This window comes from Amblyomma americanum, chromosome 10 (genome assembly GCF_052857255.1).
Source record: "Amblyomma americanum isolate KBUSLIRL-KWMA chromosome 10, ASM5285725v1, whole genome shotgun sequence".
NCBI classification, from domain to species: domain Eukaryota; kingdom Metazoa; phylum Arthropoda; class Arachnida; order Ixodida; family Ixodidae; genus Amblyomma; species Amblyomma americanum.
Genome location: NC_135506.1, coordinates 133,765,998 through 134,919,430, shown reverse-complemented (window position 1 = coordinate 134,919,430; position 1,153,433 = coordinate 133,765,998). Strand labels below are relative to the sequence as shown.

Here is a 1,153,433-nt window from a genome sequence, read left to right as displayed (position 1 = left end):
CTGCTTCAAAGCTACAGTGAGTGTTTTTCGACATCGCCGAAGGTGCGACAGACGCCAATTGCCAAGCATCGCATTATAACGGACCAACACGTCCGACCCCTCCGTCAAAGCCCCTACCGTGTGTCACTGCGAGAACGACAAGCCATCCGGGACCAAGTCCAAGAAATGCTTCGCGACGACTTCATCCAGCCTTCAAACAGCCCATGGGCGGCACCGGTTGTTCTAGTGAGAAAGAAAGACGGCGCACTTCGATTCTGCGTGGATTACCGCCGCTTGAACAACATAACAAAGAAGGACGTCTACCCCCTCCCCCGCATCGACGACACACTGGACCGCCTCTGCAACGCCAAATATTTCTCATCGATGGACCTCAAGAGCGGCTACTGGCAAATTGAGGTCGACGAAAGAGATCGCGAGAAGACAGCATTCATAACTCCGGATGGGCTGTTTGAGTTCAAGGTGATGCCATTTGGTCTCTGTTCCGCTCCAGCGACGTTTCAGCGAGTAATGGATACAGTGCTGGCAGGCCTGAAGTGGCAAATTTGTCTGGTATATTTAGATGAAGTCGTTGTCTTCGCGTCGAACTTTGAAGAGCACCTCAAAAGACTTAAAACCGTACTAGACGCAATCAAGTCGTCTGGCCTAACCTTGAAAGCAGAGAAATGCCACTTTGTCTACGAAGAGCTGCTGTTTCTTGGCCACATCGTTAGCAAGGAAGGAGTACGCCCAGAGCCGCAGAAAACAGCTGCTATTGAACACTTTACACCGCCGGCCGATAAGAAAGGAGTGCGCAGATTTCTCGGATTGTGAAAAAGTTCTCGCGCATCGCCGAGCCCCTTACCCAACTGACGAAGGCAGACGTGCCGTTTAAATGGGAAGCGCCGCAAGCATAAGCCTTCAAGGAACTTCAGCGTCGTGTACAGTCCCCACCGATCCTTGCGCATTTTGATGAAAACGCCGGTACTAAAGTGCATACCGACGCAAGCAGCGCGAGACTAGGCGCCGTCCTCGTTCAAAAAAGCGACAGGCTGGAAAAAGTCATCGCATACGCTAGCCGTTCTCTTTCCAAGGCCGAGGATAACTATTCGACAACTGAGAAGGAGTGCCTTGCCATCATCTGGGCTACGTCAAAGTTCCGGTCCTACCTATACGTACGACCGTTCAAGGTGGTCAGCGATCACCACGCGCTGTGCTGGCTTGCCAATTTGAAGGACCCCACTGGCCGACTCGCTCGATGGAGTCTGCGTCTCCAGGAGTTTGATGTCACCCTCGTTTACAAGTCCGGACGCAAGCACTCTGACGCCGATTGCCTCTCACGAGCCCCTGTAGATACACCGCCGCCGGACGACGATGAGGACGCCTTCCTGGGACCCATCAGCCCCAGCTCGTTTGCCCAGCAGCAACGCTCGGCCACCGACCTAAAACGCCTCATCGAGTACCTGGAAGGCAAGGTTTCTTCACCCCCCGCTTCATTCAAGCGAGGACTGTCTTCCTTCTGTGTGCAGAATGAGGTCCTCGTGAAGAAGAACTTCGCAGCGAGCAAAACATCCTACCTCCTTGTTGCACCTGCTTGTCTCCGCGAAGAAGTTCTACAGGCTTCACACTACCAGCCGACAGCTGGACATCTCGGGTTTACTCGCACCCTCCGCCGCATTCAAGACAAGTATTACTGGCCCCGACTGTCTGCCGACGTCGCACACTATGTGAAATCCTGCCGAGATTGTCAGCGACGAAAGAGCCCTCCCACACGACCAGCAGGATTTCTGAACCCCATTGAACCTCCCTCAAGGCACTTTCAGCAGATTGGCATGGACTTGCTTGGCCCTTTTTCAACGTCAACATCTGGAAATAAGTGGATCATCATAGCGACAGACTACCTGACCCGCTACGCCGAGGCGAATGCCCTACCGAACGGAACAGCAGCAGAAGTCGCCAAATTTTTCGTGGAGTGCATTCTTCTTCGACACGGCGCCCCCGATGTGCTCATCACGGACAGAGGAACAGCATTTACGGCGGAACTCACGCAAGCCATCCTGCGCTACAGCCAAACCAGCCACCGGAGGACAACTGCATACCATCCGCAGACCAACGGACTGACCGAGCGCCTGAACAAAACCATCGCCGATATGCTCGCTATGTATGTCGATGCCGAACATAAAACCTGGGATGTCATCCTGCCTTACGTCGTCTTCGCCTACAACACCGCAGTGCAGGAGATCACCCAGATGACGCCTTCTAGGCTCGTCCATGGCAGGGAGGCCACGACCACGCTAGACGCCATGCTGCCCAACGTTACAGAAGAAGAGAACGTCGACGTTGCCGCCTACCTTCAACGCGCAGAAGAAGCTCGAAGGCTTGCCCGATTACGGATCAAAGATCAGCAGCGGTCCGACGCCAGACGCTACAACCTACGAAGACGCAACGCGGAATACAAGCCAGGAGACCAAGTCTGGGTGTGGACGCCCATTCGCCGCGTGGATTGAGTGAAAAGCTTTTGCGCCGCTATTTCGGCCCGTACAAGGTTTTTGGTCGGCTGGGTGAACTAGATTATGAAGCCATCCCTGACGCAATGACTGCATCCCAGCGACGCCGCGTACGACCAGAAGTTGTCCATGTAGTCCGTCTGAAGCCGTATTATGCGCGCTAAAGGCCGCTGCATTTCCATGCTCTATTTTCGCAAGATACGTTTTTTTTTCCTTGCTAGTCGCATTATTTGTTTTAATGCATCGGGTGGATGCTTCTTTGAGAGGGGAGTAATGCCGCGAATATTTGCAGTGTTTGTTCGTTTTTTTTTCAAATCTGCCGCCACACCACTTTATCGCTTTGTTTGCGACGCAAGACGTGACTAGATTTATCTCAATTGATCGCAGCCAGGCAGAGCTTATTCTACGTTGTTCCGGAATGTTCTAGTAACTTTGCGCTCTTCATCTCGAAAGTGCGCTATCAGCTTTAAATTGAGCACGGCCGACAGCGGCGGGCATTCTGTTCGACGACCGCCGAGCACGCTTGTCGCTTCGCCGCCGCCGAGTGATTCAGTCCATTTTGGGTGCAAGTCAGCCCGATAAACAATTTTCTTTTAGAAGACCCTTTCGTCAGTCTTCATCGCTGCTTAGACTGCCGTCACCACTACGTGACAATACATGGCTTGCACGTGACGTCACATCCGCCTGCTCGTTGACCCGGCGACCATGCTTGTGACCCAGTCGCTCAGTCTTCGTTCAGTGCTGTGCTGCCGCGTATGCTTTCAAATTCGTGGCACCGGCACCGTTCACAGCTCTTCTTCATCCGATTTGTGCCTGCTATGGCGCCGCATGAACCTTTAAACGCGGGTTATTACTCTGAACTCATCGGCAGTATTCGCCTTCGTTACGAAGACAAGTTGAAACTGTGCGATGATATCGATCCATACACGCTGCGGCCCGGAGTGGACACAAGTGCCGATGTGAGTGGCTTCCCCGAGATTTCGCACGGCGACATCGTCCCGTATCTTGTGTTTTCCGCGAACTTTGCGACTTTGGAAAACATGAAAGCGTACAAAGCTTTGGAGTCCCACAATTATTTTACAAGCGGCTGGGTGAAGCACCTTTCTGCCAAGGAATTCCAGGACGGCAAAGTTGTCCTGCTCGGCGAGGTAAGCATTACGAATCCATTTGATGATTGCAAACCTTGTTAATCTGTATGAGCAAAGCTGTGGCGAATGGTCCGTACGCCGTTTGCGCTAAGCGCTCTGTGCGGCGCATCTGAAGCGCGACATTCGGTTATGTATGTACGCGAGCACGTGAAGTGCCCGCAAAGCGTGAAAGGAGGCGGAAAAACCTTATCGGTTCCAAAAAACAAACAGAAAAACGGAACTTGATGTTAAATCTAGGTGATCAGAATACTTTGCTTCGTGATGACCTCGGTGGCTCGCTCGAGGACCCGGCGTTGAACAGCCAAGTCCGAGCTGGGCAGCGCAGTCTCCCAAAGATTAAAAGAACCGAGTTGCAGCTCCCATTATGTGCCTTTGTTTTTATTTTTCAGTCTGATTGGCATTGCAAATGAGCAGGTTCAGACAGACAAGTTCGTGCACCGCAACTCTGAAAAAAAAAAACGGCTCAAATGTTTTGTTCTAAGACGACATCCCTAGGCAAAGTGCAACTGAACCGCAGCAATTTTGAAACGATAGGTCAGTAAAGCCGACGTTTTTTCTCGTTGTCTTCGCAGGTGAACCACTCACAGAGGCTGGGGCACAAACCTCTCCAAGTGTGGATTTTGTGCAAGAAGGATGGTGCTGTGATCACTGCGCACTGCACATGTATGGCTGGAGCAGGGGAAGCATGCTCCCATGTTGGAGCCTGTTTGTTTGCAGTTGAGACCGGCATCAAAATGATGAAGTCAAGAAGTTGCACCCAGAAGGATAATATGTGGCTGCCCGCTTACGTCGAAAAAGTACAACATAAGCGACTCAAGGATATAAAGTTCACATCATCTAAAGGGAAAAAGCGGCAGCTTGATAGCAATTCCTTTGAGGCACGTCCAGTCAAGGAGCGGGCTCATGTCCCGCCACTTTCAGAGCAGGAGCGTACCAAGCTTTACGGCTCAATTCAGGATGCCGGCATTGTTCCTTCAATTTTTTCAGTCCTCCCCGGATATGATGGATACTTTCAAAATCCTGTACCGATGCATGATGCCCGTTTGAGAAACCTCTACTCCGAAGAGATGTTGGCGCATGATTTGGATGTTTTGGTTAAGAAAGCCAATGATGTCATGCCATCAATAATTATAAGTGAAGAGACCGTAAAGGCCGTTGAAGCTTTGACAAGGCAACAGAGCAGCTCGTCTAATTGGTTTTTGTACCGAGCGGGCAGGGTGACTGCTTCTGTAATGAAAAGGGTGTGCCACACAAGCATTGATAACCCTAGCATATCACTGCTAAAACTGATATGCTATCCTGAAAAGCAGTCGCTGAAGACGCCTGCCATCACATGGGGAGTGAAAAATGAGCCCCGTGCTTTTAGGGCATACCCAACCAGTGAAGCCGAGAAGCACGACATGTTCAAGTGCTCCAAGTCGGGGCTGCACCTGAGTACAAGATATCCGTTTGTTGGAGCAACACCAGACGGTCTTGTTTATTGCGCATGCTGTGGGAAGGGTGTTGTTGAACTTAAGTGCCCATTTTCGCTCAGGGAAGTGGAGGACGTTACAGAGATGGCTACTGCAGGTTCCTGCCTGGAAACTGTCAATGGTGTAGTCCAGCTACGGCGACAACACGGATATCTCTACCAAGTGCAGACACAAATGGCTGTATGTGATGTTCAGTGGTGCGACTTCGTGGTGTGGACACCTAATTTTTTGCACGTGGAGAGAATACAGAAAGACAGGCACTTTTGTGAGGAAATTCTGGCTGCTGGAAGAAAATTCTTCATTCATGCAATCCTGCCCGAGCTTTTCAGCACCTACTTCACCAGGCAGCATGCTGGTCCAGTGGTAAACTCGTCCAGTGATGTCTACTGTTTTTGCCGTGGACCAGAAACTGGAAAGATGGTTGCTTGCGACAACGTATCCTGCCACTACAAATGGTTCCACTTTTCATGCGTGGCACTCAAGCGAGCACCAAAAACTACACTGTGGTTTTGTCCAGAATGCAAAGGACCCAAAGGCTAAGCAACCTGTAACACAACTTGGACAGCTGCCTCATGTTTCAACCTTGGAAGTGCGTCTTGAGGCTGGAACACACGTGGCCCATATGGGACACGCTGAAATCTGGCGTTGAGAAATGACAATGCCGTCAGCAGATTCTGAGTTTGCTTTATTCAGACATGCAGGAGCAGGACTCACAATCACTTATCCACTGAGGCCGAAGCCTGCTGTCCAGTGCTTTATTCAGACATGCTGAAGCGGGATTCACAATCACTCATCCACTGAGGCTGAAGCCTGCTGTCCAGTGGCGTCCTTTGGTGCAGCAACAATTGATGCACATAAGTTAGATAGCACACAACACACAGTTACAATTTTGTCGAGTGGTGCGACTTCATCTCCTGGCCGGCACACAACGTAATCGATTGGCACGACAGACTTCAGAAAAATAAACTTATTCCTAATGAGTCCAATTACTCTTTCCACGTGTATTCGCACGTTTGCGAGCTTTCTTGTGCTCTGCACATTTTCTGCTGAAACTTGTTTCTTTCCTCTGGTAAACGCTGGCACGTGAAGCTTTGCACAGTAGAAACCAACGCTTTCGCTGATGTTAAAACCCCTGTCTGCGAGTACAACGTCTCCAGGCACCAAGTTGTCCAAAAACCCACAGTGTTCGGTGATGTGTTTGTCACTGGCCCTGCCTCCCCAACCTTCGGATATATATGTAACAACACCTTGTGGAGCAATCCCAATTAGGAACTTGGCTGTATTGCTACCTTTATACTGGGACCATGTTTCACATCTTGGAAGATACGATGATGGCCTTTCTATCTTGATTTCGAAGCAATCGATGATGACTGCTACATTCGCACCAAACGAGTCGTAGAATGCCTGTGGCACTGTCTTTTGCGAGGCATCTCGTGTGGGCCAGATTATTTCATCTTTAAGTCTGCAATACGCCACGTGCAGCCACTTGTCGAAAATGCGCGATACTGTAGCCTCTGAAATATTGAACCGAAATGCAAGGTCAGCGTTTTGCAGATTTACTTTTAGCTTCATCATGAACAGAACGAATTCTTGAAATTTTGTGAGCTTATTGTTGACATTGTGTGAAATGAAGCTTGCTAGTGCTTCGAACACAGCAAATAAAACAGCAAAGTTTGGCATCCCAGTGTACAGTCGCACCTTTGCTTCACAACTTTTCAGTGAGTCTTCAGTCACCTCGAGCTGCTCTTTCTCTTTCTGCAATGTGTACAGATGTTCATTCAGCACTACAGAATGCTGCTCCAGTGCCTGTATGTCTTGCATGGTCATGTCGGTTTGAACAGCGATTCCTGTATAAAAAGAAAAGTTTATAAGCTCGTAAACTAGAGTGGCAGCCAGCGAAACTGCATGCTGGCTAGGCATCACAAGCACTAGGTAAGCGGACCGACGCACCAAAGGCCTTGGAATGCACCGTACGCAAAAACAAATGACCATGCATTACTATGAAAAAAAAAATGCCTACTGACCTGTCTCATTTTCATCGGCGCTGACTTCCTCGGCTTGCGGTGGCTGTGGGGAATCGGGACAGGCACGCGGCGACGCCTCCGATGCCACTGCTGTCGCTTCAACATCGGCCCGTCGCTTGTGAGCGAGTCTTTTTGCTCTGCGATCGTGCCGCGCGAAATCAGCATGCCTGGTCCCGTGGCCGAGACAGAGACGGGGCCCAGTCTGAATTTGTCTCGTCGAACAGGTTGGACGGTTCTCCTGCGGACGCAAAGCTGTTTTCAAAGCGTTCCACGTAGTCGTGTTGGCTTTTTTTTTCTATAAAACGGAGATACATACAGTGGGCTCACCTTTTATAAAATGCACACCGCAGACGCGCACATTGGGGCTTTCGTGGTTGAAATTAGCACGTTTTATGCGTGCTAACCACAAGCTGCGGCGCTTCGCACTCAGAGTCTTGGTTCGCTCGCACTGGTTTTCGATCACTTTCGGCAGAGAGAAAAACCTCGCGTTAGTTGGCCTTTTCTTTCTCCCTGTAACGTCGCTGCGATTGGAGCAGCCCACAACGGCGCAGTTGACCATGCTGAGACTGCAACGCTTACGCACACGCGGAAAACAACACGAGCTGGCACTACCGCGACCACTCCAGTACGCACGGAGCGGCGGTGAGTCATGAATATGGCGGCCGCGTATCCCAGCATTCCTGTTGATGACGTCGGTGCAAGCCATGTATAGTTAGCGAAAAAGGCACTTGGCAGCCGCACATCAGTCGGTTTTTGCTGAAGCACCTAAACAAGCTAGTTGTGTCAGATTCTTTGGGTATCAAAAATTCATTGGATGTTGTCAGCTTTTTGGAAGGGGAGCAGCAAATTTGACACGCTTTCTCTATAGATGTTGAGGATCTATTTTATTCAGCACCACATAATCACCTGTTTACTGCTGTTAGTGATTGCATTGAGAGGAACGGCGTAATTGCCTTTCAGAATGCAACTGGCCTGAGTGTCGATAATTTTGTCACTTTTAGAGTTTTACATGAATGCCACTATTATCCAGTTTGACAACCGACGGTTTCTACAACGTGAGGGCGTCTGCATAGGATAATGTGTCGCTCCTGTTTTGTGCAACATTTTTCTTTCATCAATTGACAACATTTTGGCTCCACTTTTTGAAGATGGAACTGTCCTAAAGATTTTTAGACATGTTTGATTTTTTAGTGACTTTAAAGAGACGTAATACAGGTGGCTACCAGGAAGTTGCAAATGAGATTTTAGATACGTTCCGACAACACGGCAAAGGGCTCTCTTTCACGTAAGATTTGCCTGAACAAAGTAGCCTTCAATTTTTAGACCTCAACATCAAGCTCGGAGACAGATGTGTTTGCTTGTGTTACCGCCGTAGAGCCAAAAAGATTTCCTACCTTTTGATTCGGCATAGTCTAAAACGGTCAAGAGGGGGATTGTGACCCTTTCCCTGGAATCCGCTCTCCTCAAGTAGTGCCCTCACATGATGCAGCAGAGCTTTCAGGGCGAGGTAGCTAGACTGCGTAAAACAGGGCCCCCTGAACACGTATTGACAGCGGTCACGGAGACACTATTGCAGAAGGTGAAAGGGAGACCAAAGAAAGCAAGGAGACCACAACGTAGCAGCGCCAAGCCAGTGGTTAACTCCTATATACATAGAGTGTCTCACAACCTGAAAAGGGTTGGTAACAAGTACGGCGTGCCGCTGGTCTTCTCTGCGCCAAATAAATTGGCCAAGATGTGTCCCAAGGTCAGCAGCAATAGCCCTGACAGTTGCAGCTGCTGCGTGAAGCACGCAAAGCCGTACGTGCAGTGTGCCACGGGTCTGGTATACGAAATCCCCCTCAAGTGTGGCAAAGTATATTTCGGGCAGACCGGCCGCTGTGTGAACGAACATGCCGGGGAACATGAACGTTCCCTTGCTAACGTTTCCGAATCGTTTGAAAATCTACCCGCCCACTGCCGCTCGTGCAAAGATGAGAACGACCAAAACTGCGGGCCACGACTTGAACGCATCAAAATTCTAAGCAGTAGTAAGGACAGATTAGCACGCGAATTGGCCGAAGCATTTTTTATCATACAAAGGGGCGACACGTGCGTAAGCACCACATCAGTTTCCCTGCGAGACAGCGAATACAGATCATTAAATAGACGATAGCATGCAGTCTGCGCTCCCTAATTTACCAGAAATATTTCACCCGCATGCGCTCTGGTCTTTCGTTGTGTATACATGCAGGTTGTGGAAGCCTCACTGAAGTTAGTTGGAGTCAGCGCCTGTCCTGTGTACTTCTTCCTGTGTCCTTGTTTTTTGTAGCGCTATAAAGAACTTCTCGATATAAATTTCCGTTGTGGTTTCTGCATGCATTTGGCGTAGGCTTCATGTAGTGATGTGTTGTCCGAATAGACTCCATATGTTTGCCACATGAGCGACGCGGAATGCGTATCGGTCTGCCACGTGGAACCCTTGACGGTTCAAACCTTTGTGTGGCGGCGCAGCAGCTCGTCGAACGAGGACCCTGACCAGTGCGGCGCGCCGTCCTCGTCGCCGTCGGCCACGACGCGCCAGGCGCCCTCGGCGTCACCCAGCAGCTCGCCGCTGCACGTGGCCCCCTCGTCGGCCGCGTGCAGCTCGTGCGCGGGCAGCAGCTCCCTCTACGAGGACGACGACGAAGAGCGCCGCGGGGAGACCATCCCGTTGCGCGCGCTGCGCCGCTCGCGCTCGGCGCGCCAGCCGTCGACCACCACGAGCAGCGGGTCGCCAGCGTTTGCCGCCAGGGCAGGCACCTTCCATCCCGACTTCTACTTCTGCCAGCCCCAGTACGTGGCCGCCACTGTGCCTCATGCAGAGGGAAGGAAATAAAACTGGCAGGAAGCGTAACGTGACAGGCTTCGAGACTCAAGTCTTTACTGAAGCTCCACCCACATTCTTGTCTCTGCGGCGAGGAAATAGTCCAACGCAATAACTGCTTTTGTCGCACAAATAAAATAGTGACCGGAAGACGTTTTAAGCTCGAAAATATAGCCAGTCAGGTTCTTGATAGAGAGAAACACTCAAGTATTGCTTTTTTTACTGATGAGGTTGGTTAGCGGAGCAACATTGGACGCCACTGGTTATGGAACGTTGCTAGGAACTGCCTCTTACCCAATTTAATTGTATCTTACTGCAGTAGCATACAACATGCAACAGCAGCCTATGGCTGCGACGTTGGTTTTCTCCTCCGCCAGCGAGTCATAGCAGACCTTTTAGTGCATGTTAAGACAGCGGCATCAAGATTTTTGCGCGTATCACTTCGTCCCTTAATTTCTAAAGTTTTTGTTTACATTTCATTTACACTGTTTCCTGCCCGAAAAAGCAATGAATGCGTTTCCGCGGGTCGCGGCAGTCCTGCGAGTTAGTGCACTAAGAATGCATGAGAGATTTGCAACACATAACAGCTTAACTTTTTGCGTTCTATAAAATACAAACAGTTAATTACATATGTTTTGTCATGACGGAGGAACTCAGTGCGCCGGCATAGAATGTCGTCGGAGCTCCACTCGACACCTTAGTTATCTTCGGCCATGGATGCCATTCGTGAAGACGCCCAATTAGTACGACCCCGTAAAAGTGCGACGCGAATACATGCGCAGATCCGCGACAGACCAATTAAGGGTACGGCCTCAGCATTCAGTAAAGGCCTGACGTCACGCTTCCTCCAAGTTTGGCCTTCTTGATGTCACCTACGTCGACGGTGTTTAATAGGCGAGGACGTAGACGGGCTCACAGCTATCTTGGCCTTGCTGGGCCGGAGCAGTGCGAGCCAGCTGGCTCTGAAGTCACTGGCGCCAGCGACCAGCAAAGTTGTTCAAGTCCATATTTGAGAATGCCGTCGCCTCGCTCAGCTGGTTAACTTGGACGTCAGGGGAGAAAAAAAAAACATTACCTTCGTGATTTGTAGTGCAACAGCGCAACGGGAGCTGTCTCACTCCTGCTCTTCCTTGTGTCGTCGCGCTGTTGCACCACAAATCATGCCTGACCAACGTGCCCGCCAGTTCATGTTGTTCATTACCCTTGAGCGATTTATAATTAGGAACCACATTGCAATATGTTTAGAAAAAAAGACCCCCTACACTTGCTCTATTATGTCAGCTGGAGATGATCGTAGCATGTATGACTGTGGAAGTTGTGTATTGGTAAACTGCCAGGGTAGATGAGTGCGTTGCCATTGTCGTTGTGTTTACTGAATTAGGTAAATCAATATGCGTTTGGCTCTGTTAACGCGGCCACTGGAAGTTTTTTGTTGAGCGGTTTAAGACGGCGGTGGAGATGGGCGCGGCGTACTTGATAGGTTCCTTGCTGGGGTGCAGAGGGGGTGAGGAATTTGACTAGGCACGCCCAAACGGACGCCGCCAGGTCAGTGGCCTCGCCTTATGCTAACGCCTAACAAAATGCAACCAGTTACGTTCATGTTTCGCATGGAATTAGCATGAGTGTACAGCAGTGAAAACTAACTGCCAGCTTCACAGCATGAAATATGACTAATATGCAGACGCCGTGCGTGTTTGCAGGGCTCTGATTCGATGAAAAGGGTAGCTGAACTGAACTGCTGCTATATTTACATGATTTTAGTGTGGAAAAAACTCATTCAACCATATTCCGCGGTCTGAGAAGTAGCCTGGAGTGTTTTTCATAATGAAAAGAGAAATTACTATTGCTTCAGTGTTTAAAAAAACTAAGACAAAGAGTTTCGCTAAATGCTTGTTTAGGTGCTAAGCACCACGGCACTATCGGTTGGATTTACAACAATTGTTTGTCACGCTCTGAGAAATCCGGTGTGTTTAAAAACTAGGAAATGCTACGAGGGGGTTGGAAATATTGCCACATAACTTCTATCTGCTTCTTTTTTCTCGTTTGCTTAGAGCCCGCTTTTTGCGAAGTTTTAAATAGAGTATGTGATAATCAGCGTGCACCCACAGTTTCAACTTGCACTGTGTTACTTTAGAGTGCCTCGCATCGTGGTTATGAGCCCCATTCTAATCATTACCTTGGCTCTTCTAACCTCTCCCCCTGATCCCGCCCTCTCCTCTCCTTGCCATCGAAAATCGGAAACCCGTTTGCCTCCCGATCTATTTCGCGGGGTCTGTACGGCCGCGGGCTGATTTTTCTCTTCGGCGACGGTTTTGCCCCTCACTCGTAATTCCCCTCTCCATATTTCAATGTGGCGCTGAATATCATGAAATGAATTCATCTCAATTTTTTCGACCGGCGTTCCTCCGCAACCCTCGCCTTTCCAAACCTCTCCGACTCATAACCCGCGCCATCATGCATCAATTCGCTGGGCACCGCTGCCGCTACGTAACATCCTTTAATTGGCGCATTTTTCGTAATGCTCATATTGAAAAAAAATTATGATGAATCATGTCCTTACTATGGGAAACGGAATGCTTATTAATGATAATGCACGCCGATACGCGGCCGATCTATTAACGCGTCATTTTTGGGTGTGGCTTGATGGATGTGGCAAACCATGCGGCCCGATGTGACACAAATATTTCTCTTTCTCGAATAATAACGTACGTTAAAAACGCGCCCGATCTATTTACGCCGGCTTGATGGCAAACGATGCTACCCAATACGACCCTTCCGCAACGGCTAACACCTCACCCCTCCTGGGGTATGACTCGATCGACAAACCCCGCGATTCCCTCCCCCCCCCCCCCCCCCCCTGCCCCCCGCACCCACCGGCTAATACCTCCCGGAAAGAAGCACGAGCGGCGAGGACGAAGAGGGCCGCGCGCCCAGCCCGCCTCCACGGCGGGGCCTGGTGGGTGCCGTGCGCGCGGGCAGTTTCCGGCTGCCATGCCTCAGCAAGCAGGACAGCCACGAGCGGCCCATCCTGAGCTGCAGCTCGAGCTCGCACGGACACACCGCCCCCCGAGGCCGCCGGGGGCGCTGCTGCGCGCGGGCACCGAGCCGTCCTCCTCATCGTCGCTGCACCCCATGCACAGGATCGCCGCCTCACTGCGCCAGGCCCCCGCTGCCGGCGATGGCCGTGGCCGCCCCTGGCGCCTGGAAGCCCGCCCGCCATCGCCAGAGGGGGCGCCAACCCGCCACCCGGCCGATTCCTGCACCGCGCCTCCTACCACGGTAAGATTAGCGCTGTGGCAATGGGCGCAAGCAATAGAGGTAGCGATAATTGGTGAAACTGATGGACAAAATATTATTCAGAAAACGGACTGACAAAATCTTTGCAATGCATTGATACCTATTATTTCTTACACCATACGAGCCTTTTTCTCTGCTATAGATTTTCACAGTGTACGCTGAAATCCGCAGTGCACAAAGCGGTCAGAACTGGAACTATAGTAATATAAAAGCGAAGTTATATTTTCTTAGAGTTTACTTCTGTAAACTTACAGCATCCGAATCGCGTGCCGGAACACAGTGGTTCGAATTCAAGTACCGCCGCAATACAAAAAAAAAATCGAGTTTTGATAGCATTAAAATACGGAGGTCCCGGGTTGAAGCCTGTTCCTGGGACCATTGCTGACACATGCGCCCTCCCATCGGAACAGAATTTGCCCCCCCCCCCCCCCCCCCCCCCTCCTTGGTGTGGAACTTGACCGCCGCCTCTTATATGATTACACCAATTACCCTCAACTGACTAAGGAGGCAGTCAGGATTATGACACAACCGAGGGTGTTATGAATCTCTGGACTCGGGTAAGCTGCGACTGGAGACTGAACCGAATAACCTGCAACGCTAGAAACTTATCGAGTAAGGCTAGCCTAGCCGTGCTGTTGAGCAACAAGCAGGTATTAAATGAGACTTTGTAGGGCTTAGCGAGGTTAGGAGGGACAAGTGAGGCATACAAAGTGTCAAAGGGCGGGAACGTATTCGGCTGTCACGGATTGCCGGAAAGGTTTTGGAAGCCAGGTGTAGCCTAGGATTTCTTTTAAATAGATATTGCAAAGTAAAGTGCTTTGTGTCGACGACGAAGCGGAGAAAATGGGAAGCGCGGAGGAAAAAGAAGCTGGTCGGCCTGGCCGAGGGGTTCATCCTAGGCTAGAAGCGGACGTGCTGACGTGTTCTTGCTGGGCGCTGCTGTTTTCTGCATCTTCTGGTGGGTTACGGCTTGGTAATCCTTGTGAGCCCGTACTATCTTGGGGGGTTTTGGCCAAGGCGTAGTTTAAGACGCAGTTCATGTGAACCTGAGAGCGCGTTTGCTGAGAGATGTCGTTGACCTCCCCAGGTGGAGGGTAGGCAGCCTTGGTTTGCCAGCTTGCCAGCCCAAAGCGTGCGCACTTGAGTCCTTCCTCAAAAATGGCATTGATGCGGTTCCCGTGGGCTTATCGTCCCAATCGTTAAGGGTGCGATACAATTGAAATCCCCCAAACTAATTCAACAGGAGCTATGATCGATTGACTGGCCAATACCTTCAGATCTCTGAAGTGCATCCATTGGCCGTCGAGGAATTGTGTGCAAGCCTCGGACAATCGCTTGTGTTTGCAGGGCTTGCTTAAAGTGCACAATTTTCACCTCCTTGACGGATGTAAGCATTCATTCCCGAACAGCTTGCATGTGTCAAGGGTATCGTAAGAGGTGTCGACCCAGCATCGTCCCCGCAAGGAAATTCTACAGGAATTTCAGGATGCAGACGTTGGGGTCCTTTCAGTCTACCGCTGCTGTAGAGGTAAACGGCTCGCGCGTTGCTACTGAGTCGGTAATAACTTTTGCTGGCTCTTCCTGCCCTGCTGAACTAAAAATCTGGCCGATTGTATACCGTGTGGACCCTCTAGAACCCCGCCCTCTTCAATGCACCAACTGTTGGCGGTTCGGGCATAGTGGCAAAGCATGCAAGTCGGAGACACGCTGCCGTTTATGTGGAAAAAGTCATTCTGCTGATAACTGCACCTCAGAGCAGCCTCATTGTTGCCTCTGCAGCAACAGTCACTCAGCTGATGATGCCAACTGCGCAAAACGTAGTAAAGAGCGTAGCTTGTTGGATATTATTAAAGAGAACCGGTGCTCAAGAGCCGATGCTTACGCTGTTCTTAACAGGAAAAAAGATTCATATGCTAGTCGTGTGCGCGCTTCTGTTGGGGACATTGAGTCCTAATTGACTGCCTCAATTGTGACCACAGTCGAAAAAGCTCTTAATAAATGGTGGTTGAGCGAATGCTAAACACTTTCTCTGAGGCGTTGGCTCAGTTTGTTGCAGTTCAGTCTGCGTCGCCATCAACACCGTCCTTGGCAGCAACGTCTGCATCTGTTTCAGCTTCTGCAGCTAGTGCTAGCCACTCTACATCACCTTCTGATGCTCCCCAGGTCCCACCTCACATCTCTGTTCCTAGCAGTGAATTGTCGCAGTGACATCTGCACAACAGATGTCGAAATGTCGTGCCGTACGCAGAAGCGCCGTGCTTCCTCATCACCATCGTAATTCTAGTTCTCCACAGATGAAAGCTAAAAAGGGACCACCCAAACTTCATCCCAATGTTGATATCCTTAAAGAGGCGGTTTCGGCCTCTTCAATTGGTCAATAATCATGGCAGGTATCAAAGTGTTACAATGGAATTGCCGTTCCGTCTTGTCTTCTCTTCCAGATCTAGACATACTTATTCACAAGCATAAGACTGATATTGTACTTTTACAAGAAACTTGGTTATTACCGTATAAATCATTTTCAATGAGAAAATTTCGAGTTTTCAGGTCAGATTGAAATGTTGGCAGGGGAGATGGACTGGTAACCATGCTATCTAAAAATTTATGTCATCACGCATCTATCTCTAAGAAAATTCTTCTCCCTGACTGTGAGCTTTTAGCGATCAAACTTCTTTTCCGCATTGTGCTGATATTACAATTGCTAACTGTCTATTTTCCTTTAGGTGTACACAGGACAGACTGTTTAGACAGCTTGGTAACTGGCACAAACAGTGCAGTCAGCGCAGGAGATTTTAATTCTCACCATAGTGACTGGGGAAGTCGCAACTGATTCCTGCGGCCAGCTTCTCTGGTCCGTGGCTATCTGCTAATGCTGTACGCTGCTGCAATTCTAGAGAAATACCTTTATGCGAGGGGTTGCTCGCTTAGCCATTGACTTGACATTATCAGCAGGTAGGATAGATGTGACTGATTGGTCGACAGAGGATTCGGGTACGTCTTGTGATCACTTTCCTATAACTTTCACTATCCGGTTATCTCCTCTTAAAACTAGTTGTGTAACCCATAAATTTGTCAACCACAAAATTTATAAAAAATCTGATGTCCGCCTCACTTGGTTCTATAGTTAATACAAGCCGGGATGACAGAGCTCAGCAGGACGGTTTCATTTTTGCAAAATGCAAATAGACCACTCTACATTCGCTGTGCCCGCAGCAGCCTCTAATAAAACACAGCCGTCTCCTTGGTGGACAGAAGAATGTGAGAAGGCCTATCGTCGCAGAAAAGCGGCCTGGAAGAGGCTTTCCTGCAACCAGAGTCCGGCTAATTGGTTAGATTACAAATTCTTCTCTGCATCTTTCAAAAGAACAATTGCAAAAGCCAAGGAGGAGTACAATCAAAATTTAAACACATATCTTTCAAATCCTCGTCATCTGAAAGCCCTGTATAGATTCATGGAACGTAACAAGAGTTCTGCCGTCCCTCTTCTCACTAGTTCAACAGTGTTATCACCACCAAAGGCTCAGGAGAGCCTGGAGCGTATCGCTCAGGGATTGGCGTTACGCTTCCAGACGCAGAGAAACGTCCCTTTGTGCACAATTTCACCCTGTTCGCATTATACCGAGGTTGACGCATCAGAGCTCCTCTCAGTCCTGGCAATGTTGCATCCTGCAGCTCCTGGACCAGATGGTGTCACTGTTCGTATGATTAAAATTTTAGCCGAGGAGTTTACAAGCGCCCTCTTAGATATGGTCAATGCTTCTCTGGAAAATGCATGGATTCCAAGCATTTGGAAGACGGCGAAAATTATTTTATTAATGAAAGATGTAAGAAAAGGATACGTCTTAGATAATATTCGGCCAATTGCGCTGACTTCAAATTTAGTCAAATTATTAGAAAGAATAGTGCACAGTCGCCTCACAAAACATGTTCATGACATCAACGGTCTCAGCTCAGCTCAGATTGGCTTTAGTCGTGGATGCTCTATGTGGTCCGTGCATGTGGATCTAGAGAGCAGAATCCGGCTCTCGCTACGCAGAAGAGAAGTGTGGAGTTCGCTGGCCTTTCTGCGAACTCGTTGGCCTTGTGTTCGCAAGGAAGGCCGCTCCAGCGGGGTCGGGAGTCCCCAACAAAGGGGCCCGTCCTGTCCCTGCCTCCCCTTCGTGCAGCGGAGGTCCTCGTTTACGCCGCGCCGTCACGGGGATGACCCGCCGGGAAAAACGCTAACCAAGTACAGCTGTCGACATGTGGTTGTTAAGGGGCTGACGAGGTTTCGGGGGCGCACGAGATACGGCTGAGTATTAGCCGAGTGACCGGAAACCCACTATTCCCGTAACGACTGTGTTCGTCTCGTGCGGTGTATTCAGTAAACACTTTAGCCGAGTGACCGGAAACCCACTATTCCCGTAACGACGGTGTTCGTCTCGTGCGGTGTATTCAGTAAACACTTTAGGGATCGTTTGGTCGCGTGTGCGATAGAAAAGTGGGAACGGCTGGGCCGTGGGTGCCGTGGGAGAGGGTGGTCGCGTTTGTGCTGTTTGTCTATTTGATTGCAACCTCTCCTTTCCCAAATGTTTAAACAGCACTCTTTCCCCAGTCTGTGATTAGTTGGCGGAAATCCTTATTTTCCTTTCCCTAACCACTGATTGGCGAGATGGGTCGTTTGTTATCTTATTGGTTGCTGTCCCCGCTAAGGGCGGAGACAGAGGGTTTAAAACCAAGCGCTCTGGGTTGAGCGGGGGCTGAACTCGTCTGATCCACGATTTAGTCATGTAAATAGTTTTCTCCTTGCTTTGTTTCTTCTCGTTTTTTTTACCTATGTTGTAAATAAATAGTTAACCTTCTCCTTTCCTTGAGTAATGTGAATGTTTGCGAGTAGAACCACCGGGTCATCAAGAAACCCCGATTTCATCATCAAGTAGTTTCCTCTCATCGCCACCGGAAGGGGAAACTCAACTGGCGCAGTCCACACAGGATCTCAACTGGCGCAGTCGACACAGGATCGCAAATTCTTTCTACTCAAGGCATTGGACGGAAGGTGAGAAGAACAAGTCGGTGGACAAGCTGTTTGTCCTAAAGGAAAAAACGTGAAGCTGCGTCGCAAGACTGACGTCGAAAGCTTCGGGATCACGGGTCGAGTTCGAGAGGACGTCGGAGGCTCAAGTCAGCTAGGAGCTGAAGGAGCCGGGCAACAACAAGCCATCGAGGGTTCGAGTCAGCGAGCTGCTGAAAAGAACCAGGCGTCCACATCGAACGGGTTCGAGTCAGCGAGCTGCTGAAAAGTAACCAGGTGACCAAGTCAAGCCTGTCAAACGAGGCAGAAGTCAGCGAGCTGCTGAGAGATCCAGAGCTCAAGTCGTCCGCATCGAGGAGCCTGTCGTCATCACTGAGGACGACGAGATCACCGGGGCAGAGAGCAACCAGTAAGGTAGGAGACCTTTCTGCTTTCTCCGAATTCACCATGTCGGTGTAGTGTTTATGTGCTAGAAACGATAGCACGGAAAACGGAGATGGCTGCCGTACGGTATGATCAGGAGGGCAGGATGCGACGTGTTGAGCAGGAGGAGGCTGAACAGCTGAGTGAAATTGAAAATTTGAAACTCCAAATTGAACTATAAAAGAAAAAACTTGCACAGATGCAATTGAAGTTAAGGCAGGGGACGAAAGTTGATATCGAAGTCTTATTCGCAGCAGTTCAATGTTATACCTGCATGAAATTTGGACACTTGATGATTGACTGCCCGAATTCAAAGAAAAACAAGATGTTCCCGCGGTGAGGACAGATGTGTGCAAACTAGTAGCTCACGTAGAGATACTGGCGCCTGATAAGCTACATTCTCAGTCGGAGATGACTGTTAATAAGGTCAGTCAACCAGATGGGACAGAGGATCTGGCATGCGGAGACTTGCATACCGAAGGTCAGAGTTCTGAAACCTGTGTGGATTCAGGGACTGAAATAAAATTAGCAGGAGACCAAATTCAGTTACTTTCTAGGGGTGAGTGCTCTGAAGAAACGAAACAGGAAGATGCGGTTCTCCAGGTAGCGGACGCTGATCTGTCGTGTGTGCCGATGACTACAGCTTTGAAAGCTGAAGCGGTTAAACAGCAAGGCCTAATCTTGTGTGTCGCACCAGAAGAGATAGGCATAGGAGCGTTAGTCACTCCTGTGACGAACATGTTGTCAGAGCAACCCAATATAGACCAGACCCAGAAGACACATGAGTGTATTGCTCGCGAACAAGAGCTCAGCATCGTACCCCAGCCAGTGTGCGCTAAATCCGACGCAGCATTAAGGGTCGAGGACGGGGAGAAGGCGGATCTGATAGTGAGAACGCTCTTCGCTGTAGACAGTAATCCAGCTGCCAAAGATGAGTTGTCTTGCCAGTCGGTGCTGACACTGTGCGCGCTGACAGATCTAGCTGAAGGTGTAGGGCAGCTAGTAACATCGGAAACACACTCGGTACTAGAGCAGCCAGAAAGGAACCAGCCAGATGAAGAACATCAGAGCTCAGATTGCGATGAGCATTTCAGAAGCTCGCACGAATCTGTTCGAGACAGACTCGAGGCTTCAGTGGAGCTTCAGGCAGGTCCCGAAGCTGCAAATGTTTCTGCATCAGATTGGGAGCTAACAGGGACAGCTGCAAAGAATTTCGCAGCGGATAGGACACTGGTGGATGTAGGCAATGCCTCCATCCCTGTAGGTTTCCACATGGAGGCACCTGCCCCATCATCAGAAGTGTGCAAGCTCGGCGGCGAAGGTGATCGTAAAACGATAATGTGTGAGGGCACGCTCTTCTCTGAGGAGAACACCGGCCGCCAACGCTGTAAACAGCTAGCACTGCCTGAAACACGATGTCAAACTGCAGGCCAAATTGCCGATGACAGGCCTAACCCGACGGTAAAACTAAAGGTAAGGGTGTATGCAGACGCGATGGCAGCAGCAATCTTCTTATCCCGCGGGGAGCCGGTGAGCTCTACTGATCCTATAGCGGCGGCAGCCTTTGCAACCGGCGTTGTGCCGGACAATTTGAAATATTGGTCCACTCTTGTTGACAAAGCTCAACAGAAACATAATGTTCTGTTTCGGGATGTAGGTGGCTAGAAATCATTCTGCCAATTTGGTGCACCGATCGGACATGGTGGATTATGGAATGTGCAGATTGGTGTCCTAACCTTGTGTGCACGGAACGAATTGAGGCTGTGTATGTGTGTGCGCAGTGCTGCTTGGAACCTTGTGGCCGGACTTTAATGTCACACTGACAGCAAGTGTCCGCGTGACATTCTTGGTTGGGAGGTGTGGAGTTCGCTGACCTTTCTGCGAACTCGTTGGCCTTGTGTTCGCAAGGAAGGCCGCTCCAGCGGGGTCGGAAGTCCCCAACAAAGGGGCCCGTCCTGTCCCTGCCTCCCCTTCGTGCAGCGGAGGTCCTCGTTTACGCCGCGCCGTCACGGGGATGACCCGCCGGGAAAAACGCTAACCAAGTACAGCTGTCGACACGTGGTTGTTAAGGGGCTGACGAGGTTTCGGGGGCGCACGAGATACGGCTGAGTATTAGCCGAGTGACCGGAAACCCACTATTCCCGTAACGACTGTGTTCGTCTCGTGCGCTGTATTCAGTAAACACTTTAGCCGAGTGACCGGAAACCCACTATTCCCGTAACGACTGTGTTCGTCTCGTGCGGTGTATTCAGTAAACACTTTAGGGATCGTTTGGTCGCGTGTGCGATAGAAAAGTGGGAACGGCTGGGCCGTGGGTGCCGTGGGAGAGGGTGGTCGCGTTTGTGCTGTTTGTCTATTTGATTGCAACCTCTCCTTTCCCAAATGTTTAAACAGCACTCTTTCCCCAGTCTGTGATTAGTTGGCGGAAATCCTTATTTTCCTTTCCCTAACCACTTATTGGCGAGATGGGTCGTTTGTTATCTTATTGGTTGCTGTCCCCGCTAAGGGCGGAGACAGAGGGTTTAAAACCAAGCGCTCTGGGTTGAGCGGGGGCTGAACTCGTCTGATCCAAGATTTAGTCATGTAAATAGTTTTCTCCTTGCTTTGTTTCTTCTCGTTTTTTTTACCTATGTTGTAAATAAATAGTTAACCTTCTCCTTTCCTTGAGTAATGTGAATGTTTGCGAGTAGAACCACCGGGTCATCAAGAAACCCCGATTTCATCATCAAGTAGTTTCCTCTCATCGCCACCGGAAGGGGAAACTCAACTAGAAGTTTCAGCTTTGGTCACTCTTGATGTAGCAAAGGCCTATGACAGTGTAGAGCATAGTATGTTACTTAACAGACTTGCTCAGTTACATCCTCCAACCTACATTTATGCGTGGATATCTGAATTTCTGAAGGACAGATTCTTTTACTGCGCCGAGGGAACCCTATGTTCAAATACTTATTATCAATCAAGAGGTGTGCCGCAAGGATCGGTGCTATCCCCTCTGCTTTTTAATATTTTGGTCAGTGGCATCCCTATTCGTCCTTATATAACAGTTTTTATGTATGCAGATGACATAGCTTTTTTCGCCTCGGCCAGGGATATCCGCTCCCTTTACCACATTCTGCAGGGATATTTGGATGCTCTCGGAGTATGGTTGCCGGGTATTAATTTATCCCTTATTGTAGACAAATAAGGAGTTTTGGTATTTCCTCCAGACAGGCCTTTGCACATTTCATTAGTCCATTGCTCTCTCCAGATTCCACAAGTGGAATCCGTAAAATACCTGGGTGTTACTTATCACTCAGCATTAGATTGGAGCCTTCATATAAAGAACAATGCGTTTCAAGGAGAACGCGCTCTAGTCCGGCTGACAATAATCGCCAATAAAAAGTTTGGGATGGGCCGCGACATGTTATTGTTACTATACAAAGCCTACGTAAGACCTATACTTGAATTTGGTTGCATTCTGTTCTCTGCTAGCGCAAGCTACAAGATTAACCCTTAATCTTACTGGAAAGGCGCGCTCTCCGCCTCTACCTTGGTCTCCCAAAATCAGTTTCAAACGCCCTGCTTTATCTGGAAGCCCGTATCCCTGATCTAACTTCCCGTTTTCAAATACTCACGGTGCGAACTTTCCTTAGGTCGATGGACCCAGTGTCTGATGTCAGTACTCCTATTTTTGTGTCTCAGCCGGCTTTATTCTTTTCTCATCATTGGCCACGGTATCAAACGCCACAAATTATGTTAACGCAGAACCTTTTAACACCGATTGGTGTTGATCTCGGTTCTTTGCAGTGGATTGATGACACGCCGGCAGCAGTGGAATTCCATTTCGACCACATCTTCCCATCTGATGTGAAACACATGGCCGCAAACATTTTAAACGGTATTCTCTCGGATCACATAGAGGAATACCCCCATGATGCGGTGCTTGCTACCAATGCCTCCGTCAACTGCCAAAAAGCTGCAGTTGGCATCTTTTCGCAGGATTTGGCATGGAGCTATTATGTCCGCATCCCAGATTATATTCCTATATTCTTTGCGGAATTTTTGGCTCTTGGAACGGCCCTTCTCAAAATTCCATGCCATGTGTCTCAAGTTATTATGCTCGCTGATTGTTTGTCGGTATTAGTCTCCGTTGACACTTCACAAGAAGATATTTTGCGCCGTATCCTGCGATTTTTTGTCCCATGCACTTTGAAGTTGGTCCGTTTTGTCTGGGTCCCTGGCCATGCTGGTATTCATTCAAATGAGGTGGCTGATTACATAGCAAGGTCGGCTCTTGACGGGTCAGTGACACATCCCGTCCCGAATTTCAGCCTGCTGGCGATTTCCAGGTTTCAGCGGTTCCTACATATATCAGCCAGGTTACGAGATCCCTTACTAAATACCACTGACTATCAGCACTTAGCATATAATTGGAACGTCCGTTCGTGTAAATCCATGCTGTGTGAGGTAACAATGACGCGGTTGCGGTGCAGGATTCCAAGTTTGAATTTATATCTATGCAGGTGTGGGTTGACACCGACGAACCTATGTGACGCATGTGGGAAAGTTGAATCTTTAGACCATTTCCTCCTCTACTGCCGAAGGTTCGCACTTCAGAGAAAGATTTACCTGGAGGTCCCTCTCTCCAGGTTAGGGCTCCTTTATCTTTGCCAGTATTATTATCGTTTGGTGCGAACGCCAAGGGATTTGCATTGGGTTCTATTTGTGGGTTTCTCCACGATTACATAATTGCAACTGGTAAATTGATGTGCTAATTCTTTTAAACTTCTACGAGCTCTTCTCTTTTCACCACAATGCTGTCTGTTATTTAACTGTCAATATTGTGTTGTTTTTATTCATTGATTTTTCAAAATTCACGATTGGTGCTACAATTTTGTCATCTTCCATGGAATTTCTTTGTTTATTCTACTACACCTTGGCCAATCCCCCCGCGTAGTTATGTGCCATATACCTGGGGTGAAGAAGAAGAAGGCCGCGTTGAGCTCTCCACCCCGCCACAAAACGTCTTAAATAGACGCCCTAGACGCGGTCAGAGTCTGCTGAGTACGTAACAGTTTATAAATGACATCATCGAAGAGTTATACGATAGGCTGCAAACTGTCAGGATACGGCCTAATATATAGAAGTTGAAGGTTCTTCAGGCCCACGCACTTAGATCTCATCACCTCATATCATCACATCAACATTGTCTCATCTCGTCATCACATCCACTCATGATGACAGGACGGCCGAAACGATCAATGAAGACGTGTAATTAGCGTTCAGTAAAATAAAGAAGTAGGACACGGTACTGGCAGGTGACTTCAGCGCCAAGGTATCAATGATAAGCAACGGAAAGGCGACAATACATGCGGTAGGGTTAAAGCAGTGTCTGGAAATAAATAGAATAGTTTGGTTTAGTTTATGGGGGTTTAACGTCCCTAAGCGTAACCACTGAGCCACCGCGGCGGCAAAACAAAAATGGGGGAGGGAGGCTGTGAGCAGCTCTGGCCGAACAAAATGGCTTACAAATCATGAATGGTTTCTTCCGTAAACGGCAGTACAGAAGGTCGACTCAACAGAGCTTAGAAGGCGACACTAAAATTGAAATAGGCTGTTTTGTGCGAACTAGTGCTTTCGTGCGGGCGAGTTTGTTCATTCGTAATAGTAAGTGCTTGTACAAAAACGCGGAATAAAGAGGAACATACCGGGTGTTTTAGTGAACTTTCCAAAAATTTCTAAAACCGGCTTTCCGGGGTTAATAGATGGCTTTTGCGGCCTAGTATAACCAGTGTTGGCGGACACCAGAAAATCGGTGAATCGTCCTAAGCTGTAATTTTGTTAGCTAATTTTGATAATTAACTTTTTGGCTAGTAGATTTAGGCGCCTAGTGGCAATTCGATATTTGTATGCCGTCGTTAGTAACAGCCATATCAGTTTTTAGAATTTCGAAAACGCGACTACTTTCGCCGTTGTGGCTCGACAAAATTTGGCTAGGTCGTGCCAAAATACACGCGCTTTCGAAAGCATGCAGCCAAAGCAACCCCCCTTCCCCCCCAGTGCGCGTAGCAAGTCGAAAAAAGCAAATTTTGCCGAGCCGCAGCACCAAGAGGGAAATCGCGTTTTCGAAATTATAAAAACTGATATGGCTATTACTAACGACGGCATACAAATCTCTAATGGCAACTAGGCGTCGAACTCTATTAGAAAGTTCATAGTTACTACTTAAGACGATTCATTGGTTTTCTGGTGACCGCGAACACTAGTAATACTACGTCGCAAGAGCCATATTTTTGCCCCAAAATGCCGACTTTTGAAAACTTTCGAAAGTGTTCGCTGAAACACCCGCTATATGTGCTCTGTACATGTCATGTGTTCCGTGTCTTCTTCGCGCACGTCCGCTTTTACGTATTATGACCTCTCCACTGCATCGCGCAAGATGGGGGGTTTGGTAGGCAAGGTAAGATGTAGCGACCATATATGATGGTGAGGTTTGTAAATAACTACGGATTTGAATAGGGAATTGAGGAAACTAATAAGGAAGAAGCCCATAAGCGATTTAGCGGTAAGATGGCTCGAGAATAGATGCTCCGCTTCAACTCATGACGGCGACCTTTGTGTCGTCTATTTGAGCGGTGGAAGATGATAATTCAAATATAATTACGAAGTGCGCAGTAAAAATATGGAGCAGGATCGACGGATGCCAAAGCATGAAATCCTCTAATCGTGTACACCCCCCACAACTACTGAACTCAATTTCAGGAGTGCATGTTGCTGGGCGAATCGGTCGAACATCGTTGAGTAAAGGTACTGCGCAAAATAATACAAACATGGACGAGAAGGGCACAAGGACGGGCGCAGACTCGCGACTGGGTTTATTCAGAACAACACATACTTATAACTTCCACACCACCATGTCAGTCACTGAGCGCAAGCCAGAACTCTGCATTCTGTCTGACAAAGTCTTATCGAGGTATCACTCACGCAGTCATCTCTTTTGTTCCTAATGAAAAAAGCCTCAGCAAGTTCACGCGCCATCTGGTCACGGCTACGCCTCAAAATCCTCGTTTTCGGCAGCGAAGGCAGGCATGGGTTATCACACGTATCCGAAGGGCATGCGCTACAGTGTGAGGGCAGATTAGATCCTTTTCCGGTCTTAATTGAAAGCTGGTGTTCCCTCAGCCGGTCGTTTACACATCGGCCCATTTGACCGATGTAAGTTTTTCCACATGTCAGGGGGATCTCGTAAACAGCCCCCTCCGAGCACTTGACGAACTCAGTGGCGTGACGCTTCTTGCAACTCCACACGCTCCTTTCTCGGGCAGCAATCTGAGGGCAGAGTGAGGCCAATTTGCGCGGGGCAGAAAATACCACCGGCAGGCCGTAGCGATTACCTACGTTCTTCAAGTTGTGTGATACCCTGTGTATGTAGGGAAGAATCGTCGGCCTGATTTTTTCTCGGACGGGATCTTCCTGGGGTGCTCTCGCTTTCAATCTCCGCAGTATTAAGGACAGTTGCCGGGCCAGTTGGTACATGATCTCACCGAAAAACAGCGCGCTTACACGGGACACGAGAAAAAAGACACGCACACACACAGCGCTGACTTACAACTGCTGGTTTTATTGCATTGCTCACAATAAATACTAGAAAGAAAAAAAACAAAAACAGTGGAAGGCGAGGAAGAATTCCATCTGTCGCATCATGTCGTCATAGTTATTCAAGATATTGAATCTCTTTTCTTGTCAATGCTATCGATGGTGTGCTAACGCATGACGCGGCTTTCCTATCAGTGATGAAAGCTTCATACAACTCACGCTTGTGCTGGTGATTATATCGCCTCAAAATCTGGCTTCATCCAAAGTTATGTGTGCAGTGACAGCCAGACACGTGTTTTGCCAGCGTGCTGCTGTATCCCGTGCGGATGTTAGTGGCGTGCTCTCGTAAACGGTCGTTTATGCAATGTCCACTTTGACCCACATACGACGCACCGCATGACAGCGGGATCTCGTAAATTACCTCCGTGACACAGGTGGTGAACATTTGTTCACGCTTTTTACTGCACCGCGCTGGTTTTGGGGCATCTTCGTTCACCAATCTGCAAAGCAAATTGAGCTTTCTGGGTGCAGTTAGAATCAAATCCACTCCAGCGCGCCCTACTATCTTCTTCAACGAGTGGCTGATCCCGTGTAGATACGGCATAACAGCCCTCTTCTCTATTTCTTTCCGTGCCTTCTTCGGGTGGCCAGATTGGCGGAGATCTTTCAGGAGCTTGAATCCGATCCCTGAAATGAGGGCATCCGGGAAGCCCGCTTCGCGTAGACGTTTCAGCTGGGACTCTGTGCTAGCTTGCTGACGGTGATGGCACGATCTTTTGAGGGCATTTTTCAAGGCACCCAAGGCTATTGCTCGTTTGACGAGCTTCGTATGCGAGGAAGAGTATGGCAAAAGGTTTTTCTTTGATCTCGGAGCATAGCACCAGCACAGATGGTCCTCATTTGGAAACAACCGCAGGTCAAGGTACTGAAGTTGGCCTTCATCAGGCAATTCTTTTGTCAATTCAAATTCTCCTAAGTTTTCAGAAAATACCTTGAAAAGAGCCTCCACGTCCTTGCCTGGGTCCTGATCAGACGTTTTGTAGACGACGAGGAAGTCGTCGACAAAACTAAAAACCCGTACTACGTTGGTGTTGAGCAACGCTTCTTTTAGCCGACGATCCGCCTTTGCAAGCAGGAGATCTCTGAGTAGAGGTGCAACACAGGAGCCGATGCATACGCCCTGCCTCTGTACGAACAGTTCATTATTGAAGCTGATAAATGTCGACCTTAGGTAAAAGGCCATAGCTTCAAGGAACTTCTCTGTGCTGGTTCCGCAGGCGTTCTGAAACCGAACGGTACCCAGAGCTTCAATGCCTTCTCTAATCACATCAAACAGAGAAGGGAGCGAAAGTGAGTAGTAAATATCCTTTACATCGATGGAAAAAACGCAACTTTCAGGCTTGAGCCATGAAGGAAAGCAGAGACTTCTTCAGGCTTCTTAACCTGGAACGGATCTTCCACAGCCAACAACGTTCTTCACGATGAAGCCACATAAGGACAACTGGCCCTTCAGGGTGATCGTGTCGGAAAAAGGCACCTGGCAACATTCCATGGACAAGTTTCTACAAGACTCACTGTCTTTGTTGGCCGTGAAAGATCCGTTCCAGGTTAAGAAGCCTGAAGAAGTCTCTGCTTTCCTTCGTGGCTCATGCCCGAAAGGTGCGAGTGTTTTTTCCATCGATGTAAAGGATCTTTACTACTCACTAACGCACCCTTCTCTGTTTGATGTGATTAGAGAAGGCATTGAAGCCCTGGGTACCGTTCGGTTTCAGAACGCCTGCGGAATCAGCACAGAGAAGTTCCTCGAAGCTATGGCCTTTTACCTAAGGTTAGACGTTTATCAGCTTCAATAATGAACTGTTCGTACAGAGGCAGGGCGTGTTCATCGGCTACTGTGTCGCACCTCTACTCAACGATCTCCTACTTGCAAAGGCGGATCGTCGGCTAAAAGAAGCGTTGCTCAACACCAACATAGTAAGGGTTTTTCGTTTTGTCAACGAGTTCCTCGTCGTGTACAAAAAGTCTGATCAGGACCCAGGCAAGGACGTGGAGGCTCTTTTCAAGGTATTTTCTGAAAACTTAGGAGAATTTGAATTGACAAAAGAATTGCCTGATGAAGGCCAACTTCAGTTCCTTGACCTGCGGTTGTTTCCAAGTGAGGACCATCTGTGCTGGTGCTATGCTCCGAGGTCAAAGAAAAACCTTTTGCCATACTCTTCCTCGCATACGAAGCTCGTCAAACGAGCAATAGCCTTGGGTGCTTTAAAGAATGTCCTCAAAAGATCGTGCCATCACCGTCAGCAAACTAGCACAGAGTCCCAGCTGAAACGTCTACGCGAAGCGGGCTTCCCGGAAGCGTTCATTTCAGAGATCGGATTCAAGCTCCTGAAAGATCTCCACCAATCTGGCCACCCGAAGAAGCCACTGAAAGAAATAGAGAAGAGGGCTGTTATGCCGTATCTACACGGGATCAGACACTCGTTGAAGAAGATGGTAGGGCGCGCTGGAGTGGATTTGATTCTAACGGCACCCAGAAAGCTCGATTTGCTTTGCAGATTGGTGAACGAAGATGCCCCAAAACCAGCGCGGTGCAGTAAAAAGCGTGAACAAATGTTAACCACCTGTGACACGGAGGTAATTTACGAGATCCCGCTGTCATGCGGTACGTCGTATGTGGGTCAAAGTGGACATTGCATAAACGACCGCTTACGAGAGCACGCCACTAACATCCGCACGGGATACTGCAGCACGCTGGCAAAACACGTGTCTGGCTGTCACTGCAAACCTAACTTTGGACGAAGCCACATTTTGAGGCGATATAATGACCAGCACAAGCGCGAGTTGTATGAAGCTTTCATCATTGATAGGAAAGCCGCGTCATGCGTTAGCACACCATCGATAGCATTGACAAGAAAAGAGATTCAATATCTTGAATAACTATGACGACATGATGCGACAGAAGGAATTCTTCCTCGCCTTCCGCTGTTTTTGTTTTTTCCTTTCTAGTATTTATTGTGAGCAATGCAATAAAACCTGCAGTTGTAAGTCAGCGCTGTGTGTGTGCGTGTCTCCTTTCTCGTGTCCCGTGTAAGCGCGCTGTTCTCCGTAGTAGCTTTTCCGCCACGGCGACGACAACTGGAAAAGGGAACCCAGCCCTCAGCAACCTACCAACCTGATTGTTGAGGCTGTCACGCAGCAGATGAACACACGACCTCTCCAAGGCTCCCTTCAGGCAGAATGTAGCAATGACCCGTTTTACCGTCTTGGAATGTGCGGATTCGTATGGCAACAGGTCTTTACGGGCTCGTGGCGAGTACATCCAGCAAGTGTGGTCTGGCTTTAAAAACAGGTTGATATCTAAAAACTGCAATCTATTATCGCCAGGTAATTCGTAGGTGTAGGTTAGACCCCTCCCGTGTCGTTTAAAAACCGATAACATCTCTTGCACGGAGTTCGTGTCTGTCAAACCAGGTTGCTCTTTAAGAAAAACGAGATAGTCGTCCATGTATCTAAAAACCTTAAAAACATACTTGTCCAAAAAACAAACCAGATCACAATCAATACTGCCCAAGAAAATGCCAGCCAACACAGGTGCCACACAAGAGCCACTACAAATACCCTCGCGTTGAACCAGGACCTGGTTCTCAAATGTTGCAAATGTTGACTCGAGATAGAATATAAGTAGTGACATGAAGTTGTCCTGGGACAAACCACTGGCGTTTTGAAAACCCATGACCTCATTATCTTTAATGCAAGAACTAACAGCACGAAACAGAGCTTCATGTGGTAGGATTTTGCAGATACGCTTCACATGGCCGACAGACAGCAAAACGTGACCAAAAAGAGCAATGAAGCATATCTGCAATGTGAAGCGTGTCTGAACAATCCTGAGATCAAAGCTATGACGCCAAATTAAGCTACTCAATGACTGGCTGCGTGTGCTCGCTCACCGTACGGATACTGAGTGGATTGGCGAAGCGAGGCTACGGACGTATCGGCTACAAACAACGCAGGCGGTAGACTTTTGGTGGAAGTGCCTTTTGCTGCGCCTCCCCAAGAACAAGCCTAGGGAAAAGAAGTATGATGGTGGAATTTTCGTATTGGGCAATACCGAACTTCCCACCAAGATAACCGAAGTGCTAAATAAGGGTCCCAAGTTTAGCACGGAACCTGAAGTGCCAGCGCATGAGCTGCTCTCTTTGAACCGGTTAATGGCTCGTAAAGCAAACGACGAGGACCGTGAAAGGTGTCTACTCGATGGTGTAGACAGCCTGCTACGCACTGCCACCCGGTCACAGGTTTCTGCAGGCGGACGCACCTCTAGCATGCATAAAAGCGTGGAAGAGGTTGTTTGTTTCTTTAAGGAAAATGATTTGGTCCTTCTACAATCGGACAAGGAGGGAGGTTTCGCCGTGCTACCGTCTGGGATGTTTCATGACAAGGCCGCTCAAGCCGTCGCTAAGAACTTTGTTACCAAGAAAGTGAGACCAACCAAGGTAAAGACCCGAGCGATGGAATTGTGCAGACTTGGCTTTAGAGAGACTGTCAAAAGCTGTTGATAAATGCAAACGCAATAGCCTAGAACTGTTTTTCACGGTTAAACCCCACAAGATTGACGAACCGTTTAGGTGCATTGTAAGCGAAAGGGATACTTGGCAACGAGAGATTAGCTCTTTTCTCCTGAAGTGTTTAAAGTATTTAAAGATTCAAGACCCTTTCATGGTAAAGAACTCGGGTGATATAGTATCTATCTTACAGGGTTCACCATCAATGGGGTACGTTGTTTCGTTTGACGTAGAAAACATGTTTTTTTCTATACCACATGAAGCTCTATTTTGTGCTGTTAGTTGCATTGAAGATAATGGGGTCGTGGGTTTTCAAAACACCAGTGGTTTGTCCCAGGACAACTTCATGTCACTACTTACATTCTATCTCTAGTCAACCTTTGTAACCTTTGAGAACCAGGTCCTGGTTCAACGCGAGAGTATTTGTATTGGCTCTTGTGTGGCACCTTTGTTGGCTGACATTTTCTTGAGCAGTACTGATTGTGATCTGGTTTGTTTTTTGGACATGTGTTTAAGGTTTTAAGATACATGGACGACTATGAGGTTGTTCTTAAAGAGCAACCTGGTTTGACACACATGAACTCCGTGCAAGAGATTTAATCGGTTTTGAAACGACACGGGAGGGGTCTAACCTTCACCTACGAATTAGCTGACGATAATAGATTGTAGTTTTTCGATATCAACCTTTTTCTAAAGCCAGACCACACTTGCTGGATGTACTCGCCACGAGCCCGAAAAGACTTGTTGCCATACGAATCCGCACATTCCAAGACGGCAAAACGGGCCATTGCTACATTCTGCCTGAAGGGAGCCTTGGAGAGGTCGTGTGTTCATCTGATGAATGACAGCCTCAACAATCAGGTTGGTAGGTTGCTGAGGGCTGGGTTACCTTTTCCAGTTGTCGTCGCTGTGGCGGAAAAGCTACTACGGAGATTGAAAGCGAGAGCACCCCAGGAAGATCCCGTCCGAGAAAAAATCAGGCCGACGATTGTTCCCTACATACAGAGGGTATCACACAACTTGAAGAACGTAGCTAATCGCTACGGCCTGCCGCTGGAATTTTCTGCACCGCGCAAATTGGCCTCACTCTGACCTCGGATTGCTGCCCGAGAAAGGAGCGTGCGGGGTTGCAAGAAGCGTCACGCCACTGAGTTCGTCAAGTGCTCGGAGGGGGTTGTTTACGAGATCCCCCTGACATGTGGAAAAGCTTACATCGGTCAAACGGGCCGATGTGTAAACGACCGCCTGAGGGAACACCAGCCTTCAATTAAGACCGAGTTGAGTTTCCCCTTCCGGTGGCGATGAGAGGAAACTACTTGATGATGAAATCAGGTTTCTTGATTACCCGGTGGTTGTACTCGCAAACATTCACATTACTCAAGGAAAGGAGAAGGTTAACTATTTATTTACAACATAGGTAAAAAAAAACGATAAGAAACCAAGCAAGGAGAAAACTACTTACATGACTAAATCGTGGATCAGACGAATTCAGCAGCCGCTCAACCCAGAGCGCTTGGTTTTAAACCCTCTGTCTCCGCCCTTAGCGGCGACAGCAACCAATAAGATAACAAACGACCCATCTCGCCAATCAGTGGTCAGGGAAAGGAAAATAAGGATTTCCGCCAACTAATCACAGATTGGGGAAAGAGTGCTGATTAAACATTTGGGAAAGGAGAGGTTGCAATCAAATAGACAAACAGCACAAACGCGACCACCCTCTCCCACGGCACCCACGGCCCAGCCGTTACCACTTTCCTATCTCTTTCGCACACGCGACAAAACGATCCCTAAAGTGTTTACAGAATACACCGCACGAGACAAACACAGGCGTTACGGGAATAGTGGGCTTCCGGTCACTCGGCTAATACTCAGCCGTATCTCGTGCGCCCCCGGAACCTCGTCTACCCCTTAACAACCACATGTCGACAGCTGTACATGGTTAGCGTTTTTCCCGGCGGGTCATCACCGTGACGGCGCGGCGTAACGAGGACGTCCGCCGCACGAAGGGGAGGCAGGGACGGGACGGGCCCCTTTGTTGGGGACTTCCGACCCCACTGGAGCGGCCTTCCTTGCGAACACAAGACCAACGAGTTCGCGGAATGGTCAGCGAACTCCACAGCCCGGAAAAGGATCTAGTCTGCCCTTACACTATAGCGCATGCCCTTCGGCTACGCGTGATAACCCATGCTTGCCTTTGGTGCCGAAAACGAGGATTTTTAGGCGTAGCCGTGACCAGATGGCGCGTGAACTTGCAGAGGCTTTTTTTATTAGGAACAAAAGAGATTATTGCGTGGGTGATACCTCGATAAGACTTTATCAGACAGAATGCAGATTTCTGGCTTGCGCTCAGTGACTGACGTGGTGGTGTGGAAGTTATAATAAGTGTTGTTCTGAATAAACCTAGTCGCGAGTCTGCGCCCGCCCTTGTGCCCTTCTCGTCCATGTTTGTATTATTTTTCGCAGTACCTTTACTCAACTGAACTCAATCAATACGGAAGTATGATACGGAGATGATGTCAGTAGCCTATTGGCGTAACGGAAAGAGTGTTAGTGCGCTGAAAAGATGAAGACGGAGACAGGAGACAGGAGGTGCGCAGCCCTGCATAGGTAATAAAGCATGGTCAAAATCTATCTATACACTGAGCAACATGGAGGGAAATGTCATTAGCATTAGGGATAAGATGTTTGTGCGGCAGAAAAATTCTGTACAGATGTTTCTAGTAGCTAAAATAATCAAGACGGTAATGATGGAGGTGGTATTGTGGAGGAATTGATTAACCCACCTTCAACGAAAGAAAAAATAATACAAGCGTTGCAAACAACATTGGTTAGGATTAGGTAACAGCAGATCGGTTGAAAGACAGAGGGGAGATTGTGAATGGAACATTTGACACCCTTTATAATCTTTATACAGCGACCATGGTTTTTAACGAGGAAAGTACGTGATACAGTCCCAATCGAGAAGGGCGTAATACCCCTGTCACACGGGCACTTTCTTTCCTCATTGAGCCAATGCTCATCGAACTTAATGCAGTTCGGCGGTTGTCACACGGCCACTTTCAAGCGCAATCGAGCTCGATCCTGCTTGACTCGTTGCCGATTCCTCAAGAGTGCTTGAGGTTCCAGGCACAATCGAAAACACTCTCGCTCTCATGAAGCTATAAAAATAAACACAAGTTAACAAAACAAATCCACAACTTTTGTTGTTGTATTTGATTAAAATGCAATACAGAACATTTTTCAGGTACTGTGCCTGCTTATATGCAAACATTTGAAAATAATCTCTACACCAAGCTCCAAGCTTCGCTGTCAGTGTGAACAAAGATGGCGTCCTCCTGCTCGTCGGCGCGGAAACTGTGGGGCGAGCGCAAGACAGCCGCTCTCATCGACTGCTGGCAGGACCGCCTAAATGATTTGCGGCACCAGAAGAGAAACGACGCAGTCTATGCAGAAATCGCGGAGGCGTTGCGGACTCTCGGGTTCCATCGCACAGCAGCAGAGGTGCGCCACAAGTTTAAAAACCTGTCGCAGATACGCAGATGTACCGATTTGGCTACGGATTTGGCTGCCACTGCCCCCGACTGCACAGTGTTGCCGGACATCGCCATGTTATGACTGTCGGCGGAACATTTGGCGCCACCTAACACACATGAGGGAAACTTTTCAAAGAGCATGCTCGTGTAGCACCGGATGTTTCGAGCGTGCTCGAAAATCTCGATTCAGATCGAGTTCAATGAGGATCGAAAGTGCCCGTGTGACATGGGTATTAGGCATGGAGACACAATCTCGCTACAACTATTCACCGCGTGATTACAGGAAGTGTTTACAGAACTTTATTGGGAAACTCCGGGGATAAAAACTAACGCAGAATACCAGATAGAGAAACCAGCAGAACATGACGCGTACACAAGAAAAGGAATTCACACCGACAACGCTGGAGACTCCAAGTGAAATTTTTACTTGATCAAAGAATCGAGCGGAGCAGGGCGCACATGCGCCTGAGCTGGCAACGCCGACAAAAGAAAGACTATAGAGAGTTTTTGTATAGCGTACGCAGACATACGGAAAGGCATAGCGTACGCTATAAACTAGCGTGTTTGGTACTGCGCATGTGCGAAACGCTGTTCCGAAATCTAGGTTTAGCGCACTTGCGTGCTACGTGCGCTATTTCTCGAATTTAGCGTGCGTGCTCTAGCGTACGCTAGGAAAAATAGCGTTGTCAAGATGGCGGCGCCCATGTCACCCGCTTCGGAAAAAATTCCTCAATGTTATTGGGTTTTTAGGCATAATCATTGCCTTTAAATGGCACACGTGATATTCGCTTTGTCTCCTCTCGCCGGCAGCAGAATGACAGATAAACTTGCCCTATTTTTGATTCTGTGTGACGATTCCGCCATTCTCAACCCTAACAAGACACCGCCGACTGTGGATTTGCTTGGTTGGGACATTTAGGACAATGTAGTCATAGCCTTGCCAAACACAATTGTTTCAGCGGTAGGCAGAAGGGTCCGAAGGACCTCAACGTGACGTTTTTAAAACCTTACTCGGTTCAGTTACCTAAAAGAAACTAGGCCCCGACTCGACTGAACTGGTGATGAACTGGCTATCTACGCGTTACGACTTGGATAACCTTGGCTATGCTCGAAAAATGTCACAAAATATTTTCACATGTTAACATCAGATGGCGCCACTGCGGCCAGCGCTATCGTCGCGTTCGGTTTGGCATACGATAAACTAAATGTGCTCATGCGATTTCCAGTGTAACCTCCCGCTAAATGGTTGCGTATAACATACGTAAGCGCTCATACGCTATACTAAAGGTCTCTTATGTCCCACTTATGGATCGGTATTTTTTAGAAGGAAATTTGACTGACGTATTGCTGACGCAATCAGTGCCTGACTTTTTTTATTTTAAAAGCTTCCAAGATTTCACGTTCTATATGCGTTGTGCCTCGGCCGATAGTTTTCACACTGCTGAACATGGAAGTATAGTTTTTACATTTGTTGCAATGTTTTGGGAGATTGGCCATATTATCCGGTTGCATCCACCAACTATCGCAACAAGCTCAGCTTCTACAATTTTAATGGAGTATACTTTGGTAATCTGCGATTGGTTTGGTGACATTATATGCTAAGCAACTAAAGGAATGAACCACAGTGTATGAATGAAGGCCAAGGCAGACAAAGCAGAACTGTGGGTGTAAGAACTGATATTTATAAAACTAAAGTTGTGTTCGACAGTCTCGCAACGCAACAGCAACTTGCGGTAGGTAGCAATACTTTGCCATTTGAAACGAAGTAGTACACCTAATTAAAGAAGGGCAGTTTGGTTTTGCACAGTTATTCATAAAGCAGCGTTACAGAGACAGGACAGAGAAGAAAGGGGCACACACAGACACAGCGCCGTGCGGGTCCTTTTGTTGTCTGTCCTGTGTCCGTAGCGCTGTTTTATAAATAACGATACACCTAACTAAAGCAAAAAGTAATCACAGATACGGACTATAGGAGCATACTAATGAGGTCGAGGACAGCCCAGCCAGCTACAGAGAAGAATGTGATAGATTTGACGATCAAGGAACATAGGAGAGGAGAGTGGGTAAGGGAACAAACGCGAATTAATGATATTCCAGCAGAAATCAAGAAGTGGGGACGGGCAGGGCGCGCATTATGAGGGGAAGGTAACCAGTGTTGTTCCAAGTAACGCAGTGGATTCCAAGAGAAGGCAAACGGAGGGCGCGGCAGGAAGTCTTGTGTGCAGAGTATACATAAGGAGGTTTGCGGCGATGCCGTGGCAGTGGCTCACACAGGACAAAGGGAACTGAAGGATTGCGGAAAGGCCTTTGTCCTGTCCTGCAGTGAAAGTATATTTGGACCGATGATGATCATTATCGTGAAGATAACTCGTCATAAGTAATGCAGCTTTCATAATTAATATTTTTTGGCGCATAGAAATGAATTTATTTATTTATTTTTTGTTTACCCTTTGCAATACAGAGGGGAGTGGTCACAAAAAATTAAAAAGAAACCATACAAAGCAGCAAAGAAATTAGTAATACAGAAATGATGGCTCCTAGTCGTACAACATTATCTAATGGGTTATTGACGTGCTGATTATTAGAATATAATATAGTACATACAGTGCATCAGTAGAGTGAAAAAAAAACATTTTGTTAGTGCAACAAACAGAATCATATGACCAACATATACAATGTTATACAATATAGGACAGTACGTACAGTGCAGCAATACAGCGAAAAAAATGGCAGTACAACAAGTAAAAAGAATAAAAGAGCCAGATGCTCCTACTTATACACTGCTCTCTAATACGGTCTTGAAGTGTTTGTTGTCAGCAATGGTAGCGGTTGATGCGGGAGGGTGATTCCACTCAACAGCTGCGCGTGGGAAGGATGACTGAAACGTGGCATTGGTTTTGCATGATGGAATTCCGACTTTGTAACTGTGATCTAAACTCGATAAAATGTATTGGGAATGGGAGATCAATTCGTCGCGAAGGAAGGGATGATGAAATATCCTTTGAAAAAGTGAAAGTCTAAGGGCTTTATGGAGCGATGCTAACGATGGCAAGCTAAGATTTTGTTTCATTGCAGAAATGCTGGCAGTCGGTTATAATTGCAAAGAATAAGAATGCATGAATATCAGGTTCCTTCAGTAATATTACCACAGAAGGAACTGAGTTTTGCCCAGACAAACCGTGATGATCGCTTTTTAATAAATTTTTACCTCTATTACACAAAGTTTTGCAATCTTTCATTAAGTAACTAGGCGAGAGAAGCAGTTGAGAACTTCAAATGCTGTACATGGCCATTTTTTAAATAATTAATTTAAATTACTAATTATTGTGCTAGAAATTGTGTTCATATATTTATGTTGTTCTACCTATTACTGATGACGAAATGCAATAACATTATATTTTATATGCTTTCAAAAACTCAGTATGCAGCCATTTTTAAATTTAGTCTTTTTTGTTTTGCCGCATGCGAAGAAGTGTACTGACGAAAGAATGTCCTTTTTTCAGGACTAGTTCCTTTCATAGTTATCACTAGTTTACGTGTTCCGGTTGACAGTAGTCCAGGTTATTATTTCTGTGTTGCGCTCCTTTTGTTGTGCGCAGAGTTCCCTCCTCATCTCTGACCACTGCGTGCACATTCCGCTCCTTTCTGCATTTTTTCGTTAAAGTGAGCGAAGTCTCCCTACCTCGCAATGCTCAAACTGGCCCCGCAAGTAGTAGACATGATAGCTTCAACAAACACGTGAGTTTTCTTGCTTCACATTACCGCAGGATAAACATAGCCTGGAAGTGATTTTCGAACATTTCTAGGCGCTTTGCAGACACAACAGGCAAATATTTGCCGGCGCAGGGAACACTGGTGCTTTTAGCAACATAGCATAGTGGGTGAGTTGGTATTGCATCTTAAGGAACGAAATAGCGCAACTAATACGAAGGACCAGAAAACGAGATACACGGACACGCGAAGTTTCGTTCCTTAATACTGGTGCTTTTTTTGCTAAAAATAATTTGAAAATTAACTGTTTTCTCTGCCACACATAAAAAAAAATAATTCGTAACAGCGTTCTGTTACTAGACCATACAATTATATATTTTCATCAAACACTTCTGGGAAGGATAAAGAATTCGCCGTTAATTAGAATAAGTTAAGTTCATGTCCGTATTTCACTCTATTAATTTAATTACATCCATTCTGAGTTTCATTGTATTAAACAAATATGGTCATATCTGGTGACGGCGGCAGGCATGCGCTCCGCTTACATTGCGACTACGAAGCGGTTCAGTTCTTTCGTTCTACTTTAACTCGCTCTGTACTTGATAATCTGCTGCGTGCCGACACACCATGGCGGGCACAATGAGCTACGCATGGCATTGAAATGTGTGCGGTGGGGCGCAGGCTCCTCGCGGGGCCTGGACCACAACCACCTGACGAGCGGCGCGCCCAGGAGAGCCGAGGACTCGCCCAGCGCCTTCGTAGGGAGTGCTGAGAACCTTGTGGGACGGGTGAGTGCCAGAATCAGATACATGCCAAAATGCGCTCGTCTGGCTAACTCTGCAGTAATGCATGCACTGCACACACTGTATAACTGTGAAGAATCTCTACAGCATTTATTCTAAAACCATTAGCGATCAGGTTTTGCCATTTTATGTGGTTAACTCCCCAAAGCAACTCAGGCTATGAGGGACGTTGTAGTTAAAGGCTGCGGATAATTCGACCACCTAGAGTTGTTCAAAGTGTGCCGACATCGCACGGCAAAGCCGAGTTTGTAAACAGCTCTCCAACAATAGCATTGTGAACACATCACCCAATTATGTACCACTGATCTCCCGGTCGAAAGAGATCATGAGCAAAATCAACGACATAGACTTTTTTTGGCTCATGAAGCGCTTCATGATCACTGCACTTTTCTTTATTACAATGGAAACCAAGCTCCTACTTCAATTTCATATTGCCAAGTATTTGTCTTATACTGACTCAACACTGCTATGCAAAAAAAACAAACAGCAATCGCAAAGTTTTTTTGAATTTTTTCTTGTTTTTCATCAAGACTCGTTATGCACAACTTGCTCCGTGGACAGTTTCGATCGGGAACCAAGTATACGGGTTGCTTGCATTGGGAAGCATAAGCTGCTACCCCACTGTTTTTTTTTTTTGAAGCGAAAGCTTTACTAGCCTAGCAGCCCCGATTTCGCTCCGGGCTGCAGTTTAACCTCGAACATCTTTGCTGCGCCGCTGCCGTAACAACGCATCACGTGACTTCAACGCGCCGCCGAGCCGAGTCTTCGCCTTTGCTGCGCCGGGCCTCCACAGCCGCAGAGCGGCTGCTGCCTGACAACGTGGTCTAGCCGAGCAGATGCGGCTTGGCGTCTGTAACGTTGAGTGCACTCCGCCCACTGGATAGGCAGCTCGCCCACCCTGCGACCCTAGCAGGTGGCAGTTAACGGTTGTTCGCGAGGTTGGTCACCCAGTGATCTGTGCGGCCTATTGCTGCAGTGCCGCGTGTCTCCCACAACGTTGTCACCGCTAAAGCACGCAGCCCACATCTCTCTCGCACCACCGCCACGTACCTTAAAGCGGGATTGAGGCGTCCACTAACCGATTCCAGTTATGTGCTCTTCCTTTCCTCAAAATCATCGGCGCCTAGGACGTTGCCAACGCAAATGAACACAATGAACGCCGAGAGCTTTCGCGTTGTATATTCTGGATAGCTGGGCTAATCCACATTCATTTTTTTTGCGTAACATCCAGGGAAGTCTAATAAAATACACTTGAGTTGGCACATATTAGGGATTTGCACACTGTTAACCAGCAGTGATTTAACTTCGGCAATGATTCTTGTTTGTAATCGCGTAATACCATGTTGTCACAACCTAAATCGAAATGGTTTGAGGAAGCGTTGAGTCACTCATTCATCACGCCAATATTTATTGCAGGGTTATGTCCACACAGCCGGCAGGAAATTAATTAAATGACGCTTCCGAAGATACATTTGTACTTCACACCGATGTTTTTCACATAGGTTACACAGTGCCACCGGCCAGTCATCCCGAGCACCTCTCTTCACAAAATGTACCTAATAGAGCACCAAGGCGCAGAAGGATGGCAACGTTGCTGTTGTCGCCGCAGAAAACAGTCCGACAGCCGTGCAGCCAAGATTGTGTCACGTCACACACACGGCAGGTGCCAACCATAGTGCCCGCACGAATCGCGATCGAAATGATACGTAACGGAAACAACGTCGTGTGGCCGCTTCGGTCACGATCACTGCAATCATCGCAACGAATGCGACTAGCTGCACAACGTGACGTTCATTTAAACATTCGGAAAGCACGACGTGAGTGAGTTTTCGCAGGTGCACATTTCGTTGGCCTAACGTAACAGCACTCGCTTCGATCGCAGTCACTTTCACTACGCGGGCACTTTGTCACTGCGCTAGAATGTAAAAAAATGTGTGTGAAATTGCAGATTTTTAAAATAAAATTTCGGTCGCCACGCAGAAAATCTTTTGTTAACTACTCAAGACAGAAACTTGCTCACGAATAAAACAGGCATTTTCTGTTCTTGCCGCGGCTGCACCCGAAGTACCAGTCACTTGGAAAAATTGTTTTAAAAAGCATGCTACTCATTAAAATTAATAATAATAATTCGTTTTGGGGGAAAGGAAATGGCGCAGTATCTGTCCCGTAAATCGTTGGACGCCTCAACCGCGCCGTAAGGGGAGGGATAATGGTGGGAGTGAAAGAAGAAAGGAAGTAAGAGGTGCCATAGTAGAGGGCTCCGGAATAATTTCGACCACCTGGCGATCTTTGACGTGCGCTGACATCGCACAGCACACGTGCGCCTTGGCGTTTTTCCTCCATGAAAACGCAGGCGCCGCGGTCGGGTTCGTTTGCATATTTGTACACTAAAAGAGCGAGCATATGGAATTTTCCATATGCATTATTGTGCATTGGGGATTGTGCGGTACTTTTTTTGCTGAGGTCCTGGTCTCTTCAAGATGGTTGCCGTCGTATAGACGCACAGCACGTGCGTTTCCTTCATGGTTTTACTCACCGGACTGTTTGGGAAAGAAGGTAAGCGGTGCCACTTGCTCCTATTCGGTATAGATAATGTGCTATGCTACTTTTGGTGAATGACTCGTAGATGGGTTGTGTAGGCAACGTGCGATTCCCCCCCCCCCCCTACAACATCTGTGGTCGCCGTACACTGGACAGTGCACGCTAGTCATTGTTACCTTTATCAGACATTTCTTGTGGTGTGCATGCATACCCTCGATGACGACGCTATTCAGAAAGGCCGATGAAACTGTGTACGCGTTTTTGTAATGAGAGTATGAGATGCGTGGCAGCATGAAAGTTAACATAAGAGTGCCTGGCGCTGGTAGCCGTCCGCGTGCCTTTGTGTCTACTCGACAGCGCAGTACACGCCAAATGCCTTGATCGAAGCCCACGGTTGTTTGTGGAATGGGAACCAGTTTTTTTAATTTGAGCGCACCTCGTCGCGTTTACGACCAGCGCGCGGCCGGCCCGCAGTGCCACGCTTTCGCGAGTAGACATTTTTATTCCCCAGTTGGCGCCTGCTGACGCGTCCACAGAAATAGCAGTAACACTGAATCTTGGGTGCTCTATTTAGAGAGATGGAACATAATTGCTGATGGTTACATGTAAATTTATAAACTTCGCTATTTTAACCTAGTCCTGGTACCTCAGACGCGGTTACAAACTAATACCGTGTTGGATTTATGCCGTATTAAAAGAACCGCCTACGGTTTAACTCGGACTTTTCGCCTTAGGACTACTTTCCGTCGTTGTTCTAGAATTATATCTGTTATGGGTTTATTATCTTACCAAAATGATCAAGATAGTTTTAGTGTGCTAACCTTAAGCCGTTATTTCCTTCCAGCAGAGCTGCCAAAGCAGTGGATTTTGGGCAGCGGCACAAAGGGGAGGCCCGCAAGGACCAGAACGGCCTGCCGCTGGAGCTCCTGGGCTAATAATCCCACTGCAAAGCTTCATGTTCTCAAAGTTCCCTGGCTGCTTTCTTCAAATGAACATGATTTTGCACAAACCACCTGGTATCATAATGCACGTTTAACGGACAATAACAACCATATACGCCAAACGACAGTCCAACAGAAAATATAAGTTAGCAAAAAAAGTATGAAAAACAACAAAAATAGACTTTTCACATTTTCTGTAAGTCAAAATAGAAAACTTACATTAGAAATCGGAAAGTTCGAAACAGAAAACAAACATATGTTAAAGAACAGAAAAGCTCAAAACAGAAAACACAACACAGACATTTTCTTGAAACGCAATTGCTACAAAATTTCTCTATATTTGAAGAAATTTGTTTACAATGTATACAGCTCATACACGCACAATAAATTCACAATGAGCAGCTGTTACTCGCCGCTGTCCGTGATGATCCTCGTAGAAATTAAGGACGCTTTAAAAAACCAAAACAGCTCGAAATAAACACTTCCTGACATCCCCACTGCGTAGGTCTTGCGTCGGTTTGAAGAGGCGCTCTATCAACTCTATCAGCGTAGATGATTACAAAGTTCAACTAGGGAAACTGTCGCTCGTCGCTGCTGAACGCGGCAATGTTTCCAGTCGCTCTGAACACTCTTAATATCAACATGTGGTGAATATAATTCGCGACATAGCTGCTACCGCCTAGGTCTCGCTCCCCAGTCCAGTCGACGGACGGCCACCTTGTATGAGACGTAACGTGAGAAGCGGTCAATAGCTGCAATCCGTTCGCCGACCGGACCCGCACATCCGCACGAAAGTTGAAGTTGACCAACTTTCCCTCCGGTCGCCGGACCGGCCGCATGCCTATTGTCTGGACTGTGTGGCTCGTCGTCCGCATGCCGTGCGGAAGGCGCAAAAAACCGATCGTACAACGGTCCTTACACGGCCCACCTGCCTACCGGGTTGTTGGCGACCTGTGTGTACATCTGGCGTGCTTTCACACCTGGGTAAAGGGTACCTGGGTGAAGGCCTTCATTGTAAATGCCTTCAGTGTAGATGTCTTTGTGGTAAATGCCTTTAGGCAAATGCGTTTAGGTCAAATGTTTTACAATAAAGGCCTTATGGTACACGCCTTTAGGGTGACGGCCTTCATGGTAAATGCCCATCATAAATAGCAAGATATTCCGCGCAAGATATTCCGCGCTTAGCCGCGCTACACCGTCTGCTATTTTGTTTTGACCGCGTCTGTTGTGAGGATGCGATCCATGCTCTGTCGTCTTGTGTGTTTCTTCTCTGTCTTCGTCTAAGTTTTGCGCTAACTTCTTCTATACCATGCTCTGGTAGAGAGTTCGCTGAACCCACAAGGCGTAGAAATTTTTTTGTGCACTTGATCGCTGTAACCGGAACCAGAACACTCTGCCATTCTCTTCTCACTTTTCGACAGATTTAGAGAAAGGGTTCAAATGAAAACACAGGCATTGATCCCAAAAGACCAACACTAAAATAAATTGTGCCGCCGCGGTGGCTGAGTGGTTATGGCGCTCGGCTGCCGGCCCGAAAGACGCGGGTTCGAGCCCGGCCGCGGAGGTCGAATTTCGATGGAGGCGTAATTCTAGAGGCCCGTGTGCTGTGCGATGTCAGTGCACGTAAAAGAACCCCAGGTGGTCCAAATTTCCGGAGCCTTTCACTACGGCGTCCCTCATAGTCTGAGTCGCTTTGGGACGTTAAACCCCCATAAATCAAATCACTAAAATAAATTGTACCAAAATTAAAAGCCGCCGCGGTGGCTCAGTGGTTATTATAGCCATTGCAAGACGGGCGAGTTGGTGATACATATTTGAAAAATTACAGCGCAGAAAACGGGGACTTCAAGTGTAGAAAACACAGGACAAGCGCTGTCCTGTGTTTTCTACCCTTGAAGTTCCCGTTTTCCGCGCTGTAATTTTCCAAAAGTCATTATAGCTGGCTGCTGACCCGAAAGTCGCAGGTTCGATGCTGGCCGCGGCGGTATCATTTCGATGGAGACGAAATCGTAGAGGCACGTGTACTCTGCGAGGGCAGTGCACGCTAAAAGCCCCAGGCGGCCGAAATTATCCGCATACCTCGCATACCTCCACTATGGCGTACCTCATCGCCCGAGTAGCTTTTGGAGCTTAAACCTCATGAACCAAACGGCCAAGCGTTTTGGTATTGGGTGGGATGTATTTTGTGGAGTCTTGAAAGGTTTGAAAAGGTAAATGAATTTGACGCCAGGCGTAGGCTTCCTCTGAGCTCAGGCGCCTGTGGTGCTGTATAAATTCGGCTACCGAGCTGCTGGGTCTCAAGGCGTTCTGTGTACAGAGGGGATAAGCAGCTCCGCTTTGTTGGTAAGAGCGCGAGCTAAAGCGTTAACCCTTTCGTTCCTGTCAACGCCCTCGTGGCGTGGAGTCCACATAGTTCGATGATGTGCGGTGAGTGCGGGAGCCCAACATGGTCGCCGCTTCAGTGGTTGGTCAGCCAGTGGTTGTTTAACTGCGACAGCCTTGTCGAGAGTCGGTGACGGTGTGGAAAGGGGTAGTGATGTTATCAAAATGTTTGATAGCCAGGCTCATACAGAGGCTGTTAGAAACGGACTGAAACTTTGGTGAGAGCTGGGGCCGCTACTACGAAAGCATCACCCTCTGTGTAGGCTGCCACGTCCACATATACTGCTTCGAAGTCTCTTTCGAGTTTGTTTTTTTTTTTTGTGTAGGCGCTGAACCCTGCTTTGGTAGTGCGCACACTTGAATGTGATGTCGGACCCATGCGACAGTGATTGATTGGACACCAGTGCTCGCAGGTTAGCATCTCTCGCCCGCCACGATTGTCTGTTTTCTCAAACGCGAGGACTGCATCGCGTAATTCCACAGAATAATTATGCGATCTGAGGACCCAGAGCTTTTTATTAGAAGTATTGATGGGCAGACCTAGGGTCGTGCAATATCGAAGTCCGACTGAATGGATCAGTATGCTTTTCTTCGCTTTTGTGCAGCGTTTGATAGGGGAGACCGCCTGACGGATTACGTGGAAATTCACGAGCCAAAGTGTGTCCTCTTCTCTCATCTCTACGCATGTTTGGTGATGTATCTGATCACATGGGTGACTCTTGCTTCACCGCTGTTTTAATGGTTTTCATGGTATCGGAAGCCTACCCGTTTACCTGAATCCACAAGCCCAGGATGCGGGAGATATTCACCTCTGATTTTGTGACGCTTTATGTAGATGTCCACAGAGCTTGGGGAACGTATAACCTTCCATGGACTCAAATGATTTCGGATTTGTCTGTAGCGCAGCGCATACCGCTTTATACGTTGTGCGAAATATTGCCGCGAAGCTTAGTTATGTTTATTTTTTCCGGTTCAACAATTCGACACGTGGCATTATCGCTTTCTTTGCGACGCAAGGCGCGACTAGATTTATCTCGATTGATCGCAGACAGGCAGAGCTGATTCTACGTTGTTCCGGAATGTTCTAGTAACTCTGCGCTCTTTGTCTCGAAAGTTTGCTATCAGCTTTAAATTGAGCGCGGCCGACAGCGGCGGGCATTCTGTTCGACGACCGCCGAGCACGCTTGTCGCTTCGCTGCCGCCGAGTGATTCAGTCCATTGTGGGCGCAAGTCAGTGCAATAAACACTTTTCTTTTTGAATTCATTCTCGCTGTCTTCCTGCTGGTCGGACTGCACTCACCTCTACGCGACTATATTCACTATTGCTTCTGCTTGTAGCGTCGTTTACTTGTGGGCGAGGGAGCCCTTGCTTGTACAGATTGTTATATCGTCGGCAGAGAGTGTGTAACTAATGTCAGACAGAGTGTGGATTTCCCGCGACAGAGAGAACATGCGGAAGTTTATTTTGAACTAGAACGTTTAGGCGAGCTAGTAGGTTCAGCATCCTGTATCGGACAGCGCGAACACAGACAAGCACAAGACATGACGAAATAAACACAGCGCTATCAACTGAAAATTTATTTGCATGACACTAAGTGTCACTAAGAGCCACAGGAGATAGTTACCGCACCATTTCGTATCATCAAAAACGGCGAGTTCGTTAGTCGTACAGCGTTCCGGGTGATGTCATACGCACGCGCGTGTGTGTGGGAAGTGTCATACTTCGAAAAAAAAAAACGATTGCCTGAAAAAGGCTGAGTTCACAAACGCAACCAAACGCCTACTTCTTGCGTTCATGACATGCTTTCGCATGATTTTATTTTTTACCAACCCTTCTTCCTGAGGCGGTCTCTCATCTGATATTTTCTGCTCCCTACTCCCTTCTTCATGTGTTTTTTGTTCTGCACTGCTTAAGCTTTGGCGGCTTTCATGTGTTGCAAAATCACTGTGTTCGTCTTTAATGAGTTTTATCTTGATTTTTTTGTGGGGGGAGGAAGGGGGTCGGGGTTATCTGCTTCTCCGCTTTGCTCTTACATTTGCTTTAAGTGGTCTATATTTTTTAATTGGGAGGGTAATTCTTGGGGATTCACAGGATTGCTCACCGGGCATTTGACTGCACTCCGTGGCGTTACGTGTCGTTCGCTGTGGAGGGGGCGAGGTTCTCGAAAGGTGACGTCTGCCGCAGGTTCTGCACGAACAAGGCCTGGGCAAGTACTGCGACGCGGACTTCGTGCGGGCCACACAGCGCGAGCTAGCTGAAGCCTTCAACCTGACCCAGGAGGAGATGGACCGGGCCGCGCACGAGATACTGCAGGCAGAGCGCCGACGCAGCATGCCGCAGCTGCACCGGCCAGGAGGACAAGACTATGGTATAGTTCCAACAGCCGTGCTCCAGCCTATCTTCACGCTATAGTAGCTGAAACGTGTGGGACACAGAACAGACTTCTACGAAGAATAGAGTACATAAATCGGTCGACTGGCCAGCCTTGTTGTCCGGTGGCGCTTCGCTCATGCGAGAAATTTATCTGAGAATAGTGAGAATGAAGTTCTCAACACAGTGCAACTGTAGCTGTAACTTTAGATAATTAACGATATTGCTGTATCGGCATTTATCCCATACCTGTTTTTCCATTAGTGTGTAACTTGGGCAGTGCCTTGTAAAATAACGTTATCTTTACCAATATTCTTCTATAGAAATGATATCTGTATTTTGAGCGGTGTTTATTTCTTCATAGCACAGAAGGGGTGCTTGGGGGGTGGTTGTATAAACGTGGGCGTGGGTATAAACATGGGGGTGGTTGTATAAACGAAGAGAGGTTGGCTGACCGAAAGAAGTCTAGGAGTGACCGATGATGCGATCCCCGCGTACAAGCATCACAGGATGCCCAACTGCCCGCTGCCGGATTCTTATTAGTTTAATTGTTGGTCTGGCCCACATTTGATGATGAATGTCGGCTTCCACTTCCTGCGTTGGAACACTGGGCACCTGGGGCGAGAAACAAGCCTCGGAAGGGAAGCCAGTTCCGAGCGGCGGCTGTAGAGATGCTCCAAAACACCGCAGAGGAGGATTAGCGCACACTGGAGCGCGTGTGCAGCGCCGAATGTGCTTCCTTTCTCGTCAATACGAGGGAGGCTGCATCCTAGATGAGGCAGTAACGAGGAGTGGGTGGTTAGGCGGGTCGCAGAATGTGCGTGGCTTAGTGAACTTAGGAGTGTCATAGGAATGTTCTTTTTACCAGAGCTAACAGTCAATTCTTGTGCGTGTAGCACGAGCGCCATCTGAATTGCATGCGTGTCGGTAACGTTTGTGCTTCGCTGCAGCTGCCACAGCGAGTCCTACCGACGAGAGCACAGCCACGCCCGTTGAGCTGCCGGTCGTGGCCACGTCGCCCACAGAGAATAGGAGCCCCCCCGCTGATCAGCGCGCCGCCCCCGCCGCCGCAACGTCTCCGACCCGACCCCAGTCGCCGGGACAGCCATCGGCGAACGGCAAAACTGGAGGCTTCAGGGACACGCCCTTATAGCGGCGGCAACTTCCAGTGACGGCCGTCCAAGTGGCCACTGCGTGACGATGACCTTGTCCCCCCACGATCTGGGCGACGCCTTTTCGTGTGCTGTGGAGCACAGAATTCGCGGCGGAGACCATCACAGGAGCCGTACGCCACCAGGGTGGCGCGCGACTTTTCTTCGACGCGCTCTCGTTTTCGGACACCTTACGCGGGAGCTTCGCTCCCTCTTTGTCGCTACTCTTCAATGGTGCCTCGCGTTGCACAGCATAGAAGATCCGGCACATCATGAGCCTGTCCCGAATCGGTCTTGTCTCGTGGCAGTCCACGTTGCAGAGACAGCGCCTTTATACCACTTCCGCTGAAAGGACGGACTGATCGCAAGCACATTACGAGACTACCTTTGCTAGCCCTCGGTCTAATTCACGATTTTCCGTGAATGGGCGCAACACGTGTCTCCCTGGCCATGCCGGTGAAACTGACTTTAGCATCGAATGACTGTTTTTGGTTGCTCCCTGTTTACGAGACGTCGCCTCCAAAAAGGGAATGTGTCCTTTGGACAGAGAACATGATGCTCGACAGCCCGAGTGCAAGTATGGTAAAAGTTACCCTCTCCTCTGCGCGCGCTTAGCCTTTTCAAGCCCCCGCTAGTCCCACCTTAGTTTTCTCTTCGGGGCCGTGTACATAGCTGTACAGTCATCAGAAGGGTCTTCGCTGACGCCGACCTGTCGTGTGAACAATCCAGTGCCTTTTTCTCTCTCTTATCTTACTCACTTTTTCCCCGTACAACATTCGGGGGTTATAGAACGTGGTTTCGGCTGCATTTCAAAAGGTTGTGTGCCCCGGCGAGCACTTGAAGCCATCTGCTCTCGTCTTTTAGCGGCGGCCAATGCCGCTTGGCCACGAAAGCCGGCGATATGTGGCTGACTTGAACACTGCGCGGAAGAGCCGACTGCTGTGACGTGATCCAGGAGGAGGCCTTTGCTACGGCATGCGCGTCGAGTCCGTGATGCTTCTCGCCGCAGGTGAGACCATTTCCTGCGTTCCAGATGTGTCAAAATTGACGCTGATAAGTAATATACATTACAAACAGCTCATTAAAACCCTTGCAAACGTTAACAAGTTACGTTTACGAACTGCTGCTCATGAGAATTAATGTATTATAGTACAATTAGTCACCAAAAATAATCTGATTACTTTTAAATTACATCTCTCACCTTTGAAGTATGCATATAACTGCACAATTCACAGCCTAGAGAGTGTACTGGTTCCTTAACTGAATGTACGGGACAAGCAGCTGATCTTCAGTGCTGGCGTCGAAAATGGTTACCAGCCTTTGGCGGCACACAGACCAAGGCTTTACCGGCACAAGGAGTTGTGGTGCATTTCTAATAACACATTTCAAGTAAATCAGAGGTGCTTCAAATTTACTGTTCCCAGATAAATTATAACATTAATAAATTGCTAGAACATTTATGTCATTCATTAATTTATATAGTTCAATGTGTACAAATCGGCCAGTTGGGAATTATTGTAGAGGGGACAAGCAAAAAGTTGCAAAAGCACTGCAAGCAAATGTAAGCACAAGCACTTTCATGTAGTTCGGAAGTGGTGTTCAACGCCGCTGTACTATGCGATAATTACTGTAATCTTGCATGAAAAAATAACAGACACTCAATAACTTATGGTACATGGTATCATTATAGGTCAGTTGGTCTTTTCTTTGTCTTGCAGAGCGGCCGGGGAGCTAATGTTATCTAATATAACTATTCTGCTTGGTTGTTTGTTAATTCAAATCAAATATGCTAGACGTGGTAAAAAAGATGATTTAAATACTGATGTTGGACAGTAAATTTCTTGTGTTTTACTGCTATGGCCTCATCTCAGAGAAATGTACAGTCCTCGTCAAATGTTCACAGCCCATAGGGTTCATTTCTAACATGTTTAGCGGGGCTCCCTAGAATATCTAGCCATCCAAAGTTTGGGAGGATTGAGAAATCGAAGCCATTTATCGTTTGAGAGATTACTGTCGCTGAGTACGCATAACCAGGCACGCTGAAGGCCTCACAAACAGACCCCTTGGGCTGTATACTTTTGACGGGGGGGGGGGGGGGGGCGGGTGGCGTATGGTGGAGGTGCTAGGTAAGCTTTATGAAAAGGGCCAATTTTTACTTCAGGATGTCATTTCAGACGATTAATCTGAACACGGTTCGAGGGGCTGTAGCGTATCAAAGCCTAGCTGCTTTTTTAACGCACGGACACTGCTGTAACGGCTATGTGAGTTTAAAATGAAACGTGGTGTATGATTTTGTATTGCTTAATTGCAGCTTCTTGGTACTGGATTTAGTCGCCCGATACCATGCGGTAGGTGCACATTCTAAAACTTAGCGTATAGTCTGACGCAGAATTGAGAGCAAATTACGAATTATTTATTTCAGTTTTTTGCATTAATTTCAGTAGAGCAATTTCAACACTTTCATGTCTGCTGCAATGTATAACTGACCTGTTTCGCTGCATTTGTCTATTTTGCGTTTTAAATTTGTGCCACTATGCGCTGGTTGACTATCAAGGTTTTTGTTAAGATACTGGTTGTTTTCGAAATGCGGAGTCCTCTGAATAAGCCGGGCAAAAGGGATTGAGCAGAGGTTTTTCTTGGGTCTCACCTACTTGTCACGCTTGGCTTGGCGGCTCTGTGAGACGATGGGAGACGGACTAGTCAAAAGACTGCGCTCAACCGGCTCCACTACAAGTGAGGTGTAAACAGTCTACTCTTGCGCACTCTGAACACTGTGGGATGAGATAGGAGGGTGGGGGGGGGGGGGGGCAAATGCGTTTTCCCCGCTTAGCAGCGGCTGACACCGTTCAACACCGCTGACACCACCCCGTGATCGCTCGCGCTACCGAGCTCACGCCTACCACGGTGCGCCTTGCTCTGAGAGAACAAAGCAAGGACACACTGGCTGATACAAGCAAGGCATTTACTGCTACAAGAACAATAACGCCAGCTAGTAAAAAATACGCTAAGGAATCGAGGTCGTCCGACTTACCTGCAAGGTTACGAGCAAACATTCGCCCACGCTAGCGCAGAGCAGAAGCTCCGAGGCCGGACGTGACGAGATGTGGGAGTACTTTAGCTTTGAAAGGAATTGCTGCAATCTGACATTAGGTCGCTGCTGAAAATTTAAAAAAAAAATGCGGAGGACGAATATAACATGTTTTGAACAAAATCCTACTGGTAAACCACAAAGATTTCAGGCTGAAAACTTTGACCATCGGTGAAAAAATCCGCAAACCTTGGAAAATGCCTGACCTACACAGGAAAATAACTTATAAGAACGAGGTATATCATCATTGTGTGAAAAGAAAGAATAGAAATTTTCTAAGAAATGGCAGATATATCTGAATAAGTTCAACACAGACATTAAGAGAAGCAGGTGTTATGTTTACGCTGAGTTTGAGAGCTGCCTACAGAAAGCTGATATGCCGTGGAAAAACATAAATACAATTTTAACGCCTATAAATATGCAACCAGGAATAAGAAAACTGTCAGTAAATGGCATGAAAATATCCGGCAATGAACTTGCAATTTCCATTAAGAAATATTTTCTTCAGTACTTTGATTGTGGTGCAGGCAATGACTTTATCGACCTTATGCCCATCCTCAACCCCTCTTCCGCACTTCTTAAACCCGTAACCGAGACTCAAATGGCGTCAGTTTTTTCTTCCCTTAAAAACCACTGTAGTTGTGACGCTGAATATATGCAAATTTGCCCCATTAAATATGTCCTCGACATTCTGTGTCATTATGCAATTTTCATTTTATAACTTGTGTTTACCGAGTGGCTCATTTCCGAAACGAACGCAAAATGCCAGAGTAATTGTCCTGTTAGAGTGACGTTAATCGTATGGATAACTATCGACCTATGTCCGCAAACTATATTTTCCTAAGGGTAAGGAATACTCCTCAGTATACAAATCTTCAGTTTCTTCGACAAACGGAACTTAATCTAACCTGCGCAGTTTGGTTAAAAAAAAGAAATCTATGGAATTATCCTTACTTCAGCAAAATACCTTTTTTTATCCGAGTTTCAAGAAAACAACGTGTATTCTTAGAATACATGTAGATCGTTCAAAAGCTTTTAACTGCATTGAACACGGTAGAATACCGAAAAAGCTCGAAATCTATGGAATCCGGCGACATTTGTACTTATTTCCATCCTTCTCTTCCTCCCTCTCGCTATTCAGTCATACCTTAATTATCGACAGCAAGTTGTCAAAATTGAATTTCATAAATCTGATTAAGGCCAATCAAAAGAGGTGTTCCCCAGTGCAGTATTCTGTGCACATGGCAACTAGCGCTAAAGACAAGGACAGAAGAAAGATAGACGGACACCACGAAGGCTAGCGTCTGTGGTGTCCGTCTATCTTTCTTGTGTCCTTGTCTTTAGCGCTAGTTACCATGTGCATTGAATCTAAATATCTCCAACTAGCAAGTTCTCCGCTTTAAGTGCAGTATTCTGGGTCCACTACTATTCAATTTTTTTATTATGAGCTTGCAAATTTTTCTATTAAGCCAAAATATGTTCTATATGCGGATGACGCCAGTACCTCTTTAGTCGCTCCTGATTTTAATACTCTCTTAAACGAAGCAAACGCCTTCCTTGCAAACATTTTAAAGTTGCCAGTAGTAAAACCAGTTACGAATTAACGTTAATAAAACTAATGCTATTGTGGGATAGCCGTCTTGACCTTGTTTTAACAGGGTTGTCACGTTTAGTTGTAATCATATCATGGTTTAGAACATGTTTGCCATTTCAAGCAGAGTTTCTTCATAAACGTATTTTTTATTCCTATCTGAAATACTACTTTCTGGTTTGGAAGACAACTACGCATATAAATTTGCAAAAGATATTTATTTTCCTAAAAAAGTTTCTCAGGATTCTTTATGACTTGCCATATAACAGCCACACGCAAAGCTTTTTCCTAAATGGTGGAATGATGACAGTCCAAAATCTTCACAGTTATAAGCTTGCTGTCGCTTTCAAAAAGGAAATAACAGAAAGCGGAATGTTTTTACCAGAATTATCATTATTAGAAGAGAGCGTTGCAACATACAGAACCCTAGACAAAGAAAAATGAAATGTTTTAGCATATCGCATTAATTACCATATGAAAAAATTGTAGTTCAGCCTGCCAGCACTCCTTAATCAGCACAATAAAACTGGTATTTTCCTTTTCAAAAAAAAAAATAAATATGCCAGTATTATGCACTCATGATATAACTATGCCACTGACGTTTTTATTTTCATTGCTTGAGTACATTTGTAGCAAGGTTTGCATATTTCAGACGAGTAGACGCTTGGGCTGGTTGGTTCATTTCAAGGGTAAAAAGATAGCGCAAAGAAGACGGACTCAGAAAGACACACACACAGCGCTACCTTCCAACCAAGATTTGTTTCGCAGAGGAAGGGTGGTTTATATACCGACTTATCACACATGCACCACCAGCAAAGCCTATCAGCCAGATAAGCGAGCTGCTTTGGCAACACAGCGACGGAAAGGCTGCTCACACAGCCATCTTCCAACTGGGAAATCCGTTCAGCCTGAGTGATTTCCCGTGTTAAGCGCTTTCTGTGCACTTTTAAAACCACAGATATTCTTGAGGAGCACTACGCATTGACAAACACGGCAGTGGGCTGACAAATCATTCCCGCACATGTCCTCCACGTCACGCCCACGCTCCCGGAGCCTGTCATTCACGCATCTACCCGGTAGTCCTGCATACTGCTTGCCAAGGAAAGAGTTATCGATATACAATATTTTCAATGCCATTAACATTTTTTTTTGCATCCAACCGCTTTTTTGTATTTTGTCAAATTTTTTTTGTGCACAGATGATTAAAATTCTTAGGGTCCAAAATAACGCTTTTGCTCCCGAACGCTGCTTTTTTTTTTTAAGAATATGGGACAGCCGATGAAAGTATGAAATGACGGCAACTTTTTTTTTTTTACTACGCGTGGCCTCTCGATTGTCCTGCACGTTTTTCTGGCAGACTTTCTTTAGAACGCCCTCCGCGGCAAAGACAGAACATGGGAATGGTATTCTCCAGCCGCTTGCACTGCTGAGAAAAACTTTAGTACATGAGGTGCGGGCAGGACTTCTAGACAGAATTAAGACATGAAAGGTGAGGAATGGATCATTTCCCGAGTTTAGAGTGCGCTGAATGAAAAAGCAACAGTAGTTTTTCGCACGAGGTTTGAATATCCAGCATGTCCGATCATCATGCAGTATGATGTCAATGTCTGTGAATATGAGTATACCCATGTTTCAGGTAGTTCAGACGTTAGTTCTAGAGGTCTGAAATGGTTTCAGAACAGAGGGGAGACAATAAAAACTTCATCCTTGAAGGAACCGTCATTGATGTTAAGTACAATGAAAAAGTCATCAACATTCCTAAAAATCTTGATGACAGTGGTATCTTTTACTGTTTCAGCAAAAAACTGTTCAAGCGGGCTGGAAAGAAATCGCTAAGGATGAGTGCCATGCATGATCCTTATTGCCATGAATGCCTTATTTATGAAGGTGTGATTTTTCAAACCATACTATGAACGTGCACTCAAGATAAAATTTTAATAGTTCTAGCAATCCATTCACCGAGGTGGCAGATACATTTTGAAAGGCAATCGGCCCGTACTGGTTGATACAACCTCCAGCACAACATAACAAAGCGTCACGCGGAATGGAATAATACAGATCTTTCATGTCAAGCGAGAAAACACTGGCCATGTTCCACTCGTGACTTGACAAAATCCAACACCTGCTCAGGTTTATGGACAAGGAAGGGATCTTGACTGGAAAACTGGTCGAGTTTTTCTTGTAACCACAGGGCAACAAACTTTTGTCATATGTCGTTCTCAGATACAATAACTCGGAAAGGAACATGAATTTTATGGGTCTTCGTATTGAAGAACACCTGAAGGAAGTCCGTTGTACAATAGGTAATTCTGATCACTTCTAAAAGAAAGTGTGCCAAAAAAAGCGCAGGACAACCAAAAGACGACGCGCAAGAAAAAAGAAAGTTGCCGTCATTTCATACTTTTATCGGCTGTCCCACAAGCTTAAAAAAATAGCGCAGCGTTCGGAAGCAAGAGTGTTTTTTTTTTGGACCCCAAGAAGTATAATCATCTGTGCACAAAAAAAATTGACTGAATCCAAAAAGGTTGTTGCTGTAAAAAAAAAGGAAAAATTTTTTAATCGCATTGAAAATGTCGAATATCGATAACTCTTTCCTGTGGCAAGCAATATGCAGGACAAATGGGAAGATGCCTGAATGACAGGCTCCGGGAGCGTGGGCGTGACGTGGAGGACATGTGCGGGAATGATTTGTCAGCCCACTGCCGTGTTTGTTATTGCGTAGTGCTCCTCAAGAATATGTGTGCTTTTAAAGGTGCATAGAAAGCGCTTAACACGGGAAATCACTCAGGCTGAACGGATTTCCCAGTTGGAAAATGGCTGTGTGAGCAGCCCTTCCGTCGCTGCGTTGCCAAAGCAGCTCGCTTATCTGGCTGATAGGCTTTGCTGGTGGTGCATGTGTGATAAGTCGGTATATAAACCACCCTTCCTCTGCGAAACAAATCTTGGTTGGAAGGTAGCACTGTGTGTCCCTGTTTCTGTGTCCTCGTATTTCTTGCGTTACGCTTTTACATTGGCATATTTGTTATTCTGTTACCGCCAGGTTATAATTTTGTTACACATGTAAATATCGAAATTTTGAGTGTGAGGGATTCAGAAGCTGTCAATAGTCCATTTTGTGGGTTTCCTTTGCTTGCTGTCGCCTTGTAAGAGGGGGCTCTGTGCTTTGATCAAGCTGCCGTTCCATCGGGTAGGTTTACTAGCAGCGCCATCCATCTCTTTGATGGAAATAAGCTACTTCATTTGTAAACTCCCCCCCCCCCCACCCCCCACGAGGGCTCGCCCAGCTGGCGTAGAGCGGAGCGCCACGCCGACAGGTCAGCGCGCGTCGAGTTGCACAGCCGAAGACAGAGTCGTCTCCTGCGCGTGCGCGCAAAAATTGTGCCGTTCGTGGCGCTAAAAAAAGACCGCAGGGAAACAAACCCAAACGGAGACGAAGAAGGACGAGGTCCACCCCCTTCCCCTCTCTTATAGACCCGCGCTCCTGAAAGTACATGCTATGGGAGGCTTCTCCTGGTCATCATGTACTTGAGGCGGGTTTTGCAGTGGAGGTCGCGCCGATGGCGTCCACCCGCACTTCCGCGGTGTTCCGATGGCGGCGTGAAGATCTCTGAGGGAAGGCGGCCTGGCTCCTAGACTGCGTGTCCGCACGCTCGCTAATAGAAGGGCAGGTGAAAACTGCTGGCCAGGATTCTGCAGTAGTCGCCAGGTTGACAGCATCCGGAGGTGACTGCTGACTGTCCTCGCCACAGCTGCCTGGATGGATGCGCCGAACAGGGTACAGACAGCTACCTCGCAGAATGCGGCAGCCAGTCGATTTACACAGGATAGCAAGCCTTGGGGGTTGTACTGAATCTGCACGATTGCCGAAACGCTCTCCGCATGCCTTTAGCGTAGGTGACGGGAGGGCAAACAGTATCCGCAAGGGCCTCGTGGCGCACTGCTTAACCCGCAAGAAAAACGCACCGCGCGGCTGTACAAACTCAAGGTTCGAGCAAACAAAGCCCTTTCTTGAGTAGAACAAGACTGCCCAGTTCGCGCGATATTAAAAAATAGGTGGGCAGCAACTGGCGCCCCTTTTCAACATCATGGTCGGGTGGTCGTGTCTCTACTGATGTGGTGCAGGCAGCTCCTAAAAGGCTGAGGCCTGACTACCGCTATCACAATGAGCATCAACAAAGCAAAGACCTGAAAATGGTTACGTGCGCACAGTCTCGAGGAGACATCAGCTCTATGGGGTGGCTCTACCCACTCAGTGCGCGAAGCAGCTTCTGAGCGGTCGGCACCCACGGCATCGGACGGTGTCAGAGCACCCGCTGTCTCTCGGAGCCACGACTCCCAAAGTCTTAACAGAGGCAGCAGAGAAAAATATGTACAGAAAATTCGGATCACGCACGCGGCTTCCGCACTCACCTGCTTCGAGCTCGGCAACTCCGTGGTCGTTAGGCATCGTGCTGCCTCGATGTGGAGCGAATGGCTCTCGTGCTGAAGAATCATCGTCATCACCTTCATCAGCCTGAGTACGCCCGCTGCAGGGCAAAAGCCTCTCCCACGTCTCTCCAGTTAACCCTGTCCATTGCCAGCTCCGCCCTCCGTATTCCCGCAAACTTTGTCTCATCCACCCACCTAACTTTCTGCCGCCCCATGCTACGTTTGCGTTCTCTTGGAATCAACTTGTTTACAATTAAGGACCAACGGTAGCCTTAATTACCTTCCCATCACATGCCCTGCCGAAGTCCATTTCTTGCTTTTAATTTTGACTAGGATGTCATTAACCCGCGTTTGTTCCCTCACCACCCCGCTCGCTTCCGGTCTCTTAACGTTGTCCCTATAACTTTTCTTTCCATAGCTCGCTGCGTTTTCTGTTGTCCTTAACTTGTGTTGAACACTTTTCGTTAGCCTCCACGTTTCTGCGTCCTAGGTGAGTATTGGCAAGATACAGGTTTTATATACTTTTCTCAGGAGGGTTATTAGTAAACTGCCATTCGTGGTCTGAGAGGACCTGCCAAATGCGCTCCACCCCTATCTTATTCTTCTAGTTAGTTCCCGCTCAAGATCTCGATCAGCTGTCGTTACCTGCCCTAAGTAGACGTATTCCTTTACTCCTTCCAGCACCTCGCTGCCAAATGTTAACTGCTATTCTCTTGCTGGACTGACGAACATTACTTTGGTTTTCTGCAGGTTAACTTTTAGACTCATTCTACTGATCTGCCTGTCTAACTCATTGATGATGCTTTGCAATTCATATCCTGAGTGTCTCAGCGAAGCAATGTCATCATCGAACCGAAGATTCAGTATTCTCCATTGACTCTTATCCCCAACTGTTCCCTATTCAGGCGTCGGAATACCTCCTGTAAACAGGTTAAGAATGGCATTAGCGAGATCATGTCTCCGTGCCTGACACTCTTCCTTATTGAAATTTTATAGCTAACATTATGGAGGGCTATGTTACCTGTGCCGTTGCTATAGACATCTTCCAGTATTTTCAAATAAGGCTCTTCTTCACTATGATTCCGCAATTCCTGCATGACTGGCGAATTTTCCACGGATTCAAATGCTTTCTCGTAATCTGCAAAGGCTATATATAAGGGTTGGTTATAACCTGCACTTTTTTCTACCACCTGATTAACAGTGTGAATATGATATCAGTGGAATATCCTTCATGAAAGCCTGCCGGGCTATTTTGTTGATTGAAGTCGTAAGGTTGCGTTGACTCTATTAGCGGTTACCTTAGTAAATACCTTGTAGGCAGAAGTACTTCTACGGACAATAAGCTGATTGGCCTCTAATATTAGGCGTCTCATTTCTTTTGAATTAAGAAAATATTAGCGTTCTTACAAGCTTCTGGTACGGTCGAGGTCATAAGGCATTGCGTATACAGGGTGGCTTGTTTCTCTAGCACATCTCCCCTCAATCCTTCAACAGGTCTGTGTTACCACCTGATTCTCACCAGCTGCTTTTCCTCTGTGCATTGCTCTTAAGACTTTCTTTACATCCGCTTTCGTTACTGACGGGATGACGCATTCCTGTTGCCTACTGTCTCTTTCATTAACGTTCTGATTACATTGGCTACTGTATAGATTTGAGTAGAACTCTTCGGCTACTTTAACTATCTTATCCATATTTCTAATGACACAGCGCCCCTTGTCTCCAAACGCCTTCATCTGGTTTTTTCCTATGCCTAGTTTACTCTTCACCGCTTTAAGGCAACATCCGTTCTTTAGATTATGCTCGATTCTATCCATAATAAACCTCCTTAGGTCGGCTACTTTGCGCTTTTTTATTAACTTCGATAGCTCTGCTAGTTCTATTTTGTCTCTAGAGCTAGACACTGTCATGCTTTGGCGTTTTTTAAACGGACCTTTCGTCTCCTAAGAGCTTGCCGGTACCCCGTCGGACCATCCTACCACCTACTTCTGCGGCGCTATCCATTATGATAGCAGGCAGATAATCATTGATTGTTTGAAGATTATGACGATCTTCGTCAGTTAAAGCCGAATGTCTGTTCTGCAGCGAACTCCTCATTTCTTCTACTTTCCCTCTCATCGCTAACTCGTTAATGGGCTTCCGTTTCACTAGTTTCTTGCGCTTCCTCTTAAAATATAGGCTAATTCGATACCTTACCATCATGTGGTCGCTACACCGCACCTTTGCAACAACCTCCACATCCTGCACAATCAGAGGGTGAGCGTATAGTATGAGGCAGAGGTTGGCATATGCTCTCATTTTTATTTTTACTCTCTCACGATCACTTTTGAATTCATGACCCTTAATCACCCTCGCTATTTTGACAAGTTATCCGGCCCTTCCTCACTCTCACCATCACTTCGAAAAGCTTGCTTGCCCTCCTTCGCCCTCGCCCTCACATCGTCGGCCCTCGATCACCCTCGCTATCAGTCGCTTAATAACCCTAGTTATTTTTCTTAGTCAGGAATTTCTGACGACATTACGTGGTATTAAACTTACAAAGAAAGCCTTCAAGGCACCATTAGACGACAGGCTGGATGCTTATATTGTTGTGTTTGTGTGTACGGAGACAATTACGAGTTGAGTTCCAAAATACCAGTGTGCTTACAACGTCAATTACAATAAGTGCTAAGCACAGAATAGACTGAGAGCAAGGTCGCTTAATTACCGTTACCCGATGACATACCGACAGCACTGGGTGTTCAGAAGTTCGCTGCTTCGAATCTCCCGCTATTTCTAGCTGTTTGCTGCATGCTCATGTGATGATGCTTCCACGTGCCGCTTGATTGCGCTGTGCCGCTCGCGAGGCGTAAAGTGGTATCGCACTGTGTCAACCGGATTTTGTTCTCGTGTAGATGGTTTAACACCTCGTTACGGAACAAAGAAGCGCTTTCTCCTGTATCGAGTAACGCGTTGAATTTCTTTCAAGCTTCGTTAGCTCAATGAACGGCGCTGGCAAGACAGGGGAACTTCCTACGCGACATGGTAAAAGCGCTAGAAAACCACTGTTCTCTGTGTACGCCGCTCGGAATCGAAGGTCGATCGCCGGCGGCTTTGGCTGTTTCCCGATCATGTTTGGTCACGATCGGGAGGGCGGCCACAGTCGCGAGCGAAGTGCCCGGGCTGGTCGCACCGGTAGCGAAGGTTGCATTTCCGACGGGCTAGGCGCTGGTCGACGGGTCGTTCCGGTCGGTCGTCTCGAACTCGCCGTGCGAACGGCGGGGGCCGCTCGTGTTACCGTGTGTCAGCCTCGCGATCTCGCCTAGGCACTGCGGCAGCGCCTGCTGTTCGCAACGCGTAGCTGAATGGGTCCAAAGCGCTGTGAGATAACTCTCAACACCTTGGGACACGCTCGTTAGCAAACTGTGCTGAGGCTTCAGCTCTAGACGGACTGCGCGCTGAGCTGCCATTCCACACGCTAGGCGGCTCAAGTGATAGCGATGCGGGTGGTGGCGGCCGATGCACTCGCGCAGACAGGATGTCTCTCTGAATGCGCTTTGCCTCAGCAGCTAGCTCATACAAATCTCTAAAGCTTCCATTCCTGTCATTGCTGATAATGCAGCAGACGGTCGAGGTACTCATTTGCTCCCGTACTGTCGTGGTACCCCGTGTAGGTAGGGAAGTCTATCCTAACACGTAGTGACTGTGCTGGGGCTTGCAAATTGGTTTGTAAAATACCCGTCAGACTTTGCATAACGTGCATTGCGTTCTGCAAGAGCCCCTTGGCTGACTGCGGACTAACACCCTCGGGGTTGGGCGCAGCCGCTGATGGCGTCGAATGACGAAACCTAAGCGCCTCATTGTAAGCGCCGCGAAGCGGCTACGCACCCGATGTCGTGGCCCCCGTACCAACGCGTAAGGGCATGTCCCTCAGCTGTTCCGATTGGAACGCCCAACATTTCCAACATCAAACCATTCCAAAGGTTCGTCAAGTAGGGAGACCTGGTTCTGTGCCGCTGGAAGTCTGGAAGCCAGGCCTATTGGCTCTCATCCTTTGTTAGGGCGACGGTAGTCGTTCGCTCCGTAGTCGTTCGCTGCGACAATGTTCACAGCTCAACTCCCTAGTACACCGCACGTTCGGGCGACAAGATATGGGGTCACTCTGCGTCCAGCCGCACGGAAAGACGAGCTTCCGTGCCAGCTACACGCAGGCGTTACTCGTGTGCGTCACATTTCCCTAACGCGTGGCGGAGAGTCGCAGCCACGGCAAGCCGGCCGAAATAGGCAACGGCAGAGCACGCTAGGAAATAGTTTATTGTCCTAACGCGAGGTAAAGGGCACTGCAGAAGAACGTTCTATCCGACAAAATAGACGTTCAGAAGCCCACCAAATCATTGCTATCGACCGGTGTTGGGTTAGGGGGTCGGCGAGCAACGGAGGGGTCCCTCGGAGCAGTCAGGTGTGGGTCGGCAGCAAGAGAGCCTTTCACCGGCGCGAGTTCCTCTTATTATACCCCACGGGCATTGTACTCACAGGCTTAGGAATGCCACCACCTCCCTAAGTCTCCCATGCGCTGCTTTGACGCCACGTCAAGTATGACGGGGCAGGGGGGATGAGTAGAGGCGCGGGGATGCCTTCTCTCTACATTCCCGGTGGCGCAACGCGCGTAGGGATCACGTTCGGCGCTGCCCCAGGGGACGAGAAGGGATACCAGTGTATCCCACGCAGTAGGACCTTGTCTATTTTAGGAAATCGCACATCGCAAGCAGAGCGAGCACTGATTCATTCCACGGTGGTGAAGCAGCTGCTTTGTATCCATGGTAAGACTGCAGCGGATGGCTTGGCCCACCACACTGCGGCACCGCTTTCCTATACTGCAACTCCAATGAAAATAAAAATGAAAGGAAGATACCATTGTACTGAATTATTCATTGTATGAAAAAATCCAGACCAACGCCGCCAACAGGCCTTCATTTACCAGTGGAATTTCGTAGGAGCATTTTTTGCTCCGCAGGCAGTCTGTGAAGCCTCACTGAGCGTAAATCGGACTTCGTTCCGGGAAACAAGGCTTAAAACTTGGGAATTAAACAGCCAGTATAATTTCTACATGTTTTACTCTACTTGTGATCATGTGACAGACTCGGGGTTGATAATAAAAATGTTGGCTGCCGTACCACGGTTCCCGTTGGACCACCGGCCACTCACACGGCCCGGCCAGTGCCCCCTTGTTAGCGCTCTATACAGAGTGGTTCACCTTAGAGTTTAGATAATTTTTCAAAATACATTTCTGAGTCAGGAGACCGCTTTTTTTCGGGACAGCATTGTCAGGGGTGTAGTACATCGCGACGACGCAGATGGCATGTCGCTCCCCCGTTCGTGTTCGCCTCGTGTTCCTCCAGACTGCAGAAATTACGTTTTTCCCTGGAATCTTCTCACCGAGAACTAGCGCTGTAAACCGGGAATTGATAACGGGCTTCGCAGGCAAAAAACGTTTGCCCGAAGTACGATGCGGGCCACCCCCCTCGCCCTCGCACTGTGCATCTTGCCCTCTTTCGTCCTCACCTCATCATATCTTCCCTCCCTCGCCCTCACCGCATCACGTCTTCCGTCCCTCGCAGTTGAGTTTCCCCTTCCGGTGGCGATGAGAGGAAACTACTTGATGATGAAATCGGGGTTTCTTGATGACCCGGTGGTTCTACTCGCAAACATTCACATTACTCAAGGAAAGGAGAAGGTTAACTATTTATTTACAACATAGGTAAAAAACGAGAAGAAACAAAGCAAGGAGAAAACTATTTACATGACTAAATCGTGGATGAGACGAATTCAGCCCCCGCTCAACCCAGAGCGCTTGGTTTTAAACCCTCTGTCTCCGCCCTAAGCGGGGACAGCAACCAATAAGATAACAAACGACCCATCTCGCCAATCAGTGGTTAGGGAAAGGAAAATAAGGTCCGCCCACTGATCAGAGATTGGGGAAAAAGTTCTGATTAATACATTTGGGAAGGAGGTTTCAAATAACCACACAAACAACACAAATGCGACTTCCGTTCCCCACGCCACCCACAGCACCACAGATGCTAGAAACATGTGCCGACGAGGCGATGACTCAGGTTGAGACAGCAACAAAGAGAACACAGTCGTTAAGGGAATAATCCGTTTCCTGGTCACCCAGCACTCGGTCCCCACCCAGCTGTATCTCTCCCGCATCGCCGAAGTCTCGTCCCCCCTTGACGACGCACACATGTCGACAGCTGTACATGGTTAGCATTTTTCCCGGCGGGTCATCCCCGTGACGGCGCGGCGTAAACGAGGACGTCCGCCGCACGAAGGGGAGGCAGGGACGGGACGGGCCCCTTTGTTGGGGACTTCCGACCCCACTGGAGCGGCCTTCCTTGCGAACACAAGATCAACGAGTTCGCGGAAAGGTCAGCGAACTCCACACTCGCCCTCAACTCATCATGTCTACCCTCCCTCACACTCGTCCTCACGAATTTTCATGCGGCCATCCTGCCTCACCCTCACCTCACCGAGAAAAATCCTCATGAGATTAGGGTGAGGACGCCCTCATGATGGTGCCCACCTATGGTATGAAGTCTTTTTTAGTTTGTCTCCCCATTGGGGCTCTTGTCCACTTCCAGTTCTCTCCTTTGCGGAAGAAGGTATTTATGATCCGTAAATTTGTAAATTATTTATATCTGCGAAGAATACCAATAACTCTCCCTTGCTATTCCTAGAACCTCTCCCCTAGTCGCCTACCGCCTGGTCAACAGCCTGGTTCTTTCCTACCTTCGCATTGAAGTCGCCATCAGTGAAGTGCACTGTGATTTTACTTCGTTCATTGCCGATTCCACGTCTTCATAGAAGCTTTCAACAATCTGCTCATTATAGCTGGATTTTGGCGCCTAGGCCAAAGTTAACCGTCATAGTTAGCCATAGTTAGCCTTCAACTTGTACGATAGCTGACACCGTCTTGTTAATACTATTGAACTCTTCTATGTTGCCAGCTATACCCTGATTGATCAAGAATCGCGCACCTAGTTATCGTCTATCCCCTACCCCGCGATAGCACAGTATGTTCCCACCCTTTAGTGTATGCGCCTCACCTGTCCTCCGAACTTCACTAACCCCCATGACAACCAATTTAATGCCCGCTAGTTCCTCGGGTAGCACTGCAAGGCTAGCCTCACTGGATAAGGTTCTAGCGTTAAACGTTGCCATGTACAGTACAGAGTCCATGCTGAAGAAACTCCGGAGAAAGCTTGGAGAGAAAATGTGCTAAATATGTAAATGATCCAAACATGCTTCAACAAAATCCACCTTGCCCTCAAGAAAACATGCCGCAGGTCCTAAAGATCGAAATTCACTCTAGGCCTAGCACTTGCCGAGTCAGTTGGCAACAAAGAAGACAGGATGACTGAGAAACACAAGTGTCATGTCCGGACAAAGAGCGTTGTTCGAACTAAAGAGACAGTCGTCCAGTGTTCCAAGCGCTCGCTCCACGTTGGGCGCCAGATGTGAAGTTTAAATAAGAGGTCACCTCGATTTGGCTGCATTTCCGGCCCGTAGTTCACGAAAGTGTTGTGCAGGTGTCAGCAGTGCGAGTTCAGCATAGTGTAGCGCGAAACTAGAGCTCTTCGTGGCGCGTCAAAATCGAGTGCACAAGTGCAATAGTGCAAGACTTGTCTGCTGGGTCCGCTGTGAGCGTCGTGTGTCGTCGCATCGCTTAGCATTGTGCACTGTGCCGTTGTTTGTAATAGCTTTCGGCTCTTCGTCTTGCGTGATTCGTTGTCGACGTTGTTCAGGTTCGCTATGGAAATTTAGGACGACGAGAATGAAGCACGCGACACGTGCGAACCATGAACCAACGTGGCTGACGTTGTTCATGGAGCCATGCAAATTGTGGAGGACGACGAGTGTTCGACGAGTTCGACTCCGAGTTCGAAGGTGCGTTTGCCTTTGTGGCGCGCATGCTTCTACGTGTGGACCGCAACTGCATCAGTGGATACTTTGAGACAGTGACATCGAGGTACTTTGAATTCGAGTACTGAATTCGAGTACTCTACAGGTTATCCCGACAGACTTTCAACATTGTGTGCGACCGCTTCAGGCACTCTTTCTCATATACGAAGGGTGTGCGCGGACGGCGACATATATCTGCCGAAGAGACTATTTTGATTGCCCTGAGCTATATCTCAGGAATCAAACCCGCGTGAATTCCGTGGCGGACCGATTCGACGTGACAGAATCGTTTGTTGTGCCATGCCTGTGGAGAGCGCTGGACTTTCTTATGCACACCACCCCCGAAATGATCACCTTGCCTGACGATGCCGAGGTGGCCCGTAGGAAGGCGCGTTTTTTCGCGAATAGTGGTGAGAAAGGTCCCCGCAACACTGTTGGTTGCGCTGATGGCAGCCTCTTGGAGATTGCTAAGCCTGAAGAATCCACTGCTTTTTATATCAACAGTAGGAAATGGCCTTCCATCATATTGCAGGGAGTTTGCAACGAACGCAACAAATTCCTGCACGTTTTGATTGGGTTTCGTGGTTCTGCGCACTTCGCTCGCCTGCTTCAGGAGAGTAAATTTTTCTCGAAGGCTACCCTCAAATGCGGGACATACTGGGCGCTTCGGCGTACCCACTTCTTCCGTGGATGATTACGCCCTACAATGACAACAAGTCAAGTTTTCCTTCGTAGAAAAGAAAACTTCATGTATCATAGCGAGCAAAGTGTGGCTATCGAGCATCGTTCGGGCTTGTTAAACAGCGCTTCAGGCGCCTTTATTTGGTCAATCAAAGTGCATGCAAGATTGTACGGGGCGCCTGTGTGCTTCACAATTTCTGTAATAGCGAAAGAGATTTTATAGCCGAACTTGCAGACCTCCCTCAACATGACGACGTAGGCAACGACGTTGAAGATGTTGGAATTGCTTCACCAGCGCACTGTGAGGGCCGTAGGCAAATGATTGCTCGAAACCAGTGCTGAAGAATGAAAGATTAGCCCTAATGTTGCTTTGGTGCGTACGCTTTATTTGCACGGACGGCAGCAATGAGCTCACGCAGCAGGACCATTCGGCCTTGATGGCGCCCCTACGTTGGAGCGTGTGCATCTCTAATCGGTTGTACTGGACACTCCACAGGAGTGTCCCTGCTGAGCGGCCTTCTGTGTGCCGTTTGCGGCTTGGTGCTCAATGTTTTCAGCAGGCTCTTGCTGCACGTACTCTTCTCTGTAAACTGCATGAAATGAGCTTCTGTCCTTGTCATCACAAAGAAAAACAACTCACCCCGAGGGGGCATCCCCTTGCTCTGGGGCAGTAATCACCCTGCCTTATGTTAGCAGCAGAGTGGGGGTGATATAGTGCTGTTTTTCCCGCACTTCGGACAGCTCGCTGGAAAGTTTAAGCAGCTATTGCGACAACAGTTTTCAATTAGCGGGAAAAGAAGTAACTGAACTGATGTTACTTTTCGTAATCGCAGAATTCCCGTGAGTGCTCCGATGAATTGTTTTCTTTTTTAGTTTTTACACCTGCGCTCTAACGACTTCTATTTATTCTCAACTTGTAGTGGCGCCAATGTGCCGCCGAACTGCGTATTGAGAATCTCGGCCAGTTCGGCCCACATCAACTTCTTCGTTCCGTACGGATTGCGGTAATGCATGTGTAAATGGCCAAGGCAGGTTACTGCTACACTAGTAAAATAATTTCCTTCCTGGCCTAGTTGGCTTTATTTACATGTGATGGTTAATACCACCACTTCCATTTCCTGCGTGAAAATGCTGTTGCACTTGATGATGAGCGTACAGCTATGAGCAGGCTTGTATAGAGTGTTCGACCTCCCAGGTAGCACCGAAACATTACAATGTCACATTTTTGTCTTGCTCAAACATTGTCTGAGTGTTCTTGATGTCTTCTCTTCTGTTGTATGTTGTTACAAATGTTCAAATTATCTTTTCCTAACAGTAATTTAAACAACACAACTGCAACATTCTTGAAAATGATCAAACAAGCCTGCACGAGCATGCAGGTCTGCCAGTACATAATTTCTATGCTTTGAAGGAGCAGCAGCGAGGGCAACACTTCAGCATTACTATGCGGCACATGCGATTCATACACGGTATACTCGCTTCCGAAAGGATGCAATGGAGTCACGTTTGTATACCTTTTACTGAGGGGCGTGCTACGAGTGATAGTGGCGAACAAGTAATAAGCAAAGATTGCTCAAAGTTTCCTACCAAAATAATGGGGCTATACATGCAGTCTATTGCGGGTACAATCTAAGAGGTTTAGTTGCAAAGTACTGATAGTTAAAAATATGTTCATTGTAAAAACAGTAGGAAACGTTCTGAGATCCAGTGTTTAAAATGCTTATGTTGTTTTATAGTTATGGTTAATTCATTACAAAGGTGTTCAGAAGGCTATGTTAAAACGTTGACTTAGAACGGTAAGCAAACGTTTATCAAAAAATTTACGACATTTGTTAATTTTGTATATTATAATAATGTTTAACAGCCAACATTGAAGGAATATTTTAGATATACAACGTTATATGTAAATTTTTAGCGTTAATGTAACATGTAAGTTACTGCAATTCGCGCATAAATTTATAACATTATTGGTTGGTGCTAGCAGGGCTGTCGCCGGCGGAGAAAATGATGTGAAATAATAATGCAAATAGCGGTTTTGACAGGAAATGTGAGCTCAAGCGCTGCCGCATAACTACAAGAACGATACAAGCAGAAGAGCAGTGCCCGCAACAAAGCGACTGCATAAAGACGTTGTACACCGAAGCTGTATATCTCTACCGTCTAAGGAAATGTGAATGTCATCGTAAGCAAAAAATGCCAGACCAAAGAAAACCACGCTGCAAAATGCACTGATTTTGCAAAAAAATAAACCGTAATTTTTAGTGGTCTAGTGTGCGCTTTAGTATATAGCACTTTAAACGTTTCTGCATCTTAGGGGCTGCGTAAATTTCCTAGTTAATTTTTATATACCGAGGGAACATCGGCCGACGTGTTCCGGTAAATATTAGGTTTTCAGCTGCTTGCTTCGAAAGGGTTAACGTTACTCGAAGCCCTCGTGTGAAGTGCAAACCGCATAATGTATGATAACGGTGTCGGCATAACTGGCTAAAATAATAAAAAGTGAAAAAAAATTGCAGGGCTCTTAGCTTCGTCTTTAAGAGCGGGACGCGACAGCGTCTTGCATCGTTGCCAAGGGGTCCACGGAACGCCATCTTCTGTTCGGCGCGACACCATGCCCGTTGGACAATTTAAGGAAAGGAAACGACGCATGTCGCGCTATGTCGGTGGACACCCAAACGCCGTAAGGGAACGAATATTTCCGAAGCGCGGGGCCGACAATCAAAGCTACGCGCTCCGGTAAACTTTAGGTTTGCGGCTGCTTCGAAAGGGGTTGACGTCAGTCGAAGCCTTTATGTGAAGTTCTTTTATTATTATTAATTGGTTTTGGGGGAAAGGAAATGGCGCAGTATCTGTCTCATATATCGTTGGACACCTGAACCGCGCCGTAAGGGAAGGGTAAAGGAGGGAGTGAAAGAAGAAAGGAAGAGAGGTACCGTAGCGGAGGGCTCCGAAATAATTTCGACCACCTGGGGATCTTTAACGTGCACTGACATCGCACAGCACACGGGCGCCTTAGCGTTTTTTCTCCATAAAAACGCAGCCGCCGCGGTCGGGTTCGAACCCGGGAACTCCGGATCAGTAGTTCCCGGGTTCGAACTACTGATCCGGAGTTCCCGGGTTCGAACCCGTCTGCATAATGTATGATAACTGCGCGTGCAAGCAATGCGAAGCACGTTCCTTCTCCCCAAGTGTGTTCCCCGGTAAAGATTACGGTTGCGTTTTCGTGTCATTGTCGTGAGCAAAAAAATGCCAGGCCAAAAATTGCATGCAAACAGCATATCTCTGGTTTCACGTGTGTGAATTTTCAAGTTAAGTCGCAATGGGTAATTGGGTGTCGATATAGAGCTTCACTGTCCAACCACATTCACAGCGTGGATTGGAACCGCATTCTTTGTTTACAGGATCATTAAACTCCTTTTATTTGGAAATTAAATACAGAGTTCTCGGCTTCGCCCAAACTCCCTGTCGTTTTCTGACAGCAGCTCTGCGTAAGCGCTTGTGCTCGGGCCCGGGTCTGACAGCGGCTGGGGACCATCGGTTGCCGGAGCCGCAGCACTGTCTCCTTGGCTGCTGTCAGCTCATTGCTCGAAAATTACGCCGACGCGAATTCCATCTACAAAAAGAAGTGAAAAGCGTCAACAAGCTGTTGTAGTATGGGCAGCATGCCGTTTTGCTATCTGTCGGGCCAGCTGCAAACACATTCGAAACACGTGTTAATGTGGCATCTCTCACCTTCTGTCTCATATAATAATCCGCCTTCCTCTCCACTTGCGTGGAAGCCGCTGTCGTCGTACACGGGGACCACATGCCGCTCCTGCCCGTTCACAGTAACGCGCATTTCGTCTGCTGCTACTACTCGTGCACGACCTGAACTGACAGCGGCGAGCGTGCGAGAAGTGCCAAAAACTCGCGCACCAGAATGCCTGCACGATGTCAAAGCGAGAGTTGCGGGGCGGTGCTGCACTCGCCAGATCGAGTGCCACTGTTCAGCGCCTGTGAACTTGTGCAGAAAGTGCAGCCACGTCGAGGAGACCAAAAGGGATAAATACGTTGTCCCCGCTGAACCGCGGCTGACACAGGTCAAAACCGCACCCCGTGATCGCGAGCGCGTATGCCGACCACGGCGCGCCTTGCTCTGAGCGGGAACAAAAGTACGACACAAACAGGCGCTTATTGCAGGAGCAACAATAACGCCAGCTAGCAACAAAATACGCCAAAGAATCGAGGTCCTCCGACTCAGCAGCACAGTTACGAGCGAACGTTCGTCCACGCTAGGGCAAGGCCGGACGGGACGAGCTGGCGGGAAAACATCCACACTATACCAGGCCTCAACTCGGTGGCGTCAGCCCGCGTCGAGTTGCCGAGCTGAAGAGAGAGCGCTATCCCCTCCCGCGCGCAGCAATCGCGCCATCCGTGCCGCTAGTGTCGCCGCGATGGTGGCACCCTGTTTTTTTAATTATAGTAACTAGCTAAGGAGGTTGCATCCTCCCTAGCTTGTCCTTTCTTCGGCGTGGTGGCATGCTTTGGCGCTTCTCCTTCTCTTAGGTTCAAAATGCACCAGCTAGCCCAAAAAGAAGTTTTACCGAGAACAAACTAAAGGGGACGAAGCGAGGGCAAGGTCCCCACAACACACAAGCGTGTTAAGTCTCTAAACGCTGTTGTTCACAAGTGGCTGCGCAAAATCTAAAAACATGTGTCAGATGGTCTCACTTCTGCATAGCGAGCATCTGACAGACATTATTTCTCTGAGTTTTTGTGCGTGTTTCGTAACAAAAACAGATCAGTGCAACCAGCTTAGTGAAGAGAAGGCTAGACTCTGAGCCTGAGAGAGATCAGTGGAGGAGCAGGTTAGAGTGGTAGTCTGGCTGAGCACAACAGAATGAATTGTTGTGTCCACTCCTAGTTTCGGGGTTCCGCCCTTCACTTCAGCCGCAGCCGAACGGGAAAATATTTCAGAACAGGGGGGCGCTTCCTCACCACTAGCTTGCCACAAATTCGCGTTGTCTACGTGTCTCGCATTTTCTGAAAACGAATTGTGCATGAAGCTTTTATTGTTCTGAACATGACTACATCACAGAATTCTAGCGATAAAAATTAGACAATTTTAACATTTTTTGCTGGATTTGGGCTCAGGCATAGCGGCTACTCGTCCATTCGCCATTGAGATACGAGGTCAGGAAGCGCGGTTTGTTCGAAGAGGTTGGTGTTACTCGCTTCAAGAAAAGATTGCAAAGTATTTAATTTCATCTATATACGTTGTTTCATTATTTTTTACTCTGTCTCTTATGGTGGCGGGTATATATTGGGAGTAAAATTAAATTGGCAACATTTACACCATAGCGTTTCAGTTTTCATCCGACATCGCGGTGCGAGCGGCTGACGTAATACAGCTGCGGGCGGCCCCCTCTTCTAAAGCTGTCGCGTGTGGACACCATAAGGCAGCCATAGGTAGCGCGAATAGGGTTTCCGCAAGCTTGATTCCGGTAGAGTTTCCCTACAAGTACCTAGACTGGCACGTTCGTTTTTCCTGCGCCACTCGTGCCATTATTGGCTAAACGGGATCGCATGGTTGTAAAACATCCAATCATTGTGGAGAAACGAACCGCTTTGCATCGTTTAGTACTAGGCCGTTGCTGACAGCCCATTCGTACACCAGTTGTTCTCGCGCTTTGCGGCATTTTATTTCGTCCGAGTGCACATGTTCACTGAAAGCTATGTTTTCTTATCAGTAACACGCAATGTTATCACAAGTGTTCGCCGATTGTTAAAAAAAAAACGTTTGTGATTTGTTGCACCACTATACAGCGAGTAACTATTCGCAACTCATTTAGATATGCCTTGTCGCAGCCGACGCATACTATCAAGCTGTGTCATTCAATGTCATAAAACAAGTTTACTTTAGTTTATTGGCGTTTAACGTCCCAAAGCGACTAAGGCTATGAGGGACGCCGTAGTGAAGGGCTCTGGAAATTTTGACCACCCGGGGTTCTTTAACTTGCACTGACATCGCACAGCACACGGGCCTCTAGAATTTCGCCTCCGTCGAAATTCGACCGCCGTGGCCGGGACCAAACCCGCGTCTTTCGGGTCAGCAGCCGAGCGCCATAACCACTGAGCCACTGCGGCGGCTTGTCATAAAGCAAGTTCGGCAGCAACAATCAAGCGTATTGAGCCTGCACTCGCTCTAACCACTACACAAAGTCCGCCTCTTGCACTCAAAACTTGCCCCTCTCACATGCAAGATTTGCAGGTTTCCCTCATAATTTGGATGCTTGGGGCAGCAATGTGGCGGAGCTACGCGCAACTCTAGGTACTTATATAGTAACTCTAGATCTCTAATAAGCACAATCTCTAATAAGCACAAAATCTCTAATAAGCACAAACGCATCAGCCAAATGTAACTCTAATATTAAAGAAGAATTGCTCTGAGAGAAAAATAATACAGAACTCTACCTTGGACACTGGTGAGTAAACGATACAGCGTGGTTAACATTTTTATCTAGTAAAGCATGCGGGGTAATCACGCTCTCTCATTATACGTCCAACTGGTTTGGGCCGTTGCTACCGCGTTCGTTGCAACTACAGCGAGGTGGAGGACTTGCAGGTTCGTTGAGGTCCGTGTGGGCGGGAGCACCTGAAGGCAGCCGTGCATTGACAGCCGGAAGAGGAAGAGCTGCGTACAGTGCCTCGTTTTGTGTGTGTGTGTGTGCAGCTGTGTGAAGTCTATGAAATTTTCTCGCATTTAGGGCTCATTGTTAGAGGTTTGATAGTGCACTCTGTAATAAGCACGTTTAGAATCAGACTACATACATGTGTTTCGGACTACGAGCAAATAGACGGCGAAATTCGTTTCTTTTTCAGCAGTATTGTTTTCACCACCTTTTGACCTTGGGTGGACTAATTGATGGCTCACTACACAGGTGAGCAGCATAATCTAGCCACCGAGTGCTTTGCAAAGCGACGGAGTGGTTGTCTCTCATGCTTGAAATGCTTACCAAGGTTTGCTCGACACGACCTAAAATCACGCGGTCACTTTTACGCCACTGCTCTCTAAGGTTGAAGATAATAATAATAATAATTGGTTTTTGGTGGAAAGGAAATGGCGCAGTATCTGTCTCATATATCGTTGGACACCTGAACCGCGCCGTAAGGGAAGGGATAAAGGAGGGAGTGAAAGAAGAGAGGAACAAATAGGTCCGTAGTGGAGGGCTCCGGAATAATTTCGACCACCTGGGGATCTTTAACGTGCACTGACATCGCACAGCACACGGGCGCCTTAGCGTTTTTCCTCCATAAAAACACAGCCGCCGCGGTCGGGTTCGAACCCGGGAACTCCGGATCAGTAGTCGAGCGCCCTAACCACTGAGCCACCGCGGCGGGGCAAGGTTGAAGAGAAGTTCATTTTTCAAAAGAAGCAATTCGTTTACAAATATTTCAATTCCAATACTCTTACGCACAACTAGCCACGACAGAACTGTGTTAACATTTTTGCTTGTGATATCTTGTCGAGTGCAAAAATATAATTTTAAAGTGATTCCATGTAACTTCAAAATTATTTCAAAAGTAACTTACGGACTTCATGTACTGTTAGTACCGGTCATCAATAAGCTGCTGTCTCCCTGTAATATGCAAGCGCGTTGTAAGCAGCATGGGGTGCTGCTACAGAGGAAATATTAGTATTATTAAGGAATCTATTCTGTTTTGCACCCAATGCGTGGAGTTGCAGCACTTAAAGAGTGGAAAAGTACCTTTGGGTGCGAACAGCTAAATAGTAGAACATTCCTGGTGACGCTCAGGGGCGGACGGGAATCCAGAGTTCCTTTCCTCCAAAATTAACCAGAATATTTGAACCTAATGTAGAGGGTAGGTCTAAAGTTCCCAGGCCACAGGTTCGTCTTTTTAGTGGTATATCCTGGCACTTAAGATACAGTAAAGCTACCAAGGTTCTGAGTGGTGATAATGATACTTCTTCTACGTTCGTGAGCTTTAGGGGTGCTGGAACTGCCCGACTATGCCGCTCAAATGCAGCGCTCTGTGCCCTACGAACATTTGACCAACCCTGCACGTGCCTTGGTGCTTGCGTGTGCGTATGTGCATGTCTAGCGCATTTTAGGAAAGATGTGGGTCCGAAGAGAAACAGTCCCTCTCGCTATAATGGGCGCCATTTTGGCGTTTGTCCTTCGCAGGTGGATTTCACGGTTTGTCAGTGCTGCTGCAGCCTCTTGGCGGGAGACGCTTGCTGAGACGACGGAAGCGCCTCTCGCCTCACCTGCTTCTCCCGCTGTTCGCCCTCCGACTACTGGCACGAGAGGTCGTCGCTTCTACGCTTTTTCTCCGAGACTTCTGCGTGTTGTTTGCGAGAGGCTGTGACGCGCTTCTTCTTACTCCCCCTGTAGCACACGCTTTGTACATGTGTGTGTGTGTGTGTGTCTCTCTTTTTGATTCTGCGCTTTGGATGTGGAAAATATCGAGGGATGCGTTTAACGGTTGGACGTGAGTCGTCGCGGAAATTTGTCGCCATTGAACTTTTGGGAAGTTGCGCACCCGGAATGGGGCGTCAGAGAATGTCGGGCGCCCTGCGGGTTAGCGTATTCGCTTGTTTGCACCCTGCGCAGATGCGCTGCTCTTACATAAAAGAGCGCCCTTTCGTTGCGGACTTTCAGCTGTGTTGCGTTTTATGCATGTTGGCACTGCCGCTGTACCCCTGTTCATGTTGGGGCACTGTTGCCCGCGGTCACTGGGAGGTGCGCTGGGAATTTCGGGAGATTTAGCTGAGGCCTATCTAAGGTTTCATGGCGAAAGTTCATATTCCGCTCTGAAAGAAAAAACAAACAAAACACGTGCATAGTAAAATTACAAGCGGTACTGGCACGCTGGCGCATTGGCGGACGCATTACTTTGATGGCAAAATTTGTGAGAGTACATTCACTCGAGGCACGAGATTTAGTCGCTTTCTAAGCGTGTATAAACATCAGTGATGCGAAATGACAAGCGGATGTTCTCTTTTCTGAATGAGAAGAACAACGAGGGCTCTTTGAGTTGTTGGTCTCCGTATGCGGCCTGGAGAGTATATCATCCCAATCTGTCTTCTCTTCAACATCCACAGCTTATTTGCAACCAATGAAAAATTAGAGCGCTGCTTAAATGGTTTCGCTATTTTGTGTGTACGCCGTTCCTCCGAACCGCAGATATGCGACTGCGAGAGAGAAAGCATACGTTAAAAATAAAACCCCTCTTTTCACTAAAGATATTTTCGTGTCCGCTCTGCATTCCCATACAGCCGTTTTAAAGACTGATTTTAGCAATGAGTACACAAAATAAAAGGCGTGCACGGTTAGCATAAGCTATACTGTGCGGAATGGGGCTACTGCGCTTACACATCGGACAAAAAGAAGGCTGTCATTCACTCTTCTTCTCGTCGGCGTCTTTGAGCGCGGTTCTCCCAAAGATACAGATGCACCAATCAGCCCAGGATGCGGCTCTATCGCATTACACCCTCCTCACTATATCCTCTTGTCTGGACACTTGTGGCCAAAACAATTGCAACTACGGTGTCGGCAAACCCATATAGAACGACAGCTGTTGGCTGTGCACGTATTTTTTTGCATGCTTTTCCATATCTTTGCGAACGAGAATACAAACAACCTGCTGCCCAGTTCTTCTCATCCGCGAGGCGTTCTTGCTTTACCCAAAGAGAAAGGGTTCACTCGGTACCACAATCCAAACCTCACATGTAGCTTGAAATAGCTTTCGAGAAACGTGGTCGTTGCGTTGCTGTGTTACACTCTTTAGCGCTCCATGTCAGGAATATTTCCTTCATGCGCGCTTTGCGGAACATGGCTTTGGAAGTTGCTCAGGCCCACAAATGAGTTGGAGCTGCCAGAAACAGCTCCTTCTGGAGTCGGCAAGAGACGAAGAAAACGAGAGGAGGCTTTCCACGCGGTGCTTCCTCTAAGGTGCTGGGAGCAGAAGGCAATGACGTGGATATAATTCTTACAGCGCTTTAAAGGACGAAAAACGGACAGCGCCCCTCCTGTTTTCTTTCCTCTTTTGCACTGTAAGGCATTGCATATATTCAAGGAGAGCGGAAAACGCTGACATTTCGTATGGTGTCATACTTAGCAGCGCGGAAAAACGAAGACCACGGTGTGGACGAAACGGAACACACCCGTATTTTTCCTCTAGGCCGAAGTCTTCGTTTTTTCGCGCTGCTAAGTATAAAAAACATTACGTTTAACTGGTTTTATTAAATCAATGACATCAAAGAGGCCTCGGTTAGCGCACCTGGAAGGTCCCGCCGCACTCCACCAGATGGCACGCATTTTAGCTGTTCTCGTGCGTTGTGCTAGCACAGAGCGGTGTGCGGTGGCGCGTAGCCCGCCTCCGCGCCGCTTTTATTCGGGAGGAAAAAAAGTGCCTATCCCCTGTAGCGTTGTTAGTGAATGCTGCGTACACAGCTAGAGCTCTCTGCGATATCTTGAAGAAAAAAGCAACCAATGCCGCGTTTTTAATCGTGCGTAGCGCGGTCGGCTGCGGCAGCCTGATTCTCGGTGGTCTGAAGAAAGTGCTCCTACTGCCTATTTAGGTGCCGCGTTCTTGCATGTCATCCTGATCTCGGAAGACGACGAACAAAACGGGACACCCGAAACCCTTCCCCACGCAAACCTGTTCGCGGACGACCAGTCTGCATGGTCGACCGACACGTCAGTCGCCCCAGAGGAACAATGCGCACTGCGCCACAGGGGAGAAGTTAAGGACTTGTATTGAGCACTACAGCTCTAGGTACTGTATCGTAATGGCGTACTGACAGATGTGTGCTGCGAGCGCCGCGACAGCGCCCTCAGGCCTTGAAGATACCGGGCGAGCCGCTCCACGGAGGAGAGGTGCTCCGCAGCCGACCGTGGCTAGAGGGAGCGCGATTGTCCCCATTGCGTCCGCACCAACCTGCCGCCGAGGAACGTATATCCGCGTTTTTTGCACTTTTTAAAACGGCCGACAGTCGGCTGTCCGCTTCGCTGCGCAGCTTTGCTAGGCGTAGGCCCATCTTTGGCCGCGTTGCGCGCTGGCGGCCGCTCCCTTCTTCGCTGTCTTTGGAGCGAGCCTCCTTGCACGCCCAACACCTTTTCCCCAGTTGATGCGAGGTGTGGCGGCGACGCTTCCCCACGACGCAGCAGCAAGCTGTCGTAGAGCGCTGGGGCGCGTTGGAATTGACGCTCACTTGGCATTTCTGAGTGGTCCGCCAACGTTGCCGGTTTGTAGGGTGCTTCGAGTCTTGAAACGCCTGCAGCGCTTAGCGTTTCACGTTTTTCTATGCGACGCCGCGTCGAGAACTTCCCAAATCCGTTGTCACCATTGTCTCTTCACTGTTTTTGCTTCATCCTTTTATTTTGTTTGCTTTTCTTGTTTCTACACTCATCTCCAGAAGGCGGCGTACACAACCTCGGAGGGTTCCTTTTATCACGTGTCCTTGTTGGCTGTCTCGTACCTCCTGTTGCTGTTTTTTTTATTTATCCTGGTAGCCTGTTTCGTAATAAAGGAGCACAACGACTCCAGCCTTCCTTTTACTTCGCCCAAAACGTACGGTGGCAGAATTCGGGAGGCGAAAATGGCCCTCATTATTTTGTGGCAAAATCCCTCGTCTCTTTGGATAACGTAGCCGTGTTTCGGCGAGCGGATTTGGGGGTATTTAAGACAAATCATTAAAGGCAAAAGTGTGCCTCTTTGTGTGTCATATACGGCCGACCCTCAAAAAAGTGTTTCGAGCAAATTTAGCAGTCAGTGTCGAGGCGCGGAGTCCCTCGCTGGACACAGAACATTGGGCCACACCAGACGTAACTCATCGGACATACACAGACATGAATGAGAACGTACACACCATACATTGTCAGGAGCACCAAACACCTATAAATGACCTTAGATGTCTGTCTTTGCCATAATGGTAATACGTCCGCTGTCTTCAAACGTTAAAGCCGTAATGTGGTGCGGCTGTAATTCTGCTAGGGTTTTTTGAACATGGCTGTCTCTTTGGCGTCACAGGCGTAGCTTGCGCGCTGTGCTGAAGGTAGCCAGTTTTGAAAGGACTGCATCTGTACTCTGAATGGAAGTTTTTTTAAAGGCAGGCGTTCTTACACTTTTCATGGACGTGGTGTTTTCTTTCCTCTGTGGTCTTTGCGCCCCACGTGAGCATCAGAGGTTACAAAAAACGCAGACGTTTCTTGGAAATTCCAAGCTCGAGAGCAGCTTTTCAACAATTCCCAGCAAAACTAAGAGTGTTCTCACACCTTTCTTTCGGTTTCTGTCTTTCGTGTTAAATGCCCATTTCAATCATTCGCGCCCTCCCTGTGTTGACAGCTTTACCATGCAGTTCCGGTGTATGACCAATTTTTCTCTAGCTAAGGCTTTGAGCGAATCTGCGTCGTCTTGCAGGCGATGTACAGAGATGCTTATATTCATGTGGGTAATTTTCGCTCAAATATAGAGGGGTAGGCAAGAATTAGCTCAAGGCGTTCAGTTTTAGGTGGAACAGCCCTCGACTTACTGCTTGGACAATGCGAAGAAAACCGTATGAGTGAAGCCCATTCTGAAAGGCTTCTTAGGTGTGTATGACCGGCGGAGACAACCGTCGCGGAGTTTACGAGCGGTCTTGTCGCTGACCTGGTGACGTCAAGCGGAGCTTTGCGCCCTTAGGCACACGAAACATCGGCGTCTGTTGTGGTGGCCTTCGGTAAAGTGAATGTGCCACTAAGCCGAATGCGGTAAAGTAGCTAATTACTTTGTTCTTTAACCATACCTCCATTATGTCGTGTCTGCACGATGACATTTCGAGTCAACCCTTAGTTTGACGCGCGCTTTTTTTCACGGATTTCCGTCTCCTGCGAAAGCATTTCGATTCGAGACTCCCCATGCGTCTCCCAAAAGAAATTTGAGGTCTTCTTAAAGCGGTGGCAGTGAGAACCGGAGAACCTTCAGTTCTAAACATCATGCGGTAATACTTCCTACCTCTAAACGGGCCTTGCAATAACTTTGGCGCTGTTTTTATACGTGGAGCTTAAGGGAAATTCTACGCCTAGCAACAGCGTGTGCTACCACCTTAAATCCTTCTTGCTCGATCGGTTAGCGTAAAGACTGGGTTTAGCTCCAGACGTGTAGAGTTCGGCGGTAAAAGAGACGCGGTTGGAGGCAAGCGCAGGGGAAATACTCGTGGCGTAGCGCAAGTCAGCTGTGGTGCTGTCCTCCCCTTTTAGGGAAATGAGGGCTCGTTGCAATGTGGGCATGAAAGAAGGCACCGGCCATTGAAACGCGGGAAGGTACAGTGAAAATTTTTTGTTTAAATCGCGGTTCGTAAATGTGGAGAATTGATAGCGTAATCACTGTTTACGTGGGAGATAACTTAACTTAAAGTAGAACAAAAGAGAATAGCATGCCGCTGGCGGGATCTGAGCTGACGACCTCCTTAACAGGGCACCCGTTTATGCTATGTTTTGCTTGACAACCTAGGTTTCGTAATGCTGTGTGCAAGTGTGGACTTCAGAAAGGAGATGAGTAACGCCCAGGAAGACGACGTTGTTTTTCGGTAATGAACAGCAGCTTCGCCAAGCTCCTGCCTTAGGCAGTTAGGTTCCCAGACCGCATTTACCACTCTGACGCGTAGCCGCTGCGGCACTCACTATACGAGACGACATTTATGCCGGGTCAAACACGAAGGTAGACTGGTCTGTTAAGCTGATGCATATGCTGTTCTTGTTGGCCACTGCATCAACGAAACGCATTCATCGCTCCGAGGTACATTCATTGCAGTGGAGAATGATCGTGCTGTTTGCTGTGGCAATGGGGTGATATCGATGCTTTGTCAATATAGGTAGCTTTGCCTTTTATCGGAACGCATATTGTTTATGACAATGCATTTTAATATACACATAAGGGCTAGAGCAGTCATTTTTCTACAAGGAAAGAAGCATTGTCATTGCAGCATGGCGTCTCTAGAAGAACGTTCGCGCCACAACGTGAGACGTCCGCAAGAATACGACACCGGGTTGTGAACTATGGGACTCGCTGATGGTCGCATACCGTGCAACGACCAGTGTGGCGCCGACATGTGGTGACTTGCGGCGGTTGCGAAGTGCGGTTGAGTGCCCGTGAGGAAAGGTTCCGATGGGCACACCACGCCGATTGGCGAGACTGAGAATGTGCATAGCAACCATGGTGTCTTTTCCCTGCTCTTCTTTTTCCCCGTCCCAGTTAAAACGCTTCCACTCGCAAAAGTTTTAATTGGACAATTATTTACGAAAGCCCGTGCAGCTGATACATGTGCCGTGGAAATGATCAGTTTACGAAATCATCAGTGAATGGTGATTCGGCGCTTGAAAAATTCGCTTTAGCTAGCGCAAGCAGTGGAATGCCGTTCAGCCTTTCCCCGCCACGCTCTTCGCGGCTGCCGGTTTGTGCGCTGACGCCACTGCTTTCAACTTAGGCATTTATTTGTGTTTGTTGCCTCTCTGGGACAAGTTCGTAAGGCGGCTAAAAAAGACAAACAAAGAGTGCATAATGGACGGCGTACGCCAGTGTGTTCTTCGGTCGTGATTTTTGCCGTTTTACATTCCCAAGAGTGGACTGCGCAGCGCTACCTGAAGTGGTGAGGAGGCTGATTCACGCGCCGTGGTCGGCGCTTTGCTTGGCCCGAGATTTCCACGTGCGAAGTAGCAGCGCAGTCGGGGTGGGTGAACTTCGCGCCCGAAGACGACGCAGGCGGCCGTCGGTCGGGGCTGTTTGTTGCACACCACAAAACAGATTGGTACACTCTGCTTACTACGGTTTGCCCTATCCGTAATTCTGAAATAAATTTGTGACTTTTTGTAAAGAAACAATGTTGCCGAGTAGTTCAACTTTACTTCTGCCAATAATAAACTTCTTACTCATTGCTACAAACCTGTCTCCTCTTCCATCTTAGAAACGGCAGCTCATATGCTGGTTCCTTTCACTGGCCCTCTTCGAGGGTCAACTCAACGGTGTTCAGTACCTCGCTCCCAAGCATTGGATGCGACGTCTTTATACATCGCACCCACGGTACGACACATCAATGCTATAGATGCGGTATATCTGAGGATCGTAGTATCGAAGGCAGCTGCTAAATCGGAAGTCCCTTTTAGCGAGAAAAATAAGCGCAAGCGCATGGTAAACATTCGGGGCTCTAGTCGCCGTTTGTTAAAAAAAAATTCTCGCCCCATCACTCGATGTAAGTCTGAGAATTTTTTTTTTACAAAGAACACAGCAACTCATGTTTCATACGGGGGGCCACCGCGATGGCTCAGTGGTTATGGCGCTAGGCTGCTGACTCAATGACGTGGATTCAGTTCCGGACGCGGCGATCGAATTTCGATGGAGACGAAATTCTTTAGGACCGTGTACTGTGCGATGTCAATGCGCTTTAAAGAACCCCAGGTGGTCGAAATTTCCGGAGCCATTCACTACGACGTCTCTCACAGCCTGAGTCGCTTTGGGACGTTGAACCTCCACAAGCCACAAACCGCCGTTTCATACCGGGATGCGGAAAAATTTGACAAAGCATCTCAATGTTAACCGGCTAAACAGTTCTACTACTTGGTTATCCCACTGTATCAAATGCAATTGCGTATTTATGTATGCAGGGGGTATAGTCTGCATTGCCGTGGACCAGGGCACTCGAGCTGTGCGCTGCTTGTAGTAAAAACTAAGTAGCCAGAGGTCAATTATTGTTGCCCAAAGTGCTTGTGCTAACCTCGCTTGTGGATATATGTGTCTTCATTTGAGCGCAATGACTACTCGTGAAACACAGGAGCTGACACGATCTGCCGCTTTGTTTTCAACGACACCAAAACTCAGAGGGTACTCATGTCAAGAGGGCAGCCGCATTGCTACTTTAATTAGTAACAAGGCGGTGGCCATAGAACACAAACAGATAGAGGACACAAACATAGATCACATAATCACAGAGAATTCCCAAGAAGATAGCGAAAGCCAAAAGCACCCTAATAGTTAACCTATATAGTCCGCCAAGGCAAACAAATGGCGACTTCCACAGGCTCTTTGCGGAGGCGAAGAGAAGGGCAAAACACCCTTCTCATAGCAGGCGATTTCAACGCCAAAAGCCAAAGATGGGGCTACCCCAGAGATGACAAGAAGGGGCGTGGCATCTGCTTAGCGGCAGAGAGCACAGGGTGCGACCTCCTAACAGACGAGAGCCAGCCAACCAGACAAGGCAACAGCGTGAGCCCAGATACGAGCCCGGACCTCACCTTCGTAAGAGGCAACAAGCAGGTAGAATGGGAAAACCTTCTCGAGAACATGGGTAGCGACCACTACATAGTCAGAACCTGCATGGTGGCCGAGGGGGTCAAAAGGAAGATTGGCACGGCACGAATCACGGATTGGGACGCTTTCAGAGTGCAATGCACGCAGCTGGAGGGCGAAATCGAATCCGTAGCGGAGTGGAGTCAAAAGCTTCGGCAAATTCAGGAGGGATACACGAAAGCTGTGGATAGAACAGAGCAAACACCGGAAGTAGATAAAAGGCTCATCGGGCTATGGGAGGCAAGACGAGGGCTTACCAAGCTCTGGAAAAGGCAGAAGCTAAACCGAAAGCTTAAAAGGAAAATCGCTGAGATAACTGAAAAAGCAGAGCAATATGCAATACAAGTGGCAAGGCAGGGCTGGCAGCAGTTCAGTAATTCGCTGAATGGCACACTAGGCACGGCTAGGACGTGGCAGATTCTCCGAGCCCTCATAAACCCAACCCAAAGCAAAACCGAAGGCAGCAAGTCGCTACAGAGACTGGTACATCAATATGATGGAACCGAGGAACAGCTGCTAGAGGAAGTTAGGATAAAATGCTACGGGAAGTATCAGATAGAAAGCTACAAGGAAGAGTATAAAGGCGAAGAGAATCTAAACATGAACAGGCCTATCCCCAAGGAAGAGGTAATCGAGGCGGTAAGAGCGGCCACAAAGAACACGGCAACGGGAGCAGACAAAATCAGCAACTCACTAATCAGGAATCTCAGCGACAACGCCATAGACAAGCTAGTGGTGTACCTCAATAAGCTTTGGCAATCCGGCACGGTTCCGGCAGAGTGGAAGCACGCAATGGTGGTTATGATACTAAAGCCAGGCAAAAAGCTATCGATCGAAAACCTCAGACCCATTTCCTTAACACCATGTCTAGGTAAGCTCTACGAGAGGATAATCACCAAAAGGATTCAAACACATCTGGAAGGAGGAAGGTTATACCCGGATAGCATGTACGGTTTTAGAGTGAACCTGTCCACCCAAGACATCCTAATACAGCTTAAGGAGGAGGTTCTAGCCACGATTCCAAAAGCAGGGGAAAACGTGATCATGGCCCTCGATATAAAGGCGGCCTTCGACAACGTCAGCCACAACGCCATCATGGAGGGAATCAATAACACCAACTGCGGAAGAAGAGTCCATAATTATGGCAGGGCCTTCTTAAGCGATAGAACTGCGACAGTCGGGCTTGGAGACCTTAGAAGCGACCCTTTTGGCACACCATGCAAGGGCACTCCCCAGGTATCGGTCATTTCACCGATATTATTCAACTTTGCGATGATCGGGCTTGCGCGGCAACTCGAGAGGATACCAGGAATAAAACACGCGATGTATGCCGACGATGTCATGGTATTGGTCACCCAGGGCTCTCTGGGGGAGAAGGAGGACAGACTACAGGAAGCAGCCGCGTGCGTGGAGAAGTACACCAGAGAAAGAGGCCTCAGATGCTCAACCGAGAAATCGGAGCTGCTGAGAGTCGGAAGACATTCCACTAAAGCGGAGCTGGAAGTCTACCTGGAAGGGCAGAGGATCCCAGAGAAAGACATGATAAGGGTGCTAGGTATGTGGCTGCAAAGAAGCAGGAAATGCAGCCACACCATCAGCCTAATAAGTAAAGCAGTAGAGCAGGTAGGAAGAATGATCAGCAGAGTCTCGCATAGGCGGTACGGCATGAAAGAGGAAGGCACGCTCAGACTCGTAAGCAGCCTGATAGTCAGCCGAGTCACCTATTCACTGCCCTACCAGATACCAACCAAAGCCGACATGGAACAGATAGATGTAATATTAAGGAAGGCATATAAGACCGCCCTGCATCTAGCTAGGAACACACCGAACGAGAAACTACTCCAGCTAGGGATTAGTAACACCTTCCAAGAGCTGAGGGAGGCCCAAATCAGGGCACAGTATACGAGACTCCGAGGCACGCCAAAAGGCCGGGAACTGCTGAAAAGAGTAGGGGTGGAAACACAAGAGCGCCTTGACAGGTACAGGGACGTCCCGGATGGAATTATAAAAGCCATTCGGGTCGCACCCCTGCCCAGGAACATGGATCCGAACCTGCACGAAGGAAGACGGAAAGCAAGAGCCGAGTATATCGAGCGAGGCTTAGCCAATCTGGAAAACACGGTCTTCACGGACGCGGCGCTGTACCTGATGGATAGGAAGCGCACGGCCGCGGCTGTAGTAGTCGACCACCAGGGAGAACTGATCACCTGTGCAGCGGCAGAGGCTGCGGACGCAACAGAAGCCGAGGAGGTTGCCATAGCTCTAGCGGTCGCTTGCGGCTCCCAGGGAAACAAATCTCTAAACATACTTACAGACTCAAAAGAGGCATGTGGGAACTACACTAGGGGGAGGATAGGTGCCGCAGCCATGAACATACTCAGAAAAGCGCGTGTCTCAGACAAAAAACACGTACACAGCCTGGTTTGGATACCCGGACATGCAGGTATTAAGGGAAATGAAAGAGCGGACGGCCATGCTCGAGCGATGAGTTTCCGAGCGGGATTACCGGACGACTTTTGCACCCGAGCCTGCGACGGGGGGTATGCAGAGCGCCTGGCCCTATACAGGGGCTTAAGGTATAAATATCCTCCGCCACACAAGGCACTAACAAAGGAAGAGGCTACCGGGTGGCGCAGACTGCAGACGGGTATTTTTCCAAATTTACACATACTAAACAAGATGTTTCCGACACAATACAGAGCCACATGCCCGTGGTGCGGGGCGGTACCAACGCTGTACCACATCACATGGGAGTGTGAGCGAAACATAAAATTCCACCCACACAAACACACAAGTGCGGAGCAATGGGAGAGCCGGCTCGTCAGCAGCGAGCTCACGGTCCAAAGGACCCTGGTGCAACACGCTTACGAGGCAGCGCGGCTCAGCGGAGCCCTGGAATGAGGGCCCGACCTTGCGAAGACGGGATCCGGGATCGCCTGATATGAAGACGACGCGGATCCTGCTGCCGCCGAACTACGCAAATGTTCAATAAAAGTTTTTCACTCACTCACTCAACGAAGTGCACAGCTATGCGCGAGACTTTGACGGAGCTCCCATCGGCATTACAGGGTTCTTCGAGGATATGGTCTACACTTTCAAATACATGGCCAATCTCCAGTAATCGTCGTAAGTATTGGGAGTGTACTGGAGCGCTTGCTAGCCCATTTGATGACGTTTGTACATAGCTGCGGACAAAATGTCTTAAGCGCTAAAATTGAGCGCCTCCGCAAGCAGCTGGTATTCGGATCCTGGATGCTGCTGACTAAAGTTGTTGCCATCACCACCGCCAAGTTCAAATCTCTGAGCACCCAAGTCAGTACAATAAACAGTTTCTTGCTCGAGCCATTCGCACTCTTCCCAATTGCCGGACTGCCATCTGCAGTACGCGGCAATAGAGGGCGACCAGAAAAGAGCAGCGGTATTATCGATGTTTGAAGGGTTTCTTGGGATTATGTAGTACTTGTGCCCTTGGAGTAATTCGGTACGCCTTCTTATTCTTCTGAACTACATTTAAGATGTACGATGCCTGTACGTGTGAATCGAAAATGAACGCCAGAAAAGACAGTAATATTAACGTTGGACGACATCTGGAAACGCCAGAATATTTCACTTACATTTATTGAAGCATTAAAAGGTCCGTAAGCATTACATAAGACATTAAAGCTCGGGTAACATCTTGGCCTATGAAGGTTAAAGGGCTTGTCAGGACTGATGCTTGGGTGAGATGGTATGCCATTTTCAAGAAAACAGCGCGGATTAGAGAACTGAAGGAAGATGCCCACGGACGGGCACTGACTTGCAACTAAAGGTTTGTTCTCGATGTTTTCTTATTGTTCTTACTGTTTTCTTATTGCTATATTGTTTGAAGAAAACGATAGTCTCGCTTGAGGTACAGGCCTCTTTGGCACCCTGGAGCCATCCTGGGGCCACGCCCGTCGTTTGGGACAGCGCCCGTCCTGTCGTCAGTGTTTTTTCTGCTCTTGTCTTCGTCTGTTTCCGAGCTGATCATTAAGAATCATGTCCCACCAACTCGCGATATGAGCGACGCCATAGTGAAGGGCTCCGGAGATTTTGACCACCTGGAGATCATTAACGTGCGCTGACATCGCACACAGGCCTCGAGGCTTTCTCCTTCATTGAAATGCGACCGCCGAAGGCCGAGATCGAACCCGCGCCTTTCGGGTCAGCAGGCGAGCACAATAACGACCGTGTCACCGCGATGGCCGGACTTTAAATGAGAATATTGTTACTTGAAGATCAGTTGCGCCGAGAAACAGGAATACAAAGCTGGTCCGCAACACCATAAAACACAGCCAGGCCGGGTCAAGCCCAAATAACCTTCTGAGAGGAGTTTTAGCGTTTTAAAAGAATATTTCTGGGGAGTTTATAAGCACCTGAACCGTTTGCGATACAGATCGTGATCTATCATGTCTGCATGCTCATTGATTAATTGATTGAAGTTCAGCAGTGCGAGGAGAGGTGGAAACAAAGCAACACTACTGATTCTCAATCTCGAAGTAAGCCCTAAGTTAGTTTGCGGATAGTATTAGGTGGTATAGAAAATGCTATTAATCGAGTATGAAAATTTGTCCTTAAACTGCTTTTTACTATAATGTTGCTATTGATGATAGAGCCCAGGCGCTGATAATGTTGTTCAGCATCCGCGTACCCTTGTTTTCACTACTCAAACGGCAGAATGGGTTCCCGGCCGGAGCAGCCGCTTCTTCACTGACGCGAATGGCGGGAGATTTGTTTTGCGAAGAAATGAGAAATGAAAGGCTGAAACCATGTGTGTCGTCAAATCCCCTTCCTGATTTGCAGAGATAAAGGCAGCGATGGCGTAGATGTAGAACATTCGCCCCGGAACTCGAATCCCGGCGCCGCGATTTCTCCACCGGAAAAAAAATGCACATGTCGATGAATTGCATAATCAGTCCTGGGGTGTTGCCCGATATCGGTGACCGGAGCCGACAACGCAATCCGTCACCTGAACCGCAAAAGGATGGCCACAGCCTCTTATATGAATAAATCAATTAACTCTCGGCCCTCAGTCCCCAGAAGCTGCGCAGCAGCTCAGGCGGCGGTGAGACATGAGATCCAGAAGAGGGTGCTAAGAATCTCTGGCGCCGCAGAGGCGGGCACTGGTAACCAAGAGAAGGCAAGCGCAGTATTGGGCGGCAAATTGTTAGGTGGGCGAATGATGTTAAGAAGACTGCGAGGATAAGGTGGTCGGAGCCGGCAAAGAAATGGGATAAAGACATATGGTAGATGCCTTTGTCCTGCAGTAGTCGTAGTCCGGCTGATAATGGTGTGGATGTCAAATCCAGGTTTGGCCAAATGTTTTATTGGGTTTTCTGCCCCGTACCTAGCAGGCTACGAGGGATGCCATAGTGGAGGGCCTTCGATCATTTTGATCACATGGGGTTCGCTAACGCGCATTCACATCGCACAGCGGCCTCGTTCTTAGCGCCTTTCGGGTCAGCAGCCGAGCACCATAACCACTGAGCCACCGTGGCGGCTCAGAAATTCATGCAAGGGAAGCTACGGCCAATTTGAAGACGTTAACCGAGAAATTTAGTCATGCTGTCTAGAATCCTTAGTTTTGGCGAAAATAACTAGAAAGCAGAAGAACTAGAGCCTTGTAGGTATACCATGTAAAATAGGTAGCGAGCTGGAGGCTGGAGGCAAGTCTCTCTTTTTCTCCTTGACAGGTAACGCGAAAAAAAACTTTTGTCGAAAGTGAGAAGTCTCGTGCAGGCTAGTTTGTCACTGGCCATGTTGACTGCGAGATCAGAAAGAGAAAAAAAGACGAGGACACGACACGACAGTGCGCCCATAGTTATTCCTGTCTCGAGTCCCTGAGCGTCCTCGCCACGCAGTGTGACTGTGGACGCCACCGGTTGAAACTTGTCACCGGCCACGCACCAGCTTACACCTCTGCAGGTCGTTAGGGGCGGGAAGGACGACGCCGCACTTAGTGGTACTACTCACAGCATAGGCGGTGTGGAACCTTTCTTCTGGCGTGCTCATGCTCAGGCTACTCAAAGAGCGCGGGGCTTCAAACCAAAACCAGGTTATAAGTTGATTAATGATGAGAATTAGGCCTGTTGGCACATACTATTCAAAAATGTCGTCAGGCTTTTAACTGTCAAAATGTTTCACCGCGTCCGTTTAACGAACTTATTCGTTGTCCTAGTCTAGGTTCTAACCTACGTATGCTCCAATGGAGTAAGTAGTTCAGCACCCGTCCTTGTCTCCTCGTCTACGTCTTTTGTCCTGTTTTTTTTTGCGTTCGGCCTACTTTACTCATTTGTCTGCGTAGTCTGCTGACGTAAGGAATAAGTATTTCACCCTACAGTTACATGCTACGTCGGGATAAGGTCTTTTGTTTAAGGCAAGCCTGGGTCCAGGACATTAAAACATGAAGGACGAGGAACTCATAACTGTCGAAAAAAATCGACAGAAACACTTAAGATTGTTTACGTGTGGGAATGCCAATGTACTAATGTCCCTGGATGTATTGACACCCACCCCACCCACCACCGTGCACGCACCACCCACACACACACACGGCACGCGCGCGTGACCCCACACGGAACGCTGTACGACGAGCGGTTGCATGATAACTTTGGTACTAAAATTGGTTTTTGTGAAACGGAAAAAAAACGCTAAGGCGCCCGTGTGCTGTGCGATGTCAGTGCACGTTAAAGATACCCAGGTGGTCGAAATTATTCCGGAGCCCTCCACTACGGCACCTCTTTCTTCCTTTCTTCTTTCACTCCCTCCTTTATCCCTTCCCTTACGGCGCGGTTCAGGTGTCCAACGATATATGAGACAGATACTGCGCCATTTTCTTTCCCCAAAAGCCTATTATTATTATTATTATTATTATTATTATTATTATTATTATTATTATTATTATTATTATTATTATTATTATTATTATTATTATTATTATTATTATTATTATTATTATTATTATTATTATTATTATTATTATTATTATTATTATTATTATTATTCTGAGACTGTGGACCAAGCGAGCTCTTTATTCCCGCTGGTAAATATGGCGGCCACTCCTCAAAAGACGAAGATGCGAGATGATGATTGGTTTTTTTGGTTTATGAGGGTTTAACGTTCCAAAGCGACTCAGGCTATGAGGGCCGCCGTAGTGAAGGGCTCCGGAAATTTCGACCACCTGGGGTTCTTTAACGTGCACTGACATCGCACAGTACACGGGCGTCTAGAATTTCGCCTCCATCGAAATTCGACCGCCGCGGCCGGGATCGAACCCGCGTCTTTCGGGCCGCCAGCCGAGCGCCGTAACCACTCAGCCACCGCGGCGTCTTTAGAGATGATGATGAATATTCACAGATGAAGACGAGGGTCACGCACTGTGCTCACATTGTTATTAAACGGAAATGACATAGTGACTGTCTCACATCTTGGTGACACCTCAACCACACCTTAAAGAAGTCTGGGAAGGCATAAAATTGTAGACCCATATGTCATCTGTATGAATCCCTGTCGCAAACTAGCATATGCTACCTATATGTTACCACCCGGAACGCTGTACGGTAAACCGTTGCGCCACAGTTATGGTGCGAATGTTACCGGGAAAACTGGCGCTGCATAGAGGTCGGCCAGTGGGGAGTATATACAGAAGAACGACTTGTATATGACTGTCTGAAGGGACGGTACTCGGGTTGTGTGCGTCACACGGCCGCTTGAAGACGTCACCCTATTTTTCTTGCAATCGCAGGCATTTTCTGTACCATCTGCGACTACACACACGCACTAACACGCCTGCGCCGCCAGATTTTCTCGTAGTGTGGCTATAGTAATATGCTTTCGCATTCAAATGCTATGAAGTGCAACCCAACATTCCAGGAGAGGGTGACAGATTTCTATAACCGTCGTCTAGCCGGCTTGTCCTTGCAATCGACTGATTTCGACAGGCAGGAGAACAGGACCCGATGCTTTTATTCTGAAACATTAGAGGGCATGTACAGAAAAATAAGCGTGAATAAGGTGAATCATTTTACATTCAGCTTAAATTGCCTTAAGTTTTAATCTGCTTTGTACGTTTCACTTAGTTGTTTGTTCTGTTGCAGGCGTCACTTAAGGTTGAATAGGTTTAAACTTTCATATTCCGGTACATATTCATATACCGTATATTCATATTCAGTTTTCATAATGACTTGAAGCACGAACTTTTTGTCGCAACAGCCTGTACACACAGCGTACAGGTCTGCGCTTAGTCTAATAATCATTTTATGTACCAATAAATTTTTAGTAGAATTAATACTGCACTGAAATGTGCTTGACGATAACGAAAAACAACGAGTACCTTCTGCCTTATGCGGTCGGTACCTGTAAGGAAGAACTATTTGCTGGGATAGTTGCCAACGTGAACAAAAGCAAAAGAGTGGTTGTCCATGTAATCTCTTGTGTTTGCTTGTGTTGGCGCCAATTGTTCTTGTAGCCCGTAATGAAGCCTTGAGAGATTACATGGGTGTATTGTCTGATTACTGCAGTGTTGGGGTTTGCGAGGCGCCCTACAAAACCGCTGCATGTGGGGAAAGCGAGGCTATCGACGGCGGTGTGATTAGCCGTGCGGCCACTAATCAGCATGGCCACGTGCGGCTTCCTTTTTCTGCAGGTAGCTGTCCCTGAGCTCGCGGCGATGCGGCTTCCCGGTCTCCGTCTGCGGTATGTGGTCCACGAACTCTACGCCGCCGTGGAGCTGCTTGTGGGGAGCCACAAGATCTGTAAAGCCAAACGATAGACCAAATGCGCTCTGGTGAAGCATCGCAATCGAAAAGATCAAATGCACTCACTGATCAACAGTAAGAAAAAGGAATTGATGTTTAGGAGCCCATACGGTTTTCTTACAGTTGTGAACAGTTTTGTCCGCTACGAAGCGTCAATTCAATTTGCTTCAGCTTGGTCACAAGGTGAGGAAACGCAAGAGTTCGACCAAATAACGTATGGTGAGCTGTCGTAATGCAAACAATAAAATGGAACCGCTATTGTTTCCCCGCAGGACACCGTCCACTCCGTAGAGCCTCTGCGCTGCCTAAGCCTCGCGTGTTGTCTTATTTTGGCCCAATAAAGGCGCATCACTGTTCTCTTTGTCGGTGGACACCTGAACTGCACAGTGAGAAAAAAGGACAAGAAGACGTTAGCTATCATCATCACCACCACCACCACCACCATCATCATCATCATAATCATCATCAACCTGACTACGCCCACTGTAGGGCAAACGCTTCTCCCATGTCTCTCCAATTAATCCTATCCTTTGCCAGCTGTGGTCACCGATTCCCCGCAAACTTAATCTCATTCGCCAACCTAACTTTCTGCCGCTCCTGCTACGCTTGCATTCTCTTAGAATGCACTCCGTTACCGTTAAGGATCAGCGGTTATCTTGCTTTCGCGATGCGTGCCCTGCCCAAGCCCATTTCTTCTTCTTCATTTGGAGTAGCATGTCTTTAACCCGCATGTTCTTTTTCTTTTTAATTACTCGTAAATTTCACCCAAGGCACAATCATTAGCTTGGCACCAGCTTACCCTATTCCATGGGGTCTCACCACTGAACCCTGGTCAATCCACCGTCGTGTATGTGTGCCATATTACGAAGGCAAATAATAAATAATAAATACTTTATTCACTCCAAAGAAACAATACAAGACGCGGACGCGCCAAAGCCTCAATTGGGCTTGTAGGGCGCCGTCCGGCAGCAGCAACAACCTCTGTTACCAAATCAATTCTTTGTTTTGTGTACATTAAAACATATGCACTAGAGCTGTTCAAGCTCGGCAATAGCATCTCGTAACTGTCTGCGAGTGTTCAAGTTGAAAACATTATCAGGCATCTCATTGAATATACATGGGAATATACATATGACCTCATAGACATACCAAAATGAGTTCGCACTGCAGGGACAATATATCGAGAAACTTTTCTTAATGGGATTGGTTTAACGTTGTGGAACCGAAAGTCAGAGTTCCAGAAATATCTGAGTACAGTGATTTGTTTGAACACAATGTCAAAGGAAGGCAGACCTGAAGAAAGGAATACACTTTGCTGTTTAGGGGGTATTGAATAGATGACACTCTTAGCCATATTCTTGAGAATACGGTTTATCCTATTTTTCCATGTTGCAGAACAGTTGAAGAAACAGCACATGCCATATCTCAGCAGAGAATACCCCAAAGACTGTGCAATTAAACGTCTTATGGCAAATGGCAGGTAGGTCCTTAGAGCATAGAGCAAGCATGCAACGCCTCTAAGCTTCTTACTGAGGTGTGCCATGTGCGTGTTCCAGGATAAATCACTGTCAAAGTAAATGCCAAGGTATTTCACGGACGGAACACATGTAATGGGGTAGCAAGAACATGCAGTGCAACTGGAGCTGTGCAAAAAAACCGCAGCGTTTTTCGGGACTGGCTTGTGTGCATTTCTAAAGCACACTAGATGAGTTTTTTGGGCGTTTATATCAATCAGGTTACATAGAAACCAATCATATAGATTAGTAGCGTCCTGTTGAAGTTGACGGAGTGCGCAAGAAAAATCTGTATTAGATGAGATGAGGAGGGTGTCATCTGCATATTGGTAAATCTGTGATGAAGTTATAATGCCGGGGAGGTCATTAACATAGAGATTAAATAGAGATTAAAAACAACAGCCACCCGCGTTTGTTCCCGCACCCACACCACGCGCTTCTTGTCTCTTATCAAATCAAATCAAATCCTTTTATTCAGCATTTTTTTCCATAATAAGCCAGGAAAAAACACTGGGACCGGAACAAAAAGCTACTATACTTGTAGCTTGACGGGGTTCCTGCCCCTGTCTTGGCATGGGTAGCAGACAACAGGTATAGTATTGAAGAAGCGTAGCTTGTTGGGCCAGTTGGTGCATGGTATGTGGAAAACCAGCGAAAAGGACGCATTCGCAAGGAGGAGAAGTACACAGGACAACGCTGGAAACACATCTGAAAATTCTTTACTTCGCCAACATCAGAACACGGCGCATATGCGCGTGAGCACCACAAACGCTATCAAAACAGCAAACACAAAACTGATTAAGCGAGCGAAGAAACATGTGGCAACCTATGTCCCATTCATGAAAGTGTATTCTTTTGCCGTGAACCTGACAGAGCTGTCGCTGACGCATTCAGTTCCTAACTGCTTGATTTTAAAAGCTTCTAAGATTTCTCGTTCTATCTGTGTTTTGCCGCGGCCGATGATGTTGACATTATGGAACAGAGGGGTGCAGTCTTTGCAGTGGTTACAATGTCTTGGAAGATTTGCTGTGTTTCCTGGCTGCAGCGAAGTGCGGTGCTGCCTCATACGGTCGTTGACGCATTGACCCGTTTGACCTATGTAGGCCTTGCCACAGGACAGTGGGAGCGAGTAAACAACATCGGTTGTGCATTTGGTGAACATGCTCTGGTGTTTAACATTACATTTCTTTTTTGTGCTGATTTTTGAGATACGTGAACAAAGCGACGACAGTTTGGTGGGCGCAGAAAAGACTACCTTAACACCGTATTTCATGGCTACCTTTTTAACGTTATGTGAGATTTTATGCAGGTATGGCATTACAGCAGGTCTGGATTCCTCACTAGGCGTTTCATCTCTTTTGTACTGTGACTTAAATTTACTGGTCAAGGTCTCAGCAATAGAAACGAGGACGTCCTCAGGGTAGCCCGCTGACCTCGAGCGGTCAAGTTGCGCTAAGAAACTCTTTTGCATATTGTGTGAACAAGACCTGCGCAGAGCATTACCAAGGCAAAGGTTGGCAATGCCTCTCTTCACAAGTTTGGAATGTGAGGAGGAGAAGGGCAGCAGGCTTTTCTTGGTCCGTGGAGAGTAGCTCCAGCAAACATGGCTTTCATCAGAGAAGGTGAGAGTCAAATCTAAAAATCTAATTGAGTCCTCAAGGGGCACTTCATGAGTAAAACTCAAGTCAGGACAGGTATCGGTAAAGAAGGTCAAAATGTCATTTGCAGCCGCTTCGACACTGTCACGGGAAGTTAGTTTCAAGAAAATTAAGAAATCGTCTACATACCTAAAAACTTTCACTACTCGATCGTCAATAAGGGTATCATGCAACAAATTGTCAAAATGGGATAAACATATGTGGCACAAAATAGGAGCTACACACGAGCCAATGGGAACGCCCTGCTTCTGTATGTACCTGCAGTTTTCATGTTCTACCACAGTGGAAGAAAGGTAGCAAGTCAAAAGTTCCAAAAAGGAATTCACCGATATGCCCGAGCTGTTCTGGAAGGCCACTGCACCTCGGTTTTCGATGAGATCCCGCACAGTAACTAACAAGTCCTTTTGGGGATCTGAATAGAAGAGGTCTTCGATGTCCACGGAAAAGGCGGAATTGGCACTCACACTGGTAGCAGATAAGTAGTCCACGACGTCCATCGAGGTCCGAGCGCTAAAAGGGTCGTCAGGTGCCAAGGGGTCCAAGGATCGTTTCAAAAACTGGCCCACTAATTTCTGCCACGAACTGTCCTCTGTGACAATAGCCCTAACAGGGCAGCCAGTTTTATGCGTTTTTGTTGAGAAAAACATTCTCAGCACGTCGGTATTATCTTTCTTATTAACTTCTTTATGCAAACCATTGAGATTGAGGTTCTCCAGGAGCTGTAGGGCGTGCCTTTTTATCTGAGAAGGCTTTGTGTTGGCAGGCTTGAAATTCTTGTTGATAGCCTCGTGGGACTTATTGGACAGAAGGCTGTTAGGCATAACCACGAAACCATCCTCCTTATCCGATAGGGTTAGGCTTAGGTCGTGGCTCTGGAAATAATCGCTGACATAACGTAGCTTAGCTTGGCTGGAACCAAGATTAGGCCGAATTTTTTGAATACAGTGAACGCTTTCTGCGAGGCAAACATCTCTTTCTTCGGAGGGTGCTTTTCTTGCAATGCGGCGGAGTGACGCCAGTAGCTCGTGCTTCCTGATGGAAGGTTTGAGGGCATACTTAGTGCCTTTCCTCAACAGGGCGTCAATCTCCGGAGGAACCGCTGCGCCTTGCAGGTACGTCACCGCAGTGCCAGTGCCTCGGGTGTCCTTCTTTCTTGGCAAACATTTCCGAACAGAAGACCAATCAGATTCGCTAAGTTGAGCTGCAAGGTGACGATGTTGTCGGAGCTTGCTGGTAGCGAACTGTCCACTCCCATGCTGAAGGCAAATGATGGTGAGCATTTCCTGCAGATGACCCACCTGTCTCCACATTTCAGCCTTGAGAACGCGGCAGATTCGTTTCCAGTGTCCTATGGAAGGCTTCTGAAGACCAAACAAACCAATGACGTCCTGCGGCGGAAGATCGTTTTTTATGCAGTGGGAATAAAACCGGGCTTTGCAGGAGAGGTAGGCAATGGTGCTTCTTTACCGATACCTGTCCTGACTTGAGTTTTACTCATGAAGTGCCCCTTGAGGACTCAATTAGATTTTTAGATTTGACACTCACCTTCTCTGATGAAAGCCATGTTTGCTGGAGCTACTCTCCACGGACCAAGAAAAGCCTGCTGCCCTTCTCCTCCTCACATTCCAAACTTGTGAAGAGAGGCATTGCCAACCTTTGCCTTGGTAATGCTCTGCGCAGGTCTTGTTCACACAATATGCAAAAGAGTTTCTTAGCGCAACTTGACCGCTTGAGTTCAGCGGGCTACCCTGAGGACGTCCTAGTTTCTAGTGCTGAGACCTTGACCAGTAAATTTAAGTCACAGTACAAAAGAGATGAAACGCCTAGTGAGGAATCCAGACCTGCTGTAATGCCATACCTGCATAAAATCTCACATAACGTTAAAAAGGTAGCCATGAAATACGGTGTTAAGGTAGTCTTTTCTGCGCCCACCAAACTGTCGTCGCTTTGTTCACGTATCTCAAAAATCAGCACAAAAAAGAAATGTAATGTTAAACACCAGAGCATGTTCACCAAATGCACAACCGATGTTGTTTACTCGCTCCCACTGTCCTGTGACAAGGCCTACATAGGTCAAACGGGTCAATGCGTCAACGACCGTATGAGGCAGCACCGCACTTCGCTGCAGCCAGGCAACACAGCAAATCTTCCAAGACATTGTAACCACTGCAAAGACTGCACCCCTCTGTTCCATAATGTCAACATCATCGGCCGCGGCAAAACACAGATAGAACGAGAAATCTTAGAAGCTTTTAAAATCAAGCAGTTAGGAACTGAATGCGTCAGCGACAGCTCTGTCAGTTTCACGGCAAAAGAATACACTTTCATGAATGGGACATAGGTTGCCACGTGTTTCTTCGCTCGCTTAATCAGTTTTGTGTTTGCTGTTTTGATAGCGTTTGTGGTGCTCACGCGCATGTGCGCCCTGATCTGATGTTGGCGAAGTAAAGAATTTTCAGTTGTGTTTCCAGCGTTGTCCTGTGTACTTCTCCTCCTTGTGAATGCGTCCTTTTCGCTGGTTTTCCACATACAACAGGCACTTATGTACAAAACTTAAATAACGCCATAATCATACACGCGCTCAAACACAACATCGCATAAGTCATTTACAGGTCAGATTAACCACAACAATGAGACAGAAAACATAAAAAGGATAGAACATTCAAATGTACATTTGTGTCAAATACAGTCTTTGCCACTCCGGAATCATAAAAAAAATAGCAGAGTTACATGCTTTGTGATATGAGGTATTATTTCCATTTTTTCTTTGAGATGTTACATATGTCAATATTATATGCTTCCAATAGATTAAGGTACTTCGGTATGTGGTACTGTAGTCTGTGTAGGCCAGAATTTGTGCGTGAAAAGGTAATTGAGCAGAATTCTCTTTTTCTAATAGGATAGGGTGCTTCTGCATTTTTCCTGAGATTACAAAGCTTTATAAAAGTGACGCTGTCATCTTTTATGGCTTCTTTGTATTTCATAATGAGGTTAAATTGGTGGACATGCTGTAAAGGAAGCACATTAAAGGAGGAAAATAGTACTTGTGTATGGGCATCATAGGGAGCATTTGCTATGTGACGAATGGCTTTCTTCTGCAGCAGACGCAATTTGTTTGTGTTGCGTTGGCTTGTGTCAGCCCAGATAAGGCTACAATAATTGATATGGGGGAGAAACAAGGAATTATAAAGCATAAGTTTAATTTTCCCTGGAAGCATGAGCCGGAACCGAGAGAGCAACCCGTAGCTTTCGCTAGCTTTCCTGCCACATGGTCCACGTGCGTATTCCAACTTAAGTTTTGATTAAAGATTACCCCTAAGCTTTTAACTTCACTTGCTAGTTTTATTTCCTCTGATTCAAGCTGCATGTTGAGATGCCTAGTAATATTTTTTGCACAGGCGCAAATAACAGAGCTTTTGTTTTGCTAGTATTGATTTCTAAACCGTTTGCTTTATTTAGTCCACTGAAGCAATTTCATTAGTGTTGTATTTGCGGAAACCTTTAAATCGTTTAAGTCATTCGACTGGAAGAAAAGGCTAGTGTGTCATCTGCATATATAATGAAATATGCATGTCTGCTAATATTTATTATATCATTTACATAGATGTTAAATAGTATCGGTCCCAATACGCTGCCCTGTGGTACCCCTGCAGTAATATTTAGTACACTAGAACGCCATTCATTAATTACAACACACTGCTTGCGATGATTACGATATGATTTAAGAAGTGTACCAGGAATACCGCGGAAACCGTAATGGTCTAATTTGGTAGACAGGATTGTATGGTCGATTCTATCAAACGCTTTTGAGAAATCGATAAAAACACCCAAAGTAAGTATATTTTCCTCAAAACCTTTAAGCAATAATTCTTTCTGCGTTAAGAGGGCCAACTCTGTAGATCGACCTTTACGAAATCCAAATTGCTGCTCCGAGAGAATCATATGCTTGTCACAGAAAGACATTATTCTCTTGCATATAACCTTTTCTAATCCCTTGGAAAAAAATGGGTAGCACAGAGATTGGCCGATAGTTTGATAAATTGTTTTTGTCACCAGATTTATGTAGAAAACTTACTCTGGAACACTGCATGCTTCCTGGGAAAGCACCTGCTTCCAAGCAAGCAATAAAGATAAAACAAAGTTGGATTTTACAGGTTTGATTTCTAAGTCATCAATGTCTCTGGCCTTGCTGTTCTTTAGAGACATGAAAACAGAATATATTTCTCCATTAGTGCATGGCTCAAAGAATGCAGTTTTAGAATTTTGTGAGCTTACGAATGTTTTACCGGCATTCCAGTCAACCGCGTGCGAACATGAGGAGAGAGTTGCAAAGTGTTCATTAAACTTTTCTGCAAGTTCTTCGCCCTCAAGTATTTCATCATTTAGTGTTAAACGAAATTCACCATTGTGGCGAGTGCCAGAGTTCGCCGAGTTCGCGCCATAAGACATCACTTTTTGTACAGGAAAAAAGATTTACAAAGCAAGTGTTTTTAATTTTACGTAAAAGGTTTGTTACATAATTCCTGTATTTTTTTTAAAGCTGCAAGGTCATCCAGGTTCTTTGTTTTTGTGAACTTCTCGTACAATTTTTCCTTCCTTTTTATCATTACAAGACATTCATCTGTCATCCACGGCTTACGCAGTTTTTTACACTTCTTTACCACTTTAAGTTTAAGACAGGAATAGTAACATGTTTTGAAAAGGGCCATAAATGTTTCATAGGCTCTTTCAGCACATGTGCATTCAAACACTGGGTCCCAACATATGAGTGAAATTTCGTTTCGGAATATTTCTAGAGTCTCCGGATTTATTTCTCGCAGAATATATATCTCCGAAAAGAGTTTACTCCTTTTAAGAAAGTCGCCTGTTTTGCAGAACATGTAGATAGGGAAATGATCGCTTAAGCTTGTCACAATTCTCCCCGACATTGCACAGTATGAATGTTATTTGTCACAAGTAAGTCTAAAATGCTTTCGGAGTGATGACTGATTCGTGTAGGTACAGATACAACATTGTGACAAAAATATTAATCAAGAAGTATCTTAAATTCACGTGCCGCCACTGTGTTTTTCTAATAAATTAATGGTGCAGTCACCACCTAGAATCAAATGCATCTTATTAACAGTTGAAAAATTAAGCAACTTTACTAAATAGCCTAAAAAACTGTTTATATTTCCTTGAGGGGGGCGGTAAAGGACTACAAAAAGTTTGCTTTTACACTGTAGGGTTAGAACTTCATAGTCGTCATTAACTTCTGAAAATGCTGGTTGCAAAGAACTTGAAAATTTTTCAGATACTAACTGCAGCACACCACCGCCACGTCGGTTTTTCCTATTTAAATAAAAACTTCTGTATCCAGGCAGACTCAACACATCATCCTCACAGGTGTACCATGTTTCAGTGATCATAATAAAATGAAAACTGAAACGGAATTCACTAAGGAACAGGGTGAGTTCATCTGCTTTGTTTCGCGCGCTTTGGGCATTACAGTGCAGGATGGTGAGATAGCTACTGTCGAGAGGGCAAGCGATATCTTTAGGTGCAGCCATAAAAAACAAAAAGAAAAGATAGAAGAGATATGTTTCTGTGTGCTTAAGGAGTGGAGACAACATTGTGAATCTTGTGCAGATCAGCTTCACAGTCAATTCTTATCACACGAGAGGTTTCCGATTCACGCGCGTACACTCTGCCGTTCTTGACCCATGCAAAACGCCATTTCATGTAACTTTTCCTTCCGATCGTCATGCCTAGCAATTTTTTTCAGCTTCGGGCACAGATGCTCATTTAGAAAGACCGGGTCTTTCTCAGAGAAGCCTAGTTCATCTGATTCAAACTTCATCTTTTTTGCATTTCCAAGAACGGCATCACGCTTCGCACGATTATTGAATACCACCACAATGTTTGAGGCAAGTCCTGTTTTCTCCTGCTGCCTTTCACTGTCACTTTCGTTGGATTTATTTCTGTCGGTGGTGGTATTCCGTGTAGAAACCCGATGGCACACTTGAACATCTTGTTCTGTTATTGGCTCTCTGACTACATCGCCAACCTTGGCGAGGATATCAAATAGGTTTTCATTTTCTTTTTGGGGAATCCCTTTAATTTAAATGTTATTCCGCCTAGAGTACTGCTCCTGTGCAGTGATTCGCAACGAGTTTTCATTTGCAATTTTTTTCAGTTGTTGAAGCTCATATGTCATTTCTGCATTAATTGCCCTGAGAGCAGCGTTTTCTTTCAAGTTAGCACACTCCTTTCGGAAGTCCTCAACATCTTGGTTCATGTGTTCTAGATTGGCTTTTAGCTCACGGATTTCTTTGCGCATCTCGCGTTTGAAGTCAACGAGTTCAGTACTCATGGCAAATTTTACTGCGCTTGCAAGGCTCAGTACACAAAAGTGTTTGACAACAGATGGCAGCAAAGGCAACGGAAAAAACTACCAGCAGGAAACAGCCAAAACTCAAGAGTTCCAACCTGTGAGCAAGTCGAAAAAATGAGCGTCCGCTCTCCCCGTCGCCTCCGCTGCCAAGTGAGAGCTGAGCCGCTGGCGTCGTCCTTTTCAAGGCAGGTGAAGCGGACCACGTGGTTCTACGCTGGGCTTGCTGACGCCTGTCTGCGCAGCTGCCTCCGTTAATCAGCTTGATCGGCACTCGATAAAGGTGAAGGCTGGCCGGGTGCGCCTGTGAACAAGTCGAAAAAATCAGCGTCCACTCTGTCCGTCGCCTCCGCTGCCATGTGAGAGCTGAGCCGCTGGCGTCGTCCTTTTCAAGGCAGGTGAAGCGGACCACGTGGTTCCATGCTGGGCTTGCTGACGCCAGTCTGCGCTGCTGCCTCCGTTAATCAGCTTGATCGGCACTCGATAAAGGTGAAGGCTGGCCGGGTGCGCCTGTGAACAAGTCGAAAAAATGAGCGTCCGCTCTGTCCGTCGCCTCCGCTGCCAAGTCAATGTTACGAATATAATTTTTTTTCCATAGCTGAACCCTTTTCGTTAGCCTCCACTTTCTGCCCCACAGGTGAGTGCCGGTAAGATACAGCTGTTTTATACTTTTCTCTGTAGGGGCAGTGGGTGGGAGAGAGAGAAGAAACCTTTATTTGGCCGGATATTTACATAGCGCCGGTTTACATTGCCCTACTAAATGGGCAGCAGGTTAAGCCTGCTAGCGACTGCATAGGCGCGCTTGAGGATCCGGTCTTGTATGTCAGGGTCCAAGCTGCGAAGTATGGTCTTCCAATCATCTGGAAGCAGGAGTTGTCTTATCTCTGGAGGTGGGGGGGCCTTCTTGCATCCGCAGAGTATATGGTTGAAGGTAGCTCTCTCATCGTGCAGAGCGAATGCGGGATCTACAGAACGATTTCTCCAACTCGGCATTCACAACACAGTTGAGGAACTCTTCACGGCCCACATGACCTCACAGATGGCGCGGCTCACTGATGCTAAAAGATGCAGAAAAGTATCCTCGCCACATTAGACATTAACGCAGAACCAGAAATAGATGACGCAAGAGGATTACCCATACCAATCAGGAAACGGCTCACTAATAGACGTCTTCCCAAAGACATGGACCCTATACACCACGCGGGTAGGAGGATGGCCAGGGCTTTGGCTCTCCATCGAAAACATAAGCAGAAACGCGGTGTTATTTACGTCGATGCGGCTGAGTATCCAGCTCACAAAATATTTGCAGTCACTGGGGTCGCGGGAACAAATGCCACGATACTGTCAGCCTCCATCCGTCTGCGTACATCTGCAATGGCTGAGGAGGCAGCCACCGCTTTAGAAATTACAGATTCGGAGGCACTCCAGCAACTCCAAGACTGCCATACACGATTTCGCCCGGGGTAAAACCCCACAGTCCACTCTCAATATTCTTAACGAGATCCCGTCCCCAGATAGGGACACTCAATACATTTCGGTGCCGGCACACTCCGACAACCCTGGAAACAAGGTGGCTCATCAGACAGCCCGAAGATCGATCGGCCGGGTGGTGGACACTCCTGCTTTGGGGACGGCCGAGGATCGCCCTATCTCATTTCATAATATAACCCACCACTCCCGCCTTGAACAAAGGAAGTTTCTGTACCGCACAAGAGGTTCAATAAAGAGCAGGAAATCACCTGGAGATGACCCCAAACAATTTCCTTCCTAACTCTGTAGTTCCCTCGCGTATGTTTCAAAGTCAATTTTCTCCCGCATGCACACATAGAAGTGGGTTCTTTAGTGATCCAACCACAGGCGGAGAAGGAAATAAAGAGGGCGATAGACAAAGCGGCTGGCGGCTCCCGTATGCACACATCGAAGTGGGTTCTTTAGTGGTTCCAGCCCAGGCAGAGAGGGAAATAAAGAAGGCTATAGAGAAAGCGGCTAGCGGCATTTATTTTCTAGACATGAACAATAAAAGGGAGGTTGGCGCTGCGTAGCGGCTTCGGCTACTATATTTCACTAGATCATAGCAACCACTTGGTCTGGCAATATACAATTCAGCATAACGTAACACAAACAGTACTCAACATATAAAAGAAAGTACAAGCGCCAGGAGAAGTAACATTATTAGGCGAACATAAACGCGGTGAATGTTAACAGAACAGTACACAGTATAGTATACAGAACATATGTGAGTAAACAAGGTCAGAACAAACTTAATAAGGTAGAACGTTGGTGCAGTTGGTGAAGCGACATATGTGTGCGTGTTTCTCCCTCCCGTCGTATGTTAATCCGCGCAAAGTTTTTTAAATATTTAGACAGAACAAAGAGTAAGGTTATTTGCAGTTTACACAGCAAAAATAACAAACAACGCTATTCTTTTATGCAATGATGTTTATATACCTTTTTATGCAAAGGACAGAGAGGATTTTTAAAGGTCGTTGTTTGCTGACTGTATGTCACAGAATACAACAAAGGGTCTCTATGCTTTGCCGGTGTGCTCGTTGTTGCTATGTAGTCTTGAGGCTGAGCGGCCAGCTCTAGACTGACTCGTAGTTCGAGTGGGCGGGTTTTCCGTTTTTTTCTACCATTTGTATAGTGCTGCAAAATCTGTATTTTTCTCCATCACGGGTTTTAGAGAACCTGCTAATGGTTCGTACTAAAATTGACCGAAATTTTCTAAACGATACAGAAAAAAATAATTCGATTGCCACTGCAAGAAGAAATAAAATGTTGGTTGTTTTGGATTCAAGCAATACCTATAATATAGCACGGGGGTCTCAGACCCGTTGACGATATTGGTGGGGCGATATGAGACCACCCGTGACTTTAAAGGGACACTGATGAGAACCCTATCAAAATTTTTTTGTTAGCAATATCTGATAGTTCGGCATTTCATGGCTTTGTTGACGCTTGTCCGGGAGCGAAAGATGCATTTATTTGAAAGAAATTTGGATTCGAAGTTGAAAAATTTTCTCCCGCCGCTCAGATTCAAACTCGAGAACTCTTATGACGACACGGAGAACTCTTAAGACGACACAGAACGGAGTGACCTGAAACGTGACGTAAACGGAGACTCCGTGATTTCTGGTGGCTAGCGGTGCGGTCTAGCGGCTGCCGAAATGAAAGCTCCCGCCGCCGCACGTTGAAGGCATCTATCGGGGGTCGCCACCGTCGCTTCGTTTACGTTTGCACCTGCGTCTTGCCAGCGTTACGATGGATCCCGTTCCCAAACCCGACGACGTAGTTCTCGCAAAAACTCTGGCCTGCATTTCAGCAGCCTCAGCCCCACAGAGCGTGCGATGCTTTTGAGGGAGCACGGTTAGGTTAGGCGCCGGCGGGTGGTTTCCCCCTTCCTCAGAGAGCAGCCGTTGCAAACTAAATATCATAACTCCAATGCGGGGAGTCGCGAGGGGTGCGTTGCGCCCATCGGAGGCTGACCGGGGCTTTGGGGCCAATGGATTGTGATTCCTTGAACGTAGCGGTTGCACGGCGCCGCAAACAGCGTCGAGGTCTCCCACGGTTGCAAGGGCCAAGTTATTTATTTATTTTTTGCCACAAAAAACAAATGGGTGCTCGACGGCGGTCGCGTTTAAAGTCGGCGGCTTGAAACCAAAGCCGGCGCACGACGCTTCAACGGCTTCCGCTAGATCCAACGGGTCCACTGGATCTGGCTCTCTCGCCAACTTGCATGTACCTTCAGATATGTACTGTGAATGGATTAAAATAGCTGAGCTCGAAAAGAACAGCTCCGCCGAACTGCCGCAGCTATTGATTATAACGCGCACCTCGCCGCGGAGCCAAATCAGTCTGGCCGGGCCGGCGGCGGCTGGCGCACTCGGCGCGAAATAGATGCATACTCCAATCTCCCCGCCAAGGAGGTCAGAGTGCGCCGAAGCCGCCGAACGCGTCGGCGGTCAAGCGCAGTTGGAGTATAGAGGGTCTCGCTTTGACCGGCGTACCTTCGCAGTGCAGGGCGCGCGCGCCTCGCCGCAGCATAAACGCGCCTTAGAGCCTGCGCTTAACCGCTAACCAACGTATTCAGCTGCGGCATCCATGGGAGCCACTGAAACGCCCCGCCCACTCACTAAATAAAAGAAAGGAAGTCGGGTGCCGAGGTTCGGAATCGAACCAGGGCCTTCGGCGTTTCAGGCGGAAGCGCTGCCGCTCCGCCACGACGGCTCAATTTACAGCCGTCAATAAAGGCGCATCTAGTGAATGCACTCTTCTGATGCAGAAATCTCCGCGCTTTCGCTTGGTATATCCTGGCCTAACAGAGCTAGGCCATCAGCATTTTTTCTGAACTGCCTTGTACCTTGTCTCCCGTCCCTGATAAACGATTTCCGTTACGTAGTTTGAAGTTGACTGCCACAGACGGGACTGTTTCGCCGGGCAAGTGTGCGAATACACAAGTGCTGCCTTGTACGATCACCGACCATCGTGCCATCATAGCTTTTCATCAACCGTGGCGATCATTTGACAAGCCTTAACAGGCTCCTTGACAGTTTAACTAGCACTTGAAGCGGTACTTGGAGTTCCTCTGCTGTTCGGCGCTTCTAAATCGAAGCGCGTCAAAACCAAAACCACGGGGCACGCAAAGCTCAGACGCGAAGCGCCATAACAAATCGAAACTCTCCTGGGCCTCCTGGCCGCCTGTGGCGCCGCCAAGCATCCGTTTTCTTTGCGTCCAACATTTAGGTTATCTTTTGCCTGCCTTCCTTGTGTGATAAAAGTGCACTATTGGTTTTAAAACAAAACTTACTTCAATATTGATCTGCGCAATCTACCTTTGTCAGCCTCGGAGATTCGCGACCCTAAGTAGAATGGAAAATTCCTCCAAGGTGGTGTCTCTTATCCTATGCCGTCGCTACGCTTGTACTTGCGAGATTGGCCTGTGGCGGCAATACCTGTATTTTGGTTCTTGCTATTTTCTACCTTACAAGAGCTTTGTTTTCAGTAAGAGCGGCGTTTTTGCGATCAGGAGCGGGTATTCTATCGATACAAGCCAACTTCAATTCCTCCTCAGTGTCCCTTTAAGCACTGCTGGCAAGTGACGCTTTTCGTTGGCGTTCGTGTTTGTTTTGCTGACAGTGAAGTGGAATGTACGCCGAAAAAGAAGGTTTAGGCCTGGAATAAGATTAGACTGGCAACAGGAGAGTCTTATTTGCTTCTTGGAAGCCGGTCCTAATTTTTTCCCGTCGCAAACAGGATAAGGACGCACTCTACTCTCGACACCAGGCGCACATGGCCGAGTGGCATGAAGGAAAAAAGAAACCTCAAAAGAGTTTGTGACGTCACTCAGCTAAACTTTGCACGCTATGTTCACAAAACCGTTCCTCCCCCGGTTTTCGCTTTTTAAGTCCGTGACTGATGTTTTCGCGCCCGTATGTTTCAGTGCGCGCGTCTGCGCAGCGCATGGTGCGGGCGTCTGCAGCAAAGACGTTAGTCAGTTTGCCGTTCTGGTCCGCGCGTGCTCACGCGCAGCGATGGTAAAAACTGGTAGTCCCTTTTAGGGAAGTACTCATCGAACGCTAGGATATCTCAGCACGCTGAGAAGTGAGGGACTGCCTCTATTTTGTTGCTTTTTATGACTTCATGGTTATTAAGGGACGCGCCTTCCCGAGTTTCTTTTTTGCTCCATGCAAGGTGGTCTGGGGAGGGGAGTTGTGCACTTGATCACACCCCTACTGGCCTCCGCGCATGCTCCGTGTAGCAGTGGAAACACTATAGCAGCTCTCTGTTTGCCGGTCACGAAAGTTTTAGATGGCCAACGTGTTGGGTATATTGTGTTTTTGTTCAAACATTTACTTCCAAGGTAATCAGAAGGAGATGGGTGGCGGCTCCCCGCAGCAGGGGCGCGCTTTGGCTGTTCGGTGACGTTGTGCACCTCCTCCTCACATCCATCTCAGTCTTTTTTGCTCTTCTCCTGTCTCTTTATATCCTTTTCCTTCCGCTGCCCTGAGACTAGCAGCACCTCGTTCCTTCAGCAGTCCGGTCACTTTGCGCATCCCTCTCGGCGGCTCCCTGCAGCAGGGGGCGCACTTTGGTTGTTTGGTGACGTTGTGCACCTCCTCTTCACATCCATCTCAGTCTTTTTTGTCCTCCTGTCTCTTTATATCCTTTTCCTTCCGCTGCCCTGAGACTAGCAGCACCTCGTTCCTTCAGCAGTCCGGTCGCTTTGCTCATTCCTCTCGGCGGCTCCCCGCAGCAGGGGCGCGCTTTGGCTGTTCGGTGACGTTGTGCACCTCCTCTTCACATCCATTTCAGTCTTTTTTTCTCTTCTCCTGTCTCTTTATATCCTTTTCCTTCCGCTGCCCTGAGACTAGCAGCACCTCGTTCCTTCAGCAGTCCGGTCGCTTTGCTCATCCGCCTCGGTGGCTCCCCGCAGTGGGGGCGCGCTTTGGCTTTTCGGTGACGTTGTGCACCTCCTCTTCACATCCATCTCAGTCTTTTTTCTGATCTCCTGTCTCTTTATAACATTATTCTTCCGCTGCCTTGAGACTAGCAGCACCTCGTTTCTTCAGCAGTCCGGTCACTTTGCGCATCCCTCTCGGCGGCTCCTTACAGCAGGGGGCGCGCTTGGGCTGTTTGGTGACGTTGTGCACCTCCTCTTCACATCCATCTCAGTCTTTGTTTTCGTCCTGTCTATTTATATCCTTTTCCTTCCGCTGCCCTGAGACTGGCAGCACCTCGTTCCTTCAGCAGTCCGGTCGCTTTGCTCATTTCTCTCGGCGGCTCCCCGCAGCAGGGGCGCGCTTTGGCTGTTTGGTGACGTTGTGCACCTCCTCTTCACATCCATCTCAGTCTTTTTTCTCTTCTTCTGTCTCTTTATATCCTTTTCCTTTCGCTGCCCTGACACTAGCAGCACCTCGTTCCTTCAGCAGTCCGCTCGCTTTGCTCATCCGTCTCGGCGGCTCCCCGCAGTGGGGGCGCGCTTTGGCTTTTCGGTGACGTTGTGCACCTCCTCTTCACATCCATCTCAGTCTTTGTTCTGATCTCCAGTCTCTTTATATCATTTTTCTTCCGCTGCCTTGAGACTGGCAGCACCTCGTTCCTTCGGCAGTCCGGTTGCTTTGCTCATTCCTTTCGGGGGCTCCCCGCAGCAGGGGCGCTTTGGCAGTTCGGTGACGTTGTGCACCTCCTCTTCACATCCATGTCGGTCTTTTTTTCTCTTCTCCTGTCTCTTTATATCATTTTTCTTCCGCAGCCTTGAGACTAGCAGCACCTCGTTCCTTCAGCAGTCCGGTTACTTTGCTCATTCCTTTCGGCTGATCCCCGCAGCAGGGGCGCTTTGGCTTTTCGATGACGTTGTGCACCTCTTCTTCACATCCATCTCAGTCTTTTTTCTTATCTCCTGTCTCTTTATATCATTTTTCTTCCGCTGTCCTGAGACTAGCAGCACCTCGTTCCTTCAGCAGTCCGGTTGCTTTGCTCATTCCTTTCGGCTGATCCCCGCAGCAGGGGCGCTTTGGCTGTTCTGTGACGTTGTGCACCTCCTGTTCACATCTATCTGAGTCTTTTTTCTCTTCTCCTGTCTCTTTATATCCTTTTCCTTCCGCTGTCCTGAGACTAGCAGCACCTCGTTCCTTCCACAGTCCGGTCGCTTTGCTCATCCCTCTCGGCGGCTCCTCGCAGCAGGGGCGCTTTGGCTGTTCGGTGACGTTGTGCTGCTCTTCTCCACATCCATCTGTTTTTTTATGCGAAGCATACTAGCCGCACAACCGAGCTCTTCCTTGCTGCGCCGCGCGCGGCCACGTAGCTACCACTTGACCTGCATCGGCGCACCACGTGATATGACGTCACAACAGCTGTGAAAGCTGGGGCTCAACTCGTGCGCTCGCTTGCGGACGCGCAGCCTCCGCCGGTGGCCTAACTCCCGCTCCTACCGCTAGGCGATACTGACGTCACGCAATTGTATAAAAGGCGACGCACTCGTTGAGTCAGTTGAGGGGAGCGCGCGTTCTTCCTTCTTCCTCTGAAACCCTACCTATCCTTCTCTCTATCTGCACGCCGGCAGTGGTGGTGGTGTTTTAACACCAGTCACAGGCCCGTGCATTTTCCTTTCCTCTTCCCCTTACATCCACTTACTACTACTAGAGTCAGTTGAGCAGCGAGATGTCGGCCAGGGAGAGGGCGGCTCGCCAGACCGCAAAGCGCAAGTTACAAAGAGCCACGGAAACGGGAGAAGAACGAGAAGTACGGCTTGCCAAGCGACGTATGCTTCGCATCCTAGGCTTAACCATAAGCTAAGCCAGGCCATTTTTTTTTCTCTTTTCCTCTCTCTTTAATTATTTTTCTTCCGCTGCCCTGAGCCTAGCAGAACACCGTTACTTCAGCAGTCCGGTCGCATTTCTCATCCCTCTCGGCGGCTCCCCGCACTAGGAGCACCCTTTGGCTGTTCGGTGACGTTGTGCATCTTTTTTTTTAGGTGAGTTTATTTCAGCAGAATTGCAGTACATATAGGATTCATTTCGTGATTACATCTGCTGAGGTTCCCGAAGCAAAAGGCGTCATATGGCGCCTGACATGGCTTCGTGACCTTCACGTGCGCAGCGCGGCAGCGTACAGTGCCAGTAGGTTCTAGATAGTGATAAACAGAACTGTCTGACATCAGTTTTACAGAAGATCAAACGCGACAAGTTTTGAAGAAAAACATATATATATATATATATATATATATATATATATATATATATATATATATATATATATATATATATATATATATATATAAGTAATACAGGCAAAGCAGTATATCTGAACGAAAAACGGACAACCAACAATACAATTGCACATTTTCTGTCTCCATTCACATTCACATCTCCTCTCCACATCCGTCGCAGTCCTTTTTCTTTTCTCCTCTCTCTTTATATTCTTTTCCTTCCGCTGCCCTGAGACTAGCAGAACGCCGTTCGTTGAGAAGTCTGGTCGCTTTTCTCATCCCTCTCGGCGGCTCCCCGCACTAGGGGCGCCCTTTGGCTGTTCGGTAACGTTGTGTATCTCCTCTCCGCATCCATCTCAGTCTTTTTTCTCTTCTCCTGTCTCTTTATATCCCTTTCCTTCCGCTGCCCTGAGACTATCAGAACCCCATTCCTTCAGCAGTCCGGTCGCTTTGCACAACCCTCTCGGCGCCTCCCCGCAACAGGGGGCGCTTTGGCCGTTCTGGGACGTCGTGTACCTCCTCTCCACATCCACTCGTGTCGAGATCTCCCGTCCGATTACCGCTCCAGGGCGCGTCTGGAGACGTACCCTGAGGCCCGGAGGTAAAAAATATTGGGACGCTTAAGCCACCTTTAAAGTGTAATGCGATAGCATTATATTTCATATTTTCCGCAAATTGTGCTACAACTTTTGCGTGCGTTTGTGTCAGTTTCTTTGCTACTGTTCATGCATATTTGAACCGCCATATTCGCACTGCTAGCTGCAGCAGCAGGTATTCGCTATACTGAGGAGGTACCACATTTGTATGTGTTTTAGTGTGATGTTCGATTTCAATTCTCTATATACGTTGCTTTTTAAAGAGTGGTGCTCACAACCCGCTGGGCAGGTTGTAATGACGTCGCAATGTAACGCTTCTTCGTCGACTAATCATTATTTTAATTGCCACCTGTCAAGGTGCGCAGGTTACTCAGAATCCTCTTGGGAGAATTCCACCTGGCATGTTGGACAGGCTGCGAAGACGTCAAAGCGTCCCATGACCTCTGTCTACCAATAAGAATGGCCCATCAGAGCAGGTTGTAATGACGTCACAAGGTGACGTTGCCTGTCTCAACCAACAAGCGAATTTCGTGACACAGGACATCGGCGGGTTTTTGCCGTGACGACTACTCTAATACTATCACAATAAAAATATTTTTTGAGGAAAGGAAATAGCGCAGTAACCGCCTCACTCCTCTGCGGGTACCAAACAGCGCCATGTGATAATGGATTAAAGAAGGAGCGAAAGTAGAAGAGAAAGAGGTGGCGTAGTGGGGGCGTCCCGAACAATTTCGACCAATCGGGGTTCTTTAAAAGCACAGAAAATGCAGAGCACGCGGGCGCATTTTGCGTTCTGCCTCAATCGAAGCTCGGCCGCTAAGAAATAATGTGTGCGACAAAGATGTTCGCACTGCTATAACAGCGCCTGTGAGGTTTCCACACAGTACCGATTGTATATTTCACAAAATTTCTGCTGTGCAGCGCGTGGAACTTGAGGGGCCGAAGGAGTGGTGGCCCTTCGTAAAGAAACGCAGGACACTGCGTCGCTGCTGTTCGTCACTGCTGTTGTATTTAGAAACTCATCCATGTGATCCGGCAGGGCTCATCGCTTGCGTGCATATTCATTTACAGGAACCAGACGACTCAGGTCTCTCAGCCTCTTCCCCAGGAGCACGCTGCGACACTTGCTCAACGCGGAACATGCGCCGAGAGTAGCTGGAGTGAGATCAAGTGCAGAAAACCTCTGCGGGCGGACTGCGAATCGCGCGGGCCGGTCCTCCAAATTCTCTGGCATAAAGAGTTTCAGATTAAGCAAGAGAATGGAGTGTGAAAGTACGTCAGGAGACCGACTTTTTAGCTGGAGAAAAAAAGCTGCTGAAGCGAGCGTACAGTGTGTGATCGGCAAATCTGCGTCAGCGGTATTGGTTGTACATTCTGCTTGTGCATTGGTGCCTTCCCATGGCGGCGTTGAATTTTATTTGGCATGGCATTTGTCGTTTCGGCGCTAAGCGGTTTTCTGGAGGGTGCAGGCTCTCAGAAAGATGCATGTTGGCTGCTCGGTTCGCGCGCGCGCGAACCACACACACACACACACACACACACACACACACACACACACACACACACACACACACACACACACACACACACACACACACACACACACGCACACACACACACACACACACACACACACACACACACACACACACACACACACACACACACACACACACACACACGCACACACACACACACACACGCACGCACGCACGCACGCACGCACACACACACACACACACACACACACACACACACACACACACACACACGCACGCACGCACGCACGCACGCACGCACGCACGCACGCACGCACACACACACACACACACACACACACACACACACACACACACACACACACACACACACACACACACACACACACACACACACACACACACACACACACACACACACAGCAATATTTTGCCTAAACAGTATTATACCGTTGACGCAGTAAAATCTGCTATTGAAATGGACAAGCTATGGCTAAACACGAACAATTCAGCGCAAACGAGTCCCGGTAGCTGCGTTCCGTCTGCTGTTGACTTCGCGAGCACATTGTTCATGCACTATCACGTGTTGACGAGGCGAAACCTCCATCGAAGGGGCGTGCAAGACCAAGGGGGTAGTTAGTCCATTTCAATCTAGCAACGGCAGTCGCTTTGACAGCAAAGCTTAGCGGCATCGAGCTCCGCATTACGAACGGCTGCATGCTGCCGCTGCCGGCGCTCATTGGCACACTTACGAGGTTCGGCTGCTGATTGCGGCTGATGCTGTGGCCCCGCGTCTACAGTGACGAAGGAGCTGCGCGGTATGTTCCCATTTCCTTTCGTTGAATTTCAGGTTTTCCTATCTACGTATTAACAGACTAATACCACTTACCCCTTACTCCCAAACGCTACCACAGTCCTCCATAAACTCAGCAATAAAATTGCAATAAGGAAGGGCGTCAGGCAAGGAGACACCATATCGCCAATGATATTCACCGCCTATTTACAGGAGGTATTCCGAGGCCTCAACTGGGAACAGTTGGCGATAAGAGTTAATGGAATGGAGAATAGCTTAATAATCTGCGATTCGCTGTTGACATTGCCTTTCTACGTCACTCAGGAGATGAACTACAAATCATGATCAATGAGTTGGGCAGGCAGAGCAGAACGGCGGGTCTAAAGATTTATATGGAGACAACCAAAGTAATGTTCAACAGCCTAGCAAGGGAACAGCAGTTCACAATTGGCAGCAAGGTGCTCGAAGTGGTAAAGGAATACTTAGGGCAGATAGTGACCGCGGATCCGGATGATGAGAGGGAAATAACTAGAAGTATAAGAATGGGGTGGAGCGCATATGGCATGTTCTCTTAGGTCATGAATGCCAGTTTACCGATATCCTTCAAGATAAAAGTTTACAACTGTATCTTAACGGTGTTCACGTATGGGGCAGAAACGTGGAAGCTAAGTAAAAGGGTTTAGCTTAAGATAAAGACAACGCAGAGAGATAGGAAAAAACAAATGATAAGTTTGACGTGAGGAGACCGGAAGCGGGCAGAGTAGGTCAGAGAACAAACGCTAGTTAATGACACTATAGTCGAAATCGAGAGGAAGAAATGGGCTTCGGCAGGGCATTTAATGCGAAAGCAAGATAATCGCTGGCCTTAGGGCTAATGGAGTGGATTCGAAGAAACGGCAAGCGTAGCAGGGAGTGGCAGAAAGTTATGTGGGCAGATGAGATTAAGAAGTTAGCGGGGATAGAGTGGCCGCAGCTGGTAAAGGACACTGCTAATTGGAGAGACATGGCAAATGCCTCTGCCCTGCAGTGGGCTTAGTCAGGCTGATGATGATGGTGATGACTACTATTTGTGCCTTAGAGCGTGAGGGCCCAACTTTTTCTTTATTGCAGCGGAAAGAGTGGGCACTAATTTAAAACCAACACCAAGGCTGATTCTGCTTCTGAAAGCGTTACATGGAGTTTCGGGATGCTATAGCTGAGTTGGCGGCGCTGACAGTTGCCTAGAGCCAGCCCTTCGTGTGCACCCTTTGTATGATCTGTAGTTTACTAGAACTTGCGCAGTGACACGGATGTCTCTGTGTCCTTAATTTTTTTGCTATCTTCTTGCACTTCTAAGCGGAATTTTTGATCAGATCAGGCGGGAAAGGGCGTTCGCAGGTCTACACTACAGCCCTCGGTGCCGAAGCATTTCATGTGACGAATTCTGCAAGTTTTCTGTGTGGTTCTTAATAAGAAATTCTCATGGAACCTCTTCCTTTTGTGTTACGCTTTTCATGTCTCAAAACGCGCCAGCGCGCCCAAGTAATACGAAAATGATATGGTTGATTGGTTGGTTTATCGAGTGTGACTTTCCAAAGCGACTCAGGCTATGAGGGATGGCGTAGTTCATGGCGCCGGATGATTTCGACCATTTGGGCACCGACATCGCACAGAGCATGGGCCGTGGGCAAAACATAACAAAGGCGTAAGAATTTTCGTACTTTTTTCTTAACGTCTGGACTCCACATTCTCGCTGTTTCATTCGCATGACTATAATAGAACGGGGGCATCCTCGCTTCCCGGAGAACTTACCTTTGATGTAGCCAGTGATGGCCACCTTCTTGACACGTTCGTCGTCTTCAGTTTCGGGGCGCCGGTCGAGCACCACGAAGGCGAGGGGTGCCTCACCATATTCCGGGTGCGGGACCCCGGCCACAGCTGCCTGCGCCACGTCAGGGTGCTCCTGGAGGAGCTCCTCCAACTCTGCGGGCGCCACCTGCTGGTCCATGCACTTGATCAGGTCCTTGATGCGATCCAGCACGTACAGCTCGCCCCGAGCTGAGTAATAACCCGTGTCGCCTACAGGCAGGAACACATCAGCTAATGCTTTGGCCTCATATTATCCCTGCCGAACATCGTCAAAAAATCTTCGCAAGGCACTTTAAACTCTAGTTGAGCACAATTGTAGAACTAAGCAGATGTGAACGAAGCCAACAGTCATCGCAGCAATGGAGAGCAATTTATCACTTATGTTGTAATTTATTGTGTTGAAATATTGGAAAATATTAGAATTTTAAGGCTGGCCTTGAGCTCCGGAACTTTCAATGACTGGCGCTTAGAGAAGAAGACGACGACAAGCGCTGAACGCTCCGGAGCTCGTGTATGCTCTGCACTCATCGCTGTTCGAGTCTTTTTCGAAAAATGATCCAATTACTCCATTCCTTACGAATGTGTGCGTTGGTATCAGCAATGCACCCTGGCCAATCCCCCGCCTTGGTACGTGCCATTAAGCCCGAGGACATCATCATCATCCACTGCTGCTGGCCAATCCCCCGCCGAGGGTATGTGCCATTAAGCCCGAGGATATCATAATCATCACCATAAAAATCATCTTCACCATCTGTACTCTACTGCTAGTTCGCGACGCAGCGCCTTCTAAGACGTCCCTTATTACAAGTGGCAGAGGTGTCAGCAATCCCCTCACACTAGAGCTTCGCAGCCGACCATTGCCTACCACCTCTGCGATGCCTGAGACCAGCGCCCCAGCTGCATGGCCGCTTCCGTCGGCTGCCTTCTGTTCCGGCGTATCGCAGCAGCCTGACGCAGCCATCCTCGCGGGACAGATGACACGGATGTGGAGGACTGATTGGCTTCATAAAAACGCTTAAGCGCGTACAAGTCAGAAGACAGCGTAAAGCTCACCAATGTTATATTTATTTGAGCGACGCTGCCAATCTGTGGTTCCGAAACCACGAGGCTTATATCAAAAGCTGGGCGGCTCTCAAAGCCACCCTGACAGAGGTCTTCGGCCGTTCCATTGTGCGTAAACTTCGCGACGAGCAACGCTTGCAAAGTCGGGCACAACAAACCGGCGAAAACTTCACCATTCGCATAGATGACGTCAATCTCTGCAAGCGTTAAACCCTTCCATGAGTGAGGCCGACAAGATGAGAAATATTATGAACGGCATTGACGATGATGCCTTCCAGATGCTCGTCGCCAAGAAGTCTTAGACTGTGTCCGATGTGATCAGCGAAAACTTTGATGAGCTGCGCAAACAGCACCTTCCCACCCGGCGTTCCGGCTTTCAGGACACCACTGTTTTCAGCTTGGCTCTTCCCGGGGACGGCGCTCTGAACCACCAGTTGGCCCTTCAGATCATTTAGCAGTTTGTCCATAAGGAAGTCGCACGTCAGCTGTGTTTATTGTCTACCTGCCCGCCTACACCTGCGCCGTGGCTCACTCCCAACATCTAGCATGTCAGACAGGACCTGCCACCTAATCCTCAGCCGCCACTGGTCGCGGCTCTTCTTAGTGCGTTAGGCTGTGGTGCGATCGCAACCCTCACCTGCTGCCCCGGTCTACAGGCGGCCTTACCACCTGCTACAACCCCAACGACTTGAAACCTCAACTTATCATTCGGTTGCCCGCTCACGACCTCAGCCGCAGCCTCGCGACCCCTGGCGCACACAAGGCAACGGACTTATTTGCTACGCCTGTAGGGTGGTTCATATGCAAGCGATTCAGCGCACTGAGCGACCAGCAGCTCTGCGCAGCGATGCTTTTCGCAAGGTTCTGTTTCACATGCGTCGCTCCAGAGCGTTTACAGCCGCTGCGAATCCCATTGTTGCTGTCTATGAATACGAGCTCGCGGTTGGATCCGGTGGTTTGCAACCATCAACACGGACAATGTTCATGGATTATTTTTCCAAGACTGCTCAAATTTTGTTCATAAGAGTTCGTTTTTGTTAAATATCAACTACTTCTTATTTTGACACCCACAATATAATTTTTTAAAGTTCGCTCGTGCGCGTCGGAAGCACGTGTAGTAAGCAAACGTCTTCCCGCAAGAAATCCTCTTCTTTTCACGTGGGCTTTCCGCCGTGCAGTCATTGGTCAGAGGGTGGAGCTATCGCGCTGTCGCTGCGAAAATTTCCAACTTGTTAGAACCCCTTCGCTCTGGTTGGCCGAGCCGCCGCGACGGGTCGAAACAGGTTTTTACGTCGCGGCGACAGGATTCGGTGGCATTTCGCTTGCATGTAAAACACGCTTGGGGCGTCACTGGCCACGTGGCTCGTTTGTGCCGCAGTCCTGACCACCGTTCATACGAATATGGGAGTCAGCCGACGTACGACCTTCCAGCGTTCTCCTCGCCTGCGTCACATGAGCCGACTCTGGATTCCTCTTCTCCTAGTTGCCATCTCCACTACCACAGCTCGTCATTTTTCCTAACCGGCGTTCCTGTTCTTCGATGCTCCGCCGCCAACCCACCATCCACGCGGAAAACTAACGGCCGCAGTTCCGGAGGCAAGAACTGCGGCGTCAACGATTCACTCGAGGCGTTTCCTATTTTTACCGTGTTGGTTGACAGAGTATCCGTCGAAGCCTTGTCGACACTAGCGCAGCCGTGTCCGTGCTCACTCACACCCTCTGTCAGCGACTCAAAAAAGTGACGGCGCTTCTTCCTGCCGTTTCTCTTCGCACCGCCAGCGCTCAGGACATTCGACCGTTAGCGCCTGCACCGCCCACCTGCTTATCGAAGACGTTCCATATACTATAGTCCTCGCCCGCTAATCTCATGACGTCGTCCTTGCTTGGGACTTCCTCTCCACACGTCACTCAGATATAGACTGCGCCCGTGTTCAGCTTGAGTTCTCGCCCTTCAGTGACGCTCCCTTGGACGTACTCGGTGCTGCTGCCGCTACTGTCGTCGTATCAGAGCACACAGACGTTCTGCCTTTCTCATCAGTGCTGGTGCTTCTTTCTTGTGCTGCTCTCTCCGGCGCAATTGTAATATATAAGCCTTCCTTACGATGTGCTGACCAGAATTTCGTTTTGCTTCCTCATGCCTTGCTGAAAATTCTTCGTGGGTCAAGCGCTATTGATGAGTCCAACCCGTTCTCCTGCCCTACCACTTTACTCCGTGGTCAATCGCTTCGTAGCGTCGCCTTGCAGCATACCCCCTCGTCGATAGCACGGCCGGCCTTCACATAGGCGCCGTTACGCATGTGCCATCACCAATCCGCAATCTCTCGATATTTTTCCTCGATCCATCGACGCCGCCCAGACGCCTACAGAATAAGCCCTACTTGCCGCCTTCCTACCACGTTTTGAAGCGTCGTTCTTCTACCAGCAACCTTCTTTGGGCCGCGCAACCCCCGCTACCAACTGTATTGACTCTGGCACCCATGCCCCTCTGCGCCAACGTTCGTACCACGTCTCAGCCGCTGAGCGCCGCTTCACTGAAGAACAGGTGACCGACATGCATAAGCGCCACGTGATAAAACCGTCGCACGCCGGTGGGCATCTCCGGTGGGCATCAAGAAAAAGACAGTTACATCCGGTTCTGCGCAGACTATAGACCGCCGTCTGAACCAGATTACACGCAAGGACCTTTAGCCTCTCCCTCGTATTGACGATGCCCACGACTGCCTGCAGGAAGCTGAGTTCTTTTGTTCATGGGACCGGCGCTCCGGTTATTGGCAGGAGCCTTTACTGTCATGTCTTTCGGCCACTGCGATGCACACACTATGATGGACAACCTACTCCGAGGGCTGAGGTGGCACACATGCCTTTGCTACCTGGACGACACTGTGGTTTTTCCTCCACATTTTTCGCTTCACCTCCAGCGCCTTGAGACTGTTCTTCGATTCATGGCCAACGTTGGCCTCCTGCTCAATTTAAAAAAAGCGCCGCTTCAGAGTTCAGCAGCACACCATTGTCCGACATGTGTCAAAGGATGGAGTAAAGGCTTGCTGGTGGTGTTGGTCCGGTGATTTCCAGAAACTGGATGCACCGCTTGAAGGCTTCTCGATGATATGACTTGCAGGCGAAGCGATTTAGAGAGAAACGAACTTTTATACAGGCTGTTTACAGATGGGTACAAACAAAAGTCAGTATACGGCCACAACTATCTGGGGCCGGCCTAGCCGACCGCCTGAACAAAGGCGAGGGACACCGCGCGCCCCAACAGTCAAACTGGCGCGCCTCGCACCAGCTTTCAACGGTCACTCCCTCCGCACTCGGCCTGAGCGCCTCCCAGCTAGGAGTAGCTAGAGACAAAAGCACACGGGCGCGGCTCCCTTCGCGGGTACACCCGGAAGATGCCCGCGCCCCTTTCCACACGTAAAAATAAACTGATAACTGCGGCTCATCAGTTTTGACGAATAGGAAAGTTCAGAACTGATGTCAGCGTTTTCCCTTACCCCCGAGTTCCTCCCTAGGTGGCCTCGCAATCCTTCGCAAAGGGGACATTGGTCCAAGGTCGAGGCCGGCAGATAGCCCCGCCGTCCGGAGCGGCGAAGGAAACCGCAAGGATGAATGGGGAGACTAACCAAAAAGGCATGAGTCCCCTTCTAACGGCGTGCACCAAAGCAAAACAAAATAAAACAAAACCGGACGTGCAGCCTAGGTCACTGCCCTCTCGCGGAATATTCGCAACACATGTACAAAAAGATGCGACAGCGCGCCGAACCCTACACTTTCCCCCCCAGACTCGGCTAATCTATTCAGAGATAAGCCAAGGCAACAAACAACAAAAAGGGATCGGCAAGTGACGGTTGAGTACCTCTGCACGAGCAAGAAACCGGAGCCTTCGAGCCCGCATGCTGCGACCCTTCGTCGCACACTCACACCCATCCCGAGGACAATGCTAATGACAATGCTAACGACAGTGCCAATGACAAATACTCTCAATCTTGTAACTAAGACAGCACATCATTCTCGGGGCACTCAAACATCTGTAATATGCAAACAAAGACAGTTCCGAGCAGTTTATATCACACTGTCCGTAATCACTGATGCACACAAGGTAAAATCAGCATAACTGCCGCACAAGAACATTCGGTCATGTCCATGTCTGTAGTCCCTGAACACTGACTCCTGCCAACGCTGGATCCCCCACACCCACCTACTGCATGCGCGCTTACTCGAGCCTTTTGCTTCATCTCGAGACGTGCTACCAAGGCTAGCCGTGTTGCATTCCTGCGCACGGGTCATTTTTGGGACATGGCGAGGCCTGTTAAAGGTGGAGTGGGCATGGCACACGCAGCCTACGAGTCAGCGGCGTCCTCCCGGGTCGAACACTCGCACCCGCCGTCTACGACCGAATATCGGTACGGCACAGGCGGTCAGCGCAGTGACATTCCGTTTGCACTGCTGTCTATCCAACTTACGACCCTCTTGGCGGTCAGCGTACTCAGGCCACGCGCCTTCACTATGGACAGAGCCATGTTTTCTGAGGCCTTCCTGCTCTGCGTGCTCAACTGCGGTAGCGTCTTTACGCCGGACGCCAGTCCCTCGGGCTGCATAGGCAAAGGCACGCCAAGTTCGTGCCGTGAATTGGCGTGCGTCGCAAACTTTTGACGTGTTTCCGTGCTCTATTCACGGTAAAGGCCGCAGACACTGTACACACCAGCTGACCTGCCGTATGGCAATCTCTCCACTGTAGCATTGCTTGTACCCGTGTCCGCTGTCTCAGAATCAGCTCTAGTCAGCTGCGACACCTGCGCCTCAAGCGACGCCGCTACCGCTGAGCTCGATGTTTCATCCGCGTCATTGGTGAAACACCCCCGACGCACCGCTTCCATGTCGATGCGCAAAGACAGTTCACACTGGACGCCTGCGCCTGGCGAGCCGCCCTTTTCCTCGTGCTCATGAGGTTCAGCGCAAAAGTCCGTCATGCCCTCACGTGCGTCCCCCACTGGATGGGCTTTATCGGCCTTCCCCTCCACGGGGCTCATCTCCAAGCGAGCAGGTAGGGACCGCTGTTCTCTTTCAACCTGGATTGCTGACTGAGCAGCATCCGGCAACTCAGCGCCAGCAATCTCTACATTGTTTGCCGGGACTTGCGCTTCGCTCGAAGCGCTTTCGTTCCCTACCGGCTTCAAGCTGCAGCAACTAACCACATCCCCTGGACACTGCTCAGCGATTCGTTGCCGTCTCCTCTACCCGGAGGGGGTGATCGGCTCTGAGCTCGCTCTAGTGGTACCACCTCCTGCTGCGCACTTCGCTCTTTCTGGAGAGATTCTTTTATCTCCTTGAAATCTTGTTTGGCTATCGCTAGTTCGCGCTCGAGGGATTCCAGGCTGACATCGTCCAGCCTGGACCATAAGGCGCGCCTGGTGTATTGCCCACTCGAACACCTGAATGCGGCGATCACACCCGTTGCTCTCTTACCCTGCGGCTCGAGCGCTACGGAGGCAAGCAAATGAGAAGGGGGACTCACTCTGCCGTCGCGTCGCTGCCCATGGCTCCTGCGACCTCTCCGAACCTCTCAGTCAGATGCCGCCTCGTCCTTTGCCACGGCTGCAGCACTCTCTTCCTCGGAGGCCTCTTGCCGCCTCCTCGTTGCTCCGCACATTTGCACCAGTCTTCCTCCAAGACACTCCTCAGCTGGCGTCCCCTCTTCGACTCCAACAGCTCCAGAGGCTTCGCACCAGGATGTCGCCTCTCTTCGCGCCCAACAGCCTCCGAAGCCCGTCACAAGGAGCTCGCTTAATTCCTCTGCAACGGCGCTCCTTGTCGCGATGATCAGCCGCAGCGGCTGGGCCTCTCACCAAGGTGTCGCCTTCCGCTGGTGTCCGATAGCGCCCGTGTCCGCTCCGCAGAAAGCCGTGTCCACTTGAATCTTCCAACTGCGCCGTTTGTCAGGGATACCACCCTGTGTCGGTTGAAGGCCTTGTATTCGGCGTTTCACGCCCGATGCGGTTCACACCTTCGTACCCCCGTAGCCTGTCGTCCTTTCGGTATCTCGCCTTGGATGCCGAACTTCGTTGCTCTCTCCGTGGATGTCTTCGTCCGTTCCTCGGGGCCGCTGCAGAGCGCCAGTACTGTCGACTGCGCCTGGAAAGGTTTGCCGGTGAGTACCGGTGATTTCCAGAAACTGGATGCACCGCTTGAAGCCTTCTCGATGATATGACTTGCAGGCGAAGCGATTTAGTGAGAAACGAACTTTTATAAAGGCTATTTACAGGTGGGTACAAACAAAAGTCAGTATACGGCCACACCTATCCGCGGCCGGCCTATCCGACCGCCCGCACAGAGGCGAGGGACACCGCGCGCTCCAACAGTCAAACTGGTGCGCCTCGCACAAGCTCTCAACGGTCACTCCCTCCGCACTCGGCCAGACCGAGCGCCTCCCAGCTAGGAGTAGCTAGAGACAAAAGCACACGGGCGCGGCTCCCTTCGCGGGTACACCCCGAAGATGCCGTAAAAATAAACTGCTAACTGCGGCTCATCGGTTTTGACGAATAGGAAAGCTCAGAACTGATGTCAGCGTTTTCCCTTACCCCCGAGTTCCTCCCTAGGTGGTCTCCAATCCTTCGCAAAGGGGACAGGGGTCCAAGGTGGAGGCCGGCAGAGAGCCCCGCCGTCTGGAGTGGCGAAGGAAATCGCAACGGCGAATGGGGAGACTAACCAAAAAGGCATGAGTCACCTTCTAACGGCGTGCACCAAAGGAAAACTAAATAAAACAAAACCGGACACGCAGCCTAGGTCACTGCCCTCTCGCGGAATGTTCGCAACACATGTACAAATCGATGCGACAGCGCGCCGAACCCTACAGATGGCGTTCTCACGGACACGGAAAATTTGTGCGCTATGGCCGAATTTCCGAAGCCCACTTCTGTGAAAGAACTCCGCAGCTTCGTTGGCCCCTGTTCGGGCTTTCGCCGCTTCGTCCGCAATTTTGCTTCTACAATCGACACTCTGACCAAGCTCTTCTCCAGCTACGACCTTTTGACCTGGGAGCCAGGCTGTAATGTAGCCTTTTCGGACACTCTGTCGCCTTTTATGACTCCGCCAATCCTGTGTGATTTCTACCTTCTTCTCGCACGGAGCTGCACACTGATTCCAGCTGCGTCGGCCTCGGTGCAGTACGCACTCAGCGCAGGCCTGGCTTTGACGAATACGTTGTTGCTTACGCCGGCCGGACACTCACGGAGACTGAAGCCAACTATTCCGTCGCCGGGAAGGAGTGTTCAGCCATCCTCTGGGAAATTGTCAAATTTCTCCCCTAGTTCTACAGGTGCCCTTTTGACGTTGTCGCCGAACACCGCGCCTCTCTTGGCTGTCCTCTTTGAAAGATCACTCCGGTCGACTGGCGTGTTAAGCTCTGCGACTCCAAGCGTACATTAACGTTGTCTATCATTCCGGCCGTAACCATGTAGATGCTGATGCCCTCTCACGTTCCCCTCTGCCGTCTGAGGCAGTGCCTTGTATATCCGCCCTGAATTCTGTGTCGGTTGAGCCCTCTGATACGGCTTCCGAGCAACGCAGAGAACTACGGATCGCTTGGCTCTTGGATTCCTTATCTGCCCGATCGTCACGACCCCCTTCCCGTGCTCTCCTTAGCCAGACCCACAATTTCGCAATCAGAAACGAGCTTGCACTTATGTACCCATTAATGAAGGTTTCTTTCGCTTTCTCTCTTCCTCTTCTTCTATTTCTCTCTTTCTTCACTTACTTCCCTTTCGCCTTCGTTCCCTCCTTCCTTCTCTGCTCCCTTGCCTCCCTCCTTTCATCCATCCTTCGTTCCTTCCTTTCTTTTTTCTCTCCTTCTTTCCACCCTTCTCTGTTTCTTTCTTTCTCTCGTTCTTCTTTCTTACTTTTATTGCTTGATATCATAGAGGAGGCCGAGATAAAAGTTGCTACTGTGCAGCTTGAGAGGCCCTCAACCACCTTTACACATGGCAGTGCGGAGAAGCGCAAGATACGAAACACAACATAAAAAGGTCCTCTGTCCCGGAAAAACAATCATCCAGATATACTTAAGAGGTAAAATAGAAAAGAAGTGTTACAACACAATACATAATTGTTCTGAAGTTTTAACATCGGCCCCGCAGAGGGCCGATGTTGGTGCCCTGGTGTTTGCCCTAGCCACACTTGCCTATGTGGGACCCACTGGGACCCCACGTTGCATACCATAGACTGCGGCGGCGATAGCAACAAGCGTGCTTGGTGGTCGTCGAGGAATAGAATCACCGCCGCTGTCGGCCGCGCTCAATTTAAATCAGGCAGAGCTTTCTGAAGGTACCAATACCATCAACGACAATCGCGTACCGGTAGCTGAGCGTGGTTTCTGTTGCGTGTCCGAGAGCCGTGGCAAGAAGCAGACATGTTCCCGACAGAAACGACGTTTATTGTCCCACGCTTCTGGATTCGTGGCTCGTACGGAATGGCCACCACTCACAGGCGATGCTCCGCTTTTAACCGCTTGGCGGCAGTTGCGCACTTCGCCGAGTGACTTATCAGCGGCGCGCACAGACACCACAGCTGCGACATTCGAGATAAAACTCATCACATCCCGGAGCAGAAAGCCGAAAAACCGTTTGCGGTGAATTACAGTTCGAAGTGAGAAAATCGCGCATAAACACAAGAACAAATTCTGCACAATTTTTTCAGTGTGCAGGTTAACCAACCAGCCCAACTTTCTGCTCTCCTAGGGCATTAACAAATAAACACGACAAAGCTTGGTACAGCTATCCCGCTAAAGAAGCATCAGCCCGATGCTTTACAACAAAAAGAAAGGAGGGCGAAAATATTCATCAGAGGTTGCTTACTTGTGAGGATGCTAAAAAATTAAAGTGTAGGGTCAAGATACGTTGCACAATGATTACGAGCCGTTACTATGATTGCGAGTCATGAATACGCATACTTTGCACAACCTTACCCCAAGTGACTTGCAAAGTTCTGAGACATGACACGTTCCAGAATGACTATGAGTCATGACTTTCGTAGGTCATAGTATTCGCATACAAGTGGAGGAAAAGAAAGCCTCGAATCTGGCAGCCGTGGTGCCATAGGTAGCACAAGCGGGTTCTCGCACAGCTTCCACCCTCACCGTTCCACCACGTTCCTACGTGGCACTCGCGGTAATACAGGACATCCGCCGTTATGGGCGAGGGTGGCGCTAGTGAACATTTTCAAGGTTTGCTTACACTATACATAAATACCCCCGAAAGCAGCAGATCGAATAGGCGTAGCCAGCTCCGTTGGTGGAGCACCGGACGCGAAATTCGGAGGTCATGGGTTCGGATCCCACAAACGGCATGTGGTTGGTTTTTCTTCTGCTTTTGTTTAAATATCCCAGTGATAAAAACTACAAAAAGGCATCCCTTTAGCTTTTTTGTTTCGATAGCTGTTGGATTCCATTATTTAGACGTAATAGTGCATTACGTTTCATGATTCATCACTGTACATGTCCGCTTACATGCGTTATGACATCGTACACCGGCGTTCTGATAATCCTCAGAAGTTCGTGCTATAGACGGCGGACGCCGGCTTTTGCGCTAATGGTGCACATAATGGAGAAAAAAGGTTAGTACAGCGTGAATGAGACACGCCAGGAAAACAGGAACAGAAATGACAACACAGGCGCATACTTCGAATGTTTGAGACCGAAAGGCAAACGTTATATAAGGCATGAACCTAGGCGCACAGGCATCGATGGTAGTGCGATGGTTGTGCGATGATCGTGCGATGGTTGTGCGCCTCGGTTCATGCGTTATATAGCGTTTGCCTTTCGGTCTCAAATAAACAGTTGGAAGTCTGCGCCTGTGTTGTCGTTTTTGTTCCTGTTCTCCTGTCGTGTCTCATTCGCGCAGTACCAACTTTTGTTCTACAATGAACCAAATAGCCCGCAATATCGTTCTACATATAATGCTTTGTAGTAAAAACACCGGGAATAAAAACATAGGCGTTGAAAATGCAAACACTAGCGTCCATAATCCCAGGTAGTACATTACTGCGGGCCAGTGTTAGAAATCCTTTGGCAAGGCATGGCCCTAAGTATGCCCGGAGTTCCAAATGAGCATCTTATATTGGCTGAGCCACTCACTAACACATCCAATGATGACCTTTGTTCTCCATCACTTTTTCAGTACTGGCTGTGCCGTCATCAAATAATGACTATCATGGGCCACGTAAGCCAGAATTCTCCCACTCTTTGCCATTGTTGGCTATGCCATCTTAGAATCATGGCTATCCCGGACCATGTTTGCCAGAGTTTCCCCACTGTTTGCCAAATTGGCTATGCCAGTCTAGATAGCTGTGCATACTATACTGTCTATACTGGCCTAGCATTGCCATCACTCATCCAGTGTTAAAAGTATAGTGGCAAACGCTGGTCAACCTTGTGCCATCTGCTAATACGGCATGGCAAAGTTCAATATTGCCAGAACATAGAGACAGTTTGTAATCTTCCGAACTCGTAAAAATTGACTTGAGCTCTCTATAAAAGGTTCGAGACTTGTAGAGGTCGGTCTCATTTCAGTTTAACTATAATTAGCATGCATACATGGCCAAAGTAGATGTTTTGAGTTGAGATAAAAACGCTTGTTGCTGGAGCACGTTATAGCTTTTGAGCAGTATTAGGGTAGTGGCGCTGTGCTATAACTCTATTACTACTAGTGCAATTCTATCATAATACCCATGCTACGCGGACTTTTAAGTGGCATTTGAGTCAAAAGGTATTCGACACTTCGAATGGCATTCGGACCAAACGGAGTTCTAAGGTGGTTCATAGCAATTTCCAAACGCATTCGGAAGCATTTCTTAATGTATTAATTGTATATTTTTAGTGCATTTTTATTGCAATGTAATGTATCTAATGTATATTTTTATTGTGTTAGTTGTATATTTTTAGTGTATATTTCCATATTTTTAATGTATTAGTTCTATATTTTTAGTGTATTTTCAGTATGCTTTAGATGTACTATCAATGCATTTGTAAGAATGTTCGAAATATTACTCCTAGCATTCTTAGAAAACATTCGTATAGCAACTTGAGCATAGGGAAAAAAATGCAAAATTAATATGAAATTAATACAATGTGTTTGAAATTCATTTTTACCACAGTTTTTTTTCGCTAAGGGAACTCGTCCACTGCGCTATGCAACCACAATTTACTTGGCAGTGCCGACATCGTCCCAGCAGCGTGGTTACCTCAGGTACTCCAACGCGGAGTCCTCAAGTGAGGTGGCACAAGTGTCACTCCTCCCCAAACGCAGTCAGACGCGTGTCTACGACCGGTGAGCTCGTCGCCCCTCCATCTGGCAATTAACCGGCAAATAAGCCGCAGTAGCCAATGTCACGTTCGTCCTGGCTCTCTCTCCGTGCCTCAGCATGACCTCATTTTATATATTTTATTTATTTATTTAGGAATACTGTCAACCCTGAGTTGAGGGTCATTACAGGGAGGGATGTTACACATTAACACGTTTATACAAGAATAAGCAGCCAGATACAAAAAGAAATATGTACATACAATACAGTGGCCTACGGATATAACACAGCATAGGATATACAGACTATAAAACACGTAATCAAATGTTCAGCCATCTGCCGCACGCACACACAAAAAGAAAAAAACATTAAGTATTTCAAACAAATTACAGCGATTCAAGAATTCTTGCAAGAAATCTTAATTTAATAACTATTTTGAGTTCTTTTATCGCCTGTGAAAACCTTTTTCCCCCTCCATTTTGACGCGGCAGACCTTCTCCATCGGTGTGCGTCGGGTAAGCCCCGGTTGGGCGAGGAGGGAGGTCTCCCTCATGGGGGAAAGGGAACGGCGATGGGAGCGCCACCTCGTAGGTTACGCGGAATTCTGCGGGACCGGACATAGCTCTTCGGGATCCGGCCAGCGTCGTGAGCAGTGGCAGCCGCACGCTCTCGTCACCTTCCGCGGCAAGCGCACGGGGATCCGTTGTACCTTGCCGCTGGGCTTCTGGTTCCTGGCAGAGAATCGCGCGCAGCAAATGCGCGCTCCGGGCACCTTCCCCGGCAAATGCTAGGGATTGGCCTTGCCCCAAGAATGCGGCGCGCACGGGAAGACCCGGCCGCCATTGTCGGCGCATACAAATGTTCCCCGCCGATACTTCCGAAGTTGCGCCCCTGCTCCAGCCGGTAAGTCGGAAGTGTTTCTTACGTAGCCTTCTATTTCCGAGGAATGCCTCGTTGATGTTTTGTAACTAGCTGGTCCGCTCTTTGTGTTAATTGCAAGTGTAAAAAACAGCATATTAGTGTTCACGCTTTGTCGGCCCTTCCCTTTGTCCCTCGAGCACGAACCCCATCCGCGGTTAGCGAGCGGGAACGCTGCATCCGCAGAGTGGGAGTGCGGGCGGTGCGGAAGGCTTCGTCCCCTCGGATATTTCCACAATGGCACCCAACGTCGGGTCGAACCCACGACCCTGAGATTAACAGTCTCATGCTCTACCGACTGAGCTAGCCGGGCTAAGATGCTTTCTTGACAGGGAGATGAGCGTAATAGCAGCAGGGGAGAATTGCCGTGCATGTAACGCTTTTGATGAGCAATTCATTGGTACACCTTTGGAAGGTGAACTTACGAGGTCCGAACATGGAGAGCGAGACCGAGACATCCACGGAGAACAGCAAGCCAGAAGCGAGTAAATGGGGATGCCTGGAGGGTGGCCCAATTTTTCTTGTACATAGTTGTAAATATTCTCTGTTCTGTCTCTTTGGCTCTGGGAGCCGGGTGCCGTAATCAGCTGATTTGGATTGCAGTCGTGATTACAGGAAAAGCACCGGGGCGCTGCGACACCGCGAGAAGCGGTAGGCGCCGTTCGCGTTAGGATTACCTTGGCAGAAACATATCTCCTTGTGGCGCTGTGTTCTAGCTGTTGTCCTTGGGCATTTGTTGGCACCGGCTAGTGTCAGAGCGAGTAGGCCTAAGGCTCTTAGGGAGCTGCCTTTCGCTTTTGGGAGGACACAGTCGTACCGTGGCACAAGCACGCGCAAACGGGTTTGCATGTTCTATATTAAACCTCGCTAGAGCCGAGATGTCTCGCTCAACTGCAGAAAGCTGACTTTGTTCTAACGAACTTAGTATTTTTGGGCTGCGAAGCGAATTTATAATTTCGCGGAATCAGAGACGCTAACGTGGCTGAACATCACCCTGCCGTAATGCGAACCGCGAATGTGCTTCGACCGAAGAGAGCCAGCTACGTTCAAATGAACCGAGCGTTCGGGCGGTGCCGGATAGGATTGTTTGGCACTCGCATTGCTCCGCATTTTACCAAATGGTCAGTTTGCGCGGTACACATTGTTTTTGATTCAAACTTTTGGAGATCATAGGAGCGATGTGCAGAGTTCAAGAGAAGCTCCCCCGGCCTGCTTTCCATTGTATGGGTCCCTGCCTGCTGTCTAGCGGCCGTGAGTCATCGAGATGCGGAGTCCCCGGCGAGCAGTTTGCAGCGGCTACAAGAGCGGGGGGGGGGGGGGGGGGGCAGCCCCCCTATCTTCCAACAAAGGCGCGTCGGTGCGAACAACACCCTCCCGGCACGCTAATTTTGGATGCCTGCTGCGGGACAAGGACGGGTGCCCGGTGACCTTGCTGCTCGTGGGATGACCCCTGCACCCCGCCTATGGACCTCCTTCACCCCGCGACGTCACGAAGATGCGGTGGCGCTGATGTTAGCAGCGACTTTCGCATGGTAGGCAAAACAGGTTCCGCTTGCCCGTGCCTACCGCAGCTGCCGCCGCTACCGGCGGCTGCTTCAAGCCTGTGCACTGCAGAAGCAGCATATATTGACCAGCTGCGTCACTGCTGGATCCGCGTAGTAACATAAAAAATATTAAATTAGCCTCGATAGGTTTCTCGCGCATAAATGCCGCATTCGGAAACTGGCTAACAGGCATTGGGCCACGGTAGTAAAGCGCGAAGTCTGGGAGTCGATAGGCACTGCCACTCAATGCACTTAATAGCATGCAAGTTACTGCGTTCATTCACCTGAACTTCAGGATAGTAGGCTGATAATTGCTCAAGGAAAGAAAAGACATATGTAGCTGCACACGTACTTATCACCTTGAGCCGGAGTGCACGGGGCGCCGACAGGTTCACTCGCCCCCAAGGAATGCGTTTTTTTGTTAATAGCACACCATGTTTAAATGGCGCGTTTTGTGACATTTATTAGTTACTTGAAACTGTTTCTTGATATGACGACGTAATTATTTCATTCGAGTAGAAAGAAGTCTGGTAAGTTGTGTCAATCTTGCGCGGTCGCGTTGGTGTGCTTAGACTAGCGTACCTTAAGTGTGCTAAACGCCATATTCTTTTTCATTGCATCATGCATGTGTCATGTTTCATGAGGTAATACATGATCGCGAAGCTTGTTTGGAAAGAAGCAGCCGCAGGTGTGCTACTAACAGACACGTGGCGAGATTGAGAGGGGACGCGGCATGAAAAGTGTTTTCGTTATTCATGCATGCGATATGTAACTTAACTTGGTACAAATATGAAATTCCTACGCTAGTTTCAGTCATTCCTTTTATTTATAGCTATACCTGGTGCAGTTCTGGGTAATTATAATTAACACCGTCGTCAAGTCCCCCCAAGCTAGGTCTCAAATAATTGAGTAGATAGTGCACAGTTTTTTTATGCCAGCATGTGCATAAAGCCCCCTGTTCTGTATGATGACGCGATTAGTTCTTTTTCTATATGATCAGTACTTATGCATGCATAGTTACATGAAAACGTTTCTTACAAAAAATAACTAACACAATACTGCACGTGTAGGGAAAAAAATCGAGATTTTTTACGCTCCTCAACGTCTCAGGAATAGTTTGCGACAAATGGAATTATTTGATTTTCATGCGAATTACGAAGGTGAGTGATCCAGTCGCAGAAAATGTGAGAGGTCAGAAAACGAACCTTAAAATTTATTCCCTCGTTTATGGCATCTTCGCTTTCGCTTTGGTCAAAGAAATGCGGCACTGAAATCAAAGAAATTACCTCACAATTTTTGACGACCACACTTCTAAAAAGCGTAATTTATAAATTTGTACTCAATATTTTGCTATAATTTTTCGTCACGAAACTAGACTTCAGGGCTAGGAAAGAAAATAATTCTAGAAATCACAAATTTTCACCAAATCGACCAGCTTAACAAGAGGACAAGTCGGCCTGGCTGGTGCGTGGTCATGCGGCTAAAAACAGCGCTAAGCGAGACAGGAGATCGGGGACACGACGCTGTCCCCACTTTTCGCGCAGCGCGACATGCACGTATGTCAGCAGACGATGAGCGCATGTCAGCTCCGACGAAACAACGCCAGCACTTTCCCTCACTACTGTCCCGAAGAAAAATCATTCCGGCTAGTGCAGAGTGTCAAAACTTGTTTTATCCAATGCCTAGCGCATAAATAAACGGCAGGAACGCTTTCTACATGTTTACTACTAACCATACATACAATACACAGTGGCAAACTATTTCTCTTTATAGGCCGCACGTGGACAAAGCGAGCTCGTGTACTTCGACAAATTACTAAGTTGGAAGCATCGACCATTGCTATGATTCGCAGAAACTGGAAACGCGCCTACAAGCTTGAAAACCCGCGCACAACACCTATCCGCGACGCCACTCCCCGACCTTTTGCCTACCACGAGCTCGCTAGCGACTGCAGCGCCACCTCGTTTGTTTACAAACATGCAGGAGGTCCATACGAGCTGTCTTGCAGTCATCACCGCAACGCTCGTGGCCCCTTCATCGTTGGCCTCCATGGATGAGTTCAACCAGGGGCCGACATTTAAGGAGGGAGGAAGTCATCAATAGGCCTGCCTCATGCTTCGCTCGCCATGCTGACAAGGTCACCTTCCCCAGTAAGTTTCTCCGTCGGACTTCTCATAGATATTCGTCTCACAAACTTGTGAAGTGAAGCTTCGCTATATTGCGGCCATGGTGTACTGTTGTGTGCCGTTTTGTCAATTGCGGTCCGGAAGGACCCCGGTGTGTCGTTTCACCAGTTTCTAGTTAACCAGGAACTGTGCAGCAAATGGCAAAAAACATTTCTAGTGAGAATCTCGTCATAAATGACAAATCACCCTCGACTACAGTATGCAGCAAGCATTTCTTAGTGTGTGACTACGTAAGTGATTCTAAATTAAGAAAACTGGTTCCCGGTGTGGCACCAACCGTATTTGAAGGATATCCTTCATCTTAGTACCCAGTGCGAAGAAATCACTCAGGACCCTAAAGGTAAGAGACACTGCTCCTTCCAGGAAGCCAGCAAAACGAAAGGCACAGCCGGCAAATTGCGAGCATGCATTGTTAGAGCCGCCGGAAGGTGAAACCAAGCAGATGACTACCATATGCACGCAACCAACGATGGGCAGCGAGCTTGCTGATACCTTTTAAATGACAGCGAAGCTTCGTTAACAGATAGCGTACTATCACTCCAAGGTCTCAAAAGCACAGCAGCAACTAGAAGCAGAAAGGAAGGTGGTATCCACATATCGCGAAGACAAGCGCTACTCATCTCTTGAAAATATTGCTTCAGACGCTGAAAAGGGGGAGGAAAAGGCTGTCTTCCTGCTTCACCAAATCGACGGATATCAGAAGAAATTCCAGTCTTATCCCGAAGAACTAATCAGAGAGTGCGCCATACGGCGATTTCTTTCGCCCAAGGGTTATGATCATGCCCGTGCTACTCTGCTAACACTGCCACATAAGTTCACACTGCAGCACTACGTTGGTCCCAGCTCAACTTCTGGAATGAGTTACGCCATGAAAGGAAGGTTAATTCAGGAGGCTTCCTTCTCAGCCCAAACAGCACATGACTTCATTAATAATCGATGAAGCAGCAATAAAGCCGAAGTGCATATATGATCGGAAGCCCGACGTGGTTTTGGGGATCAGAGACAAGCCAGGAAATGGTGCGCCACGTACGAAGAACGAAACACTTGCTAACCGAGTGCTATGTTTCGTGCTCCACGGAGTGGACAGCTGGTACATGATACCATGTTCATATTACTTTACAAAGCAACTCAGCGGGAGAGACTTGTATGCCTGGACGAAGGACGTCATCTCTGCAGCTGGGGAATGCGGCTTTGTAGTCATTCGTATCGTTACAGATAACTACTCAGCCAACACAACGATGTCTAAGCACATGGGGAACGGTTCGTTGTCAGCTATAGTGAAGCATCCTCAGGAGGATGAGAGAGTAATTTTATTAAGCTTCGATCCTTGCCATGTTTTCAATAATGTCCGCACCCAATTTTTGGAACGGGAGCTCACAGACGGCACTGGCGTCATCAGCGGTGCATTTGCGCAGAAACTGTATGAGCACCAGAAGGAAAGTACGGTAAAGTTGGCAAGAAATCTGACACGAAAGCATGTGTATCCGTCAAACCTTGAGAAAATGAACATGCTACGCGCCGTGCAGGTGTTTTCGCCCCAAGTCACCGCGGCTCTGGACCACCTCTAGCATAACTCACGAGTCAGCTCCATTCTCTTTGCTTTCAAGGACGCAACATCTACGATCTAGTTCATGAAAGTGATGAAGGAATGGTTCGACATTCACAGCACAACATACAAAGGAAGTGACTGCAAAATGTCCATCTCCAAGGAAGACGATGGCCGGCTACTGTGGCTGCAAACTGAGTTTTTCGGCTGCGTGAAGACTGTTCCATCGCCCCTGGCGTTGGGAACTTCACAGAGCAAACGTACATTCGCCTACTTTTCACCATGAAATCCGCATTGGAGGTAACTCAACTTCTAGTCAGAAGAGGCATCAACTACGTTCTCACTAGAAAGTTGGACAGTGATCCTGTCGAAGCATTGTTCGGAAAATCGCGTTTTATGGGCGGAGGTAACGATGCGCTGGACGCAAGAGCCGTTACAGCAGCTCTGGATCACATTGTAAACAAAAAAGCACTGCCATCGAATGAAACCACTAATCAAGGTGAAGACGCCGAAGAAGCGGCCGCCTCTGTTCCCCAAGATGTAGTTGAAGAACTGAAAACTCTGCGAGCGCATCTTCCAGCTCCGTCTGCGTCTGTTGCTTATTCAGGCTTGGTGTACGTAGGCGGCTATACTGCCAAACTTATCAGTGATCTTGGATGTGACGCTTGCGTTATGCTTGTGACGACGAACAAGCTCCCTTTACAAACTTCTGCTGCGTGCCCAGGAGAATGGTGAACTTTCCTATCCAAAGCCAGAATTTCTAGCTCTCATGGAAATTAATACGACGTTTTTTGAAAAGGCGTTCAAGATCTTCCACGATCAAATATTCTTGAAACCGAGCAACTAATCGTTGAGCCACATCTTGAAGATTCTCCCCTCCTATGCTGCCCGGAAGGTGTTGACAGAAGCCACGGAAAACGCTAAGCACATCTGATCCCTTAAAAGTGTCTCCGAATTCGTCTCGTTAATTACACAAAGAAATTGACAAGCCAAAATGACAAGCCGTCTGGGTTTATCCACAAACCAACGCGAAAGCATTTCAGGCTCTAAACGACATCACTCGGAACTGTCAGTCACACGACAATGTTGTATAATTCAATACAAGCAGTTCTTGTTATTGCTGTAGGTTCTATTCAGTATGTGAAACGATGTGAGAGTTTCAAAGAGCAAACGGTCTGTCTTATCTATTGTGTTTCGTGCAGTGCCAACAGATTTAACAGATGCGTTTGAACGCATTGGAGTGGCAAATGCTATTATTGTCAGAATACATTTTGAAGTACCGACAGAGACTGTGCCGGCCTTTGAGACGAAAATGAATGTTTCCTAACTCTGGTTGTTACTGATATACCATGCCTCACTTTTACTCGATCCAGTCCCGAATGATCCATCCGAGCTATGCGCCATCATTGCATGCCAACTTCATTGTTTTGAAATTCATCTACTACTTCTCTGCTTTGCATGCCTATAGCGATGGCTGCATAAGACACGGTTGCCAAGTTCTGGTTTAACGCTGGGAGCAGCCGTTCAGTAACATGTGCAAGGTGTCAGAACCAGCGCGCCGAGGCTGCCTCCAGCGAACATTTCAGCGGCTCTCTTCAAGCGGAGAGGGTTAGAGTTCCTGTATATGCTCCCGCAGGGAGCAGAGTTGCGCGAAGGTCCGCCATTTTGTTTCAAGCTCTGCGGAAAAGCTGCTTCTCGTGTGGCAGGAGCCTCACGAGAAGGCCGTTTAGAAGCACCCCTCCTCATCCCTGTGGGGGCTTTACAATACCCCCTCAGTCGTATAACAAAGCAGACTGGGCTCAAGATGGGGAACCTCCGGCCTCATCCTTCTCCCAGTGGGGGCCTCACAATACCCCCCAGTCGGATAACAAAAGAACTGTGCTCAATATGGGAGCGGCTGTCCCCCTCCAGCTGATATGTTGGGCATGAGCAGACACGATTTGGAACAAAATACGTCAGCGGTATCATGTGACCGCCGCTCCGCGAATAGTGTTACGAGCGGCGCAGGGAAAACAGTCGCGCAACTCTGCTCCCTGCGAGAGCATATACAAGAACACTAACCCTTTCTTGTGTTCCTATATATGCTCCCGCAGTGAGCAGAGATGCGCGACTCTTTTCCCCGCGCCGCTCGTAGCACTATTCGCGGAGCGGCGATCACGTGTTCACGCTGACGTATTTTGTTCCAAACCGTGTCTGATCATGCCCAACAGATGAGCGGGAGGGGCCAGCTGCTCCCATCTTAAGCACAGTCTCCTTTGTTATACGGCTGAGGGGGTATTGTGAAGCCCTCACTGGGAGGAGGACGGGGCCCGAGGTTCCCCTTCTTGAGCGCAGTCTGCTTTGTTATCCTACTGAGAGGGTATTGTGAAGCCCCCACAGAGATGAGGAGGGGTGCTTTTAAACGGCTGTCTCGTGAGGCTCCTGCCACACGACAAGCAGCTTTCCCGCAGAGCTTGGAACAAAATGGCGGACTTTCGCGCAACTCTGCTCCCTGCGGGAGCATATATACAGGAACACTAGAGAGGGTTGGCTCGCAGCGCCGCCGGAGAGATGCGGTGGTAGGTCGCAACTGCCCCTCTTGCGCAGGCCGTAAGAGAGAGCGCGCGCTCCCCTCGAGACCGGCCGTGACCGAACAGAGCTCTTCGGGATCCGGCCAGCGTCTTGAGCGGTGGCAGCAGCACGCTCTCGTCACCTTCCGCGGCAAGCGCACGGGGATCCGTTGTGCCTTGCCGCTGGGCTTCTGGTTCCAGGCAGCTAAGCGCGCGCAGCAAATTTGCGCTCTCGGCACCTTCCCCGGCAAACGCTAGGGATTGGCCTTGCCCCAAGAATGCGGCGCGCACGGAAAAACCCGGCCGCCATTGTGGGCGCATACAAATGTTCGCCGCGGATAGTTCCGAAGTTGCGCCGCCCCAGCCGGTAAGTCGGAAGTCCTTCCTACGTAGCCTTCTATTTCCGAGGAATGCCTCGTTGATGTTTTGTAGCTAGCTGGTCCGCTCTGTGTATTAATTGCAAGTGTAATAAATAGCATATGAGTGTTCACGCTGTGTCGGCCCTTCCCTTTGTCCCTTGAGCACGAACGCCATACGCGGTTAGCAAGCGGAAACGCTGCGTCCGCGGAGTGGGAGTGCGGGCAGGGCGGAAGGCTTTGTCCCCCCCCGGATATTTCCACACGCCGCAAAACTGGTTCGAAAAAAGTGCAACTGCTTTTAGTGTCGGCACAGCTTTCAGCCCTGCGCCGGCAAACCAGGGCTAAATTTATGATTTTCAGTTTGAAGCTGACTCTCGCTTGCCTAAAAATAAACCTAGAAACCTGAAATCCTTATCGAAGCTGGCTCCCGTGTACTTTTTTGCATAGGCCTAAGTCAAAGCTAAAGTGGATAAATTGAAAATAATTGAATTGAGTTACTGCAATGTAATGTCGTTACATTTTGTGAGCAGGAATTTTTGCAACGCAATTGATTGATATTAGCGCTATTTCAAGCAGGCTAATTATTTGCCTATAGAAACAAAATTCTTCCAGCTGTAAATTTTCTGCAGATTTCTGACCCTCGACAGCCCGTTACCACTTCTTCATTTTGTTGCCTTTCCACAGATTAGATGCCGTTCTTGCGCATAGGTCGCACTCGCCTGACTTGACGAAGCCCTCTTCGTCGAATACGGCAGCCGTGGCCTCGGGATTGTCCAGGTAACCCTTGAAGCAGGTCGGTCCTTTGATGCAAATTTCGCCGCACTCGCCGGGGCCCAGCTTCTCGCTGGTCTCGACGTCGACAACCTCCGGCACAAGGGAAAAAAGAAACCTGAGCTCTTTTGTCACACTGCTCGCTCCTTTGTTACGAGAGTTGCGCTGCTTAGAATGACAGGGACTCACTTAAGAGACTGAAATGGTTAAACACAAACATTAAGTTTATCCTCGTCTTTCTGACCGGAGCAGCTCTCGTAAAAATGAGATTGCACTATCCTTATCGCAAGCTCTTCTGAATATCTCCAGGTAACCTTGCCGGCCCTTTTTCCTGCATACTTTTTCCTGCATATAGATTTCAGCTCAAGCCTCTGTCCGGCTTCTGCCGCTGTGATGCTACGCTGTTGTGCCACCTGTGGCTGAGGCTGGCGTTTACAAATGCCTACTCTCAGTTCATCGCAATGGTACACTCTCCTGCGTGTGACAACTGCGTGTGCGACGAAACAATACAGCACGTACTTTGTAACTGCCCTCGGTTTCAGCGTGAGCCTGTCCTCCTGGCTGTAACACTCCGCCGCTTAGATCCTCGGCCCCTTACTGAAGCCAGATTCTAAGTCCTTAGAATAAACCTTCATCGGAGAGGAGAGCTGTGAAGACACTTTGCAATTTACTAAAGGACTGAGTGGAAGGTTGTGAACTGTCCGCGTGGGCCCTGTGTATACCCTGTATGTAATGGCCAGCGGACACGTGGAAGAGTGATCTCCCTTTAATCTCTCCTCTTTCTATGCCTCCCTCCGTTTTCCTTCCCAAGTGCAGGGTAGCATACTTGGCGTCGCATAGTTCTTGTTGCCTCAAGAACGATGGCACACTCCCACGGTGGGGGATTGGCCAGGGTTTGGTGCAGATCCACACAGGAAAATTCTCATCCAGGTTAATCTGAAGCGGCTCATAAACTGAGAGGACTCCGAGAGAAAAAGAAAATCACGAATTTTGCGAGAGCTTGAGGAAATCGGAATTAAAATCAAGAAAACAGAGCGGTGCGAGCAGAATGACTAAATTATAAGAATTACTCAGAACGAAAATAATTTTGAGAGGAAAGTAAAGGCATCGAGAAGTTAACGCAAAAACCTCCCGGTTTCAATAATATACTTGTGAAGAAGCTGACACGCCTGCCAAATGGCATGGCCTTTGACGGTTGCACAGAAGGAGAGGAGGACGGGAAGAGTAAACGGCAGCCATAATTGAGCGAGACGATTTTCCAAAAACTGAATTCTCTGTGGTGAAAACCGCCGGCAGTAGAGGATGAAATGATCTATTGTTTCAACGTCCCCGCATAACACACATAGATTTGACGGCGTGAACCCAGAACGGCATAAATATAGATTAAGGCGAGGAATCCTACAGCTCAACAGCGTCATGGAAACCTCACATTGTCTTGATGCGCCGGAACGTTTGTTCCATGGGAATTTCAAATGTTCGAAATCCGCTGTAGCAAAGACGGGCTCATGGCTCAGTTACTGGTGTAATTGGTAACGTTCATAACGGGACGTGGTCAGCAGGGTGAGGTTCATAACGACAAGGGAAACAGGCCCATTGATGACTGATTTCGCTAAGAAATCTGCCATAGAATTTGAAACAATGCCAGAGTGCCTTGGAATCAACTGAAAACGAAACTCTTGGACTTGAAGTGACACAAAGTACATTAGGGATCGGTACAGGAGACTAGTTTGCGAACTTTCTAGTACTGCCAAGACTGGGAGACAGTCCGAGGAATGATAACTTGAGAAACATTGCGGGTAACGTTTTTAAGGGCCAAACCAATAGCGAGAAATTCAGCAGCAAAAATTAGTGCATAATGAGGGAACCGGATAGAATAACTCCACTCTAGTGTGGGGGAATAAACACCTACTGCTGCCTTTTTGTCTTGTTGAGAGGAATCTGGGAAAATAGAAGCACGGCTTGAATACTGGAACAATTATTCCTCCAGGAGACCGCTTAGCTCATTAGCAAAAAAGTGCTTCGCATTTAGCGGCAGCGTATGGTGGAAGCAAACAGCTGGTTCAGCCTGCACATTGCTAACGCATTGCACGGACCCAAGCGAGACTGAAATTCTGCAGAAGAGGTGGTCAGTGTTAAACACAAATTGAGGCAGTTTGTAAAGCGGCCAATGTTTATCTAGAAACAAAGCCGGGTTAATAAAAAAAAATTGGAGGAGCCACACCAGGCATAGGCTAAAGTCCCCGTGAGAAGGTGCGCACTGTGAGAAGCTGGAAGCGAAAGTTCAAGTCCCGTATGGGAGCTTTTAGAAAAAGGACACAATTTTCTACTGGTTTTGGTGAACCCTGGCAACGTCTTAGAGCGCGCCTCTCCAAAAGAACCAGAGTTATAGCCCTGTCACACGGCCAGTTTCAATCACCCTCGAGTCAAGGGTCTTCGAGATTCTCAATCGCCATCGAACTCGCCGCTGCTACACGGCAAATCTCAATGGCCATTGAAATGGTTCTCGTGTCTTACGCCACAGATGAGTGGCGCCACAATCGCTATTTTGGATTTTGCAAAAATATTTGATAAATGTATACTAAATGCTGAAATACAGGCATACGCGAAAGTCGTTAAAAACCCTTTTAATTGCACGTACGCGACGTACATATGCATACACTGCTGTAGCCACTCTAATACAAGACGAGCCAAAACCAAGCCAGTCCAACTGCGTCGGAGCGCTGCTTCGTCAGGCTTAAGACCGGGGAAATCGCCATGATATCTGAAAAACAAGAGCTATTTTTCTCTGGAAACTTTATGCGAAAGCAAAAATGGGCAAATCGAAGGCGAATACAGCAGCTTAGAACACGATATTGCTTTGAGGGATTAGCGACGAAGCTGTTATCGCTGTGAAGCGGGCGGGCAGGGTGCCGCCATGTTGTCAACGTTAAGTACGCAAGCAACGCAAAGACTGCAACGCAAAATGAATGCGCTTAATGCGCTTAAAACCAGTCTAATATTATTTTAAAATAATTTTACAGGCTGCTTACATTAAAATTTATGCGAATAATGTTTGTTCATGTTTTTGCACCCTGAATGTGTCGTGTACGAAAGTGCGCTTGGCGCCTCTCGGGGCAACGCCAGCAACCTTGGGCAGCGCTCGAAGGCCCTCGAAATCTCGATGGAGTTCTGCGCTACTCCGTTGACTCGATAGGCTATTGACTCGATCGCCATTGAAACTGCCCGTGTGGCAGCGCTCGATCGCCTTTCAGTCAATAGACTATCGGTTCGAGGGCCCTCGAAATGCCCGTGTGACCGGGGTATTAACCTCCCTGGCTTTCCGATCGTCTTTTTCGTCCTCTCCCCCCTGATCCCAACGGCCACTGAGGCCTTTTACGCATTGAAATACATGAATGGATTTAAAAAAAAAATGCCCTTCTCTCTAGCCAGTGGAGCATATTTTATGTTGTTTGTATCTTAACCGAATGAGGGCATGTGTTCATGTGTACACTTTGCGGTACAGCGGCGCAGTAGGAAGTTTACGCTGTTTTGCTCTGCGCTTGCTTGTCCCTCGAAAAGCCGATATGGAGGAAAAAAATGACGGTCTATTAAACGTGGTTAGGCCAAATGTGAATTATGTACGCAAGCACTTCGATTTCGGATTCAGTTCGATAGTCGGTTTTCGAGGTAAAGCAGGTGTTAGAAAAAGAATGGTGAAATTTGTGAGTAGGGGCTTTAGCGCTAAAACACTGAAATATGGAGCAGAAGGAAGCGGAGGCTTCTACGCGCAGTGTTGATATCATGCAACATCGCTTATTAAGACACTCTGATGAGGCAGCTCTGCTATTCCCTTTTTATTCAGCGCGACATTTATTTGCGGTGGCTCAGTAGTCCTGGCGCTCGGCTGCTGACTGGAAAGACGTGGGATCCATCACGGCCGCGGCGGTCGAATTTCGATGGAGGCGAAATTGTAGGGGCCCGTGTACTATGCGATGCCAGTGCACGTTAAAGAACCTCAGCTGGCCAAAATTTCCCGAGCCCTTCACTACGGCGTCCTCTATAGCCTGAGTCGCTTTGAGGCGTTAAACGTCCATAAACCAAACCATTTGCTTGGGATATATCAGGCATAGTGCAATTTCGGTTTTCTTCAATTATGCGACGCGAGGAAGAACAACGCTTGTATATATATATATATATATATATATATATATATATATATATATATATATATATATATATATATATATATATATATATATATATATATATATATATATATATATATATATATATATATATATATATATATATGTCTCCGTGTTACGTTCTTGTGTGGCTACGTGCTGCTGAAGAACCCACGAACAAGCTCTGTGTAGGCTCAGTGGACGCTTAGGAGGAAATAATGACAGTCATTTGCACAATACTCTAGATAACAATTCTGTCAAAAAGATTTTCTGTTGTTTGCATAACCAAATGATGTAACTGCGTGATTGCCTGCGTGGCTTTCAGCACGAAGCATTGCGTTATTGACTTAAGAACCTCATCACCTGTCATCATCGTTACCAACCTGACTACACCCACTGCAGGACAAACGCCTCTTCCATATCTCCCGAATTATGTCCTGTGACAGCTGCGGCTGCTTTATCACCGCAAACTTCTGAACCTCTTCCGCCCACCTAACTTTCGGCGGTGCCCCGCTACGCTTGCCTTCTCCTGTTATCCACTCCATTACCCTTAAGGGCCATCGGTTATCGTGCCTTCGTATTGTGACAGTGCGCTGCGCGTTCTCGGAAGGCCGCTATCTCCGGCGACATCTTCCCTTTTTGGGACACTGGGCGCCCTGGGTCTCATAAAGGCGCCAGGAATCTCCGGGTGTCGGGGAAGAAGGTTCATTATAGGTCTCAATATTGAGAGCCTGGCCGTCATCTCTAAGCGTAGAACTCATCAACCTCCACCCCCCCCCCCCCCCCACACACACACACCCCGGCAAGATTGACAATGGCGCCGGCCAGAGAAGAAAAGGCCGGCGGGAAAATGCGGAGTAATGCAGCAGGCACCGGCGCTGAGATTAAGGCGAGACAGACGTTCCTGCTTGGAAAGAAGGATCGCTCTAACAGACGCGAAAGACGAGAAAAAGCCAGCCAGTTTAGTGAAGAGCAAGGCACGAGATGGCAGATTATCGAGATGGTACGTTATCCCTGCAGCCATCCTCGGTCTCATTTTACCAAGTTCGACAGACGGGTCTCCGCTTAGATCACACACACACACACACACACACACACACACACACACACACACACACACACACACACACACACACACACACACACACACACACACACACACACACACACACACACACACACACACACACACACACACACACACACACACACACACACACACACACACACACACACACACACACACACACACACACACACACACACACACACACACACACACACACACACACACACACACACACACACACACACACACACACACACACACACACACACACACACACACACACACACACACACACACACACACACACACACACACACACACACACACACACACACACACACACACACACACACACACACACACACACACACACACACACACACACACACACACACACACACACACACACACACACACACACACACACACACACACACACACACACACACACACACACACACACACACACACACACACACACACACACACACACACACACACACACACACACACACACACACACACACACACACACACACACGCACGCATGCACACGCACACGCACACGCACACGCACGCGCGCGGTTCAGTGCAGTAAGAAAAAACTTGCAACTGTCGTACCTTCACGCTGACGTACGGCATTGGGATTCCGACTGTCTTAAAATCATGGCACATTCCTCGTGTGTGGGAGATGGCGCAGCAAACTTCGGTCAGGCCATATCCTGCGTGAGCCGCGGAGAAAAAAGTGGTAAGGGTTTAAAGTACGATACCACGTGTTCATTCTTCAATTGCAGGGGACACTTAATCTCCGCCTGATGGGTATGACGCGAGAGCTTAAGTGGATTAATGCCTATATATGCAGAATTGGCCATTCTCCACTTAATATTCATTGGTCGCAGCGAGTCCGCATACAGCTGCTAGGTCGCTGTTTGTGCCACCGGTAGTGATTGTGCGACCCATGGATGGATGTATGAATGGATGGATGGATGGAAGGTAGGTGCTTCGCCTTAGAGACGGGGTGGTGACAGTTGCCACGCCGCTCGGCTTTTTTTCTTTAATTTTGGGTAATTATGTTTAACGTGATTAATATTCGCTATTTGCTTTATATACGTCTTCCTACACTTCTAACCTTATGTCACCTCTCTGCATTTCTGCCACCAATCTTCCAATCGCTTTTTGCTAATTTCCACCGCAGATTTATTTACATGACCATTGTTATCTCTAAACCCTAAGGCCTCAGGAAGAGTGACTGTGACTGCACCGACATCAGGATGGATAACATAACATTTGAGTATGAGGTGTTCAGTTCTTACAACAAATTTACCACACTTATGATAATTTTCCCGAGTGACCTCTCGCGGCCGGTTAATTTAGAAGGCTTGAAATGCGGGCCAGTTGGTACATTGTAACTTGAAAAAAAAAACAGTCACAAAAGAGAAGGAACAAAAGAAGGAGTGTTCATGCTGACCTTGGAGTGCTGGCCTTGCTGGGACTATGTTATGTCTAAGAAATCTCAGTTGATAGTCCAGTCGTTGTGGCGTGAACAGTCCTTCTCTTGTCCCTTGTCTTTTGTGACTGTTTTTTGTTTCAGTGAATTTAGCTGCCACCTGCTACGCTAGTCAGGTTGCGCACAATCCGATGGCCAGGTTGCGATGACGCCACTAGGTCACAAGACAAGAACTACAATACAAGACAAGAGTCTTGCTCGTGGTTGGTACGTCTGGAGTAGTGCTTTCACTCTGAAAGAGATGGTGAGAACAGCGGTTATCCTTGTTTCAATATTTCAATGAATGTTTGAAGCTGCGGCTATAAAGTCGCTTTCTTCGGCTTAGACGGCCTTGTCATCTCACCCGTGACCTAACCGGCCTAGGAGGTGCGCCCGGGCGCCGTTGACGCTAGCGCCGCCGATGCAGAGAGTATGTCCTCTTAGGATGCATTCTGTGCCGTTTTACCACATTCTTTTGATAGCTTTCTGATCATGAAGCTTGCGCATAACACTATGGGAGAGCTTTGTGCACTGCCAGTATTGGCCGCGCAGCTGCGCTAGTAGTTGCGTGGCGCTTAAGCGTCTGCTAAACCATAGAAATACTTGTTTTTAAGCTTGATCACTGTGGTTTCCGCGGTAATGCCCTATCGCTTATAGAGTACTATGTGTTGATGCAAAGCAAACAGACAGTAACAATAAATGGCTTCTTATCAGATATGCAAGCCGTAGGCAGCGGCCTTCCATAGGGAAGTGTTCTAGGGCCATTTCTTTTTAATATTTATATCAATGACATTGCTCATGCAACTCTCCTAATCAAATTTATCTATGCTGAAGACACCAGTGCTTTTATTGCCGGAGATAATACAGCTGAAGCGATAGATGCTGCAAACAATGCGCCCAAGCAAATAGAAAACTAGAGTAATAAAAACGCATACGGATGAACGCAGCAAAGACTAAAGTCCTTCTTTTCAGAGGAAAAAACAAGCAAGTTTGTCTGACATATGATATGTTCCTTCAGTCTATGCCCTTCAGAATTGTAACTTCATTTAAAACATTACGCTTAATATTTAATGAAAGAATGTCATGGGCTGACTACGAGGTTCTATAGCGCTCAACAAGGAAGGGACACGCTCGTGTTGTGTCCCTTCCTTGTTGTGCGCTATGGAACCTCATGCTGATTTCCCACTAGCTCGAACCCTATCCCTTTATAAAGATGGCCATGTTAGCTTCGTAGTAAACAAATGCTCGCATAATATTGGCCTTACAGGAACCATGTGATACTACCAGAGTCCCTCAATACTTTGACTGGTCTTTAAGCTTCGCCGTCACGCTATAGAAGAGCTTTGTGCGCTGCCAGCAGCGGCCGCAGTGCGGCGCTGCGTGTAGCCGGGGGGCCTCGGGTAGGCGAGAATGAAGACGGCAGCGGCTGTGAGTGCGAAGAAGCGTGGCAAGTGAGCTCGAAGTTTTCGGCTTCTCCCTGAGCTGTGTCTCATAAAATGTGCCCTGAAAATCAGGTCAGGATGCCGCGTACTTGTTGCGCACCTGGATGCCGCTCCGGGTACAGGGTAAATGAAGACAAAGTGTCGATGCCCAGTGACAGCGACAGGCGTGAAAAATAGAAGCGCGCCATACCCCGCCGAGAAACTTCAGGCTTCAGTTTTGACTCACCACAGGTGCGCGTCTGTGAAAAGCACTTGGATGTGAGTGACATTGTGCGTGCACCGAAGTTGCAGCTCAAGTTGCAAGATATTGTCTGCAAGAAAGCGCCTTCTCGAACTCCTGTAACTTACGCATATTTGTTTCGTGACAAGCTTATATGCAATTATTCATCGCATATAAGCAACAGTACTTCAAGTTTTGTATTTTTGAGGTCGAGATACTGGTTGTGCTCTTCGATGATATTCTTTTTTGAGCCTGCTTACTGCATGGAAGGCAACAGTGGCACAATGCAGCCCATGTCACTCAAGGAGTGCATTTCAGATCATATTGCTGGCTACGTGGTCAAGACGTTTGCAACGATGGCGTGCTCGTGCTGTGTCCAAAGCTTAGAGTTCAACTCAGAAGTCAAATTATTTGGCAACAATTAAATCAAAAAGCTATCTACAGGTGCCTTCAGAACACTTGCTTGGCCTTTTAAAAATAGTAGAAAGCTATGTGGAGGAGTTCACAGTAGCGAAAATTGCATGCCCTAATCTCTGCATGAATATTATTGAAAGCATATTGCATGACTATAGAATTCCTTCTGCTAGCGTGGGCTGTCTATCACATTTTGTGGAAAGCACTGTAGAAGGTGTTTATATCTTTCTGAAATGCCGGCTCCATTTCTTCAGCGCAGAAAAAAAACAAGAAGTCCTAGGACTCATCGCGCCGGTCTTGTCCGGCAACTGGAGGGAAAAAGTTGAGTTAAACATGGTTAAACGGTTCCGCGTTATGTAGCTCTCTCCCGCCTCTGCAAAATAAAGAGTTGTGTGAATTTTTGCTTTAAAATCGTTGTCCTGTTCTATGAGAACAGGACCATGGTTCCGACTTAGTTTACCTCTTTAATGATTCTCTTGAACATGAAGAAGGATTACTTGACTGTATTGATAAACTATCAATAACAGCTGCAGTAAAAAACCAGAATAAAATCAGAATAAAAACTACAAAAAACTGTATGAGCAACCTTAAAGGCAGAAGTGGCAGGAAGGCGCTGACGAAAAAGAAAACGCAAAAAGTTCATATGAAACAGCACTCAGTCTTAAATGCTTATTCCGGAAATTGCATCACCGCTTCATTTATGCTGATCGTAGTTACAAAGAAAATAAAGTGAATAAAAGGGGAAATAAATGTATACAAGTAAGCGTATATATAGGAAATAGCGGACAGGCTTGGTCGCGAATTGTAAGCATTGCACTTTCGCGAGGCATCAAAGGGGCCCCGAAACGCATTTTGAGTGCATTGTTCTGCCTGTTGGTAGCATAGAATCAGTTATAATGATGTTATCAGCATCGGTCGTACCACGTATACTGCGGTTTTAATATTTGAATTAGCTCGCAAAAACATATTCGTGGCGCTGATGGTGTCACCATACAGTGGAGGTTTTTAGCGTAAATATACTGCGTAAATATACAAAGCGTAAATATACTGCAAATTGTGTTTATAACTAGAGATACATTTTGCAAGTGTTTGTGTTTTATATTACAATAATAAAACCAATTTGTTTGTCCTAGATAAAAGCACTGTAAAGCAAGTAAAACAAAATTACACCACGAGAGGCTCTGGCTACTTTTTGCATCGAAGGACTTAGCGCCTTTCTGTAAACATCCTACGACATAGCATTGAACGCTTATGGCTACTCTGTATATATCTGAGAGCGCCTTTGCGGAATCGATCCGATCGAGCCGTTGCACTCTATACGCGTTCGTTTCGGTCCCAAGGAAGGATGCGTTCGATTCACATTTAGCAGGCAGTGCGCATCGTCAGCTTGTGGAGGATCACCAGGCGGCGGCGCCAGATGGCGCCATATTCCCGTCAACAGCGCGCGTTCCTTGCTCGCCGTGACCAACAAGCGCGCTTGGAGCGACGGGCGATGGTTGGCAGTAAGCAGTAGAGGTACACGCTATGCTAAATGTGTCTGATATCTTGCGCAGGCTGTCACACCGTCGCAATATCTCGCGCTCGAGTAAGGAAACCATAAGTAAGGGAACGTTACTGATCAGTGTTCCCTTCTGCGCCGTCGACGTGACGATGAAGCATCGCTGGGCCAGCTTGTCGTTCACATGGTTGTAACCATGCAAACGGCGCTGCCAGCCTTGGCATGAACGAGTTACAGAGAACAGGCAACCATGGAGAGGAAACTTCCACCACGTGATAAGATAGGCTGTTTTGATTGGTTGCACTAAGTGTCGTCATTGGAGAGTGAAATGGGAATGGGAAGCTGCGCGAAAATCAAGTTGAAGGCAGCATTTTGTTTGCTTGTATTTTGAAATTTCTTCATTGAATAACTCCCGTTCCTATGCATCGATTTTCGTAATTCTTTTTGAGTCAGCATCTGTATTATATAAAGAATCCATCTGAAGTGTAACCGGCATCCGCTCAAGCGGTGTTTCGCAGCCCCTTTAAAGGGACACTGAGGAGAAATTGAAGTTGGCTTGTATCGATAGAATAGCAGCTCCTGATCCCAAAAATGCCACTCTTCCTGAAAACAAAGCTCTTGTAATGTAGAAAATAGCAAGAACCAAAATACAGGTATCGCCGCCACAGGCCAATCTCGCAAGTACAAGCGTGATGACTTCCTAAGACAAGAGGCGCCACCTTGGAGGAATTATCTTACTTCATGGACGCTAGGAATCTCTGAGGCTGGCAAAGGAAGGTTGCGCACCGCACCGCTAGCCGTCAGAAATCACGGAGTCTGCGTTTACGTCACGTTTCACGTCACTCTGTTCTGTGACGTCATAAGAGTTGCCGTGATGTCATAAGAGTTCCCTGAGTTTGAATCAGAGCGGCGGGAAAAACTTTTTCAACTTCGAATCCAAATTTCTTTGAAATAAATGCATCTTTCGCACCCGGGCAAGCGGCAACGAAGCCATGAAATGCCGAACTATCAGATTTTGCTAACAAAAAAAATTGACAGAGTTCTCCTCAGTGTCCCTTTAAGGCCGGCCAGAGTTTTTAAAGAGCCGTTGGTCGGCTACAGAAATTTGCACGAAGTGCTTTAGGAAAAAAATGCTTTATCAACATTGCATATTGCATTGCATAAATAACGTGCTATTACTGCCATTGAAAATTCTCGTTCTCAACGTAGATTTATTACTGAGTCCTCTTAATCATCGTTTATCCAAATTTCCTTCAAATAGCGCGAGCACTGCCACCAGACATATCGTGTCTCCACGCGAGCAGTCATAGCCAGGGGCGCCTGCGCCCATTGCCGGTGCATGTATGCGCACTGCACCCCGTACCTTGAACGGCGAACGGACGCGCAAGCCCCACTCCATAAGACCGGCTAGTGATCATCTCTGTCTCTTACATACTAGCCAGCACATACCATGCTGGCGCCTGTTTTATTTGCATTTGTAATAGGTATTTCGCGAGCGAGGCCCACTGGCTTGCTGCGCAATCGGTTGCGTGCGTGTTTGCTGTGTGTTACCGGGCTCGCCCGCCGCCAGTGCGCTGATAAGCAGTTTTATTTTAAAAGCGTTAGCTCTTACTCATCACGTTTCGAGGTTTCGTGGGATCTGCTACCACCGTCGATCACATCACTATCTGTGGCAGCAACTACTCATCACGTTTTGAGATTTCGTGAGGTCTCCTACCACCCTGACATCAGAGCGCCATCTGTGGCTGGAACTAGAAAACAGTGCATCTGGCATTGTGCCTTGTAGCGAGCGCCATCTAAAATAGCATTGTAGAAACAACCACCTGCTGCGTGCCAATGATGACGTCATGGTCGATATGGTGGATATAGGTGGAACTATGTGAGTATGACATCAGGGGACCAAATGATGGCATAGTTTCCGTTTCTCGAATCCGACATGGCGACCATTGAAATTGGTTGTGCCCTGTCATCCCTTCCAGCCTGGGAGCATGTTTTTGGCTACTGCTTTTAAAACCAGTCTAGAAATAGCCCAAATCGGCAGAGCCACGGCGGTGAGGATAATAGTGTTTTTGAAATTCTAAAAACTAATATTGCTAACCCTGACAGCCCGCTACAAATGTCTCATGTAGTCAGGTGTCTGTGGGTAAAGGTTACAAAGATAACTAATCGAATTTAGGTAAATACTTCAATAGTTAACGGGGCTCACCTGTTTTCTGACGTCCGCAAACAGTGGTAATTCTTTTCCCCAAAAAACTATTTACACACACACACACGCAACAAAACTGTTTTTAAAAATTAGGCTTGCGTAAAACACCTTTAACAGCGGTCAAGACACCACCGTAAGGGATATGCTGGCATTCTTTAGCGCATCGAATTTTTTTCGTTAGCATTTCGGGTCGCATTTCGGCGGTGTGACCTCAACAAGCTGCTTCGGGGACTCGGCGAAAGTCGCAACGCTATGGTGATGCGCTCCGTACAGATGGTGCGCTAAGACATCCTAACCATGAGCGTCAAAGAAGTGCAGAACTCACCGAAGACCACGATGCAGCCGCGAAAGGTCTGGCAGAGTCCTCTGAGCACCTTGGGGGCCACGCAGCTGCCGCCAATATACACCGCTTCCACGCTGCTCACGTCGAGCGAGGGTGGCACGCCGCGCTGGGCTATCAGCTGCCCGTGTGTCGGGTACAGTATCAGCGTGGTCACCTGCATTGGCAGCAGAATGTCGCGACAGTGTGGCAGAAAATGGTCCGAGCAAGCTGCATTGTTTAGAATGCCTAAGTACTCGATGTGATAGCAGTCAGTTATCCTCCTTGAAGGTGAGTGAAAACAAAGATCAAAGCGGAAAAGTTCTTAACGATTCGGCTCCCGCACGGGAGCCTTGTTCCCTAAAACGTCAAGCACTTTTCTTTTTTTGGTCGGTGCTCCCCTTCACCTTCATGTCGATCCCCGACCATAAGGGTCTCCTTGAAACCCTCGACTTCCGTTATTTTCGTTGTATCGGGTACAGCATGTGGATGGTAATCTGTGTCACCAGGGCAGGATAAGGACAGTGCCCGAGCGTAAGGTCGCAGGAAGCCGATTTTGTTAACTCAGTAGTACTCTATACATCGTTGCTTCTGTTCGCAGATGACTTTGCTTCACAGACTGCGCTTCGCATCAGCAAACATTGTAAAACAGTCATCGAAGAGTCACAAAACGTCTTTAGTATCAGCGCATCACTCAGGCGCCGATGAATGTCTCCCTACAGGACTAGCTACCTGACCAGATTGTGGTACGGGAGCCAAGCACTCCATGTTGGGCGAAGGAAAAAAGGCTAGTGGGCCGATTATATGGCTAAAGCAAGCGACAGTGTTCGAGGATAGCCGCAGGTGTACGTGGGATAATTATTGCCATAGCCACAGAGCTGGAGGCGCGACAGGATTAAGATTGAATTAACACTTAGAAATTTCTCATCCGTTTCAAGAGGAATGAAATTAATTACTGTCAGTTGTTTATTTTTTGTCTGCTCTTTCGCTCTGCTGTTCTGTATGACGCGAACTTTGCCGGCATATTTGCTTCTTTTCAAATTGTAGCCGTTTGTAACTAAAGTCCGCGAGAGATCTCAACAAGTGAATAAAATAAAGGGATGAGGTTGGACATAAACAAGAGCACTACTGCTGTCCGTGCGGAGTCCATGACTGCTGCTTCAAGAAAGGCTTAGTGGAATAGAAGCAATTGAGAGCTGAGAGTGCGGCAATGTGTTTACGACGGTTTTCGAAACGTGTATTGGTGCGAGCTGGGCACTGCGCCTAATTAATATTTCCAAAGAAACCACGGTCGGCCACATAAAACTTCCGACAGGACTTGCAGTAGCTTTTCGCAGCGTATAGCCAGCGCCTCCGAACAGCATGTAGTTGTTTCGTTTACGTGTTACTAATTTTTACGAGCTGCTGCAGTGTTTTACACATCAAGATGTCCACGATCGCTGCCCAAGTATAGAGACGTTTGGAAGCGAAGAGCTTCCAGACATACTGCATGATGCGACATGGTTCTCGTTCTGACCGGCTCGCGAAGGATTCCGCCTATTATAATGAAATACAAGGTTTGACGACATCTCGTCTGGACAAAGGAAAAGGAACACCGACGAAAGGTACTTCTAAAGGTGTTAGCGCTTCGTCTTCCAACGGAAGCCTCGTCCAGTAAACGAAAGGCGGGAAGCATGAAGCTTCAATGCGTCGCAGTAATCGCCCAGCAGATATTTGGCTCGGTTTAAGGGGGTTTACTATCCCAAAGCGACTGAGTCTATTAGGGACGCCGTAGTAAGAGGCTCCGGAAATTTCAACCACCTGGGGTTCTTTAACATGCACTGACATCGCACAATACACGGACCTCATGAACTTCGCTTCCATCGAAATTCTATCGCCGCGGCCAGGATGGAACCCACGTCTTTTAGGTCAAGAGATGGCTGCCATAACCACTGAGACACCGCGGTTGCCTCCAAGGCATATTGCACACGTAGGCGGAAGATAACCGTCGTTGTGACTTAGGGTGTTTTCAGTTGTCTGGATTATCAGGGACTAGAGATATCTGCGTGGAAGCCATTTCTTCTCTATCCCAATAATAGCTGCATGGTCTCAGGCCATTTTATGGGTCGTGGCTTTCCCGTGTTCCACCAGCCCGTTAGATGTAACCTTTTCATTTGTGACTTTGTTCTTGATATCCCTCAATCGTTTTTCGAAGTTCCCGTTCTGCCTATGTAACAATATTCGCAGTCTGCGCCAGAAATTTTATAGAGGAAGCCAGAAAATTTTTCTTTCTTCATCCTGTCCTTAACATCCATCAACTCATGCCTCGGCTTCCACGCTAGAACATGAGCGAAGTGCACATTGAAAGTGCGACACACGCCGAAGACACGCTCACGCCCTGAGCATAAAAGATGGCAACTCGGGATCGGCAAGGCAGACCAACCGGTTTTGATGGGCGTGGTGACAGTCGTATTACGGTCCGCAGACTGCGACATATTACTAGCGTTAAAATAAAAGGACAAAGAGCAGAAACACACAGGACAGACCCTAGACTTCAACTGTCGTTTATTGCACACGTAGGAGAAGAAATCATTATGCGCATCTGCACATGCTCGATATGCAAGACAAATTTGATTAGCATGATCGTTAGTTATCGCCGACATATTGAGTACAAAAGAAAAAGAAAAGAAAAGTGAATTCACAATAGACTGAAGCGCGTGCTTTTTGCCAGGTATGTAATATTTGCCAGGTATGCTATTGAAGGGGAACTCACGCATTTTTCTCCTGCTTTATCGATACAGAAAGACTCAAATATTTCCCTATCAATCTGCTTGTCGAACGGCCTCAGCACGCGAGTGCTGCGAAAAAGAGGGGTGCAGTCTTCCTCCTATATTTCGCCATCTTTCGTCGTTTTCCCCTTGCGGCAATGGGCCGCCAAATGGCCACCTCCCATCAGCGCTGCGACTGTTGTTCTATGCTTCCGCAATTTTCATTCAGGCATTGGCTCGTCTGGCCTATGTAGCACTTGCCACAAGACAGTGGTATCATGTAGACCACTCCAATGATGCAGTTAACAAATCGCGTGGCGTGCTTGGTTCCGCAGGCTCTGGCTTCTTTGGTGGTGTTCAGCATGCGGCACATCCTGGACATTTTGAACGGCGCCGGGAAAACAACGCGTACGCCGCACTTTCCCGCCACCTTTTTGAGGCGATGGGACCGGCCGTGCATGTATGGCACACACAAAGGACGTCTCTGGGGACCATCACTGCTGAGGTGTGCTGACTTATGTCCATGCCTTACCTCTTTGATAAGGCTCTCGGCGACGGACGCGAGAGTGCTGTCTGGGAAGCCAGCACTGCTCAGACGGACAGCCAGTTGTTGAACACTCAAGTTCACCTTGTGTTCGCATGATTTCTGAAGGGCGGCTCTCAAGCAGTTCAAAGCTATCCCTCTCTTAACAATATTTGAATGAGTCGAATTATAGCTTAGGATTGGCTTTTTTGACCGAGGAAATATGTCCGACAGACCGAATGATCATTAAAGGTAATGTTTAAATCAAGATACTGTAAGCATCCCTCAATCGGAACCTCACGAGTTAATCTCAGTCCCTTCGCAAAATCTTTAAAAACGTTGAAAACGCCCTCCACAATGCAATCTCTTTCCTCAGGAGCCACTCCTTTCAACGGAACAAGATAATCGTCGACATATTTAAAAATGTTTGCAACAAAAGTCTTGTCAGTGCGCGAAAAGATTTCTTTGTCGATGCAGGCAAAAACAGGTCACTTAAAACTGAAGCAATGCGCGAACCAATGCATACACCTTGCTTCTGTATGTAGGAGTCAGCGTTAAAATCAACAAGAGTAGAGGAAAGATAAAAACTCAGCAGTTCCAAGAAGTGGTCAATTGACAAACCAGAAGAATTCTAGAAGGTGACTGGACCATGGGACTCGATGCTCTCCCTAACAGCGATACAGAGCTCTGCCTGAGGTATGGAGTAGAACAGTTCCTCCACGTCAATAGAAAACTCGTAACGCATATGTGCGATGTCCTCGTGTGTCGAAAGAAAATCAGTAACCTCATTCGAGTTCCTTGCAAGGAAAGGATCATTCAATTGCAGCAGGTTAAGGCTCTTTTGCAGGAACTTCGAGAGTTCACCCTGCCAGCAGCCCTGCTCAGTGACAATAGCTCTCAGAGGTATCCCTTCCTTATGGGAATTCCGATCAGTGTTCCTTTACCTTTCCACAGCCGCCTGTTATTATCGTCGGTGTTCTTTTACGTTTCCACATCTGCCTGTTATTATCGCCAAAGGCCTCGTTATCCAGAAAATCAGGAGTCGGCGTTGTGAGCGCAAACCACAAGCATGGGTCTGGCAGGTGGTGCCAGACAGCAACCTAAAAAAGCGGCCGGCCACCTAGGTCACGTGAACTTGCGGCGCCATCACAATCTGCCTACTATGACAGGTGGCAGATAATGATTGGTCGCTCGGGAAGAGCAACATGGGCCGTGCAAGGCTCACCACTGAGAGCACCTGCCATCGTAGGGGAGTGGCACATAGCTTAACCGCTGCACCACTGTGCCAGGAGGGGTATGGGGACTTCCAAAGATCAATGAATGCCAATTAGAAAATCACCTTCTGCATACTCAAAAGTCTCTGAAGACAATAGCAGTTGATAATTCGTAGAAAGGTGCAGAAGTGGTAAGGGAATACGCCTACTTTGGGCAGGTGGTGACCACAGATCCTAATAACGAGAGCAAAGTAAGAAGAAAAAAAATGTGGTGGAGTGCATATGGCAGGTACTCTTTGATCATGAATGGCAGTTTACCAATATCCGCCAAGGGAAATGTGCGTAACGTCTGTATCTTACCGGTACTCACCTACGGGGCAGAAACGTGGAGGCTAACGTAATGAGTTCAACATTAATCGAGGACAATGCAGGGAACTACGTAAAGGGAAATAATAGGTGTAAGTTCAAGATACATAAAGAATAAGACAGAAAAGTGGGCGAACTAGATTCTAGTCGAATCAGGAGGAAGAATGGGCCTGGGCAGAGAAGGCAAAATACGAAAGCAAGATAACCGATGGCCGTTACGGGTAACATAATAGACTTCAAGAGAGTGCAAGCGTAGGAGGGAGCCGCAGAGAGCTAGGTGGTGGACGGATGAGATTAAGAAATTTGTGGGGACGGGGAGGCCGCGGCTGGCACAGGACGTGGTTAATTGAACAGATACGGGACAGGCCTTTGTCTTGCAGTGAGCGTAGTCAGGCTGACGATGGTGATCAGTCTACGGTAAACTACTAAACGTCTTAGTTTGATAGTTTTTATGGTGTTAGGTTGTTAGTCAGAAGAAGTGTTTCACATTTATTATACATGCCTTTAATCTTGAAAAAACTGAAATCACTGGGGGAGGACCAATGGTAAGACAAGCGAGCGAAGCCTTACTCACCCTGTACTTAGGGATGGGCGCAAGCACTGCGCAGAGGTCCGTGGGGGCTACCACCACGGACTCGACGTGGTGAGTGAGCATGGTGAAGAGGAGCCAGAGGGGCGAGGCGTGCATCAGCGGCAAGTAGGCGAGGTACACGGACCCCTTGTGGAATCCCTGGTTCTTGTAGCTGCACGCGCCACCATCAGACCACTATTGATGAGGAGGCAGAACAACCGAGGGAGATTGCGGTCATGGGTTCATTGTGGACAATAAAAGAAAAAATGAAACCTTTTAGTCCTTATATAGGTGGCTGCTTAAGTCTGTGGATTTTAAACCTTTGCAGAGGTTTAGAAGGCCATCTGTGGCAGTAAAAATAGAGGCTACGGTCGTAACACCTTGGCCTTTGAGAGCTTTTTGAGATGAACGGCACCTCCAAGAATTTGCTTCAAGAACGAGAGTAAATAGTACTGCACAAGAGTGATTATTTAATGTTGCTATAAAACGTTTATTTTCTTGTTTAACTGAGTCATGTTCCAACGCTTTGCTTTTTTTCATGGCCGCTAGGCAGCATCATTGTGCAGATGTTTCTCTTGTACCTATTTATCGCGTAATCACTGTCCTCCTGCATTCTAGCAGAAAAAGAGCCACAAGTTTGCTTCTACCGCACAGGCGGACTTAGGGTTGCTTGACGGCGGAATTTATCTCTGATCCGTCAAGGCAACGGTTTGGTCTAAGACGCTTTTCCCAAGCATATAACCCCAGAAGAACCAAGCATCGGGCCTTTTCAAACCTTGTGCTCATTAGGAAACCGGTGGGTCCCCGGCGCTACTAGGGATTCAACCTAACACCTCCCGAATGCGAGGCGGATATGGGGCGCATTCTTGAAGGCGCCTATCCAGTTATGTTCTTGTGCCTCTCTCGTCCTTATTCTTTTCGAGCCGTCCTGACATCATCTACAGCTGACCGACGATGGACGAGTAGAAGAGGGGTACACAACTTCATCTTGCTCTCGTCCGTTGCCTGCTAGCGCTGTTCTTCTCCAAATGATGGTTGACCAACTCGGACAGCAACATACCATGCTTCATGAGCGGGTGGGCTTAATGATCTTTTTTGCTTTTTTGTTGGTAAATTCGCATATTTTCGTATCCAATTGTCCGCTCTTTAGGACAAGGTATTGTGTGCCTCATTTTCTGTGATAATTCTGCATGTTACTCAAATTGCGGAGTTATCGCCTTAGCACGGTGTATTAAAGAATGAAATGTACGTGTGTTGAGCCGTACAGCGAAAAAAAAACCGCTGGCAGCGTAACGGCTTAAAGGTACGGACACACTGGCTGCGCGCCGCCACGTGCCGCGAAACCTGCCGCAGAGGCGGGTTGGTCTGCCGCGCAGAGGATGGGTCGAGGAGCCATTTTCGGAGGCTTGCCGCGTGCCGCGTGCCGCGAACCAGTGAAAGACGTCCGGGCTTTCTCCTCAGCGCCGCCTCTTGGCTACGCCGAAGTTAACTTTCAGTGGTGGCGGCGAAACCACGACCGAGCGCTCCGAGCCAGCCACGGCAAACAGCACTGGAGCTTTCTCCTCGTGTGCATCCACACTGAAAAATGAATCTCAGCCGAGAGAACATGATGGAACAATTTCTAGAGGCTGCTGGCGTGTTTTCTTTTTTGCACGATAAAACTCACCCGGTGTTCAAAGGTAAGGACGCCAAAATGAACCGGAGGGCGATCATTGGCAGAACATTCGATTTGACTGGTGAGTTGTTTTCATTCTTTATTTGATCTTCCGCTGGATGTTGACGTCGGCAGGAATGTGCAGGGGTGAGCACACTTGTTTAGTGTGCTCAAGCGGTGTGCTGCGGATCAAATTATGTGGAATCTCGGTTTCCTAGGAACATGGTGATTTCGCCTGAGCGGCGGTTCGCATGTCGTATCAGGCTAGGCACCTTGTACAGCAGCAGCGCTTGAGCACTCAAACAAGTTGCTCATCTTTTAATGTTGAAAACTTTCTTGGTGATGAACAGTGGCATTTCTGTAGGACTGCAAGGAGCCGCAAAATTTAAAAATGTGAAGGATCGTTGGCTTAAAATTGTGTCGGCGTCGGTGGGGGCCCGGAACAGTGGCGCCGGAGAGACGCCGGAAAGGTCCACACCAAGTGCACACTTTTCGACATAGTGGATGGCATGCTGAGGAACACACCACATTACGCCGAAAGATAAAAAGAAAGAAAACACCACTTATTTGCGCAGCCATCTGCGCGAACTCAAGCATGGCATTCATAACTTCACTGCTGTCACCGTTGCAAAAATGAATATCGAGTTTCTTTTGAAATTGTATAGGGAGCCTAATGATTCTAAAGGATCTTTGTAGGAACTCGCTGCCTACCGAGCCAGCTCATTAAGTATTCTATTTAATCTTTAACAAGACCTTACTATAAAATTCAACTCTGTACGCAGTCAACAGGGATTCTATAGAATTGGCTCAATAAGAGTTCATATTGAGCCAGATTTTATAGAACTTGTTTTGTGCCTTCACTGTACGGACTCGCTCAGTTCACAATCAAAACAAATTCTATAAAACTGCCCCTGCAAGACTTCATAATGAGACGAATTTTTAGAATTTGTTTTGTGCCTTTGGTATATAAGCTCTCTGTTCTGAGTCAAAACAGATTCTATAGAACATGCTCGCTAAGACTTCAAAATGGCTTTAATTTTATAGAGCTTGTTTCGTGCCTTCGCTATATGAACTCTCTCTGTTCTGAGTCAAAATAATTTCAATAGAATTGCCTCCGGAAGACTTTATAATGAGTCAACTTTTATAGAGCTTGTTTTGTGCCTTAGCGATATGAACTCGCTCCGTTCGCACTCAAAATAGACTCAATAGAACTGTCTCCGTAAGACTTCATTGCGAGTCTGTTTTAGAAATATTGTTTCGTGCTTTCGCTGAATTCGCTTCATTCGCAGTCATGTATTGAATTCTCTGGTATAACGTCTTTATGAGCCAAAATTCATAGAGATTGTTCACTGCCTTGACTGCATAAGTTCGTTCCCTTCGAGGTAAAAACGCGGTAAAATGTTAAACAAAACTGCACCTGAGCACGCTAGAAATAATTCAATGCGAACATATAGCATTACAATTTCGAAAGGCACCGCTGAATCCACTACTGACCTCGAGAAAGAATTCGGCAGAACTCATGTACAGTGACATTGTAGGCTCTAGTACCGCTCAACCTCATTGCCATTGCGATCGCTTGAAATCTCCGGAAACGGGATGAACAAATCATACAAATATCTGTAAACGAATATTTTCCTCGACGAACGTCAGATTATGATCAGCTGTCATTACGCACTAATGAGCGCGAATAGGAGTAGCCTTGTTCATCGCCGAAGTTACTACATTCACTATTTTTGAGCTCGTGTTGATGTTTGTCTGCATAAGTTATTTCCTATTTTCGTCCAGGAAATATTTATCTGAAAAACTCTCTGCGCCCCCAATTCTTGGCCAATCCCCTTATGTGGCCATGTTCCATTGTATGAGGATAACAACCACAACAACGACAGGCTACGGGTACAAAGGTGCGAACCGCATCAGGCGTGAAACGCCGAAGACAAGGCCTCCAACAGACTCACAGTGGTATCCCTGAGCAACAGCGGCAGTTGGACGACTCTAGCTGACGCGGTCTTCAGCGACAGAAAATGGCTTTCCCAAGTAAGGGCAGAAGCTAGCGGCTCCAGTCGGCACCTGTTTAGAGGTGGACGCTATTCCTGCCCTAAAAGAGGACCCCCAGTGAGTTCCCTGGTTCGCTTGTTTTCTTAGCTGTCACTGTTTGACTAAGGCTTGAGCAGTTAATGATAACCCGATTTGGGCAACTTAACCCCGACAAGGCACCTGCGATGGACAACGCTAGTGACAGTGGTGACACGGGGGATGTTGAAGACAAGGGCAGCAACGAGGCGTCGAGGTCATGGCCTGGCCAGAACATTGAGAAAGAGTTGGCATTGTATGAAAAAATAAGATAAGAGCCTTGGAGCTCGAGATTCACATCATGCGTGCTTGAATACAGAATGCGGCGCCTTCCGAGGACGAGCGGTTGAGAAAGTACGCTAAGCTACTCGCTCACTCGGGGCTTACAACGTTCCGACAGAATACTGGGCGCAGCTCGTGCTTTCGGTGCTGGCCGAGCGAGTGATTTACTTATCGACAGGGTTCAGTGCGGTATAGCACAGGGACTACGGCAAGTTGATGGTGGTGCTCCTAGACGAGTTGAAACTTTCAGCCGCAGGGTATCAAAGCCGCTTTTCTGAGGCCACCAAGCGCCGCGAAGAAGCCTGGAAGGCTTTTTTTCACATGCGTCCAGAGTTACCTAAATTGCAATTTAAAGTCACGAGGCGTGTCCTTGCTCGACGGATTACTGAAGCTAATTGTTGCCGACCAGCTCAAGGCGGGGCTATCAGAAGACGCACACAAATATGTCAATCTGCACGAGGGTGAAATGGCTGAACGCGGATGAGATAGCTGCAGTGCTACAGACATACGATGAATCCGCTGGGAGGGGAAGCGCGCAGAGAATTGCCGCAGTCAGGCCAGGAGGAGAAAAGAAAAAGGCATCGTGGTCGGGTGGCTGTTTACGATGGCGAAGCTGAAGACACGTTGTCGCGAACTGCCCATTTGATCGTGAGAACTCAGCTGGGGATAGGCTAACGGCACGCTTGTCCACCCACGCCTCAGAATCCATGCATCCAAGGCTCAAGGAGGTTAAAATCAGCTGGTGGGAAGCAGTTATCAGCGCTACTGTGGAAACCGGTGCAGATATCACCCTAGTGCATGGAAGTCTTGTACCTGAGGAGTTTTTATCCCCACATGGGACGATCGATCTTGTCTTCGCTTTCGGAGACAAGCTGTATGCAAAACTGGCAGTCGTTTCTTTGGTGCTGTGTCGTGGTGCTTCCTTAATCGAAAACGTGCATGATGCGACATAGGTGTTGTGTGCGCTCACCAAAAAGGTCACGCACGCCGACTGTCTAATTTCCGCAGACGCATGGGAACAGCTGGACGACTCGCGAAAAACGGACCCCGAGGTTCTCGTGCAGGCGGTTGGAGCTCAGTCGCCACCAGCTGAAGGCAGGCCAGATAAATCAGGGCCAGACGCGGGTGCTGAACCCATCTTGGCGGTCGAAGACGAAACCCTGCCCCAGCAGACGGTTGACAGTAATGAGGTCGAGCCGTCATGGTAGGACGGCGCGGCTAAGCTTAGCGGGGCACAGAAGTTTCTTGCGGAGAAGCGTGAGGATGAGACCCTGCGTCAGGCATGGCAGAACGCCAAGCAAGGAAAGGCGGGCATTTCTATTGTCGACGGAGTTTTGTATCATAGAGACCAGGTGCTAGGCCAGGGGGTACAGCAGCTACTACTGCCAAGATTACGGCGCGAGGCCGCACTAAGCCCAGCACCTGAGTCCTATTGGGAGAGTGGGACACCTGGGTTTTCGCAAGAGTAAAGCTCGCCTAAAGTACAGTTTCTACTGGCCGGCATAGAGTTGGAAATTCGAAAAACTGTGACAGCTACCATAGCGGTCAGATGCGTTCAGACATCCGGCGAACCGCTAGGGTACCGATAACACCTTTCACTTGCGTTTGAGCCATCGGTACGCGATTTGAGTAATAGATCTGTGTACACGCTGGCCAAAATTAGTTTTCCTAAGGTCTTTGTCCGGCAGGGCAACCTGCGACGCGCTACTTTCAGTGTCTAGCCGGACTGGAGTTCCTTAGGTAGTGTGCTCAGACTGCGGCATCAATTTTACACCTGCACTTAGGAAGGATTGCAACAGGGCAGAAAATTGAGCTTGTTGGCATTATGATAAATCCAGGCGCTAACAAACAACGACACAGAGGGGACACAGCGCTTACTCGCAACTACAAGAATTTTCAATCAGAGGCTTCTATATGTACAACAAAAACCAAAACAAACCCAGAGTAATCGCACGCCACATGCAGACCGATGTGCAGGAAAAGACTAACACGCGGTTTTCAATCGTCCTTTCAAAAAATTTATCTCTCCCCCAGACAAGCCAACGGAAGGGTCACTATCCCAATCAACCACTGTACATCCAGCAGACATACGACGTACGTCCCTTTTCGAATATACGGACATCAGTAGGAGATCCGTCGGAGATCGGCGGATCTCCCACGGATGTCCGTCGGAGGTACATGTGTAAGTGGAACGATCTCCTACGGACATTCGATCCTGATATCCGAGGATATCCTCCGCGGATCTAATGAGGCAATTCGCATGTCATGCGTTCTGTGCTTTCATGAAGCAGGCTTGGGTGATTTCAGCCAGTAATATATCTGGCAGTTCTTATGGACTTTGATTTCGGGCATTCTGTATGCTTTTATACAAGCCCATGGGAACTGCCAGATATATTACTGGCTGCAGTCGCAGTTTGTCCATCATATGTCAGATATGCATACGTCTAAAATAACGGCCACAAACCAAAATGTATCAGTTTGATGACAATTTTATTATTGACAATAAAACTACGTTCAATCTTCAAGAACTATTCAAGCTGGTCATACCAGCTGAAGTTTCTTGCTATAGGAAGGGTTACTGTGTGAAGACAGTACTTTCATGGTGGAGTTTGGTATTCCAAAAAGGGATACTCTGAAAAAAGAAACAAAAACAATACAGTCACGATATTGATTTTCCCTCTCTCTTGTGCGATGTTGTTGCATCCAGATGTTAACGTGGAGTGGTAGAGGGCGGGTCTCGTGAGTGACCCGGGGGACGTACTTCGCGACTGGTGAGTTTGAGACAGGCGTGCAGGTCTTCCGACGTTGGCACGTGGAAAGGCTTTCCTCAAAATTACTTATTTATTACAATATTTACAACTTATTTACATATGCCGACAGATTTCGGCCTCTCCACTTTAACTAAAAAAAAGACAAAACTCCAACACACTCGCGACTCCGGACCACCGTCGGCCACCACACGGCCAACCCGCCCGGCCGCCGCTCAAGCAACTCGCTTCTCCAACTCTGCGACCCCGGGACTACCACCGGCCGCACACGATCGACCTGTCCGGCTGCCACCAACCAACCTTCCGCGCTCTCCTTAGCGCGCACCCATCTCCTTGTCCTCCCGCCAAAACTACACCCTCTGCCAATAGGTGACTTTCCCGCCACATTTCGGACGCGACATATCACAACACAAAAGAAAAGCACACAATATAAAACACACGCCTTGAAACACAAAAGAAAAGCAGAAAATATCGAACACACGGCTCGCTCCAAGCTGCCGTGGCTAACTAGAAACATGCCACAACGAGCGGAAGAAAAACCATTTACGACACATGCGTCCTGTTAGCCGCTCTGGCCTAGGGTGCCCGGATGCCCGCTCGCCTCCGGCGCTGGCCCATCGAGCAAGCGGCCGTGGCTAACTAGAAACAAGCCAGAAACCCTTTACGACACATGCGTCTGATCGGACCATTCCCCCTCGCTTTAGGCCGAGGCTCCCGACACTCGCGCGCGACGCCGCCCTGAGAGCCTCTCCCTTTTGTCGGCGCGTTCCCCTGCTCCCCTTCGGCGGCCCTCCTCCCGCCTTACCACGACGTACGCCAGCTGCGTCGTGACACCTCCCCTCTTCTTCTCCATTCTTTCCCCCCATTTTTTTTTGCCAGTTCGAAAAAAAACAAGCTTTCCCCCTAGGCTGGCTCAGGAGGCCACACCTCTCTCCAGTGCGAGAATGCACTAAATCTTCCCCTCGAGATTCACCCCGAAAAAGAATACAGGCATGCAAGTACATGAAAACAAGGTACACTGCTACATACCACACTGTACGCCACAGGATCGCATATTTAAAGTGAAGGCAGAGTATACATGAAGCATGCATGAAAATAAACAGGAAATCAACAACAGTCCACCAAGGCGAGCCTCGAACATCGCTGCTCTCATGCTCTGTGCTCAGGGGTTCCCTCTGCTTGACCAATTCATTATAGTCCTTCACTGTTAACAAGCAGTCAATTTCGCTCGCCAACTCCTCTGTCACTGCGCACAAAATGGCAACATGTGGGCTGCCCCGATCCACTCTTAGTGGTACATACGCCAGCCCCGCTTCAATCTGATGCCCGAAGGCTCCCTTCAATGTTACTTTGCCTCGTGGGTCTACCAATTCCTGCGGCAGCAATGACTTCCTGACCACTGTGACGTCCGCGCCCGAATCCAATCGCGCCAAGATGACTGATTCGCCCGAACACAGAGGAACATCGGCTGCGTGTGTCCCTGCCAACTGAGTGCTCCCTTTTGGCTCCTGATCCTGGCACCGAATTTCAGCGCTTTGAGGGGTTACTTCTATCACCCTGGCGGTAATCTTCCTAGCCTCTGTCTCTAGGCATTCTCGGCCCATATGCCCTAAACGGCCACAGCGGTAACAAAAGGGTGACGCAGCCTTCTTTCCTCTTTCGTGCTTCCATTGCCTGCCGGCAGAATGCCCCTCCGTGGCATCGTTACGTACACTTAAACCTCCGTTTCCTATTTTTTCTTCAGCTTCTAGACACTCCATAACCATGTGACCTGGTCGGCCACAACGGTAACACTGGCGCATCGTCATCTGTGCTTTAAATGGCGCATTTTTCACCTCTATCTGTCCTTGCCCGTGGAGTGGCGATGCCCCACCCATCTCTCTTCTACGTCCTTCACCACTGGCCATACCCATGCGCGTAACGCTAGCTCCCGATGGTTTCCCCCGGCAGCTCTCCACAGCCTCGACTACTTCTGTAAGTTCGTCGATTTTCAGCCAGCTTTTGTTCTCCTGAAGTGCTATCTGACGCAGCGCGTCATTGGGCAGTGCCTCTTTCAGTTTATCCACCACTACCAGCTCCATTAGCTCTTCCGTTTCGGTCACTCTTCTACTGCTAGTGTAATATGAGTAGTAACTGCGAAGCCGGTAGCCGAACTGGCGCCACGATTCCTGCGGTCCTTTCTTAGCCGTGTCAAACATTCTTTTTTACTCTGCCGGGCTTAGTCTCAGTTCTCTCAAAATTACTTGCTTTAGCTGTTTGTATTGAAGAATTTCTTTTGTACCATTTTGCATCGCCATTGATCGCATGCGGTCAGTGAGGTAAGGTATCAGGGTGATGGATTGCACGCTTTCCGGTACACTGAAGGAGTGGAACAGGATCTCCACGGATCAAACCACCCCGGAATAAGTGACTCCTCTTTCGGCATTCGGGGCAGTATACTGCTCATCATTTTGGAGTATTTTACTGCGTCTTTCCATTCTGATAGATCAGCTGTGCCTTGTCTGCGTAATTTCTCTGTCTCAAATTCAATTTTCGCCCTCTCTAGCCTGATCTTCTCTATTTCTATTTCGATTTGCATATTGGGTTCAGGTTCGCACCTTTGCGTGCTTGCCTCGCTCACTCCCCCAGTCGTGCTATCATCCATCTCTGGCGAGAGTAGCTTACTCTTTACCCTCGTGAGCATAAAGCAACAAAAGCTGAGAGCAGCGCTGTTCGCTCACCGTTTTCTTTCGTCGTCTTGTCTTCAAAGATCGTCGATCAGTCCAAGTTACAGGGTTCTCTCACAATCACTTTCGTTTTAACATGCCACCAGTCCTGGTACGAATCGCCGCCACACTGTTAAGTCCCGCTGCAATTGAGTCCGTCCTCCCTTGCTCTGTTCGGGTCCACGATTGTTCTCCACACCTACATCGGTGTCGAAGTTGCGAAGATCGGCGAAGATCCGTCTGCTGTCTCTTGTTGTTCTTGTGCTGGCGTTCTTCTTTCTTGCTGTTCGTTTTTCCACTCTTCTTCGCCACCCAAGGGCAAACGTTGCTGGTGAGCTACTAGCTCGACGTCTTCTCAACTTGCGTTGCCTCTGTCTTCCTCGTTCCCGTCGCAAAGCAGCGGTCCCTTAATCCTGTCGGCTGCGCCAGTCACGACATTGATTTTCCCTCTCTCTCTTGTGCGATGTTATTGCATCCAGATGTTAACGTGGAGTGGTAGAGGGCGGGTCTCGTGAGTGACCCGGGGGACGTACTTCGCGACTGGTGAGTTTGAGACAGGTGTGCAGGTCTTCCGACGTTGGCACGTGGAAAGGCTTTCCTCAAAATTACTTATTTATTACAATATTTACGACTTATTTACATATGCCGACAGATTTCGGCCTCTCCACTTTAACTAAAAAAAAGACAAAACTCCAACACTCTCGCGACTCCGGACCACCATCGGCCACCACACGGCCAACCCGCCCGGCCGCCGCTCAAGCAACTCGCTTCTCCAACTCTGCGACCCCGGGACTACCACCGGCCGCACACGATCGACCTGTCCGGCTGCCACCAACCAACCTTCCGCGCTCTCCTTAGCGCGCACCCATCTCCTTGTCCTCCCGCCAAAACTACACCCTCAGCCAATAGGTGACTTTCCCGCCACATTTCGGACGCGACATATCACAACACAAAAGAAAAAGCACACAATATAAAACACACGCCTTGCAACACAAAAGAAAAGCACAAAATATCGAAAACACGGCTCGCTGCAAGCTGCCGTGGCTAACTAGAAACATGCCACAATGAGCGGAAGAAAAACCATTTACGACACATGCGTCTGATCGGACCATTCCCCCTCGCTTTAGGCCGAGGGTCCCGACACTCGCGCGCGACGCCGCCCTGAGAGCCTCTCCCTTTTGTCGGCGCGTTCCCCTGCTCCCCTTGGCGGCCCTCCTCCCGCCTTACCACGACGCCAGCTGCGTCGCGACAAATACCGTTACTGAAAGGTTGCGCTAGTTTTTTAAGTGCGAGGTACTGTAAGTAAATACATTAATGAAATACAATACCAGGAGAATTTCATAATTTTAACCCAGCCTTTCTGCAACATACCCATGCAACTCAGTGACGTGATAAGAGGTACACAAGCATTTACAATGCCTATAGCACACAAAACATAATCGGGCTTGTAGTCTACAATGCCACAATGCCACAGTGCCCACTGCAGCTTGCAGAGATGTGTTACCTTCGGGTTGCAAAGGTCTGAAAATGGGTGGAAAAGCACGAGCAGGCAATTTTTTCCCAACCGGTTGCGCTAGAAAAGACAATACCACACTTATGTTTCCCTACATATTAGTAAAATAGCATTCATTTCTATTAATGATCCTAGGCTTTTGATTAAACTGCTTTGGCTAACATTACAGTACAGAGATATGTTTTCCCAAGAATTCGCATAATGAAAATTTTTATCCATCACTGTGCAAGTATACTGCACAGAGGAAAGAAAAAGAAAGTGTCGATTACATGGGGGGAGGAAATTTGCAATGGAGTTCAAACTTGCCAGCAGGCTGCGGCTGTGCAGGTACTGTGTAGGTCATAAATTAGTCACATCCACACTGCACGGCCAAAGAAATAAAATATCAGAGAGCCACTTGTACTGCACTTTGTCAATATAACGTTAGACTCCATGACGCAGCAAAACATGATCTTTGTTGACACTATCCTGCTCACAAGGTTCGCTGATAAAGCATGCACCCAGTACTAACAGAATATTTCATGATCCACAGCTCCGCCAGAGTAAGAGAGAAAGGTCTGCTCACAATTCAGGGACATGGAGCTCTAAGGGCGCCATATATGGCACTGCTACCTTGCGCAGCATTGAACCCTGTGGACATGAACGTGTTTGACAAAGCAGTACCAACGCACTGCATGATCTGACTTCACTCCGTGCGCTGTATAGGAAGATAAGTGAAGAATGTGTGACTGATGTTCGCAAATTTAACAGCACACTTCAGCTCTCATAAACAATGCTACTGCACAGTGCGAAGTACTGTGCGGTACCTAAGTACTGTGCAGTAGATGTTTGGAAACATCCACTCGAGAAGCCTAACATTGAAACAAACCGATAAGCTGCACAGGTAGAAAACTTTTACATCATTTTCAACTTAACTGTGCTTTCCATGACATCGCGTTCTTTAGGCACCAATACACTCCCCACGCAGGCCAAATCCACACCGCAAAGGCAGTAAGAAATATTATTCTTTCCGTGATTGTCTTATTGCAGTTGAAGAGCAAGAGACAGGTGCGACGCTCTGGCTTCCGGAGCTTCGTGGTAGGCCTGCGAACGCGGGATAGCACGTTTGCGGCAGCTACTGCATCGTAATTGTAACTTCCACCCAAGTGCAAACAAGTTGTGCACCAGAGTGTAATTGTGTTGCAGCGCTTCACTCATCCCACAGCAGCATCCTGAAAAAGATTTTCAAGCAGAGTTACTTACCGCGCAAGTGATAAAACCAGGCCACTTCTTTCATACGAAGCAACAAAGCGTCGGCGTCTCAGCAAGGGATCAGTTCGGTTTCACGAGAGATTCAGGCGCAGAAGAAGGTCTTGTCGACTGTATTGGTGACACATCACACTTCCAGCACAGCCGGAACCACACGACAAACAATCCACTTCACTATACCAAAAATAAAGATTGAGAGAAGCACATCGCAACGAAAAACGACGCAAAGACAACAAAGACCGCGCCGGAACTGATGGCTTACGTATTGGATTTGATCGATTTTTAGGCATATTGCCGCTATCGCTCTGCCGCGGCCCCTGGAAGGAGTTTCAGCTTTGATGGAAGGCTGCATCGCCACATGCCTCGTGCCTCGTTTACCTCAGTGGAATGCTGAAGAACAAAAGGGCGTTAATTATGAGCATGGGTGCCAGAAAGTCATGAAATTAAATCCAGGTTCTTTCGTACGAAGACAATATTAAACTAATGACTGGAATAAAAATTTTATCTGCTTAATTTTGTCATTTACAAAATAAAATACCTTTTAAATTTATTGTCTGAGAAAAACAAAATATGTATGTGACATAAGCTCAAATTCCTAAAGGAATATTCACGGATACCCGTGGGACGTCCGTCCACGGATATCCGTCAGCCTTCCGATAACGAAAGGCCCTTGGACATACTCCGAATCTCCAATGTGTATATCCGGATATAGTCGTCCGTAGGGATGCTGCACGGACATCCTCACATGGCACTGGAGATTCGGATCTTAATCGGACGTACCACGGATATCCGTGGTTGACTGGGTAACACATGTATGCCTCGTTTCCGCGATAAGATAGGATTCAACTGTCTTCCGCGTTGCACGATCTCGGTGACAAAGATGAACACACGTTTTGGAAAAAAGGGAGAACATTTCTTCTTGGGCTTGCTGCAGGCACGACAATAAAGAACCATATTGTTTGAAGCGTTACCTTTTTAAATCTCCGGCATGCTCCATCAGCCGCACATTCAAACAATGACCACTCTGGCCTATGTACACTTTTCCGCACGACATGGGGATTTTGTACAATGTGTGTCCACTTTGCACGCAACGTACGGTGATATGTGTCTGAAAGCACATCCTCCTCTTCTTTTCTTTGCACCCAGATCCACCTTAGCTTGAATTGCAGGGCATAACGTTGACAGTTTTTTGGGAGCCGAAAACATGACACGAATGCCATACCTGCCAGCAACTTTCTTAATCCCGTGTGAAAGTCGAAGCACATATGGTATTACCACGGGTGGGGTGCGTTCTTTTTGGTCGTTTTTTCCCTGGTCTTTTACTCTACAAATAACCTTCTCGCTGGCTCTGCCGATCACGTGAACCGGATATCCGCTGTTAATCAGTCTTTCCACCTGGTAATCGACACTTTCCTTGATGCGATGGTGGCAAGACTTTGATGCAGCTGACTTTAAACATGAGACCGTGATGCCATCCTTGATGAGCTTCGAGTGTCCTGACGCAAAACTTAACAAGCCTTTCGCGGAACGCGGACGGTAACTCCAACAAATATGCTCTGGGTTCTTAATCACTCGAAGGTCCTGAAACTGCAACGCTCCTTCATTTGGAACCTTGTGCGTGAACTTGAGGGCCATACCGGTATCCTTAAACAATTTTCACTATGTCTATTACCCTACGTACGAAGCTGTCAGTGTTGTCGACGATGAATAAGCAGTCATCAACATAACGAAAGCCCTTCCGAAACAGGTCAGCTGAATTCAGATGTACCTTCTTGTCAACAAAGCCTAAGAACATGCTACTAAGAGCAGGAGCTACCCTAGACCCAATGCACACCCCTCCGCGCTGCACGAAGAAACGGTCACCTTGACATGGTTTACGCAAAAGCGTACAGACGCTAAAAGACGAAGACAGGCACACAAGTACAAGCACAGCATACTGACGTTTTGTATGCAGTGCCTCTTAGCTGCGGTCTGGAATATATTGGCCAGACAGGTCAATGCTACAATGAAAGAGTGAGGCAAAACAAGATTGCGATAAAAAATGGTTATGGGAGCCACATGGCCACTCACTGCAAAAGCTGCAAGTGTCGTCCGGGTTTTGAAAACACTAAATTCATCGCAAGGTCTAAAGACAAATTAGAGCGTGAAATCATAGAAGCTTATTACATCAAGCAGAGGGGTCATATCTGCATAAGCAAGCCATCTGTCTCGCTCTCGGAAGAAGAGATTAGGTTTCTCAGTGGGTCATTATCAGAGTTCTAATCATTGCTTGATCCTTTTGGCACGTGTTCCTATGCTCTGTCACTGCGTGTTTTTTGTTTTGCTTCTATTTTTGCCTGCTGGTGTGGTTATTAAGCGGTTTTTTCCATGAATAAACTTAGTTGGAAGTTGGCGCCTGTCCTGTCTTGAGTGTGCTTGTCCGTCTTTTAGCGCCTGTACGCTTTTGCGTAAACCATGTCAAGCTACAACCAACTAGCTCAAATGAAAGTCTTGCTGAAACGGTCACCATAACAAATTGCTGCAGACTTCGAATAGAACGACAGAATTTCTAGGAGCGATTCAAGGAACCCAGCGCACCTTTCAATAAACTCCTTTTCATTATTGCCACCAGTGATGCATGAATGGACGCACCTCATTAACATGTGTGGCATCGAATAGTACATGTCCCCCACATCTATGCTGAGGAAATGGCACTGCCCAGGGTTTTCATCCATCAGGTACCTGAACACGGCTTCTGAGTTCTTGATACTGCATGGGTCATCTATCTTCAGATATCCTAAATTGCTCTGTAAATACTTTGAGCCGCTATTCTGCAACGGGTTCTTCTCCGAAACGATGCAACGGAAGGGCGTACCTTCCTTATGCGTCTTCACGCTGAAGAAGGCTTCGAGATGATTTGCCGAGGCTTCCTTCCCTGAAGACGCTAGACGTATCGCGGACGCTAGACGTATGGTATCGCGGAAACGGGGCATACATCTGTTAGTTGCCCTTCAGTTGGGTTGTCTGGTGGAGAGATAAGTTTTTTGAAAGAGATTGAAAACCGCGTGTTAGCCTTTTCGTGCACATCGGTCAGCATGTGGCGTGCGATTGCTCTGGGTTTGTTTTGGTTTTTGTAGTGTGTATATAGAAGCCTCTGAATAAAAATTCTTGCAGTTGCGAGTAAGCGCTGTGTCCCCTCTGTGTCGTTGTTTGTTAGCGCCTTGATTTGTATAATTAGGAAGGATTTCCTGGAAACACTCGGCTGTACTCCATTCCTTTCCGCTTTCAATCATCCGGAGGGCAATGGGGTGGTGGAGAGGTGGAACCGAGTCTTTAAGACCATGTTCTCGCACGTAATCGAAAAGGAATAAAAAAACTGGGACAAGTTCATTCCCTTTCTTTTTTGGGCCTACAGGGAAGTGCAACACGACACCACTGGCGTGTCACTCTCCCAATTCTTTACGGCCGATACCCAGAAAGACCACTCGGTATCCTGAAGCAAAGCTGAGAGGAGACATTGAGGTATCCGGGGAGCTAGCGAGTGCACCGGCTGAGTGTCTCAAAAATATGAAAGCACAGCTCGAGATCGCGGCCGACACCGCGGAGGGAACGACTAGAAAATAGCAAAAGACGTACTGGTCACACTACACAAGCATGCAATGGGGAAAATTCTTTCACGAATATGACGCGGCTCTCGTCTCTGATGACAAGAAGCCAGGGAAGATGTACCCGAAGTGGCTAGGGCCGGTGGTGTCAACAAAGGCGCTGCGAGCATTCTTACTATGTACAGATGAGGGACGGTCGCCGCATGCTAGTACATGCAAATAAGCTACGCCCATACATCGGGAGTGTAGGTTCAGTGAACGACATATTTCATGACGACTGCGAGATTAGAGAAATCGAATATACCCAGTGCGCAGGGAACGTCCCGGAGGACAGAGTAATACATACGCCGGGAAAAACAAGCCACTTAGATTGGGATGCAGCGAAGATGGTGCGCTCCACGTCAGAGCAGCACCAGGCATTATTTGCAAGCGAACCGTCAATCGCGCGCGTGGGCAAGCACAGCATAAAGATTGCGGACGGGGCAACTCCAAAGCGAGGCCACCCCTCTAGGATCTCAGAGGCTTTAAAAGACGAAAGACGAGGCAAATTGATGAACACCTTGCGCAAGACCTCATCTACCTATCTAAAAGCCCTTTTGCATACCCGTTCGAGTGAGTTCCCAAAAATGGCGGGGCGGTACGTATTCGCATAGACTACCGAGAGCTAAATGCGGTTACCAAGACGGACGCATTCCTCATGGGTGACCCTTAGAAGCTGATCGTGTGAGTCGGAGCCTCGAAGTTGATAACTCTTCTGAACCCCAGGCGTGGCTATTGGCAGTTGGCACTCTCTGAGGATTCTCAGCTTCCAACAGCTCTCATCTCGCACCTAGGTCAATTTGACGGGCTGGTGATGCCTTTTGGTCTTAAGAATGCAGCGGCAAGCTTCCAAAGGAACATGAACCAGTTACCAGCTTGGAAGCAATAATACGCTTGCGATTATCTAGACGACATCGCCGTATTATACCAATCATAAAAATCGCATATCCGTCATGTTCACCGTGTGTTTTCCACTTTGGAGGAGGTGGGCCTACACGCTAGCTGGGAAAAGTGCCAAATAGCAATGCCCTCAATCCGCTACCTAGTGGTCGGCTCAGGCCGGCATGGCCCAGCCAAAGGGAACATTGAGACTATTGGAGGCATTCAAGTTCTTTAGACAAAGAAAGAATTGAGGAGCACCCTTAGGCTGTGCGGCTACTACCGTAGATGTGTCCCCAATATTTTGAAGCCTTCGAAAGCCCTGCTACGGGGGACACCATGAGAAAGAAAACGAAGGACAACCGCTACTATCAACTGAAGTTTATTGGAAAAAACACATAAGGTTAAATAGCTCACACAAGGCAGCCAGCAGCGCATGCGCCTACCCTCAGAATGACAAAACGAATCCCTGTGTTGAAGTATCATACCGAATTTCACAATCGTGGATGACAACAGATGGTGTGCTGACGCACATGTCGGAGTTTTTGTGAATATGAAATGCCTCAGATAATTCCCTTGTTAGCTGATTGGAACGCCTATACAGAATTTTTATACTATTGAACAGAGGTACACATGCATTTTTTTCCAACGGGTTAGAATGGTTAAGTTCGCAGTCTCTATAATGCAGAGCCATATTAGAGGAAGGAGCCACCTTTAAAGACGAATTATGTTGGCGTAGCCGTGTGTTTATACGTTTACCAAACTCCTTTAAAGACGAATTATGTTGGCGTAGCCGTGTGTTTATACATTTACCTGTTTGGAAACTTGGAGAGTCTTCAAGAAGAAAGCTACCGAAGCTATCAGCAAAAGTTTTCGACCTGTCGACTTTCAGCCGGCTAAACAGAAGCGTGCCGCACTGAAACTCATTGCTCGGATGAACCGAGTGTCTCTGGCGACGGCTGTCAAGGCGGCAGACACAGGATGCCTAGAGATTTTTTTACAGGAAAAACGCACAAACCTGCGTGCCCCCTCCGAGCCATTGTGTCTGAAAGGAATACGTGGCAGAGAGCATTGAGCGACTACCTGCGACGCCATTTGGACAGAATTACAAGCAGAGACACGTTTCGTGTTCGAAGCTCAAGAGAAGTGGTGCAGTTCCTCGAAGAAGGCAAGTTCACAGCCAACAGTGGATTTTCTACAGACATAGAAGATCTTTTTTACTCTGTTTCTCATGAAGGGTTGTTTACGGTTGTTCGTGAGCATTTGGAAAGCTATGGCGAATTAAAATTTCAGAATGAAGTGGGCATTACAATAGGCAATTTTTTAGACCTGTTACTTTTCTTTTTAAATTCTACTGCTGTGTCATTCGATGAATAATTTGTCGTTCAGAAGCAAGGCATAAAACAAATGCGCTTCTTTGATTTGTCTCCAAGTTTTCTGTGTACGTCCTGTTAGCGCACGCTGTTTAACTGGGGATAGTGGACCAGCGAACTGTCCGCATGGACAACAAACTGTACTCGACGGACTCAAAATAGGCACACGTTGATCCAACGAAACTGTGGGTTTTCAGTGCGTGTTTTTGTTTTCATTTGTGGACCCTAGTAGCATATATCTATGTAAGTGTGTGAGGAAAGGTTGCGGCATGCGGGCTCACAGACTCCTGTAGCTTGCACGTGCAGAGGTACTCAACCGCCACTCGCCGAACCCTTTTTGTTGTTTGTTGCCTCGGCTTATCTCAATAGATTAGCCGAGTCTTAGGGGGAAGGTGTAGGGTTCGGCACGCTCTCGCATCTTTTTGTACATGTGTTGCCAACATTACGCGAGAGGGCAGTGGCCTAGGCTGCGCGTCCTATTTTGCGTTGTTTTGGTGTACGCCGTTAGAAGGGGAGAAGCAGTTCGAATACCCATGCCCTCCGGTTGGTCTCCCCGTTCGTTTTTGCGGGTTCCCATGCCTACTCGAACGGCGGGGCTATCTGCCAGCCTCGGACTTGGGCCCCTGTGCCCCGGCTTCCCAGAATCCCGTCTTCGGGGGTTAGTCGCCGCCGTCCATAAACACGAGAGACAGCTCTGGGTCTCGTGGCGTTACTGCAACCGATGCCTGGCGTGCATCCGGCCCACCTGGTCGATTGCGCAATCGCGTAGGTAAGGTTTTGGGGTGAGGTAAAAACCCTGACATGACTTCTCAGCTTTCCTATTCGTTAAAACTGATGAGCTGCAGTTAGCACAGATAATTTTTACGTGTGGAAAAGGGTGCAGGCATCTAGGAGTAGACCCGCGAAGAGGTCCGCTCCCGAGGGCTTTTGTCTCTAGCTACTCATAGCTGCCAGGCGCTCGGTCTGGCCAAGCGCGGAGGTCGTAACATTTGGAAGCTGGTCCAAGGCGTGCCACCTCGACTGTTGGGACGTGGTGTCACTCGCCTGTGTGCAGGCGGCCGGCCGCGGTTTATTGTCCTCGTATACTGACTTCTGTACCGATCTGTAAATAGCCTGAATAAAAGTTCTTCGTTTGTCACTGAATCTCTTCGCCCGCAAATAACTTCATCAAGAAGCCCTTAAAGCTGTGCATCTAGTTTCTGGAAACCACCAGACCAACATCACCGGCAACTTCACTGATGGAAAGAGACTTGCGGCGCAAAACCGCGTCCGCCCAAGCGATGACGCTGGTTTGAGCAACAGATATCGCAGGTGAAGTCGAAATCCTAGCTACGTCATCGCTTGCTGACCTCAATGAAGTGTAAGTACTCCCGAATGCATTCACCAAAATTTTGAGCAACCGTTTGTCGTACAGCATTCTATGTGGTGTCATACCATTTCTGTTTGCATATAGCTTATATGTTTTAGTCAAGTCGCAGGCTGGCTTTCGACAAGGGTTCGGACCAATGACATATGCACCTTAAATTGCATGCTTTCTGGGACTATGTTTTTTTTTCTTAAGGTGCGGTTGAGGCGTCCACCTAGACGTTTAGATGTGAGAGCTACTAGGGCCATATTTTTTTGTTACCTACACTGGCTACACTAGTGTAGCCAGTGTAGCATGGTTTCATTTTTTTGCAGTGTAGAAAAAGTGTATCTCCGCCCTCCTACACGAACGCACTTCTTTTACGCGTAGTTTAGAACGAAAACTACACTTTCTGCACCGCTTTCTTTGGAGGTGTAGGCTAGCAGACGAAAAAAGAAGGCGCGCGTTTCAAACGCACAACGCAATTTTCTAATGGTAAATGCCACCAGCGGTTGCAGCGCAGCCTCGCAAGTCCGTGAAGGTCGTACGCGAGGACGACGGTAGCGTTGGGGCGGTGCACCCAAGCGTCTAAGACAGTGGCAACCTTACCTTCTACGGAGTTGAAATCGCTTGCACGAATGAAAGCGCATATTTTAGCCTGCTGAATGCTACTTCGCATTTAGGTATACGCCGCGTTCATTCAATTGGTATCAGCGCTGGGCGACTCACATGAAAAATATAAGTATATTTGCATACATGGTAATCTACGTATACCTGTATGTTAGTGTGAAGCTCCCTACGCTTAGAGTATCGTCTTTCACGTCTGTGTATTAATAAATACGGTGGCGTCTCAAAGCGGTCGATCAGCCCGCTGACTGAGAGCCGAGAAACAGCCATCGAAAGTCGCACCCTAATGCCGCGGAACCCCGGTTTCTGTTTCAACGTGGTGCATAAATAACGCTGTTCCCCTAGTGACAGCAGAAGCATGGATGCTTTGTATTTCACACGATGAACTCTTCATCGACCCTTCATCCGACTTGCTCTGCAAGAAATTTAAGGACAGCTGCGTGGTACGCTCCATGCATCCGCTGAGCAGACAAGTTTATGTGTTGCGCTCCATTTGAGGGGAAACAAAAATGTCATTTGCATTTCTCTACGCTAATAATCGCCACGCAAAAACATTTTGCAGTATATATTTCTCCTTTCGTCTGATCGTATATTACGACGACCCAAACATTCAGAGCTTGTCGTCTGCACCCGAGGACGGCGACGATCGGTATCACGCTATTGGCTGACGCCCGTGCAGACGAGTGTAGCGCCTCACGTCATAGCTTTAGCCACGCCCTCCAGTCGCCTACACGAGCCTGCACGAAGTTTAGGTTGGAAAAATAGCCCTACTGAGCCCTTTGCTTTCCTCAAACACGTTTTCTTTTCTCAAAACATGCTTTCGCACTCCTCCGAATCCCAAGAGATATATCATCTTCGTGAACGCTAAGCCCCGACGTGTAACTACTCCGGTTTTTCGGCAGACCTCTTTCATAATTTCCGGAATGTATAAATGAAAAACTTTATTCTTAAGGAGGATTCTCGCGGCGTAGGTGGGCCACTCAGGCGAGGGCCCCAGTGGTCTTTGTAGTCTTGCGAGCCCTGTCGATCAGCTTGAGCTGTTCTTCAGGCTTCGGGCAGGACAGCGCAGCTTCCCACTCTCCGGTGTTGGTGTGTTGTTTATTGGCACTACCTCTGTTTTCTGACAGGCCTATGTAATTTGATAAAGCGTGAAGTGTTCCCAGCAGAGCGGATATATTCTGTCATATGTAGAAGGATCATCATCATCATCATCATCATCATCATCAGCCTTACTACACCCACTGCAGGGCAAAGGCCTCTCCCATGTCTCTCCAATTAACCCTATCCTTTGCCAGCTGCATCCACCCTTTGCCTGCAAACTACTTAATCTCATCCGCCCACCTAACCTTCTGCCGCCCCCTGCTACGCTTACTTTCTCTTGGAATCCATTCCGTTACCCTTAAGGACCAGCTGTTATCTTGCTTTCGCATTACATGCCCTGCCCAAGCCCATTTCTTTCTCTTGATTCCGACTAGGATGTCATTAACCCGTGTTTGTTCCCTCACCCACTCTGCCCGCTTCCGATCTCTTAACGTTACACCTATCATTTTTTTTTCCATGGCTCGCTGCGTTGTCCTTAACTTAAGCTGAACTCTTTTCGTTAGCCTCCACGTTTCTGCCCCGTAGGTGAGTACCGGTAAGATTAGGCTGTTGTACACTTTCCTCTTGAGAGAAATTGGTAAACTGCCAGTCATAATCTGCGAGAATTTGCCATATGCGCTCCACCCCATTCTTATCCTTCTAGTTACCTCCCTCTCATGATCCGGATCAGCTGTCACTACCTGCCCTAAGTAGACGTATTCCGTCACAATTTCTAGGCTCTCGCTGCCAATTGTGAACTGTTGTTCCCTTGCTAGGCTGTTGAACATTACCTTGGTTTTCTGCATGTTAATTTTAGACCCATAGATCTGCTCTGCCTGTCTTAACTCATTGATCATGATTTACAGTTCACCTCCTGAGTGACTCATCAAGGCAATGTCATCAGCAAATCGCAGATTATTTAGCTATTCTCCATTTATTCTTATTCCCAACTGTTCCCAGTTCAGGCCTCGAAATACCTCCTGTAAACATGCGGTGAACAGCATTGGTGAGATCGTGTCTCCTTGCCTGACGCCCTTCCTTATTGGAATTTTATTGCTGACTTTATGGAGGACTATAGTAGCTGTGCAGTTGCTATATATATCTTCCAGTATTTTGACATAAGGCTCTTCTACCCCCTGATTACGCAATGCCTGTATGACTGCTGAGGTTTCCACTGAGTCGAATGCTTTCTCGTAATCAATGAAAGCTATATATAGAGGTTGGTTATATTCTGCGCATTTCTCTATCACCTGATTGATAGTGTGAATATGATCTATTGTGGAATATCCTTTACGAAAGCCTGCCTGGTCATTTGGTTGATTAAAGTCTAACGTTGCCCTGACTCTATTAGCGATTACCTTAGTAAATACTTTGTAGGCAAAGGAAAGTAAGCTGATCGGCCTGTAATTTTTCAAGTGCTTGGCGTCTCCCTTTTTATGAATTAAGATAATGTTTGCATTCTTCCAAGCTTCTGGTACAGTCGAGGTCATAAGGCATTGCGTATACAGGAAGGCTAGTTTTTCTAGCACGATGTCCCCTCCATCCTTCAACAGATCTGCTGTTACCTGATCCTCCCTAGCTGCTTTTCCCCTTTTCATTGCTTCTAAGGCTTTCTTTACTTCATCTTTCGTTACTGGCGGGATGACGCATTGCTGTGCACTGCTGTCTTTCTCATTAACGCTCTGATTACAGTGGCTACTGTACAGGTTTGTGTAGAACTCTTCGGCTACGTTAACTATCTTATCCATATTGCTAATGACATTGCCCTGCTTGTCTCTTATGCATACATCCGGTTTTTACCTATGTCTAGTTTCCTCTTCACTGTTTTTAGCCTACCTCCGTTCTTTATAGCATGCTCGATTCTCTCCATATTAAACTTCCTTATGTCGGCTACCTTGCGCTTATTTATTAACTTTGATAGCTCCGTTAGTTCTATTCTATCGGTGGGGTTAGATGACCTCATGTTTTGGCGCTTCTTAATCAGATCTTTCGTCACCTTAGATAGCTTGCCGGTATCCTTTCGAACTGTCCTACCGCCTACTTCTACAGCGCACTGCGTAATTATTGATGTCAGATTATCATGCATTGAATGAACATCAAGATCATCTTCCTCAGTTAAAGCCGAATATCTGTTTTGCAGCGCTATCCTAAACTCCAGTGCTTTCCCTCTTACGGCTAACTCGTTAATGGTCTTCTTCTTCACTAGCTTCTTCCGTTCCCTCTTCAAGTCTAAGCTAATTCTAGACCTTACCATTCTGTGGTCGCTACAACGCACCTTTCCGAGGACGGCCACATCCTGAATGATGCCAGGATTAGAAGGATAGGTTTTGCTTAGTAAACTGAGATTCCGGTATGTTCTTTTTCTTTTAAATAAGTTTCATGCTGCAAAAGTTGATGTATCATGAGCATGCCGAAAAAATATACAGGATGTATGTGCTACTTTTTAGATTTCATCATGCTTTCACTACTTCCTTATCTCTTTCGTTGCATAAAGTGTTGACTTGATTTGAATAATCAATGACATGTTTTTCTGTGCAGTATATTTTTCTGTTGCTCTTTTTGTTATCATTTTTTTGTGTACGCTTCATTTCCTCATTGTCTTTTCTGATGATTTTTGTGTATGTATGTTGCCTGCTGCCCTACAATGTAAGGGCCGAGGGGCATGTCAAGCTACAAATTCTGGCTTTTTTCCCTCGACCTCACCATGTATACATGGGAAATAAATTGAAAAAATTGAATTGAATTGAAAACTTATTCTTCAGTTGACTCCTGGCAACCGACTGCTCTCTACTAAGGGTTTTGCGAGGAGGGTAGTAGATTCTCCTGAGTGATAGCTGGTGTTCCAAGATGACTCCATACCATCTAGTCACTGCGTCCTGTCGCCCTTCGGTGTGCGCCTCACGGCGGGCGTATGCTCCGCCATTGGAGACCGCAAGCTGGTTCCCTTTAATAGCCTCATGGCCTAGTGTCCAAGTGATGAAGCACCTCGTAAAGGTGATTTTTCTTGTCTTCAGTATGCGGATGGCGCGCAGCGGATATGCGTCCACTGCTGTACCTTCAGCACGCCTATTGCGGCTCAGTGTTGTGCATGGGTCTCCTCACCCTGGTGGCTGATGGCGACTGCGATTGCTGCTTCCTCAGCCTCGAGGATGCTGTTGGTTTTGATAGAAGAGCAGCTGATTTTCCTGGAGCTGGTGGTACCATCTCTCTGGTTACCGAGCCGTATCGTTCTCTGTATGTGGTTTGGTCGACGTATAATACGTCTTTTTTTCGGCGAAGCTACTGTCGTAGGCTTTTGAGCTTGCCTTTCTTCACGCCTTGTGTATATATGGATGCATGTTTCTTGGAATCGGGCTGACCTCAACGATCCCCTTAATTTAATTCGGTATGCTCGCTGTGCTGTTGATTTCTCTCAAAGCATCCCTTATGCTCAGTAAACGCAGCGTGTTTATGCCCGTTCGGACAGCATGATTCTGGGTTTCTTTGCGAGAAGATGGGCCTCGGTATGTTCTTGTACTGTGTTGTTTATGCTCAGTTTAAGGCCTTCCTCTGTCGATGTGTTGACCGACAGGCTCAGAGTGCATTTGTATGCTTTCCTAAGAATTGCTTCCAATTGTTCTTTTTCTTAGTCGAGAGGTGTTTGGTAGAGGACGGTGTACAATATCCTACTGGCCACGAGGGTCTGTACTAGCCTACATGGGTTCTTTTCTTTCATACCTCTTATTATGTTGGAAATTCGTGCACGCATCCTTGTGATCTGTTCTGTGGTATTTGGTAGTAGTCTGATTTTGTGATCTATACGACGGTTACTTCGTATCCACATGCCAAATATCTTAACTTCCGATACTTCTGTAATCTTCGTTTCCCTTAAGTTGATGTCAATGGAGTTTTGCAAATATACCCTTTCTGTAGACTCTTAGCACCTCAGATTTTGCAGAGGAGCATGGAAGTCCGCAGTGTTGGGCATGTGCGTTGACCGCGTGTGCTGCTCGCTGAAGAAGGTCTCGTTTTTATCCTAAGGATCCCCTTGTCACACAGATTGTGATATCGTCTGCAGATATCGTCTGTGATATCGTCTGCAGTCATGCAAATGGCATGCCTGATTCCTTCAATGTCTTCGAGCTTCATTGCTGAGCCAATAATAACAATGTTAATAGCAGAGGGAATATCACAGGGCACTGGGGTGTTCCTTTTTTAGGAATGATGAAGGTGCCAGTCCTGATGGCTCCTATTCCAATGGTAGCTGTTCTGTTGCTGAAGATGGCTTTTACATAGTTGTATTTTCTCTGCCCGCAACCCAGGTCGCTGAGCCCCTCTAGCACAGCCCTGTAACTGACGTCAAGTCCGCTTTAAGGTCGAGAGTGAGCAAGATGTTTTATCCACATTTTGGGACAGTAGTGAGCACCTCATCCTTGATCTGCAGGAGGTCGTCTTGTGCTGATGGCTATTTTCGGAATCCAAACGTAGTCTGCGGCTTGATTTGGTTGTCCTCAAGGTGGGTCTGCAACCTCTGATGTACAACTTTCTCATATCCTTTTCCCAAGCATAAATAAAACAAAATCGGTCCAAGAATTTCCAGGTGTGGAGTCTTTCCGGACATCGAAATTATTACTATTTCCACATGCCTCCTGTCGTTCGGGATCGCCCCCTCTTCCCGGTGTTTGTTGAAAAATACCGTGAACCTTTTGATTGAATTGTCATCTAGGTTCCTTGTCATGGCGTTGGTGATGCCATCATTCCCTGGTGTTGTGTTCTTTGTGGCGGACATCACAGCGTGTCTGACTTATGGTAAGGGGTTCGTCGAGAGCGGCATTTGCTTCTCCCGTGTATGCGAAGCTGATGTCGGTGTGTGTCGCATTACCTATATAGAGCTGCTTGTTTTTCTCTCGCATTTCCTGCTCAGTGCCTTGGAATTTGTGCGTGATCCTTTCGATCGTCCTACCAGTTTCGGATTTTGTCTTGGTTGGGCCTATGGGAGCCCTCAGCAAGACACATGTCTTGGCCCAACCTAAGATTCTCGGAAGCTGTTTGCATTTTGGTCCCAGCAGCCGCTCGAGAGAGCTCCGTCGCATATTCCTCGGCTCGTCTGGTGACCTCGGCGATCTTACGCTTGAGCTGCCTCTTATGATTTTGCCTTTTCCGTCTTCTTACCAGCCCTCGTCTGGCGTCCCAAAAGTTTCAGAGATATTCATCCACCTCGGGAGTGTTGGTAGTAAGGGCGACCTCTCGGGTTAGTTTTTTTCAGTCTGTCTGGATCCTTGCGACAGAGCTTATGTCCGTGATCTCAGCGTCTGCGTACTGTTGTCTGGATTTTCTGTAGGATTCCCAGTTTGTCAGTCTAGCCTGGCCATGTTTTTTCTTATCGGGAGGGTTTCTATATGGATGCGCAGAATGCAGTGGTCACTGTCTAGAGTTTCCCCGTGGCTTTCCCATCTTGCCTGCCTTATTCCCTCTGACGAATGCTAAATCTCAGTTGATGCTATTTCCCATTCACGTGGGTTGGGTGTGGTCTGTGATGAGGGTGAGCCTTCTAGGATCAGCTTCTCTGGCTACATCTCTACCTTTCTGGATTTTCCGAACGTAGCTCCAGCTTTTATTCCAGGCATTAAAGTCCCCCAGGACGACGAGGACATTCCTGCCTGCTGCTTCTTCTGCCTTGAATAGCAGGCAGCTGAAATTGGCTTTCCTGTGGCCTGGTGGGCTGTATGCGTTTAGTAGGAAGATGCTTTTTTGGCTTCTCTTCTGGGTAATGATTTCAATAAGGGCGTGCTCAACGTGCGTGCCGTCGATGTCGTGCCTTATTGTCGTGACCGCTTTGGTGACCAGCGTGGTGAACTTGCTTTGCCGCTTCCCCTCGTAGACCGAGTATCAGGCGAGAGTGAGTGAGCAGCCGGTTTCCTGAAGGGCGATTATGTCTGGTGGAGAGGCGCAATTTGTGATGTGTTGTTTAAGACGACCCAGCTTTCGGCGGATCCCACGCTAGTTCCACTGCCATGTTTCAAAGGTTCCCAACTTGACCGACCGTCTACGGTTACTTGCCATTCTCAGATGGCTTGTTTTTCTCTGGATATCAGGCGCGTGAAGTGTACTAGACGGTCTTCATCCTTGCGCGTCTCGTCTTGGGTGTTAGAGATTAGTTTTCTAAGATTTACAAATGCATTATTCACAGCCCCTTTGGCAATTGTAAATTCCTGCCACCCTATAATAGCCGCCTGAGCTTCATGTGTTTGCAGGTTGGAGTTGTTCTGGCCTGTGCTCTGGGCCTTTATTTCTTCTATGAGATCGTCAAGTGTCTCAGCTCGGTGTTTTCTGCCCTGGCGTCTAAACTGTTTATCTTAGCTCTTTAACTTCCTCGTTAGGTGGATCATTAGCGTTGTTACTTATCACTGCTGTCTGTGTTCGTGTTTTTTGGAGCAGTGGCAGAGGTAGAGAAAAGGTGCTCTTTCCAGCTCACCCTAGTTCCTTCTTCCTTTTTCAGTTATGGTCTTTTTTTCTGCTGCATCGCTTCGGTTTACGGAGCTTCCCTTGTCCTGGACGCCGATCTCGACCTTGATCTTGATGCCGATGTAGATTCAGATTTTGAAGCGCAGTCCTTGCTGAACCAGCGTTTTCGGGCCCGGCCACGTCCGCCAGTGCCACTGTCACCCCTGTCTCCGCCGCCTGGTTCCACTTTTTTCTCGTCCGTGGTCTAGGTTTCCTGAGGCGTTCCTTGCATTCCTTTGCTCCTGTAGAGTGAGCTTTCGTCGATAGCGCACATATGGGTTCGCAACTGTGCCGATCCTTAATCACTGCCTCGGTACATTGGGAGCAGACGACGGCGTCATGTGTCGGGCAGACGTCGGCCCTATGCTCGGCCTTGAAATATATATAGCGAACTTGCCGCGTTGATCTATAGAGGTGGCAACGGATCTCGCCGCCATAGTAGTAAACGTAACGAGGGATGATCTTTCCTTTGAAAGTAATCACCGTGCTTTGTTATTTGCCAAGCATTCTAGCGTAAATTATTTTGGCTCCTTGCGTATGTTTTGGACTTGTCCACGGAAATGCAACCCTACACCCAGGTACCACACATAGGAGGCTCGTCTACGCAGCTCTACCTTGGACGACGAGCGCGCACTCATCCGTCTTGCTCTAGAGGATTGCAGATTCCATGAAGTCCTGGCCGACCCCTATAGGTATTGGACCATCGGCCACTTGACTGTTTTATAAAGGTTTTGTCAACCAAAGTCGCATTCCTCCTCATAAGTAGACTTAAGTACGTGAGAATTTTTTACATCATCATCATCATCATCATCATCAGCCTGGCTACACCCACTGCAGGGAAAAGGCTCTCCCGTGTCTCTCCACAAACCCTGTCCTTCGCTAGCTGCATCCACCCTATGCCTGCAAAATTTTAATCTCATCCGACCACCTAACCTTCTGCCGCTCTCTGCTACGCTTACCTTCCCTTGGAATCCACTCAATTACCCTAAAGGTCCATCGGTTATTTTGCCTTCGCATTACATACCGTGCCCAAGTCCGTTTCTTCCTGTTGATTTCAACTAGGATGTCATTAACCCGCGTTTGTTCCCTCACTTACTCTGCCTGCTTCCGGTCTTTTAACGTCACATCTACCGTTTTTCTTTCCACAGCTCGCTGCGTTGTTCTTAACTTAAGCTGAAGCCATTTTGTTAAGAGGAAGAGCAGGAGGGAGAAGTGGAAAGGCAGGGTGGTTAACCGGAAGAATAACCTGTTTACAACCCTACAGGGGGGTAAGGGGGCGAGGGGATAAGAAGTGAAAGAGAAAGGAGTGTCACTATGAAAAGTCAGCGTTAGTAAAAGTCACAGCCTCTCGTGCAGATCAGGAGTTCGTAAGAAGCGGTGCAGTGCCTTGCAGGCCTTTACCGCCCACGATTGCCGTGGCCAGTGGCCGAGAATCTTCATTCTGTCAGTGAACGTGGATCTACACGCTCCAGCGTACGGCAGAGCGACTACCTTTCCGCTCTATAGGCAGGGAATGTAGTCACAAAAAATGTGGGATATAGTCTCGTCATAACCGCAGATGGCACGTGCAGGGCTATCAGTCATATGGATTAAGAACGGGTAACAATTGGTGAAAGCAACACAAAGCCACAGGCGACACGCCAAAGTTTCTTCACGTCGTGGTAGGCGGATGGAAGCTGAAGATTCAGATCTTGGTGCAAGGCTTTTAAACGTGAATTTGAAAATTGGCCAAAATTCCACGCGGCAAGCGTTATGTCCTGCGCAAGAGCGCAAAGCCAGCCCCCTGCGTCTGACCTCAAAAAGGGGATCGACACAAAATCGCCGTCTTTGTGAGCAGTTCGCGCTACATCATCTACGCAGTGATTCCCTGCTATGCCGCTGTGTCCCGTAGCCATTGGTAGATAATGTCGTGCCATTTATTTATGGCACAGTGATGTCGTTGTCGGATTTCCGCGACCAGTTGTTCGTGGACTCCACGGCTAAGAGAATCTTGTAAGCCTTGAAGGGAAGCTTTTAAATCGGTGAAAAAAGACCACTGTTGAAGGCTCTGCTGATAGTTGTGTTCAATAGCGACACGAAGAGCAGTGAGTTCTGCACTCGTCAAAGAAATCTGGTTAGCTATTCTAACTCTAATTTCTGTAGTCCTTGCGGGGATGATCATGGAGCTCGAAGATCAGGTAGGGTTCGCTGAGCCGTTGGTGTAGACGTGCACCCGGTTTGCATCGTGCTCATGGAAATATTCAAGAGTGACTTGTTTTAGTTCTATAGGCGATAAATCGATCTTCTCCTTGATGCCAGGTATTGAAAGAAGCACACGGGGATTCTGCAGGCTCCAAAGTGGCGAGGACGGTCTAGAGGCGGGTGTAAACTGGGACGGCTGACTGGCGCGATGTGCATCAATACCGTTTGTAAACGATGTGCGCGGCCTGGTAATTAGTAGACTGGCAGGATGGCGTGAGGGAACCCGGGATATGTTATGAAAATATGCCCTCAGTGCGTCTACGAGTAGGTAGGAAGGGATTGGATGCTCCTGGGCGATGGGTACAGATGCGGCCGTAGAGGCGCATTTCGGCAATCATAAGCAAGTCCGGAGAGCTTGAGCTTGAACGCTTTGCATACTTTGTATGTGTGTTTTTCGAATGTTTCCAATTTAAGGGAGGCTGTAGCGAAGAAATACCATGAATAAGGCGTTGTAGAGCTACATCATCGACCGCACCGACGCTCACCACGACTTTTCCCCTAAGACAGGCGAGAACGTGAGAAATCGATGAGTCTCTTTTTTATGTATGAAATAGGGGGGGTCCATGATAGATTTCGGTCGATGAATACTCCCAGAAACCGATGGTTCTTTCCGTAGGGTGTTGCTGTGCCGTTTTTGTATACGGTATAATTAGCCATGTTCTTGCGTGTAAAGGCAACAAGCGAGGACTTTTCGTTTGAAATATTGAGGCCTTGTAGGTGGAGGTAGGTCGCAAGAATACTTGACACCTTTTGAAGTCTCGCTCGAACTTGTGGACGCGTAACTCCGGATGCCCGGATGCAGATGCCATCCACATAGATTGAGAGTTGCGCCGAGGATCTTAGCAGGTCAGGCAGGCCCCCGGTCATCGCGAAAGAGAACGTTGCGGAAAAACAATTGGTAGGAATCCCCTACGTGCACGGCATTTCACATCGCCTAAAAAAAGTGGGGGCGAGGTACGGGGCGAAAGTTGTTTTCACCGCGAAGAACAAAATCGGTGGTGTGTGCAGTGCTGTGCGCAAAAAGATTGAGCATGATGGTAACCGCGCAGTGAATGATTGCACGGTAGCCCACAGAAAGAGGCTCACAGATTGGGACACATGTGTTGTGTATTGCATTCCACTTTCATGTGGTAAGAATTACATCGGCCAGACTGGTCGATGTATCAATGAGCGTCTAGCGGAACACCGCAAATCTCTAAAAGGTGCTGTGTCCTCCAACCTCGCTTTGCACTGCAGGGATTGCAAAGATTGCTTTCCTCACCTTGACAGGACAAGTATCTTGTTCAGGCACAAAGATAGGGTATGCCGGGAGCTGATAGAAGCTTACTTGATTAAGAAAGAGAGAGAAGCGTGTGCCGCATCACCGTCGGTCAGCCTGCAGGATAAGGAAGTTCCTTTTCTGCGCAGTTTCTTGGGGGCAAGTAGACAGTACGGGGAGTTGGCCTGATGTGATTGGATTTGGTTTTCCTGTTGCTGTGGTGTTCCTTATCACGCAGGTATGAAATGTCATTGATTTCTTTGTACATTGATTGTGGCGGTTCCTTTTGTTGTTTTTGTGTTTTATCACGCCTATAAAGCTTCCTTTCAGTGAATAAAAGTTCAGTTGATAGTCTGCGCTTGTGTTGTGTCTCCTCGTTCGCTTTTGTCCTCGTTTTTTTTTTGCGCTGTCAAGTATGAAGTGTATGATTGAACAGCGTTGGGCTAAGCACTCCATCCTGCGGTACACCGCGGGAAGTAAAATGAGAAGGTGTTGGGCCATCCTCGACAGCCGGTGCAAAGAGAGATCTCTTGGATAAATAACTACGTATCCAGCAGAATACGAGACCACCAAGCTCGGCAGCCTCCAGAGCGTCCAAACTAGTCTGATGAGTTACATCGTCGTATGCGCCCTTTATATCCGGGAACAATGCCGAGCTCAAGCGCTTCAAATGTTTTTGGCGCTGGACAGATGACATCAGGTTGGCCACGTTGTCAATTGAAGAGGGTCCGCGTCGAAGCTGGGATATTATAGATGGATATATACAGTAGCGCTCCAGGTACCACTCAATACGTGTAAGTACCATCCTTTCAGTACCTTGCCAACGCAACTAGCCAGAGCTATTGGATGGTATGACGTCAGGTCAAGTGGCGATTTCCCTGGTTTGAGGAGCGAAACTAGACGACTGGACTTCCACTCGTCTGGAATTGTGCCCTCACTCCATGATTTGTTTTAATACTCCAAAAGGACACGCCTAGCATCTTGTCCAAAATTTTTAAGTGCAGAGTATGCCACACCATCAGGTCCTGGTGAAGATGACCGTCTGCAACAAGCCAGCGCGGCTTCAAGCTCCACCACGTAGAATGGAAGGTCCATTCGAGAATCCCGAGAAGCGGGAACACCACGGCAATGCAGCGTTGCGGATGAGGTGGATGGTCCTGCTACCCTAGCGCAGAAATCCTAAGCTACCTCGACCTATCCACGTCGTTGGTAGAGTGGGAGAGACTTGAAATGGTGCAGCTGATGTTGGGATGTTCGGAGGCCACGAACGACATTCCAGGTGCGTGACAGTGGTTTCTGTTGATCAGGTGTTTCACAGAAGGACCTCCAACGTTGTGCATTGAGGGCTTGAATTCTGCGCAGAATTTTTTTTTGCATGCGCCTCGTATCCCTGAGGTCAAGGCTCGACATTGTGCGTCGGTATCTACGCTCAGCCCTCCGTCGCAGTGATCGTAGGCGCTGCAATTCCAAATCAAATTCTGTGTATTGAGGTAAATAACCGTGTCGCGTTTTCAAGGCCTCATTAAATTTTCCTTCCAAGTAAACGAAGGAACCTTCTGTGCAAGCGTCTTCCATAAGTACTTGAAACACTGACCAATCGATGCGTCGCATGCGTGTGGCACCGGTGCATGTGGAAAGGCCAGTAAGGATCAGATATGTAGGGATATGGTCACTTCCGCGTTTTTCAAAATGCGAAAACCACTGGACGTTGCTGATAAGGCATCGAGAAACAAAATCGAGTCGAGGCAGCTGCTGTGAGTTGTCCCTCGAATGGAGAGCCGTTGAGGAGCCGTCATTTAGACACTGAAAGTCATGGTCAGAGGCGAAGGACACAAGTTTTCGCCCCCTAATGATCATTCTAACTCCTCCCCACATGGTGTGGTAAGCGATAAAGTGACGATTGAAGGGCTGGGCGTAACCGCCATCAAGTCACTCAATCGTGCGGCGTCAAATTGACTTGATGACGACAGATACGCATCCACAAGTGTAAACGTGAAGTTACGCCTCTTACTGTTAGGCAAACGTACTGGTTGTCGGTATTGGGAGGAACTGGATGGAGCACATACGTGAGTTCATGCCCAATGTAAACGATGAGTTTACTGTCCTCTCGGTGCATGGGAGATGCAAACGCCTCATAACCTGACAGATGAAATATTTTTGGTACATTGCTCAAAATGACAAGGATTTAGAAATTGTTTACCTAAACATATTGCTGAATACCTGAAATTCGAGACTGGAGTCCGCGGCATTTCATTGAAAAATAGAGGCTTGCTCTAGGAGCTGTCCAAATGTTAATACTTATGGAGCCATTGTTACTGCTACTGTAGAGCTGCTAGAACTGGAGTCAGAGCGTCCATTATTTGCAGCGCATTCTGTGCTGCTGGCGTGCGCAGGCCAGCCAGCACAGTGCGGATGGCACTCAGGACGGATTTGAACATTTCCATAACCTGATATTCTTGGCCATGGGCGAGGTCTTGACCTTTCTCCGGATCGACAGTAGGCGCAGAACTTGGAGATGGCGAGGCCTTTTTTGGCCCAGTGGACGTGCTGGTCACTGGGCCAGCACAGGGTGTCGGGATTGATGGCCAGGTAACGTCTGAAGTGGCAAGTGCGGCTTCTTTAACCGTCGGGCTCCCTTAATTTAGTTTGGCAGGCGTAGGAGGAGGACAAGGTGCAGCACTGCTAGAGTCCTCCCAACAAGAAGCAACAGCTTTCTTTGAAGTTATACGATGCGAACGACGTCGTCGCACCTTAGCAGCGGCCTCTATGCGTGTGGAATGGTCACTCATCATTTGCTCCAGCACTGCTCGTTCGTTCTTTAGGCGGGAACAGTCTTTCGAGGAGGAATCTTGAGGGCCACGGCAGTTGGCGCACTTCAGGGTAGTCGGTCGGCAAACATCGCCGTGGTGTGACTCAGAGCATCTAGGGCAAACAATGGTGTTCTTGCAGACGCAACTCACGTGTCCCATTCTCACGCACTTTAATGCACCTTCATGCACCCTCAATGCACTTTCTGCACTGAAGTGGCTTGGGCGCGAAAGGTCGAACCGGGTGGCGCAAATGCCCGACCTTAACATACGCCGGTATGGAGTCGCCCTTGAATGTCAGCTTGATGAACTGAGATCTTCCAAAGCACTGTACTTCCATTATTGAGACAATGTTTGACGCTCGTTTGATTAAAATAGGCAGATCAGGGTCAGCAATGGAAATGTCGACGTTGTAAATGGCACCTGCTTTAGTGCCGCTGTCTTGGAAAGCATGGGAGCATACAGTGATGTCCCCGCGTCTGTTAACAGCGGTGAAACTGTCAGTGCGCTCCGGTCCGTGATGTCAATAGCGATGATGTTTTTGTAGGGGTTGAATCTCACGTTTTAATCCACCCAGGGGCGAGGCCATCAAGGAATAAAGACGTGGCTTGCCTGTTCAAGTGGTTGAGGTGTCCGGTTGGTGTATCAGGCACAAACTAGACGGTACGTGTCGGGGGACCTCGCATCTTCATGACCATAGACGTGCTTGATGAGGACGAGTCCTCACGTCGGCGCCGTCCTCGCTTGGCCTTATTACTCAGGACTGGTGCAAACCCATCTTCCGTCGAAGAGTCATTACTGGCCCCCGAGTACACCTCGGTGGCCTGGCTGCTGGCGTCACTTAGATGGTGCAGCCATTTTCTCTGGGCGGCCACTGCCGACTCACCGGGTTCTAAGGGAGGCCCATGAGCCCCCCTTCCATCGCCGTGCGTGAAAGGGAGCAGCGCCTCCCTGGTTATAGCACAAACTACAAAACACTGCAGAGGCGTGAAGGCAGCATTCTGGTAAGCCTTTTCCTTAGCCTTTACGTTTCTTCCCCGTAGGTGAGTATTAGGATACAGCCAGCGGCGTAGCCACAGATTTTGTTCGGGCGAGGGGGGCTCAAGTTGCAGCATGACCTCCTCATAGAAATTGTGGAAGGATCAAACGAAACAATAATGACTGCACTGCCATTGCCATTGACAATGCCATTGTGTATTAGATAACGCTGCGCACTGTCTAGACTACTGAAATATGTATTTTAAAGAATGCATTCGTATGTCTTAAAATTTGTGGCAGACATGAATACCAAACAGAAAACTGAGCAGGGGACAAGACACAGGAGAGAAGGAAGCAGGACGAGCTCGTCCTCTTTGGTTCTCTTATGTGTCTTGTCCCACGCTCAGTTTTATGTCTTGTAACCATGTCATACCAACTATCCCCTTATCGTTCACTCGTGGCAGACATAACTGATACGAATACTTTCATGTTTTTGCGTATTTAATAAGTAAAGAAAATATCACAGGAAACCTGGAACTAAATCTGTCCGGAACCAGCAAAGCAGTGCATGCCACTTATATGAAAAACGTAAAGGCCATGAAATTAGCAAGTAGAGGGCAAATATTTTAATGAATGTTTGTCGTTCAAGAACCTTTACTTTTTTGTACATATGCAATGGCCAGGTTAAAATCTCATTGACGCTGTCCTTCGCTTTAGTGTACTGTGCAGCAGAAGCTGGCACCGGTCATGTATTGCGAGTATTTGCACCGAAATTTTAGTCGCAACGGCGAGCCATCGAAAGGCCCCCTTATGTAATGTCCCTACGGGACCATTAAGGGTTAATAAATGATGATGAAAGTTTGTGCTAGCATGGGGTCCCTTGCGTTACATGACTCTAGGTCACGGAGGAAGACTATATATATAGTCTTCCTCCGTGCTCTAGCTGCATGGAAGTTGCCACGAAATCTAACCCGAGTCAGCAATGTTCGCGCCAAAATGTCTTTTCTAGTCTGAAAAAGACACTGTAGGTGGCAAAATCCAGAATGACTTCCGGCGCCGATTGTTGTTTATATGCCAAAGGCTTAAATTTCGGCCGACTCCACCTGTGAAGCAGCATGAGTTGAAAACACAATGGGGGCAACAGGGGCAAACCGTGCGGGGACAGAACGGAACAAGCCGGAAAGCTAATACGGGCAAAGCTGGGAAACGGGGTAGTATGAAGAGGACCTAGAGGCGGTGGAAAAACCGCAGGTAAAGGAGGGCGCTGACGGCATTGGTTGCACTTAGTCAGAGGGGGCTAAGAAGAATGGTGCAGGCAGGAGGAAATGGCGTGAAAAAATGGTGGATGATTTAGCTTGGCGCGAACAAGGTGCCTTGGCACTTCGGGTTTCACTTCTATTGCGGTTCGAGGCTCTGTTTTCAGGTTCAAGCACGTCTCAGACAAAAAAAAAAAAAGACCGGCGAAATTGTGATTTAGCTCGATCGTATGCGTATCCGTGACAAGTTTAATGAGTTAATTCCATATATGCTGAATAGGTCATTCTCTGCTTTACATGCATAGGTCGCTGGCAGCCTTCATAACACTAAGGGCGCAGTGGTGCGGCAGTTATGCGGTGCGCCACTGCCCAAGTGATGGCAGCTGCTGCCACCGGTGGGGCTTTAGAGACCCAGGTCGCTCTTCCCGAGCAACCTCAAGGTGACGGAGAGAAGCTTTGGACATACAAAGGTCGTCAATATTTGATATTAGAGGTTTTAGGGCTAGCGCAGTAAAATTGATCCTCGGCGGATTGTTTGAATGCGTTAGCAGCCAAATGCTCGTTATATCCGTGGTCAATACACTAAATTCGTTACATCAGAAGTCCAGATACGAAGGTTGATTATATCCGAGAAGAGACGTTAGCTTCGTTATACCAGGGGTACACACGAAACTTTGTTAAATCCGAGGTGGCATACTAGGAGTTATTATATATGAGGTAGTATACTAAGTGCTCACATGTTCATGCCCGGTTTCCACCTGCAGGCAGCGAACTGCCACTGCCTACTGACATACGGCGGTGGTCATTTTCGCTTCCTCAGACCCTTCAAATACTAACGCATTATTTACTATGAAGAAAGAGGCCTCCCTCCCAGAAGCACTGGAGCCGCGCTCTCTCTCTCTCTCTCTCGAGCTGAGGCGCTGACCGTACAACCATTGTTGGCCGGACGAGCACGCCCGAAAGCGCGGATGCACCGCGAGAAGGTATTTATGTTTTAAAATTTTTGACGCTGTTATTAGGTTAATTGCTTTTGCAAATCCGTACGACCGAAGCATGAATACGCTCATGCAGTGTTTATCTCCAGGTTTGAAACGCAAGCAACCTTCTCGAATCATTTCAAAAGTACGCTTACATTATAGTGTCATTATTTCTGCTTACAGTTTAACAAAAGTATCGGTGCTCTAGAATCGCGCCTTCGTCTTCCAAGCCGTGCTCAAGCACCCAAATGAGTTCTCGCTCTTTTTCTAAGCTTCACTACTCTGCCAAAGTTCTGCTTCAGCTGCGAAACTGGCGAGCGCTATAATCAAGAAAAGGGGACAACACCACATGAGAACACCGCACGACACGTGCGCAACGTGTCTGCGCACGTGTCTTGTGGAGTTCTTATGTGGTGTTGTCCCTTTGTCTTGATTATAGCGCTCCCCAGTTTCAGTATGTACAACAAACTAGCCCCCTACAAAACTTTTCAGCTGCGAAACAGGTGCCACCATACCCGAAGGTGATCAGTTCAGCGATGAAGTTGCGGTGGCTGATGAGACCCGCCTTCGGCAGACCGGTGGACCCGCTCGTCTGGAACACAAGGAGCACGTCCTCTGGGTCGGCAGCTGCTGGGGGCTGAAACTGACTCCGAGGCGTATCCTTCAGCTTGGCAAAGCTCACCATTCCGTCGTATTCTCCCGATACCACAAGCGCCTGTGAGGGAAATGTGCGAGTATATATGTATATGTGCATTTTGTTACAGAATACCCTACCGCTTTGCAACATTATAACATGGAAGTTGGTATCCAGTAATAAAAGATGGTCCCACATAGATACGAGCATTTGGAAAAAAAGCAACCGGCGGGAGGGGATGTACGACAACACAAGCAAGAGCGCAGAACGGATGAAACGAATATGTAATAAACAAATTGCAGCATGATATTTTCACATTGCTGAGGTAAGCCTTGAAGAAAAGTATTTTGGCAATTCATTGATTAGCTAAAAAAAAATCACCGCGCTACTGAGAAGACTGCAGCTCGTAGCAAAAATGAGCATTTCATGTAGATTTCTTGGGTCTTAATTTGACGTACTTATAAATTGCAGTTTCTTTTGTTTCAAATAGAGTGAGCTTCTCTGAGGTATAATGCTCCTTTAAATGAATTTCGAGCCATCGTACATTGAGATGCTGAGTGGAAGCTCGGTTTGATTGGTGCGACATCTCTTCGGAACAGTGGAAGGACACAGACGAGTAATTATCCAGCGTAATCCTCTGTTCTTCTCCTCCTAGTGTCTCGTACTTTCGCTGGTGACGTTATGTCTGAAACACACAGACAAGGCGTTGATTTACATCTAGAGCTGAATAGAGCTCGGAGTCAGGGTCTTGTATCTGTGCTTCTTTGTCCATCTCCCTGTGCTGTTGCGAAGATGAGAGCAGAAGTTCGAGCCTCTTTTAGGGGGCTTATGAGCAGTGCTTCTAGTAGAACTTTTTTTTTTACGGCAAGAGCCGTTTCTAGCATCTCATCTCGAGTGATCCTGTGACTGTAGCCCGTGTAGAAGCGCTAAAGTCAAGGCCAAGCCAAGAAAGGGGAGAAGATAGTTAAGAAAGAAAAGAACGAAAAGGGGAAGAAGTCAGAAGCCAAACAAAGCCAAGAGATTGAAGAACTCAAGCAAGAAGAAGACGAGAAAAAGAGGAGGAGGAAGAAGAAGAAAAAAAATCAGGGGGCACTTTGTTGACTTAAGAAGCGATGTGGCGAAGGCCTTTAGCGCGATGTTGATGCTTGTGTCACTGATGTGTGGTTAAGATGTTAATTAAGTACAGAATTGTTTGTGAATCTTAAATGCTGGAGACAATGGAGGGCATTTGAGAGGCATCCGTTTAATTCGACGCCTTTCTGCAAACACTCTCGAGCGTCCCAGACAAGGAGAACTACATGTGCGTTGGTATTTGTTCCCTGTACCCTTGTTTCGGGAACCTTTTGTTTAGTTCCTTGACACCAGCGTTTTAAAACGTGTTAGGCGAATGTGAATTTTTTCTGCTGGAAAAAACATTCTTTAAACTGCACACGACTACGCTGCTTGGGAAAGTACGACTTCATGCTAAGTAGATGCTTGCCCCATGGTCGGTGAACTGTCGCCTGTGCAGTACATCAGAGACAAGTGACCATTGTTTTATCCTGTGCATTGATGCTGCAGTCTTCTGGGATTTATTGCAACGAACAATTAATAAGGACGTTGGCAGTATCTGTTTTTTTGCCTGTGGACAAAATCTGTGTCATGCCATTTGATTTATTTAAGTTGCTCGGGCTATTTAGTTCCATTAGAGAAAAAATAGCGCCAAACCATGTACACCACCTGACAAGAACGAAGACGAGACACAATTCTTGTGGTGTGCATATTTTGGCGCTAGTTTTTCTCTAATTCAAGAATGCATCAAGTAGCCGAAAAAGAGGTGTTAATGGACTATTTAGTCTCGCGAAGAGCCGCATGATGGACCGCCACGCCGAATCACCACGGTCGTCGAAATATTTGTTTCCTGAACAATGTGCTTGGGTGCGGGCAGCATATGCTGCCCTGCAAGAGCCGCCTAGCTGGCTCCCCTATCTGGATGGATGTATGTGCCTCCCAGACATTTGATGTTTTGGAAGGAGGTGTCATGCAGGGGTATGATGGCGTAATGTTTTCTGGCGTAAGCATGCTTAGACTTTTTTTTTCGACATTATTTTCACGCAATAAACAAAAAGAACGGAAGGAAGTAGCCCAATCGTTAGCACGCTTGGCTGCGGAACGGAAGAATTTTTGTTCGATTCCCATCGTGCACAAAGATTTTCTTTCTTATCGAGTTGAAGAACTTAACGGATGGACGGACGCGAGCACGAGCCAGTACAGGCTTTCGCCTTAATAAAAGACGACGAAAAGGGAGAATAATGGAACACTGGTGCTCCAGTAATTATTTTATGTTTCAGTGCTCATATGAGTATGGTGTCACCTTGACATAGATTAGCGGCCAGAGGCAGATCAGTTTCGGTGAACGCAAGGCTCATTACTGGATAGCCACTTCAAATATTAAGCTACTATTTAATCGACTTCATTCGCAATTGCCTCGGAAGCGTTACTGAAAGCGGTACTTTAGATTGCCTGACAATGTTGTCTGTCTACTGCGAAGACAGCGCATGTGCGTCTCGCAGGATGCGTGCATACCTTTACAGAAGGCACATTCTTGCAGACCTGCTTAGTCTTCTCCGCGTTCGCCATGTCACAGTAGACCACGGAAGGGTTTGTCATCTTCAGAAGCCGCGTCATTTCCCCTGCGAAGCACACAGCAAGAGAGAATCTGACTGCAGTGCAGGACTTTCAGCAGCGCACTCGTAGTTTGTACTGAAGGCTACCACTGAAGATTCTTGGCACTGTGTTCTCTGGAGACGGCAGTTCTTAGCTGCTTTCGTATCAAACTCTTGATGTGTCAGCGAAAGTGGCTTAACCTCTGAACTGTTAAACCGAGAACTCACCGAGTCATTGAAGCATGTTTTCAAATCCACATGCACAATGATACAACAAGAAATTAAGAGGAGTATCTTAACGCAAGAAAAAACGTAATATCTCTGTGATAAAATTTTCTAACAGGCAACTTTGGATGCCCTACCGACTTACTCCTAAAAAAAATCTGTCGCCCAGAATTGCGTAAATTATAAAAGCATGTCGACCGAATTCATAAAAAAGTCAACAGAAATGGCCAAATTATTCTAGAAACATGTCTGGAATTAATAAATGATGTTTTTTTTTATTTATTTAAGACAATTCTTTTATATTTTCCCGATATTGACACTTCCGAATATTTTGTATGCGTATAGTTATTATTCCTTCAGTTAGTGATTCGAAAGTTACTGACTTTCAAAACCTATTCTTCTGCTTCTGTTCACGCGGTCATTGTGGAGATGTGAAAGGGCTTAAAACATATTCCTTGCTAATTCTTACGAAGCGTCCTCAGTAATAACTAGATTTATGCATGTCATCTTTGTGGTGCAAAATTAGCAAGGTTGTTAAAAAACTCCACCTCATAACTGGAGGCCCAAATTACAAGAATGTTTTCCAGAATTTTTGAGCACATACCGTTTTTGAAACCTTGGCGTTCTCCTGTAATAGAACTCATAGGCAACTTGCCGCAGCAGGAATTTCGAAAACAGCACTCGTATTCGAGACGCGATACTTTGTTTATATTCTAACTGTACGAATCAAATGTTTCCTAATAAGAGATACATGGAAAACTCAAAATACAAACGTAGAAAATGTATCGGAAATGAATGACATCGGGGCTAAAGCATAGTATATGGGATGGCGTTTTGTGCGGTATCAACAGGCAGGCCATTCTAGTTCGTCGTGATTTATTAACCCTCAATTGTCCCGTAGGGATATTACATAAGTTAATTGCTATCTTGAGAGAATGAAGGTGCACGGTGGCACGCGAGCGAGGAGTGGGCGGCTTAAGTGCAACTGGTGCGAAGGGGAGAAGAGATGAGATAGCGTTATAATACTGAGAGTGATGGAAGCTGCGAAAGAGAGTGGGCCGATTTTGCGCCGTATCACGAGATCAGCGAAGTTGGCTTTAGATTTTGTGGCAGTGACACTACAGCGAAAAGAGTAATCTTAATCGGTGAATCTAACTGGGCAATTTTGACCTAATTCAAGTGTTTTAGACTAAGAAATGTGTGAGTCTCACACTGGGCATGCATATCAGGCTTCGGACAGACTAACCTTATTTAGGCGAGGGACTTAACACACGACTCTAATGGGTAGTCACGTCGAAAGTCAGACAGGACATGAATAGCTTCGCTATTAATAGATGTAATATGAGTGGACCAAGAAAGATCAATTACAATTTTTATTTGGGTTGCTGGTCAGATTGCAGGGCGCTGGGAGGCCGCGCAAAAAGATGACCAGGGGAAACACTGAATGACACAAGGGACAGGCGCTTCTTCCGGCCAAGCTTAAGCACCTGTCTTGTCGGCTGTTTTGTGTTCGGACTCGTCGTTTCGTGCTCCTTTCAAATAACGGCGTCGCAGTGCATAGTTTGGCGTGTGGTAAGACCGTAAGACTCTCTACAATGAAAATAAGTTAGCAAAGGTTATTGATCAGTAAGAGAAAATAATCACATTTTCACCAAGATTCAATACGAAAAATGCCAGACAGGAGGGCACAAATATCGGCGTTATAAATAACCCATTCGACCGCAAATAAGCGAACGGTAGAGGAAATATTTCGAGAGGCCTTTTAATAATCGTTTTTTAAAAAATCTTGCAAAATTGCTCTGGAAGTTTAAAAACGGCGTAAACGGTAACGATATCATCAAGGTGAAAACTAAGATCATTGCTAAACAAGACTAATTGTGTCCCACAAGAGCTACGCTTAGGAAACCAAAGCTGGTAGGGGATAAATAAATTGTATGGTACTAGATTATTGAGTAGAAACAGCGGGAATTGAGAATGCGACGAGGAAACACACACAAGAACGAGCGCCGGTTTTCAACTGACGTTTATTGCTTGGCCCGCTGAAATATATATGACAGGCTCAACAAAGAAATGAACATATATCGATAATCACAGGTGAAGATGCATGCTGAAACTATTGACGGTGACAACAGCGGCGTAATTTCTTTGCGAATAAAAAAATGCTGTGGTTGAGCTCGGGTTATACATGGAGTGACGCGAGAACTACATCTGCCTGGCTACGCACCTCTCCCCCTATCCTCTCTTCGTGTCCCGTCAACTCTTTTATTTCATTTCTCCATTCTGCCTGCTAGCCTTTATTTTTGCTGCCCCAGCTCAGGTGCTTCAGTATCGGTGGCAGATGCGGGGCTAGCAAAAATCTTTTCCTTCCTTTTATTATTACTTTAATAAAATCCACATACTGCTGGCTACCCTCCTCTCCTCCTCCGCTCTCCATCTTTGCCCTGGCGCCTCCGCCGAGCCGCCTAGTTATACAGCTGCGACACCTCTCCCCCTGTTCAATCCTCCTCCCCACCCGACACGGCGCATGCGCATAGCTGTTGTAGCTTGGTTTCGCCGGCGCGCCGCGCCGCCGGCAGCAGCAGCTGCTCCGTACCGCGTGCCCAACCGGCTCAAGGCCACTGCGCCGCCACGGAGCTCAAGGAGTGCCACGCTGAAGGCTCGAAGAGCAGGCGTAGTGTTGCTCTCGCTACAAAGCCTTAGTGCCCTTGCTGATATTGCTACACACGCACTGCCGACGAGAAGTGGGCATATACACTTACTTTGGCTTTTCCTCCCGCACCCTCACTATTAAATTATTGGCTTATCCTCCCCCTCAAACCCGTTTCTTAAAATGCCCTGGCCCTCCCTTGTCCTCACCCTCATCTCATCTTCCGTTCCGCCTCATCACCCTCACAATAAAATGTTTTAACAATTGAGCTATTTTTATAATTCCAGACACTAAAGTAGCGAGTAAAAAAGATTAGCACAATGACGTCACCCGAGCTGTGAAAGTAGCTCTGCGCGGCTGGAGCGGCGCAAGGCTTTGCGAAAACTCCTGGCACTTTTCTTGGCGGCATGCTGGTAATCTCTACACCATGCATTGTGATCTGCCGCCCCTGTGGCACCTCACTAGTGCTAATCTTAGCGACCGGCGACTTCACCCATGCTATTTAGTCGCACCAGGCCCAAGCTATTCTTCATTGTGCATGAACACGTGGTTCTTTTAATTCGCGCTCCAAAGTTATCAGCAGCCGAGAATGACCTCATGAAATAACAGAGGGATTATGCTTATGCTATAACTGACCAGTTTCAAGAGCCTGGTCAGTCTGGGGCTCCTCTTGTTAGCATTTAAATGAACTCTGTAATAGAATCGGGGCTTGAAAAGCACCGCAGGTTTCTACGACGATCTAATTAGTCTCAAGGCAGTGTTTTGGGCTTCTCTTATCTACCTTTAAAAGAGTTAGATGCTGGGCTAGTTGGATTTGTGACATATATTTAGCCCAACCAAGACAAGGACACAAAGAACAGAGACAAACACGAGCGCTAACTTGCAACTAATATACTGAGGGAACCACGTCAGCATATAAAGCGCAGGCCTGCGCGGGCGCAGCGTAACAAGTCACTTGGAAACTGCCAAAGAAAAAAGTGATCGCACTAGACGTAATAGGAAATTCACATCAGCGTTGTACAAGGCAACTAAGTGTGACTCACACAATTTGAGCCTGATTTCTTTATAAAAAATGCCTCCAAGGTTTCACAAGCGGTTTTTTTTGCTTTTCCACGTTTCCGTTGCTTGTCAGTCCTAGGCAGAAGTAAGCTAAAAACCGCTCGTGAAACCTTGGAGGCATTTTTTTATAAGAAAATCAGGATAATATTTTGTGAGTGACACTTCAGTTGCCTTGTAAAACGCTGAAGTGAAATTCCTATCACGTCTAGTGCGGTAACTTTTTTCTTTAGCAGTTTCCAAGGGACTTGTTAGGTTGCGCCCGCGCAGGCCTGTGTTTCTATATATGCCGTCGTGGTTCTCTCAATAAATAATTTCCAAGTTTGCGCTCGTGTTTGTGTTTGTTCATTGTGTCCTTGTCCTGATTGCGCTCAAAATATGTATAATTTATTTATCCTTATTGAAGATTTGCGTTCTGATATAACCGTTTCACTTAGGCTGTTTTCAGACCACTGCGCCATATATAATAGGGTTGAGTCTTTAAGTGAACAGTCAGGCCTTAACAACTTACGCCAAAGTCTAAATGGGTGTGGTGAGTGGCAAATTTTACTGAACCCTGTAAAATCAGCCTTTATGATTATAATACATAAGAGGGTGTTCTTGAGGTGTAAATACAGCATCGGTCCACACAAACTAAAAAGGGCCACAGAATATAAATATTTAGGACTAATATTCACTCCGGACTTGAGATGGAACACGCACATCAATGAAGTATGTGGCAAGACAAATAAAGTTATTAGGGTACTCAGGCGAACACTGTATAACGCAACTCCTGAAGTGAAAACCATGGCCTAGAAGATCCCAATAAGGTCAAATATTGAATATGCTAAAACAGCATGGGACCCACACACCGCTACTAACCGACATAAATTGAACTGGGTTCAACGAGTGACTCCCAGATTCATAACTAATAAATATCAGCGCGTAAACAGTCCTACTGAAGATTCTATTTCTAATTATTCATTATTAGGTTACAATTAACTCGTCTGACATTTTCGTAGTTTCACCAGATATGCCCTCTAAACACAGGCACAGTTTATACGTACAGCACCAGTTGCATGGAATTATGCTTACAAATATAGCTTTCTTCCGGGAGTGATTAGCGAATGAAATGAACTACCAATTGCTGTTATCATATCTCCCTCTGTCAGTGCATTAACTGCTGGTTAAGAGGCTCTTATCTTCTCTGATATGAATGCGTCATAGCATGTATTTCCTTTCTGACGCGCATAATACGAGTGCATTTAATCTTTGTGTCCAGCATGTCACTTTTTGTAGATACTGCCATTGTATTTTATTCTCATTTTTCATTTGACATGAAGCTAGACTTTGTACTTTTCGTTGTTTTAATTTTTATCCATTACTGACAGGCCCTTTCTTGGGCTGACAGTATGAACAAAGAAGCAATTAGAGGCAACTGCATGAAAATTTTATCCTGCCCTGCCTATGCTTGGAAGAGGCTCCGCAAACCCCGCTGCACCCTACGGGGGGCAAAACCAGTTTCGAACACTGCGCCTGCAAAGGTGGTTCATGATTCATATGAGGCATTCAGTTGATCTTGGCGTTCAATGAAGTTTAAATGAGCTCGCTCTATGGGAGTTCAGCAGATGACAATGTGCTCGAAGAAGTTCAGCATGCGGCGCCATCAAAAAAGGGCCACTAATGGGCTTCTGCCGCACGAGGCGGATTTAACGTTGTAGACGGCGGAACTTATCGCTCATCCGTCAGAGCACCTCTCCCAGAACAGTTGAGCACCAGGCCGGGGGATATCTTGTACCCATTAAAAACCGGTGGGTACCACGCGGCACTGGGGATCGAGCCCAGCAACTCCCGAATGCGAGGCGGATGCTCTACCACAAGGCCACGCTTTCCGACCGAATTCTTGCATCTATCCACTTCTGTTCTTCACACCTGTAGTGACGGAACGACTGTGGCGAACACGAAACCTGCACAGATCTGCTCACTACCGACCGTACCTGGTAGCTACCTGCCGCCACGCGTTCACTGTATCACCGCCAGATCATCGGTTCACCACCCATCATAAACAGTCTCCAGCGCAAGCGCCATTACTGCCCGTGGCTGCGCCCCTCCTGGATCTACTATATAAAGACAGACGATCAGCTGCCGAGTGGGATTTGCGGCCGAATTCTTGCATCTAACCACTTCGGTTCTTCACACCGGTAGGTGAGTGTGACGCAAATACATAGGCTCTGTAGACTACTACCTTTCGTTTGGCTGCAAATCCCAACTGTGTTTTTCTTAGCTGTCAATCCTGTGGTGATGGGCGTCGATCTTTGCACATACCCTGTTCGAACTGGTTGTTTTGTGCCTTTGGGTAGGGAAACATTATCACTTTCAACAGTATGGTTTTACCCGGGGTCAGCTACTGCAAAATTATGCGTACTTGGTCGTCTGACCTTAGCCATTTCTTGTATTTGGCTACTGCTGATCTGTGCTGGTGACATTGAAACAAGTCCCGGCCCTGACAAATGTGATCAAATTCTCGCTGCTATCAAAGAAATGACATTATCAAGTGAAAAGTTTCAAAAAAAAATCCTGGAAAGGTCAAAGACGTGCAGTTGAGCGTCACAGAAATCAAACGGCGCCTATCTAAACTAGAAGAAAACTCGGATGTAGTTAACGACGTCTCTAAGGAAGTCAACAACTTGGGCTCAATGATCAAATAATCCCAAGACAAGCTTCAAAGAACGGAAACAACACAAACGCGTCACTCTACCATAGTTGTTGACAACCTAAATAACAGAATACGCAGAAATACCTTGATCTTCAAAGCTATCACAGAGGAAACAGCGGAAACATTGAAAGATACTGAAGAAGTTGTGACTAAGTTTGTGTCCAAAAACTTGGGAATTTCAGCTGGCGAAATCGAGCGCGCCCACAGAAAAGGAGACCGAAGGCAGGACAGCATCCGCCCAATTATAGTGAAGTTCTTAAATCAAAAAGACAAAACCAACATTCTGAAAAATGCATCCAAACTAAAAGATCTCGACGCCGCTCCTGTTTGGATAGAGGAGAATTTTTCGCCCAGGATGCAGTTTATTAGGAAACAGCTCAGAGACTTCGCCCGAAACACTCGAAATCATGGTGAAAAGTATTAGCTTTTATTTTATAAGCTGCTTCTCAGTCATACACTGTATTAATTTAACTCTGCCACTAAAGAAGTGATTGCTCTCTCCAAGCGCGAATATAAAGTGGCTGCTATTCCCAAAAGCATTAGTGAAATGTGTACTCCTCCTGAACGCGACGCGACCACTCAGGACCACTGACTACAAAATAAACTGCTAAAATCAGCATCGTCAATTTTAGTGTCAAACTTCGGCAGCCTCTTTCCAAAACAAGATAATGTGTGCTCATTTGTCGAATCATGCTCAGCTGACCTTGTGTTGGACACAGACACCTGGTTATCTCCTGATATTGCTGATTCCTAACAATCCTTGTCCAGCCATTTTTCATTATTTAGAAAAGATCGTATTACCTCGCGCGGTGGTGGGGTGTTGATAGCCCTAAGGGAAAGCCTGCAAGCCTATGTTTTGATACAGGATCGTGTTTGGAAATTTTATGGGTTGCATTGCGTCTATCACAATCCGTAACTTGTGCCATTGGGGTCTGCTATCGCCCTCCTGATTCGCACGAGGAATTCTCTGAAACCTGAATGAATCTCTAACTACGTGCAGAACAAATTTCCACGCTCGTCAATATTCCTGGCCGGTGACCTAAATTATCCGCATATTGATTGGCAGACATGCAGCCCCCTTCACGGAATAAGAGAGCGTGAATGCCAGTATTTTCTGTATGTGATATCACTTTTCGATCTGCATCAAAGAGTTTCCACACCTACGCTTGGCGATTCACTCTTAGTTCTTGTGCTGACAAAACTACCGGACAAGACATCTGTAAACGTGCTCGATGGTGTCAGTGACCACAAGATCTTGCAGTGAGATTTCACAGTGGCCAGGAATAAACCACAAAAAGGAAAGAAAGTTATATTTGATTATGCAAGGGCAAATGTTGATATGCTGCCTAATGAACTATCGTTATTTTCTGCCGATGTTTTTCTTTCATTCAGTTCACGGGATGTAAATGAAAACTGGTCTCTTATTCGCGACAAACTAACTTTGCTAAATGATAAGTACGTGCCCAATGTCACCATCACCACATCTACGGAAAGCAAATGGTTCACAAGGAGCGTCATAAGATGTATAAACAAAAATAAAAGGTTGTACGCGAAATATAAAGTGTAAGGATCTGAACACAATTGCAATCAATACCGCACACATGCGCAACTGTGTAAAACTGAAATTGAAGACGCGAAGGACAAGTTTCATAACAATTACTTTTTACATATGTTAAAGAACAATCTTAAAAAAATTTGGCGAGTTGTTAATCCATATTACAGTTCCAACTCCTCAGTGTGAATAGCTAAACAACGCAAGCTTGTTACCTCCCCTAAGTTAGCGGAGGAAATTAACCACTTTTTTTCCCCAGTGTTCACGAATGAGAGCTCTTTGCCTACTGACCTGCGATTTCCAAAGCTGAATTCAACTATGACGGACATAAGTGACACGCCAGAGGGTGCATCCTTTGCCATAGACCGCCTACCCGCTAACTCCGCCCCCAGCCTCGATGGGATATGTCCTAAATTACTCAAAATAGCAAAACCTGCAGTGTGCCCATCTTAGCTGCTATTTTTCAGCAATCCATTGATACGGGCTGTGTTCCAAACGACTGGAAAATCGCCCGTCATTCCCGTTTTTAAATCTGGCGATGCTTCTAAACCATCAAATTGCATCAGCTGCAAATTGCTCGAGCACATCTTCCATCATGGCTTATCTGGTGAAGAATAATTTCTTTTTTGCCAATCAGCACGGGTTCTTACACGGTCGACTTTGCGAAACACAACTCTTTGAACTGATCGCTGACCTTCATCACGCTGTTCATGCTCACTCTAAAATAGACGCCGTATTTGTAGATTTCGCCAAAGCATTCGATAAAGTCCACACATTCGTCTAATAAAAGAACTTGAGAATCTGAACATAAATTCCAAGGTTATTTCTTGGATCAGGAGTTTTTTGGCCGGTCGGTATCAAACAGTCTTTGTTAATGGGCATTCATCGTCCATCTCTCCTGTTAAATCTGGGGTACCGCAAGGGTCTGTACTCGGGCCTATCTTGTTTTTTGTTTATATTAATGATATAAGTAATAACCTAAATTCCCCGGACAGATAATTTGCCGATGATTGCGTGATATACAGACAGATTACTGATCCTACCGACCTCAGTGGTCTAAAATCAGACCTTAACAAGATTAATGATTGGTGCACACAATGCCAAATGGAAATTAACACCTCCGAAACAAAAGTTGTTAGATTTACCACAATATCCAGCGCCGAACCTTGTCAATACACTTTGAAAAATGTGTCCGTAGAATCGACACCCATCATAAAATATCCAGGGTAGCATTTAGCAGCATGCCTCTCATGGAACAGTCACATCGATACGGTTATTAACAAAGTTTCCAAAACACTCAGATTCCTCAGACGTAACCTACGCTTAGCTAATCCAGACACAAAGCTATTAGCATACACTACATTAGTGCACTCGAAGTTGGATTACGCCTCTTTGATCTGGAACCCCCATCAAGCATACCTGGTAACAAAATTAGAGGCTCTGCAAAATAAAGCCTCCCGGTTCATATCTAAGAATTACGCGCGTTCAGAGAGTGTAACTGAAATAAAAAAATGCTCTGAATTTACCTCTTCATGAAAACCGGAGAATGCTTGGCATGCTCTCATTTTTCTACAAATTATATCACAGTCATTCATCCTTTGCTTTGTACAATATCAAGCCAGCTCATCGGATATTCCCACACATTGATCGCCAGCTCAAAGTTGAACCATTATTTGCGAGAACTAATCTGTTCTTTCATTCGCTTCTCCTCCTCGCCATCCGTCAATGAAATCTTCTTCCTGGCACTATTGCAGCTGCCAATCATTACGAGCGTTTGTAACCGCCCTAAAACGCAACTACGAGCCACTGTAACCTTCATCCTTCCAATCCTCTTTTTTTGCATTTCTTTGAAGCACTGCTTTCTAAAAAAACTTGAATGTTTGTTGCCATGTGCCTTTATATTTTGAGTGTTTTAAGCTTTTCAACATGTTCCCGGCCAAAGCATTTTGTACTTTTTGCAAATTTGTGTTGCGTTGTTTTTACTGTTGTTACCCCCTATGTAATGCCCGCTGGGGCCTTTAGCGTATTTGAATAAATACTGACTCAGGAGAACACCTCTTCATCCCGAGCCGCGACCACCTCCCAGCCCTTTAAGTCCTCGGGCAGTATTTCGTGAGCAAGTCCAAGGTCAGCACATAGCCAGGCGATGAACTGAGGGCATTACCCTACCTTCTAAACCCTTTCTCCCGTTTCGGAATACTGAGCAATGCTGCCCAGAGTAACGGAAGAAGAAGATAGTGTCCTTAATAAAGAACAAACTACGGGGACACTTAAAGCAGGGTGGTATGAACCCCCTTTAGATTGGACGATTATTTTAGGACAGGCCACAAAAGGCGGCGGGGAGAGAGGTGGCGCGGGGCATGTCACATGACCTGATGACTTCACATGTGTCTCAATTATTCAGCGAATTTTGCGACAGACCACAACACCAGCTTGAGTAATCGCGTGTTTCATGACAAACAGCTGGATCTTTGCCATGATGAGGATTGTTTGCTGCGATGCAAGTGAAGAGAGTGGGCGGGAAGAGTAGTGACAGGTAGCACGTGATGTAGCTTTATTATCCATGGTAAAACAGCGCGGAAAAAACACAAGGACGGAACAAACACGACCACACGAGCGCTGTTATGCTTTATTATGTTTTATGTTATAACACTCTGGACCAATAAGCGAATTTTATTTCAGACCACAACACCGAGTTTTTCTCTTGATGATTCATTGGTTTTCTTGGATTATCGCGTTTAAGGCCTCAAAGGAACCGAGGCTAAGAAGGACGCAGTAGTGGAGGGTTTCCGGATATTGTGACACCTTGAGATTCATTAACGCGCACTGACATCGCACAGTACATGGATCTCTAGCATTTCGGCTCCATCAAAACGGAACTGCCGCAGTCGAGATTGAACCCGCGTCTTTGGGGTCAGCAGCCGAGCCACATAACTACTGAGCCACCACGGCTGCCCCTGCCTGATAGCCTTCCTTATTGGAACTTTATTACCGAGTTTATGGATGACTACGGTAGCTGTGCAGTCGTTATGATATCTTTCAATATTTTCACATAATACTCTTTTACACTCTGACTCCGCAATGCATGCATGACTGTCACATATATTAAGGAGCCTAAATTAAATTTTAAAGGAAAATGGTGTGAAGAAGGCGACGCAAATTAACCGAAGAATAAAGAAGAGGAAGAAGAAGCATTCGTTGAGGTGGAGAGAGATGATTGGTGGAGAAGCATTCGGTGAGGTGGAGAGAGATGATTAGTGGAGAAGAGAAGACGACGACAAGGCTTACGTGGACTAACACCGAGGCTATAAAAGGGCGAGTGAGAGCGAGGCACTGGGGGGAGCAGCAGAAAAGCGGAGGCTCTGGCAGGTCAGGGACACATCGGCTGGAAGAGAGCGACGCCGGCTACTGCTCCGGTGAGCTCGCGTTCTACGACATCGCATCGTGGACTTCCTGCCGTGCCTCACCCCGTTCCGGGGAGTCAACAGAGGACGCTATCTACTGCTACGGCCAGGGGTGTCTCCAGCGCTGTTGCCACCCATCCGGGTGGTGCCCCAACGCCAACAACACCGGCATCACCTCCACGGGCGCTTGGAGCGGGAGCTTGTACGACACAGCCAGCGACGCCGCCAGCGACGCCAGCCCAAGCACGCCTAACACCGCCTCGACGCCGGCTACGGGATGCATACAACGCCGCAGCTGCACCGAATCAACCGTGAGCATGAACGCCGACCACGAATAGTAGAACGCTAGTAGTAGACGCTGTAGTAGTGTGCCCGGGTCGTGTGTATTTATAGCCTTTGTATGTTGTGTTAGTTTTGTTAGTTTTGTGTTCTAGTGTGTGTGTCACGTAGGGTGTAATAAATGTGCGTTAGCGTGGGTACACCCGTCTCCTAGTCCATTCTTTCAGTCCGAGTGTTCTCCGGAGAGATCCGTGACAAAGATAAGTGGCGAGCCTGCCAGGATACATTTCCTTTTTCTTTGTTGTTTGTCTCGGATTTTTCCGACCTCTCGATGGCAGAAGGTATGTACTAAAGCCCCTCCATGACGTTTTTTTTCCGACCAGTTTAAAAAAGCGGTAGCGTCATGGAGGGGCTTTAGTATGTACTTGGCAAAAACCTTAGAGCTGGCGCTCAAGCCAGGGTTAAGCAAGAAAGAGGCGATGCGTCTCTGTGACGAGGAGAAAGAAGAGGCAAAAAGGCAGAGAGAGGAAAGGGCGCAAGCACGGACAGACGCTCGCGAGGCAGAAGTGCGAGAAGAGAAAAGAGCTCGCGAAGCAGAAGAGCGCGAGGCGAAAACAGCTCGCGAGGCAGGAGAGCGAGAAGCTAGAAGAGCCCGCGAAGCAGAAGAACAGGAGAAAATAAGCATAGAACGGGAGAAGGAGTTTATTTTGTGGGAACAGGCGCATGTCGCGGGAGGATATGAGGAGATCATGGGCAATGATCAGCGTTCCTTAGCGGGTACTGAATCTCCTAGACCGGCTAGAATTTGTCCAAGAAAGCTGGTGGCTCCTTTCGATGACAAGAGAAATGATTTGGATGCATATCTCCAACGATTCGAGCGGATAGCTTTGGGGCAAGGCTGGGAGCGCTGTGAATGGGCCACGGCATTAAGCATATGTTTAGTCGGAGAGGCGCTGAATGTGTTTGGAAGGATGCCTGCTGCTGATTACATGGACTACGAGAAAGTGAAAAAGGCACTCCTCCAAAAAATCAGGCTTACGGCAGAGGGTTTTCGTGAGAGATTTCGCCGCGCGAAACCTGAGGATTCGGAAACCGCTAAGCAGTTTTCCTGCAGGCTACCCAACTATTTTGATAGGTGGCTTCATATGTCAAACACAGAAAACAGTTTTGAAGGTGTGCGTGACAAGCTGGTCACAGAGCAATTTTTAGCGTGCTGCAACTCAAACGTAGCGCTATTCCTGAAAGAAAGAAAGCTGTGTTCATTGGAAGAGTTCGCCGACACTGCAGACCAATTCCTCGATGTTCAAGGGCTAAGAAATTTGAGTAAGGCAAAGGAGGAAACCCAAAAGACACTAGAGACAGATGATAATGTCGAGATGCCCACATGCAGTGGGAAGAAAACTGTAGGTTGGGATAAGGTGCTAATAAACCCCAGTTTGAATGACGCCCGAAGCTCACAGGTAACGGCCCTACTCGAAAGCAAAGAGGATGTGTTTTCAGATGTGCCGGGCAAAACGAATGTCATATGTTTCAGACTAGATCTCTCTACAGATATACCAATCAGCGTGAAGCAATACCGACTACCTTTAGCAGTTCAAGAATGAATAGAAAAGGAGGTGCGGGATATGCTGGAGCTTGGAGTGATTGAGAGGTCGTGGTCAGCATACAATGCGCCTCTCGTGGTTGTCAAAAAACCCGATGATACTAACCGACTGTGTGTAGCTTTTCGTCGGCTAAATGACATCATAGTACCCGATGCAGAACCCATACCAAGAGCGGACCTGGTGTTAGCTAAGGTGGCTCACAAAAGGTTTTTTTTCTAAATTTGACTTGGCTAAAGGATATTGGCAAATACCAATGGAAGATTCGTCTAAAGAGAAGACTGCCTTTTCGTGCTCGGCGGGTTTATTCCAGTTTAAATTCATGCCTTTTGGTTAGAAGACAGCATCTGCAATATTCACGAAGCTGATGAGGAACTGTTTGGATGGGCTCCAAAATGTAGAACACTATAATGATGACATCCTGGTGGCAACAGATACGTGGGAAGAGCATATAATCACGCTGGAAAAGCTATTTGATAGAATTCAGGAATCCAGGTTGACCATAAAACCAGCAAAATGTGAGGTGGGCTTTGAAGCCATCTTTTTTTTTGTCGGACACAAGCTGGGGATGGGCCGTATCGCGACGAAAGACATCTTGTACAAAATACAGCAGGCCAAGACACCGATGACCAAGAAAGAGGTACAGTCGTTCCTGGGTTTAACGGGATACTACAGGGACTTTATTCCCGATTATGCCCACATAGCCGACCCGCTTGTCGAACTCACTAAGAAGGGGGCAAGCAATAAGCTGAATTGGACTGCTGAACATGAAAATGCATTCGTGATGTTAAACCGGCATATGGCAATACCGCCCGTCCTGCTTGCTCCGAATATGGATAAAGAGTTTGTGCTTCGCACTGATGCATCAGACCGAGCTTTAGGAGCCGTACTCTTGCAAGGAGAGAATCGCGTGCTACATCCGGTATTTTATGCAAGCAAGAGATTATCGGCTAGTGAACGCAACAACTCCACCGTTGAAAAGGAATGTTTGGCGGTGGTGTGGGCGGTAAAGAAATTCCACATTTATCTGTACGGGAGACATTTCAGGATTCAGACAGATCATCAGCCGCTTGAATACTTAACCAAGGCCAAAATGAACAATAGTAAAGGTATGAGATGGAGTTTGGCCTTGCAAGAATACTCATTTCAGGTGGTATATATGAAAGGCAGAGATAACGTTAGAGCGGACTTCATGAAAAGAGCCAAATGAACAGCTCTATAGGTATCTCTGGCATGTATCTTGATGTTGTTGTGTTAATGTATCTCTGAGATTTATCTTGTTATTCTTGTTGCTGTTGTTGGTGTGTTGTTGACACGAACATGTTTATTAAGGACTCTGTGCGGACAGCGGCAGTGGTGTGTTAGTGTTCTGGAAACGCAATTTGGTGTGCTGTGTTAGTGGTGTGCGTTTGGTGTGTGCTGGACATCTGCGGAGTGGTGTGAGCTGGGTACAGCATCGCCACAGTAGATAGTCGGTTGGCTGGATGGCTTGAAGAGGAGGATGACGTGAACAGTTTTTCATGGAAAAACTCTTGACAGAGGGGGCCCTTGTCACATATATTAGGGAGCCTAAATTAAATTTTAAAGGAAAATGGTCTGAAGAAGACGACGTGAATTAACCGAAGAATAAAGAAGAGGAAGAAGAAGCATTCGGTGAGTTGGAGAGGGATGATTGGTGGAGAAGCATTCGGCGAAGTGGAGAGAGATGATTGGTGGAGAAAAGAAGACGACGACATGGCTTACGTGGACTAACACCGAGGCTATAAAAGGGCGAGTGAGAGCGAGGCACTGAGGGGAACAGCAAACAAGAGAAGGCTCCGCCAGGTCAGGGACACATCGGCTGGAAGAGAGCGACGCCGGCTACTGCTCCGGTGAGCTCGCGTTCTACGACATCGCATCGTGGAAATCCTGCCGTGCCTGAGCCCGTTCCGGGGAGTCAACAGAGGACGCTACCACCTGCTATGGCCAGGGGTGTCTCCAGCGCTGTTGCCACCCATCCGGGTGGTGCCCCAACGCCAAAAACAGCGGCATCACCTCCACGGGCACTTGGACCGGGAGCTTGTACGACACAGCCAGCGACGCCGCCAGCGACGCCAGCCCAAGCGCGTCGAATGCCGCCAGCAACGCCAGCCCAAGCACGCCTAACGCCGCCTCGACGCCGGCTACGGGATCCATACAACGCCGCAGCCGCACAGAACCAACCGTGAGCACGAACGCCGACCACGAATAGTAGAACGCTAGTAGTAGACGCTGGTAGTAGTGTGCCCGGGTCGTGTGTATTTATAGCCTTTGTGTGTTGTGTTAGTTTTATTAGTTTTGTGTTCTAGTGTGTGTGTCACGTAGGGTGTATTAAATGTACGTTTGCGTGGGTACACCCGTCTCCTAGTCCATTCTTTCAGTCCGAGTGTTCTCTGGAGAGATCCGTGACAATGACTGTTGAGGTTTGGACTCAGTCAAATGCTTGCTCGTAATCAATGAAGCTATATGTGAGTTCAATAAAACGGAGAGTTGAGTGAGTTGGTAAATACTGCCGGGAATAACAGCGCGTAGACGAGGGACAAAGAAAGAAGAAGACGACAGGACCGGCGCTGACTAACAACTGAAAGTTTATTAGAAAAAACAGAATTAGAAGAATCCTGTACAAACACAAAGATAAACTAACAAGAGAAATCAGTGAAGCGTTTCATATTCATAAAAACATTGACTCATGCGTGAGCACCCCCTCTGTAACAGTTCATGACTGTGAACTAATGTATCTGGATTTCAGTGATTGATTTATCACTGTGGCTTTTGGTGTTGCGCACGCGCCCGTGGTTGTCAAATGAGTATATTTTGCGTGTTTTTTCTAATAAACTTTCAGTTGTTAGTCAGCGCCGGTCCTGTCGTCTTCTTTCTTTGTCCCTCGTCTACGCGCTGTTATTCCCGGCTATATGTGAGTTTTCGTTATATTCAGAGCATTTCTCTATCACCTGATTATAGTTTGAATATGGTATAGTGTCGAGTAGCCTTTAGAAAAGCCTGTCTTATAATTTGGTTGATTGAACTGTAAGGTTGTCCCGATTTTATTAGCGATTACCTTAGTAAATCGCTTAAAGACCATGGACAGTAAGCTGATCTGTCTGTAATTGCTGAAGTCCTTGATGTCGCCTTTCTTATGGATTCAGACAATGTTAGCGTTCTTCCAAGCTTCTGGCACGCTCGAAGGGATAAGGCATTGCGTATACAGGGTGGATAGTCTTTCTATCATAATCTCCCCACTGTCTTTCAACTGGTCTGCTGTTACCTGAGTCTCACCAGCTGCTTTGCTCCTGTGCAAAGCCCGCTTAGGCTTTCTTTACATCTCTTTTCATCACTGGCGGCATGTCCATGGTATGCGCTACTGACTCGCTCATTAACGTCCTGATTACATTGAGTACTGTATATATTTGTTTAGAACTCATCGGCTACGTTATTTATCTTATCCATAGTGGCAATGAGATGGGCCTTGTTGTCTCTTAAAGCACACACCTAATTTTCGGCTATGACTAGTTTCATGTTCACAACCTTTAGGCTACCTCCTTTCTCTGGAGCATGCTCGATTCGCTACGTATTAACTTCTTTATCGTCGTTATCTGGGTTCGCATTGATAGTTCTGTCAGTTTCCTTCTTTCTCTGGACATATATGATTTCATGTTTTGGCGTATCTTAATCAGATCTTTCGTCGCCTGGGAGTGCTTGCCGCTATCCCGTCTTACCATACTGCCGTGTACTTCTCCTGTGCACTCCGTACTGATAGCTGTGAGAATATCGTTCATTGCTTCAGCATTACAGACGTCGCCTTCACTTAAAGCCTTGTGTTCGCCAGTGAGATCCTGAATATCTCTACTTTCCCTTGTAGCGCCCCTCGCGCCGCGCTCGACTCGCAGGCCATGGCATGTGGCACCGGACAAGAGGAAATTGCGCTAGGCCACTGGTGCACGAGCCGCGCAAATAAACATATCGCAGTCAGCGATCACCACGTCACAATGCCGGCTTCACGAACAAACCGTCCTTACGCGCAAGAACTAAACGAACTATCCGATTGCACGATAAAGAAAAATGTACAGCAATAAGTAATGAATTTCGCGCATATTTACCAGAATTTCAATCTAACTTAAGTCAATGATCCATTCATGATAACAGGTCATTGCTTAAGAGGAAAATCTAAGATTTGGTCGACAGGTTTATTCTGAACATAAATGTAGGAAGTAAGATTCGAAACCCATGGTTCAAAAGTACACTCAAACGTTTTGAAAATAAAAAGAAGCGTCTTTTCCGATCGGCCAAGTTGCTTTCTAGTAAGAACGCTTGGAACAAATATTATGCAGTCGATAAAACGTACTTATCAAGTATTCGAGAAGCCAGACGAATCTTTTTGAGCTCCGATCTGCCTAAAATATTTTCAACTAACCCCCGTAGGTTCTGGCAAGTCATTAACTACCAGCACACACGCACTATTTCCCTCATCACTGTATGTGAAACTGAATATGCCAACATGATCAACGCAGCCTTTTCTTCCGTGTTTACTAATCAAACAGATCCGACATTTACTCCAAACCCCCCAGTTATACAAGATACTATGCGTCCTATTACAATTTCTTAAGCAGGAATTTTGTCACTAACTGAAAACATTAAACTTTCATCCTTTATTGGAATTGAGAATGTCAACCCTAAAATACCGGTTAATACCGAAGATATACGTTCATCTCCATTGTGCTTGTTATTCGCTCAGCCACTCTTCATAGGTCAACTGCCAATAAAATTGAAAAATAGAAAGATCGTTCCAGTCTACAAATCAGGTAACCAGAACTCGCCGCTTAATTACCGTCCCATCTCTCTAACTAGTATTCCCTGCAAAATCATGGAATATGTCATCTATACTACCATCACGACATTCCTTGATTCGAGCAACTTTTTTCATTCTGCTCAGCACGGGTTTCGCCGGGGTTATTCCTGCGAGACACAACCTGTTACATTCATTCATGATCTGCATGCTAACCTTGATTGTAATCTACAGACTGATATCGAATTTTTAGATTTTGCCAAAGCCTTCGATAAAGGACCCCATAAAAGCCTGCTGAAAAAAATTTCTCGATTAAGTTTACACTCCCATATTTTGAAGTGGATTGAAGAGTTTTTGACTAACTGTTCGCAATTTGTCTCCGTGAACAATAAGAACTCTAACTGACTCTTAGTAACACCGGGCGTCCGAACGGGATCTGTGCTTGGCGCCCTACTCTTTCTCGTATACATTAATGATCTGCCTTCAGACATAACATCTAAGGTACGCATGTTTGGTGACGACTGTGTATTTTATCGTGCTATTTTCAGGAGCGTTGACCAATCTTCTCTTCAAAGTTCTCTGAATGCTGTTCAGGAGTGGTGTAATAAGTGGCTTATGGAACTTAACCCACATAAATGTCATTTGTCCGTCAGCCGTCACCGTAATCCTCTAATCTTCTCTTACGTAATATCTGAAGTTCACGTACAACTAGTTCAGTCATACAGGTATCTAGGCGTAACACTTTGTAGTGATCAGTCTTGGAGCTTGCATGTTACTAACATAATATCGTCAGCAAACAAGAGGCTTGGTTTCCTCAAGCGCCATCTTCACCATGCTCCCCAATATGGAACGTTATTAGCTTACAAATCCTTCGTCAGGTCCAAACTAAAATTTGCATCGCCCATTTGGAATCCTAATCAAGCTTACCTCATCAATGCCCTCGAATCTGTTCAAAATCGCGCTGCTAACTTAATTCATTCATCGTACTTTTATGACATCAACGTTCCATCCTTAAAAAGAGCATGCGGATTCCCTTATCGCCGTCCCGTCGCATTTCCAGCGTGTCTTTATTTCATTTATTTTTCCACAGCCCTATGCACATCGCGCCTTATATTCTTTCCTTGGCGCATCATAGCCTCAGCTGCTTTTGCGCCATTAAAATCAATATAACTAACGAATTATATTCTTTCCCCAGTAGGCATATTTCATCGCAGGAGCCATCACCTACAAGTGGCCCGTCCACACTCACGCGCCGTCACTTTTTTAATTCCTTCTTTCCTCGTACAGCCGCAGACTGAAACGGCCTTTCAAACAACGTTACCATCATCACTTGCCCAACTCTTTTCGCTGAAAATGTAAAAGGTTTCGGATTATTGTGAATTTGTGCTTTTAATTCTTCCCACCGCTTATTAACACCCCTTTGTCGGGGTCTTTAAGCAAATAAAATGAAGTGAAATGAACCTCAACTCTGTCGCAGCTGCTTCTTCTTCGCCTTAGCACCGACAGATTTGGCGACCCAGCCTCGAACACGCAACCCCGTTCTCCTTCATGTATTCCGCTGGCTCTTCCGCCCTTCCCTACCGGCGGCGACACGTCCCCGAACGCTTAGTTCCTCGGTCCTTCGGTGGCCGCGTTCCAGCCAGTCAGCCTGCCGTCATTTTGGCCCAATAGCCCCCGCGCCTGGCTCCTGTCGGTTGAGGTGCATTTCCAGCTGTGACGTATCATATCACCTGCCAAGAGGCCAAGTTCCTCCACCACGTGTGCTCCCTGCCTCTTGACGTCGCTGAGGAATTAGTGGACGTCGTCAGCTCGCTGGACACTGCTCGACCCTTCCACACGTTGAAGGCGGCTCTCACCGACCGCAAGTCTGCGTCCGAGCGCATAAACTCCAGCAGCTCCTCAGCACGACAGAGCTTGGTGACAGCCGCCCTTCTCAGCTCCTCCGCCTCATGCGCCAGCTCCTTGGAGCCTCCGCTGCTGAGCATGACACCCTTCTGCGTGAGCAGTTTCTCCAGCGTCTTCCCCAACACATGGTCCCCATCCTCACAGTGGCGGGTGATGTCTCATTGGACAAGCTCGCCGAATTCGTTGACCGTGTTGCGGACTACTCACGGCAACCCAACGTCAGCTCTGTGACCACTCCGTCTCGAACTACTACGCCGACTCTCAGCTTGCGAGTATAGAAAGCCGATTGAATGCTCTTGCTAGACGGCTCGACATCCTCGCGTGCCTTTGCCACGCCGTTCTCCGCCGAGGTTCAGGCCACGTCGCCGCTCCCCGGCACTTTCGTGCTCCCCGGTGCCCCAACCATCCAACGCGCGGGCCGCCACCTCGCCCTTGGCTGTTTGCTGGTACTACGTACTTTCGGCAGCTCTGCCCGCAAGTGCAGTCAGCCGTGCTCCTGGTCGGGAAACGCTGCGACCGGCCACTGACGACGGCAAGTGGTGCTGGTAGACGGACATGCCGCCTCTTTTACGTCTCGGACAAGATCCCTGGCACTCTTTTCCTGGTCGACACTTGAGCACAAGTCAGCGTCAATGTGGCCTCTTGGGCAGATCACCGTCGCAACGAACAGACCTCTCCCCTCCAAGCGACCAACTGCCCCATTCGCATGTACGGCCAATGGTCTCTGACGCTTAACCTCGGATAACGCCGCACGTTTCGCTAGGTCTTAATTATCGCTGACGTCTCGCAAGTTGTTCTCTCCGTGGACTTCAGTTTCTTCCACCTAGCGGTTGATATGCAAGCTCATCGCCTCATATATCTCAGCACGCACCTCTTCTTCAACGGCGTACTCTCCACCACTGCGGCGACGGGTGTTCGCGCTCCCTTTCCTGTTTCGCCGTATGCGAAAACTCTCGCTGATTTTTTCAACCTCACAAAGCCGCGCACCAGAAAGTCACCGTTGAAACACTCGACCACTCATCATGACTTCGGGACCTCCGGTGCTTGCTCGCCCTCGCCGCTTGTCGGGAGAACGACTCGCTATCGCTCGCAGTGAGTTACAACACATGCTCGAACTCGGCATAGTACGACCTTCCCCCAGCAACTGGGCGTCGCCACTTCACATGGTGCCAAAGAAAGATCCGGGCGACTGGAGACCATGTGGAGATTACCGCGCCCTAAAGGCTCACACTTTACCAGTCCGCTATCCACTAACTCACACATAGGACGTCTGACTGGCTGGGTGCACGATCTTTTCTAAAATTGACTTAGTGAAAGCTTATCAAATTGCTGTGAAACCCGCCGATATCCCGAAGACAGCCATTACCACACCGTTCGGCCTCTTTGAGTATGTGCGGATGCCTTTTGGCTTGCGCAACGCTGCGCAGACTTTTCAGCGAACTATCAACGAGCTTGGTCTCGACTTCATGTTCGCTTAAATCGGTGATCTCCTCGTAGCAAGTTCATCCGGTTCTGAGCATGAAGTCTTCCACTGACTGAATGAATATGGGCTCATCAACACGAACAATTGCCTCTGGCGTAGCTACGATAGAGCTCCTCGGCCACCATGGAACTCCACAAGGCATTCGGCCTCTCGACAGCAAAGTCAAATCCATTCAAGATTTTCCTGGCCCCACGTGACCGAAAAAGCTGAGATTTCTTGGGCCTCCTGAACTGTTATCGCCGCTTTCTCTCCAATTGCACCTCTCCTAAAGCCTGTGACCGAACTCTAGGCAACCAAAAATGATTCTGCTGCGCCACTTGAGTGGACTGAGGACGCTGCAGCTGCATTTGCTGCTGCCAGGAAGGCGCTCGCAGACGCCACTTCGCTCATACATCCAGTTCCTGACTCTCCACTGCGCCTCGTCACAGACGCCTCGAGCATTGCCGTCGGAGCTGTTCTCGAGCAGTACGTCTCTTGTTGGCAGCCGCTCGATTTTTTCTCCCAAAAGCCGAAGCCACCTGAGACTAAATACAGAACCTTCGGTCGAGAACTGCTCGCTGTGTTCCTCGCCATCAAGCACTTTCGCAACTTCCTGGAGTGCCGGGACTTTCTCGCCATTACGGACCATAAGCCCTTTACCACAGCACCTACACTGCACGCGAGATCCGCCAATTGTGTTTTATCTCCGAGTTTACAGTGGATCTCCGTCACGTCCACGGCCCGGAGAATGGTGCTGCTGATGCGCTCTCCCGTGCTAGTGCCATGGCGTCGGAATCACCAGTGGACATGGAGGAGCTAGGGGCTGCACAGCGAAACGATCCAGAGCTGCATCAACTTCGCTCCTCATCCACGTCTCAGGCTTTCGCCGAAGGTCCACTTCCGCTTTCCTCTCAGTTCATTATGTGCGAGACATCCACTGGTGTCTCGTGCCCCTACGTATCTTTGGCTTTCCGTGGCACCATTTTTGAAAAACTGCACCGCCTCAGCCACACTGGTATTCGTGCTACGCGGAAGCTGGTCCCATATCGTTTTCTTTGGCCAAGCATCAATACCGACGTCCGCCTCGGGCACGAACCTGCATTTACTGCCAGGGCGCCAAAATTCACCGGCATACAGTGACGCCTGCCTCTTATTTTCGGCCGACCGACGCGTGGTTTTCCCACGCTCCCATAAACATAGTTGGACCGCTCCCGTTATCGATTGGGGCCTCTTATCTGCTCACATGTGTGGATCGTTTCATCCGCTGGCCCGAGGCGTTGCCCATTGCTGACACTACGGCCGAGACCGTTGCTTCGGCCTTCATGGCCGGCTGGGTGTCTCGATTCGGCTGTCCGTCTGTCGTCACCACCGACCGTGGCCGCCAGTTTCAATCAGCTCTGTTTACTGCCCCTGCCAATATTCTGGGCGTACGCCACATCCATACGGCCGCCTACTATCCTTCGGCCAATGGCATGGTGGCACGTCTGCGTCGACAACTGAAAGCTGCCCTTACCACTTATCAGCCAAGGAAATGCTCATCCGACCACCTTCCCCTCGTCCTCTAGGGCATTCGCTCGGCACTGAAAGTTGACCTCGGCAGCTCTTCTGGTGAGTTAGTTTACGGTGTCCTCCTGCGTCTTCCTGGGGAATTCTCACCTCCCTCCCCTCCGTTTATCAATGACGCTTCCACCTACATCTGAGACCTGCGCAGCACATTTCGAGACTACCCCTGTCATCTCTGCAGCCCGTCACCCTCAGTCCGTGTTCGTCAGCCAGGACCTGGCCGCCTGCACCCATTCCTTCATCCGCCGTGACCACTTCCGTCCACCCCTCACGCCAGCCTACGATAGACCGTTCCGCGTGCTACACCTTGCGCTGAAGACCTTCACGCTTGACGTCAACGACCGTGAAGGCGTCGTGGCTGCTGACCGACTCAAACCAGCCTACATTGCCACTCCTCTGCCCATCAGACCTACACTCGCTCTCACTTGGACTGTTCTATCTTTGTGCGCAGCTTCCTCCAATCACATCAACTGGGCAAATTTTGTGGCTTCGCTCTACGGGGGGAGCCCTGTAGCGCCCCTCGCGCCACGCTCGGCTCGCAGGCCATGGCACGCGGCGCTGGACAAGAAAGAGGTAGTTGAGCTAGGCCGCCGCAGCGCGAGCAGCCCAAATAAACATTTGTTAGGTTGGAGCAACCTAAAAAGCATGAAAAATAAATGCCCCTGCCCGCGCAAATAAACAGAGTCTCAACGCTGCCAGAGCTGGTTCTTCATCACCTTCGCTCTGACACCCTCTTTCCACTGACCCTTTAATGGGCTTCCGCCTGATTCCGCCTCATGAGATTCCGTTCCCTCTTGAAGACTACTTAAGCCTAGGATGATTCGGGTACTCTTAATGAGCATAAACTCAGCAGAGTGCAACCAGATTTGGCAAGAATATGCCGAACATCCTGTCCTTTGAGGCTATCGCCACCATGAAACTACGTGTGTGGCCCCAGTCGTAAGAGTGTGCAGCAGTTTACACGGCCACTCACGCGTACAAGAGCGACGTTAGTGGGGACGGAGGCAGGAGAGCCTCTGGTGAACATCTAGTGTGATAAGTAGAACCATGCATTGGTGCTATCGAACTGAGGGGTCATCCAAAGAAGGCGCTCGCCCTGAGGGAGCTTTCTTTTGTAATTTTCCTTTAGTCGTCACCCGTGCGTGTTCTGGAACCGGCCGCGCTCCGAACAGGAAAGATAACTAAAAGCCGGGGCAGGTACCCACTTTATTACCTACCCTTACTCTAACCAGTGTATCAATTGCCCTCACTCCCTCTCGCGCTAAAAAAAGTTTATTCGCCATTCCTCTCTCACTTCATTGACTGAAGTCCTCGTAAGGAAAGGCTGAGGATGCTCTGATGAGGGCCTGCCTTCGTGAGGATGCGATTTCCTCTGCTGTGACATGCTTCTCTTACTGTCGCGATGTCTACGCCTTAAAGGTTTCCTTGGTTCAAGTCTCTGTTCGCAATGTTTCTACTCAATGAATTATCATCTCGCCCATGCTTCTGTGTTAGCTTACTACAGAAGCTACTGCATCTGAATAAATTAAATGGCATATGTTCATCATTTCGCATGTTTGCTGATGACCGCGTTCTGTGAAGGCAAAGTTCAATGGCGCAAGGGAACGAACACAGGAAGACACAGAGACAGAAAGAGCGCCTCTGTGTCTTCCTGTGTTTGTTCCCTTGCGCCATTCATCTTTAAGATAAACTAACAGCACAACCGCAAGTACTTCTGTGAATACTTACAACCAATGTTATCGATTTTGATGCCATGCAGAGTGACCGGGATGATATATCAGTTTGGTGTACAAAGTTCAAAATAAATAAATAAGTAAATATCACTCAACAAAAACAAGTCTATACTTGTCAGGTTTACCAGAAAAAGAAATCAATTGACATATGAATGCACAGTAAATAATAGTACCCCGTAGGCTGCCAAGGAAATAAAGTATTTAGCGTTTTGCTATGAAATGCAGAATTTAATTACGTTGTGAATAAAGCCACGTTCATTCTGGGATTTTGCGCCGCAATTTCAGTCACCTGCCTAGTAATTTAATGCAGAAGGTATATTTTGTACACGTCCGTTCAGTCGACGAACGTGGTTGCGTATGCTGAGACACTTAATATAAAAAACATACAAACAAACTTGAAAAACTGCAAAGCAGGCCAGTGCGTTTTGTTCTCGGGAACTACAATAAAAAGTTGAGCACGACTAGCAGCAAAAGTACTCTTCCATGGAGTAGATTGAAATGTCTTCGACGATTCACTAAATCTATGTCTAGGCACAGGTCGCATCCAGATAGTCGATACAGTGAAAACACTTGGTGTTCATTTCTCAAAACATTTATATTAGAACAAGCATGTTGAGTACCTTCAAATCAAAATGTGCAGGGCCGTTGGCGTTATTACAGAGAAATTTTGCCTTTCAAAGTTAAAATTCTTCTCTGTAGTTACTTAGTATTACCTCTTTTTCAGTACTGTAATTTTGTCTGGGGCACGACTGGTAAGAGAGGATTAAAAACTACACTTTCTTAAAAAAAGCAGTTCGGTATATTGCTAATGTGTCTTTCTTGCATCACTCGGCTCCCCTCTTCGAGAAATATATTGTTCTCTCAGTGTTTTGCCTTTATAGCTATAAGTTAATGCTAATATATAAATCTTATGAGAAAGAAACGTAGTCTTTTAAATATCTGAAGCCCAGCTACAAGAAAATGCGAACATCGCCTTACCAGGCACAAAGAAAAATGGCTTGCACCTCCAACTTGCGCATCATACGACACGCCATCCTAGAGATGTACTCTTCCCACAGACCTCAATAGTTTAGAGCCATCGAATATCGACCGAGCATAAGAACCTAAACATACCATCACTCTGTTCTTCGGCACAAATTATTATCGGTTTCTTAGATCTTGTAATGTGAGATGTTTCCTATGCTGTAATTGCTGTAGACATATCTCTTGTAGAAATTTACTGTTGCTTCAGTTTTTTACATACTTTGTCCAGAATGTCCAGCACATTGTACCTGCATCTGTTTTTCTTTGTTTTTTTCTTTTCTTTCTCTTTTCGAAGCGTTGCAAACTATGGTTGTATTGGGATGTTGACCCGGCGTTTATTTCTTGCGCTTTAATTATATTGCCTCTGTAATTTGTACCTGTATTTATTCTGCCTTTGTAATGGTGGTATTTGTCACCGACACACTGCAGTGCCATTGTTTAGGGGGCCGGGGCCCTTGTAAAGCTGTTTTTTACAGCTTTTAGTCCCGGCTCCTACCTTTTCGTGCGGAAAGGAAATAAAGATGAAATGAAATGAAAAGAAAGCTTTTCCATAGTATTTATTTTTCACACACAGTTATAGGCCACGAAGAATACATGAGATTTTCTCCCTATGTCTCAGAAAGAGGGGACAACGATTCAAAAAGTCCAAGCCTTCTTTGCATAACAGCCCTTTTTTGTTATTTCTTTGTTTTACCGACGGCTCGCACATTGAACTGTTTCCCGCCGAAGTTATTTGCAGTGTTAAAAGCGATACGTTTTCCAATGCTTTGCAAGTCATAACTTTTGTGCAACTTGGTGCTTTTGTTTATGTGCTATATTTTGAATTCCTCTTTCTTCTTTGTACTCTTCCCTCAATGCTGTAATGCTGGAAAGCGATACAGGTACCGAATAAATAAATTAAATGCTTCACTCATCATAATCAGCAGCAGCAGCAGCAGCAGTAGCAGCTGCAGCCTGACTACGCCCACTGCAGGACCAAGGCTTCTTCCATATCACTCCTGTTCAAGTCCTGTGCAAGCTGCGGCCACCCATCCCGCAAACATCTTAACCTCATTTGCCCGTCTTTCTGCCGCCCCCTGCTACGCTTCTCTTTCCTTGGAATCGAGCCTGTTACCCTTAAGGATTATCGGTTATCTTGCCTTCGCCTTACATGCCCTGCCCAAGCCCATTTCTTCCTCTTGATTTCAACTAGGATGCCATTAACCCGCGTTTGTTCCCTCACCCACTCTGCCCGCTTCCGGTCTCTTAACGTTACGGCTATCATTTTTCTTTCCATAGACCGCTGCGTTGTCCTTAAAGGGACACTGAGGAGAAATTGAAGTTGGCTTGTATCGATAGAATAGCAGCTCCTGATCACAAAAACGCCACTCTTACTGACAACAAAGCTCTTGTAATGTAGAAAATAGCAAGAACCAAAACACAGGTGTCGCCGCCACAGGCCATTCTCGCAAGTACAAGCGTGATGACTTCCTAGGACAAGAGGCGCCACCTTGGAGGAATTTTCCTTACTTCATGGAAACCACGAATCTCTGAGGCTGGCAAAGGAAGGTTGCGCGCCGCACCGCTAGCCGTTAGAAATCACGGAGTCTGCGTTTACGTCACGTATCACATCACTCCGTTCTGTAACGTCATAAGAGTTCTCGAGTTTGAATCAGAGCGGCGCGAAAACCTTTCTCAACATCGAATCCAAATTTCTTTGAAATAAATGCATCTTTCGCGCCCGGACAAGCGGCAACAAAGCCATGAAATGCCGAACTATCAGATATTGCTAACAAAAAAATTTTGATATGGTTCTCCTCAGTGTCCCTTTAACTTGAGCTTAACCCTCTTCGTTAGCCTCCACGTTTCTCTCCCGTAGGTGAGTACAGATAAGACGCAGCTGCTATATAGTTCTCCCTTGGATCTGTCATTCATTGCCAATAGAACTAGCCAAATGCTCTACGCTTCATTCTTATTCTTCTTGTACTTTGTCGAGATCAGAATCATGATCCCGATTTGTGGTAGCTACCTGCCCTAAGTCTTTACTAGTTCTAGCACCTCGGTGCCAGTTGTAAACTCTTTTTTTATGTGACTGCTGAGTATGAATTTGGTTTTCTGCATATTAAATTTCCATCCACCGTTCTGCTCTGCCTGTCTAAATCATTGATGATGCTTTGTAAATCATCTCGTGAATGACCCAGCAAGACAATGTCATCACCGAATCGCAGATTATTAAGGTATTCTCCATTAAAATAACAGCCTTTTTTTTGCGGAGGGTTCCAACAGGGTTTCCGCATCTTGACATTTCTTTTGAGGCTCTTTTGCTGCAGTACCCTGTCGCTTAAGGAAATCATTGTTTTTTTTTTTATTTCAAATAGACCAGTGGGGATGTTGGTGAACCATGATAATCATACTTTTCGGCAGCAGTGAGCATAAGTAGAGGAGCTTGAATAAGTTTTTGCACTTTACATATAAAAAGTGTGCTATTGACTTCAATAGACCACTGCGGAAAATAGATTAAGAACCAGTTACAAAACTTGTTCAGTGCATTGTTATTGTTTTAATAATAAGCGCTGCTGCACATGATTGTTTTTTCATTATTTTCCAGGGTGCAGTAAGTGGCACAGATATGTTGCATAAATTGTTACAAGGTCGCTGAGCGTGGGAAGCTGTGAAACCGGAAAACCGTTATCAGGTGCGATGTGAGTAAGGTGTGAAAAATGTTATTTATGAGAAGTCGATCATTGGTGAGAAACCAAATCCAAGACAAGTTTCTTAAAAGTCATTCTTGCACTTATTTTTTCGTTTTAGCGTAATATCTTGTTTCAAGAATGTTAGATTGTAAACAGGGAAATGACATAAAAGCAGGACATAGCCCTTGGTTTGTGTCTTTTCACCATTTGCAAGCTAACGTTCTTCAAACGAGATGTAATATCAAGTGCGCTTAGTTCTAGCTCTTGTGGCATATTACCTGTCCAGGTTAACGCGTGGAAGTTGAAGTCGGCGAGAATTGCTCAGGAGAATGTGTGCATAATCTAGTTAGGTGGTGTGTGAATTATTCAAATGTCAAGTGAAGGAATTATTGACATCTGCTTGAGGGCAGAAAGCGGCAGTTGTCACGGGTGGCAATGTGGCACAAAAAGATGTAAAAACAGCCCTAACGGGGCAAGGTATTTCAAATCTTCTGTGCTGTAGGCTGCTATGCACTGCGTTAAGGCAACCCCGCCGCGCTTCCAGCACATACGTACTCTACTGGACAGACGATCACATGACTGCAATTTGTTAGACATTTAAATAGTATTTTATAATGTCGGTTATAGCCAACTGCTCTACAAATTCTGTCACCTTAACTTCGATAAACTGAATAGACTCAGCAACTTGTCACTCCTAATGGCCGCAACTCGACTTAAACCGGTTAAAAAAAATGTGCACCAACTTGTTCTGTACGACGATTATTCTTATGTTTAATACATGCTAAGGACTTACCTAACTGCATTTCTTCCTCCATTCATCTCTTTGGTGTCGACTGGGCAGTATTGCATAAAATAAACATCGATAACGATATTGAATGCTTGCAATCTGATATTATCAGCGTTGTTTCTTGGTGAGAGAACAAGCTAATGAAACTTTCTATTAGCAAACAACAAACGGTGCGTATATCGTGTTCTGCTACTTGTATGCCTTGATACACATTAAAAAAGCTTTCTGCTAGAATCAATGTCAGCTTAAAAAGATTTTGTACTGTATATCACTAACCTTACATGAAATCTGCGGTTTGATCACAGCAGTAGAGGAGCTACTCAAATGCTTGCCTAAATAAAAAATTTTGTGAGGCTGAGGTTTTACCGTCCTCCTCTCAAAAAGCACCACACTGAAGACGCCCTAGTTGTCAGACTTACTCAAAGAAACACTTTCCCAAACGTACACAGATACATCAAGATGTACCCTCTAACATATAATGACGTCTGTCCCTTGCGCACAAACACACATCCCACACTCTTCCACATTTCGTGGGGGTGCGAGTGCAAACTCCAACCCTTCAAAACGCCTAGCACGTAATTTGAGCGGTGCAGGGGCAGCTGTCCGGCGATGCCCAGGCGGTACGAGAAGCGCTCGTCCAAAAAGTTCGTCGAGCAGCCGTGGCCAGTGGAGTCCTGGGACGAGAATGCCACCCACACGACCACTCGAACGAGATTAGTATTCACCTTGTTTTTAATAAATGTTTCTCCTCCTCCTCGCTATAGCAGGTGGGCAGCTCGCCTCCATTGCCGCAACGTGTTTTTTTTCCTGTCTTGTTCCTTGCTTGTGTTCGTCATTCATAGCCGCCAAAGCGCGGCCTTGTTTTTAGCTTCCTCACGAGACCGAACAGATATGTCTGCAAATATAGTACCGCTGAGGAAAGGTTTCCACGACTATGGAGATTTTTATCGCTGTGTTCTGGACCTTATCTCAAAAGCTCTGCGGCACCGCTAAATGAGCGCTGGTCGAAAGTGGAGGGGATTATTATCTATAATGCATCGAAATGGAGATTGCTGTTATCCTATAATGCATCGAACTGGAGACTGCGGTTAGCCTCGTAGTCATTTATTTCTTTATAACCCCAAGTTTCTGCGTCACACCAGTCTTAGGGCGCATTCCGTTGCGATTCATTTAATTTCGCGCTGCCGTCATTGTGCCGAAAGCAACAGCAGGTAGGAAACAGAACGGATCATCACACAGCCGGTAGCTTGTGGCACCGCAGCTAGCGAGCCTTGTGCCGCCGCATTCATGAAGTCCGGCTGAGTCACATGTATCAGACTGCGCCCATTCGTCGCACGAACGATGCGAGTTCTTTGCGAAAATTTATTTAGCAGCGACAAAGCTCGTGAGGCATGCCAAACTTGTCGCCGCACACCGCTACTCGTGGGCGTCGGCGCCTGTCGGCCAGTGGGAACTGGGCTCTGGACACTTAGGTAAAAGCAGGTGACGTTAAGGGCATGTTTCCGTCTGGACCAGTGGGATGTCTGCTCAAACACTCCGCGCTAGTGGGAGCAGCGACAAATGGTAGACGAGCACAGAAAATGTACACAGGCCTTTGCCCTCTGTTTCGAGACGAGACCTCGTGTGAATCACAGTGCGTAAAAAGACAGTGTTTGCTTTCTGCACTATGCCTTGAGGTTATAGGCTGCAGACGCGCGCACACACGCACGAAGGCACAGAAACATAAAAAAAGAAAGTTTTCTTTAAAACGTATAAGTGCGACTGAATCTTTATTATTCTCTTTATCTTTGTTATTAACATGGCAAGCTGCATGCATTTTAGATGCTTTCTATGAGGACCACGAGCACTTTAGCCGAGGCACACCTTTAAAGGGGTCCCAAACGGAATGGATCGCGACAGAATATGGATCTTAGCCTTTTTTTTCTCCCCAATATAAACCGGAAGTGCCGTCAAACCATCCGTGACATTATGAACGCAGGACATCCCGAACCGGAGCAAGCTTTGACGAGAAAAGTTCACGAATTTGATTCTTTCAAAAAGGCTTCCGCCATCTCGTACTGTTCATCACCGATGCTCGCTTATGCGGCTAAAACTTCCATAGGCGAGTTTTCATCTGGCCTGAATTTCATCTGCTTTTTACTTGACCAGGCGAGCCTTCCTCCCGCGCCCAACAAGCCATTCTTAGCTATTCTGCCCTATCAAGGAAATCACATCTCACTTATCTCTCTCAACCTGGCCCGCCCTTCTTCGTAAACGTTTCTGAGTGCCTCGTTCTTGGCATGCCTCTGCATTCTGCTAAGAACGCCCAGGCTCTTCATACGGCGGTTTCTGCCTGCCACTCTATCACTCACTCACTTTGCCGTGTCGTGGGGCAGTATTTCAGCCTGCGCGAACCGCACTCATGTCGAATGTCTCATGCGCTGGCCCGAAACAAGTTTATCTGCTTCGTACCGCATGTATTCTTCACCCAGGCCGAACTGAACACTCTCGGCACCTCTCTACAAGGCCTCTATAAGGCTGTCTCCGCCTCCCCATAACCACTTCCACCGATACACTTTATGCCACCGGACACTTCTGTTCTGGAACCTGGAAGATCTCCATTGTTGAGACTAAAAAATGAAATCTACTTCATACTATGCGCTCAACCTGGCATCGTTCAGGACGTGGACGTCCTCGGAAAGGTGCGCTGCAGCCCGCGATAGAATGGTAAGGTCTCGAATTTGCTTCGACTTGGAGAGGGAACCGAAGAAGCTAGAAAAGAGGAAGTCCATTAACTAGTTAGCGGTAATAGGGAAAATAAAGGACTCAAGATGTTGCTGCAGAACAGATATTCATCTTTAACTGAGGAAGGCGATCTTAATGTTCATAAAATGAACTAATATCTGATTGCTACGATTACGGAGTGCGCAGTAGAAGTAGGCGGTAGGACGGTTCGACAGGATACCGGAGACTATCTCAGGAGACGAAAGATCTGATTAAGGATCGGCAAAGCATGATGGCTTCTAACCCTACATACAGCATAAAATTAGCAGAGCTATCGAAGTTAATAAGCGCAAGTAACCGTCATAAGGAAGTTTTATATGGAGAAAATCGAGCATGTTCTAAAGAATGGAGGTTGCCCACAAGCGGTGAAGAGGAAACCAGGCATAGGAAAAAAAAACACATGAATGCGTTAAGAGACAAGGTGGGCAATGTCATTAGTATAATATGGATAAGGTAGTTAAACTAGCCGATTGGTTCTACACAAATCTATATAATAGCCAATGTAATCAGAACGTTAATGAGAGGCGACAGAAGCGAACAACAGTGCGTCATCCGCCAGTAACGAAAGAGGAGGTAAAGAAAGCCTTAGGAACAATGCAAAGGGGAAAAGCAGCTGGTATTGATCAGGTAGCAGCAGATCTGTTGAAGGACGGAGGGGACATTGCGCTGGAAAACCAGTCCCCCTCTATACGCAACGCCTTATGACCTCGACCGTACCAGAAGCTTAGAAGAACGCAAACGTCATCGTAATTGATAAGAAAGGCGAAGCCAAGGACTTCAAAAGCTACAGAACGGTCAGCATAGTGTCAGCTGGCTACAATGTATATATTAAGATAATCGCTAATAGAGTCAGGGAAATCTCACACTTTATTCAACGAAATGATCAGGTAGACTTTCATAAAGGATATAACATAGTAGATGATATTCACACAACCAATCAGATGATAGAGATATGCGCAGAATATAACCAGTCCCTATATATTGCCTTCATTGATTACGAGAAAGCATTCGACTGAGCGGAAACCTCAACAGTCATACAGGCATTGCGGAATCAGGGTGTAGAAGAGCCTTATGTCAAAATACTGGAAGATATATATATATATATATATATATATATATATATATATATATATATATATATATATATATATATATATATATATATATATATATATATATATATATCAAATGCGACTTACAATACTCCCCCAAAAAGTAAGCAATAAAATTTCAATAAGGAAGGGCTTCAGGCAAGGATACACAATCTCGCCAATGCTATTCGCCGCCTGTTTACAGGAGGTATTCCGAGGCCTGAACTAGGAACAGTTGGGAATAAGAGTTAATGGCGAATACCTATATAACCTGCGATTCGCTGATGGCATTGCCTTGCTATGTCACTCAGGAAGGCGAACTGCAAATCATGATCAATGAGTTAAACAGACAGAGCAGGACGGTGGCTCTAAATATAACATGCAGAAAAGCAAAGTTATGTTCACCAGTCTAGGAAGAAAACAGCATTCAAAATTGGCAACGAGGTGCTAGAAGTGGCAAAGGTCTACTTAGGGCATGTAGCGAAAGCTGATCCGGATCATGAGAGGGAAATAACTAGAAGGATAAGGATGAGGTAGAGCGCATATGGCAGGTCCTCTCCGATCATGGATGGCAGTTTACTGAAGAGAATATTGTACAACAGCTGTATCTTACCGCTGCTCACCTACGGGGCAGAAACGTGGAGGATAGCGAAAACGGTTCAGCTAAAGTTAAGGACAACGCAGCGGGCTATGGCAAGAAAAATGATACGTGTAACGTTAAGAGACCGGAAGCGGGCCAGAACAAACGCGGGTCAATTTAACCATAGTCCAATTCTGGAGAAAGAAATGGGATTGGGCAGGGCATGTAATGCGAAGGCAAGATAACCACTTGTCCTTAAGGGTAACGGAGTGGAATCCAAGAGATGGAAACCGCAGCAGGGCGCAGCAGAAGGTTAGGTGGGCGGATGAGATTAACAAGCTTGTACGAATAGGTTGGGCGCTGCTGGGAAAGGACAGTAATAATAGGAGACATGGAAAAGGGTTTTTGCCGTGCAGTGGGTGTAGTGAGGATGATGATGATGATGATGACGTCTGCTCTCTTCGCACTGTCCTTTATCTTTACGGCGACCGACAAGTCGTTCGACTCTAAAGAACAGCTCACTGGCACTGGCTCTTCAACTAGGCTACTCTTCCCCCATACAGGCGGCCTCTGTTCCTGTTCCTTTCCCTCCGGAGGCTCGTAATCTCCGTATGCTTGCTCTTCCCTCCAATACGTCACCAGTCCTGCATGCTGGTCGCCTACATGTTGCTGTCTCTCCTCACAGTCCTCCCTTCAATACTGACGAAGTGGCGGGCACAGATGCCTCTTGCGTGGCTCCTCGAGCCTCCAGTAGCGAAGCCCTCATTCATGCTCTCCTTTGTACCCTTATTACTTACTTTAGCGACCCTCTCATATCCCGGGCCCGGCCCCCGCCCTCCCCCCCCAACATTCTCTCGCTCGAAGTCCTCTGCATCATTCACGCCGCTCAACATTTTCATTCTCTCCCACCTGTTCCTGACTATACAGTATACACTGACTCCCAGGCAGTCATTCGTTTCATTCAATCAGAAAAAAAATCCCGCCACATCTGTTCACGGAACTTGAGAAAAACCTGGATCAGTGCAGCCTTGCCGCATTTTTCACCGATGCGCCCCAGGGTACTCGCGAATTGACGGCAATGAGATGGCTAATGAGCTCTCCCATGAATCTCAACCGAGTGCCGTTTACCCGTGGCCAATACCCTCGGAGGGTGGGTCGCGCCAGCATCAAAGAGTATTACCACGCTGTCCGCCTTGAGCGTAAACTGTACCGTGACCCTCATACTAGTCTTTCTCTGCAGCAGACTCACACCACTTGTCACATCTGCACGGCTTTATGCACAAACTACCGTGTCGATTACGCTTACCTCTCACGCTGTTCATTCTTCTATCGGGCTGCTTTGCAATCGGATTTGTTTCCCACCCTCTCACACACTGTAGGAATCTGGCTGGACTGGTTTAAAGTTGAAGGTGAAGACGAATAGCGCCTGCTCGTACAACAGGTCATCGACTTCAAAAGCCCCTAAGTGTTGTGCCTCAATAAAGTCTCGTACTACTACTATCACCAATGTTAGGTTAAGCGTCAATTGATGGTGAAAGAAAGAATGTAAAGTCTGTATACGACAAGTGAAAAGCAGAAATGGAGCCAGGTTGCTAAAGGCACTCAATATTGCAGTCGCGTAATGACCTTAAGGTAAAAATTCAGTGTGCCCTCAAGTTATCAGCATCTTTTCATTCCCACGCTAAGAGGTTTAGTCGTCTTTTACTCACGTTCATTAAACCCAGTCTTGACACAGACGATCTTTGAGCCGGCGAAAATGGCGGCCGCGAATGCCTGCACTAAGTCGACACTGTTGGCTGACACGAATGCCATCATGTCTCCTGGCTCGAAGCCGAGCTCCTGGAGTCCAGCGGAGATGCACTCGCAGGCGTCCTCAAGGTCTGCCCCGGTGTAGCGCTGACCCGATGCAGCGTCAATCTGGACAGTCAGAAGAAAGGTAGAAACGTTTGGGATGAGGCATTGTTTGCCTGGTTTCAGGTCACGCCGGTAAAGCGGTACCATGGGCTGGCGAGCGAGGCATTGCTTAATCACTAGTCGCAACACAACGGACTCTGTCCCGAGCTTTCCACCGAACTGGTCTGACGAGCAGCGACGGCGCCTGAAGCAACGCCGGCGAAAAGGCGGCCTGTCTTCGTGATAAGAGACCATTTGCCTAGCGAGCTGTCCCAGGGAGCACAGGTTTTTATCAACAAGGCAAGAGCCGGCTACGTCATGACTGATGACATAGTCGCGTTATAGAAGTGGAGTCGGCAACGGAATGACCCCGCCGACCCGTAGTCACCGCTACCAGTGAAGCGCTACGCGTGCAGCTTTGAACTGATCCTAAGTTTGCGGCAAGTTTTCGGACATCACCAGCGACCATTTATGAGAACTGGATACTGCCACAATGTGCGGAGAAAGAGACATTTGACTCACTGAGGAGCCTCGCTCGTGAGGCTTCCATTGTCACACCTAGCGCGCCCTACCGGCACGCCTTTTCGCCGTTAGGCTCCACATATTGATCTCCTTCACCGTTTGGCAGGGGTCTTGCCCGCAACGTTTATTGTAGCGACAGCTACACTACGCCACCTCTTCGGGCCTTCAGCGTGGCCATTGTGACAACCTCTAGTCGCTTGGTTAGTCACGTGGTGCGGAGCAGCTGCTGCTGCCGGCGGCACGGCGAGCCGGCGAAACCAAGGTGCAACAGCTGTGCGCATTCGCCATGTCGAGTGGGACGAAGATGAAGAAGGAACGCCCAGCGAAACTGAGAGGCGAAAGACTAACTTTGCACTTTGACTCAGCGTGTTCCACTTGGCCAGATGTAGCTATCGCGTCACTACAGGTTTATACAGCCTAAACCACTGCCAATTTTTGTTTACTTCTGTGCAGCGAGTAGCAAGATGAAGAACGAACAGGTTAAACGCGTCACAAATACCGGAAGAAGGTCCGTAGTCATGGAAGGGGATCCTGTACAGCAGCAGCATTTCTACAACTGCACCTATGAGCTCTACGGATGTAGTACAGAAAAACAAAAACAAAGAAAAGGGAACCCAAAGCTTTTAAAACTGGGAAGGAGAAAGAATAACGCCTGCACGCAGCACAAGATAGCAGCAACGATGAGTACATAGAGACCAGTACATAGAGACCAAACAGTTGCGCACAATTACCTATACAGCGCTTAAACTAATACATCGGACACTGCTATAAACAAAAAAAATTCCCTTATTCAGCACACGGTTGACAGATACCTGCTACTTTTTTCTTGACAGTATTTTAAGAGAGCAGCCACATCAATCCTAGTGTGGCGCTATATTTTGAAAGAAGTCCAGTACCTACAAATTTTAAGCTTTTCTGAGCAGTAAGAGCAAATTTATAAGATATTTAGAGCTGCATTCTCTGAAGCCAATAATACTGCTTGAGCAGGATGATTTTCGGCCCCTGTGCCGGTAACCGATTCCATCGGCAGACTTGTGCTCAGTGGCCAGTTTCAAGCTTTTATGTTCACCGCGGAAGATCAGTTCTAAATTTCAGCCGCTAAGAAAGAGGCCGCGTGGTCGAATATCGGCCGTAGATGCCGCGTTTCGTCGGAGGCCAATGTAAAAGACACATTTCGTTTGCGATGTTGATTCAGGCTTATAATTACTAGGTGGTCGAGCGCTGCATTAGACCCCCGCTGTGGATGCCACGATTCTAATGAAGCTGTTGCAAAGTTATCCGTGTATTTTGCGGTGCCCGCGCTGGTGTAGGATCTCCCGGCCACCGAGCGCACTATTTGACACCCCTGGGATGGCTCAGTGCTTATAATTCACGGCTGGTGACCCTAAAGACGGGAATTCCATCAAAGCTGTGGCAGCCGCGTTTCAAGTGATGCTGTTGCAAATCAACCCATGCACTTTGCGATGGTCGTTCAGGTTTAGGATTCACAGGTGGTCGAGTGCTCTATTAGACCACCCAGCAATGGTTCAGTGGTTATGATGCTCGGGTACTGACCCCAAAGAAGGGAATTCTATCCACACCGTGGCAGCCACAATTCGAGTGAGTCGGGCGTTCGATTAGAACGCCTGCGATAGCTCAGTGGTTATTGTGCTCGGCTGCTGACGCCGTGGCGCCCGTTTCCGAGTGAAGCTGCTGCATAGCGACAAATGTATTTTCCGACGTTCGTGCACATTTAGGAATCCCAGGCAGTCGAGCGCTCCATTAGACCCCCCGTGATGGCTCATTCGATATGGTGCTAGGCTGCTGGCCCGAAAGCAGAGAATTCCATCCACGCCGCTGCGGCCGCAATTTCAGTGAAACTGTTGCAAAGCGAACCATGTACTTTGCAACTTTTGTACAGGTTTAGGAATTCCAGGCAAACAAACGCTCTATTACACCCCCGCGATGGCTCAATGGATATGTTGCTCGGCTGCGTACCCGAAAGAAGGGAATTCCATCCACTCCGTTGAGGCCGCATTTCCAGTGAAGCTGTTGCAAAGCGAACCATGTGCTTTGCAACTTTTGTACACGTTTCCGTTTCCGAGGCAAACAAACGCTCTGTTACATCCCCGCGATGGCTCAGTGGATATGTTGCTCGGCTGCGTACCCGAAAGAAGGGAATTCCATCCACTCCGTTGCGGCCACATTTCTAGTGAAGCTGCTGGAAAGCGAACCATGTACTTTGCAACTTTTGTACATGTTTAGGATTCCCAGGCAATCAAACGCTCTATTACAACCCGATGGCTCAGTGGATATGTTGCTCGGCTGCGTACCCGAAAGAAGGGAATTCTATCCACTCCGTTGCGGCCGCATTTCCAGTGAAGCTGCTGGAAAGCGAACCATGTACTTTGCAACTTTTGTAAATGTTCAGGATTCCCAGGCAATCAAACGCTCTATTATAGTCCCGCGATGGCTCAGTGGATATGTTGCTCGGCTGCGTACCCGAAAGAAGGGAATTCTATCCACTCCGTTGCGGCCGCATTTCCAGTGAAGCTGCTGGAAAGCGAACCATGTACTGTGCAACTTTTGTAAATGTTTAGGATTCCCAGGCAATCAAACGCTCTATTATAGCCCCGCGATGGCTCAGTGGATACGTTGCTCGGCTGCGTACCCGAAAGAAGGGAATTCTATCCACTCCGTTGCGGCCGCATTTCCAGTGAAGCTGTTGCAAAGCGAACCATGTACTTTGCAACTTTTGTACAGGTTTAGAATTCCCAGGCAATCAAACGCTCTATTCCAAGCCCGCGATGGCTCAGTGGATATGTTGCTCGGCTGTGTACCCGAAAGAAGGGAATTCTATCCACTCCGTTGCGGCCGCATTTCCAGTGAAGCTGCTGGAAAGCGAACCATGTACTTTGCAACTTTTGTAAATGTTTAGGATTCCCAGGCAATCAAACGCTCTATTATAGCCCCGCGATGGCTCAGTGGATATGTTGCTCGGCTGCGTACCCGAAAGAAGGGAATTCTATCCACTCCGTTGCGGCCGCATTTCCAGTGAAGCTGCTGGAAAGCGAACCATGTACTTTGCAACTTTTGTAAATGTTTAGGATTCCCAGGCAATTAAACGCTCTATTATAGCCCCGCGATGGCTCAGTGGATATGTTGCTCGGCTGCGTACCCGAAAGAAGGGAATTCTATCCACTCCGTTGCGGCCACATTTCCAGTGAAGCTGCTGGAAAGCGAACCATGTACTGTGCAACTTTTGTAAATGTTTAGGATTCCCAGGCAATCAAACGCTCTATTATAGCCCCGCGATGGCTCAGTGGATACGTTGCTCGGCTGCGTACCCGAAAGAAGGGAATTCTATCCACTCCGTTGCGGCCGCATTTCCAGTGAAGCTGTTGCAAAGCGAACCATGTACTTTGCAACTTTTGTACAGGTTTAGAATTCCCAGGCAATCAAACGCTCTATTCCAAGCCCGCGATGGCTCAGTGGATATGTTGCTCGGCTGTGTACCCGAAAGAAGGGAATTCTATCCACTCCGTTGCGGCCGCATTTCCAGTGAAGCTGCTGGAAAGCGAACCATGTACTTTGCAACTTTTGTAAATGTTTAGGATTCCCAGGCAATCAAACGCTCTATTATAGCCCCGCGATGGCTCAGTGGATATGTTGCTCGGCTGCGTACCCGAAAGAAGGGAATTCTATCCACTCCGTTGCGGCCGCATTTCCAGTGAAGCTGCTGGAAAGCGAACCATGTACTTTGCAACTTTTGTAAATGTTTAGGATTCCCAGGCAATTAAACGCTCTATTATAGCCCCGCGATGGCTCAGTGGATATGTTGCTCGGCTGCGTACCCGAAAGAAGGGAATTCTATCCACTCCGTTGCGGCCACATTTCCAGTGAAGCTGCTGGAAAGCGAACCATGTACTGTGCAACTTTTGTAAATGTTTAGGATTCCCAGGCAATCAAACGCTCTATTATAGCCCCGCGATGGCTCAGTGGATACGTTGCTCGGCTGCGTACCCGAAAGAAGAGAATTCTAAACACTCCGTTGCGGCCGCATTTCCAGTGAAGCTGCTGGAAAGCGAACCATGTACTTTGCAACTTTTGTAAATGTTTAGGATTCCCAGGCAATTAAACGCTCTATTATAGCCCCGCGATGGCTCAGTGGATATGTTGCTCGGCTGCGTACCCGAAAGAAGGGAATTCTATCCACTCCGTTGCGGCCGCATTTCCAGTGAAGCTGCTGGAAAGCGAACCATGTACTTTGCAACTTTTGTGCAGGTTTAGGATTCCCAGGCAATAAAACGCTCTATTCCAACCCCGCGATGGCTCAGTGGATATGTTGCTCGGCTGCGTACCCGAAAGAAGGGAATTCTATCCACTCCGTTGCGGCCGCATGTCCAGTGAAGCTGTTGCAAAGCGAACCATGTACTTTGCAACTTTTGTACAAGTTTAGGATTCCCAGGCAATCAAACGCTCTATTACAGCCCCGCGATGGCTCAGTGGATATGTTGCTCGGCTGCGTACCCGAAAGAAGGGAATTCTATCCACTCCGTTGCGGCCGCATTTCCAGTGAAGCTGCTGGAAAGCGAACCATGTACTTTGCAACTTTTGTAAATGTTTAGGATTCCCAGGCAATCAAACGCTCTATTATAGCCCCGCGATGGCTCAGTGGATATGATGCTCGGCTGCGTACCCGAAAGAAGGGAATTCTATCCACTCCGTTGCGGCCGCATTTCCAGTCAAGCTGCTGGAAAGCGAACCATGTACTTTGCAACTTTTGTAAATGTTTAGGATTCCCAGGCAATTAAATGCTCTATTATAGCCCCGCGATGGCTCAGTGGATATGTTGCTCGGCTGCGTACCCGAAAGAAGGGAATTCTATCCACTCCGTTGCGGCCGCATTTCCAGTGAAGCTGCTGGAAAGCGAACCATGTACTTTGCAACTTTTGTAAATGTTCAGGATTCCCAGGCAATCAAACGCTCTATTATAGTCCCGCGATGGCTCAGTGGATATGTTGCTCGGCTGCGTACCCGAAAGAAGGGAATTCTATCCACTCCGTTGCGGCCGCATTTCCAGTGAAGCTGCTGGAAAGCGAACCATGTACTGTGCAACTTTTGTAAATGTTTAGGATTCCCAGGCAATCAAACGCTCTATTATAGCCCCGCGATGGCTCAGTGGATACGTTGCTCGGCTGCGTACCCGAAAGAAGGGAATTCTATCCACTCCGTTGCGGCCGCATTTCCAGTGAAGCTGCTGGAAAGCGAACCATGTACTTTGCAACTTTTGTAAATGTTTAGGATTCCCAGGCAATCAAGCGCTCTATTACAGCCCCGCGATGGCTCAGTGGATATGTTGCTCGGCTGCGTACCCGAAAGAAGGAAATTCCATCCACTCCGTGGCGGCCACATTTCCAGTGAAGCTACTGGAAAGCGAACCATGTACTTTGCAACTTTTGTACAGGTTTAGGATTCCCAGGCAATCAAACGCTCTATTACAACCCGTTGGCTCAGTGGATATGTTGCTCGGCTGCGTATCCGAAAGAAGGGAATTCCATCCACTCCTTTGCGGCCGCATTTCCAGTGAAGCTGTTGCAAAGCGAATCATGTACTTTGCAACTTTTGTACAAGTTTAGGATTCCCAGGCAATCAAACGCTCTATTACACCCCCGCGATGTCTCAGTGGATATGTTGCTCTGCTGCGTACGCGAAAGAAGGGAATTCTATCCACAACGTTGCGGCCGCATTTCCAGTGAAGCTGTTGCAAAGCGAACCATGTGCTTTGCAACTTTTGTACACGTTTACGATTCCGAGGCAAACAAACGCTCTATTACATCCCCGCGATGGCTCAGTGGATATGGTGCTAGGCTGCTGGCCCGAAAGCAGGGAATTCCATCCACGCCGCTGCGGCCGCATTTTCAGTGAAGCTGTTGCAAAGCGAACCATGTACTTTGCAACTTTTGTACATGTTTAGGATTCCCAGGCAATCAAACGCTCTATTAAAACCCCGCGATGGCTCAGTGGATATGTTGCTCGGCTGCGTACCCGAAAGAAGGGAATTCTATCCACTCCGTTGCGGCCGCATGTCCAGTGAAGCTGTTGCAAAGCGAATCATGTACTTTGCAACTTTTGTACATGTTTAGGATTCCCAGGCAATCAAACGCTCTATTACAGCCCCGCGATGGCTCAGTGGATATGTTGCTCGGCTGCGTACCCGAAAGAAGGGAATTCTATCCACTCCGTTGCGGCCGCATTTCCAGTGAAGCTGCTGGAAAGCGAACCATGTACTTTGCAACTTTTGTAAATGTTTAGGATTCCCAGGCAATCAAACGCTCTATTATATTCCCGCGATGGCTCAGTGGATATGTTGCTCGGCTGCGTACCCGAAAGAAGGGAATTCTATCCACTCCGTTGCGGCCGCATTTCCAGTGAAGCTGCTGGAAAGCGAACCATGTACTTTGCAACTTTTGTAAATGTTTAGGATTCCCAGGCAATCAAACGCTCTATTACAGCCCCGCGATGGCTCAGTGGATATGTTGCTCGGCTGCGTACCCGAAAGAAGGAAATTCCATCCACTCCGTTGCGGCCACATTTCCAGTGAAGCTACTGGAAAGCGAACCATGTACTTTGCAACTTTTGTACAGGTTTAGGATTCCCAGGCAATCAAACGCTCTATTACAACCCGATGGCTCAGTGGATATGTTGCTCGGCTGCGTATCCGAAAGAAGGGAATTTCATCCACTCCTTTGCGGCCGCATTTCCAGTGAAGCTGTTGCAAAGCGAATCATGTACTTTGCAACTTTTGTACATGTTTAGGATTCCCAGGCAATCAAACGCTCTATTACAACCCGATGGCTCAGTGGATATGTTGCTCGGCTGCGTATCCGAAAGAAGGGAATTCCATCCACTCCTTTGCGGCCCCATTTCCAGTGAAGCTGTTGCAAAGCGAATCATGTACATTGCAACTTTTGTACATGTTTAGGATTCCCAGGCAATCAAACGCTCTATTGCAGCCCCGCGATGGCTCAGTGGATATGTTGCTCGCCTGCGTACCCGAAAGAAGGGAATTGCATCCACTCCGTTGCGGCCGAATTTCCAGTGAAGCTGTTGCAAAGCGAACCATGTACTTTGCAACTTTTGTACAGGTTTAGGATTCCCAGGCAATCAAACGCTCTATTCCAACCCTGCGATGGCTCAGTGGATATGTTGCTCGGCTGCGTACCCGAAAGAAGGGAATTCTATCCACTCCGTTGCGGCCGCATTTTCAGTGAAGCTGCTGGAAAGCGAACCATGTACTTTGCACCTTTTGTAAATGTTTAGGATTCCCAGGCAATCAAACGCTCTATTATAGCCCCGCGATGGCTCAGTGGATATGTTGCTCGGCTGCGTACCCGAAAGAAGGGAATTCTATCCACTCCGTTGCGGCCGCATTTCCAGTGAAGCTGCTGGAAAGCGAACCATGTACTTTGCAACTTTTGTAAATGTTTAGGATTCCCAGGCAATTAAACGCTCTATTATAGCCCCGCGATGGCTCAGTGGATATGTTGCTCGGCTGCGTACCCGAAAGAAGGGAATTCTATCCACTCCGTTGCGGCCGCATTTCCAGTGAAGCTGCTGGAAAGCGAACCATGTACTTTGCAACTTTTGTAAATGTTTAGGATTCCCAGGCAATCAAACGCTCTATTATAGCCCCGCGATGGCTCAGTGGATATGTTGCTCGGCTGCGTACCCGAAAGAAGGGAATTCTATCCACTCCGTTGCGGCCGCATTTCCAGTGAAGCTGCTGGAAAGCGAACCATGTACTGTGCAACTTTTGTAAATGTTTAGGATTCCCAGGCAATCAAACGCTCTATTATAGCCCCGCGATGGCTCAGTGGATACGTTGCTCGGCTGCGTACCCGAAAGAAGGGTATTCTATCCACTCCGTTGCGGCCGCATTTCCAGTGAAGCTGCTGGAAAGCGAACCATGTACTTTGCAACTTTTGTAAATGTTTAGGATTCCCAGGCAATTAAACGCTCTATAATAGCCCCGCGATGGCTCAGTGGATATGTTGCTCTGCTGCGTACGCGAAAGAAGGGAATTCTATCCACAACGTTGCGGCCGCATTTTCAGTGAAGCTGTTGCAAAGCGAACCATGTGCTTTGCAACTTTTGTACACGTTTACGATTCCGAGGCAAACAAACGCTCTATTACATCCCCGCGATGGCTCAGTGGATATGTTGCTCGGCTGCGTACCCGAAAGAAGGAAATTCCATCCACTCCGTTGCGGCCACATTTCCAGTGAAGCTGCTGGAAAGCGAACCATGTACTTTGCAACTTTTGTACAGGTTTAGGATTCGCAGGCAATCAAACGCTCTATTACAACCCGATGGCTCAGTGGATATGTTGCTCGGCTGCGTATCCGAAAGAAGGGAATTTCATCCACTCCTTTGCGGCCGCATTTCCAGTGAAGCTGTTGCAAAGCGAATCATGTACTTTGCAACTTTTGTACATGTTTAGGATTCCCAGGCAATCAAACGCTCTATTACAACCCGATGGCTCACTGGATATGTTGCTCGGCTGCGTATCCGAAAGAAGGGAATTCCATCCACTCCTTGGCGGCCGCATTTCCAGTGAAGCTGTTGCAAAGCGAATCATGTACTTTGCAACTTTTGTACATGTTTATGATTCCCAGGCAATCAAACGCTCTATTACAGCCCCGCGATGGCTCAGTGGATATGTTGCTCGGCTGCGTACCCGAAAGAAGGGAATTCCATCCACTCCGTTGCGGCCGCATTTTCAGTGAAGCTGCTGGAAAGCGAACCATGTACTTTGCACCTTTTGTAAATGTTTAGGATTCCCAGGCAATCAAACGCTCTATTATAGCCCCGCGATGGCTCAGTGGATATGTTGCTCGGCTGCGTACCCGAAAGAAGGGAATTCTATCCACTCCGTTGCGGCCGCATTTCCAGTGAAGCTGCTGGAAAGCGAACCATGTACTTTGCAACTTTTGTAAATGTTTAGGATTCCCAGGCAATTAAACGCTCTATTATAGCCCCGCGATGGCTCAGTGGATATGTTGCTCGGCTGCGTACCCGAAAGAAGGGAATTCTATCCACTCCGTTGCGGCCGCATTTCCAGTGAAGCTGCTGGAAAGCGAACCATGTACTTTGCAACTTTTGTAAATGTTTAGGATTCCCAGGCAATCAAACGCTCTATTATAGCCCCGCGATGGCTCAGTGGATATGTTGCTCGGCTGCGTACCCGAAAGAAGGGAATTCTATCCACTCCGTTGCGGCCGCATTTCCAGTGAAGCTGCTGGAAAGCGAACCATGTACTGTGCAACTTTTGTAAATGTTTAGGATTCCCAGGCAATCAAACGCTCTATTATAGCCCCGCGATGGCTCAGTGGATACGTTGCTCGGCTGCGTACCCGAAAGAAGGGAATTCTATCCACTCCGTTGCGGCCGCATTTCCAGTGAAGCTGCTGGAAAGCGAACCATGTACTTTGCAACTTTTGTAAATGTTTAGGATTCCCAGGCAATTAAACGCTCTATAATAGCCCCGCGATGGCTCAGTGGATATGTTGCTCTGCTGCGTACGCGAAAGAAGGGAATTCTATCCACAACGTTGCGGCCGCATTTTCAGTGAAGCTGTTGCAAAGCGAACCATGTGCTTTGCAACTTTTGTACACGTTTACGATTCCGAGGCAAACAAACGCTCTATTACATCCCCGCGATGGCTCAGTGGATATGTTGCTCGGCTGCGTACCCGAAAGAAGGAAATTCCATCCACTCCGTTGCGGCCACATTTCCAGTGAAGCTGCTGGAAAGCGAACCATGTACTTTGCAACTTTTGTACAGGTTTAGGATTCGCAGGCAATCAAACGCTCTATTACAACCCGATGGCTCAGTGGATATGTTGCTCTGCTGCGTATCCGAAAGAAGGGAATTTCATCCACTCCTTTGCGGCCGCATTTCCAGTGAAGCTGTTGCAAAGCGAATCATGTACTTTGCAACTTTTGTACATGTTTAGGATTCCCAGGCAATCAAACGCTCTATTACAACCCGATGGCTCACTGGATATGTTGCTCGGCTGCGTATCCGAAAGAAGGGAATTCCATCCACTCCTTGGCGGCCGCATTTCCAGTGAAGCTGTTGCAAAGCGAACCATGTACTTTGCAACTTTTGTACAGGTTTAGGATTCCCAGGCAATCAAACGCTCTATTATAGCCCCGCGATGGCTCAGTGGATACGTTGCTCGGCTGCGTACCCGAAAGAAGGGAATTCTATCCACTCCGTTGCGGCCGCATTTCCAGTGAAGCTGCTGGAAAGCGAACCATGTACTTTGCAACTTTTGTAAATGTTTAGGATTCCCAGGCAATCAAACGCTCTATTACAGCCCCGCGATGGCTCAGTGGATATGTTGCTCGGCTGCGTACCCGAAAGAAGGAAATTCCATCCACTCCGTTGCGGCCACATTTCCAGTGAAGCTACTGGAAAGCGAACCATGTACTTTGCAACTTTTGTACAGGTTTAGGATTCCCAGGCAATCAAACGCTCTATTACAACCCGATGGCTCAGTGGATATGTTGCTCGGCTGCGTATCCGAAAGAAGGGAATTCCATCCACTCCTTTGCGGCCGCATTTCCAGTGAAGCTGTTGCAAAGCGAATCATGTACTTTGCAACTTTTGTACAAGTTTAGGATTCCCAGGCAATCAAACGCTCTATTACACCCCCGCGATGTCTCAGTGGATATGTTGCTCTGCTGCGTACGCGAAAGAAGGGAATTCTATCCACAACGTTGCGGCCGCATTTCCAGTGAAGCTGTTGCAAAGCGAACCATGTGCTTTGCAACTTTTGTACACGTTTACGATTCCGAGGCAAACAAACGCTCTATTACATCCCCGCGATGGCTCAGTGGATATGGTGCTAGGCTGCTGGCCCGAAAGCAGGGAATTCCATCCACGCCGCTGCGGCCGCATTTTCAGTGAAGCTGTTGCAAAGCGAACCATGTACTTTGCAACTTTTGTACATGTTTAGGATTCCCAGGCAATCAAACGCTCTATTAAAACCCCGCGATGGCTCAGTGGATATGTTGCTCGGCTGCGTACCCGAAAGAAGGGAATTCTATCCACTCCGTTGCGGCCGCATGTCCAGTGAAGCTGTTGCAAAGCGAATCATGTACTTTGCAACTTTTGTACATGTTTAGGATTCCCAGGCAATCAAACGCTCTATTACAGCCCCGCGATGGCTCAGTGGATATGTTGCTCGGCTGCGTACCCGAAAGAAGGGAATTCTATCCACTCCGTTGCGGCCGCATTTCCAGGGAAGCTGCTGGAAAGCGAACCATATACTTTGCAACTTTTGTAAATGTTTAGGATTCCCAGGCAATCAAACGCTCTATTATAGCCCCGCGATGGCTCAGTGGATATGATGCTCGGCTGCGTACCCGAAAGAAGGGAATTCTATCCACTCCGTTGCGGCCGCATTTCCAGTCAAGCTGCTGGAAAGCGAACCATGTACTTTGCAACTTTTGTAAATGTTTAGGATTCCCAGGCAATTAAATGCTCTATTATAGCCCCGCGATGGCTCAGTGGATATGTTGCTCGGCTGCGTACCCGAAAGAAGGGAATTCTATCCACTCCGTTGCGGCCGCATTTCCAGTGAAGCTGCTGGAAAGCGAACCATGTACTTTGCAACTTTTGTAAATGTTCAGGATTCCCAGGCAATCAAACGCTCTATTATATTCCCGCGATGGCTCAGTGGATATGTTGCTCGGCTGCGTACCCGAAAGAAGGGAATTCTATCCACTCCGTTGCGGCCGCATTTCCAGTGAAGCTGCTGGAAAGCGAACCATGTACTTTGCAACTTTTGTAAATGTTTAGGATTCCCAGGCAATCAAACGCTCTATTACAGCCCCGCGATGGCTCAGTGGATATGTTGCTCGGCTGCGTACCCGAAAGAAGGAAATTCCATCCACTCCGTTGCGGCCACATTTCCAGTGAAGCTACTGGAAAGCGAACCATGTACTTTGCAACTTTTGTACAGGTTTAGGATTCCCAGGCAATCAAACGCTCTATTACAACCCGATGGCTCAGTGGATATGTTGCTCGGCTGCGTATCCGAAAGAAGGGAATTCCATCCACTCCTTTGCGGCCGCATTTCCAGTGAAGCTGTTGCAAAGCGAATCATGTACTTTGCAACTTTTGTACATGTTTAGGATTCCCAGGCAATCAAACGCTCTATTACAACCCGATGGCTCAGTGGATATGTTGCTCGGCTGCGTATCCGAAAGAAGGGAATTCCATCCACTCCTTTGCGGCCCCATTTCCAGTGAAGCTGTTGCAAAGCGAATCATGTACATTGCAACTTTTGTACATGTTTAGGATTCCCAGGCAATCAAACGCTCTATTGCAGCCCCGCGATGGCTCAGTGGATATGTTGCTCGCCTGCGTACCCGAAAGAAGGGAATTGCATCCACTCCGTTGCGGCCGAATTTCCAGTGAAGCTGTTGCAAAGCGAACCATGTACTTTGCAACTTTTGTACAGGTTTAGGATTCCCAGGCAATCAAACGCTCTATTCCAACCCTGCGATGGCTCAGTGGATATGTTGCTCGGCTGCGTACCCGAAAGAAGGGAATTCTATCCACTCCGTTGCGGCCGCATTTTCAGTGAAGCTGCTGGAAAGCGAACCATGTACTTTGCACCTTTTGTAAATGTTTAGGATTCCCAGGCAATCAAACGCTCTATTATAGCCCCGCGATTGCTCAGTGGATATGTTGCTCGGCTGCGTACCCGAAAGAAGGGAATTCTATCCACTCCGTTGCGGCCGCATTTCCAGTGAAGCTGCTGGAAAGCGAACCATGTACTTTGCAACTTTTGTAAATGTTTAGGATTCCCAGGCAATTAAACGCTCTATTATAGCCCCGCGATGGCTCAGTGGATATGTTGCTCGGCTGCGTACCCGAAAGAAGGGAATTCTATCCACTCCGTTGCGGCCGCATTTCCAGTGAAGCTGCTGGAAAGCGAACCATGTACTTTGCAACTTTTGTAAATGTTTAGGATTCCCAGGCAATCAAACGCTCTATTATAGCCCCGCGATGGCTCAGTGGATATGTTGCTCGGCTGCGTACCCGAAAGAAGGGAATTCTATCCACTCCGTTGCGGCCGCATTTCCAGTGAAGCTGCTGGAAAGCGAACCATGTACTGTGCAACTTTTGTAAATGTTTAGGATTCCCAGGCAATCAAACGCTCTATTATAGCCCCGCGATGGCTCAGTGGATACGTTGCTCGGCTGCGTACCCGAAAGAAGGGAATTCTATCCACTCCGTTGCGGCCGCATTTCCAGTGAAGCTGCTGGAAAGCGAACCATGTACTTTGCAACTTTTGTAAATGTTTAGGATTCCCAGGCAATTAAACGCTCTATAATAGCCCCGCGATGGCTCAGTGGATATGTTGCTCTGCTGCGTACGCGAAAGAAGGGAATTCTATCCACAACGTTGCGGCCGCATTTTCAGTGAAGCTGTTGCAAAGCGAACCATGTGCTTTGCAACTTTTGTACACGTTTACGATTCCGAGGCAAACAAACGCTCTATTACATCCCCGCGATGGCTCAGTGGATATGTTGCTCGGCTGCGTACCCGAAAGAAGGAAATTCCATCCACTCCGTTGCGGCCACATTTCCAGTGAAGCTGCTGGAAAGCGAACCATGTACTTTGCAACTTTTGTACAGGTTTAGGATTCGCAGGCAATCAAACGCTCTATTACAACCCGATGGCTCAGTGGATATGTTGCTCGGCTGCGTATCCGAAAGAAGGGAATTTCATCCACTCCTTTGCGGCCGCATTTCCAGTGAAGCTGTTGCAAAGCGAATCATGTACTTTGCAACTTTTGTACATGTTTAGGATTCCCAGGCAATCAAACGCTCTATTACAACCCGATGGCTCACTGGATATGTTGCTCGGCTGCGTATCCGAAAGAAGGGAATTCCATCCACTCCTTGGCGGCCGCATTTCCAGTGAAGCTGTTGCAAAGCGAATCATGTACTTTGCAACTTTTGTACATGTTTATGATTCCCAGGCAATCAAACGCTCTATTACAGCCCCGCGATGGCTCAGTGGATATGTTGCTCGGCTGCGTACCCGAAAGAAGGGAATTCCATCCACTCCGTTGCGGCCGCATTTTCAGTGAAGCTGCTGGAAAGCGAACCATGTACTTTGCACCTTTTGTAAATGTTTAGGATTCCCAGGCAATCAAACGCTCTATTATAGCCCCGCGATGGCTCAGTGGATATGTTGCTCGGCTGCGTACCCGAAAGAAGGGAATTCTATCCACTCCGTTGCGGCCGCATTTCCAGTGAAGCTGCTGGAAAGCGAACCATGTACTTTGCAACTTTTGTAAATGTTTAGGATTCCCAGGCAATTAAACGCTCTATTATAGCCCCGCGATGGCTCAGTGGATATGTTGCTCGGCTGCGTACCCGAAAGAAGGGAATTCTATCCACTCCGTTGCGGCCGCATTTCCAGTGAAGCTGCTGGAAAGCGAACCATGTACTTTGCAACTTTTGTAAATGTTTAGGATTCCCAGGCAATCAAACGCTCTATTATAGCCCCGCGATGGCTCAGTGGATATGTTGCTCGGCTGCGTACCCGAAAGAAGGGAATTCTATCCACTCCGTTGCGGCCGCATTTCCAGTGAAGCTGCTGGAAAGCGAACCATGTACTGTGCAACTTTTGTAAATGTTTAGGATTCCCAGGCAATCAAACGCTCTATTATAGCCCCGCGATGGCTCAGTGGATACGTTGCTCGGCTGCGTACCCGAAAGAAGGGAATTCTATCCACTCCGTTGCGGCCGCATTTCCAGTGAAGCTGCTGGAAAGCGAACCATGTACTTTGCAACTTTTGTAAATGTTTAGGATTCCCAGGCAATTAAACGCTCTATAATAGCCCCGCGATGGCTCAGTGGATATGTTGCTCTGCTGCGTACGCGAAAGAAGGGAATTCTATCCACAACGTTGCGGCCGCATTTTCAGTGAAGCTGTTGCAAAGCGAACCATGTGCTTTGCAACTTTTGTACACGTTTACGATTCCGAGGCAAACAAACGCTCTATTACATCCCCGCGATGGCTCAGTGGATATGTTGCTCGGCTGCGTACCCGAAAGAAGGAAATTCCATCCACTCCGTTGCGGCCACATTTCCAGTGAAGCTGCTGGAAAGCGAACCATGTACTTTGCAACTTTTGTACAGGTTTAGGATTCGCAGGCAATCAAACGCTCTATTACAACCCGATGGCTCAGTGGATATGTTGCTCTGCTGCGTATCCGAAAGAAGGGAATTTCATCCACTCCTTTGCGGCCGCATTTCCAGTGAAGCTGTTGCAAAGCGAATCATGTACTTTGCAACTTTTGTACATGTTTAGGATTCCCAGGCAATCAAACGCTCTATTACAACCCGATGGCTCACTGGATATGTTGCTCGGCTGCGTATCCGAAAGAAGGGAATTCCATCCACTCCTTGGCGGCCGCATTTCCAGTGAAGCTGTTGCAAAGCGAACCATGTACTTTGCAACTTTTGTACAGGTTTAGGATTCCCAGGCAATCAAACGCTCTATTATAGCCCCGCGATGGCTCAGTGGATACGTTGCTCGGCTGCGTACCCGAAAGAAGGGAATTCTATCCACTCCGTTGCGGCCGCATTTCCAGTGAAGCTGCTGGAAAGCGAACCATGTACTTTGCAACTTTTGTAAATGTTTAGGATTCCCAGGCAATCAAACGCTCTATTACAGCCCCGCGATGGCTCAGTGGATATGTTGCTCGGCTGCGTACCCGAAAGAAGGAAATTCCATCCACTCCGTTGCGGCCACATTTCCAGTGAAGCTACTGGAAAGCGAACCATGTACTTTGCAACTTTTGTACAGGTTTAGGATTCCCAGGCAATCAAACGCTCTATTACAACCCGATGGCTCAGTGGATATGGATCTCGGCTGCGTATCCGAAAGAAGGGAATTCCATCCACTCCTTTGCGGCCGCATTTCCAGTGAAGCTGTTGCAAAGCGAATCATGTACTTTGCAACTTTTGTACAAGTTTAGGATTCCCAGGCAATCAAACGCTCTATTACACCCCCGCGATGTCTCAGTGGATATGTTGCTCTGCTGCGTACGCGAAAGAAGGGAATTCTATCCACAACGTTGCGGCCGCATTTCCAGTGAAGCTGTTGCAAAGCGAACCATGTGCTTTGCAACTTTTGTACACGTTTACGATTCCGAGGCAAACAAACGCTCTATTACATCCCCGCGATGGCTCAGTGGATATGGTGCTAGGCTGCTGGCCCGAAAGCAGGGAATTCCATCCACGCCGCTGCGGCCGCATTTTCAGTGAAGCTGTTGCAAAGCGAACCATGTACTTTGCAACTTTTGTACATGTTTAGGATTCCCAGGCAATCAAACGCTCTATTAAAACCCCGCGATGGCTCAGTGGATATGTTGCTCGGCTGCGTACCCGAAAGAAGGGAATTCTATCCACTCCGTTGCGGCCGCATGTCCAGTGAAGCTGTTGCAAAGCGAATCATGTACTTTGCAACTTTTGTACATGTTTAGGATTCCCAGGCAATCAAACGCTCTATTACAGCCCCGCGATGGCTCAGTGGATATGTTGCTCGGCTGCGTACCCGAAAGAAGGGAATTCTATCCACTCCGTTGCGGCCGCATTTCCAGGGAAGCTGCTGGAAAGCGAACCATGTACTTTGCAACTTTTGTAAATGTTTAGGATTCCCAGGCAATCAAACGCTCTATTATAGCCCCGCGATGGCTCAGTGGATATGATGCTCGGCTGCGTACCCGAAAGAAGGGAATTCTATCCACTCCGTTGCGGCCGCATTTCCAGTCAAGCTGCTGGAAAGCGAACCATGTACTTTGCAACTTTTGTAAATGTTTAGGATTCCCAGGCAATTAAATGCTCTATTATAGCCCCGCGATGGCTCAGTGGATATGTTGCTCGGCTGCGTACCCGAAAGAAGGGAATTCTATCCACTCCGTTGCGGCCGCATTTCCAGTGAAGCTGCTGGAAAGCGAACCATGTACTTTGCAACTTTTGTAAATGTTCAGGATTCCCAGGCAATCAAACGCTCTATTATATTCCCGCGATGGCTCAGTGGATATGTTGCTCGGCTGCGTACCCGAAAGAAGGGAATTCTATCCACTCCGTTGCGGCCGCATTTCCAGTGAAGCTGCTGGAAAGCGAACCATGTACTTTGCAACTTTTGTAAATGTTTAGGATTCCCAGGCAATCAAACGCTCTATTACAGCCCCGCGATGGCTCAGTGGATATGTTGCTCGGCTGCGTACCCGAAAGAAGGAAATTCCATCCACTCCGTTGCGGCCACATTTCCAGTGAAGCTACTGGAAAGCGAACCATGTACTTTGCAACTTTTGTACAGGTTTAGGATTCCCAGGCAATCAAACGCTCTATTACAACCCGATGGCTCAGTGGATATGTTGCTCGGCTGCGTATCCGAAAGAAGGGAATTCCATCCACTCCTTTGCGGCCGCATTTCCAGTGAAGCTGTTGCAAAGCGAATCATGTACTTTGCAACTTTTGTACAAGTTTAGGATTCCCAGGCAATCAAACGCTCTATTACACCCCCGCGATGTCTCAGTGGATATGTTGCTCTGCTGCGTACGCGAAAGAAGGGAATTCTATCCACAACGTTGCGGCCGCATTTCCAGTGAAGCTGTTGCAAAGCGAACCATGTGCTTTGCAACTTTTGTACACGTTTACGATTCCGAGGCAAACAAACGCTCTATTACATCCCCGCGATGGCTCAGTGGATATGGTGCTAGGCTGCTGGCCCGAAAGCAGGGAATTCCATCCACGCCGCTGCGGCCGCATTTTCAGTGAAGCTGTTGCAAAGCGAACCATGTACTTTGCAACTTTTGTACATGTTTAGGATTCCCAGGCAATCAAACGCTCTATTAAAACCCCGCGATGGCTCAGTGGATATGTTGCTCGGCTGCGTACCCGAAAGAAGGGAATTCTATCCACTCCGTTGCGGCCGCATGTCCAGTGAAGCTGTTGCAAAGCGAATCATGTACTTTGCAACTTTTGTACATGTTTAGGATTCCCAGGCAATCAAACGCTCTATTACAACCCGATGGCTCAGTGCATATGTTGCTCGGCTGCGTATCCGAAAGAAGGGAATTCCATCCACTCCTTTGCGGCCGCATTTCCAGTGAAGCTGTTGCAAAGCGAATCATGTACTTTGCAACTTTTGTACATGTTTAGGATTCCCAGGCAATCAAACGCTCTATTACAACCCGATGGCTCAGTGGATATGTTGCTCGGCTGCGTATCCGAAAGAAGGGAATTTCATCCACTCCTTTGCGGCCGCATTTCCAGTGAAGCTGTTGCAAAGCGAATCATGTACTTTGCAACTTTTGTACATGTTTAGGATTCCCAGGCAATCAAACGCTCTATTACAACCCGATGGCTCACTGGATATGTTGCTCGGCTGCGTATCCGAAAGAAGGGAATTCCATCCACTCCTTGGCGGCCGCATTTCCAGTGAAGCTGTTGCAAAGCGAATCATGTACTTTGCAACTTTTGTACATGTTTATGATTCCCAGGCAATCAAACGCTCTATTACAGCCCCGCGATGGCTCAGTGGATATGTTGCTCGGCTGCGTACCCGAAAGAAGGGAATTCCATCCACTCCGTTGCGGCCGCATTTTCAGTGAAGCTGCTGGAAAGCGAACCATGTACTTTGCACCTTTTGTAAATGTTTAGGATTCCCAGGCAATCAAACGCTCTATTATAGCCCCGCGATGGCTCAGTGGATATGTTGCTCGGCTGCGTACCCGAAAGAAGGGAATTCTATCCACTCCGTTGCGGCCGCATTTCCAGTGAAGCTGCTGGAAAGCGAACCATGTACTTTGCAACTTTTGTAAATGTTTAGGATTCCCAGGCAATTAAACGCTCTATTATAGCCCCGCGATGGCTCAGTGGATATGTTGCTCGGCTGCGTACCCGAAAGAAGGGAATTCTATCCACTCCGTTGCGGCCGCATTTCCAGTGAAGCTGCTGGAAAGCGAACCATGTACTTTGCAACTTTTGTAAATGTTTAGGATTCCCAGGCAATCAAACGCTCTATTATAGCCCCGCGATGGCTCAGTGGATATGTTGCTCGGCTGCGTACCCGAAAGAAGGGAATTCTATCCACTCCGTTGCGGCCGCATTTCCAGTGAAGCTGCTGGAAAGCGAACCATGTACTGTGCAACTTTTGTAAATGTTTAGGATTCCCAGGCAATCAAACGCTCTATTATAGCCCCGCGATGGCTCAGTGGATACGTTGCTCGGCTGCGTACCCGAAAGAAGGGAATTCTATCCACTCCGTTGCGGCCGCATTTCCAGTGAAGCTGCTGGAAAGCGAACCATGTACTTTGCAACTTTTGTAAATGTTTAGGATTCCCAGGCAATTAAACGCTCTATAATAGCCCCGCGATGGCTCAGTGGATATGTTGCTCTGCTGCGTACGCGAAAGAAGGGAATTCTATCCACAACGTTGCGGCCGCATTTTCAGTGAAGCTGTTGCAAAGCGAACCATGTGCTTTGCAACTTTTGTACACGTTTACGATTCCGAGGCAAACAAACGCTCTATTACATCCCCGCGATGGCTCAGTGGATATGTTGCTCGGCTGCGTACCCGAAAGAAGGAAATTCCATCCACTCCGTTGCGGCCACATTTCCAGTGAAGCTGCTGGAAAGCGAACCATGTACTTTGCAACTTTTGTACAGGTTTAGGATTCGCAGGCAATCAAACGCTCTATTACAACCCGATGGCTCAGTGGATATGTTGCTCTGCTGCGTATCCGAAAGAAGGGAATTTCATCCACTCCTTTGCGGCCGCATTTCCAGTGAAGCTGTTGCAAAGCGAATCATGTACTTTGCAACTTTTGTACATGTTTAGGATTCCCAGGCAATCAAACGCTCTATTACAACCCGATGGCTCACTGGATATGTTGCTCGGCTGCGTATCCGAAAGAAGGGAATTCCATCCACTCCTTGGCGGCCGCATTTCCAGTGAAGCTGTTGCAAAGCGAACCATGTACTTTGCAACTTTTGTACAGGTTTAGGATTCCCAGGCAATCAAACGCTCTATTATAGCCCCGCGATGGCTCAGTGGATACGTTGCTCGGCTGCGTACCCGAAAGAAGGGAATTCTATCCACTCCGTTGCGGCCGCATTTCCAGTGAAGCTGCTGGAAAGCGAACCATGTACTTTGCAACTTTTGTAAATGTTTAGGATTCCCAGGCAATCAAACGCTCTATTACAGCCCCGCGATGGCTCAGTGGATATGTTGCTCGGCTGCGTACCCGAAAGAAGGAAATTCCATCCACTCCGTTGCGGCCACATTTCCAGTGAAGCTACTGGAAAGCGAACCATGTACTTTGCAACTTTTGTACAGGTTTAGGATTCCCAGGCAATCAAACGCTCTATTACAACCCGATGGCTCAGTGGATATGTTGCTCGGCTGCGTATCCGAAAGAAGGGAATTCCATCCACTCCTTTGCGGCCGCATTTCCAGTGAAGCTGTTGCAAAGCGAATCATGTACTTTGCAACTTTTGTACAAGTTTAGGATTCCCAGGCAATCAAACGCTCTATTACACCCCCGCGATGTCTCAGTGGATATGTTGCTCTGCTGCGTACGCGAAAGAAGGGAATTCTATCCACAACGTTGCGGCCGCATTTCCAGTGAAGCTGTTGCAAAGCGAACCATGTGCTTTGCAACTTTTGTACACGTTTACGATTCCGAGGCAAACAAACGCTCTATTACATCCCCGCGATGGCTCAGTGGATATGGTGCTAGGCTGCTGGCCCGAAAGCAGGGAATTCCATCCACGCCGCTGCGGCCGCATTTTCAGTGAAGCTGTTGCAAAGCGAACCATGTACTTTGCAACTTTTGTACATGTTTAGGATTCCCAGGCAATCAAACGCTCTATTAAAACCCCGCGATGGCTCAGTGGATATGTTGCTCGGCTGCGTACCCGAAAGAAGGGAATTCTATCCACTCCGTTGCGGCCGCATGTCCAGTGAAGCTGTTGCAAAGCGAATCATGTACTTTGCAACTTTTGTACATGTTTAGGATTCCCAGGCAATCAAACGCTCTATTACAGCCCCGCGATGGCTCAGTGGATATGTTGCTCGGCTGCGTACCCGAAAGAAGGGAATTCTATCCACTCCGTTGCGGCCGCATTTCCAGGGAAGCTGCTGGAAAGCGAACCATATACTTTGCAACTTTTGTAAATGTTTAGGATTCCCAGGCAATCAAACGCTCTATTATAGCCCCGCGATGGCTCAGTGGATATGATGCTCGGCTGCGTACCCGAAAGAAGGGAATTCTATCCACTCCGTTGCGGCCGCATTTCCAGTCAAGCTGCTGGAAAGCGAACCATGTACTTTGCAACTTTTGTAAATGTTTAGGATTCCCAGGCAATTAAATGCTCTATTATAGCCCCGCGATGGCTCAGTGGATATGTTGCTCGGCTGCGTACCCGAAAGAAGGGAATTCTATCCACTCCGTTGCGGCCGCATTTCCAGTGAAGCTGCTGGAAAGCGAACCATGTACTTTGCAACTTTTGTAAATGTTCAGGATTCCCAGGCAATCAAACGCTCTATTATATTCCCGCGATGGCTCAGTGGATATGTTGCTCGGCTGCGTACCCGAAAGAAGGGAATTCTATCCACTCCGTTGCGGCCGCATTTCCAGTGAAGCTGCTGGAAAGCGAACCATGTACTTTGCAACTTTTGTAAATGTTTAGGATTCCCAGGCAATCAAACGCTCTATTACAGCCCCGCGATGGCTCAGTGGATATGTTGCTCGGCTGCGTACCCGAAAGAAGGAAATTCCATCCACTCCGTTGCGGCCACATTTCCAGTGAAGCTACTGGAAAGCGAACCATGTACTTTGCAACTTTTGTACAGGTTTAGGATTCCCAGGCAATCAAACGCTCTATTACAACCCGATGGCTCAGTGGATATGTTGCTCGGCTGCGTATCCGAAAGAAGGGAATTCCATCCACTCCTTTGCGGCCGCATTTCCAGTGAAGCTGTTGCAAAGCGAATCATGTACTTTGCAACTTTTGTACATGTTTAGGATTCCCAGGCAATCAAACGCTCTATTACAACCCGATGGCTCAGTGGATATGTTGCTCGGCTGCGTATCCGAAAGAAGGGAATTCCATCCACTCCTTTGCGGCCCCATTTCCAGTGAAGCTGTTGCAAAGCGAATCATGTACATTGCAACTTTTGTACATGTTTAGGATTCCCAGGCAATCAAACGCTCTATTGCAGCCCCGCGATGGCTCAGTGGATATGTTGCTCGCCTGCGTACCCGAAAGAAGGGAATTGCATCCACTCCGTTGCGGCCGAATTTCCAGTGAAGCTGTTGCAAAGCGAACCATGTACTTTGCAACTTTTGTACAGGTTTAGGATTCCCAGGCAATCAAACGCTCTATTCCAACCCTGCGATGGCTCAGTGGATATGTTGCTCGGCTGCGTACCCGAAAGAAGGGAATTCTATCCACTCCGTTGCGGCCGCATTTTCAGTGAAGCTGCTGGAAAGCGAACCATGTACTTTGCACCTTTTGTAAATGTTTAGGATTCCCAGGCAATCAAACGCTCTATTATAGCCCCGCGATTGCTCAGTGGATATGTTGCTCGGCTGCGTACCCGAAAGAAGGGAATTCTATCCACTCCGTTGCGGCCGCATTTCCAGTGAAGCTGCTGGAAAGCGAACCATGTACTTTGCAACTTTTGTAAATGTTTAGGATTCCCAGGCAATTAAACGCTCTATTATAGCCCCGCGATGGCTCAGTGGATATGTTGCTCGGCTGCGTACCCGAAAGAAGGGAATTCTATCCACTCCGTTGCGGCCGCATTTCCAGTGAAGCTGCTGGAAAGCGAACCATGTACTTTGCAACTTTTGTAAATGTTTAGGATTCCCAGGCAATCAAACGCTCTATTATAGCCCCGCGATGGCTCAGTGGATATGTTGCTCGGCTGCGTACCCGAAAGAAGGGAATTCTATCCACTCCGTTGCGGCCGCATTTCCAGTGAAGCTGCTGGAAAGCGAACCATGTACTGTGCAACTTTTGTAAATGTTTAGGATTCCCAGGCAATCAAACGCTCTATTATAGCCCCGCGATGGCTCAGTGGATACGTTGCTCGGCTGCGTACCCGAAAGAAGGGAATTCTATCCACTCCGTTGCGGCCGCATTTCCAGTGAAGCTGCTGGAAAGCGAACCATGTACTTTGCAACTTTTGTAAATGTTTAGGATTCCCAGGCAATTAAACGCTCTATAATAGCCCCGCGATGGCTCAGTGGATATGTTGCTCTGCTGCGTACGCGAAAGAAGGGAATTCTATCCACAACGTTGCGGCCGCATTTTCAGTGAAGCTGTTGCAAAGCGAACCATGTGCTTTGCAACTTTTGTACACGTTTACGATTCCGAGGCAAACAAACGCTCTATTACATCCCCGCGATGGCTCAGTGGATATGTTGCTCGGCTGCGTACCCGAAAGAAGGAAATTCCATCCACTCCGTTGCGGCCACATTTCCAGTGAAGCTGCTGGAAAGCGAACCATGTACTTTGCAACTTTTGTACAGGTTTAGGATTCGCAGGCAATCAAACGCTCTATTACAACCCGATGGCTCAGTGGATATGTTGCTCGGCTGCGTATCCGAAAGAAGGGAATTTCATCCACTCCTTTGCGGCCGCATTTCCAGTGAAGCTGTTGCAAAGCGAATCATGTACTTTGCAACTTTTGTACATGTTTAGGATTCCCAGGCAATCAAACGCTCTATTACAACCCGATGGCTCACTGGATATGTTGCTCGGCTGCGTATCCGAAAGAAGGGAATTCCATCCACTCCTTGGCGGCCGCATTTCCAGTGAAGCTGTTGCAAAGCGAATCATGTACTTTGCAACTTTTGTACATGTTTATGATTCCCAGGCAATCAAACGCTCTATTACAGCCCCGCGATGGCTCAGTGGATATGTTGCTCGGCTGCGTACCCGAAAGAAGGGAATTCCATCCACTCCGTTGCGGCCGCATTTTCAGTGAAGCTGCTGGAAAGCGAACCATGTACTTTGCACCTTTTGTAAATGTTTAGGATTCCCAGGCAATCAAACGCTCTATTATAGCCCCGCGATGGCTCAGTGGATATGTTGCTCGGCTGCGTACCCGAAAGAAGGGAATTCTATCCACTCCGTTGCGGCCGCATTTCCAGTGAAGCTGCTGGAAAGCGAACCATGTACTTTGCAACTTTTGTAAATGTTTAGGATTCCCAGGCAATTAAACGCTCTATTATAGCCCCGCGATGGCTCAGTGGATATGTTGCTCGGCTGCGTACCCGAAAGAAGGGAATTCTATCCACTCCGTTGCGGCCGCATTTCCAGTGAAGCTGCTGGAAAGCGAACCATGTACTTTGCAACTTTTGTAAATGTTTAGGATTCCCAGGCAATCAAACGCTCTATTATAGCCCCGCGATGGCTCAGTGGATATGTTGCTCGGCTGCGTACCCGAAAGAAGGGAATTCTATCCACTCCGTTGCGGCCGCATTTCCAGTGAAGCTGCTGGAAAGCGAACCATGTACTGTGCAACTTTTGTAAATGTTTAGGATTCCCAGGCAATCAAACGCTCTATTATAGCCCCGCGATGGCTCAGTGGATACGTTGCTCGGCTGCGTACCCGAAAGAAGGGAATTCTATCCACTCCGTTGCGGCCGCATTTCCAGTGAAGCTGCTGGAAAGCGAACCATGTACTTTGCAACTTTTGTAAATGTTTAGGATTCCCAGGCAATTAAACGCTCTATAATAGCCCCGCGATGGCTCAGTGGATATGTTGCTCTGCTGCGTACGCGAAAGAAGGGAATTCTATCCACAACGTTGCGGCCGCATTTTCAGTGAAGCTGTTGCAAAGCGAACCATGTGCTTTGCAACTTTTGTACACGTTTACGATTCCGAGGCAAACAAACGCTCTATTACATCCCCGCGATGGCTCAGTGGATATGTTGCTCGGCTGCGTACCCGAAAGAAGGAAATTCCATCCACTCCGTTGCGGCCACATTTCCAGTGAAGCTGCTGGAAAGCGAACCATGTACTTTGCAACTTTTGTACAGGTTTAGGATTCGCAGGCAATCAAACGCTCTATTACAACCCGATGGCTCAGTGGATATGTTGCTCTGCTGCGTATCCGAAAGAAGGGAATTTCATCCACTCCTTTGCGGCCGCATTTCCAGTGAAGCTGTTGCAAAGCGAATCATGTACTTTGCAACTTTTGTACATGTTTAGGATTCCCAGGCAATCAAACGCTCTATTACAACCCGATGGCTCACTGGATATGTTGCTCGGCTGCGTATCCGAAAGAAGGGAATTCCATCCACTCCTTGGCGGCCGCATTTCCAGTGAAGCTGTTGCAAAGCGAACCATGTACTTTGCAACTTTTGTACAGGTTTAGGATTCCCAGGCAATCAAACGCTCTATTATAGCCCCGCGATGGCTCAGTGGATACGTTGCTCGGCTGCGTACCCGAAAGAAGGGAATTCTATCCACTCCGTTGCGGCCGCATTTCCAGTGAAGCTGCTGGAAAGCGAACCATGTACTTTGCAACTTTTGTAAATGTTTAGGATTCCCAGGCAATCAAACGCTCTATTACAGCCCCGCGATGGCTCAGTGGATATGTTGCTCGGCTGCGTACCCGAAAGAAGGAAATTCCATCCACTCCGTTGCGGCCACATTTCCAGTGAAGCTACTGGAAAGCGAACCATGTACTTTGCAACTTTTGTACAGGTTTAGGATTCCCAGGCAATCAAACGCTCTATTACAACCCGATGGCTCAGTGGATATGGATCTCGGCTGCGTATCCGAAAGAAGGGAATTCCATCCACTCCTTTGCGGCCGCATTTCCAGTGAAGCTGTTGCAAAGCGAATCATGTACTTTGCAACTTTTGTACAAGTTTAGGATTCCCAGGCAATCAAACGCTCTATTACACCCCCGCGATGTCTCAGTGGATATGTTGCTCTGCTGCGTACGCGAAAGAAGGGAATTCTATCCACAACGTTGCGGCCGCATTTCCAGTGAAGCTGTTGCAAAGCGAACCATGTGCTTTGCAACTTTTGTACACGTTTACGATTCCGAGGCAAACAAACGCTCTATTACATCCCCGCGATGGCTCAGTGGATATGGTGCTAGGCTGCTGGCCCGAAAGCAGGGAATTCCATCCACGCCGCTGCGGCCGCATTTTCAGTGAAGCTGTTGCAAAGCGAACCATGTACTTTGCAACTTTTGTACATGTTTAGGATTCCCAGGCAATCAAACGCTCTATTAAAACCCCGCGATGGCTCAGTGGATATGTTGCTCGGCTGCGTACCCGAAAGAAGGGAATTCTATCCACTCCGTTGCGGCCGCATGTCCAGTGAAGCTGTTGCAAAGCGAATCATGTACTTTGCAACTTTTGTACATGTTTAGGATTCCCAGGCAATCAAACGCTCTATTACAGCCCCGCGATGGCTCAGTGGATATGTTGCTCGGCTGCGTACCCGAAAGAAGGGAATTCTATCCACTCCGTTGCGGCCGCATTTCCAGGGAAGCTGCTGGAAAGCGAACCATGTACTTTGCAACTTTTGTAAATGTTTAGGATTCCCAGGCAATCAAACGCTCTATTATAGCCCCGCGATGGCTCAGTGGATATGATGCTCGGCTGCGTACCCGAAAGAAGGGAATTCTATCCACTCCGTTGCGGCCGCATTTCCAGTCAAGCTGCTGGAAAGCGAACCATGTACTTTGCAACTTTTGTAAATGTTTAGGATTCCCAGGCAATTAAATGCTCTATTATAGCCCCGCGATGGCTCAGTGGATATGTTGCTCGGCTGCGTACCCGAAAGAAGGGAATTCTATCCACTCCGTTGCGGCCGCATTTCCAGTGAAGCTGCTGGAAAGCGAACCATGTACTTTGCAACTTTTGTAAATGTTCAGGATTCCCAGGCAATCAAACGCTCTATTATATTCCCGCGATGGCTCAGTGGATATGTTGCTCGGCTGCGTACCCGAAAGAAGGGAATTCTATCCACTCCGTTGCGGCCGCATTTCCAGTGAAGCTGCTGGAAAGCGAACCATGTACTTTGCAACTTTTGTAAATGTTTAGGATTCCCAGGCAATCAAACGCTCTATTACAGCCCCGCGATGGCTCAGTGGATATGTTGCTCGGCTGCGTACCCGAAAGAAGGAAATTCCATCCACTCCGTTGCGGCCACATTTCCAGTGAAGCTACTGGAAAGCGAACCATGTACTTTGCAACTTTTGTACAGGTTTAGGATTCCCAGGCAATCAAACGCTCTATTACAACCCGATGGCTCAGTGGATATGTTGCTCGGCTGCGTATCCGAAAGAAGGGAATTCCATCCACTCCTTTGCGGCCGCATTTCCAGTGAAGCTGTTGCAAAGCGAATCATGTACTTTGCAACTTTTGTACAAGTTTAGGATTCCCAGGCAATCAAACGCTCTATTACACCCCCGCGATGTCTCAGTGGATATGTTGCTCTGCTGCGTACGCGAAAGAAGGGAATTCTATCCACAACGTTGCGGCCGCATTTCCAGTGAAGCTGTTGCAAAGCGAACCATGTGCTTTGCAACTTTTGTACACGTTTACGATTCCGAGGCAAACAAACGCTCTATTACATCCCCGCGATGGCTCAGTGGATATGGTGCTAGGCTGCTGGCCCGAAAGCAGGGAATTCCATCCACGCCGCTGCGGCCGCATTTTCAGTGAAGCTGTTGCAAAGCGAACCATGTACTTTGCAACTTTTGTACATGTTTAGGATTCCCAGGCAATCAAACGCTCTATTAAAACCCCGCGATGGCTCAGTGGATATGTTGCTCGGCTGCGTACCCGAAAGAAGGGAATTCTATCCACTCCGTTGCGGCCGCATGTCCAGTGAAGCTGTTGCAAAGCGAATCATGTACTTTGCAACTTTTGTACATGTTTAGGATTCCCAGGCAATCAAACGCTCTATTACAACCCGATGGCTCAGTGGATATGTTGCTCGGCTGCGTATCCGAAAGAAGGGAATTCCATCCACTCCTTTGCGGCCGCATTTCCAGTGAAGCTGTTGCAAAGCGAATCATGTACTTTGCAACTTTTGTACATGTTTAGGATTCCCAGGCAATCAAACGCTCTATTACAACCCGATGGCTCAGTGGATATGTTGCTCGGCTGCGTATCCGAAAGAAGGGAATTCCATCCACTCCTTTGCGGCCCCATTTCCAGTGAAGCTGTTGCAAAGCGAATCATGTACATTGCAACTTTTGTACATGTTTAGGATTCCCAGGCAATCAAACGCTCTATTGCAGCCCCGCGATGGCTCAGTGGATATGTTGCTCGCCTGCGTACCCGAAAGAAGGGAATTGCATCCCACTCCGTTGCGGCCGATATTTCCAGTGAAGCTGTTGCAAAGCGAACCATGTACTTTGCAACTTTTGTACAGGTTTAGGATTCCAGGCAATCAAACGCTCTATTCCAACCCTGCGATGGCTCAGTGGATATGTTGCTCGGCTGCGTACCCGAAAGAAGGGAATTCCTATCCACTCCGTTGCGGGCCGCATTTTCAGTGAAGCTGCTGGAAAGCGAACCATGTACTTTGCACCTTTTGTAAATGTTTAGGATTCCCAGGCAATCAAACGCTCTATTATAGCCCCGCGATTGCTCAGTGGATATGTTGCTCGGCTGCGTACCCGAAAGAAGGGAATTCTATCCACTCCGTTGCGGCCGCATTTCCAGTGAAGCTGCTGGAAAGCGAACCACTGTACTTTGCAACTTTTGTAAATGTTTAGGATTCCCAGGCAATTAAACGCTCTATTATAGCCCCGCGATGGCTCAGTGGATATGTTGCTCCGGCTGCGTACCCGAAAGAAGGGAATTCTATCCACTCCGTTGCGGCCGCATTTCCAGTGAAGCTGCTGGAAAGCGAACCATGTACTTTGCAACTTTTGTAAATGTTTAGGATTCCCAGGCAATCAAACGCTCTATTATAGCCCCGCGATGGCTCAGTGGATATGTTGCTCGGCTGCGTACCCGTAAGAAGGGAATTCTATCCACTCCGTTGCGGCCGCATTTCCAGTGAAGCTGCTGGAAAGCAGAACCATGTACTGTGCAACTTTTGTAAATGTTTAGGATTCCCAGGCAATCAAACGCTCTATTATAGCCCCGCGATGGCTCAGTGGATACGTTGCTCGGCTGCGTTACCCGAAAGAAGGGAATTCTATCCACTCCGTTGCGGCCGCATTTCCAGTGAAGCTGCTGGAAAGCGAACCATGTACTTTGCAACTTTTGTAAATGTTTAGGATTCCCAGGCAATTAAACGCTCTATAATAGCCCCGCGATGGCTCAGTGGATATGTTGCTCTGCTGCGTACGCGAAAGAAGGGAATTCTATCACACAACGTTGCGGCCGCATTTTCAGTGAAGCTGTTGCAAAGCGAACCATGTGCTTTGCAACTTTTGTACACGTTTACGATTCCGAGGCAAACAAACGCTCTATTACATCCCCGCGATGGCTCAGTGGATATGTTGCTCGGCTGCGTACCCGAAAGAAGGAAATTCCATCCACTCCGTTGCGGCCACATTTCCAGTGAAGCTGCTGGAAAGCGAACCATGTTACTTTGCAACTTTTGTACAGGTTTAGGATTCGCAGGCAATCAAACGCTCTATTACAACCCGATGGCTCAGTGGATATGTTGCTCGGCTGCGTATCCGAAAGAAGGGAATTTCATCCACTCCTTTGCGGCCGCATTTCCAGTGAAGCTGTTGCAAAGCGAATTCATGCACTTTGCAACTTTTGTACATGTTTAGGATTCCCAGGCAATCAAACGCTCTATTACAACCCGATGGCTCACTGGATATGTTGCTCGGCTGCGTATCCGAAAAGAAGGGAATTCCATCCACTCCTTGGCGGCCGCATTTCCAGTGAAGCTGTTGCAAAGCGAATCATGTACTTTGCAATCTTTTGTACATGTTTATGATTCCCCAGGCAATCAAACGCTCTATTACAGCCCCGCGATGGCTCAGTGGATATGTTGCTCGGCTGCGTACCCGAAAGAAGGGAATTCCATCCACTCCGTTGCGGCCGCATTTTCAGTGAAGCTGCTGGAAAGCGAACCATGTACTTTGCACCTTTTGTAAATGTTTAGGATTCCCAGGCAATCAAACGCTCTATTATAGCCCCGCGATGGCTCAGTGGATATGTTGCTCGACTGCGTACCCGAAAGAAGGGAATTCTATCCACTCCGTTGCGGCCGCATTTCCCAGTGAAGCTGCTGGAAAGCGAACCATGTACTTTGCAACTTTTGTAAATGTTTAGGATTCCCAGGCAATTAAACGCTCTATTATAGCCCCGCGATGGCTCAGTGGATATGTATGCTCGGCTGCGTACCCGAAAGAAGGGAATTCTATCCACTCCGTTGCGGCCGCATTTCCAGTGAAGCTGCTGGAAAGCGAACCATGTACTTTGCAACTTTTGTAAATGTTTAGGATTCCCAGGCAATCAAACGCTCTATTATAGCCCCGCGATGGCTCAGTGGATATGTTGCTCGGCTGCGTACCCGAAAGAAGGGAATTCTATCCACTCCGTTGGGGCCGCATTTCCAGTGAAGCTGCTGGAAAGCGAACCATGTACTGTGCAACTTTTGTAAATGTTTAGGATTCCCAGGCAATCAAACGCTCTATTATAGCCCCGCGATGGCTCAGTGGATACGTTGCTCGGCTGCGTACCCGAAAGAAGGGAATTCTATCCACTCCGTTGCGGCCGCATTTCCAGTGAAGCTGCTGGAAAGCGAACCATGTACTTTGCAACTTTTGTAAATGTTTAGGATTCCCAGGCAATTAAACGCTCTATAATAGCCCCCGCGATGGCTCAGTGGATATGTTGCTCTGCTGCGTACGCGAAAGAAGGGAATTCTATCCACAACGTTGCGGCCGCATTTTCAGTGAAGCTGTTGCAAAGCGAACCATGTGCTTTGCAACTTTTGTACACGTTTACGATTCCGAGGCAAACAAACGCTCTATTACATCCCCGCGATGGCTCAGTGGATATGTTGCTCGGCTGCGTACCCGAAAGAAGGAAATTCCATCCACTCCGTTGCGGCCACATTTCCAGTGAAGCTGCTGGAAAGCGAACCATGTACTTTGCAACTTTTGTACAGGTTTAGGATTCGCAGGCAATCAAACGCTCTATTACAACCCGATGGCTCAGTGGATATGTTGCTCGGCTGCGTATCCGAAAGAAGGGAATTTCATCCACTCCTTTGCGGCCGCATTTCCAGTGAAGCTGTTGCAAAGCGAATCATGTACTTTGCAACCTTTTGTACATGTTTAGGATTCCCAGGCAATCAAACGCTCTATTACAACCCGATGGCTCACTGGATATGTTGCTCGGCTGCGTATCCGAAAGAAGGGAATTCCATCCACTCCTTGGCGGCCGCATTTCCAGTGAAGCTGTTGCAAAGCGAACCATGTACTTTGCAACTTTTGTACAGGTTTAGGATTCCCAGGCAATCAAACGCTCTATTCCACCCCGCGATGGCTCAGTGGATATGTTGCTCGGCTGCGTACCCGTAAGAAGGGAATTCTATCCACTCCGTTGCGGCCGCATTTCCAGTGAAGCTGCTGGAAAGCGAACCATGTACTTTGCAACTTTTGTAAATGTTTAGGATTCCAGGCAATCAAACGCTCTATTATAGCCCCGCGATGGCTCAGTGGATATGTTGCTCGGCTGCGTACCCGAAAGAAGGGAATTCTATCCACTCCGTTGCGGCCGCATTTCCAGTGAAGCTGCTGGAAAGCGAACCATGTACTGTGCAACTTTTGTAAATGTTTAGGATTCCCAGGCAATCAAACGCTCTATTATAGCCCCGCGATGGCTCAGTGGATACGTTGCTCGGCTGCGTACCCGAAAGAAGAGAATTCTATCCACTCCGTTGCAGCCGCATTTCCAGTGAAGCTGCTGGAAAGCGAACCATGTACTTTGCAACTTTTGTAAATGTTTAGGATTCCCAGGCAATTAAACGCTCTATTATAGCCCCGCGATGGCTCAGTGGATATGTTGCTCGGCTGCGTACCCGAAAGAAGGGAATTCTATCCACTCCGTGGCGGCCGCATTTCCAGTGAAGCTGCTGGAAAGCGAACCATGTACTTTGCAACTTTTGTAAATGTTTAGGATTCCCAGGCAATCAAACGCTCTATTATAGCCCCGCGATGGCTCAGTGGATATGTTGCTCGGCTGCGTACCCGAAAGAAGGGAATTCTATCCACTCCGTTGCGGCCGCATTTCCAGTGAAGCTGCTGGAAAGCGAACCATGTACTGTGCAACTTTTGTAAATGTTTAGGATTCCCAGGCAATCAAACGCTCTATTATAGCCCCGCGATGGCTCAGTGGATACGTTGCTCGGCTGCGTACCCGAAAGAAGGGAATTCTATCCACTCCGTTGCGGCCGCATTTCCAGTGAAGCTGCTGGAAAGCGAACCATGTACTTTGCAACTTTTGTAAATGTTTAGGATTCCCAGGCAATTAAACGCTCTATAATAGCCCCGCGATGGCTCAGTGGATATGTTGCTCTGCTGCGTACGCGAAAGAAGGGAATTCTATCCACAACGTTGCGGCCGCATTTTCAGTGAAGCTGTTGCAAAGCGAACCATGTGCTTTGCAACTTTTGTACACGTTTACGATTCCGAGGCAAACAAACGCTCTATTACATCCCCGCGATGGCTCAGTGGATATGTTGCTCGGCTGCGTACCCGAAAGAAGGAAATTCCATCCACTCCGTTGCGGCCACATTTCCAGTGAAGCTGCTGGAAAGCGAACCATGTACTTTGCAACTTTTGTACAGGTTTAGGATTCGCAGGCAATCAAACGCTCTATTACAACCCGATGGCTCAGTGGATATGTTGCTCGGCTGCGTATCCGAAAGAAGGGAATTTCATCCACTCCTTTGCGGCCGCATTTCCAGTGAAGCTGTTGCAAAGCGAATCATGTACTTTGCAACTTTTGTACATGTTTAGGATTCCCAGGCAATCAAACGCTCTATTACAACCCGATGGCTCACTGGATATGTTGCTCGGCTGCGTATCCGAAAGAAGGGAATTCCATCCACTCCTTGGCGGCCGCATTTCCAGTGAAGCTGTTGCAAAGCGAATCATGTACTTTGCAACTTTTGTACATGTTTATGATTCCCAGGCAATCAAACGCTCTATTACAGCCCCGCGATGGCTCAGTGGATATGTTGCTCGGCTGCGTACACGAAAGAAGGGAATTCCATCCACTCCGTTGCGGCCGCATTTTCAGTGAAGCTGCTGGAAAGCGAACCATGTACTTTGCACCTTTTGTAAATGTTTAGGATTCCCAGGCAATCAAACGCTCTATTATAGCCCCGCGATGGCTCAGTGGATATGTTGCTCGACTGCGTACCCGAAAGAAGGGAATTCTATCCACTCCGTTGCGGCCGCATTTCCAGTGAAGCTGCTGGAAAGCGAACCATGTACTTTGCAACTTTTGTAAATGTTTAGGATTCCCAGGCAATTAAACGCTCTATTATAGCCCCGCGATGGCTCAGTGGATATGTTGCTCGGCTGCGTACCCGAAAGAAGGGAATTCTATCCACTCCGTTGCGGCCGCATTTCCAGTGAAGCTGCTGGAAAGCGAACCATGTACTTTGCAACTTTTGTAAATGTTTAGGATTCCCAGGCAATCAAACGCTCTATTATAGCCCCGCGATGGCTCAGTGGATATGTTGCTCGGCTGCGTACCCGAAAGAAGGGAATTCTATCCACTCCGTTGCGGCCGCATTTCCAGTGAAGCTGCTGGAAAGCGAACCATGTACTGTGCAACTTTTGTAAATGTTTAGGATTCCCAGGCAATCAAACGCTCTATTATAGCCCCGCGATGGCTCAGTGGATACGTTGCTCGGCTGCGTACCCGAAAGAAGGGAATTCTATCCACTCCGTTGCGGCCGCATTTCCAGTGAAGCTGCTGGAAAGCGAACCATGTACTTTGCAACTTTTGTAAATGTTTAGGATTCCCAGGCAATTAAACGCTCTATAATAGCCCCGCGATGGCTCAGTGGATATGTTGCTCTGCTGCGTACGCGAAAGAAGGGAATTCTATCCACAACGTTGCGGCCGCATTTTCAGTGAAGCTGTTGCAAAGCGAACCATGTGCTTTGCAACTTTTGTACACGTTTACGATTCCGAGGCAAACAAACGCTCTATTACATCCCCGCGATGGCTCAGTGGATATGTTGCTCGGCTGCGTACCCGAAAGAAGGAAATTCCATCCACTCCGTTGCGGCCACATTTCCAGTGAAGCTGCTGGAAAGCGAACCATGTACTTTGCAACTTTTGTAGAGGTTTAGGATTCGCAGGCAATCAAACGCTCTATTACAACCCGATGGCTCAGTGGATATGTTGCTCGGCTGCGTATCCGAAAGAAGGGAATTTCATCCACTCCTTTGCGGCCGCATTTCCAGTGAAGCTGTTGCAAAGCGAATCATGTACTTTGCAACTTTTGTACATGTTTAGGATTCCCAGGCAATCAAACGCTCTATTACAACCCGATGGCTCACTGGATATGTTGCTCGGCTGCGTATCCGAAAGAAGGGAATTCCATCCACTCCTTGGCGGCCGCATTTCCAGTGAAGCTGTTGCAAAGCGAACCATGTACTTTGCAACTTTTGTACAGGTTTAGGATTCCCAGGCAATCAAACGCTCTATTCCACCCCGCGATGGCTCAGTGGATATGTTGCTCGGCTGCGTACCCGTAAGAAGGGAATTCTATCCACTCCGTTGCGGCCGCATTTCCAGTGAAGCTGCTGGAAAGCGAACCATGTACTTTGCAACTTTTGTAAATGTTTAGGATTCCCAGGCAATCAAACGCTCTATTATAGCCCCGCGATGGCTCAGTGGATATGTTGCTCGGCTGCGTACCCGAAAGAAGGGAATTCTATCCACTCCGTTGCGGCCGCATTTCCAGTGAAGCTGCTGGAAAGCGAACCATGTACTGTGCAACTTTTGTAAATGTTTAGGATTCCCAGGCAATCAAACGCTCTATTATAGCCCCGCGATGGCTCAGTGGATACGTTGCTCGGCTGCGTACCCGAAAGAAGAGAATTCTATCCACTCCGTTGCAGCCGCATTTCCAGTGAAGCTGCTGGAAAGCGAACCATGTACTTTGCAACTTTTGTAAATGTTTAGGATTCCCAGGCAATTAAACGCTCTATTATAGCCCCGCGATGGCTCAGTGGATATGTTGCTCGGCTGCGTACCCGAAAGAAGGGAATTCTATCCACTCCGTGGCGGCCGCATTTCCAGTGAAGCTGCTGGAAAGCGAACAATGTACTTTGCAACTTTTGTGCAGGTTTAGGATTCCCAGGCAATAAAACGCTCTATTCCAACCCCGCGATGGCTCAGTGGATATGTTGCTCGGCTGCGTACCCGAAAGAAGGGAATTCTATCCACTCCGTTGCGGCCGCATTTCCAGTGAAGCTGTTGCAAAGCGAACCATGTACTTTGCAACTTTTGTACAAGTTTAGGATTCCCAGGCAAACAAACGCTCTATTACATCCCCGCGATGGCTCAGTGGATATGTTGCTCGGCTGCGTACCCGAAAGAAGGGAATTCTATCCACTCCGTTGCGGCCGCATTTCCAGTGAAGCTGCTGGAAAGCGAACCATGTACTTTGCAACTTTTGTAAATGTTTAGGATTCCCAGGCAATCAAACGCTCTATTATAGCCCCGCGATGGCTCAGTGGATATGTTGCTCGGCTGCGTACCCGAAAGAAGGAAATTCCATCCACTCCGTTGCGGCCACATTTCCAGGGAAGCTGCTGGAAAGCGAACCATGTACTTTGCATTTTTTGTACAGGTTTAGGATTCGCAGGCAATCAAACGCTCTATTACAACCCGATGGCACAGTGGATATGTTGCTCGGCTGCGTATCCGAAAGAAGGGAATTCCATCCACTCCTTTGCGGCCGCATTTCCAGTGAAGCTGTTGCAAAGCGAATCATGTACTTTGCAACTTTTGTACATGTTTAGGATTCCCAGGCAATCAAACGCTCTATTACAACCCGATGGCTCAGTGGATATGTTGCTCGGCTGCGTATCCGAAAGAAGGGAATTCCATCCACTCCTTTGCGGCCGCATTTCCAGTGAAGCTGTTGCAAAGCGAATCATGTACTTTGCAACTTTTGTACATGTTTATGATTCCCAGGCAATCAAACGCTCTATTACAGCCCCGCGATGGCTCAGTGGATATGTTGCTCGCCTGCGTGCCCGAAAGAAGGGAATTCCATCCACTCCGTTGCGGCCGAATTTCCAGTGAAGCTGTTGCAAAGCGAACCATGTACTTTGCAACTTTTGTACAGGTTTAGGATTCCCAGGCAATCAAACGCTCTATTCCACCCCGCGATGGCTCAGTGGATATGTTGCTCGGCTGCGTACCCGAAAGAAGGGAATTCTATCCACTCCGTTGCGGCCGCATTTCCAGTGAAGCTGCTGGAAAGCGAACCATGTACTTTGCAACTTTTGTAAATGTTTAGGATTCCCAGGCAATTAAACGCTCTATTATAGCCCCGCGATGGCTCAGTGGATATGTTGCTCGGCTGAGTACCCGAAAGAAGGGAATTCTATCCACTCCGTTGCGGCCGCATTTCCAGTGAAGCTGCTGGAAAGCGAACCATGTACTTTGCAACTTTTGTAAATGTTTAGGATTCCCAGGCAATCAAACGCTCTATTATAGCCCCGCGATGGCTCAGTGGATACGTTGCTCGGCTGCGTACCCGAAAGAAGGGAATTCTATCCACTCCGTTGCGGCCGCAATTCCAGTGAAGCTGCTGGAAAGCGAACCATGTACTTTGCAACTTTTGTAAATGTTTAGGATTCCCAGGCAATTAAACGCTCTATAATAGCCCCGCGATGGCTCAGTGGATATGTTGCTCGGCTGCGTACCCGAAAGAAGGGAATTCTATCCACTCCGTTGCGGCCGCATTTCCAGTGAAGCTGCTGGAAAGCGAACCATGTACTTTGCATTTTTTGTACAGGTTTAGGATTCGCAGGCAATCAAACGCTCTATTACAACCCGATGGCACAGTGGATATGTTGCTCGGCTGCGTATCCGAAAGAAGGGAATTCCATCCACTCCTTTGCGGCCGCATTTCCAGTGAAGCTGTTGCAAAGCGAATCATGTACTTTGCAACTTTTGTACATGTTTAGGATTCCCAGGCAATCAAACGCTCTATTACAACCCGATGGCTCAGTGGATATGTTGCTCGGCTGCGTATCCGAAAGAAGGGAATTCCATCCACTCCTTTGCGGCCGCATTTCCAGTGAAGCTGTTGCAAAGCGAATCATGTACTTTGCAACTTTTGTACATGTTTATGATTCCCAGGCAATCAAACGCTCTATTACAGCCCCGCGATGGCTCAGTGGATATGTTGCTCGCCTGCGTACCCGAAAGAAGGGAATTCCATCCACTCCGTTGCGGCCGAATTTCCAGTGAAGCTGTTGCAAAGCGAACCATGTACTTTGCAACTTTTGTACAGGTTTAGGATTCCCAGGCAATCAAACGCTCTATTCCACCCCGCGATGGCTCAGTGGATATGTTGCTCGGCTGCGTACCCGAAAGAAGGGAATTCTATCCACTCCGTTGCGGCCGCATTTCCAGTGAAGCTGCTGGAAAGCGAACCATGTACTTTGCAACTTTTGTAAATGTTTAGGATTCCCAGGCAATTAAACGCTCTATTATAGCCCCGCGATGGCTCAGTGGATATGTTGCTCGGCTGAGTACCCGAAAGAAGGGAATTCTATCCACTCCGTTGCGGCCGCATTTCCAGTGAAGCTGCTGGAAAGCGAACCATGTACTTTGCAACTTTGGTAAATGTTTAGGATTCCCAGGCAATCAAACGCTCTATTATAGCCCCGCGATGGCTCAGTGGATACGTTGCTCGGCTGCGTACCCGAAAGAAGGGAATTCTATCCACTCCGTTGCGGCCGCAATTCCAGTGAAGCTGCTGGAAAGCGAACCATGTACTTTGCAACTTTTGTAAATGTTTAGGATTCCCAGGCAATTAAACGCTCTATAATAGCCCCGCGATGGCTCAGTGGATATGTTGCTCGGCTGCGTACCCGAAAGAAGGGAATTCTATCCACTCCGTTGCGGCCGCATTTCCAGTGAAGCTGCTGGAAAGCGAACCATGTACTTTGCAACTTTTGTACAGGTTTAGGATTCCCAGGCAATAAAACGCTCTATTCCAACCCCGCGATGGCTCAGTGGATATGTTGCTCGGCTGCGTACCCGAAAGAAGGGAATTCTATCCACTCCGTTGCGGCCGCATTTCCAGTGAAGCTGTTGCAAAGCGAACCATGTACTTTGCAACTTTTGTACAAGTTTAGGATTCCCAGGCAATAAAACGCTCTATTACACCCCCGCGATGTCTCAGTGGATATGTTGCTCTGCTGCGTACGCGAAAGAAGGGAATTCTATCCACAACGTTGCGGCCGCATTTCCAGTGAAGCTGTTGCAAAGCGAACCATGTGCTTTGCAAATTTTGTACACGTTTACGATTCCGAGGCAAACAAACGCTCTATTACATCCCCGCGATGGCTCAGTGGATATGTTGCTCGGCTGCCTACCCGAAAGAAGGAAATTCTATCCACTCCGTTGCGGCCGCATTTCCAGTGAAGCTGCTGGAAAGCGAACCATGTTCTTTGCAACTTTTGTAAATGTTTAGGATTCCCAGGCAATCAAACGCTCTATTATAGCCCCGCGATGGCTCAGTGGATATGTTGCTCGGCTGCGTACCCGAAAGAAGGGAATTCTATCCACTCCGTTGCGGCCGCATTTCCAGTGAAGCTGCTGGAAAGCGAACCATGTACTTTGCAACTTTTGTGAATGTTTAGGATTCCCAGGCAATCAAACGCTCTATTATAGCCCCGCGATGGCTCAGTGGATACGTTGCTCGGCTGCGTACCCGAAAGAAGGGAATTCTATCCACTCCGTTGCGGCCGCATTTCCAGTGAAGCTGCTGGAAAGCGAACCATGTACTTTGCAACTTTTGTTAAATTTTAGGATTCCCAGGCAATCAAACGCTCTATTATAGCCCCGCGATGGCTCAGTGGATATGTTTCTCGGCTGCGTACCCGAAAGAAGGGAATTCTATCCACTCCGTTGCGGCCGCATTTCCAGTGAAGCTGCTGGAAAGCGAACCATGTACTTTGCAACTTTTGTAAATGTTTAGGATTCCCAGGCAATTAAACGCTCTATTATAGCCCCGCGATGGCTCAGTGGATATGTTGCTCGGCTGCGTACCCGAAAGAAGGGAATTCTATCCACTCCGTTGCGGCCGCATTTCCAGTGACGCTGTTGCAAAGCGAACCATGTGCTTTGCAACTTTTGTACAGGTTTAGGATTCCCAGGCAATCAAACGCTCTATTACATCCCCGCGATGGCTCAGTGGATATGTTGCTCGGCTGCGTACCCGAAAGAAGGGAATTCTATCCACTCCGTTGCGGCCGCATTTCCAGTGAAGCTGTTGGAAAGCGAACCATGTGCTTTGCAACTTTTGTACATGTTTAGGATTCCCAGGCAATCAAACGCTCTATTACACCCCCGCGATGGCTCAGTGGATATTCTTTGCATGGAAACAGCGCAGTAGACGGGACCAAGAAAAGAAGACACACACGCGGGCGCCGTGTGTGTGTCTTCTTTTCTTGGGCCCGTCTACTGCGCTGTTTCCATGCAAAGAGTGTACCAACTAGCCGGGCTTATTCTTTTGTCAGTGGATATGTTGCTGGGCTGCGTACCCAAAAACGGAAATTCCATCAACGTCGTGGCGGCCGCATTTTGAGTGAAGCAGTTGCAAAGGGAACCATGTACTTTGCGACGTTTGTGCAGGTTTAAGAATCTCAGGCAGTCGAGCGTTTAACTAGATCACCCGCGATGGCTCAGTGGTTATGGTGCCCAGGTGCGGACCCGAAAAACGGGAATTCTATCCACGCCATAGCGGCCACATTTTGAGTGAAGCTGTTTCAAAGTGACCCATGTACTTGGCCACGTTTGTGCCGGTTTAGGAAACCCAGGCAGTCAAGCGCTCCACTACGTCCCCCGCGACGGCTTAGTGAGAACACTAGCTTGGGCAAGTTGGTTCATGATGCACAAAGTAAACGGCGCGAAATACGGGGAAAAAAGAGAAACAAACACGACAGGACCATGACCAACTTACAACTGAATTTCATTTCGAGTAAAACCTGCCTATTTTTAAGCCGACACGCCGTCCAGTCACGACTTCGCAAATTCTCGAACCCAACACACGCCGTGCAACAGATCACTGAAAGAGATCTAATACATGAAGCACGATTAGTAACCACGTAACACATTTTATCGTGGCCATCAGGAAGAAAAACGCAAATGACATGTGTCACAAAATTCGGCGCATGTTCGAAACAAACCGGTGCTGCGCCTAAGCAATCGCGCCCGCGCGCGGTAAAGTAAAACAAAGAAGCAGTGGTGAAGAACCCCCGGGAGCACAGGGTGCTTTTCGTTCAGCTCGCCGTCAGGGCGCCAAAGTAAACGTCGACACGCGCGGCGTCGATTCTTCTCGAATGTTGGAGAAGGTATTGCTTGTTGTCGACGGAAAGGGGGTAACCTTTCGCGCCAAAGGATACCCTCCCCCCCACCTCCTTCGCTCCGGCACCGATGACAGCCTGGCGAGAATGACCTAGATTGTTCTAGAAGGTGATTTCCGCGCTCGACCAATGGGGTCGCGCGCCCGGCGCAAGAAGGAGAAGGAGTTTGTGCAGTCGAAGCTGCGTGTATGTGCGCGCCTGCGTTGGTGCGAAGAAGAAACAGACGCGCTGTGCGCCTACAAACGAAGGGATTCAACCGCTGTCTGTTAGCCCGAGTCGCCGTTCAAGCTTCCGATAAGCGCGCCCGCTCTACTCCCGGGAGAAAACCACTCGCCCTGCCCAGACCAGCGAGACAACGTGCGCCAGTCTGCGTATCAGCCCCGTCGTGCTCCTCTAGTCGTTGGACTGTCGCAGTGCCCGGTGAACAAATTGTGTTTTGTTCATTTGTCTCTCCCTGTGCTAGTGCACTTTAGGTGCAAAGATTTTTTTTAATTGTATCTGTCTCTATTGTGACTTTGCATGAGTTGCATTGCATTTGTGAATCACTTTGTATGTGCTCGTACGAGTGATTGTAACTTCCTCTGTATCGTCTCTCAGCTGTATAAACTTTGTTTTGTTTTGTGAACCTTTGGCTCCAACCCATTCTCTGGCTTGCGACCGGCGAAAGCTGGGCACCAAACGACCAACCCCCATGTCACTTTGTAGCTGGTCTCCGGCTGAGCTTTGCACGTTGAGTCGAGGGCATCTCCTCTGTGACCGAGACCGCTACCCCCTGACGCTCTAAGGATGTCTGGGAGCGCACGCAAAAGTGCACGAAGTGGTGACAACGTGACGAAAAAATTTAACCAACAGCTCTACACAAGTATGAAAATGAAACGATCATGACCACGTAACCCTTAGCTACCGAAAACTATACAACCCCATGAGGAGTGATGCCAGATGACCAACAAAAAACGTTGAAAAAAGTGCTGAATGAAGATCTAAGGCCAAAGCCGCGTAAAAGGTAAAAAAAGGTGAAAGGCGTGATGAGTGAAAAAACCTGTAACAAGAACCGGTCAGCCATCACCCATATGAACGATATCCGATGATAAACCAGAAATATGGAAAAAGTGCAAAAGGGGAAAATTGAAAAAGAAGCTCGGACCAAAGTGTGAGCCAAAGGCATAATATGCGAACAGGAATCCACGCAAACAAAAGCGCATCTTCAGAGGGAATCAAAGGGAGTGCACAACAAAGCGATAAACCTACAAAAATCGTTCTTGAAAATTGACCTCATCTTCGCTATGTGTAATGGATGGATTGCTGACTCATCTGCTTCTTTCTTTCCTGATATAATAGGCTTCATCTACGTCTATCTCGAATCTGTCCTTTCCACTCCTCAAGAAGACAGTTTTCTCCAACTCAGGAAGGCAATTCCTGCAAGCTGTGCAGTGGTTCACTAGGAAGCTTTGTTCATTATTTCGCAGATTTCGGCAGTGCTCGCTGGCGCGCTCATTGAAACAACGACCTGTTTGGCCAATGTAAATGAGGCCGCAGCTTAAGGGGAATCTGGTAAACAATCCGAGTTCTGCAATGTCTGAACTTGTTTTGATGTTTGACAGTACAAGCCGGTTGTTTTTCTCGGTTATTCACGGGGCAAAGCCTGGACAGTTTGCGTGGGGCTGAGAATGCGACCTGAACGTTATGTCTGCCTGCTACTTTCTTTAGCCTGTGCGAAACCTTGTGAATGTACGGCATTACCGCCACATGGTTGCGCGAAATCACATCTCTGCTTTGAGGACCTTGCTTCATCTTCTGCAGAGTTGCTTCACATACGGAAGAAACCATACAAGAGGGGTATCCTGCTTCTTTTAACCGCTGGAATTTGACGCGGCCATATGGGGGCATGATTTGTTCAAAGCTGCTTGCAAGGAGTTAGAAACAATCGCCTGTTTCACGAGCTCCGAATGAGCACTGTCCAAAGGGAGCAAACCTTTCTTTCAAGGCGGATTATACATCCAACACAAGCCATTTTTAAGACAGCGTATCCCAAGATCCACTTCACCATATGTCGAACCTCTTTGATGAAACTGAGATCTGGGCTATGGTCTGAGAACACGGACATAGTCCTTGAGACCTCATCGTCTATCTCATGCTCAGGAATATCCTTCCGAATAACCAAGAAATCTTCAACATACCTGTGTAGTGAAACTACGCGCGGATCAACAAGGTAGCCGCTGATGTCGGCTCCTGCAGAGAGAAAAAATGTGACAAAGAACGGGCGCTACAGAAGAGCTAATGCAAATGCCCTTCTCAACAAAGAACTTTCGTTGATACGCAACAACGGTCGAGTTGAGGTAAAATTCCAACAACTAAATGAAACTGTCGACGCTCACTCTTGCTGCATTTTGAAAACGGACTTCGCCGGTGGACTGGATGGTTTCACTGGCAAATCTTAAAACTACTTTGTTGGGAACGGTAAAAAACAGCTTCCAATGTCGATGGAGAACCCTGTGTAGTTCTTGGAGGGCAAAGTCTCCAGTGTTTTAGCACTTGATACGAACTGCGCACATGAAAAGGGTTCTCGCCCACCAGGGATCCCAGGTGGATTTAAAGGTAGCGACTGATAGGAGGTTGCCACGTCCCCCTTTCGAAAACGATCGCGCGCAGTGGACAACCAGGTTTGTGGGTCTTCACGGTGAAGAAAACTTCGAGAGACCTTCCTTTTTCTTCCTGGGACAACATCTTTACGCCCTCTAGATGTATGTCTTCAAGGATCTGCAGAGCTTGGATTTTTTCCTTCCGCACTTTGAACTCCACCTGTTTGAAGTTTTTATGAATTGCAGTCAAAGCTATCTCACGAAATAATCCGGACAGCATAACTTCAAAGCCACCCTTTTTGTCAGCCTGCAGCACAATGAGGTTGTCTTTCAGATTACTTTAGATCTTCTGAAGATGCGGCTTTTAAGGCTTTTTAGGTTCTCAGACCATAGCCAAGGTCTCAGGTTCACCAAAGAGGTCCCGATAAATGGTGAACTCCAGTTCCTGGATCTTAGGATATGGTCTCTTAAAGATGGCTTGTGTTGGATGTATAATCCGCGTTCAAAGAATGGTTTCCCCCTTTTGACATTGCTCATTCGAAGCTAGTGAAGAGGGCGATTGTTTCTAACTATTTGCAAGCAGCTTTGAACAAATAATGCCCCCCTATGACCTGGTCTAGTTTCAACGCTCAAGTTACGCAATTAAAAGAAGCAGGATACCCCTCTTGTATGGTTTCTTTCTTGTGTGAAGCAATTCTGCAGAAGATGAAGCAAAGTCCTCAAAGCAGAGATCCGGTTTCGCGCCACCATGTGGCGGTAATGCCGTACATTCACAAGGTTTCGCACAAGCTTAAGAAAGTAGCAGGCAGACATAACGTTCAAGTCGCATTCTCAGCCCCATGCAAACCGTCCAGGCTTTGCGCCATGAATAACAGAGAAAAAACAACTAGCTTGTACTGTCAAATATCGAAACAACTTCACTCATTGCAGAACTCGGGTTGTTTGCCAGAGTCCCTTAAGCTGTGGGCTGATCTACATAGGCCAAAAGGGTCGGCGTTTCAATGAACGTGCCAGCGAGCACTGTCGAAATCTGCGAAATAATGAACGAAGCTTCAAAGTGGATCACTGGAAAGCTCGCAGGAATTGCCGTCCACAGTTGGACAAAATTATCTTCATGAGGAGTGGAAAGGACAGATTCGAGAGAGAGGTGGTGGAAGCCTATTATATCAGGAAAGAGGAAGCATATGAGTCAGGAATCAATCCAATATGCTTGGCGACAGTAAGTTCACTTTGCTAGAAGGATTTTTGTAGGTTTATCGTTCCTTCATGCACTCCCTTCTTTTCTTCTTTCGGACGGTGCGCCATTGTTTGCACGAATTCCTGTTCGCATTTTATGCATTTGACGGAGACTTTGGTACGAGCCTCTTATTAACTTTTTCCACGTTTCTTGTTGGTCATCGGATAACATTCATGTGGCTGCTGGTTGGCCGGTTCTGGCAGTTTAAGGTTTTTGCACTCATCACGCCTTTCACCTTTTCTACCTTTGACGCGGCTTTGGCCTTAAATCTTCATTCTGCACTTTTTTTCAAGTTTCTTGTTGGTCGTCCGGCATCACCCCTCCTGCGGTTGTATAGTTTCGGTTTTTAAAGGTTTGCTTCTTCATGATCGTTGGATTTTCATAATTGTGTAGAGCTGTTTGTTATATATTTTCATCACGCCGTTCGGGTTTTTCTTCTGGATGGCCACGATAAAATGTTTTGAAAAACCACGTTGTGCATTCAAAAGAGACAAACACAGGAAAAGGCCAAGGAGACGGAAAGAGCACGAACTATCAACTGAGTTTATTAGTGCGAATGTGCCTTATATATGCAGAATCAAAGCAAAAAGACAAGGGGGATGAGAAAGGAGGAAAAGCCGGTCATCTCCTGATCAACGACATGTGCCCAGAAAATTCTTCTCCTTCTTGTACAAGGTGACAGAAGTGTCGCTTGTACATTTATCGCCGTTTTCTTTTATGTGGTAGGCCTCCAAACGCTCACGCGCTGTTTTGTTTTTACTTTTCCTAGAATTTTTATCTTCTTTAGCAGAGGCTCGCATCCACTGCCTCTAGCTCCTTGGTTACCGATTCTCGGGCACAAGGCTGCAAGTTTCTGTGGGGCAGAAAATACGACAGGGACTTCGGCTTACATCATGCCTGCTGGCACTACGCTTCAGGAGCAAAGAAAGAGCGACTACCGTATGATTCCGCGCATTCAAAGGTAGTGAAGGGAGCGATTGCAAGCTCGTGCCTGGAATCTGCTTTTACCAAGTCATGCCCGCATGCAATGCATATAAGCTTTAATAACCAAATTTAATGTTGCCTGCTTTCCCTGCGATGTCATAACACCTGCGGCCGAGAAACGTCTTAGGAAGGTAAAAAGAAGAAATCAAGGTAGTGCGAATGAGCCGCTGCCAAAAAAAGATATCGTGGTGATGCCATATATCCACAAAGTGGCGCACAATGTAAAAAAAATGTGGCCATGAGGCATGGTGTCCGTGCCGTATTTTCTGCCCCACAGAAACTCGCAGGTTTATGCCCGAGAATCAGTAACCAAGGAGCTAGAGGAAGTGTATGCGGCATAAAACATGCTGAAACGTTTGTGAAATGTGCCATGAGCGTGGTTTTTGAAATCCCGCTCAAGTATGGAGGCCCCTACGTGGGACAAGCAGGCCGTTGCGTGAATGAACGCGCCGGGGAACATGCCCGATAAATTCGAAATAACGACGGAGCGAATCTGCCGGCTCATTCCTTTGCTTGCAGTGGATTCGAGCCACTGCTCAAGAAAGTAAAAATTCTAGAAAAAAGTGAAAACAAAACCGCGTGTGAGCTTTTGGAGGCCTACCATATAAAAGGAAACGGCGATAAGTGTATAAGCGACACATCTGACAAATTGTGGAAGAAAGAGAAGAATTTTCTGCGCACCTGTCGTTGATCAGAAGATGACCGGCTTTACCCCCGCTCTTATTCCCCTTGTGCTTTTGCTGTAAGTCTGCATATATAAGGCACCTTCACACAAATAAACTCAGTTGATAGTTTGCGCTCTTTCCGTCTCGTTGGCCTTTTCCAGAGTTTGTCTCTTTTGAATGCACAACGTGGTTCTTCAAATCAATGCACCAACTAGCCCAACAAGAAGTTCTAAACAACATGATGAAATGTGCTACGTGGTTACTAATCGTGCTTCATGTATTAGATCTCTTTCAGTGATCTGATGTACGTGTATGTATTAATGTACGCCTCATAGAGCACGCCAATTCCTAGAGAAAAAAAGAGACTAACCTAGCAAAGCATTGCTTCACGTGTAAATGCACACCGTATTTTGTCGACACGGAAGTGTTGTTTGTGCACAATGACCGGCGCACAAGAGAGATAGCAGAGGCCTTCCATATCATAAGAAAGACAAGCTGTTGCGTCAGCACACCTTCAGTAACCCTAACCTCCAAGGAAATGAGCCTGTTGCACAGGGGATAGAATATCGGCGATAACTGCACGAGCCTTTGAAGCAGTGTGTTCTTATTTGCATTTTTAATTGAGTACATCTGTGTTTGACCATGCGCATGTGCATAGTTCTTGTGTGTGTATAAATTGGCCTGCTTACTTCAAATAAAATTTAGTTGTAAGATCAGCACCTTTGTGTGTGTTCTCTTCGTTCTTCGTCCTTGTTGCTTTGCGCTGTTTTAATATTATGGAGCATTTCCAACTCGCCCAATCTGCCTTTCTTCTACAGATTATCATTAACTAGTGTTTGAGTCCTGGGCCGCTCAGCGGTCTTTTGGTCTCTTAACGTTGCACTAATAATTTTTCTTTCCACACGTCGCTGCGCTGTCCTTAAATTAAGTTGAACCCTTTTCGTTGGCCTCCACGTTTGTGTCCCATAGATGACCACCGGTAAAAATACAGCTGTTATGTCCGGTTCTCTTGTGAGATGTTGGTAAGCAGCTCATTTATGATGTGGGAGAACCTGCGAAATGCTATGAACCCTATTATTATTCTTCTAGTTATTTCCTTCTCATTATCCGGGTTAGCGGTCACTACCCAGTAGACGAATTCCCTTCGCACTTCCAGCACCTTAGTACCAATTCCATACTGCTGTGACCTTTGGAGACTGTTGAAAGCTGCTTTAATTTTCTACATATTAATTTTTTAACCAGCGGTAGTGCTCTACCTGTACAGCTCTTTGATCACATTTTGCAGTTCATCTCCTTAGTTATTTTTCAAGGCAATATCATAAGCGTATCGCAAGTTACAAGATGTTCTCCATTAAGTATTATCCCGACTGTTTCCAGTTCAGGACCCTAAATACCTATTGTAATCAGGCGGTGAAAAACATGGACGAGATCGTATCTTCCTTCTTGACACCCTTTCTGATTGGAATTATATTGGCGACTTTGTGAAGTACAATTGTAGCTGTGCACCCGCTGTAGATATCTTCCATTATTTCCACATGAGTATCTTCTACACTTTATTCCGCAATGTCTTCATGACTTCAGAAGTTTCTACTGAGAAAAATGCTTTCTCGTAATTTATAAAGGGTATTTTGCATAAGGGTTGGTTGTTCTAGCAAATTTCTTCCTTATTATAGCCTTCCATCACCAGCCAACCACATCTGTCACTCGACACCGAACAATCACGCGTCTTCCAGAGAGCTCACAGTAGCACTCTCCTTTGTGCCTAATGCTGTGTAACTAAACATGGCATGATACAGCTCGCTGTCCTAACTATACGGTGATCAGGGAAAGTAAAGAACATGTCCTATATTCATGTCACGCTTCCATTACCATCGCTACTTTTCCTTAGCCTTCCACTTCCTTCTGGATAGCCTGGCTTCGCTATGCCTCTGCAGATGAATCAAAGGCCTTAAACGAAACAACTGCTTTTCTTTATTCGGCTTTCGAAGTGGCCACGATCAAAGTTTTTCCTGCTCGTGATCGCGAATAGACCAACTAGTCGGGACTGAAGTACTCAAAGTGAAGACTTGTCGCCGCACAGGCACCGGCTGTTCAAGAGCCGTACTCGAGCATTCTGCTCGCGATTACGTAGTTCCAGGGTCTTCCGTGATGGTGTCGCACTATATGATGTTCGGCTGCTGATTGTAACTTGGCGAGGGAAAAAAGCCATTTATGGAGATGTCGTTGGGCGTTTACAGTCCTGGTTGGTAAAATTTAATCTCCAAAGCATATTCATGAGGGTGCTATTAAGGCTAGTTTGTGCAACACGGCAAAAAGGGAAGCAGCGGAAATACCAGACGAAGTCAGCACCATTGTCGTTCTTCTTACTTCGTCCTTTCTTCGCGCTGTTTTTCTTTTTGTTATCTCGAAACTCCAACGGTAGGCGGCCTAACAGCTTTTTTAGAAAAACATCGCTTTTCTCCTGCCCAGTGCCCATAATCACCTCCCCCTCCCCATTACCCATACCCAATAGATATGGGACTGGCGAGCCTTTCAACACTCGATGAACCAATTGGGTGCCTCGTCACGTTAAATCATCGTGGGACTTGGTGTTTTTAGACGGCCGGATGGAAAACTACGTAGTCAACGTCGAAGAGGGAGTGTCCGATCACAAACTGGTTTTTGTACAGATAAATACACAACCCGTATTTGAAAGGTTGAAAGAGATGAGCGTCATTAATGTAAGTGATTTTGACCAAGCGGATGATACCAGTATTATAGACCGATTATCTTTTTCCTGGGACAGTTTTAAAAATGAAGATGACGTCAATATTATGTAGGTAAGGTTCAAGGACATCGTCTTCCACTGTGTTAGCTCATACATTCCAATGAACGGAAACAATACAAACATAACCGTGCATTTCGCGTGATATCATCCATTTAAAACTTAGAATTAATCGACAAAGAAGGAAAGTGCCAAGAAATCGTAGTTTAATCTCTCATTAATAAGGCCTTTTACGACAAATGCTGAGAGAAGCCAAAACAACGTATTATGATGAAACATTAACTAATTACGTGAAATCTTATCCCCCCTCGATTTTGGCGTCATTTTTCACAGAAAGATAACAACTATTATGCCAGTGTTATAGGCGATCAGATGATTACTGATTCTTTTGTGACTGCGACCACTCATAATGAGTTTTTAAGTCTTGGTTTACCGCCCCAGCAAGGAACAATGTGTCATCGGATTTATCGTCATATATACAAGAATCAACAATGCCAGATATTGATTTAACACATGAAGGAATGTTATATCTTGTGCTAAATATAAGCAAAAACAAAGTCTGTCTGACCGGAAAGCATATAAACGCCTTTTTACGCAGGTATGCGCAATGTGTAACCCATTATCTGATCATTATATTTAAAGCCTCACTCGAACCGAAACGGGTCTCAAATGACTGGCTTGCTGTTAAAAGGTCCCTGTGCACAAAACGGGAAGCCGGGAGACAGTTGAAAATTACAGGCCAATCTCTCTAACTTACGTTTGTTGTACACTACTGGAACACATAATATCAAAGGCAATCAGTACATATCTCGAATCAAGAAAAGCTTTTCTTTTTCCAAATCAGCATGGTTTTCGGCAACAGCTGTCAACTGTAACACAACTAGTAGAGGCAATTATGACTTCGCGAAGGCTCTGAACGACAAGATGCAAATCGATGCAATATTCCTTGGCATTTCGAGGGCTTTTGACAAAGTCTAACACAGTCATTTAATTAACAAATTACTATAAATGGGTATTAATCATAAACTTGTGCACTGGATGTCAGCATATCTATGCGAAAGATCCCAATTACCCGAAATCAGTGGTATTAAATCAGAATCATTAAGCGTAATCTCCGCTGTATCTCGGAAGTCTGTTTTTTGTCCCGATTTATTTTTTTATCTATATTAACGACATTGCTTCTGACGTTAATAAAGATTTTACAGCGAGACCTTTCGCTGAGTGCTGCCTTCTCTATTGTTTTGCAAGTAATACAGATAATCAAGAAACACCTAATGATGACCTCTTAGCGGTCGAAATATGGTGCCAAGGGTGGAAAATAAAGATCATTAAAGAGAAAACAGTACTTAAGCGTGTCACCAAGAAGACCAAACATGCCCTTGAGTACTGTTATATGCCAGGATCTACCGCTCTTACCACAGCAGAAACACTTAAATACCTGGGAGTCTTCATTTCTAGAGATCTAAGCTGGAAAAATTATGTTCAGCCGCTGAAAAGAAAAAAAAACTTGAAAGTGTGCAAAGAAGTGCAGCTAGATTTATAATGTCCAGATGTGCGCGCACTGAATCTACAACAGATGCTGCGTCTTCTCAATCTGCTGCCTCTTGCCGAACATCCCCGAGTGACCAGATTAAGTACTTAATTTCAGCTCTCTAGAAAATCTTTCAATGTGAATTTTTCCCATTACTTGGTCCAAAACAACTTGCACATCTGAGAGCAAGCAATGAATACTGTTACCAAACCCCGAAGCCACGCATTAATGTGTACGATAATTCTTAGTTTCCGAGGACGATAACAGAATGGAATGACTCGCCAGCATCTCTCTTACTGTCCAGTACATTACCGTTAACGTGAGGAGTTGGGCTAGTTGGTACGTATTTATGGTTAACGAGCGCAAAAAAAGACGAAGGCGCAAAAAAGAACCCGATAAACGACACAAGCCCTCACTCGCAACTGAACGTTTATTCGGAAAAGACAGCACGCAAGAAGGCGAAAATACAAAGAAGCAAGAGAGAAAGGTTCAATGAGGCCGTACCAGGAATATTAATAAGGAACGGATCACACGCGCATACACAAGAGATCTAAAGCAATGCAGTGAACATCGGCAGGAAAGAAGAAATCCACGACACAAAGTCAAGCAAGAATAGCTATTTAATGGGTTATTAAGGTGACTGAAGGGGTGCTAATCAACGTGTCGATTGATTTAGAGATGTAGTACGCTTTCTTTAGCTCGAAAATAAACATTTTGACACATTTTCTGTCTGGTTGGGTTTGCAGACATATAATAAACTGTACATATCGAACCGAAAATTTTAATTTTAACCCAACGTTTCGAAGCCGACTCGGCTCCTTCATCAGGGGTGACTGAGGGCAGTAGATAACGTCTATTAAGTATGGAGGGGAGGAGGGGGTTAAAACAATGACAGCCGTGATGCGAAAAGCGTGGGGGAGGGAGGGGGGGTAAGGCTGTTAGTCATGTTGTCGCACTGCAGGGAGGTGGTCATTGGCGACTTTTTCGTTGAGTTGAAGAGCGAAGTCGCTGGGCACATAATGGGGGCAGCTTTCCTTTTGTGCGGTTGATGCTGCCCGAGGTAGCTTACATATGCCAGGATTCCAGAGGGACCATTTTGAGGTAATTGCTTTCGGTTCCGAGGGTGCGGGTTTCTTTGAAGCTGATTCTATGGTCGGAGTCCTCGGAATGTTCGGCTACTGGATTGCGCTCTTTTGCGAATTTGCGGACGTCGTTTTATGTTGCCGAATTCTTTCTTTGAAATTTTTGGTTTCGCGGATGTAGCTTGCGTCGCAGTCGGCGCATGGAATTTTGTTGACAATACTTTGGGCTCTTTCTCTCCACGGCTTGTCTTTAGGAACAGGTAGGCAAAGCGAAACTGTTTGTGGGCTTGTGCGCAACCTGGAGACTCGCTTTTTTTTAGGATTCGGGCCATAGTTTTGCTGACACCTCCGAAATAAGGTAACGTAACGCATTCTGGTGGTGGCGTTGGTATTTGTGCGTTGATTTCTTGGCGAATGTTGCTTTTTTGACGTCGAACGGTTTTTCGAGAAAAGTCTTTTGGGTAGCCGTTCATGCTGAGTTCTTTGAATATCGTGGGTTGTTCTTTTTTCTGTCAATTTCTGTGCTGCAGTGTGTCTCAACACTTCTGAACAGCGTCTTCACCATTGATGCTTTATGGACTGTCGGGTGGTTTGAAGAGAACTGGAGATACCGGCCAGAGTGAGTTGGTTTGTGGTATACGGAGAACTGAAGGGTACTGTGGTTTCGGGACGCGAGGACGTTCTAAAACGGCCGGGAGTTTTTTTGTTCCACCTCTACCGTGAAATTAATGTCAGGTTCTACGGAGTTTAAACGAGAAAGGGAATTTTGAATCTCAGATCGCAGGAAAAACAGAGACCCTTATCCATCATTCATGTCACTTCACCGAACTGGTGTCCCAATCCACCATTGAGGCCGAGGAATGCCTTGTCTCCATCGACGTGGTGTCCCTTTTCACAAAAATTTCCGTGAAGCTTTCGGTGACCGCTACCCGAGACGCCCTACAGCGCTACGACACACTCAGCGCACGAACCCAGCTTTGTGTAAATGATGTGTCCCGCATCCTGAAGTTGTGCCTATCAAACACATACTTCTCGTCAAACGAGTAATTTTACCGACAAGTGAAAGGAACACCAATGGGAGCATCCATCTCTGTCCTCATGGCCAATTTAACCATGCAACACATCGAACAATGAGCCGTGAACTTATTCCACCCGAAACCAAAGATTTTCTACAGGTATGTCGACGACTGCTTCAGCGCCATCAAAAGATCTGAGACTCAAAATTTCCCTTGTCATTTAAAATCCGTAAAACCCGATATTCAGTTCACGCTAGAGGTGGAACAAGAAAACTCTCTGCCGTTTTTAAACGTCCTCGTGTCCCGAAACCACACTACACTTCAATTCTCCGTATACCGCAAACGAACTCGCTCAGGCCGGTATCTTCACTGCTCTTCAAACCACCCGACAGTCCATAAAGCATCAGTGGTGAAGACACTGTTCAGAAGAGTTGAGACACACTGCAGCACAAAACTTGGGAAAAAAAAAAGAACGCACGATATTCAAAGAACTCGTCATTAACGGCTACCCAAAATACTTTATTCAAAAAAACCATTCGACGTCAAAAACGCAACATTCGCCAAGAAATCAACGCACAAAGTTCAACGCCACCACGAAGATACGTCACTTTACCTTATGTCGGAGGTGTCAGCGAAACCATCGCCCGAATCCTGAAAAATGCGGGTCTCCAGGTTGCGCACAAGCCCACAAAGACTGTTGCGCTTTGCCTACCTGCTCCCAAAGACCGGCCGCGGAAAGAAAGAGCCCAGGCATTGTCTATAAAATTCCTTGCGCCGACTGCGACGCAAGCTACATCGGCGAAACCAAAAATTTCAAAGAAAGAATTCGGCAACATAAATACGACGTCCGCAAATTCGGAAGAGAGCGCAATCCAGCAGCCGAAAATTCCGAGGACTCCGACCATAGAATCTACTTCGAAGAAACCCGCATCGTCGGAACCAAAAACAATTACCACGAGAGGCTCCTTCTGGAATCGTGGCACATCCAAACCACCCCGAACAACATCAACCGCACAAAAGGAAGCCTGCCCCCAGTATATGCCCCGGGACTTCTCTCTTCAACTCAATGAAAGAAAGTCGCCATTGACACCTTTCTGCAGTGTGACATCGTGACTAACGGCCTTAACGCCCCCTCCGCCACGTCTTTCGCATCACAGCTGTCGTTCCTTTTACCCCCTATTCCCCTTCATATTTAAAAGACGCTAGCTACTGCCCTCAGTCACCCCTGATGAAGCCGAGTCGGCTTCGAAACGTTGGGTTAAAATTAAAATTTTGTGGTTGGAGATGCACAGTTCATTATAAATTCCTTTAGCTCGCGTGGGAATTGATTATGGTGTGTAAAAAGAACAGTGGTATTGTCAAAATTTGGCGCACATCGCTTACGTTTTCCTAACCGGTCACATTCCCGGCAGTGGTTAGCCAGAATAGAACGGCCTTGGTTTTAAAGGAAATCTTACGCTCCATAAGGCGTATGTTTTTAAGCAGCGGCCGGTTTCGCCGATGGCCGCAGGGCGTAGGAATTTTGTAGGCTACATTTTTACAGCATTCAACATATTTGTTAACGTGCTTAATGCCACATATTTTCCTGACGGGACAGGCTGTTGTGTCCGCCCGTTATTGGACAGCCGCGCACAGACGGGAAAGCTTGGCAGGGGCGGAGAAAACGACGGCAAGATCATAGCGTCCGCCTACTTTTTTAAGCCAGTGTGAAGTTCTATGAATGTACGGGTTGACAGCAACCTATCTTTTTTTCGCGCTTTTGCCAATTGCTGGCAGTGTGGGACCTGATAGAACTTGCAAGCCTCTCGCATAGACTTGAGAGGGCCGCTTCAGGAAACCACAATCCTCCCAGCCTTGCTACCTGTTCATGAAAAACATCGCAATGAGTGTGCGCAACAAAAGCAGCAATACATACACCACCACTTTGAACACAGAAGTTTTTGCACCATCCCACAAAGCTGAACCGCATATTAAAAAAAAAAACAGTAATTCAACAAAATGTTCAACCTACGTGCCACAACTTGATCTGAAATTGATATCATCATTGTCCTCAACTATGCAGCACTGGGCGCATTCCAGCAGGACATTGTGCAGAGACAATAAAAATTTGGAGGACACTTTGGAAATTATAAAGTGTGTTCAGTGAAAGCCTGTGGCCACTCCACTTCCTATTTCCATGACTTTGTGCATGACGCCCACTGTCCAATGGGCACAGGCTTTCGCCGAACACACTTTAGAATTTCCAGTGTCCTCCTAATTTTTTATTTGTTCATTGATCTTGCGCCGTTTGGGAGCCATCTGACTCATTCTCTCGACTGCAACGACACGTCTGGCGAAGGAGCGCCGTCGCAGCGCGTACTCGCTCCGCCTGCATGTCCAGGTGACGTCACCGTTGCTACGCGCAGCTGCGCATGCGCTTCGGCACTGTCACCTGCCGCCGAGGGGCGAGGAGGGTGTCCGCCGGTGCGGGGGAGGGTTACAGCCGGCACCATTCCAGGCTTTGGATGTAACGGACGGATGGTCACGGCGAGTAGGAGTCATTAAAGGCTTTCGCCTTAAACTACATCTTCAATGTCTATGCTAAAGGCGAGATATCCACTGCGGTTTTCATCCTTCAGGAACTGCACAACGTATTCCCAAATTCCCCAAAAGAAAGGGGTCAAACAAGTGCAGCTAACAAAGCTGCCGCTGATGGTAGCTGGACAAGGAGTGCTGCCACGTTCCGCGCTCAGTGACGCTGGCGCGAAAAGGCATTTCAGATTTATGAGTCTTCATAGTGACAAAAATTTGCTAATGAGCACATTTTGACTTGCTAACGGCACGCGACACCGAGAGCAAATATAGATCTTTTAAAAGGTCTACGGCTCGTGCTTTTAAGTTGTCAGGCTGAACAGACACAGCCTTGAAGTTTTTCCTAACAGCTGTACAAGCCTTTACCGTAGACAATGAAGTCGTATTTTATTCTCTCCCACACAATATTCTGCTCGAACGCGTCCAGCGCCGCATCGTTGAGGACAATTTCAGATCAAGTCGTGGCGCGTAAGTTGAACATTTCTTAGATGTACCGTCATTTTATCTGCGGTTCACCTTTCTGGGTCGGTGCAATAACTTCTATGTTCAAAGTTCTGGTGTATGTCTTGGCTCTTCCGTTGCGCCCACTCTGCGATATTTTTCTGAGCTATATTGACAGAGATGTAAAAGCGAACCTCAGTTACTTTAACTTTCACGTATTTAATTATGTTGATGGCTTTCTGGTATTCACAAAAATAGACACCTTCAATAGGCACGTTGGTAATATTTTAAATGTACGTCTTCGAAGAAAATAGCTCTCGGCTGTCCTTCACTTCCGAACTTCCAAAATAGCAAAAGCTTCAGTTTTCAGATCTCAACTTGCAGTTTTTTCCTGATCATGTCTGCTGGTCTTACGCGGCCAGAAATTTGAGACCATTGATGAGTTAGTCTTCTGCGCTGTCAAATACGTTTAAACATGGTGTAGCCGTTTCTTCCCTGTGATCGGCCCTCGTCAAAGCATGTCTGCGCAATGCTCAAAAAGCCTTTCGTGAACAGGCAGCTGAGCTGAGTGCATTGGGGTTTCGTGAAGCGGCCCTCTCAAGTCTATGTGAGAGGCTTGCAAGTTCTACCAGGTCCCAAACTGCCAGCAATGGGCACAAGCGCGAAAAGGAAAGGTTCCCGCCAACCCATACATTCATAGAACTTCCCATTGGATAAAAAAAGAAGGTGGACGCTGTGATAATATCATCGTTTTCTCTGCCCCCGCCAAGCTGCCGCCCAAAAACGGGCGGAAGCTACACCCCGTGCCGTCAGTATAGTATGCGGCATCACGCACGTTAACAAATATGTTGAACTGCGTAAAAATGTAGTCTACAAAAGTCCGACGACTTGGGATATGCTTACATCAGCCGATCCGGCGGCTGCTTAAACCATATGATTCATAAGAATTCCTTTAACCAAGGCCGCTCTTACCTGTCTGACCACTGTAGGTAACGTTTCCGGGTAGAAAAACGTAAGTGATATGCACCAAAATTTTTAACACCACTGTTCTTTTTGCACACCATTTCACACCAGCTCACACGCGAGCTAAAAGAAGCGTACTACACCGTAAGAACAACCGACACGTGCATTAGCACCGCTTCAGTAACCATAACAAGCCATGAAATAGCCTTCCCTGATGGCACTTGATTTTTCCTCATGTATTTCTTCTTTCGTGCTGATGTTCACTGCATCGCTTTAGATCTCTTGCTCATGCGCGTGTAATCCGTTCCTGATTTAGATTCCTGGTCCGGCATCATTGAATGTTAGTCGCTTGCTTCTTTGTATTTTCGCCTCTTTTTGTACATGTCTTCCGAATAAACCTTCAGTTGCGAGTGAGCGCTTGTGTCCTTTTGTCCTCTTCTTCTCTGCGTCTTCGTCTTTTTTGTGCACGTTATCCATGAGTCAGTATATTACCACCGTTTGAAAAACATCTGCATTTCACACTAAAAGGTTTTATCCATGCCATACGCCTAACCACTGGGTGATTATATCTCGCCTAAGGTGAAGGACGGAAATGTAGAAATGTTTTTCCTTCCTTCTTTTCTATGTGAAATAAATGTGTTTGAATTGCAAAATTTATTAACACTGCTTCTGTAAACGAAATTCATTAGGCTGCAAGAAATGTGATTGTGTAGAGGAAGATGAATTTTGTATTTTTTCATAATCAAAAAAGAATATGTTACTCCTGAAGTGTCATGTCAAACGACTGTAACGGCCCCAAAGCTAACAGCATTTGCTAATCAATAAAAATAAATATAGATGAAGCCGCCTTGCTCCACCGATTCTGGCCGACACCACAGTGCCATCCTGCACACATTGCAACCGTGCAGAAAGGATTGTGCGATCTTCTGTGTCGTGAAGCCTTCAGCATACGGGAACATCTATCTGCTTTACCAATTTCTTGAACACAGCAACAGCTTGGATGGAACGTGCGCAGCAGCTGAAGCGAACTTTCAGTGCGCAGCAGCTAAAGCGAACTTTCAGTCTGCTTCGCACTTTGCGCGAGCTGGGAGGAAGCCTCAAAAAAGGATTCACCTTCAACTGCCAAAGCTTTTAAGAGCTGCCATTGGCTGCGGCGATCTTAACTGGGGACAAAATGCATATATTCCTTTGGGAACGGTTCGCACCATGAAGAGCAGTTGCGCGTAGGTAGCGACGCAAATAGACGCTTCTTCTCCCTAGCCTCGAAGATGGAAGAAAAAGTTACATTGCCCTTTTTTCAACTTACGACAGCCGTCATGTCCGGTTCCTTCTGCCACGCATTTTTAAGGAAGGTGGCGAAATCCACCCTTGGTATGTCCAGGTCTTGTATGGTGGACTTGACGACGCGGTCCTCGATGACGACATCCTCATCAAAGTCTCCGGTGGTTTCCTGAAGCAAAAGAGTACAGTTATGACTATTGCTTTCTGTTTTCTTAGCAAAAGCTACCACCGTTTCGGAAAGAAACCGCAGTATATACTCGTAACATTCAACCTCTCGGGACAGTAATTGACAATAGTAAATTTGGAGACAAGCGGAAAGCCTTAGTGAAGTGATACTATTGCCGTAAGTGCACTCTGAAAAAGCTACTTTCGTGAGAAAAAGTAGCGTTTACCGCTGAGGCATCTAATATACTTGGATACAATTCAAGATCCAAGCTCCAAACGCCCTTCAAAAGAGGCCATACAGCCATCTCGTTGACCGTTGGCCAAAATGTAGTGGTTAATCCGCCGCCGGCACATGCCTGTCAAAAAATTGCCGACAGGTGATTCCGTGAAATGGAATTAGGCGTTGTGCGTTTCTGCGTGTATGTATTATGCGAATGAGAGTTGTCTTCCAGTTGATGACGATATATCGCAGTGTGAAAATTATGCGCTGCTGTATTTATCAGTCTTTTTTAAACCTCACTGCTTGCAATATGTCTCATGCAACATGCGAATGAGAGATCTGTCTCATTAATCCTCTGTATTGATGTCTTTACTTTTCAGGTTGAAAAGTTTTGCGCTAATTGCACTTCAACCTGGCAAAAGAAAGGAGAGCAACCTCTTTCAAGGTGATAATTTGCAGATTTTATTGCTGCATTTCGCAATTTTTCTTTGTTGCATGAAATACAAAGAAAGTGATTTCGCACATTTTTTTTTTGGCACCTGCCTTTGGTTTTTCATTTTGTTACTCTGTTTTTGTCTCTATCTTCCGCAAACGCAAGGAATGAAAAATGATAGGTGTAACGTTAAGAGACTAGAAGCGGGCAGAGTGGATGAGGGAACAAATGGGGGTCGATCACATCCTAGTCGAAATCAAGAGAAAGAAATGGGCTTGGGCAGGGCATGTAATGCGAAGGCAAGACAACCGCTGGTCCTTAAGGGTAGCGGAGTGGATTCCAAGAGAAGGCAAGCGTAGCAGGGGCTGGCATAGGTTAGGTAGGCGGATGAGATTAAGAAGTTCGCAGGCATAGGTTGGGGCCAGCTGGCAAATGAAAAGGTTAATTGCAGAGACATGGGAGAGGTCTTTGCCCTGCAGTGGGTGTAGTCAGGCTGCTAGTGATGAAGAACCTTCACGAGGGTTCCTGGGCAGGCTACGTTCCCTAGTAATCAGCGTGTTCATGAGCTGGCTCGAGGACTATCCCTCCCTGCCCCGAAAGATGCAACACCAGAAACCACGCAGGAAGACTCGCGTGCTCTACTCACATGCAACCCAATAACTACATTAGAAAAACAGCCGCTTCATCCTCCCACCACCTCACGACACACCTGATAAAAATTGGCGCTGGTTTAGCTCTGGTTAAATTTGGAGTAACGCGATAGCTACAGCTGGCTAAGTGGAACTTGGTCACGTGACCAACCACGCGACGAACCACGTGATCAACCACGGCGCCGCACCGCCGGCAGCTGCTCCGCACCACGTGACCAAACACGTGACAGCGTGGCGGCACAGCCGCAGGATGGCGGCGACGCCACGCTGAAGGCTCGAAATGGTACCGTAATGTAGCTATCGCTACAAAAATACAGTGTGGTCTGGCGGCAACTACAAAACGCTACATCTCACCTTACCTCTTTCATCGCTAAAACTCTGTCTTAACCCTCCCACTTTGCTCAACATGTGGGGCGGCCAAGGCCACCCTCATGCATTACCTGTGGGAATGCCCCGTACCCATTCCGGTTCCCCCCATACCTAACCTATCCCCCTCCTTTTGGAGGCCACACTGCAAGCTGGTTTTGTTTATGGGAGTTTAACGTCCCAAAGCGACTCAAGCTGGGGTTCTTTAACGTGCACTGACACCGCACAGCACACGGGCATCTAAAATTTCGCCTCCATCGAAATTCAACCGCTGCGGCCGGGATCGAACCCGCGTCTTTCGGGCCAGCAGCCGAGCGCCATAACCACTCAGCCACGGTGGCGGGCGCACTGCAAGCTGCTCAACCAGCTGGCGAAACATGGCTTGTGTGAAGAGCTCTCCGTCAAGCCCAGGCCCGCGGACCCTTGGACAAACAGGAGCCCACACTTGAGGACCTTTTGTTCTTTTCTTAAAATAATGTTGTCCCCCCCCCCCCCCCCCCCCCGCCGCGTTACAGCAGGAGCACAAGTCCTTCGTTCCTCTTTCTCATCGTACGTTTCTCTCGTGGTCATCGTCATCACGAGACTTACTTCGCCCACTGCAGGACAAATGCTTTTCCCATATCCCTCCAATTAACCCTGTCCTGTGCCACCTGAAGCCTGCAAACTTCTTAATCTTCTCCGCCCAACTAACTTTTTGCCGCCCCATGCTACGCTTTCCTTCTTTTGTATTCCAGTCCGTTACTCTTAAGGACCCTCGGTTATCTTGCCTTCTCAATACATGCGTTGCCGAAGCCCATTTATTCCTTTTGATTTCGACTTGGCTGTCAATAACCTGTGTTTGATTCCCCCCCCCCCCCACTCTGCCCTCTTACTATTTCTTAACGTTACGCCTCTCAGTGCGCCCATCTAAACGTGCTAAAGAATAACCTCAATGTGTAATGAATGACCTCAATGAATAACCTCAAAACGTGCTAATGAATAACCTCCTCTTGTGGGTACAAATATGTAAAGGTGCCAGTGCAACGGTGTTAGGTGAGAAGCACGCCTGGTGGCTAAATAATGTCGTGAGGCAAGGAATATCAGAAAGCTACTCTTTTTAGCAAGTCCGTGCATTCTGGACAGGTCTAGACACCACGCAACTGAGACAGAACGAAATAGTTAGGCCAAAGTTTACGTGTTTGCGGCATTGCGAGCATCTAAGCTTTGAGGAAGTTTTTGAAGGACTGCCTCCGAATTGCCAGCTTTCAAGACACCTCCCCCAATGACGGTCTCCGAGTTCTCAGCCAGGGGTTTTGACAGCTTCTTTCGCCACTGATTTTCTCTGCTGCTGGAGAAATCGGCATATAATTCCAATGTAAAGGTGATGCACATACGCAACAAACAATTAACCTCGAAGGCCATCCGGACGTTGATAAGCACAGGTGAGTTCAAGATCCTTCACTTGGGCGGAAGTATTGCTCAACGCTGTCAACAAGTAAGCCTAAATTGTTTGCCATGGCGAGGAAGACAGTGTCAAGAGCAAAGAACGAGAATGACGTCGTCCGATGCTTAAAATACTAATCGGAAGCCCCTGCTTCCCCTTCGAGCCAGATTTGGAGCCGGCACGCTTGCCGACATGTAACTTACGCTTCTTCTGTTGCTGCAGGTTGCTGTCACCTTTGTAGCTGCACTCAAGTTCGATGTCGATCGAGGGACACCGACTGTAGCACGAACTTTTGAATTACGTTCATCGACAGCACTGTCATGGATGGCACCGGCAGCCAGCGGAACTTCGAAGCCTCCGTCCATTAACAGCGTCATACCGTTACCGAACTTGACAAGCGACAAGAACCGTCATCCAATCAATAAGATCCATCGAGGGCCGCGTGACCCTTACCGACCTTATATATCGAACAACAATGGGCTACGTGGGATTTGGAGCCGGCACGCTTGCCGACATGAAACTTACACCTCTTCTGCTGCCGCAGGTTAGTCATAAGTATCCAATTCTGGTTTCTAGATTACTGTGTGCCCTACCGGCTCCATATCCCACAAGTGCTGCGCCTGTCTGCCAAAGGCAGATGTCGACTGAGCTATGTAACAAACGTTTCCGTTTTTTTGCGAATAGGGTTTTGTACCTTGCTCTCTTATTACTGCTTTGGGGCGATGTTGAATTGAACCCTGGTTCGTTAAATACCGATGAGCTTGAATTACTTCAAAGCTTACAACAAGGCCAAACTACAATTTTGAGCAAAATAGAAGCCATCGATACCAGACTAGCAATGCATGAATCAATGATGGCAGAAATTAAGTCCAAACTACCCGTGACAGAAGGACAGATTGCAGTGCTCAATGATACAGTAAATGAGCAAGACAGCACCATTAGGAACATAGCCATAACGGTTAAGGCACTGCACGGGAGGAGTGTTGACTCAGAGAACTGCAGCCGCAGAAATAACCTAGTTTTTTATGGCGTCAAGGATAGCGAATCGGAAACGTGGAAGCAGCCTGAATATTTGTTCAAAAACATTTGTAAAGATAATTTAGACATTGACTTGCAGTCAGTGGAAAGAGCGCACCGTATAGGTCGCTATGATGAAATGAAGAAACGGTCGGTCATCGTCAATTTTGCTTCCTACAAAAAAAAAAATCGAACCTTCTCTCTAATGCCAAGAAGATAAAAGTAACTTCGTACAGCATCGACCAAGATTACTCACCTGAAAGAAGAAATATTCGTAAACGGCTTTGGGAGTATGCTAAGGTTATTAAGGTGGATGGAAAAACTCGAGTCGAACTATGCATTGATAAAGTGGTTGTTAACGGCAAGACGTTTAAGTGGGACAAAGAAAAAGAAGTCGTTGAAACTGTGAAAAAATAATGACCCAAATATGAGAAAAAAAGGGTCCGAAAATTTTGATCTGGCTACAGTAACAGTGAATTGCAGAAGCGTCGTTAATAAAGTTGAGGACCTTGCAGCTTTTATCGACTCTGTGAAGGCCGATGTAGTCTTTGGAACTGAATCATGGCTAGACCCTTCCATTAGCGATAGCGAAGTGTTTCCCGATGACTTCATTGCGTATCGGAAAGACATCCCGTGTGGGTCGTGGCGCCTTTCGTCTAGTTCGCCGCTCTTTAAGCTCATGTGAACTAGATATAGGTCATGACGCTGTGGAATCAGAATGGTGGAAAATTACCTTGCCAGACAGTTCTTCCTTTGCACCCGGTGCCTTTAATCGGCCACCAAACTCGACCGTCGACACGCTTCAGATTTTGCATGATATCGCTTCTGAGACCTCGTTTCATACTTTTATACTGCAGGTGGCTTTAACTTTCCTGCCCTATAGTGGCGCGACGGCACTGTGAGCACACAGCTGGTGGAAGCTTAAACTTCTACATGAAAAGCATTACTGAATCTTTTGGACTAACGCAGCATGTCGTTGAACCAACTCGGTAAACTAACATATTAGATTTGTTTTTTTTTGCAACTCGCCAAATTTTGTGAATTTTGTACGTGTCACTCCGGGAATAAGCGACCATTTTGCTGTCGTCGCAAGTATTAAAGCAAGAAGTAGCAGACAAAGGAAAAAAAGAAACCAGAAAAGTGTACCTATATGAGCGAGGTGATTATGCCAGGATATCAACGAAACGTTTTCATCTTCTGCCAGTTTTTGAATGCCTTTCGGATGATTGTGACGTTCAGGAATTGTGAAATAATTTTAAAGAAACACTCAAAGGGCTTACCAATGCCTACATTCCTATCATCGAGCACAGTAAGCCCAAAAAGCGTAACAAACCATTGATGACAGCGCGTATCTTAAGAATAGTTCATAAAGGAAGGCATATATTATTAAAATACCAGAGAACTAAGAGTAATTGTCACTTTGATAATCTGCATGCTATAACCCGCGTATACAAGCAAAATATAAAGAAAGCTAAGGGGCTCTAATTGGAAAAACTCGGTAGTAAAATAAAAACGAATGCTAAGGCGTTCTGGCAACATATGAAAGGCTGCGGAGCAGAGCGAGCAGGCATCACCGAAATTGTCTTTAAAAATGACTCATTATTAGACGACACTGAGAAGGATACTTGAATAAATAGCTATTTTAGTTAAGTATATTTACCAATACAAAGGTATAGTCCATTATCATACGTACGTTCAGTCCCAACTATGAATTCAGTACAGCTGAATGTGAATGGGATCAAAGCATTACTAAACAAAATTACTGATGGTAAGGCAGTTAGACCTGACGGAATTTCCCCTAGAACTCTAAAGAGATGTGCTGAGCCTGTTGGCCTTTATCCGTATGTAATCTACACCAGGTTTCCCTCTTCCCATACCCTTCCAGACGACCAGAAATGTGCACATGTTGTTCCCCTTCATAAAGGTGGGTCAAAAAAGGATGTAGTTAACTATAGACCAATTTCGCTTACGTCCGTACCGTGCAAAATTTTGGAACACATTTTGTACAAAGAGATAATGAAACACTTAGTAACAAACAACTTGCTGGCTTCACATCAACATGGTTTCCGTAACAGTTTATCTTCCACAACACAACTGATTGAATTTTATCATCACCTCGTATCTGAAATGGGCAACGGCAAACAAATAGATTGCCTTTTCCTGGACAGTCACAAAGCGTTTGATACTGTTTCCGACTCTTCGCTTTTAAGTAAACTTGTCGCACTAAATATTGACCGTGCAGTTTTTGCCTGGATCGAAAACTATCTGGATCGAAAACTATCTATCGTCTCGCCGACAGTGCGTGTTATTGAATGGTAAGCAATCCAGTTTTGTAGACGTTACATCGGGTGTCCCACAGGGCTCAGTTCAGGGGCCACTTCTGTTTTTAGTTTACATAAATGATATCTGTTCAGTGATCGGTTCTAATATACGGTTGTTTCCCGATGATTGTGTTTTGCGCAGAAGAATTAGAAATGAATGTGATGTTGCCTTGTTACAAAGTGACTTATCACGTGTTCTTGAATGGTGCTGGAGATGGAGAGTGAACGCCAAAAAGTGTGTTCATGTTACCTTCATACGTAAAAAACGAAGTTAACATCTCAATAGACCATCGACAACAATAAACTGACGCAAAAACCACAGTATAAATATTTGGGTGTGACATTCTCGGCCGATTGTTCTTGGAATACTCATATTGACACGTTGGTTACGAAGGCTGCAAAGACCCTAAACATTTCAGAACGAAATCTGGGTCACGCGCCACCTTACCTAAAATCAACTGCTTTTGTAACATACGTTCGACCAATGCTGGAATACGCATGTGCGGTGTGGGACCCATGGCAAACAACACTGAGAAATAAGCTTGACAAAATCCAAAAAAAGTTCTCCAAGATTCTTCCTACGTCGATACTCCAGAGGTGACAGCTGTATGGACATGAAAAACAAATTAGAGTGGGAAAGTATTTCTGCCCAAAGAAGAAAATTGCGCCTTAAACTGCTGTATCAAATATTTAATAATAAAAAAGGCATTGAAAAGAAAAAAATATATGCACTGGCCCCATTATGTGTATTCTCGTATTCATCACCGCTTTAAGATTTTCGAATACCGTACCAGAACTAACATGTATGCAAATACTTTTTTTGTACGTTCTATCAGTGAATGGAATCGCCTTTTCAGGTCAGCAAGTGTGCTGTATGAATGATTTTGTGTTTTTTTCATCATTATAATCTCTTGTTGTAGCGCCTTCGGCTAAGTGGGGCAAAAATTGAATAAAGAAATAAAGAACGGTAAACAAAAGTTGCTTAGATTTGAACAAGTAGTTTCTTCAAATATATCAGAACTCGACGTGGTTTTTTGGGCTTGTTGGTACACGGTTGTTTCATAGTGCATGACTGTTGGTGCAAAACTACGCTACAGTCCGCTTATCAGTAAGATCTCAAGTTAGTATTGTAGATGGAGAGGGATGGTTTGCCATGCTACTGCACCTGTTTCACAGAAGAAACCGGAAGCCGTAACTGAAATCTACCGCCCACTAGAAAAAATTCCGACCGAACAAGATAAACAAAGAAGCATTGTAGAAGAAAGGTTGGGATGGGATCAGCTTGCGACAGCAGGGATTTAAGGCATCGGCCTGACCCTGCCATGCTCCTTATCAAAAACCCATAAAATCGAGAGTGCGTCCTCGATCACTGTAATTTAAATGGGCAACTGGCACTCCGCTCCTATCTTTCGGAGTGTACCTCAGAGCAGCTTGTCAAGAATCCATTCCTCCTGCGCAGCGCTGTATTGACCGTTGACAAAAATTATTTGTAATACTCTTCTCCTCAGGACGCCTTGAACAGTGCAGTTCGTCAAGCAATTGAGGTGCGCTTTCCCCACCTTTCGTGGACGTAGGGACAAAGAAGCGTTGAGGCTGGCCAATGCATTCGTAACCAGCCGGATATTATATTCGGTACCCTACCTTCCCTTGAGGAGATGCGACGAAAACGCCCTAAAGGTGATCCTTCGCAAAGTCCATAAGCGCGCTCTCGACCTCCTCATAATTACGTCAAATCAACGGCTCATCAATCTCAGTATGACCAGCACCTTTTCGCAGCTACGGGAGGTGCACTTAAAACTTTGGCTCTCGTGAGAAAACTCCACGCTGTTTCAGCCGACTAAGGTGGCAGTCTGGGTGTGTTGGTGATTCATGATGGAAATGTACAGCGCAAATAAAGACATAGACAGAGTCTTCCTTGTGTCCTCGTCTTTATTCGCGCTGTATATTTCCATCAGGTTTCAGCCGAACGACCATTCTATACAAACATATGGACCAACTTCACAATAACGGCCTGAGGGGCGAGTTGGTGCATGATGAAATGAACGGCGGCGCAACAAGGACTCTAACGCGCATGTGGTGCGCATGTGGTGTCCCTTTCTTGTTAGTTACCTTGTTGCGTCGCCGTTCGTTTCATATGGACCAACACACACAGAAAATCACCGAAGCGTTTCTGATTCGTCGGGAGAAAGACACGTGCGTCAGTGGACCCTTTCTTGTACTGTTATGAAAAGAAACAGAATATTTTAGCAGTTGTTACTGCAGGTTGTTTTCTGCATATTTTCTTCGACAAGTTGTTTTTAACCTGCAATGGTTTTCAATATGCTGTCTTTCTCGGTGCAGTACAACATGTTTGACGTGCATTTTTCCGCCTATTGATTGCGTGACAGCATAATTATTCTTAGTTGTGAGACAGCGCTGTGGCCTGCTTGCTCCATTCGTTCTGTTTAAGCTGCGATGTGTCTTTACCTGTCCAGGAACCAATTTTACCCAATTTCGACCTGAGGAGACACCGGCGGCCTACAATTCGAAATTACTACTGAATGTAGGAAGCATATAGATCAAGCTGCCGTTCGATGTGCGTGTCCCCAGATTTCCGTCATCATTCGCCATATCTTTGCAACCCGAATATTTAGTTCCAAGACGAGCGGCACCTTCTCGTCGCTCCATTAGTCATTCGCTACATTTCGAAGAAAAGAACGTAGTGGGCCCGCACTGTTTCTGCGGCAGCGGGTAAAGCAGAGTGGAACCCGCATAATTATTTTCCTCGGAGCTCCCGAAATGATGCCCCCTTTCTTGAGTTCAGATTTGTTATCCATTTCATATAACTGCTCGAGAACAACGCAATAACGTAGGAAAAAAAGCATTAAATACGCAGCTGCATGCGCTGAGAAGCACAGCAGACGCGCAATGCCTGGGACAAGCTGTACAGCTTCCGGTGGCTTCACGCACGCTAGTTTCGGAAGGGGGGTATGCGCCATACAGCCACGTAGCGGGGATCGCTGGTTAGAACTCATTCCTACTGTGCTGGCAACCTCCTCCTCGAGGTCTGGAGTAGCAGCCAGTGGTTACGCCTAAACAGACATAGGTGCTTATTGCTTCCTAGTCATCACCTATCGTAATCTGTTTCTTTTTTTTACTTTTCAAACCGTTGAACATCGCGATATGTCCCTGCTTCTTATTTTATGATTTTATGCCTTCCGTTGCCTTTCTTTAAGCTTGTCAAGCATGCGGTACTCTTGATTTCCTTAATTACCCCTCGGCGCAACATCATCAGCAGCGGAGCGTCATCAAGATAGAGCACGAAGGTTTTCTGATCTTTAAGGGTAGCTCTTGACAATCCTTTATAACATGAGCACGCCACTAATTGGATAAAGTAAATATTTTTCCACCTATTAGTACAGGCTTACGCCATAGCTTGTTCAGGTAGTGTTTTCGTGATTCTAAATATTTGAAATTAATTGAATGTCTTTTTTTTCGAATTTCTCGAGGCAATGTAAACGGCCATGTTGCGTCCTTCTCATTTATAAGTGATAATAATCGCATGAATATGATTATCGTCAAATAGTCTTTCAAAAAGGCATCTTATTCCATTCTTTACCTGAGACTTAACGTTGCCTTCCTTTCAGAGAGGCGTTCAAAAACCAATGTGGCGGCTTCGAGGACAGGTGTGAGCACACATTGCTTTGCATGACTGGCTTAGCGCAGTATAAGAGCGTTATAAATGGTGCAAGTCGCACTCCTTTAATATGTTTCGGACACATGCCTCGGTTACATGTCTTGTGGCCGCTTTCAACCGCTTGTGTTCATCCAACTGGGCAGCAGGCTCGGTCTTCCTTGCCGCTTTAGCCGGTGCTTAAAATGCCGTTGTCTGAACAGCCCCTTCAGCCTCCACCTCAGTTTCAGCCGCTTTTTCTTTCAATTCAATTCAATTCAATTTATTTCCCAGAAGGTTCTGGTCGGCTGACTGGGCTAAAAGCTGTGCGTAAACAGCTTGACGAGGCCCCAGCCAGCCGTTACAAGGCATAACAGCACACATTAAAAGAATATTCATATACATCGAGAAGAAAATAGTTGATACAACAATGAAACAAAAGGGTATCATGGATTCAAGTAAATGCAGTGAACATATAGTTATATTAAGAGGACACCAAAAATATCAGTTCGGCAAGTAACACTAACTGCAAGGAAATATGCATACAATCAGCTCAATAAATGACAGCAAATCTTACACACTTTATTAACACTTTAAACGAGAAGTTTGTTAAAAAAAACTAAGGAAAACTGGAGAGAAATTTTCAGCTAAGAGAAAGAACATCAGGTTACATCATTACAAAATAATGACGTAGTGTAGCTTTGGTAGATTTATTCGTGTCTTTGTATTTGTTGAGAATTGTGGGAAGATTGTATTCTAGTGTCTGCAGCCTGTAGTCTGTTCGAAAAAACGGTACTAGCCATTTGTCTCTGTTGCGTGTGTTTACTGGATGGCTATTTTCTTTTAGCAGTGTGTTACCTTCTACCATTGATCTGAAGCTGGAAGGGAAATAGTATGACAACAGAATTCGCAATTCGTACATATTTTGAATCCTTACAACATTGTGCGCCTGGAGAGCTTGTCGAGTATGACCTAAGTAATCAAGATTCGCAATATGACGAATGGCTTTCTTTTGGAGCAGTGAAATTTTCTCTATGTTTGTTTTAGTAGTTGAGCCAAACTAAAGAACAGTAATTAATGCGTGAGGCAAATAGCGCATTATATATCTGAAGTTTTATTTTACAAGGAAGAAAAGTGCGGCAGCGACAGATTGCGCCTGTCACTGACGAGAGACTATTAGTCAACTTTTGAACGTGTGAATCCCAAGTAAGGTTAGAAGAAAATGTTACCCCAAGTATGGTGTGTTCATGAACTTGGCCTCAGCGGCGTGATTTGGGCGTGTTCTCAATTCGGAGCATAAAAAACTTGTTTCCAACGCAGTCAGCCCTTTTCAGCTCTGGCGCCAACCCCTCGTAACCTGTCGCGCCAGCTTTGCCGTCGCAAAATATGCCAAAGTTACAAATGCTGAACTCGCACGCCGATTCGAAAATAATGCACCTACTGCGACGGTCGCTGCGCCAAATGCGTACGATTTTAAAAGCGCCTGCACTCTGGATACTGGAGCCAGCCCGGAAATAGAAAACCTGCTGTTGCGCAGTAGTCCACGTACCTGTCGGGACCTTTCAGATGGAGTCTTCAGTAGAGTATTTCTGACAATTGGACGCTGCCTGTCGACCCCGACACAATGTTTGGAGTGACAAAAAGTTAAACACGATATATGGGAATACCCGGCCGCGATAATGTGTTATTGAAGGCATTTGTCTGCAATAAAATGGCAATAAGGAACGGTGTCAGACAGCGAGACAAGCTCTCCCCTTGTTTGGGAACACTTGGGAATAAAAGTTAATAAAGAATACGTAACTAATCTGTGACTGACTGATAACATTGCCTTGCTATGTCACTCAAGCGATAAACTGCAAAGCATATGAGTTAGACAGGCAGAACGGTGCGTCTAAAAATTAACATGCAGAAAACCAAATAAATGTTCAACATTCTCGCAAGGCCAAAGTAGTTCAAAATTGGTAGCAAGGTGCTGGAAGTTGTTAAGGAATATGTCTACTTAGGGCAGGTAATGACCGCTGATCCGGATCACGAGAGGAAAATAACTATAATAACAATGCAGTGAAGCGCATATGGCAGGCTCTCGCTCGTCAACGGCACTATACCAACATCCCCCAAGCGAAAAGCGCAAAACATCAGCATGTTACCGGTAATCTCCTATGGGGCAGAAACGAGGAGACTAACATAATGGTTCAGCTTAAGTTCCGGACAAAGCAGCGAGCTATGGAAAGAAAAATGTAGGTGTGACGTTAGAAGACCGGAAGCAGGCAGAGTGGGTCAGGGAACAAACGTGGGTTAATGATATCTTAGTCGACATCAAGAGGTAGAAGTGGGATTGGGCAGAGCATGTAAATCAAAGGCAAGATAACCGCTGATCCATATGTGTAACGGAGTTGATTCCAAACGAATGCAAGCATAGCAGGGCTTGACAGAAAGTAAGATGGGCAGATGAGATTAAAAAGTTTGCGGGGATATGACGGCCGCAGTTGGCAAAGGACAGGGTTAACTAGAGAGACATGGGAGAGGCCTTTGCCCTGCAGTGGGTGTAGTCAACCTCCTGATGATCATGATGCCAGTCATAAAGGATGCAAATGAGATGGCATTACTCCCTGTTTATTGCCTCAATCACTCTGCCCCCATCTAGTCCCTTGCTGTTACACGTATCATTTTCATTTGCACAGCTCGCTGCCTTGTGCTTAACTTAAGCTGTACCATTTTTGTTATCCTAAGTGTTTCTGTACCATTGCCGGGTACAGGATAGATACAGCTTTTATATACTTTTTTTTCTTGAGGGAGAGTAGTGAACTACCATTCATGATATAACAAAAGAGGTCATATGCGGTCCACTCTATTCTTATTATAGTAAGTCTGCTGTCCTGATTCAGATCTGCGGTCACTACCTCCCTAAGTGGACGTAATCCCTTATCACTTGCACATTTGATCGTTAGGCAATCACCATCCCGACATGTAGGAATGCGCAAAAATGCAGTGATAGCGGCAAGATTCTTTTTTGAGGGTTGTGAAAACATGCAACGTGGGTTTTGCTTCTATTGACGGATATCAAATTAGATCAAAACTGTTTTACATTTGGCAGCTTTTATAGTGGCAGCAATGATGACATTACGCGGCATTAGAAGAGTATATAAGACATATTGAAGTTCCAAATGGGAAAGAGAATGACTTAGAGAATGCACATAACCGTTAGATAAAAAGTATAAGGAAAATTGGAACCCTCTCGTACACCCTTCTTTTTCTGAACAGATTGCGTGGTAATGTTCCCAAATAACACTGACTGCGTACGGTCATGTAACTAGTGGGTAATAATAGACAGGAAGGGGCTGCGAATTTCATTGGCATAGAACTTGTGAAATTGAATGACGTGATAAATTAATCTAAAGGCCTTCATTAGATCAAGGTACATACCACAGCACACTCTTCGCACATATCGGCACAGCTATTGCCAGCACTTACGGCTTTATTACATACCATTGTCCATACACAATTGGTGACGCTAATTCGTGACCGTAACGAAGTTAATGCTCGCGTAGTGTATTTCACTTCTGCGGGTGAGGTACTCGTAAAGGCCTCCATTTATCCCACTGAACGGTTGTTCCTCTGTGGTGAAGAGGCAGCGTGCGCAGCTCCCGACTCGAAGGACAGCGGTTAGGTTCCGCTTGAGCTATTTCTTGTCTTCAGCAAAACTAGTTTCATATGTCTCCACCCTTTCGACTAATCACGTTTCTCCAGTCATACCGACGCCGACGCCGGATTTTCTGCCCAATGGGCCTTTTAAAGTGCCGCGCTAAAATGCTTTGTTGAGAGCGCGTTAAAAACACCAAGTGGTCAAAATTATTCCGGAGCCCTCCACTGGACAGCTCTTCCTTTATTTTTTCTTTCTTCATTCACTCTCCTACCGTTGTCCCCTCTGTCACGGCGCTCTTGAGGTGTCCACCGAGAAGTGAGACAATTAATGTGCCATTTCTTCTCCCCGAAAACCTCAAAGGCCCGATGGAAACTGCTTTTCATGATTTTTGTCAACCATCAGCATTCGCAGTAAAGGGCCTTGCTTTAAACACATGACGCTTCAATGCGATCAAGATGTGAACGTTCATCGTGACCAGCAGTGGGAAACCGCGCTCAACTTCTATTACCACGAATTATGTTTGAGGTCGCCACCGTTATCATTTTACGAAGGAAAAGGTTTCAACGTTGGGAGTAAGAACATGCTGCCTACGGAGATTTTCTGCAATATACGCTTCTTTTGTAAATTATTTCACCTCCTTTGAAGCTGTGGATGCTCAAGTGCGGCTGCGAGATGGGAATCAACAGCACGCGCGCAGGAGCAAGACGCGCGAATCAAGCTGCGCTCCTTTTTACACGAAGAAACATTTGTGCCATATGCTCGACGCCTTGGTTCATAAACTCCTTGGGAGCCCTTAGACTCCTTGGTTCGCAGTTTTCTATCTGCGGTGTACGTCTACACCCGCATATGGTGTGCACACATCTGGTAAAGCTGGAGTGCGGCGATTCTTGCGAAAGGAATGAAAGACAAGAAAAGAGTCTCCTCTGCTCTATTATTCCTACAAAATTCGTCAGATTTGGGTACGAAATCTCCCAAGAATATAAGTCGTTTAGCTTTATGAAGGCGCTTTTTCCTCTAGTCCTACTCCTGCCCAGCTGGCCAGGAGTAGAGAGTGGACGCTTAGCAAAGCGTTAGATGGACACTGCTCACAATTTCATACACGATTTCTTCCGAGTGCGAAATTGCGTGATTAGCTTTTTGTCATAACGTTCACATTTGTTGAGAAAGGAAATACACATTTGACGCTGAGAAAATGTGAGTTAAGAATACTGCGAATCTTTGTGCTTTTAGTTTTTTCGTTCATCAAAGCAGCCGGTACGCGGATTGGTCGCTTTGTGTGTGCTGCAAGACGCGACCGAATTTATCTCGTTGATCGCACTTATATATTAGTGTAGGCAGAGAAAAAAGAAAGAAAAATAATGTTGCCCAGTCCATTGATAGCATACAGGCGGAGGCGATTCCACATATTTCCAGAGTGCTGTGGGGACATTGGTATCAGCTTTAAATTGGGCACCGCAGAGAGCGCCGGGAATTCTGTTCGACGACCTCCAAGCACGCTTGTTGCTACGCCAGTGCCGATCATTGACTTGCTTGCGGGCGCAAGTTAGGCCAGATCAAGGGCTTTGCTTAGAAGCCACTTTCGATATTTTCCTGCTCTCCGGACTTCCGTCACCACTGCGTGATAATACAATTTCTTTTCTTCCAACCGCTGTACTGGCCGAGTGGCTGTGGTGCTCGGCTGCTGACCCGAGAGAAGCGGGTTAGATCCAAGCTGCCGCGGTCGCATTTAGATGGAGGCTAAATGCGATGTCAGTGCACATTAAAGAACCCCTGGTGGTCGAAATTATACCGTAACCCTCCACCAAGGCGTCTCTGACAGCATGAGTCGCTACGGGACGTTAGACCTCTTACACCAGCAAGCCACTCCCTTTGTCAGTTAAAGCAGTCGTTTTTTATTAAAGTATTCGATCAGCTGATACACGCCAGTTTGAATTTGTATATTTTAGCTATTATCCTCCCTGCCCTTCCGTTCAACTTTCTCTCATCTGTTGTCCTCGTAGTCCGGAAGAGTGCGATGGCGGTTGGTAGGATACTCTTTAAACATAAAAACTATGTCAAGGACGGCACACAGAAAAAAAGCGGATGGAACAAGCGCGGACAACTAACTGGTTTATTACGCCAGCGCCTCTCTCCTTATTCAGCCGCAACGCGCCTGTGCGCCGAGCATAGAATGTTATCAACATCCCAATCACTTTTTCAAGCCAAGAAATTCCAGTTGTCTACTGTACAAGTGGATGGACTCTTCATTAACACATTCATCCGGCCGAAGTCTAGCTATCTGCAAGGCTTCAAGACTTTAGTGTTTCTTTAGTATTCTCGCGTCACAGATAATCGTTGTAGGACCGAAAAGCAGCGTGCATGCTGTGTCGTCACCTCATCAGGCCTTGCACTGTTTTGGTAGATGATGACCACATGCTGCCTCGAAACGGTTGGCACGCTCTAGTAATGACTTCTTAATACAGAGGCCCGTCTGGCCTACATATACCATTCCACGGATGAGAGAAATCTCATAAATGACGTACATTCTTCAGGGCAGAAACTTGTTCTTGTGGTTGTTGCCACATCCACCCTTATTTTCTTTATCTTCCTTGGTTAATGAGCGCAAGCGGGACAGCTTGTACGCCATAGAAAAAAGCACCTCAGCACACAATTTTTCGGAAAACCTCTGGAACATCCGCCTTATAGGTTTGTCCACCCGCATAGAATATCAGTTTGGGCTTAAGGGCGTCAACAAAGACTTAGCGACAGCCTGAAGAAGAGCAGACGGATAACTGGAGACCGAAGGCGATCGACGTCGGCAGAAAACATAACTGAAACCTATGGGAACAGGATTTGGCGATATCTAAACACGAAGGCGCGATCCCCCTCTTAACTAGCTTCGAGTGACAGGAATCAGAGCAGGAGCGCCTTTTTGCACCTGGTATTGCGGGGACGTGCCCAGCTGTCCCCGGTGGTTTGCTTCCCCGCGATGCGTCCCTAGTGGGTTACCTTAGCTAACAAGGGAGCGCGCCGGCGCCGCAGCTTGACGAGCCCCACGGAAGGTGTGATTGCTGTGTGCGCGCAGTGGAGAGGACTCTCTCTTCGGCTGGGGAACGCGGCGCGTATGGACGTTCAGTCGCAGCGCTCCTCTCTTCGCCAGCGGGGCGAGGTGGTGGTGGTGGTTGTTGCTATGAAAGGGGGGGGGGGGGATATTGGTCCCGATGTATGATGGCCCTTTGGGCATCACTTCGTGGGGAGAAACGTTTTCCCGCATCTCGTCCAGTCCAGTTTCAGAGGGGGGGAATTCGTGGCTCCTCCCCCCTCCCCCCGCCCCGCTACCGGATACGGGCCGGTGTATTTTAGACTGTTAGGCTTTGTTCCGGTGCAACGCCAGCGGTGGGGACGGGTTGGCCGGGGCCCATCCTCTGGGGATGCGAAACGCCGCGACTCCGAAGCGACTCTGAGGGCCAGTCGCGCTCGTGCGCTCCGATGTGTGAGCGCAGGCAGGCCTGGAGACGCACCAGGCTGGAAAACCCACGAAATCCGGCACGAAGGCATGTGAAAAGTCAAAAGGTTTTCAAAAAAATGCAGCTCGCCCCCCCACCCCCCCGCGGGGGGGGGGGGTGCACATCTGGCGACCCATGCGCCGATTTCTGGTTACGGAGGAACCAGGTCCGCGCAGGGGTTCACAGGAGCCAGGCTCCTCGGAAGCGATGCCTCGGGGAAGCGGACTCACGGCTGACCGCGGGGCCATCGGGGTCATTGTGGGACGCCAGGTAGGGGGGCGTAGTACGACTACCGGCGGAGTAGGCCCGGGTCATCTCACCCTAAGCCACGTTCTTGGTTTGTGGCCCGGTCAGCCCAGCCTTGAGCACTCCCTCCTCAGTAGGAGTGGAGCAAGCATGATTGGTTGGTTGAAGCTCAGGTGGGTCCCCTTGGTGGTGTTAGGGCATAGTGAAGACGGCTGGAGGGCCGACAGGCTGACTACCTAAGCCTCTACTGGCCGGATCACGCCACACATACTTCCAGTGTCATAAAATCAGCGAAAAGCACACCACGGTCAGTAGCTGGCAGGTTCGAAACAAACCCTGAAAATCGTGGAGGGGCCCGAGGTAGCTGACCCGGACTAGGTTCTCCTCTCTTCGAAGTTCGGAGCCCGTTGTGTTTGGTAGGTGCTCGGGCATCCCGTGAGGGAGGCCGCACCATTGGGCGATCTTAACGCCCTCCCTGCCCTGGCCAGGCAGGCCAGCAATGGTGTCGAGACATTAGAACGATCGCAAAAAAAAAATCGCGGTCCCCATTCCCATCCTTATGCCCATAACCCATCTCCCTACGAACATACAACCTCTCCATTTCATCCATCCTCTCCGCTACGTCCCAGGAGAGATCAGAGGAGTCTCCCCGGCCTCGCTCCCCCGGCTGTGGGTCGCTATGTAAATTCCCCCACCCCCCATATTTTTTCTATTTTCCCCACCTAGGGGTGGTAAAATTACCATTGCATTCGGGCCTTTTTATTTATCTTCAAATTGCATTAAGCCTATTATACATCAGTGGTGCAGGCAAGGGCTTATTATTTTTCAATCTTGATACGCCGACCCAACCTAATATATGTCCGGCTTCGGAGTTTCCTCTTGCCCTAGTGTGGGCGAACATTCGCTCGTAACCTTGCTGGTGAGTCGGACAACCTCGATTGCTTAGCGTATTTTTTGTTAGCTGGCGTTATTGTTGTTGTAGCAATCAATGCCTTCTTTGCGTCAGCCAGCGTGTCGCTGCTTGGTTTCCTGACAGCAAGGCCCGTCGTAGTAGGCATGCGCTCGGTAGCGTACGCGATCATGGGGTAGGATGCGGCGGCTTTGAACTGTGTCAGCCGCGGTTAAGCTAAAAAAACGTACTTATCCCCACAATTAAAACCCCACAGAATATACGCCCGACAGAGGTGGTCCGGGTGATTACAAAACAACGTCCAATCTAAGAATTGCAAACAGGAGTTTTCCGGAAGTTCAGGAGGAAAATTTGAAATGGCAAAGGTGGACTTAAAAGACGCTAAAGCATCGCTCGTCACCGCTCTCAGGTTATCATTAGCGTTAATATTTCAAAATGATAAAAAGTCAGCGACGTATCGGAATACCTGAACGATTGGTTGGTCAGTAAGCACGGGCGAGAGCGAGCAATCGAATTCAGCTAAAAGGGCCCGTGAGAGACCAGTACTGGCTAGACAAGACCTGATAGAGATGCCGCATTTCTGCACGTAAATTGTACCCTAAAAACTCACATTTGTAGAGGTAAGGCACACATTTAGGCATTCTAAAAACACATTACAGTGACACAGCATGTACTCTGAAAATCACTTCACCCGGACCAGCGCTGGAATAAGGGGGGGGGGGGGGGGCTAAGGGGCTACAGCCCAGAGCCTCACTGCGGACATAGGAAAAGGGGGCCAATTTATTCTAACGTGTTTGGTATATGGAACCATGGGCAACGGATCTTCGAGCCGCATGTATGTAGCGAGAAAACCTGAACGAGAAGACGCCCCCCCCCCCTGCCTAATTTAACAGCATGCGTTTAGCCTGATCATTTGGCGAGAGCTTGTCGAGTCGCACAGACAGCAATCCCCCGCCACCCCGGCGGGGCCCTCGTTCTTACGAAGCGAGGTGCGTTTGCTTGGAAGAGTTTTCGTGGTTTCCTGTCAATTCGTCTGTCCAGTGCTGCCTGGAGAGGAGGGGCAAGGGGGAAACACCTAAAACATGTAAGGTGGGATGAGGATCTAAATCTCTCTTGCCCCTCGTCACCACCACGACCCCCTCCACCTCTCAAATAGTTCCGCCACTGTCCTTCTCATAGAAAATATGTGCGGCAGTACCCAACAGTGCCTCCCATTCGACTTTTCTTTACCGTGATGGTGATTTGGGTGGGGGAGGATGAGTCCGATAGCAGATGATGATGAGTCTGATGGCAAAGTCTAGGCAGGAAAGGAAAAAAGATCTCGCACGTGCTTTTGTCCGCGTGCTGTGGGAGATGGAATGTTCAGTGTTCGGGCTGGGGTTGTGGACGAGTGATGGGGGAAGTTTGAGAGCTGGACACAAAGGGCTGTCTCCAGGGCCCATTCCTGCTTAGTGGCTGCGCACCCTCGCGCGCGCTCGGCGGAAAAAGCTGGTCAGACTGGCCTCCGAACTTTCCAGAAAGAAGTAGAAAAAGATGACTCAGAGGGGACGGAGGGCGCGTAACTTCCCCCGCTCTAGGAGTCACCCTCTCCCCTTCGTTCTCGCGCTGGGCGTCGACGACGGGGCGAAAGAAAAATCGAGAACCTCCCAGAACAGGCGATTGCTCCTAGCTTCTAATCGAGACCGGAACGGAAGATGAAGTGAGTTTGCACGGAGAATGCGGGAATTTGTACAATGAACTCTATGCGTATGTGAACGCCTGCTTTGGCGCTAGTAACAGAGAGACTCGGTGCGCGTCTTTGAGAGGAAGTTGATCGCGGGCCGCGATTCAACCCCGAGCCGCCGGTTAAGCACGCCCGCTGAGGAGATCCTGGGGGACGCACCACTCTCGGCCAGCCACGGACCATCCAGGTAGCGTGCGTAAGTCACAGGGCACTGCCACCGTTGGACATCTGCGATCGCGTCGGACTGACAAAGTGCACGACGCGGTGAACAATTAGCATCCATTCATGCGAAAATACTGGGTCGGAAGCATCAAAGTGGTGCGTATAAACAAAAGGCGAAGTTACGAAGAGAAGAGCGTGAAAAGAAGCTACCAAAGATGCCAAAGTACCCACTGAATGCAGCTTCCGCGGAGTAGTATGATCGCTCTGCCTAGAGTCCGTGTCAAACTCCTAATAGTACCGACTCTGCTTCTGTGGAGGACTTGCCGACTCCATCGCCATGGTGTCCTGGCAAGGAGCAAGGTTTGACTCATCTTGGCTGTCTGGATCCCGTCAAAATGACGCCAACCTCGGTCGTCCAATATTTCTGAGCAACCCTTGCTAACCGATCTCTGTCCTGTTCCTGAGTCAGCAATGTCTATGCTACTCGGCCGGGCCCCAGCCACAGAGCTTCAGGTGTCCGGTCCGCCACGCCCGATTTCTACTACTGCCGATCAACAGGTACCAAACCTCCCAGATGAGCGTCCTTCTACTGACGAGCGCCAAGAAAACAACACTCCAAGAACCGACTAACTTGTTTCCTGTTTGGCTTCAGATAATCATCTTCCCACCTAAAAAGTGTGCCTCGAGAGAACGAATGAGACGGCTTCACGTTGCGGCAAGAGAGAAGTACAGACACCCCCGCAGCAACAGGTACGTTGCGAGATTCTCCGAAGTGACCTGACAGCTTTCGGAGTGTATGCCTTGAGAAATTGCCATTGTAGTTTTAAAATCGGGCAGAAAATTTTCCGTCTTCCGAAAGGCAATACAAAACTCGGAAACGCTATATGTCACCTCATCCTTTCGTGCGAAAGGCTGTAAATGGGGAGGCGTACGATCGACACTGGTTTATGTACTCGGTGTCCAAACGTTCCGTTTGCTTTTTCATGCTCAAACTATTTTCGATTTCAAGCAACCCCAGTGGTTTCACCGCGCACGGCTTTTATGATTTGAAAAGAGCAGGAGAAAAGGTTTGCGCTCATGAAAATAGCATCGAGCACCGCAACTGCGTGGCAGCACGGCTCGCCCGCTGTAACTCGAGCAGTACAATTGACAAGGAGCTGGTTAAGCATCATGTCACTGAGACCGCTTACTGGACAGAGGTTTTGAAACGCGTAGTCGTTGTAGTTGAGGTTCTAGCTGACCTCAACCTAGCGTTTAGGGGCAGTGAGGAGATTAGTGGTTCACGGAGAAAGGGCAATTATATGGGAGTGCTTGAGGCCATTGCAAAGTTTGATCGCTTTCTAGAGGAGCACATCAAACGCTACGGGAAGAAAGGAAAAGGTGACCCATCGAATCTGTCAAAAACCATTTGTGATGAATTTATAGAGCATATGGCAAAGGCTGTCAAGGAACGTCTGGTTGACGAAGTGAAACGCGCAAAATACTTCTCGTGAATTATTTATTAGACTCCAGACCCTACTCACGTTGATCAGCAATCAGTTGTTTTACGATACTATTTAAATGGGAAAGTGTACGAGCTCTTTCTTGGATTCGTTCCAACCGAATCGCATACCGGCTTGCATCTTTTCCATACCATGGCGTCCCTCTTGACGACCAGGGGCACCTGAATTGATTGTAGGGGCCAAGCTTATGATAATGCGAGTAATTGTTCAGAAAAATACAAAGGACTGCTACCTCAAATCAAACACCTGAACGAATTGCCAGTTTACGTCACGTGTGCTGGCCATTCACTGAACTTAGTTGGCACCTGTAGCGTTAACAGTTGCCTTGAGGCAGTCAAATTTTTCACTGTAATTCAGAGACTGTGTGTGTTCTTTGCTGCCGCACCTAAGCGATAGAGGTATCTTTTGGAGAGCATGGGCGGAACTGGCCAGCAGCTTGTTTTGAAGTCTATCTGAGATCACGTGTTGAAGACGCGCTGAATCATTTAAGGCCATTCTGAAAAAAAAATCAATGCAGTCTTGTGTTGCCTAGAAGAGATATCAAAGAACGAGGAAGAAAACGGTGACATTATGAACGAAGCGCACCCTCTTCTTCAAGGAAATGACAAAACTAGAGACTGCATTCATGGCGATTTTCTGGAGTAAGATCTTGGAGCTCTTTGACAAAACGAGCATAGCACTTCACAAACCAGGCCTAGACGTTACTACTGCTGTAGACCTGTTGAGCTCTCTAGAAGGCTTCGTTATTTCTTTGCGATCTCTCTTTGATACCTCCGAAGAGAGAGCACGCACGCTAAGTACCAATCAATGTTATCAGGATGAGGGCAAACGCATCGTTTTGAGTAAGCACCCGGACGGAAAAAGTGATAGTGCGCTGCAAGGTAGAAAAAAGTTTATCGTTGAGACGTACAATGCTGTACCTGACAGTCTAGGCTTTGCTTTGCAAGTGCGAAAGGCTGCTACACTGAACTCTGCGAAAAGTTTGGATTCTTAAATTTTTTCAGAAGTTGGGTGCGGGGCCTCTCTGGCACAGCAGGCTAAGAAGTTGGTGAAAACCTACAAAAATGATTTACAGGCAGCATTTTCCGCTCGAATGGTTCAGTTTGCGGACGTTCTGCGCGGCTCTGTGTGCCAGGACACGAGTACCTTGGGAATAATGAAGTTGCTGCACGAAATAAAGCTTATTGATGTGTTTCAGAACCTTTCTATTGCTTTGCGAAAGTACTATAACATACCCGTGGCAAACTGTGAGACAGAACGAATGTTTTCCATGTTGTCACTGATAAAAAATCGCCTTCGTTCGATCCTCTTTTACGACAAGGTGAACTGGCGTGCTATCATGTCCATTGAAATTGACCTCCTCCGCGATCTATCCTTCGAACAGACTATATCTGATTTTGCCAAAGGGAAGGCGCGAAGATGCCATTTGCAAAGACGACTATTTACGCTATATATGAATAGTCGGAATAAGTTCGCCGTATCGCCTTCCAGCTTCCACATTGTCAACGAAATGCGGAGCAGTGTAATTCAAGATATGCAAATCTTCGTTGTTCGTCTCTTGTTTGTTGTTCTTGTGATATTTAGCGTGCTTATAAAAATATGTACTTTTGTCGTTTTTGATAGTGCCACGTTTATTTGGTACCGTCTTTGCTTGTCTTACCTTTAACGAAAATATTTTCAGATAATGTTTTGTAATTGGCAATTTTGTACACATGGAAATTTTCATCTGTATTGTAGTGCATTTTTATGGTGCTTGTACTGCCTTAAGTATTGTATATATCCATTGCATATATATAGAGTAACGTGTACAACGATTACTGCTGTCTGATGCTTGAATTCTCATTAAGAATGTTTTGGTTACAACCATGCGTCTTCTCACCGGATTAAATTTAGTGATGCGAACAAAGCCTAGCTTCAGAAGGATCGACATCTGAGCTCTGTTGTCTTTTCTACGCTCTTGTTCGTCTTGAGTGCACTAAACTTTTTCTTAAGGCGTAGGTTTTGCTGAAAAGAGAATGCAGATTTATCACAAAGTGAACATAGGTGTTGGTGTTTACAACAGCACGCGTTTCAAGCAATTTTTTTTGTTTTCCTTATAATAATAGCAGTAATAATAATAATCCCGCTGATCGCACTTCGCTCTTTTTAAATTGGTAGAATTAAAATGAAACATGGGGAAATTTCCAGCAGCTTAGCAGATGACAGGGGAGGCGGGGGGGTTCTGTATAGGGAAAGGGGGTCTGAATGCGCATTAGCCCAGGGCCCCCATTTTGCTTAATCTGGCCCTGACCCACAATTCTGATGCAGTTCCGGACCGCCAAGGACAGGTCATTGCGGCACGGTTTCTCGGCTGGAATACGCTGTGCCCGTCATCCAGACACTGCACTGGCAGGATTTTATTTCGCGGCTTTTATTTGCGTACTTCAACAACTATGGCTGGTAGAGCCATGCAAATGAGAAAAATCAAACACTCGCTTGGGAAGCTGCCAGTATATGTGTTGGCTCATACATAATTTGGCTAAATGTAGAGCAGCCACTGTTAGGCAATGGAACATTCAGCACAAATAAGACGCCTGTGATGAATGTCGGGAAATATCCAACAGGGTGGGCATTCGAAAAGCATCCCTTTAGGGCAGCATGCTGAGGATTACTAAAACGTGGGCACATCGTTTGAGTACAGTGAGGTCGCGGAGCATAAGTTATGCTGAGGCTCTACGACCTCTCTAAATCTCAAGAAGTATATTGCATTTAAGTAAAACTTCAGTTGCAATGCATAACTAAGGGAGTTTATATAATATATCATAGATATAAACAGAAGCAAGAGCGTCCAGATAATAATTACTGCTACTCCTTTTTCAGGACTTTGCATCTGAAATTTTTTGTATTGAAATAACATTTAAGAAGTAAAATTAATTGATTTACATACCAAAACGAATATTTTTCTTTCTGAAGTAGTAGTGAAGAGTGTTACCTGCGACATGGCCTCAGCGAAAACTGGAGAACGCTTGAATTCTACGCAGTGCTCGAACAGTACGCAGCGAAATGTACGTTTGATAAAGAGGATGTAATGCAGACTTGTAATAGGCGCAGGTGCACAGCGTCTCTGTTTTGTTCAGTTTTTATTTTGTGAAAGCCGCGGAAACGAGCTCTCGAGTCAGTTGCGACAGCCGCCCTGTTTTGACAGCGAAGTACAGCCTATAAGGCAACCCACAGCTGGGAGCAAAATGGCGGCTCAGATCTCATATCAACTGCGAACTCTGGCGAATTTCCTGTAAAATGTGCGAATTTATATGGTTCTTGTCATTCTACAGATGTTCCTTTAAAATTTACGGAAAATAAACTTTATTTGCGAAAATAGTTTAAGATTCTAATAAAAGCACATCGCTGCTGTTAGTACCTTGCGCAGTCGCCTTAGCTTGTCCTTTGTTGGCAGGTTAGGAATTTCGTTCTGGCCTTGCTTCCTTTTCTGTGCGACCAGATGCTGTGTCCGATGCAGTGCAATGCACGTGTTTCATAGCCGCAGCGGCATAACAGTGCGATGGCATGCTCAAAGCCCCGAGAATACTCTGAAATGTTTTTGAAATCGTATATTTCAGAATTTGCGTACTTCCTGCCGCTGAAGAAACGGGACAAGTTAGATTTTTGCATCGCATGTGCATAATACCACTGATTCGAAGATTTCAATGGTGGTAAGGTTGACACCGAGGAAGGCGTCACTTCGCCAAAGCACTTAGGATATGTGCGATCCGGGGACAATCAGCGAAGCCTGAAAAGCTTTGTGCCAACCGACAGATAGTAGTTGAATCTCATTGAGGGGGACTCCCGCGCCACATGCGGTGACTTTGATGTGGGTCACGTATAATGCCTCTTCAAGGCATTTTTAGTCGAACACAATACCTATCAGCCTTTTTTTGGAAGCCCAGCACTGTTTTAAAAACAGTGCTTAGGTTTGGTGTTTAGTGTTTGCGGTGTTTGATGGTAGTTACGTTGGAAGATGAGGTCACGAACTCTGATTTGATATGGTGTCCGCAGCTGGCACAGCAGAAGTTTAATTGGAGAGATTGAGGAGAGGACTTTAACTTGCAGTGGGTTTAGTCAGGCTAATTATTATGGTGATGATGATGAATGCCAGCTTTGGCAGACGTCAAAAAACAGGCGAATGAGGGTAACTACTGGAGTGACTAATTAAATTCTTAGAGTCAACTTTTAGGCTCCTGATAGCAATTTGAGGTTAGTAGGCAGCAATTAGTAATCTCCGCATTTCTTTTTAGAATTTCAAAAAACGCGGTTGCGCTGCCTGCTGTGGATCGACTAATTTGGGCCATTCAAAAATCGTGCGCCTGCGTTAAGCCTGCTTGATGTGACGTCTATCAAATCGCGTGTTTGCGTGGCACTCGAGCCGCGCGACGATCTGAGCCCCGCCAGTGCTGCGGTGCGCACCGCTCTTCCCTACTTTCCTGCACCGGCTCTAGGGGGCGGAAGTTGTCGTGTGATACGTGCGTTGCGGAGGCGCCATTTGATTTGCGTCGGTTTGCGATCCCTGCTGGCGCATTACATAACCTGTACAAGTTTGGTTTATGGTATTTGGGTGTTAAACATCCCAAAGCGATTCAGGCTGTGAAGTACAGCGTATAGAGGGCTCTAAAAATTTCGACCACCTGTGGTTCTTTAACGTGCCTTGACATCGCACAATACATGGACATCTAGAAGTAACTTGTATAAGTATCTGCACCAGGTTCGGGTGATGATGACGGTAGGTTTTTATGACGCAAGGGCACCAAAGGCCAAACAGCGCCAAACACGACGTTTTTGGTCGACTCAGGCTAAAATACGTGCCGGTGATAAAGTAAAACCCAGGTGTATAGAGCCTAAGAGAATTGAGTATGTGCATGATTATACAGTGTGAAGAGCGTTCCTAAATATCTGGTGGAATGGCTTAAAGTGATGTATAGCGCCTAAAACTTGTTTTAAGCGGAGTTATATATGAAAGCCGAAGCCAGGTAGCCTCATCCAGTCTTTGCTTGAGCAACGGGGCCGAGGCGTCTGGCAGCTATGGGTAAGCTCAGCACTCTCCTCAGCAAAGAGGAGGCACTCAGGTTACTTTGAATGTGAAATCTCTCGTCAGAAACCTACATCAGTTAAAAATTTAAAAACCCTATCCAATGAAAACATGCGATGATCGCCTAAAATATTCGAGGGTGCATTGGTATTTTAAATGGGTAAAGTTCAGGGAAGGGCTGTCGTCTTTGTGTATCCAGCCTGGGGCGTATGATTAATGTGCGGACACCGTGGTGTTGGTGTCGACAGGTCCTCCACAGAAGCACAGTCGGCACTATTGGGAGTTTGACACGGACTCTGGGTAGTGCGATCACACTACTCCGCGGAAGCCGCATTCAGTAGGTATTTTGTCATCTTCGGCAGCTTCTTTTCGCGTTCTTCTCATTCTAGCTTCGCCTTTCGTTAGACGCACCACTTTGATGCTTCTAACCGAGAATTTTCGCATGAATGGATGAAAATTGTTCACTGCGCCGGGCTCTTCGTCAGTCCGACGCGAAAGCAGCTGTCCAACGGTGGCCGTCCCGATGACTGGCGCACGCTACCTGGATGATCCGTGGCTGGCCGAAAGCGGTGCGTCCCCCGCGAGCTCCTCAGCGGGCTGGCTTATACGAGCTTAACCGGCGGCTCGAGGCTGAATCGAAGCCCGCGATCAACTTCCTTTCATAGACGCGCGCCGCGTCTGTCACTAGCGCCAAAGCAGGCGTTCACATACGCATAGGGTTAATTTTACAGATTCCCTCCTTTTCCCGTTCCGGTCTCGTTTAGGAGCTAGGAGCAATCGTCTCCTCTGGGAGGTTCGCGATTTTGCTTTCGCCCCGTCGACGCCGAGCGCGAGACCGAAGGGGAGAGGGTGACTCCTAGCGCGGGCGATGTTACGCGTTCTCCATCGCCTCAGAGTCATCTTTTTCTACTTCTTTCTGGAAAGTTCGGCGGCCAGTCTGACCTACTTGTTCCGTCGAGCGCGCGCGAGGGTACACAGCCACTAGGCAGGAATAGGCCCTGGAATCAGGCCTTTCTGTATAGCTCTCCGACTTCCCCCTTCACTCTTCCACAACCCTATCCGGAAGAGTGAACTTTGAATGCCCCATGGCACGCGCACAATAGCACGTGTGACGCCTTCTTTCCTTTCCTGCTTAGACTCTGCCATCAGACTCATCATTATCTGCTAGGGGGCTCATTCTCCCCCGCCCAAATTACCATCACGGTAAAGAAAAGTCGAATGGGAGGCACTGTTGGGTACTGCCGCACATATTTTCTGAGACGGACAGCGGCGGAACTATTCGAGAAGTGGAGGGTGGCGTGGTGGTGACGAGGGGCAAGGAAGATTTAGATCTTCATCCCACACTACATGCTTGAGGTGTTTTTTCTTGCCCCTCTTCTCCAGAGAGCACTGGACAGACGGACTGACAAGAAACCGCGGAAACTCTTCCAAGCAAACGTACCTCGCTTCGTAAGAGGGCCCAGGCCGGGGTGGCGGGGGATTCCTGTTTTTGCAGCTCGACAAGCTCCCCCCAAATCATCAGGCTAAATGCATGCTGTTACGTTAGGCGGGGGGCCCCGTCTGCTCGTTCTGGTTTTCTCGCTTCATACATGTCGCTATAAGTTCCGTTGCCCATTGTTTCATATACTAAGCAGGTTAGAATAAATGGGACCCCTTCTCCTACTGTCGGAGGTGAGGCCCTGGGCTGCAGCCCCCTTACCCCCCCCCCCCCCCCTTAATCCAGCGCTTCTTGTACAGCGAGCGGATGGCGCTATTTACCGCCTCTTCATCTTTCCGATGCATGTGGTAATAGGGGTATGAGTATATAGGCAATACTAATAGGAAGGAAAGCTTATGTGAGGCAGCAGAGGTAAGTCTCCCGCATGCCTCTCCGACGAGGGGCGTTGCGGCGAGAGGCGATGCGGCGGATGCTGCTGTTGATTTTGGTGGACTGTGGTTCGGAGGCATTTAATGGCTGCCGAGTTTTGCGTGTTGTTCTGCACCAGCATAACTAACACACAGATGGTCTGCACGGGAGGTCTGAGGTAGGTGTCGACGTGGAGCGTGATCGGCTCTTTGTGGTCGAGGACTGGTCGGCGAACCAGCCTATCCTGAATGACTAACAGTTCGGATTTAGTTGGCGAGGAAACGAGACCGTTTGCCTGCACGAAAGCTTGGACGTTGTAAATTTCCTGTTGGAGTTAATCCTCGTACCTCCGCGTCCGAGCGAAAGTTTTCCCAGAGGGTAATATTGTCAGCATGTAGTAAGTGCTTGATATAGGATATGCTGTCCAGAAGTCAGGGGAGGCCTCGCATAGTGATGTTACAGAGGAACAAGGAAAAGACTTCTCTCTTTGGTGTCCTTGGGTGCCCAGGGTGATTTCGCCGCTGCAGAGGTCTCCAATATGGAGTTCTCCACTGTGATTGTGGAGAAAGTGTGCAATATAGTTTTAAGTACGGGTGCCTACTTTCATCTGAGGGAGGTTGGTAAGTATAGATGTGTGCGACGCGTTGTCGAACGCCTTACTGACGTCGAGGCCGAGATTGGTGCGTGTGGCCAGGATGGGACCCGAGTCGAGTATGTAGTATTGTATCTGCCACATGATGTCCTGGTTCGACAGTCCAGCCCGGAAACCATGTCATGGTGGGAGGAGTAGGTCCTCCTTGTCTACGTGGGTGTGAAGTCTGTGTCGAATTACGTTCTCCATAACCATCCCCAAGCAAGAGCTTTGCGAGATGGGCTGGAGGTTGCCCAGCTCGAGTCGTTCGCCTGGTCTGGGTTTGAAAATTACCTTGGTATGCTTTCAGGAGTCTGGAAGGCGGCCCTCATGCCAGTGGTGGTTGAAAACGTCCGCAAGTGCTTCGACTGAATGGCCGTCTATTTGCGGAGCATCTTGTCGGTAATGTGGTCGTCGCCGGCGGCCGCGGAAGTCTTGATGTGGTTGAGGGCGGCGCGGACTTTCGACGTCGTGATGTCCCTGTCTATGTTTGGCGTCTTAGGTCCCGTGTATTCCGAGGGATTGAGAATGTGTGTGGTGGTGTTGATGTATTTGTCTTTCAAGGTAATGAGGAGTTCCTCGTTGGTGCCTTGAAACGCGTGTATGACGCGGTTGACATTCTTGTGGGATGCAGACTTGGTGTGTGTCGAATCAAGCAAGTGATTGAGCAGAAATCAGGTGTTTTTACATCCCAACTGCCCGTTCAGGCGGTTACAAGTGTGGTGACATTGCTCTTTACTGAGTTTGGCAGAGTATGCATTGATCTCTAAATCGAGGTGAGCGAGGCGAAGCATGAGAGGGCGGTTGTGTTTGCGTCAGAGCCAGGGAACGTGGAGGCGGCTCTGGGCCTTCCACATGTGCGTGAGTCTGGCGTAGGGGGTGGACCATCCTCCTCGTGGGTGCCCATGGAGGTGGCGATGGCGGTGTCGTGGAGCACTGTATCTCTCCATATGTCGGCCTTCCCCATGAGCCGGAATGACAACAAATATGTAAGCAGCGATTAAATTGGAGTTTTTCATGTCTTACCTGACCTCTAAACACACGTTGACGTTACAGTCCTCAATCTACTCTTGAAACCGAAACAGCGCGAGAAAGAAATGTATTATAAATTTTCCGGTCGTGGGAGAACAGCAGGTGGTAATCCATGTATAATAATGCCTTACGCACCATTAAAAACAAGAAAACACGCACCCAAAATTAGGTCTCTCCACTTCTTTAACTTTCAAGCTTTCGCTTTGGTTACAACTTTTCTCCGTAAAGTTTCGAGACTGATTTATTTTCTTTTCTATAAATTATTCTCCGCAACAAATGTTGGTGCATATGAGTAGTGCCGTTTTTTAGGGCTAACTTGAGCTAGTTATGTTAATTGTTGTGGCAGGCTGTAGATGGCACTACAGGTAGAAAAATACGTTCTCACTAGTCGCCTGCGCGTTCCACTGCGAGTAATGGTGGAGAGATGGATGTCACACAGATGTGACGACAGCCACACAGATGTATGAGCTTCTTCTAACGCTTACGGCAACGAGACATTAGAGCGGGCGCGAGTTTTCGAGTGGCACAAGAGGTTCGTTTCGGGCAGGACTTCGGTGGAAGAGGACACAAGGCAGGGGCGCCCTTGAACCTCACGGAATGAAAACAACGTGGCTCGGATCAGGAAAATCGTACAGCTAAACCGCCCCTTTACAGTCCGCATGATATCAGATGCTTTCGACATTAGTAAGGCAACATGCCACCAAAGTTTGCGTGAGAACTGGGCGAAACGAAAGCTGAATGCCAGACTTGTGCCGCACTCCCTCACACAGCACCAGAAGGACACGCGGGCATCAGTGAGCGCTGATTTGCTCTCAGCGGGAGAGAAGGATTCTACATTCGTCGACAGCATCATTACTGAAGACGAAACATGGTGTTTTCAATACGATCCTCAAACAATGAGGCAGAGCGCCGAATGGCGGTCCACAAGCTCTCCGGCGTCGAGAAAGGTGCTGCGGCGACAGAAGACCAAAACAAAGACGACGCTGGTAGGTTTTTCTGATGCCAGAGGTGTCATAAACAGTGAGTTCGTCCCACAATGGTGGATGGGGAATCAGGAGTTTTATATCCGCGTGCTCCAACACATGCGTGATGCACTGTGATGCTATCGCCCTGACTTATGAGCATCTGGACAATGGAGGTTTCTCCACGATAACGCAAGGCAGCACACTGCTCTCAGCGTGACAAAATTTTTCGTCCAGCACAGCATTATTGTACTTCCCCATTTGCCATACTCGCCTGATCTCTCCCCATGCGATTTTGTTCCTGTTTCTCCTTGTGAAGAGAGCCATAAAAGGTCACGGGATGGGGAGCGTGGCGTCCATTCAAGACGCCACGACAAAGAGCTGACAACCATGCTAAAAGAAGTGTTTTCTAACGATTTCCAAGACTTCAAGAAGCGTTGGAAGCTGTGTATAGACTGAAAGAGAGATTATTTCGAAGGGGAGCTGCACAAATGATTTCAATGTTACACGCATTTATATTATTGGACTCAGTCTCGGAACTTTACGGACAGACGTTGTACGTAGGTTTAGGCGGGTTAAACCTTTGTTTATTTTTTCTACGGTTTAACGTCCCGAAGCGACAGGTGGGATATTAAGAATGCCGTAGTGGAGCACAACGGTTTATTTTGGACCACCTAAGGCTCTTGCATTGCATCGCACCGCCCACGGGCCCGAGCGTATTGCTTTTATCGAGAGAGCTTTAGAGCTCCCATCCTGCAGTAAATCAGGCGGCGTCGTCGGTGTTGTGAGAAAATAGTTTACTGAAAGGAAGCTCGATTAAGCATGGTCAGACACGGTTTGCCGACAACAGTGGCTCAGCGGTAAGGCGCTCGTCTACTTAGGCGGAGTGCCCGGCTTCATTACCAACCGCGGTGGCCGCGTTTCGATGTAGGGGAAACGCAAATGGCGCCCGTGTGCTCCCAGGTGGTCGAAATTATTCCGGAGCCCTCCAGTACGATACCTCTTTCTTTCTTCTTTCAAAATTGAAAATTGTTTTTTTTGTGGAAAGGAAATGGTGCAGTATCTGTCTCACATCTCGCCTGATACCTGAACCGCTCAGTAAGAGGGATAAAGGAATAATAATAATAATAAAAATTGGTTTTGGAGGGAAAGGAAATACTGCGCCATTTCCTTTCCCTCCAAAACCAATTATTATTATTATTATTCCTTTATCCCTCTTACTGAGCGGTTCAGGTGTCAGGCGAGATGTGAGACAGATACTGCACCATTTCCTTTCCACAAAAACCAATTTTCAATTTTCAGTTTTCGTGCGCTCTGCGATGTCACTGCACGCTAAAGATCCCCAGGTAGTCGAAATTATTCCGGAAACCTCCACTACGGCACGTCTTTCTTCCTTTCCCTTTCACTCTCTCCTTTATCCCTATGTTTACGACGTGGCTCGGGTGTCCAGCGACATAAGTGAGGCAATTACCGCGTCACCTCTTTTCCTCAAGATCAAATTTTCATTTTCAGACACACTTTAATCTTATCCAAAAGGCTGAGAAGCTGTTGTCCCCTCTCGTCTTTCATTTCATTTGTCCATTCTGCCTGCTATCGATTTCCGCTGCTCCAGATTAGGTGCTTCAGCATTGATGGCAGATGCCGAGGCTAGTAAAAATCTTGTCCTTCCTTTTTATTATTATTTTAATAAATCACTACTACTACTACTATTTTCAGACACGGTTTGCTGTGGTTTAACATTAGCGCATATCAGTCACATGTCTTGGTTGTTGCTTGAGTAAAGAGAAGACTGTCTTGTGGCCTGTGAAATGCTTTAGTGCAGTTAGAATGTGGTTTAATTCTTTGTCCTGTGATGTCCACATAGTAGACACCCGTTTTAGATCCAGATTGCCTCTCAAGCGCGCCAGCCCATGCTTGTCTTCTGCCTTCGTGTCATGTCGTGCCCATGTTACGCGGGAGCGGACCGACCCAGATCAGATGGCGCCACAGCACCGGAATATTATCTGTCCTGTCTGGTATGCATATGCGTTGGATGTGTAAGTGGTCTAGCAGGCGGCGTCCAGGAGCCGTCTGTGAGAGCCACGCATATTGGTTCACGAGGTGGGCTTCCCGCAGTTGCTGATAGGAGTTTAGCACCTCCAACACCTTCAGTTTGGCGTTGGAGGTAGCCACCGGGAGGACCAGTGCTCGCCTTGTCGCCTTGCAGATGATGGAGTCAATGCACTCGTCTTCCTGTTTGCTGGTGCGAAGGTATGGCGCGGCGTAGAGGATCCGGCTGGTCACGAAGGCATGGGCGAGCCGTAGCGCGTCCCTGCCCCGCAAACCACCGCGCTTGTTGGAAACGCGATGGATCATGCGCCGTACCTGTTCGCCAGAACGCTTAAGTTTCGATATAGTAGAGCCCGGCCTAAGCCTGTTATTGATTAACAGACCCAGGATCCGGAGCTCTGCCACTTCTCTGATGTGACCACCAGAGAGAGAGAGTGATGTGTAGGCACGTGGAGACCACACGTGTAGACACGTGGAGACCGCATTCAGCCACTTAAACATTGACTATGGCGGCGGCCTGCTGAAGGCAGTCCTCCACCTCGCTTAGGCGCCCCTCGGTGGTCCAGACTGCAATATCCTCTGCGTAGAGCGCGCGCTTTATACCCTGCAGCTGAGCCAGTTGGCCAGGAAGGTACATCATGGAGATGTTGAAGAGGAGCAGCGACAACACCGCCGCCTGTGGTGTGCCACACATCCTCACAGTGTAGGAGCCGTATTCCTTGTCCTAGATCCGGAGGAGTGCCTGGCGCGCAGAGAGAAAGTCTCTAGGCGAAGCTTTTCGCCCCGCAGTCGGTGGTGTTCAGACTAGACAGCATACTACTGTGCTCAACATTGTCAAAGTCCCCCTTAAAGGGACACTGAGGAGAAATTGAAGTTGACTTGTATCGATAGAATAGCAACTCCTGCTCCCAAAAACGCCACTCTTCCTGAAAACAAAGCTCTTGTAATGTAGAAAATAGCAAGAACCAAAATACAGGTATCGCCGCCAGAGGACAATCTCGCAAGTACAAGCGTGATGACTTCCTAGGACAAGAGGCGCCACCTTGGAGGAATTTCCTTACTTCATGGAAGCCACGAATCTCTGAGGCTGGCAAAGGAAGGTTGCGCACCGCACCGCTAGCTGTCAGAAATCACGGAGTCTGCGTTTACGTCACGTTTCACGTCACTTCGTTCTGTGACGTCATAAGAGTTGCCGTGACGTCATAAGAGTTCCCTGAGTCTGAATAAGAGCGGCGGGAAAAACTTTTTCAACTTCGAATCCAAATTTCTTTGAAATAAATGCATCTTTCGCGCCCGGACAAACGGCAACAAAGCCATGAAATGCAGAACTACCAGATTTTGCTAACAAAAAAAAATTGATAGAGTTCTCCTCAGTGTCCCTTTAAGATAGAGGGCGAGGATGGCCTTGTCATTGTGTTGCATGGCTGTGGGTCGTATTATATCCCTTTGTTGCTGGAGGAGGATATCCTGTGCAAACATGTGCGGGAGGAACCCTAACATAGTGTCTGCATAGAGGCTCTTACCCACCGTATAAGGTGAGAGGGGATCCCGTACCTTCGTCTCGGTGAGCTTTTCCACACACGAGGCCATGATGATGCCAGTCCTAAAGGACGCAAATGAGATGGCATTACTCCCTGTTTATTGCCTGAATCACTCTGCCCCCACCTAGTCCCTTGCTGTTACACGTATCATTTTCATTTGCACAGCTCGCTGCCTTGTCCTTAACTTAAGCTGTACCCTTTTTGTTATCCTAAGTGTTTCTGTACCATTGCCGGGTACAGGATAGATACAGCTTTTATATACTTTTTTTCTTGAGGGACAGTAGTGAACTACCATTCATGATATAACAAAAGAGGTCATATGCGGTCCACTCTATTCTTATTATAGTAAGTCTGCTGTCCTGATTCAGATCTGCGGTCACTACCTCCCTAAGTAGACGTAATCCCTTATCACTTGCACATTTGATCGTTAGGCAATCACCATCCCGACATGTAGGAATGCGAAAAAATGCAGTGATAGCGGCAAGATTCTTTTTTGAGGGTTGTGAAAACATGCAACGTGGGTTTGCTTCTATTGACGGATATCAAATTAGATCAAAACTGTTTTACATTTGGCAGCTTTTATAGTGGCAGCAATGAAGACATTACGCGGCATTAGAAGAGTATATAAGACATATTGAAGTTCCGAATGGGAAAGAGAATGACTTAGAGAATGCACATAACCGTTAGATAAAAAGTATAAGGAAAATTGGAACCCTCTCGTACACCCTTCTTTTTCTGAACAGATTGCGTGGTAATGTTCCCAAATAACACTGACTGCGTACGGTCATGTAACTAGTGGGTAATAATAGACAGGAAGGGGCTGCGAAATTCATTGGCATAGAACTTGTGAAATTCAATGACGTGATAAATTAATCTAAAGGCCCTCATTAGATCAAGGTACATACCACAGCACACTCTTCGCACATATCGGCACAGCTATTGCCAGCACTTACGGCTTTATTACATACCATTGTCCATACACAATTGGTGACGCTAATTCGTGACCGTAACGAAGTTAATGCTCGCGTAGTGTATTTCACTTCTGCGGGTGAGGTACTCGTAAAGGCCTCCATTTATCCCACTGAACGATTGTTCCTCTGTGGTGAAGAGGCAGCGTGCGCAGCTCCCGACTCGAAGGACAGCGGTTAGGTTCCGCTTGAGCTATTTCTTGTCTTCAGCAAAACTAGTTTCATATGTCTCCAACCTTTCGACTAATCACGTTTCTCCAGTCATACCGACGCCGACGCCGGATTTTCTGCCCAATGGGCCTTTTAAAGTGCCGCGCTAAAATGCTTTGTTGAAAGCGCGTTAAAAACACCAAGTGGTCAAAATTATTCCGGAGCCCTCCACTGGACAGCTCTTCCTTTATTTTTTCTTTCTTCATTCACTCTCCTACCATTGTCCCCTCTGTTACGGCGCTCTTGAGGTGTCCACCGAGAAGTGAGACAATTACTGTGCCATTTCTTCTCCCCGAAAACCTCAAAGGCCCGATGGAAACTACTTTTCATGATTTTTGTCAACCATGAGGATTCGCAATAAAGGGCCTTGCTTTAAACACATGACGCTTCAATGCGATCAAGATGTGAACGTTCATCGTGACCAGCAGTGGGAAACTGCGCTCAACTTCTATTACCACGAATTATGTTTGAGGTCGCCACCGTTATCATTTTACGAAGGAAAAGGTTTCAACGTTGGGAGTAAGAACATGCTGCCTACGGAGATTTTCTGCAATATACGCTTCTTTTGTAAATTATTTCACCTCCTTTGAACCTGTGGATGCTCAAGTGCGGCTGCGAGATGGGAATCAACAGCACGCGCGCAGGGGCAAGACGCGCGAATCAAGCTGCGCTACTTTTTACACGAAGAAACATTTGTGCCATATGCTCGACGCCTTGGTTCATAAACTCCTTGGGAGCCCTTAGACTCCTTGGCTCGCAGTTTTCTATCTGCGGCGTACGTCTACACCCGCATATGGTGTGCACACATCTGGTAAAGCTGGAGTGCGGCGATTCTTGCGAAAGGAATGAAAGACAAGAAAAGAGTCTCCTCTGCTCTATTATTCCTACAAAATTCGTCAGATTTGGGTACGAAATCTTCCAAGGATATAAGTCGTTTAGCTTTATGAAGGCGCTTTTTCCTCTAGTCCTACTCCTGCCCAGCTGGCCAGGAGTAGAGAGTGGACGCTTAGCAAAGCGTTAGATGGACACTGCTCACAATTTCATACACGATTTCTTCCGAGTGCGAAATTGCGTGATTAGCTTTTTGTCATAACGTTCACATTTGTTGAGAAAGGAAATACACATTTGACGCTGAGAAAATGTGAGTTAAGAATACTGCGAATCTTTGTGCTTTTAGTTTTTTCGTTCATCAAAGCAGCCGGTACGCGGATTGGTCGCTTTGTGTGTGCTGCATGACGCGACCGAATTTACCTCGTTGATCGCACTTATATATTAGTGTAGGCAGAGAAAAAAGAAAGAAAAATAATGTTGCCCAGTCCATTGATAGCATACAGGCGGAGGCGATTCCACATATTTCCAGAGTGCTGTGGGGACTTTGGTATCAGCTTTAAATTGGGCACCGCAGAGAGCGCCGGGAATTCTGTTCGACGACCTCCAAGCACGCTTGTTGCTACGCCAGTGCCGATCATTGACTTGCTTGCGGGCGCAAGTTAGGCCAGATCAAGGGCTTTGCTTAGAAGCCACTTTCGATATTTTCCTGCTCTCCGGACTTCCGTCACCACTGCGTGATAATACAATTTCTTTTCTTCCAACCGCTGTACTGGCCGAGTGGCTGTGGTGCTCGGCAGCTGACCCGAGAGAAGCGGGTTAGATCCAAGCTGCCGCGGTCGCATTTAGATGGAGGCTAAATGCGATGTCAGTGCACAATAAAGAACCCCTGGTGGTCGAAATTATACCGTAACCCTCCACCAAGGCGTCTCTGACAGCATGAGTCGCTACGGGACGTTAGACCTCTTACACCAGCAAGCCACTCCCTTTGTCAGTTAAAGAAGTCGTTTTTTATTAAAGTATTCGATCAGCTGATACACGCCAGTTTGAATTTGTATATTTTAGCTATTATCCTCCCTGCCCTTCCGTTCAACTTTCTCTCATCTGTTGTCCTCGGAGTCCGGAAGAGTGCGATGGCGGTTGGTAGGATACTCTTTAAACATAAAAACTATGTCAAGGACGGGACACAGAAAAAAAGCGGATGGAACTAGCGCGGACAAATAACTGGTTTATTACGCCAGCGCCTCTCTCCTTATTCAGCCGCAACGCGCCTGTGCGCCGAGCATAGAATGTTATCAACATCCCAATCACTTTTTCAAGCCAAGAAATTCCAGTTGTCTACTGTACAAGTGGATGGACTCTTCATTAACACATTCAACCGGCCGAAGTCTAGCTATCTGCAAGGCTTCAAGACTTTAGTGTTTCTTTAGTATTCTCGCGTCACAGATAATCGTTGTAGGACCGAAAAGCAGCGTGCATGCTCTGTCGTCACCTCATCAGGCCTTGCCCTGTTTTGGTAGATGATGACCACATGCTGCCTCGAAACGGTTGGCACGCTCTAGTAATGACTTCTTAATACAGAGGCCCGTCTGGCCTACATATACCATTCCACGGATGAGAGAAATCTCATAAATGACGTACATTCTTCAGGGCAGAAAGTTGTTCTTGTGGTTGTTGCCACATCCACCCTTATTTTCTTTATCTTCCTTGGTTAATGAGCGCAAGCGGGACATCTTGTACGCCATAGAAAAAAGTACCTCAGCACACAATTTTTCGGAAAACCTCAGGAACATCCGCCTTATAGGTTTGTCCACCCGCATAGAATATCAGTTTGGGCTTAAGGGCGTCAACAAAGACTTAGCGACAGCCTGAAGAAGAGCAGACGGATAACTGGAGACCGAAGGTGATCGACGTCGGCAGAAAACTAAACTGAAACCTATGGGAACAGGATTTGGCGATATCTAAACACGAAGGCGCGATCCCCCTCTTAACTAGCTTCGAGTGACAGCAATCAAAGAGCAGGAGCGCCTTTTTACACCTGGTATTGCGGGGACGTGCCCAGCTGTCCCCGGTGGTTTGCTTCCCCGCGATGCGTCCCTAGTTGGTTACCTTAGCTAACAAGGGAGCGCGCCGGCGCCGCAGCTTGACGAGCCCCACGGAAGGTGTGATTGCTGTGTGCGCGCAGTGGAGAGGACTCTCTCTTCGGCTGGGGAACGCGGCGCGTATGGACGTTCAGTCGCAGCGCTCCTCTCTTCGCCAGCGGGGCGAGGTGGTTGTTGCTATGAAAAGGGGTGGGGATATTGGTCCCGATGTATGTTGGCGCTTTGGGCATCACTTCGTGGGGAGAAACGTTTTCCCGCATCTCGTCCAGTCCAGTTTCAGAGGGGGGAAATCCGTGGCTCCTCCCCCCTCCCCCCGCCCCGCTACCGGATACGGGCCGGTGTATTTTAGACTGTTAGGCTTTGTTCCGGTGCAACGCCAGCGGTGGGGAGGGGTTGGCCGGGGCCCATCCTCTGGGGATACGAAACGCCGCGACTCCGAAGCGACTCTGAGGGCCAGTCGCGCTCGTGCGCTCCGATGCGTGAGCGCAGGCAGGCCTGGAGACGCACCAGGCTGGAAAACCCACGAAATCCGGCACGACGGCATGTGAAAAGTCAAAAGGTTTTCAAAGAAATGCAGCTCGCCCCCCCCCCCCCCCCCCCGCGGGGGGGGGGGGGGGGTGCACATCTGGCGACCCATGCGCCGATTTCTGGTTACGGAGGAACCAGGTCCGCGCAGGGGTTCACAGGAGCCAGGCTCCTCGGATGCGATGCCTCGGGGAAGCGGACTCACGGCTGACCGCGGGGCCATCGGGGTCATTGTGGGACGCCAGGTAGGGGGGGCGTAGTACGACTACCGGCGGAGCAGGCCCGGGTCATCTCACCCTAAGCCACGTTCTTGGTTTGTGGCCCGGTCAGCCCAGCCTTGAGCACTCCCTCCTCAGTAGGAGTGGAGCAAGCTAGAGGAGGAAATAGGTGCATGATTGGTTGGTTGAAGCACAGGTGGGTCCCCTTGGTGGTGTTAGGTCATAGTGAAGACGGCTGGAGGGCCGACAGGCTGACTACCTAAGCCTCTACTGGCCGGATCACGCCACACATACTTCCGGTGTCATAAAATCCGCGAAAAGCACACCACGGTCAGTAGCTGGCAGGTTCGAAACAAACCCTGAAAATCGTGGAGGGGCCCGAGGTAGCTGACCCGGACTAGGTTCTCCTCTCTTCGAAGTTCGGAGCCCGTTGCGTTTGGTAGGTGCTCGGGCATCCCGTGAGCGAGGCCGCACCATTGGGCGATCTTAACGCCCTCCCTGCCCTGGCCAGGCAGGCCAGCAATGGTGTTGAGACATTAGAACGATCGCAAAAAAAATCGCTGTCCCCATTCCCATCCTTATGCCCATAACCCATCTGCCTACGAACATACAACCTCTCCATTTCATCCATCCTCTCCGCTACGTCCCAGGAGAGATCAGAGGAGTCTCCCCGGCCTCGCTCCCCCGGCTGTGGGTCGCTATATAAATTCCCCCACCCCCCATATTTTTTCTATTTTCCCCACCTAGGGGTGGTAAAATTACCATTGCATTCGGGCCTTTTTATTTATCTTCAAATTGCATTAAGCCTATTATACATCAGTGGTGCAGGCAAGGGCTTATTATTTTTTAATCTTGATACGCCGACCCAACCTAATATATGTCCGGCTTCGGAGTTTCCTCTTGCCCTAGTGTGGGCGAACATTCGCTCGTAACCTTGCTGGTGAGTCGGACGACCTCGATTGCTTAGCGTATTTTTTGCTAGCTGGCGTTATTGTTGTTGTAGCAATCAATGCCTTCTTTGTGTCAGCCATCGTGTCGCTGCTTGGTTTCCTGACAGCAAGGCCCGTCGTAGTAGGCATGCGCTCGGTAGCGTACGCTATCATGGGGTAGGATGCGGCGGCTTTGAACTGTGTCAGCCGCGGTTAAGCTGAAAAAACGTACTTATCCCCACAATTAAAACCCCACAGTATATACGCCCGACAGAGGTGGTCCGGGTGATTACAAAACAACGTCCAATCTAAGAATTGCAAAGAGGAGTTTTCCGGAAGTTCAGGAGGAAAATTTGAAATGGCAAAGGTGGACTTAAAAGACGCTAAAGCATCGCTCGTCACCTCTCTCAGGTTATCATTAGCGTTAATATTTCAAAATGATAAAAAGTCAGCGACGTATCGGAATACCTGAACGATTGGTTGGTCAGTAAGCACGGGCGAGAGCGAGCAATCGAATTCAGCTAAAAGGGCCCGTGAGAGAACAGTACTGGCTAGACAAGACCTGATAGAGATGCCGCATTTCTGCACGTAAATTGTACCCTAAAAACTCACATTTGTAGAGGTAAGGCACACATTTAGGCATTCTAAAAACAAATTACAGTGACACAGCATGTACTCTGAAAATCACTTCACCCGGACCAGCGCTGGAATAAGGGGGGGGGGGAGCTAAGGGGCTACAGCCCAGAGCCTCAGTGCGGACATAGGAAAAGGGGGCCAATTTATTCTAACCTGTTTGGTATATGGAACCATGGGCAACGGATCTTCGAGCCGCATGTATGTAGCGAGAAAACCTGAACGAGAAGACGCCCCCCCCCCCCTGCCTAATTTAACAGCATGCGTTTAGCCTGATCATTTGGCGAGAGCTTGTCGAGTCGCAAAGACAGCAATCCCCCGCCACCCCGACGGGGCCCTCGTTCTTACGAAGCGAGGTGCGTTTGCTTGGAAGAGTTTTCGTGGTTTTCTGTCAATCCGTCTGTCCAGTGCTGCCTGGAGAGGAGGGGCAAGGGGAAAACACCTAAAACATGTAAGGTGGGATGGGGATCTAAATCTCTCTTGCCCCTCGTCACCACCACGACCCCCTCCACCTCTCAAATAGTTTCGCCACTGTCCTTCTCATAGAAAATATGTGCGGCAGTACCCAACAGTGCCTCCCATTCGACTTTTCTTTACCGTGATGGTGATTTGGGTGGGGGAGGATGAGTGCGATAGCAGATGATGATGAGTCTGATGGCAAAGTCTAGGCAGGAAAGGAAAAAAGATCTCGCACGTGCTTTTGTCCGCGTGCTGTGGGAGATGGAATGTTCAGTGTTCGGGCTGGGGTTGTGGACGAGTGATGGGGGAAGTTTGAGAGCTGGACACAAAGGGCTGTCTCCAGGGCCCATTCCTGCTTAGTGGCTGCGCACCCTCGCGCGCGCTCGGCGGAAAAAGCTGGTCAGACTGGCCTCCGAACTTTCTAGAAAGAAGTAGAAAAAGATGACTCAGAGGGGACGGAGGGCGCGTAACTTCCCCCGCTCTAGGAGTCGCCCTCTCCCCTTCGTTCTCGCGCTGGGCGTCGACGACGGGGCGAAAGAAAAATCGAGAACCTCCCAGAACAGACGATTGCTCCTAGCTTCTAATCGAGACCGGAACGGAAGATGAAGTGAGTTTGCACGGAGAATGTGGGAATTTGTACAAGGAACTCTATGCGTATGTGAACGCCTGCTTTGGCGCTAGTAACAGAGAGACTCGGTGCGCGTCTTTGAGAGGAAGTTGATCGCGGGCCGCGACTCAGCCCCGAGCCGCCGGTTAAGCACGCCGGCTGAGGAGATCCTGGGGGACGCACCACTCTCGGCCAGCCACGGACCATCTAGGTAGGGTGCGTAAGTCACAGGGCACTGCCACCGTTGGACATCTGCGATCGCGTCGGACTGACAAAGTGCACGGCGCGGTGAACAATTAGCATCCATTCATGCGAAAATACTGGGTCGGAAGCATCAAAGTGGTGCGTCTAAACAAAAGGCGAAGTTAGGAAGAGATGAGCGTGAAAAGAAGCTACCAAAGATGCCAAAGTACCCACTGAATGCAGCTTCCGCGGAGTAGTATGATCGCTCTGCCTAGAGTCCGTGTCAAACTCCTAATAGTACCGACTCTGCTTTTGTGGAGGACTTGCCGACTCCATCGCCATGGTGTCCTGGCAAGGAGCAAGGTTTGACTCATCTTGGTTGTCTGGATCCCGTCAAAATGACGCCAACCTCGGTCGTCCAATATTTCTGAGCAACCCTTGCTAACCGATCTCTGTCCTGTTCCTGAGTCAGCAATGTCTATGCTACTCGGCCGGGCCCCAGCCACAGAGCTTCAGGTGTCCGGTCCGCCACGCCCGATTTCTACTACTGCCGATCAACAGGTACCAAACCTCCCAGATGAGCGTCCTTCTACTGACGAGCGCCAAGAAAACAACACTCCAAGAACCGACTAACTTGTTTCCTGTTTGGCTTCAGATAATAATCTTCCCACCTAAAAAGTGTGCCTCGAGAGAACGAATGAGACGGCTTCACGTTGCGGCAACAGAGAAGTACAGACACCCCCGCAGCAACAGGTACGTTGCGAGATTCTCCGAAGTGACCTGACAGCTTTCGGAGTGTATGCCTTGAGAAATAGCCATTGTAGTTTTAAAATCGGGCAGAAAATTTTCCGTCTTCCGAAAGGCAATACAAAACTCGGAAACGCTATATGTCACCTCATCTTTTCGTGCGAAAGGCTGTAAATGGACAGGCGTACGATCGACACTGGTTTATGTACTCGGTGTCCAAAGGTTCCGTTTGCTTTTTCATGCTCAAGCTATTCTCGATTTCAAGCAACCTCAGTGCATTCACCGCGCACGGATTTTATGATTTGAAAAGAGGAGGAGAAAAGGTTTGCGTTCATGAAAATAGCATCGAGCACCGCAACTGCGTGGCAGCACGGCTCGCACGCTGTAACTCGAGCAGTACAATTGACAAGGAGCTGGTTAAGCATCATGTCACTGAGACCGCTTACTGGACAGAGGTTTTGAAACGCGTAGTCGTTGTAGTTGAGGTTCTAGCTGAGCGCAACCTAGCGTTTAGGGGCAGTGAGGAGATTAATGGTTCACGGAGAAAGGGCAATTATATGGGAGTGCTTGAGGCCATTGCAAAGTTTGATAGCTTTCTAGAGGAGCACATCAAACGCTACGGGAAGAAAGGAAAAGGTGACCCATCGAATCTGTCAAAAACCATTTGTGATGAATTTATAGAGCATATGGCAAAGGCTGTCAAGGAACGTCTGGTTGACGAAGTGAAACGCGCAAAATACTTCTCGTTAATTATTTATTACACTCCAGACCCTACTCACGTTGATCAGCAATCAGTTGTTTTACGATACTATTTAAATGGGAAAGTGTACGAGCGCTTTATTGGATTCGTTCCAACCGAATCGCATACCGGCTTGCATCTTTTCCATACCAAGGCGTCCCTCTTGACGACCAGTGGCACCTGAATTGATTGTAGGGGCCAAGCTTATGATAATGCGAGTAATTGTTCAGGAAAATACAAAGGACTGCTACCTCAAATCAAACACCTGAACGAATTGCCAGTCTACGTCACGTGTGCTGGCCATTCACTGAACTTAGTTGGCACCTGTAGCGTTGACAGTTGCCTTGAGGCAGTCAAATTTTTCACTGTAATTCAGAGACTGTGTGTGTTCTTTGCTGCCGCACCTAAGCGATAGAGGTATCTTTTGGAGAGCATGGGCGGAACTGGCCAGCAGCTTGTTTTGAAGTCTATCTGAGATCACGTGTTGAAGACGCGCTGAATCATTTAAGGCCATTCTGAAAAAAAAAATCAATGCAGTCTTGTGTTGCCTAGAAGAGATATCAAAGAACGAGGAAGAAAACGGTGACATTATGAACGAGGCGCACTCTCTTCTTCAAGGAAATGACAAAACTAGAGACTGCATTCATGGCGATTTTCTGGAGTAAGATCTTGGAGCTCTTTGACAAAACGAGCATAGCACTTCACAAACCAGGCCTAGAGGTTACTACTGCTGTAGACCTGTTGAGCTCTCTAGAAGGCTTCGTTATTTCCTTGCGATCTCTCTTTGATACCTCCGAAGAGAGAGCACGCACGCTAAGTACCAATCAATGTTATCAGGATGAGGGCAAACGCATCGTTTTGAGTAAGCACCCGGACGGAAAAAGTGATAGTGCGCTGCAAGGTAGAAAAAAGTTTATCGTTGAGACGTACAATGCTGTACCTGACAGTCTAGGCTTTGCTTTGCAAGTGCGAAAGGCTGCTACACTGAACTCTGCGAAAAGTTTGGATTCTTAAATTTTTTCAGAAGTTGGGTGCGGGGCCTCTCTGGCACAGCAGGCTAAGAAGTTGGTGAAAACCTACAAAAATGATTTACAGCCAGCATTTTCCGCTCGAATGGTTCAGTTTTCGGACGTTCTGCTCGGCTCTGTGTGCCAGGACACGAGTACCTTGGGAATAATGAAGTTGCTGCACGAAATAAAGCTTATTGATGTGTTTCAGAACCTTTCTATTGCTTTGCGAAAGTACTATAACATACCCGTGGCAAACTGTGAGACCGAACGAATGTTTTCCATGTTGTCACTGATAAAAAATCGCCTTCGTTCGATCCTCCTTTACGACAAGGTGAACTGGCGTGCTATCATGTCCATTGAAATTGACCTCCTCCGCGATCTATCCTTCGAACAGACTATATCTGATTTTACCAAAGGGAAGGCGCGAAGATGCCATTTGCAAAGACGACTATTTACGCTATATATGAATAGTCCGAATAAGTTCGTCGTATCGCCTTCCAGCTTCCACATTGTCATCGAAATACGGAGCAGTGTAATTCAAGATATGCAAATCTTCGTTGTTCGTTCTCTTGTTTGTTGTTCTTGTGATATTTAGCGTGCTTATAAAAATATGTACTTTTGTCGTTTTTGATAGTGCCACGTTTATTTGGTACCGTCTTTGCTTGTCTTACCTTTAACGAAAAATATTTTCAGATAATGTTTTGTAATTGGCAATTTTCTACACCTGGAAATTTTCATCTGTATTGTAGTGCATTTTTATGGTGCTTGTACTGCCTTAAGTATTGTATATATCTATTGCATATATATAGAGTAACGTGTACAACGATTACTGCTGTCTGATGCTCGAATTCTCATTAAGAATGTTTTGGATACAACCATGCGTCTTCTCACCGGATTAAATTTAGTGATGCGAACAAAGCCTAGCTTCAGAAGGATCGACATCTGAGCTCTGTTGTCTTTTCTACGCTCTTGTTCGTCTTGAGTGCACTAAACTTTTTCTTAAGGCGTAGGTTTTGCTGAAAAGAGAATGCAGATTTATCACAAAGTGAACATAGGTGTTGGTGTTTACAACAGCACGCGTTTCAAGCAATTTTTTTTGTTTTCCTTATAATAATAGCAATAATAATAATCCCGCTGATCGCACTTCGCTCTTTTTAAATTGGTAGAATTAAAATGAAACATGGGGAAATTGCCAGCAGCTTAGCAGATGACAGGGGAGGCGGGGGGATTCTGTATAGGGAAAGGGGGTCTGAATGCGCATTAGCCCAGGGCCCCCATTTTGCTTAATCTGGCCCTGACCCACACTTCTGATGCAGTTCCGGACCGCCAAGGACAGGTCATTGCGGCACGGTTTCTCGGCTGGAATACGCTGTGCCCGTCATCCAGACACTGCACTGGCAGGATTTTATTTCGCGGCTTTTATTTGTGTACTTCAACAACTATGGCTGGTAGAGCCATGCAAATTAGAAAAATCAAACACTCGCTTGGGAAGCTGCCAGTATATGCGTTGGCTCATACATAATTTGGCTAAATGTAGAGCAGCCACTGTTAGGCAATGGAAAATTCAGCACAAATAAGACGCCTGTGATGAATGTCGGGAAATATCCAACAGGGTGGGCATTCGAAAGGCATCCCTTTAGGGCAGCATGCTGAGGATTACTAAAACGTGGGCACATCGTTTGAGTACAGTGAGGTCGCGGAGCATAAGTTATGCTGAGGCTCTACGACCTCTCTAAATCTCAAGAAGTATATTGCATTTAAGTAAAACTTCAGTTGCAATGCTTAACTAAGGGAGTTTATATAAGATATCATAGATATAAACAGAAGCAAGAGCGTCCAGATAATAATTACTGCTGCTCCTTTTTCAGGACTCTGCATCTGAAATTTTTTGTATTGAAATAACATTTAAGAAGTAAAATTAATTGATTTCCATACCAAAACGAATATTTTTCTTTCTGAAGTAGTAGTGAAGAGTGTTACCTGCGACATGGCCTCAGCGAAAACTGGAGAACGCTTGAATTCCACGCAGTGCTCGAACAGTACGCAGCGAAATGGACGTTTGATACAGAGGATGTAATGCAGACTTGTAATAGGAGCAGGTGCACAGCGTCTCTGTTTTGTTCAGTTTTTATTTTGTGAAAGCCGCGGAAACGAGCTCTCGAGTCAGTTGCGACAGCCGCCCTGTTTTGACAGCGAAGTACAGCCTATAAGGCAACCCACAGCTGGGAGCAAAATGGCGGCTCAGATCTCATATCAACTGCAAACTCTGGCGAATTTCCTGTAAAATGTGCGAATTTATATGGTTCTTGTCATTCTACAGATGTTCCTTTAAAATTTACGGAAAATAAACTTTATTTGCGAAAATAGTTTAAGATTCTAATAAAAGCACATCGTTGCTGTTAGTACCTTGCGCAGTCGCCTTAGCTTGTCCTTTGTTGGCAGGTTAGGAATTTCGTTCTGGCCTTGCTTCCTTTTCTGTGCGACCAGATGCTGTGTCCGATGCAGTGCAATGCACGTGTTTCATAGCCGCAGCGGCATAACAGTGCGATGGCATGCTCAAAGCCCCGAGAATACTCTGAAATGTTTTTGAAATCGTATATTTCAGAATTTGCGTACTTCCTGCCGCTGAAGAAACGGGACAAGTTAGATTTTTGCATCGCATGTGCATAATACCACTGATTCGAAGATTTCAATGGTGGTAAGGTTGACACCGAGGAAGGCGTCACTTCGCCAAAGCACTTAGGATATGTGCGAGCCGGGGACAATCAGCGAAGCCTGAAAAGCTTTGTGCCAACCGACAGATAGTAGTTGAATCTCATTCAGGGGGACTCCCGCGCCACATGCGGTGACTTTGATGTGGGTCACGTATAATGCCTCTTCAAGGCATTTTTAGTCGAACACAATACCTATCAGCCTCTTTTTGGAAGCCCAGCACTGTTTTAAAAACAGTGCTTAGGTTTGGTGTTTAGTGTTTGCGGTGTTTGATGGTAGTTACGTTGGAAGATGAGGTCACGAACTCTGATTTGATATGGTGTCCGCAGCTGGCACAGCAGAAGTTTAATTGGAGAGATTGGGGAGAGGACTTTAACCTGCAGTGGGTTTAGTCAGGCTAATTATTATGGTGATGATGATGAATGCCAGCTTTGGCAGACGTCAAAAAACAGGCGAATGAGGGTAACTACTAGAGTGACTAATTAAATTCTTAGAGTCAACTTTTAGGCTCCTGATAGCAATTTGAGGTTAGTAGGCAGCAATTAGTAATCTCCGCATTTCTTTTTAGAATTTCAAAAAACGCGGTTGCGCTGCCTGCTGTGGATCGACTAATTTGGGCCATTCAAAAATCGTGCGCCTGCGTTAAGCCTGCTTGATGTGACGTCTATCAAATCGCGTGTTTGCGTGGCACTCGAGCCGCGCGACGATCTGAGCCCCGCCAGTGCTGCGGTGCGCACCGCTCTTCCCTACTTTCCTGCACCGGCTCTAGGGGGCGGAAGTTGTCGTGTGATACGTGCGTTGCGGAGGCGCCATTTGATTTGCGTCGGTTTGCGATCCCTGCTGGCGCATTACATAACCTGTACAAGTTTGGTTTATTGTATTTGGGTGTTAAACATCCCAAAGCGATTCAGGCTGTGAAGTACAGCGTATAGAGGGCTCTAAAAATTTCGACCACCTGTGGTTCTTTAACGTGCCTTGACATCGCACAATACATGGACCTCTAGAAGTAACCTGTATAAGTATCTGCACCAGGTTCGGGTGACGATGACGGTAGGTTTTTATGACGCAAGGGCACCAAAGGCCAAACAGCGCCAAACACGACGTTTTTGGTCGACTCAGGCTAAAATACCTGCCGGTGATAAAGTAAAACCCAGGTGTATAGAGCCTAAGAGAATTGAGTATGTGCATGATTATACAGTGTGAAGAGCGTGCCTAAATATCTGGTGGAATGGCTTAAAGTGATGTATAGCGCCTAAAACTTGTTTTAAGCGGAGTTATATATGAAAGCCGAAGCCAGGTAGCCTCATCCCGTCTTTGCTTGAGCAACGGGGCCGAGGCGTCTGGCAGCTATGGGTAAGCTCAGCACTCTCCTCAGCAAAGAGGAGGCACTCAGGTTACTTTGAATGTGAAATCTCTCGTCAGAAACCTGCATCAGTTAAAAATTTAAAAACCCTATCCAATGAAAACATGCGATGATCGCCTAAAATATTCGAGGGTGCATTGGTATTTTAAATGGGTAAAGTTCAGGCAAGTGCTGTCGTCTTTGTGTATCCAGCCTGGGGCGTATGATTAATGTGCGGACACCGTGGTGTTGGTGTCGACAGGTCCTCCACAGAAGCACAGTCGGCACTATTGGGAGTTTGACACGGACTCTGGGTAGTGCGATCACACTACTCCGCGGAAGCCGCATTCAGTAGGTATTTTGTCATCTTCGGCAGCTTCTTTTCACGCTCTTCTCATTCTAGCTTCGCCTTTCGTTAGACGCACCACTTTGATGCTTCTAACCGAGAATTTTCGCATGAATGGATGAAAATTGTTCACTGCGCCGGGCTCTTCGTCAGTCCGACGCGAAAGCAGCTGTCCAACGGTGGCCGTCCCGATGACTGGCGCACGCTACCTGGATGATCCGTGGCTGGCCGAAAGCGGTGCGTCCCCCGCGAGCTCCTCAGCGGGCTGGCTTATACGAGCTTAACCGGCGGCTCGAGGCTGAATCGAAGCCCGCGATCAACTTCCTTTCATAGACGCGCGCCGCGTCTGTCACTAGCGCCAAAGCAGGCGTTCACATATGCATAGGGTTAATTTTACAGATTCCCTCCTTTTCCCGTTCCGGTCTCGTTTAGGAGCTAGGAGCAATCGTCTCCTCTGGGAGGTTCGCGATTTTGCTTTCGCCCCGTCGACGCCGAGCGCGAGACCGAAGGGGAGAGGGTGACTCCTAGCGCGGGCGATGTTACGCGTTCTCCATCGCCTCAGAGTCATCTTTTTCTACTTCTTTCTGGAAAGTTCGGCGGCCAGTCTGACATACTTGTTCCGTCGAGCGCGCGCGAGGGTACACAGCCACTAGGCAGGAATGGGCCCTGGAATCAGGCCTTTCTGTATAGCTCTCCGACTTCCCCCTTCATTCTTCCACAACCCTATCCGGAAGAGTGAACTTTGAATGCCCCATGGCACGCGGACAATAGCACGTGTGACGCCTTCTTTCCTTTCCTGCCTAGACTCTGCCATCAGACTCATCATTATCTGCTAGGGGGCTCATTCTCCCCCGCCCAAATTACCATCACGGTAAAGAAAAGTCGAATGGGAGGCACTGTTGGGTACTGCCGCACATATTTTCTGAGACGGACAGCGGCGGAACTATTCGAGAAGTGGAGGGTGGCGTGGTGGTGACGAGGGGCAAGGAAGATTTAGATCTTCATCCCACACTACATGCTTGAGGTGTTTTTTCTTGCCCCTCTTCTCCAGAGAGCACTGGACAGACGGACTGACAAGAAACCGCGGAAACTCTTCCAAGCAAACGTACCTCGCTTCGTAAGAGGGCCCCGGCCGGGGTGGCGGGGGATTCCTGTTTTTGCAGCTCGACAAGCTCCCCCCAAATCATCAGGCTAAATGCATGCTGTTACGTTAGGCGGGGGGCCCCGTCTGCTCGTTCTGGTTTTCTCGCTTCATACATGTCGCTATAAGTTCCGTTGCCCATTGTTTCATATACTAAGCAGGTTAGAGTAAATGGGACCCCTTCTCCTACTGTCGGAGGTGAGGCCCTGGGCTGCAGCCCCCTTACCCCCCCCCCCCCCCCCCCTTAATCCAGCGCTTCTTGTACAGCGAGCGGATGGCGCTATTTACCGCCTCTTCATCTTTCCGATGCAGGTGGTAATAGGGGTATGAGTATATAGGCAATACTAATAGGAAGGAAAGCTTATGTGAGGCAGCAGAGGTAAGTCTCCCGCATGCCTCTCCGACGAGGGGCGTTGCGGCGAGAGGCGATGCGGCGGATGCTGCTGTTGATTTTGGTGGACTGTGGTTCGGAGGCATTTAATGGCTGCCGAGTTTTGCGTGTTGTTCTGCACCAGCATAACTAACACGCAGATGGTCTGCACGGGAGGTCTGAGGTAGGTGTCGACGTGGAGCGTGATTGGCTCTTTGTGGTCGAGGACTGGTCGGCGAACCAGCCTATCCTGAATGACTAACAATTCGGATTTAGTTGGCGAGGAAACGAGACCGTTTGCCTCCACGAAAGCGTGGACGTTGTAAATTTCCTGTTGGAGTTAATCTCGTACCTCCGCGTCCGAGCGAAAGTTTTCCCAGAGGGTAATATTGTCAGCATGTAGTAAGTGCTTGATATAGGATATGCTGTCCAGAAGTCAGGGGAGGCCTCGCATAGTGATGTTACAGAGGAACAAGGAAAAGACTTCTCTCTTTGGTGTCCTTGGGTGCCCAGGGTGATTTTGCCGCTGCAGAGGTCTCCAATATGGAGTTCTCCACTGTGATTGTGGAGAAAGTGTGCAATATAGTTTTAAGTACGGGTGCCTACTTTCATCTGAGGGAGGTTGGTAAGTATAGATGTGTGCGACGCGTTGTCGAACGCCTTACTGACGTCGAGGCCGAGATTGGTGCGTGTGGCCAGGATGGGACCCGAGTCGAGTATGTAGTATTGTATCTGCCACATGATGTCCTGGTTCGACAGTCCAGCCCGGAAACCATGTCATGGTGGGAGGAGTAGGTCCTCCTTGTCTACGTGGGTGTGAAGTCTGTGTCGAATTACGTTCTCCATAACCATCCCCAAGCAAGAGCTTTGCGAGATGGGCTGGAGGTTGCCCAGCTCGAGTCGTTCGCCTGGTCTGGGTTTGAAAATTACCTTGGTATGCTTTCAGGAGTCTGGAAGGCGGCCCTCATGCCAGTGGTGGTTGAAAACGTCCGCAAGTGCTTCGATTGAATGGCCGTCGAGGTTGCGGAGCATCTTGTCGGTAATGTGGTCGTCGCCGGCGGCCGCGGAAGTCTTGATGTGGTTGAGGGCGGCGCGGACTTCTGACGTCGTGATGTCCCTGTCTATGTGTGGCGTCTTAGGTCCCGTGTATTCCGAGGGATTGAGAATGTATGTGGTGGTGTTGATGTATTTGTCTTTCAAGGTAATGAGGAGTTCCTCGTTGGTGCCTTGAAACGCGTGTATGACGCGGTTGACATTCTTGTGGGATGCAGACTTGGTGTGTGTCAAATCAAGCAAGTGATTGAGCAGAAATCAGGTGTTTTTACATCCCAACTGCCCGTTCAGGCGGTTACAAGTGTGGTGACATTGCTCTTTACTGAGTTTGGCAGAGTATGCATTGATCTCTAAATCGAGGTGAGCGAGGCGAAGCATGAGAGGGCGGTTGTGTTTGCGTCAGAGCCAGGGAACGTGGAGGCGGCTCTGGGCCTTCCACATGTGCGTGAGTCTGGCGTAGGGGGTGGACCATCCTCCTCGTGGGTGCCCATGGAGGTGGCGATGGCGGCGTCGTGGAGCACTGTATCTCTCCATATGTCGGCCTTCCCCATGAGCCGGAATGACAACAAATATGTAAGCAGCGATTAAATTGGAGTTTTTCATGTCTTACCTGACCTCTAAACACACGTTGACGTTACAGTCCTCAATCTACTCTTGAAACCGAAACAGCGCGAGAAAGAAATGTATTATAAATTTTCCGGTCGTGGGAGTACAGCAGGTGGTAATCCATGTATAATAATGCCTTACGCACCATTAAAAACAAGAAAACACGCACCCAAAATTAGGTCTCTCCACTTCTTTAACTTTCAAGCTTTCGCTTTGGTTACAGCTTTTCTCCGTAAAGTTTCGAGACTGATTTATTTTCTTTTCTATAAATTATTCTCCGAAACAAATGTTAGTGCATATGAGTAGTGCCGTTTTTTAGGGCTAACTTGAGCTAGTTATGTTAATTGTTGTGGCAGGCTGTAGATGGCACTACAGGTAGAAAAATACGTTCTCACTAGTCGCCTGCGCGTTCCACTGCGAGTAATGGTGGAGAGGTGGACGTTCACCTCGAACAGCGTGTAAACATAAAATTCTTTGTTAAGCTTGGCAAGACAGCCACACAGATGTATGAGCTTCTTCTAACGCTTACGGCAACGAGACATTAAAGCGGGCGCGAGTTTTCGAGTGGCACAAGAGGTTCGTTTCGGGCAGGACTTCGGTGGAAGACGACACAAGGCAGGGGCGCCCTTGAACCTCGCGGAATGAAAACAACGTGGCTCGGATCAGGAAAATCGTACAGCTAAACCGCACCTTTACACTCCGCATGATATCAGATGCTTTCGACATTAGTAAGGCAACATGCCACCAAAGTTTGCGTGAGAACTGGGGGAAACAAAAGCTGAATGCCAGACTTGTGCCGCACTCCCTCACACAGCACCAGAAGAACACGCGGGCATCAGTGAGCGCTGATTTGCTCTCAGCGGGAGAGAAGGATTCTACATTCGTCGACAGCATCATTACTGAAGACGAAACATGGCGTTTTCAATACGATCCTCAAACAAAGAGGCAGAGCGCCGAATGGCGGTCCACAAGCTCTCCGGCGTCGAGAAAGGTGCTGCGGCGACAGAAGACCAAAACAAAGACGACGCTGGTAGGTTTTTTCGATGCCAGAGGTGTCATAAACCATGAGTTCGTCCCACAATGGTGGATGGGGAATCAGGAGTTTTATATCCGCGTGCTCCAACACATGCGTGATGCACTGTGATGCTATCGCCCTGACTTATGAGCATCTGGACAATAGAGGTTTCTCCACGATAACGCAAGGCAGCACACTGCTCTCAGCGTGACAAAATTTTTCGTCCAGCACAGCATTATTGTACTTCCCCATTTGCCATACTCGCCTCATCTCTCCCCATGCGATTTTGTTCCTGAAGAGAGCCATAAAAGGTCACGGGATGGGGAGCGTGGCGTCCATTCAAGACGCCACGACAAAGAGCTGACAACCATGCTAAAAGAAGTGTTTTTAACGATTTCCAAGACTTCAAGAAGCGTTGGAAGCTGTGTATAGACTGAAAGAGAGATTATTTCGAAGGGGTGCTGCACAAATGATTTCAATGTTACACGCATTTATATTATTGGACTCAGTCTCGGAATTTTACGGACAGACGTTGTACGTAGGTTTAGGCGGGTTAAACCTTTGTTTATTTTTTCTACGGTTTAACGTCCCGAAGCGACAGGTGGGATATTAAGAATGCCGTAGTGGAGCACAACGGATTATTTTGGACCACCTAAGGCTCTTGCATTGCATCGCACCGCCCACGGGCCCGAGCGTATTGCTTTTATCAAGAGAGCTTTAGAGCTCCCATCCTGCAGTAAATCAGGCGGCGTCGTCGGTGTTGTGAGAAAATAGTTTACTGTGCGGAAGCTCGATTAAGCATGGTCAGACACGGTTTGCCGACAACAGTGGCTCAGCGGTAAGGCGCTCGTCTACTTAGCCGGAGTGCCCAGCTTCATTACCAACCGCGGTGGCCGCGTTTCGATGTAGGGGAAACGCAAATGGCGCCCGTGTGCTCCCAGGTGGTCGAAATTATTCCGGAGCCCTCCACTACAATACCTCTTTCTTTCTTCTTTCACTCCTTCCTTTATCCCTCTTACTGAGCGGTTCAGGTGTCAGGCGAGATGTGAGACAGATACTGCATCATTTCCTTTCCACAAAAACCAATTTTCAATTTTCAGTTTTCGTGCGCTCTGCGATGTCACTGCACGCTAAGATCCCCAGGTAGTCGAAATTATTCCGGAAACCTCCACTACGGCACGTCTTTCTTCCTTTCCTTTTCACTCTCTCCTTTATCCCTATGTTTACGACGTGGTTCGGGTGTCCAGCGACATAAGTGAGACAATTACCGCGTCACCTCTTTTCCTCAAGATCAAATTTTCATTTTCAGACACACTTTAATCTTATCCAAAAGGCTGAGAAGCTGTTGTCCCCTCTCGTCTTTCATTTCATTTGTCCATTCTGCCTGCTATCGATTTCCGCTGCTCCAGCTTAGGTGCTTCAGCATCGATGGCAGATGCCGAGGCTAGTAAAAATCTTATCCTTCCTTTTTATTATTATTTTTATAAATCACTACTACTACTACTATTTTCAGACACGGTTTGCTGTGGTTTAACATTAGCGCATATCAGTCACATGTCTTGGTTGTTGCTTGAGTAAAGAGAAGACTGTCTTGTGGCCTGTGAAATGCTTTAGTGCAGTTAGAATGTGGTTTAATTATTTGTCCTGTGATGTCCACATAGTACACACCCGTTTTAGATCCAGATTGCCTCTCAAGCGCGCCAGCCCATGCTTGTCTTCTGCCTTTGTGTCAAGTCGTGCCCATGTTACGCGGGAGCGGAGCGACCCAGATCAGATGGCGCCACAGCACCGGAATATTATCTGTCCTGTCTGGTATGCATATGCGTTGGATGTGCAAGTGGTCTAGCAGGCGGCGTCCAGGAGCCGTCTGTGAGAGCCACGCATATTGGTTCACGAGGTGGGCTTCCCGCAGTTGCTGATAGGAGTTTAGCACCTCCAACACCTTCAGTTTGGCGTTGGAGGTAGCCACCGGGAGGACCAGTGCTCGCCTTGTCGCCTTGCAGATGATGGAGTCAATGCACTCGTCTTCCTGTTTGCTGGTGCGAAGGTATGGCGCGGCGTAGAGGATCCGACTGGTCACGAAGGCATGGGCGAGCCGTAGCGCGTCCCTGCCCCGCCAACCACCGCGCTTGTTGGAAACGCGATGGATCATGCGCCGTACCTGTTCGCCAGAACGCTTAAGTTTTGATATAGTAGAGCCCGGCCTAAGCCTGTTATTGATTAACAGACCCAGGATCCGGAGCTCTGCCACTTCTCTGATGGGACCACCAGAGAGATAGAGAGATGTGTAGGCACGTGGAGACCACACGTGTAGACACGTGGAGACCGCATTCAGCCACTTAAACATTGACTATGGCGGCGGCCTGCTGAAGGCAGTCCTCCACCTCGCTTAGGCGCCCCTCGGTGGTCCAGACTGCAATATCCTCTGCGTAGAGCGCGCGCTTTATACCCTGCAGCTGAGCCAGTTGGCCAGGAAGGTACATCATGGAGATGTTGAAAAGGAGCAGCGACAACACCGCCGCCTGTGGTGTGCCACACATCCTCACAGTGTAGGAGCCGTATTCCTTGTCCTAGATCCGGAGGAGTGCCTGGCGCGCAGAGAGAAAGTCTCTAGGCGAAGCTTTTCGCCCCGCAGTCGGTGGTGTTCAGACTAGACAGCATACTACTGTGCTCAACATTGTCAAAGTCCCCCTTAAAGGGACACTGAGGAGAAATTGAAGTTGACTTGTATCGATAGAATAGCAACTCCTGCTCCCAAAAACGCCACTCTTCCTGAAAACAAAGCTCTTGTAATGTAGAAAATAGCAAGAACCAAAATACAGGTATCGCCGCCACAGGACAATCTCGCAAGTACAAGCGTGATGACTTCCTAGGACAAGAGGCGCCACCTTGGAGGAATTTCCTTACTTCATGGAAGCCACGAATCTCTGAGGCTGGCAAAGGAAGGTTGCGCACCGCACCGCTAGCCGTCAGAAATCACGGAGTCTGCGTTTACGTCACGTTTCACGTCACTTCGTTCTGTGACGTCATAAGAGTTGCCGTGACGTCATAAGAGTTCCCTGAGTCTGAATAAGTGCGGCGGGAAAAACTTTTTCAACTTCGAATCCAAATTTCTTTGAAATAAATGCATCTTTCGCGCCCGAGCAAACGGCAACAAAGCCATGAAATGCAGAACTACCAGATTTTGCTAACAAAAAAAAAGATTGATAGAGTTCTCCTCAGTGTCCCTTTAAGATAGAGGGCGAGGATGGCCTTGTCATTGTGTTGCATGGCTGTGGGTCGTATTATATCCCTTTGTTGCTGGAGGAGGATATCCTGTGCAGACATGTGCGGGCGGAACCCTAACATAGTGTCTGCATAGAGGCTCTTACCCACCGTATAAGGTGAGAGGGGATCCCGTACCTTCGTCTCGGTGAGCTTTTCCACACACGAGGCCTGTGAGTTGGGTTTCAGGTTATCCGTATTCACAGCGAGGTTCAGCGCAACTGCGTGGTGAGCGGTGAATTATGTTGTTTAACGCAGTTGCGAAAGCAAGCGAACGTTGCCGGCTCCGCGCGCTGCCGCCGAGCCGAGAGCGTCACTTGGTATAACGTCACAGATACAGATACAGATAAGTTTATTTCCAGTTTCAACTGGAGGGTTTCCTGGCTAAAAGCTGCATGGGCAGCTTTACTGGGTCCAGGAAACCCCTACAAGCAGTAGCACACGAACGGTACAAGAAATTTTCAAAACTAGTCACACATACAGTAGTATAATATTTCAAGAAAAACACTCGACACATATATACACTGACTCGAATAATGTTTTGAAAAAAGTTAGAACACTAAAATGGCCATACATATGTTGAAAAAAAAACATTGAAAACATTAACACTCAAGCAAAACTTTCAACAATCAACAAGTGGAGGCATAGAATGGTATTTGAACAAAATATTTCCGCAGCTCAGCTTTTGTATATCCCGTTGTATGCTGATAAGTGTTTAAAACATGGGGCAGATTATAAGACAACATTTGTAATTTATATTCCGTGCGAAAGCGAAATTTTCAACAATCAACAAGTGGAGGCATAAAATGGTACTTGAACAAAATATTTCCGCAGCTCAGCTTTTGTATATCCCGTTGTATGCTGATAAGTGTTTAAAACATGGGGCAGATTATAAGCTAACATTTGTAATTTATATTCCGTGCGAAAGCGAAATTTTCAACAATCAACAAGTGGAGGCATAAAATGGTACTTGAACAAAATATTTCCGCAGCTCAGCTTTTGTATATCCCGTTGTATGTTCATAAGTGTTTTAAACATGGGGCAGGTTATAAGACAACATTTGTAATTTATAGTCGGTGCGAAAGCGGGGTATGTTCCATGAGCTCGTACTTCTTGTATGTATGTTAGCACCACGCGTGTCTAAATATGCTAAGGTGGAATAAAAACCGACGACAGATGCTGTGGAAAAATACATTTTTTGCAATAACTTAAAATTATACAAAAGATCAAAGCGAACAATGTTATGAGCTGGCAAGGCGTATTTCGTAGTACTCATGATATCTATATCGGCGATTATTAGAACAATTTTCTTTTGCAACACCAGAAGATTATTGATGTTATTTTTAGTCATTGTGGCCCATACTAAGCTACAGTAGTTAAGGTGAGAGAAAAATAAAGCATAATAAATTTTTAATTTACATTTTAACGGTAAAGTTTCAAGGCATCGCCAAAGGGCTCCGCAGACTGATGAGAGTTTTTTGCAGAGGTGTTCGACGTGGGCATCCCAGTTTAAATGACACGAAAAATAGACTCCAAGGATTTTGTGCTCTTCAACAATTTCTATTTGTTGATTTTAAAAGTATAGCATGCAATTCGGTGTTGTCGGTTTGTTTCTTGCGCGAAATATTATAGCCTTGGATTTTTAGGGTTTATCTTTAATTTATTCATCATTGATTACCTAGATAATGTATCGAGTATATAATTACATTTTACAACTAAATCGTTTAGGTTAGGGCCTGAAATAAGTATTGCACTATCATCTGCGTATATTACGAAATCAATGGAAGGATCTATGCCAACAATATCATTTATGTATGCATTAAACAAAAGCGGTCCCAGTATGCTCCCTTGTGGGACACCACAACTGATAGGCAAAAGGGAAGAAAGTTCATTATCTACTGAGACCGACGTGCTTCTGTTTTGGAGGTAGCTTTTAAGCAAACTGAGTGGTTTACCACGGATGCCGTACATTTGAAGTTTGTTAGCAAGATTCCTATAATTTAAGCAATCAAACGCCTCACTGATATCAAGAAATAGACATCGTATACAAGTTCTCATTAATATTAGTCAAAATAATTTCTTTCATTGTTATTAAGGCTGTTTCTGTGGATTTACCAGTTCTGAAACCAAATTGTGACTCAGTTATTACCCTATGTTTGTCAGAAAACTTAGTCATTCTTGAGGAAATAACTTTTTCCAGTCCCTTGGAAAACACATGGAGTACTGAAATGGGCCTATAATTTGCTGGTACATTTCGGTCGCCCCTTTTATAAATTACAGACACTTTGGCCGTTTTCATTCCGTTGGGGAAAACCCCGCACTCGAGTGCAAGATTATAGATGTGAGAAAGCAAGGGACAAATTGTAGGTAAGACATGCTTCAATGGTTTCATCTGCATGGTATTGATATCTAAGGCTTTGCTGTTACTCATTGTCATGTACACGTTATAAATCTCATTTTTATCAGTGGGCTCAAAAAATATAGTCTCGCTAACCTGACTAGGGTAACCGGCGATATTAGTGTCTGTTGTATCTTGAGATAAAAAAATGTTAGTGAGAAAATGCCCGTTAAAATATTCGCGAGTGCTGTTCCTTTTATTTTCTTGCCTTTTAATAGCATATATTTTGCAACATAGTTATTGGCACGGTGACCTAGGACATCTTTTAAAGCTTTCCAAGCAATATCAGGTCTTTTTGAACTGACGGTCGAAAAAAGGTGCAGATAATATGAATTTTTTGCTTTCCGTAGCTCCGAGTTTAATCGCTTTCTTAACTTTTTAAAGGAAAGAAGTGCATCTTCTACACGTGTTCGAAGGAACAGCTGATACAAACAATTTTTGTCCTTAATCATTTTGAACAGTTCTCGTGTAATCCATGGTTTTCTTATCTTTTTGGAAGGGGTGTACTTTTCGAGCGGAAAGTGCTTCAAATAAAGACGAATAAAATGGTGAAGAAATAAGTCGCACGCATCACTAGCATCCGTTTTTTGCAGCACTCATGACCAGTCGAAGTTCGTGATATCATGCTTAAATGCTCCCAATGGGGCATATGTGATACGCTGTACAATAATGCTCTCGTTCACATTGTTCCGCTGATCACGCTTATTTTGAAAGACGACAAACACCGGGCAGTGATCACTCACATCAGAAGCAATTGTACCGCAAGAGAGTACATTGGTTTCAATATTCGTAACTATTAAATCAAGTGCCGACACAGTCGTGCATGTGACACGTGTTGCTGTTTCTATTAAGTTGACAAACCCACAGGAAAGAAGTCTCGTTTTGAAATCACGTACAGTAGCGTTGTGGTCAAGAATATTAATATTAAAATCCCCACTGCACAAAAGCGAACATTTATTCAATGATGCATATTCTAGAATCTGGTCAAAAAAATCTGTAAAGTTTTTCATGTTGCCATTTGGGGGGCTGTATACTACAGAAATCAGCTGGTTTCGATTTTCCGATGTTAACACTTCATAATCATTTGTAACTTCACTAAGATTAGGCCGGATTTGTCACCTTTTGAACGCAAGTGTATAGATAGCAACACCGCCGCCGCGTTTGTTAGGTCTGTTAAGGAAGAAGAGATCGTAACCGGGAAGCTGCAGCATCCTGCAGCCTGCTTGATACCACGTTTCAGTGAGCATAAAAACCGTAAATTAATTCGAAAGAGAACTGTTGCAATAACAGAACAATTCCATCTTGTTTGTTGCCCACTGAACGCGCATTGAGGTGCAAAACAGTTGCACAGTTACGATGCTCTAGCTTCACCTGTTTTGGTAGGACAAGTTCCTGATAGGTCATTTTTGTTTAGGTCTTTTCGAATCACCCCGCCCTCTCCACCGCTTGAAGGTCATATTTCGTAGCGACATGACCTTGAGGTTTTGCATTGGGAGGATAAGAGCTTCCGCTCTAAAAATACCCGGAGAGGCAACCTAGAAGGGCCACTCAGCCCACGTGACTATGAGGCGTCATCGTAACCTGCCCATCAGAATATGAGCAAACTGACCACAGTTGCCATCACCATCATCATCAGCCTGACCACACCCACTGCAGGGCAAAAGCCTCTCCCATTTCGCGAGAGGTGGCTCGGGAAGTGCAACCTGGGTTGAACAAGTCCCACCGGTGGAAGCACCTGCCAAAGCATGGCAGTGGCCCAGCGGAAAGAAAGCGACAACAACAAGTAGGGGTAGACAATACGGACGCTGGAAAGAGTTGAATTTCACTGAGGAAAGTTGTCACCAGGTTGTCAATAACCCACGTTACTTCGTTGACCCACTGCCCTCTTCCTGTCTCTCAACGTCACACCCAAAGTTTTCCTTTCGACAGCTCACTGCGTTGTCCCTATGTTAGGTTGAACGCTGAACCCTTTTCGTTATAATCCACGTTTCTTCCCCATAGGTGAGTACCAGTAAGATACAGCCATTATATTTTTGTTTACTGGTAAACTGCCATTCATGAACAGAGGAAACATGGCAAATATGTTCCACCGAATTCTTATTCTAGTTATTTCACTCTCGTGATCGGGATAGTTTAAGTGGACCACTTACCACTTCCAGCATCTAGCTACCAACTGTAAACTCCTGTTCCCTTCCGAGACTGTAGAGCTTTACTTTGGTTTTATACATATTAACTTTTGGAAGCCGCCGCGCTGCCTTAGTGGCAGTGGCATTCGGCTACTTACAAGAAAACCTCGGGTTCAATCCTGACTGGGCGGTCGCAAGTCGGTGGAGACGAAATTCTACAGGCCCGTGTACTGTGCATTGTCAGCGCACGTTAAAGAATCCCAGGTGATCGAAATTTCCGGAGCCCTTCACTGCGGCGTACCTCATAACCTGAGTCTCTTTAGGATTTAAAACGGCATAAAACCAAACCAATAATTTTTGGACCCATCGTTCTGCTCTGACTTTTTTGTTCACGCTGTGCAGCTCATATCCTGAGTGGCTTATCAGTGCAATGTCGTCAGCGAATCGCAAATAAGTAAGTTATGCTCCATTAACTCTTATCCCAAACTTCCCCAATCCGCGCCTCTGCTCCTGAAAACATGCGGTGAAAAGCATTGGCAAGAACGTGCCTCCATGCCTAACACCTTTCCTCATTGCACTTTCATTACTCGCATTATGGAGAACTATTCGGGCTGTGCAGCTCCTATTGCAGTAAAGCCTTTCAGGCACCCAGACAGCTAAGCGGCAAATAAGTCGTTTTTTTTATATCCGCCAAACTTCCCACACCATTGGCTAAAAGACATTAACGAATCCAAAAACGGTAGCAGTCAGCTTTATGGGCGTCTGTGAGCACGAATACAAATAACGAAGGTGAAATAACGAAGGCGAACATTCCTGGTCTGGTACCAATTCCTTCTAGCTTACGACACATCACATACGGTATACAATATTTTCTAACCACTCATTTGTCCATCCGCACTTTCATCTCTAAACAATTGCTAGGTGCGGCTTTCAAGGTAAATCTTGACAGCTAGCGAACGAAGTCATTCTTTGGTTTTGTTGTCAAAGCCATAACTGTCCACTCAAGGGCACGCAATGAATGCTTAAAAATACAGCATTAGCTGTTTCTTGTTTAGCTGACTGCCAACTGAGCGTGACAGTAGTGGTTGGAAGGCCGCAGCAGAAGTGTCATAGGAGGCGCCATTATAAAAATGACGACTTAGCTCTACGCCAGTGGTTCGTGATTTGTCTCCTCAAGTGAGCCGGCATCGGCCTCAGGAAAGTGACCACGGGAAACTGAGCAGTGCTTCGCCAATATTTGCTTCCAACATTGAACTTACAGCGCTTACACTTGGCTTGTAAATCTCAAAAGTGAGCGAGAGCTAGCTTGACAATTTTAACTGTTTAGATCTCCCCATTCACCCACAGTAAGGCTGCTAGTGCACCTTCCCTTATAGTTTAGATGAACCTTTTGTTGGGCTAGATGGTGCATGTTGTAACAAAAGAACTGTAGCGCAACCAAGACGAACGCAAGAAAGGGGCACACAGGACAAGCGCTAGTCCTGTGTGCCCCTTTCTTGCATTCGTCTTGGTTGCGTTACAGTTCTTTTGCTTTTCTTATATAAGTACAGCTCAGACACCCGTTCCCTTTGGTTCCGGCAGGGCTGTGATGCTCGTGCCCCAAAATGTGCTATGAATCAAGCGTGAAGCGTCATCTGCATGGACATGTGACACTGATATCTTTGTGTCCATATTCACACTGCACGATGTAGAAATAGTCCACTTATACTAATGAAATATGTGGGCACAGACTTTGAGACTTTTTCGGGCGTCTCCCCATCGCGTCCAAGCCGCAGAATGCTTGGGGGCGCTGACGCCTGGCTGCAACCGGTGCCTGGGTGGCGTTTCGGAGCGCATATGTCGACGGATGTTGCTTGAAACACGGGTATCAAAGTAAAGCAGTTGGCGGTCGCGTGACCCCGAATGAAAGCGCGCCCCACGCGAAAATGAGAAAAGTATGGCGAGGCACGTTCAGGGGATGCAGACGTGGTAGCAGAGCGAATGCGCGCGTAGGTTGTCGGGAGACGTGCGTGTAATAGGTCTTGCTGTAAGACTTCAGTGAATGGCACATTGCAATGGCCGGTACAGCAGCTGGGAAATTGTATGGCGAAAGGATGACGACGGTTTAGACCGTAAACAATACAGTTTATAATGGAACACCTGCGCGCATCGAATTTGCTACATGAATATCATCGTCCACTTTTTGGACAGATAGGGGCACTCTGGCACATACTGATTGATCGCACAAACGTGCCTTCTTTTGACTCGCTGCCGTCCACTTGCTGCGTTCAGTGCAACGAATGGTGGCTGCGGAGTGTTTAAGCGCTAGATGTTGTGGGAGAAACCCTGGAACGGCAGATTACGTTGCTGGACTAGTTGTAAAATTTTGACCGGAACGAAAACGTTTGCGCAAATTTGGCATTAACAAGACCGTAAGGCCCTCTCCTCATAATTTTTTTCATTTGCTGAACCCTTCTCTTTTAAGTCGACTTTACCAGCGTGAATTAGGAAACAAGATATTTTTATTAACTGCATGCATTGCTGCTTGAATGCTGGCAAAATACTTCCTGCACCACTTGACGCGTTCATTTATTACGTAATATTGCCACGCTGCTGACTTTCTGCCGGCGCCACCTGGAGGTCGAACTGTGTTCCCGAGCGCGTGGCCGAACGTCTTCTTTGTCCAGAACGAGCGCGGCGGTGTTGGCAAACCTCGCCCGAGTGAACAGCTTTGTTCTCTGTATTTTCGCCGGCGACATTTTTGGTGGAGCCGTGCTGGGTATCATCCCATGTACGCTGACCGGGACGATAGCCCTGACGCTTCTCCCCGACGAGCAGACGCCACACCTGTCCACGAAGCGAGCCGTCGCCTGCGAGGCCTGCAACCCGAATTTGAGCCACTCACGATTCCTGCTCGGGCCATGACTTCCGCCACTGGCAGCCAGACAGGTCAGTCCTTCGGCAGTGCCCCGCCGTTCGTCTTTCTTGCACCTCGGTCGCCACCATCCTTCCACGGCGACCGGTTCGAGGATGTAGTAGATTGGTTGGCCGGTTTTGACCGTGTGGCCGCGTTCAACCAATGGGACGACGAGCGAAAGCTGCTGAACGTATACTTCGCACTGCAAGACTCGGCGAAAACGTGGTTCGAGAACCACGAGGCGTCCTTCTCTAACTGGGCAGCTTTTCGCCGCGAGGTGCTCGCCACGTTCAGTTCGAGCGAGCGAAAGGAGAATGCCGAACTTGCCCTTCGCTCCAGGTCACAGCAGTCCAACGAGAGCGTGGCCATGTTTATTGAGGACATGACCCGCCTCTTCAATCGGGCCGACCCAGCCATGCCCGAAGCTACAAAGGTGAGGCACCTTATGCGTGGGGTAAAGGAGCAGCTGTTCGCTGGCCTCATGCGCGACCCTCCGAGAACTGTCGCCGCCATTGCCAAGGAGGCGACGACCATAGAACGTTCCTTGCAGGAACGGAGTGCCCAATACGGCCGTCAGGCAAATGTAGCGGCCGCTCAGTACTGCACGTCCTTGCCAGGCCCCGGGGATGAGGCGCTGCGAGCGCTTGTGCGGAGCATTGTCCGCGAAGAACTGCGACACCTCCACTTGAGTGCTCCGTCAGAAAGCGTACCTTCGACAGGCGATGTTCTCCGTGACGAAATCCGGCGAGCGGTGCAGCCACCCCCAGCACCCCTTTCGGAGCCGCACGTAATGTCCTACAGCGATGCCCTGCGCCGACCTGCCTCGGCGCCGCAAGCGTTTCGCCCCGTTGCCGAACAACCACCACCCCATCGTTACGTGCGTCCCATCGAGCAGCAGCAGGACCCGTGCCCTCCATTCCGCAAAGCGTACGTGTGGCGAACGTCCAACGATCGTCCGCTCTGCTACCACTGCGGGGAGCCCGGCCATGTTCTGCGGAATCGCCCGTACCGGCTGATGGGTCTGAGAGGATTCCCACCGGACGCGCCTCGACCGCGCTATGGTGAAAGACCGCGGGACATAGAGGAGTACCTGAACTCTCAAGTGCCGCCCCCGACCTCACAGCGGCGACAGTCGCGATCGCCATCCCCGAGGCGCTTTGCTACGCCCAGTCGGCCCTCAACCTCCGGTCAGTTCGGAGGCACGTCCCCTCGGCGGGAAAACTGAAGACGGCGTCCTCCGGGGGTAGGGCCGCCGCCGCTGCACGAAGTCAACAGCCTCCACCCGACGATTGGACGCGACGGCCCGAGCGTCAACGACCCGATCCGACGACCTCACCGACGTGCGGCGAACGATTAGTTTCCGCTGAAATTTTAGTAACCGTCGACAGTTATGAACTGACCGCACTCGTCGATACCGGCGCTGGTTTTTCTGTGATGAGCAGGGAGCTAGCCATGACACTCCGTAAGGTTCTGACGCCTTGGTGTGGACCCGTGATCCGCACTGCCGGTGGCCATGTCGTGACACCAATCGGCGTCTGCACTTGCCGCATCCAAATCCGTGGTCTTACTTTCACCGGCTCCTTTGCCGTGTTAGCTGACTGTTCAAAGGACCTCATACTGAGCATGGATTTCCTTCACGAGTATGGTGCGATCATAAACCTTCAGGAACTCATGGTATCTTTTTCCGCCCAGCGAGCCGTTAACACAACCACCGAGCCCTGTAAAGTAATGTTGCGCATATGTGACGACCACATAACAATCCCTCCGCGAGCCAGCAAGTTCGTCACAGTCGAGTGTACTGACAGCAGCGGCGCTCTTGGCATTGCTGAAGCGAACATGTCCCTGCTACTCGCTCGGCAAGTTTGTGTCGCCCGAGGCCTAGTAGACCTTGCCAATGGTCGTACCGAAATCTTAGTCACGAACTTTACTCGTGAACCGCAACATTTGACGAAGTCAGAAGTCGTCGCTTATTTTGACGAGCTTGGAGAGTGTACGAGGCAGTGCTCTTTATCCACCACGTCAGACCTCGCCGACGCGACGGCTACAGCCATTCCGACTGACGTGAACCCGCACCTCTCGGCCAGTCAGAAAAACTGCGTGCAAAGCCTAATCTATTCCTTCCGCGACTGTTTTGCGGAAACTTCCAAGGTCCGACAGACGCCGCTTACCAAGCATTGAATTGTCGTTGCTGACGACCAAAGACCAATTTGCCAGCGCCCTTATCGCGTGTCTTCCAAAGAACGCGATGCCATCCGCCGCCAAGTTACACAGATGCTCCAGGACGACGTCATCCAACCTTCCACGAGCCTCTGGGCATCGCCTGTTGTTCTCGTCACGAAAAAAGATGGCACCCTCAGGTTCTGCGTCGATTACAGGCGCCTGAATACCGTCACGAAAAAAGATGTGTACCCTCTGCCCCGCATTGATGATTCCCTAGACCGCCTGCGCCATGCCACCTTCTTTTCATCCCTTGACCTCCGCAGTGGGTATTGGAAAATAGAGGTCGACGAACGCGACCGAGAGAAGACCGCCTTTATTACGCCTGACGGTTTATACGAGTTTAAGGTACTCCCTTTTGGCTTGTGCTCGGCCCCTGCCACGTTCCAACGAATGATGGACACCGTGCTGTCCGGTCTGAAGTGGCAGACATGCCTCGTATATCTTGACGATGTCGTGATCTTCTCTGACACGTTTGATGAGCACCTGAAACGCTTGCGTGCTGTTTTCGAGGCCATACGTTCCGCTGGTCTCTCTCTCAAGCCAGAGAAATGTCACTTTGCATTTCAAGAGCTGAAGTTTCTTGGTCACATTGTCAGCGCACGAGGTGTTAGTCCAGATCCCGAAAAGACGGCCGCCGTAGCTGCCTTCCCTAAGCCAACAGACAAACGGAGCCTGCGTCGTCTCTTGGGCCTCTGCGCGTACTATCGCCGGTTTGTTCCCAATTTCTCCCGGCTAGCAGAGCCTTTGACCCGCCTGACGAAGGATTCTGAACCCTTCATCTGGGGCCAAGACCAGGACAGCGCCTTCACAGAACTCAAGTCCCGTCTGCAGTGTACGCCTGTGCTTGGCCACTTCGACGAAGAGGCCGACACTGAACTGCACACTGATGCTAGTAACGTTGGCCTCGGCGCGGTCATTGTTCAGCGGCAGGATGGTCTAGAACGCGTGATTGCTTACGCCAGTCGCACTTTGTCCCGTTCAGAAGTCAATTATTCCACAACGGAAAAGGAATGTCTAGCTGTGCTGTGGGCCGTTACGAAATTTCGTCCGTACTTGTATGGCCGCCCGTTTCGGGTCGTGGGCGACCACCATTCACTCTGTTGGTTGGCGAACCTGAAGGATCCCTCGGGGCGGCTTGCTCGATGGAGTCTTCGGTTACAAGAATTTGATGTCACCATCGTGCACAAGTCTGGCCAGAAACACAGCGATGCTGACTGTCTATCCCGCGCCCCAATCCTGTGCCCCACTGACGAGTCCGACGACGATTCCGCTTTTCTTGGTGCTCTCACCACGTCCACCCTTGCCCAACAACAAAGGGCCAATTCTGACCTGCTGCCCCTCATAAAATACCTTGAAGGAATCGCCCCATCTCCACCTCGGCTCTTCAAGCGCGGACTGTCATCGTTTTGCCTGCGCGATGGGGTACTCTACAAAAAGAACTACGGCCCAAAGGACACTGTCTATCTGCTTGCAGTGCCAGCTGCGCTTCGTGACGAAGTTCTGCGCGCGTGCCACGACGACCTTTCTTCGGGCCATTTCGGGTTTTCCCGCACGTTGGCGCGCATACGCACCAAGTACTACTGGCCCAAGCTTGCTGCGGTTGTCCGCCGTTACGTCCGAACCTGCCGAGAATGTCAGCGCCGGAAGACGCCACCGACTAAACCAGCCGGGCTCCTGCAGCCTATCGATCCCCCGCGCCTCCCATTTCAACAGGTCGGCATGGACTTACTCGGTCCGTTTCCGGCGTCTTCCATGGGTAACCGGTACATTGCTGTTGCCACTGACTATCTCAGCCGCTACTGTGAGACCAAGGCTCTTCCCCGTGGTACCGCCGCCGAAGTCGCAAGTTTTTTCATTCATAACATTGTGCTTCGTCACGGAGCTCCAACGGTCGTATTAACTGACAGGGGAACCCCGTTTACGTCGGCACTTACGAACGAGGTACTTCGACTCAGTGGCACCAGTCATCGAAAGACAACAGCTTACCATCCGCAAACCAACGGACTGACTGAGCGGCTTAACAAGACAATTGCCGATATGCTTTCTATGTATGTCGACGATGACCACGCGAACTGGGACCGGATACTTCCTTACATAACGTTCGCGTACAACACTGCGCTTCACGAAACGACGCGCTTCACTCCTTTCCATTTGGTGCACGGTCGCGAAGCCTTGACCATGCTGGACGCCATGCTTCTTCCGGATCCTACTCCCTCTTCTGTCGTGGATGCCGACCAATTTGTCCGTGACGCCGAAGTTGCTCGCCAAGTTGCTCGACAGCGAATCCGGTGCCAACAACAACGCGACGCCGAGCGTTACAACCTCCGCCGCAGGGAGGTGATTTACACACCCGGTGACCAAGTCTGGGTGTGGAGCCCAATCCGTTTGCGAGGGCGCTCCGAGAAGCTTCTTCGCCGTTACTTTGGTCCGTACCAGGTGTTACGCCGCCTCAGCGCGGTGACCTACGAGGTGCTCCCTCAAGGAACTGTCCGGTCCTCTCGACACCCGACGTCCGAGGTCGTCCACGTGGCGCGAATGAAGCCGTTTTATTCCCGTTAGCCCCGGACCCAACCCCGCCGTTACCTTTCGCCTTATTTTTTTTTTCTTCCCCTCGCGTGCGGCATCGAGTCGATGCCTCTTAGATGGGAGGGGCAATGCCACGCTGCTGACCTTCTGCCGGCGCCACCTGGAGGTCGAACTGTGTTCCCGAGCGCGTGGCCGAACGTCTTCTTTGTCCAGAACGAGCGCGGCGGTGTTGGCAAACCTCGCCCGAGTGAACAGCTTTGTTCTCTGTATTTTCGCCGGTGACAATATTGACAGCTTTCTCCCCAGAGAATGCCAAGAACTTAAAGACGACAATCTTTATTTTTGTGCAAATTGTTAGCTCCCTACAACTGGTCACAGCTTCGGAATTAGAATGTGCCACTCAGTCCCAAGAAAAACAACCGATTTTCAAAGTCTGGTGACATCTACTGCCGCAGTGTTTTCCTCAGCAAAGTCTTCTTGGAATTCTGACAGTGAAGCACTCTTTGCCATCATAAAGAACGCTGAGCTGGTGTCGTGGAGGAGATCTTGCACACGTCCTTCCTCCAAAATCTTCCCGGCGCTCATGACGAGTATTCTGCAACAAAAAAATAAAGAGGAGTTAAGAAGCTCCAAATGTGGACAGGAAAACAATAGTGTATAGACCCTTTCAGAACAAAACCAAATTGTCGACGCATTGAAGACAGCCAGACGGCTGCGTCACAGCAGCTGTGAAGCAAGGATTCAAGTGGCCGACGTTAATTGTTTTTTCAGCTGCGATGCAAACTCGCAAGAGAAACAGTGAGTTGTGAAGCAAGGCTTCAACGGACCGACACAAATTGTTTTTTAAGCTAGGATTCAAAATCGCAAGAGAAACAGCGAGGGAAAAGATTGCATCAGCATCATATGTCTGTCAGAAGCCGTCTGCGACGCGACCTCAGCGGGTAGCGTATTTCCATTATGAGCTCCGCCTAAACACTGGGCTGTATTTTACACTAATCAGCTGCGAGGCGCATATTTAGCGACAAACACCCGCTAAACTAAGCATAGCGTACTAAATGGCAAAGAGTAGTTTTCAGTGATGAAGATCCTCAGCAGCATCTCTTTTTAGGCCCAAGGTGGCACCTTCAACATTACCATTTGTTGTTCATGTTGTACCTGCAAAGGTTGGAGACCAAGCTAGAGAGGAGTGGACTAGGCTTCAATCTTTCTTTTTTCAAGCAAGGAGAATTTATTAAACAGTCATTACCGGGACTAATATACGCTGATGATATAGTGCTAATGGCTGACAGCAAGGAAGATTTGCAGAAGTTGATAGACATATGTGGTACAGAGGGAGATGGATTAAGTTTCAAGTTTAGTAAGGAAAAATCTGCAGTCATGATATTTAATGATGAGGTCGGCGAGCATAACATACAGGAGTTCACGCTAGAAATAGTGGATGAGTCCAAATATCTCGGGGTGTGGATAAATAACGGCGCTGAGTATCTGACAGAGCATGAAAAATATGTAATGAATAAAGGTAGTAGGAATGCAGCTGTCATTAAAAATAGGGCACTGTGGAATTACAATAGGTATGAAGTGGTAAGAGGGATCTGGAAAGGGTGATGGTTCCTAGCCTGACTTTCGGTAATGCGACCAGATGTTCAAGCAAGGTTAGAAATTAAACAACGTGGTGTAGGGAGGCTAGCTTTGGGAGCACATGGCAATACACCAAATCAGGGGATACAAGGTGATATGGGATGGGCGTCATTCGAGAGTAGAGAAGCTAGCAGAAAAATAGCATTTGGGGAGCGATTGAGAAAAATGGGGGAAAAGCAATGGGCTAGGAAAGTTTTCCGATAGCTGTATATAAGGAATGTTGATACGAATTGGAGAAAGCGGACTAGAAAAATGACAAGCAAATATCTGGACAGCAGTAGGGGGGCAAATAAGCAGTAATCAGTTAAGAAAAAGGTTAAAGAAACAGAGAGAGCTTTCTGGAAAACACGGATGCTGACCAAATCAGCACTGGGAACATACAGGATTTTTAAGCAGGAAATTGCCAAAGAAAATATCTATGATAATTGTAGGGGAAGCTCTTTGTTGTTTGAGCCCATGACGGGAGTTATGCGGACTAAGACATATAGAGCCAGGTACCTTGAGATAGACACGTTGTGCGTTGCGTGCGGAGAGGAGGAGGAAACGGCTGAACACTTGATACTTTTCTGTAAAGGGCTTCACCCTACAGTGGAAAGCAGCGGGGCTTATTTATCCAAGGCATTGGGGATTAAGGACAGTGAAGGGAAAGTAGATTTTAAGCAGGTAGAAGTAACCAAGCGAAGGTTATCTGATTGGTGGCTAAAATCAAAAGAAGAGTAAAATTTCATAAGTCATGGCTAGGTGGCTTGAGCCACCGCCCGATTTAAAGTGTTCAGCCGTATCCATCCATCCATGCAGGACAAGGTTCAGTCGGGACAGCTGCGAAATCATACTTTTCACGCTTTGTTTCCCTCTTATTTCCCCTGCTGTGTTGTACTTTCACACAACTTTGAATTCTCCTTTACGTTCTAAGAACTTTAAACGCTGCACGTGCCACTGGCATTTTTATCGTAAATCTTGCATCACCGAGTACCTCCGTTAGTCGCCGCGTGCAGCGACTGCAGCGCGGTGCTCTTTGCCATAGGATAACCGGCTTCACGTTTAAATGTGCGCATAATTTTACTCCTGAAAAAAATTGTTTTCCTTCGTTCTAGTTAATTTACGTTGCGTGTGACTGCAGACTATATAGTTACTATCTCCATACTCTCCTGTATATTATTTCACAGGGATAACTAGTCTCAAATCAAATGATCGTTTATTTTCCTTTTTACAGGGTGCAAAGATGGAGCAGCCTCAAAAAGCTGCTGCTGCCAGCAGCTTGACTAGGCAATTGACCCATTCTTAACTGCACCATTGGTACATTAAACAGTGTCGGGCACACAGAATCAACCTGTAAGGCGCATGGATGTTCGACAATCATCAGCGCTTGTGCAGGATTTAACAAAGCAAGAGGAAAAATCACAACCGGATCAGTTGTGCCTCAGACACACTCATAGGGTAATAAAGTAAATAACATCATAAAAATGGGCCACCACCGTCTGGAAGACGTTGAAGTAACGAGCGTTAGCTTTTTGGTAGCGTCATCTATTGTCCATGTGATGTATTACCTCGGGATTGAGCTTCCGAGTGCTGACGTCATGGCCGCCATGTTAGCTTTAACCATAACCAAATATTAACCTAATTAGGCGATATTGATATCTGATATGTCTACTCATCGAGCCCGTTACGAATATGCGATTAATTATATAGTGACTTTATTGCTTAATTAAATATAGGCAATTAAACATAAGCCTAAACATTAATAAATAATCATTTCTTTAGTTAGTTTTGGTATCTAACGTATTCTACTCATCTAGAGGATTCCAAATATCTAAGCCGTTTTATCATGACCTCATTAATTACTGAGTTATAAGCGATTAACCGCAATCACGGGAGTACTGAACACGGGCGCTGTAGTGCTCCCGAACTGTCTTTCCATCTTTACTGACTTTGGCCAGTGGCCAGTACCCCTCGTTATCTATTACGTCACAAAATCAGTGACGTCACTAGTCAATCACTAATTCGATATGCTGATGACGTCACCAATCAATACCCAATTGGGCTGCTATACAGTCAAGTGACTAGTTAATTATGACGTCACAAAATCAGTATCATCGCCAATCAATCACCATTTTGATATACTAATGATGTGAGCAGTCAATCACCAATTCGGTTGCTATATCGATTTACTATGAGAGAGGCCATCTTGAATTCCTCGGACAGAAAATTTCACGCCAAAGGGAGGTGGTAGCAGACGCTCTTAAATCATTTGTGCCAAAGATTTCCTGGGCAATTTGGTGATATCACTAGACTGAACTCAATAGACTCTATAACGCTAACATCACGGAAACCAACAGTCACTGAAACCGAGGAGCACAGAGGATTTTTGTTTGTAATTAATGATGTTCCTCAATAAAAGATTCAGAAGGTAATTATTTTTAAATATGACTAATTAGAAAGCGGAACAAAAGCTACCACATGCCGTCAATCGAATCCGAACCCACGACCTGCGAATTTCGCTGCGGTGCGCCGCCAAATGAGCTACGATGACGGTTGTCCAATATTATACATTTGGGGGCATTTATTTGCACTGACAAACAATGGTCTCGTTTCAGAGCGGCAGGTTTTTCCGGAAAAATGTACTACGTGCACCAGGCTACTCCTGAGAACGAAAACAAAGAAGTAAAAAATATTAGCTGAAGATGGCTGCAGTTCATCGGCTATCCCACAAATGGAAGAATATTGCGGAGACGTTTGGTGGCAAGGTACTGCTTTCTGCGCCAAATAAATTGAGCAAGGTTCCGGCGTCAGAGAACCGCAAGAAAGAAAATGGTAACGCCACAGAAGGGTGTGGAGTTCGTCACGGCACTCAATTTCTGCAGTGCAGAGTTGGAGTGGTGTACAGGATTGCGTTCTCGTGTTGTCATTTCTACGTGGGCCAAACAGGCAGGTGCATAAATGAGCGCCTATCGGAACACGCTAATTCTTTGGGAGGCTCTTGTTCGTCAAAGTTGGTTGCACATTGCAAATCCTGCCTGTGGACTCCGTACTTTGTGTTATACACTGGTATCCCGCCTCCCTCGTCCCCGCGCCATCTGCGATCGGCACTTCCACGGGCGCGCTGGCCACCAGGAACATGGAGAGAGGGCACCCCTGCGACTCTGGTCATTTCCGCCCCAGCACTGACGTGACGTCACGGCAGCGCGCTGCCTTCTGCGGAGAGGGTTGCATGCCTAAGCATGACGCAACGAGCAATAACCGAGGGGATAAAATGGGGAACTCGTGGCGAAAAACGGACTCTCGCTGCCGGACCTGACCTGACTGCCCCGAGGAACCCTTCCGCTGCCCGCCGGCCCCCGAACCCAACGCCGGTGAACATCTACGACTTGGTGAGCTACTGAACATCTATTTTACCGATCGAACATTCTTCCGCAGTGTGCTTTGCCTCGCGTTAGGATAATAAACTATCTCCAAACGTGTCCTGCCGTTGCCTATTTCGTCCGGACCTGCCGTGGCTGCGACTCTGCGCCACGGGTAGGGGAAACGTGTTGCATACTTGACTAACGCCTGCGTGTAGCTGGCACGGAAGTTGGCCTTCCCGGCCGGCTGGACGCAGAGTGACCCCATAACTTTGACAACACTGTTGTGCTGTGCCGTCATAAAGAGCAACTAGTACGGAATGTAGTATAGGCTTATCATATTGTTACGTGCTTTGCACGCACGGGGGTTTATTCAAAGAGGGGACCGGTCGAAGCAGGATGGAAGCAGGAAGCCTAGCAGCGTCCTTCAGCTCTCTCTTTTTCTTTCTCTTTCTCCGCGGGTCAGTCCTTCATCTTCTGCTTCTTCCGTCGAGGTTCTGTGGAAGCACGTTACATTTCCCTCCTCGCAGACGATGCCCGTCGGGCGAGTTAAACAGACCGTCTGGGATGGAATCGCTTGAGGCGGGCTACATGCACCACCTGAGATTGGCGTGACCGTCGACCACTAGCAGTTAGTCGTGCTATAACGTAATTAACGTCACTTATGCACTCCAACACAACAAATGGTCCAGTGTAGTGGGATAGCAGTTTCTGACACAGACCACGCTTGCGTAGAGGGGTCCACAACCACACAATGTCACCAGGAACATAAGAAACTTCTTGGTGTTGGACGTCGTAGCGGTTCTTGGAACGCTCTTGCGAAGATAAAATTCGAACGCGGGCAAGCTGGCGAGCTTCTTCAGCTCTGCAGAGTGTGGTCGCAAGAGAAGGTTCATCGTGGATGAAAAATGGTAGCATGGTGTCAAGGCCGCAGCGAGGCGAGCGAGCATAGAGCAGGTAAAAGGGGCTGTAGCCAGTTGTCTCATGTTGCGCGGTGTTGTACGCATGAGTGATGAACGGGAGTACGCCATCCCAGTCCTTATGATCTGCAGCGACGTACATGGCAAGCATGGTGGTGAGCGTACGATTAGCGCGTTCTACCACACCGTTCGTTTGGGGATGATATGGCGTGGAGTGGCGAAAACTGCAGCTGCTGAGGCGGAGAAGTTCTTCAACAACGTCCGCTGTAAATTGACGTCCACGGTCGCTAATGAGAACTGCAGGAGGGCCGTGCCGAAGAATGACGAATCGAAGTAAGAAGTTAGATACTTCAGACGCAGTAGCAACTGGTATCGCGGCTGTCTCACAATAACGGGTTAAGTGGTCTACGCACGCAAGAATCCATCGATTTCCTTTAGAGGATCGTGGGAAAGGTCCAAGGAGGTCAATGCCAACTTGCTCAAACGGGGCTGTTGGAGGTGTGATTGGCCGCAATTTGCCCGGTGGAATTGAAGTCGGCAGCTTAAAGCGCTGGCATTGCACACAGCTGGCTACATAGTGCTGGATGGTTGAACGCATGTTAGGCCAGTAAAATCGTTGTTGTGTGCGGTGGAGTGTGCGTGTCACTCCCAAGTGCCCAGACGTGGCGTCGTCGTGCATCATTTCAAGAACTGTGATGCGTAGGCTTTCGGGTACGACAAGAAGCATGCGTGCTCCTCCAGAAGCGAAATTCTTCTTATAAAGCAAACCGTCGCGAATGCAAAAAGTATTCTTTACAGAATCTTGAGCGGCATCAAACAAAGAGGTTAATGTTTGGTCCTTGCGTTGCTCAGTTCGAAAAACTTGAAGATCGGGGAAGGCTTGTGAAAGTGACGACAAGTATTCATCAAAGTTGTCTGCGTCGTCCTCAGTCGTTAGAAGCGGCAAACGGGAAAGACAATCGGCGTCTGAGTGTTTACGGCCGCTTTTATGCACAACAGTGAAATTAAATTCTTGTAGGCGCAAAGCCCATCGAGCAAGCCGGCCACAGGGGTCACGAAGACTCACTAACCAGCAAAGCGAGTGGTGGTCGGTCACGACGGTGAAAGCATTCCCGTACAGATAGGAGCGGAAGCGCTGTACAGCGAAAACAACGGCGAGACATTCTTGCTCAGTAACCGTGTAATTTCTTTCGCTCTTACTCAACGAACGGCTGGCATATGCTACCACGTGCTGATCGTGACCATGGCGTTGTATAAGTACAGCGCCGATACCGATACCACTTGCATCAGTGTGCACTTCAATTGGTGCAGATGGGCAGAAGTGGCGTAGGATGGGGCCCGAGGTCAAAAGAAATTTCAGATGCCGGAAAGCTGCGTCACATTCGCTGGTCCAATTGAACGGTGCATCTTTATGCAGCAAACACGTGAGTGGGTAAGCGATGTCCGCAAACCTAGCTATAAAGCGTCGAAAGTACGAGCAGAGCCCTAAAAAACTCTGCAGCTCTTTCACTGATTGAGGCACCGTAAAACTTTTGACAGCTTCAATTTTCTTTGGATCTGGTCGAACACCTTCTTTATCAACTAAATGACCAAGAACAATTGTTTCACGGTTCCCAAAATGACATTTCTTGGAATTGAGGATAAGGCCAGCTCGTTCCATGCAATCAAGCACAATATCCAGACGGCGGTTGTGCTCACTAAACGTTTTGCCAAAAATTACAACGTCGTCCAGATAACATAAACAAATTTGCCACTTGAGGCCACGCAGGATTGTATCCATGAACCGCTCGAATGTTGCAGGTGCATTACATAATCCGAAAGGCATAACGTTGAACTCGTAAAGTCCGTCTGGTGTAATGAATGCCGTTTTTTCCCTATCTGCAGCGTGCACGGGGATTTGCCAGTAGCCGGATCTCAAATCAATAGAAGAAAAGTATGAAGCGGAGTGCAGACAATCAATTGCGTCATCTATACGCGGAAGCGGGTAGACGTCCTTCTTCGTGGCCGTATTTAAGCGACGTTAAACACAGAACCTCCATGTGCCATCTTTTTTCTTAACAAGGATAACTGGAGCCGCCCAAGGACTGGAGGATTCTCGAATTATGCCTCGCTTTAGCATCTCTTGAACTTGGTCATCTATTAACTTACGTTCAGTGGCTGAGACTCGATAGGGCTTCTGGCGTATAGGAGGTGCGGAGCCGGTGTTGATCGTGTGATGAATACGACTGGTAGGCGGTGGTGTTGAATCGTCTTTGGCAAAGTCGAACACGAACACGTGTTTCAGAAGGAGTTCCACTAGAGTGCGACGCTCGGTTGGGGAAAGAGCCTGATTAATCATAGCCTTAACTTGGGTCTCCATATCTCTTTTCACGTGCTGCTCACTGACAGAGTTGGTTAACGCCGCGACGAAACCTGACACACCTTCCTCGAAACGGGCGAGTTTGAGGCCCCGGGGCAACACAGCTGGCTCTTCAGAGTGGTTCACTGTCCACAGCTCGGTACGGCCTCTCACCACGGGAACGACGCAACGAGGCACGACGATACTCTTCTTAGAGCAGGCGAGTGTCGTAGGCTCTACCACAGCTTCAAAAGATTCGCACTGATTGCGAATAGAGGAAACCCGCACGAATGCTGCAGAGAAAGCTGATACAATAGTATCTTCTTCCACCGCAAATGCTCCAAAATCCGGTGTCGAGTTATCCACAAGAGCTGAAAGTAACGAAGAATTCAAAGCAACTTCTCCCGTACGACAGTCTAAAGTTGCACCACACTCTTGCAGAAAATCAATCCCAAGAATCACATCATGCGTTGACCGTGGTAGCACTGCGAATTCTGTTCTAAACGTTAGACCACCAATAACAACATCCGAAGCACACACACCAAGTGGAACCAAAGGTTCACCACCGACACCACGGAATAACGCTGCACGGTCACCACTAAACATCACTTTCCTACCTAAACGATTCTTAAACCTCAAACTCATAACGGATACGGTAGCACCAGTGTCCACAAGAGCCATTGTTTTCACACCATCAATAAACACTTCCAGTTTGTTCTTCAACATAAACACGGGCAGAGGTAGATTGGACGTCATCGACTCGCCGGCGGCCTCACCTCCATCGGCCGCGCCTCCTAGTTTCCCGGAGGCGGAGGGGATGCACGACGTCGAGGAGAAGGTGACCGCCGTTGGCGCTGAGGTGGCAGCGTCACACTGCGGTCAGATGCGGGTGATGAACTCCGCAAATTGCTCGGACGGTACGGGTCTCAAGCGGACGTTGGGGGTCTCTGCTGCGCGGTGTGCAGTTGCCCGTAAGTATTCGCCGGGGGTTGGCAGTCTTGAGAAGTTGGGAAACGACGGCGGCAATATCTAGCGATATGCCCTGCAATGCCACACCGGTAGCACAAAGGTTGAGAGCGCCAGCGACCGCCATAAGAGTCCTGGCGAACAAAGTCGCGACGTTGGCTGAAGCCAGGATCTCGCTGCTGACGAACCACGTCTTCTGGGTAGGTGGGCCTCCTTTCTGTCGGCTGGTGGCGATAACGTTGGGCAATGTTCCGATCGTCCATGGGCAAAGTGCCGTTGGGTGGAGCCCACGGAGTCGACAGGGCGGCAACATCTTCCTCCGGTGCAGAACTGTGCCGCAGATATTGTGTGTGGCAGAAGGTATCCCGGGATCTGGACAATTCCTCGCGCACAATCTCTCGAATCATATCAGCCATAGAATTTGAAGGACTGGCTTCAACACTGGCTATAGAGGTGACATTGGCCAATCTTCCGAATTTAGGGGTGATTCGACGCAGCTTAAGAGCTTCAAATGTTCTGCAATGTTCTATAACGTCAGCGGTGGTGCTCAGGCTCTCTTTGCTAATCAGGAAATTGTAAACATCTTCCGCAATTCCTTTTAGAAGGTGGCCGACTTTGTCTTCTTCAAGCATTCTGGAGTTAACTAGCTTGCATAACTTTAAGATGGCTTCGATGTATGCCGTGCAAGTTTCTCCGGGTACTTGCGCGCGGTGAAGCAATGTCTGTTCCGCACGCTTCTTCTTTGCCGATTCATCCCCAAAATTTTTCTTTATCTCGGTCGTAAAGGTAGCCCATGAACTCAGTGTATCCTCATGATTGTCGAACCAGTCAAGGGCAGTGGCGGCAAGGAAAAACACAACGTTAGCCAGTTTAGTAGCAGCGTTCCATCGATTGTATTTGCTCACCCGCTCGTAGTGTTTCAGCCACTCGTCAACGTCCTCTTCAGGTTTTCCAAAAAATGTGCGGGGCTCTCGATAATGTGGCCAGTTGTTCGCTGTGGATAGCCCGGGTTGCTCAGCATTGTCGTCTCCAGGCATGTCCGATGGCAGTGGTGGGAAGCCTGCGAGTCTACGGCTCCTTCGGTAGATGGAATGCTCCGTGGTCGATACCCGGCACCTCTCACCAACCTGTTACGTGCTTTGCACGCACGGGGGTTTATTCAAAGAGGGGACCGGTCGAAGCAGGATGGAAGCAGGAAGCCTAGCAGCGTCCTTCAGCTCTCTCTTTTTCTTCCTCTTTCTCCGCGGGTCAGTCCTTCATCTTCTGCTTCTTCCGTCGAGGTTCTGTGGAAGCACGTTACAATATCTTCTCACTCGTGTACGAGCAGCACTTTGATGGCCCTGTATAAGCGCGAGATATGGCTGTTGGAACAACGTCAGAGCCTGTATGTCCTTACGGTTCAGAAATTGTTATTTTCCTTTCTTTTTAGGTTAGTAAGTTTGCGATGAAGACGTCAAGCTGTGACACAGCGATTAGAGATTATTTATATGCGGTTTTTTGATTAAAACAGTCTGTTGTAAGTCAGAGCGTGTTCCTGTATCTCTTTTTCTGGTCCTTCGTTTTATTTGCGCTGTATCGTTCCTTAAGAGGCAATACCAACTCGGCCAGTATGCTATGTTGCTACAAGTTATGTGTAGTGTAGCCGAACTTCTGAGTGTTCACCGGCGCCACCAACGCCCATAGCGGTGGACGCAGTACGTCCAGTGCCACGTAGGAGCCTGATCGAGCGGTGAGGGCTGAAGCTGTGCGAGAAGCCTCTTAAGCTACCCATGGCATCAAGGCTGCCAGAATCGAGGTTCTCGTTAACTATTAGCAGAGAAGGTAACAGAAAAGAGGAGCTCGTTATGAAATATATGACGGAAGCCGACAGTCACTGAAACCAAGGAGCATAGGGGATGTTCTTTTTTTTATAATGATAAGGCTTTTGAAAGACTTCCTAAAGCATCTAATTTTCATTTTTAAGCAAACACGTTAAACAGCAAAAAAATGAAGCAGCATGACAGGTGAGGGCACACATGCCTCTCATCATCACCATCATCATCATCAGCCTGACTAAACAAATCATGAAAACAATGAATATCTGCGCAAAAAGGACGGGACAAGAGAGAAGAATAACACGAGACAAGCGCAGACTAACAACTGGTTTGTTGCACCAACGCCTGCTTCCTTGGACAACAAAGCGCATGCGCACCAACCGCAATGACAAAAGCCATAATCATAACGTCAAACCAAGAAACTCCAACTCCTTGCGCTAGAGGTGTATGGAAGCTTCGCTAACACATTTGTCAGGCCCTGATCTCACGATTTGATCTCTTGGTTTGACGTGGTGATTATGGCTTTAGTCATTGCGGTTGGTGCGCATGCGCTTCGTTGTCGATGGAAGGAGGCATTGGTGCAATAAACCAGTTGTTAGTCTGCGCTTGTCTCTTGTGATTCTTCTCTCTTGTCCCGTCCTTTTTGCGCAGTTATTCATTGCTTCCATAAAGTCGTACCAACTAGCCCCTCACCGCACTCTTTTAGTTCTCCTATATCTCTCTAATTAACTCTGTCCTTTGCCAGCTGCACCCACCGTATGCCCGCCAAATTCTTAATCTCATCCGCCCGCGTAACTTTCCGCCGCCCCCTGCTACGTTTGCCTTCTGTTACAATCCACTCCGTTGCCCTTAAGGACCGCCTGTTATTTTGCCTTCGCATTACATGCCTTCCCCAAGGCAATTTATTGCTCTTGGTTTCGACTTGGATGTCATTAACCCACGTTTGTTCTCTCAACCCCTCAGCCTGCTTCCGGTTTCCTAACGTTACATCTATCATTTTTCTTTGCATAGATCCCTGCGTGGTCCTCAACTTAAGCGGAACGCTCTTAGCTAGCCTCCACGTTTCTGTCCTATAGGTGATTAGCTGTAAGATGCAGCTGTTAGTTACATTTCTCTTGAGGGATATTGGTAAACTGCCATTCATGATCTGAGGGAACCTGCCACACGCGTTCCTCTTCATTATTTTAGTTATTTCTCTCTCATGATCCGGATCAGCGGTAACAACCTGCCCAAAGAAGACATATTTCTTTACCCCTTCCAGCATCTCGCTACCAATTGTGAACTGCTGTTCCCTTGTTGACTGTTGAACGTTACTTTGTTTTCTACATGTTAATTTTTAAACCCACCGTTCTGCTCTGCCTAACTCATTGATCATGCTTTGCAACTCACCTCCTGAGTGACTCAGCAAGGTAATGTCATCAGAAAATCGCACATCATAGAGGTATTCTCAATTAAATATTATCCCTAACTGTTCCCAGTTAAGGCCTCAGAATAACTGCTGTAAACCGGCGGTGAATAACATTGGCGAGATCATGTCTCCTTGCCTGACGTCCTTCCTTATTGGAATTTTGGTTGCTGGCTTTATGGAGGACTTGCCTAGCTATGTAGTTGCTATAGACATTTGCCAGTATTTTCATTCAAGGCTTTTCTGCACCCGAATTTCGGAATGCCTGCACACTGCTGATGCTTCCACTGAGTAAAATGCTTTCTCGTAATCAATGAAGGCTATATATAGGGGTTGGTTGTATTCTACGCATTTCTCTATCACTTGATTGTTAATGTGAACATGATCAATTGTGGAATACCCTTTACGAAAGCGTCCCTGATCATTTGGTTGATTCGAGTCTAAGGTTGCCCTGACTCTATAAGCGATTACCTTAATAAATTCCTTCTTAACAACGGACAGTAAGCTGAGCGGTCTGTAATTTTTCAAGTTCAGGGCGTCTCTTTTATTATGAATTAAGATAATGTTTGCTTTCTTCGAAGTTTCTGGTAGGGTCGAGTCCATAAGGCATTGCGTATACAGGATGGCTAGTTTTTCTAGCACAATCTCTCCCTCGTCCTTCAACAGATCTGCTGTTACCTTGTCCTCTCCTGCTGCGTTTTCTCTTTCTATTGCTTCTAAGGCTTTCTTCACTTTCTCTTCTGTTGCTGACGGGATGACGCATTGCTGTTCGCTACTGTTCCTCTCATTAACGTTCTGATGACCATGTCTTGTATACAGATTTTTGTAGAACTCTTCGGCTACATTAATTATCTTATCCATATTGCTAATGACATTGCCCTCCTTGTTTGCGTTAGATGACAGTTGTTTTAGCATAGTTCAATTGTTATTATGTATACAGCCACCCAATGATTCTTGAAGCATTGACAAACAATTTTGAATTAGGAAGAAACATTGATAACAATATATCACCTCAACCACGTGCCGGCTACTAGAGGAAAGGCATTTCCTTTGCCGATACCTACAAACGCGCATAACCACCCGCACAAGCAGTAACAAGAATCAAGAAGCTTTCATTCAATGAGAACAAAGAAAATTGTTGATTTCGATCGATACCCAATAACGACAGCCTTCAGTATAATACGCACAGCGACAAGTGCAACAATACTGTCTAAGAGGCGACTTTGTGAACATTTTTCAATGGAAAACAGTACGAAAGACATAGACTTTAAGTACAGGAACTATACGACAACCGCTAGCTGGTTCACAACTGACGTTTCACAACTCAAGGAACCAAGGTTGTATAAGCAAAGCGCGGCCATACAATCAACAATGCCAACTACAATGAAATGCACGTTGTTACGTTTGGAGACGCCAACATGCCAAGAATATTAAAGCCACTGGGACTCATCAATCTACCGAGGCTTCAAAGGGCCGTCGATGTGGTTGCAGCGCTACGAGTGCAGGTGGTGGCGTCTACAAGGGTCATTCCCCCCCCCCCCCCCCCCTGCTGTTTAAGGGGTGAAACGGCTCCCCGCTGTCTGAGAAAGGCTTTAGTGAACCTGTCTTTTGTTCTCAACGCCGGACCAACCCGGGACATTTTTCTCCCGGAGGGGACGGCGGGGGAGCCGGCGAGCGGCGGAACTGCAAATCAGCCGTGACAAATGCGGCCGGGTTTGGCTAAGCCAACGTCTCTGGAATCTTCGTGCTTCGAAAACAACTTCGACTTGGACTGTGCTTTCCCACGCTCTACGTGACAGCTTCTGCGAACTGCGGTGGGATCCATTCGCCCCCACACTACCGCTGTGAAGTGCAGGTGACTGACCTTCAACGCTCTCAATGGGACCCCCTTCGGGCTATTCATCACTGAAGCCTGGACAGCGCGGACACTAATCTGCCAGAAGTGGCAAGAGTGTGTGGATGGGGGCGGACCCGGAAGACTGGACACGTGATCTACATCACAGTGATTCGACGCATTTTTAATGAACTAGATTCCCCAACTAGGGACCTGGGGACAGCGGACCCTATTTAAGCAGCGATCTGGCGTGTGTTCGCCAGCTCCCGATTCACTCTTTCAATCTTTGTATAAATGTAAATAAACCCTTCAGTCTCTCCTTCACCTCGAAGACCCTCTCATCTCTTCGTCAACCCCACTACAGCAGTCTCCCGATCCGGAACCCGGGGACACCGACCTTGGCGAGAGACGGCACAGGCGAACCAGGGGCCCGCATCTAACAACTGGTGGCAGCGGTGGGATCGAAGCGCAATCCCCCAACACCGGTTTCCTGCTATGGGGTCGGAGCCCCACTTCTAACAACGTGTTGCTACGTGATGTAATGACCGCCGCAGTGGTTCAGCTGTTATGGCGCTCGGCTGCTGGCCCGAAAGGTGCGGGTTTGATCCCGGCCGCGGCGGTCGAATTTCGATAGAGGCGAAATTCTAGAGGCCCGTGTACTGTGCGATGTCAGTGCACGTTATACAGCCCCAGGTAGTCGAAATTTCCGGAGCCGTTCACTACCACTATTCTCCACATGGTATGAATTGTGCGAAAGGCGATGTATGTGCGGGAGAACTGCAAGCTTGTTTCTTTGCTTCCCTTGGTCTGAACCGGGCATCAGAGCCGAAGCCTTTTGGCTATCGAAATTCCGACCCCAGGTGGTTGAAATTTCCGGCGCCCTTTACTACGGCGTCCCTCATCACATTTTTACATTACATTTTTACCTAAACTCAACCTACGCAGAATGGAATCAAGGTGTGTATTTACAGAAACGTGGTGTCTGCATAGGGTCCTGCATAGCGCCGGTTCTTAGCGATTTGTTTTTAGCTCACCTAGACAGGACGGCAGCCTCCCATCTACAGGATTTTAAGGTTTTAAAGGTTTTTAGATTTGTTGATGATTTTTTAATTTTGTTGGACAACAGCATAGCTTGCATTGAACAGGACCTTACATCCTTTTTAAAACATTTTGAGCACACTTTTAACCCACTTGATTTGACACATGAACTACCCGCTGATAACAAATTGCAATTTTTAGATTTAATGTTAATTTTCGGAGAAACCCATGTAAGCTGGTATTACCACCCTAGGGCCAACAAACCACTCCTGTCTTATTCGTCCTCCCTCTCGAAGCTTGTAAAACGGGCTATTGTGAGCATGTGCTTCATCAATGCCATGAAGAAATCATGTACACTCATGTTACCCCTCAGCCTGAGCGAGCAAGCCGGTAGGCTTTCTGCCGCCGGGTATCCCAATCAAGTACTCGTTTCCGTGGCGGAAGCCTTGTTGAGGAAGCGTAAAAAGAGACGTTGCGAACCATCTGCCGAAAATAAAAAGACGGTGGTGATTCCTTATATGCACGGCATATCCGATAGGCTGAAGGGGGTTGCCAAAAAGGTTGATGTGAAGTTGACATTCTCTGCCCCAGACAAGCTGTCGAAATTGTGTAAGTTGACGGATCCTTTTCCAAGACAGTCAGGGGGATGTAAAGTGAAGCATAGGAATAAGTTTGTAGAGTGCTCGATAGCGGTGGTATACAGTATTCCTTTAACCTGTGGTCGGGTATACATAGGGCAAACCGGCAGATGCCTCAATGAAAGGCTTGCTGAACACAAGCGGAACGTGGCAAACCCAAGGGACTGTAACCTGTCTGATCATTGTCATCACTGTCGTAGCAAAACATGCGCGCCCATGTTCGGCGCATGCACAGTAGAGGCGAGAAGTATAGACCGCTGCACACGTTAAATAATCGAAGCCCGGTTGATTAGGAAAAGGGGAGCGGACTGTGTTAGCACGCCTTCTGTTAATCTTTCTGACAAGGAAATCGGTTTCCTAGACCTAGACTGCAGTGGTGGGCGCATGCGTAGAGTGTGATCTTTTGTATCCTTTGTGTATTTCCATGCTTGCTTCGCTATATATATATATATATATGCCTCTGTATTTCAATAAACGCCAGTTGAAAGTTAGCGCTGTCCCGTCTTCCTCTCACGTCCTCGTTTTTTTTTGGCGCTAAAGGCTTTGCCATTATGAGTCATAACCTGAGTCGCTTTAGGACGTTAAACTCCGGTAAACAAAGAATAAACTTGATATAATGGTACAGAAGATATCTGTAACGCAGGAATACAGAGGCTTGATGAGACACAATCTTGTCTTTTTCATGTGATACGCTTCCATAATCTCTAAAGTTAACCGGGTGTGTGCCTGACCAAAGCATCATATAGTGCAACGATGGGAAGCAAGAATTGCCGCTGCAATGATAAACTAGACTGGCAGATTTATTTGTATCCAAGACATTTTCATATTCTTTACGATGCGTGTTAATGCAACGCCACGTCTGTCCAATGTAGACTTGCCCACAGGAAAAGAAAAATTTGTATGCAACCCCTTCAGAGCATGGTAAAAACTTTGTTACATGCTTAATCCCGCAGATGATTTGGATTAATTCTGTTTTTCAGCCATTTTTCATTGTTGCACAATCACTTTTAAGCTTCTTAGGTGCTGAAAAGACCACTATTCGCCACATAGTATGAAATGTGCGAAAGGCGATGTATGTGCGGGAGAACTGCAAGCTTGTTTCTTTGCTTCCATTGGTCTGAACCGGGCATCAAAGCCGAGGTCTTAAGCCTTTTGGCTATTTTGTTGCAGCCCACTCCATTGACAGCATCAGGGTATCTTGCCTCCCTGAGACTCTTAGGTTGTCCACTGAAGTTCTTGTTAATCGAATGGTCACATGATCTTGACAACGCCTACATCAAGGATGACTCAACCAATTAGGGTTTTTGCTATATTAGAATTATATTTCCTCAACGGCTTTTACGCCCTTGGTAGGTACTTCCAGCAGATATGTCCCGGCTCAATTTTCAAGTTGAAATCTACAAACTGTAGCCTGTTATCGATCGTGACCTCAGTAGGGAACTGCCGACTTGGAGCAGACCTCAGTGGCATGCAGCGGTGAACTGCATGGAATAGAGGCCATATACTTTGACACCACCTAGCAATACATACGTTTGGTTCCTGTTTGTTTCGTTTATTGATGAGCTTTGCTTTCCTTATATTGTCTCGGTTCCACTAATTAAACCGTCACTTGTGACTCAATGCTTGTCCTTTGCTTCCTCTACTTACCGTCTGTAGCGTGATATGTGTTGAACAAAGAACGGATGCAACTACATGGTGGCAGGAACAAGAAGAACGCTTAGGGTTTACTGGTACGCCTTTATATAGGTGATGGGGGCGGGGAACTAGCAATGCCAAGCGGACGCTTACGGGCGCGACATGATAGGGGAGTCAATGCGCTGTAACGATAAGGCAGATAGTGCACGCCCGATGCACCTTACACTTCTTCGCGCCATTTATCATTTGCATGTACATTGAAAGCAACGTCACAGCCTTGCTTGGATTTTAAGAAAAATCGCTTGACCTTATGGTTAAAATTCCTAGCTTAATTTATTTCAGTTGGAAATTAGTTACATATTGTCATGGTGTTGGTGACAAGACAGCGACCCGGCAAGGGAGGGCTCGGCAGCACGTCCTTCGGTTTGAGAAAATGGCGAATTTCAACGTCCTTCAATCCGCACGCCAGCAGCGTCAACGTCTTTTTTTGCTTCAGCGCCACCTGGCATTCCTCTCCCCTTAAAAAAACGCGCGCAGATGAGCGCGCGAACACAAGCACACACAACCACACACAAGCACACTAAAGCACACACGAAAGGCTCGAAGTATCTGGGGGGTCACCGTGCAAAATACGGCTTCATGCGTAGAACATGGACGATCTCCGGACGGGGTAGTCGACAGCTTCTCTGCTGTGAAAGTGCCGCGTCAGGTAGTACTTCGTAATCGATTTCGCTGACGCGCCGCAAGACTTTACAAGGACCAAAATAGCGGCAAATGAGTTTTTCTAACAAGCCTCGCCGTCGAACAGGTATCCATACCCAAACCTGTTCGCCGGGATTGTAGAAGACTTGTCTGTGCCGGAGCTTGTATCGGCGTGAGTCTTGTTGCTATGTGATGTGAACACGTGCTAGCTGACGAGCCAGCTCGGCTTCGTGGGCAAACCCCTCAGCGTCAGCAGAAAGTTGGTCGTCAGTTGCGCAAGGGAGCATTGAGTCGAGCATCATCTCAACCTCTCTGCCGTAGAGGAGGAGGAATGGTGTGAAACGGAACGTCTCTTGAACTGCTGTGTTATAGGCGAATGTCACGTACGGTATGATCATGTCCCACGTCCTGTGTTGCACATCGACGTACATCGCCAGCATGTCCGCCATGGTCTTATTAAGCCGCTCTGTCAGCCCATTTGGCTGCGGGTGGTAAGCAGTAGTTTTTTGGTGGGTGGCACCGCTTAGCTGAAAAATTTCGGCCATCAGCGGGGAATTAAAGGAGGTCCCTCGGTCGGTAATGACGTAAGTCGGGACGCCGTGCCGAAGGACGATCTGATTCATGAAGAAATGCGCAGACTCGGACGCTGTGAAACGAGGTAAGGCTTTAGCCTTGGCGCATCGAGTGAGGTAGTCTGTGGCAATGATGATGTACCGGTTGCCACCGGAGGACAAAGGGAAAAGGCCGAGAACGTCCATGGCGACCTGATCGAAAGGGGCACGGGGTGCTGCAATAGGTTGCAGGAACCCCGCAGGCTTGGCGGCCGGGGCCGTAAGGCACTGACATTGCCGACAGCTCTGACTATAGCGTTTAACAACAGGGGCAAGTTTGGGCCAGTAGAACAGCTGGCGTATTCTGGAAAGCGTGCGAGAGTATCCCAAATGGCCAGAGGTTGGTTCGTCGTGGCACGCAGAAAGTATTTCCTCTTGAAGTGTTGTCAGCACGACGAGGAGGTACGCTCGCGAACTGGAACCATGGTTATTATTGAGCCCGCCTCGTTTCAGGGAAAACGACGACAGGTGTCGAGAAAAAACATTTAGGAACGGTGGTCTACTGATCTTCCAGATAATCAATTAGGGGTAGTAACACTGGATCGGCGTGCTGCTGAGTTGGCAAATCAGAAGAATGGATCGCCCCAAGGAAACTGATGTCATCGTCCGTGTCGGGTGTAGCGAGTGCGACAGGCGCACGAGAAAGGGTGTCGGCGTCTTCATGCTTACGTCCAGGCTTATGGACAATGGTAAGGCCAAACTCCTGCAGGCGAAGGCTCCATCGCGCCAGGCGTCCAGATGGGTCACGCAGGTTGGCCAACCAACAAAAGGAGCGGTGATCAGTAGCCACTTTGTAAGGGCGACCGTAAAGATAGGGGCGAAATTTCGCAGCGGCCCAAATAATGGCGAGGCATTCTTTTTCTATCGTGGAATAGTTAAGGCCTGCATGCGACAGAGCGCGGTTTGCATAAGCGATGACTCGTTCAACGCCATCCTGGCGCTGCACGAGAACCGCGCCGAGGCCGATGTTGCTGGCGTTGGTGTGTATTTCAGTGTCACCCCGCTCATCAAAATGGCAAAGAACAGGCGGCGTTTGAAGACGCAGGCGTAGCTCGGCGAAAGCCACGTCTTGCTCGTAGGACCAAACAAAAGGTGTGGCGTCGTGAGTGAGGCGAGTCCGCGGTTCTGCGAGGTCAGCGAAATTTTCGATAAAACGCCGGTAGTAACTGCAGAGCCCTAGAAAATGCCGAACAGCTTTCTTGTCACGTGAGGGTGGAAATTCTGCAACTGCTGCAAGCTTCTCTGGGTCGGGCTTCACGCCGGCGGCACTGACGACATGGCCGAGAAATTTCAGCTCCTGGTAACCGAAATGGCATTTCGGAGGTTTCAATGGGAGGTTAGCTGAACGAAGGGCTTCGAGGACCGTCCGCAGGCGTTCAAGATGTTGAATAAAAGACTCTGCGCAAACCACCACGTCGTCGAGATAGACTAGGTAACACTGCCATTTAAGACCGGCAAGGACAGTGTCCATCATCCGCTAAAAGGTGGAAGGCGCAGAACAAGGACCGAAAGGCAGAACCCTAAATTCATAAAGGCCGTCTGTTGTGACAAAGGCCGTCTTCTCACGATCCCGTTCATCGGCCTCGATTTTCCAGTAGCCAGTTTTAAGGTCGATGGACAAAAAATACTTAGCGCGCTGAAGGCGGTCGAGAGAGTCGTCAATACGTTCCAGTAGGTAAACGTCCTTCTTCGTGACTGCGTTCAGCTTCCGGTAATCGACGCAAAAACGCAGGTGAACGAGGACGACCGGCTAGGACCATGGGCTGTTGGAAGGCTAGATAACGTCATCTTCGAGCATCTCCTTAACTTGGGACTTATTGACTTCGCGCCCTGTAGATGATACGCGATAGGGGTGTTGACGGATTGGGTGTACGTCATCGTACGGCACGACGTGTGCTTGGCTATGGTAGTTTGACGCACTTTCGACGAGGAGGCGAAACGCTCTCTGAATTCGAGCAATAGTGCACACAGCTGTTCCCGTTGGCTGGTTGACTGCGCCGAGTTGACATCGAGGCTCTCGAGGGAGAGAGAAGGCTGCACTGGTTCTAAGGACAAGCACCCGGAAACATCGAAGATGCGTCCGACAAAGGCTACGGAAGTGCCGCGAAAAAGATGTCGATGCTCGTGCGAAAAACTGTTAGCAAGTACCTGTGACTGGCCACTATTAAGGTGGATCAGACTGCGGGCCACGCACGCTCCTTGCGTCAGCAGTAAGGAAAGGTTTTGTTTCGGCAATGGCGTCACCGTCCTGAAACGATTCAAACTAAGCCGTAATGAAGGCGCTGGTTCGAGGCAGCAGGTTGAAAGTGTCTGTAGAAACTCTAAGCTTCTGTCTTGGTCTCCGGTGCATTGCTGAGGGTGACAGCATTCTCAGTTGAAAATGTGACCTTGTTACCGCGTAGGTCAATAATCGCCCCATATTCACGCAGAAAATCGACATCTAAGATGAGGTCGGCCGAACAGTTATTCAGAACAAGACAGCAGACAACATATGTGGACCCCCGGATTTGAACTCAGGCGGTGCACATGTCGAGAGGTGCAATCAGATGACCGCCCGCAGTGCGAACGTGTGTGCCAGCCCATGGGGTGAGAACCTTTTTGAGAATGGTGGCGAGATGGCTGCTTAGCATCGAATAATCAGCACCAGTATCTAATAACGCTCGAACGCGGTGACCATCCAGTATCACAGGTATGTCTAATGAAAGGCGCTCGCGAGTTGGAGGTTCCGGCGAGGATGATCGGGCACAGGCATCGTTGTCTGCAGGCTTTGGCACCCAGAATTCGTCAGCGTGGTGCGTGCTTTCTAATGGCATCAGTGCGTCGGAAGGACCGGAGAGCGTAGGCGTCGTAATCGTCGAGGCGCCGTCATGTGTCAGCGTCGATGTGTCGAAGCGAGCGGGTACTGCGGACCTCGAAAGAGTCGAAGCGTTGTTGTGTTGAGGAAGCATCGCTGTGTCGGAGTGAACGGTGACCGCGGACTTCGGAACCGTCAAGGCATCGGCATGTCGTGTCCGCGTCGAGGGGGTCGCGTACACATCGATGTCCAGCGAGCCCACCCCCTAAGGTCGCTGGCTGCAGTTTTCCCGCCGTGGGCTGGTGTCACAAAATTCGGCGCATATTAGAAAAAAAAACGGCGCTGGGCGTAAGCAATCGCGCCCACGCGCGGTAAAATCAAACAAAAAAAACAGCGGGGTTTCCGCGCTCGACCAATGGGGTTGCGTGCCCGGCGCGAGAAGGAGAAGGAGTTTGTGCAGTTGATGCTGCGTGTATGTGCGGGCCTGCCTTGGCGCGAAGAAGAAACAGACGCGGGCTGCGCCTATAAATGAGGGGCTGCAACCGCTGTCTGTTAGCCTGAGCAGCCGTTTAAGCTTCCGAGAAGCGCGCCCGCTCGACTCCCGGGAGAACACCACTGCCCAGCCACGGACCAGCGAGGCAACGTGCGCCGACCTGCGGACCGGCCCCGTCGTGCTCCTCAGGTCGTCGGACTGTTGCAGTGCCCAGTGAACAAATTGTGTTTTGTTTGTTTGTCTCTCTGTGTTCAAGCACATTAGGTGCAAAGGTTCTGTTAAATTGTAATCTCTCTCGATTGTTACTTTGCATGAGATCCTTTGTATTTGTAAATCACTTTGTATCTGCTCGTACGAGTGATAGTGAAATCATTTGTATCGTCTCTTCGCTGTGCAAACTTTGTTTTGTTTTGTGAACCTTTGGCTCTGATCCATTATCTGTCCTGCGACCGGTGCAAGCTGGGCACCAAACGACCAACCCCATTGTCACTTGGTAGCTGGTCTCCGGCTGAGCTTGCCACGCTGAGTCGAGGGCATCTCCTTTGTGACCGAGACCACTACCCCCACACGCACTAAGAATGACTGGAAGCGCACGCAAAAGTGCGCGAAGTGGTGACAGCTGGGCGGCCGGCCTTGCGCCGCCAGGGAAAAACTCTCGGTAGACGATGAAGGACGACCCCTGGGGATGGAGATGGGGCCAGCTGGCGACGAGACTGAAACCAACGTTGGTCACAAGGAAATCCGCGATGGCCCGGGGTCGTTCGCCATAGCGGTGTAGAGGAAAATCGGCGGGAAAGCCTTCGAGGCCCAGACACTAGTAGGGGCAGTGCGATACAAGTGACCTGGTTCGCCGCACTGAAAGCATAGGCGGCGTTGGTCGGATGTGCGCCACACGTCGGCTTTGCGCGCGGATGGTCGGGGAGCTTCCACGTACTGCAGCACGGGTGCAGGAAGCCGCGGCACTTCAGCAGGAGCCGGAACGAAGGACGCCGAAGCCGGAGCCGGAGCAGGGCACCGCAAGCCTTCGGCGTAGGTGAGACGACGGTCAGGCGAGACAGGAGGAGGAGATGGACGAGCCTCATCGGCAGGAAAGGGCGGCCGGAGCACTTGCTGCACCTCCTCACGGTTAAAGGTCGCTATGGAGCTTGGAGCTGCGGGAGGGGCCCCGTTCAGCTGCCTGAGTTCGTCGCGCAAAATCGAACGTATGAAATCGCGTAGCAGGGAGGCGTCGGTGCCGTTGAAATGGTAACTCGCCGGAATCGGAGGCGGCGGACACGGGTCGATCGCACGCGGACGCTCTTTGCTGAAGAACCCTTTCAATCGTCGAAGACTCAGTGAGAAACTCGGCGACAGTTTTCGGTGGGCTGCGGGCAAGGCCAGCTGAAAGTTGCTCTTGACGCCACGCATGAGATGGCGTACCTTTTTGTCCTCGGACATTGGAGGGTCCGCGCGTCTGAACAGACGCGTCCTGTCCTCTACATACGCTGCAGCGTTTTGATGTGGAAGATGAACGCGAGATTGCAGAGCGCGTTCAGCCCGTCCGCGACGATCCGAGCTGCCGTATGTTTCTAGGAGACGACGCTGGAGATCACTCCAAGAGGATAACTGATCTTCACGGTTTTCAAACCAGGTCCGAGCGCCGTCGTCTAGACTGAATTGGACGTTTCTGAAGTGGGTGGCGTCATCCCACTGGTTGAATGCTGCAACTCACTCGTAGTGCAGCAGCCAGTCTTCCACGTCCTCAAAGATGCCGCCGTGAAAGGACTTCGGGATGCGGGGGTTCTGGAGCGTGAAGTAGGGTGTGGGCGCCCCAGGCATTGGGGTGGTCGCGTCAGGAATTGAGGCGGCACCATGTTGCTCCGAAAACATACCCGATGGATCCGGCTCAGGTGGTAAGCCTCGAATCCGGCAGCGAGCAGGGTGGACAGGCGTCTTGACGGGTATAGGACTAGAGTGCCGGCTAACCGTCAGGGTACAGGGCATGAGATCGATCCCACCTTCACCAGATTTGTCCCGGTGTTGGTGACAAGGCAGCGACCCGGCAAAGGAGGGCTCGGCAGCGCGTCCTTCGGTGGGAGAAAACGGCGAACTTCAACGTCCTTCAATCCGAGGGCCAGCAGCGGCAACGTCTTTGCTTGCTTCAGCACCACCTGGCAATACTTTCTCTGCAGGAAATTCTATTCAACTTTCTCTGTACACATTATGTCCGATAGGAAGGATAAAATTATACTTACTGGCTTTCGTGGTGTGTGCGGACGGGCACACTGACCGTACATGGAAGCGGAGGGTAGCTGGTACTTATGACCATGTTAACTACGAGAGATAATTTGAAGTCACGTAAAGTTGTAAACGACTAACTACGAGAGATAATTTGAAGTCACGTAAAGTTGTAAACGACTAACGTAGCAGTCAGGGCATGTTGGTATTTCGTAGCAGAATTGCAAAGCGCACACAGGACGATGACACAAGAAGAGAAACGACGCTCTTGTCTCGTCGTTTCTCTGCTTGTAATTCTCTCCTAATGTTTCTCCTTGTGTTTGTCTCCAGAAATCCACGAAGGCCGACGGGAGGGCAGGGTCACTCATCTACGCCGGCGTCTAGAGTCAGATCACAAAGCAGTCTATGTAGATGTGGCGGCGTACACTGAACCGAGCATCTTTGTTGCAGTCGCCCTTGACCACAATTTTCAACTACTGACGAGTGTTTCACTCCGGGCTGAGGATCCTGCCGCGGCGGAAGCCTCCGCCATCGCCCTTGCCATAAGGCATTGTGATCTGGCGGACAAATCAGCTCACATAATAACTGACTCGAAGCGAGCCTATTACATTATATATTACATTACAGGGAGAGTCCCCAAAAAGACAGCAGCTCTACTCATACCGTCGGGCCTCTCACCTACACTTCAACGCCCCCATAACATTACTTGCACCCCGGGCCATTCAGGTCTTGAAGGCAACGAGGCGGCAAACGATCTAGCTCGTGGGCTAACAAACCGAGCGGATCCTTGCCCGTACCTCACCCCTCTACCATCAAACTATGGGGAACTGCTGGAGATGCTTAGATTAGAGCGTAGAATATATCCCCCTTCCCATATTAAACTCACCACAGAAGAGGCGAATACAAACGAGGCGAATACAAACGAATACCTCCCCTACCCTGTACTTGTTCAGCTTCATTCACCCTTCCAAATACCGCCCCTTCTGTCCATGGTGCGGCGATAAGCCTACGCTGTTTCACATTTCCTGGAATTGTCCCCAAAAACCACCTCATCTAAAAACTTTAAAGACATCATACGAGCAGTGGGAAGCAGCCCTGACCAGCAATGATCTGGAGGACCAGTGTCGCATCATCAGACTGGTCCAGGCATCCGCCCAAGCCACCGGAGTCCTGAACTGAGGAGTCCGCCTACCTGACTCGTAGAACACTTCAATGAAATAATAAATGTTTTATCTCTCTCTATCTCTCTCCTTGTGTCCTCGTCCTGTGTGCGCTGTCCAATCCTCCTTTGTAAATCACGTTACATCAAGAACGTGAAAAACGTGACGGCTAGAACTATCCGAACAGAAAATCCTGTTGCTTGCAAAGTGTGTTTTCGTTGTGTCAAAAATGGTGATGGATTCTCTCAAGTGACGGATTCGCTTGCAGGCGTGTGTGCTATGAACAGATGTCAACGCAGGTGGCTGGAATCGCTTAATGCAGCTGAATTATCGCTGCTGAGGCAGTGATTAGAAAATAATACTAGTGACGTCCCATCGTCTGATGAAATACTCGGTCGACGCCGTGCAAATTGCCAGCGCGTACAACTGCGACAGCGAAGTAGGCAGACGCCATTCCACACACGAACTAGCCCAGTGTCGTACACACGCAGTACCACTGCGGCTGTGCTGACTACAGACCGCCGACTGTAGACTCCAGCCGGTCGCGCTGCCCGGGGTCGTTAAGTGCCCCATCGATGACTATCAGAACTGTAGCGTGTTAGTGGTTTGTGAGTTTAACGTACCGAGGCTGTACGTAGAACGTGGGCACGCTGTATTTCTCGATATTAACAGAGGTTTTTTAGATGTCTGTATTGTAAATACAGCACCTACCGTAATTACAACTGCACCGTGAATGATGCTATGGAAAATGATGCTAAAGTGAAAGATGATATGAAAAACGCTAGGAAAGGCAGTTCGTTACCACAACGGTCGTAAGAGCCGTACACCCATTAACTTCAACCGAATGGAAATCAATTACGCGCACCGACATCGCGAAATGAGTTTTCGCATTTCGCCGAAATCGGAACGTGGCGAGGTCCGACCTGCGAGCTAGGGTTGACTAGCCTAGCTCCGAAGCCACTGAAGCTGCAGGAAAAGGGAAAAGAAAGAAGTAACAGAAAGGCGTGACTAGCACACACGGCGGAAGCAAGACAGCGAGCTGAGCAACCAGAATATAAAGACATAAAAACGCGAAGCATTTGTGCCGCACTTCCTTTCAAAGGAACCTTTCAATTTCTGTGTTCGCTTCATATTGCACGTGGTTATTCACTCTGGACACAAAATTATGCTTGACGAGAGCGACGTTCTTTTTGGGCTATTTTCTTAACGCCGCGCACACAAGCTGCCTTCTCTCTATTGCACGAGAGCGCGAGCAAAAAAAAAGTGTCACAATGGCGTTCAAGAGCAACCGAAGAGAGCAGAGCGCGCGCTCAAAGCAGGCTCCTCCCATAATGGTGGTCAAGCCTGACTAAGAAATCACAAGCGTGCGCGATCAAAAGAATTTAGTTTCATGTGCAGGTGGTACAGACAGACAAGTCAGCAATGGTGCTTGTCGTCCTTACAGCGCAATTAGGAGAAGTCACTCGGAGAGGGCGCTGTTACTAGCGCCTGCAGCGCCCTCTGGCCCAGGTGTCATTATGGCATTTCATTACGGCCTTATTGTACATATGAAATATTGCATTCGTGTAACATCGATCGTAGACTGAAGTGCGACACGGTCACGACATTTACATTATGCTGCCTTTGATACCCATGCCTGAACACTTGCTCTGTTCCTAACTCGAGACGCGTGCGAGTAGTTTAAAGCCCTTTTTTAATCATGATGCTTACTGAAGACATGCGGTGTCTATTTCTCCTTGTATATAATAATGCACTTCTCTGTCACAAAATTCTCTGTTTGGTCGAGAGAGGTCATGTCACCCTGTTACGTTACTGAACAAACTTCCCACCATGGCAGGTGAAAAGATGCCGAGCACACTCTGAACAAAGTGCCTACCATGGAAGGCGGCATTTAAATTATTGGTTGGTCCATAGACGTGACCTTGCGATGTAATCAAAATCTGGCCACCATGCCACACCGAGATATGAGCTACCTGCGCCCCTGGCACGAAGCACTAAATTTAATTTTAAAATTTATAGGCCGCTTAATTACTATTACATGACCACATTGCAATAGCATTGGGTCTTTAACCTGAATTTCAAACCTTCCGATCTCCTACTTTTTCGTGTAGCTTGCTCTTTGGGAAGAAGATTAAGTTGTTCCAGACCAGAACGCTATCTCTTTGCCTCTGAAGTGTTATCGATTTTCTCACAATCAGGGAGGCGCGGCTCCCTCTTCGTGACGGCGATGGAGGTGGAGGACGTCAGGCCTCCTCTGGAACCCGGTGGGTCGGCGGCAGCCGCTCAGAGGAAGCGCTTCTACCAATCGAGTGAGACAAGCAGCCAGGCCACCGTGCTGCACTTAGCCACAAGCGAGGACTCCTCGGCGGACGACGGGTTCGTCCCAGTGATGAGCAAGAAGGCCAAGAGAAGACTGCGTAAGAGTGAGGGCTTGGCCTCATCAAGTACATCTACCGTCATCACGACGCGTGGTGCATCGGCGCATAGAGTCTTGTTTGCGCGTGAAACGCCCACCAACAACTTCAACCTGCTGAACACAGAAGCTACGTCGGTGTTCCTCGAGGCTCGCGTCCCAGGGTTATCAAGGACCTCAGGATCAACAGCCGAAGGAACCTCCTTGCCATCGATGTTATGGAGCGGTGCGCCTTGGAAAGTCTAGCCACCATCAAGAAGATCGGAGGCACCTCCGTCCGCCCTCTTGTTCATGAAACCAATGGCACAACCGCTGGCGTCACTTACGACATCGATGCGAACATCTCTGACTCCGACCTGCCGGTGCTCTATAAACCAGCGACGAACAGCATCGAAATAACCAAGGTTCAGTTCCTTGGCAAGTCAAGGTGTGTCAATCTCACTTTTAATTGCGATTGTATTCCATCGCACGTGAAGGTTGCCCACTTTCGACATGCAGTTCGCCCATTCATCCCAAAGCCGCTTCAGTGTCGGTATAGTGCATGAAAATTGGGCATGTAAGTGGTGTTTGTAATAACACCATAGCGTGCTCGCGCTGCTGTGAACCACATAGCGGTGACAGTTGCCGCGCTACTGTCTTGAAGTGCGCCAACTGCCGTGGCCCTCATGACGCTTCTTGGAAAGTCTGTCCCAGCCTGAAGAAAGAAGGGACGGTGTTGAAGCAAATGGTACGAGACCATTCAACGCACAGAGAGGCCGCAGCTACGGTGCGTCGGTGTCGTTCTCGTCGTCGACGATCTAGTAGACAAAAGGCTGACAGTGGCAGGGAAGCCCCCATCGCTCCTGCTACTTGTCCTCCCGCTCCACCGAGTAATGTAAGCCCGGTGACTGGTAAAGCTGGAACGCTTGCTTCAGAGGTGACATGACCATCATTGCCGAAGACACGCTCGACCCTGGTGTCTGAGCAGGCGCCACTCCGACACTGTCCCACGCCTACAGCTGACCGAGCCCAAGGCAGAGATCCAGCCCTGGGAGAGGAAGTGCAGGTGTGCGCCATATTTAGGCCTGTTATGAACGCCATGCGTGTGATGCGGTCTACCTTTCACTCGCCAGCAGCCCGGATTGCATTACACGTGCTGGACTCTTTAAATCCAGTCCTTACAGCTTTGCAATAGCCGACACAATGGCTCTCCCAGGGTTACCATTTGAAAGCCAAGTAAGAGAAGCATCCATTTTCCAGTAGAATGCCCGTGGACTCAGTTCCCGCATTTCGGACATTCGCGAGTACGTCTATAAACACAGATTTCCATTCATTGTGATTTGTGAGCCCAATTTACAAAAACCAATCTGAATTTCTGGCTATGAAGCGTTTGGAACCTCCACGAACCGGGGAAATAGCAAGGTCATTCTCTACATGCGAAGGGAGCTTACTTATGTGCACCATACGGTTCTCCCTCACAAGCATAACCAGTACGTCTTTATAACGATGAAAAGGCGCACCTTGACGTTTACGCTTGTGGGCGCGTACTTCTCTCCAAAAACTTAGTTTGACGCCGACAGACTGAAGATCTTGTTGCCTGTAACACCTGGGCCTTGGATCGTCACTGGTAACTTTAATGCGCATCACGTCATGTGGGGAGGCATCCGGATGAATTCGAAGGGAAGAATTCTTGTCTCTTTCGCCTCTGACCACGGCCTACAATGCCTTAACGACGGTTCTCCAACGTACATTCGCGGGCTGTCTTACAGCAGCTGTCTGGACTTGGCGTTTGTGTCTCGGTGCCTTGCGAGACGCGTCCGGTGGTTTGCCGACGTAGGAACGCATGGAACTGACCACATCACTAGATATATTATTGTTCCTGGTCTCGCTGGATGGAGATCTGCCAAACGTTTGCAACGAATAGACTGGTCTATGTTTAAAACCTTTATTGATTAAGCCTGCAGAGAAGACATTACAACATGCATTGAAGAGCACATCAAGAAGGCTATGAAACACGCGAAATGCTTCTTCACTCCAATGCCAAAGTTCACAGACTTTGATGTGGAGCTGCAGCGCCTGAGATCACTTCGACGAGAGCAGAGAGAAGATACAGGCGCACAAACTCGCTGCACGACTTAAGGCATGCAAGGTGCACACAGAAGAAAATCCAGCGCAGAATTAAAATCTTGCAGGCTGACCATTGGAAAGCATTCTGTGATTCAATGGATCCTCGAAAGCCTCTCTCACGCATCTGGAGTGTATTGCGTGGTTTGCGAACTTCTCAGCAGCTGCAACCATTCAAGTTTATCGCACTTCACCAACGACGTAGCGAAGCGGAGATTGACGAAGATTTTTGCGCAAGAATAGCAGGTGCCAGGAACTAATCCACAACTCTGAATTGCTGCGAAGTGCCTAGATCTAGGAATTCGGGAATGAACCTCATTTTCTCCATGGAAGAACTAGACGCCACCATGGCCGGTTGCAGACGGTCTTCATCGCCGTGGCCCGATGGAGTAACATACTCTGCACCTGCAAACCTTCGTCAGGAGGCTCGACGTGTTCTTTTAGACCACCTCAGCTCATCCTGGTGTGCGGGTACAGTTCCGGACGCGTGGAAATCAAGCCGTCTGGTTCCAGCCCTTAAACCTGGAAAATCTCCGCTTGACCTAGGATCGTAGCATCCAATCGCATTGGCTATTTGCGTGCGCAAACCCATGGAAAGGTTGGTACTTAGGCGAATTGAGTGGTATCTGGGGCGCTATCAAATAAACCCAGATGTAATGTCCGGATTTCGGCGTGGACGCACGTCCATTGATAGCGTGATTGACCTGGTGTCATCAGTTCAACATCAGAACCATCTGAAGCGCTGGACCGCGGAGTTGTCTCTGGATGTTAAACGGGCGTAAGACAATGTCACTCATCAAGCTATTTTTGACTCTCTAGAAGCTGCAGAAGTTGGCGGTCACATATTCTGCTGGATATGCAGTTATCTATCCAGCCGATTACTATTTATGCAGACTGAGGTCGGACCAACATCTTCACATTAAACTTGCCGTGGGGTCTCACAGGGAGGAGTGCTCAGCCCAACGCTTTTCAATCTTGCGCTTGTCGGCCTTGTCGATGCACTACCACAGTCGGCGAGAGTCTCAGTCTATGCACATGATATTTGCAACTGGGCGTCAGGAGTTACGCGACCACAAGCTCGAGCAAGGCTTCAAAAGGCCGCAAGCAATCTTGCGGCCTACCTCCGCCTGCAAGGCCTGGAGAGTTCTACTGAAAAATGTTCCGTTGTTACCTTTACACGCAAGAACATGTCCCATTACCCCATACGCATAACTGGGTTAACAATACCCTACGAAAGAAGCCATCAATTCTTTGGAGTAATAATATATCGTAATCTACCATGGAGCCCACATGTCTCGTAGATGAAAAGGCGACTGACATCGATCATTCACGTTCTCTCCTTTCTCGGAGGGAAGTTGTGGGGAGCATCAGTGCAGTCGATGCTCCAGCTGTACAGCGCATTATTCATGGGATTCCTTCGGTACAGCATCCCTGCACAAGGAAACTTGAGGAAAACGAACATACGCTGTCTGCAAAGTGTTCTGGCTAATGCTCTGCGGACATGCCTAGGACTGCCAAAATGCGCGTCTACAGCCGCAACAGTACTCATCGCTCAAGAGAATCCAGTGACTGCCTATGTCACAATCTAAGCCTTGAGAGTGCATATTCGCCACCTCTATCGGATTCCCGCACACCATCTTGCCAGTCTTCCTGATTACCGACCGAGTACATTGTTTGCAAAAACTATTCATGCCCATCGTGACTTCCTACCAACACAATTTACACCAGCCTCTAGACAGTCTTCTCCATTATGCAGTCTGCACCAACCTGGTGTGCTTCTTTCCTTACTGGGCAAAAATAAGGCTGATTTATCGACGACAGCACTAAAACAGACCACTCTAGAATATTTGCATGAGAAGCACGGACACCGCCTGCACGTATACACCGATGGCTCAGTGACTCGTTCCAATTCCTCGGGCTGCGTAGTCATCCCCGTAAAGACCATAGTTAAGTAAGCGAAAACATCACACCGGACTTCATCGACTGGTGCAGAACTTACTGCTATTCGTGTCGCCATTAAGCATATCAGTGAAGAAACACCCCAGCAATGGTCGGTTTTCACTGATTCAAAGGCAGCCCTCAAAGCGTTACAATCTGCTCCTCGTCATGGGTCCCATGAACGACTTGTCGCGGAAATCCGAAAGCTCCACCACACAGCCATCATCAAAGGGCACGATATTGTTTACCAGTGGCTGCCAGGGCACAGCGGCATCGCAGGCAACCACCGCGCGGACGAGGCCGCGCGAACTGCTCACATTGACGCTGATTGTGTGCCCATCCTCTTCTCGAGAGCGACTCAGCCAGCGTACAATTCAGGCCACTTCTCGCATTCGCGTTTAAAAAACCTTGGACCCAGATCTGAAGCTTCGGCGTCCATCCAGCCTACCGCGACGTGAAAGCATTTTATTGTGTCACCTGCAGCTTTGTGTAGCTTTCACCAAGCACTACTCCTTCTTAATACGCATGGCTAACAGCCCTGCATGTGCCATCTGCGGGTGTGATGAGACTATAGCCCACATTCTTTGTGAATGCCCTGCCTACTGCGCCGAAAGACAGTCTCTCTGCCATGCACTGGAGCACCTAGACCTGCGCCCATTGACGGAAACGAAGATTCTCGGCCACTGGCCGCTGTGGTCGTCGGCGGTGAAGGCCTCCAGGGCACTGCTCCGCTTTTTGAGGACTCCTGGCCTGCACGACAGCCTATGACTATAATGAATGGTGTGACTTTAATTTCCTGCAACTGTCTTTTCTCCTTCATCTTTTTCTCCCCTCACCCCTTTCCCGTCGTGCAGGGTAGGAAACCGGCTATTCTTCTGGTTGACCTCCATGCCTTAACTCCACCTCCTCCTCCTCCTCCTGCTCCATGTTCGTCTGATGGTGTTTCCCCGCTACGGATCAAAGATGATTAAGAGGGCGGCTTCCAAACCAAAGCACGAAAGACTGGCAGTTTAACACACACAATGTTAGGTTGCGGTGATGGATTTGCTTTCTAAAGCATCAGAGAGCGGATCTGATCTGTTCGCCCCGCCGCGGGATCCATGCCCTATACCCATGCTACGAAGTTTTTTATTTCTTTACTTTCTTCCACATGTGTGATATCGATCACCAGGCGATGCCCGCTTTCGGCCGCAAGGAGGCTCTTATCATCACCATCATCATCAGCATGACTACGTCCGCTGAAGGGCGAAGGCCTCTCCCATGGCTCTCCAATTAACCCTGTCCTTTGCCAGCTGCGGCCCCCGAATCAGCGCAAATTTCCTAATCTCATCCGCTAACCTTTCTGCCGCTCTCTGCCACGCTGATATCCTCTTGGGATCCAATCCGTTGCGCTTAAGGAACAGCGTTTATTTTGCCTTCGCATTACATGCCCTGCCCAAGTGCCTTTCTTCCTCTTCATTTCGACCAGGGTGTCATTAACCCGCGTTTGTTCCCTCACCCGGTCTCCTAACTTTGCACCTACCATCTTCCTGTGCATCGCTCGTTGCGTTGTCCGCTGAACGCTTTTAGTAAGCCTCCACGTTTCTGCCCCATAGGTGAGTACAGGTAGGATACCACTGTTGTATACTTTTCTTTTCAGGAATATTTGTAAATGCCATTCATTGTCTGACAGAGCCTGCCTAATGTGCTCAACCCCATCCTTATTCTTCTAGTTATTTCTCTCTCATGAACCGGATCAGCAGTCCCCACCTGCCCTAAAGCAGACGTGTTCCATTACTACTTCCAGCACATCGCTACCAATTGTGAACTGCTGTTCCTTGCAAAACTGTTTAACATTAAGTGGGCTTTCTGCACGTTAATTTTAAGACCTACCGTTCTGATCTGCCTGTCTAACTCATTCATTATACTTTGCAGTTCACCTTCTGAGTGACTTCACAAGACAATGGCATCAGCGAATCGCAAATTCGGTATTCTGTATTAACGCTTATCCACAACTGTTCCCAATCCAGGCCTCCTGGCACATCGTGTAAACAGGTGAGGAATATCATTGGCGAGATCGTGTCTCCCTGCCTAAGACTCTTGACTTGATTGCTGACTATATGAAGGACTATGGTAGCTGTGCACCCGGTATAGATAGCTTCAGTATTTTCACATTTATTTATTTATTTGAAATACCCTCATTCCCCTGCGGGAATTATTCCAGAGTGGAAGAAGAGGTACAATAACACAGGTGACAAGAAATGGGAATACGTTCACGGGTTACAGCACTACGTATGGCTCACTACACTGAGTAATACAGGTTTCAGCAATTGTACACCTCCATGGAACGCCAGAAGAAGGAAACGAAAAAAAGAGAAGAAAATAAACCAATAACACAAACTATAATTCTGGGGAGTCAACTGCTGACGCAACCACCTGCTGCGGCCAGGTGTGTCTCCAGCGCTGTTGCAACCCATCCGGATGGTGCCCACAACGCCAAAATCACCAGCATGACCTCTACGAGCATTTGGACCTGTAGTCCGTACGACGCCGCCAACGACACCGCCAGCGACGTTGGCCTGAGCATCTCGATCTCCCCCTCGACGCCGGCTACCTGGATACCACTGACTGGACCCATGCAACGCTTCATCAGCACCGAACTGTGAGCACGAACGCCGAACGCTTGTAGACTGGGTGTTCCCGGATCATGTGTATTGGTAGTCTTTGTGTTTTGTCTTAGTTTTGTTAGTTAGTTTTGTGTGATAGCGTTTGTGTCGCGTACGGTGTATTAAGTATGCGTCTGTGTGGGTACACCTGTCGCCTAGTCCATTCTCTCGGCACGAGTGTTCTGCGGGTTCCGTGACAACACCGAGGTATTTATACAAGATAACCGGGGCTACCGAAGCATTGTTGATGCTGTAAGAGGCTGGTGGAGAGACGTCTTGACTTGAAAGGCGCATTTATTTGCATTTTGATGCGTTTAAAATCATTTTCAATTTAGCGCACCAGTCAGTAACACAATGAAAATCTGCTTGCAAGAAGTGGACATTATTAGTATTATCGATTTCACGGTATAGCATGCAATCGTCTGCAAAGAGTTTGAGGATTTTATATTGCGAGGCAGATCATTAATGCACATTACGAATAACAAGGATCTGAGTACCGATCCTTGTGGTACCCCACAAATAACCGGCATTGAAGAGGATTGAGCACCGTTAACGTAGACGAACTTCGAGCGATTACTTAAGAAACAACGATTTCGTGATAGAATATTCGGGTTCATATGAAGACGGGCCAGCTTATACAACAGCAGACTACGGGACACTTTATCGAAAGCCCTGAAAAAATGTAAGATCACGTCGACCTCTGAACCTTCATCAAGAATTGAATAAACCTCGTTGCTGAAAGGTAACTGTGTTTCACAAGAAAACTGCTTCATGAAACCGTGTTGTGCAGGCGTGAAAAACGTAAATAACTAATGAGAACCAGGTATTTAAGAAAATATTTTATGCTTCATGATTTTACTGGAAATGGAAGTTACTTATGGGAGACGATAATTAAAGGCTGAATGCATGTCGCCAGATTTATGGAGTGGAATCACTTTAGCCAGATTCCATTCGTGTGGTATATCACCTATTTCAAGCAATGGTGCACAAATCTGCCGAATAAAATATCGGAGTACACTTTAGTATTCTTTAGAAGTTTGGTGTTAATGTTATCTGGCCTGCAAGAAGAGGAGATTTTCAAAATGTTAATAATGTTAATAACTCCGTCACAGCTAAACTTGACAGGGTCCATTCGAAAGCTTATGATGCATGCACAGTCTCTAACATAAGTAATGGCAGTTACAGTAGTTGAAAAAGCTGCACTAAATGTCTCTTAAGACTCCTCCACACCGCGATTCCGGAATATTCTGCGCATTTCTCTATTAACTGATAGATAGTGCGTAAATGGTTTATTTAAGAGCGTTGTTTGCGAAAGCCTGCCAGATCATTTGGTTGATTGAAGTCTAAAGTGGTCCTGATGATATTTTCGATTGGCGTAGGAAATACCCTGCAGGCAACGGACAGTAAGGAGATCGATCTGTGATTTTGCAAGTCATTGACATCTCCTTTGTTATGGATTAACGTAATGTACGTTTTTCCAAGCTTCTGGTACACCTGCGGTCATAAGGCATTGCGTATACAGAGTGCCTAGTTTTTCATGCACAATCTCCCCTCTGTTCTTCAAGAGTTCTGCTGTTACCCAATCCTCACTAGCTGCTTTCTTGCTTTTCATTGCCCATAAGACATTCTTTACTTCCTCTTAGTCTACTGCGGGATGTCAAATTGTTCTGCCTCTCTCATTAACATTCGTATTACATTGACTGGTCTACAGATTTTCGTACATGGCTTGGGCTGCTTTAAGTAGCTTATTCACATTGATAATTGCATTGTTCTCTTCGCCTCTTAGCGCATAGATCTGGCTTTTACCTATGCCTAGTTTTTCTCTTCACTGCTTTGAGGCTACCTTTGTTCGTTCAAGTAAGCTCCATTTTCTCTGTATTCGACATTTTTATGTTGGCTGCCATGTGGTTATTCATTAACTCTGATAGCTCTGCCAGTTCTATTCGGTCCGCAGGGATAGACGCTTTCATGCTTTGAAGCTTCTTAATCAGATTTTTCTTCTCCTGACATAGCTTGCCGCTATGCTCTCGAACCATCCTACCGGCCACTTCCACTGCGCACTCCATAATAATAGCTGTGATAATGTTATTCATTGTTTGAACATTAAGATCGAGTTCCTCAGTTAGAACCGAGCATCGTTTCTGTAGCGTTATCCTAAACTTCCCTACTATCCCTCTTACCGCTAACTTTTTAATGGGCTTCCAGTGTATTAATTTGTTCGCTCCGTCTTCAGGTTTGGACTAATTCGAGAGCTTGCCACTCTGTGGTCGCTACAACGCACCTTTCCGAGGAACCACACATCTTGCACGATACCAGGGTGAGCGCATAGAATGAATTCTATTTAATTTTTTGTCACCCCTGGGGCTCTTCCACCTCTACTTCCTGTTGTTTGGTTTCCTGTAGCAGGCATTCTATGATCCGTAAATTATTTCTCTCTGCGAATTATACTAATAATTCCCCTGCTATTTCTGGAGCATATGCCATAGTCGCATACCGCCTGGCGTCCGGCCTGCTTATTGGCTCCGTTCGCATTCAAGTTACCCATTATTATGGTGTACTGCGATACTTGTTCATTGCCGATTCCGCATCCTAGAAGGCTGGATGTAGGCGCGTATGGCAGCACCACCTTCTTCTTGTACTTCTTCTGAAGCCTATTGTTACAACAGATGGCACCCTCTCGGCAATACTACAGAACTCCTGTATGTTGCCAGCTATATCCTGATTGATGAGGAATCTCACATCTATTTCTCGTCTATGCGCTAATCTGCGATAGCACAGTACGTGCCCACCGCTTAACACTGTATACGCCTCATGTGTTGTTCTAGCCTTACTAGGCCATATGACAGCGCGTTTAATATCCACTAGTTCCTCGAATGGCACTGCCAGGCTACCTTCATTGGATAATTTTGCAGCTTTGAACGTTGCTAGGTTAAGTTTTAAATCGCGGCCTGTCCGGAGCCACAGATTCTTGGCACCCTCCGCTGCGTCACAGCTCTGACCGCCGCCTCTGTGAGTTGCCCAGCAACCTCTGTGGACTGAGGGCCGATGGTTGATTCGTTTGTTCATAAAAGGTTGTGGCCAAGTACTGCACAAGGGTGGCCAAATTCTGCTCTGGTGAAGGAATGCATTGCTGGTTCTGGTCACCGAGATCAGGCGGCACCCCAGGCCGGGTTAGGCAATTATATGAACGCGCGGAGTTTTTTTAAATATCCGATGAAGAATTGCGCGGCACCGGAATTCGTACCCCAGTCTTCTTACACGCCAGGCCGATGCTCTGCCTCTACGCCATCGCTGCATCCTAACGCTGCGGCATAAAAATTCAATGCAATTCCACCTGCCCAACGTGGCGCTCCTTATGAGCCTTATGAGAGCTCGGGAAGAGAAACAGAGCTCTCACGCAACCCACACGTAACTGTGTTCAAAAAAGCCAGTTGCAAGGGTAGACGCGCATCGCTTACTGGGGCACCACTGCTATGAGGACCCAGCGCGACCTATGAATGCCGTTGATTAAAAATCTGAGGATCCAGAAAAATTTCGAAGTCGGGCCAGCGAATAAAATAGATTAAGGCGGATTAGTTTGGAAAAGGGGGAGAACCAAGGTGGATTATGGGCTATCGTTCATAGGGGTTCAAGTTCCCAAAGTGACCCAGGTTATGAGAGGCGCCGTAGTAAAGCGCTCGAGAAATTTTTACCACCTGGGGTTTCTTAACGTGCATTGAAATCGCACAGCACAACGGCCGCTAGAATTTTACCTCAGTCTGAATCCGCCCGCCGCGGCCTATTTCGAACCCCGTATTTCGGGTAACCAGCCACGCGCCATAAGCACTGGCTAAAAAGGTGGATTAGTGGGTAGGATTAGTATAATCTTCTGTCAAAACCCAATACTAGGTACTTGAAAATTCAAATGTGATGACTCATGTATTCCAAATAAGGGCAATGGAACCAGTTTCGACTGGAGGTTTGGCGGAAGAGTCGCAAGAGCTTTAAACACTCTTTGTAGACAATATAGCAGCTAACTGAAATGCCGTCGCATTTGATTCTTTAGGGACGTCGTTAAGAATTTCCACATGTTTTTCAATTGAAACCACAAATCTTAAGTCGCAAAATTCCAACAAAATCTCGTTCTGAACCTTTGACACACCGAAAAATTTTGCGCCTGCCATTGTCTGCCTACCTTTCTGTCTTTCATCTTGGTTTCATATCTCTCTTTCATAGTGGTTTTTGTGCACTTTTATTAGGGTCTTTATTTTTGTATTTCTTCTATAGATTATTTATAGAAAAATTAAATGGTTGTTTGTTACTATTGACACAGGTTTTCCTTCTTTCGTAACGAGCAAAGCTTTGCAACAGCCGCGGCTTCTGTGGTGACGTATAATTGTACCGGCATGAAACGATAGATGTCGATTAGCATACGCATCTTTAGATAATGTTGAAGAATTCATTGTATGCATATCCTTAATAGGAAGAGAATTGCCGATGACCACTCGGAACGTGTATTTAAGCTATGGAAGCGGTTTTTGTTGAAAGAAGTTCTTGTAAAGAGAGCGACACTGGTAAAATTGCTTTCAAGATGACAAAATATCATTGCTTAATGATGGATGCTTTAGTAGTAGTTAAAATAAATGCTTCTTATGGAAATAGGAAATTGCTTGAAACATGCTCGTCTAGGTTTGAAGCGTTTTCAGCGCAGCAAGAGTTGAAAGCTTCGAGGCAATCTTTAAGCCATTGCTCGGACGTTAAAAGAGGGCCTCTTAAAGAGGGCCTCGAATCAGGCAGTCTTGAAGCCAAATGTATATAAGAGAGTGCTCTCAAGGCTTCCGTCCTCACCGCATGATCAGGTTCCTGTGTGGCTTTAGCGATAACAGAGGACGCACTATGTCCGCCGCTGTGGACGAGGTGAACACTTTCAAGGCTCGGGTACAATAGACATAAATACCCCGGAAAGCATAGCATTGGACAGCCGCCGCCGTAGCTGGGTTGGTGGAGCAACGGACGCGAAATTCGGAGATGGTGGGTTCGGATACCATTGGCGACATGTGGTTGTTTTTCTTCTGCTTTCATATCAATTATATACATGCCACAAAATAATTACCACCTTCCAAGTAATTCCAGAAATATAAAAAAACATCCCCTAAGCTCCCTGTTTTTGCTGGCTGGCTTCGTCATGTATGTCATAACGAGCATCTCTCTTCCTTAAGCTTGTCGGGTAAAATACATAAGGCGTAACTTGTACCGCCTAAGCACACGCACAGAAGGAAGTAGACAACGCGGGCGAAAAGTTTCAAGTCATTTTCTTCATTCCTGTTGCAGGTTTTTGTAACGAAATTGCAGCAGAGAGAGAAAGAGAAAGAGAAGAATTGAAAGGTGGGGAGGTCAGCGCAGGCAATGCCCCGTAGGCTATACCCTACACGCAGGGAGAGGAACACAGAAAAAAAGAGCGGCAACGAAATGAGTGTTTCACTGCCCGTCGACCGGTATGACAAGGGGACAGAGAGCACATACTTAAAGCTTAAAATTTATAGTCGGGAACTCAACCCCGAGTCTTTTAAGAACTTCAGGAGCGCCTTCATCGCCGTCCTTCGTGATGAAGATTTCGTCCAAAGCCTCAGAGTCCTGCTTTCTGCAAAAGGACGAGAGCAGAAGCGGCAGAGTGTAGCAGCCAGGAAGGCTCGTGTAAATGAACAGAGACTTTTTCCCCTATAAATTAAGCGGAGTTCAAAGCGCACGAAGCGAATAAAACAGGCCGGAAAGGAGGTATCAACTGTGTTTATTCTGCTCCGCACGTGGCCCCAAGTAGCAGCGCGGGCGCATGTCACAAGCCGAGGCGGCACACCACCGCTCATGGTGATATTGCTGCAACAGGGCTTCTCCCCGCGGCGGAGAGGAAGGAAAATGGCAGTCAACAGCGCGGACCGAGTCAGTGGAAGAAGTGCCGCTTGAGATTTCGTGGTGGCGGGTTGAAAGAGAAACGTGCGCGATGTAAGCGGGTTTCACGCGGTCGATGGCAACGATTTCTTCTCGTCCATCGACGGACAGCTTCGGAGTTTGGTCACCCCGTTGCAGGACGGGATAAGGGCCATCGTAGAAAGGGGTGAGCGAAGGCTTGATGACGTCTCGACGCACAAAGACATGGGTGGACGTGGCAAGGTCTTTGCTCACGAAGACTTTGTGAGTCGATGGACGTGCGAGTACGGTTTGCAGGCTCCTGAAGAGCAGGCGTATTTGTTCAACGTAGGCAGGTGGAGAGATGTCCTCGTTGCGGGCCGAAGCGAAGAACTCGCCTGGCAAACGGATAGTCCCGTAGACCATTTCGGCCGCCGTGCACTGAAGATCTTATTTGAAGGTTGATCGAAAGCCGAGGAGCACTAAAGGAAGGGAATCGGGCCAAGAGGTGCGAGCTTCGCGTGCAAAAAGGGCAGCCTTCAGCTGTCGGTGTAAGCGTTCAACCTTGCCGCTCGCGGAGGGATGATACGCGGTGCTGTGAACATGGCGCACGCAGAGCAGAGATGACAGGGCGCGAAACAATCAAACTGGCGGCCAAAATCTTTCGTAAGTACAGTGGGGCAGCCGAAACGGGAAATGCATTCAATCAAATCAATCAAAGGAAGCTTTATTTCATAATTCACAAAAAAATTGTACAAAATATTTGGACCGATAGCCTACATGGCTAGTGTCCGGTCCAATACAAATCAAGTCATTTAGAAATTTAGGCAACCACTTAAATATGTAAAGTGAAAAAAAAAATGAAAACAGCGAATTAACACAGCAAAAGCATCCAGTGTCCGATCGCATGCAAAAACAAGGCATTTTGGCAAACGTACAAGGAAGGTATACATACACCGGCATTTTAAGAAACACAGAAACACAAAAAGGAAATCACATGATTACTTGATTATGCAAGAAATATAATTTAGAAGATAGTTTAAAATTTCTGGCAAGCTTTATTTCCAATGGCAATGTATTCCAGACTTTCGTCCCAATGAACTCGATTAATCTCTCACCGTATGTGTTGTGATGGATCGGAAGATTAAAATTACCATTAGCAGCATGTCTTGTGTTGCGAACAGGCAAAGTGAATAAGCTCATCGGGAGTGGAGAGTTAGTTGTTAACATGCAGTTTACTAGAAGGGAGATTTTATAGTCGCGTAGGGCGGAAAATTTTAGTACTCGAACTTCTTCAAACAGATTGTTACTTAGATGATGCAATGGAGAATATGTTATAATCCTTAGTGCTCCCTTCTGTAACCGTTGCAGAGGTGTGAGATAAGTTGAGTATGTGTGGCCCCATGATTCGCAGCAATAACTCATATGACAATGAACGAATGAGAAGTACAAGGTTCGTAATATGTGGCGAGGAAAGTATTGTCTAGCCTTAATAAGGACGTAGCAACCAAACGCAGCTTTATTACAAACGCTGTTCACTTGATTCTTCCAGTTAAGGTTATTGTCAAAGATAACACCAAGATATTTAAATGAAGGAACTGATTCGATTATACAATTGTTCAAGGAAATCCTAATATGGTTAAAGTCAACGTTTCTTCTTCTTGTATGGAAGACGACATATTTAGTTTTCGCAACGTTCAATGTTAATCTATTGTTACTGAACCAGTTGGAAACAGTCATTAAATCCTGCCTCATGTCGTCTTGCATCGCAGAAACCGATTTACCTGTGAATATGAGGGCCGTGTCGTCTGCATACATGAGAACCTGCGAAAGCGAGACTGAACCTGGAAGATCATTTATATAGATGGAAAACAGTAGAGGCCCCAGGACAGATCCTTGGGGTACTCCGCATTTTATATAGCTATATGTAGATTCAAGGTTGTTAATTACCACTTTCTGTTGTCGACCTGATAAGTAACTGGTGAAAAATTGCAGTGTGTCATCAACAATCCCATAGGCGGCTAGTTTCCTCAGTAATATTGGATGTGATACAGTGTCGAACGCCTTCTTCAGGTCTAAAAATATACCAATTGCGATTTCGTTTTTATTAAGAGCTGAATTTATCAACTGGGAAAGCGTTAGAACGGCTGTAGAGGTCGACCTGTTTGGGACGAAACCGTGCTGCTGGTGACAGATGATGTTATACTGACTAAGGAATATTTTTAGTTGAATGGCAATTAGTTTCTCAAAAAGAGTATTTAGAATGCTTAGTACAGATATTGGACGATAACTACTTGGGTTGTTTTCGTCTCCAGATTTATAAATAGGCACAACTTTCGCGATTTTTAGAATGTTTGGGTAGCAACTAGTCTCTATAGCATGGTTAAATATATGGCATAGTGGGTTGGACAGAATGTCGATATTATGCTTTAAAACTGCAGTCTGAATACTGTCGTGCCCAGCCGCTTTATTAACTGGCAGTGCGCTTATTACAGATGTAATTTCCTCGACAGTGACTGCATTTAAATTAAAATCGGTGTGGACAACTCTGGGTAGTGTAGTAGAGGCGGACTGAAAAGAGAACTGGTTTGCAAGAGATTCACCAACATTGGAGAAGTAGCTATTAAAGTCATTGACTACCTGTACGGAGGGGTCGTTAGGGGTAACGCGTTTCTTCGGTCCAATTCCTGTGACGTCCTTAACAATTTTCCAAACTTGTTTCGAGTCAAGGCCAGGTTTCGTGACTAACTTACTGTAATACATTTTTTTCGCTCTCCTCATCATCGTAACAGACTTATTCCTATAAATCTTGAATTGACCGTGATAATAATTGTTTGTTTTGTTTTGCTTTCATTTGTGATAAAAGGAGTCTTTTTTTCTTTAGAACCGCAAGTATATCATCAGTTATCCACGGGCACACAGCTTCTTCGTAGTTACGACGTGTGCATTCGCGCTTGGACTTCATTACGGCATTTGATACGCAGCGGATAAAATTTTCACACTCTATATTCACATCACTGTCGTACAATTTCACAAAATTAATGCTCTGCAAGAAGTTTCGAACGCAGGCGTAATTTACTCGAGTTCTTTTGTCTCTAGAATACGTTTTGCAATGCGGATATAAGTAAGTGCGTGGTAAACACATGAAAGTCGGACAGTGATCAGCAATAGCTATATCACAAACGCCAGCGCGTACAGTCATTTCATTGTTGCAGAACATATGATCAATAAGGGATGCAGATGTCTGTGTTATACGAGTAGGTGAGGAAATAACGTTTTTAAGGTTAAATGACTGCATGAGAAGCAGGTAGTCGCACTCGGAACATCCATCTTTTAAAAGATCGATGTTGAAATCACCGCATATAACAAGTGGAGTATTGGTTGTCATTAGTGGGTTGAAGATAGTTTCCATATCCGAGAGAAAGTCCTTTACGCTTGCGTTGGGAGGCCGGTATACCACACCAATGTTAAGACCACAGCCGAGGTGTACAAAAAGAGATTCGACAGACTGCTTACTACATGAGCTATCTTTTATAACCTGGTAATCAACACTATTCTTTATGAAAAGCGATACACCCCCACCGCGTGATTGGCGGCACCTTGGTAAAGATATCATGGCATATCCGGGTATTTCAGCGGTTTCATTTTCCTTTAACCATGTTTCTGTAATTGCAATAATGTCATAATGAAAGGAGAATTGTGATAAATAGGAAAGAAGAAGGTCTAAGTTTTTATGTATGCTGCGGATATTACAATGCAAAATAGATATGTTTTCCCTTTCTATCCAGGTTTGCTCGATTTGCTTTACACAAACAGCCATTGTGTTAGAGAACTTGTCGCAAGTCTTCTGCACTTGTCACGTGAAGAACATGTGAGTTTTCAACTTTGCGCATCAAAATTTTTCCGTCTGACACCCACGTGAACTTCCATTTTTTCTCTTTCTTTGCTTTCACCGCCATTCCCAGCAATACTTTATTAGCAGGACATAAGTGCTCATTCACAAAAACGGGCGTATTGCCTTCAAAACCCAACTGAGAAACATTAAGCCTTTGCTTCTTTGCAACTTTCAGAATTTTATCCCGCACTGAACGGGAAAAAAATTTGACAATTATGTTCTGTTCATCTTTTTTCTTTGTAGGTACACGATGAATAACTTCAATGTCAGACTCGACCACTTCAGTGTTCAGGCATCCAGAAATCGTTTTCATGGTGGAGCCGACAAAAGTGCATGCCACTTCACATGCCGTGATAACAGGAAGCAGAGAGGCTTCGGACCACCGTGTGTAGCGGTCAACACACGTAATGATGTATTGAAAACCTCTTGATGGAGGAAGAGGGCCAATAAAGTCGACGTGGACATGGTCGAAACGGCAGTCGACGGGGCGGGGAGGGTAGTGAGGCGTCCGCGTGTAGCGCGTTGTTTTGACACGCTCACATCGGAAGCACTCACGAGCCCAGTGACGCACACCTCGGTTGACGTTTGGCCAGACGAACCCAGACGTCACGAGCCGCTGCGTAGCACGAATGCCAGGATGGCTTCGTTGTTCAGCTGTTCGAAGGCTTGGAGGTGGAACTCTGTGGGTACAAAAGGCCGTAGAGAACCACTGGAAACGTCGCACACGACGGCGTCTGAGCAGAACCGCAGGGGAAGTGGCCATAAGGTCAGAGACCCAGGGCCAGCCTGGAGGGCTTGAAGCTCACTGTTTAACTCCTGTGCGGCAGCCAGCGCCGCGAAGTCAAGCGCGCCTGGTGCAAGGGCAGCGACGCAAGAGAGAACATCGGCGGCACAGTTCACAGGTCCTTTGATGTGTCAACTATTTACCGCAAATTCAGAATTAAAACTCGGGTTTCGTATCTGTTGTGCAGCGTATGAGCTTTGACTCATGCGAAAATCAAAAGTTAAGAGCACAGAAGAACCGGCTCCTTCCATTCGACGGAAGTGTCGAATGGCGAGATACACAGCTAGCAACTCACGGCTGAAAGTACTGTTGCGAGTTTCTGAGGGCTTGAGCTTCTGGGAGGAGAAATCCAGCGAGCACCAGCAGTCGCCCTAGAGCTGTTGCAGGACGGCGCCTGCATCTGAACGAGATGCGTCGGTGACTAGACGCAACGGGGCATCGGCCAGAGGGTGCATGAGCAGAGTAGCGTCTGCAAGGTTGCTCGCGGCCGCTTGGAAGGAGGTTTTGGCAGCTGACGTTCACTTGAGAAGAGCGTATCATTCGGTGACTAAGAGATCGGTGAGAAGCAGGGTAATGCGGGCAATGCCGGGAAAGAAACGTCGGTGCAAGTTTAGGAGGCCGAGGAACTCGCAAAGCTTGCGAGGCGACTTGGGGCCCTAAAAGTCGCCGATGACGCGCAGTTTGCTCACCAAAGAGCGAATTCCTCGCGCTTTTGCGTGATGGCCAAGGAACTCGATAGCATTAACGCCAAAAACTCACTTCGCCGGATTGATGACAGGGCCATGCTCTTCGAGGCGTGAAAAGAGCAGGCGCAGGTGTTCAGCGTGTTCTTCTGACGAAGACCTGGCAACCAGCAGATCATCGAGATACGCGAACACAAAACGCAGGCCACGAGTGACCTTGTTTATGAAGCGTTGAAATGTCTCAACAGCGTTTCGAAGACAAGGGGGCTTACGGGTGTACTCGAAGAGGCCAGACGGTGTTACAATGGCAGCCTAAGGGACGTTTGCAGACTGCACCGGGTTCTGAAGGTAGGCCTTCGCCAAGTCAGTTTTGAAAAATATGGTTATGCCATGCAAGTCGGCCGCAAAGTCGTGAATATGATGCAGAGGATATCAATCCGGGACAGTGCGAGCGTTGAGGGCACGATAGTCGCCGCAGGGTCGCCCATCGCCGGGGTTACGTTTCGGCACAATATGCAGCGCCGCAGACCAACTGCTGGACGACGGCCGAATGATGTCCTATTGCAGCAAATGGTTGAAGTCGCGGCGCGCAATGATGAGGCGGTCACCAGCACGGCGGCGCGGTAGGGAGAACACTGGTGGGCCCGTAGTGGCTATGTGGCGAGTGACGGTGTGACGGACGGGAAGCTCAAGGTTGCTGGGCCACGTGATAGCGGGAAAATCAGCTAGAATCGCAGCAAAGGCGGACGACGGCAGATGCGTAGCGGCTTGGAGGATGGTGGTGGCCATCGGGGTGAGGATGCCGTTTACAGACAAATGAGTCGTGTGGTGCACCAGTCGACGAGATCGAAGGTCGACAGCCAGGCCAAAAGTGGCGAGAAAGTCCGCCCCTAGGATGGCAAACTCTATATACGCGATAATGAAAATCCATCGGAATGTGCGGCGTAAGCCCAAATCGAGGGTGACAGCGCTGTCCGTAGGTAGCGATCTGGGAGGTGCTGACCGCCTGCAAAGGTGCTCCTTGCACAGCGCATTGCCGATCGAAGCGAAGCGGGAGGCAGGCACGACGGTGACCTGTGCACCGGTGTTCACGAGAAAACGGCATACCGAGGTCCTGTCGGTGATGTATAGTAGGCTGCTGGATGTAGAGCCAGAGTCGCCGGCTCCCATCAGTGACTCGCCGGCGCGTTCTCCAACCATAGTCAAGGCTGCCAACACTGGCGGGCAGCGGCGCCGCACTTGCGGTGGGACCAGCAGAACCCGTACCGGCTGGGTCCGATCGATGACTGTAACTGAAACGATGGCGCAACCGTTGGTGAGAGGAAAGCTGACAGCGATTAGGAATTGAAGCTCGCAGTGCGCCAACGGTGCTCAGGAGGTGGCCGATTTTAGCCTCGAGGCTTTACTGCTGGTCGACGAGAGTGGACGACGCGGAGGAAAGAATTGGAGCCACAGAAAGCGGGTCATATTTGTCCGAGACACGGTCAGCCAACTACGCGAGCTTCTCCAAGCTAACATCAACTGCTGCAGCCAGGACGACCGCGAGGTTCTAATGCAGGCGCTGAAGGAACACCTCGCGGAGTAGCGGGCTGTTTACATCCTGTGGGCGATCGCCGAGCAACTGTGGCATGCGATGAAAGAGCTGAGATGGTCGATGGTCGCCAAGGTCCCAACTGCTGAGCACCTGCTGCAGGCGGCTGCGCACTCAGATCGTCTTCCGGGCCAGGACCGTAGTCTTTAAGTGAACGTATGGGGAGGAAGGGTCGGGTGTCTTCGAAATGTCGTAAAACTCGTCTATTACCTCAGGGGAGAAAACCGACACAATGTGGAGACACTTCACGCGTTGTAAAGTGATGCGCCGAAGGTGGAACACAGCCTCCAGTTGCGCGAACCATACGGCCAGGATTCCGAGGCCAAAATGACGGCAGCTGAATGTGGACGCTGGCTATCTCCTCCGCAGCCGGTGTTTGAGCCGTGACCTTCGGTTTGGGCGCCGCAACCTCTGGCGGCGTTTTCCGCCCCCATCACGTCCAGGCTCACGAAACTGTAGAGAGACAGAGACTTAGTCCCCTACGAGTTAAACGAAGCCACAGGCGGTACAACAGGTTAATATTGTTGCCCGTCACTTCCCGTCACTGGTACGAGAACCACAAGCACACCCTTACATCGTAGAATACCTGCAAGACTCAGCTGCGAAACACTTTCGCGAACCAGCATCGCCGCCAACGCGAAGAGGACCTCCTGAAAACCAGGTTCCAGGGCCCCGACGAAACCGTCACTAGTTTCGTGGAAGACGTGTTGTGGCTTAGTGCCCGAGCCGACCCCCGAGCCACCGAGGAAAAGAAAGTGCGCTTTCTTATGCGAGGCGTCAAGTCCAACATTTTCGGCGGCCTCGTTCGGGATCCTCCCACAACCGTGGCCGAGTTGAAGTTGTCAGGGAGGAACTTCGGAAGTATCTGCCACCCACCGATTGCACATCTTTGTCTCCCCTCACAGAGGTCGTCCGAGAAGAAGTGCAACGTTCACATTATCTTCGCTTCCCCACCAGCCAGACGTCTACGCTGACGCCGATGCTCCACTCGTCGCTCAACTTGCGGAAGAAGCCCGACAGTTGGCCCGCCTTCGCTTCCAAGCCCACCAGCAATTCGATGCACGCCGATACAAACAAGGCCACCGTGATGTTCCGTTCAATCCTGGTGATCGAGTGTGGGTGTGGACTCCAATTCGACGCCGAGGTCTTAGCGAGAAGGTGCTGAAACGATACATTGGCCCGTACGAAGTGATTAGACGTATCGGTGAGTTAAATTATGAAGTGCTGCTGATCGTAACGCGGGCGTCCCGCCGCCCGCCTGCCTCAGAAGTTGTTCATGTAGCTCGCATGAAAGCGTACTGTGACCGCTCGGAGCACGTGACCTAACTCTTCGCGCTCTACACATGTTTTTGAGCCTTAATTTTGCCTTTCTGCGCATCGGGACGATGCGCCTTTCGGGAGGGGAGCAGTGTCGTCTGTGTTATTATTATTCCCTCATTTTGCACTTAACGTCATATTCAACCAGCGGGGTGCCGATCGACGGTGAAGAAGTAGAAGCTCGGCTGAACTCGCTCGTGAGCCCGGCCGCGACCGCTTGGCCTGTCTCTGGCGCCTGCTACTGTGGTCCTGGTCCCCCATCGTGCCTTCGACCCGTGACAATATCGCAGCGGGAGAGGCTGAATGGCATTTGAAGTTGAACTAAGGGGTCGAAGTGGTGCGAGCGTGGTGTCAAGCCACCAGGGGTAGACCACGGCTGTGCAGTCAAGTTAGGGGCGAGCAGTTGAAGGTGCCTTGCTGCGTCAACTCTTGTTAGCGGTATGTGCCAATGTTGGTTGCATCGTGAGCCGATCGAGCAGCATCGTCAGCTAAGGCGTCGCCACTATGGCCTGGTACCCACTGGAAGATGATTTCGTGACCCTCTACTGCCAGGTGGTGTATTTATTTATTTATTTATTTTTATTTATTCATTTATTTCAGTACCCTCAGGGCCCGAGGGCATTACAGAGGGGAGTGGGGTACAACAGACAAAATAACAAAGGAACAGCAGTAACAAGTAACACAAAAATGTGAACAAGAATATGGCTCGCGCAAATCAGTAGGTTACAGCAAATACAATCAAACAAATTAACAGTCATTTAACACGAAATTAAGAGCAAAGAATAAAAGTAAGTATAAAAGTAAGCATACCACGCAAACAAGCATACCACGCAGACCAGGTCGTTTGAACTACCACATAAGCTGAAAAGAATAAACGGCATGGCGCAAGAATTACATGTACTATGTTACCATCAAGTTAGTTAAAGCCGATTTAAACACAGAATGGTCACTTATTTCGACGACCGATCGGGGAAGGTGATTCCATTGTGCCGATGTGCTGGGGATGAATGAGTTGAAAAAGTGGTTTGTTTGGCATGAAAGAATACCAACTTTATGACGATGATCGATCCGAGCTCAAACTTAGCAAGGTGGCGTTATAAATTTTTTCTTAAGGATGGGGTTATCGTAGTAAATTTTATGGAAGAGACAAAGGCGGGATATATTTCTACGTTGCGACAGTAGCGGGAGTGATAAGCTTTTTCTCCGCTACAAGTTGTTCATGGTTGCTATGGCACAAGGGAAATTGAATACATTATAGGCCAGCTTGAGAATCACAGAAAACGACCCATTTTAGAGGTGATTGTTGACCGATGTACTTTACAGCCGCAAGAAGTGCGGCCAATTGTGCTGTAGCAGAGGTAGTCCTATGCGAAATTAGTTTATCAATTTTGGTCGGCCCCACAGGAACTACCACGGAGCAAGCAAAACAAGTAGAGGCTACCGAGCCATCCGTAGAGACGTGAGTGTCGTCCCATTATTCAAAGTGCAGCACGGACAGTGTTAGTTGCTTAAGGGCCGGTGTTGATAAATTTGGTTTCTTCGCTATTCCAGGAATAGCAAGGCACACATGGGTGCCGCCGATACTACATTAGAGAGGGAGGTCGTGGTGCTGAGGAGAACTGTTTTGGGACGGAAGATTGTTGCATTGATATTACCTTTGCAAATGCAGAATGTGGTCTCTGCAGAGGCACGGGCGCAAGGTGAAATGAAATTCCTGAAATATGAAGCACGTGTATTAACAAGGAGTCTAGGGCAATATACGTCGAAATCGGGTGGTATTTGGCGAGTACAGTGCTTCCCAGTGTTGATGAGCGCCGAGGTAGACCCAGGCATGTGCGAACGGTCTGACCTTGTACTGTCTGGAGGACATGGAAATTAGCCTTTCACGTGCTTGAAAGTACTATGTAATGTACCGCGACAATCCCAGAAGTAGTGCTTCATCATAAAGCCCGATCATTTTCCGCCTAGAAATCGGTGTAAGTGATCGATAGATTTACCTTTTTTATGTAGGGTGCAATGCGGGCTCCAGGATATATTGCGATAGATCAGAATCTCTAAGCAATGTTGAGATTAGTGATAAATGATGTGACCATCGATGCATACCGGATATGAAGTGCGTGTAAATGGAGTGGATATGCGCGTAAATGGGACTAGCGCACAGTATTCCGGGAAACACTGAGACCTTGCTTTTGGAGATAAAAAGTTGTTATCGTAGCCGCCCACTGATGTCTTACACGCACCTGGAGACGCATCACAGAGGAAGCCGAAATGCAGATGTCATCGGCGTAAATAGATATCTGGAACTTTTTTGGGAGGCTCTCTGGAAGTGCCAGATTAAAAAAGTAGTTCTACGACACCGCCCTGGGGACGCCACGGTATGTATAATGCGCAGGTGTCGAGCCATCTTCACACTGGATAAAAAATGATATTTTCGTCAAATAGCTCTGCATGCAAGCAAATATCCGGCCACCGATGCCCACAGTTTTCAGTGCATCAAAGATGGCTTCACGGGCCACGTTGTCGTAGGCATTCATCTTTAAGAAGCGCGAAACACAGGACGTAGAGGAAGAAACACAAGACGACAAGAGCGATATCCAACAGCTGAACTTTTATTTCTAGAAGGGTAAGTTATATAGGCACCAAAAGCAATAACCGAAAAAACACTCAGAAACCCAAATCAAAAAATCGCGCAAGTCCGTACAATCTTACGTGCACGCAGCGGGAGGTTAATCGCCTTATTTTAACAAAGCACACCAGAATTCTTAACACATGACATGCACCTGCTATCAACCTGTCGCCACACATTCCCTGAGAGCGTGAATCTCTTTTTCCACGAGATTGAAAGAAGGCGAAGTGACACATGTTTCAGACTCCTGCGTTATCAGAAACGCCTCAACTAACTCCCAGCAGGTCCGATCTGGGGGACTAAACAAGATATTTGTCCGCTCCAAATATGGGAAACAATCTTTACAATTCCGGCAGGGCACAGCAAGGTTCGACGAAACTGCCCCTTTTACTGATCTTCGATGTTCAAACAGCCGCTCGTTTATACAGCGGCCTGTCTGGCCGATGTACGTCTTGCCGCAGGAAAGCGGGATAGAATAAACCACTCCAGTGTCGCAGTCAACGAGCGGTTTTTTATGTGAAACTGTGCATCTGTTTCTCCCTCGGTCATCCCGGCCATCGAGCTTCTTCCTTACTGCACTACAGACTCTGCTCAGCTTATTCTTAGCTGTAAAAGTTACTTATACCCCGTATCTTGCCCCGACATTCTTCAACCGGTTAACATTCCATGGACCTACGGAATCCGGACTATTCTTGTTAGCGCGCCGTGTTGCGGTATGTCAGGTCCAGGAAACTGCTCCAGCAACAGCCGTGCAGGTAAGATGAATCATTGTCGGAAGCAAATAACGACAGATTCCTTCCTTTGGCGTTAATTCTGGCACTTTTCCCAGTAAACAGTGGGCGTTAAATTCGCCACTAATGATCTAAGGAGCACGGGTCGCCAATATGAAGTCCTTCAGCCTTTTGCAGTCCAATTCAGAGGAGGGTGCCACATATGCTGCAATCTGTGAGAATTCTAGCGTTCTTGTCTTGATTATGGAGCCCGCGTATTGATTGGCATTGTGAGGTGGAACTAGGCAGCAAGCGCAAGTCTTGTCTTTGCGGATGTATACTAAGACTTTGCTGCGCTCCGCCACATTTAAGGACGAAGAGAGATTCGTACCCGGAGATCCTTATAGCTTGAGATAAATTAGGCTCGCAGATGACCAATATCAGGATTAGTTTTTGAATACGTATTGACGCAAACTTGAGATTCGCGGTCTCAGGCCTCTTGCGTTCCACTGGAATATCGCGGTGCCTCTGATTTCTTCACAAAAAGCGGGAAGTTGTCCAGCCTTTGTGGTTTAAATTCACTGAAGCGCTGGACACAGGGAGTTCAGCACTAGTAAGACGCTTCGAGCAGTTGAGCATCGCACAGCCCGCGGGAGAGGTGGAATGGCGTCGACCACCGTCCTTAAGACCACGAGCGTTAGGCAGTCTTGCTCCGGGAGCCCGTCCTCAGTGGCTGATGTACTCAATGTTGGGAACTTACGCTGAGGTGCCTCAGAAAGACGTAATGGCGGAAGCGCTGGCCAAGAATTGAAACCTGATGACACCTGACCGACCTTGTCCGCAAAGAGCGGACGGATCACACTGGGACGACGTGGGACAGGAGGTGGATGATGGTGAGAAGGTGGCGCCACAGCAGCGCGTCGGCGCGGCTTTCATTGGCCGCTGCCTTTCTGGACTTCCTCTTCCGTCGGGTAAGTCTCCTGCGAAGGATCGCAGCGGCTTCGCGGTGCGTCGACTTGTCTCGGGCCATTTGCCTTAGGATAGCAAGCTCTTCTTTTAACCGCGGGCAATCTCTAGATGAGGAGTCATGGTGACCGCTCCAGCTTGACCCCCTTAGAACTTGTGCGTTGCATGTCTCAGCGGCATGAGGTGCGACAAAACTGGAGCACACACTTGTTTTAGCAGACTCCGCTAACATGGCTCAGTTTCATGCATTTCTTGCAATGTAGGGGCTTAGGTACAAATGGCCGTACATCGTGACGAATGGCCTACCTGCACATGTGACGGAAGGCTGTCGTCTTTGAAGACGATCTTCACCCAGCGAGATTTGCAAAGTTGTCAAACTCGGAGAATCACGGTGCCTTCATTTCCCGGCTTCACGAGTATGGGCAGGTCTTCTTTCGTTATAGCCTCGTCGAAGTCGTAGATGGCGCCAGAAAATCTGTCTCGCCGAGCGGGATTACTGTATGACACACACGCTTCCGAGTTCGGTGATGGCCCGCAGTTACTCGAGGGCAGACGCAGGATGATGTCAACAGCAACGACTTTTTTTTTGCGCGAGTTCACGCGAACAAGTTTAATTTCGTTTGGCACAAGGGCCTCAAGTTGCACAGAGAAAGCTTGCCTGTTAAGCCGCCTCATGTTGTCCTATTGATGCGCAGGCAGGATAAAATTGCACGTTTTGGTGCTTGGCCATTTGTCTTCACCGTGCACAGGCTCTAGGACGAGCTGGCTCGTCATAGTCTTCTTTTGGTCCTGCTATTGAGGAAGGTGTCGAATTCGCCTTCACCGCAGTCCTCGCAGAAGTACGGTATGGTGTCCTGGCTGTCGGCGCCACTCAGATGGCTGCAACGCTTACTCGTAGAACTCTAGAAGGTAGCCGCTTGTCTGATCGTATAGCCACAAGAATCAAGATCCATCACCGCATTACGGGGGACGGCGTCCCGCAGTACAGACGCAAAAAAACACTAAAAAACGCGGCAGATAGACAGAGAGCGTTTCAAGAGAATGAACATCGTCGTCTTCTCTCTACTGCAGCAGAATACAACAGAACTCCAGGAGGTTAATCACAGCCCGTGAGTGCATATGACAGAGCTTAATTTTTCTTGCCATTTTCAAGATACGCAACATCTTTTCTGATAGCGATATAGACGACACACTCACACAGTTTTGTTACAGTTTTTTATGCTTCTGGCTTTTACCATCTCATGCGTTAGTTGTTAATTATTCCTCCTTGTGGTTTTTCATTTCTTGCCAGTGTCTTGAAGCTCTACAAGACTTCCAGGGATGAACCAATGTCCCTGAACAGCTAACCTGAAAAGTGCGCATATTAGCATAATGTGGTATGTTTTGCTGCACGGCGGTACGAACTCTCACGGTGCTAAGAGTTGACTGCCATAGCACTAAATTTCACATTTGTCGCAACTGCTGCTTCAACTTCATTGTGAATTTGCCCCAATTTTTTTAGAATGGTCGGTCCATCAACCACCATATTTAGACTGCCTGCTAGCTCAGGTTGCAGGTATCCGCTGGGTTGTGAGAGCGTCGACATTTGCTTATGACGTTATTTTCTGAATTTTTATTACAATTTTTAGATGTTCTTTACTAAATTGATGCACTTAATTAATTTATATACATATATTTCGAGCAGAATTGTTCTGCTGCATCTTCGCTCATGTCCGAGGTTAAAAATCTGTTCACTAGAATCGCTCCGGGCACAATTTCTTCTTCTTGAAGGGCTAGATATGGCTTTATTGTCAGTGAAATGGTGCCGTATATTTTACTTCCGCAATGTTGTTCTTGTTATAAAGACTAGTTGGTCACAACCTGGTGTACAGTCTGTGGTGACGTCACATTGCCACGTAGCCTCTCTCGACCGATGATTAACGTATTTGCCACGTGCCGCTGTGGCAAGGTTGCGTGATATCACAAAGTCACGGACCTCTGTCGATCAATGAGCGATATGTTTGACATCAGACGGCAGATTTTGCTCTTGACAAGAGATATACTGCTATCAGAATAATTCTGGGAATTTAGATAATAACTAAAACGGTGAATTGATGGACAAACTGACGCGGAGACCCGGCAATTACAAATTTATGCGTTCAGTATATGTGCCATATATGCAATATATGTTGCTGCTGGTAGGATCAGTATAATTACGTCACCTGGAAGGAAAATGCTGCAATAGACATGGTTATTTTTGTTTGAAGAGATTACACATCTGGTGCCATGGTTCCCTCTGTTTCGCCACGTTGCTGTCGTCGGCCTTTGGTGTGTCACATCCTCATCATCAGCCTGACTACGCCCACTGCATGGCAAAGGCGTCTCCCATGTCTCTCCAATTAACCCGGTCCTTTGCCAGCTGCGGCCACCGTATCCCCGCAAACTTCTTTATCTCATCCGCGGACCTAACTTCTGCCGCCCCCTTCTACGCTTGCCTTCTCATGAAATCCACTCTGTTAACCTTTACGATTAGCGGTTATATTGCCTTCGAATTGCATGCCCTGCCCAAGCGATTAAAGGTAAAGCATCAAGGTAAAAACCTACACACTTGCATAAAACTGCCGATTGAGGCACGGCCACCTTTATGGCTGCTCTATTCTGTGTTCCGCCATCCGGCGATAGGGAACTTCGGAACCTGAATTCTAACCGGTGGGGCATGACCAGAATAAGATGCACAGTACAACTTCCCCTCAGCCAGGAACCGGCACAGTCGTTCACAGGCAGCGGTTGCTCTTTGTATTTGTTCTGTGGTAGTTCAGTGCCAGTGACAATCATACTTGGCCACAGCTCACCGCTTCTTGCGCGGTTCAACTTTTCTGTAATGCCAAAAGCTCTTGAAGGCTACTGTCCTGATACGTGGCGTTGGCGCCGGCGTACGCAGTCAGGAGGAGGATGTCAAGGATTCTGACATGTTTCTCAGCCGACAGCTGGATGTACATTTCGGCTTCCGATCTCGGCAAACAAAATACGGTCCAAAATGTTCAGTACTATTCCCCACTAGAGATACAAAGGTGCTAAATCATGATTGCGCGTTCGTTCTTCGGTACGATGCTCGACATGGATAGCCACGCGCAGTTGACCAAGTCTATATAAATAATTCACCATTTAATTTCTCAGTCGAGTGCTAAGTCACCACGAACATAAGTCACCACCTTCGCCCATCCGCTGCCATTGCGAACTAGGGACCCGTACGGGCCCCGAAACGTCTTTGTTTTTCCCTTTTTTTCTTTTTTGGCGAGTCTTCCTCTTCTTCTGTTATTACATTTAATTTCTTATATCCTTTAGTGTTTCATTTCTACAATTGGAATGGTCATGAGAAACAAGTGAACATGAGTCCATGCAATGAATATTAGAGAAAACCAGACCGCTCTTGGTGGAGATGACCTGGTTACACGACAAAAGAAAGGAAGACGCGGTCGCAAGGGCACCACTTTGAAAGGAAACAACCAAACGCAGCTGGATGTTGGCGGACAGAATCGCGAGAGGGGTGTCGTGAGGCTGGCCTGCCCTTTGTAATTGGCGGCATTTCCCAGCTTACCTGTCATAGTCGAGCACGGTGTGTATCCTGTGTGCGACCGTGAGCACGGTGCTATGGGCGAAGCTCTCCCTCAGCGTGGCCTGGATCAGGTTGTCCGTGTCTCCGTCCATCTGCGACGTGGCTTCGTCCAGCACAAGGATGCGCGGCCTCCGCAGCAGGGCGCGGGCCAGGCACACCAGCTGCCGCTGGCCCACGCTGCGAAGATGCGCCACAGGGTTCTCTGCCTCGCTCTGCCAAAAGCTCCTGCAGCTCATGCGGTAGCTGCTGGCACGGAGTGAGTTTTCGAGCATTGCGTTGACCCCTGTCCGCAGTGTGGTATTCGAGTAGCGACCGCTAAGCACGCTGCTGCTGTCGAACAGAAGTACCCTTCCTCGAGAAAGGTATTGCGCGATAGTTACGTCAAAGCGCGCGGCTACCGCGGGGGTGGCGGAAATTTATGTTCTTGCATTATATTGTAATCTTCACTCCTGATGAAGCCCCGCTGGTGCTGCAGTATGCGAAAATAACTAAGGGACATTTCTCCCGGCACTGCAGGAGGCGGCGCTACACCCCCAAAGCGTCACACTGCTAGCACCACCTAATGTGCAGAGTTAACTTATTTAATCCAGGAAGGAGTGGTTAAGAATCAGGTTCTGATGTCCGCGGTCGGAGGGGTAAATGTTGAATGATTGGGAAATTTTGATGATGAGTAATGACAAAGCTTCAATTACTCGTTACCGCCATAAAAGACTTCCGTGTCCTTTGCTGCAAAATTCCAATTGGCGTCCTCTTACAAGCTTGTCAAATGCGGGCAGGTAAGCTATATAAGTCATTTTATAGGGCGGTATGTCGTAAGGCGAAGAACTTCGGGAGTGTTCTCCACCAGTAGTTGCAATGGGCAGAGTACCCGCCACTATCACGATCACACCGACACACCAAGAAAATACAAAAAGGCTTCTGGAGCGTTCCCACTCTGTCTCTCCTTCTTTAACGACACCTAGACTTTCTAGTAACCACCTCGATGTCCTATATATCCGCCCGTAGAGCCTTCGATTATACTGCACAAACTCAATAAAGAAGTCAAAAATGGGAATCCCGCATGTAGTCAAGTCTTGTGGCGGCACGAGTCTGTACTGCCTTAAGCTATATAAGCACGAACGCTCCACAGCATGCCTTGGACTGGCGCCAGCGCCTAGAAGCTTTGATTTTCGGAGCCGAGACAATGCTTTTGGTATGTTTGCGGCGGCGAACGAAAGCTGGGCACAGTTCCATTTGAATTGTCATTCGTCTGTGTCTCACACGACGGGAAGCTGCGGCTGCGGTCTGACTCGCGCACAAGAAGCCCACCGCAGTTTGATTACATCAGCTGCGGAGAACACGCGAAGCTACATTGTCTCGACAAACCAGAATGTACGATCTCCCGATAAAGCGGGAAAATCTCGCGATAAAGCCTGGATAAAGCGGGAAGCCAGACAGAAACCTGGGAGAACACTTCGATGCCTGCTGTCACACAATAGAGAAATAAAAAGAACGTGAGCAGCTCTAGCTGTCAGATTTATTTATTCTCCAATCTTAGAAACACGACGCAACCACGTTTGCTAGAGCTGCTTTCCATATTCTTCATCTGTTTCCGGCGGTAGCTCTGAGACCGAACTCGAAAGGCGCGCGAGCTGTCGAGCGCCATGTCTGGTTGCCGACATAAGCTAGCTGCAACGTGAGTTCTGCTTGCGCGTGACACCGTAGCCACGAGTCAAACGAAATAAAATGAGCCCGTTCAACAGAGAAAAAAAAATTCATACAGAGCAGAGACTGAGTGAAAACTGGTCCCAGGAAATGGGCCACGGCTAAGCTTGCGCGCCCTCCGTTCATTGGCGCCACCTGAATGGGAGTGAGCAGCACGGGTGACGGGGCGCACGAAGGGAGAACGAAGCGTATAGACGTACGTCAGCGCGTGTGAGCGTGCTGCCTCTTTGTCACGGTGTAAGAATACGCAATTCTTACACTGCAGTCTTTGTTAATTCGCGCTGACTCTGGGTGTTCTTGCGTCTCTCTTGTTCTCCTGCGGGTTCAGACGACGACGAGGAGGGAAAGGTTTTTATTGCCAAACTACGCTGCATTTCAGGCAGTTGAGGCTGACCGTGCAGGCCGAGTCAGCCGGTCTCACGAGCTCCGCAGTTGGCTCTAGGGCCCTCCGGCAGCTGTGACGGAGCGGCTTCGCATTTGCTTCTAAACTGGGACACGACGTTGTTATGGTTTCTCACAGTGGCATGGCAGAGAAACGTTTTTTTAGCAAACTATACGCTGCACTGACCGAGCACGCCGGCCCTGCTGGACGGTGTCATAAACTATAGAGTCAGTGAATGCGTGCCTGCTCTTTCGACGCGGGTAGTTTTGTTTGACTCTTACGGGGACGTGCTCTTCTTAGATGTCGCCAATAATGCATAATTTTTTTTATTTCTTGTCGGTGGAGCGAAAATGGGCAAACGTGTTAAAGGCAAGTGTTCTGTCACAGTACCGGATTGCGCTTTTCAGGACCGCCGAAGAAAAGATAACACATAGGGACTAAAAGATCTAAAACCAGGAACACATGCGTCGAACATTCTGTCGTCTGCGCTATTTAACACACGCATTGCACCCCCGCATTTCTTCTGAGTCTGCCCAGGAAGCATTCTTTGAAAGTCCGGCTGGGAATCAGTGTTGTGGCTGCCCATTTATCAAACATTTGCTTCGAAAAAAAAAACCGCGTAGTGTGCAGTCGATCTCGCTCTTAGGGGCGGAGAATAACGTGGCAGAATGAAAGAATGCTTGAAATCATAAGGAAATATAATCTTGTAGTATTGTAGGTGGTGCATCGTGTTCCGTTCGCAAGGTTTGTAAAAGAAAGGTGTCCGTGTTCGCAATTTCGTTGCTTCACCGCTTTCGCGCGTTTCGCCTGTTCTCGCAGTTTTGGTACAAGGTTTATCAGAACGACACCTGCTCGTAATTCAGATTTAGTTCAGCGGACAATGCCCGGTGGGTGCAAAAACCACTGCTTTGTGCAGTGACGGACGGAAAAGAAGCTCGGAACGATCTCATGACGTGCTGGGCCAAATGGCGACGGCAACAGCTTCGTTCTTTTTTGTTTATATGGACCAAAAAAATGTTCATATCTCAAACCATCTGGTGCCTTTTCTGGATTGCCACAGTTTGAGAAAGGCTGTGGAGCAACTTCGTTGATAGCCCATCAAGAGTACACGAAATCTAATTTATTTTCCTTTTCCTGGACCGATAATAAATAAAAAAGAAATTGAAGACAGTATAGAACAGAAAAAAATTCGCGACCAGGGCGCGGCAGGACGCAGCCCATGCTAGCTTTGAAAATGCGAGCGCCTTAAACGGAAAACGGAAGTTGACCCCAGCTTACTCACAAGCCGCTTGATGCGCTGCAGCCAACTGAGTCTTATGAGAGCGTCCGGTCTTTATGAAACTTGTTCTCTATGACGTCGGCAGGGCGCCCTCTCACCGTCAGTCAGACACAGGCGACAGGCAAGTAAAATTTAACTCCACTCCAGATATCGTCAGCTGCGGCAAGCACAACGACAACATTTACTCCAGCCGACAACGCTTCGGGGCGCTGACATCAGTCCGTCCAAGCCAGGCTGTCGAGCGTTCGTGTTAAGCGTACTGACGGCGGCATTGTGGGAAATCTCGACATGCACAGGGCTCCTTAATTTGCGATGAAATGCTCCTGGCTTACCCTGTGCCCTGAAAAAAATTCGAAGCCTGAAGAATATTTTGACCTGGTCTAGAGTCCTAGGAATGCAACAAATCAACGGGCTCAAAAGAGACGAAACAGAGATGAAGGAATCTGCTCCGCAATTGAGGTGAGTATCCAGGCAGAAAACGGTAACGGAGATAAACACCAATTGTTCGAGTGGTTCCCCTGTGGTTCAAGAAACAATTTTTTTGAGTGCTTGCAGACAGATTTCAGCATTTAGTCTTCTGGACAGATTAAAGGGACACTGAGGAGAACTGTATCAAATTTTTTTTCTGAGCAAAATCTGATAGTTCGGCATTTCATGGCCTTGTTGCAGCTTGTCCGGGAGCGAAAGATGCATTTATTTAAAACAAATTTCGATTCCAAGTTGAAAAAGTTTTTCCCGCCGCTCCGATTCATCCTTGCGAACTCTTATGACGTCACAGGACGGAGTGACGTGAACGTGACATAAACGGAGACTCCGTGATTTCTGGCGGCTAGCGGTGCAGCCTAGCAGCTGCCGAAATGAAAGCTACCGCCGCCGCACGTTGAAGGCATCTATCGGGGCTCGCTACCGTCGCTTCATTTACGTTTGCACCGGCGTCTCGCCAGCGTTACGATGGATCCCGTTCCCGAACCCGACGACGTAGCTATCGGAAAATCTCCGGCATGTATTTCAGCGATCTCAGCCCCACAGAGCGTGCGATGGTTTTGAGGGAGCACGGTTAGGTTAGGCGCCGGCGGGTCGTTTCCACTTTTTTTAGTGAGCAGCCGTTGCAAACTAAATATCATAACCCCAGTGCGGGAAGTCGCTAGGCGCCAGGACAAGGTCGGCGCATTGCGCCCATCGGAGGCTGGCCGGGGCTTTGGGGCCAGCGGATTGTGATTCCTTGAACGGCGCGGTTGCACGTTGCAGCAGGCGGCGTCGAGGTCTCCCACAGTTGTAATGTCCAAGTTATTTATTTATTTCTTTTGCCACAAAAAAACGTATGGGTGCTCAAGGGCGGTCGCGTTTAAAGTTGGAGGCTTGAAACTAAAGCCGGCGCACGACGCTTCAACGGCTTCCGCTAGGTCCAATGGGTCCACTGGATCGGGCTCTTTCGCCCACTTGCATGTACCTTCAGATATGCACTGTGAATGGATTAAATTAGCCGAGAGCTCGAAAAGAACAGCTCCGCCCAACTGCCGAAGCTATTGAATTACGTCACAACGCGCACTTTGCTGCGGAGCCGAATCAGTCTGGCCGGGCAGGCGGCGGCTGCCGCACTCGGCGCGAAATAGAGACATGCTCTATGTCTCCTCCAGTGCGGTCAGAGTGCGCCGAAACCGCCGAACGCGTCGGCGGTCAAGCGCAGTTAGAGTATAGAGGGTCCCGCTTTGGCCGACGTGACGTCGCCGTGCAGCGCGCGCGCGCGCGTTACGCCGGAGCATAAACGCGCCTTAACAGAGCCTGCACTTAGCCGCTAGCCAATGTATTCGGTGGCGGCATCAATGGGAGACACTGAAACCCCTCACCCACTCACGGAATAAAAAAAAATCCTGTGCCGAGGTTCAGAATCGAACCAGGGCCTTTGGCGCTTGAGGCGGAGGCGCTACCACTCCGCCACGACGGCTCAAAGTAGAACTGTCAATAAAGGCGCATCTAGTGAATGCACTGCTCCGATGCCGAAATCTCCGCGCTTTCGCTACGTATATCCTGGCCTAACAGACCTAAGCCATCAGCAACTTTTCTGAACTGCCTTGTACCTTGTCTCCCGTCCCTAATAAACGATTTCCGTTAAGTAGCTTGAAATTGACTGGCACAGCCGGGAATGTTTCGCCGGGCGAGCGTGCGAAGACACAAGTGCTGCCTTGTACGATTACCGCCCATCGTGCCATCATAGTTTTTCATCGACCATGGCGATCATCTGACATGCCTAATAGGCACCTTCAAAGGTTAACTAGCACTTGAAGCGGTACCTGGAGTTCCTCTGCTGTTCGGCGCTTGTAACTCGAGGCGCGTCAAAAACAAAACCACGAGGCACGCAAAGCTCATAGACGCGAAGCGCCATAACAAATCGAAATTCTCCTGGCAACCTGTGGCGCCGCCAAGCATCGGTTTTCTTTGCTTCCAACCTTCAGGTTGTCTTTTGTCTGCCTTCCTTGCGTGATAAAAGTGCACTGTCAGTTTTAAAACAAAACTTACTTCAATATTGAACCTCGCAACCTTCCTTTGTCAGCCTCAGAGATTCGCGAAGCCATGTAGGAAGGAAAATTCCACCAAGGTGGCGTCTCTTGTCCTATGACGTCATCAACCTTGTACTTGCGAGATTGGCCTGTGGCGGCGATACCTATATTTTGGTTCTTGTTATTTGCTACCTCACAAGAGCTTTGTTCTCAGTAAGAGCGGCGTTTTTGTTATCAGGAGCTGGCATTCTATCAATACAAGCCAACTTAAATTTCTCCTCAGTGCCCCTTTAAAAAGGAGGCAAACATGCAAAAGAACAACTAAAAATCATTTTTTCCGCACTTTTGCGAATCCAAAAGACGCGTCGCCGCTTAACACAACAAGCCAGTCTTGAAGACTAAACGATGCACGTGCAGTTCTCCAACGGCAAACGTATCGGAAAGCAGAGACAGCGCAGCACCTTAGTCGCTCGCCTCCTGGTCCCGTGCGCAGCAACAGCCCGTCAGGGTGTAGGCGCACGAAGTGCGCCATGTGCGCCTGCTGCAGCACCCGCCACAGCTCCTGGTCCGAGTGACGCTCGCGAGGGTCCAGGTTACCGCGCAGGGTGCCGTCCACGAGACACGGGTCCTGGGAGGGAGAAAAACCAATAACGCCTCACTGTACTTCGTATCCTTATCATCAGCAGCCTGACTACGCCTACTGCCGGGAAAGTCCTCTCTAATTAACGCTGTCCCTTGCCAAGCTGCAGCCACCCACCTAACTTTCTGCCACCCCCTGCTACCCTTGACCTCCTCTTGGAATTCACTCTTTAATCCTCAAGGACCAGCAGTTATCCTTCCTTCGCATTACATGCCCTGCCAAAGCCCATTTCTTCCTCTTGATTTCGACTAGAATGTCATTAACCCGCGTTTGTTCCCTCACATTCCCTGCCGAATATATGCGCTGCACCGAAATCCTCAATTTCTCTACGGTCCTTCTAACTGTTAACACGATAAAGTGCTTCTTCTTGAACAGAAAGAGTATAAACTGCGCGAACAAGACGGGACGAGAGGCACACAAAGCGACAGACAAAGCGTAGACTTCAAACTGATTTTATTTGTGAAAAACACATTGTTAATAAGGCCAGAGAATATAAGAAAAATAAGAAAAACACTATCACCATAGGGTTCAACGATAGAAACATCAACAGAAATTTACAGGTTAATCAGATCCGATGTGAACACGAACGTGTCCTAAAAACTCTAGCTCTGGTGTCGATAGCGACAGCCAGGGTGAGCTAACGCAGTCGTCACCCCTTTTGGCTATCAGAGAAGCTTCGATAACCTCCCTTTCAGTTTTGCTGCGTGCATAGGAGAGGAAAGCAGTTTTGTCTAGGAAGGGAACGCAGTTGCGGCTGTCACAGTTTTTGCAGTGTAATGGCAGATTGCTGCCTGTGCCGGTGAGCATGGATCGTCTATGTTCCAGGGCTCGCTCAATGAAGCACCGGCCAGTTTGGCCGATGTAAACCCGCCCGCAAGATAGAGGTATCTGGTAGATAACCTCGGAGGCACACTTGGTGAACTTGGTCTCATGATTCTTCTTGCAAGGCCTGCGTTCCGATCTTGTTTCTTTTTTTCTCTTCCGAGAGCATGAGGCAAACTTTTTTCAACTTACAAGGCGCAGAAAACACTACTTTTATTCCATATTTGAATGCCACCTTCTTGATTCTGTCGGAAAGGCAGTGAAAATATGGCATGACGAAGGGAGGTGTCCTGTCTGCACTTGGATCTTTCCTTATTGCTTTTTTCATCCTCTGAAGAAGGCACTCACATGAGCTGCGAATTACTTCCTGAGGGTAGCCCGCGGATTCAAGTCGCTTGACTTGATTATGGAAACTAGATGAAAGAGAGTGAACACATGACTTATGAAGGGCAGACAAACACATGATAATGCTACGCTTCACTAACTTCGAATGAGCACTTTTATAAGGTAGGAGGCTTTTGTTGGACCTGGGACTGTAAGCCCAGCAGACATGAACATCAGAAAAATGCAATTTTAAATCTAGATACTGAATGCGGTTGTCCCTTGTTACTTCATGAGTAAAACGGAGTCCTTGCCCTTCAGAGGAGAAGGTGGCGAGAATGCTAGCAACCGTGTTGTCAAGGTCAAGATTAGTACTGTAATCTAATATCACAAGATAGCCGTCAACATAACGAAACGTGGAACACCGGATGCTTTGAAAGCTCTAGTTTCAGGCGCCTGTCAACGGAAGCCAAAAATATGTCGCACAAAACAGAAGCTACAGAAGAACCGATACAAATGCCAGACTTTAGAACATAAAATTGCCCGTCATGAAAGCTAGCGGTAGAGTTAAGAGGAAACTGCAAAAGTTCTAGGAACTGCTCTGTGCTAATGCCAGCAGTATTCTGGAAGTCAACTTCACCATGTTCGTCAATACTGTCTCTGATTGCTTTGAATAAACCATCATGAGGCACGGAGTAAAACAAATATTCTACGTCGATGAAAAAGGCCGTAGAAGATAACGGAATTCCGTCTTCCAGGTCTTTTACCAGGTGCTTCGAGCTGCGAATGAGGTAAGGATCACCGCCTGCAAGTTTGTCCAGGTGTGATTTTAGAAAGGATCCCACAATGTGTTGTCAGCTGCCTCTCTCCGAAATAATAGCGCGAAGTGGGCAATCCATGTTGTGTGTTTTACCGGTGAAAAACATCTCCAAAGAGTCCCTCTCGGCTTTTGAGACCGAAAGCGCGACAGAACTAAGGTTCATTTTCTTAAGGAACCTGGTAGCTTGCTTTCGCTGTATTTTCCCTTGGAATTCAATCGGATGAAAGGTCTTCAAAAGAGCTTCCCGTGCTTTTTCAGCAAACATTCCCTGTGGCCGGACAACGAAGCCGCCCTCCTTGTCCGCTTCCATTATTGAAAGGTCGTTGGCGCTCAGGAAGTTCACAAGTCTCTTCACTGGGGCCTTCCGTGAAGTGAAACGACTTACGTTTCGCAGTAAGCAGCCCACAGAGTCGTTGACAGCCGGTTCCTTGTCCTGTAGAGAGGCAAACGCACTCACACGGCGTACCATGGCTAGTAGTTCAGAACGTCCTGCTGATGGTTCGAAGCAAAACTTCGGTCCCTTTTGCAGCGTCTCCTTGATGTTACTAGGAAGGTCTATATTGCCCAGTATCGAGACGGAACCCTCTGTAAGTGTTGTTCGGAGTTTTGCCGGAAGCGTCAGACGCATTCTCTGCCAGAGAAACTCGGTCGTCTGCGCTGAAAGTTGCTTGTATTCTTGAAACCGTCTTGCGGCTACCCAATCGTTAGATTCTTGGAAGACGATGAACTTCATCCAGTCTGAATAGAGCCTCACTCGCCTCCAAGCTTCTGATTTCATCATCTTGCACATCCTGCGAGCGTGCCCGCTGGAAGGACCCGGGACGCCAGAGCCCCAGAAGTTGAGGTGGGACCATCTTCCTCCTGAGGTAGTAGGCCAGCACTCGCGACTGGCACGTAGACAGAGCGATCAGGTTCACAAAGAAGAGTGTTTGATCGTTGGTCTTGAGAGGTCTTCTTCTTCACGAGTTTTTTTTTGTTGATACTTAAAGGCTAAGCTATTTCAAGACCTTACCGTTCTGTGGCCGCTACAACGCACCTTTCCGAGGACCTCCACATCCTGCACGATACCAGGATGAGCGCATCATATGAAGTATATCTCGTTTTCAGTCTCGTCATTAGAGGTCTTGCACCGCTCCTTAATGTTTTCTCGTTTCCGGATGAATGTATTCATGATCGAAAATTATTGCTCTCTGCGAACACTACTAATAACTCCACCCTGCTATTCCTGGAGCCTATGCCATAGTCGCCTACCGCCTGGGCTCGTGCCTGCTTCTTGCCTACCTTCGCATTGAAGTCGCCGACCAGTACAGAGTACTGTGATTCTATTTTGTTCATTGTCGAGTCCACATCTTCACAGAAGCTTTCAACGATCTCGCCATCTTGGCTGGACGGAGGCGCGTAGGACTGCACCACCTTCAGCATGTGCCTCCTATTAAGCCTATTCACGATAGCTGCCACCCTCTGGAAAATAGAAAAGAACTCTTCTACGTTGCCAACTATATCCGGATTGATGACGAATACCACACCTCGCTCTAGTCTGTCTTCTAATCCACGATAGCACAGCACGTGGCCGGCCCTTCGTACTGTATGAGCCTCATCTGTCCTCGTAGCCTCATTAAGCTCTATGACATCGAATTCAATAGCCGCTGCTTACTCAAACAGCTATGCTGGCTATAGCCTCACTAGATAAGGCTGTAGCATTAAACGTTGCGAGGTGCAATTTTCAATTGCAGCCTGTGTCGTGCAAGAGATTCTTAGCACCCACCGCTACGCCACAGGTCTCAACTCCGCCTTGGTCAGCTTCTCCGCACCGCTGGGGACTGAGGGCCAAGTAGTTCACATATGTCTGCAGGATTACCCTTGAAGTGCAGGCACCCTCGTAGGAGGAGCTATTAGTGTTTAATACGCTACAGGCGCAGCTGGTGCATCACGTGTAGCGTCGGTGGTAGCCTCGTGTTTCCCCAGGACTCACATACTGCATTATTAATTGGTAAAAAAGGAGACTTAAAGGACTTGGAAAAATTACAAACTGGTCAGCTTACTTTACGTTGCCTACAATGTATTTACTAAGGTAATCGCAAATAGAATCAACAAAACCTTAGACTTCATTCAACCAAATGATCAGGCAGGCTTTCGTATCAATCAGGTAAGAGAGAAATACGGAGAATATAACACACCCCTGCATGCGGAATTGCCGAATCTCAGTGTAGAAGAGTCTTATGTGAAAATACTGGAAGCTATCTATAACGACTGCACAGCTACCATAGTCCTTTTAAATTCAGAAATAAAATTCTAATAAGGAAGGGAGTAAGGCAGAGTGACAATCTCACCAATGCTATTTACCGCCTATTTACAGGAGATGTTCCGAGGCCTGGACTGAAAACAGTTGGGGATAAGGGTTAATGGGGATACCTAAGTACTTTGCGATTCGGTTATGAGATAACCTTGCTAAGTCACTCAGGATGGGAGCTACAAAGCATGATCATTGAGCTACAGGCAGAGGAGAACGGTTGGTCTTAAAGTGAACATGCAGAAAATCAAAGTAATTTCAAACAGTCTCGCAAGAAAACAGCAGGTTACAATTGGTAGCGAGGTGTTGGAAGTGATAAGAGAATGCGTGCACTTAGGGCAAGTAGTGGTTCATGATCCAAATGATGATGGGTAAATAAATAGAAGAATGGGGAGAACTGCATATGGCAGGTTCTCTCAGATCACGACTGGCAGTTTACCAATATCTCTCAAGAGAAAAGTAATTAACAGCTGCATCTTACAGGCAATCACCTATAGGGCAGAAATGTGGAGGCTAGCTAAGAGTGTTCAGCTTAAGTTAAAGACCACGCAGCGATCTATGAAAAGAAAAATGATCGATGTAACGTTAACAAACCGGAAGCAGGCAGAATGGTTCAGGGAACAAACGTGGGTTAATGACATCAAAGTCGAAACCAAGGGGAATAAATCGGCTTGGGGAGGGCTTGTAATGCGAAGGAAAGATATCCCCTGGTCCTTGAGGGTAACTGAGTGGATTCCATGAGGATACATGCGCAGCAGGGGGCGGCAGAAACATAGACGGGCGGATTAGATTAAGCAGCTTGCGGGAATACGGTGGCCACAGCTGGCAAATGACAGGGTTGTAAGGAGAGCCATGCGTGAGGTGTTTGCCCTCCAGTGGGCGTAGTCAGGCCGATGATGATGATGATGATGACTTACGGGACAGAATTTGGGCGGCTAACAAAGACGCTTGGAAATAATTTGTGGTAAACTCAGCGATATATTGAACGTAAATCAGTAGGCGTGACGCCAAGACTATATTAGCGATGCATAGTCCACAGGGGAACAAAGACAAGTTAAAGTTCTGCGTCATTATGCTCCGTCCCCTAGTGCAAAATCCTCTCCCATTGCTATTTCTGTCCGGCACCAGTTCCAGCTAACGCATCATCGTAAACATCTAAATTGCATCCACCCAGCAGGCTCTCTCCCGCCGGGCGCAACGCTTACCTTCTCTTGGAAACCACCCTTTTACACTGACGGACAATTAATGAAAGTTCATTCGTAACACTTTACAATGCCCGTGCAAATTCCTTACGCCGCCTCGATAAATTACGGACCGATCAGCTCCCGCTGTCTTCTATACAAAATATTTTACTAAGGTAATCGCTAATAGAGTCAGGACCACCTGGGACTTCAATGATCCATATGATCTGGTAGGCTTTCGTAAAGGCTGGTCGACAAATAATCATATTCACACTATCTGTCAAGGGATAGAAAAATGGGCAGAATACAACCAACCCCTATATATAGCATTCATATATTACGAGAAAGCATTTGACTCATTAGAAATCTGAGAGGTCATGCAGGTATTACAAAATCAAGGTGTAGATAAGTCCTACGCAAAAATACTCGAAGATGTATATAACGGCTGCTCAGCTTCCTTGTACTCCATAAAACCGCAATAAAATAAATAAAAGACAGGCAGAGCAGAATGATGGGTCTAAGAATTAACATGCATAAAACCAAGGTAACGCTCAACACTCCCGGAAGCGAGCAGCAGCCTACAATTAGTAGCGATGCACTGGAGTTGGTAAGCAAGTACGTCTACTTAGAGCTGGTAGTGACCGCCGATCCGGATGGCGAGAGGGAAATCACTAGGAAGATAAGAATGAGGTCCAGCGCGTTTCGCCGATCTCTCAGATATGAAATTTTGTTTACCAGCTTCCTTCAATAGAAAGGTATAGAATAGCCGTATCTTAGCGGTACTCACCTATGGCGATGAAATGTGGAGGCTAACGAAAATGGTGCAGTTTAAGTTAAGGACAACGCAGCGAGATATGGAAAGAAAAATGGTAGGTGTAACATCAAATGACAGGAAGAGGGAAGATTGGGTCAGAGAAGGAATGGGGGTAATGACATTCTAGTCGAAATCAAGAAAAAAATTGGAAGGAGAATTAGGATAATACTTGACGCGAAATTTGCGTGCACCGCTGTCTGCTATGGCGGTGTGAGCGACCGGGTCCTCTTGAAGTACCGTGAACTCTAGGGTCTTCTCGGTTGTAGACGGTTTTTGCGACGTAAATAACGGCTTACGCGGACAATGTATTGCGAGGAGCACATTTAGCACTGCCCACCAACAGAGTGCAACTTGGAGTGACTGCGAGGAGGCAGCGTTTTGGCGCGTACTGCCGCAGACAAACCTCCCCCTCTCGTAGGCACTCTGCGTTCATGGAGCGCTGAGGAATGACGGCTTTACTTAGCGAGCGGCGGCACTTAAGTTCGATCGACGCGGCCAGTCTGGAGTGGAGCGCGCTCCGCTCCCATCCCTACCCTCCACTCGTGCTCGGTTGCACCTTCAACGGCGACGCTGCTCAGCCCACGAACGGGAGCCTAAGATCTGCGCTCTAAGAGAAATGGTATTGGGCAGGGCATGTAGTGCGGAGGCTAGGTAATGTTTAAGTAAAAGTAGTAAATTAGTAGGTAGTAACAGAAGGCTAGATAACCTTTAGGTAAAAGCAAAAAATAAGAGGAAGACACAAACAACAGGACTGGCGCTGTTTTTTTTTTTACTTACAGGTTCTGATGGCGACGAAATTGACACATATGATCACCGTATCTTGCACAGCCGCTTGAGAAAGGAAAGATCCCAACGTGGAAGAAATGTAATCTATCAAAATCTTGGTGTGGGCTAGTCGGTGGTTCATCTATAAGAAAAAGTAGCGGAGCGTGAAAAACAGGGAGAGAAGAGGAACACACCGACAACAGGACTGGCGCTGAACGGCACTATTTTTACCTGAAGTTGAACCTCCGACTACCCTACACCAAGATTTTGATAGATTGCATTTCTCCTACATTAGGCACTTTCCATCCTCAAGAGGCCGTACAAGATGCGGGTCAGCGCCAGCCTTGTTGTTTGTGTCTTTCTCTTTTTTCTCTGTTTTTTGAGCTGCACTACTTTTACTTAAATATGAACCACCGACTAGCTCACACTAAGGTTTTGCTAGGTAACCGATGGTCTTTAAGGGTAATGCATTGGGTACCAAGAGAAGGCAAGCGTAGCAGGGCGCGGCAGATAGTTAGGCTAGCCGATCAGATTAAGAAGTTTGAGGGGAGAAGGTGGCCGCAGCTGGCATAGGAGAGGGTTAATTATAGAGGTATGACAAAGGCGGTTGTGCTGTAGTGGACGTAGTCAAGCTACTGCTACTGCTGCTGATGGTGATTACCACTTGTTCCCCAACCTACTGTGCTCTCTGGACACTTTAACTTAATCGAACCACGTTCGTAAGTCCAGAAATGGCTGCACCATGACCGAGTAGCAGAAGATACAACTTTTGTATGCTTTTTCTTGATGGATGCTAAAATGATACCATTCATGACCTGAGAGTACCTACAAAATGCACTCTACCCAATTCTAATCCTATTTATTTCACTCTGCCGAGCCGGATCCGTTGTCACTGCTTGCCCGAAGTAGATACTGTCCCTTACCACTTCCAGGACTTCTCTACCTGTCGTAACCTGCTGTTCGCTTTCGAGAATGTGGACCACCGCTGCAGTTTCTTTTGACTTAATTTCTAGGTCCCAAGCAACCACTTGCCTGTCTGGGTTCTCAGTGATACTAAGCAAGTCATTGCCTGAATTAGCGCAAGGTTGTGTCGTCAATTCCTAAGTCTTCATCCTCGGAGCCCCTTCTTCGGTGTGCCACCTTGTTCCTTACAGAACGGTTGCATTCTATATACGGATGCAGCGCTGTCTACTATAGCAAGCTCTGGAGAGCTTGTCGGCCCTACCCAGCCTCATCTAAGGAGCCGCAAAGCTTGATCCACCGGGACACTCTCTTCCCTTGGCTTACAATTACGAGCCTATTTAGACGCCATCATATTTCTACCTGCTGTATGTTTAACTCATCAAGTCATTTTTTCAGAGGCTCCCATGAGGCACCTTAGTAAAGTCCGCAGTACACCATGTTCTCCAATCCATTCATGCTGCTTATTGTTTATACTCTGTGTTCATACGTATCCGTCGGCTTCGGGCTCACATCATTTTCAACGTCAGACCACGTTGATCCTCTTTCAAGTGCAACTAGCATCCCTGAGCGCGCCCCTACCGCCCACCATGCAAACCCTTCCTTATACATTTTGAATCCCTCCACACCACTCAAGCAGCGAAAACGCCCCTTCCTCCTTTGTGTAAGTGCCCGTGCAAGCTACCATTCGTTGCGCCCTTTCCTTCGCTACACTTTCACATGTGGAAAGGAGAAAGCTCGGAGCGGCGGCAGCGGAGCATCCCAGTGTTGTATTATACGGTCTAGACTCTATTGGTTTCAAGAAAAGGAAAGGCGCATAGCTGCCTGACGGTTCCTTTCCTCAAAATCAACGGAAGGTTAAGACTGCGAATAAGACAACACCGGGATCTAGACTGTTCAATTCGTCGCGTATATGCGGGCCCGGAGTTCGTAAAGTGTGCCGGGAACGCCATCGAACCGAATAGCGCAAGCGGAAGAAGCCCGAGTATGCACAAGAGTGTAGATACGTCATAACGTTTCTGTGAGGCTCCTAACCCGGCAGTCAGCTGTGAAACGTTAAAAACGGGTCCGCCACTCCAGAGACTGATGCCAATCAGCTGTCGCTGATTAATGCGCTGAGCCGGTCAGGTTAGGTGCACTAATATATTCTGTCTTTCTCAGTACAGAATATTTCACAATTTCACAGAGAGTTTCACAATTCGAAAGTGCCTCCCTCCTGAAGTACCACCGACCAACCAGCTCTCAGCGGCCCCTCTAGCTTTTCTTCGCTTGCCAATTTATTCATCCTACAGATTTTCCGTGTGTTTCTTGGCGCTTTCATATCCGTCTTTTCTGCGCTATTATTTTTTCCAAAAGCTATGCACCAGCTTGTCAGGCAACGTTTTGTTATAGAGCTTTTAGTTTTCGGCATCTCTAAGGAACCGAGAATTCAACTCTGTCCAGCTATTGCTGTCAGCAGAACTTTATTCTTTGACATTTCCTTGTGAGTTTAGCGCTTGTGAAGGCGCGAAGGATGCATTTATGGCTGAGGAAAGTTTGACTTTCTGTGAGAGCGCTCTTTATATCAGAACGCGTTACCCTACGGATACGGGCAAGGTTCAAGTTGTCCTCAAGGTCCCTTTAACAAACGAGATATCCGCATCCCGTTTCCATTAAATGGCGCACAAATAAAGCAAAAAGAGAATGTTCCTGATGCTACAGTCTCAATTCCAGCTTTAATTTTCCATTTTTGTCTTTCACTCTGCGCTTCTAAGCAGGATGAAAAAAGCCAAAGAGATCAGCAATTTTTAAGGGCAGCGATAAACACCGTCTTCCAAACTTTTGTCCTAGAAGGCAGTAATCAGTAGAGCTGAAAGTTTGTTTCGGCAAGCATGATCAACTAAGTGAGTCTCACTTTTGTTTTCGCAAACGTCGTTCAAAAAATGGGCTCTACTTTTAGAGAAAGATAACCTTGGAAAATGTTGACAACAAAAATCCAACGCTTGCAGTATTTGTCGATTTCAGTTAGGCATTCGAATTTTTGAACCACGATGTATTACTTTGGAAATTAGAAAAAAAAATATGACATCTGGGGAATGTGTCTGCCGATTCCTACTTAGACCAGCAAAAGCATGCACTTTTCTGGGACGAGAGGGCGTCGGCTAAAGGCGATAATACACTGCGGTGGTCCTCAAGGCAGCCTTTCAGATCCCTATCTTTATAACACTCAGTTTAATTCTAAACTTAATATGCAGTTATATATTTTGTATGCTGATGCCACAAATATCTCCCTACCCGGGGCTGCATCACTCGAGATGTCCAGACAACAATAGCTGTTTATTGCTGAACGTACAGTGCTTTTATAGCTGAAGCGGGTGTGAAAAACTATGCGCGTATCTTAATCTAGACAAGCACGACTAACGGCCATGCCAGGCATGGTGCGTTGCGTCATTCCTTATACAGGCTCTTCCTCCGATTACCTAGTAGATAGCGGCTGTTCCGTGCGAAATGCTCACCACATGTGATGCCAGCATATTATCCCAGTTGCAAACTCTAACAAATCTGAAGCCCCATTTGCCCTACCAGCAAACTTAAATTCAATGTAATCGACATTCTTCCAGCTTAAGCGGAAACCTTTAAGACACTGGGATAATGTGCCTGATGCATGCGTGCGCTGAGAATTTAACTTATCTAACAGAAAAAACTAGTGGCAGCCGTTGCGCCCTCTCTCATTGTGCCAGATTTATTTATTTGCTTATTTATCTATTTATTATTATTTCTGTTACCCTCTTCTCCTAGTGAGCATTATAGAAGAGAGTGGGACTAAGGAGGGGGAAGGGAAGAACAGGGCTGCATGACATTGTAAGTCATGAAGCCAAATGTGTTTTGACAATACAAATATCACGCAATAAAATAACACCAATAGCAAGCAAAACAAAGATTATACGCGAAAGAAGGAAATTATTTCATGTCAGAAGCGCCGGCAAAGGTAGAATCAGCACCTAAAAAGCAATAACGTTCAATATGTACTATGCAGGCAGTAGCACACGGTATTTTGTGTACCAGTAAAGCAAGAAACGAAGCCAATATGAAGTCGCGTACAAACCATAATGCGGTCGCCGGTAGGCAGAAGTATAGAGCTGGACCTGCCAGAAAATGATGCGCAATTTTTTTTAAGAATCAAGCGGTATTGCAATTTAAGAATCAAGCGGTATAGCTTTCCTTTAAAATCTTTGATACTGTCGGCTAGCACCAGTGTTCTAGGCAGGCAGTTCCACTCCGATGCTCTTTGAGGCATAAAGGAATATTGATAAAATACTGTTCGAAAGCGAGGTATTCCTATTTTACAAGAGTTACCGACACTTGATGAAGCATACGCCGGTGGCGTGATAAGTAAAATTTTCAGGGTTGGATTAGTGTGATAAATTTGACAGAAAAGGCATAATCAGGATATTTCTCAGTGCAGCGACAAAGGTTCTAGTGGTAATGTGTCTTTCATGACGGTTACGCCATAGTCGCAGAGAATGAAACTTGCGGCATGAATTTCAACTTATTCTGTAGAGCAGTGGTTAATAACTCCTTCCACGTTTAAAATTGTTTACCTAATACTCACAATTTCAGTCAAATTACTCCCAATTCGTTTGTGACATTACAACAGAAACGACAACGATTATCACCGGAGACAGGTACACTGCCCAAAGATCATACTTCTGTGTACATTTCAAAAATATCAGGGTCAATGATTTCTTTGAGTATCGTTTACTATACTGCATTGAGGTTTCCTCATCTGTTTTTCTTTTGTGTCGTGTCAAGGAAAACCAGCAGAAAGACTTGTTTTAAACAGCTGGCTGATGCAAGGACGCTTGCACGCACTAGTACATTTAGGTTAGATTCTGCGAAAATATCTGTTGAGTTTGATTACATTTGTATCTATTATTTGCTCTTAACCATTTACGTTTCATTTTCACCAATGATGCTCAGAATTCTTTCCTTTTTTTAGCTGTGGCATCCAGTGCTTTCCCGCGAGCTGCCTCTGTTTTCATGTTGTCTTTCATTTGCATATTTAGTTCGCGTGTACAGACTCATTGAAACTAAAAATTTGGATTTTCGCCTGTTGCAATAATAGATCAAAAATTATTGCGAACACGTTGTGGTAGTTCGAAAGGTTTTCAGCGTGAGCGCACCCATAATCCACTGGTGTCTTCGTCCATGTCTTTTCGTGTAGCTTTTTATGCTGTGATTATGATAATTCTACAAATCTGTGGCAGTGTTTCGCGTAGCAAGTGGAGAGATGAGGTCGCGTTCCCTCAACAACAAACTAAAAGAGCAGCCAAAGATGAAGGGAAAATGCGTCTCGCGGAAATATTTGGCAAGAGGTGTTGGGAAAGGACCAAATATTAAAACGCCTCAGTTAACTCATAACTTGCGAGTACACGTTAGGCTTAGCAACTGGATGCGTAATGTGATGGAAATATTTTCGAAAAGTCTTTAAATCATAGCCAAATGAAGTTGTTTTTTTCTGCATCGGGATACGGCGCGATCTTTCTTCGTCGATGTACTTCCGCCAAGCAGTAGAGCTGAAACTAAGAACCACGTGCGCCTTTACACATAGACAGTTCCGCAGCGATTCGCTGCGTCAGTCCTCAAACGAGGCTCACCTGTGGGATGACTGTGATGGCGGTACGCAGTGTCTGCAGCGGCACCGAGGCGACGTCGATGCCGTCGACCAGGATGCGGCCGCGGGTGGCCTTCAGCACTCGCAGCAGGGCCAGCACCATCGAGGATTTGCCGGCGCCAGTGCGGCCGACAACGCCCACCTGCGCCAGGACACACTAAGGTCTAGTTCGTTCTTTTTCTGATGATCTCATTTCTACCGCCGCATATTACTGAAAAAGCATTATTCGTCCCATCAAGAAAAGCCGGTGGCTTGTGTGTGTACTCGCCAGATCGTACAGAAAATCCCAGCGATGGCAAGAAAAATTGAAGCGGACACTTAAACTCCGCCTTAAGGATATGACACGATAGCGTTAATGAGTGAATTCCCGTACATCCGGATTGGTCATTATCACCTTTACATCGATATGTCCCTGGGAGTTCTCATACGATTCCTTGGGCATTGGTGCAGCGGTTAAGTAATGAGCCATTGGGACTGGTGGGTCTGGTGCCTGGTGGGTCTGGCGCGACCGATGTTGCTCTTCCCGAGCAACCTTTCCCGTGAACCATCAATTTAACCGCCACCTACCAGGGTGGTTGGTTTGTTTACGGTCCACTAGGTGGGTTTTAATGACCTCACAAGATCACGTGAGCGAGGTTGCTTCTTCGGTGGTGGCTGCCTGTGCTACCGTACGCCACCCTAATTGTAGTTAAAAACCACGACAACGCCGACACTAGATTTTCTGCGTGACGGGGCCTTTAACGCGATCGCGTCAAAACTAGAGTGACGTGAACAAGCGGCCGTGCGACGGACGCGGTAAGCCGAGCACCGTCCTTTTAGAAAATCCTGCACATGTCGTTCGTCTATACATGCTCGCCAATAGCCCACATCCCTATGGCGCGAGTTTTCTCAACACCATTCGTAGCAAAATTGTGACGAAATCGTTTGACGAACAGCCTTCCGGGTGGTGTCATGCGATTTCTCATTGGATATAGCTTAAATGTGGTACACAGTCACATAGCGAACAACGAATGGGAAAATTCAGAATCCCTGCCCACGTTTCAATAAGAGTACTGTCTTCGTCTGAGCCAATTAGGCGTTCATTGCTTGTGTTTTTTTCTGTTTTTGTGTTATTAATGTTCTAAACCAGCACGCACACAGTTGGTTGGACCCATACACTTTAGAACTAGTAATGGGTCCAAATGATAAACAAGCACCGCAATACTTTCAGACTTTATCATTGCAGGATACAATCAAAGCACACTTCAATAATGCATAGAAAAGCTCGAGAGCTGAACTACAAAACTATAAGGTATGGCTTCTTAGACCCAAACACAGTCAACTGTAAGCAAAACTTCTAAATCAAATCAAACAAACACCTTCATTCTTACATTTCAATGAAAATTAGCAAAAAATGTTTTAAAGATGCCAAAAACTTATTTTAATAATTTTCGTTCATTTGGGACTAACGAATAGCACCAAGAGCACCTTCACTTTGAGGATAAAGGCCCAGAGATGGGAAAGAGGATATGAAGTGGGAAGGGCGTTAAAGTGTCCTGGGTGAATATTGTCCAAGCAGGAAGGCTGTTAAAGAGGATTAATCGGTTTACCTGAATGGCAGCTCACCAATATACCACACGAGAAAAGTACATAAGGGAACAATTACTCATTGACATCCACCCGAGCACAGCCATACGGCTGGAAAAGAAAGCTATGCAGCTCTCTCAGAAACTTCGTAGTTAATGAAAAATTCGTCCTGGTGCGGGGTTCGAACCCGGGACCACCGCTTAACCGGAGCAGTCGCTCTACAAACTGAGCTAACCGGGACGCCAAGCTTATGGTAGGGCGGAACGAATTGATCAATAACTCGAAGTGGGAACAGTGTTGGTCAAATCTTTTTAGGCGAATCTTTAAAGTTGGTAGAGCGACTGCTCTGGTGAAGCAGTGGTCCCGGGTTCGAACCCCCGATCAGGCCGAATTTTTGTTTAACTACTAAGTTTTTGCGAGAGCTGTATAGCTTCCCTTTGCAGCGTATGGCTGCGCTCGGGTGGGTGGTATTGAGTAATTATTCACTAATTGCAAATCTACTTAACTTTGGGGGATTGCCCTAAAAATATTTTACCAGAAAAGTAAATAACAGCTGTTCCTTATCTCTAGGTATACCTATGGGGCAGAGACGTGGAGGCTGAAAGAAAGTGTTGGAGTTATGTTAATGAGGGCGCAGCGCTTTATGGAAAGAGAAATGATAGGTGTAACATTAAGAGACCGGATGAGGGCAGAGCGAGTCAGGGATCAAACACGGGTTAATGACACCCTAGTCGAAATCTAGGGGAAGAAATGTTTTGAGCACGACATGTAATGGAGGGCACGATAACTGATGGCCCATAATAGTAACAGAATGTATTCCAGGGGAAGGGAAGCGTAGCAGGGGGCGGCAGGAAGTTAGGTGGGCGGGAGAGATTAAGAAGTGTTTTCGGGATAAGATGGGCACAGCTGGTTCAGGACAGGGTTAATTTGAGAGATACATAAGAGGGCTTTGTCTTGCATTGGGCATCATCAGACTGGTGATGAAGTAGGATGTGTGGCCAAGTACTTCACCAGAATGGCCAAATCCTGTTCTGATGATGGAGTGCATGGTCGGTTCTGATCACTGAGATCAGGGCAGACCCCGGGCTTAGTTATGTAATTCCATCAACACACGATTTTTTCAATCCGCTGGAGAATTGCGCGGCACCGGGATTTGAACTCTCGTCCTCTGACACACGAGGCGGGGGCTGTACAGTACCTCTACGCCGACGCTACACTCTTGTTTTCCGAGATATGCTACGTATGTGTATCTTCTGCTCATTGAATATCTATGCCTCATTCGTTTCATTTGGCTCTGATAATAACATGCCGGCCTGGATTTTTGTGGGTGCTTTATCACTGATATTGCAGTATTTTAGTGTTGTTGCTTTTTCCGCCAAGCTCTTGCCGCTGCTGCGTGATACCACTATAGAATTCGGAGACTTTTGTCGAGGTCTCCTCGAGACAGCTTTTTCTTGCGCTTCCGATGTCTCATACACACTGTATGTGAGGTGTCGCAAAAAAATTTCAACTAAATTAAATTAAAGTTCTTAGAGCTATAAGCCTGGTGGCAATGTGACATTTGCTGCTGCCATATGAGGTTTTATAATCTTGAAAGGTGCAATTAATATCGCTGCTTCGCGTACACTCTCTCGCCACTCAAAAACCGCGTGGCTGTGAGAACGCTCCGCAAGAGTTCACGTTGTCCCGTGGCGCATTTCGAATGTGGCCTTCTTCGTAGTGTCCGCGCAGCGGCGCTCGCAGCTGCTCTAGCCGTACTCTATAGCGTGCAGAGCCTTCAGTGGCGCCGTGTTCCCAGCACAGACGGTAGGCAGAAGGGGCCACAAAGTCTCCGCAGCCAGGCAGAAACTTCTGCGCGGTACTCAGCAACGGTGATCCGCTACGATCCGCCTACTATAGGTTTCAACTTTCTACGGGAAAACTGGATAGTACATCATGTTCGCGCTACAGAGAAAAGGCGCTCTTGAAGGCGCTGGAGACGGCTCTACGCTTGACGGCCAGTAAGAAGTTCGATCGCCCTGCGTTTGCCCTGTTCCTTGCATGTTTAGAAATTGCCTTTGTTGTGCACAGTAACGGTTTATTTGAGTCATGGTACAGATAGCTCATCTGTCCTGAAATCTGGATTTCCTTTTCAAGCCGTAGTGTACGAACTGGATTCAGAGGATGGTGAACGACCCATCTAATTGATGACGCAGGTTCTTGCAGACACCGGCGAGGAGGAGAAGTGAGGCGGCTTGTCTGAGCGGCTGGCTGGCTCGCTCGTTTACGGTGTTTAACGTCCCGAATCGACTCAGGCTACGAGGGGCGCTGTTGTGGTTGAGAGAGAGCTCCGGATAAGTTCAACCATCTGGCGTTGTTTAACGTACACTGCCATAGCACAGTACATGGGCCTCTGTAGTTCAGCCGCTATTGAAATGCGACTGCCGCGTCCGCGATCAAACCCGTGTTATTCGGGACAGCAACCGAGCATCATAACCACTGAGCCATTGCGGCATCTCTAGGAATCTATTTTTCCGTGAAGCACTTCCGGCTTTTTTTCGAAGGACCACACTTTTGGATCTCGACTGACCACAGACCCCTGACTTCCGTGCTCGCGTCATGTATCATTTCCTATGCTCCCCGAAAAATGAGGAAGCTGGTATATATTTTTGCATTTATCAGCGGCAAGTCGATCGCAGTCGCCGATGCTCTTTCATGTGCAGAAATTCACACGACTGACGACGTACGGCTAGTCGTGGACTTCAAGGTCATGCCTATTGTCCACTGTAACGATGTGGAGCCACGCTAGCTTGGAACAGCCAGTGAAGGCTGCGACATTTCCATGGACGGCGAGCGGTCGCCCTCGACCCTACGTGCCTCACACTTACCGCCGGACCCTGCTCTCCTCCGCTCACACCGGCATTCGTGAAATCCAATGAAATCCGCCTTATCTCTGGCCTCGAATTGACATGGGTGGTCGTCGCTGTTCGCGTGCGTGCCTCAGATGTCAGCCGTCGACCACCTGTCTGCAAATCCTTTTTGCACATTGCCGTCCCCGGACAACCGCTTCAGCCCCCCGTACGTCGATACTGTTGGTCCATTACCTGCATCCCAGCAACATAATTGCCTCATGACATTTATCAACATTGTAGTGTCACCAGATGGCCTGAGGCGTTGCCCCTTTTGAACATCGCACTGGAGTCGATGACACGCAAGCTGATCACTCTCTGGACGGGCTGTAATGGTGTCGCTTCAGTGATTTCGACTGACAGTGGTCGTCAGTTCGAATTAGCAATATTAGGAAGCTTACCTTGCCTGCCCGGCTCCAACCACATCGAGACAACAGCTTAGAACCCGATATAAAAACATGTCAGCGAGCGCCTCCATCGACAATTGAAGGCGTAATTCACTCATGGCGCCGGCGTTCTTAGACCATGACGGATCGCCTATTCTTTCTGTTCTTCTAGGAATCCGCACCGCACTTATTAGTGACTAATCATCCTGCGACATGGATCTTACTTTCGGCACCAACTTGCGTCTACTAACCAAATTTTTCGAACCCTCTCCAACTGCATCTGATGACATAACCGACTAGGCCAGCCGTCAACACACCGCAACGAACGCTGTCGTGCCCATGTATAGTCTCTAAATATTACATATTGGATAAGGCGGTGCGGCCGTCTGTGCGAGTTTCTTAAAAGAGCCCTTCATCCAGCGTGGCAATGTAGGGAAGATAAGGTTTCTTATCATTTTGGCTAGTGTTATCCTTTTAACACAAGTGCGAATACAGGAATGTAAATTTTACCAAAAAATATAGTAAAAAAACTTTGTTTCAAAAATGAAAATACCGTATATTCAATTATGTGCATTGTAATTATCATCAACCTGACTACGCCCATTCAGGACAAAGGCCTCTCCCATATCTCTCCAATAAACCCTGTTTTTTGCCAGCTGCGTCCACTGTACCCCGCCAACTTAATCTCATGTGCCAGCCTATCGTTCTGCCGCGTTCTGCTACAATTCGAGTCCCATGGGATTCATCCTGTTACACTTAAGGACCATCGGTTCTCATCCATAAATGAGCAGGAAAGGAGATCGCAGTAAACGAGCAGTTAGACGGCGAGTTGAGCTAGTCGGTACATATTGACCATGAGCAACAGCGCAGCGACAATTGACAGATGAAGCAGACATGTCTACTTCCTCTCTACCTTCTCTCTGCGCTGTTATTCAGAGTCAGTAAACGAGCACCGAATTTGGCAGTGGTGAGAGGGGTTTCTATTCATCACGGAGCAGTGCTGAACAGGACAAGGACGCAGGAAAAAACACGGCTACACAGACGCTAGTGTCATCGTCGTCTTTTCAGCGCCCGTTTCCTGGTCTGCGCTGTTTAGTGATGAATTCTGCGCTGTTTAGTGATGAATCTTCCGTCTTTGCGAGCTTGATTTTTCATAAGCGTGGCTTTTTGGGCTTGTTAGCGCATGATCAAGCAAGAGACTATAGCACAGAGTAGACAGGACACAGAAGAAACGAACCCGAGCGCTCGTGTTGTTCGTTTCTTCTGTGTCATGTCTATTCTGCGCTATAGTCTCTTGCTTGATCATTTTTCATGTCGCCGAATATATCTCGTCGTTGAGAACATTTCTTTTTGCATTTAATAGACACACTTTTGAGGGGAAATATTCCTTGAAATAAAGTTTTGCGCTAGTGCACATTAGAAAGGTCTGTTTTGAAAGTGTAAAGAATAGAAGCGTTTCATTAGTGTCGTCCACGATGGCGGGTTTGCGCCTGATCGTGCCATGAGAAACATACCCGAATCCTCACCCTTCTATGAGAAAGTTGTTTGCGCATGCAACATGCCTGCGTTCAGCATGTCCTCGCGCTGGGCTTATGGATTTTGCGAATAAAAAGATGAATCAGAGAGCGGAAATTACCGGTCTTACCACTTAAGTGATCACCATGTTTATGATAAGTACAATATGGGAGTATTTTCATGAATTAATTATGAAGTGGAAGTCGCTTTTGAATGCAATATGCGGCCACCATTCCGCTTTGAAATGAAAACCGATGCAATCCTCGTCGAGTACGATGAAAACAAGCGGTGCTTGTCGAAGTAATTTCACCTTCTAAAAGACACCCGTCTGCGAGACTCCTACAAAAAATGTCAAGGAAGGTCACAGCAGCAGGTTGTTGAGATATAAGCTCACAATAAACTTTTTCTCTTCTTTCACCTTTCAGTGCTCGGGTTCTCAATAGACAAAGAAAGCGTCCTGCATAACTGGCTCTAAGCGATGGGACAAACGGACTTCAGGCCGAGCTGCACCACCACTGCGCTCCATTGCACCAGTCACTGCGCTCAGCTCATTTGAGTGAAGCTCCTTCGGGTGCTTCGTATCTCAAATAAAGTGCCTTCATAGTTGGATAACTACACCACCAAAAAGCACACAGAACAACGTTGAAAACGAACCACGAAAAGCAAGAATTCAATGCGAAGAACAGTCAACAAGCCCCCAAACGTCATTCCGAATCACGCCTTCCCGGCATGCATCAGTGGACGGAGTGCAGAGGCGCCACCCTTTCCTCTAGTTAATATTCGAAAACTAAATCGTCATGCCATCACGCAAACAGCAGTATTCTCGTCGTATCTGCGTCAGCCATTACGTTCATCGCTGCCTATATGTCTCCGTACGCCACGACGGTGTGCGCTCGCCCATGCAGCCACTGTACAATGGTCCCTTGAAAGTGCCTAAGCGTGCTTCCATAAGCCCTTCCTCCTGTTTTTCAACAGCCAGAAAGGTACCGTCTCCATTCATCATCTCCACACCTCGCACTTTGACTCCTACCACCTTCTCGAGAAGAGCGTCTACACCGAGGACCCCGCTCACAGGAATAACGTTTGGGGTCCTGCTCACATGGGCCTTTCGGGAAATACAGCAGCTGACGCCACCGCCCACGCGTTCTCGCGCTGGGTGTTCGCCTCCGATCCCGACGATCAGGAATTAGAATTCACTCCGGCTTACTCCTTCAAAGACGTTGTTTACTCTATTAATCTGGCCACGGCCTTTATCCCCACCCGCGTAAAGGTCCCTCAAAGGAGGAGGAGTGGCTTGTGCTCCGCCTGTATACTAATACTCTGCTGTGCCCGGCAGACCTCAAACACTTCGACGATTCTTTCGCGGACCGCTGTGCGCACTGTGCGGATAAGTCTTCTCACACCTACCACATGGTGCCAATCCAAGTCTGCTATGCTTAAAATCAATTGATGGGCGAGTTGGTACTTCATGCTTACATTCACAACGCAAAGAGAAACACGGACTTGAGGGGAGACACCACAAAGCGCCGACTTCAACAACGTTTATTGCTGCGCGCAGCGACTACATATAGCATACAGCGGGCATGCGCAGCAACGAAAAGGAAAATCATGTGAGACTGGTAGCAGCGCCAACCCGCAAAGGAAACACATCATCACAGGTACAAGGAAGACAACATAAAGCTAAAACCTAAAAGTCAGGACGCAAACAAGAACAAAAACTATGATACCCTAGTTGGAAATTCCTAAGACCCGACGTTCTTTATCACCTAACAACACCGAAGGGGTGCTGACGCAATAATCTCCTTTTTTGCAATCTCACCAGCCTCTGCTATCTCCCTGGCAGTTTTGCTGACATACTTATGAAGAACTGTTGTTTTTCCCAAAAAAGGACCACGTTCCTTACACTGTTGGCAATCACGGCAGTGTATGCCTAGATGACGGGATGCCCCGATGACACTATTGCTGTGTTCCATGAGCCTCTCGTTTAGACATCTGCCAGTTTGGCCTACGTAGGCTCGGCCGCAGGGCAAAGGTATAGAGTACACTACGTTTTTTGCGCACTCTACAAAAGGTTGCTGTGCCTAACAGTGCAGGAATCGCTGCCAGTAATGGTGGAATTTACCCTCTTGCACAGTTTCGACAGCTTCTCTGGTGCGGAAAACACCACATGCACACCTGCTCTTTTCCCTTTTTTTTTGAGCTGGTGGGCGACAGTGTGCATGTATGGTAGTACCGCCACATTTTTCTTCCAATTTGTGCCAGTCCCAACGGTGCCCGGCACTACTTCCCTGCTTTCTTTGAGCATGTTCTCGGCAACCGATAACAGGAGTGAACACGGGTAGCCATAGCCGCTCAACCGGGTCACCTGGCTAGAAAACGCATAATCCAGTCGATGCTCGCATTATTTCGTAAGAGCACTGCAAAAGCAAGATTTTACAATTTCCCGTTTGACTAGTTTCGAGTGGGCTGAACCAAAAGGAAGGACAGGTTTGTTTCCACGCCGTTCATAAGCTCAACACACATGGTCAGCAGAAAAATAAATGCCCAGATCAAGAAATCTGATGAATTCGTTCACAGTCTCTTCATGCGTCAGGATTAGTGGATGAAGGCATTCGGAAAACATATCAAAAATACTGAACATGCTAGCCTGATTGGACATATCCTGTGAGTTGGTAAAAACGAGAAAATGATCAACATATCTGAAAATGCCCGCAACACTGGAACCTTCACTTCTGCGTTTCAACTCTCGGTCCTGCTCCGCTAGAAAAACGTCGCTCAAAACAGGAGCAACGCAGGAGCCAATGCATATTCCGTTTTTTTTTTTTTTAGTGACGATGTTACCTTCCCAAACAGCGAATGTAGACTTGAGGTACGTTGAAAGCAATTCTAGACAGTTATTTACGGACAGACCACAACTGTTCTGAAACGGAATCACTCCGTGTCTGTCAATGCAGTTCCTCACACTGATCAACAGGTTGTCCTGAGGAATAGAATAATAAAGGTCTTTAATGTCGACTGAGAAAGCCGACAGGTTCGCCTTGGGCCTGTCCTTAAGAAATCGGATCACCTCGTCAGAGTTCTTCACCTTAAAAGGGTCGTCAATCGTAAGAACATTTAAGTTTTGCTGCAGAAACCTTGCAAGCGAGTTCTGCCATGTCCCATTCTCAGAAATAATTACCCGCAATGGGCAGTCCACTTTATGAGTTTTTGCAGCGAAGAAAAGTTCCAAGCCGAGCTTTTCCGCCTTGTCTATGGACTTAACAAGCTTATCCAAATTCATGGAGCGGCATAATCTTTTTGCCGCACTCTTTACACGCTCCAGACGTACCTCATTTCTTCTATCGAACACCGAGAACACCGCTTCCTCTGCTTTTGCTTTATACGTCTCCTCCGACAGCACCACAAAGCCTCCTTACTTGTCGCCGGTTAGAAGCGCTAAAGAATTATCTTGCAAGTAAGACAGTTCTCTGGATGGGCAATCTACGACACATGGGGCTTCACAACGAGAGACAACGTCCACACCCTCCGAAAGGCATCTCACACTCTCCGAGCCAGGAACAAGACTTGACACTTGCCTCACCATGGCGGACCTAAGTTCGCCGTGGAGCCAAAGAAGGCAGCCGCCGAACTGTGTCTTATTAGCGGGATAATTCTTTAGCGCTTCTAACCGGTGACAAGGAAGGAGGCTTTGTGGTGCTGTCGGAGGACACGTATAAACCAAAAGCAGAGGAAGCGGTGTTCTCGGTGTCTGATAGGAGAAATGAGGTACGTCTGGGGCGTGTAAAGAGGGCGGCAAAAAGATTATGCAGCTCCATGAATTTGGATAAGCTTGTTAAGTCCATAGACAAGGCGGAAAAGCTCGGATGGAACTTTTCTTCGCTGCAAAAACTCATAAAGTGGACTGCCCATTGCGGGTAATTATTTCTGAGAATGGGACATGGCAGAAGTCGCTTGCAAGGTTTCTGCAGCAAAACTTAAATGTTCTTACGATTAACGACCCTTTTAAGGTGAAGAACTCTGACGAGGTGATTCGATTTCTTAAGGACAGGCCAAAGGCGAACCTGTCGGCTTTTTCAGTCGACATTAAAGACCTTTATTATTCTATTCCTCAGGACCACCTGTTGATCAGTGTGAGGAACTGCATTGACAGACACGGAGTGATTCCGTTTCAGAACAGTTGTGGTCTGTCCGTAAATAACTTTCTAGAATTGCTTTCAACGTACCTCAAGTCTACATTCGCTGTTTGGGAAGGTAACATCGTCAGTAAAAAAAAAAAACGGAATATGCATTGGCTCCTGCGTTGCTCCTGTTTTGAGCGACGTTTTTCTAGCGGAGCAGGACCGAGAGTTGAAACGCAGAAGTGAAGGTTCCAGTGTTGCGGGCATTTTCAGATATGTTGATCATTTTCTCGTTTTTACCAACTCACAGGATATGTCCAATCAGGCTAGCATGTTCAGTATTTTTGATATGTTTTCCGAATGCCTTCATCCACTAATCCTGACGCATGAAGAGACTGTGAACGAATTCATCAGATTTCTTGATCTGGGCATTAATTTTTCTGCTGACCATGTGTGTTGGGCTTATGGACCGCGAGGAAACAAACCTGTCCTTCCTTTTGGTTCAGCCCACTCAAAACTAGTCAAACGGGAAATTGTAAAATCTTGCTTTTGTAGTGCTCTTACGAAATCATGCGAGCATCGACTGGATTATGCGTTTTCTAGCCAGGTGACCCGGTTGAGCGGCTATGGCTACCCGTGTTCACTCTTGTTGTCGGTTGCCGAGAACATGCTCAAAGAAAGCAGGGAAGTAGTGCCGGACACCGTTGGGACTGACACAAATTGGAAGAAAAATGTGGCGGTACTACCGTACATGCACACTGTCGCCCACCAGCTAAAAAAAATAGGGAAAAGAGCAGGTGTGCATGTGGTGTTTTCCGCACCAGAGAAGCTGTCGAAACTGTGCAAGAGGGTAAATTCCACTATTACTGGCAGCGATTCCTGCACTGTTAGGCACAGGCAACCTTTTGTAGAGTGCGCAAAAAACGTAGTGTAATCTATACCTTTGCCCTGCGGCCGAGCCTACGTTGGCCAAACTGGCAGATGTCTAAACGAGAGGCTCATGGAACGCAGCAATAGTGTCATCGGGACATCCCGTCATCTAGGCATACATTGCCGTGATTGCCAACAGTGTAAGGAACGTGGTCTTTTTTTGGGAAAAACAACAGTTCTTCATAAGTATGTCAGCAAAACTGCCAGGGAGATAGCAGAGGCTGGTGAGATTGCAGAAAAAGGAGATTATTGTGTCAGCACCCCTTCGGTGTTGTTAGGCGATAAAGAACGTCGGGTCTTAGGAATTTCCAACTAGGGTATCATGGTTTTTGCTCTTGTTTGCGTCCTGACTTTTAGGTTTTAGCTTTATGTTGTCTTCCTTGTACCTGTGATGATGTGTTTCCTTTGCGGGTTGGCGCTGCTACCAGTCTCACATGACTTTCCTTTTCGTTGCTGCGCATGCCCGCTGTATGCTATATGTAGTCGCTGCGCGCAGCAATAAACGTTGTTGAAGTCGGCGCTTTGTGGTGTCTCCCCTCAAGTCCGTGTTTGTCCTTGCGCTGTGAATGTAAGCAAGAAGTCTGTTATCTATCCCCGCCCCAACCGCATCCGGGAGGACTGGGAAGCCATCCTGCTCCGTTGCTGTGACCTACAGGCCCAAAAGGCCCTGGTTGAGCGCGCCCGGGCAGCGGCCTACGCCACTGGGGCCTCGTACTTAGGGACCTCACGTAGTGTTTATGAGGGCCGGCTCCATAAGCGTTGGTCGAGTCATACCTCCCTGCAACTACTTTTTTCGCGTCAATAAAAATCTTTCAGCACCACCACCGCCACTTGGCTACTGACGCCATCACCGCCAGCGCATTCACATCACAGATCGTCCGTGGCACCAGCATGAGCCGCGTGCGTTTCGCACCACCCCAACAATTTCTCGCTGTTCTGCGATTAAACGCGCTCATCTCTCTCTTGGCTTCTTCGCTACAACAGGAGCGGAGGGCGGTCTGTGGCGTGCTGCGCCTGTCTTATACGACGGAACGCCTGTCTGGCGTGAGCAGGTCGGAGTACTACGGCTAATCCATCAGATGCCTGCGGCGAGCTGTCTCAGCTTGTCGTAAGCTGCATTCTCTCCTGGCTAAGGAAGCTCTTCTCAAAACATACTTTGTGGACGCCAGATACCGAATTCTCTGTTGGAGTTTCACTCCACAGCTACCATAAAAAATCGGTATCCTTTTTTTTTTGGTCACGCTTCTGGGACGGCACTATTCGCAATTGTCCAGCATCTTTTGCTTTTTTATTTTCATTCTCTTTTTGTCACGAAGTTGCAAACGCTCTCAAAATAAATGCATTCAGCTGCTAAAAAGCGCTCCTGTGTTTGCCTTCTTCTCCGCTTGCCTTGTGCGCCAGGATCTTTTGCGCTCAGAAGGATTTGGAAGCACAGTACGATGTGACATGCTAGGCGATAATTTAGTGTGCACAGAAAATTGCTCTCTGTCTTGGAGGCAGCTCTGTCCTCGGTATGCTTTATTAGTTCCTGGTGAGATCCAAAGGACGCCAAGAAAAATGAATCCAACCAGTGTCGCAGTGGGAATCCATACAAGCAAGAAATCCAAAAGAACCTACTGAAGCCAGCAGGGCAACAGGAGACACCAAAAGAAAAAAACTGCACCATGGCTGCGCTCTGACGTGCAATGTAGTGAACTCTGCTAAGGCTTCTCTTCCAAAGCCGAAGGCTCCAGGGAAGCTTCTCGCTGCCGCTTGGAACGTGCACGCGCAGCGGCAGCTTTTCCCGCACGAGTTTGGTGTCCTGCAACCACTCGCGGCGCAACCGCGCGCGGCGCCGTGTGAGTGCTGCTGCTGCTGTTTCTTCCTCATTATCCAACTGCTGCTGCTGCTGCGCCTTCGCGTCGACTAAAAGGTTGATACAGAGTGTCAGCGCAGATTCTATAACCAGTTGGTTGGATGGACAAGATAGGAGCGCCCCTTTTAAACGGGGTTGTGGCCGTTGCCACCATGGTCGTCTTTTTGTTTTTCATTTTTATTCAATTTGCTCTTTATAATTCTCTAAGGATGTTATAAATCGTCAATAGGTTCATCATCTTCTGTAAAGAAATTTTCAATTCTACAGTTCAAACATTATGCGCCCTGTCTTCTTTCCAATCGGTTTTGGTTAACTTCAAATGCAGATTTATCCACAGTACAATTGTAATCACTAAACCCTAGGGCCGAAACAGCAGCGGTGGCCAAGTGGTTGAGCATCCGCCTCGCATGTGGGAGGTGCGGAGTTCGATCCCCAGTGCCGCCGGTCACCCTCCGGTGATACAATGGGTACAAGGTTTCCCCTCGTCTGGTGATCGGCTTCTTTAGAGTGAAATGCGTGGGAAATTGGTATTTGACCCCACCTTGAGAAATGAAAAATACCTTGTGCCATGGCGCTCTTTGGCCGTAGATGCCCTTGCGCCATAAAAATCCATAATCATCATCATAAACCCTACGGTCTTAGGGAGACTGTTCCCGCACCGTCATGCGGATGAATGCATAACATTCGAGATAAAAGTGTTGAGTTGTTCCTACAGATTTACCACATTGCATATGTGTAATCTTCTTCGTTATATTTCGTTTGGTAGCTGCGATTTATAAGACACCCTGATCTAGGTTGAAAGAATAGGGCCCTGCCTTCTGAATTATCGTAAGACGATTCCTTCCTGATATGCCTTTTCAAATTTCGGTATAGTACTACGCTCCGCTTTTTTCCAGTTTATGCCACCTGCATTCTTGACCTGTTGTCTAAGCTCTTTACTTCTCGGTCCTTATGTGCTGCATAGGCATAGCCATAGCCATAGCCAGCGCCACCTTCGATGTGAGTGGATAACTAAAAATATGCCTTCATAAGAAAACAACAAGAGACAGTCACACCTTACGTATAGTTTGGCGGGGAAAATGGTCTTTTGTCTCCTTTCTCCAGAGGCACAAGTTTAAAAGACTGACTCCCTGCTTTGGAGCGCTTTTCGACCATCCAGTAACAATGGACTGTCACTGTATTGAACGATTGAGTTTTGCTCATAAAACAGAATCAATAGTGGGAAGTTTCATTAAGAGTCATGGTACGTTATTAGAAAAACACAACACACGACTCAGACTCCGAATAGTGACGCAGCAAGAGGTTGCTCAAATAGGCAGTGAGACAATTTTAAAAACCTACTGGTGCAGACTATTACAAGCTAGTTGCTTACTGTGGACAAATTGCGTACGATTGCTGTTAAAAACGCTGCACATTGCCCGTGCAAATAGGCTTCTCTTTCGGAACTTATGGAGGAAAACATTTTCATTAATAAAACCAAAGGCTACGCAGAACAAATGAAGCTACAAACAAATACCCACAGAATGACAAAGTAGGTTATAGTGCGCGAAAACGAGAACAAAAATAATGGCCTTGTGGTCGCAGAAAACATTTAAGCATGCACTTGATCAAAGCTTACTCAAGAAAGTTTGAATTGAAGAACTGACCTTATTAAAGACAGTTGTGAGCCTAATGCGAAGAAAGAAATCAGATATGAGCCTCGAGATTCTTTCTGCCAAGGAAGCAGACCATGGCACTTGACTTACAACACACATTTCTCCGATCTACTCTAATAACGGAGCATAAAAAGAGCAGTATCACAATGAATTACCTACAAAACCTACTGTGTACGAAAGCATTTTTAGTCACAGTTTCCGGTGTTCAAAAATTAGCAGATCTCAATTGTTTAAGATCGCATTCACTTCGCGTTTTTTAGTGACAGAGCAACAGATTTTTCAGCAGAGTTCTGCACCATTGAGAGAGATATGAAACGCATGCGCGCCACTGACGGAAATTCACCGAAATTTCACGGCATGCAAAACCTGTGCTTCATGTTTCCGACATTAAAGCCCTGCCAATTTCATTTTGTCGTTTCTTCAAGACTAACAAAAATAATTGTCATGCGTTATCTTGCTAAGGATAGGCAACCGAATGCATAATCATTTAGTCATTTTGCAGCTGGAAGAAAATGAAGAGAATTCACAATGGAATACGTTCTTTCTTAGATGCTGCCAAGCAATCATCCGAATGTCGCAGCTGACATCTACCACAAATTCTCATTTAATTAATTAGTGAAAACAGCCCCAAAGGCACTCCTTGCGAGCGTATTACAAGGGGAGCGGGGTACGGGGTACTGGTAAAGGTTATATTAATGCACTAAACAGAAAAAATGAAATAACAAATAATAATGCAAATAGGCATCAACAAAGAGACTCTAAAATACACAATGCAGGAAACCTTTAGGTATAAGTAACACATCACCGCTAGAAAAAGACAACGCAGGAAAAAGTACGCTCAAGTACAACTTGAAAAAAATATTTAGTTCTTGAAACCTGAGTAAGATGTTAAAACTTAATTTGATCTGATTCTGTGGCCATATCTGATGTTAACGCGTTCCAATCAGTTATTCTGCGCGGTAAAAAAAGAATATGCGTACAGGGATGACTGCCAGTTACCGCGTTTAACTTTGCAAGGATGAACACAAAGTTGAAGGATAACGGGTGGTTGGTGAAAGAATTCACCATGCGAGAAAGGATAGTGGTAAAGTCCATGAAGAAGTGATAGGCGGGACATTTTACACCGCAGTGCTAAGTTCCACCGGATGGAACTTGCTCAGTTCAATTCCAAAGTCAGTCTTTCGCCGTTCAGTTTCGCTGGGCGTTCCTTCTTCATCTTCGTCCCACTTGACACGGCACATGCGCACAACTTTTAAGCTCGGTTTCGCCGGCGCGCCGCGCCGCCAGCAGCTGCAGCTGCTCCGCACCACGTGGCTAATCACGTGACCAACCACGTGACCAACCACGTGACTACGTGGCGGCGCAGCCACAGGATGGCGGCGCTGCCACGCTGAATAGTCGAAATGCTACCGTAATGTAGCTATCGCTACAAAACGGAAAATTGGCGGTGGTGTAGCTCTGGTTAAACCTGGAGTGAAGCGATAGCTGCAGCTGGCCGTGTGGAACTTTCTCAGTTGAACTGCAGTCAGTCTTTCGCTGCTCCGTTTCGCTGGGTTTTCCTTCTTCATCTTCGTCCCACTTGACACGGCGCATGCGCACAGCTGTTGCAGCTTGGTTTCGCCGGCGCGACGCGCCGCACCGCCAGCAGCAGCAGCTGCTATGCACCACGTGGCCGGTCACGTGACCAGACACGCAACGAACCACGTGATCAGCCACGGCGCCTCGCTGCTGGCAGCTGCTCCGCGCCATGTGACCAACCACGTGACAGCGTGGCGGCCACGGGGTGGCGGCGCAGCAACATTGGTGCCGGTGCAGCCACGCTGAAGTCTCGAAATGCTACCGTAATGTAGCTATTGCTACAAAAGTTAATCCAAGCAAATTTTACAAGTGCCTTGTAGTCCCTCTCACACGCTCTGTTTTGATCATGTGTACTCGTGAGACCATTCAGTTTTGCCTGTCTGTATTGTTTTGTTTTGTTTTTTTGCTCAGCCGTCGCAGACGGTTGGTAAACCAAAGGTAACCGCTATCACAGGTAATGGTCAACATGGGAATGAACTGGTCGATAAGATTACGGAGGGCAGCTTTAAAGATGATCTAGTTCTGCTCAATGAAGCGAGAAATCACGAGAAATTGATGTGAAAATTCTGCTAATGCAGTGTTAATTTTGTCAAAATTGGCGTTGCTTAACACCTAATTTTCTATTTCATCATCATCATCATCATCAGCCTGACTACACCCATTGTAGTGCAAAGCCCTCTCGCATGTCTCTCCAATTAACCCTGTCCTTTGCCAGCTGCATCCACCCTAAGCCTGCATATTTCATAATCTCATCCGTCCACCTAACCTTCCGCCGCTACCTGCTACGCTTGCCTTATCTTAGAATCTACTCCGTTATCCTTAAGGACCAGCGGTTATCATGCCTTCGCAGTAGATGCCCTGCCCAAGCCCATTTCTTCCTCTTGATTTCGACTAAGATGTCTTTAACACGCGTTTGTTTCCTCACCCATTCTGCCCGCTTCCGGCCACTTAACGTTACACCTAACAGTTTTCCTTCCATGACTAGCTGCGTTATCCTTACCTTAAGCTGAAGCCTTAAACCTGCCATATGCGCTCCTCCCCACTCTTATCCTTCCGGTTATTTTGCTCTCAGGATCCGGATCAGCTGTCACTACCTGCCCTAAGTAGTCGTAATACTTCACCACTTCCAGCCCGTCGCACCCATATGTGACCTGCTGTTCCCTTGATCGATTGTTGAACACTACTTTGGCTTTCTGCATGTTAACTTTTAGACCCACTGTTCTGCTCCGCCTGTCTAACACATTGATCATCATTTGCAGTTCACCTCCTGAGTGACTCAGCATGGCAAAGTGTTCACCGAATCGCAGATTATTTAGGTGTTCTCTATTAACTTTTATTCCCAACTGTTCCCAATTCACGCCTCGGAATACCTCCTGTACACAGGCGGTAAATAACGCTGGCAAGACCGTGTCTTCATGTGTGACGCCCTTCCTAATTGTAATTTTATTGCTGACTTTATGGAGGACTATGGTAGCTGTGCAGTTGCTATATATATCTTCAGTATTTTGACATAAGGCTATTCTACGCCCTGATTACGCAATGTCTGCATGGCTGCTGGTGTTTCCACTGAGTCGAATGCTTTCTCGTAATCAGTGAAGGCTGTAGATATATATATATATATATATATATATATATATATATATATATATATATATATATATATATATATATATATATATATATATATATATATATATATATATATATATATATATATATATAGGTTGTTTATATTCTGCGCATTTGTCTATTACCTGGTTGATAGTGTGAATATGATATATATGATATATATAGGGGTTGTTTATATTCTGCGCATTTGTCTATTACCTTGTTGATAGCGTGAATATGATCTATTGTGGAATATTATCTCCGAAAGCCTGCCTGATCATTTGGTTGATTAGAGTCTAAGGTTGCACTGGCTTTATCAGCGATTACCTTAGTAAATGCCTTGTAAGGAACGGATAGTAAGCTGATTGACCTGTAATTGTTCAAGCCCTTAGCGTCTCATTTCATACGGATTAAGATAATATTTGCGTTCTTCCAAGCTTCTGGTACGGTCGAGGTCATAAGTCATTGCGTATGCAGGGTGGCTAGTTTTTCTATCACGATCTACCCTCCGTCCTTCAAAAGATCTGCTGTTACCTGATCCTCAGCCAGCTGCCTTTCCCCTTTCCTTTGCTCCTAAAGCTTTCTTTACATCCTATTTCGTTACTGGCGGTATGACGCATTGCTGTGCGATGCTCTATCTCTCATTAACGTTCTGATTACATTGGTTACTGTACAGATTTGAATAGAACTCTTCGGCTACTTTAACTATCTTATCCACATTGCTAATGACATTGCCCTCCTTGTCTATTAACGCATACATCTGGTATTTGCTTATCCCTTGTCTCCTCTTCACCGCTTTAGGCTACCTCCGCTCTTTAGAGCATGCTCGATTCTCTACATATTTAACTTCCTCATGTCCCCTACCCCCCCCCCCCCCCTTGCGCTTTTTTATTAACTTCGATAGCTGTGCCAGATTTATTCTGTCGGTAGGGTTAGACGCCCTCATGCTTTGGTGGTTCGTAATGAGATCTTTTGTCTCTTGCGATAGCTTGTCGGTATCCTGTCGAAACGTCCTACCGCCTACTTCTACTGCGCACGCTGTAATGATAGCTGTAAGATTATCGTTCATTGTATGAACATCAAGATGGTCTTCCTCAGTTGAAGCCTAATATCTGTTCTGCAGCGATATCCTGATTCCCTGTATTTTCCCTCTTACCGCGAACTCGTTAATGAACCTCCTCTTCATTAGCTTCTTCCGTTCCCTCTTCAAGCCTGAGCTAATTCGTAGCCTTACCATTCTGTGGTCGCTACAGCACACCTTACCGAGGACGGCCACATCCTGAACGATGCCAGGTTGAGCGCGTAGTATGAAGTAGATTTTATTTTTAGTCTCACCATTGGGGCTCTTTCATGTCCGCTTTCTGTTCTCTGGTTTGCGGAAGAAAGTATTCATGATCCGTAAATTATTTCTATCTGCGATGTAACTAGTAACTCTCCCCTGCTGTTCCTAGAACCTATCCCATAGTCGCCTACCGCCTTGTCGCCAGCCTGCTTTTTGCCCACCTTCGCACTGACATCGCCCATAAGTACAGATTACTGTGATATTACTTTGTTCATTGCCGATTCTACGTCTTCTTAGAAGGTTTCAATAGTCTGGTCATTATGGCTGGATGTCGGCGCGTAGGCCTGCACCACCTTCAGCATGTACCTCCTATTGAGCCTAATTACGACAGTTGCGACCCTCTCGTTAATACTATAGAATTCCTCTACGTTGCCAGCTATCACCTGATTAATGTGGAATCCCACCTAGTTCTCGTCTATCCGCTAATCCGCGTTAGCACAGTACGTATCCGTCCTTTAGTACTGTATATGCCTCACCTGTCCTCCTAACTTCACACAGTCCTATGACATCACACTTAATGCCCACTAGTTCCTCAAACAGCACTGCCAGGCTAGCCCCAGTAGATAATGCTCTAGCATTAAGTGTAGCCAGGTTCACATTCCAATGGCGGCCTGTCCGGAGCCAGAAATTCATAGCGCCCTGCGCTGCGGCAGAGGTCTGACCACCGCCGTGGTCAGTTGCTCCGCAGCCGCTGGGAACTGAGGACCGAGGGTTAACTGATTTGTTCATAGAATGTTGCAGCCAAGTACTACATCAGGGGGCCTAATCCTGTACTGGTGAGGGAGCGCGTTCTCGTTTCTGGTCACCGAGATCAGGCTGCACCCAAGGCCAGGTTATGCAATTTCATCGACGCGCGATATTTTTTTAACCCGGTGGAGAATTTCGCGGCACCAGGATTCGAGCTCCGGTCCTCCTGCCCGTGAGGCAGGCGCTCTACCTCTACGTCATAGCTGCTCCTATTATCTTTTTCCTTTTAGCAGTTATCTTTTTACCAGAGCAAAATTTAATGGTCTCAGTGATGTCAACATGGTGAGCGATGCCTTCTTCGTTAGTTATGTTTCAAAATATGTCATATTTGTTTATCAGAACTAACTCTAGAACATTTCCAGAAGCTTCAGTTGATCGTTTTGGTAGATTATTGAGTTGCTTTAATGAAAATTCAAGACAATTCTGAGAAAAGAATGCGCTGCTGCACCTGATTGCCCTACGGCAATTGAAATGAAAATCTCCAAATATAATAGTTGCCGAATTGGGAAAACGTGCGTGCTCTTCGCTCAGCACCCAATGATATTCATCCGAAAACGCACCAGACACGTCGGGCGGATGGCAAAAACGCGGATAACAACAACGCAATGCAGCACCATTCATAGAAGATCAATTACAATGAAAGAAATCCAAGGACACATCAGCGTGGCTATAAAAAGCTACCATCAAAAAGGAGCAATCATCAAGTTTTTCGCAAGCTGTGCGCTCTTCGTCTCGACCCACGCCGTCTTCTTAAGGTCAGCAGCGCCAAAACCTACAACTGTGGTTGACATGGCAAAACGCCGCGCACAAACGCAACCAGCCAGAATGCAGCACTGCAGCAAAGTAACCAAGCACTTGAAATTGTCGCTGCTAAATGGCAAGCAGCCTGCGTGTATGTGCTCTCCTGCTGTCCTTGTTACTTGATGCGGCGCCATTCTTCCCTTTAGCATGTATGACCATCCAATCTTATACGCTACTTATACGCTTTTAGAGATAAATTCTGCAAACTATGTATCAAGACAGAGCCGCCGCCGACCTTCCCATTGTACTTCGAGTGACCGTACGCCGTTCATCCAATATAGCAACAAACAGGTGGAACAAACCCCGCTTTTTGTTCTGCACTGCACTTCAATGCAACTACAACACATTACGACATGCAGCGGTCACTAAGAGTGACCGCTGCATCTGTAGGCTGTCCTGTAATTGATTGTCAATAGCCAAGAAATGTGCACAAAACTGTCGCGTTGCTTTGTTACTCCCCAAAAGACATCTCTGTACAGTACGTAGTGTGCACATGACCCGAGGGCGCAGCACGGACAGATTTACTGCAGCTAATTAATCACCTTCTCGCGGGGCTGGACAGTGAATGTGATGTGACTGAGGCAGTCGTCGAGTTTGGCGGGCTTGTACGATGCGCAGAAGTCCTGGAACTCGATGCGACCTTGTGTCGGCCAGCTGACTTGTACACTCGACTTCTCAACGCGGGGCACTGCTCGTCGCTCATTGTGCTCGGTAACCTCCGTGTCCTCCTGCGTTATTATAATGCAACATTCTCAATCTCCATTCAACCGACATTCCCTCCAACTGAAATCACAATCAGTACAGGGCATCGGCTAAAGGAAGATCAACCACATCAGTGGCAGCGGAGGTCGATTCAGCCTCTTGAATGCCAAAGGTGCATATTCACTCTTTGTTCAGTTTTTTGCAGGAGTTTGGTTTGGTTAATGGGGGTTTAACGCCCCAAAGCTACTCAGTTTTATGCAGGAGTACTTACTGTCTTGTGTTCGGTTTTATGGCATATAGGCTACCAAGGCCATCATGCGCTAACGCAAGGTTTAATATGTCCGCTTGCGGGACGCAGCTGAAAGGTTTTTAAAATACCATGCCTTCAGTTTTGCCTTCATTTCAGGGCTTCCCTCAAACATTTTAATGCAATAACCAAGTGCTACTTAATGCAAAATGACATGTTAAATCCTTAAATTTTTTTGCACCGATGTTCTGACACAATGTTAGCCTTACCTAATAAATAAAACCCATATTTTCTCTGAACAGTATTATTACCATTGAGAAGACGTGTATTTCACCTATTTATTTCCTTCGTGTTAACGTGTTAAGCGTGTTAACCGTTCTTCGTGTTAACGCTTGTTCTCTCGTTAAATAAACTGATCCATTCACGCTGTTTGAGAAATTTGCTTTAATATTTACCGTTATAATGAGAACCGAAACATGGTTTTCTACAGAGGATAGTACCTCTAATCTAAGTGCCTGTAAGCTTTTGTGCTCTGCTAACTGGCAAACGTGGTAGTGGCGTAGCGGATTATGTTACGGACACAATGTTTGGCTATGAATCGTCCAATTTTACCCTTGTAAACCCAAATTATGAGGCCCTGTGTTTGCAAAACACCAATACTTGTTTGTGTATATATCGCCCCCCTCTGCTATTGCTAGTCCTTTTTTAGATTTTGTTAACCGTGTGCTTGACCTAAATTTTCATACACTATTTGTTTAAGGCTGATTTAGGCGGAGATTTAAGCATTAATTTTTCTACTGAAAGCGTTGCGACCGAAGCACTAATGAACAGAATAACATCATCTGATTTTCGGAATGTAATCGTTACCCCTACTCGCGCAACTCCAGCGACATTTAAAGCTTTTAATCTGTTCATCAGTAATCTTAGTACTCCCCTGGTAGCGGCTGGCACTATAAGCTCTGGCATTAGTGATGATTGCCCCATATTCGTAGCATATTCGCGCTTCACTCCTCAAATAAAGCGACGACTGCCCTTAATAAAGTATCGAAGCAATAATTATTCTAGCTTGGACTTATTTCGTATCAAGACCCCGAATGACATCTGTTCTCCGGTTCTCAAGGAAAGCACGACCAACGGCGCCTACAATGCCTTTATGTCTGTGTTTTTGAAAATCTACAGCTCTTGTTTATCTCTAGAAATTTTAAGCTTCTTCATAGGCATGCGCGAAAGCCTTGGATCCACCCCGAACAAATGTAGTTATTTCTTGAAAAGAATGAACTCTACGGTGTGCATAATTGAGAAACAAGGAATCGTTAGCGTTGGCAGTATTCAAAAAGCTTCCTAACAAGATTGCGGCCGAACTGGGAAAAGCAAAACCACAATTTTACCAACAATTCTTCAGTGACATGTCTATCGCTCGCCTAGACCAAACTTGGTGAATCATTTATGACGTGCTTCATAAGTGCCCTAACCGTCTTAATATCATGTTCGATATCGTCGTTGATGGTGAGTGATATTCTGGATCTGCATTCATACCCTGGAACCGCGATACTAATAGGTGGAGATTTTCACTCTCCGTGTACTGTTTGAGGAGATGATTATGATTCCAAAAGGGTTGATCAAGTTCACACCGCTTTCTCAGAAATGGATTTTACACAGCTAAATCCCAAAGGGCTCGCAACACTGCCTGCAGCACAAACGCAGTCACCAGATCTGATGTGGAGGAAAGGCAACGGTGCACTACACTGGCAGGGAGGTTCAGATGTCTGCCGTAGTGACCGTGTACCCGCTAGCAGAGGTTTTATGTTGGAAAAATAAAGGAAATTCGACGGAAAGTCTTGGTAACCCATTGGGATGGCGTACGACAGGATACTGGAACTCACGCAGTTAGCCCGAATACTATTGTGCCTACCCTTCAACCGGGTCTCAGGGAGCACACTATTCCAACGACAGTGAACGAAGATCAGCCAACTTCCGGCCTTCAGCTTCTACAACTGGCTACATTCAGGCGAAAATACAGGCTGGTAGGCCTCGTGAAAACGTGCACAGAAAAATTGAGGTGAACCAAGTGACGGCAGAGGCACGCCGTTATGAAGTGCAACTGGCTCATAAGGGGTGGGACGAATGGTGCTGTCGTTTGCGCTCAGGAATGACCAACACGGCCCTCTGGAGGACTTTCCGCGGTATGGAAAAAGGGCCGCAGATCAGAGATCATGCAGAATGCATAAGGCGGGCCTTACAACTAACGCCAGAGGAGCCTGCAGGTCAGTCTTCAGTCATTTTCTTCCCTAATCATGTACAGTCTCCGGCACCCACCTCCATCGACAAAAGATGCGGTTGTTGAAACAGGGATAACCCGACCACTTACGAAATGAGAGCTATTCGCCGCTATCGATGAAGCGAGTGGCAAAACTGCGCTTGGACATGACGATGTTCCTTTTAAGGTTTTCAAGAACATGAACGAGACGAAACTTCGCAGCCTGTTGGACGTAATGAATGAGGTTTGGGAAATAGTAATAATGCCACTCAACTGGAAACATTCGGTGCTGGTCCGACCACAAAGGCTGGGAAGCAGCTTCACACAAGCATACAATCTTTGCGCCAGAAAATAAACAAAGCTAGCATGCTGGACAAATTGGGCCCTGTACACGGAAACTGTATCGGCCATATTGTGTGAAGAGGTTATTATACCTGTGTCGCCACCCTATATGCACTGTAGTGGCTACCACCGTCGCGAAGGCATACCACAACCTGCAACATGTCATGCTTCGTGATAACATGGACCGTGTGGGAATTCCCTTAAAGGTCCGAAAAGCGGCACATACTGTGAAGGATAGGATGTTTTCGGACCAGAAAAACGGACAATGATGACTACGCCTGAAACAGAGGCGTGCCTCAAGGTTCAGTTTTAACATCTTTGCTTCTAATTACCACTGTCATACCATCGATGTGAAAATTAGCCGAAATGGAGGTGCAGTGCGTTATTCACGCAGACTATATCACGATTTGATCTGATCATATACAGCTTGGGACACTTAATTTTTATTTCCAACAGGCCTTAAGTATTCTAGAAGTGTACGTCAATGATGCAGGCCTGGAACTGGCACCCCTGAAGTCCAGCTACATTCATGTTTCAAGCAAGAATTGAAGCAATTGGCAGCTAAAAGAGATGCGCTAAAGATAGGAAATAAGGCATTAGAAGAGTTGATGAGTTGAGAGTCCTTTTCCTGGGCATTCATAAATCTGCTGGATGAACATAGTAACTACAAAGGATGAAAAAATCAGCAGCGACTTCCTTAAACCTGATGAAGCGCATTGCGTCTAGGGAAGGAGGTGCGCGAACGCAGATGGCAAGACGTTTTGTACAGGCCCTATTCCAACATATGGCTAGGGGACAACCGGCGGAGTTGGAAAGAATAAATAGGAAGGCAATGCGCGCCATCGCAGCTTTACCGAAACTTACCCCCTTTCCGATTCTCAAGGAATTTGCACCGCTGAACATACTGACAACTAATCACACAGCGAGAGGCAATAAAAAAAACTCTGAAGCGAAAGTACGTTATGCCCATGGTGTCTTTGTACAATGCAGTGACAGATCAAACACCTACAACGGCTGACCCCCTCCCCATCTTTGGGAATTCGCAGCTATTACAACAAACAAGAAGGCTAAGCTTTGTCATAAAGAGAAGCCGAGAACCAGACCTCTGATTTATGCATGCACAGGAACATGTATAACTTATACGAAAGTGTCGATTGTGCAATCCGCTTTATGCACTTAATAGAATCCGCGATGATATGGAGGCCAGCATTGATGAGCAGCAGTGCTTGGCTTGTGACTTGCGGTTACCTGCTTTCATTTCTCTGTGCGCCTCACACGGTGCCATTGCAGGCAAAGTATACATGCTTTAGCCGTACCTGGCTTGGGTACGTTGTACCGAAGAGCTTTGCTAACGTGAAATTTGCATGATGTAGTTTCCGCGCGCCCCATGCATTACAGATGTGATCAAGGAAACGCCTCCAGTGGCTTCATATAACCCACTGTTGAGAGCCCGCAAACCCGGACCGAAGTTCTCACGAAACCATCGTTTCAAGCCGGGATATGATCTATCTTTGCTTTCAGCTCCATGATCGTCTGCTAATGTCGAATCGTTCAAGGTGCCTCAAACGCCGTCACGTTTGCAGAAAGACGTTTGCAAAGAGAAACTAAAATAATCTTGCAGACTAGGCAGCAGGGGACCTGGCATCAGACTTGGCAGCAGGGGACAGCGAAGAACGCACCTCTTGGCGCATCTTTTCTTGTTGCCACAGATAAAGTCCCCGGAATCTAGCTGATCTGCATCTGTGCACGGATCACGTGGCTGCACCCGGAATCGTGATATCAGCCTTGGCTGACGTCACGGCACTATAACACCACCAGGGGCTCGGCCTACAAATACGGGACGTTCTCACGGACAAGGCCACTTGGCAGCAGGGGACAGCGAAGAGCGCACGCCTTGACGCACCTTTTCTTGTTGCCACAGGTTGGAATCTGTTTTTATTTGTTAATTCTTTTTCTTTTTGTCCAACTGCTGTCTTGCTGCTGCCAATATTGAGTGTTCTGTGTGTTTGAGCGTGAGAGCTTGATAACATCTACAGCGAGCTACGCGATTTCGAGGAGCAGCTAAGGAAAAAATGAGAGAATTCAAAATACAGATTGAGCAGCAGCTGAAAACGGAGCTGAAAGAAGTGAAAGAGAGCCTTGAATTTTTAAACGCACAGTATGAGCAGACGAAAAACCAAAATGAGCTGCTAGAGAAGGAAAATAAAGCACTGAAGGAAGAAAACGATGCTTTGAAAAATGAGTACCGAAATGCAAAGAAACAACTTGACGACCATGAGACCAGAATCCTCACAAGTGAACAGCACTCTCGAAATTGCAACTTAGAAATTAAAGGGATTAAGTAAGAAAAAGATGAGAATATTGTCATAATACAAAGTCACATTGGCACTGCTTTGAATGAGCCCGTGATTGCAAATGACATTGAAGTCTGACACAAGGTTAAAACTCGTAATGAAAATGCAGTTCCTAACATAATTGTGCAATCTAAGTACCGATCAAAACTTGACTCAGTGCTCCAGAGGGCAAGAAAGGTTAGGCTTTCCACTACTGACATTGGGTGGTCAGATGCAAACCATATATATATAAATAAACACGTTTGCACGACGCTGAAGAAGCTGATGTTTAAAGCTGCCGAAAAAAGAAAGCCTGTGGCTGGAAATTTGTGTTGGCAAGGGACGGAAAGATTTTCGCCCGCCAAGAAGAAGCGTCAACAGTAATCCACATCAGAAATGAGCAAGATGTTGAAAAGATAGTGTGACCGCATCAATATGCAGCCTAGATATTTGCCGTAATCAGGAATGGCGATGGAACCTCATGAAGTAAATCACATTGCTGTCTCTGAGAACATAAATAAAATTAAGTGCTTTCACATGAATATAACATCAGTGCGCTATTAACTAGATTTACTTAATATTCCACTAGAAAAATTTAACTTTGATTGTGAGGTAATAATGCTTACAGAAACTTAGATTCATTCAGAGTATGATAATATCACTGATGGCAGGTACAATACATGTTGTCTGAATCGAACTCGGATAGGTGGTGGCGGTCTGTTGTTACACGTAAAAAAAAAATGTATTGAGTGTGATGTACTTGATCAGTTTTCTATTGTTTCCTATGATGTAGATTGCCTTACTGCCATAAGTCAAAGGTATCTTATAGCTGTCATGTATCGTCCTCCTAATGGAGTATTATGATCCATAGCGCAGCAACAAAACAGGGGACAAACACAAGCGCTAAACTTCCACTACGGGTTTATTTGGTGCACACAGAATTTATACATGAAGAAAAGAACGATATATGTCAGATTATAATAGAATATTTGTGAGCAAAAGCTTAAAAAGCACATGCAGCACATTTCACCGGTTGGCATACTGCTCTGAGTCCAAAAAAGTCATATCTTTCTTTGTCGGCGACAATGACGGACTGCTGACGCAGCTTTCACGTCCAGCTCTTTCGATTGCGGCAGCCTCGATAATTTCCGTTGTTAATCTATCCGCATTTCTGCCAATCACCTCGCATTTTTTAAAACTAGGCTTGCATTTATGAGCACGACAGTGACATGCCAAATTGCTCGAACCGCCATCCCTAACTTCCCTTTGGTGCCCACTTAACCGCTCATTAAGGCATCTGCCTGACTGCCCAATGCACGCCTTGCCGCATGAAAGCGGGATACTGTAGAGTATTCCTTAAGTGCACTGCACGAAAGGGTTTCTATGCCGAATCGTGCAACTATTCTGAACCCTGCTGTCGGGACAGGTGACCTTGCACAGAGATGCTCTCCGCGCTCAAGTTTTCCAACAGTACACGAAGCCTTGGGACAGACGTCGGCATTGGAGAGAGTACTGCAACCTCATAGAGTGAACAGCCGAGAAACTTTGGACAAACAGCTTTCGGAACCTGCGTGCTGTTAAAAAGAGTAGGCAACCAGTCTAGGGTGCAAAGGTCCACATGTTCGGGAACGTCGAGGTCCCGGAATTTGTGCGACGAACCCTCAAGCTCGGACCCAAGTACGCAGTGCAACCGAAGAAGAGTGCGCCAGAGCTCTTGTCATTCGTTAAACATGTGTCCTGCCGTGCACTCTCGTTTGAGAAAGAATGGTGTAATGTCGAGGGTTTAGAAGTCCTCACCAAGTGGAGGCCCAAGAGCACCCCCGTTCTGGTGAGAAGGGTCATCTCGTTTCTAAAGGACAATAGCCTTTGCGCCCTTCCTACTGACAAAGAAGGTGGCTTTGCGGTTTTTCCATGGGATTCGTACCGTAAAAAGGCACGTGAGGGAGTTCATTCAGTTTTTAATCAGCAGCAAAGCGTGTCTTTGGGAAAGGTGAAAGCACGAGCAAAAAGGTTATGTTTACAGCCTGAATTGTCTAGGCTTGCGCTTGCAGTCCAAAAGGCGGAAAAACTTCATCTCGAGATGTACTTTTTCAGTGAAGATGCACAAGCCTGAAGCACTGTTCCGTGTCATCATATCTGAACGAGGCACGTGGCAGAAGGAGGTAGGGCTATTTCTGCAACATCTCGAACTTTTGAGCATTGATGATCCTTTTCTGATTAGAAGCTCAGAACAAGTGGTTTTGTTTCTAGAAGAACTTGAAGAGCAAGATGTGGAATTTTTTTCAATATATGTGAAGGACCTATATTACTCCCTGCCACATCAGCAGCTTTTAGAATGTATCGAAGACTGCATTCATCGCTTTGGTGCTGATGCTTTTCAGAATGAATCAGGTGTGTCTGTTGACGGGTTCTTGAGTTTATTGTCTCTGTACCTGAAGTCGGCCTTTGTTAGCTGGAATCAAGAGGTATTTCTGCAAAAAGATGGAGTATGCATCGGCTCGTGCATTGCTCCAGCGCTCAGTGATCTCTACCTTGCTAGTCTAGACAGGCGACTGCAGAATAAACTGGATGTTGCTATTGTCATTCGGACGTTTAGGTTTGTTTAAGACTACATATTGGTCCTTCGTAAGAGCCACAGAGATGTTTCTGTAACCGCCGCAACAGCTATTTCTACCTTCTCTGAGTGTCTGCACCCTCTGAAAATCACCATGAGCTTCCGGTTGAGGGCCTTATTCGGTTTCTTGGCCTAAAGCTGGTTACTGGACAGCAGGTTTGTTGGATGTATGAGCCCAGAGCTGAGAAGCCCCTATTACCCTTTTTGTCTTCACATACGAGGCTGGTCAAGCGAGGGGTCGTGAAGACGTGCTTTTCAAATGCAGTTAGCAAGTCCTGCGCATGCTTGATGATAAGTAGTTTTTATAAGCAGGTGGACCGCCTCCGAGCAGCAGGATTCCCGAGACATTTATTAGTTTCGTTTCGGTCGCTGAGAGCTTGCATCAGCAGGAACAGGCCAAGAAGTCTGGAACTGATGGCGAAGGGGGCAGTAAGTTAGTGGTGGTGCCATATATCCACAAGCTGTCACACTCCCTCAAGAAGGTGGCACAAAAAGTGGGAGTGAAGGTGTATATGTCTGCACCAGAAAAATTGTCCCGCATTTGCAAGGCCACCTGTCCCGACAGCAGGGTTCAGAATAGTTGCACGATTCGGCATAGAAAGCCTTTCGTGCAGTGCACTGAAGGAATAGTCTACAGCATCCCGCTTTCATGCGGCAAGGCGTACATTGGGCAGTCAGGCAGATGTCTTAATGAGCGGTTAAGTGAGCACCATAGGGAAGTTAGGGATGGCGGTTCCAGCAATTTGGCACGTCACTGTCGTGCTCATAAATGTAAGCCTGGTTTTAAAGAATGCGAGGTGATTGGCAGAAATGCGGATAGATTAACAACGGAATTTATCGAGGCTGCCGCAATCGAAAGAGCTGGACGTGAAAGCTGCGTCAGCAGTCCGTCATTGTCGCTGACAAAGAAAGATACGACTTTTTTGGACTCGGAGCAGTATGCCAACCGGTGAAATGTGCTGCATGTGCTTTTTAAGCTTTTGTTCACAAATATTCTATTATAATCTGACAGATATCGTTCTTTTCTTCATGTATAAGTTCTGTGTGCACCAAATAAAGCCGTAGTGGAAGTTAAGCGCTTGTGTTTGTCCCCTGTTTTGTTGCTGCGCTATGGATCATAACGCATACCCACTAGCCCGAACCATCACCTTGTTAAGTTAATGGAGTAGTTGACTCTTTTCTTAGTCACCTTGAAGACATCCTTAACAATGCAAGCAATAACAACCTCTTCAAAAATTATATAAAGCGCACTTAGGACAACAGACAAGGGAGACCAAACCCTTGTCTGTTGTCCTAAGTGCGCTTTATATAATTTTTGAAAATGAAAAACCAACCAGCTCAGTTGTCAATTCTGCTTCAATAACAACCTCAACTTGTTTTTGGGTGGTGATTTCAATTTGACCTGATGACAAAATCCAACACTAAGCAATGCTTAGAAACCATACTCCCATCACACTCCTGGCATAATGTGATCAAAGACGCTACACGCATAACAACAACGTCGTGTACCTTATTGTATGTCTCTTTCACAAACATACTTGAACACAAAGTTTTCGGTGGCGTTATCACGTCCGGCATAAGTGACCACTTGCCTATTTTCTTAGTCACTAAAAAAACCATAAGGAAACACACGGACGGAGCCGATATAATTAAAGCATTTGAAGAGATTAATGAAAAAAACTTTGAACACATTTCTCACAAACCTTTGGGCGGTAAACTGGGAACCAGTGTAAAGCTCCCCGACCGCCGATAATGCATGTGAAGTATTTTTGAGATTGTTCATTGATGTCTACTCAAGTTCATTTCCAATGAAACCTTGCAAAAAAAGAGAAAATTTCGAAAATCTTGAATCGATAACGATTGTTTGCGACTAATATGAAAAAAAGGCTATTTACTAGGTTCTTGAACACTCGCAATCTGAAAGACGGAAATTTTTAAAAAAGCATAGAAAAAAAACAAATGCTAGGCTGCGAATGACAAAACAAGATTATTTATGTAACTGCTTTGGAGTTGGTAGTGGCCCAAAATCTGAACATATAAGGAAAAAATTAATGTACTGCTAAATAGAGTTCCTGTGAAGGAAAATATGAATTAAACCATATTGAACAATAAAGTCATTAAGGAAGCTCCTCTAGCAGAGGAATTTAATACCTTTTTTGTAAACATGGTCACCAGCACACATTCCTCGGAGGCAATGAATGGAATGATTAGAAATCCACAAAGTCTTTAAATTGACCCTACAAGCGAGACTGAGGTCTGTGCCGTGTACCATTCACTGAAAAACAGCTTTGCTTGTGATATTGATAATATCCAAATGAGACCAGTAAAAAATGCACTAGACCTCATTTTGTCGCCACTCGCATACTTATACAATATCTCCCTCTCAACAGGCACTTTCCCCAGGAGGATGTAAATCGCTAAGGTAGTCGCTATATTTAAAACAGGGACAAAAATAATTTGTCAAACTATCGGCCAATTTGCAACTATCGGCCAATTTGCATCTTGCCAGTTTTCTCGAAAGGGCTAGAAAAACTCATACACACACGAATTACCAAGTTTGCAACTAAACATAATTTAATTCATCCCACTCAGTTTGGCTTCACAAAATGAATTGTCCACAAAATATGCTCTTTTGGCAAAAAAGAAATAATTTTGAAAGCAATCGAATAAAAATATGTAATTCCAGGTGTCAATATAGACTTCTCGAAGGTATTCGATAGCCTAAACCATGTTACTTTGTTAAAGAAACTGGAAGTGTATGGAATACGTAGAACACCTCTCGAACTCTTAAAGTCTTACCTCGAAAACAGAATGCAGTGCGTCTCCATGGAGGTAATTTTATTCACTTGCCAACCAATAAAAGCAGGTGTCCCCCAGGGAGAATACTTGCCCCCTATTATTTAACTTGTACATTAATGATATTACGAGCATTAGTTGCAACGAAGAATACGTAACATATGCAGACGACACGAAGATATTCTTTCGCAGTTGTTCCTATCTTTCCGTTCAATCCGAAATAAACAACACTCTTGAAAAACTGGCCACCTGGAGCGCAATAAATTCTTTACAGATTAATGTTAATAAAACAAAGCCAATTATTTTCACTACCAGACAAGCAGCCAGCGCTCCAGAGATGACGTTCACCTTAGGCGACGCAGATATAAAAATCGTAGATTCTTTCAAATGTCTTGGTGTCCACTTTTACAAAAATATTTCCTAAGAAGCGCTCGTTCATCACGTGACCACACAGACAGCAAACGCTGCTGGGGTCATAACTAAATATAATTCGTACTTACCGATGGCCGTTCAATTACACATTTACAATTCACTTTTCCTTTCACATGTTAACTACTGTCATTTAGTGTGGGGTAAAACAACAATTGGTAATTTAAATCGCATACATGTCCTACAGAAAAGAGCGATCCGCGGCATAGCAAATGTTCATTATAGTGAATACACGCCCAAACTTTTCATTAAATCTGACATTCTTTCCATCCATCATATGTACCTATTCTACCTTGCAACGCGATATATGCATGACTCGCATGAAATTCTCCGTGCTCTTGCTAACTTGACCCCTCAAACACGACACTACAATACACGCACCAATCTAATTTGGAAAATTCCTCACTCACGTTTAAAACTATCTGAACAAAATGCTCCGTCATGCTCTACCGGCCCTACTAAACCACCTTCATTGTCAAGGAATTAACATGAGCACCGTTAACAACAATATGCTTAAGTCCTTCTTTGTAACGCGAGAGTGACGGTGTATGAAATTGTTTCATGTATTCTGGAAATTCTCTTTCCATTGTAAAATTGGTGTGCTACCATGGCTGCCTTGTATATATTGACCTTTATTTGGGCTCGGGAATGAGTGTATATTATTTTGTATTGCATATTATACGTACTGATTGTTACACTTTCTAATGTATAAAGATGTATATTTCTATATCTTCGACTGTATATGCCTTGTAAATAGGGGGCTCGAAGCTCGTCAAGTGGAAACTTCCACTTTTTCTTCGAGCACTACTCGTCCTCCGTTAATCTTTTACTGGGGAAGAAATAAAATAGTGATTGAATGATTGATTGACAAAAGAATCCCAAATCTTTACAGACTCCTTAGCAGCCACAAAACAACTGAAAAGAGTGACAAAGACACTTTGAGAAACTAAGGAGATCCATGCACTCAATAAGAAAACATGGATACGCATCCAGAAAAGCGATAAACAAGATCGATGCTGAGAACGCTGCGCAAAAAAAAAACTAGACAGTCTTGCACATGAAGTTTCAAACACTATGGCATCGCCCACCAGGCTCCCCATTGATGCTCGCTCCGCTTTCCACATCTTAGCATCCTCTTTAAAGGGACTATGCAATAAATAAAATCGAAATTACGTAAAGCAGACCAGAGATAGGCATTCGATCACTCGTCACCCCAGTGCAAGAATTTTTGAGCTAGCATAAATAACAGCGAAGGTATAGACGATTAAAAATTGCGCTCATCCTCTTCCCCCTCAACTCGTACACGAGGAGCACCAGAAAAAAATAAAGAGAACAGCTCTGGGACTGGGCCCCGCCCATGAATACGTCAACCGCTGACGTTTATTTTGCAACTTCCGGTTGTGGCTCCTAGCCCCCAGCAGCAGCGTCGGCGGCGTGGCGGCATCTCTCCGGTCTCTTCTCCTTCCTGGATTGCGGCGCGCGTCGGGTTTCTTTGCTTGTCATCTGTGGTAATTAGCAGTAATAAACCCGGACCTCGAGGTGCGACTGCTCGCTCTTACAGCCGCGATGGGCATCGATCCCTATGCGTGCCCACGAAGAGCCGTGCGAGTGGCTCCGGAACTTACGACAGAAGGAGGCGGCAGAGGAAAATTGAAACCATATGCGCGAAGGCAATGCCCTGGCTCGCGCTTGCCCGAGAAGCTGGCGCGGCGGCACGAGCAGACGATTTTCACGGCTACCGGAAGTGTGCCCGTGACATCGTGGCTGCCGTGGCTCCAGCGAATGAGAGCGTGTGGTGGCCTGGCGACGTCATGGTACAGTGACGTCTTTGTTCCACGATTTTAGTTCCAAAATAGGTCACTACGAGTACACCAAACGGCCCGCGAATTTTGAAAAACACGGTTTTTAAAAGTTCATAATAAATTGCCGGCTCAGTTCTGAAGACTCATACTCGGTGTGAATGCTTCTTAGCATTATTTCTAAGCATTGAAAACATTTACAAGTGACTTTTTATTCGTTGCATAGTCCCTTTAAGGAAAAATATACGTGCCCTCATTCCCCCGCCCACTTTTCCTCTCTCTCATAATTTAAGGAGATTGGAGGAGGTATACCTTAGAACGAAGAAGGCTGGGTCGCGTGTCGGTGCGGCTCTCAACACGTGGTACCCACCACTTGCCCGAGGTGTTCAACACCGGCGGCATAGGTGGATGTTCACCGTTTGCTGTAGGCTGGTGCTGGGAAGAGGGCTTCAAGGACACGGATTTTGCAGGAAAGACACGGCGACAAGAGAGAAATATTTATGCAAGTTGCGGACCGAAAACAATTAGAACACGAACCTGCTCCGGTACCTGCACGGAAATACCTTGCATCATTTTCAATAAAAATTGTCTGTGGTTTAGCTCTGGTTAACCCAAGTCAAACTGCGAAAGCTTCGTTTCCTCGGCACGTCGTTCACGCATCGTCTCATTCCGACGCTCTCGAGAATTCAAAGCGGTCTCTTCCGCAGTTGAAGAGTCACTAAGGGAGGTGTCACTTCTTCTAGCCGCATCTGCGTTACGACGCTCCTCGAGTCTTGCGGCGCGTTCTTCTGGCGTCTCTTGAGCGCGTTGTCTCTTGCTCGCTTCGTTCTGTCGTTGTTGCGCCTCTTTTGCGCTCTCCATAACGACTACAATGTGCACGCCGTTTAGCTAAACGTTGTCCCCGCTCTTTATCCCTTTATTCCGCACGCCGCCGCTTCTTAGCTGCAGCACATCGTTGCAGCTTCACCTTATACACATCATCCGGCATACCGTGGAGGATTCGCAGGGACGACTGCGACGAGCCGAGTTGGGGGGCCACTTTTCCACAGCCGGCATGACGTCACGTAGAGCGAGCGCCTCCCCCACGGCAGCGGCGCGTGGATGATTCGTTGGGACGATCGCGACGAGCCGAGTTGGGGCCCCGCTTTTCCACAGCTGGTATGACGTCACACATAGGCCACGCTAAAGGTCAGTGGTGGATTCTCCGGGACGACGGCCAAGAGCGGAAACCTCGAGCAGTATTGCTTTCGCAATAATATACAGACAACTCAAATCAGGCTTTTATGGCAAGTGTGCGAAATAAAATTATCGACGGTTTATGACGGCTGGTGGTCGACACCGGCCTTAAAAATCGAACTTTATTTTCCTCAGTCATCTCCCGCTGTCGGCGCGACAAAAGAGGCGCTTCATTTCTTCGACACAACTAAAGACGGACTCATTCGGGAGCTGAGTCCTGGACTCGAGGGGTCGCTCGGCTCTTCCTTTCCTTACGACACTTGTGAATGCCGTCAATAGTTCGTTCCTGAGTATGTCCGATGTCGTTAAGGAACACTCGTGGTGTTCATACCACGTTCTTGCTGAGCCCTCTAGCGTGAAAAAGACATGCCCAATTATTGTAGCATCATCCCAACTCTTCCACGATGCCATGAACTCAAATTTGTCCTACCATTCCAGGGGATCTTCGCCTGGGGAGCCATTGAAAGTTGGCGGCACCCGCGGCTGCTGCAGGATGGTCGTTGTCGACATGTGTGGCGAGCTCACGATGACCGTTGCAGCTTCTTTTCAATGTCGCGTGCGGTCCGGCAGGATCCCGAACTCATGGTTCTCTTCCTGAAGACATCTGATGGCTTGGTTAACTGCTGGCTCGTCCTCGTGTGCGATGCGCAGAGGGCTGGTGTCAGGACTTGAAAGGGGCGTCCTGAACATAGAAGGCTACCCAGAACCTCTACCAGATGTCACGAAGTGGTGACTGCAATCCGTGGAGCAGAATGGCAGCGAAAATTGTGTCTAAATAAATCTTTATTTGGGACTGACTGAATTCATTAGCTGAGGCACTTGCATGCAATCTGGGAAAACATGGAATCTACGTGGCTCACTAACCTGTTACGACAATAAGCCGCTTCTTACCACGACCGTAAGACCGCGTCTCCAGAGAAAAACAACCGGGTGTCGTGTACAAAAAATCCCATGCTAGAAGCGCCCGGCTTCATATATCGGCGAAACAAAAACCCCCACCCAAGAATAATGGAACGCGAAAATGACATCCGGCTAATGAACTCAGAATCCAACCCCCTCGTCGAACACTGCGAGCGCACCGACCACCAAATAGCCCTCGAGGAGGTGAGCATCTTGGCCGTGGAGTCAAACCTGTTCAAGAGGCGACATGTGGAGTCATGGCACACCCGGCTCACAAAGGCGGCGAAGATAAGGAGTCCAGGAATGCTCCCCTCGGAGTAGGTTAGTGGACTGCGCCACGTGCTAACAAAGGGAGAGAGAAGGCTGCACCCCGCTGCTGCTGGCACACTTTAGTCACCCCTGAAGAAAGGACCGAGTTAGTCCCGAAACGTTGGGCAAAGAAATATTGGTTGGCGTCAGTTTTCTCTCAGCTGTAAGGAATTGTGCTTGCTGACACTCCGTCCTTAAGCGTAAGCGAGATTTCACGGTTCGCTGTCTCGATGTGCTCCGTTCCGGGGCACCGCCGCTTCTCACGATCGATAGTTTGCACAGTTCCAAAAGGCCCCAAATCTTCCACAACATCCCAGTGCTCCATACAGCGCGGGAGCCAAAGAAGCCTAAGCTTCACGTTGTTGGTGTCAGGGTCAAACACCATGCATTTTAGGCCTTTGACGTGGAACTCTTCTTTGTGAACAAGCTTCTGTTTTGAGGAAGTGCTCTCGCAAGTCACCATTCAGACGTGGCTCATTTGGTACTGGCGAATGCACAGAATCTCACGCAGGTCCAGAATCTGCGCGAGCGCGTCTCGGAAGTCGGAAGAACGGTATGGGCGACCCTTGAGGTCAGCATGTAGAAAGACGGGGCTGAAGACAACATTACCGGTAGGAAGTCGGAGAAGGACAACTTTGTACGAGTGCGTGAAAACTTCAAGTGTCAGGATACGTCGGCCAACGACCGATGCACTGTTTCCAGCTAGGAGCACTTCCAGAGACAGCCGTTCAGAACGGCTTCCTCTTCCGCCACGAAACTTCGGCGTTTAAAATTGAATAGACGCGCGTCTAGTGATTGCGCAGTTCTTGATAACGTATCTACGAGACATGTACTGAGGCCCACATAAGTACTTATGAGCATGTTAATTACAAATGTAATCCTTGTTTCCGGTGAATTTCCTCCGTTCTTGGCGTGCAGCCGTATCGCCATCATGCGTCACCCACTGAAAACCCCCACCTTATGTACGGCGCTGGCCCAGCAGATGGCGCAGGTAGCGGGCAGCACAGGGCTTTCGCATTCCGCACGTAAGGAGACTTGAACGTACCTCAAAGTTTTTTGCCTTGACAACCACCTCAAAACTGAAATATGCCTTCGCAAAATATAGAAGTGAAGGCATGGGGGTAGCAAGCCGAGCAAGCACTGAATTTTTTTACTGAATCGTAAATTTTGCAATCTGTCACGACTTTTGGCGGAGGCCTTTTGGATAAGGCGGCAGTATAGCGCCCACTTGTTACAGGTTCAATGTGCCATATCGAGTGGTAAAATAAAGCTTCTTTATGTAAAATAAATTACCCTCACACAATTAGCATTGAGAACTTAATTCAAACGTTGCTGCCAAGTTGTAATATTACACCTCAATTCAAAACAAAGAACGAAGATAACGCGCATAAGGGGGCATTGCGTCTGCTAATTATGCCATTTTTAGATCGTTTCAATGCAACGGCCCTTAAAGACTGATGTCTGTGCGATGAGACACACACTGCCACGTGAAGGCATGCCTCGCATAGCGTTTGTTCGAAACAGCGCAAACATCACCTCATCGGGAAGCTCAGCGTATTCCAGCTGCCGCTCGAGGGCAACCATGATCTGCGACAAACCAAGCAGCGCCGTGCACAAGGAGGTCATGATGATCGGGATCTGGAACAGAAGAGAGAGGAGGCGCCGTATGTAAGCTGCGCTTCAGTTAGAGGCAAAACTCAGTTTAGATCGTCAGTCATCACGGCGCATTTCTGTTCTTACTGCGGACCGCTCTGAGTAGAGTTTACAGCCTTTCTTAGATGCCGGGATTATGATTCCTTTAGGCTCTTGTGGCTCGATTAACTATTTGTAACTCATCGGCTGCTTGTGGAGATCAGCTACTTCAAGAACTGAAGTTAGAACACTTGCGGAAATCCACGAGCAAAGGCTCGGAGAATTCCTTGAAGGCTTGTTTTTCTCAGCGAAGACGCACGAGCAGTCGGCGCCCAAGAGGGCCGCAGTTACATAATGGTCGTGGCAAAAGGTGGTCGGAATCTATCCCCAACGCCATTGAAAATCTTTACCCCAGAAGACCGGTTCCGGATAAACAACTCTGCAGCTCTCATAGAAGAACTATAACAAGACGTTTCAAGAGTAAAAACAGCCATTTCAGTAGAGGTCGAGGACCTTTCCCACTCAATATCTCACGGCGAACAGTTCCACGCTGTGAGAGAAGTAATTGAAGAGTCTGGTGATCTGGCCTCTTATATTAGTTGCGGAATCAAAAGTGAAACGTTTTCAGCTCCTTGCTATATATCTTTCTACAACTTTTGATGAGTTTAGTAACAGTTTTGATATCCAAAAGAATGGGATGTGCGTAGGAGCATGTGCTTTGAAGTACTATTCATAATGCAGACAAGATTCGCAGCATAACTAAAACTCACCCAGAAGACAAGCAACCAACAAGACAGGACTCTACTGCACTTCCAACTGATTTTATATTAAAAACCTTGACCTTTAAACACATTCAGTTGTCACGAGGTGAAACCTAATCACAGTCATCCAGAAAAGCCATTTAATTCTCCAGCAATTAGAGTGAAGGCGTGCTATGCTTATGCAATTGTCACCAGCTTTCCTAATAAATAGGCTTTGCTAATGTCACGCTGAAACTTATCCTTAGCGTATCATCATGATATACTACTGAAGAATGGAAGTCTGCTGCCGTCATACTAGTACATAAAACCTTAGATAAACAGAATCCATCTAACCATTGACTCATATGTTTCAGATGAATAGAGTGCAAAATAATAGTACATATATTTACGCATCCTGTTAATTTTATGAAGGATAACGATTTCTTCTCTCTAGCAGAGCATGACTTCCTAAGTTTTTCTCTTGTGATATTCAACTACTTTCCTTCACTTACAACTTGTACTTCTATTTGGACTCAGATTTTTCATCTGACTGCATATTTCTTAACACTGCTAAACATTCAATAAAGTTAATAACTCACGGCTATTATATAAACTGAGTGTGCTAAACGTTGACCCTGCAGTTCTTAACTGGATGCGTTGAATTCCTTCTTATCGTGTTGAAATTGTCAGCATTAATGACGCTGATTCCTCTACTGCATACGGTTGGATGTTTATACTGTACTTTAAACCTATATTGTATTCATTAATGCACTAAAACAATGCCGGAAAAAGGTTCCTGGAATATTATGCTTGGTATTCGAAATAGATTCTTAAAATTTGCCAAAGATACGTCACTTAAAGCATGCTTCGAGCACATTTCAAATACGGCAAGAAATATGTAAGAGCTTTTACTATGTTGTCAATGTATTGAAAGTGTATTTAGTAAATATGAAGTTAATTCATATGAAGTATGCGTCACTTAAAGCATGTTTCGAGCTCATTTCAAAAACGTGAACAAATATGCACGCGGTTTTAGCATGTTGTCAAAGTATCAAAAGTGTACTTTCATAAATATGAAATTAATTCGTCCGAAGTAAACGTCACTGAAAGCATGTTTAGAGCATGTTTCAAAAACGTGAAAAATTATGCATGCGGTTTAAACATCTTGTCAATATATTAAAAGTGCACTTTCCTAAATATGAAATTAATACATCTGAAGTATGCGTCACTTAAATTATGTTTCGATCACGTTTCAAACACGTGAAAAAATATGTATGCGGGTTTAGCATACTGCCAATGTATTAAACATGTACTTTCGTAAATATGAAGCTATCTGAAGTACACTTCAATCTTAACAAACGGGCAGTCCTTTTAAACATATTTGAAGGACACTTTTAGCTGCTCTAGAACAATCTAGTGCTCGAAATTGGCTTTGGGGAAATGGCCTTTGCATGCTGGTAATGTATTGAAAGTGCACTTTCGCAAATACGGCATGAATTAGCCCAAAGTATACTTTTATTCTAACGAATGAGCTGTCCCTGTAATCGTATTTGCAGCACACTTCAAGCTGCCGTTTAGCAGTTAGTGCACGAAATCACGTTTCGGGAAATGACATGTTGTGATTGAATTTCAAGTATACTTTCATAAATACGAAATTAATTCGTGCAAAATATACTTCAATTCTAACAAATGGGTAGCCCACGCCAGCATATTTGCAGCACACTTCAAGCTGCCGTGGAACAACATAGTGCTCGAAATCACGTTTCCGTGAACAGTGAAAACTCTCCCTTTTCTGTCGTCCATTCGTTTATGGTAACTTCTAGCAGAAAATCAATCATAATTTATTTAAATTAAGTGTGGACAGCGTGATAGCATTGTACTGGAAGCAACGCCATGCGCGCCTCCGGGAAAAGGATCCTGACTGGCAAGGCAGACCGACTCCCATAGACGCCTAAGTATTTGTTGGTTGACGGTTCGACTCCTGACTAATGCCTGACGCAAGTTAGGACTAGTAATTTGGTTCTAGATAGACCGCAGATCAGAACGTCACCACTCCGACGCTTGTGTGAAAATTTGGGGGCCTACAGTCTTTGCACAAAAAGCGCCACACCGGGAAAGATAATGTGTCTCCTCTCGGGGGGTGTATATAAGTCAAGCCAAGTACCACGCTTGTCGGAGCAGTTCCTGTTTAATAATAATATTGATTGGTTTTTTGGGGAAAGGAAATGGCGCAGTATCTGTCTCAGATATATCGTTGGACACCTGAACCGCGCCGTAAGGGAAGGGATAAGGGAGGGAGTGAAAGAAGAAAGGAAGAAAGGGGCGCCGTAGCGGAGGGCTCCGGAATAATTTCGACCACCTGAGGATCTTTAACGTGCACTGACATCGCACAGCACACGGGCGCCTTAGCGTTTTTCCTCCATAAAAACGCAGCCACCGCGGTCGGGTTCGAGCCCGGGAACTCCGGATCAGTAGTCGAGCGCCCTAACCACTGAGCCACCGCGGCGGGGCAACAGTTCCTGTTTGTTAAAGGGAATTATGTCGGCACACAAGCAACTGCCGACGGAAAGTGACGTCAACAAGCAGTTCCTGTTTGTGGACGTCACTCTCCGTCGGCAGTTGCTTGTGTGGCGACATAATTCCCTTTCAGGCCCCGTCACGTGACCTTCCATTGTCATAGAGTTCTTGATGACAACGCGTTTTTTCTGGGATTGTCTGTATCCTAATGCTTATAGCCATTTCACTCATTACTTCTGATGTTGACTACTTTGATCAGTATCAGCCGGTGAATCCAATTAGTACAGCATTTTTAAGCCGAGCCGAAGTTTATATAATTTTAATGTTTTAATTCCATATTTTTAGGGCACTTTTAATGTAAAGTAATGCATTTAATGTATATTTCTAGTTTGTTTTAATGTATGTAATATATATTTTTAGTATATGTTGAATGCATAGTAAAAACACTAAATGGACAGAAAATGCATTTTTGATGCTATTCTAAGAATGTTCGAAATATTATTCCCAGCATACTTAGAAAGCATTCGTATTGCAGTTTTAGCACAGGGACAAAAAAATGCAAAATTAATCTGAAATCAATAAATGTGTTCGAAATGCATTTTTAGCACAGCCTTTTTTCGCTAAGGGTTGGTCCTGGGGTTCCTCAAGGTTCAGTACCTTGCCTCCTTTCCTTTTTTGATCGCCGATATTGCTGTGATTCGTCATTCCCCTCACTAATGTATTCTGTAGCCAGAGAATAAAGTAAATAAATAAATAAATGGATATCCTTTGCCAAGGAGCATGACCAGCGGAGGGCACCGAGAGACAGTGCTAACTGGACCCCAGCCAGCCCCCACCCCCCCTTCCGGAAGTTCGAAAACTCGGCGCCTAGGCATACAGAACAGTGAACGAAAATAGGACATACAATACCGGAGTCGCTACTTAACAAATCAAGGGCGCTGATTTACGTGGGTACGAATGCCCTACCTCTCTCCTCGTTAAGGAAATGAACCAACGAGCCCAATAGATTCTATTGAAATGATTCTCCACGTGGCCATGGCGCACAGCGGCTGCGATGGCGCGAGAAGAATTTGCGCGCGCTGAAGCGACCTCAATGGGTTTCTCCGCGCAGCATAACACGAGCGCACAGCTCCGATCTCGCTGCATTGTCGGCCATACGCTGCCGCGTAATCCGACTGTACTTCCCTTACGGTCACTTTTGGAATAGCCTTCAAGGTACGTGGGCACGGTACGTGGAAGGTACGTCGTTTTGACGACTTTTGACTTCAGTTATGTAGAAGGTAAGTTATTGGGCGAGTGAAATTGTCTACGTTAACCTGTACTGCAAGGGCTCTTCTAACTGAAAACGGCGTTCTAGTGACAATAGTAGACTTTGCATACTTCAAGTACTGCGTTCGGAGTCAGTGGCGCACCACTGTATTGGATCAATTCATATTATTGATTATATATTGTAGTAAGCACGCGGTAACCTTTGCATTCTGTTTTACATGCCGGCAAGGAGAAATTTCTGTCAGTGTACAGTAAGTTTCTTTGGTTAATGTGCTGCTCAGGGTGTGTGCACTTTCAAGAAAATTGATTGCCGTTCCGGCGTCAACTTTGGCTGTTCTTTCACATTTCCTGACTTTCGCATGTGCCACATCTTGATTATAAATGAACGGCTTTGGTGGCAGTTGACACGTGGCCTCTGGAATCTACACAGTCGGCCAAGCATCCCAAAGATGGAGGCACCTAGGAAAACGAAAGCATCCCTTCTACCGTTGAGAGGGCACTCACGGCGAGCGACGAGTTGAGCATGAGGCCCATGGCGCTGCTGGACTCTTCTTCGACGGCAAAGGCGAGCGTGATGACCACGACGGCCAAGCCGCAGGCGGCGGAGTAGGCGCGCGTCAGTCGCACGCAGCTGACGCTAGCCAGGCACAGCCGCAGGTAGTCGTCCGCCAGGCGGCAGAAGCGCGCCAGGAAGCGCCGCGTGGCTCCATGGGCGCGCACCACGGACAGCGACTCAGCCGCCTCGTTCACGTGCTGCAGGACGCGCGATAGGTGGGCGTTCTTGGCGAACCGGGCCGCGTTTACTGCCTGGGGCAGGAACCTCTGCGCACCAAGCAGGCAGGGGGGGGGGGGGGGGGCGAAGGAAGGAAACGAAACTAGCAGGCAAAGTATGAAGTCGGTTTAGCATGAAAAATTTAGCGCGAAGACCGGGACGACCGGCCTTGGTGACCAACTCTGGGCCGTCCAGCAGGCCCGCGAGGCGACGGCGAGGCAACACCTCGACGTCCCCACGTGGGAGACCTAAGGCCCCGTCGGCGCAAGCTCTGCAAGACTTTTAAATAAAGTTGTTACCAACTAAATCGGGACGACGAGAAGAGGGACGACAGGAGCTTGCTCATCCTCTCCTTCGCTCTTCTTCTCATCTCGTTAGCTAATTGTTAGGCAGTTAAAACCAGCAGGAGGGTTACCGCTCGTAACGTGGTATTTAGCAACACCTGTTAGCGGCGGCATATATATTGCTCATAATTATTTTTCTGCTCTGTTAGAGTCATATCTGTCTGCGGGTCCATCCGTTTGTTTCTCCCTGAGAGTAGCGCGTTGGCGTGGTGTTAGGTTGTTAGGTGTGATATAAGTAGAAGTGCGAAGGAAATCGGGCACGATAATTAGATTGAACAAGGTGATCATGCGGGCTACTGGTCGCACAGCGCTTGCGTACCAACTTGTCACTGTTCTAGTTTTTTTGCTGTGTTTCTCTGCGATTCTCCACGGTTCGTTAATGAGAGTATCGCAACTTTAGTATTAAGAAGATTTCGACCACACTAGATTCACTACTATAAGTCACTTTCGTGTACCTGAGCTTCAATTTGTTTACCATTCCTTTCCTTTATGAATCGAGCATTATTGCGCCGGTGGCCACGGCACCGCCACTGCGATCCCACGCTCACCACTGATGTATCTACAGGTGCTGCTGCTGATTTTCCTGGGCCGGCCATGGTCGATGCACAAGACGGAATGCCTCAACGATACAAGCTCCCAGCTCGGCGCGTGTACGTCAACCGACTGCGGCCTATCAACATGTTTTTTGCCTGCGTCACCTATTCTGGATGCTCCGCCACTTCTGGACGCAGTGGTCGATTCCGTCTGGCAACGTGGGACTCTGACTGCTGATCGGGCGGTACAAAAGTGCGCGCCTTTCGACGCCCCTCTGGGCCACGGCACCGCCACTGCGATCCCACGCTCACCACTGATGTATCTACAGGTGCTGCTGCTGATTTTCCTGGGCCGGCCATGGACGATGCACAAGACGGAATGCCTCAACGATACAAGCTCCCAGCTTGGCGCGTGTACGTCAACCGACTGCGGCCTATCAACATGTTTTTTGCCTGCGTCACCTATTCTGGATGCTCCGCCACTTCTGGACGCAGTGGTCGATTCCGTCTGGCAACGTGGAACTGCTGATCGGGCGGTACAAAAGTGCGCGCCTTTCGACGCCCCTCTGGGCCACGGCACCGCCACTGCGATCCCACGCTCACCACTGATGTATCTACAGGTTGGTTACTATGACGCTTATTCTTACCGTGACGATGACTTCTGTCTTTTAGCGGTGTCGTGGCCACCTCATGTTTTAAAAAGTTTCCGCGCTGGTGTATCCTATTTATGGTGTCTGCTAGTTTTGGGAGGCGATGTCGAGCTAAACCCGGGACCCATGACTAAGGCTCAAGAGGAAAAGCTGGACCTTGTGGCTGGTTCCATCTTACGCCTTGAAACCAGCAATGCAGTCCTTCAAGACTCTGTCAACAAAGTGCTTCAGATTGACGCAGACTTAAAAATTGACTTAGAAAAACTAACAAAGCGAGTTCACGATCTAGAGCAGAAATTTGCAACCGCACCATCTGCTGAGCTCGTGGGGAACAGTGACAAGGGTCTCGCAAATGTACAGGCAAAAATTGACGACCTTGAAAATCGCTCTAGGCGATCCAATGTTCTATTTTACGGTATAGATGATCCAGAGAAGTCGGAAACTTGGGAGGAGTCTGAACGTCTCGTAAATGTCTTTTGTAAAGAAAAACTTGGGCTTACTGTTGAATCTGTTTCCAGAGCACACCGCGTGGGCCGCTTTTCTTCCGAGAAAAAGCGGCCTATCATAGCCAAATTTTTTAATGAAAGGGAAGTTGACACTGTCATGAGCCGCGGCTATAAGTTAAAAAACACTAATTTAAGCATCTCGCGCGATTACTCCGAAGCCGTTCGCGAAAAGCGACGGAAGCTTCTCCAGTTTTCTAAATCTATTAAGAAAGATGGGGATAAAGTGCGACTCGTTTTCAACAAGCTCTTCGTTAACGATGATCTTTACATGTGGAGCACCAACGAAAGTCGAGCCATTCTTGTATCAGGGCGCGAGGATGGCGAATGACGTCCTCCCTCCGTTTCCGTTAACCTGCGTTCATCGACCACCTCACCTGCCAAATTACATTGTGGTAATGATAACGAATGGCTGTTTTTGTACACCAACATTAGAAGTGTTGTAGCTAACGGTATTGCACTATCATCTTTCATCGATTCATGTCAAGCTTCTTTAGTGGTACTAACTGAGACGTGGGTGAACGACACTATTCATGATGTCAACATCTTTACCAGTGCACGCAATTTCAAATTTTTTCGCTGCGATAGACAATTGCGAAGGGGGGGCGGTGTTCTCATCGCGATAAAGGAGGATTTCATTGCCACACCTATCGTTATCGATTGTTTCCTTGAATGTGTTTGGGATTCATTGAATGATGGTGCATTTCGTGTCATCATCGGCGTTTTCTACCGTCCTCCCGACATGTCTGGTGCGTTTTCAGATGAATATCATCGGGTGCTCAGTGAAATGTATGCGCGTTTTCCCAATTCCGCTGTTATTATATTTGGAGATTTCAATTTTCCAAGAATTAATTGGTCAACGCTTTCCGTAGTGGACACAGATGCAGAAGCACATTCTTTTCTCAGCACTTGCCTTGATTTTTCACTAACACAACTCATTAACCAACCAACACGATCAACTAAAGCCTCTTCCAATGTACTTGACTTAGTTCTCACAAACAAACCTGATATATTTTCAGGCATAACTCATGAGGAACGCATCTCTGACCACGATGTTATCACTGGGTACATTAAATTTCGCACTAGTAAAAAGATAACTACTAAAAAGAACATAAGATGTTACGGCAAAGCAAATTTTGATGCAATTAATGCAGAATTATTAATGTTTTCTGATAAATTTTTGCATGATTTCTGCTCTCGCTCTATAGAGCAGAACTGGATCCTTTTTAAAACTGCCCTCAATGATCTCATCGACCAGTTCATTCCCATGTTAACCATTACCTGTGATAGCAGTTCTCCTTGGTTTACCAACCGTCTTCGGCGGCTGAACAACAAAAAGAAAAAACTATACAGACAGGCAAAACTGAATGGTCTTGTGAGTTCACATGACAAATACAGAGCATGTGAAAAGGATTATAAGGCACTATTAAAATCTACTCGGCGCAACTTATTTTCTCATGACTTGTCTTCCATGCTGAAAATAATATTCGCCGTTTTTGGCGTGTGGTAAACCCAGTAATTCGACCTGACATCACTCTTACAGATTCTGTTGGTGTTCCCATCCCCGATTCAGAGTGCGCTCAACTTCTTAACGATGCGTTTGTAACTGTGTTCACAGATGAAGACATTACATCCTTGCCTACATTAAGCGCACTAGTGGAACTAACTATGGACGAGATAGTCATCAGTGAGCCTGGTGTTTTATCTCTACTAAACAATCTCAAAAAATCTTCTAGCGCTGATCATATGGGCTTCAATAATAAAATTTTAAGGAATACATCACATAGCATTTGTTCCATGTTAACCGCATTATTTTCCCAGTCGCTATCAACTGGCACCATTCCTAACGACTGGCGCATAGCTAAGATAATACCCATTTTCAAATCAGGTGATCGTGCTTCTCCGCTTAACTATCGTCCCATCTCCTTAACAAGTACAGTTTGTAAATTACTCGAGCATATTATACATACTCAGGTCTTCAACTACCTTGTAGATCATAACATTATCTTCAATCATCAGCACGGTTTTCGAAAGGGCTACTCATGCGACACCCAACTTGCCGGTTTTATTAACGATATTCATGCACTGATTGACGCTGGTTTCCAAGTTGACGCAATATTTTTAGATTTTTCTAAAGCATTTGATCGCGTTCCACACCAAAGGTTGTTGCTTAAACTTTCCCAACTGAACATTCACCCTGATATTATTGCATGGATAGCAGATTTTCTCTCATCTAGAATTCAGTTCACATCAGTTAACAACTCTAACTCATGTTACGCTAATGTTACGTCTGGAGTTCCACAAGGCAGTGTACTGGGACCTTTACTTTTCCTTATCTATATTAATGGCTTACCCAATTGCGTGACGTCCAGAATCAGACTATTTGCTGACGATTGTGTGCTTTATCGACGTATAACCTGTAACACTGACAGCCAGCCACTGCAGTCTGATCTTGAAGCGATAAGCACATGGTGTTCTAATTAATTAATGCCTTTAAATCTTTCCAAAACTAAGCTCATGTCTTTCACTAACAAGCCACGTATTCCTACAGCCTACTTTCTTGATAACAATAGTGTAGAATTCACCACAAGTTACAAGTATCTTGGCATTAACCTGCAATACGACTTATCATGGAATCATCATATTAATCTCACTCTTGCCTCCGCTAACCGTACTTTCGGACTTCTCAAACATAATTTAAAAGAGGCCGCGACACATGTAAAAAAACTAGCGTACACCACATTAATCCGTCCGAAACTCGAATACGCGTCTGCCATTTGGGATCCTCATCAGAATTATATCATCAGTAACATCGAAGCCCTGCAAAACCGTGCTGCGCGATTCATCTTTTCTGATTATTCATATTACACCAGCGTCACCTCATTGAAGACTAAAGCCGAGTTAGATAACTTAGCACTGCGCCGAAAAATTTCCCGTCTGTCACTTTTCCACAAGCTTTATCACCATCCTTCCCTTCATGATGAATTCTTTCAGCCACCGCCAGTTATCTTTCCACGTCGCGATCATCCTTACAAAGTTAAACGCATGAACTGCCAGTCATTCCATTATGCCTATTCTTTTTTACCACGCACAATAACCGAATGGAATGCTTTGCCATCAGAAATTGCCACTGAATCTGATCTAAATAAATTCCAACATCTTATGCACTCATGTTTCAACAACTAAAAAGGTATTTTTTGAGCGTTCTTTTCTTCCGCCTTGTCTTCTTTTTATTTTATATTTTTTTTGTACTTCAGCGCACCTTTTCCAGTGTTGTCTTTTTTTTTTCTAGCGGTGCTGTTATTTATGCTCAAATTTTGCTGTTATGTGCATTGTTGCGACCCTTTTATTTTGCGACTATTTTATTTTAGTGCAATATCTTTAACCTTTAGCAAAATGGTGGTTTGAGCTAGTTGGTACATATTCACAATTTCACCAGCGCTGCGACTAGGAACAAGAACAAGAACAATGCTTTGTACTTACTCCCCCCCCCCCCCCCCCCCTCATGTAATACCCTCAAATGAGGGCCTTTGGGGGTATTTTGAATAAATAAATAAATAAAAATGCAATAAGGTATCGCAGAGAGCCCGTAATTTCTGCATCCTGACTACTGATCCTGACTACTGATATCAGTGCGCTGGTTCCAATACCGGCTTCGCGTTTTATAGGCCTGATATTTTTTAATAACAGAACCAATTTTCATTCACCAATAAGCTGTTCCCGTAGAACACGTATTTCAGAGCTCTAGCCCTTCTTAGCTTGTTCCCTACTCTTGGAAGGGCACCTCTTGTGGCCGATGTACAAATAGAACAAGTGGACAGAATTGCGCTTAACTAGAAATTTCGTTTTCTAAGAGAATCGTACCGCATTTTTGATACTATGGCTGAAGAAAGATAGATCAAGAAAACGAGGGAAAGGCAGGGTTGTTAACCAGAAAGGGGTTCCGGTTGGCTACCCTGCACTGGGGAAGAGGAATTAGGGGACTAAAAGGAGGAGGCTGAAAATTCACAATAAAATGAAGGCAGAGATACGCTTGCGCAGGGTTATACAAGTATGACACGAAGCAGAACCATATGAGTCGCCACATTCCCAATCGTTACCCGTACAAAAAGAGACGGGTCCAATACAGCGAAAAAGAAAGGGGATGAGGAGTCGGTAAGCGAAAAACTAAAAACACATGATTCGAGATAAAACGTTTAGCTTGAACCACGCGGATGAAAGGTAACAACCAACACCGCTTAACCGGTGAGAGTTAAAAGTTAACAATAAATGAAATAAAAGCCAACAAACAACACGGCCGTGGATCTTACACTACAGAGCAGTGGAAAGATTCCACATGTTCCAACTGCTCGCAGCTGGCACCCCGCCCAGACCTCGACTCTCCGTGTCTGACGTCATACCTCGGTGTCAATGGTTATCTGCTCTGTGACGTTACGACCTCTGCCGACGAATCTGAATTAGTGTAACAACACCCACGACGATTCCTCCAAACGTCAGCTCTAACGGTGTCGTGTTAAAATTCGAGCCTTTGCGGAAACACCAAGGCGGACATTTGCATGACACTGCTCCCGTAGGGTTCTTATTGCAGTAAAGCCAGAGTTGCGCCCACAAAAACTGGTCCACTATTCCGGCGCCTTGCTGACGATTCACTGAACAAAGGAAGCGGCGCCAAGCTGAACGACAAGAACGATGCGCCGACCGCTGCGTCCAGGCTTCACCCGAAGCCGGTATGCCTGCAGCTAGGCTTTGCCGCCGAGCTGTGGCGCGCCCATACAACGGGCTATGCAGAGAACAAGGTGGCGCCATCGCTCCTTCTCTTTCCGTGCTGCGCAAGCATGACACTCCAAATGACGCAGGACCTCCTAACGTCCATTCTCATGTAGCTGAACCGAATGTAAACGATATCTAAAGACGAACGTTGCAAGAAACCTGGCCTCGTCCCTGTGTGCAACTGTCCGGAGAGAAGGCCGAGTGGTTCTGACCGGGAGAAAGCGGGTTTGAGGAGAACAGCCTGCAGCCACAGACCATTCCGACGGCGAAGACCGCGGCCACGACCGCGCTGACGGCAAGCAGAGACAGGCGCTCGGTGCCGATGGCGGCGGCGCGGGCGAGCGCCAGCAGAGCGCTCTGCGCTGTCTGGCGCGAGTACGAGGCCAGCCGTGTGTCCAGCGTGCTCGCGTCCGCCGTGAACCGGTTCAGGATGCGGCCGCGCGGCGTCGCGTCGAAGAACGACACCGGACTGCGCAGTACGCGCTCCAGCATGTCCCGGTGGAGCAGCCGCGACAGCCGGTTGGCGCCCACCGCCACCAACACGTTGCCCACGACCCTAGACGACACTGTAAAAAGAGGAGGGAGATATACACCCGTCATTACGAGTCTGCATAAAGTTGTTAGTCTATAAGCTCGCAAAAATTGAAACCTACAGGAACTTAAGCAACCAGCGCAATCATCACCAACTTCAGGGGAAAGTTTCGAGGTTCTTTACAATGACTCACTGAAAACTGCTTTCTAGCAGCGATCATCTATGGAACACAACGCCTACAATGCAAACTACCATTACTTTAAAATATTATTATTCGCTCCACAGCGACCTTTTCAAGACAACTTATACAGAAATTCTCTTTATATACAGGGCTACAAAGGAATAATAACCCTACCACAAGTTATTATTTACTTTTTACTCTCAAATATCCACATGGGGCATTTATTAGGGGAGAGCTGACCACGTTCTGTATGATCAATCAGTGCATGCATGCAGAATAACAGAGCAGCGCGTAACAAAACCGGACAAAAGGAAGGAACACAGAACGACACGAGCGCTCGTGTCATTCTGTGTTCATTTCTTTTGTCCTGTTTTGTTACGCGCTGCTCTATTATTATGGATCACCAACTCGCCCAACAACCAACACTTCTGGTATGCATGCACGTTTAATGAATTTGAAGAAAATATACTTCAAACAAAAAAGGCCACTTGCATGATAACAGATGGTCTGCGATGACTGATTTGAAGTGAACGGAATAGATGAAGTTCGCCAAAGAAGGCCATTGCACTCGCTTGCTGTTCTGAACAAAGAAGAGTGATTATATGTTTCTGTGCAGTTTTTTCAGGGCAGACGGCAACCAGGATGACCATTACGAGTAATGCGATGAGCGCGTGATAGGGGAAGGTTCGTGTTTAAATGTGCGATAAAATTTACGTACAAAGATAGAGGGCCATTGTGAGATGACAGGCCAGTACCGGGAGATTGAGCTCAGATAATAGGGCCATAACGCTATTATGATAAGAATGTCGGAGCAAGTGAATCTGACAGCGGGGTTCTGGACTGATTCGAGCGTGGTCGTAAGGTTAGCATAATGGAGATCATATGTGGCACATTAGAATTAAAGTTCTTAACGAAGAAATTTTAGGTAAGCAAGAAGTTTTATGGAACGGAGGCTAAGGAAAGGACACTGCACAAATACTCCAAAACTTGGATGGCGGAATCAGTGACGTGGTGAATGTAACACGGCCACGGTAACTGTTCACTTAAGTGAATACCGAAGTGCCTCTAGGAGTCAAGTTATATAATAGGCGCGTTGCTGCTTTTATACACAGTATCCTGGTGATTGTGCTGGCAACAGAAAAACAAGAACGGACGTTTTAGTACCAGTTAGTGACATGATCTACGTGCTACTGAACTCTTCGACAAGTACAAGATAACAGTACAGGAGACAAAGACAGGGCAGAAGGAAGATGACTGTGAATTAGCATGAAAGAATCGATAGCGATCAGATAGGAGAGATTGAACCCAGTCCAGAACTAAGGGATGCACGTTAAGGTGTGACAATTTAAGAAATAGGCGCGCGTCATGCACTTTCTGGACTGCTCCTTCAAAATCTAGGAATATGCATCTTAGGAACGTTATGACAGAGTCATGCATGCATATTTTCATTTCGTCCAATGATGCTCTCAGAAGTATCTACTGATGCGAATTGGTGTCCCGGCCCGTGTATGCGATTCTGCCCCTATGACGAAACATGGTGCTGCAGATCCTTGCAAAAGTTATTGGCAGACTTTTTCTGCAGTTGTTCCGTCTCTAACTATGACAAGTGTGTAAAAACAAACTTTTAAATCTTATAATGTAATGATAATTCCTTATATCACGTCCACTGCAGGACGGAAGCCACTCCTGTCTCCAGTAATCCAGGTCACGTGCGAGCCATGCGCATCATATCTCGGCAAACTTCCTTATCTTACGTCCCCCCTCCTCCTCATGTGCCGTCTGTTGCTGAAGTTCACAATAGACCACCTCGGATGCCGGCGCAGACCCACGAACAACGAGAGGTGCTGCGCTCGCCGGCAGTGTCTGACGGCGTGTATACAGATACTCAAGATGTTTTTCTCTGATCCCCATGGTGCGGCTGAGAGCAAAGTCACGCGATACCAAGTTGGTCGGTCACCTCCTGGATGGCCCAGCAAATTTCGGCTCAGTGGCGGCGCTTCGCACAAAAGAGAAGTAATGCGGTCGAGGTACGCAATGGATTACGGCAGGGTTGTTCTCTGTTACCACTGCTGTCGAAATAAATGTCGAAATAAGGTTTGATTTATGGTGGTTTAACGTCCCAAAGTGACTCAGGCTATGAAGGACGCCGTAGGGAAGGGCTCAGGAAATTTCGACTACCTGAGGTTCTTTAACGCGCTGACATCGCAGAGTACACGGGCCTCTAGAATTTCGCCTTCATCGAAATTCGTCCGCCGCGACCGGGACCGAGCCCGCGTCTTTTGGGTCAGCAGCCGAGCGCCATAACCTCTGGACCACCACGGCGGCGTGGAAAGAAGATTATAAGAAAGTCAGTGTGGTTATAACCTGCCGCACACATCTGGCGGAAAGGTTGAAAAGCAGAGGCTCCCCGGTTTATTTTATGCGGAAGATATTGCAGCATTAGATGTTTTTAGCATACCGGACACGTACAACCGGAGACGTATACGGGGTTACTGGACCCCGCTCGCGCATGCGCAGTGACATTGTTGGGGTGCCCCACTGCGTGTGCGCCGCCGGCGTCCGGTAAACCGGTACACGTCTCCGGTATGCTAAAAACGTCTTTTAGCTGATATGCAGGAAAGTTTGAAAACTCTAGTTGATTCTTTGTGGAGACGAACTCGCCGCTCTGGGCTTCACTTTAAGCCCAGTTATGGCGGCTCTATGATTTTCAAGGATTGCACGATTCACGCGCTTGCAATACAACGCCGTAAAATACCCAGACTGGCAAAATACAAATATCTCATGCTATGGGTAAATCCATGATCTGGGCCAGCATGAACTTTGGGGCACAACCGAAGAGAGACACGTGGAACACGGAACACACTGCTGAACACAGAACACGGAACACACCGTGTGCCACGTGTCTCTCTTCGTTTGTGTCCCAAAGTTCATGCTGACCCAAATCATGGATTCATACCAACTGGCCCAGAAAAATGCCATTTTGCACTATGGGTAAACTAAGGACAGATACAGATGAAAACCAACGAACATACAGTTGGGGCGAAATGGGGAAGAGATGCCGCGATTGTGAAACGTAGGGCATTATAGGGCTGCAGAAAAGTGTGAAGTAGTGTGAGCTAGGTGCTCGGAAAGAAATAATGGGGCCAGCTAGGCTTACTTTCGAGAATGGAGTTTGGTGTCTAAGGGCAGATGTTCAGTCGAGGTTAGAAATAAATTTGAGAGCAGTTGGAAGTTTAGCATTAAGTGCCAACGGCAAAACCACAAACAAGGCAATGCATGAAGGTGTGGGCTGGGCATCATGCGATGTACAAAAACCTCAGAGTAAAATATTATTAGAGATCCTAAGAAAACTGCGCGATAAAACGCGGGCAGATAACGTATTTAAAAACTCTTACAGAATGAACGTTGACTCAGAGTGGCGACGAAGGACTAGGAAACTAGCTAGTAAGTATATACGAAATGAGACTGGTTAAGCAAACAGCTTTAAGCGATGGGTAAAAAACTCATAAAGTAAAAACTGGGTTAATTCCATAGAAGAGAAACAGAAAATATCTAGAGGGCAGATCAGGGAGGAATAAATCAACGATAATTCAAAATCTAATGCCTTGTTAATCGAAGCTAGATGAGGGTGACTTAGAACGCGAAACTTCTAAAAGAAATTTAACCAAGAAGATGACAGATGTAAAGTGTATGAAAAATCTGTAGAAACAATTGAGCGCCTTATTCAAGAGTGTGAGAAATCCTTCCCGAATTTGACGAAGGCATAGCCACTCTCAGTAAGGCCTTAGAGTTTAGAGATAACAATGGCGATTCCAATGAATCTGCGGTACAAGTCAGCAAAAGGCAAATGGATCATTGGTGGCTAAAGAGAAAGCAGGTGCAGCAAGGGGACAAGTACGCCTTTAAATCTTAGACTTAAAGAAAATTGTGAATTGATAAACCATTCTATTATAATTGACGGATTACTTGAATAAATATACAAAAAACAGCACAAATCCTGTTTCAAAGGGGGCGCTGCTATCCATCCATATCCACCCGCCCACCCATCCATCCAAAAACCTACCGACCCACACACACACACACATACACACACACTCGCGCGCACGTACGCACTCACGCACGCATCCATCCATCCATCCATCCATCCATCCATCCATCCATCCATCCATCCATCCATCCATCCATCCATCCATCCATCCATCCATCCATCCATCCATCCATCCATCCATCCATCCATCCGTCCGTCCGTCCGTCCGTCTGTCCCTTCGTCAATCTGTCCGTCCGTTCGTTCGTCCGTCCGTCCGTCCGTCCGTCCGTCCGTCCGTCCATCCATCCATCCATCCATCCATCCATCCATCCATCCATCCATCCATCCATCCATCCATCCATCCATCCATCCATCCATCCATCCATCCATCCATCCATCCATATATGTACCATTGCATTGCACCAATAAAAAAATTGTTATTGTTGTGAATAAAAGGGGGTTAGCTCAGTCGCATTACCATCGCTCCAAGAGAGACCCTGCTCCGCCCGACTGACGAACTGACGAACTAAACCACTCTCACAATTGGTGGATGTAGCGGCATTATCATCATCAGCAGTGCTGCGCCGCGTCGGCTCGTGACATGCGCTCGCGCTGGCTGCGTGGGTACGCGTGCGGAGTAGAACAAAGACAGTTGATTCCTGGTTCCCGGCCTGTTCGCTTCGTCTGCGTCGCGCTCCAATAATTTGTAGAGGACTAAGTCTCTGACCCTCAACAGTTCGGTGAACCTGGGCGGCATGGACGCGGATAACGCCGCCATGGTTGCGGCGCCCAGGCCCCAGGTCCCTGCTCATACACCGGCTAAAGGGGACATCGCCAGCGTTCAAGTTCAGCTGTCGTCATTTTGGCCTCGGAATCCTGCTGTATGGTTCGCGCAAGTGGAGGCTCTGTTCAACATTCGGCGCATCACTTCACAACGCGTGAAGTATCTCCACGTCGTTTCGACTCTCTCCCCTGAGGTAATGGACGAGTTTGATGACGTTTTCGAAACGTGCGACCCTTCCTTCCCGTATGATCACTTCAAGGCTACGGTCCTGGCCCGGAATACCAACTCGGAGCGCAGCCGCCTGCAGCAGTTGCTCAGTACTGAGGACCTTTGCGACAGTCGACCATCTCGGCTCTTCCATCGCATGCGACAGCTGCTCTACGACCGACCACATGACATCAAGAGCCCACTATCCGTTAGCCGTTCCTTCAGCGCCTGCCTTAGAACTTCGTGGTCGTCCTGGCTGCCGCTGGTGATGTTAGCTTGAAGAAGCTCGCGGGTAGTTGACGAACCGTGTCTCGGACTACACTGGCCCGCATGCCGGGCCTGCAATTCCTTCCGCCTCGTCGTCCACTCTCGTCGACCGGCAGTCAAGTCTCGACGACAAAATCGACCACATCGCGAGCACCATTGCCGCACTGCAAGCGTCGACTCCTCATCGCTGTCAGCGTTCCTCTCACCAACGGTTGCACCATCGTTCCAGTTACAGTCATCGCTCGTACCAAGCCGGTTACGGGTTCTGCTAGTACCACCGCAAGTTCGGCGCCGCTGCCCGCCAGTCCCGGGAGTCTTGCTTATGGTCGGGAAACGCGCCGGCCACTGATGGCGGCCGGTGACTCTGGCTTTACATCCAGCCGCCTACTATACGTCTTTGTCAGGATCTCTGGATGCCGCTTCCTCGGGGACACCTGTGCACAGGTTAGCGTCATGCCTGCCTCCCGCCTCGATCGGCAATGCGCTGTGCTAAGAGCGCTTTTGCAGGCGGTCACCACCTCCCAGATCGCTACCTACGGACAGCGCTCAGTCACACTAGATTTGGGCTTACGCCGCACCTTACGATGGACCTTCATTATCGCGGACGTACGGTTTGCCATCCCGGAGCGGACTGTCTCGCCACTTTTGGCCTGGCTGTCGATCTTCAATCTCGTCGACTGGTGGACTACATGACTCACTTGTCTCTGAACGGCGTCCTGGCTCCGGTGGCCATCCCCATCATCCAAGTCGCTCCGCAGTTGCTGTCGTCCGCCTCTGCTGCAATTTTGGCCGATTTTCCTGGTATAACGCGGCCCCACAACCATGAACTTCCCGTCCGTCACACCGACCAGCACCACATAGTCACAACGGGCCCACCAGTGTCCTGCCGACCGCGCCGCCTTTCTGGCGACTGCCTCGTCACTCCCCGCCGCTAATTTGACCGTATGCTGAAATTGGGCATCATTCGGCCGTTGTCCAGCAGTTGGTCTTCGGCGCTGCATATGGTGTCGAAACGTGACCCCGGCGATTGGCGCCCTTGCGGCGACTATCGTGAACTCAACGGCCACAATTTTTCGGGATCAATATTCTCTCCCTCGTATTCACGACTTTGCGGCCGACTTGCGTGGCATGACCATATTTTTCAAAATTTACCTGGTCAAGGCCTACCGCCAGATCCCAGTGAAGCCTGCAGACTTCCCTAAGACTGCCATTGTAGCACCGTTTGGCCTCTTCGAGTACGTCCGTAAGCCTCCTGCTTTGTGAAACGCTGCTCAGACATTCCAAAGCTTCATTAACGAGGTCACTGATGGCATGTGTTTTATGTTCGCGTATCTCGATGTTCTGCTGGTTGCCAGTTCCTCGTCACAAGAACACGCTGAACACCTGCGTCTGCTTTTTTCACGCTTCGAAGAGCACGGTCTTGTTATCAATCCGGCCAAGTACGTTTTTGGCGCCAACGCCATCGAGTTCTTTGGCCATCACTTGACAGCGCAGAAAATTCGCCCTTTGGGGAGCAAGGTGCATGCCATCCGCGAATTTCCTCGCTCCTTGCCCGCATTGCCAGCATTACCCTGGCCCTCACCGATCTCTTAAAGTCACCACATGGTCCTCACACTCCTCTCCAGTGGACGTCAGCTGCCGAAACCGTCTTCCAAGCCGCCAAGAACACCCTTGCCGACACTACTCTGGTCACGCACCCGCGGGCCGACGCCCCGTGGCATCTCATTACCGACGCCTCTGGTGCAGCTGTAAGCGCCGTCGTGCACAGCTTCAGAACGACTGCTGGTCACCGCTGGATTTCTTCTCCCAGAGGCTCGAGCCCGCAGACACTCGCTACAGTACTTTCGGCCGTAAGTTGCTAGCTGTCTGTCTCGCCATTGGATACTTCCGTCATAAGGAACCCTTTTTTGTGTGCTGACGAACCAGAAGCCCTTAACTTTTGCTTTTCTTGTGAATCAAAGCCCATGCACTGCACGCAAGATACTACACCTGACTTTTATTTCAGAATTTACGGTGAATATAAGAAACATGGAAGGATCCGTAAACAGTGCCGTCAATGCGCTCTCCTGATTCGCTGCTCTTGCATCAAGCGCGCGGGACATAGCAGCGCTGACTGCCGCACAGGTAATCTTCAAGCCCTTCAGTCCAACCCTGGCTCTCTGACCTTGTCGCCAATGCCCCTGCCGTTCTGCTCGGACACCATCGTCTGCGACGTATCCAGTGGTTCTCCACGGCCTTTCGTACCCACCGCGTTCCGCCGCGAAGTCTTGGAACAGCTGCACAATGCAAGCCACCCCGGAAATCGTGCTACACAGCGGCTCGTGACGTCTAGGTTCGTCTGGCCGAACGTCAACCGAGATGTCAAGTGAAGTGAAGTTTACTTTTCTTTTCGCAGAAAAGAAAGGGTCCAAGACTAAAAGCTGTGAAATACAGCTTGACAAGGCCCTGGCCCCCTACAATTATTGGCAGAGCAACAGCTAGGATGAAGATCAATTTGTAACGGCGTGCACAATTTTATACATGGAAGGGTTTCATATTATTACTCTTGTCAGTATGAAAATAAGACAAACAGAAAAGCACAAAAACAGAAAATAGACACGTCCTAAAGAACTCAGTCTTAAAATGAGAAATACATCAAGATAACATTCTAAATACAAAGCAACATTAGTAAGAACAGAAAGTTGGGCTAGTTGGTGTGGATTCATACTTGACAGCGCAAAAAAACGAGGACAAAAGCGAACGAGGAGACACAACACAAGCGCAGTGTTGTGTTGTGCGCTTGTGTTGTGTCTCCTCGTTCGCTTTTGTCCTCGTTTTTTTGCGCTGTCAAGTATGAAGCAACATTAGGCTCACAACAGTTATTCACGGCAAAAAAAAAAGACCAATTTGGTGATTTGACTCATTAACTGGATCGAATCCAGCTGCATGCAACTTATTCAGTAGTTTCGGCACAGTGTAGCATATTGAATGAGTGTATGAATACGTGCGAGGCACTGAAAGAAGATATTTTTCTTTGTGTCGTGTTTGTAGGTCTCGGATATTTTTTTTTAATTCTGCAAGGTTTAGGATAATACTTCCATTAGATATTATGAAATATTTATAAGCTACGATTATCTTGTAATCAAAAAAGTAGAACACAGAGGACATTATACTTGTAGAAAAGCTCTTTGGTTCGATGACAGTATGACACACCCGCAACATAGTGTAATGCTCTTTTCTGCAAGAAGTCTAACTTAGATAAGTTGGTTACCCCTGTGGTGCACCAGACTAAGCTTCAGTGCTGTAAGAGCGGTAGCACAAGCGCGTTTTATAACAAGAACTTTATTTTAGAAGACAGCAAGTATCTTGTTCGGGCGATAGCGCCAACTGCTGATGCAACTTTTTAATGTAAGTAATCTACGTGGTCGTTCCATGTAACGTGCCTTGAAAAGACCACTCCGAATACTTTAACACAGTTAACAATTTCATCTTTTTCTGCTCCCAAGCGTACGCTCAAGGCATCCAGTAATTCCTTCACTTTTGGAGTGTATGGAACTGCTTTTATATTGCTTGTATTTATTTTCGAGTGGTTTGCTTTGACCCAAGCATTCGAGTCCAAATGCTCCATATTTGCTCGCTCGTCTACATCTCCTTGCGTACTTCCGGTTACGAAAATCAATCAATCAATCAGGTTTATTTCACATCAAGGATGTGGGGAGCGGGGACAAAAAGCCTATAGAGGCTTGACGGAGGTCCCCGCCCCCTACAGCAACTACATTGTGCACAAAAACCCACAATCACACAACGGTACATTATATGTTATGCCTGTGACATATTTAAAACAAAAGCACATTGCATCGAAAATAAAACACGTTCAGGGCATCAAAAAACACATAACCATCAAACATATCACGTAAAGAGGGAAGGCATAAAAGCAGGCTGAGTTAGTACACTAAAGAAAGAAACTATATGCTGTTACTCTTCACTAATTACAGTTTTTCACAAATTGTTTAAAATGGACGGGATATTATAGGACAGCATTTGTCTGCCGTAGTTAGTTCGCGTTCGCGGTAAATACCAGTTGTCTCCGATGCGCGTATTGTAGGGTGGTGCCGTCCGCATAGGAATCAAACTTCGTCCTGAGTGCAGAGTGCCATATCATTAATATAAATAAGGAAGAGTAGTGGTCCGAGTATGCTTCCCTGTGGCACGCCTGTATGAACGGATTGCCAAGAAGATTTAATGTTATTTATTTCGACATACTGTGTCCTGTTGCTAAGGTATTATATAAGAAGCACATGTGGTGTTCCACGAATGCCGTATCTGTGCAATTTTTAAAGAAGGATAGTGTCGCTGGGCACGTGAGTGCTGCAACGTCAGCGTGCAAAAACAACGCGCTAAACGCTATCGCCTCACCACCCTTCCGGCCCCCTGATTGTCGTTTCGACCATGTCCACGTTGACATTGTTGGCCCTCTTCCTCCATCAAGAGGTTTCCAATACATACTTGCACGCACTTACATACTTACGTGTGTTGACCGCTACACACGGCGGCCTGAAGCCTTTCCGCTGCCCGATATCACGGCGCGTACAGTGGCGTCCACTTTTGTCAGTGGATACAATTCCCGCTTCGGCAGCCCCACTGCAGTGATGACGGATCGTGGCCACCAGTTTGAGTGCACCTTGTTTCGCGGCCTGGCATCTCTGCTTGGCGTGCGCCATGTTCACAGCACCGCGTATCATCCCTCCGCGAGCGGCAAGGTTGAACGCTTCCACCGACAGCTGAAGGCTGCCCTTGTTGCACGCGAAGCTCGCACCTCTGGGCCCGATTCCCTTCTTTTAGTGCTCGTCGGCCTTCGATCAGCCTTTAAAGAGAATCTTCAGTCCACGGCGGCCGACATGGTTTACGGGTCTACCATCCGTTTGCCCGGCGAGTTCTTCGTTTCGGCCCGCACCGAGGACAGCTCTCCGCCTGCCTACGTTGAACAACTACGCCTGCTCTTTAGGCGCCTGCAACCCGTTCCCACACGTCCATCGACTCACAAAATCTTCGTGAGCAAATACCTCGCGACGTCCACCTATGTCTATGTGTCGAGACATCATCAAGCCCTCGCTCATCCCTCCCTACGATGGCCCTTATCCCGTCCTGCAGCGAGGTGAGAAAACTCTGAAGCTGTCCGTCGATAGACGAGAAGAAATCGTTGCCATCGACCGCGTGAAACCCGCCTACATAGCATGTGTGTCGTTCATCCTGCCAGCACGAAACCTCAAGCGCCACTTCTTCCACTGACACGATCCGCGCCGTCAGCAAGCATGTCTCAAGGGTGCCGGGCTGTTGACTGCCATTCTCCTCCCTCTTCGTGGGGGAGGGGTGGGGTATTGTGGGGGGGGGGGGGGGGGGAGGGAGCCTGTAGCGGCACTATCATCATCAGCAGTGCAGTGCCGCCTCGGCTCGTGACATGCGCTCGTGCTGGCTACGTGGGGCGACGTGCGGAGTAGTATAAAGACATGCTGTATACGTAAAAGCGCAAAAAGCAAGGACACAGAATAAGACAGACAACACGAGCGCTCGTGTTGTCTGTCTTATTCTGTGTCCTTGCTTTTTGCGCTTTTACGTTCAGCATAGAAAACAAACTCGCCCAAATGCGGCAATTATTAAATAAAGACAGTTGATTCCTGGTCCCCGGCTTGTTCTCTTCGTCCGGGTCGCGCTCCGATAATTCGTAGGGGACTAAGCCTCTTTCCCTCTACAGTGGATTTTCGTTTGCCGTGCCCGTACGCCCTGAACTCCGCAGCCGCACGCTATCGACCCCCAATTTGCCAGCAGACGCCATTCATCAGGCCGTGCAGGTGGGCCCAGCAGTGCTGTGTTCCGGTTCCCTCCGCCAGCGGGACTCCGTCTTCTTGAGCGGGACTGACGACCATGATAGAGAAGACTTGTTTACATCCTACTAGCGGGAGAGCACGTAAAACAAGTAGGACGACGCTATTAAATCGAATAATGCTATCTTCTTTTTCACAGGGGTTGCGACCCTATGGTACCGCAAGCAAGAAGAGGAGCCACGTGAGCGCCCGTGTGTGTGTCTTCTGTCCGTGTCCACGTTCGCGCTGTTCTTCAGGAAAAAGTCGTACCAACTCACCCAAGCATCTGTTTTGACGTCTTCAAGAAGAACGTCTGCAAAGTGCTCGGTCGTCCTGCTGCCGAAAAGCTGCGTGCTGAGCAACGCTCCAGACGACGTTCGCAGCATTTGGGCCAGACCTTTACGATCTACATCGAAAATGTGGTCAACCTGGGCTAGCGCGTCAACGCCCAGATGTCCGAGGTTGGCAAAATAAAGCATAGTATGAAGGCTATTGAGGAGGACGCATTTCAAATGCTGCCCTCCCGGGATATGGGCACAGTTTCAGAAATTGTCACTCTCTGCAAGAGCTGCGACCAGCTGCGCATGCGCAGACTCCTCACTCGCCATTCTACCCCGCCTGTCAAGTCGCTTGTGGGCCTGTCCGTTGCACCTGACCACGCAGCGCTATCGCCACAGCTCAAAGACTTTATACGTGGTAAAGTTGCTCGTCAACTTTCCCTTCTTGCACCCCGCTCCGGGCCATACATGGCGTCCGACCATTGCTATGTCATCACTGAACTTGTGGCTGAAGCCCTTCCACCGGTCCAGCCGACTGGACCAGCACCTCAGCCCGCCCCTATCGCTGCCCCATTGACCTACGCTGAAGCCGTTGCTCGGCCGAGGCTACCTAACTACTGCTCGTGCTACGATACGCCTCAAGCTCCGGCGCCTCAGGTACCTCAAGCGACGATGATTTTTTCGACCTCTACCACCAATCGGAAATCCCTGGCGTATAGGTGACAATCGCCCCATCTGTTATTCTTGCGGACTGCCTGCTCATGTGGCCCGGCAATGTCGTCGTCATGTGCCAGTATCCCCGCTACCTTCCCGAGTCGATGGCTACTGGCCTCCTCAGATTCAATACTCAGCGACAGCCTAGCCGCCCCAGAGTCGTCCACTTTCACCTGACCGCTGCGCTTTCTCCAACCTGCGCTCACCTTCGCCGCGTCGCCGTTCCCTCTCTTCCAAGCGCCGGCGCCCTACTCTTACGCCAGATTTAAATTAGATGCCGCAGCTCCTGAGGCCAGCACTGCTCTGACAGCTAAACGTCAATAGCCTCATTTGTCTCGTGACAATCTTATCGAGTTTTTGTAGAGGTGTTTCTCTTCTAGCGCTCGTCGATGCCGGTTCTGCAGTTTCTGCGATGGCCGCGACCTTTTGGCGTTCGTTGCGGAAAGTGGCAACAGCACTTTCTGGATCCTCGTTGCGCACGGCATGCGCGCAGCCTTTTGGGCCGTTAGCTATGTGCACTGCTCGATTCAGTATAGTGGACGGTCTGTACGCAAATGAATTCGTCATTTTGCCAATGTGTTCTCATAACATAATCCTGGGTTGGTACTTCCTGTCACGCCATAACGCCGTAATCGATTGTGTTCGTGCTGAACTCCATGAAGTTTTTTGCGCTAAGGGATTCCTCTTCGGCCGCTGTCCCTTCTGCTGCTTCTCAGAAAGCGTCGCTGCCGTAGACGCTGACTTGCCTGCGTGCTCTGCGGTTCTCGTGCCCATCACTTGTGATATTCTTCGCGACGGAACCGTACTTTTTACGTCATCGCCCATATTTCTCCGCCGCAAGTCACTGCCCCCACTTTACGCTGTACTCACTCTGTCAACTGGCCTTTCCACGTTGTTTGTGACAATACGTTTGCGTATCGTGCCGCTGTGCGTCGCGGTGAATGTCTCGGAAGCGTGCAGCTCATTGATTTCATTCTCCATCGGGATGAGAATGACAATCCACCGTGCCTCGCCGTAGACGCATTAGCCCGCCGATTCCCGCTCCCAACACTTCGCCTACAGAGGTTTTCTTTCCCTCCATCGACGCAACCCTTCCTGCATCTGAATGCACTCTGCTGAACTTCTTGCGCAGCTTCAGCAGTACCGTTCCTCCTTCGATTCCCAAACACCCGCTTTCAGCCGCACGTCGGCTGTGGTCCATCACACCGACACCGGTGGCTATGCTCCTCTGCATTAGCATCCATACCGTGTCTCCACCACTGAGCGCCATGTTATTCAGGAACACGTTGACTTCAGGCCTCAGAGCAGCGTTATTCAGGCCTCTCACAGCCCATGGGCATCCCCTGTGCTACTCGCGAATAAAGACGGCTCTATTCGTTTTAGCGTTGATTACCGCCGCCTGAATAAGATAATACGTAAAGACGTTTACCATCTCCCACGTATTCATGACGCTCTGGACTGCCTCCAAGGAGCAGAACTCTTCTCTCGATTTGCGCTCTGTGTACTGGCAGGAACCCATGGCAGTCGCCCAAAAACCGCATTTGTGACCCCTGACACAGTCGAAATTATTCCGGAGCCCTCCACTACGGCACCTAATTCTTCCTTTCTTCTTTCACTCCCTCTCTTATCCCTTCCCTTACGGCGCGGTTCAGGTGTCCAACGATATATGAGACAGATACTGCGCCATCTCCTTTCCCCAAAAAACCAATTATTATTAATGACCCCTGACGGCCTGCATGAATTTAATTACATGACTTTCGGCCTCTGTAATACTCCGGCTACTTTCGAACGCATGATGGACGCTATTTTTCGCAGCCTGCAGTGGAAGTCGTGCCCGTGCTATCTGGATGACGTCGTGGTCTTTTCGCCTCACTTAGAGACTCATCTGTGTCGGCACAAGCACGTCTTGACCTGCCTTACGGACGCAGGCCGGCAGCTCAACTTCAAAAAGTGCCACTTTGCCGCTCACGAATTAACCAATTTAGGCCACGTTGTGCCAAAGCACGGTGTGTGTCCCGACTCCGCCAAACTGCGTGCTGTGACTGCTTTTTCCTAAACCTTCTTCCACTAAGGAACTGCGCAGCTTCTTTGGCCTCTGTTCATTTTTTCTGCGTTTCATTCGGAACTTTGCTACGATTGTTGCCCCTTTAACTCAGCTCCTTGGCAGCAACATGGATTTCTCGAGAGTGTCGCCTGCATACGACGATGCCTACAACACCTTGCGTACTCTCTTCACGGCACCACCCATCCGTGCCAGTTTGACCCACAAGCCCCAGCCGAAGTACACACAGACGCCCGTGGTATTGGGCTCGGTGCTGTGCTTGCTCAGCGCAAATCTGGATTCGAAAAATATGTAGTTGCTTACGGCAGCCGCACCCTTACTAAAGCAGAGTCCAACTACTCCGTCACAGAAAGAGAGTGCCTGGCCATCGTTTGTCATCGTTTGGGCCCTCGCCAAGTTTCGCCCTTACCTTTATGAGCGTCCTTTTGACGTCGTCACAGAACACCATGCCCTTTGTTGGCTTTCCTGGTTAAAAGATCCCTCCGGCCGCCTGGCTCGCTGGGCTCTGCGCCTCCAGGAATATACCATACGCGTCTTCTACTGGTCCGGCCGCAAGCATCAGGACGCCGACGTCTTGTTCCGCTCCTTGCTACCAGCCGAGATTGCCCTCCTCTCCGCCCTCGAAGCCACTGTGCCTTCGCTCACCACCAGCAACGTGCCTTCAGAGGAGCGTAAAGATGAACGGATTGCCTCTCTTCTCGACTTTCTGTCCTCTCCATCTACGGTTCCGGCACCCCGCGCCCTTCGCCGCCAGGCTTCACATTTTTCCATTCGCGATAGCCTCCTTTATCGGCGTAACAATAACACAGATCGACGCAAATGGCTTCTCGTCATTCTATGCCATCTACACTCCCCAATATGCACCTTTTTCCACGCTGAGCCGCAATGCGGTCACGCCGGAGTGATCAAGACTTACACTCGCATCTTTCTCAGGTGCTACTTGCGCGGCATGTACAACTTCATCCTCAAGTACGTCCGCTCGAGCCCGGCTTGCCAACGCCGTAAGCAACAGCCTCATCCCGCCGCTGGCGAGTTACAGCTACTACCTTTTCCGCCCGCCTGTTGGACCGAGTTTAACCGCTTTATACACTCCTTTGCCGTACACTGCTGCTAGCAACCGCTGGGTCATTGTTTCCATTGATCATCTGACCAGGATTGCTGAGACCGCTGCGCTCCTGGATGCTGCAAGTTTTGATGTGGCGTCGTTCATTTTGCAGCGTTTCATTCTTCTCCACGGTGCTGCTGAACACCTCAGGGACAGAGTACGCGTCTTCTTGTCTGACGTCGCTGAAGCTCTGCTGCCGAGTGTAATATAATTCATCGGAGTTTTACCGCCCACCATCCACACACAAAAAAATGGTCTAACCGAATGCTTTGATCGCACCCTTGTTGACATGCTGGCCATGTACGTCGCTGCCAACCACTTGAACTGGGACCTCGCTCTCCCCTATCTAACTTACACCTATAACATTTCTACACAAGCCACAACCGGCTTCGCTCCGCTTTTTCTGCTTTACGGCCGGCATCCATACGTTCCAACCGACACAGTTTTCCCCTATCGCTTTGCCACATCTGAATGTAAAACTGTCTCTGAAGCTGCCCAGCACGCCGAGTTTTGCCGCGAGATCGCAAGGTCGCTCACGGCAGTCACTCAGGTGGGGGTGCTCAAACACCGCTATGACGAAGATAAGCTGGCACCGGCCTTCCCACTCGGTTCCCTCCTGTGGCTGTGAATATACATCAGTGCTCTCGGCCTCTCCAAGAAACTAAATTTGAAATATCAAGGCCCCTACCTCATCCTGGTGCCCACCTCACCAGTTAACTACAACTAAGCCACTCACGCCTTCTGCCGATCGTGCCGCCGTGGAAGTGAGACTGTACATGTTCAACGCCTCAAGCCGTATTACGACCCGGTTGTATGGTAAGCACCATGAGTCACCTCGATAACTTATTTTCAACCCAGGGTTATCGCAAAGAAGGTGGGCATTAGTCCAGCGGACCACCACAGCGGGCCACCACTGCTTCACCGCTGCTTCCATCGTTTTCAGCGTCAGCAAATAAACCAATCTTACATTATTTATTTATTATTATCCGTCCAAAAATTATGGCAAACAGTCCACTTTATTTTCAGCAATCACTGTCTGGAACTCGCTACCCGCAACCATCAAATCATTCCGCACCGAAGCACAATTCCATAAAAACTTGAAAAACTATGTACTGCATAATTGCCTTCAATTGCCACGCCAGTGAAACCTGTTAGTATTGTGTACGACTTCTATTGCCTGAGTGCTTGTTCTATGTTCTCTTTTTGTGTTTGAAAAATGTGTTTTTAAAATTTAGCATGACTTAACTGTTATTTCAGATCTTATTTTTTATTGCACCTGTGTTCCGCTATGTAATTGCTATCTGCCATATATTTATCCTACTTCAAATATGCAATTAATTACAGGAGGTCCCCCTGACAGTTTCCACTTTGGGACCTCCTTCTGTAATAATCAATTTATGTACATCTTACCTATGCATCTTTTTCAATAAACTTTCAAAAAACTTAAAAGAACTTAAACCCACTTATCCATCCATCCACCCGTCCGTCCGTCCGTCCGTCCATCCATCCATCCATCCATCCATCCATCCATCCATCCATCCATCCATCCATCCGTCCGTCCGTCCGTCCGTCCGTCCGTCCGTCCGTCCGTCCGTCCGTCCGTCCGTCCGTCCGTCCGTCCGTCCGTCCGTCCATCCATCCATCCATCCATCCATCCATCCATCCATCCATCCATCCATCCATCCATCCATCCATCCATCCATCCATCCATCCATCCATCCATCCATCCATCCATCCATCCATCCATCCATCCATCCATCCATCCATCCATCCATCCATCCATCACCCTACGTTCACGAGGCGCGGCAGGGACGCTTAGTCGGCTCTCGCGTGGGAACGCCGTCAAAGCTCCAGCTTGCTTTCAGTATGACCTGGGAAACTCTCTCGCGCGGTATTCATAAGAAAAAAGGCCGGCACCGTCTGGAAGACGTTGAAGTAGCAAGCGTTAGCTGTTAGGTTTACTGGAATTGATATGAATGAGATTAAAGGGAGGTAGATCCCTGTCCTCCTTCAATCACACTGTGGTAGTGAACGTATCGGCGAAAGAAGCGAGTCTGAGAGGAGCTCCAGAGGTAGACGACTCATTACGGATGGATGAATGAAACATATGAGCTTGAGGCGGGGAGCAGCGCAACACGAGACAGAGACCTTATTAACATAAGAGCGTCCCTTTTGGAGCTCCTTAAACGTGTAGTGACAACGTCGACGCTCTGTATTGCCATCATGGCCTTAGTGCACCTCCTCTTCCTGAATGTTAAGGGATTTAGGTCGCCGGACAAGCAGAGAGAGGTGGTGCAGTTCGCCCGAGGACAAGTCGTCAACATCCTGTTTTTACAGGAAACAAGCTTACGTTGCCCACGCGAGGTCACCGATTTTAAGTCCAGGTTTTGTGCTGACACCAGCTCTTTTCGCTCTGGCGCGCACTGCATTCACGGCATAGACGGTTGCACACTCGCGGTCGATTTTTATTTCGGTAGCAGGCGCGTCAGAGCGGTGGTAGTGTAGGCACCAGCCCGCCGTTCTGATTCGTCTAGTTTCTTAGATTATTTTCTGTTCGATGGTCATCCTTGTTTTCTTGTTGGTGATTTAAATTGCGTTTTGGATCCCGTGCGAGATGTTCGCGGTCCAGGCCAGAGCGATCCCACTTCGGGGCCCGGTATCTACGAGATATTTGTACTCGGTTTTCTTTGAGCGACGCGTGGGAAAACTACACGGTGAAAGTTTTGGTGGTACGTGGGAGCGGCACAGGCCGGCTAGTCGTCTCGACAAGTTCCTGTTTTCGCGAGAGCTGAAGTGTTTTGTGGTGACATGTAGTGTGCTCGCGTTTCCCTCGTGCACCCCACGCATTAGCGATCATCGACCTCGGTCAGTAGTACTGGACATGGGCGGGGCGCTGCACGTTTAGACGAGTGGTGTATGGATCCATGTCTGCTGAGAGATTGGTCGAGCGTGACAACAATTGACCGCGCGCTGGGAAACCCGGGTGGAGACATGGAAAGTGCCAACCCTTGGGACGAGTGTAAATCGGCATGGAGGGCACTTCTAGTCCGCGAAGGTCGCCAGCGCAGGAAGCGTATCTCCGACCTCATGAACACCACACTCACCCGTATTCGCGCCGTGCAGCGCGGCGCGTCACTCACTTTTACCATGCGCGATTATCTCTGCTTGTTAAAGGCACGCTACCACACACTACTCCGACAGTCCTCGCGGGCAGCAAGTCAGGCGCTTGTGCAGGGTAGACCGGTGTCAGACCTGTTGTGACTCTGAGGTGGTCCCGTAAGACTTTGAGGTGGTCCCGTAACGCTCGCCACCCGTTTTGTGACAGAGCGTCGCCAGCTCTTAGTCGGTAGCGAAGTCTCCGAGTCAGGCGTCGATGAGAACAACGAAAGGGATTTTATACATTACGTACAGAGCATTATACAGGACAAGATCGGCACATGGGCCGAGAGCTAGCATCAAACGCGACTGTTCTCACACGGTGACGTCCGGCGAGGCTCCAACGCGTCACACATCACGCTCCACTCGGGAGCGGCACACTCAGCACGAGCTCGGAAGATCGGAGTCCGGAGTCCTCTCTACGCGGCAGCGTTGGGGATTATATACCCCCAAGAAACGAAAATAGAGCAGCGCGTAACAAAACAGGACGTCAAGTATTACGTCAAGGCAGCCTCGACGAGACGCGACAGGTCCGCGTGGAGGGGGTGGTTTTGCCGGGCGGTGCCAGGAGCAGCAGCGCGGCTGTCACCTCTGACGCTTTTACGCGCCACTTCTCGAAGCTATTCGTTCCTGGGGCCGGACGACGGGACTCCGCCTATTTCACGAACGCTTTATGTAGTTTTTTTTGGCCAGTTGTCGCAAGTGCCGAGCGATCTAGGCACACAGCTTAGTGCCCTAGTTAGCCCCCACGAGCTCTTCGCCACCGTTAAGAGCATGAACGCCGCTTTAGCTCCTGGAACTGACGGCATTCCCTCCAGCTTTTATGATAGGTTCTACACCGTCCAGGGGAAACACCTTCTTCGGATGGTGAACGCTTTTGTCAGGGATGGCGAGCTGCCGCATGTCCTTTAGAGAGAGCCGTGTTGTGTTCATCCTAAAGCCTGGCGGGGGTCCGTCTGACCACCAGGACTGGCGCCCGATCACTGTGCTTAATGCAGATTACAAGATTGTGGCGTCATTGCTGTCTAAAAGGTTGAGCAAGGCTTTAGCGGTGCTCATATGCCTTACGAAGACCTGCAGCGTGCCCGTACGCTCGGTGTTCTCGTCTCTCGCACTAACCCGTGACTTGTTCCCGGTCACTTCGAGAACAGGAATACCGGGTTGTTTCGTCTCACTCGATCAGGCGAAAGCCTTCGATCGAGTTGAGGACTGCTGGCTATTTGGCGTTGTCGGGGCTTTAGGCTTCATTATTAGAATGGCTGCATTCCGACCTAAGAGCTCGTTTAATTTTTAACGGGGTCTTCAGCGACCCTTTTAATACAGAGCGTGGCATTAGACAGGCCTGTAGCCAATATTTGTATTATGCCTAGACCCGCCCCTACGCCGCATAGCAGAGTGTCACTCGGTGCGCGGATTCCCTGTAGCGGGTCAAGGCCAGGAGAAGGCGTCCGCGTAAGCTGACGTGTCCTTGTTATTGCGGGACGAGCACAGCTAAGTAGCGTTTTTACGGCTTTCTGCGACTTACAGCGAGCTGTCCGGCACCCTACTGAACAGGGAGGGGCAAGAGCAATGCTGTGAGTTTCGGCGGTTTTGCGTCAGACCTACTAGACGATGTGGAGTGGATCTCGGCAGTGAAAGTGCTAGGCGTTTTGTTCCTCTCCTCAGGGGAGGTAGCCCGCGAGTGATGGACGCAGTTGAGAGCAACCGTAGAGCAACGCCTGACAGTGGCACAGTGCACAGTGCGCCGATTATTTCCACCGGTGGGCAGTTTTCACGCGATAATCGAAGTGGCACGCGGCACCATGGTTGGCTAAAGGCGGGGAAGCGTCTTGCTTGACTCGTGGGCTTCCCTCAAATGACGCATTTGCTTGCTGCTGCGTGTGCTGTCAACAGAAATTACCCAGGTGGCAGGAATCGTTCAATACGAAGTACCGGTGCAGTATCGGGCGCTGCAGTATTGATTAAAAATAGTACTAATTATCCATCACCGGCGGCAAAAAGGAGAGAGCGCTGGCGGGCCCTAAATATATCTGCACTTACTCGGCCGACGCCATGTAAACTGGCAGCGCATACAACTGCGAAGGTGAAGATGGCAGACTCGATTTCACATGTGAACTAGCCTTGTGTCTCTGACGTACACATGCGGTAGCAGTGTGGCTCTGCAGATTACAGACCATGGACTGTAGACCTCGCACTGGTGCTGCGTGCCCCGTCGATGCGCATCAGAACTGAGTCGTGGCAGTGGTTTGTGAGTTTCACGTACCATGTCTGTACGCATATTCTGCGCAAAGGTGTTTTTGAAGGGCTGCGGATTTACAGATATTATTTTTAGATATCTGTATGGGAAATACGCCATCTGCGGTAGCTACGAGCATAAGGCAGAAGTGGTAATGGAAGCGCGACGCCAGTAGGAACGGCAATGCGTTACCATATTCAGAACAAATCAGTTTATTCGGGCATGAAACAGAACATGCCCACGGGATGAGGCAAAAGGAAGATAATAGCATACTTCATTATTAAACAGCGTGCGCTAACGGGACGTACACAGGAAACTTGGAGACAGAGGAAAGAAGCGCTTCTTTCCTCTGTCTCCAAGTTTCCTGTGTACGTCCTGTTAGCGCACGCTGTTTAATAGAGATGTACCAACTAGCCCGTCAGAAACTTCTACTATAGCATACTTCATGACGAGGCTTCACCTCGGGTTACACATCAATGGCAGAAGGATGGAGAAATTCATTAAAAAAACCAAAGAAATGATATAAAGAATTAATTGAGCAAATATATAAAAACAAAACCAAATACCATGAATTTATGTCTTGGCAAAGTTTTATATGAAGGCACGTGGCATTATAAACAGAAAAATACAGCGGTAACGCTACAATTCGCGACACAATAAAAAAATGATGGGACTAGGGAAAAAACTACATGTCATAAGCATTTGGTAAATCAAGAGCAGGTGAAAATACTAACTTCATTTTCTTTTTAACTTCAGAAATAGTCTAACTGGCTTAAAGCGTCATGGATTCTTGAAGGGTAAGCATTACATAATGTAGTAATTTTGATATCTATGTGTTGGTGCCGTATTTAGAACGAGCGCGAGGGGATATAAGAGGTGTAACACGAAGATTGTAGGCTACATTTCTGTTCACATAGGTTTGTCTCAAAGATGTGATGTCCTGCCTAATTATCTGAAAAATATGTACAGCAACAGAATGCTTGTTACACAATTGGAATGGTGCAATATGAATGGCCTGAACTTAGCGGTCGCACACAGAAGGTTCTGGGGAACATACGCGCAAAGCTCTTTTCAGTAAAGCAAATATGTCTGAGTCAGATTTGTTGCATGTACCCGAGATTAATTTCCAGTATACCAGTCTAGAATGAGTTAGAGGAAAATACAACTGCATTTTAGTCTGCATAGGCAACACGTGCCTGATTCGATTGAACACACTAATATATCGAGCTACATGCAAACGAACATGATTTACATGGCCGTATCAGCCGTACGCCCAAGCTAAAAGTTGCAAATTTTAACAAAATGAGGTTTATTAATGCGCACCGACATCGCGAAATACGGTTTCGTATTTCGCACAAATCTAAACGCAGCATGATTCGACCTTGGACACTAGGGTGAGCCACCGAACGTCAAAGCCATTGAAACACCTCGGAAAGGGAAAATAAAAAAGGTAGCAGAAACGTATGACTAGCATGCACGGCGGTAGGAAGCAGATCGAGCTTGGAAGTACAATTTGAAGATCACGCGCAAAATTCTCGCAACAGCGTCAAAGCGGGAGGACCACCCTCGAGGGGGCGCGCTCGCCTCTCACAACGGCGTCCGTGGACGAGCGAAGAGAGCATAGCTTGCGCGAAGCGACATCCTCTCACAACAGCTCCGAATCGCGAGCCAGAAAGTGCGAGCGCGCGCGAGCAAAACTAGTTTCGTTCACGTGCGGAGGTGCAAACGACGCAGACGAACCAAGTCAGTGGCGAACCTCGCCTCCCTTCCCGATCAATTACGAGGAGTCGCCCGGAGAGGGCGCTGTTCACTGGCGTCCGCAACACCCTATGGCCTAGGTTGTGTCCCCTATCGACACAAGCAAGAATCGAGAGACTGCCACGCGCTCACGACTTCACGGTCATATATGTCATGACTCTACGTGAACGCCGAAGCCAAGACCTGGGATGCCATCCTCCCCTACGTCATCTTCTCGTACAACACATCGATGCAGGAGACCACCCAGATGACACCGTTCTCACTGGTCTGTGGCAGGGAGGAAGCCACTGCGCTCGAAGCCATGCTTGCAAACGCCATCGATGAAGACAACATCGACGTCGCCGCCTGCCTTCAGCGCGCAGAAGAAGCCCAACGGCTTGCCCGGCTACAGATCCAGAACCAACAGCGCACAGACGCCCGACGCTACAGTTTACGTCGACGCCACGCGGAATACGAGCTCGGCGCGCGCGCGTGTGTGTGTGTGTGTGTGTGTACGCAGATTCGCCGCCACGAACTCAATGAAACTCTTTTGCGCCGCTACTTCGTCCCGACACACGAGCGCTTACTTAAAAAAGTTTATTTCGAACTTCGCTACCGCAGTGGTGGCCAAGTGATTGAACATCCAGATCGCATGCGGGAAGAGCGTGGTTTGATCCCCAATGCCACCGGGTACCCACCGGTGATACAACTGGTACAAGCTTTCCCCTGGTCTTGTGCTCGGGTTATTCCTGGTGAAATGCTTGGGAAATGGATCTTCGGCCCTACCTTGAAAAGTCGAAAATTCCTTCTGCCATGGCGCTCTTGGACCACAGATGCCCTTGCTCCATGAAAGTCCATAGCGAACTTCGGCCGGGAACATAGTGGTATGTCATGGCGAACATCTCCCATGCGCGGCAAGCGGAACATTCAGGCACTGACGAAGGCACGAAAGTTCCTAATTGGCAAGAGCGATCAAAGGCTTCGATACGCAAGAACCACCTAAACGACGTATCATTTCGTCCTCAATAATTTCACGAGTCAGTTTACATCTGTTTAAGCCAAATAGAGTGGTGTTGGAAGACAGGCTGTAACGTTTCGTGTATTTTCTGCCGCAAGCTCGGTGTCAATATCGCGCATATCCTAATGAGCAGGATATGGTCTAAGCTTGTAAATGTGAAAGACCACCTCCATCTAAGAAAGTTTAATGGCGTCATTTAGGAAATTGATTGCAACAGTGGTTTATCAGTGTACATAGGGGACTGTGTGTGTGTGAAACACTGTGTGTGTGACTGTGTGTCAAACACACACACACACACACACAGCCCCGACAGTGTGTGTGTTTCCTGTATTTGAGCGTCTTTTTTCTCCCTAGTTCGTTTTCCTACAAGACATGAACCAACTAGCCCAGCAATTCACTCTTCTGAAAGGTAACAATAAACGCAATCTCGGAGCTTGCGAAGAAAAGTTGCCATGAGATTTACTGGGACGAAGCGAAGATACTGACAACGGAAAAGGAGATCAGTAGCGTGGCTTTTTGGGCTTGTTGGTACATAGTTCCAATACACTGTAGCGCAGCAAAAGACGAGGACACAAGAGACGAGAGACGAACACCACGAGCGCTAACTTCCAACAAATTTTATTCTCCTGAAGCATCACATTTATACACCAGAAAACAGTAATCACACGTGCGAACAGTATCGATTTCTAAAGAAAAACGAGCTCTTTATCTGAGAGGAGAGTGGAAGGTGTGCTTACACACGAGCATCCTGACCTATTTATCTTTTCGGCTTCAATGATTTCGCGCGTTAACCTTTCTCTACTTTTTCCTATTACAAGACTTTTATCAAAGAAAGGCTTACAGGGTTTTGACTTGCATGCGAGAATGTGGTCAACCAGCGATCCGCCTTGCCCGTTTCTGACGTTGCGAGCGTGTTCCATCAGGCGCTCGTTCAGACATCTCCCCGTCTGTCCGATATAGTGTTTCCCGCATGACAAGGGAATTTGATATACAACACCTTCATCGCACGTGACGTAGGGCTTCTGGTGCCTAGTTGCGCATCCGCGCGCTTTCAGTGCAAAAACCCATAAACCGGAAAAACCATTCAGGGTGATCATCTCTGAAACTGGCACATGGCAAAAAAACGGTTTCAATGTACTTACAAAGCAAACTTAACCTTTTACCTCTTGACGACCCCTTTATGGTTAAGAAATCTGACGAAATTTTAGACTTTGTTCGGTCGCGCTCTGATAACAGCATGGTTGCATTTTCAGTGGATGTTAAGGATCTATATTACTCGCTGCCGAACGAAAAGGTGTTGTGCTGTGTAGAGGAGTGCATAGATGAGTTCGGGTGTGTTGCTTTCCAGAATGCGGCGGGTGTATCGGCGAGCAGTTTTTTAGAAATTTTAGCTATTTACTTGCAGTCAACGTTCATTAACTGGGAAGGAAAACCCTACCTTCAGAAAGAAGGGATATGCATCGGGTCGTGCATAGCGCCAATTCTGAGTAATCTGTTTTTAACAAAACAAACTTTTCCAGCCACCTTGACAGCTTGGACGTAATCAAGGCCTTTAGATTTGTTGATGACTTTTTTATTCTTGTTAAGTGTGACCAAGGCTCACTTGAGTCAAAGGCTCATAGCATTTTAACTACCATGACAGAACATTTTAAACCGCTTGTTTTAACATGCGAATTGCCCATCGATAACTCCATTAGATTTTTAGATATTAACTTCACCTTTCACGCTCATCACATATGCTGGGCCTACCAGCCGCGAAGCAACAAGCCGATGCTGCCATATCACTCGGCTCATTCAAAACTGATAAAAAGAGGTATTGTCAATTTATGTTTTCGAAATGCTCTCCAGAAATCCTGTCCGCACATGATGACCGATAGTTTTCAAGAGCAGTCCAAGAGGCTTACTAATGCCGGATACCCCTCCCATGTTCAAGTTTCTGTTGCTGAAAAACTAGTTAAGAAAATGAAACCAGAAAATCAATGTAATCCAAACCCAGTTCCTCGTGAACGGAAAAACCTTGTTGTATTACCTTATCTACACAAGATTTCCCACAATTTAAAAAGAATTGGTCAACGAGCGAATGCGACCGTCGTTTTCTCGGCGCCGAAAAAACTTGCAACGTTGTGCAAACTGGGAAAAACCAACACCAACAAAGCGCGCGGATGCGCAACTAGGCACCAGAAGCCCTACGTCACGTGAGATGAAGGTGTTGTATATCAAATTTCCTTGTCATGCGGGAAACACTATATCGGCCAGACGGGGAGATGTCTGAACGAGCGCCTGATGGAACACGCTCGCAACGTCAGAAACGGGCAAGGCGGATCGCTGGTTGACCACATTCTCGCATGCAAGTCAAAACCCTGTAAGCCTTTATTTGATAAAAGTCTTGTAATAGGAAAAAGTAGAGAAAGGTTAACGCGCGAAATCATTGAAGCCGAAAAGATAAATAGGTCAGGATGCTCGTGTGTAAGCACACCATCCATTCTCCTCTCAGATAAAGAGCTCGTTTTTCTAAGAAATCGATACTGTTTGCACGTGTGATTACTGTTTTCTGGTGTATAAATGTGATGCTCCAGGAGAATAAAATTTGTTGGAAGTTAGCGCTCGTGGTGTTCGTCTCTCGTCTCTTGTGTCCTCGTCTTTTGCTGCGCTACAGTGTATTGGAAAAGGAGAAATCAGGACGCCAATATCTCGAGTCACTCATCATCCAGACAACGCACAGCACACTTGACAGCAATGGTTGCACTTTGCATCCTATCTTTGCCGAATTACCAAAAACACTTCGAAATCTTACAAGAACCTGGATGAGTCTGCTGGTTGCGTCACTATGATCAAGGAATCTGTAGCTCTCCAAAACATCATTCGTTTTTATCATAGCCAATGACCAGTGAACTTGATCGGCCATGATTCCTGACAAGACGGTATGCCGTCAAACCATCGGCTGGTATAAAATTTAACAGTTTATAATTCTAGTGAAGACTATGTGCATCCATAGGCATTGCTGAATAAGATACCTTCTAGATATCACGGAAGCAGAAATCAGATTAGTGTTGGCACATCTAATCAGCTCTAGTTCTGAAGTCGGTCAGACAAAGAACCAACAGTTAGGTGAAAGTTACAATAAAAGCATGCAGACTTTTCTCTTTTCATCGGGCGTACAGGACCAGGCCAGCGCCCATTAGCGTGCCTTAAGTACCGAGATATGCTCTGACTAGCATCCTCGTGGCACTTCGCCGGTTTCATTATTCGCGCATATCACCACTCAGTCTTTGAATACGCTTTAAACAAGAATTTGCCTATAAGGCAGCAAAAAAAAAGAGTGAACTCTACTATAGTGCACTCCGTTTTAGGGGCATGGTATGTTGCCCAAGCCCTGGGGCAGATTTTCATCATTAAATATGCGGAATATTTACGGTTAACAACGGAAACTAGTTCCCTCTTCGAAACCTCCTCAAATCTCCTCCTAGACTTCGGTATTATATTCTGACCATCAAAGGGAGTGCGCTAGAGCAAAATATACTGTTTTATTTGCTCTCATGTACAGTAATGCGAGTTTACAGTGTTTGACATGTGTCGACAGCGAGTGCAAGTGTGCCACAAACTATAGCAAACCTCTCCCATACAGCTAACGATCCGATATATCTAATGTCATTCATGATACAGCTAACAATCCGACAAAAAGGGCTATGAACAGCACAGCGACCAGGCTCTAGCGAGACTAATCCATGCATTATTAGAGCAAGAAAGCATCAGTTAGTTCATACGAGCATCAATGAGCACAAAATAAAATTGAAGCTCCGAATGTGCACCAGCTATCATAAGTTCAGTCTTATGCGAAGATATTTCACCTCGGCTCATTGCTCGAGATTTATTTGTGCAATACACAGTTCGCCTTCTCACATATATCTATTACGAATTGCGTGCAACGGCGATGGTGATTTTTTTCGCTCTATTTCTAAATTTCTCGTGCTTGTAAATAACTGCTGAGTTGCAATGTGTGCCTTTTTTCTGCGTGTTCTTTTTTTCTTTCTCCTGCACTGATTCACCCTTTTATTCTGCCGCGTTCTCGCAAAGCGTGCAGTGCCTTGTGGTTTGTACTTTGCATCGTGTTCTCGGTCTAAGTATAATGTTTATGTGTTTTGTGCGATAATTCTCTCCTCAGTAACGCACTATATCGTAGACGCTACAGGCGTTGGTGGAGACCTTAGGTTTCGCGCGTACCGCATCGCTGTCGCCTACCACGTACCGTGCGCAGCCAGTGCGCTGGTTCGTCCCGACGTGGCAGGCGTACGCGCAGCTGGCGGGCTCGTGGAGCCGTCTGGTGCCCTCAGGGCAACCTGCGCATTCGTAGTGGCCGCGCGCTCTACGAGGTAGGCAGTAGAGGTATGTTATCTCTCTGTACTGTGAACGCGCAGTTGTATTACATAAATAATTAAAGGGATAAATGTATCATATCCTAAAGCTTTCAGTGCGGGTGTAGATGCAGTACCGAAACCTTCGGAAGTATGCACCGTGTTAAATAAAGTATGCACGCGTTACAATACCTGCGCCGATGGATAGCAGCGCCAGTCCCCAGACCCAGGCGGGGTCGCTCTTTCCGGCCTCCGTCCAACGCTTGATCCAGACGAGTTGCCACGAGGCAGCCACCGCACTCGTCGCCAGCAGCAGCACAGCGGGCACCACGCCCACCCCGCAGGACTTGACCGAGGGCCAGGCCACCTCCCAGATTTTCTGAGAGGCAGCACGTGAACAGTTTGTCAAGCAGTTGACTAGAGTGAGCAAGAAGCCAAGGGTGTGGGAAGTTTGGTGCGTTGGTGATATTTCAGATATAAAATAGTGTTAGCCAAACACCGGACACAGGAAGAGACCGCGCTCTCGTGCACGTCTCCATTCATCCCGTTCTGTTGTTCCGCAGGTTTAAGCATAGGCCCAGATAGTTCCGCCGCACGCCGTGGCATCAAGGATGACGCAATTATGACTTAACCACGAGCTCAATAGCGCGCTAATTGCATTAGCCTGGTTTTCCTCAGCCCAGTACTTCTAGGATGCTTCGCGGAACACGGTGAGCCACTTGTCCGGTATCACCGCTTTCGTTTGCATCAACCCGTGCGCCTAGCTCTCGAGACGAGATGAGCACAGCCTCACTCGGACTTAAGCAAACGTTTAAATAAAATCCTATCGAGTATCAGCAATGAGGACGAATATAGGGACCAGTCAAATACCGTACAGTCGAAACGACATATCTTTAAAATATATGTATACTGATTCCTACTTCGATGTTTGTAACACACGAAAATAACATTCATCTAAAAAACACAAGAGAAGCACGCGACTCCTGGCTGAAGCACTGTCTTAACACTGGGCAGAAAATCCGGCGTCATTCTAACGGCGCTTTTGCAGAAACCCCACGTTTCGTGTATGTCTCGAAATTGAAAAGAGGACTTAAAATGTGAGCTTTAGGTCGGCGCATATTTCAAACGACTTAAATGTACGAAGTGATTGACTATAGTTAAATAAAAATGACCGCAAATCTGAGTACGGGTTCAAACGCACGACTCTTGTGTCGCCAGCCAGACACGCTACGGACTATACACCATGTTGGCACGTTGACTTGGCTAAGGTACAATGAGGGGAAGGGGGGGGGATTTGTGTGCGGTGTTGGTTGAATTGAACTTTAGTAATGTGGTAATTATTGGAGTGTTCTAACGTGGAAATTAGTGACATTATAATTAGAGGAACAATATATGCATGCGTAAACTGCAGTGTGGAGCTGTTCCAAGTCAATAATGAGTTATGATAATTGTGATAAGTGTGTGAAACACAGAACAGTGACTGTTTGAAGAGAAACAGCTGAAGGGAGCCATTAAGGCTGCGGCGTCATGCCCTTAATGAGGAGCTTTAATGACCCCCATAATTTTTCATACCGAAGTGCAAGGTGAGAATATTATATTATGCTTGAAATAAGGAATCGGTTAGAACCAGGGGTAGATGGGATTCCGCAGGAATCCTGTTCTTCCGAGATGTTCTTTCATCATGTTCTTTTTGATTTAGTATCGTAATGGCTCATGCTGAGAATTTAGCACATTCCTCCCTTGTTTTTCCAGGCGAACTGGAGACTGAGCGCGTGACGCCTTTTCACAAATCTTGGTGGTGAGGAGCAGCTTTCTAGCTACGGTATTATACCAGTTTTGAGCGTTTCATCAGCTATCTTTGTGCATGTGGTTTCGTAAAGGCTTTCATCATTCTCTGTTTTGAACAGCCCAATTTCGTCTTGCAAGTACGCTTGTCACACAAAAATTAACTCATGAAAAAGTCAATTCATTAACGAATAAATAAAATAATATTCCAGAGAAGATACTTATAATCTGCTGATTCTTTCTTCTTAAAAACGTCGACTCTATAGATCGCAAAGGTTTGTTGCTCAGATTAGGCAAGTATAATATGCGGTTTATAACGGCTTAACGTCCCAAAGCGACTCAGTATATGAAGGATGCCGCGGTTAAGGGCTCCGTAAATTTCGACCGCTTCGGGTTCTTTAACGTGCACAGTAAACGGGCCTCCAGCGCTTCGCCTCCAACGAAATGCGACCGCCACGGCCGGGATTGAACCCACGCCTTTTGGGTCAGTAGAGCGCCGTAATAGATGAGCCACCACGGCAGCGAAATCGTAGTATACGTGGTGTGGATAGCACTAACAAGAAGATGCCTAAATGTTAAATGCTACTCGTGAAAATGTAAGACGTGTCCACTGTGAGGCTGCCGCTGCATGTTTTCCGGCAAAGCTTGAAGTTAGGCCGTTTGCTTTGCTGTTCATGTTGTACTTCAAAGACAACGTTAAAATACGAGGTGGTCAAGGATTGGTAGTGTGTGCGCATGGCAATAATGTATTTTTGCAATCTCTACGGAAAACAGTGCAGAGAAAAACGAGTGAACAAGTTCACAGGAACGGCGCTGACAGTGCCATATTGTCTCTAGTTGCTCCGTACTGCGTCCTAAAAAATCATGCGCAACTAGCTAAACCTTCCACTCTAGTATCTATACTATTATTGTCATTATTATTATTATTATTATTATTATTATTATTGTTGTTGTTGTTGTTGTTGTTGTTGTTGTTGTTGTTGCTGCTGCTGCTGCTGCTGCTGCTGCTGCTGCTGTTGTTGTTGTTGTTGTTGTTGTTGTTTAACTACAAACAAAAATTACTTTAACAAACTGCCGGATGTGAATCTTTACGACTTGTTCTATAGAGGCAAGCTGAGAGATCCGCTGATCCAGGTCATGAGAGGGAAATAACTAGCAGGATAAGAATGGGGTGGAGCGCATATGGCAGGCTCTCTCTGATCATGAATGGCAGTTTACCAATTTCCCTCATGAGAAAAGCGTACAACATCTGTATCTTACCAGTACTCACCTATGGGCAGGAACGTGGAGGCTAAGGAAAAGAGTTCAACTTAAGTTAAGGAAAACGCTGCGAGCCATGGAAAGAAAAATGATATGGTTGTAACGTTAAGAGACCGGAAGCGGGAAGAGTGGGTGAGGGAACAAACGCGGGTTAATGACATCCTAGTCGAAATCAAGAAGAAGAAATGGGCTTGGGCAGGGCATGTAATGCGAAGGCAAGGTAACCACTGGTCCTTAAGGGTAACGGAGTGGATTCCAAGAGAAAGTAATTGTAACAGGGGGCGGCAGATGGTTAGGTGGGCGGATGAGATTAAGAAGTTTGCAGGCAAAGGTTGGATGCAGCTGGCAAAGGACGAGGTTAATTGGAGAGACATGGGAGAGGCCTTTGCCCTGCAGTGGGCGTAGTAAGGCTGATGATGATGATGATGATGAAATGGTAAAGGTAGGTTTATGATTAGGGCAATCTGTTTCGCCCACTCAAAACTTGTAAAAAGCAACATCGTGAAGTCAACTTTTAAGAACGCACCCACACAATTTTGTGAACAAAAGTTTGAAGAAAGTTTTTGGAACCAAGTGTTCAGGCTGACGCAATCAAGGCACCCGCAATCTCTCCTTTCGTCTGTAGCAAAAAAAAAAAGTCCTGATAGGTATGAAACGTGGAAGTGAAGCCCCGGATGATACGCGACAGCGGAACAATAGGGTTGCCGTTCTGCCGTACCTGCACCAAACATCGCATGATCTGAAGAAAATATGTAGAAAGCAGGCGTAGACGTAGTGTTTGCAGCCCCACTGCACCTGTCAGGCCTGTTCAACAAAGTTAACAATAAGAAAAAAAACAGTAGCTGTACAACCAGGCACCGAGACTCTATATGGTGCCTTGTGTGGAGGGTTTTGTATGCTCCACTCCTTTAACTTGCGGTAAGGCTTGCATAGGCCTATCAGGAAAGTGTTTAAATGAAAGGTTAATGGAAGATAAGAACGATTTAACAGGGGCGCCATTGAGGAACCTGCCCGCCCATTGCCGGGTATGTGACAGCAAAAAGAAATGCATTCCTCATTTTAGGAAAGCAACCGTCTTGAAAAAACATAAAAACCAACTAACGCGCGAAATCATTGAAGCAGGCTATATCTCAGTGTTTAAGGAAATTTGCGTAAGCGCCCCATCTATCTCACTGTCCGAAAAAAAGTCACCTTTCTCTGTGGTTATATCTGATTTTACTTCGTTTTCAGAGGCACACTTCCCAAGTTGCATTTTCGTTCTAGCCGTGTTAATTGTTGGCGCTGATCTTTCGTTTCGCTAATATATTTACCGTCTTCTCGGCTTCTCAAGTTCTTAAGCAAAAATCGTGCCCTAAACTCAAATTTTAAACCTTTTTTTTTGTCATTCGCGCACACTCAACCCAGTTTTTCCATTCTCTTTTTTTTTCCACGTGTATTTCGTGCTTCAATGCATGGAACTCATCCTATAGCGTGATTTTGTTATCTTGTGACGCCCTGGACATCGTGTGGGTCCCAGTTCGTTCGCGTGCCTTGACCACTCCCCCTGGTGGGCTTTTACCTCCTGTGTGTATATAATGCGGGTTCAGTTTTGTTCGAATAAAAGTTGGAAATTCAGCGCTCTGTACTATCTTCTTGTTCTTCCTGTTTTGTGTTCGCGCTGCTGATACGTATAAATATTTTCGAGGCTGAAATATCAAAGTTGATTGCATATCGCAACTGATTTCGCTATTTTATTTACCACGAGAACATGTCGCAGGTTCTCACATGGCGATTGTTTTGTTTTTATCTCATAGCCAATGGTGGGCTTCTCTGGCTATGACATGTGGGGACCTGCCCTGCAGCCCCCTGAGTTTGCTTTCCCGCGAGGCACCGTGCAGCAGCGGTCTCACCCCGAGGATGAGCGCGTTCCCTTGCCAGTTACATTAACTGGCAAGAGAGGGCGCCAGCGTCGCTGCGCGGGAGACTGCTGAAGCCCGCCCGCGGGAGATGGGCCCTCTTGGGCCGGGATAATGAGCCTGAGCGGACGCGTCGCTCGGGGCTCCGCTCTTCGCCGACGGGGCGAAGAAGCGACGGGGAGACAGGCTCCCGTACTCGTCCCGTCCGGCCTGCGGAGTTTCTATATCCCTTGCCCTAGCGCGGGCGAACATTCGCTCGGAACCTTGCTGGTGAGTCGGACGTCCTTGATTCATTAGCGTACCTTGTTGCTAGCTGGCGTTATTGTTTCTGTAGCAATAAATGCCGGTTTGTGTCAGCCATTGTGTCGTTCCTTTGTTCCCCCAGAGCAAGGCCCGCCGTGGTCGGCGAGCGCTCGGTAGCGTACGCGATCACGGGGTGGGGGTCCGGGCGGCTTTGAACCGTGTCAGCCGCGATTGAGTGGAGAGAAAGTACTTATCTCCCGATATCAACCCCACATCTGGCAGCCCAACGTGGGGCCTGCTCTTGGAACATTGGACGACTGTCGGTTCGGTTCGAGGAACGCTCTTTGTCCGGACGTGACAAGTGCTAGGCCTAGAGTGAATTTTGATCGCTAGGTCCTGCGGCATGCTTTCTTGAGTGCGAGGTGTATTGCGCTGCAGCATGTTTGAACTTTTCGACATGCTCAGCACATTTTTTTTCCCTGGAGTTTCTTCGTGAGAATGACTTGGTCCGCATCGAGGGAGTTCGAGGCCTAGCGCCCGCGGAGTCGCCGAGCCCGAAGCGAGTGAGTACGGAAGCCGCGTGGGTGGTCCGAGTTTCTGTATATATTTTCTCTACTATCTCTTTTTCGACTCTGGGAGTCGCGGCTCCGGGAGCCGGGTGGCCTGGGGCCACGGGTGCCGCTACGAGCTCGCTGGTATTGCAGCTCGGCACCGGGCGCTCCGACACCGTCCGATACGGTGGGCGCCGACCGCTCAGAAGCTGCTTTGTGCAGTGAGCGGGGTAGGACCACCCCACAAAGCTGATGTCTCCTCGCGGCGGCGCGCACAAAACCCGTTTCGGGTCTTGGTTGTGGTGACGGTCGTTGTCGGAGTGGTCGTTAGGCCTGAGGCTTTTCGGAGCTGCCTGCACCACATTAAAAGAGACATGACCACCGGACCGTGACGTTGAGGGGGGGCGCACTTTGCTGCCCGTCCGTTTTTTTTTGTAACCTCGCACGAACTGAGCAGTCTCGTTCAACTCAAGAAAGGGCTTTGTTCACTCGAACTTTGCGTTTGCACAGCCGCCGACACGTTTTGCTAGCGAGTTAGGCATTGTGCCACGAGGCCCTTGCGGATGCCGTTTCCCCTCCCGTGACCTACGTTAAAGGCACGCCGAGAGCGTTTCGACAATTTTGCAGATCCGGTGGAGCCACCCAGGCTTGCTGACCGGTGCACATCGTCTCGCTGCCACCTGCTGCGACGGAGCGGCCTGTATCCTGTTCGCCGCACCCCTCCGGGGCAGCTGTGGCGAGACCAGTCAGCAGTCACCTCCGGCTGCTGCTGCCCTGGCGACTACTGCAGGATCCTGGCCTGCAGTTTTCCCACCGGCCTTCGATTCGCGGGCCTGCGGACACGGTAGTCCGCGGGCCATACGAGTCATCCCAGCGGAGACCTTCACGCCGCCTTCGGAATACCGCGGAAGTCTGCGTGGACGCTGTCGGCGCGACCTCAGCTGCAAGACGTGCCTCAAGGACATGAAGACCAGGAGACTCCTCCATAGCATGTACTTTCAGGCGCGTGGGTCTATTTAAGGTTGGGGGGATGTGGGGACCTGCCCTGCAGCCCCCTGAGTTTGCTTTCCCGCGAGGCACCGTGCAGCAGCGGTCTCACCCCGAGGATGAGCGCGTTCCCTTGTCAGTTACATTAACTGGCAAGAGAGGGCGCCAGCGTCGCTGCGCGGGAGACTGCTGAAGCCTGCCCGCGGGAGATGGGGTCTCTTCGGCTGGGATAATCGCCGCGATCGGACGCGTCGCTCGCGGCTCCGCTCTTCGCCGACGGGGCGAAGAAGCGACGGGGAGACAGGCTCCCGTACTCGTCCCGTCCGGCCTGCGGAGTTTATATCCCTTGCCCTAGCGCGGGCGAACATTCGCTCGGAACCTTGCTGGTGAGTCGGACGCCCTCGATTCATTAGCGTACCTTGTTGCTAGCTGGCGTTATTGTTTCTGTAGCAATAAATGCCTGTTTGTGTCAGCCAATGTGTCGTTCCTTTGTTCCCCCAGAGCAAGGCCCGCCGTGGTCGGCGAGCGCTCGGTAGCGTACGCGATCACGGGGTGGGGTCCGGGCGGCTTTGAACCGTGTCAGCCGCGATTGAGTGGAGAGAAAGTACTTATCTCCCCATATCAACCCCACAGACACTATGCGCCAAAAAAAAGGTTTAACCCGTATACATAAGATAGTCCCCATGACACAAAATTTCAGCTTTTAAATGTGAATAGTCCGCGCACTATAGTCCGAAAATTACAGTACATGTGCGCCGGATGGAACAGCGCAGGCTTTTCTACTTCTACGGATTCGCCAAATAAAAGGGGTCGAATTAACGAGCATTTACCGTAAAGACCCACAAGAGGTGCAAAGCCGCCATCTTATGCTGCTGTTTAAAATTATTTGTTGAAGGCATAGTTTCACTTAGGCCCTCGAATCTAACGAGCATGTCATATATCAGGCACGTAGCCAGAGATTTTTTCGGGAGGGGCCCAAGCCAGTTGTACAGGGCGGAACTCGTGGGAGGGGGGAGGGGGATTGCAGGGCCTATGCATAACAAGAACAGTGCCAGGGAGGGTTGAGCGCATTTTCGTGTGGAGGGCCTTCGCCCCCACCCCCCCTACCCCCTTCTTGGCGTGGTTTACGCAAAAAGCGTACAGGCGCTAAAAGACGAAGACAAGCACACTCAAGACAGGACAGGCGCCAACTTCCAACTAAGTTTACGTGCCTATCGTTTTTAGACGTTTTTTTTCCTTAAAAGGGAGTTCGTTAGAATCGAGTGAAAACAATATTCAAAAGAATTCTTTGCTTACCCGTAAGTAACGTGATAAATTTGCAAACGTTATTAACTATGTTCTGAAAGACACTCAAAAATCAGACTAAAGAAATATTATTGAGGCAAAATATAACTTTGCATAGCGAACCTGATTACTTATGGTGTTTGTATTGAAATAAATGTGCTTAATGTTATTGTTCCTGCTAGATAAAAACATTTCTACTTCCTTTAAGTTTTCATGCGTTGCATTAGTGCGTGTTGTCTTTTTTAGTTTATTATGATGAATGAATGGTCCTACAAACTCTTAGTTTATGGCGCTCAGCTGCTGATCTGAAAGACGCGGGTTCGGTCCCGGTTACAGCCGTCGAATTTCGATGAAGCAGAAATTATTTGGGCCCGTGTAATGTGCGATGTCAGTAATCGTTAAAGGAACGCAGGTGGTCGAAATTTCCCCAAGCCTTCACTGCGGCTCCCCTCATAGCCTGCGTTCTTTTGCACGCTGAACCCCTTAAACCAGAAAGCATCTTTACGTTATAATAGACATTAGTTTAGCATCAGTAAGCATGTTGTCTTACATATGCTAAGTGATTTCATTTCAAATTTTAGCGGCATGTATTTTTGTTGCGTACTGATTCCGCCTTGTGTATGTACATAGATGACGGTTGACGGTTGTTTCCGCCGTACAGTCAGGTCAAAAGGCTCCGAACCACATGTTACTCAAACGAAGCTGATAGCTCTGCTAATAGTCAGCGGCTGAAGATCACACCAGTGGAAGTGAAAAGAAAAATTTTGTTATTTCATCTCCACAAGTGTGATCTCCAGCCGCCGGCTAACAGTAGAGGTATCGGCTTCGTTTTAGGAACGCGTAGTCCAGAGACTTTAGACCCCGACTGTACATTTTTTTGTGTGCAATAGGTCGCGTTTCTTTTATATATGTCAGATGTAGAGTTTGTGCTGGTTTATGTTGTACACGAGGGGCTGGTACTTCTGTCAGGCTATCATGTGCCTTTTGTTACTGCCCCTCCTCGTACCTCAGTGATGGAGGAAAGAAGTCAGCGGACAAAAAAATCAAAAAGGCTTAGTGAGAACACGACTTGATGGCCCCTCACCTTAGATGACTCTGTGTTCTCGTCTTCAACCAGTCTTCCTTTCAAGACGTCCTCTCTGGAACGTTCGTCGTGACTCCTTTAACGTAAAGAAGAAATTATTTACAGAATACACACGAACAACGTACGAAAACTTCAAATGCAAATTTTATATTAGCAAGAAATAACCTTTGTTGGACCAACAGCAGTGAATCGAATCCGCATTTGACTTGATTCCATTCGTTCACCTAATTTCCTAGATTTGGTCACTGCCCCTACACACTTACCGTAACTAACATGCAGATAAATTAGTGCAGATATATGCTTGTGCTTCGCAGGTGAACATGTTGCCAGCAATGGAACACCGTTGGTACCGCCTTTTTTATAAAACCATAAACAGAGGCCGTAAGTTCAGTGTAAAAAATGACTGTGCCTTAACTGTGGCTAAGCCTGTATATACAAGCGACCACTTTAATTATGCTCTGGTTAAGCCTGGTTAATCACAGTTGCAAGAGTGCTGTCGACGGAGAATTAGACACAGTCGTTGAGCTGTGCTATCACTCTTTATTTTCGCCCCTTTATTGCGGTGAAGTATTTCTCTCGACTGGATGATCAGGCACTGCCTGGCTACTGCGCGCGTGCACTGCACGCAGGCTCCTCGGCGTTCTGCCCCGTGGCGTCTGTGCTCGCACGCCCCGGCGCGGCAGCTCGCTCTTGCTCAGTCTCTGACGCCAGATACGCGCGCTTCGCATTCCGGACCCTCTCCAGCCAAGGAGCTCGCCGGGCGATATCCGTGGCGTGTCCAGACGCCGCTCCCACGCAATGCTCAGGGAGGACGGCCCGGCCTTGCTGTCGTGTGTGGAGAAGCTCGCACTAGGCCAGCGCGAGCTTATCCACACACGACAGGAAGGCCGAGCCGTGTTCCCTCATCGTTGCGCGGGAGCGGCAGGCTTTGAGCCATCCAGCGCGGCTCTCATTTTTGCCGGGCGCGCGGCGAGTCCCGTAGTCAGGCGAGGGAGAGCGCATGCGCCATGCTGGCGGCGACGGCGGCTGCGCAGCTCCTGTCAAATGAAGGTCAAAGTACAGCCCACGGCGGCATCGGCTCCGCTAGGCCAGTAAAATTTTCGCTTTAAAAATTCTACCACCGCTAAGTAGGCACGAGTTGAGAGCAGCTCCTGAATCATGACAACAGTCTGCATATTACACGTCGATTTTTCGTTTAAAGCGGCCAAATCAATGCACTGGTACAGATGTGGGCACTGCTCAACCGTAAATTTGCTAGCCGCCTATGAAATACGCTGCGAATGTCAGCAATAACTTATAGCCTAAACCCTTACTCACTATAATTTTCGAAATTTTGGAGCTGCTCATGATCACAGCTGTCGCAGACATTCGCAAAATATTTGACAGCCTCTCACAGACCGAGCACATAAAGACGAACGGGCTGGCTTTCTATTGATGCTCAAACTCTCAAGTGGTTTCATTAGTAGGCCCGCCTCTCTCCTAGTCCGAAGGACCCGCGCACAAAAACAACGGACGGAGTAGAAGGACTACGTAGACAGAAGCGCTGAGCTATCAGCTTCCCTGCTATCAGCGCTTCTGTCTACTCTGTCCGTTGTTGTTGTGCGCTGGTCCTTCGGACTTCATGGATAACCAACTATCCCAACAACAAGTGTTGCTCTCTCCTAGGTTCGGTGGTTTCGGTTGCCCGCAAGCCATGATCCCGACGCTATTTTCTCGCCCCCTCGGCATCGTGTGTTCGCACGTGAGTGTCGCCACTGCATTGAAGCATTCGCTCAGCTTCGGTAGGGCGCAGCTTCCTGCCTTCACGTATTCGTCGCCTGCGCTCTCGTCCGAGGCAACGACTCTTCTGGCCACTGCATCAGGCGTCCTATATTTTGTACTATGAGAGCTAGTGATCCAGAGGCCGCGCGCTCAGGCGCCACGCAGCGCTTGACTTATGAGCCACGCGGCAGCCAATGCAGACTAATGCAGACGACGCATACGTCCCTATGTCGACGCGTTCACTTTTCTCATGCGACGAAAAAGTGCTCCCTGACGTGCCAGAACTGATCGACACATTTAATGCGAACACAAACCGGGGCAAGAAGACATACACATGCGCTAAGTAGAACTTATACCCGAGCATACCGAAATGCGATGGCATCTTACCGATCCACATGTATACCCATAACAACTGCGTTTCTTGAGGAAGAGACTGATATATTCCTTTAATGCCTGCGATGAACGCCTGAAACTGACTTCCGTGCTTTGCGTGACTGTGACGGCCGCTTTTCGAGGAAGGCGAAACGCCAAAGGCACGCATTTGCTTTGCGATGCCAATGCGCGTTAAAGATCCCTAGGTGGTCAAAATTTTTGCGGAGCCATCAAGTAGAGCACCCATTTATCTCTCTCTTCTTTCACTCCCCTTTCTCTCAATGCGCGGTTGAGATCTTCAACGAGAAGTAAGAAAGTTACGGCGCCATTTTCTTTCGTCAAAAGCCATTTATTTTTCCTTTCGGCGCATCAGGTATCGACCAGCATTTCTCGGCAATGGCACTCTAATGCTTCACGCATTAATTTTTTTTCACGAACTTTTACAAAATTATTTACTGCTTCGGTTTATGCGGAAATTTATTGGAGAGGGGCGTGTTTCTTTTCCATATTATTTAGTTATTTCCGCTGGAACGATGATTCATAGTTTTCTTTGAAACGGGAGACGTGGCAGAGCGCTTTTGAAAAATTATGACCGCGCGCCGCTGTCTACGATGCTTCAGATCGGTGTCGCCTCTTCTCGGAAGGCTGATTGGCCACCAAGATTAGTGTCGGTATCTCTTTGGCAGCTGCAGCGACAACCGACACAACTGTGACGCTGTTCACTTCTAAACCCAGTTTTCTACCGGAAATGGGAATCATCAAGCCCTCATCCTGCCTGTTCGTCGCAAGGCCGCTACTACATTACCGCGCTACTGAATCGCCGTGTCGCGGCACGTGTGCCGCCGCCCACTTGGTTGCTGACGTGGCAGCCTGCTCGGACCGTCGCCAATAAAAAGCTGACCCAGCCTGCAACTGGTCTCATTTTGGCGGCGGCAACCGATACTACTGTGACGCTCTTCACATCTAAACCCAGGTTGGTGAATATGCCCTTTGCTGGTTACTACGCCAAGTTGTAGTCTGTTGCTGCTGCTACTGCCAAGTGTTTGTACCCATTGCTGTTATGTCGCCGGACATCGGAAAAGCGCTAAAAGAGTTTGAAAAGTACAATCGTGAAGTAACTAAGAAAGGAGTTCAAAGAACTGAAGTCGTCAATCGACTTTTTCAGTGAGCAATTTGGTGCAATGGGCAAGCGCTGTTCAAAGATTGTCAAAGAAAATGTGTCACTAAAAAAGGATAACGCCGCTTTGTCTGAGAAGTGCAGTCAGCTTAGAAAATTAGCTATGGATTCAGACAGAGCAAAGACTTACAAATCTAGAGCAGTACTTGAGAAACCTTAACCTCGAGCTCAAAGGCATTCCACTGGGGGAGAGCGAAAGCCTCCGAGCCGTGTTAAAGCAGCTGGGAGACGTCATCCAGGAGCCAATCACTGAGGATGACATGGACGTTTGCCATCGTGTGCCCAAGGAGGAATGTTGCTGTGCAATTTCGCACACGTGGAAATCGCAACGCTGTCCTAATCAGGAATGCCATTCAGACCTTGGGTTCAGTGGTGATTCTCTGGTGTTTGTAAATGAACCTTTGTGTATGGCTGTGAAAGCACCACTATCGCTCGAAAAAAGAATAAGGGGTGGAAATACGCGCGCACAAAAGACGGAAAAATTCTTGCCAGGAAGACGGAAACATCGCGTGTGCTTCGTGTATCCTGTGCCGAAGATTTAGAAAAGATTCAATAAGAGTTAATGACGCCCCTCAGCCACTTTTACTGTTTGACGGTCATGCCTAGTTGCTTGTTAACGCCATATGACGTAACGACACTGCATCAGACAAATAATACTAAAAATTTCTTATCATTTTTTTTACCTTAACGCTCGATCTGCTCGCAATAAGGAGGACGATCTATGTGCTTTGCTTTCTTGCTTTGGTTTTTTGTTTAATGTCATCATGCTTTCTGAAGCATGGTATCATAATGAACATGAAGTTTCTAAGTTGTCAGAGTATGACAGCCATTATCTTATCCGTCCTTCTAGCAGAAGAGACGGTGTGCTGCTCATGACAAAAAAGGCCTTATGAATAGAAATAATTGAAAAATACACACAAACTGCTCCAGATTCCGAAATCTTGACGGTCATTTCTTCCACAAACATCTTTACCGTACTGTACCGCCCCCCATCTGGCAGTATACCAAACTTTCGTTAATTTTTGGATAATTTTTTGGGATGGGTTAACTACAACAAATACAACCTTGTATTAGGAGGGGATATTAATATTAATATGCTTAATACCTCAAAATATCGATCATACCTCATTGCAATACTCGAAGCCAACACCTGTATTAACACCATTAACAGGCCTACCCGAATTCATGATGATTCTGAAACATTATTAGATATATTTTTAACAAATATACACATTGAGAAACACCATTCTGGGGTCATTTGCGCCGACATCAGCGATCACTAGCCAATATTTCTCATTACCGACCACAAATTAACACAATTATAATTCCAAGCAACGCGACACATGACAGAGGATATTAAGCCATTCACTCTGGAACAGTTTCGCAATGAAATTTCTCCAATTAGGTGGGAACAAGTCTACAACGAATCGCACCCGGACACGGCTTCGGACAGTTTTCTTTCATTATTTAAGTTAGCTTATAAGAATTTTTTGCCGGAAGGCAACAAACATTAAAAAGACTCGTAAACCATAGATAGCAAACCATTCTTTAAAACCAATTAAACAAAAGGACGCTCTTTTATACGTTTTATTTAAACGAAAGATCCTGAAGACCTGCGCGCTTTTAAGGCTCTCAGAAACAAAGTGACAAATTATTCAAGACAAAGCAAAAGAAATTACCTTCACAACCTTTTTAACACTCAAGTTACTAAACGCAGTGATGTTGCATGGCGAAGACTTAATATGGTTCGTGATCGCGACGGCCGAAATTCACAGAACCTAGAGGCTTGGGGTAAAATGGCACACCATAATCAGGCTCATCACTGGCTAACGCTTTCAAGGAATTCTCCATCACCCTAGTGAGTCATTCCCATGATTCATGGAGCCTGCAAAACATTAAATACTCCTCCCGTGACAGCGCATTTTTCAAACCAACTTACTCTGCAGAAATTTGCGACACGTTTCTCACCTTTCAACAACAGCAAATCATGAGACTCGGATGACTTACAGATGCGCTCCGTAAAAACACCTCATAGGCATTATCAGTCCCATCTTTGAGCAGTTGTATAACCTCTCCTTTGCACTTGGCATATTCCCCAAAGGTATGCAGATAGCAAAAGTGCGCGTTCTTTTCAAATGTTGGGGCAAACATAAGCTAACGAATTACAGACCGATTTCTATTCCTCCAGTTTTTTCAAAGGGATTAGAAAAGTTATTTAATAACAGGATGACTGAATTTTGTGAAAAGCATAATAGACTAGCTAGATCTCAGTTCGAATTTAGAAAGGGACTTTCAACTGAATTGGCACTTCTAACACAAAAAGAACTCATTTTGCACGCAATAGAAAGCAAATTACTAACTTCAGGCGCATTTATTGATTTCTCGAATGCCTTCGACCTCAAGAGTTATACTACTTTACTAGAGAAACTTGGAATCTACGGATTTCGTGGGGTATTCAAAATTTTAGTGAAAAGTTATCTCCAGTATCACCAACAAAGAGTGCACATCAATACTCACATATCCGAAATAAGGCAAATTAACAGCGGGGTGCCTCAAAGCAGTATCCTCGGCCAATTGCTGTTTAATATTTATATTAACGACATAGCGTCTATTGATGATTCAACTACACTGGTTATTTACGCCGATGATTGTCACGTATAATAGGGAGTCTGAACTAAAAGTCTGAACGAAAGAGGTTCGAAGAATACGACCAGGATGACGATAAGGATGACATGGACTAACCGAAGAATAAAGAAGATGAAGTATTCGGTGAGGTGGGAAGAGATGATTGGTGGAGAAGAGAAGAAGAGGACGACGACAAGGATTACATACACTAACGACAAGGCTATAAAAGCGCGAGGGAGAGCGAGGCACGGGGAAGCGGAGGCTCCGGCGGGCCAGGAACGCTTCGGCTGGAAGAGAGCAATGCCGGCTACTGCTCCGGTGAGCTCGAGTTCTGCGGCGGCGCACCGTGAATTTCCTGCCATTCCTGAACCCGTGCCGGAGAGTCAACGGAGGACGCTACCACCTGCTACGGCCAGTGGTGTCTCCAGCGCTGTTGCCACCCATCCGGGTGGCGCCCCAACGCCAACATTACCGGCATCACCTCCATGGGCACTTGGACCGGGAGCTTGTACGACGCCGCCAACTACCCCGTGTTACGTCTCGCCTACGACGCGCGGTATAGCCGGCGCGGATGCAACGGACGCCGCGGCTTCGTTCAAAGTGGCGGTCATTTTGGGCCCGTTCATCGCTGCCGCAACGCCTCCCGCCAAGCGCGTCCAGGCAGGTTTCAGTGCCACGTGTCGTCGTGCGTGCGTGTGTGTGTGTGTGCATGTTGGTGCCCACGCTTGTCAAAGCGCGGCAGCCGGGGAGAGGAGCTCCCCAACTGGGAGGCGAGGAGGTCTGACCGGCGCCGGCCCGGCGGACGCGCCCGTCACGTCTGGACATGTTCAAGCGTCGCCGTATCGGACGCCTCTTCCCAAGCCGTTCCTTCTTGCCCTCGACTCCGTGGGTATAAAGGGAGCTGCCCCGGACGCCAACGAGAGACTCCCCCCTTTTTTCCCTTTTTCCTTCTTCCTCTGAAACCCTACCTATCCTTCTCTCTATCTGCACGCCGGCAGTGGTGGTGGTGCTTTAGCACCAGTCACAGGCCCGTGCATTTTCCTTTCCTCTTCCCCTTTCATCCACTTACTACTACAACGAGAGAGGAGCTCGAACCTCCTTGGAGAGCAGACGTGTTTTTGGACGCTCTCCCCTCGCGCTGGCGCCTGCCGTGTTCGCGTTGATCGCCCCTCCGTGCGTGCCGCTCGCCCTACTGGGTAACGCCGCGCGCCCCTGCGCGCGCGCTCTGCTGAGTTGGTTCTGATGTTGGAAGCGACGACGTAGCTCTCCCTCGACATCGGACGCACCGTGTCAGCGACGTGTCAACGCGCCGCTGCCCCTGCTCGCTCCGCGCGGCGCGGCCGCCGCCGCCGCGAACAATCTCCGAACGGGCCCGCTCGCCGCCCGACTCCGCCTTCCGCGGTGCGTGACGTGCCAGTGACGTGCTCGCGGGCGGGCACTCCCTGGCTTTGCGCCGGCTGTCCGTGCTCCCCGGCGCTGCCCTGGCGCCGCGCGCTGCGCCGCTTTCGAGTTCGTTCACGAGTGTACCAGAGTTTTAAAAAACGCCGCGCGCCCCCGCGCGCGCGTTGGTTCCGGTTGTGTTCGGGGTTGGTGGTTCTGTGTGCCACACGGTGCCACGCATCCCCTGAATCATGGAGGCTGCTACGAGCCAGGACAAAGCTGCTCCTGCGACCATCAGTACCTCCCGCCGCAGCTCCAGTGTGGGTTGTGACCCGCACATGTTCCTGCGACACCTGGAGTTCAGTGTCCAGTCCCTCCTACAGGAACATCAGCAAGGACGTCGGCTGCTGGAAGCAGCCTCTAAGGCGCCCAGACCCCCAGCCCATCACCTCCTGCATCCACCCAATGGTCCCCAGCGCTGACCAGACTGCGCTCGAAGGCGGCAGCTGCCTTCTTGAAGACCGCGGAGTCGGCCCCGGTTCCGCAGCGCAAGAAGACCAAGAAAGGCAAGAGGGACAAGAGCCCCCCCTCTTCCCCAACAGAGCCACAGGCCGACAGCCAGCTCCCTACTCCTGGGCCTCTTCAGGAGACTGCCACTTCCCTGGAGGAGTCTTCCACCCCCTCGGAGTTACTACCTACTCCTGTGCCCATCGAGTCCTAGGACTCCGGTCCGCCCGACGCCGCGGAGGAAAGCTGTGCGGCCCTGGCACCCCAAAGAGAGGACCACCCAGCTGACAACACCCTGGACCCATCCCCGAGCCGTCCCACATCTGCAGCACCCCCTCCCCCAGCAGAGAGGGACACTGAGGAGGGCTGGATTTTAAAGGTGCCGCGAGGGCGCCGACGTGGGGCACGCCGCCCCCCCTCCCCCCCGAGGCCGTGGACAACCTGGTGGGGACCGTCCTGTTCCGGCCACGGGGAAAGGGTGACACCTTTCAGCACCGCTGCAGGTTCCAGGTTGCAGCAGAGCTGTCCAGCATACCAGGCGTCGCCTCCGTGCGGGTCAACCCCTCACGGAATGTGGTGGCTGCGGACGCAGTCTCAGTGGAGGCCCTGGAAGCACTCCTTGCCATCCAATCCCTTGTCGGGATGGAGGTGCGAGCCCGACCGGCTGCTGACAAGGGCGTCTCCACGGGCTTCATTCATGGAGTACCTGCCGACCTTGGGGACGCAGAGCTGCCTTCAGCACTGGAAGCATCAGTGCCCATCCTTGGAGTTCGGCGCGGCCAGGGCACCACCCTGCACGTCCGCTTTGGGGCGCCCAAACCACCGTCTCATGTAGCCATCTACAAGCTACGGCTACCAGTTCGGCCAGCCCTGCCCCGCCCCATCCAGTGCGGTCGTTGTGGCCGCCTCGACCACGTGACGGCGAGCTGCACCTACCCCAGGCGCTGTCGCCGCTGCGGCCGACAACATGGGACTGGTACCTGTGATGCCACAGCACCAAGGTGCACGAACTGCGGCGGAGGCCACCCTTCGGACAATCCGGCCTGCCCCCGTTGGCAGGAGGAACGACCTGTGGCTGCTGCGGTTGCTGCCGCTGCGGAACCGGTGTCACGGAGGGCCATCCGGTCGGACCTCCGGACTGGGCCCAAATCGTACGCCCAGGCCGTCAAGACTTCTGCGGTTGACGCACCCAGGCCACATGAGCAGCCCATGGGCCCCCAACACTGCCCAGGAGCTACCCGTACCCAGGCTGGTCCCGTTCCTCTCCTGAGTGGCCAGTTGGACCAGCTGACGCGGACCTTGGCGACCACCCTCCAGGCCCTCACGCAGCTCCTGACAGCAGCCCATCAACCACCCCTGGGCATAGCGCAGGCCCCGCAGAGCCAAAATACGCAACATGGCTGACAAACCGCAGCTGGTCCCCAGACCACGGGTCCTCCAGTGGAACTGCCGGGCTCTTCGACCTCGCCTGTCTGAGCTCCATGACCGCCTTCAGCTGGAGGCGTACGATGTCCTGGCCCTCCAGGAGGTGTACCTGCAGCGGGAAAAACTGCACCTGCCAGGGTACATCGGCTATGGCAGCCGGTCCTCCTGCCAGCAGTCCTCCTGTCGGGCTGACCCTTGCTTGGAGGACAGCCATCCACCCGGACCTTCTCGGGCAGCCATCTTCGTCCGCAGGACTCTTGCCCAGGCGGAGATTTTGGTGAGTGATGCGGTTGTGGCCCCCATGGAGTTCGTCTGCGTAAGGGTCAGGCTGGGTCGAGTTGACACAGCTGTGGCAAGTGTATATGTGCGCCCCCAGACCCCCTGGGACGCCGAATCCTTGCCGCAGCTAGTCAGTCTCATTGGCGGCGACTGTTTGCTCTGCGGGGACTTCAACGCGGCTCACCCGCGGTGGGGATCCCGCAGGGCGGATCGTCGCGGCCGGCACCTAGTTGAGGCCCTTCGCGGCACCGGGCTGCATGTTTTGAACACCGGGGTCCCCACGTTTGTCCGTCGAGGGGGCGTCCGCACATGCATTGATCTATCTATTGGGACCCCCCGATGTGTTTATGGATGGCACCCCTCGGCGGACACCTGGGGTTCGGACCACTACCCTATCACTCTGACTCCTAAACCGGGCAAGAGAGCGGACTGTCGAATGTACAAGGTGGTCCACTGGGACAAGTTCCGGGACCTCCTTCGCAGCTTCTCCCTGCAGGACGACATCCTGACGCATGTTGCCAGGTGTGCGGAGGCTGCCACGATCTGCTGCGAGGTCCCCTCAGGTCAGCCCATCCCGGACCTACTCCTCCTCCAGCTGCGGGAACAACGGCGCCAGGCAGAGCGGAGGGCTCTCCGCACAGATCGACCCGAGCACTGGACCCTCCACAACCGGCTCGATGCGAAGTGCCGCCGGTCTCACAACCGACGTCGCAGAGAGTCTTGGGAGGGCATCTGTGCTTCCCTGGTGGCCGCCAGGGGGAGTGCCAGGGCGTGGCGTCTGTTCCGTTCGCTGCTGGAGCCTTCCATCCAGAGGGCCCCCTACCTGGCCATCGCAGTGGCACGGGGACTCACCTACCAGCAGCTGGCGGACAAACTGGCAGAGGCCCTCCTTCCCCGTTAGCCTCCTCCAGCAGGACTCCACCCAAGGCGCCACTGCGTCCAGCCAGCCTGCAGCCATGCGGTGGACATCACGGCCGTCTGCTCCAGGGCCCTCACGAAAGGGGAACTCTCTTCTGCCCTGCTGCACTCCAAGCGCCGCAGTGCCCCTGGACCAGATGGCGTCACGTACCAGATGCTGCGGAACCTGGACGACGCCATGCAGACGAGCCTGCTCCAGACGTACAACGAGGTCTGGTCCACAGGCCGCCTGCCTGAGGCCTGGCGCACAGCCCTGGTGGTCCCGGTCCTGAAGGCGGGCAAGCCACCTGCTGACCTGCTGTCCTACAGGCCGGTGTCCTTGACCTCGGCCCCAGGGAAGCTCATGGAGTCCATGGCCTTGGGGAGGCTGGAGTGGATCGCTGCGGCCACACGCTTCCTGCCCGAGCAGCAGTCTGGGTTCCGGAGACACCGCTGTACTGCTGACGCCATAGCCGACATCTTGTCCAGCCTCGAGGATGCACGGCACTCCCACCACGTCGTCTGCCTCACACTCCTAGATGTGAAGGGGGCATTTGACAATGTCTACCATGAGGCGATCCTCGGGGCCGTGGACTGCCTTGGCGTCACCGGCAACCTTCGGGGCTACATCCAGGGCTTCCTGCGGGACCGCACAAGCTGTGTTCGAGCTGGAGGCGCTACCAGCACTCCCCAGGCCCTCACCAGAGGGGTTCCCCAGGGCAGCGTGCTGAGCCCCATGCTGTTCAACTTGGTGATGGCCCAGCTGCCCACCTGCCTCCCAGATGGCCTGAAACTACCCGTCCGCATTGCTATCTACGCGGACGACATTGCCCTTTGGTGTCGCAGACCACGGCGCCAGAGGGTTCAGGTCATCAAGAACGTACAGCGGGCCATCACCAGGGTCGGCTCCTACCTGGAACGGGTTGGTCTGCAGCTCTCCCCCACCAAGTCTGAGGCCATGCTGCTCAACATCCGGCCAGGAGCACGCCCAGGGAAGACCTACCTCAGCGTCGCAGGACGGGAGCTCCCATGGCGGCATTCCTGCCGCTACCTGGGCCTCCTGATCGACCGCCACCTCACCTGGCGCCCAGCCGTCAAGGCATTCTGCCGACAGGCAACCAGGGTCCGTGGCGCCATCCGGAGTCTCCTGGCTGGGGGAAACGGTATCACCCCACAAATGGGGCTCCGGTTCTTCCAGGCCATGGCAGGGGCCCAGTTCCTGTACGCCCTCCCTCTGGTCCAGATGACCATACACCAGCAGCTGGCCATCGAGCGATCTCAGAGGGCTGCAGTCCGTCTCTGTCTGGGACTCCCCCGTGGCTCCCAAATCTCGGCCACACTTGCAGAGGCTGGCGTGTGGCCCATGATGCTGCAGGCCCAGCGGACTGCGCTCCGCCATGCTGAGCGTCTCCACCTCGCCCCGGACGGGCGTCCCCTCCTGGAGCGCCTCCTCGGCCACCCTCATTCTCGAATGGGGAAGGTTGCCCAGGAGTTCGAACAGCTGGTGGGTGGGCAGCCGGAGCACCTTCCTTCCCCTCCAAGACCGGACCTGGGCCATCAGTTCCGGGTGCTCATGCCACCACGGGGCACCAGGCCGAAGCGCCTCACCCCTGCAGTTGGCCTCCGGCAGGAAGCAGCAGCGACCCTGGAGGAGGACCTGGCCGGTTGCACACAGCTCTACACGGACGGGTCGGTCCTCATGGGTGCTTGCCCGTCTGCCGCAGCTGCTTGCACCGCTCCTTCGTTGGGAGAAAGCCGGCAGGCCAGGCTTCCGTTCGTGGCCAGCTCGACCACAGCAGAGCTGGCGGCCCTCCACCTGGCTGCCGACATCCTGGAGTCCCACCCCGCGCTGCAGACTGTGCCCATTCTGAGCGACTCCAGGGTGGCCCTTCAGCTTCTGCAAGAGCCACGGAGCCGGCTGCCCATCGTGCGCAAGCTGGCAGCCAGACTGGACAGAATCTGTTCCCATGGCTGCTCTATCTCCCTGGCCTGGATCCCCAGCCACGTTGGAGTCCCAGGGAATGAGGAGGCAGATGCCCTGGCCAAGGCTGCGCATGGACACCGTACCCCCTGCTCTACTGCTGTGGTGCCCCTGGATGTGGCCAGAAGCATCGCGGAGCGGCAGCTCCTAATGGAGCACCCCGACCCCAGGGTTGCCCAAGGGAAACCCCCACAACGCCTGCCAGACAAGGGGATCACAAGACGGCAGAGGTCCCTCCTGCTCCGGCTCCGCATCGGATGCTCCTGGACCGGGGCTAGGCTCCACCGCAAGGGTTTGGCCCTCACGGCGGACTGCTCCCGCTGTGGCCATTCGGAGGAGACCATCGACCACCTCCTCCTCGATTGCCCTGCCTTGGCCACCCACCAGGCAAAGCTGGCTGCCTGCTACAGGGACCTGAGCCTTCCATCAAACTCGGCCAGTGCCCTCCTCTTCCCCACCGGCCCCAACGCTTCCAAGGCGTTCCGGTCTCTCCTCGCCTTCCTGGAGGAGACGGGTCTGGACGGCTATTGCTAGCCCAAGGCAGCTGACTGACTGATGACGGCGTCTCCCGCATCTGTATACTCCCCCCTTTTTCCCCTTTTTCCTTCTTCCTCTGAAACCCTACCTATCCTTCTCTCTATCTGCACGCCGGCAGTGGTGGTGGTGCTTTAACACCAGTCACAGGCCCGTGCATTTTCCTTTCCTCTTCCCCTTTCATCCACTTACTACTACGCCAACGAGAGACTCCGATTCCTTCCTTCGAGTAACGTGGTCGCCCTGACCGGCTGCTCTTTTGCGATGCCAGAATAAACAAGTTGTTCTGTTGCCAGTCGACTCATCCTTTGCCGGGACCTTCGGATGTTACCAGCTTTGCCCCAGGCCGCCAGGCCAACGCTACCCTTGGGGCTTGCAACCCATTTGCAACAACTGGTTGCCAGCGGTGAGATCCCGACAACGGAGGCCAGCAGCGAAGATATGCGGTCAACTGTATGCTGAGCAGCACAACGACCATCCGGGAGCAGTGCAACGAGCCCTGTGTGATGACTGGTTGCCTGCAGCGGAACGACTGCGCTGAATTCTTGGCTGCGAGGTTTGGTGAGTGCGGGACTTTCTTCTTCTGAGTTTTGCCAGGCTTTTGTTAGTGTCAGAAACAGAGCTGGTAATTGTGGTTGTCGTTGCTGCCGGGTTAGTTTGCGGCAAGACAATAGTAGGCAGTAGAGAAAGCAGCATTCGGAGCAGCCATGGATTTGAAGTCGTTGCGCAAACCGAAATTGCTGGAGCTTGCAAGAGAGTTGGGTCTGAATGTCTCAGACAAACTCAGAAAACCAGAACTGCTAAGGGCTATTCTTGAGTTGGAGGCTGAGGATGACGAGCTGTCGGAATGCCTTGAGACCATTGAGGAGAGGGAGCAAAAAGAGAAAGACGAGCGCGAACGTAAAGAACAAAAAGAGAAAGACGAGCGCGACAGTCAACACGCTTTGGAAATGAAGCGTCTCGAGGTAGAGATGGAACGCGCTCGTAATGGAAGTCAGGCACACGGTGCAGGAGAACGGGTATCGTTCAAAATGACTGACCTGATGCGGCCGTTTAAGCTTGGAGAGGACATTGGTTTGTTCCTGGTTAACTTTGAGCGAACGTGCGAGAAGCAGGGGTTCTCTCGGGAAACGTGGCCACAGCGCTTGCTCACTTTGTTACCCGGCGAGGCGGCCGACGTAGTCGCTCGCTTGAAGAGAGAGGAGGCAGAGGATTTCGACCAAGTGAAATCGAGTCTGCTAAAAAAGTACAGGCTGTCAGCGGAGGCGTTCCGTCGGAAGTATCGGGAAAATGAAAAAGGCAGAAGCGAGTCATATACAGAGTTTGCCTACAGGCTTATGTCAAACATGCAGGAGTGGCTCGAAGAAGAGAAAGCGTTTGGTGACCACGAGAAAATTCTGCAGTGTTTCGGGCTAGAACGGTTTTATAGTCGGTTACCTGAGAACGTGCGGTACTGGGTCTTGGATAGGCCAGACGTTAGTACAGTGGCTAAAGCCGCCGAGCTAGCCGAGGAGTTTGTGACGCGTCGGGCTCGCGGAGCTAAGGACGGTCAAAAGGGTGAATTTGGCTCCAAGTCTGAGAGGCCGAAGTTCACACCCATGAGAGCAAGGGGGGACACGCGTAGTGCGGATGCGAGTGAAAGCAGTCCGACCGAACGTAAGGAGACGGCGGCAGCCGAAGCCGAACGCAGAAAGCGGTTCGAGAGGAGGCAAGCGCGCGTGTGTTATACGTGCCAGAAGCCGGGTAACTTTTCGGCGCAGTGTCCAGAAACAAAAAGAAAAGTCGTGTGTTTGTCATTATGTAGCACTGACGAGAACATGAAGCTTCTCGAGCCTTACATGCGAGACTTCCTCGTGAACGGGAAAGAGTGCCGAGTGCTTCGTGATTCTGCAGCTACAATAGATGTAGTTCACCCCTCTTACGTAGAACCCGATATGTTCACGGGCGAGTGCGCATGGATCAAGCAAGCCGTGGAAGCTCATAGCGTGTGTCTGCCCGTAGCAAAAGTGCTTATTGAAGGACCTTTCGGAGCACTTGAGACGGAGGCCGTAGTGTCTTCTATGCTGCCCCCCCCCCCCCAGTACCCGTACCTATTTTCGAACAGGTCCGATCACCTCCTGCGCGAGAAGGGGCTTTTGTTTGGTGAGGCTAGCGTTCAGGCCTTAACCAGATCGAGAGTTCGGGAGCTCGCTGCAAAGGCGGTAGTTGCGGGGCCGAACAATGAAAAAGGGTCGGAGGCGCACAAAGCTGATATTCCTAGCACGTCAGAACTGGATAAAATTGAGCCTGTAGCGTTGAAGGCATCAGGTACAGGAGAGGAAATGCCTGACACGGGAAAGTTAGAAGAGCTTCCGGTCGAGCTTCCGGGACTAGGCTCAGTGACGAACAGGGAAGACACTGATCAGGTCATTAGTGACTTAATCATTAATGCACCGCTGTCGGCTGAGCAGAAAACCGAACTACACCAACTCTTACAAGAGTTTGAAGGTCAGTTCTCTGAGAGGCCTGGTAGGACTTCTGTCCTTACTCATGATGTAGAACTTACCTCCCCAGAGCCAGTACGATCCAAGGCGTACCGGGTGTCACCCCGCCAGCGCGATATTATGGAGGCTGAGGTAAAGAAAATGCTACAGCTCGGTGTTATTGAGGCGGGTGAGAGTGATTATACCTCCCCTTTGATTTTAGTTGAGGTACCGGGCAAGGAACCTCGTCCTTGCGTCGACTACCGCAGGCTTAATTCCATCACTAAGGATCAAATTTATCCGATCCCTAACATCGAGGAGCGCCTTGAGAAAGTTAGTAGCGCTCAGTTTATTTCCACCCTAGATCTTGTCAGGGGTTATTGGCAGGTTCCACTTACAGAAGAGGCTAGTAGGTATGCGGCGTTTATTTCACCAATGGGAACATTCCGTCCTAAAGTTTTGAGTTTTGGTTTGAAGAACGCGCCATACTGCTTTTCAAGCCTCATGGACAAAGTGTTGCGGGGACAGGAAGAATTCGCTTTACCGTATTTAGACGACGTAGCGATATTCTCCGCATCCTGGTCTGAGCATATGGCACACTTGCGGGCAGTGCTAACCCGCCTGCGCGAAGCGGGCTTGACAGTCAAGGCTCCCAAGTGCCAATTAGCACAGGCCGAGGTTGTCTACCTCGGTCACGTGATTGGACAGGGTCGTCGCCGCCCCTCTGAAATAAAGGTGGCCGCTGTGCGAGACTTCCCGCAACCGCGCACGAAGACCGATATTCGGTCGTTCTTAGGTGTCGCCGGCTACTATCAGAGGTACATCCCCAGGTACTCCCATATCGTGGCTCCCCTGACGGATGCTCTAAGAAAAACAGAGCCCCAAACAGTCGTCTGGGGCGAGACAAAGGAAAGAGCTTTTAGCGCCCTAAAGAGCGCCCTAACAAGCCAGCCTGTGCTACGATCGCCAGACTACACAAAAGGGTTCGTTGTTCAGTGCGATGCTAGTGAGCGAGGCATGGGCGTTGTACTGTGCCAAAGGGACAATGGAGAAGTGGAACACCCCGTCCTGTATGCTAGTCGTAAGCTGACCTGTCGTGAGCAGGCGTACAGCGCCACTGAGAAAGAGTGTGCGTGTCTCGTGTGGGCCGTTCAGAAATTGTCATGCTACCTAGCCGGCTCGAGGTTTATCATTGAGACGGATCACTGCCCTCTCCAATGGCTGCAGACCATATCTCCCAAAAATGGCCGCCTCCTGCGCTGGAGCCTCGCTTTGCAACAATATTCCTTTGAGGTGCGTTACAAAAAGGGGAGTCTCAACGGTAACGCCGACGGCTTAAGTCGAAGCCCCTAACGTAGGAATCCGCCTCAAAGTTGTTTGTTAGTGATGTTTTCTTCCTGAGGCAGGATTTTTAACATATTTCTTTTGTTTAGTGTTTCAAAGTGATTATGTGCTTTCTAGTGCAATTTTCCAATTTGTGGACGCGTTCTGAGTGCTGCTTGACTACTGTAAGGAACTAGGCAGTAGTATAAAAGGGGAAAGAGCCTGGCAGAGCTTAGTGAGGGTTGCCTCGTGCTTGCTGACTGAGCGGTTGCGTTTCGGCGTAGTTCTAACGCTTGCTGGGAACGAGCACAAAAATGGCAACTCTCCCGAAGTGACTTTGCAGTGTCCTATGTGATCCTGAACCCGAGAACGAGGCCTTCTCTGTGCGCTGCGCTCAAGCAACGTCGAGGGACGACCGGTTTCGATTACGAGCATCATCGAGCGACATCCCTCTGGACAGCGGATGCAGTCCCCTGACCATCGGGATCTCCTTCTCCCGGCGGGGCGGTCTGTTACGTCTCGCCTACGACGCGCGGTATAGCCGGCGCGGATGCAACGGACGCCGCGGCTTCGTTCAAAGTGGCGGTCATTTTGGGCCCGTTCATCGCTGCCGCAACGCCTCCCGCCAAGCGCGTCCAGGCAGGTTTCAGTGCCACGTGTCGTCGTGCGTGCGTGTGTGTGTGTGTGTGCATGTTGGTGCCCACGCTTGTCAAAGCGCGGCAGCCGGGGAGAGGAGCTCCCCAACTGGGAGGCGAGGAGGTCTGACCGGCGCCGGCCCGGCGGACGCGCCCGTCACGTCTGGACATGTTCAAGCGTCGCCGTATCGGACGCCTCTTCCCAAGCCGTTCCTTCTTGCCCTCGACTCCGTGGGTATAAAGGGAGCTGCCCCGGACGCCAACGAGAGACTCCGATTCCTTCCTTCGAGTAACGTGGTCGCCCTGACCGGCTGCTCTTTTGCGATGCCAGAATAAACAAGTTGTTCTGTTGCCAGTCGACTCATCCTTTGCCGGGACCTTCGGATGTTACCAGCTTTGCCCCAGGCCGCCAGGCCAACGCTACCCTTGGGGCTTGCAACCTTTTTGCAACACCCGCCAGTCACGCCAGCCCAAGCACGTCGAACGCTACCTCGACGCCGGCTACTGGACCCATGCAAAGCTGCATCCGCAGCGAACCAACCGTGAGCAAGAACGCCGACTGCACACAGTAAACCCTAGTAGTAGACGCTTGTAGCATTGTTCCCGGGTCGTGCGTATTGATAGTCTGTGTTTTGTGTTAGTTTTGTTAGTTTTGTTAGTGTTTTTGTCACGTAGGGTGTATTAAATATGCGTCTGTGTGGGTACACCTGTCGCCTAGTCCAACCTTTCGGTCCGAGAGTTGTCCTGCGAGATCCGTGACAAAGTTAAGTGGCAAGCTTGAGCCAGGATTCATATCCTTTTTTCTTTGTCGATGATTTTTTCGATCTCTGAACGGCAGAAATATGGATTTGGGTAAAACGTTAGAACTGCCGCTTAAGTTAGGTTAAGGAAGGAAGAGGCGATGCGTCTCTGGGATGAGGAGAAATAAGAGACAAAAAGGCAGAGAGAGGAAAGGGCACAAGCACGCCCAGACGCTCGCGAAGCAGAAGAGTGGGAGGGTAAATCAGCTGGCGAAGCAAATAAAGGAGCTCACGAGGCAGAAGAGCGGGAGGCTAGAAGGGCTCGCGAGGAAGAACAGGAGAAAACAGGGATAGAATGGGAGAATGCGTTTCTTTTCTGCAAAGAGGCGCATGTCGCGGGAGGATATGAGGAGCTCACTGACAATGATCAGCGTTCCTTAGCGGGTAAAGATTTTCCTAGACCGGCCATAGTTTGCCCAAGAAAGCTGATGGCTCCTTTTGATGACAAAGGAGGTGATCTGGATGCATATCTGCAACGATTCGAGAGGATAGCTTTGGGGCAAGGCTGGGAGAATATTGAGTGGGCCACGGCATTGAGCATGTGTTTAGTCGGAGAGGTACTTAATGTGTTTGGGAGGGTGCCTGCTGCTGATTCCATTTACTGCGAGAAAGTCAAAAAGGCACTCCTCCAAAGATTCAGGTTGACGGCAGAGGGTTTTGCGAGAGATTTCGCACCGCGAAAAGTGAGGATTTTGAAACCGCTAACAAGTTATCCTGTAGGCTGACCAACTATTTCGATAGGTGGGTTGATATGTCAAACACAGAAAATAGTTTTGAAGGGATGCGTGAGAAGCTGATGAAAGAGCAGTTTTTAGCATGCTGAAGTCCAAAGCTGGCGCTATTTATGAAAGAAAGTTGTGTTCATTGGAAGAGTTTACCGACACTGACGACCAATTCCTCGAGGCTCAACGGCTGAGAAATATGTGTAAGGCAAAGGAGGAAACACAAACGCTCCTAGAGACAGATGCGACAAAACCAAAGCATATGGCGGTGAATCAGAGGCGCCAGTACGGTGTTTCCTCTGTGGCAAGGTGGGTCACCGTGCAGTAGACTGTCAGACTAAAGAAGGAAACCAGTGCAAAAGACGAAGACACAAGAACAAGGAACACAGGACACCGCTGGCGTTGAGCAAAATACACAGGTTGTGTGTCAAGTTTGTAAGAGGAGGGGTCATACTCTGGATGAGTGACGATATAGAACGCAGGACCGAGCTGCATGCGTTGTCGACTCTCGGGCAGAAATTGTCACACCACCTGAAGTTCCACAGCTAAAAGGAGAGCAAACGCCGCTGGAAAATGAGGCGGTGAGTGGAACACCCAAGTCGAAAGCAGCAATGCCGGTAGCGTTTGGGAAAATAGGAGATCGTTCTTTATTGGTGCTTAGAAAGAGCGGAGGCAACACAGTTTTGGTTCGGAGAAGCCTAGTGAAGAACGAGGATCATACAGTGGAAGCGTCGGCCATCACTCTTGTAGATAGCACCGTAAGGTACCTCCCTGAATCCAGGATTCTAGTGTCCACGCCATATTATACTGGACAGGTAGTAACAAAATGCGTAGAACAACCCATCTACGATCTCATCTTGGGAAACATTACGGGAGCAAGTGTCGAGGACCCCGATCCCGAGTGGAGGATACTGGACGTTGAAGAGCATCCAAAGGAGGAAAGGCCCACGACAGCTCAGGCGGGTGATGGGGCAGTCAGTTTCTCGTCAGCAGTGAATATAAGAGCTCAAGTGACAGCCCCCGCAATGCAGCGTCCACTCTCTACTCCCGTTACGATGTGCCTGAGCGTAACGTCAGGCGAAATTGCAATTATGCAAAGAGAAGACCCGAGCGTGAAAGCCTGCTTCGAAAGAGTCGGGAAAAAAGTGAAAAGAAAGTGGGGTCGTACGTCATTCGAATATTAATTGGTAAACGGTCTTCTGCTCTGGGAATGCGTATTTAGCTCAGGAAGGCGGGTCCAACAGCTCGTGTTACCGAAAGATATGAGAGAGACAGTGTTACGCTTAGGACATGACGCCTTTATGGCCGGACACCAGGATGTTCAAAAAACGGTGTCTAGGATCACCGAGGAGTTTGTTTGGCCGGGTGTTCAGAGTGGCATTAAACGCTTTGTTCGCTCGTGTGACGTGTGCCAGCGCACAGTCCCGAAGGGAAGAGTTGGTCCCGTACCTCTGGCCAAGATGCCAGCCATCTACCTACCATTTTAAAGAGGGGCTATTGACATTGTGTGGCCAATCTCTCCAGTTTCCACCAGAGGCAATAGATATATGCTTACTCTGGCTGACGTGGCTTCTCGTTGTCCTCACGAGACTACATTGAAGAATATTGGCAGTATCCAAGTGGCGGAGGGTCTTGTAGAGATGCTCTCGCGTTATGAGTTCCCGAGGGAAATTTTGAGTGACCGGGGCTCGAACTTCACCTCGGAACTAATGAAGGAGGTTAACCGCCTTTTTCAGTAAGGCAATTACAAACAACGCCATATTCATCCCATGTGTAGCGGGCTTGCAGAGCGGTTCAACGGCACCCTCAAAAATATGATCAAGAAAATGTGCCAGGAGAGAGACCTACAGATTGGGATAGATATCTCCCAGCTCTTTTGTTCGCTTACCGCGAAGTGCCGCATATGAGACCTGGTTTTTCGTCCTTCGAGATGTTGTAGTAGAGAACCGTTAGAAGTCCACTTACAATACTCAAGGAGCTGTGGGCCAATAAAGAGATTGCATCAGATCTCAAGACAACATACAGATACGTCTTGAGCGGCAGGACAAGTTGGAAGAAACATGCAGGCTTGCACACGAAGGCCTGGAAAAGGCGCGCGAACGCTATAAGGGCTACTATAAAAAGAAAGCCACTCACAGGAATCTGAATCCGGGTGACACGGTTCTCATCCTGCTACCCAACCAAGAAGGTTTCCATGCAAACATGTTCAAAAAGTACGAAGAAAGATTCCCGGTACTGTGCGCCCCCAAGGTAGCATGCTCATTAGTGGCAGAGGAGAGAGATGGTGTTGGCGAGGTGCCCACGTGCAGTGGGAAGAAAACTGCAGGATGGAATGAGGTGTTACTAAACACCAATTTGAATGAAGACAGAAGATTACGGATATACGCCATTCTCCAAAGCAAGGGGGATGTCTGTTGGGATTTGCCGCGCAGAACGGATGTCATATGTTGCAAACTAGGTCCCTATATAGATAGACACATCAGCGTGAAACAATACCCACTACCTCTTGTAGTTAAAGAATCAATAGAAAATAAGGTGCGGGATAAGTTGGGGCTTGGTTGGGAGAGGACGTGTTCAACATACAATGCGCCTCTCGTGGTTGTCAAAAAACCCAATTGTACTAACCTACTGTGAGTAGATTTTCGTCGGCTAAATGATCTTATAGTACCCGGTGCCGAACATATACCAAGAACGGATGTGGTGTTCGGTATGGCGGCTCACGAAAGGTTTTTTCTAAATTTGACTTAGCTAAAGGGTATTGACAAATACCAGCGGAAGATTCGTCTAAAGAGAACACTGCCTTTTCTTGCTCGTCAGGTTTATTTAAGTTTAAATTTATGCCGTTTGGTTTGAAGACAGCATCCGAAATATTCACGAAGCTAATGAGGAAGGCTTTGGATGGGCTGCGAAATGTATAACGCTATTTTGATGACATCCTTGTGGCAACAGTTACGTGGGAAGAGCATGTGAGTACGCTGGAAAAACTATTTGATAGGATTCAGCAAGCCAGGTTTACCATTAAACCCACAAAATGTGAGGTGGGCTTTGAAACCACTTTTTTTTTTCTCGGACTCAAGCTAGGGATGGGCCACATCGCGACGAAAGACGACATCTTGGTCAAAATACCGGAAGTCCAGACACCGACGACCAAGAAAGAGGTACAGTCGTTCCTGGGTTTAACGGGGTACTACAGGGACTTTATTCTCAATTGTGCCCACATAGCCGACCGCTTGTCGAACTCACCAAGAAAAGCGCAAGCAATAAGTTGAATTGGACTGCGGAACATGAGAACGCATTCGTGATTTTAAAATGGCGTATGGAAAAACCGCCCGTTCTGCTTGCTCCGAATACGGATAAAGATTTGTTCTTCGCACTGATGCACTCGAGCATCAGGATCCCTACTTTTGCGAGAAGAGAATCGCGTGCTACATCCGGTATCTTTTGCAAGTAAGAGATTATCGTCTAGTGAACGCAACTCCTTCACTGTTGAAACGGAATGCTTGGCGGTGGTGTGGGCGGTAAAGAAATTTCACCTTTATCTTTATGGGAGACATTTCAGAATTCAAACGGATCATCAGCCGCTTGAATAGTTAAGAAAGGCCAAAATGAACCACAGTAAAGTCATAAGCTAGTGTTTGGCTTTGCAAGAATAGTCATTTCAGGTGGAATATATTAGAGGAAGAGATAACGTTGGAGCGGACTTCATGAGTAGAGCCAACTGAACAGCTCTAGGTATCTCTGGGATGTATCTCGTTTTTCTTGTTGCTGTTCCTGCTGTTAATGTTAAGTGATTATCCAAGGGAGTGTGTTGTGGACATTAACATGTTTATTAAGAACACCGTACGGACAACGGCAGTGGTGTGTTAATGTTCCGAAAATGCAGTTTTGTGTGCTGTGTTAGTGGTGAGCTGTTGGTGTGTGCTTGTTATCTGCAGTGCGTTGTGTGCTGGGTCCAGAATCCCCACAGAAGATAGTCGGTTTGCTGGAATTAAGGCTTGAAGATGAGGATGCTGTGAGTAGTTTTTAATAGAAAAACTCTAGAGAGAGGGGGCCCTTGTCACATATAATAAGGAGTCTAAAATAAAATTATGAACGAAAGAGGTTTGAAGAAGACGAGTTGGCGATAAGGATGACGTGGACTAACCGAAGAATAAAGAAGATGAAAAAGTATTCTGTGAGGTGAGAAGAGATGATTGGTGGAGAAGAGAAGAAAAGGAGGGCGACAAGGATTACGTGGACTAACGCCAAGGCTATAAAAGCGCGAGGGAGAGCGAGGCACGGGGGGAGGAACAGAGAAGCGGAGGCTCCGGCGGGTCAGGAACGCTTCGGCTGGAAGAGAGCAACGCCGGCTACTGCTTCAGTGAGCTCGAGTTCCACGGCGTCGCACCCTGGACTTCCTGCCGTTCCTGAGCCACATTCCGTGGAGTCAACGGAGGACGTTACCACCTGCTATGGCCAGGGGTGTCTCCAGCGCTGTTGCCACCAATCCTGGTGATGCCGCCAACGCCAACAACACCGCCATCACCTCCACGGGAGCTTGCACGACGTAGCCGGCGACGTCAGCCTAAGCACGTCGAACGCCACCTCGACGCCGGCTACTGAACCCATTCAACGCCGCATCCGCAGCGAACCAACCGTGAGCAGGAACGCCGACCGCTAACTGTAGAAAGCTAGTAGTAGACGCTAGTAACAGTGTTGCCGGGTCGTGTGTATTGATAGCCTTTCTGTTGTGTGTTAGTTTTGTTAGTTAGCTTTGTGCGCTAGTGTTTGTGTCACGTAAGGTGTATTAAATGTGCGTCTGTGTGGGTACACCTGTCGCCTAGTCTATTCTTTCGGTCCGAGTGGTCCCCTGGGAGATCCGTGACAATGATACTACCATATTTTTTACTTCAACGTAACCGGTGGGGTTATTCAACCGCATAAACCATACATTGTCAAATTTGCACAAATGAAGCCCTCTATCCTCACTAACAATCAACATTAGTAAAACTAAAGCCATTCTCTTCAGGGCGAAAAATCGAGACGTGTTCGTTCCTGGTAATCTAATGATGGGAACATCAGTCATTGACATCGTCCATTCCTACAATAGTCTTGGGGTCATAATCGAGGAACATCTATCTTGGAATTCACATGTCGACATGGTGGATAACAAAATTGCCAAAGTAGTTGGAGTAATAGCGAAATTACGTTCATTGTTTCCGACCAGAGTAAAATTAGTTATTTATAACTCACTCATTCTTTCGCACATTAGCTATTGTCAACTAATTTGGGGACTACGACTGCAGCTCACATGAACAAGCCGTTTCTAGTGCAGAAAAAGTCAGTGCGCGCCATTTCCGACTGCTGATATGATGCTCATACAGAACCCCACTTTGATAATCTGAAAATCCGTCCAGTTCACGTTCTATATAATGACACATTACTCAAGCTATACTTTAAAAGAAGAAACCCAATAATAATTTTATTGCAGCATTATCGAACTTGATGAGAAATAACAATGTTTATGAAACACGTCGCCATGAAACATGGCACATTCCATCAGTGCACACCAACTACAGCACTCAGTCATTACGCGTGGGATTACCGTCCCTACTAAATATTCGTAATCTATGAAAAAAAATCCAGTCAGCTAAAAGAAAACATACAAGAAAGACTGTCTCTTCCTACTGGTTTTACAACTTTCACCAACGTGTCACTTTCTCTTGTTTTTCCTAACGTTCCTATTTTTGGCATTCTTGTCCTGTATTCACCCGTGCTTCCCGGCTGTCGACCTTTGTGTTACTCAGCTATTATCCGTGTATCTACCTTCTACCATTACCGAGAAGGTTTTTTACTTGTATATTGAGAATTGTTTGTCCACAGTTATTATTAAAAGAATTGTTCATTTAGTTTTTAGTCATGACTCTTTATGTTCTGAATTATAAATTTGCAACTGACAATGCCAACTATCATTTATACAAGTCCGTACGCACATGAATTGTTAAGGGGCACAGACCCCGTCAAGCTTTCTATTTCAGCTTTTTTGTCGGTGCTCTGGACCTCTGTAAATATGTCGAATAAATATGAATGAATAAATGAATGAGAATTGATGTGCAGTATCCACTTTAATGAGGGTATAAGAATTTCCAGATAAGTCACGTCCACAGCTGAGAACATTTCCGAACACTGTAGCTACTTACTTGTGTTCAGTATTATAGCGCAGGTGTAGTGTGATGCGGAAAAGCAATTAATAAAACCGTGTGCCTAGATTTATGACCGAAAATGGAGAGACATTCTTACTAATATATAACAAAAAACTTGCCTGCTGCCATCAAGGTCGCTGGAGCTGAAAAAGTCCCCACGCGGGCTTTGGTTGTTGTTTTTTCCATTGTGGTACAGTGCTACGGGCTTTCTCAACGCCACACCCGTTTTTCCACACATGAAGAATACGAAATCCATGTGCTCCAGCAGTCTTACTTGGCTCGTCACAATCAGCCGCGTCTGCGTAAAAAGTGATTGCTATGAATATCTTTAGTATTGCATTGTGCATGCATATATATACACACGTCCGATCATCTGCCTCGAGTGCGCAAATGGCACTCTGGGGTGTATACTAACTACAGTTACCGAGTAGACTAGGGCTCTAAACTTCTTTTTGTGCATGCATATTTAATGAATCGCGTTTTGGTGATCTTTCCTCTTACGACAGGCAGTGAAGACTTTCTCACAGCAAGAATAGAGCTCACAGTTTGAACGTCCTAGACAATTGTGTGGACATCTGCATGGTAATATTACGTATGCGCCATATACAGTGAGTGCCTGTCTGATAATGCTGATTACCATACCGTACATTTATTTTTTAAATGTCTACATAGAAAAGCCAATCATGGTAGCCAAAGGATCACTTAAGCGATACATAGATAACTGCTAAACCCGGTCGTAGTAGTCATATAAAAGACACCTCTCACTCTGCCTTTTTACACATTTCACGTTAGAATCGACATCAACGATTGCACTAATAAACGAGAGTGACAGTACGCGAATGAAAGAAACGAGGTTAAGTGTTCACATAACCAGTGGCAAAGTTCGCAATTTAGGACAATGAGTATAGTATGGCACTTAACCGTTTAATCCCTTAAACAGCAGTGAAATACCAATCTTTGAAGAAGATTGCTTCAGAGCTGAACCTGTATTTAGGAGGTAGAAAGGAGGTAGAAAGAGGATGCGAATACCTAGAAAAATCTGGCGGCAGGAAACAACAAGTGAACTCAGCCATTTGTGCCCTCATTGTAATTTGCTATATATTGTTTTCAATTTTAAGGCGACCATTTGCACTACTACAGAACATAGCAACATTGTGCGTGCAGAAAGGAAGAAAGGAAAAAAAAAACCCAGTATTGGGTGTTCGTTCCTTCGTTCGTTTCATTACCTTAAAGACCCCTTTCGGGGTATTACATTCGTCATATTCACATTTATTCTACAGGTGACTGAAGTGAAATGAAAACTACAAGTTTCATTCACCCAGGTGCGTGATACTAGCAGAGCTTAAAAATGCCAAGGGACTTGCCCCATAGCTGCGCGCATAGGCTACCTTGTTGGAGAGAAGTCCATTCCTGCCCAAGAGTCGGTTGAACACCGCTGTAGAGACGTTCACATCGAGCGCACTGAGTGGGTCGTCCAGTACATACACGCTGCTGTCCTGGTACACTGCTCGAGCCAAGGAGACCCTCTGCTTCTGTCCGCCGCTCAGGTTGTAGCCCTGCAGTGGAACCGAAATACGCTCACACGCCGCCAGCCAATCCCGACTCCCCGGTGTGCACAAAAAATGTCTGTTCTTGACTGCGCTTTCTATACACGGTGGGTGACAACTGCCTGCATTATCAAGGTGCTAAGCACGAAAATTCCTGTTGTGCAAGGCGCCATATTTAAAAGAATACTTGAGATCTGAAGAAAAGAGATGATGTTCCCAAGGAAACGCACGGTGAAGTGGCGCCTTGTTCCCGGCACCACGCGGTTTTAGTTAAAAACTGAATGTTTGTGAAATGAAGTGAAAATTATTCACGATGTAACCCTGTTTGTAAATGCGCTATATGTGCAACAACAGTTTTCCGCCCTTTGAAGCCCTCTCAGGCTACGAGAACAATGTTGAGATCGGCGGCATAAGCCTGTCTTTTGAAACCAAGTCCGGACGATAGGAAGTTTTGCTAACCATTTTTCACTTAATGTTTACCAGACTGAAGTGATCGCCCTCGATTTTACGCGGAAAGATTTTAGCAGTCGGCCTCTTGAACCTGTACTGGACAGAGTCGTACAATAGTCGGCGAACCTGCATGAAAAGGATTCGGGGAGAGATCAGCTGTTCTGTAACCACATTTAACATAAATAAATTTGTAGGCTTGGTAGGATATGCATACCCATTACTCACAGAGCAGGAAAGAACCTTTTATTGTCTCAAGGACATCTTACAAGTCGTGAACTCAGCAAAACCACTCCTATAACTCAGCCCAGGAAAACGCCGCCACGGCGGCTGAGTGGTTGTGGTGCTCGGCTGCGGGCCTGAAAGATCTGGTTCGATCCCAGCCGCAGTAATCTAATTTCGCTGGAGGCAACATTCTACGGGGACCCTCAGAGCCTGAGTCGCTTTGGGTCGTTAAACCCCCCTAAACCGTAAACCATCACCTCGGGAAAAATTGTCTGTAGCACGCCAATATGTTCTCAGGCACTGAGGTTAGGTCCCTCTTGTGCCAGTGTCGGTAACACACAGAACATGCGTGGGAAAATATACTGTCCAGAAAATCCCGCTTGAAGATGCTTGTCGCGGCGACGTGCTGCTGTTCTCGTTCCTCCGTTCTCCGCTTCCGTAGAGCTGCCTTCGCCAAGCAATCCGCTTCCAGTCGAAGGGCTCTTTGCTCTGCAGTTTTTGAAGCTTGTAGATAACGTATTTTGGGGGCGCGTTGAGCGGGAGTTTTCGACAATATTTTCCGCTTGGGGTTAATGGCATCCGTATACAGTCGTTGCGCTGGAAGGCTTGAACTTTAGAACTTGTCTGGCAGGTTTAAGCTGTTGATGCCGCACCGCACTTGGTTGACGCTTCGCTACAACTGCAGAATCGGATGGCTTATGTTGTGGTTGCCGTCTTTTACGTTGATGTTCAGCCTGTCTTGCTCGGCGCGAAGAATCTAGACTGACATCAGCATTCGCGGCGTGAAGAGCGACACAAGTGGCGTTCCTGAGGCTTGGCAGGAAAGTAAAGATGGACGTTTGTATCTCGATCGCTTGGGTACTGAAGCGCAAGTGTAATGCTGTGGCATAATATAGTCCTGAAGATGACGGGAACCAAGCCAACAAGTTGCCGTTACAGAATGAACTCCTATCTGTTGTTTATCGATTGAACGCCACTCGCTCCTCGCATTTACAGGATTAGGCAGCTGGATACAAAAATGCGGTCATCTAGCGGGCTCAGTAAAGAAGAAACCGCGGAGCCTTCTTCTCTTCGGTTTGCGGTGGCGGGGGAACAAACCCTCAATATCTGACCGGACTATTTGGCGTTGTAGCACTTAGAGGTGTCAAAGAAACGCCTCCTTTTTTCTTTCCTGCCCAATTTGGCTGCAATGATTGCTTTACAGATGCGGGCCTCTGATCGTTCATAATGTGGTTCTGAAGCCTGGATTGGGAACAGTAGGGTATAAGAGTTAATTGATAATTCCTGAAGAATTTGCAATTTGCTGATGGAATTGCCTTGCGAAATCACTCAGGAGGTGAACTTCAAAGCATGATCATTGAGTTATAAAGGCAGAAAGAACGGTGTGCCTAAAAATTAACATGCATAAAACTAAAGTAATCGTCAGCAGTCTCGCGAGGCCACAGCAGTTCGCAATTGGAAGCGAGGTGCTGGAAGTAGTAAGGGAATACATTTACGGCAGGTAGTGACTGCCGATCCGGATCATGGGCAGGAAATAACTAGAATAACAAAAACAGAGTGGAGTGTATATGGCTTGTTCTCTTAGGTAATGAATGGCAGTTTACCAATATACAGGAACAACAACAACACGTTCTGCTTAGTATCTTACCGGTACTCACCAATAGGGCAGAAGAGTGAAGGCTAACGAAAAGCGTTCAGCTTAAGTTAAGGACAATGCAGCGAGGTACGGAAAGAAAATGATAAATGTAACTTTAAAAGAACGAAAGCGGGCAGAGTGGGTAGGGGAACAAGCTCGGGCTAATGACATCACTGTCAGAATCGAGAGGAAATAATGGACTTGGGAAGGGCATATAATACGAAGGCTGGTCCTTAAGGGTAACGGAGTTTATTCCAAGAGAAGACAGGCGTAGCAGGGGGCGGCAGAAAGTTAGGTGGGCGGATGAGATTAAGGATCTGGCGCAGATACGGTGGCCGCAGCTGGCAAAGGAAAGGGTTGATTGGAGAGAGCTGAGAGTGGGGCTTGCCCTGCAGTCAGCGTAGTAAGGCGGATGATGATGATCATGATAAATGCTGTCTCGCGTTCCCAGTGTCCTAAGTGGCTCATTGCCGCAGTTTATTTAGCGCGCCTTCATCCCGACACAGGACACCTTTTTCGCCAGCGACCCATTTAGTTCACACGCATTGAAACGTGGGTAATGTGGTGATTCGCGTTTTGGAATTCTGCAGCATCGTAAGGCACAGAGATATATGACAGAGAATACAGTGCAATCGCTGCATGTCCAAAAGTTCTTTTCTTCAGGAAGGGGCACATAAAAGCAATGAGGGCGGTAGACAGCACGACTGGGTGGCTCGTGGACGCATACACCGGGCAGGTAAGGTGCTAAGTGTAGTAATAGAGCGAGGAAAGAGTGCTCATACTGTTATTATATTCTTTTTCAATGCTGATGTCCTTCCAAAGCTATCCTATTTTTCGCTCTTTGCCTCTCACGGACACCTCTGTGTTGAACTGCGGCGTACAGGTAGAGCCCCTTGTAGCCGCTGAACCACCGCCGTTCAAACTATACCTCCGCCGCACGTACCTCTCGCAACTTCTCATTAGAGCACGTGCCACTGTGCTCCGCGCAGAACTTTTTGCATGAGAGCAGTATCCCACATACGAAATTCATATTGCGTTTTTCGAAGCGAGTGGCTACATTCTTTCATCATTCATGTTGTCATTTTCTGTCTTTGACAACGCAGCACATACCTGCTAACTTGCTAGGAGATGAAAACATGACAGGAATTCCACACATAAGTTCCAGACGGGAAGTAGATAAGCAATCCAGAAACGGAAGTAAAAAATTTATTTATAACAATAAGTTGTTTCTAAAAAGATTTTGTGGGCAAGTTACAAGCTCTAAAGGGCTCACTATAACAGAATAAATTCAATGTGCCTCTATCGACCAACAGCTGAGTTTGTGGGTTATTGTGTAGAAAGAAAAGCGCGAAGGAACATACCTCTACAAGAAATATAAAAGAAAGGGTAGCCTACGCTTACAGCTGTAAGCGGCTCTTGGGTGAATGATAGTAAGTAACTAGTCATGATATTTTTCTTCTTCTTGCTCTCTTGCTTTGTTCCTGTCTCAGAAGCTCTTCTTCCGGTTACCAGTTACTAAATAAGAACACATCAGTGCGTATAAAGGAATGAGAACTTCGCCGTAGGTTGAACGGATCTCCTTCTTTCACAGTTTTCTACTTTTCAGCCGCCTTAGGGATACTATTTAATGATTTTTATGACGGATGAGTGTTAACTCGGTCGCGTAGATTGTGTGAATTGTATCCGAGGTTCGTAGTAAGCGGACGTTTTCTTTACTGCCAGAAATAAGCTGTCCGACAAAACTGACGTTCATTTTTTGGAAAACCTCGTTATGCGCGTCGGCTTCCTCGATGGAAACCATATCACGGCAATTTGCAAGCTCTTCCGGGCGGTCATGCGTATGTTGGAAGAACACGGACGGCATAAAGAGACAACACATCACGTGCTGACTGCTGCAAATTGAAAGCGACTTGCGTGTGCAATATAAAGCAGTGAAAAATAAAAATGGTCAAAGATCACGTGGTTTCTTTAAACTTTTTGTTTCTTGTACGTTTATATTCCACGTGCAAGTAAACCACTTTGAGACACAATAAACCCTACATAAACCACTTAAAGAAAGCGCATTTGTTGTACCTCTATAGTCCGTGTTGTTTGCATTGCTTTTCTTATCCCTAATGGACCAACTAGCCAGCTAACAAAGGGCAGCCGCCGGTCGCAGCCCTCTATCGCCCAAAGATGGACGTTGACGAAATAGCTTGCCGTGCCTTCCACCAAAGCAGGTGTCACCTTTCAGGGCATGTGTTTCTTACAGCAGCGTTTGGTAAAACGGGGCTCTTTTGTCGGCAATGTCTCGCCTTTTTTATGAAGTTTTTTTGTGCGCACGTGCTTTAGAAGGCGGTGTCACATAGGCACGGTGACGCTCTTCAATCCCTGCGCTTACCGGAATTGCGTGTTTTCCGACGGCGGGCCGAATTATGGCGCATTCGCGTTAATTTTAACAAAGCTACGTCGCCACGGTTGTCCGTTGTGTCATAAATGCAGCTCCTTTGCACTTATGCACATTTTGACGGTTGCAACGCCCTCGATCTTAATAAATGAGCACTCGTTATAACTGCGGCCATTATATGTGAGCTCGACTGTACTTAGTACGAGGTTATGCGGAGTAGAAAAGCACTTATTGAAGCACCTTCTCTCCTATTTCCGTAAGGTCCCCGGCTGGGAACATCGACAAGTCCCGAGCCAGGTCACAGGCTTCCAGAACTCGCTGGTAGCGGTTGGGGTCGTACTCTTTCCCGAACAACACGTTGTCTCTCAGCGTCATATTGAAAACGCAAGCCACTTGCGGAACGTAAGCCACCTTGCCCTGAAAAAAAAAACGTTATTTGCATGTCAGTTTTTTTAATTCAAATTGGTACTGTCCCCAAGTGTTGTCCTGCGTATATCGTGCTTTCGATAGGCAGCTTAGAGCAAATACAACATTTTAGCCTCATTGGAGTATTTTCGTTTTGTTGTTCCTCGCGGAAAATGCTAGCATACGCTAAGTTCATAAGCAAAAACAATATTTCCAAATGAGGTAAGTGTTCTCAAGTGTTAACCAACACATATGGCTTCCAAACCTCAGATGAAGGACAAAAACAATCTGAACTTCAAACTTCTGGTTTTTCGCGTTAGATTTTTGCAAGGAATGTACCATGTGCTGGTTTTTTCGCGTTCAATTTTTGCAAGGAAAGCACCATGTGCTGATGTCGATTTTGGAATAACGTACTGTTATAAGTAGGGATTGCCTACACTGTCCGGAATCAGCGAAATTTGTACACTGCGATTCATGTTTGCGCACAACCGAGCCGATCGAGGAGCAGATTTAAAAGGCGGCACCGCGTGTCAGAAATAAAAATAACTACGAAACTTGCCCATCCAATGGATTCTTGTACTGTTTGCTTCGGCTGCCTTGGCGCGTGGCAGAACAGGATCGGGCTGCCAAACTTGCTCCTCTGCTCGCTTCCCCGCAAATAGAATTTGCAGTTGCTATTAGCTTTTTGTTGATTCCAGATCATACAGAGAATTGCTACTCAACTGCTTCTCAAGCAACGTAGTCCCCAAAACGCTACTTTGCGAGCGATATTTATCCGCGAATATTTCTGCACAGGGAAGTACTTTTTTATTCGTCCGACCGCTAATGGAAGTTTCATATAGGATAGGGTTCATTTCAAAAATTATTTTGATACAATCGAGAAATGAATTGAAAGGAAGCAACAAACCTGCCAGGTATCCTCACCTAATGAAAAATATGCCTTAAGGAATTCTCTGGCAGTCGTATCTTTGATCAATGTTTTGCTTGCTTGATATTTTGCTTAAATTTTCAAGAGACAGCGTGAGATTGTAGATACCCATGCTAATTATACTTCATCCTCAACTCGTGCCTTTTGGCGCTTACATTCATGTATCGTCCGGCTTTTCCTTCGTAATATCTGTCGCATGACGACGGGATTAAGCGAAGAGCGCCTACTGCGCAGTTCATGTTTCGTTATTTGTCTTGACATAGTTTAATGGGAAATCTCTCTTGATCTGTGGAACTCCAAAAAGCTTTTCTAAACTCCCAACACACTCGTCTCTTCACCACCTAAGCGGGTAGGCCCGTCCTTTCAACTATAGGCGACTCGGAAGCCACCAGGTCCATGGCCCTTACAGGAATTATTCCCAACGCTATTCGCTCGCCCTTTTGCATGAACCCTATCATTCGCCATATGAAGCACCAGTCACAGGCCCCCACCGCCAGGCCTGTCTTCGCAGCCACCGTAGTCAAGACGACCAATACGGCTATGTTTGTTATGTGGCTACCTAGGCACAGCTCCACAGATACGGCTGCGTTGCGGTCAACCACGCCAACACCCTTAATCTTGGAGCGTCCTTCATTGCGCCGGATCCGATGGCGGCAGAAGCCATTGCAATAGCCATCAGTACCAAAATTAGCGACACCCAACACTATGGCCCCCACATTTTTACAGCCGCCCAAGCCGCCTTTAGAGCCTATACGAGTGGACGCGTCCCGCGCACGGCTTCCCGCGTTCTGGGTGGCTATCACTATAATTATGTCATTACCTGGGTCCCAGGACGTGCAGGTCTCGATCGCAGTATTAGGGCACATGCCCTAGCTCGAGATTATACCAACCGAGCGGGGCACAGTGACTCCACACTCTACCCCCTCGCAACCCATTTTTCAACCAGCCTAGAGACCCTCCGCCTAAATAGTCGTCTCTACCCACCGCCACATAATTTTTTAATGCGGACTCCTACCACCTAAGACGGATCCCAACACTAACTTTCCCCAATCTCCACCGCATACACCACATTCAGCCAATATTATACGCAGATACACGTCCTTGCTGTTGCGACATTCCCACATTCACGCACATTACATGGACATGCTCAGATAAACAGAACCACTTAAAGACGCACAACGCGGCGCTGGAGCAGTGGCAGGTGACGCTGGCCAGCGGCACACTGGAAGACCAGGGGGCGCTAGTCCCCATCGCCAAAGCGTCGGCGGAAGTCACTGGAGTCTTTAACTGAGGGGCCCGCCCACAATACACTCCGGCTTCCTTTTTTACAAATAAATGTTTATTATCTCTCTCTTCATTTCCTTCCTTTTAACAGGACTCAGCGTGAATATTTACTAGGCGCCGAGAACGTGACCGGAAGTGCCTACCTCCCCGCCACTTTTCTATGCGGATATGTGAACCCCTGCGTACGCAGTGGACTTCTGCTGGCCTTTAACTTTTGCTGCGTGATGCAAATACGCTGCATGGAAAACCAGCAAGATAAACCTTGAAACTTTGAATCGAAGCTTTAGGTTATGAGCTTAAACAAAGACTACTTCAGCTCTGGTTGGAGGCACAAGATTAGCATTGAAGTTTGACATTATTTGACTGCACCAGTGTTAAGAGGGCCAGTTCATTATTTTCTCTCTTGATGAATACTCCCAGCAAATATATTATTCGGTTCAAGAAGAATTGCAACCTAATATATCTGCCTTCTTCTCGCATTTCATGGTTGAAGCTTAGAGCTTTGCGAAAGCTGCCACATGTGGCACGGCCAAACTGTATTACGATAATTCGATCGTGACTAATGTCTCGCATCTGAAATTTGTTTAAATGACCCGTACATGCAAAAAAGTTCCATATTCATTTTTTTTTTCCTTTTGCCCATCACTAATGAAGATGTCGTATGCACTAAGCTATGAGCCCTGCCGAGGACAATATCAGTCTTGCACACGTAAACATGACGGGTGATATTATTTCGGGAATTTTTTCTCGTTAATTCAAAACATTATTGAACGCGTGGAAGCACGAAAATATTCCACTTTCGAGGAACGATTATGACACATTACTAAGGAATTATGAGCTATTTCTGTACTGTCATTACTTTGGCAGAATATTTTTGTTCCCCTAATTACCTAAATAATTTCATTATTCTTACTGCAGCAAAGTACAAAAGAAATTGGAATACATGAAGCGAAATGGTGTTGGTGAAGTGTTTAGGGGAATCCCCCAAAGTGGAATAGATATGCAGTAAGGAAGCAATTACTCATTGGCATCCACCAAAGCGCAGCCATACGGCTACAGCGGAAACCCGGATTCGAACCCCGGACAAGGACGAATTTTTTTTTAACTGCGCAGTTTCTCAGAAAGCTGTATAGCTTTCCTTTGCAGCTTTATGGCTGCGCATGGGTGGATGCCAGTGAGTAATTGCTTCCTTACATGAAGAGAAATGTCCAAGCTTTACTCCCATTAACACATCAGGAGCATGCGATAAAACGAGTCGCCAAATACGTTATGACACCCTCAACGAAATCAGTTTATCCTGATAGAGTTGTGGTCTGATAAAATACTACACTGATCGCTATTCTTTCCGCTGAAATATTCGCGCCGTGCGTATTTCAGGAATAACTAAGTTTAAGGTCAGCGTTACCCAGAAGCCAGTGTCCATTTTAATGCAAGTGTGTATTTAACATCTACTTTTCAAACTCCCATTGTCCGTCACGGTTCCTCCCACCAAGGCTACAGGACATACAGGTGCCCTAGTCATTTACAGACGAGTTTAAAAATTCTGGTTTGTTGTCGTAACTATTACTTCAAATATCGTCAATTAAAGCCGCACTTACTGCGAAAGTTTTTTTATTACTATCTACAATAACGACATTGCGCAATGCAGAAGATTGTTAGTCTGGGCAAGTTTCTAGAGCGTGCGCCCCGGCGCCAAGGAATGCCGCCGCCGCGCAGTAATCCGCCGCAGTTCAGGCAAAAGTCGCGGTCATGACGCCAGACGGCGCCACTTGTCCGCGAGGTGCCCGAAAAAACTGTCGAGTGGAGACATGTGTCCGTCATGTGCGACGTCAGCGGACGGGAGGTGACTGCGTGAATATACATTTCGCTAAACAACGCCCACAATTACATAAAAGATTTCATGAACACTGCTTTTATCAACTACGCGAATGTGAGCAGAATAATTACGCGGGAAGCGGACGCAACCCTCATCTGCGACGACTTTAACGTCGAGGCTATGAAATCACAGTGGTTGCCAATGTTCATGCGCGAACTGCTCGGGGTCACAGTAGGAAACAATCCACTTCAAGCCACTGCCAGAAGTGCATCCTACATTGATTACATTTTTGCACGACACGTCGTTGTAACCTGCATGAACTATGTGCATTTCGTTAGCACATGCCGTTACTCGCTGTCCTGCGCGAGAGCACAGAGCAACCAACGCGGGATTAAAAGTAAGTTTCCTCAAAAACTGTACTTTGTTTTGCATGCATTTCTGCAGCCGAAAAATCTAGGCATATCATCAATTAGACCGCTAATTTATTTCGTTTGCATGTATCTTGTCCTGTCCTTTTCACGCAATCGTACCTATTACTGATACGAACCAACTAGCCCGCAAGAACCTTCTACTAAGCATATGCCTCTTCTGCACCGACTCACCTTAACGACCAGACTACCTTGCACGGTGTGAAGTTCCCCGAGGATGGCCCGAAGCAGCGTGGACTTTCCGCTGCCCACGGGTCCTGCGATGCCCACCAGGGAGCCCGGCTCGACGGCAAGCGTGATGTCCCGCAATGCCAGAGACCCCGAGCGCATCGTGGCCCTCGCGAACGAGCACTTATCCAGGACGACTTCACCTGCGAATGTCCGCCACACGAGACACTGCGATCGTTTGCAGAGCATGCTTCTAGGAGAAAAGTGGTGGTGACACTCCAGTGTCGCGAAATTTCGCCTGGCTACATGCTAAACATTTAAGCCAGAAGTGTGGGCACTGGGAGTATCTTTGGCGCAAGAGCGTTCGTACTTTAGTCGTAAAGAATTGACTGGCGTCGGCGATCGTTTAAAGCCTTGCACCGGAGTACGAGGATGTAATGCGGTGCCGAGAGGGCAAAAAGAATCATGAGAATGAACCACATAGCCCCACTACGCATATTACTGGAATGCCAAGAGGAAAAGAGGGAAAGAGGAGCCTTCCCTGTCAGGAATCCCAATAGAAGCAACCTTGGCGCGACAGCTAAGTCGCGTGACTTCGTGGCGTCAACACAACCTGTCCACTGGAGTATGAGCAAACTGACCACTGTGGCAGGCGGCACTTAGATTAATGACGCCTCATCTATCCCTGTTACATTGTGGTGTACACTACCTCTTGCGCAGCACTATGCGTAACAGAGCTGCCTGCCTTGTACACTGAAAAAAAAACAATCATTAAACATGACAGCGGCCATTTTAAGCTCGCGATAGTCGTGGAACAGCGCAACGTTAGCCTATATAGCGCTTGAAACAGTAGTACCGATTAAATCTTTGTTTTGACAACCTCTGCAGGACTTTTAAATAAAGTTGTTACCAACCAAACCGGTATTTTGGCCTCATGCTTCTGAAGGTACTGTTTGAACTGTTCTCAACTTTAAGCCGCGTCATGAAAAACAAACACTAAAACAAGTTCAAAATTCCCAGGTGAACCTAAATCGTCCTGTGGAATAATCACAGGATGTCAGCTAATTTTCTCGCTGTTTCTTGAGCTATGTGCACGAAACTTGCGTTCTCTACATTTTTTCATGTATATACCGAATGTTTCCTTTTTCAGAAGGTTCAAAATTTAAAAATTATGGTTGTTGAGGCAATGACAATCTTTTCGCAGCATAGTAAAGTTATTGTTGGCGGACTATAACTGCGTTAACTAATAAAGTGATGGAAAAAATTCCAATAGTTAACATTTTAGGTATTAACAGTAGCCACCAGAGTGAAATAAGGGATTTGTAGCCCGTCGTTAGTAATAGCCACACCACTTTTTAGAATTTCGAAAACGTGATTACTCTCGGCGCTGTGGCTAGACAAAATTTGGCTGTATCGACTAGTAAGCTTGCACTGGAGGGTTCACTTTACCTGTATGCATTTTGAAAGGGCTTATTTTCTGGAATGATGAAACCACAATTTGTCTCAACACAGAGCACGGACCTAGATAATAAGTCTGTGAATGGATTAGGTGGTGTAACTGACTACAATGTTCTGCGCTGCGAGCACACAATAGCCGGGATTAAACGAGAAAACATGAAGACATATCTCATTACTCAGAAAAAAAACTGGCATACTGACCAGTCAAATGCCATCTTTTTCGGTCGAGTTCATGCTGTCATTGAGTATTCATGACGCAAAAAACTAGGCCCTTATCGCAACAAACTTATTTCGCTGAAACGTTTATACCGAACATCACTGTCACAGAACTGACAGAAATGCTGGCTCATACCATAAGTAAAGCGTTACATAAGCAATAATTAGCTGTGGTTGAACTACTGCTAATCCTGGTTAGAGAGCTTGGGTATCGGGCAACTAGACACGGCTTGGCATCTGTAACGTTGAGTGCGTTCCGCGCACTGGATAGGCATTCCACCCATTTCCTTACCCCAAAAACCAATTTTCATTTTTTTTCATCTCGGGTTCGAACACCACCGCAGTGGCTGCGTTTTATCGAGGAAAAATGCTAAGGCGCCCATGTTCTGTGCGATGTCAGTGCACGTCAACGATCCCCAGGTGGTCGATACTATTCTGGAGCTCTCCACTACGGCACCCCTTTCTTGCTTTCTTCTTTCACTCCCTTTATCCGTTCCCATACGGCACGGGTCAGGTGTCCAACGATATATGAGACAGATACTGAGCCATTTCCTTTGCCCCAAAACCAATTATTTTTTTTCATCGTGCCACTCTGGCAGGCGGAAGTTAATGATTGATCGCGAGAGGTTTGCCACCGAATGAACACTGCGGCCTATTGCTGCAGTGCTGCGCGTAGGCCTCAACATTGTAAGCGCTAATTCATGCCGCCCACGTCTCTCTCTCACCCACGCCAAGTACGTCCAAGCACTATTGTGGCGACCACTATCCCAGGGAGCCAGTTATGCGCCCGTCCTTTCCTCAAAGTCATCCGTGTCTTGAACAATGTCAACGCCAGCAGCAGTGAACGCAATGAACGCCGAAGGTCTATAGCTTCAGTGCCGCGTTTCTGCTCTGACGTTGTGAATGCGAACGCATGCAGCGCATAGCTCTCGCTACCGCCACGTAAGTTTAAGCCCGACTGAGGTGTCCACTGTCGCAGGGCGCCAGTTATTTAAGTGAATGCTTTACTGGCAGCGAACTTGCGATTTCGCAGTGGCGGTGCTCCGAGGAGGCACATGACGTCACAACGCGCGCCTTGCCGCCGAGACGAACCGGTCTGGCCGGGCCGGCGGCGACTGGCGCGCTCGGCGCGAAATAGGGACATGCTCTAAGTCTCCGCCATTGCGGTCAGAATGCGCTGAAGCCGCCGAACGCGTCGGTGGTCAAGCGCAGTTGGAGTATAGAAGGTCTCGCTTTGGCCGACGTGACGTCGCCGTGAAGCGCGCGCTTAACCGCTAACCAACGTATTCGGGTGTGGTATCTATGGGAGCCACTGAAAGCACCCCCCCTCCCGCACACTCACTGAATAAAAGAAAAAAAACCTATGCCGAGGCTTGCAATCGAGCAAGGGCGTTTGGCGTTTGAGGCGGAGACACTACCACTCCGCCACGACGGCTCAAGGTTTAACCATCAATAAAGGCGCATCTGGTAAATGCACTCTTCCGATGCAGAAGTAGCCGCGCTTTCGCTACGTATATCCTGGCCTAACAGAGCTAGGCCATCAGCAATTTTTCGCTTTTCCTTTGCCTTCGAAGAAAATTGTATTGGTTTTAATAATATTAATAATTGGTTTTTTGGGGAAAGGAAATCGCGCAGTATCTGTCTCATATATCGTTGGACACCTGACCCGCGCCGTATGAGAAGGGACAAAGGAGGGAGTGAAATAAGAAAGGAAGAAAGGGGTGCCGTAGTGGAGGGCTCCGGAATAATTTCGACCACCTGGGGATCTTTAACGTGCACTGACATCAAACAGCACACGGGCGCTTTAGCGTTTTTGCCTCCATAAAGACGCAGCCACCGCGGTCGGGTTCGAACCCGGGAACTCCGGATCAGTAGCACAGCGCCCTAACCACTGAGCCACCGGTGCGGGTATTGGTTTTGAAGAAATGAAATGGCGCAGTAACTCTCTCAGATATATCGGTGGAGACCCGAACCGGGCCGTAAAAAAGGGATAAACGTGGTTGGGCTGATGGTCATTCAAGGTCATTCTCCGGCCTACCCGACCTAGCGTAGAGATGCTTTTCACTTCAAAAGGAAAGGATATGGTTTTATTAAGTTTAGGGTCCTAAAGCGGCTCAGGCTATGAAGGACGCCGTAGGAGAGGGCTCCGGATGGTTTTAACACGTGGAGTTAACAGTCACTGAGATCGCACTATACACAAGCCTCTAGCAATTCGCCCCATCCAATCGCGAGCGCTGTGGCCGGGATCGAGCCCGCATCTGTCGGGTCAGCAGCCGAGCAGCATAACCACTAAGCCATCACGGCGGATAGAAACGGATATCTTCACAAGCCGTATGGTCAGCCGCGGGACAGGGTTGACAGCTTTACCTACAGAATGCGCTTGTGTGTAAACCCGAAATTGAACTAGCAAAAAAAATGTCTGCTCAAAAAAGCCACTATGGAGGATAGATGGTATTTCTTCGTTAGTATTTTAGAAAGCGCTAACTGGCACCGAACGGACACAGGTCGTGTGTGTCCGTGTCCGTTATATGCCAGTTAGCGCTTTTTAAAGCCCTTGGGAAAATTTGACAACGACGCTTCAGACATGCTTGCAAGCAATGCCAAAAATTTTGAAATTTTATGAACCTTAACGTGACCACACAGTCAGTCATCAATATGTTAAAAATCAACAGGAACCTTCTTTTTTCTGCTGAAGTCCCTGTAATATTTCGTAATTTCTTATCCCTTTGAAGGAGAAATGAGACTAATACTAACTAATAATCATTTTCCGTCGCACGATACATACTTGCACTCAGTCCCGAAAGCATAACATTTTCCATTGATGGGCTTCCCGAAAACGCGGCAACTGACCAGGTGCTATATCATATGCTCTTATTTCGTTAAAATATCCAAACCTGAAATCAATCGTTTTTCTTTCGGTGGCGGCGATACTCGCCGCACCTAACCACCTCTGCTGCACGTTGCAGAGCGACGACAGAAGCTGGTTCATCGGTGGATGACCGCGCACGTGCATCCCGTGAGTCTACCTCAATTGCCACTCGTCTTCGGCCAGGACAACTATCATCGGGCCGAAACAGGACACCTTTGTGCATTCTGACTGAACTCGGCATCCGGTCATCCAGACAGATCAGGTGCTGGCCCCACTACGTGGTCATTTCTGCGCATATAAATTGGACACATCTTCTGTAAGCGGCATTAGCCGTAGTGAGGGCGAATTTCTGCACCCTTTGTGCACACTGCAGGCAAGAACTTTATGTTCACATGCACAGTTTCATTTTGGTGCTGTTCCGCTTTCACTGCTGGCAATAGGACTGCAATGCTCACACGCTGCTCTAAATCTGTATAGCGAAACACAAGTACAACTTCTTAGGGACCTCAAAGATGAGCTTTAATCTCAATTTAAAACATTTAAAGAAGCAATCGACAGGAAAAAACGTGCGGAGGAAAGAAGCTTCCGTGCCCTATTGAAAGAAATGAAGGAAACGATGGCGTTTATTAGTAACGTCTGAAGGTACGAGCCATCAAGCCGCAGCGGCAGTTGCTGAAAACGGCACGCTGAAGGAAGAAAATTAAAACCCCGAGAGAGTTAACATGCTTCTACAAGACCTGCTTGAATCTCCGACTAATCTTGCCAAAGCGGAAGAATACTTGCGAAAGAAACTTCAACAAACTTGAAAATTACAGATTTTCTGCACGTACAAAATGACGTTTAAAACCGACTGAACAGCGCTAACCGATCGGACGTAAGAGAAGAGCACGGACACAAGCGGTGTTACGTTACCGCTGTTCAATCAGGTTCCATCAGCATGCATCAACCAGCTCGACAAAGGCCAGTGCGTGAAGATTAAAACATTCCCGAAGAGGAGGAAAGGCAGGAAAGTTAACCGGGAGAATAATCGGTTTGCTACCCTACACAGGAGGAAAGGGGTGAAGGGATCAAAAATTAAAGAGAAAAAAGAGTCGCAGTAAATTGAAGTCACTATAAAAAGACAGCGCTCGTTAAAGTCATAGCCTATCGTGCAAGCCAGAAGTACGCAAGAAGCGTAGCAGTGCCCTGGAGGCCTTCACCGGCGACGATCGCCGCGGCCAGTGGCCGAGAATATTCATTTCCGTCAGTGGGCGTGGATCTATACGCTCCAACGCACGGCAGAGAGACTGCCTTTCGGCGCTGCAGACAGGGCAGTCACAAAGAATATGAGATATAGTCTCGTCTTACCCGCAGGTGGCACATACAAGGCTATGAGCCATGCCGATTCAGAAAGAGTAATGGTTGGTGTAAGCTGCCCCAAGCCACAGGGGACACAGCAAAGTTTCTTCACGTCGTGGTAGGCCGGATGGAAGCCGGAGCTTCAGATCGGGGTTCACTGATTTTAAACGTGAATTGGAAAATTGGCCTGAATCCCACGCGGCAAGCGAGACGTCCCATGGAAGTGCGCGAAGCCTGCCCGTTTCGTGTGATCTCGAAATAGGGATCGACACAAAATCACCGTCGTGGTGAGCAGTTCGCGTGAGTTCGTCCGCGCGGTGATTGCCTTTTATGCCGTTATGCCCCGGTAGCCATTGATTGGTAATGTCGTGCCCTTTACTTCCGCGAACAGTTGTATATGGACTCCATGGCGAAGATAAGCATGTAAGCCTTGGAGGGCAGCTTTGGAATGGGTGAAAACAGACCACTGCTGAGGGCGCTGTTAATTGATGTGTTCAATGACGACACGAAAAGCGGTGAGGGCTGTACCCGTCGAAGAAGCCTGGTGAGCTTTCCTAACTCTGATTTCGGTGGTCCTTCCTGGGATATCCACGGATCCCGAAGAACTGACAGGGCTCACTGAGCCGCAAGTGTAGACGTACCGGCTTGCATGGTGCTCATAGAAATATTCAAGAGTGACTTGTTTTAGTTCTATCGGCGATAAATAGATCTTCTTCCTGATGCCAGGTATTGATGAAGCACACGGCGATTGTGCAGGCTTGAAAGTGGCGAGAATGGTCTGGAGGCGGGTGTAAACGCGGACGGCAGAATTGCGCGATATGCATCAATGGTGTTGTAGACGATATGCGTGGCCTGGTAATAAGAAGATTGGCAAGATGGTGAGAGGGCACCCGGGAGATGTGTCGAAAATGCGCCCTCAGTTCGTCAACTCTTAGGTACGGAATGGATGAGCACAGATGCGGCCGTAGAGGAACGTTTCGGCAATCCTGGGCAAGTGCGGAGGGCTCGAGCTTGAACGCTTTGAAGACTTCGTATGTTTGTTTTTTGAATGTTTCCAAGTGCAGGGAGGCTGTAGCGAAGTAACTCTATGAATAAGAGGTTGTAGAGCTGCATCATAGATCGCATTGACGCTCTCCGCGACTTTCCCCCAAGAAAGACTAGCACGTGAGAAAACGCTGTCAGTCTCTTTTTCCTGTATGAAATATGGGGAGTCCATGATAGATTTCGGTCGATGAGTACTCCCAGAAACCGATGGTTCTTTGCGTAGAGTATTGCTGTGCCGTTTATGTATACGGTATAAGGACACATGTTCTTGCGTGTAAAGGCAACAAGCGAGGACTTTTCGTTTGAAATATGTAGACCCTGCAGGTGGAGGTAGGCCGCAAGAATATTTGACGCCTTTTGAAGTCTCGCTCGAACTTGTGGACGCGTAAGTCCAGATGCCCGGATGCAGATGTCGTCCACATAGATTGAGAGATGCGCCGACTGTGTAGTATGGCGACAAGACCGACAAGTGTACGGTTGAACAGCGTTGGGCGAAGCACTCCACGCTGCGGGACTCTGCGGGAAGTGAAATGAGAATTTTTTGGGCCATCCTCAGTCTGCACAAATGGAGATCTGTTACGTATTAAAAAGATTTTTGCGCGAAAACAACACACACACAAGAGAGACGACGACACCACGGGCGCTCATTTCAATTGTTTGATGAGGGTGAAAGCGCTCGACATATATAGCTCTCCAAAACACCGCGCATGCGCACCCGTACAAGGCAACATGGAAGTAAAAAGTATTATCTGAGTAGGCGCGATAGAAACTTAAGCTCAGCCTCTTAAAGAAAAACGACGTGTCGCTAACACAGTTCTGACCAGCTTTTTTGATGTCATCATCATCATCATCATCATCAGCCCTACTACACCCACTGCAGGGCAAAGGCCTCTCCCATGTCTCTCCAATTAACCCTATCCTTTGCCAGCTGCATCCACCCTTTGCCTGCAAACTTCTTAATCTCATCCGCCCATCTAACCTTCTGCCGCCCCCTGCTACGCTTACTTTCTCTTGGAACCCACTCCGTTACCCTTAAAGACCAGCGGTTATCTTGCCTTCGCATTACATGCCCTGCCCAAGCCCATTTCTTTCTCTTGATTTCGACTAGGATGTCATTAACCCGTGTTTGTTCCCTCACCCACTCTGCCCGCTTCCGATCTCTTAACGTTACACCTATCATTTTTCTTTCCATGGCTCGCTGCGTTGTCCTTAACTTAAGCTGAACTCTTTTCGTTAGCCTCCACGTTTCTGCCCCGTAGGTGAGTACCGGTAAGATTATGCTGTTGTACACTTTCCTCTTGAGGGAAATTGGTAAACTGCCACTCATGATCTGCGAGAATTTGCCATATGCACTCCACCCCATTCTTATCCTTCTAGTTATCTCCCTCTCATGATCCGGATCAGCTGTCACTACCTGCCCTAAGTAGACGTATTCCGGCACATTTTCTATGCTCTCGTTGCCAATTGTGAACTGTTGTTCCCTTGCTAGGCTGTTGAACATTACCTTGGTTTTCTGCATGTTAATTTTTAGACCCATCGATCTGCTCTGCCTGTCTAACTCGTTGATCATGATTTGCAGTTCACCTCCTGAGTGACTCAGCAAGGCAATGTCATCAGCAAATCTCAGATTATTTAGGTATTCTCCATTTATTCTTATTCCCAACTGTTCCCAATTCAGGCCTCGAAATACCTCCTGCAAACATGCGGTGAACAGCATTGGCGAGATCGTGTCTCCTTGCCTGACGCCCTTCCTTATTGGAATTTTATTGCTGATTTTATGGAGGATTATAGTAGCTGTGCAGTTGCTATATATATCTTCCAGTATTTTGACATAAGGCTCTTCTACCCCCTGATTACGCAATGCCTGTATGACTGCTGAGGTTTCCACTGAGTCGAATGCTTTCTCGTAATCAATGAAAGCTATATATAGAGGTTGGTTATATTCTGCGCATTTCTCTATCACCTGATTGATGGTGTGAATATGATCTATTGTAGAATATCCTTTACGAAAGCCTGCCTGATCATTTGGTTGATTAAAGTCTAACGTTGCCCTGACTCTATTAGCGATTACCTTAGTAAATACTTTGTAGGCAACGGATAGTAAGCTGATCGGCCTGTAATTTTTCAAGTCCTTGGCGTCTCCCTTCTTATGAATTAAGATAATGTTTGCATTCTTCCAAGCTTCTGGTACAGTCGAGGTCATAAGGCATTGCGTATACAGGGTGGCTAGTTTTTCTAGCACGATGTCCCCTCCATCCTTCAGCAGCAGCGATGGCGCAGCGATGGCGTAGAGGTAGAACATCCGCCTCGCGTGCAAGAGGACCGGGGTTCAAATCCTGGTGCCGCGCAATTCTCCACCGGGTTAAAAAAAAAAATCCGCGTGTCGATGGAATTGCATAATCAGGCCTGGAGTGCGGCCTTATCTCGGTGACCAGAACCGACAACGCACTCTCTCACCAGAGCAGGATTTGGCCACCCTGGTGTAGTACTTGGCCACAACCTTCTATGATCAAACCAATTTTTGATGTAGACGCTTCCAATGTTTTAAGCGATGTCTGCTGTCTGACGAACAGTTAACTCTTCTAAAGGAGATCTGTTGGATAAATAACTACGTATCCAGGAGAATTCTCAAGCATGAAATTAGGCAGCTTCCAGCGCGTTAAAAATAGTCTGGTGAGTTACAGTGCCGTATATATCCAGGAAAAATGCTGCGGTCAAGCGCTTGAAATATTTTTGGCGCCGAGTGGGTGACACCAGGTCGATCACGTTGTCAATTGAAGAGCGTCCACGTCGAAACCCGGACATTATAGCCGGATATATACGCTAGCGCTCCAGGTACCACTTAATACGTGTAAGCACCATCCTTCCAGTACTTTGCCAACACAGAGTCAGCGCATTTGGACGGTATGATGTCAGGACAAGAGGCGATTTCCCATGTTTCAGGAGCGAAACTAGACGACCGGAATTCCACTCTTCTGGAACTGTGCCCTCATTCGATGATTTGTTGTAATACTCCAAAAGGACACGCCTTGCTTCTTCTCCAAGTTTGCAAGTGCGGAGTACGGCACACTGTCGGGTCCCGGCGATGATGACCGTCTCTAAGAAGCCAGCGCGGCGTCAAGTTCCTCCATGAAGAAGGGTACGTTCATCTGAGAATTCCTAGAAGCAGGAACATCGCTGCAATACAGCGTTGCGGATGGAGTGGATAGTCCTGCTGCCCTAGAGCAGACATCATCAGCTACCTCGACCTCACCACGTCGTTGGTAGAGAGCGAGAGACTTGAAAAGGTTCAGATGGTGTGGGGATGCTCGGAGACCACGAACTACATTTCAGATGCGTCACAAAGGTTTCTGTGGATCAAGCGTGTCCCAGTATGACCTCAAACGTTGTGCCTGGAGAGCTGGAATTCTGCGCTTATTTTTATTTTGCATGTGCATCGCAGTTCTGAGGTCAACGCTCAACTTTGTGCGTCGGTATTTACGCTATGCCCTCCGTCGAAGTGATTAGAAGAGCAATTGTAATTGGGGGAATAACCGTGTCGCGTTTTCTGTGGCCTCCTATATTCTCCCCTCCAAACGTGCGGAGGAACATTGTAACAAGAAAATTCAAACAGCGCTAGACAACGGGACCAGAAAGAGGAAGAGAAAAACACGGCGCTGACATTCACTGCAAGCATCTTCCATAAGTGCTTGAAACACTGACCATTCGATGCGTCCCATACGTGTGGCAGAAGTGCAAGTAGAAAAGCCAGTCATTATCATATACGTAGGGATATGATCAATTCCGCGGATTTTGATCCCCGAAAACCACCGGACGTTGCTGGTAAGGCATCCAGAAACGAAAGCCAAGCCAAGGAAGCTGCTGTAAGTTGTCTCTAGAATATACGTTGCGGAGCCGTCATTTAGACAATGAAAGTCATGCTCGGAGGTGAAGGACACAAGCTCTCATCTGCTAATGTTCATTCTAACGCCTCCGCACATAGTGTGGTGAGCGTTAAAGCCGCCCATGACGATCCAAGGGCCAGCCATAACCGCCGTCAAGAAACTCAATTGCGCGGCGTCATATCGACTCGATGGCGACATATACGCACCCACAAGCGTAAACGTGAGATTACGCTTCTTCAGTATTATTCAAACGTGCTGGTTGTCGTTATTTGGAGGAACTGGATGGAGCACATACGTAACTTCACGCCAAATGTACATGATGAGTTTACTGTTCCTCGGTGCGCGGGAGATGCAAACGCCTCGTAGCCTGGCAGTCGCAATATCTTTGGAATATTCAGCTCACAAATGAAAAGGATGGGAAATTATTTACGTAATATTATTGCCCAATATCTGAAATTCGGGACTGTAGTCCGCGGGCATTCAATTGAAAAATATAGGCTTGCTTTAGCTGCTGTCCAAATGTTAATGCCGGGGGGGCCATTGTTCCAGCTACTGTAATGCCACTAGCACTGGATTTAACACATCAAGTTCTTGCAGCGCATTCTGTGCTTCGGGCGTGCGCAGGCCTGCCAGCACAGAGCGGATAGCACTCAGGATGGACTTGAGCATTGCTATAACCTGCAATTCTTGGCCATGGCCGAGATCCTGGCCTTTCTCCGGATCAACAGCAGGCGCACAACTTGGAGATGACATTGACTTTCCTGGACCAGTGGACGGGCAAGGTTTCGGGAGTGATGACCAGGTAACGTCCGAAGTAGAAAGTCCGGCTTCACCAACTGTCGGGCTCCCTTTATTTAGTACGGCAGGATGAGGACGAGATGGAGGAATGCTAGAGGCCTCCCTACCTAATGCAACAGTTTTCTCAGAAGTCCTTCAATGACGCAAAGACGTCGTCGCACCAGAGCAGCGACCTCTCTGTGCGTAGAATAATCTCGCACAAATTGCTTCAGCCGTGCTCGTTCGTTCTTTAGGCGGGGGCAGTCTTTGGAGGAGAGATTGTGAGGGCCAAGGCAGTTGGCACACTTCAGGGTACTCGTGCTGCAAACGTCGCCGCTATGTACTCGGAGCATCTGGGGCACACGATGGTGTTCTTGCAGATGCCACTCACGTGTCCCATTCTCATGCACTTTCTTCATTTAAGTGTCTTGTGCACTCAAGGTCAAACCGGGTGGCGAAAATGCCCAACTTTCACACACGCAGTCGCCTTTGAAGGTCAGCTTGATGCACTGAGATCTTCAAAGGCGCTGTAGTTTCCTTATTGAGATGCTGTTGGACGCTAACTTGATTAAAATATGGAAATCAGCGTCAACAATAGCAATGTCGACGTTGTAAATAACGCCTGTTCCAAATCCATGAGAAAGTGGCAAACAGGCATGGTGTCCGTGTGGTTTTTTCAGCGCCACGAAAGCTCGCCGCGTTTTGCCCGAGGATCAGCGGCAGAAAAGATGAACACAACGGATGCAATGCAAAACATGCCGAAACCTTTGTGGAATGCGCCACGGGCGTAGTGTACGAGGTCCCACTCAAATGTGGACGCGTGTATGTTGGCCAGACAGGCCGCTGAGTGAATGAACGCGAAGGGGAGCATGCTCGGTCAATTAAAAATTTAGAAAGAGCGAACTTGCGTGCTCATTGCATTGCATGTGCAGGTTGTGAGCCATGGTTAAAGAGCTTGAAGATTCTGGGCAGGAGCAAATATAAAATAGCGCGTGAGCTTTTAGAACCGTACCACATCAAGATAAAAGGCGATAACTGTATCTGTAATGCTGTACAATACGGAAAGGAGCTTCCTGGGCCGCTATCATTGATCTTTGCACATGATGTGACCTTCTTCTTTCATGTTTTCCCCTCTCCTTGGTCATTTGTGCACACTGCCTATATAAGCCGCAGTGCTGTAAAAGAAGTCAATTGATAGTTTGCGCCCATTCCGTCTTCCTGTTTTCTTCCTGTGTTTATCTTTTCGTGTGCGCAACTCGTCTTAGAAACAACCATGCACCAACTAGCCTAACAAGTTCTTCCAAACTTCAAATGTAGCTCTGGATTACTCTTCATGTTGAAAAAAATTATATTTTCGCATTCAAATGATAATGGGCGTACACTAACACTAGGCGACGGCTTTAATATTGATGTCTAAAAGAACTGTGGACCTGCTTTAGATTTTCGGCTGGTTTCAAAATGCGGTGGCTTTAGGAATAAAATCGAACCCCGGGTCTCCTACATATGTTTGTCTGAACCAATCGCGTCGAAAAGTTTATTTTCATAGTCTTAAGCCCTGATGTCAGGGATAAAATTCCTTTTGTCTTAGAGGTGGAAAAATGGTCATGAATAGAGAAAAGAACAGAAACAGAAATGAGGTATGGCGGGATACCAGCGCTCACGTTGAAAGGTTTAAGAAAGAATGTTATGGGTGTTCACTGGAGAAGGGTTTTCTGGAGGGCTAGTTGGTGCTCTTCTCGTTCATGATTAAACTCCGCGAAAAAAACAGGGACAAAAGGCAAGAAAACACGTACACACAGAGAGCGCAGAAACCACGTACACACAGTGCGCTCTGTGTGTGTACGTGTTTTCTTGCCTTTTGTCCCTGTTTTTTTCGCGGAGTTTATTCATGAACGAGTTCACTGGAGCGAAGTACTAGTTATTAATCATTCCAATGCGACCTATGATAAATTCTTGCAACTTATCAAACAGTGCTACCACGCTTATTTTGCAATGAAAACATTCCATAAGAGTAAAAAAATCTCGAAATAAGCTACAAAATGCGATTAGGAGATTGAAAGAAGAAGAGCAATCACGTAAATTCGATGATGATCGCCTTAATAAAATTATATGTTATTGGAAGGGAACAAATACAATCAAACCGAAAACGTATGTGAAACTGTACTGATCACTTTGCTGTCGATAATGCCATTCTAAAGCGAGAACTTAAAAATCGCTTCAGTAATTTTTTTTTCCTATAGGTACGAGTAACATCATTTGACGAGCTAGTTGGTTCATGATCTTTGAATAACGACTGAGAAGAATTGCCCCTAAAACTAGTGGCGCAGGCTCGTTTGTTGCACGGCAATTGGTGAGAGCAGTTCTGCAGCCACGTATTGTTTATCAAGCCCAGTTTCAACATCTTACAAGAGCCCAATGGGATCGCCTTGAAGCCGTGAACCGAGAGGCTATGAGGACCATTACGTGCCTTCCACGCATCAGACCGGTCATAGCTTTACAAGAGAATGCGCAGCTCAATACCATTGATGAGCTGATGCAGCAGCGCCGTGAAGCGCGCAGCTTTAAGGCCAGTCTATCGCACTCCACGCATGCACTGAGGACTTATACAACGTCACACTCCATTCTTCAGCCACCAACGCCAGCTCTTCCCCCTTGGAAGTTTGTACAGCTCAGCGACTACAAGCCAACAGATAATCGCCGGCCAACATCTGCTCATTCGGCATCATTGGTTCGCCAGATATTTGAGGAACAAGATGCTTGCCTGCCTGAAGGATCCATTGTTGTCTACGTAGACGCAAGCATACAAGACTGCAAAGCAACAACAGCTATCTTCTGCCCGTGCAGACCTGCCCTGAATCAAACCTCATGGTTTCAGATCACGAAACCCCCTTCGTCCTTTTGTGCTGAGCTCGTTGCCGTACAAGGAGCACTCTGCTCTGTGGCCGACATAAATATGTTCCCTGTGGCCCGCGTTGTCATCCGCACTGACGCCCTTCAAGTTGTCCGGTTGCTACGACGTGTTAGCCGCTGTCCCACGATATGTCAGGACATCCACCGGCTCGCGGCACGCATCCCGCAGCCAGTACGTATTCAGTGGGTCCCACGGGATCTGCTGACCTATCAAAGCCAGGCAGATTTAGAGACCCGCCTTGCGGATCCAAACTCATCACCGCCTCGGCTCCTTCATTTTGACAATTTTACCCTCCTTCCATCAAGAAATGAACTCCTAAGGTGCCGCACACGCGCTGTCATCCCTCCGTGTGCGGTAACGCTCCCCCGCGGTCTTACCCGTGCAGAGGAGGTTGTGCTTAAGAGGATCCAGGCCGGGGTTGCCCTCACAGCAGCTATCACTCGGAAGTGGCCTCAGTACCGAAAATTGTTTTCTCGGCCAGGGTGTCCGGTAGTAAACACGAAGACATTGAGGCCGACATTCATCCCTTACTGTGGGACTGCCCAGCTCTCAAGCCTACAAGGATCCGGCACCTGATGGTAGCAGGTCTTTCACCAAGCAACCCATTTTCATACATTCCCTGGACGCAGGGACCGTACCATCGCTCTCTACTGGACTTCATCAAATCAGCTAACCTTTTTCCATTAATTTAGATCATTCATCACACCTTCACCCATCATTGATGCCCTGGGGCAATAAATTTCGCTCTAAAAAATAAAAAGTATAAACGACTGTGCTCAAGAGGTATCACTATCAGGTGATAGTTGTGTAAGTGAAAACTCAGTCACCTTTATGATAAAGAGAAAAATTTTCTCCGCTGCTTTTGTTGACACATGCAGACTTGACTTGTCACAAACTTCATCTTTGTTCCCTCTCCTCTTTTCTTTTGCATGTGTTTTTTCTGCTGTGGGGACCTGCCCTGCAGCCCCCTGAGTTGCTTTCCCGCGAGGCACCGTGCAGCGGCAGTCTCACCTCGAGGCTGAGCGCATTCCCTTGCCAGTTACATTAACTGGCAAGAGAGAGCGCCAGCATCGCTGCGCGGGAGACTGCCGAAACCAGCGCGCGGGAGAGGGGGGCTTAGGCTGGGATTGTCGGCGCGGGCGGACGTGTCGCTCGCGGCTCCGCTCTTCGCCGGCGGGGCGAGGAAGCGACGGGTAGACAGGCTCCCGTACTCGTCCCGTCCGACCTTCGGAGTATGTATCCCTTGCCCTAGCGCGGGCGAACATTCGCTCGGAACCTTGCTGGTGAGTCGGACGACCATGATTCATTAGCGTACCTTGTTGCTAGCTGGCGTTATTGTTTCTGTAGCAATAAATGCCTGTTTGTGTCAGCCAGTGTCGTTCCTTTGTTCCCCCAGAGCAAGGCCCGCCGTGGTCGGCGAGCGCTCGGTAGCGCACGCGATCACGGGGTGGGGTCCGGGTGGCTTTGAACCCTGTCAGCCGCGAATAAGCGGGGAGAACGTACTTAGCTCCCCAAGTCACCCCCACATCTGGCAGCCCAACGTGGGGCCTGCTCTTGGAACATTGGACGACTGTCGGTTCGGTTCGGGGAACGCTCCTTGTCCGGACTTGACAAGTGCTAGGGCTAGAGTGAATTTTGATCGCTAGGACCTGCGGCATGCTTTCTTGAGTGCCAGTATTGCACTGCAGCATGTTTGAACTTTTCGACATGCTCAGCACATTTTTTTCCCTGGAGATTCTTCGCGAGAATCACTTGGTCCGCATCGAGGGAGCGCGAGGCCTAGCGCCCGCGGAGTCACCGAGCCCGAAGCGAGTGAGTACGGAAGCCGCGTGGGTGGTCCGAGTTTCTGTATATATTTTCTCTACTGTCTCTTTTTCGACTCTGGGAGTCGCGGCTCCGGGAGCCGGGTGGCCTGGGGCCACGGGTGCCGCTACGAGCTGGCTGGTATTGAAGCTCGGCACCGGGCGCTCCGACACCATTCGATACGGTGGGCGCCGTCCGCTCAGAAGCTGCTTTGTGCAGTGAGCGGGGTAGGACCACCCCACAAAGCTGACGTCTCCTCACGGCTGCGCGCACATAACCCGTTTCGGGTCTTTGTTGTGGTCACGGTCTTTGTCGGAGTGGTAGTTAGGCCTGAGGCTTTTCGGAGCTGCCTGCACCACGTTAAAAGAGACACGACCACCGGACCGTGTCGTTGAGAGGGGGCGCACTTTGCTGCCCACCCGTTTTTTTTTCTTGTAACCTCGCACGAACTGAGCAGTCTCGTTCATCTCAAGAAAGGGCTTTGTTCATTCGAGCTTTGCGTTTGCACAGCCGCCGACACGTTTTGCTAGCGAGTTAGGCATTGTGCCACGATGCCCTTGCGGATGCCGTTTCCCCTCCCGTGACCTACGTTAAAGGCACGCCGAGAGCGTTTCGGCAATTTTGCAGATCCGGTGGAGCCACCCAGGCTTGCTGTCCGGTGCACATCGTCTCGCTGCCACCTGCTGCGACGGTGCGGCCTGTATCCTGTTCGCCGCATCCATCCGGGGCAGCTGTGGCGAGACCAGTCAGCAGTCACCTCCGGCTGCTGCTGCCCTGGCGACTACTGCAGAATCCTGGCCTGCAGTTTTCCCACCGGCCTTTTATTCGCGGGCCTGCGAACACGGTAGTCCCCGGGCCATGCGAGTCGTCCCAGCGGAGACTTTCTCGCCGCCTTCGGAACACCGCGGAAGACTGCGTGGACGCTGTCGGCGTGACCTCCGCTGTAAGACGTGTCTCAAGGACATGAAGACCAGGAGACGCCTCCATAGCATGTACTTTCAGGCGCGTGGGTCTATTTAAGGTTGAGGGATGTGGGGACCTGCCCTGCAGCCCCCTGAGTTTGCTTTCCCGCGAGGCACCGTGCAGCGGCAGTCTCACCTCGAGGCTGAGCGCATTCCCTTGTCAGTTACATTAACTGGCAAGAGAGGGCGCCAGCATCGCTGCGCGGGAGACTGCCGAAACAAGCGCGCGGGAGATGGGGGCTTCGGCTGGGATCGTCGGCGCGGGCGGACGTGTCGCTCGCGGCTCCGCTCTTCGCCGGCGGGGCGAGGAAGCGACGGGGAGACAGGCTCCCGTACTCGTCCAGTCCGGCCTTCGGAGTATATATCCCTTGCCCTAGCGCGGGCGAACATTCGTTCGGAGCCTTGCTGGTGAGTCGGACGACCTTGATTCATTAGTGTACCTTGTTGCTAGCTGGCGTTATTGTTTCTGTAGCAATAAATGCCTGTTTGTGTCAGCCAATGTGTCGTTCCTTTGTTCCCCCAGAGCAAGGCCCGCCGTGGTCGGCGAGCGCTCGGTAGCGTACGCGGTCACGGGGTGGGGTCCGGGCGGCTTTGAACCGTGTCAGCCGCGATTGAGTGGGGAGAACGTAAATTATCTCCCCAATTCAACCCCACACTGCATATATATGTTGCTGTGATAGCTATAAAGTCAGTTGATAGATTGCGCTCTTTCTGTCGTCCTACTCCTTCCTGTGTTCGTTTCACCGTGTGCGCAACACCATACCAAGAAATTTCATATATATGCAGGTAGGTATAGAGACGGGAATCGATAAAGGCGTGGATAAAAACACATTCTGAATTGTCTAGTCTCAATTCCACCTGTCTTCTCTCAAATGTGTGAAAATATGAATAATGCTCTATTTAAGAGTTCCTGCAGGGAACGTAATGTCACATGTCATGAATTCGGGTTTAGGTAATATTGGTCCACGCAAAAGTTTTTTTGGTGCCGCAATAAAGATTGTAAAACATGGAAAATATATTATTGGCACTTAGACTCTATATGAACTTCAGCAAAACTTTTGACCGTGTAAATCAAACCATTGGGCTGGATATGATGGAACGCTAAGGAAGTAGAGGAGTAGGCAAGCATCGAATTCGTTCGCTCCTAACGGGCCGATCGGAATATGCTAAAGGAGGCAAATACAAATTGCGGCTGAGGAGAAATGATATAAATGCTGCCGGAAGGCAGTATTTTGGGACCTTTTTTTTGCTCTTTCTCATAACCGCCATAGTGCGGATAACCAAAATTTGTAGATTTTTTATTTACGTAGGTGATTTCTCTGCAGTTAGGAGTGCATTATTACCAAGGCACTTCAGCTTTGATGCAGTTTTAGAATGGTAGAAAACAAATCGCCTTGCGCTGACTGAAACAAACACAACGGGTGAGTTTTTCCGCACGTATACGACATTCTGATTTGATTTTCCTTCGTTGTTACAGTGTTTTGATTGCAATCTTTGTGAAAGCACTCAGCATTATAATCACAAGATATCCTATAAGCGGCATATCAGTTATTATATATTAAGCAATACATGTCGACAAAATGAACCCGGCACCGAACTCTCCCGCCGACGATGAGGCGATTGCTCTTTTATGCCCTCTTTGGCTGTTACTGTGTACAATGTGCTTCGGCACAAGTGCAGCTGGAAAACTGCCGAAACTTACTGCAGTACAAAAAAAAGTTGGTCCGTGCGATATCAAAAGTTTGCAGTTTAGAACACACCTAGCGTCTTTTTGAAAAACACAGAGTCATTAGAGTACACGTGCCACGGCTTGTACACTTACGCACTATTATGTTCTTATTGCAAACATATTAAAGGCTGATTGGATGTATTTCTCAACATTGATACAACATCACTGCAACGTACCCCTAACGCAATCGACCACCTTGGAATGTTCGTTTTTCGCGCACACGCGGCAACCGAGATAGAATTCAGCATACATTGCGAACTACATTAAACCATTGTAACTCAGTGGATATTGACATCAAAACATTAACAGCAAAAAGCCAAACAAGTTTAGTCACGTTTACCAACCTCAAAATTTTGTAATCTGGTTGTATAGGGTAGTTTTATCATTACTTCCATTTCTTCAAGAATTGTATTTATGCGTATTTTTTACTGTGTAATTTTTAATAATATACTGCGCTTTACTCGTTCACTATGCTTAATGCTTTTTTGTGCTCTGCGTATAATGACTTTTGCCTTTTGATCCTTCCTTATATGTTGCTATTCTTTTACAAATTTTTCTTGTATAACATTTGTATGTCGTAGGTATGCAAACGGGTTTCATTTGTGATATATTCCATCTTAACTGCTATATGGTGGGTATATTGCTTCATACTGTAGAATGAACTTATATCGGTTTCTATTGCCGGTTGACGGCTGAAGCTCTGTTAAGCTGCAGTGAAGTAGCTTTTTGATCTAGCCACCCTTTTCACCTGGCCAAATAGAGAAATAAAGCTTTTTTTTCATTTATTGCCTTTCAGCAGTGTATTGAATTAGGATGTGGGGCAAACAATTGAAAACTAACCTGAGTCTTCCCAATTTTCAAGTACAGTTGCCTATCAAATCCAAGCATAGTTCTACTCCACATTGAACCTTATGAATACCTTTAAAATGAAGAGTGAAATATTCATTTAATTTTCCTGAGGTTAAAGCGAAGCATAAAGTTAACTTACACCTTCCGGATTCTGCCTAACCTCTCAGAATGGGAAGAATTAGTCATACTCACGAACATTTTCTTGCTATAATTTGGCCAAAACAAATTTTCCCCCAAACTATACCATGTCAGATGTGTTTTTCATTCTGTTTTGTTATAGAATTTCAAACATACTTTACTTTTAAGCGTTATTTTACTCTTATACCTTTTATTTTAGGTCAAAATTTTGTTGTTTCTGCAAATCAATTTTACTGTAGAAGAGGAAGGGCAATTTCCCTCTTCAGCCTCATCAGCTATTCTTTATCTCCTTTTGCTCATCTCTTTCTAGCTCTTCCATCAGGAAACGACCGCTGCTTTAGCCAAATCATTGGCCTGCTCTATTTTATATAAAAAATGGAAAGCAAATTATTCGTCACTTTTGTTCTGACGAGAGTACCACTATTTGGAGCAACAGCGAAAGTCTGTGCTCATTAAAGCGAAAGGGCTTCAAGACGACTACTAAAATGTAGTTCTTCACAGCTTCAAGGGTATGAACTTTTATGGTAACCACATTACTGCACCTGGTTGGCGAAAATAGTCAGGAGAGAAAATTTTCCAGGATGAGAAATTCCAAACACTTCATGAGGTCTCTGACCATACACTGATAGTCTAGTTAATCGCTTCCTTGCCACTTGTAGACGTCACGACGATGCTGTATGTGCAGTAAATGTCAGTGTTGCAAGCATTGCTTCCGAGAACAGCACTTCGGTGAACTAGTGGTGGGAGAAAACAGTATTAGCACGCCCAGCGGTGACTGATATACAGCAGCCTTTTCGGTGACTACAGTCGTAGCAGCGGTCTAGAGCCACGCATCCTCCATTTCTTTTAGCCCTTCTCCATTGCTGTGCTCCCTTCACATCTACTTTGTCTGCATCTCCTGCTTCTGAATAGTGTGCTAATTCGCTGACTGTAAACAAGAATTGCCGGGAGGTGATTCCTAGCAATACGCTTTCTAATGCAACCAGAAGCGAGGCGCGTGTGTCGTACCTGCTTCCCGATTCTTTTCTGGCGCCGTGTCCGGCTCGTCCCATTCCATTTCTTCTGCGCAGCAGAGCTTCATGACACGACTCATGGCGAATGTCATCTGCAGGGAGGTGAAACAAAACGCTCTTTGCTGCACTTTTTGTTTCACGAAACAAGACGGCGCGACAGACGTAGAAAGAGGCACACAAAATGACAGGACCAGGCAAAAGCTAGCGTGGGAGCAAAATGTAGCGCTTTTGTTTTTTGGTGCATTAGCCGAAAAAGCCATTATTACGGTCCAATGGTTTGCTATTTTAGGCAACGTTTTTCAGCAGAGGTTTAAGAAATCCTCGTGCATTTCGCTGTGTTATATTGTGACTTTTTTTCGTGATGCCTCACTGCAGTTTGGTTACAATAGAGGACGAAGTGCAGGAATTTGCCAATGAATATCAGTGCCTCATGCTTCTATTTTATTCTTTTTATTTAATTATTCACGAAATACAGGAGCCGAAGAGCCAGTCATATTTGCTAAGATAACAACAACTGCCTAGGAGAAAGGAAGTATTTCAAAGGAGTATAACACCGTTTAAATAGAATGTAACCTTTGAAGCGGGAAGACGACGACGAGACTGAGAGAGTGAACGGGTGAACGAAGACGACAACGAAGTTCTGACTGTGTTCTGAGTGCCGCTCGTAGCTGTTCCTTCGCTGGTGTACATAGGTGTTAATATATTCTTTCCCGCAACATATTTGGTGGAGGTGCGGGGTAAAAGTAGGCGAGAAAACCAAAACATCGTCAAGGTAGCAGAGGCAGGTTGAGCACTTAAAGCCGCGAAGAAGGAAGTCCATCATTCGGTCAAAGGTAGCCGGCGCGTTACAGAGTCCGAATGGCATGACTTTAAATTGATAAAAGCAATCAGGCGTCACGAAACGGTATTTTCGCGGTCCTTTTCATCAACGGCAATTTGCCAGTACCCCGATCGAAGATCAATTGAAGAGAAATATTTGGCCCCCGTGGAGGCAATCTAATGCATCATCGATCCTCGGGAGAGGTAATACGTCCTTTTTTGTGATGCGGTTTAGGTGTCGGTAATCAACGCAGAAGCGCCAGCTGCCGTCCTTCTTTTTTTACCAGGACAACTGGTGAACCTCAAGGGCTTGACGAGGGCTTGATGATGTCTTTTGCGAGCATCTTGTCCACCTCTTGATTGATGACGGTGCGTTCAGCGCTGGACACGCGGTACGGGCGTCTGTGGATAGGAGCGGCATCACCAGTGCTTAGGCGATGCGTCACTACAGGGGTAGGAGCCAAAACACGGGTATCAAAGTCGAAGATGTCGCGAAAAGAGTATAAAAGGCATCTAATATCCTGAGCTTGCATCGGCGGTAGGTCAGAAGAGATTATGTCGGCGTAGTCGTTCGTTAGTGTCCTTGGTTGATGTGGCCGCAGGCAACAGGCTTTGATGAGTAGAAGGTCAGCAGGTGTCCACGACTGATATGACAAATTCGGCAGCCGGGCAGAGCGTGGCGAGTGAGATGCCTTGCGGGAGCGGTTGGATAGACGAGCCAAAGTTCAGAACCGGAAGGTACGCTCGGTTTGCCGACATTGTACAGACAGTGTGCGCAAGCGCAATACTTCGCGAGAGGTCGACGTCAAGGTCCGGATTGACTGCGTAGGGACCATCAGGGACAGGAGGAACAGATGAGAAAGAAAATGTAAGTGGCGGCTTTAGGCGTTAGACGGACAAAGTCGACAGCACAAAGGCGAGGTACAACTGGGGACGGTGACTCAGCAGAAAGGGGAAGGTCAAGCTAGACAACACTGGTGGCGCAGTTGATGAGGGCTGAATGCTCAGACAGGAAGTCGAGGCCAAGAATGACGTCATGAGGGCACTAGTCCCGAAAAGAGAATAGAACGGATGTATGGCAGCCAGAAATGGTCACACGGGCTGTGCACAGTCCAACCAAAGGAGGCGTTCCGCCGTCGGCAACGCGGAGAACGGCTGTGGGTGCAAGGGTCAGTACTTTTCCGAGGCGGCGTCGGAGGGTTGAACTCATGACGGACACGTGCGCGCCCGTATCGATCAGGGCTCTCACAGGGACTCCATCGACATGAAAAGCGAGCAAATTTTTGTGTGCGCGGAGGGCTAAGCGAGGATTTTGGGACTGGGGCTGTACTGCAGCATTTACCTCCAGACACTGCAGTGTCTATTTTTCCGATTGCCAGCGTACGTAGGGGCCAGGAGAGGAGCGACGGCGTAGGGGCGAACGAGACTGCTGACGCAGGGGGATGGGGAGAGGCTGGGGGCGGGGAAAACTGGCCGTTGACTGTTAGCACTCTGCCGGGCTGGAGGGGGCGTGAAGTGGCTGGGCTGTTCGTCGTTGCGGTGAGAGCTCGGAAGATTGTATGCACTACGACGGGACCAATAATTGCGACAGTGACGGGAGATGTGGCCAATACGGTGGCAGAGGAAACTAATGGGCCTGTCGTCGGGTGTCCGCCAGTCGTTAGGGTTACGTCGACGTGGAGCGAAGTAGGAAGGTCGGTCAGGAGCAATCGCAGTGATGTCGGGTGGGTATGAAGGAAGTACAGGGCTAACGGGCTGGAGGCCAAGATTTGCAAGCTCTTGACGAACGATGGCTTGTACCATAGAGATGGTGGGGAAGTGGTTGTCGCCATCACGTAGGTGCAGGGAGGCAGGAGACATGGCATCGAGTTCGCATGGAATGCTGCGGGTCACATTTTCTGGAGGCGCAGGAGTTTTCCGGTGCAGCAGGTCTTCACATGAGGAAGTGGCAGCCGTGTTGGGGAGGCGTGTGTACGGCTGGCTAATACGCCTGCTCTTAGCTTCCTCGAAGCGGCAACATTCCTTAATAATGTCGTCGACTGTAGTGCAATTTTTGTAGACGAACAGGTTAAAGGCATCGTCGGCGATCCCCTTCAACACAAGACCCACTTTGTCAGGTTCGTACATGTTATTGTCCACTTTGTTGCATACGGCCAACACGTCCTGAATGTACGAAACATAGTATTTCGTAGAAGTTTGAGCTCGGGATGCAGGGTCCCTGTTAGCGGCGAGTGTTCGGCGTCCAAACAGGTCGCGCAGTTTCTGCATGCAGACGTCCCAGCTGGTCAAGGCATCTTCGTGAGTCTCGTACCAGACTCGGGCAGTGTCTTTCAGGTAGAAAATGACATTGGCGAGCATAAGGGTTGCATCGCAGTGGTTGTATGTACTCCACTGCGTTCATACATCTGGATCCAGTCGTCCACGTCATCGTTGTCGGTGCAGGAAATGTCCTAGGGTCACGAGGAGCAGAAAGAACGAGCGATGGCATGGCCGATTCTGATGCTTGCTAGCAGGCGTCCTGGGTCATGATGAGCGAAGCAGCTGTCGGCCGCTGCGGAGCTCCGTCGTTGGTAGACGTAGGGGAAAGGCGCACCTCCACCAAATATGTTGCGGGAAAGAATATATTACAGCTATGTACACCAGCGAAGGGAACCGCTACGAATGGCACTCAGGACACAAGACGTTAACTATGAAATTGCACCCTTGCGTGCTCGCCATCGTCCTCCGGCCCCTCCACCGACGTCGTCCATGTCTGCCGCCTAAAACCATATCACGACGCTCATAAGTCGCCACTCTAACGCCGAGACGGCGTCTCATCAGCCGGGGGTCCTGAAGCGGGAAGGCGACGACGAGACTGAGCGAAGTGAAAGGGTGGACGAAGACGAAGACGACAACGAGTTCTGACTGTGTTCTGAGCGCCGCTCGTAGCGGTTCCTTCGCAGGTGTACATAGCTGTAAATATATTCTTTCCCGCAACAATATGCCTGAACAATATGATGGGAGTAAAAGATAAAAAAGATTGCTGGAAAAACAGCATTTTTCAGTTATTAAAAAGCTCCGCGACGTATTACCGTCAACAACTTCAAGCAGGGGCAATCCTTGTGAGAAATGTTTGGTCATTGCATTAAAAAAATGAAGGAAGATTTAGTGTGCATGGTTAGGCCAAATGCACATTAAGTGTGCTTGTACTTCAGTTTTCACTCAGTGTTCGCTTTAGCCTCAGCGCTTTCGCTATTCGGTTTTCACTCGATGGTCGTTTTGAGAGGACAATGCGACCGCGGTGTTGTGGATGCATTGCCCACGTATGGAAGTTGGCGAAGACGACGACATTCAAACCGCAGCGCGGGAAACTGGCAGTTATGTAATGAACAGTGAATCTAATCTGTTAGCTCCACCGCGGTTTCGATACCCACTCGTGACCATAGAGAGTTCTGACAACAAATATCTTACATTGTTGGCGATGAAGCTTACTAGCAGCTTTTCCTACAACCTGTTGAGTAGATTGCCACCTGCCCACCGTCGCATATGGCCCTCCTGCGAGAGGCTTCGGGCTGACAAACATGGGCGAAATCTGAGGTGGGGGTTTCAGCTAAGAATGTTAGTAATTCATTTTAAATCTTTGAAATCAGAATAAGCTTCTACCGAAAGCAAGGAACACTCAACTAAATGACAACATCGAACTAATATCTTTACGTGGATCTTACAAAACAGCTTAAAGTTATCTCAACAGATTCACCCCGTTTATTCCCACACTATTCGATCCGTCATTAGGCCGGCATGCTAGTTTCGATAACTGTAAAAAACTAGAGTTCAGATTTAAACGTGTTGGAGTTCGCCGAACGAAATCTAGAGCCACCCATATGCAAGGAAACTGACTGGCCCAGCGTTTGGCAAATTGCTAATACAGCAATGCGTGAGAAAAAAAAGCCAGCGGCTGCATAGTACCTAGAATATACTGGCTAGAGAGCGACCGTGGCTTCCCTGGTGGCACTGAGAGCGATGAATGCCGACGCCGCCGCGTGGAGCGCTGCAAGTAGGGAGGGTGCGGACCGCGGCGTCTTGCTCTGGCTACGTCAGCAAAATGAGTGCTGCATATTTGCTTTAGTTAAGCAGTAAGCGACCATAGCTGTCTTAGAGACAGGTTACAGTGCTTCTTTTGAGTATCTGACTAGAAGCTACATATTGCCGCGAATATTTGCAGTGTTCCTCGTTTTTCAAATCTGCCGCCACATCACTTTATCGCTTTGTTTGCGACGCAAGACGCGACTAGATTTATCTCGATTGATCGCAGCCAGGCAGAGTTGATTCTACGTTGTTCCGGAATGTTCTAGTAACTTTGTGCTCTTTATCTCGAAAGTTCGCTATCAGCTTTAAATTGAGCACGGCCGACAGCGGCCGGCATTCTGTTCGACGACCGCCGAGCACGCTTGTCGCTTCGCCGCCGCCGAGTGATTCAGTCCATTTTGGGTGCAAGTCAGCCCAATAAACATTTCTTTTAGAAGACCCTTTCGTCCGTCTTCATCGCTGCTTCGACTGCCGTCACCCCACTACGTGACATCTGGTGGAGGTGCTGGGTAGCCTTCCATGTTCCGGACGCCCCCCTTCAAGTCGTGAAGCCAGCCCTGCGCGCTTCGCACCCGAGGACGAGCCAGCAGCTCAGGCGAGCCAGCCGACGTCATCCAGGAGAGGAGCCTGAGTTCGGGAAACTGCCGGACCGCACCAGACAGCGAAAAGACGCGGCTACGAGCACCGCAACCTCACCGAAGATGTCGACACCAGGATCATACTGCAGCAGCCGCGGGTGCAGCCAAATTTCAATGGATCCCTAGGCGAAGACCCTGAAGAATAGTTGGATCAATTTGAGGGCGTGGCGTCATTCAACAAAGTGGGATGATGCGGCAAAAATTCGACACGTGTTCTCATTGGATGGCTCCGCACGCACGTGGTACGAAAAACTACGAGTCGTCCCTTACGACATGGGAGCTATTCAAGAGCGAACTATTGAATGTATTCACCAGTGTCGGGAGGAAAGAAAGAGCCGAACGACTCCTCGAGTCCAGGATCCAGCTTCCGAATGAGCCCGACCGCGGTTACGTCGAGGAGATGAAGCGCCTATTTCGCCGCGCCGACCCCGGGATGACCGAGGAAAAGAAAAGTTCAGTTTTTAATGCGCGGCGTGAAAGAACAACTCTTTGGCAGCCTCGTCCGCCAGCCGCCAAAAACAGTGCAAGGAATTCATGCAAGAAGGGCCCTGCACGATTGAGAAGACCTCGACGTCCGAGCTCGGCAGTACAACCGCCCCTCCTCTGCCTGTGCAATCCGTTCGGGACTCGCCGCCACCACCAGCGACAGCTTGCGGGAAGTTATCCGCGAAATCGTCCGAGACGAGCTACGCGATCACTGCCATCCTCCCACAGCCACAAGCAGGTACTCTGATGGACGCGGTACGGGAAGAAGTTGCAACAGGCACTTGGCACCCCGACGGCCATAGAACCCCAGGCTATGACTTACGCCGCTGCAGTAAGGACTGCCCAGCCCCAACGACAACCCCACGTACTCCCCGAGATTGAGCCACTTGTTCCACAACGCGCCTCCAGCCCCCGCCCCGCCCAGCCTATGACCGACGCTCAAGCCCCAGGAAATGCGACGCCTGGAGGACTTCCGGCAACCGGCCGTTGTGCTTCCATTGCGGTGAGGCCGGCCATATTCTTCGTCACTGCCCGTACCGACGTATCGGTCTTCGCGGATTTGTTCATTAACGCCCCACGACCACGCTTCGGGCAACGTCCGCAGGAAATCGACGAGTACCTGCGTCGAGAAGAGTACTCGCCGAACGCTTTTCGCGCTCACCATCCCCGTCAACCTCGCGCTTTGGGTCGCCACCGCCGCAGCTAAGCAGCCGCGGTACGAGGAAGGTCTCCCAGCCCCTGCAGGGGAAACTAAAGGCAGCAACCTCTGGAGGTGAGGTTGCTCAAGAGCGAAACGCCGAAGATCCTCCACCGACCACGCCCCATGAAGACGCTGCACCCGCGGACGCGCACGAAGAACCGGCACTCGCTGCACCGACGCCGCACACAATGAGAACCCCGAACACGACGCAGGCTGCCTTGAAAACGACGCCACCACCCAGAGGAGCTTCGACCACACGCCCCACCCGCGACTCGCATACGCGACGAAGCCTGACCCGACGCCGAGAGCGACGTGCAATGCAAGAGCCAGGACCTCTGACTTAGAAGTGACTATCGACGGCCGGAAAGTTACCGCTCTAGTCGACACAGGAGCCGATTACTCGGTGATGAATGGAACATTCGCTGCGCAGCTGAGGAAAAGTCACAACGCCTGTGGGACGGCCCACAAATTCGCACCGCAGGGGGCCACCTCATTACGACATCAGGACGATGCACAGCGCGAGTGACTGTCAAAGGACATACCTATCCTGCGACCTTTGTGGTTATACCGCAATGCTCCCGCGAAGTGATCTTGGGTATGGATTTCCTTAATGAGCATCAGGCGATCATCGACCTGCGATCCAAGCTGATCACGCTTTCGACGGACGAAGCATCGCTTCGATGAAAACTCGGGAAAATCTCGTTGCCCTAAGTGTCCCTGGAGGAAGAAGTGAGCGTCCCACCCCGATCAAGCGTTATCGTGACCGTAGGCGCCACGAAAGCATTAACGCTGAAGCCATCATCGAGGGCAACATGCAGTTGCTCCTAGACTGAGGAATCAGCATCGCAAGGGGGCATCGCACATTTGCGCAATGGCCAGGCCGAAGTAATGTTGACTAACTTCAGCGAAGAATACCGGCACATTAACAGAGGAACGACGATTGCTTTCATCGAAGAAATATCCGACGTACGAGACTCCTTCGCCCTCTCCGACCCCTCCGCAGAAGATTCGCACTGACCAAGAGAACTCCATCCACTTTCGACATCACCCAGCCCTGCACCGGAACAGACAAGACCAGATCCACAATCTTGCTTCAAAGCTACAGTGAGTGTTTTTCGACATAGCCGAAGGTGCGACAGACGCCAATTGCCAAGCATCGCATTATAACAGATCAACACGTCCGACCTCTCCGTCAAAGCCCCTACCGTGTGTCACCGCGAGAACGACAAGATATCCGGGACCAAGTCGAAGAAATGCTTCGCGACGAAGTCATCCAGCCTTCAAACAGCCCATAGGCGGCACCGGTTGTTCTAGTGAGAAGAAAGACGCGCACTTCGATTCTGCGTGGATTACCGCCGCTTGAACAACATAACAAGAAGGACGTCCACCCCCTCCCCCGCATCGACGACACACTGGACCGCATCTGCAACGCAAATATTTCTCATCGATGGACCTCAAGAGCGGCTACTGGCAAATTGAGGTCGACGAAAGAGATCGCGAGAAGACAGCATTCAATCACTCCGGATGGGCTGTTTGAGTTCAAGGTGATGTCATTTGGTCTCTGTTCCGCACCAGCGACGTTTCAGCGAGTAATGGATACAGTTCTGCAGGCCTGAAGTGGCAAACGTGTCTGGTATATTTAGATGACGTCGTTGTCTTCGCCTCGAACTTTGAAGAGCACCTCAAAAGACATCGAACAGTACTAGGACGCAATCAAGTCGTCTGGCCTAACCTTGAAAGCAGAGAAATGCCGCTTTGCTTACGAAGAGCTGCTGTTTCTAAGGCCACATCGTTAGCAAGGAAGGAGTACACCCAGACCCGCGGAAAATAGCTGCTATTGAACAGTTTCCACCGCCGGCCGATAAGAAAGCAGTGCGCAGATTTCTCGGACTGTGCGCATACTACCGACGATTTGTGAAAAACGTTTCGCGCATCGCCGAGCCCCTGACCCAACTGACGAAGGCAGACGTGCCGTTTAAATGGGAAGCGCCCGCAAGCAGAAGCCTTCAAGGAACTTCAGCGTCGATTACAGTCTCCATCAATCCTTGCGCATTTTGATGAAAACGCTCGGTAGCTGTGCCATGACACAGCCTCCTGATCCACTGATTTTTGCTATGCAGGTGCTCGTGCCTACCTTCACATCTTGCCAGCACTCTTCAACTTTTCGTGGGTCGTCCCTACCAGAGCTGGAAATGCCATTCTACAATGGGAACAACCGAACCTTTGCTTTGGGCGCCTCGGAAGCGTCGATAAAAGCGCGCCCCCCTCACTGGATCCTCGACACCGGATGGAAAGCACAAGCGGCAGCGACAACATCGTTCCTGGCAGCGCATAAGAAAGCACCGCTTCCCGCCCGCGCTTTGTGGGCTCGGTAGCTGTGCCATGACACAGCCTCCTGATCCACTGATTTTCGCTATGCAGGTGCTCGTGCCTACCTTCGCATACGTCTTGCCAGTACTCTTCACCTTTTCCGTGGGGTCGTCCTACCAGAGCTTGAAATGCCATTCTACAATGGGAATAACCGAACATTTGCTTTGGGCGCCTCGGAAGCGTCGATAAAAGCCGCGCCCCCTCACTGGATCCTCGACACCGGATGGAAAGCACAAGCGGCAGCGACAACATCGTTCCTGCCAGCGCATAAGAAGCACCGCTTCCCGCCCGCGCTTTGCGGGCTCGGTAGCTGTGCCATGACACAGCCTCCTCATTCACTGATTTTCGCTATGCAGGTCAGTAAACCATATTGCCTTTTTGCAAAAAAAAAAATAGTAACTACTGTCTGCTACAGCTGCCGAGCCTGCAGTGTTGCATTTTTGTCGCTGATGAATGTTTTGCTGTCATAAAATCCCTCCTGCGATATTGAGACGAATCCTGGTCCTGATAAATTGGACCGCATTCTTGCTAAGCTGGAGACATTGTCAACTGCTCAAGACCAAATAATAACCGATGTACGGACCTTAAGCGTCAGATGCGTTCTATTGACATAACAATTTCTGATATGAGTAAGCGCGTAGCTGACCTAGAAAGTGTTTTCCAGGGTTTCTCTACTCTCAAAACCGATCTACAATCTGCCCAATCTGTCTCCGCTAAGACTGCTGCTCTTGTTACTAACCTTGAAGCTCGGTTAGATGACACCGAAAATAGGTCACGCCGTAACAATTTGATATTCTATGGCCTTTCGGATTCTAATTCGCGCGAAACGCTCGTTGAATTGGAAGAATTAATAATCCACCATTGTCAGGGCAAATTACAGATAACCTTGGACACAAGTCAAATTGAGCGTGCACATCGTTTGGGCCGCTATGAGGAAGGCCGTCGACGGCCGATTATAGTAAAATGTTTGTCCTCTAAAACAAAAGAAACTATCCTCTCAGAGGGACCCAAGTTGAAGGGCACCGATTTTAGCATCGGAGAAGACTTTTCCATTCCTGTTCGAAAAGCACGCAAACACCTTGTCGCGTTTGCAAAAGTAGAAACCGGACCGTTCTCCCTGCGGTACAAGACACTTTTTCTCGGAAAACAACGCTGCACCTTTGATGCTGCCACAGAAACGGTTACAGAAATAGCATAGCGCTTATCTCGCCACCGTCACAAATCTAATATTTGCTATACCACCCCTCGAGAGAATATTTGTCTGTCGGTTATCTATACCAATATACGCAGCCTGCTTTCAAAGACCGATCTTCTGTCCAGTCTCGTGTCTTCAACGGGCAGCAATCTGCTCGTTTTGACAGAGACATGGCTGACTGATAGTATAAGCGACGCTGAAGTTCTTTGCAACTTACCAAACGTTAATCTTTTTCGTGCTGATCGCACTAGCTCTCGCGGGGGGGGGGGGGGGGGGGGCGTCCTTATTGCCACAAGCAATCAGTTACAGTGTTCACACATCAACATCACATCAGACCTCGAAATACTATGGCTCCTTTGCCGAGCCACACCAGTATCTATATTAATTGGAGTTTGTTACAGACCCCCTCATAATAGTCCCGAATTCCCCCGTAAATTGCAGAACATTTTAAACGAACTTAAAACTAGACACCCTAAGGCACACATCCTCCTTTTTGGAGATTTCAACTATCCTGGCATAAATTGGTCTACTCCTCATCAACCTGTTTTTAGACAGGATGAATCCCGTGAACTTATGGATGTCTGCCTAAACTTTAACCTAGCGCAACTAGTAACACAGCCTACACGCATCGCCGGAGATACTGCTAACATTCTTGACCTCATACTATCTAGCTACCCCGACAGCCTCAAGGCTATCACTTACCTCCGTGAAATCAGCGATCATAAAGTTATTCATGCATGCTTTAACTTCTCTCCAATGACAAGAGAAACTTCCCAAAAAACAATTTCTCTTTACAACAAAGGAAACTATGAGGCCTTCAACGCGGAATTGGAGGCCTTTTTTCCATCTTATCAGGAATCATTTGACGAACAAGACATCCACACAAACTGGTCAATGTTTAAGCACAAAATGAATGAATTGACTAACAAATATATCCCCAAATGCAGCTTCCGCGCTAACCACCACAAACCATGGTTCACCAAGACTCTTGGAAGATTAGAAAATAAAAAAAAACACCTCTTCAGAAGTGCCAAACTGAGCAGAGCAGACTGCGCATGGGAAAAATATTACGGTGCTGAAAAGGCGTATTTGGTCGCACTAAAAAACGCTAAACGTTCCTTTTATCATATCGACTTGCGAAATATACTTACAAATAACCCGAATAAATTCTGACAGCTTCTAAATCCCCAATATTCGCGCGTTGTTACCCTGACTGACAATTCTGGACGTGTTATTTCGGACTTTGAGTGCGCTAACATACTTAATTCTGCCTTCGCATCTGTATTCACTAAAGAACAAGAACCACCACCCCTCATGACAACCAATGACCCCACAACTGCAATGCCAACCGTTACGTTCGCAGAAACCGGCATATCCCTTCTAATAGATAAATTAAAATTTTCTTCATCCACCGGCATTGATAGAATTAACACAAAAGTCCTAAAGAACACTCGCCATGCATCTGCCAAGTTCGCGCAGTCCATTTCAACGGGTATCATACCCCACGACTGGAAAGTGGGGAAGGTCGTTCCAGTCCACAAGTCGGGTAAAAAAGATTCGCCACTTAACTACCGCCCCATATCACTAACCAGCATACCCTGCAAGCTCATGGAACACGTCATTTACTCTTTAACAATGCAGTTTCTGGACTCAAATAATTTCTTCCATTCATCACAACACGGATTTCGTAAAGAATACTCCTGTGAAACGCAATTAGCTATCTTCGTTCATGACCTGCATGCCAACCTTGACGCTAACCTCCAAACCGACGCAATCTTCCTCGACTTTGCTAAGGCTTTTGACAAGGTACCCCACAACCGCCTATTACTGAAACTTTCCTGCCTAAGCTTGCATCCTGACATACTAGCATGGATAAAAGAATTCTTGACTCACCGTTCCCAATCAGTCGTCATTAATAATCAAATGTCTAACTTATTACCAGTTTCCTCAGGGGTGCCCCAAGGATCCGTCCTAGGGCCTCTTTTGTTTCTAATTTATATAACGACCTACCTCGGAAATTAGATTGCCATATTCGGATGTTTGCCGACGATTGCGTTATTCACAAAACAGTTACTGACTCCGTTAACCAGCAATCCCTAAAAGATAACCTAAATCTGGCACAAAACTAGTGCAACGACTGGCTAATGACACTTAATATAAACAAATGCAAGTATATATCTTTCAACCGTCGCAGTAATCCTCTCCTGTTACCCTACTCTATCTCTAACGTTCCTATCGACCCTGTCCAATCATATAAATATCTCGGTGTTCATCTTAGTCATGACCTCACGTAGAATAGCCATATCGCGAACATTATTTCATCTGCTAACAAAACGCTTGGCTTCTTAAAGCGTCATCTCCACTCTGCCCCCCAGCATGTTAAGCTACTCGCATACAAATCACTAGTTCGATCAAAATTAGAATACGCATCGCCCATCTGGTCTCCGAAACAAGTATACCTTACTAACTCACTTGAATCAGTTCAAAATAGGGCAACAAGATTCATTTATTCCTCATACTCTTTTGATATCAGCATATCAGCTCTGAACTCGCAGTCCAATCTACCTACTCTTGCACTTCGTCGCCACATTGCTAGTTTATCCCTATTTCACAAATTCTTTTATTCCGAGCTATCACAGGAACTCTATATCTGCCCTCCCCCACCGCGCTTTTCTATTCGCACCGGACATCAGCAGCAGGTATCTCGGCCACGAGCCCGCACAACAACTTTTTCTTCATCATTCTTTCCCCGGACTGCTAGCGACTGGAACGGCCTTCCCCATGAACTTGCTGCCATCACATGCCAAACTATGTTTCTTAACCAAATTACGCGTTTGCTTGCATCACGATAGTCATTTTTCTTTGTATAACTCGTTCAAGTTTTGTGTACTTTTTCTGTTGTTAATCTATATGTGTCCCACCCCTTATGTAATACCCTCACACGAGGGTCTTTAAGGAAATAAAGTGAAGTGAAGTGAAGTGCATACCGACGCAAGCAGCGTGGGACTATGTGCCGTCCTCGTTCAAAAAAGCGACAGGCTGGAGAAAGTCATCGCATACGCTAGCCGTTCCCTTTCCAAGGCCGAGGCTAACTATTCGACAACTGAGGAGTGCCTTGCCATCATCTGGGCTTCGTCAAAATTCCGCCCCTATCTCTACGGACGGCCGTTCAAGGTGGTCAGCGACCACCACGCGCTGTGCTGGCTTGCCAATTTGAAGGACCCCTCTGGCCGACTCCCTCGATGGAGTCTGCGTCTCCAGGAGTTTGATGTCACCGTTGTTTACAAGACCGGACGCAAGCACTGTGACGCAGATTGCGTCTCACGAGCCCCTGTAGATGCACCGCCGCCGGACGACGATGAGGACGCCTTCCTGGGACCCATCAGCCCCAGCTCTTTTGCTCAGCAGCAACGCTCAGACCCCGACCTAAAAGGCCTCATCGAGTACCTGGAAGGCAAGGTTTCTTCACCCCCGCTTCCTTCAAGCGAGCACTGTCTTCCTTCTGTGTGCAGAATGAGGTCCTTGTGAAGAAGAACTTTACAGCGAACAAAACAGCCTACCTCCTTGTTGTACCTACTTGTCTCCGCGAAGAAGTTCTACAGGCTTCACACGACGAGCCGACAGCTTGACATCTCGGGTTTACTCGCACCCTCCGCCGCATTCAAGACAAGTATTACTGGCCCCGACTGTCTGCCGATGTCGCACACTATGTGAAAACCTGCCGAGATTGTCAGCGACGAAAGACTCCTCCCACACGACCAGCAGGATTTCTGAGCCCCATTGAACCTCCCTCGAGGCCCTTTCAGCAGATTGGCATGGACTTGCTTGGCCCTTTTCCAACGTCAACATCTGGAAATAAGTGGAACATCATAGCGACCGACTACCTGACCCGCTACGCCGAGGCGAAAGCCCTACCGAACGGAACAGGAGCAGAAGTCGCCAAATTTTTCGTCGAGTGCATTCTTCTTCGACACGGCGCACCCGATGTGCTCATCACGGACAGAGGAACAGCATTCACGGCGGAACTAACGCAAGCCATCCTGCGCTACAGCCAAACCAGCCACCGGAGGACAACTGAATACCATCCGCAGACCAACGGACTGACCGAGCGCCTGAACAAAACCATCGCCGATATGCTCGCTATGTATGTCGATGCCGAACACAAAAGCTGGGATGTCATCCTGCCTTACGTCGTCTTCGCCTACAACACCGCAGTGCAGGAGACCACCCAGATGACGCCTTCTAGGCTCGTCCATGGCAGGGAGGCCACGACCACGCTAGACGCCATGCTGCCCAACGTTACAGAAGAGAACGTCGACGGTGCCGCCTATCTTCAACGCGCAGAAGAAGCTCGAAGGCTTGCCCGATTATGGATCAAAGATCAGCAGCGGTCCGACGCCAAACTCTACAACCTACGAAGACGCAACGCAGAATACAAGCCAGGAGACCAAGTCTGGGTGTGGACACCCATTTGCCGCCGTGGATTGAGTGAAAAGCTTTTGCGCCGCTATTTCGGCCCATACAAGGTTCTTCGTCGGCTGGGTGAACTGGATTATGAAGTCATCCCTGACGGAATGACTGCATCCCAGCGACGCTGCGTACGACCAGAAGTTGTCCATGTAGTCCGTCTGAAGCCGTATTATGCGCGCTAAAGCCCGCTGCATTTCCGTGCTCTATTTTCGCAAGATCCGTTCTTTTTTCCTTACCCGCCGCGGTGGCTCAGTGGTTAGGGCGCTCGACTACTGATCCGGAGTTCCCGGGCTCGAACCCGACCGCGGCGGCTGCGTTTTTATGGAGGAAAAACGCCAAGGCGCCCGTGTGCTGTGCGATGTCAGTGCACGTTAAAGATCCTCAGGTGGTCGAAATTATTCCGGAGCCCTCCACTACGGCACATAATTCTTCCTTTCTTCTTTCACTCCCTCTCTTATCCCTCCCCTTACTGAGTGGTTCAGGTGTCCAACGATATATGAGACAAATACTGCGCCATTTCCTTTCCCCAAAAAACCAATTATTATTATTATTACTAGTCGAATTATTTGTTTTAATGCATCGGGTCGATGCTTCTTTGAGAGGGGAGTAATGCCGCGAATATTTGCAGTGTTTGTCGTTTTTAAAATCTGCCGCCACATCACTTTATCGCTTTGTCTGCGACGCAAGACGCGACTAGATTTATCTCGATTGATCGCAGCCAGGCAGAGCTGATTCTACGTTGTTCCGGAATGTTCTAGTAACTTTGCGCTCTTTATCTCGAAAGTTCGCTATCAGCTTTAAATTGAGCACGGCCGACAGCGGCCGGCATTCTGTTCGACGACCGCCGAGCACGCTAGTCGCTTCGCCGCTGCCGAGTGATTCAGTCCATTTTGGGTGCAAGTCAGCCCAATAAACAGTTCTTTTAGAAGACCCTTTCGTCCGTCTTCATCGCTGCTTCGACTGCCGTCACCACTACGTGACAATATTTAGGGCTTGTCGCATGCGCGAAAGCTCCGATGAAATGGTGCAGCACGCAAGCGCAGCAGCGCGACTCACTGGAGCCCTGGACTAGGGGCCCAACCCTGCTTTGAAGGTCAAGAGTCTGCAGCGATGAAGACGAAGACCGAACGCTAAAACCTTAATGAACCAAATAAAGAGAAAGATGTGTTATTGAGCAGATACAACATAAACCTTTTATCTAGAGCACTTTTTCGGCAACATTTTCTTAAACAAAGCAGGTTAAACACGTTAGGTAATTTTACTGGCTTTTATTTAGATATTCTGCGTGCTTGGCTTTCAGCCAGAATCCTTTGGTACTTTCAGAAAGCATAGGACTCTCCATCAGACCGCGTAGGTAATAAACACTTCTCACTACAATACATGCCTTTGTTGGAAGTGTGCTTTCCTGAGGTCGGCTTTATGCCGCATCAACAACAAAGATTTGTCAAGGAAACCTTCTTGATCAAGGATTCGGCCCCTTTGGAAGCTCATTATGGCGTGTTTTGATTTCTCTCTTTTCCTCAGATACACCGCGGCTACCACTGACTGCCCATCAAGCAAAGTTGTTTTCCTCAGCTTCACACTAGGCGCAAGCTAATTAATCCACTTGCAGAGATGGCACTTCCATCCATGTCTCTGGAATAGAGACTTTACAGAATAGGTCTCGCTTGTGGACGTACGGCAGATATGTTCACAATTATTTTGCGACTCACCAATTCACCAGCGCTGGCTTCTTTAGAACCACAGCCTGTGGTACGCTTTTCAATTACTAAAGCTCCGTTGTCGGCACCAGATCGTTCCAGGCTCACCGATTCAGCACTCTCAATGGCTTAGCACAACTCGGAGGCTTTCGACGCAGGTCGTTTGTGACGCTTTGCTGGAGGCTCTTGCTCGCTCAGATGTATAGTTTTCCTCCTTGCTGATATTTTAAGCACAATGTGTTTTAGATAATGCGTGAATATCATAGGCATGGTGTCGGGTTTCCGACGCGGTTTATCGCCGGAAGCTCGCTGGTTACTACGGTGGTACTGCACCATGCGCTCGATAAAACTGCTATAAAAAATGGCCTGGCTTAGCTTATGGTTAAGCCTAGGATGCGAAGCATACGTCGCTTGGCAAGCCGTACTTCTCGTTCTTCTCCCGTTTCAGTGGCTCTTTGTAACTTGCGCTTTGCGGTCTGGCGAGCCGCCCTCTCCCTGGTCGACATCTCGCTGCTCAACTGACTCAACGAGTGCGTCGCCTTTTATACAATTGCGTGACGTCAGTATCTCCTAGCGGTAGGAGCGGGAGTTAGGCCGCCGGCGGAGGCTGCGCGTCCGCAAGCGAGCGCACGAGTTGAGCCCCAGCTTTCACAGCTGTTGTGACGTCATATCACGTGGTGCGCCGATGTAGGTGAAGTGGTAGCTACGCGGCCGCGCGCGGCGCAGCAAGGAAGAGTTCGGTTGTGCGGCTAGTATGCTTCGTATAAAATGTTTCTCCCAAACCACAGCAGTTGATTTCAGCCTTCCGTCTTCTCTTTTGAAGTGTCCTTCCCCTTCTGCAAGCAGCATCAGATGGTGCAGTAAACATGGAAACGCGCTTCTTGTTCACGTGGTATACCACTTTTACAGCGTGGCACAAAGCACTGTCGCTTTGGCTTTGACATCAATTTGTGCAGTCACATGTAGCTCGTTTAGTGATGGGCACGGGAAAAGAACAATCGAGAGCTCCGTCCATGATCTGTCTACACGGTGAAAGCACGCGAAACGGATACACGCACGCACAGAACGCGCACACAAAACCGACGAAATCAGCACAGAACTACTCGGAGGAGCGGACGCGATGACTTGCATGTGCAAGCAGCCACACAAGACAACAAACACTTCACCTCGCTCAACAAAAAAATACGCGCACGAGCAGGTTAATCACGCATGCACAAAACCTATCTGCTGCCTTCCGAACCGAGAAAAGCGCGTCGTCTGCTGCGACAGCACCCTCCCGACAAACAGCGCCTTCTGTCGCCATCGGTGGGCTTTCCTTGTAAACGGCGCCACCATCTCCAATTGCGCACCGCTGGCTCTCGGCACATTAGCCAGTATATTTTAGGCACTACGGCGGCTACAACTGTGCATTTACATGCAGCGGAAGAAAAACAAGAAAGACGAGACCTGTAGGAGAGCACGGAAGAAGCTGCACTCTTATCGGTGCGTTCTTTTTCGGAAGCGCTGTAATCAACACGGACAGAGAGAGACGAACAAGGACGAGCGCTCGTCTTTGTCTGCCTCTCCCTGTGTCCATGTTGATTCCAGCTTTTCCGGAAATGGCGTATATGCACCAATTAGCCTGGTCCCTCGCCCTTTTGAACTTCTCTCTGCTGGCATCCGCCTCGCATTCGCGACGTGCTGGGTTCGATCCCCAGTGCCACCGGGTACCCACCGGTTTTTAATGGGCACAAGATTTCCATTCTGGGTGAGATGCTTGGAAAAAGGGTCTTGACCACAGTTGCTCTTACGGATCAGCGATAAGTTCCGCTGTCAACAACCTTAAATCCGCATCGTGCGGTAGAAGCCCATTTGTGGCCCTTTTTTTTATGACTGCTGCTGCTGCTGTGTGCCAGCGGATCATGGTTCGGCGAGAGTTCTGTCCAGAGAACTGCGGGCGACGGTGTGTGCGTCTCGCGAGAGGGGAGGCGGCGACGCGGAGCCACCGCGGCGCCGAGGGAGTTGCCTTCTCTGCGGAAGGTCTGCTTTGTCCTCATGGAGGAGGAGATTCCGTTGCGCTAGGGCGTGCGCGCCCAGGCACAGCGCATCGAGACTATGCTCGCGTTCCCACGTTTCCGATTCCGAAGTTCTGCGCCAGCGAACACGCGCTCTAATTCCTCCGTGTTCGCACCCTCTCCCCCGTAGTCTTACTCGGCAGGAGGAGGTATCCGTGCGCCGGATTCGGGCAGGGGCGGCTCTGACACCATCTGTCCGTCATCGGTGGCGTGCCAAAGATCTGCCACTACCTGACAGGTGCCCTCACTGTGGCGCTGCACCGGACATATGTGATGTGCGGCACTTGTTGTGGACGTGCCCAGCGACGGCTGCTATCAGAAAACGGCTCCTCAGGGAGGTGGGCCTGCGGTGGAACCGCGAAAGTGACTTCGTGAAGTGGACAATGGACAACCGTTTCATTAACAACCTCTGCGACTACCTCAGCGCAATGGTTCTTCACTCCTTCTTTTAACTTTCAATCCCGTGCATTCCTTCCCCCCTTTCCTTTTTCAACTTATGCCTCATGGCACACTTCTCGAATAAATAAAAAAAAAAGACTATGCTCGCGTTCGAACCACGTTGGCCGAAGGGGTACCACCTTTAGCAGGCTGCGACTTGTTCGAAACTGGGGCTTGGCCCGCGAGGGGCGCAGCGGGGTTTACGGAGCTTCTTCCAAGGGAACACCCCTGAAGAAAGCCGGGGGCCGCTTGTACACATTTTTACCGGTGGGTGCCCGGCGGTGGGTTTCGAACTAACCACCTCCCGCACTAGAGACGGGCGCCCAACCCACTGGGCGACGGCTGCGGTCCCCGCAAAATTACGGCAGTAATTGTACGAGGACTTGATAGGGATCAGTGCAGAACCTCACCTCAGGCCTCACCTCTAAAGATTTTCTATGGCTCGCTTGAAAGAGAACGAAGCGCAAAAGTTTTACACACTAGCTGTAGTAGCTGCACTGTCATACTGTCAGAAAGTTTGAAGGAGGCCATAAGGAAAGGTTTTGCACTGGCGTCGATTGTTCCAAAAGAGAGGCCGACCGGTGGAAATTTGTTGACTGCCGAATCCACTAGCAACGTTTCGAGTTATTGCGCTTTTAAAGCCTCTAATTTATCACGTTATTAGTTCCCCGCGATAGATGCGGCGATGTCCTGTATATCAGTGAGTTAAGAGGAACAAAAATGTGGCACCTTAAAATTTGCGTGCTGTTGTGTTTTTCATATTGGGCCCATCCTTGTGCTCGATTGAAGCGAAACTGCGATAAAGTTTAGACATGAAGAAAAAAACGTCGCACAAAGTGCTGAGTCGTTAGTTATGTATATTATGAATGCTTATTTGCTGGTCGCACTAGGAGAAAGAAGAGAAAACAGCCAAGCTAGCGCAATATATATTAACCGCGCAATGCACTGGCATTGAAATTGTCAGATAACAGTTATCACATACGAGTAGATAATAAGAGAAGTTTTCATTGCAAAATGCGAAAGAATGGAAATTTATTTTTTGAAGAAATATTATTAGAGTATAATTTAATTCAGGTAATCATGGTGATTTATTATTACCAAGAACGAAAGCACTGGCGGGAGACAAGCAGGTGCATAGTAAATGAGGCGCAAAAATCGAACACTTTTCCATCGTCTGCCAGTGCAGCATTGTGACCACAAAAATTTCAGAAACTTTTGTAGTTATGTTACTTTTGGTTGGCCTCCTGCATTTCTGACAGCTTAATCCTTACTTTGATTTTATAAATAAGTCGGAAATGACCGTTTCTTTTGCATGTTAAGAATTAAAGGAAAAATTAAAATTTATCATGCCGTTACACTCTTTATCAAATGTGGCACGCCGGGAAGCACAGGGCACAGCAGCGCTAAGCGCAGCACATGACACGCAGTACTTAAGATGACGGGTTTTGAGAATTTGCGTCGCTTTCCGCTCTTTACCTTCACTGCGGTTAGCACATACACTTGTTGAGAACAGACACGGTGATCAGCATCAAGACTGCCTATCTAGCATTTTCTATTTTCTTCAAAAAAGAAAGCGTTGGATATATGCACAGTGAATTGCTATATAGTGCCACTTGAGGGACCGAAAAATCGTCGATGTGGGTACATACCCTGTTTGCCATGATCATAAGCAGCGGCAAGCTGTTGAGGAAAGCCTCGATCAGGGAAAGCAAGTAGACGCTTGAAAAGGAGGCCGATGCACTCAACACCTGAGCAGAGTCCAGGATCCACAGGGTTCCGTACATGATAATCGTCAACTGGAAGAACACGCGCGAGAGCATGTACACACTCTTGAGTCATAGTCATTGACATCTAACGTTCAACTTGCTAGTACTAGTTTAAATTTATCAAAAATTCAAGGCAAGATCAGTGATCTGGAGGACGGGTCCCTACGCTCGAATTTTGTTTTTTTATGGACTCTGGGATTAAAACAGGTCTGTCACATGGGAATTTTCACAGCGCCGCGTGAAGTTGTGTGCGGCGTAGCTCGAAATAACTTTCATCTGTTTCGAGCGCTCATAGCTTCGGCCGATTCTCCGCCATTAAGGTACGGCCTATAACTTCAAAACAATTTAAGTAAAAATAGGTAGAATGTTTTAAGCCAAGTGCATAAAAAAACACTAGTTTCAGTATCGCACAGGACTGGACCGAGGCGGTCAGAAAAAAAAAACGAGGCAAGTTATTAAACTTCTCCCGCACTGTAAGAAAGGACAGCGATCGCATACGTCTTGTATTCAAAAAGCTGCACATAAACGGTGACGCATACTTGTGGGACACGAAACAAGACCGTGCCATGCCAGTTACTCGCCAACCTGACGTATGACAACCTTCCATTGTTCACCATAGTCTACCTACTGGATCTGCCACACCATCCCAACCGCATTTCCTTGCTGTAAAAAAATGATATCATTTTTGTACACTAACAACAGAAGTGTGGTTGTTAACAATATTGTCCTTTCATCCATACCGACATCTGCCAGGCATCTTCAGTTGCCCGAACACAAACGTGGCTTAGCAATTCCGTTTGTGACAGGGTCACTTTCGCCGCCGAGGTATCGAAGAGGCGATGGTGCCCTTACCGCTGCATATAATGATACCTTTGCTGCGCCAGCCATTGTCACATCCTTTCTTGAATGCTCATGGATGCGTGAATGCTCGTGGTTGTTATTCTTCATCTCATAGTTGGCAAATTTCTGTCGCCCACTGGATATGAGCGACAACATTGCATAATAATTTTATCATATACTAAATCGGGATTTTAAGCGTTTTGCAGATTCTGAAGTAATAATTTTTGGTAACTTTAAGTTCCTTAACATCAACTGCGTAACACTATCCGTGGCAGCACGTAACGTAGAAGCTAACTCTTTTCTTCAAACTTGTCTATGCTTGAAACGAGCTTACTAAAAAGCCCAAACGATCCAAAGCTAGGACTGTTAATAATTTTAATTAATAATTTTAATTAATAATAATTAATTTTAATTAATTAATGTTAATAGTTTCAACAAAAAACCCTGACATATTTACTGATATACTTCATGTGGGAGAATTTTCTGATCATGATATCATAACTAGTCACATTAACACATCCCTTAAAAAGCAAATAATAACTAAAAAGGAAATAGGGTGTCGTAATCGAGCTTACTACAGCAGTCTGAATGCGGAATTGTGTTATTTCTTTTCTCATTTCCTCAAACATTTTCACTTGCTCTCTAGTCCTGTTTTAAAACTACATTTCCGTATGTTTTAAAGCTACTGGTTCCTCTTTAAAACTATTTTGAACAGCCTAATTGGAAAGTTCATGGCAATCATCATGATCACAACTAACCACTGTGCACCTTGGTATAATCAACATCGCCGTTTAAACAAGAAAAAGAAACGTCTGTGGAGATAAGGAAAGAAAGGTAATCTTCCGGAAGCATTTCAAAAACATAAATTCTACACAAGGCCTACCAGGCTCTGCTCGAATCTGCTTTCCGTTAGTCGTTTGCTCCCTATTTTTCATGCTTGTTAAAGAATAATCCTTCAAAATTCTGGCACGTCATGAACCCCAACACGCACCCGGACATCATTCTTTCTAATGCTCACGGTACTTCCTGCTCTCAAATCTGACTGCGCCCAAGTACTTGACACAGCGTTCTTAGCTCTGTTCGCTCATGGCAACATTATGTAAGCACCTGCAATCGACAAACGTGCAACAGCTAATGCGCGAGGTTATCATCAGCGGGCCCTGAATTATAAACTTACTCGGAAACCTGAAAATATTGAGAAGTTCCGATCATCTTGGCTCTAGTAATAAAGCACTAAAGAAAATTTCTGATGTCTAAAGTGCTATGTTAACAGCGATTTTCAATCAGTCATTATCCATGGGGGAAACCATACATGACTGCAACAGAGAAAAAATAATTCCCACTTTTCATTTTCTATTTATTTTGGACAACAATACATGGTGTCCGCGGGGAGAGGCTAAAGGAGACCAGGATGTCTCCTGACGAGGCCTAACACCCGCATTACACGTCGGTGCAGATGGTGCGGAGTAACATATGAGAACAGTGGTACACCAAACACGGCGAGACAGGAATTCAAAATAAGCAATTACACAAGCACTGGTCAGGTAGAAAATAATACTGAAGAGGTTATCAACAAAAAGCAATAGTAAATGGCATACAAAAGAAAAACACATTCACACAGTACAGTAGGAATAACAATGAAATGCAGCAGGTATGCATAATAAAATTTCACACGGGGGTGTTCAAAAGATGCCTCATTTTCTTCTTGAATTGATGAATGTTGACAATCTCTTCGGCACAAGCAATTAATGTTGGATATGTGTAGCATAAAACTGCTATTTGGTGATCTGTAGTCTGGGTGCCGTAATTAGTACGAGGCCTAGAACCAATCAAAGAAGTTGTGCGCAAGTTATGTGTGATTGCTCTATTCAAATAAGAACGGGAAAAAGATTCAAAGTCATGTTTTATTTTTTGGTAGATTAGGACTACTAAGGAGTGTTTGTAGCATAGAAAAACTGGTAACACCTTACAAGAGTTAAACATGTCATTAGTACTAACAGTAAATCTACCCAAAGTGCGCAAGGCTCTTTTTTGTAGAGAGAACAAACTATCCGAGTCAGTTTTATTACATATTCCCCACACTAAGAGACTATACACAATATGAGAATGAATAAGAGAAAAATATAACTGTTTTTTTTACATGGAATGGAAGAAGATAACGAAGTCGTTGAATTAACCCAACTGATCTTGATATTCGTATCCGCAGACTATTGACGTGATCGGTCCAACTCAAGTCACTGCGAAAATGTACTCCTAGAAACTTATGAGAATTCACCTGCTCAGTTTGCGTGTTATTAAAATATAGTGGGATATTATGATCAAAGGGCTTATTTTTGGCGCGAAAAAGCACATATTTAGTTTTTTTTTATGTTTAGTTCAAGAATATTGGCATCAAGCCATGTTCGCAGTTCATTGAGCCAGGTATTGGATCGATATTCAAGCAAGCTAAGGTTGGGACCGGAAAAGAAGACATTGGTGTCATCAGCGTAGAGGACTATATTTAAAGTGGAGTGTACATTTACTATATCATTAATATATAAAATGAAAAGTAGAGCTCCGAGGATAGAGCCTTGTGGTAAACCGAATTTTATTAAACCTGTGTCGGATTTAAGCTCCTGTAGCCACGTAGACTGCCTCCGTCCTGTAAGATAGTTTTCCAACAATGTGTGTGCAATACCGCGAATTCCATATTTTTCCAGCTTTAGTAATAAGATATCGTGTTTAATTGAATCAAAAGCTTTGCGAAAGTCTAAAAATATTCCGATGGTGAAAAGCTTTTGTTCGAAGTTACAAAGAAGGCGATCTTTTATGTCCAGTAGAGCAGTCTGCGTGGATGTACCAGCCTGGAATCTATACTGTTCTTTGCATATTGTGTTTTTTTTATCTAGGAAGTTTTGTACCCTTTTATATACCACACGTTCTGCGATTTTAGAAAACAGTGGCAATATTAAGATAGGACAATAATTGTTCATATCATTTTTGTCACCTCTCTTGTAGATTACTGTAGCTCGAGCTGATTTCATCTTATCAGGAAAAATACCAGTCAGGAGCATTCTGTTGCATATATGTGTTAAAGGTGGACTAATGCTTCTAATAGCGGCTTTTACTGGTACCGTACTTATATCGTCATCACCTGGTGAACAGTTATTTTTAAGGGAATTAACGATAGCCACGACTTCTTGAGACGCGGGGGTCAGATATAGAGACACAACAACAAGTTTTCATATAAGGGTCTATGGGTGATGGGCGACACGTGCCCGCTGTGATATTACAAGCGCCTGCATTAAGAAAATGTTCCTTAAATGTATTAGCAAGTGTTACACCAGAGCAGGCAGTTCCATTAATCAGTAGCTCGGAAGGCAGACGAGGTTTCCCATTGGATATCATGCCATTTACAACTTTCCAGACCTGTTTGGGTTTGTCCACTATTGAAGCAAATTTGTTTTCATAATAGGCCGTTTTAGCCTTCTTTAGATTCAGATTTAATTTGTTTCTAAATTTCTTAAATTCTTCAAAATCGGTTGGGTCTCTTGTTTCTAAGAAATGAGCAAATAACGAGTTTTTATATCGAATGCGCTTGAGAAGAACCGGGGTAATCCAGTCTTTCTTAGCTTTTTTGTGCTTATGGACGGCAGCTATAGGAAATGCAATGTTGTAATTGTGTTGTACCTTTTCTAAGAATATATCGTACGCTACGGACGGATCATTTTCTAGATATACTTCTGCCCAACAAGTTTCAGTCATAAGTGAACAAAAATAGGCAACTGTATCTTCATTCACTGTTCGTCGCTTGTACTTAGGTTTAGCAGAGTGTTGCTTATTTGAAAACAAGCCAAAAAATGGCATATGATCGCTTATGGCTGATGAAAAGACACCTGCGGTAACTGTATGTGGGGAAAAATTTGTAAAACAGTGATCAATGAGTGTTTCTGTTTGCTGGCTTATTCTGGTAGGTAGGTCGGTAACATTTTGGCAACCATGTAAGAACATCAATTCAAGTAGTTTAGTCTACATCGGGTTTTTCTTAAGCAAATCAACGTTCGTATCACCAAATATAATGGCACGCCATCTGTTTTGATTTGCTAAATTAAGGAAACTATCAGAGAAGTCAAGGAATGCATCAAGATTACCATAAGGGGGGCGGTATACTAAAAGTAAAGCAATGTCGCGATGCAGTAAGCTAACAACTTCAAAGTTTTCATTTCCAACACATGATTCCGTAAGAACGTCATAGGGGAAACGTTCGTGTACATATAGAGATATACCACCTCCGCGCTTGCCGTGTCGGTACATAGAAATGTGATTGTAGCATGGAATCTGCACAACTTCCGCATCAGAGCTATACCAAGTTTCCGTGAAACCAATGACATCAAAACCCCGTTTTAGTTCCTCTAATTGAGCTTCAATTTCTGCGACCTTATTCTTCAAACTGCGTACGTTTAGGTGATACAAGGAGAGAACCTCTTGAGGAGCATAAGTTTTGGCATTGAACAATTTATTAAAAAGGTCAGGGTTATAGTAAGCCATCATTCCAGAGATTTAGCAAGGTTCCAAGTTTACGATGGAACTGGTGATCGCACTTCTCCCGTCAATTATCGCTTAATTTCCTTAACAAGCACTGCATGCAAACCTTTGAAACTTCTCCCACACATTGAAATAATTATCTCGAAGACAATAGCGTAATTTTTAGCTCTCTGCACGGTTTTCACACGGGCTATTTGTGTGAGGCACAACTATCCAGGTTTATCAATTAATTACATTAATCGATTTATTATGGTTTCCAAGTTGCCGGTTTTTTAAACTTTTCTGTAGTATTTGACCTCCTACCTCGCCATAGGCTCCTAATTAAACTCAAGCCACTGAGCATTCATCCGAAAGTCATTTAATGGATAGAAACTTTTCTGACATGCCCAACTCAGTTCACTTCGCTAACAATTTTGATTCGTCATCAAGAGGTGTCCCAGAGTGTACAACATGCATTTTCCCACGCTGTAGTGAATGGGCCCACTTACTTTTTCAATCTACATGAATTACTTACCCAGCTTTGTGAAGTTCAGTATCCAGTTCTTTGCTGATGACTGTGTGATTTACAGTAACATAACGGCCAAAATCGACAAACCAGCGTGACACTCCAAAAATTCACGCTCAGTTTGAAACGCTGCGAATCGCAGCACTGATGTATCAGTTTGGGCATGTTGGTGTTGCACAACAGGATTGAACAGCGCACACAGGACATAGCCCGCTTAACTCTTTTTCTTAAGTTTTGTCATCATCCACTTCTTCCTGCATTTTATTGACCCCGCGACTGTGATTGTTCTGTGTCATGATCATTCTTACAAAGCTAATCTCGCCATCTCTCGTACTTTTGATTTTCCGAGATAATTCATTTCCCGCACTATCAAAGGATGGAACGACTTACCAGCACTCATCGGCATCAAAACTAGTGCATCTAAATTCTAAGAGCCTCCTTCATTCATATATTGCCATATATAGGATCCTCTCTTTTTAAGCACCTTGCCCTGTAACGCACACTATTACTATTGAACCATTGTCGTATACGAGTTCGTCTTGAAGTTTTGCTCACTGTTCTTTTTTTGTAATTTTTATTTTTGTCCTTTTCGTGTATCATTTTATGCCCTTTTTTCTTTCTTGGAAATGTATTCTTATTTTCTTTTATGCGTATGCTTGTACTTTAATTTGTTTTGCATAGTTTGTCTGTATTCCCTAGTGAGTATCTGTGTTTTACCGCTCATGTAATCCCTCAAACTGAGGGCTGTAGAGGGCATAACACGTAAGTATATTAGTAACATTTTGTCACCTAAGGAGAAAGAACTAGCGGGAGGCTCTGAAAAATCTATTTGACCTTTAGTCTGCACCTGCCACTCATTTTGAAAAAGTATTCATTTCGTATCGTGTTCCCATAACTCATAGCCTCAGTTACACGCTCAGGGACGTTTTGCAGAAATATCTCACTTACGGGTTAAATTTTCTAACATTCCTGAAACTATGAATATTCAGGAGATAAGTAAGCAGGCTCACTCTAATCACTAAACGAAAGAGTTCTCTATTAATTTAATCCTTGAAATCCTGAAGTGTTCGACTTTTCAGGAATTTTTTGGGGTAGCTAATGCAGCTCCATCGCCATCCAGGGAATGATGAAATATAATATCAGGTCATCAGCAGATACTGAGAACAGCCGCGTATCCTGCGTGGCAGTCATGAGTTCCGAGCAAACCTTTAACCTATCTCCTAGTATACGCAATTACATCCATGCTAAAAAATATGTAGCGTTGCCTGAGAAAAAGTTGGCCTTAGTGCGGCAGTTGAAATACATGTGAAGCCTTGAAGTAGTTTTTTTTTTTCGACGACAACCTCGGATTCATATATATAGGTCTTTTTCGAGTTGATACCATGTTTCGCTTTCAACTTTTACGTTACAAAGGTCCTCTTTCTTGGCCAGAAGATGATAATGGCCAGTCCGCTCAAAGCAAGCGTTACTTGGTGACAACACATATTAGCTTGGCATGTAGATCTGCTTATAGTGAGGAACATAGTGGCCTTCACAGCTTATAATGCTGTCATATAGATCAGTTGTTCTCAATTCGTCCAGGGTCCTTACTTTAAAGGCTAGAAAGTGCAATTTGCAACCTCTCCGTCTTCTACTACTTCTATCTTTCTGCCTTCGCATTCTTTTACTCCTGCATCCTCGCATTCTGCTTCTATATGCACAAGTTCCTCATCCTCTCTAAACCTTCTACTTCCTGAAAGGTATGTCAGATCATCTTGACACAGAGCAAAACATGGCACATGCAGTTTCTCTGTTTTAAAGAACACTGAGAACACTGCAAAAAGAATTCCCCTTCTAGCTTCACTTGCGCGAAACGCTTACCTTGACTTTCCGGAATGAGACCAAGTGAAAATAAGGTACAATATGTTTTAATATCATTGGAGCTTAGATGCTATGGTGCGATTTTTTTCTTCAGCAAAGTTGGGAAAATTCTGCGCATCCTTAAGCTACTCTCTTTAGGAAACAAACGACGGCAAAATAGCTGCTTTTCCTCGTGTCCGTGGTTTCCCACATGTCTCGTGTTCCTAGCCGTTTGAAACGACCACAAATGCACGGTAGTTTGAAAATTATAGTAGATATGGATAGAAGGACCCTTTTCCCGATTTATGCTTTGTTCATATAACATTTTTTGTATGTCGTCATTTACGTACACTAGGGTTGAAAAGGTGGACATCAATCTTTGAGTGCCTTCCTTTGATTGCAATCATGAGTGTCTATGCCATAGCTGGCATTGTATTGCGCTGATAAAAGGTTACCAAAACCACGTATTGGAAATATTTCTTCCGTGTTGGAGCACTGCGACACACATCATACCAGCGAGCTTGCGGCTCCGGTTAATGCCTCCAGGACGCCGCAGATGACGTCCACTTGGAGGACGCAGCGCAGTTCCTGTCCCCGGAGCAGGCCCAGAGTCCTGGCGTGGCCGCGCTCCCAGGCGTACATCTTGAGGGTGCGGATCGAGTTAAGCAGCTCCAGCATGCGTCTGAGCCGCTCGTCGCGCTGCTTCAGGCTTGTCCGCTGCCCCGGGAAGAGTAATAGTCGGCTGAAGCTTTCTTTCATGCAAAAAGCTCACAGGACAATTACTACCGTGTAAAGCGAAATTCAGGGACAGATGTTTATTTAGGGGGGGGGGGGGGGGAGGGGAGGGATGTAATAATGCTTATTCATTATTGCTTGCATTCTCCTCTGGAAATGTCTGCGTGGCGTAACTGTTTTCAGGCCGCTAAACAGGGCGCGTTGACGTGAAGCGTGGCAGCCACATCATGCCTGAGGACACCGCATGACACCGCAGAGGAGAGCGCAACCCAACGTTCTGCTGTGTTCTCTTCTGTAGTATATGCAGACAAGCTCAGTTTATTCGTGCTCTCCTCAGCTTGTTGGTATCTTAGTGGACATACAACAACGTTTTTCGCCAAAGAAACAAATGCCGCACAGAATTCACAACAGTGACGACTCCCGCATCATTTCGCAATCCAAGCACCAGCCGAATCCACCATTGCTTCGAGAACGGTGTATCTCAACTGAGCCCAGATTCGCAAAGGCTAGGCCCAAATGAGCCGCCTTATAGCGCGGCGGACGTCCCGGAGAGTGCCGAAACTTCGATACACTAAAATGACGCTGATGCTAAGTAGTGATAGTTGCGCAACATCCACGTGGTCTCGGTCCACTATAACAACATGAGAACTCAGTACTCACTTCTGAGGGCACCAAAAGCGGCGTGTACTAGGGTGACATTGTAACAGGTCGCGATCACGTGGTAACTGTGAACGTCCACATCGGCTGAGTTCACTATATCTCTATGGTAGTTCATCGCGGATTTTTGAGAAAACAGATATTTCGGTCCACGAGAATGAAGCTGACACTGTGCACAAGAGTGAGTTGAGAGTTGCTCAGTGTTCGCAAGGGGTAGTTCCACCTGAACCGCGTGATAGCGTAGCACACACCCGCGACGCCACGGAAGCCCCAGACTACTCCAATGACGTCACCAGGTTTCCGTGATGTTTGCGCTGCGAATGCATACGCTAGGAGCAAACGAAGAACGGGACAGAGCAGCGGTCACTCCAACGAGCACCGCTATCCCATGTTATGCTCGAGGGCTACTGCAAGGTCGCTTGAGGACCGGAAATGAGTGGTTTCCTCGAGCCAGCCTTGGTAAACTGAAAAAACGTTACCCCTCGGGTACGGCTGGCCAGCAGAGGACTAGGCGGCGAGACGCGCTTGTGTGAGCAAAGCAGCGGCAGCCTTCGGAGACAGGTGACAAGCCATCTGCACGTGGTGGCGGCATGTGAACAGTGGCGAGTTGTCGCCGGAGTTTAAAGGGAATAGCGTTAGTGTCGCGCAGTTCAGCACCCCCCCCCCCCCAATCTGCCGGGCGTGGGCGTGGTTCGAGTGTCCTGCTTTAAGGCCGCTGGCTTGGCGGTTATGCTTCTCCCGGACAGCGCCATTTGTCGCAGATTGTTGACGATCGCCGCTCTCGGTACTGACATGCTTGCGCGGGTTCCATACGTGAAGGTTCGCGCTCAACCTTGCTGGACACGGCAGCAGGGCCAGCGGTGGTGGTGACTGCAGCGCAAGCAAGACAAACTCTTCCCAGAATTGGAGAACGCGCAGATAAGGACCAGCTGTGCAATGGTGTCACCTGGTTGGCGAGGGTGTGTATCCTATCTTGTTTCGCGGCCATCTCCGGTGGAAAGAAGGAACAATACAGGAGGGGAGGCGTCGCCACCCCGGGGTTGATCCTCGGGTCCTATTAGTGGGCATTGTGTGCGAAGGGTATTTAACCACATAGCATGTAAGGATAATGGGGACTCGTGATTGGGATAATGATGTGAAGGAATAAATTTTAAACTGCAACCCGATGCTTGTCTGGGAAGCTTCTTCCACGCGCCGACAGATAGAAAGAATACATGAAGAAGTATAACTCCCCGGGACAATACAATGATATTGTCGCCAGGCTCACGGTATAGCGGCGATCGTCTGCATGAACCTCGTGGAGCTGAGCCACGCGATGGTGCGCCACACACTACTCTAAGCACCCATAGCCAAGTCTACTAGTTCCCGTCAGGTTGACACTGCCCAGAAGGATCGCGTGATAGTTGCGCAACATCCGCGTGAGGTAGGCCCACATGAACCACGTGATAGCGCAGCACACACTCCCGAGAGCAGGCAAGCTGCACCACTAAATGACATTGTACGGTCCTCCAGGCTCATGTTATAATTGCTTGAAGGTTTATGGTTTATGAGGTTTAACGTCTCATAGCGACTCAGGCTATGAGGGACGCCGTAGTGAAGGGCTCCGGAAATTTCGACCACCTGGGATTCTTTAATGTGCACTGACATCGCACAGCACACTGTCCTCTAGAATGCCTCCATCGAAATTCGACCGCAGCGGCAGGGATCGAACCCGCGTCTTTCGGGTCAGCAGCCGAGTACCATAAACACTTAGCAACCGCGACGGCGCTTGAAGTTGTAATTAACTAGGCCCACTTGATGGCCTGATAGCTCAGCGGACACTACATACACAATCCGGTACACTAGAGTGGCACTGGCATGTGGTACCAGGGTAATATGATAGTTACTGTACGGCATAATAGGCTAGGCCAACCTGGACTGCCTGTTCGCTTAGGAAACACAGCTGAGAGCACCTGCACTCCGAACCAGTAGTACGAGGTTGAATTGTGGAAAAAAGTGCGTGAAGGCGACGACAGGCCGAAGAATACCATGGACGAGTGTCTTTACGCGTCTTCACGAGTTTTTTTCCACAGTGCATATTAACTAACTCGCCCAGCTTTCTGCCCTTATCAGTATGATGTTCATACTGCCCACCAGGGTGGTGTAATAGTTGCGGAAAGTCATAATGGGTGAGGCCCACTTGAACAGGAGGACAGGGCAGGAGACATTCTCGAAACCACCGATACCACAGTCCACTAGAATTGACCGACCATCAGGGTAACGCGATTATTGCGTGACGTCCGCAAGGGCTATGCCCACCTGAACCTCCACAGAGTGCAGCGGACCTGACACCGCAGTTCGATAGAATTAAGTTGACAACAGCACCAGGGTCATATGTTAGTCCCACAAACTGCCAATGGGTGAAGGGTGGTAATTTGGGCCTGTTGGTTCATCACTGTAGAGGAAAATATGCAGCACAAAAAAAAACGGATGGACGACCAAAGAAAGACAAACACAGCGAGCGCTGACTGTTTGCCACCAACCGAAAACGGTTTTATTTGCGAGTGCAATAAATACCGTCGGAGGAGGAAAGATAACACCAAGCGATTTAGCAGGAGGAAAAACAAAAAAGAACCAAAAAAGGTCGGACACTAATCTCGGGAAGGGAACTAATATTTAAGGTATGACAATTCCTCCTGAAGGAGGGCGATCGATTTTCTGCTAACGCATGTCTCCCCCTTTCGTCAATGACGAATGCCTCGAAGATTTTTCTTGCTTCTTTTTCTCTGTACCTGCGTAGAACACGCGGTTTGTGCAGCTTTGGCTTACAGTTTTTGCATTACTTGCAGTACAATGGCAAATTGCTACCTGTTCAAGTTCTTATATAATTTGCGTGTTCACGCAGCCGGTCGTCGAGGCAAGGGCCTGTCTGACCGACGTACGTGCGGCCACAGGTTAGCGGAATCTCATAACCAACTGCGATCTTCCAGTCAACAAAGCGAGTTTCATGTTTTTGGATGCATGACATTTTTATCTGTTCTTGTTCACTTTTCGGCAATGGCCGCCCAGCGTGTTTGGTGCTGAAAACATGACTCGGATGCCAGCGCGGTTCCCAGTCTTCTTTAGCCGATGCGAAACAGAATGCACGGATGGAATTGTGACAGTCTTCATTTTGTCATCCTCTGTGACATTCCGTGTGTGCTACGAGGATCCACGTTCGACGGCGCGGCGTAGACGGAGACCCGTGACAGCGGCATCATCAATTACCCAGCCATGCTCTTTGAGTGACGACCAGAACAACCGGACCCGCCGCCGCCCCGGGGAAACAGGCTTTATCCTCCCCAATTTCCGGGCACATTCCAGGACAAGGGAGCTGTCAGCGGGCCAGAGCGCGCCGTACCACAGCCGACGCTATGCGCTACCGCGAAGACAACATTCTTTCCCTCCCCCCCCTTTGTCGTGGGCTATCGCCGGGAAGGCACCCACAGCTTCCCAGAAGGGCCGTGACGGACACCTGTCATGGCGGACAGGCAGTACTCGCCAAGAATGTGGAAAGACAGGCGCTAGTGAATTAGCTCCGAAGAGAGAGCCTGTGTATACTCTCACTTGAGAGAGAGTGGTGGCGTTTTTGTTGTTTATTTAGTTTGTATTGTTAACAGACTCTGGGTTCGAGGCTAAGCCCAACCCAAGGGGTGGTCCCCATCTCGCATGTTATTTTGGATTGGAGAATTGATGCTTTGGGCGGGCCACTGGAAATGACCGCCCTTAGTCCTTTGTTAATCAAGTGCTTAAAAGCACATGTAAACGGATGCAGTCCAGTCTGAGCTGGGGCTCCATGCTTAGCATGTAATGTGATGCTACTTAGGCACTAACCTGCCCGGTCGATGAGTAAAGTAGTGAAAAGTTTGTTCTGTTGTAAAATTATGCTCTGCTGTCATCATCTACAAGCTCGCCTCCTGTTCATCTTCAAAGCCGAACGACACTAGAGGAAGGGTTTGTGAACCATCCTCGAAGAAACGGACGACTATTGAAATTCTACTGCATACACGCTCAGGACGACATCGTTAGCGAAGAGGGCCTTCAGCGCCGAAGCCCGACGGCGTGCAGCTTCTGCCGGCAACCGCTCGAGCCCAACTCCGGAGCCACTCCATCGCCCCCATGAAGTCGTCGGCACGTAAGCTCGGACGCCCCAGCCTCTGATGTATAAACTTAATCATGTGTAATTATTGAATATACCTGTTTGTTTAAACTGAGCCATACGGTGTCTCTTTGCCTCTCCGTCCCGTGTGGACCTGCGCATTATGGGGGTCATCACACTGGTGTCAGAAGTGGGGTCTCAAAAGCAAATGTCCTCTGAATGCTGCGACATTCATGACTTCAAAATTGTAATCAAAAGGGAATCACGGGACTGATTGTGGGACTTTTACCCCCATTTGAGAGGCTTGAGGCACCGGAGGGCTTGAAAAAAAAATGTCTTTATCTGAGGGAGCTCCCACTCCACAGCCGTCGCTCGGAGCAAGCATGCTGGCATTAGGAAGCGTCATTCCGACGTTTACGGGAGATAAGACAGGGGTTCCAATCTGCGATTTCTTTTCCATGCTAGAAGAGATTGGGAAAATCTGGGGATGGTCCGATGCTCAAATGCTGGGAATGGCGAGGTGTAAGATGGCAGGAGCTGCTCATGATTTTGCATGGCGAGACGAAAAAGTAAAATCCACAAAATCATTTGCGGAATTTAAGAAGCTCGCGTTTGAGCATTTTGACACTGAACCACGTCACGTGCGAGTACAGAGGTTCCGTGACGCCGGACAGATGGTAGGGGAGGACGTGCGAACGTTTGCGTCGCGGCTTCAGCGCTTAGCGCGCGATACGTTAAGCAGGGAGGAGGAAGGAGACCAGCTTAAGAAGAAATACGCGGAGGATATACTTAAAGAGGAAATGACCGCTTTGTTCGGGGCTGGTCTGCAAGACCCCGTGCGCCGGTTCGTGCTCTCGCGCAAGCCGAGCAATTTCGACCAAGCCGTGGAGGCCGCATTGGATGAGGAACAAAATGAGGCGTTAACGACAGCCGCAGCGAGAGTACGCGTCATAGAGAGAGCGGTGCTCAACCCTGAGGTTGCTCTCTTGACAGAGCGGTTAGATCGCTTAGAACAGCTGCTATCTCAGCAGGTAGAATGCCAGGTTGAAGCGCGCGCTCAACAGCGCCCATTCGCTGGAAACCGGAGACCGCCACAAAGCTACAGGCGCGGTATGCGAGATTTTGAAGAAATCGTATGCTTCGCTTGCCAGGGTCGCGGACACATCGCCAGGTTCTGCCAAAACGTGCGCCGTGGGGAGCCACAAAGAGAAGCAGGCGAGACACGCCCTAAGCAAGCCTACAGCGGGGCTCCAGATACCGAGTCAAAAAACTAGTTAGTCCTCCCCAGCCTGAGGAGCGTGGGGAGGGAGCAGTAGATGATGAGGTGGTGGTAGTTTGTGTGGCCGACGAGGCATGCCCTGTTGTGCGTTGCGAGTTAAATGGTTGTTGTATGGAATTGTTGATAGATACGGGGTCAAAGGTGACATTGCTTAAGGAGAGCAGTTTTAACACGCTTCGAAGGAAGGGGGACCGCGGGGTGTTGGAAGCGTCTGGTGGTATGACAACCAAATTTGTAGGCATAACGGGGGATCCTCTTGGCATAAGTGGACTCTACCGGTTACACTTCTCTCTCGGCGGAATTGCATTGGAGCACCCCTGCTACGTATGCCCGGACACGGTGTCTCTGCCAAACGGAGTGTCAGGTATATTAGGGCAGGATTTTTTGAGAAAAGGGAAGGTAGTAGTCTCATTCTCTGAGGAAGAGGTTAATGCGGCCGGCTCAAAAGTTCCGTTTTTGAACAGGAGAGGGGCTGAGATTCGCATTACCGATATTGACACCCGTCAAACAGTGGGATCATAGGAGAAGGTATATTCGCGGGTTGCCGTCCGGCTGGTCGAGGAGGCGGTCGTCCTTCCTTGGTCGGAGCACATTTTGCACGCGTTTGTGCCTTCAGATGTAGAGAGCGGCGCCGTGGGAGTGCTTGAGCCGGTCGACTCTCTCAGCAATGGCCTGAAGGCAGCCGCGTGCCTCGTGACAGTTAATGACGCCCACAGAGTGCCCCTACGGGTGGTTAACTGTAGCCAGCAGCCACTGAGCCTTCCCAAGAACAAAACATTGGCTTTCTTCACCTCTGCGATAGAGCAACGTGAGCCCACCGATACGGTACTCGCAACTGTAGAGCATGCTAGTCCTTCGGCTGCTCCAAAGGTGTCGTTCGATCTTTCTCACGTAAATTCCAGGGAGAGGGAGGCTCTGGCTGGTTTGCTGAACGACTACTCGGAGGTATTCGCCGCGTCCAACCTGGATTTGGGCTGCTGTGGCGTTATAAAGCACAGGATAGAAACCGGCACTTCATCGCCCGTTTACCAGCGTGCGTACAGGATTCCTTACTCCCAACGTGAGGAGATGGAGCGGCAGGTGCAGGACCTGATTGATCGCGGCATTGTCGAACACTCAAAGTCACCCTGGGGAGCACCAGCACTATTGGTGGAAAAGCCAGATGGCTCGTATCGATTGGTAGTGGACTACCGCAAACTAAATGCCGTAACTCGCATCGATCCATACCCCATCCCCAATATACAGGAGACGCTTTCTCAGCTGGGCTCTGCCAGGTACTTCACGGTAGTGGACATGGCGGCGGGATTCTGGCAGATAGCAATGGATCCGGCAGATGCCGAGAAAACGGCATTCAACACGCCCTCAGGGCACTATGAATGGAAAAGAATGCCGATGGGTCTGGCCAACAGCCCTGCTGTCTGGCAGAGAACCGCTGATGTTATCCTGGCAGGTCTTCTGGGGAGGCTGTGCTTCGTGTATATGGATGACATTATCATATACAGTGACAGTTTTGATAACCATTTGCGCGATATTGAGCAGGTTTTGGTGCGACTAAGAGCAGCGGGTCTCAAGCTGAAGCCCTCTAAGTGCCAATTCCTCAAAAACGAGGTGAAATACCTCGGGCACGTTGTTTCAGCTGACGGCGTGCGACCGGACCCTGAGAAACTAAGGTGTGTCTCGGATTTTCCATCCCCGACTAGCGTCCGCCAGGTCCGGCAGTTTCTCGGCCTGATCGGTTACTACCGAAGGCACATAGAGGAGTTCGCCAAGCTCGCTAAGCCGCTCACCGCCTTAACAGCCAAAAATGTCGCCTTTCGCTGGGACGAAAACGCGGAGAATGCTTTTGGGGCCCTGAAAAGGAAGCTAATGAGTGCACCGCTGTTGCGCCACCCGGATTTTAGTTTGCCCTTCGTTATGGCCACAGATGCGTCAAAGTTCGCAGTTGGTGCCGTGCTATCTCAGGTTATCGAGGGCAAAGAACATCCCGTTGCTTTTGCTAGCCGACAGCTGAGCCCCACAGAGCAAAAGTACGGAGCTACGGAAAGGGAGTGCCTCGCCGTTGTCTGGGCAGTAAAGCACTTCAGATGCTACCTTTACGGCCGCAAATTCAAGCTAGTCACAGACTGCCATCCTCTGAAATGGGTGATGAGTGTCAGGGACCCTAGCTCGCGACTCGCTAGATGGAATCTACACCTGCAGGAATACTGCTTTGAAGTTGAGCACAAGTCAGGAAAGACACATCTGAATGCTGATGCACTCAGCCGCACAGCTGCCGTGGCAGCTATAGATGAGTTTGTCCCCGTAGTCGACCCCGCCGAATTACGCACAGAGCAGTGCAAAGATCCTGACCTGAAGCGAATAATCGAAATCTTAGAGGGCGCACCGTCTCACCCCGAACAGCTAGGTTATTTCATTGGCAAAGACGGCACCCTGTGTCGGCGCACGAGGCCAACCAGGAAAGGGAGACCAGAGAAAACCGCTTGGGAGAGAGTCGTCATACCTCGGTCGTGGACAGAAAGGGTTCTTCGCGCGTTTCACGATGCGCCATGCGCCGGTCATTTCGGCGTAGCGAAGACACGCAGGCGTGTGGAGCGTTTGTACTTTTGGAGTGGCATGCGACAGGATGTTAGAGACTACTGTGCGAAGTGTCATTCCTGTCTCGAAAGAAAAACACCCAAGGGACGAAGACCAGCTCCAATTCAGCCGTTCCCTGAGGTTTCGGCTCCCTTCGAGCGGACAGGTATGGACATAATGGGCCCATTGCCCACGACCACTTCCGGAAACAAGTACATTTTAGTATTTGTCGATCACCTTTCGAAATACGCGGAAGCGGTAGCACTCCCAGATCAGAAGGCAGACACGGTTGCAAGAGCATTTGTCGAACAGATCGTGCTCCGACATGGACCCCCGAGGCAACTATTGACAGATCGGGGAACGAACTTCGTGTCGCAGCTAATGAGGAGAGTTTGCGAGCTGCTTAAGATCGCTAAGAAGCAGACAACACCGTACCATCCGGCTTGCAACGGCGCGGTGGAGCGACTGAACCAAACCGTGGCCGGGTTCCTGTCGCATTTTGTTTCGCGCGACCAGCGGGACTGGGACTTGTGGCTCCCGTATGCAATGTTTGCCTACAATTCCGCAGCACACGAGAGCACGGGCGAATCGCCATTCTTTCTTCTCTACGGCCGAGACCCGGACCAGCCTAGTGAAGTGCCAGAGGGCCCCCGTCGTGTCCCATACGCTTCACTGGACGACTATAAGGTTGAGCTAGAATCGCGATTGCAAGTGGCGAGGGACATCGCAAAGGAGTCCTTAAAGAAAGCGGCGAAGCGCAGGAAGGAGGTGCACGATCGCAGTGCTAGAGACGCGCCGTTTGATGTGGGGGACAGCGTGTACATTGAAAACTGCCAAAGGCAGATTGGGCTAGCTCGTAAGTTCCAGACGAAGTGGAGAGGACCGTGCGAGGTTGTCGAGAAGCTTTCTCCGGTAAACTTCAGAGTCCGAGACGTGAACCGGCGTTTGATAAGGATACACGCAAATCGCCTCAAGTCGGCACCGGTTCAGTATTCACGAAATGAGGAAAGGGAAAGCGCGGATTTTGATGGGGACAGAAGTGAAGCGGAGCGCGCAGATAGTTCGCAAGAAACGCCCTCTCCTGCATTTGTTCGGCAGGCGCCCGAGGTGACGGCCGGAATGCCACCGGATTTACTTCATGCATTGCTAGAAGAAGAAGCGCGCGAGGTTGCCGCGCAGATAACGCCAGGAGAGGCTCCTGCCACGAGCCCTCGCGAGTCCCAAAGCAGACAAAGGGGCACAGACTTACTTAGTATGACTCATGAAGGCCGATATCCGCTGCGAAATCGGAAAGCTAAGTCGGACTAATGGCGTAAACAGAGCGGAGTTTTGAACTGGTTAGAATTGTGTAATGCCACAGCTCATAACATTGCTATGTGCTTATGTGTTAAGTTATCGGAGTTGGTAGTTAAACCTTTCTGTCATTAAGTAACACCTTCACAGGAGAGCATGCGGAGCGCATGCAGAACCTGCCCTACTTCCTTTCGTTATCTATATTTTTGTCTGTGCCGTGATCGTGCTAGAAGTGGGAGCTCCTTTATAACTGTGGTAAATTTATTTCGTCCAGTTTGGACTAGAAAAGAGAGGCTTGGGTGCTGAGTTTCATGTTTATCTGTAAAAAAAGATCAGTGCTGCCCCTGCAGACGCCAGTATTGACAGCGGAGGCATATGGTGTTGTGCAGTGGTGTTGAGTGCAGCGAAAAGTGTTTTGTCGGACGCACTGTGCCAGGCGATTCAGAAAGACAAGGGGAGCTGCGTGGACTCAAATGTTCGGAGAACATTCTTCTGGAGGGTGAGCGAGTGTGACATTCCGTGTGTGCTACGAGGATCCACGTTCGACGGCGCGGCGTAGACGGAGACCCGTGACAGCGGCATCATCAATTACCCAGCCATGCTCTTTGAGTGACGACCAGAACAACCGGACCCGCCGCCGCCCCGGGGAAACAGGCTTTATCCTCCCCAATTTCCGGGCACATTCCAGGACAAGGGAGCTGTCAGCGGGCCAGAGCGCGCCGTACCACAGCCGACGCTATGCGCTACCGCGAAGACAACATTCTTTCCCTCCCCCCCCCCTTTGTCGTGGGCTATCGCCGGGAAGGCACCCACAGCTTCCCAGAAGGGCCGTGACGGACACCTGTCATGGCGGACAGGCAGTACTCGCCAAGAATGTGGAAAGACAGGCGCTAGTGAATTAGCTCCGAAGAGAGAGCCTGTGTATACTCTCACTTGAGAGAGAGTGGTGGCGTTTTTGTTGTTTATTTAGTTTGTATTGTTAGCAGACTCTGGGTTCGAGGCTAAGCCCAACCCAAGGGGTGGTCCCCATCTCGCATGTTATTTTGGATTGGAGAATTGATGCTTTGGGCGGGCCACTGGAAATGACCGCCCTTAGTCCTTTGTTAATCAAGTGCTTAAAAGCACATGTAAACGGATGCAGTCCAGTCTGAGCTGGGGCTCCATGCTTAGCATGTAATGTGATGCTACTTAGGCACTAACCTGCCCGGTCGATGAGTAAAGTAGTGAAAAGTTTGTTCTGTTGTAAAATTATGCTCTGCTGTCATCATCTACAAGCTCGCCTCCTGTTCATCTTCAAAGCCGAACGACACTAGAGGAAGGGTTTGTGAACCATCCTCGAAGAAACGGACGACTATTGAAATTCTACTGCATACACGCTCAGGACGACATCGTTAGCGAAGAGGGCCTTCAGCGCCGAAGCCCGACGGCGTGCAGCTTCTGCCAGCAACCGCTCGAGCCCAACTCCGGAGCCACTCCATCGCCCCCATGAAGTCGTCGGCACGTAAGCTCGGACGCCCCAGCCTCTGATGTATAACCTTAATCATGTGTAATTATTGAATATACCTGTTTGTTTAAACTGAGCCATACGGTGTCTCTTTGCCTCTCCGTCCCGTGTGGACCTGCGCATTATGGGGGTCATCACACCTCTGAATGTCGCGCTTCAATTTTCTTTTCCGGAATTCTGCCAGGAGCACCACTGCCAGATCCATGAGGAAGGTCGTAGGAAAACCTGCCGATTCCAGCCTCTCGATTTGGGATGCAAAGCTGGCGCCAGCTTGATGAGGGCATGATCTTTTGAGTGCATCTCTCATTGCTGTTATGTCGATACTGCGCTTAACTACTTTTGAGTGTGGAGACCCGAAATGTAGAGGGGGCTTTTTAGAACGGGATGCGTACTTCCAGCACAGATGGTGTAGGTCAAAAGTCAAAACTAGATCCAGGAATCTCAACTGGTTGTCTGTGGGAAGTTTTCTTGTCAAGGTCAAGCCAGAGATGGTTGCTTCAAAGCAGTCAGAGATCAGGGTCACATGGGCAGTGGTATGATACCCTGGCTGTGTTTTTTTTTTCTGTCGGCCAGGCGTTTTTTTTTGCGCTGCATATTTTCCTTTACTGTTAAAGGGCTAGGGCAACCTGAACTGCGTGGTAGAGCAGCGCACGCAATCTTGAACACACGATAACTCGATGCACCAGAATGGCATTGTCACTGGCCACCAGGGTCACGAAGTAGTTTTAAGCAGCCCCATTAGCGCGTAATCCAGCCGACATCTCCGATGATGATGATGATGATGTTCTTTTTTTTTCATTTAGCTCATGCCCAAACTATAAGGAACTTGCAAATGTTGTTTAGCGTGCTGTGTTGTGCCCGGCTTCAGATGAAGACGACATCCCCAGCACGCTCGGCAGGCGCGCGCATATCAGAATTCAACGGCTACATGATCAGATCTCGGCGCGGCGCCCTCTCGGCTTTCCAGCGGCTCCGCTGACTCCTGGCTGAAGGAGTCCTCTTAATAATTTCTGGATACAGGACACCTTCGGCTTCAGTCAAGGATGCTCCCTCCGCAAACTGCGTGGCTCAGAATCGGGGACCGGCGTCGATGGCTGCCGGGGTCTCGAGCTCCGTGCAGCGGTAGGCCTCGGCTGATGCAGGCGCAGGCTGCGAACAGAGGCGGGGAAACTCGAAGTCCGGAGTCAAAAGTTTCTGTAGGGAGCATCCCATAGACAAACCGAAGGCGTCTGGTGCCGACAAATTTATTGAGAGGACTCGTTCATCCAGGAGGGAGCGGAGCCGCCGGCAAGCCGAGAGGGCGCAGCGCCGAGATCCGATCACATAGCCGTTAAATTCTGATATGCGCGAGACCGCCGAGCGTGTGGGGTATGTCGTCTTCTTGTGGTGCCGGCCACAACGCTGCAAGCTACAAGTGTATTGACATCACTCATGGAAAAGTCGAAATGCATATGGACATCTTACGATGTGATTCACATCATATGGAAAAGATATGACTACACTAGAAGGCTAAATAAGTTTTTTTGATAAACGCGCGGAAATTATAATGATTTACACTTTCTTTCCTACATCATATTGTCACGTAGAAGTGACGGCAGTGGAAGCAGTGAGGAAGATAGCCAAAAGTTCTGCAATAAAACTTTATTGGGGCTAACCTCAGCTCATAATGTAGAGAATGACAAGCAACAGGCGTGCTCGGCGGTCGTCGAAAAGAATGCCCGCCTCTCTCGGCCATGCTCAATTTAAAGCTTTAAGCAAACTTTCGAGATAAAGCGTTCAAAGTAACAACGGAATTCCGGAACAGCTCAGAATCGGATCCGCCTGCATGCTATCAAGTGAGATAAATCTGGTTTCGTCTTGCATAGCAGGCAAAGCAAAAAGCGGCGTGCTGGCATCTTTACAGAATGAAAAAGCACCACAAAGATTCGCGGCATTGCTCCCCTCTAAAAGATGCATCGACACGATGCTTTAAGCAGAGGGCTGCTAGAAACAAAACGAATTATACGAAATAGACACCAAATGTGGAAACACAGCGTCATTAATTTTTAGCGCCCTTAATAAATACTCTGACGGGCGACCTGTACGTGTAGACTGGACGCTGGGATCCAGTCATTTCGTCAGGGGCAACCTCACAGTGCAGTTCACCTAGCCGAAGAAGAACCTTGTATGGGTCGAAATAGCGGCGCAAAAGCTTTCACTCAGTCCGCGGTGGCAAATGGGCGCCCAAACACCTTCTCGGTCTCCTGGATTGTATTCAGCGTTGTGTCTTCCTAGGTTGTAGCGTTTGGTGGCGGCCCGCTGCCGGCCTTTGATCTGTAATCGGGCAACTCTTCGGGATTCTGCGCGTTGAAGGTAGGCGATTACGTCGACGTTATCTTCTTCCGTAACGTTGGGTAGCATGGCGTCTAGCGTCGTCGGGGCCTCCCTGCCATGGATGTGCGTAAAGGAGTCACCTGGGTGGTCTCCTCCACTGCGGTGTTGTAGGCGAACACGACGTAAGGCAGGATGACAAGCCAGGTCTCGTGTTTACATAGAAATACATGGCAAGCATATCGGCGATGGCTTTGTTCAGGCGCACGGTCAGTCCGTTGGTCTGTGGATGGTATGCAGTTGTCCTCCGGTGGCGGGTTTGACTGTTACCCAAAATGGCTTGCGTCAGTTCCGCCGTGAATGATGTTCCTCTGTGTCTGATGAGCACATCGGGTTCATCGTGTCGCAGAAGAATGCACTCCATGAAAACTTGGGCGAGTTCTGCGGCTGTTCCATTTGGTACAGCTTCTGTCTCGGCGTAGCGGGTCTGGTAGTCGGTCGTTATGACCATCCACTTATTTGCGAACGTCGACTTTGCGAAAGGACCAAACAATTGCCCATGCCAATCTTCTGAAAGGGCCATGAGAGAGGTTCAATGGGTTTCAGAAATCCTGCTGGTCAGGTCGGAAGTTTCTTTCCTCGCTGACAATCTCGGCAGGTTTTCACGTATTCTGCGACAGCGTCAGAGAGGCGGGGCCAGCAATACTTGTCTTCAATGCGGTGGAGAGTTAGATAAAATCCTAGGTGTCCAGCTGTTGGCTCGTCGTGTGAAGCCCGTAAAACTTCTTCAGAAAGACATGCAGGGACAGCAAGGAAAGGAAGTAGGCTGTTTTGTTCGCTGCGAAGTTCTTCACGACGACATCATTCTGTACACAGAAGGAAGACAGTCCTTACTTCGACGTGGAGGGGGGTGAAGAAACCTCGCCTTCAAAGTACTCGATGAAGCGTTTTAGGTTAAGGTCCGAGCGTTGCTGCTCTGCAAAACAGCTGGAGCTGATGAGTCCCAGGATGGCGTCGTCATCGCCGTCCAGCGGCAGTGCATCTAGAGGGCTCGTCACAGGTAGTCAGCGCATCAAAGTGTTTTGTGGCTGGACTTTTAAACGACGGTAAGGTGAAACTCCTCGAGGCAAAGGCTCCATGGAGGGAGGCGGCCGGAGGGGTCCTTAAAACTAGGAAGCCAGGAGAGTACGTGGTGGTCGCAGACCAACTTGAACGGTCGTCCGTACAGGTAGGGGCGAAATTTAGACGTAGCCAGATGATGGCAAGGCACTTCTTTTCAGTCGTCGAATAGTCAGCTTGGGCCTTGGAAAGAGAACGGCTAGAGTATTCGATTATTTCTCTAGTCTGTCGGTTTTTTTAACGCGGACAGCGCCTTGGCCCACGCAGCTTGCATTGGTATGAACTTCAGTATCAGCGCTTTCATTAGAATTCGCGACGATGGGTGGGGCCTGTAAACGACCCTGAAGTTCGTGCAAGGCTTCTGCTTGCGGCGCTTTGAATTTAAATGGCACGTCTACCATTGCCAGTTGGGGGAGAGGCCCAGAGAGGCGCCAAAAAGGTTTTGACAAATCTTCGGTAATACGAGCACTGCACGAGGAATCTGCTCACACCTTTCTTAACGGCCGGTGGTGGAAACACTGCGACAGCAGCTGTTTTTTGCGGCCCTGGGCGTACTCCCTGCTTGCTAACGATGCGGCTTAGAAACTGCAGCTTTTCATAGGCAAAGCGCCATTTCTCTGCTTACAAGGTTCAGCCGGACGACTTGATTGTTTCTAGTACTGTTCGAATCCATTTTAGATGGTCTTCAAACATCGACTCGAGAACAACGACGTCATCTAATTATACTAGACATATTTGCAGCTTGAAGCCTGCCAACCCCGTACCCATTACTCGCTGAAACGTCGCTTGTGCGGAGCAGAGACAAAATGACATCACCTTGAACTCGAAGAGGCCATCCGCAGTGATGAATGCGATCTCGCGATCTCTTTCATCGACCTCAAGTTGCCAGTACCCGCTCTTGAGGTCCATCGATGAGAAATACTTGGTGTTGCATAGCGGGTCCAGTGTGTCGTCAATGCGGGGGGGGGGGGGGGGGGTAGACGTCATTCTTAGTTATGTTGTTTAAGTGGCGGTAATCGACACACAATCGAAGTGCGTCGTCTTTCTTCTTCGCTAGAACCGGTGCCGCCCAGGTACTCTTCGATGGCTGAATGACGTCGTCGAAAATATTTCTTGGCACTTGGTCCCAGATGGCTTGTCGTTCTCGCGGCGACACACCGTAGGGGTTCTGGCGGAGAGGTCGGGCGTGCAGGTCGGTTTTAATGCGATGCTTGGCAATCGGCGCTTGTCGGGCTTTCGGCAATGACGAGAAGTACTCACTGTAGCTTCGAAGCAGATTACAGGTCTGGTCTTGTCTGTTGCAGTTCAGGGCTCGGTTTCTATCGAAAAATTGCTTGCGATCCTCCTTAGCTGAATCTGCTGTGCCTAGATCGGAGAGAGCGAAGGCATCGCGAACGTCGGATAATTCGTCGAAGAAAGCAAATTTCGTTCTTTTATTAATGCGCCGGTATTCAGAACAAAGAAGCGGAGCTTCCAGCGGGTCAAAAACACCTCGGATGGAAGAGACCAATGCCGGCTACTGCTCCAGCGATCTCGAGTTCTACGGCGTCGCGCAGTCGACTTCCTGCCGTTCCTGAGCCGGTTCCGAGAAGTCAAAAGGTGGCGCAACCACCTCCTGCGGCCAGGGGTGCCTCCAGCGCTGTTGCAACCCATCCGGGTGGTGCCCTCAACGCCAACATCACCAGTATCATCTCCACGGGCACTTGGTCAGGGAGATTGTACGACACAGCCAACGACGCCGCCGGCGACGCCAGCCTCAGCACTTCGAACTCAACCTCAACGCTGGCGACCTGGATGCCACTGACTGGACCTATGCATGCTTCATCAGCACCGAACCGTGAGCACGAACGCCGAACGCTAGTAGACGGAGTGTTTCCGGGTAGTGTGTACTGATAGTCTTTTTGTTTTGTGTGCTAGTGTTTGTGTCACGTGGGTGTGTTAAGTGTGCCCCTGTGTGGGTACCCCTGTCGCCTAGTACATTCTCTCGGCCTGAATGTTCTCCGGGGATCCGTGACAAAGTTAAGTGGCGAGCCTCCCAGGATTCATATCCTTGTTTCTTTTTGTTTTATCTCGGATCTGTCCGATCGCTCCAAGGCAGAAAGTATGGATTTGGCAAAAACGTTAAAACTGGCTCTCAAGCTAAGCTTAAGCATTGAAGGGGCGATGCGTCTCTATGACGAGGAGGCAAAGAGGCAGAGAGAGTAGCAGAGACTCTCGCGAGGCAGAAGAGCGGGAGGCTAAAGGAGCTCGGGAGGCAGAAGATCGGGAGAAAAAAAGGATAGAACGGGAGAACAAGTTTTTTTTGTGCAAACACGCGCATGTCGCGGGAGGATATCAGGAGATCACGGACAATGATCAGTGCTCTTTAACGGGTGCGGAATCTCCCAGACCGACCAGAGTTTGTCCAAGAAAGCTGATGGCTCCTTTTGATCACAAAAGAAATGATTTAGACGCATATCTGCAATGATTCGAGCGTATAGCTTTGAGACAGGGCTGGGAGGGCAGTGAATGGGGCACGACATTGAGCATGAGTTTAGTCGGGGAGGCGCTGAATATGTTTGGGAGTTTGGGAGGGTACCTTCTGCTGATTCTATGGACTACGAGAGAGTCAAAAACGCACTCCTCCAAAACCTCAGGCTTACGTATGGCAGAGGGTTTTGCGAGACATTTCGCATGGCAAAACCTGGGGATTCTGAAACCGCTAAGCAGTTTTCCAGCAGGCTGACCAACTATTTCTACTGGTGGCTTGATATGCCAAACCCAGAAAAGAGTATTGAAGGTGAATCGTTGGGCGCGTTGGTTTCTATATTCCATAACTACAGCGCAACGAACGGGACGTAAAAGGAGGACCAGGCAGGGACACAACAAAGTGCTGTGTTGTGTAACTGCTTGTGTCCTTCTACCTTTCGTTCGTTGCGCTGTAGTTATGGAAGTTTTGAAGGAGTGCGTGTCAAGCTGGTGACAGAGCAGTTTTCAGCGCGTTGCAGTCCAAAGCTAGCGCTATTCCTGAAAGAAAGATAGATGTGCTCATTGGAAAAGTTTGACGACACTGCAGACCGACTACGGTCTCAGTGCGAAATTGCAACTAGGCAAAGAGAAGACCCGAGCTTGAAAGCCTGCTTCCAAAGAGTTGGGGATAAGGTGGAAAGAAGAGCCGAAAGTAATTCGAATATCAATTGGTAAACGGTCTTCTGCACAGGGATTAAATATTTAGCTCGGGAAGGCTGATCCAACAGCTGGTGTTAACGAAAAATATGCCAGGCACAGTGTTACGCTTAGGACATGACGCCATTATGGTCGGGCATCAGGGTGTTCACAAAACGGTGTCTAGAATCACCGAGGTGTTAGTTCTTCTCGCCTGGTGTCCAGAGCGACGTCAAACGCTTTGTTCGCTCGTGTGACGAGTGCCAGAGCACGGTTCCGAAGAGAAGAGTTGGTCCTGTACCTCTGGGCAAGAAAGAGTTCCCGTACGGTACGCCCCCAAGGTAGCATCCTCGGTAGTGGCAGGGCAGACCGATGTTGTTGCCGAGATGCCCACGTGCAGTGGGAATAAAAGTGTAGGATGGAATAAGATACTAATAAACCACAATTTGAATTAAAAGACCACAGATAAGGGCTGTACACCAAAGGAAGGGGGATGTGTATTCGGATGCGCCGGGCAAAACGGATGCCATAAGTTGTAGATTAGATCTCTCTACAAATAGACCAATCAGAATGAAACAATACGCACTACCTTTAGTAGTTCAAGAATAAATTGAAAATGAGGTCGGAGATATGTTGGAGCTTGCTGTGGTTGAGAGGTAGTGGTCGGCATACAATGCGCCTCTCGTCGGCTAAATAACATCATAGTACCCCTTGCGGAACCTATACCAAGAGCGGACGTGGTGTTCGCTAAGGTGGCGGACAAAATTGTTTAATTAAATTTTATTTAGATAAAGGGTGCGGGCAAATACCAATAAAAGATTCCCCGAAAGAAAAGTCCGCTTTTTCTTGCTCGGCGGGTATATTTAAGTTTAAATTCATGCCTTTTGGCTTGAAGAGCGCATCCCCAATGTTCATCAAGCTGATGCGGAAGGTTTTGGATGGGCTCCAAAATTTAAACACTACATTGATGATATCCTTGTGGCAACAAATACGTGGGAAGAGCATGCAATTACGCTGGAAAAACTATTTGATAGAATTCAGCAAGCCAGGTTGACCATAAAACCGACAAAATGTGAGGTGGGCTTTGAAGCCATTTCTTTTCCCGGACACAAGCAAGCAGGGGATGGGCCGCATCGCGACGAAAGACATCGTCAAAATACAGCAAGCCCAGACACCGACGACCAAGAAAGAAGTAAAGTCGTTCCTGGGTTTAATGCGATACTACAGGGACTTTACTTCCGATTATGGTCACATAGTTGATCCGCTTGTCGAGCTCACTAAGAAGGGTGCAAGCAATAAGCTGAATAGGACAGCTGAACATTGGAACGCATTCGTTATGTTAAAATGGCATATAGAAAAACCGCCCGTTCTGTTTCCTCCGAATTTAGATAAAGATTTTTTTTGGCACTGATGCATCAGACAGAGCATTAGGAGACGTATTTTTTCAAGAAGGGAATCGCACGCTACATCCTGTATTTTTTTTCCACTAAGAGGTTATCGGCTAGTGAACGCAACTATCCAAAGTTGAAAAGGAATGCTTGGCGGTAGTATGGGCAGTCAAGAAATTTCACCTTTATCTTTATGGGAGACATTTCACAATTCAAAGGGATCATCAGCAGCTTGAATACTTAACCAAGGCCAAAATGAACGACAGTAAAGTCATGAGATAGAGTTTGGACTTGCAAGAACAGTCATTTCAGGCGGAATGTATTAAATTCAGAGAAAACGTTGGAGCGGACTTCAAGAGTAGAGCCAAGTAAACAGCTTTAGCTATCTCTGGCATGTATTTTTTTGTTGTTGTTGTTGTTGTGTGCTTATACAACGGAGTGTGTTATCTAAATTAACATATCTATCAAGGACGCCGTACGGGCAACGGCAGTGGTGTGTTAATGTTCCGTAAATGCAGTTTGGTGTGTGCTAGACATCTGCGGTGTGTTTTGTGTTGGGTCCAGAATCGCCACAGAAGATAGTCGGTAGGCTGCAAGGCTTAAAGATCGGGATGTGTGAGCAGTTTTTTATCGAAAAACTCTTGGGAGAGGGGTCCTTGTCACATGTGATAGGAAGCTTGAAACAGAAGCATAGAAGTAGCGCTCGTGTTGCTCGCTTCTTATTGTGTCCTGTCCTACTCTGCGCTATATTATCTTGCTATGGTAATGCTCCAACAAGCCCAAAAAGCCACGCTTATGAACTATAGACGTTTGCAGAAGACTACGAGGATGACGACGTGACGTGCATTAACCCAAGAATAAAGAAGATGAAGAGGAAGTATTCGGTGAGGTGGGAAGAGTTGTTTGTTGGAGAAGAGAAGCCAAAGACGACCAACATGACGTGTACTAACGCCAAAGTAATAAAAGTGCGTGGCACGGGGGGGACAGAGATGTGGAGGTTCCGGCGAGTAAGGGAAACCTCGGATAGAAGAGAGCAACGCAGACTACTGCTCCGGTGATCTCGAGTTCTACGGCATCGCACCGTGGAATTCCTGCCGTTCCTGAGACGGTTCCAGGGAGTCAAAGGGTGACGAAACTACCTCCCACGGCCAGGGGTGCCGCCAGCGCTGCTGCCACCCATCTGGGTGGCGCTCACACCGCCAATATCACCAGCAACCCCTCCACGGGCACTTGGACCGGGAGCTCGTACGACGCCGCTAACGGCGCCGCCAGCGACGTCAGCCTGAGCACCTCGAACTCCACCTCGACGCGGGCTACCTGGATGCCACTGACTGGACCCATGCAACGCTTCCTCGGCGCCGAGCCGTGAGCAAGAACGCCGACGGCTAGTAGACTGGGTGTTCCCGGGTCGTGTGTATTGATAGTCCGTGTTTTGTGTTAGCTTTGTTAGTTTTGTGTGGTAGTGTTTGTGTCACGTAAAGTGTATCAATTGTGCGTCGGTGTGGGTACACCTGTCGCCTGGTCCATTCTCTCGACCCGAGTGTTCTCCGGGGATCCGAGACAAAGTTAAGTGGTGAGCCTGCCAGGATTCATATCCTTGTTTCTTTTTTTTTTCTCTGATCTTTCCGATCTCTCGAGGACAGAAAGTATGGATTTGGCAAAAGCGTTCGAACTGGCTCTCAATCTAGGGTTAAGCAAGGGAGAGTGACACAGACAATTGAACTAGTTGGTACGTCTTTGAAAACTTTCGAAAGCGCTGCGACAAGGGACACAAAGAGAAAGACACGAAGGACAAGCGCTACTATCAACTGAAGTTTATTGGAAAAAACACAAGGTTATATAGCTTACACAAGGCAGCCAGCTGTTGTAATCCATTATTGTGAAATTCGGTGTCCTAATTCAACATAGTGATTCGTTTTGTCATTTTGGGTGTAGGCGCATGCGCTGCTGGCTTCCTTGTGTAAGCTATTTAACCTTGTTTTTTCAATAAAGTTCAGTTGATAGTAGCGCTTGTCCTTCATGTCTTTCTCTTTGTGTCCCCTGTCGCAGCGCTTTTGCAAGGAAGAGGCGATGCGTCTTTATAACGTGGAGGCAAAGAGGCAGAAAGAGGAGGCAAATAGGCAGATATTGGAAAAGGCTCAAGCGCGCGCAGACGCTCATGGGGCAGAAGAGCGGGAGCTTAGCAACGTGTGAAAAGTAGGGGAGTAATTACTCATTGACATCCTCCCGAACGCAGCCGTGCGGCTACAAAGGAAAGCATAACAGCTTTCTCAGAAACTCCGCCCGCAGTTAAAGGAAAAATCGTCGTGGTCCGGGGTTCGAACCCGGGACCAGCGCTTCGCCGAAGCAGTCTCTCTACCAGCTGAGCTAAGCGGGACGGCAAGCTTATGGTAGGGCGAGAGCGAATTGATCAATACCTCGAAGTGGAAACAGTGTTGGTCAAATGTTTACTCCGTTATTACAAAGTAACTCCACTTTGGGGGATTCCCCTAAACGTTTGACCAACAGGTAAAAAGATATTCAGTCGGGATGCCGCTAAGAGAAGTGGCAGCCATAGAGATGAAAAGGAAAACCTGAGAAAGAAACGGAGACCATAAACACCGAATCTTGCCTTTGATGACGATGAGAACGCGATGGACTGCGCTGACAAACGGTGGACATGAAGTATTCTACTGTTATTAACGCAAATCGGTAAGCACTGCAAGCGGTAGTCGCTTTGGGATGCAGAACCGTCTAAGACATATTGTACGGTGTGCGGATCTCTGCAGCTAGCGTTTCTGGCAGGGAAAGTAGAGAACAATATTTTAACGCGTATCTTCCATTCTATTTTATTTTCGTTACCTTGCACGCCACATCACGCTTGAGTGAAGTTGGTTGGGAGGCAGCTGGCGCTACTAGCAGACATCTGGCTTTCCCACTGCGCCTTTCAGTTCGATATTGGCGTCGCTTTTTTTTTCCGCTTCTGCATGAGTGCGCAGAGGACTTGTGGAGAGGATGGGTTGTTTCTGGGTCTGGAGGGTAGCGATTGGTGAAATAGTGGTGTTCGGCGCTTCAGTTAGACCATGGCGAAAGGGGGAAGGGGGGCTGAGTCGATAGGTTGGAACGGTTTGCCGGCATCCCCTAGGAATGGGAGTCGGCTGGGGGGGGGGGGGGATATTTTATTTAAGGATGGAGGCTTTATTCGCCCAAGCTTCAGACAGAGGCGTTAATCAGATGTGCTTCACTCGCCGGTGCTTCACACAACAAACACAGACACTCTGGTCTAGAGCCTCTGTTACTATCGCTGTAAAATGGTATTGCTAGGTAATGCTGTCATAGATCTGTCCCCCATACAGTGCCTGGCAATGTGGGAAAGGTAACTGTTTACCCGTGCGCTTTCACGTTTCATTAACCGCGTGCTCACGGCGCCCCTGATTCATAACATTCATAACAGAGCCTTTTATACTACCTCGTCGGAAGCCCTTTCCATCTACGTGGTGCGATTTATAGCCCTGTGACACATAACAAAAATGAAGTAGTTGCAGGAGAAAATGACAGACGGTCGTTTTCATTAATTCGGCCGAGCATGCGTTAGCGTTAATGTCAGCCCTGGACGGAGCAGCCGCTGACGGTTCAGAGCATGCAAGCAGGTGGTGTCATCCCGTCAGTCCGTCCCCGTGTGACATGCCGCAGCCCTTCTTCACTTTCCCAGTCCAATCCAGCAATAACAATTTGACACAGCTTGCCACCTCTCCTCATTCCTCACCTCTCGACTAGTTGTGATTGGCGATTCTATTCTGTCGTATTTATTATGTAGGCATATGTTATCTCCGTAAACTTGTGCTGCTCTTCTTTTGTTACAGCTTTTTCTCCTCGCTTTCCTCCAATGATAAATGTTCTTTTATCTCCCTCCTAACTTAGTGGGTTATCGCACGGAAATAACTTATAACAGACAAGGAAAGGAGGAGGGCGCTGCGATCGCCGAGGTGTGCGGACCGTTCACATCGGCTCTGTCTTCTACAAATTATTTCGCAGCGATTTCAACTGCATTTCATCGCCAACCTTTCACCAATGGATCCGTGAAGTCGAAAGGCATCGACGGATACCCGGTTTTGAGGTGGGCCACCATTCTTCGCAGAGATATTACACTTTCTGCGCTCCGACCCCGCCATATCCTCGCTAGCTCTAGGCGTGTACGCCAGACGCTAGGCCTAGCCGGCGCAACCGCTGCGCGCCGCTGACAGACGCGACGCCACGTATACGGACTCTCTCCAACGAAGCGGCCGACGAGCGTGATTCAAGAATGAGCGTGCAAGTGATGGGGGAACACATTTCCGCCGACGAAATTACAGAAGAAGCCGGATGGAAGACCGCCGGAGCGCGGCGTTCGAGACCCCGAGACCACGGTGCGAATTCGACGCACGACATTGATGCAAGAGCGAACGCGCCTGGCACCGGCCAGCAAGGTACGAAACTCAAGCATGTCAAAGGAAAGGTTATCAAAGCGGGACGCATGCCCAGACTACCGAAGGAGAAAATTAAAATCGTGGTTCGACCAAAAGGCGGCCTCGACATCGTTGAGGTCGGCGCCCCGACGGTCACCGACGCAATCTTCGCGGCCGCCGACATAACGGGAGACGAAAGTGCGGAAGACACGGTCTGTCCGAACTGGCACCAGAACATCGTCGTCGTCAGCACACCGAAACGAGCAAACGCGGACCGCTATGCCAAACTGCGGCAAATTCACATCCAGGGGAAACCGCACGAAACGCGTACGAAACGGCACCCGATAGTACAACCAAGGGAGTGATTCGTGACATCCCCATTGAGGACGGACCCCGAGCACTGGACGAGAACATCGTAAACCCGAGAAACCCACTGGCACTGGCGGCCAAACGCATAGGCCTACGACCACGGTTGTAATTGCCTTCGACAGACTCAAAGTGCCCAACCTCGTCAGGTACGGCGCAACACTCGTTCGTTGCACGTTGTATCGCAAGCAAATTGACATCTGTTACAAGTGCGGACGCCTCGGCCACCGCATGGACGTTTGCCCAAATCCCGCCAACCGCATTGGCAGGGGTTGCGGAGGCCGCAACCCAGACCAGGGACGCCAATGCTCGCACAAGTGTAACCTATGCGGCGGCGCTCACATGACGGCCGACAAGGCCTGCAAAGCAAGGTACAAGACTCCGTATGTGATTCGCAGGCGATGATGGGAGCGCCAAAACGCACATGCCCAACTGACACAGCAAGACTTCCCGCCCATCCAGCCGCACAGACCCAGATCCACATCGCGATCGCGTAGCCGGTCCCGGTCCCGCAGTCGTCAAAGGCACAACCGCGCTCCCACAAGATCGAGATCCATGACGCCAACTCCCGGAGACAAGGTGAGCTGGGCGGACACTGTCCCGGGCATCGCGCGGCAAGGGGTCGTACAGCACCTACAGTCCCAGAGCAGAATCAAAAAGCCGATAATGACATTTTAGAGGCGCTAAGGAAAGAGAACGCAGAAATGCGAAAAGAGAACACGGTTATGCGCGAACAAGTCCAAAAGCTAATGCAAGAGATGCGAGAACTCAGACGCGAGCGCGCCGGGATGGAACAAAACAAACAGGACGCACAACAGCAGGTACCGGCGAGCGTTCCTGACGCGGACGCGCCCGCCCCGAAGAAACGGGCGAGACAACACCATGAGGGCGCTTTAGAGAGCCAGGTGTGAGAGTAAATTACAGACATCAAGAAATTCTATGCACCATGCAAAGTACCATGCAAAGTACACGCAACATTCCTCGCCCTCGCAAACAGGACCACTAAACTTGAAGGAAACATGTAGATAATGCTGAATCACTCCGTATTCACGCAACACGGACACGCACCGGCGAGCAGTGATGCGGGTCCGAGCCACCATCAAGGGTAGCCGGGTAACTTGCATCAGCATCAACATGGCCAACAATAACTAAGGGATAGTAATATGGAAGTAGAACTGCCACGGCTTCGCCGGCAAAAAGGACGTTCTACAGCAACACATCAGGCACGGAACACGTAAACCGGACTTAATATTAGAGAGTTTTAGTTTCACGTACGTAGAGGCTTCACGTACGTAGAGCTCTTACGGGTGACCAGTGCGCATGCGCAGAACGCAAAGGGTATGCGCGAGTCTCACGTATGTACGTGAGATTCGGATTTTTACGTTGCGGTCTCTGCGTTGCATGCGTACGTAGCGTTGACAAACATGGCGGCGCCCTGCCCGCCGCTTCACAGCGGTAACAGCTTCGTCGCTAATCCCTCGACGCAATATCGTGTTCTAAGCTGTTGTATTCGCCTTCGATTTGCCCATTCTTACCCTCGCATAAGGTTTCAAGAGACAAATAGCTTTTGTTTTCCAGACAGAATGGCGATTTTTCAGCTGTTAAGCCTGACGAAGTAGCGTCGGTCGTCGTCATAGCAACCGTCTCGCTATGGATGGCTTGGCTTAAAGACTTGTCTTGGATGATTTAGGCTACAACCAGTGTCTGTGTTTCTTAGTAGATGGCGCTAGGCGTAACGCGCGGCGTGTTTCGCGTACGTGTAACTATAAGGGTTTCAAACCACCTGCGGGCAGGCTACGTAGACTTCTCACGTTTGCGTACGTGAATCCTCTCCGTACGTGAAACTAAAACTCTCTATTAGAGAGTTTTAATTTCACGTACGTAGAGGCTTCACGTACGTAGAGCTCTTACGGGTGACCAGTGCGCATGCGCAGAACGCAAAGGGTATGCGCGAGTCTCACGTACGTACGTGAGATTCGGATTTTTACGTTGCGGTCTCTGCGTTGCTCGCGTACAAAGCGTTGACAAACATGGCGGCGCCCTGCCCGCCGCTTCACAGCGATAACAGCTTCGTCGCTAATCCCTCGAGGCGATATGGTGTTCAAAATTGTTGTATTCGCCTTCGATTTGCCCATTCTTACCCTCGCATAAGGTTTCAAGCGACAAATGGCTTTTGTTTTTCAGACAGAAGGGCGATTTTTCAGCTGTTAAGCCTGACGAAGTAGCGTTGGTCGTCGTCATAGCAACCGTCTCGCTATGTCTTGGATGATTTAGACTACAACCAGTGTCTGTGTTTCTTAGTAGATGGCGATAGGCGTAACGCGCGGCGTGTTTCGCGTACGTGTAACTATAAGGGTTTCAAACCACCTGCGTGCAGGCTACGTAGACTTCTCATGTTTGCGTACGTGAACCCTCTACGTACGTGAAACTAAAACTCTCTATTACTCCAAAAAACGCTCACCAACGCGGCTACCTTAACAGGCTACAAAACGCAAGGCAGCAAAATCGAGGGGAGGGGTGTATGCACGCTCGTTAGGAAGCGTCTCATATTCGTTGACAACGAACTAAGCGGCGTCCAGATGGAACACGCTCTCGTCGAACTGATACCCACCAAGCAGAGGAAACGAAGTATATTCATACTGAACGTATTGTTGCATTTGGGTTGCAAGCCCCAAGGGTAGCGTTGGCCTGGCGGCCTGGGGCAAAGCTGGAAACATCCGAAGGTCCCGGCAAAGGATGAGTCGACTGGCAACAGAACAACTTGTTTATTCTGGCATCGCAAAAGAGCAGCCGGTCAGGGCGACCACGTTACTCGAAGGAAGGAATCGAAGGCTCTCGTTGGCGTCCGGGGCAGCTCGCTTTATACCCACGGAGTCGAGGGCAAGAGGGAACGGCTTGGGAAGAGGCGTCCGATACGGCGACGCTTGAACATGTCCAGACGTGACGGGCGCGTCAGCCAGGCCGGCGCCGGTCAGACCTCCTCGCCTCCCAGTTGGGGAGCTCCTCTCCCCGGCTGCCGCGCTTTGACAAGCGTGGGCAGCAGCATGCACACACACACACACGCACGCACGACGACACGTGGCACTGAAACCTGTCTGGACGCGCTTGGCGGGAGGCGTTGCGGCCGCGATGAACGAAGCCGCGGCGTCCGTTGCATCCGCGCCGGCTATACCGCGCGTCGAAGGCGAGACGTAACAGACCGCCCCGCCGGGAGAAGGAGATCCCGATGGTCAGGGGACTGCATCCGCTGTCCAGAGGGATGTCGCTCGATGATGCTCGTAAACGAAACCGGTCGTCCCTCGACGTTGCTTGAGCGCAGCGCACAGAGGAGGCCTCGTTCTCGGGTTCAGGATCACACAGGACACTGCAAAGTCACTTCGGGAGAGTTGCCATTTTTGTGCTCGTTCCCAGCAAGCGTTAGAACTACGCCGAAACGCAACCGCTCAGTCAGCAAGCACGAGACAACCCTCACTAAGCTCTGCCAGGCTCTTTCCCCTTTTATACTACTGCCTAGTTCCTTACAGTAGTCAAGCAGCACTCAGAACGCGTCCACAAATTGGAAAATTGCACTAGAAAGCACATAATCACTTTGAAACACTAAACAAAAGCAATATGTTAAAAATCCTGCCTCAGGAAGAAAACATCAGTAACCAACAACTTTGAGGCGGATTCCTACGTTAGGGGCTTCGACTTAAGCCATCGGCGTTACCGTTGAGACTCCCCTTTTTGTAACGCACCTCAAAGGAACATTGTTGCAAAGCGAGGCTCCAGCGCAGGAGGCGGCCATTTTTGGGAGATATGGTCTGCAGCCATTGGAGAGGGCAGTGATCCGTCTCAATGATAAACCTCGAGCCGGCTAGGTAGCATGACAATTTCTGAACGGCCCACACGAGACACGCACACTCTTTCTCGGTGGCGCTGTACGCCTGCTCACGACAGGTCAGCTTACGACTAGCATACAGGACGGGGTGTTCCACTTCTCCATTGTCCCTTTGGCACAGTACAACGCCCATGCCTCGCTCACTAGCATCGCACTGAACAACGAACCCTTTTGTGTAGTCTGGCGATCGTAGCACAGGCTGGCTTGTTAGGGCGCTCTTTAGGGCGCTAAAAGCTCTTTCCTTTGTCTCGCTCCAGACGACTGTTTGGGGCTCTGTTTTTCTTAGAGCATCCGTCAGGGGAGCCGCGATATCGGAGTACCTGGGGATGTACCTCTGATAGTAGCCGGCGACACCTAAGAACGACCGAATATCGGTCTTCGTGCGCGGTTGCGGGAAGTCTCGCACAGCGGCCACCTTTATTTCAGAGGGGCGGCGACGACCCTGTCCAATCACGTGACCGAGGTATACAACCTCGGCCTGTGCTAATTGGCACTTGGGAGCTTTGACTGTCAAGCCCGCTTCGCGCAGGCGGGTTAGCACTGCCCGCAAGTGTGCCATATGCTCAGACCAGGATGCGGAGAATATCGCTACGTCGTCTAAATACGGTAATGCGAATTCTTCCTGTCCTCGCAACACTTTGTCCATGAGGCTTGAAAAGCAGTATGGCGCGTTCTTCAAACCAAAACTCAAAACTTTAGGACGGAATGTTCCCATTGGTGAAATGAACGCCGCATACCTACTAGCCTCTTCTGTAAGTGGAACCTGCCAATAACCCCTGACAAGATCTAGGGTGGAAATAAACTGAGCGCTACTAACTTTCTCAAGGCGCTCCTCGATGTTAGGGATCGGATAAATTTGATCCTTAGTGATGGAATTAAGCCTGCGGTAGTCGACGCAAGGACGAGGTTCCTTGCCCGGTACCTCAACTAAAATCAAGGGGGAGGTATAATCACTCTCACCCGCCTCAATAACACCGAGCTGTAGCATTTTCTTTACCTCAGCCTCCATAATATCGCGCTGGCGGGGTGACACCCGGTACGCCTTGGATCGTACTGGCTCTGGGGAGGTAAGTTCTATATCATGAGTAAGGACAGAAGTCCTACCAGGCCTCTCAGAGAACTGACCTTGAAACTCTTGTAAGAGTTGGTGTAGTTCGGTTTTCTGCTCAGGCGACAGCGGTGCTTTACTGAGTAAGTCACTAATGACCTGATCAGTGTCTTCCCTGTTCGTCACTGAGCCTAGTCCCGGAAGCTCGACCGGAAGCTCTTCTAACCTTCCCTTGTCGGGCATTTCCTCTCCAGTACCTGGTGCCTTCAACGCTACAGGCTCAATTTTATCCAGTTCTGACGTGCTCGGAATATCAGCTTGCTGCGCCTCCGACCCTTTCTCATTGTTCGACAACGTCGGCCCCGCAACTACCGCCTTTGCAGCGAGCTCCCGAACTCTCGGTCTGGTTAAGGCCTGAACGCTAGCCTCACCAAACAAAAGCCCCTTCTCGCGCAGGAGGTGATCGGACCTGTTCGAAAATAGGTACGGGTACTGGGGGGGGCAGCCTAGATGACACTACGGCCTCCGTCTCAATTGCTCCGAAAGGTCCTTCAATAACCACTTTTGCTACGGGCAGACACACGCTGTGAGCTTCCACTGCTTGCTTGATCCATGCGCACTCGCCCGTGAACATATCGGGTTCTACGTAAGAGGTGTGAACTACATCCATTGTAGCTGCGGAATCACGAAGCACTCGGCACTCTTTCCCGTTCACGAGGAAGTCTCGCATGTAAGGCTCGAGAAGCTTCATGTTCTCGTCAGTGCTACATAATGACAAACACACGACTTCTCTTTTTGTTTCTGAACACTGCGCCGAAAAGTGACCCGGCTTCTGGCACGTATAACACACGCGCGCTTGCCTCGCCTCGAACCGCTTTCTGCGTTCGGCTTCGGCTGCCGCCGTATCCTTACGTTCGGTCGGACTGCTTTCACTCGCATCCGCACTACGCGTGTCCCCCCTTGCTCTCATGGGTGTGAACTTCGGCCTCTCAGACTTGGAGCCAAATTCACCCTTTTGACCGTCCTTAGCTCCGCGAGCCCGACGCGTCACAAACTCCTCGGCTAGCTCGGCGGCTTTAGCCACTGTACTAACGTCTGGCCTATCCAAGACCCAGTACCGCACGTTCTCAGGTAACCGACTATAAAACTGTTCCAGCCCGAAACACTGCAGAATTTTCTCGTGGTCACCAAACGCTTTCTCTTCTTTGAGCCACTCCTGCATGTTTGACATAAGCCTGTAGGCAAACTCTGTATATGACTCATTTCTGCCTTTTTCATTTTCCCGAAACTTCCGACGGAACGCCTCCGCTGACAGCCTGTACTTTTTTAGCAGACTTGATTTCACTTGGTCGAAATCCTCTGCCTCCTCTCTCTTCAAGCGAGCGACTACGTCGGCCGCCTCGGCGGGTAACAAAGTGAGCAAGCGCTGTGGCCACGTTTCCCGAGAGAACCCCTGCTTCTCGCACGTTCGCTCAAAGTTAACCAGGAACAAACCAATGTCCTCTCCAAGCTTAAACGGCCGCATCAGGTCAGTCATTTTGAACGATACCCGTTCTCCTGCACCGTGTGCCTGACTTCCATTACGAGCGCGTTCCATCTCTACCTCGAGACGCTTCATTTCCAAAGCGTGTTGACGGTCGCGCTCTTCTTTCTCTTTATTTTTTTGCTCTTTACGTTCGCGCTCCTCTTTCTCTTTTTGTTCTTTACGTTCGCGCTCGTTTTTCTCTTTTTCTTTTTGTTCCCTCTCCTCAATGGTCTCAAGGCATTCCGACAGCTCGTCATCCTCAGCCTCCAACTCAAGAATAGCCCTTAGCAGTTCTGGTTTTCTGAGTTTGTCTGAGACATCCAGACCCAACTCTCTTGCAAGCTCCAGCAATTTCGGTTTGCGCAACGACTTCAAATCCATGGCTGCTCCGAATGCTGCTTTCTCTACTGCCTACTATTGTCTTGCCGCAAACTAACCCGGCAGCAACGACAACACAATTACCAGCTCTGTTTCTGACACTAACAAAAGCCTGGCAAAACTCAGAAGAAGAAAGTCCCGCACTCACCAAACCTCGCAGCCAAGAATTCAGCGCAGTCGTTCCGCTGCAGGCAACCAGTCATCACACAGGGCTCGTTGCACTGCTCCCGGATGGTCGTTGTGCTGCTCAGCATACAGTTGAACGCATATCTTCGCTGCTGGCCTCCGTTGTCGGGATCTCACCGCTGGCAACCAGTTGTTGCATTTGGGTTGCAAGCCCCAAGGGTAGCGTTGGCCTGGCGGCCTGGGGCAAAGCTGGAAACATCCGAAGGTCCCGGCAAAGGATGAGTCGACTGGCAACAGAACAACTTGTTTATTCTGGCATCGCAAAAGAGCAGCCGGTCAGGGCGACCACGTTACTCGAAGGAAGGAATCGAAGGCTCTCGTTGGCGTCCGGGGCAGCTCGCTTTATACCCACGGAGTCGAGGGCAAGAGGGAACGGCTTGGGAAGAGGCGTCCGATACGGCGACGCTTGAACATGTCCAGACGTGACGGGCGCGTCAGCCAGGCCGGCGCCGGTCAGACCTCCTCGCCTCCCAGTTGGGGAGCTCCTCTCCCCGGCTGCCGCGCTTTGACAAGCGTGGGCAGCAGCATGCACACACACACACACGCACGCACGACGACACGTGGCACTGAAACCTGTCTGGACGCGCTTGGCGGGAGGCGTTGCGGCCGCGATGAACGAAGCCGCGGCGTCCGTTGCATCCGCGCCGGCTATACCGCGCGTCGAAGGCGAGACGTAACAGTATACAGCAGCCCGTCGAAACGCCGCCAACGCTTCCGAGCGCTGTTTCAGAAGGCGCTCAACATTTCCGGGTCCCGGACGCTGGTTGCAGGGGGTGGTTAAGATGAGAGACCTTTATTGGCTAGAAAAGAGTATTTACAGGGAGGTATGATTGAACCGACCCTTAAAAGGCCGGTCATCACAAACACTAGGTGGGGTCTCTAGTACGGGACCCCACTTGCGTCAGCCGCTGCCCGGGCACGCTCAAACAAGGCCGTTTGAGCTTGTAGGTCAGAGCAGCCGATGCGCCACACGTCTAGCAGACGCAGCGCCACCAATTTTTTTTTCTTCCAGGGGGAGATTTCAACGCGGCAGATATGGCATGGGGTTACGGCTACAGCACGACCAAGGGAAGACAACTCGGGCAAGATGCGCAGGAACTCGGCTTCACGTTACTTACGGATCCGGAGCATCCGACGAGAATCGGTAACTCCACTACCAGAGACATGTCCCCGGACCGGACGTTCGTCCGAAATGCCAGGACGACGGCTACCACGTGGAAAAACACGTCGACCAGCCTGGGGAGTGACCACATGATCGTCGAAATACACGTACAGACTCCGGACAAGGCACAGGGCAGTAAGCGAAATTACAAATGGACCGATTGGGAAGATTTCAGAAATAAACGAGACCAACAAGAGCCTTCAGGAGATACGATCAGGGACATCGAAGCCTGGACCCGCTCGCTGGTTGCAGACGCCAAAGCGTCAACCAAGAACGTCGAAACCGAGGTTGAAACTGTCAAGATGGACAGCCGCCTTGCGCATCTCATCGAGGCGAAGAACTCTGTCCTGGCCAGGTGGGAGGGACAGAGACTCAATCGGAGACTCAGAAAGAAAATAGCGGAGATCAACCGCAACATCGCGGAGCAATGGCGAACGCTCAACCGCCAGCAATGGGATGAGTTATGCAATGCAGTCAACGGCCAACTACACAACAGGAAATCGTGGAACCTGTTCAGGCATCTGGTGGACGAAACGAAGACCAAGTCCCACCAGAGGAACAGCCTCGCACGTCTTTTACACAAGGAGCTCGAGAAGCACGGTGAAGATTCAGTGACCGTCCGGTTACGAGTGAAGTAATTGCCGCACACTTCGACCGCACAACACGGCCCATGTGAGGGGGATCCGAACGCAGAATTGGATAAGGACTTTAGCGTAGAAGAGATAAGGACTGCGCTGCACAACCTCCACAGCAGATCGGCGCCGGGCCCCGACGGGGTGTCGAATCGCGCCCTAAAGAACCTCGACGACCGATCCGTGGAACAGTTAACGGCATTCATCAAAGAGTGCTGGCAGCGCGGCAGCCTCCCGCCACAGCGGAAAACTGAGAGAATGGTACTAATTCCAAAACCCCGAAAACCGCCGGGTCTCGACAACCTTCGCCCCATATCTCTAACGTCATGCGTCGGCAATACCATGGGGCACGTACTGCTTAACCGCTGTCAAGCCCACTTAGAGCATAAAGGGGCATACCCACAATCGATAATAGGATTCTGCCCCAATTATCCACGCAAGACGCAATTATACAACTGAAGCACCAGGTGCTTGACGGCAAGACGAGAGGCACCAGAGCGATTCTCGGCCTCGACCTTCAAAGCGCAATCGATAGAATTGCGCACTCGGCGATCTTAAACCAGATATCGCGGCAAAACCTAGGTGTACGCTCGTAAAACTAAAAGATTTTTTGACAGACAGGCGAGCTTTTTTAGTGGCAGGGGATATCCAAATAGAAGAGCAAACGCTGGGAAGCACCGGCACCAGGAAGGGCTCCGTCATCTCGCCGATGCTCTTCAACCTCGTCATGATCAGGCTAGCAGAAAAGCTACCAGAACTCGAAGACGTCCGGCACACCATATACGCCGACGACATAACACTCTGGGTGCACGAAGGCAGCGACGATCACATCGAAACGGCACTGCAACTAGCAATCGAGACAATAGAGGAATACCTTGTGGATACGGGATTACGATGTTCGCCTACAAAGTCGGAACTCCTACTCTACCGCCCTACGCAGAGGGGCAGACCAACCGGGTGTGGTCGGAATGCGGCAACGACCAGACGAGAATACGAAGAGATCAGACTACGCACGAGCAACGGAGCAACCATCCCGACAGTGCACAGAATTAGGGTCCTTGGCATGATAATCGAAGCCAATGGCGTCAACGGCGAAACGATCACTAAATTACAGCACAAGACGGCTAACGCCATGCGAATCCTCAAGAGGTTCACCAACAGAAGAAACGGAATGAGGGAGGCGAGTCTCACACGACTCATACTCTCGTCATGAGTCATATTGCGTACGTTGCGGCATTCCACAACTGGTACAAGGGAGAAGAAGCCAAGATCAACGTCCTCATCCGCAGGGTGTACAAGATATTACTGGGTCTACCCGAGTCTACCAGCACGCAACGCTTGCTCCAGTTCGGGCTTCACAACACGCTTACCGAAATCGCCGAGGCGCAGCGCACGCCACAACTAGAAAGGTTAGCGGGCACGAAAGCAGGACGCCAGATCATGGAAAGTGTCGCCATCCGTTACCATGCACAACAAGGCCAGAAAGTCGCTGTTCCGGACGCGATGAGACAAACTCTAAGAGTCGACCCGATTCCACTGAACGTCCACCCAGAACACACCCGGGGAAGAAGAGTGGCCAGGGCCTGGAGCTGTCCTAAACAGCCACGGAGACGAAACGGGGACAAGGTTCGTTGACGCCGCGGAATACGCAGAACGCTCGCGATTCGCGGTTGCGGTCGTCGATTCGAGAGGCGAAACGCGCATAACGGCAAGTTTAGCGTGCGAGCGCGCAGAAGAAGCGGAGGTGGCCCTCGCCCTTACGGATCCGACGTGCCCCACAGTTCTCTGCGAGTCGCGACAAACGGTCAAACACTTCGCCAAAGGATGGATCTCACAGACAGCGGCCCGAATCCTGAGCAATCTAAAAGTCCAGTGTGAGGAAGGTTTTCAAACCAGAATCCAGTGGTTCCCGGCGCACATGGGAGAAGTATCGAATACATATCGCAACCGAAACGAGATGGCACACGCCAAGACGCGTGAGCTCGCGAACCGCGCCGGCGACCGTCGTCCATGGGACAGCACCAGACTTTGACCAGCTACAACGAAATACCAAAGCCCTTTGCCTGGCCCGCTGAACCTTCCCTCCGCCCAACGACAAGCTGGACAGGGCGCACGCGGTGGCCCTCAGACAACTGCAGACGCTCACGTACCCCAACCCGGCACAATACCACAGACTCTACCCCGGAACATATTCGACAAATATATGCAAGGTCTGCCACACTGCTACAGCAAATTTGCCTCACATGCTCTGGGACTGTAGCAAAAACCCTGACGGTGCTAACTCCGGAATCCTCCCGCCGCGGTGGGCCGCTGCATTGCGCAGCCCCAGCCTCGGTGACCAACTCTGGGCCGTCCAGCAGGCCCGCGAGGAGACGGCGAGGCAACACCTCGACGTCTCCACGTGCGAGACCTAAGGCCCCGTCGGCGAAAGCTCTGCAGGACTCTTAAATAAAGTTGTTACCAACCAACCAACAAGGGAATGGAGAAAGGTGCTCATTATGATATAAGACAGAAAATAGCTTGGGCTTGTTGGTTCGCCATGATCATGTTAAAAGCGCAGAACGCAGACGGCACACGAGATGAGAGGTACTCATGAGTGCTGACATTCAACAGCGTTTAATTGGAAAGGACACAGCTTTTATATTCGCACGGACAGCACATGTGTCACAAAGAGGTCATTTCACATCGTGATGCGCACGTCGTCCTGCACAGCTGAAGTTCCTCTTTTATTAACAACATAGCCTGCTTGTTTACGCATCCGTCCCTTCATTTGGCAATCTCGGTGGCCTCTAATCTCGCGGACGAACTGTTTGCTGTGTTATTCCACGATTTACATCGTTTGAGTTCTGCGGCACATGTTTTGGAAGGGCAATTCCTTATATGAATACCTAAATGCCTGCTTGGTCAACGTTAATTTTATCCTGCTTAAGTCTCTCGTTGCTGCACCTGCTCATCTGCCCACATGTAAACGCAGATGGCTCAGTGAACTCAACAAGTTTTGCTGGGTCTGAGGTGATAACGGCCAGGTCTACCTTGAGGTGCGGACTACCTATCTCACCTCTTCAACTGGTGCGGAACTCGCTGCCCTATATACGGGCTGCAGTTCAGTTCATCAGTCAGGAATCTCCCCATGACTGGACAGTTTTCGCCGACTCTAAAGCAGACCTTCAAGGCCCGAAAGCTGCACTACGCCGCGGGTCATACGAATAACGCGTTCCAGAAATCCGCAAGCTTTACCACGACGCCACATTGAAAGGACATGACATAATTTTCCAGTGGCTGCCAGTACACTGCGTTAATAATGGAAATCACCAGGCAGGCGAAGCTGCCATTTCTGCCCACAATGACGGGATCCCTGTCAACATCCCTGCAACGAGAGCTGACGCAGCGTGTGGGCTTCGTACTTCGAGGCCGAAACACGGGACAGTTCTGCAATCGTCGCCTCAGGGCAATGGACCCTGGACTGCGCCTCCGTCTTCCATGTGACACAGCGCGTCACGAAGCAACATTACCGTGCCGTCTATGGCTCGGCGTTGCCTTCACAAATCAATATGCTCTTGGGACCAGGATGGTCGATAGCCCTTCTTGTGAAAGCTGTGCCTGCAAAGAGACAATCCGTCATCTTCTGTGTGAATGCCCTGTCTTTGCGAACGAAAGTACGTAATTTATGTTGTGCTCTGGACGGCCTTGATCCTCGCCCTTTCACACAGGACAAGATCATCGGTCCGTGGCCACAACAGACGACTGCCATGAAGGCTTGCAAGGCACTGTTTTATTTTTGATGGACAGATTGCGACCATGTTTCCCGTTCCTTCTCTTCTCTTTTTAATCCCCTCCATCTCTTCCCCAGTTGAGGGTAACCAACCGGAAGCCTTTCTGGTTAACATCCTTGCCTTTTCCGCCCTCTCTTTATCTATTCCCACATTTTAACAGTATTGAATACACAACGACTTTCGCGCATTCCACGAAGCGATTCGGGTGGTTTATTGTGCACCCATTCTGCTTTTTTGTCTGATCTGCATTCACACGCCGGTAGAGGATTTTAGTTTCTTTGGGGCTGTTATAACGACATGAACGCCTGCTTGCCACCAATCTTTTTCAGGTCATGACACTGGTGGCAAAGGAGGCGTTAATGTCGTTTACGTGACAGAAGACATCAGAAGAAAGCAGAAAAAAAAAGCATTCGCTATGCTTCTTGGTTTCGGTGACCGTTGGCTTTCGTTATGTACCTCATAACGCACACTTTTCCATTCTCTTGTCTGCTGGATATTTCAATGATGTCCTCAATTCTGGAAGTCCGGGTGCCATGGGTAGCATACGAGGGCTCTAGCAAAGTTGGAGAAGGTGCCCCAGAGCTGTAATTACAGTATCGGTACACACGAACCAAAAAGGGTTACAGAATATAAATATTTAGGACTAATTTTCACTCCGGATTTTAGGTGGAACGCGGACATCGATGAAATATCTAGCAAGGCAAATAATGTTCTGTGGGGACTCAGGCGCAGACTGTGGAATGCCACTCCTGAAGTGAATACCAGTGCCTATAAGATGCTAATAAGGCCAATTATTGAATAATCTAAAATAATATGGGACCCACACACTGCGAATAACAGACATAAATTGGACAGGATTCAACGACTGGCTTCAAGATTCATATTTAATAAATACCAGCACGTGCACTCTCCAACTGAACTAAGCAGGCATGCAAACCTCCCCCCCCCCCTCCCTTAGAACTAAGAACGAAGTTTTACCGATTAAAACTTTTATTCTTATTTATTCATACCCACGTTGAAATTTATTTAACCAAATTGTGTGTAATTTTACCACATCCAGACATTGGCACAATTTACACATACAGCCACCAGTTGCACGGAATGATACCTTAAACTACCACGTTTTTCCAAAGGTGATTAAAGAATGGAACGAACTAACAGATCCAGTTGCAATATCTTCATCTGTGAGTGCTTTTACTGCTGGTTTAGAGGCTGTCATCTTCCCTGATATGATTGCGTCTTTGTATGTAGATTCTGTTTCTGAAGCATATATTACGAGCGTGTTTCTGAATTTGTTCACTGCATGCCACTTTTATTTGTACTGCCACTGTTTTGCATTGTCGTTGTGTTTTGCATTGCTGTTGACTTGGGGTGAGGCTTCTTATGTTTTCTTTGTTGTATTCTTTTCCCACTCTTGTAAAAGCCCTTACTTGGGCTGACAGTATGAATAAACAAACAAACAACAAATTACATTGAAAACGCCGTAATGAACCATGTTGGGACTTGGAGGCACTTTCTCTCACCATTGACGAAAGAACTGACCTTATATACAGACAGTTTCCAGTTGTGCGTTCTTCATTAAAGACGTAAACAAAAATCTCAACGTGACAGAAGAACTACAGGTCATTGTACCGATGGAAGAAGCGAACATCATTTCTGTGGACGAAGAAGTTGTTGAACGTACGGGCTTTCAGTGGGAGTGGATAGTGTGTATGGCAACCGACGGTGCTCCATCAATAATCGGAAGGAGGAGCGGTCTTGTAAGACGTTTGCTAGCTGTCAGATGAGATGCGGTTTCATTGGCTCCCACTTCTCACACATACGGGTACTGAACATCTTGAACGTAAACCTGAGGGGAGAAAAAATTCCGCACACGCACTTATTTATTTATTTAGTACATACTGCTACCCTGATATAAGAGGCTGTTGCAGGTCTGTGAAAGTAAAACACATAAAAGACACAAATAAGAAAGGCGGAATAAACACATGAAAAACATTATAAACACTAAGGAGGCACTGAGGAACATAAAAAGCCAATATTAATACCAGCAACTTACAAAACTCGAAATGTGAAACGAAATGAAGAAACAAGGATAGCAGGAGCCCCGAGAGACATATTTTACAATAGAAATACAAAAATATTAAAAATACAATGCAATATAACCAAAAAATAAAAAGCGAAAAGATGTTTCAGTCGAGACTGGACATCTGCGAAGCCAAGGTGTGGAGGGATGATCATTTAACAATATGCTCAGGCAGTGATTTCCATTCTCGAATTGCTAGTTGAAAAAGAGAACTTAAATATATTGTTGTGTGTTTGACATTCCATAAGAGCTTTTTATGTTTTTTTTTCTTATTTAGAGCTGTTGAATGTGATAAATTAATATCGTTTAGAGACAGTGCTTAGGGCTCCAGACAAAAGATGATAAATAATTTTTAGGCGGGCGCTGTTCAAAAAAAAAAAAAACATGCGAAGTTTTCTGTAACAAAGATTTTAAACGAGGTTTCAATGTCCTATGCTTGCTAACCTCAAAGACTTCTCTGCCACCTTGAAAAGCATGCCCCCATTGATAATTGCATCACCTTATCATGCTTTCTGGTACAAATATGCCTTCGTTGCCAAGAGTAATCATTATTTACTTTTAGGGATAAATATTTTATGCGGCACTCAGGTAGCGTACATTTCCCCTAAACTTGAGTGCGTCAAAGGACAGCTGACTCGCTTTTTACTCCCATGTAAGCTTATTGCAACGCGACCTGTCGTAGAAGTACACGTGGAGAATCAAGGCGGTGATATTTATTTTTTTTTAAATCTGATTGCCTCCCGACGCACGCCTTCCAGTTAAGATACCAACTGCTTTATATGAGAGAAACCAGTAGAGTATGGTATATTCAATGACTTATATTATCAGGGATGTGTATCCACGCAATTTGGTTTCAGGTGAGGTAAATCTGATGGAACTTCTTAGCAAGCAAAGAGTGAAAAATGACTTATTTGCTGCACGTGATATGTGTTTGTCTCTGCTTAAATATGAATAATTATTCCGAGATACATGTACTCGGCACCAGACTTTAATATCGTGCATCTATAGTTATATTGGAAAGTCAGTGGCAGCTTTTCTCTTGCTGTTTGCATCAGAACTTATTTATCTTAATTTAATGTCATGTTCGAGTCTTCACATCAAGCTCGTACTTTTTCAAGCGCATTATTTATTTGACGTTGATCTTCTTGGCTGCTAAATTCTTTATAATTTATGCAGTCATCAGCAAACATGCGGAATTTGACATCTGAATTCCTCATTATATCATTTATGTAAATTATAAATATTGTGTGCACAGGTACCGTGTCTTGTGGAATTCCTAATATCCCTTCTATATTTTCTGAAGCGTAGCATTTGAAATGAACAAACTGTCGCCGGTCTGAACGATAAGATGCTATCCAGTTAGTGATTAGGTTAGCACCGAGAATGTTTTCAACTTTTAATCTCAGTTTGGGATAACGCATATGGTTGATGGCTTTTGAGAGGTCAAGAAACAACATGTCAGTCTGTCCACGCTTATCGATCACAGATGCTAATTCAGGGATGGTTTCCACCAAGTGCGTTGTTGTGGATAATCCTTTTCTGAACCCACAGACTGCTAACGTCTGGGAATGCAAAATCATTACCGTCCTTGGGTGCACTGCCTACGCATAATGTTTGTACACGCATTGAAGTCGTTTGAACCCTACGACCATAACGTAGCTGTGACCACAATGGTGGCTTAGTGGTTATGGCGCTCGACTGCTGACGCGAGAGAGGCGAGATAGATCCCGGCGTCGGCGCTCAAATTCAGATGGACGCTAAATTCCTAGATACCCGTGCTCTGTGAAGTCAGTGGATGTTAAATAGCCCCAGATGGTACAAATTTCCGGAGCCCTTCACTACGACGTCTCTCATAGCTTGAATCGCTTTGGGACCTTAAGTCTCCATACACCAAACCAAGCGTAGTTTCCTCCTTTTGATTTGTGCGTGGTGATTGAAACTCAGGAGTGACACCAGAATTTCAGTTCGTTTTAGGGTGATGTGGTAGATGCCTTTCCCTTTGAGGTGGCACACACACGCCCGTATGACATCATCCGGAAAGCTGTACGTACCAGACAAGGCCTGAGCAGAACACCGATTGTAAAAGAAGGGATAGCCATTTGTCACACAGCGTTCACTGTCTTGCGCACTTCGGAAACGCAAGCAGGTGAACTTTCGTGTGCGGTTTGTGCTTTCGGGCTCTTGATATCCACAAAGGGTTTGGGCAAGGAAATCGTGATAAAATTTCAAAAATCTTCTCCACAGTACTACAGCAGGACTGCCAAGCCTCATTTCAGCCACCAGCTATTCAATCCACATCGCCCGTAATCAGTTCATTCGCAATAGGTCCAGCTTGAGGAACGATCTTGATGGTCCGTACCTTGGTCATGTACGGTAAGTTCTCTAACTGCACGTTACGCCGTTAAGTGCATGCGTCGTCTGCTATAGAGCTTTCGGAATGCCTTTATCAACAGTTCTGTTTTTCTAACATGAGTACAACGTTTCAATGTAGTATTCTGACGAACTTAAAATTTGCTTGAAGCCAAGGGTCTGACGGAATCAAGTCTGGTCGGGCTGCTTCATAATGAAAGTAGATGACGCCGACCGGAAGAAAAGAGATTGAAAGGCGGTTTGGTGGCCCCTTTGCAGTCTTGTTAACAAAGGCAAAACCAAGAATTTAAAGGCATTTAGCTCAAGTAAAATTTCATTCTAGTTGGCCTTTAAGTGCTTTATGTGGTTAGTGCTTGTAAGGCGACAAGAGAATATAGTGGGCTTTAACCTTAATTTCAAACAGAAGTTCAGAGTAAGGTAGCATTGCTCTGAACCTAAAAATACGTGATGAGCTCCCGCACTTCAGATTTTGGACACACCAGGTAACCTTATTTCATCTGAGCTGAACTACATATATAGCCGACGAAGCTGCTACGGAATAACTTGGCGCGCACAACATATTCCATCTATAGTTGCCTATGTGAGGCTCAGGGTGCGTCGAATATTCCCCAATTTTTTTTGGTGGGGGGGGGGGGGGTAACCAGGTGGGTAGCAGCAACAGCATTCACAAGCGGTATGTCAAAGCAGCGTCTAGTGTTTTTATAAGGCGTGATTAATATTATTCGGATAAAAGTTTCCAGTAATAAGCGAGCTGCAACAAATATTGATTTCCTTCACTCGTGCGCTACACTGTCACTTAAATAACTTACCTTAAGAAGAGTTTATTGGAGTAACAATAACTTCAAGGAAACTGCTTTGCAATTCATGAGAGCAGCCAAAAGCATTTCACACGTAAAAAACTTATGTTATGACAGACGTAAATAACGAAGCTCTGCGCCGGCCAAACTCAGAAGGCTAGCTTTCAATTGACCGCGTAAACAACTAGGTGCAGCCAAGCCACAAAGGTGTTAAACGGAAAGTCAGAACTGCAGATTCAGTTTATTTAATAAGCAAATGGGACGAAAAAAAAGTCGCCTGCATTCTTCAAGTTTTGCTAGTTTTGTTACAAAATTGACTAAAAATTAGCATATATTATTGCAAATTTCAAACACACCTCGCGTGGTGCGATATGTAGCAGCAAGCTATGAAGTTCTTGGTGAATTTTCGTTCGTTTCTACAATATTTGAGGCATTCCTACGGCTACGCTTGCATTAGCGCCACTGTTAAGCTTTTGTGACTGGACGGTTTTCACCGACTCTAAAGCAGCCCTTCAAGCCCTGCACGCTGCGCTACGCCGCGGGTCGCAGGAGCAACTTGTTGCTGAGATCCGTCTACTGTACCACGGCACCGTATCCAAAGGTCATGACATCATTTTTCAATGGCTGCCAGGACACTGTGGTATTAACGGCAATCACCAGGCCGATGTGGCTGCGCGTTCTGCTCACAACGACGGACTTCCAGTGAGGATCCCAATATCAAGACCGGACGCTGCGTGTGGACTTCATCCTATGGCGCTGGAGCTCACACTTTCAGCGTGGAACACGGGAGAGTTTTGCAACCTCCGCCTCAAGGCACTGGACCCTGGACTGCGCCTTCGTATTCCACATAACTTAGCACGTCGCGAAGTAACATCGTTATGCCGTTTATGGATCGGTGTTGCTTTGACCAACCACTATGCTTTCCGGATGGGGATGGCCGACTGTCCTGCCTGTGAAAGTTGTGGTTGTGCGTGTGTTATGCCTTTTTCTCCTTCTCTCTTCCTCCTTTTAGTCCCCTAATTCATCTATCTATCTATCTATCTATCTATCTATCTATCTATCTATCTATCTATCTATCTATCTATCTATCTATCTATCTATCTATCTATCTATCTATCTATCTATCTATCTATCTATCTATCTATCTATCTATCTATCTATCTATCTATCTATCTATCTATCTATCTATCTATCTATCTATCTATCTATCTATCTATCTATCTACCTATCTACCTATCTACCTATCTACCTATCTATCTATCTATCTATCTATCTATCTATCTATCTATCTATCTATCTATCTATCTATCTATCTATCTATCTATCTATCTATCTATCTATCTATCTATCTATCTATCTATCTATCTATCTATCTATCTATCTATCTATCTACCTACCTACCTACCTACCTACCTACCTACCTACCTGCCTGCCTGCCTGCCTGCCTGCCTGCCTGCCTGCTACCTACCTACCTACCTACCTACCTACCTACCTACCTACCTACCTACCTACCTACCTGTCTGTCTGTCTGTCTGTCTGTCTGTCTATCTATCTATCTATCTATCTATCTATCTATCTATCTATCTATCTATCTATCTATCTATCTATCTATCTATCTATCTATCTGTCTGTCTGTCTGTCTGTCTGTCTGTCTGTCTGTCTGTGTCTTTTGCGTCGTTACTATGGATGCCATTGTGTTCGGACCAATTAATGACTGCCATCTGACCGATCAGTATGGCGAGCTCATTTGATGTTATTTATGGCATCACTCAATTACGCCTAGTGAGCATTCCTAGTTCACCTAAAGACACCAACGATACAGAAAATGAAACATGGCCTAAATAGCTGTCACACACCTCGATGGTGCGTAGCCTTGCGAGTGCAAAACACAGCGCGACCATGGTGAGGAGTAGCCAGGCAGCGCAAGCCAGGGAGGCCTCAAGGCCCACTCGCCTGAACAGCATATAGAAGACCAGTGGCAAGACGAAGATGCCGGCTGCTGGCATGGGTATCAGGGTGACGCCGAAAGAGAGCGTAGTGCAATCCACGCCGAACACGGACATCACATACGCCGGAGGGTTGGCTTGCCGAGCTGTGGCAGAGTGTCGCAGCATCTGCATTCGGGGCGAGAGGAAAATCCCGAAAACATTTTTTCAAAGTGCAATGACGCCACCACGGGGGGGGGGGGGGGGGAGGAATTAAGGAAGCCCGCGTAGACCTGGGATGCCCATCTTTATAGCTGGGCTAATTGATTAGTGAGAATACTGGGAAACAGAGTGGGTAAACACGGTTATACGAGCAGTGAAAGGCTCGTATATTGTCTACAACAGTTCAGTGGCTATCACAGTGGCTACAACAGCTCAGGGTTCAGACGCACGCGCTGTACAAATTTAAAGAAATCAAATGCATTTTTGCTGTAGAAGTAAACCATCTTAGAGTAGTACTGATGTTCGCATTATAACTTGGTGTGCAGATAGAAAAGGCGACCGCCATCTGTCAGCAGCCAGTAGAAGATAACCAATCTGCCTCAGTTGCCACGCGGCAACCTGCCACTGGGCTACGAATTCAGCTTACTATCGATGCGAACTTCGTATACTACCTCGAATAAAACAAACTTCAGTATACAACCTCCGATATGTAGAAATTACGCGTGTTAGCCTCGGATGCAATTGACATTGTATGTAAACATCAAATATAGAGAACTTGAGTTTCCTAACCACTGATACGACGAACTTTCGGATGTTGCTTACTTCACGTATAACGGAAGCACAAGAAACATACACTCGCCAAAGAAAAATATTTAACACATGACGTTTCGAGACCCGTACGGGTCCCTTGTTCACAATGAGGATGGGCGGAATGAGCCGCTACTTATAAGCGGACTTGACTGCACAGTGAGTGGGCGTAGATATTGGGGAGATTCCCTCTCGTCCTGTTGATAGCATTCTTGGTCGTCTGTATGTCGAATCATTTTACATACAGACGACCAAGAATGCTATCAACAGGACGAGAGAGAATCTCGCCGATATCTACGCCCACTCACTGTGCAGTCAAGTCCGCTTATAAGTAGCGGCCCATTACGCCCATCCTCATTGTGAACAAGGGACCCCCGTACGGGTCTCGAAACGTGATGTGTTAAATATTTTTCTTTGGCAAGTGTATGTTTCTTGTGCTTCCAGTATGCTTCCCCCTCGCCAGACAGGATTCTGTCGAACCCTTGATTATGTTCACGTACAACGATTCTAAGTATACCATCTCGGTTACAACCAATTTTAGTGCATTGACCTCGCCAATAACGAAGGTTTGGCTGCTCCTACCACACTGAAACGATGTACAGAGGATCGCCTGAATACTTTTGACGCTGCAGCGCTAGAGGTGCGGTTCATCGGAAGATCCTGCGTAATTCCTGCGCCGCCCGCGGCTGTTGTCTCGTGAAACTCCATGTGACGACACCCGTAGATGTGAGGAGGGAAATCAATGAAAAGAGTACTTGTAATGTGGATTGAAGGTCGGTGCTTGCCTCAAATGACGCAACTTTATAAAGTGACTGGTTTAGCGTAAGCTCGGCATTTGAACCCACAGCCCTTGGGTTGCGAGTCAGACATGCTACCACTGGCCACCTAGGTACGTTGCCTTAGCAGGGATACCAGTACGCGTTGGTGTGTGCTGTTGTAGGCTTAATCTGAAGCGAAGTAATGCGATAAGTGGTGGAGTGGACTAAAGACATGTTAATGAGCGAGAGACTAGTTATATATTAATTAAGTGGAAGTGTATCAGCGAGAAGTGTGTGTCCGTGAAAGTGGTGTTTAATTTTGGGCTATGAGTGGACTCAAATGTAAAGACGTGCTAAATAGTGAAAGAGTTTTCAAGGTAACAAGCGGAGTTAAGTGTATATCGGCGTCGCGTTGCTGTGAATGTGCGCCCTGAGCTTGGACGTGATGTCATTCGTCACGTGGTTGGCAGTGTGCTAATGAGTGTCAGATATTCTGCATCGCATCACATCGTGGTCAATGGCGGCGCATCACGGGAAGCCGAAAGTTTCGCCGCGCCGGCGGCGATCACGCGATGTGACACCTGCGCCGGCAAGTTCGTATCACAGCATCTTGCGAGACGTCAGCGCTCGACTGGCTTATGGAAAGAGCGAGAGTGGCGCTTTAGCTAGTTGCGCTGTGGATACCGTGGCGAGTAGATGTGCTGCAAATGTTTCCGATATTAATGCGTCGGGTACCAGTGCTGGCTCTTGGTCCGGGTCGTGTGCAAGGTATCTTTTACAGAAGCAGCAGTATGCATGTAAACTACAGTGTGGGAAAGGCCGAAATACAAGAAACGTGGAAGCTGTGCTGCTATAAAATCAGTATGAACAAAGAGCAGTGACTGTGCGAAGAAAGTCGGCTGAAGAGACCCAATAACTTTATTGCATAACTTCAAAGGCAGAGGTTACGTCTCCCCCTCCCCTTCCATTTTCAGCATGATTTTCAAATGGAAACTTGTTGAGCTCACAGAGGTTTTTAGCGCGTTATATTTAAAGCTTAAACTTGGAGTTTAAACTTACAGTAATTTGAACGTCAAGCTTCATCACCTGTTGACGTTATTGCTAGAATAAGCCTATTTTTTTTTCATATTGTCACTTAGTCGTGACAGCAGTCGGGCAGCTAGGAATACAGCGAAAAAACTTTTAAAAGAAACTCTATTGGGGCTGCCCTGCGCCTACACTGCTCAGCGGCGGTAGAACAGAATGGCCGCTGCTCTCGGTCTTGCTCAATTTAAAGCTTACGGCGAACATTCGAGATAAGGCTCCAAAGTAACCTCAACAGACTTGAACAACATAAATTTGGATCCCCCTGGCTGCAAACATTCGAGATAAATCTAGTCGCATCTTGCGAAGCAAACTTATAAAGCCGCACGCCGGCTAAATTAAGCCCGAACAAAAAAATTACAAATCTTAGCGGCAATATAAACATTAAGATTACATTTTATAAAGCATTAACATTCGGCCTTATCCAATGCTTTATAGAAGAAGTTTCCTCACAGCTACACAAACGAAAAGGACCCAGAAAGAGGTACTCGGGACGGGAGCGGACCCTATCTACATGAGGATCCATAGCGCACACAATTGAGGGGACACAACACGAGCGCTAATCGCGCTCGTGTTGTGTCCTCTCAATTGTGTGCGCTATGGATCCTCATGTTGAATACCCACTAGCCCTCACCCTCTCCCTTATAACTGTCTGTTGCGTAGTACTGTTGCGTAATGTGGTGTGCCGCACCTGTCACAACCTTGTCCAAAGTCTTTGTCCAAACTGCAATTACAGAAGACGGCAGTGTCAGTTACTCTCATGCCAGTAGTGACTTTTCGTAAATGATGTATTTTGCTGTGTATATTGTTAACCAATTTCATTGTAATACAGTCGAGCCAACTTATTAAGACCGTAGTTGTAACGAACGCCCGCTTAATAGGAACAAAGCCGGAGGTACCGTCAAAATATGTATTAGGGTAATGGCATTGCATCTCAGACAACGAACAAGTGTGACCGCACAATTCCAGTACAGCGAACGAGGAGGCGCTGTAAACTAAATCCTGGAGAAGAAAACCTCCGTTTCTCTCAGAAACAGAGAGCGATGGGCACCTACAAGCCCCCGTTACACCACCTCTCTCCTTTCTGAACGAAACACCTCCAAAATAAAAAATAAATCACGCGCTGTATGTAACGCCGATGAAGCTTTTTGCCAGATGCGGCCGTAGAAAAAGCATGTCTTGAAAGAAGGAATGAAAAGTGCAGTAAGCTTCTAGTTACCGTCCTTCAATGCCCCAGCATGGAGGATAGCGACCAGCGGCTCACGTGTGTCCTCGCGTAGACTTGCGAGGCTCAAACTGAAGGCACAGCGCACGAAGGACGGGACTAAGAAAGAGACAAACACAGCGCTGACTTGCGACTGAAAGGCTTTATTGCTGGCACGCAATAAATAGGCGAAAAGGAGCACAATCATTAGATAGAACAGCATCAGAGATGATTGTAAAAAAAACGCAACAACAAAAGCGCACAATCGCAACCTACACGTAGCGAACTTAACTGTTGAGACAGCCAATTTCATTTTGCGTTAGCACGACGGAAGGTTTACTGACGAAGTTGTCAATTCCTCGGTGAATTAAAAAAGGTTCCACGATTTCCCGCGTACGTTGGTCCTCATTTTTATACAGTATTGTAGTACAGCTGAAAAAAGGAGTGCATGTCCAGGAAAGCCAATGTATAACCATATTGCTTTTGGGGGTGGTTTTAGTGAGCGTTTATGCTCACTTAGGCGATCATTCAGGCAACGCCCTGATTGATCAATATAACAACGCCCACAGGATAACTGTATCTTAAAGACAACATTTTTACGGCACTGCACTTAGGGTGATTCGTGATATTTTCCACATTCGACAGGTGGAAAGACCAACGTACGCGGGAAATCGTGGAAGCTCTCTTAATTCACCGGGGACTTGACAACTGCGTCAGCAAACCTTCCGTCGCACTAACACAAAAAGAAATTGACTATCATAACAATTAAGTTCGCTGCGTGTAGGTTGTGATTGTGTGCTTTTGTTGTAGTGTTTTTTTTGACAAACATCACTGCTGTTGTTCTACCTGTTGATTGTGCTCCTTTTCGCCCATTAACTGCATGCGAGCAATAATGCCTTTCAGTCGCAAGTCAGCGCTGTGTTTGTCTCTTTCTTAGTCGCGTCCTTCGTGCGCTGTGCCTTCATTTTGAACCATGTACCGACTAGCCCTTACTTGCAAGGCGCAGTTGCTTGGAAGCTACCTGCACGTGCCCACGACACGAAGGACAGACGATGCGTGACATTTTGATCGACGAGTGTGGCACTGGGCATAAATTTGTGACTTGTCTGAAGAGTGGGTTAAAAAAAATTGGGAAAATCCTGTTCGTGCTTCAGAACCGTGCGGCGCACCATGCGTTGCTGCCTTTCTGACTGCGGCGACCACGCTCTTTTGCCAACAAACGCAACGGGCCAGACCTGCCATTTGACATCGGCATAATCCACGTGCTGGATGTATTCTATCGGCGCACGTCACGAGTGCATACTGCCAACAATGGTGACAACTGACTGGCAGAGTGCCGACGTCTCAGTTCGGGAGACTCTGTTCCCCGCCATAGAATAAGTCCGCATGGACAGAACTGACAGTGGCGTGCATCTGCAGTTGCTTCCGTATGGCAGAATTGGCGATACAAGGAACGATGTAGGACTATGTCGAACACCTACGGTATCAAGCGCATGCTTATTTGTAGCAAGTAGTAAAGCGTCTTCAATGCGCAGTTAGCCCAAGCTGATGTCGCCTGGAATGACTTCGTTGGTGCACGCGAAGACACCGACATCACAGCGCCATACACTGACAAAACTAATAGTATGCGAAGCACGAACACTCTCCCATTGGCAGAATCTGGTGACGATGACGAAGATGCCCACCTACAACGGTCTGCCGTGGGAGCTTCCAACGTGACCAATTGCATACCCTGCGTCCCTAAAGCACCTTGTGGGCCGCAAAGCCGTCGGTAAGGGGCATGTAACTGGTATGGAGAGTTTGCAAAGCACTGCAATAGGGTCGAGTTTCAATAAACAATCGCGGATAATAGCGTTATACTGTGTGGCTGTATTTTTGGTTGTGATATGGGAGGACCACTCAGTACGAACCTCGGAAAAAATTAACGCAATCTGCACAACCGTCAGGTTCGTTATAAGCGGGCTTGACTGTATTACACTTAAGTACTTTTTGAGGCTCGTGTAGTGTGCAATGTCAGTGCACGTTAAACGACCCGAGGCGGTCGAAATTTCCGGAGCCCTTCACTTCTGTGTCCCTCATAGCCTGAGTCGATTTCGGACGTTAAACCCCCATAAACCTTAGACTATAGTACTTTTTAGAACAAATACGAAAGCCGCATTTTTGAGAAATTAAATGAAAGGCTTCTGGTCCCACAGAGAGCAGACGCCACAAAGAGAAATAATCGCATATTGTCACTGCGAAACGGTTGACGTAAGCAGGGCTGGTTTACTTGCTTTAATTAGACGCGCAAGACGTTGGAACGCGCAGGGCAGCAGGCAGCACGAGAGATGATGAAGACGAAGCATCTAGCCCCGAGATGGCTCAAGGCTTGCCAACTGCCAGGAAATGCAGTTTAGCCGCTGTATGGCGCCACTAGAGTAGTTAGTAGCGTAGCATTGCTCCCCCTCTCTTGAAGACACCGACTCGGTGTGGTAGCAATTTCAGGCAGGACCACAAGGGTAGTCGCACGTGTCTGGCGTGTGGTGTAGACACGCGCGAGGGGCTAGCGGGCATGGTACGGCTTCATCCGAGCGACGTGGACAACTTCGGAGGTCAGCCCGTCTAGAAGAGCGTACTGTTCCTTGGGGGAGAACTTCGTAGGTAACTTGACTGAGCTGGCGGAGCACCTCGTAGGGGCCAAAGTATCTGCGTAGAAGCTTCTCAGAGCGTCCCCTAATGCGGATTGGGCTCCACACCCAGACTTGATCGCCGGGCAGGTAACGCACATTTCGATGGCGGAGGTTGTATCGCTGAGCGTCGTGAACTTGCTGGTGCCGGATGCGCTGTCGAGCGAGTTGGCGGGCGGCCTCAGCGTAACGAACAAATTGGGCAGCACCCATAACAGAGGGGGTAGCGCTAGCTGGAAACAACACTGCATCCAGCATGGTTGTGGCTTCGCGACCATGTACTAAACGAAATGGAGTGAAGCGTGTCGTTTCCTTGACCGCAGTATTATAAGCAAAAGTGACGTAAGGGAGTATGGCGTCCCAGTTCCGGTGGTCTGCGCCGACATACATAGAAATCATGTCGGCGATCGTCTTGTTGAGCCGTTCGGTGAGGCTGTTCGTTTGAGGGTGGTAAGCGGTTGTTTTGCGGTGACTGGTGCCGCTTAGGCGCATAACCTCCTGCGTAAGGGCCGAGGTGAACGCTGTTCTCCTGTCAGTTAATACGATGGTGGGTGCACCGTGACGAAGCACAATGTTTTGAATGAAAAAGTTCGCAATTTCGTCAGCAGTACCACGGGGAAGAGCTTTAGTCTCACAGTATCGGCTGAGGTAGTCGGTGGCTACCACAATATAGCGGTTACCCAGAGGGGACTCCGGAAATGGGCCGAGTATGTCCATGCCAACTTGGTGGAAGGGAACCTGAGGCGGATCAATAGGCTGGAGTAGGCCGGCTGGCTTAGTCGGCGGCGTCTTGCGACGCTGGCACTCGCGGCAAGTTCTTACGTAACGTTTCACAACTGCAGCAACCCTTGGCCAGTAGTATTTTTGCCGTATTCGTGCCAAAGTTCGACAAAAACCCAGGTGACCAGAAGATGGGTCATCATGGCTCTCCTGCAGGACATCGTCGCGAAGGGCCGTAAGCACGACGAGTAGATAGACAGCTTCTGTTGGACTGTGGTTTTTCTTATATAGGACGCCGTCACGTAAACAGAACAACGACAGCCCGCGCGAAAAGATTCGCGGGGGAGACTGAGCGCTTCCTTCTAGATACTCAATGAGGGGCCGTAGTTCGCTGTCGTCCCTTTGGTGTTGAATGAGGATAGACGTGGAGATGGCACCAAGAAAAACAGAATCGTCGTCGGGGTCAGCTCGATTGTTCTCGATAGGAGCGCGAGACAAACAGTCGGCATCACTGTGCTTCCTATCAGACTTATAGACGATGGTGACATCGAATTCCTGAAGTCGAAGGCTCCAGAGTGCGAGCCGTCCCGGGGGATCTTTGAGGTTCGCCAGCCAACACAGCGAGTGGTGGTCTCTGACGACCCTGAAAGGGCGGCCATATAGGTACGAGCGAAATTTTGTTACTGCCCACACAAATGCCAGGCATTCTTTTTCGGTGGTGGAATAGTTCGCCTCAGATCGTGACAAGGTGCGGCTCGCGTATGCGATTACGCGTTCGAGACCATCCTGCCTCTGCACAAGGACCGCACCGAGGCCGATGTTGCTGGCGTCTGTGTGTAGTTCAGTGTCGGCTAACTTGTCGAAGTGTCCAAGGATGGGCGTACTTTGGAGACGATTTCGGATGTCTTCAAAGGCTTGCTGTTGCTCCAGGCCCCAGAAGAATGGTTCGGAATCTTTCGTGAGTCGCGTGAGGGGCTCAGCGATCTGGCAGAAGTTCTGCACAAAACGCCGATAATAGGCGCAGAGACCCAGAAAGCGGCGCACACTGCGCTTATCGGTGGGCACAGGAAAATCAGCCACGGCAGCAGTCTTATCGGGGTCTGGGCTAACCCCTTTAGCGCTCACGATGTGGCCCAGAAACTTCAACTCTTCGAAAGCGAAGTGACACTTTTCGGGCTTCAGGGAAAGACCGGCCGACCGAATTGCTTCGAACGCAGCGCGCAGGCGTCTCAGGTGCTCTTCGAACGTGTCAGAAAAAGATGACAACGTCATCCAAGTACACGAGACAGGACTGCCATTTGAGATCGGCAAGAACGGTGTCCATCATCCTCTGGAAGGTTGCAGGAGCCGAGCACAGGCCGAAAGGGAGCATCCGGAATTCGTACAGACCGTCTGGTGTAATAAAGGCGGTCTTTTCCCGGTCGCGTTCTTCCACCTCGATTTGCCAATAGCCGCTTCGTAAATCTAGCGATGAGAAGTACTTAGCGTGGCGCAGCCGGTCCAGGGAGTTATCAATACGCGGGAGAGGATAAACATCCTTTTTATTGACTTTGTTTAAACGTCAGTAATCAACGCAGAACCGTAGGGTTCCATCTTTCTTTGCCGCTAGAACAACAGGCGACGCCCACGGTCTCGTCGACGGCTGTATAACGTCGTCGTTGAGCATTTCTTGAACTTGGCGGCGAATGGCATCGCGCTCCTTCGAAGAGATGCGGTAGGGCGGCTGACATAACGGCCGTTGGTTGGCGTCAACTATAATTCGATGCTTTGCGAGCGGTGTCTGCCTAACCTTGGAGGTCGAGGCAAAGCAGTCGCAGAAAGACTGGATAACGCTTTCCAAGCAGCGTTTCTGGTTAGTTGGGAGGTTTTGGTTCACGTCAATGTTGATGAGAGTGATCGTTCCCCCACTGATGCCGGGGCTCCGGACAAAGTGTGCTGTCCCGCGAATTCGCTGAGTTCCTCGAAATACGCAATAGCTGTTCTGCCAAGCAAACACTGAGGTTCATAACCAAAATTGGTCACCAAGAGTTCGGTTCGGTTCTTGTTCAGTTCAACAATTCCTCGAGCAACACAGACTTGCCGACCAAAGAGCAGCGACATGTTGGTTTCAGCGATGCCACGAATTTTGGTGGTGTTGTCGCACTCTACAGTAACAAACATGCTGGATCTTGATGGAATCAAAACGTGGTCGTCACAGACGCATAACTTAGCCCTGCGTGGCTCGGTATCGTCGTCGACAGGACCTTGGGTGGAAAACGACACGATTAGCTCCTGGAGGTTGATAACGGCACCGTACTCTTGAAGGAAATCCAAACCGAGTATGAGGTCTTTGGAGCACTCGGGTAACACAGCGAAGCAACCAGGGAAAGTAACACCGCGGATCTGGATTCGCGAAGTGCAGACACCGATCGGAGTTACGACGTGGCCACCAGCTGTCCGGATCTGCGGCGCAGACCAAGGGGTCAGAACCTTCCTCAAGACCGTGGCTAACCGTCTGCTCATTACCGAATAATCGGCGCCGGTATCCATGAGTGCAGTAACGTCGTGGTTGTAGGCGGATACCGGAATTTCGGCGGAGGCCAGTCGGTTGCAGCGCGTCGTCGAGGTCGTCGAGGTCGTCGGATCAGGTCGTCGTCGGTCGGAGCGTCGCGGCGAATTGTCTGGTGGAGGCTCTTGACTCGGTCCAGTAGCGGCAGCCCTACCCCCGGAGGACGCCGTCTTCAGTTTTCCCGACGTGGGGACGTACCTCTAAACTGGCCAGAGGATGACGGGAGGCCGGGCGAAGAGAACCGCCTTGGGGATGGCGATCGTGACTGGCGTCGCTGCGAGGTCGAAGATTGCACGTTATCAGCCAAGTACTGTTCGATATCCCGTGGTCTTTCACCGTAGCGTGGTCGAGGTGCGTCAGGTGAAAACCCCCTTAAACTCATCTTGCGGTAGGGGCAGTGGCGGAGGATGTGGCCGGGCTCTCCGCAGTGGTAACAGAGCGGCCGATTGTTTGGCGTACGCCAAACGTGCGCTTTGCTCATGGGGTCATGAACTCCTGCGGCACGGAGGGTGCTGTTGCGATTGGCTCCTGCAGGTATTGCACAGGACCGATGGGGGAACAGGCTCGCATCGCTGGCCGGGGACTTCGTAGCGCCTCGCCGTACGTCATAACGGAGGGCGCCGGGTGTGGAACTGGGGGTGGCTGCACAACTCGTCGGATTTCATCGCGGACCACGTCCGTAACGGCAGCGACGCTGACCTGTGGAGCTTCAAAGCGAAGTTTCGCCAGTTCCTCGCGCACCAGGCTTCTTACAAGTTCCCGAAGGTCCTCGGCGGGCAGCGACGTAGGCGTGTACTGGGACTGGGAAGCGGCTGCTATAGTAGCCTGACGTCCGTAGTGGGCGCCCCGTTCCTGTAAAGAGCGCTCGATACCCATTGCCTCCTTGGTGAAGTCAGACACTGTTCGTGGCGGGTCACGGACCAGTCCGGCAAACAGCTGCTCTTTTACGCCACGCATTAAGTGGCGTACCTTCTGGGCTTCGGGCATAGCAGGGTCGGCCAGATTGAACAGTCGGGTCATGTTCTCGATGAACATCGCGACGCCCTCGTTCGGCTGCTGTGATCTCGAGCGCAGGGCGATTTCAGCCTTCTCTTTTCTTTCGCTGCTGGTAAATGTCGCTAGCAGCTCTCGACGAAAAGCCTCCCAGGTGGTAAAGGAAGCTTCGTGGTTCTCAAACCACGTTTTGGCCGAGACCTGCAGCGCAAAGTAGACGTTGCGCAGCTTGCGCTCGCCGTCCCACTCACTGAAACCCGCCACTCGGTCAAAGCTGGCCAACCAGTCTTCGACGTCCTCGAACCTGTCCCCGTGGAACGGTGGCGGCGATCGAGGTGCGTGAAGGACAAACGGCGGGGCATTCCCGGAGTGCTGACTTGTCTGGCTAGCCGCGGTGGATGTCATGGTCCTTACCAGCGCTCTCAGTTGGCCGAACTCGGGTTGTAGGCCTCGCAGGCGGCGGCTCGCATTGTGGACTGGTGTTGTAGCCACGCGTTGAGAGCTGACATCAAAGGTGTCCTCGAGGTCAGCGTACATGGGCCGTTACCCCGCACCTCCACCAAATATGTCACTGAGAAACGGTTGACGTAAGCAGGGCAGGTTTACTTGCTTTAATAAGACGCGCAAGACGTTGGAACGCTCAGGGCAGCAGGCAGCACGAAAGATGATGAAGACGAAGCATCTAGCCCCGAGATGGCTCAAGGCTTGCCAACTGCCAGGAAATGCAGTTTAGCCGCTGTATGGCGCCACTAGAGTAGTTAGTAGCGTAGCAATATTATCTCGTCATCGAAAGTAGATGTAAGCTTTAAATGCACTGTAGGAGGGGCGTACCGTAATCTGAGATGGCTCAGATACTGATAGCCGCACACGAGTTTCGAGTAGGCTCCCTCATCAGCCACTTTTTTTCCTTTAGTTTTAATCACAAGCAATAGCGCGCCCGGCTATCGTTGCCGCATTTTATAAATGGCGACCAGCGCTCGCCACACGCTGGAGAAGAGGGGATCGTGCCAGCACGTGCTGAAGAGATTGCTGGAACATTCGCCGCGGCTGAAGGCCGCCGCCTCCGCCGATCATCACATCGAAGAAAAAACAATGTATTTCGGTATAGAGTAGACTTTTTGCCCCATTTTACGTCTGAGAGGCGTGTGTATCAATTATAAAAAAGGGAATTTTTTATCCGACGAATATCTTTCATTATTCTCTTTTTTTTTCACACAACATAAGCAAATACAATCAACTGCCAAAGAAAATTACTGAATGCCAGAATGAAATCCTGTTTCAGGCGGTGTTGTTAGATGTGGAACAGCTTGTGCAGTGCCATTTTTAGTTGTTGCTAGTCATTAATTAGCTGTTCCCTTCCTTTTTTTTATTTTTAAGTCATTACATTTTTTCTTGTCTCTCTTGCCTTAAATCAGCTTCATGCAAACATTATCAATTCTTTCCCTCTATAATAAAGCCTTCCGGTGCTGCAAGTGCTCTGAATAAATAAATAAACGTCGTGAAATAAATCCTGTCATGTTTCTTCAATTTCTGATGATTTTATATTATATTGACCAAATCAGCTGCCAGAATTCACTTTTGGTATATATATATATATATATATATATATATATATATATTGTTACGGGGATGTTACGGCGGTAAGTCTATATTGGCGGCTGCTCTGAGATCGCCAGCACTCAGCTCAGAACCGAGCGCCCAGCTACCAACTGTCAACGTCGTCGTCGTTCAGCGCACCGCCACTTCGTTCATGATTCGTCCACTTGTAACACTATCCCCCTCGGCTGAAGGCAACGTCCCGGTGCGTGTTAGGCGTGCGATGTCGATGGTGGGTGATAGGGCTTGAGGCGAGCTACATGAACGACTTCGGACTTCAGTGGAGCGGACGTCGACTTTGGGTGCAGCGGCGTGGTTTCATACGTTACGTCGGTCACTGCCCTTAATAAACGATAAGGACCTGTGTAGCGCGGCAGAAGTTTTTCACATAACCCCACACGACGGGATGGGAGCCACAGCAAGACGAGAGATCCGACAGGGTATCGCACATCACGGTGCAGGCCATCGTAGCGGTGTTTTTGAGCCTCTTGGGAGGCGGAGAGCTTGTGTCGAGCAACCTGGCGGGCGGCGTCTGCTCGGGCGATAGCGTCACGCGCATATGTAGTGACAGGGCCGGCTGTGGGCAGCAGAGTGTCGAAGGGCAGTAAGGGGTCTCGTCCAAAGAGAAGATAGAAGGGCGAGTAACCAGCGGTATCATGGCGCGAAGAGTTGTAGGCGAAGGTGACAAAAGGCAAGCTTATGTCCCAGTCCCGGTGGTCGTCGGATACGCACATAGCGAGCATGTCTGTCAGCGTGCGGTTGAGACGCTCCGTAAGGCCGTTCGTCTGAGGATGATAAGCAGTGGTGAACTTGTGACGAACGGAGCACGAACGAAGGATTTCGTCAACAACTCTGGAAAGGAAGCAGCGGCCACGGTCGGTAAGGAGTTGACGGGGAGCGCCATGGTGTAATATGACGTCGTGCAGAAGGAAGTCAGCGACGTCAGTGGCGCAGCTGGTTGGAATGGCGCGAGTGATCACGTACCGCGTGGCATAATCGGTGGCGACGGCAATCCACTTGTTCCCCGTGGAGGACTCCGGGAAGCGCCCAAGTAAACCTAGCCCAACACGAGAAAACGGGTCGGTCGGGATGGGGATCGGCTGCAGGTGTCCAGACGGCAGGACAGCGGGCTTCTTTCGGCGCTGACAGACGTCGCAAGCGGCGACGTAGCGTTGGACGGAGCGGTACAGACCAGGCCAGAAGAAACGCCGGCGCACGCGGTCGTACGTACGGGAGACACCAAGATGACCAGCCGTAGGTGCGTCATGCAGTTGTTCGAGGATAGTGGACCGTAGGTGGCGGGGAACAACGAGCAAGTGCTCAGCGTCATCAGGTCGCATGTTGCGGCGGTACAGCATGTTCCCGTCCAGCAAAAACCGGGCCAGAGAAGTGTCGCGGCGGTCGGTGCTGAGGCGGTCGATGAGAGAGGTGAGGGTGGGATCCAAGCGCTGTTCGTCGGCAATGTGGGAGAGGTCGGAGATGGAGAGGACACAGGCATCCGACTCACAGTCTGTAGAAGGAGGATCGACGGGATAGCGGGACAGGCAGTCTGCATCTTGATGGAGGCGACCGGACTTGTGAACCACGGAAAAGGTGTATTCTTGCAATCGCGATGCCCACCGGCCAAGACGGCCAGTAGGGTCCTTGAGAGATGAGAGCCAACACAGGGCGTGGTGGTCGGTTATAACAGTGAATGGGCGGCCGAACAAGTATGTGCGGAATTTTCCAATGGCCCAAACAAGAGCCAGGCACTCGCGTTCTGTGATGGAGTAATTCTTCTCGGCGGAAGAAAGAAGACGGCTGGCGTACGCAATCACGCAGTGCTGGCCGCGTTGTCGCTGAGCAAGGATGGCGCCAATTCCGTGACCACTGGCATCGGTGCGAAGTTCAGTCGGGGCAGACGGGTTGAAATGGGCCAATACAGGAGGGTTGGTGAGGACGGCGATAAGGCTGGAGAATGCAGTAGCCTGCTCTGGGCCCCAGGAAAAAGGAACGCCTTTCTGCAACAGATTGGTGAGAGGGCGAGCGACGGCTGCGAAGTTCGGGACGAACCGCCGAAAGTAGGAACAGAGACCGATGAAGCTGCGGACATCACTGGGCGAGCGGGGACAGGGAAAAGCACTGACGGCACGAACTTTATCAGGGTCAGGTTGTATGCCACTCGCATTCACCAAATGGCCGAGGATTTGAGTTCGCGGTGGCCGAAAGTACATTTTTTTTAGTTGAGTTGGAGACCTGCGCGGCGGAAAAGTGCCAAGATGGACGAAAGGCGAAGCAGGTGGGTTGCAAAAGAGGGCGAGAAAACAATTACATCATCTAAGGAACAAAGGCAAGTAGTATACTTGAAGCCCCGGAGTAACGAGTCCATCATCCGTTCAAATGTGGCAGGGGCGTTACAAAGGCCGAAGGGCATGACCTTAAAATGGTAAAGGCCATCAGGGGTGACGAAAGCTGTTTTCTCGTGGTCTCTTGCGTCAACAGAGATTTGCCAATACCCGCTACGAAGGTCGATGGAAGAAAAGTAGCGGGCGCCATGTAAACAGTCCAGGGCATCATCTATGCGCGGAAGGGGATAGACGTCTTTCTTCGTGACATTGTTGAGATAACGATAGTCGACGCAAAACGGCCAAGTTTGGTCTTTCTTTTTCACGAGCACGACAGGAGATGCCCAAGGGCTGTTTGAAGGCTCGATGATATCGTTGGCCAACATCTTGTCCACCTCCCGCTGGATGATCTGGCGCTCTGGTAGCGACACACGATAAGGCCTCCGGTGTATAGGTCTGGCATCGCCGGTGTCAATGCGGTGAGTCACTACCGATGTTTGACCCAGAGGAGCAGAAGCGAAGTCAAAAATGTCGGAGTAGGACACCAAAATGTTGTGAAGATCCTGTGCATGCTCGGGGCTCAGGTCAGAAGGAATCATCGCAGAAATGGATTGCGGAACGTTGGCCGGGATGTCGGCCGCTTGAGAGACAGTAGAAGGCGGTCCAGGTGAGAGAGCAGTGACGGTACAGTCGGTGAGAGAAGACAAAGTAGCAAGCGATATGCCTGCAGGAAGAACTTGTGGTGACAAGCTGAAGTTGAGGACAGGAAGGGAGGTGCTATTCTTGGTGACGGTCACGATGAGGTGCGGAAGAACAAAATTGCGGGAGAGAACGACATCGGCGAGTGGACAGACAAGATAATCCCCATCAGGAACCGCAGGAAATGGGGACATAGGCAGATAAACGGCAGAGTCGGGGGGCAGGCGAGCGTACTCGGTGGAGCGAAGGCGGGGCGTGGAGCTTGAGGGTGTGTCGGCTGAGCTGAGAGGCAGGTCCAATCGTAGAAGGCCGCTGGAGCAGTCGGTAAGGGCAGAGTGAGCGGTTAGAAAGTCTAGACCAAGGATCACATTGTGAGGGCAGTGTTCGAGGACGGTGAACAAAACTGGGATGTGACGATCGGCAAGAGTGACGCCGGCAGTGCACAGGCCAGTGACGGCAGCAGTGCTGCCATCGGCAACGCGAACGGTGGGCGAAGCGGCAGGGGTCTGAACTTTTTTGAGGCGACGGAAAAAGGATGAGCTAAGAACCGAGACTTGGGCACCAGTGTCAATGAGGGCAGAAACAGGAACACCGTCCACAAAAACGTCGAGCAGATTACAGGGCGAAGGCTGGGTCAGTAGAGGATTTTCAGGTCGGGGCACCAATGCAGCATCACCTCCGGGAGCTGCACTGGCTAGTTTCCCGCGAAGCGGCCTGCAGAGGACGGTGAGTAACTGCGGTGCGGAAGAGGTGAGCGGGAACGGTGGGCTGTCGGGGAGGGAGAGCGGCTGGTTCTACGGTGTGGACTCGGCGCTGGGTGGGTCATTCCGAGGCGTGAAGCGACGGAGTCCATAGTCATAACGGCGGTCGACGTAGGGCAAAGGTCGGGGAGGTGCGGACCAACGGCTGCGGCAGTGGCGGGAGATGTGGCCTACGCGCGAGCACGTAAAGCAGATCGGCCGGTCGTCAGGGGTACGCCACTCATCCGGTTTGCGATACCTTGTGTAACTTGGGACGAAGGTGTTGCGGGCCGTAGCAGTAGCGACCACGGGAGAGATGGGGCTCGCACTCCGAGGTTCGATGGGACGTTGGCTGGAGGGCATGCCCAAATTGGCGACCTCCTGGCGGACGACAGCTTGAATAAGGGATATTGTGGCCAGGGTATTGTCCGACAAGGGCGCGTTGGGCGTAACAGGAGCCAGCGCCTCCAGTTCACAGCGCACGATGCGAGTCACGTTGTCGGGGTTGGAAGGCTGCCTTAGTGTCGGCAGATCCTCGCACGTGGAACTGGCAGCTGTGTTAGGCAGGCGGTCGAAACGGTGTGCAATGCGCCGGTGCTTGGCCTGCTCGAAGCGTCGACACACCTGCAGAACGGAGTCAACCGTAGAGCAGTCCCGGCATAGAAGAAGGTGGAAGGCATCGTCGGCAATGCCTTTAAGAATGTGGCCTACCTTATCGTCTTCGGTCATGTTGGGATCGACCTTTCGGCACAGTGCCAAGACGTCTTGAATGTATGTAATATATGATTCAGTGGCCGTTTGGGCGCGAGCTGCAAGTTCTTTTTTGGCAGCAAGCTGACGGCCAACTGGTTTCCCAAACAGGCCGCGGAGCTTTTGCTTGCAGGCATCCCACGTGGCAATCTCTTCTTCGTGGGTTTCGAACCAGACGCGTGCGGTGCCGGCGAGATAAAATATTACATTGGCCAGCATCAGCGTGGCGTCCCACCTGTTGTGCTGGCTAACACGCTCATAAAGCGAGAGCCTGTACTCGACGTCCACGCCATCTGTACCGCAGAATGTGCCCGGGTCGCGAGGGTGGGCTACGACGACAGTTGGCGTGGCAGGCGCAGACGGAGGGGCCGGGTCGGTAGTCATCTCGCCGGTTCGGCCCGTCGTCTCGTCGGCTCGTCGGGTCGTCGGCATGTCGGCTCGAACCCGCGACCTCCACCAAAAGATGTTACGGGGATGTTACGGCGGTAAGTCTATATTGGCGGCTGCTCTGAGATGGCCAGCACTCAGCTCAGAACCGAGCGCCCAGCTACCAACTGTCAACGTCGTCGTCGTTCAGCGCACCGCCACTTCTTCGTTCATGATTCGTCCACTTGTAACAATATATATATATATATACACACACACATGCGCGGCCTCCGCGATCAAGCCCCTGCCGGAGCTGCACGCAGAGGCCCCGATAAATTAGAGACGGTTACTAGCCGTGCTGATAGAAGGCGCCATGGGACCAGTGTTTTGGGGATTCGCTCACGACAACATGAACATGGAACTCCTCTGAAACATATTAAAGGTTCCCTGAAAAGTGCGTTTGAGGTTGGCTCTAAAATATTTGCATGTAGTGCGCAGGCCACCGAGAGTTCATGCCGCGTAAAAGACCTCGAAAGCTATCCGATATTTTAAAATGCATTTTTAAAAACTCCCGCTTCCGCCCCTCGCAGCAACCAGCGGTGCCGGGCTTTCGCCCGAATCCGCACGCAACGCGTCGTGCAGCGATCCTTCCGTTTGCAGAAGACAGCTCTCATTGGTTCGCCGTGCCACCTCCGCCCCCGCGCGCGTCACAGCCGGCAGAGGGGCCGAGTGAGCGGGGCCGCGGAGGAGCGCCGAATTTTCAGCGCGCAGGAAGTGGCGAGAGGAGGGGAAAAGGCACGAATACGTGGAAATTCAAATTTTGATTGCAGACACCTGTGCGTCTACAAAACGCTTTAAAAATTCTTGCTGGAGGATACTTGTGAAGCAGTGTCGTTCATCATCCTAGGCATGCCGCTGCTTTACTGAGAGCCCTTTTCGGGGCCCCTTTAAAAGGTGAAAGTATTGGTCATGAGGTAACTGATTTCCTGCAGGAAATATATCAGATACTAAGGTTTAAATTACATGGGAAGGAAGAAAAACTACGACAACTGTCGAGGTACGCAAAGAATTAAGGCCAGATTGCCTGTTATCACCGTTTCTGTTCATGCTTTATGTGATAAATATGGAAAGACGCATACAAAAAGGTAACCTTAATTATAATATGTGCACATTAGGCGGAAAGGTCGTTGAGCAACGCCTTTTCTGTTTAATGTATGTGGACGATACAGTAGTGTTAGCAGATAGCCTCGGAGATTTGCAAACTCCGTTTAATCGTTGTGGAGACGAAGGAGAAGATGTAGGTTTCAGTTTTAGAGGAATTAAGTCGTGTGGGATGATTTTCAACGATACAACTGATGAGGTAAAGCGGCAGACTGGGGCTAGTTGGTTTTGCATCTTAATGAAATGGCAGCGCACAAGCAAACACAGACAGGAAACTGGTGAGTTGATGGTCATAAAGTACTCACAGTGGCCGAATACATGTATTTCGGGGTATGGGTAAACCAAGGACAGATATGCGCGGAAAAGCACGAACAGTCTGTTAGTTCAAAATGGCGAAAAGATGCCGGGATATTGAAACATAGGGCATTATGAGGCTGCAGGAAACATGAAGTACTGAGAGGTATTCGGAAAATAATAACGGTCCCAGGGCTTATTTTCAGGTGTACGGTTCTGTCCTGTCGAGATTGGAAATAAATGAGAGCTGTTGGAATGTTAGCATAGCACTAGGTGCCCACGGAAAAGCTACAAAGGACGCAGTACTCCGGGATATGGGCTGGGCATCGTTGCAAGCACGGGAAGCTCAGAATAAAATATTATATAGTGAAGGCCTGAGGAAACTAGATGATAAGAGGTGGGCAGCTAAGGTATTTAAAAACTTATACACGAAGAGCGTTGACTCACAATGGCAGAGAAGAACTACGAAGTTTACCAGTATGTAAGCCGGACACGAGGAGAGACAAAGAAAGACTATTAAACGACAGGTAGAGAACGCCGCTGAGAGAAACTGGGTTAATTCAACGGTAAGAAGCCGAGTATAGAACTATATCGATACTGGAAAATGCCACATCAGGAAGGAATCGTTCTATGGTAACTAAAGAAGCAGTGCCGTACTCTTTGAAGCTAGATCCGGGTGTCTTAGCACACGCGTCTACAAAATGGAATTTAACGATGAAGATGGCACATATGCTGATTGCAGCAAATGCGCAGAAACAATGTAAGGCCTCATACTCGAATCTGATGGTATCCATCCGGATGTGTATGTAGGCACAGTCACTCACTCTGAGGCCCTAGGGCTTAGAGATAACAGTGGCCATGTAAATAAATCTGCAGAGGAAGTTAGCAAAATGCGATTGGAATATTTGTGGCTCAAAAGCAGAGAGGTGACATAAGGTCAGAAGTCTACGACTGAAAACGCATTTAAAAAAGATGGTGAATATTAAAACCATATTATAACAGATAATAAAGAAAAAAAGCCGAGCATGGTGGCAACTGCCATCACACCGTTTCAAAGGAGACGCTCCCGTCCGTCCGTCAATCCATCCATCCATCCATCCATCCATCCATCCATCCATCCATCCATCCATCCATCCATCCATCCATCCATCCACCCATCCATCCATCCATCCATCCATCCATCCATCCATCCATCCATCCATCCATCCATCCATCCGTCCGTCCGTCCGTCCGTCCATCAGTCCATCCATCCATCGCTTGCATTACGTAAAGAAGGCGACTAATGCAGAGCGGTCGCCTTGCTTAACAAGTGCCGCCAAGACATCACTTGCGCTTCTCGGGCTGTAGGGCAAAACCTTGGCGTCTTCGCACCGGGTGAAAGCTTCACCCACCACGGGACCATGAAGACGGTGCTGTTGATGCATGCGCTACTCAGGCGACCGCGCCGCACGTGGCACCACGCAGGCTGAATGCTTCGCCAAAGTTCGTTTAGGTTCGCCCCGATGTTCTCCGTTCTGGCGCCAAGGTCACCCACGGCGTGCCGACAGTGGGACCTAAAGGCATTTAATGCTTAAAAACCGTACTTCCTGAGTACTCGGTCAGACTACAAGAATCTCCATGTCACAAATTTTGGTGCACAATTAGGAACCCGATGCCACCGCTGGAAAAGAAAACGCGCGCGCGTAGGACTGCCTCTAGAGAAATCCACCCATCCCGGCGTAGAGCGCGTAGCTTTTTCGCGAGTTGCCTGCCCTTCTTCACTCGGAAGCGGCGGCGCCGGGTCGGAAAGAAGCGACTCGAAGCGTCTGGAAGCTGTCTCCACGCCTGACCAGGGACGGCACGTGCCTCGGCGTTAGGATAAAAGAGTAGTTTGTGTTGCCAACGCTGTGACGACCCCGCATACTGCGCGGGCCCAATCGGGATGGAGAGCAAAGAGACACCATTTCACTAAACTGGAACAAAGCAGATATATTCAAGTATTACGTGTTAACGAGTAAATAATTCTGATTGAAGAAGGAAACCAGCGCAAAAGACGAAGAAACAGGAACAAGGAACACAGGACACCGCTGGTGTCCTGTGTCTTCGTCTTTTGCGCTGGTTTCCTTCTTCAATCATGTACCGACTCGCCCAGCTCTCCACTCTACTAAATAATTCTGAGGCTGGGGTGCACAAGCCTTCATGCAGCTACATTGGCGCACGAGCGTTCGTCAGAAGGAACAGAGGGTCTGAGGAGCTCTCCTTGTTCGATTTCTGAGGCCCGTCGCCCCCGATCGCTTCAGTGCTTTCGGCCGCCCGAGGTCTGACTCCTAGCGATGTCGTCTCGGGCCTTCCTCGGGACCCCACGGTCCAGCTTTGCCTCGTATTTTCCCGTGCATTAGTGCGATCCTTCTTTCCTGGCTGGAGCGTCTCCCTCGCTATCCTCTCTGCGGCGGCGCCTGCGGCATTCCCTCTCTTCCACTGCATTTTCCCTCAGGCGTGGGCATTTTCTCCTCCGACCAGCGCCACCGTCATTCTTGCGGTGTGTGCTTAACGACTTGAATACTTGCTGGCGTGGAAATGAAGACGCCGGCTGTCCTCTTCAGACCCACATTAAGCCTCGGCCCCCGACACCCGATGATTCCTGGCGCAATAGAGCCTCCTGTTGAACGCCTCCGGGATCCCATATTAGGAGATGTCGCCGGAAATAGCCGCCCTCCAAAAACGCGCAGCGCACTGTCGCAACCTGTGTGTGCGCGCCTGCCTTCGCTCGAAGTTACTGAAATACGTGTCGCGCGCTGTAGACCTTTTCACGACCCTCAGGAAAATCAGTTTTGTCGGCTGTGGGAAGCATGTGGGGAGCTTAATCTTGAACTCTTTGCAATACTAACCAATATGGCGGCGCCTATTGACCTCTTTTTGCAATTTTTTATAAATGAAGGGCATTTAGCGCTTTCGGTTATAGCGAGATAAAAAATTGGGAGGTCACTTAAGACTGGTCACGTGCCAAGGCTTTATGGAGGACTATGGTGTTCACTGCCTGTTTAGAGGAGTTATTACGAGGCTTGAAATGTAAAAAAATTAGGGATATTTGATGCTCAATGCCTAAATAATCTGCGATTCGCTGATGACATTGCTTTGCTCAGTCACTCAGGAGGTGAACTGCTTATCATGATCAAGGAGTTAGACAGGCAGAGTAGCACGGTGGGTCTAAGAATTAACATGCAGAAAACCAAAGTAATGTTAAACAGTTTAGCAAGGGAACAGCAGTTCATAATTGGAAGCGAGGTACTCGAAGTGATAAAAGAACACGTCTGCTTAGGGCTGGTAGTGACAGCTGATACGGATCATGAGAGGGAAATAACTAGAAGGATATGAATGGTGTGAAGCGCATATTGCAGGTTCTCCCAGATCACGAAAGGCAGGTTACCAATATCCCTCAAGAGAAAAGTCTAACACAGCTGTATCTTACCGGTACTTACCTACAGGGCAGAAACGTGGAGGCTAACGAAAACGGTTCAGCTTAATTTAAGGACAAGGCAGTGACCCACGGAAAGAAAAATTATAGGTGTAACGTTAATAGTCCCTGAAGCGGGCAGAGCGGGTGAGGGAAGAAACGTGGGTTAATGACATCCTAGGCGAAATCAAGAGGAAGGAATGGGCTTGGGCCGGGAACGTAATGCGAAGGCATGATGACCACTGGTCCTTAAGGGTAATTGAGTGGATTCCAAGAGAAGGCAAGCGAAGCAGGGGGCGGCAGAAAGTTAGGTCGGCGGATGAGATTAACAAGTTTACAGGCATAGGGTGGGCTTAGTTGCCAAGGACAGGGTTATTTGGAGAGACATTGGTGAGCCTCTGCCCTGCAGTGGGTGTAGTCAGGCTGATGATGATAATGGTAACGTACCAATAAGGCGAAAGCATGAATGTCTCTTTGTGTCGTGAGTTTATATGTCACTTTTTGCAATCCCTGTCTCACGTTATCCTCAAACTTGACAAGCAGATGCATGCTGTGCAGAACAGAGAAATTGTATGACATAACCCGGAACGCTGCACGCCGAGAGGTTTCGTCACAATTTTGACACGAACGTCGGGAAAACTGGCGCCACATGAAGGTCTTATAGTAATGTTTTACGAGCAAATGACGGAGGGGGAAGGGTGTGGCTGCGCCTGGGATCTTTTGGCATGTGTACATACATAAATCAACTTTTTTCTTATCAATGTGGTGTTCATGCCGTCGGCTCGTTGCACTCGCTGCTTCGGTGGCTGGACGACGGCTCTTGCGCCGCCATCGTTTTGGGACCATCTCTCGACCTCAACGACGGTCGCCGACGGAGCCTCGTCTAATGGGGCTACTTCGCCTTAAATAAAAAGACCGCCACCGTCTTAAAGACGTTGAAATAACGAGCGTCTTTCGCGGACGCCGTTCGTAGCTTTTGCGTCCGGTTGCCAAAAGTCACAAGCGATCTAGGCACACAGCTTAGCGCTCCTGTTATCTGCGAGGAGCTGTTCGCTACCGTTAAGGGCATTAACACCGCCTCAGCTCCAATCCCTGACGGCATTCTCAGCAGTTTTTATGCCAGGTTTTACACCGTCCCGGGGAAACACCTTCTCCGCATGGTGAACGCCTTTGTCTGGGACGGTGAAAAGCCGGAGTCCTTTAAAAAGAGCCGTGTAGTGCTCATCTTGAATCATGGCGGTTGCCCATCTGCCCCGCAGGCGTGGCGCGCGTTCACTCTTCTTAACGCAGATTACAAGATCGTGGCGTCACTGCTGGCCAAAAGGTTGAGCAAGGTTTTAGCGGTGCTCGTACGCCCTGCGCTGACATGCAGCGTTCCCGGACGCTTGGTGTTCTCGTCTCTCGCACTAACGTTTGACTTGCGCACGTTCACTTCGATAATGGGAATACTGGGCTGTTTCGTCTCACTCGATCAGGCTTCGATCGAGTTGAGCACCGCTACCTTTTTGGCCTTTTCGGGGCTTTCGGCTTTCCGCCGGAGTTTTTAGAGCGTTATGGTTATGAGCAGCTCTACTGCGGCTCGGCTGCTTTTTAACGGGGAGTTGAGCGACCCATTTAGTATGCAGCGTGCCAATAGACAGATGTGTCCCCTGTCGCCTATGTTGCTTGTTTTATGCTTGGACCCGCTCCTTTGCAGCATAGCAGAATTTTCATCGGTGCGCGGATTCCCTTTGCCGGGTCAAGGGCAGGTGAAGGTGTCTGCGTACGCTGTCGACGTGTCCCTGTTCTTGTGGGACGAGGACAGGTACACGTAGCGTTTTTGCGAGTTTTTGCGAGTTACAGCGAGCTGTCCGGTGACCTGCTTAACAGGGGCAAAAGCAATGCTCTGAGCTTCGGCGCTTTTACGTCAGACCAGCTGGGCGATGTGGAGCGGGTCTCGGCAGTGAAAGTGCTAAGCGTTGTGTTCCTCTCCTAAGGTGAGGTAGCCCGCGAGACGTGGACGCAGTTAGGAGCAACAGAAGACCAATGCCTGTCAGTTGCAGCGCGTTTTCGTCTGTCGCTGTCCGAGCGCGTATTCGTCATGCGATCATCAGTATGCGCGTCGTTGTACTACGTCGCTCGCGTCGCCTGTCCGCCGCGCACATTCACGCGTCGTTTAGCCACACTTTGCGGCGCTTTTTTCTGAGCTGGAAAGACGGAGACCGTCGCTCGCGCACTCCTCCGTCTTCCCACGCGCATAGGCAGGTTGAGCCTGTCCGATTTGCGCACAATGTAAAGCGTCCTCGCTGTCCGAGGTGTCCGCGACGTAGCCAACGCCACCGACTGCCCGGAGAAGTGACTTCTTGCCCACCTTCTTCGGATGCCGCGGGGTCTCTTTTATGGTCATGTAGAAGGTCCTTATGCCGAACAGCAGCCGAGGTTCTTTCGGTAGGTTTGTCGTATGGCCGAGTCTTTCACCGCCACCCAGCCCGAGGTCGACGTCTCTCAGACGCCGGCCTCCCGCGTTTGCGAGCTCCTTGCGATCCAGGAGGCTGCACCAGAACAGCTAGAGCGGAGCAGGCGGGTGCGGTGGCGAGCCTTGACGTCTCAAACCCCTGCACCAGATGTCCGTGACTTCGGCTGGCTGCGAGGCCAAAGGGTCTTGCCCACTAGAGCACGTCTCGCAGCGTGGGACATTGCTCCTTCTTCGCGTTGTCCGCAGTGCGTTGGAACGAAAACCTTTGAGCACGCCCTCTTTGAGCGCGTCGTGACGCGCACTTTTTGGCGACTGCTGTCGCGTATGTTTAGTTTTTCGCTCGACTCGCGCTCAAAGCCGCGCGACACTTTTGTGCGGCTGTTGTTGTGTGCTGGCGCTTTTATTTTGTGGCGCCAGAGAGGCGTTGCTTCCTTACAGGGCCGACCACAACGGGCCATGTTTCCGATGCTGCAGCGTGTCCTAGCGCGCCTGTTTGAGCAGGCATGCTTGGACAGGGTGAAGCTGCAGGAAGGAGAGTTCCTGCGGCGCTGGAGCACCCGCCTCATCGTCGCAAGCGGGGCCCGTGTGACGGTGCAGCTCCTGCCGTATTGAGTGGTGCGCGCAAGTGAAGTGCGCGATGTCCGTTTGCTGAGTTGGTGCGCGATTTTCCGCGTGCTTCCCCCTCGTTTATCGACACTTTGGAACTCTATTTGGACACTAGTGTTCCTTGTGTGTGGTACCGGACGACATTATTCGCCGTATTGTATTTCTTACGTGTGTTGGGCGAAATTATTCGCTCCACTGTATCTTTTATGTGTGTCGGGTGACATTCGTCGCCGTAGTGTATCTCTTGTGTGTGTTGGGCGAAACTAGTCGCCGTACAGTATCTTTTGTTTGAGCGAGGGACGGCTGTCCCTTCCAGGCCCGTGTTCAATAAACTTCTCTTTCAACCTTATACGCTATTTTTTGGGGTTGAGGGGGCAAAGGCACGGGAGGGCATAACAAATTTCAATGCCTGCTACCTTAAATTCTTGAAACCGAAACTATGCCGCTCTTTTGTCCGCTTACATCATACCAACATAGTTCCACCTCTATCTGCCATACTGGACCGTGACGTCATCATTGGCACGCAGCAGGAGGCACGCGGCATCTACAATGCTATTGTAGATGGCGCTGCAATTCTCAATGCGAGATGTGCTGTTTTCTTTTGCTGCCACAGATGGCGCTGTGATCTCAGGGCGGTTAGCTTTGGGAGCACATGGCAATACACCAAATCAGGGGGTACAGGGTGATATGGGATGGGCGTCTTTCGAGAGCAGAGAGGCTAGCAGTAAGATAGCATTTGAGGAACGATTGAGAAGGATGGAGGAAAAGCGGTGGGCTAGGAAAGTTTTCAGATACCTGTATATAAAGAATGTTGACACGAAATGGAGAAAGCGAACTAGAAAATTGACAAGCAAATACCTGGACAGCAGTAAGGGGGCAAATCAGCAATTATCGGTTAAGAAAAAGGTTAAAGGAACAGAGAGAGCTTTGTGGAAAACAGGGATGCTGACGAAATCGGCACTAGAAACATACCGGACCTTTAAACAGGAAATTGTCAAAGAAAATATCTATGATAATTGTAGGGGAAGTTCTTTGTTGTTTGAGGCCAGGACTGGAGTTTTGCGGACTAAGAAGTATAGAGTCAGGTACCAGGAGATAGACACTTTGTGCATTGCGTGCGGAGAGGAGGAGGAAACGGCTGAACACTTGATACTTTTCTGTAAAGGGCTTCACCCTACAGTGGAAGGCAGCGGGGCTGACTTACCCAAGGCATTGGGGTTTAGGGATAGTGAAGGGAAAGTGGATTTTAAGAGGTTAGAAGTAACCAAGCGAAGGTTATCTGATTGGTGGCTAAAAGCAAGACAGGAGTAAAATTTCACAAGACATGGCTAGGTGGCTTGAGCCACCACCCGATGTAAAGGGTTCAGCCATATCCATCCATCCATCCATCCATCGGTAGCAGATCACATGAAATCTCGAAACGGGATGAGTAGTTGCTGACACAGATGGCGCTGTGATCTCAGAGTGGTAGCAGACCCCACGAAATCTCGGAACGTGATGAGTAAGAGCTCACGCTCTTAAAAGGCGTGGGTAGTGGCCGTTCGGCGCGACGATCTCCGATCTTGTAGCCAGGGCTCTATGCCAGGAAGGGGTGTCGGTTCCTAAAGGCATCGTCGCCGGTAAGGCGGACGCAGTTGTGGCGACGCGCGTATTTTTTTTCAGGTCGTCGACAGGCCAGTGCACTCTCCTTTTCATCTTTCTATTAGTCGCAACAAAAACATATGTCAGACAGGGCCGTAATTTTACTTGTACCTTCAACGAAGTGCTCCCGCACGACTCCCGGGTCAACACCACTCGCGCAGCCATGGATCGTGCGAAGGAGCGTGCGCCAGTCGTCAAACGGCATCAGACTTACCCAGTGCCCGGTGTACAAATTGTATTTTTTTCCGGTTGCCCCTATCGTGCTATACGGTACTTTTGTTGCGTGACCTCTCCTGTACTCTAGCCTCTGTTGCGTATTGCGTTGCAGTGTTTTGAAGAACACTCTGCATTTGTTATTATAAGGAATATGTAAATCCTTTCTATTGGCCCTTGGTACATAAAGCTATATTTTTTTGTGTGCATTTGACTCCGACCCATTCTCCGGCTTGCGCGAGCGGCGAAACCTAGCGATAAAGCGACCTCCTCCCCCCATCCACTACCTTCTTTGTCAACAGCTGGATTCCGGCTGAGCTCCTTACGCTAAGCCGAGGGCCTCTCATGATAGACCGGGACAGCTACCCCACACGCTCAAATTCCGAAAGCGAAGAGTGCTGTGTTTTAGTTCTCTTATAAACTGTGGATTAGGCATCTTTGAGTTCATCAGAAAATGATGACGTATTTTCCTACGGGCATGAAACATGCGCATGAAGACGGGACACTCCAGCAGACAAGACGTGGTGCTATCAGCTTTGGATCTTAATATTTCCCGCAGGAAAGCAAAAGAGGTGCGAAACTGCACAAATACGAAATCATTAGGACAAAAATAATGATTCGTTAGTCTCCAAACTGACAGGTGGCAGGCTTGATTAATATTACCTGTATATATCGTTTTTTTTTTCTCAACTATTTTTTCAAGAACCTAACCAGGCGGATTTCCGTCGAAGATGTTTTCGTTCATGCCTGCATCTATTGATCAGAAAAAAACTCAATTATACCCCATTCCTTTGTTCTTTGTATTTTCTGATCACTCGCGCTTTTCGAAGACTTGTGCGAAGGCCATTTTTTGTAGTAGTAGTTAAGCCACCTGGCGGCACCAAAGCAAGATCTGCTTCACTCCGTACCTTTGTTGAGAGAGAAAGCAATTTTTATAGTTTTCAGAAGAGCTGCGGGCTGGCAGAACCATAGCGGCGGACGTGGGATGCCCTGGCCTAACTTACGTGGCGTCAGAGTGTTGGCTTCTTTTTAAACACACCTTAACGAGCGCCTCAGATGGGAGTGGAGCCAGTCCCGTCTTATATCTCGTCCTTTCGTCCTTGTCGTTTTTGCGCTATATTTGGAAAGAACTCCAACCAAGGAGCCCAAACAAAGCTTTTATAGCATAAAAGGTTCCCGCTAAACTGGCGCTGCCTACCTTCGAGCTCGTGCCTACGTCAGCCGCTATGGCTGGGTGTTGCTCTGGTGTGCACTCTCAACACACAGTTAACAACAATGCCTTCAAAAGTAGAAGGCGATACAACAGCCGCCTTAGGCCAGTTGGTAGAGCACTATATGTGACATGCAGAGCACGTAGGTTCAGATCCCAGCGCTGCATGTGGTTTTCATTTCTTCCATTTTCTTCGAACTTACCAGGCAAGGCAAAATTCGCTTAGTAATTTTCTCTTAACAGCAAAACGCCGTAATAAGAATATAGGGAAAGCGACATTACCGAGTGCCTTCGCCGGATTTTTTTTAACCTCCAGACTGTTGCGTAAATCAGAGAACATCGAAAAACAAATTCCCCTGGCTTAACCACCCGCTCGATAGCCCTAAAAATTCGCACAAAGGTGGAATTTTTCGGCCATTTTTTTATGGGCTACGTTTGGTGGGAGTGCTTGGCTGATTCGGTCCACATTAATCAGAAATGTTTATCTTCTGTAGTGACGGCGAACCAAAACTGCGGGATTTCTTAGTAATGATGCCGGTAGCGCCATCGTGCGCCCTCTAGACGAACGAGCACAGTACCGTGCGGGGAAGCTGCGGAGAAACTCATCGGACAAACGCAAGGTGCGGGTATTGGGGCAGTTGCGTGCAAAGAGTGTTTTCTGAGCCCAGTTTTGGTTTAAAATATTGCAGGACAATTAATTTTTGTCTTTTAAGAGTGGGACGCGACAGCGTGTTGCAGCGCAGCCAAGGAGTCCACGGAATGACATCGCCCGTTCGACGCGACGCCGTGTCCGTTGCACAAATCGCTCGGAGCCTCTAGTCTCAAAACACAGACGCTGCTCCACACTAGCATTCGCAGGCGGCTGCGGTTCCATCACACCTGTTCAGAAATGAATGACACTTCTCTGAAAGCAGAAAGGTCGCCCACGCGTGTGCCATCTTCCGGGCCAGCGCCTTTCATGACGAGGGGGAGGTTTCAGTGGGTCCCACACGATGGCGCTACGACTGCACACCAATACAGGAGGAAATTTGCAGGAAACGCATGGTAATAATAATAATAATAATTGGTTTTTGGTGGAAAGGAAATGGCGCAGTATCTGTCTCATATATCGTTGGACACCTGAACCGCGCCGTAAGGGAAGGGATAAAGGAGGGAGTGAAAGAAGAGAGGAACAAATAGGTCCGTAGTGGAGGGCTCCGGAATAATTTCGACCACCTGGGGATCTTTAACGTGCACTGACATCGCACAGCACACGGGCGCCTTAGCTTTTTTCCTCCATAAAAACGCAGCCGCCGCGGTCGGGTTCGAACCCGGGAACTCCGGATCAGTAGACGAGCGCCCTAACCACTGAGGCACCGCGGCGGGCACGCATGGTACTCGCTTAATTTCGACTTCTGTAATTTATATGCTCGTATTTACTCATGTACGCTTCTGTACAGACCTCGAAGATACGCTTCTAAGAAACCCCTGCATTCACTAGACGAGCAAACACGGCTCCGAGAAACCTGACTTCACGACCACGTGACACCACGTGACGTGGCGCCGCTGCCATAGGAACGCATCACGTGAGTTCACCGCGCAGCCAAGCCGAGTCTTCGCCGTCGCTACGCCGGTGCTCCACACCCGCGCAGTGGCTGCTCCCTAACCACGTGATGTAGCCGAGCCTCAGCCGGATAAAAACAAATTATCTGCATTTTGACTTCTCCTGAACGTGGTTAGAGATCGAAAGCTGTGGTGTATCGGGCAAGTAGACGCCGTTTAGCGTAACTAACGTTGAGCGCGTTCCACACACACTGTATAGGCAGCGCGCCCACCTTGCTACACTGGCAGGTAGCAGTTAAATTATTTATTGATCGCGAGAGGTTGGTCACCCAATGAACGCTGCGGCCTATTTCTGCAGTGCCGCGGGTCTGCCACAACGTTGTCAGCGCTAATGAATATAGGCCACACCTCTCTCTCACCCCCGCCACATACCTCAAAGTGCGATTGAGGCATGCACTGGCCAAGGGAGCCAGTTATGCACCCTTCCTTTCCTGAAAATTATAGGAGTCTAGAATGTTGTCAATGCCAACGCCAATGACCACAATGAACAGGAGCTGAACGCCACAGCCACCGAATCAAAGGGGAGAGATGAGGATCACCTGCAAATTGAAGCAACTCAGCAGCGCTAGGAGACGCAATATACTCATGCGCTGACTCGCTTGGCTTGGCCTTCCGAAGGCATAAGCCCTCTGCATAAGCAGAGAACCTCGGGAGGAAGATAGGCATTACTGTAACAGAATGTGAAAAGTCCACCCGGCACGTGGCTGCAGCCAGAAGGTTGACACAGATTGCGGGAGTTCAGAGGCAAAGAGCGAAAAGTGCGCGATGTAGAAGCAATAACTTCAAGAAGAGGGCTTAGGCGGGCTGGTTGGTGCATGTGTACGCTATTCTCTTCCGTCCCACCTGTTAACGCTGTTCAGTCGTTTTCATCAACATGCACCAACAAGCCCGACTAAGCCCTATACTATATGGAATGTGTATGCAACCTGTGGAACGTGTAAAGTTCAGGGAGGCGGGATAAGTGCTAGAAATGGTTCTACAAGCATGTAAATTTGACCTTTACGTATTGGTTCTCACGTGAGGTATGCTTTACAAATTTGACCAGTAAACTGCTGGCGCCAAGAGCGCTACTTTATTGCTTACAAGCCGTAAGCTGCAGCGAGTAGGAACTAGCCCATAATAGGAGAGCAGCAAGGGGAATGCAAAGAACGGTACGGCTGGAGTAAACACTCGGCCAGTGGTGCGTCGTTCACTTTTGCGATTGCGGCTCTCTCACTAACTATCAGAGGGTCAATGGGGCGAAAGGAAGCGACTTGGGCGTTACCCTCGCGAAGACGACTCCCTGCATGAGCACCTGGAAGCGCTCGCTGAATGCGGAGCAGAGGTGGTTCATGTAGCACGTCAGCGCCGCCTCCCCGACGCAGGTGGCCACGAAGAGCACTACGGTGGACGACAGGTGACCGGTGCCCGCGATAAGGCTCCTGCGATCCCACAACCGCGCTCACTATTAGCAACTTTGTATCCATGGCTGCACAACCACTGAGGACAGTTCATGGCGTGCGTGTCCTTCGTGTGCAGGGGCAAGGGCACCATTTCACCATCTTATCTATTTATTTGGGAGATACTGCGGTCTCGGAAGACCAAGCAGATGGGAGCATACAGATGCAAATTTTAACACAGCGGTGCTTACAGAAGCATACCTATAACGTGAACTTGGTTCAAGAGAAGCAGACACTAAAAGCTGCTATCCACAGAGGCTTATCAAGAGCACAAGAAACACATCAACAGAACAAAATTATTATCAGAATATACATTCGTAACAAGGGCTTACGAAAAAAAACGGTGAACAAAATAAAAAGTTTAAGGACCCATTCTCACAGCCGGCCTCCTCTACGGCGCGGCGGCGACGGAGCCGAAACCCGCGGTAGCAACGGAGCGGCGCGGTGTTCTAATCGAAAGAGGCGCCGGCAAAGCACTTGTGGTGGGCGCTCGCTTCTCCCACGTGAATCTACGCCACTGCCTTATTTTTTTCTCCCACGTGGGGAAAAAAAATAACAGCGGCGCCGGGGTCCGAAGGAGATGCCGAAGGTGCGCTGAAAGTCGTCTGTCGTCTGCTTGCGTCGCTTTGCTTGGCTATTATCGCAGAAAAAAACAATGCGATCTTCCAAGCTGTGGCAAAAGTTTGAAGTTAGTTGAATAACTTTGCATAACTCAAAAGTTTTTACAGCGAAAAACCACGCGTACAGCAACAAAACATAGTTATGCGAATATAACAAGCTACTATTAAAGCGCTGCGCGCACTACAGTCACATTATTGTGGCCAATATGAACGAAATCGAACATATGTAGGGGGAAATATACTCTGTTATCAATACAGCGATGGTTTGCTGGGGCTTGCTAGATTGGTCTTTATACTAACGTTCGAGAATTGGGCTAGCAAAACAGTTCGGAGAATATTTTACCAGTACCGGCTAATACACTTGCAAATTTTCAGATTTTTCTCTATAGCAGAACTCAATGAGTGTCTGAAAGAGATAAATCCGTCATGCTAGTAACATTCCATACCGGTTTGTTTTGCTGACATTCCTGTCTGTTTTAATGCGTTTTATTCTGATATGCATCCATGTGTACAACCATATCTGTCGCAAATGCTTGTATTTTACAGTTGTGTGTTTACTGTATGTGCTCGCACTAGCCAATGTTTTGTTGAGTAAAGGGATGAATATTTGCCCTACCTTTCTCTCTCTCTCTCTCTCCATGTAAGTAGAACAGGTGTACAGCTAGATGTAACACGTTTATAACAATCGAAGGAGTGTCCTAGGCGCGTAAAATGGGTTCAGTAGTGCTGAGGGTCGTGCGGCCTACTCTGCAGTATCTATTCAAGGCGCTACTTGTTTCAGTCCGGTGTGCGTATATGACATTGAAGTGACCTTCGCATTTAGCGATTTCATAGCAACAGATTTATGTCAGATGACAAGCATAATTTGATTATGGCCAATGGGATTGTGTCTCCAAATTAGACCCGGGTCGTTTCCGAAGTGTTGCCCATCCCACCCCCCAAATTTGACCTTTATTGATTTGAACCAAAATCAATTTTCAAGGTAATTTCAATAAGGTCAATACGATGGCAGTCTCTAAATTTGACCCGGGCCAGCCCCGAAATTTGACTTCGGTCGATTTGGACCAACCATAACTGAGCGGCCAGCCATATTGAGCGTGCAACGATAAGTGAGCGTGGCCGACACGATGACGACCTCGAAATCTGGTACGGGCCATTGCCAAAATGCTTTCACTCGACCTTTGGTATGATCATAATTAAACCCTGCCTAACTTTCTTTTTGGCACTGCATAGTCGATTAATTAGTTTGGACTGACTAGGAAGCTTTTTAAATATTAACTTCTTGTTTGCAGCAAAGCACCGTCCGAGTAATTTTTTCTTCAAGCTCTGAAAGATAGCGCGAGAAATCCAAATACACAACAGTGGGCTACTTGAGTGCAACAGCTGTAAATTCGCTTAATGTATATCCCGCGCCCAGTGCAAACACAGAACTCATCGGACACTCGTTCACCTGCAACGCCTCGTACATTGCCAAATGAAATAAAACCGTCATCCGCTCTCTGCCACTTGGCAGCGGGCGCTTTTCGGGGCGCAAGACGCGTGCATCTCCCAACGAAGAAAAGAAAAAAAAAAGGGGGGGGGGGCTTTTTTTTGCGCCTGCGCACCCACGCACCCACGCGCCGGCGCACCGCCGCCGCCGAAAGCCCGTTTCACATGCTGTGACGGGACCGAAAATATCCGGTATAGTCGGTGAGGCCGCAGTGCGACTTTCGGTCACTGCTTTCACATGCGACACCGACACAACCAATTCGGTCGGAGGGACAGGCAAGGTTTCTTGATGTTTGCATAGGCAACCCATTATTAAACGCGACAGAAACATCACACAGAATGTGTCGATGATTTTATGACCAGCCTATTTTTAGATGCAAGGCATTATTCCTTGTTTTGATTAGAACAAACAGTTTTGCTTCCACGGCGGTAACAGTTCCCACGTCACCGCACGTCGCACGCCGTCTCGGCGCTACCCAAAGGTCAGTCGCAGAGCGAACACACCGGCGCTGCGACTGAATACCAACCGGACGGAACTCGATCGGAAGCCGTCTACGAACTGACCGACAGCCCTCCCCAGTCGCAGACCGACAGAATTCGCAGTGTCGCAGGCGAAAATCGCATGTGTGTGAAACGGACCGAAGGCGCGATAGGGAAACCGCGATAGGGAAGCCGCGACGCTCGCCAGCGGCATCTCACGCTCGCAGCCCGCAAGCCGTGGGTCACGTGAGGCGAGCTCGCGCTGTGAATGGCACGTTTTTTGTGGGGCGGGGCTCCGTCGCCGCCGCTCGGCGGAAATGTAGAGCAGGGCCCAGCGGCATCGGCCGCCCGATTTGGGGGGGGGGGGGGGGGGGGGGGGTGGAACCAGTCCAAAAACATCCCCCTCCGTCGGCTCCCGCAGCGTCGGAGGCGACGGAGGAAGCGAAAAACCGGCTGTGAAAATGTGGCCTAACACAGAGCTGCGCTTGTGCTAAATAATCACAATTACCTACATCACAAAAAACCTGGAGCGTACATAGAGACTGAAACACAGTGGTTAAAGCACACACAAAATTTTTCGAAGAAAAACTGTTGGAGGCAGGTCATTCCACTCGGTTATTGTTCGCGAAAAGAATGAAGACGAACAAATTTGTGCGCGCGGCATATGAGAGCAAATTGTGGACGTGACAATGCCTGGATGAACGTGATGGAAAGGGCATAATGTAAGTGTTCGAGTTAAGGTTTTGGCGCTTTGCTCAAGTGGCAAATAAAACTTAAGAGAACTGCTTGTTGGACTAGTTGGTAAATGATCATTATAACTTAAAGGCGCCAAAACCCCCGCACACACACACGACCGAAGAAAACGGGACACAGCGCCACTCACAATTGGTTTAATTTGCAGAAACCATGTACAGATATATATATATATATATATATATATATATATATATATATATATATATATATATATATATATATATATATATATATATATATATATATATATATATATATATATATATATATATATATATATATATATATATATATATATATATATATATGTGCCAGCGCCTGCACAAGGAACATATTCACCCATCAAGTCGTACGCGATAAGCATCGCTCAGAAAACTTTTTCCCGCCCTATACAAAGATATAAATGTTTCGCTGAAGCACAGACGTCCTTTCTTGCTGATGTAGAACGCCTCAATGAGTTCTCTGCCTTTCGCATTGCTACTCCTGGCAAGAATCCGCAGGTTTAAATGCATGGCTTACAAGAGCGTCAAGAGCAAGGTCTTATATGCTTAGGTAAATTAGGGCCCTCTTTATTTTGTTCCACGTTCTTTTCATGTTCTCTGATCCGCTTAAGTCGCGCAAGTCACTGAAGTCACGCAATTTTATTTCTGAATTCAAGAATTTGATTACAAAACATAAAACTGAGCAGTGGAGAAGACACAGGAGAAAAGAGAACAGGACGAGCTCGGACTAACAACTGAGAGTTGAGCTCGTCAAGGGATCCCATACCACCAAAGCGTACTGGAGTTTTGTCAGAATGAATGCTCTATTGGCTTGGAGTTTTTATTCCGAGGGCGCCTGTTTTAACTTATGTCGTAGAAAGTCAGCCAAGTCTGCGTGTAGCCAAAGCGAAAGACCACGAAAGGGTGTTAGTATGTGTTGCCATTAACTTGGTATGAAAAGAGATAGGGACGTTTTTGCTTTGTGACGCGAAGTATCACTTTTTTAGGAGTTTCACGTCATAGTCGACTTCGCACACCATTAACTCATTTTTGTGAAACTGGTAAGTAGGATTTTTTTATCATTATCGCATGTTATACGCTTAAAAAGAGGGCAATCATCTGCAAACAGGCGGATGTTGAGATCAGAATGAATTTCAGTAGTTATGTGATTAGCGTATAATAGGAAAAGAATAGGCTCTATGTATAGGCCCTATGATGAAACTAAGCTGTTGACGACGTTTTAACCGGGATGCGTAAGTCGAGAAAAATGTAATGTTTCCCATTTCATTGTATAGCATTTAGGGTGTAGACTTGCAGAAATCATCCGGTTTCATCGTAACAGATTTCCCTGATTGTCAGTACCGCCAAATATAAAAATATGGGGACAAGAATGCTGGACTACATTCCACTGGGTTATCATATGGGATTATACTAACTAGACTTACTGTTCCATATTAATCTGCCTGCTAATCCAGGCCAATTCTAACTCATCCACTTAAATTTATTCCTTGGGGTCGACCTACCTCATAAATTTGGAGGTCCTATAGAATTTTTCGCGGTGGCCAACTTTCAAATGCTAACGCATTTTCTTTACGAATGTGGTGAAGAAACACCCGTTTCTTTTTATCTTTCCCCCTTTCTTATTCCCTTCATTAACATTACGGAGCAGATGTCCACCAGATGTCACAATGCATGGTACAGGTGTCCACCAATTGAAAGACTGGTACCGCGTCTTGTCCTTTAAATACTTATAATGTCTGACAGATGCATTTCAAGATGCTTGGCGGCGTCTTATGCACTGCGTCACTCCGACACCGAAGGCTGCGCGATACACGCGTTGCGTGCGCACGGGATGACCTCGGATGGGTGGATGTAAGTTAGCAGCGTCTCTTCGAAACGGAGTGGTGGCCGGTGCCACTATGCCCTGTATGTCTTTTTCCTTTTATTCAGTGTCCTAATAAGAATGAAGTGCTGCGCACGGCTGGCGGGAGCTGTAGGCTGATCGACTGATGGATTGGACGCTCTGCCACAAAAGCGAGGCGCGTGTCTTGTGGCTTTCGTTTTTCTTTTTCCTGTAGAGTTTCCTAGTATTAGCGCGTCAATTCTTTGAGCAGGTACATTGAAATAGCCCTAATTGCCGGCTTCCTTGCCCTATAGTCAAGGCATATATGGTAATACCTGTGCGCGTACTCACCTCAATACGAGCATGCGTTTTGAGCTCATTGCTCAGATATGGAAAAGTGCAGTGCGATTTGCTCCCGCTCTATCATTCTGCCGCAGAATGTATTTAGTGGCGCATCGGAACAGATTTCAAAAAGAGAAAAAAAATAAGATTTTGTTTTCTTAGCGTAGTCGTATTACGTTAATCAAGTTTTTTTTCGGCAGCATCCTCTGGGACGTTATCTGTTCTGATTTTGCTCTGACCCGCCTATTATAAAACTGTGACGTGAGCTTGAGAATGCACTTCTGGAGGTTGGGGGTAGGATTGTTGGGGAGGGCGGGCGAGATTCTTCTTGAGTCAGAGATTTCTCTGCCCACATAGTTCCCAACGCCGCATAGCAGCAATGCGACGTCACCCAAATAGCCCGTTGCTGACGCTATTGAAAGAGAAACTGATAAGGAAAAATTAAGGTGTAGTTCATTAGCGACGCGGTGGCCTGGCTGTCTGAGTTGAATCTCAGATTTCTGCCCTGCACGGGATATCTCAAGGTAAGAACACCAGCGTGCCCTACAGTGACTGCCGCTCCAACACTGGTCCCGTCAATGCACTTGATTCAAATGCGCCTCACTCCAGTGATGTAACTATACTGGAATCGGTTTTGAGACTGTTGGAATTCCGTATCGTTCAGACGCATTCAAATACAAACTCATGCAGGTAACTCACGGTGTAAAGACAGAAAAAAAGAAAACTTCTGGAGAGACACTTAAGCCTGCTTACGTGTGGGAATTCGAAAGCTTTACTAGGTGCATTGTTTAAGCGTAATGTTTGTACATGCATTAAGTTCTTTTCTACGATTTTATGTGTTTGAGTATTGACTGCGAATCAGACCGCAAACATTCGCACCCTGTCGCAGCACGGCGATGAGTTTAGACGGGCTTACATGCCATACACGCAAGGCTTGGACGTTTGTGTCCACCCTCACAATTGCGATGTATAACATCACCCGCACACGCATACGCACTACTGACACCACCCGAAACGCTGTACGACGAACCGTCGCCTCAAAATTTTGATACGAAAGTCTCGGAAGGCAAACAATTGAAGACACATATGTCGTTGGCTCGATTCCATGTCACCAGGTAGCCTCCTAATTGACAAGCGCATGTAGGCTATATTGAACGAGAACCCGCATGACACCGCGCAATGCTACAGACAAACGGCTGCCTCAAAAACTTGGTGAGAATGTCGGGAAAGCGGGTGCCTCATGGAGGTGGGCCAGTGTCGAGGATATATAGATGAATGAAATGTATAGGATTGTCTAAAGTGGCGGTGCTCTGCATGAAGTGTGCGTCAAACGCCGCTTGATGACGTGAACCTATTTTTTTTTGCTATTACTGTAATTTTCTGTACCATGTGCGAGTACACACGCACATACGCCGCCGGCTTTCCTCATAATAGAACTAGTAATGCTTTCGCAATAAATTTCAAGCAGTGCAACATTTGAGGGATGTCGCCTTTGAATTTCAATGTGCCTTCGCACTTCTCTGGCTCTTCCGCCACTTCGCAAGAAACAGGCCGGGACAGGTATGCCCAGCGTCGGCGCGCAAAATAGCGAAGGAAAGAACGAAGCCTCCCCTTCGCGCGCCTACGGGGCTTGTCCTCCCCTTACGGCTTTCGAGCACCGCCAATCTGACACTGTCACTTCTATGGTCAGCCCTTCGTTTCTTTTGATCACCCACGTCATTTCCTGGATTGCCCATCTATCACTACTGGAGAGTAATGCAGCAGTAATTAACGGGTTGAATTTTGCACCATCCAATAGTGATAACATTGCACTTCAAAGTTGCTTCATCCGAGGCGGCATTTTCTATATTAGTTGAAAGGATTCATGAAGCGGTCACTTTTAGTAAATTGTTTTTTTTGAAACCTCTCGGCATAAATCTTGGAGAGTTGCATTTGAGTGCATTCCGTACTATAATATATAAAAAACGAGTGATACAAAGCGCCCAAAAAAAGCAGGATGTTTCTGGTTTTGACTTTGTACCTTTTAGAACAAGTGGCAGAGGGGAATCAGGAAAATGATGATGTATTAAGCTCATCACGAAATAGAATCGGATGGCTTCGATGGAGTTAAGTGGTGAGGATGCAAACTCCCATGCATCGCTTGTTCGAAGTATACTGTGTGTACTGCGATTTCACCACGTTTTAAATTCAGCAAAACTCAATTTGCAATATCTCTTAGCGTCTAAGGATCACAGAAGCACTTAATGTCAGACGTTCTCCACGCTTTAATGTTGTTTTATGTATGCGCCAGTTGTAAAGATTTCTACCTATTATTCATCTCTAGTCATTTAAAGATAATAATTGCTTACAAACGTGATGCAAGAAGTACAAGAGCTCTGCGTTTAGTAGGAAAAAGCTCACAAACGGGCGGCTGAAATATACTCTAGTTCACATCTCCCAGCTATCTGTCGGGCAACGGCCAACGACACACTTCTATATCTACTTCCCCTACATCGCCCTGAAAACAACTTCATCCAAGGCTTGCCAGTACAGAGAATCGACGACACGGCTCTTCCGGCTATGATGATGTTTGTTCAGAACGGAAAGAAGTACTTACTGCTCACCATAAAACTCGATTGCTTTTCTTCTCGTCACTCAATTCAAGCTCGTGACGACGGCGATACCGAAAGGTCTCCGTGATAGCCGCGTGTAGCTTAGCTAGCGTGATCGGGCGCCAACAAACTGCCCTGACATCACCAGTTTGATGTGGAAACAGTCTGCGGTGGCGATAAAGTTCTTGGCCCATTGTACGACCGAAAAGGTTTGTTTTCAGTGTAAGTAACATCTTTGTCAACAGAAAGAGGTTAATCCGAGAATAGAAGCCACGATCAATTTGTCCTCGGTGTCCCCTGAACAGCATCAGACACACGACCAAAGCTGTCGCCATTGTGGAACACGTGCTTAACCTAGGACGAGATCAGCTGCGCTAGGAGCCTGATAAGTTCGACGCCTTCACTTATCTCATTTTCGCAACATTCGCCCCCGTTCTGTGATCGTGCTGAGCCGCAGTCACAGAGATACCGGCTGGGAATGCATCGCCTGCAGTTAAAAGCGACAACACAAAGACAACCGACCTCTCCGTTCGGAAGGCAAGCATACAGAAAGAACACCGTTTGCCACCCTTACTCCAATAACAGCGTCCTGGCCGTCAAGCAGGCGTAGTAGCCCAAGTGAGTCATTATCACCCAGAAGGCGTCCACCCACACCAACCGGAACACCGAACGAGTGAAATGGCTCGCTCTTTCAGCGCGTCTCCTGCATGGGAAAAAAAAGGTGCAATCTTCAGGTCAAGTTCGTGTTTAGAAGAACTTCTTGTTTTGCTGGTTGGTGCATGGTTATTATAAAAGACGATTTGCGCACACATAAAAGACAGGCACACGAAGAACACAGGAAGACGGAAAGAGCGGCAACTATCAAATGGTTTTATTAACAGCACTGAGGTTGATTTAGGCAGTGTGCACACGTGCCTAACAAGTGGAAAAGCGAGAGAAGGATGGCAAATCAAGCCTGTGCACGTGTCAACAAAATCCGCAATATACAGCATTACGGAGGTATCACTGACACTTCCCTATTGCTGAGAAAAGGCGATAACTGTATCAGTGATACTTCCGTAATGCTTTTAAGCCCGCGACGTGATTTATTGAGCTCACAAATAGTGTGCGTCATATTGTTTAAGAAAAACAAAACGTAAACGTCTTTGAGTGTATGTCACCTCCATGCATTGCGAGTCCCCTGCAAAGCCACGCTTAGGCCCCGTTAGATCGCAAGGCCGCATTTCATTGAGCCCTCATTCGATCCTCCGCTGCGTGTTCGCTCAGCAACGGAAAATAAAATGACACATCGAGTGATGTCAAGAAAGAGGAGGAAAGTAGAATAAGCTACGGAAAGAACGCGTCTTGATGATATTATAGTCGACATAAAAGAGATGGAACACGAGAAGGGAGGAAAACACGTACGCGGTGTTCTTTTACGTAAGACAGTGGTTTACGGAAGGACGCAAACATAGCTTAAAGCAGAGTCAGGTTTCAGGTAAGATAAGGAAACTGAGCGGCCAGGGCTAAAGTTGGATACATGTATTGGGCGATCGATGACCGAAGGCTGTGTCGTGCAGGTCAGGCAGAGATGGGCAAATGCCCTCATTTTGATGTAATTAAGAACGTCTTGTACAGCACAGCGTCGTGAACAACCAGCGGTACAGTCCAGGCACAGACCAGAGGCCGCCGTCAGTCCAGAACACGCACGAGGGACGAAGCGTTCGGCGCTCGAGCCTCGCAGTGTTCGGCGCTTCTCGTCGTCTTCTTCGTTGAGCGCCAGCCTCTGAAGATTCTAAAGCCCGTGTCCAGCCTTACAATTCCCCCCGGTCGAAAGGGCGCTATCCTGGCGGTCTAGGGCGATGTGACGACGGCGGGGTCGTGATATGGTTTGAGGCAGGTCGTGTGGACGATGGCGCGGCCTCGGCGACGATGATCAGGGAATGGCGCAAGGGGTTCGATGAGGTAATTGACGGGGGATGTCTGTTGAAGAATACGGTAAGGTCCCTGGTGCTTTCTAACAAGTTTGGATGAAAGGCCGGGACCTGAGGAGGGTTCCCAGAGCCAGATCAAAGAGTCGGGAAGGAAGCGGGAGGAAGTGCAGGCGGATCACGGGTGCTTTTCTGCAGCTGCTGGGCGTGAGAAGAGAAGGACCGGGCAAGCTGTCGGCATTCTTCGGCATAAGTTACGGCTTGAGAAAGAGTTGTAAATTCGGGACAATCAGGGCGGTAAGGTAGAATGGTGTCCATTGTGCAAGAAGGCTCACGGCCATACACTGACTTTTTCTCACTCACCCTCAATTTCGAATCCGTGACCCTCCCTAATCCTCGCCCTCATTTTGAAAAGTTAACCAGCCCTACCTCGCCCTCATTTTGACTTCGAAAACTCTGCTGGCCCTACCTCACCCTCGCCCTCACATCGTCTGCCCTCCCTCAACATCATCCTCACTAACAGTCGTTTTAAAACTTGAGTTTTTTTTTAGTCGACAACTTCAGGCGATATTACTGAGTGATAAACATACAAGAAAAGCCCTCAGGCCACTATTAGACGAGAGGCTAGATGTTTATATTGTGCGTGTACGTGTGCGTGTACGTGTGTTGTTTGAGCTATTTACGTGAGACAAACCTGGACAGTTAGGAACTGAGCCCCAAAATACCACTCTGTCTTTACCTTTGGCCCGCACAGCCTGCATACATGTGCCCTGCACTTCGAACATTTCATTGTTATCTTTATTTATTTATTTACTCAATTTATTTTACCCTCCGGGCCACTAAGGCCTTCTAGAAGGGAGTGGATACAAAAAGTGAAATAAATTTACCGCAATTCATGCAATTGATGCTCTGCTCAATTGAGCCCGCGCGTTGTTGTTGTGTGTACAAAAACTAATGTACGCCAAGAATATTTAGAAAACAATGCAGTAGCGTTTACCACGACAATTACAATAAGTGCTAAGCACAGAATAGACTCACCACAAGGAAAGTTTGCAGGTCGCATATTCACCATTAGCCGGTGACATTGCGATATCACTGGGTATTCTGATTTTCACTGCTTCTACTCTCCCGCCATTTCTTGCGGTTTACTGCATGCTGCTCTGGGTGACGCTTCCGCGCGCACGGATGGAACATGATGAAGACCACGCTTTCAAACTACGGCGTGAGGGACTGGCAGTTTAACACGCGTGAACGGGGGTACCTGACTAAGTCGACAAATTTGCAAGCACAGCTCGAGAGCTTCGCAGTTCCCGACTCCGAGCTTCTTGTTCATCTGAGAAAAGCGTATGAACCGACCGACTTCAAACCGGAGTGGCACTAGCTCTTGGTAATGTGCTCCGCCTTAACTCGCGGATAGTGTTCTGTTGCTCTGTCTTTTTGCGATGTATTTCGTGGCGTTTCCTGAATGCTTTGTATTTAATTTAGTCAGTGTAAATAGAATATATTATCAATGTAATAAATATCATGCTTTAAAAAAGCTGTAGCAATGGCGTATCGCCTGAAATAGCTGCCAGCGGAACTGATTTTTTAGCACCGCCGCGGTTTCGGATTCCGCTTCCCTAGGAATGAAGTTTTTTATTTGTTTAGTGTCTTCCCCCACAGTGCGATGGCGGCTTTCCGCTGCAGTGAGGCTCTTATGCTGTCGTTAAAAATAAAAGAAAGATTATTCAGGGCACTTGAAAATCAGACGGGTAGGTAAAAGCAGCATTTGGGCTGAATAAGGTAATCACTAACTACCAGAGTCTGGAGTGAGCGATTCTTGTGGTCGCCATTTTAGTGCCCTAGCGCTTCCACTCCGCCAAAAAGCGGTTGTCTGTCCAAAGCCTGCTTCTAGCACGTGGGCCACCTTGGTCACGTGACGCCGTGACGTCATCGCAAGCTGCCAACCGGACTGCGAGCAAACTGCTCACCGTGGCAGTTCAATTAATGATTAGTCGCAAAAGAGTCCTCAGGAACAACATGGGTCTCACTAGCCCCGCCGACGGCAGCACCTGCCATCGCAGGGCAGTGGCGCGCAGCCTAACTGTTGTACTTCTGCGCCAGGAGCGGAACCAGGGCTTCCACGGAGCTGTGAATGCAGAGAATGACCAATTCTACCGCAGCAGAAGTCTAATATGATGCACTGTCACGCAAACTTACATCGTATGATATATAATCCAAAGTAAGCCAGTTCATGTCAAGGAAAAGCATAGAAAGTCAAGTTAAACCATGATAAACCAGGGCTAATGGTGCAAGAGCAAGATAATTCGTGGTCAACCCCAAGCTAAACCACCCACGTTTTTTTCTTTTCAACGTCTACGCATTACCCAAAGGCTGGATGTCAATTCCCTACCATGCCTGCAAGAGATTTGCTTCATAAAATCAGGCGCGATAACGTGGCCATGCGTCTCACCAGGGAGAGAAATAAACCAGGATGATTTTCCGGATATTTGGAGAGGAGTACAACATATTGATTTTTCCAACATCGTACAATGCAAGGCTGCTGCTTTATTTTCATGGTAAGACTACAGTAGTTGGCTTTGCCCACCACATTGCGGCAGCATTTTCCTATGTTGCAATTCTAGCGAAAATAGAAAATAGAAAGAATATACTACTGTACTTGAACTACTCAGAGTGTGAACGAATATATTCTACTTCAACATCACCAAAAGGCTTTGATTTGACAGTGGAACTTCTTTTGGAAGCACTTTTTGCCTTGCAGCCAGTTCTTTGAACCATCACTAAGCTGAAATTGGACTTCTTCCCGGGAAACAAGGCTTAGAACTTGTAAATTCAACAGCCTTAGTAGGTATAATTTCTACATGTTTTACTCTTCACTCTGATCATCTAACAGACTCGGGGCTGATAATGAAAATGTTGACTGCGGCGCGACGGCTCCGCGACCAGGCGCACGACCTGGCCTGTGCCCCTTTGTCGGAGCACTATACGCGGTGTTTCACCTAAGACTGTGGAGATTTTTTTTTTAAATGAGCTTTTTGAATTAGAAGAGCGTTTTTTGGCATAGCATTGCCAGTTGTGTAGTACATCGCGGTGACGGAGAAGACGTGCGGCTCTCTGCCTTTCGTGTTTGCCTCGTGTACCCCTAGATTGCAGAAACTACGTCCACCACGGGAACATTCACCCTAAGAAGTAGCGCTTTAAAACGGGAAGTCATAACGGGCTGCGCAGACAATAAACGTTAGTCTGGAGTACGGTCAGGGCCACCACTATCGTCCCCAGACAATAAGTAAATCATGCCCTTCCTCGCCCTCACCCCATCGTGTGTTCCCTCCCTCGCCCTCACCTCATGTCTTCCCTCCCTCGCCCTCACCTCACCATCTCCTTTCTCCCTCACCCTCGTCCTCACGAATTTTCTTGCGCCCATTCTCCCTCACCCTCACCTCACCTCACCGAGTGAAATCCTCATGAGGTGAGGGCGAGGACGCCCTCATGAGGGTACGAGCTCGTGAGGATGCCCATCTCTGTGCAGCTGACGTAGCTGAGAGGATAGCAATGAAGACCATGACAATGCTCACCCTTCCACTGGCCAGTCGAAAGCTTCTTTTGTTGCCGGCGCGCAAAGCATTCTCTTGCTTACCTTCGGAAACTGCTTTATATCTGCGGCTTTTGAAACGATTATAGTCTTCAAGCTCCTGCAAAAAGAAAGAACGTGCGCGTCAGACTCAGCAGGCACGCGTAGAAAATGGCTTCGTAAGAGGGGTATTTACCACGAAACAGCGCTTCGCACAAACAAGGTCGTCCTATTGTGGTAATATGAATTTCCGGGTAACCTGGGGCATGAAGCTCACCCTACATCGGGCAGACCACCCGACGTGTAGACGAGAGAATAACGGAAACGCGGGCGGCCATCTTGCTGTCCATTGCAAGAAATGCTAAAAATCTCACTGCTCTGTTGCTGGTCGGCAAGAATGCGGTTTCCAATGTGAACTCATGAGTGAGAGATAAGCGCATGTGCGAAATAAAAACACCAGAGGGAAGTGATTGAAGCATGGCTTATATCTAGAGGCTGTGAATGGTGCGTGAGTACGCCATCAATGTCCTTATCAGGTAAAGAAATTGCCTTTTTGGACGGCGGCATTAAACGATATTATACTTTGGATTTCCCATGACCTCCTGGTTTTGATGGTATCTTAGAATTCCTTTTACCGCCGACACTGGTTATTGTTGTTCCTGTCTTTTTGTTTTTGTCTGAGGGTTTTTCTTTCACTCTGCTTTTGCTATGACTTGACGTTTTGATTGTGCTGTTGCTACGAGCCGTCGACTCTACTTTTTCTCCTTCGTGTTGACTCTGCTTTTGCTACGACGTGTTTACACTGCTTTTTCTATGAAGTAAAGACGCTTTCTGTACTTATGCACTTCCCTCCTCCCTTCCGCGTTTGGTGGCACACCCTTAAGAAGGATGTCGGTATCGGGCCTCCAGTGATAAAGTTGAGTGTTGCGTCGGCACTGGTTGCACATTCATGGGAGCTCATGTCACTAGGCACGTGATGTATTGGTATGTATACACTCTGGCCTGTTTTCAATAAAAATTCAGTTTGTAGTGAAGCGATTGTCCTGTGTTCTCGTGTCTCTCTTTCGTCCTTGTTGCTTCGGGCTGCCGCTTTTCATGATGATTCACCAACTAGCCCGCACAAAGATATGATTCCATGGTGGATGAAGTGTAGTGAGTGGTAAGAAGCCCTATGGGAGGAACAGCGCCATGGCGCTGAATCTTGCGTAGCTAGAGAAGTGTCAGGCCGGCTTCCCTCACTCTCTTTTCTGCTCCCTAAGCAGATGTACCTCCAATTTGATCAAGTCGCTCTTTTTTCGTGCTTCTGCGAGCACAAGGTGATGATCCCAATATTATCGGTATCGGGAGTTTCCGAAGCGGCGTCTGGCGCGTGCAACGTCATCACTGCCAGGAAGAACTCGTCCAAAACATAATTCGGAAGATTTTGGCAAGTACTACCCTAAAAGCGATGACAAGTGACTTATAAAAGATGTGCAGCTGCACTCCGGTTCAGCGGAGCGAAAGCATCACGGGCGATAGGATGGTGACGTGCGAGCTACAGCTCGGCCGAGATGAGACCACGCCGCCAAGATCAGGTTGTGATGTTATATTTTCTTGAAGCTTAGGGGCTGTTTGAAAACAAATAAAAGCTCTAAAGAGAAGCAGTGCCGAACACTGTCATTACCAGGTCATCTTGATGGAATGAGCTGCGTCATCGTTCGCGAATATATAAGCAACCAAATCTGCACATTATCTCGGGGAACGGAAACCGTATAATTCGGTGACGGTGGCGAGTTTGTCACCGCGGTGATGGCTTTAGGACGGAACAGCCAACGAGAAAGAAATCAGAACGTGCAATCTGAATTTTTACTGCTCCAAAATCGGCCGCTGGGCGTGTCGGAATGCAGGCCGATCGACGCTCGCGCAATAATCTGAAAATGGCGCTAGACTGTACAACAATTCGACTCGACGCCACGATATAAGATGTCAGTACATACGCGTCGGTGCCGGAAGACACGTGCCCAGGTGCGAGAAAAGGCATTGATCAGAAAGATGCAAGCACACCAGAACAGGGGGGGGAGGGGGGGGGGGGGGCACGGGGTGCTCTTAGTCAAGAAGTTTTAAATATCAACTAAGGTATCGATTACCCATTACCTTCTCTGGCAGGAAATATCTTCTCGAAATAGAAGACCACTACTTCGAAACATCGCGTTACTTATACAAAAGAACACCTGCTTGCTACGGCTGCGGCTAGGCTGGAAGAGAGCGGGCTTGTGTCAAAGCCAGACGCTACACTCGCAGAAAATTGCGGCGAAGACAACCCAGAGGAAGTACATATGTGTTACGTCGAACGCGAATTGTGTGAGAAGTCACAAGAACAACTCGGACAGTGTACGATGAAATTCAGGACTAGGTAGATGAAAAGACAGTGAGAGTCTTGGTCTCACAGGAGGTGCCCTTGAATCAGCGTGGCAAGCTCCGTCAGAAACCAGTTACCAAGTGACAAGGGGGGGGGGGACTGGTTGTTTGGTGCCCAGCTTTTGCTGGTCGCAAGCCAGAGAATGGGTCGGAGCCAAAGGTTAAAAAATAAAACACTTCATATAGCAAATAGACGATGCAGAGGAATTTATAATCAGTCATACAAGAGAGATCTTGCGCCTAACCTGCACTGATACACGACAGAGGCGAGCAAAGCGAAACGCAAACTGTTCACCCGGAACTGCGAGAGTCCGACAACAGCAGGATCAGACGAGGCCGCCCCGAAGACAGGCGCGCGCTGCCTCGCTGGTATGTGGCTGGGCAAGTGGTGTGAATCCGCGAGGTGTGCGGGCGCGCTTCCTTCCCCGAAGCGTAAACGACAGCTGACAGACAGCGTTAAACATCCTTTCTATATTCGCGAGTAAACTCAACTTCAGGGGACGCTACGAAGTCTGGCAATGTGGCATAAGTGGAGGTACACGCAGAGCTCGTCGCTTACGCATGTGTGGGTGTTTCTTGCTTTTGCGGAAATCCTCACTCGTTTGTGAGAGGCTAATCACGTCTTTGATGCTAAGCACTTAATTGTGAGATTCTCTGCGGGCACCAGTGACTATCAGACACAATTTGTGGCAACGGCGTGGCTTTGGGTACTCGCAAGATCGTGCTAATAGACGAACGCCTTTGCGGAATCTGCGTGGAGAAGGCCAAGTGTTCATATGTCGCTGGTGTCTTTGAAAGCGGAAATGTGGTGGCACCATGCTAGTTCACTGCTGCAGGTAAGGACCTCGACGTCTTTGCGATTATCCAGCGGGACGGCAACGCCGCGCTCGCCGAAGGTGACTCCGGTCGTCGCAAGTTTTATCTGGCGCGTTTGTTGCCACTGACTTCTTGGTAGCAGTCAGCAATGGACATGTTCTGGTCGACGGTATGTTGTGTTCTCAGTCGAGAATATGCAGCAGTCTTTCTCGAGAAGGGGCAACAAAATAAGCCGGATGTGAGTGTGCAGCGCGATCACACAGAGGTAAATATTCTTTCGAAGATATTCGGTATTTTGCGTGGATATTTTATTTATTTATTTATCATCCCACCCACAGCGCCATCATCTGGCATTACAGTGGAGGGGTTTACAAAGAAAAACTACACGAATACCACCGCGAGCAGGTGGTTACAAAAAAAAGATAACATTCAGATAGAAACAACACGGAATTATTATACATAAAAATAAAGAAACTGTCACAGCATAGAAGAAAATGAATCATTTGATAGTATGGACACTACTTCATTGGGCAGCTTGTTCCATTCCTAGATTGTTTTGGGGAAAAATGACATTTTAAAAAAGTCAGTCCGCCGTCTGTATTTTTTAACTTTAAGTGGATGATCTATCCGTAAAGATACATAATCAGGGTTGACTATATATATTTTTTCTGTAAAATCCAGTTCTTGAATGAAATATATTATGAAACAATTTTATACGCAGAAGTTTCCTACGTTCTTGAAGTCTGTCCCAATCCATAGCTTTTTAGCGCTCGTTACACTGAAATATCGCCTTAGTTATTACAAACAAAACGAATGGGCAAATTCTGAACTCTTTCTAGCTTTTGAATGTCAAGCAAAGATTTCGGGTCCCAGACTGTGCAAGCGTTTTCAGTTATGCTTCTAACATTTGTATTATATCGTAGTCTTTAAAGGAAAAAGTTTTGCTATACGTCGCAGGAAGCCCAAGACGCGGCAGGCGTTCAGAATGCATTTTCGCCAAACTAGTCCGACAAAAATTTTGCGTTATCCATCGCGTCGGTTGCCTCTCTCGATGGCGTGAGTTGCCTGTACTAACGCTAAATCCGAGATGATAACCCTTCAGAGAAAGTTGAGAAAGTAGAGGTGGCGAAAGTCAAAGCCTTGATCGTGTACCTAGGGGCGTATACTGTGGCAACGCGTACGTGATAGATGATACTTGCCAGAAGTCGGCGTACTGCGTAGCCTTTCTTTTTCGTTTGTGTATCCATCACAGCTATCGGACATCATAAACTCGTTCCCAAGCACGGACCTCGGGAGCTGTCGATTATGTAGGCATTGTGCTCAGAAGTCCACCAGCAAAAAGGTGCTTACATGCTACTCGAACGACATACGTCGAAATACATGCCGAGAGAAGCTTAGAGAAGCAGATGTTGATTCCCTTCATCATGGGCCGGGGGGGGGGGGGGGATATTCTTCATTTGTTTTACTTTTCTTAAACTTCACGTCATGTGATGATGAAATTAGATAATTTTTCTCCGATTTCGTTTGCCAACACTTTTCTGCAGCTGTCGGATTTGTATGTACTTTGAATTTTTATTGACAAAAAAAAAACACAGGTTACATGCGCTGATAGCTTGCCGAGGCTGTATTAACCCATACTTTTATTTTTGAGTAATTTCTACAAACCAGAGTGCTTCTTTGTTTACAGCTAAGAATTTTAGCAATTCTGATGGTTCTTTTTCCAAAAGTGCAGCTAAAAATGCCTCTCAGCCATGCTCAACTGCTTCGCTGGAGGTACCAAGGCGGCAAGCTAAGCAGCTCATGCAGAAGGCTGGAAGACATCCTGGAGAATGTAGATGAAATATATAGCACACAAACACTGCTAAAAGACAATTAGAGTCTTTGACATGCAACATTGTCTAAGGTGGCTCAGATATCTAAGTGGCCCCATCACTTCAAGTATCGCGTATGCGTCTCTAGTCTGTGGAAATACTGCTCATTCAAAATTCACATGACACATTTATTTATTCCGTACTCAAATCCTATGAAGCAAGCCCACCTACACCGTGGCCATTGTTACTTGAACTACGAAAGATGAGAGATTACTTGTGACAAAATTCGGAGCGTATTAAAAAAAAAACAAAAAACGCCGCAGTGCGGTAGCAATCGCGCGCGCCGAACAGTGGAGAAGAAAGGCTGGAGAACTCGTAACCTTGTGTGTGCTGCAGCGCTTCCCACTCTGCTCGCCGGCGTGGCGCGAAAAGAAAAATGGCCGCTCGAGCGGTTGATTGTTCCAGAAGGTGTGAGTAAATTCTACTCACTGTCGGCGGAGAGGGCGTAGCCTTGAGCGTGCCTAAGTGGCGCCCTCTCCCCTTCACGCTCACGCCGGACCTGTAAGGTTCTGGAAACAGGGTTCCACGCCTCACCAAAGTGGACGCGCGCCCCGCGCGAGAAGTAAATTGTGCAGTTAATACTCTATGTATGTCCGCGCCTGCCTTGGCGCGAAAAACTAACAGACGCCGGGCGCGCCTATGAATGAAGGACGTTGACCGCTCTCTGTCAGCCCGTGCCGCTGTTCCTGTTTCAGAGAAGCGCGCCCGCTCGACTCCCGGGAAAACACCACTCGCCCAGCCACAGAACAGTGAGGCAGCGCGCGCCAACCTGCGGCACGATTCCGTCGTGTTCCTCAGGTCGTCGGACTGTCTCAGTGCCCGGTGAACAAATTGTCTATCGTTTGCTTATCTCCCTCTTGTGTTAGTGCACTTTAGTTTCAAAGCGTTTGTTGCATTGCAATCTCTCTCGAGGTTTACTCTGCACGGTTTGCATTGTATTGTAAATCAGTTTGTACTTGCTCGTACGGATGTCTGTGAGATCCTCTGTATAGCCTCTTTGCTGTATAAACTTTGCTTTGTTTGTGAACTTTTGGCTCCGACCCATTCTCTGGCTTGCGACCGGCGAAACCTAGGCACCGAACGACCAACCGCTTTGTCACATGGTAGCTGGCCTCCGGCTGAGCTTGCCACGCTGAGTCAAGGGCATCTCTTTTCCGATCGAGACCACTACCCCCACACGCTCTAAGGGTGTCTGGGAACGCATGCACAAGTGCGCGAAAAGAGGTGACGTTGTGGCTTCCACGAGGGGACGTTTGGTGCTTTGTAAGTGCAGAGAACGGAGAGAGAGTAGGAACGAGTTTAGGAAGAGGTCGTAGACGAGTGTTTAGCAGCAGAGCAATATTGTTTGTTGCCGCGCTGAAGACGCTGGAGAGGTTTACCGAGTGTAGGTATTCGTTGCCAGGAATATATAGTTCGGTACCCAAACATGAGCTTCAAGGGGCTAGTTGAGGTTGGCATGCAGATGGGGATGAGCGCAGCCGAACTGCGAAAATGGGTGGGCGTGGAGAGAGAGAGGGCTCGAGACGAGATAAATATATAGGCAGAGAAAAGGAGAAGAAAGAGAGAGAGAGAAAGACATTTTACGAGAGAAGCCGCTGAGAAAGAGAGACAAAGGGAACGAGAAGAGTGAGAGATTGAGTGGTAGAGGAGACGAGATGAAATAGCGAGGCTCGTCTTGGAGCGAGAAAAAGAACCCCAGAGAGAGTACTGAATACTTGCGAGGAAGCTTGCTGAAGTAATTCGGTGTTTGAACAACGCCAGGGAGCCAGTGGAGCTTATCTCCAGAGAGGCCGGGTGGAAGGCTAACGAGTCTGATTCGTCGGCAACCACGGAAGAGATTGTAACTAAGCCCACAGGTCAGAGCGTGGTTCTGGAACAGCCCGTTCCTACAATTGAGATTAAAGACAGTGAGGACCACACCAGAGTGTCCCTTCCCCAGGAAAGTGAAAGTGTATCTACTACGGAGGTAGCAGGTACCGGGAGAAGGATAACATGACGCTTTAATGAAAGGGCCTCATAATGAAGTTGCCTCAAGACAAGGAGGAGAGGTGGAGCTCCACTGAGAGGTCAGAGTGCTGCACGCCGGAATGTTGCAGGAGCGGCCGTGAAGAGCGGTAAAGTGTCAAAATGAACGAGAACTCCGACGTAGCAATAGTTGAGGAGAGCAGACTCAGTGCAAATCCAGAAGCCGTTCCGAATGAACCGTCGAGCTGCGAAGAGGGCTTTCTCTATGAGGAAGGCGATGAAGCACGACTGGACTAGACCGACGAGCCCAAGCAAGAATCAGAAGACGCTGAATTGTAAACTGAGTAGAATGAATTTTCAATGACTCTTGAGCCGTGCTCAGAACACTGTGCGCGAGCTAGCGTCAGGAAGAAGGTAACATCGGAAGAAAGAGGAAATTCAGCCCAGGAAGAAAAGAAAGGGACTGAAATATTGTCTTCTTCGTGAGAATCCATTATGCATGTTGCAGGTGGAAATGAACTGGGCGTTCCCCTTAGAAGAGTTTGGAGGAAGGCAAAAAGAAAAAGAAGCGAATCGCGCACCGCCCAAACAGGTGCAATTCTATAGGACGGCCCCCTGAGAAAGGTAAGGATGAAACTAGAACGAAAGCGAACTAAGCTTAGAACAGCTAAGTGGAGTGTAAGTCATCTGCACGAACATCACAGCAAACTGAGAAAAAAGCTGAGACGAACGAGCCCAGCTTTCACCCAGGATTCACACTGAAGGCGCGAACAGAAGAGCGCACGCCGGTAAGAAAGGCACGAGAAGCGGAGCCGAACTGACGTTATATTTTCTCGCAACAGACGCGCTAGCCGCAGGAAAGGGCTCGAATTCGGGGCACCCGACAGGACTACGAGAAGAAATCGGAGCGAGAACCGCGTTCGGAAGAGAAGCCTCAGTAGAAAGAGGAAAATCAATCGAACCCGCAGCAGGAATACAAGACACAATCGCTTGCGAAAAAGAATGAAAAGCGCGACTCAAAGCTTCAGGTAAGGAGTCCAGTTCCACAATCATGAAAGCCGAACTCGAAAATAAAGGCGAAAGCATGCTTGGAACTTGTGTGCTCCCTGCTTGGGTCGTGCTAATGTGTTTCCGATTTGCGGCGTGTTTCGGAGTGCATTTCGACTTTGTCAAGTGTTAGGTACTGGTGACATCATTATAGCGTGTGTATCTTGGAAATCACCATTGAGTTTATGAGCGCTAGCATGCGCGTGAGAATTTTGTGTTTTGAGAGTATTGTTGCAAAATATTCTTAAAGGAAAGAGCAGTGTAACAAAATTCAGCGCATATTACAAAAAACCTGGCAAAACATTGCGCTCGCTTCTCGTGGTGTCGTCCCCTTGTCTTGGTTGTAGCGCTCCCCATGTAGGACCAACACGCCCCCTACAAAGCTTTACTGGCGCAGCGCGGAAGCAATCCCTCCCGCGCGCGACCGGGTATTACCTAACCTTGTGCGAGTTTCCACTTTGCTCGCCGGCCAAAGGAAACATGGCCGCGCGAGTCATCGATTGTTCCAGAATGTGCGAGTAAATTCTCATTGTCGACGGAGAGGGTGTAGCCTTGAGCGTGCTAAGTGATGCCCTCTCCCCTGCGCTTGCGCGCCGGCGGCGGCGCATCGCCAGTAGGACCTGTAAGGTTCTGGAAATCGGTTTCCGCGCCTGACCAATGGAGACGCGCGCCCGGCGAATAACGAACAGTCGTGGGGCGCACCTATAATGAAGGGCATTGACCGCTGCCTCTTAGCCTGAGCCGCCGTTCAAGCTTCAGAAAATGGCGCCCGCTCGACTCGGGGACAACACTGCTCGTCCAGCCATGGACCAGCGAGGCAGCGTGCGCCAACAGACGGGACGGTTCCGTCGTGTTCCTCAGGTCGTCGGAGTGTCGCAATGCCGGGAGAACAAATTTTGTTTCGTTTGCTTGTCTCCCTCTCTCTTGTGTTAGAGCAATTTAGGTGCAAAGATTTTTTTGTATTGTAATTTCTCTCTCGAGTGTTACTTTACACGAGTTGCATTCCATTGCAAATCACTTTGTGTGTGCATGCTCGTACGGGTGATTGTGAAATCCTGTGTGTCGCCTCTTTGCTGTATAATCTTTCTTTTGTTTGTGAACCTTTGACTCCGACCCATTCCCATTCTCTCGCTTGCGACACGTGATGGCCGGCAACCAATCCACCAACCCCCTTGTCGCTTGGTAGTTGGTCTCCGGCTGAGCTTGCCACGCTGAGTCGAAGGCTTCTCCTTTGTGACCGAGACCGCTACTCCGCACGCTCTAAGGGTGTCTGGGAGCGCACGCAAAAGTGCACGAAAAGTGTGACGATCTCTTTCAAACACAAATGGCAAGAAATAGAGCAAAGGCCTTGAGACGTGCAATACAGGTGTCATTTCACACCTGTTCGCTTTAATAAGGTACTCTATTTATGTCATTGTCCGTTTCTCATGTCAGCGCTGTAGGGGTAGGGAGATGGTTTAAAGACCATGTGCCCAATTAATCCCCAAAATATATTTAAAAGTTACGAAGGATGACTTCAACGTCAGGCATGTCACGCAGCTCAAGTTAACCCTATATAAAATAGTCCACTTCGCCCTTTGCACTTATGATTACTTCTGCTGTATTAGTGCGCATTGTGAGGCTATTGCTATTCAGGCATTGAAAGACAATTGACGAAATATATATGGCACAAGTGATATCACAGTTCCTACACAAATTAAGCTGTTGCGCATTTCTAGTTGATACTGGCTTTTCACTGGTATTTCATGAAGTGTTAAATGATCAGAACAGAAAGTTGGGCTAGTTGGTGTGGATTCATACTTGACAGCGCAAAAAAACGAGGCAGCTTACTATAGTTTGTATCCGCATTAATAAATGCTACATTAAGTTGCCCTGATGTACAAAAATTGTAAATTAGGGTTACACTTCACGTAAGAGTCGAATTTGTACAGTGTACAACGAAATACCTCCACAATGAATGACTGTGTACATTTCCTGGAACATCATGCCCACCACACATTGTATCTGGTGGGCTTTGTGTGGTTTTATAACTTCAGAATGACTTATGCTGTGAAGATGGCTCCATGCGACTTTATGAAAGCCCATACAATTTATTGAGACTCACAGTTATTATATTATTTGCATATTCAGCTAATGACTTTAAAACCAGTTGCTGTGTGTAATCTGTAGCTCGAGATAGGTAAGAATTCACATGAATAATGTTTTTGTGTTCCTGCTCTGAAAATTCATTCACTTGAGATTTCACCGTGCATAAAGGTTTATCAGTGTGAATACTGCTGGCGGAGACTGGAATCCATTTTTTGCAATGAGTTTTAATAAAGATGATATGTTTCAAGTGAGTCGGTGTGATGGCTGGGAAGTAATGATTGGAGTGGCTGGGGCAGGTGAGTGTCATAAGACAGCAGTCGCATTTTCCAACAGTAAAAGCCACTTCGAACTTACCGTGAACGCTAGTGCCGTCTGTTTGACTACTTTTTGGTGGGAACGACATCATTGATACTGAATGACACTGTTCTCTCCCTGCTGAATAACCGGGAGAGAGTGATGTTGTGTTTGGCGCAGCTGTTTTAAGTTAAAACTTGTGTCATTCTTCGGTAGTTTAAAATAAAAATATTACATGCATAGTGTCTATGTGAGTATGCTTCAACATGGAAAAGAAAAAAAATTCCTTATCAGTGCGACCTCTTTATAATGATGCTGCGTTTGAGGCATGAGAACACTTGTGGAAAAACTGAAAATTACAAAATAATATTGGTGTGTACATCAGCTTCAAGTGAAGGCATAATTCACGAAACGGTGCTGCAGTGGCAGTACAAAGAATATGTGGGTACACAGCAGCCGATAGCAACGTTAATATTGTTGTTTATGTGTTTGGTGATGTTTTGCATTTTATTGAAAGCTCCACTGTAGGGCAAGTCATGACACATGCCTGAGGTATGCTGCACAGCTCCTGTACCTTTTTTTCCCCCTGATCATACCATTTTATTATTCTGCACAACCTGAACATTGCCGCAATTGCTGCTGTTGCATAGGGGAAGGAGTACACTAAATATGTGAGAGTATTTAACGAAGTAATATTAAGAGAAGTTTGTCGAATGCAGGGCACATCATTGTGTACAGAATGTCCCTATCATGGGGACACTGAAACATCAATGCCTTGTTACAAGAATGTGCAAATCCACTGAAATTAATTCCTAACAGCCCTCTGGGCTAAATTGCTGCTCAGCCTGTGTGGCTTATTAGTCAGTACTTAGCTGATTTTAAGGACAAGTTTGGCTGGGTATGAATGTTAAATCTCCTCTGCATGTGGATGATTTATGTGGACGCACTTAAAATCTAGAAGGAGCTCCTCGATGCCAAAAACACCTCCTTGCGAGCGAGCAGCGCATACCTTCCAGCGCGCGTCTCGCCGCTGTATGTGTGGACTTTGCACCTAGGCGTGCGCCCTTCGCGGTCCTTACTTGGAATAAAGGCACTTGTGTAACGGTGTCCGTGTCGGCCGGCCGTCGCTTCCTCGCGGTCCACGCAGTACAAATACGGGGGCATTAATTTAAAGTCTGGTGAGAGGCGCAAAAAAAAAAGCTACTGAAGGTGCAGCTCGCAGTAACGCGCGGTCCTATATTTAAAAGGGTGCCACTGACCCGTTGAGAAAAGATGCGGCGAAAAATGTCGACAACCATGAATTGCTTCCATACACGCATTTTTCGACAGCTTTAACTTAAAAAAGCATGAACTTGAAGTGCGCTCTGATTCCAGCTCTTGCAGTTAATGAGTACCGATGTTACGATAGTAAAGGCGAGTATGAGCACCTTAGTAACCTTAGAAGGAGAAATTAGATACTAGGAGACACGAAATCGTACCACCAGATTTGGCGAAAATAGTACTGGCGGTGTGGCTTTTTCCAGATCACAGGAGAATCTCCACAAGGCCAACCCTGCGGCGGCGATCGTTTCAGCATGAACATGATTTATGAAATACTGTGTGAATGCTTTGATACGGACTTCGGAACAGTGCAGATTTGGCTTTATGGGCGTTATACTAACGTGCCTGGCGAGGGGCGTCTCCTATTGGAAATCCACTCGCCGTTTCTTGCCTGTGCCACTAGATGCCGCGTGGACGGGTGAATTCGCCAATAGCGCGCGCCGCGTCTCTTCGCTACTTCCGTCCAAGCAAGGCGCGCATACAGACGCAGTATTAACTCTACACACTAAACACGAATGACACGAGATGGGAGGTTTATCGGTGTTCGTCACTTTAAAACACCGCATCGCCAGACGAGAACACCGGTAAAACGGTGCACATGATATCATAAACACCGAAGCAACCCCAGCTAGAGCTGACGGTGCGCTAACGAGGTCCGCAATCGTTCATCAGCCGTCTTTAACGGAGTGGTTGTCGCCATTCGGAACCTTCCGAACGGTGTAGAAAAAAACACCGTACGGCAACTGAGACGGAGCGAGGTCGAATTCCTGCTGCTGTTCAAAAGAACGCGCCTGTGGAACGGTGTACTTTTATCTGTTTCGCTTAGTTCCGGAACGAAGCAGCAAGTTTTGGTTTCGGTCGAGATGCAATTGACAGCAGGCGGCGCAAAGGATCAGAAGACGGCGACAGAGTCGTGAGCACGGTGGTCGTGAGTGAGGACGCTGAGACTGTGAGCGACGTAGGCGCTAGGCCTAGCAGCGTCAGCGGGGCCATCTCGGATTGCGTCGCAGAATTGAGCACGGCGGGTTGTCTGCAGCCTCTCTTGGAACGGATATCGTGAGCGGCGACTTCGCGCTTGACACTGCTGCTTTTCGTTGCGCGACGGGGAAAGGAAAGATGGATGATTAACCGAGTTCACTGAAGTGGATATCGTAAACGACGGCTGAGCTTGCCCCTCGCTCTGGTTTGCGAATGGCGGTATGGCGCCGTTGTGAGCGAATTGAGACTAGCGCTGGCTTTGCCGCGCCCTTGTCCAGCGGGAGAGAAATTTCTACCTCGACACTGCTGCCCGGAAGGATATTTTTGAATCCCTGCCGCCTCACATCCATCTCGCTGTCATGGTAATTGATTTTGCGCCTTAAATATCGTTGTACGATACAGACGGGGGAGCAGGCTTGCGTGGAGCGCTGAAGCACTGTGCTCCGGAATGGAGCAAAACATTCACGCAGTTTTCTTAACGACGCGCTGCCAGTGTATGGGTTGCTTTATATGGCTATGCGCCAGCGCGTGAGCACCTGCATTGTCAGTCAATCCCGCTGCCTGCGTTATAAGTTCGCCTTCATTCCGCAAAGCACCGCACGAGCGCTCTGTACAAGTCTGCTTGGGTCTGCACTGAAGTGAAGTACACCTTGCAAGCGGCTGTAGGTTTTCGGCATTTTTATTTTAGTGTCCTCCGAAGCATTTGTGTAATTTTAGTTTGGATATGTGCAGCATTTTTGGCCACTCTTAATTTCATGCATGTTCGCAGAACGAGGTATGCGGCATCGCTATTAACATAAAAAAAAATCGGGTTGCTTTTTCTAATATGCCATGGTTCCCCACAAAAAACATAATTTTGCTTATCGTGCGCGTCGCAGCAAATGAATGTGCTCAAAGCTTCTGAAGTGCATACTTGTATTCTGCCGTCATAGATTCGGCCGCCAAATTTAGAATTCCAATCTGCTTATTTGTTGCTTTCAGACAAAGGCGCAATCTCTTTGTCACTGGAACACGAGTGAAAGCGAGAAAGCAACGGCTGTCAGTTCTTGCCTCAGGTTCTGCGGTTCGTTGCAGCATAACTTCGATGGGTGCAGTGTAAACGTGCTGTCACTATTTGTGAAAATATAACAGCTGCTTTAATCTCAAAGCATCACATACTTCATTGCCATGCTCACCTATCATTATTGGAGTCAGTAATTCGAACGACATACATTTTATTCATAATGATTTGTTTGGTATCAAACCTGACTGGACATTGTTCTATACAGGTTCTAATCTATGAAGAAATCCAAGGTTGCATCAGTTTAATTTACAAGCAGTACCAAACAGTTCAGAGTTAAGTCGCAAAGATGCCCCCTGCAACACTTGTAGGTACTTTTGTGCAAATGATTGGTGGACATAGGTAAGAACTGAAATTTTTGTACGAATATAGCAGCTCAGTATTTATCTGAGCGTCTGATGACTACCTTTTAGGCACAGAATTTATTCAAGTTTAGGCATTGAAGTCAAGAGCCTTAGCAAAGCTTGGGTATTGTGATTTTTTTAGATTGGGGTTGGCACAAAGCCCTGGTGTTTCGTTATCTTGCAAAGAGGCGGGATGCGAACAGTGACAGTAAGGAGTTGCAGACCCCCAAGGGATTTTCTTTAAAATTCAGGCATAGTTACTTGTGCAATTAAAAAAAAAGACAATAGTAGGAATAAGGAGCCAGTGTAACTGCTGCAACTATGCTCAGTTCTGAAAATAGAGTACTTGCATGACTAAACCAGATACAGCGTACTGACACGCTGCTATTTTGGAATTTGCATTGCTACTGTCTCATTTTCACGCATGTTCACTTCCACTCTTTTCAAATAACCAATAATCCAATGTTGAGACGGTTGTGGTTTCTTTAGACTTGCACAAAACTATGGAGAGGCGATCACCGTTATTTGCTTTTGCGACTGTGGTTTTTTCATTTTATTGATAAATGGTAATGAGGTCTGGTTACGGTGCAGCTATTTTTTATTTTCAGTTGGAAGAGAGTGTTTTGTGTTGTAGTCTTCGATGGCATCCAATCATTGTGGAGCGCTACTTCACAAGCTGTGTATAATGGCAATATACACTTTGAACAACACCATACCAGATTTGCATATTTAGGTCTTCATTATACACACCCAAATATGATTCATGGGGAGTACTGATTGTTGCTTCCCGGGCTGTTATAGGTGCTCAAAATGTGATTCCCTACAAAACATTTGCTTTTTCGATGCTCAGCAAAAATTCCTGTAGTCGCCATATGTATCAAATGTCACGGATAAAGCAAGAGTGGTAGATGTCGTGTGCAGCTGTACCTTTCGAATACGCACTTTGTATCACGCTCCCTTATGAGCAGTGGCTCACCATTGTTTCTTTAGCATCTAGTTCGATTACAGTTAGGCTGCTGCTGCACTGGTTGCAATAAAATGAGATTGAGCAGCTCAGTTGTCTTATAGCTGGAATATGGATTTCAAATCTTCGGCAGCGAGGCCATTGCAGCATTTTGTTTAACTTTTGCATAGATGTGGTGGCCCACTAAATGTGATCATGGCTCTAATGGACAAATCATATGTAAAGTCACACCTCTGCAATATGGATACTTTGGTTTCCGAGCAAAATTCTCGCAAAGTGATTCATCCATACTAATGAATCATGAATGAAAAAGTTTTGATACAAAACTTGTCACCAAGGTCTCCTGCACATAGTGGTGGACAATGAAGTTGAAGCTAGACTGTGTTGATAGCTCCAAGTACATTAGCCTGGTTACCATTATCTTTAAAAATCGGTCAGTGACATGTTTGAACCTCGCATCTCTTTGACTTTATTCTTGAAAAAATTGGGTTGAGCATGGTTTTGCTATGTAAAATTTCTCACTTTGAGGAGGGGAGACCAGCCCCTCATGAATTCATCCCTAGGATATTGTAGTCATAATGTGCATTATACTGAAATGCGACAGTATTTTTTGCACTTCTACAAGTGTTAGAAATGTCAGTGATATTTCGTTTTTAATTTTGCAGGACCAAGCACTTACATCATGCCTCCTCACCTATCAAGGCGCAGTTTTCCTGTTCATTGGCCATCACCCTGTAGTGAAAACCTCATCGCTTCTGTGGGGATTCTGCTGTTTGCAGCCTTTTGTGTGTTCCGTTTGGAAAATATAAAGAAGGCACTCTGTCTGCTGACCTTTCTTGAGAGTGCTTTTAGATACTGTGTTTAAAATAAACCATGCTTCGATGGTTTAGAACACATCAGTTTTTAAAAACCACTTTATCTTTCCTTCACAGCTGCCTCTTCTATCTGCCTGAACATGTTTTACATGTCTAGTTTTTTTGTACTGTTTGGAATACTGGTAGTGGAACACAAACTGCGCTGCTATAACTTATCAATGGTAACATGATACAGTTGGCCAGAGCGAAGAAAAAGGAAAACAATATCAGCATGAATCTGTGAGAAACCTGATGTATAGCCTTTGTCAAAAAGTACAGAGCCAAAGGGTTTGGCTTCTAAGCCGTGTAATAAGGCCTCTGAGCATCCATGGATGTCCAGCATTCATGGTGGTCAGGGCAAGATTTTCTGTACCTTCAAGAGATCTGGAATGCTAGCGATGCACAACAAGGCCCAGAAGTGAATTTCTTGGGCTCTGAACTTCGACAAATGTACTCGCATTATTTGACAGCATGGAAAGACGTGACAAACAGGAACAGCAACATTTTGTTGACCCTAAGAAGCATCACCCCACTGGTTTCTTGTCCCTGCATGGGCTAATCATGGTTTTTATCTTTTGCATCTAGCTCGGATAGCTGCCTGGGAGCACTGTCAGGATTTTGTAATTTTTTTATGTTTTTAATAGACTTCCCGTTCCGCCACATGACACATTTGCTAGCATTTATACATATACTTTATTTATAAAAAAATAATGATGATAATGGATTTGGTGAACAACTAGGTTTTCAAGCAAATATGTGCTTAGACACAGGTCTTCATAAATTCAATTACTTATTTAATTACAAAGTTACTAGTCCTTAGTCTGATCAGTTGCCTTGGGAACTTTTCTAGAATTTTTCTTCACTTCTTCCTAAAGGGAAGATGATGAATGCCTTTCTCCCGTATACACGACGATAACTAACAAAAAGGCTTCCTGCTCATTTCCTTACAATATTTCATCTCACCTTCTGACCGAAGTCAGCGAGTACAAGTATCTAGGAGTTACAATAACGAAAAACCTTAGCTGGAATAAACATGTATCAAACGTATGCTCCTCAGCCTTTCGTAAACTCTGCTTTCTTAGACATAAACTAAAACTTGCCCCACCTGAACTTAAAAAATTAACCTACTTTTCAATAATAAGGCCATCACTAGAATATGCGTGCACCGTCTGGGATCCCTACCCTAAACGTAACATCGAGGCCCTTGAAATGACTCAACGCAAAGCCGTCCGTTTTATTTTTTCAAAATATCGTGTAACTGACTCACCAACGACCCTCATGCAAACTCACGGTATTGAAACATTACAGCTGCGTCGGAAAATTCAAAGACTGAAACTACTTTTCTTACTAAAATACCATTAACTGTCTATGAATGCAGACCCCTTCCTTAAACTTAACACTGCGCGCCAAACACGAAATCATCATACACAATCATTAACCCCTTACAGTGCTAGGATTAACGCCTTTAAATTGTCATTTTTTCCACGCACCATTGAGGAGTGGAACAGGTGTTCGCCAGATCTCTTAACCAGAGCTGATTCTTTTGTCTCAATGTTTTCTTCACAGCATTTAATTTGAGAGCCGTTTTTCTGCGTTCTCTTTTTGTATTTTGCGTCTGAGCCTTGTATTTATTGCTGTATTTTGTGTTAAAACTTGTATTTAACATTTTTTCAATTTTGCTAAACCAGTTCTTTTTTGCATATATTATGTACTCGCCCCTCCTGCTTGGGCCTACTGTAGGCCTGCAGTATGTTCTAAATAAATAAATAAATAAATAAACAGAATGCATGTGTCCTTAGCGCTTTGACCTTAGACCATGTGTTTTGGCGTTGCTTGTAGTGCGCACAGTCACGTAATACCAGGTTGACTAATTCCTTGTCTTTCAGCATTAGTCATTACTTGTTAGCTAGATTGAAAAGCATGTGCGGATGTGTTTCTGTATCCTAATTTTTTCCATATAAGTTATGAGTGCTGCATTTTATTTGCGTCAGCCTCCTTGAAATGGGTGGCTAACATATCTTTCGAGGCACATAAACTTTCTCTAGAGCATAGGCCTCCATATATTGAGTGTAAAGTTTTCTTTTTTGTTCATTTTATGTGATTGTGTGGTAAATTGAATGTATTGTATACATTTTCTAAGGTTATGTTCATCCTATGTGTTTCTCAAGAACAAACACAAACATTAGAGGTTGGATACCTGTGATATTTTAGTGTAGATTTAGTGGGCTGCTTTAGAATGCCTGTTTAGTATTTCTTTTACTGTAGTTTGTAATCTGCATGTTGAAGTTAGCCACTTGGAATTAGCCACTGGGAGTTGTCTGGTGCATAATATAATATGGCAAACATTATTTGTCCAACGTGGAGCTGCCCGCAAGTGGCTTGTGCACCATTCAAGCTCTTCAGGGATTCGGTTTTTGGACCACAGTGAAGAGATGGTATACTTTTACGAGAAGAACAATGTGTGTCAGGAATTGAGCACGTAGATCCGTTGCCACGGTCTTGTTTTCAGTTTCGTTGCCTGTCGTCTCCCCAACCCTGCTTTTCTTGCCCATTGCGAACAACCCAGTCAAGATACTTTCGGCTAGCGCCGGAGCCATGGTTTGTGTATTTTTCACAGAAGTGCCGTATACACAGCGGATTCAGATTAAAGACGTTTCCTTGCCGCCGCCGCTGGTCTCGTTTTGTTTCCGCGATGTACGGCAGTACGCTGCGACGTGACTGCGACGTCGTGTGTATGCATGGCGCCACGATCGTGCAACGCAGGCATCCAGGAGGAAGTGAAGACAGCGGTCCGATGCACTTTGTATCCAGCGTTCTTGCCCTGTTCCTTACAGTACTACTTCGTAACGGCATGGACGGAACGGGGCTGCTTGTTATATCTCAACATTGAAGTTCGATTGGGCTTTGTTCATGATTACAAAGCGCATTCGAACCTGATTATTGTGATTAACGAGTTGCGCCGTTCCGCCTATATAGTTAGCAGTTCTAGTAGCCTTGTAAGAAAGAGCAAAAATGAAATATAGAAAAACGGAGCGCTGTCATCACCTCCTCCTCCTAGACGCCGGCGTTGCGAAATCTTGGCGCCTGCATAAACACGAGACCGCAGCCACCGCTCAGCGTATCACCGCGATTGAATCCTCCCATTGCTAACCGGAAGTGCGTCGTATTTTTTGGTGTAAAAATCTACAACAAATATACTCCCACTGTCATCCGCAAGTGCTTCGTATTTTTTGGTGTAAAAATCTACACCCAATCTGCTCCCTTCTCCAACCATTAGACCTCCATATTTTTTGGTGTTGAAATCTACCCCAAGTCTAACGGTGTTTATCGAACCTCGATTTGGGAGGACGCTAGAGGACAAGCCAAAAACACCCATCTGGGTTGATTTGTGTTTAGTGTGTAGAACTGCTCTCTTACCCTCGCCCAGGCGCGCATCGCTTTTGGCAGGCGTGGAGAAGCTTCTCGAAAGATCGATTTGCGTCTTTCCGACTCGGTGCCGCTTTCGAGCGAGCGATGTCGCGCTCTCTATCGGCAATTAGTGAAGATTTCTTCGTGTTCCTCGATTCCTGTACGGGAGAGCTTCCCTCCGCCCCATGCATTTTTTATAATGTGCGCCGAACTTTGTGACACTGCCCTTCGCTTCAAGCCTATTTTATAACACTCACAAAACGAAAAATCATGCAGATATGCATGCGCTTACAAACTCATCTGGCAAATGCCAAAACACATACATTACTTCTATTATGCACACATACAAGACAGTCTAAGTACGCTTCAGAACACTTCGCAGCTCGGCGCACATTAAAGCGACGTACCAAACAGAGGACACACAAATTCAATGCATGTTTGCGCCAATATTTCCACATTATTTCATGTGTGTGGAGAAGGATTGTTTCCCTGAAGCTTTCGGTCTCACTTTTGATTCTCTTTCGAAAGTGAGCCTGCACACTAAACACAAATCAACCCAGATGGGTGTTTTTGGCTTGTCCTCTAGCGTCCTCCCAAACCGAGGTTCGATATACACCGTTAGACTTGGGGTAGATTTCAACACCAAAAAAATACGGAGGACTTACGGTTGGCGAAGGGAGCAGATTGGGTGTAGATTGTTACACCAAAAAATACGAAGCACTTGCGGTTGACAATGGGAGTATATTTGGTGTAGATTTTTACACCAAAAAATACGATGCACTTCCCGTTAGCAATGGGAGGTTTCAATCGCGGCGATATGCTGAGCGGTGGCTGCGGTCTCGTGTTTATGCAGGCGCCAAGATTTCGCAGCGCCGGCATCTAGGAGGAGGAGGTGATGACAGCGCTCCGTTTTTCTATATTTCATTTTTGCTCTTTCTTACAAGGCTACTAGAACTGCTAACTATATAGGCGGAACGGCGCTAGCTCGTTAATCACAATAATCAGGTTCGAATGCGCTTTGTAATCATGAACAAAGCCCAATCGAACTTCAATGTTGAGATATAACAACCAGCCCCGTTCCGTCTATGCCGTTACGAAGTAGTACTGTAAGGAACAGGGCAAGAACGCTGGATACAAAGTGCATCGGACCGCTGTCTTCACCTCCTCCTGGATGCCTGCGTTGCACGATCGTGGCGCCATGCATACACACGACGTCGCAGTCACGTCACAGCGTACTGCCGTACATCGCGGAAACAAAACGAGACCAGCGGCGGCGGCAACGAAATGTATTTAATCTGACTCCGCTGTGTATACGGCACTTCTGTGAAAAATACACAAACCATGGCTCCGGCGCTAGCCGAAAGTATCTTGACGGGGTGGTTCGCAATGGGCAAGAAAAGCAGAGTTGGGGAGACGACAGGCAACGAAACTGAAAACAAGACCGTGGCAACCGATCTACGTGCCAAATTCCTGCAACGCATTTTTCTTCTCGTAAAAGTATACCATCTCTTCACTGTGGTCCAAAATCCGAATCCCTGAAGAACTTGAATGGTGCACAAGCCACTTGCGGTCAGCTCCACGTTTGACAAATAATGTTTGCCATATTATATTATGCACCAGACAACTCTCAGTGGCTAATTCCAAGTGGCTAACTTCAAGATGCAGATTACAAACTACAGTAAAAGAAATACTAAACACACATTCTAAAGCAGCCCACTAAATCTACACTAATATATAACAGGTATCCAACCTCTGATGTTTGTGTTTGTTCTTGAGAAACACATAGGATGACCGTAACATTAGAAAACGTATACAATAAATTCAATTTAACACACAATCACATAAAAAGAACATAAAAGAAAACTTTACACTCAATATATGGAGGCCTATGCTCTAGAGAAAGTTTATGTGCCTCGAAAGATATGTTAGCCACCCATTTCAAGGAGCCTGTCGCAAATAAAATGCAGCACTCATAACTTATATGGAAAAAATTAGGATACAGAAACACATGCACACATGCTTTTCAATCTACCTAACAAGTAATGACTAATGCTGAAACACAAGGAATTAGTCAACCTGGTATTACGTGACTGTGCGCACAAGCAAAGCAAAAACACATGAGCTAAGGTCAAAGCGCTAAGGGCACATTCATTCTGTTTGATCGGGAGAAAGGCAATCATCATCTTCACTTTAGGACGAACTGAAGAAAAATTCCAGAAAAGTTCCCAAGGCAACTGATCAGACGAAGGACTAGTAACTTTGTAACTAAATAAGTAATTGAATTTATGAAGACCTGCGTCTAAGCACATATTTGCTTGAAAACCTAGTTGTTCACCAAATCCATTATCACCATTATTTTTTTTACAAATAAAGTATATGTATAAATGCTAGCAAATGTGTCATGTGCCAGAACGGGAAGTCTATTAAAAACATAAAAAAATTACAAAATGCTGACAGTGCTCCCAGGCAGCTGTCCGAGCTAGATGCAAAAAGATAAAAACTATGATTAGCCCATGCAGGGACAAGAAACCAGTGGGGTGATGCTTCTTAGGGTCAACAAAATGTTGCTGTTCCTGTTTGTCACGTCTTTCCAGGCTGTCACATAATGCGAGTACAGCGTTTGTCGAAGTTCAGAGCCCAAGGAATTCGCTTCTGAGCCTTGTTGTGCATCGCTAGCATTCCAGATCTCTTGAAGGTACAGAAAATCTTGCCCTGACCACCGTGAATGTTGGACATCCATGGATGCTCACAGGCCTTATTACATGGCTAAGAAGCCAAACCCTTTGGCTCTGTACTTTTTGAAAAAGGCTATACATCAGTTTTCTCACAGATTCACGCTGAAATTGTTTTCCTTTTTCTTCACTCTGGCCAACTGTATCATGTTAACATTGATAAGTTATAGCAGCACAGTTTGTGTTGCACGACCAGTATTCCAAACAGCACAAAAAAACTAGAAATGTAAAACATGTACAGGCAGATAGAAGAGGCAGCTGTGAAGGAAAGATAAAGTGGTTTTTAAAAACTGATGTGTTCTAAACCATCGAAGCATGGTTTATTTTAAACACAGTATCTAAAAGCACTCTCAAGAAAGGTCAGCAGACAGAGTGCCTTCTTTAGATTTTCCAAACGGAACACCCAGAAGGCTGCAAACAGCAGAATCCCCACAGAAGCGATGAGGTTTTCACTACAGGGTGATGGCAAATGAACAGGAAAACTGCGCCTTGATAGGTGAGGAGGCATGATGTAAGTGCTTGGTCCTCCAAAATTAAAAACGAAATATCACTGACATTTCTAACACTTGTAGAAGTGCAAAAAAATACTGTCACATTTCAGTATAATGCCCATTATGACTACAATATCCTAGGGATGAATTCATGAGGGGCTGGTCTCCCCTCCTCAAAGTGAAAAATTTTACATAGAAAAACCATGCTCAACCCAATTTTTTCAAGAAGAAAGTCAAAGAAATGCGAGGTTCAAACATGTCACTGACCGATTTTTAAAGGTAATGGTAACCAGGATAATGTACTTGTAGTTATCAACACTGTCTAGCTTCAACTTCATTGCCCACCACTATGTGCAGGAGACCTTGGTGAGAAGTTTTGTATCAAAACTTTTTCATTCATGATTCATTAGTATGGATGAATCACTTTGCGAGAATTTTGCTCGGAAACCAAAGTATCCATATTACAGAGGTGCGACTTTACATATGATTTGTTCATTAGAGCCATGATCACATTTAGTGGGCCACCACATCTATGCAAAAGTTAAACAAAATGCTGCAATAGCCTCCCTGCCGAAGATTTGAAAACCATATTCCAGCTATAAGACAACTGAGCTGCTCAATCTCATTTAATTGCAACCAGTGCAGCAGCAGCCTAACTGTAATCGAACTAGAGGCTAAAGAAACAATGGTGATCCACTGCTCATAAGGGAGCGTGATACAAAGTGCGTATTCGAAAGGTACAGCTGCACACGACATCTACCACTCTTGCTTTATCCGTGACATTTGATACATATGGCGACTACAGGAATTTTTGCTGAGCATCGAAAAAGCAAATGTTCTCTAGGGAATCACATTTTGAGCACCTATAACAGCCCGGGAAGCAACAATCAGTACTCCCCATGAATCATATTTGGGTGTGTATAATGAAGACCTAAATATGCAAAACTGGTATGGTGTTGTTCAAAGTGTATATCGCCATTATACACAGCTTGTGAAGTAGCGCTCCACAATGATTGGATGCCATCGAAGACTACAACACAAAACACTCTCTTCCAACTGAAAATAAAAAATAGCTGCACCGTAACCAGACCTCATTACCATTTATCAATAAAATGAAAAAACCACAGTCGCAAAAGCAAATAACGGTGATCGCCTCTCCATAGTTTTGTGCAAGTCTAAAGAAACCACAACCGTCTCAACATTGGATTATTGGTTATTTGAAAAGAGTGGAAGTGAACACGCGTGAAAATGAGACAGTAGCAATGCAAATCCCAAAATAGCAGCGTGTCAGTACGCTGTATCTGGTTTAGTCATGCAAGTACTCTATTTTCAGAACTGAGCATAGTTGCAGCAGTTACACTGGCTCCTTATTCCTACTATTGTCTTTTTTTTTAATTGCACAAGTAACTATGCCTGAATTTTAAAGAAAATCCCTTGGGGGTCAGCAACTCCTTACTGTCACTGTTTGCATCCCGCCTCTTTGCAAGATAACGAAACACCAGGGCTTTGTGCCAGCCATATTCTAAAAAAATCTCAAAACCCAAGCTTTGCTAAGGCTCGTGACTTCAATGCCTAAATTTGAGTAAATTCTGTGCCTAATAGATAGTCATCAGATGCTCAGATAAATACTGAGCTGCTATTTTCGTAGACAAATTTCAGTTCCTGCCTATGTCCACCAATCATCTGCACAAAGATACCTACAAGTGTTGCAGGGGGCATCTTTCTTTGCGACTTAACTCTGAACTGTTTGGTACTGCTTGTAGATTAAACTGATTCAACCTTGGAGTTCTTCATAGATTAGAACCTGTATAGAACAATGTCCATTCAGGTTTGATACCAAACAAATCATTATGAATAAAATGTATGTCGTTCGAATTACTGACTCCAATAATGATAGGTGAGCATGGCAATGAAGTATGTGATGCTTTGAAATTAAAGCAGCTGTTATATTTTCACAAATAGTGACAGCACGTTTACACTGCACCCATCGAAGTTATGCTGCAACGAACCGCAAAACATAAGGCAAGAACTGACAGCCGTTGCTTTCTCGCTTTCACTCGTGTTCCAGTGACAAAGAGATTGCGCCTTTGTCTGAAAGCAACAAATAAGCAGATTGGAATTCAAAATGTGGCGGCCGAATCTATGACGGCAGAATACAAGTATGCACTTCAGAAGCTTTGAGCACATTCATTTGCTGCGACGCGCACGATAAGCAAAATTGTTTTCTGTGGGGAACCATGGCATTTTAGAAAAAGCAACCTGACTTTTTTTTATGTTAATAGCGATGCCGCATACCTCGTTCTGTGAACATGCATGAAATTAAGAGTGGCCAAAAATGCTGCACATATCCAAACTAAAATTACACAAATGCTTCGGAGGGCACCAAAATAAAGATGCCGAAAACCTACAGCCGCTTGCAAGGTGTACTTCACTTCAGTGCAGACGCAAGCAGACTTGTACAGAGCGCTCGTGCGGTGCTTTGGGGAATGAAGGCGAACTTATAACGCAGGCAGTGGGATTGACTGACAATGCAGGTGCTCAAGCGCTGGAGAATAGTCATATAAAGCAACCCATACTGGCAGCGCGTCGTTAAGAAAACGGCGCTAATGTTTCGCTCCATTCCGCAGCACAGTGCTTCAGCGCTCCACACAAACCTGCTGCCGTCTGTATCGTACAACGATATTTAAGACGCAAAATCACTTACCATGACGGCGAGACGGATGTGAGACGGCAGGTATTCAAAAATATCCTTCCGGGCAGCAGTGTCGAGGTAGAAATTTCCCTCCCGCTGGCCAAGGGCGCGGCAAAGCCAGCGCTTGTCTCAATTCGCTCACAACGGCGCCATACCGCCATTCGCAAACCAGAGCGAAGGGGCAAGCTCAGCCGTCGTTTACGATATCCACTTCAGTGAACTCGGTTAAGCGTCCATATTTCCTTTCCCCGTCGCGCATCGAAAAGCAGCAGTGTCAAGCGCGAAGTCGCCGCTCACGATATCCGTTCCAAGAGAGGCTGCAGACAACCCGCCGTGCTCAATTCTGCGACGCAATCCGAGATGGCCCCGCTGGCGCTGCTAGGCCTAGCGCCTACGTCGCTCACAGACTCAGCGTCCTCACTCACGACCACCGTGCTCAGGACTCTCTCGCCGTCTTCTGATCCTTTGCGCCGCCTGCTGTCAATTGCATCTCGACCGAAACCAAAACTTGCTGCTTCGTTCCGGAACTAAGCGAAACAGATAAAAGTACACAGTTCCACAGGCGCGTTCTTTTGAACAGCAGCAGGAATTCGACCTCGCTCCGTCTCAGTTGCCGTACGGTGTTTTTTCTCCACCGTTCGGAAGGTTCCGAATGGCAACAACCACTCCGTTAGAGACGGCTGATGAACGATTGCGGACCTCGTTAGCACACCGTCAGTTCTAGCTGGTGTTGCTTCAGTGTTTATGATATGATGTGCACCGTTTTACCGGTGTTCTCGTCTGGCGATGCGGTGTTTTAAAGCGGACGAACACCGATAAACCTTCTATCTCGTGTCATTCGTGTTTAGTGTGTGGCTTTTCTTGCTAATGCGACTGCGGCTTTTTCTCCTGTCGCGCTTTCCCTTTTTCCTCCTTCTGCAGAGGTTTCTTTTCCTTACGCGGTTCTCGCTTCGCTCCCTATTCGTACTCCTGTCGGGTTTTTTGCCCAGACATTGACTCTTTCTTTTCATGTGACCAGCGCCTCTATTGCGAACAAAAGTAGCTTTAATTTGCTTATGACGGCTCCAATTCTCCTGCCTTCTCTCTTCTCGGCGTGCGCTCTTCTATTTACGCTTGCGTCTCCAGTTCTTCGGTACGCTCTCGTTTATGAAAGGCGCTTGGCTTGAAGGCGATTGATCCCGAACTGCTGCTACGGTTCCCTTCCTTTAGTTGCAGTGGGTTACAATGACACTCCATTTTCGATTGAGCACTCGCAGCATGCTCTGTTCCTTTTATTTTTGCGCTCGCTTCACTTCTCAGTTTATATTTCATCTTCATCCTGACGCGGAGTTCGAGAGCTCAATTGCAACGGACACAGCTGCCTCTAGCTCACTTCTATTTCTTTTCAGTTTGTTCCTGAGAGAGAGAGAGAGAAGTGGTAGAGGAAAGGCAGGGAGGTTAACCAGTGAAATGCTCCGGTTGGCTACTCTGCACTGGGGCAGAGGGATGAGGGGCGTAAGAGTATAAGAAGAAGTAGAAAAATGCGGTCCGTAGCAAGCACGACAGGCAATGACACAAGCACTGTCACAGGCCACTGCAGCTGTAGCCTGCACACAATGAGGGCTGCCGACTGCTGCGACCGGACTGGAAACTATCGAGGGCCCTCCATCACAAGGCAACGCTGACGTTTCAGTGTCAAGATTGGCTGCTTGCCGTTGAGGCTGATAATGTTGATGACAACACAAACATCGAACTTTCTCTCCGAAGGATGAGGATGGAGCATGCGTTGTGTGCCAGCTATTGGACAGCTTCAAGCACTGGATTCAGCGAATCCAGCATCTACAGTGCATTCTGTGCAGCTGGTATGTGCATGTTGGAAAGCAGCACACGCATGGCATTCACGATTGGCTGTAGCATTGCCATCACTTGCTCGTCTGCGACCTGGCCCGGTTTCTGACCTACTACCCGACCAGCAGTAGGTTCAACACACTGGGTGCGCGGTGCTGGGGTGGGTGCTGGGTGCTTCGGGAGCGATGGCCAAGTCACTTGGCGATCCCGGTCTTGGACCGGAATTGTTTCTTGTTCTTGATTAGCAATGGGTTCGAGACTGAGTACGCAATACATTCTTGGTCACTGCGGGTGTGTGTAACTCAGGCAGAGATGGCAGAGACCTGTCTGCGACAACCGTCTGTGCCTCGCCGTTAATAGTGCTAACAATCCTTAAAGCAGTATGCGGAGGGGGAGGACAAGTTGCGGAAATTCTTGGACGATCCTTTCCAATTTTCCTTTCCAAGGTCTGTGACGAGGGCGACGACGTCGTCGCACCTTAGCGGAAGCTACTCTGTGTGTGGAATTGTCTCTTGATACTTATTTGAGTATCGCCCTTTTCCTTTTCAGGCGAGGATAAACTTTTTAGGCAGCGTCAGTAGGGCCGCCCCAATTGGCACACGTAAGGACTGTTGCCCGGCAATAATCGCCGCTGTGTGGCTGAGTACACCGAGGGCACACGATGGGGAAATTGCACACACTACTCACGTGTCCTATCTTTATGCATTTCCGGCACTGGAGAGGCTTCGGAACGAAAGGCCTAACTGCATGCCCAAAGTGCCCAACCTTCACGTACGTTGGAAGGTCAACTTGATGCACTTTGTCCTCCCAAGGCGCTGAGCTTGCAGTATGGCTACACCGTCGGTAGCTGGTTGAATCAGAATGGGCAGATCAGAGTCGCAGATGACTACGTCGACGTCGTAAATGACGCCTGGCGTAGTGCCACTGCCTAGGAGGACATGGGAACGAACGCTGATGCCGACGAGCGTTCTGATGTTGCTGAAACTCTCAAGCGCGTTCCGGTCAATGACATCAATGGCGACGACATTCCTAAAACATTTCACCCTCACATCTTTAATTGCTCCCGGGACGCTAGCCTCCAGGAACGCAGACGTGACTTGCCTATTGATGTGGTTAAGCTTGTCGGTGGGAACCTCCGGCGCAAATAGGACAGTATGCACCGATGATCCTCGCTCCGTAGTAATCGTGGACGTACTCGACGACGACGAGTGCTCACCTCTACGCAGTCTCCGTTTGGACTTCTTGCTTACGACTCTGATGAAGCCGCGTCAGCCGAAGAGTCATCACTAGTGGCGGAGTACATTACGGTGGCCTGGCTGCTTGCGTCACTCGGTAAGCCTCGTCCGTGTGGTTTCCTTCTTCTTTGTCTTCCGTCCCTTTCGCGCCGTTTTTTCCCCCCAAAATGAACGCATACCAACTCGCCCAACTTTCCATTCTACTACGGTAAGCCAAGACGTTTCCTCTGGGCGGCAGCGGTTGACCGACCGGACTGAAGTTCAACAGCGTCCACTTCTATCACCGTCACCAGAAAGGAAACAGTGGTTTCATTATAACGTCGTTAAACAGGAAAAAACTGAAGAGGCCAAGGGACGCCGTTCTGGTCTAGAGCCACTTCATCGTCTTCCAGTTTCTTCCTGAACTTTCTCCAGAGCCTGCCCCGTCAAACTTCACCTGCATCGGTGGTTGTAGACTCTTTTCTCTTTTCTTTTCACTTTTTTTCGAATTCTTCTCCGGGGCAACCCCATAATCATTCTCTCCGGCATTATGAAAGTTGTGCTCTTGTAATAAAACTGCCTTGGTGTTTTCAGAAGGCTGAAATTTCATTTCGTTCCGCTTCTTCTTTCCAAACTTACTTCAATAGTGCACGGTGCTGGGAGCACGGCTCATTAGCCAATGGATACCCATTCACCTCACTTCTGCTTAGTACTGCTTCCTAAGTTCCTTCCTTCTTTTTTCAGATTCAGAGCAATCATCACAAAGCTGTATATCAGCCTGCTCCGATTTTTTGCTCAGTAGTTTCGCCCATAACTGGGGACAAATTTTCCTTACCTTCATCATCGAAAAAGGCTCTTTGGCTGCTCGAGGGTTCACTCAGAATAGTTTCCAGTTTTTACTGAGTGTCCTCTCCTCAGCTACACATACGTTCAGACCTTTCGCACTCGATATCCTGTAAGCGCCCATTCTCTTGATCGTCACCGAATCCCTGAGGCGTGCACCACTCCCAGATGTCGCTAGAGCTCCAACTTCCCTCGTCCTCTTCGGACGGTTACCTGAAGGTACACTCCTACTGAAAAGTCATGTTGGCATTCTCTTCAATGCTTAATAGCTCAATAGGAGCCACATTTTCACTTTCCTTGAAAAGCTTTACTCCGGTCAAACCTTTATTTTCAATATTTGGTGTTGCAGGAACATGGTCTGCCACCACCAGGCTGAGCCCTGTGTATCTAGGAAAAACTTTTTCAAAGCCTGCTAAGGTATCAGTCGCTTCGCTCTTCCGCCAGCCTCTGTTGGGGTGGGCTCTGTAGCAGTGTACACCGTCAGCTACACGCACGCAAAAGAAGACCACTGCATATGTCTGAGCCCAAGATTTGCCGGTATAAATACCGGCGCACTTCGCAATAGAGAATCATTCCTCATTCCCACAGCCTCGCGTGCTACATGGTGCCAGAAAGGGGGCGAGGGCCGTTTCCTACCGTCCGTGTCGTAAGCGTAGCCTTGCAGGTTGAAACTGTGCCAGCAGGAACGGCCGCGAGAGTTGGCAAAAAATAGCGTCATCGATGCTTCCACCATCGAACCGCTGCACACAATGGGAGACGCTTTTCACAGCTGGACTGTCTGGAAGAAAGTGTTCGACCTATATGCGACGGCAACGAAGCTGAGAGAGCAAGCAAAGGAGGTTTAAGCTGCCACGTTCCTTATGGCAATCGGTGAAGAAGCCAGACGATTATTCTATCCTTTCAGGTTTGGAATGACGCCGACAAGCACGACATCAAGATTTTCACACAGAGATTTGATGACCACTTCAAGCCAACAACGAACCTGACATTCAAAGAAGTTTGCTTTGCCTCCAGGATCCAGCAAGAGGGTGAGCCGTACAACCATTGGCTCACAGAACTTTGGACAATTGCACAGCAGTGCGAGTTTGGCCCACTAGAAGACCGAATGCTGGGCAGCAGAATTATTCTTGGAATCAGGGACAAAGATTTGCAGCAGAGACTCGTGTTGGAAAATCCGTCTTACAGCAAAGCTGTCGAAATCTGCCGCGCTAGCGAACAAGGCAAAGAACGTTTCAATGAAATGCAGGACCCATATCCTGCCAAAATAGATGCAGTGAAATCAAAACCGAGCGCTTGCCTTAGAGGTGGTTTCGATGAACATAAAAGCGGAAACTGTCCCGCTCTGGTAAAGAATGCAGCAAATGCGGAGGCCGCAACCTTTCCGCGCGTGCGTGTCAAACCGTGTCACGACTGCGCAACGAAGGACGAAGCGTACAAGAAGTTCACATAACACAGGACGATGAACGTTTCTTTCAAACGCTTGAATTCAGTGCCGTAGATCGGGATGACTGCTGGTCTTCAGGCGTCGTTATCGCAAGCATGTATGTAAGGTGCAAGGTTGACACCGGTGCAAACTGCTGGGTCATGCCCGAGGCGATGCTAAGGCGTATAACATCCCAGCCATGCTCCACTATACTGCGCATGTTTGTCGGCCACAAAGGAATTGCATCGGAAAAAGTGTCTAAAATGCTGAAGACATCCGGGCTCCCCTCAGGACTGAGCTCTGGTCCATAAGTAAGGAAGTTGCCGGTTATGCCGCACATCCACGCCTTGTCTCACCGGCTTAAAAGAGCAGGAGCCTGATACGGTGTAAGCTTGGTTTTTTTCTGCTCCCAATAAACTGGGAAAAGTAGGGGCTGCCGTACAGAGGAAATGTGAGGTGAAGATTAGGAGGAAAAAATGCAGTATCAAGCATGGGAACAAATTTGTTACCTGTAAGAGAGGCGTAGTATATCTTATCCCTTTGTCCTGCGGGCGTACATACATCGGCCAGACCGGGCGGTGTATCAATGTTCGCTTCACAGAGCATGCCGATTCCGTCAGCAGGAAAGAAAATAGAAATGTATCACAGCACTGCATTGCGCGTAATTGTACACCCGTTTTTTTTTGTTGATACGACAGTGCTATTCGTACACGATAACCAATGCACAAGAGAGATCGCTGAGGCATTCCACATTCTCAGAAAGGGCGATAGATGTGGGAGCAAAACATCGATTAGCTTGTCAAGCAGGGAAATGAGCTTGCTTCATTGTGGGTAGCGGGGTTGACGATAGCGCACGTGCCTTGAAAATTTGTTTATTGTGTTTTTTGAGAGAGGGTGGGGTTTATCGCATGTGGGTGATTACAGTACATCTGTGTTTGACGGGACAACGTTACACGTGTGTGTGTAGTGTATAAAATGACTTCTTACTTCGAATAAAATACAGTTATAAGTTCAGAGCCTTCGTGTGTCTCGTCTCGTCCTCTGTGTGTGTTTTCTAGCGCTGGTTTTTAATGCGATGGATCATCACCAACTCGCCCAATCCACAGTTCTTCTACAGTTCATCAAAAAAGATTAAGCTGCCCATTAGCCACAAAGCACAGCGCAGGGAAGCAGAATTTTCTATTGCCAAACCCGAGGTCCCAGTGAAACTGAGCGACTGCGTTGCTGAAGGTCTTAGACTGATATGCCGCACTGGTTCAATTGATGCGGTCGGCTGTAGTGACCCTCAGGAATTTGAAGGCAACTTTCGAGGCCTAGGAGAACTTAAGGTTGTTGCCTACCACATCCAGCTGAAGCACGGTGCTCAAGGTGCTGTTAAACCCACAAGAAGAGACGCACTTGCTTTTAAAGAACGCATGAAAGCAGAGCTCCAAAGAATGGAAAGTGACGGAGTCATAGCAAAGGTAACTGAACCAACTTCAGGGGCAAGCCACATGGTGGTGGTGGTCAAAGATGAAAAAGTGCGCATACGCCTAGACCCATCAGGTTTGAACAAGGCTGCCCTTAGGGAGCATTACCACATGCCAACCTTGGAAGACATAGTACCGCGTCTATCTCGAGCGAGGTACTTTTCTACCTTCGGCACGTCATCCAGGTTCTGGCAAATGAAGTTGGACGAAACAAGCTCACTCATAAGCACTTTGAGCACCCCGTTTGGCAGATATAGGTTTTTGCGGATGCCGTTCGGCATATCGTCGGTTCCGGAAGTTTTTAAACGAGCATTACACGGAGTAGCAGAGTGGCTGTCTCGTGTAGCCGCTTTTATGGATGACATTTTAGTCCGGAGAAAAACTCGCGAGGACCACGATAGCAGTCTGTCAATACTTTGCTCACGCGGTGCAGAGAACACAACTTGAAGCTGAGCAGCAAATAGTGTCACTCCTTGCAGCCCCGAGTACGCTACATGGGCTATGTTCTCACCGAAGAAGGACTCTGCCTGGGCCCTGAGTGGGTGGATGACATCCTACAAGTACCACCGCCCAAGAATCGTAAGGAGCCCCAAGTGTTCCTCGGCATGGACAACTTCGTGGCGCGTTTCGTGTCAAAGATGTCCGCTCTGTCTGCTCTACTTAGAGATTTTAAAGAAAGACATAGCATGGATTTGGTCAGACCCACAGGGGAATAGTATTCAACAGCTCCATGCCACCCTCATGCAAGCACCAGTCCTGGCACACTCTCAGAAAGACCAACATGTGGTATTATTCGTTGATGCTAGACGGTACGGTGTGAGGGCCATGGTTTTTCAGAACGGACAACCTCTTGCTTAGTCATCCCGTTCGCTGACCGCAGCCCAACAGTGGTACGCGTAAATCGAAATGAAGACCTTGGCAATCGTCCATGGGAGTACAAAGTTTCAAGATTACATATTTCGAAAACCAGAAGAAACGGCCAAGTCAGATCACAGATTACTAGAAATGATATTGAAAAAGCCTTTGTGTGAATGCCAGATACGCTTGCAACGCATGAGGCTAGTACTTCAAAAGTTACCAATCATCGTTAAGTACAAGCCAGGCAAATAACTTCTCTTAGCTGAGGCCCTCTCGCGTTTTTCGAGTGAAGTGGAGCTGGTAGTAGAAACTGAGCAGTTTGAAGTCAATGATGTTTCTTCTCTGCATTTTGCAGACTAGCAGCTGCGAAGCATCCAGGAGGGAATCGAAAAAGACGCACTTATGTCGCAGTTCCTTTGTTACTTCAGCACAGAGTGGCCCGAGACAAGACTGCAGCTACTGGATGAGCTGAGACCGTTTTGGGCTTACCGCGACGAACTGCATGTCGAGAACGGCCTTTTGCTTCGGAGCAACAAGCTGGTCATGCCGCCAGCCAAGCGGCCGGAAGTTCTCCTTTCACTGCATGCGGCGCACGGGGGAAAAGAGAAAATGAAGGCAAGGGCCTGACAGGTGATGTCCTGGCCTAACATGAATTCTGCTATCCGGGCACTTGCAATTTCTTGTCCCGTATGCCAAAAACACAAAAACAGAAATGCGAAGCTTTCAATGCTTAGTCATGCGGTGCCAAGTTTCCTTGCTATTCTGTTAGCATATACTTGTTCTACCACGGGGGCAACGAGTACTTGATTATAGTAGATTTTTACTGTTTTTTTTTCCAGATACTGAAGCTTCACCACTCAACAGCGCAAGAATTATCCAAGCATGCATGGAAGTTTTTGCAACACACGAAATACCTGTCAACATATGACGTGATAACGGCCTCCCAATAACCAGCGCAAAATTCAAGTCGTTCACATCTCATTTCCTCGTCAAACATACCCCGTCCAGCCCCCACTATCGCCGTGGCAACGGCATGGCAGTGCCGTTCAAGAGGCAAAAAATGATGCTAAAAAAATTGGCGGTGGTTTAGCTCTGGTTAAACCTGGAGTGACGCGATAGCTACAGCTGGCTGAGTGGAACTAGCTCAGTTGAATAGAAAAGTGCCGCCGGTAGCTGCTCCGCACCACGTGACCAACCACGTGACAGCGTGACGGCGCAGTCAAACGGCGGCGGTGCAGCCACAGGGTGGCGGCACCGCCACGCTGAAGGCTCGAAATGCTACCGTAACGTAGCTACCGCTACAACAATGCTCGTTTGGCTCATTTGAATTTTGCGGTTGACTGTTGGAATGGAGAAATTCTCCTAGAGACAACCTTCTGGAGTCCCCAGCCGAAAGACTGATGGTTTGGTTCGTTGGGGTTTAACGTCCCAAAGCGACTCAGGCTATGAGGGACGCCGTAGTGAAGGGCTCCGGAATTTTCAACCACCTGGGGTTATTTAACGTGCACTAACATCGCACACTACACGAGCCTCTAGAATTTCGCCTCCATCGAAATTCGACCGCCGCGGCCGGGATTGAAACCGCGTCTTTCGGCCCAGCAGCCCAGCGCCATAACCACTCAGCCGCCACGGCGGCTGGAAAGACTGATGAGCCGCCGCACCAGAACGAGGCCGCCAGTGCTGGCCTGTCATCTCGAGCCAAAAAGTATCCTCACCGAAACCGTCTGAAGTATTCTAGCAGACATTAGGAACAGGCAACAGAAGTGCTACGACAAGTCGGCAAGACATATCCCAGATCTACACACACGGTCTGCAAAACCTGGGCCCCAGCAGTGGTTGTAGTTACTGAGACTAGGGAGCGCTACAATAAAGAGAAGGGAACAACATCCCATAAGAACACCACGACACATGAGCGCAAACTTTCAGCTGACTTTATTTTCGACATTGCTCATATTTATACGCACCTAATAATGGGACACACAAACATAAAAGCGTTAGAGCCAGCCAAGATATCAAAGCAATCACCTACACCATGGGAGATATAATCTATCCTCGCAAGTCATGAATTTCACGCATGACCGGCTAAAAACTATTTTTCTTTTTTTGTTAAAACCACAGACGGGTCGCTTATGAACCCAGCACCTTCCTTTTCTGAAGCCATGCAAAATGCTTCGCACAATTTTCTTGTGGTCTTGCCCTTTGATTTAAGAAGAACCGTCGTTCTATCCAGTAGAGATTCGCACTTCTGCTCAGCGCATTGTGCTGCGATGTTGCCAGGGGCACTGACCAGAGAGCTGTTGTAATTGTGCTCCCGCAACCTCTCATTTAAGCACCTTCCTGTCTGGCGGACATGGGCCTGGCTGCAAGACAGCGGTATTTTATACACCACGCCCTCAACAAATGCCACAAACGAGTTCCTGTGCCTCACGCCACAGGACCATGCGTCGTGGTCTTCTTCTTGGCCGGAATTGATTTTCGCACACATGCTTTCAGTTTCTGAGGTGCGGAAAATACAACAGGAACTCCATACTTTTTTGCCCCTTTTTTTAGCCCGTGCGACAAGGCATGCACACATGGCAAAACAACAGGTCTCTTATCTTTTTCGTTCGCATTTGCAGGCTTCCCTTTAATGAATGTCTTCAAAACTTTTCCGCGACCGAGACCAGCAACAGTTTTGGGTATCCAGCAGCCTTCAGTCTTGCATCCTGTAAGTTAACACTGTCAAGCATCTTGTGATGGCAAGACTTCTTTAGCGCATGTTTGAAACATGCATCAGCTATGTTCCGCTTTGTCAGCTTAGAGTGAGCGGAGTCGTAAGGAAGCAAGCCCTTTTCGCTCCTTGTTCTGTACTGCCAACAAACGTGGGGGCCGATTTCAATAGCTAAGTCTAGAAATTGTAGGCGGTTGTCCGAGGGGGTTTCATATGTGAGTGAGAGTCCTGGATGAGCTAGCTGAATCCGATCAGCGTTCTTTGCACCAAATCATTCATTGCACATCCCACTTCGGCACATATCAGGAAATCATCAACGTACCTGTAGCACGCCTTAGTGCCAAGCGGAAACAGTGTGTCACATAGGGCACGGTCGCCTCTTGCTAGAAAAATGTTGCACAGTACTGGCGCGATGGTAGAGCCAATACATACCCCGTCCTTCTGCAAAAAGACCTCACCACCAAACTGCACGTAGAGGGAAGAGAGATACAGCTCATGTAGTGCCAGGAAGTTCGAAGTGCTAATTCCGCTCGAATTCATAAGCTTGACTGTTCCGTAGGTGTCCAAAGCATCAAGGGTTGGCATCAAGGCGTGCTACAGGTACGTTGATGATTTTCTGATATGTGCCGAAGTGGGATGTGCAATGAATGATTTGGTGGAAAAAACGCTGATCGAATTCCAGCTAGCTCATAAAGGACTCTCATTCACATATGAAACCCCCTCGGACAACCACCTACAATTTCTAGACTTAGCCATTGAAATCGGCCCCCACGTTTGCTGGCAGTACAGAACACGGAGCGAAAAGGGCTTGCTTCCTTACGAGTCCGTGCACTTTAAGCTGATAAAAAGGAACATAGCTAATGCATGCTTCAAGCATGCGCTAAATAGTCGCAAAATGGTGGTTTGAGCTAGTTGGTACATATTCACAATTTCACCAGCGCTGCGACTAGGAACAAGAACAGAGAAGGAAGACAAGGACAAGCGCTACTAACAACTGAAAGTTTATTTGAAAAAAACACAGATTGTATGCACACAACTGACAACCCAAAGCGCCTGCGCTTCCCCCACCAGGCACGCAAAAGAGAGTTAAAAATCTAGATACAAAATTTCACACTCATGTAAGTTTACAGATGGTGTGCTAACGCACGTGTCGATGTTCTTGTGAATGTGATAGGCTTCACACAACTCCCTAGTTAACTGATCTGGATGTCTGAATTTAATCTTAGCCCTGTTAAGCAGAGGAAGGCATGCTTTTTTGTTAGACACACCGGGTATGTTTAGAAGACAATCTCTGTAATGAAGGGACAGATTTGATGAAGGAGCACCATTCAAAGAGGTTCTATGCTGACGTAAGCGTGTATTTATGCATTTACCGGTTTGCCCAATGTAACTCTTGCCGCATTTAAAAGGTATGTCATAAACCACTCCCTCTGCACATGGCACAAAGGTTGACTCATGATCCACCTGGCATGCATTTTTTCTTTTGCCTCTTATTTGCTTCTGTTCCCGGGCTCTTTTGTCAACAATAGCACAAACCTTGCCTAGTTTATTAGGGACCGAAAAGAGCACTTTTACCCCATATCTAGTGCCAACCTGCTTAAGCCTATGGGATAACTGATGAATGTAGGGTATTACCGCATACTTCGTTCTGTCATTGCCGGAATTTTCCTGTGCTTCATGTCTACCAAACGACTTCATCTCCTTCAGGATCTTGTTGCTAGCAAGCGCTATCACATCTTTGGGGAAGCCCGCTGACCTTAGCCTTTGAACTTGCTTATCGAAACTGCTGCCTAAAGTATGAATACATGACTTAGTAAGTGCAGATCCTAAACAAGACACTGCTATGCCACATTTAACTATTTTCGAGAGCCCAGACTGATAATTTAGCAAGGGCTTTTCCGACCGCTGTAGGAAGGACCAACAAACATGATTCACCTTTTTCTCCAATCTAATATCCAAGAATTGCAGCTGATTATCTTCCGGTAATTCAAAGGTAAATTTCAGACCAAACCCGCAGTTTTCAAAAGTCTTTAAAATGTCATCCACATGTGCCTTGAAGTCAAGGGATTCAACAAAAACAAGATAATCGTCTACATACCGGAAGATTTGTTTTACACGGTTGTCTAAGTTAACTTTAATGCTCCTATCTGCATAGGAAAGAAAGATATTACTAAGTACCGGAGCCACTTTTGAGCCAATGCACACTCCTGTTTTTTGAACATATAGCCTGCCTTCCCAATCAACAAATGTGGATTTGAGATAAAATGACACAAGCTCCAAAAACGAGCCCACAGAAACGCCACACTTTGAAATGAATGCTTCTTCATCATTATCCTCTACTATACATTTCTTAACACACTGGAGGAGCCTATCATGTGGCAATGAATAGAATAAATCCTGCACATCAATACTAAACATATCACACCCACCAGGATTATTTAGTTTCAGATATTGCACAACCGCCTCGGAATTAGATACAAGAAACGGGTCTTCTACTGTCAGTGAACACAATTTACTTTGCAAAAAACTTGAAACGGCATGTTGCCAAGTTCCCCGTTCAGTAACAATGCAACGGAAGGGGATGTCAGTTTTATGAGTTTTGGCAGCAAAAAACACTTCTAAAAAGTTGCCTTTCGCCTTCTTAATGGATGCTTGCAGGCCAACTAAATTCATATCACCTACCAGCCTTAACGCCTCGCTTTTTTGTTTAAGGGCACTGGAACGCACAGGCTTAAAGTTTTTGGCAACTGAATTCCTAGCCTTCTCACGGAAAAGTTTCTCTGGCAGCGTAACGAAATAACCTTCTTTATCCGAGACAACCACGCGAAGTTTTTCGGACGTCAAGAAATCGGTCAAGTGCGCAAAGTCCCACCTTTTGGCCGGCCCTCCGCCACTCTTCTTGAGGGCCTCAACACATTGCACAACGCACCTAGGCTGCTCCTCTTTCCGTGCTTGGCGCGCGATTGACCTTCCAAGAGCCAACTTTTCTTCTTTTCCCAAAGAAGGCTGGACACCGAATTTTGGACCCAACTTTAGAATCTTCTGGAACTTCTCTGGCACCGGCTGATCACCCAGGACCAAGAGCTTTCCTTCGGAGCACGGAGACGCTGTACTGGAGGGAAACCACGGGCGGGCGGTGTACCAAAGGAACTCGGTGTGTTTTTTCGCTTGTTCCAACCACTCATGGAAGTGCCGCACACGATTTTTGTCCTTCCCACACACCACCCAAAGGCAATCCTTGTAGTATCGATGTTGACGCCACCACTCTGAAGATGCAATCCGGCAAATCCTGCGGCTGTGCCCTTTAGATGGGAGGAGGCCACCGCACATAACTTGGACCTCAACTGGGCAAAGAGCACGTCTGGCATGCCACGAAGCTACCCTTGCTTTGAAGGCACAAACTGCAATTAGGGAAGCCAGGGCTGCCTGGTTGTCAAAAGGAGCGGAATTAGGACATAGAAAAGAGCTCAATGTACTAGAAATGAACTGTAGCAAAATGGTGGTTTGAGCTAGTTGGTACATATTCACAATTTCACCAGCGCTGCGACTAGGAACAAGAACAGAGAAGGAAGACAAGGACAAGCGCTACTAACAACTGAAAGTTTATTTGAAAAAAACACAGATTATATGCACACAACTGACAACCCAAAGCGCCTGCGCTTCCCCCACCAGGCACGCAAAAGAGAGTTAAAAATCTAGATACAAAATTTCACACTCATGTAAGTTTACAGATGGTGTGCTAACGCACGTGTCGATGTTCTTGTGAATGTGATAGGCTTCACACAACTCCCTAGTTAACTGATCTGGATGTCTGAATTTAATCTTAGCCCTGTTAAGCAGAGGAAGGCATGCTTTTTTGTTAGACACACCGGGTATGTTTAGAAGACAATCTCTGTAATGAAGGGACAGATTTGATGAAGGAGCACCATTCAAAGAGGTTCTATGCTGACGTAAGCGTGTATTTATGCATTTACCGGTTTGCCCAATGTAACTCTTGCCGCATTTAAAAGGTATGTCATAAACCACTCCCTCTGCACATGGCACAAAGGTTGACTCATGATCCACCTGGCATGCATTTTTTCTTTTGCCTCTTATTTGCTTCTGTTCCCGGGCTCTTTTGTCAACAATAGCACAAACCTTGCCTAGTTTATTAGGGACCGAAAAGAGCACTTTTACCCCATATCTAGTGCCAACCTGCTTAAGCCTATGGGATAACTGATGAATGTAGGGTATTACCGCATACTTCGTTCTGTCATTGCCGGAATTTTCCTGTGCTTCATGTCTACCAAACGACTTCATCTTCTTCAGGATCTTGTTGCTAGCAAGCGCTATCACATCTTTGGGGAAGCCCGCTGACCTTAGCCTTTGAACTTGCTTATCGAAACTGCTGCCTAAAGTATGAATACATGACTTAGTAAGTGCAGATCCTAAACAAGACACTGCTATGCCACATTTAACTATTTTCGAGTGCCCAGACTGATAATTTAGCAAGGGCTTTTCCGACCGCTGTAGGAAGGACCAACAAACATGATTCACCTTTTTCTCCAATCTAATATCCAAGAATTGCAGCTGATTATCTTCCGGTAATTCAAAGGTAAATTTCAGACCAAACCCGCAGTTTTCAAAAGTCTTTAAAATGTCATCCACATGTGCCTTGAAGTCAAGGGATTCAACAAAAACAAGATAATCGTCTACATACCGGAAGATTTGTTTTACACGGTTGTCTAAGTTAACTTTAATGCTCCTATCTGCATAGGAAAGAAAGATATTACTAAGTACCGGAGCCACTTTTGAGCCAATGCACACTCCTGTTTTTTGAACATATAGCCTGCCTTCCCAATCAACAAATGTGGATTTGAGATAAAATGACACAAGCTCCAAAAACGAGCCCATAGAAACGCCACACTTTGAAATGAATGCTTCTTCATCATTATCCTCTACTATACATTTCTTAACACACTGGAGGAGCCTATCATGTGGCAATGAATAGAATAAATCCTGCACATCAATACTAAACATATCACACCCACCAGGATTATTTAGTTTCAGATATTGCACAACCCCTTCGGAATTAGATACAAGAAACGGGTCTTCTACTGTCAGTGAACACAATTTACTTTGCAAAAAACTTGAAACGGCATGTTGCCAAGTTCCCCGTTCAGTAACAATGCAACGGAAGGGGATGTCAGTTTTATGAGTTTTGGCAGCAAAAAACACTTCTAAAAAGTTGCCTTTCGCCTTCTTAATGGATGCTTGCAGGCCAACTAAATTCATATCACCTACCAGCCTTAACGCCTCGCTTTTTTGTTTAAGGGCACTGGAACGCACAAGCTTAAAGTTTTTGGCAACTGAATTCCTAGCCTTCTCACGGAAAAGTTTCTCTGGCAGCGTAACGAAATAACCTTCTTTATCCGAGACAACCACGCGAAGTTTTTCGGACGTCAAGAAATCGGTCAAGTGCGCAAAGTCCCACCTTTTGGCCGGCCCTCCGCCACTCTTCTTGAGGGCCTCAACACATTCCACAACGCACCTAGGCTGCTCCTCTTTCCGTGCTTGGCGCGCGATTGACCTTCCAAGAGCCAACTTTTCTTCTTTTCCCAAAGAAGGCTGGACACCAAATTTTGGACCCAACTTTAGAATCTTCTGGAACTTCTCTGGCACCGGCTGATCACCCAGGACCAAGAGCTTTCCTTCGGAGCACGGAGACGCTGTACTGGAGGGAAACCACGGGCGGGCGGTGTACCAAAGGAACTCGGTGTGTTTTTTCGCTTGTTCGCACCACTCATGGAAGTGCCGCACACGATTTTTGTCCTTCCCACACACCACCCAAAGGCAATCCTTGTAGTATCGATGTTGACGCCACCACTCTGAAGATGCAATCCGGCAAATCCTGCGGCTGTGCCCTTTAGATGGGAGGAGGCCACCGCACATAACTTGGACCTCAACTGGGCAAAGAGCACGTCTGGCATGCCACGAAGCTACCCTTGCTTTGAAGGCACAAACTGCAATTAGGGAAGCCAGGGCTGCCTGGTTGTCAAAAGGAGCGGAATTAGGACATAGAAAAGAGCTCAATGTACTAGAAATGAACTGTAGCAAAATGGTTGTTTGAGCTAGTTGGTACATATTCACAATTTCACCAGCGCTGCGACTAGGAACAAGAACAGAGAAGGAAGACAAGGACAAGCGCTACTAACAACTGAAAGTTTATTTGAAAAAAACACAGATTATATGCACACAACTGACAACCCAAAGCGCCTGCGCTTCCCCCACCAGGCACGCAAAAGAGAGTTAAAAATCTAGATACAAAATTTCACACTCATGTAAGTTTACAGATGGTGTGCTAACGCACGTGTCGATGTTCTTGTGAATGTGATAGGCTTCACACAACTCCCTAGTTAACTGATCTGGATGTCTGAATTTAATCTTAGCCCTGTTAAGCAGAGGAAGGCATGCTTTTTTGTTAGACACACCGGGTATGTTTAGAAGACAATCTCTGTAATGAAGGGACAGATTTGATGAAGGAGCACCATTCAAAGAGGTTCTATGCTGACGTAAGCGTGTATTTATGCATTTACCGGTTTGCCCAATGTAACTCTTGCCGCATTTAAAAGGTATGTCATAAACCACTCCCTCTGCACATGGCACAAAGGTTGACTCATGATCCACCTGGCATGCATTTTTTCTTTTGCCTCTTATTTGCTTCTGTTCCCGGGCTCTTTTGTCAACAATAGCACAAACCTTGCCTAGTTTATTAGGGACCGAAAAGAGCACTTTTACCCCATATGTAGTGCCAACCTGCTTAAGCCTATGGGATAACTGATGAATGTAGGGTATTACCGCATACTTCGTTCTGTCATTGCCGGAATTTTCCTGTGCTTCATGTCTACCAAACGACTTCATCTTCTTCAGGATCTTGTTGCTAGCAAGCGCTATCACATCTTTGGGGAAGCCCGCTGACCTTAGCCTTTGAACTTGCTTATCGAAACTGCTGCCTAAAGTATGAATACATGACTTAGTAAGTGCAGATCCTAAACAAGACACTGCTATGCCACATTTAACTATTTTCGAGTGCCCAGACTGATAATTTAGCAAGGGCTTTTCCGACCGCTGTAGGAAGGACCAACAAACATGATTCACCTTTTTCTCCAATCTAATATCCAAGAATTGCAGCTGATTATCTTCCGGTAATTCAAAGGTAAATTTCAGACCAAACCCGCAGTTTTCAAAAGTCTTTAAAATGTCATCCACATGTGCCTTGAAGTCAAGGGATTCAACAAAAACAAGATAATCGTCTACATACCGGAAGATTTGTTTTACACGGTTGTCTAAGTTAACTATATGTTCAAAAAACAGGAGTGTGCATTGGCTCAAAAGTGGCTCCGGTACTTAGTAATATCTTTCTTTCCTATGCAGATATTAGCATTAAAGTTAACTTAGACAACCGTGTAAAACAAATCTTCCGGTATGTAGACGATTATCTTGTTTTTGTTGAATCCCTTGACTTCAAGGCACATGTGGATGACATTTTAAAGACTTTTGAAAACTGCGGGTTTGGTCTGAAATTTACCTTTGAATTACCGGAAGATAATCAGCTGCAATTCTTGGATATTAGATTGGAGAAAAAGGTGAATCATGTTTGTTGGTCCTTCCTACAGCGGTCGGAAAAGCCCTTGCTAAATTATCAGTCTGGGCACTCGAAAATAGTTAAATGTGGCATAGCAGTGTCTTGTTTAGGATCTGCACTTACTAAGTCATGTATTCATACTTTAGGCAGCAGTTTCGATAAGCAAGTTCAAAGGCTAAGGTCAGCGGGCTTCCCCAAAGATGTGATAGCGCTTGCTAGCAACAAGATCCTGAAGAAGATGAAGTCGTTTGGTAGACATGAAGCACAGGAAAATTCCGGCAATGACAGAAAGAAGTATGCGGTAATACCCTACATTCATCAGTTATCCCATAGGCTTAAGCAGGTTGGCACTAGATATGGGGTAAAAGTGCTCTTTTCGGTCCCTAATAAACTAGGCAAGGTTTGTGCTATTGTTGACAAAAGAGCCCGGGAACAGAAGCAAATAAGAGGCAAAAGAAAAAATGCATGCCAGGTGGATCATGAGTCAACCTTTGTGCCATGTGCAGAGGGAGTGGTTTATGACATACCTTTTAAATGCGGCAAAAGTTACATTGGGCAAACCGGTAAATGCATAAATACACGCTTACGTCAGCATAGAACCTCTTTGAATGGTGCTCCTTCATCAAATCTGTCCCTTCATTACAGAGATTGTCTTCTAAACATACCCGGTGTGTCTAACAAAAAAGCATGCCTTCCTCTGCTTAACAGGGCTAAGATTAAATTCAGACATCCAGATCAGTTAACTAGGGAGTTGTGTGAAGCCTATCACATTCACAAGAACATCGACACGTGCGTTAGCACACCATCTGTAAACTTACATGAGTGTGAAATTTTGTATCTAGATTTTTAACTCTCTTTTGCGTGCCTGGTGGGGGAAGCGCAGGCGCTTTGGGTTGTCAGTTGTGTGCATATAATCTGTGTTTTTTTTCAAATAAACTTTCAGTTGTTAGTAGCGCTTGTCCTTGTCTTCCTTCTCTGTTCTTGTTCCTAGTCGCAGCGCTGGTGAAATTGTGAATATGTACATACTAGCTCAAACCACCATTTTGCTACAGTTCATTTCTAGTACATTGAGCTCTTTTCTATGTCCTAATTCCGCTCCTTTTGACAACCAGGCAGCCCTGGCTTCCCTAATTGCAGTTTGTGCCTTCAAAGCAAGGGTAGCTTCGTGGCATGCCAGACGTGCTCTTTGCCCAGATGAGGTCCAAGTTATGTGCGGTGGCCTCCTCCCATCTAAAGGGCACAGCCGCAGGATTTGCCGGATTGCATCTTCAGAGTGGTGGCGTCAACATCGATACTACAAGGATTGCCTTTGGGTGGTGTGTGGGAAGGACAAAAATCGTGTGCGGCACTTCCATGAGTGGTTGGAACAAGCGAAAAAACACACCGAGTTCCTTTGGTACACCGCCCGCCCGTGGTTTCCCTCCAGTACAGCGTCTCCGTGCTCCGAAGGAAAGCTCTTGGTCCTGGGTGATCAGCCGGTGCCAGAGAAGTTCCAGAAGATTCTAAAGTTGGGTCCAAAATTCGGTGTCCAGCCTTCTTTGGGAAAAGAAGAAAAGTTGGCTCTTGGAAGGTCAATCGCGCGCCAAGCACGGAAAGAGGAGCAGCCTAGGTGCGTTGTGCAATGTGTTGAGGCCCTCAAGAAGAGTGGCGGAGGGCCGGCCAAAAGGTGGGACTTTGCGCACTTGACCGATTTCTTGACGTCCGAAAAACTTCGCGTGGTTGTCTCGGATAAAGAAGGTTATTTCGTTACGCTGCCAGAGAAACTTTTCCGTGAGAAGGCTAGGAATTCAGTTGCCAAAAACTTTAAGCCTGTGCGTTCCAGTGCCCTTAAACAAAAAAGCGAGGCGTTAAGGCTGGTAGGTGATATGAATTTAGTTGGCCTGCAAGCATCCATTAAGAAGGCGAAAGGCAACTTTTTAGAAGTGTTTTTTGCTGCCAAAACTCATAAAACTGACATCCCCTTCCGTTGCATTGTTACTGAACGGGGAACTTGGCAACATGCCGTTTCAAGTTTTTTGCAAAGTAAATTGTGTTCACTGACAGTAGAAGACCCGTTTCTTGTATCTAATTCCGAGGCGGTTGTGCAATATCTGAAACTAAATAATCCTGGTGGGTGTGATATGTTTAGTATTGATGTGCAGGATTTATTCTATTCATTGCCACATGATAGGCTCCTCCAGTGTGTTAAGAAATGTATAGTAGAGGATAATGATGAAGAAGCATTCATTTCAAAGTGTGGCGTTTCTGTGGGCTCGTTTTTGGAGCTTGTGTCATTTTATCTCAAATCCACATTTGTTGATTGGGAAGGCAGGCTATATGTTCAAAAAACAGGAGTGTGCATTGGCTCAAAAGTGGCTCCGGTACTTAGTAATATCTTTCTTTCCTATGCAGATAGGAGCATTAAAGTTAACTTAGACAACCGTGTAAAACAAATCTTCCGGTATGTAGACGATTATCTTGTTTTTGTTGAATCCCTTGACTTCAAGGCACATGTGGATGACATTTTAAAGACTTTTGAAAACTGCGGGTTTGGTCTGAAATTTACCTTTGAATTACCGGAAGATAATCAGCTGCAATTCTTGGATATTAGATTGGAGAAAAAGGTGAATCATGTTTGTTGGTCCTTCCTACAGCGGTCGGAAAAGCCCTTGCTAAATTATCAGTCTGGGCACTCGAAAATAGTTAAATGTGGCATAGCAGTGTCTTGTTTAGGATCTGCACTTACTAAGTCATGTATTCATACTTTAGGCAGCAGTTTCGATAAGCAAGTTCAAAGGCTAAGGTCAGCGGGCTTCCCCAAAGATGTGATAGCGCTTGCTAGCAACAAGATCCTGAAGGAGATGAAGTCGTTTGGTAGACATGAAGCACAGGAAAATTCCGGCAATGACAGAACGAAGTATGCGGTGATACCCTACATTCATCAGTTATCCCATAGGCTTAAGCAGGTTGGCACTAGATATGGGGTAAAAGTGCTCTTTTCGGTCCCTAATAAACTAGGCAAGGTTTGTGCTATTGTTGACAAAAGAGCCCGGGAACAGAAGCAAATAAGAGGCAAAAGAAAAAATGCATGCCAGGTGGATCATGAGTCAACCTTTGTGCCATGTGCAGAGGGAGTGGTTTATGACATACCTTTTAAATGCGGCAAGAGTTACATTGGGCAAACCGGTAAATGCATAAATACACGCTTACGTCAGCATAGAACCTCTTTGAATGGTGCTCCTTCATCAAATCTGTCCCTTCATTACAGAGATTGTCTTCTAAACATACCCGGTGTGTCTAACAAAAAAGCATGCCTTCCTCTGCTTAACAGGGCTAAGATTAAATTCAGACATCCAGATCAGTTAACTAGGGAGTTGTGTGAAGCCTATCACATTCACAAGAACATCGACACGTGCGTTAGCACACCATCTGTAAACTTACATGAGTGTGAAATTTTGTATCTAGATTTTTAACTCTCTTTTGCGTGCCTGGTGGGGGAAGCGCAGGCGCTTTGGGTTGTCAGTTGTGTGCATATAATCTGTGTTTTTTTCAAATAAACTTTCAGTTGTTAGTAGCGCTTGTCCTTGTCTTCCTTCTCTGTTCTTGTTCCTAGTCGCAGCGCTGGTGAAATTGTGCTAAATAGTCTTGCCACCACAAGATGTTTAACAGTGTTAACCTAAAGGCTGGAAGACTGAAGGCTGCTGCATACCCAAAACTGTTGCTGGTCTCGGTCGCGGACAGAGTTTTGAAGATGTTCGTTAAGGGGAAGCCTGCAAATGCGAACGAAAAAGATAAGAGACCTGTTGTTTTGCCATGTGTGCATGTCTTGTCGCACGGGCTAAAAAAAGTGGCAAAACTGTATGGAGTTCCTGTTGTATTTTCCGCGCCTCAGAAACTGAAAAGCATGTGTGCGAAAATAAATTCCGGCCAAGAAGTAGAGCACGGCGCATGGTCTTGTGGCCTGAGGCACAGGAACTCGTTTGTGGCATGTGTTGATGACGTGGTGTATAAAATGCCGCTGTCTTGCAGCAAGGCCTATGTCGGCCAGACAGGAAGGTGCTTAAATGAGAGGTTGCGGGAGCACAATTACAACAACTCTCTGGTCAGTGCGCCTGGCAACCTCGCAGCACACTGCGCTGAGCGCAAGTGCGAACCTCTAATGGATAGAACGGCGGTTCTTCTTAAATCAAAGGACAAGACCACAAGGAAATTGTGGGAAGCATTTTGCATGGCTTCAGAAAAGGAAGGTGCCGGGTTCTTTAGCGACCCGTCTGTGGGTTTAACAAAAAAATGAAAAATTGTTTTTAGCCGGTCATGTGGGAAATTCTTGACTTGCGAGGATAGCTTATATCTCGCATGGTGTAGGTGATTGCTTTGATATCTTGGCTGGCTCTAACGCTTTTAGGTTTCTGTGTCCCATGATTAGATGCGTATAAATATGCACCATGTCGAAAATAAACTCAGTTGAAAGTTTGCACTCGTGTATCGTGGCGTTCTTATGTGGTGTTGTCCCCTTGTCTTGATTGTAGCGCTCCCCAGCCTCAGTATGTACAACCAACTAGCCCCTACAAAGCTTTAGTGGTTGTAGGCCCGGCAAACATGCCGCGATCTCACATAATGGATGCCGGCAGCGGACATTTGCCTCGCACAAGAGAACATGTAAGAACTGCGAAAGCAGAAATACAGGACCCTCCTCCACAAACGGAACCGCCAGGCGATACTTCGACTAAGCCGGTAATGCGTGCAGACAGGCTTCGTATATGCACTCGACAGCGTAGGGAGCCACAACGGTTCCTTTTGGCTGAACGCCGAACATAACTTTTTTTTCGGTGAAGAGGAGATGTAGCAGTGTACACCGTCAGCTGCACGCGCGCACAAGATGACAACTGCGCATGTCTCAGCCCAAGAGTTGCCGGTATAAATACCGGCGCACTGCCGGTATTTATATCGGCATGTGGGCGATATTTATACCACCCACATGTTTGCGTGCTGCAGGCTCCATAGGTTCAGTAATATTTCTGAAACGTCGAACCTTAGCAAGCTTGGTCAGAAATGCTTCCTCTCATTCAAAAGCTCTTTTGAACTGTTATTCTTTCCTCTGGATTCTCTTTCCAACTCCAAAAAGTGCTTCCCTGCCTCTTCACGTTAACTTTACCCTTTTCTTCTTGGCAACTCCTATAGCCCACTCTGCTTCTTTTCGTTTCCTCTATTTCTTTCTCAGTGGCTTTTCTAGCATAGTGTCTTTCTCTTTCAGCCTGAGCCTCTTCCTGAACATGTTTATACTTTGGTCCGCCCACTTCACAAGGTCAGCTCGTATCAAATCTTTCTAAAGGCCTAAGCTCCTTCCTTGGGATTCACGCTGAGCCTGAACACTTTATAAGGAGCACATACCTTTGCTGGAGAACCTCACTAACGACCACAGCAAGGCACTTCACGATGTCGCTATTTTGCTAAACACTCGTTTACGACCACTTAGTAAACTCCTTCCGACTCTTGCACCGTCCCCAGCGCTTGCAATGCACCAGACGTCCTGTCGCGGATGCCTGAAATTTAACCCTTGGCGCACTAGTTGCATGCGCTCCGATACCCTTAAACTCTAGCGTGCCGGGGGAGTGGTCTCATTCTCAGAGGAATTGTCCTCGACTCAGCGTCGCAAGCTGAGCCAGATAGCAGCCACCAAGCGACAAGCGGGGTGGTCATTTGGTGCCCAGCTTTTGCTGGCCGAAAGCCAGCGAACGGGACATTTCTAATCCCTCGTTAACAAAACATCCATGATTGATAGCAAAACAATGCATCACGTGCAAAGTAAAACCGAGGGAGACTAGAACACAAAGGAGATCTCGCGCCAAAATTGCACTAACACAATTTGTTTGGCGGACACTGCGACTGTCTGAGGACTGGACGGAGGATCACAACGGGGCCGTCCCGAAGACTGGCACGCGCTGAAGCGCTCGTGCTTGGCTGGATGAGTTGCGTCAACAAGGGAGTCGTGTTGGTGGTGTTACCTAACGCCTAAACAACGACGCGCTTACAGACAACGCTACACATTGCTCTTTTATAAGGCACGCCGCGTCTGTTCGTTACTTCGCGGGAAGGTAGGCGCGCATATTCATAGCAATAACCGTACAACTGCTCTCACCCTTGCGCCAAACGCGCATCGCCTTTGGTTAGGCGCGGAGAGACACGTCTAGAAAGATCGAGTCGCGTCTTTCCGGGCCGGAGCCCTTTGCACGCAGCTGAAGTGGAGAGGGCATCAATCAGCACGCTCAACGCTACACGGCCTCCGTCATCAATGACTTCATTTCTGCACGTTTCTCGAATTGTCTGCGGCACGCGCGGTCGAGATTCTTTATGTGCAAAGCCGCCTTTTTGAATGTGCTCCAAATTTTGTTACAGCAACGAATGGCACAGGGAATACAACAGCAGTTGAAAGAATAAATGCAGAAATTGCGGCAGTAGATGCAAGAATGGCAGGAGCAGTTGTGACAAGCCATGCAAAACCAACCACAGAACATCAAACTGGTGAAAAAGAGAGGTAAATGCATTGAGAATCAATGTCGAATGGATGGTAACGAATCACGCGAGGCCAATAAAGTGCAAAACGGGTGGCAAGAACGACTAGACAGTAAAAAGGCAAGTTTAAATGGAAGAAATTGAAATAAACGTTGAATAGAGACAACACCAACTGAATGATAATTAGGTAACAATATGGCAGAGGAATTTCAGAGGCATCAAACAAAAACAAGCAATGTTACAGCAGTACACAGAGGCGGCAATAAAGAAGCGAGCAGAAAAGCTTTGCAGAATGGAAACAAGACAGACAAAATCACAGTGTAAAAGGCACAAGAGAAGGGGAACGGGGCATGGATTGTGGCTAGCAAAGAACGCGTAGCTTTGTTGCATGATGTCGAGAAATCGAGAAAAACGTGAATCGACAGAGAGATTTGGAAAAAAATATATAAAGCGCACTCAGGACAACGGACAACGAAGACCGAACAACACAAGCGCTTACTCACAACTGGACGTTTATTCAAGAAACACACAAGAGAGAGAAAAAACCACAAAAAACAAAAGCCCTCACGCAGGCGCATCATGATAAGTGCTCATGAAATGAAATGAATGACCCGACGGCAGCGAAAGTACCCATCGCGACAGGCGGTTGTCGAACAATATTTATTACCAGCCGCTCTCGGTCACGCTCGATTTAAACGCGACAACCAACTTTCGATATACGGCGCGCAAAGCAACGATAACAGTCTGGAACAACGTATAATCGGCTCCGCATGAGTAGGATCAATCGAGATAAATCTGGTGCGTGTCTTGCTCCACAAGCCAAGCCATCAACACGTGTGACAGCAGATTTGAACAATGGACAAACAGCCATTACAAAGCTTTGCGCCTTTTCCCCCGTCTTAAATAAACATCGACCCAATGCTTTACAACGAACAAAAAGACGGACTGTAAACAATGAGATTTGAAGAGCATGCGAAATGCTACCACACTACACATTAGCGCGAATAATAAGGCTTTAGGCGCACATTTGCAGCTTCTGCTGGAAAACGGGGATCGCTGAGACATTGTCACAGCGTCGGCGGGTACTTGGCTGTCAAGCTCTCCAAGTCGGCGAACGATTTTGTACGGGCCGAATCAGCGGTGCAAAAGCGTTTCACTACGCGGCGTCGAATGGGGGTACACACCCATACACGGTCCCTCGGCTTGTATTTCGCATATCTTCGGTACAGGTTGTGGATCCGGGAGTCGGTGCGCTGTTAGTCTTTGATGCGCAGGCACGCCAGAGCTCCCTTGCGCGGTAGGTAGGTGGCGAGGTCGGCATTATCTTTTTCGGCGGCGTTAGGCAGCATGACGTCAAGCATGATCTTGGCCTCCCTGCCATGAACGAGACTAAAAGGCGTCACCTGGGTGGTCTCTTGCACGGCGGTGTTGTAAGGGGAAGACGACGTAAGGTAGGATGGCGTCCCAAGTATTCTGTTCGGTGTTGATACACACGGCAACCATGTCTGCTATGGTCTTGTTGAGGGGCTCGCTAAGGCGGTTTCTCTGCGGATGGTACGCAGTTGTCCTCCGGTGGCTGATCTGACTGTAGAGCACGATGGCTTTTGTCAGCTCTTCTGTGCGTGATGAGCACTTAGGGAGCGCCGTGAAGCATAAGTATGCATGCCACGAAAAATGTGGCGACTTCTGACGCTATTCCGTCAGGCAGGGCTTTCGCCTCGACGTATCGAGAAAGAAGCTGCTGGCTACGATGATCTACTTGTTTCCAGATGGGAAAGAACCAAGCAGATTTATTCCGATCTCCCGGAAGGGACAGGGGTTCAATAATGTTCAGGAATGCTGCTGGTCCCGTAGGCACGTCTTTCGTAGCTGGTAATCTCGGCTTGTTTTCACCTAACGCGCGACATCAGCAGATAGTCGTGCCCAGTAATACTTGTTTTCAATGCGGCGGAGGTTGCAAGAAAACTCGAGATGCCCCGCTTACGGCTTGTCGCGTGACGCCACCAGAAGTCCACAGCGAAGACTGTCGGGAACCACCACAAGGTAAGCAGCTTTTTTGGTGCGAAGTTTTCTTCACGAGAACATCAGTCTGCACTAAGAACGAGGGCAATTCCCGCTTGAACGAGGCTTGGGGTGAAGAAGCCTTGTCTCCTTAGCACTCGATGAGGCGTCGTGGGCCGGTTTCCCAGCGTTGGTGATGTGCAAACTGATAGGTACAAGGAATGCGCCATCGTCGGTGTCCTGCGGCAGTGCATCTAAAGGGACTCGTGGCAGAAAATCGGCATCAGAGTGCTTGCGCCCGGACTTGCAAACGACGGCGAAGTATAAAACTCACGGAGTCATAGGCTCCACAGAGAGAGGGGTAAAGGTGGGTCGTTCAGTTTGGCGCGCCAGCAAAGCGCGTGATGGTTTTTCACAACTTTGAAAGGCCTGCCATACAAGTACGGACGGAATTTATACTTGGCCCACACTATCGCAAGGCACTCCTTCGCCGTCATGGAACAGTTGGCCTCTTACTTCGACAAAGAGGGGCTGGCGTACGCTGTTACTATATCGTGGCCTTGCTGCTTTTGGACGAGTGCGGTGCCTGGCCCCCCACTAGTTGCGTGTGTACGAATTTTTGTTTCAGCGTTTTCTTTCCAAAGTGTCCAAGCAGGGGGGGGGGGGGGGGGGGCGGCGAATGACATATCCGATTTCGTTAGCTCCGTGAAGGGTCCGGCAATGTGCGAAAAGATCATTACAATTCTGCGGTAATACGAGCACAGCCCTGCGGTAATGCGAGTCGGCTGTGCAAACTGCACAATAGCGGCGGTTTTCTGCGGGTCAGGATGTATTCGATCTTTTTTATGTTGTGGCCAAGAAACAGCAGTTGTTCTTAAGTGAAAACGCAGTTCTCAGGCCTCAGGGTGAGCTCTGAATAGTTCGAGTCCTTTATACATGATAGTCAGTGGTCGAGGAGCAGACAAAAACGTCGTCTAAAAAAACGGGACAAAGCTGCCACTTGAGGCCTGCCAATGCTGTGTCCATTACATCCGAAACGTTGCTGGGGCAGAAAAAAGTTCAAGTGGCTTTAATTTGAACTCGTAGAGTCTGTCGGGCATTGTGAAGCCGGTCTTTTTTGCCGATTGCCGATATCCACTGTTTATGTCTATGGATGAGAAGTATTTGGCCTTGCAGGGGTGGTAGTGTATCGTGGATGCGGGGTAGGTTGTTGGCAGCTTTCTTCGTTACATTGTTAAAGCGGTGATAGTCAAAGCAGAACCGGAGCTTAGCATGATGTGTTTGGTTTAATGGCATATAGGCAGATAACGTCATAACACCACTCATGACTAAACAAACAATATGGTGCTCATACTCTATTAATAGATTTCACTTGCCCAAGTTAACAAACATAAGCACCTTAGTGCTCAAATAATACACGACATGTCCTGGAAGGCGCACATTGATTATATAGCTAATCACGCTAGCCGCATGCTTGGTTTCATGCGTTTCAACTTTTCCTTGGCCCCTGTTCCTCTAAAACTACTCGTGTATAATACTCTATTGAGCTCGAAGCTTGAGTACACTGCCCCAGTGTGGAATCCATACACTAACTGTTTTTTTTTTTTTACCTGAATATAATGAAAATCGCTCAGCAAGATTTATAATTTCTAACTACTCGCGCCATCCCAGTGTTTCCTAAATGAAAAAAAAAAACACTTCATCTTACAATTCCACGTCGCATTACTCGACTGCGCAGTTTTGAGAAAATTTATTACCATAAAAATAGCCTAAACAGATCCCTCTTTATTCCTACGTAGTCATTGCCTCGCAGAGATCTCCACTTAAAGGTTCGTGTTCTACTGTCCAGGAGTAATCAGTTCATAAAGTCTTTCGTCCCCGAATCCGCCTCGGACTGGAACCACCTGCCCTCTTCCGTCGTAACCATTATGATCATGCAAACTTACAGTATGGCGTTTCTACTTACGTACTGTCAGTACTTGTTTTTTTATCTTTTCCTTATTTTCTTATTATATTCCCACTCCCCTCTCTAAAGCCTGACCGGCCCTGAGAGTAATCACATGAAATGAAATGCGCCAATCATAAGGTATAAAAAAGCTTTCTGCAGATTTCTTTGAACATGTCAAAAGTTATCGGTGTCGTAGGCGGCCTAAAACAATAGATACACTATCCAGCGATGACATAGGAAATACATTTAAGAAATTGCCACTAGTACAAATTTCAAAGACGGTCGGGTAACCTCAGTGACCATCCTTGACAGGGCAAGGATCTTGAGGCTCCCGACGTGTCACATAAAGACTTCAGCCTTCTTCTGAGGAATGAGAGAGTGGGAAGTGTATAAAAAATAAAACAGAACAAAGGGCAGCACTGGCAGCTTTTGAAAGAAAACTGCTTCCTTTAAGGAACCGTAAACATAAAACATGTCAACAGTTGCATTGTCACTTAATAGCAGTGCTGTGTGAAAAGGAGATGTATTTGCTACAAATATGGATAAAGATCTTTTTCTTTTTAGAGTTTTGAGCATTAGAATAAATTATGATTGACTGTGACTTCATCTCCACATTTTCACATAGGATTTTGCCTTGTTTTGTTACGAGAACATTTTGTGTTAGGTGAGTGTGTGCAATGCGAAGTCGACATAAGACTGCTTCTATGATACATGTCTTCATGCCTTCATGATTTTAATTCTTCCAAGGTGAGCTTCACGGAGCGTAGTTTGTTCTTGACTTCGTTTTCCCAGGCCACTTGCCATTTATCTTAGAACTTAGTGTGTATTACCTTCTAGCAGTCTCTACAGGGAATTCTGATTTCTATTTCGTCGCTGCAAGCTCGTGAGGAATAATTGTCTGCCCTCTCATTTCCCTGTATCCCGGTGTGGCTCGGCACACGGCAAAATCTAATCATATGTGACCTTATGTTTGGATTTTGTTCTCTGCTGTGTATCATGCTTCCGACAATGGGTTCAAGCGCATTTCCTAAATGAAGTGCATAGAGTCAGTGAATCAGGGTTAATTATACTCTTTTCATTAGTATAATTCATTATGCTGCCCACAGCTGTGTACAAAGCATAATATCCATCAGTGAAAATTGATGCACAATTTGGCAATCTTGCTATTTTTTTTTCACTTTCTTTGTACTACAGCACTTTCAACATGTTTTCTTGATTTTGAGCCATCTGTGTAAACTTCTGTGTAGCTTGCATATTTATTTATTTATTTATTTATTTATTTATTTATTTATTTATCTATTTATTTCAGTACCCTCAGGGCCGAGGGCATTACAGAGGGGAGTGGGGTACAACAGACAAAATAACAAAGGAACAGCAGTAGCAAGTAACACAAAAATGTGAACAAGAATATGGCTCGCGCAAATCAGTAGGTTACAGCAAATACAATCAAACAAATTAGCAATCATTTAACACGAAATTATCAGCAAAGAATAAAAGTAAGCATAAAAGTAAGCATAACACGCAAACAAGCATACCACGCAGACCAGGTCTGTTTGAACTACCACATAAGCTGAAAAGAATAAACGGCAGGGCGCAAGAATTACATGTACTATGTTACCATCAAGTTAGTTAAAGCCGATTTAAACACAGAATGGTCACTTATTTCGACGACCGATCGGGGAAGGTGATTCCATTGTGCCGATGTGCTGGGGATGAACGAGTTGTAAAAGTGGTTTGTTTGGCATGAAAGAATACCAACTTTATGACGATGATCGATCCGAGCTGAAACGTAGCAAGGTGGCGTTATAAATTTTCTCTTAAGGATGGGGTTATCGTAGTAAATCTTATGGAATAGACAAAGGCGGGATATATTTGTACGTTGCGTCAGTAGTGGGAGTGATAAGCTTGATTTGATGGCACTGACACTAGAGTTGCGGTGATAATTCGAGAGAATGAAACGGGTCGCACGGTTCTGTTTAGATTCGAGTTGGTATATTAGTGTCTCTTGATAGGGGTCCCAGATCGATGCAGCATATTCTAGTTTACTACGAACCAACGACTTGTAGAGAAGCAGTTTTTACGGAGCTAGAAGAAAGATTAAAGTTACGGCGTATGTAGCCCAGCATGCTGTTAGCGTTATTGGTTACATAGTCTATGTGTACTTTCCAAGAAAGATTATGGGAAATAAAGACACCTAAATATTTTCCGTCAAGTGCCTGATATTCCTGTGGTATATGTTCTTGCGGTATTTGTTTTTTTACGAGGCTGTGTAAATGTGAATTCAAACACTAAAATATGGCGGTACCACGGCGCTAGTGAATTTTGTCTTGGCGCAATTTCAGCACCGCAACTAGGAATCCTAACTCTTGACTTTTAGGTTCGAAGCGTAAGAACAGGGGTCTTATTGATTGGGGCTCATTATTTAAGAGCATCTTTGTTGCTCTGGGGCACGGAGGAAGACTATATAGGAGTGGAAACTCCGCTCTCTGCAGCGACCAGAAAAGGTCACAGGCCCGCGGCGCCACTATACTGCTGGCGGCGCCTGGCGGCCTGGAAAGAAACTACTGAAATACAACGTCACGGCGTGCCCGCTGAAGCAAAAACCCGTGTCGTCTGCTTGTCGTCTGCTTTGAGCGCGCGTCGGAGCCGCCTGGCTGGGCGCTGATTTTTTTCTTTTCGCTGCGGCTTCTACGACGCGCAGCATGGCGCCGCCATTGCATGCCACACCGTCGGCGCATACAATTGTGACTTCAGCTGGTCGCCTGCGCTCGCTCGCACTGACGGGAGTTCCACCTCCAATATAGTCTTGCTCCGTGCTCTGGGGTAACAGATGCTTCGGTAAGGACCATGTTTTATTACGTATGGGCACTGAAGCATTGTTCTATATGTGAGTGGCAGTTCTTCGATTTCGACCTATAGGCTATTTACGCGGGATGTTCTGTATGCGCCAGTTGAAAGGCGCGAACGTAGGTTTTGTACCGGATCAGTCGTTTAAGGTAAGATGGTGTTGCGGACCCATACACTACACATTCATAATCTAAGGTAGAACGGACTGGAAAGTGCTAGATTTGTAAAAAGGCATGTTCTATCGGATCCCCAGTGTTTTCTTGAAAGTAGTTTGAGTATGTTCAGGGAATGTGAGGCCTTCTTTTTGAGATCGCTTATGTTAGGTAGAAATGTGAGTGTTTTGTCCAATGTAATGCCTAGAAATTTGATTTCATTTTTTGCAGGCAATTCAGTTTCGTTCAGGTGTAAGATGCGGTCGGTTTGTAGCCCTCTTTTGAGCGACAAAAAAAAGCAACTGTTTTTTGTGTGCAAAACTGGAAGCCATTTTCATTTGTTCATATCACAAGTTTATTTATTGTCAACTGTGTCTCTCGCATGTTGCTACGTTTGTGGATGCGGAGGTTAGTTGAAAGTCGTCAACATAGAGAGTAAGAGACGGGCTTTGGAATTATCTTATCTACAGACCTCAGTTACACGAAAAAAAATGTGGCACTGGAAATCCGCCCCTGCCATACCCCATTTTCTTGGACGAAGTTCTTCAAAAGACTTGAACGTAGGCGAACATGAAATTAACGATAACACGAAAATCTTTCAAGCATTTCAACATCCTGCCACGGATACTATGTCCGCTAGGATTCCGCACCTCCATCTGGCGTCATAGACTTTTTCCAGATCGAAAGCAGCGTAAGGCAGTGTTGTATGTATACGACTGCTGTTCTGAATATTCTCCAGGCAGACAAGACGGTCAGTTGTTGAGTGCCCTTTCTTAAACACACACTCGTGCTTGTCAAGAAGTTCACGCGATTCGAGAACAAATATCAATCCTATCATCAGAACGCTTTCTAAAGATTTTGCCAGACATGGTAAGAGGTATGGGCCTGTAACTGTTAGGGAGGTTTCTGGTTGTCCATGTTTCAAGAATGGCACAATAACTGCTGTTTTTCAATCCTCAGACATTATTCCTAATATCCGTATTTTGTTAAAAATTTCAAAAGTGCTTTTTAAGAGCGCTCGGGCCGACGAGGCAGCATTTCATTAATTTATTTATTATTTTTCGTGGCAATAGCGCAAACAGAACAAGGGACTAAGACTCGATAGTTTGACTGAAGGAGTGCTAACACAAGAACTTCCTAATCTAGCTATCTTTTCTGCTTCTATAGTCTCACGATTGCGCTTGTCCTTACTTTTTCCTACTAAAAAACACTTGTCTAGTAACGGCCTGCACTTATCACATGCGTTGCAATGTTGAACTAGCTCTCCGTCATTTTCGTTTTTGTTGCGTACATTGCGATTATGCTCACGGAGGCGGTCGTTGAGGCAGCGACCAGTTTGACCTACATATTGGCGCCCACAAGAGAGTGGAATCTGGTACACTACCCCAACCTTGCATTCAACAAATGGAATTTGATGCTTCTTCGCGCATTTATTGGACACAGGACGAGCACATTTGTTAATATTGCATAGGCTGTTTAGCTTTCAATTTGATGCTTCTTCGCGCATTGATTGGACACAGGACGAGCACATTAGTTAACCTTGCATAGGCTGTTTAGCTTTTCAGGGGCAGAAAAAACCACTGACACATCGATACGATTAGCAATGTGCTTAAGATTGTGAGAGATGGTATGCAAGTATGGAATAACGGACATTGTTTTTCTCTGTCTCTCAAAGGGCACATGCGCACCAGGTTGCAGCTCAGTGTTCAGCTTTCTGAGCAAACTTTCCGCTACTGAAATCTGAATAAGACCAGGATAGCCAGCATGCGATAGCCTACTGCACTGTTGTTCCAAACTTATATACATCAAATGCGGACAGGATTTTCGGAGGGCATTTTGAAAGCACAGGTTCGCTATCGCTTTTTTTACCAGTTTAGAGTGGGCAGATTTGAAGGTTAGGAGAGGCTTGCTATCGCGGGGTTCATAAGCCCAGAAGGTATGACCAGGGTGAAAGATGATGCTAATGTCAAGGTATCTTAGATTGTCATTAGAGGGCAGATCAAAAGTTAGAACAAGCGGTTTAAAACATTGTCTGAGCATAGTTAGAACGTTAAGGGCCTTGGATTCAGAGGAGTCATGGTCACTGTCAATAAAAATCAAGAAATCGTCAACGTATCTAAAACCTTTGGCAACCTGCATATTGTCTAATCTGTCTTTCAGTAAGTAAGAAAGATGTTGAACACAATGACGAGAGATGTGCATAAGAAAAAAGTGAGAAGTGTTAAAAACTAAACCATCGCCATAGCATGATTCCAGTGGGATACTGTCCGCGGAAAAACGAATACTTAAAACAGCCAGTCTTCTAGAAATACGGTGTTTGTGAGCGGATGTGATTATGCCGAGTAGGTCGGGCGGACAAAGGGGAGAGGCACTGGGCAGGGTTCAAAACTAACTTCTGGTTAAGCAAATAATTTGTAAAGTCAAGACGGTGTTTTCTTCTTCGTTTTCGAAGTGTTTCAACATTGTGAGCAGCCATAAGCAGAGTGGGTGTCAGTGATTTTAAACTTTGAATAAATAAACCGAACAACTTTTTTCTGAACCAGCTTTATTTTGTTCATGTTAAGTTTAGTAAATGAATCCCATACTAACGAAGCATATTCGAGCTTTGGCTTGATGTCTGCGTTATATCTTAATGGGTTTACGTTGAGAGGAGCAGGGCTAAGTTTATGTCTCAGGAAACAGATTTCTAAACGGGGAAGAACATATATGTTATGCATGTGAGAATTCCAAAAAAGAATGTTAGTTAAGGCTGCATCTAGATACTTTTAGCTATTAACCTGCTTTAGTGGCGAACCAGGAGTATACACATGGTTCAGTGGTTTCTTTTCTATGTGTTATTTAGAGCGAAACTGTTTTTTCAGTGTTAAAAAGTATGGAAAACAGACTGCAACCAATGATCTATTTTTAGACTCAGACCAAGTTCATTTCGGTCCTCAGTACACTGAGTTTCACGAAATACCAAACAATGATCAGCAAACAAGCGTATATGTGTTCCTAGGGTGAGCACATTGACAATACTGTTTATATCAATCTTAAAAAGCAGGGCTCCAAGTCACTTCCTTGGGGCACACCAGAGATGACTGGGAGACAACTGGAGCTGCACCGATCGACTGAAACATACTGCACTCTATGGGTAAGATAGCCTGCAATACATTAGATTAAAATGTTTGGTAGATCAATGATTTTTAAGTTTTGAATGAGTTTTTCGTCATGAACTTTATCAAATGCTTTCCTAAAGACCATAAAGATAACGTCTATCTGACCATGGATGCGTGAGGATTTAGGAAGGGTATGCAAAATGGACACTAACTGTCTCACTGTCGAATATCACTTTCTAAATCCATGCTGTAAATCGCTTAATACAGATTGTTCTTCTAGAAAATTATTAATATGTTTTGCAATTTGTGTTTCAACATCTTACAGCATGCAGAAGTCGAAGAAATCGGACGGTATTGTTGTATTGAAGAGCAGTCGCCTTTCCTAAAAGATGGGAACAACTCGAGCGCTCCTGCAGGCACTCAATCGGAAGTTTTGAAGACAGCAGCAATTTTCTAAGCAGCACAAAAAAGAACTTCGAAATGATTTCCGCACAACGCCGCAAAAACACAATCGGTGAACTATCAGGGCCAGAAGTTGTTTTAAGTTTCAACCCTAAAAGCAAAGAAAATAAACCAAGGAGGCCATTAAAGGCTACTTCTGATACTGGAAAGTATGACGCCTTATGCACACAATGCAAAAGCAAATGTATTCTGTCGTGGCCTGGAGGCGTCTATTTGCTGGCAGAAAACACTCAATTTATTTCCTGGAAGGTAGTCATACTATTGAAAGGTTCGTTAGTGCTGCTACTTGCTGGGAGTCTGTTTTTCGGCTGTGTGCTTCTGCTTTACAAATGGCTGCGTGTAGAGTGAGCACCCTGACACTGTAGCGGCATGTTCTCCTAACATGTCTGCCTGTTCTGCTATTTTTTTGTGCACCAGGGCTTGTCAGAAAATGGATTGTGAAAGGTGATTACCTACAATTTAGCTGATGAATCAGCTCCCACATTTGTTTTATGTTACAGAGCTGTTTTTACACTATACTTAATTTTTCCAGGATCCTTTTGCGGCAGTTCGACGTATATGCTGCGCTTTTTCTCTCGTTATTTTAAGTTGTAATAGGTTCTCAAATCTTGGGTATCACAGAAGGCACCCCATGCTTTATTTTGTTCATTTTCCTCCTTAAACTCGTGTGTACCACTCTCGTATGCAAGCACGAAGGATAGAAGCCGCAACTATATCATTCATTTGATCAAAAGTGACATTTTCTGGAGATATTATCTAGATTAGCTTCTGCTCTATAGCGTGCCCAGTCCGCTAAATGAAGCTTCCAGAAGCATGGCTTTAACGGGATGATTGCAGGTGACAATGATAGGCCGATAAAAAGTGGCAGGTGATCACTTCCATAAGGGTTGTTTAAAATACCTCATATAAAATCACAAACACCTAAGCTGAAATAAAAAATAAATCTAAACGGTTCATTTTTTATTACTTTGGGGTGTTGAACGTGGGTTTACCGGTGTTGAGCAAACAAATATTACTACATAAAATAAAATTCTCCATAACCTGACCCCTCGTATCTGATTTCTCAATTCCACAAAAAGCGGAATGTGCGTCGAAATCTCCAAGAACCGAATACGGCTCGGGCAATCGGTCTAAAAGATTCTCTAACTCCTTTTGAGTAAATTTCAGCTGTGGCTCAAGGTATACGCAACATACTGTAATCGTTTTTTATGTAAGCAATGTAGCTGCTACAGCCTGTAACCTAGTTTTAATTCTTACTCTACATGCTGCGACTGTACTCTGTACTATAATGGCGACGCCGCCTGAAAGCCTGCTCGCCTGCTGTCAACTGCGGCGGAAAACATATTTATTAGGGAAGTTCGTGCGCTGGGCACCTATGTTTTTTCCTTGGGTGAAAATGGCGACAGGAGACGGAGAAGAAAAATTTCTTTTACGTCTCTTAACTTGCCTAAAAATCGCCTGCCATTCAATTTTACTATGGACACCATTTTATTTTAAATGTGTAAAAGGGAAAAAATAAATTAGGTTTTGGTTGGCCCCTTGACTCGGGCCTCCCTTTTCTTGACCGATCCAAGGAGTCGCGTCGTCCGCACGACGAGAGCGGCTCGCGGCATTCTTCAGTCGTGTCAATGGCCTCGACGGAGGCGCTGGTCGTCCGTGCAGCACGCACGTGGACATTCGGCTAAGGCCTCGATCTATGGAAGGACGTCTTGAAGCCCGCCGACCTGGGAGTCTGGGCAGCTGCTTTGGCGGTGGCGGAGTAGAGTTAGCTACTGAAATTGAAAGCGCAGGAGGCCCTGCCGCAGGCTCTGTGCGTGTGGCCTGGACCGCTGCCGAAGCCTCGCGGGGTGTACGCACCCAGGCACCACATCGGCGAAGTTTGCATTGCGGAGTGAAGTTGAACTGTTGCTAGGGTGAATCGCCCTCTTGCTTTTTTGAAAAAACCTTTTAGTATTTTTTTCAGAATCATTTTATTTACTTATTTAGAACTACTGTCCACCCTCAGTTGAGGGTCATTACAGGAAGGGATCGTTGAGTAAAGGTATTGCGCAAAATAATACAAACATGGACGAGAAGGGCACAAGGACGGGCGCAGACTCGCGACTGGGTTTATTCAGAACAACACATAATTATAACTTCCACACCACCATGTCAGTCACTGAGAGCAAGCCAGAAATCTGCATTCTGTCTGATAAAGTCTTATCGAGATATCACTCACGCAGTCATCTCTTTTGTTCCTAATGAAAAAAGCCTCAGCAAGTTCACGCGCCATCTGTTCACGGCTACGCCTCAAAATCCTCGTTTTCGGCAGCAAAGGCAGGCATGGGTTATCACGCGTAGCCGAAGGGCATGCGCTACAGTGTAAGGGCAGATTAGATCCTTTTCCGGTCTTAATTGAAAGCTGGTGTTCCCTCAGCCGGTCGTTTACACATCGGCCCGTTTGACCGATGTAAGCTTGTCCACATGTCAGGGGGATCTCGTAAACAACCCCCTCCGAGCACTTGACGAAGTCAGTGGCGTGACGCTTCTTGCAACCTTGCACGCTCCTTTCTCGGGCAGCAATCCGAGGGCAGACTGAGGCCAATTTGCGCGGGGCAGGAAATACCACCGGCACGCCGTAGCGATTACCTACGTTCTTCAAGTTGTGTGATACCCTGTGTATGTAGGGAACAACCGTCGGCCTGATTTTTTCTCGGACGGGATCTTACTGGGGTGCTCTCGCTTTCAATCTCCGTAGTAGCTTTTCCGCCACGGCGACGACAACTGGAAAAGGGAACCCAGCCCTCAGCAACCTACCAACCTGATTGTTGAGGCTGTCATGCACCAGATGAACACACGACCTCTCCAAGGCTCCCTTCAGGCAGAATGTAGCAATGGCCCGTTTTACCGTCTTGGAATGTGCGGATTCGTATGGCAACAGGTCTTTTCGGGCTCGTGGCGAGTACATCCAGCAAGTGTGATCTGGCTTTAAATACAGGTTGATATCTAAAAACAAGATTTTTTTGGCTACTGCTTGAAGAGGAATCTACTGCCGGTGGAATTCATTGCTCTTTTTGGTCATGTTTTGCCGTCTGTCGGCCATGTGAAGCGTATCTGCAAAATCCTGAGATCAAAGCTATGGCGCCAAATTAGGCTACTCAATGACTGGCTGCGTGTGCTCGCCTACCGTACGGATACTGAGTGGATTGACGAAGCGAGGCTACGGACGTGTCGGCTGCAAACAACGCAGGCGGTAGACTTTTGGTGGAAGTGCCTTTTGCTGCGCCTCCCCAAGAACAAGCCTAGGGAAAAGAAGTATGATGGTGGAATTTTCGTATTGGGCAATACCGAACTTCCCACCAAGATAACCGAGGTGCTAAATAAGGGTCCCAAGTTTAGCACGGAACCTGAAGTGCCAGCGCATGAGCTGCTCTCTTTGAACCGGTTAATGGCTCGTAAAGCAAACGACGAGGACCGTGGAAGATGTCTACTCGATGGTGTAGACAGCCTGCTACGCACTGCCACCCGGTCGCAGGTCTCTGCAGGCGGACGCACCTCTAGCATGCAAAAAAGTGTGGAAGAAGTTGTTTTTTTCTTTAAGGAAAACGATTTGGTCCTTCTACAATCGGACAAGGAGGGAGGTTTCGCCGTGCTACCGTCTGGGATGTTTCATGCAAAGGCCGCTCAAGCCGTCGCTAAGAACTTTGTTGCCAAGAAAGTGAGACCAACCAAGGTAAAGACCCGGGCGATGGAATTGTGCAAAGACTTGGCTTTAGAGAGACTGTCAAAAGATGTTGATAAATGCAAACGCAATAGCCTAGAACTGTTTTTCCCGGTAAAAACCCACAATTAACACCTCTTTTTGGGCTAGTTGGTGCATACTTGATTTAGAGAAAGCCTAGCGCAAAAACATGCAACCACAAAGACAGAACAGATGAGACACAAGCGCTAACTCACAACTGACTTTTTATTGAAGCAGGATGCAGTTTATATACGGTAAAGCTTCAAGGGGAGAGAAGGGTGACAAGGAGGAGAAGGTGAACAAAGGGAACATCGCAACATCGCTTCGCAAAAAAACAGGCAGGCAGCCAAAAAATCATACAAGAAAAAGTTACATGATAACAGAATCTAAAAATTGATACTCTGAATCAAAAAGAGATAAAAAAGGGGTACTGATGCACCTACTGCCATATTTCTTGATGTAGAAAGCCTCCAGAGTAACACGCGCCGTCTTATCTGTGCTCTTGCCAAGAATATTCGTCTCATTTAAAATCGCCTCGCACCCGTCGCAGCTCATTTCGTGCGCAACCAAATGTGCGTACTTGTCTTTTAAGTCTGACAAATTTCGGGCATGGTCCCCCAAGCGCTCATTGATGCAGCGCCCAGTTTGACCAACATAAAACTTCCCACATGTTAAGGGGATAGCGTAGACCACTCCTACGGAACACTTGATAAACGGAGTGTCCTGCTTTATCTGGCAACCCCGCTTCCTAGAGCTGGCGATTCGGGGGCACAACTTTCCCAGCTTGTTGGGAGCCGAAAAAGCAGCAAGGACCATGGCACGGCGCGGCGCAAGGCCTAGCCAGATATCACGTTGGGATGCCCGGATGTCACGGAGGGATGAGTTGCTGCGTCCTGCCACTTGACCTGGCAGCCAGCGCGCTGGATTTGAACGGCGTGGGAAGCACGCTAGGCGTTGGGGCGCTGTTGTTAGCGTTGCGCGCGTCACGGCAAAAAATTACTGCGAACTGTTACAAAATTGCACCTAGACTAAGGCGCCTCGCGCCTCAGTGTCTTTGAGTGGCCATAAACAGGCCATCAAAAGCACCCGATGTTGCATTGATGCGTCATTTTCAATCGTCAGATTTCCTACAGAGAGTGTGTAAACCGCCATGATATTAGACATATAATTATTTTGATATAACGCAATTATTATTTTGTGGTGTGAAGTAATTGTCTACATATGTATTCTATAATTATGCTGAGCTGCTCATGATCCAAACAGAGCGAATAAATTTCCTTATGTGGGCAGTGTTACATGCTCAAGAACACACACACCAGTGCTCTGATGTGCCCTTTAGTCTGGTGTGCACACTAGACCACACCAACCCATTCTTGCGTGCACATCACAGCACACTAACACATTAGGATGTGCACACCAGCACACACCAAACCAGTCCGGTACATAATTCCTATATTACACATTTCTCTTTTTTGCAATATAGGCATGTGTATTTAGTCGGCCAAGCAAATGTCAATGAATTGAGCACTTATTTCTTTTCTGTCTTTTTGTGTTATAATATGGTGGTCCTTGTTACCTTAGCTATCTACATTTTACATGTAGCAGTCAACCAATATCCGTTAATTTTTAACTCATTCCGTGCAATTGTGATCATATGGCAGCAACACTTATTTGCTTTCATGTCATATATAGATCTTTGTATTTGAACAGCACTGACCAGAGGCTAGAAGTGATTCTTATCGGCATCTTCTACCGTAGAATGGTGAAACCCTTATATTCCTAATATTTTAAACAAATCGTGTTGGTGGACTTCCCCAAAATTTTAATCTGTCATTATCTCTTACTTGCTAGAAGAAATTTCTGCATAATGCAGCTACTAACACAAAGCTGTGGGCACAAAAGATATATAGCTTTTAACTCTATTGCCTGTAAGTTACATCTTGCATATCGTATATGCAGACGACAGCAGCATAATAATTTCGGGTCCTAATGTAGACGATTTAATTATCAAATGTAATCAAATACTTGACAAATTACACCTCTGGTCCAATTTAAATTGCATTAGGATAAATCCTAAGAAGACGAAAGTAGTAATATTTAGAGCCAAAAATAAGATAGTCAAGACATGCCATGTTGTCCGATGCCAGGGCCAAGAAGTTCAAGTAGTGAATGAACATAGAATTCTCGGGGTTACGTTTTCTTCGAACTTAAGTTGGGATAAACACGTAGAAGATGTTTGTAGAAAACTGGCCGCAGTGAAGGGAATCTTATCTCGCTGCCGACATCTTCTTCCAACACAGGCCAAAATACAAATTTATCACGCACTGTTTGCTTCACATATCGACTACTGTGGTCTAGTATGGGCTACAACGACAAAAGGAAACGTTGCAAAGATAGTTGTACTTCAAAAGAGAATCATGCGACATATTGCAAACCTTGATTACCTGTCTCCCACGCGAAGTGCTTTTATAAGCTACCACATCATTAGTGCTGAATATATGTATCCATGTCGCCTGCTCCGGTCTTTTTACTTTTCCACTGTAGCTTTTCAGGATTTTTTAATGAATCTAGGATCTCTAAAAAGAAGACATGTTGCACTATCAACGCGTAATGATGACGTCTGGGTGCGCCCGAAATTTCGAAATAATTATAAATTTCAGTCACTACAGCATAATCTGCCATTTATTCTAAATGAGCATAAATGTGTTATGAGTTGCGGCGTAAAAGAACTGAGAATGTATTTTCTATTCAAAGAATGAATGGCTATGCGTGTTTACCTTTTCATTTGCAAGTGCTGTTTTTCAAGAACATGTATGTATTCTATTTTTCTTTATATTTCTGTCTGCTTACTTCTCTTGTTGGTATTGTGCTGTGTTCAAAACTATAAGTACAGTTTTTGTAGACACATTTTGAAATCATATGCTGTTTAGTTAATAATTAAATTGCATTTCTGCTATTGTATAACTCATTGTTCTTTGCATTTCTTAATTGATGTTACCTGTTGCTGTAAACCTACTGCCTTGTAGAAGGGGTCATGGGCCTAGTCAAGCTGTCGAGACAGCTTTTAGCTCTTGACCCTTTCCAGGGTCCTTTATTTCTGGAAAAATAAAAGAATTGAATTGAATTGAATTGAATTTTAGATGTTCAAGGACCTCCTTTGAGTTTTTGTGATATGGCTGAATTTTTATTTATTATTCACCTATGAACAAAAGAACACTGAATTATACTTTAAAGCTAACAGAATTACATGCTGAAGACAAGATTTTTGGAAATCTCCTAACAAAATGTCACACTCCCATGGTGCTTTTTATACATGATGTATGATCCCACTGATCCTTTACAAGAATCAGCAAGATATTGATAGCATTTCCCAAAGGAAAAGAACAGGCCTGTCTCAGCATACTTGAGTGCTAATAAAAGGTTTTTATATATTAGGACATTTCTCATTGAATACCTAAATTCAATATATATTCGGCTTACTTTACTCATACAATGCTATCTATTGTTCCACGTTCTGTGTAGCAGTGTTTCTTATTATCAGCAGGTATTATTCATGCGCAGAGACCTGAAAGCTAAATAGGGGCAGAAGAAACCACGTTAACGTCTTGGCGCTCGGCGACTTTTTTACATTGTGCGCCACTTTTTGCAGATACGGCACCACTTGAACTTCCTTCCTAGCGCAGTAGCCTTCTTTTCTTTCTTGGCCCTGCCATTCAGTTTCATCAATACAGACTCGGCCACTCCTCTCACAATTTCTGTTGGGAAACCCGCACCAGAAAGGCGATTGGCCTGCGTCATGACAGTAGCTTAGACAGTGTGGCAGCAACTTCTTTTTACAGAATTTGAAAAACAAGCCTTAGCAATGCTTCGCTTTACTAAATTAGAGTGGTTGGAATTGTACGGCAGGAGTCCTTTCTGAGTTCTAGGTGTGTACATCCAGCACAAATGGCTTTCTCTTGAGAAGGTTAGTAGCAAGTCCAAAAAACGAATGAAGTTGTGTGTGGCTAGGTCGTGAGGGAGATTTAAATGGGGTGAACACTGCCTAAAGGAACTCATGATGTGTTCTACTATCAGTCGATAGGAGTCGTTAGGCCCGCAGTTTAAAAGCAATGAAAAATCATCTGCACATATTACAATTCGCACAACACGCGCGTCGTCCAAAACTCTTAAAAGCGAACGGTCAAACTTATCGAGGAAAATGTTACAGAGCACTGGCGCTACACTGGCTCCTATACAAACTCCATTATTTTTAATATAAAAACAATTGTTATACTTCAGAAGAGTCGAGGCCATGTGAAACTCAAGGAGTTCCATAAAATTCTCGCTCTGAACGCAACAACTTCGAAAAACCATTTCACCAGAGCCGTCTATAAGTTCTCTCACTGCATAGAACAGATCGTAGTGAGGGATATAGTACAAGAGGTCTTCGATGTACACTGAGAATGCCGAGTTAGCTCTTAAGACTTCTTGCTGAAGTTCCTCAGTGAGTGCTACAGAGTTCTTCGTCTCGAAGGGGCCGTCAGGTATCAGGCTGTTCAGATAGCGTTGAAGGTAATCACCATCCACCTTTTGCCACGAACCTTCTTCTGTAATGATGGCCCTAAATGGTACCGACGGCTTATGTGTCTTGGCTGAGAAAAACGCTTTCAGGGTGTTCTCGGAGCATTTTTGGACTCATCTGCGCACATGGTCTAAATTCAGTTGTTCAAGGAGGTTTTCCGCAGCGGTTTCACTTTGGTAGGCTTTTCCGTACGCCCGTAAAATGTTTCTTCACGCTTCAGAGGCTTTTTTGTTGTACCGCCCAATAGGCAGCACCACAAATCGACCATCCTTGTCAGACTGTGGTAGAGCCAGCTCCGAGTCACGGAAAAACTTTGCCACCTTACGGAGGCCTTGCTGCTTTCTTGACTCAACCTCGTTCCCTTGCTTCCGAAGGCAGTCGATTCCCTCGGACAAACATCTCTTTTTTGTGGACAGGATCAAATTCCGAGACAACACTGACAACCATCAGAAGTTCGTGTTTTTTCACATCACGCACCAAACATAACTTCGGACACTTGGACAGCGGCGCTTTGCCGTTCTGTGGACACGCTGCGCAATCAATGTATGCCACGGGCGCTGGGTTCGGTGGTCTGTTCTTTTTTCTATGCAGCCTCACGCGACATTGGTTCCAGTGGCACTCGGTGAGGCGTGCTACTAGCCGACATGAGTCCTGGTAGCGCCTCTCGTCAACCCAACCCGCAGCGCCAGAAGTCGTCACAACTCTGAGCCAACCACGCAGGTTCCTAACCTGCCTCCAGCATCCCGACTTGAGGATTCGGCAAATTCGTCTCCAGTGACCCGTCGATGGCTCCAGTAAGCCGAAGAGTCCAGTCGCGTCAGGTGAAGGGACATTGTTTCTGATGCAGTACGTCAGGTACCGCGCACGGCAGGTTGTCACAGCTATGGCACTGATGCACGCGTTGGCACGATTACTGCGAGGCTGACATAAAAGGAAAGAGCCCACAGCATAATAAAATTACTGAAGCAAGGCTGAATGGCGGGCCAGTTGGTATGACATGTCGAAGAATAATTTTTACCTGCCGAAAAAAGACGAGGGTCAAGAGGAGAACCTACACAGGAGAAGGCTGGACGAATAACTGACATCTTTAATGTGCACATTCCTTCGAGTGACCGTTACGCACGCGCCAAGCCAAAACAGACAACCTACGTTTAATCACTCAGGAAGTCAATCTCGTTGTCAGCCCAATCGACGGAGAACTGACGCAAGCATAACCATGCTTATTTATCAGATAGGCCTCAAAAATTTCACGTGCCTTTCTTGTTTTTCCGCGGCCTGAAATGGTTACATGATCGAAACGAGGGGAACACTTCCCAGGGCATCTACTACAATGCAAGACAAGATTGCGATCTTCACTATTACCAATTTTTGTTAGGTGCTTGCTCAGTCTTTCGTTAATACAATCTCCAGTCTGTCCTACAAAACACTTTACACACGTGAACGAGATCTTATATATTACTTCTGTTTTGCACCCGGCAAACGTAATATGCTAGCTGTTCCAGTGTTTCTTATTATCAGCAGGCATTATTCGTGCGCAGAGACCTGAAAGCTTAACAGGGGCAGAAAAGAACAATGTTAACACCTTGGATCTCGGCGACTTTTTTTACATTGTGCGCCACTTTTTGCAAATACGGCACCACTTGAACTCTCTTCCTTCCTACCGCAGTAGCCTTCTTTTCATTCTTGTTCCTTCCATTGAGTTCCTTCAACACAGACTCGCCCACTCATCTCACCGTTTCTAATGGAAAGCACGCACCAGAACGGCGATTGGCCTGCGTCACGACACTAGCTGAGACAGTGCGGCAGAGACATCTTTTTACAGCGTTTGAAAAACAAGCCTTATCAGTGCTTCGCTTCACTAATTTAGAGTGGTTAGAATCAAACAGCAAGAGCCTTTTTTTGAGTTCGAGGTGCGTACATTCAGCACAAATGGGTTTCTCCTGGGAAGGTTCGCAGCAAGTAAAAAAAAAATGACTGTGGTTGCGTGTGGCTCGTTCGTGAGTTAAAGCGGCTGTTTGGGCTTGTTGGTCAGTGAACATGGTAAAAGAATGCAGCGCGAAAAAAACAAGGAATTTTTCTGAATAAATGTGTTGGTAGTCAGCGCCCGGTCCTGTCCACTTCTGTTCGTCCTTGTTTTTTTCGCGCTGCTTTCTTTTACCAGGTTCGTGAGTGAATTTTAAATGGAGTGAATACTGCCTAAAGGCATTCATAATTTTTTTTACCGCCAGTCGGTTGGAGTCGCTAGGTCCGCAGTGTAAAAGGCCTCAAAAGTCATCTACATATCTTAAAATTCGCACAACAAACGCGTCGTCCAAAACTTTTAAAAGCGAGCGGCAAAACTTAGGTAAATGTTACAAACCACTGGCACTACACTAGCTCCTATACAAATCCCATTGTTTTGGACATTTAAACAGTTATTAAACTTCTCAAGAGTCGAGTACAGGTAAAACTCAAGGAGCTCCATTAAATTCTCGCTTTGAATCTCGCAAGGACTTTGAAAAGCCAAATCACCATGCCTGTTGTAAAGAAACACTAACTTCTGGCGGTTGTCAGGGTCGTCTCGGACTTGGCTTCTGCCCACAAAAAAAAAGAGGTGTTTGTCAGAGGGAATCGACTGCCTACGGAAGCAAGGGAACGAAGTAGGATCAAGAAAGGAGCAAGGCCTCCGTAAGGTTGTAAAGTTGTTCCGTGACTCGGAGTTTGCTGGTCTACTACAATCTCACAAAGACGCCGGGCTCCACCTGACTGCAATTAATCGAGATAGATCTGGTCGCGTCTTGCATCAAAAACAAAGTGATAAATCGGCGTGATGGTAGCTTTGAGGAAATAACAAACAGCCATTGCTAAGCTTTGCGTCAGTGTTACAAATGCTGTGTTTTGGTGAAATATTTCTAAGTATCATGCTATTCATTTCGTTTTACATCCTGCCTGTACTATTGCCTGTCGATTAATACAAATTAAGAAATAAAAATAAATAAGTCTCTGCTTCCCCGCCTTGTTCCCCACCCAGTCTTGGATTATAATCTTGATAAATGTAAAAGAAAAGAAGTAAATTTCTTTATTGAAAAGAGCTCTACCCAGCTTAACACATGTAAATTTGCTCTCTGGGCTCAAATTCATGCAACACTGCCTCTTTTTAGGAAATTGCTTGTTGCAGCGCCGCTGCAGAGTAACGGCGCTGCAAGAGTAAAGAAGAGCAAGAGCTACAATTTTGTGTTACAGTTTGCTTTTTCCTGTAGTTGGCTTAAAAATGATCGAATCTAAGCCTAACAGTACCTTCAGAGGCACTTCGGTGCTAGTTTGGATGGTTACAGTTCGTCTTCCATCCAAATTTCCTCATCCCATTGGATTCGTTTCTTAGCGTCGCTAGTAGCAAACGCCTCGAGAAGCGAAACTTGAGTATTCAATGTCGCACCGTGGGAAAATCATACTTCTGAGGGCCTTTATTTTATTTGTGAATTGTAAACGAAACGGCAAAGTCCGAGAAATGTATCCTGCCACGTGATTGGTTGGTTGCGGTGACTCTGAGAGGAGCAGCGCTGGAAAACAGCGCATTTGTGTTTGCAGAGTTCTTGTCCTCGTCCGTTGTTTGCGATCGCTCTCTTTCTCGGACAAAACATGAACGTATTTTAGACCCGGTCATGCTGTGTTATTGTCTAAGCTGTCTATGTGCCAATATCTCGTAGAAATTGAGAACAGCGTTCTCCTTGAAGAGATTCGGGCTCGGCCCGGCATCTTAAACCTTCATTGCTCAGATTACTGACAAGCTGCTCTGGACAAAAGAGGGCCCCAGAAGTGATTTTGACCTGGACGAGTCCTTAACCAGGGAGGAGTTTTGAAAAAGATAATTGGCTGATCAGAAAATTATCGAATATTTTTATAATGAACGGTGCTCCTAGCCCTTAATAAATGCTTTATAATAATCACAGCTGATGAATTCACAACGATGAATTGAGCAGTTATGAAGACGTAGAAAGCAGAGACGATCACTCGCGTTTGACTGCAAATGTCGCAGGGACGAAACAAAGAGGGACGAAACAAAGACGAACAGGGACGAAACAAAGAGGACATCACAGCCCACTTCACTTTCCCTCTTTTGCTCAGCCCAATATTCCTCAAGAGAACTGAATACGATAGCTATATTTTACCTGTACTTACCTATGGGGCAGAAACTTGGAGGCTAACGAAAAGGGTTCAGCTTAAGTTAAGGACAACGCAGCGAACTATGAAATGAAAGATTATAGGTTTGACATTAGGAGAGCGGAAGCGGGTAGAGTGGGTGAGCGAACAAACGGGGGTTAGTGACATGCTAGTCGAAATCAAGAGTAAAAAATGGGCTAGGGCAGAGCATGTAATGCGATAATCAGCAAGATAACCGCTAGACCTTAAGGGTATTGGAGTGGATTCTAAGAGAAGGCAAGCGTAGCAGGAGGCGGCAGAAAGCTAGGCGGGCAGATGAGATTGAGTATGCGATGATACGTTGGCCGCAGCTGACAAAAGGAAAGGTTAATTGGAGAGGCGTGGGAGGGGCCTTGGCCCTCCAGTGCGTTTAGTCAGGCTGATAATGATGATGATGAAGACAGCGAACCGGTGAGACACGGTTCATTGGTGACGGGTGGGACCCTGTAGTGGGGATTCCTGAATTCCCGTTCGGTGTAGGCCAACGACGGCGGTCAGGCTGCAGCTGAGCGATCTGCTGCAATAGTGGTCGTCATTCTTCGTGAAGGCGGGGATCGGGCTTTGCACAGCGAGTATTTCGGGCCAAACTGTTAATATGTGTCATATTTAGACCTTTTAAATAGGTGTGCGCTTCGTGACGACAGTAGAGGGGACCACTAATGCGACATGGCTGGGGGACAAAATGTACCTTATGGGTAAAGTAGCTCGTGAAATGCAAATCAGCGGTGGCACAGCTACGACGTCGAAAAAAAGAGAACGACACGGTAATGTACGCCTATGTTAATCTCATTCTTGTGCGTTGTACATGTGCTGTCATACTCTTGCATCATGCATCAACCCGCCCGAGAGTCCGTTAGGCTGCTAAAACGTGTTACCTCATTTCAGACCTGCTTGTTCGTCCTCAATTATTAAAACACGTTCTGGGGCTAGTTGGTGAGGCATGGTTTCTTGAAGTTTTTTTTTCAGCGCTACAAAAACGAGGGCACAGAAAGAAACAAGTACTGCGCCCGTCCGGTGTACTTCTTTCTTTCTGTGTCCACGTTATTGTAGCCATGAAAAAACTTCTTCGTCCTCCTGTCTACGTACCTACGTAGATTATACTGCATTGGGCAGATGAAGTCCTGATGTGATCGGCAGCTTAAAGATGGTTAAAGGGGAGGCAGCGGACTTAAGGCACTGATGGGATGCGCTCTCCTTACCTGTACATGTTGGAGCCAAAGAGCACGCCGATTGGGGACTTGGCTTCCTCCTCTTCTGGCACTTTGTACTGCAAGCAGAAAAAGATTCAAGGGCGTAAACTTCAAGTAATACAATGCACAACGGCCCTTCACAGGCACAAAAAAATTTGAACGCAAGTTGCGCGAGGATGATGGCTCCTAAAGAGATTCGGAGGTTTTTGTAGCGATAGCTACATTACGGTAGCATTCGGGTTATCAGCGTGGTTGGTCACGTGGTGCGGAACAGTTGCCAGTGGCGCGGCGCCGTGGCTGATCACGTGGTTCATCACGTGAACAAGGTACACTCGGCCAGCTGTAGCTATCGCGTCAATCCAGGTTTAACCGAGCTAACCCACCACTATTGTTTTTTGTTTTGGCATAAATTCGGCATTCGCCGCATAAGCAGAATGGAGGCACTCGAGCACGTTTCAACGACACCCGTGAATTGTCGGGCAGCAAAAACTTGTTCATCACTATTGTCCTTTAGTTGTGTTGCGTTACGGAGCAGCCCTGGTTTCTGACTGTTTCCGTGTTTTTACACGCGCTTAAAGCTGGGCCATGAAGTGCACTGAACGGACGCTTTATTTATACCGAGGTATGCATCAGAAGTAAAGGTTGAACGGGAGAGAAGGAATGCAGCAGCCTAAGATTGACCCAGCAATTATAACAATGAATGAGAAGAAAATGATTCGCACCGTAGAAGCCCTGTCGAAAAGAGAGACAGGCCCCGGAGAGCTCTGTGTGCAAAACTGACGTTTGCAGAGCTATTACTTCTCCGCATTGCTGGGGAAGAGCAAATTGGGTGTCACAAGCACCGCCGGCGGATGGATGCATGGATCGATTGAAGACAGGAGCGTCCCATTTAGAACGGTGTTGTAACATTTGCCACTATGCTCGTTTTTTTTATATTCTTGAACGTTGTAATAAATCAAATAAATCGCCACTTTCTTTAAATACTTTTATAATCCTGCACTTCTAACCGTACGTGATTACGCATTCGAAACCCTCCTGCCACTGCACAATAACCGCTATGGGGCGGATGTTGCTGACGTTGGTGTGCATTTCAATGTCGGCGGACTCGTCGTACTGTGTAAGTATGGGCTTACATTGGAGACGATGTTCGGAGGTCTTCGAAGGCCTGTTGTGGCTTCTGGCCTCAGAAGGATGGTTCAGAATTTTACGTAATGCGGGCGAGGGTCTCAGAGATCTGGGAGAATTTCTGCACAAAAACGCCGATAATAGGCGCATAGCCCCAGAAAGATACGCACACTTCTCTCATCTGTTGGGACCGCAAAAGCAGTGACAGCGGCTGTCTTGTCGTGGTCTAGAATTACTCCCTGAGCGCTCGCAATGTGGTCCGGAGACTTCAACTCTTGGAAAGCGATATGGTACTTTTCGGGATTAAGGCCAAGACCAACCGAACGAATTGCTTCAAATACAGTGCACAGGCGTCTCATGTGCTTTTCGAACGTGTCGGAGAAAATTACAACGTCATCAAGATACACGACGCTGGACTGCTATTTCAGATCGGCAAGTATGGTGTCCATCATCCGCTGGAAGGTGACAGGAGGTAAGCAGAGTCCGAAAGGGAGGATCCGGAATTTGTGCAAACCATCCGGGGTAATAAAAGTGGTCTTTGCTCGGTCGGTGTTCGTCCACCTGAATTTGCCATGGTCACAGCGTAAATCGAGCGGACGTGCCGTGGCGCAGCCGGTCCAGGGAATAACAAGTTTTTGATGACCTTGTTTAGACGCCTGCATTCAACACAGAACCCTGGTGTTCCATCTTTCTTTGCCACCACGACCACAGGCGGCGCCCACGGGCTCGTCGACAGCCTTATCACGTCGTCCAGGAGCATTTATTCTACTTGGCGGTAAATGCTACCCGCCGCGGTGGCTCAGTGGTTAGGGCACTAAGCTACTAATCCGGAGCACTCGGGGTCGAACCCGACCGCGGCGGCTGCGTTTTTATGGAGGCAAAACGTTAATGCGCCCGTGTGCTGTGCTATGTCAGTGCACGTTAAATATCCCCAGGTGGTCGATTTTATTACGGAGCCCTCCACTACGGCACCGCTTTTTTCCTTTCTTCTTTCACTCCTTTCTATATCCCTTCCTTTACGGCGCGATTCAGGTGTCCGCCGATATATGAGACAGATATTGTGCCATTTACTTTCTCCCAAAACCAATTAGTAATATTATTATTTTTAATATTATTATGGCGACGAAAGGCATCAGGTTCCTTCGAAGAGATCTGATAAGGTGGCTGGCATAACGGCTGCTGGTTTGCGTATACTATAACTCGGCGCTTTGTGAGTGGTGTCTGCCTAACCTTGGACGTAGAGGCAAAACAGTCGTGGAAAGATTCAACAATGCCCTCTAGGCAGAGTTTCTGATTAGTCCCGAATTTCGGGCTCACGTCAGTTTACACACACGTCGGTTTTACACACAACGCGTGCCTTCCGGCACATTTAATGAGTTCGAAATACGCAATAGCTGTTTTGCTAGGCAAACATTTAGGTTCGCAAGCAAACTCGGTCAACAAAACTTCAGCTCCCCCATTGTTCAGTTCAATAATTCCACGATGAACACATACTTACTGATCAAGGAGCAGTGGTATGCTGGTTTCAGCGATGCCACGAGTTCCGGGACTGTTGTCTAACTCTAGGTAACACACATGCTGGCCCTTGACGGGATCAATACATGGTCGCCACAGACGCGTAACTAGGTCCTGGGCTGCTCGGTATCGTCATCAACAGAGAGTTGGTTGGAAATTGACGCGAGCAGATCCTGAATGCAGATGATGACGCCGTAATCCCGCTCGTAGAACCATTCGTCATATTTGGCGTATGCTGGCATGTGGCATTTGCCCCCTCCTCAGGAAGCATCGTCTCGATGGTCACAAAAAGAAGTAGGAGGTCAAGATCGGCCCGAGTAGTGCGGCTTCATACGTACAAAATGAACTACGTTGACTTGTTGCTGGCATTGCTTGGATGTGGATAACCGGTCTGGCACCACCTCATTCGTTACGTCGGTTAAACGTCTTAGAACAACATAGGACTTGAAGTATTGCCGTAATAGTTTTTCGGAGAGTCCACGGTCGCAAATAGGCTTCCAGACCCAAACTTTGTCGCCGGGTTCATACAGGACATGTCTGTGTCGAAGATTGTAGCGTCGTGCATCATACTTCTGATGAGTTCTGATGCGCACACACGCGAGTTGCCGAGATTCCTCTGCGCGCTGTGCGAATTCCTCGGCATCCTGATCGACATCGTCGCCTTCGGTATTCGGGAGCAACATGGCATCCAGCGTAGTTGTCACTGGTAACCCATGAAGAAGGCTGAAAGGCGTCATGCGAGTGGTGTCTTATTGTGCCATATTGTAGGCGAACGGGGCGTAGGGAAGAATTTCGTCCCAATTCTTGTGGTCCACGTCGACGTACATACAGAGCATGTCTGCGATGGTCTTATTGAGGCGTTCCGTCAATCCATTGGTTTGAGGGTGATAGGCTGTCGTTTTACGATGACTGGTACCGCTGATGCGGAGGACGGTTTCTAAAAGCTCGGCCGTAAAGGCAGTTCCTCGGTCAGTTATAACGAGTGCCGGAGCACCATGCCCGAGGACAATGTTGTCAACGAAGAACCGAGCTGCTTCGGCGGCGGTACCCCTGGGCAGAGCCTTCGTCTCCGCGTAGGGAATTAGATAATCGGTGGCGACAATTATCCATTTATTCCCGGCAGTAGACGTCGGAATGGATCCGAGGAGGTCCATGCCGATTTGCTTGAAAGGTGTCTTTGGCATTTTAAGAGCGTAGAGTAGGCCGGCTGGTTTTTCAGGGGATGTTTTACAACGTTGGCAGTCTACGCACGTCCGTACGTAGTGCTTCACTGTCGTCGGTAGTTTCGGCCAGTAGTATTCGCGCTGTACTATAGCCAACGTGCGGGTGTAGCCCAGGTGGCCGGCGGTTGGCTCGTCGTGGCACGCTTGCAAGACTTCCATGTGAAGAGCTGTTGGGACGAAGAGTAGATAACTGTTCCCCCCCGGCCGGAAGTTCATCTTGTAAATTACGTCGTCGCGAAGAAAGAAAGAAGAGAGGCTGCGTGCGAAAATTTTAGGCACAGCCATAGCTCGCTTCTCCAAGAAATAATAAGAGGGGGCAATTCCCGGTCCTCTCTCTACTGTTGGGAAAGAGTTGCGTCATCTGTGACTCCTAAAAAAGCAGTGTCTTCATCGGTCGGTCATGATGGAGGGTTCGACCGGTGCTCGCGAAAGGTAGTCAGCATCCGCATGCTTCTTTCCGGATTTGTAAATAACTGTCATGTAGAACTCTTGTAATCTAAAGCTCCAACGCGCGAGTCTCCCTGAAGCGTCCTTTAAGTTCGTCAGCCAACCGAGAGAGAGTGATGGCCGCTAACGACTTGAAAGGGGCGAGCGTAAAAGTAAGGGCGGAATTTCGTAACAGCCCATACCACTGCAAGACATTTTTCTGTTGCCGAGTAGTTCGCTTCTGCTTTAGACAGAGTCCTGCTGGCACAAGCAATCATTTTCTCCACACCATCCTGGCGCCGCACTAATACAGCACCTAAACCCACATTGCTCGCATAGGTATGAAGCAGGGTAAGGGCGTCGTCATCATAGTGCGCCAGGATAGGTGGCGTCTGTAGAAGTTTCCGGAGTTCATTAAACGTTTGGTGCTCTCCTTCACCCAAGCGAAAGACAGCGTTGTCGCGTGTCAGTGAAGTTAATGGCCAGGCGATTCGTGAGAAGCCACGGTAATAGGCGCAAAGCCCCAGGGAGCGCTGCAACGTCTTTTTGACCGTAGGTGATGGGAACTTCGCGACGGCGGCGAGCTTTCCGGGATCAGGCCGGACACCTTCTTGGCTAACGACGTGTCCTATAAGAATTGCAGCTCCTCGTAGCCGAAGTGGCAGTTCTCGGGTTTTGGTGTGAGGCCCGCAGATCGTGCGGCCTGAAAGACGGCTAGCATGCCGCATGCAAGAAGACGCCAAAGATGATTGGGTCTACGAGCGTGAGGCTGGAAGAGGAAGAAGCTGAAACGCGCGGGGACTCTTGCTGGTTGACCAGTAAATCGTTTTATCTGTAAGCTCTCTTCGGGGTTCTACCGAGTCGTGATAATATGTTATCAGAAATTCAACATGCTTTTGTTCGATCTTGTTGACAATAATAATAAAAATAATAATAATTGGTTTTTGGGGAAAGGAAATGGCCCAGTATCTGTCTCATATATCGTTGGACACCTGAACCGCGCCGTAAGGGAAGGGATAAAGGAGGGAGTGAAAGAAGAAAGGAAGAAGAGGTGCCGTAGTGGAGGGCTCCGGAATAATTTCGACCACCTGGGGATCTTTAACGTGCACTGACATCGCACAGCACACGGGCGACTTACCGTTTTTCCTCCATAAAAACGCAGCCGCCGCGGTCGGGTTCGAACCCGGGAACTCCGGATCTGTAGTCGAGTGCCCTAACCACTGAGCCACCGCGGCGGGTTTCTTGTTGACAGCGATTAAAAAACACGGACAAAAGACAGAAAACATGGAAGATGCCGTCACAGGCGCTGAACTTCAACTTTATTCAAGAACCACAGAAAGACTGCATGTATACCCAAAACACAGGCGCCAACAAGCGCGAAAATTTTGCGCACTCGTGGCAACAGAAATGATTTGACAAATACTGGTAAAATGAGCAAGGCTAAAAGCCAAAGATTTACAGTGGGCAGGATAAAACCAGAACAAGATGGGGCAAAAAATAACTTTTACCAAGCCATTTAAAAAAGAAAAGCCTCCGGCGCGTGAAATAGTGGTGTGGTTTGACTAAAGCAATTTTCAACAAGAGGTCCGATAACACTGACCCAAAATATACACGCAAACAAAGTGGCGAAAAAAGAGAAAGGCGTAGAGGCTAGAAAAAAACATGCAATAAAAACACAAAGGTGATCGTGTACGCAAAGGAGAATTGATCAACACATCTGAAGCCAACAATTAACGCAGCTAAAACACTGAAGATGAAGTGCGCTGTATAACTAAAAGGATAAAAACTGGGATGAGCAACAGAGGTGAAGCCAACAAAAAACACGGATAAAGGTATAATATGAGGTGCAGTTAAACCGAGAGAGAAAGATAAAATATCAATAAATAAATTCAGCAAAAAGCAAGAACTTTAATAGCAAGGAAAAGGTAATATTAAAAGCGATAAAAGGGACATTGACGGAAAAAGCAAAGAATGTTACTCCTTTGTAAAACCGAGATTAAGCTAAAAACGTAATTCCCAAGGGTGGAAACTTGGGCGAGTCGGTAACGATGATCCATGGTATATGGGGAGCGCAAAAACGGCACAAGGGACAAAGAAAGACGGAGCCCGTGTTGTCCGTCTTTCCTTGTCCCTTGTGCCGTATTTGCGCTCCCCACCCAGTCAAAACGCACTACAGGATTCTAAGACAGAAAATATCTGTAGTCTGTAGTCTTGTCGTATTTTGGGCATGTCTTGTGTAGTCTGTCTTGTCTTCTGTAGTCTGTCTTGTCTTTTGTAGTCTTGTCTTTTGTAGTCCTGTCTTCTGTCTTGTCTTTTATAGTCTGTCTTCTGTAGTTTGTCCTCTCTTTTGTAGTCTGTCTTGTCTTCTGTAGTTTGCCTTGTCTTCTGTAGTGTGTCTTGTGTAGTGCTCGTACACTGTGTAACGGTCGTTACTGTGTCACCTGTCAATTAACACAGAATTTGTGTTCTGGAGTAGGCAATGCACAAAAATGCACAGCTTGTTAATGGTCGCCTGTCAATTAACACAAGCTTTGTGCATTCCAGAGTAATTCGTGCACAAAACCACTAGAATTGAAATGAAAATGATCAATATTTTTTTACTGTTTCGTGCTGTTTTTTCGAGCTTGCTGATGCATGCTGTCCAGCGTTGTCCTGGTCGCAGGTTCCTAGATACATCGCCCATGAGCCAAGAAAAGTGGTTTTTGTCTTGGCTGAAAAACAGAAAAAAATAGAGAGCACCGCTGCTACCTGCGCAAAAAGAATGTGAAAGCGTTGACGCCTCCTCGACACTGGTCGCCTTTCAAATTTGGCGCCATGGTTTTCTCGTTGACTTGATTGGTTATAAATTAACTCTTATTTTACCCTCATTTCATCCCAGCAACGATTTCGAGTTTTCAAATTTTCCTCCATGGATCATTCCTGCCCACTCACTGAATACCCGCCCAGTCTAATCACCCGCTCATTGCCTTTCGCTTCTCAATAATTACCTAATTGCCTCTAATTTATCATTCTTTTTCCTATCTCCTGGTTAAGTATAGGACACTTATCACTGGTCACGTGATTGCTCATTTCGAGTTTTCAAACTTGGCGCCAAGCTTTGGCTTTGTCCATACTTCCAGTTTTTCAAACTTGGCACTACGCTGTAGCTCCACCTACTTTCAGCGTTTTCAAATTTCGCGGCACTTTTTCTCTGGCCCAGCCACTTTTTGGACATTTCTGGCTGCAAATTATTATCCGATTATGAAATTTTCTTTTCGAGCAGCATCCTCACATCATCCTCTGCCAATTACACAACCAATCGTATGACGCTATCTCTTCTGAGTTGCCCACAACTGCTGCGGACACGATCCCCGGCAACATAGCCTAGTAAACTTCACTTTTTTCAAAATGTTGTAATACTGAACAAGGCTTATGACTGGCCGAGTTGGTACTGACTCACCTTAAAACCAGCGAGAACACACAAGAAGACATGAGCTCAAGAGGCGGGACTAACAAAACTTTAATTGAAGATTTTGATGATTTGATTTGTGAGGGTTTAACGTCCCAAAGCGACTCAGGCTATGAGGGAAGCCGTAGTGGAGGGCTCCAGAAATTTCGACCACCTGGGGTTCTTCAGCGTGCACTGACAACGCACAGTACACGGGCCTCTAAAATTTCGCCTTCATTGAAATCTGACTGGTGCGGCCAGGATCGAACCTGCGTCTTTTGGGACAGCAGCCGAGCGCCATAACCACTGAGCCACCGCGGCGGCATCATTGAAGGAAAGCCGCAAAAGAAGACCCGCGAAGAGATACAAGCGCACAATAACCCAAAGCAGTGAAAGGGCGAAGTGCAATCACAGGTCACTGGCATACTAATGAATCATCTAAAAAAGCAAATTCCTTACGGTGAAGGTTTACCGATGGCTTAGCCACACGTGTCCTTGGCCTTACCGATGTATTAAGCCTCAACTATCTACCGACAGATTTATCCCTTCCATAAACCACTGATGTGTCGTGGAAATTAGGCGTGCAAAGAGACAGGTCATCCTCAGATTTGCATTCACAAGATTGAGCATGCATTGCCAGACTAGAATTTGCCTTCCCCCTATAGAGTAAAGTGCTCAGTCAGGTTCAAATTCAGATATCTGCCTGTCTGCCCATATTAGTTGCAGCCATAAGGCAGTGGAACGCAATAAACTCCATTACTTTTGCTAGTGGTGAACCTTTTTTTGTGACACTGTCCATTGTGGACAAGTACCCAGTTTTATCAAGCCTTTTTAATGGCGGCGCAAAGGCCTCCTGTCTTGCACTTCGCTGTTAAGACAACAGCAGCATTACGCTTTCCCGCGACTTTCTTGAGATTGTGAAATACTGTGGAGGTAAGGTGTGTCAGCATCATCGGAGTATGTGCTGCTTACCCTCGAGCGAGTGAAAACATACTACGACAGGTTGTTGAGATGGGCAAGTGGGAACCCAGCTGCTTGGAAACCTGCTACAAGAATGCATCCTCAGCAGTGATGGCATGACTTATGTAAAGCTCATGTCATGCATAGATTGCACACCCATCAAGTGTTTCCATCTTTACTGACCTTCATCATCATCATCATCATCATCATCAGCCTTACTACACCCACTGCAGGGCAAAGACCTCTCCCATGTCTCTCCAATTAACCCTATCTTTTGCCAGTTGCATCCACCCTTTGCCTGCAAACTTCTTAATCTCATCCGCCCATCTAACCTTCTGCCGCCCCCTGCTACGCTTACTTTCTCTTGGAACCCACTCCGTTACCCTTAAAGACCAGCGGTTATCTTGCCTACGCATTACATGCCCTGCCCAAGCCCATTTCTTTCTCTTGATTTCGACTAGGATGTCATTAACCCGTGTTTGTTCCCTCACCCACTCTGCCCGCTTCCGATCTCTTAACGTTACACCTATCATTTTTCTTTCCATGGCTCGCTGGGTTGTCCTTAACTTAAGCTGAACTCTTTTCGTTAGCCTCCACGTTTCTGCCCCGTAAGTGAGTACCGGTAAGATTATGCTGTTGTACACTTTCCTCTTGAGGGAAATTGGTAAACTGCCACTCACGATCTGCGAGAATTTGCCATATGCGCTCCACCCCATTCTTATCCTTCTAGTTATCTCTCTCTCATGATCCGGATCAGCTGTCACTACCTGCCCCAAGTAGACGTATTCCGGCACAATTTCTAGGCTCTCGCTGCCAATTGTGAGCTGTTGTTCCCTTGCTAGGCTGTTGAACATTACCTTGGTTTTCTTCATGTTAATTTTTAGACCCATCGATCTGCTCTGCCTGTCTAACTCGTTGATCATGATTTGCAGTTCACCTCCTGAGTGACTCAGTAAGGCAATGTCATCAGCAAATCTCAGATTATTTAGTTATTCTCCATTTATTCTTATTCCCAACTGTTCCCCATTCAGGCCTCGAAATACCTCCTGCAAACATACGGTGAACAGCATTGGCGAGATCGTGTCTCCTTGCCTGACGCCCTTCCTTATTGGAATTTTATTGCTGACTTTATGGAGGACTATAGTAGCTGTGCAGTTGCTATATATATCTTCCAGTATTTTGACATAAGGCTCTTCTACCCCCTGATTACGCAATGCCTGTATGACTGCTGAGGTTTCCACTGAGTCGAATGCTTTCTCGTAATCAATTAAAGCTATATATAGAGGTTGGTTATATTCTGCGCATTTCTCTATCACCTTATTGATAGTGTGGATATAATCTATTGTGGAATATCCTTTACGAAAGCCTGCCTGATCATTTGGTTGATTAAAGTCTAACGTTGCCCTGACTCTATTAGCGATTACCTTAGTAAATACTTTGTAGGCAACGGATAGTAAGCTGATCGGCCTGTAATTTTTCAAGTCCTTGGCGTCTCCTTTTTTATGAATTAAGATAATGTTTGCATTCTTCCAAGCTTCTGGTACAGTCGAGGTCATAAGGCATAGCGTATACAGGGTGGCTAGTTTTTCTAGCACGATGTCCCCTCCATCCTTCAACAGATCTGGAGGGGACATCGTGCTGACCTTAACCAGCGACAAATACACCTCTTCACCATCCTTCACTAGCAACGAGTGGTCCGACTCTTAGCTAAAAAGAGCCTTCCTCGATCTTTAGCTGTAGCCCCGACAAACACAGTTGTCCACAAAGCGCAGGTCTGCATCAAGAAACTGCTAACGGTTCTGCTTAGACAATTCTGATGTAAAAGACAGGCCTTGACCGCATGCCTTAAAGACACCTAAAACATCTTGTGCCAACTTATCTGACCCTTCTATGTCCAGAAAAATTAGTCATGAACATAACGAAATGCCACTATTGCAAGGTCTTCCAAACAGGGCTCTAATGCCTTATCGACTTTAGACAAAAAAATGTTGCTGAGCAAAGGTACGACCTGCGTGTAAATACCGCCCTGCCAACTGACAAATGCAGATTTGCAGTAAAAGGACAACAGCCCCATGAAGCCAGCAACCGAAATCACGCAATCATCTGTAAAAGCATGTTCATTGTTCACCCTGATGCAGTTTGCACCTGCCTCAGGTCTATCATGTGACAATGAATAGTGAAGGCCCTCCATGTCGATGCTCACTGCAGAGCACCTGCCCAGACTGCTGTCCACAAGAAACTAGAACTCCACAGAACTCCACTTTTGTGAGTTGGCAAGGCGGTATTTACATCAGAAATCAGGCATATGCAGAGGGTCCCAGGTTGCACTGTTCCTCCGCGACATTCTTCTGTCCAGAGTCGATACCGCATCAAAGCCCTGTTTGGAAGACCTCGGCATAGTAGCATTTCGTTATGTTGATAGCTACCTAATTTTTTTGAACAAGGAGGGCTCAGATAAGTTGGCACAAGACGTTTTAGAAACCTTTAGGCATGTGGTCAAAGCCTATCTTTTGTCTGAATTTCACTAAGCATAACCGTTTGTAGCTTCTTGACTTAGACCTGCGCTTTGCGGAGGACCGCATATGTTGGCGCCACAGCCCAAGATCAGGAAGCCTCTTAGCTACGAGTTGAACCACTCGAGGCTGGTGAAGGACAGGTTGGCAATCGCATGCATCACGACCGCTTTATGGAAGTCATGCCATCACAGTGTTTAGAATGCATTCTCGGAGCAAGTTTCCAAGCCAATGGCACCTGGGTTCCCACTTGCCCATCTCGCGCACCTGTCAGAGTGTGTTTTTACTCTCTCGAGGGAACGGAACACCATTCACATGATGCTGACGTAGTTTAGCAGCACAAAAAGTCGGGCTCTATACCTTACCTCCACGCCATTTCTCACCGTCCCAAGAAAGTTGCACCAAAGTATGATGTTGCTGTTGTCTTGACCGCTAAATGTAAGGTAGGAGCCCTTTGCTTCTTCGTTCAAACTAGGCTTGATACAACTACGGGTAATCGTCCGCTATGCACAGTGGCAGATAAAAAATGTTCACCACTTGCAAAAGTAAACGGGTTTTTTGCATTCCACTGCCTCGTAGCTGAAACTACTATGGGCAGACAAGCTGATATCTGAATGTGCGCCTGGCTGAGAGCACTTTCACTGTATAGAGCGGAATACGAATTTTCACCTGTCACTGCACATTCAATCTCGTGAATGCAATCGGAGGACGACCTTTCTCTTTGCACGCCTGATTTCTGCGGCACATTAGTGGTTTAGGGAAGTGATAAATCTGTCCAGATATAGTCGAGGCTTACTACATCAGTAAGGCTAAAAACAAGTGCCTGGATAAACCGTCGGTGAACCTTCACTGTAAGGAATTAGTTTTTTAGATGGTTTACTAGTACGTCAGTGCCTTTCGATTGTTTTTTGCCCTCTCACTGCTTTGGGGTTTTGCGTGCTTGAATCTCTTTGCAGGTCTTCTTTTGCCACTTTCCTTCAATAAAATTTCAGTTGTTAGACCATCCTCATCTTGTGCTCATCTCTTCTCCTGCTTTGTGTCTTCCGGCTGGTTTTGAGATGTAATACTGAATGCTGGAAGACAGCCATTTTAGAGTCAAGTGCACTTATAATGGCCACAGCTATAATGAATTTTCATTTATTACAAAAAATAGTGCTTACTTCATTAATTTATGCATCAAGTATATGACACTGCATCAAAATAAAGAAAGGACTAAACCTCTAACCCTCATGGCCAAACTGCAGTTACAGCAAACAAAAGGACACCATAAACCTGCCCCACATGCAAAAGCTTGCACTTCAGGCCAATGCAGAAATAAGATCAGATTACTTCCCAAACTGCATGACACTGCCACGCAAAGTAAAGATTGTGACAGGCAATAAAGGAGCAACAAAAAAGCGAACTGTAGGTAGCAGCCAATCTCATGCAGACAAGCTACAAGGTCAGGCCAACATAGACGTGGAAGAAATTTGAAAAAAAAAGCCACTACAAGCACATAATAATTTTTATGGTTTTCACAGCCCTTTAAATGGCAAATACTTTCCTGAAAAACATAACAGAAGCGGCAATTGTTTTTCGGCAATCAATTTTTTTCATGTACTTCATTATTCTTGAAGCATGGGCGGGCATAGAGTAGTCAGATTAGTGCATGCGTTCCTAAGCAATGCGATGCCAAAAACTGTACTTACAGAAAAAGCTTGCCTTACTGAGTGAATACTACTGGCCATCCACTAATTTCCCAGCCTGCTCCAGGTCCCTGGCAAAAATCACACGCAACTTGGTGGCTTGCACAACTTCCATGCAACTCTTGGTCTTTAGCTGGAAAAAAATTGAGGGATCAGTGAGATATAAAATTTTACATGCATCGCTTTGTTTCAATGACCGACTAAGAAAGAAACAGCGGTTTCTGTGAGCGCAACTAGTTTTTCACACTAGCTTTCTACAGTAAACCACGTTTATCCCGACCTATTTCACAATGACTTGCTGCACGGCCCCAGCACTACTACTCTATGGTTTCAAATGCTTGTTAGCTCTGACCCTTGGGCTTGCACTCGTTAATGCAGAAAACCTCGGAAAGGGCAACCAGAGCTTCGAGCTTTAAGCCATAGGTATTCAGAAGCTCAGTGGTCTGTGGGAGAACTTTTGGCTGGGTGACACAGTAGCAAATGCTGCTCCAGCTACTTTCACTCCATTGCAAAAACCTCGCACAGCAGAGGCCTGTCCTCCATTTTGCATTGCAGAAACAATCACTGAAATTCAAAGCACGCATACTAAATGCACACCTACCTTCCAACACAGCTTCATAATTATGGGTATAATTATTGGAATGAAATACCAGTCAGTACATGTAGTTTTCAGTTTATCCAAAAATTATGAGCAACCGACAAACAATAAACATTAAAAGGGAAATAAAATAACCAGAATGGTTTAAAAAATCTGTCAGAAGAAATATGTGACATCCACTACACTCCAGCAGTTCTTCGGCTTGTGCACCTTCAAACCACACTTTCTTACAGGCACATTTGCACAGAAATTGCATTGAACCTAATCTTTAAGCATCTGTATTGGTGAAACAGTAGGGAGAAACCAGGTTTTACTCAAAACGAAGGGCCCTACACATTGCATCACAAGCCCAGATGATGTACTTGAGTCAGGGCTCTTATGCTTATGCAAGAAACAGGAACAGAGATATCTTGACTAACTCAAAAAAAGAGGAAGTGCAATGCATGTGTAATGCAGAGAAGATATAAGCAATACCACACTAAAACACTGGGAGGATTCCAAGAGTAGGTGAATGCATGAATGGGTGGCAATCAGATGGCTAAATGAGATTAGGAAATTTGAGGAGAAAGGGTGGTAGCATGTGGCACAGGACACAGTTAGCTAAAATGAACTAGAGAACCATTGTTCTGCACTAATTTTAACAGCACAATCACACGACAGACAAAATCATAACTGCAGGAACCAACTGCGCATCATGCAACTCAATGTCAATCACCATTGGAAATGGCACCAGCATCGCAGACAGCACATGAGGAAAAGTAGACATATTTTTGCTCTCAACTTTGAGCAGCAGTCAGCTGCGCTTTTAAGAGCAAAGCTCTAAAGTACGGCAACATTGGCACTTTGTTTTACTGACATGAGGGCGCTTGTGAGTGTGCAAGTCCCATGTTTGTTTTGCACCAAATGTGTTAATTGCGAGGTATGTTTAACTAAAGAGGGGCATCTAACATGGGGATCAGCTCTTCATTACTTCCCTTCTATATCCCTCCCTTATATCACGGTTCAAGTGTACACCAAAATGTGAGACAGTTACTTACTGTTACATTTCCTTGAATTTTCCTTCAACTAATTTTAAATTTTTCAAGTATACAGCTTTAAGAAGGTAGAGGTACAAACTGTGCAGTATAACCATATGCTATGGCAATAAACCAGCAATAAATCTGTGCTGATAGCAGCTTGCCCAGTGCATTGCAAGGATGCTATGCCATACAAGGATTGGTGTCATCGTGCAATGTTACATTACTGACTGACAATTTGGTCTCTGTATCAGAAATACTGGTAAACCATCATTGTAGAGCACAATGTTTTTAAAGGGATAAATGAACATATAGGTCCTTTTCTAGGACACATGCATACCAGGCAACAGGTGTGCAATGTCAAAGCACGTTTATGTTAACAGCAGCTGCGTCAAGAGCTACATCAGCGACTATATTTTGTACAAGTCTACAGTTCCGGTAAGCTGAGGTACTGCTGTGAAGTGCATGTAGAGTTTCATGCATTTCTAAACCTAGCTGCAAGCCTATATGGAAAATATTTTTCTAAATAGGCAGCTAAGATATGCAGCACTGAAAAGGAATACCTACCATGAACGGATCAGGAGGGATGACACAGCCGAAGGCAGGAAGCACGCATGGCCCAATAGATGCTAGCCGCTGGCAACTGCAAATAAATACATCCAGAGCAACAGCTGTCAGTGGCTGTAGCCATGTCATGAATGACAAGAGAGGAAATCGTCTACTGCTTTAAAAACTATACTTAGACGTAATATAAGTAAATAAAAAACCAATGAGCTAGCCCATGACAAAACAAATGAACAGATTTTATGTAATGCACCCATATACATTCTTTGAGAAGTGTCACAATGACTGTTGTAACCACACTGAAAGATGAGCTGGCTGAAATACCGCACACCAATTTGAATATAGGATGTGCAGGTTTTCATTAATTCCTATCATGCTGCCTTGCACCAATGTCTAGGTATTAGATTGAAAGTTGCAACCAGTCTGCCTTGGTTAAATGAGAAGAGAGAATGGAAAAAAGCATGCCTTCACTAGCAAGAAGCTTGATATCTCACAGCACAGCTTAGCATCATAGAAAAATTGCTAGAGCATTTAACAAATCTGCATACAATTAAAAGCTGCACAAATCTGTCGACTGGCAATGCAAGTAAGGGCAAGAGGAACAAAAAAATGCCAAAGAACACTCGTGAGTGCGGCGAAGGGAGGTCTGTGGGTAGGATCTCGTGCCTGGGAAGAGTTCCGAGCTCGGAGAATCGCCGGCACCACAGCTGATGGCACGCAACCAAGAATAAATAACAAAGCGAAAATAAGTAACAAAAAAAGACAATGGCGAACGACTTGAATGCGGGCCGCCAAAGCGAGGGATATAGCAAAAAGGTAGAAATCCTAAATAATTGTGCAGTTGCATCTCCGACAGCTCGCAGTGCTCAGAACGAGAGGAAGCATCAACGTTTACAGCTCAGGAGACGCAAGATTGATCTTTGACATAAAACTGCCTCAAATCCTGTTCCACTGGGGAAGCACAGACAAGTTTACAAATGACAAGGCGAATAATAAGAACTAGCCTTTCGCATGCGATCACTGTCTCAGAATTTAGTATGACGCATATTAAGGCACAAGCACTAATCCGATGAGTACTAACCCTGAGCAAAATAGTGCGGTGTCTGATCGCAGCTGGCCTAGCGCGAGCGCTCCGCCGCGCGGCACTTCTCGCTCAGCGTCTTCTACGCAGTGCAAATCCATGTTTTTTCACCGAGTGTCGAAGCGCTAGCAAGCGAACTCTGTTGTGATATCTGGTGCCATTTTTATTTACCACGGCACGTGAGTACTAAATGCACATAAAGACTATGAGAACAACACTTGTCATGCAGGATATAGGCCCTGCTTTTTTGGCGCCGCATTATAGCTGCGGCAACCGCAGGCTGATTGCCTCCACTCACATCCCTATATAGCCGCATACAAATAGCGCGTGAGAATACAGATCATTAGCAAAGAAACGCAGAGCGGGACTCACCGGCCATGCGATTAATCCAAGCTTAGTAAAACGGCGCAGGAGTCTTCGTTCCCTTTACAGATGACAAGGCGTCCCAGCGCTGTCTTTCTTCATGGCTTACCCGTTGAAACTCGTCAATGTTGACAGGCCGAAATCCTGGTCGTTGGCTTCCAAAATACACTCCTGCTCACCTTCCTATTGAATGAGTTCTTCACACGTGTCCGCCGTACAAATACTCAAGCAATGCCTCAAAGAGGCAAATAATACAAAACATGACGCGTCGGTTGCGCTGCAATGGCGCCGACTGCTGCGCTTTCGTGTCGGTGAAAAATTGAAACCGACAAAAAAATTTGTTTTTTAAACCATGAATATTTATATTATCTTCACAACAAAGACACTGCATTTATTTTAAATTATTTTTAGATTATTTAAGAATACTAAAGCGCTTTCAGTTATTTTTTCTGGCATGTCGTTTGTAGAAGCTGCGATCCTGTGATCCCCTGAAGTGACCCGGATGCCCTAGCAGACGACGGAGCAGACGACGGTGTTGGCAGAATGCAATTTCGTTTGATGCCAGATAAAATCACTAAGTTGCGACAAAAACAGCGAAGAAAAGCGCCGTATCTCAAGCTGGCGAATATCGTGGATAAGTTGAACGCAATTGGCACGATGGAGAGTAGCTGCGATGCATTAATTTGCGCGACACTGGCACGCTCCCCGGAGATCATGAAACAACAGCTTAATCGGTGACCAGTACAAGCGGATTGATTTGATATCAACTGCGTTACGAAACTACGTCGATACTTGCGTCTCACCTTAGCTAATATGCAACAGCGGCTAGCACTCGCCGCATCCTGATCGCGTGTAGCTTAACAAGCAAGAGCCCACTAGCGCATCGAAGCAGCCGTGTTTTCGAGTTCGTATCGTTACGATAAATACGAGCTGTTTCGGCACGTACTGGAATTGAAGTTCTCAGCCGGTATGTCACGGACGGTGACGATGGCGTCGCGGACGATCTTAACTAAGACTCGCCGCAACGCAGCCGATAACCCAAGCATATGGGCGTTAAAGGTTGTTCACCAGTACTGCAAACGTGGGCATAAAGTATCGCTCAGTCGCAGCGTCAGTCGCTCGCTTCTCGATTTTTCAGCCTTCCGAGTGAAGGTCGCAAGCTGTTGAGCCAATCAGTGAGCCAGCCGGAGTGAGCGAGGCGAGCTTTCGAGAACGACGCCGCCCGCGGGCGCGCCGGGCAATGAACAACGCGCTACCCCCTGGCTGCCCTAGTCGTCGCTAAGCCTAGCCGGTTTCACATCGATGCAGCAGCTGAGTGCACTTCGAAACTGGCTAGCGCTGAGGTGCTGCTCTCGTCATCGTTTTACTGTGAACCTCGTCTCATAGTAAAACAAAGATATGCTCGGATTCCGTGACACCTTCAGGAGCAGAGCCAGCTGAGGCCAGGAGAGCCGCGATTGAGCAGCAGCAATTAAAGGCGCCGTGGGGAGACATTTGTTTGTATTCCTGTTATCGCTTCTACCAACGACTCGATATTGGACAACGATACTCCATCCTACGGCTTAGTATGGACTTGAACAAACATTACGGTCGCATTTTTCTGACGCTGGCGGCCGGTATTCAGGCTGGCATGCCTCGCCCGTACGTTATCATGTCGCTCAACTGTATGGCCGTGGTGCACATCAAAACCCCCAAACATCCTCCTTTTCGCTCAGATTGTCATAGCACACAGTCACACTGGGACCAGAGTAGTTTAGATGACCGAGCGCGGGTGCACAGGAGCTAGACTGTGTCAAAACAGGCGAAACTCTTTAAAGCGCGCTGTTGACGTCAGTCCCAAGACTTAATTCTCATTTCGACCGAGAATCAAATCGGTTCAAACTCGCCGGCCGCCGCATTTCACCTTCGGCTGCATACGCTGCTGTCTATATTTAGCGACATTTTCGTGTCACCGTCATGAAATTTTCAGTGAAGGCAATGAACGACGTCGTAAAGTAATTTTTTTGCTATTTTATGATAAGCACAACGTCACTGCCGCTAAAAAAATTCTCCGCCAACACTGCATCAGCGTTGGACTTAAGAGCGTTAGCTACGAGAGCTTTAAGTGTTTAGATCGGGGTGCTAGATCGGGGTGCTCCGCAAACGTGGAGAAGACAAAATACAAACAACTGAGGGCGTTTCGTTTCGGAAACATTCGTTCTAAGATACAAGCAGCGTCATCTACTTAAAGATTTTGCACTACTATTGCGATTTACAGCCACCTTCGCTATATCAGGTATGTTTCCTCCTTATATATCAGTTAACGAATTTTATAAACGTGTGCATTACAACAAGACGAATTGTTTGACCGCATCCGGAACCCTCTGCGACAAACGATTAGGCCTTATGGCTGTCTTGAAGTCCCCGGAATGCATGGTTTGGGTGCGAAAAGGTCGTCGGTGCGAATCCCACACATATTTTGGGCTTCATCTAGATATTTATTTTATCCTCAGGAACATGACAAGTCAAATGACACCACTTCGATCGTTATGCGTCAAACGGGCGGCCCCCAAATTTGATGCAAATGGGGGTCCCTGGGGTTCCACTTCGATAGCCGCTATACTGGCATATGTAAAACGGATCGAAGGTATCTGTGAAAACTGAGGCTCTACGCGCCCGCTGTTGCTTTGTGATATAGTGTGGTAACTGTCTTGGCCAATTTGACCTTCTCTGCAGACAGAGGTGTCCTTGACAAACATAAGTAGTAAGAGCTGACGCTCTTAAAACTGAAACGCGGAAAAATGATATCGGGGTTGCTTTGAACATTTATACAGAGAACTGCGTGCATGTACACACATGCTGCCTTTGTGTAGCCGGATGGTCATGGCGAGTAATTTTCCCTGATTGACGATTAACGACATTCTATTCGGCGACACATAGAAGTGTCCTTGGCCTTTTCTGCGCATGTAGTAGTAGCGGTACATTATGTTACATGGCTTGAACATGTCACAGAAGCCAAGAGGACACTGACTTTCAGTAGCGCCATTCGACTTGCGCACACCGATTGGTGTGCAGGCGCTGTCGTGGCTGCAGCTACATGCCGCCACCGCAAGCGCGTGCGGATACGCAGGCACCGCTGGCTTCGTCGCTTGTGCATTACAGCTCTTTGGGCTTTCAAAGCCGCATTATACTCTTGAGCATGCACTACTTTCGTCACATTGTCATGTGTGAACAGAAGGGAATTAGTTGAGTGCTCGAGCAGTGCCTCTCCTCTAAGCCAATTCTCGTTCGGTGAGAGAGCCAGGTCGCGGGAAGCGAGTTGAAAACTCGATTCGCCAATGTGAATGAGCACTTCATTTCGCTCGGTGCCCGTCACCAACAAACCAGAGCACCTCGCATCCTCTTCGCGACTCGCCACAGTGAACGCGCTTTGAAGCATCTTTGGTCAATTTGATCCTATCGCTGTCACACGACAGCACGACAGTATTTCTAGAATTCTGCAGTAAAACAATTACCCTCACCAGGAATCTGTCGTATGACACATCCCACGATAGGTATCTATCGCGCGGCACAATCCACGACAGGTATCTGTCGCGCGACTCATCCCACGACAGGTATCTGTCGCGCGGCATATCCCACGACAAGCTGTTGTGTCGCGCGACAGGCCGCACGACAGGTACTTTTGTCGCGTGAAAAGAGGCGCGATAGAAGTCTGTCGCGCGGCACGACTCCCGCTGTCGCGCGACAGTACCTGCGACAGACACCTGTCGCGCGACAAATGCTGCGACAGGGACCTTCTTCGCACGACAAAATGCAGGAAAGATGTCTGTCGTGCGGCAGAACCTACTACAAACAACTTTGTCGCGCGAAAGAACCCACGACACGAAGCTTGTCGCACGACAGAAGGCACGACAAGACAGCTTGTCTTGCGACACAAAATTGTGTCGCGCGACAGATGCGCGACAAAAAAATCTGTCGTGCGTTTTGATCGGGATGCATATACCATGGATAAGCTAAAAAGATCCAGAAAAAAGGCTAACTATTTTTCCGATACTGAAAGCGGGGGTGTACTTACACATTCACCCTCGTGCCTCAAAATCTCGGTGGCTTCCACAATTTCAAGTGCAGCTTGTTCCGGTGCTTTTTTAACACAGTGACGTTTTCGAACACTCGGTGGCATGGCTTTTTTAGGTGACTGTTTCGGTAGTGGACTGGAAGATTACTGAGTGATCTACCCGATAAATCATTCTTGTGTTCCCTTAGCCTTTCATTGATTCATCGGCCTGTTCTGCCGATGTATACCTTGCGAGAAGACAAAGGAATTAAGTAGACGACGCCTTCCGCGCATGCCGCTGAGGGATTTCCGTGTCGAGTGGTGCATCCTCGGTTCCTTTTTTCTTTTTCGTTCACAATCTGACAGAGCTGCGTTTGGCGCTGGGGTCCTCAAAAGACAACGTCTACTCCTGCTTTCCTTCCAATTTTCTTAAGGTTGTATGAAATTTGGCTGCATGTAAAGAATAAAAGCAACCTCTCTATATTGCTCGGACGCTTCAGCCGGTGGCCCACATTTTTCGCGCTTGATATTTTTAGTACTTTTTCTGCAACAGAGCTAAGCAGTTGTGATGTGTACTCTGATTTCGTGACCCAGCATATCTGGTTTGTGAAGTTTTCCTGCAATTTGTGCTCGCATGACTTGTTCAAGGCATTAATAAAGGTAGACTGGATGATACTTCTTTTCACCAGCTTCAAGTGAGCGGAGTCGTAAGGTATAATGGCCTTTTTTTCTCTTGGTTCAAATCACCAGCGCACGTGATTGGGCGTAAAGAAATTTTTTAGCTCCAGGAAGCGCGTGGAATCATAGTGCGGCAATTCGTGTAAACACTAAAAATTTGAGGCACTCCCTGAAAAAAGGCTTTGTTATCGCAGTCTAAAAGGACAACCAAATCGTCCGCGAAGTTCAAAATTTTTGAACGCTTGACTGTTCGAAGCGGTTTCTTAGAGCTCTGTCATGCATGACAACAAAAATATGGCTCAGCACGGGAGCAATGCATGATCCTATGCAGATTCCTTGCTTTTTAATGAAGCGTGAACTAATCTAGTCGGCAACTGTTGATGCTAGGTTTACAGAAAGCAGTTCCGAGAAACCATCCACCGAAACTCCACGCTCATTCTGGAAGGATATGGCTCTTTGATTGTCGATAGCTTCGCGAACGCATTTCATGAGGTCATTTTGAGGGATAGAAGAAAACAATTCCTTAACGTCTATAGAAATTCCTCGAAAGATTTTACCTCTGTTCTCATTCAAGAGCCCAATGATTGTTCCATGTTCTTCACCTGATAGGTATCATCAATAAAATTCAAATTCATGTTATCTTGCAAGCACTAAACTACGTCTTTCAGCCAGGTTATTTTTCTCCTAAAAAATAACACGCAGAGGGCACCCTACCTTGTGTGTCTTTGCAGTGAAGAACATTTGCAAGCAAGTTTTCTTATTAACTTCTATTGCACAAGACAGCTTTTCGAGATTTTATCTTTGGCACAGTTTCTTTAGCTAAATTTCTTTGCTTGGTTGCTAAAATATCCGGGCATTTTTTAAAGGCTGACTGAATTGCTTCGGCGTTTTGAGTATATATGCAGTGTGTTGGTGGTTCTTGGAAAAAGTTGCCTCGTCAAGCTGTCCCTACAGCTTTTCTCCTGGGAGTCCGCCACCATTGTAGAGTGTTGAAAATAAAAGTGAATTGAATTGAATTATTATTCATCTTTGGCACATTCATTCATCTGGAGTGACCTCAATGATCGGATGTATTTAGCCGACACGACTGAGCTATATAATGCTTTCGCATTATTAACTCAGGTGTGTAGCTCACAGAGGTCGAGCATAAACTTCCGGTTGCAATATGTGTATTCTTGTGCCCGAGGGCGCATTCCAGTGGCCTTTGGCTTCCACCTTGCAACGTTCGGGGGCATTGAACAACACAGTGGTCTGATTAGCATTGGCTATATGTTTGAGGTCGTACTCATGCTCCCTCCAAACTGCGCTGACACATTGAAACTTCATTATTTGGTCCTCGTACTTGTCTGCAAGCTTCTAGCACAACGTCGTTCGAGGACAGATGCAGAGTTGGTGCGTGTCATGAAACGTTGAATCCACCCTCGAGTGGCTTTGAAGTCCGCAGGTCGAATGCACATGTGCTGAGCAACAGCGATTGCTTTCATGCGGATAATTTTCGTAAACACCACGAAGACTTTGCTCCTAGTAGTACCAACGTACTTGACGAGGCCCTCTTAAAGTTTTGGAAACTTGCACTGTTTCCCACGAAAAGCGTTCCGGGTTTGGCTAGTCGTGGCGACGTCTTGCTTTTGCATACTCTTTGTGGGGATACACGCGAATCCCCTGTCCCATAGTAACGGCCGCACGTAATTATCACGCGATGTAATGCACGCGCCGTTCGAGAGGTGTGCGAGGGAGGGCACTCACGCCACCCCCGCTTCCTTTCGCGCCCTCGGAGCGACGCCGCCGCGGAGACTTTCCCTCTTTCCCCTCTTTCACGGAGAGACCTCCTCTCCACATCCCTGGAGAAAGGCGCGCTAGCGCGGTTCTCCTGGGGCCCGGGGGTCTTCTGGCGGGAGCCGCGCACACGCGCGGACGCAGATCTGCCACGGAGACCGCTGCCATTATCGTCCGGCCACCGTGTCTGAACTGACCGCCGCGGGCCGCGAGCGAGGAGCCACGCGAGGTGAGCGGAACCTTTCTCCCCCACAGTTTTGTGTGCGCTCCACCCTTTGTGTGCATTTCACCCCCGTACGCGAGCGGAACACTCCCTCGTTGCGGCGGTTGTTATGTTGCTTGCTGCTAATTGTATTGCTCGGGAGCAATAAACGCTCATCCGAGTAGCATACTCGTGTTTGTCCCCTCTGGCCCGAACCCGCCGTGGTTGCGACTTACCGCACCGCGGGTTGGGGGTCACAGCTCTGACTGCTAGGGCTGGCACGCTGGTGCTAGAGAGCGACTACTGCTTCTAGCCCATTTGAGCGTTATTACAAGAATAACCCCCATATTCTTGGCGCCCAGCGTGGGGCCAGAGGTGTGACAAATCGAGTGTCTGTGTGACCGACTGCCGAAACACAGGCTAGCCATGGCGGCCAGCGGGATTGACGTCCAGTCCCTGCTGTGGTTGTCCGATATGGCATCTCAGCAGCAACAGGTTGACGCGGCAGTAACAACTACTGCTGGCGTATTATCAGAGGCTGAGGCTAGGCCCTGCGACCTAATGTCGTTTAGCCGAGCGGTGATTCACGCGACACACTGGCTCAGATGTTCGGCGACGCTAGGCACTTCTCGCCAAGCGCTCTGCCGCCAGGTACGGAGACCACGGCGCAACCTGCGCAGCCTTGCTCATCCCACGCGGCCCCTCAGCCAGAAATTCCTGGCCAGGCCAACCCCCAAGAGGCTGTGTTGCGCAACGCCTTGCGCCTCATAGAGAGCCTCACGCGTATCGTGCAGAACAACCTGCAAACGCCCGCTCCAGTGGCGAGACCTAGGTTACGGGTGGACTTTCCCAGCTACGGTGGCTATCATGATCTTGTCAGCGCCAACGAGTACTTGGATCGCATGCTGAACTACCAGCAGGCGAAGGGGCTTACCGATGGCGAGGTTCTGGCGCGCGTCGTGCCAGTCTCACTGACAGATCAGGCTGCGCGCTGGTTCCGCCTTACTGGCCACCGGTCACGCACAATGGAGGAGTTCCGAGCGAGGTTTCGCGAGGAGTTGTTGCCCACAGATTACGACCGTCGTCTGCGGCGCGAGTTGGAGCTGCGTACTCAGCATCCGGACGAATCCTTGCTTGAGTACGTGAGGGTGATGGACGATCTTTGTCGTATCGCAGACCCCTCAGCTCCGAACGGCGAGAAGGTAGAGCGCGTCACGCGACAAGCTCACCCTACCTTCGCAGCCTACCTACGAGGCGTGCAGTTCAGGGGCTTGGACGAACTCGCCTCGGCAGCCAAGCGCATACAGGCGGACATACTCGCCTCCCGCGCGTATTGGCCACCACCGCCAGCGTCGCAGACACTTGAGCCGCGATGCGCCTGGAACGGAGACACTTTTCGCATTCGTTTCCGGGGTGCCGAAACGGTTGCATTCAGTGACGGGCAACTGAGAAACGGTTGCGAATTGTCTGACCGAGCTCTCGACCCGTACACGTATGCTATGCGGGCAGCACACGCTGCACCTGGCGAAGGTACGCAGAATCAGGACGGACATGCCGACCCGAGGACGCTAGAGCAAAGGGCAACTGCGACGGTACGCCAGGCAGGGAGGAACGGTCCACCAGCGCGAGGCGACAACTGCCCCGCCCGGCAACGGCCGAACACCCTCTGCTACCGGTGAAACCAACGAGGGCACTACGCGCGGGAATGCAGACGCCCCGTGAACCGAGAGCACGCGCTTTCGGGAAACGAACGGAGCCGCCGGTGAGCCACGCTGCACAGCCGGCGGCGTCAACAGCGGTGCTCAGTGAGTCACACGAACTCCTAGCCCCGCTGGCTTGTCGTTTGGAACCACCCAGCGACACGCCAGTCCCGCTTATTGAGCTTACGGTTGCTCGACGTAAGTTCATGGCTTTGCTAGACACAGGAGCGAGCGCATCCCTGTTTGGCGACGAGGTATGCGAGCATCTCCGTCATAACGAACTCCGACTACGAGCGAGCAACCTCACTTTCCGACTAGCCAGCGGCACAGCGCACGCGAGCGGTGCCGCGCGGCTTGTGGTGCGGTGGGAGAAACGAGTGAGGCGCCAGCGCTTCGCTCACCTCCCCGGCCTATCGGTTCCCATTATTCTTGGTAGAGACTTCCTCGCCAAGACGGGCATTGTTATTGACGTCTGCAACGGAGGATATAGGGAGCGAGCATGTGGCACCCTGAAACCTTTCGTTAAACCCCCAAAAGCGTCGGAAGCACATTCGCGTTCCGATGCTACGCGCGCAGACGTACGCAACGATCGCCCTAAAAAGCCCCTCCAAAGGCCTTCGGCCGAGCTGCCAAACCAGCCGGTCGACCGCGCCCAGAGGAAAAGCGCGGAAGGGAGCTCCTCCCTTCCCGTGCGACCCCCTGTCCCCCTGCGGTAGCACTCTGCGCCGCGGCGGCATGCAGGCCTTCCCACCCGCTCCTGAACAACTCAGGCGGTTTGTCGGGGGAGGAAAAAGCGCGCTTGTCTCTGCTCCTTAACGAATACGACGCTGTATTCACGGGGCGGCGCAGGTTAGGCACAAAATTGAGACAGGCGACGCCGTTCCGTGGAAGTGCAATCCTCGGCCAGTCAGCTTGGCTAAGAGAAAAGCGCTCGATGACGCTCTGGACGAACTTCTCGACACAGGCGTTGTGGAACGTTCAAACAGCCCCTGGGGGTTTCCAGTGGTGCTGGTGCCCAAAAAGAATGGAACTACCCGCCTTTGTGTGGACAATCGACGCCTGAACGAGGTGACGCGGAAGGACGCATACACACTTCTGAGCATTCCCTCGATCGTGTCTAATGTTGGTGGAGCGAAGTACTTCACTACGCTCGATGCCAGCAGAGGATACTTTCAGGTGGAGATGACTCCCAGTGACCGAGAGAAAACAGCTTTCACTTGCCAAGGGAGACTTTTCCAGTTTACCCGAATGCCTTTCGGCCTGGTCGGAGCGCACGCGACGTACCACCGTCTGATGGACCGTGTCCTAGGTGATGCAAGGTGGCACCCCGCTCTTGCTTACCTGGATGACATTGTCGTGTATTCGGCAACCTTTGATGAGCACTTACGCCATCTCAGGGACGTACTGGAAAGGCTGAGGTCGGCGGGAATCACTCTGAACCCGAACAAGACACAGATAGCGACGACCCGAATAACACTGTTGGGGTTCACGCTAGACAAAGGACGCCTTTTCCCGTGCGAGGACAAGCTGCGGGCTTTATTGCAGTTCCCGTCGCCGGTAGACATAGGCGGACAGACGCTTTCTGGGGCTGGTGAACTTTTATCGCCAGTTTATCCCAGATTGCGCAGCTCTGCAAGCCCCCTTAACGGCATTGTTGAGGAAAGGTGTGAAGTGGCATTGGGGACCCGAGCAAGAGGCGGCACTACGCCATCTTACTTGCGCGCTCGCGGAAACCACAGAGCGGAGGCTGCCTGACCTGAACAGGGAATTTGTGACCCACACGGACGCTTGTGACCTGGGCTTAGGAGCAGTTCTGCTTCAAGAGCACGAAGGTAGCCTGAGACCGGTGGCGTTCGCTAGCCGATCATTAACTACCGCAGAGAGAAACTATTCCGTGACTGAAAAGGAATGTCTAGCGATTATCTTCGTTCTGCGGAAGTTCGACTATTACGTCGACGGAGTCGCCTTCGTGATTGAGACTGATCACTTGGCTGAGGCGCCTAGGCGAGCCGAGCGGACGCCTAGCGCGATGGGCGCTACTCCTCCAGCGTTACGACTTTACCGTGCGCTACAGGAGGGGAATAAGCAACGTGGTGGAGGACGCACTTTCGCGCGCGCCCGTTGATGGCGTGGGAAGTAACAACACTGCCCACTCCGCCGCGTCCGACAGCCGGAGCAGCGCGACTGCCGCGAAGCTCACCCAACGCCCCGAGGGAAGGGACTACCCGCCTTCCCAGGGCGAAAGCTTTAAGCAATTGGAATTCGACAGTTCAGTGGTGAGCGTTTTCAGCAGAAAGGAGCTGTTGGAGGCACAGCGGGAAGATCCATTTTGTCAAAAAGTGTTCGACGGGCTCAGGGAGCCAGGCGGCGCGGCTGCGGCGCACATGGTGGCAACTGGTATTGTTGTCCGTGCGGGGCGCTCGAACACAGCTGGTAATGCTGTGAGCGCGATGGAGTCCTCTCTGCTCGACTCCGATGGCATCCTGCTGAGATATATCCCCTCCGAGAAGTATACACACGAGTCCTTCAAGGTGGTGATACCACGCACGATGACAGGAGCACTTTTACGCTACTTTCATGACACGTGCATCGCTGAGAATGCGAGTGGCCCTAAGACTTACCTCAAGTTGTGCCTCCTCGCTACCTGGCCTGGCATGAAGCGGGATGCGATTCGTTACGCCCGCTCGTGCGACGTGTGCCAAAGGGTCAAGCCGCGTGGTGGACGCACACCCGGGCTTATGCAGCCGATCAATAGCCAGGGTCCTTGGCAAATTGCTGCTTGTGACGTCATGGGACCTTACCCTAGGACTCCGAGTGGAAACCACTTCCTGCTCGTTGTCACGGACCATTTCAGCAAATGGGTGGAACTTTTCCCACTTCGAAAGCTGACGGCACGCGTAATCATGTAGAAGCTGATCGAGGTGTTCATACGATTCGGCTACCCCGGGCAGTTGATAACGGACAATGCATCGTACTTCACTGCCAAACTCTTCGTGGACTCCTGTGCGGCCCTTGGCATTAAGCACAGGAGAACAACCACGTACCTTGCCCAGGCGAATCCCACGGAACGCGTGAACCGCAACATCAAGCACATGCTCGTTGCATTTGCGGAGACGCACAGCGACTGGGACACCTGTCTCCCCGAGATTGGGTTTGCTCTCAGGTCGACCGTGAACCGCTCGACTGGGTACACACCCGCCGCTCTCAACCTTGGCAGGGAGCTGACGGACCCGGTAGAACTCACTCTCCAGGTTCGCGGCAACACCCCGATTGCTTCGTTGGCACGCGCCGACTACGCGACCGGGCTGCGCGCGAGGATGACGGAGGCTTTACACAAAGCCCGCCGGAATCTGAGCACTGCTCGGGCCCAGCAGAAGGCGCAGTATGATCGCTCTCACCGGGAAATTCACTACAAACCGGGTGACCTGGTGTAGAGGCGCAATCACGTCCTGAGCGACGCCAGTAAGAAAATCTCTGCTTCTCTGGCGCCGAAATGGACGGGCCCGTGTGTAGTTCGGGAGAAACTTTCCTCTCTAGTCTACAGGCTGGCGGACTTAAAGCTAAGACCGACCGCCGGACCAGTGCATGTCTGTGATCTCAAACCCTACTTTTACAGAGGGAACGAGTGGCTGTTGGAGAACACCCTCCCTTGCCAGCAGGCAGCCGCACCGAGAGGCAAGGCTCGACAACAGAGCCCAGCGCCTCGTTACAACTTGCGCCCACGGCAGAACTAACACTGGCCAACGCGCAGTGAGTAATTTCTCCTGCTTAATATGGATGGAACACCCCTTCCATATTTCGCACTGTCGCTTCCAGAGCGAGCACACGCTTTCTCTTTGGAAAAGACCGAGCGGGGTTAGATTAACTTAAACAAAAAAAAATTTGAAATGTAAAAATAACTAGAAAGAAAAGACAGCCTTGCAGCCGCATGCCAGCCTTCGCAGCGAGCCCGGAGGAGAGCTGACGGACGCTGAGACCACCGTTGCTGCTTCGAACATCCAAAGCCAGGCCGTTCGGAGAACGGCCGCATTCCAGAGCCAAGATCCCGCTGTCACCGACAAGCAACCAGTCGAAAACAGCTTCCGGTCGGCCGCGGGACGAGCGAGCGAAAATTCGGGGAAGCCGGCGCCAGTGTCTTCCACAGCGAATGCTGCAGCAAAGAAGCTGCCTTGGAGTCCCCCGTTCCCCGCGGCAGAGGCTTCGCCCACGAAAGCAGCTTGTTGCCCCACTGGGCCCGCCTCGCAAGCCCTCGGCGGCTGCGGGAAAAGGGGTCGACGCGCCTTTGCCGGCCTTGCCGAGAGGAAAAGAAGGCGAGCCAAGAGCGAGCGGTGCAACCAGCTGAATGGAGGCCTGCTGTACGCTGTGCAACGGGACAACACGGTGTGTATTGCCCCGACTCTACCTGCCACCCGCGCGTCCCGGGAAGGCTGCCCTGGCCGAGTGATCCTCTGAAGTGGGACCTGCGGTCATTGACCCCCTTCAGTGCTTGGCTCCACGGTCGTCCATGGAGGTCGTCTGCACTTCCTTCCTGTCCTGGCGTCCACGGCCTTCGACGAGGGCACCTGTGGCTGTGAGCTGAAACTTTTCTTAATTGGTTTTAATGTTAAACGGCGTTCCGCCGGCCCCACTCGGTACACCCCTCGGTGAACGCGGTCCTTCTCGGCCGTAGGGCAGTTTTAAGGAGGGGGGATGTGGGGATATACGGGAATCCCCTGTCCCATAGTAACGGCCGCGCGTAATTATCACGCGATGTTATGCACGCGCCGTTCGAGAGGTTTGCAGGGAGGGCACTCACGCCACCCCCGCTTCCTTTCGCGCCCTCGCAGCGACGCCGCCGCGGAGAATTTCGCCCTTTCCCCTCTTTCACGGAGAGACCTACTCTCCACATCCCAGGAGAAGGCGCACACGCGCGGACGCAGATCTGCCACGGAGACCGCTGCCATTATCGTCCGGCCACCGTGTGTGAACTGACCGCCGCGGGCCGCGAGCGAAGAGCCACGCGGGGTGAGCGGAACCTCACCCCCCCCCCCCCCCGTTTTGTGTGCGCTCCACCCTTTTTGTGCATTTCACCCCCGTACGCGAGCGGAATACTCCCTCGTTGCAGCGGTTGTTTTGTTGCTTGCTGCTGCTTGTATTGCTCGGGAGCAATAAACGCTCATCCGAGTAGCATACTCGTGTTTGTCCCCTCTGGCCCGAACCCGCCGTGGTTGCGACTTAGCTCACCGCGGGATGGGGGCCACAGCTCTGACTGCTAGGGCTGGCACGCTGGTGCTAGAGAGCGACTACTGGTTCTAGCCCCTTTGAGCGTTATTACACGAATAACCCCCATAACTTTCAGCGAAAACACGTTTCGTAGACGTCAAACTTGCGATCGTCTTCAAGTTTACAGTGTTTCTCTGCGTAATTTGCCACTTGAAGTTTGAAGCCTGCAGTGTAGGACCGTCTGAACTTGTTCGTTGCTTTTTGTTCGCGTTCGAAAGCACGCAGCCTACCACACGACGGCGCACGGAACAGAACAGATTCCGCAAGCTGTCCACACACTGCCGAACGAAGCACAGAATAACAAAGAATAAATGGCACTAGGCAAGGCATCGTCAAAAATGCGAAGAGAAAGCCGCGGAAACATCGTGTGGCCCAACAATGATGATAATGGACGCGGTGTGAGAAAAACTACCCTATGTGATCTTGTAACACTTTGTGTGACAAGGCGAGTTTTAGGTTTCCTTTTGAAATTGTGGTGGGCTATGCACGAGGGTAGCTCATACACGAGTATGTACGGTATGTAACGCTCTTGTATACACTCAACATAAATGCTTCGTTGACTCGCCGTCGCTTTGACCGTGCCATTGTTCAGTTTTGCGCAAAAGTGGCGGCTGTGTAACATGCTCCGGTCGCAACAGTGGTGGCAGCGGTTGGAATGCCCAGTGGTGACTGTGGACGGCAGCTGCAGAATCCACCGGCGTTAGCTACTCCAGCGCGGTGAGTGCGTGATGTTTGCCCCTCTGTGGTGTTGCGGCTCTTGACGGACGCCGGGCGCAACCGGGCTGCGGGCAGGAAGGAACTGAGCCTGACTCCGATGCCGGGCACGATAACAACTACTTTTATTTCACGCAAGGAGCATATCTATATAGAAAGCACTCATGTGAGAAGTGACATCACGGACCGAGAACGTTTCAGGTATCAGGGCGAGAGCGCCCGATAACGCTGACACATGACAGGCTGCATAGGCGCTATCAGCACACCCTCAATTCGCCAGACTACTCTAGCACACATTATTGGAGCCTAGCCCTCTCATGCATGAATTAAATCAAGAAGATAAAAAATAATTTTTGTTTAAAAGTATTACTGCAGGCCCCACCGATTACGAAAAAGATTTATTGCAAGTAATCAAAAGCCTCCGCATCACATTCCCAATCTGTCCCCAAAGGAGGACAACATGTTGTAAGCCGACATTACTCTCTGGTTTATGTACACAGGAAATATTGGTATATGATTAAAACTTATTGAGCGTTCATACTAGATCACCAAAAGAAACAATTACAATTGAAATTGAAATACTGGCGATCCTTCTTGCACATTCCGCTTATACACTGTGGAAGGACCCGATGCACTCAGAACACAGAGGGACGTTGCAGCGACCGCAGAGGTACCTTGTCTTGCTGCGGCAGGCGAGACTTCGACAGCGACTGGCGTACTTTTGGTCGCTCTTTTTTGCGAAATGGCGCCAGCCGTCTAACCTCTTTTCCAGAGACACATGGTGGAGCACACTTTTTTTTTATAGGCGCTGGCGAAGGAACGTCGGATCGCCAGCCTCGTCGCTTCGAGCTGTGCGGTGCTTCACCGCGAAATATGAGCCCCTTGGCAACGCGACTTCGGAACTAAATTTGGTCCATATAATGCTCCGCATATTGGTCCCACCTCCACACAATCCAGGCGTTCACAACTGCTGCATTTAGTAGGTGGAAGAACATTCTCAAGTAGCCCCTCTTGTTCCGGACGTCATTTATATATCTTCCAATCAAGAGATCCATGAGGTCGACACCTCCCATGTGTTTGCTGTAAACTTGCACGGAGTACGGCCTGGTGACATCCATTGCTTTACTCTTGTTGCTCTTGTACCGTCTGGTAGTGCCTTCAGGCTGCCGTCCTGCAGAGCTAAAACCGACGTGAACAAGCGAGTTGTCCAGCCACTTTTCGCTGTGATGTTGTCTGCTGAGGTGCAAATTGATGTGCTTCCCCTTCCGTCCGCTTTGAGCTCCTTCATGGGCTTTAGCTTTTATCCGCTCCTTGCAGACGGTTTGCACGTCATATCCCAACAAACATTACTCCATCCTCTCTCAGTTTCCAGATGAGGGTCATGGATTTGAGGAAGTTATCGGCATAAAGTTTGATTTTTCCCATCAAGTCTCTCGGACAACGTGATGACAACGCCTTCGATCATAACAAATTTGCTTTAAACTGGCTCGCCCACCAGTTGCCCCTCTGTGTACCTCAAAGCAGTAAATGTAGACAGTCACTCCTGCTCTCGCTCACACCTTGAAGCCCCAGCGCTTCGGATTACTTGGGAGGTGTTGCTTTATGAAGGAGCCCCCTTCAACGGAATCACCATCTCGTCCACGGATGGGTATTCCACAGAATAAACTGTCGAGAAAAATCATCCCTCTCGGAATCGTTATGAGAGTCATGATATGTCCAAAACAGCATCGATATCCTTTCTGGACAGTCCTGGCTTTGAAGATATCTTAGAAAAGTATCATTTTTCCTACGGTCTACGCAGATGCGGAACTTAGACACACCTAAAAACTCCCGCAAAAGCTTACTCAACCGCACACGAAAAACGCGGCAAAATACAGGCGTTTCATGCCCAGGTCTGGCTTTCTGCAGGTACATTTTTTTTTTTGGTGACGCTGCAGGTGAGGCTACACATTTCATGCATAATATCCCCACTTGAGGACACCTGTTCTTTTCCTTGTGTCTAGCCCATAGCCAAGAAAAAAAGACAACAAAAGCAGATGATATGGATCGCAAGTTGTTCTTTTCGCAGATATTTTTTTACAGACGAAGGGCACCATAGCCTGTCGAGTAATTATTTTTTTTTGTGTTTTCTACGAACATTCAGTGACCTCAAACAAACCTCCTCTCCTTCAGAGCCCTGCGCTTCAAAAAGCATAGCCAGCAACCGCCATCTGTGTAACAGTTTAAAAACCTTGGCGTGTCCTCAAATGAGGACACCATGTGGCTAGTGACTCGCTGCAATCAACTGGACGACTTTTATAGCCGGATAAATATGTGTCCTCATATGAGAGCCATATGCATGAGAGGGCTAGAATATGGCTGTGTGAAGCACTGGAGGGAGCTTTGTTGTTGTGAGCCAGAGTAGGAGCGCTTTAAAACGAAGCTGGTGCAGAGGGGCTAAAGAAGGCGTTGTTGGAAAAAATTTCTTGCACGCGTTGTTGAAGTTGTTGCTAATAATTTATTAATTGGTTTTTGGGTAAAGGAAATGGCGCAGAATCTGTCTCACATCTCGGCGGACACCTGAACCGAGCTGTAAGGGAAGGAATAAAGGAGGGAGTGAAAGAAGGAAAGAAGTGGTGCCGTAGTGGAGGGCTCCGGAATAATTTCGACCACCTGGGGATCTTTAACGTGCACTGACATCGCACAGCATACGGGCACTTTAGCGTTTTTATGGAGGTAAAACGCTAAGGCGCCCGTGTGCTGCGCGATGTTAGTGCACGTTAAAGATCCCCAGGTGGTCTAAATTATTCCGGAGCCCTCCACTAAAGTTTATTTCTCGCTCTTAGTGGTACAGGATAACTGGGAGATAGAGGACGCAGAGAAAAAAGCTGCTTGAATGCAGCTTGAGAGGCATTCTATGCCCACAGGTGTTTTTCATAAGACAGCTACAGGTGAGGCAGTCGAAACAAAAACTAAAGTATCAACATGAATTAAATATTTAGAGCAGAATTTTAACATTTAGCATCACAATCAAAACAAAAAAGCGATATATATACTGAAAACAAAACCATCGCATCATCCAGGCGTACAACATAAATTCACTCGCGTTATAGTTTTATTCACAGTTCTGAGCAAGTTCAAGATAAACGTCTTCAAAAAGATACAAAATGGTTTTTAGGCTCTTCACTGTGATATCTCGTAGCAATATTTTATTTTCTATAATGTTCAGGTATTTTTACACAATAAAAGACAAGGATTGCTTACCGAATTTAGTGCGACAAAGAGGCAATGACCAAGGAAAATGAGAGCGGGTGTCATAGACGGTGGAATAGCTAGACATTTTTAGAAGCGAGAGAGTGGTTTCATTGTTAGTAATAACCGCAGTTTTGTACATTGATAACAATCTGAAAGGAAACAAAGAAGTGATCTTTAGAATGCCAGATATAATGATATATGGGTGTGTGTGGGTATGCCACGATACGTTTGGTATTAGTCTAATTGCCCGCTTTTGTGTTGTTATTAGTTTGCATATGCTGTGCTGGGTCGTCATTCCCCAAACAGTGAGACAGTATGTCAGTGATGGGAGCAAGAATGCTTGATAGATGAGGACCTTTACTTGAGATGGAACTGTGTCCCTAGATTGGCAAATAAGACAGTTGAACCGATTTAATTCTTTCCGAAAATGATTGACCTGTTCGTCCCAGGTGAGACTCTGAGAAGATTACTCCTAAGCATTTTATGTTGGGCACGATTGCAATTGTTTTGCCTCCTAGTGATAGGGTGAAGTTGGTGTGAACATTTTCGTTTTTTGTTCGAAATAAAACGACCTCCGTCTTATCAGTATTAACTTTCAAATGGTTTTTTCTTGACCACTTGTGAAGATACTCCAGGAACTCATTGAGTCGCGAAAATAATTCGGCTTCTGTGCTACCCGACAACAGTGCTGTGATATCGTCAGCAAAAACCAGGTCAATGGCAGGGGTAAAAAAGATGTCGTTGATGTAAACAAGGAATAATAAGGGCCCCATTATGCTGCCGTGGGGAACGCCAGAGAGGAGTGGCTCAAGGCTCGCAACTTGTATAATTAGGCCTAAAGCCAAACTGTTGGTCCGGTAGGACAGCATGCTTATCTAAGAATTAAGTTATTCTGGAACACATAATTTTTTCTAAACCCTTCTATAACACAGGCAGGATCGAGATAGACCGGTAATTTGCTAAATTTGATGTGTTGCCTCCTTTATGAATGGAAATAACTTTTGCGAGTTGCATTTCTCTCGGAAAGACCCCAATAGCGAGAGCAACGTTGTAAATGTGAGTTGACGGAGCGGCAACTAAGTCAATAATAAACTTAAAAGGTTTTATGCGGAATCAATATTTGCCGTCTGCACTGGTACTGTCCCCTGCACTGCGTGTCCTACTAGCAGCTCGATAGTAGCGAACGGCTAGGATATTCTAAAGAACGGACAAACGGCATGAGATGCGTGCGATGGAGAACTTCAAGGTGAAGGAACTCGTCGAAATTTATGAAGAGTTGGGTGTTTCTTTGGGCCGTGGAAAAACAATCAAATTTTTTAGACCACGTGGACAGAGAGTGTGACAGCTGAGGAAGCTAATGAAGCCCGGGATGATATTCAAGAGAAAAAATGGAGAAGGAAGGCGAAATGCTGGAACGCAATGAGCGCAAGCGGCAGAAAAACTGCCTGTTCTTGTTATTAGGTTAATGAACCAGGCGATTGAAGCTTATCGGATAAGTTCGGAGAAGGTTAAAACATCGTATGGCGTCAGACTAACGGTCGGTACTCGAGAGTCAGGCCGCGGATCTTTTTAGCACGCGATGTTATGGCGATGTACCTAGCAGATCTCGAGCGCATCTGTCAGAGAGAGCGCATTGAGCGGAATGGTTGGGTACAGGTGTTGGCAGCCCCTCTTTTCAGAGAAGCGCCTGACATGATCAAAGGCTTGTTAGACGATGATGGTGGTAAAACTTCTATATTGAAAGAGGTGTTTGGGGCACACAGGCCCCTGGCCCCTCGATGGCCCCATTGCGCGCAAACGTTGATGTTCTTGCGGCTTATGAAGTTGTCAACCCGCTCCGCGGCGGTATTCTGCCGGCCGAGATCCTCAGAGCGTATCAAGGTCTCCCAGTCTCCCCAGTTGCTGAGGTGCTCCAGGCCCCGCTGGAGAAGATCCATTGGGGCATTGGAACAGGTGTGGGCGAGGGTAGTGGTGGGCTGGTTGCAGAGGGTGCAACAGGGGTTGGTTTACGTTTTTTGGTCGGGAGACCTAGTATAAAAGGATGGGACTGATCGCGTTTGGAGGCGGCGCAATAGGGTTTGGCGGTAATTATCGAGTGGTGTAGTGGAGGGTAGAGCGGTCACTCGGCTCGGTGAGCCTGAGTCAGCTAACTGAATGTGTGCATGCTCTCCCGGTAAAACTCCGACGCGGGGGCTCGGTGAATGAGACCTCGGGCTAATCTATCGGCGGCCTCGTTGCCGTGGTTCCCCGAGTGCTCAGGCGCCCAGAGCAGCTCCACGTGTCGGGGCGGATTGGCAGCGGGCGAGGTCAGTGTGCAAACAGCAGAGACATGAACTCGCCCGTGCACGAATTCTCGTAGTGCAAATGAAATTTGGTTTTGGGGAAAGGTGGCGCAATATCTGTCTCACATATCAGTGGATATGAGAACCGCGCTTTAAGGAACTGGATAAAGAAGGGATTGAAAGAATAAAGGAAGAAAGGGGTGCCGTAGTGGACGGCTCCGGAATAATTTCTACCAACTGGGTATCTTTAATGTGCGCTGACATCGCACAGCACAAGGAGCACCGCCATCGAAACGCTATCACCGCGGTCAGGTTTTAACCTGGGTACTCCGGATCAGTAGCCGATCGCTCTAACCACTGAGCCACCGAGACGGGTAGAAAGCACTAATTTTTTGCAGGTTTACACCCCCGCCAAGGACCTCGAAGTGCGATTGAAGTGTCCACTGACACAGGGAGCCAGTTATGCGCCTTTCCTTTCATAAAATCAACGGATCCTACGACATGTTCAAGGCCAACGCTAGTGGCCTATTGAAATTGAAAAATTAGTTTTGAGGAAACGAAATGGCGGAGTAACTCTCACCCGCCGCGGTGGCTCAGTGGTTAGGGCGCTCGACTACTGATCCGGAGTTCCCGGGTTCGAACCCGACCACGGCGGCTGCGTTTTTATGGAGGAAAAACGCTAAGGCGCCCGCGTGCTGTGCGATGTCAGTGCACGTTAAAGATCCCCAGGTGGTCGAAATTATTCCGGAGCCCTCTACTACAGCACCTTTTTCTTCCTTTCTTCTTTCACTCCCTCCCTTATCCTTTCCTTACGGCGCGGTTCAGGTGTCCAACGACATATGAGACAGATACTGCGCCATTTCCTTTCCCTCAAAACCAATTATTATTAGTAACTCTCACACATCTCCGTGTACACTCGAGCCGCGCCGTAAGGAAAGGGATAAAGGAAGGAGTGAAAGACGAAGGGAAGGAAGAGGTGCCGTAGTGAAGGGCTCCGGAATAATTTCTACCACCTGGAGACCTTTAACGTGCACTGAGATCGCTAAGCACACGGACGTCTTTTGCGTGTAGCCTCCATGAAAACGCGGCCGCCGCGGTCTGGTTCGAACCCGTGTTTTCCGGCTAAGTAGACGAGCGCCTTAACCACTGAACAACCGCGGCGGGTGGCCTATTGCTCCAGTGCTTCGTTTCTGCCACAACGTTGTCAACGTCACCGCAAGGGGCGCACGTCACCGCCTTACTGTTTACTCATTACATCATAGCATTAAAGAGTATTTAATTCATTTGCTGTGTAGTTCGCATGCCTAAACAGTAGTAATCCTTGTTTAGTTTCATTTTGTTAGCATTATGTTTCAAAGTTGTTCCTGTATATACTCTTTGTTAAGTTTTTCACGCTTAATATTGTTCCCATTGCTTTTTGGTATGGTGTATATTAATAGTAATTACTTAATACACTGCCTTCCATTGTTTGCGATTTTAGATCACTTGCATTGCTCCCCACTTGCTTGCTTTACCCTACTTTCTTTGCGAGCCGTGGAAAGAAAAATGATAGGCGTAACGTTGAGTCCCGAGACCGGAAGCGGGCAGAGTGGGTGAGGGAACAAACGTGGGTTACTGACATCCTAGTCGAAATCAAGAGTAAAAAATGGGCTTGGGCAGGGCATGTGATGCGAAGGCAAGGTAACCGTTAGTCCTTAAGTGTAACGCAGCGGATTCCAAGGAAGGCAAGCGTAGCAGGGGGCGGCAGGAGGTTAGGTGGGCGGATGAGATTAAGAAGCTGGCTTACGGTGGGCGCAGCTGGCAAAGGACCGTGTTAATTGGAGAGACATGGGAGAGGCCTTTGCCCTGCAGTGGGTGTAGTCAGGCGGGTGATGATGATGATGATGATGATGATGCATTGCTCTAGGAGGCACCCCGATGGTCGTGCACTATGGGACCTCCTTCTGTACTGATTTTATTGCTTATTATTGCTGTGTGCTTTACTCAATAAACTTGAAACTTGGGACGTAGCCCAAAGCTCGAATGACGTGTCCACTGACACAGGGAGCCAGTTATGTGCGTTTCTATTCCTCAAAGGCTTCACGTCCAAGCATAGACCGCCGAAGCACTTTGATGCGTTCAGCGGGACGCTAGCTGTGTAGGATGCGACGCCCGCTCGCACAGAGCCAAAACTATCGGCAGTGCAAACAGTGACGTGCCAGGTCACGTGGCTGTCACACCTACACCGCCCCACCACTTGTAAATTGATTGTGGGGGGAAGGAAATGGCGCAGTATGTATCTCACAGGTCGGCCGAAGTGCGAACCGCGCCGTAACTAACGGAAGGGATAAAGGAGGGGCTGAGAGAACACATGAAGAAAGTGGTGCCACAGTGGACGGCTCCAGAATAATTTCGAACACCTGGGATAACTCCATGAAAGCACTAACGGGGTACATGCAGGAATGCTTGGATAAAGGAGAAATTCCCCCGGAATGGAAAACGGCCCAAAGTGTTCCTCATTACGCAACGAGGAAAAAAGCCGCAAATAGAAAATCTCTGGTCCATATCTTTAACATCTTGCGTAGGCAAACTCATAGAACACGTAGCCTAAAGTAGAATAGGGAACTATATGGGAGAAAACAGGCTTTGGCCAGACGAGATGCATGGTTTTTGCCCTCACCACAGCCCACAGGATGTCATGCTGCTAGTAAAAAACGGCTGCGATTTTATGGAGCAAGAACGCTAAGGCGCCCGTGTGCTGTGCGATGTCAGTGCACGTTAAAGATCCCCAAGTTGTCGAAATTATCCCGGAGCCCTCCACTACGGCACCTCTTTCTTCATTTCTTCTTCCACTCCCTCCATTCCACCTTCCCTTATGGAGCGGTTCAGGTGTCCAACGATATAGGAGACACATATTGCGCCATTTCCCTTCCCCAAAAACCAAATAATATCATTATTGACACCAAATCAAAGACGCGAAGGTGATCCTAGGGCTCGACCTAAAAAAGGGCTTCGATAATGTTAATCCCGCAGCGCTACTCGAAGGGCTCAGCCGTGCTGTGGTAGGACAAGACACCTACCGCTACATAAAAAAACTCCCTCACAAATAAGACAGCAAGTATAAATTTTCAGGAAACCCACTCGGATGAGATACAACAGGGAAGCAAGGGTACCCCACAAGGGGCAGTTATGTCAGCCCTTCTCTCCAACATGGCCATGAGAGAACTTCCCGTTAAACTAAAACACATAGGAAACCGCAATTTAAAATTCAGTATATATGCAGACGACAATAATCTCTGGATAAATCGGGGATCGACATGCTGATAGAACAAACTCTTCAGGCAGCAGCGGATATTATAGCAGACTACGTGGTAGAAGGAGGGTTTGAATTCTCGCCGGAATCACATACAACGACCACGAACTGAGCAACAAGCCACCTTCGAAATTCCGGATCCTAGTGGGCAAAAGACAGGTACCCGAAGTAGAAAAAAGCAGAATCCTAGGCCTAAACATAAAGTCGACTGGGCAGAACACAACCACCATCAGGAAGCTGGAGGAACATACAATGATCTTCAATCTAATCAAAATGGTAAGAGTAAGAGAGAGGGCCGAAAACAGAAAAGCTATTCAGGCTAATACTGACCTTCATAATAAACACAATCAGCTACGCCACGCTGAACTTAAATTTAAAAGCAACAGAAAGAAACAAGATTGACACTCAATAAGGAAATGCATCAAGAAAGCCTTAGGGCTACCCCTATGCGCATTACTGAGCAATTCCTAGCCCTAGGGTTGCAAAATAGGGAAGGCGGGAAAGATAATACATCTAGAGAGGCTAACCGACAGACAGATAAACTTTATTTGGCAAGTGAGTTTTAGACCTGGTGGGTCCCTGGGCCACTGCGCGGTCCCGGAATGCATCAAGTAGGTCACGTAAGCATAAGACATGCAGGCAGAGCCACTAGCCAAAATCGGACTCAAAGCAGACAAGGGCATAGAAGAAAAGGAGGAAATTAACAAGGAGAACAGGAGCCGCATTAGAATTCCCCTTTCCCAACAAACATGCACGCAGACCTGGACAAAGAAAGAAGACAAAAGAGAGCCGAAGCAGTGGTGCGCACATACGACGAAAAACCAAAAGAAACAGTTGCCTACGCAGACGCGCCAGAAGACAGAAGTACAAAATACATGACAACCGTGGTGGTGGACTGCCGTGGCAACCAAGTCACAGCCACCACCATCCTTCGCACCAGCCACCTACCCCCTACCTACCTACCAGCCACCTACACCCCCTCCTGCTTGCCAGCCTGCCTGCCTGCCTTTGATATATGCAAAGACAAATCATGACACCAGTCGCAACGGTGTATGACGAACAGTCGGGTCGCAACTTTAATTCGAAAATTGGTTCTGAGGAAATGAAAAGGCGAAGTAACTGTCTCATATCTCGGTGGACACCTCAGCCGTGTCAAAAGAAGTAGAGAGTCTGGCAAGGAACGCAATTGAAGGTTCCAAATGTCGACGGTTCGAATCCATTTCGTAAACCTAGCCTCCAACTTAACTAGGAAAAGTAAGCTATATGGAACGTGAACTGTTATGACCCCATCCGGAATGCGTACGAGAGATGGCTGCGTCACGTGTTTGGTACGAATGTCGGAAAGAGTGGCGCTTCATTGAGGCTGGCCAGTGGGGAGTATATATCTGCGGCAGAAGGTAATGTATATAATGGCGTGAAATTGTGGTACTCATTGGATATCTCATACCTGATTTAATATCTGCTGCCGGTCCTTGGACCCAAGATATAAAACTTATTTTTGGAATATGGCGGAGTGCTTGACTTGAAGCACTTTGACACGGGTCGGCCCGGTATTGCACTGCCCCCAGGATGGGCCCGGGGCATGTGAGCGTGCGCCTTTGCTTTCTACCTTTGCTCTCCTATCCTTTCATTTTCCTACTTTCAGCACGCGGCAGCGAGCCATGCACTTTCCTTTTCTCTCTTCCTATCCCTATCAGCAACAGCAGTAGCCGTAGGTACCCGGCTTGCTGTGTGCGTCCTACGGCCGCTGGATGACGTCCCCGTATTTTAACGCGACAGCGTTAAGGAGCTCGTGTCGCAGAAAAGCCGTTGTCGTCGGCGTCGGCGTCTTTGGCCGTGAGCGAAAAATGGCGCATCTCGGTGGACACCTGAACCGCGCCGTAAGGGAAGGAATTTTAACGCTACAGCGTTAAGGATGGCGCACCTCGGTGGACACCTGAACCGCGTCGTAAGGGAAGGGATCTTAACACTACAGCGGTAAGGATTGATTGACTCGTTCATCGATCGATTTTTCCTTCCCTTACAGCACGATCCGGGTGTTCAGCGAGAAAGGTGAGACAAGCGTCATTACCTTTCCTTAAAAGCAATTGTCAATTTCATTTTCACCCGCCGCGGTGGATCAGTGGTTAGGGCGCTCGGCTACTGATCCGGAGTTCCCGGGTTCGAACCCGAACGCGGCGGCTGCGTTTTTATGGAGGCAAAACGCTAAGGCGCCCGTCTGCTGTGCGATGTCAATGTACGTTAAAGATCCTCAGGTGGTCGAAATTATTCCGGAGTCCTCCACTGCGGCACCTCTTTCTTCCTTTATTCTATCATTCCCTCCTTTATCCCTTCCTTTACGGCGTGGTGTCCAACGATATAAGAAACAGATACTGCGGCATATCCTTTCCCCGAAAATCAATTATTATATCATTATTATTTCATTTTCCTTCCCTTACGGGCCGGTTCGGGTGACCGCCGAGATGTGAGACAGGCGTCCTTTCTTTAAGCCCCGCCGCGGTGGCTCAGTGGTTAGGGCGCTCGACTACTGATCCGGAGTTCCCGGGTTCGAACCCGACCGCGGCGGCTGCGTTTTTATGGAGGAAAAACGCTAAGGCGCCCGTGTGCTGTGCGTTGTCAGTGCACGTTAAAGATCCCCAGGCGGTCGAAATTATTCCGGAGCCCTCCACTACGGCACCTATTTCTTCCTTTCTTCTTTCACTCCCTCCTTTATCCCTTCCCTTACGGCGCAGTTCAGGTGTCCAACGATATATGAGACAGATACTGCGCCATTTCCTTTCCCTAAAAAAAAACAAAACAATTATTTCTTTATATTGTTCAGTGCGCCACCCGTCGCACCGAACGGGCGATGGCGTTCCGTGTACTCCTCGGCAACACTGCGACACGCGGTCGCGTCTCACTCTTAAAGTTGAAGCTTAAGCGTCCTCCAATTTTTCTTTCCACTGCGGGGGTTTTCTGTACCATCTTTGATTGCACACACTAGCGTACACAAAACACCGAATTTTCTGATAATGGAGCTGCTTAGGCTTTCGCCTTATAGACCCCTCGCTACAAAGAGTAGAAAAATTCGCTTTTGGACGAAGATGCTACCTTCCGCAAAATAAAAACTCATCGCAGCCCGGCAGACGCAGCGGTATTTGCAAATCACGTACTCGATGTATTCCCAGTGACAGCACTCAGATATTAAGGACTTCCCTGCGAAATCTTGAAAGGACATGCGGATATCTCCAGGAAGTGCGGGGAAGCACCCGCGGACATTCCCTGCATATAACCGAGGAATGTCCGTAAGAAGTCCCTTAAGGGCTTTTGTGGACCTTAATAAGGTGATATTCGCTATTCGTCAAATAACGGAAAATTTCCTTGCGATTTTCAGGGAACCAAGAGAAATGTTTGCCGGACCTATATGAAAATATTCGCAGATTCTAATTCACATTTCTTGCTATTTAGACGTCGAGAAAAAACGACTACAGCTGATTACAACCGTGTAGTTGCTTGGCGCAGGGATGACATTTCTACATCTCTGGGAGTAAGATCTGCATAGCATCAAACGTCAAGTCGAGCATGTCTAGCAAGAAGCATATGCACCACACAGATCAGGGCACAGCACAACAAACCAGTAATCATGGAGAAAAAACATATTGACGACACACCCCCACACACGATATGCGCACGCGCCATCACTGCGCGTGCGCATATCGCCCAGACGGCGCCAAATGGCGCCCCATACATGACAGTTGCGTGCATGCCTGCACGTCGCGACCAATCAGCGCGTGCGCAATGGCTATACTCGCTATACTAAATGTCTGTAGCAACTAATATTACGAATACTTACAGTGCGCATTGATCGCTGCGACGAAAAAAATTCCAGGCCGTCTACCTCAGCCGCCTAGCGCGAAGTGGTGATTTGCGCCTGGTAGACTTTAAGTAAGCGCCTTCTTTGTGTCCAGACCCGTCCTTCGTGTTTTTTAGCGTTGTTTTTTAATACGATGGCTTAATTAACGCTACCGAATTTAGGCTAAGGTACGGATTTTTGCAACTCTCACTTGAAAGCCTCAGTTGCTGATTAGCCCTGCGGAGCCGTAGTAAGTTCTCCCACAAGCCAACTGACCTACCGCCTAATAAGGCACAAGCCTCAGCCCTATTTTAGAGAAGGAAATGTGCATGCTAAAAATGGAGATCTGAACAAAGCCAACATTCATCTTTGAACTAAATGTAATGCTGTGGACTTAAAAGCCCACTAGTGCGGGAAATTCGCTCTCGCATCACTGCGGCATCGCCGGCAACGAAGAAGCTGACGACCTCGCGACCACTGCGCAACAACTACCTGCCAGCGATCTGCCCCTTGCGCTGGAGGACGTGCGTACGGCCCTCCACGACCATCTCCGAAAGCAGCACCCCGACCCACGCATCGTGGGAGGTGAGCGCTTCGACAGGGGCACCGGCTGTCGCGCACTTACACGGTCACAACGTGCAATGATCCTCCGCGCGCGCATTGGCTGCGTGTAACACGGGGAACGGCGGGTGCGTCACGGAATCGCGACGAGTGATGTGTGTGACGCATGCGGTGCAGTGGAAACACTAGAACACCTGCTCCTTCACTGTGCCGCGTTCGCCGATTCTCGTCGCGATATGCTCGTGGCCTATAGGGCGCAGAACATACTACCAGACTCCATCAAGACGCTATTGTGGCCGCATGGCAGTGCGCGCACTCGTGAGCGAACTTTGGTGAGCCTCTGTGCATTCCTCGAACACACGGGCTTGACGTCCTGTCTGTTCTCAGTCAGGTAGTTACACGCAGTGGCCGAACGCTCCGCGAGTTCTACCTTGAACGATTAATAGCTGGACGCCCCACTCCAGTTGTAACCAACACAGTGCTGTGCGCGTGTGTGATTTAATTCCTCTAAAATGTACTAATCACGCACACAACCTGGACACATTTCTTCTTGTGTAAATAGTGTGTACATATTACTTCTCCCCCTATACTCTCTTCCTGTCCCCTCACCTCTTTCCTTTCATTTCTCCATTCTGCCTGCTATCCTTTATTTCCGCTGCCCCAGCTCAGGTGCTTCAGTATCGATGGCAGATGCCGGGGCTAGCGAAAATCTTTTCCTTCCTTTTTACTATTATTTTTAATAAAACCACTACCACCACCCACTTAAAAATCATGACAGCGTATTCGGGACCTCCCTCCTTTTTTTCTTTTCCAATGCAAAGTGGCGAACAGAAGGAACGTAACTCTAGATAGCGCGTAAGCGCTCGCGTTATTAAATGAATTGCCTCTGTGTGAAATTGCGTTAGGCGTTGTATATATAAATGAAGTAATGTGGCTTATTCTTTCAGAAACCTACGAAACTAAAGCAGTAAGTTTAGCACAATCGCGGCCACTGACTTTAGGTTTATTGACAGAGTAATGCTCATTCCTAAAGGGACAAACATGAAAATATTGCTTTGTTAGCAAGGGTCATTACGTCTGCAACTCCCACACAAACAACAGAGGTCGAGAAGCTGAGCAGCTGTAGCACCTCACAAAAAAGTAAGAAATTGGCTTCTATCGAGAAAAAAAAAAGGATCGAGGAGGTGGGGTGTGGTCAGTCACGGGCCCTTTCTTGCACTTATTTTGCAGTGGAATGCTACTTGAGTACGAATGATCAAATGCTCGCCTACTTGCCTTTCTGAATCGTTGTGAGAGGACGATGCTGTCTCGCAACGCGGACAGAGCCGCGTTTCCCAGCGACGCAAACATCATCACTGCGGTGAGGCATACTGCAGCTGTAGTCCAAGAGCAGGTAACATGGAGATAAGCCTGAAATACGCGAACACAAATTAAGGTACCTGTGGCGAAAGAGGCGCTTGCCTCAGTGAAACAATAAGAAAATTGTTTAGAGAGCTCCAGGTGATATTCTCCGGAGTCTGGAGCCGTTGTGGGAGCAGGAGAGCAGTAATATGCGTCATGTAGCGTTTATACCAAGTTCGGAATTAATTCTAAAGTTCTCACATTCCCCTTTGAATTTATACGGGGCGCATCTTTAATTAAACTAGGCCTCAATGAAGTTAATAAATATGGAATCTGCGGAGGGAACTGGTCAGTGAGGCCAAATGGAGTTAAGGGAACAAGTTCGCCCGATCGAACAGGTAGTTTTATGTCGAGCGATGCTACTGGCACGAAAAACCTACGATTAGTGGTAGCTGGGGCATCATGTTGAATCCGAGATCGCTAAAAGGAAGTATTAAATAAATGCAGGCACTATGAACATAAAGTATACTTATTAGAAAATGCTAATTTTCCGAGTGGGTAATGGCTTAAAATAAAAACGTGGAGCGGCGCATGCAATGACACTGGCTTGCTGCAATCACGGAGATGGAGTGCTGGAAATGTGTTATTTGTGGTCTAGACCATTCAACTTCAGCTGACTGCATTACTTCTCGGCCAGAGCTATAAACGGCTCCTAAATGAATGAGCTTTCCGCGTAAACATATTTGCAGCGCACTGCAACCTACCGTTGAACAACATAGTGGTGAAATCGCGTTTCGGAAAATCAAATTTGCATGTTGCCAATGTATTTAAAGTGTGCTTTCGTAAATACGAAATTAATTCGTCCAAAGTACACTTCAGTTCTAACTATTGGGTAGTCCGCGTCAGTATATTGGCAGCATACTTCAAGCTGCCGTGGAACAACCTAGTGCTCGAAATCATGCTTGCGGGAACAGTGAAAACTATCCCTTTTTTTGTCGTCTATTCGTTTATCGTAACTTCTAGCAGGAAGTCAATCCCACTTATATAAATTACATGTGGACAGCATGCTAGCATTATACCGGCAAGGGCGCCATGCGCACCTCCGGGCCCAAACATGCCAGCGAAAAGGACCCCGATTGGCAGGGCCAACCGGCTCCCTTAGACGCCCATGTATTTGTTGGTTGAAAGTTCGACTCCTGAGCTATGCCTCACGAAAGTTACGACTAGAAATTCGGTTGTAGTTAGACCGCAGATTTGAAAGCGACCGCTCGGACGCTTGTGCCACAATTTGGGGGTCCACACGTTTTGCGCAAAAAGCGCCTCACCGGGCAAGATAATGTGTCTGTTGTCGGGGGGGGGGGGTATATAAGCGAAGCCAAGTATCACGCTTGTAGGAACAGTTCCTGCTTGCTGATGTCACTTTCCGTCGGCGTGTCCTTGTGTGGTGTTGCAAAAGGGTTGCAAGCCCCAAGGGTAGCGTTGGCCTGGCGGCCTGGGGCAAAGCTGGAAACATCCGAAGGTCCCGGCAAAGGATGAGTCGACTGGCAACAGAACAACTTGTTTATTCTGGCATCGCAAAAGAGCAGCCGGTCAGGGCGACCACGTTACTCGAAGGAAGAAATCGAAGTCTCTCCTTGGCGTCCGGGGCAGCTCCCTTTATACCCACGGAGTCGAGGGCAAGAAGGAACGGCTTGGGACGAGGCGCCCGATACGGCGACGCTCAGACATGTTCAGACGTGACGTGCGCGTCCGCCGGGCCGGCGCCGGTCAGACCTCCTCGCCTCCCAGTTGGGGAGCTCCTCTCCCCGGCTGCCGCGCTTTGACAAGCGTGGGCACCAACATGCACACACACACACACGCACACACGACGACACGTGGCATTGAAACCTGCCTGGACGCGCTTGGCGGGAGGCGTTACGGCAGCACTGAACGGGTCCAAATGACCGCCGCTTTGAACGAAGCCCCGGCGTCCGTTGCATCCGCGCCGGCTATACCGCGCGTCCTAGGCGAGACGTAACAGTGGCGACATCTTTTCCCTTCAGACCCCGTCTCGTTACCTTCTATTGTCAGCCAGTTCAGTCCATTACTTGTGATACTTACATTGATCAGTATTATCCGACAAGTACTCCTTTGTCAAGCGGAGGCTAAGTTAATACAATTTTAGTGTACTAATTGTATATTTAGTGTATTTTTAGTGTAATGTATTGTATTTATTGTATATTTTTTGTGTTTTTAATATATTGTAATGAATTTATTGTACATGTTCAGCACTCTTTTATGTATTTAATGAAAATTTTTAGTATATTTTTAATGTATAATAGATATACTAAGTGGGCCGAAAGCGTATTGTTGATGCATTTCTAAGAATGTTCCAAATATTACTCCTATCATTCTTAGCATTCGTATTGCATTTTGAGCATAGGAAAAATACCAAATTAATATAAAATTAATAAACGTGTTTGAAATGCATTTTTAGCGCAACATTTTTCGCTAAGGGGATGCTACACCGTAAGGCCACGCTTCGGTCCAAGAAGATTTCGGTCTACCAAAGAGTTTCCCCCAGCCACTCACGGAATAGGCCGGGGCGAGCCCACTTCCCAAGAGCGAGTCCCGTAAGATGGAGCAAAGCTCAATGACTGGTTGACCCACACCAGACACAGCTCTTGTAACGATTTAGGTTTGCTCGAAAGCCCTCAAAGCAAGCGTGTCGGACCGGTCCACTACTGCCACCTCGTTGGTCACGTGCGGGTCCATCACACGAGCTTCGGACAGACGGCGTCGGTACTCCCCGTGGTGCGCTTCCGAACTGCGCACTCCTTCCGGACGCCGAGGCGCCATTGACTTCGAGTGGTCACTTCGTGCCGCGCTCCAAGCGAGAGCCCGATTCTGCAAAGTTTTTTTAAGCGTCTTGAATTTGACGCCGGCCCTAAGCCAGGACCTACCACCAACGTACCGGAAGCGCGAGTGTTGGCTTCACTCCACGCCCTTTTGATCTCACAGCGGTACTACTCACAGACTCTCGAAGAAAGCAAGCGCCAGTTCTGCTTTCGCTTCGCCCATCGTTCTCTTGGCCTACTGAGATGCCTGCAGGCCTCAGAGTTTCTCAGAGACGGCCCCAGTTTCCCGGAGGGTGAACGAGAGCACACCCAAGCAGCGCTTCCGAGTGATCGAAGGGCTCAGGTTACACAGGGACACCCCTACCCCTGATGACTTTTGTCAGCGGGCATTTCTCTGCAGCGATTCTGCTTGAGAGTTAGCCACAGCAGCCTATTCCTAGGCTCCTCCCTAGGCTCGCTCGCTTTGAGTCATTGGAAGAGGGTCGCCACCCGCCCTTCTCAGGTTCACCTTTAGCGTCGCCTTCTTTTCACTGGAGTACTGGAGGACGCCACTACTCCCAGCGTTACACCTAGGGCTTTCATTGCATGAGCCCGCACCCCGCTAGGTAACAGGAGGACCCTACGTCTCCCAGCGTTAGCATTCCTGGGAGCAAACCTAGTACTCCACAGCCCCGGTCACACATTTAGACTGCGTCCAGGTAGCCAACCCTCCGGTTTACAGCCGACCACAGCACACTAGTCAATCGAGCCCATTATCAGTTCAACTGCTAATGTTCTGGTTGGGGCCGTACTTCACCACTTCCAAACAGCCGTCAGCCCCGAGGCGCCGTACCCTCTTTAGGGAGCACAGATTAGCTCTATTTTGAATAGGGTCGCCTTGGGTGCGAGCTCGCCCAAGTTCTTGGAAGCCCAGTCTCAGCTAGCCTTTGGCTTGCTTTACAGCCTCACGCCTACCGTGCCCGGCTGAAGAGACAGAGGTCTTATGCAACACCATCTCCATCGCCAAATCTCCATCCCATTCCCATATCTTTGGGTACAAGGGTACAATGGGTGCAAGCCACCCCTGGCCCGGCGCCCGGCTTCCTTAGGGGTGTGTGCATGGAGGATTCTCCGCAAACCCCGCTGAGCCCTTTCGGGGGCAAACCCAGTTCCGAACGCTAAGCCTACTAAGGTGGTTCGTGTTTCACTGCAAAGTGGAGAGCTCAACTCAATGCTCGTACTCTCTAACCAGCGTCATCTTGAACATTGCCGTAAGCGACGCTTCGTCAAAAGAAAAAACTTCCGTGTATCACTGCGGTCCTGGGCAAGCCCGGTATTTTCGGCTGTCCGACTTTGAGAGAAAAAAAATTGGCAGCAGATTAGCTGGGCTATGCTAGGATATACGTAGGGAAAGCTACGGCATAGCTTGGTTAGCCTTGGTTAATCTTGATTGCAAATCCAGGTTAGTCTGCTTGTCTGGCTAGTTGTCGTCACGTGGCTCGTCACGCGGTTGGTCATAGGAGCAATCACGTGGTTGGCACGTAGTGCGGTGCGACCATGGTGGGAATGCGAGCACATAGGAATGCGAGCACGGCGACACTGCGAGTTGGTGGCAAATGTAGCTTTCGCTACAAAAAAAGGGAAGCAACTGGGCTTCTTACGCACGAGGCGGATTTAGGTTTGCCTGATGGCGGACCTTACATCTGATTCGTCAAGGCGATGGTTTGGTCCAGGCTCCTTTTCCCATGCATCTCATCCCAGAAGAACCGAGCACCAGATTTATGATTTTTTATTCCATTACATTTATGTTGCTTATAATCTGTTGCTTAATGAACTTTTACATTTTCATTTTACTTGCCATACAACTTATGATCGACAGTTCGTGTGGACAACTTCCGTCCGCAAACTTTCGTCTACAGCTTCCGTCCACGCCACTCATGAGCCAAGAAAATTACAGGATTGCACTGAAGTCTGCTTATCAGCGGAAATGCAAAAGCCTTGTCGTGTCCTCTTTTTCTGTCTTCGTTTATCATTTTTATTTCCAGTAAATTTGTTATTTCAATTAGTTTTTATTCGTTAATCTTATTTTCTACTTTATTTTCCACTTATTATTCCAATTTCTTTTTTAATTCCATCACATATATTAGGGTTAAGGGGACAAGGTAAGCCCCATCTTTCCCATGTATTTTGGGGCATATTGTGGTGAACTTTTCTCAGCAACTGAAAAATATAGCGGCAAGATATTTACTTCAGTTTGTTCAGAATTTTATTTTCCAGTCACTGTACCAAAATTATTTTAGTATACCAGAAATTAAACTATAATATAAGTGATTTTTTTACTTTCTACATACTAACTTTGACCAAAGTTTGTATATATTTTTATTTCAAAATAAACAATGTTTTCGCATACTGATAATTTTGGTACAATAAGTTTCCACATATATGTAATGTATGCACAGAAAAAATCAGCTTGATTTCTACTGTCATTTCGAAAATAATGGTACCAACGTAGCAAACAATCTTTTTAAGAGAAAACTGAGATAAACTAAGAAACCTTCAATCGCAAGATTTTGACTTAGCCAACTCATTTTGACGAATTTAAAGAAAAATTGCAATCACAGTACTATTAAATTGCAAGTAAATTGAAAATTTAAAATATTTAATTGTAACTTAGAATAGTATTTAAAATTACAATTAAAATTTAAAGAAAGCACACCGCTCGTAAAAGGGGTGTGTCGCTGTCCACTTTGCTTTCAGATAGCTTTTTGAGGTTGACATAAATTTCACACAATGAAGTATTATACATCAAATTATGCAGAAAAGATTATACTTTCATATAAAGAAAAAAAGTAAAAATTGATTTTTTTTCCAGATTTTTTGGTTACCCTGTCCTCTTATTAAGAACTTCTCGGAGCTAATGCGAGGAAGAACCAGCTCCGACAGCGCTGAGTTTCAAACTCTTTTAATTGCACTGCTCGCGCTGCGGCTGCCTAGCACAACTTCCACCTTTTTGTCGGGCGCCGCGTGCCATGGCTTGCGAGCCAAGCGCTCCGCGACAGGCACTGCAGGGCTCCCTCCCGTAGACCGGAAGCCGCAGGATGCGCCCCGCGGATTTGCTTTGAGGAAGGTGCGCACAATGGTGACGCAGCCGAGGCGAGAGTGAGTGGAGAGCCGACGGGCAGAGGAGTGGCAATGGAGGCATGGTTTGAGTCGATAAGCAGCCACGACGTCTTCACGGCCGTTGACGTCTAACGTGAAGGTCTTATGCGCACAATGGGGGACGCGGAATGGTTCATCGTAGGCTGGCGCAAGGGGTGGACGGCCTTGGCCATTGCGGATAAAGATATGGGTACAGGAGGCCAGGTCCAGGCAGACGAACGCGGACTCCGGATGACGGGCTGCAGGGGTGACAGGAGTAACGTGGCGAAATGTGTTCGGCGGTGCAGTTTTTGAAAACTTGCGCGACGGAAAGCGGAAGGTACGTAGGGGTGTGAGGCGCCAGTGGATGTCTGGCACGTAACGATCACGAAGGAAAAAACCAGTAGTCATTCGGCGCAGGACAGGGACGTGGATGAGGAGCGAAGATGATGCAGCTCTGGATCGTTGCGCTATGCAGCCGCTAGCTCCTCCATGTCCACTGGTGATTCAGACGCCATGGCACTAACACGGGAACGCGCATCAGCAGCACCATTCTCCGGGCCATGTACTTGACCGAGATCCACTGTAAGCTTGGAGATAAAACACAGTTGGCGGATCTCGCGCGCAGCGTAGGTGCTGTGGTTCCTTTCGAAGGGAAACGTCATGAGCTTATGATCCGTGATGACTTGAAAGTCCCGGCCCTCTAGGAAGTGGCGAAAGGGCTCCATGGCGAGGTACACAGCGAGGAGTCCTCTACGGAAGGTGGTGTATTTATTCCCATGTGGCTTTAGCTTTTGGGAGGGAAACCGACGGGTGGCCAACTAGAGACGTGCTGCTCGAGAACTGCGCTCACAGCAATATTCGAAGCGTCGGTGACGAGGCGCAGTGAAGTATCAGGAACTGGATTAATGAGCAAAGTGGCGTCTGCGAGCGCCTTCTGGGCAGCAGCAAATGCAGCGGCAGCATCCTCAGTCTACTCAAGTGGCGCAGCAGAATCTTTTTTTGTAGCCAAAATATCAGTCAGAGGCTTCAGGAAAGAGGCGCATTTTGGGAGAAAGCGGCGATGAAAGTTCAGGAGGCCCAAGAATTCTCTGAGCTTTTTGAGTGACATGGGGGCGGGAAAATCTTGAATGGCTTTGACTTTGCTGTCGAGAGGCCGAATGCCCTGTGAAGTGACAAGGTGGCTGAGGAACTCTGTTGTAGCTACGCCAAAGAGGCACTCGTTCCGGTTTTTGACGAGCAAATATCCATCCAGTCGGTGGAATGAGGCGTGCAGATGACCTCCATGCTTAGAACCGGATTAACTTGCTGCGAGGAGAGCGTTGATCTAAGCGAACACGAAGTCGAGGCCTCGCGTAACCTCGTTGATAGTTCACTGAAAATTCTGAAAAAAAAGGCATCCACACATAGTCAGAGGCCAAACGGCGCGGTAATGGCCGTCTTGGGAATATCAGCGGGCTCCACAGGAATTTGATGATAAGCCTTCCCCAAGTCAATTTTAGAGAAGATAGTGCACCCAGCCAGATTTGATGTGAAGTCCTGTATATGAGGAATTGAATAGCGGTCTGGTAAAGTGTGAGCATTGAGAACGCGGTAATCTCCACATGGTCTCCAATCGGCCAGATCTTTGTTTGGCGCCATGCGAAGTGGCGATGCCCAGTTCGTGGAGAAAGGGCGTACTATGCCAAGTTCCAGCATGTGTTGCAACTCACGGCGAGCGATAGCGAAGCGTTCTCCCGACAAGCGGTGAGGGCGAGCAAACACCGGAGGTCCCGACGTCACGATGTGGTGAGTGATCGAGCGCATCAGTGGTGACTCTCGCGTGTGTGGCTTTGTCAGGTTGGGAAAATCATCGAGAACTTCCGCAAATGGCGAAACAGAGACGTGAGCGCAAAGCCCTGTCACCGCAGCGGTGGAGAGTACGTCTTTGACAAAGAGGTGTGTGCTGAGATCTAAGAAGCGATGAGCTTTCATGTCGAGTGCTAGGTTTAAGAAGCTGATGGTGTCTACGCCAAAAACAGTTTGCGAGACGCCAGCGATAGTGAAGATCGAACGAAACGTGCGGCGCGATACCGGGTTAAGCGTAAATGACCGTTGGCCGTGCGTGCTAGTTGGCGAGTTGTTTATCGCTTGAAGCTGGAAGGTCTGGTTGTTGCGACAGCGATCTGGCCAAGAGGCTGTTATGACGCTGACCTGTGCTCCCGTGTCGACGAGGCAGCGAGCGGCTGTGATCTTGTGCGAAACTAGTGCAGTAATCTTCCACGACGTAAAAGACGCGGCATGCCCGTCTACCAGCACCAGTTGCCGCCGTCAGCGGCATGTCGCTGCGTTTCCCGACTAGAAGCACTGGTGGGTGCACATGCGAGCAGAGCTGCTGAAGGTACGGTGGTACCAGCATACAGCCGAAGGCAAGGTGTAGGGCCTCGCGTCAGATGGTTGAGGCTCTGAAGTACGTGAAGGAGCGAAGAGCAGTGGCGTGACCGGAAATTCGGTGACGAACGGCGTGGCAAAGGCGCGAGGACATCGAGCCGCCTGGTAAGAGAATCAAGTCGACATTCGATGCTGGAAAGCTGGGAGTCTGCGGCAGTAGTTGGAGGCGGACTGGTCACAGAGCTGATGTTGGTGAGCCGTGAGTAGTCCGCAACACGGTCAGCGAGTTCAATGAGCTTTTCTAATGAAACATCACTCCCAGCTGTGAGCATGGAGACCATGTGGTGGGGAAGACGCTGAAGGAACAACTCAAGCAAAAGGGGGTCGTGCTGAGCAGCGGAGTCTCTGAGATGCTGGCGCATGCGACGGAGCAGTTCCGAAGTGCGGCTGTCAGCAAGATCTGTAGCGCTGAAGAGCTGCTGGAGTTTGCGGCGCTCGGACGCTGACTTGCGCTCAATGATAGCCGCGTTCAACGTGTCGAAGTGTTGAGCCGAGTTCGGCAAGCTGATGACGTCCACTAAGTCATCAACGACGTCAGGAGGCAGGGACGACACGAGGTGGAGGAACTTTGTCTCCTGGCTGGTGATACGTCGCAGCTGGAAATGCGCCTCAACCTGCAGGAGCAAGGCGCGGGGGCTATTGGGCCAAAATGGTGGTAGGCTGACAGGGTGCAACGCGGCCACCGAAGCACCTAGAGGCTGAGCGTTCTGGGAGGGGTCGGCGCTGGTAGGAAGGGCGGAAGAGCCAGGGGAATACATGTAGGGGATGCGGTTGCGTGTTTGAAGCTGGGTGACCAAATCTGTGGGGTCAAAGCCGACGAAGAACTAGCTCCGACCGCGTTGAGGTTCGAACTGCTTTAATTGCGCTGCGGCTGTCTAGCCAAACTCCCTCCTTCTTGTCCGGCGCCGCGTGCCGTGGCCTGCGGGCCGAGTGCAGCGCGAACGGCGCTCAAACTCTTGCTTAATCAACTCTTACATTTTTGTTTTATTTACCACACACGTATGATGGACAGTTCGTGTGGAGAACTTCCGTCCACGAACTTCTGTTTACAACTTCCGTCCACGCCACTCGTGAGCCAACAAACCTTTACACCTTAAAAAAACTTACGCTTTAAAAATCGCCTGCTCCCCAATGAAGCACTTTTAGCGAACAGCAGCTTTTAGCGAAGCATGTTTTAGCGAACAGCGCCTTATCCGAGCGACTCCACGCAATTGATCAGGCAGGACGACGAGCTTCGCCATTGACTTGCGTGCGTCTACATCGCCCGCACGCAAAGGAGACTAGTTTTGCGCGCGCGCACGCGCGTTGGTTCTTTCTGGCTCGCGTTTCGGCGCCGTTGTGAGACGAATTTGCTCGCGCACGCTATGCTCTCTTCGCTCGTGCACGGACGCCGTTGTAAGAGAATAACGCGCCCGCTCGGAGGGTTGCCCTCGCGCTTTGACGGTGTTGCGAAAATTTGGAGAGGGAGCAGCTCGCATGCGCGGTGTCAGGCAAACAGCTCTAAAGGGCAAACTTCGTGACGCCTAGTTTTGTGCCCAGAGTGCATAACCACGTGGTGTACGAAGTGAAAAGTGAAATTAAAGACTTTCTTCCAAAGTAACTGCGGCACGAATGCGTTTCGCGTTTATTTTTTTTTGTGTCTTCAAATTGTGTTTGCTCAGCTCCTTCCTTCCGCCGTGCGTGCTAATCAAACATTTCTGCTACCTTTTTCTTTTCCCTTTCCGCGGTGTTTCAATGGCTTTGGCGCTCGGCTGCTCACCCTAGTGTCACAGGGCGAATCGCGCCGCGTTTAGATTTGTGCGAAATAGGAAACCTCATTTCGCAATTTCGGTGTGCATTAATGAACCCATTCTGTTGCAGTTTGAGACTTTTACCATGGGCGTACGGTTGATACAACCATGTAAATCATGTTTGCATGCAGGTCGATCCATTGGTGTGCTTAGTCGCATCAGGCCCCTGTTGCCTATGCAGATTAAACGGCAGTTGTATTTTCCTCTAACCCATTCTAGACTGTTATACTGCAATTTATTGTTGGGTACATGCAACAAATCTGACTCAGACAGATTATTTTCTTTATAAAAAAAAACCTTTGCGCGTATGTTCCCCAGACCCTTCTGTGGACGACCGCTTAATTCAGACCATTCACATTGCTCCATTCCCATTATGTCATAAGTGTTCTGTTGGTGTAGATATTTTTTAGATAACTATGCAGGTGATTACATATTTCAGACAAACATATGTCAACAGGAAGGTAGACTACAATCAATGTGTTGCATCTTTTACCTCCACTCGTGCTCTGGCTAACTACGGCACCCAACATATAGATAACGAAATTACTACAGTATGTAATGCTGGTTTATGGTTTGGTTTAAGGGGGTTTAACGTGCCAAAGCGACTCAAGCTATGAGAGACGCAGTATGTAATGCTTAATTACCCTCCAATAAACCATGACGCTTTAACCAGTAAAATTATTTCTCAATTAAAAAAAAATAAATTAACTTGCAATTTTCACTTGTTCCTGATGTGCCAAACACCTAGTGTTTTCTCTAGACTCATCACGTTTTTTGTGCCTCAGTGGTAGCCAACTCAATAAACGAAAAAAAAGCAGCGGTGGCGAAGTGGTTGAGCATACGCCTCGCATGCGGGAGGTGCGGGGTTCGATCCCCAGTGCCGCCGGGTACCCACCGCTTATAGAATGGGTACAAGCTTTCCCCTGCCCGGTGCTTGACGTGTTTAGGGTGAAATACTTGTGGAATGGGTCATTGACCGCACCTTGAGAAAAAGAATATACCTTGTGCAATGGCGCTCTTTGGCCATTGATGCCCTTGCGCAAAAAGAAAAAAAAACGTCATATTTTTTGTGTCGCGAATTGTAGCGTTACTGCTGTATTTTTCTGTTAATAGTGACATGTCTCTTGACATATATGTAAAAATGTAAACATATAAATTGACGGTACTTTGCTTCGTTTATATATATATATATTTCCAGGGAAAAAGACTTCTTGGTACGATCGGTAGTAGTGACTAAACAGAGACCAACGTTTGAAATAATGTAATTTTACGTTTTGGCTATGGAACGGCCTTCACCAGATTAACAGAATAGGAAGGGTGGACACAGAATATGACGGCGGGTGCGCGGGCGGGGGGTTTTTTGCGCACCCGCCGCCATAATCTGTCTCCTTCCTTCGTATTCTGTTAAGGCGCGCTCACATTAGCGGGAAAACGCGCAACCCAGGACGTTTTCCGCGCGCCGCTTCCCGCACAAGCCGGTTTTTCTCCCGCAGACAGCCTGCTGTGCCGTCCCGCAGAGCGATGGGTCCGGTACCTATTTTTCCCGTGCTACTGACGAGAACAGCCAATGGGCGCCGACCGTGAACCGTGACGTCGGTCCCGGTTCGGTTCAGTGACCCCGTCGGAGGCGGAGGCTGCGCGCGTCCGGCCGGCTGGCCGGGCACTCGGCGGCTGCTGTGCCAGCATGGACATGAGACTTGAGACGGTGCAGAAGCAGCGAACAAACAAGTATAAGTAAGGTTACAGTAGCCAACAGCTCATCGTTCGAACCAGTCATCCTCGAGACAAAAAGGGCGACGGGAGGAGAGCTAGCAGACGATCAAGACGACGACGCGAGAAAGGGGCGCGCTTTCCAGTCTTCTCTGGTGTCACGTGATTATCTCCTTCTCTTTCTGCTCGTTCGGGTCCTCCCTAAGCGCCTCCTCTCTCTACATTCCAAGACAACCGCAGCGAGAAAACGCGCGCAGTGTGAGCGTCATTCCGAGGAGCTGCGAGGCAGCGTCGACGTTGACGCTTTGCCGCTGCGGGAAGCTTCCCGCTAGTGTGTGCGCGCCTTTATTCTGATGAAGGCCGTTGCATAGCCGAAACGTAAAATTACATTGCTTCAAACGTTGGTCTCTGTTTCGCCAATATATATATATATATATATATATATATATATATATATATATATATATATATATATATATATATATATATATATATATTTATATATATATATATATATATATATATATATATATATATATATATATATATATATATATTTCCCGACAAGGCAAATGATATGAGGGGCTCGTTTGACAAATATATTAAGGAAGGTAAGAGTCACCGAAACCAAGGTGCATAGGGGAATGTTTCTATTTTTTAAAAATTTGTAATGCCAATCAATTGGTTTTAAAAAAAAGATTACTTATAAAGCAACAGAAAAACAACCATGCAGCCGGTGGGATCCGAACCCACGACCTCCGAATTTCGCGTCCGGTGCTCTACCAACTGCGCTACGGCGACGGCGGTCCAATCTGCTGCTTTTTTTGGGCATGTATGTTTAGCGTGTAAGCGAACCTTGAGAGTGTTCACCAGCGCCACCCTCGTCCATAGCGGTGGACGTAGCACGTCCTGTAATACCGCGAGTGTGAAGTAGAACGTCATCTAAAGGCGAGGGCGGAAACTGTGTGAGAGCCCTCTTATGCTACTTATGGCATCAACACTTCTAGAACCGAGACCCCCGTTAAGCTATTAGCAGACAAGGCAAATGAAATGAGGGGCGCACACACACACACACACACACACACACACACACACACACACACACACACACACACACACACACACACACACACACACGCACACACGCACACACACACACACACACACACACACACACACACACACACACACACACACACACACGCGCACACACACACACACACACACACACACACACACACACACACACACACACACACACACACACACACACACACACACACACACACACACACACACACACACACACACACACACACACACACACACATATATATATATATAAGCGGTAGATTAATCGAAGTGATTTTATCCCTCTCATCAGCACTGCACATAAAAAAATTACATATTCCCCTTTGCACCTTGGTTTCGGTGACTGTTAGCTCTCTTCATAAGTTTGTCAAACTTGCGCCTCATTTCCTTTATCTTGTCTCCTAATATATATATATATATATATATATATATATATTAAGCAAGCGAACAGTCACCGAAACCAAGGTGCATAGGGGAATGTTACTATTTTTTTATTTAATTTCTAGTGCCAATAAATTGGTTTAAAGAAAAGTACCAATATTGATACGGGAATAAAAGAAGAGGCGGAGAGCGAGCGCGCGGCTCTAGCACGAGGGATATAGAACGAAAAAAGCTTGGCCGCCGCCGGTCGTGCTTCGCCGGCTCTCCTCCGTACTGCTGCTATATTTCTCTGGGCGGGCCCGTGGCCACCCCGTGGCATCCCACACCGTAACATTTTGGTGGCAGTGGTGGGATCATGCCGCTCACCCGCTCCCAGAATCAAGCACCCGACGTGCCAGAAGACAGGAGTCCACCACCAGCCGATAGCGCCGACGACGCGGCGGCCGGCGCCGCTAGACCTAGGCGCTCGGAGAGGTTCGGCTCTTCGCAGCAGCCGGACGCCGGTGTTGAGCGCCTCCTGGATACAGTCACCCAACGGATGGACGCATGGGAGGCCCGTCTGACTGCCCAGGCTGGGGTGATGGAAGCTCTCCGGCGCGAACTCCGTCGCCTGGTGCCAGCCGAGCCGAGCACAGGTCAGGTGCCTTTGGGCGTCCCCGCCGCCGCTGTTTACGGCTCTGCCGTCGCTGGGCCTGCGGTCGTGGCCGCCAATGGCGTGCTCGGCGCGGGTGCGTCCTCGCCGCAGTGTTCGTTGGACGTTGTGGAATTGCCCACATTTGACGGCACCATCTCGTGGGATGCTTACCGCATCCAGCTGGACGGTATTGCGGCGGCGAGAGGCTGGGACGAGCAAATGAAGGCATGGATGCTCGTTGCAAAACTGAGGGGCCGCGCCACCGAGCTGCTGCAGAACGTGCCGCCCGACCAGCTGGGCTCTTACACTGTTCTGGCGGGCCTCCTCGCCGACCACTACGGTGCCTCAGGTCAACCCCGTGTGCAGTACCACCGCCTGCGAGCCCGCCGTCAAGAGCCCGGGGAGACGTACCAGGACCTCGCCGCCGCCATTGAGCGCCTGGCTCTGCAGTCCCTGCCGGGAGCGCCTCAGAACGCCGTGGCCCTGGTCGGCACCGAGGCGTTTGTCGACGCCATCCGACTCCCCGAGGTGCAGCGCTTGGTCCGCTCTGGCCGTCCTGATTCCGTCCGCGCCGCCATGGCGCTCGCCATCGAGGCGGAATTGACTTTGCTGGCCACGCGGGGGTCGCCACCGTCTGCCGAGCGCAGCGTCCGGGTGCAGGCTCCTCGGTCCGCAGCCCCAACTGCGGCCTCTATCCGACGCCTGCGTAACGACGTCCGCATGACCTGCTTCCGCTGCGGCCTGCGGGGACACTACGCGAGGGACTGTGCCGGCCCTCCAACGTCGGGAAACGATTTGGCGGAACGGTGCCCCCGGAGTTCCGGTGCCCCCGGAGTTCCCCTCCTTTCGTCGGCTCCGATTACCACTGATGCTCCTTACGTGCTCGTCGACGTCGCCCTGCTTGACCGGCACGTAAAGGCCTTGGTTGACACTGGAGCGGCTGTCAATGTACTGCACAAATCGTTTGTTGCTAACGCGCCCCACCTGCTTCTGCCAGCCGCCAAAACCCGGCTCTTAGCTTTTAACGGCACCCCTGTGGAGCAAGTCGGACGTGTCGTCGTCAACCTGACAGCACTCGGAAATACCATCTCCACCGAGTTTGTTGTCGCAGACAGCCCTATTTGGCCAGTGGTCCTCGGGTGCGGGTGGTGCCAGCAAGCCGGAGTCGTCCTTAATTTTACTAGAACCAAACCACGGGCGAGCCGAACTCTCTGTGGGCCGGGCTGGCTTAGCCGGGTTTCCAGCCTCGGTGTCGCCCTGTGGCAGTCCCTGGTGTCGGCGACCAAGCGTGCCTCAGCATCTCTGCGTGACCTCGCGACGAAGTGGCCGTGTCGAGTCAAGCCGTTCGACGTCACTACCGTGACTGTGGCGTCCGCCGTGACCCTGCCACCGGGTGCGGCAACGTGGGTGTATGCCAAGCTTGACAGTCCGGTCACAGCAGACGTGCTGTTCGAACCCATCCGGTGTTCAGCTCCAGCCCGTCAGATGACCTCCCCTCGAAGCCTTCTGCCTGTGCTCAAAGGAGAGGCCCACGTATTTATACTCAACATCAGCAGCGTACCTCTCGCGCTGACTCCCGGCACGCAATTGGGTACAGCCTCAGTTTTGGACCCCGGGTCACCAGTGGCGTCTCTGCAACCTGAAGCCCCGCCTCGCCACCCTCCAGCGCCGGCGATCCTATCATGGGAAGAATTTAACTTTGGACCCAGCCTGACCTGCGCGGAGCTCGCCTCTCTGAAGACCTTGCTGCTCGAGCATCGCAGTTGCCTTGCTCTCAGCGCCGGTGAACTCGGGTGCACTTCCTGGGCTCAACACCGGATCAACACCGAAAACCGCGGGCCCGTTCATCACCAACCTCGCCGTGTAGCGCCAGCCGAACGGAGAGTGATCCAGCAGCACGTGTGCGACATGCTTGACCAGGGAATCATTGCCCCTTCTTGTAGCCCTTGGTCCTCCCCTGTCGTCCTTGTGCGCAAGAAGGATGGAACACTCCGCTTCTGCGTTGACTATCGGAAGCTAAATGCTATTACTAATTGCGACGTGTACCCGCTGCCTCGCCTCAACGATGCGCTTGACCGCCTGAAGGGGGCCCGTTATTTTTCCACGCTAGATCTGCTCTCGGGCTACTGGCAGGTGCCTGTTCACCCCGATGATGCGGAAAAGACGGCTTTCGTGACTCCCGACGGCCTTTACCAGTTCAACCGTATGCCCTTCGGTCTCTCGAGCGCTCCAGCCACCTTCCAGCGTCTCATGGACCGAGTCTTAGGCCATTTGAAGTGGACTATGGCGTTGGTCTACCTGGATGACGTAATTGTCTACGCGGCTACATTTGAAGGGGGCAAGGGGGTGCCTTGTACATTTGCCAGACTGTCAGGTGCGTTAACAAACACTTGATGGAGCATGAAAACACCAGAAAAAATGACACCCTGTCTCACACAGGCTCCCACAGCAGGCAGTGCCAATGCAGGCATGAAAAGGATCATCCAGAAAGGAGAACTAAAGGGGACCCGCTTGCCCAGGCGTCTTTCCAGTGCAAAAAGTGCCAATGTGTTCCCGATTACAAGAACACGTGCATCCTGTTCCGACATAACAATAAATTAACACGCGAGGTTATGGAAGCTTTTTATATTCACCACAACGGCACAAAATGTATCAGCAGCCCTTCCATAACGTTATCCGAGAGAGAATTGAGCTATCTGACCTCTCACGTGCCTTCCAGATAACTTTTGTTGATTGATAAGTAGTTCACTGTTTGTATTTATACGCTTTTCGTTCTTCAATAAAAAACCAGTTGATAGTCAGCGCCTGTTCGTGCTAGTCGTTCGTCTTGTGTCCCGTCCGTGTTGCGCTGAGAGCGAAAATGAACACTTCTGTTAATAAGTTTGGAGAACCGGTGGATGGTCAATGGTCAGACCAATGGTCAAGCAGTGGACAGGTCAAGGTTTATTCAAGGCAAAGCCGGGGACGTCAAGGCCACGTCAAGGTAAGCCAAAATTTGGTCAAAGGACCAGGTCAAGCCGAGGCCAACCAAAATTAGGTCACGTGATCGACTCTTGGCTCGCAGAGGAGACGAAACGCGCCGTTTACATGATAGAGCGTGACGTCACGCCCTCCTTAATCGAGTATACAACGGGAGGAGCACAGGCGCGTCTAGGAATGAAATCCACATGCGGTGTTCACGTGCTAGGCCGTGACGTAACAGTCTCCTAAACTGAGTACATAACAAAGGGAGCACCGGCGCACCAAGGCACGAATCCACATGTGGTGTTCAGGCTAAACGGTCGTTATGCTGCCATTTCTCCCTCGGTTTAAGCAAAGCTAAACCACCGTTAATTTTTGGTTCACAGTGTGAGTGCAAATGATCTTGCCCCACTCAAGTCAAAGGTGCATGCTACACTTAAAGCACAAACGACTGCCGATTTAGGGGCGCTGCGGTCCTTCCTTTGACCTTTTAAGCTATTATTACCATTTTCTTCTCCCCTATGCAGAGGTCGTGGAACCGCTGCGACAGCTTCTTCGTAAGGACGAAAACTTACTGTGGGACCAGAGCACCGAGGACTGTTTTTGCTGAGTCAAGGAGATGCTGTCGTCATGCGGCGTGATGGCTATGTTCGGCGCCTCCTTGCCTCTACAAGGGACCACTGACTTTTCGGCATAAGGGCTCGGAGCTGCGCACCAGCAGGTAGCTGACGGAGAAGCTTGAAGGACACTAACTCCATACGAACGCAAGTACTCTACCGGTGAACGAGAGGCGCTCGCATGTTTATGGACGCGGGAACACTAACACGTATACCTTTGCGGCCGCAGGTTTGTGTCGCGAACTGATCATCAGGCTTTTGTGACAATGCTGTCCACAAACGGGGTTCGAAGACGTCCCCTGCATATTGAACGCCTGTGTGCCAGCGTTTCGAGATGCAACTTTACTGCGAATTGCACAAAGGGACACACCAATAACATTGCGGATGCGCTTTTTCGGTTGCCTTTGACGTCTGCAGAGAAAGAACCTGTGGAAGAAGTCACTGTAGTTCCCAGCATGATAAAAAGAATAAAAAACAAGCAGCAATTTGTTGACAAAGGAGGTAGCACGGTACGTTCTGTGCTGATGGCCGGAAAAGCCTGTGTAGCTGCAACATTAATGCTGTTTTTCCGCATCCAAGAAGGCGCCCGTGTACTGTGCGATGCCAGTGCACGTTAAATATCCCCAGGTGGTCGAAATTATTTCGTAGTTGTTGCGAAAGCAGGAAGAATAAAATGGAAAGTACAGGCGCCTGCCCACTGAACGGGTCGTTCTCCCAGGAGCACTCGCTTGAAGTTTTGTCATGACATAGCATGAGTCGCATCCTGGCATTGTACATACTAAAAACAGTTGAAAAAACAGTACTGATAAATCAGGTAAATTGGCAAAAACCGCGACGGCCCTGTTGAATCGTGTACAGTGGCCTGAGAAGCCGTATGATTATCCCGAAATTGACACAGAATCGACACAGAGTGAGCCCCTCCTGAGTGCAGATTCGCATTGACTGTTATTGATTACCACAGCATATGGCCCAAGGTGGCATTCGTGTCCACAATAGCTGCACAGGCGATAAAGTGCTTTGGAACTTTTTGCTAGAGAAGGATATCCGAAAAACATTGTGACAGACAACCAGAGTCAGTTCATGCCAACATGTTTTGCGCAGTTTTTTTCGCACCGAGGAATCCAGTACTGGGTTGCAATATTGCACTTGTAGCGGCGCTGGCATCGTCAGCGGCGCTGATGAAGATCTGCCTCGAGCATCAAAGAACGCTCTCATCAACCAGCCCGGCCAGCCAGCCACGTCAACAACCCGCTCCGCCGGCTCACCAGCCGCGGCTACCGGGACGTCTAATAAATGTGGTTCACCCTCCCCATTCTGGTGACAACGGACGACAGCTTCGACGCACGCAACGCCGCTCCCTCCGGCTCTGCGCTCCTGGCCGTCCTGTTCCTCCACTTGGCCTTGCCGCTGCACGGCCGCAGTTCGCACCCGGCTTTCGACTGCCTCTCGCCGCCACGTACGCACCTCCCATCACATCCGGTGAGCTCCTTCAGCGATATCAACGTCACTGCCTTCCTCGGCTGCCCGGCCAGCCTGCCGTTTACGCCAGGGACCCCGTTTTGTGGCTGGCGCTGCTGGACTCGCACTTCCATATCAACAACGTGTCCAGCCAGCTGCTGCGTTATCAGCACGCCAGCCGCGAACTCCCACCCGGTCTCCAAGCACAGCGCCGACATATACGCCTATTTCAAGAAGGGCCTCACGGCGTATTTTAGGGCCTCACGCCATATCTTCATCTGCACCAACTGAGCCAGCGCAAAACTGCCCCCAACCGCCGGCCCCACCCGTAGGCTGTCCGACTGAATAACGCCTAGCTCTCCTCCCATTCCTCGATGACTTTTCCCGCCTTGTGCCTCCTTCATCGTCATCTTTGGGCTACCCTCACCCATTTGGAGGCAACCAGGCTCGACCGGCAGAGCTCTTTTCTTCCGCCCGACAGCCTTCCCCAGCTCTGACCCGGTCTTCACGAAGCTAACTGTGTCCTGGACTTAAGATCCTGTACAAACTTTCACATATTGTTTTTTCTCTTTTATCGCGCATCGCGCTAAGGCGGGGGGGAGCATCTGTAGCGGCGCTGATGAAGAAGATCTGCCTAGCGCATCAAAGAACGCTCTAATCAACCAGCCCGGCCAGCCAGCCACGTCAACAATCCGCTCCGCCGGCTCACCAGCCGCGGCTACCGGGATGTCCAATAAATGTGGTTCGCCCTCCACACACTACCCTCGCTGTAACGGTCAGATTGAGGGGTTTAACCACGTTCTGAAGCAGTATATTCACGTGGCGGTGTTGGAACGAACACCATTGAAGGAGGCAATCTGGAACTATCTGAGTGTTGATAGCGCCACCCCAAATGCAACTGCACGTGCGTCTCTGGCATACCTGTTACACGGAACAAGATCCAGAACAAGACTGAATGTCGTTGGCCTTCCTGGGAGGGAATTTTTCGGGGAGACTTCTGTTGCCACGGAAAAGTTGAAGCAGCGCATCAAGGACCATCAACAACGAACAAAAAGGTACATCGATGAAAAACGATGTTCCGGAACATCTACCATTTAATCAGGAGATTTCGTAGAGTAAAATAAGGAGGACCAAAAATGAAGCAAGTTTTCTGTGTCGATGCGTGTAGAGAGACGAGTGGAGACGAAATCGTTTTTGTTTGCAAATGACGTGTAATGGAACGCATTAAAATGACAGTAGTTGGGAAAGAGGGACAGAACATATACAAGACAAGCACTGGCTGATGCTTTTGATTCGCGACGTGGTGCAGCTGCAAAATATTCCTGTGACCAAGATCCTTCCATTTGGGAAGACAGCAAGGAAAGATACCCGGGCCATCGTTGTGGACGAATTGGAACTATTGCCAGCCGAGGACACATAGGCCAGCGCGGCCCCTCCTGATGATGCATCGGCTCCATCAACGGAATCTGCAGCAGAGCTGCCGGAACAGCAGGACACCTCTCGGCAGCAGTTCGCCACAACCAAGAAGTTTGCCAGCTAGATATCGAGAATATGAGCTTGCCTGAATGCAGATGGGCGATAGAGGTTTTCGTGTGCTATCAAGTGGGTGGGGGTAGTCATCATCATCATTTATTTATCACTTAAGGACCCTTCACAGGGTATTACTAAGGGGGGGGGGCGACGTACATAGGACAATCAAAGTACTAAGCCAAAGAGGTTGAAAAAAAGAAAAACAAATCTAGTCAAACATATATAGAAACTTACAAGACAACGAGTATAATCAGTAGCATCCAAAGAGAACACAATTAAAACAGTTACAAAATAAATCAAACGAGTAGAGAAGGGGAATTACAAAGGATTTACTCAACCAGAACAAACTAACGGCGAGAAAAGAAATATAGACAAATTTAATATTCAAAGACAGACAGTAACCGCTGTTTGAATTTGACAGGGTAGCTTTCCATGAGAGTAATATCTGGCAATTCATTCCATTCCTGTTTTGCACTTGGTAGAAACGATTTATTAAAAACAGATGTTGATCCATGCAGGCGCTGTATACATTAGCTATTGAATAAGAGTCGAGATGAATGTGCTCGTGGGTGAAGAAAAGATTGGCGCAGATGCGTGAAATGATAGAATATCTTCTGAAAGAGGCATAATCGTGATATCTTGTGGCGAAAGACCAATGAGTCGAGATCAAGTGATGATTTATACTGCTGATAGTGATTTTGTAGTCGTATTTTGAAAATATAAAGCGAGCGGCGCGGTTCTGCACAGATGCTAAAGATTTGATCAGGTGAGACTCTTATGGACACAAGATTGCGCATGCGTATTCAAAGTTTGGATCGTACGAAGGTTTCATATGCCACTGTACGGACGGCCGGGGGCGACAACCATAATGTTCTTCTAATAAAGCCCTGTGTAGTGGAGCTCTCAGCGACCAATTTAATGATATGCTCGGACCAATTTAGATTGCTTGAGATTAGGACACCGAGGTAACGATAAGTTAGTACTTGTGAAATATTGACTGAGTTTAAGCAGTAGATGTGGGTGATGTTAGAGCGTTTGCGCGAAACTTGCATAAACTTGCGTTTTGAAATATTAAGCTGCATCGGCCACTTATTGCGCAAGTCATCTATTAAACTTAAGTAATCCTGAAGCATAGTTTGGTCGGTTTCAGATGAAATTCGGCGGTAGAGGACACAGTTATCTGCGAAGAGACGTATTGATTGTAAAATGGCACAAGGGAGGTCGTTAATATAGATGAGAAAAAGAAGCGGACCATGCACTGAGCCCTGTGGAACGCCAGAAAGAACCTTGGTTGATGCTGAAGGATGCCCTGCTATGACGGTGAACTGAAAGCGGTCGGTGAGGAAGCATTTGATCCATGAGAAGATTAATGAATCCAGGCTGAGAGAAGAAAGTTTACAGATGAGTCACAGGTGAGGTACACGATCAAAAGCCTTAGAAAAGTCCAAGAATACAACATCAGTTTGAAATATTGAAACAAGGTTTAAATGAAGATCAGTGGTGAATTCAAAAAGCTGCTAATCTTAAGAATGACCAGAGCGGAAACCTTGCTGATTAGAGAAGAATGCGTTGTTATCAAGGTGTAGGGCAATATGAAAATAAATGATGTGTTCCATTAGTTTGCAGGTCATGCATGTTAAAGATATTGGGCGATAATTTGATGGATCAGACCGTTTGCCACTTTTAAATACAGGCACTACTTTGCTAATTTTCTAATCGGTCGGACGAGTGCTTTGAGGGAGGGACTGGGCAAATAATATCTGCAATATCGGCTGGTTAGGACTTTTGGTGGCTTTAAGTACTTTGGCAGAAATGCTATCAGGACCGTGGCTACTTGATAATTTCAGCTTGTCGACAAGCTTTTCTATACCTCCCGCAGTGACAGTAATTAGTGGTATCTGTGGAAAAACTGGTACCCGGATGTTGGGAATATTATCTTTCGGCTCATGGGTAAAAACTGAAGAAAAGTACGAGTTTATTACACATCTGATCGCTCGTCTAGCAGCACATGTGAACCACCCGGGTTAGAAAGTGATATATTGTGAGTATGATGACTAACCGGGGAAAGAAGATTCCAAAACATTTGGGGATTTTTGTTCATTATGTGCAGAAGATCCTCGTGGAAGAACTTCCTTTGGGACTGCTTCAGTAGGCTTGCATAGTCTTTGAGACACGTGAAATATTTTTCCCGCCTGACAGCTGAGTTTGATTGCTTAGCAATGCGAAAAATGCGTTTTTTCTTACGTGAAAGCCTCTTTAGGGTACCACTGAACCACGGATTACCTGCATCGCCGCGAATAGAAATGACTGGGACATGGGTTTCAAGTAATGTCGAAAGTTTCTGCTTGAATAACAACCAATTTTGGCTGACAGTTCTTCAAGAAACATATGTTGGAAAGTGTGGAAGATGTCCAATTCGGCGTTTATAAGAGGGAAATTTGCACTCTTATATTCACGGATAACTTTATTGGAAGGGTAGCGAAGCGACTTCGTCACTGCTGCATTAAATAACATTAGGTTGTGATCTCTGAGACTGTTTGTATAAGACATTGAGTGGATCATTTCTGGATTCAAAACAAAAACCAGGTCAAGCGTGTTGCGGATCCTAATTGGCATGTTAACTGTCTGGGTGAGGTTAAACAAAAGTACAAGATCGATGAATTCTTTGGAATCACGAGAAGTTGCGGCTAAATTATCCCAAACAATGTCTGGGTAATTGAAATCGCCACAAAGTATAAAATTTGCTCTGGGAAAGCGGCTGTTTAAGTCGAGAAGTACCGAGTGCAGTTCATTGACGAAGGAAAGATCACAATCAGGTGCCTGATAGCACGCGATGAGTATGATAAAGCTTCCAGGAAGGGATATGTTTACGCTGAGGATTTCATGATGACTTTCAATATCAATATTAAATGAAGGCACGGATAGATTAAAGAAAACAAGGATACCACCGCCTTTGCGTCGTACCCTGTCACGCCTGTGTATTGGGAATGACACTTTATTCAGCAGCTCTTCTGATGAGATATCACGGGTTAGCCAAGTTACCGTAAAAAAACAATTTCAGCGAGGGTATCTTCTAGGATGGCTTCGACGCAGTCCCTTTTGGGTAAGTAGCTACGGATGTTCGTGAGAATAGCTGATATTTCGCGGTGCGCAGCTGCGCGGTCGCGGTGTTGTGTCGGCTGATACGATGCAGATTGAGAAGGCCTTGAACTATTAAGTGAACACTATGATTTCAACTCCTGTGCAGAATCGTACTCGGCTTCGTAGGTGTACTGCTTTTTCCCATGACCAACGTATCACAGCGTATCTTAAAAGGTAAGTTGCCGTCAAGGCCATACGAGTATAGTTTTGCTCAAGGTGTACGTACACGTGCTGAACAATCTTCCCGAATAGAAAATATGGTTTCTTTTAGCTTAGATCCGGCGGAAAGAATGTTGGACTCGCTTTTAACTCTGGATAGTTTAACAATAATGGGACGTTTTATATCTTCGCGGAAGCGGCCAAGTCGGTGAGCTCGCTCAATATCTGAGCCCTGGATAGGTACTTCAAAGTGCTCGGCGCAGGAAAATCTGACTTCCAATTCGGACTTCGCCCACGTTTCGTCACCTGAGTCAGGGATTCCGAAAAAAAGCAAATTGTTGCGGTGAAGGCGGTTCTCGGAATCGTCGCATTTCCTTGCGAGCACCTCAACTTCGGCGGTCAGCTTTTCAATGACAGTGATAGCGGTAGGTTGGTCATCAGGATGGCAAGCTTCCACTTTTTTTCTATTATGTCAACACGGCTGGAAAGATGGGTCACAAGGGATTCTATATTTGTTTGGGCCGAACGTGTCAAAGCAAGCTCGGACAACATGGTGTTTTGTGAGAGCTCCATTCGTGCAATGGCATCTGATATGAATTCGAGCGTCGGTGGTCCAGGGTTCAACTCAATGTCACCCGACAAAGCAAGCAAAAGCAAAACCAGGTGGGAATTGACACAGAAAGAACAAAGCATCGGGTCTAACAGATTTCCGCCAAATGTCAAGGGCATCAACGGATCACGACACCGTAAGTAAGGAAGGATCATTACACCGAAGGAATTTAGTGTTCGGAAGATAACTCTCCTGCAGCATAATAGGAAGTGGTTTGTTTGGTTTTCTTATTGTTGCGTTGTTTTATGAGGGTGGACTGTGTTTTTTATAGGAGGCGCAGTCATTCTTATTATCAGTGTATAAGCGACTGTCATCAGAATAAAGGGGCAGGAGCATGGTGGCTTCCTCACCCTGCGGGGCTGGGATGTAGGAGCTCTTTCTGATGTGGCGAGGGTTATCTGTCACCGGGTGTATCAGTTCCTAAACCACCCTCGTCGTTTGCGATGCCGCGGTTGTGACTCGCATCGTGTCTTTTAATTATTCTTCTCGCATGTCTTTAATTCCTCTACTGTGCACGTGGCAGCCCTTGTGGCTGAGCTTGAGCCAGTGGGCAGGCCCGTGCACTTTTCATTCTTCCTTCAGTCGGAAAAAAAGCAACAATAAAGGGTTGTGTTTTCGTTCCCCATAAATGTAGTCTTTACTTAACAGTCGTGTGTATACTGAGCCGGAGAACCCGGGTTCGAACCAAACAGCAGCGGCCGCGTTTCGATGGAGGCGAAACGGAAAAGGCGCCTGTGCGCTCGGGGATGTCAGTGCGCGTTAAAGGTGCCCACGTGGCCGAAATTTTTCCTGAGTTATTGTTGCGATTCCAGGAAGAAGGAAATGGAAAGTGCACGGGTCTGTTCACTGGCTCAAGCTGAGCCGCAATCGCGGTCACGTGAAGACAGTAGAGAGTTAAAAGAGATGTGAAAGGAAAGATAGAAAGAAAGGACACTCGTCGCAACAACCGCGTAATCTGAAACGACGACGACGATTTATCTACATATACCCCTCGTGACCACTCACTATATGTGTGAGAGCCCCTATATCCCTGCCTCATAAGGTTTTGCAGCCACCGTCCAATGCATCACCGCTTTATTCCTGTCTTCTTTCACGCCCTGCTTTACCGCTTTCCTTACGGCGCTGTTCGAGTGACCACCGAGATATGTGAGACGGTTACTGCGCCATTTACTTTCCTCAAAAACAAATTTTCATTTGTAACACTCGGAGCTTCGTGCAAGGATATAAGAACGCGCCGTCAAAATTATACATAGATGCGAGTACTGGGATCGCCTGGACACACTTGTCGTCATCGGACCCCAGCACATGCGAGACTAGAAGGAATCCAGGCTCCAAACACCTCACCCCGCGCGCTCAATCACCGGGCATCGCCTCGACACTCGCCGCCTGAGGTATCACAACCTAATTCTGCTATCAATTACAAAGAAATTGTTTACGTATCAAACACAGCATAGCTGTCCTACGGCCATTAATCTGCACGAAAATCGACATAAGTGCTTAAGAAAGACAGGGAAGCCTCTCGTTCCGGGAAATACTCGACATTTTAAGAGAAAAGAACAATTATCTGACCGAGGCGCTCTGCCGTCGAGATAAGCCTAACTCTGACTACGCGTCTCCGCCGACACTGTAGGCGACGCCAGCCGTTATGATGGAAGTAACGGTTGAAGGCCACACCATAACCACACAAGAAATAAATTCCAACGACTGGACACTAGTTATGTATAAAGCCTACGCCTCCCGCCAGCCAGCTCATCGAAACCACCTTACCGCTCCGAGAACGTTACCTCTGGCGCAGCTAACTCGAACTCCAAGAACGCAGCGCGAGACGCAGCAGGCACAACGGGCAGCGGCAAGACGCCAGCCCACCTGCCACCATGCAGGCTCACCTCTCAGTGCAGCGCAGCAAGCAGCTTCCACCGCTCCCTCCCAACGCCATTCGAGTAGTCGTTCGCCCGCGAGGTAAACTACGACTGCAAGACATCGTAACACCTCGACTATTGGAGGCAGTGCAACCCAGCTGTAAATCATCCCAGCGAACAACTTCTGCCTGCGTACCCACCCGACCAACAATACTTTCACCATGGGAACAACACACTTCCCAGCAGGCGAGGTTCTCAAGCCGCTGACCTCCCTCACCATTGGAGACCACACCTACCCGTGCGCAGCTTACGTGGCTCCCCTACCGGGGGCTACCAGAGCAGTGATCACGAACGCCTACGACGGTGAAACCCCAACGCAACTCTACCAAGACGTGGTCAGCAGAAATTCGAAGTACAGCATACTAGCAGCACGCTGCCTGGGAAAGACGCACTCCGTCTTATCACCTTCGACGCACCTACGGTTCCTCACTCCGTCAAATACATGTGAGCCATCCACCGCTGCACCCCATACCGCGGCAGTCCGGATGCCTGCACTAACTGCCGACAGCCGGGCCATTACTTAGACATATGCCGAGGCCCCAAGACCAATCTTTTCCCCCTCTGTGGAGCACAACATTCGGAACAAGACCCTCCATGCACGCCCAATTGCATTCTGTGCGAGGGCCGTCACCTTACCGGTACGGGGTCCTGCAAGGGACAAAACTTGCAGCAGCCATGAAAACAGCCCAGCCAACAACAAACGCAGAAGCAAGAAGCGGTCGCAGCCAGGGACACTTTTCCCCAGTTGTCGTCCGGATTCATCCAGCCCAACCAACGCAAGCAAGCTTGGGCAGTGCCGTTGAAAACAACCTGGAACAAGGCCCCTGCTTCACACGGTCACATGCCACCCATGACAGCGACTTCTAGTCTACAACACGACCTGGCAAAATCCCAGGAGAAGGCAGCGACGGCTAAAGAAGAGGCTACAGCAGCCCGAGCAGAAGCCGCTGCCCTTCGACAACACATCGCAAGACTGAAAGCCCAGATAAGCGATCTTGCCACCGGATCTCCCATTCCGTCTACCCCCTCTCCTGCCACATCCCAAACTCCCCCTCCCAACCCACCCACCGCCCATATTCCGCCAAGGCACTCCGAACCTACTTCTCCTGATTTGCCAGCATTGGAGGCTGACACTGAAGGCTCTACAAACTCTTCTCCGCGCACAACACTGCCTCCCTCCACGCTCATCTCACTAGAGAGCATACCAACCCTGCCTGAGTCCTTTGCTGCTCGCTTTGAGGCAAAATTTCAGGACGCTATAAGTAACATCAAACAGGAATGTGCAACCGTCAACGAAGCGGCAATCCGCATAACACAAGATAATGCTATTCTTAACAACCGATTCCACGTACAAACCGAAGGATTCTCTGACCGCTATAACGATCTTTATTCGCGGCTGAGCCATTACGAAACCAGCCTCACAAAGCGCGACCCCACCCTAAACAGACGCAAGAAGCCCAAAGCACCCGAAGGACCGGACAACCCTATCCCTAACGTAGCTGAGGACCCCCACGCCCTCGTTACGGTTGGGCCTCTAAATACTCTCATGATGGCAGTTCCAAACCATAATCTTACACCCCGGCAGTGGAACTGCCGGGCCTTTGGCCAGAAGCGTCACGTGGTCCACCAAATGCTGTCCTCCGCTACGGAACCCGACCTCCTTGCCCTGCAGGAACCCTCAAACCCGCTTACCTTAACCGGCTATACTGCTGTTCTGCCCACATCCCCCACACCCTCTCGGGTAGTATTTCGAGTCCGTCACTCAAAGGCCACTATCTCCCATTCCATAGTGATTGAAGGTATTTATCACGTTCTAACTGAGCTTGTGCCGCAACACGCTTGAGCGAATAGTCTCTTCATTCTAAATGTATATAGCCATCCTAGGTGCCTACAATGTAACTTCGAACGCCTCTTTAGACTTGCGAAGCGCATAGCCAACAAATACCCTTTCCTCGTCGTAAGGGGCTTTAACGCCCCACATACGGCCTAGGGTTACCAACACGACACACCGAAAGGACGTCGAGTTTGGTTAGCCGCGCAACAAGCCGATCTCGGCCTGCTCACTGATCCTACCTTTCCTGCGCCTGTAACAGCTTCTGTAAAAAGACTACACCAGACCTCACGTCCGCACATCGCCTTCCTCACGCCACATGATGCAACACTCAAGAGAGTCTAGGTAGCGACCACTCCATTATCGAGATTCTCTTAAACGTTCAACTACACCGAAGGCATCTCAGAGGCACCACTTTCAAAAAGTGGGACTCTTTCCGCTCATGTAGAGCAGACCGCATATTCGCCCCCATCACGGACATCACCAAATGTTGCAAGCAACTACAAAGCGATGTCCGATCTGTAACTCTCCCCCTACCAGAGGACTGCCTAAGCGACACAACTGACTCCCACCTACTACATTTATGGGAAGCTATAGCAGGCCTAGAGTGACGCTGGCAAAGGCAGCGTTGGAACCGGACACTTAAGCGCCGCCTCGCCCGTCTTAACAAAGAGATAGAGACGCACACAGCGATTCTTTCACGCGAGAACTGGGAATCGCTGTGCAACAAGCTAGATGGTAATATGAGTATACCCCTGACTTGGAACCTCTTTAGGCACTTATTAGACTTCACTCACTCTAAGACTACCCAAAGGCACAACCTCACCAAACTCGTACATTCTTCCTATAAACCTCCACCGGAGCTCCTCTAAAAACTTCGCAATCAATACTTCCCCGCATACTCTCCTGCAACATACCTCGACTATGCAGGCCTCCCTAACGGCCACCTTGACCATCCCATTAAAAAGCAGATGTTGAGGCTGAACTCTAGAGATTTAACACGTCCTCAGCCCGGTACCAGACGCGGCACTCAGGAATCTCGACGCACAATACATTGCCGCACTTACCGAATACTTTAATGCATGGCAGGAAAATCGGTAGCCTCCCACCGCAATGGAACGATGCCAAAGTGGTCTTCATACCCAAACCTGGCAAACCTCTGCTCCCCTCCAACCTCAGACCCATCTCCCTCACATCTTCTGTTGGCAAGCTCATGGAGCATGAACTCCAGACAAGGCTTTGCCATTACCTGGAAGGCAACAATCTCATGCCCACTAGTGTGTTTGGATTTCGTCCTGGGCTTTCGACACAGGACGTTTTCCTACAGCTAAAACATCACATTCTTGACTCGCAAACCTTCGAACCCCAAGCTATTCTAAGGGTGGATCTCACGAAGTCCCTTGAGAACGTTGCACACTGAGCTATCCTCCAAAACATTACGACCCTGGGAGTCGGCATCAGGATGCACCTCTACTTTAGAGACTTCCTCAGCCACCGCAGAGCCACGCTTACTTTCGGCGAGCACCGCCTCCCGGGTGCCACACTGGGAGCACGAGCTACGCCCCAGGCAGCCGTCCTCTCCCATATTCTCGTCAAGATAGCACTCCACCTACCTCGACAGATAGCTCAAAACCCTAGGATCCATTTTAGCCTCTACGCCCACTACATCACTGTCTGGTCAAACCGCGGCAGTTATGCCGAAATAGAAGAACACCTAAAATTGGCCCTAAGCACCATCTTAGCAGCTATAGCGGAGGGGATGCTGAAAAAGTTAAAACTTTCTGCCGCTGTCGACCATAGTACCAGAAGAAAAAATGTGTCTGTGATACCCTACATTCATGTTGTATCGCATAATTTGAAAAGAATTGGTATGAGAGCCGGAGTAGATGTTGTCTTTTCAGCTCCTGTGAAATTGAGAAGTCTGTGCGCGCGTGTAAATGGCCCCAAAAAGTCAAATGAAGGTGAACCCATCTGCACAAAAAAGCATGAGGTAAAATTTGTGAAGTGCGTAGAGAATCTGGTTTATTCGATCCCTTTGAGTTGTGGTGGTGCATATGTTGGACAAACTGGTCGTTGTTTGAACGATAGGCTGAGGGAGCACAAAAATGATGTCAAAAACGCTGCCCGCCACATTGGTGTCCACTGTCGTGATTGTTCCTGCCAGCCTCTGTATGACAAAAGCAGAATTGTTGATAGACACAAAGATCAGCTGACTAGAGAACTTATCGAAGCGTCTGAGATCTTGAAGATGGGTCAGAGGTGCGTAAGCACCCCTTCTGTCGCTATCTTGCAGAAAGAACATGAATATTTGCACACGTGTTAGCCTTGTGTTATCATATACGTGCCTGGTTGGAGGGATATCTGTCACAGTTCTGTGTGTTTTTTTTTCTGTTTTTCTGTTTTTTTAGTGTCCCTAGCGCCTTTATAAGCATGGCTCACTGAATAAAACATTCTGTTGTTAGTCAGCGCTGTGTATCGTCCTTTCTTGTCCTCTGGCCTTGTGCCGTTGCGCTGTTTCACTGGAAACCATCGACACACGTGTACGGGAGCGTGGCCGGACCTGCTCCCCTTCAAAATCCCAGCTCTTTCTCTACCGGCCCAAACACGATTCAGTCAATCCACCGATCTCCCTCACCCTAGGTATCGAGCCCACCCCACTAGTGGACAAATCCCGCATGATTGGGCTTGTTATTTACTCCCATGGCGCACACAAAGAAGTCATAAAGACACTCCAAACACACGGTCAACAGACTTCCCGACTGATTCGCCCCATAGCGAACCACCTGGCTGGCCTCCGCGAGCGACACACGACTCGCCTCACCCAGGCTTATGTCATAAGCCGCACCACATATGGCCTTCCTTACCAACCCCTCAAACAGAAAGAGAGAGACAAGGTAAATGCGCTTGAACAAAGTTCCACGAAAACGGCTCTACGTTTTCCCCACGCACATAAAACGACCGACTCTTCAAACTCGGTGTCTACAACACCTTTGAGGAAATCACAGAAGCTGCCTCTATGGCAAAAATATCCCGTCTATTCAACTCAGAGGCTGGCCGTGCTTTGTTATCCGAAATAAACCTCCCCCCACCTACGCACCCAACCGAAGGGGTCCCCCTTTGTCCTATCCTCCGCTCTAACCTGAGCGTACACCTATCCCCAAGAATATGCACCATGAGCGGGACAGGGACCGCAGAGTAGCATGGGCCCGGGCCCTCCACAGACAGTATGGCGATGACCATCAGGTGGTCTACCTGAACGCAGCGGTGTACACGTCAGGCTCCCGTATGGCCCCGGCGGTAGCCGACAATCTAGCAAAGCTTCTGCCCTCCAGCTCAATCATCGCCAATTCTACCACAGAGACAGAAGAGGCAGCCGTCGCGCTTGCTCTCATTTCTACACCTGCTACAAAAACTATCTTTGACTCTAAAGCTGTCATTCTAAACTTTGCCAATGGCAACATATCCTGCACTGCTGCTCGTTTACTGCGCATGTGGCAGCCCCGACGCCCTATAACCCTCATCTGGACGCCAGCACATGCCGGCCTCTCTGGCAACGAGGAGGCTCGTTCCTTAGCCCGAGGTCTCACATTCCGGGTGGGAATCGAGCCCCTTCTACAGGCCGAGGAGCGCATGCTCTCTTTCCGTTATATTTTCTCCCCTACTACCCTACTACCGGGAACAACGAAGTGCTGTGTCACAAGGGCTATGTCATTGCCACTATATATTTTGTTTCTGAAACCCACTCTAGCCTCTGGATATGGGTTCAGTCAGTGTTTTGATAATTTGTATGCAAGAATACGAATAAAGAAAGTTAAATGAAATGAGTACGCACCCCCAGCCCCATCCCTCACAATAGCGCAGGCCGCACACAGGCGACGACTACAAACTCGGACTGCACCGTACCCCATACTACTACATGCCCTATACCCAGACCAATTCCCCTCGCCATACAAACTTTGCTGCAGATCAGGAGACTTTCCACACACCATGCTCACGTGCGCCACCTTCCCTCATCCCCTATCACCGACCGTGGCGGCGTCTTACTAGGAAGAGCTTAAGACGAGCTTCAGATGAGCCTAGTTGGTTTGTAATCTTCGACGTTATTGCGCTACTCAAGGTTTACACACACAGGAATGACACATGCTGACAGGGCGCATTGTCTGTATGTGTCGTTCTTGTCTGTGTAAACCTTGAGTAGCGCAATAACAATGTCGAACCTTACTGGGAGACTTATGACCGAAACTCCTCCTCAAGACCACGCCGGCTAATATCCAGCGCTTTCAGAAGGACTGCTCTCCAAGGGCTATCCTTTGCTTTGTAGGAGTTACTTATCACGGTGAGGGAGCATTTAAGTGCCATGTAAGGGGCTTCGCTCCCACCATTTATTTAGCAATAAAGGTTTCTACCACGACCTAGTTGCTTTCATTCGCCTGCGAAAGGGCTATCCAAAAAAGCGAGGAGGGTTGGCTCCTCCCAATATATACCAACAAGGTACTGTGCCCGGCAGTGCTGCGATATTTTATTCCTGCTTTTAACGGGCAATGCCCGCATTGTGGGTGCGCACTCTCGAGTGTGTACCTCTGGTGTGGGTATGCCCATATAACCCCGCTTACCCCTCATTCCCCTCACTTACCTGAGAGAGCTCGGAGGCTGCCCCGCTAGAGAGCAAAAAAGCTCTCGTCGCAAGGGCCCGAGCTACCGCTGAAGACACAGGGGTCGCTAGTCGCTTCCTTAGGAGGGGTCCCGGATTAAGGAACTTTGCTATTATTTCTAAAGGGCTGGCTTTTAAGACCAGTTCCCACTCTCTCTTGTAAATAATCACAAATAAATGTTTTTCAGCACCACCACCAATGATAGGTTGTGGTGTGACCATGTTGTTGTTTCGACTGAAGGAAGAATAAAGAGGAAACTGCACTCGCCTACCCACTGGCTCGAGTTGAGACACAACCGGCGCCACGTGCACACAGTAGGAGAGTTAAAAGAGATGTGAGAAGGAAGTTTGAAAGACAAGACGTACATCCCAACAACCGCGTCATCTGGAGCGACGACGTCGGCTTAGCAACAGAAACCCCCGGTGACAAGGAGAGCTCACCACATGAGTGAGAGCCCCTAGATCCCAGCCCTGCAATTCCAGGATACCACCCTGCTCTAGTTTCCGGTTCAATTGGGGTTTATGGAGTTCTACGTTCCAAAGCGACTTAGGCTATGAAGGATGCTATATAGGAGGGCTTCGGTAATTTCTGCTACCTGGGGTTCTTTAACGTGCAGTGAGATCAAACAGAGGTTTTGGATTTCAATTTGTAGGACCGGCAGACGAAATTTTTGAACATGTCAACTAGTCCGACCGTGGAGCCTGTTGGTAACACGACGGTTTCGCTCCTGCAGGTGGCATCGTAGGGGAACCCTTCGCGACCTCTGCGAGCTTCAGGGGGGCAGACAGCGGTGACCGCACTGTGCGCGTGATGTTTTGTGTGGATGTCAACCGTTGCGATGTCACGGAACCCTTACCACCCGATCGCCTGTGATGGACACGCCTGTGTGCTGTTGTGGTCAACGAATGCGACGCCAGCAGAGACGCAGACCTACATTACGGCCTCTCTTTCTGTCTTTTTCTTTCATTACCAACTTCCTCTCTTCTCTCATGGCGTGGTTGAGGCGTCCACGGATATGTAATACAGTTACTGCGCCTTTCCTTTCCTCTAAAATTACAACAGAAACGCAACGACCATTCAGAGAGAGATGTAAAATAAAGAGCGACCATGCAGTCCGTATGTGATCTCTTCGGGCGCCGGATGGCCTGTTTTCAGACTCTCCTGGAGACTCCGGGCGATTTGTTCAACGAGCGATGGCGTTCCGTGGACTCCAAGGCAGCGCTGGAACACTCTGTCACGTTCCACTCCTGAAGGCGAACCTTAAGCGTCCTTAAATTTTACTATTGTTTTACACGTGAGAGCATAGACACTGCCTAATTTGGCTACATCACCTTTCCGCCATCACCGACCTCCGGGTTTTGTTGTTTCGACGGCTGCTGGCGCCCTGGTGCAAGGCGCTTGGGAAGTCGCCCCCACCGGGGGGCCACACAAGGCCCACCTGTCCTAAATCGTGGCAGTCTATTTCAGTAAAGTTCTTTTTCTCTCTGTCTCTGGTTAGGTGGGCGGATGAAATTAGGATTTTTGCGGCAATATGGTGGCCGCAGATGGCAAAAGACGGGTTTAATTAGACACACCTGGAAGAAGCCTTTGCCCTGCAGTGGAAGTAGTTCAGCTGCTGCTGCTGCTGATGATGATATAGTTACATACTTTTTCATACATCTTAACGCGATGACGTTATGGAGCTCGTGTCGCAGAACATCCGGCACCGGTGTCGTTGACTGTGAGCGAAGAATCCGAGAGAAGCAAACCAGGAAGCCGGTGGGCCACCTAGGTCACGTAACCTTGCGGCTTTATCGCAACCTGCCGACCGGATATTAAGAAAACTGCGTACTTTGGCAGATGGCGGCTAAATTAATGACAGGTAGCTAGAGTTTGCTCGGCAAGAGCTACGCGGGTCCCACACGCCCCACCGGTGGCACGCCGGCTATCCCAGGACAGTGCGCATCGCTTAACTGGAGACGTAAAATTTCATGAAGTATTGAGGTACTTCAACAAAACAGTTCGTTTCCATGTATTTTGAAGAGAAATAAAAAAACGTAAAAAACGATCGCGAAGAGCTATAGAACAAACATATTGCTTTAACACTGAAAAGGATATCATTCTCACCTGATGGCACTGCACAACTCCTAGCGGAGCTTCCTGGTTGAGAATTTATTCACGATTTCACATTAAGGTTTTCGGACCAATGCACTGCATCAATTTGTGTCCGACAAAATTCCACTAGACGGGTCCAGGCTTTTCTGTGCAGCGAACGAATCCGTCCTGGCATTCAGGTCAGAAGGCACGTATACAAGCTTTTGCATTTGCTACTCTGTGAGCCTATTGCGTAATTTGGTGTGCACATTTCCAAGCTCCGACCACTTCCGTTCACAGGCACCAGAAGATGGGGGAAGCTGCAGTACGCGACAGGCCAGGGGGGTCAAGAGCTGGCTGGAGCAGAGTCCTTGCCACCATGTGGAAGGATACAAGTGTTTCGGAGAATCCCAAACTCCTTGCCTTGACCGAATTCCCTTGCAAGTTCTGTATTCTGTGACGTTAGAGAGAAGTTTCCCGACATACAGCGATAAGTGCTCTGCCTGGCTGAAAATCCAATGAAACGGGACCGCAATCTGCACGTCACCAAGGTTTTTGCCACGATGCCTTGGGTGTAGGTTGTCAGCGATATGAATGGGTCGCACACAGAACTCCTCACGAGCCCGCTGATCACATACATTATGTGAGCCTGATCTTCTTGCATCAATGTGTTATTTTTCAGCCACGCACCAAATTAAGTTTTGAAAGAATGGAAGACTTCGTAGACGTGCGACAACAAGACCATCTCAGGTTCAAGTGTATAATAGCCCAGGAGACTGCTGTCTCCAAGTAGCTACGCAAGTGTTTCCAAAACACATCGACGTCCAAGAGGGCCTGCCGTATTCGTTCGTTAACCTCAAGATATTTCATGATTGCAGTCTCCTGCAGTGCTTCCTTTTTGTTGGGAACGCGAGTGAGAGGGGGAGGCCGCTCCATCTTGCATTGCTAGGCAGTTTGAGTGTTGTCCAATTCCCTTTGCCCTAGCTTCACTCCTACTTTTGTTGCAGCGCAGCCGCAATTACGTGAGTGTATTCCACATATTTGATTATTTTTCTGGACATTTGTCCAGAAAATAACTTGCCCGTTTTGTCCAGCTCTGAAGAATGAACAAACAAACAGTACAAAGATTCGCGCCACAATACTCGTAGGCGCATGATATCGTTGAGGAGCACGTTCAGCCCACGTGCTGCGCACCCTATGGTTGCAATGTGCGGAAACTTGTCAAAAAATATAAGGCAACTACTTTGTCGGGTTGGAAAGAGTCAATGACGTGAGAGACCTCGCTGCTGATGTAGGCTGCGGTGTGCCGATTCTTCCCTGTTTCAACCGATTTTTAAAACACAGGCTGCAGTGTAGCGATGACGAGGTTCACAATTCACTCTCCGCGAATGTTGGTCCACCCATTTGTGAGCACGGTGAAGAACGTCATATTCAGCGTTAAGCAGGGGTCGCTCAAAACGTATACCGGCTAGGTGGTGCGTATGAAGGCCGAAGCATCCTGAAAGTATTGTGCCAGTGCTCGTTTTTCGATGAAGTGGACGGGGTGTTCGTTGCCTATACAGCTCTGGTAAAGGCTTCATCAATTTCTTGTAGCCATTTAGGCGTGATTCGGCCAACAAAAGAGGAGACGCTAGCGGATTTTTTTCAACGAGGGAGTATCCAAGAGATGGCGTTGCTTTAGTACTCACTTGAGGAGGCCGCCGAGGAGCTCCCAGATTGCTTGTTTTCGTATGCAGCGCCATACAGATCCTTCTCCTCTTGAGGGCGATTTTTGCTCACAGCAGATATTTTGTGAGCCGTGTGAGCTGTGTGGCTCACATTAGAGAAGCCACACGACGCATCAGAGTACTTGCAGAATGCTTGCAGGTTTTTGCTCGCAATAGGTGAGTCACATACGTTAAAATGTTTCAAAACGCGCGACCGCGGGCGAACCATAGCGAAAACATGTGATAACTGCGCTCCGATGATGCACTCGCTAATAGTCGAATTAATGTTCAGATATGTCGAAGCGCAAAAAAACGCGGCGCGCCATTTGAACTTGACGATGGCGATCCTGCACCGGTTTCCAGCGACGAGAGGCGCATGACTGCGATCTGACAGCGAAACCAGAACTCACGGCGAAGAATGAATCCATCTTGAAATAACGAAGCAGCACGAAAAAACGGGGACGAAAAAGACGCACATACGATCGGACAAATGCTGCACTTCCAATTGATTTTTATTGAGAATACCAAAGCTTAAGTACATCGCTACTACCGCCTCGTGGCAATCAACCGTAATGATTCAAAAACGCCATTTCATTATCAAGAAGAGACAAGGAAGTGGTGCTGACACACTGACCACCTGCTTTTCTGATGTGATATGCTTCAAGAACCTCTCGTTCCATCCGATCTCTTCCACGCCGAAGAATTTTAGCTTTCCGAAATATTGGTTTACACTTACAGAAGAATCTTACACTTAAGAATGAATCGCGCTGCGGAAAAAAGCCCATCCGGAAACTTTAGTTTCGTTCATTTTTATCCCGACTTTTTGAAAAACAAAACTGTATTTTTCCCGAAATTTTCGGTGTTTTTTTTTCATCCTGACATCTCTACGCTGTACCGCTGCACCACTGCGGCAGGAGTGATATGAGTGCAGCCAAGTATGAATGAATGTTAATTAGGGAATCGCCAATTCTGCATATATGGGCATTAACCGTTTAAGCCTTCGTATCATACCCTTAAGGCGGAACATAAGTGCCCCCTCCAAGCTTTTTTTTTTGCTATATACTGCGCCAGATACATTTTGTTGTTGATTTTCTCGCACCCGCTGAGATAAACCGTTGCAAGTTGCGCATGTCTAGTTTCTCTTCCTTGTGCGCTCTTTTCTGGCTTTCGTGTTTTTGCCAAAGCACTGACAAAAGGAAAACTCGTTTGGAGATTTTTTCAGTGATTCTAGTGCAATGTTGGATGGTTTTATTAGAGCCACCGGGTCAGTTTTAGTCACTCTTGCCCAGATAATCCCGCGCCGCTAGCGCTGCGGACAGCGCACTGAGCATCACAAAATGCTGTGCTGATTTTCGCGTTTAACCGGTGTAGTAAGCGTCAGACAGTTTCTTTTTTAGTGCATCAGCGCAGCCAATTCCTTGGAAAAAATCTGAGATGACATCACTGCCTCGTAACTGTGACTGCATGTTAGGTACTCTGTTCAAACTCTTTAGGGCACTCCTAATAGGAGCCGAAGCCGCTCATCAAACAAAGAGGTGTTTAAATGATTGGGATCCTTCAAGCAAAAAAAACGAATCAATAGCTGCATCCCACGGGAATGAGTTCGCACGGCTCGGTTTCATGGTCCCTGAAATTCCGCTGGTTGCAGAAAACCACGTCCAGTTTTCAGCCTAGTAGCGCAACATATGAAAAGGAAAACTACAAAACTACTGCAGCCGTAGCCAACTGTTTTTTATCAGTATGGCTGCTTGCTAAACTAGTTGGATTATTGTAATTTGTGGGGCAGCGCGATTACCATTAAAAAAGGGACGACGACAGAAAAATAGCAAAAGAGCGCTGAATTACAACTGTTTCTCCTGCCGAAGACGCCACGCGGACGTGTAAATATGAACCGCCCGCGGGAAAGGGAACGAACGAAAATATTAAAAGGAAAAAAGGAAAACAATCAGCGTGAATGGCACAGGGAGAGAGCATAAACGCCCTAATTACCATCCATCTTAGGTCTTTGTTGGTCAATGTAAGCGATGACATGTTTACACACCCCTCTTTTGAGCGAGCAACCTTAGCCACCTTGATTATTCCCCTAACACACTGATCTTAGCGTCAAGCAACAAGACCACTTCTTTTGAACGCAGGCAGGGATGGCTCAGTACGACGAGTGGATTCTTTTTCCAATGCTGGCTCTGGCTACATTGAAATATATTCTTGTTCTGCTCTTTTAGCCTGGTGTTATTGGATCTGCCTATCTGCCCAATGTATTTTCGTGTGCAAGACAACGGCACACAATATACGACATCCCCAGCGCAGGCCACAAAACGTTTTTGGCGTCGATTCGTGCACGATTTTTTCTCTTTGCTTTTGCACGGGTTTCTTTTGCTTCAAAGAAATCGACGGCTTTCTGGCGCAAGATACCCGGAACATATTGTGTTTTCTGTGGCAGCTGGCTTGCTTAAAAACAGGACAAAGCCAGGCAATCCTAGATCAAAGATTTGACAGCTCCGTATGCACGCAGGAAATTAGCTGTTATTCCATATACCTTATTACATCTAAAGAAGATTGAAAACGCGTAGGCTTTGATGCTGTTTTCGGCTCCGCTAAAGCTACCAATTCTTTGCAAAAAAGAAAAAAAACCGCGCAATAGCAAAGAGAAAATGTCGTGCAGGTTCCGGCAGCAAAATTGTTTTGCCAGCAGGGATGAGGGTGTCATAATCGCGTGCCGAGCGGTGACTTGCGGATACGGATAAATTGGGCACATAGGCAGATGCGTAAACACCAGAATAAAAGGGCACAAGAAGGATATAAATAACGGTAACCAGGGCCAGCTAAGCTTGCGCTGCCTTAAATGTGGATAAGGACCTAGACGTCGTACTATGCCACCCATGCCTGCGTTAAAAAGACAAGGGATTCATGCCCGACACAAAGATCAGTGTATTAGAGAGAGACAATCGAGGCGGCCAAGATCCCTCTAGCAGAAGAGGGGTGTGTATGCTTGCCATCGTTACATTGACCAGGAAAGAGCAAAGATGGATGGTGATTAGGACGTTGGTGCTGTCACCCTGTGCCATTGATGCTAATGGCTTTAGTTTTTTCCTTCTTTCATGCTGGCGCTTTGTATTTGTACATATGTGCGGCATCTTCAGCAGAATAAGCAGCTCGAAGTCAGCGCTCTTTCCACTCGGTCTCTGCCGTCTACCGATCTTTAATATTATTCGCGCAGCGACATAAGCGGTTTTATTTCTTAGCGACTTGATATTTTTCTACCCCAGATACATGTCAATTAATCTCTTCACGGTCTCTTTTCTTGCCTTTTTACACTTTCATACGCTTAGTTACGAGGCGCTGCTTCCTCCAAACAGAGAATATAAGTTTAATTCCTTCAAGATAACGCAAACAGAACGAGAGACTGAAACTGCGACTTACGTACCTTCTCCTGGAAGATTTGAGACTGCGTCACTAAATATTCTGTGATAGCAGCCAGAGCGAAGGCGATGAGAACAACAAGCACGAGCCCAGAGGTGTACTGAGCGGTGAGGAACCTGTAGAGTGACAGTGCGAACAGAAGAAGCTGCAAAGAAAAACGTCATTCGCTTTAAACGACACCAAAATATGAGAAAAAGAACTTTTTTTTTGTACCCAGCATGATTTCCTGACTGCAAAAAAAAGTGGCAGCAGCTACATAAAGAACGTATGTTCCTTACAGGTTACATTCGGATCAGGTGAAAATTTAATATTTATTTCGAGGTACAAAAAGTATTGCGTGCTCAATTTTATACTGAAGAAAATTTGCAATATTTGCAGACAGTCCTGTTTGGTCAACAGAAAAGTGGAAGATTTGGGCAAAGTCGAAAGTGATCAAAGAGCAGCGTCTTCGACGCACACACGGGCCAGGCAAGTAGGCGACAAGGACAGCATGTGCGAAAATTTTCGCCGGAAGCTCATTTACACAAAGCAACTGTTGCGTGGTTGCGCTGTGGTTGTGACTAATCTGCCGAGAGGTCTCCTGCTGGAACGGCAGCACTGGGGCACACTCCGTTGATGGAGCCGATGCATCACCAGGAGGGGCCGCGCAGGCCTGTCTGTCCTCGGCTGGCACTTGATTCAATTCGTCCACAATGATGGCCGGGGTGTCTTGCTCCGCTGTCTTCCCAACGGAAGGGTCTAGGCCACAGGAATATCTTGCAGCTGCACCACGTCGCTCCGCAACAGCGTCAGCCAGTGTTAGTGCTTGTTCTGTCCCTCCTTGCCAACTGTCAATTTTAATGCGCTCCGTTTCACATGATTTGCAAGCAAAACCGATTCCGTGGCCGCTTGTCTCTCTACACGCATGGACAAAGAAAACTTGAGCTTCGTTTTTGGTCCTCCTTGTTTTACTCTCACGAAATCTCCTGGTTCAATGGTTGATGATCCGGCACCTCATCTTTCATCGCGTACCTTTTTGTTCGTTCTTGTTGCTGCTTGATGCACTGCTTCAAATTTTTCGTCGCGACACGAGGCTCCTCGATAAATCTCTTCTCATGAAGGCCAACGACATTCAGTCCTGTTCTGGATCTTATTACGTGTAACAGGTAAGCCAGTGACGCACCTGTAGTCGCATGTGAGGTGCCTTTGAAACAGCCACATAGCCCCCGATTTCCTCCATCAATGCTCTTTGTTGAAACCCCGCAACGTGCATATATTCCTTCAGAACGTGGTTCAACCGCTCAATACTCTAACCGTTACACTGTGGGTAGTACAATGTTGAGTGCAGGATTCCCTAGCGTGGTAAAAACTGCACAAAACATGTTGACCTGAACTGATGCCCGTCATCTGTCACAGTGCTTTTCGGGTACGCTTCTCTCACAAAAAGTTCCAAAAGAACTTTCACTACTGTTTGTGTAGTTATTGTGGACATGAATGCCGCCTCCGGCCTTTGCTGGGTAATCAGCAAGTGACTGCGAATCTGCTCTAAGGAGGAGCTCGCTCCATCGGCCCAACTATATCAATTCCGAGATTTTCCATGGCTTCTGTCGACTTTCGACCCTGTCGACTGCGCCATAGTGTAGTGAACTGAAGCGCCGAGTAATCAGGAAAGACTAGATTGACTGGGCATCAAGAACTGCACCTTTATCCTGATGATTGTCACCCATGTAGAGATGGATGGATGGTTGGATACGGCTGAACTCTTTAAATCGGGCGGTTACTCAAACCACCTAGCCATGACATAAAATTTTACCCTTCTGTTGATTTTAGCCCCCATTCAGATAACCTTCGCTTGGTTATTTCTACCCGCTTAAAATCTACTTTCAATTCACTGTCTTTAAACCCCAAAGCCTTGGATAAGTCAGCCCAGCTGCTTTCCACTGTAGGGTGAAGCCCTTTACAGAAAAGTATCAAGTGTTCAGCCGTTTCCTCCTCCTCTCCGCACGCAACGAACAACGTGTCTATCTCGTGGTACCTGCCTCTATATGTCTTAGTCCGCAAAACTCCCGTCCTGGCCAGAAGATGTGAATTACAGCGCCCCTATAAGCAACAGCAACCAAACTTGGAAGGCGGCCATAAGCGTCCCTGCTGCTGAACAATTCTTCAAAATGTGATGCGTGTGAGTCTACGAAGTCATTATACATTGGGGTTCAAGTTTACAAAATTTACACAGATGTAGGACGGAAACTCAGCAAAGGATATATGGTACGGTATGATGCGATATTCAAGCTACTCAAGGTGTTCAAAATCAGGCTGTAATGATTAAAAGAAAACTAATAGCTCTGTAGGAGTACACAAAACTCCTTTTTTAATGAAGTTGTTACGGCTAGGCGGACATAAACAGTAAGTAAAATTGTTATTTTAACCTGAGTAATTATGTAAGTTCAATTAAATATCTTGATTCAAGCGGCAGTGCATTTTAGAGACAATTCTACTTTGTACAATTGTGGTTGTGTCCTCAAGTATGTCCGTCCGAAATTTCTGCCAAAATTGTATAATTACTGCGGCACAAAGCATGAGGCTGCACCCTGGTGTGGCGCAGCTGATACGTACGGCGCTTCGCCTGGCAACAATGTGGAGTTGCAGGCGACAGTGGTGACTTTTCTATCTTGGCCAGTGAAAGCAAACAATCACTGTGCCTGCAGCGTGAGGTGAGTGCTGTTTTTTTGATCGATTGCTTTTTGAGTGGGCAATAATAAAGAGGCTTCAGGCAAAAAGAAGTGGTCTCACTCTAGACGCTGTCAAGCGCACAGATACCACACTGCTGGCCAAGAGCGAAAATTTATAACCATCGCCTGTAACTAGAAATTCTAGCCAGTCAAAGCGCCATACGCAACAGCTGTGCAAATTCCGGGAGGGAGTACTTCATTCTGTGCGCCGCGATATCGCATGCGTAATTAGACGGACAGGGATAAAATTTTAGGCGTGCATATCTCAAGACACAGACACGTTACTAAAACTGTTTAAAAGAGCACATTCTTCGAATGCCTCTGAATTTAAATTTCGATATGAACATACACGCTAAGGGCAGTATAAAAAAATGATTACCCAATTTTTGTTAATCACTAAGGTTTGCACGGAAACTTTTCTCATTGTTTTTTTCCGCTTGGTATCATGAGCCATTTAAATAATTACTTGTGTTCTGCTCTTAGTATATTAGAGCGTAATTTTGAACACTCTGTATGATGAAAAAGAAAATAACATCTTTGGGCGCAACTCAATATAACAGGCTTAATTCGGTTGTAGCATAAAATTATTTAGTGGATAATGAACGGAATTCAAACAGAAAGTAAACGACGCGGGAGCAGAAAGTTCCAAAAAGTACAACATTTTACGTCAGTGCTGTTGAATGGCGCTTTGTAAGCTTGTTTTGAAACTGCGTGCTAAGACGTTTTCATGTAATCTGATGGAATCTTGGAGCTCTAAAAATATCATTCACGATTATCATTTCCGCGCTGTGCGTAGAACTCACTAGTGCGATGGACATGAGAAGGTCGCTTGCCGCGTCGGCACAAATGCAGCGTTCTTCAAGGCTGTATGCCAGAAGTCTGATGCTGTAGGAGATAGCTGATGCCAGAGTGAGCACCTGCACACCATTAAACAAATGTTACAGCGCTTTAAGCGCGATGTATAAACGTACACTTGGAAAAAGCAGTATTTAGAGACTTCGATTGTACCTGCTCATTAATAATGATCCGGGTGGTGGCGTAACTATATGAACAGCATTTATGAAAAGTGATAGCTCAGCTCTCAGGTGCTATATTAGTAAGCTTAGCATCACAACGAAGAAAAGCGTGATAAATAAGACAAAAACTGCTGTTTTTTTTGCTGTTAGAGATATTCTGTAATTTATACAGCATTGCGGATAACATGACAAGGTAAAAGAAAGCACTCTACCGAGTGTGAATCTCTTGAGTTCGGCTAGTCGAATAAGAGGTATGCACACAGTGAAAATTTCCAGCATAAATCGAATACTGTGCACTATACACGTTACACTCGTTTTCATTTCGGCAGTTTAGTATTTAGTATATTTGAACGAGTGTGAACAGTTTGTACCAGGTAAATGTGCGAAAGTGGGTCTATCAGGTTTGAAATTAAACGTGGTCATTTGTCATAAAGGGTATCGGCTTCACTTCGACCTCAAGTAAAATTTGGTGTCCTCACCAAACCTCAAAATTCTCCTAAGGCACACTCATTTCATCTAAGTTTCAGAGAGGTCACATGCGACCTTATGCACCCTCACCTCAAACTCATTTTGTTAGATTAAGGTCGGGCATAAGATTGAGGTCGGGTGCTTGACCTCAAAATAAAAAAAGAAAAGTGGGTAAATTAGTTGTTCATTGAAAACCGTAATAAAAGATTCTTCTGTCGAGAGCTCAACTTGATATGCAAACAAAATTTTTGCAAACAGTTATATTCACTGGTTGAAACAAAATACCCTTGCGTGCATGGAAGTATTAAACATTTACTATTTACGCTTTCTTAGGTGCTTCATTGCCTTCTTTACTATGAACTCACACAGAGTACTGCAAAGCAATTTTGTGGCATCGAAACAATTAGACTATTCAAAGGGGAACTACGTATCAGCTAACATTGAACTAACACAATGGTTTTAAACTGGACTCCTGCTTCTTTTAGTGGTCAGTCAAGTAAAGTTTTGCTTTATCGATGAATTAACTTGCGTCGCTGGTCGATAGTTTCGTCCCAATACGGGTTTCGAGAAAATTTTGAATACCGTATCTCACTGTCGCTATGAAAAGACTTTTGAATCAGAAGAAACGCTTCAAGTCGATTTGCAAAACACGCTATGACTCTGGAGCGATGTTGCACATACAGTATCGTTCTACAAACTTGTCGTTTAGCAATCAAAGAGGCAAGCGCATTTTCTAGTATAACAGGCTACTGTCACTTCTTTCTACTAACCCATCTTACTTCCGGAACACTAGCAGATCCAAAGGATGAAATGTTCAGCTTTATGGTGTTGCTGGGATTATAACGACAAGCGATACAGCGTGTTGCCAGAAGTGCTTACGATTTCTCTCCTATGGACCCATTGTCTTTGATTTTACAGTTTTTGTAAAATTAATTTATGGCCTGGAGTTATCGCCCACCTGCAGTGCTGACAAGATTAACTCGGAGTTTTTGTTCCACACTGCCGTTATTTCTGGTGTATATTCGGCGCACCTGTTCATCCTGCTTTTAACACTCCAGAGAACCGGCCGAGTTTACGGTAGCGAGAATGATTCCAGTCTTCAAAGTAGGTAATGCGAATTCTCTTAACTACAGACCAATTTTATTAAGAAGCTTTCGATGTAAACTTGTGGATCAGAAAATATACTGTAACTTTATTTTCTTTCTGCAACATAACATAACGTGTTTTTCAGTTCTTGGCAGCACGGTCTACGTAAAGGTCTCCCTGGGCGCAAGTCAGCACAACTAAGAGATCATTGTAGTGATTCCTCAGTCCAGTCGCCGATTCTTCGTCGTTGTCACCTCGGCGTGACAATATTGAGTTTCATCTGCCGTGTTGCTTCGCTTCCTGAGGTAATATATGTTTCATAAATACAGACAAAATCTGACTTCTTCAAAAGATGCAGACAGATTATAGATGTTTGGCTAATTAGTTTCACTCAGCCCCACTTTATTGTCAGCAAATGTTCTGCATTCTCGCTTTTTACTTTGAACCTAACGCTCATTAGGTACGATCTCCTAAATCACTATTTTCCCATTGATACATTCTCAGTTAATAACGTTCACATGAGAAACCGTTCGCCATGGTATCATATGTGAATTACGCACTGGTCCTTCTAAATTAACGTTCTTTCCTTCCAAATTAAAGTTAAAATATCGTTAACGTAATGTTCATGAGCACTGCAAGTATGCTTCTTCTCAAAGTTAGAACTAAGCATGGAATTTTGCAATCAAGCTTTCTATCATATCACTTTGTAATACTGTACTCCTCGAAAAAAAAAGAATATATTTTCACTTCCAAATTATACTGAAGAGCATTTAATGTGTAATTTGATTACTGCCCGATCAACCACGTGACAGAGAACAAGTTTATTGTCCAGATTCTAACGCTACAGCGTTAAGGGCCCCGTGTCGCAGAAAAGCCGGTGACGTCTGCATCAGCCGTGACCTAAAAATTCTTCCTCCTCCTTTTGGCGACGCCGAGAGCGAAAAATTCCTTCTTCTTCTCCTCGCATTGTACGCCACTGCCCCGAAAGATAGCGCAGGACGGCAGCGCCTCCCGCTCGTCTTGTACGGACACAGTGGGGCCGTGCGGGCAAGCAGCGATCACGCGGCGAGTGGCGAACAACGCAGCGCACATCCAAAGCGCGTTCACTACGAAAAGCACAGAAGTTTGGGCCAGTTGGTAACGATCCATCTTGAGAAAACGAAGCAGCACGAAAAAACGGGGACGAAAAAGACACACATACGACTGGACAAATGCTGCACTTCCAACTGATTTTTATTGAGAATACCAAAGCTTAAGTACAGCGCTACTATCGCCTCGTGGCAATCAACCGCAATGATTCAAAAACGCCATTTCATTATCAAAAAGAGACAAGGAAGCGGTGCTGTCACACTGACCACCTGCTTTTCTGATGTGATATGCTTCAATAATCTCTCTTTCCATCCGATCTCTTCCACGCCCAAGAATTTTGGCTTTCCGAAAATTGTGTTTACACTTACAATCCCGGCAGTGGATATCAAGATGGCCACTCTTCCCTTCTTTCACCAGAGTATAATGCTCCCTAGCTCTCTCATTAAAACAGCGTCCCGTTTGACCAATGTACACTCTATTGCAAGTGAGCGGAATGCTGTACACTACCTTAGTAGTGCAACGGGTGAAAACAAGTTGGTGGTTTATAGTACAAATCGGCCTTTTCTTACTAACCATCATTGGGCAAACTTTGATAGCTTGCTTGGGGCGGAGAAGAGCCCGTTAACACCGTATCTGTTTCCAACTTTCTTGAGATTATGAGAAACTCTGTGAAGATATGGAATTACTTAAGTTGGCAGCCACTGGTCTTGCTTATCCGTCTTTTTGATGCCCTTTTTTCTTTTGTAGCGGCGTCTCTCCAACAGCTGACAATAAATATGGAGGAAAGCCGGACATGCGCAATCGCTCAGTTTGCATTTGGACACTTTCAAACATTTGATGCGGACATGACTTTTTTCAAAGCGGAATTGAGGCAATTAATGGCTATTGCTCTTTTGATTATTTTTGAATGAGCACCACTGTAAGGGAGGAGTGCCTTTTGTGACCTAGGATTGTACATCCAGCATATATGCCTTTCCATGAAATGAATCCTCAGGTCAAGGAACTGTATACAGTTTCCACTAGGGAGTTGAAAGGTAAACTTTAAGCCTTTTGCAACCGTTTTGAACGATGCGAGAACATCAGCAGCAGCTTCGTCAAAGATAAATCGTGCGGCTTGTCCATTATCACCAAATAATCGTCAACATATCTAAAAATGCGTAGGTTAGGAAGTAAGCTATGCAAGCTTTTGTCAATGCAGGAAAGAAAAATGTCAGAAAGAACGGGAGCTACGCACGACACGATGCATATTCCTGTTTTTTGTGTGTAAAACCGGTTGTTAAAATTAATGGCAGTTGACTGTAGATAAAACTCTAAAAGGGCTAAGAAACGGTCGATGTTCACACCCGCCCTGTTTTGAAAAGGCACTTCTCCCGAATCCTCAATTACGGTTCTAACCGCCTTAAACAGTTCTTTGTGGGGTATGGAGTAATACAGATCTTCTATGTCAATGGAGAACCCGAAGGTGGCTGGTGAAGTCATGCTGAGCCCTTGCTTCAGTTCTTCGGCTAATTTGTGAGAGCTTCTAACAAGGAAGGGGTCTTCAATCGTCAATGTCGCCAGCTGCTTCTGAAGGTACTTTCCTATAGCTGACTGCCAGCTACCCTTTTCTGAAACTATAGCCCTAAACGGGAAATCGGGCTTGTGCGTTTTGCATGAGAAGAATGCTTCCAGGGTGCAAATATCCGAATTTTTGACACTACTCGAAAGTGATTCCAGGTGAAGATCCTGCAGCAACTTGAGCGCTGTAGTCTTCTGTAGTCTCTTCTTAAATTTGGTCTTCTTGAAATTTTTCTCGATTGCTTGAATAGCTTCCTCTTCATACGTTCCTTTCGGAAGCACAACGAAAGCACCCTCTTTGTCGGACTGTACTATCATTAAGCGGTGTCGTTTTAGGTAGCCGACAACCTTTTTCTGTTGAGGAACGCGCTTTGAAGTTCGACTCACGTTGTTTGCCACGGATTGAGCTCCATCAGAAATGGCTTTGTCTTTGTCACGCTCCTTGGTTCTTCCGTCAATATGCCGCACCATAGCCAGTAGTTCCGGCTTTCCGGCAATCGGCTCAAAGCAGAATTTGGGACCTTTCTCAAGGATTCCGCGAACAAAGACAAAGCCATTTCTGATGGTGCTCAATCCGTGGCAAACAACGTGAGTCGAACTTCAAAGCGCGCTCCTCAACAGAAAAAGGTTGTCGGCTTCCTAAAACGACACAACTTAATGATAGTACAGTCCGACAAAGAGGGTGCTTTTGTTGTGCTTCCGAAAGGAACGTAGGAAGAGGAAGCTATTCAAGCAATCGAGAAAAATTTCAAGAAGACCAAATTTAAGAAGAGACTACAGAAGGCTACAGCGCTCAAGTTGCTGCAGGATCTTCACCTGGAATCACTTGCGAGTAGTGTCAAAAATTCGGATATTTGCACCCTGGAAGCATTCTTCTCATGCAAAACGCACAAGCCCGATTTCCTGTTTAGGGCTATAGTTTCAGAAAAGGGTAGCTGGCAGTCAGCTATAGGAAAGTACCTTCAGAAGCAGCTGGCGACATTGACGATTTTAGACCCCTTCCTTGTTAGAAGCTCTCACAAATTAGCCGAAGAACTGAAGCAAGGGCTCAGCATGACTTCACCAGCCACCTTCGGGTTCTCCATTGACATAGAATATCTGTATTACTCCATACCCCACAAAGAACTGTTTAAGGCGGTTAGATCCGTAATTGAGGATTCAGGAGAAGTGCCTTTTCAAAACAGGATGGGTGTGAACATCGACCGTTTCTTAGCCCTTTTAGAGTTTTATCTGCAGTCAACTGTCATTAATTTTAACAACCGGTTTTACACACAAAAAACAGGAATATGCATCGGGTTGTGCGTAGCTCCCGTTCTTTCTGACATTTTTCTTCCCTTCATTGACAAATGCTTGCATAGCTTACTTCCTAACCTACGCATTTTTAGATATGCTGACGATTATTTGGTGATAATGAACAAGCCGCATGCTTTATCTATTGACGAAGTTGTTGCTGATGTTCTCGCATCGTTCAAAACGGTTGCAAAAGGCTTAAAGTTTACCTTTGAACTCCCTAGTGGAAACTGTATACAGTTCCTTGACCTGAGGATTCATTTCTTGGAAGGGCATATATGCTGGATGTACAATCCTAGATCACAAAAGGCACTCCTCCCTTACAGTAGTGCTCATTCAAAAATAATCAAAAGAGCAATAGCCATGAATTGCCTCAATTCCGCTTTGAAAAAGTCATGTTCGCATCAAATGTTTGAAAGTGTCCAAATGCAAACTGAGCGATTGCGCATGTCCGGCTTTCCTCCAGATTTATTGTCAGCTGTTGCAGAGACGCTGCTACAAAAGAAAAAAGTGCATCAAAAAGACGGATAAGCAAGACCAGAGGCTGCCAACTTAAGTAATTCCATATCTTCACAGAGTTTCTCATAATCTTAAGAAAGTTGGAAACAGATACGGTGTTAACGGGCTCTTCTCCGCCCCTAGCAAGTTATCAAAGTTTGCCCAATGGTGGTTAGTAAGAAAAGGCCGATTTGCACTATAAACCACCAACTTGTTTTCACCCGTTGCACTACTAAGGTAGTGTACAGCATTCCGCTCTCTTGCAATAGAGTGTACATTGGTCAAACAGGACGCTGTTCTAACTGAGAGAGCTAGGGAGCATTATAATATGGTGAAAGAAGGGAAGAGTGGCCATCTCTATATCCACTGCCGGGATTGTAAGTGTAAACCCATATTTCGGAAAGCCAAAATTCTTGGGCGTGGAAGAGATAGGATGGAAAGAGAGATTATTGAAGCATATCACATCAGAAAAGCAGGTGGTCAGTGTGTCAGCACCGCTTCCTTGTCTCTTCTTGATAATGAAATGGCGTTTTTGAATCATTGCGGTTGATTGCCACGAGACGATAGTAGCGCTGTGCTTAAGCTTTGGTATTCTCAATAAAAATCAGTTGGAAGTGCAGCATTCGTCCTGTCGTATGTGTGTCTTTTCGTCCCCGTTTTTTCGTGCTGCTTCGTTTTCTCAAGATGGTTCACTACGAAGCTTGCGGCTTTCTGCCCGTTCGTTCGGCGCGGAAGCTATGCTGGCGTACGTGGCATCACGTTTATTGAGAACGATGTGCCGACGAACTACGAATGCAACTTAAGTCCCGCGCTTTCTGGCAAGGCGCCTGGCAGCGCTTCTACGTGGTTTGCCGCTCCACGCGTCCATTTAACAGTACGCAACAGAGCGATTTGACTAACGGGCATAACGTCGCGTCGAACGGACGATGGCGTTCCGTGGACTCCTTGCCAGTGCTGCAACACGCTGTCGTGTTCCACGCTTAAAGGCGAAGCTTAAGCGTCCTCCAATTTTTTGCTTATGCTTGCTCCTATGAACGGAACAGGAAATAGGGTACTGAGCTGCATTTATTCCTCTTACTTCGAAGCATTTCGATAGCCCATTTCTATTGCTTACGTAATTTACGGAAGATTGCACTGTTAGCCATATTTAGTAACGTCCTTCAACATGCTTACGGTCAGGGAATATCTCCTCTCCCTCTTCCCTCCCGCCATTTTTAACTTTTTGGCTCCCCAGTCTAACACGCACTCTGTTGACTGTTTATATATCCTCAACACTGAAGAAATCATTAATGTTAATAATTATAATGAATATCCGTTTGTCCAGATAGTTGTTGAAATCGTATCCTTGCATCACGCGAGATGCGCATGCAGGTAGTTTAGCATTCTCGAGGTATTGGATGATCGCTTGATATTTCACTCTTCGTAAATGATGATTTCGAGACTCCATTGTTAAAGAATACATCGGCCTCAAATGCAGCTCCTCTCACCAGGTGGGCCAGGTCAACCAGCGTGGCTCCGCGGGTGCGTCCCGCGACGGCCGTCTGGCGGCGCAGCAGCTCGGCCCAACCCGCTGCCACCAGGCACGCAGCTGCGCTTGCCTTCAGCACGGCCGACACGCCGCACGACATGGAGCCTGCGCTGGTTTGCAGGGAGAAAGGGAACGTAGTGAGGCGTCGGGCTCTGCCAGCGACAACTCTTCTTTAATGTCCAGCTTTACTGGGGACTCATCTACGACTTCACCAACTACCGCCATCTGTTGACCACTAGTAGCGAGCACGTCGTGTCTCAGGTACGTTATGTTTAACTTGTAATTTTGAAAAAAAACATGCGAGAAAATTTTTCGGCTATAATTTGCTAGAATATGATGATTTTCATGGCTGTCTTTTACTTACTGTTTAAAAGTCTAACCTGTAAAAAGCATCCCGCGGTCATACAGACTTTTTACGACGGTCACATAAAATCTATGGTATGTACCAAGCATTCGAAATTGCCCTGGTGATCCTGATCGCTGACCGACACGCAGCATATGTGGCTCCGTCCTTAGAATCTAAAACGCTTTTTGAAATGCGTTAGCACTGAATTCACACAGATAGAGAAAGACGCAAAAGAAAGCACAGTTTTTTCTTTGCCTACGTCAAATCAGGCGCTAACCAATTTCAACGATGATGTACCGACTCGCCAGACAGAAAGTGTCACTGAAAGCTTTGTCCAGATTTTCGTGCTGACCTAATCGCTAATGATCTAAAGGGCTCTTTCGTTAACTGTACCTGAAGAGTAGCGATGAGCTACGTGTAGTTTCCTCTTTAATAATATTTTACGATGTGCGTTGGTGAACCGATATTCCTGGGAGTGCATAACATTAAAAATCTAACGCGCATGGCACCAAATCAGCGTCATATATCTGAATAAGTATATTTAAAATCTGGGCGTCTTCAATAAAAATACAAACTTTGAGATCCAGAGTAGCGTGAAAAGCCAATACTAACGATTCTTTGACTTCCAGATGGGTTTCAACACTGCCGGCGATTCGCTACTTTTTGGATATATTATTCTTTTTATTTTAGCTTCTGACACGAACATCCTCGCTATTTGCATTTCAGCGACAAACGGCGGTACTAATATTGTGAGCAAAATATTCCTTAAAGGAATCAAGTTTCATAGGAGAACTAGATTTTACCAAGGCCGCTTTTCGGCATCTCATCGTCAAAGAGCCGTCGACCTTAAAAATGTCACCATCGAAAAATCATTCCTTCAGCATCAATCATGTTCTCATCTCTTACGGCTCCCCGCCAAGTAACATTTTCTAGAGGTGCTTAAGGTCATGATGCTATTGGCCCAGAAGCTGCAAAACCTATCTTCCACTAGGGTCTTCAATAGTGTGTGTCTGGTACTCACCCCTGGCTCATTTCCAGTTTTACCAGTTCTTACTAAAACACCGCGCCATTGATTGGCGAAGCTCTTCTGTCGGAAGCTTTGCGCGAAGCAAGGACCATAGCCTATTCGCAAGGCACACACAAAAGCGAAGAATCACGCGGGATGGGACTTGTCCCCTGTAGTTTTGCTCATTCATATCTGTATTGCAAATACGCTATGCCACTTCATGAAAATGTGAACCATCTGGACCGTCTGCAAATTCTCTTAAAGGTCTGTTGAATACAATGAAGCTTGATATGTCACGGGTCGGAAAGCTTGCTCCCGTCGCGAAGTTATTTCTTCATCCATATTGTATATATATTTGAAGAAGAGGTAGTGTAATGGTTTAAGGTCTGGCACAAAGACCATAACACCATCTCTGAAAAAAAGCATGCATGCTTATTAAAATAGACTAGTTTTAGTTTTCATTTTCGGCAAATTGAGGCCAAATTCACCCAAGAATGGAGGCAAGCCTGACGATGAACATGAAAGAAAAGTTCAATTCAGCTCGAACGCGTATTCCCAGAAAACTCTGGTCGAGCAAAAGTGTCAAAAGGCTTATGTATAGGCAGCTTGATGTGGCCCGGGCAACAGATACAAGGAGTAACAGTAGGTGCTGAGGGAAATGTTCCGACACATGACAAAGCGAATATTTGAAACGAGTTTCAACTGCGTAAAAACACTACCTATACAAGAAAATGCAAAGAACACAGGTATTTTCAGCATCAAGATGAAAATTGTGAGAGACGAACATAATTTACTAGCAAGAATACGCATTACAATGAACTGATAACTATGAATGAATTCATACATAGTATAACTGAGGCTTAAATTGAGAAAGTGTAAAAAAGAAATTGCCAAGAAATGAAGGCGCGACTGAATAAGCTCAGAGACCGAACATCAAGCTATAAGTGCTTGTATATATTAGATAGTACGGACATCATGTATTTTACGCCATATATAACGACTTAATAATGAAGATATTTGGAGCTTTGCACCTCTTCTGGTACATAAAGGTCCTTTGCAAATCTTCTTAATGTGTCGGTTCAGGCAATGTAGTTCTAATGAAAAGCTTTTTAAAGAAGGCTGCCAAAATATGACGGTTCAACAAATATGTTCAGCAAATTTCCGTAGTAATGATATCCAGGAGAAGAAACTTTAGCGCCAAGCCGCATGCGTAAGAGCGGCGGAGCTAAAAGAGCCGCTTTCCTTTTGGATCCCCTCGACCGCTAGGCGACCGTTGCGTGGTCTCATGGTGCAAGTTTAACTGGCAGCTTTCCGCGCTGTTCATCCAGTATCATTATCATCGCCTTTCATCTGTTCGTACTGCGCTTCGAATGTCCGCTAAGGCAACTGAGGAGAAAAAAACCTCCTGTCTAAACTAGGCTAAGGATTAGTCATGTCCAGCATTTTTGGACAAAAAATTTGAACATTGAAATATTGGAAGATACTGGTATGAAAATGCTCAAGCCAATGGGGGATTGTTCCGAAGCGGAGCAAATTCTTCCTTTTAAAATTTTGAAATCGCTCGCATCCAGCAGTTAAGACTGCCGTAAAAAACCAACGGGCAACGTTTTTTACGTTAGCAAAAGTGTTCATAGCAAAATAAAAATGCAAACCTCCCAACGGGAGATTGCGTATATATTGCTTGCTATAGAAAAATATTGCAATACATGAAAAAAAAATCCGTTCATCAGCTCTTTCATAAATAAGCTTTTCTCCAGAATTGCTGGGAATGTAAAGCACTTGGCGAGAGCCGTAATTTGTATTTTTTCTATCTGTGACAGACCCCCTGCATAATCATCAATCTCGTCTTCACAATTTAGCAGCCTAACTACGGCAACTGCAGGGCAAATGCCTTTCTCATATCTCTTCAATTAGCCGCTTGATGTGCCAGCTGCGGCCACCCTACCTCCGCGAAATTCTTAATTTAATCCGCTCACTTAACTCTGTTGCCCTTTGCTACGCTTGCGCTCTCTTGAAATGCAGCCAGTAACGCTTAATGACCACTGGCTATACTGCCTTCTCATTACATGCCCTGCTCAAGCCCATTTCTTCCTCCTCTTTTCAACTAGGATGTCATTAACCTGCGTTTGTCATTATCTCAGTTCTCTTCATGTCCTAAGTTTAAACCTTCATTCTCCTTTGCATAGCTACTGCGTTGTCCTCAATTTAGATTGCACACTTTTCGTTAGCTTCGACGTTTCCGCCCTAAACGTGAGTACCAGTAAGATAGAGCTATTGTATAAGTTTCCCTAAAGGGATATTGGCAAACTGCAAATCATGATTTCAGGGAACCTGCATATGCGCTCCACCGCATTATTATTATTCTAGTTCTTTCACTCTCGAGATTACCATCTGCGGTCGCTACTTCCAATAGGCAGACGTATTTCCTTATCAGTTTTTGCGCCTCACTACGAAGTGTATTCTGATAGTCCCTGCCGAGACTGTTGAACATTGCTCCAGTTGTCGTTCTGCTTTACCTGTCTATCTAAATTATTGATCATGCTTTGCAATTAATAGCCTGAGTGACTTAGCAAGGCACGGTTATCAACGAAATTAAAGTGTTATAAGTATATTGAGCTCGTGGTGAATATGCAAAGTGTATAACACAGGTATTTCGCATATTTATTAACACGATATGGGTGACGTTTAAGCAAGAATTGAGGATTAAGAAAACTGCTTAGCAACTAATGCGTCACTCAGTGTGGTACGAGTTGCGTAAATGAAACCAGATATGAGTTTTCAGCGTATTGACAAGCAATTATACATTGTATGTCAATAGTAGCAGAATATAATTTGTGCGTGGTCGCTGCACAACCAATTCTTTAGATGACCTGTATCGATGTTTGTCAATTTGCAATGCCATCATCATGCCCACTTCAGAAAAGCGCCTCTCCAATGTCTCTCCAATTAACCCTGGTAACCTGCTCTTTTAAAGCACAGCAGGTGCAGTACACAGCAACTGTAAATTTTCTGTATACTAACTTGAATTGAGTAGATTTCATGAGTTTGGAGCCAGTATAAAACATCAACTATGCAGTGTAAAGCTTTTTTCTCAAGCTTGATTAGTACTGTCATGTTTCTTTTAGTAGCCGTGGTCCAAACTAACGTGTAGTAGTTAACGTGGGACTAAAGAGGAAGTGAAAGATTTAAAGTATAATGTTTATTGAAAAATGCCGTGAGATCGATGTAGTAAACCAAAAGCAGAAGATATCTTTTTGAGCAGTCCATGAATAAGCGCATCCCAACTCACAAGGTGCGACGCTACCATCCCTAAAGCCTCGTGCTCTCCCTCTATATCGACTGGAGATGTCAACCAGCGCAGGCCGCCGTTCAAACTTATTGGATTGTTTGAGTGCTCTCGCACTTATGAGGTCAATTGCCGCATTTAGCAATTGTGTGTTTGCCTCAGTCGGGTTTCTTGGCACGCTGCTCACCGGCCCAGGCATATATATAAATATGAGAGAAGCTAACAGCCACAGAAAGCAAGATGCACCGGGGATATTTCGTTAACTTGCGGTATTGATCAGTGGAGATTATTAGTGAATATTTCATCGCTTAATGATAATTCATTAGAATAGCTGAAGAAAAACAACCACATGCCGAGAGTGGGAACAGAACCCATGACCTCCGAACTGCGCGTCCGGTGCTCTACCAACCCAGCTACGGCAACAGCTGTTAAAACTTTTGCTTTCTGAGGCATTTAAGTTTACATATGACCTATATATATATATATATATATATATATATATATATATATATATATATATATATATATATATATATATATATATATATATATATATATATATATATATATGTTATGAAGAAGAAGAAGAGGGCAGTGGCGTGGGACGGAGTGCTCGCGCTAGGCTTTGACCCATTAAATCATATCTTCATTCTGTCATCATGTCATGCTTTCCTTGGCGTGCCACCTCGTAACATTTGCTGTGAGGTGCTGGGTACTCATCGTCATCCTAGTCCCTGGCGCATCACCACCTTCTGTTCGCCTTCGTCTTCGGCCGAGGGGACCTGGGCTCCGCCGCTCGGCCCATTTCCCAGCTCGAACTGACCAGAACCGACAAGACGCTTTCCCCCGCCCGGTCAGCAGCCCCGACCACAACACACGACGACCAGGACCTGACGTACGATGACCCGACTACGACCCGAACCAAGAAGGCAACCCCGCCCAGGATGTGCGGCGATCCCTCAACCCTTGACCTTCGGCTGTGGGCGACCGACCCCTGAACCCGAAGCTCCGGGGGCAACCGTCCAGCAGGTCATCTCCTTCATCTTGATGGCAAGCCTTTCATCTTCTTCTATCCTTTCTGGCCATGCTCATCGTCACCTCATCATTTGTAATTCAAGCAATCGATCGGGACGATCGCTCGGAGGACCGGGGTCATGTTATGAAGACGAAGAATAGGGAAGTGGCGCGGGACGAAGTGCTCGCACTAGGCTCTGAGCCGTTAAATCATATCTTCATTCTGTCATCATGTCATGCTTTCGCTGGCTTGCCAACTATATATATATATATATATATATATATATATATATATATATATATATATATATATATATATCGGATCCCACCGGCGGCATGGTTGTTTTTTCTGCTGCTTTATAAGTAATTTTCTTTAAAAAACCGATTGATTGGCACTACAAATAAAAAAAAAAGATTAAAAACATTCCCTATGCCCCTTGGTTTCCGTGACTGTTGGCTTCCTTAATATATATATATATATATATATATATATATATATATATATATATATATATATATATATATATATATATATATATATATATATATATATATTAAGGAAGCCAACAGTCACGGAAAACCCAGGTGCATAGGGGAATTTTTTCTATTTTCTAGTGCCAATCAATTGCCTTTAAAGAAAATTATTTATAAGGCAGCCGAAAAAACAACCCCGCCGCCGGTGGGATCCGAACCCACGACCTCCGAATATCGCGTCCGGTGCTCTTACCAACTGAGCTACGGCGACGGCTGTCCAATCTGCTGCTTTCGTGGGTATTTATGTTTTGCTTGTAAGCGAACCTTGAGAGTGTACACCAGCGCCACCCTCGTCCATAGCGATGGACGTAGCACGCCCTGTAATACCGCAAGTGTGACGTAGAACGTCGTCTAATGGCGAGAGCAGAAACTGTGCGAGAGCCCTCTTATGCTACCTATGGCATCAAGACTGCCAGAACCGAGGCTATTAGCAGACAAACAAATGAAATGAGAGGCTCGTTTGACAAACATATTAAGGAAACCAACAGTCAGGGAAAACCCAGGTGCATAGGGGAATTTTTTCTATTTTTTGAATTTCTAGTGCCAATCAATTGCCTTTAAAGAAAATTATTTATAAAGCAGCAGAATATATATATATATATATATATATATATATATATATATATATATATATATATATATATATATATATATATATATATATATATATATAAAAGCACGAGGTGAAGATCATATGAATCCGGTACAATATAAACGCAATAGAGTGGGCACACGGTGGAAAAAGTAACAATCTTTATTCTAACGTGATCTGGCCTTAGCGTATATGATACAGGCGAAAGACACAGCTTTTGTAAGTACACGCACGTGGTGAGGAGAACATTCCGGTTGGCGGATAGCAGCGGCAAACATCTCAGTGTGAGTCGGCAGTGAAAGAAAAAGTGCTAGTAAGCAGAGTCAAACGTGATTAAGGAATCGTGAAGGACCATTGCAATCACATCTTTGCAAAAGAATTGGTCGTGTGCTCAAATGCACCAGAAAAGGGGAACAAGAACAAAAAAAATCCCATAGATGAAAACACAAATGAATACCATTGTTGTCTAAACAATGTCTCATGTGAAAAGCTATGGCGTATGGTGTTGAGATGTGGTATCATTTCAGCGATAGAAGCAAAGAGCGCAAAACAGTGGGGGAAAATGATCAACGTAAATGAAACATGGCATGATGCGGTTATTACGCAAGGCAAGTCAGCTTTCCAACTTCTTCATTCAGACCGCAAGAGACAGTATTGAACTTGTGTATAAGAAATGATTCGCAAACTTCGCGTTCATGGTGGGTCTTGAAGCCTGATTCCAGTAATGTTACTTGAATTTTTTCAAAGGGGTGCTTAGTATCATTCACGTGTTTAGAGATAGGAAGGTTAGGCACTCTCTTGCAATGAGCTTTATGATTATTGAAGCCATATCGGAACGGTGTTTCTGTTTGGCCAATATATTGTACCTTACAGATTGAACACACAAGCATGTAGATTACGTTGCATGTATCACATGAATAAGTACCTCGAATTTTCACAATAAACTCGGATGCTGTGTTGGAAGCCATTGCTGATGTCGACATCTGCGCGCAGACTTTGCAACGCGATTTTTTGCATGGGTGACAGCCGATTGGCACTCTTGTGCTTCTTTTAGAAGTGAGACCGTCACTGAGGTTTTTGCCACGGCGGTAGACAACACGGGGCGCTTGCTGAAAAATGTGCTTAAGTCGATCACTTTGCATGATGATGACATGGTGTTTTTTCAAAATGCCCGCGACGTTTGGAATCGATGCCGAGTAAGCACCAGGTTGATATGTGATTGACTAGGTTATGGGTTTTCTGCTTTGAGGAGTGGCTCGTTGCAAGAAGGCCTGCGCGTTCTACAGCATCGTCTATTTGTCGCGCTGGGTATTTCAGCTTAATCAGGGCGTCTCGGAAGTTAGTACAGATTCTTTCGAAGTCGCGCTGCGGCAACTCGGAATGAGGAATTAGCATCGACAATTGCGTATTGCCTGAGGGCGAGTACACAACTTACAGCTAAATATGATAACCTACCTTCAAATGATGACACATTCCAAAGGCTTTGCGCTATACGCAGGCGAGCTGAAAGGAAAGCTCTGCGCACAAAAAGCCTAGCGGCTAACCTACGTGCATGCCGACGGGCACAACGTCACATTCGACGCTACATGGATAAACTCAGTCGGCAAAAGTGGCGTGACTTTTGTTCTACGCTGGATGTGCGCAAACCAGTAACCAATATTTGGCGGATAGTTAGAGGTATGCGCACGCCACTTCAACAACTCCACACCTTCGCTGCACTCTCCCTTCACGAACAAAAATCTATAAAAGAAGTCTCAGAAGAATACTGCAAGCTGCTGTCGGCAGGGTCAGGGCATTCGACACTCTCCGCAGATGGTCAAACAGGCATCCCAAAGGCGGCAGTGCCAGCGTTAGACCAGCCTTTCACAATGGAAGAACTATCCACAGCTATCGCGGAGACAAACAGGCACACGTCTCCGGGTCATGATGAGGTGACCTATGACGCCATTGCAAAGCTACCCCACACCTCCCGTCTTCGACTCCTGGAGTATTACAATTCTTCCTGGATGGCTGGTGAGGTCCCCACGGAATGGAAGCTGTCGAAAATCGTGCCCGTTTTGAAACCCTGTAAGCAGCCAACAAGCTACGCATCATTCCGGCCCATTGCCCTACTGAGCTGCGTAGGTAAGCTCATGGAGCGCATGATCTGCAAGCGCATAACTTGGTTCCTAGAATGCCGAAATGAGTTCCCACAAGAAATGAACGGGTTCCGTCAAAACAGGTCTGCGACTGACAATATCATCGCCCTCGTCTCATCAATTGAGGAATACCTTCATGCTGGGTACATCCCAACAGCCGTTTGCCTAGACATCAAGGCCGCTTTTGACTCCATCTTTCACCATGCAATGCTCGCAGCCTTTGGCAGTCTTGGCCTTGGAGGAAGGCTATACAAGTGGATTGGGCATTATTTAAAAGAACGACAAATTTTTATTACCACTCCAAACGGCCCAACACGCTTTCACGCAGTGGAGAGGGGCGTACCACAGGGAGCGGTGCTCAGCCCTCTCTTGTTCAATATTGTCCTTATTCACATAAGAAGACACCTTCTGCGAGGGGTCCGCATAACAATTTATGCTGATGATATCTGCATCTGGACCGCGTCACGTTCGCGCTATATTACCCAGCAACGTCTTCAGAGAGCACTATTGCACATTTCGATGTACCTGGCTTCCAGAGGTCTTCGTCTGTCGCCAGAAAAGAGTGTTGCAATGGCGTTTACAAGAAAAACGATGACCCGATATCCGCTGCTCCTAGGCGGACGATCGCTGCCATATGTACCATCTCAGCGATTCCTGGGTGTTGTAATCGACTATAATCTGTCATGGTCACCTCAGATCAAAAAACTCCGTGCGAGGATTACTGCAGCATCGCAAGTGTTCAGGTTCATGGCGGGAACAAGGTGGGGTAGCAACTGCCGATCAATGCTTCTGCTTGAAAAAGCCTACGTTGAAGGAACCTTGCGCTTCTGTCTACCAGTGCTTCAAAGATTATCTACATCAAGCAATAAGACTCTCAATGCCGCACGGAACAACTGCCTGCGAATATGTCTTGGCCTCCAAAAGGGTTCCTCTGCATCAGGAACAGTAGCGGAGGCAGGATGTCTCCCACTAGAGGTAATTGCCGCCAAGAAAACTATGCGTACCCATCTCCGCCATGTCCTGCAAGGGAAGAAGCACTTCCTACACCGTGTCCACCTAACTCACAGCAACTCTAGCTTTGGCTAGGCAGTGCAGCTCCTGCCCCTTCCTACTATTAATCAGCCTCAGAAACTACTAGCTCTGGCCTTTCCTCCATGGACACTCTCTCCTCTAAAGGTGAAGAAGTCTGTTCCAGGTGTGAATGCAAAGAGCCGCATGCCACAGGCAGCACTTCTGCAAGCTACTCTCGCCTACTTAATCGAAGAATATACGCAGCACACCCATATCTTCACCGATGGTTCAACTACTAAAGAAACTTCTTCTTGTGGCCTTTATGTGCCCTCAACAGGCCATGCCCTTTCTTACCGGCTGCAGCGGAGGACCTCCTCTACAACAGCTGAGCTTCACGGCATTAAGGAAGCTGTTTCTTACATCCTGCGCCGAACCGCCGGCCGTTGGGTTATCTTCACCGATTCAAAAGCACCTCTGCAGATCCTGGCCAACCTGCTGAAGAAAAGGAATCACCATCCAGTTTCCCTGGACATTGGGTATATCCATCATTTAGCTATTGCCGCAGGCCACTGCATAACATTTCAGTGGGTACCTGCTCACTGTGGCATTATGGCTAATGAAAAAGCAGATGAAGCGGCCCGTAAGGGCCATCAACATCAGAGATACATTCGAAGTTTTCTCACGAAATCTGATGCGTCCCAAATGGCTAAAAGTTTTGCGTACGAAGAAACGTATCGGCTTTGGAGTTTGCCGACACATCAGTACCAATTTCTTCACTCAATCGACCCATATCTTAGATCAAGACTCTCACCCAGAATTCCTCGACAACTCGAAACACTTTATCACCGACTTCGTCTGAATGCTGCATATACAAATGGCCTGCGATACCGCTTTGGACAAATGAACAGTTCGCATTGTGACAACTGTGCTTCGATAGAAACTGTGGAACATATCCTGCTTGAGTGCCCTGCGTATGCTAACGAGCGTGCGTACTATGAACATTGCATGCAGAAGCTCTGCCCAGTGCCCCTAACAATGGACAAAGTTTTAGGCCCCTTAGCCTGCTTCAGGCAACAGAGACTTGCAATGAACTTTCTTTTTACATATTTAAAAGACATTGGACAACTCGATAAGCTCTAAATTCACTTGCAGGTTACCTTCATGCATTCTTCTTGCAGTGAACTTCGTCAGCCCATTCGTCGGACTATGCACTCCATCATTCCATAGGCTACATCAATACTCGCCACTGCATCCTTAGTACCCATTTCATGGCTGCATTTTATCTTCGTTTTTTTTCCACCTCTTCCACGCTGCTCTCCTTCAGTCTTTATCTCCCAAATTCCCCTCCCTACGCAGAGTAGCATGCCAGCGATATTGAAACGCCGGCTAAATTCTCTGTTTCTTCATTAAAGAGTCTCTCTCTCTCAGAACATATCCGTTCAAAGCGGACGGCTTGTCCACTTGGGATGCTAGTCTTCCAGTGTTTAAGATGGCTACTTTCGAAGTGTAAATATTGAGATCTGTCGCTAGGTTTCCGGTATACGTTTGTGATAAGTTTGCCATTCTTTACTAATACTGTCATATCTAGAAAGCTAATTGTGGTTGGCGAGTAAAAATGAGAGAAAGTAATAGTCTCATGGGCGTTATTAAATCTAGATATGAATGATAGAAGTTCTGCTTCAACATTCTGCCAAATTAGAAAAATGTCGTCAATGAATATCTTATAGCAGAAGGGTTTTGATGGTTGTGTAGCAAGAAACTGGTCTTATAATGAACCTATAAATATGTTGGCATAGTTAAGACCAATCCGCGTACCCATCGATGTTCCGTTTATATGAAAGTGTCTGCTATCAAATTCGAAGTTATTAAGTTCAAGTATTAATTTCAAAAGTATAGCTAGCGTGGGGCCATCAACATTAAAACTTCAGTTTTCTTTCTCAAAAAACTGCACAACTGACCGGATGCCATCGGAGTGAGGATTGTTGGTATAGAGGGACGCATCATCAGTGTTACAAGCAAGGAACCCTGGGGGATGTTGAGTTCGGCTATGTCGGATAGGAAATGTCTTGTGTCCTGTACGAAGGACTGAAATGTAGCAGGAATTTTATTGATGAGGTTGTCAACGTAGCTTGACAGCTTTTCAGTTACGGTTCCTATTCCGGAAAGGATTTGTAGGCCAGTGTTGTTTGGTTTGTGAATTCTGTGTAGTAAGTAAAATCTGCCTGCTACAGGGCTAAGTGGAATTATTGCATTGACTGTACTTTTGCCTTGTTTATTACCCAGAATGAGATTAGATAGCGTCTCTTCCAAAACAATTTTAAACTTGGCAGTTGGGTCGAAGTCTAAGAGACGGTAAAATGAGCTATCTGTGAGCAGCCTTTCGGCTTCAGCGACATAAGTTTTGTTCATCACCACGGTGCCACCACCTTTGTCTGCGGCCTTTTTAACAATCACAGTTAGAGACGCTAGTTTCTTTTTTTTTAGCTGCGGTTTCTTTTCCGGAAGGTTGCGGCGAAAGTTCTTTTTAGTATTGTATGCTTCCAGTACATTTTTTGGACCACCTTAATGTTGATGTCGAGGCAGTTTTTTCTCTGAGTTGATTTTGCGACGGCAATTTTTTATCATGTTCGGGATCTTGTGGTCGGTCATGGAAGTACTCCGTAAGTCTCATAATACGGGCAAATTTTTCCAAGTCTTTAAACAACCGAAACTCACTGAACCCACCGGACGCGGGGCAGGCATTTAGGCCATGTGACAGGGCACTCTCGTCGTCATGAGTCAAGGTGAAGTTCGAAAGATTAATAACACAGTTATGCAATTGGGATGGTAATGGCCGTGGAGGCTGGCATTGCAGGGACAAAAGGTTTTGTCGCGCGAAACCTTTTTGGACTTCTTAGCGTTTATCTCGGGCCACTTTTGGTCTTTGTATACATCTAGGGCAGCGAGTTCTTCGGAAGACAAATTAGAGTGGTTGGCAACTGCTTTTCTTTATTTGTGAATGACTTTTAGGGCTGGTTGGTGGTGATCCAAAACAACACGAGTAAATTCCAAAGCTGCCGTTGCTTAAATGCTTTCTCACTTTGCAGTGGTCCAGCTAGGCAGTTTGAACGTTTTCAAAAATTATATAAAGCGCACTTAGGACAACAGACAAGGGAGACCAAACAACACAAGCGCTTACTCGCAACTGCGCGTTTATTCGAGAAACACACAAAAGGAAGAACAATCACAAACAAAACAAAAGCCATCGCGCAGGCGTGACAGTAAAAGTGCTCATACAGGTGCGTCAAGATAACAAAACTCTCTTTCATGCAAAACCACCATAGGGTCGGCAACACACGTGTGCTGATTCTTACGGATGTGATAGGCCTCTGAAATCTCTCTGGTTAGCTGATTAGGGTGTCGGAACAAGAGTTTAGTTTGGTCAAGCAAAGGCTTGCAGCCGCTGCATTTTGAACAGTGCTTAGCGAGATTAGATGAAGGCGACTTATTTAGTGACAAAAAATGCTCTTGCAAGCGCACATTAAGGCAGCGGCCCGTTTGACGGATATAGGTCCGGCCACAAGAAAAGGGAATGTGATACACCACTCCTTTTGAACATCTGACATAGCGGTTCTTGTGATTCACAGTGCAGCACCGCTTTCGTTTATCACATACACCGCTGCTAGAGCGCGCAGGAACCTTCGCACAAACACTACTAACTTTCTGAGGGGCAGAGAAGAGAACATTAACACCATATCTGTTACCCACGTTTTTTAGTTGATGAGAAAACCGATGAACATAAGGTATGACTGCAATATTTTTCTTTTTCTCCTCAGAACCCTTAAGAAGTGACCTATTGAACTCTTTTACTTTTTTGAGCACCTTGCTAGAAGCTAGAAACAGCACGTCCTCTGGAAATCCAGCCAATTTTAGTCTGTTCACTTGCTCGCAGAAACTTTCCTTCATTTCGTGAGGGCACGACTTGAGCAAAGACGATCCTAGGCAGGAGACAGCAATGCCGCACTTCACAATTTTTGAGTGATTTGATTGATAATTTAAGAGTGGTTTATCAGACCACGGAGAATACCTCCAGCACACATGATCCTGCACGAAATGAAGTTTTTGTGTCAAGGAACTGCAGGCAATCGTTTGTAGGAGTTTCAAAGGTGAACTGTAATCCACGCCCATATTCTTTAAAAATCTTAATAATGTCGACCACCCTCCTTGTAAATTCATGTCGGTCACCAAACACCAGATAATCATCGACATACCTGAAAATCTTTTTTGCAAGGCCACTCTGACTCTTTTCAATATAAGAGTCAACTCGAGACAGGAAGATATCACTGAGGACGGGCGCTACTTTGGATCCGATACAAACACCTGTCTTTTGAATAAACAAATGCCCATTCCAGTCAACAAAAGTAGAAGCCAGATAAAACGACAGCACTTCTAAAAACGAAGGAACGGAAATACCACAGGCATTGACAAAGCATTGTTCATCATTATCATCGGTAATGCAATCACTAACAAATTTCATCAGTGTGTCATATCTTCCTGTCTCGAGTTGACTCTTATATTGAAAAGAATCAGAGTGGCCTTGCAAAAAAGATTTTCAGGTATGTCGATGATTATCTGGTGTTTGTTGACCGACATGAATTTACAAGGAGGGTGGTCGACATTATTAAGATTTTTAAAGAATATGGGCGTGGATTACAGTTCACCTTTGAAACTCCTACAAACGATTGCCTGCAGTTCCTTGACACAAAACTTCATTTCGTGCAGGATCATGTGTGCTTGAGGTATTCTCCGAGGTCTGATAAACCACTCTTAAATTATCAATCAAATCACTCAAAAATTGTGAAGTGCGGCATTGCTGTCTCCTGCCTAGGATCATCTTTGCTCAAGTCGTGCCCTCACGAAATGAAGGAAAGTTTCTGCGAGCAAGTGAACAGACTAAAATTGGCTGGATTTCCAGAGGACGTGCTGTTTCTAGCTTCTAGCAAGGTGCTCAAAAAAGTAAAAGAGTTCAATAGGTCACTTCTTAAGGGTTCTGAGGAGAAAAAGAAAAATATTGCAGTCATACCTTATGTTCATCGGTTTTCTCATCAACTAAAAAACGTGGGTAACAGATATGGTGTTAATGTTCTCTTGTCTGCCCCTCAGAAAGTTAGTAGTGTTTGTGCGAAGGTTGCTGCGCGCTCTAGCAGCGGTGTATGTGATAAACAAAAGCGGTGCTGCACTGTGAATCACAAGAACCGCTATGTCAGATGTTCAAAAGGAGTGGTGTATCACATTCCCTTTTCTTGTGGCCGGACCTATATCCGTCAAACGGGCCGCTGCCTTAATGTGCGCTTGCAAGAGCATTTTTTGCCACTAAATAAGTCGCCTTCATCTAATCTCGCTAAGCACTGTTCAAAATGCAGCGGCTGCAAGCCTTTGCTTGACCAAACTAAAATCTTGTTCCGACACCCTAATCAGCTAACCAGAGAGATTTCAGAGGCCTATCACATCCGTAAGAATCAGCACACGTGTGTTGCCGACCCTTTGGTGGTTTTGCATGAAAGAGAGTTTTGTTATCTTGACGCACCTGTATGAGCACTTTTACTGTCACGCCTGCGCGATGGCTTTTGTTTTGTTTGTGATTGTTCTTCCTTTTGTGTGTTTCTCGAATAAACGCGCAGTTGCGAGTAAGCGCTTGTGTTGTTTGGTCTCCCTTGTCTGTTGTCCTAAGTGCGCTTTATATAATTTTTGAAAATGAACAACCAACTAGCTCAGATGTCAATTCTGCTTCAGTTTGAACGTTGCTGGTTTGACATAAACGCGGAGACCACGCGGAGCAGTGCAGGATGCTACGTAACTTTTTAAAATATTGACATGAAGTTCCGAACAAATGCGTTTTTCAACCACTTTTCTAATGCTTAAAATGTTGTCCGAGAATACGGGACTAGAACAGGTGTCAGGAAGCGAAATTCTTAGTCAACAGGGAGTTTTCCTTATGGTGTTTGGGCGTTTCTTTCGGAGGTTGTAGTTGTCCTCAGACGGGACTTTGTCGACTGGGGTTGGAAGGGATGTAATGCCGGTTATGGAAGCTTTTCCTCTAGAAGTGGAGGCTGCAGAGCCCCGAGTGCTGTAATCCTGAATGTTGGAACACTGCATAGTAAAGTCCCGAGAGCCAGGATGTCGGGGACTGGAAACACTAGCGCCGTAGTCCCGAGAATAAGAGCTTTTGGCGTGGAAAACTCGAGGCTTTGAAGCGTGAGGGCCTCTATCTGATGTGCTGGTAGCAGGAATGGCCCAACCGGAACTTCTTTGAAGCAGGGCTGAGTCGGTTGGTGCTGAGGAGACAGCAGGATGGGCGTCTTCAGCAGGAATGTCGGAATCCTTTATCCCTTCCCTTACGGCGCGGTTCAGGTGTCCAAAGATATATGAGACAGATACTGCGCCATTTCCTTTCCCCCAAAAACCAATTATTATTATTCGGAAGCAGAAGCGTCGGGAGCAGGACAGCCGGAAGCAGGCGCTTCAAGGGCGGTGATGTCCGGAGCGGGAGCGTCCAAGGCAAGAGCATTGGTAGCTGGGGCATCGAGGGCCAGACTGTCGTGAGCAGCAGCGCCGGTAGGGTCAGCGTCGGCAGGAGCAGCGCCGGCAGGAGAAGCGTCGGAATCAAGGATGTCGGGAACCGAAGCCGCAGGTTCTCCGGGGAGGGGAACACCAGGTGGTAAGTCGTCGAGAACAGTTGTGCACGAGAATGGAGTATCGCGCGCACTAGGGACAGAAACAAGGCCTAGTGCTTATTCACTCGGCATCGATTCCAAACGTCGCGGGCATTTTGGAAAAAACACCATGTCATCCTCATGCAAAGTGTTTGACTTAAGCACATTTTTCAGCAAGCGCCCCGTGACTCTGTTGCCTTCCTCCAGATATTTCTTTTTGTCTACTCATAGTCTGCAAGCAGTCTATAGACAAAAATCTACTAAAAGTGTATGGCCATAAATCTACATATTGTCTGTAGACTGCCTATGGGATTTGTATTGCATATAGACTGTTCTCTAGGGTTTGTCTATAGTCTATAGACTTTAGAGACAGAACTCTACGGACAGTATATAGACTGTCTAAAGAAATTTTTTAAGGGTTTACTCCTTTTGTTGGCGGGTGAGGCTTGCCTGTATCGAACCCCATCTTTTAACGGACATTCTGTTACTGTCACGGGTCTATTGCATAAAGAACACGAGTAGGGTTCAACGGGCTCAGCCGTAATTGAAGATTACCGTAACATCTTCGCATTTTTGCCAAAGTGTAACGCGAAGATGACGCGTCCGCGGCAAAAATCTCAGTGATATTCTCACTTCTTCCAAAAGCAAGCACAAGTGTGCCAATCGGCTGTCACCCATGCAAAAAATCGCATTGTAAAGTCTGCGCGCAGATGACCACATCAGCAACGGCTTCCAGCCCAGCATCAGACTTTATTGTGAAAATTCGTGGTAACTATTCATGTGATACATGCAACGTAATCTGCATGCTTGAATGTTAAATTTGTAAGAATCAATACATTGGCAAAAAAAGACACCGTTCCGATATCGTTTCAATAATCATAAAGCTCATTGCAAGTCAGTGCCTAACCTTCCTACCTCTAAACAGCTGAACAATACCAAGCACCCTTTTGAAAAAAAAAATTAAGTAACTTTACTGCAATCAGGCTTCAGGACCTACCATGAACGCGCAGTTCGCGAATCATTGCTTATACACAAGTGCAATACGGTCTCTTGCGGTCTGGATGAAAGTGTTGCAAAGCTGACTTGCCTTGCGTCATAACCGCATCATGCCATGTTTCATTTACGCTCATCATTTTCCCCCGCTGTTTTGCACTCTTTGCTGCTATCGCTGAAATGATATCAATTGAATTCAGTTCTTTATTCACCGGAAAACTAGACGGTCTCCAGGGCTAAAAGTTGCTTCCTACAACTTGACTGGGGCACTGGAGCCCTTTACAAAGCGGCAGCAGACATTGGTGGCAGAGTACGCTAACATTTATTACAAACACTGAGTAGTAGAAGGCATCAGAAAATACAGACCTGCTGCAAGATTTATCACAACAATAGATTCTTATCAATTACAATTGAGAAAAGTACTCGTAGCTCTTTTGGGGATTTGAAGGCTACCTGTTTGTGTTGATTTAATAAGACAGGCAGATTATGGTTTAATGATTGCAATTTGTACTCAGTGCGAAAGTATGGGACTAACCAGAGTTCGGAAATTCGAGTTAAAGAAGGAGTAGCTCTAGGTTGCAGCAATGCCATCGAACGAAGGAAACTCTGGCTGTCATGCTGAGAAAAATAGAAAGCATGTAGCAATCGGTGTTCATAGTGATCGTCAAGAATAATAATATTGTATTTTGCAAAGAGATCACATCTCAGCACCATACCCGATAGCTTTTCACATGAAACGTTGTTTAAACAAAAATGGTATTCACCTGTGTTTTCATCTATCTGATTTTTTGTTGCTGTTGTTGTTTTTCGCCTTTTCTGGTGCATTTGAGCACACGAGAAATTCTTTCGCAAAGATGTGATTGCAATGATCCTTCACGATTCCTTAATCATGTTTGACTGTGCTTACTAACACTCTTTCTTTCACTGCCGACTCACACTGAGATGTTTGCCGCTGCTATCCGCCAACCGGAATGTTCACCTCACCACGTGCGTGTACTTACAAAAGCTGTGTCTATCGCCTGTATCATATACGCTAAGGCCAGATCACGTTAGAATAAAGATTGTTACTTTTTCCACCGTGTGCCCACTCTATTGCGTTCATATATATATATATATATATATATATATATATATATATATATATATATATATATATATTGCGCAGGACGTGTAAGCAGTAAGGAGGAGGAAGAGGAGGAGAATGAAAGGCATTGAGGTTAAACAGGAGCAAGGAAATTAATATTCAGTATGCGGCCTCCATGTGTGTATATATATATATATATATATATATATATATATATATATATATATATATATATATATATATATATATATATATATATATATATATATATATATATATATATATATATATATATATATATATATATATATATGTTACGAACGTAGGTTGCGTTGGCTCCGCAGAATAAAGATTTAAGAGAAGTGGGCACTTCTACACAGACACTTTAATTTATCAACGTTTCGACCGCGGTGCGGGCTTCTTCAGGACTTTAGTGGTCTCGCGTCAGATGGACGTTTTAAGTTTGTGAGCTCAAGAGGAGGGAGAAAGGAGTGTAACACGCAAATAGCTACAACAGCTAAAAAAATTGAAAAAAAAATAAAAATAAAGATGGGGGTGCGGGGAGCAGACAGGGACAATATTGGGGGAGGAAGCAAAAAAATAGAAATAAAAGAAAAAAGGGGGAAAACTAGTATAGTAAGAAAGGGTGGGGTACAAAAGGAGATGGCGAAACGAGAGAAAGGGAGAGGAAGACGGTGCGGGGGACATGGGCAGCACGGCAACCACAGGCGTACGAAAGCAAAACGTGCAAACAAAACACACAAACAAAATGCACAAACACAAAGGGCGCCGCTGCAGATGCGTGGCCAAAGAGGAGCCGCTGCGCAAATTACACTGGCAGTGACGAACAGGCCAAACCAGGCGCCTTTTGGGGTCTCACTAATTTCCGGTGAGCCGAGGGCAAGAACGTTAAGGAAGGAGTGGGCTACGTTAACGAGTACATGTGTAAGAACTTACTCACGGGTTCTGGGTTTCAGTGAACGGTGCACCCCTCTCCCTGGGCGGGTCGTTGAACCGACCTCGCCGGGAATACTTGTTTATAGGGGAGGAGGGCTGGGCTAGCTGTGTGCAAAGATTTCAAATTGTCGGAAAATGTAAGGAAAGAACGTCAAAAGCTTATCAATACTGCACGAGGCAGGATTGTATAAGTAAGGAGGGGTATGATTGCCTGGGATATACACTAGGAGTTATAAAAGGTATATCTGAGTTAGCCAATTAACGAGAAGTGTAGTATTATTTTGTTTGGAGGTCGTGAATAAAAGAAAGGGCACCAGGCTTTTCGTAAAGACCTTCTGGAATAGTATTAAACTTGTGGATAAAATTTGATTCACGTTGTTCACGTTCTCGCCTGTTTTTGAAGCCCCCTTGAATAATTGTTACTTTTAGTTGGTCAAATGGGTGTCCTTCTGCGTTTACATGCTTGGATAGGGGAAGGTTTGGGAGAGACTTGGCGTGTGCGCGGTGGTTGTTAAATCGAATGCGGAATGCAGTGTTTGTCTGTCCTATGTATTGCTGGTTACATACAGTGCATTCAAGAAGGTAAATAATGTTTGATGAGTCGCAGTCAAAGTTACCGGTGATTGAATGCTGGAAAACTGACCTCGTACTAGTTGCGGAACACGTAGTCTGCATGTGCCTGCAAACTTTGCAGCTACCCTTACCACAGGGCTGGCATCCATATTTTGGGGTTTTGTGTTCCTTGGAGAGGACTAGATGGTTCTGAATGTTTTTGGCACGCCTGTAAATCACGCGGGGTGCGCATGTAAATATTTTCGATAGTCGTTGACTTTGCTGGAGAATGTTAAAGTGCTTATTAAGAATTCTGTTTATGTTCGGTGCGTTACTGTTAAATGTGAGGATAAGGTTTGTAGTGTAATCATTTCGGTTATCTATTCGGTGCCCCTGGAGTATTTGACTACGGTTAAGATTTGAAGCTCTGCTTATGACGTCATCAATAAGGGAACGTGGATAGCGCTGTGTTAAGAGCACGTTGCGCATGTGTTCGTAGTTTTCATGAAAGTCTAGGTCGTTAGAGCAGATTCTTCGAAAACGATGGGCCTGCGAATAAAGAATGCTGGTTTTGCAGTGACGGCGGGGATGGGCGCTTTGAAAATGTAGATATTTTTGCGAGTCGGTTGGTTTTCTATAAACGGTTGTACGAACTGACCCCTTGTCCACCAGAATGTCAACATCAAGAAAATTGATTTGACTGGCTGAGTAGGTGTGCGTAAACTTTATGTTTGGGTGCACGGAGTTGAAACTGTCAATGAAATGGATAAGTTGTTGTTCTGTGTTTATCCATACTATAAAAATATCATCCAAATAGCGCTTGTAAAAGTACGACTGAATTGGACAAGAAGAAAGAAATTTTGACTCTATATGATGCATGAAGATATTGGCATAATTTGGGGCCATTCTTGTTCCCATCGGTGCCACTTACTTGCAGATTATATTGAAGATCAGATTCGAAGCTATTATATTCTAACATAATTTTGGCTATTGGTATATATATATATATATATATATATATATATATATATATATATATATATATATATATATATATATATATATATATATAGATATAAGAGAAGTGGGCACTTCTGCAAAGACACATTTATTTATGAACGTTTTGACCACGGTGCGGTCTTCTTCCGGACTGTAGTGGTCTCGCGTGTGCCCACTTCTCTTAAATCTTTATTCTGCGGAGCCAACGCAACCTACGTATATATATATATATATATATATATATATATATATATATATATATATATATATATATATATATATATATATATATATATATATATATATAGGTCGCATACTGAATATTGAATTTCCTTGCTCCTATTTAACTTATATAGGTCGCATACTGAATATTGAATTTCCTTGCTCCTATTTAACTTCCATGCCTTTTATTCTCCTCCTCTTCCTCCTCCTTTTAGCTTACACGTCCTGCGCAATCAATTTTTTTCGTGAGCGTCCCAATTCCCTTTTCTCTATCCTTGCTAATTTCTGTATCCTGTAATTTTCTATCCTGTAAAACGGTAATTAGTAGGTATTTGCTAATTACCTGCACAATTACAGAGGTTCTGCAGCATATTGCGTCCGCCGGGGCAGACAGTGTGATCTTATACCTATTTTTTTGCTATATTGAACCTAATATTTTCAGAAATTTTCGAAAGTGTTCGCTGAAACAACCGGTACATAATACACACACTACACACACAGACACACACACACACATTATATATATATATATATATATATATATATATATATATATATATATATATATATATATATATATATATATATATATATATAGTGAAGAGTGGTTTATTGTAGAGCCGAAAGGGCTGGCGGCGTAACCGTTGCACAAACTGACTCAGCAGCAGCGGCACCAGAACTGACTTCCAGAGCGGGCTCGAGCTCTCCCACGCGCGCGGCAGCCACTCGCCGAGGCCGGCCGAACCTCTTAATCGTCGTCGATGGTGGCGCACAATCGTCTTCTTCTTTGCAACTGCCCCGGCGACAAGAGGGAGCCATCCTGGCGACTCAGGGCAGGGGTGACAAGGGGGTCATAGTATGGCTTTAGCCGGCTGACATGAACAATTTCGCGGCCCCGAAAGCGATGATCCGAAGAGGGGGTCGCTGGCTCGACGGTATAGTTCATAGGTGACGTGCGCTCCAGAACACGGTATGGGCCGAGGTACTTAACTGCAAACTTGGAGGCAGCCGGCACAGACAACCAGATGAGCGAGTCAGTAGGAAAGTCAAGGGCGGACTGGCCGTGGTCACTCGCAAATGTGCTGAGGCCTTGAGTGGCACTCGGCAACGAGCGAGCCAGCTGGTGGCACTGTTCGGCATAACGGGCAACGTCAGAGAACTGAAAGGGTATAAACTGCGCAAACAAGACGAGACGAGAGGCACACAAATCGACAGTGCCTCTCGTCCCGTCTTGTTCGCGCAGTTTATACCCTTTCTGTTCATCATGAACCAACTAGCCCGCCAGAACGTCCTTCTTCAACGTCAGAGAGAAAAGTGCATTCCGAGCTGTCGGTGTGGTACGGAAGGATGGTATCCAGGAGACAAGAAGGTTCACGGCCACATAAAAAAAGAACGGAGAAATACCGGTTGTGGCTTGAGAGGCAGTATTGTAAGCATAAGTGACGAATGGAAGCACTTGATCCCAATTGGAGGCGTCGGAGGAAATGTGCATGGCAAGCATGTCTCCTAGAGTGCGGTTGAAGCGTTCAGTGAGGCCGATCGTTTGGGGATGGTACGCAGTGGTCTTGCGATGAACGGTGTGGAAAGCACCCAGTAGCTCGCGAACGGCATCAGATAAGAAAACACGACCGCGGTCGTTGAGGAGTTCCCGAGGAGCGCCGTGACGCAGGATGAAATGATGGAGGAGGAAGGATGCGACGTCGCGAGCACTAGCAGAGGGCAGGGCTGCCGTCTCCGCATACCTAGTTAGGTGGCCCATGGCAATTATAATCCACCGATTCCCGACAGGCGTGGACAGCAGGGGACCATATAGATCGATGCCCACGCGATCGAAGGGTCGAGCTGGGCAAGGCAATGGCTGTAACGGGCCGGGGGAGGGGCGAGGAGCGGACTTGCGCTGCTGACAGGTAATGCAGGAGCGTATATAACGGCAAACAAAATTGTACATTCGACGCCAGTAGTATTGCTGCCGCAGATGTTCGTAGGTTTTCAGCAAGCCTGCATGAGAGCTTTGTGGGTCGGAATGGTGATGCGCACAAACTTCAGAGCGATGCTGGCGAGGAATAGCCAAGAGCCATTTGCGGCCATCCGGGTGATAGTTGCGGCGATATAGTACAGAGTCGCGAATCGTGAAATGAGAAGCTTGACGGCGAAGGGCCTGTGGTAACGAAGTCGTAGTCGGCGCATTGAGGGCATCTAGGATCGAAGAAATCCATGGATCTCGACGCTGTAGCCATGGGGAGGTCCGTGGCAGTGAGCGCGGCCAGCGCCGAGGCGGACAAGGACGAAGAAGGCGTAGGAGATGACAGGGGTGCGCGCGACAAGGCGTCAGCGTCGGAATGTTTGCGGCCCGACCGATGTCGTATTCCTGAGGACGAAGGGCCCAGCGGCCGAGGCGTCCAGAAGGGTCTTTGAGTGTAGGCAACCAGCAGAGGGCATGGTGGTGAGTAACGACGTCGATGGGGCGGCCATAAAGGTAGAGGCGAAATTTTGTGAGTGCCCAGACTATGGCGAGGCACTCCTTTTCTGTAACGGTGTAATTGGATTCGGCTTTCGTGAGCGTACGACTGGCGTAAGCAACAACGTGTTCGAAAAAACGGGACTTACGTTGTGAAAGGACGGCTCCGAGGCCTATGCCGCTGACGTCGGTGTGCAACTCGGTTGGCGCACTGGGGTCGTAATGGCGCAGGATCGGTGGTGAAGTCAGAAGACGACGGAGGATAGCGAAAGCAGCGTCGCAGGGTGAGTTCCAAGCAGACAGATCGGCGGGCCCATTCAGGAGCTTCGCAAGCAGGGCGATGATAGAGGCGAAGTTGCGCACAAAACGGCGAAAATATGAGCATAGGCCCACGGAGCTTCGGAGCTCCTTAACAGAAGTCGGTTTGGGAAAGTTTGTGACAGCACGAAGGTTCTCCGGATCAGGCAGGATGCCATCTTTGGAGACGACATGGCCGAGGATGGTCAGTTAGCGGGCACCAAATCGACATTTCTTGAGGTTCAGTTGGAGACCAGCGTCGGTGAGACAGCTCAGTATCTTGCGCAAGCGCTCGAGATATGTCGGAAAATCATTAGAAAAAACGACAAGATCGTGTAAATAGCATAGGCAAATGTGCCATTTGAAGCCACGCAAGATGTTGTCCATCATGCGCTCAAATGTCGCGGGAGCGTTACAGAGGCCGAATGGCATCACGTTGAATTCATAGAGGCCGTCAGGGGTGACAAAAGCTGTTTTCGGGAGGTCTGATTCAGCCATGGGGACTTGCCAATAGCCGGGACGGAGATCGAGGGAGGAGAAGAACTTGGCCCCTTGCAAACAGTCGTGGGCGTCATCAATACGGGGTTGTGGGTAAACGTCTTTGCGCGTAATTTTGTTTAGGCGACGATAATCAACACAGAACCGAGTCGAACCATCCTTCTTTTCGACGAGCACGACGGGCGAAGACCACGGACTAGAAGAGGGCTGGATAACGCCGCGGTGCAGCATGTCGTCAACCTGTTCAGCGATGACGCAGCGCTCTGGAGGCGACACACGGTAGGGGCGCTGGTGGAGAGGGGCACGAGGGCCTGTATCAATGCGGTGAACGACGGTGGTCGCACGGCCCGAAGAAGTTGTCTAGTGATCGAAGGAAGAGCGGAAATTGTGGAGCAGGGCAAGGAGCTTCTCGCGGTGAGCTGGGTCGAGGTTGCTGGCCACTGAACGGTGAAACATTTCCTGGGAGATCAGGTCGGAGACAGCACTAGGCGGTGTGAGGGCGGCGACAGAGGTACCACCGCAAAGAGTTTCATCGTCGAAGGGCATGAGCAGGTCAAGCTGTTCAATGTGTCCAAGACATTCTCCACGGAGCAAGGTGAACTCATAGGGCGAGGGATTCGAGACGACGAGTTCGGTTGCGCAGTGGAGTATGTCCAGGACGGCGAATGGAAGAGGCAGGCGTCGGCGAGAAGCGAGGACGGGCGAAGGCGCGAAGAGTACAGTCTTGCTGGACCCAGACGTGGCGGACACGGGAACGAGCACGGCGCTGGCGGTGGGTACATTGGTGTCCGCGGCAACAACAAGTTTGGTACCAGAGCAAGACGGAGGGTCGTGGGCGAGCGTATCAGGGAGCACGGATAATGCCACATGAGCCCGGGCACAGTTTATGACGGCATGATGGCGGGATAGAAAATCCCTGCCGAGGATGAGGTCATGGGAGCAAGAACTGAGAACTAAAGATTCGATGACATACAAAACGTCCGCAATGAGGACACGTGCTGTGCAAGCAGCGGAAGGATGAACAGTCTCGGCGCTAGCGGTGCAAAGAGATAGTCCCGAAGGTGTGGTGGTGACTTTACGCAGCGAAGGACAGAAGTTCTCGGATATAACAGAAACGGTAGCACCTGTGTCCACAAGCGCAAGTGCTCGAACGCCGTCAACTAACACATTTAAAAAGTTCGGTGGGGAAAGGCGTGGACATGAGCTGATCGAAGTGTGCGCAGTTAGTGCCCCAAGAACTGCGGCTCCTAGTTTTCCTGTTCCGCGGGAACGCTGCGACGGCGCATTGGTGACAAGGAGCGACGGCGAGGGAAGGTGAGCGGTGCGAAGCGAATGGCTGGCGGCCGGGAGCAGGGTCAGAGGGGTGCGCTGGGGTTGGTAGTAATGAAGGTGGGCGAAAGGTGCGGTAGGACTGGGTGTAGGCCGGTAGGGCTTCGGGCTGAGCGGGCATAACGGGGGCCGGTAGCGTGCGGTTGCGGAGGTCCAGGGCGGTACGAGGAGGGGGAAGCAAACCTTCACCAAGTGAAGAGTGGTTTTTTGTAGAGGCGAAAGGGCTGGCGGCGTAACCGTTGCACAACCTTACTCAGCAGCAGCGGCACCAGAGCAGACTTCCAGAGCGAGCTCGAGCTCTCCCACGCGCACGGCGGCCAGTCGCCGAGTCCGGGCGAACCTCTTCATCGTCGTCGATGGTGGCGCACTGTCGTCTTCTTCATTGCAATCTATATATATATATATATATATATATATATATATATATATATATATATATATATATATATATGTATATATATTGTAATAAGAACACAGCACACTACTAATACAGCACACCACAGCACAGCACAGTAATAAGAGCACAGCACAGTAATAAGCACAGCGTCACGAACAACCAGCCGAACCGTCCAGGCACAGAACAGAGACCGCGTTCAGTCCAGAGCACGCACGAGCGACCGAGCGTTCGGCGCTCGAGCTTCGCAGTGTTCGGCGCTTCTCGTCGTCTTCTTCGTTGAGCGCCAGCCTCTGAAGATTATAAAGCGCGTGTCCAGTCTTACAATTCCCCCCGGGCGAAAGGGCGCCATCCTGGCGGCCTAGGGCGATGTGACGACGGCGGGGTCGTAGTAAGGTTTGAGGCGGGTCGTGTGGACAATTTCGCGGCCTCGGCGGCGATGATCAGGGGATGGCGTAAGGGGTTCGATGAGGTAATTGACGGGGGATGTCTGCTGAAGAATACGGTAGGGTCCCTGGTACTTGCTAACAAGTTTGGAGGAAAGGCCGGGACCTGAGCAGGGTACCCAGAGCCAGACCAAAGAGTCAGGAAGGTAAGCGGGAGGAAGTGCAGGGGGATCACGGGTGCTTTTCTGCTGCTGCTGGGCGTGAGAAGTGAAGGACAGGACAAGCTGTCGGCATTCCTCGGCATAAGTTGCGGCTTGAGGAAGAGCTGTAAATTCGGAAGCATCAGGGTGGCAATGTAGAATGGTGTCCATTGCGCAAGAAGGTTCACGGCCGTACAGGAGAAAGTACGGAGAGAAGCCGGTGGCTTGAGCAGCAGAGTTATAAGTGTATGTGAAAAAAGGGAGAACGCGGTCCCAGTTACAATGGTCGGAAGCAACATACATGGCCAGCATGTCGCCGAGGGTGCGATTAAAACGCTCTACAATGCCATTTGTCTGGGGATGGTAGGCGGAGCAGGTGCGGTGAACAACGTTGCATTCCTGAAGGAGAGCTTCTACAACTTCTGAGAGGAAGGCCGGACCTCTATCACTGCGCAGCTCTTTGGGCGCACCATGGCGAAGAATGGTGTGATGGAGAATGAAGGATGCAATGTCGTGGGCTGTAGCGGATGGTAAAGGCGATGTTTCAGCGTAACGTGTAAGGTGGTCGATGGCAACGATGATCCAGCGGTTCCCGGTTGATGTGCTGGGAAGAGGGCCGTAGAGGTCGATGCCAACACGCTCGAAGGGCTGTACTGGGCAGGGCAGCGGCTGCATAGGAGCGGCGGGTCGGCGAAGTGGATGTTTTTCGCTGGCATGTGGTGCAGGACTGAAGGAACTGGCGGACGTAACGGGCCATCCCGCGCCAGTAGTACCGCTGTCGTAGACGGGTGAAAGTCTTCAAGAATCCGGCATGGGCAGACTGGGGATCATCGTGGTAGGAAGAGCAAATGAAGGAGCGCAGATGTGTCGGAATGACGAGAAGCCACTTGCGACCATCCGGGAGATAGTTGCGGCGGTAAAGGAGCTCGTCTCTGATGGCGAAATTATGGGACTGATGACGGAGAGCACGGGAAGGAGGTCGAGACGATTGGCCAGATAGGAGATCAAAAAGGCAAGTGATCCACGGGTCTTTGAGTTGCTCGGAAGCCATATCAGCGAACTCAAACTTCAAAGAAGACAGGGCGGATAAACAAGGCGCTGCCTCAGATGGTACATGGGAACGTGAGAGGGCATCAGCATCGGCATGCTTGCGGCCGGAACGATAAATAACGCGAATGTCGTACTCTTGGAGTCGCAGAGCCCATCGCGCTGGTCGGCCAGAGGGATCTCTCAAAGAGGACAGCCAGCAGAGGGGGTGGTGATCGGTGACAACGTCAAAAGGGCGCCCATACAGGTAGGGGCGAAATTTGACGATCTCCCAAAGGATGGCTAAACACTCCTTCTCGGTGACAGAATAGTTGGCTTCAGCTTTTGTGAGTGTCCGGCTAGCGTAAGCGACAACGTATTCGTCAAAGCCTTGTTTGCGTTGAGCGAGTACGGTCACGAGGCCGACGCCACTGGCATCGGTGTGGAGTTGCGTCGAAGAACGAGGGTCGAAGAGACGCAGAATTGGCGGAGTGGTGAGGAGGCGACGGAGTGTCGTAAACGCTTCATCACAGGCTGGCCACCAGGCCGAAATGTCGTGGGTGGAAAGGAGCTTGTTCAGAGGGTCGACGATAGTGGCAAAATTGCGGACAAAGCGGCGGAAGTAGGAGCAGAGGCCGACGACGCTGCGGAGGTCTTTTACAGAAGTGGGCGTTGGAAATTCGGCCACAGCTCGCAACTTCGCCGGGTCCGGGAGAACGCCATCCTTCGATACTACGTGACCGATAATGGTGAGCTGCCAAGCTCCGAAGCGGCACTTTTTCAAATTAAGTTGGAGGCCAGCGTCGGCCAGGCAGCGAAGAACAGTCTCGAGACGCTGGAGGTGAGACGGAAAGTCCGGGGAAAAGATTACAACGTCGTTAGATAACAAAGGCATCTGTGCCATTTGAGCCCTCGGAGTATGCTGTCCATCATGCGCTCGAATGTGGCGGGTGCATTGCAGAGGACGAAAGGCATGACATTAAATTCATAGAGCCCGTCGGGCGTGACAAATGCCGTTTTCGGGCGATCGGCGTCCGCCATCGGCACCTGCCAGTAACCGGAGCGCAAGTCCAATGAAGAAAAGAACTCAGAGCCCTGCAGGCAGTCAAGGGCATCGTCAATACGGGGAGAGGGTAAACGTCCTTGAGTGTAATCTTATTCAGACGACGGTAGTCCACGCAGAGACGGATGGAACCGTCTTTTTTCTTGACCAGAACCAATGGCGATGCCCACGGGCTGTGCGACGGTTATATCACGTGACGCTTGAGCATGTCGGTCACCTGGGCGCCAATGATGCTGCGCTCAGCGGCTGACACGCGGTACGGACGTTGGCGCAAAGGGGCATGAGTTGCAGTGTCAATACAGTGGGTAACGGTGGTGGTGCGGCCCAAGGAAGGTTGCTGGTAGTCAAACGAAGCTTGAAAACGCTGCAGAACGGCTCCAAGCTGGGCTCGTTGGGTAGACGTCAGGGCGGCGTCGACGGTACGGTGAAAAATATCTACAGACGACTGATTCGTGATGGGAACAGGCGTAATGGCGCTGACGTGAAGGCTGGCCGCGCTATCGACGAGTGGGTATGCGGGGGCAGGATCGAGAACGGCAACGCTACCAAGCCATAGGCCACGGAGTAAAGGGGTAGGGCAGGAGAACGGGTTGGCCACATAAATAGCGCCGGAGCCACGAACAATTGTCAGCACAGCATGAGGCACCAAAACAGACTTTCGGTCAGCGCATCGTAAAGAGGGGGTATAAGTCACTGTTGCATCTGAGAGCGCAGCACGAGAAAGATGCACCAGCACTGAAGAGAAAGGTGGAACGTCTGTGTCCTCTGAGCCGACCACAGAAGCGGCAGCAGCACCGGTTACGTCCAAGGGGGCGTCACTGTAGGGCGACAAGTCAAGCTGAGCACGGGCGCAATCAATAACGGCGTGATGTGAGGAGAGGAAGTCCCAGCCAAAGATAACGTCGTGAGAGGAGCGGGCGAGGACGATGAACTCGATTGTGTAGGGAACGTTCCCGCTGAGCAGGCGGGCGGTGCAGGCGGCTAACGGTCGAATGTCCTGAGCGCTGGCCGTCCGGAGAGAAACGGGAGGAAAGGGCGTCGTCACTTTTTTGAGTCTGCGACAGAGGGTGTGACTGAGAACCGAAACGGCTGCGCCAGTGTGAACAAGTGCTTCGACGGCGACTCCTTCAACGAAAACGGTAATAATATTGGCAGGCACTGAAACAGGTCTTGATTAAGCCGCTGGTGGCGCAGTTCTTGCCTCCGGAACTGCGGTGGTTAGTTTTCGTTCTAGAAAAACAGCGCACACAGGACAGGGACCAAGGGAAGAACCGACGACACGAGCGCTGGTTGGCGACGGAGCATTGGGGAACGGGAACGACGGCCAGGAGACGGCGAGCGGTGGGAGCGGGGATGGTAACTAGGAGAAGAAGAATCCGGAGGCGGCAAGTGTGACGCAGGCGAGGACGACGGCGGAAGGTCGTACGTCGGCTCACGCCTATAATCGTAGGGACGGTGGTCAAGACTGCGACACAAACGAGCCCCGTGACCAGCGACGCCACAGGCGTAGCAAATAGGGCGGTTGTCTTGTGTGCGCGAGTGGCTGCGGCTGTGATCGGGGGCGGACAACCGGACGGTAAGGTGGGGTTGCAGGTCACTGGGGTTCTAACTGCCGGGTAGGTGGCCTGTAGACAGGGGCACCAGGTGAGGGCCGCGACCGCACCACGGCATCGGCGTACGTAAGAGGAGCCGCGATCACGGGTGGCTGAGAAGGAGGTGGCAGGACTTCAGCGACCTGCACCTCGATAACACGCTGTAGGTTGGGAGTGAGCGACGGCGCAGGCGTAGGCGGGCAGGTAGACAAAGATAGCTGCCGTGCGACTTTCTCACGTACAAACTGCTGGATGTTCTGGAGGAGCGACTGTTGGTCCAGAGCACCATCCCCTGGCAGAGCCAAGCTGAAAAGTGCGGCCTCCTGAAAGCCTTCACGCCGGGTAGAAAGGCGTTGCTTGCGCAGCTCATCGAAGCTTTGGCAGTAGCCGGTGACACCGGAGACAGTCTGGGGATCTTTGGCGACGAGCATCTGGAAGGCATCATCCTCAATGCCTTTCATAATGTGTCTGATCTTGTCGGCCTCGCTCATAGAAGGGTTGACACGCTTGCAGAGGTCGACGACATCTTCTATATAACTGGTGAAGTTTTCACTGGTTTGCTGGGCCCGACTTCGCAAGCGTTGCTCGGCGCGAAGCTTTCGCACTGCGGGACGGCCAAAGACTTCTGTCAGACTGGTTTTTAGAGCTGCCCAGCTTGAGATGTCAGCCTCGTGGTTTCGAAACCAGAGGTTGGCTACGTCGCTCAGATAAAAGATAACGTTGGTGAGCTTGAGGCTATCGTCCCACTTGTATGCGCTTACGCGTTCATAGGAGGCCTAACCAATCCTCCACATCCGTGCCATCTGTGCCGCTGAAGATGGTCGGGTCACGCTGCCGCGCGGCGCGGGAACAGAAGATAGCCGACGGAAGCGGTGAAGCGGTTTGAGTGGCGGTCTCAGGCATTGCAGAGGTGGTAGTCAATGCGCGGGTGCGAAGCTCCAGGGCGAGGGATCGTTGGCACCTCCACCACTTGTAAGAAGAACACAGCACACTACTAATACAGCACACCACAGCACAGCACAGTAATAAGAGCACAACACAGTAATAAGCACAGCGTCACGAACAACCAGCCGAACCGTCCAGGCACAGAACAGAGACCGCGTTCAGTACAGAGCACACACGAGCGACCGAGCGTTCGGCGCTCGAGCTTCGCAGTGTTCGGCGCTTCTCGTCGTCTTCTTCGTTGAGCGCCAGCCTCTGAAGATTCTAAAGCCCGTGTCCAGTCTTACAATATATATAAGCAGGGGGTGAAGGTCGGATGGATCCGGTACAATATAAACGCAATAGAGCAGGCGCACGGTGGAAAAAGTAACTATCTTTATTCTAAAGTTTCGACCACGGCCGTCATCAGATACTCTGACGAAGGCCAGATCCTGGTCGGAATGTTAGAATAAAGATTGTTACTTTTTCCACCGTGCATCCACTGTATTGCGTATATATATATATATATATATATATATATATATATATATATATATATATATATATATATATATATATATATATATATATATATATATATATATATATATATATATAATCACCAAAAATTGAAGAAACATAACAGGATTTAACTCACGACGTTTCGGCTGGAGGACCAGCATTTTTCGAGTGGCGGTGTAACCATTGACACTCGAAAAATGCTGGTCCTCCAGACCAAACTTCGTGAATTAAATCCTGTTATGTTTCTTCAATTTTTGGTGATTTTATATTATATTCACCAAATCAGCTGCCAGAAATCACTTTTGGTGTATATATATATATATATATATATATATATATATATATATATATATATATATATATATATATATATATATATATATATATATATATGTGTGTGTGTGTTACGAACGTAGGTTGCGTTGGCTCCGCAGAATAAAGATTTAAGAGAAGTGCCCACGTCTCTTAAATCTGGCCGCCCTATAGTATCTGGCATTGGCACGATTACAGAACCAATTTCCAGTTACATTGACACACTAATTAGACATATTCCAACAACACACGCATCATACATACGCGACACAAACCATTTCCTTCGCGCAATAGCAGGTCTCAAACTCCCGGAAGGAGCCTTCCTGGCAACACTAGATGTAGTCTCTCTCTACACAAACATTCCTCATTCCGATGGCATTAAATCTCTGATCGAAGCGTATGAACAAAACAGAAAGGAGGAAACCCCTACCCCACGTGTTTTAGAAATACTGGCAAAAATCGTACTCGAATATAACAACTTCGAATTTAACAATGAACACTATTTGCAAATTAATGGCACAGCCATGGGTACAAGGATGGCACCAACCTACGCCAATATCTTCATGCATAGTATTGAATCCAAATTTCTGAAAGATTGCCCCATTAAGCCCACCCTATACAAACGCTACTTGGATGACATCTTTTTAATATGGACTGACACAGAGCAAGAACTCGTACGTTTTATTGAAAACTTCAACCTCGTCCACCCCAACATATCTTTCACTTACACGTACTCCAACACCAAAATTAACTTTCTAGATGTTGAGATTTCGGTAAACAAAGGCTCACTTACCACCGGTGTATATAGAAAACCGACGGACCGCCAACCATACCTACACTTCCAAAGCTGCCATCCTCGTCACTCTAAAACAAGCATCCCATACTCTCAGGCACATCGATTTAAAAGAATATGTTCCCAAGACGAGGACTTCGTAAAAAATTCCAAACGCATGCGAGAAGTCCTCATTAAGCAACGATACCCCCCCGCCATTGTCGACGATGCCATTGAAAAGGCATCTAAACTCAACCGAGAGCAAATACTGGAGGGATGTCGCTACAACGACGAAACAGACCACCGGGCCAATCTCGTACTTACCTTCACCAGTAACCCGCCTAACGTAAACAAAATCCTCAGAAAACATTTCAACATCCTCGAACAAAGCGAGCGCCTCACCAAAATTTTCAATGCTCCCCCTCACGTGATCTACAGACGACCAAAAAACATTAAAAATATTCTTGTACACTCAAAAACAAATAACCAGCCGGTTTTGGGGTGCCGGCCCTGTGGAAAAAGTAGATGCCAGGTCTGCAAACACATACAAACATCAAGCTGTGCAGTAAGCACAGCTTCAGGCTTCAAATGGGAAATTAATGGCAACTTTGATTGTGATTCCTGCAACGTAATATACCTCCTAGAATGCAGTGTGTGCAGTATGCAGTACATTGGACAGACCGTCAACCCTCTACGAATTCGCTTTAATAACCACCGCGCGCATATCTTATCCCTACCCAACCTTCCCTTGTCAAAACACATTAATGAGCGAAACCACCCATTTGATGCAATTAAGTTAACAGTCCTACAGGGTGGGTTCCACAACACCCGGGAAAGAGAACAACGCGAGTCGTACTTCATTTACAAATTTGAAACAATTCCTCACGGCATTAATGAAAGTCCAGGTGTATTGTCCTCCATCCGCCCCTTGCAGGGCCGTTGCTGACATTACGAGAGCCAGCTTGACATACCTCGGTCGTTTCTTGCCAGCGACATCTTTTTCAAGCTCACACAAATTTCTTCATTCCCTACCCCATCCTGCCCCTATCTTCCCAGTTCGATTACCTTGACGACGGGGTGCAATTGAAGAACCCTTGCCTAATTGCTCACGCCATTCACATTTACCTCCCACACCACACTTGGCCGAACTCGGATGTTTTTCCACTTTTTTTTCTTTTGTGGGTGTTTTCAGGCACAGTGCACGTGTGTGTAGTTAAGCTCACGGCGCCCTGATTCTACCTTGACTCGGGCTGCGGAAATGGTTCCAGATGACGGAAGTCTCCTGTCCTGTCTGCATTTTATTTTGTTTATTTGTTTACTTTTTCTGGCCAGGTCACGCGAGTGCAAGCTTCTCCAATTTATATATGTTGGACAATTCCGCCACCGTCTGTTTCTGTACACCTTACTCGCTTAAATGCTCCCGCCATTGTCATTTAGCCGCCACACGACACTGGCATGAGCTCGGATGTTTTACTGCTGTGTGTCTGGGTGTTTTCATGCACAGTGCACGTGTGTTTAGTTAAGCTCACGGCGCCGCTGATTCGGCCTTGGCTCTGGCTGCCGAAGTGGTTCAAGATGACGGAAGCTCCGACCCTGTCTGCATTTTATTCTGTTTATTTGTTTACTCTTTGTGTACGGGGCACGCGAGTGCACGCGTCTTTAACTTTTGTGTGTAGGGCGATCCCGCCACCGTCTGCTCCTGTCCACCTTACACGCCGCCGCTCTGTTGCCTTGATGGGTAGCCATTATCCTCTCTCGCTCCGTGTTTTCCTTTTTTTTGTTTCCCTCGTCCGGGGTCGGCTCCCCGCGGCTTCGGGGTGGGCGGCGGGGTACAACACGTTTTTCTTTTTTATTTTTTTTATTTGTTCCCCCTTTTTTCCCTTTCTATCTGTATCTTTTCTACTATTCTTTGCCACCGTTTGTTTCTTTTGTTCATGTGTCGTACATGTGTGCCAGTGCCAACTCCTTAAGAAGAGGAAGAAGACCCCTGTAACTTCAGTCTTGAGAAAGGACAGGCTCTGTCCGAAACGTCGACTCAAAATAAATCTATGGCTAAATGAAGCGTTTTCAACTTTGAATTTTTGCCTCTAGCAACCAAATACGTTTATCTTTCTATACTGTGTATATATATATATATATATATATATATATATATATATATATATATATATATATATATATATATATATATATATATATATATATATATATATGTTTTCTTTTCTTACACCGCTAGGGTTGGGTGCCGCCTGTCAACCATGATCGCCAGCTGCCAGCTGCGGGGTGTGGGCGTTTGGCAAGCAGGAGAGAGCCAACGGACAAGTGCGAGAGAGAAGAAAGAGAGAGTGGAAGGCGACGAGTCGCCAAATGATATTTAATTGATCCCCTTTAGCCCGCCTTTACTATCTCTTACTGCTCACAACGTAGATCCCAAGCCAAATGTGGGGTTGTTGAGGTGGGGTTCGGGCACTTGACGACTTCCTGATCAAGGCGACGACAGTTCCAACCAGGACAGGAGTGCCGCCGAGTAAAAGAGTTTGGTGGGCTTTGAAGGAAGACGAATCGGCTTTTTTACAGCTTTCACAAAAACAGCCAAGGAGAGTATCGGACACATTCGTTTCCAAAATTTATAGACCTCTCATACAAAAAAATACGAGGTGCACTTAAACCTCCTTAGATTCGGAAATGCAAGATCTGTGTGCGGTACGCCACCTGCGACATCTGATGGGCCAGCGCCGTACATTGTGGAAGTGGGGTTTCAGTGAGAGTCGCACGATGGCGCTGCGACTGCACGCCAAGCATGGAGGTAGCTTACCGGAAACTGAGAAAACTTGGTACTCGCTTTATGGCGAGATCTATAATAAAGATATGCACGATGGCGCTACGGCTGCACGCCAAGCATGGAGGTAGCTTACCGGAAACTGAGAAAACTTGGTACTCGCTTTATGGCGAGATCTATAATAAAGATATTCATAATTACTCATGTAGGCCTCAGTAAACATCTCGAACACGCATTTTTAAGAACTGTGATCCTCAGGTACCCCTCATATCCTCAGGTCATCCAAATCTTCTCCGAGGAGGTTCTTCTTGCAGCGTCTGTGTGTACTCAAGAAGCCAAGTACTTTCCAAAAGAGAGCTTTACGAAAGGAGAGCTTCACGGTGTTAAAGAGGCTGCCTTCTATATATTGTGCGGAACCCCAAAGCGATTGGTGATTTTCAAAAGGGGAAAGCAAACCCTACAAACCCTGTCCAGCCAGTTAAAGCGAAGCAATCTCCAGCCAGTTTATTAACATTAGATACCTACGTAACCGGCTTTTGCCCAAGGGAACGGCATATCGTTTCAGCGGATACCAGCTCACTTGCGTAGTGTGGCTTAGGAAAAAGCAGATAACACGATTTCTAATGTCTTCAGCATGGTAACTGTGCGACGATTTTCCTCGTAAAGCCCCTGCTTTCTAACTGGCTAAAATAAACGATTATGCAGAAGCAAATCGGCTCTGGAACTTGCCGTCACCATCTCTTCATTCATTTTATCCGTATCCCAGATATATACTGGCGCCCAGGTTTCATCGCCAGCTGGGAGCTGTTTGCAAAGGACTTCGTCTGAAGGCGGCGTTGAAAGACAAATTAGCGCGCCGTTTATGACAAGTGAACAGTGACAAATGAACTGCGGCAAAATCTAAACAGTGCAGCACATCCTATCTGAACACCCATCTTATGCAGATGGGCATGCGTATTAACAACACTGCATATAGTCGTTCACCTAAATGCCTGAAATAATTTCCACATTCTTTGCACCCCTCTCATTTTGTCTTTTTCACCCAAATTTCCTTCCCAATGCAGAGTAGCATGTATGCGAGTTACAAAAGATTTGCTTAATCCACTGCTTTTGTTTTGTTAAAGGGTTTCTGTCTCTCTCACCACAATATTCCGTCGTGCCTCAGAGTGAAGTAGAAAAACATTCAGGGCTTGTGTCGTTAGCCGAGGAGGTGTAAGAGTGAAACGCACTGCAGAAAAGGCGTGGGGTATTCTAAGATCGCTTAAAAATGGAGGTAGCTGCCCCGGATGATTAGGAGCCTCCTTACCAGCGACTTCTCTTTCTTAGCTTTTCTTAGTGAGCTACAGCGCGCTCGTCATTTTAACGCGTTCAATGTTTAGCGACGCACTTGACCAGCACTCGCCACGTGATGAAGACGAGGGGATGAGGCCACTGTGCGCTACACGTAACGCTGGGGCATTCGTCTCGGGAACCTCCGCCGCTCTGTGGCTCAGAGCGCAGACACAAATACAATAAATGTAGCCGTTGTCATGCCGCAGTACCTCGAGTGGTAAAATTTATTTGGTATCTTACAATAAAGCATTTAATCTCTCATCTTTTTCCTTTTTCTCTCCTTTCATCACCACATCCTCTACGGAGCGCTTCAGGAAGACGCGGAGAAATGAGACGGTTACTACGCATGGCAGTGGCGACGACGTGAATGCACACAGGCTAAACCACGCTCTTCAGCCTTGTTGCAGATTGCTTCGCCAACGGTTGCAAGGGTTGCAGCGACTACATAACGTGGAGCATCGGAATCGACAGCAAAACGTCACCGTCCCTGGAACTGGTTATCTGCACAGCGCATCGAGCGACGAGAAGAAGCCTATAAAGCCAAGCCGTCACCGCCCCCAGCTTCACATGGCAGTGGCGACGACGTGAATGCACACCGGATAAACCCCGCTCTTCTGCCTTGTTGCAGGTTAGTGCTTACAGCGTACTGCTGCCGCTTGATTAATTATCTACGTCGTCTCCACTGCCAAAGTTGAAATCTGTTGTTGTTTCAAAGATGTCGAAAGAGCTGGCTAAAGTGAAGGATGAAATGCGAGCAGAATTTCTTAAGCTGAAAGAGGAGCTCCGACAAGAAATGAAGACGATGAAAGAATCAATTGAGCGGAGTTTAAGGAATGAAATTCGGGAAATACGAGCTGATCAGATTGAAACAAAGTCCTTACATATGCGAACGAAACACTCGAGGAACTACAGAAAAAACTGGACCATGAAATTGAAAAAAACTCAGCTGGAAAAAGAGAATGAAATTCTTCGTCCCAAATGTGGGACCCTAGTGCAAAACACTGCAGAACTAGAGAAACGCCTTGTTCGTTTAGAAATGTACTCGCGAAAGGCGAACATTGAAATCCAGGGTGTAGAGCAGAAAGGAAGTGAAATGTACTGGAGATAGTTTCCGAACTTGGGAAGGCTATCAGTGAGCCTATTTCCGAAGCTGACATAGAGAGTTGTCACCGTTTGCCCACTCGACAAGGAAAAACGCCAAACATTCTCGCCCAGTTCAAGACACGAGCGAAACGCGATGAAACGCTCAGAAAAGTAAAGAAAATGCGTCTCACAAACACCGATGTAGGAATCGAAGGTAGTGACCCAATATATGTGAATGAACATCTTTGCCCAGTCTTGAAACGTTTGCTTGGCCTGGCTGCCTTTTGGAAACGGGAGCATCAGTGTAAGTCGGTCTGGTCGGCTAATGGAAAGATTTTCGCAAAGCAGCCAGACGGCACTGATGCTGTGCAGATAGAAAATGAAAAGGACCTTGAAAAGATCTGCTAGGCAATGCTTAGAGCAGCACAGCGATACCGCACTAATCGAAAATGCGCTATCATGTATTTGCTTTTCCCCAAAACATAAAACTTGGACCGTCCACACAAAACCCTGTCTTACATATCAACACACGTTCTGCTTGTAACAAGGATGAGTGCATTAGTAGTTTTCTAGATGAATTTAATTTCGAGTTTAAAATAATATTGTTGACAGAGACTTGGTATTGTGAGCATAGTAATATGCTTTACCTAGAGGGCTATAGAAACTTTTTTATTAATCGATTTGGTAGACACGGCGGTGGTGTTGCTATATATGTCGATTCTGCCCATGACTACGAGATAGTTCCTGGGATTTCAAAATCATGTAATGATTTTGAAATATTAACTTTGAAATATAAGCAGGAAGCGGTTACAGTTGTGTAGCGGCACCCGGATGGCAAGGTTTCAAATTTTCTTACCTCTTTGACAAAATTCTTGACTACATGCGTGTTAATAACCTCAGATTAATTTGCTGGGGTGATTTTAATATTAACATTTCTCAACATAATACTGCGGCAAATGACCTTATCACAACGCTTCACAGCTCTGGTTTCACAAATGTAATTGAAACATCAACTTGCGTCACGTCATCTAGTACGTCTATACTTGATTTACTGATAACAAACATAGAGACGGTCATTTCCGACGCTGGTACTATTACATCAGATATTAGTGACCACTGTCCAGTCTTTATGATCTACAAATCAGAAACAAGAGCTAAAACTGATGCTTCTTGCCCGATTACATTGCAGTACATAACAGACCTCGCATTGCAGTCATTTAAACATGATGTCGCCGTTTATGATTGGTCGTTCATATTTCGCATTAAAGATGCAAGTGGTGCCTATACCGCATTCATTCAAATCTTCGTGCAGATATACATAAGACCCTTCCCATTTAGGAGCTTTAAGACACCAATAAAGGTAAGGAAACCGTGGGTCACAAGGGCTCATCTAGGCATGATCACAAAGAAGAATACTCTTTATCATGTCTTTCTGCGCACGCGCTCGCCTGCCGATCTAGATGGTTTTAAAGCAACCAGAAACAGGCTGAATGCTGAATTAAGGCGGGCCAAGAAAGTGTACTTCCAAGAATTATTCTCTGATATTGCGCGAAAGAGCCCAAATATCGTTTTTAAAGTAGTAAATAAGGTCTTAGGTCGCGGAAAGAAAAATACCGAGCCAAACAGAATTACTTTTAACAACTCCGAATTGACTGGAAAGGCACTCGCGGAACATTTTAATGAACATTTTATTAAATCTATACCAAGGGACAATAGCCCATTAAGTTTGGATGTGGCTATTCAAAGCGTTCCCGAAAGTATGTTTTTGCAGCCAAACAATGAATCAGAAATCTACAGAACATTAATCATTTGAATAACAGTACAGCATTAGATGTAGATAATATGCATGTAAAGCCTGTTAAATATGTTTTGGAGGATATTCTTCCTGTTCTAACTCATATCTATAACTTGGTCCTTGAAACGGGTATATTTCCAGTTGCCATGAAGAAAGCTAGATTAACTGCAGTTCATAAGGGGGGCGATAAAAAATTGGTTTCAAATTACAGACCAATATCTGTTCTCCGAATATTTTCAAAGGGGCTAGAGAAACTAATTTATGATCGGTTAACTCTTTTTCTAGAGAAGCATAATATGCTAAGCAATGCCCAACATGGATTTCGGAAAAATAGATCAACAGAGACAGCCTTATTGACTCTGAAAGAAAATATACTACAAAATATAGAAAATAACAATTTTACCATAGATTTATTTATTGACTTCACGAAGGCCTTTGATTGTCTTAATCACGATATACTGCTGCATAAACTTTCACTCTACGGAATTCGGGGCATACCACTAGAACTGATTCGGTCATATTTGAGTGGCAGAACTCAGTGCGTATGCATCGATAGGGAACAGTCAAATTTCTTAACAGTTACACATGGTGTGCCACAAGGAAGTGTTTTGGGGCCTTTATTATTTAATTTATATATAAATGATATTGTTACACAAGACCAAACAGAGAAGTTCATAATATGTGCAGATGACAGTACAGTCTTATTTTCTGGTCCAAGTGTACACAAATTAGTACTAAAATGCAATGATATGCTTGACAAGCTCTTGCTCTGGTTGCAGCGCAACAAAATAAATATTAATGCGGCAAAAACAAAAGCAATTATCTTCCGGGCAAAAAATAAACAACTTCAAATTCAACACGCAATTAGATATGCTGATAAAGAAATTGACCATATGTATGATTTCCGGATGCTACGTTTGTTTTCTTTCTCTAACAGTTCTTACAAGGCCTTTATAACTGAAACAGCGCCCCTAAAAATTAAACATACTTCTGCTCATACCCGCAGCACGGACGCCTGGTTTGTTCCTCATTTTAGAACTAATTATAAACGCCAAACATTGCAACACAATCTTCCGCATGTACTTAACAAATATAAACATAACACAAATTTCCGGTTCAAAGAATTGCGACGGTATTTCGTAGGGTTGTGAACTATTTCTTTTAGATATGTTACTTCTGATTCTCTAGGTGGCCTGTGATGTACACAGACAATTTTGTGCATTTCTCTAATATTTTGATTATTTGATACAATTTGATGTGTGTATTCTGCTTTTCATGTGTGTAGATGGGTTCAAAATGTATTTAAGTGAACATTAAGTGCGTCTTTGAGATTCTATTACATGTGCATTTCTTAATTACGTATTATTTTTGCACTAGATGAGCCTAGAAGTTGAACTTTTAACCATACAATTGCATGTAAAAGTGTATTCATTGTTTGTATTTGATAGTGTGTATATTTGTTCTCCTTTGTTGTATCTTTCTTATGTTCATTTCCATCAGCTGGTATGTCGAAGCCACTGCTATGTAAAGGTTTTCCGGGCCCAGTCAAGTTGCAAAAGCAGCTTTCTGCCTGGAAATCCTTCCAGTTGTTCTGGAGAAATAAATTCAATTCAATTAAATTCCCTTCTTCGAAACCAAGCTTTCTTTCAGTGGCGTTCACAAACATTTGCGGGGCCGAACAAACGATGAAAGGTGCTTACGCCGTCCAAAGCGCTGCGCGAAAGGCTACCACTGACTCATGCGGTATAAGATGGCCAAGTGTTCTAGAGCAGCCGCAAGCTCGCAGACAACAAACTTTTTTATACTTTTGTACAAACGTTTCTAGAGATAATGACGCACGATTATGCAGGCAGATAAATATGGAGGGTTTGTGATTGTGTCGGAGGGTATGTACAGTGACAAGCCAGGCCACCCAGCAACTTTGAACTGGTTAAAAAGGGAGTAACGGGAGTGAAAAAGCAAGGCTATAAAGATGTGCACTGAATTAGGCCTGGAGCGAATAGCAAAAGCGATTAACAAATGCAAAGGTAACTCGTTACAAGTATGTTTCACAGCAAAAACTCTTCAAGTAGATATTTCGTTCGCGAATGTAGTGAGCGAGAAAGGCCCTTGGCGAAACCAGGTCAGCTTGTATCAGCTAAAGCATTTGCTGAAGCTGAACATACCTGATCCGTTCAGTGCGAAACATTCGAAGGATGTCGCAGCCTTCCTGGAACAGGAGGAAAATATCGGGTACATGTTTTCTGTAGAAATAGAGGACTTTTTTATTCGGTCCCGCATGCTGAGCTGCTGGCGTCCGTTAAAACATGCATTGAGGAAATTGCAGAAGTGTCCTTTCAGAAATGAGCAGAGATGACGGCAGACAATTTTATCACACTGCTGGAATATTACCTGAGCAGCACATTTATAACATATGACAACAAGTTTTACTTTCAACGGCGCGGTATATGTATCGACTCGTGTGTGGCACCTGTGTTGTGTAATATTATTTTGTCATACATTGACCAATCCCTCACGACGGCTTTAGAAGGCTTCAACGTCTTCAAAGTATTCTGGCTTGTTGATTACTTTTTAATTCCTTTATCAAGGAAGAATGTTGTGCAGTATCAAGACTTCATGATTGATGTGTTAGGTCAATTCAGAAGACTTGGTAAGGGCTTGACCTTCATGCCCGAAATACCTACTGCAAACGCTTTACAGTCTTCGGAAATGCAACTGATCCTCACCGATTTTCACCTATGTTGGATGTACTACCCTAGGGTAGCGAAGGATTTACTGTCATTCGATTCAGCTCACTCGAAACATGTCAAGAGAGGCATTGCTACCCTTTGTCTGCAGTCCGCTCATGAGGTCGTGCAAGCACAGAATGACTGAGAGCAATGAAAACCTATTTTCGAGATTCGACGCTGCAGGCTAACCCTGTTCGATCGGCAAGCCGGTAAGTAAATCCCTGCTCCAGAAGTTGAAAGTAAAAGCGAGCGAAAGGGCTACTATGAAAGAAATGCTATGAAACCTGTTGTGACGCTTTACGTACACAAGATTTCGCACAACCTGTAGAAAGCGACCAGCAGGTACGAAGTACCGATGATGTTCTGAGTACCAAAGAGGCTAGGCCAGCTGTGCTCACGCACGGCAAAGCATAAAGAGGAAAAGTGAATGTAGAAAAAAGCACGCGAAGCTCTTTGTAAAATGCGCGACAATATGGTTTACAAAATACCACTGACATGCGGAAGGCCTATAGAGGCCAGACAGGCCGCTGCGTAAATGATGGCGCAGGTGAGCATGAGCGTTTATTAGGCGATAAGGATAGCAGGACAAATCTCCCTTTACATTGCAGACATTACAAATGTCTATTATGTCATCATGAGATAAATAGTATTGGCAGGTGCAGCTGTGTCACTGCACGCGAAATTTTGGAAGCGTTTCTTTAAAGAACGATAGCAGTTGCGTAAGTGAGGCGTCAGTAGGCTTGTACATTAACGAGTTGGCATTTTTGAGCTCTGTCGTTTAGGTATTGTCACGAAGTGGTGACTGCAGTCTGGAGAGCAGAAAGGCTGCGAAAATGGTGTCTAAAAAACTCTTTATTTGGGCTGACGCGCCCACAAATGGCAGGGCTGGGTTGATGTCAAAATTGGGCGAGTTTTCTTGGTCATGCGAATATTCTGCGTATGGGTCGGAGAGGGCGAAGGCGCCTCGTACATCGGATATGTCATCGAAGAAAGCAATCGTCGTCCCTCTGACAATGTGCCCGTATTCTTCGCTGAAGTTAGTCAGCAGTACCATTGCAGTGCCAGTCAGCCTGGGCATTGCGAAAATGTGCGATTCCTTTTGCGATGCTGATTCCTTGGTCTAGAAGCAACTGCATGTTCCTCGCGACGATGGTTTCAGCGTTAATGGCTTTCGTGGCGCGTACGGTCAGTGATAACGCTTGAACGGGGTGGGACGCTCACTTCTTTCTCCAGGACACTCTGGGCAACGTGATTTTCCAGATTTCTCATTTAAGGAGTGGCCTCGTCCGTCGAAAGTGTGATCAGCTTGAAAATCAGGGCTATGATCGCCTGATGTTTGTTAAGAAAATCCATGCCGAAGATCACTTCGCGGACATTGCCGTAGCACAACAATGATCGCCGGATAGGTGTGCCCTTTGACAGTCGCTCGCGCTGTGCATCGTCCTGATGGCAAAATGAGGTGGCCCCCGGCGGTTCGAATTTTTGGGTCGTCCCAAGTGGTAGTGACTTCCCTCATCTGCGCAGCGAATGTTCCATTCATCACCGAGTAATCAGATCCTGGTCAACTAGAGCGGTAACGTTCCGGCCACCGATAATACTTCTAAGTCGGACGTCCTGGCTCTTGCGTTGCACGTCGTAAGTGGCATCGGGTCACGGCATCATCAAATATGGGAATCGTGGGTAGAACGTGTCGTCGAAGCCTTTCTCAGTAGCGGCGTCCTTTAGAAGGCGGTTCGCGTCGTGGTCGAGGTCATTGTATGCGGCGTCGGCATGTCGGGGGCGGCGTCTTCGTGCGGTATGGTCGTTGGATGAACCAGCGTGGTCGCGGTGCATCAAGGGCAAATCCACGAAGACCGATACGTCGGTACGAGCAGTGACGACGAAGAATATGGCCCGGCCTCACCGCAATGGAACCATAAAGGTCAGTTGTCAGAAGTCCTCCAGGTGTCGCATTTTCTGGGGTTTGAGGGCCGTTCGTAGGCTTGGCGAGGGGGGGGGGGGGTGTGTTCAGGGAGGAGGCGTTCTGGAACAAGTGGCTCATCTAAGAGAGGACGTAGGGGGTGTCGTTGGTGATGCGGTTGCATACTGCAGCGGCGCGGGTCATAACCTGGGGTTCGGTGGCTGGCGTGATGCCAAGTGCCTGTTCCACTTCTTCTAACACAACGTCCATAAGAATCGCTCCTTGGGGCTGTGTGGAAGATGGCAGTAATAGGCGTAGCTCCTCGCGGATGATTTCGAGGGAAACTTCGCGCAAGTTGTCGCTGGTGGTGGTTGTGTCCGGACGGATAGCACACACAAAAGAAGGGCGGTTGTATTGCCGAGCGCGGACTTCGAGGGTCTTCTCGATCGAGCAGGCTTCTTGCATGAATTCCTCGACTGTTCTTGGCGGCTGGCGAACGAGGCTGGAAGAGAGTTTAGTAAAACTTGGTGCTGGACTAGTTGGTTAAGCATTTCTTTGAAACAGGTCAGCGCTAAAAAAAGACAAACACACGGCGAGCGAACGACGACACGCTCATCTCTGTCGTGTCGTCGTTCTTTCGCCGTGTGTTTGTCTTTTTTTTAAGCGCTGCAATGTTTCAAAAAAATGGCAGAGTTGCTTTTTTACGCTGCGCTTTAAGAACTTAACTTTCTTTCACTCGGTCATCTCGGGGTCGGTGCGGCAAAACAGGTGCTTCATCTCTTCGACGTTTCCGCGGACGGACTCATTCGGAAGTTGGATTCGACCCTTTCTTTCCCCAGGACACTGGGTGAATACGTTGAGAAGTTCCATTCTTGAACAGCTCCCATGTCGTTAGGGACGACTCGTGGTTTTCGTACCACCTACGTGCTGCGCCCTCCAGTGAGAAAAATACGTAATTTTTTTTTTGCCGCATCATCCCTCTTTTTGAAAATACGTAAATGTATTGCCGCATCGTCCCGCTTGTTGAATGAAGACACGTTCTCAAATTGATCCAACCATTCTTCGGTGTCTCCGCGGCTATTGCAGTATGATTGATGTCTACATCTTTAGGGAGGTTGTGGTGCTGCTAGCAGTGTCTTTTCGTTGTCCTGTGCGGTCTGGCAGGATCCCGTACTCAGGCTCGTCTCCCTGGAGACGTTTGCTGGCTCTGTTAACTGCTGGGTTGTCCTCCGATGCGAAGCGCAGAGGGCTGGTGTCACGACATGAAGGGGGCGTGCGGAACATGGAAGGTTACCCCGCTCATCTACCAGATGTCACGAAGAGGTGACTGCAGTCCGGAAAGCAGAAAAGCTGCGAAAATGGTGTCTGAACAAACTATTTGGGCTGACTTGCGCCCACAATGGACTGAATCACTCGGCGGCGGTGTAGCTACAAGCGTGGTCCGCGGTCGTCGAGCAGAATTCCCGTCGCTGTCGGCCGTCCTCGAGTTAAAGATGATAGGGAACTTTCGATATGAAGTGTGCAAAGTTACTAGAACATTCTGGAACAATGTAGAATCAGCTTTGCCTGGATGCGATCAATCGAGATAAATCTGGCCGCTTCTTGCATCGCAAACAAAGCGATAAAGCGGTGTGTCGGCCGCTTTGAAGAATGAACAAATAATTGAAAGATTCGCGGCAGTATGATGAGTGCACACGTGCATCAGGGCTTGTCTTGAATGTACCTTGCGCACGTGCGCGAGTTTTTTCTATATTTAGGGCCTCGCCTCCAGAATAAATCAGTTGATAGATCGTGCTTGTCCTGTGCTGTGGTATTTTCTTTTGTGTCGTAGTTTTAGCGCAATGTAACATGGGTTATGTACACATCGGAGTTAAAAAAAGCTCCAGAAAACATCGAAAAAAGGAACCTGAAGAGGAAATTTAAGTCGCTAATGCAGAAAGCAAATTGGCGAGGACCAGCCGCTGCAAGCGCAGACCACGCAGCACCAATGACACTTATTGCATGTACTTTTCTGTAAATTGTTTATTGACCCAGTCCACAATGCAGGACAGCGCGGAAGGGCGCGAACAAAGCTGCACAACGCTGGTTTTCGCTCACAGTAGAATGCCGGCCTCTAAAACTACATCCTTAATTTGCTATGCTGTAAGTCAACTGCAGCGGTGGCTCCGAGGTTAGTGCACTCGGCTACTGAGCCGGTGTAATTTGGTCCGAACCCGACCATGGCGGCAGCCTTTTGATGGGGGCGAAACACAAAAGGCGCTTATGTGCTGCGCGAAGAAACTGTCCAGTAAATATTCCGAGCTGGCAGAAATTGTTCTGGTGCCTTCTCCCACAGCCTGTCTTCATTCCCACTTTCCGCCCTTCCCTCACGGCGTGGTTGAGGTGTCCACAAGGAGCGAGAGAGTTATAGCGCCATTTGCCTTCCTTAAAACCACTAATTAATTAATCAACTAGCTTTATATTGCAACATAAATGGCACCGCGCATCGGACATTGTGCTTCATAAGCGTGAGCTCTTAAGTTATCAGCATTAATCCATATTTTTCTTCAAATAGTCGCTTGAAACTGTCTTCGCCATCGTGAAGAGCTAGGGCGTGAAAAGTTATTTCAGTACCTCCTCCGGCTTCTTTCCATCTGTTAAATTGCTCGTGTCATGTGTGATAATTTTAATTACAGCCCTTTCGAGCTTCAAGGTGTAAATATGTTTTTATACAGTTCTTTTTTCATATAGACAGCATAGCAATGAAAAAGTTGTAAAACAAATTTGCCGGTGTGAAGTTGCGTGCTAAACACTTAAGACAACAATGCGAGTAACTTTCTTTACTCGCCAGAGTGGCTCTGTGGTTAGGGCTCTCGGCTACTGAACCGGAGATCCCGGGTCGAAACCTGCCGCGGCGGCCGCGCTTCGATGGAGGTGAAACGAAAAAAAATTCGGATGTGGTTCAACTCGGCAGACCATGGTTATTTGGAACCAAAGGGCGGTCACACCATCTAGTGTACCAGTGCAGCACATTGCGTTGGGGTTTCAGTGGGTGCCGCATGATGACGCTGCGTCTGCTCGCGGGATCTAGTTAACGATCTCAATGACGATATAGAACAGTTTGGAGAAGGTGCCGATATTATTCTTCTGTGGACATGAACGGCCAAACCGAGGATCCGGACGGATACACAAATAGTAATGGGAAGTTGATGTTAGACGTCGGTGAGCGACACAACCAAGTTACTGTAAATAGAGAAACTAAGCGTGAGGGACAAATCACGTGGGAATCGCTTGGGCAAAAAAAACAAAAACGAATAAGCGTTTAGTCTACAGCTCGGAGCCCTGCTCGAATGAGAAATGCAGGGAAGTCAAAAAGAGTGCGCAAAATTAAATGAACAAATAACGCTAATAGCGGGCGGCATAGAGGAAGCGATATAGATACATTCCATTGGAAAAGTGGGATTATAATCAGTTAGACTAACTCATTAGTACAAAAATAAAGGATGTAAAAGGAGTAAACCACATAAGAGCAAACTGGAACAGGAAATTCGGGATGCCATCGAACAACGGCGGTTGCCATCACGGGAACACAGAGAAGCAAAAAGGGCTTAGTTATCTGGACAGGAATTAGGCCAAAAATGGGAACCCTATCGACACAAGAAAAAGCAAGTGCAGGTCCTAGCAGAGGCTAAAATAGACCAGTCCTCTGATCGCTGGCTGGGCAAAGCGAATCACAGAAAGCAGGAACAGATTCAATATGCCGAGAGAAATTTTAAGAGGGAGCTGACTGTGTGAACTACATTGCATCAGTTATAGCTGAGTCATTTAGGAAAGGCGACAGGGTAATCTCCCCAAATAAGGGAGTAACACAGTACAACACAATAGAAAACAGCATACAACTGAGCAATTTTAACTAGAAAAAGGCGGAAGCAAATATTCAAAAAATGCATGTCTGCATGGATAGAAGAAATTACAATCAAACTAATTAATGTACTTGGTCCAATAGGCAAGGAAAGGCTGATAAAAGCATTGGAGGAAGCCATAACAAATAAGCAAATTCCGCACAGCTGGAAACAGAGTAAAATGAACTTGATTTATAAAGGGAATGGCGATAAGACGAACATAAAGTCCTTCCGGCCGATTACGATAACATCATTTATATAGAGGCTGGGGATGCCGGCGGTGACATTAAAAATGCAGTCATGGGTAAAAAGTAATAGGATACTCGGAGAACTTCAGAACGGGTTCAGAAGTGGTAGGCGCTTAGATGATTGCCTGTTCATGCTTACCCAGTGCATAGAAATAGCTAAGGCGGAAAACAGACCTTTGTATTTAGCCTTCCTGGACATAAGCGGTGCATACGGCAACCTGAACGGACAACTCCTGTGGAACATATTAAAAGATGAAGGTATCGACCGTGAGGTAACTGATTTTCCGCAGGAAATATATCGAGAAAATAAAGCTGAAATAACATGCGAAGGAATTAAGAGTGCGACAACTGTCGAGGTACCCAAAGGATTAAGGCAAGGTTGTCCTCTATCACCGCTGCTGTGCATGCTTTATGTGATAAGTATGGAAAGAAGGCTACAAGGAAGGAATCTATGTTTTAATCTGTCGTTCAGATTAGGCGGAAAGGTTGTTGAATAACTACTACCTTGTTTAATGTATGCGGACATAATTGTAGTGTTAGCAGATAGCCAGGAAGATTTGCAAACTCTGGTTAATTGCTGTGGAGACGAAAGTGACAGTCTAAGTTTCAGTTTTAGCGCAACTAAGTCCGATTTGGTAATTTTCAACGGTACAACTGATCAGGAGCTCCCAATACAAGGCCATGAGATACCCCGATTGGCAGGATACAAATATCTCGGGGTATGGGTAGACGAAGGGCAGATGTACTCGGAAAAGCACGAACGGTCTCTCAAAGCAAAACAGCGAGGAGATGCCGGGATAATGAAACATAGCGCATGGGGGGGGGGGGGGGTACAACAGGTATGAAATACTGAAAGGTATTTGGAAAGGAATAATGGTGCCGGGGCCTACTTTTGGGAATGCGGTTCTATGCTTAAGGGCTGAAGTTCATTCGCGATTAGAAGTAAATCAGAGCTGTTGGAAGATTACCACTAGGTGGCCCCGGGAAAACCACGAACGAGGCAGTACAGGGGGACATGGGCCATGGGCTGGGCAACGTCCGAAGCACGGGAAGCTCATCGTAAAATACTGTACGAAGAACGCCTGAGGAAATTGGACGATAACAGGTGGGCAGCTAAGGTATTTAAATACCTGTGCATAAAGAGCGTTGACGCACATTGGCGGAAAAGAACTGGGAAGCTAATCACTAAGTATGCCAGACACGAGGACGGATAAAGACAGAGCATTAAATGACAGGTTAAAAACGCGGAAGTTAAAATTAGATTCAATGGAAAAGAAGCATAGTGCAGTACTACATCGATACTGGAAAAGGCAGATCAGAAAAGAAGCGCTTTATGGTAACTAAAGAGGCAATGCCCTACTCTTTCAAGGTAAGCCAGGATGTCTTAGAACACGCAGCTACAAAAAAAAATTAATGAAGAAGATGACGCATGTGCTGCGTGTGGAAAATCTGTAGAAACAATAGAACACCTCATACTAAAATGTGATGCTATCCATCCCGATGTCGACGCAGGCACAGTCACTCTTCCTGAGGCCCTGAGTTTTAGAGATAACAATGGTCATGCAAATAAATCTGCGGTGGAAATTAGCAAAAAGTGGTTGGAAGATTGGTGGCTCAAAACAAAGACGTGACAAAAGGTTTAAAGGGTAGGAAGACGTATTTAAAGAAAATGGCGAATTTTAATCACTTACAACGCAGTTAAACAAAAAAATGAAAAAAGGTGAGCATGGTGGCAACTGCCATCAGCCCGTTTCAAGGGGGAGGCTCCTACCTTCCATCCAGCCATCCATGCACAAAGTAAATCCGCCGAAAACGTGCTTCGCTATTGTCGTAATTGGGATATCTGTAATTTAGATGCTAATAATAAATTATGCATGCACGCCTCAGATACGTTTCTTAGACATTTGTGCATTCAGTACACGAGCCTTAATTCCCAATAGCTTTCCGTTTTATGTTTTCCCGCGAGAATACACACCCAGGAGTGCGTGCATTCTTGCCAGTTAATTTAGTTCATGTTTTAGCGTATCTCATTGTGTCTTTTAATGTTTCTAATCGGCCGTGCATGCGGGGCTTAATGAATGAAGTGTATATGAGTGTTCTATTCCTGCTTGTTCGTTTCTGCCTTCAGTTTTTGTTTTGAGTGCTGAGGAAACAGACGCACAAGGATTTAATCTGTACGCTGTTCCTTCTACCCACGTACCGTTCTAGTATACTATGGTTTACCGGGACATGACGAACGTACCAAGCCTTCCCGTACCAACGTTCCCGCCTTGTACCAAGAGATCAGTACTTATCAGCATCATATTCGATTTGTACTGCTGGTAGATGCATACTATAAGTTGAGTATCGTAGTATATATTGCCGCATGCAAGAAGACGCCAAAGATGAAGACTTGGTCTACGAGCGCGAGGCAAGAAGAAGAAGCTGAAGTGCGCAGGGACTTTTTCTGGTTAACCAGTAAACCGTTCTACCTTCAGCTCTCCTCGGGGTTCTACCCAGTTCTGACAATATTTTATGGCCTATGATAACTGAATTTTGCCGCTAAATCTCATAACACGGCAATGTTAAAGGTATTTCCAAAACAGCAATAGAGTATTGCGGTTGTTGATATTTCATGTTAGGCAATACACCAGCCACGACTCATGGTATCGAGCGCAAATATCAGGCGGAAATGACGGATGATGTGTGTGGAAACTTTATGAGTGCGTGAGTCAGAAGACAAATTATGACTCATGGCATAGACTGGAAGTGAAGTCACCATACCGGAAGTGACATCAACCAAATCGAAAGTGACATCGCAAGACCGCAAGTTTTTGGTGCTTGGGCACCAAGTGGCTCTATGCTTTTGCCTCCCACATATGATGGAATTAACAGTCCCTCAAATTTTATGTCACACCTTAATTCCTAGGCAGAACGGAGGGCACAGTGAAAGCCGTTGAAGACAATTCTGTTCAGCTAACTTGAACAAGAACGCGGGATGCGGGATAAAATGTCAGCCATGGTGGTCAGCGCTCCCACCTTCTTGCTGCCGCAGTGGCAACATTTTGTATGGCTTTCAGCTTCGAAGGGCGAGGATGCTCGATGAAAGTCCGGAGGCGGCGGTCGTGTTTCCATAGAGTGAAATGCAAGATACTCCCCGTCATGTCACTGCGACGGAAAAGCACCCCCTATTCTAGTGTTTCGTCTGTCCTTCTCAATCATTACACTTAGTTGTTTACTCTCTGACACGCCAATTAGTGGTCAATAAGCGCACTGCTTTGCATTGGTAGCGGTAGCAGTGTAATTTCGGAAAACAGAGGCGTTGTTTTTGGCGTTGCCGTCAGGGCCCGGACACCGTGGAGAGCAGGGTAAGGCAGAGGATAAATATAATAGGTGGAAAAGTGGAGAGGAGAAACTAAACGGGGCAAGTGATGAAAGTGGAGAGGGGGAGGAATTGCTAGTGCGGGCCCCGCCGCATCAATTAGAGTGATTGCGTGTATTTTTTAAAAACTTAAACATTGACCCCGTCCATATTGATGAACAAAGCATAAGAGAGCCAACAAAGTTGCAAACGTTGGTTCTTGCCCACCGTCAGAAGCCCGCTTCTGAAATAACATTTTTCCTTTGGCTATGCTCTAGGTGGCCTCCACGCCAGACATTTTTATGTTTTCCCATCATTGGCATCGTGCATGGGACACTGCTGACAACCAGCCAGAACCCTGGCCTTCTCCCGATACTCGATTAAAACTGTGGTTGCGGTGGTAATGTGCGCTAGCGCGTAAAATTTCAACATCTTCTTTGTTTAAGTTTCATTAATTAAACAGTTCGCGTTCGGTATAATGATTTAAAATACAAATGTTTTTAAGCTCCAGCATCCAATTTGCTTTTAAAACAGTTTGGCTCTTCCCCTCTAGGCAGCACAAGAATCGAAAGTTCCTTAATGAAATGGCCACTAAAAAGTGCGGTAAACAGTACTCGAAGCAACAAAGCAAGTAATCTTACTATTTAAATTTTAGTTGCTATATACAGGTTTCTTGTAAATGATTTGCTGCAAGTTGTAAACTATAAAAATTTCTAGAAATTTTATTGAAGTATTAAAGATTGCGCAACAATCAACAAGTTTTTTCACTTCCGCTCTGGTGAGCTTTTCTGACAAACACGGCCTCCCCCTGGTGTGACAGGGCTGATGAAGAAACCTTGTGCTATGCGACCATGATCATGTTCTCTCGCCCCAATATGTTGGTTGGCAATTCGTCGTATGAGCCGCATGGTCTGATGGACCATGTTTGTGAGTTTCTTAATTGTGGCGGGGTACTTGCCGCTACTTTGAATTAATGTGCCTGGGATTCGTACCTTTTGCACTTCTGGGATGGGGATGCCGTTCAACGTGACTTGTATTGACACGGGGCCTAAGTCGGACCTACATCCGGGTGGTCGAAGAATGAGTAACTCAGATTCGGTGGGGGAGCAGGCCTGGCCAACGGTTGCAGAATGCGCTGCCACGAGGACGGAACTGGCCAACAGTAGTTTTTTATGGCTGCGGCATTTCCTGTAGCATTTCACATATTAATCTCGTAGGAATAGAAGCAGTGGGAGAAACTTGGTACTGTGTCTTGGCCTTGGCCGTGGGGAACAGTGTTTTGTTGAAGAGCAGCGGCGAGAGGGCTGACCCTTGCTGGGTGCCTCTGGTGCCGAATAGGAAGGTTGGGGAAGAGAGAGACCCGAAGCAGATTTCTGCTCTGCTTTCCCTTAGGAGCGCTGCGATGCAGTTGAAGGCGGGCGGTCCAACACCTAGGGACGAGAGTGCTTTTAGGATGGCGGAGTGGTGGACGTTGTCAAAGGCTTTGGTTAGGTTCGTTGCTAGGCTTCGAGGTGTGCCTGTCACTGAACAGTGAGCTCGTTCGTAGCATTGCGTCGATCCCTCGATGTCACGCGTGTGTCCTTATGTCCCCAGATAAGTACGACATCACATCGGCGACTAAGCGTTTGTGTAACTTTCCTTCGGCTCTCATGGGGTCTTAAAGTTCGGCGTGATTGATGTGTCTCATTCGCAACATGTCGGTTGCTCGGCAGCACAGATTTCGCATCATTCTTGCTGGGAAAAGTTGCTCACTCGTCAGATCCTCTTTCCTGATCATCTGCGTCCTTTCGAAGCGCTCCATGAAGACGCGTAACCAGGGTGGAACCATTTCAGAAGGGACAGCATCGCGTCCATAACAAGTCTGTTGCTTGATGACATGTTTGTCCCAAGAAGTGCGTTCATAGTGTTGCCGCTAGGTCAAATACTTTTTTGGTGCAGTTTTTCAGTGCCGGCAATTTCATGATCACAGCTGGAGGCGCTGACAGCGTGCATGTTAGCACTGCTCCATGTGTAGCTCGAATAGTGGCAGGCCCATACGTTGGAGATCAGCGTTGCGTTGGAGGAACATGGACGGCATGACAGCACAAAAGAAGAAAACGCGTGCATGCCTTTTTCTTAAGCGTCCCATCTAGTGTTTGAACGTACTAGTCAGCTATACACCGCTTCTTGTGACATATAAACAAAAGGTGCAAGATGTCTCACTGCTCGGCTGATCAGCACAACTCGTTTTTCTAGACACGAATTTTGGAAAAGTATAGATAATTTCACTGTTTCAAGCTGAAAGCCTTACTAGCCCTATAATGAGAAAAGCCAGCGGCGATTGTTAACGACTATACTTGCCGATAGGAACATAATATCTCAGTGATGGCGAGAAAAATAGGGCCACCTCATCAAGCGTCTTAGGAGGCAAACAGGAAGCCGACCGCCACAATTTCAGGCCATGATATAAATTTGATTCTTCTTATATAATCTCCAATGGCTAACCTCAATGTTGTGCCAATATTATCAACTACATTCGTGCCAAGTGTTTAAGAACCGTTCGTCGTACAGCGTTCCGAGTTGTGTCATACTATGCCTGTCCGTGCAGAACATATGCTAGCACGTACTGCACGGAGAAATTGGCCGCTTCAGTTCACTACGTCAAGAATGTGACCCAACGGGTGCCCACATATCTGCAAGATAACATAACCCTATTTTATACATGTTCCTTTATAGAGTAAGCCGGTGTTCAATTTGGCATATTCAGGCCAAGAAAATTCAGAGCATAGTTACAATCCCTAGATAAGGCGAGCGACGCCAGCTCGGCTAAGCTGACGATTCGCTTCGACTCATCTATGTCCATAATGCTGAACAGATCCTAGATAGGAACTTGAACGTTCATGCAAACGAGCGCAGGACTGGGATGCGCAGAGCAGAGGAGCAGAGGTGTGGTCATGAAAATATTTTTCCTTCACCAATCTCCGAATTGCGTGTGTAAACGTGCTAAAGTTCCCGCAATTTCTCTCATTCAGAAACGCTCGCAAGAATTAGATGCATCCGCTAATGAATTTCACGGAATGACTACATGCCTCAAGCTCTCATACCGCTTTTCACTATAGATCATTTGTTAAGAATGATCGATGTAGCCCGCTACATGATCTGCGTAGGGGCAGCTTGCCTCATTTGAGAGTTGTAGAATAGAGTTACCGTGAATATGTTACAGTTAACCTGGCCAGGCTGGGGACAACAGCACATGCACGGCCAATACAGAGGTACGAGTTCTTTAAGAGATATCTTTAGCTTTGCAAAGAGTTCGCATTAGACCGCACACTGTCAGGGGACCAGCTGCAAGAGACGCGTAGGCGATCCAAGACACGCGAAATGACGGTAAAATGTGTGACGGCAGCAATGGCAAGGACGCAGTGGTACCTATACGATGGCCTCGCGCTCCTCCTTCAGGATATTGACATTAATCCATTTTTAGACCTGGCATAATGACCCAAGGTGTAAGGCTTTACGAGAATTATAATTCAGAAGGGTAGAAACCTGGGCTTGTTGGTACATCCCCGAGCATGAGGCAGACCGATGTGTTTCTGCAGGCGTCGACACCTTACGGCGATGTAAGTTACAGCCTTCAAGACTTCCCGTAAATCGAGCTTAGTCTTACCTAGAACATCATTCATTGTGCTTCCTTCCTAAAGACAAAGAAGGAGGATTTGCTGTATTTCCTTCTGGGCTCTTTGATAAGAAAGCATGTGAAGCTGTGTCCTCCGCCTTTAATTGCTATCCAAATGTAAAAATTTCCAAGATAAAAGCCGAAGCGAATAAAATGTGTACTAGGTTGAACCTTGGGGCGGTTCTTAAAGGAATTACTGATTGTAAAAAAGACTTCCTACAGGTTTTCTTCAATGCAAAGACCCATAAAACTGATGTTCCTTTTAGGGTTATTGTATCAGAGAATGGTACATGGCAAAAATCTGTCGCCCTTTTGTTACAAGAAAATCTGGAAATGTTATCCATTCAAGATCCATTCCTTGTCCGAAATTCTGAGCAGGTTTTAGATTTTTTCAAGTCACATCAGGAACATGGCCTTTCTGTTTTTTCGGTTGACATAAAGGATCTTTATTATTCCATTCCGCATGAAGCTTTGTTATCGTGTATTGAAGATTGTATTGATCAGTACGGACCTATTGCCTTTCAAAATGCTTCTGGCATCTCGGTAAATGGTTTTCTAGAACTTTTAAAATTTTATCTTAAATATACATTCATAGTGTGGGACGAAAAACCACATCTTCAAAAAGAAGGCATTTGCATAGGTTCTTGCATAACACCCATCCTTAGCGACTTGTTTTTAGCTCAGTTGGACAGGTCTTTTGCGGATATAGTAAAAGATACCAATGTCATCAAGATTTTTAGATATGTGGATGATTTTCTTATTGTACTTAACAGAAATGACGGTTCCTTCAAGGATGATGTTCGCAATGTCCTCACTTTGGTCCGTAACCATTTCCGTCCTCTAGAACTAACGTTTGAACTACCTGAAAAGGGGGTAATCAAATTCCTTGACATCAACATTATACTACATCATGATCGGACTTGCTGGTTGTTTAAACCTCGAGGGGAAAAACCTTTATTACCTTTTCATTCAGCACACTCGAAACTCGTAAAACGTTCCATTGTGGCACCTTTCTTTTGTTAATTCTCTAGTGAAGTCCTGTCCGCACCACATGCATGAAAGTTTTTCACAGCAGTGCAAGCGGTTGGAAAACGCCGGTTACCCTTCCCATGTTCTGGTTTCAGTAGCGGAAGGCGTTTTAAAGAACTTCTGCCGGAAAAAAACGCAAGACACTCAAGAGGCTACGCTTAGAAAAGAGAAATTAGCTGTTATTCCTTACGTTCATCGGCTTTCCCATATTCTTAAAAAAATAGCGCAGCGTTCGGGAGCCACGGTGGTTTTTTCAGCCCCTAAAAAGTTATTTGTGCACAAAAAATTTGACAAAATCCAAAAAGAGGGTTGGCTGTACTAAGAAACATAAAAACAAATGCGTTGACTGCATTGAAAATGTTGTGTATCAGATACCCCTTTCCTGTGGCAAACAGTATGTAGGGCAAACAGGCAGATGCCTGAATGACAGGCTTCGGGAACATGGGCGTGATGTAAGTGATATGCGTGGAAAAGGTTTGTCAGCCTACTGCCGTGTGTGTCATTGCGTACCACTCCTAAAAAAATATGTGGTCTTGAAAATGCACAAAAACCGCTTAGCTAGAGAGATAATTGAAGCGGAATGGATTTCTTTGTTGGATGATGATTGTGTAAGTAGTCCTTCAGTTGCTCTGTTGCCAAAGGAGATCCTATATTTGTCTGATATGCGGCGCTAGCGGTGGTCTGATAGTAGTGCATGATAAGTCAGTATAAAAACCACCAGTCTTTCACGAAATAAACCTTATGTTGGAAGTTAGCGCTTTCTGGTGTTGTCTTTCTGTGTCCCTGTGTTTTTTTGAGTTAGCAATTCTACCCTTTACGAGAATAGCTATTCTAGTTGCTACAGTACAGCCGTTACTGGCAGGGTGGCTAGCTTCACGGGTGCATTGAAAAAAGTAGCTGTGCCGACTCTTAGCTGAAACGTAATGTGCGTGCCTTTATTTGGAGAGGGAAAGATTTTTAACGCACATGCACAACTTCACTGCATAGAGCCGCAGCGGTCGCATTTCGATGGAGGCGAAATGCCAGAAGCCCATGTACTGTGGCATCAGTGCATGGCTAAGAACTCCAGGAGGCCCGACTTATCAGGAGCGCTTCACTACGGCGTCCCTCATGGTCTGAGTCACTTCGGGGCGTTAAACTAGAGCCACTAAACTGAGCTCACTGCATAAAAATTCTTGCAATGCATGCGACTTCATGTCCCTGAAAAATGCTCGATCATTTGCCACGATCATCACTCTTTTTAGGATTAGTGTTATCATGATCAGCCTCACAACGCCCACCGCAGGGCAAAGGCCTCTCCCGTGTCTCTCCAATCAACCCTGTGCTTTGTAAGCCGCGCTGCTACGCTTGCCTTCTCTTGGAATCCACTCCGTTACCCTTAATGATCAACAGTTATATTGCCTTCGCATTATACACCCTGCCCATGGCCATTTATTCCTCTTGATTTTGACTGAGGTCATTAACCCGCGTTTGTTCTCGTACCCAATCTGAACGCTCCAGGTCTCCTAACGTTACTCCTATCATTTTTCTTTCCAAAGCTGGTTGACATAGACAGTTCTCATGATATGAGAAAGTAACTGCGTGAACATTGCAGGCCTTCTGACGTTCCACCGCGTAACTGGTAAGTCCGGTATGTCGTAACAAGGTAACTTCTAATGTAACCAAGCTAACGACGTGTTATAACTCTGTATTATATTCCGTCTTAGGTTTGCGGAATTTTGCGCGGTAACCTTGCGCTACGCAGCAAACCTGCAGCCCGAGCGTGACCTTCACCTGATGGTAGTGAAGACCGGGAGAGTGGCGAAGCCGAAAGATCCCAGTAACGGTCTGTCCCCTCAAGCATAGGAAGAGGGCCAAAGCCCATTTCTCGCGCGGGCATTCTGGGTACGACGTGACACACTCAAACGCTGCATGGGCACGTGTAAATCATTCAAAGCATCACAGAACGGTGGGTATAGCGTTTGCGAGCAGCGGACATACAATTTCCAACACGCAAGTCGTTCACGGTGGACTCGTCGATAGCAGCGTTCCGTGCGTCGTGTAGCCGCTCCTTAGATTTTAATCGCATCTTGATCAGACACGGCTGAAGTTCAGTTTTTTCGCACCTCTTGTTGTTGCCTTTTCACACGTTCCTGTGGCTATCGAGTATATTCGTCAATATTTCATGGCTCCAACGCGAGCTCAGCCAGGCCCAACTCGTTGTCTACAAGCAGGCTTCGTTATTCATGGCTACCCCTGTTTGTCTTCCCGTTAACTAAATAGTAATGGCCATCTTCGCAGGCTTTCCATAATTCGGGTGGTTTGTCATAATAGCAAAGAGAAGGCCACCATGTACACTCAAGGCGAAATATTTCGTAACCAAGACATAGCGACTACACAGGGGAGCAAGAGACCCGAGTTATTGCAAACAGGAACAAACGAACAGTCGTAGCACGCTAGAGGCGAGGCACTGCGGTTCTTAGCAGAAAACACCGTAATGTCCTGCATACAGTGGGCTGATAAGTTTAAAAATTTCATTTTTTCGACTTGTGGGATATCTGCTGGTGCGGACGGTGGAATATTTTTTTTTAATGATCGCACATTGTAGAATGAAATACCCAGCGTGACACCTCCATGAAGTTATGTGATACTCGCGCTGTGCAGAAGTTGCTATTCGTGGCTGGCTTGCGCCACGCGTGCTTACTGGCTGTAGTAGCTATCTCAAGTATGAAGAGCTGGAAACTACGTAGAAGTGCACCTGTGTGTGGTAGTGGTGAACAACTCTAAACTGATCCCTTTGCATGATATCTTCGGTGGCTTCTCAAACGCTAGCTTGAGGACGTCTGCGAACGATGTGGATTGTATATAATACCGAAAGTACAGAACACAAAGCAAGCGTTGTTTTGGCGTACGAAGGACCGGCTATTTCTATCTGTTTGTGCGTATACTATTTCATGGGAAAATTGCACATCTAACCCAAAATCGCGGTAAAAGTACGCGAAGCCACTAACAAGCGCGAGTGACCATCCCGGTGCTTAAATGGAACCAATTTCCCTTTACTTTAACGTAGTGAGGTCCGACTCACCGTCCAACCTGGCTCCCCAGACTCACACGTAACAGCCCGGAACATCGCCACTTCGGCCCTACTGGTCGTCAGCGGTGCGCGGCCGTCGGAGGAGCATGAGTTCGGGGCATTCATTCGCGGCTTGCGGATGGGGGCCGTTGCGTACCTGCGGCTTGACCATATGGCGCAGCATGCTGAACTCTCTTCGGAGACGTTCTCATCTGCTGAACTCTCGTAGAGCGAGCTCGTTTAAACTTAATCGAACTGGCGAAACCTAAAGATCAAGTGAATCTCTCATTTGAATCCTGAACAACCTTTGCAGGCTGAGTCTTCGAAACTGGTTTTGCCCCGGTAGGATGCAGCGGGATTTGCGGAGCCTCTTCTAAGCACACCCTGAGGAAGCCGGGCGTCGAGCCTGGGGGCGCTTGTACCCATCAGAATAACGGCCTGAGGGGCGAGTTGGTGCATGATGAAATGAACGGATGCGCAAATCAGGACACAGACAAGAAAGAGACACCACATGCGCACACTACCAACTGTTTATTCTATGGAAAGGCGGCGTATTTAAACAGTTCCGCTCAACCATGATACTCATCCCATTATCACTTCGAACCCAGCACGTGGTAAGAAAAGCCGCTACATCAGGTTAACAGTCCATATACTGCAGATTAGACTAACAGATATCTCTGATCAAAGGAGTTAAAAAACAAAACAAATGGGCCATCTCTTAGCAAAAACAGTGTCAAACAATCGCAGCAACAGCAGAGTCATACAGGAGAAGCAAAAGCAGTCAGAAACCAAAGAACAAAATATAAAAAGTAAAAAACCAATAACAGTCGTAGCAAACGCAGAGTCAAACATATGAAGCAAAAGCAGTCAGAAAAAGAAAGATAAACCAATAAAAAAATTAACAACCCACCTAAACAAACAGCAGACGGCCGCTAGAAATTCAAGGCTGAAAAGTAGCACAGAACATGACGTCACAAAAAACTGTCTAGGAAGGAAACATCATTTCTACGGAGGAATACCGAGGCGTCGCTGACACATGTGCTTCCTTTCTTTTTTATCATAAAGGCCTCAAGTATTTCACGCGCCACCTGATCGCGACTCCTGCCCAGAATCCTTATTCCGTTAAGCACCGGCTCACACTTGCAGTCTCTACAATGGGGAGGCAAATTTGACCCACCTCCGCTTTCTAACGTTTTCTCATGCTCCCGTGCCCTGTAGGAAAAACGCTTAGGCGCCCGTTTGCTGTGCGATGTCAGTGCACGTTAAAGATCCCCAGGTGGTCGAATTTATTCCGGAGCCCACCACTACGGCACCTCTGCTTCCTTTCTTCTTTCACTCCCTCCTTTCTCTCTTCCCTTACGGCGCGGTTAAGGTGTCCAACGATGTATGAGACCGAAATTGCGCCATTTCGTTTCCCCAAAAAACCAATTAATATTATTATTCTTCGCGTTTGTGATCTAAAACATCGCCCGTGCGAAAAACACAATCGGAGTTGTCAACACCTAGACACAAGTAAGGGGTTAGAAAGGCACGTATTGAACGCTCGATCCCTGTTACTAAAGAAATTTGAGTGACAGGTTCATAGGCTGTTCAGAAATACAAGCACAACATATGCAATACATCATGGTAACAAAATAGTAAGCATGCACTATTCGTAAAGGCGATTATTGCAGTTTTTTCGTTAAGCTGTACATACCGCGCAAAAAGCTCCACATTCGTGCAGCACGCTTTTGTTCTAAATCAAGACAAATATGGACAAACGGCAAACAACCACGACGTAAATCGTTTCTTCGAAAAAGGCTGTAGTTTCATTCGAGACGAAAAAAACTTTCTACAAACATTGTCCTACATATACAGAATTATGTCCATATCTTTACTAATTATCCAACCTAGGAAGGGGAAGAAAAGATCTAATGAATGATCAGCGCAATAACGAAGTCATCCCGGGGTCCATGAAGTCATCTCCGGTTAAATGGTCCTCGTATATGCAGTACGTTTAGTACAGCTGGGTCGGCGACTTTTCTAACAGGTCGTCCCTCTTGCCATACTCGATCCAAACCTTCGACCTGAAACAATTGTGGCGCAGTATAACCTGTAATTATTCGCTTCACTGGCTGACTAAAGAAAGCCATGCGCATAGTAGCGGGTTCTAACAAGAGCTTGGCAGCACGGTTTTATATATATATTTTTAAAGTTTGAAAATCTTTTGAAGTTTTAAAGTACAAAGAAAAGGCATAAATCACCTGCTGTCACGAAGAATGTGGAATAACTTCGTCCCCGGCTTCCTTTGTCTTCGACTGTTGTTGCCACATCATGAAACGGAGTAGTAGCTCCCGTAAATTAATCTACTCCGTGGCGTATTTTTGTGTGCTTGTCTACAGACTGTAAAGATTGTCGCAGTCATTAAACGGGAAAGAGAAATATACCACAGAAAAAAAGAAAGAGAAGAGAAATAAACTCGCTGATGACAGTTATTAATAAAATGTTTGCATGTTAACATACCGTTCATGAAAAATTCTGTCTAACTAGTTTCAATTTCTTGCGGAAGCGAGCTGACGTAAACTGATTTTGTGTCTTTAAAGCAGTCAAAGATTGTCGCTACGGTTTTCTTCCAGACCGCACCTATATGCGGTACGGACCAGTGATAAACTTTCATTTTATAGTGATCGCACACTGTCGTTACGATTGCGTAGATCGCAGTATCCGCAATGATTTTCCTATACCCCTTAACGCGAGAAACTTTCGATTGTGATCTAGCCGTCGACCGGGATCCGACTTTCAATCGCGATAAAAAATGTTCGCTGATATAGCGGTCCAAGGATAGGAAGTAAAAACAACCCTAGCGCAACAAATGTCACTAAGTATGTCCGAAACACCCCAAAAAATTTGCCAAGTTGGCAGAAAAAAATTCCTTGTATATTACTTTTTCCAGAAAAATCTTTGAATTTGGTATTATGGCTAAAAAACGTACCTAACAAAGCCGATCACTTGAAATTATCTCTAACACATCATGTCGGCGGTATTGACAGAGATGTGAAAATTTATGTCTGAATAAAACGTATTAGCATTTGTTGTACTCCAGTCTAAAACAAGCTTTTTTATATTTTACGCTTCTCTCTTCTGCTGCTCGTTTCCTAGCACTCTGTGACAGCTAAAAAGCACATAGTAGGTTTTGAACGCAATCGGGCAGCTCGATACTGATGCTCCGATGGCAGTCAACTATTCCTGATTGCGGCTCAAACGCGATCGGGGCATATTGAGGCCCGATTAGGATCTGACCGATCCCGTTAAAAACTGCCCGCTTCCTGTGTGACAAAGGTATTTTCACATGGTTTATTTCAAATGGCATTAAACCGTTCGACCAACGCCATATAAAAGGCTTGTGTTGCGATACGGGTGAGCCATTGATAAACTCTGTTTTAAATTGAACGTGTTGCGAGTGACTTTTGGAAAATTACGCTTTCGAAAACTACGCCCATGCTTTTTTGCAAAAGAGAGTACAAGAACAAACGGATGGCTCAGGACTCATATTATATGGTACACATGCAAAATACGTTTAGTAAGCATAACAAACTACTTGCTACAATGTTCTTAGCTGAAGAAACATCAAAATTAACCCTGCAGGCAAAAGGAAACAACTTGCCGGAAAAACGAGGCGACGCGTGTAAAAGCGCGGTGGGGTGAGCGTAACCGGCGACACGTGACCGGCGCAGTACCAATTTCTGTATAGAAATGGAAAGCTTGGATGCAACCCAGTAGACGTGTGATAAGCTGTCGACCTTTGAAGTAGAGTGGAAGCAAACATAGGCCACTTGGCGGATGGTGAGACCCTTTTTTGCTCGGCCGCGAAACGGCTTGAGTGTCCGCTCTTTACGTAGGTATATTTCACTATGGCCTAAGCCCCTCGCCGTCGCCTGCTCCGCGGAACATATAAACGCATTTTTAGCACAGGCGGACTGTTGATTTCCGGGCTGGCATCAAAACGGTGCAACACACAAACACACATGCGGAAAAATATTCGAGTCGGAACGAACGCGCACTATAATATCCTAGTCCGAATCAAGAGTAGAAAATGGGTTTGGACAGGGCATGTCATGCGAAGACAAAATAACCGAGGCATGTTAAGGGTAACGCACTGGATTCTGACAGAAGGGAAGCGCAGTAGGGGGCAGGAGAAAGTTAAGTGGGCGGATGACATAAACAAGATTGCGGGGATAGTATGGCCGCATCTAAGACAGGGTAGGGTTAATTGGAGAGATATGGGAGTGGTCTTTGCCCTGCAGTGGGCGTAGTCCGGCTGCTGCTGATGATGGTACACTACTGGCTCTGCAGCAGTCCGGAGGCTAAGTGCCGTCAGTCAGATTCCAGGCGAAAGTGATTTGCAATCCACAAAGCCATTAGACACAAGGCATGCATTTTTTTGACGGATTTCAGAGGGCCAGAGAGGACACAGGAAATTTGGTAGCCAGGGTGGCCGATTGCGCAGACAAGACGCAGCAGTGCTCATACGCGTCTTTAGTGTGCGCAGGTGAGCGGAGTGCTAACGGGCTGTAAAGCTACTGATTAAAAAACTGTTCAGCAACTTTTTTTGGCCTTTACGAAGGTGTTGTTGCGGGCTAGTAGGCTCAACATTGGTTTAAAGGGAACAGCACAAACACAGGACGTAACGGGAACGTACAACACAGGCACCTGTGTTGTACGTTCCTCTCTTCGTCCTGTGCTTGAGCTGTTCCCTTTTAAGCATTGTTTGGCGTTCACTGGCACTGGTAATTTTATTTATATTTGTCGTGCGAAACAGATGCCTATTTCTTTACGACTTAGCCGGACTGTTGGTGTTGTTTCATGTGGCTCAATCCCCTTGGCTGCGTAGAGTTCCTTCTAAAGGGAAGTTGTAATTCCCCAGCTAAGAGCAGTCGTGCTACCGACATGAGCTCCTATTCACGGTGCTTTCAGGCGGAGCTACCATTGTTTGCGTGAAAAAATTCAGCACTAGCGATTGGTCTTCTTCGTCCTGCATGTCAGTAGAAGGCTTCGGATACGGGACCGAATCTTCAGCGATGTGAATGTGGAAGGGGATCGATGTCTTTTGAATGATGTGCAACGGTAGCGTCGGGGCGTAGTGCTAACATCTGTAGAATATGGATCGTATGTGGAGGCTCATGAGGTACTAGGGTGATGTCCAGAGGCGGATGGCCAGCCGTTTCTTTATAGTGGGTGTGCATGATCTGGGGAATATTTGTCTTGCTGCTGATGATGCGCATCAGTGAGAGGCTCGGTGAAGGCCCGTTCCGGTTAACATGAAACGTTTGCGAACTGGGCGGAATTGTGGTGTTAAGAGCAGTTAAGAAGGTCTTTCCTGGCTAGTGTGCAACATATGTGGGCAATTAGAGGCTTATTAACAATCAGTTTGGGCGTTGGAGCACATTTTCGTTTATACAGCGGTGCTGGATAGCATGACTAGTGACTTCGCAATCCTCGGATTCAATTGCTAGAGCTCTTTATTAGTATAATATGCAGTGTATGAGTATATTATGCAGTTCTTATCGGATTCAGTTTTGCGAACACAGTTTTGAACGGTAATATTACCTGCCGTAACTGTATTTCAGGGTGTTTAGAGGGTTCCGGGATGCGGAAATATTGTGATGGATGACAATTATGTTGATTTCAGTTATGTGAAGCCGACTGAATGTCACCGTAACGCCATGATCATTCTAATCTCGCCAGTGGCTCTCAATCTTGTGCTTTGGAGCCCAGGATCTACCTTCAACACACTTGGTGTCCCTGGCCCTCCTTCTTCCAGTTGAATTGAATTCAATATATTTTCCCATGTACACATGGTGAGGGTCGAGGGGAACAAAGCAGAAATTGTGGCTTGACATGCCCTTCGGCCCCTAAATTGGAGGGAAGCAGGCAACATGCAAGGAACGTATGCAAGCAACATCGCGAGATGCATACAAACAATGGTTGCCAGAAACGGCTCGCTCATCTGTAGAAGAAATCAAAGAATGAAGCATACAAGAAAACACAAAGGAACCGAAATAACTTCGCATAGACAAACAGGTCTGTGGCTATTTAACTGACATCAACATTTCATAGAACAAAAGAAATCAAACAAGCAATGAAAGAATGATGAAGTCTGAAAAGTAGCACCTACATCCTGTGTATCTTTGCGGCATGTTCGTGATGTGTCAATATTTGCAACCTGAAACGTATTTAGAACACGGGGCATCGTGTTTGCTAGGCTATGTGTACCGTACACTGTGCGGGATGTTGGAATGTGCCACAGTTAGCTGTGTGTGTTAGGGTAAGTTTGCACATTTAGCGGAAGGTGTGCCTTATAATTTGAATTACATGCGTGACACCGCACTCGGCGAAACACTGCACTCGAAGAACACAGCACTCGGTGTTCTTCGACACTTTTGGTGCCTTACTTGCATACACATTCAGTCGCTTCTGTCTTGATGCGTTCGCATTTCTACTGCCATCTTAGCAATGTCTGTCCGTCTGATGTTTTGCGGTGTCGCTTAAGCGAAATGTCGAGAGGTGGTCCAATACCGAAGAGCGGGAGTGTGGCCAATCAGAACAATGGAGAAGGGTTAAACGTAGCAGCGGAAAGCAGAAGTGGAGAAGGAAGGAGGATTCGAAGAGCAGAAAGCGCGCTCCACACGCTCTGTAAGACGTCAACGGCGACTCCCGCTCCTCATGGAAAGTGGCAGCGCAAAGGAAACATGAATGAAGATAAAGAGACATGGACGAAAGGAGAATCTCTTGTTCTCTCGTCTGTGTTTCTTTACCTTCGTTCCTGATTCTCTTTCCTCTCCACTTTCCATGATGAATCACCGACAATCACGAGCAAAGATATTAACACCCCTCCTGTCTGTGTTGCTGTCTGTCGGCGCGAAGCCTCTCATTTCCGCGAACCCTCCGGGTCCGGAAGGTGGCTCTTCTCGGGCAGCCTACAAATGGTGCACATCCGGGCAACCACCGGTGAAAGTGCATCTCCCCTCTACGAACCTCAAGCCACATACCAACCTCAACTCTAAAATGGCCTGCAGTGAACCTCTGGAAGTCTCTACCCACTTAGGTACGCACGTCAAGGACCCTCCGCAGACCACAAAAAACCTGGTAAAGGCAAATTAAAAGATTCAAATTGGTCGTCTAGCAGCTGAACCTGGGTACAGGACCCGAATATGTAAGGCGGACTCTAACATTACCCCTTACACGCCTGCATGAATCATATTAATCGGAAGTGACGTTTCGTGCTGGGCACTGTGTTCAGCTTTTCTGGCTGCTTTCATTTCTTGGATGAGTGCAGTGCTTGCGCGCAACGTTTGGGCACTTTGGCAGCCTTCTCGTCTTTTTGCGTGTCCACATATAGCTGACATTGCCTGAGTACTCGAACCTTTCCATCTCTTCAGTGGCCAGCTCCATTTAACGGCCACGGCACAGCACTGCCGTTGCCTGTAGTTCTCAGGAGCAGAGGGCACTGATGGTGCATGGTGGCGATGATGATGATGGTCATCATCGTTATCCATTCCGTTGCCCTTTTCTTCAGTGTGATGGGCTACAACACTGGTGCTTTGATGGAGCAATTAGAAGCGCACTCGCAGTAGCCTCGCAAGAAGTGTGCTGTTGAAATTAGCGACACCATGTCTACTAGAGAAGTTTCAACACCAAGGGCACCATCACAGAAACTCCGATGAGCGTCAGAACGTTGCTAACAAGCGCGCTTCACCGAGGAGTGCCCACTCGCATGATAACTGTTATCCTCTCAGGATATCCTCAGGATAACGGTTATTCTCTCAGGTCATCCTCTAAGAACGGGTGGCGTCCACGGTTCCAAGGGGTTACCATCTCGTCTGCCTCGCACCACGGTCAGTTTGACGTTACCTGCCATTTGAAGTAGACAAGACTAGCTGCTGAGGAGATCTTCAAGGTGAACACCAGGACAGTCAAGAATAACCGGCGGTAACGTGTTCTCAGTTTCCGTGGGCAGTGGTGCGGACGACATGAATCGTGTGTGTGTGTGTGTGTGTATGTGTGTGTGTGCGCGTGCGTGCATGTGTGTGTGTCCACGCGCTGTAGTGTGTACGTGCATGAATTTGGGGTAGCTGGACTTTGTGTGGAGGTGCGTAAAACTGACAACATGCATTTTGACTTGCCCTATCCCAAAGACAGAGGATTCCATGCAAGAGAACATAGGGGCATCACGTAGCATTATTACTTGGTATTTTAGCGCAGCTAAAGGTGTTCTAACAACCCACTTACCATGGAAGCACTCGAAAGAAACCTTTCTTTTCGCTACGAGGCACTCTTCTGAGTCCCGCAGTACGTCTTCGAACCGAGGCCAGTAGGCCTTCACTTGGGACTGAGGTATCAAAGTTACCCTCATGTAGCAACATACACAAGTGTACTCGGCAGCAACGGACACAGAAATTCCAACACAGCTCGAGTTATTGGGCTACAGAGCGAATTTTGAGTGAGAAACACTTTTATTGCACAGAATTAGTCGAGGCTAGTAGGGTGGGCCCTCATTCCAGGAACGCATTGGCTGTAGCCGGCGCTCTTGCCCGGTTCACCAACACAAGCTGGTCTTCTGGATCTGAGATGGAGAACGTCGACTCCCAGTTCTGAGTAGTTGGCTAATTGATTCTAGCAATATCTGCATTGTTCTGGAATTCCATTATCATGTTAAGTTGTAAGCATGTACAAGTTAGCCGCTTCCCCGCAGAAGTTGCGATGCGCACCATAGAAATTTGGAAGCATATAACTGAAGTTAACTGAGTTAATATAAGTATTTGACTTGCAGTTTTCTTAGAAACACCTCTTGCGCCCAGTTTAAATTTTTTTTCCAGTTCGGCGTACACTTTCTTTGATCATCTCAAGCACTGCAGTAATTCTCTCAAGCCTAAAAAATGCTCAGAATAATTTTGCTCCTGTGAATGTATAGAGGAGAAACATGACTATCACCGCATGTTTCATGCTATGCGTTTTCAGATTATCATCATTAGGAGCAGCATCATTACGACCTCTGCAGGGCAAATGCTTCTCCTAAATATCTAAATAAACCGGCCCTTTGGCAGTTATATCCACCTTATCACCACGAACTTCATAAACTCATTCACCTACTGAATGTTCTGCTGCCTTGTGATAGGCTTTTTTCACCTGTAATTCAGTCTGTTGCCCTTAACAACCATCGGTTATTTTGCCTTAGCATTATATGCCCTGATCATGCTCATTTCTTCTTTTATTTCGACTGTGATGGCAATGAGTCTCGTTTGTTTCCTGAGGCGCAGCGCTCTTCGGAGATGATTTCAAATTATTCCGTAATATTGGAGATATTGAGGACTGCCGCCAATTGCAAGCTGACATTAACAACGTTGAGAATTGGTGTTTGATGAATCGCTTAAAACTGAATATTAAGAAGACTTCCGTTCTGTCTCTAACGAGGAAACGCGACACAGTTACGTTTGATTACACACTTTTGGCGGGTGAGATTTCTCGCATGGCTCATGTACGAGACCTTTGTGTTGTTGTTGATTCAAAGCTTGATTTTAGACTGCATGTAAATTCAATTGTGTTACGAGCATTGAGGCATATTGGTCTTATCTCTAGATTAACAAAAAAATTTCGACGGCACGAATGTCTACGCACTCTATACTGTGCCCTTGTGAGACCGCGTCTTGAGTTCGCGTCAGTAGCCTGGAATAGCGTATCTGTCGCCTATTGCACGAAAATTGAAAATGTCCAGCGTAAGTTCATACGCATCTATTATGATAGATATATTGGTCGCCGTCGTTTCTACGACTATGATTCTCTCTTGGCAGACCTCAATATGTCTACCCTTGGCGACAGGCGACGCATACGTGACATGCAGTTTCTGCAAAACGTCGTGCGCGGTTACATTAACTGTGGGACCTTACTGATGTCGCTGAATTTTCGTGTGCCGCATGCAAAAGCTGCAAAATGTTTCGACACATTTTATCCCGATTTGCACGCCATCTGTCCAATGACTCGTTTACAAACCTTATATAACAAAACGTTTAATGACATGGACATATTTGCCTAATTGTTGTTTTCGTGCCTGCTTTTAAATCTTTTGAAGTGGTGTTTTTGATGTATCTGACCTAGTGTGCGCTCGTTTAGGCCACTTGGCTGTTGAGGCACACTCAAATAAACATATCTATCTATCTATCTATCTATCTATCTATCTATCTATCTATCTATCTATCTATCTATCTATCTATCTATCTATCTATCTATCTATCTATCTATCTATCTATCTATCTATCTATCTATCTATCTATCTATCTATCTATCTATCTATCTATCTATCTATCTATCTATCTATCTATCTATCTATCTATCTATCTATCTATCTATCTATCTATCTATCTATCTATCTATCTATCTATCTATCTATCTATCTATCTATCTATCTATCTATCTATCTATCTATCTATCTATCTATCTATCTATCTATCTATCTATCTATCTATCTATCTATCTATCTATCTATCTATCTATCTATCTATCTATCTATCTATCTATCTATCTATCTATCTATCTATCTATCTATCTATCTATCTATCTATCTATCTATCTATCTATCTATCTATCTATCTATCTATCTATCTATCTATCTATCTATCTATCTATCTATCTATCTATCTATCTATCTATCTATCTATCTATCTATCTATCTATCTATCTATCTATCTATCTATCTATCTATCTATCTATCTATCTATCTATCTATCTATCTATCTATCTATCTATCTATCTATCTATCTATCTATCTATCTATCTATCTATCTATCTATCTATCTATCTATCTATCTATCTATCTATCTATCTATCTATCTATCTATCTATCTATCTATCTATCTATCTATCTATCTATCTATCTATCTATCTATCTATCTATCTATCTATCTATCTATCTATCTATCTATCTATCTATCTATCTATCTATCTATCTATCTATCTATCTATCTATCTATCTATCTATCTATCTATCTATCTATCTATCTATCTATCTATCTATCTATCTATCTATCTATCTATCTATCTATCTATCTATCTATCTATCTATCTATCTATCTATCTATCTATCTATCTATCTATCTATCTATCTATCTATCTATCTATCTATCTATCTATCTATCTATCTATCTATCTATCTATCTATCTATCTATCTATCTATCTATCTATCTATCTATCTATCTATCTATCTATCTATCTATCTATCTATCTATCTATCTATCTATCTATCTATCTATCTATCTATCTATCTATCTATCTATCTATCTATCTATCTATCTATCTATCTATCTATCTATCTATCTATCTATCTATCTATCTATCTATCTATCTATCTATCTATCTATCTATCTAATAACAGTTATGATTCACATTTCCATAGATCCCTACGTCGTATTCAATTTAAGTTGGGCCCTTCACTTGAAGACCACGTCGCGAGGTGTGTGCGTTAGGCGTTTTTGGGGCGTATATTACTCCAATGCTTTGTAGTGCTTATGTGTTCTAGCTGCAAACCACCGGCGCGTGGCTTCATCACTTCGTTCCGGGTGAGACATGCTGCTGCCCGATTTATCAGGAATGGTTGTAGCCACACACAGGTAGTCCTACGTTGTTCGAGATTTTTGAAGGAATTGCCGCGCCTTGCCTTGAAAATTCTTTTCAACTTAAAATTGAGCGCATGTGGGAGAGGCGGTGATTCCTTTCTTCAATGAACACCGAACATGTTCGTTACTAACACCGGCACCTATTTCTTTGTTGGCGCAAGTCAGCCGAATAAAGAATTCGTTTCACCGCCGCCTCTTTCAGCTAGTCTATTGTCAATGGCGTTGTCACTACTACGTGGCATCTGATGAAGGTGCTGGACTATCAACCCTTCTTGCGACTGAAGATGAACCATGGTGCACAGTCATTGTCCGTCGTGCTTCGGCAGCCTCATGAGCCATCCACCTTTCGAGGCCTATCGTGCGAAGATATCGAAGATTGGCTGAACAGTGTGACTGCGCTAACCGGTTGGAAGAGGTAAGCCGAACTCAGAAACATTACCTTTGCTTCTAGAAGCCCAGCCATATTATAGATTGAAAACCCCTAACTTTCCGTGGTGACCTGATAGACCTTATAGAAAGATTTTGGGATGCTCGGGGGCGTCATCCAGTTGTAAAGAGCTAAAGTTCTGCTGCAGTCATGAATTCAACATGACAATCAGACAGTAACAGATCACGTTGAACACACGAAACTCCTTTTTATGCGCTCAGATTCCAACGTGACCGAAGATAAGAAGTTGGCCTTCTCAATGTGAGCTGTTAGGAAGCTACTTTTTACAGGCCTGGTGCACAGTTCACCCAAGGCAGTTGTCGAATTCACCACGGAAGCAGCCATCATACAAAGGACCTTTGTTGTCAGAGCGCACCAGTACAACTGTCATCTACTCGTCTTCTCTGAAGCCGCCTGGATACTGTGGCACCGAGCAAAGACAATCTACGGTAAGCCATCCGCGAGGTTTTGCGGAAGGAGCATCGCTGACTGCTGCCATCGTCAGCTCAAACTTAATAAATAACGGACGTGGTTTAGGAAGATATTCCCCAGGCTATGAGCGTCCCTCAAGCAGGTGAGAACAGCACGTGGCCGACCTCCCACGGTTGTTAGGTGGGAAATAAATGAATATAAACACAATGTAATTAAAACCTCTCCACCTTTTGTAGCCCTATGGCTGCGCTTGGGTGGGTGCCACTGATTAATTACTCCCTTATTACCACCTTTTCACCGTGACACTGCGCACCAGCTTCTTGAGGCGAAAGACAGAAGGCCTTCCGAGAACCCTTTCTGCAAAATTGAGCCTTCCCGGAGCTCGAGAGGAGCAACCTGGGTTTCACATATCCTACCCTGTGGATCTGTTTGAAACAGCCACTTGCTGTGGCAGTGCCTCAACACTTAAGTGCTGCACCACTATGGCAGTACTGGTACAAGGCCTCCCTCCGGCCTATGGATCTATAAATGAGGAAGAATATTTGTGCTGGAGGGATCTAATGATTTCACAAGTACTGTCATGAGTAAATTTTGCGCAGCCAAGATATGGGCATAGATTTAGAAACTCAACTTTGAGAGATCATCGACCATGGGGCCAAGCTCTTTATGCTTTTGACAAATGAAGCCGTACCTACGAAAACAGCCATAAATCACGTAGCCGTGGATGTTCTCGATGGAGCAGTCAGCGTCTCATATCCCTCGAGCGCCATGGTGCACGTGGGTGCCACAGATACTGATACCGTCAAAGGTTTCACAAAGGGAAACAGAGTCGCGCTTGGACCGGTGGCTCAGCACAGCAAGAGGCATCAACCCATACATGAATTAATGCACCCAGGTGATAGCGACCACTTTAAGCGAAGAATACTGAGGTCGAAACAAGGCAGAAATCCTTCTTTCGTGGACACACTAGCAGACATTCGATACGTGCTTGCTTTCTCGGAACCACGCGCAGATGACCCGCTTTACAAAGACGACACGCCCACCTTCGACACCAACGCAGCACGGACCCGGAAAAGGCCAGAGCAGATCCTGGTTTTTTTTTTTTCAAAGCACAGCGCGCATTTTTCTTCGTCGTCAAACACCCGACACACGTCGGTTGTTAAGCGGCGCGTTGTAGTCGACGAACGCGCCCTAACTTTCCGCGAAAGACCCTACCGTGTATCGCTGCGAGAACTACAAACTATATGGGATCAAGCGAAAGAACTTCACGATGACGTCATTTAACCGTCCAATAGCTACTGCGCGGCACAGGCTGTTCTGGTGCGAAAGAAACACCGCACACTCCGGTTCTGCGCTGATTACCGTTACTTGAAGAACAAAATGAAGAAAGACACGGACACTCGACTACTTATCGACAACACTCTGAAGCGCCTGCGTAATGCCAAGTCGTCTCTTAGAAAGAACTCAAAAGGGGCTACTGGCATATTTAAGTCTATGAAAGCGATCGAGAAAACAACAAATTCGTCCCAAAAGAAAGCCTGTTCTAGTTCATTGTGAAGCCATTTGGGCGCAGTTCTGCCCCAACGAATTTCCAGCAATATAGAGCATACAGTAATGGGAGGCTTGAATTTTTAAATTCGCCTAGTATACATAGATGACGCTGCCTTCCCCTAGAACTTTGACAACCGCTTCAAAACGCCTCAGACAGCTTTGAACGGATATCAAATATTCAGGGTTAACATTGAAACCAGAAAAGTGGCACTTCGCCTACGAGGATGTGCTGTTTTCGTGTCATTGTAACCAAGAGCTACAGGTAAACGATGCTATCGCGTAATCCCCGCAGCCGGCCGGCAAGAAAGCTGTGCGTTGATTGTTGTGGCTGTGCGATGACTTATGAATGTTGAGCGCATCTCGGAACGTTTGACTCACCTCAGAAAATGATATTTATATTGAAAGCGCAGCAAGAGCACGCTTATGGGACACTTCAGGGTCGCTTACAGTCATCTGAAGTCCTCGGTCGCTCTTATGAAAATACCGAGACTCAAACTGATACCGACGCACGCCGCGTGGGCCCAGGCGCCGTCCTCGTCAAGGAAAGAGGCGGACTGGAGAAAGTAATTTCGTGCGCTAACCAATGCCTGTCGAATGATGACGGGTCTAGCTATCCGATGATGAAACGTATAGTGCCTTGCCAGTACATGCATATGGGCTGCATCTTAATTTAACCCCTACCTGTATGTAGCTTCTCTGTAGCTGAAGAAAAAAGCTGCAGAAACTTTGCAGATTGACAAGACCAGGCCCTGCTACAAAGGGTGGGTGCAAGATGAATCATCAAACTAAGTTCGTTAAATGTACGGAATCCATTGTGTGCAGCATACCATTGACATGTGTAAAGAAGTATGTAGGTCAAAGTGGGAGGTGCTTAAACGAGCGCCTTCATGAACATCGTTACAATTTTAAAGAAAAGAAAGGTGGTTTTTTAGATGCGCACTGCAGAAAATGTGAATCCGACTGTAAACCTCTTTTTCAAGCGTGCACGGTAATTGCCAAGGACACTTGCAAACTCACGCGAGAAATAATCGAAGCTGAAATGATAGATAGCTTAGGTGATAAGTGCAGAGCGAAACCCTCTGTTGGGCTCTCTCGTAAGGATTTAGATTACCTCAGAAGCCACTAACAATTGACTGTCTGCCGCGCTTGCGTAATGCATCGCCATGTCATATATATCTACAGGCTCTCTTGCGCAATAAACTGTTGCAAGTTAGCGCTCGTGTGTGTTCTCTCATGTTTTGAGTCCTTTGGCAGGAGGTTGAAAGAAGGGTTTTAATTTCAAATACAATTTTTTCGGGAGGCGTGTAGAATGTATTAAAACTCATCAAACCCAACCAGACAGGCCAATCTGTCAAAATGTTTAGTTTTAAAAATAATAGTTGCAACGTTAAGAGACCCAAGCGAAGAAGGGTGAAAGACGGAACAAACGCGGTTTGACATCTTTCTCAATGAAGGTGGGCAATGCCCCCAGTCTCGCGTGTCGATTGAGTTGCATAACAGGGCCGGGGCGTGGCGTGATCTCGGTCACCAGAACCGCTAACGTACTTCCTCACCAGAGCATGGTTTGGCCACCCTGTTGTAGCACTTGGCGACAACCTTCTCTGAAGAAACCAATTCACTGCATTGTGTAGATTATAAAATAACTGCAAAAATCCTTTCATTCCGCTTGGAAACTTTGGCGGTGGATGTAAATTGGCTCGATGTGGGTTCACAGCGCAGATTGACAAACGCAGAAAAGAGCAAAGCGACTGGACAGAGCGCTAATTAACAATTCAGGCATATTATTGGCCGATCACTCGCTCATATGCAGGAAGTGTTGAAAATGAACAAAGCAGAATGGCAGGGTAACGTAAGTTGAAATCAAAACAACCGATTTCAATTCATCGCACAAACTGAAGGCATGCAACTAGTTCTCTTACAGTGCGAGATATTTCAGTTCTTTTTTTATAAAAGAAATGAGGGGTTGCTGACACACGAGCTACAGAACTTTGCAATCTCATCAGCTTTGATAATCTCTCTTACTAGCGGCGTCGTGCACCTGTGCATCACCACTGTATTATCTAGCGTAGGAGCACAATTTCTGCATTTATTAATGTGTTCAATCATTTTGCTGCCCGAAATATTTCTAACATCTTTTCCGTGCTCTCTTAACCTTTTGTTAGACACCTCCCGGTTTGATCACTATGCCGCTTACCAGAGGTCAGCGGTATGGAATATACGACGTTCTTTGAACATCGTACGAAACACTTTTGGTGGTGTTTTGAACAGGATACGTGCAAGCCTTCCAGATACACTCTCCTGCATCTTATGGAGAGGGTCTCGCAAGTTAATTGGCTCACATAACGCTAGAGAAATTCGCAATTGCAGTACCCAAATTATATATATATATACCAAAAGTGATTTCTGGCAGCTGATTTGGTCAATATAATATAAAATCACCAAAAAGTGAAGAAACATAACAGGATTTAATTTTGGACGTTTCGGCTGGAGGACCAGCCTTATATATATATATGTATATATTGCACGTTCGGTGCTCGAGTCAGTACCAGATAGGGCCGGTCAGGTTGCTGTAATTGAGATTGATCTAGCGAAGGCCCTCAATAAGGTAAGTCATTATTTTCTGTTTGCGGTATCGCAACGTGCGGGCGAACATTGGGTATGTGTTGCTCAAGCGTTTTAGAGTATAGTAGATACAGTCCCTTAGAAGGCCCTTCATAACTCATGAACTTACCAGATTAATTCCACTAATCTCATCTGTCCGGCAGGGTTGCCCATTATCCGCTCTGTAAATTGCTTGATATCTTGAATCATTGTGGCTTAGTATCATCAAATCCCGAGCGGTTCGAGTATTCTCTCTTTCTCGGTCGGAAATTTGGATTTAATCATATGCTGATCACCTCGCCGTTTTTTTTGATAAATAGATTGTGCTTCGATTTATGGATTCTAATGTATTGAATGGAGTTCAGCGATTGTATTTTCAATCGGCTGCAAAAACCTTTTTTTGTTGTTAACTCCACACTTCGACTCTACTCGCCGAGGCCTGGCTTCGTGCAAAGCGGTCTTTCGTGCCATGATCGGTAAACTGTCCACTGTGCAGCAAACCAGAGACGACCGATCATTGCTTTGTGTGGTGCCGTCATGCAGTGTATTTCTGGAACATACTTTTGCGGACAATCAAAAAGTACATTGAGATATCGCCTTACACTATAAGGTTCTTGTCAGTCCTCCAGAACTACGATTCCTTGTGATGTGTTAATGCTGATTGAACGTTTTAGCCTGTGGAAGAGCCGCATGATGGATCAACACGCAGAACCCCCTAGTTCATATAAGTCCCTGTTCAGTGAACAGTGCGCCTTGATGTGTGTGTATGGGGGGGGGGGGGGGGGGAGGGGGGTATGCGGCGTAGGACCGGCCGCCTGAAGGGTTGCCGGTCCTGGGGGCGTGTGTATGTCTCCCGCAGTTTGATGTGCAGATGGAGTGCAGTGCACGAAGACAGGAGAGTGTGTCTGCATTTCGCAATAGTATGTGTGCACGTAAAGCATGTCGTAGCTTATCGCAGCTTAGCGGGATCGATTGCATAAATAAAATAAAACTGTATCGATAGCCTAGTGCTGTCGCGCAGCGGCATGCGAAGCTTATTTGTTCGGACTGCCGCGAGTTCAAGTCCAAGTCATGGATACTGATTTCATTTGTTTTTTAACATAACTGCATCGCTGGTGCTAGACAACGGCAGGGCGTCGCTGTTTTTTGGCAACGGCACAAGATCCAGAGATGACAAGACGCTTGTTTGGTGTTGGTGAGCGTATAAGTGATTTCGCCCTAAAAACACACAGAACTTCTGTGAAATACAGGCGCAATGATTCTAGACTCATAAGAACCGAAAAACCCAGGTTGTCAACACAAGGTAATGCCATATGCTCGCTACTCGAGATACGAAAACTAGCAGTTTTGGTCATGGGTAGAAAGAACGTATTGCCACTCTAAATCACTCAGCTAATACTTATATGAGAGATGCCGAAGGAGTATTTTGCACGGGGTAGCAGCTCGTAATTAGCTTATGACTGGGAAAATATACCGTGTTCTGCAACTGCGGTAGACTCAATTCAGCGCTATCTGGCGGTTTCTGCGGCGTTTGTGTGGAATTCCGCCTTTGGAACCTTGACGCCGTCAAGATTACATCTGGACACCTGTCAGTGTGGAAATTAATACCGTGACCCTTATTGCTTTTTCTAATGTTACTGAGCATACTTTTTTCGGGGTTTACGGACGTGGTGTATTTCGCTGTTTCATTTCTCTAGTGCACTTTTTCTGCTGACGATTTGGTTTCAGTGGAGCGGAAACGGCTGGACTAAAATCAGATTGCTTTTCATTTAGCTACTACTGTGGACTACTTGAAGTACATTGGTCTACAAGGATGCAACACACTTGTACAGACCGTTACCACCAACAAAAACCTCCTTCCATGAACTGCAAGCATATAGCAAACCGGAAAGTTTGTTAATTGTTATCTCCTATGACCTTGTCGAAACAATTAAATATCTGTCTATAAGCTGTAAAACCGCGATGCTTATTCCGGATGTTCTGCAAAGATCAGTTCGGAACAGCTGAATAATTATAATGTTTATAGGGGCTGTTACTTTAGGGCATTCCAACCCTTTTTTGGCAGCACTATGTATATTCGCTTATTTTGAACTACAACCTACGCAAAAGCTGTATAGCAAGCCATTCCTATGGGGCCGTTTTATTGTAAGATGCACGCTTCTGCAAAATCACTGCTTACTTAGCAATATGTGTGAACAAACTGCCTAAAATCGCTGGCTCAGCGTTCGGTTAATATACGTTTTTTTCTTACGGTTTGTTTTGCATTGGTAGATAGGTTTGCCGAGGTTTATCGTTTGTTTATAAATTGTTCCTGATTCTACATTTCAGTGAATTGCAATGTTTATCTGTGTAATACGGTTGGTTTATTGGTTTATTAGGGTTTAACGTCCCAAATCGACTAAGGCTATGAGGGACGCCATAGTGAAGGGCTCCGGAAATTTTGACCACATGGGGTTCTTAAACGTGCACTGACATCGCACAGTACAGGGGCCTCTAGAATTTTGCCTTCATTGAAAATCCGCTGCCGCGGCCGGGATTGAACCCGCGTTTTTCAGGTTGGCAGCCTAGCGCCGTATCTACTGAGCCACCGCGGCGGGCGTAGCGTAATTCATTTAATGTGAAGGCGTGTAGTGTAATGTAAGACATGCAATGCGATGGCAAGGTAGCCGATGGCCGTTAAGAGTAACAAGAGAAGACAAGCGTAGCAGTGTGAGATAAAGAAGTTTGCGGAAAAAGGGTAGCTACAGCTGGCACAGGACGTGTTTAATTCGAGACATATGGGATAAGCCTTTTTCCAGGAGTGGGTGTAGGATGACTGCTTCTGCTGAAGATGATATGCCATGGGAAAAAAAATATTGTGGTGAAGGTGGCAAATAGGAATCGCATTACCACCTAATGGCTAACATAATAAGGCAAACAAAATTCGTTAAAAACAGGAAAACATAAGAAAATTTCATGTTTTATTTTGTCATTATTGATGTTGTAAAGAATTTTTTTGGCACATAGGGTTGATGAAAGGATTTAAAAAGAGACAACCATTGATTTTAATTATGGTTTGGGTTTGCTTTATGTTGTTTAATGTTTGAAAATAGGTTTCTAGGTCATTACCACAATACAATTTGTTTTTTAAGCATGGCATTTGGTACAATGAGCGGATTCGTCTTCGAAGACCGGAAGCCTTAAGCTCATAATCATTACCTTAAGATCTGGTACTAGAATCGTTCTAGTAGCGCTTGCTCTCCAAGTGTTGTCTTCTATAACGGGATGTCTTGTTTAGCAAAATTGGAAGAAAGAAAAAAAATAGCGAGGTGCCGTCAGTAAGCGAAAAAGCTGTAGTTGCACTGACGTTGGTGCGAATCCCTCATGAGGCACATGAACGAGACGCCTTTTTTTTTTTTCATCAGCATGCCATTCGTACGGAACATTCCCCATGCAATGCCCTTAGATTTAATCACAGTCCTAGCTTCAATTTCGTCATCGGCGTCGCCGCGGTTTCGGGACAATGTTCGCCGAGTCTGCCAACGGTGGAAGGTAAAGACATTTCATGCCTGACCATACAAAAGGCAGCTACACATGGCGAGCACTAAGCCCCACGGGTTCATTTCAGCGGAGTCGTTAGATAATATTTTATTTTCGAAGCGTGTTGCTAGGAGTACCTTGCATTATATGAAGAAGGACGGCCAAATTTTTAAAGTATTTAGTGGCACAGAGAATATATGTCTGGAAAGCAGCAAAGGTAATTATTTTGTCCCAGATGACACTGCTTTTAGGACTGAGATCAACACATGTGGGACGAGCACTCAATTTGGTTTCATAGAGCCGTTGCAAGACCAGTGAAAGTAATGAGTGGTTCCGGCGTGTTTTGTTCTCGCTCTTTGTCTTTTCCGAGAATTCTATGTACTTTGTCAGAAAGGAAAGGAAAGCAGAGCTGTTTACTACGGTGTGGTTTTGCATAATTGTGACTGAAGAGTTTCAAAGCACTGAAAACCTGTTGAATAAACTGCCATATTCGGTGCCAGGAAGAAAGCGGACGGTACATATACACCTAAGTGCCCTTAGAGTACGGAGATATAGCGCTGCTCCCGAAATTTTCTTGGAGTAACAAGATGTAGCGATGCTCCCGAAATATTATTAAAGTACCAAGTTATATCAATGTTTATGTGACATGAGTGTGAAAACCACTTATGTCAACGACACTTCAAAATTTTGGCACGCAGGGTGCCTCCCTGACTTCTCATTTCACTAAGGCACGCAGTTCGCATAACGCTGATTGTATGTTTTGCTATTGGCGCTAATTCATGGAACATTCCTAGGGTAATGCGTCGCTGTTTCCTTGTGCGCTAGGTTTTAATTATTGGTATATTCCTCAGTATTTGTTGGCATATTAGATTTATTTTACTTAATACGCGTGTACTTAATACTCGAATACGCGTGTGCAGTATGGGATCGGCATACGACATCTAACATAAATAAGATTTAAAAATACAAAGGAAAGCTGTTAGGTTTGTGTTCTCCAAATTCTCTAAATCTGATTCACCCTCCGAAATAATGCAGGCTCATGGTATTCCCCTCCTTGAGTGTCGTCGAAAGAGTTCCCGTTTAAATTTCCTTTCCCTCTTGCTTAACCGTAAGTTGTGACTTGAACCGTCTTCATATTTATACCCTCAGCCCGCAAGAAGCACGCTACACTTTTGCGCCAGCCTGTTATCAGCTTACTTCTCACGCACAAATCTGTTCAAATTTTTCTTGTTTCTCCGCACAATAGCGCACTGGAACTCTCTGTCCCCCGCGGACCAACATTGACCTCTTTGAGAAGAGGCACGCTTTGTAAAGAACGCATATGTTCTTTTGTAAACTGCAAGTTGCCATGTGATTTTTCTAAGAACCGACAACTGAGCGAGTTGGTGCATCATGAACGTGTAGAAAACAGCGCAGCGACGACGGACAGGTACGAAGAGAGAAGAAGACGGACAGCGTTTGTCCGTCTTCTTTCTCCGTGCGTGTCCGTCGTCGCTGCGCTGTTTTTACCACGTCCGTGATTTTTCTAACTTAGTCATTCTGCACAGTGCCCGTCCTGCTTGGACCTAACCATGGTCTGCAGTATGTAAATAAATAATTAAATACTACTGCGTGTACGAAACGTCTTCTCGTCGTCAATCCGGGGCTAGAATGACAGAGCAGGGAAAAACGCGACAAGAAGAAGAAGCAGTGCAATTACTGAAGCTACGCTAACAATTGACTAGAATCGAAAATTCGCAATATTGATGAGGAATAAGAAAAACTGAGCAAAATTAAATCCTTCAGTGTTTAACATAAATAACAAATACGTTACTGTCTAGGTTAAAGAAAAATATTGATTTGGGCCCTTTTTTCTGAGTCTGCCTCTTTAACTACGGCGCGTAAACACAGAATAGGCAATAAAACCTAGAGCAAGAAAGAAAGCCGTCACGAGACCATTACTGCGTGCGCCTCAGCTACAGCAAATCTTTGAATTGTTTAAATGTACTAACGGTGCTATAGCCTAGAGGAGAAGTTTCTTCTAAACTTCAAGAAAGCTTCATTTGTCGTTATAAAACTTTTGCGTTGAAAATATAAAACGTGCAAAAAAATTGTAACTGCAATAAACACAATGCAACATGGCTAACATCATTAGCTTAACTACGGCCAAAGGAGGGCAAAGGACTCTCTCATTGAAGCCTGACCTACCCCAACTGCAATCATCTAATCATTGCTTTCGATTGCGCAATTACTGCGGGAAACAGTGTATTCTTCGGCAAAAACACGGTAAAAAAACCAGCGAGGTTGCATTAACAATTCCTGGTTTCCTGCACACGTCCCGCGAGGGGACTTTGTCACCGACTCACCTTTCTGAGCTGCAAATACTCTGCTCGCACGCGTTCCGGGTAGTCGACGCAACACGCAAGCCTATGGGTCGAGCCCTCTGTATTCCTCGACGTCCGGCAGACACTGCGGACGTGGAGCGGCGCAGCTGGGGATACCGGCACCGAGTGAGGGAATTCGTCTGAGAGACGGCAGCTGTAAAAGTGAGCGCCGCTTACGCTCTGTTCCGAGGGTCGTCTCCTCGGTAATCAGCTCCGACTCTGCATTGGAACCGTGTATGAATGTTCCCCACGTTGGACCGAGAACAAAGAAAGCAACGACGCCGATGTCACTATCCCGTCGATGGGACGCCCTAAGGTTTGCAACACTTGCTGTTGGGCTAGTTGGTTATCCATGAAGTCCGAAGGACCAGAACACAAAAACAACGGACAAAGTAGAAGAAGGAGTTTCTACGTCGTCCTTCTTCTACTTTGTCCGTTGTTTTTGTGCGCTGGTTCTTCTGACTAATGTTTGCGTTGGCAAACATCATTTGCGGCTGTCGCGCACTGCTAATGAGCACAACGCAGGTTTCCAGGTAAAGATTGACAACAACGAAATCATAAAAAAGACCTTTCTTTGGACATTTTTATGTACGACAGCTGCTCGTCTTTGTGAAATTAATGCGTTATGTTTCCAGAATACATTAGGAAAGAAAAGTTTTCCTTATAATTTGAAAAATAAGAGACGCCGACCAGTGAAAAAGGTTCGTTATTGACGTTTCGGTTTCCACACGGAAGCCTTGTTCACAATGAATTCATCACCAACCAAGGGTCGTTTAAATATGGTTGAATAATCGGCGCAAGGAGCGTGCGTATATCGGGTTTAGATTACCGTCGTTCCGGTTTAACGTGTGTGACGTAGTTTGTATGATTAGGGATTCCAAATGAAGTCGTGATGCTGCTACTTTTTCGGTTGCGATGATCCTTGCCTTGTCACAGTCAATTTTGTGTCCATTCACGAAGGCGTGCTCCGCTAAGGCGTTGTTGCGAATGTTTTCATTTTTTACGTCCCGAGTGTGCTGCTGTAATCGCTTCCGGTAGTTTCCAGTTTCCCCGATATACACACCGTTGCAGTCTGCGCAGGGGATTTCGTAGACAACTCCGGGGAATCTTTCCTTTGGTAGTGTGTCCTTCACCTTTACAAGCTGATGGCGCATCTTTCTGGCCGGGACATGTGCCGCCTGCACGTCATATTCCCCTAGGACACGTGCCAGTTGTCCTTGTTGTCCGGTTGTCCTTGTTTTGACAGCTGACGTTCTACCGCGTCGACGAAGCGCCTAGGCTATCCACAGTTTGTGAGGTCATCCCGTACCTTTTTCGCGTCCAGGGTCGCATCCTCGGGCCTTGTGCACAACCTTTTCGCACGCTGCAGTAAAGTGCTAACAATGGCCTTCTTATGGCTGGCAGGGTGCACTGAGTTGAAATATAGGTAGCGCCCAGTGTACGACTCCTTTCGGTATACGCTGAAAGATAGGCCTTGGCCTTCCCGTGAAGCAAGGACGTCAAGGAATGGCAGTTTGCCGTCCAATTCTTCTTTTATAGTGAACTGAATGGCGGTTTTCAGGCTGTTAAGATGGGCCTGAAACTTGCTCACCACGCCTTTTTGGATGATGCAGAAGCAGTCATCGATGTAGCGGAAAACTACCTTTGGGCAAGCGACAAAGGAGGCCAACGCCCGCTGTCCCAGCTTTTCCATGTTGAGATTGGCAGCCGTAACCGAAACTGAGGCGCCCATGGTGGTCCCGTGCACCTGTTTGTAAAGATTGCCCATGAAAACGAAGTACGTGTTGTTTAGGCAAAAGTTTAGAAGCTTGCGCCGGTCCGGTACGTCTATCGGCGATCGTTCCAGCAAAGTTACATCAGCCTCGAGGGCAGTGGTGCAAACGCTGACAGCAAGATCTATCGGGACGCTCTGAACAGGGACTTAACGTCAAACGACACCATCAGCTCATCTTCATCGATTGAAGTGCTGCGGTTCTTCTCAACAAAGTCGAACGAATTGCGGACGTGACTGGGACGCTGGCCAACGAGCGGAGAAAGGACTTGGTGCAAGAACTACGAGAGGTTATGCAGGGGGGGGGGGGGGGGGGGGGGGGGGCGAGTGTAATCCAAGAAGGGACGCAAAGGAACGTCTGGCTTGTGGATTTTGGGCAATCCATTGAAAGCAAGTGCGGATCCATTGTGGCTAAGCAGTTTGTTGTAGAGAGCTTTATGGTTCGGAGGGACGGCCAGAAAAACGTCGGACAGCAGCTTTTGGAATTCTCTTTCCAGCTTTAGTGCCGGATCCTTCTAAAGGCGGACGTAGGTTCCACCGTCTTCCAGAAGAGATAGCATATTCTTTTCGTAGTCGGCCTTGTCCAGGAGAACAGTCGCATTGCCTTTATGTGTTGGTAGAATCACAATGTGTTCATTTTCACAGAGACTCTTGATAGCGTCCAGTTCTACACGTGACAACGCAAAGCGGGAAGGTCCGCGATGAACGGCGTTTAGTACGCCCACACTCGGGTGCGGGCATCTTCGCGGTGAGTGTTTTCGACCTGGCTGACAGCATATTCCACCACACACACCAGTTTCTTCTTGTCCGGTGCGGTTCCTATGTTGATATTCAACCCAAGATTCAGCACCTTCTTTTCAGCTTGGCTCGATATGTACGACGATAAGTTTTGCACTGTGGTTCTGGAAGCCATCTTAGGTTTGACTGATATTGCTCGGAAAGAAGCTTGGTCAGCTTATTGTTGTAGGCGAGCTCACCTCTCCTGCGTTGAAGGTCAGACTTGTGATTCGCATGAAACTGGATGCTGGCGAATACGCTGGCGTAGTGGTGCTCCAGGCGGCGCCAGGCACAGAAGGCATCGTTCTCCAAAGCACAAAGGTTCTCTTTGCAATCCAGGATCCTAGCTTGCAGAAGCTGTCGTTCCGCCTTTCCGACCACACTGTGCCCGAAAGGCGTAGACACAGGTCTGTTGAGTTGTAAGGAGCGGGCAACTAAGTTACGGGTTTTACATGCTAGGTTGAACTTCATCGCCCTTCGCCAAGCGTATGGCCAGGAATTCATCACCGCGATCCGCAAATATATATAACAAGAGCCATTCAGTCCACTATAGAAGAAGAATTGGATGGCAAACTACCATTTCTTGACGTCCGTGCTTCAGGGGAAGGCCAGGGTCTATCTCTCAGCGTATACCGAAAGCAGACGCACACTGGCCGCTACCTATATTTCATCTCAGTGCACCCTGCCAGCCATAAGAAGGCCGTTGTTAGCACTTTACTTCAGCGTGCGAAAAGGTTGCGCACAAGGCCCGAGGATGCGACCCTGACGCGAAAATGGTACCGGATGACCTCAGAAACTGTGGATACCCTAGGCGCTTCGTCGACGCGGTAGAACGTCAGCTGTCAAAACAAGGACATCCGGACGCCCGCCCTCCGCTCAAGAAACGGGCTTCTGTGCCGTATGTCCCGGGTACAAGTGAATGCCTGGCACGTGTCCTACGGGAATATGACGTGCAGGTGGCACATGTCCGGCCAGAAAGATGCGCCATCAGCTTGTAAAGGTGAAGGACACACTGCCAAAGGAAAGATTCCCGGAGTTGTCTATGAAATCCCCTGCGCAGACTGCAACGGTGTGTATATCGGGGAAACTGGAAACTACCGGAAGCGATTACAGCAGCACGCTCGGGACGTAAAAAATGAAAACATTTGCAACAACGCCTTAGCAGAGCACGCTGTCGTGAATAGCCACAAAATTGGCTGTGACAAGGCAGGGATCATCGCAACCGCAAAAGTAGCAGCATCACGACTTCATTTGGAATCCCTAATCATACAAACTACGTCACACACGTTAAACCGGAACGACGGTAACTAATCCCGATATAAGCACGCTCCTTGCGCCGATTATTCAACAATATTTAAACGACCCTTGGTTGGTGATGAATTTATTGTGAACAAGGCTTCCGTGTGAAGCCGAAACGTCAATAACGAACCTTTTTCACTGGTCGGCGTCTCTTATTTTTCAAATGTACGCTCCCGGCCAGACGGGATTCCGTCACACGCTCAACTTCATTTCCCTATAATTGTACAATTGGGAAAACCAGGTCACACTGAGATATTTTATATTCAGATGCGGTACTCTCCCTACAAGTGCAGTGGAAAAGCTTCAATGCTTCACGGTTGGCGTTTTCCCCCCAAACAGATCAGAGAAATAAGTAGGAAACTTATCCTTATCTATTGCCTATTTTCTGTGAACATCTCAAAAAGGAAATCTATTCACAACTATTTGCAATTCGAGATAAATACAGCATTCGAACAATCTTAATTAGGTTTCAGAAGAAAACTCTTCTGGCGAACCCGTACTGCATGATCAAAGGGAAATCAATCGACTAAAATAGCAAAAGCAATACGTGTTATCTACTTTTTCAGATTCTATAAAGGCATTTCATTTTCTTATCTGAAGTACTTAACTCAAAATTTTTCGAATTTCTAATTTCATGGTACTCGCAATGTTTATTTGAAACTTATAGAACGTACATCGATAATTAAAATCAAGATGTAATAATTACGTTTATTAAATACACTAACCATCCGGTCAGGACCAATATAGTAGTAGCATAAACAACAAAAATGTGAACATAGTAAACACACAAGCACCGCTTTGTTCGGTTACTTTAAATACTCATAAAATAGAACTGCTCTGCTTGCAACGCACAAATCTGCTGATATTTTGGTACAACGAAGCACGGAACAATGAAATAACTCTGTATATTTATCTAACACACATGGTAAAAACACAGGCTAGAAGACAATAGATTTTAACATTTCTAGAACGGTTGAAGGGAGCACATCTCCAGTTGTAGCAGGCACGAAGTGTTTTGAAAGTTTGTTCCTGCATTAAAAAAAACAGGTCTCCAGGATGTAAATATTTTTTGTTCAGTGTTCCCTGGAGGATCGTATTTTGACTTTATATGCGGTCATATTAATATACATGATTTTTTCAGCATTGATAATAATACGAAGTCCATAACCTACGCGGATAACACTACCCTAATTATTGTGGATAATCATATGAAATGGTGGTTATTCTTGCTTTTATAATTTGAAGGAAACTACATGATTTTGTTGGAATGGCAATGTGATCAGTGTGCTGAAAACCTAACCACTGCTTTCGAGCTAAAGGCCATGAGGTTGCTATGAAATATTTTATGGATAAAAATCGCCTACGTATTAAAAATCGACCACAATTTAAAGAGTTAGGAACACTTTTTCAAAGTGATATCAGCTTTGTGATATCAATTTAAGCTTGATTTTAAAGTTAACACACAAGAATCGGGACTTTTTGCACTTAGCACTAGGCGCATAAACTATCCCCTGGAACGGAGAAAGACATCATTAAACATAAGAAAACTGACCAGAATGCAAAATAAAATAACTAGAATAATTGTAACTGTCCAGTGGATCGCCTGCTTTGGTGATTAAGTGTAATGAAGATGCAAATATCGCAATGTAATACTTTTTAAAGTGTTCGACAAGAAAGGAAAGGAAAACAATTGGCAGAGGCTTAGCCCAGCTAGGCCAGGATATGCGTAGCGAGAGATACGTATGCACGCTTAGCCCTTCGAGCTTCATTCTTTCGCTGATCGGTCTCTTCACGCCAAGCAACGATTTCGGAAGTCATGAAAAACAGTCAGGACATTGCTGACATGAGTAAATTCAGTGCTAATGCACTGATATTTACTCATGAAATGCCCTGTCACAATGCGATTCGGTTCCTAGACTTAATGCTAACCTTTAACGAAGGCCACATCTGCTGGAGCTACTCACCTAGAACTAAGAAAGCGCTATTGCCATATGTTTCATCGCACTCGAAGCTGATAAAAAGAGCCATAGCTAGCCTTTGCCTATGGAATGCCTTGCAGAAGAGCAGCCCTCATGCAGTGAAGGACAGCTTTCACAAGCAAGTCCGCCGGCTTAGTGATGCGGGCTATTCGGCTGACCTGCTGACTGCAGTTGGTGACTGCACAAAAGACAAGGACATCGGCAACGAGGTGTTCGTATGTTCCTCGCTGCCTATGTCCTCGCCTTTTGCGCAGTTCTAACATTTCTTGAGTTGTATTATTACTGCACAAAAACCTTTGCTCTGCCTCAAAAACCTAATCTTACGTTTAGTGGCTGGCTTGCAGACCGAACCTGCGCTTGTCATCGACGGACGAATGTCGAGTGCGTTGGGATATATCGGCGCGCATTTCTTTGGCGCGCACTTCAAAATTTAGGCCTGATTGAGGTCGCCGGAAAGCAGCGGTGTATGAATGAGTGCTTAACAAAGCGAGGAGACAGAGGGATATGTGCTTTGGTGGATTACCCGCCTCTCTGGTGAGGACGCACACATTTCATTTTCAAGGCAAACAGTATCAATGCGGTGCATGAACTTGATTCTCAAGAGAAACAGCCTGATCGCGCCAGCGCATGCTCTTTGGTCTGAGCTTGCGTGAACCACGTAATTCACCGCAGTATTAGAAAGCAAGTGTGTCGCCAGATTACTGAGGTGTGAATGGTGTTACGTGTGTACACCATTTGAGGTAAAAGATCGATCACACTTTTCCTGAGAACACGAGCAGTGTGCTACATACAAATGAAGTGAAATCTTAACGCCGCTGCGTTGCTGCTGCACTGCGCTAGTGTCTGGGTGGTTGCGTGAGTTGGTTTTTGCGCTAAAAGAGGATCATTAATAACAAAATTTGTGCCAGGCGACAAACGGTATTTTACTTCCTCCGCTCAGTACCGCTCGAGTGCTGCAGTCTAGTGTGTTCTAGACTCAATGCAAAACTACCAGTGATTCTTGTGTCATCGACTCTGTACGCTGTATGGTGTTTTGCAGCTTCGGAACACTCGTATGGTATTTTTGAATCAAGCGATTAGCTGTAACTGCGTCTGCAGTGTGCGGCCGTTCGCTATGCTACGTACTCGTGCCGCGTGTTCTGCTGCTCGCTACACTCTTTGAGACTGGCGCATTTTTCGTTGCTTTTATTCATGCAGCCTAATTTGTTACTATATAGTGTCATTAGATTTCTTTTATTGACATCTTTGGCTGCGCAGCTGTCATTTTTCGCGACACTGTGTTCACGGATGGTAATAGGATATACCTCAGAACCACTTGTGCATCATGCCCATTTGCACATTCTCTGCTTAAGCTTTCCCCAAGTATTTTGTGCGGGATAACCAACTCAGTCATTTTCTGTTTTTTGTTTCTTGATAGAACTCCCGCATGCTTTCTGGTGCCGTTAATTTCTCAACTATAACTTCAACGGGCCGCACAGCATTTATCACAAAGGGTTGGGGCATTCTGAGCCCTGTTCTTGGAGTGTCACCACGCAGTGCTCACAGGCATACTCAACGCTTCTGTTAGGGTAGCCAATGATAAGGTCATCATGGACACGTACTGCATGAGAGGCGCTTAACGGCTGCTTGAGGACAATAGCCAGCAACAAATGTGATATCGGGTAGAGCATCTCCTTTCTTTATGTCTTGTTCCGTGACTTTGGCACTAAATTTGTTGTCTTTTTGTTGTGGATACGTGCATCCATTTTTTTTCTATTCGAGAGCAGAGGGAACGTTTCTTGGAGTCGTAGCTTCGTTTCAGACTCGTAGAGCGGGCGTATAGAGATGTACTGAGTGACAGAAAGCCTGCGGTACCCCCCAAAGCGCTCTTCCAAGGATATGCTTGAAATTTTCCCGTAAGCACGTATGAGAAACCCGCTTCTCCGAAACAGTATCTGCAAAGCTCAACTAGTGCATAGCCAATGAGACGAAGTGCAGTATGTATTTTTCGAGCCAGTAGAGCTGTAGTCAACTTCAGTGCTTGCCATCTGTTGACTCAATCCACCACAGGGGATGAATACTCAATTTGTAGGTCATCCATTGATGCAGTTGGCATGTGAAAGTGATCCCTAACCCAATCTTCCTTTTGATGTGTTTCCACATTGACAATGCTCGACCAAGTTGTTATGATTGCAATGAACTTTGCTTTTTTTGTACATATTCAGCAAGTTTCCATTGAGAATTCGAAGCTTCTACGACAACATTACTGAAAACGTTAAGAGAAGTTTAACATTTCGCTTTTCTTTGGTAGGTTGGTACAATGCTTTCTTTGTCAGGCCATAAAAAAAACTCAATAAGGCTATTTTCTTCCATGGACGGATGGAAAAACTTTATTTTCGTCAGAGAGCATGTGTGGACGATTCCGTGTCAGATGGCCATCAACCCATGGCTGACGGCGACCTGGGTGGCCCACTCCACGGCCCTGGTCTGGACGACCGGGTCTGAGCTGGCCAACACGGCCTCCCACTGCTCGAGGGAAGGATCACGCATAATGTCCGCCGGTGGCGGTGCTATGCTACAGCTCCATAATATGTGGTCATAGGTTGCCAATTAGTGACACCATTTGCACTCCGGCTGAATGTCCGGGTAGATTTTGCTCAATACGTATGGGTTGAAGAAACATCTAGTCTGCAATCGTCGCCAGACGCATTCCTGCGCCTTCACCAATTGCTTGTCCGGGGGTGGGTAAATCCTCCGCTCAAGTCTGAAATGATTAGTAATGTCATGAAAGGATACCAGCCCATCTCTCGTGGACCTTCCCGGGACGTCCAGCTCACCTACTCGGCTGACGAAACCTCGAGCATTCATGTGAGCCGTCTCGTTCCCAGGGTTCCCAGAGTGTGCAGGTACCCAGACAATTTCCGTTAAGTGTCTGATTGTTGGAAAGGATGCTGCGTTGACATCATATTGGCCGGCTGCATATTCGGGGTACAGAGACAACAGCATCTGGTTTCTTCAAAACATAAATTTAATAACTAAGAACAAAACAGACATCTTGACAGATCTGCTGGGTGGGGATATGCAGTGTCCAGCTTCTCAGGGTTTCGGAACATAGCCATGGCTTTTTGGCTGATGGAATTGCCACTGATTACGCAGATGATACACAGGCGAACTTTTTAGAGACCCAAAATTAACATGCTCAGCAAGATATGTAGAAACTCTGCAGTGATTTTTGACGATGACAGAATGTGTACCACATACTTGTTGGCTGATAGGAAGCTGTGGATCATGAACTAATGAGCGGCCTTTGCTGGTTCAGGGGAATTGACTGAAGCCCCTACTGTTGTTCTCCTTTACAGTCGTAGTCATCATCATCATTTATTTATCACTTTACCCACTGCGCCACAAAAAGCTTTACAGGAAGTGGAGGGTAGTACTGAAAAAATGCAGGTGAATTGTCGGGACACAACATTTTGATAAGATACATCAAAAAAAGGCATTATCAAGAACGAACCACCCATATAGAAAGCAATATGTCTGGCATAAACACAAACACACGTCACAGCGCGCAACAATTATAGAAACATATTTCTTGAATTAAAGAGAATAAAAAATATATTTTTCGCATATTCATTTTGTACAGATACGAACACTACACAAGAAACAACATTAAGGATTTTTTCGTAGCTCTGCCGGATTTCCAGCTTACATGCCCACTGAAAGAATTCCGGGGCAGGAGGCCGCTTAAGTAGTCGGGCGGGACGGAAGTCGAGTGCAGTGCTTTCCGTTGTGTTCTTGCCCAAAGACAGGAGTTCGGAAGAGGCCTGCTTGCGCAGTCTCTGTACGGGTAGGGAGGGGGGAGTGCCAGGGTGACAAAACCGCTCGTATCTTGCTGGCTGCTGGTCATCACTGTCGCAGCCGATAGAAGAATTTGCGTGAACAAAATGAAGGGGTTCGTCATAGCTTTGCCGGATGACCAGCTTACATGCCCACTATTTTGCCAAATACCCATGCCAAATACAAAATACACATGCCCACATTTTGCCAAATACCCATGCCAAATATTTTGCGTAAATTGACGATGACCTTATAAATTGTCATTACGCTTCTGCATATACATTTTCCATCAAAAACGTTTTGCTCACTATTCTCTGTTCAATTAACAACTTTAGATAGGTGTAAATAGTGAGGCTTTTACGATGCCAGCTGTCGTTAGTGTATATACCTATGAAGACTGTGTTGGCACGTTTCCTTTGCGAGGAGTAGCCAGCAGTCACTTGTTTCGATGCTCACTGTCTCTTGGAAAACCGAAAACACTGGTTTTGTGGCCGCCTGGGTAATTTGCCCGGTACAAAGGCATAAATGAAATCTAGAAGAGAGCGGTGAGGGGCTAGTTGGTACGACATTATGGGAACATTTAATAACTGCGCAAAAAGGACAGGAAATTTGTGCAATTTAGTTAGACCAGATAGGCAAAAAGAGATTGAGTGTAGCACTAACCACACGAACAAGTCTTCGCACTGTAGAGCAAATGTAATCTATCATATTCTGCTTAGCTGTGGTAAGGTGCACGTCGGAAAAACTGGCCCTGCATCAACATTAGATTATTAGAGCATGCCAATTCCTTAGCTGATTTAAGAGGGCAGCATCTGCCCAAGCATTGTAAGACCTGCAAGCATGACAACCAAGAATGCACTCCACTTTTTGGCAGGACTAAGGTTATCGGACGCGCGAGGGATAAGAAAGAACGTGAAGTTATCGATGCCATGGAAATCGCGAGACTAGGGCCTGACAAACGTGTTAGCGAGGTTTCCATACACTTGTGCCGCAAGGATTAGGAGTTTGTTCGATTGACAAGATAGTTACGGCATTTCTCCTTGTGGTTAGTACGCATGCGCTCACTTATTGAAGGAAGGAGCCGTTGGTGCAATAAACCAGTTGTTAGTCTGCGCTTGTCTCGTGTGGTTCTTCTCTCTTGTCCCTTCGTTTTTGTGAAGCTATTCATTGTTCCCATAACAAAATAATACATCAATGGACTGTCATTACAGTACTTATCAGCTGCTCTGTCCACCCTGTCCAAGCAACATTGAGTCAATCTTTTGTAACATAAGCTACACTGACCGAGGTTGAGCAGTTTCGCGCGGCTCCTGGGGAGCCGTGCTGCGCATGCGCGAGGAGCAGCGACGTCACACGGCGCACAGCTGGGGCGCCGGAGCCGCCGCCACCGCGCGCGCCTCGCCAGTCTTCGCATCCTCTGGAAACCGCACCACGTGACCAACCGCGTGACGAACCACGTGACCAGGCACGGCGTCGCGCCGCCGGCAGCTGCTCCGCACCACGTGACCGACAGCGTGGCCAACCACTTGGTCAACCCCCCGCACACTAACTGAATGAAAAAAACCCTGTGTCGAGGCTGATAATCGAACCAGGGCCATTGGTGTTTGAGGCGGAGACGCTACCACTCCGCCACTACGGCTCTTTTTTTCTTTATTACATGGAAATAGTGCCGAACACAAAAGTCTAAGCACGCTTACGCCACAAAACACCAGGCCACCTTACTTTTGCACCTAGAGAGCGGAGCAAGCTAGGCGGCTCTTGCAGGACAGCATATACTCCCTGCACTAAAGTGCATTGTTCACGAAAGAAAGATTTCGACGACCGTGGTGATTCGGAGTGGCGGTCCATCATGCGGCTCTTCCAGAGACTAAATAGTCCCAGCAACATAAATAGATCATATGGCACAACACAGTTTTTCTTCACAGGCAAAAAAACGGATACTGTAGGGCGTGATGTGAATGCCCTTCTTAATTGTTCGTTGCAATAAATCCCAGAACAACACAGCATCAATGCACTGTATAAAACAATGGTCAATTGTCTGTGGTATACAGCACAGGCGGCAATTCACCGTCCGTGGCGCAAGCATCTCCTTGGAATGACGCCATGCCTTCACAGGCAGCGTGGATGTGTGCAGTTCAAAGAAGAATGTTTTTGCGGCAGAAGAAATGCACATTCACCTGACACGTTTTATAGCACTGGTATCAAGCGGCTCTAGAAAAGGTTGCAGATACAACGGCACAGGGAACAAATACTCTGTAAGTGTTTGAGTCATCTGCCTTCTGGAGAGACTATACAGGTAGTCTAAAGAAAAGCGCACAGTGAGGAAATTGAAGGTGTCAGCAACTTCCTTAAGGAATCCCTATAAAGGCCCCTCACGAGTGTGTCCCGTCGGTGTCAATAGGAAAGGCAAATGAGCACTTAGACGCCTAATAAGCACAGATGCTAAAAAATGGTGGTTTGACGATTTGAAAAAGGAAAAAGTGCGAAACAAGCTGAAGCACGAATAAGTGAAGGAGGCCGATTCCACCAGACTCCAGAGAAAGAAAGAGGTTATCGCGACGCATGGGTTTCCATTGGAAACGCCATACGAATGTAGCAAATATTCTGTGCATCACCTGCACTTTCTTCCCCGCAGCTGCACTTTCTTCCCCGCGAATAAAGGCGCATGTAGTCAATGCGCGCCTTCCATATATTAACTCTTCCGAACCATATGTCGCCGCGCTTACGCTACGTATATCGTGGACTAACGGAGCTAGGTCATTAATAATTTTTCTAGGGGACACTGGTGCAACGCCCTGTCTAGTTCAGCGCGTCGTGAAGAAATGGGGTCCAGGCAACACTTATTTCAGAGCGAAAACGAGGGTTTTTGGGAAAACCACTGTGTGAGCTCATGTTCCGGCTCACGCCATAAGACGTTAAGACTGTGAGCCGCGAACAGCGCTCCGTCAGAGCAAAAGCTTCCCTTCTTGTTTCGTATGACGGGATGAAAAAGTGCCACAGATGATATTACAAAGAACCGCGGAGGCTACCATTTCCAAGGTTTCCAAGTTGCCCTTCCACTCAAGCCGCAGCCCCAAAAAAGCGCCGGCACTCTCCGCCCGCGAATGAATCAATGAGTGAAAATTTCTCTGGTCCACCGAGGAGGAGCCACCATATCCCCGGTCCCGGCACGCAAGCCTGGGACGAGGGAAGGGGATGCTCCTCAGACTACGAAGACACGGACCACAGTTGTGACGTCAGCTGCATGGAGAGGAGGAAATCCTCAAGCCTTCTCTATCTAGGGGGAATTGCTAGAACGCGACTCGTTTCTCTGCTGTAGCAGAGTGAACTTCGTCCGCCTGCGGACGAATCCGAAACAGCGGGCCGCTGAGGGTGGGCAGTCAGACCTATACGACCAAGAGTCACTCGGCGGCGCACGTGCGACGTCACTCACGCTCGAGCCGTGAGCAACGGCCCGGGTGGGACAGAAAAGATCATCTTAAGCGTATGTCACTTGCGTCTGTGTTCTTCTCTCCTGTCCTGTCGGTTAAGGCTGTTCGCCGTATCCGTCAAATCACACGAGCGCCGCCGCGTGACCCTCCTTTGTAGGTGGGGCTACGCGCGGTCAAGAGTCGCTAGATTTCGGTTTCACCCACCACTCAAATATTTGCTGCGCTGCAGCGCAGACCAGCTTCGCACTTTATTTTCGATGTGGCGATCAGTATCAGGCACCTTCAAATTTATAAGTACGACTTGGCTCACTATTTAAATATTTGGCACGTCAACTATTAGAATTTAGTTAACCAGCCTCTAATTAACAAAATTCCTTTGTTTATGTCAGCAGGCAATGGTTGTACCACGCCGCAGAAGCTTACTGCCTGTGCTCGTCTCGAAACTTTTAGGTTCGAAAACAACGGCGCACGGTCTTCCTCGTCATCCAGGTGCAAGCCGGCGCAGCGCAACTGCATTTGATAGAGCTGTCACTCCTGAAGAGAAGCGCTGGTATGCGCGGGATCGCGGTGGCAATGACGGACATGAAAGGGCTGCTAGAGCGGCCAACGGAGTGATGCAGGCGCACCTGTTGCTTGTGCAACGTCGAGCTCGTGCTAGTGGCCAATATTTTTGTACGTGCAACAGCTGTTTTTCGGGTTTTGCATCTGTCAGATGCTTCCGCATGCACTACGGTTGTTAAGGCAGCGTTGCTGACACAGCCCCGTTGACCTCGTCTCCGGCTCCTGGGTCTGTTTTGTGTGATAGCGCAGTTCGTTATTAATTTAACGCCATGAACCAACTCGGCTTCGGCTACGAAGAAGTACTTCGAAGATGAGAACCTATGAATCATGACTGCGTGCCGTTGCTGTATTTTATTTTACGCTTTCGACAGCTTTTTATTGGTCCGAAGTAAATGGCGTTTGGAAAAATGTTTGTACTTGTGCGCACCACGTCCGGAGAGACAATGAATCGCGCGCGCCATTCGATAGAATATGCTAGCACTGCACCTGATATACAGTAGTCAACGAAAAAGGCGATACTTGTAATTTTTCTTATGAATAAAAATATCATGCATATAAAAGGCGTATTGGCCACTTCTGAATATTTTACGATGCAATAATATCGTTCTCTTCCGTCGGGATGTTTATGGAGGTTTTGAGGGTGTAACTGTTTTCCTTGCTTTCATTTTCCATTTTTGTTCTTTCATGGGCGCTTCTCACTGTTCATTTTTCGTCTGTTCTAAATTATAATTGTAACGGGGGGTTTGTTACGAGGTACTGGGGCGACGGGAACGGCAACGGCAGCAGTCTGGGATCAGATCGGCAAAAGACACACAAGCGTAGCGCTGGCAAAAACTCTCGAGAACACTGTCACCTCGTCTTCGTCTTTTCAAATCATCAGACGCATCTTCTTCTTTAGCCTTACAATCACCCCGGGGACAAGAGGAGCCATCCTGGCGACTTAGGATGATGGCAAGACGGCGGGGTCGTAGTAGGGCTTGAGGCGCTGGACATGAACGGTCTCCCGTCCTCGGCGGCGGAGATCAGGAGACGGCGTGAGGGGTTCCACGATATAATTAACCGGAGAGGTGCGCTCCAGCACACGGTAGGGACCATGGTACTTCGCAAGAAATTTTGAGGAGAGACCGGGAGTTCCTGAAGGGATCCAGAGCCACACAAGTGCACCAGAAGTGTAGTTCGGTGGGGTTTGGTCTTGGTCGAGGCGGGAGCGCTGGCGATGCTGGGTGTCAGTGGTGAGTGACCGGGCAATTTGGCGGCAGGCTTCGGCGTGTTGCGCGGCGTCGGAAACAGGCCGATATTCGGATTCATCAGGGCGGTAAGGGAGGATAGTGTCGATAGTAGCAGAGGGTTGGCGGCCGTAAAGTAGGAAGAAAGGAGAGAATCCGGTGGTAGACTGCGTAGCGGTATTGTACGCATAAGTAACGTACGGAAGGACGAGATCCCAATTCGTGTGGTCAGAAGCGACGTACTTGGAGAGCATGTCTCCGAGTGTGCGGTTAAATCGCTCAGTGAGGCCATTGGTCTGCGGATGATAGGCGGTGGTAGTTCGGTGAATCGTGTTGCACTCTTTGAGAAGCGCCTTCACCACCTCAGATAAGAACACGCGGCCTCGGTCACTGAGCAGTTCACGAGGTGCACCGTGGCGAAGGATGAATCGGTGCAAAATGAAGGAGGCGACGTCCGTCGCTGTGGCAGCCGGAAGGGCAGCAGTTTCGGCATATCGTGTAAGGTGATCCACCGCTACTATAGCCCAACGGTTGCCGTCTGCAGTGTATGGAAGCGGACCGTATAAATCAATGCCAACGCGGTCGAACGGGCGTGGAGGGCATGGTAACGGCTGCAGCTCAGCAGCAGAACGATGGGGAGGTGTCTTGCGACGTTGGCAGGGAATGCATGCGCGCAAGTACTTCATGATAAAGGTGTACATTCCGCGCCAGTAGTAGCGCAGCCGTATGCGGGTGTAGGTCTTGAAAACGCCCGCGTGACCGCTGTGGGGGGCAGCATGGAAGTATGCGCATATCTCCGAGCGTAAGTGACGTGGAATAACGAGCAGCCACTTGCGACCTTCGGAGTTGTAGTTACGGCGATAAAGTAGGGTGTCACGGATCGCAAAATGGGCTGCTTGGCGGCGGAGCGCACGTGACGGTGAAGCAGCCGTCGGGTTGGCGAGAAAGTCGAGAAGGGAAGCGATCCAGGGATCCATGCGTTGCGATGAAGGCATGTCGCTGAGGCGAAGCAAGGGCAGAGAAGCGTCGGAGGGGGAAAGGCTGGCGATCTCGGCTGGAAGGGGGCAGCGTGACAGTGCATCGGCGTCTTGATGCTTGCGGCCGGTGCGATACACGACGCGGATATCATATTATTGCAAGCGAAGGGCCCACCTAGCGAGGCGGCCGGAGGGGTCTTTCAGGTTGCAAAGCCAACAGAGCGCATGGTGGTCGGTCACAACGTCAAAAGGGCGCCCATAAATGTACGGTCGAAACTTCGCGAGGGCCCATACAATCGCCAAACACTCTTTTTCAGTTACGGAGTAGTTGCGTTCTGCTGGTGTGAGTGTGCGGCTAGCATAAGCAACGACGTATTCGTCAAAGCCAGGTTTTCGTTGGGCGAGGACAGCGCCGAGGCCAACACCGCTGGCGTCCGTGTGAACTTCGGTAGGAGCGGCCGAGTCGAAATGGCGCAGAATGGGCGGCGCCGTGAGGAGACGGCGCAAGGTGGTGTATGCGTCGTCACACGCTGGAGACCACAGTGATAAATCCGCACTTCCAGACAGCAGTTGAGTCAAAGGCGCAGCAATGGACGCAAAGTTGCGAATAAACCGGCGGAAATATGAGCACAAACCCAGGAAGCTGCGCAGGTCTTTGATGGAGGTAGGTTTGGGAAAGTCAACCACAGCACGAAGTTTCGCTGGGTCGGGACTGACGCCCTGCTTAGAGACAACATGACCTAAGATGGTTAATTGACGAGCGGCAAAACGGCATTTTTTTAAGTTCAGCTGCAGGCCGGCGTCAGAGAGGCAGGTCAAGACGTGCTTCAAACGGGAGAGGTGGGTGTCAAAGTCCGGGGAAAAGACCACAATGTCGTCGAGGTAGCAAAGGCATGTCTTCCACTTAAGTCCGCGCAAAATGGTGTCCATCATCCTCTCAAAAGTCGCGGGGGCGTTACAAAGCCCGAAGGGCATCACCGTAAATTCATACAAGCCATCCGGTGTCACAAAGGCGGTTTTGGGGCGATCGGCTTCTTTCATAGGAATTTGCCAGTACCCGGAACGCAAATCAAGAGATGAAAAGATTTCGGCCCCTTGCAAAGAGTCCAGAGCGTCGTCTATGCGCGGGAGGGGATAGACATCTTTGCGCGTAATCTTATTAAGGCGGCGGTAATCTACACAGAAGCGTATGGAGCCATCCTTCTTTTTGACGAGCACCACAGGCGACGCCCATGGGCTGCTTGAGGGCTGAATGACGCCGCTCTGGAGCATCTTGTCGACTTGGTCTTCAATACCTTGGCGCTCGGCGACAGACACACGATAGGGACGTTGTCGCAGCGGTGCGTGGTCACCTGTGTCGATGGCATGGGTGACAGTGGAAGTTTGGCCCAAGGAACTTTGATGTGAGTCAAATGATGAGCGAAACTGATTAAGTAAAGTGAGAAGCTGTACCCTTTGCGGCGCTGGAAGGTTGTCGTCGATGGAGCGAAGGAATGCTTCGGTTGAGGAGGGATCGGGCGCAGCAGTAGGTGGGCTGAGTGCGGCTATGGAGAGGTGCGGCACGTCGTCCGTCTCTTCGCGGATGAGCAGAGACGCGAATGGTTGTACCGTGCCGAGACATTCACCTAGGCGCAAGGCGTTGGGGAACGAGAATGGGTTAGACACGAACAGTACGGAGAGGCCAGCGGATATAGTCAGTACAGCGTATGGCAGAGGCAGACACTTGCGGTGCAGAAAGATAGGGGACGGAGTGAAGAGGACAGTGTCGTCGCGAAGAGGGCCGCAAGAGAGGGGTACGAGGACGGAAGAGCAGGGAGGCAGGTCAATGTCTTCGGCAACTAGGGCCTTAACACAGGCACCAGGAGGGGCAGTGTCCAAGACAGCTTCGGGCAGGTGAGAGAACTCGACTTCAGCTCGAGCACAATCGATGATAGCAGCATGGCGCGATAGGAAATCCCAGCCCAGGATAACAGCATGAGAACAGCAGGGCAGTACGACGAATTCGACGGCATAAATGGTCCCCTTGATTACAACGCGAGCGGTACACGCTGCTGACGGCTGGATGTTCTGAGCGCTGGCGGTGCGCAGTGAGAGTCCAGCAATTGGCGTCCTTACTTTTCTTAAAGAACTACACAGCTTTGCGTCCATGACGGAAACGGCAGCACCAGTGTCGACAAGCGCCATGACAGAAACGCCGTCGACGGAAATTTCAATGAGGTTAGCGGCTGACGGATGAGGCCTTTCGAAGTTCGTTGTGGACGCAGTTCTCGCCTCAGGAACTGCGGCGCCTAGTTTTCCTCCTGGTTAGCGGTGGGGCGACGTCGCATAGGCGAAATAGACCGGCGTCGTGGAGAAGAGGGCCGGCGGCTGGAGAGGGTAGAACGGTCCGGCGAGGAAGTACGACTTTGCGGCGGCGCAGCTGGTACAGAGTACTGACTCGGTGGGGGCCAGTACCCAGGAGCTCGGGGAGGAATTTCCGCGTCCGGGAGACGACGGCGGCAATGCCGAGCTACATGACCTGGGAGACCACAAAAGAAGCAAATCGGCCGATTGTCCGTTGTGCGCCAGGAATCGCTGACCCTTGGAGTAGGTCGTCGGTAAGCCACTGGCCCTCGCAAATGCGCCGGAGGCGCACTATAGATTGGCGGCTGCGGTCTTGCTACGACATCGGCATATGTCACTGGAGCCGCGACAGGAGGCGGTCTCGCGACGGCTTCGGCATATGTGAGCGGAGCCGCCACAGGTTGTGGTCTGGCGACAACGTCAGCGTATGTCAGCGGAACCGTGACAGGTGGTGACGGATGAGCCGGTGGAAGAGCCTCAGCAACTTGCTCTTGAATTGTATGTCGGAGCGCTGGAGTCAGATATGATGGTCGGTCGTGAGCGCTCGGCAGAAAGGAAAGTTGACGGGCCACTTCTTCCCGCACGAAGTCTTTAATCTGCTGTAGCAGCGAGGGGTCAGGAGCAGGCGTGAGCCCAGCGAGCGACTCAACCTGCTGTGGCCGCTGGCGTGTCAGAATCCGCTGCTTGCGCAACTGCTCAAAGCTTTGACACAGCGTGACAACTTCAGCAACGGTACGCAAGTCGCGCGCTAGAAGCATCTGAAAAGCGTCGTCATCGATGCCTTTCAAGATGTGTTGGATCTTGTCGGCTTCCGACATTCGAGCGTTGACCCGCTTGCACAAGTCGACGACATCTTCAATGTAGCTAGTGCAGCTTTCACTAGCCTGCTGAGATTGTTCACGCAATCGCTGTTCGGCTCAGAGTTGCCTGACAGCCGGTCGACCAAATACGTCTGCAAATTTAGTCTTAAAAATGGACCAGGTTTGAATATCTGCCTCATGGTTGCGATACCAGAGGTCAGCCACACCGGCGAGATAAAAGATGACGTTGTTTAGCTTCGTCACATCGTCCCATTTGTTGTATACGCTCACCCGCTCGTACGATGTGAGCCAATCTTCCACATCGTTCTCGTCAGTCTCGCTGAAAATGGTCGGGTCCCGTTGACGAAGAGAGCCGGCACAGATGACAGCCTGGCCCACTTGTACGGCCTGGTGTTGGACGTCCTCAGGCATCGTGCGCGCCGGGAGAGCACGACTACGGAGCTCCAGGGCCGATGTTTTTACCCGGCTCCTCCACCAAATGTAACGGGGGGTTTGTTACGAGGTACTGGGGCGACGGGAACGGCAACGGCAGCAGTCTGGGATCAGATCGGCAAAAGACACACAAGCGTAGCGCTGGCAAAAACTCTCGAGAACACTGTCACCTCGTCTTCGTCCTTTCAAATCATCCGACGCATCTTCTTCTTTAGCCTTACATTATATACTTGCTCTCACTTTCACGTGACATATTCTGCGGTTACATGTAATACTGCGTATATTTAGAAACAATTGCGGAATGTCAGTTTAACATAACGCCATCAGGACTCCTCAAATGGCAGTTATCTGCGGCAGCAGCGACGTGGTGAAACTTGAACAGATTTCTCCAGACTTCAGAGTAGAGCAGTCGACGCCTTCACAGGGTTTGGAGATATATAGGTTCAGCGGTGGGTTTCGTTTTCGATCATGGCAGGACACATGCCAGAGCTACTAACCAAGGTGTTGAGAAAGACAAAGTTTGCGCGAGCTTAAAAAACTCTAGACTGACTGCTGTCGTCATTTCAGGAGATTTGACCCTGTTACTACGCTCGGCAGTAACTCCATGGACTGTGAAACTTCATGTACTGTAAGCAGCAAAAGTTTGCGGGATCTCCAGCTCGTGGCGGAGCGCCGCAAAACAGCATTGCTGCGCCCCCTGCAGTCACGCAGCGCTGCGCCGAGGCTCACGGAAATTACGTCTGAAGCTCGCCTTGCGCATGCCTGTCTCTTTCATTGTAACCAAGCATGTCTCCTTGCTTACTTCCCGTGACGCGCTTATCAGAGTCAGTGGAGCCGCTAACGCGCTGCGTGACATTTGCCGCCAGTCCACTTTGGCTGGCGCGATGGACCGAGTTCGCTGGCGATTTTCGCGCGGCGTTGCTGCGTTTCTAAATAAGTGCTACCTCCGAAGAACCGTGCTTGTTGTGCTCGAATTAAAATTTATTTGATTTGTGTGTTCAGCCATCAAGAATGAGTGAACCTTCCCGTCGACGCGAAAGAAACCTATTGTGAAGTGATTATGTTTTATATAAACGTGGCATATAGTTTCGCTTCAGTCATAAGGACTTCCGTGGATGTCGTCTCCAGTGATGAGAGTTATATTTTTATTTAGTCATTTCTCTCATCGCACGGTGCACTGGTTCTCGTGTTGCGCTCCACGAAAATATTACCGGAATTCCTCGTGTGATAATGCTTAAGTGTAGAATGTATACGCCTCCAAACCTCCATGGTGGCGCCGGTGTGAAGTGCTCTAAATAACGCGCCAATGTTTCATTTTGAGCATTAGGCTATACCAAGCCCTATTCAAGTGGGAAAAAGAAGCATGCGACTGATGGTAGCTATATAGACCTATTTAAAAAGAGCTGCGTTCCTGAAACCAACAAAAAGAAAAGAGTATGAACACAACAAAATTAGTTACCTGTGTAGTGGCCTTCCGCTGCTTTAACTTCGGCGATTCTGCGCGGCATGAACGCGTACACAGCAGGAACAGTGTCTGTGTGTTCCATGCGCTCTCTCTTCTAAGGCGCCTTTTCATCAGACCTCACATATTCTCCATTGGAGTGAGGTCCACACCACTTGGAGGCCACGGTAATAGTCCGAGCACTCCGCCAGAGTCGAGGGCAGCACCAGCAAGGCGCGCAGTGTGCACTGGGCTCCGGTCGTGCTGCAGCCAATAAAATCATTCAGGAAACCGGCCGTCCAGGGTGTACGACACCAAGGCCTTCTTAGTAATGTCGCAGTATGATCTTGCATTAAACGCTACATCGATGCGGAATAAAGGCCCAAGTCCGTCTCTGCTGATGGCTCTCAACACAGCAACGCTACAATGGCCACTCGAGAGCACCATATGTGCGTATTACTGTAAAAAGGAAGAGAGAAAAAGCGGCAGTTATGAACAACGCCATACAAGCGGCGGGTATAATTTTGGTGGTCACAGGGAATAAGCATTCTTAATATGAGTCTGCGCGCGAAAAAGAAAACTAAAACATTTTAAACTGTTATAACTGTTTTCCTTCTGTGGATATGCGTTAATGTGGGCGAAGATAGAGTGCAATTAAAAAATGAGACTGCTGCGTGTCGAGATCGCTCCTAGAAGAATAGCTAAATTGTTTTTGATGGCTCGTGAAACAAATCCGGCGGGTATTTATTGAAAATCTAATTGGTCGGTAAGCTTCTGGCAACAGACAAAATTAAGATTCCTCTTCGTTGTTTTGCGGTAGGGACTCGTATCCAAAATTTATAGTTTTTATTACAGAAGCGAACTGCAGCCATACCAGGAGTTGAGAGGTCGCTAAGCTCGCTGCTGCTGGTCCCACCTGGTGCAGAAATTATTATCACCTGTAAAGATCACTTGGCCCCATTCTTCTGCATCCCAGTGCTCGTGCGCGATTGCGAGTTCCAGCCGCTTCCGGCGTTGGTTATCTGTCAAATACGGCTTTTGTGCAGCGACACAATTTTATTTTGAAGTGCGGCTCTTTGAGGCGCCTTCTAATTCGGTCACACGACGATTGAATGCCGAGGTTTTTCTTCAATTCTTTGGCGTTCTTGAAAGGATCAACCAAGGAGGTGGAAATAATCATTGCATCGTCATCTTCTTCAGTGAGCCTTGGTCGTCCGCTACGGGGACCGTCAGCAATTCTACCATGGTCGTCTCGGAACGCTTTAACCGCTCGCGTTTATGCAGATTTTGACCTTCCTGTTAGACGACATATTTCTTTCTGGGGCATCTCTTCCAGGAATAGGCGTGCAATGTGCCGTCTTTCGTACTCCGGAACGCGAGGCGGAACCGTCGCAGTACACGCACCAACATCAAATATTGTTTCAGAATCAATGCACGGCGAACAGGAATTGTAGGTCTGAGCGAGAATTTCTTTATGCTCGTGTTATCAGTCGAAAAATATTGCTTGCTAGTGCGGCAGCGCGTGTTGGAAACTAACATTTATTGAGAACGTAGGGCACCGCACAAATGGTGCTCCGGAGCAGCTTAACCTTCGCTGCGGCTCAAGCAGTTGCGCAACGGTAGTGACACAACGATTCAGCTGCAACGGCTGTCAAAAAATCGGTAGGCGTTTAACTTATTTAAGCCGAGCAGACGTGCGAAAGCAGGTTCTGACTCTTCAATTGCAGAAGGCGTCTAAGCTCTTCTTGACGGCATGACGCGATATATTTTATGGTTTACTGTCCATATATGCAGAATTGCTCATTCTCTACTTAACAGTCATAAATGACGGCGAGTACTCATACCAGTACCAGCGCAGTGAGGAAGAGGTTAAGTGATGCGCCACTGCACTGGCAGGTGGCTGCTGGTATCACAGCCACCCGTAGGAATTGTGCGACCCAATTTGTTCAAGGATACACTAACGATACCCTCTTGAAAACCTGGTGTAGTGAAGATTTCGCTTCAAAAGCGGATCTCGGGGAAGAAAGCGATGAGACATGCCTGATAACGAAGAAAGGACAGGCATGTACAAAGAATGGTTAACACGGGAGTGACGTGAGCCTCAACACCAGGAGCAACTGCGGGAGATTGCGCAGCTATGCCGCTTTGCGTCGCTCCGCCACGCGCTGCAGATCCCGCAAAAACTTGTTGCTCTCTGTACAATGCGCTGAACTAAGCGATAGGAGTTCAGCTAAAACCCCGCACATCTGTGAAAAGAACTCGGTTTTCAGGATGAATGTTGGTAATGGAACACCAGGTGTAAAAAGTTCATGAAGAGAAAAGAGTTATTCAATTAGACGAATCATAGTCATTGCCATGCGGAAATTATGTTATTCCGTTGTATAAGTGGCCTAAGGACCAATTTACATTGATGTCTTTGTCAGTTTACAAAGTTCGCCACAGACGTAACAAATTCAATGCACTGGTTTCATTCTCCGCTCGTGGAGTTTGTTTATTGAGCATATTTAAGGAACGAAGAGCGAAGAGGTTGATTAGGGCATTCTTGAAAAGAATATGTTTTCATAGGCACGCAAGAATATGGGATTTCAATACGTGTTTCAAATGAATTACGGACCGAAGCACTTTCCCACGCCTGTGAAAGATTGGATGAAGAAGAAGACGGTGGAGCTTATGGAGTGGTGAAGCCATACTACCGAGATAATTTCAATTGAATATATTTGGATAAGCGTCCTGCGTCGTCTGAGCGACAGAAAAGCCTGCAGCGTCTAAAGACGAGAATATGATGCAAAAGTGGGGACCCTGGGCTAGACGTTAACTGCTAGCTTCCTGGACTCCATGCTGCGACGGCATCAAGCAGTGATCGCTAGAAAAGGCTCGCAGCCTGAGCATTGATGCATTAGGTTATTGTTAAAACGTATCCATGAAATATTAGCCTCATCGTTCATAATCGCCTAACCTTTCACGCAGCAGAGAAAGCAGTTCAATAAATTGGCGAAGGAACAAATTGTCGCATCATTTTGTCACCGATAAAAGGTCGAAGCACACAGACGATATTTTATTAGACATGCTGGGCGTGCCAGTCAGCAGGGAGCTCGAGCGAGGAAGATGGCAATCCTCTAGCCCCTAGAATGCGCAAGACAGCAAGTCCCGGCTAAAACAGTCCGGCCGTGGTCCGGCGCCACTGGATGGATTGCTACTGTGGCACTGCTCTCCCTGTATGAAGGGCAACGACTCGGTGCCGCAGCAATGAGAAGCAGGAAGACAAGAGACGCCGCATGTGTCTGGCGGCTGGTGTTGACACGCCTGAAGCGCTAGCGGGCGTGGTATGGCTTCATCCGTGCGACATAGACGACTTCGGAGGTCGGCCGTCCAGAGGAGCGAACGGTTCCCTGTGGAGGAACTTCATTGTTCACCTCACTGACTTGGCAGAGTACCTCGTAGGGGCGAAAATGTCGGCGCAGAAGCTTTTCGGAGTGCCCACGCTTGCGGATTGGGCTCCAAACCCAGTGTTGTTCGCCGGGCTGGAAACTACCAGCTCTGTGGCGGAGGTTATAGTGGCGAGCGTCGTGGGCTTGATGGTGCCGGATGCGCTGTTGAGCGACTTGGAGGGCGGCCTCGGCGTGACGAATGAATTGGGCAGCACCCATAACAGATGAGGTACTACTAGCCGGAAGCAACATGGCGTCCAGCATGGTGGTCGCTTCGCTACCATGCACTAAACGAAATGGAGTTAAGCGCGCCGTTTCTTGTAGAGCATTATTAAAGGCAAATGTGACGTAACGGACTATGGCATGCCAGTTACGGTGGTCTGCGTCAACATACATGGAAATCATGTCGGCGATTGTCTTGTCGAGTCGTTCGGTGAATCCGTTCTTTTGAGGGTGGTAAGCGGTTGTTTAGCGGTGACCTGTGCCGCTAAGGCGCATAACCTCCTGCTAAGGGCCGAGGTGAATGCCGTTCCCCCTTTCAGTTACAACTATGGTGAGTGCAGCATGAAAGAGTACAATCTTTTGAACGAAAAAGTTCGCAATTTCGTAAGCGGTACCACGAGGGAGAGCTTTAGTTTCACAGTACTAGCTGAGGTAGTCGGTGGCGACCATAATGTAGCGGTTACCTAGCGAGGGCTCCGGAAATAGGCCGAGTAAATCCATGCCGACTAGGTGAAAGGGGGCTTGGAGCGAATAAATAGGCTGCAGTAGTCCGGCTGGCTGAGTCGGTGGTCTCTTGCGACGTTGGCACTCGCGGCAAGTTCGGAAGTAGCGCTGGAAAACTGCAGCAACCCTGGGCCAGTAGTACTTTCGGCGTATCCGCGCCAAAGTGCGGGAAAAACCCAGGTGACCAGAAGATGGGTCATCATGGCACGCCTGCAGGACTTCGCCGCGCAAGGCCACAGGTACGACGAAGAGATAGGCAGCGTTCGTCGGGTTGTAGTTTTTCTTATACAGAACGCCATAGCGCAAACAGAATGACGACAGTCCACGTGAGAAGATTCGCGGTGGCGACTCAGCGATTCGTTCCAGATACTCAATGAGAGGCCGTAGTTCACTGTCATCTCTTTGGTGTTGAGTGAGGACGGACGTGAAGATGGCGCCGAGAAAAACAGAATCGTTGTCGGGATCAACTCGGTTGTCCTCGATAGGAACACGAGACAGACAGTCCGCATCACTGTGCTTCCTACCGGACTTTTAAGCGACGGTGACGTCAAACTCGTGAAGGCGAAGGCTCTAGCGTGCAAGCGTTCGCGAGAGATCTTTGAGGTTCGCCATCCAACAGAGCGATTTGTGGTCACTGACAACTCTAAAAGGGCAGCCGTGTAAATACGGGCGGAATTTGGTCACTGCCCACACAATTGCTAGGCATTATTTTTCAGTGTCGAAATATTTCGCCTCCTAGCGTGACAAGATGCGGCTTGCGTGTGCGATGACGCCTTCGAGACCACCCTGCCACTGGACAAGGACCGCACTAAGGCCGATTTTGATGGCATCTGTGTGCAGTTCAGTGTCGGCTGACTCGTCGAAGTGGCCAAGGATGGGCGTGCTTTGAAGATGTGTGCGGAGGTCTTCGAAGACCTATTGCTGCTCCAGGCCCCAGAAGAACAGTTCGGCATCTTTCGTGAGGCGGATGAGGGGCTCAACGATCTGGGAGTGTGGCGCAAAACGCCGGTAATAGGCGCAGAGACCCAGAAAGCGGCGCACACTTCGCGTATCGGTTGGCACGGGAAAAGCAGCGACGGCGGCTGTCTTATAGGGGTCTGGGCTGGCTCCCTTGGCGCTCACGATGTGGCCGAGAAACTTCAACTCCCGGAAAGCGTGCACGAGGCAGGACTGCCATTTTAGATCGGACAGCACGGTGTCCATCATCCGCTGGAAGGTGGCAGGGGCCGTGCAAAGGCCGAAAAGGAGCACCCGGAATTCGTACAGACCATCCGATCTAATAAAGGCGGTCCTTTCTCGGTCGCGTGCGCCTACCTCGATTTGCCAATAGGCACTGCGAAAATCCAGTGACGAGAAGTACATGGCGTGGCATAGCCGGTCCAGGGAAGCATCAGTGCGTGGTAGATGATAAACGTCTATTTTGGTGAGTTTGTTTAGACGTCTTTAATCAGCACAAAACCGTACGGTTCCAACTTTCTTCACCACTAGAACAACAGGCGATGCCCACGGGCTCGTCGACGGCTGTATCACGTCGTCTTAGAGCATTTATTGAACTTGTCGGCGAATGACATCACGTTCCTTCAAAGAGATCCGATAAGGCGGCTGGCATAACGGTCGTTAGTGTGCCTCAACTATAATGCGATGCTTTTTGAGCCTAACCTTGCAAGTCGAAGCAAACCAGTCGCGGAAAGATTCGATAATGCTCTCCAGGCAGTTTCTGATTAGACGGGAGGTTCGGGTTCATCTCGGGTTTTATTAAAGTCGTCGGTGCCTCTATGGATGCATGGATGTCAGACAACGCGTGCTGTCCCGCGAATTCGCTAAGTTCTCCGAGATACGCAATAGCTGTTTTGCCAGGCAAACACATTGATGTTCAGATTCAAAATTTGTCACCAAAAGTTCAGTTCGCCCACTGTGCAATTCAACAATTCCACGAACTACAAACTTGGCGACCCAGGAGCAGTGAAATTTTGGTTTCAGCGATGCCACGAGTGCTGGGGTTGTTACCGCACTCAACGCTAACAAACATGCTGCCTCTTGACGGGATGAATACGTGGTCGTCACAGACGCATAAGTTAGCCCTGCGTGGCTCGGTATCGTCGTCGACAGGGCCTTGGGTGGAAAACAACACGATTATCTCCTGAAGGTTGATAACGGCGCTCTACTCCTGAAGGAACTCCAAACCGAGTATTAGGTCTTTGTAGCACTCGGGTAACACAGCAAAGAAACCAGGGAAAGTAACATCGCGCATCTGGATTCGCGAAGTGCAGACACCGATCGGAGTTACCACATGGCCACTAGCTATCCGGATCTACGGCGCAGATGAAGGGGTCAGAACCTTCATAATCAATCAATCAATCAATCAATTAATCAATCAATCAATCAATCATGTTTATTTAACATCTTGACGATGTTGGGTGCGCCGACAAAAAGCCATTGGGAAGGCTTGACGAGGCCGACGCACCCCACAAGGGCATTGCAGTGGTACACAACATGTTAGCACTTCGAGGGATAAAAAAAAAGGTAATGAACGAGAGTAACATATTTGGCATTAGCTGTACAATTCGGACTCCTTATTTAGTTGATGCGGGAGAGTGTAGCTCAACATTTGATAACCATAATTTGTTCGCATCCTAGGCACATACCATTTGGGTGTCGCACGTGTAGTGTACTTTGGCTCATTGCATTGTAATCTTGACAGATTTAGCATATTGCAATTATTGTGATTAATACCGGTTTTATACCGTTGTAGAAGTAAAACATCGTACAGCTGTGGCAAACGGATGATTCGAAGTTCATTGAAAAACGGTTCGGTGTGTTCTAGTCGAGGAGCATTCATAATATTTCGAACAGCTTTCTTTTGAAGAAGATACAAGCGGTTAATATTTGTAAAAGACGTGGTACCCCACACCAAAAAACAATATTTTATAACAGAGGAAAAAAGTGCACTATACAACATTTTCTTGATACTCTTCGGCATGAAATATCTCAGTCGACACAAAATACCGACAACCTTTGACAGCTTGTTCATAACCATGTCAACGTGATCATTCCAACTCAAATGCTCATTAAAAATAACACCTAAACTTTTGACCGCAGGGACCGTTTCGATGAGCGACTTACCGATCCTCAAACAGAGTGGTGGCATATCTGTCAACTTGTTACGAGGCCGGAAAAGCACGGCCTTCGTTTTTGCAGTGTTAATGTTTAATAAATTATTTTGAGACCATTCTTGGAGTGACTGTAAACATTTTGTGGCTTGTTTCTCAAGATCTGGAAGCTGTGCAGCTCTAAAGAATAAAGTGGTGTCATCAGCGTAAATCACAAAGGTTGGAAGATTACTAATACAGACGATGTCATTAACATAAAGAAGAAACAGCAATGGTCCCAAGATGCTACCTTGCGGGACACCAGAAACGATGTGTCTAATATCAGATAAATCATTGTTTATTTTTACTTGTTGCGATCGAGCACTTAAGTAAGACTGAATTATGTCAAGAAACTGTCCGCGGAAACCGTAATGCTCGAGCTTAGTTAACATTATTTTGTGGTTAATGCGGTCAAACGCTTTTGAAAAATCGATGAATATGCCAAGAGTGAGAAGTTTCTGCTCGAAGGATTCTAAAATTAGCTCTTTTTGTGTCAGCAGCGCGGTTTCCGTCGAAAGGTTCTTCCTAAACCCATGCTGACTGGGCGTTATTATGTTATTTTTGTCACAAAAACTAGATATCTGGTTGAACAAGATCTTTTCAAAGCACTTTGAAAAAACAGGTAGAATAGATATTGGACGATAATTTGACAGACTGTTTTTGTCTCCACCTTTGTGAATAACTGTGACCTTGGCAAACTGCATTTTCTTAGGGAACACTGCGTGTTCAATACAGCTATTGAAAATACATTCTAACACAGGACTAATTACATCAGCGACATATTTTACTGGTGAAATTTTCAGGTCATCAATATCACACGACTTGCTGCTACGCAAAGCTAGAAGACAATTTTTGATTTCGTTCGCATCAGTTGGAGACAAGAAAGCACTGCAAACAACCCGCGAGTCAAGACACTTTATATTCATAAAATTGTAGCTCACGTCTTCCTGAGACACAAAATAGTTATTGAAATCATCTGCTAGTCGTTTCCCACTCACTGTTTCGTTGTGACTAAAATTTCAAGTGTACTAGGAACAGTTGTACCTCGATTTAAAATTTTGTTGACGTTTTTCCACACAAGATCGCCCCTTTTTAATAAGTCTTGGTTGAACAGATTTTCCATGTACTCTTTTTTCGCCTGTCGAAGAAAATACGTAACTTTGTTCCGGTATGTTTTAAATTGTTGAAGGTCATCTAGTGACCTGGTTTGGATAAAACGGTTGTAACGGTCTGTTTTTGTTTTTATCATTTTGAGGCATTCGGCGGTTATCCATGGTTTGCGAGCTTTGCGGGGTTTCTTTGAGGTTACGAGAGGAAAGCTTTGTTGATATATGGATTTAAATATGGTAATAAAGACATTTTAAGCATCTTCTGGGTCCTTGTTTTGCACAACATACCAGTCAAAATTTGATAGGGCTGCCCTAAAGTGATTTAGTGTTTCATGATTAATGCGTCGGTGTGTAATACTTGGAGGCATACGATTTTTAGTAGAGGGGGGGGCTCTCGACGACCAGGTATATTGGAAGATGGTCACTTATGTGGCCATTAATTACTCCAGAGTTCAGGCGATTCGGTGGGGAGTTAGTAAAAAAGACGTCGATTGCTGTCGCTGCTTGTAATCGTGTGGGGACAATGGCCGTGGCTAACCCTCTGCTCATTACAGAAAAACTGGCGCCGGTATCCACGAGTGCGGTAACGTCGTGGCTGTCGGCGGATATCAGAATTTCGGAGAAAACCAGTCGGTCGCAGCGCGTCGTTTAGGTCGTCGGGTCAGATCGTCGTCGGTCGGAACGTCGCGGCGAATCTTCGGGTGACGAGAGCCTCTTGACTCGGTCCAGTTGCGGTGGCCCTACCCCTAAGATGACGCCGTCTTCAGTTTTACCGACGTGGGGACGTACATATGAACGGGCCAGAGGACGACGGACGGCCGGACGAAAAGAACCGCCTTGGGGATGGCGATCAAGACTGGCGTCGCAGCGCGGTCGAGGACTGCACGTTATCAGCCACGTACTGCTCGATATCTCGAGGTCGTTCACTGTAGCGCGGTCGAGGTGCGTCAGGTGAAAACCCCCTTAAAGCTATTCTGCGGTAGGGACAGTGGCGGAGAATGTGGCCGGGCTGCCCGCAGTGGTAACTGACGGGCAGATTGTTTGGCGTACGCCACACGTTCGCTTTGCTCATGGGGGGCCTGGACTCCTGCGGCACAGAGGGTACTGCTGCGATTGGGCACTGCAGAGATGGCACAAGAGCGACGGGGGAAAAGGCTCGCATCACTGGCCTAGCGCGTCGCTGTACGTCATAACAGGCCGCCGGGTGTGGAGCTGGGGGTGGCTGCACAACTGGTTGGATTTCTTCACGGACCACGTCAATTACGGCAGCGACGCTGACCTGTGGAGCTTCAAAGCGAAGTTTCGCCGGTTCCTCGCGCACAAGGCTTGTTACGAGCTCCCGAAGCTCCTCGGCGTGCAGCGACGTAGGCGTGTACTGGGAAGCGGCTGCTGCAGTAGTCTGATGTCCGTAGTGCTCGCCCCGTTCCTGCAGAGAGCGCTCGATACAGTTGCCTCCTTGATGATGGACACTGTTCTTGGCGGGTCACAGACCAGTCAGGCAAACAGCTGCTCTTCTACGCCGAGCAATAAGTTGCGTACCTTCTTGGCTTCGGGCATAGCAGGGTCGGCCTGATTGAATTGATGTCCTCTATGAACATCGCGACACTCGTTCGGCTGTTGTGATCTCGAGTGCAGGGCGATTTCAGCTTTCTCTTTTCTTTCGCTGCTGGTAAGTGTCGCTAGCAGCTCTCGAAGAAAAGCCTTCCAGGTGGTAAATGAAGCTTCGTCGTTCTCAAACCACGTTTTGGCCGAGTCCTGCAGCGCAATGTAGACGTTGCACAATTTGCGCTCGCCATCCCACTCATTGAAACGCGTGACTCGGTAAAGCTGGCCAACCAGTCTTCGAAGTCCTTGAACCTGTCCCCGTGGAGCGGTGGCGGCGACCGCGGTGCATGAAGGACGAATGGCGGGGCATTCCCGAAATGCTGAGTTATCTGGCAAGCCGCGGAGGATGTCATGGCCCTTACTGGCGCTGTCAGTTGGCCTCACTCAGGTTGTAGGCCTCGCCGACGGTGGCTTACTTTGCGTACAGGAGTTGAGTGCACGCTTGGACAACAGGCGTCAAGATTGTCCTCGTAGTCAGAGTACGAGGGATCTCACCCAGCACCTCCACCAAATATGTCACCGATAAAGAGTCGAAGCTCACAGACCAGGTTTAATTACAGGTGTTGGGCTTGCAAGACAGCAGGGAACTCGAGTGAGGAAGATGACAATCCTCTATCCCATCGAATGCGCAAGGCATAGAAAGTCCCAACTAAAACAGTTCGGCTGTGGTACGGTGCCATTGAATGATTTGCTACTGTGGAATTATGATGATAAACAATTGTTGCTACTGTGTGAAAAGTCTGATATTGTCTTCCCACTAACCTTGTGCGTGCACATTTAGTCCACCCCAAATGTTATATGGGAAAAACTGAGATATCATATATTTTTTTTCAAGAATGTATGTTATCCTGCACGTCGTTACTTCGTCTCTCGAGGAAGCGCTTGTCATGAGAAAACACATGCGGCAACTTCGCATTGAGAAAGCGATGACGAAAAGGCAACGTGCGTGTGCAGCATGTGGGCGGAAAAGTTCCATTCTTTTCATTTTCTTTCCCGTGTAGTTACATGCCGTGAAACTGACACTTCACGAAGCGAACTGCTCTCGCAGGAAGTGAAACTTAGTAACATAGAGACACGTTATCTAAAAAGCCGGATGGAGCCATTGTCGTAAACACGTACAGCGGAAGACTATGCAGACGACTGCGAATATCAGCCAGCAATTTCACTAGGACTTCCCCTTCTCCGCCAACACACTTTATTAGCCTTCATGAGGGAAGCTAAAATAAGCGAAGCCCGTCGCAGCTCATCCCGGGCTGCGCTGAACTGCAGGCGAGAAGCAGCGAGCGCGGCTGACTGAAGCCCGGTAATGAGGGACCCCAGTGCAGACATCAAGCATGTGGTTTCCGCTCGCTGCTCACCACTGCCGGTGCGCTTCACGACCGTCGGCGCGCTTCACGACCGCCGGCGCACTTCACGATCGCCGGGGTGGAACGACAGCGCATTTTTACCGCGGACTACATCACTCATATTGAGTGTGTCACTGATATAATTGATTTAAATGAATTATAATGTGTGTACGTCTGAGCGACCGCGGCTTTTCGCATTCGAAAGACTCGAACTTTCCTTTGAAGCTTCGTGAATTACCTTCAAAGTGAAACTTAACCAAGTTTCAACATGATTAGGTGTTTCACGCACAGACCGAAGAATTAAGCATCGCTAATGAATGCGCGACCGCTTTTATCAGGACGAGGCAGTGTAACATTAATGACGAAAAGAGAGTCTGTGAATGCGCAATGGACTCGGTCATGGTGAATTTCAGTTAGTCTTCAGTATGGCCCATATTGGCATCATCTTTCAGGATTGCTTCAAAGCTTCTCTTTAGTGCTGTTAACTATAGCATCAACCTCTTTTATTACTGGTATGGGTTCCTTGAATATGACAGCAAAAAAATAATGACAACAGAAAGCCGAATTTTTAAGTTCTTTTTCTAATAAACATAAAAATAGTTTTTTATAACCTACTCCAAGATGAAAACTAGTTACAAAAAACACAAGAAAGCGTGTTTGTTACACTTTAGTGTGGAGTAATCATATTTAATTTCTCGGAATTTGTTTCTTGTCATGAAGAAGTAGGCTGCCTCTCGCTCCTTCGGAATGAAAAAACAGTCATACATAAAACACTTAACATTTCAAACTTTCTTTCAGAAGATTGTGCCATCTACACACCATTTAGTTCCACTGTGAAGTTCATATTAGTTACGGAGGTAGCGGTGACCATTTGAATGGAGCTGGCTCACTTGCAAAAATCGGAATCTCTACAAACGGAAAAAGAAACTTGCTGCTTGGGAAAGATTTAGGCCGTGGTTCAACACCTCTATTCCGGGCCCGACTCTTCATTAGAGATGAATGACATCGAAATGGCCACCACCTAATCTGGTTGTTTTTCCTCGAGGTTGCTCCAGAAATTCAACTTGGCACCTATTTATAACAACCTAATTGATTTATTATGAACAATACTTCTTTATTTTCTCTAATAAGCGGTTAGTAAAATCGAGAAAAAAAGAAATACTAGTAAAACATTATTATTCAAGCGTAATTGGAAATGTAATATTATTGCAGAAAGTAAACTTCTTTGCTTTCGATATCCGTCGAAATTTTCAGCGGCGCAGTGTTCTATGCTCCTGCATGGATATTTAAATAAGTCCCATGTTTGCTGCACAGTGACACCTGTCGCATGGTTAAAATGTCCCGGTATTCAAACTATGACTTCACATGGAGCACTGACATGATATTGATAAGGTCAAAGGTTCGAAAGAACTCTATCTGGCAAGGGACAAGCACAGCGATTGAAGAAAGTACAACCTCAAAAATGAAGTTTTTTAAGCCATGAATATTGGGACAGAATACGGATCTCTTGTACACAGTAAGAACGTACGAAACAGGCAGCTTTTTATATGTGTACTTGACGCACTAGTGACCAGTTGTAGTCATCGGGGAGATTGCTCTTCATCATTTTAACGACATTCTTGGTCGTCTGGACGTAAAAAAATCTGCCTGCGGTTTAGCATTGCTAACCAAGAAATGTTGTGGGAAAGCAGGTTTTTTCAGGTAGACACCAAACCTACGCACCTGCAACGCGATTGAAAGCGCGCTTCCTTTGCTTTTTTGACTTGCGCAAAAATGGAGCAAACTGCCCACCGTGACATGTAGCAGTTCAACTAAAGATCGGTCGCGAGAGTTTGCTCGTTGTTACGACAATACCTCCACTCTTCTGTGGGTTCCCTCTAAGACAATGCTGGGTCCTGCTGCAATGGTGTGTCTCCAAATACGTGCTCCCATGCATGCCAACACCTAGGAAAGAAAAGCGGCGCCCGTCATGATTAGCGGAGACATCGAGGCTAGCCGACTTCATTCTTCTATGAGCCTCCGCTGCGATGTAACTGTCACCATATGTGTTCACCTAAGCGCTTTTAATTAGGCAGCCCCAGTGCGGCGGAAACGACCCTACGGCAATCTAGGACCGTCAACGCCTGCCGCCTCGCACAGAGAGGAGTTGCTGCCATTGATACGCGCTTCGCTCTTTTATCGACGGCGCGGGTGGCGCCGATTCAGGTGTTCGCCTTCAGGCGGCCGTTGGACCAAGGCACGGATTTTCCCTGGCTAGCTTACTGTGGAGTGATGTGCTCTTGATTAACTAAAAGCCGGCTGCGCTTGGTTAATTTCGCGCCCACTTGTCGCTGAGGAGGTGACCTGAGGAAAGCACACTTTCGGCTGACTTTTTCCAGTGACTTTGCTGAGGAAGACGATGTAGAGATAAGCACTGTTAATTGAATGCCAGGCTTCAGTAGGCTGCAAAGCGAGCCAAGGAGCATCGTTGACCCCACAGAAATGCGGTGCCCAAGACGAAGTCCCTGTGATTGGATGAAAAATGCGGGAAGAGTACGGGAGAAGCTATTCCACTCTCGTCGAGCAGCGATTCCCTGAGCCGCAATCTCAGCTTTCAATTGGTTTGGCTTTGACTGTAGCCTTTCACTGCTCTAAATATGTGAATACTGTTTTTACCTTGCTTCTACTCCCCGTCTCTTGCCCACGTTCCTTCCTCAATCGGCATAGCGGCTGTGTTCCTTTACCCGATGCCAAGTGAGAAACTCTACTGGCATGATGATTCATAACGACTGGTGGCTAGCGGTGGAATGGAAGACGAGTTGTAACATCGAGAAGAGCAGCCTGGGTCTTATAAGCCCCACGGATGGCAGCACCTTCCATCGAATGGCATTGGAGCATCGCTCAACCGCTGCACCACAGCGTGAAGAGCGGTGCGTGGAGTACTAGGAATCTATGTATGTAAAGTAGGGAATAACCAATTCCTCATATATGGGCATAAATTCTTTAAAGCTGTCACGTAATATACCATAAAGTGGAAATGGAGAGTCCCCACGGTTTTAACCCTTATAAAATAAGTTCAGCAGTTGCATGCGAATTGGGTTAAAGCATTAAAATACGTAAAGTGATGTTTTCTTACCACTGTATGCCGCAGACAAACTTAACTAACCGCATAATCTCAATATTGAACTGAAGGCTGCATCGGTAAAACCTTTTCCTCCATTGCTTATATGACAGGTTACATCGCTCCGAGGCTACTTTAAATTTTAACAAAGCACCGACTTATTCCTATGCTCCGTTCATAATTAATAAATTTTCATGTGAAATGTTCTGCTGCCGTAATCGAGGAGAGCTTCATTCTGAGGCGGTCTACAAAAAATTTATTACGAGTTTGTTTATTCGCTTCTTGGTATGGCGGTTCTTGTTATGCTCTGTAGCATGTGTTAAGCATATTAAAGTTGTGCCCAAATTGCTGTTACTTCTGTTCGTCGACCTACAAGCCTTCCTAAGCTTTTCGCGCTTCCGTACACATGTGCATCTACACTGCGTAAGCATTTTATTATTTGTCTCAAACACAGATCATTCGTTCAGGGTGGCCGTAAGCAGTGTGCTGGGCCTCCGCCATTGAACCTCTAAGTCAGTGATATTGATAGCATGAGCAAGAGTGTTTGTCATTGTCTTTCACGCTGACGGTGCAAGAAGGACTTGAAGGACCAAAAGACAGATGACATAACAAGGACGAGAACTAAAATTTTGGACAATTTAGTGGCACGGATTTTAGAATGTTCACTGAATAATAACGGGAAATATGTTAAAGCTGTTGTTTACGACGCACAGGCATGCACAGACACACGCACACACAAACGCTACTTCGCTTACCAACACTAACTCTGTCAACATGGCCATGGACAACTTTTACTTTGAAATTTTTAGAGGTTCTTGCGCTTTCTAAGCGCCGCTAGGCGCTGTGGCCGACCCTTGGTCCAGGATACCAAACCTGGTTGCTGCCATCATGGCTCGACGTACAAGGAACCTTTCTACATCGTTTACCTCGCTGAGCAACTGGTGCTCCACACTCGGGTTATTTTCCGATCTAACTGTGCCTGCGGGTAGGTTTATGTTGCGTGTACGAGTGTCGCTTTATCCTTGCACCACAGATATTCGTCGGTGTACTTTGTAATGTACACAACTGAGAGACGAAGACAGGAGGGAAATCCAGGTCAGACCAATACTTCGACACATGGACCCTAAACTTTACGCCGAGAGAAGACAAGGCAGAGTCTGTGCCCTGGAGAGGGAATCCGGAGAAAACTCTAGAGTGCTCTACAGGGACGAAGCTAAGTACTGGTACAGACGCAAGACGGTAGGCGTAGCGACGGATGAAGGCGGGGGGGGGGAGAGCACAACGATGCCAAGCCCAAGCGTAGAAGCTGCTGAAAAAGCCGCTATCGCCCTAGGAATCGTGCATGGAAACGACAAAGTTGAAGATTTGGCTATAGTCACAGACTCGAAACAAGCTTGTAGAAATACATTCGAGGCAGAATCGGCAGGGCAGCAGATCGCATACTGTGAAAGGCACCAGGAAGCACAATTATCCGCAAACACGAAATAGGAAGGGTTTTGGGACAAGAGGGAATGAGGTTTAATGAGGCAGTGGACGAGTCAGTTCGAGGACAAATCAACGGTGAAAACTCAGTAATCTGCACCGCAGGCACAATCGACCCTGTCACTCCCCTATACTAAGAGATCCTAGATATTTAAAAAGACCAACGGAAGAGCGCTATTCAGTCCTGCACAACAAGCTAACCAAAGAAGAGGCGGTAGATTGAAGATGTCTGCAGACAAGCACCTACCCGCACTTACCTAGACTACACTCCCTCCACTCATAATGGGCATTGAAAAGTCCTTTCAGAAAATGCCCTACTTATGACTTAGAAGGGCATAATATCATTGGAAAACGTATGTAAAGAGCATTTTCATTAAGCTTACTAAATATATGTGTATGTTATGTAACACGCATTTTCTCTTGTCTCTTGCGCTGGAATTGGATTCGTCAACGCAGTTCTTTTTCTATTCATCCTTACTGTGACTTCATAAAGGAAGAATGACGGTAATTGTCGCGGCTGGTTGATTAGAGACGCGGACAAAAACCCTGCGTGCCATTGTGAACGTTGGTGTCCGTACCTACATGCGTCCTCTGTGTTTCTCGTTTGAAATAACAACTGTCACTGAACTCACATATATCATCGAGACTACAGCTGCGCAAATAGACCGTAGTGCCGAAAAAAAACAATATTAGTTCGTTCACACAGCTTCGGTGGATAACTCATACCGGCTTCTGCCATGAAGAAAAGGCTACATCTATTAACAAATATCAGACTCGTGCCGCTGAAAAAATACAATGTACGTTGAAGAGGGAAAATAATGCGCTTAGCCAGCTTAACGTTAAAATAATTTTAAAACCTATACCAGAAAAAGCTAGCAATTTTGGAAGAAATCTCCTGAAAGATAGTGGAAGAAATTTGACCAATAATTACTTAACGTATAAATGCGGCATTTCGTCAGCAGCAGCGATTTACAAATTCGAGAAATGTGTACAATATAACGATGTTTGAAAATACACAAACAAAATGATAGTTATTAACTATAATATGCTCCGAATACAACACAAAATTTGAAACAACCATTACAGCATAGAGGAGTAGCTGAACGCTTAGCCCAACTTCAGCATGATTAAATCTCGTCTGCATCACTTTTGGTGCTCAGTTATTTACGGAATGTCCCAAGAGCCCCACCTTTCTGAAGCTTGCTCACACATAAGATTAAGCCAGCAGCTAAACTGCCTTTTCGTAGTCAGGACCAAATTTATTCTGCTGCATTCCTCTTGAATTGGTATCCTGTCGTCGTTGTCCCATACGTTCTCGAAGGCGTTCGTCGGTACCATGCTTGAAGAGATCCATCAAGCAGACAGCGGCACACCCAGTTCGTCACTTCAATGCAGCGTACGTGAAGCTTCCAGATAATGACTTCACGTTGACTGAGATGGACTCCGACAGCCGCTGCGCTCTTGCTGAGTCGTGCCGCCCGAGAAAGAAGTTGCGCAGAACAACAACCACTGGTGAGTCACCTAAAGAGACTTGACAAGCCAGTGGAGTTCTCTGTGGCCTTGGTACCAGCAACGACAACGGTAATCTGAATCGTCGTTGTTGTTGTTTATTTGAACTGTCAACCCGAGCAAGGGCATTTACAGGAGCGTAAAAAAACACAACAAAGAAAAGATAACAAGTCTTGCTCCAAGTCGAACGAGAAACGACAATGCAATACCGTGGCAGCATGTATAAAAGTGACATGCAGTGAAAAAAGCCGAAATGCACTCTTATTATGAGCATGAGAAACAGAATTACATATTAAGAAGCATTCATATCCGAGAAGATGAGAGCCTCTAAACGAGCAGTAAAAGCACTCGCAGAGGAAGATATGGCAACTGGATCTCCAAGTTTGTTCCATGCTTTAATCGCCCTTGGAATAAAGCTATATTTGAAGCTGTCATTCCGTGTAAATGGTGGCTGTATCTGTAAACTGTGTCTGTGTCTGGAGGCTTGATCTGGTGAAATTACCGAAAATTCAGATAAGCTAATTTTAACCTGGTTGTGAATACATAGAAATAAAAATTTTAAGCGGTTAAACTTCATTCTTAGTTCTAAAGGGGGAAGGTTTGCACGCCTGCATAGTTCAGTAAGAGAGTGCACACACTGGTATTTACTCAATATGAATTTAGAAGCCAGACGCTGAATGCTGTCCTATTTATGTCGGTCAATTGCAGTGTGTTGGTCCCTTACTACTTTAGCAGATTCAATAATCGGCCTTATTAGCATCTTATAGGCAATAAAGGACGAGTTTGGGCGAGTTGGTTTACCATGCTGAACGTAAAAGCGCAAAAAACAAGGACGAGAATAAGACACACAACACGAGCGCTCACTTCCAACTGAGCTTTATTACATGCAAGAAACAGATTTTTATACTCTTGATAATGCCTGCAAGGCATTACTACATAGTAGTGAAAGATAGATGAGTCATCGAGCGTCAGACTTGAATGATAAAAGATAGGACATCTCTTTTTGTGAGAGCAGAATTGACGGAGCACTTACACAGTCATCCCCAGCTCGCGCTATCTCCAACGCCTCAACAATTTCGTGCGTAATCTGACATTTGTTCCCGTAAAGGATTTTGCACTTGTGAAAAAGAGGACGACAACCCTCTTCTCCTTCTTTTCCTTTGCTTTTGCATTTTAGGCAATGAATGCTCATGTGCCCCCCTTTTTATTGTTCACAACATAGTCATGCTCACCCAATCGCTCATTTATGCATCTTCCCGTTTGGCCTATATAATATTTACCACAGGATAATGGCACTTTGTAAACAACACCTTTCGTGCATCTCGCGAACGGCTTTTGATGCCTGATCGTGCAACCAGTTTTTCCTGGGCTTTCTGATGCGCTAAGCTCGCATAGTGAACTCAGCTTATTTGGGGCAGAGAACAACACGAAAACGTTTACCCTGTTGCCAATTTTTTTAAGACTGTGCGAAAGCTTATGTTGATAAGGAATGACTGCAAAATTATTATCGACTTTTGTCTTTTCCCGAGACTTGGCTTCCCATTTTTCCTTTTTGATAAGTCCTTCCGCCACAGAAACCAGCACGTGCACCGGATAACCTACTTCCTGCAACTTGTTGGACTGCAGGAAAAGGCTTTCTTCAATTGCATGTTCGCATGACTTTTTTATGCAGTTGACAAACCTAAACGAGCTATGTTTCTTTTTGTGAGCTCTGAATGCGCGGAACTGAAAGGTAAGGGCATTTTTACATCCTGGGGAAGATAAATCCAGCAAGTGGTGTCTTTTCAAAAAGTTAACTTGATGTCGAGGAAGCGTATCCTACCGTTCTCAGGAAGTTCATGCGTGACGACAAGTGGAGATAAGCTATGCTTAAAATGATCTAAAACGCTTCCTACCGCTTCATCGAGGGCGATTGCAGTGGTGTCTAAAAAGATAAAAAAACATCCACAAAACGAAAAACTTTTAAACCCCTACGTCTTCAAGGCAAGCAAAAAGCCTTCTGTCCTGTTCAGCTAAAAATAGGTCACTTAACAAAGGAGCAACGCTGGACCCTATACATATTCCTTGTTTCTGTAAAAACAGGTCATCGCCGCACATTACAAAAGTGGAATTAAGATACGTACTTACGAGCTCTAAAAATCCCCCAACGCTTACTCGCACTGAATTCTGGAAAGCAATAGGGCCAGCGTTCTCAATACATCTTTCAACGCACTGCAACAATCCGTTCTTTGGCAACGAGTAGCACAGGTCTTTTACATCGATTGAGAAGGCAACCATGTTCTTTCCTTCATTTTGCTTCAGAAAATCAATTACACATCCGGAATTTCTTATCATGAAAGGATCAACAACTAGCTGTTTTAGACTTTTCTGTAGGAAGTCAGAGACTGATTTTTGCCAAGTGCGCGCCTCCGAAACGATAATTCTTAAAGGACATTTCATTTTGTGTGTTTAAGCGGAAAAGAACATGTTCAGACTTAGACCACTGGCCTTTTCCACAGACTGAGCTAAGCGGGTGAGATTCAAGGACGACACGCTGCTCCCTTGATCACTCGTAGGTGCAAGTTTCGAGACAATTCAGACCATGGGCAAGAATTCCTGTTTTGACTTCTTTTGTTCCACAGCGAACTTTGGCCCCAGCTGAAGTGTACGGCGCACCTCTTCAGGAAGTGTTACCTCACAAAAGGTTCGGACGTAGTTGTGCGACCTAGACTGTCGTGGAGGGACCAGTTTGCGTAGCGCTGGCAGGACAGTACTCCATAAAAACTCAGAGGCCTGGTAGAGCATGGAACATGGTTGCCTTCCCAATCAATGTAAAAGACCTGTGCTACTCGTTGCCGAAAAACGGATTGTTGCAGTGCGTTGAAAGATGTATTGAGAACGCTGGCCCTGTTGCTTTCCAGAATTCAGTGGGAGTAAGTGTTGGCGGATTTTTAGAGCTCGTAAGTACGTATCTTAATTCCACTTTTGTAATGTGCGGCGATGACCTGTTTTTGCAGAAACAAGGAATATGTATAGGGTCCAGCGTTGCTTCTTTGTTAAGTGAATTATTTTTAGCTGAACGGGACAGAAGTCTTTTTGCTTGCCTTGAAGACGTAGGGGAGTTAAAAGTTTTTCGTTTTGTGGATGATTTTTTAATCTTTTTAGACACCACTGCAATCGCCCTCGATGAAGCGGTAGGAAGCGTTTTAGATCATTTTAAGCATAGCTTATCTCCACTTGTCGTCACGCATGAACTTCCTGAGAACGGTAGCATACGCTTCCTCGACATCAAGTTAACTTTTTTAAAAGACCACACTTGCTGGATTTATCATCCCCGGGATGGAAAAATGCCCTTACCTTTCAGTTCCGCGCATTCAAAGCTCATAAAAAGAAACATAGCTCGTTTAGGATTTGTCAACTGCATAAAAAAGTCATGCGAACATGCAATTGAAGAAAGCCTTTTCCTGCAGTCCAACAAGTTGCAGGAAGTAGGTTATCCGGTGCACGTGCTGGTTTCTGTGGCGGAAGGACTTATCAAAAAGAAAAAATGGGAAGCCAAGTCTAAGGAAAAGACAAAATTCGATAAGAAATTTGCAGTAATTCCTTATAAACATAAACTTTCGCACAGTCTTAAAAAGATTGGCAACAGGGTAAACGTTGGCGTGTTGTTCTCTGCCCCAAATAAGCTGAGTTCACTATGCAAGCTAAGCACATCAGAAAGCCCAGGAAAAACTGGTTGCACGATCAGGCATCGAAAGCTGTTCGCGAGATGCACGAAAGGTGTTGTCTACAAAGTGCCATTATCCTGTGGTAAATATTATATAGGACAAACGGGAAGATGCGTAAATGAGCGATTGGGTGAGCATGACTATGTTGTGAACAATAAAAAGGGGGGCACATGAGCATTCATTGCCTAAAATGCAAAAGCAAAGGAAAAGAAGGAAAAGAGGGTTGTCGTCCTCTTTTTCGCAAGTGCAATATCCTTTACGGGAACCAATGTCAAATTACGCGCGAAATTGTTGAGGCGTTGGAGATAGCTCGAGCTGGGGATGACTGTGTAAGTGCTCCGTCAATTCTGCTCTCACAAAAAGAGATGTCCTATCTTTTATCATTCAAGTGTGACGCTCGATGACTCATCTATCTTTCACTACTATGTAGTAATTCGTTGCAGGCATTATCAAGAGTATAAAAATCTGTTTCTTGCATGTAATAAAGCTCAGTTGGAAGTGAGCGCTCGTGTTGTGTGTCTTATTCTCGTCCTTGTTTTTTGCGCTTTTACGTTCAGCATCTTATAGGCCACGGCTTTCACTTCAGGAGATGCATTCTGCAGTCTGCGCCTGAGTCTCCACATAACTTTATTTGCCTTGCTACATATCTTATTTTTGTGCGTGTTCCACCTAAAGTCAGGAGTGAATATTAATCCAAAATATCTATATTCTGTAACTCTTTTTAGTTCGTGTGGACCGATACTGTAATTATAGCTCAGGGGCACCTTCTTCCTTCTTATAGTCATGCAGGCTTATTTTACTCGGTTTAGGGACATTTAATATTCAATGCAGAAATTTAGGATTTTTTGAAATTGTTGTTAAGGTCTATCTGGTCACCTAAAAATTCAACCCTATTTATATGACGCAGTCGTCTGCGAACAATTTTAGTGGAACAGTTATATAAGAAGGCAAATCATTAATAAAGATACGAAATAAGAGAAGCCACATACCACTTCATCGAGGTTCTCCAGACGAAACCCGCTCAGACCTGGATTTGGTTTTAAATAATTTATTTCGACATACTGTTCACGAGACTGATGACAAGGTGTAAACCACGTAATAAATTTAGGCTTTCTAAATATTGCATTTGTTATGTAGTGATAGCTACACTACACAGCTATTTCGCGAGGTCAGCGTGGCTGCGCGCTGAGCAGTGGCACCGCCGCTCCGCCAGCTGTGCGTATGCGCGGAGTGACGTCATAGCCCGCAGCTGGTGTGCGCGCCGCGCGCCTCGCCGCTGCGCAGATGGCGGAGCAGACGCCGACCGTCGTCAGTTGTGCGCATGCGCGGAGTGACGCCAGAGCACGCGGCTGGTGTGCGCGCCTCGCGCCTACATTACGCTAGCATTTCGAGCCTTCAGCATGGCGGCGCCGTGGCCACCGTGGCAGCTGCCGGCGGCGCGACGCTACGGTGAAACCGAGTGGGGGGCGGGGAATAGAGAGAGGGGTGGAGAGAGTCACGTCCCTGGACGTGATTCTAGGGACGTGACTTTTTCCCCCTCTCCTGGACGCAGGTCCAGAGACTCAGATGAAGAAGGAACGCCCAGCTAAAAGCAGCGGCGAAAGACTGACTTTGCATTTCGACTGAGCGAGTTCCACTCGGCCAGCTGTAGCTACCGCGTCACTCCAGGTTTAACCAGAGCTATACCACAGCCATTTTTTAGCAAGAGTTTAAGATGTGATGCTTTATTAAACGCTTTGGCGAAATCTAAGAAAAATCTGTCAATATGTCCTCGGCTATTCATTGCTTGTTAAAGATCGTGAACTGTCTGAACAAGCTGCGTTATTGTAGACAACTTTTTACGAAAGCCATGTTGCACTTGTGATATAAAAAATGTAAGTTTGGAGATCATTTGAGAGATGATTACACACTATGTGCTCAAGCAGTTGGGAGCAGGCGGTCGTAAGAGAAATGGGCCTTTAGTTACCTACATCTGATAAGCTCCTACTTTTGTGAACTGGATTAAATTTGGCTTGTTTCCAGTGTAGGAAATCTTTCCTGGGTAAACGAACATTGAAATATTATTGACAGTTTTAATGATTGTAAACAACCTCGCTCGGCGCTCATTGGTTTCCCCGAGGAAACTTCTGGTTGAAGGACTTCTGGCATGCTTTCGCTGCGCGTTGACGTGCTTGATGCTACTTGCGGCTGTCTTGTTATTTTTATTCCGCGTGGTGTGCTGCAGCACTGTGGTGCATTGTGATGTCAAGCAATTATTTTAAGAAGCTCAACACTGAGGCACAGAACCGCTATCGAGTAAAACTGACATTAAAGAGTGAAGAGCTTCCCAACCCGCTCGACGATGCCTTGCGCTTCGCGTTCACGTCAAGCTCGGGCAACCTGCCGCCTGTTACAATGAGGGACATTTTTGTCTACCTCGTTGAGGGCGTTTGTTCGTACACAAAGGAACAGTTCAAAAGCCATAAAATGAGTGGAGCTTATAACGACTTTTTAAGTGGAGAGGTGAAGCGGCTGATGTGGTTAAGATCTGGCAAGCGTGGCGACGCTGTGGTTCTCATCGCGGCCACTGTGGAAGCAAGCAGGCGTTCACGAAGACGTACGAAGCGTGGTGCGTCGTCAAAAAGGACGGGAGTATTGACATTGCTGACTGCATCTGCATGGCGGGGTAAGTACTACGTCCTCCGTAAATAACTGCCTCGGGCGCATTAGGCCTCCGACCGCTAGTGCAGGAAGTGTCGGAGTGTCTGTTTCTTTGTGTCTCGGAAGCTAACTTCAAGCTAGATAACTCTCTGTTGTTGCCAGGAAGAAAGAAAAGGAAAGTGCACAGGCCTGCTCACTGGCTCAAGACGAGCCACAATCGCTACCACGTGTACATAGAAGGAGAGTTGAAAGATGGGATAGAAAGACAGGATAATAAAGACGCACTAAAGACACGGCCGATTCCGGAGGCAGTGCAATACCGGGCCAACCGATGGCGGGAGTGAAGCATCCTTCAACCCCTCCACCACATTTCCAAAAATAAGTCCAATTGGACCCGTAACAGGGGGTCCGCACATTCGCTCGCATAGCTTGATAACATGCGACTGAAAATACCTAGATAACGTGACAACGTGAATATCGCATTGATTTCGGCTAATTTATAATCCCAGAATGAATCCATAGGCCTGTAATAAATTTTTACGCAGTTTCCTGTGCAATAAACGGAGTCCCAAAATTATTTTTTGTTCTCCTTTAGTGCTTTGGGTTCTTAGTGGGAGAGGGTACTGGAAGCAGTTGATGTTCGCAGTGTGCGATCACTCTTTGTGTCCGGGAGGAAGGGTAAAAGGGATGTGGGAGTAAATTTTGTATCGTACAGTGGCCCACAACGCGCAGCGCGGTACGCTGTCGTGTTCTTTAACGACCCGTGTGTTGCGCTTTTTTCCCTTCTATATATTGTATCCAGCTTGGGAAATGTATATAGGCAACCTAGGAGAAGGTACTATGTCACATAGATTTGTTGGTGATTTCATTGCAGTTAGCATTTTGCCGTTTTCAAATCAAATCAAATCAAATTTTATTCCGCAACAAAAAGTTACGAGGAGCGTAGGTAAAACCTCTTTCGCCATTTGTTCTCTTCTTTAACACTGTTTAAGCTAGTTAGTTGTTTATCTAGGTTGTATAACGGCTGAAAAGCAAAGATAAAACAAACAAAAAGAAGACGAGACACCGGCGATGGCTGCTCTTAATAAGTTGTTTCCTTGTGATTTGCCAGCTTTAAGGTGCTGATAAGCATATGCGTACTACTTTGACTAGCAGCCTCGGATAATGTTGCACCCGTGTTGCTTCACTGCTGTTTAGTGTTCTGGCAAATGCGCACTACAGCGACGCATCACCAACTGATGTCTAGTGCAAGTGGATTGAAGTATCCAGAAGAAGCACAGTGAGCATTTTTCTTTTTCTTTGCATCAAAAAATACTGTGGAAACAAGGATTAAACGCTGAACATCTCGCAGCCAGGTCCAGTTAGCAACGTAAAGTTTTGTAATCCCAAAGTGGGTCGTCCAGCTCCAGAAATAGACCCAAGACCGCAGCGTACAGTACGAACTTGGAGTGACCACGAGGATCGCAGCTTCATGCAGCAAGTCAAGGTGAATCCTTATATTCAGTAATGTCCTTTATTGTTCTCTATTGGCTTACAGTAATTTTGTTATCTTCTCTTCAGAGGTATGCACCAAAAACTCTGCTGCTGAATTAACTAACAGAGAGTGAAGAGACGGATTCGGGACGTTAGTCATCTGAAGCAGCTGCTTAAGAATCCAACGAACTAGCAAGGTTAGAACAACTATCCTTTAATTTTCCACTCCAGTGTGTGCTTGGTGAAAGTAACTTGCTGACAGCGAGACAAGTGTAGATGTCACATGCACAGTGCATTGCGATAGAGCAGGCAACTCGCGGCCAGTCCAAGAACACGAGATGGACAGAAGAGCGCCAAGGCAGGATTTCTGCCTCTGTGTTACACCGTGTAATAAGATCTAGAACAGTGGCAGAAGGCCTTGTGACTGAAATTATGGGTTAATTTAAGGCACCACGTGGGCCAAATCTGCGTTGGGACTGTGAAGCAGAGACTCATGCAAAACAAGCTTTCATTACTAATCAGTCACTGCATCACAGCCAGCTTGAAACAAGCGACTGTGGCCTGTTTGTGCTGGAAAGGCTGCCGTTCATGGCTGCAACTCCAGATGCTATTGTTTCATGTGCGTGCTGTGAGACGCCTGTGTTAGAGGTGATGTGTCCTGCATTGGCAAAAGATGCTTCCATAACTGCTAAACTGGCTTACCTTAATGCTGATTTAAAGGTCAGGCGAGACCATGCATACTACACAGAAATACAAGCACAAATTTCTGTTACCGGGTTCCGTCGAGCCTACTTAGTAGTTTACACAGGACAGTCAGTGATGGTTGAGGCTATGACTTTTGACGAAAACTTCTGGCCAGACACCGAAGCCAGAGCAGAAAGGTTTTTCTTTGAGCAAACCTTTCCAGAGCGCTGCACTCAATGCAAATTTCAAAGAAGATAGAATGTGCAAAAGCTTCCGGCGGGGTGGGGGGGGGGGGGGGTGGGGGGCACTGCCACGGTGCCAGATCTCGACGCATTGTTGAGTGTACTCACATCCTACACGGTTTTCACGCAAAATGTGTGAACCTCAAGCGCACACCAAAGCCGTACATATGCATACAGTGTCAGTTCAGTAAGCAGACTGATGAAACAGCTTAAGTACTGATCAATTTGCTGTCCTGTTCTTCTGCGTCAGGGCGCATTCAGAATCCTGCGATTTGCTTGTATATCTTTATATCGTGTGTATGTGTGTTGCGTTTTTGGACATCAGAGAGCCAGTGAAGGCTTATACGCCAAATATTTATAATTTTTGAAATATTAGACACATGCCATTACATTATGAGCAGCCAATATTATAGCGAGACTTAATTTTATTGCCTGCTTCCTTGCTGCCTAAAACAACACAGTGTTAGGATGTCTGGGAACATCAGTAATGGTGCTGCACTTTTAATTGTTGAAACATCATTGCAGGTATGCTGCAAGATGTAATGAGCGTTCGAAAACCTCAAGTTGTTTTGATCGGCAATAATGGTTGTTCAGTGCAATAAAAGAGTGAAAAAGACAATATTTAAGCAATATTGCAAAGCCTTCAAATGCAGTAACTCTAGTCTTGGTTTTAACTTGGTATGCAATAAAAATACTACGGGTACAATTCTGCCAAACTGAGTCGGCCATAAAAATGTTACTTCCATAAAAGTCCAGTCTCGTTCCTATTGAAACTACCACATCACACCACAGGGCCGTAATTCATGAAAAAAAATTGTGCAAGTGTTCATGCTGCTTCATGATCCACCGGTGTCTCCGCAAACGTTGTTAATGATTGGAGTTTGCACATTGACAAACCCACAACAGACGACCAGAATCTTGTCGACTGTTGTACAATCCGCCTCATTTGACCTTTTTACAAAGCTTACCTGCAGCACACTTTGGAGCGACCTGAACAGTTTCAATCGTTGAATATCATGCAGTTTCAACATGAATGCGGACCCGTGAGAGCTTTCTTGATGCTGTGAATTCTTCTCCTGGCAGCTAGAAGCGTCTTTTTGTTAAGGAAGGCATCAGTATTCTAGCACCTCGTGCAGCAAACATCTCCTCACACCGGAAGCCTCTGTCCACAAGAAAATATTCCCATTCCTCAACCATATCGAGCAGGCCACAACGCAGTGTGAGCACTTTGTCAGAAACCCTTCCACGACATGCCTTGGAAACAAAGGTTACTGAACCTTAAGGTAAAATTACATGTGCCTTGATGATATTGTGGCGTTTGTATTTGAGTAAGTTTGGCTCCTAGCCTCCACAGAAGTTGACGCTGAATAAATATTTCAGTACAGCCGATGATACCTTCAGGTAATCAAATAACGTGTCTTGAAAAGCTGGCAGGCGGTGAGATTGTATGTGCTTGTCTGGATGGAAAAATGATGAATTTCTCAAAGTTCTTGGCTAGAACATCCAGCCACAAGTGTGGAAAACTCCGCTCACCGAACCTACTTAAATTTCGAATCAGTAGGCAAGATCAATGGTGAGAAAGTCCTAGTCGGAGCCTCTTTAACATTAGGAGAAACCGCTGTTCTGCATCCAGGTATGTCCAATGGGCTGGTGTCCAAGTGCACAGCACCAACTGCAGCAGTGTCCTGAACATTGTTTAAGGATACAAGCATTGTGTGGAGCTTTAAAGTTTTTTCCGACTGAATCACCACAGTTCGGGTTTACCTCTGGAAGGTTAATGGCCTCGTTCTCTTTCGCAGCAGATCTGTCCTGCAATAGTGTGAAAGCTTTGCTTCATTTCGATGAGACGTTGTCTCATAAACTCATTTTCTTCCAGCAGAACTTCAATGTCCTTTTGGGGGGAGGATTGTTTGTGTTTCAACATGACACGTCTTGTCGGGACTTTCTCCAGGGCCGGTAGTCACTGGTCGATGTTTGAAGGGTAGGACTCAGCACTGTCATCTGCTTGTTTAGAAGGCAATTACCTTTGAGCACGTTGGAATTTGGCGATCTTCAGTTTAGTTTCCTTGTGCTCGGTAAGGATACAGAGTAGAAACGTAGTCCGGGTGATTTTTGTCGGAAGACGGCGGGCCTGCAAAACAGGATATTACTGAGGACGTGCAATAAAATAATGTCATCGCACGCACTGAGACTATCTGAAACCAGAAATCAATTTTAACGTCATTTTCATGGCGCAAGACAAAAGATGAAAGTGAAAAGCGGTGCTTGTGGTTATACTCGAGTAAACAAGCGTGATTATGAGTGAAATATACACGCTCCTCTGTGACATCAGCCTGTCTTCTTCTCAATATACATTGACACAAAAAAAAATGAATTTCTGAAACGTCTTTGTAGTGCAAAACAGCAAGGTCGATTGAAAAGGGATAAACTTTAGCTGCTCCCACAATGGAATGAGAACTGCAGTTTGTTCATACTAGTACAACACATAACCTGCCTCTGAAAACTCGTGAATACACAGTGACCGAAACTTAGCGTGTTTATGTGTGTAACTTGTTATTTTTGGGACTTTACTCGGCGTCAAGTAATATCGTCAAAATGGCTGTACACATGCTGCTATGCAGCGATACGCCTAAGAAGTGCAGTAATACTCCAGATGCAAAAAGAAAAACTGCAGGTCTATAGCTAAACGCTGACATAAATATTTTTATGCTTTGGCGATGCTGTCAACTGCAAGAAACCTTACATAGCATGGCGTCGCACTCAAAAACTTTACGAGCGGGCAAGCTCCGAATAAGTCAAGCTGCTCGCTCATGAGTCACATGAGATGATCCGAAACGTTCACATAGTAGGCGGCAGTAGTACGCTCATATAATTAAGACTCATGACAGCGCCGGCGCTACTGTAAGTAGTTACATACCCTGGATGAAGTGAGCAGAGCTAATCTGGGAGCTCTTTGTAGGCTGCCAGTTGCCCCGGAGCACCGCTTCTATTCAAGCGTTTTTCCTATCGGCCTGAGAGATCCGTCATGGCTGCCGAGTGGTGGGGACGTGTGTCGTGTCGGCTCCGTCGTTTTGAGCCACTCCGAACCGTAACAATCCACAGCGCCACTGTATTTTATTTAAAGCTGAGAGAATTCACAAGCTGGACCACCTGGGCACCAGATTCCGTATGGTAGGACCAAATTTTGGCTCCTTATCGGACTTGGAAGCTGTGATTCGGGCGGCGTTCCGCCTAGCCTACCGGTAGGCCTAGCTTCGACTACGGGAGCACGAGGGCCGCTTGGCCTAACACGGCAACGGTGGTGTGGCCTAGAATCGACCCCGCTTTGCGAGCTACGCATTCGTTCAGACCATGGAACGATTGCCCCAAAACGTCCCAGACGCCCAGGAGATGGATGAGGACGACCTCGACCCCGCTGACTCCGAGAGCTCGGTGAGCAGCGAGGACGTGGTGTCCGCCATGCAGGAGCCGCAGAACCCTTACAACAATGATGCCAGCTGAGAGCTGGCCTTGTCCAAACGCCAGAAGAAACTCCAAAGGAAAAGCAGACTGATCGCTGCGGGAAGCAACCCGACCACCGGAAACAATCCCGGCGGAGAAAACTCAACTCCAGTTACACCGACCGACGAAGGGCCAGTCGTCGCCGTCAAAGAGGCCAACGGACAAGGAATGCGACACCAGCCTATGCACAGGCTGCCTCCGCTCCCTAAAATTCCCTTCAAAATTATCCTACGACCGAAAATGGGACTGGCTGTCAGACTGCTTCACACCCACCAGGTAGCCCGCGCTGTAGTCGCAGCTTGCGACCACCAATCCAAAGATTAAGGTTTGATCACCAGGCTCCGGCCAGGATCTTATATCATAATCATAAGCACCCCAGGTGATTTAGCCGCATAACTAATTAGGCGCATTGCCACTCTCAAATTTGAGGGACGCAACGTTGACATGAACGCCTACGTGGCCGCGCCTGAAGATGTCCAACGTGGCGTGATACATTCAACAGATCCCTGGACGACACCGGAAGAACTGAAGGCCCATTTACGAGTGCGCACCCAAGACGTCACCATACTCAGTGCCCGGAAAAACCAAGACGGCCGTCATCACCTTTGACGGACCCATTATCCCAAAATACGTATCTACTACGGGAGTGAGACGGCATGCTACCCGTACCGCCCCCCGAGACAAGTGTATTATGTGTGCTTCCAGCAAGGCCACCGCTCCGACGTGTGCCCCACACGGGGTGTGCGCGTATGCAGCTAGTGCGGAATGCAAAACCCGCCGAATGGACAATCGTGCACTCCCAAGTGCGTGGTCTCTGGTGAAGCCCATGCTACCGGGTCGAAGGGGTGCCGCGAACGACTAAAGAAACTCAGGAGCCAGCGAACAAAGACCGCACTCAGCAACGATAAAGGTGGAAACAGCAGCAACAGCAGCGGGCGCGACAGCAGACGCCGCAACAGCGGTGACCGCCGCAGACAGCCGCGGTGGTTCAGCTAGGAGGGGGAGACATCACGGAGCCGCTCGGGATCCCGCTCATCATGGAACCGCTCGCGGTCGTCCCACCCCCCCCCCCCACCCCCCCACCCCCCGCCACCCCCTGCGGGGACGAATGGCGGGAACTAGCAAAGGAAGAACGAAGAAACCGGATCAGCCCAGAAAAGCAGCAACAAAGTGAGCTAGAGAGCCGATGCTCTCGGGGTTGCTCCGCACTTGGGCGGGACAGGTAAAAAAACAACACCAATACATACAACGGAGGCAACCGTGACCTTGAGCATGGAGACACGGAGAAAGCAGCTAGAACTTTTCCACGGTAAACAGAACGACTTAGAACACCAAATTAGGGAACTCACAAAGATAGTTCACGGCCTAAAATCGAATGGACCCCGCTGTCGAACGCTACACAAACGCACTCCTCGACGAAAATGAGCGACGAGCAACGCTCCAAATTATAAATGGAAGTGCAACAGATGATGCAGCAAATGATGCAACAAATGATGCTATAGATGATGCATCAGATACAAGGCCAACTAGCAGAGCTGAGAAGTGCCTTCCGCAAACAAAAACACACAGCGAAAGTCAAAGGCCAACCACCGGCCTGCGTTAGTAGCTCTCGGCAATCTGTCAACTTCCCAGGGAACGAAAAAATTCCACCAGCTGAATAATTTAAATTATGGCTAACACGAACCAAAGGAAACGAGACATCTTATACATATGGCAATGGAACTGCAGGGGCTATCGCAATAAACAAGGCCTCATCAAACAATTCATTCACTCGCAACTGACACCCCCTGACGTTATCGCACTTCAAGATACGGGTGCTACACCCACTCTCACGGAATACACATGCTACGACAACCACACAACGGGAAAGACAGCGATCTTAGTGAGCAAGGCAGTCACAGCCATCAATTACGACATCATAGCAGACACTGACATAGAGCATGCGATAGTAGAGGTCATACCGAAGAGGCAAAGGAAAGGGAAAAGTGTATTCATCGTCAATGGGAGTAGCCTGTCGAAGCAAAGAAAAGCAAAATTTTCTGAACTTTTTCATGGTGCCCACAAACTAGCGAAAAACACAATGCTAATCATCTTGGAGGACTTCAACGCCATGGACAAGAGCTGGGGGTACAAAAAGCCAACATTAAAGGCAAAACACTAGCCAAGGTTGCGGATAACTTCAACTGTAAACTACTCACCGACCCAGCAGCGCCTACCTAGGTTGGAAAAAGCGTCAGCATCGACACCTGCCCCGGCCTCACATTCGTGAGAGCAATCGGACGAACACAATGGGAGAACCTATTGGAAAATTTAGGCAGCGGCCACTACATACTCAAGACGGAAGTAACCTCTCATAGGCTGAGACATCAGTTGGGCACGGCAAAAATAACGAACTTTAATGCGTTCCGAGAAGCATGTGACAGCAACTTTACCGAGAATGGCATACAGTCGATAGAAGAATGGGAAACCATGGTAAGGGATACTCAAGACAAGTACACCAAAAGCATAAACCAAACGGCGCAAACACCCGAGGTGGACGCTCGGCTGCTCAAACTCTAGGATGCTAGGCGACGTCTCGCCAGGAGATAGAAAAAAAAACATAAAGGGAAACTCAAACTTAAGATCGCTGAAATTACAGCGAAAGCAAAGGAATACGCCACACAGCTGGCAAAACAAAATTGGCAACAATTCAAAGATTCTCTTAGCGGGGCGCTAAGCACGACACGGACCTGGCATATCCTTAAAGCGGTCTTTGATCCGACTAAGACAAAAGCAGAAAAAAATAAAGCCATCTACCTGTCGATTCACCAATTCGAGGGCACTGACTCGGAACTTGTCGACAGAGTGCGCGCAAAATGCTTTGGTAGCACGAACCCGCCGACCTATACAGGGGAGTACCGGGGCGACGATAACGCTTATCTCGACAGACGCATAACACGAGAAGAGGCCTACGCGGCCATACAAAACGCCACCAGAAATACGGCCGCGAGTGCGGATGAGATCAACAACACACTCATCCGTAACCTCAGCGATGAGCTGGTCGCCGAACTGACCGACTTCCTCAACAAGTATTGGGAAGCTGAAACAGTCGCCGAGAATTCGAAACATGCCGAAGTGATCATGATACCCAAGCCAGGCAAGAAACTGCAGTTGTGAAACCACCGACCGATCTCGCTTAAGTCATGCCTGTAAAAACTATACGAGCGAGTGGTCACGTAGAGACGTCAACACTACATGGAAGACAACAAACTATTCCCTCACAGCATGTTCGGGTTTAGAGCAAAATTATCAACTCAAGGCGTACTCCTTCAATTATATGAGGAAGTACTTCGGAATGTTACTAGGGACGTAGAAAACACAATAATGGCCCTAGACATCAAAGGGGCTTTTGATAATGTGAGCCACGAAGCAGTCCTTATGCGCCTGAACGACCTGAACTGCGCGCGAAGGATTCACAGCTACGTCAAAGCCTTCCTATCAAACAGAAGTGCAGCCATCGGTACAGAAAAGCTGCGGTCTGAGAAGTTTCGAACGCCTAACAAGGAGCACCTCAAGGGTCGGTCATCTCGCTCACGCTATTCAACGTGACCATGATCGGACTGGCGAAGCAACTAAAAGAAATCGACGGCATACACCATGCCATTTATGTCGACTACATCACCATATCGACTAATAATGTCTCACAGGCGAGAAAGAGCATAGGCTACAAGAAGTGGCCACCTGCGTGCAAAACGACGTCAAAACGAGAAAGATAGCGTGCTCGACAGAAAAATCTGAGCTCCTACGGGTGCGGAGAGTAAAACAGAGCCGAACAGTCCCTATCAGTAAAGAGCTTCGACTAAAGGTTTACCTCAAAGGAAAACCAATACCAGAGAAGACACTCATACGAGTCCAAGGGATGTGGATACGGTCAAATCAACGCTGTACTCATAACCTTTCGCTATTAAAGGCATCTACACTCCATGTGGCCCGCATGATTACGCGCATCTCACATAGACGTCATAGCATGCGCGAAGAAGACACACTGAAGCTGGTCAGGAGCTAGTGGTCAGCCGGGCGACGTACAGTCTCCCGCACTACAACCAAATCAAGGGTGAAATACAACAGGCGAACGCGATTTTACTCAAAGCGTATAAAATCGCGCTTCGACTACCCCATAACACCTCAACTGAAAAGCTCTTAGCCTTGGGACTGCACAACACATTTGAAGAACTACGGGAGGCGCAGCACGTCGCCAAAATTCGCAGACTGCTGCAGACCGCCACCGGCAAAGTTCTTTTAAAGAAACTGGGCTACACCGAGCAAATTCGGGAAATATTGAGAACCGAAACGATCCCCGATGAGTACGGCACCACGCTCAGGATGGCACTTATAACAAGAAATATGGACCCCAACCTCAACAGAGACCGCAGAGACGCAAGGGCCGACCGCTTACAGAAAACACACGCATCCCAGGATACAACAGTGCACGTGGACGCTGCCACATATGCCATGACCAGGGGACAAGACGCCAACAACGCAGTGGCAAATGTGGCCAACTCCGAATTACACGACATTACCAGCGCCTCATTGCAAGACTGCACGATAACCGAGGCTGAAGAGGTTGCCGTCGCTTTAGCAGCAGCGGAGGGCGATCGGATTGGGCGGTCACTGACAATTCTTACTGGCTCACAATTAGACCGCCGCAACTATCTTTGCGGCCTAGTCGGTGATGGAGCGCTCCGCATGCTCCTCTGTGAAGACTGCAAGACACAACGGACAGATGCAGAACCGATCAAACATAAGATCATCTGGGTACCGGGGCACACGGGGTGGCAGGAAACCAAGAGGCGGACATGATAGCTCGAGGATATGCTAACTACCGAGCAGCCAACGTCAACGACCTTGAGGAGTCCCTGCCAGTACCTCAGGATTACTCGGCCAATCAAAACAACTACAAAGGCAGCAGGATGCGGTACACACCACCGCACAAATTCTTAAACAATGAAGAGGCTGTCACATGGAGACAACTACAAACGGGGTCATATCCAAACCTAAACACACTAAGTAAAATTCACCCCACACTTCACGAAAACAAGTGAACGTGGTACCATGAAAAACCTACACTATATCACATAACATGGACATGTCAAAAAGTCGACGTCGTTCCAATTATACAAAACCCAAGTGCGGAGCAATAGGAGGGTAGGCTCTCCAGCGAGTGCCGCGATGACCAGATCGGTCTTGTACGGCGAGCTCAGCTGACGGCAGAATCCAGCGGATGCCTGGAATACGAGAGCAGAAAGTTGGGCCAGTTGGTTGATACGCATACTAGAGAAGTTGGCGCGGAACAACGAGGACAAGCGAGACAAACAAACACAAAGTCTTTATTTGTCTCGCTTGTTCTCCTTTTTCCGCGCCTACTTCTTCAGTCCCCAATGAATAGGGGCAACCAACCGCTTCGAAGATGGACTCATCTGAACAGCATAAAAGCACTTGCGCTAGAGCTTAATAAAGTTATCTTATCATATCATGTCGGCCTCCATGAGAACCTGAACGTTCGCACTGCCGAAAGAAGAGTTGTTACTGATCGAAGTCTGTAACCATGTACGACACAACACGGACCCATAGCGGACCGCTTCACAGGCGACGTGTACGACGCTGAATACTTTTCCAAGCGAGCAACCGCGTACACCGCATACAATCAGAGAAGCGATACCGCTGCTGGAGGAGTGAACGGAGAGAAAGGCTTTGCTCCAATGAGCCACTGGGCACCGAACCACACACAAAATGCCACAGTCTGCAGTAATATCGACACACTAAGCAAAAATCGCACGAAATATGAACACGAAGAGCGTGTAAGCACACATACGCCAGCAAAACAATACTCTTAAGTTTCCTAAGGGCGCCGGAGCACAGTTATTCCAGTGTGCGCTCGGCGCTCCACGAAACCGCCTATAACAAGTTATTTAGCGAACAACTGAGCATACCTATGTAGAAACTCATTCGGGGTGGTGTCCGATCCGGTGGATTTCTTTGTCTTCTTGCGCAGCAGAGTGTTTAGGACTCCTTCTTTGTTGATCAGAAGGTCAGACACTGAAGAGCGATCAGAAGAGTCATGAAAAATTGTATGTGTACCATCATCGTTGCTGAACACGGAGGAAAAAAAGGATTTGAAATTTTCAACTCGTACTTCAGTATTTTGTTCATCTTTAGCTTTGTGCTCTTCGTTGTGCAGTTTACATATCTCCAAAATTTGCTAGGTTATTCACAAAGAACATTTTTCAGTGTTAAATAAAAAAAATCTCTCCTGCGATTCCAAGACGATTTAAATCTAGAATCATGTTATAAAGTAAAGTATTGTTCTGTGCACTCCTGGTCTCGAGAACAAGATTTTCGTTTCTTTTTAATCCTCCGTTTGACATTAAGTATTCCTCTAGTAATCCATGGGTTTTTCGTTTGCACTTTTTGACGCCCTTAGCAATTGTGTGATGCAATGCATCACAATCTTGGATAAAAAGTCCCACGGTTCATCAGTGCTACCATTGGATTCATAAATAGACCTAAAGCTCTCAAACGATCTTTCCAGTTAATCCAAAACAGAAACATCATTAGCAGCTTGAAAGTACAGATATTGGATGCTTGATTCCTAGCGCGTGTAGTACAAAGACATGTTCAAGGACAAAATACCTGTTTTATGGTCGGATAAGCCTTCATCAACAAGGCATGCACTCACATAAGTTGTTAAAGAACTGGAGATCAAAATAAGATCAAATACTGATGACCTCGTTGCACATACGCTAGTAGATTCGTTAACAAGCTGACTTAAATTGTACGAAAACATTAAATATAAAAACCCCTAGGGAGAATACAGATCTGTGTTTCCGGCATCTTACGGATCGCAGTCAAAGCTGGGAGATTAAGATCACCTAGTAACAAATATGCTGTATTGCTATTTCATATACGTTTCCACGAATTGTCTTAGTTGCAAGATATGTTGTACAGGAGAGTTCGGAGGCCTGTACACCCCACCGATGAATACAGTGTGATTACTCAATTTTGTTTTAGTCCACATAGCCTCAATATCACCTGGTACATCTAAAGGGGCAAAAACAATGTTACTCTTGACCAGAGGAGCCACGCCTCCGCCTCTTCCACCTCGATCCCTCCTAAGCAGCGTGTAAACAAGTGGTTCCAATTCATATCGGGTATATTTTTATGCGAGCAAGTTTCCGTAATTACGGCAGTGTCAGGTTCATGATCAATAGCTAAAGCTTCAAGCGAGTGCTATTTGTTTAATACGCTGCTGGCATTTACAATGATAACATTGAAGCCGACATGTTGACCCTACACACGTCAAATATAACTTATCCCTGAATCACTTCCCTGCTTGCACCTTTTCTCACGCTCTTCATTCCAGCTATACAGCGTGTAGTTGACCCAAATTTTATCAAAAATAGGCTTTACCTTATTTTCTGCCTTCTTTCCTCACTTACCAAGTCCCATTGGTTTTTTCTTATTCCCAGTACTCTTAGAGAAATCCTCACTGATACTGTAATCAGTATCCTTAAGTTTAATGCAGTTCTGCATAATTTTCATTTTATCCCTATGGTCATCCACTCTCAAGATGACTGGTCGAGCTTAACGGGAAAGTTGCTTGCCTGACCTGTGAATTCTTTGAATATAAGTTACATTCACATTAAGAGTAGAGCTAAAAATTTCATCTCTTAATTTTCTTACAAGGGTTTCTTCCTTTACATTTTCGACTTCTGCTATTCCTCTAATAGTAAGGTTATTTCTTCGTGAACGATTGTCCAAATCATCTAGAGCTTTCACCAGGCTAGAGTTTCAGCAGTGCGTTCCGCTACAATTGTTTCAAGAGTTGCTAGCCTGTTCCGGGCCTCGTCCAAGCTTTTTAACTTTGTTTCAATAAGACGAAGCCGGGTCTGCAAGTCTAGGATTCTTGTTTCAAACGAGTTTTGCTTTTCTTGAGCTACAGTAAGCTTAGAAAAAATTTCCCTCTAATCGTGGAACAATTCCTTGCACATATCGTCTGTTATTGGCCCCGGATTTTTCTCCACATCCCCCGAGAGAGACTCAGAAACCAGCCCGCAATTGAAAAACGTGCGCATGTACAGTCAACGACAACTCGTCGAGACATGAGCACTATAATACCAGGAACGTCGGTATGGAAACCATTTTTGTTTGGTCACTAACCAGCATGAACAGCGGAACGTCAGGCGACATTGTCAGGGCGGTGCTGCGTGTCCACGGAAGCTGATAGGCGATCGTCCCGCTTTTATAACATGGAGTTGCTGATATATTCTGGCCATACGTTCTGATGTTATAGTTACCCTGGGTGGAGAGCTTAAGGTGCTGTCCCCATGTTGTTGATCCTGGGTAAAGGTGCCCTCTCATACTGACTGGAAACACCGCCCACACAGAAGTGTCGTGGTAGGCACGCATCGCAGCAAAGCATGGTGCGTACGGCGTCGATTGATTCAGTTGCGTCTTCAGCAACGAAGCTTAGGTACGCGCAGAAAACATGCATGAACAGCGGAATGCCAGGGGACATTGTCACGGCGGTGCCGCCGCGTCCAATACCATAAACAGAAGGCGGCTGACTTAATACGTCGGCCAGTCGGTTCCGGGACAAGACCGAGAGGTCATTTTAAACGGTTGGAAGAATATCACGATCGTAGATTTGAAACCCCAGGCACTTGTGGGCAAGCGGAAAGATATTGGCATGCTTGGCGACATGCCACTTCGCTCCTTTCTTGTTCACGGAAAGCACTGGATTCATTATGGATGTTGACCCAGAGATAAGTGACAGGAACCTTTGGATGCTGATCAGTCCTACACCCCGGATCGTCGACGTTCATTGTTTCGGCCGCTCGATGTGTTAGGTTTTGAAACTGACTCCCTCCATGCCACGTTGAGGTGCGCTATGCAAGGTATCCTGTCCCTCTGTATATTCCCTGGCCTGTTCAGTGCCACAAATGCACTAAGATTGGAGATGTGAGTACTGTTTTCAGGTACCAGGTATCTTACCGGCGATGCGGAGGAAAGCACCGGAATGACACTTGCAGACTATTAAGTGAGCCACTTGCTCGAATGCGCATGAGGCGCTGGCTAAAGATTCAGAAAAAATCAAGAACGAGAGACGTATACTGAAGAAGATTGTGTAAGATAATTTAACTCACCAAGAAGCAGCTGTTTCTATTCCTCGACGCAAACGTCGCTCCCGGTGCCGACGCCTGGAATCACACAACAAAACTAGTCTGGATAAACCGACGTCGCAGGTAGCGTCAGCTCATTTGCCATGGCAGCATGAGTCTAAAAAATAAACACACGATGTCTGCTGCAGACTCAGAAGTTATCGCGGAAGTTCATTCAGATGCTGTTGTGGTACCGACTTCCTCCTATGTTGAATGACCTGTTCTACAGTCAAATATAGTCACCGTGGCAGGCGCCAGTTGCAACTTCAGCCGATAACATCGACAAGCCAGAAAATGTGCTGGTGAAAGATATGCTGAAGCACCTTGCTAATTCGGAGCGGAAGCTGCTTTCTGGCATGAACAAGCCGAAAGCACGGATTTTTGTTCACTTTTTGGATGCACGTGCGCCGCTCTTGGCGGCGCTGCAGTAATTCACTATGGCTCGACAAACAATCAACTCCTCTACAACTGTGACAATGCACATGCGCCGCAGGGCAGTGATGCAGTGGAATGCCCGAGGCCTGCGTCGTCGTCTCAGCGACTTCAACAGTGCGTCCACAAGATCTGCTTCCCAGTAATCGAGATATGTGAGCCCATCATGCCTTTTGCATTCCGCCTTTCGGGGTGCGTACTGCTGGGGTCTCGACAGGCAGACGAAACGAGAGCAAATTGTTAGCGTGCGTACGCCGAGTGCCCATCCGGCAAGACCTGCAGCCACACAACACCAACCACTACATTTGCCTGACAATAATGTTAAAAGGACAAATTTTCTCTGTAACCAGCGGTTACTTTCCATGAAGAGATGACATTGATTTTTCATACCTATCTTCAGCGAACGAGTTTTGCTCAGCTCCTCATATTAGTGTGGGTGATTTCAATGCTCATCGAACTCAATGGGGAAATGCCGTAATGAATAATCTTGGAAGAGACCTTGCCGACTTTAAGCACACTCAGGATTTTGTGAGTACAAACGATGGCTGCCATACATTTCTGCGTGGAATGTCCTGCAGCAGCTTCTTGTAACTGGTGTTCGTTTCAAGTCAACAGTCCTTATTGCCTGATGAAGTAATGGGGAAGCACATAGTAGCGACCACATGCCAACGTATGTATTCGTTAAGTGGTACGCACCTCCCACTTCATATTGTGTGCGATGTAAAGATTGGCCAACCTTTACGTCAATGTGGAGACTTCCAGTGTTGTCTCAAATCACCATCTGTCATAACTGTTCTAATTATATCCTCTCTCGTTTAGGCAACGTGGTATGTATACGTGCGCCTAGGCCGGGGTCTTCTACAGACATTGAATTTGAGAAGCTGCGCGCAGTCCGTCGGCTCGCTGAAAAAAAAAATACTGAACAAAATCGGCGTACGATTTCGCCGTCTGTGGACAAGCTCAACGACAAATAAAGCTCCAACTGAAGAAGTTAGGAAAGTAGTGATGGAGACAGTTCTGTTTGTCAGTGTATCCTCACAAACCGCTATAGCTAATTTGGCATGTTGTCAGAAGCTTGCTTTCAACCCCCAAGATAGGCAGCCTTTCCGTGCCCTAGCCTTTTACCAGCGCCGCAGTGAAGCAGAGGTAGCCACAAAGTTCTGCAAAATGGTTGCGGGCATGACTCAGCCAACATCAGCCAGCCTGGAGGCTTTCGCACTCCCATCACACAACGCGCACTACAACTTTCTCTTCACGATGCCTGAAGTAGACACCGCTTTTGCCTCGTGTAGGCATTCATCTGCGCCTGGCCCTGATGTTATTTCTTACTTCACTGTCTATCTCACCTTGCTATGGAATGTCGATTTGCGCTGCTGAATTATTACAGTGAAACAAGGGTCTCTGGTAACGTTCCAGAACACTGGAAGATAAGCCACCGGGTTGCTCTTTTACAGCCCGGAAAGTCCTCTTATGAGCTTACCTCGCATTGGCCAGTTGCCCTAGATGGCTATGTTGGGCAGTTCATGGAGCGAATGATGCTGGTGAGGGTTGAATGGTTTCGGGAGAGGTGTTCCCATTATCAGGGCTTAATTACCGAGTTTCGGCAGCGAAGCTTTTCAATCGACAGACGCACTGACCTTGTGGTGATGGAACAAGAAGAACGTCGCCGCAGACTCGTAGCGGCTGTCTTTAATTTCGTTTTATTACTCTCAGGTGTGGTCAGGCGTTACAGACAGGAGTGGTTTATATAATAAAACAAATAAATAGAATATATGAAGAATAGAGGGGTTATAACACTTAAGTAGAAAAGACATCCTTGAATTCTACATTGTCCAAAATGGTGACGATGGAGGAGGGCAAGTGGTTGCAGTCCGAGGCAGTTTTGGGGACGACTGACTTTATGAATTGGTGTCCTGCATTGTGGAACATGAACCTTTAAGTAGTGATCTCTGCCAGACGATGATTACATCGAAGGAGCAAACAGGAATTGCTTTAGGGTATTGTTAGTGTAATAAACTTTATGAAAAATGCACAATTGAGAAATGAGGCGTCGTATGGAAAGATCTTGAAGGTTAAGAGATTTTGTTATTAGAGAAACACTGGCATGACGTCGGTAATTAGACATTATAAATCTCGCAGAGTGGCTTTGAATATATTCAAGTAAAGAAGTGAGAGAGTTACTGTACGGATCCCACACTAAGGCAGCGTACTCAAGCTTCGAGCGCACTAAAGTTTTAAACAGCAGCAGTTTTAGAAGTACCGGAGCCGCGGAAAAATTTCGACGGGTGAAACCAAGCATGCGGTTAGCGTCATTAGTCATATACTCAATGTGTGCCTTCCAGGACAGATAATCTATTATTTAAACACCAAGGTTCTTATACTGGTTAACTTGAGTGAGGGTGGCGGCAATATGAGTATGAGCACGATTCCATTTGTTTAGCCATTCGTCTGATTCTCATCACTTTATATTTGTTAACATTTAGTCTGATAAGCCAGATATTGTGACAAAGAAGACGAAGTTGGCAGTAGCCCGAGGCGGGGCGCTCGCACTAAGCCAGCGGTCATTAAAACCATCTCATTGCCATCAGTCATCTCGTCTCATTCTTCTGCTGGCCGTCACGTAACATTTGGTGTGAAGTGTAGAGTTCACCCCCATCCTGGTCCGGGAGCTTCGGCGCATGCAGGAGCTGTGGTCGTCGGCGCCGAGTTCTTGGTCTGCGTCGCCCGGCCATGCCCTAGCCTTTCAGACCCGAACCGATCACGCCGTTCTTCCCCCGCCCCGTCCACCGCCCAGACCACTGGACACGACGAACTGAACCTGACGCAAGGACCCGACCCCACCGAACCGAGACGATGCCCACATGTGACGACACCGTTCCCCTGCTCATGCCGTTCGGCGCGTCTTGGGGCCCCGGCCGTCGGCTTCTTGGTGACCTACGGCCAGGAAGCTTCGCGGGCCAGGAAACATTCAGCCATCTCCTTCATCTTGGCGGCCAGCACCTCACCACTTTGTGCTTCCTTCGCGGGTCCCTTCGCGCGTCTCTTCGTGCGTCTCTTCGCGCGTCTCTTCGCGCGTCTCTTTGTCACCGATCGGGACGATCGCTCGGTGGCACCGGGTAGTGTGACGAAGAAGACGAAATGGGTAGTGGCCCGAGACGGGGTGCTCGCGCTAGGCCAGCGGCCATTAAAACCATCTCATTGCCTTCAGTCATCTTGTCTCATTCTTCGGCTGGCCGTCACGTAACAATATTACACCAAGTTTCAATATTTTTCAGGTCATTTTGAAGAGTAATTGCATCACCTAGGTTAATAACTCCTCTGTATAAAACACAATCGTCAGCTAATGCCTTATTGTGGAAGTAACTAAAGAGGGTATATATCATTAATATAGATTAGAAAAAGAAGAGGTCTTAGTGCTGATCCTTGTGGAACGCCATATGTTACAGGAGAAATGCGGGAGTCATGACCATTAGCAGTTACATATTGGTGCCGATTACTTGAGAAACACTCAATCATTTTTAGGATAGCACTATAAATGTTCAGTTTACATCCTTGGCTTATAAAGTAACAGTTGGTGTAAGACGGTATCAACAGCTATTGCAATGTCAATAAATATACAGTCAATAAGAGATGAGCGATCAAGAGCAGATATCGAATCATTAGTGAATGAAATTAGTTGAGTTTGGCAGGAATTATACTTAAGAAAACAATGTTGTGTGTCTGCCAAAAACGAATTAAAATATACTTAAGAAAACAATGTTGTGTGTCTGCCAAAAACAAATTAGAGTCCAGGAGCTTGCACAGAATTGATATTGAGAGAATAAGCTTGTATTTATTCGGAGTATGAACGTCACTAGACTTTTGGACAGGAACCACCTTGCCGATCCTCCAGTCGTCAGGTAGCGATGTGCTTAGGAGGAACTGTGCAAAAATTTCAGACATCACGGATGAAAATAAACATGTAGTCATGAGGAATTTATAATTGATGCCGTCGACCCCCGCAGCTGATGCAAGCTTCCCTTTCTGAATTAGCTTTGCAACCTTTTCATCACTCATAGTAATTGGCTTCACCGGAACTGGTTATGAAACAACAGTATCAGGTGAAGTAGTCAGCACAGTGTTAGTAAACGGCGAGAAAAATGTATCATTCATGACATCGCAACACTTGTCTGGTGCGACCGGGACACCATAATGGGAGCGAAGTAGAATATCTTTCTTTTGCGCATAATAATGACGTTCTAGAATTTTTGTAGGTTGGAAGCAAGCAACTGAGGCAGTGTGTAGTAACAAAAAAACATGCTTAACGCGATGAAGGGCCTGCTTTTACTGTGATTCAACAAAAATATAATGGTGCCAATTACGAGAAATGCTTGTACGCTTTAGGCGCTGGTAGATGCGTTTGCTTCTTTAGTAGACGCTAAACCAAGTTAAACAAAGATGGATGTTTAGAACCAAAAACTCGGTGAACGAGGCTGAATTTTTCAGTGAGTCCGTTCAATTTCGCTTTGAACGTGAATGGAACGCCCCCAGAAATGCGGAAAGAAGGTATTGGCCGAGCGCTCCAGGTCTGCATTATTGGCGTGAAAATCGGCCTTGTTATAGTTTCATAGCAGTTTATACCACCTTAAAAGCCGGTTTATGACCACTTAAGCCCGAAAAAAAGCGAATCGAAGATATAGTTTAGGTAGAGGTGGTTAACACAAGATCGAGTATGTTGGCAGATGTCTGGGTAACGCGGGGGGTTATTTTATGATTCAAACAAGGTAGACACTTTATTTATATGTTTATTACAATGCTCTCATGACCCGCAGGGCCTTATAAAGGCGGTGAGTGAAAAAAAATACTTATAAAAAGTACAGGCAAAAGGAAAAAAATCAAAAATCATGATGCCAATGCTTGTTCGAGAACATACTTGGTGATAAGTGGCTTGAAGGATGACGCGTCTTCAATGCATGCGATATGGAGTGGACGGTGGTTCCACTAGGTGCTATTCTTCGGTAAGAAAGAATTAAAAAGCACATTCGTTTTACAGGATGGGATGGCAACTTTATGCCGATGATCAACACGTGATGATGCGTATGATGGTATAAAAGAAAAAAGAGTGTCTCGTTAGGAAAGAAAGCGCGGTGTGATTGTGATTGTTTATTGGTTTTCTTTCCAATACAAGGAAAAAAGCGAAGGGAAAGCTAAAGGCTATTGGCCTGACGAGGCTCTCCCTCCGCATGCAGTTTCGACAGCATTACAAAAAACACACATTTGTTGTTCCACTTTACACATTTCTAGGTCTTGCAGGATGCAGTACATATGACTATACACAAATATAAACAACGAAGAGAATAAAATATTAACAAAGGTGCAAAGCTCCGTCATCGCAGAGAACATATGTGCATATAAAAAGATGAAAAAAAAAAGAACGGAAGAAAGTAAAGGCGATATCCTAAACACAGAGAAAAAACAAACAGTACTGGTTTACAGACGCTACACATGATTTTAAGAGAAGTCACTGGTAACGAATTTCTTTCTCAATAACCAATGCTTTTACCGTTTTTCCTTCATTGGATTCTTTAGGTTAACTTTATCAGGCAATTTGTTTAGAAGCACCGGAATTTGGTAATTTAAATGCTGTTTGCCATAATTCGTGCGCGTTCGAGGCTTTCTGCGCTCTTGCCTCCGAAGGGCGAGCGTATGTGTTTCTACAGGGCTTCTACTTACGTGAAGTTTATGTTTTTGTACATACTGCAATAACTTGAAACAATAAACTTCATCAGCTCTTAACAGAGAATACTTTACAAACAGTGGACCTGTTGGTAAGTCTTGTGGGTGTCCTGTGTAAGTTTCAAGCAAACGAAGTACGCGCTTCTGTAACTTGAGTATTCGCAGGTAATTTTTACTAGAGGTGGTACCCCAAACCAAAATACAGTAGGAAAGTCTGGAATAAAAGAGAGTATAGTAAAGAGAAATTTTAAGCCACAAAGGTATAAGTGAACTTATTTTATATAGGCAGCCGAGCGATCTACTCAGCTCCAGAGCAAGGTTATCAATGTGGGTGTTCCAAGACAAGTTTTCTTGAAACCACACTCCCAGAAATTTTTGCTTCACCTCTTCTTTTAACTGAGTGCCCCGAAAAGACAGAGGAGTGATATATTTCTACGAACTGCGAGATTTGTCACACCAAGTTAAGATGTCATGAAAGAAACACAAGCCGTGCGAGAATAATTGGAAAGGATGAAGCGATCTGACCGATTCTGAACAGATTCTATAGCATCGATTAATGTGAGTTGTGCGAGGTCCCATAATGATGATGAGTATTCTAGCTTTGGCCGTATTAGTTTTTGATATAAAAGTAACTTCAAATGGGTTGGAGCCTGAGAGAAGTTTCTGCGTATGTAACCAAGGGCACGGTTTGCATTGTTAGTAACATATTCTACGTGCATGCGCCAGGATACATTGTTAGTGATGTGAACACCCAAGTATTTATAAGATGAAACGTCCTCTAATGAAACTCCAGTAATCTTGTAATCGAACGTTTTAGAAGAGTTAAATTGGCGGGAGATGGACCTAACTTTGCACTTTGATGGATTGAGAACCATAGACCATCTTTGACACCAAATTAAGACGTTATCAAGATCGGACCGAAAAAGAGAACGGTCGTAAACGTTGTGTATCGCACGAAAAAGAACACAGTCATCAGCAAAAAGCTTAAGGAACGAGTTAAAGCCAATTGGAAAGTCATTAATATATACCAAAAAGAATAAAGGACCCAGAACAGATTCTTGGGGAGCACCAGATGTTGCGGCACATCGGGCTGATAAAGAGTCGTTAGCTGATACAAACTGGGTGCGGTTAGCCAAGAAACAGTCAATACATTTAAGAAGGTTAGGGTCAGTATTCAGGGAACTCATTTTAAGAAGGAGTAAGTGCGGCCATACCTTATCGAAAGCCTTAGCGAAGTCAAGAAAGATGCAGTCGGTTAGTAAACCACTATATTAAGACGACGCTAAGATATTAGTGAAAGATAAAGGTTGAGTCGCGCAAGAAAATTTTTTCGGGAACCAGTGCTGACAGGGGCTTAAGAAAGAGTTACGTTCCAAAAACGAGGCGAGGTTACAATATATAATGTGCTCTAGAAGCTTACACGGAATGCTTGTTAATGAAATAGGTATGCACTTAAGGGGAGAATTCCGATTACCTAGCTTGAAGAGTTGAACAGCCTTCGCTACCTTCCAGTGAGGTGGCATTGTGACGTGTTCGACAAACTGGGCGAAAAGGTGCGCTAAATATATGCTGGAATATACAGAAGTGTTCTTCAAAACCTTCGAATTATTGTTGTCGACACCGCAACTGGATAACTTGAGGCTCTGGATGAACGTTACAATGCCAGCAAAATCGATGACAATCGGGTCCATCGGAAAGAAATAGTACTTAAGCACTTCTGGAGCGACATCGAATGAACAATACAAAAACGATTTGCAAAGGCAAGGTTTAAGGCAGTGCAATATTATTCACCTGTCATTGTATTCCCAGAACTATCAGAAAGTTGAATGACTGTTTATTCCTTGAGCCTGATAATGTTCCAGATCTTAGATGGATTAGTATAAAGGAGTGATGGCAGTGTATTATTTAGGAACACGCGCTTGGCTTCTTCGATAGCTAGTCGGTAAGTTCAGAGGGCATTACCGTATGCGTACCAACGTTCCGCAATGTTTGCACATCTTGCAAGGCGAAAGAAGCGCTTCTTATTCAAAAGTCGTTTCATGGCAACGGTGATCAAGATTTTATTTTTAATTCGGCGCATTGAGGCGTACTTATCGACTAGCGACGAGACCGTATTCTTAAATAAAGCCCAATTTTGGTCAAGCGTTCTCCCGAAGAAGGTAGGCATGCAGGAATCTATGAAGATTGCTAGTTCGCAGTTATTTGATGTGTAGTCACCCCTGGAATAGTCTAATTATCTTGATGCTACTCAATTTTTTAGTAGTAAGCACCGTTATTTCTAATTGAATAAGACAGTTGTCACTCAAACAGAGCATGTAGGTTACACGATGTAGATCAGGTGCAGTGGTAAGAATTAGGTCTAACAGGTTAGATGTACCAGAACCAAAACTTGTAGGCTCTGAATCAATCTGTGTAAGGTTAAACTGCATGCATATGTTCAAAAAGAATTGGCTGACTGCGGAAGTATCTCTGACAGTTGGAAAGAAACCGGACTAATCTATCTGGGGAAAATTAACAATTCACAATTGGGAACAGTTGGGAATAAGAATAAATGGAGAATACCTAATCTGCGATTCGCTGATGACATTGCCTTGCTGAGTCACTCAGAAGGTGAACTGCAAATCATGATCCATGAGTTAGACAGGCAGAGCAGAACGATGTGTCTAAAAATTAATACGCAAAAAACCAAGGTAATGTTCAACAGCCCAGCAAGAGAACAGCAGTTCACAATTGGCAGCGAGAGCCTGGAAGTTGTGACGGAATACGTCTACTTAGGGCAGGTAGTGACAGCTGATCCGGATCATGAGAGGGAGATAACTAGAAGGATAAGAAAAGGGTGGAGCGCATATGGAAAGTTCTCGCAGATCATGAGTGGCAGTTTACCAATTTCCCTCAAGAGAAAAGTGTACAACAGCTTTATCTTACCGGTACTCACCTAGGGGCAGAAACGTGGAGGCTAACGAAAAGAGTTCAGCTTAAGTTAAGGATAACGCAGCGAGCCATGGAAAGAAAAATGGAAGGTGTGTAATACTGGACACGGGCTTTAGAATCTTCAGAGGCTGGCGCTCAACGAAGAAGACGACGAGAAGCGCCGAACACTGCGAAGCTCGAGCGCCGAACACTCAGAAGCTCGAGCGCCGAACGCTCGGTCGCTCGTGCGTGCTCTGGACTGAACGCGGTCTCTGATCTGTGCCTGGACGGTTCCGCTGGTTGTTCGTGACGCTGTGCTTATTACTGTGCTGTGCTGTGGTGTGCTGTGTGTGCTGTATTTGTAGTGTGCTGTGTTCTTATTACAAGTGGTGGAGGTTCTGGGTACCCTGCTCAGGTCCCAGCCTTTCGTCCAAACTTCTTAGCAAGTACCAGGGACCCTACCGTATTTTTCAGCAGACATCCCCCGTCAATTACCTCATCGAAACCCTTACGCCATCCCCTGATAATCGACGCCGAGGCCGCGAAATTGTCCACACGACCCGCCTCAAACCTTACTACGACCCCGCCGTCGTCACATCGCCCTAGGCCGCCAGGATGGCGCCCTTTCTCCCGGGGGGAATTGTAAGACTGGACACGGGCTTTAGAATCTTCAGAGGCTGGCGCTCAACGAAGGCGACGAGAAGCGCCGAACACTGCGAAGCTCGAGCGCCGAACACTCCGAAGCTCGAGCGCCGAACTCTCGGTCGCTCGTGCGTGCTCTGGACTGAACGCGGTCTCTGATGTGTGCCTGGACGGTTCCGCTGGTTGTTCGCGACGCTGTGCTTATTATTGTGCTGTGCTCTTATTACTGTGCTGTGCTGTGGTGTGCTGTGCGTGCTGTATTAGTAGTGTGCTGTGCTCTTATTACAGGTGTAACGTTAAGAGACCGGAAGCGGGCAGAGAGGATGAGGGAACAAACACGGGTTAATGACATCGTAGTCGAAATCAAGAGAATGAAATGGGCTGAGGCAGGGTATGTAATGCGCAGGCAAGATAATCGCTGGTCCTTAAGGGTAACGGAGTGGATTCCAAGAGAAAGTAAGTGTAGCAGGGGGCGGCAGAAGGACAGCTCTCTCCGGGATTCCATTACATGGAGTCCCTCATGAAGTCAAACAAATGTTCAGAGATGTGGTGTTTTGCCACTTCAGTTCTTTGTGGAGCTTTCCTCATCAGCCATGTGCGACCAAGGGTCTCAAAAGGTACCGAGCCACTTTGCTGCACCGCGTTCGCACGGATTCTGCTCGTACGACGGCGTGGATGTATAAGACTGGCCTAGCGTTGTCACCATTGTGTTCAACGTGTGGTGTGTGTGGTGACATAGAACATTACCTCTTGTGCTGTACTTTGTACAATTCGGAACTTGCTGTGTTATTCGGATCCCTCAAGAAGCAGGAGTTCCTCACAGTTCTCTTCAGGACATTGCTTTTCCCGCGCGGGAGCCAGTCGAGTAGAAGGGATGCTTCTCGCCTTCTTTTACTTTACCTGCAGGACACGTATTTGGCCTCCACATGGTGACCTCAGGAGTGTCTATTTGGGTTTTTGCGGGCAGTGTTTCTGTGATTTCTATTTAAGTGTCGCTATGGTGGAGCAATTGCCGGCAGCAACTGCAAGGCTAATCCCACCGGTAGTTTACAACCACTCAACTCAACTCAGAAGGTTAGGTGGGCGGATGAGATTAAGAAGTTTGCAGGCAAAGGGTGGATGCAGCTGGCAAAGGACAGGGTTAATTGGAGAGACATGGGAGATGGCTTTGCCCTGCAGTGGGTGTAGTAAGGCTGATGATGATGGTGATGATGATGATGATGATGATGATGAAATCCTCCTAACAGAAATAAAGGCAGTGAAGGGAATTGTGCAACCAAAATGTCCAAGGCATCGGGTAAGTCATCACAAAAGGATGGTGTCGCGATCGGCGGCCTATAGCACACACAGAATAATGCTCTTTGATAGTGAAGGTGTATGCGGACAAAGCATTTCGAGAGAACTAGAGACAATGACTATGTCTGATACGAGGTGGTCGGAAACAGCAATCAGTACACCACCGCCATGTTTTGCAGCCCTGTATGACGGTAGATGGTGCCATTTTTTTTCACAGTCAAGCAATTCTGCATTCTTATAGCGTTTGAATGCCAAGTTTCCGTTAACACCACAACATCGGCAGCGCATGCATCAATTACAGACAATAGAGCATGGCGTTTGTTCACAATACTCCCGATGTTTGTGAAGAGAAACGATAAATTCTGACTGACGATTTTAGGAGCCCGTTCTTGGGGCAGGATAAAGATGCATCGGCATCGGTGCGGATAGTGCCAGACGAAGAGCCAGCTGGACTGCTGTCACTGAATGGCCCTTTTTCGCACATGATGTCGGTGTCCGCTGAGTGCCACAACATTTATTGCCGATATGAAGTTTGTTATACCGTATTGAAAACTTTTGCCGCTTTGAGTATAAAAATAGAAAAGCTTTTTTCTCACATTACTTGTCGCTTTGCAAAAATCTTCACGCACGGTTTCCTTGGAAGCTTTTAACTTGTTTTTGAGGCAAGAATAATTTATATAAGTATAAATGAGACATATTTAACAATAATGGGGTGATATTTGTGGGGCACAAAGCGGCCTAGTCTATGGGCTCGAGATATGCATTCGTAGCTCACTTCCAAAGCGAAGTTAAACGCGGTATTCAGAACAAGGCAGATTTTTTCTTCGGATTCGGCCCATATCTGTTGACAACTATCATCGATATCGTGGAATATTAAGATCTCTCGGCGTGAACGATCTTCGAATTTGTTCAGACTCCGATCAAGTGCTACGACATGAGCAACACTTTCGACCTGCGGTGCCTCAGATGTGCGAATATTGTTTTCCGCTGCAGTAAGACGACCATCAATATCTGGAATCTGCAGCTCCATTGAATTTTGGGCCGCCTTAACTTCATTAAGTGCGATCATAACTTTGTCGTGCTTAGAATTCATTTTATCATGTATAGTTTTTATTAGTGAGACAAATTCACTGTGTTGCTGGGAAGACTCCTCCTTAGAGGGTCCAGGATTCAAGTCAACGTCACCGGACAGTATTAACTTGGCGACGTGAACGCAATCACAAGTCAAAGAGAGCAGCAATTAGGGGCTTGGAAGTACTAGCAAAGAAATATTGTCAGATTTTGGCGTCTGGTGCATGTTCGCTGTTGCCGTACTTCCATGCCCACTAAGAGGATTCCAGGGGCGCCGAAATCTCAAGTAGTGTGCCGGAGATGATGCGTCAGTCGATGCCGATGTCTTGTCCAAGGTGAGTTGCAGTAAGTAGACTTCAAAAAAGGGGGCTGTTCCCTCGCTACGTAGCGGTCCGGCTGGCAGTGAGTCGAAAATCTGGAGCCTGTGATCCGCATTAGTTGCGATAGACGCAACTGCGTAGTCCTGGCGCCGAGATGATGATTCGACGGGGCAAGCAGAATCAAGATATGCACCAAGAAACGAAATTGCGTTTGATGCATGTTTGCTGTTGCCGTACTTCCATGCCTACTAAGAGGGTTCCAGGGGCGCCGACTTCTCAAGTAATGTGCAGGAGATGATGCATCAGTCGATGCCGATGTCTTGTCCAAGGTGGGTTGCAGCAAGTAGTCTTCAAAAAAAAGGCCCGTTCCCTGGCAGCGAAGCGGTCCGGCTGGCGGTGAGTCGAAAAGCTGGAGGCTGTCATCCGGCGTCAGCAGCAATGGACGCAACTGCACAGTCGTGGTGCCGAGACGATGATTCCATGGGGCAAGCAGGATCAAGATCTTCATCAAGAAACGAAATGGCGTTTTGTGCAGGTTCGCTATTGCGCTGTTGCCATTCTGAGTAAAGCTGATATTTGGGCGAGTTGGTAAGGATTCATGGTGTGTTGACAGCGCAATAAAGGCGGGGCAAAGGCACGACAAGCGCTGAATAGCACCTTAGCTTATTGAAGAACGAAAAGTGGTAATATTTGGTGAACGTAAATAATAAAATAGAAACAAACGACCAAGGGGGTAAACAACCTAACAACCTATGCCATGTGCAAGTTCAGATATTCAATTTTGCTGTCACTTAATGTCACCGAAGGATTGCTGACGCACTTTTCTCCTAGATTATGAATGCGATATGCTTCCATGATTTCTCGGGTCACCTTGTTTTTATGATAGAACAGCGCTGCTGTCTTATTGTACAGCGGTTCGCATTTGCGTTTTTTGCAGCGAAACTTTGTCCCAGGAGCCGGGGCATCTTTTCATGGTTCTCTTTTATGTTCTTTTACTTTTTCGTGTTTGCACTTGCAACTAGCGCAATGAAAGGCAACATAGCAAAGAGGGCCATTTTTTCTGGCGCATTCGTGCTCCATTAACCTCTTATTAAGGCATCTGCCTGTTTGCCCGACATAGGTGGCACCGCACTTGAAGGGCATCTGGTATACAACGTTTTCTTTGCACTCAACGAAGCGTTGCTCATGTCGAACCTGGCAACCAACCTTCTTTCTTTGTGGTGCCTGCGAGACTTGTTTGCACATAGCATTCAGTTTTCTAGGGGCAGAAAATAAGAAATCGACGTCGTACCTGCCTGCAATCTTCTTGAGGCCGTGCGACATGCCATCCTTCTAAGGGACTACAGCCAGTCTCCTTTTCTCCTTCCTTTCATTGGAGTTACCATGCTTAACACATTTAAGCAGCTTTTATGAAGCCCTAGAGGCGATACGATCTGGGTAGCCATTAGCGTGTAACCTGCGCACTTGTGCCGTATTGCCGTCAGGAATCCTTTCGTGACATGTCTTTTTAAGAGCAGATTTCAGGCACGATAGTGCTATGCCTTTTTTGAATAGCTTGGAGAGACCCGACAAAAAGTTCAACTAGTTTTGGAGACTTCGGTGGATAACTCCAGCAAACATGTCCACGTTCGATAAAAAAGGCCACATATAAAAACTGCAGCTGATTATCATTGGGAATTTCGGTGGTGAACTTGAGGCCGCGCCCATATCAGTTAAAACTTTGAAAACATCAGCAAGCTTTTTTGGAAAGCTGCCTGCACGGGTGATAACCAGGTAGCCAACTACGTGCCTGAAAATACGAGTGATCAAGATTTTGACACACTGTTTATGCCGGTGTCAACACCGCTAAGGAAGATATCAGCCAGAATCGGTGCAACTCTAGATCCTATGCAAACACCAGCTGCTTGTACATATGATGTTCCTTTCCATTCTACCAAAGTCGCAGACAAATAAAACGACAAAATTTCTAAAAAGCTTTCAATGGACACTCTCCATTGATCAATAAAGGCACATTTATTGTTATCCCGGGTAAGGCACCTCTTCACAGCTTTAATGAGTTCACGGTGTGGCAAAAAATAATATAGATCCACCACGTCTATGCTGAACAACAAGCAGGTTCCAGGATTATCTAACTTGTTGTAGTCCACTAGTGTTTTAGAATTCGGTATCAAAAATGGCCCGTGCACGACCAAGGATGCTGCCATGTCTCACGTTCAGAAACAATAAAGCGGAAAGGGACGCGCGGTTTGTGTGTTTTAGCGGTAAAAAACACACCTAGGTGAAGCCCCTTTGATTTCTTAACTGAATCAGCCAGTCTGTTCTGGTTACGGTCCAACAAAAGATCAACGGCTTCTTCCTTTACATTGGCTGCCTTGAAGGTTACCTGCTTGAAGTTTCTCTCCAACGCTTCGAAAGCTTTCTCGGCAAAAAAAAAAAAAAACCTCTTGAAGGACGACAATGCAGCCCGCCTTATCGGCCCTAACTAGCCGGAGATCACTTTTTACCAGGATCTGCGCTGTCTGCATAGTGTTGCCGCTGTTTCTTTGCATGTTATCCCTATTTTTCAGCTCATCCACGCATTCCACGATGCAACGCTGGCGCATTTCCTCTGGCACCAAGCGAGCGATGCTTTCATAGCCCCACCTTCTCTGCCGATCTTAGACGAGGCTCGAAGGCAAACTTGGGACCCAACCGTATCACTGCCGTGTGTTTCTAGGGCATTTCCTTGTGGCTGAAAGCGATGAACCTGCCTTGTTCTGTGCTGTTCTTTTTCCTTTTCGGCAGCGTTGGTCGAATCGAATTCCAGAGGACGTCAGTGACGCGTTCCGAAACTGGACACCAATCTCGGAAATCTCGATCGCGAGTGCAGGCTATCCGCAGTTGGTCTTTGAAAAGCCGTGCCTGCCTCCCCAGTTCTAACTTGTAAATCTTCCAGATCCTCCTTGTGTGGCTGCTGGAAGGCTAAAAATTCCACTCACAGCGCGAACGTCAAGATGGCACGATGTCTGCCTGACATGCCAGGACGTCACTCTGGCCTTGCACACGCAGATTTCTATGATAAAAACGGTGAGCAGGATTATAAAGGTTAAATTTCTACCCATGTTAGAGCCCAAAGTACTAAATATAATTTAATAAAGCTGAGGATTGGGCGAGTTGGTAAGCAATGGTGGTGGGTGAACAGAGCAACAAATACGGGACAAAGGCAGTACAAGCGCTGACTAGCAACTGAGTTTATTGAAGAACGGAAAGTGGTAATATATAGTGAACGTAAACAATAAAATTGAAATAACGACAAAGGGGGCTAAGCAATCTGTGCCATGTGCAAGTCCAGATATTGGATTTCATTGTCACTTAATGTCACAGAAGGATTGCTGATGCACTTTTCATGAGATTTTGAATGTGATATGCTTCCATGATTTCTCGGGTCCCCTTGTTCTTATGATAGAACAGTACTGCTGTCTTGTTGTACAGCGGTTCGCATTTGCATTTTTTTTTTTGCAGCGAAAATTTGTCCGAGAAAGGAACAACACAAAACAAGGGAAGTTCATTGATCTCAGCCACAGATAAACACCCGAGTAACACAACGCAGCGCTACTGTTGGGTCCCGAGTTTTCCTTCGAGCCTCGTCTGAGACCGGCAGAGAAGGTGGCACTATCAAAGAGCTTTGCTTGCTTGGTGCCCGAAGAAATGCGCCAGCGTTGCATAGTGGAGTGCGTGGTTGTGCTGAAACAGACAGACAACATGCAAAAAAACAGCGGCAACACAAAGGAGACAGTGCAGTTCCTGGTAAAAAGTAGTCTCTGGTTAGTTACGGCCGATAAGGAGGGCTGCTTTCCCGTCCTTCAAGAGGGTTCCTTTGCTGAGAAGGCGCTCGAAAATTTGGAGAGAAACTTCAAGCAGGTAACCTTCAAGGCGGGCAATGCCTCTGAGGAAGAGGCCACTGATCTTTTGTTGTGCCATAATCAGAACAGGCTGGCTGTTTCAGTTAAGAAGTTTATGGGGCTTCATTTAAATGTGTTTTTTACCGTCAAAAAAACACAAACCAGGCATCCCTTTCCGCTGTGTTGCTTCTGAACGTGACACACAGCAGCATGCTGTGTACGGCTACCTCCAAGAACACCTAGCCTCCTTGGTTGTACCCGACCCGTTTTTGATACAGAATTCTGAAGCCCTGATGTATTACCTCAGGCTAGATAATCCTGGAACCTCCATAGACGTTGTGGACCTATATTATTCTTTGCCACACCGTGAATGCTGTGAAGAGGTGCATTACCCAGGATCACGATAAATGTGCCTTTATTGACGAATGCGGTGTGTCCCTTGAAAGCTTTTTAGAAAATGTGTCGTTTTATTTTGCCTTCGACCGTGGTAGAATGGCAAGGAACACTACATATACAAGCAGCCGGTGTTTGCAGATCTAGAGTTGCACCGATATTGGCTGATATTTTCCTTAAACGGCGTTGACAATGACACAAACTGTGTGTCAAAACACTTGGTCACTCGTATTTTCAGGAACCTAGACGACTGCCTGGTTATCACCCGTGAAGGCAGCTTCCCAAATAGGCTGGTTGATGCTTTGAAAGTTTTCAACGAATATGACGCGGCCTCAAGTTCACCGCCGAGATTCCTAATGATAATCAGCTTCAATTTTTAAAACTGGCTTTGTTTATGAAACGTCAGTTTGTTTGCTGGAGCTATCGACCGAGGTCTGCAAAACCGCTGTTGAACTTTTCATCGGCGAACTCCACGCTAATCAAAAAAGGCATAGCATTATCGCGCCTGAAATATGCTCTGAAAGAGTTATGTCACGAAAGGATTGCTGACGGCATTACTGCACAAGTGTGCAGGTTACACGCTAATGGTTACCCAGATCGTATCACCTCTAGGGCTTCAGAAAAGCTGCTTAAATATGTTAAGAGCGGTAACTCCAATTAAAGGAAGGAGAAAAGAAGACTGGCTGTAGTCCCTTAGAAAGATGCATTTCGCACGGCCTCATGAAGGTTGCAGGCAGGTACGACGCCGATTTCTTATTTTCTGCCCCCAGAAGACTGAATGCTATGTCACAAACAAGTCTCGCAGGCACCACAAAGAAAGAAGGTCGGCCGCCGGGTTCGACATGAGCCACGCTTTGTTGAGTGCAAAGAAAACGTTGTATACCAGATGCCCTACAAGTGCGGTGCCACGTATGTTGGGCAAACAGGCAGATGCCTGAATAAGAGGTTAATGGAGCACGAATGCGCAAGAAAAAAAGGTCCTCTTTGCCATGTTGCCGTTCATTGCGCTAGTTGAAAGTGCAAACACGAAAAAGTAAAAGAGCATAAGAGAAAACTGGAAAAAGATGGCCCGGCTCCTGGGAGAAAGTTTCGCTGAAAAAAAAAACAAATGCGAACCGATGTAAAAGAAGATAGCAGTGCTGTTCTATCATAAGAACAAGGTGATGTGCGAAACAATGGAAACATATCACATCCATAATCTAGAAGAAGAGTGCATCAGCATTCTTCTGTGATATTAAGTGACAAGGAAATTCAATATCTGGACTTGCAGATGGCATAGGTTGTTTACTCCCCTTTGTTTTTTTTTTCTATTTTATTGTTTACGTTCAGTATATATTACCCCTCTTCTTTCTTGAATAAACTCAGCTGCTAATCAGCGCTTGTCGTGCCTTTGCTCCGCCTTTGTTGCGCGGTTCACGCACCATGTTGCCGTACTTTCTTGCCCGCTCCATGCCCACTTTCATGCCCACAATGAACATAAGTCAATAAATGCAAAACGTTCTGATGAAGCTCATGAGACATGAAAATAGGTGCTATTCCATGGAATTGTTGGAAGATTGAAATCACAAAAAAGAAATAGGTGCCCCAGGAACCCTAGAAGGACCGAATTGATAGTGTCACATACGTGGTCATAGAAAGAAGGCTGCGGGCTAGGTGGTCGGTAGCATACGCAAAATAGAAGGTCCCTATCATTTAGACGGATACAAGTGCAAATAAATCCCAGTGAAGAATTCATGGGAACTTTGCAGGACCAAATTTCATCTCATACGGCAGTCAAAATAACCACTCCCTTAGGGTCCGCACCGATCAGATCTGTAAACGTTACTTTTTTTTTCACAAGTGAACAGTTCACGAGAATTAACTTTCTCGGACAACCACGTTTCCGTCAGGACAATCACATCGGCAAGGCAAGTTTCGGCTAAATACGACAGTGAATCACGCTTATTTAGAATGCTCCATTGATACAAAAAAGACACAAGCATCAGGACTAGGTAATGCCTGAACAACCAAGTTTTCTTCTGCCGAACCAGATGGCGAAGTTCAAGCGGGGGAGGTTGGTGCATCAATGTCAGAGGCACCCGCTTTTGGTATTACATTTTTCGTTTACGTAAGACCTGTTCTAACGGAAGTTGTATTAATGAAGTTTGCGAGGGTGTTGTTGCGGGCTATGTGGTATAACATTGCTGAAAAGGGAACAGCGCAAACACAGGACGAAGAGAGGAGCGTAAGACACAGGCGCAGACTTACAACTGATGTTTATTCAAAAGGTGCACACGCATATAAAAAGTCTCGCGGCAAGCTGCCAGCTAGGTCAACGTCAGGGGCGGTTTAAAGGACCGGATATATGCGATAAAATCTTAAAAGCTATAAAAGTTACATACGTTTTAACAAGAAACAATGCCTGTGGGAAGAGTGACATGAGAGAAAGCAAGCAAAAAGATGCAGGTGAAGGATGCAAGATGGGCATGCGGTAAGGTAAAAAAAACGGTAACGTGGCTTGCACTTGGTGTAAAATAGTTAAAAGCTTGAAAATCGAGATAAAATCACTTGTCTATATAGGCAGTCTCGTTAGACATCAGGTTGATGGATTAATGGAAACATGCTTTATTAATGGCCACTTGATGTATTAATGCCCACTTGCTTTTCCTTAGTTCAACAGGATTTTGCGCGAGAGCCTGATTGCCCTGCAAAAGTCCTCCTGTACATATGCACCAGGATTTTTCAGTTTTGATCTCTGTAATCATTACCTAAGTGGAACAGAACGAAAGAATAAGCCCGAAGGCGAGATGAAGAAATGAATTCTTCATTTCGCCTGCAGGCTTCTTCTTTCTCGCTTTTTATTTATGTAAGAATGGGCCAACTAGCCCATAAAAAAGGTTTATTTTGATCTCTGTGTCCAAATGATGCCTTTAACATTTTACAACGCAATATTCACTGCGGCAGACCGGCTTTCATTTCAAACTAAAGCTCCAAGACGATATGAACTTCAAATGCTTTCATCGGTGAGTTCTAAAGAAAAAGAGGTCAGAAGCTGCGTGCATTTTTTCTTCTCAGACTCCACCCATGTTTCAACTTCGGCATCATTGACAACGTAAAATATAAGATTATCTCTTCGAGACTGATCTTCAAATTTTTCCAGGCGCATCTGGAAGATGTAAATTTCGTCCCGAACAGCATTAGATACAAGGCGTTGCACGTCGGTGCTATCCAGAGAAGTTGCATAACCGCTTGCCTTTACTTCGACAGCTGCCAGTCGGTCTAATGAGTCTGACATCGTGTCTTCGAGCTGCTTTTGACCAGCCTCAAGCTGCTTTTGTCCTGTATCGATCTTTTTTTGCCGCATCTCAAGCTGTTTTTGACCTCCCTCAAGGTTTTAAGAATGGCTTTTACCTCGCTTAAACAAGCTATCATGTGAGCAAGGCCCAATTCTATAGACATTTTAAGCTCACTTATTGCCGCTAATATATATCCGCTTAAAGAGGTCTTGCCTACTAGGACCAAGGTTTGCCGCTACATCACCAGACAGCAAAAGCAACTTCACAACATGAATACAATTGGCAACGATGCATCCCAAAGTGTGTGAACATGGGACGAGAAGTAAGCAGCGATTACTAGTACGTGTAGAATAAAGTGATTAGGCGTAACTAACCTTCGTAAGAAAGCAGAATGCCTTTAGCTGTCGTGGCCTAGTGGTCTGGGCGTCCGCTTCGGCTGCGGTAGGTAGTTGGTACGAATCCCACCGCCGGACACCCATCGGTAAAAATGGGTACAAGCCACCCGCGGCCCGTTGCCCGGCTTCTTCAGGGGTGTGTGCTTCGGCATGCTCCGCAAACCCCTCTGCGTCCCATCGGCGGCAACACTCAGCCTGCAAACCGGAGGAAACAAGTGAAGAGCGCACTTGAATTCACTCCCAAGTCCGGCTTTTCGCCTGTTCGTCTCGCTGCTGTCCCAAGCCCACTAACGAACGGATGTGTTGGTCGGCTACTTATACACTGCGCATTGGTTGATGACGGTGGCGCTCCGTCTTGATTGTCGAAGTGAATTGGTGACGGACATTCGTGGTTCAATGGCGCTAAGTTCAAAGCGGTTGGTCGATGTCTAGTTGATGAGAATCCATGGAAAGGTGCCGTGTTTGACGGAAAGGCCAGCTTTCCAGCAAACTCAAGGAAGGAACCAGGGTAATGCAGGCGAACACCAGCAACTGCATAAGAAAGCAGAATAGCTTTAGAAGCTTCATCGCAACGTGTCTCTGGTCAGAAGATAACAACTGCGTTCACGTACACAATGACGGATCTGTGTCACCAATGGCATTGACCGCAGATGTGGTGATACCCGTTTAGCTGATGACTCTCACTTTCGTTCTAGGGCATACTTGAACATCAATCACTGCTCAGGTTGTGGCCCTTCGGGAAGCGATCCGGCTCATCTATGGGGAATCCCCTCAAGAGTGATGCATATTACGGACTCAAAACGTGCGCTCTAAATTTGAGGACATTTCTAGCCCCACGCCACCTACCGATCACTGGCACTGGAGTTCAGTGAGCGCTACTGTTTTCAGGTCATTCACGCCAAAGGAGCCCCGCTGGAAAACTGTTGGGAATTTATCGATGGTACGGCGCAGCCAATTCGCCGGTCGTCGAAAGATCAATAGATCTATTTCAGTGGGCACAAACGCGTCCATGCTCTCAAACACCAGGCAATCATGTGCCCGAATGGGATCATCTGCCAGTTATACGGATCGTGTCCAGGCAGCAAACATGACGCCGGTGAGTGTGAAAACGTCGGCGCTAAAAGCCCTAACCAGCATACATTGTGTAACAAGCTGCTCCTAAGCCTGCCGCTTGGAGATCAGTTTTTCTGTGCTAATTTTGAGGTATGGTTTCTTTTTATACCCTTCCATGAAACTTCGGGAAGAGCGATGTGTACACAAAGTTGACGAGCCTGGTCAAATGTCAAAGCTACTGCATATATGGTGACCCGGCGTACCCACTCAGGCCCCTCCTTATGAAGCCTTATGGCGGTGCCCATATAACACCAGAACAGATAGCTTTCAACAAAGCCATGAACACCGTGAGACAGGCAGTTGTGCGGGGGTTCGGGAAGATTGTTGGACTGTTTGCTTTTTGCGAGTACATCGGCGTCGACTCCTCATCACTTGAAGTGTACCTAGCCCCTTGCTAATGCCACACTTTAGCATATAAATTGAGTGGCATTTGTCTGTTAAACTTTTGTTTACAAGGTTCCAGCTGCACTGGGCCCCTCGAGCTATAGTCGGACACAACTCAAGGACGAAGTGGCTTTTCCTTGACAAAGGACCGCCTTCTAGCCAATGGCGTGGGCAGATTCTCATGAACCTGCTAGCATCAAATGGAAGTAGGGGACTATCCGCTTTTATCTCCCACTCCGTGTATTGCCGTGCTAGCAGACACATGAGAATCGGCCGAAGCCATTGCTTGAGGGGTGTCTTTTAGGGGCAAAAGCCGCTTCGTTCTTAAGTCGTCTCCAACTGTAGTTGTAAAAATAGGACTGAAGAGGTCACATTGTTTTAACCAGTGTACTTATACATGAAATCTAAGGTTCGACGAAATCTCGTCTGGTCGGGTGAATACATTGGCGAAAGTAATGAAGCGCCGACCAAAAGGTGTTGTCAAGATGGAAAAACGTTTCGACTTCCACACGGAAGTCTTGTTCACTGATGGAAAAAATTTCGCACACAAAGCTTAAGTACGTTGTGCTAATCGTCGCAGGCATCTAGCGTACGAGGGCGGTAGATTGCCGATGTTACGGTTGAGCGTCTGATCTTTTGTCTGGATAAACAGACTCCAGATATTGGCGTGACATTCAGTTTTTCTCACGGCCGATGGACGGCTGTGGGACGTGTGGAAAACAATCGCCGAGAAGAAGCTCGTACCCGTGCGATCAGCATACTCGCCAAGCTGCCACATCGGCACCCCACCCCACTCCTTGCTCAGGAGAGTGATGCAGTCAGGAGCCTGCGGAGCAATACGGATATCGTAATCCTACCTGCTGACAAGGGCAACGCCACCGTCATCCTAAACCACAGCGACTACGTTGAGAAAATGACGAAGCTTCTGGAGGATGATGGCACGTACATGCGACTCAAGCGGGACCCTACACTCAAGGTAGAGCGAGAGTTGCAAAGGCTTTTGACAGACGTCTTCCAGTTTGTTACACCACAGCACAGGTCGTTATACTTCACCCTCCTCTGCCACAATGGATCTGCCCCTGCTTTATATGGCCTCCCGAAGATCCACAAGCCAGGCGTTCCAATGCGACCAATAGTGGATTTTACCCGCTCTCCCTTGTACCGGCTTTCAGGCTACTTGCACAAAGTTTTTTCGCCACTCGTTGGCAAGAGACCGACTTTCGTACGCAACTCCTTTGATTTTACTGAAAAAATACGCAAAATCACGATTGACAGCGACGAGATAATGGTGTCATTTGACGTCAGATCACTGTTTACCAGCGTCCCCGTGGATCTGGCGGTGGAGGTATGCCGTTCAGCGCTTCGAGACGACGACGGACTGAGTGCTAGGGCACCCATCGATCCATCGGACCTGTTGAAGCTTCTGCAGTTTTGCTTGAAGAACACGTACTTCATCTTTCCGGGCACTGTCTACAAGCAGGTTCATGGCACTGCCATGGGAGCATCTATCTCGGTCACAACCGCAAACCTCACAATGGAAGCACTGGAAAGCCGCGCTTTGGCTTCGTTCGAGCCGCGCCCGAAGGTCTTCCTGCGGTACATTGATGACTGCTTTTGCATAATCAAAAAGAATGCCTTGGCTGCTTTCACGAACCATTTGAACAGAATGGAAGATTCCATCCAGTTTACCGTCGAGGAGGAGATTTCTGGCCGTCTTCCTTTTCTGGACGTCATGGTGGAGCGACGTGATGACCGCCTATCATTCAAGGTGTACAGAAAGGACACGCACACAGGCCAATACCTTCACTTTAATTCAGTCCATCCTACGTGCCATAAGCGCTCCGTCGTTTCTACCCTCGTCCGTCGTGCGGAAAGAATATGCTCGAAACCCGAAGAAAAAGCCTCTGACATACGCCAAGTGCGACGCGAGCTCAACAATTGTTACTACCCACAGCACTTCGTGAACGCTGTAATACAGCAGACAACGAGACCAGCTCAGCCCGTTCGCCTACCTTGCCGTGCCCGAGCTGCAATACCCTATGTGCCAGGCGTGAGCGAGTCATTGGCCCGCATTTTTCGCACCTACGATGTGCATATAGCTCACGTGCCTGCGTGCAAGCTTCGTCACGAGTTGGTGTCCGTAAAGGACAAGCTAAAAAAGGAAAAGTTTCCCGGAGTAATTTTTAAAATCCCCTGCTCAGACTGCGATCACTCCTACATAGGTGAAAGCGGAAACTTTGAAAGACGGCTGAATGAGCACAAGAATGATGTCAAGAAAAAGAAGGCTTGTTCCAACGCACTGGCTGAACACGTTGAAAACACGAAGCATGATATCGCTTGGGAAGAAGCGGCAATTATCGGCCGTGAGAAAAACTGGATGTCACGCCAATATCTGGAGTCTCTGTTTATCCAGACAACAGATCAGACGCTCAACCGTAACATCGGCAATCTACCGCCCTCATACGCTAGATGCCTGCGACGATTGGCACAACGTACTTAAGGTTTGTGTGCGAAATTTTTTCCATCAGTGAACAAGACTTCCGTGTGGAAGTCGAAACGTCCTTCCATCTTGACAACACCTTTTGGTCGGTGCTTCATTATTTTCGCCAATGTACTTATACATGTCTGCAAGCAAGAGACCCGTGTACTGTGTGATGTCGGTGCACGTTAAAGAACCCCAGGTGGTCGACATTTTCCGCACCTCTCTACCATAGCGTTCATCATAGCTTCAGTTGCTTTAGGGCGTTAAACGCCACAAACCACAACCACGTCATTGCCACTTGCAAGCAGTAAATGAATATTCCATCAAGATTTACTGTGAGTGATGGCCTCCACATATTGCAGGTGCTCTTGATAGCTGCACGAAAAATGGGCATGACCACCCACCCATTCTTGCTATTTATTATTCAAGCCAATGAGGTACTCTCATCCAAAAGTTGCTCAAACCGGTTCAAGCGGGCAAGCAGGCGACAGTGTTCGTCTGCCCGGCGGTGTACATCACGGCGATGCCTCTCTTCTTCAAGAGCAACTTTCGTCTCGTCGAGGGCTAGCTAGCGCAAGCTCTTCTCTCCTCAGCTCATACTCGTAGTTCTCACGGCGGGCCAGGAGCTCCAAGCCCATTGCTTGTAGCCCTCGGACACCTGCCGGGCGAACAAAAGGAAAATCTTAGTAATGTTGTTTCAAAACACATCAGCATGAGGTCAAAGACCATAATTTAGTGCTCAAAAGTCCTCTTTGACTTGTAATGTACTCGCCTTCTCCAACTAAAGGATGCATGTACAACAGGGAACTGTAAACACACCGAAAACAAAAAAGCTGCATACATACATGCGTACTCCACCCCTTGGCCTGTATACATTTGATGGGGGGGGGGGGGTGCCACCTTTGTAAAAGTTCTGTGTGGATGCTTATGCATAGGGTTCGGACATAAATTTTTATGTGTCAAATATTCTTACTTTTTTCAGTGTATATTTCAGACTACAACTTTCTTTTCTTTTTTCGGCGAATGTTATATATTCGAGTAATGAAGTACTGAATTTTTTCGGTGATTTAATGTGCCAATCTTGTGCTCTCAAAACTCACTTGTATTCTATCCCGGCGTTCACTTCACACCAATTAATGCATAAATGGTAGTACTTGTAACTGTGCCTCAACTTTTGTGTACTATTTTTGTGGGCGTGTGTGCTGACTTCTTTTCCTTGTTGAAGTTCCGACAAAAAAAAACGAATATGACAAGGTGCGCATTACAATTTTGCCTGAGCAAATCTCCAGCAGCTGTTTCGTGTGCATTTTTTGTTGCATTACGTCTACATAGAAAATTATTACACATGCAAGAAAAGTTTCAGTGTTTTAAGGTACAGGGCATAAGTTTCCAAACATACAACACACAGCTTCCTCACAGTCAAAAGCTCCTCCTGCAAGGATAATATGTGCAGAATTACTTGAGATTGCTACCTAAAATAACTTCCCGCAAGCTGCTTTAGAGCACCGTGGTGAGCTGTCTTACCCTGTTGTTCCATTCGGCCGGCACAGCTGCTTTTGTTGCGGTTCTTATGTACTGCGCGTTCCAGACGCAGCACTGGTGTCCATAAAGACAGCAGCTCTATTTTCAGCAGCTGTGTTGTCCTGCTGACCACATTCTGGGGACAACGGGCTCTGTGGGGAGGGTGGTGGCCGCTGCTCAGACTCGCACAAGGTAATGAGCAGCTCTGATGATGCTAATCCACACTGCAAAAAAGCACAGTGCCGAAAATAAATGTGTGAGTCAAATAAGAGAGATGCTTAGGTAATAAACTAGGATAGTAAGGAATAAATGTATTTCACAGTTTGTAAATGGGGTACATTACGTACACTACACTTTTAGCCAGCACATTTAGGCCACATCGAAATTCGTCGCGTGTTTATATGCACTTAATAATTATTGCAGTCCTGTAAACACCTATTGTATGCCAAACAACATCTCAACATGCAGAACCTTGCACTCGAGCATTTCCGTAGAAATATGAGAGAGTAAGACCACATTCGCCGTTCATCTGACTGTCGTCGTTCTGGCTGGGCTCCGCAATAGACAAACCAGAGTTCCTTACTCCCTGGGCCAAACGCATCTCAGCAGCGGCTGATATCGGTGCTGAGAGTGCTTTGCGCTTCACAGGTACCGATACGTTGCCTTTCCTTGGCGCAATTTTCGGAGTATGCGCAAATTCGCGCGCCATATCGCACACTTCCTGAAGAAGCTGCTCCAGCGTCTTGTAGTCTTCTTCAGTGCCGGATCTGAGAAGGAAATACAAGAAGCGCCAGCTTGGTTATGTGTTCACGCAGGAGAGATAGCAGAAGTAGTAGTAATAGCAGTGAGAAGAGGAATGCGCACGAACCTGTCCACTACAAGAACCTGTCCACTACAATCAACAGGATCACTACCACTGCCGCATGCGAATAGAAGTAAACAGAGAGGGAAAAACAGATTAAAAGAAAAGCCAAAATACACGGGCGCCGTAGCCACCCCGTGCGCCAAAACGACAAAGTCGGCTGGTAGAAACCTAGACAAGTAACGCGCAGAATGCTTCCACTCAGCACAAAGCAGCTATAACTCAAAACATTCCTTGATAAAAACAAAACCACTTACTTTCTCAGGTTTGCTCGGGCTTGCTGCCTGGAATCCAATGAGCAGGTCGACTCTGTCCCGCATGGCGCGGAGAGTCACCTTGTGTTGCCCAGCGGCCGCTACGTTCTTCAGAACCCCGTGCCACATAAGCGGGTTTTGAAAGGGATTTAATGAAACCACCTCCCGCAAGACGCAAAGATCCTCACTGATTCTAATCCTCCTTCGAGGTTTCGAATCAACACGGGGTCCATGCGTTCTGCGGAAGGGGCTACACATGAGTCTGCAACACTCGCGCTAGCGGCCGCCATGTTGAATGTGTAAGTTTGGTTCGGCTAGCGCGAGCCCAGAAGGCTTTGCGCGAGGCCCGCTCGCCGCGCCGCTCCGGTCTCCACTTGGCTCACGCGGGAGCGGGGTTGAGGAGCCGTTCCGCTCTCGCGCTCCCGCCTGAGCGTTTCGCGCATGCGCAGTAGAACTCGCGCTAGCTCGCTAAGCGGAGTGGTCGCCCAAACCCGCTCAGCTAAAACTCTCTAATGGCGGCCGGGTTTTCCCGTGCGCGCCGCATTCTTGGGGCAAAGCCATTCCCTAGCATTTGCGGCGGAAGGCGACTAGCGCAGGCGTTTGCTGCGCTCTCTTCGCTGCTGGTAAACAGAATTCCAGCGGCAAGGCACAACGGATCCCCGCGCGCCTGCCGTGGAAGGTTATGAGAGCGTGCGGCTGCAACCGCTCACAACGCTGGCCGGATCCCGCAGCGTGCGGTGATCCAGGAACATCTCCGACAGCAGCACCCGGACCCGTGCATCGCCGGAGCTGAGCGCATACCCAGCCTCAACGGCTGCCGTGCCCTTTCGCGGCAGCAACGCGCAATGATCCTCCGCGCGCGCGTTGGTTGCGTGTGGCCCGGGGTACGACGGGTGCGACACGGAATCGCGACGAGTGATGTGTGTGATGGATGCGGTGCAGTGGAGACAATGGAGCACCTACTCCTACGCTGCACCGCGTTCGCTGACGCTCGTCGCGATATGCTCGCGGCCTACAGAGCGCTGGGCATCTTCCCGGACTCGCTCGAGACGCTCCTGTGGCCGCAAGGCAGTGCGCGCACCCGCGAGCGAACCTTGGTGAGCCTGTGTGTATTTCTCGAACAGGCGGGCTTGACGTCCCGCCTGTTCTGCGCCAGGTAGTACAGTGCTGTGACTGAACGCTGTGTGCTACCTCGGACGCTCTAACAGCTGGGCGCCCCACACCAGCTGTTGTGTGCAAAGTGCGGCGCGCGTGTGACCAATGACTGCCGAGTTTCCCGTCAACAGCACACGCGCGCCGCGAAGACAACTGACTTTTTTTTTTGACTGTTTGTGTAAATAATGTATATAGTATATTTATTTTGCATTTATAGTGTTCACTTTTAATGTTTTTATGCAGTGTATATCTATTTTATGTAGTGTACTATTTATCTTCTGTCCCCTCACCTCTTTTATTTCATTTCTCCCACCTGCCTGCTATCCTTCTTTCCGCTGCCCCAGCTCAGGTGCCGCCGCACGTGATGGCAGATGCCGGGGCTAGCAAAATCTTTTACCTTCCTTTTATGGTATTTAAATAAACCACTACCACCTTTCCGGTCCCGCAGAATGCCGCGTAACCTACGAGGTGGGGCTCCCGTTGCCGTTCTCTTTCCCCCACGAGGAGCACTTCCCTCCTCACCCAACCGGTGCTGTCCTGATGGACGACGATGAAGATGGGCCGCGTCAAAATTGAGGGGGGAAACAGCTTTCCACATCCCTCCCTCCTTACCTATTGGCCTACGGTTGAACTCATCCATTGAGGCCAACGACGAAGGGGCCATGAGCATTGCGGTAATGACTGCAAGACAGCTCATACAGGAGGGGTGCCGGGGTCATCCGAAGGGCAGCAAGGTCACCGGGCACCCGTCCTTGTTCGCGGCAGGCATCCAAAATTAGCGTGCCGGGGGAGGGGGGGTGTTGTTCGCGCCGACCCGCCTTTGTTCGAAGGTAGGGGGCTGGCCCCACCGCTCTGGTAGCCGCTGCAAACTGCTCGCCGGAGACTCCGCCGCTCCATGACTCACGGCCGCAAGGCAGCAGGCAGGGACCCATACAATGGACAGCAGGCCGGGGCAGCTTCGCTTGGACTCTGTATGTCGCTCCTATGATCTCCAAAATATTTAATCAAAAACGATGGACACAGCGCAAACTGACCATTTGGTAAAATGCGGAGCAATGCAAGTGCCAAACAATTCTATCCGGCACCGTTCAAACGCTCGGTTCATTTGAACGTAGTTCGCTCTCTTCGGTCGAAGCACATTTGCGGTTTGCTTTCCGGCATGGTGATGTTAAGCTCACTTGAAGTGCATTAGCGTGTCTGGTTCCGCGAAATTATAAATTCTCTTCGCAGCTGTAAAGAAATACCAAGTTCGTTTGAACAAAGTAAGCTTTCTATAGTTGAGCGAGACCTCTCGGCTCTAGCGAGGTTAAATATACAACAAGCAAGCCCGTTTGCGCATGCTTGTGCCACGGTACGCCTATGTCCTCCCTAAAGCGACAGGAAGCTCCCGAAGAGCCTTAGGCCTACTCACTCTGACAGCTGCCGGTAGCAACAAAGGGCCAAGGACAATAGCTAAAACACAACGCCACGAGGAGATACGTTTCTGCCAACATGACCCTGACGCGAACGACGCCTACTGCTTCTCGCGGTGTCGCAGCTTCCCGATGCTTTTCCTGCAATCACGACTGCAATACAAATCAGCTGATTATGGCACCCGGCTCCCAGAGCCAAAGAGACAGAGCAGAGAATACTTACAACTATTTACAACTATGTACAAGAAGAATCGGGTCACTCTTCAGACTTCCGCATTCACTCGCTTCTGGCTTGCTGTTTTCCGTGGACGTCTCGATCACGCTCTCCATGTGCGGACCTCTTAGGTTAAGCTTCCAAAGGTGTACCGATGAAGTGCTCATCAAAAGCTTAGCATGCACGGCAATTTTACCATGCTGCTATTACGCTCATCTCGCTGTCAAGAAAGCATCATAGCCTTGCTAGCAACTCAGAATTCGCGTCAGGCCTAACGCGGGAATTTCACGAACCGAACTTACAGTCGTCCCTCCTCCCAAGAGCTTGCCACAAGTTGGGCTGCGATTATGGAAATACGGCGGAGGACAGCCTTCCGCCCCTGCCGCACTCCCACTTCGCGGATGCAGTGTTCCCGCTCGCTAACCGAGGAGGGGTTCGTGCTCGAGGGAAACAAAGGGAGGGGGGACGACATAGCGTTAACACTCAAATGCTATTTATTGCAGTTGCTATTAATACACAGAGCGGGCCATCTAGCTACGAAACAAAACGAGACATTCCTCGGAAGTACAAGGCAACGTAAGAAGGACTTGAAATTTACCGGTTGGGGCAAGGGCGCGACATTGGAAGTATCGGCGGTATGCGCCGACATTGGCGGCCGGGTTTTCCCGTGCGCACCGCTTTCTTGAGGCAAAGCCATTCCCTAGCATTTGCTGGGGAATGCTACCAGAGCGGGCGATTGCTGCGCTCGCTTCGCCTCCTGGAAACAGAAGTCCATCGGAGAGGCTCAACGGATCCCCGTGCGCCTGCCATGGAATGTGACGAGAGCGTGCGGCTGCAATCCCTCACAACGCTGGCCGGATCCCGAAGAGACTCTGTCCGGTCCCGCAGACTGCCGCGTAACCTACGAAGTGGCGCTCCCATCGCCGTTCCCTTTCCCCCAAGAGTGAGACTTCCCTCCTCGCCCTACCAGTGCTGTCTTGACGGCCGACGATGAACATGGGCCGCGTCGAAATGAAGGGGGGAAACAGGTTTCCGCAGTGTACGAGATAATATCGCGAGTGACGATGACGACTGAAAGACTGTGAATCTCTCTGCCAGAAACTGAGCAAGCCTGATGGTTACCAGTGAGGGTGGCCATCATGCCACTCAAGCTCCGGAACACAAAAGCTGATAGAGCTTTGTAGTCCACGGTGAGAAGCGTTATATTTCTCAAGTCTACCGGCGGAGGCGACCCTGGATTTCGTTTGGCTAGAAGAATAATTCTTACTCTCCGGAAACTGCAAGGAAAATCGCATCTCTCGAAACGCCGGCGCAGAACAGGTGTTTGGTTTTTGGGGGTTTAATGTCCCAAGGCCACTCAGGCTATGACACCGTAGTGAAGGGCTCCGGGAATATCAACCACCTAGGGTTCTTTAACGTGCACTGACATCGCACAGTACATGTGCCTGTAGAATTCCGCCTCCGTTAAAATTCGACCATCGCGGCCGAGATCGAACCCGTGTCTTTTGGACCAGCAGCCGAGTGCCATAACCACTCTGCCAGCGCGGCGGCTAGATGTTTAATGGGACCTAGGATTTCCGAGAACGCCAGTTTAAACTCCACCGGCAGACCATCCGGGCCAGGCGCCGATCCCCGCTTCATTTCATTTAGGTCAGCCTTGGCCTCCTCCAATGTCGGAGGAACGCAAAGCGCGGCATATACCTCAAGGGTAATTTAGGGCAACGCCGTCAACATGAAGTGTGGTGCAGCAGCCGCCTCATCTACAGCGGTTGCTGTTTGCGCAATAGTTTCGAAATGCGCCAGAAACTGAGCACGATCTGAACCCTGCGGCAAGACCTTGGGCGATTGAGCTCTTGGTCTTGAGCTTTGTAGGTACATAGCTTGATCTTCAGGATGTGAACAGGGACCACGCCTACATCGCCAAGCTGCAGCAGAGAGAGACGAAGCAGCAACAAGGAGTTGGTAGCGTTTCTGCAGCTCATCATGACATCATCATCATCATCAACTGCCTGACTACACCCACTGCAGGGCAAAGACCTCTCCCATGTCTCTCCAATTAACCCTATCCTTTGCCAGGTGCATCCACCCTTTACCTGCAAACTTCTTAATATCATCCGCTCACCTAACTATCTGCCGCCCCCTGCTATGCTTACATTCTCTTGGAACCCACTCCGTTACCCTTAAGGACCAGCGGTTATTTTGCCTTCGCATTACATGCCCTGCCCAAGCCCATTTCATGTCATGTCATGCGCGCATAAAAGGCGTCTGGTGGCTAGCCCTCTAGACAACTCTAACTTTCGCTGCCGCGTCCACCAGGTCACCTGACACCCGGCGGCGCAACGCGCTACCCTCCAGGAGCAATACAAGTGCCATAGCGCCTTCAGTGCGTCCCACCAGTTATGGCCACTGTCGAGCAGAGAAGCACTTAAAGGGCTCGACAGACTCGCACGTGAACGCGAGTCTTGCAGCATGCGTACATCTAGACGCCACGCCCGACTGGCTCCATCTCCAGGGAGGAACAGCGGAAGCAGTACAATCGATGATCTGAAATGTGCACCAGCGTCGAGGGCAAAGCGAGAAAGTTCGTCTACGACACCTAAGCACAAAGCGCTTAAAGCACATAAGCGCGGTCCAGTCTGCTGGAAGATACACTGCGGCGCCATGTACAACAAATTTGGGGGCCGTTTAGTAGCTCTTGAGCATCCACCAGCGAAAACAGCCGTATAAGGCGCCGAAGCTCACGAGCGTTCCAGCTCGACCGACCCCAGACAGGTCCTCGTACTGCAGCACAGGTGTCAAGGACGCAATTGAAGGCTCCCACCGCGATTACGTGGCGCCCATCGAGGAAGAACATGCACAAATGCTTGTAAAAGTGTTCACTGTGGCTTGCGTTAGCCGGCGCATAAGCTCACTAGACGCGCAACCTGTAAGTGTGTAAAACTCAGTACATCTCTAAAACGCGGCCAAACCATCATACGTAATGTATGGTATGTAGAAGAGCTCTGTTTCGAACTCTTTCTGCAACTGCAACCGAATGCGTGGCGGTAAAATTGAAGAAGCAGTCAAGTTTCAAACGGCGTTTAAAGGCTAATATGTCTTACAGTGCGGTAAAATTTTTCTCTTGAAGGCAAAGGAAGTCACGAAACCAACTATTCGTGCTAAGTTATTACCTCGGTTTGCTTACGGACACTGCAGAAGCCTTGTACATTTATTGCATTGGATTTGAAATCAATTGCCATTCTTCAATTTGTAGATATTCATATGGTTGTGTGAATCAATGCGGCACCTATAGGGCGCCACACAGTCACATTAGGCGGGAGCGGAGCCATCTTCACACATAATAAAAAAATGTCCTTTTGGTCAGATAGCTTTGGATCCACTTATAGATCCGTTCACCGAATCCAACGTCATCTAGCGCATCAAAGATGGCCTCATGTGTCACGTTATCGTACGCACCTTTGATATCAAGAAAAATTGCCGCACTCAGGCGCTTCCTTCGTTTCTGTTGCTGAACTGCAGACACGAGATCAATGACGTTTTCTATAGAGAAGCGACCCCGTCGGAAACATGCCACGTCATTAGGATAAACGTTATTGGGCTCAAGGTACCACTCAAGACGCGCCAGAGGCATTCTTTCTATGACTTATGCCACACAACTGGCCAAAGCTTTTGGTCTCTATGATGACTCGTTGAGTGGACATTTCCCTGGTTTATGAATGGTATCATTCGACTGGATTTCCACTGAGGAGGAACAAGTCCGTCTTGCACGAGTGGTTGTATAGGCTGAGTAGATCTCTATGCGCGCCGTGGCCAAGGTGACAGAGCGCAGTATATGTAATGTCGTCTGGACCTGGCGCAGACGAGCGTTTACTTTCTGCAAGAGCATCATCAAGCTCCTCACGAGTAAAGATAACTTCCATCGCTGAATGCCGTGATGCACGAGTAACGCGCTGGGAAACCGAGGTAGTCACTGCATCCGCGATTTTCCTGCAGAAGTCAGTTGCAACTTCAATCATGTGACGTTTTTGATGTAGAGCCAACCCATACAAAGGCTCTCTTTGGTGTGGAAGCGTTCGAAGCGCCCGCACTGTTAGCCAAATGAGGGACATGGGCATTTGAGGATCCAGAGAATAACAAAAGGACTTCGAGCGCTGTTCCACTGTGTGTCCATTCGTCGCTTGATTTTTCTCTGCAAACGACGCGCCTCTGTGAGGTCCGTTATGCATTTGGTCGGTCTGTAACGTCTTTTTAAATTGTAGGTCAAGAAACTGGAGCCAATCATTATCTGCACGTTCATGCGTGAATTGCAGGCCCCTCGATGAAGAACCAAAGGCGGTGAGAGTTTGGTTTACAAGTGTGTTTGCGGCACAGTGTGTAAGAACACTAAGAAGGATAAGATAGACATCGACGTATCTGAAAATACGTGCTATCTCTGTGTCCTTCAAGCTGGCTTCAAGGCGCCGGTCAAATGACGCCAGAAAGATTTCACACAGGACTGGTGCGACTGACGAACCTATACATATTCCCGCGTTTTGTAAGAGCCTTCCCCGAAGCAAAAGAACAGTAGAATCCAAAACAAATTCCAAGAGGACCGGATATTTATCAGTTGTGACACCAGCAGAATTCTAAAACCTCACTTCGCCATATTCTTCCAAATGTTCACGGAGAGCATAAAAAAATTGTCTTGAGGCACAGAGTAAAATGTCATAAACGTCAAGAGAAAAAAACAGGGGAGGCCGGCAACCTGCTTCCTTAAAGAACCTGCACCACTTCCGTTTAGTTTCGAACGGGGTAAATGTCACCGCCAGCTATCCTGACCAGTTCGCGCCGAAGGAAGTCACTCACAACTTTTTGCCACGCATCTGTTTCAGACAAAATGGCACGTAGTGGACATGCAGGCTTATGCTTTTTTCCTAAAAAGAAAATTTCGAGGCGCCTGGTCTCAGCCTCTTTGATTGTTTTTCCTGTAGATTCCAGGTTAATCCCTACAAGCAGTTTTAGTGCGGCATGTTTTTGCCTGGAAGAGTTGAAGTCGACTGGTCTGAAGTTCTTCTTGATGGCTTCAGTGGCTTTTTTGTTGAAGGTATCATTGGACATGACAACAAAACCACCTTCATTGTCTGCCTTCAGAACAGCGAGGTCATACGACTTCATGAATTTGGCAAGGCTATTGAGCGGAGGGTTCTTGCTCGGGAGCGATTTGTTGAGTTATGCGACACCTTCCCCAATGATCCGGTCCCTATCTTTGTCATTGACTTCGCAGCCCATTTTTCGCACCATCGCTACGAGAGCCGGGCGGCTCGTCAGAGGCTCGAAACATTACTTGGGTCTTTTTTCCAACGTCTTCTTGACGCCGCTTGGGAGATCGACGTCACCGAGGGTGGTAACGGTTTCGGCACATTCACTTGGTCGTGCTTTTGGCGGCAGCGAAAGCCTCGTTGTCTGCGACAGAAACTCGATGGATCCAGCTCCTAGCTTCTTGTACCTTCTGAAGAGGGAGTTGGCCAGGAAAGGTTCAGTCCCTTCATAAAGAAGAATTCGGAGCAAGCCGTAGTAGTTACCCACCTGTCGCCAGAATTCGGATTTCAGAACGTTGCAGATCCTTCGGGAATGGCCCCATGAGGGCTACAGGCCACCGAAGAGTAGTCGAATTTCCCAGGGCACAATTCTCCGCTTCATGCAGCAAGACAAAAGCCAAGAATGGCAGGTTGCGACGGCGACTAGGTTCACACACAGAGAAGAAGCAGCTTGCTTGGTCTGATGACAGAGTAAAGAGCCCGTAGTAGGAGAAATGTACTGTGGTAAGGTTTTCTGGTGGGCTAGTTGGTACATATTCATTTCTGAAAGGCTGTGCGCTAAAGAGACGTTCACTGGAAAAAAGGGGTACAGACGACAGGAAAGAAGCGCAACTTTCAACTTTAATTATGACAAAAGAAGCCAGGCGCACTTATATATCCGCTGTTATTCAGAGACAAGCTGCATGAAAGAGCGTCGACCTAACAACCAAACACGAGAAAGATCAATGGGGCATATCTAAGTGAGATTAAAAGAACCTAAGAAGGTGAACATATCAACACGTCCCGAGGTATGGTAAAAAAGAATTCACATGGGCTAACAACAATGCATAAAAACATTAGAGCACAGAGCTGCATGCAAGATGACAGTGAAAAGAAAGAAGTGCGTAACAACATGAAAATATGCATAACATGAACGATTCTGACAACGAAAGGAAACGAGACGGGGTCATAACCGTATAAAGGACGGCAGAAAAAGGTAAAAGCACGTTAAAATTCTAAAAGCAAATAAAAATACAGAGCAGCGAGCGGGTTGATAGAATAGGTGTAACCATTCATAAAGGATAGTTTATTCCTAGAAATGTTCATAGAAGGCGTGCTAACGCGCTTGTCATTTCTTAGCTCAATGAAAAAGCCTCAATTACTCCTGCCTCGGTCTTGTCCTGAGCCGTAGCTAGAAACTTAGTTTCATTAAACTTGGGGGAGCAGTTTTGGCAACTGCTGCAGTGTAGCGGAAGGTAGCCTCTAGATTTGCTCTTCAGGGGGACGTTCTGCTTGCGGGCTTCGTACCAGTTTACACGGCGCATGCGCACAGCTGTTGCAGCTCGGTTTCGCCGGCGCGCCGCGCCGCCAGCAGCAGCAGCGGAACACTAAACACAAATCAACCCAGATTGGTGTTTTTGGCTTTCCTCTAGCGGCCTCTCTAATCGAGGTTCGAAATACACCCTTAGAGTTCGTGTATATTTCCATCCAAAAAAATACGGAGCACATACGGTTGGCGAAGGGAGCAGATTTGGTGTAGATTTTTACACCAAAAATACTAAGCACTTGCGGTTGACAATGGGAGCAGATTTTGTCTAGTGTTTTACACCAAAAGATGCGAAGCACTTCCTGGTTAGCAGTGGGAGGTTTCGGCCGCGGTTATACGCTGAGCGGTGGCTGCGGCATCGTCTGTAAGCAGGCGCCAAGATTTCGCAACGCCAGCATCCAGGGGGAGGAGGTGATGACAGCGGTCCGTTTTTCAATATTGCATTTTTGCTTTTTCCTACAGCGCTACTGGAACCGCTCAATGTATATGCGGAATTCGTTAATCACACTAATCAGGTGCGAGTGCGCTTTGTAATCAAGAACAAAGCCCAATCGAACCACAGTGGCGAGATATACCAACTAGCCCCATTCTGTCCATGCCCTTACGAAGTAGTACTGCATGAAAACAGGGCAAAAACGCTGGATAGAAGGTGCATCGGACCGCTGTCTTTACCTCGTTCTCCTGGATGCTTGCGTTGCGCGATCGTGCCGCCATGCATACACACGACGTCGCAGTTACGTCGTAGCGCATTGCCGTAGATCGCAGAAACACAAACAGACCAGAGGCTGCGGCAAAGAAACGCCTTTAATCTGACTCCGCTGTGTATACGGCACTTCCGTAAAATAGGCAAAAACTATGAGTCCAGCGCTAGCTTAAAGAATCTTGACGGGGTGGTCCGCAATGGGCAAGGAAAGCAGAGTTGGGGAGACGGGAGGCAATGAAACTGAAAACAAAACCGTCGTAATGGATCTACATACCAAATTCCTGCACCACATACTTTTTTCTTCTCCTCTTAAAAGTCTACCGTAAGCACAGTAAGCCATTGTCCCGTCTTCGATATCAAAGTTAACAGGACCCCTGTCATTCCGTCTTCCAATCTATCGGACTACATAATATTACCACTCATTTTCCCGTCAAAACTTTCCTATATCCAGCAATTAACCGCCTGTGTCTTAACCACTCCCCCGTAGTGGGTTTGTGCCAGCAACGTCTGAGGCCTTCCTTCCTTCCTTCTACCGTCTGTTCACTGTGATCCGAAAACTGAATCCCTGAGGTTAAAAATCTTGAACGGTGCGGCACAAGGAAGCTACTTGCAGGCAGCTCCACATTCAACAAATAATGTTTGCTATCTATCTGCCCTTAGAAGTCCTTAAAAAGAATACTTTTGTATATTGTATGCTTAAAATTCGTTCATTACTGTCACTTATTTTTGCAGTCCATAATAGAGATTTTAAAGTAAATTTTGAATGGCGTGCTCCACTCGCACATGGAAAATATTTTCCGAGTACTATTTTCATCCAGTCGATGAGTCCTCAAAGTCGCAATATAAAATCAGAAGTATTCGCAGTAGGATCACATGAAAACATGGCGTATAGCTTGTGCTCCTTGGTTTTCTTTTCGAACAAAAATGTAGTTCTTGGAATTTACCTTCATTGTGCAAGGTAGCTGTGTTTGTTTGTTAGACAATTTTTTCTCGGAGACTGAAGTTTTAAGCACTTTACAAAACACTGCTACTAGCACGTGCTGTTAAAACACGGTTCACAATTTCACTTCTGCATGCGACATACATTCATTCCATTGCATGTTCGAAAACTGAATTACAGGCGACTGTTACAAATAGCACTGGATTATCACAAATGTCAGTTACTAACCAACACACATGCCTGAAATATTAATACCTGCAGCATTAAAAGGTTGCTTACCTGAGGCATGTCAAGCTTCTTCATTGGAAAAGAAATCGAATAGCCTGCGTAAAGTAAACGAAAGGTAACGAAGACCTGTAGATTACAATTTCGTTTTTTTAAATGGAGGACAATAAACAACATTTGCAACCACAATTCTTAGACAGATATTAGAGATAGGGACGAACTTTAAATCAGCACCTAAAATAACCAAATGATATATTAGCAAATCTTGAAAAATCATGCAGACATGACTTCAGAACTTCTTCCCTACACTTCAAGCTAACTGGTGCACTCAGATAATATTAGCTAAAAACATTTTAGCCGCCAGACAACTCCCAGTGGCTAATTCCAATTGGCTATCCTCAAGGTGCAGATCTACAAACTACAGGAAAAGAAACACTAAACAGACATCGTCAAAGCAGCCCACTAACTCCACAGTAAATTATGAAATGTATCCAAGCTCTAACTTTTGTGGTTCTTCTTGAGAAACACATAAGACGAACATAATCTTAGAAAATGTATAAAATACGTTCAATTTAACACACAATCACATAAAAACTTCATAAAACAAAATTTTACACTTAATATATGGAGGTCTATGCTCTAGAGAAAGTTTATGTGCCACGAAAAATATGTTAGCCACCCAGTTCAAGGAGCCTGTCTCAAATAAAGTGCAGCATTCATAACTTATATGGGAAAAATTAGAATACAGAAACACATGCACACATGCGTTTTAATCTAGCTAACAAGTAATGACAAATGCTGAAACGCAAGGAATTGGTCAACTTGGTAGTACCTTCACTGTGGGCACTACAATCAAAGAAGGAGCACATGGCGAAAGGTCAAAGTGATAAGAGCACAGATATTCTGTTTGATCGGAATAAAGGCATCCATCACCTTCAGTTTACGACGAAGTGAAGTAAAATTCGAGAAAGGTTCCCATGGCAACTGATCAGACTTATGATTCGTAACTTTGTGATTAAATATGAACTTGAATTTTTGAATACCGGTGTCTAAGCGCATTTTTGCTTGAAAACTGAATTGTACACCAAATCCATAATCACTACTCTTTTTTTTTTCTAATTGCAGGATATGTATAAAGGCTGCAACAGCGTCATGTGGCAGAACGGAAAAACTATTACAAAACAGAAAAAATAACAAAATGCTGACAGTGCTCCCAGGAAGCTGTCCGAGCTAGACGCAAAAAGATAAAAACCATGATTAGCCCCGGCAGAGACAAGAAACCAGTGGGGTGATGATTCTTAGGGTAAACGAAATGTTGCTGTTCCTGTTTATCAACTCTTTCTACGCTGCCATGTAATGCAAGTACAGCTTTTGTCAAAGTTTAGAGCCCAAGGAATTCGCTTCTGAGCTTCGTTGTACGTCGCTAGCATTCCAGATCTCTTGAAGGTACAGAAAGTCTTGCCATGACCACCGTGAATGTTTGACGTCCATGGATGCTCAGAGGCCCTATTACATGGCTCAGAAGCCAAAACCTTTTGCACTTTACTTTTTGAGAAAGGATATACATCAGTTTTCTCACAGAAACATGCTGATAATATTTTCCTTTTTCTTCACTATGGCCAATGCATCACGTTAACATTGATAAGATATAGCAGCACAGTTTGTGTTACACTAGCAGTGTTCCACTACCAGTGTTCCAAACAATATTAAAAAACTAAACATGTACAACATGTACAGGCAAATAGAAGATGCAGCTGTGAAGGAAAGATGAAGTAGTTTTTAAAAATTGATGAGCTCAAAACCATTGAAGTCAAGCCTACAAAGGCACTCTCAAGAAAGGTCGGCAGACTGAGTGCCTTCTTTAGGTTTTCCAAACTGAGCACCCATAAGGCTGCAAACAGCAGAAACCCCACGGAAACGATGAGGTTTTCACTACAAGGTGCTGGCCTATGAACAGGAAAACTAGGCCTTGATAGGAGGTGATGAGGCTTGCTGTAAGTACTTGGTCCTGCCAAATTAAAAACGAAATATCGCTGACATTACTAACACTTGTAGAAGTACAAAGAAATGCTGTCGCATTTCACATGCACATTATGACTACCCTATCCTAGGGATGAATTCATGAGCGGGTGGTCTCCCCTCCCCGGTGTGAGAAATATTACATTAAAACACCATGCAGAACCTAATTTTTTCATGAAAAAAGTCAAAGAAATGCAACGTTCAAACATCTCAAAGACCGATTTTTAAAGATTATGGTAACCAGGGTAATGTACTTGAAGCTATCAACACTGTATAGCTTCCAATTCATTGCCCACCACTACATGCAGGAGACCTTGGTGACAAGTTTTGTATCAAACTTTTTTCATTCATCATTCGTGCTTATGGATGAATCACTTTGCCATCATTTTGCTCGGAAACTAAAGTGTCGATATTACAGAGGCGCGACTGTAGATATGATTTTTTCATCAGAGCCATGATCACATTTAGTGGGCGATCACAACTATACACGAGTTAAACAAAATGCTGCAATGGCCTCCCTACCAAAGATTTGAAAACCATATTCTAGCTGTTAGACAACTGAGCTTCTCAATCTCATTTAGCTGCAACCAGTGAAGCAACAGCCTAACTGTAATCGATCTAGAGGCTAAAGAAACAATGGTGAGCCACTGCCCATAAGGGAGCGTGATACAAAGTGGGTATTTGAAAGGTACAGCTGCACACGAAAATGTTGCCACTCTTGCTTTTTCCGAGACATTTGACCCATATGGCAACTACGGGAATTTTTGCTTAGCAGCGAAGAAGCAAATGTTCTCTAGGGAATCATATTTTGAGCACTTATAACAGCCCGGGAAGTCACAGTCAGTACTGCAATGAATCATATTTGCGTGTGTATAATGAAGACCTAAAAATGCAACACTGGTATGGTGTTGTGGAAAGTGTGCATCGCCATTATAAACAGCTTGTGAAGAAGCACTTCACAAGGATTGGATGCCATCGAAGACTACAACACAAATCACTCTTTACGAACTGAAAATTAAAAAAACAGGTGCACCGTATCCAGACCTGATTATCATTTGTCAAACAAATGACGAATCTACAGTCGCAAAAGCAAATAACGGTGATCGCCTCTCCATAGTATCGTGCAAGTCTGAAGAAACGACATCCGTCTCAACATTGGATTATTGGTTATTTGAAACGAACGGTAGTGAATACGCGTTAAAGTAAGACATTAGCAATGCAAATCCCAAAAAAGCAGCGTGTCAGTACGCTGTATCTGGCTAGTCAAGAAAATACTCTATTTTCAGAAGTGGGCATAGTTGCAGCAGTTACGCTGACTCCTTATTCCTAATATTGTCATTTTTTTTATTCCACAAGTAACTACGCCTGAATTTGAAAGAAAATTCAATGGGAGTCAGAAACTCCTTATTGTTACTGTTTGCTTTCCGCCTCTTTGCAAGATAAAGAAACACGAAGGCTTTGTGCCAGCCCCATTCTTAAATACATAATCAGAAAACCCGAACTTTGCTAAAGCTCGTGACATCATTGCGTAAATTTGACTAAATTCTGCGCCCAAAAGGCAGCCATCAGGTGCTCAGATAAGTACTGAGCTGCTATTTTCGTACAAAAAATTTCAGTTCCTGCCTATGCCCACCAACCACTTGCAAAAATATACCTACAAGTGTTGCAGAGGGCCTCTTTCTTTGCGACTTAACTCTGAACTGCTTGGTACTGCTAGTAGATTAAACTGATGCAACCTTGGAGTTCTTCATAGATTAGAACCTGGATAGAACAATGTCGAGTCAGGTTTGATACCAAACAAATCATTATGAATAAAATGTATGTTGTTCGAATTACTGACTCGAATACTGATAGGTGAACAAAGCAATATGTGATGCTTTCAAATTAAAGCAGCTGGTATATTTTCACAAATAGTGACAGCATGTTTATACTGCACCCATCGAATTTATGCTGCAGCGAACCGCAAAACATAAGGCAAGAACTGACAGCCGTTGCTTTCTCGCTTTCACTCGTGTTCCAGTGACAAAGTGATTGGAACATTGTGCTAAAAGCAACAAGTAATCAGATTGGAATTCTAAATGCGGCAGCGGAATTTGTATCGCAGAATACAAGTATGCACTTCAGAAGCTTTGGGCACATTCATTTGCTGCGACTTGCACGATAAGCAAAATTATTTTTATTGCGGAGAACCGTGGCATTTAGAAAAAGCAACCTGATTTTTTTTATGTTAATAGTGATGCCGCATACCTCGTTCTGTGAAAGTGCATGAAAATAACAGTGGCCAAAAATTCTACGCATAAGCAAACTAAAATGAGACAATTGCTTCGGAGGGCACTAAAATAAAAGTGCCGAAAAGCTACATCCAATTGCAAGGTGTACTTCAGTGCAGACGTAAGCAGACTTGTACAGAGCGCTCGTGCGGTGTTTTGAGGAATGAAGGCGAACTTACAACGCAGGCAGTGGGATTGACTGACAATGCAGGCGCTCAAGCGCTGGCATAGTCATATAAACAACCCTTACAATACCAACGCGTCGTTAATAAAACTGCACAAATATTTTTTTCCATTCCGCAGCACAGTGCTCCAGCGTTCCACACAAGCCTGCACACGTCTTCATCATACAACAACATTTAAGACTCAAAATCATTAACTATGACGGCGAGATGGATGTTAGACGGCAGGGATTCAAGAATGCCCTTCCTGGCAGCAGTGTCGAGGTATAAACTTCTCTCCCGCTGGCCAAGGGCGCGGCAGAGCCAGCGCTTGCCTCGATTCGCTCACAACAGCGCCATACCGCCATTCTCAAACCAGAGCGAGGGACAAGCTCAGCCGTCGTTTGCGATATCTACTTCAGTGAACTTGGCTAAGCATCCGTCTTTCCTTTCTCCGTCGCACATCGAAAAGCAGCCGAAGAAACGCGAAGTCGCCGCACACGATATCCGTTCCAAGAGAGGCTCCAGACAACCCCCCGGGCTTAATTCTGCGACGCAGTCCGAGACGGCCCCGCTGGCCGTGCTAGGCCTAGCGCCTACGCCGCTTACGGTGGCAGCGTCCGCACTCGCGACCCTCACGCCGTCTTCTGATCCTTTGCGCCGCCTGCTGTCGACTGCATCTCGACCGAAACCAAAACTTGCTGTAGCGTTCCGGAACTAAGTGAAACACATAAGAGTACATTGTTCCAGTGGCGCGTTCTTTTGAACAGCAGCAGCAATTCGACGTCACTCCGTCTCAGTTGCCGTACGACGTTTTTTTTTTGTTCTACACCGTTCGGAAGGTTCAGAATGCCCGGTAACCGCTCCGTTAGAGACGGCTGATGAACGATTGCGGACCTCGTCAGCACGCCGTCAGTTCAAGCTGGTGTTACTTTGGTGTTTATGATATCGTGTGCTCTGTTTTACTGGTATTCGCATCTGGCGATGCGTAGTTTTAAAGCAGACGAACACCGATAAACCTCCTATCTCAAGTCATTCGTGTTTAGTATGTGCTCCGTACCACGTGGCTTGCAACGTGACCAACCACGTGACAGCGTGGCAGCGTAGCCACGGGGTGGCGGCGCCGCCACGCTGAAGGCACGAAATGCTACCGTGATGTAGGCATCGTTACAAAACTTACCACTAAGCCGTCCGGTACTGGCGCCGCTGCCTGCTTCATGCTTCGCAGCACCAGACCTCGTCCCGTTTAGCAGAAGCGCAATGCGATTCGCCTACTGCGCCAGGAAGTCGCGGTAACGTACCTCAAAACTCGGCCACCCTTGTCTCAAAACTTTCTTGCTCGCCAAGTCTCTGGGCCGCGATCAAATCGGCAAAGTGGCCGCGGAAGACTCTCGCGATGTCTGCAGGGACGGAAGACGTTGTACCGTCCTCCATCAGCACCTCCTCTACACGGGCCGGACGATCGCTTGGGTGGCCAAGACTTCGGGAGTACATCAGTTCCGCAGTGTCCCCGAGAAGTTGACGAATATCTGCGGAGGCGCGAGGAGCGCACGAATCCTCCTCGGGAATGCGGTGGTACCTGACGCGGAGCGTCTGTAGGCACTCTCGCATAGCAAATGTAAGGTCCCCGCCTTTCTTGACAATATGTATACGGCGCAGAACATAGTTGAGCGCGGTGGTGTGCTGGTCTCGCTTCTCTTTCCCGAGGCGAATTAGGATATCGCCACTTAGGCCGAAGGACGTCATAAACGTCGGGGGAGCAGCGTTCTACATCCGCCACCGACTCAGCCAGAGTACAACGAAGCTCGCGAATGCTGTCCCCGTTGTAGAGCAACGAGACATCCGTGCGCCAAGTCTCTATACGGCTGACTCGGCCTGCCGTGCTCCTCAAGGCTACTAGGACAGGTAGGTGGTCGCTGACTGAACGGACGCCTGCCGAGGGTGAAAAGACCTCTCATGACTCGGACAAGTGTGAGTTCAGAGGCAAGTACACCCTGTCCAGCCTACTGGCTCTCCGGCCTCTCGTGCGCGTTGTTACGAAAAAAACTCCGTGCATGGAGACCCAGGCGCCCGACAGGTTCATTTGACTAACCAGCCTCCCAAGTTCGCGGGCGCGATAGTTAGAGGCGCCTTGGCCAGGCTCCCTAAGATCGCGCGTCCCGTTCAACACGCAGTTGAAATCGCCGAGTAGTACATGTGGCGCGAGGTCGAAGCTGTGGGACGCGACCGAGCAGAAGAACTCGTTGGTAAGTGCGCACGTGTTTGGCACGTACACATTAACGAAACGCGTCCTCCGCCCGTCTGGAAAAAGGTCCACCACTAGCACGCGACCGGCATACCCGAAGGTACAGTTGGCTCCTGCGCGAAAGGCCGCGTTCAAGATAACGACACCACACCGCAACACCGCGAATCCGTCCAAGAAAAGAAACCATCACAATGAAAACGTGAACGAAAAGAAATAAACATCTGCAGGAGTGCTGAAGATGAGTCCTGCAAAAACTAAACTTCAATGCGAAACGAACGCGCAAGGTGAGGCACCTCTCGCTGTTTGTCGGGAGGGCGAGAAGCGTGCACGTTAAAAGAAGCGAAACAAAAAAGCGCATCTTGAACTTAAAGAACAGTACATGCAACAACTCTAAATCTCGATACAAGAGGACAAAACAAACTGGTCGCGGACTCACGGCACAATTCTAAGGGTAGAGTCTGGGGGGGGGGGGGGGGGAGGGGGGGAGGGCAGCAACAACACGACTCGCTCGTGCTGTGGCTGCCCTGGGCGCTCTTGACCGGCGTGTGTAGGGCTTCACTGGGGGAGGGCGAGGCAGGCGACTCGGTGCCAGCCCCTGTTCCCTCGTGCTGCGCCGCCGTCGGCAAGTCGAAAAGGGAGACCTCCAAGCTCGGAGGCTTCTCCAGAGGCGACTCGCCCAGCGAATCGTCGGAGTCGGCCGAAGCCGATTTCAAGGCGTCGGAGGCGCCCTCCGACTGCTCTGCCGCGTACTTGGATGACGAGGAGACTTTCCGCTCCTTCCCCGCCTGGTATTCAGCGGGGCTGGTCGCGGCGTCGTCCCGCTAGTCAGCAAGTTCGGTCAAGCTCGCCGCCGCCTCCGCTGCCGCGCCGCTGGAAACGGCGCCAGCCGCTTGAGATGTCTCCGCCGGCCCGGGCTGTTCTCCAAGCTCCTGGGGCGTCATGGCAGCTGCAGACGCCACAGCCGCCACGTAGGACCGCGGCCGGCCGCAGTCGGGCGTCGGGTGGTCTCTACCGCAGCGCCTGCACACGGGCCTGCACTCCGCACCCACGTGCCCGTAAGCGCTGAAAAGGTCGCAGCGCACCGCCTTGCAGGCAGAACCGAAGTGGCCCTCTCCTCTGCAGCGGGAACAGACGCGCCTCATGCCTCTGTACTCGATCATCGCTCGAGTCCACGGCCACCGTCAGAAAGTTGGGTGGGAACCTCGTCATCTCCAACTTGACGAGGCGCATCCCGTTCCCGATGTTCTTGTTGCTCAAGGAGGCTGTCCCGGTCACCGCACGGACATTCGCGTTTGGCGGCGAGAACACCACGACCAGATCTGTCTCGCTGAGACATGGCGGTAGACGGTACACCGTCAGCTGAACCACTGCAACTCGCATCTGCTCCAGAGGCAATTCTTTTCCGGTGATGAGGAGGCTGCACCTCGCCATTATCTTTGCTGCCTGCGCCATGGAAGCTACCGCGGGAAGGAAACAAAGACATTCGATGTGCTGCAGGTACGTAAGCTTCCGTACTCCGACCACCTCCTCGAGAATGTTGATGAGGCGGTCGGCCGGAGCAGGTTCTGGCACTGAATGCAAAAAGCATTGTGGCTTGGTGGGGCACACTGCAGGACAAGGGCGCTCCATGACTCCGCCTGGGTCACCACGGCAGGGGCGCGGCGCCGGGCAGCAGGTCAGCAGGCAGGCCCCCGGATCCTACGTCCCGGAGGTCCTGCCTGGTCAGGAACACCGGAAGGTCCGCTGTGTCGACGGGCAGCGTCTTGGGTCCAATTGGTACCCGTATCAGATATTAAATCGAATGTATGAGCAGGAGACTTACTGAGGTTGCTGAGAGGAAGAAGGAAAAGGAATGTGTACGGGCCTCCCTACTGGCTCAAGTAATGCTTGTTGGGGGAATATTTGGTGCATGTTTCCAGATGAGGGTTGTAGAGGGACAGGTCACTGGCGGATACTTTTGACGAAGCCAAAGTGCTGAAAATTTTTAGATATGTGGACGATTTTTTAATTAGTTTACGGAAACAGATTGCCTCATCTTACCAACAAATAGTGGAAGAAGTTTTATCTAGTTTTAAACTACTTGAAAAAGGTTTGGACTTCACACATGAGCTTGTCCAAGGCAACAAATTGCAGTTTTTAGACATTGACGTCACCCTTAAAGACCAAAACTTTTGCTGGATGTATCGCCCTCGCGCACAAGAAGAACTAATACCCTATGATTCCTCCCATTTAAAGACAGTAAAGCGCGCCATTGCTCAGATGTGCCTGGAAGCGTCGCTGAAGAAATCATGTTGCTTTAAAGCAGAGGAAAGCTTTCAAACCCAGATTCTGAAGTTGTAAAAAGCAGGATTTCCAACCTCGATCTTAATCGGAGTAGCCTTCCTGCGAAAATTGAAGAAAGAAAGTAGAAAAAAGGGCGGCCAAGATGAGGTCACCGAAAGCAAAAGTAGACCGGTTGTCATTCCGTACACCCATAAGGTAGCGCACAATTTGAAGCATGTGGCGACAAAATATAAGGTTTCGTTGGTTTTTTCCGCCCCAAAGAAACTGGCTGGCTTGTGCGTAAAAACTCATCCCAACAAGGTAAACAAAACTGAATATAAGAAGAGACATGCAGCTCCGCTTGTTAAATGTGCCGTCGAAGTCGTATATCAGATTCCTCTCACATGCGGAAAGAAGTACATTGGACAAACCGGCCACTGTATTAACGACCGATTAGTGGAACATAATTGGGATTTACAAAATGGCACTGGTTCTTATCTGCCGCATCATTGTAAAGCCTGCGGAGAAGAAAGGAAGATTAAGTGTGTGGCAAGGCTGAAAGAAGTAAAGGTTTTAAACAGAAGTAAGGACCTGAGGAGAAGAAGAAGAAGAAGAAGTAAGGACCAGACAGCCCGTGAACTGTTGGAGGCCTTCTATATTAAAAGAAACTGTAGCGATTGTGTCAGCGCACTATCTATCTCCATTTATAAAAACGAAACTGCTTTTTTATATACACGGGTGTGAGATACGTGTGTACCTCACCTATCTTTTATCCGCTTTTTTTGTAAAACCCTCGCGCGCATGTGTGGTTCTTGCTACCCATCTTGATTTGTCCTTATATTCATTCGCATACGCGGTGAATAAACAGTTGGAAGTTGCGCCTGTCTCGTCTCTCTTGCTATGTGTTGTCTTTTTCGGCGCTACAACCCTCTTCTGGCTACTGGATCAAGCCAAGCCACGCTCGCTGCCGCGTGCTGAAATTAGGAGTGGTAAAGGATAGGAGAGCAAACAGTGAAAGAAAAGACGCGCAGCGCTAATATGCCCCGGGCCGATCCCGGAGGCAGTGCAATACCGGGCCGATTCGTGCCAGAGTGCTTCAAGCCAAGCACTCCGCCGTGTTCAAAAATAAGTGTAACATCTTAGGACTCGCAGCAGATATTAAATCATGTATCAGGTATGTATTGTGAGCAGGAGTCTGTCTGTCTATTGTTGCCATGAAGACAGAAAAGTGCACAGGCCTGTCCACTGGCTCAAGCCGAGCCACAATCGCTACCACGTGCAGATAGTAGGAGAGTTGAAAGATGGGATAGAAAGACAGGATAGTAAAGACGCGCGGTATAAAGACGAGGCCGATCCCGGAGGCAGTGCAATACCGGGCCAACCGGTGGCTGAAGTGAAGCAACCTTCAAACTCTCCGCCACATTTCCAAAACTAAGTCAAATTGGGACCCGTATCAGACATTCTACGGGGTCCGGACTTGTCAGCAGGAGTTCTGTTCTGTTCTTGTTGCCAGGAAGAAAGAAAAGGAAAGTGCACAGGCCTGCTCACTGGCTCAATCCGAGCCACAATCGCTACCACGTGCAGATAGAAGGAGAGTTGAAAGAGGGGATAGAAAGACAGGATAGTAAAGACGGGCTAAAGACAAGGCAGATCCCGCGGAGGTAGTGCAATACGGGGCCAACCGGTGGCGGGTGTAAAGCATCCTTCAAACTCTCCGCCACATTTCTAAAAATAGGTCCAACTTGGACCCGTAACCGATTAAAGAGAAGTTTATTTACCACGGGCCTGAAAGGGATGGGCATCCCTCGCAAAAACAGACACAGAACGGCGACTAATGTCGCCCAACCTAAACTAAAACATGCTTTGGCGACTAGCGTCACCCTACCTATGCAAGAATGCACGTTGGCATAAAATGCACAAATACATAATCCATGAATGTCCAAAAGAGTTCAAAAGATGGTCCATACGTGCGGGAGGAAACACGCAGGGTATTCACGCACAACACACCGCTCACAATCGCCGCACACAAAGATCGCACGGCACACTCAGTATGGCAGGAGCTGCACGGTGACATGGCCCCTGCTTGTGTTGATGAACCGGGTGCTCCATCGGCGCAGGAATTCTTCCTCACCGAGGGTGACCCAGTCTAAGCCCGCCTGTTCGAACAGGCGCGCTCTCACCCTCAGCAACAATGGGAACATGGCCCGCTGGGGTCGACCCTGCAAGGAAGCCGCGCCTCTTTGCCGCCACAAAACAAAGGCACCCACACACAGAAGAAGCCGCACAAACGACTCACGTGGCTTGGTGCGGGAGTTCAAGGTGACAAAAAACATACGCGACATGAGCCGCCAAAACGTTCTAGCAACCACGCACTCCAACATGGCATGCTTTAGGGTTTCAGTGTTGTCACACTTACCACACCGCGAAGAAGGGGCAATGCCCCACGCTGCGACACGGACTCCCGTGGGCAAGACCCTCCAGCCTGGCAGCCAGCCGAAGTCGCGCACGTCTGGTGGAAGAGTGCTAGACGTCAAATTTCGCCACCGCACCCGCCTGCTCCGTTCGAGCTATTCTGGTGCAGCCTCCTGGATAGTGAGGAGCTCGGAAACATGGGAGGCCTGTGTCTTAGTGACGTCGACCTCGGGCAGAGCGGCTGTGAGAGACTCGGCAGCCTGACATACCTAAAGAACCTAAATGACCCCGGCTGCTGTTCGGCTGAAGGACCTGTTACCTGACCAAAAAAAGAGGCGCCGCGACGTCCCAAGAAGGTAGGCGAGAAGTCCCTCCCCGGGTAGTCGGTGACGTTGACCAGGTCGCGGACGCCTCGGACAGCTAGAACACTGCACATTGTGCGAAAATCGCGCAAGCTGAACCCGCCCATGCGCGTGGGAAGGCGGAGGAGCGCGCGAGCGACGGTCTCCGTCTTTCCCGCCCAGAAAAAAGCGTCACAAAGTGTGGCTAAACGATGCGTGAATGTGCGTGGCGGACAGGCGACGCGAGCTGCGTAGAGGAGTGGCGCGCACACAGATGATCTAATAATAAAAGCGCGCTCAGACAGCGACAAGCGAAAACGCGCTGCCACTGCGAGACGTCGCTCTGCGGTCGTTCTTAACTGCGACCACGACTCGCGAGCTACCTCTCCTGAGGAGGGGAACACGACGCCAAGAACCTTACCCGCCGAGACCCACTATACGTCACCCAGCAGGTCTGACGTAAAAGCGCCAACGCGCAGAGCTTTGCTCTTGCCCATGTTAAGCAAGGCGCCGGACAGCTCGCTGTAACACGCAAAAAGCCGTAAGAACGCTGCGTAGCTGTCCTCGTCCCGCAAAACAGGGACACGTCATCAGCGTACGCGGACACCTTCACCTGACCTTGGCCAGGCAAAGAGAACCCGCGCACCGATGGACACTCCGCTACGCGGCGCAGGAGTGGGTCTAAACACAACACGAATAGCATAGATGACATGGGACCACCCTGTCGTATGCCGCGCTCTATATTGAAGCGGTCGCTCAACGAGCCCTTAAAAAGCAACCGAGCTGTAAGGCCGGAATACAACCGCTTTAACCGCGCCACGAACTCGGGCGGAAAGCCGAAAACCCCAAGAACTCCAAAAAGGTAGCGGTGCTCGACTCGGTCGAAGGCTTTAGCCTGATCATGTGAGACGAAACAACCCGGTATTCCCGTTCTCTAGGTGAACGTGAACGAGTCACGCGTTAGTGCGAGAGACGAGAACACCGATCGTCCGGGCACACTGCTGGTCTGTGCAGGGCTTATGAGCTCTGCTAAAACTATGCTCAACCTTTTAGCCAGCAGTGACGGCACAATCTTGTAATCTGCATTAAGCAGTGTGATCGGGCGCCACGAATGCGGGTCAGATGGGCACCCGCCAGGCTTAAGGATGAGCACAATACGGCTCTCTCTGAAGGACTCCGGCCTCTCGCCGTCCCCGACGAAGGCGTTCACCATCTGGAGGTGTTCCTCGAGGACGGTGTAAAACCTCGCATAAAAGCTGATGGGAATGCCGTCAGGGCCTGGAGCTGAGGCAGCGTTCATGCCTTTAACTGTGGCAAAGAGTACTTCTCAGCTCACCGGAGCACTGAGCTGTGTGCCTACATCGCTCGGCACTTGCGGCACCTGGCCGAAAAAACTGCGTAAAGCGTCCGCAAAGGAGGCGGCGACCCACCATCCGTCCTCAGGAACAAACAGCTGGGAGAAGTGACGCTCAAAAGCGGCAGAGATGACAGCCGCGCTGCTGCTCCTGGAACCGTCCGGCAAAACGACCTTCCCCACGCGAACCTGTCGTGTCTCATCAAGACTACCTGCGCTCACCTGCCGCAGCACTGTTGGATCTGACACAGGTCTACCCTGCACTAGTGCCTGACTTGCTGCCCGCGAGGGCTGGCGTAGTAGCATGTGGTAGCGCGCTTTTAAAAGGGCGAGGTAATCACGCATGGCAAAGGTAAGCGGGGCGCCGCGCTGCACGACGCGAATACGGGCAAGGGTGGTGTTTACCTCCTCCGAGATACGCCTCCTGCGCTGGCGCCCTTCGCTAACTAAGAGCGCCCGCCATGCCGATTTCAGTTCATCCCAGGTGTTGGCACTTTCAGCGCCTCCAACCGGGCCTCCCAACGCCCGTTCAATAGAAGTCACGCTCGACCAATCTGTCAGCAGACATGGATCCATACGCCACGCGTCTACACGGGAGGCGCCACCGCCCATGTCCAGTACTGCTGACAGAGGTCGATGGTCGCTAATACGTGGGGTGCCCGGGGGAAACGCGAGCACGTCACACGATACCACACAACAATCCAACTCGCGTGAAAACAGGAATTTGTCGAGACGACTAGCCGACCTGCCCCTGTCCCAAGTAGCACCAAAACTGTCACCATGTAGTTTTACCCACGCGTCAGTCAAACAAAATTGAATACAAATATCCCACAGTGATCGTGCCCCGGCGTAGGGTTGCCCTGGCCTGGACCGCGAACATCACGTACGGGATCTAAAACACAATTGAAATCTCCGACTAGAAAACAAGGATAACAGTCCAACAAGAAAGAATCTAACAAATTAAAGAAACTAGACGAATCAGAACGGCGGGCTGGTCCGTAGACCACTACCGCTCTGACACGCCTGCTACGCAAATAAAAATCCACCGCAAGTGTGCGACCGTCTATGCCGTAAATGCAGTGCGCGCCAGAGAGAAAAGAGCTGTTAACAAAAACCACACCAACACCGCACGAAACAGAAGTAGTTAACGAAAAAAAGGCATGAACACAAAACCTGGACTTTAAATCGGAGACCTCGCGTGGGTAACGTAGGTTAGTTACCTCTAAAAACAGGATGTCGGCGCCCTGCGCTCGGGCGAAGTGCATCACCTCTCTCTGCTTGTCCGGCGACCTAAATCCCTGAACATTCAGGGACAGAAGGTGCACCAACGCCATGATGGTGATACAGAGCGTCAACGTTCACAGTACTCGTTTAGGGAGCCCCGCCATGAGCGGCGCTTGGGGCAGACATTTTTGCCTGGGGCGAGACAGCGCCATGGAAATTATCATCCGCGTCCCTCGCGTGCTTCCCCGCTAATAATAATAATAATAATTGGTTTTTGGGGAAAGGAAATGACGCAGTATCTGTCTCATATATCGTTGGACACCTGAACCGCGCCGTAAGGGAAGGGACAAGGGAGGGAGTGAAAGAAGAAGGGAAGAAGGAGGTGCCGTAGTGGAGGGCTCCGGAATAATTTCGACCACCTGGGGATCTTTAACGTGAACTGACATCGCACAGCACACGGGCGCCTTAGCGTTTTTCCTCCATAAAGACGCAGCCGCCGCGGTCGGGTTCGAACCCGGGAACTCCGGATCAGTAGTCGAGCGCCCTAACCACTGAGCCACCGCGGCGGGTTCCCCGCTAGCTTTCCTGTGTCCATTTCGGCCAGTGCTCGTAGATCGAGCGGCTGGCTCACCGTCACGTGGTGACTCAGCGCTCCACTCGATGCCGCCAGAGTAGCGACCAGTGTTGGCGACAAGCCACCACCGGCTGTTTGCGTCTCCTCCTCTCTCTTGTGCTGAGGGAGGGGCGCATGACAGGGCAGGCCTTGGTGTACCGAGAAGGAGAAGGCTTGGCGCTGCTCGCAGGTCAGGTCCCCCTTCAGGCGCAACACTGAACCGCTCACCGTCGGCCCGTCCTGGTCCGTCAGGGACGGTGTGGACTTGCTCGACTCGTCCTCCGAGCCGAAAGATGCGAGCGGCTCCAGCGAGAAGGCGCCCGTTGCATCGAAGACGGCGGCCGGTGACGAGAGGGAGTGAAAGGAGAAGAGCTCCGATAAGCTCTCTGGCGGCCCGTCAACGGTGTGGTCCACACTGGGGTGGCACGTGGGGGTGGCAGCCGCTCTCTGCCTTTCGCGCTCCTTCGCGCTCTGCTCCTCTCGGGGGGAGTCGTCCGGGGTGTTCGCAGTCTGATCCTCCCTGGGGGAAGCGATCGGAGGGTTCGCGGCCTGGTCCTCCCTGGGGGTGTCAACCGGGGGGCCCGCGGCCTGGTCCTCCCGGGAAGTGTCAGCCGGCCGTTACTCGGCGGGGGGCCGCAAGTTGTCATTTCCAGGTCCCTTGGCCGGCCTAGGCCCGGGCTTCCTGGCGGCGGCCGCATCCGCGTACGAACGTGGCCGCAGGCAATCCGCCGCCGCGCGCGGCCCACCGCACCGCCTGCACACCGCCCGACACCCGACCGTGTCGTGGCCGAAGGCCTCGCAACGCGAGCACCGCGGCGTGCGGCACGCTGCGACGATGTGGCCCTCCTGCCCGCAGCGGGAACAAATTTTGCGGACGCCTCTATAATCGCACATGGCGCGGTGCTCCAGGACAGAGATGAAATTGGGTACGGGCTTCTGCATTTCCATCCGGACCAGCCGCTGACTGTTGTCGACATGCCGCCGGCCCTTCAGGGTAGGGTGGGTGATCTCGAGAACTTTTCCGTAAGGGCTGAGTGCAGAGGCGAGCGAGGCGTCACCAACGAAGAGCGCCAGCCGGAACATCGTGACGTTCACGACCCACGCAGAAGATCGGGACTGAGGTGCCGTTCACAGGGAAGGCACCCGCTGCGAGAAGCTTGTGAGGCGCCCCAGCCGGGACTACGGCGACGCAAAACTTGTAACCGCCCTGGTGCTGGAGCGACTCCAGCCTCAGTCTTCAACGAGAAATTGAAGCAGTGCGCCTTCGGGGGGGAGGAGAGCGGAAGGTTGGTCCACCAGCGGGACCGGTAGAAACCATGCTGGAGCCGGACCGGGGACCTGGATCAGCAGATGGGCAGCTTGTAGAGGGTGGGGGGCCGCGGTCAGCACCTCCACCAAGCTCCTGGGTAGGCTGGGCGGCCGGAGTTCCCGGGCGACCGGCAAAAAGCCCGGTGCCGTGACGACGATCTTCCAGGGGGATGGGGCCTCCTTCCGGGAGCGGAGCCCGGGTCCGCTACGCTCCAGCCTCGTGGGTTTGCCTCTCCGAATACCAGCAGCCTGACGGCTTTGATCTTAGCCAAAAGGCCGAGAAGCAAACAGATTGAAGAGAAGTTTATTTACCACGGGCCTGAAAGGCACTGGCACCCCTCATAAAATCAGAGACACAAAACGGCGACTAATGTCGCCCAACCTACTCTACGGGTCCGGACATAGGCGCCCACAAGCCTCGCCTCGCAAGCGCGCGAAGGGGGAGCGCACCACTGGCGGGAGTGCACGTGGCGGCAGTTTTCCCCGAATTTCGTATCAAAACTTTGACTAAATCGCTCGTCGTACACAGCTGGCGGTGGTGTCATGCGATTTCTCATTGCACATAGCATACGTCTCTTATTCAGGTTGGAGGCGAGCTATCAACAGGGATTCGAACCGTCGACTACAATACCTCCAACTGTATGTATTTCACCGACTTTTGTTCCGTGTGGCGTCACGTGTGTAGCAGCCGCACTTACTACCTGCGCTTACGGTAGAGCGGTCATGTATAGTACGAAGGTATTAACGGTCAAAAACGGTAGTAACAGCCGTAATTACTACCTTTTTACTACCTCCTTTTATATGGAGGTAGTAACAAGGTCGTTAGAAGGTACCCTTAGCGAAAACTAACACGTTTGGAATACACTTCAGGATATTTATAGTGTATTTTAAGCAGAATTTTTATTCATGAATGCACTAAACATATGGCGGTAACAGTGTCCTGAAATTTTATGCTTGGTATTCGAAGTATATTCTTTAAACTTGCAAGAAATACGTAACTTAAAGCACGCTTCGGGCACGTTTCAAATACGTCAAAAACTATGAATGCGGTTTTAGCAGCTTGTCAATGTAAGAAAAGTATACTTTCGGAAATGTGAAATTAATTCATTTGAAGTATGCGTCACCTAAATATGTTTCGGGCACGTTTAAAACACATGAAAAGATACGTATGCGGTTTTACCATCTTGTCAATGTATTAAAAGTGTACTTTCGCAAATATGAAATTAATTCGTCTGAAGTTTACGTCACTTAAAGCATGTTTCGAGGACGTTTCAAATACGTGAAAAAATATGTATGCGCTTTTAGCATCTTGTCATTGTATTAAACGTGTACTTTTGTAAATATGAAATTATTTCGTCCGAAATATACTCCAATTTTTACAAACGGGCAGTCATTTTAATCATATTTGAAGCGGACTTTGAGCTGCCGTAGAACAATCTAGTATTGGAAATCGCGTTTCGGGCAATGAACTCTCCATTTTGGATATGTATCGAAAGTGTACTTTCACAATTTCGACGTCATTTCGTCGAAAGTATGCTTCAATTCAAACGAATATGAGCTTTCCGGCTAAATGTATTTGTAACACAGTTTAAGCTGCTGTTGAACCCATAGTGCTCGAAATCGCGTTTCGGGAAATGACATGCTGGCAATGCGTTCAAAGTGTACTTTCGTAAATACGAAATTAATCCGTGCATAGTATACTTCAATTCTAACAAATGGGCAGTCGGCGTCAACATATTTGCAGCACACTTCAAGCTAGTGCTCAAGCTAGTGCTTCAAGCTAGGAACAACCTAGTGCTTGAAATCACGTTTTCGATAACAGTGAAAACTCTCCCTTTTCTCTCGTCCACTCGTTTATGTAAACTTCTAGTAGAAAGGCAGTCAGCTCTTATTCAAATTACGAAATTACGTGTGGACAACGTGATAGCATTATACCGGCAATGACGTCAAGCGCGCCTCCGGGCCCGAACATGCCAGCGAAAAGGATCCCGACTGGCAAGGACGAGCAGCTCTCATATACGCCCATGTAGTTGTTGTTCGACAGTTCGACTCCTGACCGATGCCTGACGCAGCTCACGACTAACAATTCGGTTCTAGATAGAGCGCAGAATCGAACGCGGCCACTCCAACACTTGTGCGACAATTTCGCGCAAAAAGCGCCTCACCGCGCAAGATAACGTGTCTCCTCTCGGGGGGTATATATAAGCCACGCCAAGCATCACGTTGGAGCAGTTCCTGTTTGCTGATGTCAGTTTCCGTCGCATTTCCTTGTGTGGCGACATCATTCCCATTCAGTCCCCGTCACGTGACCTTCCATTGTCGTAGACTTCTGGATGACAACACGCTTTTTCTGGGATTGCGTGTCTAGTGAGGCTTACAGCCACTTCAGTCATTACTTGTGATGCTAAAAACATTGATCAGTATTGTCCGGGGAATCCGACTAGTACGCCTTCTTTAAGCCGAGCCGAAGTAAAATTTTTTGTAATGTACTAATTGTATATCTTTAGCTTTTTAATGTATTTGATGTTATTTTTAGTATATTTTTAATGGAATAAATATACTGAGCGGACAGAAAATGTATTTTTGATGCATTTCTAAGAATATTCAAAATATTACTCCTAGCATACCTAGAAAGCATTCGTATTGCAATTTAAACATAGGGACATAAAAATGCAAAATAAATATAAAATTAATAAATGTCTTCGAAATGCATTTTTAGCAAAGCTTTTTTTTTTCGCTAAATGATATAAAGGTAGTGACTATTAAAAAAGGTAGTAATAGCAGCCCTTATTACCTTTAGGCTACCACTCCTGTTTTCTGTGCTAATAGTAATGCGCTAATAAACCGTAATGTGAAGAAGCACTAAATACCTCTTCAACCAATTCTCAGTAAGAACTATTATATCAAATTTTGCCGCAAGACAATCCATCTAATCTTCTTAATCAATTATGTTGTTGTTGACGCTTCTATCGTTCAAATGTACGGTCGCAAACGGTCCGTCCATATTTGGGTACAATTTGTTGAATATAGGGCAGTCATATTAGGAACCGAAAATTTCCTGCCGTTTCATTTGAATAGCTTCCGAAGCTGAAAAAAGTCGGTGATGTCATATAGCTTGCAACCTTGACAGTATGTCATATTTGCAATCCTTAAAATGTCTGCTTCCTCGTACTTCTTTGCAAGAATTTGGCAGCAAGTAAGCCACGCAAACTTAACCAGTAACTCGTAACCACGGAGACTGCCAGGCAGGCAGTTACCCTTAAAGGAAGAGGTAAAGGATAACCGTGGAAAGAGGAGGGTTTGAGAGTACTTGGTATTGCAAAACCAAACGAAGGTTGCCAAAGGAAACCACACGAAGGGCGCCCTTGAAGGAAGATGCGCAGGGTTACCGTGGAAGGAGGTGGGTATCAGACAGCTTAATATCGCGCAACCACAGGGCTGTTGCCACAAGAACTTCCCGGACGGCCAACGTCTCCTCCCTTCCTCACATTAGATTTCCTTTCTCTCTCGCACCCGCAACGGCACTTGCCCTAGAAGCGAAAGGCGGAAGGTTACTGTGGAAGGAAGAAGGCATGGCAGAACTTAGTAACGCGTAACGATAGGGCAGTTGTCACTGGAACCTCCCGGAGGGCAGTTAGCCTTGAAGGAGCATGGCATGACAGCGATTAGTAAAACGTAAACATAGGGTGGTTTTCCCGGGAACCACACGAAGGGCAGTTATCCTTTGAAGGAAGAGGCGGAGGGTTACAATAGGAGTAAGAGGGCATGACAGAGCCTACGTAGGATTAACCGAACGGTGTTTGTCTCTGGAACCTTCCAGAGAGCAGTTAAGCCTGAAGGAAAAGCCGGAGGGTTGCCAGACAGAGCTTAATAACATGTGACCATAGGTTTGTTGCCACGGGCCCCTCCCGAAGGGTAGTTACTCTTGAAGGAAGAGGCGGAGGGTTACCATGGAAAGAGGAGGGTATGACAGAACTTTGTAATGCGTAACCATAGAGCGGTTCCTAGGGAATTTCCCGGAACTTCTGAAGCACGAGGTGGAGGGTTACCGTGGGAGGAGGAAGGTATGGCAGGGCTTAGTAATACGAAACCGGAGGGAGGCTGCCACATGCACCAGCCGGAGGGCAGTGCCCCTTGAAAAAAGAGGCCATGGCGAGAGCTTAGTAATGCATAACCGAAATATGGTTTCCAGAGAAAGAGAGAAAGACTGCGCCGACAACCAACGAATGTGGCACTGTCCATCTGTTGCAGCGGGTTTCGGACCGAGGTTCACTGGCGGCGTCCCGCAACTAGAGTGGCGGTGTGGAAAAGAGATGTGCTGGAGAAGCAAATATGTGCACGAAACTAAACCAAATGGTCTAGAAATTTAGACATATGGAGTCGGCCTTAGTTTCTTTACCTAAATGTACCGACAAAAAGAAACATCCTAACAAGCGACGTACGTCCCCATGTGCGCCCAGAGAAGACGGCATGTCCCGGTACAACATTTATCTAACATTTACACACCGTAGAAGCAGGACATAGAAACACAAGCAAAAGGGAAGTGCTCCCACTAAGGGTCTAAAACGTTTTTTTCGAGGGTGTTCAGCAGGAACAAAAAATCATAGCATTTTGGTCCCAGAAAGGTATTTGGGTACAAAGTTTTGAGACCAGTGATTTTCAACAAAAAATAAAAAATCGACACCTCGCTCTCTTGTCACCCTCCCTCGCGCCATAAGCTGCGGGTAGAGAAAGTTTTGCTCTTGAACTCGCCGTTTTGAGAGATCAAGCAGTTCCGGTCGAACAGCCAACGGAAGCACCTAACCCCGCATCTCTCAGGGCGCATGCGTTTCTCTTGCGTGTGAGCTGTTGGCTCCATGGTGCATGCAGGCGACGGCGGTCTGCCTTTTCATCGCGCCGCCGGAAGCGGCGGTCACCAACGTGTCCGTCTTTTATGGTGTTTCGAACTACAACACGGTGCGATGGCCCCTGCAGGCATCTACAACAACTAGCAGTCCTCGTTGCGCCGCTCTCTAGCAGAGGCGCAGTAATGACCTGCCGTTGCTCGCCTGGCTTCCTCGCTGGACGAAAGCCGTCTTGCGCACACGTATTCGCGCAGTCCATAGCCGCTCTCACGCAAGCCCCAGTTCACGGCAGCTCTTGCTCTCATCACTGGGCTGTCGTGAACTACGTAGCTACGGATTCACAGCAGCTTTCCTGCGCACTTCGGCGTGCCCACATAATTCGTTTTGGAACTGGTGCAGCGACGACGCATCGCAAGTCCTTTGCGCAGCTTCACGGCCCTACTCCAAGATGGCGCTCTTTCAGGCGGCGTTTCATGTTGCGCTGCTGTTCATGTTTTATATGATAAGTATGGAAAGAAGGCTACAAGAAAAAGCAATCTAGGTTATGATCGGTCATACACATTAGGCGGAAAGGTTGTTGAGCAACGACTACCGGGTTTAATGTATGCGGACGATATTGTACTGTAAGCAGATAGCCAGGAAGATTTGCAAACTTTGGTGAATTGCTGTGGAGACGAAGGAGACAGTCTAGGTTTCAGTTTTAGCGCAACTAAGTCAGGTGTGGTGGTTTCAACAGTACAACTGGTCAGGAGCTTACAATACAAGGGCATGAAATATCCAGAGTGGCCGAATGCAAATACCTCGGGGTATGGGTAAACAACGGGCATATGTACACGGAAAAGTACGAACAGTCTCTCATAGCAGAAGGGCGAAGAGATGCCGGGATAATTAAACTGAGGGCATTGTGGGGGTACAACAGGTATGAAGTCCTCAGAGGTATTTGGAAAGGAATAATGGTGCCGGGGCTAACTTTCGGGAATGCGGTTCTATGCTTAAGGGCTGCAGTTCAGTCGCGATTAGAAGTAAATCGGAGAACTGTCGGAAGATTAGCACTAGGTGCCCAAGGGAAAATGACAAACGAGGCAGTACAGGGGGATATGGGCTGGGCAACGTTCGAAGCACGGGAAGCTCAGAGTAAAGTACTATACGAAGAACGCCTGAGGAAATTGGATGATAACAGGTGGGCAGCTAGGGTATTTAAATACCTGTACAGAAAGAGCTTTGACACACAGTGGCGGAAACGAACTAGAAAGCTGGCCAGTAAGTTTGCCAGAGACGAGGAAGGAGAAAGAAAGAGCATTAAACGACAGGTTAAAAACGTCGAAGGTAAAAATTGGATAGATTCAATGGAAAATAAGCATAGCGTAGAACTATATCGATGCTGTAAAGGCAGATCAGGAAGGAAATGTTTTATGATAACTCAAGAGGCAGTGCCCTCCTGTTTGAAACTAGGTCAGGGTGTCTTAGAACGTGCAGCTACAGGAAAAAAATAAACGAAGAAGATGACACATGTGCTGTGTGTGGTAAATCTGAAGAAAAAATAGAACACCTCATCCTAAAATGCGATGGTATCCATCCCGATGTCGATGCAGGCATAGTCACTCTTCCTGAGGCCTTAAGGTTTAGAGATAACAATAGTCATGTAAACAAATCAGCGGTGGAAATTAGCATAATCGACTGGAGGATTGGTGGCACAAAAGCAGAGAGGTGAAATAAGTTTTAAACTGTAGGAAGACGTTTTTTTAAAGGAAATGGCGAATTGTATTAAAAACTTACAGCAGAGTAAACAAAAATAAAGAAAAGAAACTGAGCATAGTGGCAACAACCACTGCCCCGCTTCAAAGGGGGCGCTCCTACCTTCCATCCATCCATCCATTTTAGGCGGCGGAGTTCAACGAAATAGGCGACTCCTAGCACGCACTCTGCATTCATCAGCGCCTCCGACGACTGCGGCATGTTGTTGGTGGCAGCGTAGCCGTCCACTGCGGTCATAGGCGGGAGAGATATTTGGGGGCCCACCACACTCTTGCTGCGAGTGCCCATGAATGAACCTTCCATACCTATATTGCCGTCCTGTCGCAGCGGTATAGTTAGTGCTATGCTAGCGTCGCTAGTGACTCCCCACTCACCCTCACCGGATTACCTGTGCCTTTATCACCTCGATCTCGTCTCCTACGCTGTATTGTGCCGCACGCACCGTCGTCTGTACCATGGGTGCGGCGCGCCAGGGTTCCTATGTCAAGACATCCCCCCTTCCCGTCTGGCTCCAGGCAGTCTTATCTCCACACTTAGTCACAAGAAAATAAAAAAACGGGGTATAACGAGGATGTAACGTGTATGTTTGAGCGTTCGCTGTGCCGCGAGAAGGCGCAGGACCGAAGGCTGCGTCGTATTCTAGTTGCAGCTGCTGCAGCCTTTTATTTCATTCCTGTGTTTCCGTTGGCAACGTCGTCTAGGCGTGTTGGTTTATGCTCATTTTTTTTATGTTCGCCTAGTGGAATTCATTTTTTTTTGTTCCTGTTTTGATAACACGTCGCTCAAGCTTAATCCGAGGCTCGTGTGAGAGGAAAAGCGAGAAGGAGGTTTCAACCTGCAGAAAATCCGTCACTCAAACCGCGCATCTGTACTGTGCGCCCATCTTGTGTTTTCTTTTGGCACCCAAGTAGCTGTTTACATGCGTTTGCTTTTGCGTGTACCCTCGCTGAGTGCTCTGTGCTTATATTCGTCTCGCTATAACCTTGTTCATAATCTTGTAATACAGTGTTCCTCTCAGTGTATTTATTTTAATCAAGTGCCATGATCAGTTTTATGACATGATTGCGTTATTTATTATTGTCATGTATTTTGCACCTTTTGCATTTATTTTTGACTCTAAAAAAAATAGCACTGATCCTGTATTTGTATATTTTGCCCTCTCCTGTAAAATTCCCAAGAAGGGATTGACAGTATTTTCATATAAATAAGAACTATGCTTTTGTACCCCTTAAAATGTTTGCTTACGGCGCATTAACTTTCAGCCTTTATTATGTTTTTATTGCTTAATTTCTTCACATTTCTCAGAGCTAGAGAAAAATTCAGCCATTATTATATGCTGTTGCCGTAGTGCTATGTACAGTACGTTGTGTGTTAATTGGTGCCTACATATGCGTCTGCTGTTTGTAATAATTTAATTACAAAGAGCACGTCTAATAAACTGAAAGTACATCTGTATGGCGCTGCTATTTTCTTTTATATGGGCGGGATTGGTTGATTTTTTAATTCATATTTCCTTTGTGTGTAAAATTCTAGCACATTTCATGTAAACAGGTAAGTCCAGGATGGCTGAGCCAGCATGCATTCACACGAGTGGACAGATGTGTTACACCATCTGTAATGTAAGCATGTGCCTGAAATTTGGCACATATGTGCGCTTGGATGCCTGAAGACTGCATGAAAATAGAGAAATAATTTTATCAAGCGAGAGCTGAGAAATCAAGCATTAACCTTTTTGGACTTTCCCTGGGACGCACAACTTTTTGAACACTGCTAGTTGCGGGGAAGTTTTTTGGATGTGTTCGGGAAAAATTAGCGCCTCCTAGGTAGTTTACAAATGTCCCGATGGGCCATTTGTTGGGAGATTATTGAGGAGGTTTTGTGTTTGTTGGGACCTCAACCGCTGGTGAGGACTCCGACATTACAGCGTGGTAACCGCACTGTGATTTTGTTCAGTATTTTTCTTATAGCTTAATGTATTTTCGATTACCCGAAGGCAAGCCCACCTTCGCTCATAATGCTGTGCTTGTCACGTGGTCATTTCAAGACAGCGCTACTTGGGCTCACAAGGACGGAGTTATAGACAACATGAACGTTTCAGTGCTGTCTACCAACTGAGAGCGCCTTTTCCAGGAGGGAGATTGCTTTGCTGCGTAAAGATAAAAAGCCCCGTGATTGTCATCTAGCAAGGTGCATCAGTAACGCGGAGTTGATATGGTTACGCTGCGGAACACCCAGCCCAGCTTCACAAACCCTAATTTTGTGACCATGTTTTTTCTCTTTGCAGTCTTTCTGATTTTTCTTTTCAGGTTTTGCGTCGCTTTTGCTATAAGCGTAGAGTGCCTTCCTGTTGCCTTCTCTTCCTTACTATGCTTTTATCAAGTTTTTTTTGTCACGTGCTCTTGTTTTCATTTTTCCACCGTAATAGAACGACGTCTCACTTGTTATTACGCTTAACCATTCATGATGCCTTTGTCCCTTTCCTTTTGAACCTAAGCAGCGCACGTCTAGCATATAATCATGTACGAACCAGTCCAATCCAAGCACTTAACTTTATTTCGCGTGGTGCTCTTTATAGGCGTACGTGCAATTCAATCGCTGCTGATTCGTTGCCACTCACAGTAAGGTGAGCGTTGGCATCTATCCCGCCAGTACAAGCAAGCAACTGCCGAAACTTCAGTTTATCACCCCCCTCTCCTTCAATTTCATCTGGTTTTGCTCTTCAAAGGCTGCATACAAGTCATCACACGGACTGATGCATGGCGCAAGTGCGTTTCATTTTTCTCCGACAGTTCGTGAGCTTCCCTCTCTTAATAAGTTGCGCTCTTTCATTACGCAAGTAAAGGTGTATTAGAGCGCCTTTTCAGGTTTGAAAAATGGATTTAAAGACCAAACCTAAAAGATGAAAACCCCACAGCACAGCAGTTATGGCGTCGGCTGCAGATTATATATGTTTGACATCTTTTTGCCAGACGAGCTGATGCGTTTATGCGGAAACTTGCCATTGGTCAAGTAATTATGGGTTTTCCTGGCGAGTTGTTTGATGTGCACGTGTATAACGCGCTTCAAACAAACCATGAATGGCAGTTTTCAGCGCAGTCTATACCGGCAGCGCATAAAACGAACCGCTTCCTTGGGCGAATCGTGACGGGTACGCACGCTGCAATTCGTGCACCCTGGTACAAAAAAAAAAGAAAATCCGCCTTCGGGTCGAACGTGAATTCAACGAGGAAATCTTAAATCACCTGACATGAATGGGTGTCTTCGCGCACGCGAGGTAACTTAAGATACGAAATCGCTTCATCTGCTGTTTGCTTCGTGATGTGTAGAGATGAAGCGAACGGTTCTTTTATGACATCATTTTGTTTATATGGATACCCTCAGGCTTCAATGACATTTGAGAAGGAAATGGCTTGCACCAGAACACTCAAAGAATGTAGCAAATTGGAAAAGAATACATAAACGCTTTTTGCATCAAAACATTTGTCTTGAGTGCGACGAAGGTAAAACAAGCAGTATGGAACACGGCACCGAAAATGCCATACAATTTTCAGAGAGAACCGGAATACGACGTCATTAGATGCAATATAAAAAATATAATAAGAGGGCAGTCCCGGCTCAGAAGATGACATCAAATAACCGAAGCAAAAATAGCAACATATGGCAATGAAATAGAAAAGCCGGCACTGACAACAAAAATATGCCATAAAATGACAGCAAATAAAAAAGGAACTATGAACGGAGAGCGCATAAAGATGAGCACCTCAACTTTCACTAACTTTTATTGAAAACGAATAAAAAATATATACATGCTTTCCGAGCCAGGGCCTATCGTCTGCTCATGCGAATATAAGCCAGCCCTTTGTCTGAGAAGTTGATGGAAGCCATGCTGATACGGCCCTCCCTAAGTATAGAAATTCGTTCAAATTCTACGGTTTCCCCTGTGGTGCGTGTTATGTTTTCTTAGTAACGGAGATATTGACTGGACCGCGCGACCGGTCCTTGAAATTCAGACGATCACTTGCCAATAAACCTTGAAAACCTTTCCTTCAGGCACATTTTTGTGCTCTTTGCCTGCTCCCTTAACCTATCTTTAACACATCTTCCTATATGGCCAATGTACGCATTTCCGCACGCAAAGGGAATATTATATAGTACGCCTTTTGCACATTCGACAAAAGACCACCTGTGCTTCCTGCTGCAGTGATGTTGCTGCATTTTCTCCTCGTCACTAATTCTGCAGAGCTTTGACAGCTTGCGGAGTGCAGAATATGCGACTTCCATGTCGTAATTCTTGCCGAACTTTTTGACATCGTGAAATAACGTATGAACGTAACGTATCACAGCCATCTTTGGCCTACGCTGTGCGCGGGCTTCACACGTTTGCGGCTTTGTGCACATATTTTCAACAAGTTTTGCGACCTATATGAGATAAGGAGTCTATCCGGCGCTTAGCAGTCATTCGCCTTAATGGTTGACTCATCTGGGATTACGTGACGACCACAGTTGCCGAGAGCATTATTTAGCCACAGCTTGGTAATAGTTTGTTTAACGAGCTCAGGGTGAGCGGAGATGAAAGGCAGAAGCAGTTTGATGGCTCGTCGTTCATAGAACCAGAAGGCACCAACACCTTTAAAACGGAATAGGATGTAAAAAAAATATAATGTAAGTAAATGTCATGTAAGTAAATGTAAGTAAACGCTGCTCGCAAAGCAGCCAGCTGAGTAGCAGTAGTAGAGGTGCTGTGACTGAGTAACGCCGAAATTGTGGTGCGCGTTGACGGAACCCAGACGCCAATCACTGATGAGACCGATGTGACAGAGCCATCAGTGTAAATGTGACGGTACGCACTGTAGTATTCATAAATGTGTTCAAAGGCAAAATATTTAAGTGCAGGACCGGGGGTGGTTGTTTTTCTTTTGATGCCAGGAACTGTTGTTTTGATTTGCCATGCTGTGTACCTCCAAGGTGGGGAGGAGGTCGTGACAGGGCACTGGTAGTGTAGTGGGAGAATGTCAGAAACTTCCTCTATGCAGTGCACTGCTAGTGGAAGGTGAGGTACATGAGCCACGAACCGCATCTGGACAGGAGGCAACTCCTGGGTTAGCAGTACTGATGCAGATAGACGTCTGCTCTCTGCCTGAGTACCCAGTGTGGAGGTGTTTTTGAGAAAGCGGCCTTGGCTTACAGAGATTGAAGGAGTTTTATATTTGTTTGTGAGATACCCTGAAAAGCTGGGAGATTGTAGCGTAGGAGGCCTTCAGCGCACCATATAACCGTAGTAATGAACGGGTAGAGCGACCTCTTCTGTTGGTGGAGATCGTACAGAAGATAGAGGCACAATAACAGAGCTTGGCTTTAAGCTGCTTACATGTGGGGACTATGACAGTGACCAGTCAACTGTCACCCCTAGGAATTTATGGCTTCTGACGTATGGTATTGGGGTACCAGGAACTTTCAGCACGTAGCGTGAAAGATCGCAACATGAAAATGCAATTGCTGAGCTTTTATCTGGCAGCATGGCGAGACAGGGCTTGTTTAAGAATGATTCGATGCAGCCTATTGCTCTCTGTAATTGGGAATGCACAATGCGCCTTTGCGTCCGGAGCACCATATACAGATGTCATCGGCGTAAAGGGATATTTCAACTATAGGAAGCAAGCATTTTTCCAAGCCAACAAGTGAGATATTGAAAAGGGAGGGAGTTAAAATCTCCCCCCATCAGGCACTCCTAAAAATATTTGATGAAGAGCATTGTCACCTTCACTTGTTGACAGGAAAATCGATGTTTCTTGCAGATAGGTTGAGGTTGAGGTGTTGAATGCTACAGGTGGGGTTAGCCTTGCTTTATCTGCAATTGCTCCACCGCAGCGCCCCTTCGATATTAACAATGCCGCATCTACACCGCTAAGCGCACAGTCTCTTATAATAGCACACATTCTCTCCCGCAGTCACCATCTATGCACACAATCAATCCACACAGTTCACATCACAGTCCACTACAGAAGTCACCATCTATACACATATTCAGTCACAGTAGAACATAGGCCATTGTAGTGCCACACTCCATACACACATTCACTCACAGTATAAAGTAGTCCACTCCGGAAGACACCATCTACGGACACATTCAATCACAGTAGGCCATAGTCTGTTCCTGCTGTCACCATTTAAAAACAAGATGCGTGTTCTGCAGAGATTTTAAAAGAAAGCGTGCAGCCTCCCTTCTGCATGTCTGGTTTCCACTCGGGTAGACAATGTCCTGCACTGTGCTGTGACGGGTTCCTGTCTTCTTGAAGGAAGCGAACATCACATGCCTTTCCGCGTTGTACTCTGGGCAGTACATAATATAATGTTCGATATCCCCGCACACACCACATAAAGAGCAGAGCGGAGACGATGCTATGCCGGTCTTATGCACCCATGCAGGAGTGCGAGCAGAGGCCGTGCGAATTCGATGTAGAAGGGTCACCTGAGATCTTCTCAGTCCCTGGGTCACGCATGGCTTGTGGGACGCACTCCACAGGGTACTGAAGTGATGGAGCACCGTTTTCCTGCAGAGACTTTTCCCATCTTGAGGTACTTATATTGATAAAATCCTTGAGAGAGCTTTATGGGCGAGACTGTCTGCCACTTCATTACTGTTGACTCCTATGTGAGAGGGCACCCACTGGAAATTTAGAGTAAAGCCTCTGCTGTGCAGATTCTGCACCAAGCGCAGAGAGCTTAGAGACAAGCCGTCAGTATGGAATCCGCGCTCTAACCTCTGAAGGGCAGATTTTGAATCAGGATGACAACAGGTTGAGCCGGACAAGACCCTAACTTCCGTAAAGCCGCCTCAATAGCAACACTTTCAGCCGTTGTGGAGGATACGACAGTAGTACAGAGTACGGACCACTTACGGTCCAAAGAAGGAATGTAAAAAGCCGCTGCGCTAGCTTGTTTGACCTTGTCCACAGAACCACCCGTGAAAATTTGAAGATTGCAAGCATACTCTGTTTCAAAGTATTCCAGTACAAGCGAACGCGTTGCTGCCAAAGGAGAGCTGCGCTTTGCGCTCACATGGGGAATTGTGACCTTACAGTCGTGAGTCGGAAAAGACCATGGGGGTTTCAACCGTTTCCTTTGCCTTCAGACATTAATGCCTAAAGAACTAAGAGTATTGAGTGCCAAGTGAGCCTTCGACTCATATCTCTTGCAGAGCCGCTGGAGAAGGAATCGCCCAGCTACCGTCTCTCCTAAGCGGTCACGATGCATTAATAGTCTCTGAGAAGCGATAAGGCTAAGAGGTTTCGATACGAACTCATGAAGTACTGCCTTATTCGCAGCCTCCTGGGGAACTCCAATGGCTCTTCTTAGGCCCTTTCTGTGGACAACTTCGAGACGCTCAAGTTGTGATGCCGAGGGGGAAATTAAAGGTAATTGATACATTATCCGGCTGACCACCAGCGCTTCATGAAGTTTGACCACTGAAGAAGGATGGTTTCTCCATTGCTCACGTGCATTTCTACGGATCCCATTGAGACGAGAACATATAGATGAAACAATCGCGTCTACAGCTTTTCGCCACTGTATACGGGAGTCAATAATGACGCCCAGGAAACGCGCGTGGTTGAATTGACGGATGCAAGAGTGACATAGGTCTATCTTCAACCGCGCTTGACGTATTCCTACACCTGGAAACAGAATAACGCCGGATTTGTCCACTGACAGAGACAACCTCACACCTTGAAGGTAAGTTTGTGCCGAAAGTATAGCCTGTCGAGCTATCAGGGCTAATCGCTTGTGTTGGTAGCCAGTAATCGAAACACAGATGTCGTCAGCATAAAGTGACATACGCACTTGCCTGCAACATTTTTTCAACGAATCGGGTAGGCCAGATATTACGGCGTTAAAGAGCGTGGTGGAAAGAACACTTCCTTGAGGCACACATCGTGATAGAACCCTTTCGGTGCTTAACGTACTCCCTAACCGTACACGAACCGCGCGATCACTTTTCAACTTGTAAACGAATCTTAACATATGGCCCTGTTTGTCCATGCCTTGCAAACTGTTTAGAATTGAGCTGTGAAGCACGCTGTCGTAAGCTTTCGAAACATCAAGAAAAATGGCTAAGGTGGAAAGGTCGAAAGCTCTCTGGTGTTCAATGTGACTGATGAAGTCTAAGACGCTATCTTGGGCACTAAGAGCTCAGCGGAATCCTGTCATACATGATGACAGTGCCTTGCTGTCCTCAGGCCACCATGATAAGCGTTCATTTACCAGCTTCTCCATAAACTTATCTATACAGCAGGTCAATGACACAGGGCGATACGAGGCAAGGTCTGTCATGTCTTTGCCAGGCTTCAGTACTGGAACTACATGTGCCACCTTCCATGACGGAGGAACATCTCCAGTCTCCCAAACTCGATCGATGAAGTTGAGGAGCTCCTTTCTGAGTTGAAAGGGCAGATTATTCAGCATTTGATTGGTGATGCCGTCGGGACCTGGTGAACACCGGCGCCGCAGGCCACTGAGCGCAGTCTGAAGCTCACGAAGCGTGAACGGGACGTCAATGATAGACCTGGAGGAAGCAGGTGGTGTGTATATATATATATATCTATTCCAGAATCAGCGCGTGCGAGTGCGTCTGCAAATTCCTCTGCCAAGCACGCATTAGGTTTTTCCGTGCGTATTGCAAGAACTTCAAAAGGCTTCGAAGGGCGAAATTCTCCAGCAAGGCTGCCAATAACTCGCCATATTCTCGTTATCGGTGAGAACACAGTCAAACTAGCACAGAATGAGGCCCATTGCGACCTGTACAGCTTGTTCGTGTGCCGTCTAATAGCAGAATTCAGCCTATTGAAGGTCGTCTTCAGTTGCCTGTCGTCCTTCTTCCGCACGAGTTGGCGCTCCGCCCTTCTTCTCGCTGCGCAAAGGTTCCTAAGTTTTAAATCCGGGGCCGGAAAATGATCAGGTAACTTGACCGCCGTAGTTGCTGCTAGCTTACTAGAAATCATTTTGTCAATAACATCACAATAAACACGTTCTAGCTGCTTTCTGTACTTGTCCCAGTTGACCACGTTGCTAATTTTAGGACCATGCATACGAAAGTCGGCAGCAAACACAAAACTCGGATAGTGATCACTTCCCATGCGGTCAGGCGCTGTTGACCAACTCACGTGGACGTCAGGTGAATGCAGTGTCAGGTATATAGCTGTCGCTGAGGCTGGAGGCCGGAAAAAAGTGGGGCTTCCGTCATTGGCAACACACAGGTCCAAACTGTCAATAACCTCTACAAGTTTGCGTCCACGGGAATCCGTGTTCCTGTCACCCCAAACGGCATGATGGGCATTGAAATCACCGCAGATGATTCTAGGTGCTGGGCAGTGGTTGCAGAGCTGCTGTAGAAACAAATCTAATGCTACCTTCTTCCGCGGAGACACGTACACGGATGCAATAGAAAGGGTTCGAGAGCCGAGCTGTATTCTCACAGCCGCTACCTCAAGGTCATCCGTGCAAAGATCGGCAACGCTTAAAGAAACATGTGGAATTTTTCTTCTTATGTAAAGCGCTGCACTTCCTGCAGGAAATGACTTTATGCTGCAGTTTTTGTGGGCGACATATCCAATCAAACATCTCCCGCTTGGCAGGCCAGCTTCTGACAGGGCCAATACTGTAACACAAATCTCTCTCAAGAAAAGCTTTAGTTCAGCTAACCGACTTAAAATCCCAGCGCAGTTCCACTGTAATATAAACGGCACTTTTCGGTGCATATGCGATCCACGAGGTTAATCCCCATCCATTTTATTTCGCAAGGAAGTTGGCTGCGAAGGTCGAAATTAGGGACTCAAAAGAAAGCACCAGCTGTAGGAAGTTCTTCAGGATACCAGGCGCCATCGCTGGAACATGTGAACGCAGGGCCCCAAACAAAACATGAAGAAGGTCAGACATACCTTGATTTTTGAGCTCCTTATTTTGCGCAACGCACTCACTTACTACATCGACAAACGATGCCGACGGGGACACACTCTTGGCCGCAGTAGCTGGTTTTTTTGTCACTTGTGCATATGAGGCCTCCCTTGCCGTGGAGTCTGGCTGTGATGCGGCCGCTCAGGAACATGGACACTTTTTGCTGGATGTCAAACTGTCGACTCGCGCCCACTGGGCCTTGGCGTCTAGCTGGACTCAGGTCTCTTAGGGACATTGTTGGGCAAAGCAACAATATCAGACTCCGATACTGGGAACTCGTCTAATCCTGGGACAGGCGTCTCAGTCGGTGGTGTTTTTGCACCAGCAATAAATGACATCCGTCGGTGCAGAGCGCTCACACGGAAGGAGGAGCCTCCGAAACTCGCTGGATGATCGCCACCGCAATTGGCGCAAGCAAAATCTGCCCTGCAGGTTTTAAAGCCGTGGTCGCCTCCGCACCGCTTACAGCGTCGATCTTTTGTGCAAACTTTGGCCACGTGCCCAAACAGTTGGCATCTAAAACACCGTGGAGGAGCTGCAGTGAAATCTGCAACTGCGTGTTTTGTGAATTCCAGATCAATTTTTTCGGGGCGCTCTGAGTTGGGAGCGAATGTCCACACGATAGATTTGGTGAGTTTCGCAGCCCATTCTTTTCCTGGAGACTCCACACGATGCACACGTCGTTTCACGTGCAGCACACCTTGTGGTTTCAGATAATCAAGTAGGTCGCGTTCTGAATACCACTTTGGTACAGCCTTAATAACACAGGTGTTCTTCATGTAGGAATGGGGCAACCGCACGTTAACTTTGATGCCAAAAATCTGAGAGCTCTGCATGAGCTTGACAACCTGCTCTTCCGTCCAGACATCCAGCTGAAGAGCCCCGTGCATGGTGAACCGACTTCGAATCGGAGCTGATCCCAGCAGTGATTGAATGGCCGCGAAAAGTAAGATGGGATTCTTCTCTCTTAAATCAACCCCCTTTTCTGTGGGCTCAACCACTACCGGGATCCCTACCGTTCGTTGCTTGCGATGACTCACCAACTTGAAGCCTTCGTTGTCCACGTCAGTCATATCGGCCACTGACTCGTCACCATCCACGATTGTTGACTCAGCCCCACTAAGCGATGAGGTCTCGATGGACGGGTGGTCGAGACCCTGTTCTGGTCGCTCCACAGCCTGGGAAGCCATGGCCGCCTCTTCCGAGCAAGCCTCCTTTGAATGGCGTGGTCCCTTTAGGCTTGCCGGCGCCGGAGCAGCCGTACTCTTCCCGTAGAGGCAGTACCGCTTTGAAGATTCTGCCGTCCTCGAATATTCAAATAAAACTAGGTAAATAAGTAAAAATTAGCTAAATAAACAGAGCTGAGGCGACAGGCGATCGAACAACGTCTTGTTCCTTGCAGATAGTAACACAGCCAGTTATACATCCGTCCTTCAATGCCAATTGATTGTAAGGCTGAGAGAATTGCTTGTTGTGTGACATTGCCAAAGGCTCCCTTCAAGTCAAGAAACATAGCAATGATCATAGACTGCTCTTTTCTGCTGCGTTTGACACGAATGGTACGGGCAATAACGTTGTCAATGCTGCTGCGTCCTTTGCAGAAACCAGATGTGGCCGAAGGATAAATTCCCCTGTCGTTATGTTCCAGGTAAGTCAAAGGGGTAACATTTTCTCCATAAGTTTCCCGGCTCAAGTTAGGAGCGCAATGGGACGGTAAGTATTCAAGTCACTTGAATACTTGAGGATACCTCACACACGCACGCTTCCAACACTTTTCAAGGCTGGCGGTCTCCCAGGAGGTGTTATGAACTGCAAGCAGCTGAACCTTAGCCTTACTCTAAAGGTGAGAAAGTGCAGTGCAGCTTACACCGTCGGGTCGTGGGCACGATCTTTTATTTGTTGCTGCCAAAGCCGCATGAAGTTCCTCCATAGTGAGTGGTTCATCAAGGAAGGCAGTATTACATGAAGGGTTGAAGCTTTTGAGAGGCAATGGTACCGATGTGGCCTTTAATCGAGCAGTGATCTTAACAGAACGCCTCCGTTGCATCGAAACGAGATAGTTTCGCATTTAGATTTTTTGGGGTGGGCTTACTACTGAGGCTGCGTACAACGCTCCATACCAGAAAAAGAGGCTTTCTGGCATCAAGCTTCGCACAAAAAGATCGCCATTCCCGTCTTGCCAGCTTGTTCAAATGACGTTGAATGTTTCTCTGCGCGCCTAACAACGCTGATGTCTTCTCTATAATTCGTTCTGCGTGCTCGTCTCTCTGCTCTGCGGCGAATTGCTCGAAGTCGAGCATCTGCAGTTGAGTGCACTTTTCACAGAGTTGTAACCTTAGCGCAAGACGCTTTAGCACGTGCTGCAGCAAAGGTGAAGCTTTCATAATCAAGGTTTGAGAGGCCCATTTGTTCTGTGTTAGCGAAAACTTCCAAAATCGTGTAGCATGCCATACGCCACTTTGAACTTATGAAAGCACCACCAACTTCAATGTGCGTAGGTTGATGATCGCTGCCATGAGATTCTGTGTCTTCACTCCAGGTTGTTGAAGACGACAGATGCGCAGAAAACATGGAAATGTCAAGGGCACTGGATCTTGTACCTTGATAAAAAGGTGCCTCGCCGTTGTTGACGAAAGTGAAATTGTTGCACTGCGCGAAATCAAATAACTGTCGTCCTCTGCCTGTTGATCTGATGTCTCCCCAAGCAGGATGATGTGCGTTGAAGTCTACGGTTATGATGTGCGGCTTAGGGGTACTGCGTACGATATCCTGAAGGCAGTCGACGTCACAGTTTTCATGCGTGGGTATGTACCCGACGATCACTGTGAAGGACAGGTCATGATCTTGACAGTGGCTGCAACATAATCATTTCGTGAGTCGGCAGATATGGGCTCTGCAATGGAGGCGACTTCTTTCCGGAGAGCTAAAAGAACTTTGTTGATGTAAGCACCTGTCATAGAGTTCAGAACGGTATAGCCTGAAAGAAGGATAGTAATACGCAAACGGGATTCTGAGGTGAATATGATCGGAAAATGGTCCTTTGAAACAAATTGTCGGAAACCAGACAGTCGTGGACGAAGGCTGCAGGCATTCCATTGGAAGATGATGGCTTTGTTACGGATGCTTTGCGCGCTAGGGAGAGTAGCTGGTTTATTGAGTGCTACCGCCATTGTGCGAGAAGAGGTGAGATGAAACCAAGGATTGTTAGGATGGCCTTCGCCACCGGCGAAGAGTGTGGTGTAAGGAAAGCGCGGACAGCCGCAACAAGCGAGCACAGCAGGGAACTCGTACTATCGGAGCCTTGGCGATTAGATCCTTCCCGCGGGTGCTTCCAGGTTGTATACTGTAGCTGCCATGGAGTGTTCACTTGTGTACTCGCTACGGGAGGTGGCTCAACATTTTGGCGTGGTGGAAGAGGAGGGAACTCAACCACGTCCTCAATGCGCAGTTGACTAGCTTTATCTTTGTCCGGTGGTTGAGGAGATTTATTCTCCGTTGATGAATTTTTTTCTGTTGCGACTTCCCCGGATTTTGTTTTGCTGAAGTAGAACAGATTTTGCTGAATTACAGTTTGTATTATTTGAGTTCTTGTACTTGTAGATAATTTTCTCCTTTTTGTAGGCAGTGCAGCGGAAGAACGTCGCCTTATGCTGCTTACCGCAGTTAGGACCACGGCGTTGTTAGTTGCACATTCATTTCAGCCATGGCTACCCCCCCAACGCGAGCAGCGCAAGGCAAGTCGGCAATCGCTAGCCGCATGGCCGCAGTGTTGGCATCTGGTGGATTGCCGTGGTGCTTGAATGTACTCGTACACATGGTACCTTGTATATCCGAGAATAACGTATTGCGGAGGAGACTGTCGCAAATACAATAAGGATATTTTCTGAATTTCCAAGTCGGCGGACAGATTTAATTGGAGCTCTCTGTAGCAGCGCAGAGTAGATATCTGATTGTGAAAGTTGCAGAGTAACACCTTCAATGATACCCACGCCGCAGTTGCTGGGACTAGGCTCGAAGGCTTGGACTGCAACTCAAGCCATGCTTATAATTTGCTAGAGGCGTTCATTTACGTGCTCTGTACGGGTGTCCACAGTCAGAAAGTTCAGGCGCTCGTTAGGGAGAACATTAAGAACGCCGTCTGGAGCCACAGATTCTAATCCTTGTCTCAATGTGAGTGGATTGAAGGGGGTAATGCGGTGCCCGGTATCAAGTGGCTTGATGACAACCGTAAGGTTGTGCTTAGGTGTTTGAGGTGCACTGGGAGTATCTGCACTCATAAGCGACCGCTTTCAGCTGCGACGGCGCTTTGAAGGCACATGAATAAATCTCTCAGACCCTTCTCCTGACTTCACAGTAGTGTCTGTGTAGATGATAGTAGAAAAATCTGAAGAATCAGAGAAATCGTCCTGACCTGATGAAGTTAGTGGCAGAGCACGGCTTGAGTTGGAAGCATGAGGGGTGCGTAGTTCATGAGGATTTGGAAATGTTATTCCTGATGCAGCTGAAGCAGAAGCTTGAGTGCAAGCCACCAGGATTGAGGCAGCTGGCTTGCCCAGCCGGTATGGCCTGCTGAGTTAGGCCAGGCGCAATGCCAGGTGAACATTCAGGTGTTAAGCCAGGGTGCGGCACCGGCGGAGCCGCACCCATTGCAGGAACCATACCAGGATATAGCAGTGTAGCTTATCTGAACATAAATGTTCAGCGCCGATGAGAAATCTTTCACAAAAAGTAGCAGAGATGAGGGGGTACAGCCCAACAGCTCTCTGTCTTGTTTGTCCTCACCGTGCACGAGAGGGATACAAAGACGGAGGAGTTTGCAGGGAGCTCGACATCGTCAAGCAGATGTACTTTTGCCGGATACTCAGAAGAAAGTTCCGGTGGAGAGGCGTTGGGCAGGGCAGAGAAGGTAACTTCGACGCGGGCGCAATCGACGACGGCAGAATGCTCAGAAAGAAAGCCCATCCTAGAATTACGTCCTGCTATCAAGACGAGGGGATCAGGAATTGGATAATGTACAAGACGTCTTGAATAACGACTCGTGCTGTGCTCGTTGCGAGCGGCTCGTCATGTTGGGCGGTTGCAGTGCGAAGAGAAACTGGAGAAAATGGCGTCAAAACTTCCTTCAGTTTTCGGCAAAATTTGGCGTCCATAATTGACACAGCAGCCCTGGTATTCACGCGAGCATTCATTGCAACATCTTCGACAGAAACATCAAAAACGTTTCTTTGTGATATCAGAGGCTTTGTAAATTCCCTTGGGGACAGCTCTTGCCTCTGTAACCGCGCTCTTTAGTCTTCCGCAGCGGAAGGGCTGGTGCGACGGCGCATATGGGGGATGGAACGGCGCCGCGGAGAAGAGGAGCGGCGAGAGGTGGCATGCGTGTAAGACCCATACGCAGATGGCGGCAAGACCTCAGCAGGCGAAGAAGGACGACTGCGGCATTTGTGGGCTATATGACCAGCGAAGCCGCAGGCAATGCAAATAGTCCTGTTGTCGCGAGTATGCCACGGCGGACTGCAGTGAGGGACTGTCGGGACGAAGCAAGGCAACGGTTGTGCCACCCGAGCCCGATACGAGAGAACAGGCGGGGGCGTCGAAGGCAGCGGTGCTTGAGTGTCGTCTTAGAAAGGGCCCAAAGAAAGGGGTGGGATGGTGGTCAGGCCAGAACGGTGGCGTACGTAAGAGGGGCAGCCACAGTTTGCTGAGGCAGGGGTGGCAGGGCCTTCGCGACCTGTGCTCGGATCGTCTGCCGAAGGGTGCCAGACAGCGCTTGTATAGGGGTCCCGAACTCCAGGGACGAGCGCCAGTTGACGTACGATTTCTTCTCTGATGAACTGCTGAATATCATGCATGAGTTGCAGCCCTCGTGCGATCACGGCATCAGCGGACCGGACCTCGGTATGCTGTACGGTGCGGCCAGTGAGGACGCGTTGCTTGCGGAGCTCCTCGTAGCTCTGGCACAAGCTGATGACGGAAAGGCTGCGGTGTCCGGGTGCTTGGCCAGAAGCATTTGGAACGCGTCTTCATCGATACCCTTCATAATATTTTTATCTGATCGGCCTTGGAGATATTAGTGTTCACGCGCTTGCCCTGGTCTACCAAGTCCTCAGTATAGCTAGTGAATGTCTCTTCATGCCGCTGAGGTCGCTCTCTTAAGCGCTAATCGGCGCGGAGTTTGAGCGCGCCTGGACGGCCAAATACCTCACTGAAGATTGTTTTGAACGACGAGCATGTGGCGATATCCGCTTTGTGGTTGCAGAACGAGAGATTTGCGACCTCAGCGAAGTAAAAGATGACTTTAAGTTTCATGGCGTCATCCCAGCGGTTGTGCTTTCTGACCCGCTCGTAGGAAGCCAGCCAGTCCTCGACGTCAGAGTCGCCGAGCCCACTGAAAACAGCCGGGTTTTGTTGTCAGGACCTGCCGGAGCAGACAAGCGGAGCAGGCGGCGGCTGGGGATCCAGGGAGGCGTTTTTCGGTATTTCTGATGTTACAGTGCCTCCGCGCAGTTCCAGGACGGGGACAGGGGCAGCCTCCACCACTTGAAAAGGGGTTTAATAGCCCTGAAAGAACTAGGCAATGAACGGTGTTGTCTGGCCGTAGGCGGTGGTTCTAGAGCCTGCCAGCAGCGCGCTCTCAACGATAGCACTGCCGCTACCCCGTTGACACATCTTCGTCGTTACATAGGATTTTTGGCCTCTGAATGAGACCTGTGCTTTCTAACTATACGGCTATTCGCACTCTGTGTTTCGGTGGGATCGGCACTAAGGAACTACATTCTATTGCGAAAACTGTAGTACGCAAGATGTAACTTTTGATTTAGCGCCGCTTCTTCGCTGTGGCCTAGAAAGCTAGCAATATCAAACTTGGAATTCGGCATTCTGCATAGCCACGATATACAAAGTATGGCATGGGGCATATCTAATGACCAACTAGGATGACCACTGACCAGCGTTCATGTTACCTTTGACCTTGACCTTTAGAGCTGAGAGTCGCATCGCCTGAAGTGACGTCATGCTATGACGTAGCAATGATGTCAGGCCATTCTCTGCCTAAATATTATTAGCTTTGCTTTCGCTCGTCTACTGGGCTCAGCCGGGTTGAACCTAAGCCCATTTTCGGAGCTCATGTCCACGAAATGTAAAGCAGGTGCTCACCCAAGCTAGCACATACAATTTTATGCCATTCCGGTCAGTACTTCTAGAGATACAGGAGAAAAATGCTCTGCAAACACATATCAAACGCTGTTTTCCTAAAGCGTGAAATCAATTTGCACATGCAACCTGCCAGGGGATGCATGTAGTTTTTTTTTTTGAAGCGAAAAGCTTCACTGCGAAGGTCAGAGCCGAGCTTCACGTGAGCCATACTGGTGAGTTATACGCATGCGTGAAAACGAGTGATGTCACGCGCCGCGCAGGTGGTCACTCCTCGCCGCTGCCGACTCTGTCGCCTGACCTTTTGGCGCAGCCACGCGCTACTGCACATGTGCGTCATGCGCAAGGGCACGGAGGCTATATAATGCGCTTGCCAGGGATTAGGCGTGCGCACTCGACATGGAAGGGAAGGAGAGTGCGGCTGCTGCTAGACTACGCAGAAAACCTGAGAAACTAAATTAGTCCGATCCAGACGTACTCGCCTTGGAGTTGACTGCACAATAGCAAAAAAAAATGATAAAGCCAAAGCTAAACGTGCAGCCGAAACGCCTAAACAACGGGAAATGTGCCTTGCTAAACGACGTCGGAAATAAGCCGAAAAACGCATCTTGGCCGCATCTTCAGCCAACAGCAGTCATCGGGCTGTCTTTATGGCTGTAGAGAAACGGTAAGACAATGTGTGCAACAATAATAAATAAAGAAGTTTAATACTGTCGCTTCGGTGTCTAGCGTTTCGCTTGTATATCCAGGCTTAACCAGAGCTAAGCCACCGCCTATTTTTTTTTCAAGCGATGATTATTGCCTCAGGGCCTAAAGGTTATGAAATGAGACATGAGGAAGAAGCTTAAATAAATTAAAAAAGTTGGGCTGATCTAATTAAATCAAGTAGTGAACGATGATATCGACCCTGTGTGCCGGCAATACATGAATCGGGATTGTCCGGTGAGAGACCCACCACCGCCAGGTGCCGAATTCTCGTCGGCTTCAGCGCCGGGTACTCCCACAGCAGGCGATGGATATCCGCCTCACAGTCTCTGTTCTTGCAGAGTGAACACCCGGGGCGGTCATATGAATCTTTGAAATGTGGCCAGTTGCGTGTCACAGCTGGAGTTAGGGCAGCCCCGACCCTTATCCTCCGAAGCGCAATCTCCTCTTCACGGGTAACACCACGGGGGAGGGTTACGGCACACGGAGGGATTAGAGCACGTATGCGACACCGGAGGAGTTTCTTTCATGTTAAAAGGAGGGTGGTGTCATCAGGAGTGAGGGCTCGAGGCAAAGAAGATGTTCGGGTCAAAAGGCGGGTCGCAGAATCTGCGCGGCTTTGTGCGCTCAGGAGGTCGCGCGGGACCCACTCAATACGGATTTGCTGCGGGGTGCGTGCCGCTAGACGATGGATGTCTTGGAAGATATCTGGGGTGCGATTGACTCGTCTTAGTAGGCGTGTGACGTGAAGGGCGTCGGTGGGAATGACAATGCGGGTCGTGGGTAGCATGGGAACGGCGGCCACAGAGCAAAGTGCCTCTTGAACCGCAAGCATCTCCACACAGAAGGAGGAAGGAGATTCTCAGAGGCGAAACCTTTACGTTTTGTTCAGAGCAGGCTTGCAAGGACAGTAAACTGCCGTTGTTTCGCAGGCCTGGATGCTTGCGTCAACGTACATAACGATGGAGCCATGCGGAAGATTGGCGTCTTGCTCTGTAATTCGGTCGCGAAACGACGATGCCGCGCGGATAGATGATGGCGGACATAGATCAGTTGGCTTGTTGTAGCTTAGCTGCACAAAACGCCAAGGAGGAAGAACTGGCGGAGGCGGCTGTAGAACGGAGTGCGATAAAGCATATGCCCTGAGTGCACACGCTGTGTGTGTAAGGCTTGACTTTAAGCGGCGACCATAGCGTCGTTGCTGCACCAGCTCATCTAGTGTATTCAGCTGCGCATGTTCTTGGAGCGCTACGATCGGGGTAATGCGGGGAAGGCAAGTCATGACCCTCATTGCCTCTCGATTAACAGCTTCAAGACGATCCCATTGAGTCCTCGTCAAATGCTGGAATTGGGCTTGGTAAGCGAGGCGCGGTTGAACAACCGCCCGCACCAAATGTCATGCGAAATGAGAGCGGGCTCCTCCTGTTCCCAAGGCGTTCCCATGTATGTAGTTGGACCCACGGCTCTCGCCATGGCATGCCCACCGCGATTCGCTTTCAATGACCGAAGCGGTTGGATAATCTAGTGCAAATGGTTTCTGTTAAATGTATGTTGTTTTGTACCGCAAGGGATACAAAATTATTTAATGTAATATTATTTACAACAACAAGAATAAAATGATAATGATTTCTGATGACGAGTAACCGGGAGTTTTAGCTGATAGAGTAGGTCGACGTTTTTTTGTTTTTTTTGCTAAAGGCAAATAGTCCTTGTCGTCTCCTCTGCGTCTTTTTAGCGCTGCTTTTTCTGGAGAAAGTGAAGCATATCATGGTGTTCTGAAAGTGCATTGTACGTTTTGAGAATGCCTTTGATTGTGTTTTAGGCGTGCCTCGAGACTAATTGAAAAAGAAAGTCCTCGATATTCTTCCTAATTTCTCTGGGATACTTAATTTGATGTAGCTCAGATGTTACCTGTAGTCATTACACCTTGGAGCATTTTAATAAAAACGCTTATGCTGGCTTTTGCGCATCAAGGGTTCAAGGGCTCGTTTGCATAAAAGTTGGGAAGCTGGTCGGCAGTGAGCTTAAAATTTCAGGGGACAGTTGAGCTCTGCCTTAAGGGTGTGTCCCAAAAGCGAGTCCCTGCAGCGGCCGTGGGTGTTTCTTTGCGTATCATTTCACAGGCACTATGAATTACTACTGATCGTTCATAGATCCGGAAGAGTCGTCATGCGCTCCTGGCGCAGTGGTGCAGCGCTAAAGCGATGCGCCGCTACGCTGGCAATTCGCTGTTTCAAATACAGTCACCGGTAAGAGCATATTGAACACAGGTGGCTGGCCCCTAGCAACCTCTAGCGACCAATAATTAATTTGACTTCCGTCTGGCACAGTGGCAGTCAACTTAAAATCTGATGGGCAGGTTGCCACCTGCCAGGGTGGGCAGGTGCTTATGACATCACAAGGTGACGTGCCCTAGGTGACAGGTGAGCCGCCTGCTTTTTCGCTCAGAACTCTTACAACGCCAGCGTCGAGTTTTCCGCATAACGGGAGCCATAACTCTATCGCGTTAGAACCGCATCTATTGAAGACATCTACCATTTCTGATTGGCCTTTATAGAGAAGGTGTAAGTGAACTGCATCTTTCATATAAAAGTTGCTGAAGGTCAGCGCTCGTTCAGCGCTCTTCTCCCGCCCTTCTCGTGGTTTTCTCAGTGTTTAATCTCAAGCTGAGAAACCGACAAGCTGAAGCTGCATTGTGACCTATAGCGTAGGACTGTTAATATTGTCACGAAGCGGTGACTGCAAACCGGAGAGTAGAAAGGAAGCAAGAATGGAGTCTAAACAAAACTCTTTATTTGGGCTGACTTGCGCCTACAATGGACTGAATCACTCGGCATTGGCGTCACAACAAGCGTGCTCGGCGATCGTCAAACAGAATCCCCATCTCTCTAGGCCGTGCTCAATTTAAAGCTGATAGCGAACTTTTGGGATAAAGCGTGCAAATTTACGACAACATTCTGGAACAACGTAGTATCGGCTCCATCTGGATGCGAATAATCCGGATAAACAAAGCGATAAAGCAGCGTGCCGGCAGCTTTGAAGAATGAACAAACAACGCTACAAAGTATCGCGGCATTATTCCCCTCTTAAAGAAGCATCGGCGCGATGCTTTGAAACATAAGGCGACTAGAAAGAAAACTGATTGCGCAACATGGCACCAAGTGTGGAAACACAGCGTCCTTAATTTTTAGCGCGCATAATAGAGCTTTAGGCAGACGATATGGCCAACATGCGGTCGTACGAAGCGTCGCTGGGATGCAGTCATTTCGTTAGGGACGACTTCATAGCAAAGTTCACCAAGCCGACTTTGAGCAGCATGGCGTCTAGTGTGGCCGTGTACACTCTGCCACGGACGAGCCTAAAGGGAGTCATCTGATTGGTCACCTGCAATAGTGTTTGTAGTCGAAGACGACGTAAGGCGGGGTGACGTTCCAGGTCTTTCGTTCGGCATCGATGTACATGGCAAGCATATTGGCAAAAGTTTTTTTCAGCCGCTCGGTCAGTCCGTTCGTCTGCGGACTGTATGCAGCTTTCCTTCAGTGGCTGGATTAAATTTAACGCAGAATGGCTTGCGTCAGTTCCGCTGTGAATGTTGTTCCTTTGTCCATAATGAGTACATCGGGGGCGCCATGGCGCAGATGAATGCACTCCATGAAAAATTTGGCGACTTCTGCTGCTGTTCCGTTAAGTAGGGCTTTCGCCTCGGCGTAGCGGGTCAGGTAGTCGGTCGCTATGATGATCCACGTATTTCCAGACGATGACGTCGGGAAAATGCCAAGCAAATCAATGCCGGTCTCCTGAAAAGGCCTTGAGGAGGGTTCAATGTAATTCAGAAATCGTGCTAGTCGGGTGGGAGGGGTATTTTGTCGCTGACAGTCTCGGCAGGTTTTCACATAAGTGCGAAACCGGCAGAGAGTCGGCGCCAGTATTAATTGTCTTGAATGCGACGGAAGGGGCGAGAAAACCCGAGATGTCCAGCTGCAGACTCGTCGTGTGAAGGTTGAAGAAATTATTCGCACAGACTTGCAGGTACATCAAGGAGGTAGGCTGTTTTGTTTGCTGCGAAGTTCTTCACGAGGACATCACTCTCTACACATAACGAAGACAATACTATAGCATATAGTTCAGACAGTAAGAACGACCGCACCCATCCGATGAAGCGCGAGCGCAGCGGCAAGAACTTCTACTGACTCCTCTTGAGGCATATCTTCATATGTTGTGCGTCTTTTGGGTGCTGACAATGCCTAATTAGCTCTGGCAAGTGCTTTGAGAGGGGCGCTGCTGCCCCCATTAGCACCCTTAAAGCATCTAGTGTGTTATAATCGGGATACGTGTTAGCACTGTTCAAGAAATAAAGATGTCCTTTTGGATGATTATCCGTTTAAGCGAATACTTCATTGGCACTTGGCTTAAGAGGGCTTACTTTTTATTCTGTATTACAGCGGTATTTTTCTTCAACTAGTGTATAAACCAATGTGCGTTTCTTCTCTAGTTTGGAATGAGTGCGGCCGAGCCTGAACGGCGTTTGCAAAATCTGGGCGTCCCTTCTCGGAAGCGCGCTAGACAAAGACGTAGAGGAAGATCACAAGAAGGCTACCAGCACAGCTCAGCTCCGCCATGGCCGGTGAGTCCTGTGCGCAACTTGCCTTTTGCATTCCTGGTAGTGTGCAAGACGGAGAACGTAGTATTCATCACGACTTTTTCGTGTTCGTTGTCCATTGCTTGCACGCAGGGCGCAGAATGTCTGGGATCGGTGACACCAAAGCTAGACGTATGCAGTTACAAGCACTTAGCGCAATGAACGATGTATTCTCAGAAGAAAAATATGACGGAGGCGCGTAACTCTCCCCGTTGTTCTTTTTTTTAGAGCGAAGGGTTTTTTGGGATACCTTCCGCAACTGACGACGCATAACCCTCTCCTGCTATTTGAGGGTGATTTGGCTCCTGGGGATTTAACGCATCAGTGCCACTCAAGCTATAAAGGATGCCGCAGTGAAGGGCTCCGGAAATTTCGAGCATCTGGGGTCCATTAACGTGCACTGACTTTGAACAGTTCACGGGCCTCTAAAGTTTCGCCTCCATCTAAATTAAGTCGCCGCGGCCGGGATCGAATCCGCGTTTTTCGGCACCGAGCACCACAACCGCTGAGCCACCACGGCGGTTTTGACGGTGAGGGGAGCAGAGGGGAACTTGCAGCACCAAAGCGCTCGCTTTTACGAGAGAGAGAACCATTGAGCGAAAACATGATTGGTTCTGGTAAGGGAGTATGCAGTTACATAACCATTGTTCTCATGAAAATATTAGTGGCATATATGATGCGAAGTGTCAAAAAGCTTTACGACGCGTTTATGCCACTCACCTCTCGCTGGCTTTGACGCATTACGCAACTGAACATGGATGATGTGTTTTTTATTTGTTTCTCCAGTGAATGGCGGCGTATCTAGAGGTTTGTATCGGGTGTTTTTAGTGCATAATGTTTTGGAGGGCTTCCCTACGAGGGTTCCTGCGGGAGTTCTCGAAGAGGAAATTTTCAAATACTGTTCGGACTTTGAAACGTCTCGAGGAGTTGAACATTGTACCTGTTAAGGCATCACTGGCCTCGGATTAAAGTTGAAGCTTAGCCCTATTCGTGGCGCAGGTCATAAGTTGCTAAGATTGATGGAGAACCTCTTCACGGTGTCTTTAAATGCGGTGAAAGCAAAATGATTCGGCTCACATGCTTCGTCCTCCTCCTTGCTTTGCGGTTCTGGGAGGCTTAAGAGGTACTCTAGTCTCGAGACTTCCGCCGCTGTGGTATGCTGGCAGCCCCATAGTGGCATTGCGGCTCCCGTGATTAAATGTTTCGGAAGGTCACGGCAGCACGTAAAGTGATCCGGGTGACTGTTTGGGAGAGTTGGTTCCATATGAGAAAACTTTCAGTGCTTGGAAGACTCGGACGGAGTATTGTGAACTTCGTATCTGTCCGGGTCGTTCGAGCGCTGCAAGTTTTATCGCGGCGTAAAGTGAGCGAGCGCCGCTTTCTCACTGCGCACTTGCTTTCGCCTTTTTCAGTCCTCTTCATCTCTGTTTATTTCTTATTGATCAGCTGATCGCAGAGCAGCCGCTTTGAGAGACCATGTTTCCTTTGGATAATGTTTAAGACAGTGACAAGCATGCATCACCAAGTTATGTTTCCGTGCGGTGTGCAAATCATCTCTAACTGCATTTATTCTCCCATGTATTACTAGTTTAAGCAATAGAACAACGGCGGGGGCGCAACGAGTTGGTATAATATCAAGTGAGGCATGCGCTGACTGCAATATTTAAGATATTTGGGCCTATGGGTTTAAGGAGGTTTAACGTCACAAAACGACTCAGGCTATGAGAGACGCCGTAGTGAAGGGCTCCGGGAATTTCGACCACCTGGGGTTCTTTAACGTGCACTGACATTGCACAGTACACGGGCCTCTAGAATTTCGCCTCCATCGAAATTCGACCGCCGCGGCCGGGATCGAACCCGCGTCTTTCGGGCCAGCAGCCGCGCGCCATAACCACTCAGCCACCGCGGCGGCTTTTTAAATATTTTCTTTCATTTCGCTCTCCAGGTGGCAAGTGTAAGAGTTGTAGCGAATTAAGATGACAAAGCATCTTCGTCCATCCCCAGATCGGATACTATTTTCTAAACCTGCACCTGCAATTCGTGTACTGAATGCAAAAGGCGCGCTAAATTGAATAAAGTTGCCTGAGAAATTATTCACTGGGCATAGCAAAACTTCACGGGGTGATCAATGATTGCTGGTAGCATCCGCATATGACTGATGAAAAAAAACAGGCTGCGAAAAATTTCGTGTCAGCCCCCATTTAATACACCATGCGCATCGTTCATCATGTGCGAGCTGGTCTTCGATTCCAAGCAAAACTTTTCTGAGTAAATCCGAAAGCAGTTTTTTTCTTAGAACAGGACGCTATTTTCATCTACATCAGCGGGCATCCGCATACGTCCACCCTATTCGGTGTTTTGTGTCTGTGCCTGTAATTCTTTCAACAAGGAAACGAAACGCCCAATCCCGGGGCAGCAGCTGATACTATCGCGCGCCGACGTGCCATCTGCGCGCCGGTGTTTGCGAGCTCTGGCGCAGGACTCATCCTGTCAGGAGCGCAATGCGCCGCCTCCAAATGGCGGAACGTAACATCTTTCTGAGCTTCAGAACGGTGTACGCGTTCCGCTCTTTCCTGGTGTGTTTGTATGCAATACAACACGGCAGCTTGACAAGCGCTTTTCCTGGCCGCTGTGCCGAATCGTCGGTAATTTTCGTCCCGTAACATGGTGACACAGTGCATATTCACAAATCCTAGCACATCAGTCAGGATGGCGTGACATTATCCGGGGGGCTAGGGCTAAGCGAGGCGCAGCTATCAATGTGTACTGAAGCGCTGCTGTGTATACGCTACTCAGGTAGAGCAGTTCCGTCGCCGAGCAGAGCTGGTGTAAAACAAACGGCTGCTTTGCGAATGGGCAGCGATAGCGCAGAGATAGAGCGCCCGCCTCACATGCATGAGGACCGCGGCTCGAATCCCACTGCCACTCAATTCTCCACCAGTTTTGAAAAAAGAAAAAAAATCCGCCTGTCGATTGAATTGCATAAGCAGGCCTGGGGTGCGGCCTGATCTCGTTGACCAGAACCGACAACGCACTCCCTCACCTGAACATGATTTCGCCACCGTGGTGTATAGTATATGGCCACAACCTTCTAAGAACAAACCAATTAGGCGTCGGCCCTCACTCTGCAACGGCTGTGGAACAACTGAACAAGTCGGTGGTGAGACCTGTGACGCAGTGGACGGTGCTAAAAATGTCTGGCTCCGGACAGGCCGCCAATGGAATCTGAACCTGGCAACGTCTAACGATAGAACTTTGTCTAGTGAGGCTAGCCTAGCAGTGCTGTTCGAGGAACTAGCGGGCATTAAATGGGATGCCATAGCGTTTAGTAAAGTTGGGAGGACAGGTGAGGCGTGTACAGTACTAGAGGACGGGCACATACTGGTGCTATCACGAATTAGCGGATAGACGATAAATAGGTGTGGGATTTCTCATTACTCACGATATAGCTGGCAACGTCTTATAGTAATAACAAAAGTGTGGCAGCTATCGTAATTACCAACAGTAAGAGATACAAGCTGAAGGTGGTGCCGGCCTACGCGCCTACATCCAGTTATGATCACCAGACCGTTCATACATTTTATAAAGACATGAAATCGGCAATGAAAAGAGTAAAATCACAGCACACTGTACTAATGGGAAACTTCACTGTGAAGGTGGGCGAGCAGGCGGTAGGTGACTATGGGACAGGTTCTAGGCATATCAGAGGAGAGCTAGTAGTAGTGTTCGCAGATAGAAATAATTTACGGATCACGAATACCTTCTTCCACAAACGAAAGTACAGGAAGTGGACCTGGAGGAGCTCCAATGGTGAGACTAAAAATGAAATCTACTTTATACTACGCGCAAGACAAGGCATCGTTCAGGATGTAGCCGACCTCGGAAAGGTGTGTTGTAGCGACCACAGAATGGTCAAGTCTCGAATTAGCTTAAACTTCAACAGGAAATAGAAAAAGACAGTGAAGAGGAAGTTTATTAACGATTTAGCCATAAAAGGAAAATAGAGGAATTCAGGATATCGCTGCAAAAGAGATATTCAGCTTTAACTGAAGAAGACGATCTTAATATTCATAGATTGAACGATTATCGGACAGCTATTATTACAGGGTGCGAAGAAGAAGTAGGTGGTAGGACGGCTCGACAGGATATTGCAAGCTATCTCATGAGACAAAAGATGTGATTAAGAAATATCAAAGCATGAGGGCGTCCAGCACTACGACGGAATAGAACTAGCAAAGATATAGAAGTTAATAAATAAGCACAATGTACACGACATAAGGAACTTAAATATGAAGAGAATCGAGCATTCTCCAAAGAACGAAGGCAGTCTAAAAGTGATTAATAGGAAACTAGGTGTAGGTACAAGCCGGATGTATGCGTTAAGAGACAAGGAGGGCAATGTCATTAGAAATATGGATAAGATAGTAAAAACAGCCGAAGAGTTCTTCACAAACCTATGCAGCAGCGAATGTAATCAGGACGTCAACGATAGAGACAGTATCGCACAGCAATGCGTCATCCCGCCAGTAACAAAAGGAGAAGTAAAGAAAGCCTCAGGAGCAATGTAAAAGGCAAAAGCTGCTGGTGAGGACCAAGTAATCAGATCTGCTGATGGACGGAGCGGAGATTGTGTAGCAGCCCTACATACGCAATGCCTTATGATTTCGACCGTACCAGGAGCTTGGAAGAACGCAAACATAATATTAATTCTTAAGAAAGGAGCCTCCAAGGATTCGAAAATAACAGGCTGATCAGTCTACTCTCCGGGACCTACAAGGTATTTGCAAAGGTAATCTCTAATTTAGTCAGGGCAGGGCAACTTTCGACTTTAATCAACCAAATGATCAGGCAGGCTTCGTAAATGATATTCCACACTATATCATATTCACACTATCAATCAGGCGACAGAGAAATGCGCAGAACATCACCAACCCCTATATATAGCCTTCATTGCTTAGGAGAAAGCATTTGACTCAGTGGAAACCTCAGCAGTCACACAGGCATTGCGGAATCGGGGCGTAGAAGAGCCTTAACTCAAAATACTGGAGGATATATGTTGTAACTGAAAAGTTAACATAGTCCTTCATAAAGTCAGCAATAAAATTTCTATATGTTAGGCTGTCAGGCAAATTGACACTATCTCGCAAATGCTAGTCACCGCCTCTTTACAGGAAACATTCAGAGGCCTGGACTGGGAAGAGTTGGGGATAAGAGTTAATGAAAAGCGATTCGCAGATGACATTACCATGATGAGTCACGCAGGATGTCAACTGTAAATCATGATCAATAAGTTAGACAGGCAGATCAGAACGGTTGGTCTAAGAATTCACATGCAGAAAACCATATATTTCATTCAATAACTGGAATAGACGGAACCAAATCTATAGTCAGCCCTGATTATGTGTATTTAGCTCATTCACTTAAATTTAAAGCATACACTTGCCGGACTGACTATTTTAAAATGTCATTTTTCCCCAAAATAATTTCAGAATGGAACAGCCGGACGGAGGAAGTAGTGTTCATACTATCAAATGGTTAATTTTCTTCCATGCTGTGACAGTTTGTTTTAAATTTTTTATGTATACTAATTCCGTGTTCTATCTCATTGTTATATATTCCGTAACCACCTGCACACGGTCGATTTGTGTAGTTTTTCAGTTTCAGTTTATTTATTTCTCGCTACAGAGAGCAGTGGGCCCCTGGAAGAAGAGCCGTAGCTTGACCAGCTCCCGAGGCCCACAACATTCAACAAACAGTGGCCCCATTGGTCACATGCAAACAAGAAAGGTATACATAAACCTAAGGCATAATTCACAATCAATGAATGAACAGTTCAAACACAAACTAAGCGCGCAATATTACACGAAGAACAAGTTATATACAAAATTTAAAGCATGCACTGAAAGCTATATTTAGACATTCTATATGCAGAGATTATAGCACTTCATTTCACAGCAGTGAACACATTGACAACGTATAAAACAGAACAATTTTCCACAAACATGAATGAAGACAACATGATATTGGCGTGCTGACGGGTTACGCTAAGCATTCAATGAGCCTGCATATTTCGACCGTATACGTAACGGCCACAAACCATAAAAAAAGATAATTATTTAGCGAAAGAACGCCCGGAGGCCAGCATTGCTGCATTTATTAATGTCAATGCCTGCATCAAAGAGGCAGTTGAGTAGTGCGGGTAGACAATATCTAAGCATCTGTATCCCGTAGTTTGTTCGTGGCGTGTTAAGGGTGTAGTGCCGGAGACGGCGTAGCTGGTACGTAGGCACAAGGAGCTCAAGCTTAGAGATTTGAGATATTGTTAAAATTTTTGCCCGTGTTTCCTGTTTGTAGCGCAAGGATAGACATGTATCATAGAGACAAAATATTCTCGGCACGTTACTATTGTGAAAAAAGGCAGTGGAAGGATAATCATAAGGTTGGTTGAAAATAATTCTTAAGGCACCCACTGCAATTTCTGGCAATGGCGCGGTGGGTATGATGATAAATAAATCAACATAGTATTGTTCTACAATCTAGCAACGGAACATCATTGCAAAACTGGCTGCGAGGTTCTGGGAGTGGAATAGGAATAAGTCTACTTAGGGCAGGTTGTGACAGCTGATCTGGGTTATGAGAGGGAAATAACTAGAAGGGCAAGAATGGGGGGGGGGGGGGGTATTGCATGCGGCAGGTTCTCTCCGATCATGAATGACAGTTTACCGGTTTCCCCCAAGAGAAAAGAAAACAACAGCTGTATCTTATCGGTACTGACCTACGGGGCAGAAGCGTGGAGGCTAACGAAAATGGTTCAGCTTAAGTTAAGGACAACGCAGCGGCCATGGAAAGAAAAATGGCAGGTGCAACGTTAAGGGTCCGGAAGCGGGTAGAGTGAATGAGGGAAAAAACGCATGTTTATGACAGCCTAGTTAAAATCAAGAGGAATAAATTGGCTTGGGAAGGGCATGTAATGCGAAGGGAAATAACCGCTAGTCCTTAAGTATAACGCAGTGGATTCCAGGAGAAGATAAGCTTAGTAGGGGGCGGCGGAAATTTACTGTGGGCGGATGATGTTAGTACGTTTTCAGGCATGGAGTGGGCGCAGCTGGGAAAGGAGAAGGTTGATTGGAGAGGCCTTTGCCCTGCATTCAGTGTAGTCAGGCTGATAATAATGATGAAGCTTCGCGAATGAGGGTCGTGGGTCAACCTACGAAGTTCGCGTTACGGCCTCTAGAGGTGAAGAAAGAATAGAGTCTGCGTTTGCAGGAAGACAAAGCGAGAGGACGGGATAATCCCGAACTTTGGAGACAGTGAAGGAACGATGCATAAATAGGTCTGCCTTTCAGGCGAAGATTGGGCACAGGAGATTTGTGGGGTTTCCGCCCCGAGTGGCTTAGATGCTGGGTGTATTATTTCGTTATTTTGTTTAGGGAGCATCAACTTGCATTAGAACAAGATCAAGTGAGTGGGCAGCTTCAATACAAAAAATCTGTAAGCTTCTCAAATAATACCATACGTACATCACGTACGCCAAAGAATACTGTGAACGAAGTGCAGAAAGCTCGTCATTAAACCACCTCTCAGGGAAATGAAAGCAGACCGGATCATATTATGATTAAGCCAAAAACATGGGAAATGATATTCACATAAAAAAATTCGTTTGCCGGTTCATTCTCAATAAATTTCTTAAAACGGATCTGATAATAAGACATGGAAGCCATAAAAATACCCTGAAAAAGCCACTCGAAATCGGTCACTGATCCATATTAAAAACAGAGAGGAAGGCACACTACTCTAACGGGACAAAGTTCATGTAGAAAATTAGTATGTGAATAAACGTGCGCCTGACTGATTGAGCCGTAAGTTATATGTTCGCGTGTGGGTACACATGGCGGGAAGGCCTGAATATATAAGTGATGGTCAATCCTTACTTTTTGTTTTGCAGAAAAAGAAAAAATAACCTTACTATCACAATCGCATGCTTCAAGTGTTGGGACATGTTTATTAGCCATTCTTTCTAAAATGGAACCAGTAAGCTTGCACTTCCTACACGCAAAACGTACTGCGCCTGTTTGTACCATTTCAGGTTTATGAATGGCTTTTCTCTGAAAAGATTCCATACAGTATATTCATGCTCTTCTTCTGGCAGGACAGATGTTTTCCATTCCACAAGTTCCGCTTCAAGAGGGACTGTTTTCAGTCATTGGCGCAGAAAAACTAGTTTACGCATTGAAGATACGCAGGCGTTTCGAATATGTTCGGACCAACACAGCGTTTAGTAACTTCTGCTAGTGATTTCTGAAAATTCGATAAATAACGTTCCTCCAAGCGCTTACCAATGCAACAATGGGCGTTTGCTATTAGCAAAGAGGAGGGCTGCACTTCATTCAGAGTTTAGTGACATTGACCATCACGTATGGCAAAATTAGGGTGTGACAATTTTGTCGAGGTTGTTGTTGAGGCTATCTGAATGATCACTTGATGTTACCTCTCTAAAATAACTTCTGGCTCCAATCCAAGCTCTCAGTGTGGTTGGACAGGGAAGCTGTAAAAGGACTCCCAATTCCCTAATGCGACGTCACTTGAAAATTCACACAGGTGGTTCTACAAAGAGTGAAACCAGAGACAAGTGAAATGTGCTTATATTAACCTTTATTACTTCACAACGATATTCACGACTGTTTTGTGATCAGTATGATATACACTGAGATTTTCAGTTCTAACTGTACAGGTTTTCTTTGCTAAGGTTAAATCAATGCATGAACCATGATAGTGGTTGGTTGTTTCTGTGTGGTTGGGTACTTTTTCACTCGATGTTGCTTATGCAACCGTATCTTAACCGGGAAACACACGCGGGGAGAAGGAACATGCTTTGCATTCTTTTCAGGTGCTGTTATCATGCTTTATGCAGTTTGGACTTCACACGAGGGCTTCTAATGACGTCAACCCCTTTCAAAGCAGCTGCAGACGTTTACTGGAACGCGTCGGACGGTGCTGCTATTGTTCACACGCGCCTTATCGTAAATCATGAGGTTTTAGGCTTATTTTGTGGTTTTTCTTATTGAAATCGAGCCTCGAGCTATGTTCTGTATCCAATGGCAACGACACGAAAACTTTCTTGGATGGTAGAGGTATGCCGCTTCGCTGTAAAAACACTCACTTACCAGTCAGCAACGAAACAGTCTTTGACAGCACAAACGGTCCCGAAAATCTCAAACTGCATCCCCCTACTATAAAATTAACACCATTTTTTGGCTACTTGCTGCATACTTGATAGGTCAGAAAATGGCACCAAACAATGCATACCGCATGAAAGATAGAAGACGAGACACAGGCGCGAACTCAGAAATAAAATTCATTGAATCGAGGAAGTGCCATATATTACGTGAAGTTTCAACGGGAAAGAAGGGTAGAGTGGATGAGAGGCTGAACAAATACTACCATCTTTTTGCTAAGCGTACTAGTTATGCTGCTCTGCTTGTGCTGCCGAGCACACGTTATTGCATTTCTCTTTCAATTGAGTGCACACGTGTATTGCTTGCTCTTTTAGTCCTTTGCCGCGGTATCGAGATAAATCCTCGCCAGACAACTCGCGGTGCCGCCATGAGCAACAATGACGTGTTAGTGACACTGAACGCTTTCAGGGCTGGTCAAACATCAATTCTTAGAGAAATGAAAGCAGTTCGTACCCAACTGACAGAACACGAGAAAGCGTTTCGAGAAACTAAAGCTAGACTTGCTGAAATTGAAAACGACTGTGCTTCTTTAAGCTCTCTTAAACAGCAGTTTGACAGCGTCCAGTATCTCTCTGAGAATAACGCAATTAGAGGACATTGTGCGTAGAATACATCACTCTGAGGATCAGTCTCATCGTCCAAACGTTTTGTTTATTTGGCGCAAAGGATAACGATCGTGAAACTTGGGCGGAATCTGAGAAGTTAATTATCGAACTTTGTGATACCAAGCTTAATGCTTCAGTCGAACCAATGTACGTCGAACGAGCACACCGACTCAGGCGTTTTGACAGTAAGAAAATCAGACCAGTAATGGCAAGGTTTGCGCACTTCAAAATTAAAGAACAGGTACTTACTAGTGCAAAGAAAGTGAAAGGGACCAATTTCAGCATTTCCGAAGTCTATTTCCAGAGCACCCACCTAGCTCGAAAAACCTCGTCCAGTTTGCAAACGACCAAAGTTAAAAATTCACCCTGCGGCACAAAAGGATGACCATAGGCAATACTACATACACATTTGGTCAGGATTCTCAACATGTTGTAACTTGCAGCCCATGGCTATTCCCTAGTCCCTCGTACTGCGCGGCTCTTAACTATATATTTCCTTTACACTAACAAAAGAAGCCTTCTTCCTAAACGCGACGCCCTCACCAGTCTCATTGATACCACTAAATGCAGTGTCGTCTTGGCCTAATGAACTAATAAATTACACAGAAATACAAGTTTTATTCCCGAACTTCGATATTTTTCGGCGCGATCGCAAAGGAAAGCGAGACGGCGGCGTGCTGATAGCCACCCACCGTAACATTCAATGCTTTGATCAAAAATTGACTCACCTCTTCAAATATTGATCGTCTGCTCCACCGCCTCTTTTCCGCCCATTTTAATCTGCAGTGTTTACCGTGCTCCACGCAGCAACGCTTCGTTCGTTCCACTATTTCATGACGCTATTACAGTTTAACATCAGAAATTCCGCATGCTACTGTGTTTAGTTTGGGCGATTTTAAATTCCGTGCGATAAATTGGTCTTGCCCTTCTGGGATCGCATCAAACTCTGCAGAATGTCATTTTGTGAACACGCGCAAAACTTTTGCTTTAACCCAACTAGTCTCTTTCCCAACAAGACAAACGGCAGAATCATCTAGCATACTTGATCTGACACTAATTTCCCATCCAGAGAACCTGTTATCCTTTTCATATCTTCCAGGACTTAGTGATCACTCGATAATCCTCGCCAAGTTTCTCAGCCACGTACCAAAACCAAAAAAGCAACCAAAACATTCACTTTTTATGATAAAGGCGATTATAGCAGCATTAACCATGAAATTGACAACTTCTCTGCTTGGTTCCTTACTGACTTACAGCAAAGATCTACCGAGACGACCTGGCTTCTCTTCCCTGTCATGATTGCGTCTATGTAGATTCTGTTCCCGATGCGTATAACACGAGCGTACTTTTCCTCACTTGTTCAATGTGCGCCACTTTTTACATATACGACCTCTGCTTTGCATTGTCGTCTTTTTGTTGTCGACTTGGAGCGGGGCTTTCCTTTTCTTTGTTGTATTTTTTCTCAACTCCTGTAAAAGCCTTTTTTTGAGCTGACAGTATAAGTAAACAAAACAACAAAAAAAAGAATAGTTTGGTTTGGTTTATGGGGATTTAACGTCCCAAAGCGACTCAGGCTATGAGAGACGCCGTAGTGAAGGGCTCCGGAAATTTTGACCACCTGGGGTTCTGTAACGTGCACTGACATCGCACAGTACACGGGCCTCTATAATTTCACCTCCATCGAAATTCGACCGCCGCGGCCGGGATCGAACCCGCGTATTTCGGGCCGGCAGCCGAGCGCCATAACCACTCAGCCACCGTGGCGGCCCTACAAAATAAAGAATAAAGTGAATAACCTCATCCAGCGGTACATTCCTACAATTACTGTGAGTGAGTGCATTTCTATCCCTTGGGTCAGTAATACATTAAAACGCCTCAATAACAAGTAGAAAAGGCTTTTTCGGGCTTCCCGAAGAAATAATAACCTGAGCACGTGCAAGAAATATTGCGAAGCCGAAAAGGTTCGGGTACTTGGGGCACCTTTGCTTTCGGAGCAGATAGACCATACAGCTGAAGAACTTTTCGTTGCCAGGTATGGAACAGTCCCTGCCACGACAGTCTATCCTCGCCTTCAGCTGAATGGTTTTAGCATTCATACCACCTCCTACACCCGGGCTGTGAAGACCTTTTCTTCATGTGTGAAGATGAAGGATGGCACGTACTGCCTAGTAATTAACATATGCTCAGTTCTGTTAGGCACCAGAGAAATTCTCTTAGTTTGTGAGGAGCTTGTGACATGAAATTGCAATATCAGGTCTATTAAGTACGTGCGCAAGTGTAATCACACTCCTCCAGAAAGAAATGTACGCCTTTATGCAGCTGATGAAGTCTCATCTCAATGCAATTTTTTATGTGGTGCAGACATAAACTACGTTTCTGATATTCCAAATAACTCTAGGATTGACTAACTGAAGTTAGTCCTCTTTGAGGCTATTTGTGCCAAGCAAATTGGAGCAAAAAGTGTGCAGATGCATGCTTGTTTATAAAGTTAGAAAAAATATCATATTGTTTGCTGTGTGATTGTGATTACAAAGACTACCTGAACAGAAATACTAATAAGCCAGAAAAGGCATAAATGGTAAATACCGGTACCACTGCCGCCAATAGTTTTTGCAGGGAAACTGACGGAGAAAATATTTTTGACACTGATCTTTGAGGTTAGAGCACATTGCTACATCATCAGCATCAGCCTGACTACTCTCACTGCAGGGCAAAGGTCTCTCTCATGTCCCTCAAATCAACCCTGTCCTTTGCCAGCTGCGCCCACTGTATGCTCCCAAACTTATTAATATCACCCGCCCACTTGACTTTCTGCCGTCCCCTGCTTCACTTTCCATCTGTTGAAATCCACTCCGTTACCCTTAAGGACCAGCGGTTAACTTGCCTTCACATTACATGCCCTGCCCAAGCCAATTTCTTCTTGATTTCGACTCGGATGTCATTAGCCCACGTTTTTTCCCTGACCCTCTCTGCCCGTTTCCGGTCTCTTAACGTTACACATCATTTTTTTTTCCATAGCTCGCTGCGCTGTCCTTAAGTTGAGCTGAACCCTTTTCGTTCGCCTCTACGTTTCTGCCCCGTAGGTGAGTACTGGTAAGATACAGCTGTTGTATACATTTCTCTTGAGGGATACTGGTAAATTGCCATTCATGATCTAAGAGAACTTGTCCTAAGCGCTCAACCCCATTCTTATTCTTCTAGTTCTTTCCCTCTCATGATCCGGATCAGCGTCACTACATGTCCGATATAGACATATTCCTTTACCACTTCCAGCACCTAGCTACCAATTGTGAAATGCTGTTCCCTTTCTAGACTGTTGAACATTAATTTGGTTTTCTGCATGTTACTTTTTAGACCCACCGTTCTGCTCTGCCTGTCTAACTCATTCATCATGCTTTGCAATTCATCTCATGAGTGACTCAGCAAGGCAATGTCATGAGGAAATCGCAGATTATTCAGGAATTCTCTATTAACTGTGGTCCCCAACTGTTCCCAATCCAGGACTCGGGAGTACCTCCTGTGAACAGGCGATGAATAGCATTGGGGATATAGTGTCTCCTTGTCTGAAACCTTTTGTTATTAGAATTTTATTGCTGACTTTACTATGGCAGCTGGGCAGTTGCTAAAGACATCTTCCAGTATTTTCACATACGTCTCTTCTACACTCTGATTCCGCAGTTCCTGCATGACTGCTGAGGCTTCCGCTGAGTCAAATGCTTTCTCGTAACCAGCAAAGGCTATATATAGCGGTTGGCGATAATCTGCACATTTCTCTATTACCTGATTGATAGTGTGAATAGGATCTAATGCAGAATATCCTTTACGAAAGTCTGCCTGATCATTTGGTTGATTGTAGTCTAAGGGTTTCATTACTGTATTAGGAATTACTTTAGTAAATACCTTGTAGACAACGGATGGTGAGCTGAGCAGCCTGTAATTTTTCAACTCATTGGCGTCACCTTTCTTATGAATTAAGATAATTTTAACATTCTTCAAAGCTTCTGGTACGGTCGAGGTCATAAGGCATTTCGTATACAGAGTGGCTAGTTTTTTTAGCATAATCTTCCCTCCGTCTTCAACAGAGCTGCTGTTACCTGATCCTCACCAGCTGCTTTTCCCCTTTGCATTGCCCCCTAGGCTTTCTTTAGTGCCTCTTTCGTTACTGACGGGATGACGCATTTGTATTTGCTACTGTCTCTATCATTAACGTTCTTACTACATTGGCTATCGTATATATTTGTGTAGATTTCTTCGGTCACTTTAACTATCTTATCCATATTGCTAATTACATTGCCTTCCTTGTCTCTTAACGTGTACATCTTGTTTTTATCTATGCCTAGTTTCATCCCCGCTTCTTTTAGCCTACCGCTATGCTTTAGAGCATGCTCGATTCTCTCCACATTAAACTTCCTTATGTCTGCTACCCCCACCCCCTTTGCGCTTATTTATTTACTTGATAGCTCTGCTTGTTCAATTTTGTCTGCAGGGCTAGACGCCCTCATGCTTTAGCGGTTTTTAATTAGACCTTTTTTCTCCAGAGATAGCTAGCCGGTTTCCTGTCGAACCATCCTACAGGCTACTTCTATGGGAGATTCCGCAATGGCAGCAATGAGATTATCATTCATTGATTGAACATTAGGATCATCCCAGTTGAAGCCGAATATCTGTTCTGCAGTGAAATCCTGTATTCCTCTACTTTTCCTCTTGCTGCTTAGTCGTTAATGGGCTTCCGCTTCACTAGTTTCTTCCGCTCCCTCTTCAAATTTAGGCTCATTTGAGACCCTGCCATTCTGTGGTCGCTACAGCGCACATTTCCTTTGACCTCCAGATCCTGCACAATGCCAGGCTGAGCATGTAGTATGAAGTCTATTTCATTTTTAGTCTCACCATTGGGGCTCTTCCAGGTCCACTTCCTGTTCTCTCGTTTGCGGAAGGAGGTATTCCTGATCCGTAAATTATTTATATCTGCGAACATTACTAATAACTCTCCCCTGCTGTTCCTACTGCTACTGTAAAAATCAGTTTATCATTCTAGGCACAGAATACTTATGCATTAGAGGAGTGCTCATTCATTCAGTCCAAATAAGTGTACAGTTTCGCCTCGTTAATGTGGAAAATTTGGTTCCCAAGCAAAAGCCTCCATAAAGTGAGTCGTCCATAATAATAAATCATGAAGACAAATAAAAATAAATGTTTTGATTACTGGCTGCTTCTTCACCCAGTGGCTGCCAGGTAAGTGGAAATTGGGAAATTTTAGAAGCTCGAGGTGCATTATTCTCGTTGCCATTTTCTTGAAAATCAAGTGTTGTAGGTTGAAGCACATCTGAAGTGCCTAATGACTTGATATGATATCTGCTACTACGACTGTTCACATCCCAAAACTCTGTACTCGCTTAGCTGATATCTGTTGTGATTTTCAATGGAGCATACAGATGTTTTGTTGGGCACCTAGTCATGCAATGCGGCAACAGTAAGGAGTGTCAATCAGGCGCCTTGCCACAAGAAACCATGAAACCACGAACACACATGAAGGTCATTACTACAGCATTTGCATAATCGCCTGCCTTTTACTGGTGTTCTGCACCCTAATTATGAGTGGTGTGACATGTGGTAAGGAACTCGGGATTTTTGTTCTCATTGCTAGCTGCCCATATTATTAGGACAAAATTACATAGATTGTAGTGGGTTCTGTGCATATTCATCCTGTTCATTGTCACACAGCCAGCTTCCATATTTACAAGGCATCAATAAACTGAAAAAATTTAGTAGCCACAAAAACTGTCCATAATTTGAGTCGTCCATATTAATAGGGCTAAACTGTTATGTCAGATGTGCAGTTTGTTGATCCTTTAACATTTGAATTGGGGCTGTTATTGTCATCCCATGACTTTGTCATGTAGCACCGTTATATGAAATAAAGTTGAATCTTGCAGGTTACATCACTCTTTTTTGAAGAAATAAGGTCATTTTTTATTGGCAACCTTTTAGCTGCACTGGAGAACTTATACCATTTTTGAAAACTCTATATTGCACTAGCTGTTGTTGCTGCTGTAGGAGAAAATTTAAACCTATAATTTCTTCCACCTTGAAATCAAAACACAAACTTTGCTCTGGCACACAGGAACCCAACGTTAGCCCATGTAGTGTGTCAGTGTGCATTCCTGTACAAATGATCAGAAATTCATAATGACAAAGGGCTGGTGTCTTATAGTATAATCAATCAGCACCTTTCTCTACCTGTAAATATCCAAATCGTTCAGTGAGAACTGTAACATGACTCATGCGGGTGGCATGTTCTTGGTTCGCTGGAGTATTTCTTTTTATTTTGCATGTCATATCTGAAATTATGCTTTTCTGTTCTGTTCTTAAGGTCTTACTGTTTGAATTCCTTTTCTTTTCTTGGAAGGCTTATATTATGTAATCATAGATGTGGGCTGACATGCTATTTTTTCATATTACTATTCAAAGCAAATTCTTATTGTTAAGTGCTTTACCTTGTACAGTTAGTGTGCTTTTTGCTTCTTTTCTTGTTTATTAATTTTTCATTATTGTGCACTCATTGTTTCCTTCTGAAAGGTAATATTGAGGACAAGTCTCTAAGATGTGTAACCAGCATTTTGCAGCTCCTCTATTAGGCATAGCTGCAGTGGCCCCAACCAAAGTCGTGGATGTGGAAGTGTGACTCAGATGCTGTCATGTTGCAATCAAATGAGGAAATGATAGGAGATATAGAATATACCTAGATCATTTTCATGCCTACTGGACAGTTTCTTTAGAGCCTGTTCTTTCATGAACCATTTTTCGCTGCTGGTTATTCACCATAGCCTTTATTTGCGCTGGATTCCTCAGCAGTTTACCTTCATCTGTGGCTATTTTTGCTTTTGTTGTTTACCACCCAACCACTGCCTTTTTTGGCACCACACCTACAGCTCTAAGAGAATAAATGATAGTGACAAGAGGAGCAAACACCTGTCATCCTGTTTTCGTTTCTTATTAGTAATTTGCTGATTGGTGTTTGGCATCATGTAAACTAGTTTATGGCGCAACGTGCTTTTCATGCCATAACCTTGTCTGTCCTTCATCTTTAGAGCTGTTCTGTGATGTGTTGTACTGTTTTCGTGATTCATTTACTACAAATTCATTGCGTTAGTTTTATAAGGAACAATCATATTTGTGTTTAAGCTTACACATAGCATAAAAATATTCACTATTTGTTAGAAGCCCTTTTGCCAAATGTATATGTGCTAAATTTGTCCGTTTTTGGCCTTGTTTTTGAGCCTGAAGTGAATAACAGATCTCTTGGGTACCAGCAATGGCATGTACGTATTCCGTGTATGCAGTTATGCTCACTATGATCTTCATTGCGAAGTGGTGGCTATAGTGTGGATTAATTGTGCTTCTTTGAATGCACTGACCTCTTAATGCATGAAGCTATAGACCAGTCATTTTTATTTGCAACGGAATTCGTTTGTGAAGTATCCTTTACAACGTCTTGTTTTCTCGAAGTCATTGCTCGCAACAGCAATTAAATGGTAGTTTGCACAGCAAGCTCAATTGGTTTATAGGCATGAGCTTTGAGTGCGCTTGACATGTTTCTATATGGGGCAATATATCAAACATCTTTTGTTGGGTGGGCTATAATTAATTAAACCTGCTCATCATTGCAGTTGTCGTGGCAAAATGGCAAACATTTTTAGCTTTGTCTCGTAACAACAGGGCAGTCTTCTGTTTTAGAACACGTTAGTGTGTTGTACAAAAGATAGCGTGTTTTACATCACATCCGTGCAACACAGCCGTGCAACACAGGTTTGTGTTGTACAACACAGCTGTACAACAGGGGCTTGTGTGGTACAATAGCCGTACAACACAAGCTTGTGTACAACACAGACGTACAACACAGGATTTTGTTCTACAACATAGCTGTACAACAGAGGCTTGTGTTGTACAGCACTAATTTGTTTTGTATAACACATTTCTGTGTCGTTACACCAGGATAATTCTGTTGTATCTTTCGATAGGGCCCCAGGTTTTTTAATCTAAGCAAACATTTCCTAACACCACACTCCCTGGAATGTTGCGCACAAACCTTCGTCAACTTTGGAAATGCCTTAATCCTAACCCTTGCCACACATTAACAATTCGCGACGATGATCACACTGTAGTTGCCGAACAGGATGTCGCCGAAGTGCGTAAACAAAGCTTTACTTTTGCATTTTTTCGTGTACCAGAGGTTGATCTAACTGATTTTCTGTCCTTTGGTTTCCCTGTTATGCTAGATATATCATTCGAGCCCCATGGTATCGTTAAACTAATTGATTCTTTAAAAGTAACCTCATCAGCAGGTATTGATGATATTAATGTTAAGGTACTAAAAAGCACAAAACATGTCACATGTGTCCTGCTCACTCATATCTTTCAGCAATTCCTTTGAACAGGCGTTGTACCGCACGAGAGAAAAGCGGGTAAAGTCATTCCAGTACCAAAAAATGGGCCTTCATCTTCTCGTCACAATTATCGTCCGATATCCATTACTAGCGTTCCATAAACGCTAATGGAACACGTAATCTTCTCTCATATTATAAAATTGCTAGTTTATCTTAATTTCTTTCACGCAAACCAGCACACAATCATAAAAAGCCTTTCTTGCGATAATTAGCTCTATTTATTAATGACCTAAGCGTTAAATTTGATCTCGACATTCTAGCGGACACCATTCTAGACTTCGAAAAAGCCTTTGCCAAAGTTCCACACAAGCGTTTTTTTTAAACTATCACATCTTAATCTCAATTCTCTTGTTCTTGCCTGGATTCGTAACTTTCTAACTAACCGGCAACAGTTAGTTTTGCTAATGTTCACCTTACCGCTCCTGTGTTATTTATGGGGTACCCCAAGGCACGGTCCTCGGGCCCCTTCTTTTTCTTATTTGACCTACCAACTGACATATGCTGTAACATAGGCTTGTTCGCTGATGATTGGGTTGTTTACAGTCCTATACTCACTAACAATAGTCGCCAGCTCCTTCAATCGGATATAGATTTTATCTTGGTGTGATAAATGTCTGATGTCGCTGAACGTAAAAAAACTTCTCGCCTTCCCTTCCACAGGCGTCACTCTGACCCAGCTTCAACGTACTTTATTACTATCTCAGAAATCACTGCTGTAACAAGTTACAAATACTTAGGTCTTCATTTAACGCATGATCTTAGGGGGTCCGGCCATGTCGCACAAATCTCAAAGGAAGCTGATAGCGTCCTCAAGTATTTTCGGCGAATGTTACGTCTAGCACCACCATTGTTTAAATCACTAGCCTATCTAACATTTGTATGGCTGAACATGAGTAATCATGCGCTATGTGGGACCCTAATGAAAATCTTAATACGCTAGAAGCAATTCAAAACCGCGCCTCTAGGTTCATCTTCTCTGCTTATTCTTATGATGAAAGTGTCACCAAACACAATGCTCATCCCTCAAGCTTAACTAGTCGACGTCACATCGCAAGATCGCCTATATCACAAGTTCTATTACCATGTTCCGCACGAGTCTGCTATCATCGCATCCTTCCGCACCTGAAGCCACACGAACAATGAAAAGGCCACTTATCCTCCGCCTGCCCGCACATCTGCTCATCTGTCCTCATTTTGTGCACGCACCGCAAAAGACAGGAATTACTTACCCAGCCATGTCGTGCGCCATACTGATCCATCACTGTTGAAGTCATCAAATGAAGAAATATTATTCCCAGTTACCCACTGCCCTATGTAATACCCCTTCAATGGGGCTTTTGTGGTAGTAAAAAATAAATAATCTAGACACGCAGAGGTAAGCAAGAAGCTAAAGAGCACTAAAGAAAAAACATTGGTTATTTGATAGCTAAATCTAAACTTTTCAATTCGGAGGCAAAAAGAGAAAAGATGGAGTGCTGACACACCTAGTACCAAATTTAGTTACGTGAAGCGTTTCTAGATTGAAACGTGCCGTTTTCTATGTGCTCTTTTCAAGTATCCTTGCCGCATATAGCCGCGCCTTGAATCCGGTGAAAATCATTACGTGCGCAACGAAATATGCTTATTTATCCTTTAATTTTGATAAATTTCGGACGTGGTTCTCCAAACGCTTGTTGATGCAGCAGCCAGTTCGCCCGACATAAAACTTTCCGCACGTTAAGGGATAGCGTAGAACACTCATAAGGAACACTTGTTAAACAGAGTGTCTTGGTTTAACCGGCATCCCCGCTTTCTTTAGTCGCAGATTCGGGGGCACAAGTTTCTCAGCTCGTTAGGAGCCGAAATATACGACACTTTCGCCGTGCCTATTGGCCAATTTAGTCAAGTTGTGCGAGGTTCTGTGTATGTAAGGCACAATAAATGGCTTCTGTGTCCTCACAGTGACCAACACAGAGCAGGGGAACCCAGCCGCCGAAAGGTGGCTCTTCTGAGGTTAGAAGCTAGCTTGCAGCTGATGCGGGCACAATGTTTTGAGAGAATACGCCAAGCAGTGCGACCCTATATCTCTTTTTACAGTTTTGGAGTGCACCGAATGGTAGGGCGAAAGTTTTTTTTTTTGCACGTCGGTAATAGCCCCAGCACACGTGTATTTCAAGGAAAGTTAGATTCAAGCCTAAAAATGGTGAAACATTTTGTAGGTTAGTTCATGTGCAAAAGTGAGCCGAAGTCCATATTTTTCAAAAGCATATAAATCTTCGCCTTTGGCAGAGGGGTTTGTGAAGGAAGTCTCCTTCTTTAAACGCGCTAAAAAAACGTCCACGTACCTAGAAATATCTAAAACCACCCCCCAGTGCAAAGAAAAAAAGTTTATCAATAAATTGGTCAAATATTGTTAAGAAAATGTCGCATAGGATAGGGGCCCTACTGGAACTTTGCAAACACCATTGCCCTGCAAAATATGCAGGTTGTCAAAATGTATGAAGTAAAACAGAGGTAAAAATGCTATAAAGCGATAAAAATGTGAACGTACAGTTCTGACGAGTTTTGATAAACACGCCGCCGTTTGCTTGTATGCATCCCTTCTCAGCCAACATAAGCTGGTCTTGAACAGAGTGTAACAAATCTTGCACATCCACAGAAAACCCAAAGTTGATGTCGTCAGTACTCTCTAGGTACTAGGCGACATTTGTCGATTTTTCATGGGGAACGGGTCGTTCAAAACAAGTAATTTAACATGATTTTGCAAGAAACCGCTGAAGTTCTTTTGGCACGATCCTTCTTCGCTGACAAGAGGTCGGAATGGTATATCTGGCTTGTGGGTCTAGACTGTAAAGAAAGCATTAGGCTAATTGCTCTGCTCTTTTTAATATCCCTGGCAAAAGTTTCCAGATTAAAATTTTGGAAAAGTTCATGAATTTTGTTTTAACTCCAAAAGCACTTTTGCTTACCTGTGCGAACTTCTTATTGACTGCCATGTACGCTTCCTATTCTACAAGAGCAAAAGAGGCGCATTGCTTAGTCTTCTCTAAAAAATATCATAACCGCATCTATTGCGCGCACAATTCAATTCACCTTTAGTTTCAACAATTCGCAATGTTGACAATGAGGTAGCTTCCAAAATCAGTTGAGCCGGTTTTCGGCAGCTGGGATCCCCTCCGCTAAGTTGGTTGCTTTTTGCGAGACCCTCCTTCAAAAACTTAAGCACGGAATCCGAAGAAATCTTGGAGAGGATCGTCGGAGGACACAGAAGTCGTTTGTTGTGCCTTACTTGCACATGATGCTATGATGCTCGGAGCATCATAAATCAATCTGAAGAACTAGATAGCATATTCAGGAGAGCAAGCTGCCGAACTAGTTGGTGATGCATGTTTAAACTAGGAAGCGCAAAATACCGGACGACGGACAGAGTAAGGGACACAAAAAACAGGTTCACGAGCGCTAAAATACAGGACGACGGACAGAGTAAGGGACACAAAAAACAGGTTCACGAGTCCCTTACTCTGCCTGTCGTCCGGTATTTTGCGCTTCCTAGTTTACAACATGCATCACCAACTAGCGCTCGTGAACCTGTTTTTTGTGTCCCTTACTCTGTCCGTCGTCCGGTATTTTGCGCTTCCTAGTTTACAACATGCTAGATAGCATAGCATCAGCGTACAAACCGCACATAATAATTGTAACGGAAACTTCGTTAAGCTCTAGCATTCGCGACGACGAGGTTACACAGGGGTGGCGTGGCAATTATTTTTCATGAAGCGCTAAATGTAACAAGACTACCTGACATACCTGCGATTGAATGTGTATAGCGAACGTACATCTAAAAGAGTGCAACTTCATCGTAGACGGATTCTTTGGGCCCCCAGATAGCGATAGCACGTTTTTCGATGAACTAAACGAATTTCTGTTTTACGAAAAGTTTTTCTTCAAAAATATTACTAGGCGGCGCCTTCAATACTCCTTCATTAACTGGGACGGCCCATTTCCCGATCCTAGCCGCCGCGATGGCTGAGTGGTTACGGCGCTCGGCTGCTGGCCCCAAAGACGCGGGTTCGATCCATGCCGCGGCGGTCGAATTTCGAAGGAGGCGAAATTCTAGAGGCCCGTGTAGTGTGCGATGTCAGTGCGCGTTAAAGAACCCCAGGTGGCCGAAATTTCCGGAGCCCTTCACTACGGCGTCTCTCATAGGCTGAGTCGCTTTGGGACGTTAAAACCCCAAAAACCATAAACCAAACCTCTTCCGATTCCCTGTCTAAGGCAGCTGAACCACTTGTTTTGCACGGTTTAACAGAATTGTTAAAGCAACCTACCCGCATCCTGAACACTTCTTCGATATTAGATCTTTTCCTGGTGGCCTATTCTAAACACGCATGGTCGCCGTTCGGCGCCATGTTGTCTCCCTGAGTGGCTCAGAGGGCGATGACATGCAAGTCATGAGTTTGAAATTTGTGGCGCGAAACCGTCAGGATTCGAAATCGCTTTCTGCTGTGACGTCAAGTTGATGTGACCTTGAAGACTGATTTTTAGCACAGTTATACTTCGTGCCGGGTTGGTAAATTTAAGTGTCTGTGGAGGGGAAACGAACTACAGCTGGCAGGGAAGAAAGCACTTGCGTTCGATTTAGCAGTTTGCAGAAAAAATCTGCAAACTGAGAAGGACCACATCTTGAAATCTAATTGGCTGTCAGCACTGTTACGTGATCACGCGATGCGCAAGAATTATGAAATTATGTCAAAGTGACGTTTAGTGACGCAAAGAAAATGCTGCCATTGCTGAAAAAAATCGCGTTTGGCCGCCATAATTTGGGACGGCCGCAAAATGGTCGAATTTTGAGAACGCAGATTTACAAGGCTGTGAGCTCACCGTAGTTTGGTACGCGCTTATTTGAAGTAATAAAATGTTCAGAAATATCTTTCTTTTGAACGCAGAAGGAATTGAAACGGCGTCATAATGGTACCTCTTAAATAAGCAACCTTTTAGAGCATTAAATATGAGAGCGTAAGTGTACACACGCGCGTGGGCTCTAGCTGCTCTCCAGTTTCAAACGCTCTCTCATGGTAAGAAATTGTCGGTCAGCGCGGTTGCTAAAGCGTGGATATGGCGGCGTCCGTTGCTGTCGTTCGTTAGCATCAGCTGCGAGAAGCGAGACGTTTGTGAGTGCGCCTCATTGTTTTCGAAGGACTGCACGGTTCGTGAGTGTGACGGCCTGGCCAGTGATACGGTGTGGTGGCTGTGCAAGAAGCTTTGCGGCAAGAGGCAGTCCGTGAGCACTTTGGTCTGCCTTAAACATGGAATTGTAGGTGCTCTGGCCGTTACTCTGATCCTGTGTGTTTCAAGGTGCTATCGGTAGCTGTGAACGTCTGGATGCCAATTAAGTGCTTGCCTCTATTTACACGCTGTCGCTGACCTGATATCCAATTGCGTGAGTGATGAGAGGGTAGCACGAAACATTGTCTGCCGGCTGAGCAACATGCTTCCGGAATGTGTCGGGCTTGTCGGCGGGACTGTGCTCATCAGTGCATCATCAGTGTGCGTCATTTCTGCTCATCACTGTCTGTGTGCATAAGAGCAGTTTCGGAGGACAGCGGTGTTAGCAAGGCAGCGTACATGCGCCGGGTACATCGTCTCGAGCATGGATGAGGTAAGGGAAACAGCAACGAAAAATTGCTGTTGCCTTTGTTCAGATGACTAAATACAAAGTTATTTATATTGATGGCTGGTGACTTTTTCCGGGTATGTCATAACAAGTACCTCATGTTCCTACCTTTTTTTGATCACTTGCAAACAGCTTTGAATCTCGTGGTACTTTTATTTGTTGCCTATTGAGCGAGGAAGCCTTGTGCAAATAAAGACAGAATTTCAAAATAGTCTTGTTCGTAAAGCAAAACACATAACGAGTTTTCAGATTACTACAATATGCGGATGTGGGTGACTTGTAGGGCTGCTGCATGTCTATGGTTTTCTTTCATTGCACACAAACAGAATGCCTTCGCATCTGCATTTTGATAAATGCAGTTGCAAAAGCATTCGTGAAGTGAGATTTTAATGCAGTTAAATATTCTGAGATAAAGTTAACCTTCGGCCTTCCCCTCCAATGTGCATTGTAGCAGCTGCCTTCACTTCAACACAAGAAAAATAAATATGTAATTATTTATACCCATCAGTCTGGTACATCTGCTACCAAGCACCAAGAGCCTGATGTTTGCATTTGGTGGTGTAAAGCCGTAGTCAAGCTGTCTTCACAGTTATGTTTTACATCCCCCATCATTTTGATAGCAATGATCAATAAAATATAACTTAAAATAGCAGTTTATTTGGCTACTAGTTTTACAGTCATAAGTGAAAGTTTAGTTTTATAATTACAGCCCTGTGATGTCACGTATTTGACAGTCTTTTCTCTTGTGTGTATGAAACTTGCCTTGCACTCAAGCTCACGCACTAAACACAATCTTGGTTGCCCTCCAGGTGACAGTGTGTATATTGTGCTTTTTTGATGCATCACTCCTATCCTAGGAAGTCATGTGCTGTGGAATGCTACTGCAAGGTTCAACATTCTTCACTTCTGAGCTAGAGTGCTGGTCAAGCAGGGAATCATTCATTGGAAGGGTTGCACTGGATGTCTTCACAGGTGTCAAGTGCTGTACATATGGAACAGGACTCTTTCTTAAAGATTATCACAACTTGCACTTTGTGACACATTGCATGCATCCAAACTCAGCTGCAGGACTCACTGCCATAGTTTTCACACATAGTCATGCTATGATCAGTCTATGCGAACATTTTTTATGCCTCAAGTTTCATTGCACACAGCAAGAAAGCTGTTCAAGTCTATGACTTTTGTGATGGTCTTTAAACAGGACCAAATTTTAGTTCCGGTTTGCCAATAGAGTGGGTAATGACAGGTGAGTTTGATGTGTAGACTAGGTTTTTCTCTAGTGCAGCAGTTAGAAGTATGGCAGACTGGGCGAGTTCGTGTTCCATGGTAACAAGAAAATTCAAACAGCGCTAGACAACAGGACCAGAAAGAGGAGGAGACAAGCACGGCGCTGAACAGCCGGACATGAGAGATCAATATTTTGACACATAAAGTAGCACATGTACAAGAAATGAACTGTAGAAGGACGGCATACTGGGCGAGCTGGTGTTCCACGGTAAAAAGAAAATTCAAACAGCGCTAGACAACAGGACCAGAAAGAGGAGAAAAACACGGCGCTGAACAGCCGAACTTGACAGATCAATATTTTGACGCATAAAAGAAGCCCATGTACAAAAAATGAACTGTAGAAGGACGGCAGACTGGCTGTTTGAATTTTCTTGTTACCATGGAACACCAACTCACGCAGTCTGCCGCCCTTCTACAGTTAATTTGTTGTACATGGGATTCTTTTATGTGTCAAAATATTGATCTGTCAAGTCCGGCTGTTCAGCGTCATGTTTTTCTCTCCTCTTTCTGATCCTGTTGTCAAACGCTGTTTGAATTTTCCTACAATTCTTCACGTGACGGGAAGCGTCCAAGGAACTTTTCTCCTACCATCTGCAAATTGGCCGGTTAGTGCTTAAACACATGCTTTAGCGCTACTGAAGAGTTGACAGTTCTTTACGTACTGCATTGCTGTGTGCTCTCTTTATGCAGAATGGGCATGCTACTTGGTGCTTCAGTGAAATGAAAGAGAGGAAGTCACCAAAATGTTTTTCTCCTGCCACCAGCGATTTGAAACAGTAGTGCACAGTTTGCTTTGATTTCTGTTGAAGTTTGTGCTCGATGACGTGATTACTGCTTCAATGAAATTTCTTGACATGCAAAAAACAGGGATGTATATGCAGTCATTTATAACATCTTGCTCAGGGCGCCGTCTGATTTTGTAGGTAACTGTTCGTCCGATAGGAGGCCCCTAATGTCTCATTTGTGTGTGCTCACAGAACAAACCATGCTTTGTCTTCTAACATTTTTTTGCATCTGTGCCTATTTTCTACTGTTGCATTTACATGCTACGTGTAGTGATTCAACAATCCACTAGTTTTCCTGTGAGCAAAAAGTGAGGCAACTCTCTCATCTTTGCGCCATCTGCTAAGCTTGTATGAATGAAAGACAAGGCAGCTGTCTCCTGGTTCGTCCAGTTTCGCTGTGTAACGCCCTGCTTATACCAACCTTGTTGCTGGCACTTCGCTTCTTGGCTGCTACTAATGCTTTTAGGCGAATTTGACAAAGCTTCCAGACAATCTGTGCGCCCTATGTTCCTTTGTTATTGCTGGGGCATCATTGCTATTTTTGATTCAACACAGGAATCTGCTGAATTTGCCACTTCGTGAAATGGGCATCATCAATGCGCACATATACCACATAAAACTTCTTTCACCCGTTGCAAATTGTCATGTTAGAGAAATCGGCCTCTGTGATCCTGATATGTGCGGGCTTTTACCACTTTTGCTATGTGGGAGCAGCAATTGGCTCACTATAGTCATTGCGATCACATGTCCTGCAGCAGTCATGAAATTTTCTTGTGTATCAAACACAAATTTGTTTGTTTTGATACTTTCCAGAAAGGAAGTTTCTTCTACTGCTGACTTGGTCCAAAATTGTGCTTGACCTTCAAAGGAAAATTGGCAGCAAAGCAATTGTTATGTTTAGAAGAAGCTAATATTTCAGGGGGCTTACATTTTGTGCAATATAACTTCTATTGCACTTAATTTCCACTAACATATTGTAGTTTTCTCGGCCGCTTTATTACAGCTTATTTGTTTAGTCAATAAAATGCACTAATTTACCACCTGATCACCAGCTTATCCTCTACTTTACCCAGTACTCGAGCCTTCCCTTGCGATTAACTGTGTCTGTGTCACTAATGTCTAATCCCATGTCTGTGTAAAATTATCTGTATATTCGTAGCAATGCTGATGTTCGGAGAAAAGGTGCAAAGGACTAAATGCACGAGAAAATCGCATTCAACCTTTAGGGCACTTTGTACACAACAGCCTACATTGAAAAATTATTTTTCTCAGAGTTTGTTTTAGTTGTCACTGATTTATTCATATCAACCCTATTTAGCATCCATCTTCCTCTAAATAGGGTGCTTAATATGGTTGCAGCACAAATTTTTCTGGCAGAATTCAACAGCATAGGAACTACTCCAGTATGTATGTTTGTAACAAATACCTACAAAAAAAATTAGAACGCTTGCTTTGCTTCGTGTTTAGCATTTCTTTTTGTTTTTTTTTTTAATTTTGCGCCAGCTGTTCTCATTTATAATGAATTGTGGGGTTGTACTTAAAAGTCTTGAGGCCACATAGTCTGCCTTTGATCCCCGAAATGGAACACTCAGTGTCCTTGAAGTTTAAAGGGGCATTTAAAGGCTATTACAAGAATTTTTTTCACCTTGGAGAAGTTTACATCATGATGGGTACCTTAAATACTCCACTAAAGAGCTGAAAAGTGAAACCTGTGGCGTGAAGTCTTCACGTGGGGGCGTACATGCATTGCATCATCGAAATTTCTACTGCTGATCCCTCTTTTTAGCTGTGTATTGTATGGTGCTGTGAGGATATTTTGTTTCGTTTGGAGCATTCTCCTTTGCATTTTTAATTATCACAAATACATCCTACGAGATGCACACATTAAAAACCCGCCGAAAGCATTGAAAGCCAGTGGCTACCCTCGCTGGCTAGGTTGCTTTTTGTGCATCCTGGAGAATTTTATCTTTTAGTACCCTTACCAGAACACTACCGCTGTCTGCATCGGTGCCTCCCATATATTGTTCTGTGGGCCACATGTAGTTTGAATTCCTTGCCTATTTTCTGTTTATTCTTATGCTTGTGCTTTTCCTGCCATGTTCCTGCCTCCATTGCTGCAATATATGGCTGTACTAAACTCGAAAAAGCAGTTACCAATTTTATATGTTCCTTCACTCTTCTTTGTATGCCTGCATGTTTTCAGATTATGGAAATAAATTAACTTCCTCCTTGTCTGTAGTGCTCGTAAGTTTACTGTCATGTTTTTGTTTTCCTTCAGCTCTTCGGCTCATGGTGTCACTTAGCTGTTTCTTTAACAATGCGTGCAAGTCCAGCCGGAATGCTTGACCACATAACAAATGTTCAGGCTTTGTGTGACGTGTACTAGGTAATCAGTTTGCAGACATGAACATTAAATTGACGGCGGTACGGCTCTTCAGATTCTCGGGGGCGCATACGTTCCGGAAGACGTCGTTCAAGTCATCAAGAAGAGACCGAAGTACAGCCTCGAGCCGAGGATCCCGGAACATGAGCTCCTTTCCCTCAATCTACAGATTTCTAACAAAGCCGATGTGGAGGACAAAGAAAGGTGCCTGCTCGACGGTGTTGACAGCCTGATCAGGACGGTACCTACTTTCGGACCTCGCCAACGATCTCCAATGAAGCATGTCGTAGATTTTTTCAACGACAATGACCTACGGCTTATGCAGGCCGACAAAGAAGGAGGCTTCGTCGTCTTGCCGTCAGGCATTTTCAGCGAGAAAGCAGTCCAGGTCATCCACAAGAATTTCAAGACTACAAAACTGAAACCTGGAAAGGTAAAAATTCGGGCAATTTCCGTATGTGAAGAACTCGGTTTACAGAAGCTCGCAAAAGGTATTCACGACAGCAAGCGCAATTGTTTGGATGTGTTTTTCACTGCGAAGACACACAAGGAAGGTGTACCTTTCAGGTGCATAGTGAGCGAAAGAGGTTCCTGGCAAAATCTTGTTAGCCGCTACCTTCAAAAACAACTCAATAACCTGGTAGTGGAAGATCCGTTTGGTGTCAAGAACAGTCTGGAAATCATTCAATTTCTGCGGGAGAACGAATCACTAGGTTGTATTTTTTCTGTAGATGTGGTTGATCTCAGCGACTGTGTCGTGTCCGTCTTTGCCTATGTGCCGTGTCTTTTGTGCGCTTCATCCACTCACACAAATAAAGCTGCCACGGTGGCTCAGTGCTTATGGTGGTTGGCTGCTCACCCGAAAGACGCAGGTTATATCCTGGCCGCAGAGGTAGAGGCCAGTGTACTGTGGGTTGCCAGTTCACGGCAAAGAACCCGAGGTGGTCGAAATTATCGAGAGTTTTCTATTACAGTATCCCTCATAGCCCGAGTCGCTTTGGGATGATAAACCCCACAAAACCAAGCAAATAAAGCAAGCATCTTAAAAAGTTCATGTATCTAATTGTAATATGGTGTAACCACTGACTTTTACTCTCTACCTCTATGTTCTTCCTCTGCCCCTTTGTGGAATAACAGGTGAAGGAACTTTTCTGTATCCGACCTCTCCACCGTTTCTGGCATTATATCTTTCTTTCTTACACGGAAGCTTGCTGTACTGTACTTTATCGGCATCGAAAGGAGCTGCTTGATTTTATGGTAGGTGCATAACTGTTATCCTATGAAGAAACTTCAAGATGCTGCCTGACTCGTGTTGCTTGTGTGGACAGCGAGGGAGGCGAGGCGGCCTGTTAGTGCTCAAGACAGCAATTTTGCTCCACCTCACAGAATATTGTGCGCACTTGCATTGCATGTACAGTCTAGCTGCCTCTGTGTGGTTGTGGTAAGTGCTACGCATTCACTTGAACAAGTCGAAAAAGCTTATGTCTTTCCAGGAAGGGAGAAGCAAGCAAAATTGCTGACATTTTTCTTTTTTATGGAGTAATATATTGGCGACGTGCTGCACAAAACGGCATGCGTGCGCGCATGCATGCAGGCTTACGAATCAAAATATGAGTACATCGCTGAATATTGTGAGGGTACGCTGTGCAATTAATGTTGTGGGGGGCGTTTTTGCTTTGCTTAATATTGTTGTTAATTATGCAATAAAAGAACCTTTTTTCCTCTGTTTTGCATATTTAAGTTGATAATAAGGGATGTGCACTCGGTGCGTTCCCCTTGACAAGATTTACTCCGATATTCCGCGCTTTAAATTTCGTTTCGTGCGCGGGTGCATGCAAACTTGACCAACAACAGAGTCTGGTGCAACGCCTTACCTAAAATGTACACAACGGCTTTCCTTACTAAGCATGCATTTCAGCACTAAACACATCGTGGAGGCCTTCCAAGCGCACAAAGGCCTTCCGCTGCACCCTGCTCTCCGCTAAAGCCGATGCGTAGCGATTGGCTAGCACTTTTTAGCAAGCTTTAGCACTCTTGTTGACCTGACGGTAGCTGACGCGGCGCTTGGGAAACAGTGGGTTTCCGCAGAGTTTACAATGCTAAGAAGAATGCGAGCGTTGTCCTGGGGCAGGGACTGCTGGCGTGCGCGAATTTAGGCGCCGCTTCGGGCGCCTTTTCAGCATTGGCGGCACCATTCCAAGTATCTAGCTCTGGCTGCTACTTTTCCTGTCCCGGACGAGATTACTTTTCGTGAAGAAAAATGCCTTAAACGTCTCAGTTGCCGCATTCAACTGTGGCTGGTAAGCGAATGTGCGAAGCTGTCGTAGATCTTTATGAGAAGCAATCCCACAAAGGGATCATGCTAGCCAAGGATTTCACTTTCCGCTCCCATATGTCACGTACATACCTTATTCCGAATATCCTGGCCCCGTTCCTATTGTTCGCCAGCTTTTCTACTCAACAGTACGCACGTGTGTGACGCTGCTTGTGCCTTGCGGGTACGCCATCACTTCACCTCGAATGAAAAGTCGTCTAGGCTGCTCCCTCGCTCGCATCGCCGCATCGAACTCGATGAATCCTTTGACAACCGACGTGCCAGTCTTTCGCACTGAGTAGCCCCACTCGGTCTGTCCATAGCTGCTACCGGACGTCCGACATGATACGCAAGAGGCCGCAACATATTTCACTCCCTCGCACTGCCGCTCGACGCGTATGCACCGAAGATTATCTCATAGCATCAACTTACCTACCTACAACGCCGAGGCTCGGCGCCAGCTCCCGAAACGGCGTTCTGTTTCGTACTTGGCACCAGTAGCAGCAGGCGACGATATTTATTTCTAGATCAGTTTTTAACTTTTTCCCATTTCCCGTAATCCGATTCTGTGGGTACATAACCTGGCAACGCCTTGATTGTCACGTCACACCTACGTCATAGTTTGCACAAAATGGTGAATTGTCGATAATAGGCCTCCAGGTCAGCAGTAGCCTGCTTCAATGTGATAAAAGTACTTGTTGCTAAGGGCATATCTGACCACAAAATGATATGCTTATCCTTACAACTCAAACATGTGACAAAAAACAAAAAAGAAGAATGTTTGTTGCCAATCTTTTCACGTCCTAGTGACGTCGACATATTAGATACCTTAGATAGTTCATTCTCTAGCTTTGTCTTTCTTGCTGAGTCAACTGAATGCTGCATGGACGACTTTTGGTACTTTTTCGAATGACTTGTTCTGAGGTGCATCAAGGGCTCCATTCCCGTGCAGCTAAAGAGAACGCAACCAATGAATCTATGGAAAACAAAAGAAATTTTACGCCTCAAAAGAAGAGCGAAAAAAATTAGAAAGCAGCATCTCAGGTGCCCTTCGGGAACTAATGCACACAAGGTTTGCGCTTTGCGTTTGCAGTTGAAAGACAGCATCTGGAAAGCAAAAAGACACTTATACACAATTTCTATGAAGAATTTTCTTCTTTCTTCCCCGGCAAAATTTTGGCGCCACTTCTCTCAAAAAAAGGAGCCCTTGTGCAAATTTTACATAATGAAACCGTGACCGACAAAGCATCGATAGCAGTGTCATTTAATGAGTTGTATTGCTTTGTGCTTAGAAATGACGGTAGTATAAGACCAAGTTTCAACCTGTCCACTAATTTCTCTCCTATCAATAATGTCTGCATATCAGAGAAGGCGTTCTGTCATTATTGCTTAACTTAGATACTAAAAAATCTCCGGGAATAGATGGCATACCAAACGTCTTCTTTGTAAGGTATCCTGAATGGCGTTCAAAATACTTGTGTTTATTACTTAGCAAATCCTTGTCGCGAGCAGAGTTACGAAATGATTGGCAATATGCCAAGATTACACCAATACCCAAAACAGGAGACCGGTCATTAATTAATTCATACACGCCCTTCTCAATACTTAGCACATGAGCTAAGACATTCGAGCACAATACGACGTTCATCGAAATTAACATCATAGATTGTGGGTAGCACGGGTTCCGTAAAGGGTTATCGACTACAACGCATCTAGTCGAAACTAGATACCGGTTAAACAGGCTGGCTTAGACGCACTACGAATCAGACACTATACAGAAAGGTTGAAGTTCATGTATTTACTGTACCATGATAAACTAGGAGTGGACAAGAATAGGTACATTGAACCTGTCACTAGACATCCAACGCGATCGCACCACTCAAAAAAATTAAGGAATATTCTAGTAAAACTGATGGCTTTAAAAATTCGTATTTCCCACGAACGGTCGGAGATTGGCTCTTGCTATATCCAGGCACAGTGGAAACTCGGTCAGCCTAGTCAGTCTGCGGCGCGCTAAAGAAAAACATATTTATGTAAATTTTTTATTCGAAACAGATAGAATGTAACCTGTTTTGCTTATTTATTTGTTGTCATTTTCCCTTTCACAGCGATGGACTACAAGTAGCACTCATGTGCCTTCATTTTTCCATTTTTGTCTGTGGAAATTATGCGGAAAAATGGCTTGCAATGATTTTATGCTGTGCTATATTTGATTGTACCTGTATTTCCCACTCCGGCTTAAGGCCTGAAAAGAAGGCTGGCCGTATCTTCGAAATAAATAAAACAAATAAAACCACGCGCAACTTGAGGAAAGCAGGCAACAAGCATGGCGTGTCATTTTTTGGCTCCTAACAAGCTGGGAAAGTCGTGCCCCCGAGTCTGCCACAAAAGAAAGCTGGGATGCCATATAACGCATGACGCTCCGTTTACGAAGTGTTCCGTAGGAGTGGTCTTCGTATCCCCTTAACATGTGGAAAGTTTTATATTGGCCGAACTGGCCGCTGCACCAAAGAGCGCTTGGGGGACTATACCCGCAATTTATGAGAATTAAACGATAAGTGCTGAAGGCGGCGCCTTCCTAAAAAAATTGGGTCCGTGAGCCGTGGCCTCGGCCAACGAATGGCACACCCACACTTGGAACGAAAAAGACCGATTTATTCCGGACCAAAACAAAGCTTCAAAAGGGGCACACCGTAGAACCACAGACCCAAGCATGCTCTACCTGTCGGGACCCCCAGCGCTGAGCTACTGCTACTAGGAAACAGGCGCTTCACCTGAGCGGGACAGAACAAAAATACCGAGTCGGAAAGGCAGTTAAAAGGAGCCACACAGAAGGTACAGTAAGACACGGACAAGACAAGGCGGCAGCTATGAGGTTGGAAACGTTAATTGAAACTTGACTGCTTACGTAGCAGCCTAACAAATAACTTTCAGGCTGATCCTTCCACCCTGGTTTACGCCGACGTTGGAATGAGGAGAGCTCATGTTTATTTGGGTTCCTTCTGTTTGGGTCCATTCAATTGGTCGACAAAGCCGAACTCATGTGTTTATTAAGATGAGCATGACATGTGTGAGGGTGGTGTAGCTGGCGGCCGCTGGCGGCACTGCAGTCGCTAGGTGTGCCCTGCTAGAAACGACGACATGCTTTGGCACCTGTCCTTCCTGTTCTGTGACCTGAGTCCGATCTAAGTATAAGCATCTGACATGTGCAACTTTTCTTCTCTAGTCGGGTTTACATTTTATGTCCTCAGCATGGAGAAAGTACACGTTAGGCTCGGGCTGCTCGAGTACTGAAACGGGGGGCTGTTGGCACTCTAAATGTGTACCCTTAACGTCGAATTCAAGAAGCCTAACTTCCTGTTGGCGCTGGAAAGTAACAAATTTCATTGCGCGACCTAGGAGGCCCACACGCCTCTTAAGTTGACTGTCTGGAGATTTTGCATAGATTTTTTGTTCACGATCAACGGCGCCGATAGTGATGCCAGATTTTCGGCGACACGAGCGCCTTAATGCATTCGCTTTAAAATAGAGGTTGTTCAAAAAGGATCTGTACAGATTTTATCAAGTATATTTCAGAAATGGGGATAGGTAGAAAGGTGCGACTTGCGGCACAATGTTCACCAACAGGTAGTGGTTAGGTAACAGTTGAACGGATTTCAATGTGTGCGCCATCTTTAGCACGCAGGATATCTGAGCGACATTCCAATTCCTGCCATGTTCGGCGTAGCACGGCCTCATTAATGTATGCAATACCTGCTGCAATGCAAGCTCTCACTTCCTGCAGGTCCCACATCGGTGTCTGGTAGACTGTATACCCTTTGCAAAGGACCAAAAAAAAAATTCTAATTTGATTTTGTCTGAATACTTTGGCGCCAGAGAATAGGTCCTCCACTGCCACTAGGCCTCACTCATGGCCTCAATAACGATCAAGGCCCAGTAAGGAGGCGCATCATCCTGATGGAAGATGATGTCAGGTAGCAGTTCTTCGTTCTGTGGCAGTGCGAACAGTTTCAACATGTTCAGGTAAAGAGCCCAAGTTACTCATACCTATGCGAAGAAGAACGAACCCTCCACACGGTCATGAAGGAGGTCACACCAAACGTTTACTTTTAGACTGTTGCGAAGAATTTCCATGTTACGGCGTCGGTTGGGAGGGGGGGGGGGGGGAGGTGTCATAGCCGCAGATCTTTACCTTTAAGTCGGTTTGCAATCTTGGACGCATGAATGTAAGATTACTCCGTGAACACCACCTTTTTCGTGTAGTCAGGGTCATCGTCGATGCGACTCAGATTGTCAGTTACAATTGTGCGATTTGGCCTGGGCTTAGGTTTTAGAGCATTCACCTAATGCAACTTCTTGGTATGAAGCTGCAGTCTTTTCTGTAGCACCCTGTGCACCATGGTTGGTGTTAACTGCAACTGTCGAGACGCTTTAGAGATTTATTTTGTTGGGCCCTGGGTAAATGCCGGTTGTACCCGTTCCACATCTGCACTACTACTGTTTGGAAGCCCAAAATTTTTCTCTTGAAAAAATATCGCGGGCAAAGCATTCCGCCCCCCGCACTCCCACACAGCGGATGCAGCGTTTCCGCTTGTTAACTGCGAAGGGGTTCGTCCTCTAGGGATGAAATGGAAGGACGAAAAAAAGCTTGAACACTCAAATGCTATTTATTACACTTTCAAGTAATACACAGAGCAGGTCAGCTAGCTGAAAAAACATCAATGATGCCTTCTCGTAAATAGAAGGCTACGTAAGAAGGGGTTCCGACCTACCGGCTGGGGCAGGGGCTCTACTTCGGAGGTATTGGCGGCGAACGTATGTAAGCACCGACAATGGCGGCCGGTTTCCCGTGCGCGCCGCATTCTTGGGGCAAAGCCATCCCGAACATTTGCTGGGGAAGGTGCTGAGAGCGCACGTTTGCTGCACTCACTTCGCTGCCTGAAATCAGAAGTACAGCGGCCACGCATGACGTATCTCCGTGCGCCAGCCGTGGAAGCTGACGAGAGCCTGCGGCTGTAACCGCTCGTGATGCTGGCCGGATCCCGAAGAGGCCCTCGCCGGCTGCGCGGAGTTTCGCGTAACCTTCGAGGTGGCGCTGCCGTAGCTGCTTCCGGTTATCCCTGAGGAAGACTTCCCTCCACGCCCAGCCAGTGCTGTCCTGACGTCCGATGGTGAAGATGGGCCGCGTGGAAATGGAGGGGGGAAACAGGATGTTCAAATCTGTCCCTCCGTAAATGTTGGCCTGCGATTGAACTCATCCATGGATGCCACCGCCGAAGTATCCACGGGCGTTGCGGTGACGACTGCAAGACAGCTCGTACAGGCGGGGTACCGGGGTCATCCGAGGAGCAGCGAGGTCACCGGGCACCCGTCCTTGTCCCGCGCAGGCACCCTAAATTAGTGTGCCGGGAGGGTGCGGTTCGCGCTGACGCGCCTTCGTTGGGAGATAGGGGGGCTGACCCCTCTCACCCCCCCCCCCCCCCCCATCTTTTATCCGCTGAAAAGTGCTCGCCGGAGACTCCGCAGCTTACGATGACTCACGGCCACAAGGCAGCAGGCAGGGACCCATGAAATGGACAGCAGGGCGGGGCGGCTCCTCTCGAACTGTGCATATCGTTCTTATGATCTCCAAAACTTCGAACCAAAGGCAATGGAGACCGCAGAAATAGACCATTTGGTAAAATGAGAAGCAATGCGAGTGCCAAACAATTCTATTCGGCACCGCCCAAATGTTATTTACATTTGAACGTAGCTGGCTCTCTTCGGTGCAAGCACATCAACGGCTCACTTCCCGGCACGGTGATGTTAAGCTCACTTGAACTGCACTAGCGTCTCTGGTTCCGCGAAATTATCAATTCGCTTCGCAGCCGAAAAAATACCAAGTTATTTTCAATAATGTCAGCTTTCTGTAGCTGAGTGATGCTTCTCGGCTCTGGCGAGGTTAGTATAAAACAAGCAAACACGTTTACGCGTGCCTGTTGCCACGGTACAACTGTTTCCTCCTAAAAGCGACCGGCAGATCCCGAAGCGCCTTAGGCGTCCTCGCTGTGACGCTTGCCGGTGCCAGCAAAGGCCCAAGTACAACACCTAGAACACAGCGCTACGAGGATATGAATTTATGCTAAAGTGACCGTAATCGAACGGCGCCCACCGCTTCTCGCGGTGTCGGAGCGCCCCGGTGCTTTTCCTGCAATCACGGCTGTAATGCAGATCAGCTGATTATGGCCCCCGGCTCCCACAGCCAGAGACAGAAGGGAGAATATTTACAACACCATACAAGAAAAATCGGCCCACCCTTGAGGCTTCCGCATTCACACGCTTCTGGCTTGCTGTTCTCAGTAGACGGCTCGGTCTTGCTCTCAATGTACGGACCTCCTAGGTTCTTCTTCCAAGGGTATATAAATGAAGCGCTCATCAAATGCATAGCATGCATTGCAATTTTCTAATGCTGGTATTCCGCTCATCTCGCTATCACGAAAGCACCGTAGCCTTGCTAGCAGCTCCGAATTCGGGTGAGGCCTCAGTCCTGGCGGCCATTCCATGAATCAATCAATCAATCAATCGTTTTATTTTCATCACAAAACGATGAGGTTTGGTTCAGGCAAAAAGTGGAAACAACTTCCACTTGAAACAGCCTGAACCCTCCGTATACATGGCTTGGAGCTTGGGGGACACGTGTACAAATCAAGACAAAAAAAAAACACGAATAATATTTGCGTGCGAAATAAAGCGCAAAACATTTGGCACTTAAGACATACATTCTGGTAACTCAAGACACATGTCAAGCAAGGCGGTCACTAGATCTCAAAATATACCACAAACAGAAGTGCGTCAAGTGAATAATCTGCTGTCTCAGGCACAAACCACATAAATAACACTACAATCGTAAACATATGTCCCGGATGTCTTTCTGATTGCAGGTGTCAATACAGACGTTGTTCAAGATAAGCATATTTAGCAGTACTGGAACGTTATGTCGCAGCATTTGATCACCATATGTAGTGCGTGAAAGAGGGATCCACCAAAATTCAGGATTTCGAAGAGTATATGTTAGATCATTTTGTTTTAGCGCACACATGTCTAGAAAGCTATCATGAATATAGTGAAGGGATTTTTTATACCTTGTGGCTAAGTAATATTCGTAGACCTTTGGAATTTTGATGATATTGAGGCGAGTAAAAAACTCGTCCGTGTGAGCTCGGTATTCAGCATTTGCAATAAAACGAATTGCTTTCTTTTGCAGTCGAAAAAGTTTTTGGATATTTGTCTCCGTGGTACTGCCCCAGACCAAAAAGCAATAACTGAGATAGGGCAAAAACAGTCCATTGTACATTATGAGTTTGATTAACACTGGCAAACAGGAGCGATATTTTGCAAGAACACCGGTGCATTTTGAAAGTTTAGATGCAACATTGTCAATCTGAGCGTTCCAACTCAAATTTTTGTGAAAAATAACTCCTAGCGCTTTAACAGAATATGAACCGTTTATAATGGAGTCCCCCATGCATAAATCAAAGTTTTTAAAAGTTATACGTTGCCTGGGGTGGAATATGACTGCTTTTGTTTTTTTTTTGTATTTATGATTAGCGAATTTTGTTCACTCCAAGCCCTCAGTTTTTCTAGTGTACTGTTTACAACTGGAGTTATTCGAATCAGGAGTGTCGCCTTTAAAAAGCATAGTTGTGTCGTCTGCGTATAATATATACTCTGGTGTGTTGTCGATGTTCGTGATGACATTTATGTACAAAAGAAACAATAGCGGACCTAACATGCTACCCTGTAGAACACCGGTATAATAATAAAAAAAGATGAGGCCTGCTTTGTTATTTCTACACATTGAAGACCATGCTGCAAATATGACTTTATAAGGGAGAGTGGAGTGCCACGAATGCCTAAAATTTCCAATTTTCTTAATAAACGCTGGTGATTAAGCCGGTCGAATGCCTTAGAAAAATCTATAAATACAAATTGACATATCTGTTTATTTTCTAAAGCACTCAAAACAATCTATTTCTGCATCAACAAGGCGGTTTCAGTAGACTTGCCCTCCAAAAACCCGTACTAGTATGAAGGAAGTAAGGAGAATTTACTGCAAAACTCCGTTAGTCTTCTGTGGATAACCTTTTCTAAACCTTTAGAAAAAACTGGTAGGATAGATATAGGCCTATAATTTGACATATTATTTTTGTCTCCACTTTTAAAAAGCACAATAACTTTAAAAGTCTGCATTAATTTGGGAAACTGCCCGGAAAACAAAGCAAGGTTATATATTGTCACGTAGTGGTGACGGCAGTTGAAGCAGCGATGAAGACGGACGAAAGGGTCTTCTAAAAGAACTGTTTATTGGGCTGACTTGCACCCAAAATGGACTGAATCACTCGGCGGCGGCGAAGCGACAAGCGTGCTCGGCGGTCGTCGAACAGAATGCCCGCCGCTGTCGGCCGTGCTCAATTTAAAGCTGATAGCGAACATTCGAGATAAAGGGCGCAAAGTTACTAGAACATTCCGGAACAACGTAGAATCAGCTTTGCCTGGCTGCGATCAATCGAGATAAATCTAGTCGCGTCTTGCGTCGCAAACAAAGCGATAAGGTGGTGTCGCGGCAGATTTGAAAAACGAACAAACACTGCAAATATTGGCAGCATTACTCCCCTCTCAAAGAAGCGTCGACCCGATGCATTAAAACAAATAATGCGACTAGTAAGGGAAAAAAACAGATCTTGCGAAAATAGAGCATGGAAATGCAGCGGCCTTTAGCGCGCATAATACGGCTTCAGACGGACTACATGGACAACTTCTGGTCGCACGCGGCGTCGCTGGGATGCAGTCATTGCGTCAGGGATGACTTCATAATCCAGTTCACCCAGCCGACGAAGAACCTTGTACGGGCCGAAATAGCGGCGCAAAAGCTTTTCACTCAATCCATGGCGGCGAATGGGCGTCCACACCCAGACTTGGTCTCCTGGCTTGTATTCCGCGTTGCGTCTTCGTAGGTTGTAGCGTCTGGCGTCGGACCGCTGCTGATCTTTGATCCGTAATCGGGCAAGCCTTCGAGCTTCTTCTGCGCGTTGAAGGTAGGCGGCAACGTCGACGTTCTCTTCTTCTGTAACGTTGGGCAGCATGGCGTCTAGCGTGGTCATGGCCTCCCTGCCACGGACGAGCCTAAAAGGCGTCACCTGGGTGGTCTCCTGCACTGCGGTGTTGTAGGCGAAGACGACGTAAGGCAGGATGACATCCCAGGTTTTATGTTCGGCATCGACATACATAGCGAGCATATCGGCGATGGTTTTGTTCAGGCGCTCGGTCAGTCCGTTGGTCTGCGGATGGTATGCAGTTGTCCTCCGGTGGCTGGTTTGGCTGTAGCGCAGGATGGCTTGCGTGAGTTCCGCCGTAAATGCTGTTCCTCTGTTCGTGATGAGCACATCGGGGGCGCCGTGTCGAAGAAGAATGCACTCCACGAAAAATTTGGCCACTTCTGCTGCTGTTCCGTTCGGTAGGGCTTTCGCCTCGGCGTAGCGGGTGAGGTAGTCGGTCGCTATGATGATCCACTTATTTCCAGATGTTGACGTTGGAAAAGGGCCAACCAAGTCCATGGCAATCTGCTGAAAGGGTCTTGAGGGAGGTTCAATGGGGTTCAGAAATCCTGCTGGTCGTGTGGGAGGAGTCTTTCGTCGCTGACAATCTCGGCATGTTTTCACATAGTGTGCGACATCGGCAGACAGTCGGGGCCAGTAACACTTGTCTTGAATGCGGCGGAGGGTGCGAGTAAACCCGAGATGTCCAGCTGTCGGCTCGTCGAGTGAAGCCTGTAGAACTTCTTCGCGGAGACAAGTAGGTACAACAAGGAGGTAGGCTGTTTTGTTCGCTGTAAAGTTCTTCTTCACATGGACCTAATTCTGCACACAGAAAGAAGACAGTCCTCGCTTGAATGAAGCGGGGGGTGAAGAAACCTTGCCTTCCAGGTACTCGATGAGGCCTTTTTGGTTCGGGTCCGAGCGTTGCTGCCTAGCAAAAGAGCTTGCGCTGATGGGTCCCAGGAAGGCGTCCTCATCGTCGTCCAGCGGTGGTGCATCTACAGGGGCTCGTGAGAGGCAATCGGCGTCAGTGTGCTTGCGTCCGGACTTGTAAACGATGGTGACGTCAAACTCCTGGAGACGCAGACTCCATCGAGCGAGTCGGCCAGAGGGATCCTTGAAATTGGCAAGCCAGCAGAGCGCGTGGTGGTCGCTGACCACCATGAACGGCCGTCCGTAGAGGTAGGGGCGGAATTTCGACGTAGCCCAGATGATGGCAAGGCACTCCTTCTCAGTGGTCGAATAGTTAGCCTCGGCCTTGGAAAGGGAACGGCTAGCGTATGCGATGACCTTCTCCAGCCCGTCACTTTTTTGAACGAGAACGGTGCCTAGTCCCACGCTGCTTGCGCCGGTATGAACTTCAGTATCGGCGTTTTCATCAAAATGCGCAAGGATCGGTGGGGACTGTAAACGACGCTGAAGTTCCTTGAAGGCTTCTGCTTAAGGCGCTTCCCATTTAAACGGCACGTCTGCCTTCGTCAGTTGGGTCAGGGGCTCGGCGATGCGCGAAAAGTTCTTCACAAATCGTCGGTAATATGCGCATAGTCCGAGAAATCTGCGCACTGCTTTCTTATCGGCCGGCGGTTGAAACTGTTCAATAGCTGCTGTTTTCTGCGGGTCTGGGCGTACTCCTTCCTTGCTAACGATGTGGCCTAGAAACAGCAGCTATTCGTAGGCAAAGTGGCATTTCTCTTCTTTCAAGGTTAGGCCAGACGACTTGATTGCGTCTAGTACTGTTCGAAGTCTTTTGAGGTGCTCTTCAAAGTTCGAGGCGAAGACAACGACGTCATCTAAATATACCAGACAAATCTTCCACTTCAGGCCTGCCAGCACTGTATCCATTACTCGCTGAAACGTCGCTGGTGCGGAACAGAGAAAAAATGGCATCACCTTGAACTCAAACAGCCCATCCGGAGTTATGAATGCTGTCTTCTCGCGATCTCTTTCGTCGACCTTAATTTGCCAGTAGCCGCTCTTGAGGTCCATCGATGAGAAATATTTGGCGTTGCAGAGGCGGTCCAGTGTGTCGTCGATGCGGGGGAGGGGGTAGACGTCCTTCTTTGTTATGTTGTTCAAGCGGCGGTAATCCACGCAGAATCGAAGTGCGCCGTCTTTCTTTCTCACTAGAACAACCGGTGCCGCCCATGGGCTGTTTGAAGGCTGGATGACGTCGTCGCGAAGCATTTCTTCGACTTGGTCCCGGATGGCTTGTCGTTCTCGCGGAGACACACGGTAGGGGCTTTGACGGAGAGGTCGGACGTGTTGATCCGTTATAATGCGATGCTTGGCAATTGGCGTCTGTCGCACCTTCGGCGATGTCGAAAAGCACTCACTGTAGTTTTGAAGCAGATTGCGGATCTGGTCTTGTCTGTTCCGGTGCAGGGCTGGGTTGATGTCGAAAGTGGGCGAGTTCTCTTGGTCAGGCGGATCTTCTGCGGAGGGGTCGGAGAGGGCGAAGGAATCTCGTACGTCAGATATTTCGTCGTAGAAAGCATTCGTCGTCCCTCTGTTAATATGCCGGTATTCTTCGCTGAAGTTAGTCAGCAGTACTTCGGCCTGGACATTGCGGAAATGTGCGATGCCTCTTGCGATGCTGATTCCTCGGTCTAGTAGCAACTGCATGTTCCCCTCGATGATGGCTTCAGTGTTTATGGCTTTCGTGGCGCCTACGGTCACGATAACGTTTGAACGGGGTGGAACGCTCACTTCTTCCTCCAGGACACTTAGGGCAACGTGATTTTCCCGAGTTTTCATCGAAGCGATGGCTTCGTCCGTCGAAAGCGTGATCAGCTTGGATCGCAGGTCGATGATCGCCTGATGCTTGTCGTGCGCGGCTGGATTGGACACATCCGGAGCCCCAAGTAATCACGTAAGGAACGCCGCCTGTATGTGGACAAGAGTGCGTACGCTGTGATCCATTTCCTTTTGACTCCACATGGAACTAACGAGTCAAGCGGACGGCGACGGAGGGGAGTTCGGGGTGCGCAGGCGACCCAGCTTGGCCGGGCCCCATTGTTCGCAGCCCCGCTCCGAGAAGCAGCAACGAAGGCGCGTCGCCTTTCATCCCTACCGCGGCGACGCTGCCCAAGGCCATTACCCGGGCGGCGGTCGTTCAGTGTGTGGCTGGGAGGAAATTTTGAAGACTCGTTCCTCATGTTCACTGTGAGCGCTTATCAGCTCCATATGACTGCCAGGCACTTCCTGTACACTTGGGGCATCAGGAAGAATTGGGGAGCGATGGCGCCTTAAGTGGCACGGCTTTCGACAATCTGTGCGGCCCTCGCATGCTCTTTAAGCTAGTAATCATGCCGCACCGCGGGGGAGGATGGAGTGATCCGAGAGGGGAATTGTTAGTATTCGTGACAATGACCTGTTCCCTCTCCCCAATCTTTGATTGGGCGTGTTTTACGCTCCTCTGTCTCTTTTTCAATGTGTTTTCCTCTCCCATGTGTTTTATTGGATGTGGTTTCCTTTCCCCGGTCCTTGATTGGATGCGTGCTTGTGTTTTGACCTAATTGGTTGGTGTCCCCACTGAGGGCGGGGACTTAGGAATTAAAAGAAGACGTTTTGGTGGGACCGGGGGTTGATTTCGTCTGGTCACTCTGCGGATCAATCACTATGTACATAGTTGTTCTCCTTGTTGTACCTTCCGTTCTGTCTTAACTATTTTATGTGTGATTAAACAGTTTACTTCCTGAAGTTACACGAGTAATGTGACTGAGCAAGTTTAGAACCTCAAGACGTCGGCATCCAACAACTTCTACCTTTCCCCTTCGGGCTGACATCAAGGAAGAGAATGGGGTAAAAGGAACTCAACTGGTGCAGTCGACAGAAATGCGACGTCTTCCTACTCGAGGCAACTGAACGAGGGCGGAAGTACAAGGCGGCGGACGAGCTATAGCGTGGCACGTCCAGAGGAGAAGATTTCAAGAGTGACAGCTGGTCAACGCCGACGTGACGCTGAAGGTCCAAGTCAGTGGGCAGCTGAAGGAACCAGGTGACCAGAGTCAAGGAGGGCGCTGTTGATCAGGAGGAGCCGACGACGACGCGGATCAAGGAGACGAGTTCCAACCGGGACCGTGCGGCGCAGCGACCAACTTCCGGGCCAGTCTTCCATGCTGGGGCACCGGCAGCCTCGTAAAGCGGAGCTTCGGTAGCCAGGGGAGTACCTTTCTGTTTCTGTCGGGCTTGTGCTTATGCCAGAGCCTTGGGTTTTGAGAAGTGACAGTATTGAACAGAAAGAGATGGAGAACGGGGCAGGGAACGGAGAGTTGGCAGCCGCGGGTCAGGCAAATGAGGGTCCGACGTACCCTCTGACAGTTAGCGCGCCAGTGCAACAAATGACCGAGTTGCAAGTGCAATTACGAATTGCTGAACTAGCGGTGGAAAAGGAGCGGTTGGCTTTGGAAAATACAAGGCTGAATCTTAAGCAGAGCGGAACAGCGGGTGGGCTTGGTGAGAGCGCGGGAGCGAGCGGAAGAATGGACGAGGACAGAAGGTTGAAATTTGCTAACCTTATGAAAGGCGTCCTCACGCCGATGCCGCTTCAAGAAGCCCTGGTACCAGGGTGGTTCGAGGACGTAGAAGCCACGTTGGGGTCATACGAAGCTCCAACCCAGTGGTGGGCTGGACTAGTTTTGCCGCACCTAAGCGAGAGGGCACGCATGCTACTCACGCGGTTGTCCGCAGAGGAAAGGAGCGAGTACGCACTCCTGAAAGCTAAAGTGTTAGACGGCTTGAGGCTCACTGCCGCCGAATACAAGCGTCTTTACAAATCCGCGAACAAAAACCCAAATGAGACGTGGGAGCAGTTTGCGGTACGCCTGCAGAACTACCTGGAATACTATTTAAACAGCTGTCAGGTAACTTCGTTGGATGAGTTCAAACTGCTAGCCGTCGCGGACCGACTAAAGGAAGCCCTCAGTGCAGAGGCGAGAGCGCACGTTGCTCTAAATGATAAGCCAGGGTTCCTAAAACCTAGTGAGATTGTCACGCTGGCAGAAAACCACGACGAAAGCCGAAGATATAAGGTCGGGAAAGCAGCGAGCGCGGCGGTGGCGACGAACGAGGCAGTCGAGGTAACACAGCGCGACGGAACCCAGTCCCGACCAAACAACACGCGGCCCCGGGGACGTGGACAGTGTTTCCATTGCCACGGGCATGGGCACATCGCAAGATTTTGCCCGAAAAGGCAAACCGCGGAAAAGCCAGACATGAGGGGCGGACGCGCAGACCAGAAATCAGTAATCGCCCGAATATCGGTTCCCTAGCATGACAGGGAGACAGTGCACGGCTCAGTGGAAAGGCAGCCCGCGGAGGAGAAGGTCAGCGCCGGAGAGGTGACATTATTGAGTAGCGGGAACGCTATAAGTGCGCGCATTGACTCAGGGGCCGACATCACGGTCATCCGCAGGTCGCTCGTGCCGCGATATGAATGCGCGGGGGCAACAATAAAACTCACCGGGGCTTTCGGAAAGCAGGTTGTCGCGGAGCTGGCGTACGTTTCCCTAGTAACAACTCAGGGAGCACCGCGAGTATCATTTGACCCGTCGGAGCGGGGCATACTGTGTGCAGTCACAGACGAGCTTATAACGGGGATAAGCGCGTTAATCACTCCCGAAGACTATGAGCAGCTTCTGAGCGATCGTGTCCATGCGCAAGAACAGGGAGAAGCCGAGGGTTCTGACGAAGAAATCGAAGAGAGGGAGAAGAGGGTTGACGAGGCCCTAGCGGGCGCGGTAGCAGCAGATTGCAGCGAAGGGGAAACCGCGGTGGCACAGACGACACGGCAACGGTTTCGCGAGGCGCAGATTGGAGACGAATTACTCCAGGAAGCGTGGGCTCAGGCTAGAGAGGGAACACACGGCATGGCGGTCCGGGACGAGCTTTTGTTCCACCAGGAGCCTGTTGCTGGGCATCCATGTACTCAGCTTGTCCTCCCAACCGAGCGACGCGCAGAGGTGTTAAAAATGGCGCACGACTCAGTGTGGGCAGGTCATCTCGGCGAGCTGAAAACGCCTCAGCGGATAAAGGCTTCATTCTTCTGGCCCGGGGTCACACGCGACGTGAAGCAGTACTGCCGCTCATGCCACGCATGTCAGGTGAAGTCGCGTGCACGCACAGCAGATCGAGTGCCGATCGCGCCGATCGCTAGACCAGAGGCCGCATTCCAAGTGGTGAACATCGACTGCATAGGACCGATAGAACCACCGTCAGCTTGAGGGCACCGCTATGCACTTTGTGTAGTGGACATGAACACCCGTTGGCCATAAGTCGTGTGTTTAAAAGCGCTGACCGCTAAGGCCACGTGTGATGCTCTTTTACAAATATTCGCGCGCCTGGGAGTCCCTGAAACAGTGTGCTGTGACCAGGGCACAAATTTTACCGCAAAGCTTACACAAGAGCTTCTCGGAAAATTGGGCGCCTCTCCGAAGTTTTCCACGCCTGACCACCCTCAAAGCAACGGTCTGGTCGAGCGCTGGAATGGAACATTCAAATCCATGCTATTCCAGATTATTCAGGAGCACGAACGTGACTGGGATAGGCTTGTGCCATTCTTGCTCTGGGCTTAGAGAGGTCCCTAATGAGACGACCGGGCAGTCGCCGTTTGAGTTAATGTATGGCAGAATACCGACCGGACCGCTATCCATTCTCCAAAAAACTTGGACGTGAGACTGGGCAGTACCAGATTCTTTGGCAACGCCGGCGGCAGAGTACCTGTCAGCTTTGCGCGAGAAGCTGGCCGAGGCAAACGCAAAGGCTAGTAACAACAGCACGGTAGCGCAACGCAGGTACACTGGACAATACAACTTGCGCGCTGTCGATAAACACTTCACAGATGGGCAGCAGGTGTTGTTGCTTGAAAGGGATGGCGAGGGAAAGTTGATGTCCAAGTGGACGGGGCCTGTGACGGTAATGCGGAAGACGCGCCCGTACATTAAACTCGACAATGGCGCTTGTCGGACTGTCCACGCAAACAAGCTCAGAGCATACCACGCACGGGTGAATGTAGTAGGGGTGATATTCGAGGGCGACGCGGAGTTCGGCGACGTGCCCACGTTCCCCATGCGCTCACTGCCAGGCGACGCGCTGCCGCCGGGTGCTCTTGAACATTTGAACGAAGCGCAGCGCCGAGATCTAGAGGCACTGATCGAGGAGAATGGCCAGGTTTTCAGCAGTAGGCCCGGCAAATGCACGCTAGGAGCGCACAAAATCGTGCTAAAGGAGGGTGCTCAGCCACGGGCTGGCCATGCGTACAAGGTCCCGATGGCGTATCGGAAGGAAGTGGAGAGGCAAGTAGATGAGCTCCTCGAGTGGGGACTAATATATCCCGTTGAGAGTCCTCATGCTCACCCAGTGGTTTGCGTCGCTAAAAAAGATGGGGGGCTGCGCCTGTGCTGCGATTATAGGAAGTTGAATGCGATAACCGAGCAGGACGCCTTCCCGATGAGCCTACCGTCCGAGCTGCTGTTCCGAGTAGCGAAGGCCAACTTCATCAGCCTAATAGACATGCTGAGAGGCTATTGGCAAATATCCCTTGACGAGCAGGCACAGGCCCTCACGGCATTCGTCACTCCGGTGGGGCAGTACGCATGGAGGGTCATGCCCTTCGGCCTTCGAAATGCGAGTTCGACATTTCAGAGGGTCATAAACCAGGTACTAGCACCGCACCGCGAGTACGCATGCGCCTACATAGATGACCTCGCGATATATTCAGACACCTGGGAGGAGCATTTGAGGCACGTTCGGGCGGTGCTCGCTTCGATCGCAGCCGCCGGGTTCACCGTGAACGCAGGCAAATGTCATTTCGCGAGACGAGAAGTCGAATTTTTGGGCCATGTGGTTGGGTCGGGGAAGCACAGCGCTAATCCAGGAAAGGTCAAGGCAATAGACGAGATGCCGAGGCCCCAAACAAAGAAAGAGCTCAGAAGCTTTCTGGGCTTAGCTAACTATTACCGACAATATGTCCCCGACTATTCTCGCGTCGTGCTCCCACTGACGAGCTTAACTAACAGGCGGACACCGCAGCGGCTCCCATGGGATGACGAGGCGCAGAAAGCTTTTGATGAGGTGAAAGCTTGCTTGAAGAGCGCATCCTCACTTCATGCGCCTTACCCAAGTAAGGAGTTCGTGCTCGCAACCGATGCTTCGGACTACGCGGTGGGTGGGTGCCTGCCTTGCCCAGTGCGATGACGAGGGCCGCGAGCAGCGTATCGCTTTTCTGAGCAAAAAGCTAAGCCCGGCTCAGACCCGCTGGGCGACTATCGAGAAGGAGGTTTATGCCATCATTTGGGCATTGGGGCGACTTGAAGTCTGGTTGTGTGGCGCACAAATTAGGGTCATAACGGACCATAACCCGCTCAAATATTTGACTCTGAGTAGTCCGCACAGCGCCAAGCTGACACGCTGGGCACTCGCTCTGCAGAGATTCGATATCCGGGTCGAGCACAAAAAGGGGGAGCAAAACGCTAATGCCGATGCAATGTCGCGACTCGTAGCTGCCAACTAGAGGCGTGGGGGTATCCGGGGCCTGGAGTTATGTCATTTATGGAGGTGTACCCTGAGGCTTTGGCAACGCATATGGTTCGGCAGCGGCAGATGGTGCTTCTTCGGCTCCGGGCCCGCGCCACGTTGGTCTGTTCGGTTTTTTGTGTGTGCTTCATTCCAAGATATTATGCAGCACACTTGGTGGGGAGGTGTCGTGCGCGCCTGGATTGGACACATCCGGAGCCCCAAGTAATCACGTACGGAACGCTGCCTGTATGTGGACAAGAGTGCGTACGCTGTGATCCATTTCCTTTTGACTCCACATGGAACTAACGAGTCAAGCGGACGGCGACGGAGGGGAGTTCGGGGTGCGCAGGCGACCCAGCTTGGCCGGGCCCCATTGTTCGCAGCCCCGCTCCGAGAAGCAGCAACGAAGGCGCGTCGCCTTTCATCCCTACCGCGGCGACGCTGCCCAAGGCCATTACCCGGGCGGCGGTCGTTCAGTGTGTGGCTGGGAGGAAATTTTGAAGACTCGTTCCTCATGTTCACTGTGAGCGCTTATCAGCTCCATATGACTGCCAGGCACTTCCTGTACACTTGGGGCATCAGGAAGAATTGGGGAGCGATGGCGCCTTAAGTGGCACGGCTTTTGACAATCTGTGCGGCCCTCGCATGCTCATTAAGCGAGTAATCATGCCGCCCCGCGGGGGAGGACGGAGTGATCCGAGAGGGGAATTGTTAGTATTCGTGACAATGACCTGTCCCCTCTCCCCAATCTTTGATTGGGCGTGTTTTACGCTCCTCTGTCTCTTTTTCAATGTGTTTTCCTCTCCCATGTGTTTTATTGGATGTGGTTTCCTTTCCCCGGTCCTTGATTGGATGCGTGCTTGTGTTTTGACCTAATTGGTTGGTGTCCCCACTGAGGGGGTGGACTTAGGGATTAAAAGAAGACGTTTTGGTGGGACCGGGGGTTGATTTCGTCTGGTCACTCTGCGGATCAATCACTATGTACATAGTTGTCCTCCTTGTTGTACCTTCCGTTCTGTCTTAATTATTTTATGTGTGATTAAACAGTTTACTTCCTGAAGTTCCACGAGTAATGTGACTGAGCAAGTTTAGAACCTCAAGACGTCGGCATCCAATAACTTCTACCTTTCCCCTTCGGGCTGACATCAAGGAAGAGAAAGGGGTAAAAGGAACTCAACTATGCTCATTAAGGAAATCCATACCCAAGATCACTTCGCGGGAGCATTGCGGTAGGACAACAAAGGTCGCAGGATAGGTATGTCCTTTGACAGTCACTCGCGCTGTGCATCGTCCTGATGGCGCAATGAGGTGGCCCCCAGCGGTGCGAATTTGTGGGCCGTCCCAAGCCGTTGTGACTTTTCTGAGCTGCGCAGCGAATGTTCCATTCATCACCGAGTAATCGGCTCCTGTGTCGACTAGAGCGGTAACTTTCCGGCCGTCGATAATCACTTCTAGGTCGGAGGTCCTGGCTCTTGCATTGCATGTCGCTCTCGGCGTCGGGTCACGGCTTCGTCGCGTATGCGAGTCACGAGTTGGGCGTGTGGTCGAAGCTCCTCTGGGTGGCGGCGTCGATTTCAAGGTAGCTTGCGTCGTGGTCGAGGTTCTCATTGTGTGCGGCGTCGGTGCAGCGAGTGTCGGTTCTTCATGCGGCGTCGCGGGTGCAGCGTCTTCATGGGGCGTGGTCGGTGGAGGATCTTCGGCGTTTAGCTCGTGAGCAACCTCACCTCCAGAGGTTGCTGCCTTTAGTTTCCCCTACGGAGGCTGGGCGACCTTCCTCGTACCGCGGCTGCGTAGCTGCGGCGTGGCGACGCAAAGCGCGAGGTTGACGGCGATGGTGAGCGCGAAACGCGGTTCGGCGTGTACTCTTCTCGACGCAGGTACTCGTCGATTTCTTGCGGACGTTGTCCGAAGCGTGGTCGTGGGGCGTTAACGGCAAATCCTCGAAGACCGATACGTCGGTACGGGCAGTGACGAAGAATATGGCCGGCCTCACCGCAATGGAAGCACAACGGCCGGTTGTCGGAAGTCCTGCAGGCGTCGCATTTCCTGGGGCTTGAGCGTCGGTCATAGGCTGGGCGGGTGGGGGCTGGGAGGCGGCGTTGTGGAACGATTGGCTCATCTCGGGGAGGACGTGGGGGTTGTCGCTGGGGCTGAGCAGTACTTATTGCAGCGGCGTAGGTCATGGCCTGGGGTTCTGTGGCCGTTGGGGTGCCAAGTGCCTGTTGCACTTCTTCCCGTACCACATCCATCAGAGTCGCTGCTTGTGGCTGTGGGGAAGATGGCAGTAATCGGCGTAGCTCCTCTCGGACGATTTCGCGGATAACTTCCCGCAAGCTGTCGCTGGTGGTGGCCGTCGTGTCCGAACGGATTGCACAGGCAGAGGAAGGGCGATTGTACTGCCGAGCTCGAACGTCGAGGGTATTCTCAATCGTGCAGGCTTCTTGCATAAACTCCTCGACTGTTTTTGGCGGCTGGCGGACGAGGCTTGCAAAGAGTTGTTCTTTTACGCCGCGCATTAAAAACTGAACTTTCTTTTCCTCGGTCATTCCGGGATCGGCGCGGCGAAATAGGCGCTTCATCTCCTCGACGTAACTGCGGACGGGCTCATTCGGAAGCTGGATCCTGGACTCGAGGAGTCGTTCGGCTCTTTCTTTCCTCACGACACTGGTGAATACCTTCAATAGTTCTCTCTTGAATAGCTCCCATGTCGTAAGGGACGACTCGTAGTTTTCGTACCACGTGCGTGCGGAGCCACCCAATCAGTAAAAACGTGTCCAATCTTTGCCGCATCATCCCACTTGTTGAATGACGCCACGCGCTCAAATTGGTTCAACCATTCTTCAGGGTCTTCGCCTAGGGATCCATTGAAAGTTGGCGGCACCCGCGGCTGCTGCAGTATGATCGGTGTCGACATCTTTGGCGAGGTTGCAGTGCTGGTAGCAGCGTCTTTTCGCTGTCTGGTGCGGTCCGGCAGTTTCCCGAACTCAGGCTCCTCTCCCTGGAGACGTCGGCTGGCTCTCTGAGCTGCTTGTTCGTCCTCGGGTGTGAAGCGCTTAGGGCTGGGTTCACGACTTGAAGGGGGCGTCCGGAACATGGAAGTTACCCCGCACCTCCACCAGATGTCACGTAGTGGTGACGGCAGTCGAAGCAGCGATGAAGACGGACGAAAGGGTCTTCTAAAAGAACTGTTTATTGGGCTGACTTGCACCCAAAATGGACTGAATCACTCGGCGGCGGCGAAGCGACAAGCGTGCTCGGCGGTCGTCGAACAGAATGCCCGCCGCTGTCGGCCGTGCTCAATTTAAAGCTGATAGCGAACATTCGAGATAAAGGGCGCAAAGTTACTAGAACATTCCGGAACAACGTAGAATCAGCTTTGCCTGGCTGCGATCAATCGAGATAAATCTAGTCGCGTCTTGCGTCGCAAACAAAGCGATAAGGTGGTGTCGCGGCAGATTTGAAAAACGAACAAACACTGCAAATATTGGCGGCAATATATAGGTAAGTGCAGGAGCTACCAGACTGATAACATGTTTCACCGGTCCTATTTGAATGCCATCAATATCGCAGGCTTTACTGTTCTTGAAAGAGGTAAAAATGCGGCAAATTTCATGCTCATCAGTTGGTCGAAGAAAAATACTGTCAGTATTACGTCTTATATCCAGCCCCACAGTATCATATTGAAGTTCAGAAAGGCGCAAAAGACACACACACAGGAAAAAAGGTTGATGACACAAAGAGCGCCTTGACACAAAGAGCGCCTTGACAGGAAAAAAGGGGGATGACACAAAGGCGCTCTTTGTGTCATCCCTCTTTTTTCCTGTCTGTGTTTGTCTTGTGGGCCTTTCAGAACTTCAATCATGAACCTACTAGCCCCAAAGCAAGTTCTTCGGCAGTATCATATGATGGCACATTTCTGACAATGTCTATGAAAAAGTTATTGAATGCTTCTGCCAATTCTGATCCTTGTATGTGGTGCCCTTCAAGAATTAATCCACTGACAGGAGGTACAGTTGATGCACGACAGAATTAATGATTAAGTTTGTTCCAAACGTCGCTGAGTGCCGTCCCTTGTTTCAAGAGCTTGCCCCACATTTTGCGCCATTGTGGAAATAGGGGGGGTGCAGCCTTCCGCCTCCGCACTCCCACTAAGCGGATGCAGCGTCTCCGCTTGCAACCGCGGAGGGGTTTGTGCTCATGTGAACAAAGAGGAGGGATGACAAAGCGTTAACGCTCATATGCTGTTTATTACACTTGCAAATATTACACAGAGCGGGCCAGCTAGCTACAAAACATCAACAAGGGATTTCTCGGAAATAGGCTACATAAGGCTTCCAGTTTACCGGCTGGGAAATGGGTGGGGCTTCGGAATTATCGGCGGCGAACGTTTGTATGCGCCGACAATGGAAGCAGGGTTTTCCCGTGCGCTCCGCTTTCTTGGTTCAAAGCCATCCCTGAGTATTTGCTGGGGAAGATGCCGAGGGTGCGCGTTTGCTGCGTTCACTTCGCTGCCTGAAACCAGAAGTCCAGCGAAAAAAAAGGCACCACGAATCTCTGTGTGCCGGCCGCGGAAGGTGAGAGCGTGCGGCTGCAACCACTCATGACGCTGGCCGGATCCCGAAGAAGCACTCAACGGCTCCGCGGTGTTCCGCTAATCTTTTGAGGTGTCGCTCCCGTAGCTGTTTGCGCTGCCCTCATGAGGGAGGCTTCCCTCCTCGCCCAGCCGGGGCTGTCCTGACGCACGATGGTGAAGATGGGGCGCGTCGAAATGGAGAAGGGAAACAGGTTCTCCACACTCTTCATGGCACTTCCGGTTTCCTTGAACCTCGTGTCTGATGATGATCTGACTGGATGGTAGTGTGTTCTTGTAACATGCCCAGAAGTTCCGCTGCATCTTGGCGTCCGATTTTATCTCGGTGAACCATTATACACACTGTGTTATGTGTTGGGCGGAGGCGATTTTCGTCAATGAACTGCACTGCACAAAAAAAAAAGAAGTGTGTGTGAACATTATGCCGCAAGCCGCACCTATCCACCTATCCCGGTTTCTAAAATATATGTGATCAAAGTTGTGAAGATCATTTCCGAACTCCCTTGGATGCCATCACGCTTTGCACGAGGCCATTATGAGAAATGGCATAAAACAGGTTTTCCACATTACACGAAATCTCGAAACATCATCGCATTCCCTGTGTGTAGAAAATGAACGCCTTTGCAGGATGCTGGAACGAGAAAGTGTGTAGAGCCGACAAGAATTTCAACAATAAACCGAGAACAGTGTGTCGTCTTTATTCAGCCTAGATGCAATCGCTCGAAAAGGAAGGTCTTCATTGTTCGTTTTGACCGAGAAAAATATGTCCCGCTGAATCTTTTTTTGTGCTCTCAATCACTTCCACCGGAGAATTCAGCTTCCTAACTCTGAGAGGGAATATCGCCGCTGCCCCACCTTAGCCGTTATAGCTGAATTGAAAATGCTTTTTTAGAGGGGAGAGTTGAAGCTCTTTGTGGGTGGCTGTTCAAAAAAGTTAAAATATGAGCATCAGCAATCAGGACGCAAGGCACAGAATATAGGAAAGGCAGAACGTTGTTAAGTTGGGTTTCAGTTTTCCTACTTTGTTATTATTTCGCCTATCTTACGCAAGATATATTCTTATATGTTTATTCATTTTGCAGTTCCAAACGAGTTGCAGTTGAATGAATATCCGGACCAAGGTTCTCCGTACCTCCTTCCGCCTGGAAAACAAGGTTTGTAAAATGAATTTTCATGTGATGGAATTACAGCCTCTTTGCTTCAGAGTCAAGACGAAAAAAATGTGTCATTGCTACCGTAACTGTGCGCATTAGGCTCTGCTTTCAGTGGAGTTGCATAAATTTATGGTAAGCACACTGTGTAACTTTCGCTGCCATGTCATACACTACCTGCCGCTCTATAACGTTCGGTGCTTTGAAACAGTGAACTCAAGAAATAATCATATCAATACAAATATCAAGACAAATGATTACGTTGCGATGGGGATGCGATAGGTGCCAACGCCTTCAGTTTTCCTGTATTGACCAGGCTTCTGCATATCCTTTCATTGGCATCACCTACTTGAAGAGCGCTTCTCACTTGGTTCTGTTATCTTGAGAAGACGCTCACCTACCTCTGGAATATTAAAGCAGCATGCATTTGAAGCAGTGAATGCTCGATGCGCTAGCCAGTTCGCAAAGCACCGTGGTGTCTTCGCGTGACACTGCAATAAATATTGTGGGTTATTGGAATGTACAACATCATAGTGCAGGATTCAAAAATAGCTTCGTTGACGCAACTGTTTATACGGCGCGTAATGCTCAGTGGAGGGTTGCCTTTTGCACTCAGGTTCCATTGAAATGTTACAGTTCTGATTGGCATCGAACCATCTAAGGCTTGCCCGGCAGCTCATCATTATTGTCGGCAGAACATCACTAAACGCTGCAGAAGTCTCCAGGTGTCGCTGTAACCGCTATTTCTGCACATAGGGCTTGAGGGTATCTACTTTACAGTTTTGGTGCCTGTAAATGTCTTTGCTCGCACATTCGCATCTATCTGGTAAAAGCCGGTTTCTGTGCTCATTAGCTGCAACCTACCATAGCCTGCAATTATGGTATCTGAGTCGATACACTTTTCAGAAATTTCGAACGAATAAAGCATGTTTTGCTCGCGATTATCAATGGTCTAATTGCCACCCAAATAGTACCTGAGGGCTTGAAGAAGGCGTTGGTTATCCCTATAAGAATGGAGGAAAAGATAAAGTAGAAAATTATCGTGGTATTTCGATCCTACCATGCATTGCGCTTGTTTAAAAAAAAACACATTTCGACGGTGATGGTCAGTTTTCTTGAAGCTCATGACGTGTTCTGTGGCAATCAGTTTGGGTTTATTAAGGGTCGTGGTACGCTGAACGCGCTTGATTTACTAAGTGATCTTCTAAACAGCTGCATTGAAGAAAATGAATTTGCCTGTGCTTTACTTTTTGATGTGTCCAAGGCGTTTGACACGGTTAATCATGTTGTGCGGTCAGATAATCTCCACAATTATGGGTTTAGGGGTCCTTTTCTGTCTCTTCTTGTTCACTATCTATCTAATCGTTCACAACTCGTTGCAGTAGGTAAATTTAGAAGTGGCCTGCTGCAGATTAAATCCGGCGTTCCGCAAGGATCTATACTTGCATCTATTTTGTTTAGTTTATATGTCAATGACTTGAGCTCTGTCTGTAAACTGTGCCGTGGTTTTCAATATGCTGATGATACACTCTTAGTTGCTAGACATAATGACTTTAAGACAGCATTATCTCTCATCCAACACGACAGCGAGCTGGTTATGGAATGGTTCAGCAATAACTTATTTAATGTTAATAAAAAAACTCAATTAGTATTTTTTCACAATTATTTAAAGGGAATTCCTACTGATGTGTCTATTCGTTTGCACAGACCAAATGGTGCCCCATGCAAATTCCCTTTAATTATACCTGTTTCAACGGTCAAATACTTAGGTGTATTCTTTGATTCCGACACGTCTTGGAATACCTATTTGTCTTTCGTCTGTTCTCAGCCTCGGAAAATTGCTTGTTTGATGCACTCTATTAAGACACTTTGCCCTATGTTTGTACGGAAGCAAATTGTATACGCCTTAGCCTACAGTGTGTTACGTTATGGTATTCGCTGCTTTTATTTTTCTTCCGCCTTTTGGCGAAAGAAGGTCAACAGAATTCTGAAATCTATCCTTAAATCAGTTTTATATGGTAAGGTGCAAAATGAAGGTAGTAGCGTTTTTGAACTATTACACATGCCTGACTTCTCTCACCTTTTTTCTGAATCAGTAGTTTCTAAGGATATTTGGACAAGCGATTTTTGTACACCATATAATCCGGTAGAGCTCGGCGAACTCGTGATCATTTTCTCGTGCCTAGATTGCGAACCCGCTATGGCCAGCGTCTGCGAAAACATTACGTTCCTTCTGTTCTCAACCTGTTACCTAAAGAAATGTTTCCTGCTAACTCTAAAAAAATAGTGAAAGCTTGCCCTGACAAATTACGTTCTTAGCTCCAGCATTCTGGTTTGATACTATGATTTTACATTTTTCTTCGTTTTCTTTGTTTGTTTTCTCGTCGCTTGTGTGCATTTTTGCGTCCGCGCTTTTCGAATTCATTTTAGTTTTCTCACCCCCTTTTTGTTTTTTGTTTGTGTGCTCAGTGGATGAGTTTTGTGCCGTCTGCTGCCGGGCGCTGCCATGCAAGCCTTCTTAGGCTTTGGCAGGCCCGCATTTGTATTGGAATGAGGAAATAAAATTTTTGTTATTATTATTACATATGGTGCTATTGTCCCCAATCATGCAAGATTAGTGCAGTGCCTGCAACGGACGCTCTTTAATCAATTCATTTTGTAAAGAAGACTGCACATATTCGCTACAAAGACGAAGATGGCGATGCGCTTCCGCCCTATTGCTCTCGCAACGGATGTCTGTGCTCCACCTGGCTGACGAGGGACTTTTTCGCCGCTGCGACCGTCTTCCTTGTTCCTTTCAATAAACAACTCGCCTTACATTTGTTGAAGGCGCGGGGTATCGTGAGTCTCCTCGCGGATGAAGAGATGCGAGGTGCTGCACACTTCCGAAGCATTCACCAATGCGCAGAGTGGTAGAGTAGGAAAATGGGTTAGAGAGCAAACGTATCTAGAGGCCAGCGGACGCTGTCTGCATGGAATATGGGAGTGGAAAACATTTGCGGTGCCAAAAAGTATGAGCTGGAGGGAAGAGGACAGTGTCGTCGCTGAGAAAGTTGGAACACGTGAACAAGAACGTAAGAGCATGGGGAAATGTCGATGTCTTCAGCGGCAAGACATTTAACACAGACAACAAAAGGAGCTACGTCAGGCAAAGGATTGGGTAGAGAAAAAACCTGACTTCCGCTCGAACACAGTCGATGATGGCTTCATGGTGGGAAAGGAAATCTCTGCCCAGGATAACAGGAAGGCAGCACGACGGACTCTATCCTGTATAGGGAGTCCCGAATCACAATTCGAGTGCTACGCACTGCGGATGGTTTGATGTGTTCAGCTCTGGCCATGCGCAACGATAGCATCTTTACGCTCCTTAACGAGCGACAAAGCATTTTTCCTTTACATAAATCACAGCACCGGTGTCCACAAGCGCCACGTGAGAAATGCCCTGGACAGAAATTTCGATAACATCGGCAGGTGATATGCGAGGCCTTCGAAAGTTCGACAGGTGCGCAGTTCTCGCCTCAGGAACTGAGGCGCTTGGTTTTTATGCTAGTGGTGTTGGGGCGACGGCGCATAGGAGAGACTTCGCGGCGTCTCAGCGAAAGGCAACGGTGTCTAGAAAGGGCTGAGCGGTCAGGGTAAAAGGAGAGACTGCGCGGCGGCTCGGCTGGCCCGGAGTACTGAATATGGAAGGCCAGTACGCGGGAGCTTGAGAAGGTGGCGCGACGCCGTGCCACATGACCAGGCAAGTTTCAAGTAGAGCAAATAAGTTGGTTGTCAACGGTGCGCGATGTATTGGTCACTCGCAGAGCCGGTCGAAGGCATGGAGCCGCCGCTCGCGCAGGTACCGGAGGCAAAGGGTAGATAGGCGGTCGAGGTATGGCGAGGACGTCCGCGTATGTCAGTGGAGCGGCGACAGATGGAGGCGGCTGGGCGACGACTTAGGCGCATGTCAGCGAGCGGCGAAAGGTGATGGACGGGCGGGCGGTAGAGCCTCGGCAACCTGCTCTTGGATGGCATGTTGAAGAGCCGAGGCCAAATATGAAGCTCGCCCTCTGGGGCATGGCAGAAAAGGAAGCTCAAGCGCCGCTTCTTCTCGAAAAAATTCCTTGATCTGCTGCAGCAGCAAGGAGGTGTCAGCAGCTCGCGTCGGCCGAGCAAGCGACTCAACCTGTCTGGAGTGCTGACGAGTCAGAATCCTGTACTTGCGCCGCGCCTCGAAGCTTTGTTTGAGAGTCACGACTTTAGCAACAGTGTGCAGTTAGCGTGCTGACAGCCTCTGAAGGGTGTCATCATCAATACCCTTCAATGTTTAATCTTATCAGCCTCCGAAATATAGAGGTTTACATGTTTGAATAGGTTAAGGACATCTACGATGTACCTTGTCACGGCAGACTAAGTTCGGATCTCCAACTCTAGGTTGCGTATTTAGTTCTCTCGCATCGCCTCATTTGCTGTGAACGCTCGCCTGCTCGTAAGACATGAGCCAGTCTTCGACAGCTTGCTCATCGCTCCCACTGAGAATTGCCGGGTCCCGTTGGCGAAGGGAGCGGCGAAGGTGACAACTGGGCTTAATGTTGAATGCCGTCAGGAATCGCAGCTGTCGGGAAAGTACTGCTGCGGTGTTCAAGGCTGGATCCGGTGCGTCCATTAAATTTACCCATTCGCGACTAACACGAAGATGGCCTTGCGCTTCAGCCTCATTGCTATCGCCACGGATCTTTGTGCTCGGCCTGGTTGACCTTCGACTGTTTTCGCCGCTGCTCTTGTCTTCCCAGTTCCTTTCAGTAAACCCCGTCTTACAATTTAATCTTCTTTTACAGAACAGGAGCTTGGAAATCTCAGCATTTATGAAGGTAAGAGCTGCTACAAACCATGAAATACACATTCTGTTGAGAGCGCTCCTCTTACGAAGTGTTGATCTCAAACTAATTTCACATCATCGTGAACCAGCATTGCTCTATGAACAAGGCTCTCGTATAAGTGCCGAAGAGTTTCGTTTTTGTTTTTACTAAATTCTTGATTCACGCTCTCTTTCGAGTGCTCTAATCAGACGAATGAAAGCGGCTCAGAAGAAAACGTGGCGACTGCGAATAGCGACGCTGAAAGGTGTGTAAAAGCACAGTACCGGCGACACTTATAACTCAGTGAAAATTATTGCCAATCTTCTGCTTTAGTGAGCGTTCTTTTCTTGGCCCCTTGTCACGGATCTCCCCGAATAACACTTGGACCGAAAGAATGGACTAGGCGACAGGTGTACCCACACAAACGCACATTTATTACACCCTACGTGAAACACACACACTTAAACACAAAACTAACCA

At 47.7% G+C, this 1,153,433-nt stretch overlaps 5 protein-coding genes, 2 long non-coding RNA genes, 1 other non-coding gene and 1 pseudogene across 19 annotated transcripts in view; 5 read left to right on the top strand and 4 right to left on the bottom strand.

Moving 5' to 3' along the window:
• LOC144106446 (muscle calcium channel subunit alpha-1-like) overlaps window positions 1-47,077 on the top strand; it is a 605,267-nt gene extending 558,190 nt beyond the window's left edge. The window contains exons 44-46 of the mRNA XM_077639259.1: window positions 13,113-13,251; window positions 38,769-38,875; window positions 46,940-47,077. Coding sequence (XP_077495385.1) covers window positions 13,113-13,251; window positions 38,769-38,801 — 172 coding nt within the window. The 3' untranslated portion in view covers window positions 38,802-38,875; window positions 46,940-47,077. The remainder of the gene's footprint in view (window positions 1-13,112; window positions 13,252-38,768; window positions 38,876-46,939) is intronic.
• On the top strand, window positions 3,248-6,506 carry LOC144106447 (uncharacterized). The gene is made up of 2 exons (XM_077639260.1): window positions 3,248-3,631; window positions 4,204-6,506. The coding sequence occupies exons 1-2, from the start codon at window positions 3,302-3,304 to the stop codon at window positions 5,641-5,643; spliced, it is 1,770 nt and encodes a 589-aa protein (XP_077495386.1). The 5' UTR covers window positions 3,248-3,301; the 3' UTR covers window positions 5,644-6,506.
• A 43,216-nt stretch (window positions 47,078-90,293) lies between the features above and the next one.
• Window positions 90,294-336,322, bottom strand: LOC144106449 (luciferin 4-monooxygenase-like). 5 transcript variants are annotated; one of them, XM_077639263.1, is made up of 12 exons: window positions 336,231-336,316; window positions 324,106-324,154; window positions 289,080-289,223; window positions 230,547-230,754; window positions 194,919-195,025; window positions 192,235-192,434; window positions 154,556-154,724; window positions 149,138-149,309; window positions 142,168-142,268; window positions 136,263-136,407; window positions 114,031-114,297; window positions 90,294-91,097 (listed from the first exon to the last, which is right to left on the bottom strand). In XM_077639263.1, the coding sequence occupies exons 2-12, from the start codon at window positions 324,139-324,141 to the stop codon at window positions 90,952-90,954; spliced, it is 1,695 nt and encodes a 564-aa protein (XP_077495389.1). In that variant the 5' UTR covers window positions 324,142-324,154; window positions 336,231-336,316; the 3' UTR covers window positions 90,294-90,951. The 5 variants fall into 5 exon arrangements, with proteins under 5 accessions (XP_077495389.1, XP_077495387.1, XP_077495390.1 ...); XM_077639261.1 differs by having other exon boundaries at window positions 324,079-324,154; window positions 336,231-336,289; XM_077639264.1 differs by lacking the exon at window positions 324,106-324,154 and having other exon boundaries at window positions 336,231-336,322.
• On the bottom strand, window positions 127,601-127,672 carry TRNAN-GUU (transfer RNA asparagine (anticodon GUU)). Its single transcript has one exon. It is a non-coding gene; the product is annotated as a tRNA-Asn (tRNA).
• A 22,265-nt stretch (window positions 336,323-358,587) lies between the features above and the next one.
• LOC144107794 (multidrug resistance-associated protein 1-like) lies at window positions 358,588-950,978 on the bottom strand. 7 transcript variants are annotated; one of them, XM_077640975.1, is made up of 27 exons: window positions 950,839-950,978; window positions 868,258-868,408; window positions 860,570-860,683; window positions 857,063-857,203; window positions 816,925-817,059; window positions 771,597-771,664; window positions 697,652-697,768; window positions 692,741-692,869; window positions 683,891-684,047; window positions 652,686-652,943; window positions 608,599-608,802; window positions 600,261-600,407; window positions 579,672-579,768; window positions 558,692-558,888; window positions 553,897-554,073; window positions 548,804-548,971; window positions 547,535-547,713; window positions 522,354-522,429; window positions 513,457-513,643; window positions 485,024-485,334; window positions 477,701-478,018; window positions 472,575-472,676; window positions 455,617-455,802; window positions 434,069-434,227; window positions 421,280-421,446; window positions 414,938-415,132; window positions 358,588-358,860 (listed from the first exon to the last, which is right to left on the bottom strand). In XM_077640975.1, exons 2-27 carry the CDS (start codon window positions 868,396-868,398, stop codon window positions 358,692-358,694), a joined length of 4,299 nt encoding a protein of 1,432 aa, XP_077497101.1. In that variant the 5' UTR covers window positions 868,399-868,408; window positions 950,839-950,978; the 3' UTR covers window positions 358,588-358,691. The 7 variants fall into 7 exon arrangements, with proteins under 7 accessions (XP_077497101.1, XP_077497102.1, XP_077497103.1 ...); XM_077640976.1 differs by having other exon boundaries at window positions 868,258-868,403; window positions 950,839-950,974; XM_077640977.1 differs by lacking the exon at window positions 816,925-817,059 and having other exon boundaries at window positions 950,839-950,970.
• LOC144107795 (uncharacterized) lies at window positions 478,053-483,390 on the top strand. The gene has a single exon (XM_077640982.1). It carries the CDS (start codon window positions 478,866-478,868, stop codon window positions 480,327-480,329), a length of 1,464 nt encoding a protein of 487 aa, XP_077497108.1. The 5' UTR covers window positions 478,053-478,865; the 3' UTR covers window positions 480,330-483,390.
• LOC144107796 (uncharacterized) lies at window positions 778,478-790,096 on the bottom strand. Of its 2 annotated transcripts, XR_013309388.1 has the most exons (4): window positions 788,093-790,096; window positions 786,643-787,346; window positions 784,465-784,594; window positions 778,478-778,587 (listed from the first exon to the last, which is right to left on the bottom strand). It is a non-coding gene; the product is annotated as an uncharacterized LOC144107796 (long non-coding RNA). The 2 variants fall into 2 exon arrangements; XR_013309387.1 differs by having other exon boundaries at window positions 786,643-790,096.
• LOC144107320 (uncharacterized) lies at window positions 843,106-852,725 on the top strand (annotated as a pseudogene).
• A 143,037-nt stretch (window positions 950,979-1,094,015) lies between the features above and the next one.
• On the top strand, window positions 1,094,016-1,152,965 carry LOC144107063 (uncharacterized). The gene is made up of 3 exons (XR_013309210.1): window positions 1,094,016-1,094,063; window positions 1,148,044-1,148,115; window positions 1,152,933-1,152,965. It is a non-coding gene; the product is annotated as an uncharacterized LOC144107063 (long non-coding RNA).
• Window positions 1,152,966-1,153,433: the final 468 nt, after the last annotated feature.

Excerpts from the sequence above, each read along its gene's own strand:
- LOC144106447 (XM_077639260.1), top strand. The coding sequence starts at position 3,302 with ATGGCGCCGCATGAACCTTTAAACGCGGGTTATTACTCTGAACTCATC. Across the intron at positions 3,632-4,203 it reads AAGTTGTCCTGCTCGGCGAG|GTGAACCACTCACAGAGGCT; the intron begins GTAAGCATTACG and ends TTGTCTTCGCAG.
- LOC144107795 (XM_077640982.1), top strand. The coding sequence starts at position 478,866 with ATGTATCTACAGGTGCTGCTGCTGATTTTCCTGGGCCGGCCATGGTCG.
- LOC144106449 (XM_077639261.1), bottom strand. The coding sequence starts at position 324,141 with ATGGCCTCGTGTGTGGAAAAGCTCACCGAGACGAAGGTACGGGATCCC. Across the intron at positions 195,026-230,546 it reads CAAGACTGGGTTTAATGAAC|GGGAAATGACGCGGCTTCTG; the intron begins GTGAGTAAAAGA and ends TGTGCTTCGCAG. Across the intron at positions 114,298-136,262 it reads AGAGGGCTTCGTCAAGTCAG|GCGACACGGGTTATTACTCA; the intron begins GCGAGTGCGACC and ends TCCTGCCTGTAG.
- LOC144107794 (XM_077640975.1), bottom strand. The coding sequence starts at position 868,398 with ATGTCGTGCGGCGTGTCGGCCGTGCTGAAGGCAAGCGCAGCTGCGTGC. Across the intron at positions 600,408-608,598 it reads CCGGAGCCGCAAGCTCGCTG|TTGACGATTATCATGTACGG; the intron begins GTATGATGTGTG and ends GTGTTCTTCCAG. Across the intron at positions 472,677-477,700 it reads TGCTCAACTCGTCGCTCGCC|ATCCCGATCATCATGACCTC; the intron begins GTGAGTGCCCTC and ends CTTCTGTTCCAG.